The sequence below is a fragment of the Homo sapiens genome, chromosome 19, assembly GCF_000001405.40.
Source record: "Homo sapiens chromosome 19, GRCh38.p14 Primary Assembly".
NCBI lineage: Eukaryota > Metazoa > Chordata > Mammalia > Primates > Hominidae > Homo > Homo sapiens.
The window spans coordinates 29,901,367-31,054,799 of NC_000019.10; the positions used below are offsets into that span (position 1 = coordinate 29,901,367).

Genomic DNA, 1,153,433 nt, shown 5'->3' on the forward strand with positions numbered 1-1,153,433 from the left:
TCTCGGCCGGGCAGAGGCGCTCCTCACATCCCAGATGGGGCGGCGGGGCAGAGGCGCTCCCCACATCTCAGACGATGGGCGGCCGGGCAGAGACGCTCCTCACTTCCTAGATGTGATGGCGGCTGGGAAGAGGCGCTCCTCACTTCCTAGATGGGATGGCGGCCGGGCGGAGACGCTCCTCACTTTCCAGACTGGGCAGCCAGGCAGAGGGGCTCCTCACATCCCAGACGATGGGCGGCCAGGCAGAGACACTCCTCACTTCCCAGACGGGGTGGCAGCCGGGCAGAGGCTGCAATCTCGGCACTTTGGGAGGCCAAGGCAGGCGGCTGCTCCTTGCCCTCGGGCCCCGCGGGGCCCGTCCGCTCCTCCAGCCGCTGCCTCCCGGGCGGCGCTCGCCGGCGCGGCGGCAAAGACTGAGACAGCTCCGCTGCCCGCTGAACTGCATCCTCCCGGCGGTCGGGCGGCGGCGGCTGCGGTCGGTCGCGGCAGCGGCTCCGCTTCATATCTGCAGCTGGGGCCCGCGGGCGTCAGCGCCGCGACTGTCCTGGCTCCGCACTGCCCCGGGCCGCAGCGCAGCCGCGCCAACCACCAGCCGCGGCCACCATGGCCGGACGGGCTCCCTAAGCCACCGACCCCAGCCCGCGGCGCCTTCGACCCTTCTGGGGCCTCCGGCGCCGCGACCTCCTCTGCCTGAAATTTCTTTTTTCTTTTCCTTTTATTTTATTTTATTTTTTGAGACGGAGTCTTGCTCTGTTGTCTGGGTGGAGTGCAGTGGTGCAATCTCGGCTCACTGCAACCTCTGCCTCCCAGGTTGAAGCGATTTTTTCTAATTTTTATTTTTTATTGTTTTTTTGAGAGAGTCTCACTCTCTCGCCCAACCTGGAGTGCGGTGGTCCAATCTCGGCTCACTGTAACCTCCGCCTCTCAGGTTCAAGCAATTATCCTGCCTCAGCCCCCCGAGTAGCTGGGATTACAGGCATGCACCACCTTGCCCAGCTAATTTTTATACTTTTAGTAGAGACGGGTTTCGCCATGTTGGCCGGGCTCATCTCAACCACTGACATCAGGTGATCCACCCACCTTGGCCTCTCAAAATGCTAGGATTACAGGCATGAGCCACTGTGCCCGGCTGAACATATTTGGTTAGTTTGTTCAAAGCAGAAGAAACCTCAGACACTGCATGGTTTTAGGCTTTGGCCCTACCATCCTCGTGAGCTTCCTGTCCAGGAGGATCATGAATGCCCCGGTTCTACTAAGTGCGGACCCCAAGGTCCTTCCCACCCCCGAGCCAACTGCTAAATTCCCTTACTAGTCCTAGCAATTGTTTTGTAGAGTCCTTAGAGTTCTTTATGTAAACAATCATATAATTTCCAGGGGATTCTTCCTTTCCAATATTTATGTATTATATTTCATTTCATATTATTATTGTATTTTATTTCATTTTACTTTATTTTTATTTACTTAATGTCTAACTGCAATGGCTAAAACTTCCAAGACAATATTGAATAAAAGTGTTAGGAGTAAGCATTCGTACCTTGTCTCCAGCCTTGGGGGAAAGCATTCACTATTTCGCCTTTAAGGATGATTTTATTTTTTATTTTAATTTTATTATGATTTTTTTGAGATGGTGTCTTGCTCTATCGCCCAGGCTGGAGTGCAGTGTCGCGATCTCAGCTCACTGCAACCTCTGCCTCCGGGGTTCAAGTGATTCTCCTGTCTCACCCTCCCTAGTAGCTGGGATTACAGGCTTGTGCCACCATGCCTGGCTAATTTCTGTATTTTTAGTAGAGATTGGGTTTCACCATGTTGGCCAGGCTGGTCTCGAACTCCTGACCTCAAGTGATCTGCCTGCCTCGGGCTCCCAAATTGCTGGGATTACAGGCGTGAGTCACTGTGCTCGGCCAAGGATGATTTTAACTGTAGGCTCTTCAAAGGTGTCCTTGATCAGATTGAGGAAATTCCCCTCTATTTCTATTCTCTTCTATTTCAGTTTGCTAAAAAAGTTCTTTAAATCATGAATAGATGTTAAAATATGTCAAGTATTTTTCTACATTTATTGAAATGATCATTGGTTTTTCTGTTATATTCTGTTAACATGGTAAATGGTATTGACTTTTTTTTTTTTTGAGACAGGGTTTTGCTCTGTTGCCTAGGCTGGAGTGCAGTGGCGTGATCTCTGCTCACTGCAGCCTCTGCCTCTCAGGTTCAAGCAATTCTCCTGACTCAGCCTCCTAAGTAGCTGGGATTACAGGGGTGCACCACCACATGGGCTAATTTTTGGTAGAGATGGGGTTTCACCATGTTAGCCAGGCTGGTCTCGAACTCCTGGCCTCAAGTGATCCACCCGCCTCGGCCTCCCGAAGTGCTGGAATTACAGGAGTGAACACTGTGCCTGGCCTTACATTTATTTTTAAATCTTAAATTAAATGTCTTTGTCAGATTTTGGTGTTAGGTGTTGCTGGTTTCAAAGCAGGGGATGAGAAGTGTCCCCTCTTATTGTGTCTGTTTTGCAAAAGGGTGTGTGAGATTGGTGCTATTTCCTCCTTGAAATTATAATAGGCTTCACCAGAGAAGCCATTTGGACCCTGGAGTTTTCTCTCTTGGAGGATGTTTAACTACCAATTCAAATTCATTAGTAGATCCATAGGACTTTTCAGATTTTGTTGCATTTTGTCTTAATTTTGGCAAGTTGTAGTTTTCAAGGAATTTGTCCATTTTTCTGTTTGTCTTGATCAGTCTGGCTGGATGTTTATCTGTTTTGCTGCTCTTTCCAAAGAATGAAAATGAACACCTGTGGAGCAGCCATAAGCCAGTGCACATCCAGGAGCCCAGCCCACTGGACCTGCAGCTTGCAGCACAGCCACCCTGCAGAGCACAGCCTCAATTAGCCAGTTCCCAGCCAACCCACGGAGACAGGAGCCAGGAGAGATAGCTGAGTTTTGGGGGTGGCTTGTTAAGCAGTAATAGCTGACTGATACAGTTAATGGGTATACACTTTATTTAACCAGTTCCCTACAGATGGACATTTAGCAAAGTGAATTATTTCGAGAGAAGCTTGGCTCCATTTAAAAAACATTTCTGGGCTTGGCGCAGTGGCTCATGCCTGTAATCCCAGCACTTTCGGAGGCCGAGGGGTGGATCACTTGAGGTCAGGAGTTCAAGATCAGCCTGGCCAACATGGTGAAACTCCATCTCTACTAAAAATACAAAAATTAGCTGGGAGTGGTGGTGAGTGACTGTAATCCCAGCTACTTGGGGGATTGAGGCAAGAGAATCGCTTGAAACCAGGAGGTGGAAGTTGCAATGAGCTGAAATTGTACCACTGCACTCCAGCCTGGGCAATGGAGCAAGACTCCTTCTTAATAACTAACTAAATAAATAAATATTAAAAAAAAATTTCTGACCAGGTGCAGTCACTCACACCTGTAATCCTAGCACTTTGGGAGGCTGAGGCAAGAGGATTGCTTGAGCTCAGGATTTCAAAACCAGCCTGGGCAACATAGCAAGACCGTGTTTCTCTCTTTCTCTCTCTCTCTCTCAATATATATCTCTCTCTCTTTCTATCTCTCTCATTTTCTCTCTCTCTCTTTCTCTCTCTCTCTCTCTCTCTCTCTATATATATATATAAATTCCTTAAGATCTATTTCTAGAAGAATTGCAGTCATGGTTTACATATTTATAATTTTAAAACATATTCCTAAATTATGCTCACCAAAGCTATGCTGTTTCACATTTCAGCAATTTATAAGCATCAATTTTCCTCATATTTTCCAACATTGAGTGTTGAAATATTTAATTTTCTGCAATCTAATAATGAAATGTAATATCAATTTAAATTTGCATTCCCCTGAGCATTAGAGGAGTTGAATAAACTTTTCATATACGCATTAGCCATTTATTTTTCTTCTTCCCTGAATTGCCCTTCGTCTTGTTTGTTCTCTTTTGTAGTGTTTTGTCTTTTCCTATTTGTAGGAGATGTTTATATAACTGGATATTAATCTTTTGTCTGCTAAAAGTATTGTAAATATTTTCTTGAATTATAAGAGTTTCTAAAAAAACTTTGTAGCATCTTTTATTGGAGAAAAGTTTATTATATTTACACAGTTAAATCTGATAATTTTTTTTAATGCTATTATATTTGCCTAAGAATATTTTTCCTATTCTGGCTGGGCACTGTGGCTCACTCCTGTAATCCCAGCTCTTTGGGAGGCCAAGGCAGGCAGATCACCTTAGGCTAGGAGCTTGAGACCAGCCTGGCCAACATGGTGAAATTCTGCCTCTACTAAAAATAATATGAAAAATTAGCCAGGCATGGTGGTGTGCACCTGTAGTTCCAGCTACTCAGGAGGCTGAGGCAGGAGAGAATTGCTTGAAATTGGGAGGCATGGAGGCTGCAGTGAGCCATGGTTGTACCACTGAACTCCAGCCAGGCAACAGAGCAAGACTCTGTCTCAATATATATATATGTTTTTCCTATTCAAAAACTATAAACATTAATCATATTTTCTTCTGTTATAATACTTTTTATTGCTTTGGGTCTATAAATTATCTGACACTTATTTTGGGGTTATTATTTTTAGTATAAGATTCTTTTCCAAAACAACAGGCAGTTCTTCCAACAGTGTTTATAATTTCATTACTTCCTCTTTAATTCGAAATGCCAAATTTAAACTAGTTTTTAAATAAAGGTTGTTTCTGGAATTTCTCTTCTACTGATCCCTCATGGCATTATATCAATATTATGCTGTTTTACTGCTGATTTTTTTTTCTTTTTGAGATGGTGTCTCACTCTGTTGCCCAGGCTGTAGTGCAATGGTGCAATCTCAGCTCACTGCAACCTCTGCTTCCCAGGTTCAAGCGATTCTCCTGCCTCAGCCTCCCTAGTAGCTGGGACTACAGGTGCGCACCACCATGCCCAGTTAATTTTTGTATTTTTAGTAGTGACAGGGTTTCACCATGTTGGCCAGTCTGATCTTGAATTCCTGACCTCAAGTGATCCACCTGCCTCAGCCTCCCAAAATGCTGGGATTACAGGCATGAGCCACCATGCTTGGCCTGTATGGATGTTTTATTCTGATATTTACTCTTCCAAATGAGCTTGCGAATATTAACAAATTCATAATAAAATGTGCGTGGATTTTGTGTGGGATTGTATCAAATATGTAGACTATTTGTAGAGAATCATAGTTTGATAGCATTGAGTCGTTGCATTTGATTTATATCCTTTTTTTTTTTTTTTTTGAGACGGAGTCGCCCAGGCTGGAGTGCAGTGGAGCTATCTCGGCTCACTACAAGCTCCGCCTCCCGGGGTCACACCATTCTCCTGCCTCAGCCTCCCAAGTAGCTGGGACTACAGGCGCCCGCCACCACACCCGGCTAATTTTTTTTTTTGTATTTTTAGTAGAGACGGGGTTTCACCATGTTAGCCAGGATGGTCTTGATTTCCTGACCTCGTGATCCACCCGTCTCAGCCTCCCAAAGTGCTGGGATTACAGGCGTGAGCCACTCGTCCAGCCTGATTTATATCTTGATCTTTAGAATTTCTTATTTTAATGATCTTCAGTAAAAATTATTTGGTTTTCTTACCAAACACAGCATGTTCTCACTCATAAGTGGGAGTTGAACAATGAGAACACATGGACATAGGGAGGGGAACATCACACACCGGGGCCTGTCGGGCAGTGGGGGGCTAGGGGAGGGATAGCATTAGGAGAAATACCTAATGTAGATGATGGGTTGATGGGTGCAGCAAACCATCATGGCACATGTATACCTATGTAACAAACCTGCACGTTCTGCACATGTATCCCAGAACTTAATGTATAATTTAAAAAAATTATTTGGTTTTCTTCAGGTAGGTTTTGCACAATTCTTTTTTTTTTTTTTTCTCTTTTTCAAGAGATAGGATTTTGCTCTGTCACCCAGGATGGAGTGCAGTGGCATGATCATAGCTCACTGTAACCTCCAACTCCTGGGCTCACTTGATCCTCCTACCTCAACCTCTTGATCAGCTGGGACTAAGGGTGCATGCCACCATGCTTGGCTAATTTTTTATTTGAATTTTTTTAGAGATGAGATCTCTTGCTATGTTGGTCTGGCTAGTCTGGAACTCCTGATCTCAAGTGATCCTCCTGCCTCGGCCTCCCAAAGTGCCGGGATTACAGGCATGAGCTACCACACCCGGCCACAGTTCTTGCTAGGTTTAATTCTAGAGTTTGTTTTTGTTGTTCTGTAATGAATCTACTGACATGAAAATCTTTTTCTGACATATTAAGGCCAAAACTTAGGTTAATAGCATTCATGATATATTCTAATTTTTGCAAAGACTGTATCTACATATATGGATAGCTGTATATGTAGGAATCTTTAGTTGTAATTTTTTTTTTTTTTGAGATGGAGTCTCACTCTTGTTGCCCAGGCTGGAGTGCAATGGTGCGATCTCAGCTCACCACAACCTCTGCCTCCCGGGTTCAAGTGATCTCCTGTCTCAGCCTCCCGAGTAGCTGGGATTACAGGCCTGCGCCACCACGCCTGGCTAATGTTGTATTTTTAGTAGAAACGGGGTTTCACAGTGTTGGTCAGGCTGGTCTCGAACTCCCGACCTCAGGTGATCCTCCTGCCTCGGCCTTCCAAAGTGCTGGGATTACAGGATAATTGTTTATTTACTTCTCTGTCTCCACTTGGTTGATGTGTTTTAGGAAAGGAACTATATTTTGACGACTTCATGTCTAACACCTGCATAGCACCTGGCACATTGGTAGCTCAAAAATCCTTTTTACATGAATGAATGAATGGAATAAAGGGATAGTGAAGGACCTACATTGAGCGATGACAGTGTCTTTTCCTTCAGTGCATGGCATTTGTTGATTCCTTTATTTCTGCTTCCTTGTATTTTCTGATTTTTCTTTTGTGATCATGTATTCTGTTGTGATTTAAAGAACAGAAAGAAAAAGATATTCACTTGGAAAAAGTAGAACCATAATGAAAGAGCACCACAAGGTGTACCTCATATACTACTAGTAAATTTTTTTCTTTCCACTTGAGACAGTGTCTCACTCTGTCACCCAAGCTGGAGTACAGTGGCAAGATCTCAGCTCACCGCAAACTCTGCCTCCAGGGCTCAAGTGATCCTCCCCGCTCAGCCTCCTGAGTAGCTGGGACCACAGACACACACCACCAAACCCGGCTAATTTTTTGTAGTTTTGGTAGAGACGGGGTTTCGCCACGTTGCCCAGACTGGTCTTGAACTCCTGAGCTCAAGTGTAAATTTTTAAAATGAGAAAAACAGGCTGGGTGCGGTGGCTTATGTTTGTAATCCCAGCACTTTGGGAGGCCAAGGCAGGTAGATCACCTAAGGTCAGGAGTTCGGGACCAGCCTGGTCAACATGGTGAAGCCCAGTTTTTACTAAAAATACCAAAAAATTAGCCAGGTGTGGTGGTGCATGCCTGTGATCCCAGCTACTCAGGAGGCTGAGGCAGGAGAGTTGCTTGAACCCAGAATGTGGAGGTTGTAGTGAGCCAAGATTGTGCCACTGCATTCCAGCCTGGGCGACAGAGCGAGACTCCATCTCAAAAAAATAAAAATAAAAATAAAATGAGAAAAACATATGCAGTTCCTAAAATGGCTTAGGGTGCAGGCCGTCACCTCCTGGGTGATTCCCATTTCAGTGGCGTGGCTTTGTGGTCTGTAAATGGGCTTCGTCCTGCCTTGCTGGTGCCCCTTACCACCCCTGCTGTGCAGGGCAAGGGTTGGCTTGCCTGCTGCTCCTGGCTCCAGGCCCTCAGCAAAGGCCCAGCACAGTTCAAAGGGACTAGAGGGAAGCCAGGGAAAGTAATTCTTTAGTCTCCGAGGTTGTTTTAACATTATGATGATATATGGCATATGTTGCTACAATGGCTGGGCACATTTACACGGAGGGCAGACCGGGAGGCCCTTAGGGCTGGGAGGGCCACCAGGTCAATAATATATGCAACCGGCAAAAGAAAACATCGACCTCATTTCCTCCAGAGAGCAGACAACTGTAACCCTGGAGTCCTGGTTTGCATGTAAATAATGAGCAAGATACTGCGTGGCCACTTGTATCATTGAGGGGAGAGTGAGACAAGAACAAGAAAGATAAATTAGAAAAATATGAGGGCACCACTTATGGATCTGTACAAGGAAGTGTCATTCTTCAGGTTAATTTTGCTTCCTCTAGAAAGCAGCTCAGTGTTGGTAGGCTTCTATGTCTGAGATTTTAAAATGGCTTTGGTATGATTATTATCAATGAAATAATCACTGTCAGTAACAAAAAATCAGTTTCTCGAGAGGATGACTGACGTGCGGTTGCAGCATTTGGCCCCGGGGCCCATTAAATCCTGACCAAAGTGCTGAAGAGTTGCCCCACAAATGATTTGGCTACACTGGGAATCACCCGGAAGGAGGCCAAGGGTGTGTAATTCTGGGGAAGTTTGGCGGCAGCCTAGGGCCTCCTCAATCTGAAAGCTCTTGTTTCGCTTTGTAAAGCGTTTGCTTGTTTCTTTTTCTTTCTCTCTTTTTTTCTTTCTTTCTTTTTCTTTCGCCTGCCTCCCTCCCTCCTTCCCTCCCTCCCTTCCCTCCTCTCTCCGTCCCTCCTTCTCTCCCTCTCCTGCCTCTCTCCCTCTCTCCCCCCTTTCTCTTTCCTTCCTCCCTCCCTCCCTTACTTCCTCCCTCCCTCCTCTCCCTCTCCTGCCTCTCTCCCTCTCTCCCCCCTTTCTCTTTCCTTCCTCCCTCCCTCCCTTACTTCCTCCCTCCCTCCTCTCCCTCTCCTGCCTCTCTCCCTCTCTCCCCCCTTTCTCTTTCCTTCCTTCCTTCCTTCCTTCCTTCCTTCCTTCCTCCCTCCCTCCCTTCCTCCCTCCCTCCCTTCCTCCCTCCCTCCCTTACTTCCTCCCTCCCTCCTCTCCCTCTCCTGCCTCTCTCCCTCTCTCCCCCTTTCTCTCTCCTTCCTTCCTTTCTTCCCTTCCTCCCTCCCTCCCTCCTTCTCTCCCTCTCCTGCCTCTCTCCCTCTCTTCCCCTTTTCTCTCCTTCCTTCCTTTCTTTTCCTTCCTTCCTTCCTTTCTTTCCTTTCTTTCTTTCTTTCGCCTTCCTCCCTCCCTCCTTCCCTCCCTCCCTTCCTCCCTCCCTCCCTCTCCTGCATCTCTCCCTCTCTCTCCCCTTTCTCTTTCCTCCCTTCCTCCCTCCCTTCCTCCCTCCCTTCCTTCCTCCCTCCCTCCTTCTCTCCCTCTCCTGCCTCTCTCCCTCTCTCCCCCCTTTTCTCCCCTTCCTTCCTTCCTTTCTTTTCCTTCCTTCCTTCCTTCTTCCTTTTCTTTCTCTCTTTCTCTTTCTTTCCTTTGCCTTCCTCCCTCCCTCCCTCCTTCCCTCCCTCCGTCCTTCCCACCCTCCCTCCTTCCCTCCCTCCCTTCCTTCCTCCCTCTCTCCTTCTCTCCCTCTCCTGCATCTCTCCCTCTCTCTCCCCTTTCTCTTTCCTTCCTTCCTTCCTCTCTCCCTTCTTTCCTCCCTCCCTCCTTCTCTCCCTCTCCTGCCTCTCTCCCTCTCTCCCCGCTTTTCTCTCCTTCCTTCCTTCCTTTCTTTTCCTTCCTTCCTTCTTCCTTTTCTTTCTTTTCTTTTTCTCTTTCTCTTTCTTTCTTTCTTTCTTTCTTTCTTTCTTTCTTTCTTTCTTTCTTTCTCTCTTTCTTTTTCTTTCTTTCTTTCTCTTTTCTGTCTCTCTCTCTCTCTCTCCCCCACCTTTTTTTTTCAGACAGGGTCTTGCTAAGTTGCCCAGGCTGGTCTCAAACTCCTGGCCTCAAGTGATCCTCCTGCCTTGGCCTCCCAAAGGAGGAATTATTATCACTATTTTGCCTTAGATGTGATAATGGTTGTATTTTTACATACTTATGTTTTGGAGATACCTGCTGAATATTGATGGGTGGAATGATAGAATTTAGGGGATTTGCTTCAAAATAGCTAGGGGAGGCAGTAGGGGGAGGTACAGAAGAAATGAAATTGGCCATGAAGTGACCATTGCTGAGTCCAGATGATGGATACATGGGGGCTCACTATGCTGTTCTACCCTTTTACTTGCTTGAAATTTTTTATAAGAAATAAAGCTTCCCAGGTGGTTCTGATGATCAGCCAGAGCTGGGAACCCCTGGCTTGGCTGATCCGCAGAGGCTGATTCCTAGCTATTATTCTCTGACCTTCCATGTCGCAGAAATTATGATGGTAATCAGAACTGGATCATGTTTCCTCTCTAGTTTGGAGGAGGTCATGAGATACCTTAACAAGAAAAGGGTCTGGGGGACCGGCATGGTGTCTCACACCTGTAATTCCATAGGCCAATGTGGGTGGATCATGAAGTCAGGAGTTTGCGACCAGCCTGACCAACATGGTGAAACCCTGTCTCTACTAAAAATACAAAAATTAGCTGGGCATGGTGGCACTCACCTGTAATCCCAGCTACTCAGGAGGCTGAGGCAGGAGAATCCCTTGAACCCGAGAGGCAGAGGTTGCAGTGAGCTGAGATCGCGCCACTGCACTCCAGCCTGGCAACAGAGCAAGACTCTGTCTCAAAAAAAAACATAAAAAAAAGAAAAAAAAGGGTCTGAAGGGTCTGGGGAAAGGTCCCCTGACAAATCAGTTCATCCAGGACATGAACTGACCTGCAATCCGCTCGGAATAGGATGTCGGATCAAAATTGTCTTGTTCCTTAGAGAAATAGCCTCCTTTCCCATAAAAAGACAGGAGGAGATCTATCTTTATTTATTTATTTGTTTTTAAAAACAGAGTCTCACTCTTTGTCCGGGCTGGAGTGCAGTGACAAGATCATAGCTCACCGTAACCTCCAAGTACTGGGCTTAAGTGATCCTCCTGCCTCAGCCTTCCAAGTATTCTTGACTACAGGCATGCATCACCACTCCAGGCTAATTTTTAATTTTTTTTGTAGAGAGATGGGGTCTTGCAACTTTGCCCAGGCTGATCTTGAACTCCTGGCCTGAAGTGATCCTCCCACCTCAGCCTCCCAAAGCACTGGGATTACAGGTGTGAACCTTCACGCCCAGCTTTCTATCTTTATTTTGAAAAGTAAAATAAATACAAATTATTAGTTCATTGATTTATTGAACTAATTATTTATTGGATTGCTACTGTATGCCAGGCACTCTGCCAAGCTCTATCGAAGTTCTCAAAGTTTAATTTGGGGCCTGGCATGGTGGCTTACACCTGTAATCCCAGCACTTTGGGAGGCAGAAGTGGGTGGATCACTTGCAGTCAGGAGTTCGAGACCAGCCTGGCCAACAAGGTGAAACCTGATCTCTACTAAAAATACAAAAATTAGCTAGGCGTGGTGGCACATGCCTGTAGCCCCAGCTACTTGGGACACTGAGGCACGAGAATCACTTGAACGTGGGAGGTGGAGGTTGCAGTGAGCCGAGATCGCACTTCAGCCTGGGTGACAGAGTGAGACTCTGTCTCAAAAAAAGAAAAAAAAAAGTTGAATCTGTAGACCTCTGGGATCCCAGAGATTCTTTCAAGGGGTCTACAAGGTAAAAACCATTTTACAATTTATATTTATTTACGATAATACTAAGATGTCATTTACCTTTTATTTTGGTATTTGCACAGATGGTATAAAACCAACAGCGAGTAATACTGCTTGTACTTGACGTTAATTTGTCAGTGGCACTGACTGTACTAGAACTCATTGTATTCTTCACCACTCACAGTTTATTTATTTATTTTTACTTTTTATTGATTTTTATGTTTTGAGATAGAATCTCCCTCTGTCACCCAGGCTGGAGTGCAGCAGCACAATCATGGCTCACCACAGCCCCAATTGCTCAGGCTCAAGCAATCCTCCCACCTCAGCCTCCCGAGTAGCTGGGAATACAAGTGTGCGCCACCACAACCGGCTAACTTATTTTATTTTATTTATTTATTTATGACAGAGTCTTGCTCTGTGGCCCAGGCTGGAGTACAGTGGTGCAATCTCGGCTCACTGCAACCCCCACCTCCCGGGTTCAAGCGATTCTCCTGCCTCAGCTTCCCTAGTAGCTGGGACTACAGGCATGGGCCACCATGCCTGGCTAATATTTGTATTTTTATTAGAGACAGGGTTTCGACATGTTACCCAGGCTGGTCTCGAACTCCCGACCTCAGGTGATCTGCTCACCTCAGCCTCCCTAAGTGCTGGGATTACAAGTGTGAGTCTACTCACAGTTTAAAACAATCCACTTTCACTTAAGAATGTTCCTAATGAAGCAGTAAGAATTAGTGTTATTAAATTTGAATTCTCGAGTCCACTTCTGAAGATTGTGACGGAGTGAACACAGAACAGGATTCCGCCACACACTGGGTACAATGGCTTTTCAAGGTGAGACACTGGTGCAGTTGCTTGAGTTGCGAGCTGAACTAGCTGCTTTTTATCATGGCACACTGTTTTACTTGGAAGAAAGTTCTGACACATCAAAGTACAGATATTCAGACTCTGGTATTTGGCAGACATTTTCTCAAAAATGAACAAAATGAGCCTGTCACTTCAAGGGAAACAACTGGCAGTATGTTTTGCCAATGATAAAATTCAAGCTTTCAAGTTGAGCATTAGGATTTTGGGAAAACTTGTTATCTGCCACCAAGAGCTTGACAGCTTCTCAATTTCTTTCTTTCTTTCGTTCTTTCTTTTTTGAGATGGAGTTTCACTCTTGTCGCCCAAGCTGGAGTGCAATAGCAAGGTCTCGGCTCACTGCAACCTCTGCTTCCCGGGTTCAAGCGATTCTTTTGGCTCAGACACCCAGGTGGCTGGGATTATAGGCGCCTGCCACCATGCCCAGCTAATTTTTGTATTTTTAGTAGAGATGGGGTTTCACCATGTTGGCCAGGCTGGTCTCAAACTCCTGACCTCAAGTGACCCACCTGCCTCGGCCTCTCAAAGTGCAGTGCTGGGATTACAGGCATGAGCCACTGTGCTTGGACAGCTTCTCAATATTTAGATACCTTTTAGATGAGATCACTAGTGATATTTTTAAAATGTGATTTTTGATATTGTATAATAAAACTGACATTTGGAAGTTTTGCATAGCTTAGCGAACCAACATTTTCCAAATGACCAATGCGTGATGTTACAAAATCATTCAAAGTGCAAGATGGATATTACCAAGTAATCCTTCTCCCACCTAGGACACAGTAAGGGAGAAACAGCAGTTGTCCCACCCTAGCAAAAGCAGGAAAATTGCAAAAGCAAAGAGCCAGGAAACCTCAAAAGCAAACTTTTTCTTGAACCTACTGGAAAGCTGAAGGGGCAGGGCAACTGTGTAGCCTGAAATCTAAGGAAAGACAGTTGCCTCCCCAGTGATAGATGGGACATGAGCACCAGCTTACCTGTGTGCAGTACAAGAGGAAGAGGTTCCTGGTGCCATGCACGAGAGAAAACATTATTTAGCTAACATTTTTAGCAAATTTGCTGGAGCCTGAGTGCAAACTAGAGTAGGCATATAAAGTCCTGGGCACTGCAGACTCAAGGAGAGTTTTCATAGACCTCCAGTTTATGAGAAAGACCAGGAGCAGAGCAGGACACCAGAGACCACCTCCCTCGTTGGTACAGGGCTAGAGGATAGTGACAACTGAAGACAACGAGGCTCATTTGGAAAGGAGAGCTTTATTTCTCATAAAGGGTTGCAGCCTGCAGAGTGGCCATTCTGACAGGCTGGGAAGCATAGCCTCTGGTCACAAGCCAGAAACAGTCACTTCAAGGGAGGAGCAAAGGGAATAGGAATTTATGCTGAGCGGGATGGCTGAACATACATATTTAATAAGATATAGGAGTCATGAATATTTATGAAAGGAGAAACACATGTGCAAGTGTGCTTCATGTCCCTTCATGGGTCCCATGTACAAAAACATGGCAGTATCAGCCTGATTCAAGGGTGGAGTTTTCAGCCTTCTGATATCAAAAGGTGACATGAAGATGTAGAAACCTTTATTGAGCATTCTCCATGGACTGACCAGACCATGGAGGTCTCTTATCAGGTAAAAAAGAAGGAGCAGCCTCAGGTGGTTATAGGTGATATCAGTGTGGAGTCTTTTGAAAGGGCTGGTTTCTGTTTAGCCCTTAGGGAAGAAAATCTAATTGTAGTTAGTGATGAAGGGAGCGTTAACAATGAGGTGCATCAGACCCCCTATCCCATCATGGCCAAGCATTCTGTTTTCAAGGTGACTCTGCATTCCCTTGGCCAGGAGGTGGTCCATTCAGCCAGTTGGGTGGGGGTGGGGGGGCACTTAGAATTTTATTCATATTTCTAGATAGGATTGGCCACATTTGTGGGAAAGGCATAAACACCATCCAGACTCTTCATTTCTTTCTTTTTTAAAAACAATTATTATTATACTTTAAGTTCTAGGGTACATGTGCCAACGTGCAGGTTTGTTACATATGTATACATGTGCCATGTTGGTGTGCTGCACCCATTAACTCATCATTTACATTAGGTATATCTCCTAATGCTATCCCTCCCCCCATCCCCGACCCCATGACAGGCCCCAGTGTGTGATGTTCCCCACCCTGTGTCCAAGTGTTCCCATTGTTCAATACCCACCTATGAGTGAGAACATGTGGTGTCTGGTTTTCTGTCCTTGCAACAGTTTGCTCAGAATGATGGTTTCCAGCTTAATCTATGTCCCTATAAAGGACATGAACTCATCCTTTTTTATGGCTGCATAGTATTCCATGGTGTATATGTGCCACATTTTCTTAATCTAGTCTATCATTGATGGACATTTGGGTTGATTCCAAGTCTCTGCTATTGTGAATAGTGCCACAATAAACATACGTGTGCATGTGTCTTTACAGCAGCATGATTTATAATCCTTTGGGTATATACCCAGTAATGGGATGGCTGGGTCAAATGGTATTTCTAGTTCTAGATCCTTGAGGAATCACCACACTGTCTTCCACAATGGTTGAACTAGTTTACAGTCCCACCAACAGTGTAAAAGTGTTCCTATTTCTCTACATCCTCTCCAGCAACTGTCGTTTCCTGACTTTTTAATGATTGCCATTCTAACTGGTGTGAGATGGTATCTCATTGTGGTTTTGATTTGCATTTCTCTGATGGCCAGTGATGATGAGCCTACCTCCCTTTATTTTTTGAGTTGGAGTCTTGCTTTGGCACCCAGGGTGGAATGCAGTGGTGCAATCCTGGCTCACTGCAATGTCCGCCTCCCAGGTTCGAGTGATTCTCCTGCTTCAGCCTCCTGAGTGGCTGGGATTACAGGCACACGCCACCACACCTGGCTAATTTTTGTATTTTTAGTAGAGACAGGGTTTCACCGTGTTGCCCAGCTGGTCTCAAACTCCTGGCCTCAGGTGATCTGCCTGCCTTGGCCTCCCAAATGGCTGGGATTACAGGCGTGAGCCACTGCACCTGGCCCAGACCCTTCATCTCTACTCCCCTAGAAAACAAAAACTATAAGCTGCCATAGGGAAGTGGGGAGGGATTACTGAGAAAGTTCTACCTCTGAGACCCAAGGACACAGGAAGCATGAAGTAACAAGTAACTGCAGTTTTCCCATTAGGAGGGGCAAGAGTGTGGGGAGAGCCCCTCGAGGTGTGAGTGCACAGAGAAGACCAGAAACTGAGGGTGAGGAAGAAATATTAAGAACGACCCTTGGGAGGTAATTCCAGGGTTTTAGGAGGCTGAGGCAGGGAGATTGCTTGAGGCCAGGAGTTCAAGATCAGCCTGGGCAACATGGCAAGGCCCAGTCCTGACAAAAAAAATTTAAAAATTAGCCAGGTGTGGTGATGCACAGCTGTAGTCTCAGCTACTTGAGAGGCTAAAGTGGGAGGATCAATTGCTTGAACCCAGGAGTTGAAGGCTGCAGTGAGTTATGATTGCAACCACTGCACTCCAGCCTGGGTGACAGAGCAAGACGTTGTCTCAAAGAAAGAAGGAAGAAAGAAAAAAAGAAGGAAGGAAGGAAGGAAGTGTTAGATATGAGTTCTAAATTTATTTTCAAAGAATCAATATGTCAGTATGTTCAATTCTTTACCTTCTACTTTTAAACTTAACTTCCTTATAAAGCAACCTTTTTTGATTACCTGCTCCACCCTGACTCATTTCAATCACCTGCTCCACCCTGACTCATTCTGATTACCTGCTCTGTCATAACCATTTTTCCTGCCAAAGCACTCACCCCGTTATTAGCCAATCAGAATTAGTTTAGCCTGTGCGGTCTAACTCTACCAATAGGGGAACAACACAGCAGCAGGGGCCATGTGGGTCACGGATAAGAACCCCTTCCCCTCCCTTGTCCAAGTGTGCGCTCACCATTGCTCTATCTGTAAGGGCGCACCCTTCTATGGAAGTACCTTGCCTTGCTGAGAATTAAAAGAAAATTTTATATTTGAGTGCAATTGGTTTTGCGGCACTGAAACTTTACATATAACAGGAGGAAGGAAAGAAGGGATGGAGGGAGGGAGGGAGAAAGAAAGACACTGAAGCAACTCAACCCCCATCTGAAGCACAAGGTAATTCTAGAGGAATTTGAACCTAGTGTTACACTGACGGAAACCATGGCAATAACAAAAGCCAAACCCAGATTGACTCCTGACTGGATTGCCTCAACTTCCCATTGGTTGCTTTCCACAACCAATCAGACAGATTTCGGGCCACCACTTGGTTTACACGAGTTGACCACCAAGTGGCCAATGGGAAACCTGTAGGGAGTATTTGGACCCAAGAAGATTCTGTATCCGGGCCCTTGAGCCCCTATGCTCGAGCCCGCTCCTGCACTGTGGAGTGTACTTTCATTTTCAATAAATCCCTTCATTCCTTCCTTGCTTTGTGTGTTTTGTCCAATTCCTTGTTCAAGGCACCAAGAACCTGGACACCCTCCACCGATGACACTGAGAGGTGTTGCAGGAACTCCCAAATTTGTGTTGATTAATTTTTGTATTTTTAGTAGAGATGGGATTTCGCGATGTTGTCCAGGTTGGTCTCCAACTTCTGACCTCAAGTGATCCACCTGCCTCAGCCTCCCAAAGTAAGACCGATGCCTCAATGCTGTGCCTGCAATTGCCTGTTCCTGCTGTTTCAGGGTAGTTTTGTTTGTGTCCGGTTCCTGCTGTCCTCCCTGCCCCACACAGGAGGCCTCTGTGCAGGACACACAGCCGTTCCTCGAGAGCCACTCTGCACCTGCTGTCTGCACTAGCTACAGAAGGGTCCAGATGAGTGTCTGCACAGGTAGGTCTTGCCGCTGAAGACTAAGCCTTGCAAAGCAAACCAGGAGAAATGGATTTTGGTATGTTAGACAGGCAGGCAGTCTTCGTCCTAGTTTTGTTTTGTTTTTTGCTTAGTAACTGCTATTGCAACCATAATATTTTCATCCTTCTTTCCTTCTGAAATTGTGCCTCAAAGAGTTAAAGAAATCAGTAACTCTGGGCACAGTGGCTCATGTCTGTAATCCCAGCACTTTGGGAGGCTGAGGCAGGAGGACTGCTTGAGCCCAGGAGTTTAAGACCAGCCTGGACAACACAGTGAGAACCCGTCTCTACATAAAATAAAAATTAGCTGGGCATGGTAGCGCATGCCTGTCATCCCAGTTACTCAGGAGGTTGGGGCAAAAGGATTGCTTGAGCCCAGGAGTTCAAGGCTGCAGTTAGTCACGATTGCGCACCACTGCACTCCAACCAGGGTGACAGAGGGAGACCCTGTCTCACAACAACAACAACAACAACAACAACAACAACAACAACAAAACCAGTAAGTAACAGAAATTCTTGAGTTTGCAGGATAGCAGATAAGGAAAGAAACAACTTGCTGAAATGCTGAAACTCCTTTCATTCGTAAGATAATAAAACTGGCTGAAATCAGTTGGAACGAATGTGGCCAACTAGAGTCTGTGCAGAACCAGCTTGCTGACATCACAGCCTGAATTTCCATCACGTTTCAGATAACTCCCTCTGAATTTGCACACGCGAACCATAAGTTAGCATGAGAAGATAATCATGAATCCTCAAGGATTCTGCCCATCTCCCTCTTCCTTCCACCAATCACCTGCTAATCCAACCCCAAAACTTGACTAATAAAATGACTGCCTTAAAGCCAGGAGGGAGACAGATTTGAGCTGGATGCATGTCTCCCTGGGAGTCAACTTTTCTTTTTTCCTTTTTGTTGAGAGAGAGTCTCACTCTGTGCCCAGGCTGGAGTGCAGTGAAGCGATCTCTGCTCACTGCAACCTAGGTTCAGGCGGTTCTCCTGCCTCAGCCTCCTGAGTAGCTGGAATTGCAGGTATCCACCACCACACCCAGCTAATTTTTGTATTTTTAGTGCAGACAGGGTTTCATCATGTTGGCCAGGTTGGTCTCAAACTCCAGATCTCACCTGGCTGACCCTTTTAAACTTTACCTCAAATATATAGTGGTGGATCTTTTCGATTTCTGTATAAATGGATTCACACTCTAAATATCCTACTATGACTTGTTTTCTTTCTTTAACAATATGAATAATTGGCCGGGCGCGATGGCTCATACGTGTAATCCTAGATGGTTGGGAGGCCAAGGCGGGCAGATCACCTGAGGTCAGGAGTTCCAGACCAGCCTGGGCAACATGGTGAAACCCTGTCTCTACTAAAAATGCAAAAATTAGCCAGGCGTGGTGGTGGGCGCCTGTAATCCCAGCTGCTCGGGAGATTGAGGCAGGAGAATCACTTGAACCTGGGGTGTGGAGGTTGCAGTGAGCCAAGATCGCACCATTGCACTCTAGCCTGGGCGACAGAGTGAGACTCCATCTTAAAAAAAAAAAAAAAATATATATATATATATATATATATATATATATATATATATATACGTGTATATATATATATATATATACACGTATATATATATACACACATATATATATACGTATATATATACACACACATATATATATATATATATATATATATATATATACATAAAATTATTTTGTCCTGGAGGTTATATTTTGTTTTACTGTGACATTAGTAAAGATACAGCTAGTACAGAAGTCAATGATTTCATGAATATTATTAAATCAAATCTTTACATTAAAAATATGAGTTGGGGCCAGGCGCGGTGGCTCACACCTGTAATCCCATCACTTTGGGAGGCTGAGGCAGATGGATCACCTGAGGTCAGGAGTTCAAGACCAGCCTGGCCAACATGGTGATACCCTGTCTCTACAAAAATACAAAAATTAGCCAAGCATGATGGCAGGTGCCTGTAATCCCAGCTACTCAGGAGGCTGAGGCAGGAGAATCACTTGAACCTGGGAGGCAGAGGTTGCAGTGAGCCAAGATTGTGCCATTTTATATATATATATATATATATGAGTTGGAGCTGGGTGCAGTGGCTCACACTTGTAATCCCAGCACTTTGGGAGGCCAAGGCAGGTGGGTCACTTGAGGTCAGGAGTTGGAGACCAGCCTGGTCAACATGGTGAAATCCTGACTCTACTAAAAATACAAAAATTAGCCAGGTGTGGTGGCGCATGCCTGTAACCCCAGCTACTCAGGATGCTGAGGCATAAGAATTGCTTGAACCCGGGAGGTGGAGGTTGCAGTGAGCCAAGATTGTGCCACTGCACCCCAGCCTGGGTGACAGAGTGAGACTCTGCCTCAGAAAAATAATCTACATATATATGTATGTGTGTATGTGTGTGTGTGTGTATATATATATATATATATAAAACAAGCACAGAAGTCAATGATTTCATGAATATTATTAAGTTAAATCTTTACATTAAAAATATAAGTTGAGTTTTGCACACATCGCCACTGCCTCCAGGGGCCCCATACTATCAGCTATGGTCAACCCCACCAAGTTCTTCAATGAGCCCTGGGGCCGCATCTCCATCCAGCTGTTTGCAGACAAGTTTCCAAAGACAGCAGAAAATGTTTGTGCTCTGAGCATTGGAGAGAAAGGATTTGGTTATAAGGGTTCCTGCTTTCACAGAATTATTCCGGGGTTTATGTGTCACGGTGGTGACTTCACACACCATAATGGCAGTGGTGGCAAGTACATCTATGGGGAGAAATTTGATGATGAGAACTTCATCCTGAAGCAGACAGGTTCTGGCATCTTGTCCAAGGAAAATGCTGGACCCAACACAAACGGTTCCCAGTTTTTCATCTGCAGTGCCAAGAGTGAGTGGTTGGATGGTGAGCATGTGTTCTTTGGCAAGGTGAAAGAAGGCATGAATATTGTGGAGGCCATGGAGGGTTTTGGGTCCAGGAATGGCAAGACCAGCAAGAAGATCACCATTGCTGACTGTTGACAACTCTAATAAGCTTGACTTGTGTTCGTTTTGTTTTGTTTTTGAGACAGTTTCACTCTTGCCATCCAGGGTGGAGTGCAATGTCACAATCTCAGCTCACTGCAACCTCTGCCTCCCAGGTTCAAGTGATTCTCCTGCCTCAGCCTCCTGAGTAGCTGGGATTACAGGTGAGCACCACCATGCCTGGCTAATTTTTGTATTTTTAGTAGAGACGGGGTTTCACCGTGTTGGCCAGGCTGGTCTTGAACTCCTGACCTCAGGTTATCCGCCCACCTTGGCTTCCCAAAGTGCTGGGATTACAGGCATGTGCCACTGTGCCCAGTCGACTTGTGTTTTATCTTAACCTCAAGACCATTCCTTCTCTAGCTCCGGAGAGCACTCCTCCACCCCATTTGCTCACAGTATCCTATAATCTTTGTGCTCTCACTGCAGTTCCCTTTGAGCTCCAAGTTTTCCTTATTCCCTTCCATGCCTAGCTGGATTGTAAAGTTTATGATTATGAAATAAAAACTAAATAACGACAACAAAAAATATGAGTTGATTTAAATAAAAATATTAAGTAAATATTAGTATAGGTGGCAAGCGGATATGGCAAAAAAAATCAATAAAATTTGAATGTGAATGGCTACAATTCAGGAAATATGGTTTTAATAAAAACAGATACAAGCTGTGGCACGTGCTTGTAGTCCCAGCTGACGCGCAGGAGGGAGGAGTGCTTGAGCCCGGAAGTTCAGGGCCAGCCTGGGCAACATAGTGAGACCTCGTCTCAACAACAAAAATGAAAAAAATCAACAACAACAGAAACACAGATACATCTAAAATTGCTCTGGATCTTTGGAACAGGTCTGCCCTGAAGTGGTGTTTTATGGGCCTGGGCACTCTGGCACAAGCCCTTTCTGGGCACAAGGCGAAGTTGATGAGACTCATGCTTACTGCCAGCTTGCTCCAGGCCACTTTCAGCCACCAGCACCATGGCCTTCTGCCTCCTTAGTCTCTGTACCTTCCCTGGGATTTCCCCCAGGCTTGACTCTTCTCCCAACTCCTCTGTGCATGGCCTGAACTTGCCCTTGCAACCTGGCATGGATCAAGCTGGCTTCCTAGTTTCTGCCCCCCAGCTCCATTCACCCTTGGGTACTGGCCTCGCTTCATCACCTCTTTCTGTTATCTACACCCTTTGCCACATCACTTTGCAGTGCCCTGTCAATGTGACTCTGGGCTGGCCATGAGACCTGTGTTGACCAACAGAACCAGGCTGAAGTGACAGTGCACCAGTTCCAGAGGCCCTGAGTGTCTCTATACCATCTTGTGCATTTCTGCCATCTCTAAGATAAGGACGAAATCAGCAGGTCCTAGGATGAGGGTAAAATATGTGGAGCAGAGTTGCCTCAGCCAAGCCTCCAACCTCCAGCAGCACTCCAGCCCTCCCACAAACTCATGAAAAATAAGACATTATTGTTTTTTTTCAGCCATTGAGCTTTGGAGTGTCCATGTATCGGTTAGCTATTGCTGCGTATTTGTTGCACAGCAATAGCTAACTGATACATGGACACAAAGCAGCAGCCCCTGGCCCCCACCCCTGTTCAGTGACTGCTGTACTCACACACAGAGTAGAAAATGCTTGCACAAGTGGGATCAAGCATTTTCCCACTTTCATAACCATGCCCCATGGCGTTGCCACTGATATTGCCCTGCCTAGCACTGGAAAGAGGAGGTAGTGAGGGCAAATGGAACCTCTTTTGCTCAGTCCAGGGAGCAATAGGCAGCTGTCACCCACAAACGACATGGCTCCCACAATCTACTTCCCAGATCATAGTCCTGCCTAGCTGGGACTGGAGGTAGGATACAAGTTAGAGGTGTATTCCAGCCCCAGGGTGCTGGGTGAGGCCTGGGGATGTGTCCCTGCCCACAAGATAGAACTGGAATCTTCACGTCCACCAGATTCTGGGCCTCTCTCCTATGTCACAGATGGGAATTCTTTCCACATTATTCCCAGTGGGTCTTCTCACTCTTTTCCAGGCTCCTTGGAGGTCACTGCCCTGATGACAACATGGTCTTCCCTTCAAGGAAGCCACGTTTCTAAGAGGGCTCTGGCATATGCATTGGTGAGTTGAAGCTTGACAGTGTTATAGCTTCTCTGCTGTTAGTGTGAGGTTTGAGGATTTTACTTTAACCACATGGATTAGTCAGAGAAACAGAATGAACAAGATACAGATGGCGCTGTAGACATAGCTATAGACCTGGAAGAGGGGCTTTATAATGGAGATTGGCCTGAGTGATTAGGAGCCTAAGAAGTCCCACAGTATGTCATCTGCAGGTTGAAGAGCCACGGAAGCTGATGGTATCATTCAGTTTGAGCCTGAAGTTCTGAGAACCAGGAGCTTCAACGTCCCAGGGCAGGAGAAGGTGGATGTCCCAGGTCCAGAAGAGAGTGAATTTGCTTTTCCTCTGTCTTTTTGTTCTATTTGGGCCCTCAGTGGATTGAATGTTGCCCACCTACATTGGTGAGGGCAGATGTTTTTTACTCGGTCTACTGATTCGAGTACCAATCTCTTTGAAAACACCCTCCCAGATGCACCCAGAAATAATGTTGCACCTGCTATCTGGGTATCCCTTAACCCAGTCAAGCTGACAGCTAAAAGTAACCATCACACCACACTTTCACAAACACCTGGGTGCTTGCGGACTCACCTTTTACAATGGTTTTACCAGCCTCCTCCACAAGCACAGGCAAAGTCAGTTTCAAGGACAGGAGCCCCCCATTGTTGCTCGGTGTACTGGCGATCTAAACAAACACGTGCATTATAGGGGGTTTCTGTCATTTTTTAGCCACCTCGCTTTCATCCCTGGTCCTCATGACCCCTTGATTTCTTTCTGAGGAATTCCCTCCCTCCCACTGTGAGAACAGAGGGGCCAGGCCCTCCGTCTGTCTCCCAGCTCTAGGAGAGCCAGGGGTTGAGCCCCAGGCCAGAGCTCAGCCAATCAGAGGCTGTCCTGTGAGCAAGTGATACCGGGACTGATGGGATGGCTGGAGTGTGTGTTGCACAGATGCAACAGCAGCACACTGACCAGACCATGCCCCTGTGAGAGCCGGGGTGGGGCTCCACTGCTCCCTAGGGCTCCCAGGAGCTCTGCCTGCCCTCAGCTTCCTGTCCAGGCTCTCTGAACCCCCTCTTATTATTTTGTTTAATTTTTAATTTTTTTTAGATGAAGTCTCCCTTTGTTGCCCAAGCTGGAGTGCAACAGTGTGATCTCGGTTCACTGCAACCTCCGCCTCCTGGATTCAAGTGGTTCTCCTGCCTCAGCCTCCCAGGTAGCTGGGATCACAGGCATGCACCACCACGCCCGGCTAATTTTTGTATTTTTGGTAGAGACGGGGTTTCACCATGTTGGCCAGGCTGGTCTCGAACTACTGACCTTAGGTGATCCCCCTGCCTTGGCCTCCCAAAGTGCTGGGATTACAGGCGTGAGCCACCACACCTTGCTGCACCCTCTCTTGTTGATCCTTCTTGCTTGGTTAGGCAGAGACAGCCTCCAATTCTTGCAGCTACAAGGCCCGCACATGAAGGACAAAATGTTTTGGTTAATAATGTCTTCATGTGTGTAAGTCCTGTTTTTGTTTTCCAGTTGAATTGAGAGTTCCTTTTGGGCAGGAACTCTTTTTTCCCTTTGTCCTGGGTCCGGTACTTGGCATGCAGTAGATTCTAGGGCAGAGCTGGAGGCAGGGGGAGGCTGCCTAGAGCCAGAGGGCTTGTGTGTGAGGTCCGCCCCTGCACTCACTCACTGGGGGACCTTGGCTGAGTCCCGCGGCATTTTCAGTCTAGACATTGCATCAATTAAACAGGTGTGATGCTTATAATGATCACCCTCCTTCTTGGCCTCAGGGCCTCTGTGAGGTTTTAATGAATGAAGGCTGAAGAAACTCCACAGAGATGGTGACTTTCCCCCAGCACAGCTCTTGCCCTCAAGGAAGAGACACTCGACCAAACAGGCAACTGGAAACAGGATGGCTTCGTGGGCGTGTGTGACTTACACAGGGCTGTGCACTCAGAAGAATCCCGTGACTGACTTAGGCTCTGCAGCTGCCATCTTGAAATTCTTAATAACTTTTGAATGGTGTTGGGGGTGGGGTTGGAGGGGATGGTCCACACTTTCATTTTGCACTGGGCACTACAAATTATGTGACCGGCTCTGATTAAAATGCTACAAGAACTAACATGAAACTGGACACAGAAACCAGACCCCAGAGCACATACCGTATGAGTCCATTGGTATGAAGTTTAAAAACAGATGGCACTAGTCCAAAGGATTGGAAGTTGGAATAGTGGTTACCAGGACTGGGGGGAGGAAGGGATGGTGGATGGTGAACAAAAGGACCTTGGAGGGCTCCTGGGGTTCTAGGAATCAATCTTCCTTCTTTCCTTCCTTCCTTCCTTCCTCTTTCTCTCTTTCTTTCTGTTTTTATTTCAATAGGTTTTTAAGGAACAGGTGGTGTTGGTTACATGAATAAGTTCTTTAGCAGTGATTTCTGATATTTTGGTGCACCCATTACCCGAATAAAAATCTTCTCTCTTTCTTCCTCTCTCCTTCCTTCCTTCCTTCCTTCCTTCCTTCCTTCCTTCCTTCCTTCCTTCCTACCTTCTTTCCTTCAACAGAATCTTATTCTGTTGCCCAGGCTGGAGTGCAGTGGTACAATTATAGCTTTTTGCAGCCTCAACCTCCTGGGCTCAAGTGATCTTCCTGCCCCAGCCTCCTGAGTAGCCAGGACTACAGGAATGTGCCAACATGCCTGGCTAATTTTAAAAAATTTTTTATAGAGAAGAGGTCTCACTATGTTGCCCAGACTAGACTTGAACTCCTTCCCTCAAGTGATCTTTCTGCATCAGTCTTCCAAAGTGCTGGGATTGCAGGCATGAGCCACCTCACCCAGCCTTAGAAATGTTCTGTTTCTTGACCTGAGAGCTGGATATACAGGATTGCTCACTTTGTGAAAATTCGCTAAGGATTTGTGCACTTTTCTGCATATGTGTTAAACTGCAGTACAAGGTTAAAAGAAAATGTGTGAAACGACCTATACATTGCAAAGGAAAGGCCAGGGTGTTGAGCTTGACCCACCTTGGGGATGCTCAGAGAAGGCTTCCCTGGAGAGGGGTCTGGGTCAGGTCCTGAAGGAGGAGCAAGGGATGGGGGTTGGGAAGTTTTGTGGCTCCCTACCAAGGGATGACGTGCCTGTCTGGCAGGAGCTAGGCTCATGCATGGCTCGGGAGAGCACCTGCTTGTACTGAGTCTGGCTCTGCCTGGGAGCTTGAGGATGCGAATGAATTGGAGACACAAAGACCAGCTTGTGGGGGCCGTGGACTCCACTCTCTGGGCTCGAGACTCCAGCTGCAGTGTGGAGGACAGCCTGGGGTGGGAGATGGGAGGCAGGGAGACCCTGCAGAGGCTACTGGACTTCCCAGGTGAGCAGTGATGGTGTCTTGGGCTGGGGGAGTGTAGACAGGAGAATGGATTCTGGAGACTTTATTCCAGTGGTAGCTGTGGTGGTCTTCACATAGGATCACAAATTCCTTGGCATTTGTCCCATCAAGAGATGAAGTCTAATTTCATCCCTCTTTTTTTTTTTTTTTTTTCTGAAATGGAGTCTTGCTGTCTTGCTCAGGCTGGAGTGCAGTGGTGCAATCTCGGCTCACTGCAACCTCTGCCTCCCAGGTTCAAGTGATTCTTCTCCCTCAGCCTCCTGAGTAGCTGGGATTACAGGCACATGCCACCACACCCGGCTAATCTTTTATTTTAGTAGACACGGGGTTTCACCATATTGGCCAGGCTGGTTTTGAACTCCTGACCTCAGGTGATCCACCTGTCTCGGCCTCCCAAAGTACTGGGATTACAAGCATGAGCCACTGCACCCGGCTTTTTTTTTTTTTTTTTTTTTTTTTTGAGACAGAGTCTCACTCTGTCGCCCAGGCTAGAGTGCTGGAGTGCAATGGCGTGATCTCAGCTCACTGCAACCTCCACCTCCTGGGTTCAACCAATTCTCATGCCTCAGCCTCCCCAGTAGCTGGGATTACAGACGCCTGCCATCATGCCCAGCTAATTTTTGTATTTTTAGTAGAGATGGGGTTTTGTTATGTTGGTCAGGCTGGTCTCAAACTCCTGACCTCAAGTGATCTGCCCACCTCGGCCTCCCAAAATGCTGGGATTAGGCGTGACCTACGGTGCCCGGCCTAATTCCATCCCTCTTGAATGTGAGCTGGCCTTAGTGACTTGCTTCTGATGAGTAGAATGTGGCTGAAGGGATACTACACGACACTCCAGGCTAGATTAGAAAAGGCCATGCCACTTCTGTCTGGCTCCCTTGGAACTCAACAGGCGTGCTGCAAAGAAGCCCAGGCTATAAGGCAAGGCCACATACAGGTGATCTGGTTGACTGCCCTACTGAGATCCCAGGTGACAGTTAATCTCAAGTCCAGATATGTGCAAGCAGAAGTTTTCAAGATGACCGCAGCTGCATGAGCCTCTGAATGAGAGCTGCCCGGCTGCCTGGCTGGGAGCGGTGATTTTTGCCACTGAGTTTGGCTGGTTTGCTAGCAGCAAGAAAACAGCAGCCTAGGCTGTTTCGAGGAATCACTAGAGAAGCTTAAAAACTTCCCACCGCCCAGGTCACGCCCAAGCATTATTTTTCGGAGCTCCCAACATGCATCCAAGGCTGAGAAGGAGTGCAGGAGGCCAACCCTGAGGCCCCTGAGCCTCAGTGGAGACAGCAGTCTGGGCCGATGTCACGAAACGCCCCTTTCCTTTCCACCACCTCCCTTCACTCAGCTCTCTTTTGTCTCCGCCCACTTGTTTCCATCTTCAGTTCCTGGTAGATGAAAGGGATCCATTTAAGTGGCAGGGACTTTGAAATCAGTGTGTCAGTCCCTGATGCTTGTTTATTTTCAAAGCAACATAGGAGAATGGATGTGGAGGGGAAGCGGGGAGGCTCTCAAGGGCAGTAGTGGGAATAGGATTGCCAGATAAAATACAAGAGGCTGTATTAAATTTGAATTTCAGATAAACCATGAATTTTCTTTTCGGTAGAAGGGTGCTCCAAATATTACATGGACATACTTATACTAAAAGATTACTTGTTGTTTATCTGAAATTCAAATTTAATCGAATGACCTATATTTGTATTTGCTAAACCTGGCAACTCTAAGTGTGAAGCCAGGTCAAGGTGACACCCAGAACTCATTTAGGGACATTTGCAGACTCCCAAGTTCCTTCACCAGCAAAGTAGGAAACCTCTCAGGAATCCTCAGGCTCTTCCTCTTATTTAGAGAAAGTGAGGCTCCAAGACAGGAAGTAACACATTCAAAACAGGCAATTCTTGGTTTGCACATTATCATGGTCACTAAACACATGTATACTGAAACCGTGTTCTTGCTTTGCTGCTATGAATATTTGCATAGAGGTTTTTGTATTGACACAAATTTTCAACTCAGTTGGGTAATGCCTGGGATTGTGATTGCTGGGTTGTATAAGTCTATGTTTGACTTTGTAAGAAACTGCCAAACTGTCTTCCAGAATGGCTGTACCATTTTATCTTCCCACCAGGAATGAAAGAGAGTTTCAATTTCTCTACATCCTTGCCAACATTTATTTTCCATTAATTAAAAAAAAATTTAAGGCTGGGTGCGGTGACTCATGCCTGTAATCCCAGCACTTTGGGAGATTGAGGTGGGCAGATTACTTGAGGTCAGGAGTTGGAGACCAGCCTGGCCAACATGGTGAAACCCCATCTCTACTAAAAATACAAAAATTAGCGGGGTGTGGTGGCAGGTGCCTGTAATCCCAGCTACTTGGGAGGCTGAGGCAGGAGAATGGCTTGAACCCAGGAGGTGGAGGTTGCAGTGAGCTGAGATAGTGCCACTGCACTCCATCCTGGGCCACAGAGTGAGACTCCATCTCAAAAAATTAAAGAAATAAAATAAAAAAATAAAAAATAATAGCTATCCTAGCAGCTGTGAGATGGTCTGTCATTGTGATTCAGATTTGCATTTCCCTAATAATTAGTGATATTGAGCATCTTTTCATGTGCCTATTGGCCATTTGTATATCTTCTTTGGAGAAATAGCTATGCAAGTTCTTTGCTCATTTTGGGGTTTTCCATGAAACTCCTACAACTCAATGACAACAAAAAAACAGTGCAATATATATATGCTTGATATTAAACCCTTATATATAAGATACAAGATTTGCAAGTGTTTCTTCTCGTTCTGTGTGTTATCTTTTCACTCTCTTGACAGTGTCTCTTTTTTTTTTTTTTTTTGAGACTGAGTTTTGCTCTGTCTCCCAGGGTGGAGTGCAGTGGTGTGATCTCAGCTCACTGCAACCTCTGCCTCCAGGGTTCAAGTGACTATCCTGCCTCAGCCTCCCAAGTAGCTGGTACTACAGGTGCCACCCAACACCAGGCTAATTTTTTGTATTTTTAGTAGAGATGGGGTTTCACCATGTTGGCCAGGCTGGTCTTGAACTCCTGACCTCAAGTGATCTGCCCACCTCATCCTCCCAAAGTGCTGGGATTACACGCATGAACCAATGAGCCCGGTTGATAGTGTCCTTTGATGCATAAAAGTTTTTAATTTTGATGACATCCAATTTACAGTTTTTTTCTTTTGCTACCTGTGCTTTTGGTGGCCTATTTGAGAAACCATTGCCAAATCTAAGATCATGATTGCCCCTATGGTTTCTTCTGTGTTTGACTTTAGGTCTTACGTTCAGGTCTTTGATCAATCTTGAGTTAATTTTTATTCATAGTGTAAGGCAAGGGTTCAACTTCATTCTTTTGCATGTGGATATCCAGCTTCCTTGGCACCATTTGTGTTTTTTTTTTCCTTTTCCATATATATTCTTCTTATGTAAGGCACCATTTATTAAAGAGACTGTCCTTTTCTTATTGAATGGTCTTGAAATTCTCGTCAAAAATCAGTACGCGAGAGGGTTTATTTTCTGGGCTCTTTATTCTAGCCTATTGGACTATATGACTATCTGAGACCACAATGTTTTTTGTTTTTTTTGTTTTTTGAGACAAAGTCTTGCTCTGTCATCCAGGCTGGAGTGCAGTGGTGCGATCTCGGCTCACTGCAACCTCTGCCTCCTGCATTCAAGTGATTCTCGTGCCTCAGCCTCCCAAGTAGTAGACAGGAATACTACTAACTGCCACCATGCCTGTCTTTTTTTTTTTTTTTTCTGTAGTTTTAGTACAGACAGGGTTTCACCATGTTGGCCAGGCTGGCCTCGAATTCCTGACCTCAAGTGATCTACCTGCCTTGGCTTCCCAATGTGTTGGGATTACAGGCATGAGCCATCTGCCTGGCTTCATAGTATTTTGATTACTGTAGCTTTGTAGTAAGTTTTGAAATCAGGAAGTATGAGACCTCCAACTTTGTTCTTCTTTTTCGGTTATTTTGGTTATTTGGGGTCTCTTGAAATTCCATACAAATTTTAGGACCAGTTTGCCTACTTCTGCAAAAAAAATGCCATTGGGATTGGATAGGAATTGCACTGAATCTGTGGATGGCTTTGGAGAACATTGTTGTATTAGTCTGCTTGAACTGCTATAACAAAATACCATGACAGGTGGCTTAAACAATAGAAATTTATATTCCTCACAGCTCTGGAAACTAAGGATCCATGATGAAGGTGTTGGAAAAGCCAGTTTCTCATGAAGTTTCTCTTCCTGGCTTGTCCATGACCACCTTCTTACTATGTCCTTGGATGGTCTTTCCTTGCATGCAGAGCAAGAGAAAGCTCTCTGGTATCTCTGCCAGGATAGGGACACTAATCCTATTGAACCAAGGCCCCACCTTCATTTAACATTAATTACTTCCATAAAGGCCCTATCTTCAGAAACAGTCCCATTGGTGGTTAGGGCACTGACATATGCATTTTGGAAGAACACTAACATTCAGCCCATAACAATTGTCATCTTAACAATATTGTCTTCCAATCCATGAAGGCAAGATGTTCTTCTGTATATTTCTGTTTAATTTCTTTCAGCAGTGTTTTGTAGTTTTCGATGTACAAACTTGCTCCTCCTTGGTTAATTTTTTTACTAAATATTTTATTCTTGATGTTACTGTACATGGAATTGTTTTCTCAATTTTCTTTTCAGATTGTTGTTTCCTACTACTTAGAAATATATATCCTACTATATAGAAACTGATTCTTGTGTGTTGATTTTGTATCCTGCAGCTTTGCTGAATTTATTAGCTCTAACAGTTGTGTGTGTGTGTGTGTGTGTGTGTGTGTGTGTGTGTTGGGTGGGTATTCATTAGGATTTTCTACATATAAGATTATATCATCTACCAAGAGAGATAATATTACTTCTTCTTTTCTAACTTGGCTGCCTTTCATTTCTTTATCTTGCCTAGTTGCTGTGACTAGAACTCTTAGTACTACGCTAAATAGTAGTGGTAAAAGTGGGCATCCTTGTCTTGTTCCCAATTTAGAGGAAAAAAATCTTCAGTCTCTCATTATTATGTTAGTTATGGGCTTTTCTTATATGGTCCTAATAACGTTGAAGAGGTTCGTTTCTATTCCTACTTTACTAAGTGTTTTATCTTGATGTTGGATATTGTCAAATGCTTTTTCGGCATCATTTGAGATGATGATTATGATGATGATGATGATTATTATTATTATTTGAGACACAGTCTTGGTCTGTCACCCAGGCTGGAGTGCAGTGGTGTGATCTCAGCTTACTGCAACCTCCGCCTCCCGGGCTCAAGTGACTCTCCTGCCTCAGCCTCCCAAGTAACTGGGATTACAGGTGTCTGCCACCGCACCCGGCTAATTTTTGTATTTTTAGTAGAGATGGGGTTTCACCATAATGGCCAGGCTTGTCTTGAACTCCTGACCTCAGGTGATTCACCTGCCTCGGCCTCCCAAAGTGCTGGGATTACAGGCGTGAGCCACCGTGCCAGGCCCATTTGAGATTATTATGTGGTTTTCCCCCCTTCATTCCTTTTTTTTTTTTTTTAGACTGAGTTTCCCTCTTGTTGCCCGGGCTGGAGTGCAGTGGCACGATCTTGGTTCACTGCAACCTCTGCCTCCCGGGTTCAAGCAATTCTCCTGCCTCAGCCTCCTGAGTAGCTGGGATTGCAGGTGCCCATCACCACATCCAGCTAATTTTTTGTATTTTTAGTAGAGACAGAATTTCACCATGTTGGCCAGGCTGGTCTCGAACTCCTGACCTCAGGTGATCCACCCGCCTCAGCCTCCCAAAGTGCTGGGATTACAGGTGTGAGCCACCACACCCGGACTACATCGATTTATTTTTATATGGTGAATCACCATTGTGTCTCTGGAATAAATTCCACTTGTTCATGGTATATAATCTTACAAATACGCTGCCAAATTCGTTAGTATTTTGTTGAGAATTTTTGTGTTTATGTTCATAAGGAGCAGTGGTCTGCAGTTTTCTTTTCTCTCAGTGTCTTTGTCTTGCTGGCCTCATAGAATGTGTTCTTTCCTCTTCAATCTTTAGAAGAGTTTGAGAAGGATTTGTGTTACTTCTTTAAATGTTTAGTAGAATTCATCTTGAAACAATCTGTTCCTGCGCTTTTTTGTTGGAAACTTTTTGATTACTGATTCAATATCCTTACTTGTTATAGATCCAATCAGATTTTCTATTTCTTCTTGAGTTAGTTTTGGTAGTTTGTGTTTTTCTAAAAATTTGTACATTTCATCTAAGGTTTTCTGATTTTTTGGAGTACAATTGTTTATAGTATTATCCAATTTATTTCTGCAAAACAGTACTGTCTCACTTTCATTTCTGATTTTAGTAATTTGACTCTTTTCTCTTTTTTTCTTAGTCAATTTTGTTGATCTTTAAAAACATCAACTTTTCACTGGGTGTGGTGGCTCACTCCTGTAATCCTAGCACTTTTGGAGGCTGAGGTGGGTGGATTGCCTGAGCCCAGGAGTTCAAGATCAGCTTGGGCAACACGGTGAAACCCTATCTCTACTAAAATACAAAAAAATTAGCCAGGCATGATGGCGTGTACCTGTAATCCCAGCTACTCAGGAGGCCGAGGCAGGAGCATTGCTAGAACCCGGGAGGCGGAGGTTGCAGTGAGCCGAGACTGTGCTACTGCACTCCAGCCTGGGCAACAGAGTGAGACTCGATCTCTTTAAAAAAAAAAAATCAACTTTTATTTTCATTGATTTCCTCTATCATTTTTCTGTTTTCTGTTTTGTTTTTCTCCACTCTAATCTTTGTTATTCCTTCTTTCTTTTTCTTTTCTTCCCTTTTTTTTTTTTTGAGATGAAGTCTTGCTCTGTCACCCAGGCTGGAGTGCAGTGGTGCCATCTCGGCTCAGTGCAACCTCTGCCTCCCAGGTTCCAGTGATTCTCCTGCCTCAGCCTCCCAAGTAGCTGGGATTACAGGTGCCTGCCACCACGCCCGGCTAATTTTTGTATTATTAGAAGAGACGGGGTTTCACCATGTTGGCCAGGCTGGTCTTGAACTTCTGACCTTAGGTGATCCACCTGCCTTGGCCTCACAAATTGCTAGGATTACAGGCATCAGCCACCATGCCTGGCCTTATTCCATCTTTCTGCTAGCTTTGGTTTTAGTTTACTCTTCTTTTTCTAGTTACCTAAGCCACATAGTTAGGTTATTGATATGTTAGTTTGCTAGGGCCATGATAACACTTTATCACGAAGTGAGTAGCTTAAACAATAGAAATTTATTTTCTCACAATTCTGGAGGCTGGAAGTCCAAGATCAAGGTGTCAGCAGGGTTGATATTTTCTCAGGCCTCACCCCTTGGCTTGCAGATGCTGCCTTCTCACTACAATCCCACGTGGTTTTTCTTATGTGTACACACATGCTACTGTTCAGATCTCTTCTTCTCTGTTATGACATGAGGTCTTGCTCTGTAGCCCAGGCTGTAGTGCAGTGGTGAGCTCATAGCTCACTGCAGCTTCGACCTCTTGGGCTCAAGCAATCCTCCTGCCTTAGCCTCCCAAGTCGCTGTGACTACAGGCATGTGCCACCAAACCTGGCTTATTTTTTTTTAATTTTATTTATTTATTTATTTATTTTTAGAGACCAGGTCTCACTATGTTGCTCAGGATAGTCTTGAATCCTGGGCTCAAGTGATCCACCTGCTTTGGCTTCCCAGGGATTGGTAGCATAAGTGCTGGGATTACAGGCATAAGCCAACATGCCCATATTATTTTCTTACTTTCCATCCTTTCGAATCTTTTGATCCAAAGTAAGTCTCTTGCAGACAGCATATAAATTAATAATTTTTAGAAATCCATTCTATCAATCTCTGCCCTTTAATTAGACAGTTTAGTCCATTTACATTTAAAGTAATTACCAATAAAGGATTTAATTCTGCCATTTATTTAATAGCTATTTGCTTTTCTGTACATTTTTTAAATTTTGTTCCTCAATTCCTCCACTACTACATTTTTTTGGTATTTAATAGATTTTAGTGTATCATTTTGATTCCTTTTTTCTTTCCCTGTCTGTATATTTTTTAGTTATTTTCTTAGCGGTTGCCTTGGGGATCACAATTAGCATCTTAAATTTATAACACCCTAATTTGAATAATACTAACTTAGTTTTAAGAGTATACAAATACTTTGCTCCTATACATCTCTTTCCCTCCCTCTTTATATTATTATTGTCCCAGATCATATCTTTATACATTCTGTGCCCATTAACATAGATTTATAATTATTGTTTCATGCATTTGCCCTTTAAATGATAGGTGAAAAACAAAGTATTATGAACAAAACCTACAATAATACTGGCTTTTATATTTACTGATGTATGTAGTTACTATTTTTATCAGTGTTCTTTTTTTTTCTCATCATGGCTTTGAATTACTATCAAGTTTCCTTTCATTTCAGCCTGATGGATTCATTTTAGCAGCTCTTGTAGAGCAGGGCTACTAGCAATGAGCTTTCTCTGCGTTTATTTATCTGAAAATGTCTTAATTTCTCCTTTATTCCTGAAGGATAGTTTGTCTGGTAGGAAATTCTTGGTTGACAGTCTTTTTTTTTTTTTTCCCCAGGACTTTAACTGTGTTATTCCACTGCCTCTGGGCCTCTGGTTCCTTTTCTTTTCTTTTCTTTTCTTTTCTCTTTTCTTTTTTTTTGAGATGGAGTCTCACACTGTCATCCAGGCTGGAGTGAAATGGTGCCGTCTTGGCTCACTGCAACCTCTGCCTTCCAGGTTCAAGCAATTCTCCTGCCTCAGTCTCCCAAGTAGCTGGGACTACAGGCACCCGCCACCACGCCTGGCTAGTTTTTTGTATTTTTAGTAGAGACAGGGTTTCACTATGTTGACCAGGCTGGTCTAGAATGCCTGACCTCATGATCCACCTGCCTTGGCCTCCCAAAGTGCTGGGATTATAGGCGTGAGCCACTGTGCCCGGCACTTAAAAAAAATTTTTTTTTGAGATGGAGTTTTGCTTTTTTAGAGTTTTGCTCTTGTGCCCAGGCTGGAGTGCAGTGGTGCAATCTTGGCTCACTGAAACCTCCACTTCCCAGGTTCAAGCAATTCTCCAGCCTCAGCCTCCCAAGTAGATAGGATTACAGGTGCCCACCACCGCATCTGGCTAATTTTTGTATTTTTAGTAGAATGGGGTTTCGCCATATTGGTCAGGCTGGTCTCGAACTCCTGACCTCAGGCGATCTGCCCACCTCGGCCTCCCAAAGTGCTGGAATTACAGGCCTGAGCCACTGCACCCAGCCCCTCTATGGTTTCTGATGAAAGCTTAGCTATTAATGTTACTGAGGACTCCTTGTACCTTACAAGTTGTTCCTCTCTTGCTGCTTTCAAGATTCTCTTTTTGTTTCTGATTTTTGACAATCTGGCTGTGAGTTTCAGTATGAATCTCTGAGTTTCTCGCGCTTGTAATTTGTTAAGCTTCTTGGACGTGTATGTTCATATCCTTCATCAAATTTGGGAAGTTTTCAGCCATTATTTCTTCAAATTTCTTTTTCTGTCCCTTCCTGTTCCTCTTCTCCTTCAGGAACTTCTACTATGCATATGTTGATATATGCTTGATGGCATCACATGGATCTATCAGGCTCTGTTCATTTTTCCTTTTCTTTTTTTTGAGATAGAGTCTCACTCTATTGCCCAGGCTGGAGTGCAGTGGCATGATCTTGGCTCACTGCAACCTCCTCCTTCTTGATTCAAGTGATTCTCTGGCCTCAGCCTCCCCAGCAGCTAGGGTTACAGGTGCGCGTCACAATGCCTGGCTAATTTTTGTATTTTAGTAGAGATGGGGTTTCACCATGTTGGCCAGGCTGATCTCAAACTCCTGAATTCAAGTGATCCACCCTCCTCGGCCTCCCAAAGTGCTGGGATTACAGGCATGAGCCACCATGGCCAGCCTATTTTTCGTTATTTATTTTTCTCTCTTTACAACTGGACAATTTCAATTGCCTTATCTTCAAGTTCACTGGTTCTTTCTTCTTCCTGATTCTTCAGATCAGCTTTTTGATCTCTCTAGTGAATTTCTAAGTTCAAGCTATTGTACTTTTCGGCTCCAGGATTTCTATTTTGTTCCTTTTTATAAGATTAAACTATCTCTTCATTGGCCTTCCCTATTTGTTCATATATTATTTTGGTTTCCTTTAGCTCATTGGGTGTAAGACAGTTGATTTAATGTCTTTGACTAATGTTTCCAATGTAAAGGCTTCCTTGGGGATGGCTTCTATTGAATTCTTTTTTTCCCCCTGTGAATAGGCTATACTTTCCTTTTTCTTTGTATGCTTTGTAATATTTTGTTGAGCACTTGGCATTTTGGGTATTATTGTAGTAACTCTGAAAATCAGATTCTCCTCCTCTTCAGGGATTGCTGATTTTTGCTTGTTGAGGGTTGCAGCCATCTGTTTGTTTAGAGACTTTTCCAAACTATGTTTGCAAAGTGTGTAGTCCTTATTGCATGTGGTTACTGATGTTTTTGTTTCATAATCTTTACAGGCAACCAGTGACCTGGAAATGATATCTGTAAATTTCTGGCTACAAAAAGGTGTTCTTTACTTTCAAATCTCCTGATGGATGCTGCCATAGGAAGCACAAGAGGGCTGAAACCAATACAGGAGTCTGTGCTAATCCCTCAGGACTCAAAAATGCCCCAATTTTTGGAGGACAAGGGTCATCTTGCCCACCTTGCAACCAGCCAGCCATTCCAGGAAAGCTATTCCTGCAGCCTCATGGTAGGGTGAGGGCTGAGAAATGGGGCATGGCAGCTGTTTTGCATCCACCCTGTTGCTGTTCTCTTACCAACAACCAGCAGCCTCTTTTTTCATCAAGAACTCCCCTGGCTGTTTATTCATGTCTCATGAGGTTTGCCTGTCTAATTTTTTGTATCTTTAGTAGAGATGGGGTTTCACCATATTGGCCAGGCTGGTCTCGAAATCCTGACCTCAGGAGATCCATCTGCTTTGGGCTCCCAAAGTTTTGGGATTACAGATGTGAATTATTGTGCCCAGCCAAGGCTGGGTAATTTGTAAAGAAAGGAGGTTTATTTGGCTCGCAGTTCTGTGGGCCATACAAGCATGTGGCACCAACACCTGCTCGGTTTCTGGTGAGGCCTCAGGAAGCTTCCAATCATGGTGGAAGGCAAATGGGGAGCTGCACGTCACATGGCAAGTGGAAGTAAGAGCTAGGGAGCAAGAGAGGAAGGAGGAGGTGCCAGGCTCTTTTAAACAACCAGCTTTCATGTGAACTCATTACTGCAGAAGAGCAGCAAACCATTCATGAGGGATCCGCCCCCAAGACCCAAACACCTCCCACTAGGCCCCACTTCCAACATTAGGGATCACGTTTCAACATGAGATTTTGAGGGAACAATATCCAAACCATGTTAGTGGCCCTCTATTGACTCCAACATCTATGAACAGGGCTGGTGCTTGCCTTGGTCAACTCTTGTCTCCCATTCCCAGTGGGGGGCCTGGCACATGAAGAAGGGATTAACCAATAATAAGTAATAAAGTAATAAGGTAATAAAATAATATTTACTTTTTTTTTTTGAGACAGAGTCTCACTCTGTCACCCAGGCTGGAGTGCAGTGGCACCATCTCGGCTCACTGCAAGCTCTGCCTCCCGGGTTCATGCCATTCTCCTGCCTCAGCCTCCTGAGTAGCTGGGACTACAGGTGACTGCCACCACACCTGGCTAATTTTTTGTGTTTTTAGTAGAGATGGGGTTTCACCATGTTAGCCAGGATGATCTCGATCTCCTGACCTCAGGATCTGCCCACCTCAGCCTCCCAAAGTGCTGGGATTACAGACATGAGCCACTGTGCCTGGCCTACCATTTTTTTTTTTTTCTGAGAGGAGTTTCACTCTTGTTGCCCAGGCTGGGGTGCAATGGCATGATCTCGGCTCACTGCAACCTCCACTTCCAGGGTTCAAGTGATTCTCCTGCCTCAGCCTCCCCAGTAGCTGGGATTACAGGCATGCACCACCACACCTGGCTAATTTTGTATTTTTAGTAGAGGTGGGGTTTATCCATGTTGGTCAGGCTGGTCTTGAACTCCCGACCTGAGGTGATTTGCCTGCCTTGGCCTCCCAAAGTGCTGGGATTACAGGCGTGAGCCACTGCGCCTTGCCAATTTTTTTTTTTTTTTAGACGAAGTGTCATTCTGTTGCCCAGGCAGGAGTGCAGTGGCATGATCTCTGCTCACTGCAACCTCTGCCTCCCAGGTTCAAGCGATTCTCCTACCTCAGCCTCCCGAGTAGCTGGGATTACAGGTGTGTGCCACCACGGCGGCTAATTTTTGTATTTTTAGTAGAGATGGGGTTTCATCATGTTGGCCAGGCTGGTCTCAAACTCCTGACCTCAAATGATCCGCCTGCCTCCACCTCCCAAAGTGCTGGGATTACAGGCATGAGCCACTGCGCCCGGCCAAAGCTGATCATTTGAAAGTGTGATAAGTGCTACAAAGAAAATTTAAAAAGTGAGGTGAGGGCAGATGCCTAGAGGAGAGGGGAGGGGCTTTTGTGGACAGGAGATCAAGAAAGCCCTGTTATTATTTGAACTGAGGCCTGAGTAATGGCAAGGAGGCAACCATGGAAAGATATGGGAGAAATATTGCAGGCAGAGAGATCAGCAGGTGCAAAGGCCCTGAGGCAGGAACTAGTCTGGAGTATCTGAAGAAGAGAGAAATTGTTGTGGTTGGCTTGAGTGGTAGGGGGCTTGGTTGGAGGTGGGGAAGGTGGGTCCGACAATGCTGAATTCTAGTAGGATGTCTGGATTTGATTCTGGTTGCTGTGGGAAGCCATGGAGGGCCCTAGAAGGGAGACTGACATGACCTGATCCCCTTTGAAAAGCTCACCCAGACTGCTGAGTGGATAATAGTTTAGAGGTGTGCGAATTGGATGTCTTTGGCTGCTCATGATAGAAAATTGTCCTGGTCATTTAGAAAATTTACTGGCCTTTTAAACGGGAAGTTCAGAAGTGATGCAGACTCCAGAGCTGGTTGATTCAGCCCTGGATCAAGTTCTGTGATGCTGTCAAGGATTGGGTTCTGTTCTCAGCTCTGCTGACCACAGATCGCACTTCATTCTGAGTACTGGAGTGTCTAGGTGGTCTGGGGGGCTGTCTGATACACATGGGGCTACCTGCTTTGCACTTCCTGGCCAAGGGGATAGACTGATTCCTTATGGGAGCACTTTTGAAGAATGAGGAAGAACCTTCTCAGGAGAGGCGTGGTGGCTCTTGCCTGTAATCCCAGCACTTTAGGAGGCCAAGGCGGGTGGATCACTTGAGGCCAGGAGTTTGAGACCAGCCTGGCCAACATGGTGAAACCCTGTTTCTACTAAAAATACAAAAATTAGCCAGGTGTGGTGGCACGCGCCTGTAGTCCCAGCTACTCAGGAGGCTGAGGCAGGAGAATCGCTTGAACCCAAGAGGCAGAGGGTGCAGTGAGCCAAGATGGCACCATTGCACTCCAGCCTGGGCAACAGAGGAAAAAAAAAAGAACCTTCCCAGAAGCCTCCAGGAAGTCTCTGTTTGGACGACATCGCACACCCATTCTTGAACCAACTATTTAGAAGGGAGATGCATCACCCCCTTTGCCTGGAGCTAGGGGGTGGGTCAGCTTCCTACAGGCACAGGACTATGTGGTCGCGGGTTAAGCCCCTAAACGAGGGGAAGTGGGGTGGGCAGCAGCCGATCTCCATTACAAGGGACAAGAGTAGGGGCAGCAAGGCCAGATCAATGGTTGCTGAGGTGGCTGGGGATGGAGAGAGGATGGTGGTGGTAGAAGAGATGGTAACAATGGTCAGGTCCTGGCTGTTCCAGAGGTGATGATGGTTGGATATGCAGTGAGGAAAAGACAGGAATGAACATTTATCTTTTCCCAAGTTGTCCTTGCTTTCTTCCTTTGAAGCCATAAAAAGGAAAAAAAGGGTGGATCTGGACTTGGGAGCTGGGCAGGAGTGAGGGAAGAGAAGCAGAGCAAGCAGGCACACCAGGCTGTGACTCTGCAGGCATCTCTCTGCCTAGACTTGTCTGTATGATGTGGAACGAACACGACCCATCTTTACTGCTAGCGACTGCAGCAGATAAGGCAAGGCCACTTTCACGCAGTTAGGTTAATAGGAGGCTGTACAAAGGGCTGTAGGAGGAAGTGGGCACAGGAGTTCTAAAATAATTGGAACGGCCAGGTGTGGTAGCTCACACCTGTAATCCTAGCACTTCAGGGAATCCAAGACAGGAGGTTAGCTAAGACAGGAGGCTCGCTTAATGTCAAGACCAGCCTGGGCAACATAGGGAGACCCCGCCTCTACAAAAAATAGAAAAATTAACAGGATGTGTTGGTGCGGGCCAGTGGTCCCAGCTACTCCTGAGGCTGAGGTGGGAAGATCGCTTGAGTCTAGGAGTTTGAGGCTGCAGTGAGAAATGATGGCACTACTGCACTCCAGCCCGGGCGACAGACCAAGACTCAGTCTCTTAAAAAAAAAAAAAAAAAAAAGAAAAGTGGGGGCAAAGTTATCCTTGGAAAATTTCTTAGTCCATTCATAGCAGCATATTAAAATTAGTACAGTAGCTTAATTTATATAAGAGAAAATACAATGTGTACAGTAATTAATGAACATGCAAAATATAATTGTATATTTCAACTCACTAAAAAGGCACAGAAAGAGTTGAATTTGCTAAAATTAAATGTGCTTATGAAACAGCTCTAGTACATGAATTAAGCTCCTAGATACAGATGCAGCGCCAAACGACGGGGAGGGAGATGGGGCACTCAAGGCGACACGCGGCTCTTGTTGCCGAGCGTTTCCTGGGCGTGGAGCTTCTATAGAATGTAAGCTTTTTTTTTTTAAGGTTCCAAAGCCTATATTTAGTGCTTTCATATACGTAATCTCAAAAAAAAAAAAAGAAAGAAATATCGGCATAAAATGTAAGCTTCCAGAGGGATACAAACGCAGCCCAGCGCGGACACCGCCAGCCCCAGCCACGCGGTTCGCATCAAGCGCACTCCCCTGGGGGCGGGGCCTGCGCGAGCTGGGCGTGTCGGGGGCGGGGCCTGCGCGCTTGCTTCCGGCGTGCCGCGAGAGGCGGGGCGTGTGGGGAGGCGCGGCCGCCACGCGACGCCTGGCTGGGCCCGCACCGGAGAGGCGTCTCGGTACCTGGCAGGCGGCCTGCTACTCGGAGCCCGCTGCGGGGCGGCGGCGGCGGGGACATGCACGTGTGAGATGCGGCAGCGGGCGGCGCGGACGCGAACAGCAGCGGCGGCGGCGGGCGCGGCCTCCTGGGCGCGGGGCGCGCGGTGCCTGAGGGCGGGCGCGCGGGCGCTGGGCAACTGCCGGCCGCGCCGCCTGCGCAGGCGCTGGTTCAGGACTCACACGCCGCGCTGAGGCCCGCGGGCCCGTCATGGAGGCGCCCACCGTGGAGACGCCCCCCGACCCCTCGCCCCCTTCGGCCCCGGCCCCTGCCCTGGTTCCGTTGCGCGCCCCGGATGTGGCGCGGCTGCGCGAGGAGCAGGAAAAGGTAACTAGCAGCCCCGCGCCGCTTCCGCCTCCGCCCGCCGGGCTGCCCCTGCCTGTGCTCTGGGCCGCCGCCCCGCGTGGCCTAGGCCCAGCTGCCCGGGCCCCCGGAGGGAACGGGGATAAACTTTTGTCACGTGCTTCTGTTGTCTTTGTCTGCAGCCCTTTGACTTCGCAGCGGAGTGAGGGGTGTGCAGCCCGTTCGCCTGCCCAGGAAAGGGGGCTTCTGAGCTGAAGGCGTGCGGCAGCGCGTGGGAATTTGGGGGCGGGGGCAGCACGCTGTCAACGGAAGCGTTCGCCTTAATATTTGTAGCTTGTAATGACCTAAACATTGCTTAAAATGTGTACTGTTTGTTGCTCTTTGATTGCACGGAAAAGTTTTACCGCGTTTGTCATGATAATGCTTCCTGTGCAATATTTGGTTATTTAATATTTGTCACAATATAATGCCATTTAAACATTAAAAAAAAAAGAGAGTCTCACTATGTTGCCCAGGCTAATCTCGAACTTCTGGCCTCAAGCGATCCTCCCCCTCCTACCCTTCCCCACCTCGCCTCCCAAAGTGTTGGGATTATAGGCCTGAGTCACCGCACCCGGCTCATTTTTACAAATTTTAATTTCATCGTATAATAAATGAGTTTTAAACTACTGGTGAAAAGGGTACAAAGTTTTGTGTTTCCTAGTGGGACTTTATATAAAGAAGTATTCCCAATTTAAGAAATAGTTTTATTGTTAAATCTGATTTTTCTGTGGATTCTGTGGTCTTTCAGATTGATTCTGTCCCCTCAAGTGTCTTGAAATTGTTACTTTGAAAAGCAGTATTTAATTTGCTTAAAATATTTTATGTCATGTTTGGAAGAGCATGGATTATAAAGGGTTAGGAAGTTGCTTCAACACTATAAGCAGTTTAAAAGTTCTTAACTTTTTAATTGAACATTCCTGTATAAGAACGACTGTTTACATAGATACAAAAATATACTCAGTTCTACTAGATGGGGGTTTTGATAGAACTTAAAAAACCCTCGTTTGCTTGGAAACCACCTGTTGGGATGAACTGCGGGAATCTTTCTTTGTTCTGGTTGGTTTAAATTATTTTGTGGGTTGGATTTTCATTTCTCAGCCATTTTTCTCTAATAACGCAACTGTTAGGTTTGGAAGCCATGTTTTCAAGATGAAGGTTTAAAAATCCAGTGGCTAGGGTGGTGACTCAAACCTGTAATCCCAGCTGCTTGGGATGTCAAGGTCGTGGAATTGCTTGAAGCCAAGGAGTTCGAGATCAGCCTGGGCAACACAGGGAGACCTCCGTCTATACAAAAAAATACAAAAAATTAGCCGGGCCATGGTGGTGCACGCTTGTAGTCCCACGTACTTGGGAGGCTGAGGTGAGAGGATCACTTGAGCTCAGGCGTTTGAGGCTGCAGTGGGCCATGGTCATGCAACTGCACTTCACCCTGGGCGACAGAGTGAGACCCTGTCATTCATATATATATATATATATATATATATATATATATATATATATATATATATATAAAACTTAACTAGTTTGGCGTCTTTAAATTAGAAGACATTAATGTATTTTTTTAAAAGAGAAAGATAGAAAAAGAAGAAAGAAAAAACAGCCCCTCATGAAATCTTACTCCTTTTGCCAAAACTTGGCATTTTTTATTCTTTCAGAGAATGTGACACAGACCCTCAGAGGATGGTGTTTCTATTGCCTTTCCTCTGCTGCAGTGGGTTAATTTCACCTCCTTCAGTGTATAATACGTGCATAATGCTGACTTGATATGTTTTCTGCCATTTGGCATATTAAAAAGATATCCTTAGTTTTATTCTGATGTTAGTGTGACTGAAATGCAAAGGATACTTTTTGGGGTGCTCTGAACAGCTTTCTGGTATCGTGTTGAGTTACATTGGAAGAGAGAGTAACTGCTTTTTCAGTTACAGTCTTGTGGCAAACTGAATGACTGTTTTCTGTAGACATTGACTGTGCTACCAAATTATTTTTCTGTGTTGTGTTAATGTTAATTCGGCACACAAAATAACCACGTATATCTGTCATGGGTGTGTAAAATTATCCCCAGTTCAGGAAAAAGCGCGTCAGTATTTAATCTATCTTTATTTAATAGAAGCATTTGCTTCAGTGGACAGGAGACCCACAAGGCCACAAAATAAACTGATTAGATAGCTGCACTGTAATTATAGTGTAGTACAGGAAAACTACCCAGTAAATCGGCAGTGAAAATTTTTTGTGAAGCAATTTATTTAGGCTTTAAAGCTGGCCCAGTTGTGGGAGTACAGTGAGTTCTAGTAAAGTAGAAGCGTAGTGACATCCTGAGTGTAGAAGGGGAAAATGTCATAGTAGCTTCATATGTGGCACTTAGTATTCCTTTATGAAAGATGAATCAAACATGCTTTTAAGCTCTTGGCCTTTCCCTACATGGGTTTTGTGAGACAGAGTTAAACTCTGCAGAAAATGATTTGAATGACTGTTCTCAGTTTTCCCTGAGAGGGTACCTACCTAGTTGGCTGTAGATGCAGAGAGAGAAATGAGTTCCTTACACACAGTGGGTGCCTTAGGCTTAGGGCATAATCTTCTCTGGGAGCCTTGATTGAGAGGGGCTGGTAGGTAATGTGGCTTAAATGTTGCTCATTAGTTTTGCTCTTTCTTTTTTTCCAAATTCAGCTAAGGAGTATAACAAGTTTTACGCTCTCTCTCTCTTTTTTTCTTGTATGTTCTCTGGAACATGGAATAAAAAGGACAAAAAATTGGCAACCTGAGGAAGAGGACAGACAAGGGGCATGAACAAGCCACAACCTCTAAGTGACAATATCTGTAGTCAGCGGTTAGGATCAAATATTTTAACATTGCTTTCACTTACAGTCAATGGTGAAACATTTCCAAAACAATTTATTTTAGTTAGAACTTCGGTTTGTTTCTATTTTGATCTAGCAATAAAACATGTAAGAAACATTCCCTGCAGCTTTGTTTATAAAGAGAAAAACTAAAAGTCTGACATTGGGGGATTGGTTAAATAAATCAGGAGCTGTTACGTAGGCATTGAAAACTAGGACAGTATGTATAGGGTGGTTCCAGTTACGTTTATATAAATATTTACACATTTTACATAGGAAAACACCATTGTTTTAAAAGTACACAATTTTATTATTTTACCTAAAAGTTTGTAAAATTGGATGGGATTTTTTTTTTTCCAAAAAAAGCTATTGATAAAACTTATTTTAATTTTAACGAAAATTGGAATGTTACTTTAATTGCAAAACACTTTCTGAGCCTGAAAAATGGCTCTTGGCTGGTTTGAATGCCGGTTAGGCAGGTTTATTTCTTGGTTACTTCAGAGCTGATATATATAATTTATTCAAACAACCATCTTCCAGTTGATTTCCTTCCCCCCCCCAAAGGTTTTATTTAATCTTCATTTGTTATAAGATACAGGGAGAGGAGAGAAATTCAGATCATCCTTTTTTTGTCTTTAACTAAATCTGTTTTTACTAACAGCAGTAAAATATTTGTTGGAAAAATGGAAGCTTAACCTGTCTAGACTGTGACCTATACCATAAAATGTGTGGTCTAGGACTGTTGTGGAGTGTCTTGGGCTGTTCAGGGAGGTTTCCTTGTACTAAGATCTTGTTAAATCTGATTCTAAGAATTGCATTATGTTGAAATTTTTGTTTCTTGGCTAAGGTGATGTTTCTGAGATACCTGTATTTTATCTCTAGATACTATTAGCTTTTATTAGCAGAACTACTGAGATTTTATTGTAATATTTTAAAAAGTGGTGGATCCAGTATCGTTTTTATAGGCTTATTTGCAGGATAATAGTAAGATTAGAAAATTCATTAGGATAATATATTTATAATTGAGTGCCTCATGTAGTTCTCACTTGGAATTTTGGAATAGCTTATACTTCCTGATATAGATCCTTGGGGAATTAAATGCATTAAGAGTAAATATTTTAAATTTTTTATAAAGCAGAACAGCTAATTTAACTTAATGGAGGGTTTTCATATTTCTTGTGATAAACTAAACTGCACATAGTTTAAAGAACTGTCAGCCACGTAGGCCATATAACAGCTATTCTTTCCAAGCCTAGAATCCATGCCATAGAATTTATGTAACAAATATTTAATGAGTATCTACTACATGCCAGGCATGTTCTGCTGAGTGTGCAGTAATGAACAAAATACAGCAAGTTCTTTCTTTCATGGTTACACTCTAGGGGTGAAGGCATGCAGTTACATAGCCTTACCTTGGGTGTTTGGTAGGTAAGGCTAAGTAGAAAAACAGGAAGGTAAGAGGCGTGTAGAGAATGAGGGATGTGAGTGGAGGGATGGTGTCTTCTGTAAGCCATCAGAGAGGGCTTCTCTGTTAGGTTCCATTTGAGCAGAAACTTGAAATAAGTGGGGAGTGAGCTGTGTGGATATATGGAGGATATTTTAGAGAAGAGCTTTCTAGCCAGTATGAGAGCAGTACCAGATCATTGTAAGAGTTTTGGTTTTCATATTTGTGAGATGGGAAACGATTGGAATGTGTTTTGAGGCTGATCTTAAATTATATCCATTTGTCATGCATATGTGAAGAAATGGACGGATGGAATTACATTATAGGGAGCAACTCTGTGTGCCACGCATTGTGATAGATGTTTACAGATCCGATCTTAGAATTTTCATTAATACTGTTTATTTTTCAGATGAACAGTTTGTTTCTAGTTTTTGCCTGGAACTTTCTCATGGCGTGTTTGTGTCTTCAGTTCCACTTAGAATGCTTTTTCTAAGGTGGTTATACCAGTTTACCGCTTGCTAGCAGTGGACAGAAGTTCTCCCTGCTTCAGTCTTTACCACCATGTGTCTTTTCATATTTGCTAGCCAATCTAGTGATGAGTAATGAGGTTGATGACCTTTTCAGATGTTTATTGGCTACTTGGATTTTTGTGTTTTGTTTTTGTGAAATACCTGCTCATCTGTTAACTACTTTCTATTGGGATGTTAGTTATATTCTAATTGATTCATAGTAATGACTGCCTTTCCAATTATATATTGTAAGTTTCTTCCCTGGTCTGTGGCTTGACTTGGAGCACTTACAGTGGTGTCTGTCCTTTGATCAACAGACATTTTTAATTTTAACAATTGTTTCCTTCATGGTTAGTGTTTTTTGTCTTATTTTTAAGAGGTCTTTCTTACTACTTTTCTGAAGATATCCTCTTATATTGTCTAATAGAAGCTTTACTGCTTTGCTTTTCACATTGAGAATCTACATTCTACCTGGAATTGGCTTTGTATATGGGGGAGATTGAGGTCAGGTTTCATTTTTACTGTATGGATACCTAGTTGTCCCATCAGCATTTATTGGAAAGAGTGTCATGTCTCCACCGCATTGTCATCTTTGTCATAAATCAGGTGACTGTGTAAGTAGATCAGTTTCTTGACTGTTCTGTTGGCTTGTCTGTTCTTGCAGCAAACCTACACTGTCTAAATCATTATGACTTTGTGTTATCTTGGTACCTGGTACATGGTGGTGTAGTTTTAGTTGTGGTTCCTCAAGATTGCCTTTATTTTCTCCTTTCCAGTCCGTATGCTGTTTCTTTCTTTTTCTTGCTTTTGATACTGGCCAGTTCAAGTGCTGGTAGTGGGCATCAGGGGTCAACTTTTAAACATTTACCATTAAGTGTGGTATTTACTGTGAGTAATTTTTGTATTTGCTTTTATCAGATTAAGGAAATTTCCTTATATTCCAAGTTTGCTATGAGTTTTTATGAGTGGGTGTTGAATTTTAGAAATGCTTTTTCTAAATTGATTTAATTATGGTAATTTATTGAAAAGAGTATATTTGTTCTGTAAGTTCTGTAACTTCAATAAGTAATGTTGAAGTTACTTTTTTTTGCCTTCAAGCATCTGTTTAACAAAGCACATCTTGCACCACCCTTAATCCATTTAACCCTGAGTGGACACAGCACATGTTTCAGAGAGCACGGGGCTGGGGGTAAGGTTATAGATTAACAGCATCCCAAGGCAGAAGAATTTTTCTTAGTACAGAACAAAATGTAGTCTCCTATGTCTACTTCTTTCCACACAGACAGCAACAATCCGATTCCTTTATCTTTTCCCCACATTTCCCCCTTTTCTATTCGACAAAACCGCCATCGTCATCATGGCCTGTTCTCAGTGAGCTGTTGGGTACACCTGCCACACGGGGTGGCGGCCAGGCAGAGGGAGTCCTCACTTCCCAGAAGGGGCGGCCGGGCAGAGGCACCCCCCACCTCCCAGACGGGACCGCGGCCGGGCGGAGGCGCCCCCCACCTCCCGGACGGGGCGGCTGGCCAGGCGGGGGCTGCCCCCCGCCTCCCTCCCGGACGGGGCAGCTGGCCGGGCGGGGGCTGCCCCCCGCCTCCCGGACGGGGCTTCTGCCGGGCGGAGACGCTCCTCACTTCCCAGACGGGGCAGCTGCCGGGCGGAGGGGCTCCTCACCTCCCAGATGGGGCGGCTGTGGGGCAGAGGGGGCTCCTGACTTCCCAGATGGGGCGGCTGCCGGGCGGAGGGGCTCCTCACTTTTCAGACGGGGCGGCCGGGCAGAGACGCTCCTCATCTCCCAGACGGGGTCGTGGCCGGGCAGAGGCGCTCCCCACATCCCAGACGGGGCGGCGGGGCGGAGGTGCTCCCCACATCTCAGACGATGGGCGGCTGGGCAGAGACGCTCCTCACTTCCTAGACGGGATGGCGGCCGGGAAGAGGCGCTCCCCACTTCCCAGACTGGGCAGCCGGGCAGAGGGGCTCCTCACATCCCAGACGATGGGCGGCCAGGCAGAGACACTCCTCACTTCCCAGACGGGGTGGTGGCTGGGCAGAGGCTGCAATCTCGGCACTTTGGGAGGTCAAGGCAGGCGGCTGGGAGGTGGAGGTTGTAGCCAGCCGAGATCACGCCACTGCACTCCAGCCTGGGCAACATTGAGCACTGAGTGAACGAGACTCCGTCTGCAATCCCGGCACGTCGGGGGGCCAAGGCTGGCAGATCACTCGCGGTTAGGAGCTGGAGACCAGCCCGGCCAACACAGCGAAACCCTGTCTCCACCAAAAAAATACGAAAACCACTCAGGCGTGGCGGCGCGCGCCTGCAATCCCAGGCACTCTGCAGGCTGAGGCAGGAGAATCAGGCAGGGAGGTTGCAGTGAGCCGAGATGGCGGCAGTACAGTCCAGCTTCGGCTTGGCATCAGAGGGAGACCATGGAGACAGAGGGAGAGGGAGACTGTGGGGAGACGGGAGGGGGAGGGGGAGGGAGAGGTTACTTATTTTTTAAGAAAGGCACAGTTGTAAGAATATGTTTGCTTGTATAGCCGAAGGCACATTCCGTTTTGTAGGTAGGTGAGTTTTCAGAACTCATTACTTGTAAGTTTTATTTTAGATAAACTTCTTGTTGTTGGCACTTAGTATTGTGCCAGTAATGTGCCATAAGAAGAGACAACTTTGGTTTTAGTTCTTTGGAAGTTGTCAATAAACATAAAACAGTATTTCAAGGAGGAAAAAACCCATTTCATTGTTTTAGGCTTCTCTAGATTGGAAGAAAAGATGGTAATGGTCCCAAAACACTGGGGGGAAAGGGGGAAGAAGGTGCGTGGAATCTGTGATTTGGCCATAACTGCTTTATTTTGTTTTACCTGTTGTTATCATTTTTAGTTTAAGAACCTTTTAGCTTGTATCACTTGCCCTTATCTCCAGAGTGATGTCTCAATCTTTTTAGTCTGTCATATGCAATTTTCCCCCCTTAAACTACAACTGTTTATTTGAAAAATTATAAAAGTACAGGAAAGGTGAAAGAACAATATGATGACCACTGTTTAGAGTAATCAGTTAGCATTTTGTCCTATTTGCTTTTCTCTTTATATATTCCTTTTTTTTCCCTTTTCCCCCTGCAGAACCATTCAAAAGTGAATTGCAGACATCATCACATCAATAATACTGAAGCACTTATCATTTTACATCAAGGTCATTCTTCTACATAACCATATCTTTTTTTACACTCAAGAAATTAACATTGACATGTACCATATTCACATTTTCTCAGTTTTTCTAAAAATGTCCTTTATAACTCTCTTTCAATGCAAGAGCCAATCAGAGATTACTATGGCATTTGACTCTCTTAGCTCCTTAATCTTCTTTCATCTAAAATTATTCCCCGCCACCTTCTGTCTTTATGAAATTGGCATTTTTGAAGCGTTAGATCAGTTTTCTTGTAGAACGTCCCACAATTTGGAGATGTCTAATGAACATAATCATGAAGAAACAAACATTTTTGGCAAGAATACTACGTAGATAGCTGGTTGGTGGCACAAGCCTATAGTCCCAGTTACTCCAAAAGCTCCGAAGGCTGAGGCAGGAGGTGGAGTCCAGCCTGGGCAACAAAGTGGTAAGGTCCTGTCTCTAAAAACACACACACACATACACGCGTGATTACATAGATGATGATGACTTTCCATTGCATCACATCAGGAGACACATAATGTCATTTTTGTCCCATTATTAGTGTTGCTAACCACTTGTTTAAGATGTCAAGTCTCTCCATCATAAAGTTACCTTTAAATGGTATAGTACTTGAAGACAGTGTAAATATCCTATTCCTCAAAAGCCTTTTGCCATGGATGATCCTTGCCTAAATCAGTTATATTGGTGTTTGCTAATTAGTGATTTTCTAACAATGTATTTATTAGTTTATGTTTTTCGAGCAACAAGAACTCTAGCACCCCCCCCTTTAGTTTCACAATAAACTCATTTTTTTGTTGTTTCAAGTTGAGAGTGATGTGATTTCTTCATTCCTTTTGATGTTCAAATTGTTCTAAATTTGGCCAATGGGAGCCCCTTCAAGCTGGCTCAAGCATGCATTCTTTTTTTTTTTTTTTGAGACAGAGTTTCTTGTTGCCTAGGCTGGAGTGCGGTGGCACGATCTTGGCTCACTGCAACCTCCGCCTCCTGGGTTCGAGTGACTCTCCTGCCTCAGCCTCCCAAGTAGCTGGGATTACAGGCCTCTGCCACCACGCCCAGCTACTTTTTTGTATTTTTAGTAGAGACGAGGTTTCACCATGTTGGCCAGGCTGGTCTCGATCTCCTGACCTCAGGTGATCCACCTGCCTTGGCCTCCCAAAGTGCTGGGATTACAGGCGTGAGCCACCGTGCCTGGCTTGTGCATTCTTTTTTCATTATTTGATCGTTACCTTGCTTTCTGGCACAGGATGTTCCAGGCTTGCCCTGTAGTTTGCCTTAGTCCTGAAATTGACTGTTTCTTCCAAGAGCCTTATAAAATAAGAAATGCTTAGAAACCAAGATATGGACACAAGTAGTGCTGATTGCTGCTGGGGTGTTAATTGCATCAAGCAGACAGTACTAAGGAAATATATTAACCTTCAATATACCAGAAAAAGCAGTCATCACCATTTACCATCTAGGTCCAGTGGATCCTGTTTACTGTTTATATTTTTAAGTAATTTTTGCAAATAATTTACAGGTCTAAGAATAAGGGTTAGTGAAAAACAATTTTATTGGAAAGTTTAATCAGAATTTAAACACAGCAGTTCTCTTTATATTAAGCAAATCTTGATGCACAAAGATTATAAGAGATTTAAGAATACTGCCACATGTCCTCTTAGAACAATGAGATTATCCAGGTTCTTGCATCATGAAGTCTTTCCTGTTGAATGACTGACTGGATGGGAATATCCTATTTCCTTTTTGTTCTTACAAGTATAGTGTTCACTCACGGATTCTTAATTTTTCCTTATTCTAATCAGTCAACTCTTTTTTAACATTCACTAAGTTCAGATGCATGTAGTTTTCTTCCTCCATTGGCATGGTTTCTTCTAGGACTTAAAACAATACAAAGATAAACCATTACAGAATGCCTGCTTTAAGAACCTATTTCTGGTGTCTTCAGGGTTTTTTTCTCCTAGCCTCTGACCTCAAGAATTTAAAAAACTTACAGGAGTAGAAGAGGAAATAGAGTTTAGAGATCTTTTATTCTAGCAATCTTGTTTTATTATGGTAAACTAAATATATTTAATAAAATCTGCCATTTAACATTTCTTGTGTGTATACTTTTCAGTGACATTGATTACATTCACTGTTAGGTAACCATCACTATTCTTTCTAAAACTTTTTCGTCACCCCAAACAGAAACTCTCTACCCATTAAGCAATAACGCTGTCATTCTCCCCTCCCCCAAACCCCAAGTCATTTATGACTATACATTTTGTTGCTTGTGTTTTTTGGTGTCATATCTAAGAATCCATTGCCAGATCCAAGGTCTTGAAGATTTATACCTATGTTTCCTTCTAGGGATTTCATGATTTTAGCGCTTATATTTAGGTCATTGATCCGTTTTGAGTTAATTTCTGTATATTCATTGATTGTTGATTTTGAGAAAATTCATCTAGGATATTTTCATCTGAAGGCTCATAATCTGAGATTTAATTTATGCTCTCATTTCACCATCACGAGTGTCTTTCTGCGCTAACCAATGTGGTAGCCATTAACCACATGTGGCTATTATACTTAAATTCAAAATTCAAATTAATTAAAATTAAGTAAAATAAAAATTCAGTTTTTTGGTTACAATGGCCACATCTCAAGTGCTCATTAGTCACATTTGGCTATTGACTGTTGTATTGGTCTGTGCTGATGAAGATTCCCTTCATCAAAAAAAAAATTTATTGGACTTCATTGGTCAAGAGTGCTACTAGCTCTTTATATTCATAATCTGATTCATTTAATAATTGTGAAGTATCTTTCCATCACTTTTTTCCTCTTTCCATTATAGGCAGAAAGTAAAAACAATCTGAATTCTCAACTGTGTTTATTGAAAGCGAAAAGCAGAGTACAAAGATGGTGTCTGTTATCATTTATACTGTCTTGAAAGATGATGCAATATCCTAGGCAATGCAGTAGACAATGGAAGGATGATATTTTGCTGTTGATTGCATTATCCTTCTGAGTGATTCCATAATTCTTCCATTTTCTCATTTTCTTATTAGTTTTTTTTTTTTAGAGCGTAGTTAGGAATAGTTGATCATAAAATAATTACTAAGGTGATGATGAAATGGCAAGATGCAGGAAAAACATAATCACTAGGATCCTGTAGTGTATCTTAGACTTACAAAGCCACTGTATTCATATGGTAATTGCAGAATAAAATGAGTTTTTTTTTTCTTAATAGGAAAATTTTCTTTTGATTCCTTGGAAGGCCTCTAAGAGAAGATAAAAGGCATGAAATATTAATCCTTGCAAATAGTTAGAACTACTCAAGAAAGAAACTAAAAAAATAAAACTGGGTTCAATGGACCCTGACTGTATACCCTGATACTTTGAATTCAAATCCATTACCACAAGGTTCTTCTTAAATTTTCCCCAGTCTATATTTGAAACTCCCCTTCTTTCATAGTGAAAACCTTGGTTCTCAACATCTGCATTTATTCATTTGCTCTATCCTACAATATATACAAAATAGCTTCAGAATTACTGCATTAATACCACTGCCAATGGCAAACCTGAAGTAAAGTTCAAAATGTCTTTGCAGTTTCATTGGCTTTTGTGTAATTAATGCTTTTGGGGTGTACAGTTAGGGTACTGATCCCAAAAGTCACTTGAATTACTTTTTTTCTGTGCAGTTATACCTTGGATTTTTATTTATATTGAATCTTAGTATTTGTTTTTTATCTTTTTCACTTAATTGCATTTTATGAATACATGAAAACATTTGCATGGTTCAAAATCACAACTAAATCAAAAGTTATCCCTACTGAGGTAATTCTGATTCATTCCCATTCCTGCTCTTACTTACCCCTACAGATAAACTTTTTTTTTTTTTTTTTTTTGAGACAGAGTTTCACTCTTGTTGCCCAGGCTGGAGTGCAGTGGCGCAATCTCGGCTCACTGCAACCTCCACATCCCAGGTTCAAGCAATTCTCCTGCCTCAGCCTCCCAAGTAACTGGAATTACAGGCGCCCACCACCATGCCCGGCTAATTTAAAAAATATTTTTAGTAGAAATGGAGTTTGACCATGTTCGCCAGGGTGGTTTCAAACTCCTGACCTCAGGTGATCTGCCCGCCTCAGCCTCCCAAAGTGCTAGGATTACAGGTGTGAACCACCACAGCCGGCCTAGATAACCATTTACATTCACTTTTGACCTGTCCTTCCTCTGTTTCTTCTTCAAAAATACATGTGTTCACTTTATCTCCCCTCCATACTGCTTTCTTATACAAAAGGCAGCTTATTTTGCCTTTTGTTCATCTCATTAAATGATAAACCTGGGAATTACTCTGGTTCATAGAGATATTCCTCATCATTTTTTTTTTATTTTTTTGGAGATGGAGTCTCGCTCTGTTGCTCAGGCTGGAGTGCAGCGGTGCATTCTCGGCTCCGCCTCCCGGGTTCATGCTATTCTCCTGCCTCAGCCAAGCTAATTTTTTTTTTTTTTTTAATTTTTTAGTAGAGACGGGGTTTCACTGTGTTAGCCAGGATGGTCTCGATCTCCTGACCTCGTGATCCGCCTGCCTCGGCCTCCCAAAGTGCTGAGATTACAGGCGTGAGCCACCGTGCCCGGCCTCCTTATCATATTTTGTGGTTGCATAGTGCTTTATGTCTGTGTCATCAGATATTCAGCTGATATCTTATTGATGGGCATTTGGTGTTTTTTAGTCTCTTGATAGTATAGATAATGCCTCAGTAAATCACTTTATGCATATGTTGTTTCTCATTTGTGAAGTAACTTTGGGTAAAGTCCTAGAGTTGGATTACTGAGTCAAAGGGTAAATTTGTTTAGCTTTATCCATATTTATAACCACCCTCTCAATGAACTATTATGTTTAATTTAATTTATAATGTGAAATAAAAATACATAAGAGAAATAGAAGAATATTATATCTGAAAACTAGGAATTCCTTGAATTGGCTGTTTCCTGTGATCTTCATTGCCATTTTCCCAGTTACCATTTTTTTCTTTTCTTTTTTTTTTTCTTTCTTCCTGGGTTCAAGTGATTCTCCTGCCTCAGCCTCCCAAGTAGCTGGGATTAACAGGCACCCACCACCGTGCCCAGCTAATTTTTATATTTTTAGTTGAGACAGGATTTCACCATGTTGACCAGGCAGGTCTCAAACTCCTGACCTCAGGTGATGTGCCCTCCTTGGCCCCCCAAAGTGCTGGGATTACAGGCGTGAGCCACCGTGCCTGGCCCAGTTATCATTTCTTACAAAAGAGGCAGTAATTCCTGGCTGGCCTTGGTAGTTCCACTTTGTTCCTCTTCTGTCTATTTCCCAGAGTAGTCTTTTTTTTTTTTTATTTTTTGAGATGGAGTTTCGCTCTTGTTGCCCAGGCTGGAGTGCAATGGAGTGGTCTTGGCTCATTGCAACCTCCACATCCTGGGTTCAAGCGATTCTCCTGCCTCAGCCTCCCATGTTGCTGGGATTACAGGTGCCCGCCACCACACCCAGCTAATTTTTGTATTTTTAGTAGAGATGAGCGCCATGTTGGTCAGTCTGGTCTCAAACTCCTGACCTCAGGTGATCCACCTGTCTTCGGCCTCCCAAAATTTTACAGGCATGAGCCACGGCGCCTGGCCCAGAGTAGTCTTTTTTTTTTTTTTTTTTTTAAGAAGGTCCAAATCAATAGGTCTTTTATTGCATCATTGAAATATCACAAGTATGTCTTAGGAGTCATCTGGCATCTTCTTTCTGTAGCTGGATAACTCTTAGATCTGATTCATCAACCTGCTGAACAGTTCCTTTTTCAGAGACATAGATACCATCCAAAAATTTCCTGATATCCTTGTTTTTAACTGTTGTGGGTTGCTGAATCAAAGCTGCTGAATTTGAAACAAGCTCAGTGTCATTTCCTTCAAGGATTAATTCATCTTTCTGGGCTTGAGGTACTGAACAGGCAACACCTGGTCTCATCTGAACCCTGCGGATGTATTTTTCACCCAAGAAATTTCGGATTTCAACAAGAGACCCATTCTGGATAACGACGTTGATGGGGGAAGTGAGCATACACAGACCTCATCTTGTAATGGAAGCCCAGTGTAACACCCTTGATCATGTTCTGTACATGACTACAAATAGTCCGAACGGTAGCCAGTTCCTTTCTGTTACCCGACCATTTGTCAACCCGGAGCCTCTTTTTTTTCTTTCCAAGGAGTCTGAGTTCTACGTTGATGTGATTGAAGTCCTTCCGCAGGGTTCCTCTGGGGCCCTTTATGATAACTGTGCGTCCCTTCAGAGTAACGTTGACATTTTCTGGAATGTCAACAGTCTGATTGCTGAGAATGGTCTTCATTCTCACAGTAAACGCAGCAAAAAAAAGTGGCCCAGAGTAGTCTTTTTAAGAATGCAAATTGGATGATGTCATTTTGTCATTTTCCTGCTTATAATTCTTTTGGATTTATCAGCAGGAAAACCGTAAAAGAAATACAATTTATGTTTTGAAATTTTAAAATGGATTCCAAGTTTCTGTTGACATCTGCAACTTTTCTTCTGTTTTCATGAATGTATTAATCATAAAGTCTATTATATTTTATAAATGCAATATGTCAATCAAATGAAGGTCTGCTTTTATTCCTTCCCCTTGGTTTCTTTATAGCCGCTTTTGTTTTTATAGATTGCCTTGTACCTTGTAATTTTGAACTGGATGCCAGATATTGTAACAAAAAATTCTAGGGATTCTGGAGGGGGTTAAGCTTTCTTTTAGCAGCCAGAGTAATCCTTATGGAGTATGTTGTCTGTTTCATAAATTATGTGATTATTTGTGTGTAGCTCTGTTTCTCTATTCTGTTCCATTGGATTATTTGCCTGTAATTGCACCAGTATCACACTCTTACTATTTTAGCTTTATAATAGGTCTTGATATCTAGTAGTAAAATTCCTCTAGCACTTTGTTCTTCAAGATTGTCTTTACTATTCTGACCCTTTGCTTTTTTGTATATATTTTAGGATCACCTTTCCAATACTCAAAAAATAACATTACTGGGGTTTTGCTTGGAGTGCACTGGATCTAAAGATCGGTTTGAGGAGAATTAAGATGTTTACAATATTAAGTTTTAAAATCTATGAACATGGTATATCAATTTATTTACTTCTATAACTTTTTAGTATTAGCTTTTAAAAGTATATAAATCTTCATGTGTTAGATTTATTTCTAGATACTATTTTTTGTTGCCTTTTGTAATTTACTTGCTATTCATTTTTTTTTTTTTTTTTGCTGGTAACATACTTGATTTTTACATATTGACTTTGTTCTAAAATTTTTTGTTGTTGTTAAAAAATAGAGATGAGTTTGCTGTGTTGGCCAGACTAGTCTCCAACTCCAGGCCTCAAGTGATCCACCCGCCTCTGCTTCCCAAAGTGCTGGGACCACAACAAGTGTGAGCCACCATGCCTGGCCTAAATTTATTTGAATTCTAATTACTTGCCTGTACATTCTGATAGTATCTGTGTAGTTACATACAGGCATGTTGTTTGTAAATACTGACAGTTTTATTCATTCCAGTTCTTAAGTTTTTTTTTATGGTTGTTTGTTTTGTTTTGTTTTTTGCCCTATTGTATGGGCTAGAACCTTTAATATAATGTAAAATAAAAGTTAGGACATTGGGCTTTACATACCAGGAGGGCAGTTTTAAGTATTTCACCATACAGATGTTCGTAGTTGGCTTTTTGTAGCTACTCGTTATGAAAATAAGGACATTTTCTCCTGTTGCTAATTTTATCATTAATGGATGCTGAATTTTATCAAATGTATTTTCTATGTTTCTTGAGATAACAATATGGTAAATTACTTTGATTCTTTAAAAATATTCAAATGCCATTGCATTCCTGCAGCAAACCCATTTGTAGAGGATGTGTTTACCTTGTTGTATATTGCTAGATTAAATTTGATAATATTTTATTAAGGTATTTTGTTCTGTTACATGAGGCAAAATTCTGTAATTCTTTCTTTTCTTTTCTTTTTTCTTTTTTTTTGATTAACTCTACCAGGGTGCTGCGGCTCACACCTGTAATCCCAGCACTTTGGGAAGCTGAGGTGGGCGGATCACGTGAGGTCAGGGGTTTGAGATCAGCCTGGCCAACATGGTGAAACCCCATCTCTACAAAAAATACAAAAATAAGCTGGGTGTGGTGGCGGGGGCCTGTAATCCCAGCTACTCGGAAGGTTGAGGCATGAGAATTGCTTGAACCCGGGAGGTGGAGGTTGCAGTGAGTTGAGATCACGCCACTGCACTCCAGCCTGGGCAAGTGAGACTCCGTCTCAAAAAAAAAACAACAAAAAACATTAACACTACCTTAAACCTATGATTTTCTTTTCTTGTAATGTCGACGTAAGGATTTGGCTTCAGAATTAGGCTGGTCTCATGAAACAACTCCCATTTTTGTATATCCTATAAAAGTTTATACACTGTTGTTATTGGTTTTTGTGTGTGTGTTTTGTTTTTGTTTTTTTGAAACAGAATCTCGCTCTCATCCAGGCTGGAGTGCAGTGGCCAATCCTGGCTCATTGCATCCTGGAACTCCCAGGCTCAGGTGATCCTCTCGCCTCAGTCTCCCCGAGTAGCTGGGGCTATAGGAATGCGCCACCATGCCTGGCTAATTTTTCTGTATTTTTTGTAGAGACAGAGTCTCACTATGTTGCCCAGGCTGGTCTTGAACTTCTGGGATCAAGCTATCCATCTGCCTTGGCTTCCCAAAATGATGGACTACAGGCTAGTCAGCCACTGTGCCTGGCTCGTACTGTTTCTAACTTAAATGTTTGGAAGAGTTCATCAACAAAGCCGTCTGGGCCCAATATTTTTCTTGGACATTTTGTATGGAGATTTTAAGATACGACCTCAATTTCTTTGAAAGTTCAAAGACTATCCAGATTTTCTGTTTCTAGTTATATCATTTTAGAAAATGTGATTTTCAAGGAATTGTCCTTTCTAAGTTTTCAAGCTTGTTGTCCCTCCGAGTTATCATAATATCCTGTTATCTTTTTATTATCAGTAGATTTGGTGGTGATGTCCTCTTTTTAATTACTGTAATTTTTAATTTGTGGGTTTTTTCCTCCCTTGATTTCTCTTCTTAAGGGTTTATCAATTTTATATTTTATATTTTTGCCTTTGATTTTTTTCCTCTTTTCTAAGTCTGCTTTCTACTTTACTGATTTCTTCTCTCTTTTTTCCTGTTTAAGATTTTCCTTTGCCTGTAATTTTTCTAGCCCTTAGAGATGATGGTTGAGGTTACTAATATTAACCTTTCCTTATTATAAGATATGCATTTTGAGCTTTAAATTTTTCTCTTAATCATTGCCTTAGGTACTGCACACATTTTGTATGTCATTTTCCTTATCAGTCATTTAAAAATAGTTTCTAATTTCTATTGTGATTTGCTCATTGACCCATAAATTGGAAATACATTCCTTTTCAAACATTATTTTCTACTTATTTTTCTGTTTCTCTAGTGTGGTCAGAGTACACATTCTGCATAATTGAAATTTAAGTCTTGCCTTTTGACCTAATGTTTTCTTTTTCTTGGTAAATTTTTCATAATTTACTTGGAAAAAAATGTTAATCCTGCAGTTTTTGGGTTCAGTATGTGTCTGTTAGTTCAGGCTGCTTGAATATGTTGTTCCAGTATTTTATGTCCTTGTTAATTTTTTTGTCTGCTAATTCTATCATTTATTGAGATATGTATTAAAATAGTCACTAGGATTATAGATTTATTTTTCTCTCTTTTTTTAACCTTTGCTTTATATATTTTACAGCTATGTTATTCATTGTATACAAATTTAAAATTGTAAAAACTTCCTGGTCAGTTGACCTTTTCACCATTCTGAGATATTTTTATCTCTAGTAATGCTACTTGCCTTCAAGTCTCCTTTGTTGGATATTAGTATTAGTATGGTCACACCAGCTAAATTTGTTTGTTTTGTCTATCTTTAAAAAAAATCTTCTTAACTTCAGTCTTTTGGGTTCGAAGTGTGTCTTATAAACAGCATATTGTTGTGGTTTTAATATTCAGTCTAGATATCTTTTCCTTTTATTTAGAGTATTTTAAGCCATTATATGTAGTAGGATTCCTGATATATTTAATTTTATCACCTTTCTATTAGACGTACATTGTATTTATTTTTTATTCAAAAAATTGTAGTAAATATAACAAAATTTACCATTTTAATAATTTTATTTTAAGAGACTGTGTCTTGCTTTGTCACCCAGGCTGGAGTGCAGTGGTATGGTCATAGCTCACTGCAACCTTGAACTCCTGAGCTCAAGTGATCCTGCCTGAGTCTCCTGAGTAGCTGGGACTACAGGTGCATGCCATTGGGCCTAGCTAATTAAAAAAAAAAATTTTTTTTTTTGTATAGACAGGGACTCACTATGTTGCCCAGGGTGGTCTCGAACTCCTGGCCTCAAGCGGTCGTCCTGCCTTGGCCTCTCAAAGTGCTGGGAAATAGGCATGAGCTACCATGACCAGCCCATTTTAATCATTTTTAAGTATACAGTTCAGTGGCATTGGGTATATTCACGTTGTTGATCAACCGTAATTACCATCCATCTCCAGGCCTTTTTTTTTTTTTTTTTTTAAATCTTGCAAAACTGAAACTCTGTTCATTAAACAATAACTCTCTATTCTTCCCCTTCCTGATCTGGCTGCCAGCATTCTATTATACTTTTTGTCTCTATGAATTTGATTACTCTAAGTACCTTTAAGTGGAATCATAGAGTATTTGTCCTTTTGTGATTGGGTTATTTCACTTACCATAATGTCTCAAGGTTCGTCCACGTTGTGGCACATATCAGAATTTCTTCCTTTTTAAGGCTGAATAATATTCCATTGTATTATAGAATGTATTATGCAGTGTATTATACGTTTTTGTTTATTTTAGCATCCATGGATACTTGGGTTGCCTCTACCTTATGGTGATTTTGAGTAATGCTGCTGTGAACATGGGTGTTTGGTTTAAGTATCTGCTTTTGATTCTTTTTTTTTTGTTTTTTTTTTTTTTTGTTGTTTGTTTTGAGATGGAGTTTCACTCTTGTTGCCCAGGCTGGAGTGCAATGGCACAATCTCGGCTCACTGCAACCTCTATCTCCTGGGTTCAAGTGATTCTCCTGCCTCAGCCTCCCAAGTAGCTGAGATTACAGGCATGCACCACCACCCCTGGCTAATTTTTTGTGTTTAGTAGAGTTGGGGTTTCACCATGTTGGTCAGGCTGGTCTCGAACTCCTGACCTCGGGTGATCCACCCACCTCGGCCTCCCAAAGTGCTGGGATTACAGGCGTGTGCCACTGCGCCCGGCTGCTTTCGATTCTTCTGGGTATGCTCAGAGGTGGAATTTCTGGATCATATGGTAATTCTGTGTTTAATTTTTAAGGAACTGCCACACTGCTTTCTCCGGTGACTGTACCATTTTACATTCCCGGACAAATTCACAAGGGTTCCAGTCCACATACTGGGCAACTTTTGGCATTTGCATTGGCTGTTTTTGTTTTCTGTAAGGACCATCCTCATTACTGGAGTGTCAAATGGTTCCCCATTATAGTTCTAATTGATGTACTTTTATGTTCTTTTTTCTCTGCTTTTTTTTTTTCCTTCCTTTGGATCAAACATTTTGTATTGTTATTTCCTCCTATTAACTTGTTTGTGATACATTATTTTTTACTACTTTTATACTGTACTTATGGTTTAGTACTAAATATAATATGTATTTATAGTATCTTTTTTTTTTTTTTTTTTTACAATTCCTTTTCACTAAGTAAGTCTCTGGTGTCTCTAGAGATCATAGCATTCATTCATTTATCCAGCCCACCTCTTGCATGATTGCTCCCATGCATTTTAATTCTACGTATTTTAAACACCACAACACTGTATTTAATTGTTCTGTGTGGTCAATATTGATTTATCTTTACCCATCTTTTTTTTTTTTTATCCTGTACCTTTACTCTTCAATTCTTTCTGCATTTATATTACTCTGAAGAGTCCTTTTTGTTGTTGTTGCTGTCTTTTTTTTAACCGATCACACTTATTTAATAACAATATCTAGTTTAATAATTTTTTTGATAAGACATTTTATTAACAACATGTCTAGTTTAATAAACCGTATTTCTTTTAATGAAAGTCTGCTGGTGCAGAATTCTGTTTCTGTTGAAAATGTTATTTTTTCCTTCATGTTGGAGGATCTATTTGCTGTGTATGTCACTATAGATTTTCAGTTATTTTTTCCAGCATTTCAAGATACTCTGTTATCTTTCACTTTCTGTCATTGATGTTGAAGTTAGCTCTAGCTCTAAGTCTTGTCACTCCTTTGAAGGCTGTGAATCTCCCCTGTGCCTCCTCCGCCTACCCCCAGCTGCACATAAAGTTTTCCCTTTTTCTTTGGTTTTCATCACTGTTAACTATGTTGTGCCTTGAAATTTTCTTTGTGCTTCTCTTGCTTGGGATTCTTGGAGTTTCTTCAGTCTATCGGCTGATACTTTGATATCAGTTTTAGAAAATCCAGAATTCAAGATCTTTTCAATATTGCTTCTGCTGCATTCTCTCTTCCCTTTCTGGATCTTGCACTTACACTGTGTTTCACATGTCTCTTATTGGTCTTTTCTGTATTTTCCATGTTTTATTTTTGAATCTCTGGGCTTTAATTTGGTGTTTTCTTTTGACCTGTCAAGTTCAAAAATCCTGATTTCTGCTGTTTAATCTTCTTTTAATGCCATTTATTTTAATTTTTGGTTCTTCAGTTGTACAATTTTCATTGGTTTCTTCCTGTAGATTTCAGTTCTCTAGTGAAAATTGCTATTTTTAAAATATATTCCTTTTATCTTTTCCTCTATTTCCTTGAACATATTAATCATTATGTTTGTTAACACCAGTATCTAGATTGCATGTGTGTTTGGTTCTGTTTTATATATTTTTTCTTTTGACTTTTGGTCATATGATCCTGTTTCTTGGCATCCTAGTTATTTTTGACTAAATCCTGGGATTGTGTCTTTAAAGATTGTAGATATTCCTGAAGGTGATAACTTCCTCTGGAAAAGGCGCGTCCTTTCTTCTACTGAAGCAGATGCAGTGGGAGCTGGTCACCTTACTCCGGGCAGGTGCTGGGTGGAGTGAAGGCCAGGTTGTTGTTTTAGTAAGCCATCTGCTGCTTCTGGTTTCTTCAGGCTTTCATCTGGAAGCTTGATTTTGCTCACTACACCATATTTCCTTGGAGGCTTCTGAACTAATTTTTGTTTGATCCTGAGCTCTGCTTTTCAGAGTTTTAGTTTATCTTTTTGGCCTTCGCAGCTCAGAATTTGACAGATACCATGGGAGGGAAAGCAGTTGTATGCTTAAGACCTCTCTTGTGCTCTCATTTTACTACCATATAGCCTTGTCAGACTGCGCAAGTTCTGCTTGTTTCTTTCTGCTAGCCATGGCTGTCTCCTCAGGGCCCAACATAATTCTCAGCCTCTTGCCTGTGCCTCCTGTTGTCTGAGAAAAAAGTGGCTTCAGATGATCAGCTCACTTCTCCACAGTTCTCCCCTCTCTGAATCCTTGGTCCCTCTTGTCCTCACTGCTTTGGCAGCTCTTGGGTGCCTTTAAAGAGATAATTTTTGTATTTATCTGTCTGTCTCTTCTACTTTCTGAGAGTTACAAGCTTTTTTTGTCCTACTTGGAGGTATTACGCAAGTCTAGACTGAGTTTTGAATTTACATAGCTACTTGCAGTGATTTAGTGTGATTTGAGATTTTTACTACAGTCTCACTGACAGTGGTGGTTTCTTTTGTTTTTGTTTTTTGTTTTGTTTTTTTTTTTTTTTTTGAGACGGAGTTTTGCTCTCGTTGCCCAGGCTGGAGTGCAATGGCGTGACCTTGGCTCACTGCAACCTCTGCTTTCCGGGTTTGATTTTCCTGCCTCAGCCTCCTGAGTAGCTGGGATTACAGGCGCCTGCCACAACGCCTGGCCAATTTTTTGTATTTTTCGTAGAGATAGGGCTTCACCATCTTGGCCAGGCTGATCTCAAACTCCTGATCTTAGGTGATCCACCTGTCTCGGCCTCCCAAAGTGCTGGGATTACAGGTGTGAGCCACCACACCCGGCCAGTGGTGTTTAAAATAAAAATGTACTTCTTTAATTAATGCTAAATAAGATTGCTTTAATTTGACTTTTTTGTTACCTGGGAGTATATTTTCCTGTTTTTTTTTTTTTTTCTTCTACTTGTATTTACTCTTCAGTGGACTGTTTGTTTCCTTTGAGCCTTTCACAGGCACATTCTCCTCCTAACCTGTGTGGCAAGTTTGCTACTCTAAAGTTTTCTTAGTTGCAAATCATACAGATGCTTAGGAAATTATGAAATAATTTACTGTAAGAAGTCAGGAGGGAGTCAAGGGTAGGAGTTTTTTGGGTCTCTGTGTTTTGTTTTCTTGTACATTTATGTTGTTTCCTGTACCAGCTGCTTTAGATGGTTGGTTAGCTTGTGCAGATCCTATAGTGGTCTTTCTTTTAGGACCAGAATCTGTAATCACCTCAGGCTCTGATGTCCAAAGTAAATGAGGTTGGTCCAGTTAGCAGCAGGTATCTATCCTCTCCCTTTATTGTGGCTACAGACGGAGAAATGGGATTCTTTACCCATTCTTTATGGGAGAAGGGCAGGGTTTCTACGAGGAAGGCATGTGAATGGAGAAGAAATGATTGATAATCTCTGATAAAACAGTGGGCATGCAAGGTGGAATTCAGGCAGTATTTCAGATTCAGAAATGTAGGTCACAATTTCTTATCTGCAGTTCGGAAGCCTGAAAAGCACTGAAAACACAGTTATTCTTAAGTTTATGGCATATTCATTGTTGACAAAACTGGAACTTATATGGGTGAGGCATTTATTACATTTTGAATATTCATATGTTTCATTGCAAATGTTATGTTTACTACATGGCCCTACCTCATGGAGCTTTCAGCCAGAACAGTTAGAGTTCCTGGATCTCTAGTTCAAGTCACCCCCAAAACCCTCCAAACATGTAAACGTCTTCATTCTTAGAAGTATTACTGAATGTATGTGTCACCACTCTTAAAATATTTCCAATAGGAGAAAACTGTAATAGAATACTTAAGATAGTGAGTAATGATTACTGAAAGAAAAAAAGAGCCCAGTTTGTAGGTAAAGCCAACAAGGGAGGGAGATGTATAGTGCCAGAGCACGTTAGACATAGTCCGATATTTGTGTAAAACGAGACTAGATTGGCATACAGGAAAAAATGCTTAGAAGCCTGTGTAGGAGGAATCTGGCTAAAACATAAAGGTAAAGATTAAGGAGACTTTTGATTCCATCTTAGCTAACATTTTAAATAAGAACATGTAAGTGTTTTCAGAAGTGGCTCCATATAATTGGACTTAGCTTTCATTAGCAGTTTTGCTTTGCAGCATATTTGGAACATAATTTGTTTAAAATTGAAATGGTTTTCTTTACTTTTATGGTGGTTGATTTATTTATTTATTTATTTATTTTTGGGGACAGGGTCTCTGTCTGTCTCCCAGGCTGGAGTGCAGTGGTGTGATCTCGGCTCACTGCAACCTCCACCTCCTTGGTTCAAGCAATTCAAGCTACCTGAGTAGCTGGAATTACAGGCATGCACCACCACACCTGGCTAATTTTTGTATTTTTGGTAGAGACGGGGTTTCACCATGTTGGCTAGGCTGGTCTGAACTCCTGGCATCATGTGATCTACTGGCCTGGGCCTCAAAGTGCTAAGATTACAGGCGTGAGCCACTCTGCTCAGGCTATGGTGGTTTTTATACAGCAACACTCAGTTTATTACAGTTTATCCCAGTGCTTATTGCATTTTTTTCTGTTAGGAACCTGTAGTCAATTCCTCCCTTATTTGCAAAGGGGTTTACTTAAAAGATTTGTAATTTTTGTAAATTTTGTTGAAAGTACACTATTTGTATACTTTGGTAATGATATTTATACATCTACTTGACAAATCTATCTTTTAAGAAATTATTTTCAGCTTTTAAGTAACTGTCACATAACATGTATGTCCAGTATCCATTGGCTTCAGCTCCCACTGATACTATTTTCTTTTTGACTCAGCAGCTTTAAAACCAAAATAGTAAGATCTGTCTTGAAGCCACAGTCTAGCAGGAGAAGCAAACTATATAAATTTAGACAGCTCTGATTAGCACAGTTCCCAAACTGTTATATTATGCATTAACCCATACAGGAAGAATTTAAAATTGCAGTATGGTGAGACAAGTTTTAGAAGTGAAGCATTTTTGAGAAAAGTATCAAAGATGAAGAAGTACTCTTGACCTTTTAGGCTTTCTGTTCCAGTCTAGTTTTAGTGTGGCATTGTATTTAACTTGCCTTAGAAACTCATAGGTTTATGCCCTCTTGTGGTCTGTCACCAATATAAATAGCACAAATGAAAATTTTAAGTACTGGAGATCTTACTGCATGTTACTGCTCTCCTTTATAAAATAATTTTTAAAAAGCAGCTTCTGAGGAACAACAGCTAAGAAATTATTATTCCTGTCTTCCATATAATGTGTGGAGCTTAAAAGTTACCAAATGTTATTTTAACCCTTGGTAACAAAATGTATGTGTATGTTAGGTGGACACTAATGAACAGAAAAATATTTTTGGATGGGCTGTCCATCATTGTCCTTCTAGGTGTCTAACCCTATTAATTTATAAGTGTCTTAAAAATATGATGAGGTGTGATAGTAATTGTAGGGCTAGCACATTACCCTTCTACCTTCACCTAAACATACACAGATATACTAGTAAATGATGCTTGGGAAATGTGTTTATACTTGTTTCATCTGAAAGGGTCAGGAGCTGTAGGAGGCATTGGAAGAAATAAGGATTATAATGTTAGTGAATTGGTGAACTTAAGCTTACAGAATTTGCTTTTACTGACATGATTGGCAAGGTCTTATTTGTGAGTGTGGGACTGAGGAACTAACTAGTGGAGGAGAAACAGCAATAGCAGTCAGTGTTTTAAGACTGCAGCTGTAACCAGTGTTTTTCTGCTGTTATCCAGTAAGCCGCATGATGGTTGGAAGCAGGCCAGTATAGGGACTGTGCACTTTAGGATTAGATAGAATCCCTGATAGAAAGACTTGGTTTTAAAACTGGTCTCATCTCTTACCAGTTCCTGGACAGTTGTGTAATATTAAGTAAGTTACTTCATCTCTGAATACAGGTTTCCTCTCCAAATAAAGATTTAAACCGCCTCCATTGAACTCTTTGCAGTTCGTTTTGTCACATGCAGTGTTGGCATATACTCCTGTTGTTATTGCTCATAGGTTAAAGACAGTTTTGTGTTGCAAAGAATGGATACCATATGACTTTGTAGCCACTGGGTTGTTGGTAAAGACTCCTAAATAGTGGTAAATCAGCTCATAGTTCTTTTTCTTTACTGTGGACTTACTGCTGTACTTCTATGTAGGTACATACTTTATTATAAATTCTTGAGTGTAAACGAGGTCATTATGTTAAAGAATTTACTAGTTCAGGTATTTTAAAGTTGAAGCCTAGTAACTATTTTTAAGAAAAATGAAAATAATACAATAAGTTTTTTTTCTTTAGGGGCACTATTTGCATGTTTTGGCAGGTTTAAAAAATAAACAAAAACTAGTTTTGTTCTTCCATTGTGGTCTTACTTTTGTGGAGGACAACAAAGTAATGAAATGTTTTTGTTTCTTTTGCTGTGTTTTTCAAGTGTTGCTTGTAGAACAAGGCTCGCTGCCTTATGGTTACTTTTAAAATTTAATACTTAAAGTAATTAATCTGAGTCCCCTTTCAGGAGAAATAAGATTATTTAGAATAATTTAACTTAAGGGAAAAATATTTGTTTTTATAACACCTTCTAAAATTTCTAAGTTGTAGAAATTTACTAATTTTTTCTTTTTTTTTTTTTTTTTTTTTTTTGAGATGGAGTCTCCTTCTGTTGTCCAGGCTGGAGTGCAGTGGCGCGATCTCGGCTCACTGCAAGCTCTGCCTCCCAGGTTCATGCCATTCTCCTACCTCAGCCTCCCGAGTAGCCAGGACTACAGGCACCTGCCACCATGCCCGGCCATTTTTTTGTATTTTTAGTAGAGATGGGGTTTCACTGTGTTAGCCAGGATGGTCTCGATCTCCTGACCTCGTGATCCACCCACCTCAGCCTCCCAAAGTGCTGGGATTACAGGCGTGAGCCACCGCGTCTGACCAAAATTTACTAATTTTTTCTTTTGAATAACTTGCTGTGAAATAGAAGACAACTAAAAAAAAAACCCTCTAAATATAATAGAACTGCTTGGGCTTAAATCTTTTCTGCAAGTAGGTGGACCATAAATCATATAAACAAAGATAACCTAGACATGCCATCAGAAGGCTAGTCTATATATTTTTATATCTACCTCTTTCATCTTTCCCCTTATTTCTGATTTCCCAAATGTCACTTCTTTAGTTTACATTTGGATAGTGCTTATTTGAAGTCTCTGATATTCTACACACTATATGTAACTAATAAAGACTTTAAAATGTAAGGCAGCATTTTGGTAGTGAAAATTTCTCTTGTACATTGTGAAATGGATTTTGTTGTTCGTCTATCTTCCTAGGGAGACTGTTTAAGGGAAGTAAAAGGAACAGGGCAAGAATGGCCGGAACGAAGTGGAGGGTAGACTATGGGGAGTGATGGCAAGAACACATGCCATTCTACCAGTGACTTGTTTCTTAAACATAAAAAGCATATGTGCCAAATTTGCATATTTACTAATTAAAAAGGCTTCCTGGAAACATTAGGTAGACTATCTTCTATAACCTTTAACACCGTCACTAATGGATATAGCTTAGAAGATTTCCTCGAAGGTCCTTTAAATAATGTAAATGATTATGAATGTGTAACTAGTTAATATGCAGCTACGAAAGGATTATCATGTAGAGGTTAATGAACATTCTGCTCTTATGGTTTGCAGGGCTTTGCTTTCTGTGCTTTTGGCTCTCTTCATGCTTGGAAACACATGCATTGGGATTGGAAAACATCCTGACTGTTCTTGGGTCTCATCTTTTAATGGGGTTGTTAAATAGGAACTTTATGAAAAGGATTTCATGAGCATTTTTTTCCTTTTTCAATTTACATTTAATTCTATTTGTCTATTTTGTAATTACTGCCAAATCAGAAACAGTGAAATGGATTGATGTAGTTTTAGCTTGGCTCTTCCAGATGTAAAGTCAGTACTCTATTATATATTGCCACTGTTATTAAGTGTTGCTATGTGATTGATACTTACTGAGAGATCTTCATTCTAAAATGGACTTTTTATGCTGAGTTAATGTGTAGTATGGTTGGGTTTCTGATTATAGCATGTATTTTGGTACAGAATTTCTGTCTTAGTATTTAAAATGTCCCAAAAGAGGACATTTATTTCAGGAATTAAATGTTACAATAGAGGAATTTAGTGACAGGTCTAAAAAAAATCGTGTGTATTTTTTTTTTTTTTTTTTTTTTTTTTTTGCTGGGACGGGATGGTGAAACATTGAGCATATACAAGAGACAATATTGGTATTTAGAGCAGTGAACTAGAGCAGCGTTTTGCAAACCAGATAATGCTGCTCTCTTTTTCTCATGGCCTAGTCTTAAGCATTTTGGCTTTCATCCCCTAGTTTCTCTGTCTCTAAAATGGTATATGGTATTCTAGACTGCTGTTTAAAATTTTTATTAATAGGTAATTTAAAAGTAGATAATTAGCAATCCTTGAAAACAGTGTTAATTCTTAAATTGTCATTCAAAAATAGTGTTATTTTTTTAAATTGCATTTTTCTTTATTGTCTAGTCTTCTTATTTTCTGAGCATTTTGAGAATCTACTGACATATCTCCAAGGAAAACAAATAACTTTTGTACTTAAATTCATTGTTTTAGTATTATAAACATAGTTTAAACTGGCTGTGAAGTGCTTACAGTCTTGATCATAATTCACTGGGGAACAAATGAGCTGTTCAGAGCATCTCCTTATCCCAAGTATTTCTTCTTGAAAATGTAGTAGAAAAATATCACTGAATTCATTTTTTAATGCGTCAGAATAAAAATTACAGGTGAAAATGTTTGGAGATATACTGACAAAATAAAATATTGTCACTACAGTCATTTTTTTTAACTGACGAAACGTGGATGTTACATTGGTTTCTTGTTATTTATAACATTTATGTATTCTACAAAATATGTAATATTGAAAACAGGTCTGTAGATTGTACAAAATACTAGTTATCTTATATCATATGTCACCTAATAGTTATGAAGCGGGTTTTGTACCAAAGTATGAATCAGAAAGCTGTAATTTGTTCTGCAGTTATCAGCCTGCATTAGAGGGTTATGATAAAGTGTGCTGCTTAAAAACTAACGTTCACATCTCTGTGCATTTGACAAATAAAAATGTATACTGAGATGCTATTAAATCTGTAAAGCCAATGTTCTAGTTTTCAGATACACTGATTTTTGTAGCTCTGTGCATAGCTCTGTTTTTTCATGAGTAGTTATCTGTTTTCATGACAGGTGGTCACTAACTGCCAAGAGAGAATCCAGCATTGGTGAGTGAAAGATGGTTTTATTACACTTCTGAAATACTGATGGGGTAACCTACTTGTGTTCAAATAATGTGTTTACTGTTTGCGTGTGTGTGTATGTATGACTAGTAATTGAATTCTTCTAGTAGTCTCCATTTTGAATGCCTTTAATACTAATTTATATTGTCTTTGACCCTTTTCTGAATTACACATTTCTGATTTCCTGACGTTGTGTTACCACTTGTATTTATTCTAAGTGCCTTTTCTTTTCTAAGAATAATATTAATATCATTATGAATTGGAGACTGAGACATTTTTGAATGTGACTTAGCTCTATTTTGGGGATATTTCTTACATTTTAGTAGAAAAATAATGGGAATCAGTTACTTTAAAATAATGATGGAAATAGGGCACAGAAATGTTTTCCCAAAGTTTGAAAAAAAAATCTAATTTTCTACTTTTCAGAGCTTGTTTTATTGACTGTACTTTTTTTTTTTTTAAGAGAGAGCATATCTATTTTAATGTGCTAATCTATAGTTAATAGGACCATGTTTGGTAAATAACACACTTTCCTTTGGCTTCTGAGGAAAATGCTCGATTTAATGGTGAATAAAATCTTATATTATGAGTTGTCATGAAGTATAGCTGTTGATCTTACAGATATCAAATTACAATATATCCATGCTGTGCTTACGAAGGTTTTACTGAGAGAACAACAGGAGCTGTCTTGATTATTGTCTGCAGGGTTATTGCAAAAATCATGGTAACTGCCCCTTTAGTGGTGAGATTAAACCTTCGGTTATACACCATCAAGCATATAATATTTTAAATTTATTTTAAGAGGCTTTTTCTTCATGCCTGAGAGATCTCCAAGGAAATAATTTATAGTTAGTGTATATCAAATGTTTTTTGGTTTAAATGCACATAGGCTGCAGGCAGTGGATAAGAGTGAAAATTGGTGCAATCTGTACACATCATCTTATTAAATTTTGACTATTGGCTTGCAGAAAATAATCTAAAACTAATAATATCCACTTTATAAGTAAAAATTCAGGACTTCATTAATTTTCAATAAATGCATCGTTGTAGTTGCTTCCACTGGTGGTGTAAGTGTGTTAGCATTTCCATAATGGACCATTCGCCTTTCATTATACATTCAGTTCAGGTTAAAACTTGAAATACAAGTCGTTGGCCAAAGAATTTTTTCCCCTGCACATTTAGTCAGAGTGGCCCATTTTACAAATAATTTCCAGAGGAAGTTTATTAACGTGGACTTCTGTCTATTGGTTTTGGTAAGAAGTTCAGGAAATTAGAAAGGTATTCACTGGAAATAGATGCTAGTTTACATAAATGGGTGAATGGTAACTTGCTTCTGGTTTGTTTTATAAGATTCTTATTAGAGTTCTTTAAGGATAAGGGCACGTTTTCATCCTTTTATTCACAGCCCCTACTGCTATGTTTGGCACAAAATAGGCACTTGATAAATGTTTGAGTAAATGACCAAATATGTGGTTATTTTCTATATAACATTTTAGTTTACAAATACTCTAGTAGTGCACAAGTCTAGTGAGCAGTGACAGAAATGTGACATTTACTTCATGGCAGGTTCATGTGACCCTCAATTTCACTTTTCAGTTTTGTAAAACCCTCTAAACTGTAGAAGCTTAGCATATTTGCCTACACATATCTTGAAGTAATATAGTACTTTATACATTTAAAAAATTATTTTTTTCCAGTTAAAATTTGCATTTTCCTCTGAATCATTTCTGGTTTGGTTCAGGAAACAGACTTTTCTCTTTGCTTTTAATGAAGATCTATACATGGTATATTGCTCAAATCTGAATGGCCAGTAAATTAATCAATTCATTATATCAAAAAATTGAAACCAAAGTGTCACCATTTCCCTGAAAGCAAGGAAATTGCTGTTTGGGAGAGTCGTGGAATTCTTGTGATATTTTTGCATTCTCTTAATTCCTCAAACAATAGTTGAGTTTCTACCATATGCCAGTATTGTGCTGCTGTTTGGAATTGAAAGACCCTGCCATAGAAGAATTCATAGCCAGACATATAACAGGGAAATCACGATAATTTTGTGCTATTTGCGGAGATATGAAGCAACTACAGGAGTTCAGAGGCTGGAGCCGTTCTTAGGGTGTCTCACACACTACTTTTAAAAGCATGTTGCTTTAATTCCTACTTAACCCTTGGTATTAGCCTAGTCTAAAATATAATTTCTGTTAAGCCCCTATTCTTTATGAGTACGCACCAGTATAGTAAAGAAGAACAAAATATATGGTTTGAAAAATGCATTCTTATGCTGGTGATGTTTATGCTTGTTTGTATAATTTTTAAGGGATTCTTTAAGGAACAAGTATATGTATTCTAGGCTCAGAAATAATCTAAATTGGTTTTTGTTTAAAAAAAAATGTAGGACAGGGAGTAAAAATATTTATAGAAAAATAGGAGTGAAAATGGTCTGGGACCACAGGATCTACCCAAAAAAATCTTTGAGAAAATTAATTTAAATCCTAGAACTTTGGTGAACGAAGAAATTTATAATATTTGTTTAGTTAATAACAGATAAAAAGGAAAGATTCAAGCCTATTGGATGAGAATTTGTACATTATTTTAGAGCTAATAATAATGGTTTTCAGTTTAGTGAGGATTTAAAAAATGTTTTTGAATCAAACTTTTTTTCTTTATAATCCTTTTTAACTAACTCAGGAAATAAGGTATTATGAAATCCACACACTGTTACCTCCTTAAAGTATGAGGATACTTCCCACTGTTTGGTCCACTAGTGGCTGATTATTTTGTTTGTGGATTATTTGTAATTTTCTTTTTAATTCTTCCTTAAAGAGCATGGCATTTGGAGTCACAGACCTATATTTGAATCCTGTCATTTACTAGCGTTTTGACCTTGAACAATTATGCTCAGAGTCTCAGTTTTTTCTTGTAAAGTGATGATGATACTACTTAACTCACAGGGTTGTAGTGAAGATCAAATGAGATCATGTCTGTAGAACACCCTGCCCGGCACTCAATAAGTATTAATAGGAACCCATATACCTCTTTTGAAAATTTTAATTGTCAGACAAATAAAAAAAAAAGCCAGTGCTTTGTAAATATTCGTGAATATTTAGTGTTCATTCTGTTTTTTTGTCATGATGGAGAGAGAGTTGGGTTTCTGTGAATTACTGTTACAGCTTTACATTAATATTTTTAAATCACTTTTTGGTATGAAGAATTTCAAATGAAAGGTGATAGAGTAGTATAGTGAATCCTCATGTACTCATCAGTCGGCTTTGATAATCATCAACTCATGATTTTCTCTAAACTGTTCATTTCAACATCTTATCTTGCCATCTACTCCTACCTCCAATTTTTTTTTAACTTTTATTTTAGATTTGGGAGGTACATGTAGAGGTTTGTTGCAAAGGTGCATTGCATGATGCTGAGATTTGAGGTACAATTGAACCCATCACCCAGATAGCATAGTACCCAGTAGGCAGTTATTCAGCCCTTGCCCCTGCCCTTTCTCACCGCTCTTGTATTCCCCAGTGTTTATTTGTTCCCATCTTTATGTCCATGTGTCCCCAGTGGTTAGCTCCCACTTATAAGTGAGAATATACAGTATTTGGTTTTCTGTTTCTGCATTAGTTCGCTTAGGATAGTGGCCTCCTGCTGCATCCATGTTACTGCAAATATTTCTTCTTTTTTATGGGTGTGTAGTAGTCCATAGTATATATGTATCACATTTTTGTTATCCAGTTCACTGTTGATGGGCACTTGGATTGATTCCATGGCTTTGCTATTGTGATCATTGTGGTAGTGAACATACAGGTGCATGTATCTTTTTGGCAGAATGCTTTTTTTTTTTGGGTGGTCTGTATTCAGTAATGGATTGCTGGGTTGAATGGTTGTTCAGTTTAGTTCTTTCAGAAATCTCCAAACTGCTGTCCACAGTGGCTGGACATTCCCACTAACAGTGTAAAAGCATTCCTTTTCTTTGCAGTCCTGCCAACATCTGTTCTTTTTTGACTTTTTAATAAAAACTATTTTGCCTATCCCATCTCCAGTTTTGAAATGAATCTAAGCCGTATCATTCCATCTGGAAATATTTCAGTATATATCTTTAAGAGACAAGAAAGACTATATATTAACTTTTTAAGATTTAAATAAAAAATATTTAATGAGACAATACATTTACATGTTTCAAAATTTAGGAGGTATGAAAGGATGTAAATGATGTATAGGTTCCTCCTAACTTTGTCCCCTAATTCTCAGTTCTGTTTACTTTTTTTTTTTTTTTTTTTTTGAGATGGAGTCTCACTCTGTCATCCAGGCTAGAGTGCAATGGCATGGTTTCGGCTCACTGCAACTTCTGCCTCGCGGGTTCAAGCTATTCTCCTGACTCAGCCTCCGAAGTAGCTGAGATTACAGGCGCGTGCCGCCATGCCCAGCTAATTTTTTTAGTATTTTAGTAAAGACGGGGTTTCACCGTGTTGCCCAGGCTGGTCTCGAACTCCTGAGCTCAGGCAATGCACCCTCCTCCGCCTCCTAAAGTGCTAGGATTACAGGTGTGAGCCACCGCACCCGGCCCCTCAGTTCTGTTTTCTGGAAACAGCAGTTTTTTACCAATTTCTCATAAATCTTTTCAGAAATGGTTTGCATAATGTAAGTGTTTGTGTATGTATGTGTGTGTGTTGTGTGTGTGTATTCATCTACATGTTTATATACGGCTCCCATCCTTTTGGACAAAAATGAAATCAGATTGTACCTGTTCATTTAATACTATACCTACCCTGTATCATTAACTAACAGTTCCTCTTTACCTCATTCCATACATTTTGCTGTATGTCAGACATTTAACTTTTAGGATTACTAAATGAGACCTGGAACTATTTTTTTTTAAATAAATAATTGCTACATGACTGAGAGTATAGCTCTGAACTCAAAATATATCCTTGCTAAGATGATATATCTGTTATTTTACTGCTCCTTAGTAAAATTACTGCAAAACTTAGTGGCTTGAAACAACCACCATTTACTTGCACATGATTCAGTGGGTGTGCATATTAAGCTGGGCTCACCTGTGTGGTTCTTCTGCTAGTCTTGTGTGGGCTCACTGCTTTGGTTGCAGCCAGTTGGTGGCTGGGTCAGCTTTGTTGTCCAGAATGACCTCACCCTCAAGTCTGGTGGTTAGTGCTGTTGGTTGAGCCTCTGCCTCCATGTGCTCTTTTGTCCAGCTTACTTTCTATGGGCATCTCAGCAGCAAGAATGGAAGCTGCAAGGCCACGTTATGTTGGTCAAAGGAAGGGCCAGCGCAGATTCACAAGGTGGGAAGATAACACCCACCTGTTGAGAGGAGGCGTGAAAAAGAATTAATGGTCATTTTTAATGCACTGCAATGACTTTATTGAATAGGTCCTACACACACAAAAAGGAAGTCTCCGTCCTTTATGTTGACTGGTGAGAATGAAATGAAATAGTACATGTGATGCCTGGCAGTTCATCTTTATGTTAGGCATTACTTACAATCGTAAATCGTATGCATGTGAGTTGTAAAAAATTTATTGCCTTGCTTCCTTTATTTTAAAAGGATTTTTGGTAAAGGTATCTTTGAAATTACATGAAACAGACTTAAATATAGAAGAAGATACTTTGTTCAGGTGTTTAATTTTGGAAAGAATACTTTAAATTTAGACATAAAAGTTCTAAAACACTTTGGCATGTGAGTTTTGAGAGAGTCTAAAGCAAATACTCAACATTTTTTTATTTTTCAAAGGAAACTGGACAAAAATAATTGTTCAGAGGAAAAGAGTAACTAGCTTCCATTAGAATTTATAGTTAAAGTATATAGTAGGAAATAACCAAGAAAGCATACCTGTATAGCTAAAAATCTCAGGTGAAGATTTGATTTTCTCTCTCTCTTTTTTTTTTTTCCTGTTGGAGCTACTCTTTCCTATCAGTCGGGATGGAGATACCTGCTTTATGCACACATTGTATATCTGTCTATATGTCTCATGTTTTTGAGGCATTCCTTGTGCACAGAAGCACTGAACTATATCATTGTAACAATGCCATGGTTTACAGTATATTTCATATGAATACCTGAAACTGTTTTCTTGAGTTGCCTTCACATGCTATATAAAATTTATTTTATTATGTATAATATGTGAAATATTGATCTGCATACCTTTAAAACTTGTAAAAGCCAATGACTTTTTTCTACAGTGTTAGGTAGATTTGTAAACTGTGTTTTTCAGAGTCTGTATTTTACTGACTACAAAGTTTTCAGTCACTGTTTTGTAGAGGGCCTTCTGTTTGGGCTTTTTCTTTATGTTATTTTTTCTTTTTTTTTTTTTTTTTCCCTCCTCTTGAGCAGAGAGCAACTGCCAAACTTTCTGGAAATTTTGCATGTTTTTGTTGTTGGAGTTTCTGTAGTTGTTTATGAAAGTCTTAGGGATAAGGGGGAAGAATCATATATGTCAAATCTTGTCATTAAGTTTCTGCACAGTTTTAAAAAATGGTGTGAGTTAGTACATGCGCTAGTGATTAAGTGAGTTTGGAACTCGTGTGTAATGTTTCAAAGCAAATTAAGAGGCAAAAAAAAAGATTCAAGTTGAATGTTTAAAGAATTTTTTTTAAATCTGAGTTAGGTTTTTAAATGTTTATTCTGAATATAAAATGAATGCATGCTTAGTTATGGAAAAGTTGAAATAAGAAAGGAATAAAGATAAATTTACTCATAATTGTAAAGAGAAGCTAATTCTCTCCCTGTTTTTAAAACATTCCCTTTTATTCCCTCTAGCTTCTTAATTCTGTATGTGTATTTATGTGACTAAGGTCAAACTGTAAATGCATTTTTCTTTTCCTTCTCTTTTTAAAGAGTTAAATGATTTTTAACTTGTAATTAGAATTTATTACTTGTAGGAGTCCTCAAGCTTTTATATCATGTTTTTGGAAGCAACCAGCTAGTTTAACGCACTTCTGAAAATGAAAGGAAAACTTACATGTTATAGGAGAGTTTTTTTCCCCTGAAGAGTTTTAAACTATTATTAAAAAAAATCCCTAATCACATTTCATCACCTAGAATAGTCCTTGATGACGACGTGTTTCCAGTGTCAATATGGTTTGGTTCAGTTTCCCATGACCAGCTCAAGTCCAGTATCTGACTGAGGCAAAGGGCTTAGGGCTTACTGCTTTGGGCACACCTCATGATTTTTTATCTTTGTCTCAACTGTATTAGGTTTGAAAACTGTACTTCTTTGTACTTTTTTTTCATTTTCCATTTTTTTTTATGAAGAGTAACATCCAATAAAACTCTTAAGCACAGAGTCCTGTTTGAGGATGAAGATGTGAATATTGCAACAACCACAGTGCTTGTCTGAGAAGTGCATCACTTGGTGATAATCCTGAGTGCTTGTTCTTATTTTGAGAAATATAAGTCCAGATTCCACTATACCAAAGACAGATTGGGGTGGGTATCAGTGTAAGACCTGAGAGAAATGTAGGCTGTGAAAAATGGAGGCATGCCTATAATTTACTTTTTACTAATTCATATTGAACTCATGATCAAATTGGTGAGGGTTTTCACATTTTTCTTTTATTTTTAAGTCAGTTGATAATTTTGAGGTTTTTAAATATTTGGTAGGTTCAAAACCAGGATTGCCATTTTTCACTGTTGTAAAACCTCTTGAGAAACTTTAACCCGGAGGTATCTATGATTGGGCCTCTGCTGAAACTATATGTAAAATATGAGTTCTTTTCTCAGGGAAGAGCCTAGAGTTTTTCTAGTTTCTCATAGGGATCAGTGACCTAAAAGGGTTTTTTAATTGCTACTGTAATTAAGAAAACCCACAAAATTACTTTTTTCTAAAATATGCTTTAGAAAGAAAATATAGAAAGTGTAAAGTAGCAAAACCTATGAATTACGGTAAGATTTAAGTAGAAATTTGCACAAACTTTCAAAGCTTAAGTCAGCTATAAACTCATCACACCTTTTCTAAAAGGTCCTTTCCTTTGATTTGTAATAGGAATTTATATTAGTTATAGAAAATTTGGAAAATAAAAAGAACAAAAATTACATATAAACTCATCAGTAAAAATTAACTAGGCACTTTAGGATATTTCTTTCAAACGTAGATGAATGTGTTTTTACATAATTTTAAAGGTTTTTTGCTTTGAATTCACATCTCATTTTCTTAGAGCAAAAGATTAGTAATGAGTGAAGAAACAGGCACCTGTGATAACTGACAAGTCTTCAAACACATGTGTATGGTTGTTGTAGAGAGAACAGTAGAACAGATTTTTCTGTCCAGGCTTACTATATATATATATCCATTGCACTGTTTTCTCATTGTTGAAAAGTTAAATTGAAGAAATCTAGTAGAATGTTAGCTGCATCTCTCTTTAGATAATTTTGTTTCATTGACTTGAAAAATTATGTTTTTATATGCGGGTTAATCTTGGTATCTATGTCTAATAGTAAAGTTTTCTGATGGACTCATAAAATATAAAGAACATAGATTATTTCATCAGCATCTTCTGATGACATAAATTCCTTGGTATAATAGAGTTATAAAAAAGGAATATACCACCATTCTGCCTGAATTTTGTGGTACATTTCAGTTACTTATATCAATTGAAATTACTGAATATTTTGCCATGACCATTTAGAAAAAAAGTGTAATGCTATTGATTTAATTCAAGTACATTTAAATTTTCCATGAGGAGTGTTCCTTTTCCCACCAAATTGCATAAAGCATAACAGTATAGATCCCTTTTTCAAGAATTTTTAAATAAAATGTAACTTTTATCAATTTGTTTAGATTGTTTAAAAGGATACTTTGAAAAAAATCATTATTTCTTGCTTTAGTAACTGGAGGACATCTCTTTATCTATATAGAATCCATGCCCAAACTTAATATTCCTCTATTTTCTTGATTTTAGAGGTGAAAAGCCAGGCATCCTTCAAGCTAGTGGATCTTTGACAAAGATGCATTGCAAAACAATCAACAAACAATCAGAAAGGCATGCTATGTGTGAGTGATGATCCCTGCAGCATATGCCATAGGCTTGTTGTAGAGGAGCTGCTCAGTAAATGGTGGATTCAATTGAAACAAGTCTTTTTTGGATGCTTAATGGGAAGTTGTAGGGTGGGTATGATGGACTAAAAATTATTTCTAAAGAAGGTTATATATTGTATATATTCCAGAATCTTCCGTTTTTATCGTTTCTTAAATTAAAAAATAAAAATTTAACTCTGTCCCAGGTTAACTCAGATGTTAACACTTATATAGAAATTTTTTTCCTCTTTCCCCGTTAGGCATCTCACAGTATTTTCTGCTTGTCTGTTTAGGATGTTAGGTAGAGGAAAAGAGAGTGATAGAAGATTTTTTTTCTTAAAAAAAAAAAAAAAAAAAAAAAAAAACTGGGCCAGGCATGGTGGCTCACACCTGTAATCCCAGCACTCTGGGAGGCCGAAGCGGGTAGATCACAAGGTCAGGGTTCGAGACCAGCCTGACCAACATGGTGAAACCCCGTCTCTACTAAAAATACAAAAATTAGCCGGGTGCGGTGGCGCGTGCCTATAATCTCAGCTACTCAGGAGGCTGAGGCAGGAGAATCGCTTGAACCTGGGAGGTGGAGGTTGCAGTGAGCCGAGATCACGCCACGGCACTCCAGGCTGGGTGAAAGAGTGAGACTCCATCTCCAAAAAAAAAAAAAAAAAAAAAAGTTCAATGTTAGTATTTGCTGTCTATTTTAACTTCTTACTTTAAAGTAAAATTAGCAAAGTCTTATTGTTTCAACCTGATTTAAATTTTATCTCCCTTTTTTATTATTTAAAGGTTGGAGTCTTTATCACTGGCCTCAAAGGATGTAGACTTTTTTTTTTTAATAGAGATTTTTATTTTTGTCAGTCACTTTTAAGAGGATTAAAAATGTTGATCCCTTTCATATTTCCTCGTCCCTTTAAAAATATTCTATTATGACAAATTTCAAACATATGGAAGAGTGAATCTTGATCACCTATCTGTCTGTACCCTAATCCGTTAATCCATTTTTTTCTGATGAATTTCAAATTAAGTTGTGGACATCTGTGTATTTCACCCCTAAATACTTGAGCATATCCCTCATTTAACTTGATTTCTCTCTTACTTTCTACAATTTTATGCAAATGAGCTGTTTCCCATAGGTTCTGTCTTGATCTTAATCCTTTAAGGGTAAGGGCTAACTTGTGGTTGTGTTAATGGTCTTCATCGCTGCTGCCTATTTTTTTTTTTTAATTTCCTTAAAACAAAAGGTACTCTCAAAAGGCATATTGCACATGATTAGCAAGATTCAGAAGGAAGTGGTTAAAGTTTCTTACATGCCTTATACCTATGCTTTTAGTTCTTGTTTTGTATAAGGAATGTTGCATGAGGATATTGGAAAAAAATTTAAAATTAAGAGTTGAAGGCGGAACCTGATCTATAAGGATCCATTATGTTGAAGCCAAAGAAGCAGGTCTAGCTATTCTAAGTAAGTAGGCTGGAGAGGTGTTTCTTAACTCTATCTGGGTTTTGTTTTCCATTTGAAGAAAAATTATTTTAAGCAATTACCATTTTTGATTACTGTAATGACTCCTGTGTCCAAAAATTAATTACGTTTCTAATTATTAAAATAGAAAAAAAAATCTGTTCAAATTTTGTTATAAATAAAGACCCCAGACTTAACCTCAGTAATGCATTAGTTCTTAGCATAACTTTTGCATTTTCTGTTGCATAGGCTTTGTGATCTTTAACAGGATTATTTAAGCCTGAAATAATAGAGATACTATTTGGAGATCACTGTTTGACTAAGCCCTGAACATTTCCACGAATGTAGCCTTTAGAGAGAGAGGGTTCCTCAAGCTGTAGTTTCTTCCAGAGACATTGCTTGACTCCTCCTGGCCTCCCTTCATAAAGGATTTCTACATGGGCTGCATTTTAAGTGATCTTCTACTTTTGTATTTTTAGAAAATAATTCAAAATTTATAAATAGCAACTCTAATCTTAAACTGCTCTCCAGTATGTCCGCATTTTTATTCCAGAGAGAATTATTAATAAGTTGAAAACTGATTATATTTGACTTGAAATATTGACATTGATCTCTGGTATTGCCTGTTTTTGAACGTACTGTTCTTTTAATGTACAAAATAGATGTTTTTTGTGAGGAAGTTGTTTTTTTTTCTCCTAAGCATTGTTACCAAAATAAGACTTATTGAATGGTGACTTTAATACTAGCTTCTTAATATTCATAGAAATATTTAGATATCTAGGCTGGTGTATTTAGTCCTTGAGCATTTGCAGAATTACTTATCTGAAACATAAATAAGCTGTTAGTGTTATGTTATTAATAGTGAGTGTTGACTGTCTAGGCACTGTACCAGTCAGTCCTATGGAGACATTCTCCCATTGATTGCTCACACCAGTCCTGTTTCCAAAGCCCCTGAATGGTTACATTCAGCTGTACTGTCTTTCAGCAAGTTATACTATTTGTATCAAATTGGTTAGTGAAATCTTGTAGGTAATAGTCTTTCTTGAAAGTTTTGGAATTGATGTTTTTTGATGCTTCATGAAAAAAATGAGTTTTGAGTTTTGGAACCAAAATAGTAGTTGCTCCATGCTGGGCAGTGTGTTAGACCTTTTATATTTAATTCTGTTGAACCTGTGAGATAAGTATTAGTCCAATTTTGCCATTGAAGTTACTAAGACTAAGGTGAATTTGTGTAAATTGCATGTAGAGCTTGGGATTCACTCTCTGGTCTGACTTCAAAGCCATGTTCTTTCTGGTACATAGCCTTGTGCATGAAGTTTTTTTGCCATTTTATCCATATAAAAATTTTCCAGGAGGAGGATTTTTGCCTTAAACAAAAGAATAAAACATGTTTCGTATTTATTTATAGAAAAGGATTTTTTTTGGGGAAAGTTATAAAGCAGTTGCACACTAGAAAATGAGAAAGCTTTCATGAAGGAATGCAGGTCAGAAGACCTAGCTAGGTTAAACTCATTGCTTACCTCATCTTGATAGAGGAGATCTGGCTTCTTGCTATGTGGTTTTTCCATCTTCCTTCTACTTTGTCTTCTGTAAGAGAAAAATACTGATAAGTGACATTTATTATAGGTTATGTAAAATAATATATATGTGAAATTCCTTAAGATCTTAAGACTGAGCTAATTTTTTTTTATTAATTATGCTACTGTTGCTTCAGGGAACTAAGCAGTAAGCTGAAACCAATTCTGTGATGTTTGTCATTTATATTATCTGGAGAGTTGTTACCTACATTGCAGTTTATCCTGATTTCAATTTGACAATGTCTACATGTTCTTTTAAATTACTTGCTGAGTTGGTGAATTTTTGTTTCTGTTATTTTTAAAAACTGACAACATCCTTCTGCTTAAAAAAAATTCAGTGCTGTAGTTTTGCTTGCAGCCTGTATCTTAGCAGGGAACCCTTTGGAAACCCAGTCTCCAGAGAAAGTTTGACGGGCATCTTGGCATAGGCTGCTGCCTGGTATTACTCAAAAAGAAGGGCTGTTCATTTCCAGCAGGTGTTAAGAGCTGAGTAAGGCCCATAGCATGGAAATACGATCATCTCTGCCCCTACAGAGTTACATATACCTTTTGGTTGTTTGAAATTACTTATTTGGTAGCTCTGTTTGATGTAACAAGAAACAGACTCCTAGGCCAAATTGAAACGCCTTTTGTATTATCTCTACTTAATTTCTTCTACCCCCAGTTGATTCTCTCTTACCTTAATCACATTATTATGAATAATTGAAGAGCTGATGATGCATTTTTCAGCCTAAGGTTTTCTGATGAGGACTAAAGCATCTGATCAAATTTCATGTTCATGATTTCAACTTCACAGCCAGTATCTATTCACTCAAAAGCTTTATTAAATCTCTTCTTTCGGCCGGGTGTGGTGGCTCATGCCTGTAATCCCAGCACTTTGGGAGGCTGCGGTGGGGGGATCGCTTGAAGCCAGGAGTTCGAGACCAGCCTGGCCAACGTGGCGAAGAAACCTAATCTCTATGGAAGATACAAAAATTAGCTGGGCGTGGTGTCATGCGTCTGTAGTCTCAGCTACTCAGGAGGCTAAGGCAGGGGAATCACTTGAACCCAGGAGGTGGAGGTTGCAGTGAGCTGAGATTGTGCCACTGCACTCCAGCCTGGGCAACAGAGAGAGACTCTGTCTTAAAATAAATAAATCTCTTCTTTTTTCATCTTGAGTCCCTTCTTCTCTCCAAATATCAGGCCCTCTTTTACTGTCTCCCTTAATTTTCACATTTTATTTGGTCCAGATAGTCTTGTATCTTAAAAAACAGTAATTCTCAAAATTTGAGTATTCTGCTTCTAAATGCCAGAGTCCCTGAAGAGTCTTAATTCTTCAATAAATGTATGGTAGAATAATGCCATTGCTAAACTGTATAAAAACAGGATTTTAAAACTAAAAATAAAACCACATTAATCTTGAATTTGCTAAAATTATGTTTTTGATTAGCTTGTTTTATGATACCTGGCCTACTGGGCCTCCCAAATTGCTGGGATTACAGGCGTGAGCCACCACACACGACTGAAAGAAGAGATTTAATAAAGCTTTTGAGTGAGGCCAGGTGCAGTGGCTCACGCCTGTAACTCTAGCACTTCAGGAGGCTGAAGTGGGAGGATCATGAGGTCAGGAGTTCAAGACCAGCCTGACCAACATGGTGAAACCTCCTCTCTACTGAAAATACAAAAACTAGCCTTGCATGGTGGCGCACACTTGTAATCCCAGCTACTCAGGAGGCTGAGGCAGGAGAATTGCTTGAACCCGGGAGGTGGAGGGTGCAGTGAGCCGAGATCACGCCACTGCACTTTAGCCTGGGCGACGGAGCGACACTCTGTCTCAAAAAAAAAAAAAAAAAAAAAAAAAAAAAAAAAAAAAAAAAAAAAAAAAAAAAAAAAAGAAAAATCGTTAATAATGTGTGTATTTGGTGTTTTCTGTCAACAGGAAGAAGGTAGATAATGACTATAATGCCCTTCGAGAAAGACTCAGCACCTTGCCTGATAAATTGTCTTATAATATAATGGTATGTTTGGTGTGTTTCTTTTAAAGTAATAGTTGTTTCTTGTAAACATATTAACTATGTGTCGGTTCACAGAATGTCAGGCTGATGGACTGTGTCCAAGGTAACTATGTAGCAAGGAAGATTTGTTTTGTTTTACTTTATAAGAACACAGTAATTGTAGTAATTGTTGGTATTTACCTTTTTTTTTCAGAATATATATGGTGACACAAATGACATAAATATTAGCACAAAATTGGACATATTTCAAATGGAAACTTACTATATAAAAAATGTAATTATGACAGAAATATGGTACTAAGTCGTTTCTTGTTAGCCAGAGCAGGAATAGGCCATAATGTTTTGTAATTCACAGAATTAAACCTTAGGACATTGATTTTTATATAAAAACGTGCTGCTAATTTTTGTTTTAATGATCTTCACATCGACATAGTGATCTGTTCATGAGCCCTGGATTAGAGCCTTTCATTGCATGAATGTTCTTTCTTATGAAGACTTTGTTCTTTTATACTAGTCCAAGTATTTTGTATATATAGCTAGATAGATCCATTAAAGCTATTTGTTTACTAATTCCTGCTTTGCAAAAGTGTCTACTTTATTGAAAATAATTTTTAGTTTTCTTTATCAAAAGTATTTTGCATTGACAATGTTTCACTACTAGTTGCTTTCACTTAGATTTGCAAGTGAATGAAAAGTATAAACATGCCGAGACAGTACTACTTTCTTTAAGAGCTATATGTAAATATGGTGTGGATTTATTTTCCTGTTTTAACATTGATTTATGAACATAAAGCAATTTTCTTTAGATTTTCCTAGTAAAATTTTAATATAGTGTTGAATTTCTGTGAAGCTGGCATTTTATTTTTCCCAATGTATAAATAAAAAAATTCAGTTATGTAAGGCTTTTAATGCGAAGTGTTTTATAAAATGTACTTTTCAGTGTTTTATGTTTTTTCCCTTTTTTCTTTTTTTTTAAACAATAGGTACCATTTGGCCCTTTTGCCTTCATGCCAGGAAAACTTGTCCATACTAATGAAGTCACTGTTTTACTGGGGGACAACTGGTTTGCAAAGTGCTCAGCAAAGCAGGCTGTAGGTTTAGTTGAGCACCGGAAAGAACGTAGGTACCCATTTTAAATGATGTTTCTTTGTTGTATATGTATCCATTCACAGATTGCCAAGCTGAAGGGCTGTTTCTTACCAAAAGTACCTTCCGTGATCTATGAATCCAGGCTGTTTGTGATTCTGTTGAATTGTAGGTAGTTTGAGTAGAACCAACATTTGAGAATGAGCTGGAGAATGGAGCATCCGGGTTGGAAATGTCACCTACATTGGCATGTTTTCAGAAGTTACAAAGTTTCAAAGTCATTATGTGATTTTGTAGTTAGAAGTTGGGAAGACATAAAAATTGGAGTCATTTTATACCTTATAATTTTTTTTTAGTTGCTATTATAGACTTATTTTTGCACTTAATACTTTAGTACACAGAAATAATGTGTTTTCTCCTTAGTGAACTAAGAGAAATACCTGTTTACATAAGTAGACAATTCTTAAAAATGCTTTTTGGTTTGGAAAAAAAACCATATTTTCATTTGATAGAGGAGACCAGGTGTGAAAAGGTGCTACCTAAAACAGCACCCTTATCCTTTTTCAGTTGTTTGAGTTCTCTGCATCCCTTTATTAGGGCAGCTCTTGAGTTTTGTTTATCCGTGCTATTATCTGTAGGTGTATAGAAGCCTACATACACACACACAACACACACTACACATTTTGCAGTTGGATGAGCTAGCTTGGGTTCTAGCTTAGTTATATTTTAAAATTAGGTTCAGTTTATAATCTGTTGTTATTTCTGTAATACGTATTTAGATTGAGAGTATAATATCCGCCCTACCTGCTTTTTAACCTTTTAGTTAAATGTGTATTTGAAAATAAATGATGGGAAGATCCTTTTTTATAAATAAGGTCATACTAAACAGAAAACAGCTGAGTTTTCTAAAGCTGAACTTGATTTCACTTATACATGAATGAGTACTAGAGAACTCATTTACTCAGTGAAATTCTGGGAACTATATTTGGAGACTCTAATTGCAAATCAACTCCTATAAGTTTATAATTGATATATATTTTGATCTTTTGTGACACTAATCAGAATCTTATTGTTAGGCCTGTATGTAATTTCTGGCAATGATAAATCTTTTGGCTTTGCTGCATTATTTTTGTCATGTATATTAGCGAAAGAGAATGGGCATACTTTTTTCTTAAAGACCTTACTGAAGACGAAGCCTCTCTTTATATACTGAAGTAGCTCTGATGTTATGAAATGAATCCATAGCCTGTTGAAGTTTGTTCACATTGATTTTCATATTTCAGTGAAAAAAATCTTTATAATTAGTTATAACTTAAAATATTAATGGGAATACTTATACTACAATAGAATAGAGCTCTAGAGTAGAGAAACATGTTTTTGTAAATCACTTTCTAGTAGTTAAATATGGTTTTGGAAAGTGACCAAACATAGATGACTTTTGGGATCAATATTTATCTAAAATAATTTTCAAAGTACATATTTCCTGTTACAATAAATTCTGGGCCGGGCGCAGGGGCTCATGCCTGTAATCCCAGCACTTTGGGAGGACAAGGCAGGTGGATCACCTGAGGTCAGGAGTCCGAGACCAGCCCGACCAACGTGGTAAAACCTCGTCTCTACTAAAAATACAAAAATTAGCCGGGCGTGGTGGTGTGTGCCTGTAGTCCCAGCTACTTGGGAGGCTGAGACAGGAGAATCACTTGAACCCAGGAGGTGGAGGTTGCAGTGAGCTGAGATTGTGCCACTGCACTCCAGCCTGGGCAACAAAGCGAAATTTTGTCTCAAAAAAAAAAAAAAAATTACGTAAAGCTCTTTTATTCACATGGTTTTATAATTTATACCTGAAGAAAATACTTAGGTATATTGTTGTACTTCACATTTATTAAGAAAAGGTACTTTATTTTTCTTAAGGCAGAGGAAATATAACCAGTTAAACACATAGTCATCTATGTCATGGTTGATTGGGGTAATTGGGGAAGGTCTGAGTTACAACACGGGTCATGATTTGTTTAGCCAGCACCACAGTCAGGACACGGAATAGGATACAAGATACTGCTCTCAGGACTCAGCTCCTATCAAAACCTCCCTCACACTGCCCCTTGGTGGTCACACCCTACGGCTGCCTACTGCTGAAGGATTGACGACTTCACGTCTGTGTCTTTTGAGATTAGCTTCTTCACTTGCTGTAACGCCTCATCCAGGTGGTTCTGTGTATTCAAAGTTCATTTCTTTTATTGCTGAGGAGTGTTCCGTTACATGCATATCTATTAAATGCACGTACAGCAGTTTTTCCATTCACCTTTTGAGGGACATTTGGGTGCTTCCATTTTTTGGCGGTTAGGAACAGAGCTGCTGTAAGCCTTTGTGTACAGGTTTTTGTGCGAACATACATTTTTATTGCTGTTGGTAAATACCTACAAGTGAGATTGTTAGATCATATGATAAATGTATGTTCAATTTTTAAGAGACTACCAAGCTGTTTTCCAAAGTGGCTGTATGATTTACATCTCTTTCAGCAGTGTGTGATAGTGGTATCTTTGCGTCTCTACCAGCCCTCAATATTGTCAGTTTAAGAAGTGTAGCCATTTGAATAGGTGTATAGTGATTTTAGTTTGCATCATTGCCTAATGATGTTGAGCATTGATTCATGCACTTATTTTATCTTTGTGTCCTCTTTTACCTGTTGAACTCTTTTGCCCATTTTAAAATATTGGGTTATATATGCTTTTTTTTTTTTATTTTTTGAGATGGAGTCTCACTCTGTCGCCTAGGCTGGAGTGCAGTGGGGCGATCTTGGCTCACTGCAACCTTAGCCTCCGAGGTTCGAGCAATTCTCCTGCCTCAGCCTCCTGAGTAGCTGGGATTACAGACATGCGCCACCATGCCCGGCTAATTTTTTTGTACTTTTAGTAGAGATGGGGTTTCACCATGTTGGTCAGGCTGGTCTTGAACTCCTGACCTCAGGTGATCCACCCGCCTCAGCCTCTGAAAGTGCTGCGATTACAGGCGTGTGCCATTGCACCTGGCCTGGGTTATATATTTTCTTTCTTTTTTTTTGAGATGGAGTCTCACTCTGTCGCCCAGGCTGGAGTGCAGTGGCGCGATGTCAGTTCATCGCAACCTCCGCCTCCCGGGTTCAAGTGATTCTCCTGCTCAGCCTCCTGAGTAGCTGAGATTACAGGTGCGTACCACCACGCCCGGCTAATTTTTGTATTTTTAGTAGAGACAGGGTTTCACCATGTTGGTCAGGCTGGTCTTGAACTCCTGACCTCATGATCTGTCCGCCTTGTGGTCCACCCACCTTGGCCTCCCAAAGTGCTGAGATTACAGGTATGAGCCACCGCACCCCGCTGCATTGTATATTTTCTTACTGTCGTTTTGAGAGTTTTTTTTTTTTTAATATATTCTGGATTTATGTTAAATAGGTGATGTGCAAATATTTTCTCCCACTTTGCATCTTGTCTTTTCATTCTCTTAACAGTGTCTTTCCAGAGCAAGTTTTTAATTATGAAGTTCAGCTTTTAGCTTTTTTTAATGGATCATATGTGTGGTGTCATATCTAAGAACGCTTTACCTAACCTTAGTTGTTGAAGATTTTCTTCTGTGTTTTCTTCTGAAAGTTTTATACTTTGATATTTTACAATTAGATCTGTGATTGATTTTAAGTTAATTTTTGTTTGAGGTGTGGGGTTTAGGTCACGGTTCATTTTTCTTGCATATGGATGTCCAGTTGCTCCAATACTATGTTGAAAATACTGTTCTGTCTCCATTGAAATGACTTTGCACCTTTGTCAAAATGAATTGGCAACAAGACCATCTTAGATACCACACTAGGATGGTTATAATAAAAAAGACAGTAACACTTGTTGGTGAGGATGTGAAAAAATTGGAACCCTCATTCATTGCTGGTGGGACTGTAAACTGGGGAAGCCACTTTGGAGAACAGTTTGGAATTTTTCAGCAAGTTAAACATTGTGTTTTACTGTGATCTAGCAGTTCCACACCTAGATAGTATTCTACCCAAGGGAAATAAAAATGTATGTCCACAAATACTTGTACATGAATATTAAGAGCAGCACTGCTTATAGTAGCCGAAACATGGAAACAACCTAAATGTCTATCAACTAATAACAGGTGAATAAGTGTCGTACATCCATGCAGTGGAATGTTGTTTGGCAATAAAAAGATGTGTACCTTGAAAACATTAGAATAAATTAAAGAAACCAGTCACAAAAGACCATATATTGTATGATTCCATTTACATGAAATATTCAGAAAAGGTAAATTTATAAAAGAAAGGAGAGTAGTGGCTGCTTAGGGCCAGGAAGGTGTGAGAGAGAATGGAGAGTGACTGCTAAAGAGTATGGAGATTTTTAGGGGCAATGAAAATACAAAAATACAGATTTTGGTAATGGTTGCACAACCCTTTGAATATACGAAAACCATCAAATTGTACATTTTAAATGGGTGAATTGTATGTTATGTGAATTATAACTTAAATTGTTAAAAAACAAATGAATGAGCCATTTTGTGTAATTGTGTTTTTGGACCATCTGTTCTGTTTCTTTATCTATGTGTCTGTCTCTTTGCTGATGCCACTCTGTTTTGATTACTGTAGCATTATAGTGTTCCTTACAGTGTTCCTTAAAGTTGGTAGTACGGGTGCTCTAAGTTTATTCTTTCCAAATTGTTTTGGCTGTTCTACCTCCTTTGCCTTTCCATATACATTTTAGAAACCACTCGCTTATGTTTACAAAAACTCCTAGTGGGATTTTGATTGGAATCGCACTAAATCAACACATTAATTTGGGGAGAATTGACCTCTTAACTATTAAATCTTCCAGTGTGTAAATACTTACAGCCTGTAAATACAGTGTATCTCTGTATTTAGGACTTCTTTAATCAGTTTTGTAGTTTTTGAGCATACAGGTCATATGCGTTTTGTTAGGTTTATATCTAAGTGTTTCACCTTTTGTGGAGCTGTTGTAAATGATGGCATTTTAAAATCTTGTTTTTCAAGTGTTCTAGTATATAGAAATAACTCTTTTTAAAAAAGAATTAACATTGTATCCTCCATTCATGCTGACCACATTTGTTCTCTGAACTTTTTTGGGGTAGATTCCATGGGATTTTCTATGTAGACAATCATGCCTTTTGTAAATAGCTCCTATTTTTTTTTATTCCTTTCCAAGGTGTATACACTTCATTTCTTTTTCTTGCCTTACTTCCTTGGCTAGGACTTGCAGTATAATATTGAATAGGAGTGGTAAGAGTAGGTAGGTGTCTTTGTCTTGAAACTGATCTTCTGGGGAAAAATTTGGCATTTTATTGTTAAGTGTGTGTTAGCTGTAGGTTTTTTAAAAAAATTAATACTCCCTATAAGTTTAGGGAACTTTCTACCTGGTTCTAATTTGCGGATTTTTTAAATGAAAATATGTTGAATTTTGTCCAGTGTATTTTCTGCATCTATTGATATGATCTTGTAGTTTTTCTTCTGTATCTGTTAATGTGGTGGATTATATTGATTGATTTTTCTTCCCTGGATGAACCGCATTTGATCATGGTGTATTCTTTCATGTATTACTGGATTTGATACATTGAGCTTTTTTTGTTTAATATTTGCATGGCGTATATTTTTCCATTTCTTTTACTTTTATGCTAACTATATCATATTTAAAGTGGGTTTCTTTTTTTTGTTCTTTTGAGACAGAGTCTTGCTCTATTGCCCAGGCTGGAGTGCAGTGGCCTGATCTTGACTCACTGCAACCTCCACCTCCCAAGTTCAAGTGGTTCTCCCGCCTCAGCCTCCCGAGTAGTGGGGATTACAGGCGAGTGCCACCATGCCCAGCTAATCTTTGTATTTTTTATAGAGATGGGGTTTCACCATGTTGGCTAGGCTGATCTCGAACCCTTGACCTCAAGTGATCTGCCTACCTTGGCCTCCCAAAGTGCTAGGTTTACAGGCGTGAGCCACTGTGCCTGGCCTAAAGTGAGTTTCTTATAGGCAGCATGGATCTTTCCTTTTTAATTGATTCTGATAATTTCAGTCTTTTAATTGATGTACTTAGACCATTTACATTTAATGTAATATGTTTGGATTCAGGTTTGGCATTCCCCCGTTTTTGTTCCTCTTGTTACCCTTTCTTGTCCTCTTTTAGATTATTTAATATTTTTAGTATCTTATTACTCTGTTGTTGCTGAAATAGGAACTTCTTAAAGTATTTTTAATGTTACAAATTAGGGATTAATGTATTTCACGTGAACTTAAAAGTTTTACTCTAAATACTTGCTTTGAGATTTGCTGAATTCTTTTTTACGTTAGAGAGCAATTTTTGGCTTAGAAAGGAGTACATCTTCAATGAGACTAAGTGAAAAGACCAGGATTTAATCAGAGGTTTCTACAGTATAGACAAGTTTTTGGTAATTTTGTTTCTGCATGTCTCTGTAATCTACTTTTGAACACCGGTATATAGAATGACTTGAAATTCTAGTATCTAGGCACCATGTCTTAGAATTTTTGGCTGTGACAACAGGCATTTGGCCACATTTCTAGTCATTAGTCCAGTGATTAATGTTAAACAGTTTTACTTATAGGATGATCTTAATAGATTTTCCTTTCAAAGATAATATGGGGAGAATTATTTTACCGTGTGTCTTTTGTTCAGAATTGTATCTGACACATTTATTTTATCTTATTTTTACTTTTGTCTTAAAAATGCATACTTAGTCTTCATTTTTACAATAAAGTTATTTTTATTAAATGGAAGAGTGGACATGAAGGGATAAGAGCATGAACTAGGGGTAATGGCTATAGGCTTAGAGAAGAGATCAGAAGCAGGAAGAATTTCTGAGCCTGATAGGACTTGGCAACTGATTGAATGTGAAGGTTGAGGGGAAGCATTGGATGAGTGGTGACCTAGAGGCAATGTTGTTGACATAATCAAGTAAGTTTGTAGATCACTGCACACTACTTTCCCTCTACCAGAGAGTAAAATGCACATAGGCACGTTACTTAGAAGCCCTGTAATGAAAAATATCCCTTTAGTCTTGTTTAATGTTGTGGTTCCCAAACTTACTTGATTTTGAGAAACTTTTAAAATGTAATGTCTGTTATCTTACAGAGCATTCTAAAGAAAATCTTGATTTAGGAATACATTTTTAGGCAGATTTCAGAAGAAAGTGGGTGATAAGACGTTAGCACCGAATACAGCTTTTTTTTTTAAGTGATAGGAGAAGAAAGATTGTATGAGGTGCATCAGGTCATTCACAAGATGGGCTTTTTTAAAAATTATTTTTTTAGTAGGTTATATATGGACATGATACAAAATCTAAAGGATATTTATTAAAAAACAACTATGCTTCCTTTTCTTGTTCTTTAACATCCAGTTTACCTCCCTGGAGGCATCGCTGTTATCAGTATCTTACTCATTATTCCAGGGATATTCTGTGCATTTACAGCCATAGACTTATGCATTCCTACCCCACCCTATACACCTCCACTCAAATTGTAGGCACACTTTTATTTTTTTGTTTTGGCAGCTTGCTGTCTTATTCTTTTCATGGCTATATAGTATTATATTGTACTCTATTTAGCCAGTCCTTTACTGATAGGCCTTTAGATCGTCTTCCTTTTTTTTTGCTGTTAAAATCAATGCTGCAGTGAATAACCTCTGTGTGTATGTGTGTGTGTGTGTGTGTGTATCATTTGTACTTGTGTGTATCTGTAGTATAAATGACTTAAGATACAATTGCTGGCATGAAGTGAAGTAGATTTTTAACTTTGACAGTGCTGGCTTTAACAGACTGACTACACCTTTGCCAACCCAATGTGTTTGCAAACTTGTTTTGAAACTGATACCTTATTGTAGGCCCCCTGGCACTGCTAACTAGCTAACTTACTGTCTTTTCCTCCTTTTCCTCCCCTCCCCTCCCTTCCCTTCCCCTCATTCACATGGTTGGTCAGCTATAACCACCATCCATCTCCAGATATTTTTCATCTTCTCAAATTAAAACTGTACCAGTTAGGTGATAACTCCCCATTTTTTCCTTCCTCCCCCCATCCCCTGGTAACCACTATTCTACTTTCCATATGAATTTGGCTATTCTAGATACCTTACATAAGTGGAATCCTACAGCATTTGTCCTTTTGTGTCTGGATTATTTCACATAGCATAATGTTTTCTAGGTTCATCTGTGTTGTAGCACGTGTCAGAATTTCCTTTTTTTTAAGGATGAACAATATTTTATTTTGTGAATAATGTGAATTATTCTGTTCGCTATTGTGAATAGTGCTGCTATGAATATAGGTATACAAATATTTATTTAGTTCCCTGCTTTAAATTATTTGGGGTGTATATCTGAAAGTGGAATTGCTGGATCATATGGAAATTCTGTGGATTTTTTTTTTTTTTTTTGAGGCAGGGTCTCACTCTGTTGCCCAGGCTGGGAGTGCAGTGGTGCAATCTTGGCTCACTGCAGCCTCCGCCTCCCAGGTTCAAGAGCCTTCCTGCCTCAGCCTCCTGAGTAGCTGGGACTACAGGTGTGCACCACCATGCCCGACTAATTTTTTGTATTTTTAGTAGAGACAGGGTTTCACCATGTTGGCCAGGCTGATCTTGAACTCCTGACCTCAGGTGATGCATCTGCCTCAGTCTCCCAAAGTGCTGGGATTACAGGTGTGAGCCACCACGCCCGGCCCTATGTTGTATTTTTTAAGGAACCTCCATTCTGTCTTTCACAGCAGCTGTACCATTTTATATTCTCAACACCAAAATACAAGGAATCCAGTTTTCCCACATTCTTGTCAACACTTGTTACTATATTTTTTATATATAAAATAAATATATTTTGAAGTGGCATATCATCAAGGAATATAGTTTGAAGTGGATTTGAAGTGAAGTATCAGCAGGGTTTTGATTTGTATTTCTTCAGTGATTAATTATGTTGAGCATCTTTTCATGTGTTTATTGGCCACATGTATATCATCTTTGGAGAAATGTCTATTCAAGTCTTTTGCCCATTTTTTATTTGGGTTGTTTGTTTTTCTTGTTCAGTTGTAGTTCTTTATATATTCTGGATATTAGTCCCTTATCAGAAGTGTAATTTGCAAATATTTTCTCCTGGTCTGTTGGTTGCCCTTTTACTTTCTTCTTTTATTTTGTCTTACTTAAAAAAAAAAATAGCTGCCAGGTAGAGTGCCCTTTTACTTTCTTGATAATGTTGTTTGATGCACAAAAATTTTTAATTTTCACTGTCCAGTTAGTGTTTTTTTGTTTTTGCCTATGCTTTTCATGTCATATCTAAGAAATTGTTGCCAAATGTCATGAAGCAGCTTCCCTGTGTTTTTTTTTTTGAGTTTCCTAGATTTAGCTTTCATTTAGGTTGCTGTATCCATTTTATATATGCTTGTAAGGTAAGGGTCCAACTTTATTCTTTTGCATGTGGTTCCAGTTTTCTCAACACGATTTGCTGAAAACACTGTCCTTACCTTTTTGAATGGTTTTTACACTCTTGTCAAAAATCATTTGGTCATACATTTATGAGGTCTTATGTCTGAGCTTTGTATTCTATTTTTTGGTCCGTAAGTCTGTATTTATGTTGGTACCACATTATTTTGATGAGGGTAGCTTTATAGTAAGTTTTGAAAACAGAAAGATGAGACTTACAACTTAGTTTTTCTTTTTAAATATTGTTTTGGTTATTGGGGAACCCTTGAGACTCCATGTGAATTTTAGAATGGGCTTTTCTGTTTTTGCAAAAAAAAAATTACTGGATTTTACTGGGAGTTGCACTGAGTCTGTTGGTTGCCATGGGTAGTATTGACATCCTAATTATTAAATATATTCACTCCGTGAACATAGGATATCTATTTATTTGTGTCTTATTTGTTTTAGCAACACTTTATAGTTTTTAGTGTGCAAGTCTTGCACCTTCTTAAGAGTTTAGTCCTTTTGGTTCTAGTTTAAATGAATTGCTTACAAATTTCCTTTTTAGATTGCTCATTGTTAGTGCATAGAAATGCAGTTGATTTTTGTGTGTTGATTTTGCATCCTGCAACTTTGCTGAATTTTTTTTATTAGCTTTACAAGGGTGTTTTGTGTGTGTGTGTGTGTGTGTATTCTTTAGGGTTTTCTGCATATTACATATAAGATTGTATCATATGTTGGTAGTAGAGAGAACTTGACTTCTTTCCAATTTGGAGGCTTTTTATTTGTTTTTCTTGCTTAATTGCTCTAGCTAGAACTTCTAGTATGTTGTTGAATAGACATGTTCATAGTGAGCATCCTTGTCTTATTCCCAATCTTAGGGGAGAGACTCGCAGTCTTTCATCATAGAGTGTGATGTCAGTGTGGGGTTTTCATATATGGCCTTTATTATGTTATGGAAGTTCCCTTCTGTTTCTAATTTATTGAGTTTTTTTTTTTAATCATGAAAGGTTGTTGGATTTTGTCAAAGGCTTTTTTGGATTCAATCGAGATTACCATGTTTTTTCCTCTTCATTCTGCTAATGTAGTATATTACATTGATTTTTATATGTTGAACCCATCCTTGCATTCCAGGGTGTGGCAGAGATCATTCTTGGTCATGATGTATCATTCTTTTAATGTGCTACCGTATTTAGTTTGCCAGCATTTTGTTGAGGATTTTTATATGTATATTCATAAGAGAAATTAGCCTGTAGTTTTCATATTTTTATCTGGCTGGCTCACAGAATGTGTTCCCTCCCTTTTCATTGTTTAGAAGAGTTTGAGAGGATTGGTGTTAATTCTTTGAATGTTTGGTAGAATTCATCTGTGAAAGCATCTCTTCTTGGTCCTTTCTTTGTTGGGAGGTTTTTGATTACTGATTCAATATGCTACTTGTTACAAGTCTATTCAGATTTCAGTTTTGGTAGTTTGTGTTTTTCTAGGAATTTGTCTATTTTATCTAAATTATCAAACTTGTTGGCAGTCAGTTGTTTGTACTATTTCTGTATAATCCCATTAATTTCTGTAATAGTTTTTATTGTTCCACTTTTGTTTGTGATTTTAGTGATTTGAATCTTCTCTTTTTTTCTTAGACAGTCTAATAAAGATTTGTCAATTTTGTTGATCTTGTAAAAAACCAACTTTTGGTTGCATTAATTTTTCAGCATTTTATAAAAATTCTGTTTTGTTTATCATTCTCTAATCTTTGTTATTCCTTTCTTCTGTTAGCTTTGGGTTCAGTTTACTCTTTCTTTTTTTTCCAGTTTCTTAAAGTGTACAGTGAAGTTACTGATTTGAAGTATTTCTTTTTTTTTGATGTAGGTATTTACAGCTATAAATATCTTTCTTAGCATTGCTTTGCTGCATCCCATAAATTTTCGTTGAGTTTTCATTTTTGTTGGTCTCAGGGTATTTTCTCTTTTCTTTTGAGACAGAGTCTCACTCACTCTGTTGCCCTGGCTGGAGTGCAGTGGTGCAATATCGGCTCACTGTAACTTCCATCTCCCGCGTTGAAGGGATTCTTCTGCCTCAGCCTCCCTAGTAGTTGGGACTACAGGTGAGGGCTACCATGCCTGGCTAATTTTTGTATTTTTAGTAGAGTCGGGGTTTCACCATGTTGTCCAGGCTAGTCTTGAATTCCTGGCCTCAAGCAATCTGCCTGCCTCGGCCTCCTAAAGTGCTGGGAGCCACTGTGCCCAGCCATATTTTTTAATTATGCCTATGATTTCTTCTTTGACCCATTGACAGATTATTTTGTAAAATTTTCATATATTTATGACTTTTTCCAATTTTCCTTCTATTAATGATTTTTAATGTTATTGAGCATTCCAGTTAGAAAAGATACTTTATATGATTTCAATCTTGTTAAATTTTTCGAGACTTATTTTGTGGCCTCTCATATGACCTATCCTGGTGACTGTTCCATGTTTCCCTTAGAAGGTGTGTATTTTTCCTGTTGTTGGGTGGAGGTTTCTATATATGTCTATTAGGTCTAATTGGTCTTTAGTGGTGTTCATGTTCTTTATTTCCTTCTGGCTGTTCTGTCCTTTATTGAAAAGGGGATATTCATGTCTCCTCCAGCTATTATGGTGAAATAATTTCTCCCTTCTGTTCTGTACATTTTTGCTTTGTACATTTGAGCTCTGTTAGGTATGTATGTATTTATAATTGTTGTATCTTGATAGATTGAACCTTTTATCAGTGTGAAATATCCTTTGTCTCTTGTGACTTTTTTAATTTAAAGTCTATTTTGTCTGATACTACTATAGCTACTTCATTTCTTTTTTGGTTACTATTGGTATGGAATATCTTTTTCATTCCTTCACTTTCAACCTATTTGTGCCCTTAGATCTACAAGTGAGTCTCTTATAGACAGTATATAGTTGGATCCTTTTTTTAAAACAATTGATTCTGCCAATTTATGCTTTTTGATTGGGAAGTTTAATCTGTTTACATGTATAGTAATTACTGATGGGGGAAAGACTTTCGCTGTTTTGTTATTTTCTGCATGTTTTATAGCTTTTTTTTGACTCATTTCTATATTACTGCCTTCCTTTGTGTTTGATTTTTTTTTATGGTGAATGGTTTTGATCTCCTTTTCACTTCTTTTTAAAATATAGGTATTTTCTTTGTGGTTACCATGGCGATTACATAGAACATCCTAAGGTTATAAAATGTATTTTGAATTTATACCAACTTAACTTCAATCACATACAGAGGCTTTATTCCTGTTCAGCTCCTTCACCTCTTTATATTATTTGTGTCACAAATTATATCTTTATATATTGTGTCTCCATTAATATAGATGTCCAGTGATGTGTATTCATTTTTCTTTATCACATAGAAAAGAAAAAAGTGGAGTTACAAACCAAAATGACAGTAATACTTATTTTTGCCTATGTGTTTACCTTTATCAGAGATCTGTGTTTTCATATAGCTTTGAGTTACTGTCTTTTCATTTCTACCCGAAGAACTTCCTTTAGCATTTCTTGGATTGCAGGTCTAGTGGTGAGGAATGCCCTCAACTCTTGTTTATCTGGGAATATCTTAAATTTCCCCTCATTTTTAAAAGACTGTTGTTTTGCTAAACATAGAATTCTTGGATGAAGTATTTTGTTTCTCTCTCAGCACTTTTTAAATATATGTCATCCCATAACCTTCTGTGCTTCAGGGTTTCTGCTGAGAAATCTGATAATCTTGTTGAAGATTTCTTGTTTGTGATGAGTGGTTTTTCTCTTGATGCTTTCAAGATTCTCTCTTTGTTGTTGTTCAACAGTTTGATTATAGTGTGTCTTGGTGTGGGTCTGGGTTTATCCTACTTGGATTTCGTTGAGCTTCTTGGATTTGTAGATTCGTACCTTATCAAGCAATGTGTATGCTCTTGAGTATCTCCAATAAGGCATTTCAAAATACAAATTTATGATTTTAGTTTATGATAGATGTATATAGCTTTAAATAACCACAAACCATCTTAAGACGTTATTTAAAAAAAAGAGCAGCATTCACTTATCCCTTTTGGCTCACAGTTCCCATTCCTCAGATGTAATTACTTTCTGTTTTTGGCTATTTTTACTCTGCTCTTTTTATTCATATTTTCCAGTGGTTGGCATATCCTGTTTTTGTTTACTTCTTTTTTTTTTAATTTTATGTATTATTAACTACCTGTCTATAATTTAAGAGGACCATGTAGCATTTTTACATGTCCTCCCTGTCTCTGCTTCTCTAATCTTTTTGCTATTGTTGTATCACAATTTTTGTTGAATCAGTATTCATGCTTAGATATTATGTAATTCCATTTTGTTCTTGTACAGGCTTTTAGTTGAATTTAACTGCTTTTTTTGTTGCATAGTTTTCTATGTGTCTGTCATTAATTCAGTCAGATACTTTTTTTGTTGTTAAAAATTTTACTGCTGGAGTCTTTCATTGTCTTGCTTCAATTTGGACTGGCTTCTCTCCTGATCAAAGGAGAGCCGTCTTCCTGGTGTCTTCTTACCCTGTTTTTGCCTTTTATTTATTTCCTGTTTTCTGTTTCCCAAAGCACCCTTTTTTCAGGTTCTATTTAGTTTGTTGGAATATTGCTTTAAGTAACTTTTGGGAACCTGCTCGGAGGTACTTCTTTGAATTTTTATGTATCTGAATAACTCTTATATTCCTTATACTCCTGCTTCTTATTGTTAAGTAGACTGTTTAGAATTCTAGGTCTTAAGTAACTGTTGCCCTCAGAATTTTGGATACATTATTCTGTTACCTCCTGTCTTTAAGTGTTGCTATTGAAAATCTTGATGCTATTTTCGTTTTCTTTGTATATAACTTGTTTTTTTGTTTTTAAAGCTTTGAGATTCCTTTTTGGTCCTTATTCCCCATGATCTGGAATACAACAGTGGTACACCTTGAAGCCGTGCTATGGATCCTTTAAAATTTGTTTGCTAGTGCTTAGTAGGCCTTTTTTGAGTGGAGGCTTAAGTCCTCCAGCCGTGGGAAATTTATATTAGTAATTTGAAAATTTCCTTTTCTTGTTGCCTATTTGTTTGTCCTTGTTGTAATTTTTGAAGTGATTTCTTCTGCATACTCTTTTAAATCATGTATTGACTTTAAAATTTTCCTGTACATAGTTTCATTTCTGGAAGCACTTTTTTTTTGTTCTTTGGCTGTTTCTTTGTTACAGCATCCTGTTCTTGTTTCATGGATGGAGGGTCTTTTTTTAAGGAGTATTTGTTTTTTCTTTTAAAGTTTTCATCTTTAAACATTTCCTCCATGTTTCTTTTTTCTTCTCCCTCTTTTCTCTCTTGCTCTCTTTTTTTGGTCTCTAGCATTAATGTTCAAGAATTTCTTCAAATGTCTGGTGATCCTTGGCTAACCATTTATACTTGCGTTGAGTACTGTCAGGAAGCTCTGTGTGCATAGGCAAGGTTTGTTGACTGATAGGTATTTTTTGTAGGGATTTAAGGTAGCAAGCTGATTTATTTATTTTTTTTAAATTGAGCAATCTTTAAGTATCAGCAGATTCTACAAAAGAGTCTTCTGATCTTCTTCATCTAGTGTTCTGAGAACCAGGCTGGGCGTTTCAAGGTTCAGTATGTTCACTTGGAATTAATCCTCCTGGTTTCACTAAGACATTTTCTATTCTCTTTCCACTTCCCTATTCCCTACCATCTCTACAAACCACTCTAAGCTGTGAATCTTTTGTTTAAGCAAGAAAGGAGAAACCTTTCTTGTGAGATTAGGGTTTGGGGACCTGTTCTTTTCAAACTTTTATCTAGATCTTTGGTTAAAGTTCACTCTTCTTTTGGAAATACTCTCAAGTGAATTGCCTTTTCCAGGTCCGATATCCCAGATCGACTTGTAGTAGCTTTTCCCAGCCACAGTTAGGTTCCATTTTTTTCTGTTGTGCAAAGTCCATTATCAGTTGTGCAGTTTCCAAAATTTGGTTGACATTTCTTGTCTATTTTCTCTTCAAATGTATTTGTCTTTATGGGTTTATGCCTTTAAAAATTTCTTAGTTGTTACTTTACCTAAGGTATAGGGGAAAGGCAAATACTAAGTACATGTATTCAATGTGCTATTTTAAAGCAGAAGTCCAAACCTTTGTACTGGTTTAAGAAGGAGTACATCCTGTCCAGAGGTTTGTGAGTATTTCCACCAGGGGGCACGTCCTGTTGAAGCTGTCGAAAGAATATTTAAAAATTCCAGCACACAAAAGAAACGAGGTTGAGAATAGAGTGGTCACAAAGGATTCAGTAGAGAATTGCATATTTACAGGCTTCATACTATTCAGTACATATGAATATATGGCTAAGTAAAAAAGACTCCTTTCACGAATGATGTTCATAACTTTTATTAGTGTTTTGCAAATAATTTTTATTACATCTGCATTTCTGTTCCTTTCAAATATATACAATTCTACAAACTGTTAACTAAATGTTTCTAAATATTTGGTCTTACTTAGTGAGTAGGCATATCGTTTATCTTTAGGTGAAAATGACTGCTTAAGTTCTTATGAGGTTTTAAATTTTCTTTTTTGGTTTAAACATGTCTTTGGAATTTGCACTGTTAATTTGCTTTAAGTCTCCTTTTTCATAGCTAACTCAAAGGATTTCAGCCAGTTCTGGACAAAGATTCTGAATTAGTGAAGACTTTAAAATATTAGCTTATGCTTGCTGCACATTTAACCTGCAGCCTGGTTTTGTCAGCTAAATAAATAAAAACTATACCTCATTCTATACTTCTGAAATCCTAGAAAATTTAACTTCTGATTTTTAGTTAAAATAACCTGTGTTTGAAAACAATCTTCTGTCCTTCAAATTACTAATTTTTTTCTTCAATTTTAGTTTTTATTTTTTGGGGTGGGGGGAAGTATCTGTGGAGAACTGTCTTTTGTACATTTTCACAGCTATTTCTTTGATCCCATTGAATTTGTTTTCTTTTTTCTATAATAATTGGTAACTAAAATGTTTGAGATTAAAATGAATACAGATATTGTCTATATCACAAAGTATATTTCTTTTTCTCTCAGTAGTGTTATTTGCTATAATTTCAGTGTGGTTTGAAATTTTGCTTAATTAGATTTCAACTTAGCCATGTTTGGAGCGTTAAAATTGATTGAGTCTGTTTAAATGATCCATTTTTAGTGACATGTATATTTCACCTCTTAAAATAAATTTTTGGAGAATAGAGTACAAAAGCTTTAGTGAAAAATGTAATAGCATGGTTTCTAATGTTAAATCTCAGAGTTATAGAAAGAAATGGAATTAAATTCTCATTCTGCTTTTTTAACTGTTGTTCTTTTGAAACAACCTGTAGATACGAATTTAGACTTGTTATTTACTTTGTACAAAATCGAAATAGGTGCTTACCATTCTGCTGTATTTTATGTTATTGTGAGCACCAGGTTCGTTTGCCTTGCGGTTGCCCAGCTTTCTTTTGTCTTGTCTTAAATTTTCTGTATAGCTATCTAATTTTTTGTTGCTCTAGGACATAGGACTTATGATAATTTAATAGAGATATATATCTGCATATATAATGTGTATGTGACGGTGTTGGTGCTTATCAGTTTGTGGTATTTCTGAGATTCTGATATAAAGTATATGCTTTTGAGATCTGATTTCTTAACCTTGTGATAGTGGTTTATATTAATGTATGATTCAGAAAGCTTTCTTGAATTTAAAAATGGAACTGTGCAATCGTATTTCAGTTTTTCATAATTACCCTATTTCCAAAACACTTTGTTTCTTAAATGGAATATTCACACAACTTTTTCTTACATGCGTGAGTTATGATGAATTTTTTTTAAAGTCAACAATAGTTGATTGAAAGTAACTCCTATAACATCAGTGAACAATCAATTCTTTACACATTGACAACCCAAGGCTTTCACTGATACCTTTAGCTTAGTTGCACAGTATTTATATGTGGATAGACTTTTAAAAATGTACTTAGCTTACCTACCTGCCATTTTTAATATTTTCCAGTCTTCTTGAAAAAAGTTATTGATTTGACCTCCTACCTAAAATAATGTTCTTTAGATCTAAAGCTGGTTAGACACATTATCTGACTGAGTTTACTGAAGCAAAAACATTCCATAACCTTAACCTTTTCCCTGACCCCCTGCTTTTAACAACTGCCGACATAGTTTTATGCTGTTATGTGACCATGCTCGGATGAAATCTGTCAAACAGCTCCTTGAGTTATTAGGCTGTCTGAGTCTGACCTTTCTGCAATCAAAGATATATGACTTAAGGGCTCAGATTTGCCATGGCAACCGGTCCAATTTGCTGCCGTGAGAAAAGGTCTAATTGTTGCAGAAATTTAATGATCTAGAGCGACATCAGGGCTGTGAGATTTTATGAACTGTTTACACCGTAATTTTCATTTTGTTAATGCAGTCTTTTTTTTGTAACCCATTCATGGCTAGAGCATAAGTGATTGTGTTTTATTTAAAATAGCATTGCATAGCATGAGAGCCGTATCGGAGAACATGTGCCACTCTCGAGAAGCCCTTCATATGTGGTGATATTTCACTTTTAACTCCCTTCCTTATTTTCATTCTTTTAAAAGATATTTTAACTGCTTAGACCTTTGCCAGACCTGCATTCATCATTGGTAGAGAAAGAACTATGTACTTTTCTCCTCCATCCTCTTCTGATCTGCTTACTGATTGAGTGCCTGTTGTAAAACAGTAGGAAATCACAGAGCATCTGGGGGAGGAGGTATCATATCACTGTCTATTATTCTTTATCAGCGCTTGGCCATAAAAATTCTGTATTTGGAGAAAAGTAGGATATTGTTCAGCATATAATTATAGTTAGAAACCCCATGTATTTTTTAGATGGTGCCATTTACTGCTTAGCAGAGATTTCTACTCTGATTACAGAAACATGAATTACTTGTTGCATTTGTCCAGTATTGGGTAGAGAAATGTTTGTGTCTATTCTCAAATTAAAATTTTTCCTCAAATAGGTTAATAGAGGGTGGTATTTAGGAGATGTTGAAAGGCTGTGTGTTGTGTTGTTATGCAGTTTAACTTGGAAATGGTTGATTATATACCGTAAAAAATGTGTTGTATTTTCAGTCATCTAATTTAGGAATATTTTCTGTTCAGGAACAGAATAACTTGTCTTAATCTATGTTATCTATGCATTATCCAGCTGGACAAAAATTACCTGTGCAACAAAACTGTTATGAAATACTGCATTTTATGTGATGATCCAACTAGATATTTATCCTATAGAAACCTGGTAGCACCAGGCAGCATCTACAATCTAGTTCTGTACTCTGTAATAGAGAGAAAATATGTTAGACATTTTATTACGAACAAAGTAATGTGCTATATATATAGCACAAAAATACACAGTATAACTTATTAAAAGTCCATTTAAAAGGAAAATAGTGTAAGATTTTTGAAAAGCATTACTGTTAAATCATACTTGTAGTGTGATAGGACTACAGTTAAAATATTCCTACAGGTCGTATATATGCCATGCTTTACATAATGGTTGTGTTCATTGTTTCAGATGTAAGAAAAACAATAGATGACTTAAAAAAAGTGATGAAAAATTTTGAATCCAGAGTTGAATTCACAGAAGATTTGCAGAAAATGAGCGATGTGAGTATTTGTTTTTAGTCTTCTATATTTTTAGAAAATATTTTCAAAGAAATATGAAGCTATCTTACAGCCAAGGAACAAATTAATTGAAGTTTAAAATGCTTTCAGACATCTTAGGTTGAATAGTTGCTCTTTGGATAATTTTAGTATGCTGGAGATTTGTGTTGTTAATACGCTTTTTTTTTGTTTAAAAACCAGGCTGCAGGTGATATTGTTGACATACGAGAAGAAATTAAATGTGACTTCGAATTTAAAGGTAAGCAGTAAGATTGTTTTATGTGTAGCTGTTTAGATATTTTGATTTTTGTTGATTTTCAGTGGGCTTTCTGTGAGATATTTGGGATTTAGAATACACTTTTAAATTCATAGGATGCCAACATTTTTCTACTCATTGATTTTTTTTTATGTGAAACATTAATGGATAAATAACTTTTGGTTAAAAATGTGATTCCTGACTGGTCTGTTTTAGTGGTGGGATTACATGGCTTTTTTCTCCCAAAGTTCTCCAGTGCTCCAAACCTCTAAAACTCAGAAGATGTATATTCTAGACATGGATCTGCTCCTAATTTGTTCTCTGACCATGGTGAAGTCCTAAGATATCTTTTGCTAGTTTTTCTTCTTTTAAAACTGCAGCTTTGTAAGCTGTTTTTGGAAGAATGAATGAATGTGGGTGTATTTCAGCCATTCCTCTTATGGTGCCTGCAGTGGCTTTCCCTGCGCAGGTTGTTCCCATCTCCACCCAGTAGATTTCTTTTGCCAAGGCTGGCTTATGTGTTTGGGTTTACTTCTGTAAAGCCAATGGTTCCTTCGTCAGTTGTAAAGTGTTAACGGTAGTGAAATTGTAAAAAGTATTACAGATGGCTTATTATTTGCTACTGTAGAAGACTGTACAGTGTCTTAAACAAATGTACTGAGCATTCGTTTTGACTTTCAGCACTCATATTTTGGTGATGAACTCTTAAGATAACTTACTGGTTGAAAGAAGCCACATCACAAGTAACAGGAAGTGGCTTTAGAAGGTGAAATAAAGGATATGTATATTAAAGTTGAACAGAAAGACAAGATTTTTGTTTGTGGTGACCAGTGACAAATTATGAGCGCTACAGGTCTGAAATAAAAATTGTTAACTACTGTCTTATCAATAATAGTTACAGAGAATAAGGCTGTGAAACATAATTTGATATTTTCAGATGTATGCAACAATGCAGCAAATTTGAATATATGATGGACTCGAGGTCATCTGGTAGTGCCATATCTCATAACAGGACGCATCTTAGACTTCTTCCCATTACTTTCCCATTACTTTGCTTTAATAAAGCAAATAAAGCCTTAATTTGCTTTATTAAAAAATAATCTATTTTTTAAAATGAAAAGCAGATACCTCTGAGTTCAGATTTGACCCATCTTTTTTCCTCACATGAAGATTACAAATGAAGCAGTTTAAAAAGTAGAGATGTTCATATGTAAAATGATAATAGAACTTTACAGAGATGAGCCGCCGTTGTTTCCTTGTAGGGTACTCATTCCTTGGCAGTGCCCTGGAGTTTAAAGTATCCTGTCACAAGGCTTTTGCACGTTACTGTAGTAACTAGATTTCCTTGAGTAAGGATGGTAAATGGAAATTTATCATTTATGTGTTGCATTTCGCCTTATAACCAGGGTGCATTGTGGCCATTTCTTATGCATTTTTGAAGCTCTTCTCACAACCTTGAATGTGTATGCAGGTTCTCTGGGGCTCTTGTTGAAATACAGATTCTGATTCAGTGGGTCTAGGGTGTCCTTAGAGCTTACACTTCTGAAGTGTTCCCCAAGGACGCCAGTGCTGTTGATCCATGGACCACACTTTGAGTAGCAAGGCTGTAAGAGACATTCATCCTTGGAGTTCTGTTTGGCTTAAAAATTGTGACCCCTCTGTTTCAATATTTCCCTTGCCCCAAAAGAAAGTCTCATTAAGTCTGGGTTTGTGCCTTTTTTATGTTGGCTATTAACAGCCACGTCTTTTCCTTTTTCTAAATAGCAAAACACCGAATTGCTCATAAACCGCATTCCAAACCAAAAACTTCAGATATTTTTGAAGCAGATATTGCAAATGATGTGAAATCCAAGGATTTGCTAGCTGATAAAGAACTGTGGGCTCGACTTGAAGAACTAGAGAGACAGGAAGAATTGCTGGGTGAACTTGATAGGTACTTGATGACAAATTATCTTTCCAAGATAATTTGTTTCTATACACATTTCCTCATTAATCTTTTTCTTCATTAATAAAATAATATGTGTTCATTGAAGAAAATGCAGGGAAGCATAATATATTATCAATAATCCTTTCACCTCAAGATGAACATTAATTCTCTGGAATATTTTCTTATAGGATTGTGTGTTTGTGCATATTCCCATGCATGTACATGTACTTAAATACTTAAGATCAACATCTTCATTTTTTATTATGGCCTATTTTATATAATTAATTATACCAGATAGTTGACTTTTAATAATCATGGATTTAATATATATAATGTTAAATTTTAAATGAAGTATTTTTATGCCACACCCAGGATAGTGCTCTATCTTTGAATGTGTTGTGAAAAACAAAAATACACTTTGAATTTAAATTTGATACAGTAAAATGTTTATTCTTGCTTTCCTTTTATAAACTTTGGAGCAGGTAATTTGTAATCTGGTCAGATAGCTATATGTATGAGAAACTTTACGAAATTGCTGTTTGAAATACACATTAGCACACACTTAGAATTGTTAAAATGCTAAATGAAATCTGCTACTCGAGAAGTTCTATATTATTTTGCTTAAATGATGTACCATATGCAATAATTAGTTTCTGTGAAAAATAGGGCAGGAAGCATAAAAGTTTCTTTTTCCTAGTGTTTCACCTATAAATTCTTAGGTCTTTTTGATTAACTAATACTATTCATTTTTTAAAACCAGTTTTGGATCTTGTGATTTTTCTTGGTCATGATTCTCTTTCTATTTTTTGTATGATGTTATTTCAGTTCTGTTGCATTTTCAATTTTGTTATTTTTGTAAGGTCCTCACATCTTTTATAGAATCAAGTATGATAAATGTTCACTCATGCATATAGATATATTCGTGTGCATATGTATAAATCCTTTATTTTTAAAAATTACAATAATACATGCTCATTGTAAAATATTCTGAGTATAGGAGTAGAAAATAAGTGTGTATTATGTGGTTTCAATTTCTGGTCTTTAGAGATAAATGTTCTCTGAATTTCTTACAACTTTATTATTATTGATACTATATTTATATTGCATATGGCCAATATCTTTCTTGCAAAGATAAAAAAATTATCTTCTATATTCTACTTATGTCTGAATAACCTCAATATATAGAAGCAGCATAGGAACTGTTTTTTGTTAATTTATTTCAAAACATTTTTTTGTTTTTGAACTTAGAATTCTAGTTTTAAAAATACTTTATTCAAGATCTTAGTATTTACCCATGGAAACTAACTGGAAATTTAAATAATGTAAAATTCTAGTATGTTTGTTTGATCTTGTTAATTTTCTTCCTTGCTAGTAAGCCTGATACTGTGATTGCAAATGGAGAAGATACGACATCTTCTGAAGAGGAAAAGGAAGATCGTAACACAAATGTGAATGCGATGCATCAAGTAACAGACTCTCATACTCCTTGTCATAAGGATGTTGCAAGTTCAGAACCATTCAGTGGTCAAGTGAATAGTCAGTTGAACTGTTCAGTGAATGGTTCCAGTTCTTACCACAGTGATGATGATGATGATGATGATGATGACGACGACGACGACAACATTGACGACGATGATGGTGATAACGACCATGAGGCTTTAGGGGTTGGAGATAATTCTATACCAACAATATATTTTTCACATACTGTTGAGCCTAAGAGGGTTTGTATACTTTTAACTTTACTAATTTTGCATATAATTTGAACATTAAGCATTATGATATTTTTTAGAAGAGCAATATTAACAATCATTATCATTGTGGATAGTGCCAGACAGGAAAATCATCTTTTGCCTCTTGTTCTGACCAATTTAAGAAGAAAAAGGGAAAAAAAATTTAGTTAGCTGGTATTGGTCCATTGTTCTCTGAAACAATGCATTGTTTGGGGTCTGGAAGGGGATCAGATTTGAGTGGCAACTACTGTAACTTCACCTGTCCTTCATTCAGAGAGTTTTCTTAAGAATCCTGGAGTTAATTATATTGTGGACATTTTGGTGTGCTTAGGATGTTGAAAGTGACTGCATTAGTTAAATTTTTAATTATGCCAGGTTGTTTTCTATGGACATAAAATGAATACTTCATAGGCACAAAGGGAAAATGTAGGAGGAAGTAAAAATTAGTTTCTTTTCTGACAAAGTAAATATAAACATCTGTGGATAATCATGACTTAGAATTTTGGCATTTTAGAGCTGGGGGTGACTGGAGATTTTCTAATACAGAGTTTTAAAGCTTTTCTCTAGTATGAAAAGCCTTTTGTTCCCTCCATACTTACTGTAGAATCCCAGTATTTAAAATAGATCAAAGCAGCTTGGCTCTGATTGAAGGAAGGATAGGCTGCCTTAAGTCCATCTTTGCCCTCTCTCTGCTCCATGTACTGCTCTAAGGGGACACTGGGAATTCGTCTAATTCGTCTTTCTCAGGGAAATTTAAGGCCTAGAAGACATAGATCTGGTTGGTAACAAAACAGGAACTCTTTCGCCTCTGAGTGCCCTTTCTACACAATATCCCGATTGCCTGTATCAGTTAAGGGTCTGTGGTATCATTCTTAAGTGTGTGTGATTATTATTTAGTGAAATATGTTTAAAACATATTTGATATTTCTTAGCTTCCTAAAGTTATTCCTGCTCCTATATGAAGTGAAATAATTGTTTGTGTTTTTATATTCTAATATGTCAGACTGAAGGGGTCTTCCCCTGATTCTTCGGGAAAAGTTGACTGAGATGATTAGCCAGAAAAAAAGGTCGCTTTTTAATCTTTTGCCAGGCTTTTACTTTTTTCCTGTTTTCATTTAGATAAAACAGAAAGAACAAATATTATTTGCAGGAACGTTACAGGTAATAGTGGTCATTATTGTGGAAAGTATGCTCTAAGTGCTGACTAGGGATAGAAAAATAACATGTTAACCCCATGTGAACCCTGAACAGGCTTGGTTTTTATTTTTTTACTCCTTCAATTTCTAAAAATTAGAGATGTTTTAAAAATTCTAAATAGGCATTATTTAATAGTACTTTTATGACTTAAAGGTTGTATTCTTACTGAATTTTTGTTTATACTCTTTCTTTTGAAATACATAATTCAAGCCAAACACTTATATCAAAGGAATGGGGTGATGGGAAGTTTATAAGAAATCTAGCATTTAGTTCAAATGTATTTTGCTTTCTCTACAATAATAAAGACACTGAAGACTAGGATTTGTTAATAAAGAAGATTTTCTTTAGATGTCATAGATCTATGAGATAAGGACTTTTTAAAAAATTCCATCTGATAATGCACATCATTTCAGCATCAGAAAATTTCAGCTGCCTCTCTTACTATTATTTTTTTAGTTATAGAGTTTATTTGTTTTGGTTTCACTTTGATTTAATTTGTCAAAAGATTCTTAATTTCTTGCTCTGAAATTTTAGGTCCGAATAAATACTGGAAAGAATACCACTTTAAAATTCAGTGAAAAGAAAGAAGAAGCCAAACGTAAACGAAAGAACAGCACTGGCAGTGGCCACTCTGCCCAGGAGCTGCCGACCATCAGGACGCCTGCAGACATTTACAGGTGGGAGGCGCTCACAGCTGCAGGGCAGTCTGCTGGGCTTGCCTCTCTTTCTGCCACTGAACCTTTACTGGAGAAAGTTGACTGTAACACAGAAGACCCTCACTGAAAAGTGAAGTGTTCTGAGGAGTTAACTTAGGATCTGATAGGCTGACCGGCTGTAGCTTCCCAGTCCAGAGCAGTGGGAATGGAGGATTTTTTTTTTTTTTCACTTTCTCCTCTTCACCAGTGCTTTTGAAACATTTCCAAATGGTCTAGTCAGAAAATCTTGTATCTTCAGAAAGCATTTTTGTTTCCAGTGGGCTAGGTCCCTACGTTTCTACCACAGCCGTAACATGCTTGGCATGCAGTTTACCTTTTCAGAGTAGAAATTATACTGTTGCAGGTTTTTTTTTTTTTTCCTTTTTTTTGGAATTGTTTGTTGAGAAAACTATCACTTGAAAATACCTACTGTTTTTATGACCCTTATTTATAAATCAGTGAAAATTGCTAAATGTATACGTGGGTCTAAAACTTTATGTAGAATTTTGGCAAACCATGCTATTGCCACCTAGGACATGCTTAAAAATAACATGCTGTGTTTTTGTTCTCACTCATAGGTGGGAATTGAACAATGAGAACACTTGGACACAGGGTGGGGAACACCACACACCGGGGTCTGTCATGGGGTGGGGGGAGGGGGGAAGGATAGCATTAGGAGATACACCTAATGTAAATGATGAGTTAATGGGTGCAGCACACCAACATGGCACATGTATACATATGTAACAAACCTGCACGTTGTGCACATGTACCCTAGAACTTAAAGTATAATAAAATAAATAAATAACATGCTGTGTTTTATTATTAGGCCAGAGAAATAGCTTTCAAAATAGTATGAAGATACCATTTGAGGCTATAAAATTATTGTGATTGTGACTATTTTAGATATAAGATTGTAATAAAAATTTTCAGATTAATTTCTAGAATAGATTCAAGGAAATTTTCAAAAAGTTGTTCTCAGTTTTATGAGTTACGTATAGTGAATGCATATGTGTTTTGAATATCACAGAGCCTTTGTTGATGTTGTGAATGGAGAATATGTCCCTCGCAAATCCATCCTGAAGTCTCGAAGTAGAGAGAATAGTGTGTGTAGCGACACTAGTGAAAGCAGTGCTGCTGAATTTGATGATAGGCGGGGAGTTTTGAGGAGTATCAGCTGCGAAGAAGCCACTTGCAGTGACACCAGTGAGAGCATTTTGGAAGAGGAACCACAAGAAAATCAAAAGAAACTTTTGCCCTTATCAGTAACACCTGAGGTGTGTGTGTGTATCTTTTAATTCTTTATTTCATATAGTATCTTTGACCAGTTTTAGCTATTTAATCTGAAAAGTCATAAGATTAAATTAATTCTAGGTTTTATACTTTCTTGGTACTAATTAATAAAAAATTAATAGTCACAAACAGTACAAATATTGTGATAATCAAATAGTTTATTTTTTGATAAACACATTACTTGTCTTAACGTTCTATTTCAGCAAAATGGGAAATTTAAAATGTCTTACTTGGCATTATGTATTACATTTGTAGCTAGGAAATTATTTCGCAGTTTATTTTAAATAAATTACCAGTAGGTCATTTTCTGATAGTGTAAGGAGCAGATTACATTATTCTCTTTTAAATACCTTGGCTAAGTTAAAGAAAAATAATGCATGCATAGCAGATAATTACCTAAAGTCTAATATTTTACCTTGTACCAGTGAAACTTAACTCTTGGGGGATTATGGAATTGTTTTATAATCTGATGAAAGCTGTAGACCCTGTCCATAGAAAAAATAGTGCACACTCAATACACTTTCACCCACCACACTTCTTACAGTTTTTGGTGGTGGTGCAGGGGAGGTTAGGAAATCCCCAAATAAGGATGTCTGTGAAATATAAGGCTATTGATTTCTTCATTCTTGTGTTTTGGTGCGTATTTGAAGTTTTCAATTTAAAAAGTATTTAGGAAGATTGGGGAACCCATGCCTGGATCAAACCAGTGTACACATTTGTATATACAATAAGATACATGCATATATATAACCTTATCTAAAAATTCCATTGCTTTTACTAAATGGTATTATACTCAGTGTATTAAATGGTAATTGGGGATGGAGATTGGTAGCATTTAGGGACAGTACATATGACTAGAATGTTTTCTTCCCCTCTTCTTAGTATAATGATCTTAGGTGACCTGGAAAGTATCTTACCTTATTTGATAGTCTTCCATACTGTTAGAAAACAGGTAATGGATGTTATCAGGTAATTGCTGATAAATGTTTGAAAATTAGTTTTTTGTAAGGACTTAGTGTATCATGGTACAGCTAGAGTGTGGAACCTATTTTTTATTTCACCCTTAGTAGCTTTGCATTTTGTATGGAAATGTTTAATAGTAGTTGCTATACATTTTTTAACATCAAAGAAATAGTTCATGATTATGGTAAGTACTTTGGAAGATATCCTTTTCAGTATCTTTTTAAATGCTAAAATACCTCTTTTTCAAAGGCATTTTAAATAGAAGAAGGAGAAGAAGGCTCTATGCTCATCGTGATAAAGTGGAGTTTTTAGGAAAGTAAGCTTTAAGCTGCTTTTACCAGTTGAACTCCAAAAATAATGTAGGAGAGAGATGGCTTTCTTTGTTTTTGTTTCAGTGGTGGGGCAAGGTAGAAGAAGGTGGCTTTTTAAATTATTTAGGTGTTACGTTGTTTTAACTAATTTTGAGCACTTGGTAGACAGAGGAGAACAAAATGTACATTAAAGTTCACCTGTCAAATTTTCATTTGTAGAGGGAAGGATGGAGGTTCTAAATACCAGCAATCTTAAAAAAAAAAAAAAAATTAACTCCTTGTGTCTTACCTATTTTTGTATAAAACGACATGTACAGATATTTCCAGCAATTTATGCACATTCTTTAATTCTGTTCCAGTTGAACATATAGTTGACCAGATTAAATGCAGCAAACATCCAGGTGAAATTGAGTCATTTCTTTTTTTGTGGAACTTCTGATTTCTGTCATTGAGTTAATTATATTAAAATTTTGAAACCTGTACTTATTCCTACTAGTATCAGCACTTTTATTTTTCAACTTCCACTGATCTTTTAAAATTGAGGCAATATGCAGTAAAATATTTAAATAATTGCATAAACACCACCAAAGAGATATCAGTTAGAAATGTCAGTACTGGTGAAACTAAGCTATTGGCTAGCAGGCAGCAAGGCCATCATAGGATAGCTCATTCATCAACTGATGTACAAAAGTCAGAGTTTGACACCCTAATAGCATTTTTATTTTAATACATTATTTTTCACAGCATGGGCTGGACATGAATGGAATGTATGAAAGTTTGAAGACCTTTTATTTATCCATTTCTTTTTTTTCCCAGATAAAATTTACATTTTACATTTTGTTTTCTTGCATGTATACTGTAAAAATTACTTCTGTTTGGTGGTGAAATTAAAACTTAATGGTGTTGGTTTCTCTGAACAATTAGTATTTTGGTGTAGTAGTGTTGTCTAGCCAAAAATCTCGTGAATTTACTTTTAATGAAAAGAATTGCCAAATGAGTGAATGGGAAGATTTTGTGGGTGTCTTATTTGCATTTTATTACCATAACCTGACTTTTGTTTTCTAGGCTTTTTCTGGAACTGTTATAGAAAAAGAATTTGTATCACCTTCCTTAACACCACCCCCAGCCATTGCTCATCCCGCACTACCCACTATTCCAGAACGAAAGGAAGTTCTGTTGGAAGCATCTGAAGAAACTGGAAAGAGGGTTTCAAAGTTTAAAGCTGCCAGATTGCAACAGAAAGACTAGGCCCTGTCTAGGAAATGGGAATTTACATCCTAAAACCTAGTTGTTCATTTGTTTAGAGTATCTATAGCAAAATAGGTTACATGTAGTTTGAAATAAGGTATCCTGAGTTACTTTGGCAACAAGTTCTTTTACCCTTACCCGTGGTATTTGAAAAAAATCAAGGTAACTGTCTGAATACTTTAATATCAGCTTGTTTTGTGAATTCTCTGAATACTGTCAACACTCTTATCTAAGTTTGCCTTTATGATGCAGTGGCAGCATTTTGAATTACTTTTCAAAGAATACTGTTCATATGCATTGTTTTTGTGTTTCAAACTAAATACAGGCAGTTTTGTGCCAGCTGTGATATTGTGCATACCATATGGACCATTTTAAAGAAAATTTTAAAATTTCAAATAGATTCAACAATTACATTACTTGCTTTCACATTTTAAAGGCACTTTAAAAAAATCTACTTCTCTTGTAGGTTTTGCGGCTAGTTGGCTATTCAAGAAACCTCGCCCCTCTGAATGTCATACTGTAATCTTTAAGGAAGAAAGCTACATGAATTAATTGTACTCTATGGGAAAATTTCTTTGGAAAGATATTTTGTAAAACTTTTTTTTCCAAGTAAAAACTTTATGAAACTTGGTCTCAAAAATGTTGTGAACTTTATGATTCAAAATTGAGTACAGATATGTCCTTGATTCATATGTATGCTACATGTATCACACAACAGATCTGGAATTCTTTCAGTTCCTCAGATACTTCTCCCTTAGTTTTTGCAGTTTCACTGGGATTATGTTTTGGGAAACAAGGAAAGGTCTAGATGCTTAAACATTTTAAATAAAAATTCCTTACAGTTTCATCTTCCCAACATTTTCATTCTTTAAGGCTACTTTCCTACTAACTGAAATAACACATTTACTTTTACCACAATTCCTCAAAATAAATTTATTCTAACATTGAAAATAACATTACAAGTTAATCATTAGCTTGATGCATGCTAAAATGTAGCTTTTAAAAAGCATTCTGCATTAGTACTAAAATAAGCCATCAATGCCAGTCCACCCTCTCTATTCATGGCTAAATATTTAAAGGTTATTTATAGCTTCTTTAATGAATTCTTCTTAAACAAAGTGAAATTATGTCCTAGAAAAGTAGAAGCTATTCGTAACTAGAGCAGTGCAACTTTAAAGTTTTATGAATATGTATTTTAATGACAAGGGGGCGAGCTTGCATCCCCACTAGTTAATGGATAATTCAAACCGAGGACTGATTTTGAAAGATCACCTAAAAATGTAGATTTGTTCTTTAGTAAATTTAGATCAACTATGCATATATTTTGTAGGTAAATCTTTCAGTCCATGCCCCAACCCTCACCAAAACCAAAGCAGAAATTACACACACAAAGATGCTCCCGTTAGGAATTGCTATTCACATGAGGCTTTCTGTGCTAGATTTTTTTCTCAGAAACAAACTTTACTGTAGGACTATTGTGGTGTTCTTAACAGATTTGTAATTTCAAGATGCGTGTCATTAAATAATTTTTCATGTTCACAGACTTGATTTTGAGCCTGTCTATGTTACATCTTTCAGATAGGTTTTCCCTCATAGAACAAGATGGTAGTAGAAGCAGATAAAGTGTTTGATAACACATTTTTGCGTGTTCTGCTCTGGAGACCATGAAATAGTGTTGCCCCATTTCATAGCTTCAGTCTTATAACAGAGTATTAAATTGTAATTTAAAATTATAGCTTTTTTATATTAAAGTTTGGGACAAAATGAAGCTGTCTTACCTGTTCTGTTTTAAACCATTATAAAACAGAACAGCAGACCAAGAGATTCTCTTTTAAACTTTCTATTTTGAAATATAATAACTTTAGTCTTTCAGAAAATTGCACTAAATAGTACCAAGAGTTCCCATATACCCTCATTTCATTCAGCCTCCCTCAATATTGTAATATAGAACCGTAATATAATTATCCAAATCAGGAAATTTATGTTGGTGCAATAGCGTTAGACCTAAATTACAGATCTTACTTGAATTTCACCAACTTTTCCACCAAATTTTCCATTAGAAAAAGAACTAGTGTTCTTCTGTTCCTCACATCTTGTCTATGACCCTATCTTGCATTTATTTGTTACTTACTGCTCCTTAGTCTTTCCTCCAATCTCAGACAGTTCCTCAGTTTGTCTTTCATAACTGATACTTTTGAAGAGTACTGGTGGGATATTTTGAGGATGTTCCTCAGTTTGGATTTATTTGATGTACTCAGATGCCTTGAGGTTTTGCAATTTTGAAGAGAATACCACAGAAAATGCATCATATCAAGAGGTGCATTCTAGTGTGTCATTTCAAGTTCCTTATTTTGGTGTATCAGTCTTAATCACTTGGTTAAGGTGGTGTCTGCCAGGTATCTCCACTGCAAAATTACTGTTTCCCTTTGTAGTTAATATCTTGGGAGAGATACATGAGACATGAAAATTCTTTTCTCCTCCAACTTATGCTAAGTTTTGCATTCATTAGTGGATCTTGTCTGTAACAGTTACCGCTGTGGTGTTTGCCTAAAGGTGATTTTCTGTTTTGCTCTTTTGCACATTTATTTCTTGAAATTCTTTTATAATAACAAGCTTTGCCTCCATACCTCTCTCTCCAAGTTTATTTGATTATTTATATCTGTGGACACCTGGATATTTTATTATATGGGTTAAAATTCATTACTTACTATCATTGTTTTGTTGCTCAAATTCTTCTGCATTTGCCCATTAGGAACTCCTTTGAGTTAACTCCTAGGTTCTTTAACAAGTTCCCATATTTTTTTGAACACTTTCTTACTGGCACCACAAAATACTACAGGACCATCTATTTTTCCTCTCCCAGCCCTGGAAACAACCACTTCAAGGAACCCTGGTTCCTTTAATTGGAAAATGGTATTTAGAAACCAACATTTGTTCATTTAAGTATACTAATTGCCAATAGGGTGTCATTGCCTCTTGGGCCTTTCAGGAGATACAGCTGGGAAATATATGTATGTGTATTAATGAATATACATTTATGTGTCTGCTTATTAAAAACTCATGAGTTTTGTACTGATACTTCTGATTCTAATTTAACACCACAGGATTAATTTCTGGTTTTCCTTATTTGTTATTTTTTCCAATATGGGTAACCTGCCTCTTGTCTGCAGTGTATTTACTTACTGTTTTTTTGTTGTTGTGTCAGTGTAATATACATGTAGTTTCAGAAGAGCTAATTCATACCCTAGGAGAAACACATTAACTACATTGCACTGTTCTGCAATTCTTTTTGGGTTTTGCCTCATATATCAGTCAAGAAACAGTTTTTCAAAGTTACTGACGTTCTTTTCTTTCCCACCCTCTCTGATCTGTGGACTGATTTGTACTCTTGGTCCTTTTTTTACTGTTTGAGCGTTCTCTCCACAGCCTGGTTGATTTTAATGGTTTATTTTTTCAGTATGTGAAACGTGGTTTTCAGAGTGTGAGCTTTGTAAAAGGATATACATGGAGAAGTGTTGTTCGTACCTCATTCCTACCACCCCATTCCCGTTCCCAGCTGCTTTCTCTCACTTTCCCACCTGCCCATAGTAAGTAAGCTCTAGTTTCTTGTTTAGCCTTTCTATGTCTCTTTTGCACAAATCCCCACCTACCTACTATAAAGAACCAATATTTTTAGCTTCTGGTTTAACTTTTCTATATTCTATACTCATAGCAAATACATGTATATTTTCTTTTTCCTTTTTTTCTTTTCTTTTTTCTTTTTTTTTTTGAGACAGGGTTACTTTTGCCCAGGCTCAAGTGCAGTGGTGCAATCTCGGCTCACTGCAACCTCTGCCTCCTGCGTTCAGGTGATTCTCATGCCTCAACCTCCTGAGCAGCTGGGACTACAGGTACGTGCCACCATGCGCAGGTAATTTTTTTTTTTTTGTATGTTTTGGTAGAGACAGGGTTTTGCATCTTGGTCAGGTTGGTCTAGAACGCCTGACCTCAAGTGATCTACCTCCCTCAGCCTCCCAAAGTGCTGGAATTACAGGCGTGAGCCACTGTGCCCGGCCAATTTTCTTACATGCATTTATTTCTTACATGAAGAAAGACATTGTCCATTGCACTTTAATTTTTTCAGTTAATATTATGCCCTTGCGATCCCTCTGTATCAGTTTTTCTGCCTTCTTTTTTTTTTTTTTTAAACAGCTATAGTACTCCGTTGTATAGATGGTACATAATTTGTTCAGCCGCTTTCCTAGGTATGGGCGTTTAGGTTGTTTGTGATGTTTGGCAATTACATATAATGATGCAATGAATAACTTTATATATGTATTTTTGTATCATTAGAGGTATATCTTCAGGGTAGATTTCTAGGAGTAGGACTGTTGGGCCATATGAACACTTACTTTGATTTCTTTAAAACATAGTAAAATCTGTTTTGAAGTATATTTGTTTTGTTCCCTTATTGAGGACATAGTGGTTTTTTTTGTTTGTTTGTTTGAGACGGAGTCTCGCTCTGTCGCCCAGGCTGGAGCGCAGTGGCCCGATCTCGACTCACTGCAAGCTCTGCCTCCTGGTTCACGCCATTCTCCTGCCTCAGCCTCCCGAGTAGCTGGCACTATAGGCACCTGCTACCACGCCCGGCTAATTTTTTGTATTTTTAGTAGAGACGGGGTTTCACTGTGTTAGCCAGGATGGTCTTGATCTCCTGACCTCATGATCCACCCGCCTCGGCCTCCCAAAGTGCTGGGTTTACAGGTGTGTGCCACCACGCCTGGCCCGAGGACATAGTTTTAACATATACGTATGTCTGCATATCATTGATGATTTTTTAGAATGATTCTGGGGCAGTATGGTATCTTAAAGGGGTTTCAGAATCATTAAAAACATTGTGTTACATAATGATTATGTTCATTTTACTAAAATGTGATTTTTTTAAAATTGGTCATGCATATTTAAGAGCTTTCCATTCATTGAAATAATTCCTAATTTGTGAAATGCAGGTGTCTATTTTACAGATTTGTCTCCTCCATAAGAAACAGGTTTTCAAGGGTAAAACTGATCTTTATCTATCTGTTCTTTAGGTGGTGGCATGTAGGCTGTCAAGCAAAGGCCTATTAAGTGAATTCCTCAGTTAAAATAAATATGATTTATATATTTAATTGGTCAGTATTAAATTTTTACATTTTAAAATAATTTAAATTTCATTTTAGAAGAATATCATTTAGGATTAAAGAATGTTTTTGCAGTTCCCTTAACCAATAAGTCACAAAGAGTTAAATATTTTTTTTAGCACTTACTATGTGTCATGCATTTTTAGCACACTTGGTGTGGATTATCTCATTTAATTGCTCACAGCATCCCAGTGAGGTAGGCACTATTGTTTTATCCTTCACCCTCATCCTAAGACAGAGACTAACATTTTAAGCCACACAACTGTTAAGTAGGTTACACTCAGGCAGCTTTGCTCCAGAACCAGCACTCGTAACACATTTTTTTGACTTTTTTTTTTTTTTAACATTGCCATCTAAACAAGACACTCAGCTAGTGAGGAAATATGTGATCTATATGATGTCTCCATAATTTCACCTACTTACAATGAGGCCACCTTTTAAAAAATCTGAATTTTTGAAGCCTGTTTTGTTTGTTAAACTTTCTACATAAGAAAATTAATGTTGACTTGGTGGAATAGGGTGGAGTTTTTCAATGATGTTATTTGGCCATATACACAAAAGGAATATGATAGGTGGAGAATAGTAAAATTAAGAAGTAATCAGTGTAACAGTATTTCTCTGAAAAGCTGCTCATTTTTTTATGTGAATTTAGGCATTGTGTGCATGTGAGTTTAAAATTAGTGTGTTCCTCATCAAGTGACCTCATAGTGACCGTTTTTATCCCTAATCATGTTTTTTCCTTTAGAGAGTAATAGAGCTAGATATTTTCCTAATATAACAGGTTCCATCTTTTGTGTGTGAGACAGCTTTCTGTTTTGTTTTTGTTTATATGCATACATGCACCTAATACAATTATGCTATTATTAGCGTAAACAGTTGTTTCAGTACCTTTAGTGATGTTTGGTTACATGGATGAATTGTGCAGTGATGAAGTTGGAGATTTTACTGCATCTGTTACCCGAGTAGTGTACGTTGTACCCAATATGTAGTTTTTTATCCCTCACCCCACACCCGGCCTCCCCCTTCTGGGTCTCCAGTGTCCATTATATTACTCTACTCTGTATGCCTTTTCGTACCCATAGCTTAGCTCCCACTTATAAGTGAGAACAGGTGGTATTTGGTTTTCCACCCCTGAGTTACTTCACTGGAGGATAGTGGCCTGCAGTTCCATCCAAGTTGCTGCAAAAGACATCATTTCATTCACTTTTATGGCTGAGTAGTATGCCATGGTGTATATGTACCACATTTTCGTTATCCACTTATTGACTGACAGACACTTAGGTTGGTTCCATATCTTTGCAGCTGTGAATTGTGCTGCAATAAATGTGCAGTTGTCTTTTCGATACAGTGACTTCTTTTCCTTTGGGTAGATAGTAGTGGGATTGCTGGATCAAACGGTAGATCTACTTGTAGTTCTTTGAGAAATCTCCATAGTGTTTTCCACAGAGGTTGTACTAATTTACATTCCCACCAGCAGTGTATAAGTGTTCCCTTTTCATCACATCCATGCATTATCTATTGCTTTTTGACTTTTTAGTAATAACCATTGTAGCTGGGGTAAGGTGGTATCTCATTGTGGCTTTAATTTGCATTTCCCTAATGAATATTTTTTCATGTTTGGCCATTTGTTTATCTTCTTTAGAGAAATGTCTGTCATTTGCCCACTTTTTAATGGGATTTTTTTTCTTGTTGATTTGTTTGAGTTCCTTGTAGATTCTGGATATTAGTCCTTTGTCAGATACATGGTTTGCAAATATTTTCTCCCGTTTTGTGGGTTGTCTGTTTACTCTGATGATGATTTCTTTGACTGTGCGGATGCTTCTTAATCTAATTAGGTTATTTTTTAAAATTTATTTTATTTTATTTTTTATTTTTTTTTGTGACGGAGTCTTGCTCTGTCACCTAGACTGGAGGGAGTAATCTCGGCTCACTGCAACCTCCACCTCCCAGGTTCACGTAATTCTCCTGCCTCAGCCTCCCAAGTAGCTGGGATTACAGGCGTGTGCAACCACACCTGGCTAATTTTTGTATTCTTAATAATAGAGATGGGGTTTCACCATGTTGGCCAGCCTGGTCTCAAACTCCTGATCTCACGTGATTTACAAAGTTGTAAAAAACCCTAGCTGAAATAAAATAAACTACAAGGGTGGCTTTAATACTTCTGAAGACACAATAGCACTCGCCTTGGCCTCCCAAAGTGCAGGGATTACAGGCATGAGCCACTGTGCCCAGCCCTAATTAGGTTCTATTTATTCATTTTTGTTTTTGTTGCATTTACTTTTGGGGTCTTAGTCATAAATTGTTTGCCTAGGCCAATGTCTGGGAAAGTTTTTCTAGGTTTTCTTCTAGAATTTTTATGGTTTCAGGATTTATATTTGTTTTTAATCCATCTTCAATTGATTTGTGTATATCGTGAGAGATGAGGATCCAGTTTCATTCTTCTACATGTGGCTATCCAGTTTTCCCAGCACCATTTATTGCATTTATTGACTAGGGTGTCCTTTTCCCCAGTTGATGTTTTTGTATGCTTTGTTGAAGATCAGCTGGTTCTAAGTATTTGACTTTATTCCTGGGTTCTCTATTCTGTTCCATTGTTCTATGTATCTATTTTTATACCAGTGCCATGCTGTTTTGGTTACTATAGCCTTGTATTATAATTTGAAGGCAGGTAATGTGATGCCTCCAGATTTATTATTTTTGCTTAGGATTACTTTGGTTATTTGGGCTCTTTTTTGGTTCCATATGAACTTCAGAATTTTTTTCTAATTTTGTGAAAAATATTGTTAGTATTTTGATAGGAATTGTATTACGTCTGTGAATTGCTTTGAGCAGTATGATATCGATTCTTCCAATCTGTGAGTATGGGATATATTTCCATTTGTGTCATCTGTGACGATTTCTTTCAGCAGTGTTTAGTAGCCCACCTTGTTGTGATCTTTCACCTCCTTGGTTAAGTATATTCCTAAGTATTTTATTTTATTCTTGTTTTTAGCAGTTGTAAAAGGGATTGGATTTTTTATTTGATTCACAGCTTGGATGTTGGTGTACAGCATTGCTACTGATTTGTGTAGATTTATTATGTAACCTGAGACTTTACTGAATTTATTTATCAAATTTAGAAGTGTTTTGGAGGAGTCTTTAGGGTCTTCCAGGTGTAAGATTGTATCAATGGTGAACAGAGATAATTTGACTTCCTCTTTTCCAATTTGGATACCCTTTATTTCTTTCTCTTGCCTGATTGCTCTGGCTAGGACTTCCTGAAAACAGTTTTTAACCTACTCTGACAGTGTCTTAAAACTGTCAAGTATAGTCTGTATTTTATTGTAATTACTCTTACTGGGAGGACTTTACTAATTTGCTTTGGGCATTTTATTTACCCTGCTTGTTGATTGCCTTTCCTTTTCTTTTTTTTTTTTTTTTAACTGTTGCTCAGACTTAAGTACTTCCCTCTTCCTCTACTGATGGGGAAGTTACATATTTGCTATATTTTAATGTTTTGGCACTTGAAAAGTATGTACTATTATCACTTTATTGTAGCGTTTATAGTACTTGGTTTCATTTGTGTCTAACAGCTTTATTGAGGTATAATTTACATTCTGTAACATCCACTTTACAGTATGCACTTTGGGGTTTTTTAGTAGATTTTGAGTTGTGCCATGTTGACCACAACTCAGTTGTAGAACATTTCCATTGTTTTAAAAACATCCCTTTTGCCTATTTACAGTAAATTCCTGTTCCTATCCCCAACCCCGGGACACCTTAACTAATATGCTTTCTCTATAGAGTTCTCTTTTCTGGACAATTAATAGAATCATACAGTATGTAGTGTTTTGCATTTACCTTTCGATATAAGGTTTTTGAGGTTCATCCATTTTTTAAAAATCATGCATCAGTAACTTGTTTTTTCTTATTGCTGCATGGTATTACATTGTATGGATATACCACATTTTGCTTATTCATTCACAAGTTGATAGACCCTGAATTGTTCAGGCTATAATCAATAATGTTGCTATGAACATTCATATATCAGCCCTTGTGTGAATATGTGTTTTTATTTATTTAGGGTAAATACCTAGGAGTGGAATTGTTGGGTTGGATGGTGAATTCAGGTTTAACTTTTTAAGAAATTGCACAGTTTTTCAAAGAGGCTGTATAATTTTATATTCCCATCAGCAATGTTTGAGATTTCCAGTTTCTCCACATCTTTGGCAGCACTGTTACTATTTTGTCTTTTTTATTATAGCCTTTATAGTGGCTGTGGAATATAATAATTGTATTAATTTACATTTCTGTAGCGACTAATGATGTTGAAGGTCTTTTCATGTGCTTTTAGTTCTATTTACATCTTCTTGGAAGTATCTATTCAAATCTTTGGCTCAGTCTTTAATTGGTTGTCTTACTGAGTTATAAGAAGTTCTTTTTAAAAATTTATTTATTTTAATTAGAGACAGGGTCTTGCTCTGTCACCCAGTAGGGTGCAGCGTCATGATCATGGCTCACTGCAGCCTTGACCTCCTGGGCTCAAGTGATCCTCCCACCTCAGCCTCCTGAGAAGCTGGGATTACAGGCACGTGCCACCATGCCCAGCTAATTTTTAAATTTTTTGCAGAGGCAGGGTCTCGCTGTGTTGCCCAGGCTGATCTAGAACTCCTAGCTTCAAGCAGTGCTCCTGCATAGACCTCCCAAAGTGCTGGGATTACAGGTGTGTTTAAGAGTTCTTTATATAGTCTAAATACAAGCCCTTTGTCAAATATATGAATTGCAAATATTTTCTCTAAGTCTGTGGCTTGTCTTTGATTTTTTAAATGTCTTTTGAAGCACAAAATCTTTAGTTTTAATGAAGTCCAATTGATATACCTCAATATATATTATACCTCCATAAAGCTGTTAGATACAAATGAAACCAAAGTACTATAGACACAAATGAAACCAAAGTACTATAAACACTACAATAAAGTGATCATAATAGTACATACTTTTTAAGTGCCAAAACATTTATATATATATATATATATATATATATATATATATATATATATATATATATATTTGTGGTTAGTGTTTTTGGTATCTTATCTAAGAATTCTTTAATCCAGAATAATAAAACTTTTCTCCCATGTTTTCTTCTAGAAGTTTTATACTTCAGCTCTTAAGAGTTAGGGCTATGATCTGTTTTGTGTGTGGGGTGAGTCCAGGGTCTAAATCTGACTTTTTGCACGGATAATTTTAATACCATTTAATAGTTCTAGAGCTGTTGAAAAGACTGTCCTTTTTGCAGTGAATGCTTTAGCATCTTTTTTTGAAAATAGTTGACTATAAGCATAAGGTTGTTTGTGTACTGAGTGCTTGTCTGTCCTTATATCACTTCCAGTGGTCTTAATTACTGTGGCTTTACTTACAACAAACTTTCAAATATGGAACTGTTAAACCCTTCAATTTTGTTCTTTTTCAAAATTTTTTTGGGGTATTCTGAGCCCTTTCCATATCCACATAAATTTTAAGGTCAGCTTACCCACTTCTGCAAAAATGCCTTTTGGGATTTTTACAGGGATTGTGTTAAATCTGTAGATGAATTTGGGGAGAATTGCCATGCTTATATTGAGTCTGCGAATCTGTGAACATGGAATGTTTATTTGTTTATATCTTGATTAGTTTCTCTCAGTGTGTATAAAAGATTACTTTCAAAACATTGTTTTCAGTTTACAAATCTTTCGTTAAATTTATTCCTAAATTTTTAATTCTTTCAGGTGCAGTTGTAAATGGAGTTTTTTCCTTAATGTCATTTTTGAATTGTTCGTTGATAATATATGTATAATTAATTTTTGTATATTGGCTTTGTATCCTGCAACCTTCCTGAGCTCATTTATTAGTTCTTGTCAAGGGGGTGTGTGTGAGAGGGAGAGTGAGTGAGTGTATGTGTGTGATTGTATATTCTTTAATATTTGCTACGTATAGGATTGTGTCATTTGTGAATAGAGAATCTTACTTCTTTCCAATCTTGATTCCTTGTCTTTTTCTTGCCTGATTATATTGGCTAGAGTCTCTAGTAAACCTTGAATAGAAGTGGGTGAGAACACCTATCCTTCCTTGTTCCCAATCTTAGGGAGAAGATATTCAACCTTTCATCAGTAGGTATGATGTTGGCTATAGGTTTTCTGTAGCTGCCTTTTATTAGATTGAGAAAAATTCCTTTTATTCGTAGGTTTGTTGGAGTTTTCTTTCATGAATGGAGTTGAATTTTTCAGACGCTTTTTATGCAGCCCTTGTTCCTTCTTTAGTATAATACATTAATTTTCTGATTAAATTTTCTGATTAAATTAATTTTCTGATTAAACCAATCCTGCATTCCTGGGATAAAGCCCATTTTTAATGTGCGTGATCCTTTTTATATGTTACTGAATTTGGTTTGCTGATGTTTTGTTGAGAATATTTGTGTATATATTCATGAGGGATATTGATCTGTCATGTTCTATTTTTGTGATGTCTTTGTTTGGTTTTTATATAAGGATAATATTGACCTCACAAAATCAGATGGGAAGTATACTCTTCTGGATGAATTTGTGAAGGACTAGTACTATTTCTTCTTTAAATGTTTGATAGAATTCATCAGTGAAACCATTGGGCCTGCAGTTTTCTTTGTGTGAAGATTTGTAATTGCTATTAAAGTTCTTATTTTAAGTCTATTTAAGTTTTATATTTCTTCTTGAGTCCATTTGATAATTTGACTCTTTGTAGGAATTTGTCCATTTCATGTAAATTATTGCATTTGTCATCATAAAGTTGTCCAAAGTATTCCTTTATAATCCATTTAATTTCTTAAGTTGGCAGCAATTTCCTTTTTATTTTACTTTTTTTGTAGAGACAGGGTCTCACTATGTTGTCCAGGCTGGTTTCAAACTCCTAGGCTCAAGTGATCCTCCTGCCTTGGCCTCCCAAAGTGCTGGTATTGCATGTGTGAGGCACCGTGCCTGGCCTGTGATTTCCTTCTGATTTTGCTAATTTTTGTCCTATATTTTTTGTAATTCTAACTATAGGTCTGTCAGTTTTATTGACCTTTTCAGAGAAACTTTTTGATTTTGTTGATTTTCCTCTAGTTTTCTATTCCAGTGACTTTTACTTTAATCTTTATTATTTCCTTTCTTCTTCCTTGCCTTTTATAGTTTTTAAAGGTGTTAATCTATTGATTTGAGACTACTGTCTTCTAATGTAGGTGTTTAAAGATATAAATTGACCTCTAGGCACTAACCCTTAGCTGCATCCAGTGACATTTGATTTGTTTTAATTTTTCTGTAGTTAAAAATATTTTCTAATTTCTCTTGAGATGTCTTTTTTGACTCATGGGTTACTGTAATATGTATTGTTTAATTTCCAAATATTAGTGGGTTTCTCAAGTTTCTTTCTGTTGGTTCCTGCTTTAATTGTGTTGTGTCTGGAGAAAACATTTATTATGTCTTTAGTTTTTAAAAATTCATTAGGACTTTTTAAAAATGGGTAGCATATGTTCTCCTGTGTGTGCTTCAAAAGAATACGTATTCTGTTGTTTTATGGAGTGTTCTGTTGATGTCATGTCAAGGTCATTGTTATTGTTGTCTTCTGTATTCTTGCTGATTTTTTGTCTACTTGTGCTATCCGTTATTGAGAGTGGGATACTGAGGCCTTACACTATTATTGTTAAATAGTCCTACCTTTCAAGTTCTGTTAGTTTTTGTTTCATGCATTTTTTTCTCTGTTGTTAGGTACATATATGTTTGTCATTGTCATATCTTCTGATTAATTGAAGCTTTTATTATTACAAAATGTCCCTTTTTTCTCTAGTAACATTTTAATTTTAAAGCCTATGTCAGTTTTGTCTGATATGATTATGACCACTCCACCTTGGTTATGGTTATGCTTATGTGGTATCTCTTTTTTCATCCTTTTTAGCATTTGTATCTTGTGGGCAGCATGTGGTTGAATTTTGTTTTTAAAAAGTCTATTTTGCCAGCCTGTCTTTTTATTGAAATGTGTGTTAATTCATGTAATTGTTGATATGGCTCATTTACATATCAATAGCTCATGCCATTTTGTTAGTCATTTTTTATATGTCATGTCTTTTTTGTTCCTCTGTTCCTCCTTGGTTACCTTTTTTTGTGTATGTTAAATAAATCTTTTAGTATAAACTTTGAATTCCTTTACAAAAAGAAACTGTACTTTTTTTTTTTTTAAACCCACAAATTTATTTCTTACATTTGTGGAAACTGGGAAGTCAAGGTTAGCAGCTGATTTGGTTCCTGCCGAGGGCTCTCTTCCTGGGCTGCAGATGGCCTCCTGTGTCCTCACATAGTAGAAGAGAGCTTTACTCTTTTTTATGAGTTATTTTATAGTGGTTGCTCTAGAGTTTATAGGATGCATTGTAACATTATAACCTGCGTCAGAATAATACTAACTTAATTCTGGCAGACTTTGCTTCAGCATAGCTCTAGTCTCTTTTTCCTTTGTCCTATTATTGTAATATATTTTATAACAGTACAGGTTTATTATTTATAACTATATGGGTTCATTATTTTTCCATGCAATTATCTTTTAAGTAAGAGAAGAAAACTTAAAAAGAGTATTTTTTCTATTTTTTACATTTGCCTACATAATTACTTTTACTGGTACTTTAATTTTTTATGTGGATTCAAGTTACCATCTGGTGGTGTTTCCTTTCAGCCTGAAGTACTTGCTTTAGCATATCTTGTAAAAAAAATTTTGGTGGCAACAAATTCTCTTTGTCTATCTGGGAAGATCTTTATTTTTGTCCTCTTTTTTGAAGGATAGTTTTACTGGATTTAGAATTCTTGTTTGACAGTAGAGTATGTTATACCACTTAATTCTGGCCTTCATTGTTTCTTTTGAGAAGTCAGCTGCTAATTTTACTGGGGTTCCCCTGTGCATGATAAGTCCATTTTTCTCTTGCTGCTTTCAAGATTTTGATGTGTATCGGTGTGGATATTTTAATGTTTATTCTACTTGGATTTTATTGAGATACTTGGATATACAGATTTATACTTCTTACTAAATTTGGAATGTTTTCAGACATTAAAAACTTCTATGACTCTTCAAAAGATGTCAAAACTTGTATGGCCCTCACTATTCTTTTCTTCTGGGATTCCCATTATGCATATGTTGGTATTGATTGTAACCCACAGATTTCCTACTTGGTTCATTTTTCATTCTCACTTCTGTTCTTCAGATTGTGTAATTTGTATTGATTTATCTTTGAGTTCACTGATTCTTCCTTCTGCATTCAAGTTTGCTGTTGTCCCTCTAATGAAGCTTTCACTTTAGTTACTTTTCAACTCCAGAATTTCCATTTTTTAAAAAATGTTGATCTCTTTATTAAGTGTTCTCTGATTAGTCATTGTTTTCATGCTTTGATTAAACACGGTTTTCTTTTGTTCTTTGAAGATGTATTTTTATTGGCTGCTTTGAAGTCTGTCTGTTAAGTCCAACATTTGGGAACCCTTGGAAATAGCTTCTGTTTATACTGAGTATTTTTTTTTTTATACTAGATAAGCCATACTTTCCTGTTTAAAACTGGACATTTTAAATAATACATTGTAACAGCATTTATTTCTGATACTCTCCTGCCAGGGGTTATTGTCCCTTTTTTTGTTTGTTTTATGACTTGGCCAAGATTAATAATGAGTTTTTCTCTACAGCGTGTGGCCTCTGATGTCTCTCCTCAGTTATGTTTGACTACTTATGGGTCACCTTGGATCAATATATCTTAGTGATCAGCTGGTGACTGGTCAGAGATTGTACTTAGGCATCTTGTTTTGGTAAGACTTTCATCCTTTGTCAAAGTCTCTGTTTTGTTTGAGGAACACACTGAAAATTTATGCAGTTTACGAGTCTTCCCTGGGGGTATGTATATAGTTAGAGCCTTCTCTGGTCTCTCAGCATGTTCATACCCTAATATGCCCATTACCTTTCAAAATGTAAGCTTATCAAGGACTATGATTGTCTCACTTCCTGATTGTTTCTGTTAAATCTCCAGGCAGAAAATTTTTTTCTTCTGATCTCTTTTTTGGCCCAGCTATAGTATTTCAGCTTCAGGTCATCTATGATGTATGTGGACCTCTCCTATGTTTGGCACTGAAATTGCTATATTTAACAAAGCCCCTGGGCGTTGGGTTTTTCCACGTTGTTTCAGATTGAGTCAGCTCCCTACAGTATAAATGCTTCTGGTTTTACAAGCTGTCCCACCCTGTTAGAACTATTGTCTGAAGGAGCTGGGGTGAGGGAGAGTGGTCACAATGCCACATACTGTCATCATTTTTACCCAACTTTCAGTAGTTTTCTTGAATAAACACTTCTCCATTTGTCCTATGTTTTGGTCAATACTCAGAGGTGAAAAGTAGTTGTTTTTGATAATTTTGTCTAATTTTTTTAAAAGTCTGTTTTTTAAGAGCAATTTTAGATTCACAGCAGTACTGAGCAGAAGGTACAGAGATTTTCCATATATCCCATGCTCCCACACCTGCATAGCCTCCCCTATCATCAACATCCCCACCAGAGTGATACATTTGTTACAATAGTTGAATATCCATTGCCACAGTAGTTGAATATCCATTGCCACATCATCACCCGAAGTTGATAGTTTGTATTAGAATTCACTCTTGGTGGACATTCAGTTGCTTTGGATAAATATATAAGAACACATATCCACCATTATAGTTGCTGAGTAGTCTCACTGCCCTAAAAATCCTCTGTGCTGTGCCTATTCATCCGTCCCTATGCCCCAATACCTGGTAATCACTGATTTTTAAAATTGTCTCCATAGTTTTGCTTTCTCTGGGATGTCATGTAGTCGGAATCACATAATGTTTAGCTTTTTAAGATTGGCTTCGTTCTCCTTTGAGTTTCCATAATGTCTTTTCATGGTTTGATAGATCTGAAAATAATATTCCATTGTCGGGATGTACCGCAGTTCATCCATTCACCTACTGAAGGACATCTTGGTTGCTTTCAAGTTTTGGCAAGTACAAGTAAAACTGCTATAAACATCAGTGTGTGGCTTTTTGTGTGGACATACGTTTTCAGCTTCTTTGGGTAAATACCAAGTGGTATGATTGACAGATCATATGGTAAGACTATGTTTTGTAAGAAACTGCCAAACCGTCTTCCAATCTAGCTGTACTATTTTGCATTCCCACCAGCAATGAATGAAAGTTCCTGTTGCTCCACATTCTAGCCAATATTTGGTGGTGTCACTGTTCTGGATTTTGGCTATTCTAATAGGTGTGTAGTGGTAACTCATTGTCATTTTAATTAGCATTTACCTGATAAAACATGATATGGATCATCTTTTCAGATGCTTATTTGCCATCTGTGTGTCTTCTGGTGAGGTGTCTGTTAAGGACTTTGGCCCCTTTTTTAGTCAGGTTGTTTTCTTATTGTGTTCAATTTAATACTTATTTGTGTATTTCAGATAACAATCCTTTGTCAGAAATGCCTTTTGCAAATATTTTCTCCCAGTCTGTGGTTTGTCTTTATATTCTCTTGACAGTGTCTTTCACACAGCAGAAATTTTAATGAAGTCCAGCTTATCAGTTTATTCTTTCATGAATCATGCCTTTGCTGTCATATCTAAAAGGCCATTGCTAAATCCAAAGTCATCTAGATTTTTCTCCTATATTCTAGAGTTTTGTAGTTTTGCATTTTATATTTAGGTCTGTGACCAGTTTTGAGTTAGTTTTTGTGAAGGGTGTATGGTCTGTGTCTAGATTTGTTTTGCATATGATGTCAGGTTGCTCCAGCACTATTTGTTGCAGACTTTCTGCTCCATTCCATTGCCGTTCCTCCTTTGCCAAAGATCAGTTGACTGTATTTATGTAGCTCTGTTTCTGAGCTGTCTGTTTCATTTCATTGACCTGTTTCTCTCTTATCAATACCATACTGTCTCGATTGCTGTAGCTTTGTAGTAAGTCTTGAAGTCTGAAAATGTCAGTTAACTTTGTTCTCCTCCCATATTGTGTTGGGTATTCTGGGTCTTTTACCTCTCCATGTAAACTTTAGAATCAGTTTATTGGTATCTACAAAATAATTTGCTGGGATTATGAATGGGATTGCATTGAATCTATAGATCAAGTTGGAAAGAACTGATATCTTGACAGTTGAATCTTCCTGTCCATGAACATGGAGTACCTCTCCATTGATTTAGTTCTTTGATTTCATTTGTCAGAGTTTTGTATATAAGTCTTGTACATAACTTATTAGATTTAAACCTAAGTATTTCATTTTGAGGGTGCTACTGTAGATGGTATTGTGTTTATAATTTCAAATTCCACTTGTTCACTGCTGGTGTATAGGGAAGTGATTGACCATTGTAACCTTGCTATAATCACTTATAAGTTTCAGGAGGTTTTCTTTTTTGGTTGATTCTTTCCAGTTTTCTACAAAGATGACTGTCATCTATGTACAAAGACAGTTTGGCTTCCTCCTTCCAAATGTGTATACCTTTTATCTCTTTTTCTGTATTATCAAGGACTTGCAATATGAAGTTGAAAAGGAGTGGTGAGAGGGGATATCCTTGCCTTGTTCCTGATTAGTGGGAAGGCTTCAAGTTTCTCACCATTAAGTATGATGTTAGCGTGGGTTTTTGTAGATTTTTAAAAATTAAATTGAGGAACTTCACCCTATTCCTAGTTTACTGTGAGTTTTTATTATTAGCAGGTGTTGGATTTTGCCAAATGCTTTTTCTTCATCTATTGATGTGATCATGTGATTTTTTTCTTCTTTACCTTGTTGATGTGATAGATTACATTGATTTTCAAATGTTGAACCACCCTTGCATACCTAGAATAAATCTCACTTGGTCATGGTGTATAATATAATCCTTTGCATACATTTTTGGATTCAGTTTAATAATATTTTCTTGAGTTTTGCATCTGTGTTTATTAGCAATATTTGTCTGTAGTTTCTTGTAATGTCTTTGCCTGATTTTCATATGGTAATGCTGAACTCATAGAAGTAGGGAGTACTCCCTGTGCTTCTATCATCTGAAAGAGATAGGAGAGAATTGGTGTATTTTTTTTTTTTCCTTAAATGTTTCATAGAATTCATAAGTGTATCTGTCTGGGCCTGCGCTTTGTGTTTTGGAAAGTTATTAATTATTTAATAGAGATAGTCTTATTCCGATTGTCTGTTTCTTCTCGTGTGAGTTTTGGTAGATTGTGCTCTTCAAGGAATTGGTCCATTTTTTCTAGGAGTACCATATTTGTGTGCATAGACGTGTTCATAGTATTTCTTGGTTATCCTTTTAATCTCCCTGGGATCTGTAATGACATTCTCTTTTTTTATTTCTGAAATCAGCAATTTGTGTCCTCTCTCTTTTTTCTTAGTTAGCTTGTCTTACTGATTTTATTTATCTAAGAACCAGCTTTTGGTTTGGTTGATTTTCTCTACTGATTTTATGTTTTCAATTTCATTGATTTCTGCTTTAAATTTTTATTCTTCTCCTTACTTTGGAATTAATTTCCTCTCCTTTTTCTATTCTTATAAGGTGAAGGCTTAGATGATTAATTTTAGATCTCTCTTTTCTGATATATGCATTCAGTGTTAAAAATTTTCCTTTAAGCACTGTTTTCACTGCATCCCACAAATTTTGATAAGTTGTATTTTTTATTTTTGTTCAAAATATTTTAAAATTTCTTTTGAGACTTTCTTTGATCCATGTGTTACTTAGAAGTGTGTTGTTTAATCTCCAAGTATTTGGGAGATTTTCCAGCTATATTTGTTATTGATTTCTAGTTTAATTCAATTGTGATGTGAGAGCAGACACTGTATAATTGCTATTTTAAATTTGTTAAGGTGTGTTTTATGACCCCAAGTGTGATTTGTCTTGGTTAATGTTCCATATTAGCTTGGAAAAAATTATGTATTCTGCTGTTATTGAATGAAGTAGTCTGTAGATAACCATTATATCAAGTTAGTAAATGGTGTTAATGAGTTCAGCTGTGTCCTTAACTGATCTTTTGACTGCTGGATCTGCCCATTTCTGATAGATGGGTACTGAAGTTTCTAGGTATAATAGTGAATTCATCTGTTTCTCCTTCCAGTTCTGTCAGTTTTTTCTTATGTAGTTTGATGCTCTGTTTTTAGATGCATACACATTAAGGATTGCTATGTCTTCTTGGAAAATTGACCCCTATGTAACTGTAGAATGCTCCTTTTTTTTCCTGATAACTTTCCTTAATCTGAAGTCTGCTCTATCTGAAGTGAATATAATGACTCTCACTTTCTTTTGATTAATGTTAGCATGGTATATCTTTCTCCATCCATTTACTTTCAATTTATATGTGTCTTTAAGGTTTTTGTAGACAGTGTATAGTTGGGTCTTATTTTTTGGTTCATTCTGACAATTTATTTGTCTTTTAATTGGTACTTTTAAACCATTGGCATTTAAAATGATTATTGATATCGTTGGATTGACATCTACCATATTTTTACTGTTTTTATATTTGTTGCCCTTGTTCTTTTTCCTGTTTTTGTCTTCCACTCTTTTTCTGCTGTTTGGGTTTTTTTGTTTGTTTCTTTTCTCTTATCGATCCCTTGCCTGTTAAATACCCCTTTTGATTTTAATTGAGCATTTTTTATGATTCCGTTTTCTCTACTTAGCATATCAGTTATACTTTTTAAAAGCATCTTTTTAGTAGTTGCCCTGGAGTTCGGAACATCTACAGCTAATCCAAGTCCACTTTGAAATGATGATACTATACCATTTCATGGGTAATGCAAATGCCTTACAACAATCCTTATTCCTCCTCTCTGCTGTTCCTTGTATTGTTGCTGTTATTTATTTGACTAACACATCAGTATACATAAACATGTATATGTACATAGGTATACAAAATCAAATGCATTGTTGGTACTATTATTTGGAACAAATTGTTATCTGTTAAATAGGTAAGAATAAGAAACTAAGTTTCTGTTTTACGTTTACCTCTTCCTTATGCTCTTTATGAAGATCCGAATTTCTGAACTATATGATTTTCCTTCTATCTAAAGAACTCCTTTAACACTTCTGGAGTGCAGTGCCATGATCATGGCTCATGGCAGTCTGAATTCCTGGACTTCAGCGATCCTCCCACCTTGGCCTCCCAAAGTGCTGGGATTTCGGGTGTAAGCCACTGCACCTGGCCTCTCTCCTTTATTTTCGAAGGCTATTTCTCAGGATATAGAATTCTAGGTTGATAGTTCTTTTCTCTTGGTGCTTTAAATATTTCACTCCACTCTTCTTACTTGCATGCTTTCTAAGAAGTTGGGTATAATTCTTTCTTTTGCTTCTCTATAGGTAATGTGTTTTTTTCCCTCTGGTTTCTTTCAGGATTTTTCTTTATGAATTCTTATAGTTTGAAAATGATGATGCCTAGGTGGAATGTTTATCCTGCTTAGTGTTCTCTGAGCTTCCTGGATCTGTATTTGGTGTCTTATAATAATTTTGGGGAAATTCTTAGTTGTTACTGTTTCTGATATTTCTTCGGTTCCTTTTTTTTTTTCTTCTACTGATTTTCCCATTTTGCATATGCTACCCCCTTTGTAGGTGTCTTGCAGTTCCTGGATATTCTGTTCTGGAGTTTGCAGCCTTTTTTTTTTTTCTCTCTCTCTGTTTCCTTTTCAGTTTGGAGGTTTCTGTTGAGATATCCTCAAGCTCAGAGATTCCTAGCTTTATTCAGTCTGCTAATGAGCCCATCAAAGCATTCTTCATTTCTCCTGCAGTGTTTTTGATCTCTAGCCTTTCTTTTTGGTACTTTTTAGAATTTCCATCTCTCTGCTTACATTGCCCACTTGTGTTTGCATCCATCTAGTTTATTCATTAGAGCCTTTAGTATATTAATCATAGCTGTTTTAAATTCCTGGTCTGATCATGTCAACATCCTTGCTATATCTGTCTTGTTCTGATGCTTGCTCTATCTCTCAAATGACCTTTTTTGCCTTTCAGTATGCCTGGTGATTTTTCCTTAACAGCTGGGCACGTTCCTGAGTAAGAGGAAAGGCTGTAAATAGGCCCTTAGTAATGTGGATTTCTTTAGAGTTCTATAGTCCTGTGATCAGGTCTTAGTCTTTGAGTGAGCCTGTGCCTCTAGACTGTGTACATCACATGTGCTTCTCATTTCCCCCATCAGCCTTACTGAAGACACGATGACTAGAGGGAGCTGGTGTTTGGTATTTCTCTTCTCCCACATGGAAGGCAGGAGCTGCCTGAGGTTATTTCCCTTCCCCTAGGTCAGTTTGGCCCTGATAAAACCCCAGCAGTTTATCTTCCGGTTAAATAGTTTCTCCTGCGGGCAAACCTTGTTAAGAAGAACAGAGTGTTTTGGCATGTTTTTAAATGGTTCCTTTTCCTTTTCCCCTGCTGCAAACACAGGGGGATAGTTCTCAGATACTTGCTTTGAGAACCTGGTAGAGCTCCTGGAGGTAAAACTCACAAAAGTATGTGTGCCGGGGAATGACTGAGTCCCCCTGGAATTTTCAACTCAAGACTTGTCCACACTGTGCAGTTAAGTTAATTACAGTTCAGGTTTCCCTAGCCTGTCAGTTTTCCCTGGAGGCCTCTGTCTGAGGGTCTCGGCTCCAGTTACTTGTGCTTCTCTGCCTTTGCCTGCCGGTCACTCCAATTTCAGGGGCCATGATAGTTTGCCCTGTGGCTTCACTGTTCTTAACTAAGAATTGATTTTTCAGTTTGTTTAGCTGTTTACTTATTAGGATGTAGTGACAACGTCCAAGCTTGTATGCCAGGCCAGAAACTAATAGTCCAACTTTATCTTTGCTTTTTAGGGAAAGTATTTACAAAGGTCCTCACTTTGTCATTCCTCTCAATTACCTTTGAAACTTTTTCTTTAAATGTTAAATTGTCTACCTGTGAATTTACCATGTTGAGTGCTCTTCATTATTTTCTGTACATTGAAGTTGCCACCTGGTTTTCTTTTCCTCCAGCCTGTAGAACTTGCTTTAATCACGTTTTAAATGGTCCTTCCCGTAATGTGAAGGGCGGGTGAGCAAGGCGCTCAGAGCCGTCGTGGGGAGGACCATGTTGCTTCCAAGCATCCTGCTCACCAGTACACCAGGGGTTGGAAAAACCACACTAGGCAAAGGACTTGTGTCAAAATCAGGACTGAAATACATTAATGTGGGTGATTTAGCTCAAGAAGTCTGATCATCGTATATCATGGAGTCTGGCAAGATGGCTTCTCCCAAGAGCATGCCGAAAGATGCACAGATGATGGCACAAATCCTGAAGGATCTGGGAATTACAGAATATGAGCCAAGACTTATAAATCAGATGTTAGAGTTTGCCTTCCGTTATGTGACCACAATTCTAGATGATGCAAAAATTTACTCCAGCCATGCTAAGAAAGCTACCGTTGATGCAGATGATGTGCAGTTGGCAATCCAGTTCCACGCTGACCAGTCTTTTACCTCTCTTCCCCCAAGAGATTTTTTTATTAGATATCGCAAGGCAAAGAAATCAAACCCCTTTTCCATTAATCAAGCCATATTCAGGTCCTAGATTGCCACCTGATAGATATTGCTTAACAGCTCCAAATTATAGGCTGAAATCTTTACAGAAAAAGGCATCAACTTCCACGGGAAGAGTAACAGTCCCGCAGTTAAGTGTTGGTTCAGTTGCTAGCAGACCAAGTACTCCCACACTAGGCACACCAACCCCACAGACCATGTCTGTTTCAACTAAAGTAGGGACTCCCGTGTCCCTCACAGGGCAAAGGTTTACAGTACAGATGCCTACTTCACAGTCTCCAGCTGTAAAATCTTCAATTCCTGCAACATCAGCAGTTCAGAATGTTCTGATTAATCCATCATTAATTGGGTCCAAAAGCTTCTTATTACCACTAATACGGTGTTATCACAAAATACTGCCAATGAATCATCAAATGCATTGAAAAAGCGTGAAGAAGATGATTATGATAATTTGTAATTTAGCCTTGCTGCATGTAACATGTATACTTGGTCTTGAATTCATTGTACTGATACTAAACATGCGTGCTGGATGTTTTCAAGTTGTATTTTAGAAAACTTTCATATTTAATGAGTAAATACAATTACCATACTTTTCAATTGAAATGAAGGTTTTTCATCAGCCTTAAAAGTGTAAGAAAAATCAAGTTGTCATTAATTTGAAAAAAATAATGTTTTAAATGTTGGTGTGCTAGATCAAGTTCTTTCAACTTTTCTCTGAAATAATATTATTTTGCCTTTATATTTGAAAGATATTTTTGCTAGGTATAGAATCCCAAGTTGACAGGTTATTTTCCTCCCTCCCTCCCTCCCTCCCTCCCTTCTCCCCTCCCCTCCGCTCACTCGCTCGCTTTCTTGCTTGCTTGCTTGCTTGCTTGCTTGCTTGCTTTTCTTTCTTTCTTTCTTTCTTTCTTTCTTTCTGTCTCTCTCTCTCTTTCTTTCTTTTGAGACGAGGTCTCGCTCTGTCACTCAAGCTGGAATGCAACAGCATGGATCATAGCTCACTGCAACCCTTGGGCTCAAGCAGTCTTCCTGCCTCAGTCTCCTGAGTACCTGGGACTACAGACACATGTCACCAGGTCCAGCTAATTTTTAAATTTCATGTAGAGACGGGGTCTCACAATGTTGTCTAGGCTGGTCTTGAACACCTGGGCTCAAGTGTTCCATCCTCCTGCCTTGGCCTCCCAAAATGCTGGGATTATAGGCATGAGCCCCACCATGCATGACCTGGTTTTCTTCTCTAGCACTTTGAAGATGTTTTCCCTTGTCTTTTGCACTTCGTGGTGCTGTGTTATCTTTTATTAGTCTTATTTCAGTTCCACTGTAGGTAGTATGCATTTTCCTCTGGCAATCTAATTATGATATGCATAGGTATATTCTTTGTGTTTGGTCTTGTCAGGGCCTGTTGAGTATCTTGGATCTGCAGATTTAGAGTTTTCATCAAATGTGGAAATATTTTGGCCATATTTTTTCCAATTTTGCTTGGGCCCCAATCTCTTTTTCTCCTGTTTCTGGAACACCAATTACATTTATATTGTATAGTTTTTTTTCTTTTTTTTTTTTTGAGAGCGAGTCTCGTTCTGTCACCCAGGCTGGAGTACAGTGGTGAGATCTTGGCTTACTGCAACCTCTGCCCCCAGGATTCTAGCGATTCTCCTGCCTCAGCCTCCCGAGTAGCTGGGATTACAGATGCCTGCCACCATGCCTGGCTAATTTTTTTGTACTTTTAGTAGAGATGGGGTTTTGCCATGTTCGCCAGGCTGGTCTCAAACTCTTGACCTCAGGTGATCTGCCTGCCTTGGCCTCCCAAAGTGCTGGGATTACAGGTGTGAGCCACCATCCCCAGCCTATTATATAGCTTTTATTGTTCCATAAGGTCACCGAGGCTTGGTTCATTTTTGTGTAGTCCTTTTTCTTTCTGTGTTTAATTATGGTTAATTTTTATTGATATATCTTCATGTTCACTAAATTTTTATTTTTATTTTTTTGTAATGTCTGATTTACTCTTGCACACATCCAGTAAATTTTTTGTTTCAGATATTATATTTGAACATGCCTACAGGAATATACCTGTATACCTCTAGGATTTCCATTTTTTAAATAAGATTTTTAATTTCTCTTTATTATGTTAATGATTTTCTTTAAATTTTGAAGCATATTTATAATAGCTGTTTTAAAGTCCTCATCTGCTCATTCTATCATTTCTGTCATTTTTGTGTCTATTCCTACCTGGCTGTGGGTCATAATTTGGATCCTATTTTCATGTTTAGTAATTTTTAATTTGATGCCAGAATTTTTGTTAATCTTTTTATTTTGGAATAAACCTAGATTTACGGAAAAGTTTAAAGATAATGCAGAGAGTTCTCATACGTTCCTCACCCAGTTTTAGTGTCCTCTAATGTGAACACACTACATTACCAAGGTACATGTGTCAGAACTAAGAAATTAGCACAAGGCAATACTATTTACTAAAGTATAGACTTTATTGAAATGTTACTAGTTTTTCTACCAATGTTCTTTTTCTTTTCCAGGATTCATTCCAAGATACCTGTTGTATTTTGTGGTCATGTCTTCTTAGTCTCATCCTATCTGACAATTTCTCAATTTTTTCTTTTTCATGACCTTGTACTTTTGAAGAGTATTGGCCTGTGGGTGTTTTACAGAATATTCCTCAATTTGAGTTTGCCCAGTGTTTTCTTACAATTAGCCTGAGGTTGTGAGTTTTCAAGAGAATACCATAGATGTGAGGTGTCTTTCTCTGCACATAATATCACTGCGTTAATCTTGATTACTTTGTTGAGTTGGTACCTGTTTGGTTTCTCCACTATAAGACCAGTCTTATTTTGCTTGGATTCCTTCTCTCTGTGCTGTGGTCCAACAAACCTCTCAAGACAAAGAGTGATTATAGGACTTACCTCATTTACTTAGGAATCTTAGTCTTATATTTCTTGGTCCTAGTGTCTGAAAACACTTGTTTTCAGTTTTCTAGCTGTTTATGGCAGAAGAGCAAATTCTGTAGCCCTGAATCCTTCAACACTAGAGTCAGAAGTCCTTGGCAGGACCTCTTCTTGAGTTCCTTGCTTGCAGTTTCTCAGTTAATTTCATAGCTTGCAGTTCCTCTGATCTTGACCTACATGAAGGCCAACTCACAGCTAGCATTCCCAAGGGAGACTTGATATGGTTTGGCTCTGTGTCCCCACCTAAATCTCATCTTGAATTGTACTCCCATAATTCCCACGTGTTGAGGGAGGGACCTGGTGGGAGATAATTTGAATCATGGGGACTGTTTCCCCCATACTGTTTTGTGGTAGTGTGTCTCATGAGATCTGATGGTTTTATCAGGGGTTTCCACTTTTGCTTCTTCCTCATTTTCTCTTGCCGCCACCATGTAAGAAGTGCCTTTTGGCCGGGTGCATTGGCTCACACCTGTAATCCCAGCACTTTGGGAGGCTGAGGTGGGCAGATCACAAGGTCAGGAGTTCAAGACCAGCCTGGCCAACATGGTGAAACCCTGTCTCTACGAAAAATATAAAAACTAGCTGGGCAGGGTGGTGCATTCCTGCAATCCCAGCTACTCAGGAGGCTGAGGCAGGAGAATTGCTTGAACCAGGACCCAGGAGGTGGAGGTTGCAGTGAGCTGAGATCACACCACTGCATTCCAGCCTGTGCTACAGAGCAAGACTCTGTCTCAAAAAAAAAAAGCCTTTCACCTCCTGCCATGATTCTGAGGTCTCCCCAGCCATGTGGAACTGTAAGTCAAATTAAACCTCTTTTTTCTTCCCAGTCTTGGGTATGTCATTATTAGCAGTGTAAAAATGGACTGATACAGTAAATTGGTACCAGTAGAGTGGAGTGTTGCTGAAAAGATACCCAAAAATGTGGAGGCAACTTTGGAACTGGGTAACAGGCAGAGTTTGGAGGGCTCAGAAGAAGACAGGAAAATGTGGGAAGGTTTGGAACTTCCTAGAGAATTGTTGAATGGCTTTGACAAAAATACTGATAAAGGTGTGGACAATGAAATCCAGGCTGACGTGGTCTCAGATGGAGATGAAGAACTTGGGAACTGGAGCAAAGGCGACTCTTGTTATGTTTTAGTGTAAGAGTCTGGTGGCATTTTGCCCCTGCCCTAGAGATTTGTGGAACTTTGACTTCAGAGAGATGATTTAGCGTATCTGGCAGAAGAAATTTCTAGGCAGAAAAGCATTCAAGAGGTGACTTGGCTGCCATTAAAGGCATTCAGTTTTAAAAGGGAAGCAGAGCATAAAAGTTTGGAAAATTTGCAGCCTGACAATGCGATAGAAAAGAAAATCCCATTTTCTGAGGAGAAATTCGAGCCGACTGCAGATATTTGCATAAGTAACAAGGAGTTGAATGTTAATCCCCAAGACAATGGGGAAAATGTCTCCAGGTCATGTTAGAGAACTTTGTGGCAGCCTCTTCCATCACAGATCCGGAGGTCTAGGAGGAAAAATGGTTTTGTGGAGAGGACCTAGAGTCCCCGTGCTATGTGCAGTCTAGGGACTTGGTGTCCTGTGTCCTAGCTGCTCCAGCTGTGGCTGAAAGGGGCCAACATAGTGCTTAGGCCGTGGCTTCAGAGAGTGCAAGCCCCAAGACTTGGAAGCTTCCATGTGGTGGTGAGCTTGCAGGTGCACAGAAGTCAAGAACTGGGGTTTTGGAACCTCTGCCTAGATTTCAGAAGATGTATGGAAATGCCTGGATGCCCAGGCAGAAGTTTGCTGCAGGGGTGGGGCTCTTATGCAATGCAGAAGGGAACTGTGGGATGGGAGCCCCCACAAAGAGTCCCTACTGGGGCACTGCCTAGTGGAGCTGGGAGAAGAGGGCCACCATCCTCCAGACCCCGGAATGGTAGATCCACCTATAGCCTGCACTGTGAGCCTGGAAAAGCTGCAGACACTCAATGCCAGCCTGTGAAAGCAGCCAGAAGGGAGGCTGTACCCTGCAAAGTCACAGGGGTGGAGCTGCTCAAGACCATGGGAACCCACCTCTTGGCATCAGTGTGGCCTGGATGTGACACATGAAGTCAAAGGAGATCATTTTGAAACTTTAAAATTTGATTGCCCCACTAGATTTTGGACTTGCATGGGTCCCGTAACCCCTTTGTTTTGGCCAATTTCTTTCATTTGGAACAGCTGTATTTACCCAATACTTGTACCCCCGTTGTATCTAGGAAGTACCTAGCTTGCTTTTGATTTTATAGGCTCATAGGCAGAAGGGGACTTGCCTTGTCTCAGATGAGACTTTGGACTGTGGATTTTGGGTTAATGCTGAAATGAGTTAAGACTTTGGTGGACTGTTGGGAAGGCATGGTTGGTTTTGAAATGTGAGGACTTGACATTTGGAGGGGCCAGGGGCAGAATGATATGGTTTGGCTCTGTGTCCCCACCTTAATCTCATCTTGAATTGTATTTCCATAACTCCCACATGTTGTGGGAGGGACCTGGTGGGATTGAATCATGGGGACTGTTTCCCCCAGACTGTTCTTGTGGTAGTGAGTGTAAGTCTCATGAGATCTGATGGTTTTATCAGGGGTTTCCACTTTTGCTTCTTCCTCATTTTCTCTTGCTGCTGCCATGTAAGAAGTGCCTTTTGCCTCCTACCATGATTCTGAGGCCATCCCAGCCATGTGGAACTGTAAGTCCAATTAAATCCCTTTCTTCCTAGTCTCAGGTATGTCTTTATCAGCAGCGTGAAAACAGACTAATACAAGACTCCACCCTTATCTAGAGCTCAGGCAGATAGGAACAAGTTTCCTTGCTGTGGTTCGTGTTTTTGACAGTGGGAACATTTGTTCTAGTCCAGCCGTTCACTCTGGCATTCTGGCAGCCTTTCCGGGGTCTGGTCTTCATGTATGATCTTAGTTCTACCATCTTGTTCGAGCTCAAGGACTTGCCGCTTATTTCCTGGTGCTTTTAAAACATAAATTTCTTGGCTAGGTCCCAGGACAGCTCTAACTTGATGCCAGTGGTTTTAGCTTTTTCTTTTCCTTCATTTTTAGCCACTGGTGATTTCTGTTACTTTCATGCAAGTAAGGCTCTGTATTTGAGAAGATATTTATTACATTTTATCCAGCATTTATAGCAGGAGAGTTGGTGGAGTACACTGTCTGTAGTGTTCCTAAGCAATTCCTTGGTCTGCTGTTCTGCTTTATAATGGCTTGAAACAGAACACTTAAGGCCAGCTTCAGTTTGTCCCATTGAAACTTTCATATAAAAAAGAAAGCTGTAATTTTAAGTTACAATTTATTTTTATTTTTATTTTTTTGGAGACGAAGTCTCACTCTGTTGCCCATGCTGGAGTGTAATGGCGCGATCTTGGCTCACTGCCGACCTCTGCCTCCCGGGTTCAAGTGATTCTTCTGCCTCAGCCTCCCGAGTAGTAGCTGGGATTACAGGCGTGCGCCATCATGCTTGGCTAAGTTTTGTATTTTTAGTAGAGACGGGGTTTCACCATGTTGGTCAGGCTGGTCTTGAACTCCTGACCTTAGGTGATCCACCCGCCTTGGCCTCCCAGAGTGCTGGGATTACAGGCATGAGCCACTGTGCCTGGCCTTAAGTTACAATTGAAAACTGTAAGGTACTGTGCTAAGAAGGCCTTCAAGTAACTGATCTTCATTGGGAAGGCAGGTTAAGTGTATAGGTCGAAGGAGAATACCAGAAGTGTTCCAGGAGCTGTACACTGAGAGTTATAACTTGGGAGTCATAGTATCTTCTTTGAGGTAAGAAAACTGGCAACTGCTTCACGTCAGAGGAGGTACTCTAGGTAGGGTTAAGGATCAAGTGGATTTCTAGGATGGAAAAAATTTGAGTGTTGGGGACAGAGATGATGAAATTGAAACCTACACGGGTTTTATTTATGCCGTGTTCGAGTAATAAGAACTCAGAGCCTATTATCAGTAAAATGTATTTTTGGAGATTACAGATATTTTCTTGGGCTCCAAGATTTTCTTGGTAATGTCTATTTGGGATCTTGGAAGCTAAACTGAGGGTAAGAATGGACTGTCAGTGATGATTTGTTGGTGAATCGTATTTGCAAAGAGGGAATGGTTCAGTCTGATAAGAATTGCAATAAAGACAAAAATGTTGTGGCTTAGGGCAGACTTGGCTATTCTAAGATACAGAGCGGTGTCTAGGCTAGATCCACCTGTAGTCACAAAGACGTAAGTTTAATTTTTTTACAGTTACTGGAAATCTTTCAAGGAGCACTTGTTAGGAGCTAATTGAGGTGCAACCAAAGAGCAGCACTCAGAACCTCTTCAGAAAAGTGAAGTTTGCAAATACTTGCTTGAAACTTGAATGTGCTTAAGAGCACGGAGCCGAATGTGACCTGTGCAGGTTTTCCACACGGCCAGGACTCAGACCTGTGTGTGTCTTCTGTGCGGTTGTTGCACACTCCAAATCTGGTCTGTGTGGGTTCCTTAATAAGAAAGTCGCTGTAGGAAAAGCTGTCCATGTTGGAACTATGCAAAAATCTCTGAGAATTGGAAAGTTTTCTGGAAATCTATTGATTTTTTTGAAAAGTAAGGAGGTCAGTTTCCAATAACGATGAAAGGGAAGAAAACCCAACCAATGAATCTATGATTACTACCACAGTGGGTGTTTAAAACAGAAATATTTTTGGAACATGACATTTTATGTTGCAATGGAATCAACTGATGAGGGCTTGGGATGGGGGATTCCCTGATGGTTAATATCAGATTGACTAGGGACATTCTTCCACGCCAGCCAATCTCAGGAACACGGGAAGACGTGAGGGCTCCACAGGGTTAAGTGTGGACTGCCCATGGAAGAGCTGAGGGTTTCCCTATAATTATTCTTCATACTCTTCATCTTGGTGATCATTAACTTGGCATCAGCACCCTTTGGGGGCTATTTGTCCATTTTCAGCTGTTTCCTCTTGAACTATAAAGGCTCTCTCAACTTTGAAATGTACTGACCAGGCCACACTAGTAAGTTGTGGAGCCTGAATATATGGCAGCTGATGAATACAATGATGATGGTAGACATAGCCTTCCTTACGACGGGAGCCGCGGAAACCATCAGTCAGTCGACACCTTTCTGGTAACCTGGGCGTGGTTCATTACCCAGGTGGCATTCTCTTGCTTTGGAAATTTAAAAAATGGCAGATTTCTGTGTCCTAATAGTGGCAAATGCAGCTGTTTTTGTTGTTCATTTTAGCAAACTAATGACTTCTGCAAAAAGACGAACCAAGATTAAAAGAAATCAGATGTGTGTATTTGGTATGCAATATTTTTGTATTACAAATAGCTACATTCTAACCCACATTAACCCCATGATATGTGAATTTTGCCAACTCCTGCTATGTCTTTTAAATCAAATCCGGTAAATCACTATGAATGTTCTAATTTCTAAACAAACTAGTCTTCCAGTAGAAGTGCTTTAACACTGTACTGCAAATTAGACAACCTAAGATAAATGGACCATCTTTGTTAATTGTGTAGTTTAATTGATCAAAACTACCAGATAGGATTTTTATAGTGATTTTGCTTAGTATCAAATTCTATACTATTAAATAGCTTGTGAGTCATATATTTGGGGTCATTAAGATATATGCTGTTATTTAGCGTCTGTTAACCTTATTAAGCACCTTCTTTTTGGTCTAGTTCATGTCACAATATGAAATTGCTTTTAATTGAGATGACCAACTTCCATTACATTGTTCAACCCCTGTACAAAGCACTTTTCATTTTTGCTCTATTGATCGAGCAGCAATTGACTTGAACTATATTCAGAACCTGGTGGGGGAAGATGGGAGAAGATTTCTTGAAATGTTCTTTTTGCTGGTGGTTTTTTTCTCTGCATACCCCGCTGTTTGCTTGTAACTAATTTTGCATGCCAGTAGGTAGCAGTGGTGAGCAGAGGCACAGACAGAAAGCTGCCAGTCAGCGATTATAAATTATTATTCATTTCTGTTATAGGTGGGGTGTGCAGTCAGTTACAGTAATAATTACCAGGACTAGAGGGTTTCCTAGGCAACCAATTTCCCCCCTCATTCATGCTGTTGCTGAGAGAGTTCCTGTAAAGCATGACATTGCTGTATTCTGAGGTTTGTTGCCCCCCTGCTGCTCCAGGTTTGAGGTTAGTTACAGCATCATAAGACGCTCTCAAGCATAGAGAACTCAGGCTGGGCTTAAAAAGCATGCCGGCAGCAGGGCCTCTCCGCTGCTGCTTCACTTTTAAGGGACAGGGTTCCAAAAATGCAAATCCTGCATCTTGCTTGGTAACAGGAAGATCTCTTTAAGTTGCAGAACCTTTTATTTTTTATTATTTTGAAGATAGTGGATCATTTCATTTTTATAGTTTTATTATTTGATAAAAACGTGCAGAGACAGACCTAAAACTAGACTTCTCCTTAGGATTTGAGTCTAATAAATCAGTGGGGAACTGTCACAGCTAATCATGGTTGTGTTTGTTGTTTATTCAGTTTTATGAAAATGGCTCATGAAGAGAAAGGCAGCACTCTTCCTGCAGCAGCAGAATTAGTCCTTTATGTAGTAGGAAAATAATGGAAACCACATCTATTATCCGGGATCTATACATGAATCATATTATCCTATATTTGGGGGCTCTCCAATCTTTCATTTTAATGAACTTAACATCAAGTGCTTTGCAGTGATAAAAAAGTAGTATTTGTTTGTGTCTGCTGTGAAAAAAGATAGGGGTTCATGTTTCAGTCTTACGTGGAGATGTGAAATGTTTATCCATTTACAAGGCAGAAGTCACAAACCCAGACACAAGGCATCCGATCTCGTCCTCTGCTAGATGATTACAGACATGTTCAGTGCCTCACATTGGACCTGTGTATTTATCACCGCAAGTTCTCAGCAGGATGTAAGTTGTCTTCGTCAGTGTTCTTGGTGGGGACACCACCAGCGCTAGGCATGACCGATGAGTTCCTTGTCTGTGAACCATGACTGGGCTCTTGGACTTCTGGAGCTGCTTATACTTCCTGCAGGTGCCTGCTGTGTATTCAAGGGTGTGGTGGGGAACCTGCAGTCAAGTTCCAGGAGCAGCGAGGCTGCATGCAGGCTGGCTTGGTCCTGCAAGAGGCCACTGCTAACAACTCTATGCCTTTAGCCTTCCCTGGGTTTCTGGAGGAAAGCTGCCTTCTGCCCTGGACCCAGCTCCATCCTGCTCCGGAAGTGGCCCTAGGGTCCAGCTGTGCTGGGCAGTGAGACCTGCCAGTCACCATTTGTCCAAAACGTCTCACTGAGAATTGGCTTCCCACTTGAGAAAATCTTGAGGTCTAGGCCAGGCGCGGTGGCTCATGCCTGTAATCCCAGCACTTTGGGAGGCCGAGGTGTTTGGGTTACTTGAGGTCAGGAGTTCAAGACCAGCCTGGCCAATATGGTGAAACCCCGTCTCTACTAAAAATACAAAAATTTAGCCGGGTGTGGTGGCGGGTGCCTGTAATCCCAGCTACTAGGGAGGCTGAGGCAGGAGAATTGCTTGAGCCTGGGAGGCAGAGTTTGTAGTGAGCTGAGATCGGGCCACTGCACTCCAGCCTGGGTGACAGAGTGAGACTCTGTCTCAAAAAACAAAACAAAACAAAAAAAGGAAATCTTGAGGTCCAGTTTCTTGAAAACATCTCAAAGGTACTAAACATAAGTGCTCAGTCACCCTGTTAGATGTGGGCTTATGGAGTGATTCATAAAAATGAAATATGGACTATGTTTTTGATATAGATACTGTAAAATGTAATTGGCTACATGAATCCATCAGGCTGGGTTCATCTGTAGTTTAGGTTTACTTTAAATTGCTTAATAATCTTTTTAAAAGTATTTATAAGCCAGAACTATGAGACTAGCACCTGCCAGCCCAAACAGTATTATCAGGGAATCCCAGTTTTTTTTTTTTTCCCCCTGAATCGTTTAACAGCCTAAGTAGTAGAGTGTCTCTTGAAACGTAGCAGTCTGCTATACTTCAGGTGGGGACTTCCACACAATTTAGCAAAGAAAATAATTTTTAAAAATGTTCCTATTGCATACTACTCTGTGGCATAAATTATTTAAATGCAGTGCTTAGCCAAACTAATGTTACAGATTAGATGATGAACTGATAACGTCATATACAGTAAGTTAAAGACATGCAATGAAGTCGTTATTTACTTATGGACAACTACCCTTGCAAAACAAAGTCAGGAAAAGTGGGTGATGTTCAAATGAGGCCATTTGAACTGTAGCTTCAAAATAATCCCCTTTAATTTCATTCTCTGCATCTCTAAATTCTGGAGAAAGAAGGAATGTCTTCATCATCAGAAGGACCAGTCTCCTGTTTATAAAATGATAAAGAAAGTTGGGCAGCTCCTCCATCATAAGCTTGCTCTTCTGGTTTTTTTTTTTTTCCTTTAAATAATTGAACTGTTACAGGAAACATTGTTAAAATCTTAAGGTTAGGGCATGCTTTCATTTTTTTTTGTCTAAAGATTACTCTGCACCCTAGACAAAGGAAATATTTAAACTGTTAAATTTGAACAAAGATACAGTCTGCATATGACTTCTCTGAAGCCCTATAAAAATTCTTTAAAATTGCCTATTCACTCAAATTTACTGAGTGTAGCAAAAATGTCAAAGGCATAAAGTCAGAGAAGATTGAATAAAATAATGCAGAAAGACAGATTAGTCATGCACAGACCCACACAGCCTTTCAGAGCACACAATACCGCTCTTTATTACCGTTCTATCTTTACAAAGACTACGTTCAATACATAGAAGATGATACATGGCCAGCCATGTCATCTGCCTGTGATTCCAGAACTCATCTATCTGGGCCCTTTTCACAATGACATTGATGAGAGATCGCAGTGTTTTCAGAGCATTGTTTTATTTATCATATATAATGGCTGGTGAAAGAAATAGGAATTATGTCACCGATAGCACATAAAAGAGTTGCATAGAAGATTCTGTGACAAAGTTTGGTAAAACCCAGAACAAGGAAGCTCATGGAAATGTTCTTTTCTCTGTCTTCCCCCACTGCTGTGTCTTCTCCCCCTCCGTTCAAGTCCTCCAAAGATTTGCACGCTGATAACTGTTGAAAAATATCAAGAAAATGTTTCATCAAGCCAAACGTCGGGGACCCTGATCCTTTGTTAAAAAAAAAAAACTCTTTGGCGATTACATTTTTGTTTAAATGTGGAGCACATTTCAATGACGGTAGAGTTGCCGGCCGTTATTTACGCATCTGCTAAGGGAAAGGAGACTATTTGTCAGTCACAGTTTTGTATCTTGCAAATTTAATAAAGAGCCGCCCTTAAGATAGAATTTCTTAGGCTGCCACAATTGACAAAAGCCAGCTAATGTTGAAATGTCAACAGCAAACCTCATCAGCAGGCCTCACTGCCGTGCAATCAAGACAGCGCCATAGCTCCATATAAACAAATGTATATAATGTGCCTGTGTTGGGGGTGGGGGTAGGGAAACTGGGGATTTCAGTGCTGTGGGGACACACAGCACAGGCTTAAAACAGTCCCTTCGACAGCCTTTAAATGTTAAGGAATCAGTGCTGTGTATATTACCCAGAGAGTCTCAGGGAGCGTGGACTCAAATGTGACTGGCAGCTGCCTTACAAAAGGTTATCTTGCCTGTGCTCCTTGGGAGGACTGTCAATCCCATGCCCATGGGGGAATTTCTCTTCCTTCCTTCCTTCCTTTCTTTTCTTTCCTCCTTTCTTTTTCCTTCCTTCCTCCCTCCTTTCCTTCCTTCTTTCCTTCTTTCTTCCCTTCCTTCCCTTCCTTCCTTCCTTCCTCCTTTCTTCTTTCCTTCCCTTCCTCCCTCCCTCCTTCCCTCCCTCGATCCCTCCCTCCCTTTCTTTCTTTTTTGGAGACAGAGTCTCCTTATGTTGTTCAGGCTGGAGCACAGTGGCACGATCACGGCTTACTGCAGCCTCAAACTCCTGGGCTCAGGTGATCCTCTGGCCTCAGACTCCTGAGTAGCTGGGACCACAGGTGCACGCCACCACATCAGGCTAACTTTTTTTTTTTAATCTTTTGGTAGAAATGGGATCACACTGTGTTGCTGGCCTCAGACTCCTGGGCTTAACCAATTCTCCTGCCTCAGCCTCCCAAAGTGCTGGGATCATGGGGGAAATTTCTTTAACTTCCTGTGCTTTTGGTGGTGTCCAAGAGAAAGCTAAAGAACAATTTTGGGGAGTTTCATGTTTTGGAGCCATGAACCAGCCATTGCACTGAACTTGAAAGTTTTTCCTCAGAACCCTGATCTGGGTGTTCATCCACAGCCATCTCCTGCTTTGCTGAGCTGTTTCCTTGTTTGCAGAAATCAGCACAGAACCACGCAGAAGGCAGTGTGGCTGCGGTGCAATGCTGCATTTGGAAGTGAGTAAATGGAAGATGAGACGTGCCTGCCTTCACTGTGGGGGGAGGATGAGTTTCCCTTGTCCCTGAGGAAGATTGGCTTTGGTCCTGTGTTCTCCATGGAGAGATCTTGCCTTTTCCTATCCCATCACTATTTCCTTTATAGATGGTGGGCTGAAGACCCAGAAGACCTGCAAGTGAATGGAGGCTCGGATCCAAAAGCTACCCCGAGACCCCAGGGTCTTCACTCCTTTATGGCAGTGTGAGTGGGGCAGACAGGGAAGCTAAGGACTCCCTGCTTAGGTGGATGGATTCGAGGGATGGAGAGGCTCAGAACTGAGGCCCCTGTGTTTGTGCTGGCCACAGCTCTCCTTTCCTCCCAGCTCATTGCAACCTCAGAAGGCCTGTCGAGTGCCTGTCAGCCTCCTCCTCCTCCTTTCCTTCCCCCTCCTCCTTTTCTGTTTCCTCTTCCTCCTCTTTTTCTACTTCTCCTCTTTCTTCTTCTCCTGCTTCTTTTTCATTGTCTTCTTTCAGCTGCTGCTTGACCACCCAAGTCAACTAGGGCAGGACAGCCTCCGCCCAAGCTCCCAGGGACTCCAAAGCTGGCTGGTGCAACTCTCCCACCCTCCCTGTCCTGCATGGTGAGGAAGGCCCAGCACACTCGCTGTGCACAGCTCATTGGGTCCTGGAAGACAGAGGCAAGGGGGCAGACCCAGGGGAAACAAGGCGTTTTTGGAGAGAGCTGTGTGCCATTTATCGTCTGCAGCCAGGACACACGTTTTGCCTTGGCCATCTTTGAGTCGCTAGGCAGTGCTCAGATGCCCCTAGATGGTCTTCCCTGCCTCAGAGAAGGCTCCTGCAGGCAGATGTCCAAATGTTTAGCAGAGAGGTGGGGTTGGTGAGAGGCAGCATCCTCATTTGTGGCTTTCCTGCCCCAAGAGGAACCACTGCTTCTTCAGCCTTGGATTCCTAACAATTCATTTAAGGGAGGAACACTTATTTATTCTAAAGGTTTACTGAGCCCCGATTATGCAGTAGACGCTGGGGACAGAATAATAAACAAGACAGGTTTGGTCACTATCTGCATGGAACCTAAGAGTCTACTGAGAAAAATAGCATAATGCAAAATGGGCCCAGAGGGTAATGGGGTGCGGCGGGGGAGTTGGGAAGTCCTCTGGAGGAGGCAACAGTTACCCTGACCTGAAGGAGGATAGGAGCAAGCTGTGAGGGGGAGACAGCGGGGACCAAGGCTCAAGGCAGGAACCCCTGGGGAGTGCTTGGTGAGGCTAGGGTTTAGAGCACAAGGCAGAGAGATAGCGAGACCATGGGAGAACCTCTGGGGCCTTGCTGGCCAAGGGTGGGATTTATTCTCATGCAGTGGGAAGCCCATGGCGGGTCCTGGGCAGGAAGAACTGGCTCGCATTAAAAGAAAATCACTAGGTCTGCCTTCTTCAGAATTGATTGCAGGAGGCCTGGCATAGAAGCAGGGAGACCAGTTATTACAATCACTCGGTGAGAGGATGGTGGGGACAGTGGAGACAGAGGGAAAGCACACATGTCAAATACCATACGGATTCAGGACTGATGGGCACGGGGGAGCAGGGCGGGCGAGGACCATTGCTAAGCCCTGAGATGGAGGATCCTGTGGAGAGGCTGCAGGGACTCGGTGACACCTGGATACTCAGAAAAGAAAGGGCCCCACGAGACATTCCGCAGCCTCATCCCAACCTGAGGAGAGATCCACAGGGGACTCACACTCCTGTTTCTACCTCACAACTCACACCCAGGCCTGGCACGGTGGCATGCACCTGTCATCCCAGCGCTTCGGGAGGCTGAGGTGGGAGGGTCGCTTGAGCCCAGGAGTTTGAGACCAGCCTGGACAACACAGCAATATCCCATTTCTACAAAAAATTTAAAAATTTATATCTATGAGTGTGTGTGTGAGTGTGTGTGTAAAACAAAAGATCCAAGCTCAACCCTGTTTTGTTACTTTTAAATTTTTTTTTTTTTTTTTGAGATGGAGTCTCACTCTTTCGCCCAAGCTGGAGTGCAATGGTATGATATCGACTCACTGCAACCTCTGCCTCCTGGGTTCAAGTGATTCTCTTGCCTCAGCCTCCCGAGTAGCTGGGATTACAGGGGCCAGCCACGACGCCCAGCTAACTTTTGTATTATTAGTAGAGACAGGGTTTCACCATGTTGGCCAGGCTGGTCCTGAACTCCTGTCCTCAGATGATCCACCTGCCTTGGCCTCCCAAAGTGCTGGGATTACAGGCGTGAACCACCGTGCTTGGCCTACTTTTTAAAAATTTTACAGCCCTGTTTTTGGCCCTGCCCCTTCGGAGCTCCCTGGCCTGCTTGGATCTGCTTCCTGGATGAAGTGGAGCCCAAGTGAGACGTTTCAGCCCGTGGAGTGGGTGTGCTGCGTGGTGATACTCAACACATAGAGGACATTGATGAAACACGGCACCGTGGCCCCTCTACTGTGTTTGGGAGGCGGTGTGTGTCCGCAGAGTAGGTGGTCACTGGAGTCATGGAGGCCAGGGGTGGGCAGAGGATGGGGAGAGGGAAGCAGGTCCCTTTGGACTGAAGTGGTCAAAGGACTTCGCTGAGAGGGAGGAGGTGGTGGGCAGGCTGCGGAGGGCAGAGTGGCGGGCTACGAAGCGCGCAGCAGGGTCACACGAGTGACGCCCGGGGACAGGTGCAGAGGGGCCGGGCTGGCTGCTTCCGAGGAACAGGGAATGCAGTGGCAGGAAACGCTCGTGGAAGTCACATAGGTCAGCCCACTGAGGCCACGGGAGGCGAAGCCCCACAGACGGCAGACAGCCCTACTCTAGAATCCAGGCTTCTGATCACTATATTTTTCAAAAATAAGTTGTATCAGAGATGGAGAGATGATGTTCCCGGTCTGTTAGTTGCGATGTGACTTACAACAGTGAAAAATTAGGGACAATCCAAGTGTCTGACAGTAAGGAACTCGTTAAGAATAAATGATTATAAAAATATGTGACCATTAAGGTTTTTTAAGGACTTTAAAAATAACACTGGCTACTGCTCATGATTTATTTAATATTTTGTGAAAACAGGATATGACTACCCTATTTTGTGAAAAAGACCCAAATGCAAAAATATGTAACTGTACCAGTATGTTTTAGAGTGGATCCTCCAGAGAAGCTGAACCAATAGGATGGAGATCTCTTTCTCTATTTATCTATCTAATTAAGTATGTATGTATTATGTATGTATGTATCTATCTATCAAATCTACTATCTATGTAATCTCTATCTATCATCTATCTAATCTACTATCTATGTTTATCTATCTATCTATCTATCTATCTATCTATCTATCTATCTAATCTATTCATCCATCTCGAGGTTGATTTTAAAGAATTAGCTCATGCAATTGGAACAGCTGGCAAGTTGAAATTTACAGGGCAAGCCGGCAGCCTGGAGACTCAGGGAGGAGTTGATGTTGCATTTCCAGTCCAAAGGTTGGCTGGAGGTGGAATTCCCTCTTCCTTAATTCTGTTAAGATCTCCAACAACTGGATGAGGCCCATCATATTATGGAGAGCAATCTGCTTTATTCAAAGTCTAGTGACTTCAGTGTTTATCACTTCTAACAAATACCTTCAAGACAACATGTAGACTGATGTTTGACCAATAACTGCTACCATGGCCTACCCTAGTTGACACATGCGATTATCCATTACTGATCAACCCCAGCTTCTACTTTTGCTTTTACTTTGGAGGAGAGGACTAGAAAGAAGACTGTCAGAATTCATTGGTGGGATTCTCAGGTCACTTATTTACATTTCTGTCTACCTTCCCAACTATCTGATAAACATACTTTAAATAATTTTAGTATATAAAATATAAAACATTACAATAATAAAAGTGTTCTCCTTGCCCATCTGAGGAAACTGTCCTTTCAATATCTGCAAAAGGGCCATCCTTGTTTGTATCAATTGCTCCTCTCCATACCCTAGCCATGGTATCGTTTCTTTTATTATCTCTCAAATTTACCTTTTAAAATTACAGAATCATATCATATGACAGGAAAGATGAAAAAAGCAAAAATCACCTGCACTCCCACCAAATGATCGGCATTGTAGTTTTATTGCCATTTCGTTTTAGATTCTTTTTCACAGTGTGTATATGTACAAAACACCATCCTACTTTTGGAAACTTTTTAAATATTCCATCGCATGACGGTACCATATGTTTACTCAGCCAATCTCCTATTGTTGGACACTAATGTTCTTTCCAGTTTTCTGTTATTAGAAACAATTTGGTCCTAAACAGCTTTGTATACAGCTCTTTGCACACATCTCTGGTTATTTTCCTCAGGATTCATTCCTAGAAGAATAATTGCTGGGCCAATTGTACTTTTGAAAAATTGGACCTGAGTACATAGAATGGCTTTATCACAATACTTGGTTCACATACAGTCTTCCTTGCTCTATGCATGGCCCATACACAGTATAATTATTTAAATGATACTTTCTTTTTGTTTTTGAGACAGAGTCTTGTTCTGTCCCCCAAGCTGGAGTGCATTGGCACAATCATGTCTCACTGCAGCCTCGAACCCCTGGGTTCAATCGATCTTCCCCCTTCAGCCTCGCAAGTAGCTGGGATTACAGGTGTGTGCCACTACACCTGGCTAATTTTTGTTTTTTGGGATTTTTTGTTTTTGTTTTTTGTTTTGGTAGAAATGGTCTCAAACTCCTGTACTCTATCAGTCTGCCTGCTTCAGCCTCTCAAAGTGCTGGGATTACAGCCACCATGCCCGGCCTAAATGATACTTTTTTTTTTTTTTTTGAGAAAGAGTCTTGGTCTGTTGCCCAGGCTGGAGTGCAATGGCGTGATCTCGGCTCACTGCAGCCTCCACCTCCTGGATTCACCCGATTCTCTTGCCACAGCCTCCACACAGCACCACCACACCGTCTAATTTTTGTATTTTTAGTAGAGATGGGGTTCCACCATGTTGGCCAGGCTGATCTCAAACTCCTGACCTCAGGTGATCTGCCTGCCTCGGCCTCGCAACGTGCTGGGATTACAGGCATGAACTACCGTGCCTGGCCCTAAACAATACTTTTAATAACATAAGCCCATCACCCAAAACACAAACTAAGAACTTGACGATAATCTATGGCTCCCCCCTTCTCTATGTCCCCACCTCTCTTACCCAAGGTAACCATCTTCTCAATTCTCTGTTCATTCTTTTGCTTTTCTTTTTACATATTTCTCTTGTTTCTACATGGTATTTCCCAAAGCATGTGTTTTCATTTAGTTGTTTTTAACTTTAAAAGGTACCATCTTGTATATAAATTTTGTGACTTACTTTTGGAATTAATATGATAATGCTGAGACTCTTTCATATTGTTACATCTCAACATTGTTCACTCAATGTAGTGTTCCACTGGGCGAAAATACAAGCTAGCTATCTTGTATCTTGTAGCTCCTGTTCAAGGGTGTTTGAGTGTTTCTAGGATCTTGATATCATGAACGGTGCTGGCACAGCATTCCTGCATGTCTCTCCTTTTGCACATGTGCAAGATTTCATCTTGGGTATATACACATAGGAGTGGAGTTGCTGTGAATATTCAACTTTAGGAGATAATTTCAAGCTGTTTTTCTAATGTGGTGAGCCTCTCCAACAACGCATAAGAAATTCTGTGGATCCATATCCTCTCCAACACTTAGTGTTATTAGACTATTAGTATTTATTAATCAAATAGGTACAAAGTAGTCTCTCATTATGGTCTTGATTGTATTTCCTTGATCACCATTGATGTTACTCTTCTTTTAATATGGCCATATTTATTTACTCTTCTGTGAAATGCCTATTTATGTCCCTTGCCTATTTTTTCATTGTATTGCTTATGTTCTTATTGATATGCAGTCCAACTTTTTTTTAGTTGGAGTCTTGCTCTGTCACCCAGGCTGGTGTGCAATGGCACAATCTCGGCTCACGCAACCTCTGCCTCAAGCGATTCTCCTGCCTCGGCCTCCCAAGTAGCTGGGACTACAGGCGTGTGCCACCACACCTGGCTAATTTTTGTATTTTTTAGTAGAAACGGGGTTTAACCATGTTGGCCAGGCTGGTCTCGAACTTCTGACCTCAGGTGATCCACCTGCCTTGGCCTCCCAAAGTGCTGGGATTACAGACTGGGATTATAGGCATGAGCCACCACAGCCAGTCCCAGTGTATTTTTGATATTAATCCTTGTCAGTTGCATGTGTTGCAAATATCTTGTGACTTGTCTCTACTTTCTGAGTTGTCTTTTGATAAATATAAAGTTCTTAATTTTAATATAGTCAAATGTGTTAATCTTTTTCTTTATAGTCACTGATGTTTGTTTAAGGAAATCTATTCTTACCCCGAGGTCTAAATGATATTTAGCTATATTTTCTACTAAGAAGTTTAAAGTTGTGTTTTTAACATTTAAGTCTTTAATCCATCTGGACTAGATTTGTCAACATCGTGTGAAGAGAAGATACAATTTCTTCTTTTCCCAGATGGCTAATCATTTTTCAACTTCACTTCTTCAATAGTAAATTTTGTTTGTTTTTCCCCTACTGATCTGACATATAACTTTTGTCACATACCAAATGCCATAAACCTTAATGTGAGGTTCCCTTTCTAGACTATCTCTCTGATTGATTTCTTTTTCCCTGCACTAATATGACACTGTCTTAGTTACTATAGGTTCATGCTAAGTCCTAAACAAGGTGAGGAAAGGCTTTCCTCCCTCCTTTTCATCTTCAGAAGCATCCTGCTTATTCTTGCCTGCTTGCTCCATATCATTTAACAAGTTTCTTTAAAAATCTCTGTTGGGACTTTGAAATAATATTGAATCAATAGATCCGTCTGGGGAGAATTGATATCTATATAATGTTCAACTTTCCTATCCATGAATATGGTAAATTTTTCCATTTAGGATTTCTCCGAGAACTCTCAGATAAAATTATATAATTTTCTCTGTAGAGATTATGAACACAGTTTGTTAGATTCCTTTTTTTTTTTTTTTTTTTTTTTTTTTTTTTTTTTTTGAGACAGAGTCTTGCTCTGTTGCCCAGGCTGGAGTCATCTCGGCTCACTGCAAGCTCCACCTCCCAGGTTCAAGCGATTCTCCTGCATCAGCCTCCCAAGTAGCTGGGATTACAGGCACGCACCACCACACCTGGCTAATTTTTGTATTTTTACGGGGTTTCACCATATTGGCCAGGCTGGCCTCAAACTCCCGACCTCGTGATCTGCCCACCTCAGCCTCCCAAAGTGCTGGGATTACAGGCATGAGGTTTGTTAGATTCTTTTGTAAGTACTTGATATTATCTGTTGATGTGGATCTCATTGCCAGGTAGCTCTTCTAGCTGCTTCTGTTTATTCTCCTTTTCTCTTAGCAGAGTATTGGAATGAGGCTGTTGAGAGCTGGGCTGAAGGAATGTTTTGGGAATGGATGGTCTGGCCCATTTGCTGTTGCCTGAGCAAGCTGGTGAGGATCTCTGCTCTGGGCTCATTTGGGAGGAGAGCCTCTCCTTTTCTCTGGGGAAGTGTCGTGGGTGCCCTGGGTGAAGCAGGGAGGAACTGGTGAAGGGAGAAACACCCAGCTAGGAGACACTTTGTAGGGAGGAGGTAGGGGCTCCCAAGATTCATGCTTGAGTACTGGCCCTGCAGTCTACCAGCTGAAGACTTCAAAAAAAGACTTAACCTCTTTGTCCTCTATTAGCAAAGGCGCTCAAAGGTGAGGTTCACAGGAGGAGATTTCTGCACAGAGTTTAGAACAATATGAGGGATTTTCTTTTTATTTCCTTACCAGCTGAGATTGGTGAGCCATTCACATTGACAGAATGCTCATGACAAATGAACAACCACAGAGGCAAAGCCAGGCTAAAAATCGTCACAAAACAGAACAGATGTTCCCACCCTCTGAAGACAGAGTTGTAGTTTCATAGGCCTCAAGATGGAAAGATTCATCCGGGGAGCATAAACTAAGGGGACACTGAGCAGTGCCGCTTCTGGGGCTTTGAGAAACTGAGTACTACTTGTTCCCTTCTATGGCAGAATGCTAAGGAGAGGAGCCGTCATTGCAATGTGAATAGAGGCAACTGGGAATTGCATTAAAGGGACTTCAAGGATCTCCCAGCTTCATTCTGCGGACAGCCAATGTAGAACCCTGCCTCAGTCCCAATCTATGTAACATTCATCTCTAACCCTTTCTTGGCCTCGTGGTAGCTTTCCTCCAATACTCCAATTGGGGCCTTTGCCATGATGACATCAGGATATTTTTTAAGTTCCCCTTGGATTGCATCGAGGCTTCTCTATGTTGCTTGAGAGGGGCTGCCCATCTTGCAAACTTTAAAGCACAGTGAAAACAACCTTCCACAAGCTCCCGGAAACTCCCTGATGCCTTTCTCTGAGGTAAAGGTCTTTAGATGGTACCTAGTTTTGTGTTAGAAGCTTTCACACCAAGCAGCCAAAAAGGCTCCATCCTCACCTGATTTGTGGTCCCCAGAAAGGAGCCTGCATTAGGCCGATAAGTCATCATCCAGAGAGGTGATGACAGTCGTCTCCATGACCATTGATTAATGAAAACAGGGCTAGTTGGACCCAGAGTAGATGGTTATAAATGGTGCTGTCAGAGAAAAATAATTATTGTATTAATAAGGAAACAGTCCAAAACCAGGCTCTAAAAAAAGAGAACTGGCAACTTAGCATCTCCATGGATTTCTGAGGCAGACTTGACGGAATAGTGGGGAGGTTGGGGGAAGGTATTCTAGCTCCCCCACCACCCGCCTCTCCAGAAGGCAGCCCCTCCTTGCCTGTGCACGTGCCCACGTCCACGCGTGGATGCGCGGTGGGTGCGCTCGACCTGACCCAGCTCTCCCGGGATGCGGCAGATGAGCCGGGGTTGCGTGGAGGCTTTCGGTACCACTTCCAGCAGGAACGGAGAAAAACGAGCATATCTTATTGTACCTGAAACACTCTATGATATGTACTAAATATTATGACTACTCGGGGCCTTGCAATAATTGATTCACCCACACAGCCATTTAGTCTGCGAGCTGTTCGTTTTACAAATTCTACAATCTTTTAGAAATTCTTTCAGTGCGGAAGATTGCTGCCTGGCCTCAGATTCATTATGGTGATTGAATCCTCTTCAATAGAGAACGGTTTAAAGAGAGCACAGGCCCCGTGCGTCTCACTCAGAGTTAAGGCGCATAGGTTAAAAGCTTGTCTGGTGGCATAATTCACTGCCGCTATGCCAAACAATCACGTCTTATTGTGACCTTCATAAGATACAAAAAGGCAACAGGATAGAGCTTGGCTTTTTTTTAAACCCACTCACAGATTTAGCTTCCCAACATCTGAAGCTTGGAGAATTCCTAATTAAATAACCAATTAATAATGTAGAATAGAAAAAGCTATTTTTTTTCTGAAATGCAAAATCATAATTAATCAGAGTACAAAAAGCTGCCTGTCTTTATATCAGAAAAATATAGACTAGGTATTTAAATATTCCACCACACCTGAACCCTGGCCATCCGTCATTGCTATGACTTAAAACATCTCAGACTAAATTAGGTTTTGTTTGTATAGAGCAGTGAAAGTCAGATGGCTTGAATGACAAAATTAGAACATGCTCAAATCACTGAGACAAAACCGCATAAAGAGAAAGATGTGCAGGAAAAGGGCTGCCAGTATGAAGCAGAAATCTTCCACTGATTTTTTTTTTTGAAAAAAAAAAAAAAAAAGCGTTCTTTCCTATTTACCCAACCACTTGGTGTAAGTATAAATTTTTGACCCCCAGGCAGACATTCCAGGAAAAGAAAAATTATCCCCACCCCCTTGTCAATTGCCCAAAATAGCATGCACAGCTCTAAACAAGTACCCTCCCCATCACGTCCCCCACCCCAGTTTCTCCACCCCGGGTTGGCCCTGGCCCTGGTGTCTACACCCTCAGCAGACCCGCCCACCGCTCCAGCCCACGCCCAGCCCCCGCCCACTGATACTGTCAGTAACACCAGACACCAGCCGCTAAGGTTCTCCCCCCACCCACCCGGGCACTCCGCACCACCTCCAAGCGCATTTATAGTTGGAAAGAAAAGCTCATTTTTATAGGTGGTGCCACCTCCACAATTTATACTTTGCCCATGAAATACCAAAACCAGGGAGTCAATTTTCCAAGGAAGAAATTTTATAAAAACACTTTTATTGATGGAAGAGATCTGCAGAGACGGTCGCCATCTGCAAGGAAGCGAAGGCTCTTGCAGGTGCGGGTTGATCCAGGGCTGCCCAAGCGTCCCTCACTCAGGACCACGCGCCCAGGCACTAAGCATGTTATTTCTGTGTCTTCCGAACATGCTAAGCATTTCCTTACCCTCCGGCTTTTGCTCCTGCCGTTTCTTCCTCGTGGAAGTGAATATTTGAAACCTACCTGGTCTTCCCAAGGTGGCCCAGTTATTACTGTGTGACGACTTCTTCCTGGCTTCCCTGGTGAAAAGCTGTTCCGTCCTGCCTGCAGGTCCCTGTGTTACTTTGCTGATCACATTCTCCCTCGTGTCTGTGGGTGTGGACTCTACCCATGACTTCCCTGTCACCTGGGGGCCGGTGCCCTGAGCCCAAGCCAGCCCTGCATCGGGGCTGGGCACAGGGTGTACTCAGGCGATGGTGGGGCCACAGTGCAGGTTTAGAGGGGCCCTCTCTCCACCCACGATGCCACCAGCCTCTGTCCCACCCTACGCCACAAATCTCCTTCAATATATAATTTGCTGTTATCATAGCAATAAATAATTTTTGGTGACGTTTTTACTGTTGAGACTTTGTGCGGTGTTTTTTTATTGACAAAACCGCTATGAATCAACATGAACACAATAAAAACGTGAGAGCTATCTGCATTACGGCTGAGGTTTTGTCAATAGGGCAGTGCATTGATCTCCGTTCCTCTTTGGGGTTATTTGTGGAGCTTCAGCGGGTGGGTTTAGGAGCTACAGTGCTCAGGAGGTGCAGCCCCGGGCCTGGCGTTTCCTGCCACACTCCCCTGGGCACTGCCTCCCTGAAGATGGCACAGCCACAGAGAAATCTCAGCCTTGCGGGGCAAAGGGAAGAAGACAGGGAGCTGGGAGAGAGTGTGCTCACCTATCTTCCTTCCTTCCCTCCCTTCCTTCCTTCCTTCCCTCCCTCTTTCCTCACCTCTCCCTTCCTCCTCCTTTCCTTCCCTCCCTCATCAACCAAAGCAACCAGTCCATTGCCTGGCGCATCAGGAGCTGTGTCCTGGGGGCCTGGGGATCAGCCCTCGCCAGCTCTCAGGGTGCTCCCATCTGGAGGAGGCACAGACCTGCAGACAATGGGTCCTCCTGATGGGCACCGTGTCCCAGGGGGTATGGGGGTCAGCCCTGGCCAGCTCACAGGGTGCTCCCATCTGGAGGAGGCACAGACCTGCTGACAGTGGCCCCTTCTGATGGGTGCTGTGTCCTGGGGGAATGGGGATCAGCCCTGGCCAGCTTGCAGGGTGCTCCCATCTGGAGGAGGCACAGACCTGCGGACAGCGGCCCCTCCTGAAGGGGGGTGCTCAGGCACTCACCGCCACCATTGACCGAGTGCCTCCTGCACACCAGACTTGGGCTGGGGTCTGGCTGTGACTGCGGTCCCTGCTGTCAGAGCAGGGCATGGAGGGCAGGCGACGTTAAAAACATAATCACCCATAAAAGCCTGTTGCTCCCCAGAGTGGTGAGGTATCTAAGGGATGCCCCGGGGTGCTCTTAGTAGAAAGCGGGGGGTCTGCCCTGGTCGGGAGTGGGAAGGCTCCTAGATGTGGTGTCTGTACCAGGCTCACAGGAGCCTGGAGTGCTCCTGGCAGGCACAGCACCTGGAACAAGCCCAGTGCCTTCGGGGAGCTGCGAGGGGGGCCTCTGGCTGGAGCAGGTCAGGGCAGGCGAGGAACAGGGAGCCAATTGTGGTCAAGAGGGTGGGGGGTGAGGCTGGGACGGTTTCTAAAGGGGCTGGGGCCCTGAGTTTTTCCGGGCAGCAGGAGCCAATGTGACAGGGCTCCATCCCTCTGCTATCCCCACCTAGCCACCCCCTTGCTGCCACCATGGGCCTATCCTCTCCGGGATCCCTTCAGACCATCCCTGCCCAGACCCAGCCCTGGGTTACCCTCCCCGCCACCCTCCAGGTGGGAGACCAGGCCTGTACACCCTCCAGGGCACACGTCTGCTCCCCACTCTCCCCCCAGGGCCTCGCAGGGGAGCCTGCCCAGCCTCACCTGCCCACAGGCGGGAAGCACAGGGGACTGTCCCCCCATCACACCATCCCTGCACTGGGGTTGCCTCTTGCTTACAGCCCCCATCCAAATCCTACCCTCTATGGAGGCCCAACAGAACCACCCTCCTCCAGGCAGCCTTCCTGGATTGTGCTGCCTTCAGGGCAGGGCCAGGAAAGCCAAGACTCTAGGGAGGGAGAAGGGGCCTGTCGCCAGTGGTGTGGTCCCCAACCTGCCCAAGGCCATCAGATCCACCTCCCTCCCTCCCTCCCTCTCTGTCATTTTTAGGGACTGGGCTTGCCACACTAATGATGTCTGGGGGCTGCTGGTTCATGTCCCCAGTTTAGTGAGGAAAACAGACCCTGACCCAGGCCTGGGGGTCCAAGCGAGGGGCCAGCAAGGGCAGGGTAGAGCGTGGTGTCCCCACAGACCCGGGGTCCCTCCGGAGTTCAGCAGGCTGTGGAGTCGCTGGCCAGCCAGCCATGAATCCCTGCACAGTGCCTGTGCAAGTCACCCACTTGCCTGCCCTGTCACGATGCTCCATGAGGCCGGGTCCGCTTTTTCTGGGAGTTATCACTGTCCAGCTTGGTGGTTTACTCGTCCTAGGTCTGTCTCCTCCAACCAGACCTTAAGCTGCTGGGAGCAGCAGGAGCAGGGATGTCCTCCTGGAAGGACATGGGCACAACGGACAATCTCATCAGGAGAGAGGGGACTTGCAGTGGCACCTGCATGGAAATCAAAAGAGCACCAGCTGTGTGCTGCAGAGGAGGGGGTCCCTCCAACCTGCTCCACTTCCCACCCCCCATCCTGTCTGTCCAGCTTGGCACTGTCTTGCAGCACCTAGAGACGCACCGGCCCAGGATCAGCCACCAAGCACAGAGTAGCACTCACTGAAGATCCAGGCACTTTTTGGGGCACACATCAAGCCACCCCAGGTGGGGGTCTTCCTACTTCACCCGCAAGGGTAAGGCCTGCCCTGCTGAGGGTAGTCACCCTTCCCCAGTCCCCCGGGAGCTGGCTAGGAAAGCAGGGTTTCCCTTTAAGGGTGATGCCTGCAGCAGCCACTGTGGCCTGCCTGGCCCAGCCCCCACCCCGTGGCACCTGCCCACGCGGCACCTGCCCAGGGCGGCCCACTGTGCTCCCGGCAGCCCTCCTGACGTCAACGGCAGCCGCGGGGACGCTGCCTCCTCTGCCACACGTTGCTCACAAAGTGTAGGCAAAAGGCAGGCGTCCAATTGCTGCGGATGAGGAAGAGAAATAATTTCGTTTCTAAATCAGGACTCAGTACCGGTGGCCAGGCCCCGGAAGGGGCATCTGTCGGCTGCACGGCAGCCACTCCTGCAATGGAGGAGATGGTCCAGTTCTCCATGGGGACTTGGGGGGCTCCCCAGCTCTGGCCCTGGGTGCCGAAAGCCCTGAGAACAAGCCATCTGAAAATTAGGATTCTGCGTCGCCTGTCAATCCCCAGAAGCCCACAGCCTTTCATTAAGATCCGCCTGACATTTCTGTTATGCTCAGAAATCCCGAAGACATGCCAAGTGCCTGCTATTTGCCATCACATCCGCCTGGGAAGCCACGGGGCCGCCAAGCCCATTGTGCTGAAGTGCCCCCCAGGAGGGGGGATGGCAGGACACGCAGGCCCTGGCAGGGGCAGAGGGCGGCCTGCCCCAGGGGCAGCTGACAGAGAGCCCAACCTGGGGGGCCCTGGGCCTTGGGTTCATGCCCTCCAGGGGGCCGTGGGCAGCTTCTCCTCACTCACATTCCACGAGGGCGTCTGTGTCCACAGAAGCTCCTGCAAAACCAATCAGGAGCTGTGACATCCCTCAAGCTTGCATGGAACCCTTCTGTGTGCCAGTGCTGTGTGTGCCCCGGGGCACCAAGGCCTGGTTTTTGGACTCTGGGGCCTCACGTCTAGGAAGGGAGGTGGATGTGGAACAGGAAATGGGTGAGAGAAAAGTCCAGGTGTGGGGGGAGGAGGCAGGCAGGCTCTGTTGGATCAGGGGCTTTGTGGATATTGACCATTGACCCGGGCGTCTCAGAGGGAGGACCTGTCATTTGGCCAGCATGCCAGGAGTAAATGTGCCTGAAAGGTCACAGAGATCATAGAATGTGTGCTATGGAAATGCAGCCTCTCCAGGAAGGTTGGGGCAAGCCTCGGGAAGGGAGGGAAGGACCACATTGTAGAGTTAGGTGATGTGGTCACATCTTAGCTCTGCAACCAGGTACCACGGGGCAGTGTAGGACAAACCACGCCTCTGTAGCGAAGTGCATGGCCGTCCCCAGAAAAGCATGGGGTAGCAGGAGGTATGTGGAGGGAGGAGGGCCATGCAGAGGCTGAGGAGGCCAGTCCAGCATTGCTATGGGACTGGCTGTAACACTTTGGATTGAAAAAACCTGTGGTCATTCAGGAATGCCCATAGGACATGAGTGAGACTGGCCCTGAGGCCTGTATGGTTCCAGGAGTCTGACTGCAAGTGACATAAACCCAGGTTTCTGCCTCCACCAAAAAGCAGAATGTATTGGTTCATGTACCATGTTGCCTTCAGGCATGGCTGGATCCAGGCTCCTAAAGAGTGCAATTAAGGTTCTGCTTTTCTTGAACAGTCTTAGCTCTGCCTTCCTCTGTGTTGGCTTTATTCTCACCAGCAACTACCAGCAGCAGCTCCTATCATCTTAGCAACCCAAGGACAATTGCTCCTATAAAAGTCACAGGTAAGGCTTTGTTGGCTGGGCTCCGGGCATGTGCCTTTCTCTGAGCCAATCACTGGCCAGGGCGATGTGGTGCTCTGATTGGTTAATCCTGGGTCATGTAACCATCCCACAGAGAGTGAGCTGTTGCCTGAAGAAGAGGCATGATGTGGGACTGGGGGATGGGGAGGGAGGCAGAGACAATAGAAGTCACTGTGGCTTCCCCAAAGCAGGTCACACATTCATCGTGCCCTTGAGCTTCCACACTTGTCCTAGAAACCTTGCTCCTTCTAGGGTCTTCTAGCCTCATGCAGCCAATCCCAGTGAAGCCATAAGCATCACATACCCTGTCCCCAAGCCAGGCTGAGCCTGGGGAATCTGGATGAAAGGGCAGGTGGAGCCCGAGCATCAGCTCCTCACCCCGGTGCAGGAGCTGGTGAGCCCAGGACAAGGAAGAAACTGAGGTGAGGCTATGCAGCCATGCTGGCTAATGCCTGCAGTGATCAGGATAGGCTTCCTGGTGGAGGTGGAAGCTGGAGACAGAACATGAGAGGTGGACAGAATATGGCAGACAGTCCCATTTTCAACCTTCCCCAGGAGAGTCTCTTGCACAACCTGGAAAGTGATTGGGCTCAGACCTTCACCTGGAACCCAGGTGCAGCCATGGGGCTGAGGTGAGACAGTGAGAAGCAAGTGCAGAGGCCCTGGAGCTTGGAGTGGGGTCCCGGCCAGCTGTCCCTCCAAGGGCGATTGTGGGTGCTGCTCACAGGGCTCTGTGTACCCATGGGGTGGTGGGCCCTGCATGGCGCCCTCAGAGCTCACTCCACAGGACCAGCCATGAGGCCATACTTTGCCTTGCCCACCTGCTGTTTGGAGAAGCTCGTGGTACTGCCTTGGGGCGACCAAACCCCCACTTCCTGTGACACAGCAGCTGAGGGACCTCAGGTGGCTTAAACAGTCAGGCTTGATGAGACTGAGTAACTACCTCCTGCCAGGCCCTGGGAGAAGAGAGACCTTCTAGGAAACCTCCCCCAACCCTGGCCACCTTCCATCTCCCTTACCACCCCGGCCACCTGGGAGCTTCCAGTCATGTGCATGAGATCAGGAGCTGTGTGAAGCAAAGGGGGATGGGAATCACACCTGGTCTAGCCTTGCAGGGTGTGGGGCCTGGAGCTGGGGAAGGGAGAAAGGTCTCTGGAGACTATGCCTTGTCACCACAACCCCTGCACTCTGCCAGAGAGTCTATTCCTGGAAATGAAATTTCAAATCTGCACTCTTAGGCTTCCCATTTCTCGAGCACCCCTGGCTCAAGGCACAGGGATCCCATGGAGCAGTGGTTCCTGCCCCTGGCCTCACCTTTGGCAAGGAGAGAAGATGGCAACAAGCCCACCACCATCTGAGAGCATGCAGAGCTCCGGGTAGGGAGAGGCCCAGGAAGCTTTCTGAGAAGGGACACACATACAGTATTAGTGATCCCAGTGTGTGGGAGGGTGGGGAACAGGTTACGAAAGTGTGTTGTGGGCAGTGGCAACAGACTCAGTCAGGCTGGGCAGAGGGATCCTGGAGGGCAGTCAGGGGAAGGCAAGACACAGAGGCAGGGCTTGACTGGGAAGGCCTGGCATGCCAGACGAAGCTACCAACTTCATTCCGTAGCTCGCACAGCAGGAGAATGAAAAGATAAAGCAAGTCTCCAGAAAAGGAATCTGGCCAAGCTCACTGACCCCTGCCATCCATTCACTTATCTATCTCTCCATTAACCCATTGATCTACGTATCTATCCATCCATCCATCCATCCATCCATCCATCCATCCATCCATCTATCCATCCATCCCTCCATTCACCCATCCACTTACCTGTCCATCCTTCCACCCATCTATGCACCCACCCTATGCATCCATGCACCCATCTATCTATCCATTCATCCATCCATCCCTCCATCCATCCCTCCATTCACCCACCCATCTACCTATTCATCCATCCACCCACCCATCCATCTACCTATCCATCCATCCATCCACCCATCTATCCCTCCATTCACCCATCCATCTACCCATCCATCCATCCATCCATCCATCCATCTATCCATCCCTCCATTCACCCATCCATCTACGTATCCGTCTATCCACCCACCCATCCATCTACCTGTCCATCCTTCCACCCACTCATCTATCCCTCCATTCACCTATCCATCTACCTATTCATCCATCCATCCACCCATCTATATATCCATTCATCTATCCATCCACCCATCTATCCATCCATTCATCCATCTATCCACCCATCTGTCCATCCATCCATCCATCCATCCCTCCATTCACCCACCCATCTACCTATTCATCCATCCACCCACCCATCCATCTACCTATCCATCCATCCATCCATCCATCCACCCATCTATCCCTCCATTCACCCATCCATCTACCTATCCATCTATTCACCCATTTAACTATTTATTCATTCACCCATCTATCCACCCATCCTTTCATCTCTGCATCTCTTCCTCCATCCATCATCCATCTATCCATCTCATCCTTTCTCTATTCTCTCCCTCACCTCTCTCCCTTTATTCACCTATCTATTAATCCATCTACCCATCCCTCCCTCTCTCCATCCATCCATCCACTCATCTATTACTCCATCCATTTATCTATCCACCCATTTTTCCATCTATCCATTCATCCATCTACCCATCTATCTATCCATTAATCCCCCATCCATTTATCACCCATCCACACATTCATCCATCCACTCACACACCCATTCATCCATCTACCTACCCATCTATCCTTTCATCTCTGCTTCCATCTGTCCATCCATCCATCCATCCATCCATCCATCCATCCATCCATCCATTTGTCCATTCATCCATCCACCCATCCATTAATCTATTTATCCATCCCTTCATTCCTGCTTCCCTTCCTCCATTTATCCATCCACCCTTCCACCACTGATCTACCCATTCATTCCTCAATCCATCCACCCATCCCAAGAGTTCACTCACTGGCATGTGACCTTTTGAAGGTCTTAGTCAATGGGGTCTGGGGCCTGAGGACAGCAGACTTTGGCCTCTGAGCATGGTTTTCACTTTTGTTACCACCCTCCAGCCAGGAGACTGGGCACGTGGAAAGCCAAGGACTGTGCTGTGTGGCAGACAAACCTCTCCCCTCACCAGCTGCCAGGCAAGGGTGGCACTCATACCTCAGCTGGATGATGCAAGAGGAAAAGCTGGAAACAGGACCCTAATCCTGACCAGGCTGGGTGGGCAGGGTAGGGGGCCTGTGTTCCCTGTCAGTTCACCCTGACCACAGAAGACGACATATTCTCATGGCTGTGCCCAAATGGAGTGAGTGTCCTGAGACAGGACAGTTGGAGGACAGAGGATCACTTCTCCCCTCCCTCCCTTTGAGAGTTATTAGACAACTCCCCTGTGCCAGACCCTGGTAATACAGTGGTAGGCAAATAAGACTGGCCCTGTCCCTGGGAGCTTGTAGCTCAGAGAGGGAGATAAACAGCAGTCAATAATCACCCACCTTTAGTTCTGCCCTGCACCAGGCCTGCTCATGGGCAGACACTCAGGGAAGGAATGAAGGAAGGAATGATGCCTGCCCAGCAGGATCAGTGGCATGTGGCAGCCTCTCCATGTGTTATCCACTCTGTGTATTATGGGTTGAATTACGTCCTCTTCAAACTCATAAGCTGAAGTCCCAAAGCCCGGTACCTCAGATGTGACCTCACTTGGAAATAGGATCATGCAGATGTAATTAGTTAAGGTGAAGTCATTCTAGCGACAGGTGGCATCCGAGACACATGCACTTCATCTTTGAGGGCAGGGGCAGGCCTAGCACCCCACCTTTAAGGACAGGGAACAGGCTCAGCACCCCACCTTTGAGGACAGGGAATGGACCCAGCATCCCAACTTTGAGGGCAGGGATGGGCCCAGCACCCCAACTTTCAGGGTAGGAGGTGGACCACCTTATCTTTGAGGGCAGGGGATGTGCCCCACCTTTGAGGGCAGGGATGGGCCCAGCACCCTATCTTTGAGGGCAGGGCTAGGCCCAGCACCCCAATTTTGAGGCCAGCACAGGGCGCCTCCTCAGCTAAGGGGCCCTCGCCGGCCCCCTCCTCCCAGCTTGGCCTCAGAGCTGCAGGAAAAGCCTGCCCGGGCCTTGTTTATTTTTGGAGAGTTTTAACTGGTTGGGCGAGGAAGTGAGCCTTGTTAAAAGGGATTTAACTGTGGGTCACCGCGAGTTTGAGGGGCTTAGGAGGAAAGAAAGAAAGGGCTTTTCCCTTCATCTTCTCCGGAGCAGGGGCCCCTTCCTCACAAAGGCCCGGCCGGAGCGGGGACCTCAGTGCCAGCCCAGCTGGAGGGAGCGTTAATGGGGAGAGCTTAAGTCACTTTGGGAACAGGAAAGGTTTCTCAGCGGCAGGAAAGAAAGGCCTCCCAGAGCCAGAGGACCGAGGGGCTGGACGGGAGGATCTCCTGGGGGCTTCTTTCACTGGCCCCTCGAGGGAGGGCTTGCCCTCTGCTCTCTGAAACCTGGAGACAGCTCGGGGCTCTACAGCACACTCAAGATCCACCCACCACCCCAAATGAACCCCAGGAACGCGGCCTCAAGGCCCAGGGGGCTGCAGACACACCACTGGGTCTTTGCTCCCAGGGAGCCCTGTCCAGGGGACGGGAAAATGACCCACAGCCCGGCCTGGGACCTGCTGTTCAGGGTCCTGGAGATGCCGCACCACACCCCTGCCCCTGCCACTCCCTCTGTGACTGAGGATGGGTCCGTTTCTCTGGCTGAACCTCCTCTGTGTGGGGTCCTGGGGTGCTGCCACTCCTCACCGAGGGAGGAGAGGCGTCTTCCGCGTGCCCCGAGGTCCACCTTCTTGGTCATTGTCGGCGGCCCTGTTGGTAGCTTCTCCATCACGCCGCACAAGCGGCTGAGTCCCAAGATGACCTTTTACCAGAGCGGGTAGAGTTCACAGAATCGGATCCCATCCTGGCCTAGCAGAGCGTTTTATTATTATGGGAAACAGCAGAAGTGGGTTGGAGGGGGGTCCATCATCTCCTGCAACCAGATAAAATAGAAACAACTAAATAAAGCACCCTTGCCGCTCAAGGGAAAAATTATGCTTGTCAATTATGATTTATGAGCGATTGCCAAGCGGGGAATGGGGCCTGCCCGCCTTGGAGGCCACTCTCTGCCTCCCCCCAGCTTGGTGGGTGAGGCTGGGGGTGGCGAGGCTGTGCTGGGAGAAGGTGGGTCCTCCTGCAGCTCTGACTGTTAACCCCTTGTTGCCTGCAAGGTCAGTGCCCGGCTGCTAGAGGGGAGGGAGGGGATCTCGTGCCCCCGATCTGGCACCGGGGTGGGCAGGGCATATGGACGGCAGCCATTGGCGAGGTGCCCACACCAGGCCCTGGCTTCGGGCCCAGCATGAGCCTGGGCCGGCGGTGGGTAAGCTCTCTATCCCTCTCTGCCCTATAAAAATCCCTGGCAGAGCCTCCAGTCCATGCCCGCACCGCCTCCGCGTCCTCCCGGGCTCCCCGTGGAGGGGCACCAATTTGTCCTCGCCTGCGCCTGCTCGGGCCAGATGGTGGGTATTTCCAGGCCACAAAGTCCTCTGACCTTTGAACAGTTGCCGCCGAATTTCAATAATGAAAGGGCCTTTTTTGAATATGTACAAATGAGACGTTATATTTCCATACATTTTATTTCCAGCCTCATCTGCGAATCTAATATTGACCCGGAGTTATCTGTGATGGGGAAGTTATTAATTCTGACAGATATAAGGGAGAAGCTAATATTCGCCTTTTACAAACACCTAATATTAATCTCAGGCGCTGTAAACGAGTCCCGCACGCCGGCATGGGGGAGATGACACCAGCTCGGAATTTGATAATGAAAAACGGGGAAGTTTAATTTCAGGGAATGGATAAAAATGTTTGCCCGCTGAGAGGTGAGCAGCGCCAAAAGCTCTGGGAGGGCGGGATTCCCGGAGGACAGGGTGGAGGTCTGGGAGGTGACCTCCATCCGAAGGTCTGCGATTTGGGGCATGGGCCCAGGTGCCGGAGAGGGAACTGAGGTTGGAGCCCTCCATCCCTGCGGCCCTCACTGTTCGCACCTTTAGGAGCTGCCTCTGGACAGGTCTCTGCCCATTGTTTTGTTCAGAGCTCAGCCAAGGACTTCTTACACTTTTTGTTTGTTTGTTTGTTTAACATTCCATGGTCCTGTCTGCTCTTTTTTGCCTCCTCCGCCTCATTCGGCTTCTGGGTCAGGCATCTGTTGTAGGCTGCCGTACTGCCACAGGTTGAATCATGTCCCCCAAGCTTAGATATTGAAATCTTAATGCCCAGTGCCTCCGGTCGTGACCTCATTTGGAAATAGGATCATTGCAGAGGGAATTTGTTAAGATGAGGTCACCCTGGAGTAGGGTGGGCTCCTAACCGGGTAAGATGGTGTTCTTATAGAAAGGGGAAAGTTGAGGCCGGGCGTGGTGGCTCACGCCTGTAATCCCAGCACTTTGGGAGGCCGAGGCGGGCGGATCACGAGGTCAGGAGATCGAGACCATCCCGGCTAAAACGGTGAAACCCCGTCTCTACTAAAAATACAAAAAATTAGCCGGGCGTAGTGGCGGGCGCCTGTAGTCCCAGCTACTTGGGAGGCTGAGGCAGGAGAATGGCGTGAACCCGGGAGGCGGAGCTTGCAGTGAGCCGAGATCCCGCCACTGCACTGCAGCCTGGGCGACAGAGCGAGACTCCGTCTCAAAAAAAAAAAAAAAAAAGAAAGGGGAAAGTTGAGCTGAGCATGGTGACTCACACCTGTAATCCCAGCATTTTGGAGGCTGAGGCAGGAAGATCACTTAAGCCCAGGTGTTTAAGACCAGCCTGGGCAACACAGGGAGACCCCATCTCTACAAAAAATAAAAAAAATTAACTGGGCATGGTGGCACAAACCTGCAGTCCCAGCTATTCGGGAGGCTGAGATGGGAGGATTGCTTGAGCCCAGGAGTTGGAGGCTTGAAGTGAGCTATGAATATGCCCCTGCATTCCAGGACTGGAGACAGCACAGTTTTGTTGTTTAAACCTCCCAGTCTGTGGTACTTTGGTACACAAGCACCCAAGCAGGCCGATACACCCACGTCTCCTTCATAGCGCTTGACACCACAGCAATTATGCACTGAGCTGAATGAGTTTTGTAAACTCCACGAGGGAAGGGACAATGTCTGCAGTTGCCTGTGCACTCTGCCATATCCCAGCACCAGGCACGGTGCCTGGTGTATCCTAGATGCCCAAAGAGTGGCTGCTGGATCCATGGCTGAGTACCTTGCTATCTCCAGCCAGAAATACATCCGTAAGCACTCACTGGTGGATCCCTCTTGTATGCCCAGGACTGTGCCAAGGGCTGGCTGTGTATGTGGGGCACACCCAAACAACCTGCCTCAGCACGTCTTGATGGAATATTATTTTTATTTCCTGCAGACCGTGGGTGCTAGGAGTTGGGTGAGATGGGGGCTTTGCCAGGGGTTGGGAAATTCAGAATGGAACCCTGAAGGTAGCCCTCACCTTGGCAAGAGGGGTGGTCGTGGAAGACCTGGGACAATGGAAAGCTGGGGTTGCTGCTGGGGGCAGGCAGGGCCTTGTGGCCCCTAGCAGCACTGACTGGCTGTCATCATCACAAAGGATCCTTACACTGTCTGGCTGAGCAGGGCATGGAGCCGCAGCTCCGGGGACACCGCAGGGTATCACAAAGGATGGTTCCTGTCTCTCCCGAAACACAGGTGCACTTGGCGCTCCCTGCTGGAGGGGGCTTCATGGTGGAATAGACTTGGTGCCCTTAGATCACCAGCTGCCAGAACTGGGGAGGACTTCAGTGATCATGGAGTTCATCCCGCGGCCAAGTTGTCAAGTGAGGAAACAGAGGCCCAGAGAGGGGTAGCAACTTTTCCAAGGCCACACTGCAGCTCAGGTTCAGAGCATGGGGAGGACCCTGCCCCGGCCCTGGACTTAGGGGTCAGATGCTTTTCCAGGAAGCAGGGATTGAGGAAGCACTGGCATTGATAGGCAACTCAAGATTTTTCCTTTCTTTTCCCCTCATTTCCCCTCCATGAAAACCTGAGTCTTCAGCATTTGATGGGACCCCAGGAGCTGGTGGCTCTTCTGCTTCCCCACGCTGCTCCTTCTCGCTTGCTCCTCTGTCTGGCCACCCTGGTCCTCACACTAACCCATATTCAAGCCCTCGCAGCCACACGCAGTGATCCTTGGGGTGCCCACACTCAACCAGGCCATATACAAAGTGCATCTTTGTGCTATGCTTGTGTGTCCACAGGGCCACACACAGGACACACCCCACACACAGGCACCTCAGGCATAGCGTGAACACGCACAACCCCGCACACACACACACACACACACAGCCCCCCCCCTTCACCCCTCACCATTCCCACCCCAGGCAGTTCCCTGCCTCTCCTCAGCACAGTGGGAACAAGGGATGCTGACTCTAGATGAGCTCTAGGGAAGGGGTTCCCTAGGAATAGACCACTGCAGACCAGCTTCTCAAAATCATGACATGAGCCAGACCCACAAACCCACATTTCAAGCAGAGCCTGAGGACTAAGGCTTGGAGGCTGGGAAAACCAAGTGCTGTGGTCTCCTTCCTCCTCCAGTCTCTCCTGGTCACGTGGATGCCTGGCCTGTGGACACGCCATCCACTCCCATCCTTTCCCATCCCCTGCATGGCTCATGATCAAGGTGACGGGGGGAAGACAGCTGTCCCTCTGCAACTTCTGCAAACTGCAAGCCAGGCCTCCTCCACTCCTAGCCTCTGGCATTCCTGGAAAACTGGGCTCTCAGCAGGAACTTCCAACAGGTTCTACCCCAGAGAGCTGGCCCCGACTCCACCTGGATCCAAGCCCACCGGCTGGCTAATGGGCTGGGAGCAGGTCCTGCCCTGCCCCGGGAACGGTCACTGTGGTTCCATCTATCCCAGGGCGGTTTCCCCCCTGGAGCCCTTCTCCAGCAGGAGAGCACTGAATGGCGAGCCACTGGCCCCTCGCCCGACCTTCGTGAGCCAAGGCTGAGTTTATTGTCAGAAAGATGACTAAGAAATCCCCGACACAGTGTATCATCAGCATTATGATTGGAGAAACAACACCTACAAAATCTATGATTCATTAAGTGTAACCAATATATAATTTAAAACAGTGGGTTTTGTCAAATAATGTGAGGTCAGCATAATTTTCTGCCTATTACTAATATCTATAACATCTTTGCCTTAGTCAGCTCTATTTAAATATGCAATCATTTACAGCTTTTGAGAATATTTCTGTGTACTCCCAATTTCCAATATTCAACTACGACAAATTTTATGCTGACATCAATAGCAAACTATTAAAGACAGTATTTCATTATTGGTTTTTCATCCCAAAAGTTATTTACAATTATATACTAAGCACTAATATTAAAGGAAACCATTTAAATGAGGTGCTATCTACTTTAACAATATGTCTGTCACAGAATGAGATTGTGTTTAAAGATTTTATCAAGAAATGGTTGTTTGCTGAGGTTATGTTTTGTCCATGAAATATGCATTTCATATCTCTTTCATTTCATTAACATAATTTAATTTGTGCTTTGCATTTTGTGCATAATACATATTTGATTTACAAAACAAATATTTCCATTAGAAAATGAATTTCATGCAGGCAAAAAAGCAGAACCAAATGATGTATTGAAGGAAAATAAGAAGAAATGAAATGCATTTTCTCAGTCTATTAAAAAATCTATGGCATTGACAGAAAGTGCACTTAGTGTTACGTTTAAAAAATAGCACATATGTCAATGTATTAACAAATAGAATTGGAAATACAAATATTTCCCTATATCAAGCCAAGAATCTCTTTATTTTAATTGAGTTGATTTAAAAGCCCAACTACAATTTAATTTTTATTTCATGATGTGGTGCTGGGGCTGGTGCTGTTGGAACTGCGTGGGGTTGGCGGTTGATGGAAGAAGATAGTTGACCTTAAAAATGGCTTTTATTGACAATGGAGAGACATGGTTGAATAGGAAGGAAACGGGAAGCGGGGCCTTTGTGATCTGGGGGGCTGGGAGTGGTGAGCGGGGCTGGCGGGCTCCTGAGCCGCTCCTGGCTTGGCTGTTCCTCTGCCAACCCCTCCCCAGCCCCTCTCATCCCCACCTGGGGCTGCTGGGCTGTTTGGGGACCCAGGAAGTGAGGAACGTGAGTCTCCCTTAGCCCACGCCCGTGATGGGGGCTCTGGAGTTAGAGGAATGTAGGAGCTCAGGGCTCAGGATCCACTAGGACCTTGCTCCCCCTCCCAGCCCACAGGGGAGCCCCCTCCAGGCCAGGAGCGGGCTGTGTATGCTGGGGGCAAGTGCATCTCAACCTTATTTAAAGGGGATGTGTGGGGCTGACAGTGGTTATGTCAACAATGGAAGAAGTGGCTGAGATGCCCAGGTCGGTCACTGACACAGGGCACCGGGCAGGACCCCCAACCCACTGGCCCAGGCCTGCCTCTCCCACCCCTCACTGTCCCCACCCTAGGCAGTCCCCTGCCTCTCTTCAGCCCAGTGGGAACAAGGGATGCTGACTCTAGGTGAGCTCTAGGGAAGGGGGCCCTAGGAATAAACCACTGCAGACCAGCTTCTCAAAATCAGATGAGGAAACTGAGCCCCAGGGCATGATGTTGCACAGTGGGTCTGTGGCCAATCCGTCTACACTGGCTACCGTGACTCTGCTCCTATTCCCTAATCTGAAAGCTCTTTCCTGTACCCCGCTAATCCACACCCAGCCTACCCTGGGCCCCCACAGAATAAGGAAGTAGCCCTTGGCCTGCCAGCCCCTGGGACCCACGAAACCGGGTGGGAGGCTCTCACCTGCCGGCTCAGCCTGTCGGGAAGATCCCAGTGGCCTCTTTGTTGGGGAGGGCTCCTCAGGGCGCCTGAGAGCCTCTACTTTATGTATGCAGAGGGCAGTGGTGAGCATGCGGATCTCAGTGTGGCTGAGGTGTACAGTTGCACAGGCTGTGCACTGAACCACAGTAGGAGTGTCTTTCACATGGATGAACACGAGAAGGGCTCCCCCAGGAATTGTGCAGTGCAGTAGCTCTGGCTCTGCACCAGGGCTCTCAACCAGAAGGTAACATCACACCATCCTCAGTCATGGGACATCACAGGCAGGGATGGGGCTGCTGCCACACTCTCATACACATTTACACATGCTCAGACACACTCTGACATACTCACAACTCACACTCTCACACATGCACACTCCTACCCACCCACATGCACACACACTCATCCATGCTCACCACCCTTTCACAACCTCTGGAGGCCCTGAGGGCCAGCCTGCCCACCTGTGCCCAACCTGGCTTGTGCTCTCCCCATCGGAACGGGGCTCCCCTGAGGCTGGGCCATCCCTCCCTGACAGTCTCCCTAGAACCTCCAGGCCAGAGGAGCCTGGGCCACCGTGCATGTGGGCGATGTTCACAGGCCTTTTGGCCACAGGTGCCAGGCCAGGGGCTGAGGGGGACAAGGAGGGCTTCCCCCAGTATCTGGATGGGATCTGTGGACTGGGGGTGTGTGCTGGCCAGCCCTGGGATGCCCTGGTTCCTGCTTAAAACCTTGCCCCACTTCTCCAGCCTCTGCCCCTCCCATGGCCTCTCTGCCACCCAGGGCCAGAGGAGAACGTGGTTTGTAATTAGAAAAATCTCTTTTCTTTCAATCCCAAGGACTGCAAAAAATAGAGAGGGAGGAAAGCAGCAGAGAAACCAAGAAGCTGAATTTCCACTCAGGAGAGGCATGAAGGGGAGTAAAGAGGGTTGGGGCAAGGCCTCCCATCTGGGGCCGGGATGCCTGGCTCTCCTGGTGCCTGTCTTGAGACACTGTGTGTCAGGAGCTCCTGGACAGCAGCAGATAGCTCTCTGATTGCCCACCATAGTGGGCACCCAGCCCCAGCCTGGGCTCCTAGCTGCACTGCCTGGGGCTGATGGGGAACCAGAGAGCCCTCTCGGCCTCGCACATCTCTGTTACACCACGGGGCTGCTGAGGCCACTGATCCTGGAGGGGCATCACAGAGGGTGAGCCCCGCCCATTCAGATCCTGTCCCAATGCCCACCTGTGGTAACACCTTCCTTTCTCTCAACCTGGCCTTTCTCACCCACAAGGTGGGAATGGTGATTTCCACCTCTCGGGAGAAGAGAGAATGGGTAAGAACTGGCTCACTGGGGACTGGCCATGGGCTGTGCGTGAAGGGAGCTGCCGGGACAGAGCGGGAGGTCCTGGCTCCCCGGAGTACCTGGCCAGCATTCCCTTGGCCAGGAGGAGGCTGGGAATGTGCTGATACAGGAAAGCAGCCTGCTTTCTGCCTGGTATATTGGAAAGAAATCCATCTCTCGGGGAGGACAACCTCATCATATTAGAGGTATAGATTTCTGGCTTCAGCTGGGACAGAAGTCCTCCTTCCCGAGAGGGAAGGGCAGTCTTCCCTACCTTTTACAGCTCCTTCAGAGACCCTGGGGCTGCAGGGGCCAGCGTCTCTGGGAAGGGCTCACCAAGGTAAGGTGGTCAGGACCCAGTGAGCCTTTCCCAGAGAGGGTTCAAAAGAATGTCTGGGGCCAAGTTCAGGTCTGGGGCCATGTCCATCCCTGAGGAATCTGGGAGCTGTCTCCTCCCCAGCCAGGTGCCATCTCCTATGGCCCCGACCCAGCCACACATGAGACAAGGCATCCCATGCTGATGTGGACAGTTAGTGTGTGTCACATGACAACACGTGTCTGCCTCACCTGATGCCAGGCACTGCAGAGACTAAAGCCTGGGACCCCCTCCCCACCAACAGTGAAGCACATTCCCCAAAGGGAATTTATCCTGGAGCTATTTTAACGACAGTTCGATTGCAATACTTTCTTTTATTATATATATTTAATTTGTATACAACTAATATAGGTGCAGAATTTTAAACAGCATGTCACACATGGAGTGAAAAAAAAAAGCAGTCTCTGTTTTATCCCTTCTCACCCTGATTCTGGCTCCCCTGGGGGCCACTTTCCACTCTTTGAGCTGTTCTAATTGCCCTGGGTTTTTTTTTGTTATTGTTTTTGCTTTTTATTTTTGTAATGTACCATTGGTAATTTATGCCAGATTTCTCACCAGAACGGTGAACTCTTATCATGATTGTTGACATATTCGGCTGTGTTCTGTTTCTATTTTTTTCTCGAGGATGTCCTTCTGACAGTGTTTGGATCTGCTAATTGCTCCCAAGAATTGGGGTTCAGCTGCTCTCCCGGTGTCTTCCTTCAGTCTCAGCCTGCAAATCGCCTTTGCCATCTCTGTTCCATAAGCTACCTCTTGCTCTTTCTTGGTTTACACCTTTGTTTTGGTGGTGCACATCCTCCAGTGGCTTTGGAAAAAAGGAGCTTGGAAAATGGCCTTTTAAAGACTTTGCATATTTGAAATGCCATTTGTCCACCATCCCTCTTGATCAACCCATTCAATTGGATCTAGAATTCTAGGTTGAGATTATATTTTGTCAATGTTGAAGGCATTACTTCATGGCTGTCTTAATTCCTGGGTAGCTTTTGAGAAGCCCAATGTCTTCTCTCTTTTCTAGTCCCAGTCTTTTGACTGTGGCTTGTTTTGTCCTCTGAAGCTTTAAGACCCTTTCCTTATTCCTGTCATTCTGAAATCCTGCAAGGATGGGCTCTTTCTATCTGGAGACTCATGTCCTGTAATCCTCCGATGCCTCCTTGAGTGATTTCCTTCGAAGTGCTCTACCCAGACTTTTCTCAGTCACATCTTTCTGGGACTCTTATGAGTCCTCTATTTGAACTTCTAACTCTGCTATCCACTCTCTCCTTGGATCTTATCTTTCCTCTCCTATTTTTTATATTTTTTCTTTCTGTTCTACTTTGCAGGGGATTTCCTTAAGTTTAATTTCCAACCACTCTATTGATTTATTTTTAAATTCTGTCCTCCTATTTCTACTTTTTAAAACACTTTTTTCATTCTTTCTTTTTCTTTTTCTTTCTTTCTTTGTTTTTTTTTTTTTTTTTTTTTTTGAAATGGAGTCTTCTTCTGTTGCCCAGGCTGGAGTGCAGTGGCGCCATCTCGGCTCACCGCAATCTCCACCTCCCAGGTTCAAGCGTTTCTCCTGCCTCAGCCTCCTGAGTAGCGGGGACTACAGGTGTATGCCGCCATACCAAGCTAATTTTTATATTTTTAATGGAGATGGGGTTTTACCATGTTGGCCAGGCTGGTCTTGAACTCTTGACCTCAGGTCATCTGCCCACCTTGGCCTCCCAAAGTTCTGGGATTATAGGCGTGAGCCACTGTCACCCAGTCTTTTTCTTTCTTTCTTGTTTATTTTAGCAAATGTTCTTTTTGTCAATCTCCCATTCCTGTGTCATGGAATCATGTCCTTTCTTCCCTCTCTGGGGGGTTCATGATGACTTTGTGGGTGTTTCCTCTTGCCCCTGCATTGCCTGCAACTCTCACAAGTTGCTCTTTTGGCCTCTGCCTCTTGCATTGGAGGCTTTCCTCAGACATAGTGGCCGTCTTGGAATGAAGGGCCAGAGGAATTAACCAGAAGGTTTGCAGACAGGGCTGGCTGGCTGGGGCCTTGTGGTGGGTGACGGGGAATGAATGCCTCCTTCCCTGGGAACTGTCACATGTGGCATCCACTAGTCTTTCTTTTGGGCCAGTCATTTTTTGTCAGTGAGAAGTCCGCTGATGTCCTGTGGGCACGGAGGTCAGTTCTGGGGTCCTGGGGGAAGCTGGGGCTCACCATTCCCTAAGAAGCATTTCTACATATCTTGTTTTTGTCAGGGGGTACTGCCTCTGCTCAGCTTCAGAGAAGGAACTCCACTTTCTGCTAGGCTGATGGCCCCCTCTTTTGGCCACAGAGGGCTGGGAGATTACTGGGGTGACTCTGGCTCTCAGCCAGCCCTCTGGTTTTAGCTCTGTCTACACCCCATGCTCAAACGTACCTGTTGCCTCCAGTCCCTGAGTGTCCCCTGCTGCAGCTGCATGGCTGCTCTCACTCACTCGGTTGCTGCTGCTCATCTGCTTTCTATCTGCCTCAGCCTGTTTTTTCTGCTTTAACAAAATCCCCAAGACTGGGTAATTTATAAACAACAGAGATCTATTTTCTCACAGTTCTAGAGGCTGGGAAGTCCAACACCGAAGCACTGGCTGTGGAGGGCCAAGTCTCTGCTTCCAGGATGGTGCCTTGTTGCTGCATCCCCCTGGAGGGAGGAACGCTCTGTCCTCACATGGCAGAGGAGCAAAACAGCAAAAAGGCCTGAGCTAGTGCCCTCCAGCCCTTCTAAAAGGCATGGACTCACCCCAAGGGCAGAGCCCTAATGCCCTGATCACTTCACAAAAGGCCCCACCCCCCAGCACCACCACAATGAAATTAAGCTTCAACATAGGAATTCTGGAGGAGACACATTCAAACCATTGCATCATCTCTCCAACTTTTTGTCAAAATCCCTTTTTGTGTTGTCTCCCTTCCCATTCTCTCTGCTTTGTGGACTTGAGCCTTTTTTATTCTCTTACTGTCAGCTGTGGGATTTGACATGAAAACAGAGAGGTACTTGCATGGCGACTCTTCCCCTTGTACCCAGAAGAACACGACTGCTGGATAGCTCTGTGCCAGTCCCTTCCTGTCCTTTGGACCCAGGTTGCTCATGTGAGGAAGAGGAAAGTGTTGGGGAGATGGCTTCTCAAGTATGGCTGGCTCTGGTGGTGTTTCTGGGCTCTTCTAAGGTCTCCGGAAACCTTCATAGACTCTGCAGAATGAAGCACCACAGCTTGGTCCAGGGCATCTGCAGATTGAGACGGCCCTCTCTTCCTCCCAGTCCCAGCTGACTCCACCAGGATCCAGCACCCAGCAATGACCACGCAAGGAGCCCACTGGCCCCCTCCCCAGATGCTGGGGCATTCCTTCTCTCACACTCCGGCCACCAGGGTAGGAGTCTCCCAGCTAGGACCCTAGACTCCTAAAGCTTCATGCCCAGCAGAGATGTGGGTGTGACAAAACAGGGAGTGGTAGAGACCGTGGCTCCAGGCAGCTCATGTTCCCTCAAAAGACATGCATTTCGAAGCTTTCGTAACACTAAGCTGTCTTGTAATTACCTACGTAACACTAAGCTGTCTTGTAATTACCTACGTCTGCCAGCTGTATGCTTTGTTTTAAAATATAGTATATTAGCAGGAAATTTAAGGTGCAATACGGCCAATGGATCAGGAGACAACTGCCCCGGACAAGGTGGTTAGTTACTCACAGTCCCCACCAGGAGGGGGCATGCCACACCCCCAGGGCCACGTGGGGCAGCACCAGGATGGGTCAGAGGCAGAAGGAGAGAGGGGAACGCCAGGCCAGGACCTCCATTGTGGTTTCCATGGGCAGGAATGGGAAAGGGAGGGTAAGCAAGTCTAGGAGGGCTAGTCTGTGTCATTTCAGCAGCTCTGGGGCACAGGGACTGTCCCTGGTTCTCTGGTACTTGGCCCTGGGGTGATGAGAGCAGGTGGAGAGTGGCCTGGAGGACGAGAGCCAGCAGAGGAGGTGGTAGGATTGTGGGCTCTGGATCAGTTGGGTTGCATTTGAAAGTGCCTTGCTGGTGGTGAGCTGTTTACCTTCTCTAAGCACTGGCTGGCTCTGGCAGGGGCAGCCCCTTCTGGGCCAGCAAGGCTCCACATGTCCAAACAACAGAAATACAGAAAATAAGAGACGTAACTCATGCGTTCCTCCCTCCCGGCTGCTGGTGAGGCACCGCTGCTGGGCATCAGGGGGCTGGAGAAGGTGCAGACCTGGCCATGCCAGAGGCCGTATGCTGGGGGCTTCCTCTTGGGCTGAGGGGGTTCTGGGCTGTGTGGGGGAAGAGCAAGTTCTGTTTAGGAAATCCTAAGTAAGGACTCAAGAGGGAACAGGCTGCATTGGGTGGTAAGGGGTTTCTGGGTGAGGGCTGTGAGCTGGCTTGCAGAAGAAGCAGGACTTTGAGATGAGTGTGGCTATATGAAGGAGACACCCCTAAAGAGAGGGGGGATGGTCACCAAAAGCTATGCCATAGGACAGCCCTGGCCACTGAGGGGTGGGGCCTGTGGCTGTGGGAAGTTCTTCCTCTTCCACTTCTCTGCCCACCACCCGTCCCTGCCCTCTCCTCCTCCTTATCTGGGGCTGTCAACCTGTGGCCCAGTTCTGTGTGTCAATTGGCCTCTCGGAAGTACCCAGCAGCCCCTGCTCAAATCCCCTCTCCCCTTGTCCGGTGTGACCTGGCAGGTGAGTCCCTGCCAAGGCCTTAGGGTGATGGGGTACTGTAGAAAGATGGGTTTGTGCTCCCCTGTTAATGCTCCTGCTGGCTGGGAGAGGCTGGGTTACCACCCCATGGTTCCCAGACGTTGGTGGGTGAGGGAGCCGGCGTGGGGCGTTGCCCAGGGGAGGGATCTCCTCAAGTGGTTCCTGATGGCGGGAAAATAAAAATGGTGATTTAGAGGCCGCCCCCACTCGACGGGCTTTCTTAGCCGAAGACGTTCAGCTAATGAACCTCAAGCAGATTCATGGCCGGGTGTGAAGTCAACGGAGTCCTCACTCCGTGGAGACGAGCAGCATAAATCTTTGTTTTTAATGTCTAATGATATGTAAAATATTTAAATTTGCAACGCAGAATTATTAAGCTGCCAAGGTTTTTTTTGCCTATTAAAGTGTATTCTTGCCTGAGAATTTATGGGGCACCCTGTGGCCGCCGCCAGCCCCCGTTAGGGGACAGGAGGTATAGATTTGTGGTCTCCTACTGTAAAAAACTTCAGGATCGCCTGACCCTGTAAACTGAAAATTCATGTCTCTCGCCCGGGGACAAATGCATTCTTTGTAAAGGCGGCCCGTGGCCAGCCTTGGGCTCATGTTAGTTTATTGTCACTGGTTGATAACGTTTAATGGAAAAGATACAAGAGTGCCAAAGAATTTTAATTATTTTTGTGATAAAGTTATATGTTCGGCCTTGAAAAAGTAGAGATAATGCAGGGATTCATTATTATTCCCAGTGTGTTTAAACAGACAACGCAGAATGCAAACAAAAGCAGATGAAATTTGAAAAGTATTATCAATATTGCAGATAGCAGATGCCCTTTCGAATCAGAACAAGCATATCTTCTATAGCAACTTTATGGTTGAGTAGTTTATTCATTTCCATTAGAAGGTTGTACGTTTCTAAAATATGTAGATGGTATCTAGAAAAACCAACCAACCAGACGGGTCATTCTGCTTGTTTTCCTAAATTTATTATTTCACTTTTGCAGGCCCGGATCTGAGGGGCATTAACAGGGGAGCAGAGTCTTACTGTGTCAAATTCTATCTTGTCCGTGACCTTTGGCGGGCTATGTGCTGGCACGGAGAGGAAGTTGGAGCGAGGTGTCTGGACCATGGCGAGGTTTGCGTTTGCCGTTATCTGGGTTGCATTGGCGAAGCTGCCAGTCAGGGTCTGCCTGCCTGTCGTTAAACTTTCCACATTCCCTGGGCTCCCTCTGGCACCCGACGGAGGGAAACAGAGTCCAGGAGAAAACTGCACACACCCCTCACCATCCATTTCTTTTCCCCGTGCCCTCTGCCCTGGATTCAGATGTGCAGAGGTGATTTGGGTCCTGCCTCAATGTGTAGAAATGGACCTGACTTCTTCCCAGGGCTGTGGGCTTCCTTGGCATTGTGCCAGGGGATAGAGTTCTGGCTTTCTTGAGCAGTCAGGGCTTTCCAAGTTGTGCCAGTTTTTTTTTTTCTTTTTTTTTTTTGAGACGGAGTTTCACTCTTGCTGCCCAGGCTGGAGTGCAGTGGCATGATCTCAGCTCACTGCAACCTCCGCCTCCTGGGTTCAAGTGATCCTCCTACCTCAGCCTCCCGAGTAGCTGGGATTACAGGCATGCACCACCACGCCCAGGTAATTTTTGTATTTTTAGTAGAGACGGGGTTTCATCATGTTGACAAGGCTGGTCTTGAACTCCTGACCTCAGGTGATCCACCTGCCTCGGCCTCCCAAAGTGCTGGGATTACAGGCGTGAGCCACCATGCCCAGCCGTGCCAGTTGTTTTTTGAGGTTAGGAGCAGTCCCTAGAGAACCAACTGATCCCAAAGCCCCACCAACTCCTCTTGGAACCTGATCGCCTTCCTATCTTGATTTTTGTTTCTAGGAAATGGATCAATTCTTGCCCTCGTGTTCACTGAATGAAGTAACTTACAGCCCCAGCTTTGCAGCCAGACAGAGCCCTGGGCAAGTTACCCTGGCCTCGGAGCCCCCACACCTGACACCCCACGTGTTCTCAGCTGTAACGTGGGTTGCAGACACCCGTGTTGCCAATGTTATTACCATGATTGTTGTTTTCTTCCACTGGCAGATGCACAGGAAATGGCTCTCTCTGCTGAACTGAGCACCTCTGGGGCTCCTTCCTGGCCTGGGGTTTCTTTGAGACAGGCCCAGGAGAGTGACAGCCGGGCCTGAGAGGGAAGGACAGGCTGTGACTCACAAAGGTGCAGGAGTCCTCTCCCCGGGTTCACCGGGAGCTGACGGGCTAGGCCGTGGGAGGCCTTGAGACCAAGCTCCGACTTTGGAGATGGGCCAGGCTTGGCTGGGCGCCTCCAGTGGTTTTGAACAGGGGGCGCCATGAGTTAACTGGTGCTTTCAGAAAGCTAAACCTGGCAGCAAGTGGCTTCTTCAGAGAAGGGACTCACCCAACATCAGAATGTTTACCAAAATCAATCACGCGGTGGGCCATAGAGAAAGTCTCCTTACACTGCAAAGAATCTGTGTGGTTATACCGTGTCTGCGATCACAGTGAAATACAACTAGATATTAAAAGCAAAAGAATAGCTCAGAAATTCTGTTTGGAAGCTAAATAGCATGTTTAAAATAGAAACAATAAAAGAAATCAGAAAAATCAAGGATGGCATGATTTTGAGGATGCTACATGCCCAAATGTGTGGCACACAGAGAGAGGGAAATCTATGCCTTTAAATCTATTTATCAGGAAACAAGAAGGGTTGAAAACAAACCAGCTAGGTGTTTGCTCCTAGAAACTGGAAAAAGAGCTACAGAGCAAACCTAAAGGAACAAGAAAGATGACAGGAATAAGGACAAGGGCAGGCACAAATAAATAGAGATTAGCAAAGGTGCAGACAGGTTTTTTGGAAAGATTAACAACGACAGAGGGAGGGCCACGAGATGATGCTGTCAGGAGGGCGTGCAGGACACAGGATGCTTTGGGCTGTAGGTGTGGGGAAAAGGCAACCAGGTTTTTCCATGCATCTCACAGGACTGGTTTGCCTGGGACAGCCCTGGTTTCTGCCTGTTGTCCTGGCTATCACTCATGGCATCTCCCATCCCCTCAAAGGGTCCTGCTTTGGAAGGTAACTGACACCAGTGCTGTCCAATAGGAACTGAGACCCTTATGTAACTACTGAGATGTGTGGTTGGTGCAAATTCACATCAGATTTTGAAGACTTAGTATGAGAACAAGAAAGTAAAACATCTCATACATACGTGTGTGTGTGTGTGTGTGCGTGTATGTTTTATTTTTATTTTTATTTTTTTGAGATGGAGTCTCGCTCTGTCACGCAGGCTGGAGTGCAATGGCACGATCTCAGCTCACTGCAACCTCCTACTCCCGGGTTCAAATGATTCTCCTGCCTCACCCTCCCGAGTAGCTGGGATTACAGGTGCCACCACCACGCCCAGCTAATTTTTGTATTTTTAGTAGAGATGGGGTTTTGCCATGTTGGCCAGGCTGGTCTGGAACTCCTGACCTCAAGTGATCCAACTGCCTCGGCCTCCCAAAATGCTGGGATTACAGGTGTGAGCCACCACACCTGGCCTCATTAATATTTTTTATATTGATTACAAGTTCAATAATATTTTAGATCTATTGAATTAAGAATTAATACATCACTAAAATTATTTCCACCTGGTTCTTTGATGTGATTACTAGAAAATAAAACATTACTTCTGTGGCTTGCATTCTACTTTTGTGTTCAGTGCTGATTGACACGGTCACCCCAGCCATGGGCGGGACGCTGGGATGGGCCTGGTTAAAGGCAAAGGCTTCGGTTCAGATGCAGACCCCAGCACTAACTTGTCTTAGTCAAATAATACCAACTCCTTACGTTTCAATTCCCCCTTCTCTAAAGTGGCAGTAGGATGGGTCTCGGTCTCCTAAGATTTGGGGAAGTTCCACTTAGGTAACTCGCGTAAAGCACTCAGCGCTGTGCGGTTGGCATTCATTAAGTATTAGTTGCCAGTCATAAAACAGCATAACGATGAGATGCTTTTCCCCCCACAGCCCTGTGATGCCACTTTATTGCTTAGGAAGTGATGGTACATGAAATGTTCAGTGGCTTGCCCATGGCCTCAAGAGAGCAAAGCTGGCCTTCCCACCTCACCACATGACACTGGGGTAAGATGGACAGCGGGATCTGTTGCCTGTGCTCCTGTGAGCCGGCTGGCCTGGCAGAGGGGGCCTCTTTGCTTCTAACCACCCTTCCTTCCGCCAGCTCATCCTACTCTTCCCTAGAAGCCATCTCTGCCCACCAGCCCCCACTAATCTCAGCCCATCCTGGCCTCGAGTGAGGAGAGGATGTTCTCTTGGCCTTCTCTGCACACTCCGGGTTCCCCAAGTTTGGACCTTCGACTTTCCCCCTCTTTCTCCCCACTTGGTGCCCCCAGCACGTAGCATGAAGTTTGGTCCTCCACAAAGCTTGGCTGGGAGCTTGACAAATGTTCCTTGGTTTGTCAAACAAACTCTCCGGCTTGAACTAAGTGCCTTTCTTTCAGATTTCAGAATGGATGGGCCTCAGCCATGGCAAATCTGAGAGTCTTTGTGTGCAGAAATGCCCTTGGATGCCCTTGTCTGTGCATGGTTGCCAGAGCTGGTCACCCCAGCCAGACATGCTGGTCTGGGCACCTCCCGGGAGGAGCCCCGGGTGATGGCACCTGTTTTCATGAATGACACAGCAATCTCCACTTCAGTAAGGGCCGACCATACTGTTGATTCCTGCCCTGAGACCCTTCTCCCCTGCCCTGGTTCTAAGTGTAGATCCCTGGAGATCTGGGACTGACCAGATGAGACTAAGAGGGAGCGTAGACAAGGAGCCACAGGAGGCGACACTCCCGGTGGTGGATTCCTGCCTAAGTTCCAGGGAACTCAGAATCTGGGGGCCACGCTGGCAACATCTGTCTCTTGGCTTCCCAAAGAAAGACTAACATGCCAGCAAAGCCAGGAAATGTCAAGACCGAGAGCTCATGTGGATGTAGAACTTCACAGTTGACAAAATACTTTATGCTCTTTTATTTAATTTTCACAAAATCTCTGCTAAAGAGTGGTGTTATTCCCATTGTATAGCAGAGGAAGCCCAGACAAGCGAACTTGGCCAAGAACTCACAGGGCTTGAAAGGGACCCGCCTGGTCCCAGGGATGGGGTGTCACCAGCTCGGGCTGGGCAGCCTGCTGCCTCGAAGTCTACCCTGTGTACCCTGTTGGGTGAAGAGCATCAGGGATGAGAGGAGATTCTTGGGAGGCAGTAGAAAGGGTGGCAAGAGCTTGTGCTCAGGAGTTGGATAGGAGTTTAAACCCTGGTGCTCCCCGTTGCGTGGAAACTAATGAGGCTGTGGACAATCTCTTCGTCTTTGGGGGTTTCCATTTTCTCCTTGGGGGTGTTGCTAACACACCTCACCTGGCTGGTGTGAGGGTTTGGATGACGTAATGCATACCAGTGCCCAGGACAGAGGAAGCACCCTGTGAATGGTGGCCACTGTTGTTACCATTGGGCCAGAGATGTTGGAGAAGTCCCTGAGTCCAATCAATTACCTGGGAGGTTGAAGCCACATGCCCTGGGAGAGGGCAGGTGAAGTGCTGTTGACGGAGGCCCGGTTCCCTCGAGGCTGGGGGGCACCTCCAGCTTCCGACTCCTCCTGTTCTCCAGGTTCCTCCAGGACCAGACCCTGCAGCCCAGTCTGTCCCACTCTTGCAGGGTCTCTGAACCTGAAAGCAGCTTGGGAGGGGCGTTCTGTTGCGAGGCGTAGAGTGTTTATAAGAGGAGCCTGGAGAACTGGAGGAGTCCGAGGTTGGAAGTGCCAACCAGCCCCCAGGGAACCGTACTGCCTTGGCAGCATGTCACTCACTCTCTCCCAGGGCTGCATCGCTTCACACTTCCAGTCCTCTGTATGTCTTCTGTCTCCTGTCTGTCTGCACCAATACGGTGGCTCGCCCAAGCCCCATGACCGTGCAGGGCCGGATCCCACCACTGTTGCACTGCTTGGCCAGCTCAGTTCCAACAGGCTGTCGTCTGGCTTCCTGGGCCCTGCATCCAGCCCTGAATTAGCCACGTGTCATGCTACACTCAGGCCTAGCCATAATTTGGAAGGGGACAATGGCTAGCTTGACGGGGCGGACACACTGAACTGGGTCCTAGGATCAGCTTGCGCACCCCGTGGCGTGATCAGAGGAGACTTACGCCTACACATTTTAGGGACCAAGAAGGGAGGTGGCCACTTTCATCATGCAGCTGTCTCCACAGCCTGCATCCTCGGAAAGGAGCCACGATTTCCCTGCCTGGCTGCTCCCAGCCACCGTGGGTGAAGACCCCAGCGGCTTTCCGTGGGGACCAGCTGAAGGGACTTTCTCTGAGTGCCAGCAGAGGGAGGTGCCTCTGTTTTCTAAGCTCTGCCCTTCTTTGAAAATTGAGCTGCTTAAAATCAACCCATTTGGGACAAGCGGCCTTGACTCTTCTCCCATGATGTGCAGGGCTAATGTTAAAAGGTAAAATTGTGTGCGGGTTCCCAGGCAATCATAATTAGAGTAATTGTCCTGTGTTGCAGGCACCCCTCTTTCTTGGAAGCTTAAAGCACTCTGTGAGCATTATCCAATTAAATCTGGAAATAGCCGGGTGAGAGAGGTGGGGACAGACCATGCACTGTTTCTGGCCAGAAAACAGCAGCCGTGAGAGGTTAAGTGACTTGCCCAAGGTCCCAGAGTCAGAAACTGAGACCTGTTCAGCGCTCAGTGGATTAGCATCCAAAAAGCATTTACTCCACAGCTGCAGCTCACACGGCAGGTAGGAAGACCCAGTTTCATATGAGCGGCAGAAATTCCCCATCCAGCTCCCAGGTTGCAGTTTGCTCTGAAACCCAGCGGTGTAGCCCCCACCCTGCCCACCTTAGCTGACTACTGGGCCTCCTGCCCTCCTCCCAGCTCCTGCAGACCTTTGAAGGTACTGACGAGCCTAAATAAACCTTCCTGTAGATAACAGGTGGTGGTGGCCAAGAGAACTAACCAAACCAGATACATTTTATGGGTTGCAGAACAAATTAACTATGAGGAATAACTGTTTTTGAGAAATAACAGAGTTATAATTGTTTAAGTAGCTCTCTTGCTGGTGTGGTTTTATGGCTAGCCTCTGCTGAACTATAGACACCCCAACCCACGGGGCAGATGGGCAGTGGGACCCCCACAAGTGGCTTTGACCCCAAGTTCCATGACAGAAATGGACTGTGGACACCCCAGGTCATGCTGGGGAAACCGGTGGGAGAGGGTGAGGCCCTGCTGGCGACCCGTGAGAGCCCCAGGGTGTGCTGGGACACGGGTGGGAGAGGGTGAGGCCCTGCTGGTGTCCTGTGAGAGCCCCAGGGGGTGCTGCCATGGACAGCAGCTTTGCTGGAAAGTCTTCTCCATGTCTGGGATGATGACTGGAAAGACGGAGATGTGGGAATCTGTGAATGCTTCTGGGGATGGCCTCCATGCCAGAGTCCCAGAGCAGGAGTGTCCTTAGCAAATGTTGTACCCAACCAGGAGAAGGGACGGGCCAAGCCCTGTAAGGTGCATCAACATTTACACACTCATCACAACACAGGAGTGCCAGGCTCTGGAGAGGTTCCAGGGAGCCAAAATGAAATAACAAAAACCAAACAAAGCCCCAGGTCCTTGCCCTCCTGGGGCTTGTTGTCTCACGGGGGAAGCAGACATCTATTTTTAAGAGCCACACGGATACATGTATTATTTATGTGGTGAATTCCAGGAGGAGTGGGGCCCGGGAGATGTGTGGATAATGGAGCTGGGGGCGGGGACCGGCAGGAGCTGGGGATGCAGGAGACTCCCTAGGAAAGGGCGGTTGAGGAGGACCTGGTGGGTGTCACCAGGTGACACCTGTGAAGTGGCATATGTGTGTGTGCATGGGTGTGCATGTGTGTGCATAGAAAGGACCGGAAGGAAGCTGTCCCAGATACAGGGAATAGTAAGTAATAGTAAGGCTCCCCAGTGGGAAGGAACCAGAGAATGCATAAAGGGTAAGGGGTCTTGGTGCTGCATGAAAAGGAACCCTATGTTCAATATACCTTTTTTGGGGTGATGTAAATCATGGAAATTCAAGTCCATCTAAACTTTCCTTATGGGACTGTACAAGGGAGAGCATGGAGAGGCTTAATGGGGGCAAGTGTAGGAGAGGGTTAAACCCAAATGGCACGGCCCTTCCGGCTGGTCCCTGGTTACTAAGCTGTGCCTGGATTACAGCACCTGGGGCCATGGGGCCCCCACCCGGAGGGCTGCAGAGTGAGGGTCCCTGGAGCCTGAGTCCTGGCTGGAGGCCCAGAGGCCAAGGGATTACATGATGACATAGGGGATTGGCACAGAAGAGGTGCGGCCAGCATGATTACATCGTCCGTCCCTCGCAGCCTCCCAAAGACCACGGTCCACCTTGACTGCGTCTGCTGCCAAGGATGAGGCCTTTTGAGCATCTGCCCCAGGCCTGTCCCAGACACAGCGAGTGAGAGGGAAATCTTCAGAGGGCTGTCAGGGCCTTGCTGCTGGAGTGTGGCCCCAGGAAGTCATTGGGTGGGCTGTGGGGGCCCCAAGTGTCCTGTGACAATGTCGTCTAGGGCCTCTGCAGGTCCTTCCAACAGTGGGTCTGCACTGCCAAGCTCACTCATTTCGGCTCCCCCCACTGGCCCCCGGTGACACAGGGAGATGGGCAGGTTTGCCTTTCACAGGGTTCATTACTTTGTTATCAATGCCTCCTGCCCCTGCCCCCCACTTCCTGCTTGCTGCAAGGTCCCCCATCTTCAACAGTGGGTAGTGGGCCTGCTGGCCTCTGAGGCTCAGCCCCAGCTCTGATTGGGACCAGGGCTCAGTGGGCTCCTTCCTCAGGGGGAGGTCTCAGGCTCCTGGTGAAGCCCCCTGAGCTTCAGGAAGGTAAGTGCAGCCATTTGAACAGCCCTCATTGGCCGCCTTCCCATTGTGGAGAATTAGGTGGCCGGGCTCCTCCCTCCCACCCTACGATTATACAATAGATTTAAAGTCTCTGATATCCACAAATCTACATCAAAATATATTCTCTAGCTGTAGGGAACGTCTCAGAATTGTTAACCTTCTCCCCAGGTATTAGAGGTAACACACTGTGAGATTAGATGTATATTTTCTTCAAGATACACCACCCATTGAGGGGTTCATATTTACATCTTTTGTTGATATTTTTTATAGATTAAAAGCGCCTCTTTGCTAGGTGATAATTCTGCTAAGTACTGTAATTTGCTGCCATTAATATTTGTCTGAGTCCTAGTTTGCAAAATATATTTGAAACCACGTTAGAAAGTCGCATAATTGCTTCTTTAAGCTGGGGAAATAAGCAGTTTCTTTACCCAGCCTTTATCCTGTTAACCTCAGAGGGGAGGGGTGTTCATGGAGTCCTGGAATCGGCTGAGCACATCGGCCATTGAATTCCAGTGCCTACTGGGGGAGACGGTGCGGCCCGGCTGGGCCCAGCTGCGCCCAGCTGCTGGTGGCTTCTGGGCTGCTCCTCCCTGGGCCACCGAGGGACAGGAGACCCATGGAGAATGCACCACCCCTGCCTGGGTCTTAGGCCCTGGGGTGTAGGGAGAGCTGCCTAACCCCTGGGAGCCAAGACACCGCTCTTCCTGGGCCTCTCTTGGGTCCTCATCTGGAAAATGGAGGCACTGGCCTCCCAGCCTGACTCTCCCAAGGGAGGGTGTGGAAAGCCCCGCCCAGCAATCAGATGGCTCTGTGCCTGTCCCATTGTGGGCGTTCCACAAATGTTCAGGGCATGTGTAAATGACACAGCTGGTGGCCTGGCCAAGCCTGATCCCTGGGAGAGTGGGGCTTACAGGGGCTGAGCATGCCAGGACTCACAGGGCTGGGTGGTGGGGCAGGGGGCTCTCTGTGATCAAGACTAGGGGCAGGAGGCCCAGGGTGACCAGCACCTGAGCCTCTGGTTTCCAAGGCAGCTGGAGACCCCGGCTGTCTCCTGTGCTCCCCACACCACACACACCCACCCTCCAGGCCTCCCACCATGGGAACAGGCAGCTCCAGGCCCTTGCGAGCAGGTGGATTCTATAGTCATGGGACTGCTTACAAGAGGCTGCACCACACAGATAGAACATCCATCTGTTTCCAGTTTCTGTGCGCATTCTTCGGGGTCTTCTCTTGCACCCCAAGGTGGCAATCAACTGGGATATCTCTAATCAGAAGAGCATTTTGCCTTCTATTGATCTGAAATCTTTCCTCTCCAACTACCCAGCAGCTGTTCCCAGGTGTGAGCTAGGGCACCATGGAGCAGGACTGAGCTCTCACCTCCAACTCCACCTCAGCCATCAGGAGCCTCCTAGCCAGCCTCAGTTTATCCAGTAGTGAGATGGGGGTAATGATAGCCCTGACCTAACAGTGGTGTTTGTTGTGAGGATTAAAAGAGTGAAGGTGTGGCGAGCATTTGGAATAGCACCTAGTGATAGTATAATAGCATTTGGTAAATGTTATTGGATATTATTATATGGTACATCCATCAGCGTGTAGAGCGTGTATCTTTGTGTGCAGAGCCTGTGTGAGTGCGTGTGTGTTCTCACTATGTGCACCCCTGTGGATGTGTGTGACACACAGTGCACATATCTGTGTCTAGAGGGGTTGCCCATGTCTCTATGTGTGATCAACCCAGGCCCACACGCTTCCTGGGGTGCCCACAAGCATGGTTTCCTAATGGCTTCATCTCCTGCCCCTCAAGTTCTGTTCTTTCCATCTCCCCATGTCACCCTCCTGCCTTGGCTCCCAGCCCAGCCTGCACATGGCCTGTCCCTCCCAACCCCTCCAGCCTGCCCCCACCTCCTGCCATTGCTCGAAATACCTTCAGGGATGTTCAGGCTTTTGCCCTGCCATTCTCCCGGTCTGGAGCATCCTCACTTCCTCTTATCTGGGCCAACTTCCACTCCTGCATGGATTCTGACTGAAATGTTGCCTCCTCTGGACCGTCCTCAATCTCTCAGGTCCCCTGCATTGCCCTCATCCTGCAGCCCTCTTCCGCATGGTGCCAGCAGCTACCTGCTCCCCTGCGTAGGTGCAGATGCACCTAAGTTGGGAGCCCTGTGGCTGGGGCTCACTCCCATGGCCTCCCTAACTCCCGTCCTGGCTGAGCCCATTGTGGTCCACACAATCCTGTCCTCTGTGGCTCCTGAGAGTCTTGGACCCTCAATTCCCTTGCTGAAGGTGGAAAGGCTGTCTCAGGGGTGGGGCCAGCCCTCAGACACCTGGTCATCACACACCTGGTTATCAGGCACCCGTCCATGCCCCAGCATGATGTAGTGGAGGGTGGGGTAGTAAAGGGATAGTTTGGGTGAAGTCAGTGAGTCAGCTGGCTCTGCTGGGCTGCTGGGCTCAAGACAGTCGGGAGCAGGTGCCCAGCTCGAGAGAGGCCCCTCTAGCCTAGGCTGGTGCCTGGGCACAGCATAGCAAGGCAGATTGTTGTAGGGTCCAGCCCCTCTGAGCTGGGAGTACAGAGACTGCCCTCAGCTTGCCTGGGCCTCTCTGCCTGCTAAGAAGCTTCCACCAGTGGCCAGTGCCCCTCTCCCACCCTGCAGTTTCTGGTATTTGGAGGGCAAGTGCTTGTGTCTTCAGGCGTGACCCCCATCTCCTCCTCAGATTCCTACAAGATAGGGAGGGTACCTGGTGGATCCCTACTTGGCTGAACAAGAATTTAAGGCTCAGAGAGAAGTGAGTGACCCCAAGTCACAAGGCTCACTGGGCCTTGGGCTTCTGATGCCAAATCGGGTTGTTCCTGAGACCCACAAAAGGTGGTACAGCCACCCAGGTCCAAAGAAAAAAGCTCAAGGCAGGAAAAATTGGGGTGATTGAGCTGGGTGGGGGAGGGGCTTTGCTCAGCAGATCCTGATGCAGGCCCAGCCCCAGCGAGGCCCTTCTCTGTGCATACCCACTGGCCTTGCCCTGGCCACACAGGCCACAGAATGGGCTCTGCACACTGGGCTGAGGGAGGGCTGGCCCTGGCCCTGGAGGTGCAGTGCCGATGACCCTACAGAAGCCTGTCCTGAATCTTGAGGGGTTGGGAGACTGGGTCATCCACTCTGATGGGGTGAGGCCTTGGGGCAAATCCCCCAGCATCAGTGAAGTGAGCTGGAGCCTGCAGTGGGGCTCCGGCCACCAGCTACATGCACTGCACCTTCCCTCACTTGCCAGCCCTGGGGTGAAGGGGACTTACTTCTCTGAGCCTGATTCCTGTCTGCAGAGTGGTGACCGTCCTGGCACCTGCTTCCCAGGAGCGTGGCGCGCATTAGAGGAGATGTGTTCATTCGGGTTTCCACAGAAGTAAACTCTGAGAGGAATCTGAATGTATTTGGGAGGAAGTGCAGGGAGGGAGTAGGAGAAGAGAAGACGGCCAGGCGCTGTGCTCAGAAGCAGCTTAGGGCCACTGGTAACGGGGGCTTGGGTCTGCTGGGGACCTCCAGGGAACAGCAGAGCACAAGAGCCCTGGGAGTTATCTTCCCAGAGGGCAAGGACTCCAGGTGATTATCCAGCAGTTTCCCTCACTGGCAAGGGCTGCTTCCACGGTGTGAAACCCCAGGATGCGTGGCCAGTCCCATGCGCCTGCTGAGCACAGTCCAGGGCCAGTGACTGTCCTCAGCACAGTGGCAGATGCTAGTGGTAGGAGGCCGGGGGCACTGGGAATATGGAGGGAAGGGGTGGGGGTGGTGCATCGACATTCTAGAAATATAGGCCGGGTGCGGTGGCTCACGCCTGTAATCCCAGCACTTTGGGAAACCGAGGCAGGAGGATCACATGAGGTCAGAAATTCAAGACCAGTCTGGCCAACATGGTGATATCCCATCTCTACTAACAATACAAAAATTAGCTGAGTGGCGCGCACCTGTAATTCAGGCGACTTGAGAGCCTGAGGCAGGAGAATCGCTTCAATCTGGGAGGCAGAGGTTGTAGCGAGCCGAGGTGGCGCCACTGCACTCCAGCCTGGGTGACAGCGTGAGACTCCATCTCCAAAACAAAAACAAAAACAAAAGAAAAAAGAAAAAAAATACGCCTGGCGGAAGTTAGTGCTTCATAAAGGCTGGCTTCTGCTATTATTATTTCACATTGGAAGGGCCTCCAGAAATGGTCACACCTGATTTGTGTATTTTCATCAACAGAGGGAAACTGAGGTCCAGGGAGGAGGTCTTACCCAAGGCCACGTGACATGCATTGGTGGCAGCGCTGGTCCTGCACTCTGGGAGATTCCTCCGGGGCATCCTTGGGTGTTTGCCTGTTTAGCATGAGTTTATGGGACAGTCCCTCTGTCCTAGGCACCCCACGCACTGTGTCTCATCAAATCCTCACCAGGCGGTGTGCAATAGAAATCACAATCCCCATTTCACAGATGAGAAAACCGAGGCCCAGGAAGGGCAGAAGAATGGCCACGGCCACACATGTTAGGGAGTGGCAAAGCTGCAGTTTGAGCCCTCCACACAGGTGTTTAACTCTAGCACACATGGCCTTTCACGAGCATTGAAACTGATAAAGGGGAGTTGCGGGAAGCTCGGTAGTTTCAGAGACAAATACATTTTGTTGAGTGGAACAAATGTTCTGGCTATAACCAAGCTGCAAAGCTGTTGGAAAAGCACAGGTCAGGAATGGACACGGCTTCCAGGGAAGCCAGGGCTCAGAGCAGGTTCAACAGATGGAGGGGTCGCGGCCCCCAGAGCTGGGGAGCCCACTTGAGAAAGGGTTGAGGGAGCAGTGGGGACTGCAGAGAGAGGCTCCTGGATTGAGGGTGAGATGACCAGGGAGCTGGGCACACCCGCCACCAGTCCGCCCGCTGCCCATCTGCCTGCTGACTGCCATCTGCCCACTGGCCTGCTGGGTGACAGAGGTCAGGAGTTCGAGACCAGCTTGGAGCTGAACCCTGGAAGACACGCCACCCCCGTGCAGTGGGACAAAGATTTGGGCATGGATTCGCTCAGTGACTTCTGGAGGGAAGAGGCAGTCGCCTTCCTTTACTTCCTCCAGATCAGTCTTCGAGCTCCGGCACATGGGGAGATCACGTTGGCTGTTAATGGGGTGTCTCTTTTGTGTTTTCACAGCTGCAGACACTGGGAAACCAGGGCGAGGCTTGCATCCACTGCACTAATGTTGCTTTTGTGGTCACTTGGCTTGATAGTGTTTCTCAGGCTCTGTCTCCTGGGTCAGGCTGGGTCCTTGGCAATCTCTGCCTGTCCCCTTCAGTAGGTTTGAAAAACCAAGCCTGGAGGGATGCGGTGGTGATAGACTCACCTTTTTGGTCTGGGAACAGGAACGAGAGATGCTTTCGTCTGTTTTGAGCAGACCCAACACAACTCCCCATTTCCCCAAAACCGACACAACAATGCAGCATACCAACACTGTTTTTGTTCTTTTCAACACCTCATTTTGACGCAAGAGCTTCTCACACACCTTGGAAGGGGCTTCAGCCCAGATGAGGGGTTTTCATTAGCGTTGGAGAGGTTGGGGGCCTCAGACAAATCCATCCTCCAAGGCAGTGTATTCTGACGCCGCAGCTGGGCTCTGAAATGGCTTAGAATTTTAGGTTTTCAGCTAAATGGTGACCAGGGCGGTCAGTGTGTGGCCAAACTCATTGGAGGAGAAGCGGTCAGTTCTGCCCTCTTGGGGCCTGTGGCTAGGTGGGAGGTGAGATGGTCTCAGGGAAAGGCATGAGAGACCTGCAGTAGCAAAACCTCCCCCCACAAGGGGCAGCCTGCCCTCTGCAGCTGGGTGTGCCAGAGGAGGGGCCAGCACCCTCAGGGAGGGCGGGACTGAACAAGGGACCTCCTTGGGCTGCCCAGATGTTACTCTCCAGGGCCTCAACCTAGTGTCAGGCCTGCAGCGTGGCCTTGCGTCCTTGATCCTTCAGATTACCCATCTGTAGCAAGGAGATGATCATGTCTCCCCTGTCCACTGACTGATGGACCACCTGATATGGGCGTCTTTGTGTTTCCAATTTCTTGTCCATCCTCTGCTCTTGGGTGTCTAAGGTCCTGGGATCTATTGTCTTGTCACCAGTGGCTCATTGACTCCTGTAGCCCAGGATTCCACTTTTGTCCCTGTATTTCACCCCCCCTCATGCTCTGGTCACTGGTGACCTTCACGTCCATGGACCTAATAGGCTTTTCTGCCTTCATCTTAGTTGACCTCTTAGCCACATGCAGCATGAATGTTTCCTATTTGAAATACATGACTTTCTTGGCCTCCACACTCCACGTCCTTTCTTCTGTCTTTCTGCGAAGTCATTCTTGGGTAGCTCTTCCTCCTTATTCTAAATGCTAGAGTTTATCATGTTTATTCCTTGGGCTTCTTTCCTGCCCCTCCTTCTCCCTGCATGATGCTACCTAATCCTACAGCTTTAAAACTCACCTTATCAGTTAGCAATTGCTGCAATATTACTGTGAGATAAACTTCCCTGCCTCTCATTGTCAGACAGCAGTGAGCATGCATCTCTGGTCTGTGCCTCTGTGGGTTGGCTGCAGTAGCTCTGCTCCATGCACCTCCTTCTGGGGCCAGTTACATGGGCTTGATCTTCTCATAGCATGTATTAGTCAGGGTTCTCCAGGGAAACAGAAGCAATAGTACATACACAGTCATGTGCCACATAATGACATTTCGGTTAATGATGCTCTGCTTATACGATAGTGATTCCATAAGATTATAATGGAGCTGGAGAATTCCAATTGCCTAGTGTTGTAGGCATTGTAACATTATGGAGCAACGCGTCACTCCACTGTTACAGTGATGCTGGTATAAACAAGCCCGTCATATTGTACAAAAGTCTAGCACATACAATTACATACAGTACATAGTACTTGATACTGATAATAAATGACTATGTTACTGGTTTACGTGTTAACGTACTTCTAATTGTTATTTTAGAGCCTCATCTCCAGAGTTGAGTCTGACCTCCTACCTCACAACTATCACAGAGTAAACTTGGGACTCAACTCTAGAGGTGGGGCTACTTATATAAAAAAAGTAAGTGTCCTATACAGGTATACCATTATTTACACCTGAGCTGTAAAACAGCCTCAGACAGGTTCTTTAGGAGGGATTCCAGAAGACAGCATTGCTATCAAGGGAGGCAACAGCTCCATGCGTATTACTGCCCCTGAAGATCTTCCAGTGGGATGAGATGTGGAGGTGGAGGACATTGATGATCCTGCCCCTGTGCAGGCCTAGCCTCATGTATGTGTTTGTGTCTCCATTTTTAAAAAAAAGTTTAAAAAGTTAAAAGAAAAAAGCTTATAAAAAAGATATAAAGGAAATATTTTTGTGCAGCTCTATAAGTGTTTGCGTTTTAAGCAGTGTTATTACAAAAGAGTCAAAAAGTTAAAAAAATAAAAAAGTTCATAAAGTAAAAAAGTTCCAGCATGCTAAGGTTAATTTATTACTGAAGAAAGAAAAATATTTTAAAGTAATTTAGTGAAGCCAAAATGTGCAGTGTTTATAAAGTCTACAGTCATGCCCTAGGCCTTCACATTCACTCACCACTCACTCACTGACTCACTTAGAGCAGCTTCCAGTCCTGCAAGCTCCATTCATGATGCGTGCCATTTTTTATCCTGTGTACCATATTTTTACTGTATCATGTGTATGCTTAGATACGGTTTTGATATACAAGTACTTCCCTTTGTGTTACAATTGCCTACAGTATTCAGTACAGTAACATGTTGTGCAGGTTTGTAGCCTTGGAGTAATAGTCTACACCATACAGCCTAGGTGTGTAGTAGGCTGTACCATCTAGGTTTGTGTAAGTTCACTCTGACAGTTGTGAGATAGTAGGTGGGACTCAACTCTGGAGGTGGGGCTTAGACATTGGACCTAATTGAGAACTAGTTAAAACAGGGACGGAGTGGAAGCACCTTTCCATAAGACATGCCCATTCGTGTGCCATATTGGTTTACCATTGCCATGGCAACACCTGGAAGTTACCACCCCTTTTCTAGGGATTTCTGCATACGCTGTCTCTAAATTTGCACGTGATTGAAAGTGGATATAAATCTGACTGCAGACCTGCCCTGGATCTGACTGCAGACCTTAGCAAATGAAGTGGGATAACCCTGCTCTGCAGAAGCAGTCACAGAGCTGCAACACTGCCTCTTCAATAAAGCTGTTTTCTTCTACTGTATCACTGACTTGGCCTTGAATTCTTTCCTGGGCAAAGCCAAGAATCCTCCTGAGGCCCAAATTTGGAGCTCGCCTGCCCTGTGTCAGTTGCACAGTGGCAAAATTGCCTGATGATGCATTTCTTAGGCTGTATCCCCATTGTTAAGTGCACATGACTGTATAGAGACACAGAAAGAAATTCATTATGAGGGATCAGCTCACATGATTTTGGAGGCTGAGAGGTCCTATGATCTGCTCTCTGTGCTGGAGGCCCAAAAGCCAGTGGTGTGGTCCCAGTCCAAGCCTGTAGGACTGAGAACCAGAGAAGCCCCCAGTCTGAGTCTGAAAACCTTGAGAACCAGGAATGTTCGTGTCCAAGCACAGGAAAATATGGTGTCCCAGCTCAAAGAGAGGGAGAGCAAATTTGCATCAGATGAGGACCATCCACATTGGAGATGGTGGTCATCTTCACTCGGTCTGCTGATTCAAACGCTCAACTCTCCAAGAAGCATCCACAGACACACCCAGAAAGAAGGTTCCACCAGCTACGTGGACATCCCTTAGCTCAGGCAAGGTGACACATAAAATTAACCATCACAAAGAAAATGCTGGAGCTCAAGAGAACAAGATGATCCAAGCTTCTGCTTCTGCTGTGTCTGCTACTGCCTCACTGGTCTGCTTTGGGTTGACCCCAGAGTCAGGGGAGAGGAAGTTTGCTTGGCCCACTGAGAGCTGGGACAAGGATGTGGATGGATGGTTCCATTACAGGAGAGTGAGGGGCTGAGATAAATAATTTGGTCTCCCCAGCACATCTGTGCCAGCAACTCCCAAATATGTTTCTAGGCCAGGCTGTGACCTTCAGACTCACTCCACACCTCCCTTGACTTCTACACTTGACTCTCCTGAAGGCTACAGGGGATGATTACTCAGTGCATCTGGTCTTCCCTTGAAGACTCAGTTTCCCTGTTTGTCATGTGAGCAGGTTGATTAGATGAGCTACTAGTTCTGAGAGCAAGTGTGGGACTTAGGGTCCTGCATCGCCTGCGTCACTCTAGACTTTCTTTTGGCTTTATGCCCCCTTGGGATTTACCTGATGGTTGAGAACATGAACATTTAGCCAATGACCCATATGGGGAGATGGAAGAAGCTTCTGTTGACCCCTCCCAGGTCTGTGAGCCTGGCTCTCCACAAGTTCTCTGGTTCCTTGTGCAGAAGGTTAGCTGGGCCATGCTGAGTGAGTGGATGAGGTTGGTGTCCTAGTTCACTTGTGTTGCTATAAAGGAATACCTGAGACTGGGTAATTTATAAAGAAAAGAGGTTGATTTGGCTCATGGTTCTGCAGGCCATACAAGCATGGTGCCAGCATCTGCTTGGCTTCTGGTGAGACCTCAGGGAGCTTTTACTCATAGCAGAAGGCAAAGGGGGAGCTGGCATGTCACATGACGAGAGATGGAGCAAGAGAGAGAAGGCGGAGAGGGGCCATACTCTTTTAAACAATCAGATTGCGGATGAACACAGAGTGAGAACTCACTCATTACCCCAGGGTGGACAGCACCAAGCTATTCATGAAGGATCTCCCCGCATGACCCAAAAGCCTCCCACCAGGCCCCACCTCCAACATTGGGATCAAATTTCAACATGAGATTTGGAGGGGACAAACACCCAAACAGTATCAGATGACTTTGCCATTCAGGCTGTTCATGGAATGAGGGACCCTCACGATGGCCACGAATCTGTCTCCTAGCTCAGGCTCTGAGTTCAGAGAGACAGGACTGAACTTGGAGGCTCTAAGCTCAGAAAGTAGGATCTGTGGGGCCACACTTTGGGCAATGTCTGGCCCTGCAGTTCCACCGCTACCAAGGTGATCAATTCTTCTGCAGTCATTCTTGTAGAGGCAGGTGTGGCCTGGGGACATCGCGTCCCAGGCAGGCCGCCCTCTGTCCTGAAACAGGCTTCCCGGAGCCCTGCGCACCCCAAACAAAAGCTGCCTCTGACTCCTCAGCCTTTGTGCACATCTGCATTATTAGCAATGCTAATACCATTCTGCAATGATAAATAATTAAACAATTATGGTCATGAATCAATAAGTTTAGCACATTTTTTCATCAGCAAATTGCACTGTATAAACAAGAAATATAAATTACCAAGTCTAATTTCCCCCTAAAATTATAAGCATTTTATATCTAATAATTAAAAAAGTGTTAGAATTCAATTTTGGATAGTTAGAACTTTAAAGAATTTTCAGTTTCCACCAAACACCATTAAATTGTCATGTTTTATGTCTCTGAATCTGATTAACATTTTGAGATCTGGCCTCAGAAATCTTTCTTTGTTAGCTCCCAGAGACGCTCCACCCAGGCTCCAGCTTCTCACCATCCTCACAGACGGCGAATCCACTGGGCTCCGGCTTCCAAGGGTCTGGATCTGCGGGTTCCACTGGAGAGCGAGGATTTATAGGAATTTTTGATTGAAAGCACAGGTGACAAACCCAAGGCTTGTGGGCTCTGCACACCCTCCACAGTCTTTTGTGTGGCCTGTTGGCAGTTTGATTTTTACGTTTTTGGGGGATGTTGTTTGCTTTGTCTTTAAGTTTAGATGTCCGGGTTTTGTTGAGGAAAAAGAAACCCACACCAGATTTACAGTCCCCTAGATCCCCCATCTCATTCTGTGCAGCAGCTGCCCCGTCTCAATGGAGCATGTATGGTCCAGGTGGCTGCAGTCTCCACCACTCCCCACAGTGTCTTGCTGTGGCTGAGGCCACCAACAATTGTCTCAGAAGGCCACATGCTCTTTTTCTGACCTTGGCCCCGGTCTCTTTTGCAATCCCCGATTTAGTGGTTAGAATTTGATGACCCCCCGACCCCCCACTCAGTGGCTCACACCTGTAATCCCGGCACTTTGGGAAGCCAAGGCTGGTGGATCACCTGAGGTCAGGAGTTTGAGACCAGCCAGGCCAACATGGTGAAACCTCGTCTCTACTAAAAATACAAAAATTAGCCGGGCGTGGTGGCACACGTCTGTAATTCTAGCTACTCAGGAGTCTGAGGTGGGAGAATCACTTAAACCCAGGAGGCAGAGGTTGCAGTGAGCCCAGATTGCACCACTGCAGTCCAGCCTGGGAGAAAGAGCAAGACTTCGTCTCAAAAAAAGAAAAAAAAAAAAAAAGAAATTGATGCTCTAAGCATGTAAGATAAAGTTCACAAAGGCCCAGAATCCCAGCATGTTTTACAGGGGGGAACACTGAGTATAAGATGGGTAGTGGTTAGAGAGTCAAGGTCACCCCCAGGCCAGCTCCCTTCCAAATGCTGCCAACTGCTTGTTGCTGCCGTCCCACCCACCTCCAGCCCGAGTAGCCTCTCACCTTCCCTGGTGTTCCTGCTGCCTCTGGAGAACCAGACCTCTCCGCTCCAGCCCCTCTCCTTCCCTCCCTTCTCCCAGGCTCCCAGAGCAGTGTCCCAGCCTCCAAAATGCTCTCTTTCTTGGCTTGACCTGTCCGCTACCAAAAGATGAAACTCAACCAAGAGAACATCAAGGAACGCCAGCTTCCTACCTCCACTCTTCATGGCTAGCTGCATCGGTCCCAATCACGTGGTGGGGGCAAGTAATAGGATATTCCATCCATTAGTGGCTCATCCACGGCTCCTGCAATGCCTTCCACCCTCGTGAAGGGCGCCACCAGGTACCCAGGGGGCCAGCCGGGTGCTAGGGGTCATTCTGGCAGTTCCCTCCCTTTCCCTCACCTGACAACCCCCCACTCACCTGGCCCCCCTGCCTCCCCTTCCTCAGTCCTGTAGATTCCAGCTCTCTCCCACCCTGTATCCCCTCCACACACCCTCTCCACAGCCCCAGCTGCACTGCTTTTTCCAGCCTCTTAACTTCTTTGAAAAAACATTTTCAGCACAGCTGAAGAAGGGAGGTTCTAAATTGAGAATCTGATGAGGTACCCCTGGCCCCAGTTTAAAATAGTCAATGATCCCGCTTCCTCAGGACCAAGTCCATTCTCCTTACTGCTTTACAGTGTAGGTGTGCTGGAGGCAGTGCTGAGAAGTCCACACAAGGTAGTTCATGAATAGGGAGAATGAGCCTCAGGATAAGGCATCCGTGTGTCGGAAGTGAAGGCTGGAGGCCATGCAGGGTGGTGGCCTTTTTGCTGGGCTCTCTCGGCCTTTGTTCTGGTGAATCCCTCTCACCTTCTGTTTCTCCCAGGTCCACCTCATCCTTCCTGACCAAGTTCTTCACCTCTCCTGAGGAGCCTTCCCTCCCTACCCCAGGGCCTGTAAGTGATTCCCTCCATCCCCTCTGTGTCCATGCAGCTCTGTGTGGTGGGGATGGACCCTGGTGACATCCTGGTCCCCACAGAGCTCTGTGTGGTGGGGACATATCCTGGTGACACCAGGACCCGTCCCCACAGAGCTCTACATGGTGGGGACGGGTCCTCATGACACCCCTGTGTCCATGGAGCTCTGTGTGGTGGGGATGGGCCCTGGTGACATCGTGGTCCCCACAGAAGCTCTGTGTGGTGGGGATGGGCCCTGCGGACACCCCTGTATCCATGGAGCTCTGTGTGGTGGGGACGGGTCCTGGTGACACTCCTGTGTCCATGGAGCTCTGTGTGGTGGGGACGGGTCCTGGTGACACTCCTGTGTCCATGGAGCTCTGTGTGTTGGGGACGGGACCTAGTGACACTCCTGTGTCCATGGAACTCTGTGTGGTGGGGACAGGTCCTGGTGACACCGCTGTGTTCATTGAGCTCTGTATGGTGGGGACGGGTCCTGGTGACACCCCTGTGTTCATGGAGCTCTGTATGGTGGGGATGGGTCCTCGTGACACTCCTGCGTCCATGGAGCTCTGTGTTGTGGCCATGGCCATGGGTTCTGGTCACTCTGTGGTACTGGGAGACTCAGCAGCCACTGTGCCTTTTGGACTCTGGATCTCCAGTCCTGTGGGACAGCAAGCCCAATGCCCAGGTGAACAGACCCCAGGCCCCGGAAGCAGTACACTCACCCACGGAAGCATGTGGAGTGCAGACGGGGGCAGAACTCTCACTCCCACCATGCCCGGTGGACTGGGATGCACAGACATGGTCCCTGGTAGGCCCCAGCCCTCCCTCCCCTCAGGGCTGACCTGTCCGCCATGTGCCTGGCCACACCTTTCTTGAACCTGGGGATATTTTCAGCTCTGCCACTGCCCTGGGTGATGCACAGTTCCTCGTTTTTCCAGGTCCTCCTCGAAACTCTGACTCTGGAGTAAGGTTTGGTGGACAGAGCTCTGTTGCCTCCTCAGGCCCATTGTGAGTTAGGATCTGTTTTCTTGCCTGCCATCTTCCAGAGTTGGGCTGGGCACACAATGCGGGCTCAGAAGGGATCCTGTGCTTGAAACATGAAGGGCATCACGCAGGATGACTGAGACTGAAACTAACGAGGTGACTGACAAGTACACAGATGTGTTAATATTTCACCATGGCCAGAGTCCAGCCAGAGGGCCGGTGCTGAGATGCACTGTTCCTGGGGCCCTTCCAGGGCCGGTCTGGGTCTCTGTGGAATGTGCGGGCTCAGGAATCATTGTTCCTGGGGCTGTTGTCACAGTGTGTCAATGATATTCATTGAAGAACATCTCTTTGAATGAGCTAAGAATGCTTAAAGAGAACAGTAGCCGGCCGGGCGTGGTGGCTCACGTCTGTAATCCCAACACTTTGGGAGGCTGAGGTGGGCAGATCACATGAGGTTGAGAGTTTGAGACCAGCCTGACCAACGTGAAGAAACCCCGCCTCTACTAAAAATACAACATTAGCTGGGTGTGGTGTGGTGCTTGCCTGTAATCCCAGCTACTCGGGAGGCTGAGGCAGGAGAATCACTTGAACCCAGGACACGGAGGTTGTAGTGAGCCAAGGTTGCGCCACTACACTCCAGTCTGGGCAACAAGAGCGAAACTCTGTCTCAAAAAAAAAAAAAAAAAAAAAAAAGAGGACAGTAGCCATCGGTTAAAGACATGCACCTCTTGGTTGAAACAGACTGATCAGTCCCAGAAAATCCCTGCTAAGCAGTCAGCTGCCGAAAGCACCTGCCTGGGGCCTGGACCCTCGCCAAATGTCAACATGATGTTGGGGACCAACAGGAACACTGGAAGCACAGTGTTGAGGAGACTGGACATGGAGATTGCCTCAAGCTGGGTTTCTCTTGGAATGCAGAGCCTGAGGTCAGGCCTGAGGGCGTATAGCTTACTGGGGACATCATCCCAGTTGATGGGGGCCGAGGGAGGTGGGCAGAATTGTCTAAGGAGTCATATAAAATGCAGCTCTCAAGTGTCCATCTGGAGAAACAAAGTGGGGACTCATTTACCCATTGGTGCCGTCCCCCTAGGTCGAGGTGACCCCCGAGGGCATGGATTCCTCTCCATACTCAGGTTGCCCACATGTGCTCTGCAAGAGATCTGGGCATGGGCTGGGTGAGTGGGTGAGAGGGTCTCTCACTGCCCCTGGCCCACGAGGGGTATCCACTGCAGGGGGATGCGGGGTGATAGTCCATGGAGGGTGAGAAGCAGTGCTGCTTCTGCCTGCTCAGGGGCTCAGGTGATTTTGGAGGAGACGAGACATTCCAGGCAGAGAGGTCATGCCCACACGTCGTGGCTGTGTCAGCGTCTCTGAGATCAGCCCCATTCCAAGGTCCCAGGTGGACGCGGACACCTGGGAGCTGGGGCAGCCTTTGAAGATGTGCAGCGTGGAGGGCGCAGCCAGGGGCTGAGTGGCCTCCGCTCAGTGTCGCCCCTGCAGCAGGGCTGGCCTTTTCACCTTGCTGCCGTCCCTGCCTCCATTTGCCTCCATTCGTGGGTGGAAGTTATCAGGGCCATGGGTGCCAACGCCAGGATGCTGGGGCTTCCAGATTTTGTTTCACTCGGTGGCTCTTAGCAACATGTTTCTTGCATTCTGCTCATTCTGTTTCACATTTCACACTTCCCCAGGCTGAGCGAGCCATCCATCTAGTGCAAACGCTTCTGACAGGGCTGGGGTGGAGGACGCCCTGCTGGCCCCAGCAAGGGGAAGGAAGGGGGCTTGCTGGGTGGGTGTGGGTGGCGCATGCTGGTCAGGACAGCCTGGGGTCGATGTCCCTGCACCCCCGCCCCCCGCCTCCTTCCCTGTCTTGCAGAGCCCTCTTGGAGCTGGCGATTGCTCTGAACAGACCTTCCTCCTCTTTTCATTCCAGTCTCTCTGATCACCTGGGGAGATACAGACCTTGCACCTTCTCCCTCACAGCCCAGACACCACCGGAATCACCTCACACACCACCTGAATCACCAAACATCTCCAAACAGCCCTCAGACTTTTACTCTGCAGGGGCAATTTTTTTAAAAAAAATTTCTCTTCAACCTTCTCAAAGCCTCTAGTCAGCCACTTAGAGAAGAACTCTCCAAATTTCCTATCTCTCCCTCTATATTTATATTGATTTACATTTAAAATTATTTTTGCACAGGGTTTTCCTTGATTTTCTTTCTTTGGCAATTACAGATTAATCTGAACCCCTAGATTTTTGAGTATGTATCTATGTCTCTATTTATCTATCTATATTTTATTTTAAATCTGTAATAATATTCAGAATTAGCTCACAAAACTGGATTACACAAAGCCAGCAGGTTTAAAAATATTTCAAAGATGTTGCTTTTATGCTTCAAATCCTTGAAAAGCCAAATACATTCACTTCTGAAACTAAGTCTTGGGTTTTGCTGAAAAAAAAAATAAGAAAAGTGTTTAATAGCACATATGGCATAATTTTATTTGACATCTGTTTTGTAACAAACAATATTTAGCTCACTTATTTGCTGAATGATACAGTACACAGTGCAAACAAAAAGTCCAATGAACAGTTTTTCCAGAGTTTGTAATATATCAATATTTATTGCAAAAGAATGCAAAACTTAAACATTTAAGTGTGTTATTGATTGTAATATGCAAAACATTGATTACTGTATGTTGCCACTGCAAAAAAAAAAGTGTACTAAATGCCTTCTGGGGTATGAAAATGAGGTGCATTTCAGCAAGAGGAGCTCACTTGCTCCCTTTGGTGACATTTAGTCTTAGGCCTGCCCCCCTTCCCCCGTTTGTGTCATCCTATTGAAGACAGCTGTCAATATATTTAGGATGCTTTAGCTCATAGCAGCAAAAATGGTGAGACTATTGGCTTAATTGTGAGGAGTGATTGATTTTAATGGAAACAACATTTAAAAACTCAGAATGCACTTTCTGTTGGCAGTGCTAATAGAATCCTCTAATGAATTGAAGCTTCACACATAAATGCATGGTACTTACTGCAACAATTAGCAAAGGACAACAATGGTTGATGCATTAAATTTTTTTAACTCAAAAGTTGAAATAAATTATTTGTTTACATAATGGGACCACGGGAACCAAGGCAGAAGCAGAACTGGCTATCACCTGATACACAAAGCACACACCAACAAAACTGTGGTCAAGTGAAGCCACGAGCAGGACCCTGGTGTTGTTTTCTGTCCTTGCCATTATTATCGGAAAAATAATATCAGAAACAATATTTAAACAGATCCTCCTTCAGGTTGTTGGGCAGAGGGAAATGGCGAGGACTCCCTGTCCTGTTGAGGTTCTGTGTGGTGGGCGCATTTTTCCTTGGGTTGACATCAGTACAATGACAAATGCAGCCAGGAGGGGTGAGCTCAACTGGAGGGTCCTGAGGGATTGCCTGGAGCACACTCAGAAGCCCCCAAAACAAGGCTTGGAAACTGCCCCCCAACCCCAGAACAGGAAAGTTACAGATTTAATTAGATTTTTCAAAAGAATCATAATCATGAAAGTAAAATAAACAGCAGACATTTACTAAGCATCTCATGTTCCAAACCCCACGTAAGAGATTTCATGCCTCTCCTCAGGCATCCCTGACCTTGACCCCTGAAAAGCAACCTGCAGGTTCAGAGGGCACTTATTTGGACCTGCACTGGGGCTCTAAGCGCTTGGAGGAAGCCATGACTTGTGTCTTCCATTTTGCAATAGTTCTCATTAGCGCTTGGTGCCCACTGTGTGCCTGGATCCCCACCGGGTCGGGGGTGGAGTGAGGGCAGAGATGGAGAGACCAAGCTCCTGCCCTCTAGTGTGCTGAAGACGAGGGCTTCCAGGAACCCAAATTTGTGTATGGGGCAGTATAGGCTCAGAAAACAGCTTTGAGAGGTTCAGAAGGGAAGAGGAGGATGACCTTGAGCGTGTGATGGTTCTCAGGGCCCAACAACTTCCCCTTTATAGGGGCATCCTCTCAGAGCTGAGAGACCAGAACTGCAGACAGCCTGGGCATCCCCTGGTTCTTAAGCTCCCCCTATAATTTCCCCACCAGTCCCCTCGGCCTCTGGCTGAACTGATGGATTCTCAGTCTAACTGGCTGCCTCTACCCGGGGTGGCCTTCATCACCCTTACTCTTAACTTCTCCAAACCTCAGTCCTCACGTTTTTCAAAGGAAGGTTAAAGGAGGGCCCGGTGTGGAGGTTCACGCCTGTAATCCCAGAGCTTTGGGAGGTCAAGGTGGGAGGGTCATTTGAGCCCAGAAGTTCAAGACCAGCCTGAGTAACATAACTAGACCCCATCTCTACAGAACATAAAACAATTAGCCGGGCCTGATGGTGCATGCCTGTAGTCTCAGCTACTTGGGAGGTTGAGGTCGAAGCATCACTTGAGCCCAGGAGTTTGAGGCTGCAGTGAGCTGTGATTGTGCCACTACACTCCAGCTTGGGGGACAGAGCCAGATCCCGTCTTTAAAAATTAAAAAAGGAAGGTTAGAGGATAAAGGAGATAATATGTGGAAAGGACTAGACAGTACCTAGCACAGAGTAAGCGCTCAGAAAATACCAGTTTTTGTTTGTATGCTTCTTATTCATTGTTAGTGCTCTAGGCTTCTGTGAGAACTTGACTACTGCATAATCTCTCTGAGACTCAACTTCCTTACTGTAAAATCGAGAAAGCACTGCATTTTATTCTTCAGAGGGCTACTGGGGTTATTAGACCGAGATGATTCGTGGAGAGTGGCCTGCCCTGTGCCCGATACAGAACAAACACTCAGATGTTAGGTGACAGTAACAAGAATAATGTCAATATCTTCAGAAACAAAGAACTAACCCTGGCTGTGAAAGGGTTTGTGCTTTGGGGTCTGTCCTTGCAGAGACGGTAGATGGGAGACCCAAGGAGACACTAGCATCCTCTTTTGCAGAAGGTTCTAGCAGATGTTGTGGTTGCAACAATTGGCATCAGTGACTTGGAGCTGAAACCTGGCTTGTGGGGTGCTAGGGGAGATCTAGGGGCAGCCTAACTCACCTACCCGCTTCCTCCTCCGTCCTCCGCAGCAGTGAGAAACGATCCGGGAAACAGAAAGCAGAGGCGAACAATATATGTCACGAGGAAATAAGAACACTGCACCACTAGAATAAATAATAATATTTTTTCCCTGGCTTTAATGAAACTCTATAGATATAAAAAGCTGGAGAAAGGGATTTTTTTTTTACAGACCTTAATTATAGCAGGGTTGTTAGTAAATTTACTGAATTGCAAATGTAAAATATTCTGATGGCCTGAGTAAAACCACATATTTAAGCCTTCTAAATGAACATTTCTGTTTTTTGAGTAATTTGTACCATCTGTGTCAAAATTCTGAGTCTAAAAAAAAAGCAGTGGAACAAATGTTGGTTCCATAAAACAGTCCTAGTTCATTGTTGAAATTGTCACACATTAACATTGCAGGCCATCTGGGAAGACAAAAGCCTCTAACCAGATTGCGGAGATGATTTTATTGGTCTGGTATTAATCAGGATATGGCATAATATTTAAGCAGAAAGGAGAGATGAGGTGAAGTGGGGCCCTTCATCCACCCCAACTGCGCGCGAGTTGTACCAGAGCCCCCTCCACTAGGGCGTGGGGCATTTTAAAGCCGGTTTCATCATCAGAAAATGTAAATAAAAGCCAAGGTAATATTTCCGGTTTGAACAGAGGCACACAAAACACAGAAACTTCATGGGTTAGGCGGCTGGCTCGGGGGAGGGAGAGCTCTTGTTCAGCGGGGTCTACCCAGAACCACGCCGAAATGAGGTGGAGTGGAGCTTCCCTTTATCACCGCGCATCTGACCCTGAGCGTGAGAGTCCTCATGCCCAGGACGGTCCCCTGCTGCTCACCGTCCCCGCGGGTGCACAGTGTCGAGGCCAGCCTGGCCTGCGGCAAGACTCACCACAGCCAGGGTTCAGCCCTGACAGCTCCAACCCCTGCACCTTGGGTCCCCTTCCTCTTTTGCACTGAGGCTGAGGGCCCTGGGCCACAGCAGATCCCAGCCTTGGTCCCGCTGGATCCTGGCAAGTGCCCAGGTGCAGCTCCCATCAGCTCAGGGGTTGGTGGCTTGGTGGAGGCAACTCTTGAGGCAGGTCACTTTAGGATTCACCTCTGAGTGACAGGGGGGTTAGAGGTCACAGTTTAGATTATGTGCGTCTTCCTCCGGCCACTCCACTTGGGCACACGCCCCTGGGTGAGTGGGCTGGTAGTCAAGGATCTGACATTCGCCCGATGGGTCCCACTTTCTATGTACCTCTCAGATCTCCGCGCGGATCATCTCACAGCGCAGAGAGATGCCTGGGCTTAAGGACGTATTTTTCATACAACTTGCCCCTAAATGCAAGCCATCAATTTCATCAAGTGCTTAATGGAAGGAACATGGTCTGCCCCAAATGCTGGCTTGTGTTGAACCCACTGAGGGGAGGGAGGTCGGCGTCCTGGGTGATGGCTTCCTGAGAGACTTTCAAGGGAACTTCTGACTTTGTGCTAACTTGTACACACTGTACCCTCCTGTGCTGTGTGGCCCTGTGTGATTGGGGACTCAGGCGGAGGTGTCCAGGGTGCTGCTGGGAGTGCGTCTCCTGGGTCCGCTGCGGGGTGGAGAGCTGCAGCGGCCAGGTCTGCCCTGCCAGCCTTAGGCCTTCCTGCCAGGAGAAGATGCCACCCCTTCTGGGCAGCTTTCAAGGCTGGGGGAACGCGGTGCTCCCTGTGGAACTGCCTTCATACTTGGTTCTTTATCTTTGTCCATCTGGAGGTTATGCACAAATAAATGCCTTATGCAGACTGATGGCCTTCACCTTTGCTCCAAATGCTGGCATATGTAGAGTCTCTTCTCAGCATCTCCTGCATGCTGAGCCCTGTTGCAGAGGGAAGGGAGAGCCCTGGCCACAGGGCGTTGAGTCCAGTTTTCAGGAAAAACTTACCGGAAACAGTGAAGGACGTCACAATGGGAAATGCAAGTTGCTGGGTCCCCAGAGCTCAGATAATGAGCATGAGAACTGTGGGATGCATTAAGAGGGACCTCCTAAAAATAAGAACCTGAAGGCCGGGCACGGCAGCTCACGCCTGTCATTCCAGCACTTTGGGAGGCCGAAGGCAGGCAGATTGCTTGAGCTCAGGAGTTTGAGACGAGCCTAGGCAACATAGTGAAACCCCAACTCTACAAAAAATAGAAAAAAATTATCCAGGCATGGTGGCATGCACCTGTGGTCCCATCTACTTGGGAGGCTGAGGCAGGAGGATTGTTTGAGCCCAGGAGGTTGAGGCTGCAGTGAGCCAAGATGGCACCTCTGCACTCCAGTCTGGGTGACAAAGTGAGATCCTGTCAAAAAAAAAAAAAAAAAAAGAAAAGAAAAGAAAAGGAAACATGAGACCTTGTCTCTAATAAATAAATAAATAAGGCTCTATCTCTGAAAAAAAAAGAAAGAAATCAACAGCCCATCTCTTAAAACAGCAGCAACAAAATGGACACAGATCACACTTCTCTGCTATATAAAACCCTTTAGTGGCTCCCACTTGCCCCGGAAAGAGAGGCCAGAGTCCCTGAGAGGCCCTTGCCCCCTGGGCTTCCATGGGAGGGGCCTTCCCTGCTCCTCCACACCGCAGGGCCATTGCCCCTGCTGTGCTGTCTGCCTGGAAGCCCCTTGATCACCAGCCGGGTCAGCCCGGCCAATCTCTTTTCTTCTTTCAATACCAACACAGGCAGAGCTTCTTTAAGGATTTGTTCCTCTGGTCTCATAGCACCTTCCACTCCTCCCTTGCTGCTCGTAACACTGTTTTAATTAAGTGGTTTATGATGTAATTATTGTTTGTGCCTTCATGTCTGAACACAAGGAGATCAACTATTTTCCCAATGAAAAGATGAGAACTTTTTTGGTGGGGGTCTTGTTTGTATATAGAAACTCATAAGGACGAAGTCAAAATAGTCCAATGCTTCTTTATAATAGTTATTAACTATGTTGCAATGCATACTTGAAATCACTTTTTTTGAGCTAGGGCTTTATTCTGTCACCCAGGCTGGAGTGCAGTGGTGCAATGGTAGCTGACTGCAGCCTCGACCTCCTGGGCTCAAGTGAACCTCCTGCCTTGGCCTCCCAAAGTCCTGGGATTACAGGCATGAGCCACTGTGCCCTGCCCCGAAATCAATTTTTTTTTAAAAAAATTTTCTTTCCATAGGTTATTGGGGAACAGGTGGTGTTTGGTTACATGAGTAAGTTGTTTAGTGGTGATTTGTGAGATTTTGGTGCACCCATGTCCGGAGCAGTGTACACTGCACACAATTTGTAGTCTTTTATCCCTCACCCCCTTCCCATCCTTTTCCCCTGAGTCCCTGAAGTCCATTGTGTCATTCTTATGCCTTTGCATCCTCATAGCTTAGTTTCCACTTACGAGTGAGAACATAGGATGTTTGGTTTTCTGTTCCTGAGGTACTTCACTTAGAGTAATAGTCTCCAATCTCATCCAGGTCGCTGTGAATGCCATTAATTCATTCCTTTTTATGGCTGTGTAGTATTCCATCATATATGTATACTACAGTTTCTTTATCTACTCATTGATTGATGGGCATTTGGGCTGGTTCCACATTTTTGCAATTGCGAATTGCGCTGCTATAAACATGTGCGTGCAAGTATCTTTTTTGTATAATGACTTCTTTTCCTCTGAGTAGATACCCAGTGGTAAGATTGCTGGATCAAATATCCAGTATCTACAACGAACTCAAACAAATTAGCAAGAAAAAACAAATGATTCAATCAAAAAGTGGGCTAAGGACATGAACAGAGAATTCTCAAAAGAAGATATACAAATGGCCAGCAAAACATATGAAAAAATGCTCAACATTACTAATGATCAGGGAAATGCAGATCAAGACCACAATGCAATACCACCTTACTCCTGCAAGAATGGCCATAGTCTAAAAATAAAAAAAAAAATAGATCTCAGCATCGATGTGGTGATCAGGGAACGCTTCTGCAGTGCTGGTGGGAATGTCAACTAGTACAATCACTATGGAAAACAGTGTGGAGATTCCTTAAAGAACTAAAAGTAGAACTACCATTTGAAATCACTTTTTATGCAAGGAAGTACACTCACTGGGAATGCTTTTTTATTCTCCCATGCCAGGAATAAATTGCACTAAAATTTTCACACAGTGCCCCCTCCACTTTCACTGCCTTGGCTCTCGGGGGAGCTGTTTTCTCAGGCTCCTGCCTTCAGTGGTATGGATTCATTTGAATCCCTAAAGATGCTTTGGCTCATGCCTGTAATTCCAGCACTTTGGGAGGCTGAGGCGGGCAAATCGCCTGAGGCCGGGAGTTCAAGATCAGCCTGGCCAACATGCTGAAACCCTGTCTCTACTAAAAATACAAAAATTAGCTGGGCGTGGTGGTGTGCAACTGTAATCCCGGCTACTTGGGAGGCTGAGGCAGGAGAATCACTTGAACCCAGGAGGCAGTGGTTGCAGTGAGCTGAGATCGCGCCACTGCACTCCAGCCTCCAGAAATGCATCCAAAGCTGTGAGCTCCATTTGGGATCCATATTCTCCATAAAATAACCACTTGACTTATTTTCCTATGTGACCCTTAAAAGACTGCTTTCCTGTGACACCTCGCAGCTGCAGTTTTGAGACCACACCCCCTCCCCAGGAATAGGTATTTTTGTTCTGTTTATTTTCTTTCCCCGTTTTTTTTTTTTTAACCTATTCCATCAGGTGACCTCTATAAGCATCCAACATTAGCACTGACGGCGGGGCTTGTAGGATGAATAGGTCTCTTCCTTTAAGTTCAGGCTGAACGGAATTGGGAGCAGAGCCCTGCGGTAGGACAGAGACTTCGCAAAGCCCGGAGCACACAGCAGCACCCCGTCTTCTAAAGGACAATTTTGGGAAAACTCTTGCCTAATATTCTGGCACTAAGGATCATTCTGTCACATCCCCGCTCTGGACTACAAGCCTGCAAGCCCCATCCGGGGCAGGGCTCCTCATTCCTGTGCACCGTGGAAGCCCTGTGCCTGCCCAGGGCCTGGCACTTGTACGTACTTGAAAACCTCGTGTGGAGTAAAGAGAGGGGTGATGTGCAAAGGCCTTGAAGTGGGGAAGGGTAGTTGAGGTGGCTCTGGACTCAGCATGGTGACAAACGGAGTGGGGAGGGGATGGTCCTTCATGAAGCAGAGTGAGGAGGCACTGTCACACATGCATACACACACACACAGAGACATCCACACAGATACACACAGACACAGACAGACACACAGACACAGACACAGACACACAGACATATAGACACATAGACACACAGACACACACGGACACATATATAGACACACAGACATGTACAGACACACATACAGACACACAGACACACACATATAGACAGACACACACAGACACAGACACATACACAGACACACCGACACACACAGACATATAGACACAGAGACACACACAGACACACACACACAGACATGCACAGACACACATATAGACACACAGACACACACATATAGACACACAGACACACACACAGACACATACAGACATTCACAGACACACAGACACACACACAGACACACAGACACACGCAGACACACACAGACACAGGCACACACAGGCACAGACACACAGGCACACAGACACACAGACACACAGACACACACACAGACACACACAGACACACAGGCACACACACGCACAGACACACAGACACACACACAGACACACATATAGACACACACACAGACACACAGACACACACACAGAGACACAGACACACAGATACAAACAGACACACACCCCCACACACACAGACACAGACACACACACAAACACACATATAGACACACAGACACACAGGCACACACACAAACACAGACACATAGACACACACACAGACACACACAGACACAGACACACAGATACAAACAGACACACACACACAGACACAGACACACACACACAGACACAGACTCACAGATACAAACAGACACACACCCACACATACAGACACAGACACACACACAGACACACACATGGATACACATAGACACACAAAGATACAGACATGCACAGAGACAGACACACATACACACACACACACAGACACACACACACACACACACAGACACACACACACACAGACAGACAGACAGACACACACACATGAGAGCTCCAGAGGAAAAGTGATCCCAGGCCAAACAGAAGCCTCTGGAAGCTGGAGCAGGGGTTCTGGGATTGTACCCCTGCCTGTGGCCACAGCCCTTGCTGGGCTTGCCCAGTGATAAGCGCGGACCAGGAGCTCTTCTGAGAAGCCCCTCCTGGCGAGACGTTGTTGTGAGCCTGCTAATGTCTTCCACTTAAGCAGCAGCCACCGAGGTGTGCCGCTTCCTGGTGCCTAATGGCCCGGGGTGTCGCCGAGCACTATTAATCCCGCTGGCCATTAATTCCGGGAAATGCTCAGGGTCATTACAGGCTGTGTGGCTTCCAATGAGAAGTAACTCTGCAAGGTGAGCGCCCAGGCCACCGGCCCCAGGAATGGCCTCCTGCAGGGAGGCCTGGTAACCAGGGCAGGAGGGGGTGCCTGGCCTTTGCACGTGTGTGTGTGTATGTGTGTGTGTGGCGGGGGGAAGGGGGTAGCAGGCATGCACCCAACATCAGGGGACCACATCAAAATGGGGAGACAGAGATGTGCAGCAAGGGCTGTTCTCTGCAAGGACCCAGAGAGTCATCCCCTAAGTGCTGCCTTGAAGCAGCACGTGGCTTGGATGTGGGGGTGCTGGGGCAAAACCGGAAGGAAGGATTTTTGCTGCTGCGAGTGGAGGGCCGGGGACAGGGAGAAATATTGGAGAAGGGTTCTAGGTAGCCTTGGTGTGATCTTCAAAGTGTTAGGTAGAGAGTGCTCAGTTTCCCACTCTGGTGAAAGACAAGGAGGCACAGAAGGGCTGCAGCAGTGCCAGGCAGAGCCGCAGGCTCGGGCTATGGGTCAGGACAGGCAGCAGTTCCGCCAACAGCGGAGGGTCTTGTGCTTTTGCAGGGCAGCCACTGCGTCTCACTCTGTTCCTGCTGTCCCGCTGGCCCAGCCACTGGCTCTCAACCTGGATGGCCTCTGCTGTCCCGTGACCTCTGCTGCCCCATGGCCTCTGCTGTTCCATGGCTTCTGCTCTTTCATGGCCTCTGCTGCCCCATGGCCTCTGCTGTCCCGTGGCCTCTGCCATCCCGTGGCCACCACTGTCCTGTGGCCTCTGCTGCCCCGTGGCCTCTGCTGTCCCGTGGCCTCTGCTGTTCCGTGGCCTCTGCTGTTCTGTGGCCTCTGCTGCCCTGGGGCCTCCACTGTTTGGTGGCCTCTGCTGGCCTGAGGATTCTGCTACCTGGTGGCCTCTCCTTATTGTGTTTTCTCTTTATAATATGAGATCTGGAATCAGGCCTCCCGGTTTCAAGCCTTGGCGCTCCTGTTTCCTAGCTGGGTGGCCCCGGGCAACCGACTGACCTCCTCTGAGCTTCAGTTACATTACCCATAAAATGAGAAAAACAACAGAGCGTTATGAGGATTAAAGATGACAACAAGTAGATCATTTGGGACCAGCCTCGAACACAGCAAAAGCTCTGTAAATGCTTCCTCCTCCTCCTCCTCCTCCTCCTCCACTTTTCCTCTCTTCTGATTTTATTGTTTCTGTTATTCTCTCTGTGTGTCTTCTGGCCTCGATCCCTGACTGTGAGGCTCATGGGTGTCCTGTCACTGCCTCCGCAGAGGGGCTGGGCTGGGCCATTATGCACTTTCCAGAAATGAACGTCCCTGTTGACCAGAGTGGCCTGTCCTCGGGCCATCGCTGGCCACTTGCGGCAAGTTCTCTTTGGAAGAAAAGCCAACCTCCAGTTTGGTGAAAGTGTCAGCGTTTTGGGGTGCAGAGCATGTGACCCTAATGTAAGCCAGCACCCCTGGTCCCTGCCTTGGGAGCACTGTGGTCCTGGCGCAAACCAGAGCACAAGTCCAGTTCTGTCCCCTCCAGGGTCCCTCCCTATTCACTGCCTCAGTGACCACCACATGGGCAGAGCTTGCAGTTTAGCCAGCACTGTCCCAGTTCACCTCAAGTCTGAGAGGTCGGCCTGGCCAAAATTCAAATCCCCACTTTCCTGATGCAGAACGGACTGCCAGAGCTGGATTTTCAACACAGGGCCGCCAAGACTGGGGCCAGCTCCCGTCCCACTGTGCCACACCGTGTTTGTGCGTTTGTGACCCCGTGAAAGGCAGAACCGGCTGCTGTCGTGTGGGTGGATGGAGATTTGGGACAAGGACACAGACACAGTCGGCAGAGAGTTTGACCCCAGATGGAGGAATCGGGTTTGGCTAAATTTCTCTGGAATCCTTCAATGAGTCTGGCTTGCTGCTATCTTTAATTTCGAAGACCCTGCTGAGGGCTGGCCCCACCAGGACGTGGTGCTCGGGGACAGCAGCCCCCAGGGTCCTGAGGCAGCTTTTCCTCTACCTGGACCCCGTTTCTTTCTGGGCTCAGTGGTGCATCTCAGCCAGGACTCTGCTCAGGCTGACTTTCCCGAAGCCCAGAGAGCAGGGAGCGGTGGCCCCCACCATGAGTGGGCTGGCAGTGGGTGTCACATGGGGGCGGAAGAGAGGGAAGTCTGGGAAATAATGCCCAGCCCCACCCACTGAAGGACCGGGATGCAGAGAAATGTCACTGCTGCTACACAAAAGTGCGGCATTATCAGCCCCTTGCAAAGGCAAGTGGATTAAAATGCCATTAACACAGCAAATTAAGCTTACAGTGAAGTAAACAGGAATTAAATCAATAACCAGCACAGGGGACAGCTGAATTTTTCCAAATGGTCCCCCGGGGATTGGGGCTAGTGGGTGCATAGGGTAGGGGGCAGGGTCTGGCTGGAGAGGGGAGGGGGTAAGTGACATGCTTAGAGATTGAAGGTCCGGGCACTGGCAATGGGTACTTGGAGGGTTCAGGCTGAGACCTGTCCCTCCAGTGGGGAGCAGCTTCGCTTCCTGTTTCCACCCAGGTGGCTCCCCCTGTTTCACCAGCTGTCCATACTTCTGAAAGTGATGCCAGATAGATGTCACCTGCTTGGCATCCCCCCACTCTTCCTTTGTCAATCGCACCTAGATTCTTCTTCGGGGACACTCCATGCCCCCAAAATCTCTTAGTCTGTCCTGTTCAGTTAGACCCACTCTTTGGCCGCAGGCTGTCCCTTGCCCAGGCTTATAGCACAAGAGAATTGTGTCCCTATGGTCACAGCATTTGATTTGGGGATGTTCAGCCAATCCACATCTGTGCCAAGAGGCAACCCAAGGACTTTGACTGGAGCCTTCTAAAATGTCCTGAGGGGCTGCTAAGCTGATGGGATCTGGCATTCTATTGCACCAGGAGAGCTTGGGCTGGGAGTGGGCTGAGAGGTAAGGAGGTAGAGGCTGGATTTGAGTGCCTGGATCCAGCTGTGCCTGAAGCTATGCTGGATTTTCCCCTGCATTCTATTTTTTTTTTTTTTTTTTGAGATAAGGTCTTGCTCTTTTACCCAGGCTAGAGTGCAGTGGTGCAATCACAGCTCACTGTAGCCTCAAACTCCCTGGCCCAAGCAATTCTCCCACCTCAGCTTCCCAAAGTGCTGGGATTACAGGAGTGAGCCACCGTGCCCGATCTCTCCCTGCATTCTTCAGGAATCTGAACCTCTCTGTCTCCCATACTTTTATTCTTAAGCTAGTTTAAATCAGAATGTGGTCATTTGCAACTGAAAGAGTCTAGCTTGAAAAATAATTTTATTTCTTTTTTTTTAAAAAGAAAATTAATTTATCAAACATCTCTTAGGGACCATTGAGCATGGTGGTGTCCCTTGGTCTCCCTTGCCTGTCTTTTGCAGTCTGGATGCTGTTTCCTCATCTACCCTATGGGGTTATTGTGTTATGCCCTACCAGCCTGTGTGGCTGTCCCTCCTCAGGCCACCCATACATGCATCCATCTATCCATTGACCCATCCACCAATTCATCCATCCATCCACCCATCCATCCATCTACCCACCCACCTATCCATCATCCACTCATCCATCCATCCATTTATCTATCATCCATCCATCTATCCATCAGTTCATCCATCCAGCCACCCATTCATCCATCTACCCATCCATCTACCTGCACTCCCGCCCTCCTCAGGTGTACATACCCATCCATCCATCCATCCATCATCCATCCACCTACCCATCCATCCATCATCTACCCATCCATCTATTAATCCATCCATCCATCATTCATCCATCCTTTAATCCATCCATTCATTTATCCATCTACCTATTCCTCCACCCACCCATCCACCCATCCATTCATCCATCCACCCATTCATCTATACATCCATCCATCCACTCATCCATCCATCCACTCATCCATCCATCCATCCACTCATCCATCCATCCCCCATCAATCCATTCATCCATCCATCTATCCATCCCCCATCCATTTCTCCATCCATTCATTCATCCGTCCACCTAATGGAGCCCTCCTCTGGGGCAGGTGGGCTCTATGCTGGGCTATCTCAGCCCACTACCTTTCAAGCCTCTGATTTAATACATCTTAGGCAAAAGAAGAATCTTTAATGGGGGACACACGGATGGGTTCTTATTCCTTTTCCTTTCAGGTCTCTTATTCACCTGCCTTACCGCAGAGCTCCTGGAGAAGGGGTAAGACCCAGGACTGAGAACGGGATGACTTTTTCTCCTGGCAGCTCCTACCGAGATCCAAGCCACCTCCATCTGGAAGCCTTTCATGACTGTCCTCACATCTGGGAAGGCACCTGCCCTCTCTGTGCGTCTGGGGCCCCAGGGTCTTCCTTTGTCAGGCTGCTCTGTGACTGACACTTCCCGATTCTGCCCCCTCTCTGTTTTGTGAGCTCCTTGGAGGTAGGGATCGAAGCTTTTCCCTCCCTCTGGGCTCCAGCACGGAGCTCAGGGTGTTGTGCAGAGCAGGCCTCAATATGGGCCTGCTGAGTAAATGAATGAATGACACCCAGTCGCAGATGCTTTTCTTGAGGCTCTGATTATAGGTTCTGACCTGCGCTTGGGGCACTTTTTAGGGGCCATGGCTTCCCTGTGGGGATCTCTGCCCCACCATCCCCACTCTCTCCACCTACCCCCCCTTGTTTCCTCTTTTCTAAAGAGACTCCTTGGCCCTGCCTTGTCCAGGGCAAGTTCCCACGGTTTCAGGCAGTGGAGTGGGCTGCCTTGAGGAACTGTGTTTTGGGGATTGGGTGGCGGTCAGGGTGGAGGGTGCAGGGGACTCCCCAGACCAAGGTGGCATGATCAGGACACGCTTTTCACTTTGCTTGGTTATTGGTTTTCCAGAGATGCTTCTAGGAACACTTCACACAGATGGAGGGAGGCCATTACAAGGGTGATTGTTACTGTTCTTACTTTTTGGGGGAATGGTGGGGGTGAAGCATGCAACTGCCTTGCACCTCATAGGCAAGGGGTTCGCTTGCTAAAATACCCTTCTATTTCCCTAGCTTGGCTCCAACTGTCTGGTCTGTGGCCACCAGGGTCTCTGGAGGCCTGACACCCCCAGTCTGGACACCTCGAAGTGAAGGGGAGACCAGGGGCCGCCCCCACCCCAACTGCCCCACGGACGCGATCCCTGGCCAGGTCAGGGAGGGAAAAAGAAAACGGGTCCAACTCTGAAGAGTTCTGCATTCCTCTGTTGATTTTTCCCCTCTCCCTCCCTCAGGTTCCAAATCCAATTCTAGCTCCTGGCCAACTGGTAGAATTAAGGGATTAAGAGCTACCCAGGTCTTATCCCGATATGAAAAGATTTCACCGAGAGGCTCATAGTTCAGCATCCAAAGCCGAGGAAATCGCTCTCCGCCTGCCCTGGTATTGTTTTGCAAGCCTCGCTGGAACCACCTTTTGAGCTCCTGGCTGAGGCATCGCTGTTTCACTTATCTCTTAAGACCTCACTCATAATTGCTCAATGTCCGACAAGCAGAGAGAACCCTGGGCATTATCTGTTAAGGGCCCTCTAATCCAGTTCATAAGGACAGAGTGTAATCAGGACACCTCAAAATCTTTCTAAAGTCAACGCAGAATGTCACATGAGCCCTGAGCTGCTTCCTGGCGAACCCCGGGGACCAACACAGATGCCAGCCCTCCCCACCTCACCGCGGGAGGGCACATGGGGCTTGAAGGCTTGTGTGGGCCCAGAGCGAGTGCCGGTTGGCCAGAGAGACCAGACCAACTTATGGGGGAAAAAGACTTTGTATTAAAAAGCAGAAGGGAATTTTTAGCATGTGCCAGAGTTGGTATGTAACTTCATATGTGTGTGTGTGCATGTGTGTGTACATAGGTGTGCGTGCATGGACTTTCTGGACAAAATTAAAATGAGTGAGCCCTCTCCAGGCTCTCATGAGTCCACTGGGTCAGCTTAGGCAGCAAAGGGCCCCCACAGCCCTGGGCACAGGGCTGTATAGCTGGTGGCCCCCGACAGGCAAGGTGGCAGAGGTGTGGATGAGTCAGAGGCTGAGTTTCTGCAGGCCCACGGGAAGCTCGCTGACAAATGCTGTTAATCTTCGGCAGGGCAGGGGCACCTCCAGCACGGAGCTCCATATGGGCGCACCTAGATCTATCAGTCGACTGTCGACTGCCGCCCTTCATGGGACACGGGCGCGTCCCTCTGACTGATGGAGCCTTTCTGGGGGCTCACGGAGACTCTGGGCAGGTGCAAGCTCAGATGCCAGAATCCCCTGGCACCTCTCATCGGTTCATCCACCTACAACTGACAAATGGAGCTCCCTTCCCCACTGCACAACAGGGAAGGATGGCTTTAAAACAGCCCGCAGGACTAAGCTGGGTGTCTTCTTCCTGTCTAGGGCCTCACCTGGCCAGATCACACTCTTTCCACTTCTCTGATGTGAGCCAGCCAGTGTGGTGGCTGCAACCCTCTTCTGCCCTCCGGACATGTGGCTCCACCCCACCCATCTCTCTGGATGCCTGAGCTCCTGAGTCTGGGCTCTGACAGCCACTTTCCACCCGCTGATGGCTCCCCTCTGTGGCTGCGTGCTCAGAGTGTGCCGACGCATCCTGGGATTCCTGCATAGAAAATAAGAAAGGGCTGGTGTGTGTGTTGACGTCTTGGTTTGGGTCCCCCAGAAGCTGACCTCAAGACGAGGATCCCGTGAAAGTCATTGATTTGGGAGGCAACCACAGTAAGTGTGGTGGGGAGGGGAAGTGAGAAGAGAGGAGAAAGCCACCAAGCATGGCACAGGATCCACAGGCACCAGCATGCACCGAGCTCCCCTCCAGCGGGGGTGTGGGGAGGCGCCATTGCACCTGCCACAGGGTGTTCCCCAGGAAGGGAAGAAAGCTGGCAGGAATGCTGCCAGTTCCTGGGTGAGGGTTACCCCCAAGATATTAGTTACCTGGCCCTTCTGGCTTTGAAGGCCAGGAATTTCCAAGATCCTGGAGAAGTTCTCAGGGACAGAGGCATAGAACCTCTGCCTCTGGCCTTGGGAAAGTGCAGGTACATGCCAGCTGCTGAGGTCTGAGAGATGTGGGCAGGGAAGAGCCAGCGTTGGCTCTGATGGCTTTCCTAGGTCACATTTCCTGGGCAGGTTGGTTAGGGAGATGGGACAATGTGTATATGAGTGGCACCAAGGCTGGATTCTGCTGGCCAGCTTTCAGCTCTTCCTGTGCAAATTTCTGGAGGCCTGGCCCTCTTGCTGCCTGGTTAGGACCCTCTTTCCAAGGCAAACACAGTCCCCACCCTCTGATCTAGATGACTGACCATCAGCCAAGGGCAGTTGCAGTTTTGGTGCAGGCCAAGACAGGCACTGAGGTGTGACCTTGAGCCAGTGACATCCATCTCAGAGCCTTGCTCTCTCCACCTGAAAAACGGGCACCTTGCAGATAAGCAAGGGGTAGCCCAGAATAATCCACAGTATTGGAGATGAATTCGGGACATTGGTGTGCACTTCTGCTTAGCCTAATATAAATACAGATGGATGCACGTAAAGGTATTTTAGATATGTCTATATACAGGGGTTAGTGTACACACATCTGCTTCCTGGCTCTGTCCACCGAGAGGGCCTAGAAACAACGACATCCCAGTAATAACACCTACCACCCGGGCCTTGGTTTCTAATACCATCCTCAAAACCAGGAGCCAGAATTCGTTGAAGAAACAGCCCATTCTAGGATTGGGACAGGAAATGTCAGATAAGCCTGAAGCATATTACAGTGCCAAAAAGTAGAGTGTGCACACACACACACATATACACAAATACACATATACACATACATAAGCATACACATACACACACACATAGACACACACACATACACATATACACAAACACACACACATACACATAGACACACATAGACACAAACATACACACACATACCCATACACACACATACAAACACACATGCAATGGTGGGGCTTGTCAAAGAGATGTAGGGATCAATGTAAGAGCCCCCAGTGGCCAAAATCAGAATAATTCGAGCAAGAAAAATGTAGTATTGCATTACAACCCAAAGTACAGGCCGGGTGTGGTGGCTCATGCCTGTAATCCCAGCACTTTGGGAGGCTGAGGCAGGCAGATCACCTGAGGTCAGGAGTCTGAGACCAGCCTGGCCAACATGGTAAAACCCCGTCTCTACTAAAAATACAAAAAATTAGCCAGGTGTGGTGGTGGGCACCTGTAATCCCAGCTACTTAGGAGGTTGAGGCAGGAGAATCACTTGAATCCGGGAGGCGGAGGTTGCAGTGAGCAGAGATCGCACCATTGCACTCCAGCCTGGGCAACAAGAGCAAAACTCTGTCTCAAAAAAAAGTACAAAATATATATCCATGAATCCATACTGATATAGGTAAGTAGTTGAATAAATAAATAGGTGGGTGAGAATAGACACATCCCGTGCAGAAGAATTCCACGTAATTGACGTAGATGCCCCTCCCTCGAGGAGGCGGATGATCATCCCAGCTCTTAAGTGTGGGCTGCACCCAGTGACCACCTTCCCAGTGGTACGCTATGGAAACAGGGTTGAGAAAGAGGAGCTTGACCCTGGAGAAACCTGAGCCCAACCAGGCGAGGAAAGTCAGGGGCAAGTCCTCCTGAGAGTGGGATGTGGGGAGAACGGTCCTTATCCCCTGTGGCCTTTCTCCCAAGAACCCATCAGCTCAGTCTAACTGTGAGAAAAGTAGCAGACAGCCCCAACTTGAGGGACATTTTACAAAATATCTGGCCTATGTTCGTCAGATCTGTCAAGGGCATTAAAAACAAGGCAAGTAGGAGAAATAGTTGCAGTCTAGAAGATCCTAAGGAGACGTGAGTTCTAAAAGCCACGGGGTGTCCTGGATAGGGTCATGGAACAGAAACAGTACATTAGGTACAAACCAGGGAAATCCGAATAAAGTGTGGACTTCCGTTAATAATGATGTAAGGAACATTGGCGCCTGATTTGTGGCAGATGTACCAGAGCAATGTAAAATCCTAACAATGTGGGAACTCTACTATCTTCACAACTTTTCTGTAAATCTAAAACTATTCTAAAATTAAAACTTTGTTATGGCTGGGTGCTGTGTCTTATGCCTGTAATCCCAGCACTTTGGGAGGCTGAGGCAGACAGATCACTTGAGGTCAGGAGTTAGACACCAGCTTGAGCAACATAGTGAGATGCCATCTCTACAAAAAATTTAAATATTAGCCAAGCATAGTGGCACACACCTGTAGTTCCAGCTACTCAAGAGGCTGAGGTGGGAGGATCGCTTGAGCCCAGAAAGTTGAGGCTGCAGTGAGCCATGATTGCACCACTGCACTCCATCTTGAGCAACAGAATGAGACCCTGTCTCTAAAAAAAAGTTTATCTTAAAAATGGGGCACCTCTCCTGGAAGGCAGCTCAGCCATTATGAAAGGACCCTGACCTGGCATCAGGGGATTTGTATTCTTGTCACTAAGTGACTCTTCCCCGCTGGGCCTCAATGTCTTCATCTGCCAAATGGCAGGGTTGAATTTCCACGTCTGATCTTGGCTGTCTGTGATTTCCTTCACACCTGGCTTGAGTTGCTGGGGAAAACTTTTAAAGAAGAGGGGCACAGCTGAGGGCATCTTTTGCAGAGCGGGTGGCTGAGGCGCATCGTGGCTGGACCTGAGTCCATCTGCCCTGGTGCCTGCATGACTGGCCCTTCTCCTTCACAGACCATGGCCCCAGGCTCCCTTGCTTTCATTTCCCAGCCCGTTATTGGGGCAGGAGAGTAGCAAGCGGGGGAGTTTTGATGAGGCGAGGAAGCAGTGATGTGTTTTAATGCACTGTTTCCTGGGGACCTAGAATGAAAATTTTAACAACTCAGAAGCTGTGCACTGAAGGCGCCCCTGCTGCAGGTTCTCAGAAGGGTATTCCAACTAAATTGCAGAAATATAAATATGCATCTTCCTCGCTTTTGATGAGCTATCACTGCGCAGAGCCCGAATCCCCAAGTGGCAAGGTGTTTTTCCACTCAATGGGAGAACAGCCATCTTCGGTTGGCCTGGCTGTAGTGCTCCTCAGCTGTGTTTGCACTTTGTGGCCATAAGGCCATGCGCTTCCCAGGACCTGCCGAGAGCTGACCTTCTGTACCAAGCTGGGAGACAGCCCAGGAAAGAGAAAAGGCAAAAAATTATTTTAAAAACAATACACAGAGGCTGGGGGCAGAGGCTCCTGCCTGTAATCCCGGTGCTTTGGGAGTCCCAGGCAGGAGGCTCACTTGAGGCCAAGAGTTCAAGACCAGCCTGGGCAACCATAGTGAAATTGTATCTCTACAAAAAATTTAAAAACTTAGCCAGGCGTGGTGGTGCATGCCTGTGGTCCCAGCTACTCAGGAGGCTGAGGTGGGAGGATCGCTTGAGCCCAGTAGTTCAAGGCTGCAGTGAGCTATATACAGTGAGCTGCAGTGCCACTGTATTCCAGCCTGGGGGACAGAGAGAGACCCTATCTCAAATTTTTTTGTTTTTTATGTTTTTTGTTTTTAGACTGAGTCTCACTCTGTCTCCCAGGCTGGAGTGCAGTGGCACGATCTCAGCTCACTGCAGCCTACGCTTTCCAGGTTCAAGTGATTCTCCTGCCTCAGCCTCCAAGTAGCTGGGACTACAGGCAAGTTTTACCACGCCCAGCTAATTTTTGTATTTTTTTTTTTTAGTGGAGACAGGGTTTCACTATGTTGGCCAGGCTGGTCTTGAACTCCTGACCTCAGGTGACCCACCCACCTCAGCCTCCCAAAGTGCTGGGATTACAGGCTTGAGCCATCACACCTGGCCTCAAAAATTTTTTTTATAAGTAAAAAATAAAGATAAAAAATGAAAAACAATGCATGAAGATGCCCGGCAGAAAAAATAGGGTTTTACAGGATAAGTCATTACAGTGCTATCCATCCACAGGGCCTACACACACCAGCTAACTCTTAAGCTTGGGCAAATCCTTCCAGAGAATGCAGGGGGGAAAACTGTTTCCGTAAAACCTTCAGCATCAGAGCCAGGCACAATGTGGAGGAGACCCAATCCAGGGCTCTATGGGATGTATACCTTTCCCTCTCCACCAAGGCTGTGAAGTCCAGGCCCTGTGCCCCTAAGTGGGTCGGGCCCAGGATCTCTGGAGTCTGGACATTCCACCCACCGTCCCCTCATGGAGCTGCATTTCTCCGGCCTTGGGCCTGAGCCTGGTTTCACAGCCTTCTTCAGATACCTGCGGAGACACTTCCAAGACAGCACCGTGGTGGTGTTTAATGAATGGCAAACACTCTCTCACAAACAGAAAGAAAAAAAAAAAACCTCCACAAATCCCCAAACCTGTTAGCTGGAAAATATTCCAAGATCAACACATTTTAATTCACTAATTAATACAGCTAAAAGGCATTTTTCATATTAGACTTATTAAAATCACTTGTATTTAAGTGTTTTTGAACTCATATTTTCCGATGCTGTGCGTTTTCCTAAAGTGTTCTAGTCATGTTATGCAAATGCCTATTTAAATTACCAGGGGTATTTGTTGTCTATTTCTACTCTGTAAAACATAATTTTAATACAAGTTATTTGTGAAATGCACATTGGAAAAAAGAAAATAAGATTTGAGATGGCATTTCTATGATAATTTTATTGCAAATGTTGACCATGTTTTTGTATTTGTCTGCAAGAGGTAATGCAAAATATACATAAGACATATTTCCGGGATTTATTGTTATATGTGACTAAATTAGTAAAGCAAAATTTGCTTCATTGTTTGAACCCGAGGCAGGGCAGTCCGTCACCTTGTGAAGCATGTTTTAGACGAACAGTCACGGCCACGCAGCAGGCGGAACCCCTGCCATCCCAGAAAGAAAATTTGCTCTTGCTCTCCACTGAAACACGATTTTCTGATACCTGTGTGCTGCCAGGCATGATGTTTGAGGCATAAACCCAGACCTTTGCCGAGGACAGGGAGACTCGGCTTGAGCAAGACAGGAGTGCTGAACGGAAGACATAACGGGGGTTCTCTGGAGTGATAAGGTGGCAATGTGGTGGCCAGACTTCAGGGCACAGGGAGTCCTGGGAGGGGCTTCTTGAAGGGTCTTTCTTTGTCTACTTATCAGAAATATGTAGCCTTCCTACTACCAGCGTTTTTGATACACATGTGATACAGGCATAATAAGATGGCTAGAAGCAAAAGATGAAATTGAGAGAGGGAACCCTGGCAGAAATGCTATTTCTGAGCTTCCTGGCAGCCAAGGTGAAAAAGGAAACATAATGAGTTTAATGACACTAAGTCTCCCAGCACTTTGGGAGGCCGAGGCGGGCGGATCACGAGGTCAGGAGATCGAGACCATCCCGGCTAAAACGGTGAAACCCCGTCTCTACTAAAAATACAAAAAAATTAGCCGGGCGTAGTGGCGGGCGCCTGTAGTCCCAGCTACTTGGGAGGCTGAGGCAGGAGAATGGCGTGAACCCAGGAGGCGGAGCTTGCAGTGAGCCGAGATCCCGCCACTGCACTCCAGCCTGGGCGACAGAGCGAGACTCCGTCTCAAAAAAAAAAAAAAAAAAAAAAAAAAAAAAAATTACACTAAGTCATTGTCCAGGTAAAAAATGTCTACCTTTTGGGAAGAGGGATAGTTTCCCCCTAGTCTTCTAGTCTGAGTGAAATCCAAGAAGGCCCTTCATAAGGGAAAACAAGGACACAGCAAGCTCTGTTCCCAGCGGTGGTGAGCTTACACAGGCTGCAGAAATGTCCTGAAGGGCTGGGCACGGTGGCTCACGCCTGTAATCCCAGCACTTTGGGAGGCCAAGGCAGGTGGATCACTTGAGGTCAGGATTTCAAGACCAGTGGAGGCTGCAGTGAGCTGAGATCATGCCACTGCACTCCAACCTTGGTGACAGAGACTCTGTATCAAACAAACAAACAAACAAAATCCTGAAGGAAGATGGTTGAATTGAAACCAAAGGTATGGTCAGTCACAGGTTTTAAAGATTTTCCTGCGGTGTTGTTGGGGGGACCTGTGACGGAATGAGACTCTGTCTCCAACACCCCAACCCCAGTCCTACAAGGACAGTCACTCTCACCTGTGTCGACAGGACAGACACTGAGATTTTCCCAAGGGGGAGAGGCCACCATCCCCAGTGCGGGCTGGCGGTAGGAGCACTGTAGAGCCTGTGTCCTAGTGGGGACAGCATTCTCTTGAGTGCTTATTCCTTTTAGGTGCCAGTGGTTAGGGGTTATAAAAAGTGTGGAAACACAAACTCTGCTACCTGTTACCTACCTGTTAGCTGGGACAGCCCTTCCATCGATATCTGTGGAATGAGAACTTGGTTTGCTCTAGAGAAAGGGGCTTCCCAACATCGCCTGAACATACACAGCAAGCTCTTGTTCACAATAGACTCAATTCAATTCCCTTCCTTTCCCTTTCCTTCCTCCCTCTCCTCCTCCCTCCCTCCTCCTATCCCTCCCCCTTCCTTCTCCCTTTCCTCCCCCTTCCCTTCTCTTTCTTTCCCTTCCCTTCCTCCCTCTCCTTCTCCCTCCCTCCCTGCTCCTATCCCTCCTCCTTCCTTCTCCCTTTCTTCCCCCTTCCCTTCCATTCCCTTCCTTCCTCTCCTCCTCCCTCCCTCTCTCCTCCTCCCTCCCTCTCTCCTCCTCCCTCCCTCTCTCCTCCTCCCTCCCTCTCTCCTCCTTTTCCTCCCCCTTCCCTCCCCCTTTCTTTTCATCCGCCTTCCCTTCCCTTCCTCCCTCTCCTCCTCCCTGTCTCCTCCTTTCCTTTTCCCTTCCCCTCCCCCCTCACTCCCTTCCCTTCCCTTCCTCCCTCTCCTCCTCCCTGTCTCCTCCTTTCCTTTTCCCTTCCCCTCCCCCCTCACTCCCTTCCCTTCCCTTCCTCCCTCTCCTCCTCCCTCTTTCCCCTTCCCCCTCCCCTTCTCCCTTCCCCTTCCCCTTCCCCTTCCCCTTCCCTTCCCTTGACAAGGTCTTACTCTGTCACCCAGGCTGGAGTGCAGTGGTGTAATCATAGCTCACTAAAGCCTCAACCTCCTGAGCTCAAGTGATTCTCCCATGTCAGCCTCCTGAGTAGCTGGGACTATACGAATGTGCCACCATGCTGGCTAATTTTTAAAATTTTTTTGTGAGAGACAGGTTCTCCCTATGTTGCCCAGGCTGGTCTCGAGCTCCAGGCCTCAAGCAATCCTCCTGCCTTGGCCTCTTAAAGTGCTGGTATTACAGGCATGAGTCACCACGCCCAGCCTCCATATAGGTTTCTGGAAGGGAACTGACAATGGAGACTGCTGGTGCGGGTGGGCCAAGCCGTGGGCCAGTCTGGATTTACAGAAGCTGTGTGGTTGTGGGCCAGGCCTTCACTGCTCTCAGTCTGTCCCTCATAAGGTGAGGACGAACCCTACCATGCAGAGACATAAAGATGACAAAACACTTGCAAAGTACCTAGCCCGGTGCCTGCCCGGGCAGCTGGTGCTGATGGGGCACCCATGAAGACCATGATGCCCAGATGACAGTAAGGGTGGCCTGTGGGTGCCACTTAACTTCCAAAGCACTTCATGAGCCAGATCTCATTAAAGCCATGTTGCAATTCTGTAAGGTTAGGTATAGCTATCACCACCCCCATTTCACAGGAGGAATTGGCTCAGAGAGGTTCAGTGACTTACCAAGGAACGCACAGCATGTCAAGAGTGAGCCTGGGATGCAGAGCAGGTCTTCCAGGTCTCACCGGGCAGCACTTTAATCCTCTCCCTTCACTCTAGAAAGCTGGGTGGACCTTTGGGCTGGGTTCACCATCTTCAAGAAGGAGGCAGCTTCGGAGGCTGGCATGGGTCCAGGACTGCATGTCCAGCCCTTTGGAAGTGTCAAATCTGGACAAGAGGTGGGACAAGGCCTCGGAGCCAGGGACTGACCACGGGCTTGGAGGTCATGTTCTATCTTCCCTGTTGCTTCCCCTCCTCCTTGTACCAACAGGGCCGGCTAATTAGGCAAGGCCTGTGGCTCCATATTTAACAAGGAAGGTGGAGGGACCCTGGCTGTGTGTCCCCCCCTGACTTTGTGTGCCCCACACCACCCAAACCTGGTCAATGAGCAACGCCTGCCCCAGGCCCTGGAGCCCGCAGGCTTAGTTTCCTAGAGTCTCCGCTGTTGCACTGGGTTCTATCACTCAAAAGGGCACTCTGGATGGGCCTATTCAGAGGCCATTGTCTGGCCAGCAAAGCTGAGCATGTGGCTGGAGGGCATTAGCCCCCCTGGTGGCCACATAGGGAGACCCAAACAAAAGGCCTGGACTGGGAAGTGCAGAGGCCGTGACAGCAATTCTAATTTTTGAGGCCTTTTGAAGCATCGGTGCGCTCGGAGAGCCTCTTCCCTGTATCATTCTTACGTGGATCAACAGATGTTTTAAAACAGAGCTCCTGATGCAGGGGAATCCTGGCAGGCTGCCTCGCTGCCCTGAGAGGGGGCTCTGCAGATGACCTCAGGTAGGCGTTTGCTGAGCGCCACCATCCTGGCAAGGTGCACAGCTCTCATGATCTGCTGGGGAGGGTCTCCCTCCTGGGCCAGGCCTCACTGAGGACCAGCCCACAGGTCTCCGTTCCTTTCCTCCCCTTCTGAGCTGCTGTCCTGGCCTCTGAGCTGGTCTCTCAGTAGCAGGAGGAGCCGACAGAGGCAAGGGCCTGTTTCCCTGCAGGTGCTGTGTGCCTTCAACACGCAGAGGCTCTGAGGGCCGGGTCTGCAGACACCCACAAGGGAGTCAGCCAAGGCCACTGAAGTCCACTCAGAAAAAACCGCTGCTCTCCACAGGGTGACTTGGCTTTCAGTCTCCAGATGTTTACTGAGCACCTTCTCTGGACCAGGCTCTGGACTGGGCTCAAGGTCCTGGAGGGACCGAGACAGATGTGGACCTGATCTTGGGTTTCAGCGGCTGGAGGTGAAGACAAACACTCAATGTTACAAATGCTAAGTTAATCATCACAGCTTGCAAAGTGTGTCAAAGGGGAGACAGTTGGCCATGGCTCATGCCTGTAATCCTAGCACTTTGGGAAGCCAACATGGGTGGATTGCTTGCGGTCAGAAGTTCGAGACCAGCCTGGCCAACATGGTGAAACCCCATCTCTACTAAAAATACAAAAATTAGCTGAGTGTGGTGGCGCATGCCTGTAATCCAAGCTACTTGGGAGGCTGAGGCAAGAGAGTCCCTTCAACCCAGGAGGCAGAGTTTGCAGTGATTGTGCCACTGCACTCCAGCCTGGGCGACAGGGTGAAACTCCGTCTTAGAAAAAAAAAAAAAACAGTCTAGTGGAGCCCTCCCCTAGAAATCAAGCCTGAAAGAAGACTGTGGGGCACCCATCTGCCTACCTGACAGCTGTTTAGTAAGCTCCTACTGTATGCCAGGCACTGAGTGAGGGGCTCGGTGTGCACAGCGAACCAAGCCTGACAAGATCATCGTTCCGCTGGAGTGTATGGTAGCGTCCAGGGTGCAGAGAGGTATGCTGGGAACAGCAAAGAGATACCTTCATTTAGGGGAGTGGTGAACAGTGGGATGAAAGAAATAAAATAGGCAATGTAGTGGGGTGCTGTGGGTGTGGGGAGGGCCTCCTACAGCTGAGGGAGGCAGGAAGGTCTCTTTGCAGAGGTCATATGGGAGCAGCAGCTTGAATGAAGTGAGCAGGGAGCTGGGGAGAGGGAGAGTGCCCCCATGGAGGAAATGGCAAATGCAAAGGCCCTGTGGCAGGCAGGAACCAGGCAGGTTGAAGGAGAACAAGGAGCCCAGAGCGCCTGGAGCATGTGGCAGGGACAGGCCGTGAGGGGAGGTGGAAGAGATGCACATGGACCATGAGGCTCTGCAAGGCCAGAGGGGGCCATCTGAATTCTGCTTCTCATGCAATGCAGAGCCACTGAAGGGGTTAAGAGAAGAGTGACATGATTTGCGTTGTGTTAAAAGTAAATCCCAGCTGTCTCAGAGGCTCACACCTATAATCCCAGCACTTTAGGGGGCAGAGGCAGGAGGATCGCTTGAGCTCAGGAGTTCAAGACCAGCTGGGCAACATAGTGAGAACCCATCTCTACAAAAAATGTAAAAATTAGTCAAGCATGGTGACACACTCCTGTAGTCCCACCTACTCAGGAGACTGAGGTGGGAGGATCACTTGAGCCCAGGAGTTAGAGGCTGCAGTGAGCTATGATTGCACCAGTGCACTACAGCCTGGGTGATGGAGCAAGACCCCAGCTCTAACAGAAAAGAATAATAAATAAATAAACAAATCCCTCTGGCTGCTGTGTGCGGAAGGATTTACAGAGGCAGCCCAGCTCAGGGATAATGGTGGCTAAGGCTCGAGTGGACACAGGGCAGGCGGGATTTGAGGTGCACCTGGGAGCCAGCACTGCCTGGACTTGCTGGCAGGTTGTGAGGGAGGAGTAGTAGGAAGGGGAGAGCAGCGGGATCTCTGGGTTTGTGGCTTGAGTAACTCACCCAGAGAGCCCACAGTCGGAGCCGTCTGCCATCACCAGTCAATGTGGAGGGAGCAAGATCTGAGTGGAGGCCACCTGTGCACACGGTGTGGGGAGGCCCCGTAGTCCTGGGAGCCGGTAGGAGGCTGTTTGCTTGTAGCAGAGCCGGGGAAGGTCTCACGGAGTGGGGAGATCTGAGCTGTCCTTGAAGAATGAGTAGATGTTGGGCTGTGAGGAAAGATGAAGGGATGGTGGGAAGGCAGCTGAGGGGAAGATGGAAGTGGTGTGGGTTTGGGTGGGTTGTCTGTCTGGCAGGGAGTTTATGGAGCAACATGGGGCTGATAGAAATGGCCCAGGTTTTGTGTCACGGCCTCAAATGCCTGGATAAGGAGGCCAGATTTCGAGTGCAGGTGTGAGTAATTCCGGCAGACCAGAAGGGAGAGCAAAGTGACAAGTCCAGGTCAAGCTGAGAATTCCCAGGACATGGCTCTGTCTAAGCATTGGGCCTTCCCCTTTCTGGACCCAGTCATGAGAGGCCTACGAAGTGGGCCACTCCCCTTCCATCTGGAGATGGTGGATTCTAGAGCAGGGGAAGGCTGTGGAGCTGTCTATGTCCTTCTTACCCTGTCCTGCACGTCCTGCACAATCTGGTCCTGTGAGTGCTTCTCCCTCATCTCCAGTCCTCTCCCATCCCTCTGCGAGCTCCAGGCACACTGACTTTTTGCTGTTTCGCAAACTCAACATGCTCCTTTGCGCCCCAGGGACTTTCCACATGTTCCTCCCTCTGCCAGAAAGCTTCCCCTCCACTCCTTCCCTTGGCTGATTGCTTCGCGTCATTCAGGTCTCTGCTCAAATGGCTCCTCCTCCAAGAAGCCTCCCTGACTTACAGCTCCAAGCCCTTACCCATTCCGTCCTCATTTCGTCTTCTTTCTGGCACATATCACAGACTGAGACCGTGTTGTTTGTTTACTTGCATCATTGTATATCTACTGCCTCTGCCCCAATCAGAATGGAAGTCTCATAGCCTTGAGAATTTGATCATCTTGGTTACTGCTGTGTCCCCAAGACTGGAAGATTTCCCTGCACAAAGTGAGTACCCGTCAGTATTTGCTGAATGAATAAATGTTTTGGGGCCCCACCTTGACAATTGGGTGAACAGACCAAGCCCCCACCCGCAACCCCCAGGAGATCTGGCAGGCCCAGGGCAGTCCCCCAGGACCCCAGACCTCCTGACCCCAGTCCTGCGCTCTGCCGGGAGGTTTGCTGCTCTGCCCTCCCTGGGGGTTTCAGCAGCAGGAAGGCCAGGGGTGTTCTGGGTTTGGTTTTTGTAATTGGTTGGATATGATCATGAAAAGCATCTAACAATTGGACAGCTGGAAATGTTTTTCCTCCCATTTATTACTTAAAACAGCCTTGGAGTTTCTGGTTGTTTTTAAAATCAGATTCTCCTCACTTAAAAAAAGAAATAAAAAAATTAAAAAAAATACCATGAACCCACTCTTACATATTTTTGAAGAGACCCTGCAAGGTCATGACAAGGCCTCTGTTTGGGGGAGTTGGAAGGGGGGCTTCTCCATGCTCCAGAGAAGGCCTGGGAGCGTCCAGAGCTGGGTCTCGGCCATCCCGCAGTTGTAGTATCAGGAGGGGAAGATAAATTAAGATGAGTGCATTGCACAGTTAGACATTAGCCATGACAGTGAAAAAGTATTGTGAATGTTAAAACGGCCCAGACTAAAATATACCGAGGTTAAAATACAGGGTAACTTTACAAATCACTAATAATTTCTTTGGCTTTCACTGCAATAACATTGATTTAATTCATTAGATTCCTTTCTAAATCTATATTTCAGTTTTAGAGTTGTCAGTTTCTGTTAATGACAATTTTGCCCCATCTGTTCCAACATGAAAATGAGGCTCCTTGCAGCAGACAAGATAGATCTCTAAGAGTTTAAGAAGGAGAAATCTTAAAGGTATTTCACTCAGATGAGGCCCTATTTGATGATTCACACTCCAAATGAAGCTGCCCACAGAAAACTTTTCCTGGACGCCAGTAGAGAGATGACCCCCTCCCCCAGTGACTCCCAAGCATTCCTGTGCCTGTGGCTACCCCAGTATCAAATGGGCCCCTGTGTCATCTTCGTCTCATATGTGGAGGGGAAATATTCAAAACATTCTCACTCGTTCTTTTTTTTTTTTTTAATGACAGAGTAATAATTCAGGGTGTCAGCATATCAGAATTCCAGTGGCTGTGATTAGAATGACAATGAGTTGCTGTGATCTGGCCATTTGAATCGTCATATTACAGTAAGTCATTTCCGTAAGGCCTGGTGAGCTTCTGTCTGCTGAGGGGCCAAAACTCAGTCTGGGTTTTCAGCTCTGGAAGAAATGTCTCTGATATTCCCCTCCAGTCTGCCAGCCTCTATATCTGTAAGCTACCTGCAGGAGATAGTTTTGTTTCATGTGGCTTCTTTTTTGAGACTGAGTCTCACTCTGTCACCCAGGCTGGAGTGCAGTGGTGTGATCTCGACTCACTGCAACCTCTGCCTCCCAGGTTCAAGTGATTCTTCTGCCTCAGCCTCCTGAGTAGCTGGGATTACAGGCACCCATCACCATGCCCGGCTAATTTTTGTGTTTTTAGTAGAGACAGGGTTTCACCATGTTGGCCAGGCTGGTCTTGAACTCCTGACCTCAATTGATCCACCCACCTCTGCCTCCCAAAGTGCTGGGATGACAAGCATGAGCCACCGCTCCAGGCCAACAGGAGATTGTTTTGAAAACATGGGTGAAGACTGTGTGCCCAAATCCACCGGCATTGGAGGGGTCAGTGTGGGCTTGGCACAAGCCCCCATCAGGAACGAATGGGAATTTAAGAGCACCTGGATTTTCTGAAGAGCAGGAGAAGCCCTGCCCGTCCAGCTGTTCGGGAGGTGCTCTGGAGTCTGCAGCAGGGTCTTGTGTTATTGGGGGAGGACATTCCACTCCTTGTCAGCTGTGAAAAAAATGAACCCACCCACGAAAGAAGACACAGCGCATAGTTCATGACCCAAGGAAGAGGGGATTTCTTTAAACATTCGAAAACCTTCTAGAAAAATATGCAGGCATTAAAACATACATGGAATTAGGCCGGATCCTCAAAGTTAATATTCACCACATGTATTTACATTCAACTCAACGCCAGCAAATTGAGTACTGCATTACAGCTTGGAGAAAGAGGAGATTGCCTCTCACACAGGCTGACATTAAGTTGAGTTACTGTTCTGCCGTAGACTTCTCCAGGAAGTCAAAAAGACAGTTGAGAGAATCAGGCTGAAAATCCTCCTGGTACATCTACCTCCTAATTTCAAATACAAATTAGTGAAATTTTAACATTTCAGATGTCATACCTTGAGCAAATTAAAAATCAACAAAAATATTAAGGTTCTATGTTACCTGCTCAAATGTACAGAATGTATAAAAACTTTAATCAAACACTCGGGTTTGCTCAGTTTTAAATTGTGTTAGTTTAATAGTTTCTTTTCTGCTGTTTATATTAATGACATATTCCCATCTAAATATATTGCCATGCTGAAAAACCATCACAACATTTCCAAGGTTGAATGAATGCAGTTGCCTTCATGGTTTTTTAATAAAAAGATCTCTTTCTATTAAGTTCCCCCTCTTTTTTTTTTCTTGTTCTCCAAAGACTGAGGAGCTCTGCAGTGTGTACAGTAGCATTGGGACTGAGATAAATACACATTGCCACCACCTCATTTAGTGTGCAAATGCCTCCTCTGCAGCTGTGCAGAGCTGAGGAACCACCATTTCCTCCAATAGCCCAGCTGAGGACGAAGCCGCGGAGGGGCTAGTGGCAACACAAATTGCTTTTTCTAAGCATCGACTGAAGGTCTCATCACTTGGGAAAATGTCTTAATTTGCTCTTCTTAGCAAAGTGGTTGTATGCACTCTCGACTCTGTTGGAGGAACCTCGCCCTGTCTAGATACATCTAGAAGGATGTGCACATAGGCATACATGCAGGGTAGATGCCAGGCCAGGAGAACCCACCAGCAGTCGACTGGAGGATCTCCAAGTCCCATCACAGGCATGGGGTTTAACACCTTCTCCCCAGCACCCACCTGGCTATACTTCCCATGCTGCCCCTCTGATTGGAGTCTGGTCCTCAGCTCTGAAAGGCACAGGTAATACAGCCTACTGTGCTCCAATCGGTCTCCAATTTGGCAAAACCAAAGTTAAACTTTCCAGTTTTACAAAATTGAGCAATTCTTAGAGTTCAGAGCAGGGGAGGAAAAGTAAATCACAGGTAACCCAAAGGTTATTTGAAGATAAATTCCCTAGGAGCCAGGATACTTTGAATTTGCCTGCTTCTGGGCTTGGGGCAGAGGACTCCAGCTGTCTGGCTGGGCTACTCACAACTAATAAATAGGTGAGCTGTGCAAGATGGCATCTGAGGAGTTCCCATGATGCAGGACTGTCCTCCATGGGAAATAGCCGACTCTTTTAATACAAGGCAAGCTCAATTCAATCACAAGTGCATTATAACTCTAAGCACAAATAAATGTATTATTCCTACATTTCGTTATGATGTAAAGCGAGTCCTATGAATCTAATCACTTACAAGTTCTGATCAAAATAACAACCGTTCATCTGTCTACCTTTTCTTCAAAGTTATTTTTGAGCTTATCGACCATTATAGACTATCTCAATCACACAGACCAAAATAGATAATGTAATAAACACATACATGTTTAAAACACCCAGTTTTATCAAACCTTAGCACAATGTCGTATCTGCCCCAGATTTTTTTCAGGAACTGAGACGTTACCGCAGCAGTGTGCCCTGGTGTCCCTCTTGCCCAGGGACCAGCATCTTCATCATAGGGAGTTTTTAAGTGCTGGTGGCAGCTTGCGGGGAGAGGCTGATTGACCTAGAAAAGGGGGTGCTACTTGGCAGTATCATCTTCAACTTCTTTCGTCCTCATCCCCAGGAAGGGAAAGAAGGAAGGTTCCAAATGAAGGACACACATTTGACCCGAAGGCCCAGCAAGAATTGCATGTTGCAATGTGCACTGTGATCTGCAGGCGAGAGAAATGAGGTGATTAAAGCTAAAAATGAATATGCCCGACCTGGGAAACTAGCCTTCTGAAATAATTAGGCCATGAGACGCAGGATGAGGGAGCGAGATTCAGGTGTCTGTTGAAAAAGAGAGAGACTCTTTCCCCCCCTCGTGTGCCTTTTCCAAATGGCTGAAAAGTACCTCAGTTGTCTCCTGGAATTCGTTTTAGCAGCAATTCATTTCTGACCACGCAGGACTTGGGATTCAAGATGTGTTTTTCTAAGCCAGTTGTGATGAGATCCGGGGCTTTGCTAATCAACTAGAAATATGACTGGATATGAAATCTTTACCTGTTTAAGAAAATTATATATTTTGAGCAAATTAATTCCATCTGGACAGTTACAGCCCATAATCAGCTATGTTATGCAAATAGTATCTTTGTGGTTGAAATCAATAACTTATTTTCTTCTGTAATAAAGAAAAAAGGGGGAATAAGTTAGTATTAATTATGTACAAAATGAAATATTTTCTTGCAAGGTTGCGGGTTTCATTTCATTATGAAGGCTTTCCTTGTGCCAGTTTCTAGGATGCTGATGAGACCCGTGCTTCAGGATGACATCCCTAAGGCCACCTCTTGTTGGGGAGAAGGTTCAGGGAGCCGGGCCTGGGCATGCTTCTCTGGGGAAGCCCGTCCAGCAATGCCAGGCGATGTCTGCCAGCACCCCCTGGCTTGGGCTTTTTCCTCGGGCTGTGGTTCTGAGGATCACCTTATTTATAAAGCTTGCTGGGCCACAGTTAGTATCAGCTTCAGTTATAGATGAAGTTAATGACAGTATTGATTATGCCATAACCTATGTTAATAGTGAGTGTATTACCTCTTAGCCATCGGGCCGTATTTATGGGCTGTTTCTTCCCTTCCAATCATGGCTGACTCCTGCAGGAATATCATACTTTTTTTTTTTTTTTTTTTGAGACAGAGTTTCTCTCTTTTTTTTTGAGACGGAGTTTTCTCTCTTTTTTTTTGAGATGGGTGACTCCAGTCACCCAGACTGGAGTGCAATGGTGCAATCTCGGCTCACTGCAATCTCTGCCTCCCAAGTTCAAGCGATTCTCCTGCCTCAGCCTCCTGAGTAGCAGAGATTACAGGTGCCCATCACCATGTCCAGCTAATTTTTTTGTATTTTTAGTAGAGATGGGGTTTCACTGTGTTGACCAGCCTGGTCTCAAACTCTTGACCTCAAGTGATCCATCCACCTTTGCCTCCCAAAGTGCTGGGATTACAGGCGTGAGCCATCACGCCTGGCAGAAAATCACTCTACTCTTTCTTCTGGTCAAAAGGAGTGTATCTTTTGTTTTTTTTTTTTTTTTTTTTTTTTTTTTAATGTTTTTTTTTTTATTATACTCTAAGTTTTAGGGTACATGTGCACATTGTGCAGGTTAGTTACATATGTATACATGTGCCATGCTGGTGCGCTGCACCCACTAACGTGTCATCTAGCATTAGGTATATCTCCCAATGCTATCCCTCCCCCCTCCCCCGACCCCACCACAGTCCCCAGAGTGTGATATTCCCCTTCCTGTGTCCATGTGATCTCATTGTTCAATTCCCACCTATGAGTGAGAATATGCGGTGTTTGGTTTTTTGTTCTTGCGATAGTTTACTGAGAATGATGGTTTCCAATTTCATCCATGTCCCTACAAAGGACATGAACTCATCATTTTTTATGGCTGCATAGTATTCCATGGTGTATATGTGCCACATTTTCTTAATCCAGTCTATCATTGTTGGACATTTGGGTTGGTTCCAAGTCTTTGCTATTGTGAATAGTGCCGCAATAAACATACGTGTGCATGTGTCTTTATAGCAGCATGATTTATAGTCCTTTGGGTATATACCCAGTAATGGGATGGCTGGGTCAAATGGTATTTCTAGTTCTAGATCCCTGAGGAATCGCCACACTGACTTCCACAATGGTTGAACTAGTTTACAGTCCCACCAACAGTGTAAAAGTGTTCCTATTTCTCCACATCCTCTCCAGCACCTGTTGTTTCCTGACTTTTTAATGATTGCCATTCTAACTGGTGTGAGATGATATCTCATAGTGGTTTTGATTTGCATTTCTCTGATGGCCAGTGATGATGAGCATTTCTTCATGTGTTTTTTGGCTGCATAAATGTCTTCTTTTGAGAAGTGTCTGTTCATGTCCTTCGCCCACTTTTTGATGGGGTTGTTTGTTTTTTTCTTGTAAATTTGTTTGAGTTCATTGTAGATTCTGGATATTAGCCCTTTGTCAGATGAGTAGGTTGCGAAAATTTTCTCCCATGTTGTAGGTTGCCTGTTCACTCTGATGGTAGTTTCTTTTGCTGTGCAGAAGCTCTTTAGTTTAATTAGATCCCATTTGTCAATTTTGGCTTTTGTTGCCATTGCTTTTGGTGTTTTGGACATGAAGTCCTTGCCCACGCCTATGTCCTGAATGGTAATGCCTAGGTTTTCTTCTAGGGTTTTTATGGTTTTAGGTCTAACGTTTAAATCTTTAATCCATCTTGAATTGATTTTTGTATAAGGTGTAAGGAAGGGATCCAGTTTCAGCTTTCTACATATGGCTAGCCAGTTTTCCCAGCACCATTTATTAAATAGGGAATCCTTTCCCCATTGCTTGTTTTTCTCAGGTTTGTCAAAGATCAGATAGTTGTAGATATGCGGCATTATTTCTGAGGGCTCTGTTCTGTTCCATTGATCTATATCTCTGTTTTGGTACCAGTACCATGCTGTTTTGGTTACTGTAGCCTTGTAGTATAGTTTGAAGTCAGGTAGTGTGATGCCTCCAGCTTTGTTCTTTTGGCTTAGGATTGACTTGGCGATGCGGGCTCTTTGTTTTATGCAAATAAACTAGAAAATCTAGAAGAAATGGATACATTCCTCGACACATACACTCTCCCAAGACTAAACCAGGAAGAAGTTGAATCTCTGAATAGACCAATAACAGGCTCTGAAATTGTGGCAATAATCAATAGTTTACCAACCAAAAAGAGTCCAGGACCAGATGGATTCACAGCCGAATTCTACCAGAGGTACAAGGAGCAACTGGTACCATTCCTTCTGAAACTATTCCAATCAATAGAAAAAGAGGGAATCCTCCCTAACTCATTTTATGAGGCCAGCGTCATTCTGATACCAAAGCCTGGCAGAGACACAACCAAAAAAGAGAATTTTAGACCAATATCCTTGATGAACATTGATGCAAAAATCCTCAATAAAATACTGGCAAACCGAATCCAGCAGCACATCAAAAAGCTTATCCACCATGATCAAGTGGGCTTCATCCCTGGGATGCAAGGCTGGTTCAATATACGCAAATCAATAAATGTAATCCAGCATATAAACAGAGCCAAAGACAAAAACCACATGATTATCTCAATAGATGCAGAAAAAGCCTTTGACAAAATTCAACAACCCTTCATGCTAAAAACTCTCAATAAATTAGGTATTGATGGGACGTATTTCAGAATAATAAGAGCTATCTATGACAAACCCACAGCCAATATCATACTGAATGGGCAAAAACTGGAAGCATTCCCTTTGAAAACTGGCACAAGACAGGGATGCCCTCTCTCACCGCTCCTATTCAACATAGTGTTGGAAGTTCTGGCCAGGGCAATCAGGCAGGAGAAGGAAATAAAGGGTATTCAATTAGGAAAAGAGGAAGTCAAATTGTCCCTGTTTGCAGACGACATGATTGTTTATCTAGAAAACCCCATTGTCTCAGCCCAAAATCTCCTTAAGCTGATAAGCAACTTCAGCAAAGTCTCAGGATACAAAATCAATGTACAAAAATCACAAGCATTCTTATACACCAACAACAGACAAACAGAGAGCCAAATCATGAGTGAACTCCCATTCACAATTGCTTCAAAGAGAATAAAATACCTAGGAATCCAACTTACAAGGGATGTGAAGGACCTCTTCAAGGATAACTACAAACCACTGCTCAAGGAAATAAAAGAGGACACAAACAAATGGAAGAACATTCCATGCTCATGGGTAGGAAGAATCAATATCGTGAAAATGGCCATACTGCCCAAGGTAATTTACAGATTCAATGCCATCCCCATCAAGCTACCAATGACTTTCTTCACAGAATTGGAAAAAACTACTTTAAAGGAGTGTATCTTTTGTGACCATCAGAGTCTAATGCAGAAACAGCAGTCGTGTAACACTCCATTTCAGCTGGGAATGCTTGCATTGGTTTGACACTCACAGCAGTCATTATCACCTTTACTTTTCCCTTCAGATGGGACCCTATATTTGGAGGCCCCATGGAGAGAGAACCCCAGGAACCCTTGCTCGACCTTCCCAGATGGCCAGGTTGGGGACCTCCTCCAGCCAGGTCACACTCCAGGTGTTTTTCTAAATGTTGGGATGAAATCTCTTAGGGTGTGTTATCCCAGGATCTGCTCTTGTCAAAGCTGGTGGATTTTCAACCTGGAGCGAGCAGTCACAGTAACTTAAATGTGGAAATCTGTCAGAGCGTCCATGGGGCTGTGGCGCGATTGGTTTTGGCCTCCTGCCATTTCATTTACGAGGTACTTGTATTTGACAAACAGACCTCGTTTATGCACAGATATCAGCCTTCTTCCTGCCTGAGCATCAGGCACAAGACTGCGCCCTGACCCGGGTCCCGCATCTGTCACCCCCGTGGAGAGGGGCCGTTTCTCCCAAACACAAGCCTGTTCTTGTTCGCCTGGTAAAGGGGTTCTGAAGCGAGGGTGTTGTGGAGTCTTTGAGTGTCACACAGAAAAATGTCCCCACTCCTGCAGGGCTTCAGTGCAAGGTCACTGTGGGCAGACTCAGGTTCTCAGAGGACCCAGGAGAAGTAGGTAGCGGGCAGTCCCAAGTTCAACTGTGCTGCTTGAGGGTATGGCCTGCAGGAGGAGGGTTGGGGCTAGCTTATGGGGTGACAGAGGCAGCCATCTAGGAGAGGGGGGCATGGCTGACATGCTCAGGGCTTCCCAGGGTCCCTGAATTTAGAGGTCTCTTCCTCCCTTGCCTTCTGGTGCTTGGCTCAGGGACACCCCCGTCCTCCACCTGGGAAGCACGCGGGGCTCTCCACTAGCCTGGGCATGGGACGGGAGGGCTCATTAACCATCCTCCCTTCCTCCATCCCGGCCTGTTTATGGATTCCTGACTGAGTCCGCCAGGCGGCTTGAAGCGGTTGTGGACAGCTGGGCCGCTTGGCATTTTATGGTGAGTGGCGGCTTCCCAAGGCCGTAACTGTGTATGCCTGTGCGTGAGCGCCCAGGGACGTGCCTTCCCCCGCCAGGCCCTTCTGAGGGGTGCCCTCGCCGGGGGTGCCACCACCCTGGCTGGCAAGAGCAGGGACAGAAGGGTGGGCAAAGCAGGCAGGGACTGGGCGGCCGGCAGAGGCTCCATCCAGAGGAGAAGCCCCCTCATCCCATCCCACCCTAGACTGATGCTTTCATCATAATGACGCCTCCTGGGGAGACACCTTATTGCTCTTCACAGAAACAATCTCTACTGAGAGAAATTAATTGTTTTGTTGTTGATGGGAAAAGAAATAGAAGCAGCTATTTTTAAGTGTTCTCTCTAGCTGGGGGTGTTGGAATCGCAAGTCACAGGTGGCTGTCTCAAGAACCCATACCCTGATAGGGTAGTGGACCCCATGGGGTACAGCTGCCCTGGAGTGGGTACCTTCTGCCTGGGATTAGTTGGGGGGCTCCTGATGGCTTGAGGCGAGGCTGCCTCATTCTGGGCACACAGCTGGGATTAAGTCCCAGCTCCGTCACTAACTGTGTGATCCCTGTACCTCTGTTTCCTGATGGGGACAGTGATATGTTTTCTTACCGGATGTTCTGAAAATTAAATGAGATAATATGTGCTCAGTGTTTAGCTGGGAACAAAGTAGGTGCCCAGCAACTGGCTAACAGTAGGAGCTGGATGCACGAGAGGTTTTAGCAGTGGGTTGGCGCCGGACTTTTCTGTGGGTAAGGTCTAATTGGCCCCTGCCCTTCCGTGACCCTTGCTGTGCTGGTGCTGTGCCTATTAACCCAACCAGGGTGTGAGCCTTGAGTCGGTCAGTCTTGAGGCTCTGAGCAGCCTCCATACATCGGTTGTGGAGTGAGGATCCATCTTCACCCTTTGATATGCTCTGGCCCCACCTTGAGCTCAATCAGTGCGGGTGACCCTGAGCTCCCCGTCACACCAAGCACGGCACCAAACCCACTTCTGGAGCTGCTCCATAAACAGCGACCCCCCACACACAGGCGCATCCTAATGGGGGCCCCGGCAGCATATTTACTATTTACGGAGCATCTGGGAGATAACAACTTTTATGGGAGGGATTTTAATTAGTGCTGTGGCTAAATGCGGTGGAGTTAACATGGGTGGAATTGGCTGGTGCGCTGACTTCTGTGAGAGGCATCTGGCGGAGGGACGTGGCCGTATTTATCACCTGGTCCCTGCCACTAAAGGGGGTGGGAGTGGAGATAGTGCTGAGAATCCCAGGGAAGTCAAGGCCACCACCAGGGCAGCCAGGGCAGCCAGGGCGGGGCAGGGGCTGGGCAGGGCCCGCTCTGTGGCCGGGAGCTCTGTGTCGTCACACAGGGCCATGTACTTGGCTTCATGCTGTGCTCTTGTCATTTTGAAATGTTTAATAATTTAATCTTTGAGCTTCTGCTTGGTGAGTGAGGTCCGATGGGGCACCGGGGCATTGCACCAGCAGGGGAGGTGTGCCACACCGTGCCATCCCCTTTGCACCATGGTGACCCATGAGCACCACATTCTGGCGGACTCACCGTGCACGGGCATTCAGCGAGACTCGATGCGAAGGCAAGGCAAGCACGTGACATCCAGTACTACGTGAGGTGCTGACAGCCCCCAGGGGGCCATGACTTGCCTTTGTTTATATTTTATTTTTAATTTGTTTAATTTTTAACTTTTGTGGGTACATAGTAGGTGTATATATGTATGGGGTAATGAGATGTTCTGATATAGACATGCAATGTGAAATAGCACACCATGAAGAATGGGGTATCCATCCCTCAAACATTTATCCGTTGAGTTGCAAGCAACAGGATTTCCCTTTGAAACACAGCTTGCTTCGAATGCAGAGGGAAGGCACTGGTACCCTAAGAAACACAAGCAACCATAGTAGGTGTATATGTTTATGAGGTACACGAGATGTTTGGGTACAGACGTGCAATGTGAAATAGCAAAGCATGAAGAGTGTGGTATCCATCCCTCAAGCATTTATCCGTTGAGTTGCAAATAACATGATTTCACTTTGAACCAGAGCTTACTTCAAACACAGAGAGAAGACACTGGTACCCTAAGAAACACAAGCGACCAGGAAACCCAACCATATCCTTCTTGCCAGTGTTATGTCCCTAGAGTAGCCGATCCCTTACACTGGAAATGATGCTATGAGAGGAAGAGAAAGATGGGGCTCCCCACAGTCCTTCTTCCTCTCAGCCCTTCCTTGCCCATCCACAAACTGAAGGTAGAGGGTATGGGCAGAGTGTGTGTGCCTCAGGAAGTGAAATAAAAGCAGTTGTGTTCATTCTGTGCAGCCCTCCCACTGTTCTGAATGAAATACATATGAATGAATGAGCTAGAAAAAAGTTGTGTAATTTTGGTGATTCTGCTATGAGTTAAACACTTGTATATTTGTATTTAAAACTGGCATGGCACAATATAATGATGAACGTAAAACTCATGCTAATAATGTAGAGTTTTTATTTTTCTTTATTCAGAATGGCTTCAAATAGTAAGTTAAAAACACCATGACAAGTCTAGAGAAAGACTGGAAGAAAAAATAATGCTTTATATTTTAGCGCCTTTCCCAGCATTTCTCCCTTGCTTTTTGAACAAGGGGTTCTTACTTTTTTTTTTCTTGAGACAGGGTCTCACTCTATTACCCAGGCTGGAGTGCAACGGCGTGCTCTCAGCTCACTGCAACCTCCATCTCCTGGGGTTGAGAGATTCTCCTCCCTCAGCCACCTGAGTAGCTGGGACTACAGGTATGTGCCACCATGCCCAGATAATTTTTTATATTTTTAGTAGACACAGGGTTTTGCCATATTGCCCAGACTGGTCTTGAACTCTTGAGCTCATGCAGTCCACCTGCCTTGGCCTCCCAAAGTGCTAGGATTACAGGTGTGAGCCACTGCGGCCCGGCTGGGGTTCCTGCATTTTTGTTCATGGTGGGGTCTCATCTGTGATGCAGCTGTCCCTGGGTGTGGGACTCCAAGGGGCTTTGGCTTGAGGAGCTGTGAAAGTGTGAATCTTGCAGTGGCCAGGTGGGATAGGAGGTTGGTAGTAGAATAATAATCGCAGTCATAATAGCTGTCTCTGTTTGCATTTCCCGTGAGTCAATAATCGCAGTCATAATAGCTGCCTCTGTTTGCATTTCCCGTGAGTCAGGCACTGTCCTAAGCAAGTCACATGGGTTATCTCATTCCCTCCTGCAAACCCCACCAGGTACTTTGTTTATGCGCCCATTGGACAGATGAATACATTCAAGTCCAGAGAGGTTAAGTAGCACAGCCAAGGAGGTTCTCAGAGCCCAGCTGGAGTCCATAGCCAGCCAGCCTTCTTGGCCACCTTGTTTCTCTGCCACCCTCATTTTGCTCATTTTAGGGGATGGAAAACTGAGGCTCAGAAGAGCAGCCCAAAATCATGACTCGACAGGGTAGGGGCAGGCCTGGAACTCAGTCTCCAGCCCTGTGGCCACCAGGGCTGCTCCTCCCTAGGCCACCCTGCCTCACCCATGCTGGAAGCATTTTCCTTCTTCCTCTGAAAAGGCAGGCGTGTCACCATTCGTCACAGTGGGCTCCAGTATTCATGTTAGTAACCCACTGAGTGACTGTCTGCTCCACATTCCTTCTTGAGTGATGGCTCAGGACCTCAGCATAGCTCTCTAGACTCCCAACGCCCACCACACAAGGGCGCCAGCATTCAGAAACACGTATACGCCTGGACAGACGCACCCATAGCTGCTCCTGCACACAGACACACAGAAAGGCGCAGGCACATATGCATACACACACTTGTGCACAGACAAGCAAAAACAGGCATGCACAATGACAGTGCTCGGATGCGCAGACATGCACAGACTCGTGTACACACACACTCCTCAGACACACATGTGCAGGCCTGCACACAGACCTGTGCACATGGATATTTATGGGCACATGCCAAGGGTACACAGGCTCACACACGAGCTTTCACACACACATGTGCACACAGGCGGTCGGACATGCCCACGTGGACACACCACAGAATTGACTCAAGGCCACTTCAACATTGCCAGAAGTCCCAGCAACTCAGTCTCACAGAACTGGAACCATGGGTGTTGGCTTGTGGGGTCAAGGGGCTAAGGGGGTCATCACCTAAGGTTTGTTGGCACCTCTTCCACATGTCCTTGCAGGGATCCCTGTGCTGGAGGGATTGAGGTAGGAGAGAGGGAAGCATGGCAGAAAATGATCTTGGGGTCATGTGGAACCCCAAGTAAGGGTGGCCAATTTGTGGGCAAATGTTTGTTCTGTATTTAAGATACATGTGGGCTTAGAAATCACAAAGTGATAAGTGCCTGTGCTGCGTGCCAGCTTTGTCATCCACAGTCCCCTAAGAAGCTCCCCACTGGGTGGAAGGGGACACACAGTTGCAAAATGCTGGCAGGCATGACGTCACCAGAAATGCGGGTCAGAATGGAGAGAATGTGGGGCCAGAAGGGGTCAGGGAAGGCTTCCTGGAGGGGGAGGGCTTGGTCAGAGCACAACAAGGCTCACCGATGCTGTTCTGGGCTTTTCCTTTCTCTACCTCCCTTCATAATAACCAGCTCACTTGGAGCCAATACACACAGGGAACTCGTTATGACAACCTCTGAGGCCGTCCAGGGCCTTTACTCCTCCCACTACCCTCCTCTCCCTGCCCACCACCTGTAGGTAGGTCTCATTTCACCTCTGTCATCCAGATTTAGAAACTGAGGCTAAGAACGTCTCCAGTCTGAGGTCTCAGGTGGGAGAAGGAGTGGCAGGACCCCAATCCAGGACCATCTGCTTTCCAGGCCTGCCTCTCAGCCACCTCAGTTTTCCCACCGTGTGGTTGGAGGCGTTGCTTGGGCCCCCACCTAGAGAAATGGGCGCAGAGCTGGCTCTGCATTTGAAAGGAGTCCCAAGGCCCTGCCCCACACGCGCTAGCTGTGCCACCTTGACGTGTGGGTCCTGTGTCTGGTCTCAGAGCCCTCGTCTGTAAAATGGGTGTGAGAAATGGATAAAATGAAGCAGGCAACGTGCCTTGCACAGGGACTGGCCCAGGATGCGTGTCTAGTAAGTGTCAGTGCCACCATCACTATTGCTGTGATCGATCGCCTGTCACTGCTGGCTCGTCCGGGGTTAGGACATAATCGGAAAATGAGAATTCCAAGTCGGATCAGGAGGAGTGGAAGGAGGAGGCTGTGACTGTGAGCCCAGTGAGCACCTGATTGCAGGGGTCAGATTAGGGCAGAGGCTCACTGTGATCCTGTTGGCCTCCCAAGGTCAGCCTCGCCCCTATGGTGCCAGGCCCATTCTTTCCTGCTCCCCGTTTCCACAGCTCTCTAGGTGTAACCCAGCCCTGGCTCGGAGCGACATGGGCTGTCACTGTGTGACCTTCTGCATGTCTCCCATCCTCTCTGAATACCAGGTTTGTCCTCTGTGCAATGAGAATAACGTCCACCTTGAGGTGGTTTCTGGAGTTCAGATGAAAGAAAGCGTGGCAGGGCTTTGAAAAGGGCTACACTGTATACCCCTGCTATGCAGGAGGACACGGGGTGCTGAGGAGGGAAGTGGTTATGGCGCCCCTCCCTGTCCCTGCTCCTCCCCGGGGTCCCTGCCCCTCCACATCTCAGGAGAGCTCAGATGCTTTGCCAGCCCCGGGAGGGTGGCATTCTGCACCCAGTAGTTTCCATGGTGAAAATCCCAGTTCCTGCCATTTTGCAACCCATCTGACCTAATTTATACTTTATCATTTTTGGCAATTTTGTGACTTGGGTTGGGGAGTGGGCGGTGTTGAGAGCACTGGCTCTGAGTCATCCTCATTCTCCTCCGGCTGAAATTCAAGTCATGATCTACCACATGCACACACGTGTGCACATGGGCAGGCAGGGAGGCCGGGAGGGGAAAGTGGAGAAGCCCCACCATGGCAGGCATTTGTTTTTCTTTCAATCTTTATATTCTTGCTGAATATACGTGTGGAGAGAGTTGTGAATTTTTATCTCTGACCTTTGTAGGCACAAAATCATCCCATTATCATATACCTGTCAGAAGACAGGAGAGAATCAGACCGTATTCTTTGCCTTTTATGTATCAAAAAAAGAAAGAGAAAGTTATTAGCGTTTTTCCAATCCAGGGATTCAAAAAAACCAGCTACTTCTCGGCCAAGCTCCCTGAAGCAGAGGTTGCTCTCTGCTGGCCTCGTCACCTGCTCCTGGCCCAGCCCAGCCAAGCAGCAGGACTCACAGCTCTGGCCCATCCCCTATCTCTGGGCTTCCTCAGAGAGGGTGTCCTACAGTGGTCAGCATGCCCGCGTGGGGACAGGAGCAGCTTCTCTGAACACATGTCCCCAGTTTCTCAATGCCCCTGCAGAGATGGAACCTTCCAGGTGAAAGCTCTCTTTCCCCTCAGAGTGATACTAAGTAGCAATTTAAAAACACCATGACAAGCCCAGAGAAAGAGCAGAAGGCAGGAGAATTCTTTAGTTTTTATTTTTTAGAGACAGGGTCTCGCCCTGTCACCCAGGCTAGGGTGCAGTAGCGTGATCACAGCTCACTGCAGCCTCAAATTCCTGGGCTCAAGTGATCCTCCCACTTCAGCCTCCCATGTAGCTGGGACCACAGGAAATGTGCAGCCATGCCCAGCTAATTTTTGTATTTTTTGTAGAGATGCGGTCTTGCTATGTTGCCCAGGCTAGTCTCGAACTCCTGGGCTCAAGCGATCCTCCAGCCTTGGCCTCCCAAAGTGGTGGGATTACCAGTGTGAGCCACTGGACCCAGCTAGGAAAATACTTATTTCAGTGGCTTTAATGGCATTTCTCCCTTGCTTTTTGAACAAGGGGTCCCACGTTTTCATTCTTCATTGAGTCTCATCTGTGATGCAGCTGTCCCTGAGTGTGGGATCCCAGTGGGCTTTGGCTCAGGGATTTGTGAAAGTGTGGCTCTTGCAATGGGCACGTGGGATAGGAGGGTGGTAATAGAATAATGATCACAGTCATAATAGCTGCCTCTGTTCTTGTTTCCCATGAGCCAGGCACTGTCCTAAGCAAGTCATGTGGGTTATCTCATTTACAAACCTCACCAGGCAGGTTCCTTTATATGCCCATTTGACAGACGAATACATTTACTTCCAGAGTGGTTAAATAGCATGGCTGAGAAGCAGCTGAGCCAGTATTCAGGGCCTGGAATCTCAAATTTCTCATCCGTCAAGTGGACATAAAAATGATATTTGCTTGGGAGGCCGACGTGGGTGGATCACTTGAGGTCAGGAGTTTGAGACCAGCCTGGCCAACACAGTGAAACCTCGTCTCTACTAAAAATACAAAAAAATTAGCTGGGCGTGGTGGCAGCCACCTGTAGTCCCAGCTTCTCAGGTGGCTGAGGCAGGAGAATCGCTTGAACCTGGGAGGCGGAGGTTGCAGTGAGCCAAGATTGTGCCACTGCACTCCAGCCTGGGTGACAGAGCAAGACTCCTTCTCAAAAACAAAAAACAAACAAACAAAAAAACAAAAAATGATATTCATTTTACAGAAGTGCTATGAAAAAGGGCTGAAATATGTTTGCACAGTGTCAGGTACATGGTTAGTGCTCAGGGCGTGTCATCATCGCCAACACCCTCATTATTATCACTGGAATCATTACTGCGGCTGCTACTCTGGCAGCCCATTCATTCCTTCAGGCCACACGAAAGGAGAGTGTGCTAGGTGCCAGGCCCTGTCACGGCACTGAGGACAGAGCAGGAACACAGCACAAGCCCTCCTTGTACAGGTCTGTTTGTACAGGTCTGTCTGTGCTCGCCAGGGATTTACTTCAGCCCTGGTACATGCCCCCAGCTAACGCTTCCACCTTACAGAGGGAAGAGAAATGTTCCTGCAAGCATCCTTCCAGTGCCTGCCAGGCATTCTCCCAGCAACTCTGCCTTGATCCCCAAATCCCAGTCCATTGCTGATCGGCCTCAGACTCTGTCCTGCTTGGTGGGGCCTCTGGCTGTGGTCTGCCCTAGGTGGCCTGGGCTATCCCCGGGTGGGCTGGGGAAGGCCAGAGGGGACTGCTGAGATGATGGACATGTTCTTTGCAGAGCACGCAGCATCAGGGTCTGAATCTGGAGAACCTGGGAGCTGGGACTGGCCTTTAGCACACTCAGACTTGGCAGGTGGATAGAGCAAGAGGAGAAGGTTCTGGGAACCCAGTAAAGGCTGGGGGTGAGGTAGAACTCTCACCTCCAGAGGCACCTCCTCAGAAGGTCTGGGGTGGCCACAGTAAGTCCTGCCCCCTCTCATGCTGCCTGCATCTCCCCTCAATGGGATCCTGTCTTTCCTGCCTCCCCCATAAGCATCCCCAGCCCTGAAGTCCCTGAGGCCTGCAGGCTGGCACATCTCTGCTCACCCACCCCAGCCCAAGCCCTGAGACAGGACTCTGCAGAGCCTTCATGTGGGGCAGCAATCAGCCTCATCTCTGACGGATGTACTTTAGCCTGGAAGCCTCTATGCATCCTGTTTCACAGACAAGCATCTAACCTCAAAAAAGGCAGGGATTTGGGTGATGCTGACGATAAAGTCTAATTTTACCTCAATAATGCAAGTGGCTCTGTAATTCCATATAATTATATTAACTGGAAAAGCGAGGCCCGCCTTCGATAGACAGGACTCGATTATCTTTGCAGGCATGGAGTATGCTCTTTAATTCCCTTTGCCCGGGAAGGTCTGCCTTGCAGCTTTAAATCCAAATAACGACAGCATGCTGTTGGCATTCCTACGACCACTTATTTGTTGAAGCTTTTACATAAATAAAAAGGGGTGCTAAATTGGGAGGGCATGCCCTTAAAGGTGAAGTCTACAGGTCTCAGAGCTGCTGCAGACGACGGGGGCTGAAGGAGCTGCGGGATGTCCGGGGAGTTTCCCTAAGCTGGGCTTTTTCATCATCTGCCTGACATTTTAACTCTCCTTCCTTCTCCTCTCAGTTCCTCTGAACCGTAGAGCCCACATGCAAATACAACAGATAATGGGCGGCTTGGGTAATTTAGGGTGAACAGTAAGTAAATAATGAGAAACTTGCATTTTGTAACATCTGTCATCTTTCTTAAGTTTCATTTATTTTACGCCTCCCCCCCAATTAAAAAAAAAAGACCCCCATAAATACCGCAGCGCCTTTGGTTTAGAGATGGTTTGAATGGGGAGAACAGCTCGAATGCACTGTTTTTTCCTCCAAGTAAGGTACTATAAAACTGTTTATAAAATGAAACTAATGAGATTTGGAGCACACTGTTACCTGATATTAAGCTGTTTTGATGAGTGAGGCAAATTGCTGTGGTTAACAAATGTAAAACCATCACTTTTATTGATACAGGTTTGTGTATGTGTGAAATTAATCAAAGCGTGGGCGATGATGAACAGTTTCTGTAGAATTCTGTCAAAGGTTAAGAGCTAGTTATTTTTAAGAATGACATGAATCTAGCAGAGACAGTGATTGCCTAAATGACCATTGTAATTACCAATTACTTCTTGAAGCAGAGAATATATTCACGGCGTGCAGTCCTCTAAATACAGAAAGGCATTAGCCCATTTACGTACTAATGCACATAATTTAGCTCCTGAAAAGGGCAGATGGGAGCACAATGAAAGATATAATAGATACCGCCTAATATCATTCCCTAAGAATATTGGATTCATCAAAGATGAATATTACTTTATGTCAGATTGTTTTTTATAAACCAGTCAAAATATATTTCATCTCATTTTTGCACGCGGTATCAGGGTGACAATAGCAACATCACCTTTGTCATCAAAATCTGGCCAGCTGTGGGACTAGGCAGACAGGGTGCCTGATGGGGGGCGTTTCAGCCACCCTTTGTAAGCCGGTGTGTAACTCACAGGCAGGATAACTTCCAGGCAGGGGTGATTAATTTTATTTCCTTTGGAGTCGATGTCAGTGGAAGCAAGAGAGACACAGGTTCTCAGACAGGAGGATGGGAGCAGGGAGGTCTGAGTCGACCTCCTTTCGGAAAATGCATCATCTGAAATGTCTTCCGGAAGGCGACCTCCTCCCCAGCCCTGGGTTCCTCTCCTCAGGTGTTGAAAATCCAATATCCAGGTATATGGAGAAGGAGGAGGGAGCCCTTTCTGTCTGCACACTGATCTTAATGCCATATTTGGATTGATATAATGATAGCAGAGATCTTGTTTCCCAATGTTGCAGAATCAATGTAATAACAGTAACAGAAATATTATTTAGTTAGTGCAGTTCTGCTGGCATAATGTAGTCACGCTTTCAGCAAAATGATGGAAAATATAAACATTTAATCAGCCCTTATTCACAAAAAAGCCTAAAAATTAATCATGTTTAAATTCTGTGTCTTCGGGAAGCAATTCAGATGCTAAGCAATTCAGATTTTTTTTAATTTTTATTTTTCTTGCCTTTTTTTTTTTTTTGGATGCGCAGTCACAGATAACCTAGTGCTGCTCTCAATTACAGTCTCCTTGGGAGAGGCTGAACTGCCTGGCGCCTGCCAAGAGATGGTGACTCCAAGCTGTGGATTTGGTCTGCGCCCCTCCGAGTGGGTTTCCAGCATGCGTCTGATTCTCTCCTTCATGTCACCAATCAAGGGCAGGAGGTTACACAATACCCTGTTAAAACAGCCAGCCACCTGCTCCCCGTCCTGCTGAGCCAGGCAGTGGGGCACGCGGGTGTCACAGAGAACGTCAGCGCCGCCTGAATACCTACTACGCGCCGGGCCCTGTGCCAAGCGAGGACTCGGCCCTCCTCTCAATGTTTCCCCAAGGTCATGACCAGGATTGCTTCGTCTTGAGTCCTGAGTCCCTCAGAACATATGGGGGTTAGAAGGAGAAAGGAGAGAAAAGGAGGAGCATCAGAGAGGGAGGATGAAAGCGGGGAGAAAAGAGAAAGAGGGGAGAAGAGTGGAGTACCAGATCCAAGGTCAAGCTTCAGGGCCAGGTGACCTTGAGAATCACTTCCCCTTTCCTGGCTAGGATTCCTGTAACATGTTAACTGGGGATGGTGATTCCTGCCAAATGGCCCACGCTGGGGCTGGGAGAGGCCCCAGGGAGCCAGTGCAGGCAACTGGGCTTCACATGAAACCCCTGCATGGCAGGCCCCTCCTTCTGCTCTGGGCCCAGCTCATAACGTTCTCCTTTGAGGGGATTGTGTGCCTGCCCAGCAAAAACGGGAGCTTCCGTTTCATTCTCTGCTTGTACTGTGTGGCCTTCCCTGTGGGGTGTTTTCTTTTGGTCTTCTCCTTAGACCAGTGGTTCCCAGGCAACTGGGGCCAACTTTACACTTCCATCCTCTGGGACATTTGGCAATGTCTGGAGACACGTTTAGTTGTCATAAGTGGCAGGTGCTCCTGGCATGCAGTGGGTAGAGGCCAGGAATGCTGAACATCTGGCTTAAAATGTCGGCGGTACTGGAGCTGAGAAATGCTCATCTGGTTATGATGGCATGGCCAGCAGGTGCCAGGACTGTGCCCTGACTTTGCTCATCATTCGTCCCCCAGCACCCAGCACACCTCCACCTGGTACACAGCAGTCAGGGAATAAATAACAGTTGAATGAATGAGGGAATGGGGTTCAGAGGGTGCTGGCAGGGCTCCTATTGGGTGAGAAGTCGGTCTCCTGCCTGCCTTGAGACTCCCTGGAAGGGACCTGGACCTGCTGGTCTCTCTTGAGCCAAGCCCATCTCTCTGTTCCCAGCCACATAATGGGCTCCTAACATTCAGTGGGCTCCCAGCACCCCAGCAGCCTCAACTTGCTGGAGGATGGCCGCAGTGCTCTAGACCTGGACTTGGCCTGGCCCGGAGGACACCTGCAGCCTGGGCAGGAACACCTACCCATCCAGGTGCCCTGGGATGCTTGTTCTGCAGGTAATGTCCGGATTAGGCTCGGACCTTTGGACAGACCACTTTCAGTTGGTGGTGGACACCTTCCCCTGGTGGACGCTGGCCGCTTGGCAATGGAAGGAGAAATGCGAATACTTTCCCTGTGGCCCAACCTGGGCAGCCTGTCCCAGGAAGGATGCTAGAGAGGCTCTCTATACCTGTCCAAGACTTTCCCAGCGACCCTACTCCCTTGTGTAGAGCAATGGAAGCCTACTTGGGGGACAGGAGTACCCTTGTTTTCAGACCCTGCAGGTCCCCGAGAAGGGTCTGTGTCATCCTTAAGCTGAAGCTGGACCCATTTCTGGCCCATCACTCTGTCTAGTGAGACCTGAGACCGATGGACACAGCAGGGCCAGGGTCTCCTGAGGTAGAGTGTATGTTGGGGGAGAGCCAGGGGGAGGAAGGGTGAGTGGGAGATCACTGCTGTGGTTTGAATATGTCCCCTCCAAAATTCACATGTTGGAAACTCAATCTCCAATGCAACAGTGTGGGGAGGTGGGGCCTTTTGGTAGGTGTTTATGTCAGGAGGGCTCTGCCCTTCTGAATGGATTAATGCCATTATAAAAGGGTTTAGGCCAGGTGCAGTGGCTCATGCCTGTAATCCCAGCACTTTGGGAGGCCAAGGTGGGTGGATCACGTGAGGTCAGGAGTTTGAGATCAGCCTGACCAACATGGCAAAACCCCGTCTCTACCAAAAATACAAAATTAACCAGCCATGGTGGTGAGCACCTATAATCCCAGCTACTTGGGGGGCTGAGGCAGGAGAATTGCTTGAACCCAGGAGGTAGAGGTTGCAGTGAGCCGAGATTGCGCCACTGCACTCCAGCCTGGGCAACAAGATGGAACTCCATGTCAAAAAAAAAAAGTGTTTGGTGGAGAGAATCTGGGAATCTGGCCTCTTTTTGCCCTTCTGCCTTCACCACGTGAGGACATAGTGGTCCTCTCCACTGGAGGAGACAGTGTTCAATGTCCCATCGTGGCAGCAGAAAGCAGCCCTCAGCAGATACCAAACCTGTGGATGCCTTGGACTTCCCAGCCTCAAGAACAGTGAGAAGTAAATCTCTGTTCTTTATAAATCACCCAGTCTCAGAGACTTGATGACAGCAGCATGAACAGACTAACACAGTCATGTTACTGGTGCTTCAGGCTCTTGGGGAGGGGAGTCTGGGTAGGCCTGACAGAGGAGTGGGGGGACATGGGGAATGGGGGGCAGCAGGGGTAAGGCCCATAGACTCCATTGGGTGTTTCTCTTTATGGCCTTGTCCCCACTCCTCTCATCACCGAGGATCCCTGGACACCCACCAGGAGCTTCCCTCTTCCCTGGGGTCCAGGCAGCAGCTCCCAGCATGGGCAGTGTTTCCTGGACAGATGCCACTTTTTTTTTTTTTTTTTTGAGAGGGAGTCTCTGTCTAGGCTGGAGTGCAGTAGCACAATATTGGCACACTGCAACCTCTGCCTCCTGGGTTCAAGCGATTCTCCCGCCGGCCAGTTTTGCATGTCTAGGGGCCCCTTGCAGAGAAGGGCAGGGGCAGCACAGGGAACCCTAGACTGGGGCCTGAAGATGAGGCCTTGAGTCTGTCATCTCCCTTCATGCACTGAACAGTGCAGCCACCCAGGGCACGGCTCTTGGCCGTGATTTGGGGAGCGTGACAAGACAAGGGCGTCAGGACTTGGCCACCTGGAAGGGCTTTGCTTTTGGATATGCAGGGAATTCCCTGGGGCAGGGCAGAATGCTACCCCTCAGCTCTCCCTCATGGGAGACCCTGGCAATCCCGAGGGAGAAGGCGCTCAGCACCTAATTTACTTCCTCTAACTGCCCTGAAGGCCTAGAGCAACAGTTAAGAATCACATTACCGCCTTTTATTGTCTCTAATTTTTACCCAAATGATTTCTGCTGCACCAGCTTAAACAGGCTCTCATTTCCCTTCCTGCTGCTGTCATGCTCTGGGTGTGTGCATTTCTGAAGGGGTCAGCCTCTGAATGCTCTTCTCCCTCAATGCAAGATGGGCCTTCTGTCCTCCTCTCCCCTCCCTGGGTGGGAGTAGGGGCACCAGGGCACCAGGGCTTACTCCTGGGAGGGAGCCCTGTGTCTATCCAGCAACTGTTTGTGCATGTGTGTGGGGGGACCCTGGAAAGTCTGCAGGGTGTGTCTGCCCATGCGCCCCCTCCCTCCTCTGAACCTCAGCCCTCTGCCCTGGATCTGAGTCTAGGGAAGCCAGACCTATCAAGCTGTGTGACAGTGCCCTTTAACCAGACTCCTTTGGTGGTAAGTGACAGAAACCCAGCTGAAACTGAATGCAGAAAAAAGGCCGGGTGCGGTGGCATATGCCTGTAATCCCAGCACTTTGGGAGGCTGAGGCAGGCAGATCACCTGAGGTCAGGAGATGGAGACCAGCCTGGCCAACATGGTGAAACCCCATCTCTGCTAAAAAAAATACAAAAGTTAGCCAGGCTTGGTGGCGGATGCCTGTAATCCCAGCTACATGGGAGGCTGAGGCAGGAGAATCGCTTGAACCCGAGAGGCAGAGGTTGCAGTGAGCCAAGATGGCACCTGGGCAACAAGAGTGAAGCTCCATCTCAGAAAAAAAGGCGGGGGGTTGCAGGTACTCTTTTAGTACTCATGGAGCTGAGCCTGGGAATAGACTTTGCACCATGCACGGGTGGATCAGAGATATCTCGGGAATCCCTCTCCCCCACTTTTCAGCTCTGCTGTGCTGGGCACAGACTTGCCTCCTAGGCAGCAAAGACAGTGCAGCCAGGGATGCCCCTTAGTTGAGCAGGAAACCTGCTTCCCACAGGGCCCAAGAATGATCCTGACATCTCATTGGTCAGGCTCTGGTCACAGGCCCACCACTGAGTCAATTGCTGTGCTGGGGACGATGCCTGGGGTAAATAGTCAGGGCTGGGCCATGTTCCTCTCCTGGTAGCCCATGGAGTGTAGATGGGTTTGGGCTTAACCAACCCACATGGAAAGGAGCAACTTCCTAATGGGACACCTAGGAGCTGTGACCACAGTTAGGAACAGATCTCTGCTGCTAACCTTGGAGGTCCCTTCCCTCTTTCCTGCCTCAGCCTCCATCTCTATGTCCAGGGCTGGGTGAGAGAATTGGCTCTGCAAGTGAAACCATCCCCACATGGTTGACAAGAATTACAAGCCAGGTTCTGGGCAGAAATATAATTAAGCATCAGTCAGGCTGCCCTCTGGCACACTTCATTGTTGCTAAAATTCATGTAGCACTAGATACTGACCATTTATTTGCACGCCTATTGTTCCCATAGATGGGATTTCAGACATTAGAATCATACAGCTTTTGTCTAAGGATTCTGTAAGATGTGTTTCCCACCTCGAACTCCAGCACCAGTTTGAAGACCCCACGGAGGATGGGGATCAGCCTGAGAACCCAGCTCCTTCCTCTCCCTGCCCCAGGACTTCACCCTGCATGCTTCCACTCATCAACAATCTCCATACTACACCCATTCCAAAACCCTTACAATCTCCAGCCCCAAACTCCTTGGGGAAACGGATTGGAGGTTTCCTCTCACCTCCTTATTCTGTAACCCGATGATTAGTTCTCTCTTTCTGCTGCAACCTGGTGTCTCGGCGTGCTCACTTGCTGTGAGCAGCGGGCTGTGGCCATCATGGTTACACGGGAGCACCTGGAAGATGCTGTTGCTACTCTTGTTGTCTTATTTTGTCCCTGGGCAGATGTGGACAGGAGAACGCTGGTGGGAGTGTCAGGCATGTCCTCCGGCTTTCTCCCCGCCTGCAGCATCTCCCTCCCCAGGAGCACTGGCCAAAGCCTGCCACTTCCATCACCACACTGTCTAGAGAGTTCCCAGCCCATGTCCTTGTAGGACTTTCTCAGAGCCCCACTGAATGGCAGGAAAGTTTTTATTTCCCCAAGACCCTGGAGGTGTCGGGGCCTCAGAGGTTCTGTGTGGGAAGAGAGAGGACTTTTCTGCTGTAAAAGCCAGACCAGGCAGCTGCATGGTGCTCCTGCCTCATGGACATTCAAATACCTTCTTGGACCCTCGTGCTTTTCAGAAAAAATGAAAGAGCTTGAGGACTGGAAAGCTGGGAAGCTGGAAAGACAGAGAGCCCATGCCCATCATTTCTAAGTGAGGAAGCAGAGGCCCAGAGAGGTTGAGGACTTTACCAGAGCCGCTCAGCAGTGACAGAGTCTGCATCTGCCCAGTGGCCAGTGCAGAGCTGGGACTGGAGCCCAGGTTTCTCTCCTTGGGGGTCTCTGAAAGACTCCCAAGGCAGGCTCGGCTTTTCCACCCTCTTTCCTCCTCCATTGCTCAAGTCTCCTGGTGTAAACTTGGTCTGCTTCCTTCCAATGCTCACCCATGTTCTTATTCCTAATGCCTGCACTGTCACTGCCTTGGCGGGGACATGGAGACTCAGTGACACACCCTTAGGCTGGGGCTGGAGAGAGCAGCCCCCCTGAAGGCTCCTGCCCCACACCAGCCTCTGTGTCCTTGCAGGCCAGTATGGTCAGAAAAACCCAGTCCTGGAATCACTGTCTTCAGAACCACAGGGACCAGGGAGGCAGCCGTCCCCCGGGACCACTAGCTGCAGGCCTGGAGGCATCCTGCTCATGTGAGTTGGAGAGAGCTCACCCCAGCCCTGCCAAGCCCCTCTTCTTTTGAAAGAAGCCAAAGTGAGCGGTGATAACCATCAGTTAATTATCGAAGGAATTCTATGCTTCATAAATTGTTTTCTTTCTGAGAGGAAAAGGAAAGTCTACTGAAAATGGGATTTTAGGGTGTGTTTCAGGCGAATAGGATGATGTGGGCCTTCTTCTCTAATTCTTATCCAGTGCAGTGTTCACCAGGCTCCCACTTTCACAGGTCACCATGGCAATGGGAGGACATGGAGCAGGGCATCCCTGGAAAGTGGGTTTCTGAGCCCATGTGCTCATTGCCAGGCCCCTGCAGGGCGAGCCCCATCAGCTGTCTTCCTGCTTCTCCTTCTGGTTCATCATTCTTACTACTCATGAGCACCGACTCTGAGCCTGGCACTGGACTGGTGCTTTCCAGACCGTGCTGCCCTGAGAATTGAGTGTGACATCATGAACGCCTGTTCACAGGTTAGGAAGCTGAAACTCCAAGATTCTACAGCATTTGTCCAAGCTTCCCCAGGGAGTCAATGGCCCTGGTCGCCTGGCTCCCTGGCTCTTGCCCTTAAGTTCTGTGCCTTGCTAGGCAAGAACATCCACCTTTTATAGACCAGGACTCCGGCCTTCCAGTGCTATCAGCACACCCAGGACAAACATGGGGCTCCTTCCCTCTTTCCCTTGCGTGTCTTGTTGGATTAAGATTTATTTTTAACCCAGAGCAAATCTGGGGAGCTGGCCACCCTGTCAGATGCCATTGGCTGGATGCTTCTCTTTTTGCAAGAGAAATGGCTGACTGAGGACCTGCAGCCAGACCTGGGACATGTTGTCCAGGACCTGGACTTCATGTTAATGGCATCTTCTGAAATGACAGAGCAGCATCATTACTCCCAGTCCTATTCTAAAAATGGACCCATCTCTAGGTCAACATCCTCAGCACAGTTCCCACCCACTTGCTGATATTGTCAAGTGCATTGGCTAGGGTTGTATAAGGCAAGGGAGTCAGAAGGAGTTCTTTCTCCTTCTCTCCCTCCTTCCCTTCCTTTCTTCCTTCATTTCTTTAATATTATGCTTGTGACAACAAAATTAAAATTTTTTTGTGTCACATTTTTCAATTGCTATCCATTCATCCATCCATCCTTCCCTCTGTCAATTCATCCATCCATCCATTCATCCACACATCTATTCATCCATTCATCCATCCATCCATCCATCCATCCATCCATCCATCCATCCGTCAATTTGTTCATCCATCAATCCATCCATCCATCCATCCATCCGTCAATTTATCCATCCATCCATCCATCCGTCAATTTGTCATCCATCCATCCAGCCAGCCATCTGTCAATTTGTCCATCCGTCCATCCATCCATCCATCCAGACATCCATTCATTTACCCATCCATTTATCCACCCACCTATCCATCCATCCGTCAATTTGTCTATCCATCTACCCATCTGTCAATTTGTCCATTCACCCATTCATTTATCCACCCACCCACCCATCCATTCATCTGTCAGTTCACTCCCATACATTGTCTGTCAGTCCATCCATCCATCCATCCATCCATCCATCCATCCATCCACCCATCAATTCACCCATCCATCTGTCAATTTGTCCATCCACCCATACACCCATCCATTCATCCACCCACCCACCCACCCACCCATCCATTCATCTGTCAATTCATCCCTCATATATTGTCTGTCAGTCCATCCATCCATCCATCCATCCATCCTTCCTTCCTTACTTACATTTTTTTTTTCTTTACTGGATGTTTATTTACATCACTGCTCCCTGTGGGCAAAAATTACTCAATCCGTTGAGTCTGTGTTTAGTTGCCTTGACCCCAGCCCTAATTTCCTGTTCACTTTTATATGTCACTTCTTTGGCTGGATGGACAGACCCAGTGGGTCATGAATTGCCCCTCTGCAAGGCATCCTTCTCATATGCAGTGATGACATAGCTCTTCCTCTCCTGAGTCACGGTAGGTGAATGCCTCCAGGCTATCATTCTCTGGATACATGTGGCTCTTTGATCTTGAGCAAATTTACAGGCCCCTAAAAGAACTGGTTTGTCTGAGGAGAACAACCAAGGACAGAAAATTGAGTCTCATCCTTGAGTCAAAATGCAGACTTCCTATTGAAATACAAATCCATCGTTTCAAAAGGTCAGCTGGGATGGTACTTAAAAAAAGAATTGCAGCTGGTTGCGAATAGGGCACTGGAAACAAAAACGTCCCATCCAAGAATACTCTTTGGCCCTGTGCCCACAGCTTCTTGTGATTGTGGCTTGGCCGCATTATCATTCTCTTTCAGTTCCTGTCACTCAGACTTGCAAGCCTGGAGAGAGAAGGCCAGCCAGATAGATGGACAGGCGATGTGCAGGCAGGTGGCCTCTCTACCTAAGTATACGTTCTCAGGGTGTGGGCATCTCAGCATAGAGCCAGCTGCCCTTCACCAGCCCCATTCACATTCCCATGTCCCCGGGCCCACTCAGCCTTACCTTGGAACATATTCTATTTCTTAGAGGCCAAGCTTTGGCCAGAAATGAGTGTCCCTTACCTCCTCCACACCATGTTTCACTTCCAACGAACCTACAGGCCTGAACAAAGGTCCTATCTACTTCCCCAAGGGCACACTTGACATTATCCCACATTCCCATCCCTTCCAACACTCAACTGAGCCTTCAGCTTTTGGCTCTGTCCCTGAAATAGTTTGGATATTTATCATCTCCAAGTCTCATGTTGAAATATGATCCCCAGTATTGGAGACGGGGCCTAAGGGGAGGTGTTTGGGTCATGGGGGCAGATCCCTCATTGATGGTTTGATGCTATCCTCATGGTAACAAGCAAGCTGTTACTCTGTTAGTTCACACGAGATTTGGTCGCTAATGAGCCAGGCACCTCCTCCTCTCTCTTGCTTCTTTTCTCACCATATGATGTGCCTACCCATCATTTGCCTTCACCCATGACTGGAAGCTCCCTGAGGCCTCACCAGAGGCTGATGCCAGCTCTATGCTTCTGGTACAGTCTGCAGAACTGTAAGCCAAATAAACCTCTTTTCTTTACAAATTACCCCAGCTTAGGGATTCCTTTATAGCAACGCAAAATGGTCTCACACAATCTGCATGGCCTTCTGAGACTCACCCAGTGCCTGGGCCTGCCCAGCTAAGGTTGGAGGAGGGGGGAGACAGAGAAGTTACCAAGTGAGCTCATTTGCTTATTTACTGCTCCACACCCACCTTGTTCCCAAAGCATTTAATGCAGATGACAAAAATACATACAGCACAATAGTATGAAAATAGAAAAGAGATCAAGGCAAAGGGATAAAGGCAAAGGAGTGAACGGTGAACCAAGGCCAGGGATAAAGTCAAACTATAGAAACTTACGCTTTAGAAGTGGGGGTGGGGGGTGAAGGGGGTTCCTTCAATAAATTCCATATATAAATTTCTGAATTTTCTTTACAATAGGAAGAGCTGACTCCCTGCAAACATACACTGTTTTGCTTTAGGGAAGGATTTTGTCAAAGGTGTGTTTAAAGGGAGTCTCCTTAAGTGCATTTGAAGGAAGATATGGTTTATAACAACTCCATTTACACAGAACTTTGTCAACAGCGGTCAGTGGATAGCCCTGTCTGTGGATCCCTCGTGGCTGTCCCTGGGCAGACTGTACCACCTGGACAGCAGCTGTTCCCCTCACCGGCATTGCTAAGCAAGTCAGTGAGTTGACATGATGGAGCACTTTCCAGGTGTCCTCGCCCAAGGGAGGTGGCAGGAGGACAGGGACACAGAAGATTGGAGCACGTGCCCAGGAGCTGAGTGAGTGGTGCTGACTTTGAGCTCAGGCATCCTCAGTACCGGAAGAACAAGGTGAACCACTGCACTATTTAAGAGGGGAAATTGTATAGTGCCTGGCCATCACGACACGGATCAATGGGACATGACCACTCCCTGGTGGCCTGCATTTGGGACCCACCTCCTTTGGGGCCTGGCTGGCCTCATGGGTTGGTCAGCCTGTGGCCAGGAGGCGCTCACTGCCACTTATTGAATCACATGGGTTGAATCTGCTCTCGCGGAGCTCTGGGTCCCCACGGGCAGTCCCTGACCCCAGGCAGGGGACAGAGGGTACCCAGCAGGATGCTGCCCCTGCCTTACATGGAAGCCATGCATCTGGCCTGTTCCCCACATTCTGTGTAACAGGAATTCTACTTGGATCCAGGAAGGAAAATAAAAGTGTTTTTTGTTTTTTGTTTTTTTTTTTTTTTGAGACGGAGTTTTGCTCTTGTTGCCCAGGCTGGAGTGCAGTGGCATGGATCTTGACTCATTGCAACCTCCATCTCATGGGCTCAAGCAATTCTACTTCCTCAGCCTCCCGAATAGCTGGGATTACAGGCGCCTGCCACCACCCCTGGCTAATTTTTGTATTTTTAGTAGAGATGAGGTTTCACCATGTTGGTCAGGCTGGTCTTGAACTCCTGACCTCAAGTTATCCGCCTCCCTCGGCCTCCCAAAATGCTAGGATTACAGGCGTGAGCCACCACGTCTGGCCCAAAAGATGTGCATTTCTGTTTTCTCACGGAAATACTGTTTAATGGATCTCTTCCTATGCCCTCCTGTCTCCTTGCCTCTCTGTTCCTCCCCATCACCTCTCTCTCTTCCTCTTTCTTTCTATCTCAGGGTGATTTCAAAAATCCCAGAATATGTCAAGAAGCCTTTAACAAGGGGAGAGAGAATTAAGCCAAATTAATTACAGCAAAATAAGTGGAATTAGGCTTAATTTAAGTAGGTAACAGAAAAGAACGGAGCTGGTCTTTTCCCCTTCTTGGAAGGAGTCCTTTAAGGGTTTTTTTTTTTCTTTTTTTTCCCAAATGGAAGGGTAACATGGCTGCTTGGCTCAGAGCAGCGTGCTCTCCTCCTCCGGTTTGCCCTGTTCTCCTGGACTGGGATTACCGGCTTGCAAGTCGCTGACCGTGGTTGAATTTTATCATTATTAAGGTTCAGTGCTAACCTCCTCCCCTTATTTCCTTCCCATTTAAAGTTTGGGGGATAATAAATTCTTTTGATTTAGCAATTATGGGAGCACAGAATTAGTCAAACGCGGGCTTTGAGAACAAAGTAGAATGGGGACCCGGTGGGCTTTTGCCGAGAAGCCACAAATACTCACAGGCTTGCCATGGAAAGATCTGGGGGAAATGGTGCTTTGTTAAGTCTGAAATTGGATGGGTTTTAATTTAAGAGCATAGCTCCAACCCTCACCTCTCTCTCTAAGCAGAAAAATAGTTATGTTTGTGGGTGACATATTCCTGAAGTCAATTGCGCTAAACCACTGTGCTGAAATACATTATATTGACTTGTCTGGGGCTGTGCTTTTTCGAGTACAACATTGAGTTGGCTAGTAATAAAAATAAATAAGAATTATATATCATTTCATTCATTGTTTTGGTATTACAGATGCAAAATGCGCAAAGATATAACACAACATGTTGCAATACACTTTTAGAAAATACAATGATAAAATTAATCCTTGATACGGAATGATGTGTGTGCATGGGTTAAGGCGGAAGGCAGAGAGAAGCAGTGGGTGCTTGGAAGGTGCAGCCAGGTCAGGTACTGGACTGACATCCGTGTTCTGGGTGGGTGGGTGGAGGCCAGAAGGGGCTTGTAGTGCCCCCCACTGACAAGGAGAAGGGACCCTGCCTGCAGCTGATGTGTGGGGCGACCGCTGCCCTCTCTGGGCAGGCTGGAGCCTGCCTGGACCCCTTCCATCGATGATACTTGGTCAGCTTGAGGCCTGGTCCCCCGGGCTGGGCCCTGTTAGGAAGAGAGATAGCTAGAGTGTCCCTGCCCACTGCAGGGTGGGGTTGGAGCCAAGTAGAACAAGCATTTGTTTGCTGTTGGTTTCCTTTGTCTATGAAGCAGCCCTGAGCTGGAACGGTTACAGTGGGGTGTAGACAAATGGGGACCCTAGTCCCGGGATCCTCAGGTTCACTGAAAGTCCCTCAGTAAACACACTGGACCGTTCACCCGCCAGTCTCTGGGCTCAGACCTGCTGGGGGTGGGAAGCACCCACTGGCCTGGAGAACTTCAGGGTGGAGGTCCAAGGGGGAGGCCCTAACCCCAACCCCGACCTTTAGGTAATCCAGTCTCTTAGTCTGACAGCGTGGGGCAGGGAGAGCCCCCAGACCAATCCCATCACTGGGCTCTGGATTCTCCCCGTCACCCTCCCCAGCATCTGCCATCCCAGACGCATGTGCGCACACGTGTGGATGCAGGCACAGATGAAGGCATACACACACATGAGCACCCAGGAGAATGCACACATATGAACATATACACGTGGACATACACACACATGAGCACCCAGGAGAATGCACACATATGAACATATACACGTGGACATACACACACATGAGCACCCAGGAGAATGCACACATATGAACATATACACGTGGACATACACACTCATGCATGTAGAGACATGAAGCTGAATTCTCATGTGTGCACACACGCACACATACACACATGCGGAGACACCTACACACAGAAGACCTGTCCATCCCATTCTTAAGGCTTCTCTGAGGTGGGACAACCTTCCCCTTCCCCACCACCGCAATAAGGGTCCCAGTGCTGTCTCCTCCCCTGCCCTGCACCCTCCTCCCTGGACCCAGCCCCAACCCCAGCTTCTCGGCAGCCCCAGCTACCCCTGGCATCTCTGGTGCCCTCTCTCCCTCACAGGCAGCATGACCTCTGACTTAGCACCCCAGTGGCTCCCCACTGCTCTGGGCATGAAACCTCATCTTCACCTCCCCACCACAGCCCAGTGTGGCCCTGGCCTTCCAACCCTCTTCCCTACACGCCCCCTGCTCCCGGCTCATCACCACACCAGCGTGGGGCTCTGTCCCATCCTCATGAAGGCCCATGATCCCTGCAGAGCTCAGCTGAGCGCTGCCCCCACCAAGCCCCCTGCTGTACCTCACTGGTCCCCTCCGCCGTAAAGCTCTCCCACAGCGGCAGCTACCAACCCTCCTTACAGTAGCCTGCGTGATTATTCCATTACATCTGACTCTCCCTCCAGACTCTCAGCTCCATGAAGGCAGGGGCCTGTCTGTTTGCTGTCTGCCGTGTCTCCAGCCACACCAGGGTTCAATACCTTTGCTGGGTAGAGGCGTCAGTAATCTCACTGCAGAGGGATGCAGTCTCCCAGAGTCTCTCCCCCTACCCCAGCCCCCTCCTATGAGGACCTGGGAGAGTCTTGCTTTTCATAGCAGAGGCTGCTGAGCCCCTGGGCAGTCACCTGGGATGAGAACTGTGACCTGGGATGAGAACCCTGGTGTCCTGACTCCTGGCTGGCCTCGGAGACTCTCCCACTCCACCCCTAGCTGGGCTTGCCGGCAGCCTCTGAGGGTCTTCCTGAATGACTAGAAGGATGTCCCCTGCACCCTCCCGCAGCAGACACCAGACCCTGCTGTCAGCGAAGGGAAGGAAGGCAGGCCTAGAAGCCAGCATGTGAGTGTCATCGTTGTAGGGAAGGGATGTGCTGCCACATGGAGACCCTGCCACTCACTGCCCTTCCTGCTCAGAGGGAGGAGGGAGCTGAGATAGATGTGAAGCAATGGAGTCTGGAACCTGGGGACCTAGGGGCCATGGGGACAGGGACAGTGGGGAACAGAGCCATCAGCTGCCCTTAACAAAGTCTGTGGTGGGCAGGGGTAGAGGCCCTTTCTGCCACTCTCCCACCCCAGGGCCCAGCAGACAGAGAGCCTGACTGGTTCCTCTCTGTGCATATTCGGCGGCAGAGGTGGGGAAAAGGTGGGAGGGGAACCCTAACCTGGAGGAAGCAGAGTGTCTCGGGCTGGCGGTGGGCCCGGGAGAGGCACGGGAGGCTGAGCAATGAGGAGGCCCTTTCCTTTCACATGGCCCATCAGCTGATTGTCCCCTGGCTCCCTCTGCCATGGCCCAGGGTGGCTACCTCTGCTGCAGGCAGCCATGGAAGCTTCTCAGAGGCTGCCTGCTGGGTGCTGGCCTGGACCCCTTCCATTGAGGCTCCTCAGCTGGCTGGAACCCTGGCCTCCTGCAGGCTGGACCCTGTTGGGAAGAGAGATGGCCAGAGTGTCCCTGGCCACTGGGCACCAGCAGGGGCAAAGGATCCCAGTTTGAGCCAGGCAGGACAAACGTTTGTGTGTGGTTGGCTCAGGCGGGCTCCACCCCCAAACCCTGCTGCATGGCAGGGCATGCATCTTCTCGGTGACCTTGGTGACCTCAGGATGGGGACAGTGCCTGGAGGTCTCTCACCCAAACCAGGCTGCAGGCACTATGGCTTCTCCACCCTGTCTAGCCTGGAGGTGTTTGCACGGGCAGAGCCTTGAGCTTCCCAGGCTCATCCTTCAGAAACCTCCCCAGACCTGGTCCCGATCTGCCCACACCTTCCTAGCTCACAGTACAGCCCAGCATGGAGCATCCCGCTTGACAATAATGTGTTTATTGGGTGATTACTTGACAAGACTGTGGGCTTTTCAAGAACAGTCTTCTCTGATTTGGTCAGCTTAGCACCCAGCTTGGCTTGCCACATGTGCTCATTAAAAACCACTGATTCCATTAATGATTATGAGAAGAATGTGCACACGTGCTTAAGTGTAGTGTGTGCATGACTGTGAGAGCGTGTGATCGAGTGCACACATACATGAATGTGTGAGCACGTGTGCACATTTGTGTGCAGTTGTGCATATGGGTATATGTGTGTGCACATGTGAGTGTGCGGACTCAGCACGTGTGTGTCTGTGTGAGTGTGTGGGTATAGCATGTGTGTGCACTGTGATTGTGCATGCGTGTGCATGGATGTTATGGACTGAATTGTGTGTCCCTGCCCTAGTTCCCAGTGTTCTGGTATTAGGAGGTGGGGCCTTTTGGGGGTGATTAGGCTGAGATGAGCTCATGAGGGTAGAGCCCCAGGATGGGATTAGTGCCCTTATACAAAGAGGAAGAGACACCAGAGCTCTCTGTCTGACCCCCACCCCCCATATGAGGACTCACTAGGAAGGCAGCCGTCCACAAGCCGGGACCTCACCAGACACTGCATCTGCAGCACCACGGGCTTGGCCTTCCAGCCTTCAGAACCTCGAGAAATAAATGTCTGTTAAGACCCCCCAGTCTGTGGTTCTTCACTCTAGCAGCCCTGGCTGACTATGAAAGTGGGTACAGTGTGTATGTGTGTGTGTGCATGTAGGTGTGAGTGTGAGTGAATGTGTGTACATGAGTGAATGTGTGTAGGTGTGAGTGTGAGTAAATTCATGTGTTTGTGTGTAGGTGTGTGAGTGATGTGCGTGTGTGTAGGTGTGTGAGTGAATGAGTGTGTGTAGGTATGTGTGAATGTGTGTGTATGTACGTGTGAATGTGAGTGAATGTATGCATGTGAGTGTAGGTGAGTGAATGTGCAAGTGTGTGTAGGTGTGAGTAGGTGCGTGAGTGAATGCATGTATGTGTAGGTGTGAATGAGTGAATGTGTGTGTAGGTGTGTGAGTGTGTGTGGTGTGTGAGTGAACATGTGTATAGGTAGGTGTGTGAGTGAACGCATGTGTGTAGGTGTGAGTGAATATGTGTAGGTGTATGAGTGGATGTGTGTCTGAGTAAATGTGTGTGTATGTCTAGGTGTGAGTGTGTGTAGGTGTGAGTATGAATGTGTGTAGATGTGTGAATGAATGCGTGTGTGTAGGTGAGTGTGAGTGAATATGTGTGTGGGTGTGAGTGAATGCGTGTGTATGTGTAAGTGTGAATGTGTGTAGGTGTGAGTGAGTGTGTGTGTAGTGAATGTGTGTGTACATGTGAGTTTGAGTGGATGTGTGTAGGTATGTGAGTGAATGCATGTGTAGGTGTCTGTGAGTGAATGTGTAGGTCTGAGTGTATGTGTGTGTGTGTAAGTGTGAATGTGTGTAGGTGTCAGTGAGTGAATGTGTATGTGTGTGGTGAATGTGTGTGTACATGCGAGTGAGTGGATGTGTGTAGGTGTGTGAATGCATGTGTGTATTTGTAGGTGTGAGTGAATGTGTAGGTGTGAGTGTGCATGAATGTATGTATATGTAGGTGTGAGTTAATATGTGCATAGGTGTATGTAGGTGTGTGTGTGTAGGTGTGAGTGTAAGTGAATGCGTGTGAGTGTGTGTTCAGAGTGTTCCCAGATACCAGATGTTGAGGAGGGACCTCCCTAGGGCAGTGGCTCTGAGTTCTCCGAATCCAGGTCTCCCTCCAGAGTCCCCTGGGGTCTCTGAGCACCGCCCTGAGCAGGTTTTCAGGCCAGTGAGGCTCACTGATTTTCCATTCTCAGAACTGTCTGAAATCCACGACCAGCAACTCTTTGCCCTGGGCTGCCACTGGTTCCACATCACCATGTTCCCCCAGTCCCCTACTGTGACACCCAGTGGCTGCTCCTGCGGGTGGAGCCTGTGGTGTCCAGGAGAGTCTGGGAGCTGTGGGGCCACTGCAGTCTTTTACACAGAGTCCCTGGGGAGACAGCTGTGCTTCTACTTAACAGCCTCTGCTGAAGGCCCACGGGTGCCAGGCACTGGGCTAGTTTCTGAGAGGGAGCCATCCCAGCCTGCCTTTGGGGTATCCCTGACAGAGATTTGAAGGGGCCTCTGGGAGGTAGGAGGGGATATTCCCAGCCATGGCTAGAAGCTGGGAGGGCCTGAGTGCGTTGGGGAGCAAAAAATCAGGTGCCCTGTTCACACCCCTGCAGTCTCTAAGTACAGGGCGTGGGGTGCCTCTGCCAGAGTGGACCCAAGGGAGCACCTCTGCCACTTTGCCACAGAGCCCTGGCCCTCAGGCTGCTGGAAGGGGCCAATGCATTGGCGACAGGATGTGGGTGGCAGTGCCTGGGAGAGGTGAAGCTGCCCTGTGGAGGGGCTGGAGCAGGAGAAGGGAGCTGGTGACATTAAGCAGTAGCCACGACAGGTGGGAGTGAGCTGGAGGGCTTCTGAGACAGGCTGGTGGCTCCCAGAGACACACTGTGCGCAGGTGGGGGGCATGCGGTAGGTGGGAGCCCTGCATTCCCAGGAGTGTATATGTGGCCACTGGACATGACCTTACCAAAACAGGGAGATGGGGGAAACTGGGCTTCAAGGGGACAAGCTAGGCCAGTCTTTAAGGAGCTCATGGGGCTGTGTAGGAGGGGTGCTGACAAGATCTGACAGCAGCTGTTCCCAGTCAAGGTAGACACTGCTATGTGCCACACAGGGCATGCAGACAGGGCACTGCAAGGGTTGAAGGGAGTAGGGAGGGTGAAATGTGCTCTCTTGGTCTGTGGCAGGTGCCGTGCAAACTTCCTGCTGTGTGTTCCCTTGTCCTGTGTCACCTACATCCTTGATGTCTGCGGTGAATGGCCAGTGACAGTGTTAATGGATTTCCTAACATGATCCCCTGACCAACGCGGCTGTAGGGCAGACACACCTCTCAGGCACAGAGCGAAGCCCCCATTGCAGGGTGGTCTGGGGCACTCTGTAGGGGCAAGCGGGATCCTGGTCGTTTATTGCTTTGGCTGTTACAAGGCTCTTTCTGGAAGGCCACATCTGTTCTCGGATGTTCACCCAGCAGCCCAAACAGACAGGTCAGATCCCAGCCCTGCAATGTGACTTATTCAGGAACCTTTAAAGTGGCTTTGAAAGTCATTTGGTGCCAGATGTACCAAATGTCTTGGATGGGCTAGAGGGCTGGGGCTGTGAGGTGAGAACTTACCTGGCATTGGGACTGCCAGGTACATCCCCAAAGCCACGCCCCTCCAGAAGGCATCTGTTGAGTTTCATATGCCCCAGGAGGACTCTATATTTAAGGCCAGGCAGGAGGACACCCTGAGAAACCACGCTGTCACGACTCAGTCTCTCAGAATGCCATGGCAGTTTAAAAAAAGTACACATACACTTTTTGCCACATCTTAGATGTCCCTCCGCCTACAGAAGCCATCAAATAAAAATTAATTTTGCTTCAAAAAAAAAACATGCTGAATATTTTTGACACTCAATGTCTGTTCATTTGCATGGGACACGTTCTTCCATAATGAATCATCGTAACGCTTAAATTAAACACAGTAAAAGAATGGTTAATGCCATAACACGCTGACAATTTAACCTGGCCAATATTTTTATTGCCTTGTACAAGAAACCTAACAGAGCACCACTTGCTTTTGACTGGTGGAAAATCGGTTATGAACCGCCAGGGAGCGGCCAATTTTTCAAATGCAGTCATTCAGTCATACGATAGCCACTATGACTTTTTTTTTCCCATACACTATTGCTATTATAATCTTTTGAGGGTATTTTTATCACGGCAATAACCTCCTCAAAATCAGTCTTTACAGCAGTTAATGATTGGACAGCTGGAGCTATAACTGGCCTTGGCATTGCCCCCAGCTATTAGCTAACAAACCAGTTGTTATCTGCAGGTAACAGCCAATTTCTTGTGGAATTTTTTTGATAAAGTGCCTCCTGGATCGAAGGTATTTTTTCCCTCTTTGTCCCAGCTTCAAGCATCTTGGGGAGCTTGGTGAAGAGATGGAAAGCTGGTGGCTCTGTAACCCCCAGGCATGGAGCGGGATCTCTGAGGGTTGCTGTATTGCCACAGGAGAGTGGGGACTGGCTTTTGTCGCTGCCTGGCTTTGTGAAGTGCAGGGTGAGAGTCTGGAGAAAGAGGCTGCTCTGCTGAACTGGCTGGACAGAGAAGGGAGCTGACTGCCTTGGAGGCGCAGAGAATGGACCAGGCAGGGCCAGGCCTTGAGCGACCCTGGGAGTTGGGGTGAAAGCCAAACAATGGGGTCAATTCCATTGTTGAGACTCATTTGGTGCCAGATGTACCAAAGATCTTGGGCAGGCTAGATGGCTGGGGCTGTGAGGTGAGAACTTACCTGGCACTGAGACAGCCAGGTGCATCCCCAAAGCCACGCCCCTCCAGAAGGCATCTGTTGAGTTTCACATGCCCCAGGAGGACTCTATATTTAAGGCTCGGCAGGAGGACACTCTGAGAAACCACAAGAGAAATCTACTGAGTGGACAGGCACCTTGCGTTTGATAAATCTCTGTGTTTAGATTTCGATATCCTGGTTTCATGTGTGTTTCATTTTTGATCACCCTTCTAAAATGTGAGCTTTTAAATTCGTGACTTAAAGTTAGGAAATGTTCATCTATTTTAAAGTGAACACCTTTTTTTATAAGGACCAGATTAGTAAATTTGGACCTTGGCACTGATGGCTAAGCTACGTTCAAGCACAGGATCCTTGTTGGGATGAAATTCTCCAGGTTAACCCAAGTAAAATTCAGAGCGGGAATGTTGAGATAGAATGCTGGACCAAGAGAAGCTAACTGGTAAAGGGACAGCCTGCCTTCTGCGCCCGCAAGGCCTTCTGCTTTTCATGCTGCCTGGAGAGAGGAGCCGCTTCCCTTTTCAGCCGTGACTGTGTTTTAATATCCCTGGTACTAAGTGTCAGAAGTGGATTGGGTGCTGCAGCACTAGAGCGAAGAGTTAACATGACAGCGATCACCTGTTTGTGGCAGCAGTTTGAGATTCTGCAGATTGATCAGTGTTTACTGTGTGAGACCCAGAGATTCGATTCCTGAAATCACAGGGCTGATTGCAGTAACTTTACATATGCGTCCTTAACAAGCAGGGCAAAATAAAAAAATTAATATTCTTAAAAGTGAAATAAGATATTTCCAGCCTGGAGAGAAGACCAATTAAAATCACTTCACATTTTTAAATGAGTTTTCATTTGAGAGAGTGGAATTCTTTGAAGAATATGAGTTTTGCTAAATATTTGAAATCATCATATATCGTGCTTATTTGAAGCCCAGGTTGCTTATAAATTCAATGACAAATTGAGAAGTAAGCACAGAATTTATGTTTGAATTATCTGTTGGGTGACTCCCCTGCTGGGGCAGGCCCCGGTTTCTTAAATTTGGAGGGTCACTCTGGGTAAGCTGGAAGGTAAACTAGGCTTCCTGCGAATTCCCAAATTCAAATACTGCCATGGGACTAAAGCAATTCCATGATTTTAAATCATTTTGAATTTCATAAACCCAACTCTTTAACCTTTTGTAAATGACAAGAAGTGCAACCCATTCTTAACATTTCTGATCATTCCACACGATGCTGGCCCCATAAAGCTCATCTTTTCCAAATTTAAGCACTTAAAAATGTGAAGTGCTCCAATAAATTTAAATTGGCATATGCTACGCATATCAATGGGAAATGATTCAAGCATTAGAGGCTGGAAGTGGTGAGTGAGGGCAAGCACGCCAGAGCATCCATTGTCACAGGATTGATTTTTAATGACTTTCTATTGATTTGATGCCTTTTAAACCTGAAGGCCGAAGGTTGGTCCTGCATATCTATCACGCTGTATCTTTGGCCGATGCACTCTCCCGAGGTGAATGTAGGTTGCTTTCACCCTCTTGCCAAGACAGTGTCCTATGAGGATGCAGGTCCTTCGGGGATAGGTCCTGGCTTGCATAGAGCCTTCCAGGGACAAGAAGTGAACAGCCACCTGGCAGAAGTGCAGCCCAGTCTTCAAGGCTCTAGTGGTTGTAAGCAACAACATCCATTTCAAGCCAAAAAGGGATGCACCAGCTTTCATAACTGCAAAGGCCTAGGGTGAGTCAGGGATGGCTGGGTGCAGACACTTTCTCCTTCCCCTTTTTTTGTCTCTCTCTCACTTCATTTTCTCTCTAGTTCTCTTGCTTCCTTTTTTGCTGCACCTCTCCTCCATTTCTGCTTCTCAGTTGGGAAACCTTCAGGCAAGGCTCTGTGCGCTTTGTAGCCTCGGGCAGTTCCAGGCTCCTATTCTCATGCTCCCAAGTTTATCAGAAAGAAATCCTATCTCAACAATGTAAACCAAAAATACAATTCTAAGGCCTCCCAACCATCTGAATGGACCCCTCCTCTCAGCCAAGGGCACTCCAAAGTTAACCTAAAAACTAGTTCAAACCATGATGGGAAGGGGGAGCCAGACATGCCTCATGATACCCTCCTCCCTTTGGGAATTACTGACAGACAGACTCTTTAAAGTCTGATAAGAAACATTCACAATCTATTCTCTCTGGAGCCTGATACCTGGAGACATCATCTGCATGATAAAACCTCAGGCTCTACACCTTATCATAACCCACACATTTCTTTCTATTGATAATAACTTTTTCAACGAATTGCCAATCAGAAAATCTTTGAATCCACGTATGACTTGGAAGCTCTCTGCTTCCAGTTATCTCTACATTCTGGACCCAACCAATGTACATTTTACATACATTGACTGATGCTTTATGTCTCCTTAAAATGCATAAAACCAAGTTGTGGCTTGACCACCTTGGGTGCATGTTCTCAGGATCTCCTGAGGGATGTGTCACAGGCCATTGGTCACTCATATTTGGCTCACAATACATCTCTTCAAATATTTTACAAAGTTTGACTGTTTGTTGACAACAATATCAAAAGAGGGTGTGAATCGTGGGTCACTGGACCATCTTGGGTCATGTGCCCAGTTCTAAGCCAGTTGCCATGGTCAGGGGGATCCAATGTTCTGATTGGCCCCATTCTCACTCCTAGAGCTAGGAGTGGAATAAAATCCCAAACACTGGAACTTGGAGTGAGAGAGAGATAAGTATGAGTCCTATATGGGGCATGGAGGTCCCTTCTGACTCCAGATGTTTCTGATTCTCTGTTGTGAGTAAAATTGCTTCTGCTTGTTTCCTTGCAATTGTTACAGGAAAGGGGTCCTGATCTAGACCCCAGGAGAGCATTCTTGGATTTCACTCAAGAAATAATTCAGGACAAATCTGTAGAGTAAAGTGAAAGCAAGTTTATTAAGAAAGCAAAGGAATAAAGAATGGCTACTCCATAGACAGAGCAGCCCTGAGGGTAGCTGGTTGCCCACTGTTATGGTTATTTCTTGATGATATGCTGAACAAGGGTGGATTATTCATGCCTCCCCTTTTTAGACCATAGAGGGTAACTTCCTGAGCTGGTGGGACTGTAGCAGTGAGGACAACCAGAGGCCATCTTGGATTTGAGGGGATTTGGCCTGCTTCTTTACTGCAACCTGTTTTATCAGCAAAGCCTTTATGACCTGTATCTTGTGCTGAGCTCCTATCTCATCCCGTGACATAGAATGCCATAATTATCTGGGAATGCAGCCCAGTAGGTTTCAGCCTCATTTTATCCAGCCCCTATTCAAGATGGAGTTACTCTGGTTCACAACCTCTGATACAATTAGCTGTGCTGTGTGATTTGCCATGGCCAGTGACCAGGGAAACCAAGTGTGTCACTTCTTGGTGGAAACCTTAAGAATTCCAGGCAGTGGATGTTCTTGCAGCCTGGGACCTGAGTAGAGAGGCCCAGGAGTGGAGCCCTTGGCTAGCCAACCCATGATTAACATGAACAATGGAAGCAAACATTGGTTATTAGAAACCACAGATATTTGAGGATTGTTCATAGACACAACATAACCTAGCCTATTCTGTGTGATGTGGACATCAGTATCAGAAATGAGGTCTTACCAAAACCCAAACCTAAAATGTATGGCATTGACTTTGTGTTGGGTTAGTGAACAGTGAAGAAATTTACCAGAGGCTGGAAAGATGGCAAACTATGTGATGATGTAGTAAAACATTTGGCAAAACTGTCATGTGCAGTAATTCAGGAGACAAAATGGAAACTTGCAGTTCTTGGGGAGAGTTTCGGGGATGGAATGTTCATGGCGTGTGGTGGTGGTTGTTGGCTGCCTTTGGCAAAGTATCAGAAGAAAAAGATGAATTTAAAAATAATTTTCTGATTTGTAAGCAGGAATAAAAGAGAATACTCAGGGAGTACTACGGTTGGAAGCTGCAACTCCTTCTCATCTCCTAACAGCAAAAGCTAGAATTGAGAAACACTTTCAATGACAAAGTCCTTAAAGAAATATGAAATCATGAACATTGCTTTCATACCCATTGTTAAAGTCTCTGAATGGATGAAAGTGTTTCAGGCAAATACTCATTACAGGATGTGGAGCCCCTTGAATACTTTCAGTTGGACAAAATCCTGAGGGAAAAGGAGGTTAAGATGAGATCCTCTTCCCAAAGCTTGATAGGTTCAAGGCATATATTATAAAGCTTAAGGAGAGATGTGGAGAATTGGAAAAAATATCCCTCCCCCCTGCATATTAGGAAAAGAAATGGACAATGCACAAGTGCACACCCTCTGTTGAACCTATCAGAAAGCTGAGGCCTCAGGACAACACTAACCCCAAATCTGGAGAGTGACAGGGGTCTTTGGGGGAAGCAGGGGGCGTGGCACTTGCTTAGCTGAGGGCAGAAGTCATCAGACACTGGTAGGAAGGATTCAGCTAGAGTAGTGGATGCATGAGTGAAGGCTGAGAACAGGCTGGTGAAACGATGTGAAGCCCATGGAGCTGCAGAAATGAAGGCAGGTGGGTAGCCTCTTGCAAGCTTCTTCTCAAACCCCACCAGGCACTCACAGGGAAGACAGGGAAGGATCTTGAGAAAGTTTCCTTTGTGCAGGCCTTGGGAAGGGAAAAAATAACCACCACAGGAGAGGCAGAAAACTCTACTCAGACTATTCTCTTCTATCTCTCCTAGGGAGCAAAAGCCTTAATTTGCAGGACAAAGGCCATCAAAGACTGTTGTTGCACTTAGCGCATTAAGAAAGCCCATTGCAGCTGGGATAAGAGAGCAGAAAAAAATACGCTAGCCCTGGGGAAGTGGTAGGAAAAAGTACTGGATTCAGAACCTATAACTACAGCCCATAAAACCAACAATTGCTCTAGTTACAACTAGAGGGATTTGAAGCCTCTGGTGCCTAGAGGGTAAATATAGTAACAACAAACCTCAGAGGCAGTCTAACTCCTAACAAGATTAGTATAAAACTCCACATTAAAGACCCAGAAAAAAAAAAGTTATGCCCATTTCTGAGCTTATAAGGCTTTAATGGAAAAGATGCACAGCATACAAAATCAGATGGGTAATTTCAGAAGAAAGATGGAAACTATAAGAAGAATCAAATGGAAAGGGTTGAAATAAAAACAGAAACAAATATTGATAATTGAATTAGAGCTCCCCAGAGCGACAAAACCACTAGGAGATTATAGACGTAGATATAGATATAGATATATGAGGGAGATTTATTACAGTGTGTTATCATTCTTGCATTGCTATAAAGAAATACCTGAGACTGTGTAATTGATGAAGAAAAGAGGTTTAATTGGCTCATGGTTCTGCAGGATTTACAGGAAGCATGGTGCTGGCATCAGCTCAGCTTCTGAGGAAGCCTCAGGAAGCTTACAATCATGGCAGAAGGTGAAGGGAGAGCAGGCATGTCACATGGCCAGAGCAGGAGCAAGAGAGAGTAGGGGATGGAAGCGCCACACACTTTTAAATAACCAGATCTCATGTGAACTCAGAGCAAGAGCTCACTTGTCACCAAAAGGATGGCTGAAGCCATTCATGTGAGATCCACCCCAATGATCCCAAATACCTCTCACCATGCCCCACCTCCAACATTGGGAATTACAATTCAACATGAGATGTGGGTGGGGACAAATATCAAAACTATGTTATAAGGGAATTGGCTCACACAATTATGGAGGCTGAGAAGTTCCATGACAGGCTGTCTGTGAGTTGTAGAGCCTAGGATGCCAGTAGCATGGCTTCAGAACCAGGATAGCTGATGGTGTAACTCTCAGCCTGAGGTAAACGGCACGAGAGCAACGAGCCTGGAATTGTCCAAAGACAGGAGAGGAAGAGTATATGTCAGCTCCAGCAGACAGATCAACATATTTGCCTCTTCCCTATTTTTGTTCTCTCCAGGCCCCCAGCAAATTGGATGATGCGCACCTACATTGAGGGTGGCTCTACCCCACCTAGCTCACTCAGACTCAAATGCTAATTTCCTTGGGAAACGCCTTCACAGACATACCCAAAAATAATGCTTTACTAGGTTTCTAGGTATTTTTTATACTTCAGACTAAGAAACCTAATCAAGTTGACACCTAAAATTAACTATCAAAATGCCTTTGACAGGCTCATCAATAAAATTAACAGCTGAGTGAGCAGCAGGCTTGACAGCTAAGTGAATTTGAAGATAGGTCAAAAGAAATTGCCTAACTGAAGCACAAAGAAAATAAAATTTACATAACAAATACACAAAAAAGACAATAGTGCATCCAAGAGTTGTGGGGCAATATCAAATAATATATCACATGCATTATTGGAATTCTAGAAGGAAAAGAGAAAAAATAGGGCAGAAAAATGATTTGAAGAAATAATGGCCAAGAATTTTCTAAAATTAATGACAGACACAAAACTCCAGATCCAAAATGCTTAGACAATACCAAGGAGGATAAATAGACCTACCCTCAAAAAACAAAATTAAAAAACATGTAGGCATGTCAAATTCCATCTGTTAAAAACAGAAAACAAATAAATCCTGAAGGCAGCCAGAGAGGGAAAAAAAGACCATATTCAATACGAAATAACAAAGGCACTTGTTTTCAGAATCCATGCAAGGCAGAAGACAATGGAGTGATATCTTTAAAGTACTGAAAGAAAAAAGAATTGCCTACCTTAAATGCTATACCCAATGAAAACAGGTTTCAAAATGTAGGAGGCATAAGAAGTTCTCCATGAAAAAAAAATTAAAGAATTTATCACTTGAAGATGTGCTCTATAAGAAAAGTAAAAGGAAGTTCTTCAGGCAAAATGAAGACAGTCTCAGACAAAAACTTGGAAGAGTAACGTAAATAAAATAAATGAAAGTAAAATAACTTTTATTTTATTTTTTAATTACTCTAAAAGACAACTGCCTGAAGCAAAAAATAAGTAGTAATTATTTGTATATTTATACCTATGTAAAATATATGGTAATAACACATAGAATGGGAGGGAATAATTGGAGGTGTACTGTTGGAAGGTCTTTACACTACATGTAAAACATGTATAATATTACATGTAAAATACTACCTGTAAAATATACTACATGTATAATATTACATGTAAAATACTACAAGTAAAACAGTATAATATTACTTGGAGACAGGCTCTGATTAATTAAAAATATATTTTATAAACCTTATGACAACTACTAATGAAATAATAAGAGGCATAAATAATCAGTCCATGGTGGAGATAAAATGGAATCAAAACAATATTTAAGTAATTCAAATGATGGGAGACAAAAGAAATAAAAACAGAAGAAATTAATTGAAAAAAGCTGCTAAGATAGATTTTAATCAAAATACAATTTGGATCAATAACCACACTAAATAGGTATGTCTAAATACATTAATCAAAAGGCAGAGACTTCCAGGTTGGATAAAAAAGCAGTATGCTATCTACAATATACTATGTACAAGAAACTCACAATATGCTATCTATAATATACCTGTACAAGAAACTATACAGAGCTACATTAAAAGTAAAAGGATAAAAAAAGATATACCATGTGCACACTGGTTTCATTTCTCTTGAGTATATATCTAGGAGTAGAATTTCTGGGTCATATTGTAACTCTATCTATAACTGTTGGGAGAACTGCCAGACTGTTTTTCCAAAGTGGTTGTACCATTGTACATTCCCATCAGCAGTGTTTGAGGGTTCTGATTTATCCACATCCTCATCAACACTTGTTTATATTTGACTTTGATTACAACCATTTTATTAGTCCATTCTCATAGTACAGAATAGGAAAGCAATAGGAAAAAAATCAATGAAACCAAAATCTAGTGCTTCAAAAAGATAAACAAAATTGATAAACCTTTAACTATATTGATAAAAAGAAGATTAAAATTATTAGAATCAGAAATGAAAAAGGGAACATTACTACTGACTTTACAGAAATCAAAAGATTTATAAAAAACTCCTATGAACAATTGTATACCAATAAATTAGATAACTTACATAAAATGAACAATTTCTAGAAAGACACAAAGTGATTGTGGTCTACAAAGACCAAAATGGACTCAAGAATAAATAGGCAATCTGAACAAATAGAGATGGAATGAATAATTAAAATATTATATAAAAAGAAAATCCCAGGCCAGATAGCTTCACTGCTGAATTCTACCAAATCTTTAAATAGAAGAATTAATACTTTTTGTTTACTTTGGAGAGATCATCACAAACTTCAAAAAAATAGAAGAGAAGGGGACACTGCCAAACTCATTCTGTGAGGCCAGTATTACCCTGATACAAAAACCAGACAAAGACACCACAAGAAAAGCACTGATCCCTTATGAATACAAATGCAAAAGTCCTCAACAAAATATTAGCAAATCAAATCCAGCAACATGTAAAAAGACTTTACCATGAGCAAGTAAGATTCATCCCAGGAATGCAAGGTTGGTTTAATATCCCAAAATCAATTAATGTAATGTACCATATTAATAGAATAAAAAGGGAAAACCACATTATTTTCTTAATAGATACCAAAAAAAATTTCTACCAAATCCAACACCTTACATTAAAAAATACTCAACAAACTTTAAATGGAAGGAGCTTCCTCAACCTCAAACCCATAGCTATCATACTCAATGGTGAAACACTGATACTTTTTGTCTAAAATAAGGAGTGCAAAACAAGGATATCCACTCACACCACTTCTATTCAACCTGGCATTAGAAGTTCTACACAAGACAATTAGTCAATGAAACCAAATAAAAGGCATCCAGATGGAAAAGAAAAAAGTAAAACTACCTGTAGTCATAGAAGACATGATCTTGTGCATAGAAAATTCTAAGGAATCCACTAAAAACTACTAGAACTAACAAGTCTAGCAAGAGTGTAGGGTACAAGATCAATATACAGAAATTAATTGCATTCCTATACTCTAGTGATGAAGAATTAGAAAGAGAAATTAAGTAAACAATTCCATTTACAGTAGCATCAAAAGGAATAAAGTTAGAATAGACAATAAAATAAATGAAAAACTTTTACTCTGAAAACTACAAAGTATTGTTGAAAGGAATTTTAAAAGATCTAAATAAATGGAAAACATCCCATTTCGGTGGATTGCAAGACCAAATATTAAGATGACAGTACTCCCCCAAATAAATCTCATTGTTGAATAGAGTGTTCTATAGATGTGTATTATTCTATAGGCCAAGTGATAAATTATGTAAATAATGTTTTACACAGTTGCTTTTTAAACCTCTTAAGAGAAGAAAAGAGAAGAGTATACATTTATACTGCATTCTGTAATTATATGATCACTTTTACTAGTATTGTTTTTTCTTGTGGATGCTTTTAACCTGAACAACTTCCCGCCTTAGGACTTGTTGTAAGGTAGGCCTGTTAGCAGCAAATTCTCTCTGCTTTTGTTTATCTGGGAATACATTTATGTCACCTTTAGTTTTGGAAGATAGCTTTGCTGGATACAGAATTCTTGGTTGACAGGTTTCTTTTTTTTTTTCTTCATGCAGTTTTAGCACTGTGTTCTGGCCTTTTTTGTTTCTGTTAAAAAGTCAGCTCTTAAACTTACTGGGGTTTCCTTGTAAGTGATGAGTCATTTTTCTCTTGGTGCTTTCAATATTTCCTCCTTCTCTTTCACTTTTAGCAGTTTTTTTTTACGTGATGTGTCTGGATTTCTTTGTGTTAATTCCACCTACTTGGAGTTCATTAAATTTTCTAGATGGGTAGATTAATTTTCAATGAATTTGGGACATCTTCAACCATTATTTCCTTGAATATTGTTTTCTGCTTCTTTGTCTCTCCTCTATGTCCAGTACTCCAATTACATGTATGTTGGTGTGCATAATGGTCTCTCACCAACTTCTCAGAAGCTCTGTTCATCTTTAAAATTCTTTTTTCTCTATGTTCTTCAGATTGTATAATCTCCATTGATCTGTCTTCAAGTTCGTTAATTATTTTTTCTGCCAGTTCAAATCTATTGTGGAGCTCCTCTAGTGTATTTTTCATTGCAGTTATTGTGCTTTTTAATTTCAGAATTTTCACTTGGTTATTTTCAAATAATTTCTATTTCTTTATGAATAGCCCATATTTAATATGACATTATAATATATTTCTCTTTACTTCTTTAGTCATGGTTTCTTTCAGTTCTTTGAACATATTTATAATGGCTATTTTGAAGTTTTTTTTTTATTATACTTTAAGTTCTAGGGTACATGTGCATAATGTGCAGCTTTGTTAGATATGTATACATGCGCCATGTTGGTGTGCTGCACCCATTAACTCGCCATTTACATTAGGTTTATCTCCTAATGCTATCCCTTCCCCCTCCCCCCACCCCATGACAGGCCCTGGTGTGTGATGTTCCCCACCCTGTGTCCAAATGTTCTCATTGTTCAGTTCCCACCTATGAGTGAGAACATGTGGTGTTTGGTTTTCTGTCCTTGCGATAGTTTGCTCAGAATGATGGTTTCCAGCTTCATCCATGTCCCTACAAAGGACCTGAACTCATCCTTCTTTATGGCTGCATAGTATTCCATGGTGTATATGTGCCACATTTTCTTAATCCAGTCTATCATTGATGGAAATTTGGGTTGGTTCCAAGTCTTTGCTATTATGAATAGTGCCGCAGTAAACATACGTGTTCATGTGTCTTTATAGCAGCATGATTTATAGTCCTTTGGGTATATGTCCAGTAATGGGATGGCTGGGTCAAATGGTATTTCTAGTTCTAGATCCTTGAGGAATCGCCACACTGTCTTCCACAATAGTTGAACTAGTTTACGGTCCCTCCAACAGTGTAAAAGCATTTCTATTTCTCCACATCCTCTCCAGCACCTGTTGTTTCCTGACTTTTGAATGATCGCCATTCTAACTGGTGTGAGATGGTATCTCATTGTGGTTTTGATTTGCATTTCTCTGATGGCCAGTGATGATGAATATTTTTTCATGTGTCTTTTGGCTGCATAAATGTCTTCTTTTGAGAAATGTCTGTTCGTATCCTTCACCCACTTTCTGATGGGGTTGTTTGTTTTCTTGTAAATTCGTTTGAGTTCATTGTAGATTCTGGATATTAGCCCTTTGTCAGATGAGTAGATTGCAAAAATTTTCTCCCATTCTGTAGTGTGCCTGTTGACTCTGATGGTAGTTTCTTTTGCTGTGCAGAAGTTCTTTAGTTTAATTAGATCCCATTTGTCAATTTTGGCTTTTGTTGCCATTGCTTTTGGTGTTTTAGTCATGAAGTCCTTGCCCATGCCTGTGGCCTGATTGGTATTGCCTAGGTTTTCTTCTAGGGTTTTTATGGTTTTAGGTCTAACATTTACTTTTTTAATCCATCTTGAATTAATTTTTGTATAAGGTGTAAGGAAGGGATCCAGTTTCAGCTTTCTACATATGGCTAGCCAGTTTTCCCAGAACCATTTATTAAATAGGGAATCCTTTCCCCATTGCTTGTTTTTATCAGATTTGTCAAAGATCAGATGGTTGTAGATGTGTGGTATAATTTTTGAGGGCTCTATTCTGTTCCATTGGTCTATATCTCTGTTTTGGTACCAGTACCATGCTGTTTTGGTTACTGTAGCCTTGTAGTATAGTTTGAAGTCACGTAGTGTGATGCCTCCAGCTTTGTTCTTTTTGCTTAGGATAGTCTTGGCAATGCAGGCTCTTTTTTGGTCCCATATGAACTTTAAAGTAGTTTTTTTCCAATTCTGTGAAGAAAGTCATTGGTAGCTGGATGGGGATGGCATTGAATCTATAAGTTACCTTGGGCAATATGGCCATTTTCACAATATTGATTCTTCCTATCCATGAGCATGGAATGTTCTTCCATTTGTTTGTGTCCTCTTTTATTTCGTTGAGCTGTGGTTTGTAGTTCTCCTTGAAGAGGTCCTTCACATCCCTTGTAAGTTGGATTCCTAGGTATTTTATTCTCTTTGAAGCAATTGCGAATGGGAGTTCACTCGTGATTTGGCTCTCTGTTTGTCTGTTATTGGTGTATAAGAATGCTTGTGATTTTTGCACATGGGTTTTGTATCCTGAGACTTTGCTGAAGTTGCTTATCAGCTTAAGGAGATTTGGGGCTAAGATGATGGGGTTTTCTAAATATACAATCATGTCATCTGCAAACAGGGACAATTTGACTTCCTCTTTTTCTAATTGAATATTCTTCATTTCTTTCTCCTGCCTGATTGCCCTGGCCAGAACTTCCAACACTACATTGAATAGGAGTGGTGGGAGAGGGCATCCCTGTCTTGTGCCAGTTTTCAAAGGGAATGCTCCCAGTTTTTGCCCATTCAGTATGATATTGGCTGTGGGTTTGCCATAAATATCTCTTATTATTTTGAGATATGTCACATCAATACCTAGTTTATTGAGAGTTTTTAGCATGAATGGCTGTTGAATTTTGTTGAAGGCCTTTTCTGCATCTATTGAGATAGTCATGTGGTTTTTGTCATTGGTTCTGTTTATATGATGGATTACATTTATTGATTTGCATATGTTGAACCAGTCTTTCATCCCAGGGATGAAGCTAACTTGATCATGGTGGATAAGCTTTTTGATGTGCTGCTGGATTCAGTTTGCCAGTATTTTATTGAGGATTTTTGCATTGATGTTCATCAGGGATATTGGTCTAAAATTCTCTTTTTTTTGTTGTGTCTCTGCCAGGCTTTGGTATCAGGATGATGTTGGCCTCATAAAATGAATTAGGGAGGATTCCCTCTTTTTCTATTGATTGGAATGCTTTCAGAAGGAATGGTACCAGCTCCTCTTTGTACCTGTGGTAGAATTCAGCTGTGAATCTGTCTGGTCCTGGACTTTTTTTGGTTGGTAGGCTATTAATTATTGCCTCAATTTCAGAACCTGTTATCAGCCTATTCAGGGATTCAACTTCTTCCTAGTTTAGTCTTAGAAGGGTGTATATGTCCAGGAATTTATGCATTTCTTCCAGATTTTCTAGTTTATTTGCGTAGAGGTGTTTATAGTATTCTCTGATGGTAGTTTGTATTTCTGTGGGATTGGTGGTGATATTCCCTTTATCATTCTTTATTGCATCTATTTGATTCTTCTTTCTTTTATTCTTTATTAGTCTTGCTAGCAGACTATCAACGTGATGATCTTTTCAAAAAACCAGCTCCTGGATTCACTGATTTTTTGAAGGGTTTTTGTGTCTCTGTCTCCTTCAGTTCTGCTCTGATCTTAGTTATTTCTTGTCTTCTGCTAGCTTTTGAATGTGTTTACTCTTGCTTCTCTAGTTCTTTTAATTGTGATGTTAGGGTGTCAGTTTTAGATCATTCCTGCTTTCTCTTGTGGGCATTTAGTGCTATAAATTTCCCTCTACACACTGCTTTAAATGTGTCCCAGAGATTCTGGTATGTTGTGTCTTTGTTCTCATTGGTTTCAAAGAACATCTTTATTTCTGCCTTCATTTCTTTATGTACCCAGTAGTCGTTCAGGAGCAGGTTGTTCAGTTCCATGTAGTTAAGCGGTTTTGGGTGAGTTTCTTAATCCTGAATTCTAGTTTGATTGCACTGTGGTCTGAGGGACAGTTTGTTATAATTTCTTGTCTTTTACATTTGCTGAGGAGTGCTTTACTTCCAACTATGTGGTCAATTTTGGAATAAGTGTGATGTAGTGCTGAGAAGAATGTACATTCTGTTGATTTGGGGTGGAGAGTTCTGTAGATGTCTATTCGGTCCACTTGGTGTAGAGCTGAGTTCAATTCCTGGATATCCTTGTTAACTTTCTGTCTTATTGATCTGTCTAATGTTGACAGTGGGGTGTTAAAGTCTCCCATTATTATTGTGTGGGAGTCTAAGTCTCTTTGTAGGTCTCTAAGGACTTGCTTTATGAATCTGGATGCTCCTTTATTGGGTGCATATATATTTAGGATAGTTAGCTCTTCTTGCTGAATTGGTCCATTTACCATTATGTAATGGCCTTCTTTGTCTCTTTTGATCTTTGCTGGTTTAAAGTCTGTTTTATCAGAGACTAGGATTGCAACCCCTGCTTTTTTTTGTTTTCCATTTACTTGGTAGATCTTCCTCCATCCCTTTATTTTGAGCCTGTGTGTGTCTCTGCACATGAGATGGGTCTCCTGAATACAGCACACTGATGGGTCTTGACTCTTTATCCAATTTTCCAGTCTGTGTCTTTTAATTGGAGCATTTAGCCCATTTACATTTAAGGTTAATATTGTTATGTGTGAATTTGATCCTGTCATTATGATGTTAGCTGGTTATTTTGCTCGTTAGTTGATGCAGTTTCTTCCTAGCATCGATGGTCTTTACAATTTGGCATGTTTTTGCAGTAACTGGTACCAGTTATTCCTTTCCATGTTTAGTGCTTCCTTCAGGAGCTCTTGTAAGGCAGGCCTGGTGGTGACAAAATCTCTCAGCATTTGTTTGTCTGTAAAGGATTTTATTTCTCCTTCACTTATGAAGCTTAATTTGGCTGGATGTGAAATTCTGGGTTGAAAATTATTTTCTTTAAGAATGTTGAATATTGGCCCCCACTCTCTTCTGGCTTGTAGAGTTTCTGCCAAGAGATCCACTTTTAGCCTGGTGGGCTTCCCTTTGTGGGTGACCTGACCTTTCTCTCTGGCTGCCCTTAACATTTTTTCCTTCATTTCAACTTTGGTGAATCTGACAATTATGTGTCTTGGAGTTGCTCTTCTCGAGGAGTATCTTTGTGGTGTTCTCTGTATTTCCTGAACTTGAATGTTGGCCTGCCTTGCTAGGTTGTGGAAGTTCTCCTGGATAATATCCTGAAGAGTGTTTTCCAACTTGGTTCCATTCTCCCTGTCACTTTCAGGTACACCAATCAGACGTAGATTTGGTCTTTTCACATAGTCCTGTATTTCTTAGAGGCTTTGTTCATTTCTCTTTACTCTTTTTTCTCTAACCTTCTCTTCTCACTTCATTTCATTCATTTGATCTTCAATCTCTGATACCCTTTCTTCCACTTGATCAAATTGGCTACTGAAGCTTGTGCTTGTGTCACGTAGTTCTTGTACCATGGTTTTCAGCTCCATCAGGTCCTTTAAGGACTTCTCTACACTGTTTATTCTAGTCAGCCATTCATCTAATCTTTTCTCAAGGTTTTTAGCTTCTTTGCAATGGGTTTGAACATCCTTCTTTAGCTCAGAGAAGTTTGTTATTACCAATCATCTGAAGCCTTCTACTCTCAACTTGTTAAAGTCATTCTCCATCCAGCTTTGTTCCATTGCTGGCGAGGAGCTGTGATCCCTTGAAGGAGACGAGGTGCTCTGATTTTTAGAATTTTCAGCTTTTCTGCTCTTGTTTCTCCACATCTTTGTGGTTTTATCTACCTTTGGTCTTTGATGATGGTGACGTACAGATGGGGTTTTGGTGTGGATGTCCTTCCTGTTTGTTAGTTTTCCTTCTAACAGTCAGGACCCTCAGCTGCAGGTCTGTTGGAGTTTGCTGGAGATCCACTCCAGACCTGTTTGCCTGGTTATCACCAGCGGAGGCTGCAGAACAGCAAATATTGCAGAACGGCAGATGTTGCTGCCTGATCCTTCCTCTGGAAGCTTCGTTTCTGAGGGGCACCCAGCTGTATGAGGTGTCAGTTAGTCCATACTGGGAAGTATCTCCCAGTTAGGCTACTCAGGGGTCAGGGACCCACTTGAGGAGGCAGTCTGTCCATTCTTAGATCTCAAACTCTGTGCTGGGAGAACCACTACTCTCTTCAAAGCTGTCAGAAAGGGATGTTTAAGTCTGCAGAAGTTTCTGCTGCCTTCTGTTCAGCTATGCCCTGCCCCCAGAGATGAAGTCTACAGAGGCAGGCAGGCCTCCTTGAGCTGTGGTGGGTTCCACCCAGTTCGAGCTTCCTGGACACTTTGTTTACCTACTCAAGCCTCAGCAATAGTGGACGTCCCTCCCCTAGCCTCGCTGCTGCCTTGCAGTTTGATCTCAGACTGCTGTGCTAGCAGTGAGTGAGGCTCCCAGGAATGGGATATAATCTCCTGGTGTGCTGTTTGCTAAGGCCATTGGAAAAGTGCAGTATTAGGGTGGGAGTGCCCAATTTTCCAGATACTGTCTGTCATGGCTTCCCTTTGCTAGGAAAGGGAATTACCTGACTCCTTGCACTTCCCAGGTGAGGCAATGCCCTGCCCTGCTCCGTGGGCTGCACCCACTGTCTGACGAGCCCCAGTGAGATGAACCCAGTACCTCAGTTGGAAATGCAGAAATCACCCATCTTCTGTGTCACTCATGCTGGGAGCTGCAGACTGGAGCTCTTCCTGTTCAGCCACCTTGGAACCAAAGCCTTGAAGTCTTTTTGTGATAAATTTGACATCTGGTCATTTGTTTTTATTATACTTTAAGTTTTAGGGTACATGTGCACAACGTGCAGGTTAGTTACATATGTATACATGTGCCATGTTTGTGTGCTGCACCCATTAGCTCATCATTTAACATTAGGTATATTTCCTAATGCTATCCCTCCCCCCTCCCCCCACCCCACAACAGGCCCCAGTGTGTGATGTTCCCCTTCCTGTGTCCATGTGTTCCCATTGTTCAATTCCCACCTATGAGTGAGAACATGTGGTGTTTGGTTTTCTGTCCTTGCCATAGTTTGCTCAGAATGATGGTTTCCAGCTTCATCCATGTCCCTACAAAGGACCTGAACTCATCATTTTTTATGGCTGCATAGTATTCCATGGTGTATATGAGCCACATTTTCTTAATTCAGTCTATCATTGTTGGACATTTGGGTTGGTTCCAAGTCTTTGCTATTGTGAATAGTGCCTCAATAAACATACATGTGCATGTGTCTTTATAGCAGTGTGTTTTATAATCCTTTGGGTATATACCCAGTAATGGGATGGCTGGGTCAAATGGTATTTCTAGTTCTAGATCTCTGAGGAATTGCCACACTGACTTCCACAATGGTTGAACTAGTTTATGGTCCCACCAACAGTGTAAAAGCATTCCTATTTCTCCACATCCTCTCCAGCACCTGTTGTTTCCTGACTTTTGAATGATCACCATTCTAACTGGTGTGAGATGGTATCTCATTGTGGTTTTGATTTGCATTTCTCTTATGGTCAGTTATGATGAGCATTTTTTCATGTGTCTTTTGGCTGCATAAATGTCTTCTTTTGAGAAGTGTCTGTTTGTATCCTTTGCCCACTTTTTGATGGGGTTGTTGGTTTTTTTCTTGTAAATTCGTTTGAGTTCATTGTAGATTCTGGATATTAGCCCTTTGTCAGATGAGTAGATTGCAAAAATTTTCTCCCATTCTGTAGTTTGCCTGTTCATTCTGATGGTAGTTTCTTTTGCTGTGCAGAAGTTCTTTAGTTTAATTAGATCCCATTTGTCAATTTTGGCTTTTGTTGCCATTGCTTTTGGTGTTTTAGACATGAAGTCCTTGCCCATGCCTATGTCCTGAATGGTATTGTCTAGGTTTTCTTCTAGGGTTTTTATGCTTTTAGGTCTAACATGTAAGTCTTTAATCCATCTTGAATTAATTTTTGTATAAGGCGTAAGGAAGGGATCCAGTTTCAGCTTTCTACATATGGCTAGCCAGTTTTCCCAGCACCATTTATTAGATAGGGAATCCTTTCCCCATTTCTTGTTTTTGTCAGGTTCGTCAAAGATCAGATAGTTGTAGATATGTGGCATTATTTCTGAGGGCTCTGTTCTGTTCCATTGGTCTATATCTCTGTTTTGGTACCAGTACCATGCTGTTTTGGTTACTGTAGCCTTGTAGTATAGTTTGAAGTCAGGTAGCGTGATGCCTCCAGCTTTGTTCTTTTGGCTTAGGATTGACTTGGCAATGCAGGCTCTTTTTTGGTCCCATATGAACTTTAAGGTAGTTCTTTCCAATTCTGTGAAGAAAGTCATTGGTAGCTTGATGGGGATGGCATTGAATCTATAAATTACCTTGGGCAGCATGGCCATTTTCATGATATTGATTCTTCCTACCCATGAGCATAAAATGTTCTTCCATTTGTTTGTATCCTCTTTTATTTCATTGAGCAGTGGTTTGTAGTTCTCCTTGAAGAGGTCCTTCACATCCCTTGTAAGTTGGATTCTTAGGTATTTTATTCTCTTTGAAGCAATTGCGAATGGGAGTTCACTCATGATCTGGCTCTCTGTTTGTCTGTTATTGGTGTATAAGAATGCTTGTGATTTTTGCACATTGATTTTGTATCCTGAGACTTTGCTGAAATTGCCTATCAGCTTAAGGAGATTTTGGGCTGAGATGATGGGGTTTTCTAGATATACAGTCATGTCATCTGCAAACAGAGACAATTTGACTTCCTCTTTTCCTAATTGAATATCCTTTATTTCTTTCTCCTGCCTGATTGCCCTGGCCAGAACTTCCAACACTATGTTGAATAGGAGTGGTGAGAGACGGCATTCCAGTCTTGTGCCAGTTTTCAAAGGGAATGCTTCCACTTTTTGCCCATTCAGTATGATATTGGTTGTGGGTTTGTCATAGATAGCTCTTATTATTTTGAGATACTTTCCATCTGAAGAAAATAGAGACACAAAAAACCCTTCAAAAAATCAATGAATCCAGGAGGTGGTTTTTGGAAAAGATCAACAAAATTGATAGACCACTAGCAAGACTAATAAAGAAGAAAAGAGAGAAGAATCAAATAGATACAATAAAAAATGATAAAGCGGATATCACCACCGATCCCACAGAAGTACATACTACCATCAGAGAATACTATAAACACCTCTACGCAAATAAACTAGAAAATCTAGAAGAAATGGATAAATTCCTGGACACATACACCCTCCCAAGACTAAACCAGGAAGAAGCTGAATCTCTGAATAGATCAATAACAAGCTCTGAAATTGATGCAATAATTAATAGCTTACCAACCAAAAAAAGTCCAGGACCAGATGGATTCACAGCCGAATTCTACCAGAGGTACAAGGAGGAGCTGTTACCATCCTTTCTGAAACTATTCCAATCAATAGAAAAAGAGGGAATCTTCCCTAACTCATTTTATGAGGCCAGCATCATCCTGATACCAAAGCCTGGCAGAAACACAACAAAAAAAGAGAATTTTAGACCAATATCTCTGATGAACATCGATGCAAAAATCCTCAATAAAATACTGGCAAACCGAACCCAGCAGCACATCAAAAAGCTTATCCACCATGATCAAGTTGGCTTCATCCTTGTGATGCAAGGCTGGTTCAACATATGCAAATCAATAAACATAATCCATCATATAAACAGAACCAATGACAAAAACCATGATTATCTCACTAGATGCAGAAAAGGCCTTTGACAAAATTCAACAACCCTTCATGCTAAAGACATCTGGTCATTCTCACAAGCAGTTTCTGTTACTCGTTTTTTGTTCTGGTGTATGTGTTATACTTTTATGTTTGCTTTGCAAGTTTTAATTTTTTGTAAACTGGACATTTTAAGTAATATATTGTAGCAACTCTGCAGATTGATCTTTCCCCCTTTGGGGATTTTAAATTATTTTCTTGTTTATTTTTTTGATGACTGGCTGGATTGTTTTAATGAAGTCTATTGTCTCCCACCTCCCCCAGTATGAAGCTTCTGATGTCACTCCTTGGGGGCTAGGGGGAAGCCTTGGATATGACTATAGTCACCCTGGGTTGATAGTGGCTTTGGAAGGACTCACTTTGACTGTGTCTTCCCCAGCCACCCCAGCAGACAATCACCACTAATTTCCAGCTCATTACTTCTTCATTGTTTTTTTAAAATTTCTTTGAACATAGGTGGGAGTAAACTGATCCAATAAATTTGGAGTCCCTTTGAAGGGATAGTTATTGAGGTCAATGTGTGAGATTTGTTCTGACCCTAGGAGGTCCTCTCACTTGTCTTTCTCCCTGACTCTTTCTAGCAAACTAACTGGCCTGTAGTTTAGCATATATCTCCAGTGATTCTGCCAATCTCCTTTCAATTGCCTTTTACCACAACTTGCATTGTTTTTGAGCGGTGTCCTTAGGCTTGAAGTCCATACCATGTTACAAATGATGTGTTTCTTTGAAAAAAGATTCAGAGCTCTTTTTTATGTCTTGCTGCTTCCCCTAGGCAAAAATCTGTCATCCATGGCTCTGAAGCTGAGAGTTGAAACAATGGTACACTTCTCTCTGCAGGAGAGAAGTTTGGTTTGCCTCTCCTGGCTTGGATTTGTGAACTACAAATGAGCCAGGGTGAGGGTAATCTAAACCGCAGTATTCCCAGCACATCACACTTGCGGTAGAGCTTCCAACCCATGAGTGGGGAGTGGGAAGAGGCAGGGACAACATCCAACTTCTCAGCTGCACTCACCTGGAAGGGAGCCTTACAACAGCTAGCTGAAGGCAAAATGAGAGATGCTGATGTCCTGTCCATCCCAAGAAGACAGTTTTCTGACTGGGGGCTGGGGAAGATGCACACATCTACAGTGGAGTTTCCATTTTGCTGAGCTGAGAGGAAGAAGGGTGAGAGCAGTTGGTTCAAATTCCAGAGACTCTTGCTGTTGTTACTGAATTTTAGTAGATTTTCTTGAGTAACTGATTTTTCATCTGTTGTATGCTCTTAATATCATTTCCAGAAGTGTTAAATGATTGGATAGTTTTTACGATTTTCATCAGTTTCAAAGGGGAATGAGAATACAGTTTCTTATGCTATCATGACAAAGTGTAACTCAAAGAAGGATACTTTCTTAAAAGAGCAGCTACAAAATTTCTACAGTTGACATCATACTTAATGGTGAAAAACTGAATGCTTTCTCTCTAACATGAGGCATAAGGAGGATGTAATCTCTCACAGTTCTTATTCAATCTCATAATGGAAGCCAGTGCAATAAGGCAAGAAAAATAAATAAAAGGCATATAGACTGAAAAGGAAGAAACAGAACACCTGTATTTGTATACAATACAATTACGTATATAGAAAATCCCAGATAATTTACAAAAAAAGCTTCTAGCACAAATAATTGAATTTAGCAAGGCTGTAGAATACAAGCTCAATATATAAAAACCAAATATATTTCTTTATACCAGCAATGTAGAATTGAAATTCAAAATTTAAAACAGATTAATCACAGTACAAAACATAAAATACTTAGGTGTAAATCTAACAAAATATGTATAGGATCTGTATGCTGAAAAATATAAAACACTGGGGAAGAAATAAAAGAAGACCTAAATAAGTGGAGAGATATCCATTATCACAAATTAGAAGATTCAGTATTGTTAAGATGTTAATCCTCCATAAATTGATCTAGAGATTAACTCCAACCCTATTTAAAATCCCAGCTTTTAAAAATAGATATTAACAAGTTGTTCCTAAAATTTATATGGAAAGGCAAGGAAACTAGAAGAGCCAAAACAATTGTGAAAAGGACAAATCTGGAGGACTCACACTACCTGATTTCAAGACTTACTATAGAGCTACAGTAATCAAGACAACTATGGATAAAATAATAGTCAATGGAACAATGGAATTGAATAGAGTCCAGAAATAGACCTACAAAATGTCTTTGACAAAGATACAAAAGAAATTCAATGGAGAAGGAATAATCTTTTCAAGAAATTGTGTTTGATTGGACTTTCCTATGCAAAGAAGTGAACCTTGATCCAAACATTACATTTCATAGAAAACAAACAAACAAACAAAAAACAAACAAACCTGAAAATGAATTACAGATATAAATGTAAAATGTGAAACTATAAAACTTCTATAAGAAAACATGGGACAATATCTTCAAGACTGTGAATTAGGCGAAGTTTTAGATATGACACTAAAATCAGGATCCGTAAAAAAAAAAATCGGACTTTATTAACATTAAAAACTGTTGCTCTGGAATAGTCACGTTAAGAGAATAAAAACAAGACAAACATTGGGATAAAATATCTGCAAATCACATTTATGACAAAGAATTTATGTCCTATATACATAAGTAACTTTTAAAGTTCAACAAGACACTAAATAACCCAGTTTTTACAATGAGAAAAAGATCTAAATAGATACCTTGCCAAAGAAGATATACAGATAGCAAATAGGCAGATGAAAAGATTCCCAATGTCCATTAGTCATTAGGAAAGTACAAATTAAAATTATAACAAGATATCACTATAATCCTATTAGAATGGCTAAAATTAAAAAAATCTGACAATACTAAGTGTTGACAAGGATGTAGAGTGACTTTAACTCTAATGTACTGTTCTTGGGACTGGTAAATATTACAATCATTGTGGAAGACAGTTTGGAAGTTTCTTATACAGTTTACTATAACCAGCAATCCCACTCTTACTAAATAAAATCTTATGTTCACATGAAAACCTGTATGCAAATTTTAATAGCAACTTTATTCATAACAGCCCCAAACTGAAAACAACACAGATGTCCTTCAACCAAGGAAGAAATAAACAAACTGGGGTGCTTCCTTGCAATGGCATACCACTCAGTAATGTAAAGGAGCAAACTATCTGTATTAGTCAGGGCTCTCTAGAGGGACAGAACTAATAGGATAGATAGGTAAAGGGAAGTTTATTAAGGAGTATTGACTCACACAATCACAAAGTGAGGTCCCACAATAGGCTGACTGCAAGCTGAGGCACTAGGAAGCCAGTCCGAGTACCAAAGCTGAAGAAATTGGAGTCTGATGTTTGAAGGCAGGAAGCATGCAGCATGGGAGAAAGATGTAGGCTGGGAGACTCAGCCAGTCTAGTCTTTTCATGTTCTTCTGCCTGCTTTTATTCTAGCTGTGCTGGCAGCTGATTATGTTGTGCCCACCCAGATTAAGGGTGGATCTGCCTTTCCCAGTCCACTGACTCAAATGTTAATCTCCTTTGGCAACACTCTCACAGACACACCCAGGGCCAATACTTACAGCCTTCAATCCAATCAAGTTAACACTCAATATTAACTACTGATACACTACTGATACACACAGAAACATAGATGACTATTACATACATTGTGCTAAGTGAAAGAAGACAGAATCAAAAGATTTCATATTTGATGACACCATTTATATGACATTTTGAAAAGGGCAGAACAATAGGGATGGAGTCAGGAGTAGGAGTTGGAGGAAAAGATGGATTACAAAGGGTCTGCATGAGGAAATTTTGGGGTAGTGGGATGTATCATGACTGTGGTGGTGAATACCCGATGAGTTATTTTGTCAAAACTCGTAGAGCTCATCATGGAGTTTAAGTTAAAAAGCAAAAACAGGATGTGGGGGAGACAAAAAATGAAATGCAAACTGCGGTAAATGAACCTAACTGTACTACAGATGAATGACATAAGCACACTAAAAAAGTGGGAAAGAAAAAAAACTGAACCTAAGTTACCTTGTAAAATATTCAATGTTTCACTAGATAATGTAAAGATAAAGAGAAAAAGAATTGCACATGAATGCGGTATTCTGGTTAGTAAATTTGTTTCTCATGGGAGTGCAAGTTTGCAATTCCGTAACTACATTATGTGTATAGAAAAGTTGAACAGATAAGTAAGTGTATTTTAGATAATACAGGCCAGATTTCTCACTGTTGGAAAAAGAAATTATAATTAAGGAAAGGAGAAGGCTAGAATGAACCCTGCATTGATGAATTGGAATGAGAGGTATCAGTATGAATTTACTTAAAAACAACAAACACATGGGTGGATGGATGGATGGATGGGTAGATGGATAGATAGACAGACAGATACAGACATAAATACAAGTATGTGTATATGCATGGAGAAGAATACATTATATATTTATAAGTTCTGTTTGCTGAGGTGGCCTAGAAGCAATGACACCCTAGTGACAATGGGTACACCTAATGCTCTAAATTTGGTTTCTAAGTATCATTCTTCAATAAAAGGAACCAGAGTGTCTTTTAGAAGTGTTTGATTCTAGTATGGGGTAGGGATAATACAAGATGAACCTGGAGCATCTTGTAGTGCCAGAAAGTCAGAAATTGCTTAAAAAAGAAGAGAGCATTTTGAAAAGGCCCAAGAGCCAACCTCAAAGAGGCCCCAATGGCCAATACTCAAACAACTTGAGCAACAAAATAAATAGTGACACTATTCAGATATAACCCAATAAAATACATATCTATGTGTCCATACTGGTATAAGTAAACAATTGAATATACAAATAAATAGAGAGAAGGTATAACTGTTCCTTACAGAAGAATCCTGGTTACTGTAAGTAAAAGAAAAGAAGGAAATAGAAATCATATTAAACACAGTAATAATTGTTGCAGATAAGATGCACTGATGCATGTTAAAATTAGGTTAGAAGTTTGAGTAGATACAGAATATTTGCACAGTTTCAAAGTAACTCCCCCAAGATATGTATTAATAACAAAAGGAAAAATCATGACTTTCAAGTAGAGAAACTTGGAGGACATCATTCAAAGTAAAAAAGATGGCCAGGTGCAGTGGCTCACACCTGTAACCGCAGCACTTTGGGAGGCCGAGGCAGATGGATCACCTGAGGTCAGGAGTTTGAGTCCAGTCTGGCTAAAATGGTGAAACCCCATCTCTACTAAAAATACAGAAATTAGTTGGGTGTGGTGGCAGGCGCCTATAATCCCAGCTACTTGAGAGGCTGAGACAGGTGAATTTCTTGAACCCAGGAGGCACAGGTTGCAGTGAGCTGAGATTGTGCCATTGCACTCCAGTCTGGGCGACAAGAGTAAAACTCTGTCTAAAAAAAACAAACAAAACAAAACAAACAAATAAACAAACAAAAAACCACCAAAGTAATAAAGATTAACATTGCTGGGTGTGGTGGCTCATATCTATAAAACGAGCACTTTGGCAGGCCAAGGTGGGAGGATTACTTGAGCCCAGTAGTTTGAGACCTGCCTGGGCTACAGAGTGAGACTCTGACTCTACAACTAAACAACAACAACAACAAAAATATCTGGGCGTGGTGGCATGCACCTGGAACCCCAGCTACTTGGGAGGCTAAGGCGGGAGGATTGCTTGAGCTTAGGAGTTTGAGGCTGTAGTGAGCTGTGATTACACTGGAGCCTGGGAAACAGAACAAGATCCTGTCTCAAAGAATAAAACAAAACAAAAGATTAACATCACTGAGAGAAAGACATATCAATATCATGAAAACCCTAATCCAATGTGCTGAGAAGGACACATCATTTCTTTAGGTGGCAACGAGGCTGTAGTCTCCACTGCCAAAAACTCACTGAGTGGTTGTGGACTAACTGCCACTCTCTGGGCCTCAGTCTCCTCATATGCATTGAAGAATTGGGGTAGATAAAGGAGAGGTTTTCAAATAAGTTCGTTTGATCCTCTGTTTTTGCCAAGGAGTCTTTTCCTCTCAAATAAAAACACAGGACGGAGTGGTTCTGAATCTACATAAAAATGTGTAGCCTGGCTGGATGAGGTGGCTCACATCTGTAATCTCAGCACTTTGGGAGGCTGAGGCAGGGGGACTGCTTAAGGCCAGAAGTTTGAGACCAGCCTGGGCAACATAGTGAGACTCTGTCTCTGTTAAAAAAAAACAACAACAAAAACACAAAAATTGGCTGGGCACAGTGACTCAGACCTGTAATCCCAGAACTGTGGGAGGCTGAGGCAGGCAGATCAACTGAGCATAGCAGTTCGAGATCACCCTGGGCAACATGGTGAAACCCAATCTCTATTAAAATACAAAAAAATTAGCCAGTCGTGGTGGCGAGCACCTGTAGTCCCAGCTACTTGAGAGGCCGAGGCATGAGAATTGCTTGAGCCTGGGAGGCGGAGGTTGCAGTGATCTGATATCATGTCACTGCACTCCAGTTTGGGCTACAGGGTGAGACTCCATGTCAAAAAAAATTTTTTTTTTAATTAGCTGAGCATGGTGGCATGCACCTGTAGTCCCAGCTACTTGGGAGGCTGTGGTGGGAGGATCCCTTGAGCCCAGGAGGTCAAAGTTACAGTGAGCTATGATTGTGCCACTGGACTCCAGCCAGGACAGCAGAGAGATTTTGTCTCAAAATAAATAAATAAAAAAGCATAACCTAAAGATAACAAGAAGGAATATCAAACAAACCCAACTGAGGCACAGTTTAAAATATACTTGATCAGTACTTTCTAAAATGTCAGGGTCATGAAGGACCTCGGAAAGACTGAGGAACTGTCACCCATTGAGGGAGACAAAGGAGGCGTGATGACCTAATGATCTTGGTTGGCCCAGCTCAGATAATTGTAATTGGTCATACAAGATACTAAGCTCAGGGGAATTTTTGCATCTCTTCTGTAAGGCTATGATTATTTCAAAATAAAAAATTAAAAATACAACAAAAAGTAATGAGAGAGGGAGAGATAGAGGTGTGAGTACAAAGAGAACCAAAAAGAAAAGTGGTTTTGGGGGCTCTATCTCAAAAAGAACTGTGGGCCTCGTTGTCGGCAAGTGGAGTTGATGAGAGGCAAGTAGATAAGATGCTGATCTGTGTAATCCCAACACTTTGGGAGGCCGAGACGGGCAGATCACGAGGTCAGGAGATTGAGACCATCCTGGCTAACACGGTGAAACCTCGTCTCCACTAAAAATACAAAAAATTAGCCGGGGTGGTGGCGGGTGCCTGTAGTCCCAGCTACCCCGGAGGTTGAGGCAGGAGAATGGCGTGAACCTGGGAGGCCGAGCTTGCAGTGAGCCGAGATTGCACCACTGCACTCCAGCCTGGGCGACAGAGCAAGACACTGTCTCAAAAAAAAAAAAAGAAGCTGATCTGTTCTGAGTGAATTATAGTGCCAAAAGTATTGTCAGCCTGTGCTGTTAAGAGAGACTGACTGAGTCTTAAAGTCACCCTTGGGCTCCCAGTGCTGTATGGGTAGGAAGCAGCTGGACAACACTGGCCAGTCCTCCGGGAGGCCATAGTCCCAGTGCATGCCTCAGATAAGCCAGAGAAGAATCTTCCAGATGACAGAGCCAGGGTCAGGGAGCTACTGCCTTGGAGCAGAATCAGAGCCCAATCAGAGGAAAAGGTTGTAGGGTACTGAGCCGCTAAAATGCTTTGCTGGCAGGATTTTGGGATAGCTGTGCACAGTTGTTGCAGGTAAGATGCATTTCTGGGCTGGGTGCAGTGGCTCATGCCTGTAATCCCAGCACTTTGGGAGGCCGAGGCGGGCGGATCACGAGGTCAAGAGATCGAGACCAGCCTGGCCAACATGGTGAAACCCCGTCTCTACTAAAAATACAAAAATTAGCTGGGCGTGGTTGTCTGCACCTGTAATCCCAGTTACTCAGGAGGCTGAGGCAGGAGAATGGCTTGAGCCCGGGAGGCGGAGGTTGCAGTGAGCTGAGATCAGACCTCTGCACTCTAGCCCAGGCAACAGAGCAAAACTCCGTCTAAAAAAAAAAAAAAAGGAAAAAGATGTACTTCTGTGACTTCTCTTTGCCCTGCCTCTGAATGGGAGTGCTTACTGAAGGTGTCTAGTCTCTGTTCCACCATTCTAGAGCAGGTGCACATTGGGGTGGGCAGTCCAATCCCTTGGCTTATAGCTTCAAGTCTCTGGAGCAAGAGGAACTCCATTAAACTGGGGCGGAAGTGTCTGATATGTGTGAGAAGCAAAACATTTAATGACGATAAGTGCAGTCTTTGCTAGTGCTTAGCACTGCACGTTTCTACATCTGCTTGTCCTCCTTCCAGACACACAGTACGATTGCACTTCCTACCCCCTGGAAGTGAAGCACGGCCACCCGACTTGCTTTGGCCAAAGAAGGTAAACATTATGGCTTCTGAGTGGAAGTATTTAGTTACTGGCACAAGACTTCCCAATGCTCTCCCTGCCACTGTCACCGTGATGGTCCAGAAGGTGACAGCTCCTCATCTCGGAAGCCAGAGTAAGGACAACAAAAAGCAGAGCCCTCACTGATCTGAGATCAACATGTCATCTAAATGTTTGGTTTTGGTTGTTTAGGTTGGGGGCTGGTTGTCACCATGGCCCATCCTGATGGAACTCAGTAGTCAAGGGGAGAATGTACGCCAGGCGGGGAAACCAGAGATGCCCAGCACCCCCCAGAAAGTCAGATTTCCTTAAGCCCAGTCTGGGATGTGTCACCTGGCTGCTCTGGCAAGGTAATGTGGTTTGATAGCTGTTGAGCTATTGTTGTAATGTCGTAACGTATTTCAATGGCCATTTTTCTTTTTCTTTTTCTTTTAAGATGGAGACTAGCTTTGTCACCCAGGCTGGAGTGCAGTGGCAGAATCTCAGCAATAGCTGTTTTTCTGTTCTTGAGTTGGGAGAGACTTAGCTCTGTGAGGCTCAGGAGAAGAGGCCTGGTTCTAAGAAAGGTTGGCCAGGCCTTTTCTTCCACAGCCATTTTGCTTTTAAATTCAGCCTTCCGGGCATGTAAGAACAACCATAAGAGCTTCCTAATCTGTCAGGGAAGGAAAGGACCGCTGCAGTGGCTGGAAAGTGGTGCACACCGCCATGCGGGTCATCGGCCTTCGCATATTGTTTCTGCTGAGTAGTCCTGAGTACAGAGCCCAGAAACCTGGTTTGAGTCCTCACTGTCCACAAACTCATTGAGTGGTCTGGGACTGACTCCATGTACATATCCTGTACTTTGGGAAAAAATGAGTGAGAGTTTTGAAGTCAAACTGCTTTGGGTTCAAATTCCTCAATCTGCTGTGACCTTAAATGAAGAACCTTAAGTCCTGTCTGCTTCCATTTTCTCATCTGTAATGTGGACTTCCTAGAATAACAGGAACTGGCCAGTAGAACTGGGAGAAGTGAGTGACTAAATGGATGAAAGGCCTGAACCCGGCTCCTGGCAAGGAGAATGCATTGATGGTCAGTAGCATCTTCATCATCTTCATCATCATCATCACTACCCTGACCAGATGGGGGTATTTCACAGTCTTTTTTTTTGTTTGTTTGTTTTTGAGATGGGGTCTTGCTCTGTCATCCAGACTGGAGTGCAGTGGCACGATCTCGGCTCACTGAAACCTCTGCCTCCTGAGTTCAAGCGATTCTCCTGCCTCAGCTCTCAAGTAGCTGGGGTTACAGATGCCTGCCACCATGCCCAGCTAATTTTTGTATTTTTAATAAAGATGGAATTTCACCATGTTGGCCAGGCTGGTCTCAAACTCCTGACCTCAGGCGATCCGCCCGCCTCGGCCTCCCAAAGTGCTGGGATTACAGGCATGCACCACCGTGCCCAGCCTGTTTCACAGTCTGGTGTGAATATAAGATGCAGATGGCTCTGAGTAACTTGTTCCCAATCACCACCCCACCTACCCTGTGTGCCTCAGAGTTCCCTGTGCCTCAGAGTTCCTCGTGTGCCTCAGAGTTCCCTGTGCCTCAGAGTTCCTCGCTCAGGACCAGCGCCAAAAAGGAAATTGACAAATATGTGGTGGATTCAATTGGTTAAATGGCTGATCTCCAAGGTGTGTCCCAAACAAAACCAACAACTTCCCAAGCTGGTCTCATTCAACAATGTTGCTGAATGTGGTAGTGTTCATAAAATTCCAACACAAGTAGTTCCAAAAATGAAAAATACACCACCAAATGCCAACACCACACCAAAACCAATGGCAAATACCACCCCCCTTTTTTTTTTGAGATGGAGTTTTGCTCTTGTTGCCCAGGCTGGAGTGCAATGGCACTATGTCAGTTCACTGCAACCTCCACCTCCCAGGTTCAAGCAACTCTCCATCCTCACCCTCCCAAGTAGCTAGGAATACAAGCACCTGCCACCACACCCAGATAATTTTTGTATTTTTAGGAGAGATGGGGTTTCACCACATTGGCCGGGCTGGTCTCCAACTCCTGACCTCAGGTGATCTGGCTGCCTAGGCCTCCCAAAGTGCTGAGATTACAGGTGTGAGCCACCACGCCCCACCAGCAAATACCCTTTACCCTCATCTGATCTACATATGAGTGAACAATCAATTGATCTGCTGTATTTCCCACAGCAGATCATTATTCTCATCAGAGTATAGACATAATCCAGGAGTGCTGTGTTTCAGTGTGGCCCCGAAGGAGTTAAGTGAAATAAAGAATATTATCAATATTGTATCAGTCACAGATGAGAAACTGCATACCAGGATCAGTGTAATTCATTCATTGGTTTATGGACACCGGGTCCTCCAGGGACTGTCACAAATCCACTTGATGTTCCTGAGTGAGAGATTTAGCATTTGGATCTTTGATTTAGCTGAAAGATGTGTAAAAACTCATGCAGTCAGACAACTCCCTACAGGCGATTCATCTCTGTTGGCTTTTACGTAACAGTTATTCCAATCAAGTGTCAGCAGTAACTTAAGCTCTGTAACTTGCCTCTGAATTCACATTTGTGAGATGCTGGGACATGAAGAAACAGTGGCAGGGACAAGAAGGCCCTTCTGGGAGAAGGAAGCCTTCTTGCTCTTTTTGTTTCTTTGGAAGTGGCAGACACACCTGGGGAGTTAGTGTTCTGAGGGAGGAGGCAGCCTCTGGCTTCTGAGGCTTTGGTCTTGCATGAGGTCTTGTGTTTCTTGTGCAGAGTGCCAGGTTGGGGTGGTGGGGGGAGAGCATGATTCCTGGGAGACAGGGGCACTGAGGGTCCTCAGAGCAGCTGTTGGGGTCTTACAGGAACCTCAGGTCCACAGCTGCTCCCTGGCTAGCTCAGCAGGGACGGAAGATCTGAAGACCTGCATCTGATCGGTTAACCCAGGTGAGAGGCATAACTCTGAAGTTATGACCGTATGGATAGTGCTTAGCGGTTTCTTCTGCCAGAATTTCTCCTGTGTCCCTCACCACAGAGGCCTCTGTCCTGCACTAAGTCTCTTTGATATCTCATCACCTGTGTCAAAAGTGAAGGGAGGAGAGAAGGCCAAGGATTGCTTGTCTCAGTGCCTCCAGAGAGAGTGAAAGTGCAAGTGGAGGCTGGCTGTGGTGGCTCACGCCTGTAATCCCAGCACTTTAGGAGGCTGAGGCAGGAGGATCACTTGAGGTCAGGAGTTCGAGACCAGCCTGGCCAAGAAGGCCAAACCACATCTCTACTAAAAATACAAAAATTAGTCGGGTGTAGTGGTGCACACCTATAACCCCAGCTACTCGGGAGGCGGAGGCAGGAGAATCACTGGAATGTGGGAGGTGGAGGTTGCAGTGAGCCGAGATCATGCCATTGCACTCCAGCCTGGGTGACAAGGTGAGACTCTATCTCAAAAAAAAAAAAAAAAAAGGCCGGGCGCACGGTGGCTCATGTCTGTAATCCCAGCACTTTGGGAGGCCGAGGTGGGCAGATCATGAGGCCAGGAGATCAAGACCATCCTTGCCAGCATGTTGAAACACCATCTCTACTAAAAATACAAAAATTAGCTGGGCATGTTGGTGCATGCCTGTTATCCCAGCTACTCAGGAGGCTGAGGCAGGAGAATTGCTTGAACCAGGGAGTCAGAGGTTGCAGTGAGCAGAGATTGCCCCACTGCACTCAAGCTTGGCGACAGAGCAAGACTCCGTCTCAAGAAAAAAAAAAGTGCAAGTGGACTGTTCTGTGGATAATTTAAGATAGATAAATAAAGCAATGCAATGGCCTATCCACATGAAGTGGCCTCCAGTATCACTGTTATTAACAGATGATGTTTAAGATGTGTTTGGTGAGTGCTGGCCCATGTTGGAGAAAGCCCTTCCGAGAATAAAGCATTCATTCCTCAAGCAAACTTGAAAAGAAAGCTCATGAACCATCCCCATTTTATAGAGAAGGAAACTAAGGTGTAGAGTGGTTCATAAATTGAGTAAGGTCATACGGCTGGTAAAATGGCAAAGCTGGACTTCGGGACCGACTCTGTTGACCTCCGATGCGATGCTCACAACCACTGTGTTAGCTCAGTTTTGTAGCATGGTGGAGAGCTATGCCATCTCACCCATCAATTGTTGAGGGTGTTTGCAGGCTGGTGAAGGGGCAGTCAGGCATTTCCCTGGGTGGAGAGTGGGGGCGGCTTTCCAGCTTCCTGAGGAAGCAATTCACAGGCAGTTCAGCTGTGATTATATTACAGGTACCAGAGGAGGAACCTGTGGAGACATCTCCAAGCAAGGAAACTGGCACAAGGACCCCATCATGCTGGGCTCTGAGCTGGAGGGTCCAGAGTAAGGTGTTGCCAAATCCCACATTCAAGTTCCCTCTCACAGTCAATGCTTGCCTTCTAGCCAGAGAAGAACTGGCGGTGAGAAGCAGACCCACTGAGGCAGTACAAGAAATTAGCCAGGCAGATGACAGCTCTGAAGGAAATTACACAGAAGGCAGCGCAGAAAGAGCTGGAAAACACAAGGCACTGAGATGCCTACAGGATGAAGCGAAGGTCTTTTTGCTGTTGTTTGTTTGGTTTTTTGATTTTTTTTTTTTGAGACAGAGTTTTGCTCTTATCAACAGGCTGGAGTGCAATGTCACAATCTTTGCTCACTGCAACATCTGCCTCCTGGATTCAAGCAATTCTCCTGCCTCAGCCTCCCAAGTAGCTGGGATTACAGGCACCCAACACCGCACCCGACTAATTTTTGTATTTTTAGTAGAAACGGGGTTTCACCATGTTGACCAGTCTGGTCTCGAACTCCTGACCTCAGGTGATCTGCCTTGGCCTCCCAAAGTGTTGGGATTACAGGTGTGAGCCAGCGTGCCCGGCCCAAAGGTCCCTTCTTAATAGAGGTTCTAGAAGGATGGAATGGAGAGGAGATGAAAGTGGCAATTTCTGGAGAGATTATGGATAAGAATTTTCCAGACCTGATGAAAGACATGAATCTTCAGAATCAAGAATCACAGAGTTCCAAGCAGGAGATGAAAAATAATAAATCCACAACAGGATACATCACAGTAAAACAACAACAATGACGACAAAAAAAAAAGAGAAAAACATTAGCCTAGGTCAAAAGGGTATTTATTAAAGAGACACGAGGGAGTCTTTGGGGCTCTGGGGCATCGTCAGGCAGCTGCTGGGACCTCAGTAGACTCTGTGACCAGTGGCACAGTGCTTCCTCTTCAGTGTCGTGTTTTCTGTTTCCTACTCTACCCTGGGACTTGAGAGTGTGCAAGACTGAGCAGCCAACACCTACAGGGGAAGGCGGGAATGAAACCCAGCAAGAAAAGGTCCCTCCATCCTTGGTGGTGGTTCTGCCAGCCTCACCCACACCTTTGATCCAGAGGAGGTGGAGCGGAAAGGGACAGGGCCTCAGCCACAGCAGACTTGCATGCATTTACCACTTACCCTTTGAGGAAGAGAGCCGGGAGTGGTCCAGGAAAGAAGTCTCCTTTTTCTTGTCAAATACCCATTAGGTGAGACGGTTGTGTAAAGCCCCTGGCACATAGTACATGCTCAGTAAAGCCAAGAGAGGCGTTTGCTTGAGAGCAGGTACTGTGCACCAGCAGTCTCTATGTGCGACAGTCAGTTCTCACCAGGAGCTGCTTGAGAGGGAGGTTCTATCATCCCTATCTTACAGAGATTGTCTCCTTGCTAGTGAAGCCCACAGAGGTACCAGAACATGAACTCAGGCAGTCCAGTTTCAGAGTGGTCATGAAATTTAACTTTTTTTTTAAATAAATGGAATCTCTTCTGTCACCCAGCTGGAGTGAGGTAGCATGGTCATAGCTCACTGCAGCCTCAAACTCTTGAGATCAAGCAGTCCTCCTGCCTTACCCTCCCAAGTAGATATGATTACAGGTGCATACCACTTGGTTACTTTATTTGTAGAGATGGGGTCTTGCTACATTGGCCAGGCTGGTCTCAAACTCCAGGCTTCAAGTGATCCTCCACACCTTGGCCTTCCAAAGTGCTGAGGTTACAGGCATGAGCCACTGCACCCACATGAAATTTTAAATATTTTCTAAAGGAACCACAGAGCTGTCAAACTGTGGAATAGGGTAAGTGCATAAAATGACATTTTGGAAAAATGAATGGGGACGTTTTAATTTTACATCCCCAGAATTCAACCCAGCCATGTGTAGGGAACACCTACCGTGTGCATAATCTGCTTTCAATCCGAGGGAGTGACTTCGGGCACAGCTTGTCCACAAGGTCAGCAAGTGGCAGGGGTGAGGGGGTAGTGAAAGTGAGCGCTCTCGTGCGATGGGGAAGCCCGGAGTCCTGGGTCCTGCGTGCATTTATCTCCTCTGCTGGCCCCGGGGAGCTGGGGACAGCTCATATGCAGTGGCTTCCTCAGGCTCCAGTGTTTTAAGAGCCCTGGCTTGAAGCAGTTCCATTTGGGAGAGTTTCTCCCTAGCATTTGGTATGGAATTATTACCAAATGCTAGAGAGGAACCCTGCCAAATGCTGTATATCAGCTAAAACCCACACTCCTAAACAATGAAATATTTATAATAAAAACAGACCCCGGAGAGGGGCACGGGCTGGGGCGCTCAGCTGCTGAGGGGCTCATGGCTCAGGTGTTCTGAGTGGGTCTTGCCTGCTGGTACAGGTATTGCCGTCAGGGCAGCACGCGCCAGGCAGTGCGGGGTGTAGCTGGACCAGGTCTAGCTCATGAAGAGAGGAGAAACTGTGGGTCTTGCCATCGCCTCAAGCCCCAGAAGACACAGCTGAGCTTCTTCCTCCCTAGAAGCCCTCCTCCCCTCCTCGTACAGTGCTCGGCATTCAGCAGGCACTCAATAAATGCTGCCTGCCCGCAAGCGTGGATACTTCCAGTAACAGCAAAACCTTGCTCATCAGGAACCCACAGGGAATGGGATCCAGACAGCTGAGTTTTCGAGAGGGAGCCGTAAATTATTTTCATGTAACATTTTCAGATGGAAATATCTCTAAGATGCGGTGAACATTTCCCTTCCTTCTTGCTTGGAGAATGTGGAACACCATTAACCTTTCTGTAATGGCCCAGGGTTGCCGCTGTGAACCTCCGCTGCTGAGCGGGAGGTAATGCAGCCCTCCGGGCTTGCGAGGTGTGCTGGGGTGTTTGCCCTCTGCTAATGGCCTCTGTTCTCGGAGCTTCCTTCAGTCTCACGGCCGATTTCCTAGAGATTTTTGAGTTCTTCCCTCGCCATCAGGCCTCTAGTTGTCACTGTCATCGGTGTGGTCATCTCTCCCTTCCTAAATTGCCATTTCTAATTGGCTGTGGACTAGAAACCAGAACTCTAGGCTTATGAGAGTGACTGTGAAGTCAGCATTCATCTGCTTTGATGAAGCATCTGATAGGCCTGAGTTAAGGGCAGAACCTTCAGGCTTTGCAGCCCCTGTGCCGGCCATGGAGAGTCATTCTTGTGTTTCTCCTTGATTTACAGCCACAGTTCGGAAAAGGGAGGCTACAGCCTGAGAGGTAGCTGCTCTTCATCTGAGTTGCACAGAAAACCCTGAACACACTTATCACCCATCTCTAAATTCCCTACGGACACCAGAGCTTGCAAACTGTTTCAAGAGAACCACACTGCTTATGATCTTCACCTTTTAACAATAAACAAAGCACGTTGACTATTGCTTCCCTGTTTGGAAGATCAGGAAATTGAGGCTGAGGAAGAGATCACAGGAGACTGATTCTATAGCTTGGAGCCACCCTTAGGTGGGGATTTGGTTAGAGCCTGAACAAGTCCAGATTCCAGGAGGAACAAGATGCATGGGTAAGTGGTGCCTGAGGGTGTCTGAAACAGGGCATTTACAGCGGTATGGGCGGGGCTGAGGGAACCGCAGTGGATGGAGAGTCTCAGGGGCCAGCAACTCGGGAGGTCATTCTATCCCTCTTTGTGTCCCCAGTTATGAGCACAGGGACTCCATATATGGCAAGGGGAAGGGACAGAGTCCTAGGACATGGAGTTCCACGAGGGGGCAGCCCACAGGAGTGAGGTGGTAGCCAGAGGAGCCCAGACATTCCCATACCATGGCCTGCTGGGGGTTAGGTGGGGGACCCCACACTCTCTTTCCTCCGGCCCTCCAGCCTCTTGCTGGTACCTCCCATTGCTGCACTGATCTTCATGATCATGCCTGAGGACAAAGGAGTTTGGGGTTGGAGTCTGCAGACATCCAAGCGGCTCGGCCTCCCGGGGCCCAGCGTGGGGCACAGGAGGAGGGAAAGTAGATCAGGATGTACGCGGAAGAATCAGCACAGAGCCTGACATCAGTGAGGTTGTCCCACATCAGCACAGGCTCTGCAGATGTTTCCCTACGGCTTGCCAGCTCTGCCCACGAGCACTCGTCCTGCCAGGTGGGATGGCTCGGCTGTTGGTGAACCTGCAGGCTTGGCAGGGCCTCTGAGACACGTGCCTTATCTCCACGGCAGAGAGGCAAATTGTGCGTAAGTCCTGCTGTAAGCCTTCTAGACCAAGCTGGCTGCTCCTCACCCCTTCTTCCTTTCCAACTTAGCCCTGCTTAGCTGGAAAGATCAGGCAGGAGGAGGGCAGGGTGGAGCAGTGGGAAGTGCACACACGAGCCTGGAAAACAGGCTCCTGGACCTAGCCAGGCCCACCTCTTCCTCGCATATCTTCCCTGAGCTCTCAGTTTCTGCATCAGTAAAGTGGAATAATCCATCCCCAGGCTTAGTTGTTGTGAGGGGGAAGGAGAAGGAAGGTGAGGGAGCCCTTGATCAATTCTAAGGGACTGTGCAAGGGAGAGATGCTGAGTTTGAGGTTCTCATTGCCTGAGGAAGGATTTTTTTTTTTTTTTAGATGGAGTCTTGCTCTGTCGCCCAGGCTGGAGTGCAGTGGCACAATCTTGGCTCACTGCAACCTCCGCCTCCCAATTCAAGTGATTCTCCTGCCTCAGCCTCCTGAGTAGCTGGAATTACAGGTGTGTGCCACCATGCCCAGCTAATTTTTGTATTTTTAGTAGAGATGAGGTTTCACCATGTTGGCCAGGCTGGTCTCAAACTCCTGACCTCAAATGATCCACCCGCCTCAACCTCCCAAAGTGCTGGGGTTACAGGCGTGAGCCACCATGCCTGGCCCCCTTCTTTCCTTCTGCAGAGGGAATGTATTGGTCCATTCTCACACTGCTATAAAGAACTACCTGAGACTGGGTAATTTATGAAGAAAAGAGGTTTAATTGACTCACAGTTCCACAGGCTTAACAGGGAGCATTATTGGGAGGCCTCAGGAAACTTACAATCATGGTGGAAGGTGAAGGGGAAGCAGGCACCTTCTTCTCATGGTGGCAGAATAGAGAGAGAGTGAAGGGGGAAATGCCACATACTTTTATACCATCAGATCTCGTGAGAACTCACTCACTACCATGAGAACAGCAAGGGGGAAATCCGCCCCCATGAGCCAATCACCTCCCACCAGACCCCTCCTCTAATTCCACATGAGATTTGGGCGGGGACACAAATCCAAACCATATCAGGGAGGAAGTCCTATGGGCCTGTAGGGACTTATCAGGTGATCAGGCGCTGGGCTATGGTTGGGATTGGAGGGTGGGCAGAACCCGGAGAGTGGCCTGAGCCAGCCCACCCACCTCCAGTGCTCAGCAGGTGGTGGGGGGTTCCCTCACAACTCTGTCCAAAGCACACCTGGGTCAGGTGTTTCCCTCTCTCCCATGAACCGCTCTCTGTCCTACCTTCCCCAAACTGGAAATATAGGTGTTTCGTTGATTTAAAATATTTGTTCCAAGGCATGGTGGCTCATAACTGTAATCTCAGTTACTTGGAAGGCTGAGGTGGGAGGATCACTTGAGCCCAGGGATTTGAGGCTTCAGTGAGCTATGATGTTGCCACCACACTCCAGCCTAAGTAACAGAGCAAGACTCTGTCTCTGAAAACAACAACAACAAAGTTTGTTAATATGCCCATTGTATAAAATTTAGAAGACTCTGAAATCTATCAAGAACAAAAGTTAAATCACGATTAATCCCACCATCCAGAAACACCATTAATATGGGGGTGAATTTCTTCCCATACCTTTGTTTTTGTATTTTTTTGCATGTAAAATTTACATGCATAAATAAGTATGCATGATGCAGTTAGAGAAAAGAGGCTGCAAGGGAACTCACCCACGTGTTAATAGTGATTGTCCTTTGGTTAATTCACAGGGAATGTCGTGGGTCACATGCACGTCTTCAGAACGAGCATATTTATAGATGCATGCATAAAACAGGCATTGTGTTGTCAATAAAGTTTTGTACCCTGCTTTTTTTTGCTTTCCCCATCTGCTAGGTCTAATTAACCAAATAATTTTGATGACTGTAGGTTTTCCCAAATTCTAAAAATCGTCGTCTTTCACTGGACACTGGTGTTTTGTGGAATGTGGTATGCATTCGTTCACTCACTCACTCAAGAGCCACACGCTGAGTCCCTGTGAGGTGGCAGCTCTGTGCTCACTGCTGAGGACACCGAGAGGAAAAGTCCCGTCCCTGCCCGTGGAGAGCTCCTGCTTTAACGCTAATGGCCAGGCTGAGGCCGTGCATAGCAGACTTTAGCACGAGGACTCATGGAGTGTTTCTTGTCCCCACGGGGTGCAGCCCAGAGCTGGATGTGCACCACACTGGCGTGCAGCCTTCACTCTCCCTGACCAATGCAAATCCACCCTTCTCTCTTTCACAACATCCATGTCTTAGATGATACTTCGCACCCAAACCCTCCACGTGCAGGCAGCCTGCCCTCCCCCTTTCTCCCCCAGGAAAGCCCTCTCTTGGCTGGTGACTACATTCACAAGGTCAAGGACTCGAGTTGTTCATTTCGTCTTTAAACTCCTGGATTGTGACTTATTTCCGGTCTCCCAGGTGTGAGATTGATTCTTTTTTTTTTTTTTTTTTGAGACGGAGTCTCGCTCTGTGGCCCAGGCTGGAGTGCAGTGGCGCGATCTCCGCTCACTGCAAGCTCCGCCTCCCGGGTTCACACCATTCTCCTGCCTCAGCCTCCCGAGTAGCTGGGACTACAGGCGCCCGCCACCACGCCCGGCTAATTTTTTGTATTTTTAGTAGAGACGGGGTTTCACCATGTTAGCCAGGATGGTCTCGATCTCCTGACCTCGTGATCCGCCCACCTCAGCCTCCCAAAGTGCTGGGATTACAGGCGTGAGCCACCGCGCCCGGCCGAGATTGATTCTTAAAGGTAATCTTTTAAATGTTTTCCTCTGGGACTCGGCTTCCAGAATCTCAGTTCTGATGTGTTGCTTTTCGTAATGTAACAGGACACATTCTTAGACGGGGTGGGAGAGCCAGCGACAGAATTCGTCTGGCAAACGTTGTCTTATCCTGGGTTTATCCAGGTGTGCAGCTCTGTAGCCACTGTGTGCTGCTGAGGCGACACTTCCTCCCGGGGCACAGTGGGAAATGTGTTCCTCCTGTCCTCTATGGTAGATGCTTCTCACTAAGCCTGGGACTTCCAAGTGGCAGAGACATATCTTCTATCGTTAGAAAACCCTCACTTGCTTATGTACTCAGCCTAAAGCCCAGGTAGGTTAGAACAGAAACATCTGAGGGTATCGTGCAAGCCCTCAGCTCAGAACATTGTATCTGGGCCGGGCGTGGTGGCTCATGCCTGTAATCCCAGCACTTTGGGAGGCCAAGGCAGGAGGATCACTTGAGGTCGGGAGTTCGAGACCAGCCTGGCAAACATGGTGAAACCCTGTCTGTACTAAAAATACAAAAATTAGCTAGGCGTGGTGGTGGGTGCCTATAATCCCAGCTACTTGGGAGGCTGAGGCAGGAGAATCGCTTGAACCCGGGAGGCGGAGGTTGCAGTGAGCCGAGATTGTGCCACTGCACTCCAGCCTGGGCGATAGAGTGAGACTCAGTCTCAAAAAACAAACCAACAAACAAAAAACAAACCAACAAACAAAAAACAAACCAAAAAACCCAAAATCAAAACAACAACAAGAAAACATTGCATCTAGCTTCCTGGGGTGACTGGGTGGGTTTCATTCACAGTCCGGGCATCACAGCCATGGCAGCAGATGGTTGCTTGTAAAGGCAGTGTTGTGGGGGTACATTCAGGGGGGATGTAGCCATAACCTAATTTTGGGGGTTAACTTCTTTTGTTTTTTGAGACAGAGTCTTGCTCTGTTGCCCAGGCTGAAGTGCAGTGGCATGATCTCGGCTCACTGCAATCTCTGACTCCTGCTTCAAGCTATTCTCGTGCCTCAGCCTCCCAAGTAGCTAGGATTACAGTTATGTGCCACCATGCCTTGCTAATTTTTGTATTTTTAGTAGACATGGATTTTCACCATGTTGGCCAGACTGGTCCCTAACTCCTGACCTCAAGTGATCTGCCTGCCTCGGCCTCCTAATGTTGGGTTAACTTCTAACTACTCTAGTGATTCAGCTGATTGCTGCTGCTAGAAAGCTGGACTTTTTCTTACATTAGCAACTGTGTTTCCACCAGTCAGGATCAGGAAGGCCAACTTCCCTGCTGTACTTGTGAAAAGATGAATAAGTAATTCATAAAATATCTGTCCATAGCCCAATAGGCATTCCACAGAGATGACAGAAGACAGGCAAAGGGGCAAGAGGGAGCCCAGATGCAATGCAGTCCCCAAATCAAGTTCCCTTTTGTAAAGTGCGTCACCTGCAAATGCCTATTGTGAAAGAGAAAGCGCATCACCCATGCTGTGGGTTCCTGACTCAGGCTGATGGGGAAAGCCAAAGCCATTTGTGACAAAAGCTAGGTGACAGGGGTAAGCCACTGGTTTGGGAGTTTGCAGTGAGGCCATTCTGAACCTGCAAAACCAGATCTGACAGTCTAAACGATTTACTAACAGGAAGTGCTCCGGATGCTGTGATGGACTTCTGTATTTACGTTGAATGAGTTGAATGAATGTCATAGGCAGAAAGAACTGCTCACTAGGGGGCCGGGACAGAGGCTGATGGAGATTCCCGTTAGCCAGGTGTGGAGCGGAGCCTCCAGGGCTTGCCAGGTATGCTGGAAACAGAACACCACACAAACATCTCTACAGCCCTGAAGTGCAAAGCTAAATAACATGGGACATTATGAAAACGACTGTCATTCTTATTTAATTTAGAAAATCCACATAAAACATGTACACATCATGAATAAGAATAGTAAAGGCCTATTATGTACCAGGTGCCATGCTAAGGGCTAATCCACTGAGTTCTCTAAACACGCTCTTTTTTCTTATGTGGAGGTTAAGGCACAGAGAGGTTATGTAACTTGCCTAAGGTCACACAGCTCTAAAATTTTGGAGCTGGGATTTGAACCCAGGTGGTCTGGCCTCAGAACCTGTGCTCTGCTGCTTTATGGTATTCTCCTCCCCTTCTCTTTTAGAGCAATAGAAAAATCACCACCATTGGCAAAAGTAACTCGAGGAGTTAGCAAGGGGTGAGGGGTCTGGGGAGATCTAGAAGCAGAGCTTCTGAGTGGGCAGCAGGCAGGGGAGTTGGAGCCCTAGAATGACTATATCAGGAATATTGGCTGGACACATACCTCCCTTGGATACACAGCCCATCTGGAGCTAAAGCAAAGAGATACATTGTTTTATTTGAAGCCAGCAAGGTTCAGTGGGCACTGAGAGACATCCCTGGGGTTCCCTAGAGCTGAAGGGTGAGCCGGGGACAACAAGAACCTGTTGAAAATGGCACCACCATCAGAATTAAAAGTCCAACTAATTTGGAGCAATAGTGACTGCCTAAGGTTTATCATCCTCTTATGAGTCTGTAAGGTAAGCCATAAAGCCTCCTGTGCATAAATGGGCAAAAGGCTGGAGGAGACACAGGAAGAGAAACAAATTGGGAAGAACAAGTTGGGGCAGCCTTTTTGGAAAGAAAGTTGGCAGCATCTAGGAGGGGCCCCAAAACCTTCATATGCACCGATCCAACTTCACCTCTGTCAGTGGATTCTAAGAAAACAAGCAGAGACGCAAACAAAGCTTTAACCATGAAAATGCTCTCTCCAATACTTCTAAGAGAACAACAACAACAACAACAACAAAATAGAAACAATTTAGATGCTCCAAAATAAGAGGTTGTTTAAATAAATTATGTTGCATCCATTTGATGGAACATTATGTAGCTATAAAATCATGTTTTCAAAGAATATTTAATGACATGGGGAGATACCTTGTGCTACAAGGTTAGAGAACAAAAGCAGGACACAAAATTGTTTATAAAAATGATTCAAAGTTTGCAAAAAATTGATATGCACAGAAAAATGCTCGGAAGGAAAGATACAAAAGGCTATCAGGGTGAGATTAAGAAAGATATAATCATCTTTGTACATTCCTGTGTTTTCTAATTATTCTTCAATGTGCATCAAGGACTACTTTATATCAGAGAAAAGAACCATTAATTTTAAAGTGTTGCAACTAATTTCTAGTGGTGGCAACACATTTTAAGCAATGCTGTTCATATGTGCATTCATTCATTCATTCATTCATTCATTCATTCATTCATTCAGTGGTCAGTGTAGGTAAAGTGCTTAAAACAGTGCCTAGCCGGTTGCAGTGAACCGAGACTGCACATTGCACTCCAGCCTGGGAGACAGAGTGACGCTCCGTCTCAAAAAATAAAAAAACAGAACAAACAAACAAAAAAATCCCACAAAAAAACAACAAACAAAAATAAGTGCCTGGCACATAGTATGAATTATTTAAGTGTTAGATATGATTCATTAATTTCTTTTTTTTCTTTTTTTAGAGGCAGATATCTTACTGCGTCATCCAGGCTGTAGAGCAGTGGTGAGATCACAGCTCACTGCAGCCTTGAACTCGTGGGCTCAAGCAATCCTCCTACCTCAGCCTCCTGAGAAGCTGGGACTACAGGCGAGTGCCACCAGACCCAGATAATTATTATTATTTTTATTTTTTTTAGAGACAGGGTCAAGCTATGATGCCCAGACTGGTCTCAAATTCCTGGCCTCAAGAGATCCTCCTGCCTCAGTATTAGTTTCTTGATTAGTTCCATCAACATTTCCTAATGATCTGCATGGTGCCAGGGATTGGGCTAGGCCTAGGGTCTGGTGATGAACCATGTTTGGGGTCTGCCCTCTGAGAAGTTTCGAGTCTTGGTTAGAAAGGAAGCTCCCACAAGCAAAGTCTTAGATGGCATCCCCGAAACAGCAACTGTAGCCAAGGTAGTTCCACAGATCTGGACCCTCAGAGCTAGAAGAGGACCAGAAAAGCTGGCATGGATACAACCATATCTCAAACACTCACCCAGATGAAAAAATTTGTCTTCGGTCACCAATGCAGTTTCATACTTACCCTCCTATACCTTTAGGGGCCAGACCCCAAGTCTCCATCTGCTAGCTGATCATCCCAAGTACAGGTTGCAAGGACCCCCTGGGGGATTTTGTAGGGCCCATGGGATCTACAGCACTCAGGAACCTTGGGTGCAAGTGCAGATTCAGCCTGCCAGAGACTCTCCAGGGATACAAGCTCAGCCCTTGGGGCCGCCCCTCCCATTTCCCCTACACCGCACCATCCAATTGCATTTTACTCCTCTCTTGGAGCCTGGCACCATCAACATGCATTTGACCTTCAGCACATATCTCTTTGCTCCGAGGCTTCCCTTTCTCTTTCCCCCAAATCCACCAGACTCGACTAAGCCCTTTGGTGGAATCAGGATTTAAAACAAAGCCTCTATAGTGATGGTCCTTCCCTGGCTCCTGGCCCACCACCCACCCTGAGCTCCAGTCTGTTCCCTGTACAGGCCCATGGCCAGCTCTCCATGGAAGCGGGCTGTGACACAGGGCTCTCAGGCACTGGCCAGGGTCAGGGACTTGCTTTTTGCCTGACTTTTTCATTTTCATTTGTTTTCAAGTTGCTACCTGGTAGAGAAATGCTTCCTACAAGGCGATAAAGCTCCGTATTTACCCGTGTAAGTCCCGGGGATTGTTACTGGTGATTCTGTTCAATCCATACAGACCAGGTCACATCTATGAGCCAAAGGGTAACTGTAACCTTTTCCAAAAAACTATATTTTATAAATATTTGCTCCCTTTCATTTGTAGTGGCAAGCAAAATTTGCACTTCTTCCCCAGGTAAAACCAGGGCTGAAAATTGGGACTTTGGAAAAGCAAGGGGCCAGGTCACAGCCATGTGCTGCATGATGCGCACATTTACAGCATGGGAAAGGGAGTACCAGAGAAATCAACATCTTAAGAAAATAAGTTCTGGGATCCCCACCATCAGTTTCGTCTCATAACCTGATATTTTGTTTCAGTTACAATTCAGTACAACTGAATTGTAGTCTCAACAGCCCCCCAAATTTAGAACTTACTATGGGCTATTTCATTGATTTCTCCTCTTCAGGAAAACAAAGCACAGGCCACATTCTGGTCAGAAAGTCCGCTAGCTTCATAACATTTCCCCCAAACCTAATTCAAAACCGATGATAGCTGTTGAAGACAACTGCAGGGCCCAGAGTTGATGGTCCAGGATCTATTCAGGACATTTCTGTTCCACAGCCTTGCAAAGGAGTGGGTGTGTGAGGTTGTAATTATACTCAATAGACCTCAGCACATTTTTTGTTGTTGTTGTTGAGACAGAGTCTCACTTTGTCACTCAGGCTGAAGTGCAGTGGTACAATCTTGGCTCACTGCAACATCCACCTCTGGGGTTCAAGCGATTCTCCTGCCTCGGCCTCCTGAGTAGTTGGAATTACAGGCACACACCACTATGCCTGGCTAATTTTTGTATTTTTCGTAGAGATGGGGTTTCACCATGTTGGTCAGGCTGGTCTCAAACTCCTGATCTCATGATCTGCCCGCCTCGGCCTTCCAAAGTGCTAGGATTACAGGCGTGAGACACCGCGCCCAGCCGCTCAGCACATTTTTTTTTGCATTTGACTAACTCATACAAAGACACCAAGAAGACATCCACATTGGTCCTGCTTTACAATAAAGCCTGATGTAGGAAAATTAGGATTATAAATAAATTACTGTTAATTTGTTATTTTAGGACACGCCCATTCATTTTACAAATGACATTGTCTGTTGAGATGCCTTAAATAACCAGCTCTTCCAGTGCAATCAGGTTCAATTTACAAAAATTTACTTTATAAGCATCTCTTCTGGCACAGAGCTATTAATGCAAAGCAAGGTGCACCTGTAGCTTTAAGAGAATTCTGGTAAGTTCTTTGCCCATTCACTGGAAAGAACACCAGGGACCATGCTTTGCTTTTCTGCCCCTTGTTCCAGCCTTGTTTTTGAGCGCTCTGGTCCCTGGCCCAGGTGTTCTTTGTTCTTGTCAGGTGCTAACTATTATCAGATCTCATTCTGTGGCAAATAGCAGAAAACCCAAAGTAAACTGAATTAAGTTAAAGGAAGTTTATCCACTTACAAAACAGAAAGGTGCTGGGGTGGAGCTGGCTTCAAATGTGGCTGGATTCAGGGCTCATACAAGGCAAGCAGCACCATTTCTCTATCTCCATCCTGCCACGGACTGTGTTGGCACCCTTCTCTGGCTCCTCTTGGTGGCCCCTGAAAACTCTGGACTCTGTTCTTTTGGTGCTGGGATGGAAACTACAGTTCTCCAGCAGTTTAACCTCTCCACTAGCACCTAGCAAAAAAAAAAAAAAAAAAAAAAAGTCCAAGATTCACTCTGATTGGACCAACTTAGGCCATATGCCTATTACTGAATGACAGAATCCAGAGAGATGTGATGCACTGATTGCCTGGGATCCGGGGCAGGACCCCCACCCAGATGCCCGCAAGGCAGGAAGGGAAGGTGAAGCTGTTGCTGGAGGAAGGGACATGTTCCGCCAGGACAACACGAATCACTATGCTGACTTCTTCCCTCTGTTGGAAAAACCGGAAGAGGTGTACAACCTTTTCTTGAGCTTGTGGGGCAGCAGCACCCTGGGTCTGGGACCAACAGGTCATGGCAGAATAGCCAAACAGATCAGATGCTTCCCCAATTTCTTCTTATTCAGGAATCACCTCCACCTCTAAGGGCACCCTTCTGAATCATGCTCTCAGGGAGTCTTTGAAGGGTCATTCATACTGCATTGCTCATGACAGAAAAGGCTGCACCTTGGCCTTGGTGGAGAGACAAATGACCCCTGCAGCATAGAAAACCCTTTTTCCTAGTGCAGGACAACTCCTTGCTGAAGCCAGGTAGCCTTCCTCCCAGTAAAGGATGGTCGCCTACTCCCCTGAGATGGAAAAGCAGGGTTCTCCATGGGAGGCCACCTGGGACCCTGTGGCCATGCAGACCAACTCCCCACCTAACACATGGGCCCTTTGCAGACCTAGCGTCTTTCTTCTGCTTGAAGAAGGGAGTCATAACCTGGGGATTAGGGGTATCATTGTGCTAAAACCACTGACTGTGAGTGATCAAAGGGGTATTACAGATGTTGGAGGTCATCTTTATATAGATGGAAAAACTGAGGTTCCAGAGGAGAGGGAACTTGGCCTCTTGATTCAGAAGTGTCCTGGTCCACCCTTCCATCCTGGAGCCAATGTAGCCCTCTTGGGTACCCTCCCTGCTGCTTTTAAATCTGTCTATACAGCAAGTCCTCACTTAATATTGTTGATGGATTCTTGGAAACTGACTTTAAGCAAGTGATGTATAATGAAACTAGTTTTACCATAGATTGATTGATACAAACAAGAGTTAAGTTCCTACAGCATGTCTCTGGTCACAAAGCTTCACCGCGCTTCTACATGTCTAAACATTGAAATAAATATGAGCTATACATACATTTAAGAGCCATTAATAAAACAAGTAAGATCATTACTTACCCCAGTTTTTGATCAATTAGTGAGGGTGGTCATAGTAGTAATGGGTTAAGTCAAAGAATACATGTTTGCAAAGTGAAAATTGTAAGGAGTACCTCTCACCACCACCAAGTTGAAAAACAAAAAATCACAAATATGGTGGACTCAAAATATGTGCAGTCGAAAGTGCACAACTATGAGCACTTTTGTACTGTACTGTTTCTTGGCATACATTAGTATGATTATCATATATTTTATGTATTTTATTTGACAATAATTTATATTCATTCATTGTTTCATGTTCCAGCCTGATGATTCCAGTTCACCATCTCAAGGGGCTGGAGCCTGTCTTAGCAACTCAGGGTGCAGGGCAGGAACCAGCCCTGGACAGGATGCCATCTCATTGCAGGGAACACTCATACATATACCTACACTCCCTCGGGTTGGCACCATGCAGACATGGCTATTCACCTACCGTGCATGTCTTTGGGGCATGGGAGGAAACGTGAGTACCCAGAGACAACCCACGCAGACCTGGGAAGAACGTACACAGTCCGCACAGATAGTGGCCCTGGCTGGAATCCATGTTTTTTTCTCATTACATTATAAGGAAACAATGTTGAAGGAAACAATATTATAAGAAGACCTGGTGTACTATGAAGGAGGCAGGATTATAAGGAGCAGAAGAGAGTGAAGGGAAAAGAATAGCAATATACAAACAAACAAACAAAATGAGTAGTGTTGTGACCAGGAGTGCAACTCCAAAGTAATGGTTTGATAACATTTTATGAATCACTGCCATGTTTGAGGCGCGAATGACAGAGGTCAGAACAAACCTATTGGTGTGATCAGTATCACTTTCAAAGTAGGCACTTTGAGTGATTGAACGCTTCTTATAAGGAGCTGATGGGCTCCAGCCTGGTGCAGCGCTTCCCAGCCTTGCTTTTGAGCTGGTCCAGGAGTCACCAAAGAACTCATTTCACCACCTTGATTTTTACCCACAGCCACCACCCACCTAACTCATCATCCCAAGTTCCCAGTAACTTTCATCAGTTTCAAGAAATTAAATGGCGGGAGTGGCCTTGAGGATTCCGCAGGAGTGGAAGGCCCGGGTCAACGTCCCCTGGGTAGGGAGGGGCTGCCCTTAGAGACAGCTTCGAGTACTGAAGAGTGCAGGACTCTTGGGCAGGGGAGGGGTGGGCCCATGGGAGCCTCTGCCGAAAATCCAAGGGGTTCCAGCCCTGGCCAGGCGAGGCAGGGGCAGCGAGAAATACTCGAGAGTTTGAAAAGGAAGAGCAGAGAGAGGCCAGACCCAAGGGAGGAAGATGGGGACCCCGAGAAATCCTGGATACGGGGAAAAGCATAGGAGAGCCACAAATTATGAAAGCGGCCACAAAACACCCCTGGTGGGGTGGGGCTGGTGGGTGGGGAGCCAGTGGGGAACTTTTATACTTTAATGAGACGCAGGTAGGCGTCAAGTTTCGGCATCTGGAGGATAAGGGGCCTCTGTCCATTTTCTGGAACCCTCCACCTCCCACTCCCAACAAGGGCCGCGCCGGGAGGTCTCCCCGGGGACCCCCACTCAGCTTGCTCAGGTCCTGGAGGCATGCAGAGGGCGTCGGCGCCGACAGGGGGAGCCGGAGAGCCCCCTGCCCGGCCGTCTGCGGGGCTCAGGCGGGGCTTGGCCTCCGATGAGCGCGCTGTCTCTGCCCGGTGGGTCCCACCCCGCCCGGCCACGCAAAGCCGTGGCAGCCCCCTCGCGGCAGCGCGCCCCAGGCGAAGCACCCCGGGCCACCGGGAGCGCGGCCCTCCCGAGACGCACGGGCTCCGAGGCCGCAGAAGCCTTGGGCCTCCAGGCCTGGAAGGGGCTCCCCTGGCCTGGAGGCCATGGGCCCGGCCCAGACCGGCCAGACACCGCCAGGGACCCCCAGAACGACGCCAGGACGCGCGCCGGGCTCCGTGCCTCCCACGGCCCAGGCGAGGCCGGCGGCTCGAGGGTTAAAAGGCGACCCCCATTCTGTAGGGGAGAAAGTGCCTTTTCTCCAAGTCCATATGGTCACTTCCTTTCGACCTGCTCGGCCCTGCTCGCCTCTTTGTCCGCTCTGTCACTTATAAAGAATCACTTGACTTACAATAACAGGTTCAAAAGACGACGGAGTATAATCAGTTGATCCACGAAGAATTGGAATAAAGAACACCCCACCGCTCAGGCTATCATTCCCATAGAGATAGTGATATCATTCATGTGATTGCGATGCTAATTTCTATACAAGAAAAAAAAAACCCTTGTATTTTGGTATTTGTTCAAAGAGAATTTCAGACACATCAGATTGGAAAATGTGGGCTGAATTCCTAAACTTTTTTGGGTAGGCAGAGAATTTTTTAAAAACACCACTGCAGAGATTTGAGCGGATTTTAAGAATCTCCTGGAACTAGCTTGTTGGAGGAAAGTGATTATTTCCTCACTCCTCCAGTGCACTCCTGGCGAGAGAGAGAGAGAGAGAGAGAGAGAGAGAGAGAAGAGAGAGAGAGAGAGAGGGAGAGAGAGCAGCAGCAAGGAGCGCTGGGTTCTCAGGGCAGGGTCCGAGGATGCTGGCAGCGGCAAGGCCCGGTGCCCGCCGACGGCGCGCCTGGGGAGAGGACCACCGGCGGTGAGGGCCCAGGCCCAGCGCCCAGGGCAGCTGCGACGCGTCCGTCTCCAACGCCGGCACGCTAACCCAGCGCTCCTCCCAGCGCAAAGTTTTCTGTGTCTCTCCCCTCACTCTTGGACTGGTTGCTTGCCACCGAATGACTCCTTCAGCTGGAGAGGGGTGGTGATGGGGAGGCTGTGGCATGCCTTTTCTGTATCTTTGCTTTTGATGTCTTGTGATGCCCGGGTTTAAAACCCGTCAGTCATCTTGGGGGAGCTCAGTTCGGGCAGGCTGGAGCAAGTCTTACCTGAATCAATGTTTTAAGTGCCCCTGTGGCTTGGCGTTTTGAATAATCAATCTGTCTCCATCACTTCTTAATCATGCGCAACACAGGCCTCTCTCTCTCTTTCTCTCCCCCCACCTCGCTCTCCCTCCCTGTATCCTTTTTTTTTTTTTTTTTGTCAACTCTTTTGGATCCTGTCTCTTTGCTATTAACATGCCCAGTGTCACATGCGAGGCTTTTCTTTAAAACAAGCCCCTCATTGGTGTATCTGGATACTTCTTTTATTATTATTATTACTGAATCTTTTTTCCCATAATGACACCAGGATCATTATATAATCCCATAACAAAGAGGCTTTTTGAGGCACCAGCTTTTGTCAACTCTAGGACAGAGAATCCATAATTGCATTATCCAGCTTTTTCCTCCTTCTTCCCCCCTCCTAGCTTCCCAGAAAACCAACCTCATGCCCCACTCACACCCCCACCTTGTTACTTCTGCTTATATTATTTACCGAAACGTTTGCCCAGAGGACCCGCCTTGCAAAGTTGCCTTAAAAAAGTTATTTTGTTTGATAATTAAGTCCTGGAGCCCATCGCATGATGATTATTCTACACCCATAAGGCAGAGAACCTGCGTGACGTTTTTCTCGAAGTTTAATTACCGTATGCTAATTTCCTTGCCTACTACGTGATTAATTAAAATCATATTTTCATAATCATTTGGCACTAGTATTGTTTTAGAATTATCATGATCTCCTAAATAGTGTCTGTAAATAAAGTCGCCTCTAATGGCAGGCGCGGGAGGCGAGGCTGAGGACCTCTCCGCGTTTGTATCGCGGCGATTGGCAACATAACTGCCTTATTTACATTAAATACGCCACAAGGTTACAGCGCGGATCAACGTCATTTGATCGCTGATGACTCCCTTAAACGCCCGGGCTGTGACTGATTCTTCGCGTCCCGCTGTCCACCGAGATTCACCCGGGAGTTTTTTTTTTTTTTTTTTTTTTTCCTCCCAGAAAAGAAACAGACTTTAAATAGTTTCAGGAGCAGGTAAGAATTACGCTTTTTCCTCGCCCCTTCTCCGTCTCTCTCTCCTCTCTCTCCGTGGCAGTCTCTCTCTCCCTCTCGGCTGGATAAAAAATTCTTTAGTCAAAGGCAGGAATGCAAAGTAGTGACAAGGAAGGGGCTGATATATGTCTCAGTAACGAGTCTGACAATCAGAATGTAGCTCTTGGAGAATAGATAGATTTTAATAAGTGTGTTTACATGAGCTCAAGGTCAGAACCAAGCTGCGCTGTGTTAAATGGTTTCTTAGTTGCTAGACAGAGAGAAAAAATGGACGATCACACACCATTCTTTGTAGATTATTATATCAAGGGTTCAGTCTCTGGCTCATCAAAGCTAAATGCCGCAAGACCTATCTAGTTGCTGTGAATTATGCCAGGGCGACAATGGAGAGCGTTTTTAATGGTACAATGCATTTCACCTACCAGATAGGGGGAGGCCGAGCCGGGGATGGGGATGTCTGCTGGGGCTGGGTGATGAGTATCAATGAACGGGGCGATTCTGAAAAGAGGCTGATGAAAATCGAGCCCGCCCTGCCCCGGCTGGGCTGGGAACAGTTCGCAGGGCTCTGCCGAGTGGGCGAGTGAGGCGCGCGAGCAGGGCGCCCGTCCCCCCTCAGCCCCGGAAAATGATCAAGTCAATCGTGTGGGCATGTTTCATTATTCATTGAACACAATCTTTTACAACGCTCCGTTTACGTGCCCGAGTTTGCTCCTGACGCCCGCGTTTCAATGTTTAAGGTAAGGAAAACAAAGGTGGGGGGGGGATCGCGGGGCGCGGCGCGGTGCGGGGGGCGCGGCGCGGGGGGGCGGCGGCGGGTGGGGGGGCAGCTTCGGCGTCCGGGAGGTGGCAAAGTGAGTTTGGACTCTTGGCGCGGCCCCCCCGTCCCCTCCCCCTCCCCATCTCGGCGAGGCCTGCCGCCCGGTTCCTTCTCGCCCCATCGCGATTAAAAAATACGGTCTAATTAAATATCCGTGGCTGTGACGTTGGCGAGAGAAGCTGTCAGCGGGTGGGGGGTGGGGGGAAAGAAGAGGAAAACCGAGCCGGCGGCTGCGGCCGGGCATCGTATGGCGCTAGAGAACTTCGGCGGCGAGCGGGACCTGCGCCTGGGCCGCCGCCTCCCCGCCCGCGGTCCCGGGACCGTTACTTTGAAAAGGAGTCCCGAGGCCTGGCGCCCGGCGCGCGATCGGGACCCCGCGTCCAGCTCCGGGGACCCGGCCGGCGCCCCCCACCCGCGAGCGGCCCGCGAGCCACTCTCAGGCCCCGGGAAACTTTCAAGAGGGTCTGGGGGGTGGGGGGAGTAAAAAGGGGAGGGGGTAGGCTGGGGCCGCGGAAACTTCTGCTCAAGTGACTTTCCCCATTTTCTCCTCTGCCTGGGACGGGGGTTCGCCTTGCGCTCTTTCTCTGGTCCGCGCTCACTGCGGGGTTCCGGCCCCTCCGCCCGTGGAGAGAGGGTAATTTGCAACCTTTTTTTTTTTTCAATTAAAGTTAGCTGATGCTTACAATGTGTCAAACTTGCGGGCGCCGAGAGCCGCTGAGATCTGCCATTTTGTGATTGCATCGGCCTCCTGTGCCCCGGGAGCCTGGCCAGGCTGAGGCCGGAGAGTTGGTTTCAGGGCTGAGGTGCCAGGGTCCGAACCCGCGACCCCAGGAAAGGCCGTGGCGCCTGCAAGCGCAGGCGGCGCCCGCAGCACCTGCCCCAGCCGGGCCTCGGCCTGGGGGCCCAGCCGGGGGCCAAAGAGGAAATAAATAAATAAATAAGTAACAGGTTATGGAGGGAAAAGAGCCGGCCAGTCCCAGGCTGGAGAAATGAGGCCAATCAGAGCGAGGAAGTGCGGGCGTGGGGGCTCTGGAAGGCAGAGGAGAGGCAGGGCTTGCGCGGCGTCTGGGAAGAGTGCAATCTGGGGGGACGCCTCCCGTCCCCCCAGCGCAGATGCATGACTGGGGTAGGAATGATCTTTGCTGATAAGCCTTTTTCTGTTTGCTTCAAGACATTATTTTTCGAAGATGAATTGAGGAAAACAGTCGTAGGCGAGACTCGGGGTGTATTTTAGGCAAAAAAAAAAAAGTTAGGGTTGGGGGAGAGCTTTCCTTTGATGAGTAGGAAAGTGTCCAGATCTCGACGCGCCCATCTGTTGCAGTTTTGCAAATAATTTAAAATATAGATATCTCCATATAGACGGATGTATGTGAAGTGGAGGAAGGTCGAAACGCGGGGAAGTTAGGGAAAAAGAAAGAAAAAGGGCTGGGCAGAGAGAGACCTGTGTTGCTCACTCTTCACTCTGCGGAGTGAACTCCGGCAGGGCTTTCTTTGGGGACAGGTGGAAAGTTAAGTCCCCCCCTTTTCACTTCTGTATTGTGAGTGGTTCCTACTGTGTGCCTGTTGGAGAACATGTCCACCGTTCCCGAGTTAGGTGGAGGATTGGAATGTTGGGGGGCGGGGAGCGTTGGAGTTGAGGACGCAGTGGCCAGGGGCTGGGGGCCGAGAAAGAGCAGGGCGGGGTCTCAGCCCCGCGTGCGGGTGGCAGCGGCGGCCGGGTTTTGTTTGCCAGATATTGTTATGTCTAACGGGTGCCTCGCCGGAGACGTGATTTGTCAGCCGCCTTCGTTTTCACTTTAGCAGAAAATACGGCAGCTGCGAGGTGTCCCGGCCTGCGGGGCTCGGGCACCCGGTGCGTCCTGGGGGCTGGGTCGTGTGCGCGGGTGGGAGCCGGCGGCCGGCGGGGCCGGGGCGAGGGGCGAGCGGGAGGGGCGGAGTGAGCGAGCGCGCGGTACGGCCCTCCGGTTCCTCCTGCGCCTTCTCCCGGCAGCCGCCGCCGCCGCCGCCGCCGCTGTGCAATTTAGCAGAAATCCGACAGGGGCCGCGTTTGCTGAGCGCATCCGGCGGCCGGGCAGCCCGAGCGGGCCGCCGGGCCTGGTCGGCCGGTGTAGAGGCGCGGAGGGGGCCGGCGGAGGGGACCGGCGGGGATGGGCGCGGGAAGCACGCCTGACCAGAGCACGCGCCGTTCCCCAACCCTGGTGTCCCCGGCGAGTTGGGCAGCCCCGCGCGCCCTGACCTTGACGCCCCAGTCTCCAGCCAGGGCTTAGGTGAACTTGGGGTGGGGTGTGCGTGCGTGCGTGTGTATGTGCGTGCGTGTGTGTGTGTGGAAGGGGTGGTGAGACTGGGAACGCGCTGTTTTCTTTCCCAGTTTGATACTAGCAACTGGATTTTTACTTTAAGACCGGCTTTGCTCTCTGCTGGGGTTGGGAGGGGGGGCGATCTTTTCCCATCACTCACATCTTTGTTCATTGTTCACTGAGTGGAAGGCAGGCGACTTAAAGAGACGAAAGAGAGGAAAAAGGGGTGAGAGACGGAGAGAGGAAAAAGAGGGGGGCGGCCAGAAGAGGGAAGGAGAGGCGTGGGGACAGGGCCCCCGCCCCCGCCGGGGTCGGGTTTGATGGTGAAATAGTAAACCCACGCACGGAGGGTCGCCAGGAAAGTGGACATTACCGCTTTAATTAACTTCGAGATGCTCCGGCGGCGGGACCTGGCGTAGCCGTGACGCGCCCCCATAAATCTGCCCGGCCCGGGGCTGCTCCGAGAACTCGTACAGTAGCGGCGTCAGATCCATCCCGCGCCTCCCAGTCCGGAGTCCATTTGCATAATTGGATTTTTTTTTTTTGCCTCCTTCTTTCTCCCTGAAACTTGTTTGAAAACCCAAGTGAAAACCGCGACGATCTGCACACTCAAAAGCAAGTGCCAAGTAAGTGCCCTGCGGTGGCCTCGGCGCGCCCCGGGGTGAGCGCGCAAAGCCGGGAGCGAGGTGCCGCGAGCTGCGCGCCGCCCCGGGCCGGCCTCGCGTGTGGGCGGCTGGGCGGCTGGGCGGCGGGAGGACGGCCTCCGCGGGCTCCGGGACTGCCCGGCTGGCTGCTCGCACAACTTTTTTTTTTTCCCCCGTCTGCTGACTTTTCGGGCCAGGTGAAGTGTTTGGGCCACGCGTGTACCTGTGGCGAGACTCGGGAGGCGATCTTGGGGGGCGCGCGGTCGCAGTTGGGCATCTTGCCTGGGTCGGGGGCGGGCAGTCGGTCCCAGTGGCCGCCGCTGAGGGCAGAGCTGCGAGCGAGCGGGGCCGGCTGCTGGTCGCGCCGCGCCGTAAATGCAAGCCTGTAGCCAAATGCTTCCCCCATTATTCTAAGGTTTGTGTCTGCGTGTGCGTGTATGTATGTGTGTGTTTGCGCTGTGCTTTTAAACAGAAAGAAAAGCAACCAAAACAAGAGCAGGAAGGGCTTTTTCCTTAGCTCGTCCCCCTTCCCCCAGCATCATTTATTTCTTTTGCTTGAAGGAGAGTGCAGACCTTCTTTGCTAAAGACAGGGTCACCGAGAGATTGACAATTCTGTTGGAAATGCCATCAATCCTATAGCGAAAATGTAGCTGCATTTATAAAATACCAACCCTTGCCTGATAAGGAAAGTGGTTTCACAGTGTCTCAAATTTTATTGAAAATATGTAATATTATTATAATGATTATTTACAGCGTTCAGAACCCAGGGGAAAAGTCGATTTGCTTGGGGGAAGACTAGAACCCTAGTTCTTGTTTGCCGGCCAGCCTGGGAACTTGCCTGGGGCTGCGCCCACCACCCTGAAAGCTGCTGCGGGTGGTGGGGGGGGCTCAGCTTTCAGTCCAGGGAGTCGCAGGGGGTCGCCCCTGCAGCCCTCTGGCCTCTGCTCGGGGAGAGCCCAGGGCTTCTGGCTGAAGGCTGCTTTAGTTATGATGTCATTCTGATAGCGGAGTGCAAATGTCTCCTGATTCCACCATTAACCGCCTGGCTGATTTGCTTGGTAATGATAGCACTGACGTCCTGCTCCCTGACAAATGCAGAACCGCCGAGCCCTAGGAATTAACTTTTCCCCCCACTGAGGAGAAACCCGGCTGCCAGAAGTCTCAGCACTGGGCCTCTGCCTGTGGACTTTGTCTGCCTCAGTCCCAGACACTGACATACATGACAGGCCCCTGGGCTGAGGGACCCGTTTTCCCAAAGTTTAGAAAACTTTTAAGACTTTCATTTCCAGAAGACCCTTAATCTGGTCAAACTTAAGTGCGATTGTGACCAGGCAGAGATATTTGCATGTGACCAATGGCAGGGACTCTGAGACCATTGCATGGAAGACTTGCCTCCTACCTTCAGCCCCTTAACTGTGTCTTCATGTTAATATCACTGCAAGTCAGCCGGATTTAGTGTTGATTTTTAACTAGTGTACAATGATTTAAGATTTCTTTTGATTTACTGTTCAAATGAAATTTACATAAATGTGATGAAAATGAACTTAACATCTGGGCATATGAAAAAAGGTTAGTACCTCATATGTCATCTGCAGGGAAAGTCTCTAAAATGCTTTCACCCTAAACTGGGTTTGGGGAAACAGTTCCTGGAGACATAAATGGTAATTATGGAGAACCTGGAGAAAACACTTTCAATAAATTTGCATTCTTTTGGACTAGAGCTCTGAAAGCCCATCTTGTTCTGTGCCTGGAGTGGTTAACTTCTGAGCAGGCTGGAGATCTTCGCAACTCAGCAACTTAACTGCTGGCCGGGCTGTCTTCACGGAAGACTTAGGGCAGGCAGGGAGCGACAGTCACGCTGTTCTGGTCCAAGTCAGAGGCCAATAACCCCCATTATGGGAGAGGACAGAGAGGCAGCTAGAAGGTGCCGCCCGACTTCCCACAGTTGCCCATAGGGTACTGAAGGCAGTGCTGAGATGTGGAATCATTGCCCACTGAACCCCAAAGAGCTGAATGATTAGGTTTGTTTGCTTTGCCTTAGGTAACCAAAGAAATTTCCATCAGCTCCACGAGCCCATTCAAGTGAACTCTGAACTCCATCTTACTTTTGAGCAAGAGAAGCTTATCTCTGGCATCAGGAAATCAGAATTAAACAGCCTTCCCCAAATGTGGTTGCCTTTTGCTCAAAAGTTGGCTGTGAATGGCACAGGTGTTTTTAAAGTGCCTTGAATGGAGGGGGAAGAAAGACAGCAATGATACTCATGAGAATATAGATGAACTTTTTTTTTTTTTTTATAAGAAGAGTATCATAAAAGAAGAAAGCAAATAGATTTATTTTTCCAGGCTGAATGAGGACAATTATAGCTTTTTAACATCTTTGGATTTAGTGTTTTTAATAAGCCTTTTAAGTAAGCTGAAATATCAGCTTGCATTTTGTTCTCAACATTATTTAAAGTGAGACTTGATGCAAATTTAAAAACAAGTGAGTTTTCTGCAGGTCAACATTTGTCCATATGAAGGAGAGAAGCCTCTTCCATGGCCTGTCTGCCAGGACCTAGGGCAGGCCAGTGCTCAGCCCTGCCTCAGCCTATCTCCAAGTGAGGCCTTAGATTTCGGCTGGAAGGACAGGGGTGGTCAGGTGGCATCTCTCAGGCTGTGAAGGCTGGATTTTGGAATCTAAAAGCAGGGCACAAACTCGCTTGCATTGCTACTAGTGGGGCCTTGTGAGTGGAGGGGCTTCCTCTGAACTCACACCTGCTGTGCACACTGGCACCTTCTCCAGAATGTGCCAGGGCAGGGTCTGGGCTGAGGCTGTGGAGGAGTTGGAGGGAAGGGAGCAGGGCCAATGGGGAGGAGTGGGAGGGAGGTCTCTGTCTGCCTGGTTGGGCTCACCTGTGTGCTTCATGTGGTACCTGCTCGGGAGTTGGAAGGGAGGCCTTTTGCCAAGGAGAGGGATTGGTTGTTCAGGTCTAGACTCTTCAGGCTGCCGTGATGGTCCCCTTGGTGGCATTGAACGTCCTTAGAGGAGTGAGCAGATAATGTGTGTGGTCAGAATGCGCTAAGCCAGGGAGTGGCCCCCTAGGTTGTGCTGGTGATGGTGGTGGTGGTGATGTGTGTGTGTGTGTGTGTCTGTCTGTCTGTGTGTGCTGGGGAAGGGTGCTGCCTGTTAGAAATACTTGTTCTGAGATGATTTCCTTTTCATCCACAATTGTACTATCCAGGATAGACTGGTGAGTTTGTAATGTACATGTGTGTTGGAGGGGTTGGGGTGGAAATAAATGAAGAAATCAGGAAATACAAAAGAAAATGCATCTTCAGAATAGAGATGCTAGGAAACACAGTCCAGTTTTCTGAAATCCCCCTCACTTTTTTTTTTTCCCAAAAGAAGGCAAACATGGATGGAAGCCCCCTCAGGAAGGTGGGCTGTGCGGGAAGCCATCTGGCCCACCTGGGGTGGGCGTGGGGGCCTCCCCCGGCCAGTTGATGCCATCAACGGGCTCCTGTTGACTGTGCCTGGTGATAAGGGCTGCTGTGGCTGCTTCTGCTGGCTCCCTGAGAGTCTCCTCTCAGCTTCTGATTTTTAAAAAATAATTTTTCAACTTTTATTTTAGCTTCAGGGGGTACATGTGCAGGGTTGCTATATGGGTACATTGTGTGATGCTGAGGTCTGGGGTACAATGCATCCCGTCACCCAGGTAGTGAGCATGGCACCCAGTAGTTTCTCAGCCCTTCTGCCCCGCCTTTCTCCCCCCTCTAGTGTCCCCCAGTATCCATTGTTGCCATCTTTATATTAATGTGTACCCAATCTTTAGCTTCCACTTATACATGAGAACATGCTGTATTTGGTTTTCTGTTCCTGCGTTAATTCGCTTAGGATAATGAGCTTTCACTTTTAAAAATCACTGTAGATCTCTGGTCTTTCTCTTACAGTGGAGTTTTTGCTACTATAAGCAGCATCAAGCACTTGGCTTTTCACATGCTCTGAGCTTGCTCGAGGTGGGGTTTATTTTCCCTAAGAGACAAGATTCAGATGAGAGTGAGGTTTGGGTGGAACTTAACAGATGAACCTGGGCATCATTTCTCCAGCTCAGGGCACTCGTGGGAGTCCGTGCTGTGCGTTGTAGGATGTTTGGGAGCGTCCCCAGCTTCTACCCCACTAGATGCCAGTAGCACCCCCCAGCTATGATAATCAAAAATGTCTCCAGACATTTCTATATCTCCCTTGGGGAGAATCAAGCTTATTTCCCACACTTTATGCGCTGGGCCTTGTCTTGGGCCTCTTCAGGGGGGTGGAAGGTCAGCTGTGGTCCTACCTTTGGGGACTGCACAAGCTGGTGGGGAGACAGACAAATCCCAGTGCCCTGTAAGTCCAGGGGGTTGGACTGTGCACTAAACAGGGGAAGACCCATGGGGTCTGAGAGGGCAGAGAACTTCCACATGGATGAATTGTATCTGAGCAAAGGCATGGGGCCCAGCTCTGACTGCTTAGAGGTCAATTGCACATGGAGGTGGTGTCGGGGGTTGGGGCGGGGGGAGAACCCCATCCCTGGCCCCTGACTGTGACATGCAAACTAAGCAGTGGAAAGCATAGTTCTTAGGCTCTGAGTGAGTTGAGGCTGGGCACTTTGCTGGCAGGATAATGATACCTTTTTTTTTTTTTTTAACTTTAAGAGATGGAGCCTTGCTCTGTCATCCAGGCTGAAGTGCAGTGGTGCAATCACGGCTCACTGTAGCCTCGTCCTGGGTTCAAGAGATCCTCCCACTTTAGCCTCCTGAGTAGCTGGGACTACAGGTACATACCACCACACCTAGGTAGTTTTTAACATTTTTTTTTTTTTAGAGATGGGGTCTTGCTATGTTGCCCAGGCTGGTTGCAAACCCCTGGCCTCAGGCAGTCCTCCCACCTCAGCCTACCAAAGTGTTGGGATTACAGGCATGAGGCAGTGCACCTGGCTGTCCATTTTTGAGTATTTGCTATGTGTAAGGCACAGCTCCTAGTGCTTTACACCTTCCTTATGATGCAGGTACTATATATGTCCAGAATTCAGGAAGGAAAACTGAGGCAATGGGAGGGGTAGGTGGTGGGTCTAGGATTAGACCCATCCTTTATGCCTCTGGAGTTGGCATGCTTAGCTCATCTACTGCTGCAAAGCATCTCCCGTGACCCACGTTCAGCTGCCCTTTCTGGGGCCAGATTTACAGCAGGACCTCTGTGATTTGCTCCTGATTCTCAAAGCTCATCCACCACACCCTGACACCAGGCTTGGGGGCTGGTAGGGCCAAAGCAAGCACTCTTTGGGGTGGACCAAAGCCTCCAGGTAGGTGGTGGCAGGAAGGCAATGTTGATGCTTCAAATGCATGAAGAGATGCAGGAAGGAAAGTCAGTCTATAAGGTTCCCCCTTTCCTCTACCTACTATTCTTAGTCTATGGCTTTCCAATGAGAAAATTAAGTGCTGTTATGACACAGGAGAAATGATCACCGTAGGCTTGAGCTGACATTAACCTGAAAGTTTTCTATCTAGGCATTACAGCTTTGATTACCTGAGCTGTGTTCAGTTGGGTCTTTGATTACCTAGGTGGGCCTGGCTCCTGGGGAGTATATTTCTGGCCCCCTACCTCCTTGCTGGCTCTTCAGCTGGATGCTGGGAGGCCACCTCTCCACTGCTGACTCTATTTGTCTATTTGGGACCACTAGGCTCCTTCCTTTTTTTTTTTTTTTTTTTTTTTGAGACAGAGTCTTACTCTGTCCCCAGGCTGGAGTGCAGTGGTGCAATCTTGGCTCACTGCAACCTCTGCCTCCCAGGTTCAAGGGGTCCTCCCGCCTCAGCCTCTCAAGTTGCTGGGATTACAAGCATGTGCCACCACACCTGGCTAATTTTTGTGTTTTTAGTAGAGACAGGGTTTCACCATGTTAGCCAGGCTGGTCTCAAACTCCTGACCTCAGGTGATCCACCTGCCTCAGCCTCCCAAAGTGCTAGGATTAAAGGCATGAGCCAATGTGCCTGGCCTCCTTTACATTTTTTAGGCTTTTTGTTGCTTTATTACTAAATTACACACACACACACACACACACACACACACGCGCACACGCACCCCACACCACGAAGTAGCTTTACTTAGGTTGTGAAAGCCCACCTAAAATCGAGATTAATCACAGAAATGCCCATTCAGCCTTAATTATAATGATGGTCTGGCTTGCATTTCTGAGATTCCCTCATAATTCCCATAAATTTGAAGGAGAGTTTGGTTCATGCAAGTACCAGATCGTAGGACCCTCGGGAGGTGGTATTAATTCAGCAGACATTCCTGCTTGTGGTTTCCAGGTACAGGAGGAAGGGAAGGTTTGGGGCTCTTCGGTGTAGGTATGGAGAGGTGGCCACAACATTGACACCTGCAGTGGCCACTATTGGGTGGTGACCCCATGCCAGGCACTACATTACACACCCCGGGTGCATTATCTTGCTTAGTTCTTTTAATGCCCCAGGGAAGGGCCTCCCTTGGGGCAGCTTCCGCAGTGGGCAAACTGAGGGGTGTAGGAACTTGTTGCTGCCCATGCCTGTGGCATGGCCGAGCGGGCATTGGAAGCCAGCTGCATTGGCCCAGGAGGCGCGTGTCTCAGCCTTGTTTGCACTCCTGCCTCCCTAAACTGTCCTTAGCACTGAGAACAAAATCATCCTTCTGAATAATGTTAACCCGCCTTGAAAAGGAAAGTTAAAAATGTCAACCGGAACTTGCTACTTTGAGAACATATACATTGTTGTGAATTTGTTATTAAGAGGGAGAAAATATTTGGAAATGCTATGTCAGCTAACAAGTAACTATAGAGACAGCAAACAGATCACAGCCCACATAGATATTACATATAAAATTTAATCTCTTTGAATAGCTTGATATTTAATTTTATCTTCTGAAATATCTAGAAACACTTATCCCTTATTGACTAGAGAAAAAAAGTAGCTTACACAATTTTTGTGTGTGGTTATTTTCCCAAAATTTTAATTCCCGATTAAAATCTATTTAAATCAAATCAGGCAATGTCTTCCAAATTATTATGGAAAGGCCGTCATTTATATGAAGCCTATTGAAGGGGCTGGGAAGTCTTACTGCAATTAGAGCTAAAGTGCTTTAATTATTTTGCTTCCCCGGCCAGGGCCCCCAGTTTTGGGGTTGTAATCTGTTGATGCCAAGTGGCTATTTCAGCAGCCTTAAATCTGCACCGAGCAGAGAGCGTCTCACGGATAGAACATGGCTGGATCTGTTCATTAAACTCAGTGCATGGATTCCACAGCATCAGAGAAACTTTATTCCCCAACGTTTCCACCCGAAAGAGGGTCAATGCTGGTGGGTGGGCAGTCCCCCTCCAACAGCCCAAGAAGAGTTCAAAAGGTGGAAAAGTGGTAGTGTGGGAATGCGAGGAGGAAGAAAAGCGGCCACATGCCGGCATGAAAGGATTTAATCTGCGCAGCCGAAACCTCCTCTGATAGTGGAGGGCTTGCTTCTGTGCTGGTCTTGGCAAAGCCACTCTCTCACTGAGTCCTGCCGCCGCCGGGTACTGAGGACTTGCATGTAGCTGGGAACAGTCTGAAGCCACAGCCTGCCTGGAGCTCTCATGGACATTGCATGCACCATTTCTTAAGCAAAAAGCCAGACACTCCATCTGCAATTCTTTTTAGAGATCATTGGTTTGACAACTTCATATTTATTTTCCGTGTGATTTTTGTTTTGTTTTGTTTCAGCCCCCCCACCCCACCCATTTCCTTCTTTTTGGCTTTTTCACCCTGTGTGTACACATTCATCCTGAAAGTATTTTGAAAAAGCTTTTGTTAAAGTTGGGGCGGGGGGGGGGTACAATTGGAATTTTAGTTCCATTTAAAATTTCCATCTATTTTGAAGGCAGAAGAAGTACAGACAAGATAACATGAACATTTCCATCATCTAAAAATGGATTAAGGCTGCAAGGTAGCAATTTTCCCCTTTAATAACTACTGCCACCCCAAGAAGACACAGTGGCTTTCTTAGTAGGTGACAAACGATTAGCTCAGCCAGGGTCTGGTCATCTGGTTGGCATTCCCCATGACAGTGCCCTGGGATGTAACGGATGGTGATATGGCTTGTCCTTTGGAGGGGGGTGGTAGGGATGTGTATGCCCGGCATGTTGGCATGTTTGTTCTTTGGCGATGGCTGTCTGGTGAGGTCAAGTAATATATTCCAGATATTAGAGTATGTGCCATCTTCCAAATGCTTCCTGAAGAACTGGTTGCATTTTGACATTCTGCTCCTTTGTCTCACTGACACCAGCAACTTGATCCTCACGTCTCAAAATGTTGACAGGAGCTAGATTCTTGTGAGATTTTTTTTTTTTTCTTCTAGGCACTGCCTGGCTAAGGAGCCTGGCCACTCAGGTGAAAAATACCAGGCCCCTGTGTGGATCTGGGGGACAGCAGGAGTCTGTTGTTAAGAAAACTTTTTCTCCCTTTGCATGATAATATTGCTCAGATGAAAATCACACAATTTTTGTGTGATCTCCAAATACCACCTTCAATAAAATAATTTGTTCATTGATCTGAAGAATGAGTGGTTTCCAGCTGCTTCCTTCCCCGGGACAGACTTTCGCATTGGAATCTGTCTCTTTGACTCACTTCTGGTAGAGGTTGGCCTCCCGTGGAGGCCATTGTGAAAGGGCCAGGCAGCCTGGGGAGGCTGGGGATGGAGCCCTTGTTTCTCTAGGAATCAGAGGGCTTAGCAGAATCAAACACAAAATCATAATATGATAATTTGAGCTTAAACGTGAAGGTATTTATGATCACTGATCTTCATCTCAAAGGTAGGCGAGTGGAATTCTTGCTGGACTGTGGGGGCCAAGGCGACCCTCCTTTTACTAATCTCTATCATCAACGGACTCTTAACCTTCAGAGTAACATGAGGAAACTTTGTGTATCTTTTCACTGACTGTATCATTGATCCTGAAGGAGGAGAGTCTAAAGGAGGATTCTTTGTGTGCATTTTGTTTGCTAATTAAATTGTTTTTGCAAGAGTTACACAGTCCATGTGTGTTGCTTGATACATCCATATCTATAAGTTCTTTTTTTTTTTGCATAATTTAACTTTTAGGGTTGCTTCCTCTCTCAATAAGATGCTTATTTCATTGAGCTGGAAACATCAAGTTTGTAAATGAGGAAGAGCTGGAGGCATCTTTTTGTTTTGTTTTAAAGCAGTGTAACACCATGATAAAGAGCTCAGGACCAGTCAGATGGCACCAAGTTTGCCATCCAGCCTCACCACTTGCAAGCTGTTTGTAAGCAGCGCATTTTGATCTTTGAGCCTCAGTTTTCTCATCAGTAGAACTGGACTAATTCTTTCTCCCTCATAAGGTCATCAGGATTAAAAGAGAAAATGATTAAGGAGCCCAGAGACCAGCTATTCAATGAATGGCCAGCTACTCTTATTACTTGTGTAATACATGTTGTTGAATATTTTAGAAATAGAAGCCCCACCAAAGGCTGTGGGCTTCAGTCATCTGCAGAGCCGGGTGAAGAAGTGCCATTCCTCCTTCCTTCCTGGCTGGTCTTTGGGGTGATGTACCTGGGAATCCAATAACTATTGGCTGATTGATTTCCTATGTATCTGAAGATGCATTTTAAAGGGTCAGCTGAGTTATGGAGGGGTCTGGGGTCTAAGTCTTCACTAAACAAATATTCTCACTCCAATCCATCAAATGTTAGTACCATGTATCTAGGCCACACACACACACACACACACACACACAATCACACATGAAAACACATACATGCACACAAGTGTACTGGTTGGTTGCTGGATTCCTGGTAGGGACATTATAAACTGTGCTTTCCATCTTTTCCCTACAGCCAAAGCTAAAGATCACAAGGAGGTCCCTTCATTCCTTTCTTTCTTCCGTCTTTTCCTCCCTCCCTCCCTTTCTCCCTTCTTCCTCCTTCCTTCCTATCTGTCTCTCTATCTATCTGTCTGTCTGTCTGTCTGTCTAGATATATAAAGTGTATCCTAGGTAGGATCGGCACTGTGAATGAGAACAGAAATGCTTTGAAACCATTGCATCAACACAATAGCAAAATGAAAGCAGTGATGTTCTCCTAGTTTCCATGTTCCAAATTAAAAAAAAAATATATATATACACACACATACACATATACATACCAGAGACTCCCCTAATTTGCATACTGGTGTATATTCAAGTGTTGATTTCAAAGCAGCCTAACACTTAAGCATGAAGTATAAAATTAATGAGTTGAACCTGTGACCACTGCATTCAAGAAGAGTCACCCAAGAGAGAGGTGGGGAGTCGAACAGAGCTCCTTTACTTTCTCCCACAGAGGAAAAGGTGGAATTCTGGGCTGGCTTTCCCTCACCAGAGGGTATCCCAAATCTATGACAAAAGAAAAATGCCAGTCTCTTTTGGAAAGTAGGGAATGCCCTAGTGATGCTGTATGAAGAAGCAAGCCTCCATCTTCCCCGGGGAAATTTGAAACCAAGATGGGGTCCTGTCAATGACCCTCTAGCATTTATTGAGTGCCTATTAGACAGGTGGCCTTGGGCTTTGAAATGCAATATCTTATTTAACTTAATTCTGAGAACACTCTCTGTCTTTTGATGGAGAAAGCGAGGCTTATCCATGGTGGTGTGACTTGCCCAAGGCCAAGCTGCTGGTAGGTAGCAGTGCTGGGCTCCGTCTGAACGGAACCTATGTCAGTGACATGTAGGTTGCATGCCCTTCAGACTGGGACTCTTGGCACGTGGCCTGGACCTTCTCTGCAAACGGGGTTTCCTAGAACAGACATGGCGGTTGGAGAATCGACAGTCATGAGACAGACACACTTGTTGTAGTTGCAAAGATTCTACCATACTCACTCCTTGGACCCTAAAGGGGGAGACTTGTCCTGTGCATTTCTGAGCATGGGAATTATTTTGCTTCTTAAAATGCAATTAAGTCAAAGGCCTGGGAATTAGAGCAGAAGCCAACATCCCATCCTCTGCTGGTGGGTGAGGAATGCTTCTTCCCATGCTCAATAGGCATCTCCTATATTCCCAGGGCACCCTTGCCTTTCCTGTCCCTACCCCGCATCTCATTCTTCTTTCAGGCATCAGTCCAAATCCGTCTTGCTCCATGAAGCTGTATTTGAACACCTATCCATGCCAAAAAGAGCGCACACCACGATGCCATGTGAGGCAAGGTTGCCTTTCATCTGCTCTCACCCTTGGGGTTTTGGGATCCAATCCTCTCCAGACTTGTCAGCTAGCCTTCTATGGAGACATCAGGGAGGTGTACCTGGACTTTATCCCTACTTATCATTTGTGAGTTATTAACCCAAACCAGATGCAAAGGTGTCGACATTGGTTGTGTTGTAAGAATTCTGAGGGGCCGGGCATGGTGGCTCACACCTGTAATCCTAACACTTTGAGAGGCCGAGGCGAGCAGATCTGTTGAGGTCAGGAGATCGACACCAGCCTGGCCAACATGATGAAACCCCATCTGTACTAAAAATACAAAAAAAAATTAGCCAGGCATGGTGGCGGGTGCCTGTAATCCCAGCTACTTGGGAGGCTGGGGCAGGAGAATTGCTCAAACCCGGGAGGCAGAGGTTGCAGTGAGCCAAGATCGTGTCACTACACTCCAGCCTGGGTGACAGAGCAAGACTCTATCTCAGAAAAAAAAAAAATCCAAGGAACTGGCTTTGCTGGGCCAGTTTCTGGTCTCCAGAACCCCAAGGGGACTGTATCTCTTCAAGGGAATAGGTTGAGGGGTATCTGGGCCCCTCCCAGGACCTTGTCCCAGGGCAGCTCCCAGCTGCAGGTTGCTCTGCCTGGGAGGAGGCCCAGGAGTGCCATCGCATTGCTGCACTGGCCTGACCTCCCACTGGCCCGCACATGAACTGTTCCAGAGACAATACCTAGCTTTCTAGGGGCAGCCTGGAAGAACCCCCGAGCAGCTGGGCTAAACAGGCTCTGAGAGGGAAGCATTGCTAGCAGGCCATATAGCAAGGAGGGCTTCGTGGACCGTCTCCTGAAGGGTATGAGGTACTTAGGCCTCAGTCCTTAAATATTAGTTGAATAGATGAACAAGAAGTGAAGGGCACAGTGTTTGGTGGACGGAACAGCAAGAATACAGGTGTGACAGTAGGAACTGCTGCGGCAATCTGGGAACAGCACTTGGGAAGGACATTGCTGTGGGGAACCTGCTAGAGAGGCTTTGAGATTTGGAACTGTTTGGGGTCCTGGGGACATAACAGTGAACAAACCGATTCATATCTGGGCTCTCATGGAGCTTCCATTCTGGTGGGAGGGAACTGGAAATAAACAAATAATTCAGGCCTGGGGCAGTGGCTCACACCTTTAATCCCAGCACTTTGGGAGGTTGAGGTGGGAGGATCACTGGAGCCCAGGAGTTCAAGATCAGCCTGGGCAGCATAGTGAGACCCCATCTCTACAAATAATAAAAAAATTAGCTGGGTGTGGTGGTGCATGCTTGTAGTCCAAGCTCTTCAGGAGGCTGAGGTGGGAGGATCACTTGAACCCAGTTCGAGCCTACAGTGAACAGTGATTGTGCCACTGCACTCCAGCCTAGGTGACACGGCGAGACCCTGTCTCAAAAACAGAAACAAAAACGAAACCCAAATAATTCAAATACATTGTATATCAGATGGTGACATGTGTTATGGAGAGAAATGAAACAGGGTATGAGGATACAGCAGAATGGGAGTGGGGGTGGCTGTAATGTCACACCAGTCGGGCAGGAAGCCTCACTGAGAAGCTGGCATCTGCGCCTGGACTTGGCGGTGGATACCAGGATGAGAGCACTCCAGGCTAAGGGAAGGGCAAGTGCAGAGCCTCTGAGACAGGACTGTGCTAGGTCTGTCTAAGGAGCAGCAGTGTGGCTGGAGTAAAAAAGGGATGGAGAGAGTTAAACTAGCAGAGCCCATGGGGAGCGGGCTTCCTATCTCCTCTCTCACTGCACTCTGGGCAGCACCACCAGGCTCTGCAGATCTTTGCTGAGTGTCTGCTATGTGCCAGGCACCTGGACCTGACCCCTGTGATTCGTGCTGCTCTAGAGAGACACGGAAGTATATGCGCCATTTCAACCGTGCCCACGAAGACTAGGAAGGGAGAGAACTGAGGGCTGTGGGGACACCTCCTCACCTGGGTAGTCAGTGGTGTCCTCTGGGAGGACTCAGGGTGAGAAGAAGTCAGCAGAGAACAAGGTAGGGAAGAGTTCCAGGCAGAGGGAATGGCCTATGCAAAGGCCCTAAGGTTGGAAAGATCTTGGTGGCGCGATCTTTCTTTGCATGGGGAAGGGGACATCTAGTTGGGGCTGCCCTCTCTGCTGTGAGCGCCTGTTGAGGGGTAATTCCTGTGGGAGGGCATCCATGGGCCACTGTGGTCTTCTCTGCCTGATGCCCTCTCCTGCCGTCCAAAGTCAATATCTTCCTTCCAAGTGGCCCTTCCCTCTTGCCCTCCTTCTATTCTTCTTCCTAGGCAAATATCTACTAGACATTTACTCTGTACCAGGCCCTCAGAGAAGTGAGAAGATAAAGTTAGCTACAAAGACAAAAATGATCAAGCTGTCTCACAGGGTAGTTCCTGTTGGGGTTCACAAGGGAGTCTGTGATGCCTGGCTCCCCTCTGCTTCCCGGTCGGCTACCCCCAGCTTTAGGGGGTATCCGTTCACAGTTATTTTTGTATGGCAGCATTGGGTTAGACTTGGTTGTGCTTCACGCAGTCTAAAGGGTGGGAGGGTCCATCATGAGTGTCACAACAGTATTTTGGGTTCCTCTTTCCTACGCATGGCTGCAGTGGTGTTCCGTATTCCCTCCATCCTTTTCCATCCATGACCAGGAAATCTCCACAAAGCAGGGTCCCTGCCCCCAAGGGGATTTGTACTTTACTTAGGACCTGACCCTTTGAGGAGGTTCTTACTCCCCATCCCCAACTCTTCATCACAAAGACCTATCCCTTTCGAGAGAGGGACAGGTTGGCAGGAAAACCAGATCCTTGTTGGTATCGCCTGTAGGATCACATGGGATGTTTTGATTTGATGTTGAACTTGAAAGTACATCTCATGCCTGGCCTTCCGATTCGTTACTTAAATTATTACAATGTTAACTTTTTAATTTTATTCTTATTATGTTTTTTGGTGGAAAATGAAATATGTCCTGGCTGTTTGGATACTGAACTTTTTTTTTCTCATTATTAGGTTTTAAATGGTTAAGTAAATTTCATTAAATAACTGTAAACATTCCAAAGAGTCCTGCATACATATCGTATTTCACATCATCGTAACTTAGATGCAAAATATTAAAATGTAAATGACTCAATAGAAAAATTATGGAAACAAATGTATGACTTTTATTACACTTTTGGAAAAGTTGCTTAAATATTTCTCCTTCCTTCGCAAAAATCTATGATGAGTTAAAGGAAAAAAATATTTTAAGACACTATAAAAAACAATTCTTAAGAATAAAGCAACAGACCTTGTGGAACAGCTTTTTTTTTCTAATTTTATCTGTTCAACTCTGTGAATATATGTTGGCAATTGTCCACTCATTAATTTGATTATTTTAAAGTAAGCTATATAAACATGAATATAATTATTGTAAATTTAAAACATTAGTTAGAACAATATTGTTCCCAAGTACATAATAGATAGAGGTCTAAATTTTGGTATCATGCATTATGAAATTTGAACCAACAGTTCTTTTTCCTCCGAGGAAATATTGCAGTCTGTAGTAAGAATTGTCTGGGAAACATTTGGTATTTTATTTTAGTCTCTATCACAAATTTCCATGTGATTGTTCTATATTAATCATGAAAACTGACACGAGATTCCTTTTCCATAATAAATAGCAAGTAATGTAATAAAAACAAATGATAACGCTAATGAAAAAATTATATTTTTCCCCAACTTAGAGAAGAGTTCCAACAATAGGTAGGATAAAATAAAATCAATATTTTGACAGTGCTAGTGCTGTATTACGTCTGGCTCATTAATTTGGAGACAACTTCTCTGTTCAATCCCAAATCACAAAGTGTCAACAAATAGTAGTTTTAACATCTACTCTCATTCCAATGCATTTAATGCTTTGCAAGTTATTTTTAGCAGAAAATGATTTTTTTGATTCTGCAGATGTATAGAGATTGCATTGTGTAGGTTTTTGTCTTGGGGAACAATGAAAAACTTTTGCCATTGCAATTTGTATTCAAGAGATAGTTCATTATAAATTCCAGTTCAGCACAATCCTATATACTTTTTCCTATATATATTTACATATATGAATATGTGTGTGTATACACTCTTAAAGGCCATGTTCATTCCTGTTCATTAATTTTATGCAAAGTTTTCCTTAGCTTCGTCTTCTTTTAGAAGAATCTACAGTTTCTGATTTCCAAGTACCGATTGTCAGTTGATTAAGGTCAATGCTAGCACTTATTCAGGCTCTTATTGACTGGGGCCACGTGATAGATGTGATTGATCGGCTTTAGACACAGGATTGCTCATTTCCCATTGTAACACTCCTTTCCACCTGACCCATCCCTCATTACCCCGAGTTCTTCATAGAGTCTTTAAGAACGATCCACCCCCCCACCCCTCAGGTGCTGTGCTGTTACATTAAGGCCAAATTCCATCTCTCACTTGTGCAAAAATATATGGGTATCACTGCTGCCTGTCTTCCTTTGTTTTCCAGGGATCACAAAAGCCTGGGATTTAGAATAGCAGATAATAACATACAGTGCATATTATTGATGCTGCTTTAATTGTCTTATTGACAACTCACTTGAACTTGGAGAAGCATGCTAATATTTATCATCCTGTGAACTCATGTGCATTTTCTCTACTCAAGCCATAATTACAGAAGAATTTCGAAACTCAGATGTCTGCCTGCTGCACTGCCTCACCTTCCCTGTGTTTGGACAAAGGCTTCCAGACCACTGCATTGCCAGCTGTCTTTGCTCCTTGCCCCTGAAGCTTTTAGCACCCTCTGGATGCTTCTCCCTCTAGGGGAGATCTGGCTAATTAACACTTTGACCAGCGTCTGGCCAGGATCGGGGTGGCGATGTGACCCACCTGAGGAGTTGCAAGGAGGGCAGCATTTGGGTTGCCTAGTGGTTTTTTGTTTTTTCCAAGAGACAGCTGTTTCTTACCTTTAGGAAATGCCAATGGAACACATTAGAAAGATTTAGAACAGGCTGAAGCTAGAATTGAGGCCACTGTCCTGGCTAGGAGACAAAAGTCCACTTAAGGAGGGTTTGACAGGCTTAAGTCAATGGATGGAGCCATCACCATCTAACTCATGTCTACCTAGCTGTCCCCATCTGCCACCCATGCCACCCCATCCACCAGGCTTCAGCCTCACTGGTCTCCTTTCAGGTCCTCGGACACACAGGCTCCATCCCACTTGAGGGCCATAGCACACCTGTTTCCTCTGCATGGGACCCCCTCATCCTCACCTTTTACCTGGCTGCCCCAGCACAATGCTCAGGTCCCACTCAAGTGGCACATCTTCAGGGAGGCCATTCCTGTCCTCTTCTATCCTATCCCAGTCACCTGCTGTCTTGTCCTTTTCTGTTGTCTGCACAGTGCTTATCTTCATTGACTTTATTGATTGTTTGCACACTTACCCATCTCCTTCCCTCCACAGGACTAGACTCCCCAAAGCCAGGGCCCCTAACAGTCTCCTGAGGTCTCTACTCCCAGCACCCAGAGCAGCGACTTGCAAATGGCAGTCCATTAATAAATATGTTTTGTAAGAATGTTACTTTCCTAAAAGAAAATATAAATTTAGGAGTGTGTCCTTGACCCTTTGAGAACAATGACATGTCATGAAACAGACTGTCCCATGACGCATCCTTTGTTCCATTGTTAGAGATGGAAGTCACAGCTGTGACTCTCTCCCAGCCCACCACGAGGTCGCCGTGATGGAAGTGCAGAAAGAAGGTTGTCTCTCTATTGAAAATATATTAGCGTTATTGCCAAGTTGTTCTCCCTTTGTAGGGGCACTGGCTTAATCAAGGGCGCATGTTATGATAGGGACAGGCTTAATCAAGGGTGTTTATTCTGGCTTGGGTTTTGGCCTCGGGGGCCTTTTCTCTGAAGGTATTTCCCCGCCTATACCACTTGGTCTGAGGTTGGCCACGCAGTCCCTGCTGCAGGCCTCTTGCTTGACATCAGTACGTTGGGCACGGAGCGTTGGAGTCAGGTTCTTTGTCGCTGCTGAGAGCCAGCTGTGTGGAGCCCTGATTAACACAGATAAAGTTGTTAGTCGCTCTGTGTTCTTGTCTTTGGCAGTGCTTGATGTGGGTCCCTGGGCAGAGGCGTCGTGGAGACGAGAGAAGATGCTGCCCCGGCCCCCTGATTGGTGAGCCGCTCATCTGACTGATGAGTGAGGTGGAGTAACCCCACTGGCTTCAACGAGACACTCGAATCACAGAGGATGATTGCAGAAGGGGGAAAGGACTTTAAACCTATGTCACACCCTGTTGCCCCAGTGACTCCTGTCTTGGGGAGCTTACGATGCTTGTGCAACTGAAGAATCTGTTTTCTGAGAGTGTTGGGATTGTATTGCTCGCGTATTTCTCCCCACAAGTCAACAACAAACGAGAATTCTTGCAGAAAAATAAAAGACGGTAGGAATCAGAGAGGGAAAGAAGTCTCGATTTTCTCCCGTCTGTCTCATAGAATCCTTCTGCGGCATCAAATGTTTTCCTTTTATCCATATTATTTCTTTACTAGTTAAATAGAAATATCCTTTCCCTGTGCACATATTTCCTCTCAAGTAGACTGCAAGCTTCCTGGGAGCAGAATTGTTCTTTTTCTTCCCATAGTGTGCCACTGCCTTGCCAGCTACACACTGCCCCCGTCCCCACCCCACAAGAGGTCTGGCACTCGAGGGTGGGCGGTTTGGGATGCGTGAGGAAAGTAATAAAACCTTAATGAGTAACAGAAGTGAATGAAGAGTGTGGGTCTTTGGAAAATATTTAGAATGATCTCCTGTTGAATTGTTCATCATTTATAGACCTCTTGGGCTAAAAACTATTTGCTGTCTAGCGGTAGCCAAGGCTAGCTTTTTTCTTTTTCAATTCAATGAGTAAAAAAGTCGACTCATTATTATTATATTTTTTAAATAAGGACCCTAAGAGTCTACCAGGGATATTTGAAGACACTATTATTCAAAGCCAGACATTTTGGGAGTGAAATTCTCATCATGAATGGGTTCCTTGATGTAGAAACTAAGAAATCCCTTGGCGTTGTGATTCTTGGTGATGACCTATTGTTACTTGCTTCCAATTAAGGAAGGGAGTCCCACGTCCCCTGGGTTCTTCCAGCTTTCCGCTGGGGTTTGGGCATTGCCTCACTGGTGTCTGCCTCCCAACCTCTCTTCCCCAGTGTGTTCAAGTCTCCAGCTTCCTGTTCCACTATGACTTCAGCTGTTTGATGGTGTGAATGAAAATAAGATATGTATTCAAGGGCACCCCCGGTGTGCCCCCATTGTAGGCCAGGTGACAGTTCATAGTCAAACACAGGGTGGAGGCAGAAATCCCAGGTCCTGGCCTTTGCTTGGTGATTCACTTGGGTACTTTATTACCTACATGGGATCTGTTTCCCCGTCTGTAACACAGGGGAGGTGTGCAAGAGACCAAGAGCAGGTTGAAGAATCATTAGGGATGCTTGTCAGGCATGCCGGTTCCTGAGCTCCACCTGGAGAGGCAGCTTTGCAGGGGGTGCTGTTGTCCATGGACTCCACACTGGTCCAGGTAACCCTTCCCAGTTCTTCTCTGATGGGTTACACCTCGAACCTGGAGACATGGTTAAACATCCACAGCTGGGCGTGGTGGATCAAGCCTGTAATCCCAGCACTTTGGGAAGTGGGAAGATGGATTGAGCCTAGGAGTGGAGCCAGGAGTTCAAGGCCAGCCTGGGCAACATCGCAAGAGCCCGTCTCTACAGAAAATTAAAAAAAATTAGCTGGTGTGGTGGTATACACCTTTAGTCCCAGCTACTTGGGAGACTGAGGTGAGAGGATGGCTTGAACTCAGGAGGTTGAGGCTGTAGTGAGCTGTGATCAAGACACTGCACTCCAGTCTGCGTGACAGAGTGAGATGCTGTCTCACTGTCACTTACAGAAAATTATAAGTAAATAAACATTAGCAAACCTTATTTATTGCCTCCTTGGTTTTCTCCAGATTGTCTCAATTAGTGACATTTAACCAAATCAGAGAGTATTTCACGCCACAATCACAGAGGCAATTCTAGACCCTTATCTCCTGAGACCCTGTCACCTTACGGTGCAGACAGCGGCATCAGGAAGTGAACCGACCTGGCCCTGTTCACAAAAGAGCCACATGTACAGCGTCCACTGAATCTCTGCATTCGAATTCAAACCAATAGAAAATAGCAGAAGACAACAAGGAAATGACTGATTGGTCAAAAGCCTTGTCTGTGATTTTAAGAACTTGTAGCTTTGAAGATTTCTTTTTCTTTCTTTCTTTCTTTTTCTTTTCTTTCTTTTTTTTTTTTTTTGCGACAGAGTCTTTCTCTGTCAACCAGGCTGGAGTGCTGTGGCATAATCTTGGCTCACCGCAACCTCTGCCTCCTGGGCTCCTGGGTCCAAGTGATTCTCATGCCTCAGCCTCCCAAGGTGCTGGGATTACAGACACCTGCCACCATGCCCTGCTAATTTTTTTTTTTTTTTTTTTGTAGTTTTAGTAGAGATGGAGTTTCACTGTGTTGGCCAGGCTCGTCTCGCACTTCTGGCCTCAAGTAATCTACCCACCCGCACCTCCCAAATTGCTGAGATTGCAGGGGTGAGCCACTGTGCCCAACCAGAATCTTCAGATTTCTATCTGGTGAAGTTGGGGAGATGTTCTTGAAAGGTATAGCTGCAGTGAGCATGTGTGATTGGAAAGAGACTTCTAACCTTTTATCTTATGAACTGCCCATCCCATATGAGTTAGAAATTCTCTCATAACTCCCTAATGGAACCAGTGGGACAACATGTTATTAGTACTGTTCCAGGTATGTCTGGCTTTTGACCTTGGCCAGCAGTGGTTCTGAGGAATGATTATTTCTGATGCCTACTAGATTTCATCTTTTAACAAGGAAGACCCTTGAGTATGTCTACTCCTTCCTTTTGTCTTTTTAGCACCCCTCCCCCAGAAGTTGGGTGACATTTTAAGGAGGAAGGACAAGTCACTACTGTGTGCAGATTTCATATCAGATACAAGAACTCCACTTGCTGCCAAACGGGGGTTTAACCTCTCCCAGATCCTTGGTTGTGCATAATTAATGCGTCGTTCAGCATTTGACTTTTGTGCCTTTCATACAGATTTGATCTTAAAGGATGCCTGTGGAGAAGTTCTGTGCTCACAAAAGCACCTTCCATGTATTTCATGGCTTTTGCTTTTGAGTTTTGGGGAGACCCTTTCTTGAGTTTTCCTAAAGAAGGTGATCTGTATGGATACAATACACAATCTCTCTTAAATTATTCAGCAACTATTTATCCAGTGCCTAGCACTGTGTTTCCAAATGGTTGGAAATGAATGGCTGCAATATAGTTACTATTACTAACACTAATGTTAGTATTAGTCTTAGTATTATAATATAAACAGGAAAAGAAGGAGAAGGAGGAGAAGGAGGAGGGGGAGGGGGACAAGGAGGAGGGGGAGGAGGAGGAGGATATTTTAACACGCCCTTGTGGCATGAGTTCTATAGGTAACTTCCCTTGCATTGTTTTTTTACTGAATCTTCAGCAGTCCTGTGAGATGGGGTCATCAGTTTGATTTTCCAAACAAAATATCTGGGGCTCAGAGCACCAAATGACTTACCAAAAAACACATGCAAAAAGGATCACTTGAGCCTGGGAGTTCGAGGCTTCAGTGAGCCCTGACTGCACCCCACCTTGGGTGATGGAGCGAGACCCTGTCCCAAAACAAAAACAAAACAAAGCAAAACCAAAAACCCACATTCAGAGCAAGTGGCTGAGTTCAGGTGGAAACCCCCCACCCTGCCTCATCGAACCTCTCTTTGCCACTGTGCTGTGTTGCTGTGGCCAAGCTATTGCCTTTTTGGGGAATGGAGGTGGAAGGCTGAAGGGACCATTCATGAAGTCACCAGGCTCTAGTGGGAAAGTGTCTAGCCAAGAGATAGCTGCAAACCTAGTTCCCATTTATGCCCACTGTTGAGAATGCTTGGGGACATCCTTTAAATGGTTTCTCTCTGGGCAAAGGCAGCACTCCCTGAATCTGCCCTCTTGCCAAGTAGAGGAGATGTAAGAACATGTTTTCTATTGATTTTTAAAAGCAATTCAGGACCCAACTGGTAATAATCGGTGTGACCTGTGCTGTTCTCCAGGCAGTCACAAGCAGCTCGGAGCCTTGTTGTGTGACTCTGATGTTTGGGATGTGCATTCTTTGAAGATTACTTCTAAAGCAAGGAGTCCAAATCCTTAATTCACGATTCTGTCTATTCCTGTGGTGTTTACATTCCACCATGGCAGAAGATCACTGTGAAAAAGAAAGATGAAAATGCACTTTTAAGAAGGGCTTTTCTTGTGCGGGCCTCCTCCAAAGACCCTAACCCTTTCCCCTCTTGTTGACGCCGAGGTCTGTGTTTCATCTACAGGGAACATATACATTAATAGGTGATTTAAAGCTTTGTCACACTGTGGTGACACATGCAGGCTGAGCTCTTGGGGCAATGAGCTGCGTGGAGCAAGTGCTGGTGTGATTTCGGGTGTTGGGGCAGGTCTCTCTGGCATCGTGTGTCTGTCAAAGGGCTGTCTGCCCTTTTGCTGAAGTCGGGTCTGCAAGGGTCTTGGGGAAAGTGGCTGGTGAGGCTGATTGATTTGACCAGTGAGCAGAGCAGGACCTTGCTAGGGCTGGGCACTAAGAGAGAGATGAGTCTTCTACTTAGAGAAGTCGCTGAGCTTTGGAATCTGAGAGCTGAGTAATGTGCAGACACAGGGTCTGGGAAGACCCCTTGATTCCCTAAACACTAAGACAACTACGATTCCTCTTCTGTCTATACCACTCCCCCCATATGATTCAAAAGGCACCATAAAGGCATAACATATACAAGGACCAAGTTAGTTCTGATTTTTCCAATGATGACTGTTTTGATGCCTGTTGGGTTTTTTTTTTTTTTGAGGGGGACAGATATCAAGTGTCAAATACTTTAAAAATAGAATTCCTTTTTTTAAAAAGTGGTATTATTGCTTCCTCATTTTTGAGGAGTTTCCAAAGCACATATGGTCTGTCCATGATGTTACACGGGGTTTAGGTTTAAGATCTCGGTGAACTTGATACCCATGACCCGGTCTACAAAGAACATGTGGGGTCTGTCTGCTTCCCTCTATCCCTGCAGTCAGCAACACCAAGGATACTCAAGACTCCCTATCATCGGTGGGGAATAAGCCACCAGGCCACCTGATCACAGAGCACTCCCTGGATGCACTTGAGTGTCTGGGTTCCAGATAGGCGTGGTTCTACATAAGACTGTGTGTCTACATTTTCTGGGGCCAACGAGAAACCATTTCTGATGCTATTTGGGCCACCCATCTAGTAGATTAATGTGGACAATGATGAAATGATGGTTCACAGGTGGAACCTGAGATGCACTCTCAATTCCCATATGGATGGTTGGTGTGGGTGCAAATGGCCTTAGGAAAAGAGCCAGGCTTTTGCATTGGTCAGAGCACTGACTTTTTCTATAATGTGTTGAAGGGGGAGCAGGAACTCACTAGTGTTCCTGCTGATGGTTCCCAGGGCCCTTTAAAAACAGCCTCCTTAATATGTTGCTGCCTGTTCAAGGCATCGTGTGGCCTTGAAATTTAAAAACATCATATAGTAAATTCGTCTACTTCTTTAAAAAATTTTACTTCCATAAGTTTTTGGGAACAGGTGGTGTTTGGTTACATGAGTAAGTTGTTTAGTGGTGATTTGTGAGATTTTGGTGCGCCCATCTCCTGAGCAGTACACACTGCACACAATTTGTAGTCTTTTATTCCTCACTCACTTCCTACCCTTTCCCCCTGAGTCCCCAAGGTCCATTGTGCCATTCTTATGCCTTTGCATCCTCATAGCTTAGCTCCCACTTATGAGTGAGAACATACAATGTTTGGTTTTCCATTCCTGAGTTACTTCACTTAGACTAATAGTCTTCAATCCCATCCAGGTTGCTGTGAATGCCATTTATTCATTCCTTTTTGTGGCTGAGTAGTATTCCATTGCACATATATATATATAGAAAAGAGCTTTTGCACAGCAAAAAGGTCAGCAAAGTAAACAGACAACCCACAGAGTGGGAGAAAATCCTCACAATCTATACATCTGACAAAGGACTAATATCCAGAATCTACAATGAACTCAAACAAATTAGCAAGAGAAAAACAAACAATCCCAACAAAAAGTGGCCTAAGGACATGAATAGATGATTCTCAAAAGAAGATATACAAATAGCTAACAAACTTATGAAAAAATGCTCAACATCACTAATGATTAGGGAAATGCAAATCAAAACCGCAATGCAATACCACCCTACTCCTGCAAGAATGACCATAATAAAAAAACTTCCACTTTAAAAAATATCTTCTATTCTCCATAGGGAATACTCCCTGGAATTCTTGTTGGCCCTGGCTGGCTGTGGCTGGGGACCGCACTCCTAGTCTCCCCAGGGGGATCTGGTGCCTCCGGGGGAGCTGGAGAAGCCTCTGGAGGTTGGAAGGCCAGGGTGCATACCCTGGGATGAGGCAGGAGGATTTACCCTCCATCTACCTCAGGTCAACAGCATTCCTGTGATGCGAATGGACCCTGGGTCTTTTACTGTGTTTTCTGCCCACCTGTATGCCATAGCCCGAGAGACACCTGCCTACCATTTTTTTGAGTGAGTGGATATGACCACTAGACATCTGTGCCTGCGGCCATCAGCAATCCAGCATAAAGTTACCCCCTAAAATGGGAATCTTTGCCTGCCTAATGGAGTGGCGAAGGTGCTGAGCTGGGTTGGAGACCAAGATTAGATCCACTGTCTAATTCTCAGTAGATTGATTCTCCATTAGATCCCAGATAGATGAGCTTGGTAGTTCTAAAGCATTTTTTGTACCTATGTAGGAATGGCAGAAGGGACGGATTCCCCACTGTAGGAATATTTAGGACATATCTTGTTATTTTAAAAAGTGGCTGTGATTCTCATAAAACAAATTCCATTTTAACTCCATTTATTTTGTAGGGCTTTAAAGAAGGTAGAGAATGTTTCGAAATGCTGATGATGATGGTGATGGTGATGGTGATGAGCAGTAGCGAGGTGAAAAGATTTGGAATCAGTTTCTGAAGTGGGCACCCACAATGCTCATTCCAGTTGGAACCATCACCCTTTAGGCAAATCTTTACCCCTTGGAAGCTCTCAGATTATCAGCCTCCTAACCGCAGGGAGACCCTCCTAGTCAAATGTGGAGAGGGATCCTAGCTGGTGTTTCCAGAGGGCAGTGTGAATGATAAATACTGTTCATATTCAGAAGGAAAAATTGATTTTAAAAATGTGCCTTTGATTCACTAATCTCTGACATTGAGACATTTTTTGAAGTCTGTTGCTATAATTAGAATTCTATAAGCCATTTCATGTCTCTATCAAAATTTTAAGAGACATAGAAAATTTAAGGTTTTTTTTGGCTTACAATTCATCATATCAATGCGAATCTTATTGCAGTTTGGGCTTCAGTGTGGAGCAGTATTTCGGGGCCAGAGACACGCGTTCTGTCATCAGGGCTGTGTTGAGAGCAGCCCCTGTGCTGCCCAACAACGCACAGCTTGAATTTTAAGAATTGCTTGTGAATTGTGTTTCTGCCTTGTTTTGATTTGTTTTTCCCAGCCAAAATGTGGGGCTGGAGGCAGGAGACTGTGTCATTCAGAATCTGTGCCTGCTTCCCCACCCATGGGCTGTATCTGTGTGTGCCCCGGCTGGGCGGGTGGACGGGAGGAGTCGCGGGGGAGGCTTGGTTCCTGGGGACATGTGGGGTGGCGCCGACAGCTCCAGCCGGGCTCAGGTGAGTCACGGCTGCGCTTTGAGATGGGTAATTGGTGGCATGTGGTCCGTGAGCCATGTGTGAGAGCCCTTCCTTAGTCATAGGAAAGGGAACAAGCGTCGCAAATAAAAGCCTCATCAGATTAGTGAGTCAGAAAAGACGCTAATCCCAACCCGATGCTTCATTTCTACTTTTTTTTTCCCCTTCCAAAAGCAGAAGCTGTTCCTGTTCTTTAAGAAAAAAAAATTAAAATCAGTTTTCTAAAAGACTGATTTAACCACAATCAAAAGTGGAGGGGGGTGTGGGCCGTGTCACTATTGCTGTATGACGATTAGCATGAAGATGAGTTGCACTTTAGCCGGGCTGAAACTTGTTCCTAACAGAATGTTAAATACTTAGTGAAAAGAAAGATTATGTCTATCTAGTTACACCATTCCTTGATATATGCTCCATGTCAGAATGCCATTGTCTCCTGGGTAAAGACGGAGAGTTCAAATACCCACTATCTCTCCCCTGGTGCTCCGAATGCTCTTCTTTGAAGTTTTTATAATCCATCTGTCATCTTCTAGCAAGGAGGGCACATGTTCTGTACCACTCAATTACAGAATTCTCCTTTGCCAGCTCCAATGAGACAGGAAAGAATGTTATGGGTGGTTGAGAGAAACTGTCAGATATACTAAATTCCTAGGATTCATACGCACGGTGTTTTTCCAGGGTAGGAACACAGCCCGCCTTATTGTTCAAGTGCATTAGAGATACAGTTGGCATTGGGGTAGAGAACCTTTGATTTTTTTTTTTTTTTTAAAGTCTCTTCCAGAGAGTTGTCTTAAATTTGATTGTTCTCTTTTTGAAAAAAAAAAAAAAAATCATCCAAACCTCCTCTGGAATGTGGACCCGCCAATGTGAACTGAAAATGTGACATTTGTTTTAGCTAACTAGGAGTCGGTAGTCCAACTGTGCAGAGATTGGGAAGTAGCAAAGTGCTTTTGTTTGTGTGGTTTCACTTTAGTGAAATAGGATTTTTACTTGGTCTTGATAGAAGATGGTGACTAGATAAAGCCTGATCCCCACAGAAATAATTTTCATCATCAGCTGAGCCGAAAGCCTGAACCTTAAATGTTCTGCCATCTGGTGAGATCTGAGAAAGTTAGCACTGGACTTAAAAGTCTTTAAAATGGGTTATTTTATTTAAGGACAATCTACCTTGGAGTGGTTAGTGTTTCTAGATATCATGTTAACTTCTCACTCATTGAGTCACGGGTGGTTAAATTCGTTGTCTTATGTGAAATGAGTTTGATGATCTCGGCTTAGCCTCTAGTGGGTATTAATTCACATTATGAAATATCCCAGAATAATTTAGCACCGTGTGGCATAATTTGCATTTTTACTCAAGATAGGGGCAATGATAGTGTCTCTGGATCTATTCCCCCCCTTTTTTTCATTCAAAAGAGGATGGCTCTCGTTTGTGGCTTTCAGGGTGATTGTCGGTGGGGTTTACTCTTACTAATTCGGTGGGAACATATGGCTTTAGAGCTTGGGGTGGTGAGAAGAGGAAATTTTAGCTTGGGCGCTAAAACCTGACAAGGAATATTTGCGGGGAGATAGTTGCAGCTGATGAGCTAGGATTTCATGACCCTGCGAGAGTGGACATCTCCTACATGCATGTACATTTTACACAGAAGCACATACATGAGACTAAAGAACACGGGTTCGGGTGGATGCATTAGGTTTGGGGGTCCACAAGTGTCCCTCAATTTGTAAAAGGCGTCTTTTCTCTTTACAAAACAGGAAGGTTTTCCAGAAATGCAGGATACGATTACAGTAATTAATTTAGTGAAACTTCTTAAATCTGATCTTCTGTTCAAACTAATAATGCCAGGATGGGGTGGCTCAATGTTGTTAATTGAAATCTGGAGACAATAAAAAAAATGTCTTTCTGCAACTTCAATACAGCAGTCTGGAACTGTCGGGTCAGGCTGTGAACCAATTTTCTTCTCATTACTTTTGATTTTGGAGTCAATACAAATTTCATCAGTGATTGTAGGGTGCAGGTCTTCGTCTGCATAGACCCCGTCATGGGAGAATATGTGCGCTTGGTTTAAAGATTTATGGAAAAGTGGTGCTAGTGACTCAGGAAAGAGAGGAAGGAAATGCTGAAGCCAACAGCCTCCTTGGAAACTGCTGCAGTGCTCAGGGGTGATTAGCATGGAGAGGCATTGGGCTGGGGGGAGAGTGCTGGACCCCAGGAGGCCTCTGCATCTGCAGACCACTGGGGGCAGCTGGCGGCAGCCTCTGTGGCTCCCTTGCTGTTCCTTCCAGACCTGTGTCTTTAGCCCAAGTTTCTCTCTCCTTTTTTCTTTCTCTCTCCCACGTCCCCTATATTTACAGCTGTGGAGAGAGTCCTTCTGCAGCTCACAGAATTTAAGGCCCCACAGAAACTTAAGGGTAGAAAAAAGGAAAAAAGAGGAGACTCAACTTTGTAGGAGTTTGTGAAATTCTGAAAGCATCCTGGGCAAAGAGGTCTTTTGTGTTGAAACATAGATCCAAGACGTCGTATGCGATTCCTCATTTTTCCTGCGTGCAGTTTGCATCTGTGTAAGTCATGGGATCAGCCCATCTATCATTAGGTATTGGCCTAATTGGACATTTTTTACGAGCCCGGTTTGCTATTTATGTTAAAAGCAATTCGCAGAAATGCCCTTTCTTCATGATTCGGTATTGGCAATAGCGACGTATGTTTAATCACATTTTCCATGAGTAATTATCTAATTTACATGATTACCAATATAAAACAGGAAAATAGAATAGGGGCTTAACTCAGTCCTGCTTGGGCGGTGACACAGGCGTCCAGAAAGACCCGAGTGAGGGCGAATGGTTGCTGGTTCTGTTTCCTTCTGTCATATCATGGAGATTTTTATTAGCAACAGGAGCTCTCTGAAGCCGGGCCTCTGGAGGAGAGAGGCTATTTGGGATTCTGTTGTAATGCAGTTTGAGGTTCACTCTGTCTGCTTGGGTTCTTAACGTTTGGGGCTGTCCTTTTTGAAGACTTCCGGGAGATGGAGGTCACATTTTTTATTCATGTTGAAAAATATTCATTTATCAGTATTGGTGCAACTGTAAACAAGTGATAAAGTGACAACATTTACAACAGTAAAACTGACAGCATTTACTTTAATTTTCTGTCATTTTGGTAATTATATCAATCAAGATCCAAAACTAAAATGATATTTTAGCATGCAGTAAGAAATGAGGAATTCAGATCTTAAAAGACCATTACAATTAGCTTTGAAATGTTCGCCATTTTACCATAATTGTTTCATATAGCTTATATGTCTTCATTTACAGCCGAATATTCTGTTGATCTTTTATAAACAAAGTAGCACCCATCTGCTCCTTGAGACACTCCTGGCGCCTATTCATTGCAAAAATAATACATGTCCTAATGACTTCCACATATTTTGAAATCTCCCTTTTGAAATTGGTCTTGGCAGATTATTTGCAGGTACTTGAGTTGCATCTGTTTGCAATTTTGCAAATGCGGAAGACTTTAATGTTGAGCACTGCAAGAGGGCTATTTTAATCCTCAGATAACATTGGCTGTCATCAAAAGCCACATTTATCTTTTCGAAGGTGGGGCAAATGTTTAATGTTAAAAGACAGTAAAAGGTCAAGGCCAAGTCTGGGGTCTGAATATTTTCCTTTCACGTGCTGTGCCTTTTGCAAACTCTTCCTTGCATTTCTTTTTATTTAAGTTTTAGCTTAATAACCATTGCCAAGAGGATGTTTTGCTGATAAAATGAAAGATCAGGAAGAGAGTAAATCAGAAATAATAGTGAACTCCAGGATCCTGAGCTCATTACTACCATGTGGCTAGCAGCTGACCAGCTTTAGGTTGACTCTGTTTACAGGGAAGAACTAAACAGCACAGTGTTGGAGAATACTGGGGCCTTGAATGCTGTTGCTGGCCTGCCTCCCAGGAGGGGCTGAAGATCTGGGAGGGAAGGTGGTCACTGTAAGGCCAGCGTACCTTCAGCAAGCTGATGCTGCTCCTGGGCGGACCCATTGCAACTGGAGGAGCTGCTCACTCTAAGAGTCTGCATGGGGACTTGTTTCCTCTTTGTTCAAACTCTGAAGCCCAGAACACTGAAGTTAAGTGAAGGTACTTTCTGGATTGCTGTCTTTGACCTGGTCAACATTGAGTACACAAGCAAGCCATCCTGTCACTAGGGTTTTTGGACTCTGCAGAACTAGGGCAGCAGGACAGGTTGTTACCAGCCTCCTTCCTAGTGTCTCCTCTTTGGTCCTCATGGGGGTCTGTGTGTGCCATGTGGAGCTACAGTTTGTTCTCCACTGGCTGCCATTTTGGCCATCACCCTTACATCTGAGAATAAGATGTTAGCCCATTTTGTGTTTAAATGGAAGTAGTTGGCCATGGAGACGTCATTGGTGGCTGCAAATATGCTAACCATGAAGGTGTCGCCTACACAACCTACAAAACCAATTCACCTCCAAGCCACTTCCAATGACTCTGGTGACAGAAGGGACACTAAAGCTGAAACTAGCCCCATCCTCTTGTTAAACGTGAGAAAAGTAGGAGCTTCACAGATAACCAGGTACAGCCCAGCATCTTGAGGTTTAACTTAAGAAAGGCATGCTCTAATCCTGGGGTGTTTCTGGATATTTTTCTGGCAAAAATTGTTCAATATGTAGTTGTATAATGCGTAGTTGTTTCCTGTTTCATAGATAGTTGAACATGCCTCTGGCATAGAAACGGAAAGTACATTAACTGTGTTATGGAAGAGTGCTTTATCACCACCACTCCTCATCAGCGAGCACCTTGGTCATCTCAACCCATTGGTACCATTTGATAGATGAATGCTTTACAAATGTGTATGTTTGTGTGATTAGTTCTTTAGTACATAAGTCATATGTAGTCATCAAAAATTTTTATTTTTTAAATATTTATTTATTTATTTATTTATTTATTTATTTAATTTTTGAGACAGAGTCTTGCTTTGTCACCCAGGCTGGAGTGCAGTGGCATGATCTCCGTTCACTGCAACCTCTGCCTCCTAGGTTCAAGCGATTCTCCTGCCTCAGCCTCCCGAGTAGCTGGGATTACAGGTGTGCACCACCACGCCTGGCTAATTTTTATATTTTTAATAGAGATGGGGTTTCTCCATGTTGGCCAGGCTGGTCTGGAACTCCTTACCTCAAGTGATCTGCCTGCCTTGGCCTCCCAAAGTGCTGAGATTACAGGCATGAGCCACTGTGACCGGCCAAAATTTTTTATTTTTTTATTATTGCATTCAAATAAGTATAGCATTAAAAATATAACAAATTTCTGAGGTTAAACCTAAGAGAAGCCTGTAGCAACTCAACCCCCGCTTTTTCATTTTGTTTGCAGTTGCGGGTGGGGAGAAGGTAGCGATTTTGCACAGAATGGGAACTGGCATCCAAGGTTTTTGCTTTTTCTGCGTCATTTATATTCTGATGCTTTCATATATGGGTGATTACACTTTAAAGAGAAAAGACCTCACACTCTTCTGATGATCAAAAATTTCACACTACCAAAGGGATACATCAGGGAGCAGGGATGGTTACCATCTTTCCCTTACAGAAAAAGAATGCAGCAGCGGGTCCTGAGATGAACTAGGACTGTGGTCCTGGCGCAACAGCATGGGCGTCACCAGGGAGCTTGTTAGAAATGCAAATCCCGGGCCTCACCCCAGACCCATCTAATCGGAAACGCTGTGGGTTAGGCCCAGCAGTCCATGTTTTAACAAGTCCTCTAGGTGACTCTGATGCGTACTGAGGTGTAAGAGCCACTGCTTCAGGGGTTATAAAATGGCAGTGGCTTTTCCAAGGCTAGAAGCCCAATCCCCATGTTCCAGAACTTTCCATCATCTCCTAGTGTCATCTTCGTGTCCCAGAGGCTGTGCTACAAGCCTGTAGACCCAGTCAGTAAGCACGGTTGTTTGTTTAAAATGCGAAAAAACAGATAGGTGGTTATCGGGTGCTTCTTTTTTTTTCTGAGACAGAGTCTTGCTCTGTCACCCAGGCTGGAGTGCAGTGGTGCGATCTTGGCTCACTGCAACCTCCACCTCCTGGGTTCAGCAATTCTCTTGCCTCAGGCTCCTCTATATCTGGGATTACAGGCACCACCACCATGCCCAGCTAATTTTTTTTTTTTTTTTTTTGCATTTTTAGTAGAGACGATGTTTCACCATCTTTGCCAGGCTGGTCTTGAACTCCTGACCTCAAGTGATCCACCTGCCTTGGCCTCCCAAAGTGCTGGGATTACAGGCGTGAGCCACCATGCCCAGCTATTGGATGCTTCTTTCTTCTGCCTTTCTAAGAGATCATTTATTGGGGTTTTTCACAAGTTTACCAGTTGATCATTAGAATCTTGAAAAATGTAGAGGTGACTCCGATGTCTAAAATGTGTTTATTTTAGACTTGAATTCTGGAGAATGCCATCTCTCCGTACTGCAACAGGTCAGTGTAAAGTGTCTGTTCTTTGACTTTTGAGTCCTGCATCCTGCAGGGCATTAGGTGTTTCCATGTTCAGGTTGGGGAACATCACAGCAGTTGTTCCTGTCCAGGAAATATCTGCATTTTATGGAGTCATTAGAGTTGTCTGTTTAGAGTTTGCTGGGCAGGATAAGAGGATTCTCCTACTCATTGCAGAGCTTCTGCTGGAGTGTTTTTGGGCAGAAGCCACAGCTGTGTGACTATAGTGAGATGCTGCGAGGAAGGTTGGTGGTCCAAGCCCAAGGCCAACCTCCGTTGCATGTCGGCCATTGGCAATTCTCAGGTAGAGCTTTCTTGGCAGTGAGAGAGACTCTTGGTGAGTTCAGGATGGAGTCAGAAGGAAATTCATTGGCCACTTGCTGTGCTGCCACTGAGAGTCCTTCTCTAGGTTGGGAAGTGACAGGCTGATGGCCTTCTGTTAAGAAGTTATGACCCAGGCACCAGCCATGGCCACCATACTTGGTAGAGTCTAGCGAACCTGCAAAGGCTTCAGCCCCCGGAGCAGGAGAAGCAGGTACAAGCAAATGTGTGGGCATGGCCTTCATACCCCCAAGCCCAGTCCTGCTCCTAGAAATAAGGAGACAAAGACCTTCATGCTTCAGACCCCCTGGCCCATCCCATTGACTCCACAGCCTCAGCTTCAGCTACTGAGCTCTCCACAAATGTGGCTCCCACTATGTGAGACTATTTTGCATGATACATAGATTATTGGATATCTAAAGACCTATTAGAAAAATATAACTAGCGGCCGGGCGCGGTGGCTCACGCCTGTAATCCCAGCACTTTGGGAGGCCGAGGCGGGCGGATCACGAGGTCAGGAGATCGAGACCATCCTGGCTAAAATGGTGAAACCCCGTCTCTACTAAAAATACAAAAAATTAGCCGGGCGTAGTGGCGGGCGCCTGTAGTCCCAGCTACTTGGGAGGCTGAGGCAGGAGAATGGCGTGAACCCGGGAGGCGGAGCTTGCAGTGAGCCGAGATCCCGCCACTGCACTCCAGCCTGGGCGACAGAGCGAGACTCCGTCTCAAAAAAAAAAAAAAAAAAAAAAAAAGAAAAATATAACTAGCACATTATAGCTGTGAGTTTTGCAGATGCTATTGCTTAAGGTGAGGCTAACTTATAAAAAGAAGAAAGAAAAGAGTAGGTGCGGTGGCTCATGCCTGTAGGTGCTATGGCTCAGCTCTTTGGGAGGCTGAGGTCAGAGGATAGCTTGAGCCCTGGAGTTTGAGACCAATCTGGGCAATGTAACAAGACTCTGTCTCTCAAAACATTTAAAAATTAACCAGGTGTGGTGGTGCATGCCTGTAGTCCCAGCTACTCAGGAGGCTAAGGTGGGAGGGTCATTTGAGCCCAAGAGTTCAAAGCTCCAGTGAGCTATGATCGCACCACTGCACTCCAGCCTGGGCAACGGAGTGGGACCTTGTCCAAAAAAAAAAAAAAAAAAAAGAAAAAGAAAAGTGAGTTGATTTAAAGTTAATTAAAAAAAAGTATTAAGTAAATAAAGGTCTGGATGGCACAAAGTTATGGTGGGAACTGTGAAAGGGGGCTGTGGATGACTGAGGTGTGGAATGGGCTGAGGGTGGCCAGTGTTTCCTGAACCTCCTTGGCCATCCCCTGGGGAGGGCTCCTGCACCCAGCAGAAGTGTGGCTGGTCCATCCTGGTGAGTGTTTTATTGAGAGGAGTCCCACCCCCTCTTCACATCTCAGGCTGCTGGTGGGTGCACTTCTGCGTCTCATTGGCAATGCAATTACTGGCACCATGGGAGGTCTGCAGGTTCAAAGCTAGTGATGAGAAATCTAGTTCACCGCTTTCAGAAATACGGGTTTGGTTTAGGTGGCGATGGTGGTGCTTCATCAAAGAAAAACTCCACCAACCCATAAAAGACAAATAAGAACACAGAGTCTGGTGCTCCTCTGTTAGCAGGAGACTCCAGGTGAGAGGCTGAGCCTGCCTGGCTGGTCTCCTCATTGTCCTCTCTTCCTCCTTTTCCATGGCGGCTGCCCAGGACATAGGTCCTCCAGGTGCAGGTGGGAAGGGACAGTCATGGAGCTGTACCACTGAGTTTCCCTGAGGCATCCACATGACAAGTGCTTGTACCTTGTAACTCTGGGCTGATGCACGGGTCAAAGCATGGGGCTTGTGCTGACTCAGAGGCCATCTTCCTTGGTGCCTGATGGCAGTCTTTGCTCCTGTATTTCAAGGCTGCGGGTTTTGGGGACTGACAGATGGGCAGCAAGGCAGTCCTGTGCTTCCTGAAGTCAGTTATGCCACTGCCTCTGCGTGTGCTGCCCCAGGAAGGGAGGGCTCATCCGTGGTTGGAGGCTTGGAGATGCAATGTGGACTTGTCTTGCTGGTGTTCGTGGAATGCTATGGCATCCTTGGGTGGCCAGGTGGTCAGAGGGACCTGGGTGGCTGGTGGAAAGTGAGGGGCAACAGTGTCGCCTCCCTGCAATGGTGGGGACATAGGGGGACCTCACCCTCAGGGAGGTACTGCCTGACTCTGCGATGCCCACACTGCCTCCTTGTTTGTGTCCCAGTGGCAGATGGGGGCTGGTTTCCTCAATATTTGGGACTTTCTGAGGACGCCTCCAAGGAGGATGAGATATAATTTCTGCCCTCGTGGAATTTGCAACATGAATGGAGAGCCAAGGCCAACCCTCTTGGGAATGACCTGTGTAAGGCAGGGGTGCTAGAGCACCAAGCCCGTCAGGTGTGGGTGCTCAGGGACAGGAAGTTCAGGGTGATAGAGAACTCCGCAGCGTGGACAGGCATGAGGGAGGATGTCCTGGTGTCCCCTAGGTGAGCAAAGGCAGTGAGCCCCGAGAAGGAGGTGGGAGGAGGGCTGCTTGGTGGGAGCAGCATGGTGCAGCTCCTCTGTGAGACCCCAGAATGCAGCACAGCGCATAGCAAACAGTACATGCTCAATAAATATTTGTTAAACTGAACTGAATGGGACTAGAGCTTCGGTTGCTTATGTGGATGCCAGGGCTGGTCTCTAGCATAATGATTTTGGAAAGCATTTACTGGGTCCCTGCCCTGTCTTGGATTCTGGAACCCGGAGCCCCTACAGAAGCCACACTGCAGTGCCATCACCCGTGGAGCTGGCAGCAGAACCCACTGGGACCAGATTCCCTGGCATCTCCCAGGGACCATCCCCCCGACCAGCTCCTTTTATTAACTCAGTGTTGAAGGAGCTGCCCATTGCTGAGGAAGGATGGAAATGAAAGATAACGGAGTGTGTGCGTGTCTGTGAAGGTGACGATATAAAGGTAATGCCACTATGAAAGGTGATCTCATTCGCAACTCGGCGACTCCAATCTTCTGTGCGTTTTGGCCTTTTCTGAATCGCTGCCCCACTCAGCCCCAAGTCAAAAATTTGTTTACACTAATCAGATTTTCAGCTACTCATTCTGTTGCAAGAAGAAGTTAAGTTGTGTGTGTGCACGCGTGTGTGTATTTCATACATTTATGGGTTAAAATCAGACCCCGCGTTTCCATTGTTTTCTATCTCTAGGTTAAAAGCTTTTCCCTGAATCTCTCCTGATGCATCTCTCTAGAAAGAAACTCCCAGACTGGGCTAGGCTGAAATTTAAACACACACACACACATACACACACACACACACACACACCCTACACACACGCATTTCAGACTACACTGAAAAACTGCAAGAGAAAATAAGAAATCCAGCAACAGGAAAGGAACTTTCAGTTTTCACTTCCAAGTTTGGCAGCCTGGTGAACTTGAAAGGTTAGCTATGAATAAGCATAATCAGATCTTTCTTTTTGTCCATATTTAATTCAAATGAGACAGCTCTGTGTTGACTTCTAATACAGAAAGGCCACCCACCATGGTGGCGCTCCCAGCCAATGAAGCCGGCTGGTGAAAGCTTTCTTAAATGGTGCTAATCAGCCCGGAGAGGCCTGCCCTCTATCCCCATCAGTATTCTATAATTCAGATGTGCTGATAACCTGAAATTGAATGTGTCAGGATGCAGACATGTGAAGGGAAGAGGGAACTCCAGGCTAGAGGAGCCGGGTAGCTGGGAGACAATGCTGTGGGGGAGGGGGTTTCACACCCTCCCCTGATCCCCCCAGGCCCCCGCCCCCCGCAGTTGTGCCTCTGTGTGTGTGTGTGTGTGTGTGTGTATGTGTGTGTATTCGTGTGCACGCATGTGTGTGTGTTATTGTTCAGGGCCAGAGACAAAATGGAAGGTTTCAAGTTCTGAAATATTTATAGGAAAGCTTTGGATTTTGTATATGTTAAATGAATCAACAGACATTTTGGCTGCTAAGGGGTGAATGGTAATTTGCGATTAATTTTTTTTTGAAGCCAAGGCTATTTTAAAACCTTTCTCCCACTTTCTCATATAAGAGACAGACAGACACACACACACCCACCCCAGTCTGGTGAGCACGTCTCACAGGGAAGTTTAACAAAAGAGTCGCTATTGTCACTGTCCCAGCCGGCAGCAGTGCAGCTGAGGGTCAGTTGCTATTTCTATTTTAAACCTTGATTTTTGCAAAGTTTGTCTTTTGACTGTTCTCATTCTAATCAGGCTTAGTTAGGGGATCCGCTCCAAGCTCCACACCAGGCTGTGAGGACAGAGAAAGATAAACCGGGGGGATTAAACAAAAAGTTCTGCTCTGTCAATAGTCGTGTGTGTGTGTGTGTGTGTGTGTGTGTGTGTGTGTGAGAGAGAGAGAGAGAAAGAGAGATTCATTGACCAACACTCATCTCGCAGCCATTTCTTTAATTTCAAAGAAAGTGCAGTTTGTCACAGAGCTCTGCCTTCTGTGAGCTGGTGCCTTTGACTTTGCATGTGATTTGTTGGGTGTGCCTTCAGGGTGCTGGCTCTTCAGTCTCCCCCTTGTGCCCCATGACTTTATGTCCCTAGAAGACAGGGGAACAGCAGCTCCAGCCCCAGTCGTGTCTTCAGTACCTCAGTCTAGCCCAAACATTTCCCAAATGCTCGGGTGCAATCCTCTGCCAGCCTCTGCTGCTGCCAGGAGCCCAGCCCTCTTCAACTTTGCTGGTTGATGTCTTGATCAGCTTAGAAGCCGCCTGATTTCTGCATCTTCCCCCATGTGCTCTTCCAACCTCCCGCTCCTGCAGGTCAGGAGGGACCTTTCCTTCTGCAGGTCTCCCTTCATCAGAGCATGTGTCATTCCATCCTGGTTTAGAGACATCTGCATGCCTCTTGTGTGTCCTACTGTGTGATGTGCTCCTTAAGCGCTGAGTGTGTCTGAGGCGCCTTGTCCACCCCGCATCTCCCTCTGCACAGAAATGGGCAGGAACTGGGGAGACGCACTCAGAAAGGGGCTGAATTGCCTGTGGTCCCTGCTCAGGGCTCGCCATATTCAGAGGAAAGGATAGCGAGGGGAGACAGGCTAGGACTAGGCAGGATAGTGGAGATATAGAAGCTGCCTTTTTTCGTCATGGTTCCAGCTGGTATCACCTTGTCATCTCCCACTCAGTCCAGGCTGGCCTTAGGGACACGGGTCTGCCCTCCCAATCAAGTGGGCACTCTTTTCTTCAGAGCTCCTAGATTTTCTTCCTAAGAGACTGCTCTGTCAAAGGGTAAGAAGAAGGTCCCAGGTTTTTGTTTCTCTTTTCTTTTTTTTTTCTTTTTTTGAGAGACAGGGCCTTGATCTGTCATCCAGGCTGGAGTGCAATGGTGTGATCACGGCTCACTGCAGCCACAACCTCCTGGGCTCATGAGATCCTCCTGCTTCAGCCTCCCAAGGAGCTAGAACTACAGGCACATACCAACATGGCTGGCTAAATATTTTTAGAGACAGGGTCTTGCTCTGTTGCCCAGGCTGGAGTGCAGAGGCACAATCACAGCTCACTGCAGCCTTGAATTCCTGGGCTCAAGCAATCCTCCCATCTCAGCCTCCTGAGTAGCTGAGACTACAGCCACGAGCCACCATGCCTGGCTAATTTTTAATTTTTTTTGTAGAGAGGGGGTCTCACTTTGTTGCCCAGGTTGGTCTCAAACTCCTGGGCTCCAGTGATTCTCCTGCATCAGCCTCCCAAGGTGCTGGGATTATAGGCATGAGTCACCACCTGGCCAAGGTAACTTCTCATCTCCATCCCCATCACGGTCAGACTGATTGGCACCATGTGGCCTGTCATCCAGAAAGACCAAGAATTCTTCCCTGTGGTTTGGACCCAGTGGTGGCTTCCCCAAGGGAACGGTTGGCATATGTTTAATTATTCATTGGTGTTCTCGTCTGTATCTCTCTCCTCCTTGATTGTTTTGTCTTTCCCTAAAAATATTTATTTGAAATTCTGTGATCAAAGACTGAAAAACAAAATAGAGCAGGATATTAAAAAGAAAATTTTTTTAAGGAGGTTGGAATGTCAAGATCATTTTTATTAGAAAAGTTTACAAGATGAAGCCACGAATTATTTACGTAAACTTCATATATCAAGCATAATACTCCCAACTGTGCCTTTGGTGAGTGATATTGGCTGGCAGAACTTGGATTTAAAATACCTTCTACTTAAGGCAGGAAGAATGCATTTTAATTAAAATTAACGGATTTTTTTTCTTGATCATATTTTAACACACACACACGCACTCACACACATCTGTGTTCAGAATTGATAAAGAAGGAACTCTGGTTAAATAATCCACTTTTGTCTGACAACGGAATCCGTTATAGAGGTGCAAATATGCAGAAAGCTATTTGGAAATGCATCCTAGTAGTTGTCAGGTTTTATTATGCAGGAAGGTGTCATGTTTGTTACGAAGCTGAGTGCAGATGGCAGAGTGGAAGAAATGGATCACTAATTTTAACAATGATTAATGAACAGAGATAGAAAATGAATTACATTGGACTATCGGAGGCAAGAAATATTTTTGTGAAAATTTTGACTCATCTGCTGTGCTGTTCTCTGCAAATTATTTTCAGAAATTCTATATGTTGTCAACAGTTGACTGCATTTTCCATTACTGTCTATTTCTGTTCTTAAGTACTTTTGTGTTATTAGAGATACATAATTTCAAAATACCAATACATTCCTGATTACTTAGAGAAAATATATGTAACAGTGTGACTGTTCCATAGACACTAGCCATAAAAGTCCTGTTTTATAATAATCTTTCATTCTTCCTCATTTTATCACTACATTAGGAATGTTTGATAAAAAGAAAAGGAGGGGGACTCTTCTAGCACACGCAGAATAAAGGAAAAATAGAGTGAAGGTAGGAATAAAAATGTGGTCTTGGTGGCTTATTGTGGTGCTGAGCTGCTACCAACCCTGTCCATCTTTGCATCCCCTGCCTGGCATCATGGGAAGGAGGGGCCAACTCCTTCTCTGGTGTTACCCTCTGCCATTTGTGGCACACCCCGTCCTGTCCTCTGTGGGTGCGGCTTCAGGCATCTCCTGACTCCCTGTCTGCCTTCAGACACAGGGAGTATCACCAGTTCATGAAGTTGTCCCAGAGATTATTTTTTCCTCTGTTTGACCCTTCCTTACTTTAGTTCTTTCTCTCTGCTCCAGTGACCCTGGTATTGATAGTGAGTTTTCACAGTGCTTTGCGAGTCTCGCTTTCTTTTTCAGCCTATCAGCAATTGAGTGTGTATGTGTGTGTGTGTGACAGAGACACACACACACACACAGAAAGAGAGAGAGAGAGATCTGCAACGGAATACAGCTTATTTGTTTATGATATCTGTTCTTGGCAGGAGGCACACCTATATAATTTCTCATATGGAGAAAATGGATAGTGATTTTCTTTTCTTCCATCTTCCTCCCCCCGCCTCCCTCCCTTTCTCTCCCCCTCTCATCCTTCCCTCCCCCCCAGATATATTAGCCACATTAAATATATTGACTTCAGGGCTTCTCATTTTCCTGAGATCCTTTGCAATAGAGAAATGATCTACTAGTGTTTAGATCCCGCGTTGTAATTGGTAGGCACTTAATTTCACTCATCAGGACCCACTTTAGTGGTGACCTGAGTACATTTCATAGTTAGTAAATTTAGGATTCTTACTATTGCAGGACCACCCAATCAGAGTTCAGCTGTGCATCTGTGGTCAGTGCTATTAGTCCACCTCTCAACCCATCACTATTTAATACTTGGCTTGGATGTTAATTTGAATTAAAACTTTACCTATATAAGGGTATAGTCCTGGTGTGGTTTTGACAACTCCCCATTCTTTCCTCAAGAAGGATTCCCTCAAGACAAGATGACAGGGTGCTTCTCGACCCTCCCAGGGAGTGCTGGCTCTCTAGAGCCCTGACATTTGTGTAGGGTGAAGCTGCCTCCTGAGAACTGCCTGGTGTCTGAACAAATGGACGATCTATAACGACTTCCTTCTCCTACAAACGAGCTTTCCAAGTTTTCAACTTGACTGTTTTATTTATGCTCTTGACCTGTAAAAACAAGCAGGCTGTTTAAAAAGCAAAAAGTACTTCCCATGATTAGAGTACTTAGAGTTGAAATAAATTGGAGAATGAAGCGAACATTCCTCGCCGCTTCAGTGGAAAATGTCGTGGGGGTTTTCCTTCTTGAGCATGTTCTGTGCTTCTGCAAGCCGGAACTCCCCAATCTCGCTGGCCTTAGGGTCTCCAAGAACGGATTCATGTGTCTTCCCCTTTTCTTGCTTTTAGGTAGTGGAATTATCTTAGTGAACATTTAAAACCTGTTTGCGAATGGTTCTAAGTCAAGTAGTTTGCATATAATTATGGTCCTGATGGGAAAACACTTTGGAAAAACAACTAGTGATACAATGCAAGTCCCGCTCAGGTTACATAGCATATGCTAAACACTGAGGAAACACTCACGGTCTTTAGTGAACAAGGTAGGGGAAGGCTCCAGGGAGCCAATTTAGAATGTGACTTAAGGCAAGCATGGCTTTTTGTGTCTCTTTCTTTTGGCGAGTGTGTTGAGTAGCAGTGGTCCCTGGAACTCCGCAGGAACCCTGCCACCTGCCTGGGGAGGCCGCCCTGCACAGATCTGTACAAGGTGGGTGTCCGGAGAGGAGCAGGTTGAACATGAGGACTCAGTGGGAGGCTCTGGGTGAGCAAGGTTTGGTGGAGACAGTGGTCACTGGGCTGGTGCTCAACTGGAAGTTGCACCAGGGATAATTTAATGGTGTGGGATGTAGAGGGAGAGTTACGTACAGGCAGGGAGGGGGAGAGAATCCTACAATTTGTGGATGGAGAGATCAGGAGGAATGAAAAAGAAACTGTAGATGATCCACTTAAGAGACAAGTGATTCCTAAATATAGAACTGTCTTTATGATTCATGGTTGGGGTTGCTTTTGAGGCAGTAAGTCAGGTGGATTATCTATAGGAATAATTTGAGGGTACTTGAGATTTCGACATTTGGGTCTAAACACCAGGAAACACATTGGTGTTCAGGTTACATTCCTCCTCCTACTATGAATATCTTCTGGCTATTTAACCTGAGTGTGTTCATGCCTGTGTAAATTTGGCTCCTGGCCTGTGTTTGTACTAGGTTGGTCCCCCGCCTCGGCTTGTACGAACGAAGATGCCACAGCCCAGTGTCTGTGTGTGCGGCCTTCCCACTGCCATTCCCGGAGGCAGCTGGCACCCATGTTTCACCCAAACAGGAGCCAAAGGCAGTCCCGCTTCTAGCTGGTTCCAGTTTTCAGGGACGGCACTGTTTATTTTTCCACAGTCGTTACTGGGTTTTTGTTTTGGTTGTGATCACCTTTATATATCCCTCTGAACTAACTCATCCAATCAGAACTGGAGAGAAAAATGATTTGAAAAGTCATTTAAAAATACCTACTTCTAAGGCGAATTCATCCAAGTCATCAGATAGGTGCACACACCCCCACACTCATTTGGCCACAACTGCTGGTCTGTCGCAGGGCCTATGTGTTTGATATGGTGACAACTATGTGTGAAAACATAAGACCCACCAGCCGACAATTCTTCGTGGATACAAATCTCTAGGCATGTCCCGGGAGTGCATCTTTTTAGCCTGCCAACCCCTGGAATATACATTGAAGTTAAGCTGAGTTGAGTAATTATAATGCTATGGCCTATAGCATGAACTGAAGAAAATTCAAGATGTCTGTCATCCTTCTATTACCTCAGGTAAATAACTGATTGACCTTTTTGGGGCTCTGATACTTTACTAATCAGAACCTGAAATCTGGATAACAACACTTCATTTACTTGATAGACAAAAGAACAATTGCACTTGAAGTAATGTGATTTCTAAATAGACACTGCCTGTCAAAAATAAATGCATTAGAAGTAAAATGTAGCTCAAGGAGACAATTAGCAAACAGAGGTGACACCGTAAACAGGTGCACCCATTATTCCCAAAGCTTGTGGCAATATATTCGCGTCTTTTAGAGTGATGGAAGATCATGTGACGGTTTGGTGAATTATCCATCGGTATCATCTGACTGATGAAGCCCGCTGCTGTTGCAGAACATTTAAAAATGCATCTCACAAATTACATGGTAGCTGGGAAAAATGCAGGTTTTTTTTTTTTTTTTTTAAAGAACAATGCTTTTCTAAAGCTATGTGCTAGCATACGTAATTTTTTCTTTGAAAGGATGGAGACCATTTCATTATGCTGGGTATACAGTCGGTTAAGGTTGTGCAAATTCATTACAATGTTTGTTAATGTATAAAACATTTTCCATTCTGGTTTTAGTGACATTGGATTTTTTTTTTTTATAATGTGCCATTTCTGAAACATCTGCCATCCCCTTGTTACCTGTGGGCAGAAGAGAGAGAATGCACTCTTTCTAAGAATGTTTAGAAAATCTTTTCCAAAATGGAAAGGCTTGGGAGATAAGAGGGAAAGGACAGCTTTTTCTGTGAATGGTTAGGTTGGAATTTTCTGGGATAGGAACTTTACCATGCAATAGGCAAAGAGGGGCTGTCAGCAGCTGCTCAATATGCCAGGAGAGGAAAGGCCTGGCTTCCTGGTGGTCTTTCTGTGCCCTGTGTTTGCACACCCTGTACTGAGCACTGCTTGCAGAGTACATGCTTCTGGAAGCTTTCCCTGTGTTTTTTTCTTTTCTTTTTTTTTTTTTTTTTTTTGCTAAAGCATGAGAGATGCTTGAGGGACTTATCATTTTGGCAGTTACTATTTCTTCTTGTTGCTATATAATCACAGGAAAACAGTGTGAAATATTTTATGTGACCTCCACATTCATCTGCCCTTGACTTTTCTCATCCCTTCTCCAGAATAACCAGTAGCTGGAGCTAAGGCTGATATGGATTTAGGGGTCAAGTTCACCAGGATAGCTGTATTTTGATCACACCCTCTGCCCAGATAGCGAAATGAGCAAAACCCCACCATTCTCTCGCCATGTTCCTAGCAGCCTCCACGTTCCTGCTAGTTTCTAGCTGGGGAGGTGGCTCATGTCCATTTTCACACTTCTCTCTGGTCTCTCATACATCACAGCACTTTTTGAAGCATCCAGGTTTCTGTCTTGGAGACTGAAGAAGTGAGAGTCTCCACTTGTGAGAGTAACCACCTTGTGAGGTGGAAACGGTTGGAAGAGCTCCTTGCCCTATGTGTCCTAGGAGACAGACCCCAGGAAGTGGCTGTAGGCCTGACTGACCAAGGCTCTCCTCCAGAGACACAAGTCCGTGCGTTTTGTGAATTAAAACAACAAGAATAACAAAAACCCCTGCACAGAAGTAAGAAACTGGTAGAATGAGGTCTTCAGCCTTTGGGATCTGTGTCGTTGAAAGCCAAGAGCACTTCTTGAAGAGCTGCCCAAGTAGCCTCTCTGGGAATTTTTTGGACATCAGCTCATCGGAGAAGTGGCGGCCAGAAGGCTTCTGAAGGATCCCAAGTCTCTAAGCACTGGAGAGATTTCCTGATTTGCAGAAGTGGAAATACTTCAGCTAGGGAAGAGGGGTTCACTGGGTTTCCTCAAAGCTGTTCTTTCCTCTTTTCTCTTTTTTTTCTTTGTAAATTAATAGATAGGTAAAGTTCCTATCCCAGAACTTTGTAAATTATTTTTTGAGCAGTTTTAAATATCCAATAAAATTGAGCAGAAAGTACAGCGTTACCATGTATCTTCTGACCCCTCTCCATTAAAAGACATTTTAGTTGTTTCCACCTTTCCTCTGCTATTAAATTTGTGTTAGTGTGGTACTTTTGTTATGATTGTTGAACCAATATTGATACATTATTATGAATGAAAATTCATAATTTATATTCAGATTCACTCTTTGTGTTGGACATTTTATGGGTTTTGACAACTGTATTATGACTTGTATCCATCATTACAGTATCATACAGAGTGGTTTCACTGCCCTAAAAATCCCCTGAGCTCCACTCCCTCTTCCCCTGAACCTCTGGCAACCCTGGTCTTTTTCCTGTCTCCCTTGTTTAGCCTTTCCCAGAATGTCCTGTATTTGGATTCGTATGACATGTAGTCTTTTAACATTGGCTTCTTTCACTTAGAAATATGCATTTAAATTTTCTCCATGTCTTTTCATGGTTAGATAGCTCATTTCTTTTTATTGCTGAATAATATTCCATTATATGGATGTACCACAATCGAGCTATTCACCTCTTAAAAGACATCTTGGTTGCTTCCAAGTTTGGGCAATTATGTGATTCATAATAACATTCAATAAACATTCTGCTATAAACATTCATGCGCATTTTTTTTTAAATTTTTTACTTTTTAAGAGACAGGGTCTTGCTTTATTGCCCAGGCTGGAGTGCAGCAGCACAATCATAGCTCACTTCAGCCTCGACCTCCCAGGCTAAAGCAATCATCCTGCCTCAGCATCTTGACTGCAGGTATGCACCACCACACCTGGCTAATTTTAAAATTTTTGTAGAGACAGGGTCTCACTATGCTGCTGAGAATGGTCTTAAACTCCTAGGATCAAACGATCCTCCTGCCTCGACCTTTTGAAGTGCTGGGATTACAGGCATGAACCACTGCACCTGGCCATGCAGATTGTGTGTGTGTGTGTGTGTGTGTATACCTAAGTTTCCACTCATTTGTATAAATATCAAGGAGCATGATTGCTGGATTGCTTGATAAGACAATATTTAGCCTTGTAAGAGACTGCCAAACTGTCTTGCCACGTGGCTTTCCCCTAGCAGTGAATGAGAGTTCCTGTTGCTCCATGTCCTCCTCAGCATTTGATGTTGTCAGTGTTTTGAATTTTAGCTGTTGTGATAGGGGTGTAGTGGTATTTCATTTTTGTTTGCATTTGCAAGTCCCTGGTGACATAGGATGTTGAGTATCTTTTCATATGCTTATTTTCTGTCTGTATATCTTCTTTGGGGACGTACCTGTTCAGATCTTTTGCCCATTTTTAAATTGGGCTGTTTATTTCTTACTGTTGAGTTTTAAGAGTTCTTCGCATATTTCAGATACCAGTCCTTTATCAGATATGTGTTTTGCAAAAACTTTCTCCAATGTGTAGCTTGTCTTTTCATTCTCTTAACCCTTTCTCTTCTTAACACTTGTGGAAACTAAGCTACTTTAGCCAGTGGCTTTTATTTTTATGTGGCCGAGCAGCATCGATTTGCATTTGAAACCTGAGATTTTGAGAAATTTGGAGTCAAAGATACACATGATGTATGTTCTTAACTATGTTCATGAATACATATACATGTACACATGTGTTCATTAACACATATGCATGCATATATGTGCAAGAATGGAAAGAAATGCACCAAAATATCAACAGCCATTATATCAGTTAATAGAATTATGGATTATTATTTTCCTCTTTCTAATATCTTGTATATTCCAAATTTTCTACAAATGAGCATATATAACTTGAATAACCAATTTTAAAAAGTAAAAAGTAAATGAGATTAAACAAAAAGTGACCCCTGTAAAGGAGATACCAAGATAGTTCCGTTAGAAGTGGCATAACTTTCATTTCGACTTCAGAGATCAGGGGGACCAACGTTTCAAGTGATATCCGTGATAATATGTGTTCTCTAAAAACCTGCTTTGGAAAACAAGCAAATTTTTAGTATGACCAAATTTGACTGTCGAAATGCCAGATTATTTTGCTAAGCTCAGAATCTGCACTGCACAATAGAAATATAGTGCAAACCACAAGTACAAGTCATGCATGCATTTTTGAATTTTCTAATAGCCACATTATATTTTGTTTAATTCAGTGTATCCATAATATTATCATTTCAACACATAAAAAGTATAAAGAATATTAATGAGACATTTTTCATTCTTCCAAATGCAATTTGTAGTTTACACTCACAGCGCATCTCAATTTGGACTGGCCAGATTTCAAGTGCTCAGTTGCCACGTGTGGCCAGTGGCTACCAGCTTGGACAGTGCAGTTCTATGTGATGGCAGAATGTATCTTTTTTCTTTCCAACTTTTATTTTAGGTTCAAGGGGGTACATGGGCTGGCTTGTTACATGGGTAAGTTGTGTGTCACGGAGGTTTGGTGTATAGACCATTTCGTCACCCAGGTAATCAGCATGACACCTGCTAGATGTCTGAACATTCGAGTGATATTTATCAAGCAGAATATCAGCACAGCAAGCAGCATTACCTCTGGTAGCACAGGTGGAACAGAAAACAACTCTCCAGTTTCCAGTTATTTTACATCTCTTCTTCAAGATGCATTACTTCATAGATATCTTGGGGTTTGATGATGCTATGAAGTACTTTCTGTAAAGCGATACGTATGTTGAGTTCATGTGGTGATACACTCTATTAGAAAGCCTTTATAATTTTCTGGATTTTTCCCCCGTTTGCATCATTCCATCTCTGGCGGCCAGAATTGTCTTAGTTTTGTTGTCCTGCCAAGTCTTGAGCTGAGTGGGGTCTTCATCCTTGTGGATGGGGTGAGAGATCCAGGGCAAAGACATTGGGTGGAGCGAGGTTCAGGGAGAGCCTGCCAGGCACTGACTGCTGGAGACCATGGCCTCTGGGGGAGCTGGAGGACTCCATCCTGAGTGTGGTTAGGCTCTGGAAATCCACCAGCTTGGCAGCTTGTTAGCCAGTGCTCCCTGCCCTTGTAGAAAATGCCTGCATCTAGTTTGCACTTCTTACCCTAAGAACACTGACCTACAGGGTAAGTTCTCCTTCCTCACCTTGTCCTGGGTCAGAACCACCCACCTTTTGCTGGGGAGTAGGAACCCAGGTGCAGAATGGTGCCAAGCTCTGTGCGTGCTCCTGAGGATACGGCCATGGGGGCCACTGGCTGTGTCTGACCGGCGGACATCAGGCAGACTTGACTGCCCTGAAGATGAGGCTCTCCGAGGCTGTAGGGAAGAGATGCTGTTGCCTTGCGTTGGGGCACAGTGTGTTTGAGTGGCTCACAGCATGGGTCATGGAATCAGTCTGCTGAGATTCACACCCTGGGTCCCCATCTCCTGAGCTCTTAACCTCAGACACAGAACTTTGGGGCTAGTGCCTCAGTTCTTCATCAATAAATGATAATACCCACCTCATAAGATGGATGCAAGGATGAAGTGAGATTGCGTGTCAATGCTTGGAACTCTGGGTGGCACTTGGTAAATGCTAGTTTTCATTCTTATTGAATTCAAGAATGGTCAGTCAATGAACAAAGCCCTCAGAAGGTGTGTGTGTGTGAGTGTGTGTGTGTGTGTGTGTAAATACATACTGGCTGCTTCCTGGACTACATTTCTTTAGTGGCCCAAGTGTTCCTATCTCTTGCACTATCAACCTGCACTGAATCACCGGCAAGAGTATCTCCCCTCTCCCTTCACTTTCCCTCTCTCCTTTCTTCCTTCTCAGGGCTGTTTTGACTATGAATTAATTGTAGGTTTGGGGACTTGCAAGCAATAATCAAAGCCAATAAACTTCAAAAGGATGGGGAGGACCAGGGCCACCGGGGGAGTGCAGGGAGCCGACTGGAGCTCTTGGTGGCTGTGGGTTGGGGTGGTGGGGGCTTTCTATGTTTCTTCAAAGGGGACACCAAGTGTTTCAGATTGTCACTTAAAAGCTAGATGCAAAACTTTGGAAATCTGGTGAGAGGTGACGGTTTCCAAAACAGCTATTTTTATCTTTTGCCAGCAAGCATGAGCCCAGTGGAACGGAGAGTTAAACTTGGAATTTCTTGGCAAGGGTTAATAATCAATGTAGATCTCCTAACAAAGGAGATGCTGCCTTATTATACTGGGAAAGTTTTTTTTCTTAACTGTCAGTGAAGCAGTACTAATTATTACTCCAGTGTAAATGAGGTCATTTCCTATTAAGAGAACAAAATGCTCAGCCCTGCCTTGCCAATTCATACCAACTATTTTTCACACATACTCAGCTTTTTAGTTTTTTTTAAATTTTGATAAAATCCATTCATTTGTATTAGAAAAGTGTAAACCATCGCCATAATAGTTGCCCGTGATTACCCAGATGAGCTTTTGTAATGTGTGGGTTGTTTGAATACCATGTGTTAGCTATGGAACAATTAGGCAGCTGAATGGATCTTTAAAACAATCAGATACTTTTATCTCACTGAAAAAATACATTCCTTGGATGTGTACTGTTAAACCGTAAATTCCGGCGAACATTAAGCTCACGTCACCAGGAGAACTTTCGGATATATGTTGATCAAGGACACAAAGACATCCAAATATCTTGTCTTCATGTTTTTTTTTTTTATGCAAGCAAAAAGATTTAAGGAATATTGTAGCAAACAAAGGGTAATTGTTTTAGCCCAGATGTTGCTTTTGCACAACAAGCAGGTTACAATGTTCCCACAGAGCTGATGAGCCCAATCAGGGAAATGATTAAAAATTGATTTTGTCCCTGTAATTACAGTATGTAAACTACTTAGCTTGGATTGCAAAGGAAGTGATTTTCTAATTACGTATATACTCTGGTGTCTAATGATTGGTTTTTTGAAGTAATGAAGAGAGAGCACTAACGACTCCTTGGTGTTCTGTTGTTTAAGAAAGACCATCTTTAGAGTAAGCGGCAACAGACAAAGAGTTTAAATTGAATTTTCAACACTGTTGATGTGCACATGGATTTGTTTATTAAAGAGACAGGGGTGTAATTTGATTGGCTCTGAGCATCTTGGCTTTTTTTCATGCTAAAGCATGTAAAAATACATGCACAGGGCAGGCGAGCTGATGAGAGGAAGCCTCTCCACTCCTCTTTTATCATCCCCGAGCCTGGTCCGATATTGTAGGGTATCAGGTTTCTGTGAGCTTCTGATGTCTGTGTATCCTGAAAGCATTTAGATCGAACAGGTATCAAATAGCTTCTCCATCAAAGTTACCTTTGTTTTAAAATGAAAGAAGAGGCTTCCTTTGGAAGCGTGTCTGGGCAGCCCTACGCGCTCTGTGTTATAATATTTCAGCCGTGTCGTATGATGCTGGGCTCTGTGTCAGGGTGGCAACTGCTGTCTACCTCCAACATGCATGTGAATGCTCACACGTGCACACATACATGCACATACCCACACACACACTCATACAGGTGCTACCGCCTGTGTGCGGAGGCCTGATGGCAGCGTGTCCGTTGTGGGACCCTGTGGAGTGGGCTAATGGGTTTTGGGAAAGATCTTGCCAAGTTTCTAGTGCTTGTCCTCCTCTTTGAGACACATTGTGGCTGTCGAATAACAGCTCAGGCACCTGCTCTGGCAGAAGTTAGCAGAGGGTGACCATTTCTCCGTTGGTATGTCATGCCCTCTGGGAGGAGGGTGGTGGCTTCAGCATGACCCTGACAGCAAGAACCTTGTGGGCGGTGCTGTCTTCAGCAGAATCCAACTCACACTCTCTCTGGGCCCTGTCCTCTCCTACGCGGGCTTCGTGCTGGTGACTTGGGACCCGATGTTTTGAAATGTAGGTTTTATTATTATTCAGATATGGCGTGGCCAACAGGGCAGGAGACAACTGAGATTGAAGGGACAGTTTGTTACTCACAGTTCCCAAGAGGAAGACATGCCATGCCACGTGGGGATCACATGGAGAAGCACCAGGATTCCTGGGAGGCAGAAGGCGAGAGGGGAGAAGAGGGACAAGAGCCTTTATCATAGCTTCCCAGGGAAAGGCAAGGCAAGGCAGGGCTGGGAGGGTTTGAATTGGCTCGTTTGAGTGGTTTCCACAGGCATGGACCATAGGGGTTGCTTCTAGTTGTCTGGTTTCTGGCCATGGGCGATTAGGGCAGGAGGATAGTGGCCCCAAGTGGGGAGGCCCTGTGAGAGCCCAGTAAAGGTGGTGTGGGCGGTGTGGTTTGGACTGGCTGTTTTATATATGAAAGGAGCTCCCGGGGAGTCATTTACCAACTCTAGCAGGGCAGTCTTTCTGGGGCCAGCAAGGCCCCAAGATGTCAGGGCATCAGAACCTTTTGGTGAACACACCTGGGTCCTGGGCTGAGGCTGGTTTGGGAGCTGGTTCCCTGTGCCCCCTGGGTCCTGGGCCAGGGTGAGCGTGGCTGACTCTGGGCTCTCCTTACTCTTGGTGTTCTACTTGGCAGGTCTCACTGCTTTGTCATGGAACACATCCCGAATATGCCTGCCTTTCCCCTGCCACTGCTCTCTCTCCAGCTCACACCAGATCCTCGCTTACTTACACACCTGCAGCAGCCTCCCCCATGGGTCCCCCTGCCTCCTCTCTGACCCCCTCTTGTCTGCTCCTTTCGTAGCAGGCATACAGTGCAAATAGATCATGTTTTTCCTGTGCCCAAAATCTACCAGTGGCTCAGGATAAAACCCTTTCCGACTAGGTACGTGGATCCTAAAAAGCCTATCTTCATCCATTCTCCCACTCACTATCCATACCCAGGCCGCAGGGAATGTCTCAGCGCTCCTTGAATGCACCATCTCCATCCAACCTCAGGGCCTTTGCACTTGCTGTTCACTCTTCCTGTACCGCCGTTGCCCGCATTCTCGCAGGGCTCACTCCCTTACTTTATTCCGGTCCCTTGCCAGATGTTGCTTCCTTAGAGAGGTCTTCTCTGATTGTCACTGTCACTTCCTCCAGCTTTATTATCTTCTTAGAGATTGTTATTTGCTGGCATATTTTACTTTTGTCTTTCATTTGAATCTGGTCTCGGAAACATGAGCTCCATGCAGGTGGACACGATGTTTATCACTGGATCCCCAGAAATAGAATAGAGCCTGACTGCAGGGGTGCTGGGTGGATAATGGTTGAGTGAGTGGCTGATTCTCCGAGAGAAAGCTCCCTGGGAGCTTTCCACACCAGGACCCCCTTCCTGTTGGAAATCTGTAGCAACAATGGGTGTGTCATTTGGGGCCATGTTCATCCCCCAGCGTTGTCTGAGAAAGAGAGAATCACTCAGTGCTTGGAGAAAACTTCCAGATCCGGTTGGAGGAGCTGCGGTTTTTTGGTAGGGTCCTTGTTGCTAGTGGAACTTGAGAATATCAAGCTCTGGGCTGGGAGGAGGTCTCAGAACCATGGGAGGGAAGTTGCCAGCACCCAGGGGGTGCACACTGGAGAAGACGCTCTGTGTATCTTGGGACGCAGAGAGCCTGCTCTTGGTAGAGGGGGTTCCGAGGCATTGCTTGGGAGCCACTGCACTCAAGTGTCATCTGTGGGGAGACTTAGTTGGGCACCCAGCTGTTTCCCCTCTGGAGCTCTAAACCATGTCCTTCCCCGGGCAGAGGGCCGAAGGAGCCGGACTGGCTTTCTCTCCAAATCCTCCTTGCCCAACTCTTTTCTGGAAGGAAAGTAGTTTCCCTGGCTCCCAATTGCCACTCACTCAGATGCCTCCGCAGACAGCCCCTGCTCCTGCTGCCAGACCTCCCAGTGACCCATCCGGGGAAGGGCCATCCTGTGTCTCCCCAGGAATACACTCCACCTCCCGCAGGAGAGAATGGAACATGGGCCAGGAGGGGAAATTGAAGCAGCCCTCGCACCTTTCCTCCCAACCATCCGCCTCGCCTCCATCTGTCCATCTGCACTTTCATCCTTCCATCCGCCTCACCTCCATCCTTCCATCTGCACTTTCACCCTTCCATCTGCCCCTTTTCTTTCATCCTCCCTTCCACCTTCAGACCCTCTCTTTCCTCCTGCCCCCCTTACTTTTGTTTTCCCTCCCACTTCCATTTTTGCATCCATCTTCATCCTTCTCTCCTTCTCTCCTCCCTCTCTACTCTATCTTTCCTCCATCCTTCCATTCCCATCCTCCCGTCTGTTCTCCTTCCATCCTTCTGTCTTAACTTCCCTCCCCTACTCCCTCCCATCCACCTAGGTCCTCTGACAGAGGTGAGGGGCTGGAAGGAGAGTCTGACACCACCCTTTCCCCAAGTGCTGGACTGTCCTCTGCATGTGCCCGGGGTTTGCTGTGGCCTCAGTGATGGTGACATTCATTGCTGCTCTCATATCCTCCAAATTGTCATGGTGTGGGGTGGAGACAGGTGTGCACTGCCCACAGGCAGGAAACTCGCTGGCCTGGAGGACCGCTCTGTGCTAAACTCAGGGCCCATCTCAGAGCCATGGTGATGCTGGGGGTACCCCGTCTCTGCTCATCTCTTGACTGGCCAATCACTCTCTCCCTCAGAGCCCATGGGTCTGAGTCGGGCAGGCTGGGCTTTTGCTCAGGGAGGGTTTCTCTGGCTCCTTCAGGGCTCCTGTGTAGGCAGCTCTGGGACGATATGGGAGGGAGGAGGGTGCCTCATCCCCTGTGGGGAGCCCTTGTGGCCTCCTGCTTTGGTGGACAGAGGGGCCCGTGCAGGGCTAGCTTGTATGTCTGCGTTCAGCGGGGCTCATTCAGTGAACATGGCTGGGCTGCTGGGTGGGTCCTGCCTTGCCTGTGGAATTCACAGGGATGGGGGTGTGTGGACTTGGGGTAGGCCCACTGTGTGTCAGGATGGGTCAGAGCTGCCGAGGCACCTTCCACTTCCTCGCTTGGTTGGTGCCCCCCATATCTTCCTGTGCTCCCACTTCCCCTTTGAAGTCCCTCTCTCAGAACTTTCCACTCCTGCTCTTGTCTCCCCTTCCTCAGAGAGGCCTTGGAAGTACCTCTGGCTCTAGGAAGTCTCCCTTTCTCCCTCCTCGCTCCCCAGCAGCCTGCATCCCTGCTGTACTCCAGCCAGGGTCCACCCAGGAAATGGCCATTCAGCCTTCCCTTCTTTAGCCCCTGCAAACCTTCTCACTCCCCTTTCTGGAAGTTGCGGCCACTCTGTTGCACTTCTGTGCCCCTTCCTGGCCTCCAGCCCTGTCTCCACCAGGGCCCTGCCTGCACTTGCTTAAGGGCTTGACTCAACTCTGCCCCTCTCCTGGTGCCCTGCCTTTGATGTGCTCCTTGTCCTGGCAACCGGGACCTTCACACGATGGGTGGTATCTGATGGGCAGACCTGCTTGGCCCCTGACCTACCCCAGAGGCCCCAGTGCACCACAGGTGCTGGGAAGGGAGTCTCCAAGCCACTGAGTGAACAGGCCTCCTAAGCTCATCCATGTTGCTGGGGAGGGCTGCGTGGGAGCCTTATCTGTGCTTTAAGAGGGAAGCAGGAGCCATCAGTGTACAGCGAGTGGAATTTCAAGCACTGAAAACGCACCTGTGGAGGTTCCCTTATTTTGATGAGGTGGGGGCTACCCAACCCCCACTTAGTTCATACCATGCTTTTTGTCGCCTTTGCAATCTTCCCCTTCCCACCCCTACTCTGAGCTGCACCAAACTGGGCTCATGGACAGAGTCTCCTGGGTGGCCCCTCAGGTTGGGGTCCCTGTGGGGGACAGGGCAAGGGGAGGCCTCACGTCCAGGCTGCTTCTGGTTATGCCACTGACTGTGTTATGTCTAAATACAAGTCACTTACTTGCACCAAAAGAGCTGTTTCTTTCATTGAGGAAGACAGAATGACTCTGCTGGTGCTTCCCTTCCTCCCCACCCTGCATCACGAGAGCATCTGTGGTCAGATGGAGTCACCTTTCCCCGACCCGCAGTGACTGTAACAACATCAGACACCAGGAGCCTCCTCCTGTTTAGACTGGATCAGAAAGGCACAGATGGAACTAACTTGATTTCTTTTCCTAAGGGCCCAGTGAGGCTGTACTCGTCAGCTGCCCTACTGGCGTGTTGGGCTAACCTTGCCCACGCAGGTCAGACACCCTTGCATAAGCCCACTAATCTGTTGGAAGAGCACAGCCTCCAATGTAGCCACGAGGCTTGTGCTGGGCCCTTTCATGATTTAGAGCATAGAACCTGAGGGGTTTGTGCCCATCACTGCCCCGGTGCCAACTGCAGGAGACGGTGTTCTGATCAATGGCGTGAAGCTGGACAAACCGGTGTGGGACTTCCCCCGATGAAGACTCTCTGTGTTCTCCTGTCATTGGAATTTACAGGGCCTCTAAGTGAATGGCCCCTGGAGAATAGTCCTAGAATTTTGCAAGTCATGAGCTTAGATATAAAATCTGAGTGTGTCTCCCATCTCCTGCAACCCCCTCCCTAAACATAAGGAGGTCGTAGAGCAAAGCAAATAAGTGTTTTCAGAGCCGGCTGGGTGCTGGGGACCTGTTTAGCTCAGCGATAGGACAGAACTTTGGAAAGTGTAGCATTGGGCATTTGTTCCTCACTCCTTAGATTTTGAGTGACACGGGGAAAAAAACAAAAAAAAATGCAAAAGATCATCTGGTTCAGGGAAGAGAGAGAGACAGACAGACAGACACTGAGATGTAATTTCTTTCCGTGTTGGAGATGGTTGAGACATCAGGTTTTGCTTTATGTCTCAAGATAGGCAGGTAGAAATGTGTTTACAGACAGCAGCTTCCCTGTGGCACCCTGAGAAAACACTTTTCGAGCATGCAGTCAGCAAACACATTTTTGGTTGCCAGAAATCAGCCTTGGAGTTGAATGAAGTGTTGCAAGCCAGTGGTTCAATCAGTACAAACTTCTTCGGCTGGGGCTGCCACCAGTCCTACAAATGTATCTTCTGGTTTTCCATGGGCAGAATCAGATTTTCTGAATCCATAGCGAAATTCTACCTCTGTGATCAGAATTTACAACTTCACTTTCAGTAAAATATAATTTATTAAGGGAACTTATGTTTGCCCCATAACATCCCTTCCGTGACATGGCAAAACAAATGAGAATCCAAATTGCACTGGGTGAGGAGTGGGCTGGAGATCACAGGCTGGGGGCTGGCCTTCCTTGATTACCCCCTAGCCAGCAGCTCTGCATCCATCATAGATGAACATCCCAGCTTTCCTTCTTGTCCTTTATCACCTCTGAGCATGCCGTAGGAGGTGAGATCACCCATGTGGGACTTACATCAGTGATAAAACAGAATGAAGAAGTAGAAAATCTCACTGGCTGCTGCTTTCCTGGTCTGGGTTCGGGAGAGAGGACGTTGATGCCAAACACAACATCTCTAAGCCTCAGTCAGTTGCAGATTCCCATTCTGTATCCACTGGCTACCAAACAGGTTTGGCCAGTTGAAATTTGGGTGGAATTTTGGTCTACTGTAGAGGGCTCCATAAATCAATCAGGGAAAAAGCAAGGACCCTTGGGTACTTCTTCACTTTGAGAATTCTAAAGAAGAGAGACAGCGAGAGAGAAAGAGAGAGAGAGGGAGAGAGAGAGAGAGAGAGAGCCCTTATAATATTAGCTCCTATTTCTTCTGTCCCATATAGAGAAGATAAGAGATGGTTAGAAGTTCTTTTTGTGCAGGTGGCGATTTCCCACTGAAAACAAGCTGAGGAAATTTGGTTCATTGCAGCAAAGGTCACATAGTTCCCATTTTTTAAATTGCTCAAAGAATTGGGGGCAGTGGGGCTATTCAAGTTTTTTAGGCTCTCAACTAACCCAGCAAATTGTTACTTTGGATGAATGCTGTTTATGTGACTTACTGAAGTCGACTTATGTGACATTTACAGTTTCTAACAGGTCTTATTTTTGCAGTTCCTGACCACCACGGCTTTAAGAATATCCTTCAACCGGGAGGGAGATCCATTGCTTTAAGACTTGCCTGGTAAGGACCATCGATTTGTAGTTTGTTGAACTGGTGTCTGTCTGAGTTTGTGGGGAAGTCCAGGCTGCCTTCTCTGGGCTGCTGATCCCTATGCAGAGCTATGGAGAAACTTCCAGAGTCACAGGTGTCTGGGAGGTAGCATGGGTTCCATATCTTGTGGGCGGGGTGAACTACAATGTGGAGACATGTTCTTGAGTCTCTGAACAGGTTCCCCCATGAGGCAAAGCCCAACAAGGGTGACTTCTTTCTCTCTTGCGTGACACCCTGAGTCCCTATCTGCCAGCCAGCAGCCTGGAACCAGGGCTGAGAGCTGGTGGGGCTTTTGCTAAAGGCCGAGTGACCTCGTCCAAGTGCCACCTGTGGTCGGGCTCCCCATCACTCACCAGGTGACTCAGTGGCTTGGCCCAGTCTTGGACAAATCCTGTCCCAAAGCTGCTCCGTGTTTGTCACCTCAATCAGACTCCAGATTGCAAACTCCTGACGGGGTGTATTTCCGGCATGGGAGCTGATACAAACTTAAAATACAAAACAAAGGGTGACATATGTATTTGATATCTTTGGTGGCCTCATCTGAGGCTGCCCCTGATATCTCTGTTAACTCACCCTCGGTTGTAATTAGCCCAGCCCACCTTCTCCTGACCACACGTCTCAGAGGTCACTACATAAACCAGGGAAATTGATAGCAGAATTATGCACTCAGAAATTAATTTTATGTTGTACTGAATATATATTTTTTTTTATTGTGACTTTATCTTGCTGGAAAAGTGCTTACTTCTGATTTTGTGGATATTCCTGACCGTGGATTACTTTTATTTTGATTTTTACACAACAGTTATATTAGAAATTTGCTGTTTTATTCTTACCTTCTTAGTAAAAATCCTTTTATCACACAATGGGTAATTTATATCCATTACCAAGCCTTTCAATCCTTTTCAGTGGGGCTGTCAGTGCCGTTGGCACAGTAATGATTAATGTGATCTAATAATAGTGTACCATTATATTACCTTAGTAAAACATGTACCAACACCCTATTCCGATCTACCAAATTCATAGCTTCCTATAATATTTTTGTTGAAAGACAGGATTACTATTTTTCAAAGCTGATTTTTTCCCCTTTAACATATTTAATGAAATTCACAATTCTTTGCCTTAGTAATCCTGGGCATGTGACTGGGCTTGATGGGTGAACTCCACATCTGTAGGCCCTGTTGTGATTTGTCAGGAGAAAGGTCCAACCATCCCAGTGATCTGTCAGAGAGATTATTTTGTTTTTGTTGGGCCTGGATTGTTTTGCCTTAAAAAAGAAGAAAAAAAATTGTTGGGTTTCCAGTCCTTTCTGATGCATAATAAGGAAGGTGTGTTTTAGATTGAAAGGCAAAGTAGGAAGCAATTTGGTTTTTTCCTCCCCTCTGTCACCTGCTTCTGTCTGCCAGTGAATCGGAGGTATAGCCGAGCCAGTGGAAGTGGCTTTAAACCGCTTCCCCAGAAATGCCCCTCTCTGACCCATCCACTCCTCTAGCTGTGGCCAAGCCTCTCTGGGTCTGACATAGGGTCTTTCACATTTGGCATTATTGAAATTTTGGACTGGATAGCGATTGGTTGCGGGGCCCTCCCGTGCACTGCAGAATGTTTGCAACATCCCTGGTCTCTGCCCACTAGATGCTGATAGCATGCCTCCACCAACACTTCCTCCATTGTGACAATCAAAATAACTCCAGAAATCACCATATGTCCCCTGGGGGGCCCAATCATCTCTTGTTGGTCTAACCTATAGGAAAACGAGCAGATATTTTTGGCATGTCGGGGAATTCCTGTCAGAGTTCCAGAGTTCCATGGTGCTTTTTCGGAAGTCTTTGGCTTTGGGAGAGAAGATGTGTGGGTGAAGACGACGCAGGGCATCCTTTCCTTGGCTGAAATACAGCCCTCTTCCTCCTCTCTCCCTCCTCCTCTGCCATGAGCCTGGCCCGAGCGAGGGCCTGAATCTTAGCGTCTTCCACTTAAATCCCATTATAATCACGCTCATGATTGATAACATTCCACCTTTTCAAAGGGCTTTAAAATCTGTGTCAACCAAGGATGACATTATTGTAGTGCGGGCGAGATGTATTCAAACAATTACACGCTCAAATCAAAGTGGGAAGTTTTGTCCTTCTATCTCGGCGCCTTTGTGTGATGTGGCTTCAGCCAGCACCACAGTCCTCACAGCCCCAGAGACCTTCAACAGAAAAATAAATGGGAAGAAACAGGTTTTGCCCTTGGTACCATTCAGCTTGGAAGGCAGCTTGAGTATTTGGGCTCCTTAGGGCTAGAGGGTGGGGGAGCAAGGAGAGATTGTTGAGCATAGGAGAGAGAGAGAGACAGACAGAGAAAGAGAGACAGAGACAGAGACAGAGAGAGAGAGAGAGAAAGAGAGAGACCGAGAGAGACAGAAAGACAGACAGAGAGAGAAAGAGAGAGAGAAGGAGAGAGACAGAGAGAGAGAGAAATCCTTGTTTTTGATTTGGAACAAAAACTACTGCTGCAACTTTGGCTCGAAATATGCAATCAACTGAAATCAGGAAAAGTATTTTGAATACAAAATTTATATTGAAATACTTGAATCTTGATACGTGTGCACCCACATACATGTATATATTTAAATCAAGGATATAGATAATGAGGAATAAAGCTTCTGTCATAAAAATATTGCCTGCAGTATTTGCCCTTAGATAATTCTGCCACATTGGAATACAGTTTTGTACTGTTAACATTTCCATATGAGACACTCTTGCTTGTTTTTACAACTGATCCTTGATGATAACAGCAAATGAGGAAATGGCTCTGATTTACCTTTGTGTTAGGAAGATTTGGAATCCATCGTGTTATTTGGTGCAGGAAGCATTTTAGTGACCTACTCCTTTACTGGTTTCTGGTCTGTCTCTCCTACTGCGACGTAAGAGTGGTGAGGGTAGGGGCTTATGTGTTTTGTTCCTTGTGATTTCCTCAGTTCCTGAAATGGTGCCTGATGCACAATAGCTTCTCAATAAAGCTTTGGTGACTAGATGGATGGATGGGAGGATGGATACATAGATGGGTGGATGGATGGATAGATGGGTGGAGGGGTGGGTGGGTAGGGTGATGGATGGATGGATTGATGAATGGATGGCTGGATGGATGAGTGGACGGATGAATAGATGAGTGGATGGGTGGGTGGGTAGGTGGGTAGATGGATGGGTGGATGGGTGGGTGAATGGATGGATGCATAAATAAATGGATAAATGAATGGATGGATGGATAGATGAATAGACGGATGGATGGGTGGATAAATGGGTGGATTGATGGAGGATGGATAGATGGATAGATGGGTGGATGGATGAATAGATGGGTGGGTGGATGGATAGATGGGTGGTTGGATGGGTGGGTGGATGGGTAGATAGATGAATGGGTATATGGATGGATGGATGGATGGATAGATGGATGGATGGGTGGATGGATGGGTGGGTGGATGGATGGGTGGGTGGATGGATGGGTGGGTGGATGGATGGGTGGGTGGATGGATGGATGGATGGATGGATGGATGGATGGATGAGTGGATGGATGGGTGGGTGGGTGGCTGGATGGGTGGGTGGATGGATGGATGGATTGATGGATGGGTGGATGGGTTGATGGGTGGATGGGAGGATGGATGGATGGTGGATGGATGGATGGATGAATGGATGAGTGGGTGGATGGATGGGTCTCTATCTCAAGCCCTAACATGTACCTTAGAATATTGGGCTCATTGATCCAAATGAAATCTCACTTTTACCATCTATTCATTCATTGGCCTCCCAAACATTTTTTGAAACCTTTATTTTCAAAATCTAATGATCAGTTATAACAAGGCATTTTCTTTTAGTCTAGTGTTTTAAAATGGAAAAACTATGTCTAGAACTGTGCTAGGCAACCTCTGTGAACTGAAAACCACCCTGTTATAAAAATGTCTTTAAAAATCCACAAGGGCACATACACAGATGACTGGGACTGAAGGCGTGGAGGTCACGTAGGCGAAGATGATCTCTTTCAAAGTAGGATGTGGATGAGGGATTTATGAGGCTGAAAGGACTTCCTGCCCACGTGACTGGATGTCCGTCTCCTGGGCAAACCTCTGCAATCTGCACTATATTCCATGTTCTTCTGGAGATTTTTGTGTGTCCTCTTCAGCCCTGCCATGACTTGGTCTCTGTGGGACTTGCCACTGCTCAGTCCTATTAGGTCAGCTGTCTTGAGGGGATAGGCTGAGGCTCTGGGGAGTGGGGTTCCCAAGTTCTGGCATGGTGTATGCAATGTACCCATCTATTGGAAAACTTATTCTCAGTGATAAGAGTGGTCCAAGTTACCTCACCTTGACTTTTAAACTATAGTACCATGGACATCATAGCAGTACCAGTGAGAATGTACTGAAGAAAAAAGATAAATGACCTCTCTGTCTGACAATGCATAGCAAAGGTATAGGCTTTGGAAGCAGATTTCCTGGGTTGGAACCCTGGCTCCACCATTCAGTAGCTGTCTGACCCAGTGTCAAGGAACTTGCACCTCAGTTTTCTCATCTGTAAATTGGGAACAACATGACAGTCTGGTAGATTACACTGTGTGATGCACTTAAAACACTGCCTGGTTCAAAGTAGGCATTTAGTACAAGCATGGCACCGTTGTTATTTTCATTTCCTCTATTCCATCATCCTTCCCCCTTTCTCCATCTTTATTCAAGATTAATGAAAATGTAGGCCATTTTCAGATAATTAGGCTTTTCCTCTCAGTCTCATACCAGTGCTAGGAACCCCAAGATGTTGCTAGGCATGTGGTCTTTCCAGCATCCCTTGGGACCTTGGTTAGCAAGTTCAGAGAATGTCAGAAAGGGTGGTGAGTTTCCTAAGCCAACTTCTCCATCCCATTCCTTTGTGAAGGAGCATTGTTGACACATCACTGGGGGCTTGGGATTTGCTTGGTGTTTGGAGAACGCATTCTGAGATGGATGCCACGTGGTCATGGTGGGTGGGTGGGGACAGCCAGCCCTTAAAAGGGAGGGGAGGCCTGTGGTTTTTCTCCTCCACCCCCTCACAAATGAGACTGTTTTCCACCATGGCCCGGTTTTATATTTTTAGCTTCCACTGAAATTTAATGTTTTGTTTTTGGTTTATTATGTATGCAAGTATCTTGCTGATAAATTACATGTGTAATTGTACCATCGTAACCACTGCTAGTCAGCGACAACATATAATTAAACTCACCCTTGTAGTCATTGAACTTTTCTGTCCCTGACAAGATCACTGACCACTCCAAGGAGGGCATACCTCCACGTATGAGCCATGCGAGTGCCTGAGAGGCCGGACCACCCCGGGGGCCCCCGTGCTTTCCTGCACATGTGCACAGGCCGACTTCCCCTGGATGGCCACACATGGGATGCAAGGGTTAGCTCATGAGGCCCAGGGGTGCTTCTCTCTTTATTTCTGTGTCTATGCCTGGATGATTATTGGCTCCAGAGTGGGTGCCTGGTAAATACTTTTGTGAGTGAATTGGAATTTTCTTCAGTCGCCTCTGAGCCCTCTTTTCTCATATGACCCCCAATGCCTATCCCGCTCATTTTTTAGGGGTGTTTGTTACGTTGCTCTTATGCCTCTATGCCAAGGCTACAGCCTGTGAGTCACATCCAGCACACTGCCTGTGTGTGTTGGGTTTTTTGTTTTACATTTAAAAATTTAAAATAATTGCGATAAAATACACATAATATAAAACTTACTATCTTGACCATTTTAAAGTTTAGAGTTCAGTGGCATTAAATAGTTACATCACTGTGCAACTGTCACCACCTCCCATCTCTAGAACGTTTTGAAACGGAAACTCTATACCCATTAAATAACTCCCCATTCTCCCTACCCATTCCAGGTCGTGGCATCCACTATGCACCTGTCTGTCTCTGTGAATTTGACTACTCTAGGTACTTTATATAATGGAACCATATAGTATTTAACATTTTATGACTGGCTTATTTTGTTTAGTCGAATGTCCTCAAGGTTCATCCATATTGTGGCCTGTGACAGAATTACCTTCCCTTTTAAAGCTGAAAAAGATTCTGCTATACAGTATGTATATACCACATTTTATTTTACTTTTTGTTCGCTTTTCTTTTATTTTGGGACAGGATCTTACTTTTGTTCTCCAGGCTGGAGTGCAGTGGCATGATCATAGCTCACTGCAGCCTTGAACTCCTGGGCTGAAGTGATTTTCCTGCCTCAGCCTTCTGAGTAACTGGGACTACACGTGCACACCACTACTAATTTAAAAATTTTTTTGTAGATATGGGATCTTTCTATGTTGCCCAGGCTGCACTTGAACTTCTGGGCTCGAATCATCTGCCAGCCTCAGCCTCCCAAAGTGCTGGGATTACAGGCATGAGTCACTGCACCCGGCCCCCTATGTTGTTTATCCACTCACCCATCAATAGACACTTGGGCTGCTTCCACCTCATCACTCTTATGAATAATACTGCTGTAAATGTGGGTTTATATGTTTCTTTTTTAAAAAATTTTACTTTAAGTTCTGGGATACATGTGTAGAATGTGCAGGTTTGTTACATAGGTACACATGTGCCATAGTAGTTTGCTGCACCCATCAACACATCATCTAGGTTTTAAGCCCTGCATGTATTAGGTATTTGTCCTAATGGTCTCCCTCCCTTTGCCCCCCACCCACCAACAGGCCCTGGTGTGTGATGTCCTGCTCCCTGTGTCCATGTGTTCTCATTGTTCAACTCCCACTTATGAGTGAGAACATGTGGTGTTTGGTTTTCTGTTCCTGTGTTGTTTGCTGAGAATGATGGTTTCCAGCTTCATCCATGTCCCTGCAAAGGACATGAACTCATCCTTTTTTATGGCTGCATAGTATTCCATGGTGTATATGCACCACATTTTCTTTATCCAGTCTATCATTGATGGGCATTTTGGTTGGTTCCAAGTCTTTACTTTGTAGATAGTGCTGCAAAAAATATATGTGTGCATGTGTCTTCATAGTAGAATGATTTATAATCCTTTGGGTATATATCCAGTAATGGGATTGCTGGGTTAAATGGTATTTCTGGTTTTAGATCCTTGAGGAATTACCACACTGTCTTCCACAATGGTTGAACTAATTTACACTCCTACCAACCATGTAAAAGCATTCCTATTTCTCCACAGCCTCGCCAGCATCTGTTGTTTCCTGACTTTTTAATGATCGCCATTCTAACTGGTATGAGATGGTATCTCTTCGTGGTTTCAATTTGCATTTCTCTAATGACCAGTGATGTTGAGCTTTTTTTCATATGTTTGTTGTCTGTATAAATGTCTTCTTTTGAGAAGTGTCTGTTCATATCCTTCACCCACTTTTTGATGGGTTTGTTTGTTTTTTTCTTGTAAATTTGTTTGGGCCTATATGTTTCTTCAAGACCCCACTCTTAATTCTTTTGGGTGGAATTGCGGGATCTATGGTAATTCCATGTTTAATTTTTTGTGGAACTGCCATACTGTTTTCCATAGTGGCTGCACCATTTGGCATTTCTGCCAGCAGCGTGCCAGGCCTCCACTTCTTCCACACCCTTGCCAGCACTTGTTTTTTCCATTTTTATGCTAGCAGCCATCTTCATGGGTGTGCAGTGGCTCTTAGTATGGTTCTGCCTGTTCTCATATGGCCTATGATCTAAGAGTGGCTTTTCCATTTTTATATGATTGAAAAAAATCAAAAGAAAAATAATATTTCGTGATACCGGGACATTGTATGAAATTTAAATCTCAGGGCCCATAATAAAGTTTTATTGGCATGCAGGCACTCCTATTTGTTTATATGTTGTCTGTGGCTGCATTGACACTACAAAGGCAGAGTTGGGTAGTTGAGACAGAGACTGTGTGGCCCGCAAAGCCTAAAATAGTTACCACCTGGCACTTTATGGGAAACCCTTGCCAATCCTGCCCTATGGTAAGTGTTATATGCTTTATCTGTTTAACCTCCTCTCTAATCCATTTTGCAGACACAGAAACTGAGGCTCAGCAAAGATAAGTAACTTGTACAAGTCACATGTTACCTAACCAGGACACATGTACCTGTCTGTGTGACTCCAAATCTTGCACTCCTCACTACCATATTAAATGAACAAAATCATTTGAAGATTGCTGTTTCTAGGGAACTGTTTTTTTTTTTTCTCTTTTTCTTCTTTTTTTTTTTGAGACAGGGTTTCACTGTTGCCCAGGCTTGAGTGCAGTGGTGTGATCACTGCAGCCTTGACTTGACTTCCTGGGCCCAAGCCATCCTCTTGTCTCAGCCTCCCAAGTAGCTGGGACTACAGGCATGCACCATCACACTACTTTGTTTGTATTTTTTCGTAGAGACACGTTTCCCAGGCTGATCTTGAACCACTGACCTCAAGCGATCCTCTCACCTTGGCCTCCCAAAGTGCTAGGGTTATAGGCATGAGCCACTGCTAGGCCTCTAGGGGACTTCTTTGGGTGTTTTTAGTAAGCCTGAGGTCAGGTCCTAGTTGAGAAAAAAAAAATTGTAATTATACAAAGATGTGATGTTGTCTTTGGGAGAGGAAGCCAATTGAGGGAGAGAATGAAGATGGAAGGAGATGTTAGGTGAGCTAAGCTTTCCTTTATTTCTTATGTTGAAATTCTAAGACCCACGCCTTATGTTGCATGGCAAGATGAGCTTTCAACTCTAAGAAGGAGATAGTTTTAGGATGCAGGCATGTCAACACGCACAGGATTTCCTCAGGATTAGAAGAAAAGCCAAACCAATCAATAACTTCTTCTTGCATTAAAACAGTGAATTATTTCCATAACCGAGAGGAAAGTAAGCCAGGGTCTACAAGGGAAGCTGTTGATTGATTCCTTCTCCTTCATTCTTTGGATCGCATGTTGTTTGGGGTGAATCGTAGTGTAGATACCTTTGGCCCACCCCAACACATTTTTCCCCAAATGTAAAGATCTGCTCTCCCATCTCCCAGAGGCTGTCTTGGGCACTCCTTTTGCCTCTCGGGCTCTGATGGTCAGTGGGTTCGTTGTTACTGATGAGGGAGTGGTTAGTTCTCTCTCTCTGCCTCCTCCCCTTCTCGCCACCCTCTCTGTCCACCAGGATGTGTGGACTTGGTACCAGGAACCTTCTGATATTTCTTGATACAGAGGACAAAGCGTGGATAGTTATTTGTTCTTTCTTCCACGGGAGAAAAGTCTTAATTGATTTTACATATTTCTGTGCATTATGGAAATCACCCATCAGTCCCAAGTACTTAGGGGATGTTGGGGGCTGCAGGAAATGGCTGGTCTTGCGTCTATCTCAGGCAAAGAGATTGTGGTTCTCCTTTTATGTTTGGGAATGCACGACATTCCCCCCGCCTGCCAGCCCCCAGTAACTACTGTATTTCAACAATAGGCTTCACGCGGCTGCAGTGTGAGGCACAACAGTGGTTTTCATGAACTTTTGGCTGTGGTTTAGGCCTGGCAGAGCTGGACTCTTACCCTTAGAGTTTTCTGGCTCGATTCATTTTGCACAAAGGAAAGTACGATAATCGGAGTTGCAGGATGATAATGTGATCGGCATGTTAGCACATTGCAAGAAAGACAGAAATGACTTTGGAGTTTGCATTTCATCCTTGAAAATGTGCAGCGCTGCCTGAGCCAAGGGGCTTGTACTTAGTAGGTGCTTGCTAAATACTGGAAGAAGGGGTGAGGGTGGCAGTTGCTTTGTGCCTGAGAAGAGGCAGGAGAAGTATGTGATAACCTATGCCCATACATTTTGGAAATAGGGATAGCTATTAGATTTTTTTTTTCCTGTTTAAAGATGAAGTTTGGGTCTTGACCTGGTGTTGGTCTCTGCCTGCCTGGTTGCCCAGCAGGTGGTGGTAACATGGCCACAAATTCATTTGACCTTGAGTTCCCTGACTCTTCTACTCCGACGGTCCCTGTCTTTCACTATCTCTTGCCAATGAGCAGCTAAGCATTTATTGAGGGTCCCTGTGCTCAGCTCTAGAGGGTGGGGTGTGGCCCCCAACACAGAGGAGCTTGCTGCCCAGAGGAGAGGGAGTTTTAGCTGGGGAGGTAGAGGCACGTGTATTTGCTGAGGTGGCCGTGAAGGGGTGCATGTGTTGAATTTTCCCTACCCCCAAGTCATTTTTATTTTCTTCCTGCAATACTGCAAGAAAATAATAAAGTTTTTCTAATGTGGATGTGTGTGTATTATTTCATGTCTGAAAACAGTTAATAGTACAAAATGATGCTCTTGAGTGAGCTGAACTCAACAGAATAATTTTTATTCCTCAACAGAATATAACTTGAGACAATATTGACAGTTAAAAAATGTAAGTATGGCATATGTGGGAATCATTCACCAAATTTCTGTTTCTCCTCTCTAGGCCCCAATATGTGTGTGTGTGTGTGTGTGTGTGTGTGTGTGTGTGTGTGTATTTAAACATGACTTCAATGTTTTTAGAAATGTGACATCCTAAATATGATCAGGTCTCCAGTAACAAGACAGTGGGTGGCCAATGCCCCCATGAGTGGCAGACTCCCTAGAGAAGGTTTTGGAAGTTTGCGGAATTCTTACAAGATACACCTGCCCTGACCCTCCAAACTCAACTCCTGCTTCCTTAGGTGGGGCGCACTCCTCCCTCTACTCCTACAGGGACTGAAGGCTGAGAGAAGCTTGTGAGGGAGGTTGAGGCAGGCATGCATAGATGGAGGCTGCATAGGTGTGGGAAGGAGTGCTGCTCTTGGAGTGAGGAGGCTGGTTCTGATGTCTATCTGCAGTCCTCAGCCTGGGTGACATTGGAGAGCCTCAGGCCATTGCAGCTGCAGGCTGCTACCTGAAGGGTGGGTGTCTAAGCTTCTTTGTAGGTCTTAAACAGAATGACCTAGACCAGGGTGTCAGGAATGTACACACAGAGCCCTGGGGGTCTTGGTAGCATGCAGATTCTGATTCAGCACATCTAGGGGAATGAGATTCTGCATACTTAACAGGCTCCCAAGAGATGCTGATGCTGCTGGTCCTTGGACCACACTTTGAGTAGCAAGAGACTAGAGGGATAATTCTCAAACTTGGCTATCAATTATAACAACACAGGGAGCTTTTAAGACCCGCCAATGTCTAGGTCTGCTCCCAGGCCAATCAAATCAGGACTTGCCCTACAGGAAACAGTGTGATTGGAGGCGGGGGTGGGGAGGTTGTCTGCTGGCTTGTAGCCAAGGTATGAACGGCTGGGGTAGTGTCGTGGATCTCCAACTTGGGCAGGTGTCAGAATTGCGTGGAGGGCTTTGAAAAAACAACATTGGGCCCCAACCCACATTTTCAGATTCAGAAGGTCTTGGGTATCGTCCAAGAATTTGAATTTCTAACAAATTTCCAGGCAATGCTGTTTCTGCGGCCCCAGGGACTCTGCTTTGAGAACCACTGGTCTAATGTAATCCCCTCCCAGTGGATATTCATGAAGCAGAAACCTCCAGGGAGTGGGAGCTGGGGGCTCCAGGACACGCAGAGCCCTGCCTCTGGGGTCATTCCGTGCACATCTGTTTTACACAGTGAGCAGCCTTGGAAAACTTTCACTTGAAAAAAATGTGGGTAGAAAAAAATGTTTGAAAACCTCTGAAGCAAAGGCAAGACTTTTAATCATGGGAATGGTGAATGTTCATTCTTTAATTGAGGGGCAAAGCAGGCAGGATCCTTGGTCCCTCTTGTTGCCAGATGTGGCCGTGTTTGCTCCTAGTACTGCCCTGTCCTGCAGGAGGTGTTTTCCATGCTGAACTCCTGGCTCCCTCTTGCATATAAGAGTTCACACCTGTCCAGAGGCCTCCATGGGGCCCAGACCAGTGTCGGGCAGGGCAGGTTAGCTTGCGGGGAAATCCAATGTGTGCAGCTGCTAGCACCTAATGACTGTGTACTGGGCTTCAAGCACCGTGCTCATTTATATGCATGATCTTATTTAATTCTGTAGTGACCTCATATAATAAGTACTGTCATTATCCCATTTCAGAGATGAGTATTTGATGCTACCTTCCAGACTGACAGTGTCCAGGAAAGCAGCTGCAGTGGAGGTGGAAGGGCAGTAGGATTCCCTGATTGGTAAGGGCAGTGGAATGTCATGGGGAAGACTTTGTCCTTGTTGGTGTCTTGGGAAGAGAGCAGAACAGTGCCCTGTCAGCCCTGCAGGTCCCAGAACCCACTACCTGGGCCAGGTGACAGAACTCAGAGCCTTTGGCTGCTTCAGGAGATGTCACCATGGCTGTCTCTTCTTGGTCAAAGTTCCAGTTGGCCAAGACATCCTGGGGAAAATGGGCAGGGAGGTTCCTCCTGGGTGAAACCCTTTTGTATGGCTCTTGACAGTGCAGAGGGGTCTGGGAGGAGATTCTGTGAACTAGCCGGGGTGAAGGGTGGGTGGATCTCTCCAGGGCTCAGGTCCTGTTTCTGTGGCTGCCATCTCTAACCATGGAAGGCTGGCTTGGACAGCTCTCAGCTTGCTCTCTACCCCCAGGGAGCCTAAAATGTGTCCAAAGCTGCAGGTTTTTGCTGAGACATCATGCAAAAGCTGGTTCTTCTCCCTGGTCACCTAATGTGCTTGGGGCAGAGGCTGCGAGCCTTCTGGTTGGAGGAAGGGAGGCACAGATGGGTGTGTGGTCTTCCAAGCAGCATCTAGGTCCTTCTGGTGGCCAGGGGATGGCAGCATCCTTTCGCCCTCATGGGAGCCACCCTCTGTCACCTGTGTATTTCCCTGGGTTCCCTTCATGGGACTTGGGCCTCGCCTCCGTATTTACAGCTGATGTTGGCAGTGGAGAGGGGAAGGTGAGAGTAAAACTTCCAGAAGAAAAGCTTCCTATGAGGTGTTTGAGATGCTCCACGATCAGGCACGAGGCCCCAGCCAGGGAAGACCCTTCCAGTGGCCAGAACGGTGCTGCTTCCCCTGTACCTAAAACATCTCCCTCCTCCTCCAAGAGATTTTCAAAAGAGTCTTGAAGCTCAGTCCGACTGCAGCCCAAGCATCTGCCCTTCACTTCCATCTTCAACTTAAATGAGATGCATTTAAGGAAAGGCTGGCCTGGAAACTACTGTGATCAGTACCAGGCACCTTTTTCCTGAAGTCCTTTTACATCTAAAAAAGGTTCATATGGTTCATCACCATATAATCCCTTCGTATGCCTGGAAATGGTACGTGGGGGAAAGTTTACATCCAGTTTAACAGAATTTCTACTTAAGTGCTTTTTTTAATGGCCCACGTTTGATCTTAAGCCACTTCTTTTTGAACCCTTGAAGGTTTTATTACTGAACTTTAAAAAGAACATTCAATTCAGAGGGCTGGCATGTTCTTGAATGGAGCTGCATTTTGAAAGAAGGGAGATGAATTTCTTTCCCCAGCAGAGACACAGGTGTCACCTATCAAGGGTGGTCAGAACTCTATTTTTTCCTCAGTGTAGCACCAGGATGTAGTGACTTTCTCTCTTTGAAGGACTAGGCATGCAGATATTATTGTTAGGATTTGTAGAAATGATGGCCGCTCGAGTAAACGAGTGGCCAGGAGCTGGGGGTGGAAATTCTCCCACAGGTAGCCCTTTCTCAAGACTAAATGAACATCCCAGGCAGTGAACCTGCCTGTATTGTTATGCATGTGTATAGCATGGGAGCTTGGGCGCCAGGCAGCAGGAGCCCCCTGGATTTGCACCGTGCCCTTTATGAGTTAAATTTTCCCCACAAACTTCATGCCTTTTTTTTTTTTTTCTCAAGACGGAGTCCCCCCCCCCTCTGTCGCCCAGGCTGGAGTGCAGTGGTGCGATCTTGGCTCACTGCAGTCTCTGCCTCCCAGGTTCAAAGGATTCTCCTGCCTCAGCCTCCCGAGTAGCTGAAATTATAGGCGCGTGCCACCATGCCCGGTAATTTTTGCATTTTTGGTAGAGATGGGGTTTCATCATATTGGTCAGGCTGGTCTCGAACTCCTGGCCTTGTGATCAGCCCGTCTTGGCCTCCCAAAGTTCTGGGGTTACAGGTGTGAGCCACCTCGCCTGGCCTCATGCCCTTCTTTAAGGAATCCCACCGGGTCCTCTACAGTACCCTCTTCCCTTTAGAATAGCGGGCTAATTCCAGGTGCCCATTAGAAATTCAAGATGTATCACCACATACTCTGACTCAAGACCCTTGGTTGCAACTGGACCATAGGAGGTATGCCCAGGATGTCCCCCTGTGGCTCACACCCCATCACCAGCTGTGCAGAGGCACCATACCCTGTCTTTGCTTTGCCATACAGTGCAGAGGATGTGCAACCAAGAACAGGTCTCTTGATGACCATTTGCGTGGGAGTTTCCTAATGCTGGTAGCGTTGGGGTCAGAATCTTTACAGCATCCTGGGCTGTTGAAAGATCTTTGTCAACTGCAGAAGAACGGTGTGCTGACTCCTTCATCCTGTCTCACACCAAAGAAACTTTTTTGGTATCTAGGAGACTTGAGACCAAGGAATACATTATAGCGATGGTTTCAGGATTGCTGGGAGAATCTGTTTCAGGTGTAGGTTCCCATTCCCCATATCTGCAGGTATGCCAGTCTGGGAAGGAACCTGGGAATCTTCGTTTCTCCCAGTCTCCTTTGGCAATGCCAGTGGGCCTGGAATTATAGTAACACTAAACCTAAATTTTAGTGGGTGGACCTCAGAAGGCTGGATTCTGGAAGCTTCTTACTTACTTCTCAGCTGCAAGACTTTGGGTCAAACATTTTTGAGCTCTGTTTTCTTACCCGTAAGAGAAATTGGCCCTATATGACTTCTAAGAGTCCCTCCAATTCTGAAGTTGTAGCACATTAAAAATAATCTGCATTTTAGGCCTGGCAGGTCACATTCCCTGCCAAAGGGGGGGCCTGGGAAAGAAAAAGACTCTACAATGTGAAAGTGTGGGCTTCGTGGTATGAGGCCAAGTTTATAAAGGTAGCCTCTGTGAAAGAATCATTTGTATTTATTGAAATCACTGATTTTAATCACCTTGGATGCTCCCTTGATAAAAATTATAATCCTCTGTAAATTATGAATACCTTGAAATTCACAAATTCTATCACTTTTGTGATTGGCAACATTAAATGGCAACAGCTCATTTAAATAAGCAACATCTGGACATTATTATTTTTAGGGATTTTTCATCTGTTGATTTAGAAATCTGGGGCCTTTATGAATCTTGCATGAATATTCTTTTATATTCACATCTACCATCAAGACACAAAGGGATAGCCAAAAATATTGTCCAGTGACTCTTTGATGCAATGAATGTGTTTTTTAAACAACAAATCCATTGTGAATGAGAGAAGATATAAAATAGGCTGCCTGTGAGGGTAGGTGGTGGGGGTAGCTTGATCCTTCAAAAGCCAGAAGAGTCCAGCAATTCAAAGCCACAGTGGGGAGAAGGTTTAGATTTTATATATAATAATATAAAATTTTAAGATCACAATATGATTTTGGACTGATGATATTGGAATATGGCATTCACTAGTTCTCAGAATAATCCAATTTAGAACAATGCATTCTGAGCAGGTTTGGTAAAAATAGAAGATCTATCATCCCATGGTATAAGATAATGCATTAATTTTTATGAGTGAGTTATGAAGATGTACAACTCGGTTAAGAGTTAGGATAAACATAATATTCCTTAATTAATCCATTATGCCATGGTACACATGTGCCATTTTTATTACCTTAAAAATGAAATATGTCAAAAAAGGAAATTGCTGCTTTTTTATATCAAAAAAGCCTTTTTTGAAAAATCATAAAATGCCTAATCTAATTCACCATATAATACTAATGAGCTTAACAAGCCATCTCGATGCACAGTTTAGGATAAAAGGTCATCAGTTTCTGGCAGTCAAATTCCACTACTTTTCAGACGAGGCAAAACCTTTCGGCACCAAATATTGGAAATGGCATTTGTGATTAAGCGTTATTAATAGCTATTTGTTATGAGCGTGGGAGAGTTTTAGAAATTCATATTATACCCTCCTCAAGTTTTCTAAATCTTACCATTGCAGATGCCAAGAGCAGGCATTTCCCCCCGTCCCACCCCGGTGAATCTGATTAACCTGTTGTCCATCCCAATTCTGGGTGGTGTTGAACAGGAATCTTACATTCACACAGCGCTTTCCGTTTCATGCCACATTTAATTTCCCCAAATCTCTCTGAATCCCCTACATTTATTTCCTGGGGTCTCTTTGCTCTCCAGGAGCCTTCCTGTCCTCTGTATTTGCCACTGTCATCTGCCTGGTGTTTCTTTTGTCTTGTCACAGAACCGGCCCTGTGGAGGTACAGACTGGGCACCTTCGGCCGCAGTGCATGCAGTGGCTGCAGCCAGCCTCGTTATGGAAAAGAATTGCCCAGTGGGTTGAGGGAATGGGCAACAGCACACTAGAATCATGAGGCTGAAAGGAATATTGCCGACTGGAGGTCATTTTTCCCAACTGAGGGGCAATAGTTTGCCACTATAAACTGCACATTGCAGTCAGTATATGTTTTATTAAACCATTTAAGGAACTTGGGAGCCATTTCATTTAAACTTCCTGCGTGAAGGAACTCAGGGCAGAGCCCAGAGCAGCTCACAAAAGAGGCCTGGAGTAATTTGCCGAAGAAATACCCCAGGTACCCGGCAGGATGATCGCAACGGGGGGAGCCTGGCGAGGGCTGGACCCAGCGCTTATAGTACTCTTCGACGCCTGAGTGCACAAGTGTGTGTGTGTCTGGAGGTTCGAGTCCTAGCTCTGCCGCTAACTAGCTCCATGACCTTGGTCAAATCTCTTAGCTTCCCCTGGACTATTTCTGCTGCTGCAATAGGAGGGGATGGGGTTTGATAGGAGAGGCTGGGTCCTTTCCAGCTCAGTGATTCCATAAAATGCTGGATCATCAGGGGGTTGCCCCTGGAACTGTGGTTCTGGGACGCCCCATCAGGCCCCTGATCATCACAACGGAAAGTCAGCTTTTGTGTCTGCCCTGCCTGGGAAGTGATTCTGGCTGTGGACGTTTTCATAGGCTCTGGGGACTGAGGCTCCCCTGATCCAGTGGTGACGTGCGGGTTCTCAGCATAGAGCAGGGAAACCGGCGACAACTTACTTCTCATATTAAACAGAAATAACCTCTTCACATGATAATTTTATGTCTGAGGAAATAGGAAGCTGAGGTGCGTGCACTGTGCCTCTGAGCCTCAGTTATTCTGTCTGCAAAATGGGGTAGCGGCGATGCGGACGCTGTTGCTTTAGCTGTAAAGGGCGACAGAAGGGATGCCCTGGGTCCCTTCTGTTATCACTCTGGGTAACTTTGTGATTACAATTTAGCTTTAACAACTCTTGCGAATTGCATGACTGCACATTCCGTGTTCACAGTTTGTGCCTAGGAAGAAAGGAAGGATGAGGTGAGATGTGCTTTATCTTTAAGAGTAATGGACAGAGTGCAATCTGCATTGTAGCTTTCTCAGCCCTAACTGGTGGTCCTTAGTAGGTGGCTTTAATTCTACAAAGTTATATAACCGAATCTTTTGTCTAATTGGTAACTATATTTAGGAGGTAGAGAAATATGTGAGCTATTCGTTTCGATTAAATTTTTTATTATGCACTCTGCATTTGGATTGACAACTATTAATATTAAAGAGCTTGGCCAAATTGAAATTTGTATTGCTGGAGAGACTTAAATATAATGTATGATGCTGAAAAAAAAAAAGCCCAGGGAAAAGGGGAATTACCAGGCTGGGTGCAGAGAGGTCCCTGCCAGGTGCCGATGTGGGCTAGGTAGAATCTGCCCCACCTCTGCACACTGAGGAGGGAGGTGTGTAGAGGCCTCTGCAAAGCCAGTGTCAAGGTCTCAAGGATTGAGATACTTTCATAGAGATGATGCTAAATAAAGATGTAGAGCACGTTTTAGCAACGTATACAAATAATTTTTTATAATCACTGTTTGTATATAATATTTTTTCCCAGCACTATTAAGAAGGTTTGGGGGTAAGGCAGAGAAAGTCGTTCTAAAATAGGATGCATGGAGCACTGGTGCAATGATGTGGAAAAGGGAGGACAGCTTCCTCGGAAATCCTAACGCAGATTGTGTTGCTCTGCTGCAAGTCCTCGGGAGATGGGAGGCTCTGTCCGTCCTGCGGCAGGGAGGGCTCAAGGCCACAGCCAGGTGGGGAACGTGCTGGGAGCAGATTCCTGGGCATCCTGGGCCTGCTGTGGGCAGGCCCTGGGACTCACAGCCATGGTTCTGCGTCTTTGGGGCTGACTCCTTTCTAACTCCTAGCAATGCCTGTGGCTTTGCACAGTGACCTGGGTTGTCACATGCAGAATCCTATAGGATTTGCACGAAGACCCGGGTGGTCCTCAGACAGGGGAAGTCAGGTGTCTGGGTCCATGCGGCCACTGAACAGCAGACACAGGACAAGAACTCAGTTCTAGAATGCAGTCTGTGGGGCACTCTCAAGAGAAAGTGTCCTCTTTGGGAGTCTACAATGCTACAGGGCCAAGGGTGAGCCCACGAGCCTCTGGCGTCTGTGCCCTGTTAGCTGGTCTCACGGACTCCAGACACCTCCACCTTCCACGCATTTTCTCTTGTTGGGCCCTCTATATAGAATGTCAGCCCCATCCCAATCCTCCAGATAAACCCCTCAACTGCCCCCAGGGCCTGCAAGCAGAGAGCAATCAGTATGTCCTGAATGGGTGCAGCAGACGCAGTGCACCAGATTTGACTGGCAAGGGAGGGGAAGACGACCCTTTCAGACTGGTGGTGGCCTTACGTCCTTCATCCCTTTTTACCCCCTGCTGAACTATAAACTCTCTGGTGGCAGGGACATTTTTCTTGTTTTTACATAATTTTTCCTGACATTGGGAGCTAGAATATCAATGTAAGAAAACCTTCATAGACAGGGGTGCTCAAAGCATTGGTGGTTCTGGCTCAATGGATTTTAGGCACACACGTTTTCATCTCCATTTGGCATTTTGAAGCTCCCAGGAGCTCCTAGATGGGTGATGGGTTTCTGAGGCTCGGCTGGTGTCCAGGGTCTCCTGGGATGGGGACAGAGCACACCACCTTGTGTCTCCACTGCTATACACCTGCTCCATCTCCCAGAGATGACCCCAGCTTCTGGAGGGCAGGCGCCTTCCTTGTCACCCCACCAGTTAGCTCGGTGGCTGGTGCATCTGTGGCCATGGCAGGCTCTATGTGATGGCGAGAGAGGCAGGGCAAGAGAGGCAGTGCGGGAGGTGCAGGGCAGGGGCCTTGGCGCTGCCTCCAGGTTTCTGTGATCAGCTAGGTTCCTAGCTTCTCTGGAGAGCAGACAGCCTGGGGGGTTGTTTCCTGAAAGGGAATCAGGTTCCCTGTTTGCTTTTTGACACTTTTTTTTTTTTTTGAGATGGAGTCTTGCTCTGTTGCCCAGGCTGGAGTGCAGTGGTGCAATCTCTGCTCACTGCAACCTCCGCCTCCCAGGTTCAAGGGATTCTCGTGCCTCAGCCTCCCGAGCAGCTGGGATTACAGGTGCCGGCCACCACGCCCGGCTAATTTTTATATTTTTAGTAGAGACAAAGTTTCACCATGTCGGCCGGGCTGGTCTCTAAGTCCTGATCCACTTGCCTCGGCCTCCCAAAGTGCTGGGATTACAGGCATGAGCCACCATGCCCAGCCGACACTTTTTTATTAGGCAGGGATAGCAGATACTATCGGTGCCCCTTGGCAGCCACTCACCACTCAGGGTGAGGCTTCCTCACACCAGCATCCACGACTCTGCCTGGGTGTGTCCTTCGTCACTGGTGTGTGTCTAGTCTGTCATGGGGGCAAGCACACGTGCCAGGGAGTTAACACCTCTGGAGCACCCCTCAGTCGATGGGGATGGGGACTGGTGGGTAGGCAGCGGTCTCCTCTCTCCCTGGATGGAGCAGCGTGGGGGAGTCCCGCTCAGGGTCTTAAGAGTTCCCGGTTGGACTCAGGCCTGGTGCCCTCAGTGCAGTGCACTTTTTAGCCTGCTGTGCACAGGCCTCCTTTCTTTCCCCACCTCCCCACTATCCCCTGGCATTTTCTGGGACTACCTCCTGCACAAACTTTCGCACAAACTTCCTGCACAAACCGCCCGCATTTGCATCTTCATCTCAGGCCTTCCTCTGAGAAAACGGCGCAGACGAAGGCCAGTTCAATGGAGCTCGAACCATTGGAGCCGGGCTCACACACAATCTGATGGATCCTTCTTAAGGCCAGGTCCCTTAGGCTTTCTCATTTGAGCCTTCCAGAAGCCTTTGATGGGAGGGAGCTGAAGTTGTTATCCCATTCTCCTGCAAGGAAAGCTGAGGTCCAGAGACTTTGCAGAGCTAGAATCCAACTTCCTGCCCAGCTCCTGCCCTCCTAACTTCACTGATTCAACAAGGGGGAGCCTGGGCCTGGACCTCTGCGGGGGCCAACCACTGCCTGTCCCCAGCTAAATGGGAGGGAGTTAGTGAGTTATGTGACCCAGAGCCGGCTGCTCTGGGGGCAGTTGGGGCCAGCAGGTGAGGTGACCTGGTAGGGTCCCTGAGCAGTGCTTTGCTCCTATTAAGTCCAGGAGGAAAGCGGTGAGGGGAGAGGGCTGTGGCTATGTGCTAGAAAGGATGAAAGCCTGGGGCTCACAGAACTGCCCCACGTGGACCACTCAGCCTGCAGGCTCTTAGCCGCTGCAGGCACCATCTGGGGGAAATGATGGACGGTGGACCAGCCCAAGTTCTCATGATTGGGCTGGAGAGAAGTTCTAGGGGCAAAGCATATTTGCATCTTCCTGACAGTTTGCAAAGATGCCTCTGTCAGAGGAGTGCCTGTTCTTAGGAGGAGACTGCTTGGGGCAGACATCTCTTTTCCCAGCTCATTTGCTCCTCTGAAGTTCTGCAGAATTAAGAGCCCAAGGGAGTAGCCCAGAGAGGAGTAGGAGGGCTGAAGCTTGGAAGGCAGGAGGCTGAGGGTTTTGCTTTCCATTAGTTCCAGGGCCTGAGGCTGCATTTTCTCTTGTCTGGGCCTTGGTTTTCCCAAATGGACTGGACAGTGTGAGTTCCCCACTGTAGTTGAGTAGTTGAGGAAGCTCATATAGAGTTTGGGCTAGGGGATCACCTGCCAGGAGTGAGCTTGTGCAGGGGCAAGAGTGGGTGCAAGAGAGACCGTGGGAAGGGAGGGGAGCTAGTGTCCTCGCTTGACCCTCAACCCATTCCTGACTGGCTCAGTTTCCCCAATTGTACAAAACAAGGAAGGAAAATGCACACTTCACTGTGTATGGGGAGGGGTGGAAAGTATTCTGTTAATTGAGTCAAGTGCTTGGCAAATGGAGGTGTGATCTGAGCGGTGAGCAGCTGGGTATTTAATGTTCTTAGGAGAATCAGCTCAGGCTGCTCTGCAGTCCTGGCTTTAAGCCCCTGAGATAGCCCTGAGCCTCAGCCCCCTTCATCACTGAGAAGCTGCAGGGGTGGTTGTTTCAGCTTTGCCCTGGCACCAACATTGGAGGCTGAGAGTGTTTCTTGGGCCACAGTCTCTTGCCAAGGTTGGGTTCAGAGGGTGACCCCAGATCTGGGTTTGGGGTTTGGGGTTTGGGAGCCCACTGTTCAACACCTGAAGGACTCTTCTAGGCAGAATTGGGTGGGGGACCAAGGCAGGGATTGGGAGCCATCTGCCCTGGCCCCTGGTAGGCACTGGCTGGGCTTCGGCAGGAGGGGCCAGCGTGGGTGAGGAAAGGACTGTGCCATCAGGCGCCCTGTCCTCCCTCGGTCCACCCGCAGTGTAGAGCCTGGGCCAGGCATGGAGTGGATCCTCCCGACGTATTTAGTGATTTGATCTGACAGAGGGTCACATCGGTTTTTTTCCCCCCTCCAAATTTTAATATCAGATTCATTTATTATGCTGACTGCAACTGACAAATGTTCACATTATTCACCCATTTATTCATTTGCTCATGAAATCTGTGTTGAGTAATTGTTTTGCCTTATTGGCAGTTTTAATTCTACACTCCTTTTTTTTTCAAAAGGTCAGTGGCTTGCTAGCTGACCAGGCCAGTGTGTGCATTCCCTGGAGAGAATTTTTTTTTTTTTTTTTTTGTAAAGAGATGCTTGTTTACACTGGTCAGACTTCAGCTTTGAGTTTCTCTCTTCTTTTGTTGCCTTGGATCAATACCTTGGAATTCCCAGGACTCAGTAAGGCTCTTGTCTTATCTCTCTGTCACCCTATTTCCTGGCTGAATATCTGAGCCATCTCACCCCACAGTCAGATTATTCTCTTTTCTCTGCTTATTCATGTCAAGCTAAGATCTACAGACACACCAATATCAAAATGTATGTGTATGTCTTGGGTTTGTAACACACTTACCTCTAACACGTTGATAGAGCTAATGAAAGCTGTCAAGTTTGAAATGTCTCTGGATTTGCTTTTGGCTTTTGCCTGAAAGTACATGAGATTCAAGGGGAATATTTCACCTGCGACTTTGATTTGGAAAATTGAAAAGTTGGTTATAAGTTTGTTTGAGAAAGAAGGCGAAAATGTTCTGGAAAATATAGTTCCAGTAAAGTTACTTCTGAGCTGAAACATTCAAAATGCAGAGATCTATAGTCTGGTATGTTATTTTATGGTAACTTTCTGTATGCAGCTGTGTTTGCTGTGAAAACTCACATTTCTGTATGGAACACTGAATGAAATATGAATGTGCTTTTTACAATTTAGTACTTTTAATAAAAGATTTGTGAGCAAAAAGCTTAAGTGTAAGAGCCACAAAACATATAGATAAAAATATAGCCATAATCACACATCAAACCCTAGAAAATTCAGTATGTAAAGAACATCAGTAATTGAGAGAAGTTGAGGGAACCGACAGAAAAAATTATATTTTTATATATATATATCTCTCCAGAATTCTAAAGGCATGAATCCTTTTAGCTGGGATCAGGGCTTCTGAGTTCTCTGGAGTGGGTGTTTTATTACAGTGGATGCTTTACTTAGAAGGATGTAATTTATTATCTCGAATTCGCATGGCAACATGAATTTGGATTTGGGTTTCTGGGAGAAGTTTACAATTAGTCCCCTCACATATATTTATAACTTTGAAAAAACACTTGATGTTAAAATAACTTAAATACCTCCCCCCCCTTTTTTGATTGATATGTGAAATATTGCCTTTTTTAAAAAGAAATGAAAAACTAGTCACTGCTAAATGAGGCGTGGCCACTGTGTTCAGGGGGAACGGTGATTAGGTGGGCACTGTTCCCAGGGCCAGAGGACGTGCAAAAAAAAAAAAAAATCTGTTCTGCACCTGCTTTGGCTTTACATGAGGGATGCTTTTAATTTTTCTAGCTTTTCATTGTTTCCTCATTGGAAACTCCTCTCTTCTAAGGAGAGCTCTAACAGAGGGTATGAGGAAGATGTGCCTTTTTTTTCCTCTGTTCCTGGTCTGCCACATTCACCCAAGAGTCACCCTAACCGTTCATTCTGCTGAGAGCCCCTTCTCCTGATACGTCCCTCCTGCTTCATAACATTCTCAGTGGGCTGTGATTGCTACCGTTTTTCTTTTTCTATTAAAATACAGTCCGAACTTGATTATGTGTTTCAGTATTTCTCAGCCTGACCCACAAGTAAAACCGGCGACAATGATTTAGTTATTGGCTCGTGTTTATTGCCAATGCAATAAGGTTGTGGTGCCTGACATTTTCTTCTCACTGTGTTGAAGCTTTTAGCGAGTTGCTCTTCTTACCCAGAAAGCAGCGTAACTTGGCCTCTCTTTGCAGATGGGTTACACATTCCTTTAACACTGGCATGCTCCTCTAACCTTCCTGGGTGGCTTTCGATGACTTAAACACAGTAATTGGCATGGAGGTCTGAAGCTTTATTTTATGATATTAAATCATTCTTTTCTGGAACAGAAATCTGCAAAGTATACCATTCATTATGCTAAGGCCTGTATTAACAAGGGCTCTGGCTGATGGCTGGTGACATCTTGGAGAACTTATGTAGCACATCTCAAGGGAGGTGTCAGCCCTCACCTGTGGAGGTGAGCATTAGAACCAAGAGCAGAATCCAGGATTCCATCTGCTGTGTTTCAGGGACAGAAGTGTATGGTTTGTCATTGTGAGCTTGGTGCATAAAGGGTAACATTACCCTAAAAATACTCACAATGTGGACTGAGATGAACTTGATTGCTGTGGCATTATTTTAGGGGGACTTGGCGCTTTCTCCATGTAATCTTGTGAACATTTTTTTTTTCATGTGAACCATGATTTTCTTGAAACAAAGAGGATTATCAGTCATAAGTTCTGAAGACTGAAATGGGGTGGGAGAAAGGTTTAGAAGGAGAAGATTTTTTAAAGGACTTGCAAAGCTGGCACTCAACTCTAGCTGGAGAGAAATTCTTGAGTTGGGCGCCATCTTGGTTTTGTTGCTCCAGGGCAGTGAGGGAGGGGATGGGAGATTTTCAGGTCCTCAGAGTCCTCATGTGTTCCATAAAAATGGGTTCCTGTAGCCCATAGACAGCTACTAGAGGGAGTTAAGGCCTGCTAGGAAAGCCAGTGAGAGTTCTCTAAGGCTCCAAGTTCTAAGGGTTGCTCCTCTCCAGACAGCTTGGGAACTGCAAGCCACTGGAAGTCACTCTGTGGTCGCACAGAGCTCTGCTTCGAGTCCAGCAGTCTGTGTTTTGTGCGGTCTCACTCTAGGCTATGTTCCCAAGTGGAGCACCATGATTTCCTGTGAAGGGTCCATGAGATAGATCTTTGGTGATGAGGCCAGCTTGGAGAAAATGGCGCTTGAGAATTTCTTATGATGCTATTCAATGACAGTGTGATTCGTGGCGTCCCCCCAGCCCTGTCCCCTGCCCAACTTAACCACACTTGGCAAGATCTCTGAGGAGTCCTGAGAAGAAGAGTCCTCAGGCAACAGCAAGACTTTCCCACCCTGGTCTAGGAAAAAAGTTCTGGAAAAGACAAGAAGTCCATCAGACACAAAAGAAGACATGTAAGGGGAATCAAAACAAACAAAAAAGCTATGAAAATGCAGAGACTCAAGAGGTCGCCAAGCGAATGAAATGACTTAAGGAGTGATATGTTTGCTTCATCTTTCTGGTTGCTCTCTGAATGGTCTCTGATAACACATTTTAGCTGTAGAAATGGGGAAAGGGGGCAAAGACAAAGTTCCGGGAAGGTTGCAAGAGATAACTGGTTATCTAACTGGTATCCCGGGGGCCAGTGTGGACTCGCTTCTATGTCTAAAAATGATTTTGTTAGTATGTAGGTCACATTACTGTGCTGTCTGGTTATTGGACGTTGCCTCAGATAACTGTTTGTGGAGTATTAAATGGTTCTGCTGCCTCAGCACACTTTTTCACTGGTATTTTTCACACAGTTGTGCGGCTGAAAAGGCGCACTGCTGCAGCAAAAATCAATTTATCTTTCCCTCTGCTACTTGTGTGCTGTGAGTTCTTGTAGTGTTTTACCATTTGATTAATTGATATTCTTTGTGTCGGACATCATTTGTAACACTGCTGTCCAACTTTGGGTGTCTTAAAAACTTTCGTAAGAACACATTATTTATGTGAGACCTCCTCATGACAAAGTACAATAGTGAGATGCAGAAAGAAAAATTAGATCGAAATGCTCTTGGCTTATAAGTTTATTAAGGGTGGAACAATGTTTCCATTCACGTCTCCCTCCTCCCTTCTGCATCCCTGTCGCAGGGTGACTTCGACGGCTTTGCTCGAAAAGTTTGGTGATGAAAGTTTTTCCTTCCTTGGCTTTTTCTGGGTGGTGGTCTTTTGGGATTAGAGGGGCTTCTGATTGCCTTTCAGATGAGAAAAGTGGGTGGGGAGGGGCAGGGACAAGTGGGAAGGGTAGGCGTGGCGTGGAATGAATGCAGAGGCTGCCCCATCAGAGTCCTGGGGTTCGAGAGCTGGGAGCAGGAGAGAGCTCCTTCTCCATAGGTCTCTCCCAGGGCCTTGCTAGATGGTTTTAGTATAACGTGTTTGCATGCATTTCACATGGTGCTGGTCTTTCCGTGGGTATTATTAATATCTATTTTTGGAGCAAAGACTGTGTCAAATGAAGGTACGCCAGCCCCGCGTTATAAAAACAGAACAATACTGTTGCTTCCCCGTTTCATTATAAAGTTTCTTTGACCCTGTGGTTTATTTTCAAACATTCAAGTTATTTGTTCTGGTGTATTCTTAAACAGGGGTTGTTTTTCTCCCTTTCAGAAAATGAGCACAGATGGTGATGGATTCTTCAAGTGCTGACATCCCTGCTTGAGAAAATGTTCCCACCTTCTTTGTGCCGAACAAGTCAGGCAAACTAACATGATGATGCGATCATCGGTTTCATGCAGACATGCAGAATTGATTGACAGGGGAAAATTTAACATAAACCACACATTCTTTCAGTGCCTTCAATTTCTTAATGATGTTTATTTGTTGGATATTAGCAGCGGCAGGAATTTCATTTAAGGCGAAAAGTGGGGAGAAAGGAGAAGACGGAGCAAGGGGAGAGAACTTGTTCCAGGCAAGCAGGTTTAAGAGGAAATTTACTGCTCTGGTAGAATCTCCATCAAAACAATTTGTAACCGCTCCTCGGAGCCAGCTTGGAGCTGAGGCTGTCAGCGGCTAACCAGCCATTCTCAGACCATTGCTTCTGTTTGCGTGACTAAATACAGACAATTAACGCCGAGCACTTTCTTCTCTATGAACTCATTGTTATCCAGGGTTCAAGTGCTCGGATAATGGGCCACAGGGACCATGGGCTGTGGCGGAGGGCTACTTTGTAAAACCCATTCCTCATTATCTGATGTGAGCCCTCCTGGGCGACTCAGGGCCCCGGCTCCCTTGCCCGTGGGTTTTTGTAAGGTTGGTTCAGGAGATCCATCGTTCCCTGATGAGCCTGGCCTGACGCTTGGATCCTGAGGGAGCCCTTGGTCCCTAGGGCCTGGAGGTGACAGGCGTGGGGACCTTGTACAGGGCATGGAGAGTGACCACTGGCGCTGCTCATGCCTCCAGTGACTGCCTGCCTCTAGAGGGGCCTCTCTGTGCTTCCTGGGGCTGTGTCTGTCTTTCCTAATGCTCTGGGCAGAGGTGGAGGGAGATCAGGAGCCCATCTGTCCCTGAGCTCCTGACCATGGTGGCCCTTCCTACTGAGGACTGGTTATAAGGGCCCTGCACCCCAAAAAGGCAGGTGCCCTTTTGCCACCCCTGTGTGCAGTTCAGATAAAAAACAATATGAAGCTGTAGCATTAAGTGTGGCGAAGTAGAAGAAAGTTCTGAGATTTAATATTTTCTCCCAAAGCATCACATTGTTTCAAATATTTTTTCTCAACTTTGTGGGGCCTGCACTGCTCTGGTGCCCTAGGCAGGTGCTTAGCCTGCTCACTGGATAATCTGCACCTCATTTACTCCCCATATGGTCTTCGTGTATTTCCTTTTGCCATATCCATACCCTCCTATTATTTGTTTAATATTTTCATTGAAGCAGCTTTACATCAACTTCTCTCTCTCTCTCTCTTCCCCCACCCCCACTCTCTCATTCCCCAGCCTGATACCTGCCCAACTTAGTTAGCCTAGTCCTAATGTTGCTGTGAGATCATGGGTTGAAGGTGCTAGTTATGTTTCCCTGAGTCACATTAAAGTAAATGCAAGTGGACTATTAAAATTTTAAGGCTAAGCGTGGTGGCTCACACCTGTATTCCCAGTGCTTTGGGAGGCCAAGGCAGGAGGATCACTTGAGGCCAGGAGTTCGAGACCAGCCTGGGAAACATAGTGAGACCTCATCTCTACGAAAAGTTAAAAAAAAATTAGTTGAGGTGGTGTGCACCTGTCAGCCCAGCTACTTAGGAGGCTGAGATGGAAGGATCACTTGAGCCCGGGAGTTGGAGGCTGCAGTGAGCTCTGATCGCACCACTGCACTTTGGCCAGGGTGACAGAGCAAGACCCTGTTGCAAGAAAAACATTAAATTAAATTAAATTTGAATGAGTGAGTCTCACTTCCCATCACTGGTGCCCGTGCCACGGTTTTGGACACCTGGGTACAGTTTGCACTTGCCATTTTGCAGGTGGAGAGAGGCGGTGCATGAGAGAAGATGAGCCTTTCCAGGATGGCGAGGTGCATGTGACCTTAACTGTGGGGAGAAGAGAAGGTCTGTGGGCACCCCAGGATGAACAGAGGGGGCGGGGATGGAAGGGAAGAGGGGGACGCGCCACAACTTTCCCGGAGAAAGCCTGTCTCAGAGAGTGGAATGGTGGTCCTGCCTCCTCCACTTCCTTCTCTCCAACCCTTGCTGGCCCGAGCGCACAGAGCTTCCCATGCTCACATTTGGCTTCCAAAGCAACTTCCAAAAACAAGCTTCTGGGATTCCTTGCGATCTTTTTTCTAGTTAAGTCAGATCAATGGAGTTTTTGCTAAAGTGATTATTTTTCTTTTTGTATTAAACTAGTTTAAAATACAAATAAAAATCATAAAATTTACAAAGTATTTTCTGTCTTTGAAAGATTCCCACAGTCACCTGCATGGGGGGACCAGGTGTCCAGAACCCATCTGAAGGAGGGTGTGGACCACCCCCACTGCTCATGGTCAGAGTGGCTCCCTCTTGCTTAGGGTGAAGGATGTGTGCTATGCAGTTGTATAATAGGGTATGGTCTTCGGACTGTGCCTCGGGCGGCCTAGTGGGCTGGGATGTGCATTGCACAGAGAGCCAGGAGCCTGGGTTTTCCCACGAACGCCTCTGTGACCTCAGGCAGCCTCCCTCCTTTGCTGGGACCGTTTCCTCTTTTGCAAAATGGGTACAGTAGCATTTGCTCTGGCCCTTTGCAGGGCAGGGCCTGCTTCAGTCCCCAGACATCATGATGGCCACACTTCCCATACTTCTCTCCTTCCTATCAAAGTGAAAGGCCAGGGACTTCCAGATCCCGCTGGGGTGAGCCTCAGAGCAGACATGCCAGGCATCATCCCTGGGTCTCTGTGATGGCTTAGCGAGGTGACAAGGCCGTGGCAGACACAGAGCCCGGGGCACTCACAAGGATCTTGCCTTAGCAGGTGACACAGTCTCTGCAGCCCGAGGCTTGGACAGAGCCTGGGCTGCCCAGATAGCGGGGTGGAGGTTTGCTTGCAGGTAGCTCCCTGTCCAGGCGCCTTGTACAGTGAGCTTTCGGGTCAAACCTTTCCTGACACAGCTGGCCCTGCCTGGGCCTTCTGCTGGTGCCAAATAACCTTAAGTGGTAAGAACCCCTAGAAAATCTACTAGTGGTGGCTGACTTCTGCTTAGGTCCCCTGCCTTGTCTCCTCCCCACTGTGTCAGTCAGAGCAGGTTGATCTCAGCCTGGCCACACACAGCCCTGTTTCCCAGGGGTCCTGGGGAAGCCCACCCACTCCGCACTCTCCACAGGGAGCCCATTCTCTGAGCAAAACCCCAAGCTCTGCTACCTGCCACCCCCTGCAACTCTCACCCTCACCCCATGACCTCCAAAGCCTCCCAGGGCCAGAGATCCCTGTCCAAGGTGGGGCTTGAAAGGACTGGGCAGGAGGGAGAGCCTCACAGCCTGCTGTCCCCACACTGCCCACCCCGACTGTGGTTTCCAGCATCCCTGAGAAGCCCAGGCCAAGAGTGGCCTCTGGGGGTCCTCAGTTCAGTGTGGCATCCTGAGTACAGGTGGGTTCCCCGTTAAGGAAAAGTGGTGTATGAAATTTGAGTCTCCCAACCTGAAGGCCTTCTCATGGGACCAGAGGAAGACCCTGGAAGCCTGGGCTCCGAGAATAGATGGCCCTGTCCCTCGCTCCGCACTATGCGGACTTCAGAGTAAAGAATAGAGGTTAGGCCATAACACAGATGTAAGGAAGTTCATCAAAGTCCTGCTGCCTCCCATGGCAACTACTCCAACGCTCCTTTGGGACTGTCAACTCCAGCTCTTATTCCCAATGTACTCAGCTTTGAGGTGGCCCTGCATGGCTGGTGTGCTAAGCAAATGCTTGCTTTGCTTATTGGAGGCCCCTGCTGTCTCCTGGGGCTGCAAATTGGCAGAGGGCTCTGCTCACCTGCTGTGCAGAGAACATTAGAGTGAAGGGCCTGGGGGCCCCGGGGACCCCTCTGGGGCAGGGCAGCAGTCCTGAGCTGCAGGTGCACCATGGTGTCCCTGGGAATGGAGTCTCGAGCGGGGCGGTGCGGGCTGGACTATCATTCGTGCAGGCTGTGGTGTAGACAGGGCTCCTGCAGGTTATGCCTTCTGGGGCCCTGGTTCCGAGACTCTGCCCCTCGTCGAGACAGCTCCTTTGTGAGTTAGCTGCAGCTCTCAGGTGCCCTTGGTACCTGCTGCCAGGTGCCACACATCTCGAGGGTCCACTTATCAGGTCTCAGCTCTGCTGTCCTCCACCCTTGTGGCTGCCCTCATAGAGAAAAGAGCCACACCGTGTTCCCAGAGCCTTGTAGGCGCAGCACCAGCTCCCAGGATCTGGGAGGCAGAGCTCAGCTGTTGGACTCATGTTGTCAGGGTTATCTTTGCACTTTGACCTAAGTAGCTTTCCCTGTGGGCCTGTGCTCTGATCCCGGCTCGCTGGGGAGGTCCCTTCTCTCCCTCACTCCAGGGGCCTGGGCAAGGTGTTGGGTAGGTGGTCCAGGGCTCTTATTGGTCTGATAGGAGGAATGTGCCTGTGGCAATGAGCAAGAGGCAGGCTAAGGTGGGTGATCGCACCCAACCCCTCCCCTTTCTCTGGGTGGAGCTATTTGTTTGCTTGTCTACACAGGTGGTTCCTGAGCTCCTGCAGGGTACCCAGCCCCGATCCCCCACCCACTGGCCCCACTCTCCCTGCTGGCTCTCTACCTGCAGGCCTTGGCCTAAATGGCATGTCTCAGCGAGGCCTTTGTGGCCCACCGGGTCCTCCTCCCCACCACGCCTACTAGTTTCTCTTCCATGCTTCTCTCCCCTTGGCACTTCTGCTTATTCTTCTTATTTCACTGTTTTCTTCTGTCCCAGATTATCAGCTCCTTGAGGGCAGGAATCTCATGCCTTTTGTTCTCTGCTGTATTTTCAGCACCTAGAAGCTTGCTCAGCACATAATAGGTGCTCAACAAATATGCATTGATGGGGAGAATGAAGAGGCATGGTCCTTCTCTTGTGAAGTGTACTGTCCAATGTGAGTCACACTTAAGGAGTAAGGGATGGGTCATAACAGTTTATAGGGCATAGTGAAAGGAGTTATTGAGAGTAGGGAGGCGAAGGCTTCCTGGAGGAGGCAGTCAGGGAAGACTTCCTGGAGGAGGTGGCCTGGAAAATTGAGTCAGAGTTTTATATGCAGAGGTAAGAAAAGGAAGGAAGGATGATGGTGGGGCATGAGCCACCCCCCTCTGGGCCCTCTGTAGCAGGGTCTGGTTTGAGAAGGTCAACAGGGGCCCGATAGGAAGGTCCTGAGTCCAGTGAAGGATCCTTGTCTTGGTACTGGAGGAGGAGGGGCAGCCTGAAGGGTTTCGTGTTTCAGTGTAGTTGATTTCACTGAATTACGAAAGTTCTGTGGGTTCACTATTAAGATTCAAACAACACAGATTTCTGTAACGTGAAATCTAAAAGACCCCTTTCAACTCTACTTCCAAATCCTTCTCCCATCGATGGAGAAAATTCCTATAATGCATTTTGGTTTGGTAAACAGCACCTGCTGGACTGGTGTATATATACATCATGTGTAGGGTGAATATTCACAAAAAGAAAATCATGCATATGTATTTTACATAAAATTGACATTGAAGCCTACATAATGAGATCTTACTATACATATTGTCCTGAGACTTACTTTTTTTAAAAAAAACAGTATTGTTTTTAGATCAAAACATCAGATACATAGGAGGTGCACACATTTTTTAACTTCTGTGTAATTCTGTGTGGTATGGCATATTCATATTCATGTACCCATATGTTGGATATGAGGGAGGTTTCCATTTTCTTTTCGACATTACGCTTAAAATGCTGCAGTAAACACTGTATCACGGTAAACAAGTTTGGGTATTTCTGTAGGATAGATTCCTAGAAGTAGCATTGCAGAATCAGTAGGTATATATTCTAATTCTTTAATAGACGCCACCAAATTTCCTTCCAAGTAATGTTGTTTGTGTACATTGTATACATGTCTACCAATATTGTATGCATAGTACTTACCTGCCAAAACCTCACCAATACTGAATGTTATTGCTCCTTTAAATGTTTGCCAGTATGAAGGAGGAAGGCTGGTATCATCTACTTGTATGTCCCTCATTCAGAGTACAACTAGCTATCTTTTCATATCTGTATTGCCCACTCTAATGACTTCTATAAATTGCTTGTTAATATGTTTTCCTATTTTTCTATTTTTTAAATTGATTTTCAAGAGCTCTTTACATATGTTGGACATTACCCCTTTGTTATACATATTTTAAACATTTTTGGGGGGCTGCTGTAGAGCAAGGGAAGGACATAATCAGGGAAGGCTTAGAAAGACTGCTCAGGATGGATAGGGTAGGGGAGGGTTGGCTACAAAGACGAGGTACCAGGCAGTAGTCTGGGCATGAGAGGGTGAGGCCTCATCCTGTTACATTACAGAGCATTTGCTTTGCTCTTCATTCCATGGGTGCCATTCCAGGTGTGTGCTGAAGACTTTTGGGAAGGTCTTCAACAGGTGGTTTCTGGGGCCACCTGAGGGCTGGTACATAAAGCCTACATGATTTGCCTTTCCTGGCCTGTGCAGGCCGTGGAATCCCGTGCTGAGCCTGGTCCAGGTGGGATGCTAAGATACCCGCCCTGCCGTGGCATGTAGCATAAAGCCCTGTGAAGCCTGGCTGTGGACCCTGAGGAGCCTAGGGACATGGGGAGGGGGACACAGCTTGCAGGACAGCAGAGTATGGGCACTCAGGTCAAAGCGTGGGCTTGGCAAGGCCTCCCTTTGCTCCTGATAGAGAGGGGGTTAGCCCTCATTATTCTTAAGGTGCCCAAAGCTCTGATAGCCTGTAGTTCAATAACTTAAAATTGAAAATGTAGGTTAAAATACTGTTATAAACACCTACAGCCACCCCACAGTGAAGACAGCCACTACACCTTGAACCCAGCCCTGTCTGGGGTCCTAGCTCCCCTCTCCCAGAAGACAGGTGTAATTATGCTGTTTTTCCACAAGAAACTGAGGGGCAGGGGGCTTACTGTCTTGTCTGAGGTTACCCAGCTGGGTCCTGTCAGAGCAGGGACATATTCTTAGCCACCCATGATCTCAAGCCACCCCCCAGGCATTAGGAGAGCCCCTTGCAGGTGCCTCTGAGTTCAGGGCAGACACATGGTAGGTGACATGTCTCTTTAGGTCTTGCACCTACACCCTGGTTTTACACCTGTTCCCAGATGTGGAGATGGCCTGGCTGGAAGTCCAGCGGCCCGAGGAGTGGGTGCCTCTGTTTTCTCACCCCATCCTTCCAGGGGTCTGTGCTCCAGAAGGCGTAGGCCATGTGCGTTTGAACCCAGCCCTCACGGAGGTTGCTGGCAATGTGTCTTGGGCAGACCATTTGCGCCTGGCTGCTGGAGCGGGGCTGGGCATTCCTTCTGGAGGGGGAGATGAGTTTCAATGACCTCTGACCATTGTCTTTGGAGGGTTTACCTTGTAATGGAGTGTTGAGTCAACATTCAGAATTAAGAGCAGAAAGGTAACATTTTAAGGCATTTCATCAATTCTTCTGAGACGCCCACACATCTTGTTTTCCCTCTTCACCACTTAGGCAGCAATTTCTTTTCTTGTTTCTAACAGCTACCTATAGAAAACACTTGAATGCAGATCATATCTTGATGGTATTTACTAATATAAATATTTGCTTTCTAGAAGCAATGTTACGCAAAATGCCTACGCTGCAGGCTAAGCGACCGAGTGCTTGAGGTAAGAAATGCCACCTCTGTGGACTGGAGTTGGTGTCTAGCCGTCTCCACAGTGGCACGCAGGATACTGGCAGAACGGCCAAGTGTCGGCACATCCGGCCTGCCCTTTCCAAGGTCCTTGTGATCACATTTTTTAAAATGATAAAACCATCTTGGCCAGTTTCCCCCAGGACCCCTTGAGCTGATGGAGCCCTCTCCCAACACTGCATGAGGTTCAGTTGCATATTTGCCCAGAACTGTGCTGTGCCCAGAACTGTGTATGACAGCCTTCAAGGAGCTTACAATGCATGAAGATGGGGTGATATCAAACCTCATATCAGTTACATTTATATTTAACTGGTGTAATATCCAAGAACAAGGAAGGAACCGGGCAAACCACACGTAGGTCTGAAAAGAGCCAATGAAATGATGCAGACCAAGGCTAGGGCGGGCAGATGCCTTTGCAATGGAATTAGAGTAGTTTTAAATATGGGCTAATTTCAAGCAATTTTAAATATCACAAGATTCCACTAGAGCGAAAGACTGCAGAGAGGCCTTGGAGTTTGAGAAAACAGGGTTTGCTGAGCTTCAGTCTTTGTATCCACCTCTGACTCTGTGTGCAGGCTACAGCATGGGGCATTGGGCTAACAAGAGGCACATTAGGTGTGTGTGTGTGCGCATGAGTCTGTGCATACACGTGTGTTTGCATGTGTGTGCATGGCGCACATGTGTGCGCTTGCATGTATATGTCTCTCTTCTCTTAGGGTGAGGATCTGTAGAAAATTCACTGCAATGTACCCGCAGCCCTGGGTCGTCGTGTCCTGTTCTCTGTGGGCCAGTAAGCTTCTCTTCTAAGGTCAGCTTTCTTCACCCAGGGCCACTCCATTTTCAGATAGACTGGATTTGGAGAGTGCCTTTGGGGCAGTTTGCTCCCTTCTTTTATATTTGATATTATTACAGTTTTTGTAACCCAAATGGCATTGGTTTTAACAAATAAACAAATGCTAACTGCCAACTTCTTTGGCTGGATGGACATGAATCGGCTTTAGCAAGTGAATAGATGACATATCAAAGAATATGTTGACTAATCCCTTCCCTGTCTGAGAGCGTTTTCCAGATCGTAGACAAATACACTGCAGGCATTTAAAATAGAAGTCCGGGCATGGCCACAAGTGTATTCTGGGAGTTACAGGGTCCGCACGCTCTACGCAGGTGAGTATTTCTAGGAGATGCCGGGAAGTTGGGGACACCCGGAGGCACCCTCCGATGTTCAGATGATCGTGGCAGGAACATGCTGGAATGATATTCTGCCTTTATTTATTATTTGCTACCAATGTGACTATCTTTTAATTTTTTTAAAACAAATAATTTAGTCGTAAAGGCTCAGACTGATGTTTTTTTTTTGCGAAATAGTTCTAGTGAGCTAATTTATTTTTCAACTTTAAAACATCAGCATTTTATAGATCTGAATTTCACAATGTGAGGATGATTGCTACGTACAATTTGCAAAATTGTGATTAGCCAGCCCTTGCTTTGAGTTAGTTCTCCCTAATTCACAAAGGCTTCCAAGAATAGTCTGCACAAAATTCAGTTTGCAAATTGCAGGGCAGATTTTTAGAGGGCAGTTTAAAGAATGAAGTCCTAAGGGTTTTATCTATATTTATATCTCTTGTTAAACCAAACTCTTATGTAAATGTTACAATCTGTAAATAACTAGCAGGGCTGCCTTCTTAAAGGCAAGATTGCATCTCCATTTTTGAGATTTAGCAAAATTATTAAATGGCAGAATTGACTAAGATGCAAGTATATTTGGAACGAGCTAATAAACATTAATCAATATCATCAGCTGTATTTGTGTAGCTATTTCAGGGTTTAAAAGTAAAGGTTTTTGTTGAATTTCTCATAAATTAAAACAATTAAAATATAAAAGTCATTACCCTTAGTGATGTTTTGGGGAAAAAAATGGAGATAGCTTTGTGTGCTCTTACTTTTTATAGCCATTAATGTTTCAGTAAACCTTGCATGACTGTATGCAATTTAGATTATTTTTTCATCCTTTTGCCATTGGACAGGAAGGAAATTACTGGCTCCCATCAGTGTTACTGGCAATCCCCATGTTCTGACATCTGTTCCTCTCTAAACATTTTACCAACCTTGATGAAATGTAGTTTGGTGTCAGAAGCTGACTTGAAGAAAAAAATCACATGATTAAAAAAAACATTGATTAAACACCAGAAGTCACTTCCCAATAACTGTCAATATTTTGATGGTCACTGTCATTTATTTTTTTCTTAAATCCTGATAAATCGTATAGAAATGTTAATCATGTTTAATATTTGAATTAAACTGAATTAATGGCATGTCATTTTTAAATAGAAGTGTAGTGGATTCATTCTAGTCCATTTTAATCAGGGTCTTTGGGCTACGATTCATCAGGAATGTTTTCAGTCTTTCTCAGAGAAACCATGTAACGCACTTTCTTTGAGCAAATTAGACTTCCTCAATTCTTTGTCCTCTTTATCTCCTGGTTTTCAGGGAAAAACACACAGCATCTTGGGGGTCAGGACCTGCCAGAATGAGGAACTGGGGTGGAGCAGAGGGGCAAGGGGTTCTCTGGGCTGGATGTCCACGCAGCCCACGGAGCCCCCGTCAGAGAGCCCTCTGGGAGGCCTTGCAGATGGAACGGTGTGGAGCGTACGTGGTATTTGGGAAGTTTGGGCCCAGGGAAGGGTAAAACGCTCCCCTCCCCGACCTGGATTATCCAAACGATTTCCAGATTTATTTTCTCCGTGAAACGCCATTTGGAGCTCTCCTCTTCTTGGCTCCCGGGAGAATCAGGGCCTTAAATTCAGTGTGTAAGCAGGAGAAGGCCCACTGTGCGCCGGACGTGTCACAAAAACAGAGGCACATTCCACAGAGGCATATTTCAATCCATTAACCCACAGAATACGTATTGAATGGTTAGTGTGTGTCATGCTTTGGGAGTGCAGCGACAAACACACAGAAATAACCTTGTCCTCCTGCGCCTCTATTCCAGTGACACAGAAAAATGCATCTCACCATCTCCGTCCCTTGGGCGTGGGGCCCCCTCGCAGGCTCTGGCTCCAGGGTCAGGTGTGGTTTCAGGAAATCAGCTCCAGCTGTGTGACGCTGCAACCCCGACCTCCCAGCCCTCTCTTCTGCAAATCCACCTGCCCCAGGCTCATCTCCTTTTCTCTGCAAACTCTTCTCTGAACTCTGAGAAAACTTGGCTCTGGCCCTACAACTGCCCTCACCATGCTCATAGTTTAAAATGGTAGAAAGGGGCCGGTGCGATGGCTCACGCCTGTAATCCCAGCACTTTAGGCGGCCGAGGTGGGAGGATCACTTGAAGTCAGGAGTTTGAGACCAGCCTGGCCATCACGTTGAAACCCCGTCTCTACTGAAAATATGAAAAATTAGCCAGGCATGGTGACATGTGCCTGTAGTCCCAGCTACTCAGGGGACTGAGGCAGGAGAGTCACTTGAGCCTGGGAGGTGGAGGTTGCAGTGGGCCGAGACCACGCCACTGCACGCCAGCCTGGATGACAGAGCGAGACTCTGTCTTAAAAAAATAAATAAATAAAATGATAAAAGAAATCTTCATTCGGTACCACAAATTTAGAAAACAGATGCATGGGAATCAAAGTGCCCTTAATTACCCCTGTTCCAACACAAACCAGATGCTAACCTCTAGGTAAACTTCCTTTTCATCTTCCTCTTTTTTTTTTTTAATTAGTCTACCTGGCTAATTTAATTTTTGTTTTCTTTTTTCTTTTTTTTCTTTCTTTCTTTTTTTTTTTTCTGAGACAGAGTCTCATTCTGCTGGCCAGGCCAGAATGCAGTGGTGCAATCTCAGCTCACAGCAACCTCCGCCTCCAAGGTTCAATCAATTCTCCGCCTCAGCTTCTTGAGTAACTGGAATTATAGGCGTGCACCACCATGCCCGGCTAATTTTTGTATTTTCATTAGAGACAAGGTTTCACCAGTTGGCCAGGCAGGTCTCGAACTCCTGATCTCGTGATCCGCCTGCCTTGGCCTCCCAAAGTGCTGGGATTACAGGCGTGAGCCACCATGTCTGGCCTCATCTTCCCTTGTTCATCCACATTTTTCCATATATATAATCAGAAAAATTGTACCACTAGCTTTCAGTCTTTTCCTCAGGCATCACGTGATTTGTATTTTGCCAAATTCCCATTGAGTTTGGGACCATCATTTGTAATAGCTGCCGTTTTTCATTGAATAGATGTGCCATAATTTATATCATAATTCTTTTATTATTGGCTTTGAGTTATTTCCAGTAGTTTTTCTATATAAAAAAATACTATGATGATCATCTTTGTATGAAGAAGACAATTTTTCCCCCTCATTTTGGGTGATTTCCTTAAGCCAGATGCCCACAGGGGAAATTCCTGGCTCAGAGGACTCCACTGTGCTTGTCCATCCTGCTTCACAAACCCATCTCTGTTTCTGCGGGACTTGGTCCTGTCGCCCTAAGGACTCTGCAGGCGCCTTCTTGGGAGGGCTGCGTGTGTTACATGCTTGCTTCTGGGGTCCCTTTAAATCCTGCCCCCCTGGCCAGGCCCACAGGAAGCCAGCCCAGTCTTCCTAAGGAACCATCCTTTTCCCGAATTTCCCTTCCTATTCCATCTCATCAATGCTTTGTAGCTGAAACAATGCATGTTTTGGAGCTCACAGTAAGTTTCTGGAACTTCCCATTGCCCATCACCTGGGCTGGCCATGAACTCTTCATGAGCCCTCCATTCACAGCCCTCCTGCCCACCGAGCCCCTTACTCTCACTCCTAGTGGGGGCCTCAGATGGCCTGCGGTCCTGCCTCATGGAGACCACTCTGGCCTGGCGCTTCCCACCTCATGTGACTTCCTGGATTCCTCCTGGAAAGGCTGGGCACCTAATGGGAGAGATTTGCTGAGGCTCAAAGCATGATAGTTCCTTAGGGGAAGCACACCATGTTGGCAGAGGTACTGGGTCAGATGTCTTGCCATCCCATTGACTGGAAGACCCAGTCCTGAGAAGCAAAGCCAAGACCCTGGGGCCCTGGAGGCTCCCACACCTTCCTGAGCCCAGGACTAAGACTCCATGATTTTCCTAATAAACCAGATCACTCCCCAGGGCCAGGGAGCTTCTAAAGGGGCCTCCTGGCCTTCCCACCTGGGCTGGGCTTTGCTGGTAGAATCCAAACCTCCAATGCCTGCTGAACGTGAAGGCAAACTCTCGGCTCCACTCAGCTCAGTGTGGCAGAAACGAAATGCCTCCTTTTCCCCTAGCCCTTTATCCCTTCCTTTCTTACTTTCCTGTATCCCCCACATTGACTACCCTTTCTCCTCGGGCACTTAACACCAGTCCAGCGACATCTCCTACCTCCCGTTTGCTCCTGGGTCTTTCTTGAATTTTTAATTCACCCACAATCAATAATTTTATTCTTTTAAAGAAATTACAGAATATTTCTAAGTGTATGCAGGGAGAGGGGAAAAGCACAGTGTGTGTCAGTTTAGACTTGATGTATTCTGGATTTAGAAGTGCTGAATAATTCATTCCTGTTTAAAAAATAAACATACTATCTCTATCAGAACTTGACTGGGGTTGCTTCATGATGAATCAGATCCAGGGCTGCAGGGTTCTTGGGTTGGGCAGCATGGGAAAGAAGGCAGGTGCTGTCTAGAGGAAGCCATCCTCCTTCTCATGGTTGGGATGTCCAGATGGTCTGGGCCATGATTAGAGGTGGCATTGCTGGTTCTTGGAGATTTCACCTTCCCTTTGAGAGTTTCTATCCCTCTGCTAGTGCTCAGTTTTGCAACCTATCCATCCTACCATTATTCTACTCACTTCTTTCTCTATTTGTCCTGCTCCTCTGCTCAACCACTCCTGTCTTCCCCTCAGTCAACCTGACCATCCCTCTTTCCCATTTTCTCTCCCTCCATCCATCTGTCCATCCCTTTTCACCTTTATTTACTCATCCACTCAATCAACTACCCCCTTATTCACCTGTACTCACCCATCATCCCATCCATCCATCCACCCACCCATCCTCCATCCATCTATCCATGTATCTACTTATTCATCATCATCCATCATCTATTCATCCATCTATCATCCATCATCATCCATCTGTCCATCCATCTACCCATGCATCATCCATCCATCCATCCACCCATCCATTCATCATCATCCATTATCTATTCATCCAATCTATCATATATCCATCATCATCTGTCTAGCCATCCATCCACCCATCCATCCATCCCATCCATCATCCATCAATCATCCATCATCAATTTTTTTATCCTTCCACACATCCATCTATCTATCCATCCATTGTGTTTTGGGAATCTGCATGGTGCAAAGTTCCACACTCCAGAGTGTCTTCCCTGGTATTCTTTCTTTTTTATTTCAGGTAGGATCTCGCTCTGTTGCCCAGGCTGGAGTGCACTGGCACTATCATGGCTCTCTGCAGTCTTGACCTCCCAGGCTCAGACAGTCCTCCCACTTCAGCTTCCCCAGTAGCTGAGACCACAGGCACATGCCGCCATGCCTGGTTAGTTTTAATTTTTTAAAATTTTTTTGTAGAGACGGGGTCTCACTACATTAATCAGGCTGGTCTTGAACTCCTGGGCTCAAGTAATCCTCTTACCTTGGTCTCCCAAAGTGTTGGGATTACAGGCATGAGCCACTCCGTCTGACTTTCCTTGTGTTCTAATGAGAGATTCAGACAAGGAGATCACCAACAATGATACAAGGTGGCCATTTTTAATTTACTTCACTATGCCCTCATCCCTACCCCATGAAGTCAGAGCCGATCTCCCCTGATATTTATATACATCATGTCTCCTTAAAAGCCCCTCTCTTCTTCCAGTCCTTCCTGAAGACTGCTGAGCTGGCTCTCCCTAGGGCACTAGTGGCGAACAACAGTCCTGTGTGACACCTTCTAAACCGTTTGTTGTACCTAGGGAAAGGAGGCCCAGGGAAGAAAGCACCCTCACCCAAAGTCATACAATGGGTGTGAGTGCTCTTGTTCTAGAACCATCCACGTTTGCTCCTTGGCCTGGGGAGCCTTGCAGAGACACCTGTTCTGGAGTCAGGTTCATGTCTTCCTCATGCCCAGGGAGGAATGATAGCCAGGCTGGAAAGGGCTTTGTGGAGGGGTTGGTGTCAAGTGCACAGACGCCCGTCTAGGTCCTCCGCACTTTGCCTTCTGGGGGCTCCAGCACCAGGCTGCAACTGAGGGACAGAAGATGGCTCTAGTTAGAGGCGATTTGCCTGTGACTCTCACCCCCACCCTTGGGGCCAGTTCTCCCCCTCAGCCTGGAAGCCTCAGTGGCATGTCGGATCTGGGAGGCAAGGCAGCCGGTGTGGTGGCTGCAACCCAGGGCTGCAAGTCAGCAGGCCATCATCAAGCTGCTCCCTTTTGGTGGTGGGCTTCTCTGAGCCCAGTTTCTTCACATGTAAATGGAAAATGGGGTGCTCACATGTGTTTTGTCAGTGTCTGGGGGCTGTTTTGGGGCTCCAGTGACAGCCTGTGCATGGAGAGCTGTGAAAGGCTGAGGGCAGCGGAGAGGGCCCTTCCCTGAGGCTCAAGTCTGGTTCCTCAGACTCTGAAGTTTCTTGCATCTGTCCTTTTGCCACAGAGCACTTAGGGGTGGCTGAGGGGAGCACAGAACCTTAGATATGCCAAGTCTGGCATTGCGCATGGTGTCCAATCTGTGGACCATGACCCCAGTGAAAGTGTGGCCCTGACACCAAATCCTGGCACAAAATCAACCCAGATGTCACTGCTGAGTACCTCCAGATGTGCCCACTGTTGGAGCAAGCTGCACCTTGGTCACAGGCACTGGGCTGCCCGGCTGTGCCACCTATCCTCCATGTGGCTGTGGGGGTGTCGCCTCTCCTCTAACTGTGACGGGAGGGGCTGCCTCTCTACTGTGGAGCCCCTCCCACACCCGCAGATGTGCATCACATACCTTGTCTCCTCTCTGCTAAATCACAAACAGAAATTGAACTTGGGGTCATGCATGAAGTCATGAGTGTAAGTTTATTTTCTACATGTGGAGTGTTCTTTATTTACAGTCAAAATCCCCTGAAGATTAAACTTTAAAAAGATTTAATAGTGCTGGGGTCAGATGGTAACCCTTGCTGTGCTCCAGGCAAGCAGGCAGAACTCAGAAATAGCAACCACTTTGAAGAGGCTTGGCAAAGAGGGCCGTCCCCATTGCCAGGGACATGTCCCAGTGGTCAGCCCGGGCTTGGCGTCGCTCTGCCAATGCTGTTGGGGGAGGCCTGGGATCCTTGGGAGTCTGCCCCACGGGGCGAAGAGGGGAACAGTGGGCTCAGAAAGTCTGGCATCCAGAGCAGTGCAGGGAGAAAAGGGTGCGGGAGACAGGGTGCTAATTTGGGGCTGAGTGTCCTGTCGAAGCCAGAGCTCTTTAAACAGCAATGTCCTCTTTTTGTTCGTGGTAGGGAACAAGTGTCCTCCAGGCAGCCGGACAAGTCACTTTGGCTTTTTCTAGAGAATCCTCTTAAAGTTGGTCACTGACAACTTTCTGAGGAGAGGGCCAGGGGATGGTGACTGCCCCCGACGCATAGGTGGGTGTGGAGGAAATGAAAACGTATGTGAAGCGCCCAGCACAGTGTGAAGCTTTCAGTGTGTGAGACGGCTTTCGATGCGGGAGGCACGAATGTGCCTCCCCATCTCTGGCACAAAGAAGAGAAGGATTTGCTGTACAAATGGCCCTGGAAAGACACGCGATGATTTTTTTTTAACTGGGAGATTTTTTTTATAAAAAGCTTTTTTTTTTTTTTTTTTTTTTTTTTTGTTTTCTAGTTGGGCGCAGTAGCCCATGCCTGTAATCCCAGTGTTTTGGGAGGCTGAGGCGGGAGGATCACTTGAGCCCAGGAGTTTGAGACCAGTCTGGGCAACATAGGGAGACACCATCTCTACAAAAAATTAAAAAGTAACCAGGTATAATGGCACACACCTATAGTCCCAGCTACTCAGGCGCGGTCTTATTGATTTGGGTGTTGTTGCTTCAGCCCAGCAATAACTGGAGGCTGCAGTGAGCCTTGATTGCACCACTGCACTCCAGTCTGGGCAACAGAGAAAAACCCTGCCTCTAAAAATAAATAAGTTAATTCATTAATAAAAATAAAAAGCCTTTTTTCCCCCTTATGCAATTTAATCTCCTGTTTGCTTACAGCCTTTTGTTAAAGGACACAGCATTGTTGAAATTAATCCAGGAGGAGTGCATATTTCCTCGGGCTTGGGGTTCAGACCTCGGGCTCAGGGCCCCAGAATTTACACCAGCTTTGAATGACTGAGGTCTGACTGAACCCTGCCCCATCCAGAGAGGTCCATCCCATCCCGGACTTCCTCTGAGAATCCAGGCTCTTCTCTGTGAACAGTTATTTTATGAGGAAAGTGGGGTGTTTTCTAGGCCTGTGTTTGATTTTCACTTATAATTATCTCCACATAAGACTTCAATTTTGGATTTTGAATTGGAGACACATGAACCCAGCTTTGCATGTTGAAAGATCAGTGACAAAAGTCACATGACATTTGCATGCCGTAATTGTTCCTGCGAACCCTTCAGCAGGCTTTGTTTGGAAGTTCTGGAAACCTGCATGAAGCAGCCATGCACCCTTCATTTGGGAGGTGTCTTTCATGCATTTAGCTTGGGTTTGGGTTTCTGTGTTCACATCTCAGTCCTTCCAAGTGAAGGAAGCTCTTTTTCAGTTCTTCTCAGATCACACTCTTGGATCTCCTAAGACCCTGGTGTTCATCCCTCTCACCTCTGCGGCCTGAGCTGTGGAATTGTTATCCTTTGGGCAATGTCTTTGTCCTCTGATGAGTGGAGTTAGGAACGATGATGACTTTTAAGGTTGGAGAACGGGGTTATATTACCCAGTCAGTAGAATGAGCAGGCGGGATCAGCCTGGGCTCCTGGAGCCACCATTACTAGTGGGGACAGGTCAGACTCTGTGCCCGTTTCCTCTTCTCTCAGATAGGGTGGAACCTGCTTTGTAAGGTGGGTGTGGATGAAATGAAATAATTCACATCAAATGCTTGGCAGAGGGCAGAAACCCTCGATTCACAACTCTGATGATGATCATGACTCTCATATTGGTTTATCAATGAACATGTGAACATGAAGGTGCCTTGTGTGTGTTCAGCTCTGCAGAACTCCCCAGGGGAGGTGGGGAGGCATTGCCCAGCTCCAGTGACCATGATGGCTGAAGAAGTGAGCAGAGAAAGACTTGGGCCTCCAGGAGCTCCTTGAGAAATAAACCGAGACTTCGGTGGAGGCCACACTTGGCCACAGCTACCCAAGGGCAACTTTGATTCTCATTCGAGCTCATGTCCCTATCACAGCAAAAGCTCTGCAGCCCCTGACAAGGCAGAAGAGGAACTCATGGGCCTCTGTGTAACCTGCTCTTGGGGCTCTCTGCTGCCCTTGATCTTCACTCAGAACTCCATGGTTCTCCATCATGGCCAGAGGGGAAGACTTGGCTCTTAATAATTGCGTATTCAATAAATGGTGATGCATTGTTCTGGCTGTCCACGTAGCCCTAACTAATCACTCAAGTTCCATTGGAATCATTTTGTAATGCAAATAGTTATTTGTACCACTTGTGTGTTTCAGAAATGAAGGTCTGATGTGATGATTCCACCCTATAGGAGGGAGAGATTTGCTGGACCCAATATCCACATGGCTCTCTCTGGAAAGATCGTGGCATGTTCATAGATGTGAATTGGGGTTCCTTTTGGATTTTCCTGCTGATCTTGAAGCTGGCGTTGCCAGGGGCTTGGTGTACTTGGACCTAGTTTGGTGGCTTTTAGACATTAGAGACCATCAAGAGGTACTTAGAAATATTGGCTGCTTTCATTTTGTTCTCGATTTCTCTCTCTCACTTTTCTACTCCTCCCTTTCCCCCTGCAACAATAGAATTTTGCGGCATCATCAGAGTGAGAGATGGGAATTAGCACTGTAGAGAGGGATACCCTCATGCAAGGGAGCTCTGTTGGGTTTTGTTCAAACGGATCTTCTTTGAGGGGTTGCTTTGCAAATGTCGGTGTGTCAAGAAGGCCAACAGCTATCTAAGAGAGGCCTCTTAGCCCTCAAGAGTCCCTCTCGGGCTCTCAGTAGACAAACACCTGTCCTAAGCCACCTCTGAGAACATGGGCCACACAACAGCAAGTGAACAGAACAGAGCCTTTATTGAGACAGGTCCGAAAGGACTGGAGCAATCAGCTTACAGGGAACATTTTTGCTTCGTAGGAATGCGGTCCTGCTTGCTGAAAACATATCCTTTGTACAGAGAACACACATAATCCTAGGTCAACTTTGCCCTTTGAAGAAAAATATGCTCAGCTGGAATTTTGGAGGTGGGGGGCTGGGGAATGGGAGGTGGGGAGGAATCTATTCTACAGAATATCTGTTCTACAGAATATCTGCTTAGAGCTAGAACCTTCAAAGGAGTTAAGTTTTTGGAGTTCTGTTCTATAAAGTGTGTGGGATCAACCAATACAATGCAACAGCCATGAAAGTGATGATGAAATTTTATTTAAGAGAACATCTAAATTATGTTTAAAGTTCTTGTTGGAACTATCTTTTGCAAAGATAGTTCCAGACCTTGGAAAGCCCAGGCGTGATACAGACAAAAGTTTATCAGGCCCCTCTCCCTCTCTGCACCCAGCTGTACTATTTGGTGGTGCTATGTGTTCTTAAGGTCATGTCAATATTTCCATTAAAACACACATTTTTAAAATGGAGATTTATTACTCTGACAGGATAGTTTGCTCTGGGGCATAAGTTAACTTACTGGGTCTACACTTGGTGGGGGGATACTTTCTCTACCAAATTTCTGAGGAAAAATCAGAATTGATTTGGGAATTATTGTACTGTGCTACTTGATTTTCAAAAAATATCCATTGAGCAGAATGGACTAAAATATTGCAAAGTAATATGGTTTAGGTGATAATTTATAATCTTATGATTTAAATGAGATGCTGTATTTGAAAGCACTTATTTTCATGCCTGGTATACAGTAGGCATTCAATAAATACTACTTTGGTCCTATGATTACTACTATGATTACTCCCGTCACCACCACCACCACTACTAATTTCTTTGAGTTGGGTTAATATGGAGTAATAGATCACATACTTTATTCATCAGAAAGCTGGGAGGCGCCAGGTGCCCACATGTTAAATATTAACTGTGCTAAATTCGATCATGTAGAAGTTTGTGGCCAATAGTATTATATTAAAATAAATTTGGTACTGTAAGCAACTTGGACAAAAGTTGTGGAACCGAGGCAGAAACTCACTCTTGAGTGGTCAGTTTCTTGCACACTGGGTTATGTGTCACTGGCATTTTAGGGCATTTTCACTTTACATCTGCCTTTGTTTGGTGAGAAACTTTGCAGTTTTCTGGGCTGCAGGGGGCATTGGAGGGACTGAGAGGACACTCGACTTTGGAGCTGGGGATGGGGAGGCCTCGTTACAAGCCTTGCTTTGCTACCAGTGGATTTAGAAAAGGTTACATTGCCACTCTGGGCCTCAGGCTCCCATTTCTAGGAGGTAAAGTAGTCTATGGCTGTCTTACTCTGACGTTTGGGCTCTCCCAGGCCATATCTGTGAAGCAACAGCTGGTGGTCTGGCTTCACTGACCCTCCTGCTCTCAAGACATGGCCATTGTAGACATGTACTCATTCGGGATCAGAAAGGAATGGAAGCAGGTGGCCAGGGAACTTCGAGGCATTGAAGTGGAGTCCATTTTTCGGTCCTGAGGGCTCCTAGCCTGAGAAAGCTTGACCTGTGGGTCAGTGAAGCCCTTGCTTGAGCCAGCAGAGAGTTAGGACCTCTGATTCTCAAAACATAACTTCACTGCTCCGCTCACACAATTGCAGTCAAGGAATTGAGGACTAGAGGTTTCAGTCCCTACTGCACTTCCAGCAATGGACTGGGAAAATCAGGCTCAAGTCATTGATACTGGTAAATAAAAGGGCCTTATTTCACCTGTAATCCCAGCAATTTGGGAGGTCAAGGCAGGAGGATCGCTTGAGGCCAGGAGTTCAAGGTCAGTCTGGGCAACATAGCAAAACCTCATCTCTACAAAAAATTTAAAAAATTTAGCCAGGCATGGTGGCATACACCTGGGGTCTCAGCTGCTTGGGAGGCTGAGGCAGGAGGATTGCTTGAGCCCAGGAGTTTGAGACTGCAGTGAGCTATGATCACACCACTGCACTCCACACTCCAGCCTGGGGAACAGAGTAAGACCCTGTATCTTAAAAAAAAAAAAAAAAAAAAAAAAAAAAAGAATATTATTTGTCTTTATGACAGATGACCATTTCTTACTAGATAATTACTGAATACTATAAATCTTAGATCTCTTCTGTCTCTGCAGTGGTCATGCTGATTCCCCATCAGATTTGTTTGCCAAGTGACTTGAGGAGATCTCTTGTAAGGAGGTCACCAATGTCCTTGATTCTGGTGTCACCGTCTCCTGAGGTGTGTGTTCACTCCGAGTTTCTGCAGGTCTGTTGGCCAGTGACATTGACCAAGAATGTCAAGGTCATGCATCCAACAGGCTGGACTTTGCTTCCTTGACCTTCTCAGCTCAGTAACTTTTCTTCCACTTGACCTTAGCCATCCATTTCAGATCCACACCCAGGCTTGACAGTGACCAACACCTGAGCTCCTCTGAAATCTGGTCTTCACCCATCCTATGATGAGTCCATCACTGCCTTTCCCTCCAAATCACTGTTTGTGATGCCTCCACTGTCAATCATTGGTGTGCTCACCCAGGGACCCTTCAGCTTCCTCCCTGTCCCCTGCAGGGGACCTTGTCTTCCCGCTGCCCTTCACCCAGTGGGGAGATCATGGTCCATCATTTTCATCACTTCCTTGCACCCATTATCAGCTCTTAGCTCTGTGGCATGTTTTCTTTTTGTCTCATGCACCTGATGAATCTTCAGTCCCGGGTGAACTCAGATATCTCCCTTTTCCATGCCAGTTCCTTGCACCCCAGCTCTCCAGGAGAAAACCATGCAGCTGAGCTGATAGGTGTCACTCAGAATCCATGGCCACGGGCATCAAATGGGCCCTCAGCATGCCATGTGCCAACTGCATCTCTCCTGGGCTTGCTTTTCAAATTGGCCACACTGGCTTTTCTCCTCTTTGCCCCCCGGCCTCAGCTACTGATCTCATCTCCATTAAAATGCAGAAGTCTTGTAGGATCTTCCTCACTCTCCCTCCACCAATCTGCCACTTTTCTGGCCCTTGTCTTCTCTTCTCTGACCTGCTCTTCCCAGAGATCCTCACCTCTGGGGCCCCAGTGGCCCCAGCCTTTGTCTCCTTCTTGGAGAGGTGGTTCCCTGGGAGCATGCACCTGGCACCCTTATGTATGCACCCAGGCACCCTCAGTGGGCGTCCAGGCATCCTCTCTGCCCATGCGTGTCCTCCTGCTCCTCCGTCAGAACTGCCCTTCCCTCCATCCTTTGCAGCTGGCTTGTTCTCCTCTGCCAGGCCCTGTCTCAAATATCCCCTCCTCAGAAAGCCGTTGTTCCACCTCCCTATATAAAATCAGACTTCCCCAGTTGCTGGCTGGATCTCACCCTGCTTACTCACTTCATCATAACCTGTAATTATCCAAATTATTTAACTACTTCTTGTCTTTCCCTTCCCTTGAACTTAAAGCCTATGTGGGAAAGGGCCAAACCTACCTTGCTCCTTGCTGTGACCTAGCACCCAGTACGATGCCTGATTCATAAAAAGCACTTTATAAATTTCTGCTGCCCTGGTGTGGTGCCTCATGCCTGTAATCCCAGCACTTTGGAAGGCCAAGATGGGAGGATTACTTGAGCCCAGGAGCTCTAGACCAGCTTGGGCAATATGGTGAAACCCATGTCTCTACAAAAAATACAAAAATTAGTCAGGCATGGTGGCATGCACCTGTGGTCCCAGCTACTCGGGAGGCTGAGGCGGGAGGATAGCTTGAGCCCAGGGGGTCGAGGCTGTAGTGAGCTTCCTGCATGCCTTCCTGGTAGAAATCCTAGGGCAGCGTCCCATTTTCGACCTTCTGCCATTGCCCATGGCAGATCACGTCACTGCACTCCAGCCTGCATGATGGAGTGAGACCCTGTCTTCAACAAATAAATTAATAAGTAAGTAAGTAAATAAATAAATAAATAAGGAAATAATATTTGCTGAAAGAGAGCACAGTTCCATGACCATGAGGCCCTGGTAGAGGGACCTCTTCTGTGGCCACAGTCCCAGCTTCATCTCTGAAGGACTGTGGATCCCAGACACAGAGACGTCCGGGAGTTGCAAGGGAGCACCACCTGATTCTGTCCTCTCTGTCCCTCTTGAGAAGTGTCGCCCATGCTTCTGCCATGAGGCGAGCTGGGTGGAGAATGAATGCCCACACTGAACATTCAGGTGGGTTGTGGTTTCTGAGAGCTACGTGGCCATGAGGCCGCTGGTCAAGAGATTCCTCCTCTTCATCTTCACCTTCCTGCCTGCGGCTGTCTTTGTCTGGGGCTTCCTGCAGGCCTTCCTGGTAGAAATCTGCTTGCTGCTGCTGGCCTGCCTGAGGCCCAGGGCAGTGTCCCAGTGTCTACCTTCTGCCATTGCCCATCAGTAGCTTCCACCTGGCCTGACCTCACTCACACCTTGAGCCCTACCTGCAAAAAGTGACCTTGGACTGTGACCTAGGAACACCCGTGCACCAGCCGGACCCCACGGAGACTAACCAAAGACAAACCACCCCACAAATTAGTGGGCTGTGCCTGTGTTGACACATCTATTCTCGCCCTAATGATATGTTTATTTAACTGATGACTGCTGTCCTCATTAGGGGCTCATTGTTGAGCCCGGAATAGTGATTATTTTTGCTGATATTCCTTTTCTGCAAAGATGATTTTTTTAAAAAATCACTCTTTTGGTGTGCTATGAATCCTTAATGAGGATAGTTAAATTTAAAAGAAACCCCCAAACCACCCTTCAGGTTGAAAATAGAAGTGTCTGCAAAAGCAAGCTGCTAATTTGCTGATTATTGATTGACATGATTGGTGACAGACCCAAAACTTTCAATAAAATGAAAGCTCCCATCACTGGAGCATGGTAGCAAAAAGAAACAGAAGCAGTTTCGCCAATGGGAAATGAGTGCTTGGGGTTCTAGAACATTCTCTTTCCTGCATGTAGAAAGAGTCATGATTCTGGAAGTTTGAATGTTGGTAATGGCCTCCAAATTGGACCCAAAGCTATGCGATTCTTGGGGATGGATGGAGAAAGATGTTTGTAAAAGCTTATTAGCTGAATACTCAGAGTCAATTAATGAACTTACCAACCCCTGAAACTCATCTTTCTCCTTTAGAATTCTAATCGAATTCCTGTGTGGCAGGTGAGTATTAACCTCCTGCTTCTCAGACAAGGAGAGTAAGACCCCAAGAAACAGAATCTTGGCTAAGATTGGGGCTAGGGTTGGTATTAGGACGTCTGGTTAAGACAAACGTTTTCTCCACCCATCGCTGGGAGCCCACATTTTCCCTCCATGACACAATTTGAAGACTGGTTCTACAAATACTGGCCCGTTCCCCTTTACTTGAATATATCCAAATACATAAGGACTGTGATCATGCTGTGAGGAGTATGACACGGTGGGTTGATCATGGAGATGTTATTCATGATGAAAATTCTATGGCCTCAGCTCAATGCCCAGCCTTTACAGCAGTTTCCAACCATTTTGGCACCGGGGATCTGTTTCATGGAAAACAATTTTTTCATGGATGGAGTGGATGGATGGTTTCAGGATGAAACTGTTCCACCTCAGATCGTCAAGCATTAGATTCTCATAAGGAGCACACAACCTAGATCCCTTGCATGCGCAGTTCACAAGGGGGTCTGGGCTCCTGTGAGAATCTAATGGCCCTGCTGATCTGGCAGGAGATGGGGCTCAGGCGGGAATGCTCGCTCACTCTCTGCTCACCTCCTGCTCTGCGGCCCAGTTCCTAACAAGACACGGACTGTCAGTGGACTGAGGGTTGGGGGCCCCTGCTTTAAAGATCTCCGTACAGCATCTGGGGCTGGCGGAACAGGGATGGGGACACAGAGGAGTCACGCAGGAGGCAGACGTGGCCAGAGCATGGAGGATTTGGCACCAGCCAGGAAGGAACAAGCCTGAGAGCCTGGCTGTGTATCGCTCCCACCCTGCCACCTATGAACAGTGTGACCTTGGGAGAGCCATTTAACCTCTCGGAACCTTAGTTTCCTCACCTCTGTAATAGGGCTGTTGGGGCATCAAATAAAATAACCGTGCATATGAGAGGCTCGGTTACATCTTTAATCTCGATGATGGAAGCTGCTGCCACTGCCACCACAGCCACCCCCAGCCTGGTACACATCCCATCCTGTCTCACGAGCATGTCATCTCCTTTTCCCACGTGGTCTGTGTGTTTTGGGAGGCCTGGCACGCCCACCCCTCTTCCCAGCAGAGCCCAGCATTGCACCAGACACGTGTTCAGCAGGTGCTGAGCTACGCGGTGGGTGTCTGGTCTCCTGAACTGACCCAGTCCCGGCCCCTTTCCCAGTGCCTGGCACATCTCCTCCCTGGCACATCTTAGCTCCTGCTCTCTAGGGCTGTCCCTTCTCTTCTCAGCCAACCCGGGTGGAGAAGCTGCGAGTGCCACTTCCTCCATAGCTCCCTGATCTGCCCTTGTGCACGGATAGAATCTTCCTCGCCAGGGCTGCCCTCAGATCCTAGCCTTGAAACTATTTCTACTTGTTCATGAGCCACCTGGACTGGGTCCCCTTCAGCTGCTGCAACTCACAGCTCAATACTGGGCTGTCCAGGAGCCACCAAGAACCAGCAGGTGGATGGGAGGTGGTCAAGGAGTGGCCCTGGCTCAGATGACCATCCCCACTGAATGGATTCCTCCTAAATGAATAGTAACCTCCCATTCCTCAGATGTGAGACCCCAAGAAGCAGCATCTTGGCAAAGACTGGGGTGAGGGTGTGATATCAGGACCTCAGGTTAAATTCGGTTCAGTTCTAGAGGGAGAGCTACAGGTAAACAAGGGAGGAGGTGACCCCGCCCAGGCTGGTCAGTGCCTACTGAGCGCAGACTGTATGTCCTATGCTGGTTTAGGTTCCAGCATGAGAGTAAGGCAGAACCTGCTTGATCACGGGGGACTTGAGTCCAGCTGGAAAGATCTATTACATATTTACTGGTGTCTTCATCATTGGTTCCTTCTAGAAGTTGCCCTCCAGGAAGGCAGAAACCATGTCTGATGGCTCACTTTTGTTTCTCCAGCGCCTGGCACATAGTAGGTGCTCAGTGAACATGTGCCGAATGAGCGGATGAATGAACAGGACACCTCCACGTGGAATGCAAATGCTGTTGGACAGGACAAGGGGAAGGACAGCGCAGGGCAGCACACCATGCCTTGCCAGAGGGATTGCATAAACAATTGCTATAGAAGCTTACAGGCTGGCGGAGGTCCCTTCAGGCTTGGGCTGTTGAAGGCTTATTAGGAGAGAGTGTGCTCAAACTGATCTTTGAATCCTGGCTGGCACTTGGAGGCAGAGAGGACAGAGAAAAGCATGCCTGGAAGGTAGGTGAGATGGGCCAAGGTGTGCAGGTAGGACCAGAGAGGGAAGGTGTGTCTGGGGGCAGGAGGGAGGGTACATGCCTGGAAAGCATTGGAGAACATCTCGGAGAGGTCAGTACAGGCCAGAATGCATAGGCCCAGGCTGCAGAGTTCAGCTGTGACCCCTGATGTTATTTTAAGGTGGTGGTTTTTTCATATTCAATTATGAATGAAATTGCATTTGAGGATGGCAGCTGATGATGGCGTGTGGTTATGCTGTGTGGGCTGCTTTCAAAATAGCTCACCCCAAACTTCATTAGTGATTAGTTCGAGGAAAGTGCAGCCTGACCCACTGGCAATTTTTGTATCATCTGGGTTGGGTCTCAGCCGTGAGAACTCAGGAAAAGGCAGCTGGTGGCTTTGCAGGTCTCCTGCAACATGGGCTATCTCTTGCAGGTCTTGTTCTTGGGAGGCCTGTTCCTTCTTGGTGGTGGTCAGATTGTTACTCCTTTCTGATTCTCCTTTACCCCGGAGTTAGTCACTTTCCTACTACTCAAACTTGGATCACCCTCAAGGGAGACTGATGGAAACCCCTGCTGAGGCTCTCAGGGCTAGGAAAGCCAAGGCTGGCACTGGACGCTCCCAGCCCGGCTGCCTGGCCCACAGAGTGGGGTTGCTGAGCAGATGGCTGGCGTCCGCAATCTCCCAACTTCTGCTAAATATGGTCAGTGTTTGTAGTAGCTCCCACCACCGTCTGTGTCCGCATGAACTGTAGATTTTAGCTTGGCCACCCCTTTAGTCAGGCCTTTCCTGGCCACCTTCCCTTTGCCGAACTTAGGATAAACCCTCATTATAATCGAGATTAGCCTTAGTGAGAAGAACACATGGGTTGGCAACAATGACAAAGCCCAAGCAGCCTCCCTGTACTTTCCTGGGCACCACAAACCAGTGCCAGTCCCGTTTCCTCTATGGAAAGCCCACTCCTGATACTAGCTGATGAGACAGCTCACAGCCCATGGTGGGTCCCTAGATGAGGCCTTCCTTATCTCCCTCACAGGGGCCAGAGACATGGCTATTAAATGGGGATGCTTGGGGTTGCTTAAGGCTCTGCTGGTACTAACTGACCTTCAGTAAATTGCATAACCTTTCTGAGCCTCAGTTTCCTAGTGTCTGTATAGTGAGGATAAAGCGAATAGCAGAAATGAAATGTAATAACGCATGGAAGTTGAAGAACTTAACACGGCTCTGGGCTCCTAGCAAGAGCTCAGTAAGTGTTAACTGTACTCCTCAATAAGTGATGATGGTGGTGATGATGATGATGATGACAATGGTGATGATAATGTTGATATGATGATAATGGTGATCGTGATGGTGATGATTGTGATTATGATGATGATGATGATGGTGATTGTGATGATGATGATGGTGGTGGATTATGATGACAGTGGTGATGATGGTGGTGATGATGGTGATGATAATGATGATATGATGATAATGGTGATCGTGATGGTGATTGTGATTATGATGATGATGATGGTGATGATGGTGATGATTGTGATGATTGTGATGATGATGATAGTGGTGATGATGGTGATGGTGGTGATGATGTTGATGGTGGTGGTGATTATAACAATGTTAATGGTGATTATGACAATGATGATGATAAAGATGATTGATGATGATGGTGATGACAATGATAATATGATGATGACAATGATAATATGATGATGATGATGACAATGTTGATAGTAATGATGGTGGTGATGGCGATGATGGTGATAATAATGGTGGTGATGATGGTGGTGATGATGACAGTAATGATGATGAAGATGATTTGATGATGATGGCGATGACAATGATGATATGGTGATGATGATGACAATGATGATAGTGATGATGATGATGATGATGATGATGATGATGGTGCTGCTACTGCTGATGATGGTGATAGACCTTGTGGTATAGTGGCTAAAAGAATGGAGCCAGGTAGTCTGGGACTGGATCCTAGTGCTATCACTTCCTGGTTACTTAACCTGGGAGAAACTACTTGACCTCCTTTTGCCCCAGTTCCCTCATATCTGCAGGGGGGCAATGCTAATAGCATTTCACAGGGTTGTTGTAAGGATTTGAACTTGGACCCCACCAAGGAGGGGCTGGCATATGGTAAGCATGATTAACATGCTAACTAGTGAGTATTAGTTCTTATTGGTTATTATATGATTGTTGTCTTATTATTTTAGTAGCTGTGCAATCTTGGGCATGCTAGTTAACCTCTTTGAGCATCAGTTTCCCTATGGATGAAGTGGGGACACAGTGCCTGCTGCAGAAGGCCATTCTGTTGCTGGTGGCATGTGTGAGAGTGCAGCACCTGCCAGCCCAGGTTGCCTGCTCTTCCCTCCATGTCAGCTTGGTCCCTCCTCTTCCTTCCCTCCCCCGGGCTGTAAAGTTCCGTAGCTAAGTAACCCTGGCTGATGTGTGGCTTTTGGCGGTGGTGCTTACGGGAGAGCTGCATGTGCCGCCGCCTCCTTTGGGTGACAGCTGTTCCTAGGCAGATGCCTCCCCCATGTTCTGGAGCAGTGAAAAAAGGGGAGAGCGTCCCAGATTTAAATTTGGAATCCGCACGGAATTGTGCCAGCCTGCCTCGGAGTCCACAGGGCCCATGGGCCAGGTGCTCTTTGGGGTGACTGCTCTCTGGACACTGGCATATTGGTCACATGGCTGGGTCTAAGTTGGGTCCTTGAAGCCCTGAGCACAGTGGGAGTCCCAGAACAGCTTCTAGGGCTGTGGAGCAGCCACTGACCCCACCCGAGGAGCCTCTCACTCATCTGCTGGGTGAGGTGCAGGTGGGAATACTGCTGGGAAAGGTGTGCAGGCAGCAGGAGTGAGCAAGTGAGCAAGAGTGGGACCATTGATGCCCTTGGTCTCAGGGTGTGGCACACACAGGGCTTGCCTACCCTCGGGCAGAGCTCTGCCCACTGCTGTGCCAGCCTTCCAGGGATCTAGGATGGTCCCTGGGCTGGGATGGGTTTCCCAGATGGACACCTCCACCTCGAGGGTGAGGGTTGCCCTCTGGGGGCTGGAGGTTGGTGACATTGCCAAATCTCTGCACCATAGGGAGACAAGAGGGGCTGCTACAGCCCTGGAGTGTGGAGGAAAGGTTGGAGAGGGAGGTGGGGAGGCCAGCAGCCACGTTCTGAGCAGGCAGGTGCTGTGGCTGCGTGGTTGCTGTCGACTTGGAGGCTGCCTTCTTCTGGAAGCAGGGTGGGCTCCTCTGGAATCTCCAGCCCTAAATGTTCTCCTTCTGCCCCAGATATCTGTGTTTGCCTCTGGCCTGGGGGTATCCTGCAAGGGTGAGCTGGGTGGACCCTCCTCAAGGAGGACCAGTGGGCACTCTTCATCCTAGGGAAGGCAGGTGGACTCCCCATGAATCCTGTCCTGGGCCCGGGCAGGCCGCCATCCCCTGCACCCCCTCTTCCCGCCCGTCCCAGCTCCAGGAGTGTCTGCTGTCTAAGGGACAGTGGTGGGGACAGGGTAACAGGTCAAACCTGGTCTCGTGGGCTGACTTGCAGAGTCTCCCTAGCTCTGAGGTGTCAGAGATGGCCTTAACCCCAATGGCCATGTCTCTGGGGGAACACCGGCCAGGTAGCCTGCACAAGAAGCCCAAATCCAATGGTCACACTGGCTGTCATTCCTCAGAGGTGGTTTCAGGGGACAAGATGATGGGTGTCAGCAGGACCCTTAGGAAATGTCAGTCAGTCGGGTCCCGGAGGGGAGACCGCACTGGGCCCAGCCCAGCCCCTGGACTCCCCCTACAGTGCTCCCTGCTTTGGGTGTCAATATCCCCTAAGAACAGGGCTTGGACTCGATGCATAATCCATTTTAATCTCTCCCCTTCTTACTTGACTTTTTATATATATCTCAGAGGCAAACATTCCTAGTGAAGGGTTGTTTTCTTCTTGCACCTTGGAGGGGTCTTTTCATCTGCTCAGGCACCTTCGCATCCCCGTGGATCAGGGCTCAGAGCAGAGGAGAGTCAGCAGTCTCTAAATTATCATCATCTCCTACCTGCACATGTACACAAAAATAAGCCTGAATGCTTTTTCTTAGTATGCAATTTGCTGTCTATTTTTAACTTGTACACAGAGGGCCAAAAAGAAAATTCCATGAGGACATGAGAGTGCATTGAGGTTGCAGGTATACAGTCACCAAAGAACCTGAAATAATTGCCGGAATGATATCCTCTAAAAGATGTGAGCCTCTCAGAGAGAGAGAGAGAGGGTTCCTCTTGCAACAGGCATCGTGTGTGTGTTTTATGTCCCTTCTCTTCTGCTGCTGTGCACTTAATTCGGTTCCAGCCGTGTCAGGGAGACTCGAGAAAAAAATCCCACCATTAAAGACATGCTCTTTGTTTTTTCAATCTGTGACCCCAGCAATCTCTTTAGCAAGCCATGGTTCAGTGAACTGGCACACAGCAGCCGTTCGGCAGTGGAAAAAATCATAAAACAGATGGAAGCTTTACATTTTTGTTTAGTTTTTAAGAGCAGTTTTTATAACATCGCTTAAGACCATTCTGATGCATCATACTGTTTACACTCAAAGCTTTGTAGCTAAGATGTTTACAGTATGGAGAATGTTTTAAGATATTTTATAGTTTTGATATTTAGATAATTGGCAAGGAAAAAAATAGTTTGTTGAGATTGCAGTGATGTTGGGAACCGTGAAGTAACTTATGAGTCTCAATAAATATGTCCAGTTCGGTGGAAAGTACAAACTCAGTTAAAACAAAACAACACAAGAGGGAATATCTTTTTAGTGAAATCATTTCCTTTTCTTAATCAAAAGATGACAGGCAGGGCCTTAGAACTTCCATCTGTGCCACACCACACCACACTCTGTGCCTGCTGCTTCTCCTCTCGTGATTGATAGCTGCACCCCATTGGTCCCTTGCTATTCTGCATGAGTTCATGCAGACACCAAAGTTAATAAAGTTCAGTTTTAGGAGACCACCTTGAAATAAACCCAGGGCAGCCCCCCTCATCTCTTTGTGCAGTAGAACTTGCAGAGATTTTTTTTTCAATGTCAAAGAATTTATGCAGAGCTGGGATTTGGAACTCTTTTTTTTTTTAACTGCCCCAAAATGGCATTAATCAAAAACAATAACTCCTTTTAACTTTTCTAAGTGCTCTAAAGGAAAGTATGAAATAATCTGTGTGTGGGCCACAAATGTGGAGAATGCAAACATTTCACAATAAACATGTTGAAATGAAAGTCCCTGGCAAGATAGTCTGAAAGATAGTACATGCTGGGTTAATTAATGCATACTCATAAAAATAAACCTCACTTTTAAGATTTGACCAATAAAAATCATTAGCATATTTGGATCAGATGACTTTATGTATACATTGAACTTCTCCATGCAAATTGTCCTTGGAAAAGCCTGGAAACAGATTTCAGTTTAAAGTCAAAACTCCTCTTCTGTCTTCTCTTTGTGTTTCCAGTACAGTGATATGATGATTTATTCTGGTTTCATCTGTTATACCTGCAATTGATCTACTGGTGATGGGATTAAATTTATCATTTTAGATGTATAAGTCATAGTTAGATAGCCAGAAAAATGTTTAGTTGCATAAAAATTCCCATTGTTTGCTTTCGACACACAGTGTTTGATTTTTGCCGTAGTCAAATTGCTGTAGTGCATTATTTTTACTCCAAGATGTTTATTTATTTATATATTTATTTATTTTGCTATCTTAAATGGAATCATTTTGGCCCATTCACAACTGCTATCTTTAAAAAGATATTTTCTTGAGATCATGTATTCAAACAAATGTGGACTTGGGGTTGTGGACTCTGCTATGTGCTGAGGTTCTGCTGAATTAGACATCACATAATTTTCTAAGTCTAATTACAGTATGGAAGATTCCAGTTTTATGTTACGCTTTTTGTACAGGAAAAGACAAACTGCTACAAAGACCTCTTCAGTATGAAGCTAACAGTAAAACCAAACTCATTTTAAAAGAACTGAAATTGAAATTCATAAACTCAGTGGAAGTTAAGTTGTAACTACCCAGCCTGGGAAATTCTGAACCTAAGATAATGCTGCATTTTGAATCCTTATGAAAATAAAAACAACCCAACAACAATTATTGAGGAAAAAAACTCTAGCATGAGTTTAATTTTATCCAACTTTATTGGCAGCTTATTTTGAACTAATGTGCAATAAAGTTGCCAAGCACAGCAATTGAAAGAAGTAAGAAAAAAACATTTTTGGTTGTTTTCTTACACTGGTTTGTTCTAATAAAGGCGGTAGAGAGGTCAACACCTGAACAGATAATTTGGGTGTCTGTCTCAATCATGCCTGGCTTAGTGCTTTAGGTCTTATCAGTGCTGTCATTAGCCACTTCCACTAAAGGCCAGGTGATGGTCTGGCTGCTGCAGGGTGTTCCAGGGTCTGCAGTCTCTGGGTCTCTTGTCTCCCCCACCCTCGGCCCGGTGGGGACAGCCTTGGGCCCCTGGATAAGCCCTTCTATGGTAGCATCCTCCAAGCTTGCCTGGGAACAGGACAAGTACCCCTTCCTAAGAAAGAGGCTTTCACATGAATGTTTCTGGAAAAAGGGCTTGCAAGTTTGAGGGTTCCAGCAGATTATAAACAGTGTCGGCTTCATACCCTCATTTTGTGCCAGAGACTCAACATTGCCTATTTTAGAGACTGTGTGTTTACGCCTCCAAAACAAACCTCTGCATGTGTGTATATTTGTCCAAAAGCCACACCTAGTGATTCCTGGGGTGGGGGAGCATCTCTTCATAATATGTATCACAAGTGCTACTTACTGATGTTAGCAAGCTTCTCAGCTCCCTGCTCCATCTCCAGTTGAGGGGCCTTGACCTGGGTGAGGCTCCGACTTAAGGGAAACCTAGAAAAATCCTGTGCCCAGGTGGAGATGAAGGGGAGGAAGAGGTGTTCCAGGGCTACTAACTGGTAGTCCCTGGAGAACCCTATGACATCCACGCAGTGAAATTAAAAGCTGAAGATGTATATAGCATGTGCGTGATTTTCATCATACAGAAGTCCCATAGTTTCCACCTGATTTTTGAGGGCGTTCCTTTCTTGTCTGTAGCTGAGAAACAGATAAACTTTTGCAAGTGGACCTTTCGATGCGAAACACTAGGAGATGGTAACCTATGCCTGGATAAACTGGGTGCTGCTTCAGGACAAAGATACACATTTCTGCCCCTGAAGAAGTCTCACCCACAGAATGCTGGGTTGGATGGAGGGAAAACAGCAAGAGGTTGGCCAACTCTGAGTGCATCCTGAAAGCGTCCCTGTTTCAGTCCTTAAAAAAAAACTTATTTCAGTCCTTTTTAAGGTAATAGCTTGGTGTAACAGTCAAGATGGCCATGCGAAAGTGTCAGAGGGAGCAAGCCATGGCCTGTGGTGAGACCCAGGGAAGGTAGTTGAAGGGGCCCCTGTCAGAACCCCACCATGGGGTGCTGGGTTTCAGGGGCACCCCTGTTTTGGCCCTGTGGTTTCCCACCCCTAGGGCCTGCCCCCAGTTGGCAGACAAGGACAGCCAGTGGCCCACACCTATAATCCCAGCAACTTTGGGAGGGTGAGGCAGGTGGATCACCTGAGGTCAGGAGTTCGCGACCAGCCTGGCCAACATGGTGAAACCCTGTCTCTACTAAAAATACACACACACACACAAATATATTGGCGGCCTCCTATAATCCCAGCTACTCGGGAGGCTGAGACAGGAAAATCACTTGAACCCGGGAGGCGGAGGTTGTAGAGAGCAGAGATCACACCATTGCATTCCAGCCTGGGCAACAAGAGTGAAACTCCATCTCAAAAAAAAAAAAAAAAAAAAAGACAAGGATGCTGTCACCCATATCTCAGACTCCATACTTGGGACATGATGCATCCGTCACCTTCATTCCCTTCTCCGAGTCAGCACTGGATCTTGTGCCTTGGGAATTATCAGCTCTTGGGTCTCCCCTGTCCAACGCTGGGCCTGGCCTGCCACACCTTAAAAGCCCTCACTGAGCGAGTCCCTCGCTTGGGCTGGAGCAGAGCAGGCAGGCCATTTTTTTTTAAAGGCTGGGCCCATGGTGGCCTCGGGGATTCAGGTTCCCCATGGGCAGAAGGCTCTTTGGAGACCCCTGCATTCATCCCCTCATTTCACAGTTGGGAAAGTCAAGGCTAGGGAAGAGAAGGGACTCCCAAGGTCAGACAGCGAGACAGTGACTTAGTGACCAGACCCAGGCTCCTAGTTCTTGGCCCTGTGATCTTGTCACTACGTGATACTGCTTGTCTAGTGAATGGCACATGAGTCAGCCTTCTGTGGGAGACACAGATTGGATGCTACTTTCTGTAAGATTTCTGCCTCCTGCTGGCTTATCTTTTAATATAGCATCAACAACAGCAACAGCAACACAATAGCAGCTACTAACTCGGTACCAGGCATATTATTTTTCTAAATTAATTAATACTAATTCATGATCTCCTTTAGTTTAATTCGTTCTTGCAACAACCTTACGTGGTAGGTACTACCATCATCCCTATTTTGCAGATGAGGAAACTGGGGCCGGAGAGGTTGTCAGATGCCCCAGGTCCACAGTCAGTAGTGGGGGAGGACCACGCCCCGGGGGCTCCCCCCAGCATGAGTGCACTCAGCTCCTTTCTCTGTTCCTGTCCCCAGCCCTGTGAGAAGACTCCAGGTTTGACAGAGCTGAGCATTTTCCTCTTTGAACCAGCTATGTCTCTGTTTTATGTACATAGATGGGCAAGAAGTACTGGCTTTTATTTATGGCACTGGGATATAAAATTTCCACTGGACACACATTGATTTAAGGAAATCTGTGGTCAGTTTCAAGAAGTGTCTTCACCAGTTTATGGTAAAGGTATAAGCAGATGTGGTAATAGCATGAAGGTGGCAGGCAACGTGGTTGGAATTTGGTCAGCACTGTCCCATGTCTACTTAAGGTAGAAGAAAAGAAAAAAATGTAGTGACTCCACTTTTAGAAATTTCAAATGAGTCCTTATCTGCCTTCTGGGAGAGAGAAGCCCCAGTGACATCTTATGACCAGGTCATTGAAGGCAGAGAGTCTCGGATGCTTAGTTTTCCTACATGCATCTAAGGGAGCCATGCTCGACCCACCAGCGGGAGCCACAGATCCATGAAGTCTGCAGTCTTCATCCAGTGTCATCCCGGGGACTAGGTCGGCCTACCTGAAAGGGGACTGGCCTCTGGCTTGGAATCAGTGGCAGAGCTGGAGGCAGAAGGAAGGAGGAGGTGGCAAATTGGGACCGGGAGGCATCAGTCGGGAGGGCTGGAGAGTGTCTCATTCAAACTCCCGTGTACAGCACTTGTGCTTTGTTGCCTAGTGTGACCAGGTTGATGACTGTAGCTGGCATGCACCCCAGATGACTACCAGACATTCAGGATAAGTCTTCCATGCCACTATGATGCTGCCACAGTGTTACAGATTCACTGCCATCGGAAAGGCTGTAGGACAGTGGTTCTCAAACTGGCTTCCAAGGGACCCCAAGGGTTTCCAAGGAGACACCTTGGGAGCCAGGAGAAGGGAAGGGCTCAGGGTTCTTCTCCGCAGCTATGGGCAAAGCAACTGTGCTATTATCAGCTCATATGGGAGAAGATTTCCTCGGGAAAAGGATTCTGCTACTAGGAAACGCTGACAAATCATATATTTAGACCAAATTTTATTCTTTTTCTAAAATTTTATTTATTTATAACTTTTGTTTTAAGTTCAGGGGTACCTGTGCAGGTTTGTTACATAGGTAAACTTGTGTTCTGGAAGTTTGTTGTATAGATTAGTTGTCACCCAGGTATTTAGGTTACTACCCATTAGATGTTTTTCCTGATCCTCTCCCTCCTCCCACCCTCCACCCTCTGAGAGGCCCCAGTGTGTTTTGTTCCCCTCTCTGTGTCCATGTGTTCTCATCATTTAGTTCCCACTTATAAGTGAGTGAGAACATGCAGTATTTGGTTTTCTATTCCTGTGTGAGTTTGCTAAGGATAATGGCTTCCAGCTCCATCCTTATTCCTTCAAAGGACATGATCTTGTTCTTTTTTATGGCTGCATAGTATTCCATGGTGTGTATGTACCACATTTTCTTTATCCAGTGTACCATTGATGAGCATTTAGGTTGATTCCATGAGTTTGCTATTGTAAATAATGCTGCAATGAACATACGCATACATGTCTCTCTTTATAACAGAACAATTTATGTTCCTTTGGGTATATACCCAGTAATGGGATTGCTAGGTCAAATGGTATTTCTGTTTTTAGGTCTTTGAGGAATCAACACAGTCTTCCACAATGGTGGAAGTAGTTTACACTTCCACCAGCAGTGTGTAAGCATTCCTTTTTCTCCACAACCTAGCCAGCATCTGTTATTTTTTGACGTTTTAATAGCCATTCTGATTGGTGTGAGATGGTATTTCACTGTGGTTTTGATTTGCATTTCTCTAATGATCAGCGATGTTGAAGGGCTTTTTTTTTTTTTATATGATTCTTGGCCGCATGTATGCCTTCTTTTGAAAAGTTAGACCAAATTCTTGATTCTGCAGATGGGAAACCAAATTCCTCAGAAGATCAAAGGATTACAAAGATCAACTCTGTACAGTCATTTAAAATAGAGAATGTCTTTATTCAAGCATATCGGTGGAGCTTTGGTAGAAGAAATAAAACATACTCTGAAAGGTGACACGAGGGTTCCTCTGGTCTAGCCGCCTGCTTTTTGGGCAGCCTGGCAGCTAGAACATTTGATAGAGGTGGATATCTGCCTGGGACCAAGCTTTCCGCCACAGGGGGCCCAGAGCCTGCAAGACAGAACTGCTCATCGTATCCACCCATGATGGCTGGAAGTTGAGTATTTATGGGGTGCCAGGGCCATGAGCCAAGCTCTTTCATTTATGATCTCCATTCTACAGATGAAGAAATGGAGGCTCGGGGTCAGGATGTGACTTATCAGCAGGAGCCTACTGGGCTCTGGTCCAGGGTCTGTGCTCTCAGCCACTGCGGCCCCTGCTCCCGGGAAGAATGTCTTGGTGTCTAGTAGGATTGCACTGAGGTATACAGGGCCAGGGGTCTCATTGTCAGAAACACCCAGAACGAATCCTCCCCTCTTGAAGATTCAGACAGAAGAAATAGGAATATTCCTATCTCCCCTTTCCTGACACTGCAAGGGTTTTTGCAAAATGCTCCTAGCTGCCCCACAGGGTTTCTAGAAGTCTGTGTGCTTTGAAACATTGGAGGGGAGACAAAGATGGGTGACCAAACCCCTAAACAGCAAACAGGCAGGGGCCCTACTTAGGATGTCTTCTCCTATGTCTTACTTCAACCCGCCACGTGGGCATGCTGGAGACGCCCATGTGTGTACTTGTTGATGACAAGATTCCAATGATGTTCTTTCATCCATTCATGAAGTATTTTTGATTTACATGTGTTTATGCATTTACCCATTAATTCATGCATTTATTACTTTTTACATTCCTTCAATCATCTTTCTATTTCTCCATCCATCCATTTATACATGCCCTTATGCATTCATTCACCTCTTCATACATTTGTTCATGTATGCATTTGTTAGTTCCTTCCTTCATTCAACAAATAAAACACGAAGAAATGAATTAAAGCTTCTGGAGGAATCTGTAATGGTTTAACTGCACCCAGGGTAGATTCTGGGCATCTTTCATATGATTGGATGCAGAGGCTCACTAAGTTGAATAAACAGTGTCAGGGTACCTAAGAGGCATTTTTTTGTGGCCTGGGAGAGGTGCAGGCTAAACTCATCCACCGTGACTGTAGAATTCAAATGTCCCTTACGTGCTGAGGTCCTTGAGCCTCCCTCTCTACTTTTTCTCCATGGACTGATAATTTGTGGGCACCCCTGTGGGTCCCCTCAACAAGTCTTCCTGTGACCCTGGGACATCCTTGGGTTGCTCCTGAGTCCTGAGGACTGGCAGAATCCTCCATGGGGATGCAATGGATGGTTGAGTCCAAGATCCAGGGCTGGGACATGAAAGGGCAAGGAGAGGTTATCTGTCTTGAGTCTCATGAGGGATGCACACAGAGCAGGGCAGGAGCTGCAGTGGAGGGCATGGAGGCAATACAAAAGTACCAAGTGCCATGCAGACCAAGGTTTCCTTCTCTTCTTTCACCAAAGAGTTTCCATCCATTTTCTTTTTTTTTCTTTTCTTTTTTTTTTTTTATTTTCACGTGATCCCTGAGAGGCCAGCAGAATGAATGCCAGTGCACCTGTTTCACAGGTTGAGAACCCATATTTGAAAGCACAAATGATTGTGTATGAATCAAACACAATCCAAAGATAAGGTAGAATTCCTGGCAATCGTAATAATCTTGAGTGCAAGCCAGGCTAAGAATGACACAAAGGGAAGGGCCTTCTGCCTCCACCAAATGAGTGAGGATGAAACATACTGTGTCTTCTGCCTCAAGTGCTGAGTTGGTGCCCTGGAGCTAGGTTGATTGTTAAGATGGCTTCAGTCCAGACTTCTTTTGGTTTAGTGAGATGATATTTTGTTTTCACACTCAACTTTACTTACTGCATAGGGCTCCAAATGCATCTATGTGCCCTTTCTGCTTTGCAGACAGTGTTCCAAGTATCTGGCTGCAAAGATTGGGTAAGTAGAGCATTCATAATGGCTTTCACACATGCAGGCTGGCCTGGGGCACCTGTTGGTTCCAGATGTTTATGGCCTTGACCCCGGTGTGAATGTCATCCCTCCCTGCAGTGAAGGCCGAATGAGTGGTCAGGTGGAAAATGTTCCTGCCTTCCTTATACTGGAGTTAACTTCCAAGGTACAGTCCTTCCCCATGCATTCAGAAAGCCCCACTCCAAGAAGCCAAGCTCAGGTGTCCTGTTTCACCTATGCCTCGGAGTCCCACCCACATTGAACCTCAACTCATGGCCAATGAGAAGCGTTCTTGCTACACACTGGTTCCCTAGGTAACCGAGTGTACACTCGAGAAGAACTATAGAGAAAGGAAGAAGTGGTACCCCACACCCTCCTCTCCTTGGGGTCTGTGCTTTATCCACCTCAGCCCTCGACCCTGCCCTCACCAACTAGCCATCTTTTTGCCTGTTACTCTGCTTGATTTAAGATACACAGCCATAAACACTCAGGGCAGCCAGCAGCATGGCCGGATATAATATTAATTTCTTTTCTGGTTTATTTGTGAAGGAGTCAACCATGTAAATCACTTTAAGTCACTAAGACAGAAAGTGATATCGCATCTTCAAATGGAGAAGTATAGTATGTTACCATTAAAATCTAAGTAGAATATGTGATTCAACTGAGGTTGTTAATGTGGGTATACTTTTGTTAACCTTACTTTCGATTGTGTGAGATGCTCCGAAAGTTGTTTTTTTTTTCTATTCATTTTAGTGCAAACCAATGGATACCTATCTGAGGTATATCATTAGAAAGTCTGGTGTCTGCCGGACAATCTCCTTGCAATGCCATTTTTCATGACTTGTTTAATTAACAACCATTTTTGACCTAGACTTGTTATAAAAGTGTTGCTATTCTCTCCTGCTAAATTATGTCTAATGAACATATTTGCATGTTATCAGATACAGCAATATATCATTTCAAATTTCGGCGTTTAAGCCTGCATCACTCAAAACAGCTTTTGTGGATTAGTAAGCAGGTGAAATCAAAAATCTCATTTCATATCTGACATTAATAACTTTCAGGGGGAATGAGCATTGGCATTTATGTCTGGACCAGAATCGAGTCCAATGTCCTAGAAACACAAGGGCAGCAGACAAACCTACTCACCAGATAGGAAAATAAATCATGCATAATGCAGAATTTCTACCTTACATGTTAATTAATGTGTGCAATCAATTACTGATGTTACAATATGAGAAAGAAACTGGTGGGGAATGGGGTAATAAAAAATACCTATAGATTTATCTGCTTCTTTTTTCTATTTAAACAAATAGTCTTCAAGCCTGTGAATGCTGTGTTGAGACATGCTCTGAATAATAAGCATCATAAAATCTAATCAGATTTATAAGAGGAATTGATTGTTGTGGCAGGAGGAGAGGGTGGAAAATAAGCTGAAATTTAAGTGTTAATTTTTATGCTAATCCACAGTGGCTTCATATGAAGCAATTTTGTTCTGTGCCACAAATATAAAATTGTCCCTTGCAGAGAAATGTCAGCTTGCTAGACCTGAAAGCAGTAATTTATTAGGTATGTTTCTATTAGTATGTGTCACAGTTGTTAGCAGGCTATACACACAATGGTGCTTCATACTTATCCTCCAAGTCTCAGAATGTTTCAGCTCAGTGGCTGGAACGTGGGGCATTAATACATTATCATATGCGGGGTGGTCTGTGCCCTGTGGACAAAAGGCTATTTAATACAATTTAATGTCATTCTGAGAAGAAGTGGAAAAATAAAGACGGGGAATAAAATGGCATCTGTGTGTTTCACTGTGCACTCATGCACAAACCCTCAGTTTAAGAGGTATGACATTTCTGCCAAGAAAAAGAATAAAACTGGGGCATTTTTTTTATAACCTGTTCCCCACTGCAGTATTTTCTAAATGCTATTAAGTGATCGATTTACACGGCCACATGATGATGTCATCTATAAGAAGGGGAATGCAGATGACAGCAAAATACTAGTGACAGTGACCTTGTTTCAGAATCCTTGGAACCCTGTCAGCTTTGCTTCCAGTATATGGTTTCAAAGAATGCACTTTTTGGACAATATCTAGTTACTGGGTAGTGAATTAATAGAGTTAAGGGTTCTGATGCAATTCACATATAGGTCAATTACATGCGCCAACATCTGCTCTGTCACTATCATTTGCATATAGCATTCATATGTTAATGATGCCTCTTTTTACTCAAGTAATATATTTAAAAAACAAGATTTGCATATCAGTTTGGATCAGTATATTACAAGCAATTTATCATTTTCTCCTTCTTGTTATGATTTTAAGAACAATATCTTGAGTGATGGCTGCTATATTTGAGCACGGCTCTGATTTATACAAGAAACCCCTCAGTGGGAAAGCTTCCATTCTAAAGCTGCTTAAAGCCTTATAAATCAATAATGACACAGATGGACTGGTGATAATCTATTTAGAATGCCTGATAGCAAATATTGTTGTACAGATGATTAGAGTGGTAACTGTTTTAGCAGAAAGCCTGTCCTCTCTTGGTAAATGGTAAGTTTGAACAAAAAAGTGCTCGCACATGGACTTCATGTTAGGAAATCTTCTTGCTGGGTCTGGATTGCAAAGGGGAAAACATGGGGGAGAAGAACAAAGGGACTTCCCGCTCCTGCCAATATAATCATATCAATCCCTGTTTCTTTAACAAAACAGGACCTCTTAATGGAATTGTGTCTTCAGGTGTAAATAGCATTAAAAGCTGCTTCTCCTCTCCTCTTTGCCCTGATAGAGCACAAGGAGTGAGAAAATAAAGTGGAGGTTGTCAGAAGTGGCAGCTGCTTGGAATCCTGATAAATATAAGCTTTTATTGATCTGATGAAAATGAAAGATCCCAGTGCTAGGCAGTATTTAGCTTCTTGTCTACAGCACGTCACCGGTGGCCTTGCATGGGGATAGATTTCCATTCTCATACACCGGATTTGATTTCATCTTTAACCTTTTCCGTTGAATTTCCTTGACCTCTGCATATTGCTGTGATTTGGTGAATTTGTTACATTTCACTTTACATCATTTCTTTCTATATTTCCTTTTGTGATAGGGAACGGGGACGCCCCCTCTTGCAATCTGTCAGTGCCTGCACCAACTTTATCCTTTCTGGGGCATTTTCTCACCAGACTGACAGTCCTTAAGACAAGTATGCAGTTAAGCTGCTAAGGTAAGTCTTACGATATTAGAACTCCTTCTTCTTCCCAGACATACCTCATTTCCTTCTGCCTTGTTGCGTTGACCAAACACAAATCTAAACCAAATAGCTCCTCTGTCTCCTGCCCCCGGCCAGGGGCTTCCTTGTACCCTCTCCCCAACCCAGATAGGAGTCCCGTACCTGCCCAGTAAGCTCTCGGTGAGTGGTGGCTGGCAGGGCCTTTCCCCATGGGGGAGGTATTCCTTTGTGGTTTGGGTGTGTTTGGGGATGGGTGGGGAAGAGGCACAAAGAGATCGTGAAAAAATGTTATTTTCTCCTCTGTGGCTTAAGGCCTTTCTGAAGTTTTCTTCTGAGATAAAGATGGGGCTTCATTGCAAAATCCTGAGGTGCTGCTAACATATTCTGGTTCCAAGAAAGTGCTGCTGTTATTTTGAGTAGTTTTGATACAACCAAATCAAAGTGAAGATTTGAAATAGCTTTTCTGAAAGCCCAAGCTGAAGTCATAAATTATTCTGCACCATGATTCATTCTGATAGTAAAACCATACTTCTTTGCCTGACATCGCTGAAATGTGGAAAAGTGAAAGTTAAAAATAAAATGAAACATTTAAATCTTGGCTGTTGAGAACCTCAGGTAGACATCAAGGCCAGTCGATAAAAGCCTCTATCAATTAGGCTTCCACGGTTATCATCAGATATTGGTTTATTAGCAATTGCACAGGTGCCGGGTTCCGGTATTAAGAATCGGAAGGGATAAGAAAAATTCAGGGAAGTACCATAAATTGAGAAGCAAGGGTCTGGGGCTCCGAGGTGCACTTGAAGGCAGAGCACGAGACAGTGGTGGTGCTACGGCCTCGTGTAATATCGTAGGAGAAAAATATCTGCAGCGTAAGAGTGGGAAGTTTTCCTTTTTTTACCCCCTTTATTTGAGTTAGAAAGTGTTGATTTCACACTGTGGTGAGTGTTTTCCGTCAGTTTCTTGGTGGGTGTATTTCGTGTTAAGAAAAAGGAACAGCGAACACCAGCAGTGGTCGCTTCCATCAGTGGATGAGCAGCCCCCCCCTGGCACCGGTGACTTCTCAGAGCACTGGGTCTCCCCTAGGCATGGTGACAACCCACAGGCTTCCGGGCCCCGGGCTTCCAGACTGAGCTGTTTGGCTAGTTCCTTCCACAGCATATCGCCGGCAGGAGCAATTTTTGGTTCCATAGCTGTTTGGTTGGGAAAACAAGCCTGCAGTTGCCAGTAAGGTTTAGAATCTGCCTGCCAGATAAGGGAATGTCTGCGAAGACTATTTTCCCTCTTGGGAGGCAAAACACAGATGGAGGAGTTAGGAGCCTTACAATATTTAGCTGCTACATTGATGGTGAGGATTCTGCCACGCGGATGCTCACAGTTTTGGAAGGCCCAGTTTAGCATCCATGCCTCAGGCCTCAGGTAGGGGAGAAGGGTAAGACTGGCTTCCTCCGGGGGCAGTGAGTACATCAGTTTGTTCTGGAACATTCCACTCTGCTTGCCTCCCGAGATGGAGAAGGTGCTGAAAGCTGCCATTTCCCCTGATCCCAATCGGGATGGGTAGGGAAGAGAAGGATGAACTACCTGCCCAGGTGCCTGACAGGGTGGAGACCGAGGGGGAGGAGGAGAAGGGACATGTGTGTCCTCTGGGAATGAGACACAGATATCCTTTGGATGGGCTTCTTGGACTCTGTAGAATAAACAGTAGCTCCAGCCTCATCAGATTCTCTGACACAGAGAGCGGGAGGAGGAGAAGGGACATGTGTGTCCTCTGGGAATGAGACACAGATATCCTTTGGATGGGCTTCTTGGACTCTGTAGAATAGACAGTAGCTCCAGCCTCATCAGATTCCCTGACACAGAGGGATGCATTTTATTTTATTGATGTATTTATTTTCGTAGAGATGGGGTCTTGCTCTGTCACCCAGGCTGGAGGGCAGTGGTGCAGTCATGGCTCACTGCAGCCTTGACCTCCTGGGCTCAAGCAATCCTCCCTCCTTGGCGTCCCAACGTATTGGAATTACAGGCGTGATCTACTACACCTGATCATGGCATGCATTTTAAAAAATTAACTGCCCTGGCATGCTGTGGGCCTCCTAGAAGATAAAGAACAATTACGTGTTCTGTGGGATTGGCCACATAAAGGTAGGGAGATTTTCCCAGACTGGAAATATACATCCTGGAATAATTTCTGGGTCACATGAACTGGAAGGAGGATTGAGACTTTGTATCCAAAAATAAATTTTGTCCCCTGGAGACCAAGAAAGGGGGCAGGTATTAGAAACAGGCAGAGAACATGTGAGCACCATCCTCCCTGCCCCTCGCTGACTTTCAGGCTCTAGACCACAGGCTTCTTGGGCCCTGAAGTTGAATCCTGCCCCAGGTAGTCTGGACCTTGGATGAGCTGGTTAAGAATGGGTTGGAAGTAGGCTAATTCAGCCCCAGAGCCTTTTCTGGACTTTCAGAGTTTCCTGCTGGGACTCTTGGTGCTTCTCTTCATCAATGCCCTCCCGATTCTTTGCACTAGACACTTGTCCTTTTGGAGTCTTATGTATTAGGCCCTGTTTTTGATGCTGTAAAGAAATACCCAAGGCTGGGTGATTTATAAAGAAAGCAGGTGTATTTGGCTCATGGTTCTTCCGGCTGTACAAGCATGGCGCCAGCATCTGCTCAGCTTCTGCAACTGCATGATGGTGATGCATCATGGAGCTTTTACTCACGGTGGAAGGTGAAGGAGAAGCAGGAGCATCACAGGGTGAGAGAGGCGGCGAGGGAAGGGGTGGGGGAGGTCCCAGACTCTTTTAAACAACCAGATCTTGTGTGAACCAACTGAGTGAGAACTCACTCATCACCAATGGGATGGTGTTAAACCACTCACGAGGCAGGGTCTCGTTGTTTTATTTTATTTTACTTTTTCATTTGGAGACAGGGTCTCACTGTGTCACTCAGTTGGAGTGCAGTGGCGTGATTTTGGCTCACTGCAACCTCGACCTCCTGGGCTCATGCGATCCCCGTGCCTTAGCCTCCCAAGTAACTAGGACTACAAGTGCCTCCCACCGTGCCTCGCTAATTTTTGTATTTTTTTTGTATAGATGTGGTTTTGCCATTTTTCCCAGGCTGGTCTTGAACTCCTGGGCTTAAACCAGGGGTCCCCAGCCTCTGGGCCATGGGCTGGTACTGTCTGTGGCCTGTTGGTAATTGGGCTGTCAAGCAGGAGCTGAGCTGCAGGTGATTGAGTGTTACTGCCTGAGCTCCACCTCCTGTCAGTGGCTGCATTAGATTTTCATAGGATCCCAGGCCCTATTGTGAACTGCGAATGTGAGGGATCTAGGTTGCGTGCTCCTTATGAGAATCTAATGCCTGATGATCTAAAGTGGCACAGTTTCACCCGAAACTCTCACCGCCTCCCAATCCATGGAAAAGTTGTCTTCCACAAAACTGGTCCCTGATGCCAAAAAGCCTGCGGACAGCTGGCTTAAGCATCTACCTGCCTCTGCCTCCCAAAGTGCAGAGATTACACATGTAAGCCACTGTGCCTGGCCCAGAGTGCCACTCTTAAGCACTGATTACATAAACATTGAGGCAACCGTTGGTAACTAAATAAATCACACACATCAGACAATGATTTCATGTCCCACCACAATGTAGATTTCCAGAGAGCTCTTTGCAAAGATTGGAGGCAGAATTTCAGGGCATGGTTGTCCAGCCTTCTATAGCTTTATCCTTTAGAAAGACCTCATGTTCAGGTTGGGAGGCCCAGTGACTTCCAGAAGGAAAGGCACTCAGAGCCTATAGAACCCTCCTTTTATGTAACAGACAAACTGTGTCCCAGGCACTTGCAGGACTCTGGGGACCCTGGGCAGTCTGCACTTCAGGTGCTGATCCTGCGGTGGGCTGGGCTGTCCCGAGTCAGCCCCTCCGTCCTGGTACAGATGAGTGAGTCAACATCCTTCCTGCAGCAGTAATTACCTTAGTTAAATGCTGCAGGAGTGGTACTTTGGGAGCACAGAGGAGGGAGTGAATAATTGTAATTTCTATGTGATAATGATGATAAGCCATGCACATGTCTATGGGGCTTTGCATCATATTCGATCTTCACCATGAGATCTCTGGGCTTTTGGAAGAAAAGATCCCAGCAAACTCCTTTGTAGCTGCTGAATGAGATCGGTGTGTAAGGTCCCACGGTGGACACTTTCCCAGGGAGAAAACCAAAATCAGAGATAATTTTAACTCTAGAGAGAAGATAGAGTGGAGCTCATTCTCGCATGTGCATTTCTTGATATCATCTCAATTAATCCTCCCAAATCCCCTAGCAGGTAGTAGATAGTATGATTCATTCCATTTTCCAGATGTGGGATCTGAGGCCAGAGAAGTGGCCTGCCCCAAACCTGGGAGGGCCAGGTCTGAGCATAGCTCTTCCTGACCTCAGAGCCTGATCCCTTCTTCCTGCCTCAAACCTGGTGGTTCGAGCATGGTTCTTCCCAATTTTAGAGCCTGAACTCTTAGCTCTTGCACTGGGCACAATGTTGGACAAGACAGACAAGGGCCCTGTCCTCAGAGGACTGATAATATGGGCGTTGAGGGTGGGGAGCAGTAAACAAGGAAACCAGTGGATATGATGACATCACAGAGCAATAAATGCATAAGAAAATGAAGCAGGAGAATGGGTGGGGAAGGACAGGGGTAGTATCTGTACTTGAGAGAGGGTAGGTGGTCAGGGGAGGCCCCCCTAAGGAAGGGACGCTGGTAGCTAGAGGTCTGGAGGACATGGAGGGGCCAGAGCAGGGTGAAGTTCTGGGAAGAGCATTGGAGCAGAAAGAACAGCATGTGCAAAGGCCTCATGGCGGGGAAGAGCGTGGCATGTCTAAGGGACAGCGTGTAGGCCAGCGTGGCCAGACAGTGATCCCTGGGGAGAGGATGGGTGGGGTGGAGGGCCTTTATCAGGCGTGGCTTTGTAGGCCATGCTGATGAGTGTGAACTTTCATGTTTAACCAGAGGGAGTGTCTTGAGAAACCCTTTTCGGGTGCGGAGATGCTCCTAGGTGCCAGGAATGAGTGGCTTGGATTGGCTCTTGGTGGCCTTCGTTTTCCTCTGGAGGGATGAGCTGGTGATTTGTCCAAAGCTGGGAATTAGGGATTTCAGGCTCTTCGGTGCAAGAAAGATGGACAGCAGCACTGGGGATCCTGCTCTTGAAGCAGCAGGGCCCGGTAGCTCCTCAGGCCCTGGCATGAGCTTTCTGTGCAGCCCCGGGAGGCCTGAGCCTCCCAGCTGTGGGCGCCTGGGGAGAGTGACAGGCAGAGGGCTTCTGGAAGGTATCACAGGCCGCTTAACTTCTCTCACCTCAGGTCCCACATCAGCCCACAGAGTCCAGCTGTGCTGCCCTGCCCAACTATTGCTCACCTCTTCCTTGTACAGACTCTGCTTCTTCCTTTGATCAGGGAGGCTTGGTTTGGCTAAGTCTGTGCCCAGAAGAGAAGAGTGACCCTCAGGGAGTTGCAGACATCTCCTGTTCACTGCAGGGAAACTGGGTCATTATGGGTCATCATGGGTCATCATGCACGCAGGGTGAGTTTAAGGGTAAAGAGTCTTGGTGCTTATAGTTTAGGCCTCTTTCCCTTGGGCAGTGCAGGTATTATTGCCAAGTGGTACTGTCCTCCTGAATTCTAGATCATTCCTAGGCTTATGGAACCCTTGGGTTAGCAGAAACCTTTATGATCAAAGCCACCTTCCTTTTATGGGTGAGAAGGCCGGGGCTCAGAGAGGGTAAGGGACTGGCCCAGGATCATACAGCAAATCATTAGCAGAGCCAGAACCAGAACCCACGCATTTATGTTTATGTCCAGCTCAGTTCTCACCTGAACACAGTAGGCCCTCCTCACCTCCCCCGGGATGCCCAGGCAGATCCAGACAGTTTGGGGGCCACTTGTGGTAAACTGAGGCTCCAGCTTGTGTCTGGGTGGTGGGGTTTGTGTCTTCTCCATCTCAGTAGCTCTCACAGCCCCTAGGGCCGTTCCTGGCCCACTGAGTGGTTAGCAATCACTGTTGTGTTGATTGACTAGCCCCCTTGCTTCTGAAACTTGTAATCATTAGAACTTGTTGCATTGTGGTTTAAGCAAACCAAATATATGACAAATCCACATTTCTTTCTGAATTTTCTGATATGCAGGAATGGCAAGACCCAAGGTCTGTCCAAGTCTAACTTGTGCCAATACTCGGGATGCAATCAGGCCAGGACGCTGGCCCTGAGTTTCTGGTATCTGGACAGGTGATTTCGGATGCCCTTCAGGGATTCCAGCAGGCCCATTTTAGGGTCAGACCATGAAAGTTTTGGACAAAGACAATCAAGGCTGAAGCAGCTCAGGCTGGGGCACGTTTTGGACTCTGCTCCTGAATGTGTTCCTATGGCCCACCCTGTCACTGTGTGACCTGGGCAGGTCTCTTCACTCTTGGGGAGCTGTCATAGCCCCAAATTCAGAGTGCAATTGGCAAATGCATGGAGCTGAGTGTGCACACAGCAGCCTGGGGAAAGCCGGCCCATCAAAAGGGACCGCCACTACCACCTAGCTTCCATCCATTGCAGCCGCCTAGGAGTGTGGGCCGAGTTTGTCCAGGTTTTCGGAGTTTTAAAAGTCAGAAAAAAAGGAATCCAGTTCTTTTTAAAAATTTGTCTCTGTTGTTGGTAACAAATTCAAGTTTTCAAAACACTTTGTGTAAACACAAGTGTGTGTGTGGACTGGCTGGAGCTGGGGCCTGTATTTGGTGATTCCTGAGCACAGGGGCAGACACAGTGTGCATGGTGTGGGGAGGGCTCTCTGCAAGGAGTGGCCAGTGCGGCCCTGAGCTGCCCCCGGGACAGCCTGGTCTGGAGTGTATGAGGTGCAAATGGCTTGGAGCATTGCAGGTCCCTGGCCCCACGCTTCTCCTGGCCCTGAGTTCTCCTGCTGCTGAATATGGCTGCGCCACAGGGAGGCCAGCGACCGTTCCTGACTGCATGGGGTAAGGCCGTTGCTCAGATGTGGGCAGCAATGCAGAAGTCCCTATCTTCTGGGGGAGGCAGTCAGGATGCCCCTCTGCAGGCATCTGGTTCCACCTTCCTTCCTGTCTCCCCGGCACCTGAGTTACAGGGTGCCCACCCATCCTATCAATGTCGGCAGTGGGGATGAGGGAGGGGATGGCCAAGTTCCATCCTTGTGGGCAGTTGGACGACCCCTCCCCACACCACTTGGGTAAGGGCTGCTTGGGAAAACACTTCTGCCTCCTCTGAGTCTGATTCTGCCCTCACGTGTAGCTGATCCACTGACTTTTCTCCCCTTCATTTGGTGGAGGTCCTGATCCTTCACCATGCTGACTGAAGCTTTCTCTGGGCTGCAACTGGACAGGGGCAGTTGACCCAGGGCCTACACTGACCCTGGGACAGGCAGAAGGACAAGATGCTTTCTGTGGTATGAGGCCACCTGCTGAGTGAGAGAAAGTGTCAGGGCTGCCCTGCCCACCTATTGCTCACCTCTTCCTGGTCCAGACTCTTCTCCTTCCTCAAAGGGAGCCAAAGACCTCAGCTTCCCCCATATGAAGAGTCTGCGGGTCAGAGAGGCAAGCAGGTGGCCCAGCATCTTCAGAGCTGGGGGAGGAGATCGGGGCAGGCCCCCAGATAGCTGCTGAGCATTTCCTTCTACCGAAAGTACCACGCAGCGAGCTTGGGCGTAGTGAAAGTGCTTGGGAAGGGGTCGGCTCGGCTCTGGGCCTCACCTCCTGTTGGCCCCTGCCCGGCTCCCTTGATTTCTGTACTCTCCCTTCATCCTGTTCACATGCAACATGGAGTTTCTGTGTGTGTAATATTATTTGTTTTTATTTCTGTAATCCCTTTATTGTTTGCACAACTGCTGTCAGACTGTTGCCTGAAAGTATCACAGGATAATTGCAGAACGCCTGCATAAGTAATTTCTTATGAAATCGGGCCTTGTCTGCATATAAAATTGTTTTTTGTTGCTGCATGCATGGACTTTATTATATCGAGGCTGTTTACAGGGCTTGCACCTTTCCCACAGGCCACAGAGATGGGAGTGTCTGACGCCAGGAAATAATGAAACACGATCAGTATTCTTTTTTGGTCAGATGACATTTCTGGAAGGTGATAGTCGGTCTGACGCGGTCAGAAAGAGCCTGGCCTTGGAAGGAGGGAAGGCGTTTGCTGAAATGGGGACTCGGGGTCCGACTTCCCAGGATTCTGCTGGGGAAGACCACTGGCTAAGCCCGCCTTGCACTGGGCATTTCTTCTGACCACATTTCTGCGATATTAATGGTGTGTGGTAGTGAAAGAAATGTGTTTTATTCTCGAGTCTAACCCTGCTGTTATCAAAGTAACTTCCAGCTTATTAGCGACAAAGGACTTTTCTCCTCTCTGCTGCCCTGTTCGCCAGGGCTTCCTGAATTAAACTGCTGTTTCCTGTCCTTTATATGCATGACCACATCTGGGTAGCCTGCTCACAGCCCTGCTGCTTAATAACAATCACCTTCCCTTTCAGTCTCTGTTGATTGTTTCTAATTCACTCTGACAGATAGTGCCTGACAACTTGCCGGCTTTTCCCTCCCTCCGTGACCTGAAGTTACTCACAGCACTTATATAGTCTGTCATTTTTAATATTTGATTTCATTTTAAGTTATGTGTTTTACTGAGAAGATGAAACCAAAAAAAAAGGGGACTTGTAATGGAACATAAATTTAACCCTTCTTGCCATTCGGCACCCGACGGGAGAACTCTCCCTGTGTGCCTGGGCGACAGCTTCTCCTTTTCTGGAATCCTTGATGCTGCTACTGCTGCTGGATTTTCTTCTCTTTCCTTCCTTCTTTTTTTCTCTTCTTTTTCTTTTTTCTTTTCTTTTCTTTTTTTTTAAGCCTTCTTTTTTTCACTTCTGGAAACAAAAGCTTTATGTCATATTTTTTTCCCTTTAATGGGGCTTGATTACTTTATGGAGCTAATTATGGTGCTTTTTGCTTTGTAATGAGGGTCCAATTGTTAGAGATTTGGGGGGCTTTGCTATGGAGGGAGGGCATCCGGGGAGAGGCCTGGTGAAGTGGAAATGACTGGCTTCCATGAAGGCGTCAAACACGCGCCATGGACCCTTCTTTTTGGAGGTCTTTCTCTTTGTGCCAGCTGTTGGTGCAGAGAAATGCCACTTCTCTCTGGGCTTGGGATGTGCCACTCAGAGTAGGACCTTCCAAAGAGTGGGGACCAGGTGGGTGGTGGGGTTGAGCCTGGACGTAAATTTCTTCTGCCACGTTCACTCTGAATCTGCCCCTGCGGGCGGCCTGGCAAGGCAGGCGTCCTCCAGGGTGGGGTGGGTGGGGCGGGCATCCCACATCACTTCAGGGTCCACTCCGCTGTGACTTTGCCTTTTGTTTGACATAAGACAAAGGCTCCTGTGTCCCTCTTGGCCCTTCAGAGGTCGAGAGCTGTGAGGCCGTGCATTAGGTCAGCTTTGCAAATAGACACCACCAACTAAAAAAGGAGGCACATTAACCCATGACGCCTCACTGCTGCTGCTGGTCCTACTGTACTGCGGGTGTCTGTCTGTTTCGCACAGTGGGGCACGGGCAGTTGAGAAAGTGCAGGAAGAGAGATCTGGGTTGGATCTCAGTTTGAAACATTTCAACTTCACCATCGTCCATGGCCCAGCCTCCCTGGAACCAAAGCTCCTCTGAGTCTGGGAGCTGCCACTCTCAAGGCCCTGTCCAAGGGTTTTCAGATACTTGCAGTGGCAATTGTGCCAGGGGCAGAGGTGTGCTAGTCCTCCAGGCAGAGGCGGGCGGCTTTCCTAGTGAGCTCCGGAAGATGAGAGCCGCATCTCAACACTTTGTTGTAAAGGTAGTCAGCTGGGAACAGCATGATGCAGTCTGGTCCTCTAGGAGGCCACTTTGCAGAAAGTACTAGGCCTGGACTCCAAAGAAGCAAAGGGCCTCCAGGTAGGGCTGGCTCCACTGTCCATGGTGCAGACATTCTGGCCACTTCCCTGCTGTTCTACGACTCTTGGCTCCAGGCCTGTGGAAGGAAGTCGTGCAGGGGCAGCTACTCCTGTCTTGACCCAGCTACTCCCACCATGACTCATTTGCCTGGAGAGTTTCCTTTGCCAAGCCTACTCCTTCAAGAACCTTGGTCCTTGAAGGACTTCCTTCCACAGGCCTGGAATGTTTGAGGTTTAGCCTCCAGCAAGGCCAAATCAAGATTTTTTCTTTCTCCTCCCCACAAAGGACTGTTGGGCTTACCATTGGTTCTTGGTTCTTGTTTATGAGTGTGAGAGGCCAGGGGCAGTGGCTCACTCCTATAATCCCAGCACTTTGGGAGGCCGATGTGGGCAGATCACAAAGCTGGGAGTTTGAGACCAGCCTGGCCAATAAGGTAAAACCCCGTCTCTACTAAAAATACAAAAATTAGCCAGGCGTGATGGTGCGTGCCTGTAGTCTCAGCTACTTGGGAGGCTGAGGCCAGAGAATCGCTTGAACCCGGGAGGCAGAGGTTCCAGTGAGCCAAGATTGTGCCACTGCACTCCAGCCTGGGCAACGCAGCGAGACTCCATCTCAAAAAAAAAAAAGTGTGAGAGAAATTGGGGTTTGAAATTAAGGAAAAACTTTGACGTGGCTCTCGTGCAGCAGGTCTTTATGACGTGGTGGGCTGGGACAAGCTCCCTGGAACTCTAGGCTGACAAAAGGAGGGGGACACAGTATTTCCCGACCTATTCCCCACCTGCCCAGAGCGCTGCAATCCAGATCTTCTGTGCACCTAGCATCGGCAGCATGTATGTTCAGTTAGCACTGAAGTCTGGATGACCCTCGGTGGCACTGCTGTTGTGACCCCTTGAGTTTTCTCAGGAGGCAGCCTATCACCAGGGCTGTGGATTCGCGGGGACCTGAGAATTCATTGAAAACTGACAACTGAGCCTAAAAGGACGTTGCCTGTAGGGAAGTAAGGTGCGCACTTTTTCAGTACACTCTGAGCTGGCAGAAGCATACACAGAGCCTGGCTACTCTACCCGGAACCACCATCCTAGGCAATGATGGGCTACAGCTACAGACGGGAAGAACCTACACATCACAAACCACATCGCAAAGTAGAACACAACCAGTGCCACCTCCGAGATTCAATGGAGAGCCATGAATTCTCAGGCGAGATGGAGAGATCAGTTAATAAAAGCAATAAGAATAAATTGTTGACTGATAATAAAGGAGCTAATAATTGTTGTGCACTTCCTCTGTGCTCAGCACTGTGCAATCATTTAAAGAGAGGAAAAACTGGGCTAGTTTTGAGGCCAGGAAGAGCTTCATGGAAGGGCTGGCCTTGGAGCTGGACCTTGAGAGACCAGGAAAATATTCACCAATCGAGATGGGAGAAGGCAAGAGAGAAGCTTCTTGCAGAAGGCAGGGGTTTGTCAGATGCATTTGCAGATTTAGGAGGGGGAATTGAAGTGGTCATTCCCAGCAGATGCAAGAGAGGGGGAATCTGGAAAAACTGAGGGCAGATAGGTGTGTTGGAGAATGTTAAGCATCTCTGTTTCATTGGAACTTAGGATACAGGTGTGAGATGTATAGGATATAGCATAAGAGCAGGCAAGCGTGGAGGTGTAGGCTGGAGCCCCACGGTGAACAAAGCTGTGTGCCCAATTAAGGTATTTGTGACTCACTGGGATATAGCCAAGAATGGAGCCGCTAGAAAACCATTTGCTGAACTGACACAGGGAAAGTGGGAATGGGAGAAAGAGAGTCACCCTAGCCAGGCACAGAGGCTCATGTCTGTAATCCCAGCATTTTGGGAGGCTGAGGTGGGCAGATCACTTGAGCCTAGGAGTTCAAGACCAGCTTAGACAACATAGGGAGACCCCATCTCTACAAAAATATACAAAAATTAGCTGGGCATGGTGGCGTGCACCTGCAATCCTAGCTACTCGGGAGGCTGAGGTGGGAGGATGGCTTGAGCCCAGGGGTCAGTGAGCCAAGATCCCACCATTGCATGCCAACTTGGATGACAGAGAAAGATCCTGTCTTAAAAAATAAAAATAAAAGAGAATCACTTCACCAGCCTCTTGCAGAACTTGCTGTTGCCTTTCTCTCGATTGAGGCTTATAGTGACTGCAGGAAGAAAGATGGAAATTGGGACAAGCTAAGTTTGGGGTGTCCAGAAAGTGTCCAGCCTGCACAGGGTGCATTGCAGGCAGTCCCAGCACGCTCTCAGGCCAGGGCATGAACTGTATACAAGCAACTTGGCCTTAAGGTAACAGCAAAAAGTGATGACTCTTTAGAAAAGAAAAACACCCTTTATATTCATCAGGGTCATATGCGTTTTTCTTTTCATATGTATACAAAAGAGGTACTTTGGGTGATACAAGGGGTATATGCCAATGTCAAGAGCAGGCAAGAACAATGGAAAAATTAGCAGATTCATCAGTTCTCCTGCTTATACTTCAGTTCCAAGAGTAAAATGTTAGTTTGTTCAACTCTGCGCTTTACGCCTTGATCACAGTGTGAAAAGTGTTGACTAAGCTTAGCTTCCTGGTCAGAGGGTCAAGACCCGTGGCTTTTAAACATGCTTATATGAAATCCAAACATTCATGGTCACTAGTGATCTGAAATCAAGGCACAACTTATGAAATGAACACGTAATTATCTTGTTTACTCAGGGTATAAATAGAGTTCATGCATTTTAAAATTTTTCTTCCTGAAAAGGACTTGCGCCAGCATTTGGTCTTTAGATAGGCATGTGCTCTCTCTCTCTCTCTGTCTCTCTGATGCTCTTGTTCTTTCTCTTCTTCATCTTTTTCCTCCTGTCCCTGTTCCTCCCCAAACTTTCCTTCTCCCCTCCCCTCTCTGTTGTCTTTCTCTCTTCCCTCTCTCTTCCTCCCCCTCTCTCTCCTTTAGAAGGGAAGGGACTTGCTAGTGCTTGTTGCCCCTGCAAGAGGCAGGAACAGCCATTGCAGTTCTTTCTAGGAGTATTTCCTGCTTCCCACACAGCTTTGGTGGGGGGAAGATGCTGCCCAGGGAATCCCTGGTGTGCTTGAACATAGCATTGCCACTTCTATGAATGCAGGCAAGGGCCACGAAGCCCACGTCTGCTTCAGACAACCCAGCTGACCACCAGGTCCCGTGTAGCAAGGACTCCCGTGGAGGTAACCTTCCCAGGCACTCCCTGTGAGGCTCTGCTTCTGCGGGGAATGAGAGGACTGACTCCTTAGCTCTAAGCTGGCCACTTCCAGCATTCCCACACCTAATTTTGGAGTTTTTCCAGAGTGAGAACCACCTGCTTGTGGACTTTAATAGTTTTTAAGTAGGCACACTTTTTCCCATAACATATTATATTTAGCTTTGTCCTGGATAATAATAGCTACGAAATCTCTGGTTGAATTTGCCAGTTATATATTTTTCATATGAAACATCAGAATAATTATATAAGCCTTCATTTTTTAAAAAAAATAGGAGTTTCTCTATGTATCATCTGAAATCTTGCTATGTGTCTGGTGATCTCTGTGCAACTTTGGGGCACTGTTTGGGATTTTCATATCTAGCTGGGTTCTTGGAATCTAGTGCAAGGAAGTCACCCCCGCCGAACCCCTGAGGAAGCCCCACGTGAACTCCTCCAGCCCACAGTAAGTTCTCCTCTGTCTTCATGGTCCTTCCCTTTGAATCCCTAATTGCCATTTAATCATATGCCGCTCTGGTCATATCTGACAACACTGTGAGCGGCTGCTGGGCAATGCTTTCTGGCTCTGTCACTTTCCCTTCTAAATTGCAAGACTCTTGAGAGTGGGCACCATGTTCTTCCGTGTCAGGCAAAGTGCCTGATCAATTGAGCTAGCTGTCAGTCTGTCTATCTGTCTATTATCTACCTATCATATCTCTATCTATCTATCTATCTATCTATCTATCTATCTATATCTATCTCCTTCCTTCCTTCTTTCCTTCCTTCCTTTATTCATTTCTTCCTTTCTCCTTCTCTCCTTCCCTTCCTTTTCTCTCTAGATCTATCATCTTATCTGTCAATCTATCTATGTATTTAGCATCTCTCTATATACAGATAGATCTATTTACCTTTCTTCCTCTCTAGATCTATCATTTGTCTATCTATCTATCTATCTATCTATCTATCTATCTATCTATCTATCATCTATCCATCTATCCCCTATTTTCCCTTTCCACTCCCTCTCTTCTCTTTCATCCTACTTGATGAGCCAGGTACTGTTTTTGGCCCTGAGAATGTAGCAGAGAACAAAATAGCCACAGTCCCTGCCCTCTTGTAGCTGACATTCCAGTTGGAGGAGTCAGGCAATAAATACATAAATACTATTCTATAGGAAGAAGCTAGAACACCATTTGTTAGGGCAAATGCCACACCAAGTGTTCAAACAGGGGGATCTGAAGCTGAGGGACTGAGGGCTGGCTGAGACTGTGTGATAAGGGAAGGCCCTCTGGGGAGGAGACACTGAGTCCCATGGAGATGGCAGCACCTGGACAGAGGACACAGCAGGTGTAAAGGCCCCAGGGCAGTGACAGCCTGGATGAGTTTGAGGAGCAGAAAGAAAATGCAATAAAAGGATGACACTTATTTGGTTTCAACTTCGACAAGGGTCAGTTTTTCCATTTCTCACTTGCTAGGGGCAGTGGCCCCTTTTCCATGGAAGAAAGTCTGACCTCTCACCTCTGAAAGACCCTCCGCCACATCCCTTCTGCTGGGGTGCTTGGGACGTTCCGTGCTGTTCCCTTGCAGGGTTGGAGGGTGGGAGGGGAGCGTGCCGTGGTGAGGCCACCGCTGACATGCTAATATTTCATTTTAATCTTGAGTGCCAGGTTACTTCCTGAATGAAGTGTCTCAGACAAGGCTCTAACTTACATGAAATAAAAGAGTTTAATGCTAATTACACATCATCTGACTACCAAAGCCATATTTATTGATGGCCTAAAAACACCATTGAGGTGGATGGACTGGGTATCTGTCTTGGCTAGAAATGCACCTGGAGTCCCTTTAGACTCCTTTGCAATTCACACCTGCACGCCCCATGCATGGCAAAGCCCAGGGCATGTGGATGTGGAGTGCGGGGAGCTGGAGCGATCCCTTTGGCTTTCTCTACCAGCTGGATAGATCAGAGCCTTCAATGCCCATTTGATTCAGGAAGTCTGGGGTGGAGCCTGAGCTGCTCACCTTTAGCCCCTGGGAAGTGCTGGTGATGCTGGTCGCGTGACAGCAGCGCAGTGAGACATGAGAGTCTGGAGTAGCTGAGGGGCGAGCGCTCTCTGATCTTGGCTCCTGGCCTCACAGATCACAGGGAATGACACCGATGAGTAGAGCCTTGCACTTCACCGTCTTGCCTACCACCTCGATCTCTCTCTTCTCCTTTTCCTTCTTCCTGTGTCCCAGTCCTTCCTCCTGCACCTTCCCATGTCGGTTTTGCTGTGGGCTCTCCAAGGCTAAGCACAGCATTTTCTCATACTTGTTAAAGTATCCATTGCACAGCTGGACCACCATCTCCCACCCTGTGCCTTGGTTCTGGTCGTCTGAACTTCATGCCTGGTCTCCCCACCTAGACTTTGAGCCACTGAAGGGCAGAGCCTCTGTCCCTCCCTCCTACTCCTGTCCCTCCTGGGTTCCCAGATTCTTCTTGTGATGACAAGGAAGAAGCATATACTCCCCCACTCTCTGCAAGGAGAGACTCATGGAGGGCAGAGCTGGCTGCAGCAGCTACATGTTGATTGAAACGTGGTGGGGTGGGGCCCGAAACACAAGTCGTGTTCTTCCAGTCCATCCTCCAGCTTCTCCTTAGCGTATCTTCTTTTGACCATATCTTTCCTCTCATCAGCATTCTCTGAATGGTGCACACTACGGCTGCAAAACTCTAGTTGCCAAATGTGAAGTGTCACCAAATCCTCTCCCTCCATCTGTCTACACAGAAACCTCACTACCTCGCTTGCCTTTGCCCTTTGCAACTGAAGTCACACGGACGTCCTGCTGATGTGCCTGCGAGGGCAACAGCATTTCCATCAGTGTCTGAGGTTGTGACCACCTGGAGAAGGCACCCTGGTGGCTGTCCATGGGGAATGTGGGTTTAATGTTGCTAGAGCTTTGGATTTTTCAAGCAAAAGCAGGAATCTCTATTTTTACATGAAACTCAACACGTTGATGACCCTTACATATCTTTGCTTAAATTGCCATGTGAGCCACACAAGTTATGAGTTGGTGGAATTCAGCGAGCAGACCTCAAGGTGTGGCCTCTGGTACAAACCAACTGTAGGGAGGATTCCATGGATTCGACAGCGGAGAATCTCACCGGGTCCAAGGGAGGGGACTGGTGGAGGCTGAGTCTTCAGCTGCTCCGCTTGCTTGGTGAAGGATTATCACATGGAAAGGGCTTTGAGGACTCAGGAGCCATTTTGCAAACGTAGACCCTGATGTGGCTCTCAGGCCTCAGGAAAACTCATTCTTTATACCAGCTTGTCTGTAGCCCACCTATAATTAGCATCTGAAATTTCTAAATGAACTGACTGATCCAGTAAATTTAGCAAACTTGTTGTGAAGTGTTACCAACTCGTCTCCCTCCAACTGTCCACGCAGACGCCACACTACCTTGCTTGCCTTTGCTCTTTGGAACTGAGGTGCTTATGTGCACTGTCTGGCAGCCACGCAGACATCCCATTTATGTGATCTATAATGAGTTTATTAGTGTTTCACTGCCTTGTTGCTATTAAGTTTTATCAGTTTCAGCTTCAAGAGCACAAGGTTAAATTTTCAATAGAGTTTTCGCAAAGTTTAAGTGGGATTAAGATTGTTAAAAATATGTCCAAATGGTGGAAACATGTATTTGGTTTGATGATACTATTTCTGCCCACTCAAGGATTTTGATCTCTTATTTATAAATGTAACACTTTTCTGAAAACCAGAATGGTAGCACAGGGCTCGGATTTTCTTTTTGCAAATGAAACATGAATGCATTAAATGTGGAGGATCACACTGAAGCTGTGTCAATTGAGTCCGACCCGTCTGCGATTGTGCAGTCTAGATGTTGCTGTCACTGTCCCGGGGTGTGGTTTTTGACTGGCTGTTGCTTTGACCTGGCAAATAAAAATTGTAAAGGAAAAGACAAAATTCTTCCACAAATTGCAAAGGGATGAATTATGACATTATTTTCTCCCTGTACCATAAGATAAGCAGGTTCTCCTCTGAAAATACATGTGTGCATAATTGAATATTGTTAACCTGGGTCTGTTCTGTAATTCTTGAGCAATTTTTTTTTAGAAGGAAACCAACTCAGGAGTTTCTTCAGTGGCTGCAATCAGAATAAAGTGTTTCCACTTTTAGATTAAGAGAAAAAAAAACAGTAATAGGCTGGGCTGTTATTATGGAAAGTTTATTATTATTGGTACATAAGCTAGCTGGGGGTTTAAGCACAGAGCAGTTGGATAATTTAGCTAGCTCCTGGATCCAATTAAAAAAAATATATGTTGTGTCCACAGTGGGGGGATGGCCATCGCTGAGAAAGCACTCTAACGTGGATGGTGACACACCTGTGGCATTCTCTTGGTTATACGCAGTTTGGGATGCAGAATGCTGTAAATCCTCTCATTACTGCCTTAGAGAAGGCAGACACTTCAAACAGTTCTCCATTTATCTGAGATTACCAGTTAAACTCGTTAAAAAGCAACTATGGCTTGTTCACTCAATTGGCTGTTGGGAAGATTTCTGTGTTCTGTAGCAATGGCGACAGCGTGGCTTTGATTAGTGGAGTGCTATACTTTTTAGGGGAGACCTTTTCTAACTTAATTTATGACTCTGGTTGAATGGCGTCTGTGCTGGGGTATTACGTATTTCCCCAACTATTGTACCTGATGTCAATAAAGGTGCATTTAGGGAAATTTGAACTAAAACCCCAGGGTGTTTTTGTTCTTTGGGGAACCAATGCGCCATAAACATTTTGAACTTGAGCCAACAACCTCCCCTGACCATGATTGCAAATTACTGTAGAATGTATGGATTGCTGGCGGAACACTATTTGAGGAAACCTGTATTTTATAGAATGTCACTTTTATGCACAATCCAGGCAAAACAGAGGGGAAAAAAACTAATTTAAACAGCAGACAGTGTTCTCTTGAATGAAGATTATGACAAAGAATGTTATAAAAATCAAGCTCTAAATATGGCTTTTTATTTAATCATTATTACATCAATCATCAATATCAATACTTAACAGCAAGCTGATAATGTAGCCAGTAGGTGAAACAGCTATTAAAAAGTGTAAAAAAATGATTAATCAGGTACGGGGGATATTAATGCCCTCCAATTATTAAATGATAAGTACGTATTTTTGGAAGTGTTTGTTTTTAATAATCAACTGTAATATTAGTTTGCAAAAACGTAATTGCTTCTTAATTTTGCATTTTAGCTTCTTTGTGCTGGGTACAAAGGTAGTATGTTTCTGTAGTTATTGTTTGCAGCACTCCGTGTAAAAAATCACGTTCATTTCAAGAAGCTGTTATGGTATTGATTGTGGTAAAGACTTCCATTAACTGACCAATCTAAATCTCATAAGTGATGTCAGGATAGTTATGCATTTGCTTGGTTCAAGTATTCAGCCATTATGTTAGAATGCAGGCAGTGTCTGAATATGGCTGTTAAATTATTTCTAAATACCGAACCAGAACAGCTTAACAGTTCTGCAGTTTGAGACTGACACAAAAATGACAATCTGCCACCTCTTTGTTTTTTAAATATTAACGCTGTATTGGGATAGTATTTTTGGAGTAAAAACCTGTGGCACGAGAGGATAAGTGACATAAACAAAGGCAGCTGGGCTTCATGAAATAATGGAACAATAAGGCCTTTGCAGCCGCTCTCATCACTCCAGTATGTTAATTAGCATTCTGTTGTGGCCGCAACACTGAAAACATGTAATCTGTATTGGTGTACAGTACAGCTGTGAACACACATTCTTTTTTGTGAGTCCCTGGAGTTAGCCTTGCCATTGGCATATGCGTTTGGGCCAAAAGTCAAGCCATCACCACTAAAATAGCACACCATAGCAGCAAAATGTCATTTGTCTTTTCTTGTTTTTTTTTTTTTGTTTTTTTTTTCTCTCCCCTCAATGCCACATGCTATCCAGTGATGTAATCTAGTATCACTGCATCTGCCTCCCTGCTGTATTTTTGCAGGAGGGTATCTGGATATCTGTAGGGGAAAGGAGGGGGCATTGCCAGCCAGCAGGAGATGGAAAAGGCAGCGGCCCCAAAAGAGTCAAATTAGAAAATAAATTATTTCTTTTTGCATTATATGTTTAAATGCATATATAGAGAATATATATATATATATGCATATATATGTGTGTGTGTATATATATAAAGAGAGAATATATATACATTGAAGAATCTATGCATTTAATATCTGCCACCTTTTTGCATAGATTCTTCCTTAAGTGTCATGAAACTAGAATCCGCTGCTTGTTTTCGTAAGGTAAAAGAAGGGCAGTTAATTTCAGCACCAAGGCTTGGAGGAAATGAGACCTAAGAAAAAAGAATCAGAGTAAAATTTACCCTTATTTATCATTTCTATTTAGAACTGGGTTGACAGTCTTTCATGCATGTACTTAGGATGGGATTGGCTCTTCCCATTTCAGAGCTGACAAAACTGAGGCTGAGGCATGGTCCAAAGATGGGCCCTAATTGCAGGGCCTTTCTGGCCTCTGTACAGAGAGAGTGAAAACAATTGGTCATTTTGAGGGAAAGGGGTTAGCACCAGTGAGCAGAGGCAGTTAGTAGCTGGGAGCAGTGACTCCAGCCTTCAGAGGCAGGACTCAGAAAGGCCTCTCTTGTGTGATTTTGCTGCTCACACGTGGCCTGCTGGGAGCCGCCCCTGGTACTGCCGGGACACGGCCCTGGGATTTTGCTGAGGCCAGCTTTGGAACAGGGGAGGTGAGTCTGGAGAAGAGAGTTTCCACGTTGTCATCATAGGATCTGGACTCAAGTGACCAAAACCTTGCTTGGATTTTTACCTGATGAAGTTTGTCTTGAAAAGTGAAAATGGTTCCATTTCCATTTTCCCTGTTCTCAAGGTAATTCAGCTTTCTTTGTGTGTGAGTGTGTGAGTGTGTGCAAGTGTGTGTGCGTGCAGTCTCCCCAGCATAGAACACCCACACATGCACCCACCCACATGCAGACACGCACATACTCATGCATGGATTCTTGTTCACGAAGTACACACCCTTTTGCAAAATAATTTTTGAATAAAAAATTATAGCCCTTTAAATTTATTATAATTTAGAAAGGGACCATCCGATGGTTAAAACTTTTCCTATAATTCCTACATTAATTCTCTCCATCACCCGCCCCCCCCATCTAATCTGACTGTACCAAAAGATTTGAAAACAAAGCAAAAACACCAACCAACCAAACAAAACAACCCACCTGCTTCTAAAGTAACTTTCAGACTCCCTGGGCAAAGATTCTTGTCTCTTTCTGAAAGATGAGCATGAATTCTGAGCTCCAAATTTTGCTTTTAATCTGTCTCCAACCTAATTGAAAAATTACCATACCACACAAAGAAAACTCCGCATCGGGATCACCATGCTGATCCAATTGGGTTCTGCTTTTTGACGTTAGAGAAATCAAATTGTCTGGCGATTTGGTGACATGCTTGAATGTCCACCTGGGAGAAGACTAGGTTAAAAGTTAATAGCACTTGTGCTTTTCTTCCCCCCGACCTTTTTTTAAACTCCAGTAGAACGGAACTCTTCCCCACTGGCCAGGCCCTCATCCTGAATCCCTTGTCCAGCCTGGAGGTCTTCTGAGAGTTCTCAGTTGGCACCTTTCCCCTGACTTGTCCCTGTGAGGTAAGGCAGGGCTGACACTGAGATTTTAGTTCTGTTGTTCTTTTTTTTTTCCTAGAAATTCACACCCCCCACCCCTTGGTTAATGGCTCTTTAAATATTGAAATGCCTGGAAAAACAAAACAAAATAAAATAAAATGCAGCCTGTCAAAGAAATAAGAACAACAACAACAAAAATGTTGGTATCTTTTAGAATGTGTCTTCCTAGTGGTAAAAGTATATAATTAATAGGAGAATTTTCCTCCAGATGTGGCTATACTATAATAGAGCCTTATAAATGCTACAGAAAGAAAAATTGCTTGGAACGAAGGCGTCCTCAATGAGAGCACACCTGGGTCTGACAAAGATTGCATTTAGGGACTGCTGTGCTATCACAACGCAGAGAAAGACCAAGTCTCTGGGAGCAGCTGGAGAGAAAGCCCCGGCAAATCTGCATGCAAATAGCAGCACATTGTTAACTTAATCAGATGCCGAGGAAAGATGTGCCAGAATTCCAGGATGATCTACACACACGGAGGAGGAGCGGCCTGAGCTGCAGTGGGAGCCGGGGCCAAGGTGGGCCTCAGCAAGGTGCACGCGGCCCGGCCCCAGCCCCAGGGCCGCAGCCCACCCGCCGCCCGCCTGTTTTCCGGGCCTGCAGTCAATTCACCACATAATGCCCGATTCGCTCTTTGCAAAGATAGAAACGATAGAGCGTATTTCAATGGGATGGAAGCTTTATTATTATTATTTTTTAATGGTGATATAGGTATGGGCATTATTTCGCCTGAGTCCGTAACTCCAATTAAATAATATTTCTGCTTAAATATCCGGGTGCATGAAGATAAGAAATATTGCCCTGGAGTGTATAAAGAAAGAGTTTTTTTTTCAATAAGAAAAGTAGTTCTCTATAGGTTGAAGTGCTGGGTATAAATTGCACCTTAAGAAGAAGTGGAAGACACCTGTTATTTATATTTTATATTAATATTAATGGAAATATATATATCTTAAATCTCCATCTTTTAGTCTAGCACCGTAAAAAATATAAAGTAATACTATTTAATCACCCACAGCTTAATAGTGCCTTAGTTGTTTACTGCCATTGCACTAATTGCTCTGTACTAATGTGTTTTTCTGTGATATCCAGTAGTGCTAAGAGAACAGAGATCCATAACCAATTAAATATAGTGTTTTTTTTTAATGTTAAAAATATATCTGGTGAGGCTAGAAAAGGAATAGAAACCGCCCTGAAGAAAGGCGCCTTGGCACCGCCTCGGTGCCCACCAGAAGGTGCCCGGATTGCCTCTTTTGCGCAAAGACAAAGGGGGTAATTTTTTGGCAAGAAAACAAACCCAAGGAAAACACAACAAACTGAGTGTTGTTTTTTTTTCTTTCCCTCCTGCAACTTCTCGGACCGTCTCTGCCCTCTCTCCTCCAGAGAGGGCGAGTTTCATCCTGGAGGGAGGCCGGGGGAGCTGCGAGGCCACCCCCAGCCGGCGCCCGGGCGGATTGCGAGCCCCCGCGGGTCCGGCCGGGGGAGCGGAGACTGGCCCCCCGCCCGGGCTGGGGCGCCTGCCGCCCGCGAGCCGGAAGAGCGCCCCATTCACGAGCAGGCAGCCCTGGCAGAGGGTTAATTGAGGATCATTGTTGTTGGTTCCAGGAGGAGCGAAGCGCCTGGAGATCGGGCGCGCGGGCGCGGCTCTGGGAGCGGGGGAAGGTGAGGGGAAATGGGACATGATGGCATTAATAATCGTTACCAAAGACGGTGGGAGTAACAAAGGAATGCGTCTCCGAGACGCCGCCCAGCCCCGGGGTGTTTTCTGGCGCGGTCGCGGTGCAGGAACGCGAGCCCCGCCGCCGAGCCTCCCGCCGCCTGCGTTCGTTGGCGCGGCGCCCGGCGGTAGTGCCACCCCGAGGCCGAGCGCTGCCCCCGCCGGCCCGCGGCTGCCAGCCGGCCCTGCCCGCGCCCGGGCCCCGCGAGCGGCCGCACTTCACCTTACGGAGGGGAGATAATGAGATCAATTAGAGGCGCCGTCACCGCGCCGGAGACAGCTGCCGCCGCATAGTAATCACCCGCGGGCTGGGTGCGCGGGGGCTCCCCGCTACCTGCGCGCCTGCTGCTCCCACCACGCGGCACCGACCCGGGCGCGCCCCCGGCCCCTGTCCGCAGCCCACAGCCACACCGCGCACCCTACACCCTCCTTGCGCCTCTGCTGGGGAGCTCACCCCCTCCACTCGCACAGTGCGCTGCGGCCCGGGGTGTGGGAGGTCCCGGGACTTGGGGTGTGAGTGCCTGTGTGGGGGTAGGGGCAGGTGTCCGCTTGTGCGCATATGGGCATGAGTGTACATGGCGTGTGCCTGGAGATGGGCGAGTGCAGGCTGGAATGTGCCGGCGTGGCACGTGTGTGGGCCCAAATAGATGCGTGTGTGATCACATGTTGTGTTCGTGTTTGCACCTCGTGTGCCTGTGTGTCCGTATTTGAGTGCTTACAGGAATGTGGGTGGTGAGTACCCGTATGTGGGTGCTATCTGCACTTGTATGCGTGTGTGTGTGTAGGCGCGTGTGTGTGCGTGTGTGTGTTAGGGATACGTGTAGATGTGCATTAGTGTGACTGTGTGTGCTCATGTGCCTGTGCACGTGTGTTTGAGGTTTGTGTGCATGGGTAGCGTCTGTGAGAGCCATGTGTATATCTGCATGGGTGATGAGTGTGTGAATGAGTGTGCGCGGGTGCCCACTCCATGTGAGTGTATGCCCATGTGTGTGCTTGATGTCTTGAGGGTGGGGACAGCTGCTGTAGCGCCCTCTCCCTCAACCCCTTGTCCTCTAGTGGCTCCATGGGTACCAAGGTTTCTTTGCCAGGCAGTTGTCCCTGAGGAAATTTCCAGTGCCCAGTCTCCCTGGTCCATACCTTGGCATCCCCTCTCCCCCAATCCCTATACACGCCTTTGTTGAGGGTGATGGTGATGGTGGCTCTTGACCTCCATCTGTGTCTTTGCCCTGGTGTATTTGCCTTTGTCGGCTGGCCCTGTTCCACCCCGCAGAGGGCGATGGTGTCTCTGACCTGAGCATAGAGGTGCCTTGCCATTTGCTCCACCCCAGCCCCCTGCCTCCCACTACTTATACCAGATAATGAGGCTGGGAACAGCCACCAGAGCCCTCACAGACCCAGGGTGGTGCAGCACCTGTCAATTTCACACAGATAGCACCCACTGGATACTCCGTGGGTCTGGGCAGGGCATCTGCTCACTTTCAGAAACAGAATGGGCCAGGGTCTGAAGAAGAGTGGGAAGCAGCTGTGGTGGGAGTGAGCTGTGGTGGGAGTGTCAGTGAGCTCAGGGCCTTTGCATGGGTTGTTTCCTGCCTGGAGGCACTTTTTTCCTGTGACTCTCAGCTCCATGGTGTGGGTTCCCTCTTCAGCACATCCTCCCTGACACTACCCAGCCAGTATTCCCATTCAGTCACTCACATTGTCCAGTTGACTCCCTTGACTGCCGCCTGGCTCCCCCATTAAAGCACATGTGCCTCCCCCTGCCCCGACCCCACCCCCAGGCTAGGACCTTACCTTCGGGTTCATTGCTGCGCCCAGCATCTGGCTGGTTCTGTGTGCACAGTGGGTACGGGGCAGATGGCCAACAGGTGTTTGCAGGCCTCTGCTACTTGGCTGCCCTGTGGGCTCATAGTCCATCAGGGGAGGCTGGCAGGCATGCTGGGCTAGGGACAGGGCCATCCTGACATGGGGACCCTGGAAGGGGATGGAGCTTCTCTGTCATCGAGAGAGCCAACGTGGCCTGACACTGGGGCAAAGATGTGAAGGAGAAAGAAAGGGGACAACTGTCTCCAGACTTGCCCACTAGACTGAAGGCCTCATGAGGGCAGGAGCCTGGCTCAGGTTCTCGGGAAAGCTGGCAGCCCCTCTGGTCTCAGAGCCTCGGGATGTGGTGGGAGTCCTGGATGTTACCCGTGTGGGCCGCGCTCACAGAACTCATTGTGTTACAGGACCCCACCACTCACCCAAAGTTAGCCTTTGGGCCAGGGGTTTCCACACTATAGTCGCTTCTGTGGTCGCCAGAATGATGTTACGGGAAAGAGGTACCGATCCAGACCCCAAGAGAGGCTTCCTGGATCTTGTGTAAGAAAGAATTCAGGGCGAGTCCGCAGTTCAAAGCAAAAGCAAGTTTATTAAGAAAGTAAAGTGGTGAAAGTACGGCTACTCGTAGACAGAGTAGGGCGTTCAGGAAAGTAAGAAAAGGAATGAGTCCACCCTAGGTCCAATGCTCGTATATATAGGATAAAAAAGATCATGGGGAGATGTGCTCTGCTACAAGGGTTTGTGAAAAGGGAGTAATTTTCTTAATTACTATATTTTGCAAGAATTGATTTTATTATCTTTAAAGCAAAATTAGGAATGCCTTTGTTCTCAAGATATTGGGATATTAGGATACTCCCAAATCTGGGTCTGTTGAGTAACCATTATCAATCTGCTCCCTTAACCATAAACATCTAGCAGCTAGGAATACCTCACTTTCTGGGAATGCAGTCCAGCAGGTCTCAGCCTCATTTTACCCAGCTCCTATTCAAGATGGAGTTGCTCTGGTTCACCTGCCTCTGACAGTTGGGTGGATTCTTTGTTGCCCAATAGGCTCCCAAGGCCACCCTCTCCAGCTGCTGGGAGTCTAATTTCAACCCTGTCTCCTCAAATCTTGTGCCCCTGAACAAGTGATTTGGCCTTGCTGATGGTCTCAACATGGTCTGAGAGTCCCTGTGCTGTCTTCCCTAATGCCAAAATGGACTTGGCAATGAGTGGAGGCTTCTTAGTCGCCCCAGCCTGGATGCCCTAACCAAGTTTGGGTCTACTTTTTATGTTTTTTTAAAGACAAATTTTCACTCAGTCACCCAGGCTGGAGTGAAGTGGCACAATCTTGGCTCACTGCAAACTGCCTCCGTGGTTCAAGCCATTCTTGTGCCTCAGCCTCTCAAGTAGCTGGGACTACAGGCATGAGCCACCATGCCTGGCTAATTTTTGTATTTTTAGTAGAAATAGGGTTTTGCCATGTTGGCTAGTCTGGTCTTCAACTCCTGACCTCAGGTGATCTGCCTGCCTTGGCCTCCCAAAGTAATGGGATTACGGATGTGAGCCACCATGTCTGGCTAATTTTTATATTTTTAGCAGAGATGGGGTTTTGCCAGGTTGGCCAGGTTGGTCTCGAACTCCTGCCACATTTGGGTCTTCCCACACATGCTAGTGGTGCTGAATCGGGGTGGTTTGGCTCCATCTGAGATAATGGGAACATCCTGGCTGCTCTTGAAAGTTCTGCCTTAGACCCAACTGCATCTCCCTTGAGGTCTCTGCCCTTCATTGTCTTCTTTCCATCTCCTGCATTGCTCCAGCCGAGGTCCCTTTTGCTCTAAAGGAGTGGGACAGGAACAAAAACTGGTGAACTTTCTTACAGGAAAGAAAAGCATGAAACCTTGAGTGCCCCTTAACAAGGTGGGAGATGGCTTGTCTCTGTTCTGGACCTCCCGAAGTTGTTCACTTCAAGTTTTGACCCCCTGAGGGCCTCCTGTGTGCAAAACGCTGTGCCAGTGCTGGAGGGACAAAGGTGTGGGCCTGTGTCTTGTCTCTCCCAAAGGATGTTGACAGGGGTCTGGATTTCCCAGAGTCCCAGGCATAAGGAGTGTGGGGAGGGGGTGATAGCTCCAGCCCTGTCCAATGCTTTGGTCCTGAAGATGGGCAGTTGGAAATAACACATGTGCCGTCACCTTGAAAACCTCGGTCAAATATTGTTTGAAATATGGAGGTGATGGTTATTATTTTTATGTCCCAAATGTGATTTGTTTTGAAGTTTGTGTATTCTCCTGACTAGAGCTTTCCTGACAATACCGTGGGAAGGTTTGAGTAAGGCATCCCTCTCCCACTTTTGTTTGTGAGGGTCCAGTTGGTCCTGGCCACTTCCTGAATGGCCTCTGTGTTGGGAGCTCCCGGTGAGGATAAGAAAGAGAAGCCAGCCTGAGCTCTGTGCTGCCCGGCATGATGACAGTGATGTGGTCTTGATTCTTTGAGCGTCAGTCATGGCTCCCAAGTCTGGCAAAATGGACTCCTGGCTGATGTCTTCTCCACTGAGCCTCTGCAACCCCAGTGCGTCATGGGGGTGTGTTGAATGCTTTCTGTGGGGTTGATTCCTGTCGCCATAAGGAGGATGGGGTGGGGCAGGGATGTATCATCGTTGCCAGGAGATCTGACAGGTGGAAGGGGTGAAGGGTGGAGAGGATCATGGGTGAGGACCAGAAAAGGAGGGGTGGGGCTTGAGGGTAGACAAGCAGAAGGGCTGGGGGGTGTAGTGGGTATGCGGTGGGAGGTGGGACGATGCCCAAGTAGGCTGCTCAGGGGTGGTGCAGGGTGGATGAAGGGAAGAGATGCCATAGGTGGGAGTACTCATTCCACTGGCTGCAGGGGATGCTGTAAGGGGTGCTGATGCAGCTTTGCAAAGCCACCAAGGCATGCCTGGGACCTCCTGTGACTGCCCGTCACTCAGGAGCTTTCTCTGTGCCAGGCACTGTGCTAAGTGCCCTACTTACCTTGCCTAATTTCATCTTCACTGGGGAAGTCCTGGCGAAGGAGCTGAGGCTTTTGATCTGTGAATGAGAGAGCTCAGATCCAGAGGGGTAAAAATTTGCCAGATGTCACAGAGCTGGCCAGTGATGGAGCAGGGACTTCTGAGCCCAGGCCACCACCGCCGAGGACATGGCCACTCTTCGTGTTTCCTGCACAGAGCAGCTCCAGCAGGGAGCTGAGCTGAAGACCCCAACAGAAGAAGTCAAGGCAAAATATAGCCCAAGTCCTAGTGCATTCTTCAGGGAGGGCCTTTCTGTGAAAACAGATTTTTTTTTTTGCCAGCCGTCAGCCTTTTGTCCCATTTTCACATGGCCCAATTAGACAATTGCACCCCCTAATTAGCCAGCCTTAGGCACTACTTGTTGCCTGCATAGAAATTCACACATGGGGTTAAACGTTGGCAGGAAACTTCGTCCTTGCAAATGGGAGCCGTGGTGTCAGTGTTGGAGACGGGCCACCCTGCAGTGCATGGCCCAGACCATGCTAAACCCAGCCAGGCCCACGAGCACCCCCGGAGAACCCACGGCTCGGCCCTGAGACACTGTGAGGCCACGTGAATCTGAGTTATCAGTGGCCAAAAAAGAGGGGAGACACAGAAGAGTCATAAATGTTAACTTTTTTAGCACTCTGTAATTCCAAAGTGATTCAACTGATTTGTTTCAAACTCTGCAGGAAAACCCAGCTGTGGCATCAGATGTGAGCCCTCTCAGACCAGAAGGAAATCTCTTGCCCTTCGATGCTTAGCCTTAAGGCAGTGAGAGGGAGGAAGCTGTGTTCTGATTTCCCTTAGAAGTGCAGCTTCCTGAAGGAGGAGTGTGTGGCATTTTCCAGAAGACTCAGGTCTGGCTGCTTCTCAGCAAGGAATGGTCCTGAGTCCACCCAGGTGCCCGATGCGTGTTTCTTATTTATTTTAAAATAAATTTATTTATCTAAATTTATATATTGTTACATATTTTTAATTTTTAATTTTAGAGACAGGGGCTCACTCTGTCACCCAGGCTGGAGTGCAGCCATGCAATCACCGCTCACTGCAGCCTCCAACTCCTGGGCTCAGGTGATCCTCTGGCCTCAGCCTCCTGAGTAGCTGGGACTGCAGGCATGCACCACCATACTCAGCTAATTTTAAAATTTTTTTGTAGAGACAGGGTCTTGCTATGTTGCCCAAGTTGGTCTTGAACTCCTGGCCTCAAGCTATCCTCCTACTTCAGCCTACCAAAGCACTGGGATTACAGGTGTGAGCCACCACCATGCCTGGTCTATATATATCTAATAATCAGCACAAACCATGCCCCCAGAGGGAGCTAATATCTCTTGATTAGATCAATGCTCCTTTGCATCTCCTATGTGCCAGGCACTGTGCTGGGGACTGGGTGACAGGCAAGTTCCTTGTTTAAGTTATGGGGAGGGAGAAGGCAGGGGTGGATAGAGGCTACACAGTCACCTCATACATGAACAGGATTATTCCCACTGGAAAAAAGTGGAATGTGGCAGGGACAGGGTGCCTCATTCAGATGGGGTGGTCTTGGGAGGCCTCTCTAAGGAAGTGACGCTTGATCTGGGACTGGCATGGGAAGATGGAGCCAGGCTTCCAGACAGTGGGATCTTGCAGGGCACAGGTCCCAAGGAAGGAACAGGCCTGGCACGCTGGAGGATTTGGGGCTGGAGCATGAGGGACCAGGGAGGTGAGATGGGAAATTAGGCCATAATGGCCCCAGGTCCCAGAGCCTTTGCACCATTGCAGGCTGGGGCAAGGGGCTAATTCCAAGGGCCATAGGAAGCCTCAAAGGGTATGGATGCGGGGTGGTTGATGGGGAACGTTGTAAACAGGCTTTCTTTCCATGGCAGGGGACAGTGCAAGGGACAGAAGCGTTCAGAGTCTGCAGGGAGGTGGAGCTGACCGGAGCGATCTATGTGGTTCTGTGTATTTCATCTCTTGGCCTGTGTGTCCCCATCCTAATATCCTTGAAGTATCAAAGCATTGCTAAATAAATACCCATGAAGTTTGCTACAGGGGAAGCCAGCAAAAAGTTCTTAATTTAAATTCTTGTTTTGGAAGAGAACAAGCAGAGAGAAGAGAATGCTTTCCATTCCCTGGTTTAAGTCTCAATGAAAATGGCCATGTGAGACATTTTGGGTAAAAATGACCTTCTTTGGCTCCCATTTTGGCTGATGTGTTCACTTCTTTTCCACGGATTGCTACCTCCCCTCCCTGCTGCCCCCGCCTGCAAAGAGACAGCTCTGCATCCATGTCCCATTTCCGTGTTATGGCTAGCGACAGACACAGTTATTAGAAGAAAGTTGTCCGATTTGAATTAAGCATAAACATGTCAGCTTAGTGGTCTGGACACCTTGTAAGTCCTTGTGCATCATCTGTGCAAAGCTCTTATTTGATGGTTTGATGAAGTTTCGGCAACTGCATGGTCTATCCAGTGCCTCCCGTGCTTTTTCTCCAAGACATTTGGGTGGAAAATCCACAAAACAATAATAGATCAATACATTTAAATTAGAACTTTCAAAAATTCAATAATGGTATTTACAAATTAATAAAGCACTGTAAAGAAAATATCTGCACTTCTTTATTTAGGGATACAGTTAATTTTTTCATTGATTAAGCATTCTTTTGGTGGATGGGATGTGGGCAGGGAATTTTTTTTTTTTCTAAGAAGGAAGTTCTGTGTGAAAACTAGAAGTATTTGCGTGTTTTTGGTCCCACTTGTAAGTTACTAATGCATCACCCAGACAAAGGCCGATAGTGAGGGAAGGAAGTATGGCTTGGCTTGGCAGAAGCTACCGCAGAGGTGGAATCCACTGGATCCCATGTGATCTACATGGTTGTGATGAGGATGGAGGGAAGGGCAGGTGTACAAATTCCTGCGGTGGGCGGCTCTGACTTCTGAAGCACACAGGTGTTAACTGTGTGAAGGAAATTTGGTATAGGAAATTATCATTTAGCAAACATAAACCAGGGAGCTACTCTTCTTTGTGCAAAAGAATTTCCCATAGAAATCCTTAAAATTAGCCCAGATAGTCTTGCACAATTAAAATCAAATATATTTCTTTTTCTCCTCCTAAAAACAACAAACGTGGCAGGTGTGGTGGTCCACGCCTGCAAGCCCAGCACTTTGGAAGGTCAAGGTGGGCGGATCACCTGAGGTCGGGAGTTCGAGACCAGTCTGGTTAACATGGTGAAACCCAGTCTCTACGAAATGTATAAAACTTAGCTGGGCATGGTGCTGGGCACCTGTAATCCCAGCTACTCGGGAGGCTGAGGCAGGAGAATTGCTTGAACCCAGGAGGCGGAGGTTGCAGTGAGCTGAGACCATGCCACTGCACTCCAGCCTGGGCAGCAGAATGAGACTCTGTCTCAAAAACAAAGAAACAAACAAACAAAAAAAACAAATGCAACTCAGGTTTTCAAGACTATGCCTCCTGTATCCAGGAAGGTAGATCTGTACCTTGCTAAGGTCTGGGGTCTGCCCAGTTCAGATGGTGAACAACTGAGAAAGAGTTGCTGACAAGTTCCAGGAGGCCCTGTGGAGGTGGCTGCACCCCACCAACCACTCTGCTAGCTGGATGTGGACACAGCCTAAACCACGTACACACCTGCATGCCTGTGGCCCAGGGCCTGCTACTCACTTACTCCTCCCCTTTATCCTCTCTTCTTCTGCCCACCTTCCTTCCTTTCTTTCTCTCTTTCTCTTTCTTTCTTCCTTTCTTCCTTCCTTTCTTTCTCTCTTTCTCTTTCTTTCTTCCTTTCTTCCTTCCTTTCTTTTCTTTCTCTTTCTTTCTTTCTTTCTTTCTTTCTTTCTTTCTTTCTTTCTCTTTCTTTCTTTCTCTTTCTTTCTTTCTTTTCTTTCTTTCTTTCTTTTCTTTCTTTTCTCTTTCTTTCTCTCTTTCTTTCTTTCTCCTTCTTTCCTTCCTTCCTTCCTTCCTTCCTTCCTTCCTTCCTCCCCCCTCCCTCCCTTCCTTCTTTCTTTCTTTCCTTTCTTCCTTTCCCTTCCCTTCCCTTCCCTTCCCTCCCCTCCCCTCCCCTCCCCTTCCCTTCCTTCTTCCACTCTGCCAGCTGGATGTGGACACAGCCTAAACCACATACACCACCTGCATGCCTGTGGCCCCACGGTCTGCTACTCACTTACTCCTCCCCTTTATCCTCTCTTCTTCTGCCCACCTCTTTCTCTTTCTTTCTTTCTTTCTTTCTTTCTTTCTTTCTTTCTTTCTTTCTTTCTTTCTTTCTTTCTTTCGTTTCCTTCTTTCTTTCTTTCTCCTTCCTTCCTTCCTTCCATCCTCCCTCCCTCCCTCCCTCCCTCCCTTCCTTCTTTCCTCCCTCCCTCCCTTTCTTCTTTCTTTCTTTCCTTTCCTCCCTTCCCTTTCCTTCCCCTCCCCTCCCCTCCCTTCCCCTCCCCTCCCCTCCCCTCCCCTCCCCTTCCCTTCCCTTCCTTCCTTTCTTTCTTTCCCAAAATATTGATTAAGGACCCATGGCAGACCACAGGCTGTGTTAATGCTGGGGGCCTGGTGGCGAAGAAGGTGTCATGGCCAAGACCCTCTTGTGGATGCACGATCCCAGTGGGCTGGCACAAAGTGGACACCCAGTGCTTTTCCTATTGAATCATGTCCTGGGTGGGACCCTGCTTTGGTTGCATGGGACCTTCAGGCATCGATGTGGGTCTGGACACAGGATTCTTCTTCCTGCATTGGATGGAAACCAGAAACCCCTGTGGAGCATGAGGGTCAAAGGTCATCCACTTCTTGCACCCTGAGGGTTGAGAGAGGAGGAATGGCTTGGAATAGGGGTACCAAATGGTGTTTAGAAAATATGTGTTCAGCCAGGCATGGTGGCTTACATCTTTAATCTCAGTGCTTTGGGAGGCCAAGGTGGGAGGATTGCTTAAGGCCAGGAGTTTGAGACTAGCCTGGGCAACAGAGCAAGACACTATCTCCACAAAAATAAAATAATTAGCCAGGCGTGGTGGCATAGCCTGTAATCCCAGCTACTCAGGAGGCTGAGGTGGGAGGATCCCTTGAGCCCAGGCAGTCGAGGCTGCAGTTTGATCACGTCACTGCCCTCCAGCCTGGGCGACAGAGTGAGATATTGTCTCTAAAACAAAAAAAAAAGCAAACAAAAAACCCAGCTCCACCTCCCATTGGTTGCCAGTCCTTGTCACCTGCAGGATAAAGGTCTAACACCCGGACTTGATGTTTGAGGCCTTCCCTGCAGCAGCTGCCCCAGGCATCCTTCTCTTTCATTCAGGGTAGGAAGGGCCTTTCCAGGAGCAGGAGCAGCCCTGAAATCGGGTGGAAATGGACATGAGGAAGGAAGAGCCGGTGGTGGAGTTTGTCTAGCAACCGCCCAGAGACTGAGGGAGGTGATGACCCGATGGGGGTCAGTGTGGGTTGTGGTGGCTGAAGCGGGACCAGGGGCCACCTGCCTGGGGCCTGGGTGCCCTGGGAAGCAGTGCTGGTTGCACTGGGGGGACAGCTGCCTGACGGGTGTCTCCCTGTGGGCTGGGTAACGACCGTTACCCTGGTTGCAGTGCTTCCTCTCTTCTCCTGGAGTTCCTGACTGTCCTCTGTGGCCTTGTCCTCATTGCTCTTCCCTGCTTCACCCACTGGTTCCAGTCCTTGTCACCTGCAGGATAAAGGTTAACATCCGGACTTGACATTCAAGGCATCTCCCCAGGCATCCTTCTCCTTCTTCCAGACCCTGCATGACAAGCTGCCATCTCCCAGGGAATGGGCAGGACACACCTGTCCACCCCTGCGTCTTGGCTTTTATTATTCCTTCTACCCATATTCCACCTACTTCTCCCCAACTTTTCAGACTTGATGGTTTACCCCAGGTGCAACTCCGCCTCCATCATGAATCTCCTGTCTTCTGAAATCTGCATGTGCGCACTGCCTGGAGGTCCCTTCAGTGATGCTGCTTTGGGTCCCCAGCTGGGTGGAGCCACAGCCACATAGAGCATCTGGTGCTTAGTGGGACCCCATGGAGTTATCTGAAGGAGTGGCAGTGCCTGGATCACTGAGCTGGCAGATGGACATCAGGGATCATGTGGCAATGTCCGTCTGTCTCACTCCTAACTTAAACTTCGATTTTAAAAAATGTGGCCCAGAACATTCTGATGTCAGCTGGTGTTGCATCCAAGGCCCCTCAATACTGGTCCCATCCCACCTTCCCAGCTTCATCTCAGGCAACATCCTCCCATCCCTCAGCCCTTTGCCTACGCTGTCTTAGAAAGCCAGCCACTTTTTCTCCTTCATCTCCACTCCAGAAAACTCCCTTTCATCCTGCAAGAGCCAGCTGAAAACTCACCTCACTACAGAAGCCAATTCTCACGCTGCTCTGAGTGGAGTTAGCCCCTCACTCAGCTGAGCTTTCATCTCTGTTACCTGTGACTCTTCTGACCATGTTATTGTCTCTCTACAGTCTCTCTTTATGAATGTCTGCCCCTCCTGTCTCTTACCTCCTTTTTTGAGATAGGGTCTCACTCTGTCACCCAGGCTGGAGTGCAGTGGAGTGATCATGGGTCACTGAAGAGTCGACCTCTCTGGGCTCAGGTGATCCTCCTACCTCAGCCTCTCAAGTAGCTGGTACTACAGATGCATGCCACAATGCCTGGCTATATTTTAAATGTTTGGTAGAGAGGGGGTCTCAGTATGTTCCCCAGGCTGTTCTTGAACTCCAGAGCTCGAGCAATCCTCCTGCCTTGGCCTCCCAAAATGTTGGGATTATAGGCGTGAGCCATGATGCCTGGCCTCTTGTCTCTTCTGACATGTAGTGGGTCTTTGGTCTACATTTGCCAACCTCAATATCTGTAGGTCCCTAGGGCAGGGCCTGGCGCACAGCCAGGGCTATAGGTATTAGGTATTTATTTGTGGCTTTCAGGAACCGATTTTTGGTGAAAGACACTTGGAAATTAGCCCTGCGTTTCACAGAACACTTCTATTACAGCGGAAACAGTGGCAGTGCTTGTCTGCGGGTCGCCGGCATGGACAGCAGGGGACTGCTTCCGAGGGCTTATCCAAAGTCACAGCCTATCAGCAATTTTTAAGATAACACATTGACATCTGTGTGTTTAAGATTCTGGTAAAAAGATGCTAGAGGAAGCAATGTGCAGACGAGAGTCGGTCTGTTTGATGTGTGATTGAAGTGTCAGTGGAGACACACAGAGAAAAGGTGTTTGGTCAAAGATGAAGCACCGTTTTCATGCTGAAGATCTGCCCTCACTCATGGGCTCCAATGTCCCTTGGCTAGAACCTGTCCAGGCCTCAGTATGGTACCAGAGGGAGGCCTGGATGTGGGGAGAAAGGCAGGTGCTTAGCTGATACTTGCAAAGGAAAATTTGCAAAAGGGGCTGTAACAGAGCTGTCGCTGGTTGCAGCCTGACTTTGAATCTTGCTCTGAGCAGGACCGTGGGGACCCGAGACTTCTGCAGCCCCTGGTTGCTGTGGGCTGGGCCCCAAAGACCCCATTCAGGGAGGCTGATGCAGGGGCCATGCTTGAGAGATGCCCAGAACCTGCCCTCCCATGGTTGACGGCGGTGAGGGACCCACTGCCTCTTTCCAAGCCATTTATTGCCACTTACCACGAGCTTGGCTTACATCTGCTGCTGAGAGCAGAGCGATCCCAATTTGGAAGCCGTGGAGGCCGTTTTTCACCCACACTGACATAAGCCATGACTCTCGAAGCTGATGACACACTTGAGATAAGGTCAAATGCTCAACAGAAAGGGACATTTGTTGCTTAATCCCTGTTTGCAGAGAGGCTGCAGACACTAATGGCTGGAGGAATATGTGGTCCTTGTCCCCAGGGGACCTGGCTGGAAGGCAGGGCCCTCTCCACTCCATCGCTTGGAAACTACTTACCCTACTGCACAGGATATCAGGGAAGAGGCTTGGAAAGCCCAGCCTAGAGAGGGGACTTAGACCCTGCTTGAGGGATGGGGTTGGGGAATGTTCTCGAGACGCAGGTGTCCAGGCTGGTTGGTCAGTGGGCTTTGGGCCCTGGAGGGGGCTGTGTGATGAGCCAGGCACCAGCTGGGTGTCTGTGTAGATAGGATGGTCCATAGGTGGAGCCCCTTAGAGGTCTTCTTCCTGCTTCCCATGTAATCTCCTGTGGCTCTCAGATTTTGAGGTCAGGTTTTGAGGCTGTAAGAGGTGCTGATTTGGCCAGGATATAAGTACTGGGAGAAACACGAGGGGAAAAGAAAAGACAAGGGTGTGTCTATAAGATTTCCCGGGGGAGTGAGTCAGAATGAACGGTGGCCTACTTCAGTCAACCTGAGTTAAGATAAAGAAGACCATGGATCGCCTTGGCCTGGGACCTCGGTCAAAGTATCCGTATGGATTTCCTTTCTGGGTCTTGGTGCTGTTGAGGGAGGTCATGTGACTTTGCCTAAATCAAGTTAGATCTTTCTACAATTATGGATACTCGGTGGGGTTAGGCAGGGGGCTTGGAGGCACCCTCCAGAAGCCTTAATGGGGGCGACCCCGCTCCTCCAGCCATTGTGACCACTTTGTAGGGTTTATTGCCCCAGCCCTCATGGTCCACTGGAAGGTGGGAGTTCCACCCCACAGAGACCACCCAGCGGTGGCCATGCCCGGGGCTTGCCATCCAGGTGCAGAGCCCTCCACGATCGCCTCGTCCCTCCTGTGCTTGGCAGGGCTTCTTCAACTTCTTCACTTGGGGGAATTTTCCAGGGCAAGCCAGTGTTGTAGGTCTAAACCCTCACGGTGTTTTCTTGCATGCCAAGGCTGTTGGGAGAAGCTGAATGTGCTGTTATCAAGAGACCAGTTCTTTAGAAACAAATGCTATGATTTTCAGAATTAGGATGGAGTGTAAGATTCCTTCTTTCTTGGTTAATTTATAGTAGCCAATGGGAAGACAGAGAGAGATTCCTTTATGGGCTTCCTCCACTTTCCAGGCTTAAAATCATGTGCTGGGCCCTTCTACATCTCATTCAGACAGCTGGCAATGGCCATTTATGTAGGGTGAGCTGACCAACTGCAGAGGGCTCTATTTCCTGGAATTCTCCCCTACAAAGCAAGTGTAGCCCCTTCAGGAGGTGTAAAGGCTTGACGACCTGTGAGGAAGGAGGGAGTCCCATGCCCCATCTCTCTTGATTTACCAGGCTCCTCTTACCATGAGCCAGAGAACACAAGACTGAGTGTCAGGCCTGCCTGTTTCCTTTCCTTGGGTGTGGGACCCCCCTAGTGTGAGTTCACCCAGTCCGCACACGTTCCACGTGCCTCCACGAAGCCAGGCCTGGTTCTCCAATTTCCAAGTAGAGTTCTGGTTTGCGCAGCTTTTCTACTCAAAGGGGGTATGCGGAAGGCCAACCATGTGGTTGGTGATACTCGTGTATAGGGTACATTTGGGGAGAGGTTTCCTGGGAGGGCGAGCACTTGCATAGAGGGTTATCTTAGTGCCCTTGAAAAATCTAGCGACCATAGATGGGACCTTGCCTCTCCTCTACTCTGGACACGAGACCCTTGTAAAAAAAAATTCCCTTTTTGCTCAAGATACATGCTCCTCACCCATGGATTTTTAAAAAATCTTGTCCATGCTTCACAGCTCAGAAATCTCTTAACCTGTTCAGTACAGATACGACTAGTAATGATTTGTCCCCAGGGGCTGTATTATGGTGACACTCATCATGGGCCATTCTCTGCCTTTCTCATTCATGAGAAAGTTCCAGACTGGGCTAAGCGAAGGCCAAGACCAGAACCCTTGAAGGTACTGGCCCAGAAAATGTCCTTTGGGTGAAGAAGTGGTGGTGCCCTTGGCTCCTGAATCCTAGCAGATTCTTTTTCTAGGGACTCCATTTCTGTCCCGCCTAATAGCATCCTGCTGGCCCAAGCAGATAGCAGAGAGCTGCTGTGGGCCCCTCCAGCTCCCTATCTTCCAGAAGGGCCACTTGGCTGCTGAGTGTGGCGCAGTGACATTTTCCAACTTGAGCTGCTAAGGTCTCTAGAAAAAGATTTTTCCAGCAGAATTAGAGAGGAAAGAAGGCTTGCTGTTTCTGATATGTTTTACCTAAGATTTCTCAAATGGCTGCTGGGATCCCAACTCCTCCCAGGGATTTCCCTCCTCAAAGATATCTTGGTAGATATTCAATGGGGGACCTCAGAGGTGTTCAAGGAAGGACTCCATCTCCATTGAGGCAGGTGCTGTGCAGGGGAAGGTTTTACTCCTTCCTAAGCACTTACTGTTGCCTGAATCTACTTCCTAGGGGTTAGCTGCAGGGGGGTTAAGGTTGTGTTGAGTAGAGAGAAGAGAAGAGAAGCCTGCTAATTTGCTTTTTTTCCTTTACTTTAATCTTTAGTTCAGCTGCCCTTAGTATAAACTGGAACTTATAAAATAAAAAAATGCTAGGGACTTCTCCTCTTTCTCTGTTAATAAGCTCGCATGCTGAAAAAGGTCTAGATGAGAAGAAAAGGAAGCCCAAGTGAGAGTAGCATTAAATAAAACTCTTTAGGGTGAGGTGGGACCAGGGTGGCAGGCAGCTGCAGGGGAGTTTCAGTGCTAGAAAGTGGAGTTGAACTCTCCAAAGGGAAAGGCTGGAGGGGCTGAAGTGAGTACAGGCTCCCCAGCCCCTATGCTGGTCCCCACTTGGCCATGCCAATCTTCCTAGCCAGGCTCTTTGAGAGCAAATCCCACATTCTGCCGGAGAGCTGGAAATCCAGTCTTCTTGAGGTCTGAAGGTGCTTTTATGTTTCCAAATCTATCGGAGCCTGGAGTGTCCTCTGTAGCCCTTAGAAACAGTCCATGGCAAAGTCAGGGATCCCCACTGGCAGAGCAGGAGGCAGGCAGCCCCGTGAGCTTACTGGAGGATTCTAATCAAGTGACTGGGAGGCCGGAGCTCTTGGCATCACCGCCAGCCCCCGCCCCCATGTTTACACTCAGCCCCCGTTGGCACCAATGGGGATCTCAAACCCAGCCTGGGACCTTGGGAGCATCTATTCCAATGTCAGAATAAACAGAAATCCCCACTTGAGAGTGTTATGAATCTTCTCAACACAGCACTTTATAAACCTCGGGGGCTACGTGCCCTTGAGTGCTGGCAGCATTAATATTTATTCACTAGGGACCAAGTTTTGCCTGCAGAAGCCCATGCTGGTGCCTGGAAATTCTCCTGTGATCAGAGCCAGAGGCAGAGTCCCAGCTCTTGCACTGCACATACCTGGGAAGGTGGTTAGGAGCAGGCCTGGAATCCCTCCCAACACGGCCAAATCACTCACTGCCACTTTGTCCCTGAGGAATTCCAAAACACAATACCACAGGATGTCTTGCCCATTTCTGATCCCAGGTCCAAAGGGCCCACCTTCTGCCCCACATCTGTCCCAGTAGACTTGACTTTAAACTGCTTTTGCTGGCTGGCTGCAGTGGTGCACACCTGTAATCCCAGCACTTTGGGAGGCCGAGGTGGGTCGATCATCTGAGGTCAGGAGTTTGAGACTGGTCTGACCAACATCGTGAAACCCCATCTCTACTAAATACAAAAAAATAGCCGGGCATGGTGGTGCATGCCTGTAATCTCAGCTACTTGGGAGGCTGAGGCAAGAGAATCTCTTGAAGCCGGGAGGCGGAGGTTGCAGTGAGCTGAGATCGCACCATTGCACTCCAGCCTGGGCAACAAGAGTGAAAGTCTGTCTCAAAAAACAAACAAACAAACAATCAAAAAAACTGCTTTTGTTCAGGGTGAACTTTATTCCTGGCGCTTAATTGTAAAGAATGATAAAGTCCAGGATAGACCACAGAGCGATCTGAGAAAGACCAAGAGAAAGAGAGAAAAAGGTAAAGGCACACACAGAAAAAGAAAAACATGCTTTCAAATTCACTGACAAACAGCATCTTCCACTAAACTTTCCCTTGTTCTGATTGTAACTCCCAGCCACCCCTTAGCTAGCTGTCTTTGAATTATAATTGCCTCTCAAACTCCTGGTACTGTAACCTTAAACCTTGTAATTGTGCCCCAGGACAAATCAGTACTAATTTAGCTAATGCAGTACGTCTTAGACATCTCTCTAGCCTCCACTTTGAATAAGGATATCCTCCCCCCTTCACCCCCGCCAAAAAAAGTGTATTTTAGGACCGATGAAGCAAGTGTGCATGGATTCTAGGTTGCGGTTCTCGGATGTCCGGAGCTGGGGGCCAGAGGAGAGGGGAGGTGCTCAGCTTCCAGGACTCTGAGGGGAGAAGGGAGTGAGTGTCTCCTCTTTCACAGCCCTGGGAGGACTCTCAGCCACACCCTTTCCCTTGGGAATTCCAGTCCTTCCTAGGGGAGGCCCAGCGCTCTCATGGGTCTCCTCTAGAATTTGCAGGAAACCAGTAGGAAACCACAGATCCCCTGGGGCGAGGGAGGTAGGGACAGAAAGATTGTGCGGTTGAATCTAAAATATGAAGGGAGGTTAGGAGCAGCCGCCAAAGGGATTCCATTAAGGAGACCACAGAATTTAGCCTTATGAAGTTCATGCCCATGTGGAGACAACGCCAGGGTAGCCAGAGAAGGGTTGGAAGGGCTGGGATGTAGAATCCGTGCCCTGCACCACCGCCCGGCAGCAATTATCTGCGGTTAGCTGGTTACTCCGAGCTGCCAACTCCTGAATGCCACGGCCTCCCAACTGAGCCTGAGACATGGCATTTTCTGAGCCAGTCCTCCTTCTTTCTGTGTGATTTCCATTTTTTCTAGGGTGTCTCTGTTCTTAGAAGTACATCAGATAACTGCTCTTAAGTGAGCTAAAATTAAGCTCCCAAACAAAGAGTTATGAGTGCTGTTTTATTTCTAGAGATGAAAATTGCACGAGTAACTTATTTATTTGACTACATTACATTACAGTAGAAGGAAGGAGAGGACTGTGGTGCAAAACAGTAATTAACTGTTTTTTCTCTGTCCTGAAAATTAGTGCATAGTTAGATCAAAATATGACAGGGTGCACGCTCATTTAATTTTTTAAATTGCTTGGTAACTTCAAATAAAACCACTGCTGTGGATCTGTAGGACTGTGTGAATGCTGAATACTCAATGGCATTTTGGAAACCACTTCTGTATGATCTGTATGGCACAAGATGATAGCATTCATTCATTTATCTGGTCAGCAAATATTAACGACACCTACTGTGTGAAGCTGTCTCTGGGGAGCAGTCATGCGCGCTGGGGAATTATGTGAGTCCAAGATGCTGAGGAACAAGAACAATCCCCTGTATCATTTATTCGTCCATCCACTCATTCATTCACTCAACAACCACTTAGGCAACTTCATTTCTGTGTTGAGGTTCCTGCTCACAGTTTAATGCGGTAGGATGGGGTTGGGGGCGGGGGAGAGGAAATGAGAACTACCAGGATACATATGAGTCACTGAGGCTTGTTTGCTGATCTGATCAAAAGAAGCACATGCAAAGCCATCCAAGAAGAGGGTCTGATTCATTCATTTCTTCCTATGCTCACTGATTAATTCACTCATTCCAAAGAGTTTATTGAAGACCTACTGTGCCCTGCAGATAGGATGATGAGTGAAATAGACTTGATCCCTCTCTTTATGGAGCTTACAGTCTGGAGAGAGGGGCAGATGTTCGTCAGAGAATCACATGAACCAATGTGAAATCATTAGTCTGGCAGGTGCCTTAAGGAGAGGTGTCTGGAGCTCACGGAGCCTCTGGTCCTAGGCTAGGGGCAGCGTCACATTCTCAGGCAGGGGTTACATGGAAACATCTCAGGGAAGAGCGTTCCAGGCAGAGGGAACAGCAAGTGCACAGACCCTGTGGCAGATGGAACTTGGTGAAGATGAAGGCTGAAAGGTGGGCAGAGTGAGGCTAGAGGCACAGAGGAAGGGGAAGCTGTGAGCTGAGCTGGAGAGAAAGATTGAGGCGACGCCACAGAGGCCTTGATGAAGGATTTTAGGCTTTATCTGAAAAGCAGTGGGTAAAGCCATCATGTAATGTGAATGTTGTTTAAGGGGCAATGTGGGCAGAATGGAAGCCTGGGTGTTTGGTGGTGTTGGACAGGGCAGTGGTGGAGGAGATAGAGAGAAAGCAGATGTGAAACATGTGTGGGAAGAGCTGCCTTTGGTCCAGAGATGGAAGCTGAAGGAGTCAGAGTCTGCAGGGCTAGATGGGCAGGCAGAGACAGTAGGGAAGGGCACGTGCAGATGGAAAAAGGGCAGCTCTCTATCAGATCAGTGAGCAAGCCTCAGTGACTCACACTGGAGGCCACAAGACCTGTAACAATGAACACACGGGACCCCCTTGGATGGTTCCTTAATTGGTGGTCCAAGACTTTTCCTTAAACGACTTTCCTTTTCTCCTTCTTGTGTTATAGAATTGCTGAAATTTTCTGAAGCCAGTCCAACAGGTGTGCCCACCTATTGCCTACTTATCCGTGATGAACCCTTACACATTGGGTAATTGTGTGTGCAAATGGGTAGTTAGGTATCTAACTATGATAGTGCATGTGTGGGTATGTAATTACTAGATTTGCATTTGCAAATGCTCATTTCCCTAAACAGCCCTCTCCCCACTCCCACTTCTCAGCTACCCTCCTACCCCACAACACACACATACCCAGGTGTAGGACTGGGCCAGGTGCATCTCTTACGTCTGCTCGGCTGCACCAGAGGAAGCTCCTTCTTCAGCGTCCCTTCCCCATTCTATGCACCACCATGCCCTCCACACTGAGAGGAAGAAACCAGTGACATGGCCCTGTCTTCTTCCATCTCTGGTGGTAATTGTTTGCCCCACCTGTAAATAGTACAGTCTGGAAATTACACATGAGCAGTTGCTTTTCTACTCCCAGTTCAGCCTCACCTTTCCAAGGGAGAATCACCATTTATGAACTGGACTTACACAATCTAGTGTGCAAGTAAGCTGCACACTGAGCTGAGCTCAAGAGAAAAGTTGAGGTGACACCATGGAGGCCTTGATGAAGGATTTTAGGCTTTACCTGAAAAGCAGTGGGTAAGCCATCATGCCATGTGAAGGGTTGTTTAAGGGGTCAACCCCTTAACACTGGTTTTGGAGCACTGGTTTCGGAGTCTTGCACATCTGCTTCCCCTTTCAGCTTGTGAGCTCGGTTACTCCTGAAAATAAATGTAATGTGTATTCAGGGTTTAGTGTAATCCTTATTTGCATTAATGCATTTGTGCTTCATGTCATTGTACTGAATGAAGTTCTAGTCTTCTTAGGGCTTTCGTTGTGTACAAAGGGACAATGCTTAGATTAATCTTAATTGCTACCAATTTTCATCTTATCTATGGTACAAGATTAATGAAAAGTGATAAAAGAAGGAACTGACAGGACAGGTAGTTTATGACTCTAAAATCAGATAGTCTACAAACAGACAAGGTGTCATTTTGGGTACCATAAAGGGGATGTCCAATAACTAGAACATAGAAGTGGCATTTTGTTGTTTTGTTTGCAGTATCTACAGTCAAACACCTAAGACACACATCTGGTTTGGGGTGGACCAGTTGCAGTTTAACGTTAAAACCCAGCCCTGCTGGTGGATGTAGAATGCTGGTCTGAATGTGTCAGAGTGATTGGTTAAGAACTGTGCCTCCTGCAGGAAGATGACTCAGGGTCACCCAGACCTTGGTTTATCTGCCAAAGAAGGGCCACCAGGATGCCTTTTCTGGGGAGGTTCCATATGTTGCGCCTAAATGTCTCAGTGATTGGATTTTAGTGGCATGTTCTCTTCTGACAACAAGCTTTGCTTCTGCCATGTTGAAATGCAACCTTAATAGCTGTGTACCTCTTCATGTGGCTGAGTCTGAGAGGCAGCAAAAGATCTACCTTTCTCCATAATTTTTGTTTAGTAAGGACTTTTTATCACTTTAATGCAAGTTAAGCTTTGTTTTGAATATAAGACTTATGATAACTAGGTCAGTTACATTTTTGTTTTCATTATGTTTTTTAAGTTAATAAACTTGATTTTTTAAGAGCAGTTTTAGGTTTGCAGCAAAATTGAGTGGGAAGTACAAAGGCTCATCCCCACAATTCCTCGCTATTAACATCCCCCACTACATCAGTACAATTGTTACCACTGATGAACTACATTGACACGTCAATATCACCCGAAGTCCATGTTTACATTAGGGTGCACTTGGCGTACATTCTGTGGGTTCTGACAAATGTATCATGACATGTATCCACCATTGCAGTATCATACAGAATCTTCTCCCTGCCCTAAAACTCCTCTCTGCTCTGCCTACTTCATTATGTTGTAAAAAAAATGACTTCTCACCAAATAACAAATGCCAGTCACCAAAAATCCCAGCCTTTTATTTAAGCAGAGGGTTGATTGGTACCTCTCTCCATCTCCTGATGGGATAATTTTGCCTGTAGATGGGAATTTGGAATGGAGAATCTCTTTCAAATAAGAGATCACATGATCTGTGTTCTAGAGTCTATAAAATAACCAATTGAAAAGGAAGTGTCCAACTTGACTTATATTTTCTGGATCAATTTGACTTTCTGGGAATTTGGGGTTTACTTTTGCTTTTGGCAATTTCTTTAGATTTGTCTCTTCCATCCATCTTTCTTTGAGAAGCTTGATGCAGACCTGCCAATTGTTACAGTGTAGCAGTTTCAGGGAAGAGAGTAAGGAAGTGATTCTAAGGACAGGAGGAGCTTTCTACAGATGTGTCCTGCCTCCATTTGCTATGAGAGGGCTCTCTCTTTTTTTTTTTTTTTTTTTTGAGACAAAGTCTCTCTCTGTCGCCCAGGCTGGAGTGCCACTGTAGTGGCATGATCTCGGCTCACTGCAACCTCTGCCCCGCCGCCAGGTTCAAGTGATTCTCCTGCCTCAGTCTCCCGAGTAGCTGAGATTACAGGCATGCACCACCATGCCTGGCTAATTTTTGTATTTTTAGTAGAGACGGGGTTTCACCATGCTGGCCAGGCTCGTCTCGAACTCCTGACCTCAGGTGATCTGCCCGCCTTGGCCTCCCAAAGTGCTGGGATTACAGGCGTGAACCACCGTGCCCAGCCAAGCAGGCTCTCTTTTAAAGGGCTTCCTGACCTCAGGCCAGCTAGGCACCTCCACCTTCCTGCAAACCTCTTCTTACACTCCAGCTTTTTGCTAGAGCCCAGAGCTCCCAGTTGGCCCTTCCACATCCTATAACTCTATGGCTGCAAACCTGGGCACTTAATACTTGTTAGAACTTGTTACTTCAGGTCTTGGATAATAGAGGCTGGGGTGACAATGGTTGTGGCTTGAGACTCAGGTGATAGGAAAAGCTGTACCTGTCCCTGAGTTTGTGTTCTTAATCTCATGATTCGTTAACAGATGGTGTTCAATGTCTAAAGCCACCTTTGCATTATAAATGGGAGAATTTTGCTGGAAAGACTCTCTCTGGCATGAGGACTCTCCACCTAGCCCTCATCTTTTGTTCATTTTGTCAAACAAATCTACATGTGTTAAAATTGCAAAGAACTAAATACACACACCACACTCACAGATGAGTGCATGTGAAACTGGTGAAGTCTGGGTAAAGCTGGAGGGATGTATCAACGTTAGTTTCCTGGCTGTGATGCCAAACTATCTATCATTATTCAGGATATTACTATTGGGAGAAACTGGGTGATGAGTAGACAAGATTCCTCAGTTATTTCTTACAACTGAGTGTGAATCTACAATTATCTCAAGACAAAAAGCTTAAAAAAACTCAGCTTTTACTTCTTTGTTTTATATTGCCATTTCCACCATACTCCTTACAGTTTGGTGTTCTGTGGATTCTTTACTAATCTGCCTCGTTTATTTAAATGTTAATTGGCGTCTGTTAATTTGATTTCAGTACTAGAAGCCAAACTCAACAATAAGACCCCTTAATGATTACAAGGTATTAGAGCTTGGACAAGGGGGTCTGAAAAGACCCTCATCCCTACAAGAAAGTAACCAGTGTTCAGAAATAAATAGGCATGAGAGAGATAGAAGGAGAGAGAGAAAGAGAGAATACCCTAACAGAAAGAATGACTGATTGGCAAATTTAAGAGCTCACAAAACAGACCAGGTCTAGGATGTTAGAAAGTACAAACAGAAAATAGCCCATGATTTTAAACATTAATTCTTTAGTTTCTTTTTCCCTTTTAAATTTTGAAATAATTATAGATTGATAAGAAGTTGCAAAGATAGTATGGAGAGGTCTTTGGTTTTCCCCATTGCTTGCATCTTCGATAACTGTAGTGCTGCATAATAGCAAAAGCAGGAAACCAACATCACTACAATGTACCTGGCCACTTCTGTGTCATTTGATCACGTCTGTAGATTCCGTAACCACTGCCTTTATTATGACACAGAAGTGCTCTTCACCACAAGATCTCCCTCATCTACCCATTTCCAGTTATATCCCCTCCGTGCCCCAACCATCCCTAGCCCTTGGTGCCTACCCATCTGTTTAATTTTCTCAATTTGGGAATGTTGTATAAATGGAACCATATGGTATATGACCTTTGGCATTGGCTTTTTCTTTTTCTTTTTTTTTTTTAAATTATAGTTTAAGTTATAGGGTACATGTGCAGAATGTGCAGTTTTGTTACATAGGTATACACACGCCATGGTGGTTTGCTGCACCCATCAACTCGTCACCTGCATGAGATATTTCTCCTAATGCTATCCCTCCCCTAGCCTCGCAATCCCGGACAGGCCCCAGTGTGTGATGTTCCCCTCCCTGTGTCCATGTGTTCTCATTGTTCAGCTCCCACTTATGAGTGAGAACATGCGGTGTTTGGTTTTCTGTTCTTCTGTTAGTTTGCTGAGAATGATGGTTTTCAGCTTCATCCATGTCCCTGCAAAGGACATGATCATCCATGTCCCTGCAAAGGACATGAAATTATCCTTTTTTATGGCTGCATAGTATTCCATGGTGTATATGTGCCACATTTTCTTTATCCAGTCTATCATTGATGGGCATTTGGGTTGGTTCCAAGTCTTTGCTATTGTGAATAGTGCTGCAATAAACATATGTGTGCATGTCTCTTTATAGTAGAATGATTTATAATCCTTTGGGTGTATATCCAGTAGTGGGATTGCTGGGTCAAATGGGATTTCTAGTTCTAGATCCTTGAGGAATCGCCACACTGTCTTCCACAATGATTGAACTAATTTACACTCCCACCAACAGTGTAAAAGCATTCCTATTTCTCCACATGCTCTCTAACGTGTGTTGTTTCCTGACTTTTTAATGATTGCCATTCTAACTGGCGTGAGATGGTATCTCATTGTGGTTTTGATTTGCATTTCTCTGATGACCAGTGATGATGAGCTTTTTTTCATATGTTTGTCAGCTGCATAAATGTCTTCTTTCGAGAAGTGTCTGTTCATATCCTTCACCCACTTTTTCATGGGGTTGTTTTTTTTTCTTGTAATTTTGTTTAAGTTCTTTGTAGATTCTGCCTATTAGCCCTTTGTCAGATGGATAGATTGCAAAAATTTTCTCCCATTCTGTAGGTTGCCTGTTCACTCTGATGATAGTTTCTTTTGCTGTGCAGAAGCTCTTTAGTTTAATTAGATCCCATTTGTCAATTTTGGCTTTTGTTGCCATTGCTTTTGGTATTTTAGACATGAAGTCTTTGCCCATGCTTATGTCCTGAATGGTATTGCCTAGGTTTTCTTCTAGGATTTTTATGGTTTTAGGTCTTAAGTTTAAATTTTTAATCCATCTTGAGTTAATTTTTGTATAAGGTATAAGGAAGGAGTCCAGTTTCAGTTTTCTGCATATGTCTAGCTAGCCAGTTTTCCCAACACCATTTATTAAATAAGAAATGTTTTTTTTTTTTTTTTTTGAGATGGAGTTTTGCTCTGTCACCTAGTCACCCAGGCTGGAGTGCAGTGGTGTGATCTTGGCACACTGCAATCTCCGCCTCCCGGGTTCAAGCGATTCTCCTGCCTCAGCCTCCCAAGTAGCTGGGATTACAGGCGCCCACCACCATGCCCAGCTCAATTTTGTATTTGTGGTAGAGACGGGATTTCACCATGTTGGTTAGGCTGGTCTTGAACTCCTGACCTCAAGCAGTCCACCTTCCTAGGCCTCCCAAACTGCTGGGATTACAGGCGTGAGCCACCGCACCCAGCCTTGGCATTGGCTTTTTAAAATTCAGCATAATGCCCTTGAGCGCCATCTATGTTTTGCATGTATTAAGAATTCATTCCTTTATATTTCTGAGTAGCACCTCATGGCATAGATGTACCACAATTCATTTCACTATTCTCCTATTGTAGGACTTTTTTTTTTTTCCAGAATTTGGCTGTTATAGCCAAAATTTCTGTGAACAATGGCATACAGGTTTTTGGGTGAACGTAAGTTTATTTTTCTAATATAAGGGCTCAGAAGTGCAATTGTTAGATCGTATGGTAAGGGTATGTTTTATTTTTTATTTTTTAAGAAAATGTCAAAGTTTTCCAGAGTGGCTGTACCATCCTACATTTGTACCAGCAATGCATGAGAGATCAGGTTGTTTGCATCCTCAGCAGCATTTAGTATCGTCATTTTGAACAGAATTTTAACTGTTTTAATCAGTATGTAGTGTTATGTTCCTGAACATATTTTCATGTGTTTATTTGCTATTCATATCTCTTTTTTGGTGAAATATCTGGCCATGTCTTTTGCCTGTTTTCTAATTATATTATTTATTGAGTTGAGTTTTGAGGGGTTTTGTTTTGTTGTTGAGACAAGGTCTCACTTTGTCGCCCAGGCTGCAGTGCAGTGGTGCTGTCATAGCTCATTGCAGCCTTCAACTCCTGGCCTCAAGTGATCCTCCCACTTCAGCCTCCTAAGTGAGCAGATGAGACTACAGGTGTGAGCTACCATGCCTGGCCTGAGAGTTCTTTCTACATATTAGATATGAGTCTTTGGTCAGATACATGGTTTGCAAACATTTTCCCCTAGTCTGTAGCTTGTCTTTTTATCTTCTTAGCAGGGTTTTCTGCAGAGCAAAAAATTTAATTTTGACAAAATCCAATTTATTAATTTTTCCTTTTGTGAATTTTACTTCCGGTATCATATTTAAGAACCATTTGCCCAGGACCTAGGTTCCTATGATTTTTTTCCTATATTATCTTCTAAAAGTTTCATAGTTTTATGCTTTATATTTACATTTGTAATCCATGTTTTGTGTAAGATATGAGATTTAGGTCAAGGTTCTCTTTTTGTTGTTGTTGTTGTTTGTTTATAGATATCCAGTTGTTCTAGCTCCATTTGCTGCAAAAAACTCTCCTTCCTTCATGGAATTGCTTTTGCATCCTTGTCAAAAATCAATTGGCCTTACCTGTGTGGGGGGCTACTTCTGAGTTGTCCATTCTGTTCCATTGATCTATCTATTTTTTTTCTTTTACGAGATGGAGTCTCACTCTGTCACCTAGGTTGGAGCTCACTGTAGCCTGGAATTCCTGGGCTCCAGCTATCCTCCTGCTTCAGTCTGGTCTACATATCTTGATATTTGAGAATAAGAAAGAAGGACTTCAAGATCCGGGTTAGACTCCCCATGTCCCAGTACCTCTGGCCTCCACCAAGAATGGATGTGAGCACTGGAACTGGGCTCACCACCCCAGTGGGGTTTGCTCTGCACAGGAGCACGTGTGAAGGACTTTACCCACTGCTTTCTCTACCACATTCCCCAGACACTACTGTTTTGGGTCTCTTTTCATTTCTTTTCCTTGCTTACACATGTTCTCAGATTAAAGTGGGATTTTCTGAAACAGATTTTTTCTATAATGGGGTAAAAACCGTAAGTAAACAGAATTATCATAACCATTTAAATAGTAATAAAATATGTTTTTCTATTTCTATTCAAAGAGGGGGAAAGGTAACTGGAGAAGATGAAAGGAAAAGCTAGATTTGTGGGTGGTAGGTGTGTTTTCTTCTTCTTCAACAACAGGTACAGAGTTTTAGTAAAGGACTTCAAGGGAAAAGGAAAAAAATAGCATATACTGTTATGGGGTTATTTTTATCTTTCATTTTTGTGACAACTTATTTGTACTTAAGAGAATCTTTCCAAAGAGTTAGAAGCATCATTAAATAAAGACTGTGAAATGTGCAATATGGCTTATTTATTTAAATGTTAATTGGTCCAACGAACACTTCTAATTAGCTCTATATTTGCTTAGCAAAAAGTTTTACAAATTCCAATTGTGAAAAGCAGCTATTTTGAGCTGGTAAGCATGTTGCAGCCTCAGCTATGATTTTTCTATAGTTCTCAGCCCTTGAAGGCACAATTTAATTTTTCATGTATGCATACTAGCAACGGTAAACACTTGCGAGTGTAAAGAACCTTCTTTAATTAGCTGCACAACAATTAAAGGATTCACAAACTAAATTGAACCCTGTCTCGGTGCTTACTAGCTGAATTCTACCACCTGTCACAACAGCACTTTGTTCAATCTGTTATGCAAAATCATTATAGCAATATAGTGGAGGGGAAAAAAAAAGAGAAAACAGCAATTATTTCTTACTTTTCTCTTGAATGGGTTATTTTGGGTTATACTGATGTCAGGTTCATTGAAGCTAACCTTTTGAAATCTGTAACAGCATAATACTTCTAAGGCAGTCTCAGAATGGCTGGAAGAATATTCCATTTTACGCTTTTAGGAGGAAGCAGCATTCATTTCTTTCCTCCTAAAAGTGCTGGAGACTCTGATCATTTGAAACAACCTGTTCTACCTCTCCCAGCCACCTTCCATTTGCCTTTTTTCACCGGGAACCCTGTACGGCTCGACAGGCTTCTGTGTTTTAAAAGCTTGCAAACCGCGGCCGACGTGGGTTTAAAGATGCAATTCTCAAACTGCCGCCTCCAGAGCATCTCGAGTCATATTACTTCATAAGCCCAGTGACTTACTGTAAAAACATGTGTGTTGCTTGCTTTTTAAACATTTTTTAAAATTAAAAAATATATATATATATATATATATATATAATTTTCAAAAATTTGATTTAAACTAAACTGCTCTCCTGTTTAGACTGGGTCGGAGGGGAATGTTACCCCCACCCCACCCTGGCCATTTGCAGAGACAAAGGCTTTATTGTGAGGCCCAAACCCAAAGCCTGACATGACAGACTTCTCCCTGGAGTCAAGGAATAAATGTTTACATTTGGTGTTGCCGTGCCCTGGCCCCCTGGTAGGAATGCCTGCAACTCTGGGCTTTCACATACAGAAGGGATGGGGAGGGATGCTTTGCGGAGGAGAACACCGCTGCTGACGAGCTGCACTTTGAGATGCTGCCTGGCATTGCTTAAAATGGCATCAATAACATATTGTTAGTCCCAGCCTCCAAAGCATATGTGATCTGGCCATTTCAGACGTCGGAGTGACTGTAGACAAACCGCTGAGCTCAGTCAGAGGGTCTGCATTCTCCCACATTACAATATTTTTTATAAGTTGTTCTTTACATCATTTCAGGAAAATGCACAACGCAGACAAGGCAGGCCTTTGAAAATCTAAACTCTTTCCCTGAAAAAATGCTGAAAGGAGGAAAGTGAGAGCCAAAGGTCAAAGGCTGCGCAAGAATGTGTTTCTCTATTTTTCCTATTTCTTAAGCAGAGGAAACTGTCATCGTTGTGGCATTTGGGTAAGAAGGACTATCTCCAATCAGGTCCAGGAGGGAGAATTTGAAGTCTACAGGGGCTTCTCTCTTCTTTCTGCTGAAATCCAACTCTTTGGCTGGTCCAGGGCTAGTGCATGGAAACTAAAGTGAGCTGCTATCCGCTTTATTGAAGTTGGTGAAATGCATACCTCCTGCAAACTTGCAGCTCTAGAAAGAAGACCCACTTGCTGTCTTCCACAGCCTCCCTGTCTGCTGCTGCACTCGGCTGCAGTTTTATTGCCAGAGTCTCCAAGTGCAAGGTCCAGCTGCTCTTTGTCCCTGGGCATGCTGTCCCCCTCGTTCTTCCTGTGCTCTTGACAACGGTGTCTGCACCAGGCTTTTGATGGGAGGCTGCTGTTGCCTTCAGGGATGGGATGGTCACATAGTAGGCTCTCAGTGAACATCTGGTGATGACCGTAAATGTAATCTCCACTTGGCCGAAGAACTCATGGGAATTGAAGGGTGGATTCAGGCAATTTAAGCCCTTCAGCATTCCCCTCTACATTTTTTTCTTTCCTTTCCTTTCCTCTTTTTTTTTTTTTTTTTTTTCTGCTGTTCATTTAGAATCTCCTCATCACGGTGCACTATTTGTTCCATCCCACGTTTCTTATTGCTAGTCTTGCAAGGGAAGATGGTAGGTAGAAGAACTGTAGCGTAAGGCCAGCGTTGCCCACGCAGGGCCTGCCTACCTTGTGCTCAGACCTGGGTTGGGCACAAAGGGGGCCATCCTGCCTTCAAGAGGCTTCTAGTCTGGGCGCAGAGCCCAGACTCCCCAAGGAAATGTGGAGACAGCCTTGGTGTAGATTCTGTATTTGGGGCAGGCCAGAGGGGGACACTGTTTTCTGGCACCCCAGCATCCCTGGAACTCCAGCATCCTCAACTGCAGGCCACTTGAGGTAGTGATGGCTTAGCAGTGAGGCGCATGGCATGTGGAGACAGGCAGTCTGGGGTTCAGTCCCAGCAATCTAGTGATCAGATGTGAAACTTTAGGCAAGTTATTTAACCTCTCTGTGCCTCAGTTTCCTCAACCATAAAACGAATATGATAGTAGTAAAACTCACTGATAGAGTTTGAGAATTATGTGAAGGCACTTAGAACAGGACTGAGTGCCCAGGAAGTACCACGTTAGTTACCATTGCTGTTTGTTTCTAGAAAACTCTCCAACCATGATTTTCCTCTTCTCTTATACTACAACCACAGTCATCAACACAGAAGAAGACTTCTGTGACCAAATGTCCGGAGGCGGGGGGGCTCCTCAACACACCCAGCAGTGGACACCAGCTGGGTGTCCCCAATTCAATTCTGCCACCATCTACCCAGAGATCCCACAGGTTGCGAGCTCAGTCCCCAAGACGGTCCTGCCCCAGGCACCAGTTGCAAGTCCAGGCCTCACGAACTTCTGACCAACAGGCTTCACGTTGGGGTTCCCATGACCCCCTCTTTGGGTCCTATTAATTTGCCGGAGCAGCTCATGGAAACATTTACTTATGTTTACCAGTTTATTATCAACAATATTACAAAGGATGTGGGTGAAGAGAGGCGTAGGGGAATGTATGGGGCATGGTGGGGAGCTTCCACGCCTTCCCTGGGCACCACTGTCCGGGAACCTCAAGGCATTCAGCTATCCCGAAGCTCCCAGAACCCAGTCCTCTTGGGTTTTTAGGGAAGCTTCATGATGTCATACATATCCTTCAGAATATAGGGTGAGACCCTCTTTGGGGAGGGTCTTAAGACCCCAAGTCAGAAAGATGGGGGAAGATTAGAGTCCTGCCTTGGGGCAGGTGAAAGGAGGTCAGAAAAAGATCAGAAATATTCTGTTTCCTGAGGCCTAATACTGCCAACATTACAACAAAAGACTCTGACAGGGACCATGGGAGTTATGAGCCAGGAACTGCAGACAAAACCTATGTATATATAATAACACCGCACTGCTACTTCCTGAACTTGGGGTCTCCCTGTGCCTGAACTCCATAGGTTCTGAGATTCAACAGAACCTTAGGAAACCATCTCCTAGCTCCTGGCTTCAGGCTTGATGGGTCTGATGAGCCATCAGACCAGAGTCTTCCAGGGAAAGCTTCTCCATGGGTACCAAACCATTTAAGACTGCACTTCTCCCTTGCCTCTTGATACTGTTTATGGGCGCAGTGTTGTAGTCTAGAAGGTGGATTTTCAGAACCGGTGTGATCAGTCGCCACACCCGAATCGTTTTCCACCTTTGCATCCTGCCTACTGGAAATTGGATTACTTACTGAAGAATGTGGAGGCCCTTGATGCAGAGGCACTGTTAACATTTTTTTTTTTTTTTGAGATAGAGTCTCACTCTGTATCCCAGGTTGGAGTGCACTGGCACAATCTCCACTCACTGCAACCTCCACCTCCTGGGTTCAAGCGATTCTCCTGCCTCAGCCTCCCGAGTAGCTGGGATTACAGGCACCCGCCAACACACCCAGATAATTTTTGTATTTTTCGTAGAGACGGGATTTACCATGTTGTCCAAGCTGGTCTTAAACTCCTGACCTCAGGAGATCCACCCACCTTGGCCTCCCAAAGTGGTGGGATTACAGGCGTGAGCCACCACGCCCAGCCACTGTTTCTATCTTATCAGACCTGAAGGATCTCTAAAGTCAGGAGTTCCTGAGTATCTTCCATGCTAGAAGTATGTGCATTGTTCCATGTGCAGGGCACATGGGAGAGACACAATCATTGTTAACATATGAATTTATAGCCTAGCAGGGGCACCAAGAAAAGGGAACAACTAGTCAACCGCGATGCATGCCCAGGGAGAAACAACCCAAGGAAGAGGAGTGGGAGACGAGAGAGCGGAGTGTGGTTAAGGACTAGGAAAGGATCAGGAGCAGGTGCCACCGAGCAAGAATCTTAATTTGCCATGGTCATGGGTTGGGGAAGGTTCTGAAGGTGTTTTCTTTGAAATCCACACCGCTTTACTCCAGGCCAACAGGGATTTTGGCCAGGAGACTGCAGGCTGATGTAGGAGAGCTCTGCTGTTGGGGAAGGATACATTGTAGGGCTATAAATACCTGAGATAGGAAATGCGTATTTTTAGCTCCAAGCATTGAGGAAACTTGGATTATCTAGCAGTGATTGGGGTCATCTCCCAGCTCTGTTTCTACACTGGGAAACTGTACGGCCAGTTTTCCTTTTAAGGGTTGAGCAACGTGCCGGGGCTGGCACAGCTTGGTGCCTGACACAGAGTGACCCCTGGAGACTGTCTGTGGAATGACTGTGTGACAGCCTCCAGTGAACAAGTTTTCTGTAGCGGGTGTGCTCCTTTAAAGCAGGGGCCACCACAACTTGTTGGCATTTCCCTGGGTGTTGCTATCATGTCAGTTTCTCATGGTGATAACCTTTTAAAAGATGTTTGATCCCTAAACAGTGTAGAAAGAGATGCGAGCAGAGGAGATCCACAGAGTAGACAGAGGGCATCCCCAACCTCTGTTGTCTCTGCTTTGGACCCTGGACTGACTGCAATCATGTCGGGTCCCACCAGTTACTTTAATGAGGGGGGATTTTGCTTTTGCAGAAGTTGCTGCCTTTCTTGTGCCTGTTACTTTGCTCACTTATTACTGGGGTCACAGCAGGTGGCTGGATAAAGGATCACCGGAACCAGGGAGCCAGCCCTACAACTCCACTTTGCTCCTCCCTGACCTACCCTGTCCTGTGTGGCCAACAGACTGACCTTATGATCCCCAGAAGGCTGAAAAATCTACAAAGGATGTTTCTTCCTTTTTGTTTATATTGACGTTTTGCTAGTTTTTCTAAACATTACATAATGAGCTGATTTCAAAATCAGCTTGCTGTTTCGAGAAAACTCTCCAACCATGATTTTCCTCTTCTCTCACACTACAACTATAGTCATCAACATAGAAGAAGACTTCTGTGACCAAATGTCAGGGTGGGGGGCTCCCCACACACCCAGCAGTGGACACCAGCTGGGTGTCCCCCAATTCAATTCTGCCACCATCTACCCGGAGATCCCACAGGGTGAGAGCTCAGTCCCCAAGATGGTCCCGCCCCAGACGACAGTCACAAGCCGGGGCCTCACGAACTTCTGACCAACAGGCTTCACTTTGGGGTTTCCAAAATCCCCTGTTTGTGTTCTGAGCAGCAGGAAGGGAATGGACATCCCTGGGTGATCACCAAGATGAGTTCTTTGCTGTCTCTCCTTTCAGGCCCTTATGCATATATATTCTCTCTTTTTGTTGTTGTACATAAAGTGGATTATGCTTGCATACCATTTTGTGAACAGCCACTGAATTTAATGTATTCTTCTGCACCCTTCTTGATGAGTGCAAAAACAATTGCATGACTCTACCATGATTGATTTATTTAATCCAGTCCCGTGGGTGGAAATACAGATGGTTTCCAATTTTCTTTTTCTCTCATTAGATCTGGGGACTGGGCTCCTTGTCTTTGGCTCACAGAGGATGACTGGGGTTTCCTTTGTTGAGAGGAAAGTGGCCGTCATGAAATCAGTTGGGTTTTCTCTGATGTGATGGGCACTATGAGTACCTGCCTTGGCCCACTCATCACCAACCCTGAAGGGGTCTCAGGCATATACTTTTGGATTGGAGGTGGGTTATGAGAAAGATGGGCTGTGTTTCTTTTTGTGTGAGTGGATGCATGTACCTGTGCACGAGTACATGTGTGCACAGAGGTGTAGAGGAAGTTCAACCTGTTTTTTGCTTTGGGTTTGTGGTGATTGAATCCAGGCCATTATAGACCATGGGGAGAAGGGTGGAAATCTGGGTGTTGCATTCTAGTAAAATTGGCCACTAGTATAATTGCCCTAACCTTCTGAGTGTCTGCTCACGGGTGTTAAGCATTTGTCTGTACCATTTTTGATTAGTGCATGGTATCCAGGGGATGCCCTTGTGAGCCAGCCTCCCCTCCCCATCACCACCTTTGTTCCTTGAGCTTCTTTCCTTCAGTACTCCATCTGCATTATTTGTCCAGGCCACAGCCTTTTCTCCAGGAATTAGAAAGTCATCACTGTTTTCTACTGCCATTCAATCTTCTTGACCTCTGGTGAGAGTTGTGAGCTGCTCTCTCTGCCAATTTCAGCAGCTGGGAGGGATATTGGTGAGGGCACAGGAAGTAAGTGGAAGAAGGGTATCAAGGTGGTCACATCGCAGTTGCAATCTGCTTTTGTTTTATTCCTTTGGTTGTTAGTAATTAGTTATTCATCCATCCATATGTCCATCCATCCATCAGCCATCATTGATCCATCGGTCCATCTGTCCATCATCCATCCATCTATCCTTCCATCTATTCATACATCTATCCTTCCATCTATTCATCCATCCATTATTCTCTATCATCCATCCATCTATATATTCATCCATCCTCCATCCATCGATCTTCTATCCATCCTTCATCTATCATCATCCATCTATTCATCTGTCTATTCATCCATTCATCCATCCACTCATCCATTCATCCATCTATCCACCCACAAATCCATCATTCATTCATTCATTCATTATCATCCATTGGTCCATCCATCCATCCATCCATCCATCCATCCACTCATTCATCCATCCATCCACTCATCCATCCATCCATCCATCCACCCACAAATCCATCATTAATCCATTATCATCCATTCGTCTATTCATCCATCCATTGATCCATTCATCCATCTATCCATATCTTTCTATCTAAACATTCATCTCTGGTATGTAGAATGGTGTCTGGCATAGAGTAGTTGCTCAATAAATATTTGTTGAATAAATGAATGAATAAATAAATAAAAGTCAGAGGTTTTGAACTTGGAGAGTGTATTTCCTGCCAATAGTCTGCAGCAGGCCTATGAGATTCAGACCACCTTGTTCTGCTAAAGGACATCTCAAGCCTCGCTAATCTTACAGAGCTCTCTTTTCTTATGTTGTTATCCTTGGGAGGCGCCCTGTCTAATTTTCTCCTTCCGAATCCCTGGCCCCCCTGCTCCCAGCTTCCTTGGCAGCAGACAAGGAAGAAGGGCAATCTAGGTGTACTTTTATAAATGACACTTTGATGAACATCATTTCAGCTAAATCTTTGTACACGTTCTTAATTATTTCCTTAGGTTTAATTGCTAGAAGTGGAATTGCCAGGTTAAAGAGAATGCACATTTAAAGATTTGAATACCTGTTGCCAAATTGCCCTTCAGGCATGTTATGTCAAATTACGTCCCCCGACCACCACAACTGCCATACAAATTATGACCCTGTCCCTTTCCTTATATTCCTTCAAGTCTGAATGTTATTTAACAAAGTGGTACACCGTACTAATTTTATATGCAAACTGTCTCATTTTGCTTTTTATTTCTCAAGCTTAATATGTATGTATATCTATATTTTATGTAGATATCTCTCTATATAGATGTAAAGATACATATCTTTAATGGAATGCCTCTAAGTCCCTTTGGTGAATTACCTGTTTATGCCTTCTGTCTGGTTTCCTTTTGGGTATTTGAATTTTTTTTTTTAACTGTAGCATCTCTTCATACATCAGAGATATTAACCCTTTGTCTTATACACATCTTCTAATTGTTTCTTCGAAGTATTTCACTTGGAAAAATAGTTCGTACATGGTGTTTTCTAATGAGATAAAGGGATTTAAGTGATTAAATCTTTTAATGTATTCCTTTACTTTTTAGTGCCATGCTTTGAAAATGATTTCCTACCCCATTAATAATACTCCTAAATTCACCTTAAGTATTTATGATTTTATTTTAAATATAAATTTCTAATCCATTAAGTGCTTATTTTGATGTATATCCTTAGGGTAAAATTTTGTATTCACACATTGCACACATATTCATAATTTTCTATTAAAGAGATTTTAAAATTACATTTTCCAACTGATATATAAGATATATAGGAAAACTCCATTTACTTTTTGTTCTTTGAAATTTATAAATAAAATAACTTTAAAAAATTATTTGAAATAAATAAACAATGAAAAGTGAAGGTCTTTTTTTTTTTTTTTTTTTTTTTTTTTGAGACGGAGTCTCGCTCTGTCGCCCAGGCTGGAGTGCAGTGGCGCGATCTCGGCTCACTGCAAGCTCCGCCTCCCGGGTTCACGCCATTCTCCTGCCTCAGCCTCCCGCGTAGCTGGGACTACAGGCGCCCGCCACCACGCCCGGCTAATTTTTTTTTGTGTTTTTTAGTAGAGACGGGGTTTCACCGTGTTAGCCAGGATGGTCTCGATCTCCTGACCTCGTGATCCGCCCGCCTCGGCCTCCCAAAGTGCTGGGATTACAGGCGTGAGCCACCGCGCCCGGCCAAGTGAAGGTCTTTTTAAAATCTCTCACCTTCACCTCAATTTCACCCTCTTCTCAAGAGGTAATAATTTTTCATGGATTGGCATTATCTCTGCACATGCACAAATGCATATAAATACAAAGGAGTTCTTGTTTTTCACAAACATGGCAAAACCGTATACACATTGCTTTGACACTAGCATTTATATACTTAAGAATATAGAGATCTATTTAATTCTCTTAAACTTGGACAAAATTCCATGATATGGATGTACCATAACTACTTAGGTATTTTCCAATGGGTCAATGATTGAATCATTTCCATTCTTTCTCCAATTAAAAAAATGCTGCAAAAAAATTTCTGGCACATACACATGTGAATATTTCTATAATATGGATACCTCCAAGTGGCATTGTTAGGTTGAACGGTATGCACATTTAAAATTTTCGTGGATATTGAAGAATTGCTTTCTAAACAGGGTGCACCAGTTTACTTTTCTGCAGATAGTGTGTGAGAATGGTCAGTTTCCCAAACCTGTACCAACAATATATACAAATAAAGCTTTTTAGTTTTTTTTTGCAATCTGATGCACCAAAATTTTAAAATTTTTATATGAATTTCCTTTGGAATATAGTTAAAGATACATTTTTATTTATACAACTTTATATGGCTTCATTTTAAAAAGTCTTTACCAAGGATTATAAAAAAATTCTCCTATGATTTCAGTGATGACTTCTTAGTTTTAAAACTTTTTGTGTGAAGTAATGTTGTGTAATGTATTTTTTAAATGCATAGACTATTATCTCAATATGTTTACTGATCAGTCTATTTTTATATCTGAATCATCACCTTTATCAAAACCACGTGTCACTTTCGGGCTTCTCTCTACCTGGTTCATTGACATATTTGTCTACTTCTGTATACTACCACATTATTTCAATTATTATAGTTTTACTGTATTTTGATTTGATAGTACACATGCTGTCTTTTTATTCTTTCTTAAAACTTGCTTGGCAATTATCACATTTTTTAATGATGAATTTTAGATTTCACTTGATAAGTTTGATAGATGATCTTATTGATAATTTGACTTGGATTTATAGATTAATTTTAAAAAAATTTATGTATTTATGATATCACCATTTCATCCATGAACATGGTATAGTTCTATTCAGGTCTTATTTTATGCCCTTTTGTAAAGTTTTCTGTTTTACTTTTATAGATTTTGCCCATGTCTTATTATATTTATTCTGGGTGTTTGAAATTTCCTCTGACAACTTACAATTGTTTTTTTTTATACAGGAAAGTGATCATTTTCAGTATATTGATTTTATCTTTGACATTTTACTACGATTTATTAGTACTAACAGTTTCATACTTTATTCTTTGGATCTTTTAGGTACAGTCATTTTCAACTGTGAATAATGACAGTTTTGCCTAGTCCTTGTAAATAATTACAACTCATAACTTCTTTTTTTTTCCAAAAATTTCACATTGTTTGTATTGACTAAGACTTCCAGGACAGAGTGTCTTGTTGCTAGCTTTAACAGAAATAATTCCAATGTTTTGCCATTAAACATAATGTGTGATTTGGCCATTTATCTTTTTATAAATCAGGAAGGAATGTTGAATTTTATCAAGTGATCTTGGGATGTTGTTGATATAATATGATTATTCTCTTGTAAGATATTAATATAGTGAATTAGTAGACTTTCTATTGTTGAATGAATCTTGAATTATTGGGGGTAAACTCTAGTTGTTCTTTAATAAATTATGTGAATATACCATATGGTTCATTTCACTAATATTTTATTTGATATTTATATTGCTGTTTATAAATGAGATTGCCTTATAGCTTCTAATAGAAAGTAGTAGTAATAGTAGTAACAGTAATTCTTGTCCTTCCTTTTCCCCTTCTCCTTCTTCTCCTCTTTCTCCTCCCTCCCTTCTTTCTTTTTGTCTTATATGCTATATCTAGTAGCACTATCCTAGTCTCAGAGAATGAAATGAGAAACTTTCTATCTTTTCTGTGTTCCGAGATGGTTTATATACAGAGACGATCTGTTTCTTTGAACTTCTGGTAAACTATGAACATAAAAGTGATGAGGCTTTTTTTTAAAATGTAAATGTTCGTTATCCTTAAATTTCTTCTATAGTTATTCTTTTATTCAAGTATGTTACTTCTCATTGTCATATCTGATAATTTTTTTAGACAATTCATTTATTTTAGTGTAGATTTTCAAATTTAATGGTATAAAGTTGTTCTGTATTTTATCATTATTTTAAAATGTGTTTTGTATCTGAATTTTTATTCCCTTCCTCAATCCCATGTTGTTTGTGTTTTCTCTTTTTATTCTCATCCATATTGCCACATTTATTTTCTTGGTCTTTTCAAAGAAACTGTTTTTAGTTGTATTGAATGAGCCTTTTGGGGGAAAGGGTGTGGAGCGGTTCTATTTAATTAGTGTCTGCTCTTATTTTTATGAATCCCTTCTTACTTTCATCAGGTGTATTTTTATTACCCCCCTCCCTAGTTTATGGAATTGAAGGCTTTGTTCATTTGTTTTCAATTCTTTTCACTTTCTATTCATTACATTAAAGGTTATAAAGTCTCATTTGACTACCCTCTTAACCACATCCTAGAATTTTTATTCGTTTGTTTTGCTATTGCTTTGTTTTTACTTTTAATTTGAACAGGTATTTAATAAGATTTATAGGTTTTGGAACTTTATTCAGGTATTTTTGAATGCTGTAATACATGTAACATTTTTGAGATGTTGCATGGATGTTTGTAAAGAATTCATATTTTCTGTTGGGTATGGGGTTCTGTCATTCTTATTTTTAAACATTTATTTTTAAAGTCTAATTTCCTATCTGAGGAAGGCATGATAACCTTTTCCATGATGAATTTGTTAGTTTTGCATTACATTACCCGCTTTTGCATTATGTATTTTATAGCTTTGTTGCTAGGTGCATAGAAGTTCATCACTATGATTGCTCCTTGAAGTTCTTTGATAGACTGTATTCTTTCTTGACATAAAAATTCCCTGTACTGGCTGGGCACGGTGGTTCACGCCTGTAATCTCAGCATTTTGGGAGGCCGAGGTGGGCAAATCATGAGGTCAGGAGTTCGAGACCAGCCTGGCTAACATGGTGAAACCCCCTGTCTCTACTAAAAATACAAAAAATTAGCTAGGCGTGGCGGCGGGTGCCTATAATCCCAGCTACTCAGGAGGCTGAGGCAGGAGAATCACTTGAATCTGGGAGGTGGAGGTTGCAGTGAGCCGAGATCATGCCACTGCACTCCAACCCCGGGCAACAGTGAGAGACTCTGTCTCAAAAAAAAAAAAAAAAAAAAAGTTTCCCTGTACCTATTTAATGTTTTGGCCTCAAATTATATTTTATATGATACTACTATTTCACTACTTACTTTTGTTTTATTGATGTTGCTTTGTATATATCTTTTCCATTCTTAAATTTTCAACCTTTATGTGAAACTGGTTCTCACATAAAGAATATAAAACTGGGGAATGGTGGGCATATATTTAACCTAATCCAATATTTGAAATTCTTTCTTTTTTATACATGATTTTAACCCATTAACATTTATTAAGTTTACTAATATGTTTAGTTTTTATTTTTGCTATCGTTTTTATGTTGTCTGTTAATCATGGCATATGAAGTTTTCTCTCTTTTATTGCATGGATGAAATTTTGTTTCATTTTTTTTCTTTTCTGATTTAAAAGTGTACACCTGGGGTTTGGTCACATAATGAGAATGCTTAATTTCTGACACATTTTAAATGTGTGTGTGTGTGCACATATGCATTCAGCATCCATATCCTCCCTTGAACAAGACAAAGCCTTATCTGTCATCCATCCCAGCCCCATGTCCTTTGCCTTTCCTTCATGTGAAAATGATCTGTGATTTTAATTCCAGACATTGTAAAAACCATTATGTACTACCCATTATTTGAACTTAAATATAAATATAAACTGACCTTTGGTTTACTTATTTTATTTCCTCTGTTGTATAAAACCTTTAATGATTTCAGAGTGAGTCTGAGTCCTTTTTTATCTGAAAATGTGTTATTTTATCTTGCACTTGATGCTACATATAGAATTCTAGGTTTAAAATAACTTCCCCCAGCCCTTTGAAAATATTACCTGACTATTTTGAAATATCCAGTGTTGTCATTGAGAAGTCTGATGACAGTCCAATTCTCATTCCTATGTGGGTAAGCTGTTGTCTTCTTCCTCTTCTTTTTCTTCTTCTTTTCCTCCTCCTCCTCCTTCTTCTTCCTGCTTCTGCTTCCCCTCCTCCTCCTGCTCTCTTCCTCCTTCTCCTTCTTCCTCCTTCTCCTTCTTCTCCTCCTCCTCCTTTTCCTTCTTCTCCTCCCCCTCCCCCTGCCCCCTGTCTCCCTCTCCCTCCCCCTCCTCCTCTTCTCCCTCCCCCTCCCCCTCCTCCTCTTCTCCCTCCCCCTCCTCCTCTTCTCCCTCCCCCTTCTCCTCCTCCTGCTCCTCCTCCTCCTTCTTCTTCTTCTTCTTCTTCTCCTTCTCCTTCTTCTTCTTCTTCCTCTTCTTCTTCTTCGTCCTCTTCCTCTTCCTTTTCCTTCTTCCTTCTTCTCCTTCTTCTTCTCCTCCTTCTCTTTTTTTTCCTTCTAGCATTGTTTTTTCCACTTTCTTTCTGGAGGTTGGAGGTCTCTTCTTGATGTGACAGTGTGTGAATTCTTTTTTCCAGAAATTTTCCCATCAGCTGGGGGATTCTTTCAAACGTAATTCTTTTTATTTTTCTCAGTCTACAGACTGAAAAATCATCATGATCATCATCATCGTCATCGTCATCATCATCATCATCATCTTTTTATTTGTGGGGGACAGAGTCTTGCTCTGTAGCCCGGGCTGGAGTGCAGTGGCATGATCTCGGCTCACTGCAAGCTCAGCCTCCTGGGTTCACACCATTCTCCTGCCTCAGCCTCCCAAGTAGCTGGGACTACAGGTGCCCACCACCGTGCCCGGCTAATTTTTTGTATTTTTAGTAGAGACAGGGTTTCACCGTGTTAGCCAGGTTGGTCTCGATCTCCTGACCTCGTGATCTGCCTACCTTGGCCTCCCAAAGTGCTGGGATTATAGGCATGAGCCATCATGCCCGGCCCATCATCATCATTTTTCAATCCTTAGCTCGCTTGTTCTTTCTGGAACTTCTACTTGATGGGTATTAGACACTTTGGATTGTATCTGCATGTCTTTTCATTTATCTCCTATACTTTCCATTTCATTATTTTTGTACTACTTTCACATGATCTTTCATGTCAGGAATTTGGCTGGGACCATGTCTATTCAGCTTTTAGATCTTCAACAGGGATTTAAAGAAAATATATGCAATCAAATTGTGAATTTCCAACACTTTTTTGTCTTTTCCTTCTCTGATGGCTCTATTTCCAATCAGTCCTTTCTCTCTTTATGGTTGCAATATTATCCTTTTTGTGAAGATACTAGTTAGAATTTTTTATTAAATTATCTTTGTCCTCTGAATTTTTTTTTTTTTTTTTTTTTGGTACATCTTGGTTCTTCTTTGTTGTGTTTTTAGCTTCCTTCACATTTGTAGTGAGCTATTTTGTCATTTGTTTTTGTGAAAAGAGGAGTAGTGGCTTAGTATTGGTGCCTGGCAGATATTCTTCTGTGGTTCTCTAGGTCTGTTACCCCATCAGGCTCTCCATGGCATGGGAGGGATGCTCATTGGCTCTTACTGTGGAGGGTTCTGGGACTGTCAGACTCACGTTAGGATGTGCAGTGTGGGGTGTGTGGGCAGGAAAATAGGCAGGCTGGGACTCACCCACCTCCTCCCTGCCCTCCCCATCCTCCCTGGGAAGAGGGCAGGCTTTCTCTCTGGCACTGGGAGACTCAGGTGCTCACCTTCCTAGTGGGTGGCCCTTTCATCTTTTTCCCCACCACGTTGATGAGGCAACTTTAAACTCTCTCCTGTGTCTTTCCAGGTCCCTGTCCTCACTCTAGAACATTTTTTTGGTTAGGTGATTCATATTCTTAGAGTGTTGGATAATACTTGGCACTTGGCTTTGAGGATGATGCTTCCCTCTACCACTGCACTTTCCATTTTGAGTTTTTGTGGATCAGCTCATTATTTTCAAGTTCTTTCCCCACAGTGTATTTGAGGCTGTTCTTTGGCCTATGTCTATTGATCTGATCCCATCTATATTATTTCTTTCTTTCTTTCTTGAGATGGAGTCTTGCTCTGTCATCCAGACTGGAGTGCAGTGACACAATCTTGGCTCACTGCAGCTTCTACCTCCTGGGTTCAAACAATTCTCCTGCCCCAGCCTCCTGAATAGCTGGGATTACAGGTGCATGCCACCACGCCAGGCTAATTTTTGTATTTTTTTTTTTTTTTTTTTTTTTTTTTTAGTAGAAACAGGGTTTCACTATGTTGGCCAGGCTGGTCTTGAACTCCTGACTTCAGGTGATCCGCCTGCCTTGGCCTCCCAAAGTGCTGGGATTATAAGCATGAGCCACTGTGCCCGGCCCTGATTTCATTTACTTTCCATCCTCAGGAATATCTCAACATTCCTGGCATGCCGATGACCTGCTTCTTGTTTATTTAGTGCCATTAGGGAATTATTCTATGTGAAAAAAACATCTTTTATGCCATTTCCAGGGATTTGAGGTGGCAGAGAAGGAGGGTGAATGTGTCCAGTTTTCCATCTTGATACAATCCACTGCAAATGTTATTTAAATTTCGACTTTCTGGGTTTTAAGATTTAATGGAATTCTCTAAATACAAACATACCATTAGAAAAAAAAGGATAAAGTTTTCTTATTTCCAATATTTATAGTTCTTATTTAATTTTCTTTGCTAATTGCATTAGTTAGAACTTCCATAACAATATTTAAGAATTGGGGTGATGGGGCATCTTTGCATCTTTAGTTTGCTTTTAATTTGATGAAAACGTCTCTAGTGTTTTATCACAAGGACATGTTTTGGGGGTCGGAATTTTTGTTTGTTTTTAGACAGGGTCTTGCTCTATTGCCCAGGTTGGATTGTAGTGGCACAATCATTGCTCACTGCAGCCTTGAACTCCTGGAATTAAGTGATCCTCCCACCTCAGCCTCCCAAATAGGTGACATGTCACTATGCCCAGCAATTTTTTTTTCTATTAGTAGAGACAAGCTCTTGCTATGTTGCCTAGGCTCGTCTTGAACTCCTGGGCTCAAGCAATCCTCCCCGCTTGGCCTTCCTTAGTGTTGGGAGTACAAGTGTGAGCCACCATGCCTGGCTTGGGTTGTTTTGATATAAGTATATTTTCATGATCTTATTTTTGTATTGCCAAGCATTTTTTTTTTTTAATCAGAAACGAATACCCAATTTTGCTGGAGGATTTTTGATGTCTATCAAAATGATCATGTAGATTTGTTCCCTGGCCTATTATGCTTGATTTTTAAATCTTGCATCATCATTTTTGACATTGATGGAGCATTCCTGGTGTCCTGTTCTAAAATGAAGGAGACATCTGTGACCTACTCACTGTATAGTTTCTTCTCTTCTCTGGAGAAGGCAGCCTTTCACAGGTGAAGTGCGTTCAGTCATTCCCACCGTGGGTGCAGCATGGATGACAGGAAATTAACTTAATGCTCTTTGTTTTGTTAAATCTAAATGATAGATGCTTAGTAATTGTTGGTTGAATTTAACAGAAATATTTAGACTTCTAGGGTTTTTTGTAAAATTTCAAATATCTGAGGAGAAAAAAATAAACTTGTGCATCCTTCCTCATAAGATGTTAAATAGCATCTTTACTCACTTCAATTACATTTTTGGAACACCTACATGTGTACTGGGCATTCTGCCTAGGGATCTGCAAAGATGGGACAGAGGTGGCTCCTCTGAAGGTGGGGTTGGCCGGGGTTGGAAGGGTGTCTATGATGATGTGCCCGTCTCAAGAGGTACCCATTTCCTTCATGCCACCATCACTAAACCTTCACCTCTGGGAGTCATTTTCTTCCAAATTATGCAATTAAGATACTTGAATTGTTATAATGGTTATTATTATTTTAAACTCTTATTTACATAATTCTGGTGCAGACTAGATATATGGCCAGTTACCAAAAATTTTCTTTTAAAAATTAAGTATTAAAGATTGGTCTCTGCTAAATGAGGATGGATTTTCTTTTATTTTAATTTTCCCTTCAGAAATAACTTTATATTTTCTGATTAGAGAAACGATGCGTGTCCATGAACTAATTTGGAAAATACACAATAGCATTCAGAAGAGTGTTGGTCCTGCCACCCAGAAATAACATTTTGTTATTTTTTCTTTCTTTATTTTCTATGCCTATATATTCTTTTCTTTTTCAGAATTGGTACCAAACTGTAGCCATAGCTGTATCTTTCACTTGAAATGTTATCATGGGCATGTTCCCATCCACTGAAACGTCTTTTGAAAGCCTGAGTTTTAAGGCAGAACGCTCCTTCATGGCTTTGATGTAACCATTCCCTTACTCTTGAACATTTGGGGTGTCTGAGTGTTTTTCTCACTATAAATAGCATTTCCGTACAGTTTTGTCTTTATTGCTGATAGCATTCTAGGTTTGTTCTAGGAGTGGAAAACTGAGTCATAGTTTATAAATGTTTTTGAGCCTTTTGATCTATAATGCCAAACTGCTTTCAGAAAAAATATACCAGTTTTCACTCCTTCCAGTACTTCCTAAGAATGCCCTTTCTCTGTAACCAGAAGCATATGTCATCATTACAAACACACACACATATGCGTGTGTATATTCACGTGTGTGTATGTGTGCATGGCTAATTTTACAAACGATAAATGTTGCTTCGCTATTTTAAATCAGATTCTACCCAAGACAGATAAAATAAAGGAAACGTGAGTTTTGTATAAGATGAGAGCTGAATGTGCAAATGGGCCAGCAGTGTGAGGAGCAGGAGGATTGGATGGGGTCTGAGAAGAGGCAGCACGCTCCGTCTCCTGATGTGCTCACATCTGGGGAGGCTTTGGCGTGAGGCTTCTCTCACCATGGCTCTCCCCATCCAGGCAGGACTCCCAACACGTCCTCTGCTCCACGGCATCCTTTCCAGGCACGGAGAAGCCATCAGCAACCCGGGAAGCTCAGTGAAGAGGAAAGGCAGCAAAGCAGGAGGGGACAGAGTTCCCATCCGGGTGCTGCTTCTGGAGGCTGGAGGAGAGGCCAGATTGTGGTGGCCGGTCCTGGGATGAGTCATGACCCAGTGCTTGCAGGAGTCACAGGCAGGCTGGGCGCTGGGCAGAAAGGGTGCAGGGCATCTGCAGGGACCCAGCCTGCATGTGACACTCCCAGGGATGTCACGGGGAACTGCTTGTGCGTGGCTGAGAACAGAATCTGGCTTAACTCTTTTAACAAGTTAATGTTTGTGCTCATGGGCCCTGTGCACATTTAAGAATTAATTAAATCCTTTAAGGAAGCCATTTATGTTTGAGACCAAAGAAGATACTTAGGGGCCAAAATACCCCCAAAGAAGAAGGCCTGATCACATCTCTTATGTCTTGGAAGACCCCACAAGACCAACTTCCTTATACCCCGATCCGCAGTGCGGTGTGTACAAATACCTTTAACCCATTCTTTCCGGAAAGCTCCTGGGGAGGCATATTAAACCTGAGTTATTTTCAATTTCATCTAAGGTGTCTCTATCCAATGCAGTTTCTTCAAAGTCTGCAATGTGGGATTCAAAATCTCTTAGCATCATCAAAGTCTTAGAAAAATATATTACTAGGAAGTAGAGCTGCTTCTTGTGTGTTAATTACAACAAGCCCGGCTGCCGCGCAGATAATCTCTAGCGTCAGAAGCATCAGCTCAGGCAATATCAGGAAAAACAAAATCTTTTTACAAAAGAAAATCCTAAATTCTCTTTTTTTTTGCCCTCTGAGGAAAAAAAAAGTGTGGTTCATTGTGAAGTTAAATCCCATCTATTTAGTTGTTCTTATAAAGATTTCACTGATATTTGAAATATTCCTCTCTTGAAAGGGAAAAACAAGGTAGGTTTTCAGGATCCAGCCTCAGAATTATGGTGCTATTTTCGGAGTCTTTATCTTCAGAGGAAAAGCTGTGAATCGTCCATTTGGGCCAGGTTCTGAGTACAACTAGAACTTTAGCCTGCCTGAGACGAATGCTTGGTTTGCATGTGTGTGTTTTTTGGTGGGTTTCACCGTTCACCTTCACTTACACGCTGAGGTTGAAGTTGTGCGGCAGACGGGGCTCTTCTTTCCCGTGGCTTTGAGGGAAGTAGGGATCTGTTACCAGCTGTCCCTCTGGGACATCTGTGCTCCCTGAAAGTAGAGCAGGCTCCTAACCAAGACAGGGTCCTTGGGCTTCGGAGGCAGTGAAGGTCAGGGATAGGTATGTAGAGGATCCAGCGTGCAGAGAAGGGAGAAGTCGGTAGATTTTAAAATTACTTTTTTTTCTTTAATGAGGAGGAAAACTCCATCGGTTCCCATTTATTCAGAACTTCTTAAGAAGATCCTAATCTACTGTGGCCTTAAGATCCAAGTTGGTTAAAGGAAGAGCTGAGTGACAGCCTGTCCTGACCAGGGAGAAGCAAGCCATTGGTGGTGCCCAGGGCGACTTCATTTTTTTTAAATTTTCTTTTTTAGAGACAGGGTCTCACTCTGTCACTCAGGCTGGAGTGCAGTGGCACAATCAGAGCTCACTGTAGCCTCCCAGTTCCTGGCCTCCTGGGTAGCTGGGATTACAGGCATGCCACCACGCCTGGTAATTTTTAAATTTTTTGTAGAGATGAGAGTCTCACCATGTTACCCAAGCTGTTCTCAAATGCCTGGACTCAAGTGATCCTCCCACCTCAGCCTCCCAAAGTACTGGGATTTCGGGCGTGAGCCACTGTCTCTGGCCCGGCAAGTTCAGAAGATACGGAGACCCCCGTGTAAAACAACCTAAGTCACAGGGTGAGAGATCTACCCTTGTCACGCTCCCTGGGATCTCCAGGAGAGAAGCCCCTTCCAGCCCCCAGTGTGTCTTTAACACCTTCTACCTCTGCCAGCCTCCCTCTGTACACGAGAGCAGGCCCCAGGCCAGGGCCGGCTGCAGGCAGCAGTATTCAGCCAGAATTTAATAACATTGTTCTCTTTTTATTTATTTTTATAATTACCTTTAATTTAGAGCAAGTGATACAAATTTCCATTTAGGGTAATGATATAGTTTCCTTTTAAATGCATTAAAGTAAAAAATAGTGAATTAATTAAAAAAATATTAGCAGGGGTACAAAAACATGGGAAAAAATGTGAAGGTAGTTTATTGCAGTACAACTCTATAGCAAAAAGCATCAGGAAGGTGATATGCGGGTGCCTGAAACTGGGAGCACAGATCTGTAAGGCCCTTTTAGACTATTTTTATTTTATTTATTTTCTGAAACACGTGAGGTGACCCTTAGCTACTGGAGAGTTTAGGATTTTAGGAAACAGGGCTCTACAGAAAACCTCCTGAAGACAAGACATATTGACCTAAGAGGTTTAGGATGGATTCCAGGCCCAAGGAAGTTGCATCAGAAAGATCCCAAGATAGAGTAGCCCCTCTCCTCTTTAGCATTAATTTTTCTAGAAAGGACTAAAGATATCTCCCTAAGTAAGCTAAGAACCCTACTGCCCAAGAAAAAGGTTACTAGATGTCAAGTAATATTATAATGGATGCTGAATTTTACCTTTTCCTTTCTCTGAATTCTCCTGCCACCTCCCTGCAAGAGTATAGCCCATGGGGGTGGCCTACTGTGTTCTTCCTGCTCTCAGTTTGGGTATCAGGTCTTGACCCTCTTCCTTTCTAGAGGAGACTTGTCCAGGCTTATCTCCACAGTTCTCATAACACCTAGCACATAGAAGGCATCATTTGCCCATTCCATCTATCCATCCATCCACACATCTACCCATCCTTCTATCCTTCTATTTAGCCCTTCTCTTTCTCTCTCTTCCTTTCTTCTTTTCTCTCTCTCTCCACCTACCCAACCATATAGCCATCGATCCATGTATCCATCCACCACCCACCCATCCCTCCCTTCATCTGCCTATCTACACATTCATCCATCCATCCATCCAACCATCCATCCATCCATCCATCCATCCATCCATGCGTCTACCCACCCACCCATCCCTCCCTTCATCTGCCTATCTACACATCCATCCATCCAACTCTCCATCCGTTCAACCATCCATCCATCCAACCAAACATCCATCCATCCATCCATCCATCCTCCCACCCACCCATCCCTCCCTTCATCTGCTCATCTACACATCCATCCATCCATCCTCCCACCCACCCATCCCTCCCTTCATCTGCTCATCTACACATCCATCCATCCATGCATCCATCCATCCATCCATCCATCCATCCAACCATCCATCCATCCATCTAACCATCTTCTATTTAGCCCTTCTCTTTCTCTCCCTTACTTTCTTCCTTTCTCCCTTCCTCCACCCGCCCATTCACATATCCATCCATCCATTCATCCATCTACCACCCATCTATTCATCTATGTATTTACTTCTTCATCCACTAAATAAATATTTTATTAAGAATATTCAGTATTAAACAATAGCACCAAAAATCTGTTGGGTGCCTCCAGCACTCAGGTATCCAATAGGGATACAGTAATAATAGAAGGAGACATTGTCACTGCTGTCACAGAGTTTATGGCTAATGAGAGACAGAAATGGAACAAGTGGCTATTCTATGCCCTTAATGAATGAAGAAGTGAATGAGTGGATTGGTAAATCCCTTTTCTCTGTCACTGCTGGGCACTGGGACCTGTGGAGTCCAAGAATGCTGGGGTGAACAAGCAGTTCCATAGATCAGAGGTTGCACTTGCCAGGCCTTCGCCAGCTGGGCTTCTGGAGTGAGATAACAGGCTCTGCACAGTCTGCTCAATGTGTCCCCAGCCGCTGAGGGCCTGCCCAGACTGTGCGAAGAGCATGCAAGGGCAGGGCTCCCTCCCGGGGGCTTCGGCAGGAGCAAGGCTGGCAGTGACAGCAGCTGTGGCGGGGAACGGGGGCCTGGGAGCGGTCGCTGCGAAGGACGTCAGGGAGGTGGGGGCAGGTGGGAGGGTGGATAAGTAGTAATATGATGGGGATTTCAGGGGGTCAGACACAGGCAGTCCCAGGCTCCCTGCCAGGGTCAAGCATGGTGTCTTGAAAAAAAGACAGGGGGCAAGTTTCCCAGGGTCTGGGCAGTGCCCTCTGCACCTACAGTCCCGGGTGCTTTGCTGGGGGCCTGGGCTGGCCCTGCTTGCTGTGAGTATGCAAGGGCGGCCACTCTGAAGCTCAGCTGATGCTGGCCAGGGGACACTTTGTTTCTGGGCCACAGGACCTGGATGTAGCTCATTTTCTTTCTCTCTGTAACTCTCCACCTGCTCTGGGTGCCCTGTTTCTGGTTCCAGATACCCTTACACTTCCTGCACTTTCCAAGGCACACACACAGTGGGCTGCAGGGGGGTCTGGACTTGGAGCAGGAGCACTAGGTGGGTGCCTGGTCACTCTGGGCTTCTGGGCTTTATAATGCTCACTGTGCAATAAAGAGGAGGCCAGGAATCCCTCTCTCCAGGGCAGGGCTGACCGAGGGAGCACAGGGAATGAACCTCAAACCTGTGCAACATCAAACACCCTGGGGCTCCCCTGTCATGGACAGCAGACTGGCTTCTTTACTGAGCACAGGTAACACAGTCTGCTGAGCACACAGGGATCTGAGTGTGGGTAACAGGGGAATCTCTGGGTTCTGGGGAGGCTGAGAGACATTCCTGGGACAGGGACGTTTGGCTGTAGATCAGAGAAGTTACCCAAGGAGGGGATGAGGAGGGGAGGATGGATGCAAAAAAAAATAATAGGGTGTGCAAGGCTCTCTGCTGAGAGGGAACTTATTAAATCCACACGGCCTTCTTTCCGGAAGACTCTGGAACATCATGCCTAACATAGCTAAAATCACTTCTCCTTGACACAGACAAGGAAAGCACTGGGGAAAGACCCATTAGTGGGATTTCAGACCCCTGGGCAAATGGCTAGGAGGCAGCTGGGCAGGGTGAGAAATGCATGCTTGGTGACCATGGTGGAGTGCCCATTCTGTCCAGGGCACACAGGAGAAGGTGCTGCCTGCCACCTTCTGCTTCCCACCCAACGCTTCTGGAAGAGCCCAAGCCAACGTATGGCTCAGGATCCCAGGGGTGTGCGTGGAGCCTTCTGGGCTTAGGATGGTCAAGATTTAAATGAGTTTGGTAGAAGAAAACAAAGATGGTGAGGACACAAAGGCATAAGAATGACACAATGGACTTTGGGGACTCAAGGGAAAGAGTAGGAAAGGGGTGAGGGATAAAAGAGTACACATTGGGTACAGTGTACACTGTTCTGGTGATGGGTGCACCAAAATCTCACAGTTCACCTCTAAATAACTTATTTATGTTACCAAACGCCACGTGTTCCCCAAAAACATGTTGGAAAAAAAAAAACAAAGATGGGAGTGCCTTAGTGTGATCATGGGCAGGGAGAAGGCTGGAAGGGCAGAGGAGTAACCGAGGGCCCCAGGGGGTGTCTGGAAGGGAGGGCATATTTGTTTATCAGCCAGGACTCCTTTCGTTTCCAGTGATTGAAAATTTAACCCAAACCAACTTAAACCACCAGGAGACCTGTATTGACTCATATCAGTGCAAATATGTAAATGGTTCAGCCTCAGGTGCTGTTTGATCCAGGGGCTCAAATGTCACCAAGCATCTGACGTCTCTCCTCCTTCACCTCCTCAGCACTGGCCTTGTCCCCAGTGCTGCATAACCCCACTGCCACCCGCTTAGACTCTTCTTGGTAGCAAAACAGCTGCCACAGCTCCAGATCTTACTGAGAGTGTCTGAACCATCCTTGTAGCTCCCTGGCAAGCCCTAGTTATCACTCTCGTTGGCCTGGAATAGGTCATATGATGATCCTTGAACCAATTACTGAGGCTGGGGCATGGAACATTCTGAATGGCTCAAACTGATTTTATAGTCAGAAGCAGGGAGCTGGCTACATCTCACCCAAGCTGCAGGACTGAGTAGGAAGAGGGGTTCTCCCATGTAGGGACTGTGGTGGGCATGGATGCAAGGATGTGAGTGTCCATGCAGGCATCTGTAGTTGGCTGTGGAGTCTGGACCTGATTAATAGGTGTGAGCGAGAGTGCAGGAAGTCCCAGACCCTACTAGGAACCCTGAGCATGGAGTGACATTTTCAGGGTTCCCCTCCCAGCAGAGCAGTGGTGGGTCGGGGCTGGTAGCACACCCCAACTGGGCATGACTGTGGGAGCCTCCCCAGAGGTGGTCTACTTTGGCAGGATCTCTGCAACCCCTGAGGAGCTACAAACAGGTAATGCTTGGCTTCCCCAGGCCTGCATTATGAAAAGCTTGAGTTACAAAATGCTCTGGCTATTAAAAACCTGCTACTGACTTTAACGGCAATAAAATATCTGCTGTTTATGAGTAATTAGCCACTTCTGGAAAAGAACTCTATTCCTTTAAATTTATGAGGTGCCTTGATTTATGCATTTCATGGTGGGGGGATGTCATGTTACATCACATCAACCTGATGTAATTTGATGCAAATCAAACACATGAAGGAGTGCATGGAAACGCTCTCTCCTGCCTCCTGAAGTGTGTTTTTATATGGGGGAAGGTTTTGGTCCTTATTCCATCTTTGTTCTTCTTGCTTGCTTTATCAGGAAAGTCTTAGGTGAATCTTTACCCTGAAGGTCCTTGGTCCTGAGTGCACTGGCTGCAGCCTCTGACCACCCTTCAGGTGCTTCCAAGGGGGACTTCACATCCCCGAGGGTGGCAGAGATGCAAATATCTGAAGCTATTTAATGAGCACCCACGCCTTGCCCTGGGTTGCAGGAGCCTGGGGAGGCCAACAGGGAGACGTGCTTCCTGATTTTAAGGACCCCAGGGTTGGTTCCTATACACAGGACATGATGTAATCAATGAGTCTGATTTCATATTGTCTGAGAGGTGAGCGTGGGGCCCGGCAGGGGGAAGGTATATTTTGGAAGTCTTTCATAGCTTCTGAACCTCTGTCTGACAGCTTAGAGGGTAGAGGTGAGGGCATTCAATAATTTGTTGGTGGGACTATGTATCTATTTGTCTGTGTGCATTATTTCTTCTTTAGTCCACCCACTCATCTATCTATCTGCTCATTGATCCATGCATCCATCCATCCATGTATCCATCCATCCATCCATCCAACATCCATCTGACACCTACTAAATTTCTTGAGTGAGGTAACAAAGAAAAGTAAGACACAGATGCATATCCACTAACTTGCTGTGGAACCATAGGTGAGTTATCCCCTACCATCTGGCCTCTGTTTACCTATCTGTAAAATGGGCACATCAGACCAAGTGTCAAGGAGCTAGATGATCTCAGATATTTCTCTTGCTCTGCCATCCTCTGTACCATTGTCCCTTTCCTCAAGGAACATCTCTGTGCAAGGACAGAAGGTGTGGACAACTCTCATTCATGGGATGCAGAGATGCTTGCCAAGTAGTTGAGGAGAATGTGGGGAAGAGTGATAGGAAGAGAGATAAGGTAGGATGCAGCAGTGGCCCTTTGGTGGAAGCTTTTGGCATGAATCTGGGTAGTTTGCCCTCAGGAAAAACAATGATTTTTGATCTTTGATCTCTGCACTTAAATGGAGTTATCCCAAGGGTGCAGGGGACAGCAAGTGGAAAAAGCCTGGCATTGGGCATGGAGCACCACCCCTAGTCAATGTGAACTTGTTGGTTGGCTGTAGATGTATCTCAGCCGGTTGGCTTTCTTGGCAGGATGGCTGGATGGGTTTTACTAGATTTCTCGGGGTCATGTAGAAAGCACACACCTTGGTCTTCTAGCATGAGGCCCTTTTCTGTTCCTTTTGGTCTCAGGCATACTAGCTTTCCAGAATGCCCAGCATCCTAGCCTGGCTTCCTCAAAGTGACAGTCAGTGGTGTTCAAGCATCATGTGTAATGTCTCTGGGCTCCTGACTTTAGAAGGGAAGTTACAGTTGAAACAAGGCCACTTGACCTCCTTCCCGGTTCCACCTTGGGTGTGACATGAGACGATGGAGGAAGTTTAGGGTTCTCACAAAGTCCAGGTTCAATCTGTAATATAATTATTTAAAAATGGAACCTTGCTATTGTTTTGATTTGAGTCTTCTTGCTTTCTGGTTAGGAGTGACATTTTTGTGGTCACGAGCCAAATTTTGTTGCTTTTGTGAATTCCCTGCTCACATGCCTTTTGTCCAGGTTTCTAATGGGGGTGTTTGACTTTTCCTTGTTAACTGCAAGTGCTCTTAAAAATACAAAAGGTAAAGTTATTAACTCCTTGCCTACCACGTATGCCTCTGAATGCTGGTCTTCCATGAGGCTTTGGAACAGGTGACTGTGAGCAGGACTGAGGGTGATTGCAGGCCTGATAGAGGCCGCATCAACATGCAGATGGTGACAGGGGAAGGAGGAGGAGAGGCAGGAGCAGACGCAGGCTTTGCAGAGCACCTGCCCTGTGCAGACGCTGCTTCAAGTACTTCCTAGCAGTGACCTCACTCATCTTCCCAGGTACATTAGCATTGCCACCGTAGCACACTCATAGAGCTGACAAGTTGCCCCTTGGGACTCAGTTCTTTTGGAGTAAGATACTGTACACCTTCTTGAAGCAGCAGCGAGTTTTCCTCTGTTACCCAGAGTCCCAGTAAAGAGATTCCTCATAGGAGCCCAGAGAGTAGCAGTGGCCACCCTGTGGGGACCACAGTGGCTGCTGAAGGCTGCTTGCAGCTTGGGTAGGTGATACTTCCACACCAAGCTACTGAAGTTACAGAACACCTTGGGGTTCTCTGAAGGCCTCTCCATAGGACATAACTTCTGGCACCTGGAGGTGGGGGTGGGGGAAGATGTTGATATCAAGACCCTGGTGAGATAGTACAGAGTGTCCAACATCAGATGGATGGTGCACTGAGGGTCCTGGACCAGCCCATGAATGGCATTTTCTCCCTTGTGCAGAGAGAAACATTAATTGCTTCATTTTAGAATATTTCTCTGTGTTCAGCATCAGCAAAGTTCAACTGCAGATGGGTGATGGTTCAAGATCAGGGTTTGGCTATGCGGTCCCTCCCTGTCAGGTGGGCCTCAGAGGCACCCACAGGGGGATAGAGAGAGGGGCTGAGTTCAGGGTCCAGCCTGACCCGCTTCCTTGTCTAACACATGGGAAGCCATGATTCAGAGAGGGGCCAGGGCACCTGAGGCCACATGGCTACCTGGATGACCATGCAGGTGTGGTTTAAGGGGGTGGAGGAGGCTATAGAGGGAGGATCCAGGCCCACTGATGTAGTGGTGGGGAGGCCGTTTGTCTTGGATCCTGGCCCTGGGGCTAGCTGGGAGAGGAGGTCAGTGCACCTGGGCTGGGGAGAGGAGTCATTAATTCAGTCAGCACTTCCTGAGCACACCTGCTAGTGTGAGGCTCTGCTCTTGGCACTTGGGAATGTTGCCCTGGTGGATGTGTCATCATCACAGAGAGGATGCCTTAGCTGCCCCTGAGGGCATCCTATTTGGTTCCAGTTGGCTGTCTTCTTCCTGACACTATGCAAGGATCTAGATCTTGGGGTGCAGTGAACTGAGATCAGGGAGAGAGGCAGCAGTAGAGGTTCAGAATGGAGGCTGTTGTCTCCAAGAACAACTCTAGGGAAGGGAGTGGCAGTGTCACCCCGCATCGTCAGCTCACCCCAAAGGCCTCCTCTGCACCAGGCACTAAGGAGACAAATGAACAAGATTGTTGTTCTCAAAAAAACTCCCAGTCACCTGATCCTTTTTCGAGTGAACAGTGCTCAAATATTTGCATCGTCTCTTTGGGTGGATGTTTCAGATCCATCTGTCCTTTAGATGATGAGTTTCAGGAGGGCAGGGTGTTTGAGATTCTCTCTGCAGAGCCAGGCACCGTGCCTGGTGTGCAGTGGAGAGTCAGAAGGGCTTACTGAATAAATGAATGAATGAGTATTTGCATGAGCAAGTACGAGAATGCTGAAAGTAGCTAGGGAGTCAACAGGAGAGTGGAGTTTGAAAAAGGCACGTTGAAGGACTTGGAATCCAAATTAGTTCAACCAGAATTTGTAGGTACTTGTCACCTGCAAAGCATTGGGTTTCAGTCACATGTGGGCCCCAGGAGGTCCTGGATAAGGGTACAGGGTGGTGAGGCACGGGCTGTGAAATCCACCATGAGACAGAGTGGGGTTAGCTCTTTATGGAGGGTGTGAAGGGTGGGGGAGGGGATTGGGAGTGGCTGTGTGGAAGAACTGTTCTCTTCTAAGTTTTCTGGGGTGACATTAAAGTAAAGTTCTAGTGACCAAACTTCTCACCTGGCTGTGCCTCCATGAGTAGAGGGCAGGGCTGGTCATGTTGTCTGAGTCTTCCTCCCGGCATCCCCGCTTTCTCCCCAAGGATAGATGTTATGCTGGAGGCCTGCAACTTGTTCATTCATTCATCCATTCATTCATTTGTTCCCTCATTTGATTATTTATTTATTTGCTTGTTCCTCTATTCAGTCACTCAGCAAATGTTCATCAAGTGCCTCCCCTGTGCCTGGCTCTGTGTTGGGTGCTGGGGGGGACCCTGGTGAAGCCGATGGTCACAGTGTGGCCCTCATGGGGTTTTGGACAGGCATACAAACAAACCCAACCTAATGTAGAAGACACTGTTCGGGGTGAGGCCAAGATACCGTGGAGATAGACGGAAGGGCTCTGGACCGGGACCTGACATATCAGGGAGGGCTTCCTGGAAGAAGTGGTATTTAATTTCTCCCAAGATTACTAGGCACAGGGGCAAGGAGGGATTGCAGAGAGGAGTTCCCAACAGGGGAAATGATATGCATAAAAGGATACCAAGTTGCCCCTCTCTGCTCCCTGAGAAAAGGGAGTCCTTTCTCTTTCACCCAGGCTAGAGTGCAGTGGTGCAATCTCAGCTCACTGCAATCTCCACCTCCCCAGTTCAAGCGATTCTCCTGCCTCAGCCTCCTGAGTAGCTGGGACTACAGGCATGCGCCACCATGCCTGGATAATTTTTTGTATTTTCAGTAGAAATGGGGTTTCACCATGCTGGCCAGGCTGGTCTCAAACTCCTAATCTCAAGTGATCCACCTGCCTTGGCCTCCCAAAGAGCTGGGATTATTGGCATGAGCCACCTCGCCTGCCCATTGGGAGTCCTTTTTCAAAACACTAATAGGTTGAAGCAAGATGAACTGGAGGGTTATCCATTCTCAAGTCACACTTTACTCCCCCTTCTTTCCTGATCACGGTTCGAAATTGGTCTTTGTCCCTGGAATCCATCTATGGCAGGAACACTCCCATATCTGAGACAGCAGCCCCCAGCAGCCCTGGTTCCATGAGATGGGCCACCTGCAGCCAGCTCCCCCAGAACCTGCGTTGAGGGGGTCAGAGTCAGTCTTCCCTCCTCTCCCAGGAGGCCAGCCCGGCAGAGGCTGGGCCAGTCTGGTGACCTGTGCAGGAGCTAGGGATGCTAAATTGGGGACCTCAAGACCAAAAAGGACCAAGGGCCCAGCCCAGCCCTGGCCAGCCTCCATCTGTTAGCCTCAGCGCAGAAATTGCAGGCAGCAGGGGACCCGATGGAGTGCCTGGATTTTCTCCTTAGTAATGATCGTGCTTACTTACCGGATGATGTGTATCTGAGCTTATGTCTTCGACAGGTGCCCCTGTGGACGAATCTCCCTGGGCCGACTTCTATAAATATTTCAAAATCAAGCCCCCTTTGATCACTCTTGCGTATGTGCATTTTACATTATATTTAGTTTTGCACCGAATCAAATCTGAGGCCTCTGTGAAATGAAAATAAACTGTTCGACACGATATCATAGTCCACAAGTGCTCAAATGTAAACGGCTTTAATCAGGGGTAAAGGAGCAGGGAGGTGTAGCCTGATGTCTATTCCCTGGCTGCTGCTGCCCCAGGGAGGGGTCCTGCGGAGGCCAGGGCCTCTGGTTCCCAGGGCAGGGGCTGTGCGCTGAGGCTGGTGCCAGGAGCCAAGGCGGGTTAATAGGGGATTAAATGTCTAACTTCCTGCCATGACCAAGTCTGCTTTAAAAAGGGAGCAAGAAAGCCAGCGAGAGGAGAGTAATCAATACACTCCTGACAACTGCTGGTATCTTTTTCAGTTTTGCATTATTATGTTAAAGATATACCATTCATTAAAAGCATATATATATATATACACACACACATACACACACACACACACAGGCACGCACAGAGAGAGAGAGTCAGAGAGAGAGAGAGTTCTTGTTGCTTTCCTTGGTGGGGTGGACACAATTCAGATAAAAATCCATTACAGAGAATTAGGGGGCTATCTCCTTCTCAAATCATCCCATCTGGGTGAAATGGGAGCCCTGCTTCATGGCCTAGATGCTGGGGTGTCAGGGCTGAGTTGCCATTCCCAAACTGCAGTCCGTGGATGTGACACCGTGGGCAACGTCCCCTCTCCGGCATGGTGACTGATCATAAGCTTAGAGGACCAGGGGGCTTGGAGGACTTTCCATAGGGTGGGATTCTCTATGAGCTGCAGACAGGAGGCTGGTAACCCACCTACTCTCACCAAGCTTCCATTCTGAGGAAGCAGGATCACTTCCAGCCCGGGTCAAATCCAGGAAGGTTTCCTGGAGCACGTGAAGCCAGGATGTAGCATGGAGGATGGAGTTGGGCTCACAGCTGTGGTGAGGTGGGGCTGGGCTGCTGGGAGATGTGGGGAAAGTTTCTGCTTCTACTTTTTCACCATTAAAAAGAAGGCAAGGGGAGACGAATGCCTTTTTCCAAACCCTACACTCTTCTTTCTCATGCACGCGGAGCCCTCATCACCACAAGAGCTTTGACCTTCCGATGTTTGGTTTGTGGTCCAGGAGTTTATTTTCATCCTTTACTGGTTTACCATCTTCTCTGACTCACATTGGATAGAACACTGCCTTTTCTAGCTGCGCATAGACAGAAGGTGTGTACAGTTTTGAAGCTGTTCTCTTGTAAGTTTTCTGGAGACAAGACTGTCACCCCTATAGTTGGTGGCTGCCCTAGTGGAAGCTCTGTGGGGCTGACTGGATAGTCTTAGGACCTCAGCCGTTGGCGTCTTTTTTATAGGAACCTGGTAGAAGGATGGATGAGGCTCTCCCTGGCAGTGTGAGGCGTGCATGTTATGTTCTTCCTCTGTTAAGAGCTTCTTGAGCCGCTGTTTTGCCCAAATATGAACTCCATTCTGCTCAGATTGACTTTCAAGTCTGCACCAGCCCATGCCTCTGCCCTATCTCCTCTCTGTCCCCTGAGCATTACAAGCTCCATATACATTTTGTACATGCTGATCCCTTGGGCACATGTGGCCTACTTCTCCTCTCTACCTGGTGACCTCCTCAAGGCTCGGCCAAGGCCTGTCTCCACCACTGCCTTCCTTCCCTTCTCTCTCCTGCACTCCCATCCCACTGTGACCAGCATGCTGAAGCTCTCTGCAATTCAGCAGGTGACCCAAGCTTCATGAGTCCATCCATCTTCCCCCCACTTCCCCAATTCAGCTTTTAAAGGCAAGGGTCTGGTCTTGCTTATAGATCTCTAGATGTACCCATGTCTTGCCACATGTAGGCATTACAAAATGTTATCAAAAGATGCCAGTCCCACTATATAGATCCTCTGATAAGACTGACAACAGGAGCATTTGTTTGTTTGTTTGTTTGTTTGATTTTGAGACAGAGTTCCGCTCTTGTTGCCCAGGCTGGAGTGCAATGGCGCGATCTCGGTTCACCACAACCTCCGCCTCCTAGGTTCAAGCGATTCTCCTGCTTCAGCCTCCCGAGTAGCTGGGATTACAGGCATGTGCCACCACACCTGGCTAATTTTGTGTTTTTAGTAGAGATGGGGTAACTCCATGTTGGTCAGGCTGGTCTCAGACTCCTGACCTCAGGTGATCTGCCTGCCTTGGCCTCCCAAAGTGCTGGGATTACAGGCGTGAGCCACCATGCCTGGCCAACAGGAGCATTTTTATTAACCACCTTTACATGCCTTGGTCATATCCTTCCCCTCTCAGCATGTCCTCTGCTACCAAATTAAGGGGGCTTCTGGATCTAAAAACTATGCTAACTGCTGCGGTCAGCATCTAAGAAGCATTACTGCACAGGTAGAAAATGCCTCATATTCTCTCCCACAACCCCCTGTGCCCTCTCAAAATCCCTTGAAGTGAATAGGACAGCCTATCAGTCTGTTAGAGCGATAAAGAAACTGAGGCTCTGGCAGGGGACCAAGGTCACACCGATTCTAGTGGGAGAGCAGGCAATTGGATTCATGTCAATGGAACTTCAGGTGTCATTCTCTTTCCATTACTCCAGTCTAGTTGGGGGAATAAGCCACCTGACTCTACAGGAGAATGTGGAATAATGTATCAGCCCTTCTATATATTAAGAAAATAGAAGAGTCTAAAGATAATTTTTAGGGGGTGACCCTCTGCTCTACCAGCCAGTGAGTAACAGACCTGCTACATTTCTCCGTCTGCAGTGCCTGCCATGTCTGCCCCACTTGATTTCACTGCCTGGCCTGTGTCTTTGTGCGTCTTCTGTTCCTTGGCCTCCTCAGAGCTTGCCCATGGCTGTGGCTTCCTTCTTTCCAGGCATTTCCCAAATGACTGAGCTGGGTTCCGACTGTCGTTATCCAGCCCAACAAGAATAAATGTGTTGCAAAAAGCCAGCCTGGCCACTGGCATGTCTTCATGACTTAACTTTCTGAGCCCCTATTTCCTCATCTTTTGTATTGGAATAACATAGCACCAATCATCTAAGATTGTATAAGGCTAACATGAGACAATGACTGTGATGTACCTAGCAGTGTTGGCAGGTGGTATTTTGATGGAGAGGAGGAAGATGATGAAGATGAGGATCCTGTTAATGTACATAGTGATGGTGGTGGCCATGATAGTGATGATGGTGGTGATATTGATGATAATGATGATGATGGTGGTGGTGATGACGACGATGATGATGGTGATGGTGATGATGGTGGTGATGGTGGTGATGGTAATGATAATGATGATGATGGTGATAATGATGATGATGGTGATGGTAGTGATGATGCTGCTGATGATGGTGATGATGCTGATGCTGATGCTGATGATGGTGATGATGGTGATAATGATGATGGTGATGATACTGGTGATGATGATCGTGGTGATGATGGTGATGGTGGTGATGCGGATGCTGGTGATGGTGATGATGATGGTGCTGGTGGTGATGATGATGCTGATGATGGTGATAATGCTGGTGATGATGATGATCATGATGGTGTGATGATGATGGTGATGGTGATGATGATGCTGATGATGATGGTGATTATGATGGTGATGGTGGTGATGCTGATGATGCTGCTGCTGATGATGATGCTGATGATGGTGATGATGATGGTGATGATGGTGATAGTGATGATGATGGTGATAATGGTGGTAATGATGGTGATGATGACGGTGATGATAATGGTGATGGTGGTGATGCTGATGCTGGTGATGGTGGTGATGATGATGGTGATGGTGGTGATGCTGATGCTGGTGATGGTGGTGATGATGATGATGATGGTGTGATGATGATGCTGTTGATGGTGATGATGCTGGTGATGCTGGTGATGATGTTGGTGAAGATGATGGTGATGGTAGTGATACTGCTGCTGCTGCTGATGATGACGATGGTGATGACAGTGATCATTATGGTGATGATGATGGTGATAGTGATGATGATGGTGATAATGGTGGTAATGATGGTGATGGTGATGATGGTGATGATGATGGTGATGATGGTGATGCTCTTGCTGCTGCTGCTGAGGGTTGTTGCTTTTTAATGAGAGGACAGTCCATAGTCTTAACAACTACCCCATGTGAACTTGTCTTCTTTCCATCCCCAGCAGCTACTTGCCTGGCTTTGTGTGGTATAGGCAGAAGGTGACCCAGGGATCCAGACCAGAAGTCTTCTCTACTCAGAGAAGATGACAGGAGAACCCCTTTGTTGCCATTTTTCTTTTCCATCTGATGTTGTTGTGCTCATTATCTGTCTTCATTTCTGGGCTGCAGTTTTAGCAGAGACTCCAAAAGCCACAGTGATGGAAGCTCTTTGCCTTTGAGAATTTTTTTTTCACCAAACCCAAACCAAAAATGGTCACGTCTTTGAGAATTTTGAAGTCATCCAAAGTTTCCAGGGAGAAGACATTCAAATTCTTTTCCCAAATTCTCCAACTCTTGTCCTACCAGCATGGAAGCTGCCTGGGGCTCCATGGGACCACATATTAAGCCAGCCCAGCCAAATCCTGCTCACTACTCAAGTCAGTGAGGGCCTTGACTTTGGCCAATGTTCCATCCCCAAGGGGACACTTGGGAATTTGACTACAGTCTGCAACTTGACTCTGTTGGTTACACAGTTGTCATTCTCCACAGCCTGATTTGAATGTGGTATTTTTGTTCATAAATTCAGCAAGGATTTAACTATTTCTGGCCCCATCTCATGGCACTGTCTACACATCAGTCAAAATGGAACAGGTCACCCGCGCTGCCCTCCTGTTCATCTATTAATCATCTGGCAAATAAACCACTCAGTATCCTGCCCACCCCAGTAATGTTTGTGATGTAATTTGTTTGGATGCCCAAATGTCACCAGTGTTGATTGTAAGAGATCAAAAAAAAAAAATGCACTTGCTCAGCATAGCAAGCTCTAGGCCAAAATGTAAGCATGAAATCTCTGGTTTATTTTTGTAATAATGTTTACAGCTGTTTAATGACCCTGAAAAGGTTCAGTAGTCTGATGTTCTGTATTTCAGAACAGGAGTGTATTATGCTTATAACAACCTTAGTTAAACAGTTTGAGCTACAACAATTGGAAAAATAGTATTTAATACGAAGCCATTGTATTCTAGGTGAAATTGTCTTAATTACTGTTTACTGTCAGCATAAGAAAGCAAGGTGGGCTTCAGGGACAGACTGAGGGTCACGTGAGCCTCCAGGAATGGGGTCTGCCTGTTACTAGAAGTGCATGTTATGAGAAGATTTTGAGTAAAATCCACAATGGTGTTTGGAAACCCCCTTGCTGTGAACCCGAGTCCTAGACCCTGCAGAGTAACTTGGAGGTCAGGGACTCCTACAAGGCTTCCGAGGTAGCAGTTTCACCCACGTCGATGAAAAAGGGAATATATTTAGTTGTGCTTGGCTAGACAACAATACTTGATTTTTTAAAATCCAGTGCAAATGGTTATTTTGAAAGCATTTTATTTTCCAATGATTCTTTTTCGTGGTATAAGGAAAAAGCTCTTTCATACAACTTACTGGCAAGATCTATATTTTTTTGGACTATTCATAAGATTACTTTTTTTTTTCTGTGCTAGCAAAATGAAACTGTGTTTTTGTGTAAAATTTATTTAGACTCGTAGCAGCTGGCATCTCTGGTGTCCTGATAGTTTTAAATTTCATTTTGAGTGAAAGATACAATTAGGTTCTCTATTGGAAGAGTTAAGTGAAAACTTTTGTCATTGATATCACAGGAAATAGTCTTGAAGGCAGAAATGCAAAATCAAAATAACCATTAGCACCATCAAAGGCAGCTGAATGGCTCACGGTACCTGCAATGATGGCAGTGATGAGACAGAATGTATTTTGATAATCTGTGCACCCAATGGTGGGTTTCATTTGCTGAGTGTGAAATTGCATTGTTCAAGAAGAAAACCTGTAATGTTTGGAAGCCTTCACCCGGGGCCCCTGCCTGTGTTTAGAGGTGCAGCACAGGGGTTTCCACACTGTCGTGAAGAATCCTGTGGCCACCGAGAGCCTAGCTTAGTTCTTCATCAATACTGACTGTGGAGTTGAGTCCCCAAGGTGCCCCACCATGACCCTGTGCTCAGAAAAGGTCAGGACTGGGGGGGAATGTTGCCATGTTTCTACATTGGGGGGATGATGCTGCAAACTCAAGAGTTTACAGTGGCCTTTAACTGTCCAGCCTCGGTAAGGACATCTGGCTGCCTTTGCAGAGTTAGGTAAATTATGCATTCATTTGTTCCTTCCATCAATCAGCCAGGGTTTATTGATCCTCTTCCTTATAGGTTTCAGGCTGGGGCAATGAACTGAAGGCCAGGGGCAAGCTGTTCTCACTGTTTAGTAGTTTGTTTGCTTGCTTTTAATTGTGCTAAGGGTTTTTCTGCCCAGGTGAGCTGGTTCGATGAGTTCTTGCAGAGGTTATTCAAAGTCCTGACTGCCCAGTTGCCTTAAGCCCAGGATCATGGCCTGCCCTCTGCTGGCCCCTGGCTTCCTTTTTTAAAATTTTAGACTCGGGGGTACATGTGTATGTTTGTTAAGTTACATGGGTATATTGCATAATGCTGGGGATTGGGCTTATAGTGCACCCATCAACCAAATAGCAAACATTGTACCCTATAGGTAATTTTATCAACCCTCCCTCCCCTCTCTCCCTCCCCACTTTTGGAGTCCCCAGGGTCTATTATCTCCATCTTTATGTCCGTGTATACCCATTATTGAGATTAGCTCAACATGGATTAAAGACTTAAACATAAGATGTGAAATTATAAAAAAAAATCCTAGAAACACCTAGAAAAACCTCTTCTGGACATCAGTCCAGGTGAATAATTTGTGACTCCAGCTCCTGGGTCACGCAGTGCTGAGTGAAGGGTCAGTGGGGCGTGTAGGCTAAAGTGCTCTGGCAGCAGGGTTGGGGGTGGGCTGTGGCAGGAGGCCCCTCCAGGGATATTCCCTATGGGGCCTGTAAGGGAGCAGCATGGTCTGAAAGGGAAGGCTCACTCCCTGGTGGGCTGGGAAAAGGGATAATAAGACCTTCCAGCAGGTCTTTTATTTGAAATTTTAAAAAATTATCTTTTAAATTATTTTTGTTTTTTGAGACAAGGTCTCATTCCCATCGCCCAGGCTGAAGTGCAGTGGTACGGATCATAGCTCACTGCAGCCTCGACTTCCCAAGGCTCAAGTGATCCTCCCACCTCAGCCTCCCATGTAGTTGGGACTACAGGCACGCATCACCATGCCTGGCTAATTATTTTATATTTTTAGTAGAGATGGGGCTTTGCCATGTTGCTTAGGGTGATCTCAAACTCCTGGGGCTCAGCCTCCCAAAGTGCTGGGATTACAGGTGTGAGCCGCTGCGTCTGGTCCCTTCCAACAGGTCTTATCGTTTGCAGGCAGCTCCACTTCCTCCAGCCCCATGAGCTCTTATGTCTGCAGCTGGATTCAATCCTTTAACAGTAGGATAAATGATGCCTTAGTTTCCCAGTGTAGGCATTTGTATACATTTCTAGAGGGCTATCAGGTAGGGACTCCCCACCCTTCCCTCAACACAGACATAATTATTGCACACACACGCACACACACACACACCCTTAGACACCAAAGCTGCGATGGTTTATCTTTTCCCCAGCTTTGCATTCAGCCTCGAAGGGACCTTTCATTGCTCCCTGTTACTTGTGGACACTCACTCACGCTGGCCCCTTAGATGAACAGGCCCTCGAGGGCAGGTACATGGAAGGTCCCTGGCAAATATTGACTGAATGGCTAAGGTAAGGAATAAACGCATTCTGGATGGGTGAAGTGTCAAGGCTGGAGAAATTGGGGCCGACCCAGGTTTTGTGAGTCCCAGGCCGGGCCTGGGGCCAGCTTGTCCTGCCTCGGCTGTTTTGGCGCAGAGACAGCACACCAATTACCCCATACTCTTTCCAGGAACTCGTGCTTCCCTTTCTTGCTCTAAGTCGAGCAGCAGGCATCAGTTATGACTGCCCCATTGCAGCGGCCTCGGCTGCACCTGCTCGAGGAATCACAGAGGATTCTAAGCTGACTGTCGTGGTCCTTTCTCCCAGTAAGGCTCTGTGCAGGCTTCTCCCAGGCTTATTCAAGGGCTGGGGACCAGTATCCTGGAAGCATCTCCTAGGGAGCTGGTCAGCTCCTCTGAAACCCTGGGGTCTCCCATGGGCAGTGACGGTCAGTTAAGTTCTAAAGGGAACCATTGCTGTGTCTCCTAGTATTCAGCAACTGGGCCATCAGGGGTGGTCCAAGCCTGGGGTGATAACCATGGACACCTAGACTGTGAGAGTTAGGGGTGTGGACAGCTTTTCCTTTCCTTTTGTTTCTTTCTTTCTTTTCTTTTTCTTTCTTTCTTTTTTTTTTTTTTTTTTTTTGACAGAGTCTCGCTCTGTTGCCCAGGCTGGAGTGCAATGGCATGATCTCAGCTCACTGGAACCTCCACTTCCCGGGTTCCAGTGATTCTCCTGCCTCAGCCTCCCGAGTAGCTGGGATTACAGGCACCCATCGCCACACCCAGCTAATTTTTGTATTTTTAGTAGAGACGAAGTTTCAACATGTTGTTCAGGCTGATCGCGAACTCCTGACTTCAAGTGATCCGCCCACCTCAGTCTCCCAAAGTGCTGGGATTACAGGCATAAGCCACCATGGCCGGCCAGAGGTGGCTTTCTCTTGGTGGTTTCTGAACCTTCAGCTTCTCAGTGGTAGCCAGGGACCCTTCCAACTCTGTCCGATTCGGATCGTAGGTGCTCATGGACTTGTGCGAAGGCTGAGGTTAGGTCACATGACTGATTTTAAGGGCTCTGGACTTGTGCAAAGGCCGAGGTTAGGCCACATCAAGTTGAGGTTAGAGTGAGTCTCTATTCACTCATTCATCCATTCACTTAGGACACACTGAACCTAAGATAAGCCAGCTCTGCCTTAGGACCCAAGGCTTCATCCTTGACCAAGACAGACATATCCTCTGCCTTCACGGGAATGAAGTATGTCTGTAAAAGGACCAATGACAAAATGTTGCCCCCATGGCAAATGCTATGTAGAAGAAAGTAACATGTTGGGACAGAGAGGGGCTGGGGTGTCAGCCTCAGACAGGGTGGGCACAGAGGGCTTTTGTGAGAAAGGATGTGTGAGCTCAGACCCACAAGAATAAGAACAGAGCCAACTATGAAAGAGCCGGGGCAGCATGCATGTTCTAGAACATTCTATCCTCAGCTGAGGATCTAGCAAAGGCATTTAAAGACCTTAAAGAGATTACAAATCTTTGTTAACTCTGGCCAGGATAGATAGATAGATAGATAGATAGATAGATAGATAGATAGATAGATAGATAGATAGATTTGAAAAAAATAAAAGAATTCCATACTCAAACCAAATCTGAAAACTCTCACATTCCTTATTTGACGAGTTGAGCTGTCACTTGCATAGCATGAATGGTGGTGGTGTTGGGGGACATGGTCTTCAACTCCATGCCCCTCATCCAAGCTGATTTGCAGTCTCGCCGCATTGCACATTCAGCCTTCTTTCCCTCCTGCTGAATTGGCGTCAGCTCATCAGCAGCAACCTGAAAATAGCCCGTCTTCCTGGATTCATGTCTTCTGAGCTGGCCAACTGGGCAGCCTTTGGAAGTGGGCCAGCCCTGTTGGCCTTGGACTTTCCAAACTTCCATGGAGCTGTTGGGTGGAATTCTGAGCAATCCTGTGTGGCTTCAGGGTCATGATCCCTGTTGGCTCAGAAGAGGAGCCAGTGCAGCTGTATGGGGCTTGAAGGTGGAGAGAGGGTGCCAGACAGGGCCCTGGGGCCACCAGTCTCTGCCTGGAGCCTCCAGCAACCTCTGTACACTGTGCCTGCTCCTCCCTGCTGGATAGTGGGTGTCATGAGTCCTGGGGCTGGTGGGTCTTGTCCACCATCATGTCTCCAGTGGCAAGGCTAGGGACTGGCACATGGAAGGATCTCGGTAAGTCTGTTGAATGAATGCAGCAACCTCCATGGGATATTAGCTTTTTTCTGACCAACCTCCAAAATGGGCCCGCGTATTTTAAAAAAATTTGAGTGTAGACTGCCCCCAGAAGCAAAAAGGAAAGATGACAAGCTGGAAGCCTTCTCCTATGGCAAGTGCCCATGCACCTTTACGCTTTGCACAGTTGTGCATATCTTTCATTCGTGGACAAAGTTGGCCCAGCACCACCACTGTAATCCCTCTGCCTCCTGGAAGTAAACATTCATGGCTCTTTCTTCCCTTCCCTTGCAAGATAGACTCCTCCTGCCAAGGAAGTCAGGTCTCCCATTGGAGACCCTCCATGCCACGCAGTCTCCTGGCGGGAGGCCCAGCAAGCAGCAGACCCTGCCGAGGCTGCCTGTGCTTCCTCCACAGTTGAGCTCTGTCCCCATAGGTCTCCCTGGTTAATCACTTAGCCCAGAAATCAGTCCCGGCTGGGGTTAAGCGCAGCTCCTGGACCACCTGGCTGCCCAACACATCTAAACAATGGGATGCAAGAGGAGAGGTGTGTGCAAAGATGATTCCAATGGCAGGAAACAAATTTGGACTCCTTCAGGTGGGAGACATAGCTGGAAATAGAAGGATCCCAGGCAGGGGTTCATTGCCTTGCAAAGCTGAGCTCCCCACGTGCTCCAATGTGGAAGGGGCTGTTTCCTCTGCCCTCCCTGGAGCCATCTGGCTTTAGCCATTCTGCACAGGCTGAAGAGGGGGCAGAGAGGACTATTAAAGACAATTATGCAGACCAGCTTTGAACGATAGTGTTTAACAAACAACTTTGAGTTCTAATTTTCTGCAAAACACATACTGCAGGTACAATTTGTACTCATTATTGTATATTGGGAAAGTTATTAAAAACACTCAAACTTGGTTGAGACTTCCTATGGCATCATTCCTGGATTTTAATGGGTTTTTATCTAGTTCTATAAAAGACCTCTTTAAACCCAATCAAAGTCCCTGCTTTGGATATCTTGCCATTGAAGGATGGGAAGAGCCCCATTATAAGGTATCGGTGTTTCCTTTGACCCAAATTTGAACAACTTCAACAATCTGCTAAGATTCCGTCAGGAGATAATTTATACTTCTTTTGATGGGCACAGTTACCAAATGATAAAATAACAGTGTTTCGTAACATAAGGGTTAAATCTTAATCTCTGAGGTTTGCAAAGCCGCTACTCGCAGTCTCCTTAAAATTTAATATACCTCGTTAATGCTTCCTTGCAAACACTGAAGGATTTTTATGATTATAATCATGTGTTACAGCACCTAGTACTGTTTCTAAGCAGCATACTAATCAGCTTAATGAGATATTACTGCACTTTTTGTTGACTAAAGCAAAATCCCTTTTATTATTCTAAAGCCTGTCCTTTACTTTATTTTTTCCCAAAACATTATCTTGTTTTATTATGTACCAGTAAATATCATGCCATTGAGTGTTTTTTGTTTGTTTTTTTTTTTTTTTTGGCCAAATCATAAAATGATCTCTTTCATCTCAGACTGGTGAATGTACTGAATATAGTAAACGGAAACAGAAGTTCCAAGTGGGTTTATTTGGTCTTACAGGGAAAGTCATTCTGCTCTCAGGCAAACTTTGGACGGAACCAACAGGTACAGGTGCGACAATGGGGCAACGGAGAAAAAGTTTCACACGTAGACCCTTGATTTGTTATTAGGTGTTGAAAGTGGTAAAACATTAATAATTTAAAGGTGAATGAATAATTGCAGTCTGTAAATAGAAAATACAAGGAAGACGATCTGTCGCCAAAACAAATTGGAGGAGCAATGCCATATTGCATAATTGGCATTTAATAATTCATTTTTTTATTATTGTTTTTGACAAGAATTCCTTAGCATGATTATGTGTAGGTAAGGCATGAAATGGAAATTCCCTGCCCGCCAATGCTGTTGATTCATGGCGCCACAGCCGCACCTGGCACGGATCTGAACTCTGCCTCTCTTTTCAGGGATGGAAGAAGCGAGCCTGTGCCTTGGAGTGTCTTCGGCGGAGCCGGAAGCTGAGCCCCACCTGAGTGGCCCCGTCCTCAACGGCCAGTATGCCATGAGTCAGAAGCTGCACCAGATCACCTCCCAGCTCAGCCATGCCTTCCCCGAGCTCCATCCCCGGCCCAACCCCGAGGAGAAGCCCCCCGCATCCCTGGAGGAGAAGGCCCACGTGCCCATGAGCGGCCAGCCCATGGGCAGTCAGATGGCGCTCCTGGCCAACCAGCTGGGCCGGGAGGTGGACACCAGCCTCAACGGGAGGGTGGACTTGCAGCAGTTCCTCAACGGGCAGAACCTGGGCATCATGTCCCAGATGAGCGACATCGAGGACGACGCCCGCAAGAACCGCAAGTACCCGTGCCCACTCTGCGGCAAGCGCTTCCGCTTCAACAGCATCCTCTCCCTGCACATGCGCACGCACACGGGCGAGAAGCCCTTCAAGTGCCCGTACTGCGACCACAGGGCGGCGCAGAAGGGGAACCTCAAGATTCACCTGCGGACCCACAAGCTGGGCAACCTGGGCAAGGGGCGTGGGCGTGTGCGCGAGGAGAACCGCCTGCTGCACGAGCTGGAGGAGCGCGCCATCCTGCGGGACAAGCAGCTGAAAGGCAGCCTGCTGCAGCCCCGGCCGGACCTGAAGCCCCCGCCGCACGCCCAGCAGGCCCCGCTGGCCGCCTGCACCCTGGCCCTGCAGGCTAACCACAGCGTTCCCGACGTGGCCCACCCGGTGCCCTCGCCCAAGCCTGCCAGCGTGCAGGAGGACGCGGTGGCCCCGGCGGCGGGCTTCCGCTGTACCTTCTGCAAGGGCAAGTTCAAGAAGCGCGAGGAGCTGGACCGCCACATCCGCATCTTGCACAAGCCCTACAAGTGCACGTTGTGCGACTTCGCGGCTTCGCAGGAGGAGGAGCTCATCAGCCACGTGGAGAAGGCACACATCACGGCCGAGTCGGCCCAGGGCCAGGGCCCCAACGGCGGTGGCGAGCAGTCGGCCAACGAGTTCCGCTGCGAGGTGTGCGGTCAGGTGTTCAGCCAGGCGTGGTTCCTCAAGGGTCACATGCGCAAGCACAAAGACTCCTTTGAGCACTGCTGCCAGATCTGCGGCCGGCGCTTCAAGGAGCCCTGGTTCCTCAAGAACCACATGAAGGTCCACCTCAACAAGCTGTCGGTGAAGAACAAGTCCCCCAGCGACCCCGAGGTGCCTGTGCCCATGGGCGGCATGTCCCAGGAGGCCCACGCCAACCTGTACTCCAGGTACCTCTCCTGCCTGCAGAGTGGCTTCATGACCCCGGACAAAGCCGGCCTGAGCGAGCCCAGCCAGCTCTATGGCAAGGGCGAGCTGCCCATGAAGGAGAAGGAAGCGCTGGGGAAGCTGCTGTCTCCCATCTCCAGCATGGCCCACGGCGTCCCGGAGGGGGACAAGCACTCCCTCCTGGGATGCCTCAATCTCGTGCCGCCGCTGAAATCCAGCTGCATCGAGCGGCTGCAGGCGGCTGCCAAGGCTGCGGAGATGGACCCCGTGAACAGCTACCAGGCTTGGCAGCTCATGGCCAGGGGCATGGCCATGGAACATGGCTTCTTGTCTAAAGAGCATCCGCTGCAGCGCAACCACGAAGACACTTTGGCAAACGCCGGGGTTCTGTTTGATAAGGAGAAGCGGGAGTACGTGTTAGTGGGAGCAGATGGCTCCAAGCAGAAAATGCCTGCTGATTTGGTTCACAGCACTAAAGTGGGCAGCCAGAGAGACCTGCCAAGTAAGCTCGACCCTTTAGAAAGCAGTCGGGATTTTTTGTCACACGGGCTGAACCAGACTCTCGAGTATAACCTGCAGGGTCCTGGGAACATGAAGGAGAAGCCCACCGAGTGCCCCGACTGCGGCCGGGTGTTCCGCACTTACCACCAGGTGGTCGTGCACTCCCGTGTCCACAAGCGGGACCGCAAGGGCGAGGAGGATGGGCTGCACGTGGGCCTGGATGAGCGGCGTGGCTCGGGCAGTGACCAGGAGTCCCAGTCGGTGAGCCGCTCCACCACGCCGGGCTCCTCTAACGTCACCGAGGAGAGCGGGGTCGGAGGCGGCCTCTCCCAGACCGGGAGTGCCCAGGAGGACAGCCCGCACCCCTCCTCGCCATCCTCCTCAGGTAGGTTAGCTGAGAAGCGGGGAGAAGCAGCTTGTACAGCAGCCCTGCTCAGGGCTGCCTGGTTCTGCTCCCAGGCCTCCAGTCAGTTCCAAGGCCAGTGGGTCTTGATTGAGGACAGGGGTGGGTTGGACACTGGGCCATGCCTTTCTTTCCCCCCCTGACTGGAGGGAAAGGGCCGTCCTTTCACCTCTTAGGCCTTCCCTTGAACACTGGCTACCAAGAAAGTAAGTTGAGGCCGGGTGTGGTGGCTCACGCCTGTAATCCCAGCACTTTGGGCGCCCGAGGCCGGTGGATCACTTGAGGCCAGGGATTCGAGGCCAGCCTGGCCAACATGGAGAAACCCCATCTCTACTAAAAATCCAAAAATTTAGGCAAATGTGGTGATGCATGCCTGTAATCCTAGCTATTCGGGAGGCTAAGGCAGGAGAATCGCTTGAGCCCGGGAGGGGGAGGCTGCAGTGAGCCAAGATCACACCACTGCACTCCAGCCTGAGCGACAGAGTGAGACACTGTCTCAAAAAAAAAAAAAAAAAAAAAAAAAAGAAAGAAAGAAAGAAAGAAAAAAGAAAGTTGTGCGGGAGATGGCCAGGTGGTACATTTTTCAGTGGGCATAATCTACCTTTTTCTTGCAATTGTCCAACCCCATTTCACCGCCTGACGCTGTCGGCCATCATCTGGTCTCTGGAACTCAGGAGCTGGCATTCTGCTCTATCCCTGGGTATGAATGTGTAAGTTCCAAACTTCACCATCTTTCTCTCCCCCTTAGCGTATTCCCATAATTCTCTCATGCAGGCACCGCAGTCTCCCTCCCCAAGCCAAACCTATCTTCTGGCCCCTTCCAAAATTACAACGTGGCTCACCTGCCAGATCCGTGTGACCTAAAGAGCCCCACCACTTTCCTCTGATGGTTTGGAAAAGTACAGGCATTTGAAACACAGACGCATGACTGTTCTGTCTTAAATTGTACTGTGTTACACGGCTGATACAGCTTTGGGGTCTAAAATAGCAAAGCAGAAAATCTGTCATCAAAATGTCTGTGAAATTATGAAGCTTCCTGGCCCAGTTTAAAAAAAAAACCAAAACAACAACAACAACAACAACAACAACAAAACACGCTAGCCTCAGACGGCTAAATTAAAATCACCACCTAACAGCAGGTAAGGCGTTGCCTTCATCCATATTTCCAAAGCCCCTTACTAATGGATAGTAAATTGAAAGTTATCTCTAGCCCTTTATAAAGAAAGCACCTCGCTAATACTGTAATCATTCTGCAGCCTAACAACAGAGGAAATCATGCCATAACAAATACCCTGTTACTAATGGCAACATTGATTTCTGCAATCAGCCATTAAGTCTAGAAAATGAAAGACAGTTTGAGGCACCTCGAGGCACTGCCTTGCCCACTGTTAAAGACGTAGCAGCACCCTGTTGAGGGTCATTTTTTAAAAGTTTTTTCTTCTTTCTTGATCCCCCCCACCCTCACTCTTTGGTTTAGATACCTATTTCGATCTTGGAGGCAATTCACTGCTGCACTTATTAAGTAGATGCCAGTTTTAGCTTTGCTGTTATAGTCTTGCTTAAGCATACTCTTCTTCTAGGACAAAATTAGTATTAAAATAAAGTGGGACTCTGCCGGCTTATTACAAACCAGTAAAGAATTGTTAAGACACATAAATCTGGTCTGCACATTCCAGAGATTCCGATAGCACTTAATGCCGCTGCTTAAATACCCATGAAACACACTGTCTACTCCTGGAGTCCTAGACTTGTTTGGGATTTATTACGGATGAGACACTTAGGAAGTGTCTAACCAGCAGCATGAGTGCCAAGGAGGCGTGAGGTCACACTACCTGGAGCGACTGTCACATGGAACATACTAAGATTCGAGGGAAGGGTTTTCACCATGTAAAGATAGATCCCTACTTGAGAGGCAGCCAAGTGCCAGGTGTCCCAATGTCAGGAGGAGCTCTTTCTGGCCTCCTAGGATGAGGTCTGCTCTTCTGGCATGTGTCGTTTCTGATTCTGGATTAGGACCTTTACAGGACAGGGTGCAGACAGCAAACTGGTTCCCCTAAGTTTTTAGAGTGACATGGAGTTAACATTGACAGATTTCCATCCCTCTCTCAGACCTCCTGAAATGTAAGGGTCTCGGCAGAATATTCTGACACCAAATGTTCAGCTTCATTAATGACGTGTTTACCGTGTTTTTCTCACCTTCTGGCCAAGTGATAGCCTCATGCTATTCCTATCTCTGTTGCTTGCCTATCTCTCAGTGCTTGGTTGAAAAAACCCATTTTGCTTAAAAAGAACCAACCGTGCTCATGACTCAAAAGAGAATTATACTTGAGTTGTGGTTATCTTCTCACTTTTATTTCCCCTCATTGAAGTATTTTACAATTGTGAATACTGATTCTTTCATTTCTGGTTGACTTCTTTGTTTTCTTCATATTCAAATTAGACCCTTTCATAATTTTCTGACTAAGTAGGAGAATTGAGGGCATACCAATATACAACCCGAATCAGCTGTGCGTCTGGGGCATTCAGGTTTCCCTGGGATTTAGGACTCTTAACCAAATCTGGTTAGTCCTCCCTCTTATTTCCAACAAGTTTGACTTGTATAGAAGTGCGATTAAAATAAGCATTTAAATAAAAATCTGGATACAATGGGTATTTTATTATTACCTGTTAAAGAGAAACCTGCAAGGTGAAGGAGAGAGAGAGAAAAAATCTTTAAGCCCTTAAGTAAAGAAAGAAGTACTTATTAAGGCTTCTATTAAGAAATAACTGCAAAACACGGTTTTACAAATTTCTCAGACTGCATAACAATGTCGCAAAACTTAATTTGCATCACTTGATTCTTTTTTTTGTTGAAAACTGGGTCAGTAGGGCCTGAGAAACTATTTTTTCAGATCTTAACCAATGAATTCTTCTTTATAAATCGCTGCTCTTAACATGATAGTAGTTCTGAATTCATCATAAAAAACCTTTTTACAGAGCCTCTTAGAACAGATCTCTAGAAGAAGGCTTACAATGAGTGGCAGAGACGTCCTTTGTTATCTGATGTAATTCTTTGCAAAGAAGGATTGGGAACGGAGTGGCTGTTTAAAAATGTCTTGCTCAGACCGAGATGAAGAAGGGGTCAAGTTTGCAATCAAACAGTTATTGCCGAGATGGGCGACTGTCACTGGCTAGGCTAATGTGGGATGCAGCTGTTTGTTATGTGAGCAAAAGAATGTTTGAATCAGTGAACATGTGAAAATGATTCCAGTGAACCAGAAAATGTGTTTGTTCTTTGGCTCTCCAAACTGCTGAGAACCAAGCTTAAGATCAACTGCGAAAACTAGGACCTCTGACAAATTGAGAGGTCATATTTTCTAACAGAAAATGGACAAAACTAGTCACACAGATCACTTCCCCATCTTCCCCCTTTGTTTTATTTTTGTTTTGTTGTTGTTTATTTGACTTACCAGTAATTTCACACCGTGGTCAATGTCATTCAATGTAGCCTCCGTGTACAATGCAAAGAGAAACTGTTTGGAAAGCAGCAGCTTATTAATTTTACTTTTATGGCATTTAGAAAGCGGGGTGGCTGTTTCGATGCCTCCTCATTTCTGGCTTGCATGCAAACACTCTTATGGCATTAATCTTTGCATCTTTCTCTAAAACCTCCTCTAGGGCTGAGCTCGAATCCTCGCTTTGCTCTGAGTCAGAACACAACCAAAGTTCTGTTTCTTCAGATTTTGCTTTGGAAATCACACTCAGAATAATTAAAACTTAATGTACTAAGAAATGATACTGTTCATTATATCCAACAGGGCAGTTACCTTCTGAATTCCACATAATTTTGGAGTGGGGATAATTGAAGTGTTGATGGTGGGAAGGGGGTAATTGAATGCATTGACCCTCTGTTCATTAAATAAAGTCGGCTAAGTTACAGGATCAATGGAAAGCCAGGGAGAGATGCGAAGATGAAAATATCGTTAACCCCTACTACTTCTGGTATAATATTTTGAGATGGACAAGGATTATTTGGTCAGCTGGGCTAAAAGCCTTGCGAGGTCTTCTTTTGTTGTTAGAGCTGCATTCCTGAAATGCTGGGTCTCCATCCCATTGACCACAGCATCAAAGGCCTTTATCTGGGGCGCTTTCGCATTTACATGGGGTGTATAGTGATATGATAGATTTTCTTTCTTTTCCACCTCTTTTTCTCATGTGGCTCCCCCTCCCTGCCCCCGTTCACGATAACCGGTGCCTGCTCCACACACAAACAAATCCAGGCACCCAAAAGAAGAAAAAGAAAAAGAAAAAGAAAAAAAATTTGAGTTTGAGGATTAAGATCTTCATTTTTTTTTTTTTTTTTGCTTGTGCATTCCAATTGTTCTTAAAATATTTGGCAATGTCAATTAGTAACTGAGCAGAGTTAGCTGATGAACACAATTTTCCAGTAGACTGAGCACCCTATTGTTGCCGAGCGAACAGCAGATTTCTGAGGTCATTATCATTCGCTGGTTGCTTGGCCCAGCTGCTTCCTGCTGCAAAAGCCAAACTTTATACCGGAGCTCGGGGAGGCTGCAGCAACAGGGGGCTGGAGGGGGGGAGAGGGGAGCTGGCTGCAGAGCCGAAGACAGTCATTATCAGCAGAGGAAACAGAAAGTAAAAGTTTCCAGGCAATTCCAGGAAAACTGCCGGAGCAGGCTTCTTCCTCCTGTTCCAGTCCAACCACCTTCCACCTCTAGGCAGGGAATTAAAAAGGACTTGGGGAGACCCCCCTGGGCATGGTGGCAGCTAATCTCTTTGTGGAGGAGAACTTTGGAAAACAATAATCCCATTTATAAATAATGCTTAAAAATTTTTTTAGCCCAGGCTCAAGCATGTGAGTGATGCCCTCTTAGATAGCCTCCTTCATTGTTATATATTTAAAAAATCATTTTAAAAATGATATTAGGAACTTGAAATTAGTCAATTTGGGGATGACAAATAGGCAACATTATTTAATTTTCCAGAGGGACCTTATGAACAGATCATAGTCTGAGATTCCTTTTAAAATCACATTTAGCCTTAAAGGTTCCCCCTACGCCTCCCCCTGTCCCCTGCTTCCTTATTTTTCTGCCCCCAGCCCACCCCAACTCCAGCCTTCCTTCCCCACCTCCTAATTTGGGAACTGGTTCAGTGAGATGAAAAGCTGCACTTTTTTTAAAGCTCAGCTGTGAAAGCCGAGCGCCATATGCAGCCCTTCGGTCTCTGCCGTGGAAGCGTGTGCAGGCGGCCGCCGTGTTTGCGGAGATTTACGGAGGATCGGCTCGTGTGTGCCGAAGCTGTGCCCAGGCGGACGCCGGCCAAGGCCCGTCCCCTGAGCTGAGAGCCGAGAGCTGAGGTGGCCGCCCGCCTAGGCGAATAAGCCGGCTGGTCAGGTGGCTCCTGGGGAATGTCAGATGGGGCACAGGGTCAGAGGCCCCCGTGTCTTCCCCTGGCGGCCACCTTTCCGCTGGGGCCCAAGGGTGGTCTGTCCACTTGGGACGCCCTGCTCGTGCCGGGATCGCCGTTGCTCTCAGATGCTGGTTCATGTGCGGCTGTCACATCATCCTCCTCCTTCCCCGGAGCCGGATGCCTACCAGCAGTTTCTTTTTATAAACTTCCCATTCACTTGGTAGACTTGTATCATCTCGTGCTTAGGAGCGATGATTTGGGAACAATCAGTAACACTTCGGGGCTTTTACCATCTTTCTGACCCCTTTACATGGAGCCATAAATCCCGCTTCTCCGGGGCTGCTTGATGCCAGTCCACCGTCACTTGGCATTTCAGAAAGAGGGTACTTGCACAGGCTCTGAAAGTCTTCAGACTAGGAGTGTAACATCAGAGATGTGTGGCATAAAATTGCAGAGGCAGAGCACCCTCTCTGCTCCAGCACTTAACAGGCAGGACATGGTTTTGCTTGTGAGGGATTAGATTCGAGGCCGCGGAGTCACTCAAATGTGTTTCTCTGGCGGCCTCACTTGGCCCATCTGTGGGATGGACACCGCTGTTGCCTGGGCTGCCCTTCTGTTTCCAACACTCCTGCCCACGGAGCTTCTGAGGAGCTCCATGAAGCTCTCCTCCCTATGCATGTTAGCGCAAGGGACGGAACAGTTCATTTAAACCTAAATTTAATGGAAATAAGGAAAACATAGATTAGCTAAGGACAGGTTACAATGAGGCAAGGAATTAAGCGGTCAATTTTCAAAACAGAGCTTGAAGCATTAGCTGCGTGATTTCCATTGACTCGAATGGGAGGTTCCAGGCTCAGGTCTTGACCACCACCTTGGGTGTGTTGGGGTGGGAGTTAGTAATTTGCTTTGCAGACAGCCACAAGGTGTCCCTTGATTGATGGTTTGGCCAGAAGCAGGTATCACGAGCTTCCAGGATCTGACTCTTACCCACTCCCATGCTTACCATGCACTCAGGTAGCTGGGAAATGATGCCCACTGTGTTATGTGAGCCCTGCCAGGGGCCACTTCTGCAGAGCTGGGGCAGCCTCTGCATAGAGGGCAGATTGGGGTCCTTCTGGCCGCCCAGATCCCTTCACTGCCAGGTTGCTTATCTTTCTAATTCTTTCTCTGGTTTGAAGCTTTGTGTCCTGTTCATAGGAAGTGCGTTCCCAGGAAGGGTAAGGTAAGACTTTCTTCCTCTACATCTCAGTGCATTTCCCACGTCTGCCCCTTCTCCCTGAGAAGTTTCTGGCAGGTAGCCCTGATGTCTCAAAGGGGTGGGGACAGGGCTGGCTTCAACAAGGCCTGTTATACTGGCCTCGATATTCCACTGGTTCTAGAGAGAGACCGTGGGTATACTTGGAGACCTAGAGATGGAGACAGTGAATTTCATGGGAAAGAACTGTGCAGGGAGCATTTGGAAGCCTTTTGAGCCTGGGAAGTCAGGGGAGTGAGTAGTTAACTCCTTTACCCGTAGAGCTGTTTTGGAGCATTGATGGCAGGGGTGGAGAAACACCTGCAGAGATCAGGAGATTGGATTTGTGCACACTTCCCAAATCCGTGATGATTGGACTGGAACCTTTGCCATCTGTGACCCTTGGGCCTGTTTGCTGCCCTTCTGGGTGTCTCACCTCCCTTCGTCTTCCTCTCCTCTGTCGGCATCTGATGGGTGCATCTCTCCACCCTTGTTGATGGTGCTGGCATGTGGAGGAAGGAGGCGGGGGCTGAGCGAGGCTTGCAAATGCAGAGGAAAGGGGCTCTCCAAGAGGGGTGCATGGTGTCGGGGGGGTGGGCAGGTGGTGGGGGGACTCTGATCTCCCCAGGAAGTGAGCTTTGCTGCAGCTGAGAGCGGCCATGGGTCCCCCTTGTCTTTTGCTGGCAGGATGGGGCGATGGCAACATTTACTTAAGCTGTGGAGTCTGGCACTGCCGCAGCCAGGCGCCATCTGGAAAGCCCTTTTCAGAAAGCTGTGTCCCCCCCACCCCCAAAAGGAACTTAGGGGAACAGGACTTGGGCAGAGCTGTGGGACTTGTTTCTTGGGCAGAACCTGCTCACTGAGGCACCTGAGCCGGGCTGGGTTTCCCTGGGAGCCAGGTAGATAAGACAGGTCTACCTCGGGGTGCATGTGGGCTCTTTGCTGTCTGTGGGGCCCTCGGTTCATCCTCGAGCCAGGTCTGGTTTAGGTTTACTAGGGCTGTATTTTCCATCTATTTGTTTTGTGTTGCATTTTGCTTACTCTCTTCACCTAAGTCCTTGTATATTGTGAGTATGATGGGGTGGCGCCAGCCGGGATTGGTCAGTGACTGTTCCTTCCCTGTAATAGCAGGGCTGATTAGCAGAATATAAGAAATGAATGCTGTGCCTCTGAAATGTGCCTGTGAGACAGGATCTAGAACTCAGCGGCTCAGCTTGCAACAAACAGGGCAAACTAAGCACAGAGATTTGCTACCATCCTTTCCCTGAGCCACATCTTCAAAAAAGACTGCAGAGTCCCAAAACAATGCGTGTCTGAACAAACACCATCTTCAGCTACCTGATGGGTGGGCCTGGGCAAAACGGGGGCCATGCCGAAAGCAAGGGCAGCAGTCCAGGCAGAATTCATTTGCCTCCTGTTTCCACCACCCCCAAGAGAAAGTTGTCCAGGGCTTAGCTTCTTGTGGGACCCATCTCTTTGTTGCTGTGAGCCTTGGGGTTTTTGTGTGACATGTGGCATGTGTCTGGGAGAAGCGAGAGGCACAGCACAAGCTGACTCCTTGGCTTGGCTGCCCACCACACCACATGGGAGGCCGGCCCTCCCCTTAACGGTGCCCAGCCAGGAGGCTGCCTCCAATGTGGGCATGAGGACGGGCTTGGCTTTAACACCTCCTCACTTGCTTCCAAAGGACAGGGTCATTTTCCAGCTTTTCTTGCAAGCAGTGTCTACCTTTAGGAACCTTTCAGTTTTACTCTGTGCCATGGGGCCCAGGGCATTTCACGGAGAAATCAGTCCTTTCCTTTACAGAGGCAACTTGTAGGACTAGACTTTTGGCCAACGCTAGTTTCTTTTCTTTTGTCTGACCTCAGTTCCAAAACCATTTGATGCACGATGAAACAGGATCGCGCCACAGTGCTCTCTTCTCTTCATTAAAGTAATGTCCAGAAACTCTTAGCACAGTGGTGGTCATCGTGGCTTTTGGACACTCTCAGTTGTCCTCAATCATCTTGAGAGGCATTCTGGAACATGTTCAACATGTTAACGTTGAGTTCAACATGAAGTGTATGCAGTGGTGGTTTTCTTGAAGATCAAGACAGATACATGCTTCTCTTTATTGCTAAATATGTATATTTTTAAATTTGTTGCTAAAATATGTGTTTTTATTTTCGTTTCATTTCATTTTTTAAAAACTCAGTAGTTTGCCCTGAAAAATTGGAGTGATCCTGCAGCAAAGCTGCTATGTGGCATCATAATCCCTGTTGAGAGAGAAGGCTTGGCAGTGTTCATGTCCGTCTCTGGCTGGGGCCAGACCCCTCGGAAATGTCCTTTTTAGTGACCTTCAAAACCTTTCCACTTGGGACCGGGTGTGGTGGCTCACTCCTGTAATCCCAGCACTTTGGGAGGCCGAGGCAGGTGGATCACATGAGGTCAGGAGTTCGAGACCAGCCTGGCCAACATGGCAAAACCTTGTCTCTACTAAAAATGCAAAAATTAACCGGGCTTGGTTGTGGGCGCCTGTAATCCCAGCTACTCGGGAGGCTGAGGCAGGAGAATCGCTTGAATCCGGGAGGAGGAGGTTGCGGTGAGCCGAGATCAAGCCATTGCACTCCAGCCTGGGCAACAAGAGCAAAACTCCATCTCAAAAACAAACAAACAAACAAACAAACAAACAAACAAAGTTTCTACTTGGTCTCGTCCACGAGTCCCGTTCACTGACTTTATGATGCTGTTGTTGTTCAATGACTTCACTATTCTTTTTTTCTTACTATAAAGTAATTCTTGTTCATCTTGGACATTTAAGAGATACAGATAAATAAAAAATAAAAAAAATTAAATGTGTATGCCTACCACCACTCAGGAATAATCACTGTGAACACTTTTTTTTTCACTAAACTAGTAAATATTTTGTTATCGATGCATAGTTTATGTATAGATTTTAGGGTACCTGTGCTAATTTGATACATTCATATAATGTGTAAAGATCGAATCAGGGTAATTGGGACCTTCATCACCTTAAATATTTATCTTGGCTGGATCCAGTGGCTCATGCCTGTATTCCAACACTTTGGGAGGCCGAGGTGGGCAGATCACTTGAACCCAGCAGTTTGAGACCAGCCTGGGCAATATAGCGAAACCCTGTCTCTACAAAAAATACAAAAATTAGCCAGAGCGGTGGCATATGCCTGTAGTCCCAGCTACTTGGGAGGGTGAGGTGAGAAGATCGCTTACGCCCAAGAGGCAGAGGTTGCAGTGAGATGAGATTGTGTCACTGCACTCCAGCCTGGGCAACAGAGCAAGACCCTGTCTCAAAAAGTATTATCTTTTCTCTATTCTAGAAACATTTGAATTATTCTCTTTTGGCTATTTTGAAATGTACAATAGATTATTGTTAACTCTCGTCACCCTACTGATCTATCAAACTCGAGGTGAACATTTTTAATTCATACTTTTCCAGTCCTTTTTATGCAACTAAAAATGTAGTTAGCCAAAAAGTACATACTTCTGTGTAAGTTCTTACTGAAATGTATGTCATATTTTTTCTTGTCATTGAACATTTCCCACCAGGATCAGCAAAGTTTTCCTGTAAAGAACCAGCTAATGAGTATTTTCGGCTTTGGGGGCCATGTGGTTTCTGTAGTAAACACTCAATTCTTTCATAAATAAGAGTGTGATGGTATTTCAATAAAACTTTATTGAAATTGCAAAAATTGGCAATGGTTCAGATTTGGACCCTGGGCTGTTGCTTGCAGATTCCTGTCCTAATAGTAATAGTTATACTTTTTTTTCCCCAAGCTTTACACAAGTAATATGCACATGGAGGAAATGCTAGAAAGATGGAGAATCCAAGAAAAACTCTATATCTATAAAATGGTTTAGCCAATCTCTGATTCGTGAACACGGGACTTGTTTCTTTTCTTTTTTTTTTTTTTTTTTTTGCCTGAGATGCAACCTCTGAGGTGTACGTTTCTGCAGCATTTGTGACCTCATCGATCATTCTGATCTTCTGCACCATTATTTCCTTAGGTGTGTTGCCTCGCAGTAGACTCTCTGGTCACAGGCTGGTGAGTCCGAGGTGGCAGAGCTAAACCACCCACTGTGTGCTGCGGCTCTAGACTGTTTGTTTTACGCTGGTGTTTGCACCATGAGAAAATCCCCTCGTAAGATTGTACTGAAGCCTGTCTCCCTGAAGCTAGGTAGTTCCCTATCACCACGCCACTCTGTGACTTATTTGTTCATTCATAAATACACTCATTTGTTTGTTCAATCATTAATTCACTTATTTATTCACTGAATGATGAAATGCTTATTAAGTGGCTTCTGAACACTGAGCAAGGCATCAGGTGCTGGAGATGCAAAGATGAGTAGAGGCCGGGCACGGTGGCTCATGCCTGTAATCCCAGCACTTTGGGAAGCCAAGGTGGGCAGATCACTTGAGGTCAGGAGTTCGAGACCAGCCTGGCCAACGTGGCAAAACCCCATCTCTACTAAAAATACAAAAATTAGCTGGGCGTGGTGGTGGGCGCCTGTAATCCCAGCTACTAGGGAGACTGAGGCAGGAGAATTGCTTGAATCCAGGAGGCAGAGGTTGTGGTAAGCTGTGATCACACCACTGCGCTCCAGCCTAGGCAACAGAGCAAGACTTCATCTCAAAAAAAAAAAAAAACAAAAAAAAAGATGAATAGAGATGCATCTCAGTGTCTGGAAGCCCACAGCCTCTAGGTGCTGGACAGGTAATTCACAGAGTGAGACAGACACATGGGAGGGTTTACCCTGGGGCCTGTGGGAGCACCTTGGTGCCCAGTTTGTTCTCAAAGGATCTGAAAGGGCAAGGAACCACTTCAATTAGCTCAGCGACTTCTTTGGCAAGGAGGAGTAACTCTTTCCCTCTGTAGAATTAGGCCAATCCTGGTGACTTCCTGGAGGAAGCAGACAAGTCTCTTTTAGCCACTGTGGCTGGCTGCTGTTCTTTCCCTGGCTGGGAGCCACAGTCTAAGTAAATGCCTTGTCACATACAGAAGAGGCCCTGGGAGAAGAGTCCAGTGGGTGCTTCCCAGGAAGGCATCCCAGGCTGGGAAGGGAGGGAGAGGGCCGGAGCAGGATGGGAGCTGCTGAGGCCCAGTGAAAGCTTTGTTGCACCCTACACACCACATAGGGGGCCTCCCCGAGGGAGAGCACTCTGGGGGACGCAGGACAGTTCTCCACACCAGAAAGTGAGAGGCAGGCTCCTGGCTCCAGCTCATGGCCCCCTGACCATGCTGTCCTTGGAGGCAGTGGCTCATGAATGGAGGAAGACACATCAGGTGGTCAGGGGTGTGAGGCTCCTACTGGGACCCTGCAGCTGGAGCGTGCAGAGAACCTGTGAGGCCCCACACTGGGAAGGAGGGCTCACATTTTATCCATTTCCCTGTCTGCCTTAGGAACTGTCCATACCTGCCCCACAGGGGCTCTGGGTGTCTCATGGGAGGGCTGCACCCCCAGTATGTCAGAACGTCCATCTGCAGCCTGCAGCAGAGGATTGCAGGCACTCGTGGATACGGCCCCTCTTCTTTTTGGGTGGTGGGTGGGACATGAACTGAACGAGGGCTTGCTATGAGAATGGGTGGAAGTGACTTCTAGTCAATTGCCCTTTATCTTCTGATGAAGCAAAACGTCATATACTTAGATATTAAGCCAGAGACAAACACATTTTCTCACGTTAAAGGAAAGGCTGAGGGCGGAACGTCCCCACTTCACTTTGGAGCCGGGCCCCACACACATTTTCGGGGCCATGCGTTTAGTCATCCTGCTGGACTATTTGGGCAGCTCGCTTTCCTTCTCTGGGCTTTGGCTTTTTCCTCCACATCATGGGAATTTGGGTGGGGAAGTGTAGAAGATTCGGAGACGCCTCTCAGCTTCCATTTTTCCTTCATCTTTCAATGTTTCCCCCACCTTTCTCTCCTCTCCCTTCCTAAATGTTTCCATGGCTTGGGGGTGATTTTAAAGGGTCTTACCTGCTGTTCCTTGAGTAGAGAATTAACGTTCCTAGGGTCCAAGTATTTCCTCAATTTCCTGCTGTTTTTTTTTTTTTTTTTTTTTTTGACCGAGTTTCACTCTTGTTGCCCGGGCTGGAGTGCAGTGGCGTGATCTCCGGTTCACTGCAACCTCCACCTCCCAGGTTCAAGAGATTTTCCTGCCTCAGCCTCCCGAGTAGCTGGGATTACAGGCATATGCCACCACACCAGGCTAATTTTGTATTTTTAGTAAAGATAGGGTTTCTCCATGTTGGTCACGATGGTCTCGAACTTCCAACCTCAGGTGATCCGGCCACCTCAGCCTCCCAAAGTGCTGGGATTACAGGCGTGAGCCACCACGCCTGGCTGATTTCCTGCTGATTTTTGCATCTGAGCTTCATCGTGTCGTCTCTGAGGGACCCATGTGCCTGGTGAGGGGCTGGGGAGACTCTCTTCTATCTCATTTCCCGTGGGCCCCCCTTCCACCTCCCATCTCTCCTGGATGCCATAGAGGCAGAGCCTTGCAGCTGGAGGGGCACTGCCAGGGCCCCTGCTTTACCCAGCACGTCTGTGAGTGTGTTAACTGTGGCCGAGGACTCTGGTGCTGGCCCTTAGGAGCTGTGTGGCCCAGCAAGGGCTCCTCAGCCTCTCTGTGCCTTGGTTTCCTCCATGTAAAAATGAGGACGATGGTAGTGTTTGCCTCTCTTTATAAAGCCCTTAGTGAAGACTCCAGTGCTCAATAGACGTCATCTGTTATGAGGTTTATTTCTACGCTATACAATACAAACACAAACAGGTGAAAATGGGCAACTTGGCCAGGGGAGTGGTTGGTTTTTCATTTTTATCATTTTCATTTTTTTTTTTTTTACCCCATTGAATGTTTATTTCATTTGGGTACATCTTTCTTTTTCTTTCTTTCTTTCTTTTCCTTTCCTTTTCTTTCTTTCTTTCTTTCCTTCTTTCTTTCTCTCTTTTTTTTTTTTTTTTGATGGAGTCTCTCCCTGTCACCCAGGCTGGAATGCCATGGCTCCGTCTTGGCTCACTGCAACCTCTGCTTTCCCGGTTCAAGTGATTCTCCCACTTCAGCCTCCCAAGTAGCTGGGACTCCAGGTGCATCCCATCAAGCCTGGCTAATTTTTGTATTTTTAGTAGAGACAGGGTTTCACCATATTGGCCAGGCTGGTCTCGAACTCCTGACCTCAAGTGACCCACCTGCCTTGGCCTCCCAAAGTGCTGGGATTACAGGCCTGTGCCACTGTACCTGGCCTGCAGAGTGACTGTTGGGAGGTGTGCAGCTCACGGGGTCGGCCTCACTGGTTTGTGTCATTGAATCTGGTAGCCATTTGTCTATATCCCTAGTGCGATGTTGGGACCAGTTGTTTGCATCAGGCTCTCTTCGCTGGAGGTTGATTAGGGTGCCCTTGTCGAGCAGTCACTGATGCTGTCCTAGGCAGGCAGCTTTCCTTCTCTGTGTGGAGCAAATTCAAGATGGTTTAGTTCCTGCCCAACATGCCACAGTGAGTCTCAATTCAAACTGACTTTAACTACAATTATAACCACAGAGGAGCAGTGAGATTCACGGAACTGGAAGGTCTGGACTCTAACTGAGGTGGAGTTAGCAGCTCAAACGGCAACCCCATGGACTTACCTCATAGTAGCAAAATGGCTGCCATAGCTCACACCTCACATCCCCATGCCACCAAACAGAGCAGCACTTTTTTCTAGAGGTCTAGCAATGATCTTCTTGCATCCTACTAGGTGTTTTTGTACTATTATGCCCATTCCTGAACCAGTCACTGCTGCCAGGGGAATGGGGTGTACCACTTGGTTCATGGCAAGGAAGTTAGTCCTTGGAGGAGTGGGAAAGAGAGAATGCCAGCTCATCCATCCCGTGGCCGAATGTGACAGAGAGAAGCTTTCTCACAGAGATTCAGACGGAGGAGGAGGCATGGAGCTTGGGCAACTAAATGGTGTCCAAAATGTCACCGCTCCGAGGTTCTTCTAGTAGCAGAGGCACTGGCCCTCCTGCTCAGGATACCTGAAGAGGTGTCCTGGCCTCCCTGAGCAAGGTGGTTTGGAGTCTGCACATGGTGACGAGGTTCTGTCCTCTCATTCTCCCATCACAGAGATATGACTGTGTTACATGGGTCAGCGAGTTCTTTGGCCACTTTCTCCAGGAGTCCATTCCTGCCTGTTCTCTTCTTTTTGGTAATACTGAGTCTCATCTCAGCTAGGAAGTGACAATGGACACCAGCAAAGCCAAATGACATATCCTTCCATGTGGCCACTGTGTGTGCAGGACTGTGTCCCTCATCATGTTAGTGGAGAAAGGGGTGGCACCCAAGAGGAAGGGAAGGTGGGATTCCCTGCTCTTGAGGAGAAGCTGGCCTGTCTTTGGGAATGGCCCACACATAAAAGAGAGTTGGGAAGCCACAGAAAAACAGTGGTTAGCTCAGGGATTGCGACTCAGGGTGCAGGGCCTGGGATGTCCTCTCAAGCACAAGGGAACAGCCTGGTCATCTTCCTTGCACCTCCTTCTCCTTCACTGCCTCTTCCCCAGGTAGAAACAAGATGCCTGCCCCCCAAACCTACATTTGTCCTCACTCTGAAAGGACACAGAAGGAGATAAGACTGCAGGGTCAGGCCGTGTGGGCGCGTCGGAGGGGTTGGGCATAGGGTGAGCCCAGGCCTCTGGCATGGGCTCCCATTTCCCTGTTTCCCAGGAGTGTTCCACAGAAGGTATCACTGGGAATCTGCCCTCCCAGAGATTCCCAGAGGTCTGGAGGGGACAGCGTATCAGCGGTTGTGTAAACTGAGGCATGGAGAGGTTGGATTGAGTTGTAAGGCTAGAAGTGGCAGAGCTGGCATTTGAACCCACCTCTGTGTGACCTCACGCCTTTTAACTCCACCTTTGGGCCATGCTGGGAGTTGTGTAAATGCAGCAGAAGGCAGAATGCAGCTCACCAGCAAACTCGGCTGCTGGTAGGACAGGCTGCAGGGAGGTCAGAGGTCACCACTTCCCTCTCTTTGCTTCTCAGTAGGAGTCATCCCGACATCCCTTCAGAGAAAGGAGCAGGGAAGGAGGATAGCCCAGCACTTACTCCCTTGGTGATGTCTGATGGGACCCCCCTGAGCCCCACACTTAGGCTTGAGGTGACCCCCCAGAGCTGTGGTTGTGAATATCCCCGAGCCCCTGCTCAAGGTCACACTTGTTCCCCTAGTGTCTAAGACAGGGAGGAGGAAAGGGGAAGAGGCCCTCTGAGGCCCCAGGAGCATGGGCTGGCAGACAGGCCAGCACAGCCTGACTTGGGCTGCCCGGCTCTCCGCCTGTGTGAGCTTGCCCCCGTCTCAGTTCCCCAGTCCCTTCTGACACTATGATGCTTCATGAGTGTCCTTTACATGCTCTAGCCCGCAGCTCCGTGTGGGGAGATGGCCTGCATGTGTGGCTGGTGGGAGAAGGGGCCTGCAGGTAGAAGAACGTTGCTGGCACCGCCGGTGCTGCCTTGTGCATGAGCTTGCAGACACCATCCGGAAGTCAGCTCTCCACCCCCACCCCTTCTCCAGAAGAGGAGAGACTCCCCCATCAGTAGACAAAGAGAAAGAGAAGAAGGAGATCTCTAATCCTCCGGCCTGGTCAGGGCAGTCCATGGGGTTGTAAATTAGGAGGGCTAGATGATTGTCTGGGAGGGCCTCCAGAGGAGGGGTGGCTGAGAGTTTTGTTGTTGTGGGCACAGAGGGCTGGAGCAAGCAGCCACTTTGCACTGGACACATGCAGCAGGAAGCTTGGGGCTGGCACGAGGCCCTGGCCCCACCTAAGATGCTCTTGGAGAAAGGGCCCAGGACTCAGTAGAGGGGCTGAGTCTGCTGTGATGGATGGGAGGAGGCCAGCAGGTTCTTTTCTTGTGATTTTGTGTGTGTGAGTGTGTGTGTGTGTGTGTGTGTGTTGAATGTGTGTTGTGCATGTGGGGATATGGATATATTGGTGGGTGTGCTTGTGCTGTCTTGGGGTGGTGATGCTGTATGTATATCTGCAAGTTACCTTAATTTTTCAGGTGTAGGTAGCTGCGGGTGCATGTATCCCTCTGTGCCTGTGTGTATGTGTTGGCGTGTGTGTCTTGGGCTATGGCTGTCTTGGTATGAGAGAGGATGTGCCTGTGTTGAGTATGTGTATTGATGTGTGCACAGGTGACAGTGACTTGGGATGTGAATGTCAGTATCTTTGTGGTTATTGGGAAGTGTTAGGATGTGGCATTTGGGTGTGCAATTATGTTGCTGTGTTGGCATGGGATGGGGTGTGTGTTGTGTGGATAAGGATGTGTGTGTTGTGATGGGTGTATCCATATGCATTTGCCTGTGTTGGAATGGGATAGGGTGTGTGTTGTGTGGATAAGGATGTGTGTGTTGGGATGCATGTATCCATATGCATTTGCCTGTGTTGGAATGGAATGGTGTGAGTGTTGTGTGGATAAGGATGTGTGTGTTGGGATGGGTGTATCCATATGTATTTGTCTGTGTTGGCATGGGATGGGTGTGTGTTGTGTGGATAAGGATGTGTTTGCTGGGATGGGCGTATCCGTATGCATTTGCCTGTGTTGGAATGGGATGGGGTGTGTGTTGTGTGGATAAGGATGTGTGTGTTGAGATGCCTGTATCCGTACGCATTTGCCTGTGTTGGAATGGGATGGGGTGTGTGTTGTGTGGATAAGGATGTGTGTGTTGGGATGCGTGTATCTGTATGCATTTGCCTGTGTTGGCATGGATTGGGGGTGCATGTGTGTTGCATATCATGATGGCTTATTATTACATAGGGTGGATTTGACCTCCCCCAAGGACTATGACCTTCAACTTTCCTTAGAGGAGAGGTATCTGGGTTCTGAGACTGTCCTTGCCCCTTTTTCCAAAACCTTCGCTCATCACTAGAGGGGTCTTCCCTCCCTAATGCTGGCTCAGCCTCAGGTGGAAGATCTGGCTTTTGGGGTGCAAGTTGGGAAATGCAGAAAGCCCTGCCTTCCAGTATGCAGCTGTGGCCTCTCCAGCCTCAAGCACCTCCTGGAAGAAGCTGGGGCTTGAGGCTCTGGGGTCCCCATTCAGGGAGCCTCTGTTCTGGAGCTCAGCCAGCCTTGTGCCCGGAGGAGGTCCGTGAGCTCCATGAGGCAGGGGTTGTGTTTTCTTCAGCCGTCTTTCCATCATGCTTCCCTGCACGGGGCATAGAGCACAGCAGATGTCAGGGAATGTGGTCAACTTATACAGAATGAAATGAAATGCCTTCTCTCAGCACAAAAGGCACTTTGCCCAGCAGCCAACTGGGATTTAGTCCTTCCCACCGCTCTTCCTGTAAGAACCTAAATTTACAGCACAGGGCCTGCCACCGTAGACTTTTGGTGGGGGTTATTGTGAGCTGGGCAGGTTACCAGGTGCATGAGGGAGCGTGGGGGTTTGAGATGGGGTGCAGGCATGGTGGTGTGGCTCGGGGATGAAACCTCATGGTGATGTGTTCTGTTTGCTGTCAGCATCCTCGGGACCCCCTCTCAGGGACAGTGGTGACCTTGGCTCCATGTCCAACTTCTCCCTGGATGATTATTCTCCTTCACGAGCCTAAGAGGCGGCTCTAGGAGTAGCTGTTTTCTCTCTTGCCTCCCTCCTGTTGAAGTTCACCAACAGAGTAGCTGCCTCATTCACTTGTGCCTGTTGGAAGCCAGGGGTACAACCTTCAACTGCGGTCACTGCCTCTTAGGTCTGCGGAGTGTTTAAGGCCTAAGCCCTGTGGCCAGCACCTGCAAAGTGATCACATCGCTGCTTACGGGTTTAGCTGACCAAGTTCTATGGACACGATGAAGGATTAGGGGTGCAGGCCTGGGGCGATGGGGGTGGAAGTGAGTCTGACTGAGTTTACCACAAGGCAGGGATTTCAGAAAGGCACCCACACATTCTGCAGCCAGCTGGGGGTGTCGACCAGAGCCTGGGGACCAGACGGCGCTGGGCCCTCGAGGGGTAAAGGTCAATCAGCTTTTCCTGACCTCTGCATGCACATAACATAGGAATCTCCCTTTCCTGAAATTCCAACACATCTTCTCCCAGCCATTTCATAAGGTCAGAAAGAACAAATTTCAAGAATAAGAAGGTAGTGGGTTAGGGGAGTCATGAATTGGATGAAAATCATGGGATCATGATTTTCCTGGAAATCACCAAGACCCCAAGTGGCAGCTCCGCCAGCTTCTGCTTGGAAATGTGTGCAGCCAGGTGCATTGGGGTCAATGGTCCTTTTTTGGTTAGTGGTTGATGACACGCTGTCATCTCCAGGAAGTAGGTCCCATGGGAAGAATGGCACATGGGTCCAGGAGACTATTCAGGGGAGAGAGAGCCTGAGCACAGGAGAAAGGGCAGAACATGAGTGCCCAGGAGGGAGAGGGCAAAGCGGGGTCCATCAGGGTGGGGCTCCTCCTCCTGCCCGAGTTCCTTACCAGGAAGCACAAGGTTCTGTGGAGGCCTAGAGGGCCCCTTTGATGGCTGTGGCTCTTCGGGGAATTTGGATGGAAAGTGGCTGGAACCCCCAAGGGATGCAGCACTCTGGAGAACAGGGACTGCCTGATGAGAACTGGGGCCGTCGGGGTTGATGAGAGAGCAGTGATGTCAGCCCAGGCAACAGAGTGGTCATTGGAACCATATTGTTTCCACGCTTAGAATCCCCCAGTGACTTCCCATTCATGAAGTACGGAGTTAAATCTGTGGCGGACAAGGCCCCATCACCTCCCACTCTCCCTGGTCTCACTCTGCTGAGGCCCTGCCACCTTGCCTCTATTCTCATTCCCTGAAGCCAGCCCTGTAGTGGCCTCAGCATTGCCTGCTGCTCTCTCAGGCCTGCTCTCCCCGCAGACCATCCTGTTACTGGCTTCATCTCACCTTCACCTCAACGCCACTTCCTCTGGGAGGCCTTTCCAGGGACCTTAGTAGGAACTATCCCTCCCCAGTCACCCCCTGAAGATGTTTCTCTGTAGGATTTGCATCTCTGAGGTGTTTGGAGGGCACCTTGTTCACTCTTCCTGGTTTTCTTCTTCACTCATTCATTCATTTTCTTTCTTGTGTATTTGTTGACTTGCCCCTGGTGTGAGCGCCAGGAGAGCAGGGTTGGTCCCTTATCACATCGCCAGCACCCACGGCAGTGCCTGGCACATAATACAGACTCAGTAAACACTTTTTTAAAATGTGTGGTAAAATACACGTAACAGGTTGGGTGTGGTGGCTTAGGCCTGGAATCCTGGTGCTTTGGGAGGCCAAGGCAGGAGGATCACTTGAGCCCAGGACTTTAAGACCAGCCTGGCCAACATGGCAAAATATCATGTCTATAAAAATTATTTTATTTTATTTTATTATTTTATTTTATTTTTGAGATGGAGTCTTGCTCTGTTGCCCAGGCTGGAGTGCAGTGGTGCGATCTCGGCTCACTGCAAGCTCCACCTCCCAGGTTCATGCCATTCTCCTGTCTCAGCCTCCCGAGTAGCTGGGACTACAGGCACCCGCCACCACACCCAGCTAATTTTTTATATTTTTATTAGAGATGGGGTTTCACCGCATTAGCCAGGATGGTCTCGATCTCCTGACCTTGTGATCCGACCACCTCGGCCTCCCAAAATGCTGGGATTACAGGCATGAGCCACCGTGCCTGGCAAAGAATTTTTTAAAAAATTAGCTGGGTCTGGTGGTGGGCACCTATGGTCTCAGCTACTCAGAAGGGAGGAGGCTGAGGTGGGAGGATCATTGGAGCCCAGGAGGTAGAGACTGCAGTGAGCAATGATCGTTCCACTGCATTCCAGCCTGGGCGACACAATGAGACCCTGTCTAAAAAAAAAATACATATAACATAGAATTTACCATTTTAGGCTGGACACCATGGCTCACGTCTGTAATCCCAGCACTCTGGGAGACTGAAGCAGGAGGATCACTTGATCCCAGGAGTTCAAGACCAGCTGGGGCAACAAAGCGAAACTCCATTGCTGCAAAAAAAAAAAAACCCAAACCAAACCAAAACAAAAATCAGCTGGGTGTGATGGTGCATGCCTGTAGTTGTAGCTACTCAGGAGGCTGAGGTAGGAGGATTGCTTGAGCCCAGGAGGTTGAGGCTGCAGTGAGCTGAGATATACCATTGCACTCCAGCTTTGGTGACAGAGTGAAACCCTGTTAGAAAGAAAGAAAGAAAGAAAGAAAGAGAGAGAGAGAGAGAGAAAGAAAAGAGAACTTACCATTTTAACTGTTTTTTTTTTGTTTTTTGTTTTGAGATGGAGTTTTGCTCTGTTGTCCAGTCTAAGAAAGAAAAAGAAGGAAAGGAAGGTAGGAAGGAAGGAAGGAAGGAGGGAGGGAGGGAAGGAAGAAAGGAGGGAAGGAAGGAAGGAAGGAAGGAAGGAAGGAAGGAAGGAAGGAAGGAAGGAAGGAAGGGAAGGAAACTTACCATTTTAACCATTTTTTTTGTTTTTTGTTTTGAGGTGGAGTTTTGCTCTTGTTGCCTAGGCTAGAGTGCAGTGGCACGATCTCGGCTCACTGCAAACTCTGCCTTCTGGTTTTAAGCGATTCTCTTGCCTCAGCCTCCCAAGTAGCTGGGATTACAGGTGCCCACCGCCACACCTGGCTAATTTTTGTATTTTTAGTAGAAATGGAGTTTCACCATGTTGGCCAGGCTGGTCTCGAACTCCTGACCTCGTGATCCTCCGCCTCTGCCTCCCAAAGTGCTGGGATTACAGGCATGAGCCACTGCACCCAGCCTTAACCATTTTTAAGAGCACGATTTGTGGTATGAGCTACATGCACATGGTTATGTTATCATCAATACCACCCATCCATAGAACCCTTCTCCTCTGGCAAAACTGACACTCTGTACCCATTCACCACAACTCCCCATTTCTCTCGCCCCCCAGCACTTGGCAACCACCCTTCTACTTTCCATGTATGGATTTGAGTACTCTAAGTACCACATATAAGTAGAATCACACAGTAATTGTCCTTCCATGTCTGGCTTATTTTGCTTAGCATGGCCTCCTCAAGATTCATTCATGTTGCAGCCTGTGACAGATTTCCTTCCTTTTTACGGCTGTATAGTATTCTATTGTATGCATATCCCGAATTTTCTTTATCCAATTCATCTGCTGATGGTGTGTCCTTTTGGCTGTTTCAGTACACACTTGAATAAATGAATGACGACAAGGAGGGTGGATCTCTGCCTCCCTTCCCCTGCACAAGACAGGAGTGGCAGCTTTGAACCCATGAAGGCCATTCATTCATGGATTGTATCCTATGCTACTGGCTCTCCAGAGGCCAGCGGGACCTCTTTCTGCAGTAATGTGCTGTGCTATGGGGTCTGGACCTTGGCCAAGATACTGAGCATTTCTGAGGGAGGGTTTTGGCGTCAGGAATGGGCCTCTGCTCAGACCTTAAGCCACTGGGTAGCTACTGTGTACCCTGAGGGGGTCACAGCCCTTTCCACAGCACCTGGAGCAGAGGCACCCTGGTATAGCTCCCTCTCCTAACCCTGCAAGGCAAGCTGTGCCACAGCCCTGGCCGCACAGCGGCCTGTGTGAGCCCAGTGCTCTGCCATCCGGGAAGGAGGTGAGGGAAGGGGAGGGTGTGACCCCACAGTGCCTGGAGCTCATGCTGGGAGTGAGTGAGCACAAACAGGCACCAGCGCCCCGTGAAAAATGTGTCACCGCCCACGACAAGATACGCTGCGTGGTTTCTGTAGGAAACTGAAATTCCAGAAAACAACCCCTGTGGTCCAGTGTGTTTTACTGGAAGTTCAGACCTCCCCTTCAAGCTTGCCTTGTGCCTTTTAGAAACAGAATCTCTGTCTCACTCCCCAACCCAGCCTAGGTTAATGCTGAGACCAGGGCAAAGAGGAGGACTTGGCGATAAGGCTTGGGGCTGGGAAGATGCTGTGATTCACTTTGATGTCTTGGAGGGGCAGGTTGTGAGGATGGAATGAGGAAGGGGAAGACCCCAGCTCGAACGCCAAGCTTCGGTGGGCCTGGTGGGCTGGCCAAGTGTCATAGCTGCTGCCTGCATGGGGTCCTGTGTGCCACGCCAGGCACAGGGCAGGTGCTGGCCAAGTGGATCTCCCCCGCCACTCTGGCAGTTCATAAACTGGGACCTGGGGCGAGGGGTCTGCATTGAGCTGGGAACACAAACCTCAAGGCCCGACTTGTCCAGATGTCACTTGGTGGTATGGACTCTGCAGGGGTTCGTGAGGGCTGTGGGGTTCTTGATGGTGGTTGGGAGAGCTGGGAAGGCACGGAGCAGCATGGAGGGATGGAGATATGGTCTTGGGGGAAGCTGGTATGCTGGACAGAAGCAGCAAATGTCGTGAGTGCAGAGTAGAGCAGCGCTTGGGAGGGCCTGGGCACCGATGCCCATCGACACCTAGGCAGAGATGGTGTGGACCCTGAGATCAACAGGGAGAAGAGGCATGGGGAGCTTTGGCTTTGGGGGTGCAGGTGCAGAGAGGGATTCCAGGCAGGAGTGTGCTCATCCCATTCCCACCTGAGAATGTCCAGAGGCGATGAGGATTGTCACACCCACCCCATAAAGGGGGGCCCCTCCAGGCCTCCTGGGGCTTTCTCCCTTCCCTGGCACCTGGAAGACCCAGATACCCATGACCCAGGGCCCTGGGGGACTGCTGCAGACCCACTCCCTGCAGCAGGATGTCCCCTGCAACATGGTGCTGTTGACCAAGCCAAGTCTCCAAACATAGACATAAAAGAAAGGAATGACCGGGCACGGTAGCTCACGCCTGTAATCCCAGCACTTTGGGAGGCCGAGGCAGGTGGATCACGAGGTCAGGAGGTCGAGACCATCCTGGCTAACATGGTGAAACCCCATCTCTACTAAAAGCACAAAAAATTAGCCGGGCGTGGTGGTGGGCCTGTAGTCCCAGTTACTCAGGAGGCTGAGGCAGGAGGATGGCATGAACCCAGAAGGCGGAGCTTGCAGTGAGCCGAGATCGTGCCACTGCACTCCAGCCTGGGCAACAGAGTGAGACTCCATCTCAAAAAAAAAGAGAGGAAGAGGAACATGGCAGGAGTCCCCAGCCTGCTGCAGGCTTTATCACACCTCTGCTTGCCCATTAGTTACCAGGAAAAATCTTCCTCCTCAAAGGGAGAGCATTACAAGCCAATACACCTGGATCCCTATTCTATTTCTGGGGTGCCCAACAACCCTTGGCTGATAGAGGCACATTCCCCAAAGGGTATTTGGTAGTTCTCAATTAATGGAATGAAGCCATGCACAGGTGTACCCATTCCACACCTGGGTATTCCACACCTGGGCACCCTGCTCCTCTGGGGACGCTCAGCCTGGCTTACAGCTCCCACCGCCCACCTGCCTATGTCCATCATGGGTGTGATAGGAGAGGGCACCTCAGAGCCAGCCAGGGATGCCAGAGGTGGATGGTGCCTGTCCTGGAATCTCGGTGCAGGTTGTAGAGGGGATAGAGTGAAGTCAGCTTCACCCAGACTGTCCCCAGCCCACCCCCACATCTTCCCCACATGCTATTCACTGCTAGAAACATAATATTTAGCTGACGGCAAGGAAGCCAGAGAAATCAGCAGCAACAGTGGTCTCCAGGGGGAGAGATGTAACCAAAAAACAAAGTGTACGAGTTAGAGTCAATTCCAGAGCCTGTGGCTGCTTCAAGCTGCCGTGGACAGCCTCCTCCCAGGTGAGTCCTGAGGGAGGGGTTTGGGGAGGAGGCTGTGCGATTCCAGGGGGAGCAGGAGGCTTTCTGTCTGCCATCTTCCCTATGATTTTTGGCTTGTTGGTACTAGTTTCTTTAGCTACACCCTTTTTTGAGGAAGGGAGGCTTAGAATAAATTTCTAATTTTTGAATAGTGTTAGATTTGCAGAAAAGTTGCAAGAAGAGTCCAAATCTTCTTATACTCCATGCCCAGCTTCCCCTGTTGTTAATATCACTGTGGTACTAATATCACAACACATGAAGCAATGTTGATGTTATCATTAACCAAAGCTTATACTTTACTCAGATTTCCTTAGTTTTTACCTAATGTCCTTTGGTCTAGGATCTCATCCATAATACCACATTACATTTAGTTTTTTTTTTTTTTTAATTAATAAACTTTGTTTTTTAAGAGAAGTTTCAGATTTACAGAAACATTGAGTGGAAAGTACAAGGGGTGGCCATATGCCTCCGACCCCACACCTCCCCCACTAATGGACAACCTGTGATAGTTTCTTAGACTTTCCTTGTTTTTGATGACCTCAAGACAGTCTTTGAGGAGTCCTGGACGGGTATTTTGTAGACTGTCTTTTTTTTTTTTTTTTTTGAGATGGAGTCTCGCTCTATCGCCCAGGCTGGAGTGCAGTGGTGTGGTCTCGGCTCACTGCAGCCTCCACCTCCCTGGTTCAAGCAATTCTCCTGCCTCAGTCTCCTGAGTAGCTGGGATTATAGGTGCATGCCACCACGTCCAGCTACTCTTTTTGTATTTTTAGTAGAGATGGGGTTTCACCATGTTGTCCAAACTGGTCTCAAACTCCTGACCTCAGACAATCTGCCTGCCTCAGCTTACCAAAGTGCTGGGAGTACAGGCATGAGCCACTGCGCCCGGCCTTTTTTTTTTTTTTTTAGAGATTGGGTCTCGCTATGTTGCCCAGGCTTATCTCAAACACCTGGGCTCAAGCAATCCTCCCACCTCGTCCTCCCAAAGTGCTGGGATTACAGGTGTACGCCACCAGGCCTGGCTTAGACCGTTTATCAGATGTTCTTCTCATGGTTAGACTGGAGTTATGGGAGGAAGTTTGTGAGGAAGGCCAGGGAGATAAAGGACCATTCTCATCACATCGTGTCCTATTAATCTGGCTTATCACTGATAATGTTGATCTTGGTCACCTGGCTGAGGTAGTGTCTGTCAGGTTTCTACGCAGGAAAGCCACAGCTGTTTTAAAGATAATTAACAGGCAGGACAAGCTAAATAATTTATAGAGCTCAGTGCAAAATGCAAATGTGGGGCCCACTGTTCAGTCACAAAGAATTTCAAGGCAGAAATAGAACATTAAACCAAATTCAGGGTGCTTTTAGGCAGGGGCTCCTGGGTGACGTGCACAGGTCGCAGTCCCATGAGACTGGTCTTGTTTGCAGGGCAATTGTCAGATCACCCAGATGCCCCTAGAGCTCTTTCTGCATGGAGAGAGAAGGCCTGTGCCAGCTGTCCTTGATCCCTGGACAGTTGGAAGGGGCAGATGGCTGAGGAGGATCCTAGGTACCCATAGCCATGTGGGCAAAACAGTATCACGGGCAGAGGATGTCATGAACATCACAGGTGTCTGCAGAGGCCCTGCTGAGGCACCTGCCTGGTAACATGAAAAACTTGACCGGAGGTCTGCCTGGATAGAGAGAGAATGGTTGGGTGTGTGCAGGAGCCAGTGGTTAGTAACAAACAGCAGCAACTCTGTAATTTTTTTTTAAATGCTACTTTTATTTTTAAGTTTTTTTAAAATTATTTTCTTCTTTTTCTCAGTGCTCAAAGCAGCATTTTTTTTTTCTGGAACACCTTAGAATAGCTTATTTACCAAATGCTACATGAGCCTTTATGCTGGGCAAACCGAGGAGCTCCATTAGAGGGGGACACCTGGCCTTGACCGCCCCCATCCCTACAGCTTTCTTGTTAGGAGAGGAGGGCATCGCGCTACCTGGTCTCAGGTGCATACCTGCGGAAGCAGAGTCCTCACGATAGCAGGGAGAAGAGTGTAGGGAGAAGAGTGTACAGCTGCCAACCGGCTTCTCCTTGCTATTATTCACCCAGCTGTTTAGAGAAGGAGAGAGTATTTCTAATCAGCCATATGGCATGGAGTTTTATTTGCCTTGGTAAGTTAAAATGTACATTATTGGTCAGCATCTTGCATGCAAATTTTGACATTGCATTCCAGGAGTACCTGCGGAAGAGAGTGGCGGCAGGTCGGATCTGTGTAATTACATTGCTTTGTAGGCTTGTAACATTGCCATCACTAACGATGCCCGGTATCTCACTGCGACGGCTGCCTGGGGATATTGCCGTGAGACTCCCGTAGCCAGAGAAAGATTATGTAAACATGTGTGATCTCAAAAGTGAGTAATGAAGTTGAGTACTTGTTGCAAAAATTAATAAATGGCTGGTTTACACGTGATGGAGGAGTCCCTTGTGTGAAAACTGAGTCACCCAGTGTAGTGATGGATAAACGCACTTCGAGGCACAGGTGACTTAAAGAAATTCATCCTTTTCTCTACTGATGTGATCAAATGGACAATTGCAGTCCACACCTTTCACTCCCTACTTGACTAATATGAAATCATCACGAATATATCTTTCTCCTGCTCTTGGCCTGTCAGAATCTTAACTCTTGCTTCAAAGGATGGCATGTCAGCTCTATGGGGTTACCTGCAGTTTCTGGAATGGTCTATGTTGTCCAATGCTGCAAGGAAGTGCTCCAAGGTGGCCTTGGACCGATCTGATTCTGCCCCCTTTCTCACTTGTAGTTCTCAAGAATAAGGGTAGAGGCCGGGTGAGGTGGCTCACACCTGTAATCCCAGCACCTTGGGAAGCTGAGGTGGGCAGATCACCTGAGGTCAGGAGTTCGAGACCAGCCTGGCCAACATGGTGTAAACCGATCTCTACTAAGAATACAAAAAAAAAAAAAAAAAAATTAGCCGGGCGTGGTGGCACACACCTATAGTTCCTGCTACTTGGGAGGCTAAGCCAGGAGAACTGCTTGAACCCAGGAGGTGGAGGTTGCAGTGAGCCAAGATCATGTCACTGCACTCCAGCCTGGGTGACAGAGTGAGACTCCATCTCATAATAATAATAGTAATAATAATAATAATAATGGTAGAATGTTCTGGGGATATAACATCTTGAGATTAGGGGGAGCTGGCCAAAACACCCTGGCCTCTGATACAGTTCCCCCTAGAAATTAGATATCCTTTGGTGTTTTAGCCCAGCGTGTCCCATGGCCCCAGAGTATGCAACCCTGGGGGCTGCTTTTCCAAGACCCTCAGTTGTAGTGCAAGTGGCTTATACAGACAAGACTACATCCACCCCAGGAAGCTTTCTTGAGCCTTAGGGGACCCACTTGCAATAAATCTTAGGCTTCTGTCCACCTTGCTGCCTATCTGTAAGTAACAAATCTGCTTCACATAACCTGTTGCATGTATTCTGTGTCATTGAACTTGGACAGGCTGGCACCCATCCTCACACATGCCTCCAGGCCTTTACACATGCAATTTGTTCACTCATATCCTTGGAGCCGCTACAATGTATCCTGAAGTTATTACTCACCTACTAAATGTCCTTTGAGTCACAGCTCAAGTGCCACCTGCTCAGAGGAGACGTCCCGCCCATCCTGTCTGGAAAATTAACCCCCTGCCCTTCTGGCCCATCCTTCCTTGATGATGCTTACCTTTCTGTTTTAGCTGTCTCTCCTCCAGGGATGAATGTTCGTGAAATCAAACTGACCAGGGTCCAGATCTCAGTTCCACCAGGCACCAGCTTGTGTGGCCTTCAGCAAGATACTTTCTGAACCTCAAATGTGCTGTCTGTACAATGGGAAAACACTAGTTTCTAGTTTGTAAAGCTGTTAGGATGAGATGATGTGCCTGGCCCATAGTAGCTGCTCAGTGAATATTTGTTCCGACATGGATGAAGGAAGTGAGACTTTTGTGATGTCTGACTATTTTTAGACTGGAGAGGAAGAGGGAGGCATATGGGAAAGAAGGCATGGCAGAGACAAAGGTGAAGCACATTGGTGAGCTAGGTGTGTTTAGTGGATGTTGACGCCATGTGGTTGGGAATGTGCTGGGAACCCTGGAAAAGGAGACTAGGGCCAGACTGTGGAAGGCCTTGGACGCCAGGCAAGGATGACATCCTGCAAGCTGGGACCAGCTAGAGGCTCATAAACCCTCTTTCTCTCTCTCTCTCTCTCTGTGTGTGTGTGTGTGAAATGATTAGGGGGTTTATAGCATGGCTACCCTGTGAGCACTGTGTAGGGCTCCATATTGTTATCTGGGTCTTGTTCCTCACGTTTTCCACTCCCTCAGACACCCGCCCTTTTCCCCACCTCCTCCAGCAGACATTTGTGGACCTCCTGGGTCCCAGACAGCAGTGTGGCCGGGTCCTGTGTGAACTCCCCCAACCCCTCCCCATCACTCTGTCGGGGTGAAAGCACTGATGTGTTGTCAAGGGAGGATATTACACGAAGCCCCTGAAGTGGTACATTAAAGCAGTTTGGATTTTCTCTTACTGCTAACATTGATTACTATTAATTAAGGTTGATATTTACAATCAGAGGGAGTACAGGAGCAGATCATTTTTTATTAATCACTATTCTGGATTCATCATCAGTCATCATTATCAAAATATTCAGACAGTGGACAGTGGCTGAGTTTTAAAACTCAAGTAAATGATAAAATTAAACTACATTAGAGAGTATATGTTCTCTGTGACCTCTGTCTTTCCTAGTTTTCCCTCTTGTCCCCCAATGGTCTCAGCCTCCTGCTGTGCATTCTCCCCCCACATCCCCCCTTTCCTCTCTCCTACCTGTCCCTTCCCTTCCTCTCTCTCTCCTTTCTTCCTTTTCTTCACTATAAACAGCACTACCCTATAATTCTGCAGTTTGCTTTTTTCTTTCAACCATGTGGCTTCAAGATAACCTTATTTTTGCGTTATTGTTGTTGTTTGGTTTTTTATTTTGAGATCAAGTCTTGCTCTGTCACCCAGGCTGGAGTGCAGTGGCACAATCTCAGCTCACTGCAACCTTCGTCTCCCAGGTTCAAGCGATTCTCCTGCCTCAGCCTCCCGAGTAGCTGGGATTACAGGCATGCACCATCATGCCCGGATAATTTTTTGTAGTTTTAGTAGAGACAGGGTTTGACTCAGATTTCTCTTAGCCCTGTTCCTGTCCGTGTAACATAGCCACTGGTCATGGTGGCTCACGTCTATAATCCCAGCACTTTGAAAAGCTGAGAGGGAGGATTCTTTGAGACCAGGAGTTCAAGAACAAGCCTGGACAACATAGTAAGACCCTATCTCTAGCAAAAAAATTAAAAAATATAAGAAGAAGTATAACAGGCCATAAAATAGATATGGCCTGGTATTTTGTATGTATTTTTAGCCATTCCCCAATTGGCGGGCATTTAAGTTATTCCCTCCCCTTTCTTCCCACTGCTGCCATAGTCAGTGCCACAGTAGGCATCTTGTCTGTGTCTTGGAGCAGGCAGGAAAGCAGTCTCTGGGGTAGGCATGAAGAAACGGGGGTACAGCCACAGCCCACTGGGCTCCCCAGCCCCTTCTCCATGTCCTTCCTGGACTCTAGCCAAACCCAACCCCACACGAGCCCCAGACATGGCCCCGTGTACTGGCTCTGCTGTGCTTTAGGACCAGCCGCTCCTGGAATGCTTGATGAGGGGTCCCCCTTTCTCCCCTGTCTCCCCATGTTCAGTTCCTGCCCACATCTAAAGGTATGGGGAGGTGCCTGCTCCTCCAGGGACTTAAGGTTACCTGCTTTCTCCTATGAAGCTCACCCAGGAACTTGTCACTGTAGAGTGAAATGCATTGGTAGCTTTGTTCTGATGATTTTTGAGCCCCATGAAGACGGCAACGGAGTCGAACTCATTTGTCTCTCCCCGGGTCATTACACATGACTACCAAGGGCTCGTCTTCTGAAGAACAAATGCGGCTGTTGGTTTTCCCACGTGTTAGTAAGAGAGTGAGTGGTTCTTGACATTCTTCAGCCTTTTCCTCCCTGGGGTTAGGGCTGGGGACTGGGGCTTCTCCCACCTTCTTCCCTCTGTGGCCCCAGTCATCATCCACTCCCCAGCGCACCTGGGACCCCTGAATTCGCTCTTACTGAGCTACATGAAGACTTTTGGCCAGCCGTGGTGTTAATCCGTGGACTCTGGCCATTAGCATCCTGGCATTTGGAATGAGAAAAGTGAAATTTAGGGGATCCTGGTCTTCCTTTTAGGAGTCTTTTTTTAAGTAGGTAAACAATTGTAGGTAATTTAATTTGTCTGTTAATGGCGCACATGGATTTACTAAGAGGGAAATGTCACTGGGTTGTGGACACACACTGCATATAATTCGATGAGAATCGGCCTCTGATGGGCAGCAATAAATGTCAAACTGTTCAACATTGATTGTTCGTGAAGGAATATTGCTTAACAATGAATAAAATACCTTTCTGAGTTTCCTCTATTGGCCTGACTTTAAAAGGAAATAGGGAGATGGACTCCCTCTGTGGCTCACGGCCGCTTAGGCTTGGAGGCAGGGAAGCTGCTGGGAAATAGACTGCTGGGCTTCTGTTCTCAAACAGGTCCATTTTAGTGGCTCCTCAAGCCCGCCTCCCAGAGCAGAGGGATGAATGCTTAGAGGCCCTAGTGGCTCCCCATGTGATTTGCGAACTTCTCCGGTCTCACTGGGCCTGCCTGCCTCTTGGACTCCAGGGCCTGTGGCTCTGTGGCACCCACTACTCTCCTGCTCTTTCTGTCACTCCTCAGAATGCTCCAGTGTGGTCCTGCCTTGGGGCCTTTGCACTTCCTATACTTGCTGGGTTTTTTTTTTTAATAGAGATGGGGTCTTGCTATGTTGTCCAGGCTGTACTGAAACTCCTGGCCTCAAATGATCCTTCTGCCTTGGCCTCCCAAACTACTGGGATTACAGGCATGAGCCATGGTAACTAGCCTATATTTTCTTTGTTAAGGTCCACTTGTCTTTACTTTTCCCTGACCACCCATCCAATGTCAAAGCTCATCTTGGTTGTGCCCTTATTCTGTCTGTCCCGAATCATGACATCACCCTTATGTATTTAACTATTTGGTATTCTTTTATTTCCATTGTACTGACACGTTCTCCATCTCCCCACTAGAATGCAGGTTCTATGAGGGCAGGAATGGTGTCTGTTTTGTCCAGTTAGGTAGCCCAGGGCCTAGAGTAGCTCATGATACAGGAATGATATACATTCTTCATGATATTCATACACAGCAGTAAGTACTGATGGACCCAGTGTGTTGAATGAATTTCTGCGGAGTCGTATGACATGCATGCATTTTATGAAACAGCAACCTCCCAAGACATGAAAAAAATATGCTTGAGGTTTCTTTCAAATGAATCTCCCTTTAAGCAGAAATTTCTGCTTTGTGGCGTGAAGAAAGCAGAGTATTCCAGCAGTGGTTGGTTCCTTCTACTTTTTAGACAACCCAGTAATTTGTTTGGAGTGTTGTTGGGTCAGGGGGTTCTCACTGACAGGGGCTGTGTCTGTCCCCTCTGGAAACTGAAATCTCCTCCACTGTGCTTTGCTGAAGACAGCAGTGGCTGGGCACAATGATGGCAAACTCTTGAGCTTATCAGAAGAATAAAAGGACTTAAGTGAAGTGGAGATTTCTTGGTAGTTATCACCTTCTAGAATAAAAAGAAAACCTGATTCTTTCCTTCATCTCAGGGGATCCTCTATTGTTATAAGTGACCTCGGTGAGGGAAGAGAGTTTTCTTACTCTACAGAAATAAAAATCTGTCTGCTTTCTCTAGCACTGAAGAAAAATAGTCCTTTTTTCCTTTTTCTTTTTAGAAAAGCACCTTGCAGCTTCTGATGATTGAGGACGGGGTGGGATCCTCCATTGCCCAACCCCTTAGCTCCACCACTCTGCAGACCTCGGCGTCCTTGAAGGAGCTCGGGAACAGAGATCAGCATGTGTGGGTCAGGCTGCTGATGGCTCACATTTAAGAAAGATGGTTCATGGATAATCCTTGGTGTTTTTTTTTTTTTTTTTCCAGGATAAAGTTTTATGTTTGACCCTGAGAACCAGATATTAAGAAATATATGCTATGAAGTCATTTTGGCTGATTTAATCTAAACTTCCTGTATGCTCTTAGGCAGAGGTTTCAAGGTTGGGAGGGTCTTACGATCTAACTCTGCCCCACGCGGGGTTGAGGAATGCTGTGGGGCTCCGCCAGCTTCTATTTGTATAAGTCCGGGGTAGGGGGCTTCCTGCTGTCTCTTGAGGGGGCCCATTCAGAGCCTGAGGAGCTCTGATCTTAGAAAGCCTTTCAGATGGGGGGATCCTAGTGAAGCTCATGGGTTTTGGGCTCAGTCAGGCATGGTCTGAGTCTCAGCTCTGTACACATAAACTGCTGGATCCCCAGCCAAGTCTGATCCCTTATGTGTATACCGGGGAATAATAGTACTTACCTTAGATGACTATTGTGAGAATTAAATGATGATTATCTTCCTTCTAAACAACAGCAGAGCACATAGCAGGCACTCAGTAAATGCTCTCTCTCTTTTTAATATTGCCCTGAAATGTGCATGGTCCCAGGATTCCTTGGGGTCCTGTAAGTCGAACTGGATTCTCCCAAGGCCAAGGGACAAAATGTGGTATAGCTTCGAGTCTTGAGCCTTGTCTGCTTTTCTTATTCTGTGCCCATCTGAACCAATGCACTTAGTGCACAGGACCTGCTGGGTTGACCAACGATGCATCATCTGTGTAGGCTCAGAGGGGCTCCCTCTCCTTTTGGAAACTCATCCTTCCGAGGCCATTTTTGCCTGTCTGGGGACCACGGATTCTCTGGTTCCCACTGAGTTACTCATCACTGTCCAATCCCTCAAGTCCTTTCTCAGAGGCCTGGTGAAGCCCTGCCCTCTCCCCAGTCCTGCATTGCCACTCTGGGATTGTGTATCCCATATCAGTTAGGACAACACTGACCGCTCTTATAAATACACCCTAACATCTCAGTATCAAGACACCACAGTTTACTTTTCTCTCTCTCATCCGGAGCTCAATCGGTGTTGGGCACAAGCAGCTTTTATTTAGGGACCAGGCCAGTGGAAGCCTCATCATTTTCAGTATACAGTTTCCTGGGTCACCCAGGACATTGAGATCCAGCTGTCAGGAAAAGAGAGCACCATGAGAATGGAGCAAGAGACTCTTCTAAGAAGTAGCAGCCTTCATTTTGTCCAAATTCCACCGGCTGAAAGTCAGTCACGTGGCCCCAGCTAAATCAGATAAGCCTGGAAAATATCTGCGGTTGGGAAACTGCTTCCAGCAACGACCCTAGGTCGTGGAAGGAGACAGGAATTGCTAGTTGGCTGCTGTTTCGACTACAGACCAGATGTGGAAAAGGTCAACAACTGTTTGTTTAATTGCATCACTCATTTTCCCCTTGGCCTGGTGGGTCAGGGTGCTGTGAGGGATTCCTTCATTCAGGGGCCCTCACGCACACCCCACTTCCCCAGCACTGGCCACCTGCGCTTGTTCCATTCATGCCTGTTGGGTTTTTGTCCCTGTCACTGATAAAAAGCAGTCCACGAGGCAGCCTCGGGACATGTGCCCTGCCACATCCCAGGGTGAGAGTCCCTCCCTTCCTTGTGACCTCAGCACTTGTTTCTGTACCCTTTGGGTATGGCTGGTTAACCAGCCACTGATCCACTTCTTTGCCTTGCTTCAGTTTCACATTTCTCTTTTTTATCTCCGTGGAAATCAAAATGCCCTGCTGAGATGCAGACACCTGATGTCTAATGCAGGTCTCGGTCCCCAGCCTTCAGGGCTGGTTCCAAGGGAGCCCGCGCTGGGCTCTGGGGATTGCTGTTCCCCCTTCTAGGCTTGCCTCAACTTTTGTGAAAAAGTAAGACCCATGCTGAAGTCAGTCTCAGGATCGATTGTCCATGACAATTAGCTTTCCCTTTCTCCACAGTTCCTCAGATATCACAGCAGCAGGTTTCAGCACTGCTTTCCCAAGCTCTCCCGGTTCCATGGTGCCAATTTCACGGGAGTGTGGAGATGAGGATTCTGCTGGAGCAGACATGTTCTTCCTGACAGTCTTTGTCATCCATCTCAGGCTCCCGTGGGTCAACAGGTCTCTCTTCCTTCCCCGGGACCTCTCCTTGCAGGGCAGACAGAACAATCCCTTCTCCTCTTCTCCTTCCCCAACGTGATGTCATTGCTTCCTGCACCAAACTATAGTTCCTTTCTCAGTCTGTTTGTTTTGCTCTGAATTGAACTTTTAAAAAGGGTTTTTTACCATCATTCTCAGCAAACTAATACAGGAACAGAAAACCAAACACCGGATGTTCTCACTCATAAGTGGGAGTTGAACAATGAGAACACATGGACACAGGGAGGGGAACATCACACACCGGGGCCTGTCGTGGGGTAGGGGGCAAGGGGAGGGAGAGCGTTAGGACAAATACCTAATGCATGCAGGGCTTAAAACCTAGATGACGGATTGATAGGTGCAGCAAACCACCATGGCACATGTATACCTATGTAACAAACCTGCACGTTCTGCACATGTATCCCAGAACTTAAAGTAAAATAAAAATAAATAAATAAATAAATAATAAATGGCTTTTTAGCCTGGGCACAGTGGCTCATGCCTGTAATCCCACCACTTTGGGAGGCCGAGGCAGGCAGATCACCTAAGGTCAGAAGTTCAAGACCAGCCTGGCCAACATGGCGAAACACCATCTCTACCAAAACTACAAAAATTAGCTGGGCATGGTGGATGCGGCTGTAATTCCAGATACTTGGGAGGCTGAGGCAGGAGAGTCGCCCGGGAGGCGGAGGCTGCAGTGAGCCGAGTTCATGTCACTGGACTCCAGCCTGGGCAACAGAGTTAGACCCTGTCTCAAAAAAAAAAAAAAAAGGGTGGGTTGGGGGGCTTTTTAGCTGCCCTTAATACTATATTTTTTCTTTCCTTGGCTTTCATTAAAGATAAGATCATTTCAAGTCCCAGTCACTTATGTCTGAGGTTCCCTAAGAACATGTTCCTTCTTGTTTCCATGTTTTATTCAAATCATCAATCAATTAATCTATTCACTTAACACATCTATGCATATGTGCATGTGTGTGTATACATGTACTTGTATGTACATACATGCGCATGAGTATGCTAGATGCCCACTATCGTCTTTTCAAATCTCATCTCTCTGGGGGAGTCACACTGGTTTTTCTGGACCCAGGCTTCTTCCCTGTCACTGGGATCTCTCTGGTTGCACAGTCGGCATTATGACACGTTTGAGAGCATCCTCATCTTTTTCTGGGTCATTTGCTTGACCAGCCTCTCGTGTCCTGGAATCCTACCTCTCTTTTCTGCAAGTATTTTGAACCCTGGTATGTTAAAATTTAGGATACACATTGGTTCGTGATGAATTACAAACATTTATTGAGTTTTTAAAAAATGCCAGGCAGTGTGCTAACTTATTAAATGGATTTAATCCTTGTAACAACTTTTTAGAATTGAGTTCTTTTTAAAAATTTTGTTGATTGATTTATTTTCATTTTTTATTTCTATAGTTTTTGGGGAACGGGTGGCTTTTGGTAACATGGGTAAGTTGTTTAGTGGTGATTTCTGAAATTGTGGTGCACCCATCACCCCAGCAGTGTACACTGTATCCAATATGTAGTCTTTTATCCCTCACCCCTCCCGCCCTCACCACCTCCCCAAAGTCCATCGTATCATTCTTACACCTTTGCCTCCTCATAACTTAGCTCCCACTGATAAGTGACAATATACGATATTTGGTTTTCCATTCCTGAGTTACTTCCCATAGAATAATGGCCTCCAACTTCATCCAAGTTGTTGCAAAAGACATTTGTTCCTTTTGATGACTGAGTAGTATTCCATGGTGTATATGTACCACATTACCTTTATACTTTCGTTGATCAGTGGGTACTTAGGTTGATTCCATATCTTTGCAATTGCAAATTGTGCTGCTATAAATGTGTGTGAATGTGTGTGTGTGTGTGTATTGTGTGTCTTTTTCATGTAATGACGTCTTTTCCTTTGGGTAGATATCCAGTATTGGGACTGCTAGGTCGAATGGTAGATCCACTTTCAGTTCTTTAAGGAATCTTCTGTTTTCCACAGTGGTTGTACTAGTTCTCGTAACAGGTAACAGCTTTCTGAGGTAGATACTGATTTTATCCTGCAGTAGAAAATGGGGATCTGAGGTTCTGAAATGTTAAGTAACTTCCCCAATGTCACACAGGAAGTGCTGGAGTCTGGATTTGAGCCGGTCTGTTTTATTCCTTCTCTGTGCTCCTAACCATTGTCCCATCACTGTGACCCCAACCTACCTAGCCTCACACACCTAGGATTTTGAGAACTCTAAGACAAACATAATTGTAGTTGTCCAAGATTCTTGCTTTTTTTTTTCTGCCTTAACTAATTCCTCCCTATTAGTTAGAACTAAATCTAGAGTTTTAAAAATATTCCTTCATTATATTCTCTACGGTCTGGAAAATGAAGTTATCATCAAGATAGGTCAAGGTCTTGTCAGATGAATGAAAACAACAGTAATGATGTATTTTCCTCCCCATTAGGTCTGATGCCTCGCTTTCCAGCCAGCTCAAAGTTCTAATGGACGGTCAGAGTGAAATGTTCTATCAGTCCCTTGTCCAGCCCCCCAGCTGGTTGAATTGGGAGTTTTGTGTTTGCAGGGGACCCTCTATTTCCCCATCTGTCTGGGTGGGCTTCAGCAAGCTTCTAGTATCAGCATCTCCATAGCGCCCTCCTCTGGGTCCACCCCTTGCTTGGTGCTGTATGCTTCTTGCTTTGGGCAGACAGGAGCCTGGGGACACCACTCCTTCACCATTTCTGTTAGGTCTGGCCTTTGGGGTCCAGAAGTCCTGGGGACAGGGGTGCCCCATGTTCTGACTCCCATCCTCCAGGCTCCAGCCCCACCCTCACTGTGAGGTTTATTTAGTGTTCTGTGTTGGCCCAGTGCCCACCTCATTGGAACTGGTGACCTCCTTGACAATTTGTTTTCTCCTGTGCATCTCCAGGCTCCTCCCACACTCTCTTCTCCTCTCTGGGTTGTACCTGTTGTACACTGTGTTCCTAGGGTGCCAGGTCAGTGAGCAAGGTGGCTCCCCTTGGCAGGTCAGCTGGCCTCCCGGAAAACATGGTCCTCTCCCCTTCTGGGAAATGCATCAGAGTCCCAGCTGGGACCTTTTCCAAGGCCTCAAGTTTCCTTCAGGTGTCCCATTGGCACCTCAAACTCAGCAGGTCCCAAATGCCGAGTCTTCCGAATGGGTGTCTCCTGCCATGCTGCCTGGCGGGGTGAACAGACCCCACCCCACCCCACCCCACCCCACCCATCCAACAACCAGAACACCCAGGGCATGGTCCAGGCGGTTCCTTCTCACACCCCTTGGAGACCCCTCTTTCTGCTTCTTAAACAATTCTTGCGTTTGTCCCCTTGTCTGTCACAGATCTGAATCTCCACATTTGAGGTCTTCATGGGTTTCCCTCTTAAACACAGTTTCCGTCTAGTTCGTTCCCGGTAGCTTGCTCCAAACCCTTTCCCCCAGATCTCTGGAAGGATCTACCTAAAAGCCAACCTGATCATGTCACTTCTCAGTTTAAAGCAACCCATGGGCCTTCAGAAAAAGGCCACAGTCTCATGAGAACCTTCAGGGTCCAGCCCTTGCCCACCTCTGCAGCTGTGCCTCTTGGTCCCCACAGTCTTTGTTCTGGGGTGGGGGTCTGACTCCTGCAAGTTTCCCCACCCTGTATTCCATCATTCCTCTGGGTCTCTGTGTGTTCAGCTCTCTCTACTGGAAATCCCCCTCTACCTCACCATCCCAATTCTTTGCCAGGCTGACTTCTGCCTTCCTTTGGAAGTCATCCCCCTGACCCCAAGTCTCTGTTAAACCCAGCCCATCCCCGCTGGTGCACCCTGCCCCATCGAATCACAGGTGTTCTCTCTCTCACTCCCTCCTACGCCTGACCACCTGGACACACTCCATATACTCTGTTGAATGGATGAATGTATGTCCCAGAAATTCAAATTCATCAGTGTGGGGTGTTTTCTCTCATTTTGATTTTTTTTTTTTTTTTTTTGAGATGGAGTCTAGCTCTGTCACCAGACTGGAGTTCAGTGGTGTGATCTCAGCTCACTGCAACCTCTGCCTCCTAGGTTCAAGTGATTCTTCTGCCTCAGCCTCCCGAGTAGCTGGGATTACAGGCACCCACCGTCATGCCCAGCTTTTTTTTTTTTTTTTTTTGTATTTTTAGTAGAGACAGGGTTTCACCATGTTGGCCAGGATGGTCTCAAACTCCTGACCTCGTGATCTGCCCACCTTGGCCTCCCAAAGTGTTGGGATTACAGGCGTGAGCCACCGCATGCAGCCTGATTCTTTAATATATCAAGTAAGTGTTTCGCCCCATCCTTGTTCTTTCTCTGTGCTCTTAGCCCATCTCTGTGCAGGACCCATGAGCTTCTTGTTTCGTTTCTTTGAGCAAGTAGCGCACTTTCTTTTTTCTTCTTCTTCTTCTTCTTCTTTTTTTTTTTTTGTCTTCTCTTGATCTTTTTTGGAAAGACTGTGGAACTCCGTGTGAGAGCTCTTAAATTTTCTGGGACTCAGGAAAGTGGGGGGACAACATCTCTTCTTTGTTATAAGGATTAATTACTTTGTAAAGTGCTATAAGCTTTGTAGAGTAGAAAATCAAACCTTGTTGCCGGGCGCGGTGGCTCACGCCTGTAATCCCAGCACTTTGGGAGGCCGAGGAGGGTGGATCACCAGGTCAGGAAATCAAGACCATCCTGGCTAACATGGTGAAACCCCGTCTCTACTAAAAAATACAAAAAATTAGTCGGGCGTGGTGGCAGGCACCTGTAGTCCCAGCTACTCGGGAGGCTGAGGCAGGAGAATGGTGTGAACCCGGAAGGCAGAGCTTTCAGTGAGCAGAGATCGCGCCACTGCACTCCAGCCTGGGCGACAGTGTGAGACTCTGTCTCAAAAACATAAATAAATAAATAAATAAATACATAAATACATAAATAAAATAAAATAAAAAAAGGAAATCAGACCTTGTTAAGGTTCCACCCCTGCACGTTTCCTTCTTCCCATGGTTTCCTTCAAGCCTCTAGCTATTTTTTTGGTAACAGCTTTATTGAGATATAATTCACATATCATACAGTTAATGCAAAGTGTAGAATTCAATGGTTTTTAGTCTATTCATAGAATTGTGCAACCATCACCACAATCAATTTTAGAACATTTCTATCATCCCAGAAAAGATACTCTGCAACCTTTAGCTAGCAACTCCCAGCCCAAGACAACCGCACATCTCTTTCCTGTCACTATAGATTTACTGATTCTGGACGTCTACTTGCTGTTCTTAAAGCTCATCTCTGTGCAGGACCCATGAGCTTCTTGTTTCATTTCCTTGAGCAAGCAGTGGATCTTTTTTTCTTCTTTTTTTTTTTGTCTTTTCTTGGCCTTTTAGCAAAGACTGTGGAATTCCGTGTAAAGGCTCTTAACTTTTCTTGAACTCAGGAAGCAGGCGGTGGGGTGGGGGGAAACATCTTTTCTTTGTTATAAGGATTAATTACTGTGTTTGTAAAGTGCTATAAGCTTTGTAAAGTAGAAAATCAAACTTTTGTTGATTTTCTAATTGTTCCAAATTAATGTCATTTTCTCAGGTTTTTTTCTTAATTTGGGATACCTCATTAGCAAAAAATATCAAATTTCAGAGAAAGATGTTCTAAGCCTGCTTTTATCATATCTCCAACCTGGAGAACCCATAGCAAGGGAAGATGAGCTCAGAGAGGCTGTGGAAGTTGCTCCGAGACCAGTAAAGGTGTGTTTCATTAGGTGGGGGTTGGCGTCACTATTATCCATCAGGAAAGGGAGAGGGTGCTCAGTCTGCCAGTGACACATGTATTTTCTTTCTTTTTTTTTCTTTTTAAAATTTATTTTGTTTAAGTTCCGGGATACATGTGCAGGATGTGCAGGTTTGTTACATAGGTAAACATGTGCCATGGTGCTTTGCTGCACCTATCAACCTATCACCTAGGTATTAAGCCCAGCATGCATTAGCTATTTATTCTGATGCTCTCCCTCCCAACCTCCCCGCTGACAAGCCCCAGTGTGTGTTGTTCCCCTCCCTGTGTCCATGTGTTCTTATCGTTCAGCTCCCACTTAAAAGTGAGAACATGCAGTGTTTGGCTTTCTGTTCCTGCATTAGTTTGCTAAGGGTAATGGCATCCAGCTCCATCCATGTCCATGCAAAGAACATGACCTCATTCCTTTTTATGGCTGCATAGTATTCCATGGTATACATGTACCACATTTTCTTTATCCAGTCTATCATTGATGGGCATTTAGGTTGATTCCATGTCTTTGCTATTGTGAATAGTGCTGCAGTGAACATACATGTGCATGTATCTTTATAATAGAATGATTTATATTCCTTTGGGTATATACCTAGTAATGAGATTGCTGGGTCAAATGGTACTTCTGGTTCTAGGTCTTTGAGGATTCTCCACACTGACTTCCTCAATGGGTGGACTAATTGACATTCCCACCAATGGTGTAAAAACGTTCCTATTTCTCCACAGCCTTGACAGCATCTGTTGTTTCTTAACTTCTTACATGTATTTTCTATAATAACTCATCTCATCTGTTTTTGGCCTACTTGGACTTGGTCCTAGTACTCCACAAACATTTCCTTGGCTCAGATAAAGGGCAAATGCTGATAATTCACCTAAGGAGGGAATAAAACTACTAAGTAGAAGGAACACAGTTCATCTGCTCTAGTATTTAAAAATTACAAACTTAAATAAAGAACCAGTGGCCATTTTGGTCTATTGAATGATAACAAATATTAAAAACTGAAACTCCTGCCTGCCAGGGATACAGGGAGCCAGGACTTCCAACAATGCTGGTAGCCTTCTAAGTGGTTGAAAGATCTGTAGAAGACAATTTGTCAATACCCATCAGGAGTAATGACACGTTAAACTCGTTGACCCAGTAATTCTGCTTCTGAGAATCTATTTTAAGAAATTTATCCAAAGTATGAAAAAAGTTACCTGCGTGGAAATGTTCATTATAACATCGTTTAAAATGCCAAAAATTAAAACAGGAATTGTGTTAAAATGTATGGCACTGGGGCATTCCATGGAGACAGAGCTCCTTGATGGACATGATGCAGCCATTTACAATGATGGTTTTCAGGAGTGTGCACAAGAACAAAAGAAGGAAACACAACTGAATGTGGACCAGGGGCCGGGCCATGTGAAAAGCTGTGCACAGTAAAGCAATGGGAGGGAGAAATGCCAAAATAATTACTGCAGGGGCTTTAAGGCATAGAACTGATGCCTTCTCAGTCTCTCTCTCTTTCTCTCTCTCTCCCTCCATTCCTCCCTCTTTCTTTTTCTTTTGTCCATATGTTTTATGATGTATGACATTACTTCCATAAAATTTTTTAAGAAAATTAGAAAACTCAACCCCCTGGTGCATGTTAAGAAGGTCAAACTTACTGTTTTGTTCTTCAAAAACCTGAAGTCCTGAAGTGAGGACCAAAGAGATAGTAGTAAACTAGCATAATGATCACATTCCCTGGCATTCTATAGAAAATGACAATTTCCCCCATTCCCTGAAACAAATCTTGACTAACTTTGATAGTTCAGCAATTAGAACTTTGGCATACAATCTTTCTTCTTCAACTCCTATAATTAGTGGTCTCCAATTATATGAATCAATTTCAATTTCTATAAATCAGATGATTTAGAGAGAAGGCTGTTCAATTTCCTTTTCAACTGTATGGTTTCAGCAGCAATAAAACTCTCAGCTTAAAATATCAGGATGCAACTTGCTCCAGAAATATTACCCAGCTCATTTAGGGCTTCTGCCGGCCGCCACAGCAGTTCCCAGGTTTCTAGGTGGTACCACTTATCTGTCTGCTCCTGAGCCCTGTTCAATTCTTCTTCATGGGATCTGACATCTACTTACAGATTTCCCTCCCAGTGTGGGATGACTATCCCTAGACCTTCCTGGTGTTCTAACAGAAAGACCCAGTTTGGACCCAGATGTATCTCTCTAATGCTAGTTAGCAGGCACTTTTAGTGTCTCCCTTTTTTTCAGTCCTGGGTTTTTCAATGTCAGTGGCCCTCTAAGGTGTTCTGCAGGATGTGAAACCTCCAGCCTGAATCTCCTCTAAGCCTGGCTTCGGGAAGTGCCCGTTGCACCCTGCTACTTTGTGAGGACTCTTCATGAATCAATTCCTGACTCATTCCCGGAATCTGGAGTTGTGGTTTCTTTTTCTCCTTTAGTCCTTTAATGTCTGAAATGTGATTTCTTTCATCTCACAAGGAGCAAGTCTTATTATTAATTTTAAAAATTCAAAAAGGAAAATTATTTAGCTATTTTTTTAATTAAAAAAAAAAAACAACCCTGAGAGTCTCAACAGACTCTTCTGAGCATCGAATCACATAGACACTTTCATGTGGCATTAACTCTTCCCCATTCGCTAAAAGGAAAGCAAGCCAGGGGCAGAGGGCGGGTTGAGGGGTCAGCTGGAGGAATCTGTGCCGAAGAGAGTTCTGGGTTGCAAATGCACAGCCTCCCTCCCCTTTCTTCTCCCCTTGGAGGAGATAAGTGGCCAAGGCTTCAGTTTGATGCTAATGTGGTTTTTAGCAAGATGTCTGCTTTTGGTTGAAGATTGGCCTATGGCTTTTATAGTATTCTTAAATTCAGCTTATGTTGAATTATTATTGTTCCTCATTTTGTGCATGACTTCCAGTTCCCGAAGCATTAGAGTCTCTTTAAGTGCTAGGGCTGCTGACTGAGGTTTCTTGACAAATAGATCATGGAAAATCAGGACGTTATATACTGGCCTGCCCAAGGTATCTGCAAGACCAGCCCCCTTGTGGAATCACTGGGGCAGAGAACCCACAGCTCAAGCTCTCTTTTGATACCTGGGGCTCTAAAGAAATGTGTCAGCAAGTCTTCCAAACCCAAAGGGGACAAGGCTTATCTTTCCTGGGGAGCTCAATTCAACAGGGAACAGAAAACAAAAGACAGAAACCAGCCATTTGTGACTTGTTTATTTGATTGTAGCCATTAACAATCATGCATTGAAGAATAACAGTTTCAAAACATACTCACAAGCTGAGGTGTGGTGCTCAGGCTTGCAGTCCCAACACTTTGGGAGGCCGAGGAGGGAGGATTCCTTGAGACCAGGAGTTCAATACCAGCCTGGGTAACATAGCAAGACCCCATCTCTACAAAAAATTTTTAAAAATTAGCGAGGTGTGGTGGTGCATGTATGTAGTACCAGCTGCTAGGGAAGGTGAGGTGGGAGGATCGCTTGAGCCCGGGAGGTCCAGAATGCAGTGAGCTATGATTGTGCCACTGCACTCCAGCCTGGGCAACAGAGTGAGACTCGGTCTCTAAAAATGAAAGTAAAAATAAGGAAAATAAAATAATAAAAACGTACAATATAATGTTGAGAAAAAATAAAATATAAAACTGTATGTAACTTGTTTTGTTTATATTCGAATAATACTTTAATCAGATTTAAATAAATATGATTAGAAAGAAGTCTATAAAAGTGATACTGACAGTCGTCGTCAGGTAGTAGAATCTGAAGTTATTTTCATTTCTTTTCATACCTTTCCATATGTTCCAGATTTCTGCAAATACAAACATGGAATACTTTGCTGAATAGAATGTGAAAGTTTGCTGAAAAGGCTGAAGAAGTAAAACAAATTCTGAATTTCCAATATGGTACTTGGTCATAGATTGCTCTGACCTGATTTGCAAGTTCTCAAAGGGTGCACACTCTGTTCTTGTCTGAGTCCTACCAGGGCCAAGCATGTGCTTCAAACCTACATGCTTCCATTGAGATCCTCCTATGTACCTAATGCATATTTCAATTGAGTTTGGTTTTGGAGGATCTGACTTAGTCCAAGTTCATGTGAACCTGCAGAGAAAAGTGCACATGATTGGAGGATAAAAGCCATTGCTAACTTTTTTTTTTAACCAAGTTGACCAGTTGTTAGACCAGAAAACAGTTTTGTTGTTGAATAAACATAATCTCTTCGTTCATCTCTTCTTGATAAGCCCTAGAATGGTGAGATGACTCCCTGTGGCTAGCAATAGAAGATCCTATTAGGCAAGTTTTCTTCAATCAGGATGAAAGAGTCATACATATTCAAAATGAACATTTTAGAATATATAGACCCTTTCATCTCCAGGAGGGGGTTGTGTATCCTTGTTTAGATCTTCATTTTACAGATGAGAACACAGGGGTCTGAGGAGGAAAGGGGCCAGCTCACATCCCTTGCTGAACTGGCAGTGGATACAGAATGTGAACCACTGAGTTTTTAGGGTCACTGTAGGCTCCCCCTTGCCACAGAGATAACAGCGTTCACCACTTAGATAAAGAAACTTCCATGCTGGCCAGCAGTGGGCATTTTCTTCCTTCTCCCACTCACTCTTCCTGTAAGCAGAAATAAGGCCCTATTGTTATCCAAAGGGCACTCTCTCCTAAGTATGTCCTAGGGCACCCCAAGATGATGATGTTGTTTGCTAGGGTCCACTACCAGGAAATGTCAAGTATTCGGGATTGCCCACGAAAGAGTTTATTTTGGTATAAGAAAAGATGGGCTTTTAAAACTTAAAGTGAAAACTTTGGGTTTGGAAGGGAAAATGTAAAAGTTGGTTATAATGAGGACTTTGTTTGCCAGGCGCCCCAGCCCGGTGACTAATGGCTGGCTGCTTGTTGGAGAAAGCTGTCTTTAGGGGCGTTGAGGGTGTTAGCAATGAACAGGAGTGGGCAGGCACTGAGGACCCGGGACCCAGGTTAGGAGGCGGGGGAAGGTGGGGTGAATGTGCAACTCCAATGAGAAAGTATTTAACTATGGCTCCAGTGTCTACCAAGGCCTGTCCAAGGACCTTGGTTGATGTCGCTAGAGACAATGTTGCCTATCTTCATGAAAACAAACGGCAAGTCCTATCCTGACTCAAGGAGCAGGGTGTTTTGGATAATTACAATTTTACTCCCCATAAACTCCTTTAAAATGGCATCTAAGAGAAGCGACTTTCAGAAAGAAAAGAATTCTGGGGACATTGTTCCTTTCACAGCACAAGGTGAACAAAATAAGACAGAAGGCCTTCTGTCTCCTGTTCAGTAAATTTTTCTGGGTTAAGATTGTTCTTCCAAGTTTGTCTTCCTGGAGTGCGTGAGCCTCTGCAGCCAATGACACCACAGTGTGTGTTGTGGGGAGTTCCAGAGTCCCTCTCCAGTTATCAGGTCGATACATGTACCTGGTAATACAATGCCAATCCATGGCTAAAAATAGCTTCCTTTTGTTGCGATCTCCCAGAACAAAGGGATCAGACCCACTTCATCTGTGTCCCCTGCCCTCCCCTCCCGGCAGTCCTAAGGCAAACAGTTTGTCTTTTCCCTCAAATGGATTTTTCATTTAAAAATGGGGGAGAATGAAACCTGAATAGCATGGAGACCTGTGCACTAACAAAAAATTCTTTTGAAATAATAGGTGCTAGAAATCACAATTTCAGCCTCCTGTGTCCCCCAAGCCAGTTTGGGTTGAACCAGATGCCAGGACTTAAGTCAAATGTGTGGGGACTCCTCTGTGGGTCCCTTGGGGGAAACTCAATGATTTCTTTTCCTTTCCTTTTCTTTTTTTTTTTTAAGTGTTCCTCAAAGATATACAAGACGTTACTCCTGATAAAATCCCGTTAGCCATAGTTCAACTTTATATTCCTTGATCAGTCTTGTGTTTTCTCACTGACTTTTGCTACAGTTTATGGCTCTAGATTAAGTACCAGAACACAGAGTTTTATTTTCCTTTGTCTAAGTCTATCTTCCTTTGCCTGGCTCACTAACTGGATATATGTACATAGGCGATGGGCACAGAATGTGGGTTGTATTTTGGGTGAGGGTGGGGGTGGGCAGGTCGGATCATGAAGGGACACAGAATATTAATTAGACAGAAAGTGCTCTCTGTGCCTTATCTGCATAAAGAAAGATAAAGCCCATGTAAATAATATGTGTGTTTCCCATAATGAATGTCCCCTTTCTCTCCATTTCTGCATAGTATTAGAAATTGCGTTTTTATTATATGAGACATTGGATGCATGCCAACAAGTTTTTCTTTTAACTTGATATTTTGGGCTCTGATCTTTGTTAGCACTACAATGGCATGTATCTCGTACAGTCAGAGGTCATTTCTATAGCTCCTTCCCCCTTCCCATCATTTCTGGGGAATGTTTGTTTTCAAAACAAAGAATTGGGTTAAAGCTGAGGTATCATATATCAGAACATATTTCAAGACAAAATTAAGAACACTCAAACCTTCCTTTGAAAGGTCAGATAGTATTTATTATTATTATAAAAATGATCTGTGATTTATGAATTTAACTTCTCATAAACCTTCTTTGTAACAGAATATGCAGTCAGAGGCTTAACATTACATTGTTTTCTTTTGACAACGTATCCACGAGACCACTGCAGCTGTTCCTGTACTCACAATAGCAGATTAATTAACACAATCATATGCTGTTGGCTCTTACTCAATGAGTGGGTCTGCAGCGGGATAGATAGGTAAATCCTTTAAATGCGGTGGAGATAAAGCATATACTATGGTAGTTTCATAACTAGCCAGTTTTGCTTCTGACTAGCCAGCCCTATCAGGACCAGGTTCACAGACCACAGACGCCCTGAGCTTGAATTTCAAAGTCAGCCACACCTATCGCCAACGCCATAATGCCCAACATTTGCAAGACACAAATATGTAAAAGCCGAAGACCTCTCGGAAATCAGCAGCTTTGGTTAAAATAGCAGTCAGTCTGCCGCCAGCATTTTGAGTCTGCAGTATTTTTTTAAAGTTCAATCATTGCTTTCCTTAAATATCTCTCTTGCAATATTACTCACTTTTTTTTTTTTTTTTTTTTTTTTTTTGCCCATCCCTCAGTGCACATAGTTCTGGGCAGCTGTCATGACTTTAGTTTTTTTAAGTACTAAAATATTTTTTTTTCTTCTGTAACTGTGCTAATGAAAACGTGTGTAATGAAACCTTCCTCCCCTGCCCAGTCACCAGCCATATTTATTGGCAACTTTAGCTGACATTTTAGGGAACGTCAAACCTTTGTTAGAGAAAATGTAAGGCTTTGCTTTAGAAACAGGCATGCCCATGCAGAGAACGAGGTAACAAGGCAGTAGGCTTAATAGAATTTCCTTCAGACTTTTTTTCTAATGTCCATTACATATGCAACACTAATTTACTTTTTGTTGTTTTACTTAGCACAGAAATTGAAAATGTGACAAGCTTTGCTGGATTAAAAGGCTCATTTCATAGACACATAGACCAAGAGAAAGAAGAAAAACAAATCCATAATTTGGAACCGTTTAGGGCATCCAGGTAGTAGAAATTCAGTCTTCCCCATCACTCGGGGCATTTGTCGTGGGCCTGAGATTTCTCTGGAACTGTCTCTGTCCTTTAGAAGTAGATAAAAGTTTGGCCATGTTTGGTCACAGAAGTCTTGAGTGCTTTGGGGAAAAAAATCGTATCATGATGTTGAGGTCTCTCACGTTCCACTTAGGGGCTGTTCCTCAGCACCAGGTCCTGGATAAGAGGTTCCTGCGGGGGCCAGAAAATTCTAGCTAGTGAGCATCAGGGAGATACGGTGTGTAAAGCATCTCTGTTATGGGTTGAGCTCAAGTTTTCTAGGGTGCTCCTCATACGTGGAGTGTTTGCAACTCTTCCGAGAAGCACAGAGAGCAATGGCTGCACAGATACAAGGCAGCAGGGTGGCTACTAAAATAACAACAATAGTTAAAATATTAATAGCAACCTGACCTTTCTTCTCAACCCTGCCCCTGTTTGCCCATCCCTCTCATTCAGCTATTTTACTAAAATAATAATAAAACTTCCTTAAAAAAAGGTTCAGAACATGTGAATAATTAGTTATATGTAGAAACATTGCTTAGAAAAACCTGAATACTTGATTCTGAGATCAGAACAGAATTGACTTGGAAATCTGCACAGACAGACAAGGCAGACAGAGACAAGGTAGGGGGACCGTAGGCCCCTGGGATGAGAAGTTATGACTGGTTCGTTACAGCTAAGGTCAGTGTCCCGACAAGTGGACACTTTGCACTACGGGAACAGCTATTGCCAGAAGCACTGGGCTCCTTGCAAAGTTGCAGGCGTCTTGCTTCGACTTCACTCCGCCATTCCTTTTACAACTTGCATTTTGAAGGCACCTGGTAAGGCTGGGATGAATCTGCTGTCTGAAGGGTGCGACAATGGACTTAACCAGACTTCCAATGTGCAGGCAGTGGCGATGCTTCTGACCCAGCTCACGTGGACTTTGGGCTCAGTTTCTAGTACTGGGTCAGCTCTATGGGTGCCCCATCCTGTCATCCCTCCTTCCTTCCATCTAACCTATGGCTCAAGAACAGGACCCAAGGACATTGCTCCAAATTAATGTCCGGGGCCTTTTTGAGGGTATTTCAGAACTTAAGACCCTGTAATCTCAGCACTTTGGGAGGCTAAGGTGGGCAGATCACTTAAGGTCAGGAGTTCAAGAACAGCCTGGCCAACATGGTGAAAACCCATCTCTACTAAAAATACAAAAATCAGCCGGGGGTGGTGGCGTGCACCTATAATCCCAGCTGCTTGGGAGGCTGAGGCAGGAGAATTGCCTGAACCTGGGAGGTGGAGGTTGCATTGAGCCAAGATCATACCACTACACTCCAGCCTGGGCAACAGAGTGAGACTCCGTCTCAAAAAAGAAAAAAAAAAAAAAAAAAGCCCCCTCAGCTGTTCTCTATGAAGCACATCAGATTGGTCTTTGTGAATATTTCCAAGATTACACATTATGGCCAAAAGCCTAACTGTGAGTTAGGCTAAGAGTCAGCAGACCCAGGTCTTGGCTTCACTATTGCTGTGGTATTGGGACACCAAGTAAACCTTGTAAACACTACCTTTCACATAGTACATTACTTAACTGGCCTTACCCATTTGTGATGCCTCCTCATAGAAAGATGTGAGAATGCAGTGAGATGTTGGCTATAAGGTATAGGCTGAGCTGCGTGAGACCCTGCAAGTGAAGACTCCAGTGCCAGAGCAAAGGACAGGCTAAGGTCCAGGAAGAAAAGGAAGTCTTGTGTGCTTGTGGTGTCTCTGAGCTTGCAGCAGTATCTGGTACTAAGTCAGCAGTTAATAAATATTTGTTGAATAAATGAATGAACAGACAAGTGTAGGATCCTTATGCTGTTCTAGGAAAGGAAAATGGGGAAGGAGACCTGGAAGGAGGCTAAGTCAGCCTCTGAACAAGCAGAGGCATGCTGGTGTTTCGAACAGAGAGAAAGTTGTCTACAGAATCATAGAATCATCTGATGGAGAGATAGCAGGCAAATACAACCTCTTATACACATGGAGCGTAGGCCCACAGGGCAGAAGGGATTTGTCCAAGGTTGCACATCCAAGACAGAACTTGGGACCAGTTTACCAACTCAGTCTCAGCCCAGCTGTTCTTTATGGGGGTATCTGAAGAAAATCCTTTTAGCCCCAAGTGTGCAGTCAGGCTGGGATTCAGTGTCAGGCAGTGGTTGGGGTCATGGCAAAGCAGGAAGGGTGTGACTCAGAGAAGAAAGACACAACGCAGGGAAAGTCACAGCAAGAGACTCCAGTAGAGGCCGGGGAGGGAGTCCAGACTTTGTAGCGGATGGTTTCAGTAATGGGCAGTGGATCTTATCTTTGTCAGGGTAGTCAAAAGCATCAGGATTCAGTTGCAATGATAATTTTGTTTCTTGCTTGTACTGCAACAGCCTCCATAATGATGCCAGGGTGTATTCAGTGCCTGGCACATAGTAGGTACTTTACAGATATTTGTTGGATGAATGTCTTGAAGGAATGTCCACTCTCCGGGCGTTCCTGGGGAATCTGGTCTCCAGGTGTAAGGAGGGCTTGAGACTTGGGTTGCCTTTTCCACTGCTCCTGGCTCTCTGTCCCCATACCCTGTACCATGCAATGATCCTGGGCCATCCTGGAAGTAGCTCAGTCCCTACAAACTTTCTGTTCTGTCTCTGGAATACCCTCTGAGTTCTCGACTTGTCAAACTTCCACCCATCTCTTAACACTCAGCCGGATTGCCAGCTCTTCCAGGAAGCTTTCCTTATTGAATCAGTCTCCACAAGCAGACATTGTCACTTCTGGGGATGCCATGGTCCTTTGAAATGTTGTTTTAAGGCTCTTAGTGTCTCCTGCCTGGGGACAAAGGAGGGCATATCTAATGATCCTTCTACTTGTTTGTCCTGTCCCATGCCAGAGCACTGAGCAGTGAGCTGAGATTTAATGAGTATCAGCAGAGGGAACTGCACAAAGTAGGTCTGCAGTGAAAGTCTGTTAACTGAAGGAACAAATGTCTTATTGCATTGCTGTCGGAATTACATATGGGGAAAGGCAGCAGAGGCAGTTGGGGGAAGGAAATGACATTCCGGAGGTAAAGCAGTAGTAGAGATGGGGGGGTTTGGGCAGCACCTGGGCCTTCTCAATGCACTGGATGCTCAAGGTCTCCAGGGATACAGGTGAGAGTGATGGTCCGGGGTTGGCCTCGAGTAGATGCTTTTTATGGTGAGCTAGTCGAGTAGGTGCTTTTTTTAATGATAAGCTAGGTCCACACAGCTACGAGGGGCGAGGGGCACTGTGCCACTATTCTGTGTAACGTGGTGCTGGCATGGCATCCTTCTGTAATAGGGCACAGGTGACAGTGTCCTGCCCCCATGCACAGCCTCAGCTCCAGAGAAAGGGGCTGGGAGCCCTCTGGGGGAGCTTGGCTCAGCAGTGTGATGCTCTTTACAAGAGAGATGATTATGGGCCAAACAGCAAGGTGCTCCTCCCCCTCTACTTTGCTCTCCTTAAATGCCAGAGGAGCGTCTGCAGGTGCTGACACACATACCGAGAGACACTGGCGGCCACAATGCCCATCGGCTGTGGGTGTGCCCCTGGGTGTGTGTATTTAAGGGCCCCGTGAGCGGCTTGAGTCATCAATGATGCTCTTGAATGGCAAATTGGTCAGAGTTCCACAATGGTAATGATCACTCTGCCGGTGACCTTTCTAGTGCATTTACATTTTATCACAACATGCACAAGCCACCTATAGGCTTCCCATTGGCTGGGTCATTCCTCATGCACAATAACCCAGCATGCAGGGACGCATCCAGTGTAGATGAGAAAGGGGTAGCTTCTGACACATCTCACTCTATTGTTGCATGGTAATCTTTAGCACCAAAGGAGACCTTTGAGTTAAGCCCATGTTTTCTTCCCTTTTATTTTTATTTTAAAAAGTGAAGGCACTCCAATGTGACATGCATCCCTCATGTTAACAGAGCCATAAAGATGAAGCATTGGACTCATTGCTGCTCCCACACATGTATGGAACTAAACCCACCTGAGTGGCCCAAAAGGAGAAAGCAAGGGGGTGCCCCAGGGAAGTCCCCGGATCCTGAATTCTTCGGAACTGTTGTACTTTAAGATATTACTTTCCAAAAAGAGATCACCTTCATGTGTGTGTGAAAGACTGTGTGAGTGTGTTTGGGTGTGGGAACATGAGTGTGTGAACGTGGGGTGTGTGTGTGTGTACATTCTCACGCTTGTCATGCAGAAATTCAGCCTGTAAGACCCAAGCAGGACCAGATTCCAGAGACACCCTCAGAAGCCTCACTTCCTGAAGTTTCAGCCCTGTCCCCATCAGCCATATGTAATCAATTAGCCATGTACCTCCATTTGCTCATTTACTCATGAATTTTGCATCACTGGAGAAATCGCAGTCCTCTTCAGCTTATAGAAAATTATTAAGACAGTGTGGTGATTCCTCAAAGATCTAGAACCAGAAATACCATTTGACCCAGCAATCCCTTTACTGGGTATATACCCAAAGGAATATAAATCATTCTATCATAAAGATACATGTATGTGTATGTTCATTGCATTACTATTCACAATAGCAAAGACATGGAATCAACACAAATGACCGTTAATGATAGACTGTATAAAGAAAATGTGGCACATATACAGCATGGAATACTATGCAGCCATAAAAAGGAAGGAGATTATGTTCTTTGCAGGGACATGGATGGAGCTGGAAGCCATTATCCTCAGCAAACTAATGCAGGAACAGAAAACCAAACACCGCATGTTCTCACTTATAAGTGGGAGCTGAACAGTGAGAACACATGGACACAGGGAGGGGAACAACACACACTGGGGCCTGTCAGGGAGTGGGGTGGGGGGACGGAGAGCATTAGGAAAAATAGCTAATGAATACTGGGCTTAATACCTAGGTGATGGGTTAACAGGTGCAGCAAACCACCATGGCACATGTTTGCCTATGTAACAAACCTGCACATCCTGCACATGTACCCCCAGAATTAAAAATTAAAAATAAAAAAAAGTTTCAAATAAAAGTCATAGAAACGTCAAAAAATAGAAAAAATATAACTGCTGAAGACAGAGAGGAATGCATTAAATAAGAGGCGGAGTGGCTGTCACATCCAGGGCTCTGGGACTCTCACTTGGTCCTTGTTGTCTGGGTGAGGTGACTGCGTGGGGACCCATTTCACAGTGGGGGACAGGAGCTCAGGGCTTTTGGGTCAGTCACTCCTAGGTCTGAGGCTGCAGTCCTCCGGGCACTCTACCGGGGGCGCAAGTAGGCAGCGAGCATGCAGCGAGGAGCCGAGGAGCCGTTCCAGCCCGTGCGATCCTGTTCAGCTGAATCGTCACTGCTGTTTCCATTTGAGCCTTTAGGTGACAGTGCCAAGAATAAAAATAAGCCCGGCTATTTTCACTCTTATTTGGTACTTCTTTTTCTTCTTTTTTTTTTTTTCAAATGCCATTGAAATAGAATTCTAATTTTTACTTAAAATATGTCATCTTAATAAATTGCTACATTATTGCAAGTTGCTTGATATATTTAAAGACCACCTCTTTTTCCAGAAGAGCTCATTTCCAATAATATAATCACAATCAATAGAAAAACATTATGTTTCTATATACAGTATCTGCTCTTTTTTGAGGGCCTATCTGTTCAGATAAAAGAAGTATTTATCTATTTATGTATGTATCTATCTTTGCATCTATGTATCTATGTGTGTAAGTATGAATGTACATATGTATCTATGTATGTATCTATGTATCTGTGTTTGTATGAATGTATGTATATGTCTATGTATGTATGTATGTATCTATCTGTGTTTGTGTGAACGTATGTCGGTATGTATCTTCTGTGTTTGTATCTATGTATCTGTGTATGTAGGTATCTATATGTATATCTACCTATGTATCTGTCTATGTATCCATATAGCTATCTATATTTATATGTATATGTGTGTGGACTCCTAGGATGTCATAATTTTAAAATAATATGACTTTATATTTTATCTTCAAACATCCAAATTGTAGACTTTGCATCAAACGTATTTACACATGAAGTGTCTTAATACGTTTCAAAATAAGTTTCGTGTGATTACCTTCTTTTCCTACAGCAGTTGTCTGGACTTCTCCAGACATCTGTCCTCTGTTGTTAGCACTCCTTAACCTCAAGGCCAGGAGGAGAAAGGTCTTGGTGACTCATATTCCTCTTAGCCTTGGTTAACTCTTATCCAGCAAGGGCTTGGTGGAAGTCCATGTTCTGGTGGCTGCATGGGTCAGGGGCAAGGGAGGGATGGTGGCAGATGAGGACGAAATGAAGTGTTCCTCCCCTTGGAGATGTGTGCAAGTCTAAGTGTGTGGCCCCACCCCACTCCCCCACCTACCAGGGACTTTTAGGATCCAAAGCCAAGATAGCATTCCCTCCAGAAGTACTCCCAAGCTCACCTTTATGCCAGCTCTTTTTACCAAAGAGGGTAATTTTTTCTAAATAATTTCTTAGATTATTTTAAATCGTTCTTCTGGGAACAGGTGTTTTCTTGGGATGGGCTTGAGTTCCAACTGACATAGAAGGTTCAGGAGAAGCTGCTTCTAATCCCAGGGTACCCCAGATTCTAGAATTTCACCAAGATGCAGTGGATGGACTTGGGTCTCACAATCCCAGTCTCACTCCTGGTTCTAGAATCTCAGCAGGATGCCATGGGATGAATGTGGGTCTCACAACCCTGGGCTCACTCCTGTGTCTAGAATCTCAGCAAGATGCAATGGATGGATTTGAGTTGCATAACTTCAGGCTCACTCCTGGTTCTAGAATCTCAGCAGGATGCAGTGGGATGGGTGTGGGTCTCACAACCCCGGGCTCATTCCTGGGTCTAGAATCTCAGCAAGATGCAGTGGATGGACTTGAGTTGCATAACCCCAGGCTCACTCCTGGTTCTAGACTCTCAGCAGCATGCTGTGGGATGAATGTGGGTCTCACACAACCCCAGGCTTGCTCCTGGTTCTAGACTCTCAGCAGCATGCTGTGGGATGAATGTGGGTCTCACACAACCCCAGGCTTGCTCCTGGTTCTAGAATCTCAGCAGGAGGCTGTGGGATGAATGTGGGTCTCACAACCCCAGGCTTGCTCCTGGTTCTAGAATCTCAGCAGGATGATGTGGGATGGACATGAGTCTTGCAAGCCAAGGCTTCTCTTGGTCTTTAAATCTCAGTGAAATACAGTGGGATTGGTGTCAGAGGCAAGGGCCACGAGTTCTTATCCCAGCAGTGCTACCTCCTGGCTTTCTCATTCAGACCCATGCTTTCTTCGTCAGTACAATAGGAGTGTACCAAGCTCTCTTCCAGGCTCCCTGTCAGCTCAGAGCTTTGTTGAGGCTCCTTCTGGTGCTGTTTGGGCATTGTTCAGGATTGGAGCGAGAAGGTTTGACCTGTCATGTAGAGTTTCAGCTTTCTTACCCTGGGTACAGAGTCTCAAACCTACAAAGTGGGTATCAGGGGCTGATTACTTTATGAAAAGGCTCCCATCTACCCCCACACCCTACTAATGGGATTAACCATTGAATACTAAATAAGAAGGACCACCACTGCCCATATTTACTAAAAGCTCAATATCATCATGCTAAGTTCTGTTCTTGTCTTGTCTCATGCCCTCCATGAGAACATCCCTCAGTTTCAAGCATGACTTCTCATTCCTGGTTCATGGAAAAGGAAGCCAAGGTTTGGAGAAGTTAAAACTTCAGGTCACTTGCTTGCAGTGGTGGATACTGGATTCAACCCAGCATTGTCTGACATCATAGCTCATGCTCTGAACCACTACACAAGCTGTACAGAATGGAAAATGTTGGCTGTTAAGTCCCTATGTGTTGGGAACCTGGTTTCCTAGCTTTTCTGGCATGGTGGGTTGCATTTCACTTGTTTTTATGCTGGTCTCCCAGCATAAATTTGACCTCCTTTCATGGGCCTAGACCCTGTTTCCTTCATTGGCTGAGCAGTCAGGAGCTCATCTGGTGAAAGTAAAGTGTTCGCAGATCTTGCTTCATAAAGACCAGTCCATACTGAGACTCACACACCTCTGAAATGTTCACGTAGGTCAGTGGGGAAATAGAATTTGGATTGCAATAATTATTTATCTTGCACAGAGCTCATGAGGACCACACAATGGCAGGGCATGAGGCACATCCTATTTGATCTCAGGTCCTTAACCCATTCATGCCTGAGGTTGCAATTTTTTGAATTTTTGCAATCAGACCTTGGCGATGACCTTGAGCAGTAGGATACAAATAACTCCCACATGCTTAGCATTCCAATAATGGAACACTAGGCATAAATGGGCTAAGGGAGGTAGCTCAAGTGCTGGGATCCCCAGGGATATAGCTCCAGGGGAGACACTTTGGGATACTGAGTATTCTGGCAGGGAAACAAGGTGAGGGAAAGCAAATTCTAAAAGGGTTGAATTTACTCAGTAAGTAATGTAGACTATGATATTTCAGCCCATGGACGAAGTTGACATACCCATATCTTTGCCTGAACGACCCATCTGGTCAAATGCCAGGGAAGGAACATCAGTCCTAGGTGTTATGTCTACTCCAGGGAGAACAGAGCCTCTTTACATGGGCACTTACAGATTAAATGGGAATGGAACTGCATGTTGAATTGCCTGTCTTGAGTCTATTAGACCTAGCTTTTCTGGACTACATTGTAACATGCATCTGCAAACTCTGGAACAAGGGTAGGGCTGGCTGGCAGTGTGGGTGGGAATGGTTTTTTTTAGCTAGCTAGCACCAGGGGCAGTGGAGTAGATATTTTTAAACTTGGGGTGGGATTGAGGTGACCAGGGGAAGAGGCCCTGGAAATGGTGAGTGATCGGAAAGATCGAACTGTGTATGTCCAGGACAAGTCCACTGAGGGGAGAGAGAGGGCAGCTGTGGCTGGAGACTCTGGGGAGCAGCCAGGGGGCTAATGGGAGGGCGTTACCCTAAGTAGGGGACTTATCATCGTCTCATCAACCTGGACATTTAAGCAAAGTAGCCATCAGGGACCCACATCTTCTCAAGATATTTTATTTTCTTAAGAAAAAGGACAAAAGTCCTGAGATGCCTCTATTGCCCCTCCAGCAAACTAAAAGAGCATAAGCTGTCCGCAGAGTTCTGTGTTGAAGGGTGTCACACAGCAAGGGAGTAGGGGACACCAGTGAGATGTCCCTGAGCCACGGGAAAGAGCTTGGGGACACTGCTGCCCCCTGTCCCATTTAAAGTTGGATTTCTACCTCACTCTTGAGGCCAAAATAAACCCCAGATGTGGCAAGGAGTTAAATGCAAAACACAAAATAAACAGAAACACAGGGAGACCTAAAAGAAAATAGAAGTATTTTTATAATTATGGGGAAGGGATACCCTCTCCAACCATAACATCTGAGCCAGAAATTCTAAGAGTAAAGGTTGACAGGTTTTACCTTTATTCATTTTACTTCTTCATTTAACACAGTACTGGCAAATTATGCTACTCAATAAATATTTGTTGAATGAATTTGACTGCATAAAAATTAAATATTTCTAAGCAGCATGTGTGTATGCACACACACACACACACACACACACTCCCAAACCTAACCATAACATGCAAAATACAGTATGACAACAAATGTTTGCTAAATACATGATAGATGAAGGGTTAATATTCCTGGTGCAAAGAAAAACAAAGCCTTTACAAATCAATAAGAAAAAGACAAATCCTCCAATAGAAAAATGGTCAAAGGACATGAGCAGGCGATTCAGAGAAGAAGAAATACAAATGGTCAATAATCAAAGAACAGTAATGGAAATCTTTGCAGCCATTAAATGTGTGAGACTGACCTGTATTTACTGACTTGGAAAAATGCCCATGACATATTGTTGAATGAAAGAAGTGGGCTACAAAACAGCAGGTAGAGTATGATTTCATTTACGGAAAATTATGTGAGAGTATCTTAGTCTACATCTTTTGTGCAAAAATAGAAACATTCTCAAAGTTGCTTAAGCAAAAAAGAGAATTTGAGGAAGATAAGAGTGCCTCATCATCCCCTTGCAAAGTCAGCAGACATGTGGCATCACCCTTGGGTGGGCTGGGGTCAAGCCCTCGTGGGAGTCCCTGGGCAGCCAGGCAGCCATTTCTCCATCCCCTATCTCCCTGGCGCCAGAGCATCTCAAAACTCTTTGCCTCCCTCTATTTTTCTGATTCCTTTTTCCCCTCTTTGCAGGCCACCTGGGTAGTGGGATTTTGGGTAATTTTTATTCATTTAGAAATATATTTCTGTATGGTTTGGGGTTTGTCTTTCTTTCTTTCTTTCTTCTCTCTCTTTTTTTTTAATGAACGCGTTATTTTTAAATTTGGAAAAAGTCTATATTTTTATTTTTAAAGATAAAAGAAACTCCAGTTGGGAAGTGTAACTGATAAGGAGTTAATATCCTTAGCATAGAGAATTTTAACAAATCAATAAAGAAAATAATACCACAAGCAAAAGGAAAAATATGGCCACTTAGGAGCTCTTATTTAGTGAGTGTTTACTAAGTGTGGAGAACTACAAAACTTTGTACACACATTCTCTCTTCAACAGCTTTAAGAGGTAGATACTATTCTTCCCTCCCTTCCTTCCCTTCTTCTTTCCCTTCCTTCCTTCCTTCTTGCCTGCCTGCCTTTCCTCCCTCCCTCCCTCTATCCCTCCCTCCCTCCTTCCTTCCTTCCTCCCTCCCACCAGCCTCCTTCCCTATTTTCCTTCCTTCCTTCCTACTTCCTTCTCCCATTCCCTCTCTCCTTTCCTCTCCTCCTTCCTCTCTCCCTCCTTCTCTCCTCCCTCTTTCCTTCCTTCCTTCCTTCCTTCCTCCCTTCCTTTCTCCCTTCCTCCCTCCCATCCTCTCTCCCTTCCTCCCTCCCACCTTCCCTCCCTTCCTCCCTCCTCCTGCCCCCCTCTGACCCACTCATCCTCCCACCCTTCCTCCTTCCCTCTCTCCCACCCTTCCTCCTTCCCTCTCTCCAACTCTTCCTCTCTCCCACCCTTCCTCCCTCCCACCCTCTCTCTGGCCCTCTCACTCTCCTGCCCTGTCTCCCTTCTTTCCATTCTTCCTCCCATGAGTACCCACCCACTGAGCATCTGCTTCTTGTCAGGTATGTTCTGGGCTCCTCGGATTCAGGCTGCTGCCCTCATGGGGTTTGCATGCCTACTCTCCCCATTTTACAGCAAGGAAGCCTGAGACCTAAAGAAGCTGTGACCTGGGGCGCCATTTCCGATGAGGATGTTATATGATCCGCAAAATAAGAACACACAGTTTCCAGAGAAAGAAAAACAAATGGCCCATATGCAGATGAAAATATTTTAACCTGACTAGTAATCAAAGAAAAAATTCAAAAGTTGTTTTGGTTTACTGATAGATTGATTTGCTCCTCCAACCCAACAACTTATGAGATTGATAACAATGAGTATTGTATATAAGGTTGGGAGAAACCAGACACTCTTAGTCCGCCCAGTAGCTGTTTATATTTATACAAAGTTGAAGAGTAATTTGGGAAACATGTCAAAAGCCCCCCAAATAAGTGTCTGCCCATTGTTTCAGCAATTCCCTTTTTATGAAATTATTCTCTCTATATATTATATTATTATGAGATATGTTAATATTTAATATATTTATTAATATATAATACATTACATATTATATACTAATAAATATTCTATAAATATATGTTATAAATTTTAATGAATATTATTATAATATATATTTTATGATAATAAATATATATTATAATGATATATGAATGTATACTATATATATGGTATAAGATATATTAAGATATGAAATATCTTATATAGTTATATTATCTCATACCTTATATAATAAGATGTATCATCAATAATCTATATTATTAATCTATATATAATATATCTAATGTATATTAGATAGCCAAAGATGTTTGACCAAGGATATTCACTGAGACTCAGTTTATAAAGAAAACATTTGGAAACAATTTAAATGTACTTCAGAAAAGAATCTGTTGAGGAAACTATGACTCCTTTACTGTGGAAGTCTGTAGTTTTTGAAAACGATAGCATAAGTCTGTATGTTTTTGACATAGAGTCTTACTTTGTCACTCATGCTGGAGTGCAGTGGCATGATCTCGGCTCACTGCAACCTCTGCCTCCCTGGTTCAAGTGATTCTCCTGCCTCAGCCTCCCGACTAGCTGGGATTACAGACATGCGCCAACGCACCCGGCTAATTTTTGTATTTTTAGTAGAGATGGGGTTTTGCCACGTTGGTCAGGCTGGTCTCAAACCCTTGACCTGAGGTGATCTGCCCTCCTCAACCTCCCAAAGTGCTGGGAGTACAGGTGTGAGCCACCATGCTCAGCCAAGATTCCCAATTTTTAATCTCTTCATCTGTTGATTTTTTTTAGAAAATTTTCTTTAATTTTGTTACTTTATCTTTATAAATAATATAAATATTATTTATATAATGAAATACAAATATTCCTATTTACAGCAGCAGGTAGAGTATGATTTCATTTATGGAAAATGAATATGGAATTATGGAATATAAATATTCCTATTTATATTTCATGATGTATTTTCCTTGTTTGTTTCATAAGCAGACAGGAAACCTGGCATAAAAGCTCTGGAGGGCATTGCCCTTCCCCTCCTGATGAGATTGGGTGGTTGATGACTTTTCTCTATGTCCCTAAAGTTGCCCCTCTAGTTTCTTTCAGAGGATGTTCATCTCCTTTGACAATGATTCTTGAAGAAACAAACAAACAACAAAATCTAAGCTAGTTGACTAGGAGAAGCCACAGGCAAGAAGTCCTTCTTGGTGTGGTAGTAACAAGCCCATCTCCACTCAGCTGCGCTGTTTGAATGATGCTGTTCCCCAGTTTCATATTTCTTTTAGGTCCCTTAACAGAGACTTCTAGGGCCCCCTTTGTGCTGAGGCGAGGGGAGGTTCTGCCCTGGGGAAAGACCTGCCTGGGAATGCCCCCACACTGTGGACATTGGCAGATCTTGCACAAAGCGGGCAGGTTGTGGGGGTGTGGGGTGCATGTGCGCTGGACCCATAAACCATCCTGCAGAGGAGAAACCTTTCTTTCCAAGGACGGTCTGCCGAGCTGATTGGGCCTCGAGTAATCCACAACTAGGTTTTATTTTGATCCCTTTCCCCACAACAAAAATAGCTTCCTTGTTTGGGCTTGGTTTAACCTGATTATAAAACTAATGTGTGATCATTGCAGAAGGGTATAAGCCAAAGATCCATGTAAGGAAGGAAAATATCAGTCTTAACTCTTTTGCCCTGAGATAATCATTCTTAACATTTTGCTTTATATCCCTTCAGGCTTTTCTATGAAAAAACTACTTATCTAAATATCTTTTCATTTTCACAAAAAGGGGGATCGTAGTATACAAATTGGTCTTGTGATCTGCTTTTGCCACTTAATACCCTGTTAGTGAATATTTTGCATGTCAAAAATACAGACCTGGCTGGGCGTGGTGGCTCACGCCTATAATCCCAGCACTTCAGGAGGTGGAGGCGGGTGGATCACCTGATGTCAGGAGTTTGAGACCAGCCTGGCCAATATGGCAAAACCCCGTCTCTACTAAAAATACAAAAATTCTCTGGTTGTGGTGATGCATGCCTGTAATCCCAGTTACTTGGGAGGCTGAGGCCTGAACCCGGATGGCAGAGGTTGCAGTGAGCCGAGATCCCACCACTGCACTCCAGCCTGGGTGACAGAGCGAGACTCCATCTCAAAAAAAAACCAAAAAACAAAAAACAAAAAACTGGGAAACTTGAGCTAGAAGTTTATGTAGAGAAAGTTGAGAAAAATAAGATTAAAAAGAATGCACTTTAAAATAAACTGTTAGGGATAGTAAGACAATGAAATACAATAAACCTTTTTAAAAGCAAACAAAAAAGCAACTTAAAATAGGGAGAGACAGAAACTTAGAGTTTGAAAAAGATTAAAACTTGACAGTGTTCTAGTTTTAAGGTGTAAAGAATAGAGAAAAAGGGTTCCAAAAACATATCTAAAAGGTATTTAAAAAGGGAAATGAAACATTATAAAAGAAGGTTAAGAGATTACTAGAAGATAAGGCAAGTCAAAGGAGAAACAATCAAGACACCTTAAGTTGGAGGAAGCTAAAATTATACCAAATATAAGTATCTAAAGCCAAAATATTATGACTATTTTAACCCAGTAGGCACAAATAAGAGACAATCAGGCAGGTTGTTCAAGTGTTTCATGCGCATACGTGATGAACCCAGAATTGCCCATGCTTTTTTCTTTCTCAGGTATTATCACATTTAGTTATCTGAGTAATTATTTGATTAATGGCTTTCTTCCCCACGAGACTTCAAGATCTGTGAGGGCAGGATCCTTGCCTGTTTAACTTAGGAGTGATGAATGGTAAATATATGTTCATTAAATGGAAGAATGAGTGAGGCCTCTCCCAGAACTCGTTTTCCATGGAACAGGGCCTGTGGCACTGTGCCCCAGCAGTCTGGAAAGGGAATTGCTCAGCAAAGGGGATGGGGCTGTCGGCTCCCCCTGCCTCACCAACCACTAGAGCCTTTTACCATTCACCGATTGCCCATGGAAGCTGAATTATGACCCCAGGCTTGCAGGGGCTTATGGGAAAAAGGGCTATGAGAGGTAGAAAGCCACCATCTAGGCATGGGGACACCCTTGGGCTGCCATTGCAGACCCCTGCCTGAGTGGCTTTGGAAGACATTCTGGAAGGGAAACAAGGGCTATGGCTGTAGAGGATGGGGAGGACCTTTCTTCTGGTCACTCTCCTTCATTCTTCAGTCCCACTGCCTGGGGTATGACTGGGACCAGGTCAGAAAAGGACCCCATTCTGCTGAAAAGGAAACTGAGCTGCCACATGGTGAATGACAGATGTGAGGCAGGTTTGATTTAATGATCCGGGCCATGAGACTGTGAGTCTTTGCGGCCCACAGAGAAGGCTGGAAGGCAGCAGAGGGGGGCCAGGTGGAGCAGGGAGCCCTGGTTTAATTTCTAAGAGGCCTACAACAGAGCACCTAGGTGCCCTAGAAAATGCGTTCACTGACAGCAGTGAGGGTACCTTCAAAATTCAAGTCCTATCTGCCCTACCTCACCACACCAACCAGGAAATTAAACAACCATGGTGCCCTTCCTTAGTGACTACATTTGTGGGTGTGGGCACCGTGGTTCTTTTCTCTTTTCTTTCTTTCTTTCTTTTTTTTTTTTTTTTTTTTTTTTTGCGTCAGGGTCTTGCTCTGTCACCCAGGCTGGAGTACAGTGGCATGATCATGGCTCACTGCAGCCTTGACCTCCTGGGCTCAAGCAATCCTCCCACCTTAACCTCCCAAGTATCTGGGAGCACAGTTGTGTGCCAGGCAACACAGGTGACTAATTTTTAAAAAATTTCTTGTTGAGATGGGGTCTCATTGTGTTGCCCATGCTGGTCTGGGGCTCCCGGGCTTGAGTGATCATCCTGCCTTGACTTCCCAAAATGCTGGGATTACAGGCATGAGCCACCATGCCTGGCCTCAACTGTGATTTTAAATGGTGGGATTGAGATTTTTTCCAAAAGTAACTGAACCAAGAAGGCCAGAGGGACAAAACTTGCAAATCGAGTTATATAATGTATACAATATGTATAATATATATAATATGTAATGTATATATTATGTATAATATACAATATGTAACATATATTATACATACATATATAACTACGTATGTATAAGATATGATTATAATTACATATGTATTACACATACATATATGATATATATTATATCTTATACATACATAATTATATGTATAACATATTATAATATATAATGTATGCATAGTATATAATTTATATATAATATCTGTATAATTTATGTATAATATATAGCTATATAATATATATTATTTGTGCATAATTTATATATAGTAACATATATTTATATATAATTTTACTGTGTATATTTAAGGCACACAACATGACATTATGGGACATATATAGATAGTAAAAAGGTTACTGTAGTGAAGCAAATTATTATATCCATCATCTCAAATAGTTATCCTTTTTTTGTGGCAAGAGCAGCTAAAATCTAAAATCTAAAATTCATTTAGCATGAATCCCACAATCAGTACACTTTTCTTACCTACAGTTCTCATGTTGCACATTTGACTTCTAGACTTGTTCACCCTACATATCTGATCCGAAGTACAATGGCTATTAACTACTTCATCAGGGGAAGAAGCAGAAGTTGGTGGAAACTGTTGAATCGTGAATTTCTTTCTTCGTTTTATAGCTGGTGAAATTCCATGTTCCTGTGGTGGGTAGTGCATGGCAGGAGCCGAGATCTTGTTTTATCAAGATGAGTGGGCCTCACAAACAAATGATTTCATTCTGTTGAAAGGCATTATCACTGCATCTGACATGAAAATATTGTGGGGGGAAATTAGAAGTGGAAGTTTATAAAATGGAAGTGTCCGGGGGCAGCCTGCATTCATATCACCGAAACTTCAGCATAGCTTTTTTTTTAAAGATAGAAATTTTGCCCACATATACACTAATAAAAATAAATCTGTTTCCGATTACTAACTATGCAGCCAGGTGCTTGTTTGTTATGAGAAAGGCATGTTCATTAATTTTCAGCTATGAAAAGTGCACTGTGCCATAAATATACAATTCAAAATGTACTGCTGATAAATGAATACGCAGATTGTTAATGTGCCAGAGAGGGGTATTAGGCATCCAGCACAAGGCAGACAGGTACCCAGGTGATGGGGCTGGCACTTTCAGACCTGGCGTTCCAGCAACCACCTAGCCAGCCTCTGACAGTCTGTGCTCCTGTCTTTGGGAGGAGTTTGCACAGCCCCTCTTTGGGAGGCTTCAACTTGCCCTGTTTTCTCTTTATTGTGGCAGATTGGGCAGTGATAGCTTTAGGGAGGAAGGCAGGTGGCAATGAGTTGCCCGCAGAGGCATTCTACAGAGACGCGGGGATCGCTGCTTCCCTCCTTCATGATGGGTCAGTGCTCCTCGATGTAGAGTGTTGGCCATTGACCTCTCCTCTATGGTTGCAAGGAAGCAGACATCAGAGCTTCCTGGAAAGCTAGAAGTAGGTGGCTCTCAGCCCAGATGCATCCTCACCTCTCTCCAAGGAGAAGGATATGTTCCCACTGTAGTTATCCTCATCGCCTTGGACTGGGAGACATGTCCTGCCTTCCCTCTTTGAATGCCGTCACATCAGAAGAGTGACATCTTCTTGTCCCCGACCTGAGATGCTGATCAGCATTGTAGCTTTGCATCCTTGGCAGGACCTGTGTCTGCTGCCATGAGTCTGTTGCCCGGGTCAGGCGTAGAGTGGGGATGGATATCATATCTCCCATTTGGCCTCCTCAGAGGCTGAGCCCTGGCTGGAGAACAAAGGAAATAACACTCTGAAGTGTGGGTGGAGTACAAGGATGACCATCACCACTTGAGATCGTTTCAAGCATCTTCAGTTTTCAGAGCCTGAATGGAGGGGAGCCGTGGGTAAGATGGGCTGCTCCTGGCAGAGCATCCGGAAGGTGATGTGGCTTGGCGAGGCTTTTTCCTTCCTTCCCCCACCAGACACCTTGCCCAGCTCTCAGCTCCTGCTCAAGAACTCTTTTCTCTGGTTCATCTCTCGCAGCTTGGGGCTCCTGACTCCTTCCCTTGTCTGATAGAATGTCACAGACCCCCAATATATTTTGTTTACATTAAAAGCTAATGCAGCTATGACGTGAAATTTTAATTTATACACAAACCATAAAAAAGCCTTCAGGTTCATGAATTCCTGATGAGGCAGAGACTAACAGTATATTTTGATATGTTTACAGTTTATGTTTTCCACTAAGAATATCTAGTTTGTGGGTCTGTCTGGGGTGCTAGTAAAAGAGGGGAAGGAATGGAACGAATTCAAGCAGTTGTCTCAGCCTTCATTGTGTCTGCGGCCATGGCAGGGTTTGAAAGCATTTTCGGGTATGAGCTGAAATTTGTTGTACTGCTTGGTGGTAAACAGACACGTAACTCACCCCCACAGCAGACATTAAAGTGTTACAAATTAACATACACATGTAAAATTTTAAATATAATTAATTTAGCAGATAGGACCTTGCAGTTGTCACATTATTATTTAAGTCGGATGCTTGGGGTGGCTCAGAGCTTACATGGGTGGGGTAAAATGCAAGGAGACCGTATGCACGTTAATGACAAGTTAACTTGTGTCTAGTTGAGACAATCACGAAGAATTAAACAAAGCTTTTAGAGGGTTTCTGGTGCTATTTATCCTTCCCCTCCCTAATTTTCATAACATAGATTTATAAAGGAAATTAGAAATGAGGCAGAGTCCATAAAGGGTCCTTGGAGGATAATCCATACATTTACATTAAGTATAATTCGATGTATCATCTACGTGCAAACTTTTGTCTGCAAAGCATATGGCAAAGCTTTTATGGATATACAGACTTTTATTTTAAACTTAAAATGATGAAAAGTTTCTGAGCTTCAGGATCCTCTTACTGGTGACTGGAGAAATTGTTGATCACATTTTTAAAATTCAGAGAATTAGAACCATAAAATATACTGCAAAACACAGAATTTAAAATGGTTGTTTTTCCAATGCCTGCAAAATTGTTTTATTAGGGGACTGCGGAACACCTGCCTTAAAATGTCGTTCAGAACATCTCCCGAATGTCGTTTTCCTTAATTGACTTGGAAATGGCCCAAATGTATTGCTGAATGCAGTCTAATTAATATTAATAATAAATGCCATTATTAACATCAAAGAACATCTGGTGCTCCTGTTTACTCTGAAGCCTTATATGTAACACATTTTGTGGCTGTTTCATCTTGCAAACATTGTGCAGTAAACAGTTTTTGCCATGCAGGTCAAAACAGACCCCTGTCCAAGCATAATGCATTATATTTAAAAAAAATCAAATATTTTCTTTGGGTCACATTCGTTGCTGTGATACGAGTGTGGGTTAGAGGTCCCTTGAGTAAACCATTTTGAAAAAAAAAAAAAGTGCTGCTCCCAGCATCTGTACATTGGCTACATTAGAGTTTTGTACAATAAATCAACCACTGAATAACTTTAATCTAAAATTTCATTAAGTAGTTCTTGTCAGGTAGTAAAGCTGGATAATGCAGTGCTGTTTAATGATAATTGGTGTTTGGTTAATAAATTCTGCAAGTTCGAATTACTTTCTAGCAATCTATAGAATGCAAGCCTCAGCAGTGTAACTAAACCTCAAATTGATTAACTTGCATGAACCAGGCGTTCACAAAGATGGCACTATTCCAAATAAAAAAGAGAACAGCGCATCAGCCGGATGGTGTTATGTTGCTCTGGAGTAAGGAAATAAATCCCCTCTGGGTGCATTTTTAAAAGCTTATGCCTTTGAAATGATGTCATCATATTTTATTTTTTTTTCTTTTCTTTCATATTTTCTTTATATGTACACACACTTAGGTCACCAGTTCACAAGACACGTGACACATTAGAATAATGGAAAGCATTTTTTTTATATCATAGAATCAAAACCACAAAACAATTTAGCTGGAAAGTATTATTGAAAGGGCGCCATTACCAGCAAGCTGCTGCTCTCTAGCAATTAATGGAAGCAGGGTGTGGCTAGATGAGGGTTTGCTGTTTCCTTCCTACATCTTGTGTGCGCAAGAAAATAAAATATAAGAGCCATTTGCAAGTGAAATCAGCGCCTAGGTTCTTGGAGTTGCGCTTAGGAGTCCTACATCCCAGGTGCAACGACCCTGCAGGACAGCAGGCACCTTTTTCTGGTGGGATTTGTATTTGGGATGGACATATTGGATTAAGTGCATGAATTATGTTGATCTTCTCTGTGCCCCCAACCCCGGTGACTCCTGTGACATTGGTGTCATTCAATCAGCAGTCTGTAATAGTTCCAAGTTAAAAATAACATTTATTAAATGTCTTGTAACACAAGAATCTGGTCTATGATGAAGAGAGGAAAACAAGGCATCTAATATCAGAAGAAATGAACCAGGCTACAACAGGGACAGACAGGGAGGTGTGTCTACCAGGTCCTCCACTCTAGACTAGAGTTGAAGGGTGGATGGAGGATTTACCCCAAATGTGGGACTCCAGAAACACAGCTCCCGGTGGTCACAACCAACTTGTTTTGGAGGTGGAGCAAGGTCCTGGTGGGAAGATTGGTGGAAGACCAGGTGCTTGGGATGTGTGAATGCTAGAACATTCTCCACCAAGCTGTTTCTTTCTCCCCTGCAGATGGGGGGATTTTGAAGGATTCTGAGACCCTCAAACTCAGGGCTGAGCAGTTTATCAGCATCTGTGTGCACTGACTGGTGAGGGGCACGTTGGGTGCTGTGTGGGACACACGAGAGCCCATTGGCTTTCTGTGTGGGGGAGCAATGCACCAGCTCAGTGAGACCTGGCGAGCCAGGTCCTGTTTCTACCTGCCTCAGAGTGGTCCTTGACCCGTGGCAGGCTTTGCTTTGCTTTTGAAGCTGAGCAGATTGTGCCAAATGGCGTATGTTTTCAAAGTGATTCCCCTAAGGAGAGGAGCACAGACCTCAGACACACCCCTTCTACTAGCCTCCATAGATTATTCAATTGAAGCAGTTTGTCCACATCCAACTGGGTGGTTAGGGAGAGGTTATTCAATTTACTCCCACCCTCAAAAAAATCAAAAAGTCTGTTTTCACCCTGAGCCTCCCCTTAATCTCGTTGATGTGGCAGGGGTGGCATGCTGGGTTTCGCATGCTCTCTTTCTGATTGGTTTTCTGGTAATTATTTTACAATGGTGGTGTCTGGAAGCCAGAACCCCTGGGTCCTGCAGGGGGGTCAAAGAGACTCACAGGGAGATGAGAAATGGTGTGACTGTGTTGGAGCAAAGAAAGATGACCAAGTAGAAGAGTGACCAGTAGACGGGAAGACCCAGTGTCCCAACCTGCAGGAGGACCTTACCTCTCTTTTCCAGGACTTTATGCAGCTCTTCTGGTGGCTTTTCTTGGGGCATCAAGACCAGCTTCTTCTGCTTGATTCCAGAGGGCACCACCCCTACCCCACCATACCTGCCCCTCCAGGCTGTGCTTCCATGCTGCATGCACAAAGCACCTGTCTTGGCCTCCACATCCAGAAACTCTTCTCATCCCTTCATCTCCATATTGTACTTGCAACGTGAGGACCCCTCATTGTTGACTCCGGCTCTGGGTAGCTTGCAGAGCTCAGTATCAGGAATCCAGTGACCTTGACTCCAGTCTGCTCTGTCCTTACTAGCTGTGTGAGCCTGGATTTGTAATTCAACCTCTGTAAGCCTCAGTTTTCTCATCTGTACATTGGAGATAATAAAACTCTGTGGCCCAGCGTGGTGGCTCACACCTGTAATCCCAGCACTTTGGGAGGCCGAGATGGGAGGATCATTTGATGAGCCCAGGCGTTTGAGACCAGCACGGGCAACATGGCAAGACCCCATCTCTACAAAAAACACCAGAAAAAACTAAAAATTAGTTGGGTGTGGTGACTCACACCTGTAGTCCCTGCTACTTGGGAGCCTGAGATGGGAGGATCACTTGAGCCCAGGAGTTCAAGGTTAGAGTGAGTTATGATCGTACCACTGCACTCCAGCCTGGGCACCAGAGTGAGACCCTGTCTCAAAAAATAACCCAAAATATAACAACAACTTCTGCCCCAAAGGGCTGTTGTGAGGATGGATTTAGACAATGCTTTGAAAGCACATAGAATGTGCTCGATTAATGTTAACTGCTATTGAAGTAGTTATCGTTTATGATAAGAGTTCAGATTTTATTATTATTATCACCATTACTTTTAGTATATTTATTTTGCTCTCCCTGGTGCATGTGAAGCGCCTTCAGGATAAAAACCTGAATCATCCTCATGGGAAGTGTCCCGTGCTGTTAGGACAGAGTAGGATCTCAGACAGCGCTCTATGATCACAGCAGCAGGAAGGCACCTCAGGAAGCCATTGGTAAAACACAGGGGCTTTCTCGGTCTTATACCTTAGCCAGAAATCCACAGTGGACAATATAGAAGCAGATACAAAATTGTTCCTGGCCTTCCTCTTCTTAATGGAATCTCCCAGAAGTAAAATAAGAATGCCCATTGCTCTAGGCCAGGCGTGGTGGCTCACCCCTATAATCTATAATCCCAGAACTTTGGGAGGCCAAGGTGCACAGATCACCCGAGGTCAGGAGTTCGAGACCAGCCTGGCCAACATGGTGAAACCCTATCTCTACTAAAAAATGCAAAAATTAGCAGGGCGTGGTGGGAGGTGCCTGTATTCCCAGCTACTCGTGGGGCTGAGGCAGGAGAATCGTTTGAACCCAGGAGGCGGAGGTTGTAGTGAGCCGAGTTCATGCCACTGCACTCCAGCCTGGGTGACAGAGTGAGACTCCATCTCAAAAAAAAAAAAAAAAGAAAAAAAAGCAATAAAGAAAGAAAAGAAAAAAGAATGCCCAGTGCTCAGTTGAGAATCCTACATAGGCCCAGAGATTTATCCACAGAGAGACAAGGGCAGAAGGGAAAATTGGGTGGACATGTTTGCTGTGGTCTAATTGCTCTAAGATGAATGAGGACCATAGAGAGAACTAGGTACCTCACCACAAGATGCAAACATCAGCCAGGAAGGACCCAGGTGCCTCCTTTGCCGTCCTCCGTCCTCCTGGGCAGCTTCTCCCTGCACGGACCAGCCGGCCTGGTGTGTGTCTCCACGGCACTGAACCTGTGCAGGGCAGGCTCTCCATGAATATTTGCTGGCTGAATGAATGAACTCAGGGGCAACAGGAAAAGGACAACGTTCAAGCCAACACTAGGGACATAAACTTAAGTGAGACAATGAGGCCAGAAAGTCTAAAGTGTTTTCTGTCACTTGGTCAGATCTTTCTTTCTCCTTGAAGAAGCCCTATGAAGAAAGCCCTGGAGGAGATGATAATGGCGCCTTTCACCACGGAAAGGTCAACCCACATGTGTTCATTGAGTGACTCTGTGGGCCAGCCCTTCGCTCGGCTCTGTTGATGATTACGAGACAGGCAAACCCACGGGGTACTCTTGGTAAGTAGGCTGGAATCAAAACACATGAGAAAAATTAGTGAGCATTCCAAAGCAGCATGTCATTGTATAGAAATGTTCAGAAAAGGTTTAGAGACGGAGTGTGCCGGGAGGCCAGGCGAGGCTTCGTGGCGGCAGTGGAAGTGCGAGGCTTCGTGGCGAGGCTTCGTGAAGTGGTGATGAGAAACGCTTGAAAGGCAGGGAGGAGAAGGTCGGGCCTTCTAAACTTGGAGAAGATAGGGGAAGGCCAGGTGTGGTGACAGATCCCAAGGCCAGTGCAGCAGTGAAGAAATGTGTCACTGTCCCCTTGGCTCAGGCCCAGCCACCGAGTCCTGGGACGTGATCTTTACATCGCCTGGTTCTCTGGTTGATCCATCTTTCCCTCTGATCACTGCCCTTCCTCCTGGGGCCTTTTTGAAATCTGACTCAGGTTCTGAGCACACGTTTCAGCATTTCTGGATGCAATTTGGTATCATAGCGAAGAATCAAAGGGTATTTGCTATCACTTGAAAGTCTGTTTCTCTCCCTCTTCCTCTGAGTACCTGACCCCACAATCATCACTGGCTTTGAAATAACAGACCCATCATAATTACGAGAATTAGTCTGGAGGCTTCTGCCTTATTTGCCTAACTGAGATTATTAAGGCCGTTTTTAGAGGTGGAAAGGGCTCCCAGGATCATCTCGGCTGAGATGGCAAATTCAGAGAGATGCCTGCAGGGTGGGGGCCAGCCAGGTAGTGAGGGTGGGGAAGGGGCCCGGTGGGGAGGACGCATCCACTGCCCAGCCCATCAACCCTTGCTCTTTGGGCCCATGGGCTCAGCATTGGGAGATAACACAGTTTCTCAGGAGAAGCTGGAAATGCTGACCATGTGTGAGTGAAATGTCCCAAATTTGTATATGTTAAAAACAAACTTATAGCCTGCGTGACATAGTGAAATCCTGTCTCTACAAAAAATTTACAAAATTAGCTGGGTGTGGCGGTGCATACGCCCCAGCTACTTGGGAGGCTGACACGGGAGGATTGTTGGAGCCCAGGAGGTCGAGGCTGCAGTGAGCCATGATCACACCACTGCATTCCAGCCTGGGCAACAGAGCAAGATCCTGTCTCAAAAAAATAATAAATACATACATACATACAAACAAAAAAACAAATTTAACACATGAAAACCCTGTGTGATTAAACCTTTGCATCTCAATTAGAGTCCTCTGCCCCCATTCCATGATTTGGGGGTGCAAACAGAAGCCCCGAAATAGGAAAGGACTTGGGCGAGGTCATTAACGTGGTGGGCACAGCGTGTACCTACCCCCTCCTTTGCCAGGTCCGCAGAGTTATCTACAGAGGTCAGTCTAGCACCCTCCCATTAGCCTGCTGCTTGAACTGTCTCCTTCTTTCCAGAAACTTCTGCATGCCAGTGACCAGATCAGCCTCTCTGTGGCTTTGAACCCAGGGTGCAGAAGCCTGATCCAGTCAATGCTCCAAGCACGGTCCAGCCATCACCTCGCAGCTGGCCCTGTCACCTCCTGTTGCAGGCGAAGGGGCAGCAGCAACCTGGCAGCCCTGGGCAGCTGGCAGGAAGGGCCAAGCACTTACGAAGGGTAGCTTCAGTGTTCTTACAGGGTATTAAAGGAATACAGCGAGAGTTAATGCAAAACTCCTTCTTTGACTTAATTTATTATAATATATGTGGCTAAAATGTAGATCACACTGCTGTGTTGGATCTCCGTTTTGATTCCCAAAATTGCAATCATGATAGTGGATTATAACCGTGCTCTAACACATAGATGAGGAAATGTATTCCTGTGCAATTTTCCCCGAAGGAGAAGTCAGAGGATAAGGGGCAGGAGTTTTGAATAACCTTGCAACATTTAGTTGTCTCTCTCAATTATAGGATAGAAATTAGCATCCCAGGATGATGTGCGTGTGTACGCAGCACCGCTTTGAATATTAGTGCAGAAGGACATCTGAGGGAATGGAGAAAATGATTTTCCATATGAAAGAAAAAGTCACTGGTATCGAATCGAGCAATGTGATGTTGCCTTTTATTCAGTAAGTGCCTACTATGTGCTGGGCACCTAGCTAAAGGTTGGGGGTGCCACCGTAAACCAGACAGACCACAGGTTTGCCATGGAAGTGAGCCTTAGCAGTCAGTGTTGGGTGATGCCCAAAAAGGAGTGAACCAGGGCAGAGGGATGGGGGTGCAGGGATGGGGGAGCTATGGGAGAGCCTGGATTGCAGGCTGAGGGAAAGAAACATCCCGGGAGCAGCACGCAGATGGGAAAGCCAAGTTTGCTTCCTTGTTCTGGTGGTGCGTGCAGAGCATCCGTGTGGCGGGATGCCCCCAAGAACATACATCTGGGCGGACTTTCTCCTCAGGCCCAGAGACTCAGCAGAAGTACCCAGGCAGAACGAACGGCCTGAGGTGCTGCCCCAGGGCCTGGACTCTGCAGTCTCCACCAGCAACGGTTCAAGGCCAACACCTGCGCAGCCTATCGCGTCCCAAGGTTCTGTTGGCCCAAATCAAGCCACCTGCCTCCCCCAGCCCAGCTCTGGGGTGGGGCTCCCAAGAGCCACCAGCCTTGCTGCAAAATAGGATTGAATTTCTGTGTGGATGTCGAGCCCTGGCTGGGGCAGGTGTGGACAGGGAAGGGCCCTGTGGCAGGAGGGACTGGAAGCTTTGCACAGCACCTTGGGGCAGGTGAGGCTGGGAAGACCAAGCTGACTTCTCCTTGCCCTCCACGGGGTTGTGCTCTGGCAGTGGGAGCCCTGCACTCTCTCAAGGAGAGCCTGGAGGAGCTGCAGTCTGCAGCTGCAAGAGGAGGGGGCTGGACTGATGGACCACAAGGGAATGGAGCCCTGGGATACCAGACACCAGATTCCCCACGTCCAGCTTTCCTTCCTGGAGAGAGCCTGTGGCAGCCTGTCCACTCACAGACACAGGCCACCTGGACCCACTGCCAGGCCCCACACCCTGGAAGGGCAGGTCAGAGGTGGCTAGTTATGTACTTAAAAGGAAAAGGCAGACTTCTTAGATTGCATGATCATGGAAGGGTGGCCAGCCCTCCCCAACACCATTCATTCATTCATTCATTCATTCGGCTGGTCACCAGTATTTATTGAACACACTGTGCCAGGAGGCTCTAAGGGACACAAGAGTGAGAAAAACAGACCCCATCCCAGCCTTCAAAGAGGTGGCAGTTTGGTGGCAGAGACAGATATTAATCACACATATACGCTCAGTGCAAACTCTGAGAAATGTCCTGAAGGTTAAATTCTGGGATGATTGGGCAGACCTGACTTAGTCTGGAAGATGAGAGCAAATGACATTGGAGCTGAACCCTCAAACATGAGTGGGATTAACCAGGCAAGATGCAGGTGGTGGGCCTGGGGCTGGTGTTTGGGGTTTGCATTTCAGGAAGAGGGAACAGTATGTGTTGAGATTCTGAGGTCCAACAGAGAGAGAAATTTCTGGCCCGGTGGGCCAGTAGGGCCAGCTCTGGGATTTTTAAGGCATTTCAGGATGAGAGGAAACATTTCTTAGATCTCATTGCAGTCCCAAGTTCCTGAAGCTCTTAAATTCTTTTTCAATATCAGGGCATGTGTTCTCGGGGTAGGGGATGAGCCAGCCAGGGGGCTTCCCGGGTGCAAGCCCCCAGCGTGTAGGACTGAAGGGCCCTGGGACCTGTGTAGTTGTGGATGAATGGGGAGCTCTTTGGAGATGTTGAGAGACCAATGGGATGCTGAGGCCTGAGCTTCTACCTGCTGTCTGCTTCTTTCTCCCTGTCATCCCAGTGCCCACATCCCCCCAGGTCCTCATACCCCCAACTCCTTCACCTACTCCCCTCAAAGGGGTGTTTGGAGGATAATACCAAGTAAGCTCTAATTTCTGGGTTAGACAATGTGGGAGAGAGTGAAGATGTGTTATGTCTACATGGAGTTCCTACTCAGGGCTCGGTGGTGCTTGGCATTAGGAAACCTTGTTGATCATGCAGGGGGAGGGGCTGACCATTTTGGAGGATCCTATGGTGACTCCATGACATGGATCACCACCTGCTGGTTTGCTGTTTTATGCTGGTTTACCTTTTTCATACTTTAGACCTTGTAGATGGTGGGGTTGGGAGGCTACCAATTGGGACTCTGCTGGATGACCTTTTGTCCACAGTAGGAGGCCTTATTCCCATGTCATAGGCAGTGTTTGGAGGCTGGGCGAAGGTAGGAGGCATTTACAAACACACAGCTCGGAAGTGGCCTCACCAGACGGAGCCCAGAGCCGGCCATTGCCTGGTCAGTGGCTTCCCCACTCTGCCACGCAGGGTTTAAAGTGCATGCAGCTTTGCAAGCCCATTGCCTCATGAAGCACTCAGACCCTCTGTGACTGGCACCATTCTCCAGTGATCCAACTTTACCAACAAGGAAATGAAGGCTCATGAAGCTTTGGCGCTTTGCTCAGGACCACAGAGCCAGTGCTAGCAGAGTTTAGATTCAGACTTGGCTCCCGGAGTCCCTTGGTGTTTTGAGGTGCTCGAATGCCCAGGCAAGCCTGTTCAGGCAGCATTAAAAGTGGCCCGTGTGTCTCCCTGTGTTGAGGAGGATTGGGCCATCTCTGTGCATGTCTGGGGGCTGTGGGGACACTTTGCTCAGCTACCTGCTGCTCCCCTTCCCTGAAAAGCAAGGGCTGCTATTCTTGCCTGCTTCTTCTGGGGGGCTTGTTGGAGGACACACTCATCTTGGGATCCTTGTCTCTGGTCTGAATTTCTTTGGACCAGTCTATGGGATTCCCAGACTTTGGGAAGTTCCCATTGAGAATTTGCCAGACTTGTTATTTTCATCTGTGATCACAAGAAAAACAAGCAAACTTGACCTTCCTCCTGGAAGCTGCTACCCAGGAGGCTAGTCCTGGAGCTAGGTCAGTTCATTTATTAAAGCATTCATTTATTCACCCCATTTGGGGTGAATATTGGCTGGACACCGGCCACGTGCAAAGTATGGAGGAGGAGGAACCTCAGCCCTTGTCCTTTGCACTTTACAGGCTAGAAGGAAAGCTGGTGTCAAAGAAGAACAAAATTCAAGCCCTGTATCTAGCCAGAGAAGCCAGCTGGGGGCCACTTGGGATGGGACCAGGTGCTAACCGCGGTGATAACTGGGAGTGACGTGGCCTGACTTATAATCAAGAAAGGTCACCCATGTGGATATATCAGAAGAAAACAAAGTTGCCTCTCAGGAACTACCAGGAATAAATTTACACTCCTCTCAGTCTCTACAAGGGGAAACACAGTGAAAACTTAGCTAAAAGTGTCACAGTTGTATTGTGTAAACTACACTGCCCTTCAAGCAGCATGGGACATCACACTGCCAGGGACACGAACACTGGACCGGGAGGGCCATTCGCAGGGCACCACCCAGGGCTTCTGTTGGTCTGCAGGTACCAAGACAATGGACAGTGGAGTGGCCTCAGCTGTCTCCTTGGCTCCTCTGCTCTGTGGCCTGAGCCAGACCTGAAGGTTTTGTCCTTTGGAAGTCCACCAGCTGGGAACAGGTCTCCAGAAAGATCCATGTGCCTGTGCCTGATTGGCAGAGCTGGATATATATACATATATATATACATATATATAATATATATATAATTTTTTGCTAATTTTAATGTCAACTGAAGTATTTATTACTACAAGATATTGAAGGGTTCAGCATTTATTCAAAAAAATTTTTTAAGCTGATCCAAGGATTGCGTTCATCTGATATGTTCTCAAATGAAAAGGGCTAGATAAGTCAGTGCAGCTCAAAAATGGCAGTAACTTCAGAGCTGGCAATTGACACTTGTTTTCTGCCACTGTTTACTCTTCAATAAAAAATGCATATTTACCATAGCAACCTCCTGATCACGTGGAGCCCTATCCTACATGCGACCCTCTAAAACAGAATAGCTTCTTAAAGGAACACACACATCCTAATAGGCATGCTTTTCAGATGCAAAAACGTGTTCTTTATAAGGAAGCCCTCTTTCCTGGGATTTAGTGCTAATAAACATGTCATCCTTGTAGAAATCATTTTGGTCCCCTGTCTTAAATTTTAAGATGTTCATTCTGGAAATCCAAATAAAATTACTCTTGGAGGGGCTTTCAATTATCTTAAGGATTTGTTGATTATTTATTTTAATATGGTTCTAAATATATATATTTGTGTTTATACATGCACATAGGTATATATATTTTAAACAGCAACCGTTAGTATCATCTGGAAGGGAGTTTGGTGCAGATTCTAACGACCTGCCGCTTCATCTGTGATTAAAGATTGTCATCTATGCGAAGCTCAGTGGCAGCCTGAATTGTTTTTTACTGTTAACTTGGGAGGATTGCCTGGGGTTTTAGAGCTTTGGAGGAGCTGCCCCAACTGGACTTTTCAGGGAAGGATCATGTCCCCTCATGCTGGCACTTTGTATGTGTCTGATTCCATAGCTTGGAGCTGGCTTGGGGTTGGCGCGGGGGCACTGCCAGGGACACGAACACTGAAAGCTGCTACTCAGGAGGCTAGTCCTGGAGCTAAAACCACAGATCTGCCCCCTCCCCATGCCATCTTTACATATGACGCGTTGCTTTGGCAATATTCATGTTGAAAGCCACTATTAATTGGAGCATAACCTCCATCAGGCACCATGCTAAGTGATTTATATACCTTAGACTCTACAATCCTTTGAGACATGAATTCTTGTGACTATTCCCGTTTTGCAGATAAGGAAACCAAGCCTCAGAGAGGTTATGTAATTTGCCCAGGATTACACGCCTAAGACCTGGGGAACTTGGTTTTGACCTGGGGCTTTTGGACTGCAAACCTCTCCGCTTATTCTGTCTTCTGAACCTGTCTGTCAGATTTAGCTCTGGAAGGACAAGTGGCGACAAGATGGAGAAGCCTTTGGAGATAGGGACAGTGACAGTGGCTTCCCTCTCAGAATGCTTCCTCCAGAGATTCCTGGGTACTCTCAGTTTCAGCAGAGATTTGTGGAACTCTTTTCATACTCTGATTTTTTTTTTTAATGCCTGCACCTGGCAGTCAGGCACCCTTCCCCTGTGCTGGGCTGAAGTCAGGGCTGGAGTGCCAAGGGTCTCTGGATGCCACAGCCCCAGGGAGAGGTGGTATGGCTGTGTGACCACAAGTGTGGTCAATGCCTCTCTGAGGCACCACTGTAGGCTAAGGAGGCATCCCAGCCGGGCCTGGTGGATTTTTAGTTTCTTTCAATGTGAGAAACAAGAACGTATTTGTGAGTCTGTTATGCTTAGTGGCTTTGGGGCAAAATCCGATTGTGAAGTGAAGCTGGGTTCTCCATGGCACAGAGGCATTGTGACCTGCACTCCACGGAGGGGCATTGCCCCCACCCCGTGCCCAGGCCAGCCAATCCGACGGCGGCAGGCTCACAAGCCATTTCATAATTATCCATCACGAATGCCTCCATGCCGCCCTAATAGATTATTTAAAATGGTGTGTGTGTCTCTCATGCAACCTCAAGTCAGCCCCAAACTGTACATGCGTACAGCCTGGGAGAGGTAATTGTTTATCATGTATCTCTTTGTTGCAGACACTTTTATAAAAGAGTATGTATTATGTATGGTGTGACCTTCAAATGTCAGGAATGTGTTTTGCAATAAACTGTCAATATTTGTGGTTATAAGGTACTAGATGACTTTTACAATAATTGGAACGGCTATATTAAAAGCTGGGATCACTCGGCTGGTTAAAGAGAAAGACACAGGCCAGCGTTCATCAGGGACTTGCCTTCTGCCAACTATTAAATGAAAGATAGTGCAAGGTGCTCAAGATGTCTTCTTTGTTTAAAAAAGAATATGGCAAGACACATCTCTAGGGGAGGCGTTATCTCCAAATCATCCCTTCTCCTTTCAGTGTGCTCAATTCCCAGGAGAAAACTCAACTCCGCAAGTTATAGTGACTGACCAAATACATTTTAAAAAAGATTGGTCCAGTTTGTTCCTGGTGTCATTTAGGTAAGAATTCCTGGAGTCAGATCTTCCATCTTCTCCCCTCCTCCACCCCCACCCAAACAGGAGGGGCTGTAAATTATCTTAAGAGGATCTTAAAAGCTATAGTGTTCTTTTTTTCTTTCTTAGTAAAATAAATTACGTAGACATCTTTTGGGAATTTATGCTTTAGTGAAAGTAGAGGCTTATACTATAATTTTCATTTTTTGTTTAAAGAAAGGAGTACTTAATTTAAATTATGAAGAAGCAAAGGCATAACAAATATTTTATTATAATTATTATAGTAATTGGATCATAGATTACATTAAAAATATCTGTTTCACTATGCTCTTCTATGGGTGAGTATCTCTTTATGCTTATGTGAAGTCGTTTCTCCTTATGATAGTCAGATCTTCGTTTTTAACCAGGAAGGAATTGAGTAAATGAAATGGGGAAAGGGGCCTCACACTTTAGTCTTCTAAGGAGCTCTCTTGTGGCCTTGCTGATTATAATTGTGTGTTTGTGGTTCCTTCCACCTGGATGGAGGGAGAACTGGGTGACACCCTGAGGCCCCTTCCTCCAGGAAGCCTCCCTGGACATCCCCAGGCCTCCTCACCCTGCAATCATCCAACTCCAGCACCTGCATGCGCTGAACACTCTGGAGCACTTCCGATGTTTTGACGGTGCCCTGGACTATTTCTCCCCACCAGCTGCTCAAAGTAGCTTCCCTCTCATAGTCAGGAACTGGTCTTAATATCTGAATTCCAACTTGCTTGCCTTCCCTGATGCTTTTATTTGTTGAAAAAGTATTTATAAAGCACCTGCTATGAGCTGAGGACGTCTCGCATGCTAGAAATGTCACGGCAGGCCATAGTGCCTGGCCCCTGTTCTCCTGGAGCTGACATTCTAGGAAGGGGACAGGCAGTGAGCAGTTTAATACACAGATCAGCTGACCATCTGTGAAGGGCGATGTGGAAGGTGACATGGGCTGAGAGCTGGGGGTTGGGAGATTTCCTTCCAACAGTGCGATCAGAGACAATCTCTCTCAGAGAGGTGACTTTTACACGAAAGTTAGAAGAGCATTCTAGGGGAAAGAGAATTCCAGGAGGAGGGGAAGCAGGACCAAAGCCTTACTGGAGAAGGGACGTAGCCTCAGAGGAGAACAGAAAGTTGGGAACCAGCCTCAGAGGAGAACAGAAAGGTGAGGGTTGGAGTGCAGGTGGGGAGTTGGGATGAAGTCAGAGCAGTAGGGAGGCCACCTGGACATATTGAGACACAGCTGGAGGTTATTCTAAAAAGCAATGAAATGAGTAGCTGGTCCCTGCCCTGCCCCCAACCAGAGGCTGTTCCCAGGAGATGGCAGCGGCCTGGGCTGAATCTCTCAGACTCATTCTCCTGCCTGGGTCTTCTCACCAAGGCCAGGTTCTTAGGTGACCCTGCTCAGCGACACGAATGGTCTCTGGGGTGGGCTCCAGCCCACAGTCCCTGTCCCACAGAGAAGAGACAGGTGTGCAGAGCCCAAAGAGACATGTCACACCTGATGTCTTGTCCCAGGTCAATTCTGTGAATCCCAAACCTTGCCCGCTGCATCCAGGGTTGCAGTCTCTAGCCTGGGGACTGAGAGTACCTGCCCACAGCCAGCCCATAGCCACCCCTTGGGGCCTTGGCAAGATGTGGCGGTCTGCGGATGACAGGGGATGTTGTCACAGCAGCATCACATGGTGCCAGAGGGCAGAGACCCCATGGGTGGCCTAATCCCCAGCAGGGAGTTTCACAGACTCCACCAACAATTAAGAACAGGTTCAGGGGCCGGGCGCGGTGGCTCACGCCTGTAATCCCAGCACTTTGGGAGGCCGAGGCGGGCGGATCACGAGGTCAGGAGATCGAGACCATCCCGGCTAAAACGGTGAAACCCCGTCTCTACTAAAAATACAAAAAATTAGCCGGGCGTAGTGGCGGGCGCCTGTAGTCCCAGCTACTTGGGAGGCTGAGGCAGGAGAATGGCGTGAACCCGGGAGGCGGAGCTTGCAGTGAGCCGAGATTGCGCCACTGCACTCCAGCCTGGGCGACAGAGCGAGACTCCGTCTCAAAAAAAAAAAAAAAAAAAAAAGAACGGGTTCAGGGCTTGGGAAAACCAGAAACACATTTGGCCCACAGTTCTTGATCTTGAAGCCCTGGTATATTTTAAGGAAAATGTAATCCATGTGTTTCTGATTCATTTTCACTTAACTCATCAAAATGTTGCTTTAGAGAAGGTATTTGAAATCCTAGTGTCTTATATTTCTCCCTTTTTCTTTTTTTGAGACGGATTTTCACTCTGTCACCCAGGCTGGAGTGCAGTGGTGTGAACTCGGCTCGCTGCAGCCTCCGCCTCCTGGGTTCAAGCGATTCTCTTATCTCAGCCTCCCGAATAGCCGGGACTACAGGTGCCTGCCACCACACCTGGCTAATTTTTGTATTCTTAGTAGAGATGGGGTTTCACCATATTGGCCAGGTTGGTCTCGAACTCCTGACCTTGTGGTCTGCCCACCTCAGCCTCCCAAAGTGCTGGGATTACAGGTGTGATCCACCACACCCAGCCTCCTTTTTTTTTTTTTTTTTTTTTTTTTTTTTTTAAGAAATTAGCCTTTTGATGACCTACTTCCCCAATTCCAGAAATCGTCTCTTGCCACCAGCAAATGGAACTCTGCCCAGTTTTGAGTTTGGGTAGAGGGTGAGACATGGCAACATGGAAAACATGCCACCTCTCTATCTCACGTGTCCCAGGGCTCACCAGTGAGGTCCAATCCCGACCCCGTTGGTAATAACCCACGAGCAAGCTGCCTGTTGCCTCCTCACAAGTGGACATCGTTTTCTAAAATAGCTCTTTATTTAAACAAATACTTTCACCAATCCATAAGAATACTTAACTGTTTAACATGACTATATATGGCCACCATAAAATTGAGCACTCTGATGCAACCACAGAGACACCAAGTTGATACTGACCCGAGGCATGAGTTATGTCTTCTAAGAGTTAGGTAGAATTGTTTACAGTAATGTTATAATTTTCATGCATACCATTAATTTTAAATAATTAAAAAAAATAAAAGGGCCAGTTGTGATTGCTTTATTTGAGTCTATTAAAGCTTTCAAAATAAGGGAAGTGTTAAGCTTTTAACAGTAGCTATACATTCCTTTGGACTTTCCCCAAGGTGTCGGTATTATCTTGCTCCTGAAAAGATCTTCAAGCCCTGGCATACGTGGGCAAGGACATTAAGAAAGATGTGATTTTTTTGTTGTTGTTGTGCCACTGAACTGCTTCTTCACCCCTTAGACTCCACAAATAGTTTTTTTTCTTCATTAATGAAGTGAGAGCTGTGATTTTGAGACGTTCTTTGCACAAAGCATACTTGCAGAATTAACTGACAACTCATCTGGGAAAATGTATTTACTGTTATACTAGAAGCTCCATAGAAATTAAAATATCATGGCATTTGATGCCATAAACGTAGTAAGCGCCAGGGTGTTCACAGAGTTAGTCACCTTACCCATGCGTGCTTGCTGGGGTAACTCTCCAGTCACCATCATCATTGCCAACAGCATCATCATTATAATTTTTTTTAATGGAAGTCTTTCCAAAATGTACTTCTGGGCATCTGAAGGGTAAGGCTGCCAGCGAGTTGGGATGAAGCGAGAACCAAGAATCCACATGCAATATAAGAAGAAGTCATTCTTTCCTTTCTCTTTGTCCTCTCACTCTGCCTCTTTTGGTTTCTATCTCTGGCTTCTCCCTTTCATTCTGTGAGTTAATTGGACTCCCTGGAAGATTGGATATAAACCCAGAAGACTTCACCAGTAGAGGATTGACTCTTCTTAGTCAATTTCTGACCTTTTCCCACAATGGCTACCCCCAACATCTCTATGGCTTAATATAACCAGGATTTGTTTCTCATTCATGCAAAGTGTGATGTGGGTCAGCTGTCATCCATCTGGTGACTCAGTGACCCAGGTGCCCTCTATTTTGTGATTCTGTTGTCTCAACCTTTGCGTTGCAAGGTCACTGTGGCCCAGGAGGAGAGGGCGGAGGAGGTGCAGGCACACTCTGTCTTCATTTCCTTCATCTGTTGGCCAAAACTGACCACCTGTCCTCAGCTTAGTGCAAGAGAAGTTGGGATACGTAGGGGTCCAGGGACTAGTTAGCAACCATTTGCCGTCCTTTTTACAGTCATTTCTTCTCGCCTCTTTAAGACCCAACATCAGTATCTTCTTTGGCTGTAGGGTGGGGTCAGCGGGGAGAATGAGAGGCCAAAAAAAAAAAAAAGCAGCGGGCAGAGACAGCCTGGGATAGGCTTGGAGCTCTTTCAGCATGGCGGGACCCGGAGGTCTAGTCCTCGTGGGTCAGATGGGAACCAAGGGCGAGGGGAGGGGTGAAGGGACTTGCTTGGGATAGTTGGATATTAGGGACCCGGGAGGAAAAGATTCTGCCTCCTAACGCCTGAGTCAGCATTTTTGGAAAACAACGCTATTTTATTATACAAAGAAGTTCAGTGTTTAGAGAGAATCTAGGGGGAAATCTACCCTTCAAGTACAAAATCATTTTATAAACAAAGTTTTAATATCCCAAACATATTATATATAAATAAGGTTAAGTGTGTGTTGAGGCACCCATCCATTCAAATCATGTTTGTATACAGCAAGATAGCCAACCTCAGGGGTGGTTTCAGACAGCTGGTGACAGTGTTTTCTAAGTATCGGGGCTTTAACTTTTGAGAAGTTGTTTGTCTTTCTGAGCATCCGTTTCTTTGTCTAACTGGTACTGCCGCTTTGTGGTCCAGTGGATGATGAGGATTCTAAAATGATCCGTAGCCATTTTAATCCCCCCAACTCCTTCAGCCCACATCCCCTCCTCTGAATACTTGGGGAAAGCATGCACCTTCATGTCACCTTGATCGAGGCCAACCTTGCTATAGACTCGGAGGATAAGAACAAGCGAATGGGCATGTAGACAACATTGCTGACCTTGAGAAGACAAAATTAGGAAGGTCTGTTGCCTGATGTCTCCTTGTTCCTGGTAACAGACCTTTAAAAAACTTGGATCCACCTCCTTTTTCTTTAGCAAGTCACTTTCAGCTTGTAGGCACGGGCAGAGGAGAAAGCTGGCAGAGCTTTTGATGCCTACTTCAACACATTTGCTCTTGGCTACAGTCTAGGAGGGTTGCAAATATGGCCTGTGTCTGCCTGGAATATTATTCGTTGTACCCATGCAAGGCACCCACATCTGAAGAAATAATCCCATATTATTCAGTGGAGTCAAGAAAAGAAACAAGGGCCACAGGAGCTGTTTCTCAGCTGTTTCTCCATCAAGTGGGAGCCCAGAGCACACCCAGGCTGAGGGTGCATTAGGCAAGAGAGGGCCTCCCCGCCTGCAGCCAAAGGTCCCCTCCAGGGACATCTCAGTCTCTAGGAGCTGGCAGGGGTCTGTCATTTCACAGATGAGCAGGGAGGAACAGATGGCAGCGTTGAGGCTGACCTCTGTCCACATGTCTGCCTTCAGTCTACCCAGCACATTAGAGAAAGTGTCACATAGGAGGGAAGGAATACCACTGGTTAGAGGAAAAGAAAATTAAAAAATTAAATAAATCTCAAACCAATGCACGAAAGGTTTAACAAAGGATCACAGATGCAATTTTTGTAATACCTCTCTCTCTGTCTTTTTGTTGTTGTTGTTGTTGTTGTTGTTGTTTTTGAGATGGAGTTTCGCTCTTGTTGCCCAGGCTGGAGTGCAGCAGTATGATCTCAGCTCACTTCAACCTCTGCCTCCCAGGTTCAAGCAATTCTCCTGCCTCAGTCTCCCAAGTAGCTGGGATTACAGGCACGCACCATCATGCCTGGCTAATTTTTGTATTTTTAGTAGAAATGGCGTTTTACCATGTTGGCCAGGCTCGTCTCAAACTCCTGACCTCAGATGATCTGCTGGCCTCGGCCTCCCAAAGTTCTGGGATTACAGGTGTGAGCCACCATGCCCAGCCAATACCTCTGTCTTTCTACTGCCTGCTTCCTGGAGTGGCTAGGAAAGGGCTGGTCTGTCTGCAACATAAACCAGTGACTGCTTTCTCCACCTGATGTTATGGGGTGCCAGGAGAAGTGATGGGACTCCCTCCTGCAGTTTGCAGAGGGGCAGACGCCAGTGCTTTTATACTCGGGGTAGAGAAGGAATCCAAGAGCAGATGCACGTTCCCCTCTGAATGACACTCTCAGGTTCTTGCTGGGGTTGGGCCAAGTTCAGCACACACATCCTCACCAGCACCCATCCTGGCACAGGCTGGGGCTCACGCACAGTGCCCTGCGGGTGTCCTGCCAGCACTTGCTCCCCCAGCCTTCACTGTGCTTGGCTTTCAGCCTCTCTGGACACTTCCTGGGACCACCCACGATAGCCCTTCATCTTCTCTCAGCATGATTTTCCAGTAGGATTAGTCTAACCATAAATGCCATAGGCCTTCTGGCCCTCCAAAAAAAATCCCTTTTCTTTGTGAAGTAATAATTAGACTCTTAAATCTGCAAAGAAAACTGTTTATCTTACAAATTTATTCTTTTTATTGGGCCACACATATCCAAGATAGAAAGATAAAAGGAAAACAGATACAGGCCATCACTTAGAGTGATGTATAGTGAGGCAGGGCTCATCCTCAAGTTCTGCAAAATGTTCCACAGTGCAGGGCGGCCGTATCGCTATTTTTATCTGTAATGTGGCCTGGGCAAGTCCTTCCCAAAAGCTCCAGGAGAAATATGCCCTCTCTCATTTCTCCTGCAGTGTCTTCTTTTTTGTGATTTTTTTTTTTTTGAAGATTCAGGGGGTACATGTGCAGGTGTGTGGCATGAGTATATTGCGTGATGCTGAGGTTTGAACTTCTAATGATCTTGCTGTCTAAGTAGTGAGCATAGCGGTCGATAGGTAATTTTTCAACCTTGCTCCCCTCCCTACCTCCCCTGCCCTTGGAATCCCCAGTGTCCATATATATTTTTTTGAGACAGGGTCTTGCTGTGTTACCCAGGCTGGAGTGCAGTGGCGTGATCCCGGCTCATTGCAGCCTCGACCTCTCGAGTTCAAGCAATTCTTGTGCCTCAGCCTCCCCGGTAGCTGGGACTACAGGCATGCCCCACCACACCCAGCTAATTTTTGTATTTTTAGTTTTGCCATGGTTTTGCCATGTTGCCCAGGCTGGTCTGGAACTCCTGACCTCAAGTGATCTACCCACCTCGGTGTCCCAAAGTGCCAGGATTACAGGTGTGCACCACCACACCTGGCCTCCAGTGTCTATTGTCCCCACCTCTGTGTCCATGGTACCCAATGCTTAGTTCCCCCTTATAAGAGAACATGAGGACATTCTCCTGCAGCTTTATTCCACAGTGGCTCCTTGCTACTGCTCTCTGGCGGGCTCCTCTGGAAGAAGCTTTATGGGAAGGTCCAGAGCATGCCACAGGAGGCCCCGCAGGAATTACCCTTCTTTTTTTTTTTATTTTTCATATTTTGAGACAGAGTCTCACTCTGTTGCCCAGGCTGGAGTATGGTGGTGCGATCTCAGCTCACCGCAACCTCCACCTCCCAGGCTCAAGCGATTCTCCTGCTTCAGCCTCCCGAGTAGCTGGGATTACAAGCACACATCACTACCACCTGGCTAGTTTTTGTATTTTTAGTAGGGATGGGGTTTCACCCTGTTGGCCAGGCTAGTCTTGAGCTCCTGACCTCAAATGATCCACCCGCCTCAGCCTCCCAAAGTGTTGGGATTACAGACATAAGCCACCATGCCCGGCCCAATAATTACACTTCTGAAACCTGCCCCTGCCTACCTTCATCCTGAAGCCAACATCCAGGACACCTTAGTCCTGCTTATAATTCAAATCAACAGTGATTGGCCTCCTAACTTAAATTAGGTATCTCGACTATGTTGCCAGGAGCACTTGGGCAGAATTTTAATCAGGCTCATCATTATTTGAAGCTGACCTTCATGATTCCAGCAAAAGGGAAGCTGAGGGAGGCCGGGAGGGCAAATGCAGCATGCTCAGGGTTGGGGTGGGTGGGAGTGGGAGAAGGGTAGAAGGAGATGGCCTTGCCACTGTCTAAAGCTAGGGTATGTGGTTGGCTGGAAATGACATCTAGCCATCACTCCTTCTGGCAGCAGCTCCTTGTAGATTCAACCTGCAGGACATAGAGCCACTGTGACCATATGTAGAGCATTTGTCTGATGGTGACTTTGCAACACTCTCTTGTGTCCATTTGCCCTGATCAATAAGCCATCTTTGGGGGCCTTTCCACATTCATTTGGGCAACCACAATCTAGGGCTTGGTGGAGTGACTTTGAGTTCTAGATGTGGATGAGCCTAACTTCCTACTTGTGCAAAATTATAGGAAAAAAAAGCTAGGTAATTATACCCTTTGAATAGCTCTCCAATGATGGTTAGAAGAGTTGGGGAGAATAGGATTAAAGTGAGATTTCAAATATAAATAACTGTGCCAGGGTGATGATATGGTCGTACACAGTCCAACTGCAGAGAGAATGCTCCAAGCCAAGAGTTTCCACAGTTGCTTAGAGCGAATACTCAAATAAGAATTAAATGTCTCGGACCCAGTGTAGTGGCTTATGCCTATAATCCTAGCTCTTTGGGAGGCTGAGGCGGAAAGATTGCTTGAGGCCAGGAGTTCAAGACCAGCCTGGGCAAGATAGCAAGACCCTGTCTGTGCAAAAAATAGAAACTTAGCAAGGCATGGTGGCCTGCACCTGTAATCCCAGCTACTTGGGAAGCTAAGGCAGGAGGATCCCTTGTGCCCAGGAGTTTGAAGTTGCAACAAGCTGTGATTGTGCCACTGCACTCTAGCTTGGGTGACAAAATGAGACGCTGTCTCAAAAAAAAAAAAAAAGAATTAAATGTGTTGTCCTTCATCTTTCTCATGGTCTACAAGTCTGCCGCTTTTGGCTGTTAGCAGAGAACACCAGGAACAGACGTTGAGGAATAAAAGCAGTTTGCATTTTCCATTGCTTGGAAGGCACAGATCTTATTTATTGTGATCTCTGCAGAACCCGCAGATCTCATTATCCCAGAAGGTTCCCTTGTTCTCCTAGTGGGATTTACCATGAGGCCTAGAGGGTGGGCTGGAAGCTACGGTGAGGATCACCCCGCTATCCTCAGGAGCTTAGATTCTGTGCCAGGCCTTCAGGCTCCTGCTCTGTGGGGATGTCCATGATTCTGGAAGAAAAGTGAGCCCAGAGAAGGTTCTCTTGCTTCTCCTCCTCGATTCCCCAATTGTGACCTCTTTGGCAGTGTGATGTCAGGCCTCGGGGGCTGCAATAACATATCCTCCAACCACTAGACATTTTTCCAGTTTTATTTACTATTATGTCCCACAATTTCTTTGCAGAAGGCAGCCATATGTAAATTTTATTCCGTTTTCTAATGGTTTGGGTTACATAACAAATAACAGCAGGAAGGAAAATTTGTATCGATACTTGACAGAGGAAGTTCTCAAGTCACTGCAAAAAGATGTGTCTGCAGTGCTGTAAGTTTATGGGAGTTTTGCAGCTGAGTCTCTGCATATGACTTTGAATATGTCACTATATGTTTATCATGGGCTAATTGTGGAATCACATTTCCATACTTTTTCTTCTCCCTTTCATGAGATTACACCAGCCAGTGATGGATACAAGACTCTACAAGGAAGAAATGATCAGTTTTGGATAATTTTCTTTCCTGTCCCAAAATAGCCATATGTCTGCATGTCTTAGGGACTCAGCTGACACACATTTTTTTTAATTTGTTGCTTGCTATAATGCAAATATGATTTCAGTCCCATAGTGAACTCTACAGTGAGTCCATATTATAAATTAATCAGATTCAACAAACACCAACATTTTTAAACTTTTGAAAAAAATATTTAATAGGAACTAAGCAAAAGAAGAAATCAAACCAGCTGCTGACACAGCTGTTTCTTTTCTTGTTTAATTCAGTTCAATATAAAGGTACCATATGCTGCTTAAAATGGTGATAGGAAAGATGAAATAATTTAAGAGAATAACAAGAAAATACATGAATTGTCAGCATTCTGTCAGATTTAAAGAATGAAATAGACAGGTGTAGTATTGACATGTTTAACTTTGTGTGGTGTTAGCAGTTTTGGTGCGAACAACTCCTGACATGTGCTGAAGTGATGTGAGAACGTTTCTCCTTCGCTGCAGACATTGGCGAGGAGGCTGGGAGATCTGCCGGCGTCCAGCAACCAGCGCTGCTTCGCGACAGAAGCCTGGGCTCGGCCATGAAGGACTGCCCGTACTGTGGGAAAACTTTCCGGACATCCCATCACCTTAAGGTGCACCTGAGGATACACACAGGTGAGAAGTCTGAGTGCATCCAGGGGCACAGCCCAGAGAAGGAGGAGGTCCCCGTCCTGCCTGCTTTCTGGCCCAGGTCCACAGCTGTGTGGGTCACTAACTCTGGAAGGTTCTCCCTGGGCCTGTCTAGCCACCATTGTATGGCTCAGAAGCGGCCCTCATTTCCTGATTCGTCACTTAACTAACATTCACCTCGCAAATGACTCAGGGACTCGTAAATGTAGACTTGGATGGTCCTGGCCTGGGATAACTGGGTCGCGTCTGAGCCTCTAGGGCGTTTTGCTAATGGTTTCCTTCTGCTGTATTGAAGGAGTCCCTCCCCAGGCGCCTGTATGAACCAGGAGTCTCCCAGGTGTCAGTGATGGGGTCTCAGCTCAAACCTTCCTAAGTGCAGAAGGGAATGAAGCCACTTCCCCAAGCATCCAGGTAGAATAGGCTTTAGCCCAGCCTGTGTTACATGCCCAGACCTGGGACAGGGCAGCTGGAGTCCATCCTCGTCACTCCATGTGGCGTGGTGGAAAAGTGACTCTTCCCTGTATCTCCTCAAAGAAGAAATTGAGATGCTCTTAGGCAAAGGGGGGCAAGTGGCTGCTGCACCCCTCTGGCCATTTCTCATGTTTTGGCGTCATACTGGACGAGGACTGGCTGGCAACAGGGAGTTCTGTGTGTCCCTCAGTCACCGTCCTTTTTAGCTTTCTGCTTGTTGCTTGCACATTGCCAATATAAAAAAAAAAATCTATCGGAGATATGGACACTTCCATTTTCTTTGATTTTCCTCCTGACACTTTATCTATTGGAGTATGAGCTGCTTCAGAGGCTAGACAAATATGCCATCTATTTTCAAAAATAATTGTGGTTTATTTCCCAAGGAATCAATAAGGCTCTGGGTTGCACAGGAATATTGAGTGCACGCGGGCTGCATGGGCATCGCGTGGGGGGAGACAAGAAACCCCTCACCTGGTGCCTCACCTGGTCCCCACAAATCTCCCTGACACCGAGGGAAGCCTGAGGACAGATGGGCACAGGAGGCCATGGGCCGAGTCACCAGCCCTGTTCATCCTGCATGCCTCTCTTGGAGTCATCTCAGGCCAAAGAGGTGTCTTTTAAAATGGTCCTCCAGGTCCCACCACTCTCCCAAAAGGCCTCATGCGACCTGCCCATGCCTTGCCCCGGCCCCATCCTGCCCCCTTCTTCATCCTTGGCACCTTTCTGAAACACCACCTGCATTCTCCCTGTTCTTCCAATGCAGAATGCCTGTTCCAGCTGCAGGACCTGTGTTCCTGCCCCTCCCTCCACCTGGAATCTTCCTCCAGGTGGTCCCTGGGGACTTAGCTTTACTGGGATCTATTCGGAGAGGCTGCCCCTGACTATCCCACCTAAAACAGCCCTCACATCCCCTGCAATTATCTTCTTTATAAACTTAACAATTTCAGAAATGACCCTGTTGGGCTCCATCGCTTATTTGTCTCCCACCAAACAGAGTCTAAGATTTGCACAGGTGGCAATATTGTCTATCTTTTGAATTGCTGTCATTTCTATAACCCCAGGGTCTGCAAGGGCACTTTACACCCAGTAGGGGCAGATGAATTTATCTGAAAGGTTGAATGACAGAAGAAATGCTCAAATAAGTGAGTGACTCCTCCTGTCTTCCCTGCATTGTTCAAGGTGGCGCAGAGGAGTCAAGGGCTGTAGGGAAAGTGGCCCCTTCCCCAGGGAACACAGGAACCTATCAGAAACCACAGCCTGACAGTCAGGCTGCAAGTGCTGGTTGCTTGGGCATAGACAAAGTGGAAGATCCTCTTCCCCGGGAGTTCAGGGAGGGGGCCTTGCATTCTGAACTCAGGGTCTTTGCCCTTTGAACTTCTCTGCCAGATAGTTGCATGGCTTGCTGCTTCCCCTTCAGAGTCTGGCTCTGATGCCCCCTTCTCTGTGAGGCCCACCCACATGGCAGTGGACCCCCCGCCCCACCAGGACTTTCTAGACCGCTTTCCTTCCCTGTGTCACTTCTCTCCATAGTGCTCACAGCATCTGACACACCATGCATTTGTATTTCGTTGTTGTTTCTCTCCATGCACTAGACTGTGAACTCCTTGAGAGCAAAGGCTGTGTCTGTTTGTCCAGCTGTGTCCCCAGCCTAGAACAGAGCCTGGCCCAGGTAGGCACTCAGAAAGTATTTGCTGACCCAGGCATTCCTGCGTCAATTCGTGAAAGTGACCAGGCTCGAAGGCAGTCAGCCCAGACATCTGGTTTTCTCAGATGATGCCAATGTCCATTTTCCTCCCCAGATTGGAGCCAGGGTTGTGGTGGTGGTTGGGCAGGGTGGGGACCCGCAGACTGCCAGGATACGGGAGGTGGTCCACAGGGCACCCATGCTTGAGCTGCCTGCAGGAGTGTGGAAACCAGGCTAGGCATGTCTTGTCTTGTGTATTTCATGTCGACACAGAACCCTGGACCACATTTCCCAGCCAGGTGGTAACTCTCCATGGGTAACGTCAGCCTTGCAGGGTGTAAGAGTCAGTGAGGAAAGGCGGTGCCTCTCAACGAGGGGCTCCACTAACCCTGTCGGCCCAAGACCAGTCAGCTTCCCGGGGGGTAAGAGAAGACACTCCACAGAATATTTCCAGGCAACTTAGGACCAAAGCTGACAGAAGTTCTGGATAACCTGGGAGAGAGCAAATGGTTATTGCTCTTCGCAGTTTTCAAGCTTGAGAAAGACTAATGTTTCTGAACTTCTGCTTCACAAACCTTGGAATACTCTTCGGAGACATTGAGAGAGACAACATAGGGCCATGGACAGAGGCATTCTGGAAACTTCCTAGAATCAGAGAGAAAATGAAAGAAGCCATGGAAACATCACACCACCTCCACCACCCCTCGGAAGCAGCATTCGCCGTATGTAAAAGGCAGAATGGTAACCAGATAAAGATCAATTACCTTTTTATCTAAGAACAAAGAAGCTGGAAAATGCTTACACTTGTGCATTTGAATAGAACAGAAAGTGTTACATGTTATAAATCACCCAAATAAACATCTATTATGACAATGTAAAAGTGTAGATTACACAAGTAATTAAAAATCACAATCAACGTATTTGTTAATAAGTGATTTCATGTGGGACTCAAGTTGGTGAGAGGCCCTGACTGCCTCTCTTTTGGCCCTGGTGTCTCTCCTTGCTCCAAATACCATACAGTTTTTGTATTTCTAAATGACATGGCCAGAGGACAGCAGTCTTATTACAAAACAAAAATACATGTACTCCAAAATGCCATCTTTTTGAAGTTTTTAAACCATGGACCCATATGAGCACATTTAAAAACCCAACGTGTAATATAAATATATTTTTAATTGGGATATCAGATGGCACCTTCTCTGTATTTTTTCTGTCCGACTGCATCTTTATTGGAAGTCTCGATCATGTAACATCAATGGATAAAACCTCTCTCCTTTTTCTCCCCACTGCATTAACTCAATTACTGTTTCTCTTCTCCTAACACCTGTTTGTTGGAGAGGTGCTGACTAGATGCACCAGTCAGGTTGTTCTGAACATCTGGGAGCCCGAGAGAGCCTATGGGTCACTAGGATGTTTCTGATGCACCCTAAGCTTCAGCCAGGTCCTCAGGGGACCAAGGGGAGGCTGCTGCAGGATCTCGGGAGTCCCTAAGGCCATCAGATCCTGGAGGCTGCCTCACTCTGGCTCCAGGCAGGGCAGACGTTGATGGCTGCTTGACCCAGAGGTGGCTGAACTTCTCTCCTCATGGAGACATTACCCTGGGCAGACTAGGGTCCAATAACTGGATATGGACAATTTTTATTCTACAGCACAGTGTCTGTGATTCAAATTCAGAGCCCATTATTGCAGGCTCAGAAAGGAGATTGCATCAGTCAGGGTTCTCCAGAGAAACAGCACCGATAGGAAATGTATATATGGCCAGGCACAGTGGCTCATACCTGTAATCCCAGCACTTTGGGAGGCCGAGGCGGGAGGATTGTTTGAGCCCAGGAGTTCAAGACCAGCCTGGGCCACATAGTGAGACCCCATCTCTATAAAAGGAAAGAAAGGAAAGAAAAGAAAAGGAAAGAAAGAAAAGAAAAGAAAAAGAAAAGAAAAGGAGATATGCACCCCCCCCACACACACACACGCACACAGGAGATTTATAAGAAATTGGCTCAAGTGATTATGGAGGCTGAGAAGTCCTAAGATCCAAGATCTGTAATTGGTGAGCTGGAGACTCAGGAGAGCTGATGGTGTAAATTCCAGTTCAAGTCTGAGCCAGAATGCAGATCAATGTCCCAGCTGAAAGACAGCCAGGCAAAGCGAGTGCACTCCCCCTTGCTCAGCCTTTTGTTCTATTCATGCCTTCAACGGATTGGACAAGGTGCACCCACATTGGAGAGGGCCACCTTCTTTACTCAGCCCACCCATTCAAACGTTCATCTCATCCAGAAACACCCCCATGGACACACCCAGAAGAATCCTTAACCAAATATCTGGGCACCCTGTGGCCCAGTCAAATTGACACACAAAAATTAACCATCACAGAAATACATCAGCAAACATCTAGTTGTAACATGCAATGGGGAGGGCGCATGTCCCCAGAGTCTCCTGAGAGGTTGGCAAATCATTTCAGGATTGGTCTCCATGCACCCATGCCATTCTTTTCCTCCATGTCCCCTCCCTGTGCACTACCTTGGGAAGCCAGGTGCCTGGGGGTACTCTGGAAGGTCTGATGTATCTGTTTTGTGTGTACAGGAAGCAGGCAGATGCTGACAGGTCCCTGAAAGCCTGGGGGAGGCGTGACCCCCTGGTGGGTGAGCACCTCATGCGTGGCTGCGGGACTCCTGGCTGGGTTCCCTACCGAGGCTCTCCCATGTGTGGGTTTTTCGGGATGGGGTTGTTGTCTCAAGGAATGACCATTGTAGAGAAATGTAATAAGCAACTTCACTCGTGAAAACTTGGAGGCATGAAAGTTCAGGGACTAATTAAAAATAAATCTCATTAGTTTCTTCTCCCTCTCGAGTTCTGTGAGTGGTTTATTAATCTGGTTTTGATGTGCCGCATGTTCCAGCCCCGAGTCGGGAACCTCTTTGTGGGAATGGATCCGCACAGGGAAGTCAGTGGTGGTTTCCCAGGGATTTCAGCTGTGGTCACGAGGGGTTCAGCATTGGGCTGAAGGGTACGCCCGGCACCCCCCAACTCCTGGCTGCTGTCTTCACGGCACAGCTCCTGGATGCTGGCTGGGCTCTCACCTGTATTCTTGTCCCTTTCCTATAGGACCAAGGAGGATTGTGGAAGGGAGGGCGTTCTCCCTTGCAGCCCCCAAAGGGCTGCACACCCAGTCGGGTGTAGGGAGGGAGACCTGGACATTATCTTGCCTTGTGACTACAAAGCCTGACAGCAACTGGCTGAACACAGAACTCAGCCCGCAGGGATGGAGTAACGGCACAATAACAGTGATGGTAGTTCCCACGTTCTATCCACGCCCATATGCAGGCTCTGTGCTAGACACTTTGCATTAACTCGCTCCTTCATCCCTACAGCACCTCAGTCACCAAGGCTCCATCCCCTGCCCCGCTTCAGGGGAGGGCGCTGAGCCTCAGAGACAGAGAGGTGAAGTTATCCCATCCCGGAGTTGTCCAGGCTTGGATTAAAGGTTATAATCAGATCTGCCTAATTCAGAATCTCATTCTCTTCACCGCTGCATTGTATTGCTACTTTTTACTTTTCTGAGTGAATTTCTGGCTTGTTTTAGGGAATTAATGCAACATTTCTTTGACAGTGTGTGTCCACACCATACCCAACAGGAAGGAAAGAAGTGACTTGTACTCACAAGTGGTGTTGGCGCAGCCTCCAGGGAATTTAAAAGGGAAGTACTGTGCACCCCAGCTCCTCCTTGACCCCTCCCTCAGACTGGCCCCAGGCCAGGCTTCCTTGGCCCCACGTGCTTGGGTTTCCCCACTAGCACAGCGAGGTTAGGGGTGAGGCATGGCCACTGTGGCATGTGGAGGCGCTCTGACCTCCTGGGATGGAAACGGGGTGGGGGTGAGTGGGAGTGGAATCACTTCCAGCATCACAGAGCTGATAAACTCATGCTATGGTGGAAACCACCTTTCATCTTCAAAGTGCTTCCCGAGCAGTGGCTGGTACATAAACATGGGTGGAAATGAAACTTCCAGCCGGCCCCATCCAGGTGCCTTATGGCTGGTGTCTACGTCTCTTACATTTGATGCTTCTATGTAAGGTATCTAGGCTGTTTTCACACACTGAGTAAATATAAAAGCACTTTGCATACATTTTCAAAAAGGAATCAGTTAAAATGGGTGTTCTTCTCATTTCCTTTTCCAAAAAGAGAGCATGCATTTTTGCCGTTAGTGGGGGACCAACCACCTGAGTAATGATGAAAAAAAAAAAAAAATCTCCAAAAGGAGATAAGTCTTTTTTTCTTTTTGTTTTGAATTAAAATTCCATCATTTTTCTATATCTGAGAGGAACTAAAAGCCCGGTTTATTCCTCCTCTGTTCCCTATCCTTGCTTTTCCTGCCTTAATGACATCCTAAACTTTTGTTGAAAATAATTGATTGAATTTAAATTTCCTTAAAAGTTGAAGAGGTAATGTTACAGTATAAATTTCCTACCAAACACTAAGTAGGGAAATATCCATTAGTGAAATTAACTACAGTTTCTAGGTAGCTAACAATGTGCTGTATACAGTAGGGCATGGCTAATGAACACTGCAGTGGGTGATATTTCATTATACAAATTAATGCTCACATTTTAATGGGAAAGTCACATAATGAATCTGGGCTTCAGTGACAGCAATTAGAGACACAGATTGTCCCCTTCTGGACAAGGCACTGTTTAGCAATAAGCAGCTGTGTGAAAAGTCTTCAGGTTTACAACATATATATGCTTTGGGGGAATTAGTGTACAATTTATATTAATGTACTGAAGCTTTGCTGCAAAGACACCACCATATTTATCTCTCCTGGTGTTAACTAAGTGAAGAGATGGAGAAGGACTAAATAAATATCAAATTGAGGATGCAAATACAGGAAAATATTCAGTTGCTCAACTTAAAAGTGAAACACTTTTGGAGATTTAGCAAAAAAAACAAAAACAAAATAAAAAAACGAGAAGCATGAATCACATCTTAAACCTTAAAATGGTTTCCAAAGAGAATATGAATCCACCTGTTATTTTTGGAGAGGTGCTGGTGGGAACTTGCTCTAAATAGCTCTAGAATAACTCCCTGGAACAGTGAGGGTTCCTTTGACATATCAACAGCAAAGTAGAGGCTCAGAATTATAAAAGATATGAGCATGTAAAAATAGGTACCGTGAACTAATTAAACCACCTGGTCGTATATTTCTAGAAATTGATGATACAGTGACTTGGGAGAGGTTATCAATGATATTCTAAAGCTAAATCTATATCTTATGCCATGTGTCAGTGGGAAGCTGGCTTACTGTACGACAGTGCCAATAATTTCATTAATCAATTGGAATGATGAACTGCGGCCTTTTAATTTCATTATGCCTTTTCTAGCAAAACTCTTCTTTCTAGAAATTCATTGTTTGGGCCCACATCTTACTCCTTAAAATATAGTGAGAGGTTTCCCCGCAGAAGGCTACCAGTGTTCGTAGCTGCTTCCTTTAGTGGGCAAAGAGCCCCATTCTGCACATTTCACAATGACTGCCTGCTCCAGACCCCATCTGTAAAATAGAGCACTGTGACCCTTCAGTGTTTGAAAAGTTTTGAGATAGGTACTAATATTTAAAAATTAAGATACTGCACACAGAAACCTCATAGATATGACACTTTTCTTTTTTCTAGAGACAGGGTCTCACTCTATCCCCCAGGTTGGTGTGCAGTGGTGCAATCATAGCTCATTGCAGCCTCCAACTCCTGGACTCAAGCGATCCTCCTGCCTCAGCCTCCCAAGTAGCTTAGACCACAGGTGTGTGACACCACACCTGCTTAATTTTTAAATTTTTTGTAGAAACGAGGTCTCCCTGTGTTGCCCATGCTGGTCTTAAACTCCTGGGCCCAAGTGATCTTCCTGCCTGGCCTCCCAAAGTGCTAGGGTTACAGGCCTGAGCCACCATGCCTGGCCGAGACTTTTCTTGGAAAATCAAAGGTTCTAGTGCCCACAGTTGGTTAGAGTTGAGTGACACTGTGCTCCAGGAGAGAACGGCTGTTTTGCATACTCATCTGATCTGTGTGGTTCTGCCTGCATGCAAGTGTGTGGCACATATAACAGATAAACACAAAGCAATGAACCACAAACATCATGGAGGTCACCATAGGACTCTTGACCCCCTGGAAACCTTGGGAGGCAGCCTGAGTGGTCCCCTCAGTAGATGGGACTCATTTATGGCCTAAGTGGCCAATCACTCAACTAGACAGAGCTGCTGGCAGGGTCTGGGGCTGCCTGTACCATGGGGCTGCCCAGGCAATGCAGACCTGAGTCTCAGGCAGAGTCCAGCCTTGGTTGGGCAGGGCTAGGCAGGCCCAATGCCTGGCTCTTTTGGCATGGATCTGGCCATGTCCGGAGGCCTGGGATTTGCTAGAGTTAGCCCAGAGCGCTTGGGTAGAAGAGCACATCCAGATGCAGAGGCCTTGGCTGGGAAGCGGTTCTCAGCTCAGGTAGACTCAGCATCTGCCTGTGCCGGCCAAATGAAAGAGCAGATGTAGACCGCACCCCGGAGCCTGTGAAATGTGCTGTTAGGCCTCTCCTTGTGGTTGCTGCCCCACCCCGTCTAGGCCAACGTTGTAAGTAGTTTGCCTCCTGAGCACTCTGAAATGGGCCCTCTGAGGAAAGAATGCCTGGGAAACAGCTGGGATGTTTCCAGTGGAGCACAAGACCCTGGGGCTGCTGGGGCTCTAAGGAGGTTCACAGCTCAACCTCTGGGTGTGCCTGGCTAGAAACATGCCCTGGCCGGGGCTCACTTTCATCTCCAAAGCCTTCCCCTGTGCCCCTTGTTGGATAGGAAGCCCGGAAAGGGAAGCGAGGGCTTTGAGATAGAGGGCAGGGGTGGTTCTTCCAATCATTTAGCGATTACGAGGAAATTAAAATTGAGCTTGTTTCTTTGTGAACATAAGTCCAAAGGGGAAGGGTTTATCCCCTGGAACAGCGTGCCCACCTGGAGCACTTAACTGAGGAACTGGGATGATCGGAAGAAACCACCCAAACCAAGCCCTTTAGCGACCCGGCAGGAGGTGGAACTGTATAGAGAAATGGACAGAAAGAGCAATGCAGCCCTTTCATCCCAGTGCAGAAGGCAGAGGAAGCATGGGTGGAGAACTTTCTAGAACCTTGCATAGCACGTGCATTCAGAAAACCCTTGAAAGCTCATGAAGCAGCCCCTAATTCACCAGGCCTGGGCCCGTGGAGACTCCAATGCTAGGAATTAGCCTTTCTTGTTTCTCAGCTCTGGCTTTTATTCTCTGGAGCAGTGAGGGCCAAGGCCTATTTTGAACTCTAAAGACAGTGGGTGGAGTGAAGGGATGCTATCTTCCTGTGCACTCGCATGCTGTGTGTGAGTGTGAGAGTGCGTGTGCGTGAACTCTGCTAGCCTGCTATATGATATGTCTCCTCCAAAAGCCATGAGAGCAGAGAACCTACCTCTTTGGTCTTTACTCAGTTTCCAGGGTCAAGAAGGGAGGTTTCAGGTGTTTATTCATTCATCCATTGGTTCACTCCATCAAAAAAATGTGTGTGAATCAAACTGAAGGTTTCTGAGTCAGTGGGTGACAAGTATGTGCACAAGTAGCACTGGCTCTATTCAGGAGACTTAGTTTACTCCTAAACGAGCTTAGGATTGGCGTGAGACCCCACAGAACATGTGCTTCAACATGTCTTATTACAGGTTGAGGAAGAAAAAGTCCCAAGACCAGGATTCTGTGTCCAGTGGAATTCAGAGTAGCGTGGGTGTCCAGTCCCTAGTCCAGATTCTCAAATACCTCCTGAGGTCTAGACTGTCTTCCCTGCTAAACCATTCATGGTTCCCACTTCAAAGGCACTTCCAAGGAAGGCTGCCTACAATGGTTCCCCACTCAGGATCCACAGAGGGCCACCTGGGAAAGTCCCGAAAGATCCCGAAACCAAGTTTGCATCTTTGGCCAATTAACTCAGAATGTGGGGAGGTGGGACCAGGTATCAGCACTTCATCAAGCCCCCAAGGCAATTCCAGGATGGTTTTTCAAGGGATTGTCTTTACATGTCTGCACCAGAATCATAGGGACGCTTACAAGGCCAACTTCTGCGCCGACCCCAGACCCAGGGAATCAGAACTGCTGTGCCTTAGGGCCAGAACTGGTGTCTTACCACACTCCCCTGGTGGTTCTAATGCACAATACAGTTTAAGTACTACCCGCTCCCATATGTCTTTTTTTTTTTTTTTTTTTTTTTTTTTTTTGAGATGGAGTCTTGCTCTGTCGCCCAGGCTGGAGTGCAGTGGCGCCATCTCGGCTCACTGCAAGCTCCGCCTCCCGGGTTTACGCCATTCTCCTGCCTCAGCCTCCCAAGTAGCTGGGACTACAGGCACCCACCACCACGCCCGGCTAATTGTTTGTATTTTTAGTAGAGACGGGGTTTCATCATGTTAGCCAGGATGGTCTCGATCTCCTGACCTTGTGATCCTCTTGCCTCGGCCTCCCAAAGTACTGGGATTACAGGTGTGAGCCACTGCGCTTGGCCTCCTGTGTGCCTTTCAAACATGTATCCATTGGAAATAGACACACACATCCTCTGTGCATCCCCACAGTCCCCACCCAGAAAGGCAGCCCTCCACATTCCCAGGCTTGAGAGGAAAGTCCACCTTCCCCCTCTTTAGCTCCGCTAATGAATGCCCGTGCTTTCTCTATGGCCCCTTTGCCTGCCAGATGCACATAATCATTTCCAGGTGCATTTCTAAAACACAGCCTGAGTCCCACCAGGCACCTGCGGGCCTCACCTCTGCAGGCTTTCATCGCCTGGCCCTCCCGCAGGGCTTGCTCTCACTCGTAGGGCAGGATCTTGAGTTTCTAGGTAGGCTTGCCTGCTGTGGGCCCCATCACAACCCCTCTAAGTTTCGGGGACTGCCTCTGTTACACCTGATCACTGGGCTTCCAGATAAGCTGAATCAGCCATGACATCCTGCTGCCCAGAAGTGCCCCATCCCAGCCTGGCCTGCGATGGGATGTCTACATAGCAGTAGCTCAATGAGTCTGAGTCTAACCTGGGACTGACTCCAAGAAGGGGGAAATTACTGCCTGAAATTCTCTGTGCCTTTACCCCAAAGGGGATAGAGACTTCCTCCTAGATTCCTGTCATTGGTCTAGCTAGAGATGACTGTGACCTTTACGTTTAGAGAAACAGATTCCCTGCTGGGTTCCCTTCCTAGACCTAAGGGCCACCTCTGAAAAAGTGTCCAGGAGAGATCTCAGCTGCTCATAGCAACTGGCACCCTTGTTCTGATAAGGCAGGCAGGGTAACCACGGTTCTGGCACGTGATCTGGAGATGACATGGCATCTCCTGCTCAGAACCAGGCTGGTGGCCCTCTTGCTCACAAAGTCCACGCCCCCAAATGCCCTGTGCCTGGAGAACTGGGACTCATGCCTTCCGCTGAGACTAGACACAGTGAAATGTCTTCAGAAGACACCATTCACTGACGATTTGTTGTTACTTTTTAGATCAGTCTATTTTACAATAGAACAGAGGAAGGGGAGGGGGAATAGTTGAGGTTCCTGGAAGAAATAATTGTGGATATTGACAGGGCACCATTGTGAATAAGAGAGCGGGGACTGTCACAGTCCCCATTCCTTCCAGAGAGCCTTTTGATTGCAAAGTCTGGAAAAGACCTGGGATTGCTAACAAATTCTTGGAATATATTTAAATCTGCAGTCGTTTACCTTCTTCCCCTTCTCTATCCCACAATGCCAGCAAATGTAAGTTGTCTCTTCTGGTATCTTTTTCCACCGTGGAAAGAACAATAGAAGTTGGGGGTGTTGAATTTAAATAAATATTTAATTCATGAAAATTATCTTATATGTTTTAAAACACTCTTTAAAGCTATTTTTATTCTCTAGAAAGCGCTTATTATAGGTAAATTACACATTTTACTACCGGAGCATTAGGTTTGCCATTAGTACAAATTTAAGGCACTACAAAGACCAGTAGATAATGTTAATTTCAAATACAGAAACTAAATATATTTTGTGCCTTTTTATTACTCATTTTCTTTTAAGTTTTATTGACTGCTTTTTATCTTAACTATATGTCTTTACATGCTGCAATCATAATGCACTGTAATGGTATTAATATTTTATAGAATATGTATTTATAGTTCTTTATTTAGAAACAGTGCAGTAGGTCTGCAGATATCTGAGCCCGTCTGGAATGGTGCCCTCCAAATAATGATAAATTACTTGTGCAGTATGCCATTTGCTAATTATATCCATGATTTACTGCAGAGCAAGACTTAAATCATTCATTTCAGTCTTGCGTAACAGTGCCATAAAATTTTTAGGTTTAAAAATGGTTTCCATGTGTATAATTTAAACAAATTTTAGATCTATTGTATACACAAAATATTGCAACCACCCATTTGTTACATACTTTCTCTTTTTAAACTTCTACTTTTAATGATCACTGTGGCTGAAATTATTATGCTTAATTTTCATAATCATAGCTTTTAAATCTACAGCCGTTTTCACATGTTAGATAAAGAAAAAGATAGCTAATTGTGTGTAGATAGTATGTCATTCCTGAATAGTCCCAAATGGTACAAAATCATTAAAAAAGCTTAAGAGTACGAATTATTCTTCTATTAAAAAACAGTTGTTCTCTAATTATTAGTTTGAGCTGCTTTGTTTCAAAGAACAAATGTTGATCCTTCCAGCCTCGTTCAGCACACCAAAATGAGATAAACGCCTCTTTTTTTTCTTATATCAAAATCTTGCAGGTGAGAAACCCTACAAGTGTCCGCACTGTGACTATGCCGGCACGCAGTCAGCATCCTTAAAATACCACTTAGAGCGACACCATCGGGAGCGGCAGAACGGGGCTGGGCCGCTGTCTGGGCAACCCCCAAATCAAGACCACAAGGATGAGATGTCAAGCAAAGCTTCTCTGTTCATCAGGCCAGACATCCTGAGGGGGGCCTTCAAGGGTCTCCCTGGAATCGACTTCAGAGGAGGCCCTGCATCTCAGCAGTGGACATCAGGGGTTCTCTCCTCTGGAGATCACTCGGGGCAGGCCACGGGCATGTCTTCGGAGGTCCCCTCAGATGCTCTGAAAGGCACTGACCTTCCTTCCAAAAGCACCCACTTCTCTGAGATCGGAAGAGCTTATCAAAGCATTGTGAGCAACGGTGTGAATTTCCAAGGGTCCTTGCAAGCTTTCATGGACAGTTTTGTCCTCAGTTCCTTGAAGAAGGAGAAGGACATGAAGGACAAAGCCCTGGCTGACCCCCCTTCCATGAAAGTCCACGGAGTGGATGGTGGTGAGGAGAAACCCAGTGGCAAGTCCTCCCAGAGGAAGTCCGAGAAATCTCAGTATGAACCCCTGGACTTGTCTGTGCGGCCAGATGCCGCCTCCCTCCCGGGCTCCTCGGTAACTGTGCAGGACAGCATTGCATGGCACGGCTGCTTGTTTTGTGCTTTCACAACGTCCTCCATGGAGCTCATGGCCCTTCATCTCCAGGCCAACCACCTGGGCAAAGCGAAACGCAAAGATAACACCATCGGGGTCACAGTCAACTGCAAAGACCAAGCCCGGGAGGCGAGTAAGATGGCCCTGCTGCCCTCGTTACAATCAAACAAAGACCTGGGCCTCTCCAATATGATCAGCTCTCTAGACTCTGCTTCTGAGAAGATGGCCCAAGGTCAGCTCAAGGAGACTCTGGGAGAGCAGAAGAGCGGTGCATGGACCGGCCACGTGGACCCTGCATTTTGTAACTTCCCATCAGACTTCTACAAGCAGTTTGGTGTTTACCCAGGCATGGTTGGCTCAGGGGCCTCCAGTTCCTGCCCCAACAAGGAGCCTGATGGAAAGGCCCACTCTGAAGAGGATGTCCCCATCCTGATCCCCGAAACCACGAGTAAGAACACTACTGATGACCTCTCTGACATTGCCTCCTCAGAGGACATGGACTCCTCCAAGGGGGAGAACAACGATGAAGAGGATGTTGAAACCGAACCGGAAATGATGACCAAGCCACTGTCTGCCCTCAGCAAAGACAGCAGCAGCGATGGCGGGGACAGCCTGCAGCCCACAGGCACCTCCCAGCCCGTCCAGGGACTGGTCTCACCTTTATCCCAAGCACCGGAGAAGCAGTGGCACAGCCAGGGTCTTCTCCAAGCCCAGGACCCCTTGGCGGGCCTGCCAAAGCCGGAGCGGGGGCCCCAGAGCCTGGACAAGCCGATGAACATGCTGTCGGTCCTCAGGGCCTACAGTTCTGATGGCTTAGCAGCCTTTAACGGACTTGCAAGTAGCACAGCAAATTCTGGATGTATCAAGAGGCCAGACTTGTGTGGTAAGTTTTAGAATCCTCTTCCTATAGTTCATTTCCCAAAACATCAGTGCTGAATTGTGCATTTAAAAAAATGAGGTAGACTTATCCATGAGCAACTTTTGAATGAAATATTTGAAAAAACCCTCAATGCTGTATCTGCAATGTAGACAATCATAAAAGTCCATTTTGTTTAGAAGTTTTAGAACTCATACTTTTGTGTTCTAATTTGCATTATAATGTACTAAAATGCCTGTACAGAAGGCATGGAAAAGGGGGTGGTCGCTCACCATGTGAACTACTCCTGTTTGCCATCTAGAACTTGAAGGGGGGAAAATCGACTTACAAAACAAAAATGAAAAGAGACATGGTAACTTGCAAATTCTTCAGTATTTTCAATTTATGCAAAAGATGCCTAAAGACAATTCCTTACTGCTTTGCTAAGCCAAATCTGCTTTCTTAAACTTTTCTTTTATTGACTTAGAGGATACTAAAATCATATCACACTAACAACAGTATGGAAATAAAGCGACCTTCTCTCCAAAGAGGGAGATGGTTTCTGGGTGTTTGTGACTCATTTTTAGACAAACCAAATGGCAGTTACTGTGACTTTGGCCTTCTGCGCTTGCCTTCTGTTTGTCTGTCTGTTCACCTGTCTGTCTGTTGCTCTAACAAGACATGTACATTGTGAAGTCCCTGAACAGTAGTGGTGTGACCCTGTGCATCTTGGATTCATGCTTGTCTGATCCTGTAGCAAACTGACACTTCTTTATCTCCTTAAAGCATATGGGTACCCCAAAGGAATTCCAGATTTCCGAACATCATTGTAAGTTTAAGGACTAGGTTTGGATCAAATGAATGTTTGGGTGGGCAGGGGGAATCAAAGTCATTGTCTTGGCACCCTGATATCTGTATTTGGAAGCCTTTCTCCGAAAAGAAGCTCCATGCATTCTTCCCTTTGAAACCAGCTCCAAATATCCTCACCAGAGACAAATGACCATGATACATTTCCAACTGTAATTTATGAATGGATTTCTGTAATTTTACTTCACCTGTGGAAGGAAGGCAGGAAGGCAGGAAGGCAGGAAGGGAGGAGGGCAGGATGGAAAGAAGGAAGGAAGGAAGGGAAGGGAAGGAAAGAAAAGGGAAGGAAGGGGGGGAAATAGAAGAGAGTATTTTTGAACCTCAACATCCTGTTGTTCGTTTAAGCACAGAGAAGAATTCAGGAAGCTAGACTCTGGGTTCATAATTTAGATTGATATATTTCTTTTATTCCTCTTCTTCCCTAATTCACTAGGAACTGAATCAAGCGGTCAGAAATATTTTTTTGAATTGTCGAAAATCACTAAATGGATTTCTGACAGCTCAAAAAAATATTGACAGTTCCTTATGCTGAATGATTCACAAGGCCCCATTAACCACTACCCCCAGATCTATTTTTAGCCACATACAATTCATTACTTTTGAAGCTGTTAAAAACAATATTTAAAAGAAGGGAAAAAAGCGTTTTATGTTAGTCCAAATTTTTTCCCCTTTTTTTTTTAAACTGGGGGAGCAATGTTGAAGGCTTTTTTTTCTTTTTTTCATTGTTGTTTTAGGTTTGTGATCGGGGTGGTTTCTTTTTTATTGTTGTTTAGAGTCTTTTTTTTTTTTAAGTCTATTTTCAGTTCTTTCAACTACCTACGTAGGACCATAGTCCCTGCCAGGAATCCATGCATCAGAAAAGATCAAAACCTGGCATGTTCATGAGCTCATTATTATTGAAATGAGCTCATATTACCCCTATTAATTTTCCCATCTTCCTATCAGTAATGAAGGAAGGCTGCCTGGCTCGAGGAAGTTTGCCCAGTGGTATCCTTTCGCACCAGGCGAGGTTGAATGGGAAGCCAACGTCAGGGAGCCTGCCGGGTCTTGAGAGCCTTTTATCTCTGGGCTGCAAGCTCCTAGGAACTTCTCACCTTTTCCCAAAACAGCAGCACACGACACGTCCCTGACATTTCCCCGCTATGTGCAAACCGTGTTGCCCAGTCCACCCTTCAGCCTTTGGGCAGCAGATCCTGGGATGTAAGTTGTGCCCCCCACCCCTCGCCTCTTTCATGGGGCTTGGGGACCCTCATGTCAGCCAAGCTTGAAGGCTTCCTGGTTGCTTCTGCAGCAGAGGGTTCAGGCCCCTTGTTCCGCCTTCCACTCCTGGGAAGATGCTGAAATTGACTCTGGCCACGAGCTGCCTATTTTTAGAGAGTGTGAGTTCTGCATTCCATTTGGCCCCATTTCTTCTGTGTCCTCTTGCTTTAGTTTGGAAGTAGGCAGGAAAAGACCCTCCCTGGCTCTTGCATTTGCTTGGGGGTGGGGCCACTGCCCTCTTGCCTCTAGGATGGGCCTGACTCTGCCAGTTCTCATCCCACTCCCCCCATATCTGGCCCACCATAATTGCAGTCCTCTTCTTATTTTCTTGCGGGCTACTGTGATATCCCAGAAGGTCCAGACATATTCATCCTTTCTAAAAGTTACAACCTAGGAGGAACACAAATCCAAATGGGCTGTTTTTTTTTTCTTAAATAGTGTAATTCACTCTCTTTTTAGCATGGCAAGAAGCACAAGTGACATTTGTAAGCTTCAAACCCCCACTAGCTTCCCTTTGCAAGGGTAGAAGTGATATTAGCACAATGAATAAAATATTTCTAATGTTTATTCCTCCTTCTCTTCTTCACTCAAAGTAGGTATGGGTTTCTAAATCCGCCTACCAGGCTGATCACTATTTCTCCTTAAGAATCTGGGCTTTGTCAGACCAAAGCATCATTCCTAGATTTCTCATCTCAGATGGATAAAGTTGAGGGCTGGTTTTGTCTGGTTAGTAGACCTAAATCCCCACTTTCATGATTATAGAAACAGGCTTATAGGAGGAGCTAATGTTCCCATGTTTCTTAAGGAAGGGCTCTGTTCTCAAGGGGTGTAAAAGTGTTTGAACAAGCATCAGAAATACCTAGTTCAAATCATATAAACTCCCCACAGATCTCAGCAGCTCCTCCAACCCTTGCTGTTGATTTGGAGAAGGTGGCATCTCACCCTATTCTGTGGGTGATACTCATATTGCAGGCTGTACTTTCAGGATCTTCCATCATTTCTGCATGCCTTCTTCCTAACTTTTAAAACTCTGGTCCTAAATTCCTTGGTGCCATAGAGCCAGGGTCCTGGCCAGTGTGCCCTGCCCATCCTAACAGCCAATGGATTCCTAACTCTGGTGCAGAAGGAGAGCCACCGAGGGGAGAAGCCGACCCAGCCAGTTGGGTGGGGAGACGCCTGTTGCATATGACAGTGTCGAGAGCTTCAGTGGGAATTTTCTAAAGCTCTTTCCACAGAGGACAGCACACGGCCTGTCAGAGACATATTACAATAATCCCAAGGAAGAGGTTAAGCCATCTTGGATTAAGCCAGAGGACAGGCATCTTTGCTTCCACAGTGGGTCAGATCCCACTAGGGGTCTGATCTCATTATAGGAAATCCCACTCCAATCAAATCCTTAGTTTCTTGAGGTGACTTCCAGTCTCCAGGCATGGGTCACATGTCTTTATTCTGTCAAAGAGCATAATGTACAAGGGTACTCCAGTGCCATCGGAGAATTTGGATATGCCCTTGGTTTTATTGGAATGTTTGACCTTGGTTTTGTAATGGGATAGACTCCACATGAGTATTTAAAGGTGGAGAGGGGAAGACCAGAGCAGTGTTTGCATCCATGGACAAAGCAAGGCAGATAAGCCCAGTCTAGTCTGAGAAATGCTAATGCACTGTTGGGTCGGCACTTGGCTGGGAAGGGGCAGGCTTCCCTGTGCACACAGCACCAAGGCTGGTCTGCACAGCACCCATGGGGCCCACTGCATGGAACGGTTAAAAAGTGTGTTTCATCTGGGAGTTTGTGGATTTGGACAGCAACCAGATCACCCTTACTCCTTGCCTTTCAAACCTAAGAGAGATGGCCAGGGTGTGGAGTTGTTGTGTGCCAGGTCTCCCAGTCAGGCTTTGCACTGTGTCCTTTGGTGGACCCAGGGGTAGGCAGGACAGAGAAGAATGAATGACAGATGAACGGGAAAGCAGGGAAAAGAGCACACTCCCCTTTGCCCCAAGGAGCTCTGCTCTGTAGTGACTGCCACTCAGGGAAGGCTGGCTGAACTGGTAGCATCTGTAAGCAGGCTGAGGGCAGGCACTGCGGCTCACACCTGTAATCCCAGCACTCTGGGAGGCTGAGGCAGGGGCGTTGCATAAGCCCAGGAGTTCAAGGCCACTGTGAGCTAGGATCATGACATTGCACTCGAGCCTGGGTGACAGAGTGAAACCCCTTCTGTAAAATAAACATGAAATAAATATCAGCAAGTTGATTGTGGGCACGAGGCCCTATGTGCAGTGGCTACCAGACCTAGTGACCCAGTGGGCCTGGGAGGAAGTGAGGGAGAATGCAAGCCCATTAACAGCAGTCATCCTAACATCCCCAGCTTATCATCCTCAGGTTATTGGGCAACTGGCTTCCCCAACCCAAATTATACCTGAGACTATGGAATAAAGGTCTTCTGGGCTTCCACATTAGTGAAATAATTGGGACCCCCCCCCCTCCCAAGAATTCGGGTCCATTGAAACCTATTCAAATTACATATTTTTATGTGTGATGAGATGAACCAGGACAACCAAAGCTGAACTCTCTTAAAATGTGACTTATCTTTTCCCTAAGCCTTATAGATTTCTTGGCATAGGCAGTCGGAGAATACCTACTTTTTTTTTTTTTTTTTTTTTTTTGGAGATGGAGTTTTGCTCTGTTGCCTGGGCTGGAGTGCAGTGTGCGATCTCGGCTCACGGCAACTTCCGTCTCCTGGGTTCAAGCGATTCTCCTGCCTGTCTCCCAAGTAGCTGGGATTACAGGTGCACGCCACCACACCTGGCTAATTTTGTATTTTTAGTAGAGACAGGGTTTCATCATGTTGGTCAGGCTGGTCTTGAACTTCTGACCTCAGGTGATCCGCCCACCTCAGCCTCCCAAAGTGCTGGGATTATAGGCATGAGCCACCGCGCCTGGCCAATACCTACCCTTTTACGAGCTACTCAGTCTAAAGCAACAGGCAGCAAATATTTTCTTAAAGGGCCAGAGAATAAAAGTGTTGGCTCACAGGCCATGGGGTGTCTGTGGCGACCACCCAACTCCGCTTTGGAAGTAGCACCACAGCTACCATAGACAATAGGAAAATGATGGCTGTGGTTGCGTTCTATTACAACTTTAGGTACTGACAGGCGATGCACTGGAATTGGCCCACAGGGTCTTATTTGGTCAACCCCTGCTCTGGTGTAAAGAGGGATGTGTTCCCGTGGTCATCCCTAGGGAATGAGTGGTGCAAACACTGGTCCTCTGTTATTCTGCTGGACAGTGAGATGGTGATGGGAGACCCCTCATCATCAGTGGCAGGGCCCCATCCATTGTCTGGTAATGCCAAAGCCAGAGATGTGAGAGAGACTTTACAGTGGTAGAGGACTTGTTGACCCAGATGGGCCGATGCCTTGTTTCTGGGAAGCCACACCTCTGTCTATGCATTAAAGACTTCCAGGAGAACACCCCAGCACAGTGCAACCCAGAGCTGCCCCCTCATAGCCAGCACACACAGAAGAGGAAGCGGGCAGTGGCTGTGTGTTGTCTCTGATGCAAGCTTGCTCTGTGAAAGCCTGTTTCCTCACTGATGGAAGGAAGCGTAGGGATGAAATAGATGATAGAGATAAAAGAGCTTGGATCAGTGCTTCTCAGTTGAGTTTGCATGACGTCGTGGAGCTCAGCATCCACGTGAAACTGTTGCAAGGAAATGATGTCAGTGTGCAAACATCTTCGGGTCACAATCGTCCCTTAAGCACGGCAGGCATCAACCTTACCTCCATCAGTGTTAGAGAGGCACGTTTCATTTCCTCACTTCTGCCGTGATGCATGGTTGATAGCTCTTTCTTGGTATGTGGAGAAGTTTGCTTTGAAGATGATTCTGGCAATTTTGTGATGACCTCCCATCCCAATGGTTACACTATTTCTGTGTCCACTCCATTCTCTTCCTGATACCAGGCAAGTGCTTGGGGGTAGGAAATGAGTCCTGCCCTGCCTCAGTCTTTGACCAAGAAACGGCAAAGGTCTGCAGTCAATTAGAGACTTGGAAGGAAGCCATGGCTGGGGTATGAAATACACAGTGAGGGCCGCATATGTGCAGACACCCTGAGTATAGGCTGTGATACACAGGCTATGGCCATTGGTACATTTTTCATCTTGTGCAAGAGTCTACAGTGTGGCCCAGAAGCCAGCAGGTTCTAATGAAGAAGGGAGGTGAAGGTAGGAAAATGGCATAGGAAGACAACCACAAAATCCCAATCTGCCGAGTGTGTGGGAGTGCAGGCTGTACCCAGCCAGCACAAGAAGGCAATTGGCTTGAGGGTGTGGGAGACCTGGGGCATCTCCACTGCAAGATCTTTTTGTCTCTGTTGCTGCCTTACTTTATTCAAAGACAAATGTGCTCTCATACCTCTTCCTTCTCTTTTTTGTGAGCTGATTCTCACATGGATTGGCCTCAGAGACTATGGATAAAGCACACCTTTGCATTCACCTCCTTTGCCCAATTGGATAATTTACAGATTAGCTATTGACCTCTATGGTCTGGCCTGCTCTCATTTGTACTGTGTGTCCGGGGCCTGACATTAGACCCCAGGAGGGAGGACCATTTGGCCTGCCTTGAAGTCCAAGGGCAGAACCTTGTGAGTTAATGCAAATCACCGCCCTGTTCTGCCCCTGCTGGCTGCCTCACAACCTGCTGCAGAGCTTTTCTGTTTGACTCTGGAGGGACAAACACAGGCGATGTCCCCTAGGATCTCTTGCAGAAATCAGCACCTGGAGTGGGCTCTCCCCAGCCCTCATCCTGAGCCCTGCTGTGTGCACTGTGTCTGATGGAGAGGCAGCCTCTCTGGATGGCAGCTCTCTCCATATTCCAAAGGCATTCTTCTCCTGTTCTCCTTCCCTCTTTTTAAATTAAATGGGAATGCCACTGACGTGATGTCGTTTGCACTGCAGGATGACAGAACTGTTGTGTGAATACCATTGTATTTGCCAAATGGTCCACTCGTCATTTCAGAACAAACAAATGGATGGTGTCTGTAAGTCGGCAAACACTGGTGACATTTAGCCTTGTTTATGTTCCTTTCCTTTTGCTGCATATTTTTGGCTCCAAAAGCTACTGGCTGAATCAACAGGGCCTCTGAATCAGGAGAGAAGTCTGGTAGCATTAATTTTAGTTGCTATGTCCATATTCTCTTCAGACTGCATGAATCCTACTGCTCAGGACCAAGTCTAGGTGAGAGGAGAGGGCAATCAACCTCTTTGGTTTCGGATGTTGTGTGCAAAGCCCAGGGTTCAAATAAGCAGTAATTATCTCCTATTACTTAGTGCTGATCAACAGCACCTCTACGTCTAATTGCCAACCTGCCCTAATCATGTTGACTATTCTTGCTTTAGCCAGAGACAGAAGGACCAAATTTTATAAATAACACTTTATTGTCATTATTCCATTAAACGATTAGGGGATGTGGCCCTGCCCTTGCTTTCAAATGCCTCTAGCCCTGATGGTTTCTGGATTATTTAATAAATCTGCACATTTTCTTGCAGGTAAGTGACACTCCCTGTCCTAGTCGGTCTATCTGGACTTGCCCTTGTCTGTTCGTGGTCCTCGGTGGTTATCTGCAGCTTGTTAATCGTGTAAAGTCAAGAGAAGAATGTATACACATATGTGTGTTGAATAATTACTATTGGCATAGGTATGTGTATACACACGGTGCACCAATCTACAGTATATATAGCAGAGAATCAGAGGCTAAAAATATTACCCCATATGTTCCAGTATTAGTCATGGATTGCAAAGGCTTAGTAACTTGAGCAGGAGAGAAAACTCCCTCAAAGTCATAAATCCTGAGTGACAACTGCTGCTGGATGACAGATCCCTTCACCTGTGGACAACCTGGCTGGGGGTGGGGGGCTGTTCCACCAGCTCACCTGAGCATGTAGAGGTGGGTCCTGCAGTGGTCTCGTGGGTATTACTGCTTGTGTCTGATTGTCCTGTATTTTGTAACACTTTAGAAGAATACAGAAAAGTGCAGTAATTCTCTTTCTCCATAGTATTTAAGCAGAAATATTGCTAGTTTAATATTGTGTCAGGTCGTCCTATTAACCAGGAGCAGATGACAGTAAAATTTCAGTGAATAGCACCTTGACATCTACAACTTAAAAATGGTGATTGAAGCAAAATATGTAAACTTGTACGGGGTGATCGTGTGCTTTGGAACAGAGTATTGTTGAAGTAATTAGAAGATATATTAAGGTGTTCCTGGTAATGAAGGCATGTAAGTTATAATAATTGTAGCTTTCTGAATAAGTGTCAAACTATATCTTTAAGTGTGCTGTATGCTGAGTTACAAGTTAGGTCATTTATGAATGGAATGTAAAATAATACTAAAAATGCTTCAATAACTTATCTTGGTATTGCTAATAAAAAAAAAAAGCTGTGAAACATTAGTGCAGTTTGGAGTCATTATGTTAATTCATTCCGCAACATCCCCCTCACCCCGACATTCTTCTCACTGTTGGAAGCCTCAACAGGACATTCAGGGAATGCCATTGACCCTGCTTCTTGGGCTGTTTGCCGGGGCAGATCATTGCATTTTTCTATCCACTCTTAGGTGGGCCCTGTGAGTAACAATTCATAAACATGCAAGTGGAAAAGGACCTTCCAATTTGGGTGGATGACTGTGGGGGGTGGGGGAGAGCCAGGCGACACGGGCCCGTTTCTCTGTACAAGTGACTTTTAGGTGTCTAGACCCCACAACCGCCCAGAGGAACTGTGGCTGGGGTGGTGGGGGTGGAGGGTACTTGGGCACGGAGTATGCCGGCCATCATGCCCCATCCCAGATGTGGAAACGCTGACACCCAGCCTCCCTTCAGCAAATCTGAACATGTTCTTTTCATCCTGCGAAGGGGTAGTTTGTAATGAAGAGACTCAGGATTCGCGGAGGTGGGAATCTTTATGTTCTGCTGACCTTTTCGGACTGTACTTGTGTTTGCTGTAACAGGCTTTTGCCTGTTGTTCCACTTTGCCTCCTGGTGGGGAGAGAGGTGTGGGAAGAACCGATTTTGCTTTTTGCTTGTGTTGCTTGGTTTTGTGGTCCGTGAGCTGGACTTGAGGGTCCTGCCATTTCAACGGTGTTTCCAAGCTTCTTTGCTTGGATGTGTTTTGTAAATTTCTAAATTCAATGACCATCCCTGAGCCCTTGTCTAACTGGTCCTTTTGGGGGACTGGGGGTAGGACACAATCTCATAGGACACAATCTCAAGCTCCAAGTCCGTTCTTCACAACCCCAAATAAATAAAGTGTCCTCTGTGTAACAAGGGAATGGAAACCCAGAAATGCTCATTGAACAACCCTGGCCTCCGCAACAGGACAATTGCATCACCCTAGCTGGTTGAAACATTTCTTCCGGTATTTCTCATAAAACCTTTTCAAGTGACTCTGACTCCAAAGACCACAGTATGGCATTAGGTTGTCTTTTATTTTGGGAAAGAGGTAAAAAGTGAGAGATTCGGAGTCTGAGAAGACACGATAAAAGCTTCAAAGAGAAAATGTCGATTGTGAAGAAGGTTGTCAGATTTCCTGGTGGTCAGTGCCCACGACTGTTGCCTGATTCCCTTCATATGAAGCTGGGAGCACATACCATGGGTTCCTTTGGAAACTGTGATGGATCCCTAAATGCCTAGCAAAGGTAAAGTGAATGACCCTAACCTCCAGGCCCCAGGTCTGTGTGGCCACATTTAGGCAGGGCCAGTTTCCACTGCCAGTGTATATAGGCCAAGCCTGTACAAGAAGTAGGGCCCCAGGAGAGGTTTTTCTTTATTTGCAATGTCCCCTGAGTCTAAGGACCTGCCCCAAGGGGAATGGGGTGCACATCGAGGGAAAAATTCCTCCAAGCCTTTTTCTCGGGGCCTCTGTCCAGGGCTGAGCACACTGTTCCTGGCGTTGCCGGTCATGTACACCCCGCTGCCCACTTCCTGCAAACCTGGGGCACCATAGCACCTGTGGGTTTTGCCAGTCCTCCTGGGATGGGGCCCAGAGGGGTATAGATGGCATGTGGGGGGCTGGGCTTTGGAGGCAGAGGGAGTGCAAAGCCAGTGAGGGAGAGGCTGCTGAAGGGAACGGATCTTCCCAGCCCTTTGCATTGACAGCCTGGAAGGCTCCCTGGAGCCGTGTATTCAGGCGTCTGCTGTTCTCTCTTCCTTTCCATGGGGGCCCAATCCCCCTAACGGGATCTCCAAGCTGGAAGACTCGGAAGCATTTCCGTTTCTAAAGCAGGGGGTATTTCCTGAGTTGCTCCCCGGTGGAAACTTCTCAAGCTTAGAGGGGGCCTTTGTGGATTCTCATTCTCCTGCTTTTATGAAGCCAGCTCCGTCCTGCTCCCCATCTTCTCATTTCAGGGCACTCACGCCGTACACTCCCCCTGCTTCCCATCCACCTCCTCCTCATCATCCCCATCCCTGGTTAACAACTTCCTTCTCAACAGTTGCGTGTTCTTGGGAATATCCCGTCTTCTGCCTGCCGGGGAGCTGGGTGGATTCAGTTCTGTGGAATGAGCCAACTTCATTTTACAGCTCTGCAAGGGGGTCAGGAATTCTGTTTCCTGTGTGTTCCTTCCCCCTAAGCCACCTTCCATCCCCAAGTGGGATTATAACAAGCCCACCATCCCCATATACCACCATCCATCCCCACATGGGAATATAACAAGCCCACCTCCCCCATAAACCATCATCCATCCCTACGTGGATATATAACAAGCCCACCTCCCCTGTAAACCACCATCCATCCCCATGTGGAAATATAACAAGCCCACCTTCCCCCAAGCCACCACCCATCCACATGTGGGATTATAACAAACCCCACCTGTTTGAATTCAGACCTGAAGCAAATGTAAACATCATCCATTGGATCTACCCTCAGCCTGAGACCTGGACCCTTCCTAACACGAACACCCTGGTCTGGATAAGAGACCACCCCCCCGCCCCATTGTATATGGAGCAGAGTTCCAAGGAGACATCTGTGACTTAAGATGAGAGAGGCCAAGGAAGGGCAGAGTGCCTTGCAGTAAGAGAGTCTTCAGATCCACTTTTCTATTTACACATGTTCGGAAGTGTGTTTGCTTTGATGAGATTGTAGATATTCTGGTTGGAGAAAAAGAATCTAAATGTTGGGAGATGATTATTCCATAAGTATAGTCACTTTTTCTCAAAGAAACTTCGCGATGATTAAATTACATCCCCAAATCGGCAGCAGTGCATTGGCAATATTGTCTCTGCGTAAGCAGATTCTGCCTCTGGAGCAAGGGATGCGCATTTTCAAGGTTAAAGTTGGGGAACTCTGCACAGCTATTTCATTAGCAAAAATAGCCATTTGTGCATCCAGACATTGGCTGGCTTCACGAGGGGTTTGTCTTTCATGTTCTTTGTGGAGTTGTCCAGACACACCCATCTAATGGTAACTCACTGCTCACAAGGTTAAGTTTTCTTTTTGAACTTCTGTTGTTGTCAAATTAACATAATATGCTCTCAATTATCCACATAAAAGGAGAAAGGCAACCAAGCGGGGAAAGCAAATTTGCAATTAATTTACCAAATTATTGCTCTTTTTATATGATGGACAAGTTGCTTTTTTCTTGAGTTGGGATTTGTCTCTACTGGGAAGAGAGCTGGGGTTGACCACGAGGACAGGCCACTCCAAGGTGTGCCCTGCACCTGGGGAAGGGCTGAAGGTGGTTTTGCTGAGGTGCACAGTGGCCCCAGTGGATAATTAGGGACTCACACTAGGATTAGCTCTTTCTTGTCAAGTAGAGGGGTCGTTAGTCCTCTCAATCCCCTAAGACTTCCTTGGTGACCTAGTTGGGTCTCCCTAGAGCAGATCCTGAGGTAAGGACCTGGATGCAGGCAGTAGATATGGGAGGTGACCCAGGAAGCATGAGTGAGGGAGCAGGGAAGGGAGACAGAGAAGGCAGGTAAATCAACAAGCACAGGTGCACTCATGAGAGGGTCAGTACTGCAGGACCATGGGGGCTCAGCCCCTTTGGGGGTCCTCTAAGGTACTACGTGGAGCTCCTCTTGGAACAGTCTCTTCAAGGATTGAAGGAGCCGGGGTATTTACACACCAGCTTTTCCTCTCCCAGCAGCTGAGGGTCCCTCCAGCCCACCTGATGGCCAACCATTCTTCCCATAGTGAGAGAAAGCCCTCAGGCAGAATGAAGCAAGAGGCCATTGGTATTGCCAGATAATCAGATAATCAGAAGGGAAGGAATGAGGAACCAACAGTATCTGCTTCAAGTGAGAACACCCTCTTGGGTACCCAGTAGAAAGTCGCAGACCTACCAGAGCCACAGATGAGAACAGATGTGCAGGTCATGGCTCCTGTGGAGAGGGAAGTGCATGGCCTCTCAGCTTAGGGGCCAGGTTACTGGAGGAAAGACTGGCGGGCTGGTCTGGGGGAGACCTTGAAGCAATCATGTTCCAAGGAGCTTAGATAACTCACGTGTCCTCTTTGGGCACCATTTTCCTCTCAGCCAAAGGAGGGAGCATTCCAGATGTCTGCTCCGGACCCTCTTAGGTCTTAAACTCTATAGTCTCCACCACCCTTTTCCAGTCCTCACTTTTCAGATGACTCCTCCGGACCCTGTCAGTCCTGGAGTCCCCATACCAGTAGGGCCCCTGGGATATGTTCTGGTTTCCCACAAGCATAAGAGCATGCAGGCTTTCTATTTGGGCAAGGCCATCTGCCATTCCAGTGCACGGGCATATGAAACTTGCCTTATCCTGAAGATATTTCTGTTAAATTAGAAGAAGACCATTGAGGATTTTCTTTTAATTGTGGAAGTCTGTTAAAATAGCAAAAGAAAAGAAAAGAAAGGAGATCAATGAAACTGGATTTTCAGCTCATGGAAATGCAAGAAAAACCTGATTATCTGACTTTTTTCTCTTTTATTTTTCAACCTGTCGAGCTCACAGTTGAGCTTGAGAAGACTGTATTTTTTATGATGATCAGGTTATCTTTGAGTGCTTTACAGATACCAGTGTGTGAATCCAGGAGTTCCCTTTTGGATAAAAGTGCCTCCTGCTTTCTTTCAATACATGTATCCATCACACTTAGAGGGTGGGAACCCAGGCACCGAGAGATACGGGCTCAGGCTCTCATCTTGCACTCACGGGGCACGGAAGCAGTTCACATTCACTTCCTTCTGTGCCTGTGACCATCCCACTTTTCCATCCTGAGAATTCCCTTGGTCACTCAAAATCACTCTGAGCTTGCAAGCCCGGGGTAGTTTGGAACAGTATGCTCTGTCTCTACATGGGAAAGCTTTTTGCTTTCAATTGGATATCTTGTCATAGGCATTTCTTAATCCAATTGCCTCAGTGTTATCACCCATCAAATGAGGCACTCGTGTATCCCTTAAGAGAATAAAGTGAATATGAAGAACTTGGAGGTTGTCGAGTCACCCTCATTTCAATTATTTTAGGCTTTCTGCAGCCATGTAGGCTCCAGGCAGAGCTTCGATGAAGACCGAGAACCCGCTAAAACCCCGCTGAGTGGCTGGAGAATCTGGGCAGGTTATTATAAATCATGGTGCCCCACCCTCATCCTTGCCAATTTGTACTCACCGCTGGAAGGTCTCTTTCTGGATGGCCCATCTGGGATTCTTCCCATCCCTGGGGTGAACACATCTGGAGGTCTGTTGGGGAACCTATATGATAATTCAACAAGCCCATTCTTGCGATGGACAGACACACCCCCATTGGCTCCAACTGAGCTGTTTTCACTGTTTTCTAGTGGTAAAAAGTATTTACCATTAGGAAATTTTTAAAAATCATCTCTCGTGGCCAATCGGTGGCCCAGATTCTTGTATCAGTGGTTTTTGGGTTTCATTAAGACTTTGGGCTCTACAACTGTCCTTTCTAAATGATACCCAGTAATTTAATTTTAAATCACAAAGGGAATGTTCTTGAAGCCTTTGAGGTAAATGCCGCTGCAAAGTGAATGATCACCTCTAATTTGCACAGGTTAAACACCTGGATGTCATGTTGGGGTGGTTTTGTGAAGTTCCCAGTTTTCTTTCGTGACAGTGGGTTTTGCAACAGGAGCTGTTGTGTGAGGTGGGTGATGGGACTGGGGTTTGCCAGGCAGGCTGACCTCACATCCCAGAAGACACAGGAGGGAGAGGTGCTGGGCGTGACGGATGCTCTAGTGGTGGGAAGAGGGATTCCTAAGGGCCCCTTGCCCAGCCTGACAACCCCTGCGGATGAGCCCAAGGACAGGCTGGGGCACACAGGCCTGGAACCTCCAGATGGACACACACAATTCCCACTATGTCAAGGTGTCTCTGGGATGGGACAGCAGGGAGGCCTAGCCCCAGGGGCCTGGGATGGGGGGACCAAGGGAGAGGGAGAGTGCCACAGAGGACCCAAGGGCTAAGGGGACCAGAAAACAAGAGGGGGTGAATGGCTGAAAGGAAGAGAAATGCATGAAGATAGAGGGAGAGAAGTGCAAATGCAGTTCAAAGAGAAGAAGGAGGAGGATTAAAGAGAACCTGGAGACCTGGGAAGATAAAATTAAATGAAAGAGTCGGGTGTGTTGGCACATGCCTGTGCTCCCAGCTACTCAGGAGGCTGAGGCAGGAGGATCACTTGAGCCCAGGAGGTGGAGGCCAGACTGGGCAACAGAGCAAGATCTAAAAAAAAGAAAAAAGGAAAGGAGAAGGTAAGAGAGAAAACAAGTAAGAAGAGAGTAGAAGAGAAATGGTGGAGGTTGCATCTGGAGGAGAGGAAAGAGTGGAAGAAATGGGTAAAGAGGAGAGAGAGAGAGAAGGCCAGCAGAAATGAAAGGATCCTGGCAGGGAACCTTTTCCGAAGCCTCCTGGGGCTGTAGGTGCCCAGGCTGATGGGATGGGCCATCCCACTGCTGGTGGTCCTGGTGGTCAGGCTGGGGAGAAGGGTGCTCAGTGGCTGTGGGTAGGGATGTTGGGGAGGCTTCGAGGGTCAGGGAGACCCCCAAGCGCAGCCCCTGGCGCTCGGGCTGGAGCTCCAGCAGTGCCTCCTCCCGCTTGCTCCACTCCCACCGCCAGTTTCAGGAGGAAATGCTGCAGCTTAATCAGAATTATTTACAAGATAATGGTCCATTGTTTGCACTGAGACAGATGTTGTCTGTGGGAACTTTGTGTTTTATGCTCTTTTCCCTGCTCTGCCTTCACTGGGTGCAGATGGGATGGAAGTAATGTGAGTTATGACTCCAAGGATTGGAAACGGGGAGATGCTCCACTCCTGCCTGGGCTCGGCGGGGCCACAGAGCTGGGCTGGCACCTGGTAGGCAGGGGTGGAGAACAGCCACTGTGGCTGCAGGGCTGTGATTAAGAAGGTCTTATTTCCTAGAGGGGCGGGTCCGTGCCATCGCCTTGTCCGGGAAGAACTCTGATTAAGATGCACTTCTGTTTGTTGCGTTGAGAGGTCACCGTTGACATCTCAAACGAGGGTGACCATCTGCTCCTCTTTTTGCCAAAAGGAAAGCTCAACCCCTCTGGGGTGGGGAATGTGTAGACCCCTTTCCTTTTTTTTTTTTTTTTAACTTATCAGAGAGCTTCTTCTTGGTCTTCTGGAGTCAGTTAGGAAGCCAAATCTGGGCTTGTGACTGCCTGCCCTGCTTCTTCAAGGGTAAGGTCAGCTGAGTGAATGACGGCTCCATCTACTTACCCGGGGAGAGAGCATGTTGCAGAGGAGGAAAGATGGGGTGATCTGGGGAGACTTGGCCTGCTACCGGACTTGTTCCGAGCCTTGCCCCGGTGGGGGCCCACCCTCCTGTGAAGCCCGCAGGTCTGCCAGGCCTTCAGCACTTCTGGACCCCAGCCACTTCTGCGTAACCAGAAACCCTCTGTCATTATCAGAACCCATTTTATGAATGAGGAAACTGAGGCCAAGAGATGCTAGATGGCTTGCCCACAGTCTTTTTTCTTTTTCTTTTTAAATTTTTGTTTTTATATCATTGCATGTGGTGAAGTTTGGACTTTTAGTGTACCCGTCACCTGAATAGTGAACGCTGTACACAACAGGTGATTTTTAAACCCTCACCCCCTCCCACATCCCCACCTTCTGTCATCTCCAATGCCTGCTGTCTGCTCTTGCTGTCATTTTCTACTCTTCCAGCGCCTCAGGTTATGACCTTCCCACTCCAGGGGGCCCCTCTGAGCCTCAGCTTGGCCAGCTGAACACCAGGAGTGAGGATAGCTGTTGCAGAGTCAGGGAGGGGAATTCCCTGAGACACACACCTCCAATGCCAAGCACCGAACCTGATAGCCCATCTCACAGATGACAGCAATCAGTGTCATCAACCGCATCACACCAGTCCTCCAAGACACAGCATTTATAACGTCAGGCTGTGACCACCAACAAACAGAAAAAAACAAAGTAATAAAATATCCCAGGTCACGCTTGGATGCTAAAATCAAGCAGTCGTGGAATAAAGAAAGTCACTTTCAGGGCAACTATGTAAAATCAGTCGTGGCCTTTGGGCAGCCTAGAGGAGAACTCAGTCAGCCACGGCTCCTAACCCTGCCCCACACCCTGAGTGTCTATGAGGGGTCACCCAGAAATCAGTTACCACCGGGACGTTTTGTTCCGTTCAAAAACCAGCCGTGTGGGGGCATCCTGGGTCTGGGGCAGATGACTGTTTCCCCAAAATATCTCCATGCCCAAGGAACAGCTCCCTTTATCCCAGCAGCAGGATCTGGTCCTCCGAACTCACCCACTAACCTTCCAAGCAAAGTTGTAAATAATAAAGACTTCCTCTGTGGCAAGTCCTGTTCTAAGCTCTGTACAGATGAGAGTACAAATTAGCTTCTTACATTTCATCCTCATGAAAACCCAAGGATGTGGATGGAGTATTTATTATTCTCATTTTAAGTATGGGGAAACTGAGGCACCGAGCAGCATCTTGTCACACCTAAGATCACTCGCATGTAAACAACGGGGCTGAGATTCAGAGCTGGACAGTGGAGGTCCCTGGGAGTGGCCTCTCCGGGCAGTGGGGGGATCCCTGCCTGTGGCCTCTCCGGACAGTGGAAGTCCCTGTATGTGGCCCCTCTGGACAGTGGAGGTCCCTGTGTGTGGCCTTTCCGGACAGTGGAGGTTCCTGGGAGTGGCCTCTCCGGGCAGTGGAGGGATCCCTGCCTGTGGCCTCTCCGGACAGTGGAGGTCCCCACATGTGGCCTCTCCGGGTAGTGGGGGTCCCTGCATGTGGCCTCTTTGGGTAGTGGAAGTCCCCGGGAGTGGCTTGTCCAGGTAGTGAGGGTCCCCGCATGTGGCCTCTCTGGGCAGTGGAGGGATCCCTGCCTGTGGCCTTTCCATGCAGTGGAGGTCCCTGTGTGTGGCCTCTCTGGGTAGTGGCGGTCCCCGCGTGTGGCCTCTCCGGGTAGTGGCGGTTCCTGGGAGTGGCTTCTCTGGGCAGTGGAGGTCCCTGGGAGTGGCCACTCAGCTGCCTCACCTTGCGGGTGCTTTTCTGTGCCTTTAATACACATTTGAGATGCGTCAAAAATAAAGAAACCAACCAAAAGTACATAACAACAGCCAGTTCCTGCCAGCCCGCCAGGCTCATGTCAGGAGAGAATGGGGCATTTCTGAGCCACGATTCTGCGATTTGGCGATCCTAACCTGAGACAGGGCCTGGGGAGCACCGTCTTGGAGCGCGTGGGCGGGGCACTGGGTAGGGACCAGGTGTTTGGGTTGTGACCAGAGTGGCTTTGAACCTGCCACGTGACCCTGAGGAGCTCTCCTCCTATCCCCTCAGTGTCCTCACCTCTCCATAAATGACAAAGTCGCAGTGATAACCCTGAGTCCTTCCATGTCACAGTCTGTGAATCAGTTCTTTTTAGGGCTATATTTATTCAGTCATTTTCCAGCCTCAGGGAAAAAAAGCAAAAATCTGTCATCTCCCTCCTTCCCCCGCAGCGAGAGGGCCCCGAGGAAACCTGACCCCCACCTTGCAATTGTTCCCTGAGGTCCAGGTCTGAGGGAGCATAGAGAGTGGGTGGCCCAGGGCTCCAGCTGCCCCTCCCTGCCCCCAACCGCGACAGCAGCGGAGGTCAGACCAGGATAATATTTATCAACCTTATTCTCATTGTGCCGGACTCTGACCAAAACCCGGCGTCACTGGAGATCCCAGATTATGTCTTTTAAGGTCCCACAGAGCCGCTTCACATGTGCCCAATTACCTCTGTCAGGCAGGGGGAAGGAGGTCTCCCTCGGTGGGTGGGATCTGAACTTGAGCTTCCAGAGGTCGATGGCTGGGATCTTAGGCCTTTGAGGCTGTCACTCCCCGATAGCCAGACCTTTTCTGTTAAAACTGTTTAAATTACAAACCAGTAATAAAAGGATCATATGTGTTTCCCACAGAACAGGTTCTTTAGGGCTATTATGATAATTAAAAACATATGGTGCCTGTACCAGTCTGAAGGAAACCGCAGATGTACAAATTAGGTATTATATAAGGGTTTTCTGCTTTTGCCCTTTTAGAAACGTCAAGCTGGAGAAGTTTAAAGAGATAAAAATGGCAATTGTGCAGACAGTAGGTAGCATTTTGGTTTTAGAATCATTAAATACATAAACCCAATTTGGTTTTTAGACTTTTTAGGAATAAACAGCTCCTGATATGTGAAGAAGGTGAGGAAAGTACCCAGAGGTTGGGAGTTTCCGGGGGAAGAGGCATCATTTTCCACCTCACGAGACCTTGGATACCATGAAATCTTTTGCATTTTCTATGACATTGTTCTGCACAAAGAGGAGTATATTTATTAAATATTGAATTATGTTAAAATTGAATTGATGGGAGCAAAGATGAGGATTTCTTTACATTAAACTTTTTACTTTTTAAAAGGCAAAGGTGCAAGTATTGATTAGTCTAGAAATAGTCATTTGTTTTAATTTAAAATATGCAATTGATTTTGAGAAGGTGATAAATACTGCTAATAAAAAAAAAACTCAGGAGGATTTCTATGACTCCCTGTCAATGGTTTTCCAAGGCAGACATACAGGGCAGGTCCAATCTGCTGAGCTTTTCATTGGAAAGGGACGTCAGCCTGGCTGGGGACACTGGCAATGCCCAGCCATGCTCTGGGGCAGCCGAGATGACAGGCCCTTAGTTCTGGCACAGTGGGACCCCGGTGATGGGGGCAAAGATTTAGGGCTTTGTCAGTGCATGTCTGGTGCAGAAAAGCAACTGGGCTGCTCTGAAGGGGAAGGGATGGGCAGCAGGTCACAGGACCATGGTCTTCACCAGCCCTGCCTCTCAGGGCCCCTGCTTTTACTGCTCCTCCTGAAAATAAGTTGGGCCCTCTCTGAGACAATCCACCTAGAACCAGGATGGTCTTGCCTCATCCTGCATCTTTTCCTTAATGCGATGAGCTGGTAGCTGCATAAGGAAGTTAAATGGAGAACTAAATGATGAATCCATAGGAATCAATGAGCAGAGAGGACACACCACATATCCAGAAGCAAAGCCCCTGGAGTGCTCAGATAACCAGAATTTTTCTAAGCCTAGTGTGCAATTGTTGAAATCCCTAATAATGAGTAGAGATGAATTTTGTTCAACTTTTTTTTTGTGTTGAGGTATATATCACGTAATAAATTTTATGATACCCTGGTGAGGTTAGAAGACCCCATAGCCATTTTTTGATCATCCTAGCTAGAGGAAAGTCTGGGCTACCCTGGAGATGCATCCATTCTTTGAAATGGGCTCTGCAGCCGTGTTCTTGGGGGAGGTGTTTGGTTTCTCTCTTCCTCCATTCTCCTTTGCCACACCTTCTTGATGGTACAAGAGGTCTGTCATCCTCCTGTGCCCTTTCCTGTGGGGGCTATGATGGGACCTACCTTGCCACTCAGTCTCTGGGTTAGGTGAGGAAGCCAACCTCCTCAGGGAGCTTGAGATGGAATCGAAGCCAGATAAACGTTCTTTTTTTTTTTTTTTTTTTTTTTTTTTTTTGAGACAGAGTTTGCTCTGTCACCCAGTCTGGAGTGCAGTGGCATGATCTCCACTCACTGCAACTTCTGCCTCCTGGGTTCAAGTGATTCTCTTGCCTCCGCCTCTGCAGTAGCTGGGATTGCAGGCATGCACCACCACGCCTGGCTAATTTTTGTATTTTCTAGTAGAGACGGGGTTTCACCATGTTGGCCAGGCTGGTCTCCAATGCCTGGCCTCAAGTGATCTACCCACCTCGGCCTCCTAAAGAGCTGGGATTACAGAGCCACTGTACCCGGCCCAGAGAAGCATTCTTGAACCCTCTGTCCACAACACAGCAAATAGCCCCGGGGGCTGTGGATAGCAGTGGTTCTCAGCTAGGGGCAATGTTCTCCCCTGGGGGACACTTAGCAATGTCTGGAGATATTGGGGAGGGGAGTGCTTCTGGCATCCAGGGGCCAGAGATGCTGCTAAATGCCTACAATGCACAGGACAGCCCCTACCACAATTATCTATCCCCAGATATCAGTAGCAATAGTGCCAAGGTTGAGATACCTTGGTGCACAGAGGGGAGAACCAGGCCTCTCAGTGAAACTCCGAGTTGGACTCATGGTGACAAGGCAAGTGGCGTGCCCTGCCATGCAGCTCACACCACGGCATTTGGCGTGCCCCCTGGACACCCTCCCTCCACATCCTGTCACCTTCAGACCTCAGGCGTTGATGAAAAACTTTGTAAGAAGCCGGGTGGGCTGGAAGGCAGGAACTTCAAGTGGAGTAACCCGGCACGTTCCTCCCAACTCAAACTGGCACGTGGGGTACGGAGAGGGTGGCAGGTGCAGAGGCAGCCGGGAGCCAGCCTTTTCTTCTCCCTGTGAGTGATAGCAAGCCCACGTTGTTATTGTGCACGTAGATATTACCACTTTAACTTTTACGGAGGTAAAATAACACCTTGTCACTCAGCATAAGTACCAATCACAAAATGAATTAATTGTAATAACCGTTGTCAACAGAACAAAGGACTTGTTGCTTTCCTAAGCAGATTTCAGCGCCACTGAGAACTATATACAAACGTTCCCATTGGACAGGCTGGCGGAAAACAGTCAGAACATAATTGTATCTGTCTATCTCTTTACTTTGTTTTTAAGGGTGAAGGAATTGAGTTAAAAACCTATATTTTAAGCATATCAATAAATATACCCCTTTTTGTGTTGGTGAAGTCTCCTCAAAAAACATGGAGTCTCTAATAAATTGGCCATGAAAATAGCGTTCGCTGCTGATAGCACCTAGAAGGGCCAGCTGTAGGGGCTGCCTGTTGACTTCAAGTCATGGAGGGAATATGCCCAATTACTCCCCAATAAAACACCCTCTTATTTCTGGGAGTTATCAAAACACATCCTCTGGACAGGTGGTCAGCTGCCCCCCAGCTCCTCAAAGGAAGATAAGTGGGCCTCACGCAGGGCCTGTGGAGTGTCTAACTGGCCCCACATCGACACAGGCAGGCTTGTTTGCAGTCAGTCTCTTTACAGTTACATTTTATCCCCTTTTTTTTTGATTCTAGTTTTTCATATCTTAGCACATTTTCCTCTTTAAGAAGCACTGTGGGTACTCTTCTGACAAAAGGGTCATTCCTGGGAGAGGTGGTCGGCTTCAGTGGGCTGGTTCGCTCAAAAGTCTAGTTCAAGCTGTGTCCCCAGTAGAGGTGAGGCCATTCTACTGGGGGTCTTTGAGGCTTGAGAGGGGCCAAAAGGCAGAGGATGGCTTTTGCAGGTCTGCTCGGGACTTCAGTGAAATATAAAGTTGGGAATCTCCCAAAGAACTCCAAGGCAAGTGTGTCTGACACACAGGCTAAGTAGGGGTCAAGATGCCCAAAGCCCTCTTCAGTGAGGATCATGAGCAATCATGCCCCCTTCATTGAACAAAGATGTAAAAGGCAACCTGGGAAGCTTTATCTGCTTTCATGCCATGGCAGCAAAGCAGAGAAAGTAACTTGGAAGACTCAGAGGGATAGAACGACTCTTTGCAGTCCATGCCCCCTTCTTGGTGCTGGCCCTACATGTTTCTCATTTCTTCCAGGCCCACTTCCTGCTCCTGCTTCTCTGTGACCTTTGGCCAGTGTGATCCCAACATCCGGCTTCCTCCCACGGTCTCAGGCCCCTCTCACCACAGGCATGAGTCTCCCCCACAGCATCTCTGGTGCCTTGTTAGACAGCCTGCTTTATTTTTAGGGCTCATTGAGGCCTACATTGGGCCCTCCATGATGAAATGAAAGAATCTTAGGCTATCAGAGATAGAAGTCATCTTAGAGGTCACATTTGATAGGGAGGTTGGAGAGAGGACTTGCCCTTGGTTGTAGAAGCAGAGACAAGGGGTGGTCTTGTTTTCACGCATCCAAATTGATCCCTCTGAGTGCTGTCACTGTACATCCAAGCAAGGAAGGTGTTTGTGTGGCTTGTCCCTGCAGCTTTGGGGCATCTTTTCCTGCAGAAGGACTGGCCACTTGGAAACATGGGTAAGAGGTGGGCATCTTGGTTTAATGCGGCCCTAACTGTCATGGTAGCCCATGCCTTTGGATTTGTGTAGTTATCTCTAGCTAGGACCAGGTACTACTTGCAGAAAAAGTACTGAAAGAGCCCTTCTCTGGAAAAGGAACTCTCCCTACTGCTTCCTGAGGCTGGTGTCTGTGTGCTGCGTCTCACGGGAAGGCAGGCTTATCCCTCGCACATTCATGGGAGAGGGGTGTTCATCACACTAAGGTCCCAGGCCCCCGTCCTAAGAGCAGAATGTGAAGTGGGGGCACCCAAGGGGGGCAGCTGTGGGATATGGAGAGAGGAGAGGTGGGGGCAGATCTTGTGCTGTGTGGACGGCCATTCTGGAAACACTGTGACCCCTCTACCCTCCACTCCCTAACCTCACCTGCCATCCAGCAGCCTTGTCCTGGGGAACGAGGAAACAGCATTCTCTCCAAATTTGTCAGAAAGGAGATGATTCCATCATGGGGAAGGTGCATGGTTACTTGTCCATGTACTTTAGCACATGTGGCATTCTTGCACAGCGTTGGCAGATGGTCGCCAACAGAGTAATCAAGATGACATCTCTCGTGGGGCTTACCTTCTATGGGGACACTGACAAACAAACAAACAAATAAGTTCGGCATAGGATGAGTGATATGAAGATGCTGAGGCAGGAGGAAGAGCTGGACCTTCACATGAGAAGGTCAGGATTCTATACCCCAGAGGGCAGGGAAGGCCTCTTTGTTGAAGGGGGACATTGGAGAGAGACTAGAGACAGTATCACATGTATCACATGGATAGAGAGCTAGAGCTCATCAGGACTTTTAATGGCCATATACAACAAATTCACCTGGAAAACGTGGCCCAACCCTTAGACATGTGAGTTAAGCCACCTTGGAGAGAGGCAGATGGTTGCTCAGACCCACCTGCACCAGACGCACCAGTGTGCAGAAATCTGAGGGGGGCACATATTCTAAGGAGAGGGTACAGGAAAGACAAAGACCCTCAGATGAGAGAGGAACAGAGTTTTGGAGGGCTTTTAGACCTCAGGACCCAGAGATCCCTGTGTAAGTGAACAGGATTTCCAAGGTTTTTCCAGATGTTGATATTTCATCCAAGCTTCTCGAGGGCCCTGTGTGGTCAACAGAGCTGGGACTTGGGGCTGTTTTTCCCATTTTTATAGATGGGGAAGCTGATGTTCAAAGAGAAAATAATGACTTGCATTAGTAATAGTTTGTGGTAGTGAAAGGCAGGGCTAGGGCCCCAGGTCTCCTGACTCCCAATACCAGGCTCATTCTGCTACCCTGGAATACTTCTGCCTGTTCCTGGGACTCTGATGTGTCTTTTGAGGCTGACCAGTTGTACGGTAGGACTACTGGGCCTAGGGGAGGCATCATAACTCATTCTTTGCACATTCCCCCCATTCCTGGTGAAAAGAAAGGTTGAAACTTAGAAGATTGGTCATAGACTTTGGAAACATGATACTATGAGAAACACAGCCATCCTCCAACTCCCCCAAGATGAAGGTCTTTTGTCCTCACGGACCAAGACTGTCCATGACAGAGTCCATGGATTGAACTACACCCACCCGGTTTCCTTTTAGGTATCACATGGATAGAGAGCAGGAGCTCGTCAGGACTTTTGATGGCCATACACAACAAATTCACCTGGAAAACGTGGGCCAATCCTTGGACATCTGAGTTAAGCCACCTTGGAGAGAGGCAGATGGTTGCTCAGACCTGCCTGCACCATGAAGTTTCACTCCATGCTGACCGTGACCAGCAGGGGTTCAGCCCCTCCTGGACACCTTCCAACATGATGGCCATGACAGTGGTGGTGCCACCCAAGGTGCAGAGGAGCTATTGCCAGGACGGGCAGCTGTCTTTCCAAAATCCCAGTTTTTGTCAGGGAAAACTGCTTTCAAATAAATAGCTGTTTCTGGATGATTCTTTTTAGTATTTCTTCTCCCAGCTGGCTGTTATATTGTTTGCATTGCATACCATTCTGGGAGGCAAAAGGTAGCCCACCTTTCATACTAGCTGCAATAGTATCTATTTCCCAAAATTAAAAGGTCAAATTAGGAACTATAGCAGCCTTAAAATACTTTATCTGCTCTCAACTTGAGAAGACATGTAGAAAGGCTTCTTTTGTACCCTAAAACTATTTGTGATGTTCTCCATGCATGGGGGTGAATTTGCAATGGGATCAGAGAACCAGGGTAAGCATGAAAGACTGGGGGAAGAGACCCTTCAAGAAAAGAAGCCAGGATCCCAGGTGGGTTCCTCTGCAAAGAAAGGCCCAGAGGTGCAACTCCCAAGCCCACTGCCTCCTGCTGCTGAGCTATACCTTGCCTTGGGGAAGTTGGCTTGTGGGTGGCCCCCATTAGGTGCTCAACTGATGCTAACGGTTGGTCACAATAGCAATGACCTCTTTCCCTCACTGATGCCCAAGGTCCAGCCAAAGACATTGGGCTTGAATAGCAAGGGCAGGATTCAGCAGAGACAGGCGTTGCCTTAAGGCCTTTCTGGCTTCCGGTCAATCCAGCATTCTTCTTACAGGGGAGCTTGCATGCTCACTTAGCTTGAAGCCCATGTAATCCCATGCTGTGAAGAGCTCATGCCAGGCCAGGCCATGTCACAGCAACAAAACTGAAGGTATGCACTTCATCATGATCAAGTGTATAGATCTATCTGTTTGTATACTATAATATCTATGTATTTGTTATAAAATAAAACTAAAAATACATTTTTTAATCAATGAGTTTTTCCCTCCTGACTTCTGCTAAATCCTATTCGATTTTTTTTTAAAGGTGAGAGGCTAAGGTCTAGCGTGGCTTGAATTTAGTCTAGTGCAGCCATGCATCGGAAAGTGATGGCAGGAAGGCTGTGGGCTGTAGTTCGTCATCTGGGTTTGTCAGTCTACACTGGGACAGGTCTACACAGCCTGTCTCTGCTCATGTAGTCCTTACCTCCACTCCTTGTTGTCTGTGCAGGGGATTACTGAGTTGTCAGGAAACATGGTCAGGAGGTACTCTGCAGCAGAATTTATCCATTCATTCATTCATTCATTCATTCATTCAGCAAGCAAGCATTGATGGAACATCTCTCCTATGCCAGGCACTCTTCTCAACATTAGGGCATGGAAATGCACAAAAACAGCCAGAAGCCCTAGACCTGTGAACCTGTTTCTCCTTTGCTATGCCCCGCCGGGCACTTCCCTCCATGGACAGCCCCTCCATGGGATAGGACTTTGTTGGCATGGTATGGTCCCCTACTCCCAGGACCTCTCAGTCAGTGGTGGCTGGACACCACCCCTCCCATCCAGAGCCTTGCTCTGTTGGCCTCCTGAAGATGATCCTGCCCGCCCAGGTGGCCACCACCATCTATTGCAGCAAGAGGAGCGAGACTGAGGGAGTAGCGACATCTGTCTTGCTCAGTCATCCAGCAAATATTTCCTGATGGTTCCTGTGCACCAGATCCTTTCCTAGGTATCAGAGACCCAGCGGTCCAGAAAGGAGGCAAAAACTCCTCCCTGCCTTCAGGCAGCTCACAGTCTAGAGGGCAGTGGGCAAATGGAATAACGGGTAGGTTAGATGGTGAGAAGGCTATGGAGAGAAATAAGGCAAACCAGGAGTTAGGGAGTGCCGGGGGTGCTGCTACTTTCCAGAGGTGGACAGAGACAAGGCCTGTGCAGTGACACCCAGGGATTTGAAGGAAGCCAGTGCGTTCCTCGGAGGATGTGGGGCGCACACTTGGGTGAGGCCCTGAGGACAGCAGCATGTACAGTTCAGAGAACTTTGGAGAGAGAATATGTAGAAGAGGGGGAGGGACGGGTCACAGAAATGGCCTAGGCCTTGTGGCCACAAGAGCGACTCCGGCAGAGGCCAGCTTCATGGGGTGTGCGCCCCATGCAGTCCCTTAAGGCCTACACTGAGAAGGGCTCGGCTCATGGTATAAGGGTCAAGTGTGCCCACATTGGAATTCTTAATGATGTTTGAGCCAAGGGTCCTGCATTTCTCTTTTGCAGTGGGTCCCACAGATGCCATAGTGCCTCTGACCCTGGCTTTTCCACCAGGCAGGAAGGAAAGCCTCTGCAGAGCATGAGACGATTTGGAGAGAGCAGGCTGCTGGGCGTGGGGGACCCATGGGTGGGAAGGTAGGAGGCCGGGAAGGAGGCTGTTGTGGTGACTGAGCCCAGGATGGAGGTCCTTGTTCCGGTGTCAGTGACGATGCAGATAGGACACTCTGTTCCAAGCCTGCGTCTCCCGCTCTGTCTCCTTCCCCCATCGTTCCTCCATCTCCACTGCTATCTCAAGCCCCACCTGGGTCCTCCTTCTCCAGAGCCCCACCCCTGTCCTTGACATCTTGGGAGCCCCAGTTTCATGGTTGAACTTCAATCTTTTCCCTCTGTCTTCTTTATTGACTTCTTTCTGACCTCCTGGGGAATTGACAGCTGTCCAGAAGCTGCAGATAGGCTGTGCTCTTCTACGCTAGTGGCGCTCATGTCTGATACTGTGGGCTGGACAGCCAGGTTCTGTTCCTGGTCATGGGGACCCACTGCCATGCACCATCCATACCCCCTGCCTCACTTTCCTCTGCAGCCCACAGTGTCCAGTCCCAGGGGACTGGGTGCTCACAGTGAGGCTTGTGGAGTTTTCTTCCTGCAAATCCACCTGGTCCACGTGGGGACTGGAGGCTTTCTTGTCCTGGGCAATGCTTTCAGCAACTCAGCCGTCTTCCAAGGGGAACAGTCAGACAAGAGGATCCGGCCTTTCCTGGAGTTGCATGTCTCTTTAGGGAGGCACTCTGCAAGCCGGCACATCCCTGCCTCAGTTTCCCTGGTTCACATGCTCCTCACAGTTGTACTTTAAATACTCTTTTGCCTGGTTTTATTTGTTTGGGATTTGAAGTCTGTTTTTTGTTGTTGTTGTTGTTTTGTTTCTTAAACACCTTGATAGGTTTTGCAAACAGCATCTTGAAAAGTAGCTTTTTGATTTGAATAAGAAATGAAAGCAAAAGCCACCAACTCTTCAACGATTATTTATTGTGCATGTTTTTTTCTCCTTCATTTTAATACCCCGGCTCTTTAATACCAAAATATCACACATAGAAGAAAGCTTTAAAAAATTAGATGGGGGTGGAGTGGCAGTTGTGGTGTAAATTTGCTTCATGGTTAAGGCCTTGTATGCCAAGTTTTAGTCTGAATTACATATTTACAGCTGAGTTATAAACCCCCGAAAAACAGGATTTATCATGGAAATAGTGACACAACTTCAGCCAGCCTGGTGTTCTTGGGGGTTGGGGTAATATACTGTGCAGAGAAGTCAGTTCATTAGTTAGTTATAAACAAAGGACAGAGATAGTAAATTAGAGTAGGTATTTCAGCAGTTTTCTGTGTATTTACGACACCAAGATATGCAGCTGCATTTTATTCCTTGAGATAGTATTTAAGTATTGCAGATTTAAAGCGCGTTTTTAGATATGGCCATGGTACATTTTTAGCCTGGGTCATTCTAGTTCTTCTGTAGTTTTATTCGTGGTATTTTCTTCTTTCTCTGTTGCTCATTAGAAAAATGTTAAAAATCCATTTTCGTCTGATTAATAATAAAGCTGATCACATGTAACCTAATTTTCATTCAGTGCTGCCCCTGTCTGTGGAGTCATATACAAAGTGACCTTTGAATCGCCAGTGGACTCATAAAGTACAATAAGCACCATTGTCCTGTCAAAAATTGAAGATGTTTTACATCATTACAAAATTTAATGTTCCATCTTTTCAAATGCACTACTTTTCAAAGGCCACATTCCAATTGAAGCTCATTAAAATCAGACTCAAGTTTCCTGTGGTGGGGATGAAGAGAGTTTCGCAGGCAATGGGAGGAAAATGAATCACTCTTTTAAAACAGATATGGTTACATATTAGTTTTGAAAGGTACAGGGATGGGAGAGCCTCTGTTGCCGGCAACAGTGCGGCTTTTGTGCTGATAAATCCAATAACTGCCTCCTGGTTCTTTTTACTTCACCCACCCTGTATCCTATTTACTTGCAAATAAATCAGCTCTCTAAATAAAATTGTTGTTTTAAAGTTCAGAGGTGGAATCTGAAGGGGTTTCTGGAGAGATGCTGTAAAGTCAGCCCGGCAATTTCAGATTAAAGAAAAAAATGTTCCTCTGACTCAGAGACCTGATATTATAGAAACCTGGTCACTAGAGAGGGTTTCCTAGTTCCTGGGGAAGGTTGGCCCGCGAAGCGCAGTGTTTTAACTAAGAGCCAGCTCAGTCACCCACTGGGGATGGGCCACAGTAGGGACCCTGGAATTCTGAGCCCAGGCATAATGCCTGCCTTGGCAAAGCAAACATCCACAGGTCTTCCTGTTCCAGTTCTTTTTCGGTTGTCATGCTGGACATCTTGGCTTTTTCTTGGCTGCATCTGAGCACGGAATCTCTGGCCTGGTCTCTATGTAAGTTTTTCTGGCTGGTCCTTGGGTTATACGACATGAGGAATGAGCTCTTCCCATATTGGGCACTGCTCATGCAATGGAATTGTTTAGGTCTAGTTTTTTGCAGAATACTCACGTGCATCTTTTGAGCTCTTGAAATACTGGCCTCTTCAAGAAACATCTAGGTTGGAAAGTTGTTCACTTTGCAGAGCAGGAAGGACAACTTGAGGCCCGACACTGCTCACCGTAGGCTTGACACCCAGCTCCACTTACCAGGCCATAGGGCTCTCATGGGCCATTTATCAGGCATTGGGATTTAGTCAAAAGAGAGTTATCCAGGTTCTGGGCAGGCTCATTTGTACCTTAGGGGACCATTTCAGAGTACAAGCTTTGGCATCCGCTGGAATTGAGTTTGTGGCCCAGTTCTACTGCTGGAGGCTGTGACCTTGGTCAGGCTGCTTAGCTTTTCTGGGCTCCAGATTCCTCATAGAAATAATAATAGTATCTACCTGACATAACTATATAAGATTACACATGTAAAGTCTTTAACCCTGTTTCTAAGACTTAGTTATTGATCATTAACTGTGAGTTACAGGCTAGTTGTTCTTTTACTTATAGCTAGAAAATCACTATCTGTGTTCTATCTTTGGAGTGTAAGAGAGTTTAGAGAGGTAAAACAAGAAGAAGAAAATGGCTTGCACCTGATCGAATGACTAATGGGTTTTCCATGACAGCTATAGCAGTTAGCTACTGCCGTGTTACAAACTTAGTGGGTAAAACAACAGCAATTTATGTTTTCTCACAGGTCTTTGGGTCAGCTGGGTGATCCTGCTGATCCTGGCTAGGCTCAACTGATCTTCACTGGACTTCCTCATGATTCAGTAGGTGGCTAGGTCAGCTGGAGGATGGCTGGTCTAGGATGGCTTTGACTGGGGTTCCTTAGTTCTGTTCTGTGTGGTCTCTCATCTCCAGCAGGTTAGCCTGGGCTCGTTCTCATGATGGAGGCTCTTCCAAGAGAGCAAATGGAAACGCAGAGGCACTTCTGCCCAATTCTGCTTGCAAAGTTACCATCAATCATCCCACCGGCCACAGTCACATGGCCACACCCAGAGTCAGTGTGGGAGGAACCTAGCAGAGGGCATGGATGAAGGAGGCATGAGCCTTGTAGGTACTAATGCAATCAATCTCTTTCTGTCCCCACATCCCCAAGGGGCACATTGAGTTATATGGACAGTGGTGTGGCAGGGTGAATCTAATACTTTAGAAGATGTTTTAATTCCTTCAGTCTCAGGACAGCACTCTGGTGAGATGTTCCATTATGTTTTTCTGGTATGCTCTGAGGTCTTTCCTACAACCACCTGCTTTACCACCACTGAACCCATTCTTCCCACAAGGAAAACTTCCTTTCTTCTTTCTGCTGGTAGACTCTTTTTAAGAAAGCTGTCTTGAAAGATTGTATGGCTTCTTCACAATGTCCTAGTTCCAAAGGCCCATGGCTGGGATTGAGCAGACGCAGTTGCTGAGTCTGAAAGCCCCTGGCCTCCCTCTCCCTGTCACCCCTTGCTGGCTCCCTCCCTCATCTTCAAGGTCCTCTCCTGCTCTCTTGCCCTCAGGGGATCCATGTTCACCCAGTGGTTCTGGTATTGGCAATGCACCTGAGCTGCCCCAATGGCCAACATTGGGTCCAGGCCACAGAGAGCCCCGGGCTGGGGACCCCTTCCCTGCTGTACCCTACTCGGAGTTCTAGGTCCCCCTTATGCTTTCTGGTTTGTGCTACAGGGAAGGGCCCATGCTGAAGAGACCTATGGTCTTGCAGCGAGTTTCTCAAATGCTCCTCCTGCCCTTGATGGATGGGAAATGGTGTCTTTCAAGGCACTGGCATCCAGAGTCTGACCCTAGTAGGTGTGGGTGTACTCAGCACAACTGTGGTCAGGTGCCCGAGAAGCCAAGATTAGTGAGGCACACCTCCACATGCAAAAGCAGGGGCTCTGTCTGTGGAGTGGGGTACCTGTGTGTTTCTGCGGGCATGCCAGGGAGGGTATGCTGTAGTGGTGCTGGGAGCAAGACTCTCCCAGCCCCTCTTCCAAAGGAGGCTGAGGAGCTGCTGTGTCTCAGCCAATGGATGCTCTGGCCCAGACGTCATCTAAGCCCTCTGGGTTCAGGCTCCTATGATCCTGTGTGGAGCTGCAGAAACAATAGGGTCTCGAGGAAATTCCAGCTCATCCTACTCTTTTCTTCCTCCCCTTTGGGCCCGTTTCTCACCAGGGTCTCCACAGTGGTCAGAGCAACTCCAGCTCCTGGCTGCTTGGAACTCTCCCTGCTGGTGACCCCACTGACATCCTCCATGGATCAGATGGGGGCAGCAGAGACTGTGTCCACAGGAAGTGGACAGCTGTGACTGCAGGTGGCCCCAGCATTTTCCAAGACCTGTAGGAGCCCATCGGTCCTCATTCGATCTGGAAGTGATTTTCCTAGAAGAATTGGGTATTAGCTTCTGGAATTATGAGCAGGAAAAGCTTGCTTTAGAAACTCCAAAATCTGATATTCCATCTGAATTTAGAAAAGCAGACCTGATCAAATTCACTATGTAAGTAAAACTACTTATTTAGAAAAAGAAATAATAGTCAACTAATAAGTTCAACTACTTCTCCTGCCTCTAAATTTATGATGGAAAGTTAGAGTTGCTGGAGACAGTGGCTCCCGCCTGTAATCCCAGCACTTTGAGAGGCAAGGCGGGAGAATCACTTGAGGTCAGGAGTTTGAGACCAGTCTGGCCAACACAGTGAAACTCTTTCTCTACTAAAAATACAAAAATTAGCTGGGCATGGTGGTGGGCGCCTGTAGTCCCAGCTACTCAGGTGGCTGAGGCACAAGAATCACTTGAACCCGGGAGGTCGAGGTTGCAGTGAGCTGAGATTGTGCCACTGCATTCCAGCCTAGGCAACAGAGCCAGGGTCCATCTCAAAAAGAAAAGAAAAAAAAAGTTACAGTTGCTTGTGGTGGTTGAAGATTTGGCTTTGAGGACTGGAAACAGCTCTTGCAGGGGACAGAGAGAGGCCGAGATCAGCTGATGGCTGTGTCCTTTCTTGGGAGGACTTTCTGGATGTCTGTGGCTGGAAGCAGGACAGTAAAGAAAAGGAGTGGGCCAGCGCAATGGCTCACCCCTGTAATCTCAGCACTTTGGGAGGCCGAGGTGGGCGGATCACGAGGTCAGGAGTTCAAGACCAGCCTGGCCAACATGGTGAAACCCCATCTCTACTAAAAATACTAAAATTAGCCGGGCATGGTGGTGCACCTATTATCCCAGCTACTCGGGAAGCTGAGGCAGGAGAATTGCTTGAACCCAGGAGGCAGAGGTTGCAGTAAGCTGAGATCGTGCCACTGCACTCCAGCCTGGTGACAGAGCCAGAGCGAGACTCCTCTGTGTAAAACAAAACAAAAACAAAACAAAACAAAAAAGAAGGAGTTATGTCCAAGAGTCAGGAAGACACTGAATGTCGCAGGATTCCCAGTGGAATCCTCTGAGGGAAAAAAGAGAGGTGAGGGTCCGCGGTCCTGCTTCCCCAGAGGTGAGGCAGCTTTTGGCCATGTTGTTGGTAGCAAAGACTCACTTTCAGCTCTGGAAGCTTTGGCTGGCAGCTGGGAAAACAATGTAATCTGGAAGTTCAGGGAGACCGAGGCAGTGACACACAATGGGCAGACGTGCACCAAAGGGAGGAGGCCGAAGCTCTATAGGGTGCCTACTGCCAAGGGAGCCTGTGGGTGTGATTCTACTGCTCACACAGTTGAAAACAATTCTCTACATGCTGCAGCTTCCAATTCTCTACACAGCTGATGTCCTGGCTTCTCTTCCTAGTTTCTCTTTTTTTTTTTTTTTTTTTTTTTTCAGACAGGGTCTAATTCTCTCACCCAGGTGCAAATGACCAGTGGTGTGATCATAGCTCATAGCTCACTGCAGCCTCAAACTCCTGGGCTCAAGTGATCCTCCTGCCTCAGCCTCCTGAGTACCTGGGACTACAGGTGCATGCCATTATGCCAGGCTAATTTTTTTATTTTTTATAGAGACGATGTATTAGTCTGTTCTCACACTGCTGATAAAGACATACCCAAGACTAGGTTATTTATAAAGAAAAAGAGGTTTAATGGACTCACAGTTCTTTGTGACTGGGGAGGCCTCACAATCATGGCTGGTGGAAGGTGAAAGGCACGTCTTACATGGCAGCAGACAAGAGAGGGAATGACAGCCAAGTGGAAAGGGAAACCCCTCATAGAACCATCAGATGTCGTGGGACTTATTTGCTACCATGAAAACAGTGTGGGGGAAACCATCCCCATGATTCAATGATCTCCCACTGGGTCCCTCCCACAACACGTGGGAATTATGGGAGCTACAATTCAAGATGAGATTTGGATGGGGACACAGCCAAACCATATCAGATGTGGTCTCACTATGTTACTCAGACTGGTCCTGAACCCCTGGCCTTAGGGATCCTCCTAACTCAGCCTCCCAAAGTCCTGGGATTACAAGCATGAGACACCTGTCTGGCCTCTCACTAGCTCCTTGATTGACTTTAAGTAAGCCCCAGACCTCTGTAGGCCTAAGGTTCCTCATCTGTGCCATGAGGGGTAGCACTAGGTAGTCCCCATGGGCCTTATCAACACTGACAGTCATGAGACCTGTTGGAAGGAGTTCCTGGTCTCTGAGTGGTATTTCTAAGAAAAGTGTGGGAGTCACAGGAGGACAGTCCCTGAGCAGAACAGGGCCATGCTGTGTGATGCTGTTGAAAGGACCCTCAGCCCCTTTGGCCTTTCTCCAGGCTGGTGGGGAGATGCCCCGGGTGGCTCCAACAGAGATCTTTCTGTCTGGCTGCAGTGCAGGGAGCAACTGTTCTGAGAGGCAGAGAGGCCATTGGCAAGCCAGGGTGACTAGCAGGCACTACACTTTATTGGGAGAAGGGCTTCCTCGGCAGCTGGAATGGGTGTGCTTTTGGTGTGTGTGTATGTATGGGTCCTGGCCTGCAGCTCCACCCAGATGCTTAAGAAGTGCCCCACACTTGAACACTTCCTTCCAGAATCAAGGCTCCGGATGGGGCTGACCCCTAGCCCCTGAGTGTCAGTAGGAACAGAAAGCAGTGCTTTCTGTACATGGACCCTTGAAGGGGCTGTAGTCCTCATGAGGGCAGCAATCAATGCATTCCTAGCTACTGGCACAGTGACTAGCACAGAGTAGGTCCTCAAGATATTGTAGAATAGTGAATGAAGGGATGAAATAACAGACAGATGGATGAATGGATGAACAAATGAATGAAGTAAACAACTCTTCAAGCTTGACGAGCTCGGCTATTGATGGAGACCCGAGAGCCGTGATTCTGGCCCTGGTGGTCAGAAAGGGTTAATAGATCTTGGGAGTATTAGCTGGACACTGAGAAAGTGGTTCTCTCACTCAGGGAAACTGCCCATTGGCTCAGGGTGGGATGCTACTGCTTGGGGTTACCAAGCCTTTTATGCATCTAGAATCAACAGTCAGCCCTGGCCAACCACAATCCCTGTGTGTTCCAAGCAACCCAGTCTCATCCCTGCTACTTTTCTCATCTCCAACGCTGCATCTTCCTATCTCCCCTGATGTCCTTCCCTCCTGCCCTCCTATCCATCATTCCAGGCCCATGTTAAGCCTCACATCCCCCAGCAAGTCTGGGCTCCACCTCCTGTATCCTGCTGCAAGTGGTGAGCAGCAGCTGGAAGGACCTCCTCTCCCCTGCTCCTTGTGGGACTCAGGCAGATAACGCCTCTTAGCTGTCGTGTTATTTACACTTTCAAATCCCCCAGCAGCGGGAGGATAAGGGATCAGTGGTAAGAAAGCTGTTAGTGAAGGTGCTGTGTGTTTAGTCTGGGTGTAGTGGAAAGTGTGGCTCCCCCGATGGCCCTGCGGTTACGCTTTCTTTCCCTGCGGTGCTACAGCACTCCTGATTAAATAAAAGTGTGTGACTCTCTCTCCACATGGATATATATCTATGCAAAGTACAGTTCAGAGAATGTGTGAAGACCCTGGAGACACAGCCCAAAATGCCCTCCAGCTTCTCTCTGCCAATCCATGTCCAGCCTTCGGGATTAGCTCTCTTTTTCTGTTCTTTAATAAAGCCTTCCAGAGCAACACAGGTCTCCCTCCTCCCTGATTCATCATCATTTCTCAAGTCTGCACCTTGCAGAACTTTCCTCTTTGTTTGTATGTTCTAATTTAGCCTTCTGCAGCTTAGGAAATTGTCTTTTCTCTCAGATCAAAACTACTTTAGAGACAGTCTTGGTTGGGTGTGGTGGCTCACGCCTGCAATCCCTGCACTTTGGGAGGCCGAGGCAGGAGAATTGCTTGAGGCCAGGAGTTCAAGACCAGCCTAGGAAACATAGCCAGACCCCCTCTCTACAAAAATACTTAAAAATTAGCTGGGCATGTTGGTATGTGCCTCTAGTCCCAGCTACTTGGGAGGCTGAGGTGGGAGGATTGCTTGAGCCCAGCAGGCAAGTGTCTCACTCTGTTGCCCTGGCTGGAATTCAGTGGCCATGATTGTGCCACTGCACTCCAGCCTGGGCAACAGAACTTGCCACTCAAAAAAAAAAAGAAAAAGAAAAAGAAGAAAAGAAGATACAGTCTTAAGCATTTTGAGAAGGCCCAAGAAATAGGCTAAGTTGATTCATTTTCAGCTTTTCAGCAATCTTGACGTTGGTAGGAACAGAAAGTGCTTTCTGTACATGGACACTTAAAGGGACTGTAATCCTCATGAGGGCAGCAACCAATGTATTTCTAGGTCCTGGCACAGTGCCTGGCACAGAGTAGATTCTCAAAATATTGTAGAATACTGAATGAAGGGATGAATAGTAGATGGATGGATGAATGGATGGATGAACAGATGAACAAATGAATGAAGTAAACAACTCTTCAAGCTTGACAAGCTCGGCTATTGATGGAGACCCTAGAGCCATGACTGTGGCCCTGGTGGTCAGAAAGGGTTAATAGATCTTGGGAGTATTAGCTGGGCACTGAGAAAGTGGTTCTCTCATCCAGGGAAGCTGCCCATTGGCTCAGGGTGGGATGCCACTGCTTGGGGTTACCAAGCCTTTTATGCATCTAGAATCAACAGCCAGCCCCAGCCAACCATAAGCCTTCTGTCTCAAGCAGCCCAGTCTCATCCCTGCTATCTTTCTCATCTCCAACTCTGCATCTTCCCATCTCCCCTGATGACCTTCCCTCCTGCCCTCCTACCCGTCATTTCAGGGCTGTGTCAAGCCTCACGTCCCCCAACAAGCCTTTCCTGTTGACACTAGGTAATACAAGTCTTCTCCCACTTGATGTCCAAGGAACTTTCATTGTCTGTACCACATAACTTGATGTCTGAAATATCAGTATTTGTCACACTGCAGTGGAAAGGTGTTTGAGCTAATATTTTCTTTTATCCCAGAAACATACACTGAGCTCATACGTATCAGTCAATCAGACAAGATCCTCTATATACTTCCTCTAATCCCCCAATCACCCCTGCCCTCCTGGAGCTTACACTTAGTCTGTTTGGATCCCACCTCTGCCACTTAATAGCTATGTATATTTGGGCAAGTTACAAGCTATTTCTAAGACTGAGTTTTATCATCCGTAACATCTAGCTGACAACAACTTCTCTGAAACAGGTTGCCCAAGTCTCGTTAATGTGAATACCCTCTGCTTATCCTGGTTCCGTCGCTGGATGGAAGAAATTTTGATGGACAACTAGGTTGCTTCATTGTTCTATAGAGGCAAAAAGGGGAGTGGAAATCCCATAAATGGGTCCCAGCATGCGCTGGTTAGTGAGAATGTGCGGCCACCATGTTCTATTGCATGTTAGTCACGTAAGTCCTAAGGTCAACCTTCTGGAGAGGAAGACAAATGAATTCAGAATCAGGTGGACAAATGCATGTAACTGAAGGAGTAACTGACATAAGAGCACCTTTTGAAAATCAACTCAAAAAGCCATGGAGTTTCCTTCCTTCCTTCTTTTTCTGCCTTCCTTTCCCCTTCTGGTACTTGATATAATTTCCACTATTGACTATCATTTTTAAAAAGGCTCTCCTGGCCAGCCAACTTCTAGAGGATGGTCATAAGCTGGTAAGCAATGAAGCAACTGTACCTTCTGGAAATTAATTACAGGTTCAACACAGCCTGCTTTTTGCCCACCTGTAAAATAGTGTGTGGATGGAGAGTACCATGAGTATTGCATAGTATTTAATATGCAGTCTTGTAGTCCAAGAAACACTTGTCAACATTATGTAATAATCTATGATCAAAAACTAAAACTTGTCAACTTCAAGAATCAGTTGCATTCTAACTCTACAACTGAAACTCATTTAAAAGTATATGAAAATCATGAGGAAGAGATTCAATTAAAATTAATTGAAAGTATGGAAAAATGATTTGCAGTGATATAAATCAGTACTTATTGCTTACTTTAGCTTATTCTATAAGGGACTCTCTAAGAACAACTAAAAAGATTTCTAAATGTGTAAAGGACAAATAACATGACTCTGTCCACACATATCTTGAAGATTTAAGAGGAGCTATGATACCTTTTTCCTTCTAGATCCTCAACCAGCCTTTCCCATCATTGCTACTTTTCTGGACTGAGAGACATAGCAGAAATCCAATTGCAAAGATTTTTCTTTTTATTTTTTTAACTTTTGAGTGTGCATGCAATTTCACTGATAGCAGGATCTCAGCAGAGAAATTAACTTCAATAATCTATGGATTACAAGACATATCAAACCTTCAAAGCAGTCCAATGTTAGATCTATTCTCAGAAGGGTTTAAATGGCTTTAATAGTTAACAACAAATGATAGAATGCATTTTCCCAACTAAATCAAGATCAGTTGGTATTACTCTCCCATTCTCCGAGCCACTTAATTATGGCAAGCATGGTCTCCATCACCCATGGTGAAGCCCTTGAAGTGCTCATCCCCCGGGGGTGCCTGGTTTTGCTTCCTGGCCTAGCAGACATGGCAGGATCCAGGCAATACTGAAGGGCCTGGTTAGACTGTCCTGGGCAGCCTGCTCCAGCATGCCATCACTCATACCCTTCATTGTCAGTCGAACTATTGATCTTCAGCCTCCTAAACTGGAGACTTCATTCCCTGAAAGGATTAACAAGGACATGTTTTAGGTGGCAGACTTCTGGGGAAAAGCTCCATCCCTGGAAGACTGGCCATGGGAGTGGTGCTTGCAGAGCTAAACGAGTCGAGGCATGCTTTATGAGAGACGAGGGAGAAGCCCGGAGCCTGCATGCATGCAAACCCTTTCTGACCTGCTTATTCCCCATTAAATTTGCAGCCTGTAGCAGTGCTCAGTCTGAGGTCCAGAAGGTTAAGTTGAAGTTGCTTCTGTAATTGGTGCATTAAAAAGGCACTTCTGTTTACTAACGTCTTGCAATCAGTTGGTGCATGCATGGCCTTGCCACTTGTGGCACTCTTCTTCCTCTTGTGGGAGTCCCTCTAGATCTCATAGGCCCCAGCTGCAAAGTGCACTCAGTCTTCATCCCAGAGCAACACGTGGCTTCCCAGTGAGCTCCCTCAGGCGGCAGCTGTGCTTTGAATCACAGATGCACCTGCTGGGCTGGAGGTCACATTGTTAGGCGCTGATCTTTACTGGCTCATATGGTGGTCTGGGGTCATTTTGGCAGACAGCACCCTAGCAGAAAAAGCAGAGTGTTCTGTCACCTAACTGTTGAGCATCACCACGGCAGTGGCATGCCAGGTACAGCCCTGAGCCCAGAGTCTCTTTAGATACATATGTGGTCATGACTGCATTAGTAGGAATTGAGGGTCCTGATCACCATGGTCAGTGAGGGGGACAAGGTCCTACCTGTTTGGCCCCAGTTGACCCCTTTGAGGAGGAGATTGGCAGACTAAGGCCAGCCAATGGGGAGAAGCAAGAGGATGGGAGGTCCTGAAGCACATGAGGTGGCAGTTTCCCTGTGTGAGGGGACCACTCACACAGGGAGTTGCACACAAACATCATGGGAAATGCATTCCTGTTTCCATTTTTTTTCTAATTTTTCTGATCCAAACCAAGAAGAAAGTATCAGTTTGGTGCTGCTCTGCCTTTAACACCTCTCCAACATTTGCTCATCACAGTTTTTAACCCAGAGAGAGAAGGTCTTAGGCCCAGAACCTTTTCAGGCAATTGCTTCTAGCTGGTGTTTAATAACACTCTCATGTTTTCATTGTTTTATTTGTGTGAATATTTTCTAATTATGTTGAGTACTCCTGGGCTTCCGTTTATGGTTCAGTTATAGAGCTTCCTTTTGGAATAAATTTTCTTAAAAAATAAAAAAGAATTAGTTATTTTTTTAAGTAAGGAAATAATAGTACAGGTGACATGCGAATATGGCAAGCGTCATAGAAGCATTCTAAAGACAAGCATGTTTTGGAAACATTGGGATGTGAGGTGTGGCCAAAAGAATAGAGCTATTCAGACTTGGTGAAAGGGAGCTGGGGTGTTTCTGAATGTGCTGGAGAATCCCCAAGAGACCTGAGAAGAGGGATTTAGAGAAAGTTAGAGGACATTAGATTTTGGTTCTCAATAGGAAGGAACCTCCTATTAATTATCACCTTCCAACCCTAGGGCCATGCTTGGGAGGGCTCTTTGCATCGGTTACCACCATCTGTATTTGCATCTGCTCTTTGTGTTGGTTGCAACCATCTGCATGGTTTCCATGGAAGAAAGGCTCTGCATTGCCCGAGGTCCCTCTGATTCCAGGATTCTGTGCCCTAGACCCTCTGTTGGCTCTTACAGGCCATGAAAGGCAGCGATGTTGACTCTTCCTGCTGGAGATAGCAACAATAGAGCCACACTTTGGTTTAAGAGGTTGCTTGAACAATGAGAAGAGGGTTTTCTTTTCTTTTGATTATTTTCTTTTGAAGTTGAGGAGTCCACCCACAACCATGTTTTTCTTGAACTGTTGTTGCTGTTGAAACCGATTACCTCCTTCTACTGGCAGCCCTCAGGTTATGGATGTTTGAGAATGGAGTGCAAACTGTTTATTTGGGGGTGATCTCAGGAAGCACAGGTAGGGGATAAAGAAATGAAGCAAGGACAAAAAGCAAAGCAAAAAGAAGGGTGTGTTACCAAGCTGGTCACCATAGTGAGCAGCACTGGGGGACAAGGTAGAGCTGGGCTTAGAGTCCACCCAGTGGAGCAGCAAGGAAGCTGGGGTGTTCATTCTTCAACTCTGTATCCATCATTGATGGAGGGTTGCTTGTAGTGGAATTAACCCTCTGGCACTTCCAGCCTGCCCTGTGTGCAGCCTGAGTGTATTTTCATCACTAGAAAAATGTCTGCAGACAGAAATTCCCAGGGGTTCCCTCTATGCAGACTTTGGTGTCTAGGGGTGCCATGTGGAGGGGGATATGAGCATGACACTTCTAGCATCTATCCCCAGAGGATCATCTTTAAAGATAGTAAAATGTTGATTATATTTAGAACCAGCCCACTGGGCTCCATCCAGATGATCCTCTTTTGTTCTGGTGACTCACAAAGTGTGATGGCTGGAGAGAGCTGGGCCTGTGCCTCCTTCTCTCCAGCAGGCCTGGGCGGTGTTGATGTTGGCCATGTCAACCCATGGAGGTTCTTCATGGGCTCTGATCTGGTGAGTGTGAGCCTTGACCCCCTCAGTGGAGGGATACTTGGTGGGCGTCCTTCTGGCATCCATCAATGTTGGACATGGAATTGAAGAATAAACACCCAAGTGCTGTTGTCCTCACATTCTGGCTGACTTGTGGTGAGGGGTAGCTTGGCAGCTGCCTTATGGTCAAGCTTGTTCCTCCTGGGGCCTCTCTTCCTAGGGCACTTGGGCCCTGGTGTCTTGGGCAAAGGAGAGTGGGTGACATGCACATTTTCTGTGGCTTCCAATGCCTTTCAGCAAGGCTTTCTTGGCCTTCAAAGCCTTTGTCTTTCCTTTGTTTGGGGAAAGCAAGAGCTTCTTTCTTTGTGTTTCACCCTGTCTCTGTAAAAAGGTCCTATGGATTTTAACCTCTTTTTTCTCTGTGTGTGCTATGAGCTTGCATCACAGCCTGCAGCCCACTTGCAGAGCTGGAAGTAAGCACCCATTGTTTCAGTTCCAGGAGGAGTGGAGATGTGGGGCAGAAGACTGGAGTCCAGGTCTCACTGTACTGTGACCTCACAGAGCCCCTTTCAGTCTCTGGGGCCAGTTCCTCCAGCTGCAGAGTGAGAGGCTTGGACTTGATTGCTTCAGAGGATGCTTCCAGTTCTGGTGTTTGTTTTCTGTGGTTCCCATTTATAAAACAAAGCCTCTTAGATGTCCAGCTGTTGAAGGGAAGGCCAGTCCTTGGGAAGGATGGTTGCTAACCTTCCCAGGTGGCAAGAAACTGGCAAGGGGCAAAGGGCACCTGCAGAAAGGAGAAGACCAAGGACTTCTGGTGTGGCCTGAATCACACTGGCCTGTGCATGGCCCAGATGTGTATGGTTGGGAGAGCCCAGCACAGCTGGCCTGCTTCCCAGACTGTTGGATCAATGTCAACAGACAACTGATAATTCAAAGGGATGATGAAGACAAATGCCACCCACTCATTTGGTGGAAGAGAATTCAGACCAGAAGTAGATACTAGCAGAGGAAAAGTGGCCATTTTTCTTATATAGCAATGGTTATGTTTGAGATGTCAGGGCAGGGATCCGAGGGTGTCCTTACTGTTCACACTTGTGCAGGACTGCCACTGCCTTCTCTCCCAGGCTGTTTGTATTAGTCTGTTCTCATGCTGCTAATAAAGACATACCCAAGACTGGGTAATTTATAAAGGCAAGAGGTTTAATGGACTCACAGTTCTACATGGCTGGGGAGGCCTCACAATCATGGCAGAAGGCAAAGGAGAAGCAAAGGCATGTCTTCCATGGCGGCAGGTGAGAGAGCTTGTGCAGGGGAACTCCTGTTCATAAAATCATCAGATCTTGTGAGATTTATTCACTACCATGAGAACAGTATGGGGGAAATTGCCCCCACGATTCAATTATCTCCACCTGGCCCTGCTCTTGACATGAGGGGATTATTACAATTCAAGGTGAGATTTGGGTGGGGACACAGCCAAATCCTATCACTGTTCCTTGGCCACCCCATTCCACTGTTTCACAGTGTCCTTTCTCTCTGAGTCACAGCCAGCTTTGATGGGTTGCTGGAGCAGTTTGAGGAAAGAAAATAGTTTGTGTTGGACTTTCAATTGCCAACTATAATTTTATTGAAGGACAAGAGAAACACATCCCTTGGAGAGGGGCACCACCCTTCAGAATTCCTTTTCAACTCTACGAAGGTGGCCTTGGAAAACTTTCTCAGTGCAGTTTGGAAAGCTTAGTACTCACATACTGACTAGGTATGGATATGTTTCTCCTGCACTTTGGAAATCTTTTGAATATTTATAAATTTAAGTATTTATTTTCATATTAAAATTAAAGGTCTATTGTCTTGCAACTAACCTGCCTTGTTCTGCCACTCCAAAACAAAACCTTCTCTAGTGTGATAACCTTTATTTATAGATGGCAACAAGCATATTTAGCAATATTATTATTCATGACCCTTGCACTAAATATCATAATCAGAATACAGATGTGCAGAGTAATTTCCATGCACAAGTCACTATGCATCAAATTCTTGCAAAGCAAAAATAGCATCCATTTTGGGATAAATTATCCATTGGTGTTGTATAAAGGTATCGAGGCAGCACAAAGGGTTTCAAGTAGTAGGATATGGAGAGACTGTTTAAATTAAGGGGTACCCAACACCCCAGGAATGCAGTGGGATTTTTTTTCCATTTTTCCCCTTCCGGCAACTTATTTGATCACCTTCTTTTGTTAGACCCATTTTTAGGATGTGGAAAGAAAATGGGTCAGGCATGTGGGTGTCTGGATACAAAGTGTGGCTGGATGAACCAAGGCCTCCTTTGCTCTAAACCCCATCTCTGAATATTTTCTTTATTTTTGTCAAGCTAAAGATGCAGATTATCAGATAAGCAGCACACCCGGGCTCAGCTCACTAATTGACTGAACAAGACGTGGTCACAGTTTATACACCATTCCATAATGGATTTTCATGTTTGTGAATCCTAACTGGCTGTGGAAATGAAAAGCAAATGTCTCATAATCACAAATATCTTCTGGGTTTTTTTTTTTTTCTAAGCCCAAAGATTAAATCAACTTTACCCCCCATTTGCCAGCAAGTTCACGGTTATAGAAGGAAGATAAATGATCGGGTGATGGACATATCCGCTGTGCTACTGTTTAGCAAATTCTTGTAAGTGATTGCTAGATATAGCGCATTTCTCACTTAGGTGTTACATGAATAATTGGTATATTAAAGAAAGTGTGAAATAAACAGGTATAACGCTTGAAATGTGTTTATTATTTTCTGAGGTTTTTCACATTCATACCATTTAGAAGCCATCATCAAGTCCAGCATCTTCTCCCATATACCTGGAGCCGAACCCTTCATTAGACCTGTTGTAAAAAGATCCTTTCGTGCAAACGCTGTCAGGTATTTATAATGAAAGTGTGGCAGATCAGAGAGGAGAGGCTGTGTGAAAACCATCAAACTGGTCAGAAATACCCACAACTGGAGGCCTACCTCGCTCCGGCCTCTTTCTCGCTGCTCTCTTCCATCTCGCAGCTCCTCCTGGTTTTCTGCTTGTCAGTATCAGATGCAATTTCAGGCCAACCCCAGCTTCCTTGCGCTGTGACCAAAACCCTTTGTGGGCAGTGGGTCTCTGAGCAGTGAGGGAGGAACCTCATGAGGCTGACTTCAGGGTCTTCACTAAGAGGCCATCCACTGTGCTGGGGATAAATTGCCCGATTTTTCAGAGAGGAAGAGATTTGGGGCAGGTTCTCCAAACCTTCTGGCTAGCTCTTGTGAATTCAGCAGCAGACAGGCCACACCCAGCCAGCAGCCCTCAGGCCTGGCTCTTATGAATGACTTCTACTTTCTGAAATGGAGCATTTCCTAAAAAGGTAGGCAGGCCCAGCACACCCGGCTGTGACTCTTTGGCAAAGCAAAACTCTTCTAGTCTTTGGCGAGGCAGCCTTGGCTCTGACCCCACCTGGCAAGAGTCCGCGGGCAACAGAGTTTTGCTGTCTTTGTTTCTCCCTCTCCTCCCTGCCCCTCACCCACCCCCTTGGAAATTTAGGACTCTAAGAACAGAGAAAAGCTATCAGGACAAGGGCTGGTCATTCACCCAACTGACAGAGACCTCCAAGGTATCAAGGCTATCTCCTTGGCCTTGAGAGCTGGGGTCTGCCAGCCTGGCTGGTCTTCAGGCACTTTGGAGAGGATGAGATGGCTAGATTGCTAGATGGAGTGGACTTTTCAAAGTAGAGCCTTGTAGACACTGAGAAGAAGAGGAAAAAAGAGTCTAGACTTAAAGATCTCATTGATTGTCCTTGGAGACAAGCCAGCCTCAGAGTCTGTCCCATGTCCCCTTTTCTTAGTCTCATCCTCTCTATGCCACGTGGAATGTCTTCCATGGGGCTACCAAGAGCTGCACTGCATATATAATATCAAACACCAAAGTTCAATGAGTGATCCAGGGACCTTTCTCTGCATTCCCCAGAAGCACAATCAATAGGCGTTCAATCCTGGAGTGCGCAGAGTCACTTGCCCTGGACCTCATCTTACGTATAGCTGTCACCATGCCCAGGAACAGGAAATGCCTATTTGACCCAGCATCTGTCCATACACGGCCAGCAGCCAGGTTCTCCTTGTGCACCTCTGTGTACTTTCTGAGGGCATGTGCAGAAAGGCAGGGGCCAGGCCACAGGGCCTGTCCCAGGCTGGTTTCCAGGGCTGCTTTCTAGGCTGGGGACCCTGGGAGTCAGGCCACAGGTCCTCCCCTCTTCTTTCCCTCCTCAGTCTCCCCCTGCTCCCCGTGTGAAAGTGGTGACCTGCCTGCCGCCTTTCTCCCTACCTCCCTCCAGCACTAGCTGCTGCCTTTTTTGCATAACTGGTAACAAATTGCTTGACTCACCACATGACATTGACTATGATGGATTAAATAGCTGCCTTGACCAGATCATTAGGCGCTCGTCTGCAGGACACCCCCGTGGAGCCTGCTGGAGAGAGGCAGGGGGCACACCAGGGCACCCCCTGGGTGAGGGGTCCTGCTCCCCTCCCTGGCTGCAGCTAGCCGGCCTGTGCTGCCTCCTCCCTCCCCACTCTTCTCCTGTTTCCCCTGCGAGAAGCCGCTGCTTGGATCCTGCATTCCATTTAGTGACAGCCGAGGCCAACGTCTGAGCCACGCTGGCACAGAGGAGCAGTGCAGGAGGACCGGGTGTGGATGTAAGGTGTGGGATTCGAGGCACCCCCTCTCCTGGAAACCTCTGTCCCCCAGCTGCCCCGAAGGCCAACCCAGGGGAGCCATGCCTGTGTGCTCAGTGCTGCCCTGGCAGCACTGAGTTCTTCCAGGAGGAGGCTCTTCTGCATCCTGCTTGGGCAGGAGGGACCCAAGGTGCAGGTGGCTGCAGTGGGCACCGCACAGAGGTAGGTCTCAAAGTGTGGCCAAGGAAGCCAGAGCCAGGAGAGGCACAATGAAGTTGGGCCAGCCAGGCCAGAGTAGTTCAGCTAGTCTGAATTCCAGGCCTGGCCCTCTGCTTTCACTGTGATTGGAGACCTTCGTTTCCCCATGTGGAGCTCAGGGGTTGGCCATTGCCTTATTACCCTCCCTCCATCACTTGGGAGCTGGCAACAGTGGTGAAAATCACGGTTCTTTTTTTTAATTATTTTTTAAGAGATAGAGTCTCTCTCTCTTGCCCAGACTGGAGTACAGTGTTGACATCATAGTTCACTGCAGCCTTGATCTCCTCAGTTCAAGCTGTCTTCTGGCCTCAGCCTCCCGAGTAGCTGGCATTACAGGCTTATGACCCCATGCCTGGCTATTTTTTAATTTTTTTGTAGATATGGGGTCTCTCTATGTTGCCCAGGCTGGTCTCAAACTCCTGGCCTTAAGCAATCCTCCCACCTTGGCCTCCCAAAGCACTGGGATTACAGTGGTGAGCCACCATGCCTGGCCAGAACTCAATGTTCTTGAACTGTGGTTATTTGTACCTCGAACTGCTCTCCCACCCAAACCACCACCTGCTTTCTCCAAGCAGTTTTTGTGGATAGAATCTTCTCTCTGGCTCTTTCAAGACCCCAACTCTGTAGGGGACCATTGACTTGCATAGTTCTAGTTGGGTGGGCCCAGGGCCTTTCCCTGACTTCCTGGAGTGTGGAGACCTGTCTGCCTCAAGAGTTGAAGTCTCTGAAACAAGCCTTTCTAGTGTCAGGACATAAGAGGCAGGGAAAGGGGAAAGCAAGCATGAGAGTCCCAGGGGAGGAAGAGGGACAACTCCTGGGAAAGGAGAGGGGGTGCAGTGGGGAGCAGGGTGAAGACAGGGCAGCCCCACTTCTATAGGACCCAGAGAAGCCCCCATGGACCCCTCACTTTAAGGCTCCAAGAGCATCCAAAAGGGTTTGTTCTTTGCTTTCTGTGACCATGGGCTAATTCCCACCAGGGCCAAAGCAAAGATCGTCTGCGGGACATACTGTTCTTTCTTCTTATAGACCTAATGTGGCAGAGCTATTTTGGGCAACAATTAAATAAAAGCCAATTTGACTAAAAAGCAAAATATATTCCACTGAATGACAGCAAAAGGGCAGAGCTTGGAAAGGGAAAGGAGAAAAAAAAATACAGAGAGAGAGGGAGAGGGGAAAAAAAAAGAAAATGCAAGGCATTCATTTTTCCTTTGTATTTTTTAATAAAAGAACGTCTCTGGCTGCTTAAAGTGACACATTAAAAGATGTATGTATCGTGGCTTTTAAAAACACAATTAGATAACACCTTGTCAAATACTTATATTCTTTGTTGACAGCCTTGAGCACAGTGACAATCGCGGCACAGCCATTGGGGCAGGTGTCTCCCCTGACACGCCAGCAGCGGAGTCAGCCATTTTACAGAAATGTTACTGTTTACCACTTTAATCATCAATCCACATCTAGTCACAACAATAAGTCAGAAGGAGCAGTAAATTATACTTGTTCAGCCCTGATGAGTTTGAACTGTTTTGCTGAAATTAACTGAAGTAATTATCTATTTTTCTAAAGCTGCAAAAAGGGAAAAAAAAAAGTAGTAATGTTCCATGGGGATAAAGAATCTTTGCAAAGTAGTCGGCCGTGCAATATTTAAGGAAACTTTTTTTGCGAGTGTGTGTGTGTGTGGGAGGGGGGTTCTGATGACCACATAGGTTAGATGAGGCTGTGAGATGAGGCAGATTTCATCTGCTGCAATCTCTTTTTTTAGCTAAAAAAAAAAAAAGTCCTTCCTGCGAAAGGAGGCTCTCTTATTACTGGACTAGCTTCTCTCTCCACCTGATCTGACCTTTTCGGGGAGCCCATCGCTTTCTGGGGCTGTTTTCTTTTGCAATGCTAATAGCGAATTCCCAGGTTCTGAGGCTTTCTGGCTTCCTGTGATGTTAAGTAAAAGAGGAGGGAACCTTTCAATTGTTACTTAATCCCTTAAATGTGCTAGGCTGACCAGTCTAGGCATTTAGTCTTGAAAGATCTCTGTCCCTGGGAAAGATCCCTGCACCAGTGCGCAAGCATGCATGCCCAGTTCTCAGGTTCCCCCAACTTCTGTGGGATGGTCCCCCTAGGACCCTGACTGAGTCGCTGCTATTTAGGTCTAGTCTAAATATATATATATAGGTCTACTCTCCTCAAGTTTACAACAGGACACACAGGGCATTTGTCTACTTGTGCAATAGAATGCCACGTGCTTGGCAAACAGACAGATGGCCTGACCCGGGCCATCATGGGCATCCCCCTCTAGAAAACACGGCCAATAGCACCCACCTGGCAGGGTTAGCCCGAGAAGTGAATGGGCTTCTATGGGCTGATGGGAGTGCAGGACATCACAGAAGTCAGCCTATAGGTGATGCTCTGTAAATCTCAGTCTACTGTGCCTTTGGCTACACACGAAGGCATAGTAGGGTTATAATTAAGAGCACAATCTGAAACCTGGCTCTTCTGCTTTGTAGCTGTGTGATCTCCAGCAATTTGCTTGCTGTCTTGGTTTCTAAATTAGGGATAATAGTTACTCATGAGTGCAAAGCAACCTCTATGTAAAATACACAGTAAGCGCTCAGTAATATAGCTACTGTCAGTATTATTGTATGTATATGGTTGCTATTGTGGTATGCATAGTTTTGTTGTTGTTTTATGCATATTGTATGCATATTTTTGTTGTTGTATGCATATAGTTGTTACTATTGTTGCATGCATTTGTTATTATTGTCGTATGCATGTTGTTATTGATATGTGTATTGTTGTTGTGTATACATTATTTTGACATTGTTGTTGTATGCATATAGTTATTGTTGTATGCATATAGTTATTGTTGTATGCATGTTATTGTTGCATGCATGTTGTTATTATTGCTATGTGTGTTGTTGTTGTATATACATTGTTGTTGATGGTGTTGTTGTATGCACATGTACACAGTACTTAGAGCAACAGACACAGAGTAGGCATGCATCGTGAATCCAGCTGCTGAAATATCCCGCCAGCTTCTTGACTTGAAGAATAAAGGAGGGCCCTGAGCCGTGTCCTCCTGGTCTTGCTTCTGGTTGTCCTATCTTCCAGCAACTCAGCAATAGAGCAGGAGAAACTTCAAAGCACCTTCCAGCTCTATCATCTGTGAGAGTAGCCTCCCCAGGCAACCCAACTTAGCTACAGAAGCTGCAGTTTTGCTGTAACATGCCCTTGTCTTCCCTAACTTACCTTTACAGAAGGAAGGCTTGGTACCAAGTCTGCATCTAGGGAGAGTCTCTGCAGAGACCTGGGTGCCCACGAAATCCCCTCCACTCTGAGCCACATAAATAATTTTGAAAGCGCCTCTATAAAGCCACACCAAATATATATCATTGTCTAGATTATTCAAAAACCTAGGGACTCCACTTTCTTCTTAATTTTCTGTGTAATTAAGACAAAATTAAAGCAAAACAAATGGCGAGGTGTGGGGGAGGGAGAATGAAGCATAATTATCCACTCCATCTATCTAGACAACTCCTATCCACAGAAAAATTGTTCACTCTACCATGTTTTGATCTGGATAAACATGGTGATTTTACCCCATGGAACATTATTTTCTATGATTCATTGTGAAAAACCAACAGGCTCTAATCTGAAGTTCTAACTAAAAAAATACTATAGTTTATATTTAAATTTGGGGATAGCAGTGGTTTGTTTCCTTAGTTTACTAGTCAATTTCTTGGGAAAAATTTCTTCTCTCTTTTCTTTTCTTCCTTCCCTTCTTCCTCACTATTTTTTCCTCCTTCCCTTGTGTGCCTGCCTCTCTCACTCCTTCTTCCCTTTCTCCCTCCCTCCCTCCCTTTCTTCCTTCCTTCCTCCTTCCCTCCTTCCCTCCCTCCCTTCCTTCCTCCCTTCCTCCTTCCCTCTTCCTTCCTCCCTCCCTCCCTCCCTTCCTTCCCTCTTTCCCCATCTCTCCTCCCTCCCTCCCTGTTTCCTCTTTCCCTCCTCTCTCTCTCCTTTCCTCCCTCCCTCCCTCTCTCCCTTCCTCTTCTCTCTCTCCTCCCTCCCTCACCCTTCCCTCTTTCCCTCCTCTCTGTCTCGTTTCCTCTCTCCCTTCCTCCCTCCCTTCTTCCTCCCTCCCCCTCCCTCCACCCCTCCCCCATCTCCTTTCCTCCCTTTCCCCCATCCTTGTCTCTCTCCTTTCCTACCTCCCTTCATTTCTTTTTCCTTCCTCCTTTCCTTCTTTCCTTCCTCCCTCCCTGATCCCTCCTTCCCTCCCTTCCTCCTCCCATCTTTTGTCCCTCCTTTCCTCCCTTCCTTCTTCCTCTTTTCCTCCCCCGTCCCTCCCTTCCCCCTCCCTCCTTCCTTCCCTCCCTCCCTCCCTCCTTCCTTCCTTCCCTCCTTCCTTCCTTCCCTCCTTCCTTTCTACCTTCCTTCCCTCCCCCAGCCCTTGTCTATTCATTCGCATATCCACTCAGCAAACCTTCTCCATTGAGCCTGGCCTGTGTGACCTTGAAATGGGCTGACCCAGCTCAGACTTGTGTCACTGGCCTCCCTTTACAAGACAAGGCAGAGACTGCAGATACTTTTCTAACCGTATAAAAAGTGAGAGTTACAAGTGCAGCAATGAATGCGGAAAACAATGGCAGACAGTCGAGGACCTGATGAGGTTCTGTACATTTCACAAAGCACATTTGTCTAGGTTTTCCCTGGCAACCTTGAGGCATCTTGCCCTATTCATGGACCGTCTTGTGGCCTCACAGGATTTTCATCTTTTGATTTTCTGAAAAGCTGTAGAGTCCCCTCCAAAATTAAGTGACAAATCTCCAATCTGAGTTTGATTCTTGGCTGTAGATTGGGTGTGTCGTGTTTATGATACAACAATTTCCACGGAGTGTCACTGGGGGAAAAAGTGGTGATTCTGGGTCTATATTCTACTCTCAAATGCTCCTAGCTGTTTTTTTTTTTTTGTTGTTGTTGTTGTTTTTTGTTTTTGTTTTTGTTTTTACTTTTTTATTCTTGGAGACAGAGTTTCTCTCGTCTGTTGCCCAGGCTGGACTGCATTGGCTTGATTTCAGCTCATTGCAATCTCCACCTTCCAAGTGTAAGCGATCCTTCTGCCTTAGCCTCCCTAGTAGCTGAGATTACAGGCATGCCCCACCATGCTTGGCTATTTTTTGTATTTTTAGTAGAGACGGGGTTTCACCATGTTGGCCAGGCTGGTCTTGGAACTTCTGACCTCAAGCAATCCATGCACCTGGGGCTCCCAAAGTGCTGAGATTACAGGCGTGAGCCACCGCACCTGGCCGGCTGTTTATTAATCTTAATTTTTAAAAGCTACAACCAAAACATGATCTTAGGTGCTACTCAAGGCCAGAGCTAAGGAGACAGGGCCCCCACAGGCTGACCGTTTCATGAATGTATCTATATGGTTCCAGGGTTCCAGGCACTTCCTCACATCCACGTCCTAGTGTGTCCTCCCTCATGTATTGAACACACACCTGCCATGCATTTGAGGGAGGAAGAGCATGGGGCATATTGTAGGTCAGCAAACTGGCGCCCCGGAGGAGGACATAGCCTGGCCAGCACCCCTGGTGAGCTGAGGCAGTGGGTCCCTTCCAACAGTGGTGCAAACGTTCAGGCGTGTGTGCCCCATTCTGTGATGTGTATGCAAGTAGCTGGTAACAGACTGGAGCATAGCATCAGCCCTTTGCAGAGACCTCCTCAGAAAGCTCAGGCATCAGGGGCTTTGGCTTTAAGCATTTCTGCCAAGCATCGAGTGTGGGCCTCTTGAGAAGAGTTCTTTTGTTCCGTTGATTCCTGGAAAAGTGAACGCTTGTTTTATTCGTTGTTTTTGTTGTTAATTGAGCAACTACTTTCTGATTTTTACTGATGGAGTTGGTTAGAGAAAGACTTTGGGTAAAAGGTCTAAACTCTCACTTCCAGGCCAGATTGAGGTTAGTGCTAAGCCAGAAGTGGGCTCCTCCCCATATTCCCTGTGTTCCCACAGTGAGGACGCTGAAATCTAAATTGTGAACTCTGGGAGCCGGAAGATACCAGAGAGTTCACTTAAAAGGAAACTTTTATTTGACATATGGGGAAACTGAGGACTAGACAGCTAAAGTGATTTACCTATGACCATATTCTCCATTATCCCAGCAGATTTTTCCCCACATTTCTACAAGTCCCAGGCAGCAATCTGGGTGCTGGGACTCCAGCAGTGAACATACAAAACCACGGCTCTCTGGGAGCCTGCATCGGGGTCACATTCTAGAAAGTCCGTGTTCGTGAGTCACGTGGGCAGCAGATTCATGGCAGGATTAGGACCCTCATTCTTAGCCTGTGGGACACAGCCCCTGATGGGGGAGCCTGTCTGAGGTCTCTGGGCTACGCTAGGAGGGCCCACATATGGCTTCAGGGACTGCAGGAAACCCCTAAATTGCATGTAACACTTGAATATGGGCATCTCTGCCATCAGAAGGAACCTATAGATGCCATCAGCTCCTCAGATGGGCCCCTGACTCCCACAGGTGCTTAGAAACACTTCCTGGGGCCCATCTCTGAGAAACACAAAGCAAGGTGGGCAGCTCGTTCTCAGACCTAGCAGCAAGAGGCATAATTATGGGGAACCAGCCGAGAAGCCTGCTGTCAAGACAGTTTCCTGGGCAAGGGTCTGGGACGGGTATGTCCTGCTGAAGGCAACGTGGCTCTCCCAAGCCCTGCAGTTTGCTTGTGTGATGCTGAAGGGTGTGGTGGCACCGTGGCTAGGATGGGGTATTAGCAGGACCCTGAGACACTCAGAAACCCCATTCTAGAACTTGCTAGCCAGGGTGAGAACTGTGTTTCATGCCTTTGCCATGTGGCTCAAGGGCATTGAAAACGTCCTCTCCCCACAGTCATTGGGAAGCAAGGTCCACTCATTCCCAACTTGCCTCCAGGCAGGAGATTCAAGCTGTGCACACTGCAAACTTCTGCTGAAAAGCTTCAGTCCACCCATTAGCGTTATCTGCAGTGGTATCAAAAAACGAATTAGGGTGCACAATGAAGTATTGGGTTCTCACTTTGATGCAATGATGAGGAATAGGAAGGCAGGTGGATATTCACATCTGCTCATGTGATGGAACATCTGCTCATTGGCTGCCTGGATTCACATCCAGGTGAGTATCCACATCCTCATTGGATGTCTGGATTCCTTCTTTCTTCTTTCAACAAGGCTTTATGGAGTATCTGCTCTACGCCAGCCTCTGGTGAAGCTGGTGGAGATTATATGGGAAAAAAGGCAGATGAAGTTGCTACTTTTGTGCAGCTCCCATTCTTGTGGGCTCTGTGCTGCGTGGATACAACCCCAATACATTTATTTTTATTTTGAGCTACATTTGGAGGCCTTGACAAACAGCTTCCCAATGGATACCCAAAAGTCATAACTGGATGGGTAATATTGTTATTCTCTCCAAGAGGTTAGCCTGCTTGTGTAAAGAAGTCAGTGATGCCGAAAGCTCAGGTCCCATGGCCTGGTCCTGCTAAGACCACGTGTGCATATTTTCATCTTGCTGGAATTTTGGGGCCAGATCCAGGCTACCGATTCCGAGAAGTTCCAGGGTTCAAGGAGCAACAGATGCAGGGTTTGTGCTAGCTCAGTCTCAGATTGGGAGGATCCCAGGTGCCAGTATCCTGTCAATTCTGTGCAAAGGCGGAGAGGTGTTTTCTGCATGGAATCTGGCTGCTGTGACCTGGGATTCAGGGAGCAAGCGGCTGGCTGGGTACTCTTGAGAGACCTTAATCCTGCCTTTGAAAAGCTGCTTAAAAATAATACTACTAAATAAATCTTTACAGTGGATGGAACAAGCTAGACTTCGGTACCCATCCCCCAGACAAACAAGGAGAGATTAGACGCCAGAGTGAGAGAAGGTATTAGTTGCCCATCAGTGGCATCAGTCTGTGAGGTGTGTCCAGGTGGGTCCTCCTCCTCCAGCCCGTGTGACGTTCTACCTTGTGCTTTGCAGCACAGGAAGGCAGAATCATAATCACACAGGCATCTGGGGCTAATACATATATTCAACGTCTGCCAAGTACTCTAGACTGGAGGCCTCAGGAGTATAAGAACTGTATCTGCTTTGGTCATCCCCGAATCCCCCAGGTCTGGCACAGTGCCTGAAACAGAGTAGAGGCCTTAAGAGACACATGGTGAGGAAAACAAAGGAAAGAAAGAATGGATGGATGGATGGATGGATGGACAAATAGCAGTATTTTGTGATTATAAGGATTATCAAAACTTCTGGTACCTGGCTTATATTTTCCAAGCCATAGATCCGATGGAGATAGCACAGATGTCTCACAACTTTTCAAATCTCTTTAAACGAACAAATAGAAGCCACTTGTTTACCTGTAAAAAATAGTGTGGAGTCTGTTTCTGTTTCAAACTAGGTGAAGGGAATCTTGGTATTCATTTTATTGCTACTATTATCTTATTGAACACTATGGATATTATTGTGCATATGATTAAACATATAATTTAAAAATTAATTTTAGAAAGGAAAACAAGGAGGGGGCACCAATCTTGCATACTGTGATGGGAATAAAAATGAGTAAGTTATTTGCAAAGGGTGATTTCATAAAACAATGTGGTACACAGTAAAGTCTCTTTAAAAAAAGCACATGTGATTTGAAGCATCAACTTTGTTTCTAGAAATTAATACTAAGCAAATAATTAAATATGTGCACAGGCCAGGCACGGTGGCTCATGCCTGTAATCCCAGCACTTTGGGAGGCCTAGGGGGGTGGATCACCTGAGATCAGGAGTTCGAGACCAGCCTGGCCAACATGGTGAAACCCAGTCTCTACTAAAAATACAAAAATTAGCCAGGCGTGGTGGCACACATTTATAATCCCAGCTACTCTGAAGACTGAGGCAGGAGAATCGCTTGAACCTGGGAGGCCGAGGCTGCAGTGAGCCGAGATTGCACCATTGCACTCCAGCCTGGGAGGCAGAGCAAGACTCCATCTTAATTTAAAAAAAAAGTGTGCACAGGGTAAACCACAAGGATGCTCATCACAGTGTGGTATGCAATAGTAGAAGACTGGAAACAGCCTGGACAGGGATAGTGATGTACTGAATGACTGGTAAGATGCTAAAACAATAAAATACATTTCTGTGAATACACATGGATGGCTGCCAGTAATATGTTATTAAGCTTTTTTTTAAGTTACAGAAAATATAAATATAGTAAAATTTATTTTTGTAAAAATATTCACATTTATAAGATTTATTTATTCATGGAAACATTTTGAAGTCTATATTCCAAGTCTATCTATATATTTGCATATTATTTTATACTTTTATAATGAGTGTTTATTATGTTTATAATATGTTTTCATTTTGGAAAATATAAAATAAAATCACAGTGTAGCCTTAACAAGAAAGCTGTTGAGCTTTATGTCAGGAGTTTTTGTGGAGTGCTATTAGCTTCACAGGATAACTGGTTTTTTTCTTTATGATCAGAGGCACTAACTGGTCACCACAAAGGCCTTTGATGAGTTAGCATGAGAAAAGTAATCAGTTATTACCTAATAGATGCTTTTTCTTGGTCAATAAAACTTGTCAACAAATTGAGTTTGTGGGTCTTGGGAAATGATTTAAAAGCAGCCAGCCACTAAAGTAATTAAGCCAACACTCTTATTTTTCACATGAAGAACGGACATTCAGAGAGGGCGAGTGACTGGCCTGAGGTTGCACAGCAAGCTCGGGGCAGAGTCAGGAAGCCCTGGCCCTGAAATCTTCGTGCATGAATGACTCTGCATGATGGGGCTTCTGGAGAAGGGACAGCAGGAAGGCAGCCAGAGTCCTTCCAGCGACAGCAGGTTTTGCAGGCACAAGTCCACGTAGCTTGCACTACAAAGCAGATCACACTGCTGGAACCTTGTATTCATTACCTTATTTAATCCTCACAGTCTCTCTGTTGGGTAAGGGGTCTCATTATCCCCATTTTACAGATGGGAAAACTCAGTCTCCGCTGGAGGAACTCATTCTACATGTTCCTGCCATTGATGCTGTAGGAAGGTAATAGTGGATGGTGCGAAATGCTTTTTTTGTTTGTTTTCTTTTGTTTTAAATTTCCATAGTTTTGGGGGGTGCAGATGGTTTTTGGTTACAGGGATAAGTTCTTTAGTGGTGATTTCTGAGATTCTAGTGCACCCATCACCCAAGCAGAGTACCCCATACCCAATGTGTAGTCTTTTACCCCTGACCCCCTCCAAACCTCCCCCACCGCCAAGTCCCCAACATTCATTATATCACTCTTATGCCTTTGCATCCTCATTACTTAGCTCCCACTTCTAACTGAGAACATACAGTATTTGGTTTTCCATTCCTGAGTGACTTCACTTGAAATGATGGCCTCTAGCTCCATCCAAATTGCTGCAAAACACATTGTTTCATTCCTTTTCATAGCAGAGTAGTATTCCATGGCACATATATACTGTATTTTCGTTATCCACTCATTGGTTGATGGGCACTTAGGTTGGTTCCATATCTTTGCAACTTTGAATTGTGCTTCAATAAGCCCACATGTGTGTGGGTGTCTTTCATATAATGACTTTTTTTCCTCTGGGTAGATACCCAGGAGTGGGATTCCTGGATCGAATGGTGGATCTCCTTTTAGTTCTTTAAGGAAGCTGCAGGATGTTTTTTGACATCACTGTATCTTGCAGACAGGCAGGGACTATCACCAGCTCACAGTCCATGTACTTCCATCACACAGATTCCCATCTTCCTTCTATGACCCTGGCTTCAGATAGGAGCCGTGCTGCTTCAGGTTTTGAGGGAGTCAAATTGCTACTTAGGACAGAAAGACTTTGGCCATTTGAAAAGCCTGGAGTTAGAGGTGGGAGGCCAAGAATCCAGGTAGCCAGTCTTCTGTGAGATACTGAGCTGAGGCCATGTCCAGGTCACCAGCAAATTGAAAGAGCAGATGTTCCTGGAAAACTGCTTGAGCCTAGGAGTTCAAGGCTGCACTGAGCCATGATTGTGCCACTGCACTCCAGGCTGGGTGACAAAGTGAGACCTCATCTCTAAAAATAAAATAAAATAAATAAAATAAAATAAAATAAAATAATAAAATAAAATAAAATAAAATATAAAATAAAATAATAAAATAAAATAAAATAAAATAAATAAAATAAAATAAAATAAAATAAAATAAAATAAAATAAATAAAATAAAATAAAATAAAATAAAAATAAAAGTGCCTGCAAGGACACACACACCTCTTAAGGCTTTGAAAGGGACCTCCTCCTATTTTTAGATGCTACATGCTTTCAGCTGTCACGGGCAACCCATAACCTCTGGTCTTCATGGTGGGATGCAGTGAGTTGGGGGTTTCCCAGATGGAGTGCAGATTTAGTTCTGAGGGCGTGGGTTGGTGCTGAGCCACCTGAAGTAAGCAGGGCATGTTTATTCCACCGTTGGGAGGCCACTTCACCAGTCTTTAGTCAAGACCCTGAAGGTGTTTGGTTGTCCCCTTTCTTAGGTGACCACAGTTCCATCATGAATTGGTAGGTAACACTTTGTGAAGGAAACAGAGAAGAATGGTCCTGAGTGTGAATTGAGTTGACTCCCAGGCACAAACGGGAGGGTGGCTAGAGTCTGGGCTCTGCAGACCCATCCTGTGGATTTCAATCCAGCAGGGGCCCTGTCCAGCTGTGATCCTGAGAACGTTGCAGCTCAGCTTCCTCCTGTACGTAAAGAGGGCTACATCATGACCTCCATCAAAGAAGTGGCTGCATAGGAAGAGGGTTCTTGTCAATCCTCGAATCATGGAACACTGGGGGCAGCTATTGGTGGAGGCCCCAGCAGGAGAAAGGTGGAGTGGAGAAGGGAGGGGAAAGGGAGGATGTCAGAATGTGTGTGAAGGCTGGCTCTCACGACCCCAGGCCATGCCATTGTACCAACCTGGCTATCTCTGCACAATGCAGACAGCCCCTGGCTAAACTGTGTTCTTTATCTGCAAACTGAGCAGCTTGGATCAAATGATCCCCTCACCTCCCTAAACCTCTTCGACGTAGATTTTTGTCAAACTTATTTACAAAAGATCCTACACAATACCATCATACTTTCTACACCTTGTTTATGGCTGAGTGTGGCTGTAACTTGCTTTCAAATGTTTTTTTAAAAATTCATGTGAAACTTTTTTTTGTTTTAGAGTTTTTTACTGGTGTAAAATGAGGCTTTCTATTGACATTTTGTGATGGGGATATTTTTATTATTATTCTCATTGTTAATTTTAATTACGCTCTTCTTTGTTCATCAATAGCTTTCTTTCATGTCCCCTCCTTAATTCATTATATTTTAAAAAGTAGCCGGGCACAGTGTCTCATGCCTATAATTCCAGCACTTTGGGAGGCTCAGGTGGGCAGATCACCTGAGGTCAGGAGTTTGAAACCAACCTGGCCAACATGGTGAAACCCTGTCTCTACTAAAAATACAGAAAAATTAGCTGGACGTGGTGGTGCACACCTGTAATCACAGCTACTCGGGAGGCTGAGGCAGGAGAATCACTTGAACCTGGGAGGCAGAGGCTGCAGTGAGCTGAGATCATGCCACTGCACTCCAGCCTGGGTGACATGTCTCAAAAAAAAAAAAAAAAGTAACATACTTTCAGAAAAAAGTCCCTATGCATATGTGTGTAACATATTAGAAATATATATGTATATGCATTACTTTATAGTCCTATTATTTTTGAAAATGTGATCATATAATGATCATACAATAGGTATTTTCTGCACTTTGCTTTTTTTCACTTAAACAGAATGAGGCAGATGTAGAAGTATTGACTTTAGTCTCCAGTTATATTGTTACCAGGTGCATAGTATTCTATTAGACCATGTACAATAAATTATTTAACCTACCTGGTATTGATGCTTACCCATACAGGATATGATATTGTTGTGAGATTTTGTTATTTCATGCAAAACTTCACCAAATATCTTTTGCGTATTTGTGCAATTGTATTTATACAATAAATTCATTGAAGAGAAATTGCAATTGATTTTTTGAATGGATTTGTTTGGAACAAGATTTACAAAATTCTAAATGGTATGACAAGCACAGAAGTAAACTTTTTCAAGTATCAGACCAGAATGAATCTTGAAACCTTCAGGAGATCACTGTGGGCAGAAGAAATGGATTTCTACTCTGCATCGTGGTCCTTTGTCCCTATTCACCTCATCACAGGAAGTATTTACCTAGGGTCATTTTTTTTTGCAGGTAAACACTTCTTGGGATAATAAGCAGGTGAATGTTTTTCATGGGCATCTGCAGATGTGAGACCCGGGAGACTTGTGTAGGGTGATATGATGCATACCAAAATGAGAGCTTTCTGGACACGAATCCACCAGAACTTTAGCCTGGACTGGCCAGGGCTAATCCTACCTGAAGGTTTTATGAGGTGCCAGCTCTTTACCCAGCTGTAGGCTACCTGATTCCAGTCTGGGACCTAGAATGAGCCATATTGGTTGATGGCTATAGAAGACACTGGTGTAGTGCACAGTCAGGCTGGGTGAGGTTCCTGGCTCTAAGGAACTGGGCCCCAGCAGCTTGGAGATCTAGAGTCTCGATCACATAGTTCTTGTTGTGTGTTTCCAAGGGGCCCAGCACTGATCATCAGGGTGAACTTATGTTGTGGAAATCTCCTGTGATTCTTGCTAAGGAAGATATAGGACTTTCACTCTCCCTCTGAACATTGTGACCAGCTTCCTTGGTGCCTAAGGAGTGGGCATGGGAATCAGAATGTTGCCTTGGAGCTTGGACCAGATTAAAACTCTAGTGCAGTCCCTTGGGAGATGTGTTGACTCTCATCTCGAAGCCAGGAGTCAGCCACGGAAGTGGAGAAGTCCAGGTGACAAAAGGGCCCATACGTGTCTCTCTCATCTTGGCTTGTTCACTACAACATGGTAACTGCTTGCTGAATTCGATGGATAGGAACAGCTAGCAAAGTGATTGCTTCTAGACTATCATTGCATTTTCTACTTTTCTATTCAATTGCTCTCCATGTACATAGTGCAATCCCTTGCCCCATCTCAGCTTCTAGAGAGAATTAAGAATGCTCACAAATATTAAAAGAAGACTTGTTTGAACCCCAGGAGGAAGATTACATTTTGGAATCTGAGCCTTCTATCAGTCAATAGAAAAATGGAAACAGGGTCAAATATATGATTCAGGGAAACCCACAAAATAGCTCTTGTCTAGAATCACCTCTGGACACTTTCTATACAATTTCTAATTACTTTTTTGAGGTTAGTTATAAGGAACTTCAAATGTATTTTTGTAGAGCTAAATTCTACCCCTGACTCTGCTTCTCAAGCACTGAATGACTGGCCTTAACATCTTTGAAGTTCTGTTTTTGCAGCTGGCAAATGAAATAATTTTTGCCATGGCTCTGACATAGCTATTGTGAGGGCCCAAGAAGATGTGGTAAAGAAAAGTGTTTTCTTAGCTGTAAAGTTTTGAAATAATTAAGAGGTTAATGGCAGTGGCCTGTAATGAAGCTTGTATAGTTAGGTTGGCCATCAGTGTTGTTCAAATGTACACTATCAAACAACTCCGTGCTTCAAGACATTTGTTTATTCATTTATTCATCCATCCATCCATCCACCCATCCATCCACCCATCCACCTATCCATCCACCCATCTACCCATCCATCCATCCATCCATCCATCCATCCATCCATTTACCTACCCATCCACCCATGTATCCATCCATCCACCCATCCGTCCATCCATCCACCCATTTATCCATCCATCCATCCACCCATTTATCCATCCATCCATCCATCCATCCATCCATCCATCCATCCATCCATGCATCCATCCATCCATCCACTTATCCATCCATTCATTCAACCATCCACCCACCCATCTATCCATTCATCCATCCATCCATCCATGCATTCAGCCATCCATCCACTCATCCATCCATGTCACAGATATTTATTGAGAATCTACTACATGCTAGGCACTGTGGAAAGACAAAAGCACATCCCCAGCCCTCAGAAACTTCTTTCTAGTGGAAGTAACAAGCAAGGATAGTGGATGTTACAATGCCTTACAACACATTTTCTCATTTTTTAATGATAAAAATGTTTCTAGTTTCCTTAGATCTAAAACATGGACCTAAATGATAAATGCCTTTTGTGTGGTGTTGGGACAGGATAGGGTGTGACGGCAACCATATTTCCATCTGGCAGGGCAGTTCCAAGAGGCTGGGAGAGCTGATACTTCTTCACATGGCAGGCTGGGCTGGCACATTTGGGGATTACTTCAGATCCCCCTTGGTGGCCAGTCCTTGTGGGGGTCTCCCCCTCTGGGTGGGGGAGGCTAAGTCTGTGGATGGCTGCTCCATCAGCAGGTGCTATTTTAGGACTCCCCATTGGGCTGATCCTGGGGTGAGGTATTCCCATTCAATTTCTGTTTGAATCAGAAACAGAGTGGAAGCTTAGCCGTCAAAAGAGGAAGAAATGGATCTTCATGTCATCTCAAACTTTTAAGACAAACTCAGTTTCTAGGCTTACATTCCTAGAACATACCTTCTCCACTGGCCACCCATTTTGTTTTCTTTTAAATGTTTCCCTCTGAACCAAGGACAGCCCTGTCACCCGACTGTCATTGCTGCAGAGTGTGTGTGTGGAGGCGGGTGGGGGGGATGAGGACTCAGACATGCAAGGCCACACCCAGAGAGAGCTGCTTCTAGCCATGAGAAGGAATAGCATGCCCATGTTCATGCATTCTTCAGAAATTTATCAAAATGTAGCCTCTACCAAATGGAGCATTGTTTCTTGAAGAAGCTCTGTTATTTACCTTCACAGTACCTGCCAAACTCGAAGAGCTTGGAGGCAATCATTCGCTCAGTTGTGGCATTTTTGTTGAGGGCTTACCATGTGCTTCCAAGTCTGGGCTTCCCTGCCATTTTGTGTGTAGACAACTTGTGGAAAATAGGAAGGTCGTTGTTAGGATAGGGTTAGGAGAGGGGGAGACCAGAAGAACCCGGAGCCATTGGGAGTCCTTCCAAACCCTCTGGGGGTAGAATAAGTGACCTGTTCATTTGACATTGCAGGGCATCTATCCTCCAAGATGATGGGAAGCAGGAAGGAGTCTCCTCTCTTCCCATCCCTGTACACCCATGCCACTGTCATTAAGGCAGTGGCAACATATGTGGCCACAGCTGAAATCTCAAGTGAGGGGGAGCCCTGAAGTGGGGGACCTCAAAGCCACTCAGTTTGCAAACAGGCATCCCAGAAAAGCTGCCCTTGGACCCCTCTTATACTCCTTATTATATTGCATTAAAACCCCCTGCTCTGTTCCATTGATAAAGACAGAAATAAAAGGTGTTCTTCCTAATATGCAGTCATATGAACCATATTTGTTCACTTACCACATAATCCTTAATTACTTCCATACTTTTATGTATAAAGAGCTTTGACTGCATTTCTGAATATGTAGTAAACTGGGTAAACCAGAAGTCATTCCTCTCTCTAAATTTGGGCAATCTGGGTAGGGAAGGTTTAGCTTTAGGGTTGGTGACATGGCGCGTACTATTTCTGCATAAATTTCCTTGGAGTCATTGATCCACTGAGTGTCAAACAAAATGTGATACCCACAAAATTCATGTATGACCCTGACATTTTTCCAGTACTTAAAGTAATTGCCCTTCTGTTTAATAACAGTGTTTATAAAATTACTTTCTGATTGGCTAGGTCCATGGAACACTCGTGTCAATATCTGCTGCAAATATATGCCTGTGCCCTTTGGACTTGGTTTTCAAAATAATTTTCATCTCTTAAGCGTGGATCAGTGGCAGCCCTGGGAGTTAGGAGTCAAGGCTCCTGTGCACGGATCTTTTGCTGTTTGGTCGTGGGCATTTTGGAATTCTCATGGCAGCTTCCTGGGTTTGCACACTGAAGTGAGGATGGGTCTTGTGTCCTCTGTGATTTCTGTATCTTTCTAAAGGGATTTGAGATTATGAAATGAGCAGCCCAGCTTAAGGATTTGGTGCTCCCGAAAGAAACATCGTTTCACTCTTTTATTGAGTTTTATGCTCTACATTTTACAGATTTAGAAATGGGAAATTGTGAATGGGTGATTCGCTATCCAAGATCAATTAAGTGGAGAGGAGATGGTGGTAGGATCTCCCCTGTCCCCCCAAATCCAGTAGGGTGTTGAGACTCTTGGATATAAGTAATTAGATTTCAGGCAAGCTCTCAAGCACTCTTGGGACTCCATACCCAACATTTCTATCCCCAAGTGACTTGCCTGACTTTGCGGGACCATCACCTCTTTACCAACCAGAGGAAACGGGGTGCCCACTTGATTCTCACTGAGGTCTCTGGATATGGAGATACCATGGAGAGAGGAAAACACGGCTTCCCATCTTAAAATGAGGCTGAACCAGTCCCAGGGAAAAGATCCATGTCGTTGGGATTTTCCATTTTGATGTAATGACTTGTAGATCTGTTAACTACCTTGTATCTTTTATGATTTCTCCCAGTGGGACTTCCAGGAACATTTTTTAAAATGTACCTTTTCAACTTTTTATTTCAAAATATCAGATTTTCTAAAAGAGTTTAAAAAGATAGTATGAGGAGTTACCTCATCCCCTTTGCCTAGGTTCCCTAAATGCTAACGTCTTACCTTCCCTTAGTTCAATGATCAAAACTGGGAAATTAACTTTGATGCAGTATTACGAATTAATCTATAGACCTTGTTAAAATTTCACCAGTGGCCCACTAATGTCCTTTCTCTGGGCCAGGGTCCAATCCAGGACTTCATGTTGAATTTAATTGTCATAGCTCCTTAGCCTCCTCCAACGTGGGGCGGTTTCTTCGTCTCTGTCTTTCATGACCTTGACATTTTTGAAGAGTAACAGTCAGTTACTTTGGAGAAAAACGCTCAGTTTGGATATTTGCCTGCTATTTTCTTATGATTAGATTGAAGCTATCAATTGTACCAAAGATGCCATGGGACTGATGTCACGTCCTCAGTGCATCCGGTCAGGAGGAACTTGAGGTGATCTTTCCTTACTGGTGATGTTAACTTTGGGTCACTCGGTTAAGATAGTGTCCTCCAGGTTTCTCAGCTGTCAATTTTTTTATGTTTATTTTTCCCTTTATGATGAAAAAGCATCGTGTGGGCAGATACTCTGAGACAACACGGGTCCTTTTTCTTTTCATACTTCTGCTCACTAACGTTTATATCCGTTGGGCGATCTTGCCTGTAACAATTATTATGATGATAGTCCAACTGTGATTTTTCTATTTCCCTCAATCCTACATGTCTTAAATTCAAATTCTTCTGTAAAGAAAAGCTGTTCTTTCTCTCCTATTGGTTATTCATTTTGAAAAATCAGTGTAGATGCACTGATATTTATTTTATTTGATGGGTTATAAATCCATGACTGTCAATATTTTGTTGCTCAAATTGTCTCAGATTTGGCAATTGGGAGCATCTTCTTCAAATTTGGTATGCCTCCATCATTTTTAAGCACTCAGGAAGTGTTTTTTGTTTTGTTTTGTTTTTACACAAGCACATAACTAAAACTGTACCAAAAGGTACACTTGTATAAGAAGAATTGAGTCTTTCTCTTACTCCAAACTCAGCCTAACCAAATTGAGCGACCATAGATAATGAGTATATTTTAATACATTTTAATACAAATATATGCATTAATTTTTAAGCACAGATTGAAACACATCATATTTGCAGTTCTAGACTTTGTTTGGTTCTTTTATTTATTTATTTATTTTTCTGAGACAGTGTATCACTCTGTTGTCCGGGCTGGAGCGCAGTGGTACGATCTTGGCTCACTGCAACCTCCGCCTCCTGCGTTAAAGCGATTCTTCTGTCTCAGCCTCCCGAGTAGCTGGGACTACAGGTGCGTGCCACCATGCCCAGCTAATTTTTGTATTTTTAGTAGAGACGGGGTTTTGCCATATTGGCCAGGCTAGTCTCGAACTCCTGACCTCCAGTAATCTGCCCGCCTTGGCCTCCCAAAGTGCTGGGATTACAGACGTGAGCCACTGCACGTGGCCCTGTTGGTTTTTCATCTGTATATTGTGCATATTTTTCCACCTCTTCCATATTTTTGTTATTAGGTTGTTGCAAAAATAATTGCGGTTTTTGCCATTGCTTTTAATGGCAAAATTAATAATAATTGTGGAGATTTCCTAGTTCCTTTGTAGAGTTCTACTCTTTTTAGAGATCTACTATAATTTACTTAACCATTACCCTGTTGATGAACAATTTGATTATACATAACTATATATATATATATTCTCTCTTTCATAACTGGCCACCTTTAAAGGAAGGGCAGTGGGGACTGGGCGGGGGCGGGGGAGAGAGAGAGAGAGAGAAAGTAGGTTTCTGTAGAACAAATTCCAAGAAGCAGGACTTCCCAAAGATGGAAACCTTTGCCCATCTGATAGGTTTCTGATTGTTTTTATTTGCATATCTTTAATTATGAGTGACATTGAACATCTTTCCATATGTTTAAAAATCATTTCTATTTCTTTCTCTGTGAATTGACTTTTCATCTCATTTGCCCATTTTTTTCCTATTGAATGATTTGTATCTTTCTCACCAATTTGCAAGAGCTTATTATATATTAAGGAAATTAGCCCATTTCTGTCATTTATGTTGTAAATATTTTTCCCGGTTTGCCATATGCCTTTTGATTTTGTTTATTTTTTTATCATAGTGAGGTTTTAGGATTTTTATGCTTAGATTTATCAGTCACGTTATGGCATCTATGACGTGCTTGCTCCTTGATTTTATATTAACCCCATGTTTTCTTTTATTCTCCCCCTTTTCAATTTTTTTTTTTTTTTTTTTTTTGAGGCGGAGTTTCGCTCTGTCGCCCAGGCTGGAGTGCAGTGGCGCGATCTCGACTCACTGCAAGCTCCGCCTCCCGGGTTCACGCCATTCTCCTGCCTCAGCCTCCCGTGTAGCTGGGACTACAGGTGCGCGCCACCATGCCCGGCTAATTTTTGTATTTTTAGTAGAGACGGGGTTTCACCGTGTTAGCCAGGATGGTCTCGATCTCCTGACCTCGTGATCCGCCCGTCTCGGCCTCCCAAAGTGCTGGGATTACAGGCGTGAGCCACCGCGCCCGGCCTCAATTTTTGCTTTTAGATCCTTAACCATCTTCCTTTTATTTTGATGTAAAAAGTGAATTAGGGTTCCAGTTTTATTCTTTGTGTCCTTTCTCCAACCCAATGGCTAGCCAATTGAACCAAACACCATTTATTAAATAATTCTTCTTTATCCCACTCATTTAAAAGCCACCTTTATTATTTATTAAATTCTCATGTGAGTTTACCCTAGTTCAGTATGCTCTATTTTACTCAATTGACATGTCTGCTTTTTCTGCACCTGTTTCAAACCATATCAATGATTTTGCAATTCAGTGTAGTATCTGGTCAGGCTTATTCTTTTTTTTTTCAGAATTTTACTATCTAGTTTTGTATTTATTTTATGTGATATTTAATCTTATTTTAAAATTATATTCCCCAGAAAATGCTCCGTAGAATTTTTCGGGGGTGGCAGGGGGAGGAGAAGGTAAAAAGCTACATTAAGTTTATAGATTTATAGGAAGAATTAATATTGTTATGACTTGGAGTCTTACGTCTAAGAGCAAAATAGGGCTTCCTATTTATGTTGCCCAGTCATTCTAAATAATTGTTCCTTATTTAGCCCCTAAATTCATATTGAGGTTTATTTCTGGGTATATTCTCTTCTCTCTCTTTTCTCCTCTCTGTCCCTCTCTCTCTGCCTCTCTATCTCTCTGTCTGTCTCTCTCATTGTATCCCATTGTAAATCAAATCTTTTTCTCGATCATGTTTTTCTAATTGGTTATTGTCTGGGTTAACTTAAACCACTGATTCTTGTATATTCATTTTATAACCAGCCACCTTGTTAAATTTTCCTATTGTTTTTAACATCTTTTTTCAGCAGGTTCTCATAAGTATTCTGGTATGGAGTCATATCTTTTTGCAAATAATCATAACCTGCTCTTTTTTTAAACAATTTTAGAATTCATGCTTCTTGCTCCTTTTCCATTGCAATGACTAATATATTTGAGAGAAATGCGCAGTAAGAGTGGTGGAAGTGGACATCCTGTCCCTGACTTCAGCGTGCATGATTTCAGCATTTCAGCATCGAGCATCTGGTTGTATGCATGTTACAGAAATATCCTTCTATGACTATTTGGTTGATTGTTTATTTGTTTTAATCAGGGATTTGTGTTTAAATTTATAAATGCCTCTTATGGAATTTGTGGAGATGATCAAATATTTTTCTCTGACATAATATTAAAATAGTGAATCATATTAATAGATTGCCTTATATTAAAACCTCTTTTTATTTAAGGAAATAACCCTATTTGATCAAGGCCTGTTATTCTTTTTAATGTACTACTGCTGCAATCTCCTTAAAAATGTTATTTAGAATTTGTTATTTGCATTGCTGTTACAAAGCATGATTGATTGATTTTTAATATTTTCGTCAGGTTTGATAACCATATTATATCACCTTCAAAAAAAGAATTTGGAAATTTTTCTTCTCTCTTTTAGCTCTTAGAGAGTTAAAATAGCATGGGTGTCATCTGTCTTGAGAAAGACTGATAAAATTAACCTGTGAAAACACCAGGGCCTGGTGCATTTTTGAGGCAGCTCCCTGAGAACTCTTTCAATTATTTTTTTCATGGTCCTTGCCCTGTTTAAATTTTTTCTCTCTCCTCTGTGGTCAATTTCGGTAACTACCCTTTTCACAAAAAGGCATTAACTTAATCTATTTAAAGCTACTTGCACAAAATTAAATATTGTGTTATTTTATATATATTATTTAGTGTTTATAGTTGTATCCATGTTACTGTTTCTGATTTCGTGAATTTGGGCTTCACAAATTGAAGATACTTGGTTCCTCGTTTTCTATATTGTGAACTGAATGTTCATTTCACCTATTTTCTTGCTTTCTTATTGAATAGCCTCCTTTTTTATTTTTATTTTTTTTTTATTTCCATGGGTTTTTGGGGAACAGGTGGTATTTGGTTACATGGGTAAGTTCTTTAGTGGTGATTTGTGAGATTTTGGTGCACCCATGTCCCAAGCAGTGTACACTAAACCCAATGTGTTGTCTTTCATCCCTCACTCCCCTCCCACCCTTTCCCCACAGTCCCCAGAGTCCACCATATCTGAATAGCTTACTTTTTTTTTTTTTTTTTTTTTTTTTTTTTTTTTATGAGATGGAGTCTGACTCTGTCACCCAGGCTGGAGTGCAGTGGTGCAATCTCGGCTCACTGCAAGCTCCACCTGCCGGGTTCACACCATTCTCCTGCCTCAGCCTCCCAAGTAACTGGGACGACAGGCGCCTGCCACCACGCCTGGCTAATTTTTTGTATTTTTAGTAGAGACTGGGTTTCACTGTGTTAGTCAGGATGGTCTCGATCTCCTGACCTCGTGATCTGCCCACTGTGGCCTCCCAAAGTGCTGGGATTACAGGCATGAGCCACCACACCTGGCCTGAATAGCTTACATTTTAAGGATTATATTCTCCCTCCTGTTATATCTTTAACCCCTATGCCACACAATTTTTTTAACCAGAGATTCTGCAATTTCCCTTTCATTTCCACTTTATCCTGAGTAATTTCTATCTTTAAAAAGTTTTTAAATGTTTTTTGTTTTGTTTTGTCTTCTATTTTAAGAATTAATATCTAAATCCATATACATCCTACACAGAGACTGTTGGCCTATCTGTCTTAAGCATGGTTCTGTACTAGAATTCCATGTGAGCAAAATGTGGTCTATTGCGTTTTATTCCACGGACAACAAAAAGAGTGTTTGTTTTCTATTTTAAGCGAATGGAATTTTGTGCATCTCTATTGGCTTTACTGTATACATTGTGCTGTTTATTTCTTCATATGCTTCCTAGTTTTTAAGTACTTGATTAGCGATGAGTTAAAGTCTCACTATTTTGTTTTGGTGATTTCTGCTTTTTAATTTCTTACTTTTTGTATTTGTTTTTGTTTTGCTTCATATTGTTCTTTGTGAATTTCTTTAGTGTATAATGCCCCACTTAGGTAATTGGGTCTTGTTCAATTGATTGTTATGAAGTGTCTCTTAGTCTAGTTAAACACCTGCCTTAAATTTAAACTTAACTGATAAAATTATCAAAATCTTTCCTTTTTTCTTAGTATGTGTTTGTGTTCTGTCTTTGCCAATCATTACAATTCTAATCTTTCTGATTCACTTTACCTTAGATGAGTTAAATAGACAGCATAATATTTTGTTTTCCTTTCATCATCCAATGAAATGGATATATCCGTTTCACTATACATACATCCAAAGAAAAGCATATTTTTATTAATAGATAAGATTGGCTTACTTATACTTATTGATGCAAAAAATGTATTTGGTTCTAGTTCTGTGATTTTACATTAAATCTTTCTTTTGTCTTTCTTTTGTTTTTGTCTTATGTTATCTGAGCTTTCTTTGTTTTATTGTGTATGTACTTGTATTTCTCCATTAATAGTATAGAAAAGTTGTTGCATTTTAAATATTCTAATAGTTACCTTTGTATATTTTCATAATACTCTCAAATCTTTTTGTTGATTTATTACTTTTTGTTTATTTTATTTGTTCCTTGTTTTAATATGGAATCCATAGGATTCTTTTTTTTTCCTTGAAATCTAAAATGCTCCAGGATTTTCTAAGACTCTGTTTTTCAACCCAAAGTCTGCATTCCTTTATTTGAGGATAGTTTTCTTTTATTACATCTTTGGGGTTTTGTTACTTTTTTGGTACAAGTTTAAAAGTGCAGTTTTGTATAAATTCTTTTTGTATTTGTATAAGTTTAAGGATGTATACATTTACAAGTGCAGTTTTATTACATGAATATGCTATGTAGTGGTGAAGTTTGAGTTTTTAGTGTAATCATTGCTGAAATAATGTACATTGTACCCACCACGTAATTTCTCATCCCTAACCCCCCATTTTTTGTGTGACTTTTCAAATACTCTTTTTTTTCGGGTGCACTAGTTATGTGCATGTTGAATTCTGTTTGTCTTGCTTATCTTTTTTTTTCTGTCATCCATTTTAGTTTTGGATGTTTTTAAAACTTTATTTTGTTTGATTGGTTTGATGGGCAATGCCTTCTCCTATGAACTTCAGATACTAATTTTTTCTTGCCTCTTTTGTGATGCTTAGCATTTGCTACCTAATTTGAGAGTAACTTAGGTACATGTCTGGATCCAAAATGAGATTCAGCTCTGTGAGGTCAGGAATTCTGTCTCCTCCATGGTGCCAAGCAGCAGACCAAGGTCCTCAAAGCAGCTCAATATATGTTCTTCATTAGAACCACAGTGTGTGGCCTTCAGCCAGTGTTGTCCCCAGAGAAGGGAGAGAGCAATGAGGGATGAAGTAGAAAGAGGAGACTTTTTCAGGACAGGAGATCCTGCAGGGGCCACAAAGGCAGGAATAGCAAAGCCCAGAGCTCACCGACTCACATGCACACCCCCAGTATTCCACATTCCATTCTGCTTTTCCCTGTAGTATTTTTCACACACATGTGATCCACTTATTTCTCATGTCTGTCTATATTTATTAATTCCCTGCTCTTCCTTGCAGGAAAGCAAGCTCTGTGGGGGACAGAAATTTTTGTTTGCTTTGCTAATTAGTACCTAGATCAGTGCTTTGCCCATAGAAGGTGTTCAGTAAATATTTTTTGAATGAACGGAAGCCAATAGGTGCCAGGCAAGTGACATGAAAGAGTGATGTGGACTTGATATTTACATACATATCTGTTTATTGGGCTATTCTGCTTTCACGAGCAAGAGTATTTTGTTGTATCTTACTTAAAGCATGCTGCCCCACCATCTCCCTTTTCTTTTTTTCTTCCTCTATGCTTTTTTTTTTTTTTGTAGTGATAATTTAGGTACACAAAAGGGTTCCTTTACCATAATAACAAGAACACGTTTAGTGCAAGAATACATGCTGGCTGACACTCAGCCAGACTCTTAAGGTACAATAGGGAGTGGTGGGGACTGTGGAAAACTGGAGAGCAAATGCCTGGCCTCAAGGGGCAGCCTCTGCTCTCTTCCTGTGGTGCTGCCATAAGGGAAAGCTGGGCCGGTGTTGCCACAGCAACCTGTTTTTAAAATAAAGGTTCTGGGTCTTCATGTGAAACATCATTACTGCTAAACGTTCACTCAAACATTTTTAAAACACACACACACACACACACACACAAATACAAAACAATGACAAAAAAACTAACCTTCTTTGGGTCAAGATCAAATAAAGCAAGCTGGGTCCTGGAAGGGACAGTGGAACTGCCTGGTGGTGACATTCACCCAGATGGGGAATGGAAGTCCTGCAGGTTCCGGTGATTCCTGGCTTTTCCTCCTGCCATCCAGGGGTCTGTGGGCACCCTCCCTCCTCTGAGACGGCCTCTCTCCTGGGCCACTGTGCAGAGTCTAAATGTCATCCCCATGTGTTGCAGTGGTGGCTCTGGAGACATCGGGGTGAGCTGTCTAAAGGGGTGTCAACTCATTGGACAGGGTATAATTTCAGTCAACGTGTTCCTGTCTTATTTTAGTTCAACATCATTTCCCAGTTGCAAACCTTTTGAATGACACACGAAATGCAAAACAACATAAAAGGTCCTCCCTCCGGCAGATCTGTGTCCATGCAGAACTTTAATTATTCTTTTTGAATCCTCATAATAATGTGCTACCCCAATTCTGGCAAAAAAAAAAAAATTGAAAAGTCTGATGGAAAAGATTTGTGTCACCTGTACTAGGATTCCATTTTATTTTTTATAATAGTCTTTATATTTTTAGAAGTGCTGAACAAAAGGAAGGGGCTTCTAATCAAGAGTATTCTTTAGATACAGAGCATCAGACAATATTTGTGATAAATAGAAAATAACTGCTCTGATAGTCTTCTGCGGTGACATTTAGAATATCACGTTTGTCTTTAGGAAGTATTTTTAGTCAGATTTGAAGAACAGCATCTAACATACTTGCTTGGCAGGGAAGGGGCAGGTGGCTATGTTTAGTAGTTTTGAGATACTAGATTAAAAAACAAAATTTTCACCAGGAATGAAGCAGTTAGGTATTATTAGACTTTTTTTCCCCTTTTAAGAGCAGCAGAGGTGTCTCTCATAGATCATTACAGATGCTTCGAAGGTCTTTCTGGAAGTAACTGACCTTCCTTCTCACATATCGTGCCAGAATTTTCATTCCAGAGTTTTAGAAAGGGGGTGTGGCCTCTCCATGCTGCAAGCTGGGTGTACAAAGCCCAGCTCTTCTCAGTGGGGGGACTCAGAGGCTGAAATCAAGCATCCTTTTTTTCTCTCCAGACTCATCAAACAGTCCATATTAGATGAAATCTGAGCCCAAGAGAGCTCCATTTTCTTTGAAAGCTATGCAGGGTGGCCTCCAAGCGCCAGACCTAAAAACAATATCTTTAAAACTGCCAGCCATAATTCAGTGTGATAAAGTAACTATGTTTTTGTTTTAAACCTGAGAACATGTAAAGTTACAACAGACATAAGCTGGGTGAGGAGCAGCCGGGTGGGAGCCGGTGTCCCACAGGCTGGGTGGATGCCGTGGGGCCCTGGGGCCAGCATCAGGACATAGCCCACTGGGATTCAGCTCTGCAGCTGCTTAGAGGCCGGGAACCTCACAGCGTCATCTGAAACCACCTGTGCTTCTAGGTCTTTCTCTCTCTTTCAAACCCTCTCCTCTTCAGGCTTCTTTCCTTGATTAATTTGTATTTTAAACGAAAACAGTTTGAAATGGTCCCCCAGACAGCGTGCAGTGCCCTTCAATTCATATCCGCACTCCTCAAAACAGAAGATTAAAAATAAGTTTCTGGCTTCTGCACTTAAATGGAAACCTTTAGTAATCAAAACTAGCTCACCATCAACTTCCCGGCTTGAAACGTCCATTTCTCCTGCTGATGCAAGAGAGAGAGTTAGTTATTTCCATTGGCTTTCAACTGACCCTTAGGCAGATGGGAAGAATGGGTTCCCTGTTATTTATTTGGGTGTTTTGGGCAATTTGCTGTACATAAAAGCTCTAAATATGGCAGCAGCTGATATTGCCCCAAAGAAGGAGGTTAATAATGTAGATTTAAATGGTGTTTAGCAAAAGCAAAATCTCAGAGACATCAGCAAAGTTCAAGTGTCATTCAGAGTCTATGAACCAGCAGTGTTTAGGGGAGTTCAATTTTCCTTTGGTTTTTGGGGGACAGCCTAATGCACCAAGTGCCATCATGTCCCCCCAGGGGCATGTTTGGCTTGGGGCCATGGCAGGGCCTCATGCCCACCGGTGGGTCAGAAGTGGCCGTTCTGGATGTGTTGTTCGAAAACCTAAGATTTGGTGCCTTGCTGGAGTCGCATAATAGACAGCGTCACTTTCACACCTCTTAAAAGTCTTTTTAAAAATAGTCCCTCTAGCAGGAGGCTTATTTGGGATGCTGTGCTTTACACCTCTGTATTTTCAGACTATCTGGGGATGCTTTTTATATATGTTGTTTTACCCTCAGCTCCCTGGTTCCCCGCTACGCAGCTGTAGGTTGAAGGCCCAGCTTTGGGAGTCACCAGGGAGACGGGGAGGTCAGATGTTTGGGGTGGTGCTTTGGGGAGGAAAAGCAGGCTGCTGGCCCTGACAGACTCACCACCTGCAGGCCACCTCACCGGCTGCCTGCGATGTTGGAACCCCAAATACCTCACTTCCCTGACCTCCTGTATCCTCCAAGGCAGACAACCTAGGAAGCCCCTGCCCCATCTTGGACCCAGAACCCACTCCTCCTAGAGTTTTTTTTTTTCTTTTATCTCTGTTAACAGCAGCTCTCTGTCCTTCTGGTTTTTTCCAGCTAAAAATCTTGTGTTTTTTTTTTTGTTTTTTTGTTTTTTTGTTTTTTTGAGATGGGATCTTGCTGCATCACCCAGACTGGAACACCAGTGGAACAATTGGTGTCATTCTTGACCCTTCTTTTTGTCTCCTACCCCATATCCATTCCAACAGCAAATCTGCAGACTGCACCTTCAAAATACAGATAGAAAGAATAGCCTTTGCCATCTCCTTATCCACCCTGCCATGAGATGGGCCTAGACCAGGAACAGCCCTTATTTCGTTATCAAACAGAATCCTAGCTGGTCTCCTGGCTTCTTCCCTGGGTACTATTTTCAGCACAGTGGTCTGAGTGATTCTCTTAAATGTTGCATTAGACCTTGTCACTGCTATGCTCAGATTCTTGGGGGCTCCCAATGCCTCTAGAGCCAAGGCAGTGGCCAGCAATCCCCATGCAATCTGGCTTGCCACTATGCCCTGGCTTTGAGTCTTGCTATCTCTTGGCTCTCTGCCTTGCTCAGTCTGGTCTGGCCACACTGGCCTCCTTGTTGTGCTCAGGCCCAGCAGCCTCCCAGGGCCTTTGCATGGGCTACAGCCTCTGCTGCTACAATGACTTCTCCATGCATAATTGCAAGGTTGGTTTGATCCCTCACCTTTTCTGGGTCTTTGTTCCACTGTAGCCTCTCAGTGAGGCCTCCCTGAGTCCTCCTATTTAAGATTTGGACCAGCCCCATCCTAGAATTCCCTCTGCCTCTTTCTGCTTAGTTTGTCTCCAGGCCTTTTATTACTGTTTGCATGTTACAGAGCTGCAAATGTTGGGGTGTTATCTGTTTTGTTTGATAGTGGATCCCGTAGCACTCTGAATAGTGTCTGGTACTGGAGGGGCCTCAGTGCATTTTGTATAAATGAATGAGTGAATGACTAAATGAATGAACAGACTGACTCTACAGAGTCCCATGTTTCATGGGTTAGAGAAGTGGTGTCCTTTATTGGAAATGGGCTTCGGAGTGATTCTGGCTGTGTGGTCATGACTGCTTTGTGTGACTTCTCTGCCTCTCCTTCATAAATGACTCAAAGAGGTCCAGGACTTGTCTGGCGTATTGTGGGGTGTGTGGCACTCTGGGGTGTGGGTATGCCTTGGGAGCCCTATAATAGCATAGTAGTCAGGTGGATGGGTCCAGGCTCAGCCGTATGCCCATGTGACCCCTGGTTGCTTGGCCCTCCAAGTTGACCCCTCCTGTTCCCTCCTGTCTTTCCAGACCCACCAGGTTTCCCACACAGGGTCATCTATGAAAGCTTTTAGCATCTGTCTCCATTCCCACTGTGAGGACCTGTGCCTGTTTCTGGAATCTAGAGCCTGCCTTGAGCCTCAGGGTGCTGCCCTTACCTCATCAACTGCTAGCTCCCCTGGGAATCTGAGCCCGAGCCCAGAATGATCTAACAGTGTTGGGAAAGCCCTTAACACATGCAGTGATGGCTTCCTAGGTAGTAACACTTTTATGATCATGCCATGTATTCTTGATTCTGAGCTACCATCACCTATATAATGGGCCATCTTTGGAAGGAAAACAATAAAAAGCCTGATCTCTATTGTAAAGTGCATTATTATTTCAGGCTTGTTCAGTTTTAAATATGTCTGGAGTCTTGGTGTTGAGGATCTACAGAAGCTTGGGTTTGTTAGGGAGCAGGGCTGATTTGGGCTCAGCCATCAGGGTGTGTCCTTGGAATACCAGGTGATATGGTTTGGCTTTGTATCCCCCACCCAAATCTCATCTTGAGTTGTAATTCCTATAATCTCTACATGTCAAAGGAGGGACCCAGTGAGAGGTGATTGGATCATGGAGGCAGTTTCTCCCATGCTGTTCTAGTGATAGTGAGTGAGTTTTCATGAGATCTGAGGGTTTTATAAGTGTTTGGCAAGTTCCTCCTTTCCTCACTCTTCTCTCTCCTGCTGCCTTGTGAAAAAGGACATGTTTGCTTCCTCTTCTGCCATGATTGTAAGTTTCCTGAGGGCCTCCCCAGCCATGCAGAACTGTGAGTCAATTAAACCTCCTTTGTTTATAAATCACCAGGTCTTGGGCAGTATCTTTATAGCAGTATGAAAATGGACTAATATACCAGGAATGCAGCCAGGCTCAAGGAGCCAGCTTCTCTCACAATGAGGCCAGAGCTGAGGGTGGGCCCACAGGTGAGCATAGGTAACCAAGCACAGCTGAGCTCTGCCCCTCACACAATAAAGGGTATGACTCACTGGGCCCCACTCTGACCTCACCCCCCAATCAGGGAGTCATGATCACTTGACCAACAGAGGCCCAAGAAGCATTGGATCTCAAAAATCACCTATTTGGATTTTCCCAGTGAGAACACCATTCTAATCTAGGAGGAAAGCTAGTTAACTTGTGTTGGCCTCATTATATGTCCTAAAATGAGAAATGATAATTATTAATATAAACTAACAATATTAGGAACTACCATTTATGAAATTATTTCTCCGTGTTAGGAATTATACCAGAAGGTTGATATTATTTGAATTATTTTAGTCCTGTTAAGAAGCGGGCAAGGTTGGCATTACTGCATCCACCTTGCAGGTGAAGAAGCAGTGTCAGATAGGTTTAAAAATTCACTCAAGGTCATAATGTTGAGAGGTTATGAAAACAAGAGGCAAAATTATCTAATCTCCAGGATCCCTCATTCAGGGAGCTCCCCAGCCCAAGTCAGTTCAAACCGTTTCTGGACAGAAACAGTAACCTGGATACACCTGCTTCCATGTTCTGGCTCCTTTATGCCATGTAGGCATGCCATGGACTCTGTGTTGGTGAATGACATGCCCTTTGGGGGTTGGAGCTGAGGGCTGAATGCATGGGGGCTGAGAAAGGCCTCTTGACCTATTCATTCCCATGTCTCAGGACATCCTTGATTAAAAAAAAATGGTAGCTGCCCTATAGAATTGAAACGGTGGCAGTGGCTAAAATATTTTAAAATGATTTTTTTCCACACATGTGGGCAAGAGGTTATATTGTAAGTTCAATGCTAATCACAGTTATTTACCAAGAAAAAAACATCCATGTAAAAGGGCAGGGCATTTGGTTCCAAAAAATGCCTGCTTGATTCTGCTACCGGCTGAGTCTGTCTCTATGGCAAGGAGCCGGGCAGGAGACGGCTCCGGCCAGAGCACGGGGATGATAAATAACTCACAGGTGTCAGACACACACAAGAATTATGCGTGTCTGACCTATGAGGGGATAAATCCCACGTCTCTGCCGATGGCCAGGGGATGCGTCTTTAAGTGTCATAAAAATTTAGCAATTTTTTCCCCTTCCTAATTATCTTCTATATTTTTGCCAGATTTATTAAAATAAGATTTTCTGGGGGTTATTTTTTTTTTCTTTTCACTGGTAGAATGTGCTCTTTAGTATCATTTTACATAATTTAATACAATTTGTTCCATCCATTGATTTTCATGGGGATACAAGCTGTTCGTTTGTGAGAAAGCTGGCATCGGCCAGAGTGCTGGCAAGACGGCACCTCGAGGAGCTCATTCTGGTTGCAAAGTTCGGTGGGGGCTTCAGCCATTTTTAAGGCAGGTTTAGTGGTGCTGGAGCCTGGGAGGCCTTTTCCCCCGCTACCCCCACTTGGAGGCTCAGGAAGGAGGCCGTCCGCTGCCCCAATGGGCTCAGGAGCACCGTGGGCCCCTGCACGACGCAAGGAAGCTCTCCCCCAACGTGCAGTCTGATGGAGAAACACAGGTGTTTCTTAATTACTCGTGCAGAAGGGAAGGGGATGCTGGGCGGATGTGCGGTGATGGTGACCGCGCCAGATAGGGATCCCGGCCAGCGGCAGCCTGCTCCCCGCACGGCCCCCACCCCGGCCACCTCGGTGTTGCATTTGGGAAGCCCTAACCTCCAGGCTGCCCTCCCGTCCTTCCCGGGTTTTCTTAATTCAATTGGGGTTGTGGATATTTTAGGAATTAGCCAAACCCCTGAAATGTGGAGGAGAGACAGAATGATGGGACTGGCAGTAAGGTGGGGAGTACTGGGCTCTGGAGGGTGGGGGCTCAATGACCTCTTTCATCTTGACAGGGCTCCTTCCTGAGCCTGGAAGCTGAAGGGTGCCCCTTGCTCCTCTGCTATCTGCCTCCCTGTGGGTCTGTTTCTGGGGGTAGATAAATGGTTAGGTACCAACGGAGGACATGAAAGTTCTAGGCTGGCTGGGTGCTCACGCCTATCATCCCAACACTTTGGTAGGCCAAGGCGAGAGGGTCATCTGAGGTCAGGAGTTTGGAAATAGCTTGGGGAATGTAGGGAGACCCCATCTCTACAAAAAAAAATAAGAAAATAGTCAGGTGGTGTAGTGGTACACATCTGTAGTCCCAGCTAATCGGGAAGCTGAGGGAAGAGGATCACTTGAGCCCAAAAGTTTGAGGCTGCAGTGAGCCATGGTTGTGACACTGCACTCCAGCCTGGGTGACAGACCAAGGCCCTGTCAAAAAAAAAAAAAAAAAAAAAAAAAAAAAAAAAAAGGCTTTCTATGCTGGAGCTGGAAGACACAAGAATTGGGTTCCAGCCCTGCCTCCATTGTGCTGTGTGACCTTGGATAGGTTGCTTCACCTCTCTGGACTCTTAAATAATGACACTCTTAAATTCCCTCTTAAATAATGACACTCAAGTTCTCTGTACAGGAGAGAGGGGTTCCGCAGATTCTCTGAAGGCTCTCATATTCTATGATGCGCTGAGCTGTAGAAGACACAGACCAGGGAGGAATTTTCCTGCGTTGACCTTCCCCTGACATTGTCCTGCCTCTAGGGGTGGCCTGAGATGGGCGGAGGACCAGTGAGGAGAGGCGAAGATGGGTGCAATACCACTCAGCTCAGCTCTGACCCTGCGGGTGCAGCTTGCAGTAATGGCTCAGCACCAATATGACCCACGGCCTCCCAGGGCTGGGTGGCTCCGGCCATGACTGCTTCTTCTCTGAGTGTCCATCACGCCTCAACCCAGAACCCGTGTCCCCCGTACCACCCCTGCTTCCCGTGGGGAGGGCTTGGAAACTGTGGCTGTCATGTCACACAGACAGACGGGAATGCAGCCTCCTCCCGGGTGGAAGGCTTTCTGCACGAGGGTGCCCCAGACAGTGATGAATCATCTCCCCTCCAGCACCCCTGGGGGAACGCTAAGTAGGCCAAATGAAATGATCCGAGCTGGCTGTGGGCCAGGGCAACAGGGCTAATCCTTGCCTTTGTGGGAGAGCCTGGGACCAGAGGGTCTGCCACCAGTCACAGCCGCCTGCTACGATGCTGGCCCCGTGGCTCTGCCACCACCCCAGGACCCTGTAGGCCTCCTGACTGCTCCTTCAACTCCCTGTGCTTTCCAACAGACATACAGCTCTGCACCGAGGAGGACAGAAAACATAGCACAGCACGCTGCAGAGCTCCAGCTCATCCAGTAGTCACTTTTTTTTTTTTTTTTGAGACAGAGTCTCGCTCTGTCGCCCAGGCTGGAGTGCAGTGGTGTGATCTTGGCTCACTGCAAGCTCCGCCCCCCGGGTTCACGCCATTCTCCTGCCTCAGCATCACGAGTAGCTGGGACTACAGGTACCCGCCACCACGCCTGGCTAAGTTTTTGTATTTTTTAGTAGAGTCGGGGTTTCACCATGTTAGCCAGGATGGTCTCGATCTCCTGACCTCGTGATCCACCCACCTTGGCCTCCCTTTATTTTTTATTTATTTATTTTTTTGTTTGACGGAGTCTCGCTTTGGAGCCCAGGCTGGAGTGTAGTGGCATGATCTCGGCTCACTGCAACCTCCACCTCCTGGGTCCTGGTTCAAGCAATTCTCCTGCCTCAGCCTCCGCAGTAGCTGGGATTACAGGCATGTGCCACCATGCCTGGCTAATTGTTGTATTTTTAGTAGAGATGGTGTTTCACCACATAGGCCAGGCTGGTCTTGAACTCCTCACCTTGTGATCTACCTGCCTTGGCCTCCCAAAGTGCTGGAATTATAGGCATGGGCCACTGCGCCTGGCCCAGGAGTCACTTTTAAAGCACCTACCGAATGCCCACACCTGTGGGAGGGAGAGGAGACTGGACCCTCTGCAGCTGCTATGTATGGGGCTTAGACTTTGTGTGGCACAGCAGGGTACCAGGTATGGAGAGCAGTTATCACTGAAGGCTTGCTCAGTGCCAAGTGCTGGGCTAAGTGCTAGACAATTGCCTTTTATTTATTTAATTTTGTTTTTTTGAGACAGAGTCTTACTCTGTCTCCCAGGCTGGAGTGCAGTGGCATGATCACGGCTTACTGCAGGCTCGACCTCCTCGGGTTCAGGTAATCCTCTTACCTCAGACTCCTAAGTAGCTGGGACCACAGGCAGGTATCACCGTGCCTTTCCAATTTTGTATTTTTGTAGACAGGGTTTTGCCATGTTGCCCAAGCTGGTCTCAAACTCTTGGGCTCCAGCCATTCACCCACCTCGGCCTCCCAAATTGCTGGGGTTATAGGCATAAGCCACCATGCCCAGCCTGATAATTGCCTTTTAAATTCTTGCAACGGTGCAACGAAGTGGACGTCCTTATTATCTCTTTTGTAAAAGAAGGGGCAAGGCTCAGAGAGATCAAGTAATGCTCAAGGTTACAGAGCTGGTGAATGCAGAACCCGCCTTGTGCTGGCCTGCCTGCTGGCCGCAGTGAAAGGGTGCTATGACCTGTCCCTCAGTCCTCATAGGCTTTGGCACTGTTTGTAGGTCTGGAATCTGCCACGAGTTTCTCTGCTCCTCTGGCTCCCCTATGCCGTTTGTCAACCAGTGCATCCACATTCACTCCATTCCCTTCTGGGGCCGGGCAGGGGAAATGCCAAGGGCAGGGGCAGTGAGGGTCCCTCCTGCACAGCAGCTCACAGTGACACAGGCACAGTGGTCCCTGCTCAGCCAGAACCAGGTGATCTGAGCAACCCCGTGCCATCCAAAACCACCAGGAGAGAACACCCATTTGTGGGCAGCTCCACTCCCTTGTTTCTGCCAGGGAGGGCATTGGGCACAGCTCAGCCCTGACTTTGAGAAAGTGTGAACTTAAAAAACAGCTACTCTCTAGGGAAGAGAGGGTCATTCTTTTTACAAAAGTTTTATCTGCAGAATATAAGTGACAGAGTGGGCCGGAGAGCACCAGGGGCTACAGCTGGTAACTTGCTGGGTTGGGCAGGCAAGAGAGGTTGAATCGGGGCATTCTTCATCCATTCATTCTCTCATTCGTTCATTTATTCATTGAACAATATTGACTGAGCAACTCATATATCTCAGGCACTTTCTATTAGGTTGGTGCAAAAGTAATTGCGGGTGATTGCAAAAGTAATTGCACCAACATAATGGATTTGGAAGGCAGGATACATCAGTAAATAAAGCAACCCAATCCTCATTCTCCAGGAAGTATCCCGTGTGTGTGTGTGTGTGTGTGTGTGTGTGTTTGTGTACCTGCGTGTGTGCACACGTCCTGCATTTGCATGGCTGTGTGTGCCTGGGCATGCAAGAGCATGAATTTCCTGGAAGAGAAAGGAGACCCCGGGCAGGAACAAGAGCAGGGCTGGGCCTCCGTTTCAGCCCTGGCCCGCAGACCCTGCCAGCAGCTTCTGCTGAGAGAGGAGCTTTGAAAAATCCTCTGTTCTCCAGAAAGCCCTCCTTGGCACAGCCGACCTCCCTTCTGCCTGCTCTTCCTATCTTAGGGGCTGCGACTGCTACCCAGGCTCAGTCTGGGTCACTGTCAGGACTTGCTACTGGGCCAAGGTCAGCAGAAACACCCACCCAGGGCTTTAGGTGAGGCCAGGCTGGTGCCACGGGGAGGCTCCCTTTTATTGCTCTCCCAGCCACTTGCTGAAAAATTAATTTGCACGTGAATCACATTTATTGAGACCTTCTGGATCAGATAACAGATGCAGACCAGCCTGTTCTGCAAGGCCATCCAGAGAAGAAATCCTAAAAAATTCAGTGGACAAAGGGATGTCTGCTGGCCGAGGCTCGCTCCTAGATCAAGCCCCTCCCTCGAGGTGTGCTTGTGTGTATTTGGAAGGCTCCCCTGGCATCAGAGGCTCCAGGCTCCATCCTGCAAGGGCTCCTGGAGCGGAGGCTGGGCCGTGCAGCCGGGCACTCCCGACCGGCTCTCTGGATTGGTTCTCCTGTAGCCCCTCGGAAGCAACCAGGAGCCGGCCCTCCCCTCCCTGGCCATCTGCTTGAAGCATCTGGTGATCAGGTGCAAGCCCCACACCGGAGCATTCAAGCTGAAATGTGCAGTCACCTTGCCACCCACACTCGCTTTTGTTACGCAGCCAGGCTGCCCCTCTTTGTGTCGGGGAGAACAGTTTGGGGATGGAAATCCGACTGCTGGCACTGGGAATTCACCATGGCTGAGCCGAGATCCTGCAGGCCGAGAGGCTGGCCCAGTCTCCAGACCCGGCTGTCCCCTCCCACCAGGGTCCATGGACATGTCTCCAGCAAACGGGTTGGCTTTCCAGAGCAGGGAGAAGATTGCTCACGAATGTCTTCTTTACCCCTCTGGGTCCAGCAGGTCTCAGATATTTGGATCCTGCCGTAAAGGAGAAATGCTTGTCAGTTTTATGCCTCCACCATTACTTAGGAAGGAAAGGGTGGGTTACTCCCAGTGCTACTGCTGGCCTGGACTGCTGGCCTAGAGTGATCGATGGCTCTTCAAGGGGTGATTCCCTGGGTTACCAGTGACGGGGGATTGGGAGAAGGCTCAGGACCTACTCCTGAGGCCGACTGCTTCTGCGCTAACCCAAGCATCTTGGAGGGCAACGTGGGTGTCTGTATTGTTGAAAACATTCTGTTCTTCAGCTTTAATAAGCACCCATCAGAGAGCACTCGAGGATTAATATGGGGGAGTTTTCATCACCAGAGAGTCCATTTCATTTTCTGAGCCACTGACGACTCAGCTGAGAGCTGCGGACTCACTGCACCAAGAGGTGCTTTTGTTTGATTTTCAGTCTTATAAAACACGGCCCCTCTTGCCACCTCCCCAAACCACTATAGGCCTGTCCTCACAGCTGCCAGAGCCCATAGGCGTTACATTTAGCGTTCTTCTCCTGGTGGGGGTTCAAGGTAAAGATCTCACAGAGGACAGAATGGGACCGCATTTGAAACTATTAACTGTGAGTAATAGTTCACTGGAAGAAGTCTCTTTGGGTTTGGGTTTTAGTAGCTCTGTGTGACCTTAAAGATGAAAGTGATGTCCTACTATGTGCTGGGGACGCATTTTCTGTTCTTTCTACAATAGCCATGGTCATTACTCTAGAATGTTGTTACATGAAGAAACACCAAGAAATGTGTCTGTAAAAACCAGAAGTCCAGCCAGGTGAGGTGGCTCACACTTGTAATCCCAACACTTTGGGAGGCCAAGGCGGGAGGATCACCTGAGGTCTGGAGTTCGAGATCAGTCTGTCCAACATGGCGAAACCCCATCTCTACTAAAAATACAAAAATTAGCCAGGCATGGTGGCAGGCGCCTGTAATCCCAGCTACTCAGGAGGCTGAGGCAGGAGAATCGCTTGAACCTGGGAGGTGGAGGTTGCAGTGAGGTGAGATCACGACATTGCACTCCAGCCTAGGCAACAGAACGAGAATCCATCTCAAAACCAACCAATCAACCAACCAACCAACCAACCAATCAACCAACAAACCAACCAACCAACCAACCAACCAACCAACCAACCAACCAGAAGTCCTGACTAGGCCCCAATCTCTGTCTCTACCTCTCCCAGTGTTAATTGTGACAAGCAGTTTGATGTTGCTTAAGTCACTGCTGGCTGAAATTAGTGAGAGATTTTATTCTTGAGAGACACAGAGAAATTAGAAAGAAGTCAAAATCCCTGACTGACTCCATTAGTTCATCTCAATCCCAAGTTATCTTCTTTAAATGATCTGGAAGATTGAATTCATGGGTATGGACAATTAAAGGGTGGAGAGAGGAGGAAGAGGGCTGTGGATTACAGATTCTAGATGGTCCATGACATGCCTGCTTGTGAGAGTTCTACCAGCCAAGCCCTTTTCAATAAGATGATCAAAGAGGAAGAACTTATCTTTTAAATTTTTGGAAACTCTCAGCATTCTATAATTGATCCACTTCCTTAGTGGAAAAATAGAACAGCCAAAAGTCTTCAATCTTAGATACTGGAATGAAAGCTAAGGTTGTTCACAGGTATAGAAGAAGCTGATTGTGGTATCAGATGGAATCTAGCTGTCAAACGCTTCCACAGGAATAGATAGCTCAGGATGTCGATATTCAATTGTATTTATTCTTATTTTTATTGTGTATTGACAAATTCTAGTTTTATATAATTATGAGGTACAAAGAGGAGTTATGGTTTTAAATACGACGTGGGAAGATTGAATTAATCTGATTAACATATCCCATCACCTCAAATATTTAACTTTTTTTATAAGAATATTACAAATTTACTCTCTGGTAATATTGAAATGTAACAAACTCAACTGTTAGCTATATTTGCCATGTAATGCAATTGATCTAAACAAAAATTCAAATGTGTTCCTCCTATTGAACTGAGGCTTCAACTTCTGGTAACCACCATTCTGCTCTCTGCTTCTATGAGATCAATTGCTTCAGAGTCCACATTTAAGTGAGAACACCCAGTATTTGTCTTTCTGTGTTTGGCATATATCACTTCATATAATGTTCCCCAATTCCATCCAGATTGTCACAAATTATATTAGATTTTATTTTTATTTGATTTTTAAATTTTTTAAATTTTTTAATTTTTTTGTAGAGATGGGGTCTCACTATGTTGCCTAGGCTGGTCTTGAACTCCTAGGCTCATTCAATTCTCCTGCCTCGGCCTCCCAAAATGCAGGGGTTACAGGCATGAGCCATTACACCTGGCCAATATTAGATTTTAAACACCCCCTAAGGATCTTTAATTTTAAAGATGTCATCTTTTTCTTTTCTTCTTTTAATCAGCACATCAGTGTAACATGTGGTGCTATTTCCCTCATGAAACATTGCCTGTACTAAGCATGTGCCTGAAGTGACACTGCCCCTGCCCCCACCTCCGTCGTACCCCTTCCCAGGAGCTCAGGCTGCAGGAAGGTCGTTTCCATTGCATCCCTGTGCTAGCTGGGCAGACCATCCCTACTGGCATTAAAGACCCAAATGTCTTTCTCTCCCGCCTCTTGGTGGAGCATGAAGACAAGGTCCCATTGGCTTAAGGCGCGGTGCTGGCTTTCTCCGATTGTTGTGCCGTAAGTTAGCAGGATAAGTTTGACAGTAATTTAATTTTCATTGACAAATGCTGTCATAATATTGAGAACAAAGTGATATATTGTATCAACAATAGTGGTCGACGCTCAGCCAGTCATATGGACTGGGCGAGCACCATATGGTTCTTCTAAGCTCGACTTGGAAAGCTCTGGCTAAGAACTTGACAAGCTTAAGATACCAGTCAGGAAAAATGATTACCCTTGAGAAGTTCCTGCCATGCCTCCAGTCTCTGAATTTCCTAGAAAAAAGGAGGGAGTGCTTCCTGGGTACCAGCCAGGGTCCACCATACCCCTGGTCGGAGCAGTCCCTCAAGGGCACCTCTGCTGACAGCCGGCATAATCGAAAGTCCTGAGATGATAAAACACCATTGATTTCCTGTTGGTTTGTGTTTGTTCCTGGCTGTGGTCCTCTCCACTTAATGCCGGTGAATGTTGCATCCACGCGTGTGAATGAGGCCAGGACTGAAGTCTGGCCCACGTTACAAACTCACACAATCCAACCAGAAAGGGGACGGGATTTTCATTTCGGGAGTGCAGCTCGTTATGGCTGCATCTCCAGACCCCCTTCTGAGCCAAGCAGAGCCAGAGCCATGAGTAGATTACGTGTCAGTCTTTGTGTGCCTGGGTACGTGTGTGTCTGACTAAACTCTTAGCCAAAATCTCAGCTAGATGATTTGACCAAAAGTGTCACCACTGTCAAAAGCAGTCTCCATTTGTTCTGCTTTTCTAACACTCAGCTTATTTTAATTCTGGTTACTGTACATAGAAAAAACAACCGATGAGCAAAGTTACAAACAGGCTGGGAGAGAAGAAAGCTGGGTGTGTGTGTGTGTGTGTGTGTGTATGCGCGTGCCCCACACGCGCATGTTTAGGGACATACCATATCCCCATGCACATTCGGCTGGTGTCCTTGTCTGGTTTGCCAAACGTTCAGGCACTTTCCATTCTCTGAAGGATTCCCATCCCAAACAACGCTAAGTAAAGAAACAGGCATATGGCGTGGATTGGAGATGGTGCAGTGTTGGCACAGCCCTTCTGCTGTGGTGAACAGGTATCTGGAAAAGATGACAGTCCAATTCTGCTCTTTTTGGAGTTTATCATTTATTTGGATTTTGTGGTTGTTGCTTTGTGTTTATTATTAACTTAACAAAGAGAGGGAGAGTGTGCAATTCACAGAACTGGGCACTGGTACAACTGCTCTCCAAGATGGCTCCCTGCCTGAGCCAGGGCTGTCCTTCTTGCAAGGCACTCTCTTGTCCCACCCTGTGCGGATCCTCGGCTCCCAGGCACTCTGGCCAGGAGCAAGGGCTGCCTGCAAGGTGCAGGGGGAGCATCTAAGTGCAGAAGGTTCTCTGGAGGCCCCAAGAGCTCCTGGGTGTGGCTGGGGGTGTCCTTGGTCTTGAAAGAGAGTGTTGACTTCAAAAAGCAGGGCAGATTGGAGGAGCAGCTGCCCTCCTTGTGGATGGCATCCGTTGGTGGCTGTGTAAAGAGGAGTTCCGGACTGCCTCCCATTACCATTTCATTACGCGACAGCAGACCCATACACAGATCCATACGCTGCCTCTTGGATGGGGTTTCCAAACACAGCAGGACACTGCGGAGAGCGCTTACCTCCTCTCCTGCCTGCTGGAAACCCAGCTCCCTGCCATGTGGCGCTTTCTGAGCTGTGGCTGCAGGCTCTCCCCGGGTACTCCAGCTGATGGGTGCCCCCAGAGGATGAGTGGGCCGCCGGAGAGCTGTGCAAGGTGCCAGTGGCTGCAACGTTTTCCAGAAGGGTCTCTGGAGAGAATGTTCAGGAAAACACCCAGCCAAAGGATGTTTTCTCTCCCAGGTACCTCTGGGCTTTGGAATCTTGCTTGGTGGGGCCCGGGTGTGGCGTGTCATCCCTTCACAATGGTGGTCAGCCATGAGACATGGTGACCACCTAACAGGAGCTGGCTTTTCTTATCTAGGCTGGACTCACCAGCATTTTAATGATGAGGGAAATGAGATAACCAGGTCCTACGCAGACAGGAAAAGTGAGAGGGTCATTGGCCCTATCTGCTGATTCCAGGATGGGTGATCATCTCCCCCATGGCAATGTGGGGGAAGGGATTGGGGACCGGATGCGTGTCCTGGCTCCACTGTGGCTGAGCAAAGATTCCCATCCTCATGAGGCCCTTGTCTCTTCATGGATAAAAGAAAAATATTGCTTGTGAAAAAATGATGATTTCCCATGTTCTTCAAGTAAGAGGCTCCCTCCTTCCTTCCTGGGGATTTATCATCTTTATGTTTAAAGAGAAAAGTCCACAGGGTGGAAGCACAGAAAGTTATTCTTTCTGTCTGTTTAAACCCATTTTGCGATGTTGGATTTCCCCCACCCATTTCGGGTGAGATCTAGGCAAGGTCCCACAATATTTTTGGACACTCTGGAATAACGCAGGGTCTTTATGTGCCTTTGAGTCATAAAAGAACCTCATTTTGGTCATGGAAGCACATGTTTCAATGTCATACTCCTAACTCCAAGCTTCATGTAGAGTGGGATCATTTTCTGGACCTGGCTGCAGCCTGTTGCGGGCCTGGGGACGGGGGCAGGCCGTGTCTTCTCTGGTCCCTGGCCTCATGTTTTCCTTTCTCCTGTGCGTTCTGGCTACCCTGGTTTCGAACAGAGTCCGCAGAAGAAGTCAGGGCTGGAAACACAGCCATGACAGTCATTTTTCTCCTGGGCTGGATCCTTTCTGGAGTTCTTTGGGCTCTCCCACATCTCTAGGATTCTGTCACCTACAGTTTGGGCATGTTGCCTCTGGCTGGCTGCTGGCTGCTAGCCCTTCAGCAGTGAACATCCAGTGTCTTCCTGGTGAGTTGTTTCATCCTTTTAGGCAGCCTCTTGGGCAAAGTCCTTGACAGCATTTTTATGCAGAGGGTCCTTCCATACTGACCCACATCTGGACCTTGGGAAATATTCTTCATGTCTTCCAGCAAACTGAAACTGGAACCTTTCCCCATACAGGCCTCTTTTCAACCCACCCTAAGAACAGTCTCTAGCCTTTCCACTTTGGCATAGCTGGGTATCATGTCCTACTGACACCAAGGGACATGGAACAGGTTCTCTTTGAGAGTCCATCAACTGGGATTGAAGTGAAGGAAGCAACTTCTGTCCATCCCCTGTGGAAGGAGGGCTGGTAATAACATCACACCCACCAACTCTTTCCAAAGAACTCTTCTATTTTGCAACTCTCTGCCTTTTCAAATTATACCCTTCTATAGACTCAAATTGGGTCTTGGCATGAGGTTGAGGACACTTGTTGGCCAGTCTTCATTCTCAATTTGGATAAAGCAAGCATTCATCCTTTACGCTTTGTGGTCAGACTTTTGGAGTTTCCATCTAAAGAGTAACAAAAGCACATATTTTAACATCCTTCTACCCTTGATGATCACATAGCTCTTCTTCCAATCCAAACCCAAATCTTTTTCTAGAGCATCACCCCTTTTTTCTCTTTTGAGATACTTGGCGAGAGTAGAGTTTATTAGTTTTGCACTTACAATAGCCCTTCTGGTACATAAACATTGATTGAGCTAGTTGCTTCTCACCTTGCTTTTCTGAGAAAGACTGTGTCTTTTTTTTATAGCAAGGGTTAGACAAAGGCAGCAAGGTATTTCGAGGGTTTTTTTGCAAAGCTGGTGTTATGTAGACAAAATAGATTGCCTCTGTACTTTGTCTTTTGCTCTGCTGTTGGATGTTTGGGACATCACAGCACAACCCAAACATCCTTGTGGCTTACTCATGGACCACCCAGAAGTAGTCGATGCAAGCCCTGAAAACTCTTTCCTGAATGTTCCAGTCTGCATCAAACAACCTGGTATCAGCTCCAGATCTGTTGTGTTGACACTGCTTCTGGTCTCTGGGAAACACTAAGGTCAAACTTGATGAAAGGGCAGAAAGCCAGGCCAGGGTGGCTGGTCTTTCTCAACCCAGACCTCTGATCCATTTTAGCATGTCTCTTCCATCAGTCGTAAGGACTTTTAAGGTCTTAACATCTCACACTGCTGTGTTAGTCTGTTCTAGATTTGCTATAAGTACCTAAGACTGGGTAATTTATAATGAAAAGAGTTTGAATTGGCTCACAGTCCTGTAGGCTGTACAGGAAGCATGATGTTGCATCTGCTCAGCTTCTGGGGAGGCCTCAGGAAACTTACAGTCATGGTGGAAGGTGAAGTGGGAGCCAGCACTTCACATGGCCTGAGCAGGAGGAAGCGTGAGAGGGGGGAAGTGCTATACACTTTTAAACAACCAGATCTCAGGATAACTTACTCACTGTCACAAGAACATTACCAAGGCAGGTAGTGCTAAAAACCATTCAAGAGAAATCTTCCCCCATGATCCAGTGACTTCCCACCAGGCCCCACCTCCAACATTTTACAATTCTCTACATCAGATTTGGGTGGGGACAGAGACCCAAACCATATCAACTGTTTAGTCTTCTGACTCACTGGGGAGAATTTGTCTGGGCTTCTGAGGGGATTGTAAGGTAGTCATGGGCCAGATTAGGACAAGAGCAAAACTTTATATATCTTTGCAGTCAAGAACAGGACACATTGCTGTATTATGCAAATGGAATCTTCTTCCAGCTAACTCTTTCTTGAAGTATTTCAAAACTGTCTAGCTCTGAATTTCAGATATTGTACTCTTAGTCTCACAATTTCCAGTTGATTTCTTTTGGCGATTCCCATTTTCTACCTAAACTCCTTATCTTGTCATCTATTTTCTTAAATATATCAGGTATAGTTATTCTAAAGTCTGTAACTCTAGAACTCAATATTTGTATCTTTGGTAGGCCTGATTACATTAGCTGTTGCCTGATTTTCTGTCTTTGTTTTTACTCATTTGGTCGTATTTCCTGGTGTTCCTGGTAATTTTTATCAAATGTCAGACATGGCGTATACAAATTTTAGAGATGCCTTTTGACTGTATGAGAACTGCCAAATAGGAATGTAATGTGAACCACCCACGTCATTTAAATTTTGTAGTAGCAACATTAAATAAGCATGAATACATAGTTAACTATTTTTAAGAACGTATTTTGTTGTATTTAACCTGGTGTACCCGAAGTATTATCATTTGAGCAGGTAACCAATATAAAGAGTATTAATGGGACATTTTACGTGTCTTTTTTGTACTAAGTCTTGGAAATCCAGTGAGTGTTTTACCCTCATAGCACTTCTCAATTCTGACAAAGCCCCATCCCAAGTTCCCAGTAGCCACATGGCCGTCAGCTACCCTGGCAGGCAGCACAGCTCTGGATGGTGTTATCTTCCTCTAGGGAGGATTTACTTTTGTTTCCAGTAGGCCATTAGGCTTGCGGAAGATCACCATAAGTCAATCAGAAATTGAGCAGATTTTAAGGATTTATTTCTTATCTGTTCTTACTCCTTCTTCTGCCCCTTTAGGGGTAACAAATAAGTGTGCGGGGTGCTTATCAGGAAACTTCTGCCTTACAAAGCCCTAGATTCTGGTGTTTATCTTCTTGGTCCCTTGGACTACGGATGTCTCTGCTTTGCTTCTCAGCATCTCGTTGGCTGCCATTTGTAAGTTCACAACTGTCTCAAGGGGAAAAGCAAAGTCAAAAGCAAGCCCAGCATTCTGTGCTCCTTCCTTTTTAGAATCTTGACCTGTCAAGTCTTGGCTCCTTTGATAACTCTATTACACCTTGAAATTATTTATATACTCACATACTGGCCAGGTGCTGTGGCTCACGCCTGTAATTCCAGCACTTTGGGAGGCCGAGATGGGCAGATCACCTGAGGTCAGGAGTTTGAGACCAGCCTGGCTAACACGGTGAAACCTCCATCACTACCAAAAAATACAAAAATTAGCTGGGCGTGGTGGCACGTGCCTGTAGTCCCAGCTACTTGGGAGGCTGAGGTGGAAGGATCACTTGAATCCGGGAGGCAGAGGTTGCAGTGAGCCAAGATCACGCCACTGCATTCCAGCCTGGGCAACAGAGTGAGAGTGAGACCCTGTCTCAAGAAAAAAAAAATTGGTTATATACACACAAATACGCACCACTGTTTTTTTCATGCAGCTTTTCTAGTTGTGCTCAATAAGACAGTTGATTTGTTACAGGCTCTTTTACTATAGCCAGAAGTAGAAGTAAAATAACGTCTTAAATAACTAAAACCAGATTTTCCTCCCCTGTTTGGCAATCAGCACTGTTTCAGCCTTTGAGAGAAAACTTATTTCTTTACTTCTGACTCAGCACACCAAAATCTCTGGGGAAGAAGATTATCTCCCCAGTTCTAAGGACTGGCAAATTGAGGTATCGTAAGATTGTGCCTCGCAAGAGTCAGGCCCAAGATCCTCCAGGCTTCTCCCTGCACCGTCTTACCAGCCTGCAAGGCAGGGAGGTTTGCTGACCTGGTGTTTGTACTGGTAGCTCCTGAATATCCCTCTGTGCAGGCACAGGCACTCCATATCCTATATGAAGTGGTAGCAGTGGCCATCATTCCAGGCAAGCTTACAGTTTCACAGAGATCAGAGGCACATTCAAAGGACATTCATTTCTTATGCAGCATTTACTAAGATGTTGTCTTATACCAGACCTGGGCTAGGGCCTCGTGTCAGCAGCAGAATGCCGTCATTCACAGCCCTGCTGTTGGGGAGCACGTCTCCTGGGGCACATCCTGGTTTGGTATGAAGGCCCTGTCTGGGACATAGACACAGAATGCTGTGGACACATGAAAACCCTATGCAGCTGTACACATTCCCACCTGCGTAAGTCTCTAGTTCAGCTTCAGTACCGCTTAGTTATCTCTGGATCAGCAGCTAAGGCCTTATAATATTTCAAGTATAAAATATTTAAATAAAACATTTTACCATGTTCGTGAGATAAAATCTTTAGCATTAATAGAAATTTTACTTTTTCACAAAAAATGGAAGTTAACTGAAGCTTACTTTTAATATACTACATTTAACCCAATCTGTTTTACTTCTCAAAAAAGAAATCAACCTGTGTTTTCTTGAAAGAAAAGCAAATTCTATTTTTTTCTGTTCTGATTATTTAAAAAATAGAAAAAACTCCCAGACATTGCTTACTGCATGAAGAATGCCACAGTTTTAGTTTATCTCCTTTCAGCTTTCTTCCTGTGCCTAGCTTTTATGGAATTGTAATCTTGCTGTCATATGATTTCTGCATGTCATATACATGTAATATATATGTGTAGTATGAAATTTTTTCTCATGTTATTAAAACGTATATGTATAAACGTATGGCTACACTAAAATATCATTATATAGTTATTTACCCTATTGTTGAATATGTCGACTGTTTCCAATGTTTTTATTATTACAAATATAATACAGGGAATGTCTTTGAACATAAAGGCAGCTCCTCTTATTCCATCTTCACCCTCGTGCTTTAGAGTATTTCTCTAGGGAAGACCACCAGAAATGGAATTACTGCATCAAAGCAATGAAATATTTATATCCTTTTTCACTTAATTTTAAACCTCAGATTTACTCCTCAATGGGAGGTCACTTCCCGCCAAATCTCAAATCCAAGACAGGAATTAGGGGCTTCTCTTGGCCGGGATGTAATGCCTGTCCCAAGATGAGGAGACCTAGAGGATGGCAGTAGAGTGGGGCAAGTCCTTGAAGGTGTTTGAGGGGTTGGTTGTGGATGGAAAAGCGACTCTGATTGCAAAGCCAAGGATAATAGTACGAGCCAAAGGAAAGCCTATTTAATGAGATTGGCCATGCACTTGCAGGAAAACCTTTTGAGAAAAAAGCACAGCAAAGTTTGCGGGACCACCTCCCTCTGCAATGGCTGTGTTGATGGGGGCCATTGCTGATATGGCGTGGGTGTTGGATTTTGGGAACCGAATCCTATTTTAGATGCATTGTGAGCTGAATCCTATTTTAGATTGACTCATGTAAGGAACCCCGTGGTGACTCTATAAATCAGAAAGTTCGTTTGCATTGCAAATCGCCCTTTCCTAAGTAATCTTCAGCTCCTTAATTTTACAAATTGTATATTGGAAATCTTTTATTTCTGTATATTGGTTGTTGCAAAGTACACTTGGAGGACACTTGGGGCCCATTTCAACCAGGGGGTTTGAGGGTCTTGTTGCAGGAAAGTTCTTCTAGTCAATCCTTCCCTGGGGGTTGACAGTCTGTCCTCCATCTCTGGTGGACAGCTGATGGCATTTGCCTTCCAGGTTAAGCCCCAGTGAGAAAGTCACTGCCAGGACCCGCAAGTTGAAGGAGGAATGGACCTCAAAAGCTTCAGAGGGGACTGAAATGTGTTGGCTGATTAGAAGGTAGAAGGTCAGAGAGACTAGAGAAAACTCAAGGCGTGAGCTGAGCCTCGGGCTGTCATTACGGAGAGGAGGCTGAAGTTTCAGAAGGAAATTTTGATCATCAGAAGTGCCTGCAGGAGGTCCTCGACTCTAGCAACAGATTAGATCCCACTGAGAAAGGAGAGACTGTTGTGCTGCAGACCGGTTGTCCAGATGGGTTTCAGGAGATGATGCAAAGGCTCTGTCTGAGGGTGAGATGGATGAGTCAGTCAGTGCCTTCTTTGAGTGGATCAAATATCGGTAGACTTGGATCTCTTTGTCCTGAGCACCTGAGTGAAAGAGGCTGTGTGGGGGGTGAGAGCCCAGCTCCCTGAGGGACACAACTGAGGTGTCTGTCTAACAATGGCCTCAGCACTGAGGCTTTCTTTTAGCCTTTTATGTCAACACCAAAAGTCATGGAGCTGGGCCTTAGAAACATTGTTCAAAAGTCATATCTTAAGTTATGACCCGTCTTGAAGTATTTATAACTGATTGGATTTCATAAGTAAAGCCAGATTTGCATAAATTAATAAAATATTTCACCAGGTAGCATCCTTTCCCAAGTTATTGGGGATCCTGTGGTGGGGGAACGGGTGCTTCTTCTCCTGCTGGGTTCATGAATCTATCCATTCCACTGGGACTGTGTCCTCCATCCCAGCCTTGGCTGCTGAAAATTGTGCTAAAATGTCACTGAACTTTGCAAGTTACTTAATTTGCTGGGGTATTACTTAAATCTCCAAACCTAATTGGAGGTGGATGTGAGAGAAACACACTAAGACCCACACTCGACTTGGGAAGATTTGGAAAGAGTCCCATGATGTCACGTCCCTGCTGGGGCTTGGTGGAACATTTATACAAGTATCAGTAATTATTTAACAATCACCTTGTCCTAAACTTTTATACCATTTATACAGTGTTTAATGTACATTGATTTCTTCATTTTACATGTAGTAATTAATTTTGTCTTACTGACAGATGATTCTCAATGACTGATTTCAAGACACATTCCGGACAGGTACTTTTTAACGCTTCGTTTTGCTTCAAAAAGCCTTATTCTACTCTGGGGTTCTGCCAGCTATCGCAAAGCAATTTCTGCAGGGGGGGGTTTTGGGGCACCAACCTGTGTGGAAGCATGGAGGTGGGAGGTGAGTTTTCACGTACATTGTATGTTCACTTAGGGTAGCTTTGGGTGGAAGATTGGGAGTTGCGTTGGGGGGTGGTGCTTACATCTCCCCCAGTTAACCCTTTTCTCCTCTTAGTGAATATTGCTTTAGGCCATGCTTGAGTGAACTCCAGGGTATTAGAAAAAGATTTCTTTGCTTTAGAAAGCAAAGTAGAAATTCCCAAATTCAATTTGAATCAAAAATTGGGGGGAAGTGATAGAATGAACCAAATTGAAAGGCAAACATTTTTTGTTATTGATTTCACGTTTCGATCTCTGTTACATGTGTTGTAAATGTCATCTATCCCAAGGTGAAAGCTTCAGAGACAAGTGTTTAAAATGGCAGTGGAGCCACAGATAACAAGTGAGCTCTGTGGTTTAACTTTACTTGTTCAAGAAGTGCTTGTCCACTTCAGTTGTCCCTGGGAGATGTTGGAAGAGGGATCTGCAGTCAAAACACAGTGGGGTGCATTTTGATCTGCTATGCTTAGCTGTTTCTCTTTATATGTATATTTTTAAAAATTTCCTCCTTCCTTTCATTCTTAGTTTGTAATCTCTAAGCATGAATTCATAACGATTTGGTTTAAAGTATGTACGTCTCCAGAGTTAAAATGGAGAGAAAGCCTATAGTGGACATTTCTTTCTTTTTTTTTTAATTATACTTTAAGTTTTAGGGTACATGTGCACAACATGCAGGTTAGTTACATATGTATACATGTGCCATGCTGGTGTGCTGCACCCAGTAACTCGTCATTTAGCATTAGGTATATCTCCAAATGCTATCCCTCCCCCATCCTCCCACCCCACAACAGGCCTCGGTGTGTGATGTTCCCCTTCCTGTGTCCATGTGTTCTCATTGTTCAATTCCCACCTATGAGTGAGAACATGCGGTGTTTGGTTTTTTGTCCTTGCGATAGTTTGCTGAGAATGATGGTTTCCAGCTTCATCCATGTCCCTACAAAAGACATGAACTCATCCTTTTTTATGGCTGCACAGTATTCTATGGTGTATATGTGCCACATTTTCTTAATCCAGCCTTTTATTTGTTGGACATTTGGGTTGGTTCCAAGTCTTTCCTATTGTGAATAGTGCCTCAATAAACATACGTGTGCATGTGTTTTTATAGCAGTGTGATTTATAATCCTTTGGGTATATACCCAGTAATGGGATGGCTGGGTCAAATGGTATTTCTAGTTCTAGATCCCTGAGGAATCGCCACACTGACTTCCACAATGGTTGAACTAGCTTACAGTCCCACCAACAGTGTAAAAGTGTTCCTATTTCTCCATATCTTCTCCAGCACCTGTTGTTTCCTGACTTTTTAATGATGGTCGTTCTAACTGGTGTGAGATGGTATCTCATTGTGGTTTTGATTTGCATTTCTCTGATGGCCAGTGATGTTGAGCATTTTTTCATGTGTCTTTTGCCTGCATAAATGTCTTCTTTTGAGAAATGTCTGTTCATATCCTTTGCCCACTTTTTGATGGGGTTGTTTGTTTTTTTCTTGTAAATTTGTTGGAGTTCATTGTAGATTCTGGATATTAGCCCTTTGTCAGGTGAGTAGATTGCAAAAATTTTCTCCCATTCTGTAGGTTGCCTGTTCACTCTGATGGTAGTTTCTTTTGCTGTGCAGAAGCTCTTTAGTCTAATTAGATCCCATTTGTCAATTTTGGCTTTTGCTGCCATTGCTTTTGGTGGCATTTCTTTAAAAAAATTTTTTTGGGGGGAATCAATGCCTTGGTGCCTTAGCATCAGAGGATATGACTATTATAGGACACTCCTGTTATTATTAATGAGGAGGACATGTATCCTTCATTTTGCAACTTTTCATCCTCAGTGACCTTTTAAATATGGAAACTGTTGAAGTCACATTTTAATATTAATGAATGATGTAAAAGGTAAATGAAGTTCAAATTATTCTAATACTTGCATGTTAGGATCTGTGTCTATATCCATATCTTCTCCACAGGCTTGTCATAACTTTATAAGTGTCAAAGGGATTTGAGTGTGAAGCCCCACAGATGAGGGCCGTCTGCTAGTGGCTGCAGCCCACTTAGCGGATGGCGCCACCCTGCAGCAGGGAGCTTCCCATCTAGACACATATGTTCTGATGCTTTTGGTCATTATTCTGACCTAGACATTCACCAAGAATGAAGAAACTATTCGTTTGGCGAACAACACGTCTGCATTTTGGGAAAGTTCGCCATGCCGTTGCCCAGCCTGGCTTCTTGCTGGATAAGCTTTGGGTTGGAGCCCTGAGGACAGCAGGTCTCAGATCTAGTCACCGTCTTCTCCAGCCTCCTGCTACTGCATTCTGTAGCTCTGTCTCCAAGTGCAAGAGTTTGGCCCCTTTGGGGATTTCTGCCATTATTTTTTCAGAGAAGGTATTCAGCTCTGGTTTGGCTTGTAGCAACAAAGGTCTTTTTGTGTCTCACGATTCCTCTCCCCTCTGCCTCTTCTTTCATCCCTGTGGCATCTATTATTACCGTAATGTGACTAAGGGGGCCTTTCCCCCTGTCATGTGCCTCCCCAACTGTCCTGGTGGAAAATAGTATGTTCTTTTTTCCTTTACATCCATCATTTCCACCTAAGCACAGTATAGCAGCCTCTGGGGAAAGAAGCTTGAGCCTGCGCACACATGTTCACGACTGTGTGTACACGTGTCTAGGAGCACGAATGTGCACAATGTGTGTTTAGGCAGGAGTGCATCTTTGCAAGGTGTGAAGGTGTGCTCATGAATGTCCCTATGTAATGTGTGAATGTGTGCATGTGCGGGTGTGTGCGTGCTTCTGCATGAAGCCATCGGTGTGTACGTGTGGATGTGTGACTTTGCCGGTCAGTGGGCACAGCTGTTGATCACGCACTGTCCAGACCACAGTGCTTTAGCTCCTTCTAGACATTTTCTCCACCTTTATTTGTGTTAATTACTCAAGTGGCAATTAGTGGCTCTGCCCCCCTTTTGGTCGCAGTCTCGTAGTATTTGAGGGATGGTCATGTATTCATCATATTTCAATAAATCCTTTCCAATGTTATTGCCCTTGTTGTATCAACTGGCACCTGCCCTCCGACGTTACACCTGCAGGAGAATTCCACCACGTTTGGGCGCATTTCCGAAGCAAGGCTATTGATGTTGTATGTTTAAAAAAATTAATTAAAAAAACTCAGATCTCGGGAAATTCCAGCAGTCAGTCTCCTTTTTTTATCCTAATCTCTTCATAGTAATGCTCACAAGTACCCTTGGTCCAGACAATTCTTCATTCATTCTCCACCCCCCACCACACTCACACCCAAACTCCCCACCGCTGGAGATTAGTCCTTTGTGAGTCAGTGCACAAAAGCTTTCTTAAAGTCCCAGTAAATTATACCCCTGGTTTCCCTCTTGAATTCCTTTTTGTTACTTTTTCAAAATATTCTATTAGTTTTGTTACGTATGATCTCCCTTTTGTGAATCCATGCTGAATATCTTTAATTAAATCATAACTTTCCCTATTTTGTCCCTGATTAGTGTTTCCAATATCTTCCCCACTGCTCAAGTCAAGCTTACTGGTGTTTAATTTCTTTGATCTCCCTTTGAGTCGTTATTAAATATAGGTGTTGCATAAGGGCTCTTGGCCACTGGTGCTTCTCCCGTTTCCCTGGGTGTTTTTAAAAGGTATTTGCTAACCGTTCCCCTGTTTCCTTGCCTCTTCTTGCACAAATTCTAAGATGGTTCCCATCTGCTCCCGGAGTTATCAGTCCTTAGACACTCTAATTTCTTTCTCACCTGTTCTGCTACTAGGCTGATTTCCTTCAGAAATATTTTCCTCTCCCTGGGAAATGCTTGTCTGTTGCTGGCATCTGCTTTCGTCTTCCCTTTATGGACATGAAAGCAAATAATTTATTTTTCATTTTCTCTAGAAGTTGTCATCCCTCCTTCCAATCAACTATGTTCTATGTATGCCTCCTTGTGTTTTTTAAAAGAGCATTATAAACCCAGTTCCAGCACCTCCTTGCTAAGACCCCAATTTGGAAGTGGTATTTCCTTTCCAAAGGGTTGATAGCATCACCAACTTTTAATCTGGGGCAGGGAGTGCTGACCCTTTGCTAGCGAAACTGTTTTGGATGCCCCCAGCTGTCCTACAGCAAGCAGCATGAAGTCTTGAGGCTTCCCTGACAACCGGTACAAGAGGGACCTGGCCCCATCTCCGGGTTTTAGGGAGTTGTGAAGTTTCCCACGTGTCGCTTTGGAAATCTCTCATATGAAGTCAGCTTCAGCCAGGAAGCTTGCCTTCACTTTTCTTCTGCTCAGTGCCTCCAATTTTCCTCACACCTGAGGGATGCATCGGTTCTCCTATGGCTCGCTCCCCTTCAGGCTGTACTGTGGGCTCATCCTCAGATGGAATTTCCTTCCTTTTCTGCCTGTGTTCCCAGAACACAGACTAAAAAGGGCTGCTCCATGCAGAAGGTGCACACCCACGGGCTTTCAGATGCTCTTAGCTGCAGGTGCCCTGTCAAGGGGCTGGGCCCACAAGAAGCGGTTCCGAGTCCCCAACCTGCGGCCGCGTGGAAGCCTCCTCAGATAGCACTGTTCCTCTCAGCTTGACCTCATTTCCTTTTCCAGTACAACCCAGATCTGCGTGCTGAGACATCACTCTCAGGTTGTAAATTCTACACCAAATCAAAAGGCCAAATCCTTTCTGCAAACCCACAGGCGCTCGACCTACATCACACCAAGGAGCCTGGCCCCGATGGCTATCTCAGGACCCCTGGGCAGGGGCAGCAGAGGTGTGAGCCCCCACCCCTCCAGCACCAGCTACTGGCCTTCTGCAGGACAGCAACTTCCCCGGATCAAGTGGCAGAAACAGCATCAGCCAACGTTTCCACAGAGTATGAGTCATAAATAGTCCTTTTCACATTGTTTCACATCAAAAGGCAAGCAGCCTGTGCTGTTCCCCGTCCCTCATCCCTAACATAGAAGTGCGTGAAATTTGCCCACAAACAAGGATTTGAAATTTTAAAAGCTCAATAAAGGTAGTCAATAGACACACTCCAGTCAGTTTTTAAAAAGTGTTTTTAATTGGGTCAAATAGCATGTTACTTTGGGGAAAAATAAAGATCATTTAAACTGGTTCTTTTAGTTCACATGTTTTTGAAAACTGATTTTCTGGTGCAGACCTAGTTCGAAATATCATCCGGAAGTGCTGATGATAAACGGGTGGGCCCAGGGTTCCCTCTGAACTTTAGGGGGTTCTTCTTCACTGTTTCTCCGACCACTGTTTCTTCACTGAAAGAGTCTATAGTCTCTTCACTTCAGGGCGATGGGGTAGGACGGCTGGGGTCCTGATTCCATAGTTAACCAGGATCAACCCTGGGTCTTGAGCCACCTCACTGTATGCCCGACAGCTGCCCCAGACAGGGAGGACAGTCCTCTGTCAGCCTCTGAGCAATGTTCCAGAAGCAATTTATAGATGGACTTGGTGAGCAAAAAGTGAGAGTCACAGGTGCTTCATAATAATTGCTTGCACATTTCCAGAATCGGACATTCTGTCATTTAATAGACCTAAAACTAAAAAGCTTTTGTCTGTGAAAGGTGACCAGTAGAAACAGCGTTTGGATTATATGATATCCCATAACTTAATCATATGGCTCTTAACAGGGGGACATACACAGCTGTGTCTCACTAATATGCATGCAATATGTGTAAACTGATACGCTTTAATTCTAAACTTGTTTTTAGCAGGAAGAAAAAAGCATTTAGATGAGGAACATTAAGATTCAATATTAACCATTTTTTCCCCTTTGGGCAAAATTATTCATCACTTGATATTTATTAAAGCAGCATTTTCCTTTTTTTTTTTTTTTTTTGCTATTGTGAGATGCATCCTGCTACTGATTTTCCAAACATCCTCAAAGTTATGTGGCAAAGTGAAAAAGACACAGGAACAGCCAGTAGCCCCTTTGGGGTCACAGGAAAACAATAGACTTGAAAGATACACACTTGTTCTTTTGAAGCCCGAGAGTCATCCTAACCCCTAGGACCTAGTGACAGGGGCAAAGTTGGAGTAATTAATTTAGAAGGGGGCTGACTGGTTTTCCACCTCTCCAATTACACATATTTGATTTGCCTATCCTGTCTGACGTTTTAATTGTTAGTTTATACTGGTTTAATCTGAAATATTTAAGTATATTTGCTTTGATAATCTTAACTAAAAAAAAAAACTAAGACAAAGGAATTGTAGATTAGAGACTTTATTTTCAGGGCAAAATGATACGGGTAAGTGAACATCAACTGACCAGAAATTATTTGCTTCTGTCTGTTAGACACGTAATGGAGTCATTTAACTAGTCAAATTAGGAGCTGCAGAAATGCACCATGCTTCATTACTGAGTTCGAATGGGCACCATTTTACATTTACGTCAAAAATTATCTCATAGCAAATTAATGTTTTCATTGTGCAGAAAGGCTGAAGCTATGCAGTGTTAGCGGCACCTAGAGGCCATTGCGAAAATACTTCAAAGGGATGATCTGCAAACAAGGACAAAATGATCAATAGATGAGTGGTGGTGGTGAGAGCCCTGACCCCGTTTGAAAGTAAGAGTAGTCATTGAATCAGATTGGCTCTCTTGGTGACCATATGAAGCTCTGAGGGGCCATGACGGTTTTCCTAAACTTGGCCTAGAACTAAATGTGCTGAAAGAGCCCCAAAGATTTCTCTCCTTTTCTTGTTACTCTTTAAGTCCTGAAAATATCTGTTTTTGTTTTGTTTTGCTTTGTTTTCACAGTTTGAGTTTGCTTTTTCTTTTACCTATGGGCTTACATTATATCAGAATCTCATATGTTAGCCGATGAGCATTTCTGTAAATAAGCAAGGAGAGATTTTTTTTCCTCCCACATTGTAAATTGGCATCCTTAGAATCTTTCTTTTGTCATTGGTAAAAACTTGCTGTCCGTAGAAAGAGGCAACACATGACACTGTTTCATCTTAAAAAATACTGAACTGGGTAAATCCTCCATCCAAACAGATGACCAAGGTTGGTTGTTGTCCCAAGAATGTCAATCTCTGCTCAATTTAGCGAGAAATCATGTTAAATGAAATGGCAAAGCCCTCACCAATGAAAATATGTGTTAAAATGATCTGCAAGTCGTCAGTGACGCTGGGACGTTGGAGCATACTGTCAGAGCAGAAGCAAAGGAGAGAATGGAAGCATATAAATAGCATTGAGAACTCGAGAATATTTCAAGACAATATTGATGTCTAAAATATATGTGAATGACTGCATAATGATCGAGGCAGACATAATTCAAAGTACAGTCAGAATCTGGCCTCCAACTCAGAGCTTTAAATTCTCCAAAAGACATCTGTTTGCTGAGAAAGCCTCACCAACAGCTGCGCCACATAAAGGGGAGAACCCGGGATAAGGTTGGGAGTTGGCAGGTAGGGGAGCCTCAGAGGGGTTAGGTGGGGTCCTGGAGGGCGGGCGCCCACCTTCACTCCACAGGTACCGGAAGCGGGGCTGCTTTGGACAAAGGCGAGGGAGGTGCCTGTATTTCCTAGAACCAGGTAGCAAATGTTGCCTGTGTGTTTCATCAGAAAGCGCCCCAGTTGGGCACTGTGCCTCTTGGATGCTGACAAGAAGATTTGACGTTACTTCTCTGGTCCTTAACTTTGTTTACCCAGCTGCTATTCTTCCCATACTTAACTCTTTCACCGTGCAGAAAGCAAGGGGGAGGGAGGAAGGGAAGCTCCAGGTGTGATTTTTCAGAACAAAATATAATGCTGTGATTTATTTTTAAAAAAGAGAATAAGCACGAGGAAATTGAATAGCATCCATTTCATGCTTAACCGTGGTTCACAAATGATAGTTTGTAATTAAAATTCTGTCTGCAAACCTATTCTGCAGACCCCAAAAGAAAACTTCCTCAGAATGTTATCAACTCTCCAATTTCTGTAAAGATGCCATATTTTCAGATTTCAAAGAGAGGATCTCCTTTTGAAAATAAAGAATTGTTGGGTATCGTATGAGCCTGCTAAGTACAGCATTTTAAACCCACACTGTGTTGAAAAATTCAAGAATTTGGCAGTGACCTTAAGGCCACAGATAGGATAATGAAAAATGAGGCGATGAGGGCAGTGTCTAAAGGAACTACTCTTTTGTTCTAACAGAAGCTTTGTGTGTGTGTGGCTTAAGCAAGTGGTTCAATAGAATTTCTTTGAAACAGAAACAAAAATGCTAAGAGCTGGTTACAAGTACTCTGGTCTTCTTTTCTCCTTAAAATGCAGGAAGAATTTTTACCTCTTCTCATGAATCTTGTCTGCTGAAATGTCTCAGTCTTCATGTTATGTTTACCAAGGCCAGGCCAGAGGATCTGATAATTTATAACCATTCCTATTGGGTTTTATGTAATAACTTTGGAACTCATATAAAGTAATGATCCACAAACTCTTTTAATGTTCATTATAAAATATGAAATATTTCTCAGAACCATTGCAATTATGTGACCAGACATAACTGTTTCACACATGAGTAAATACAGGGAGGTTTAACATAACTTTATTATCTTGCTGTCTTTTCTTCTCATTGATGTGATAATACTGTTTTAATATTTTTCTAAAGAAAAGTTAAGTAATTTTAGAATCTCTACTGAGGCCCGCTTTATTGGCTTTTGTAATAGAACTCTCAAATCTAATTGTATTTATGCTCAGACTGACACCACTAAATGTCGTGAATGGAAGGGAAATGCCCCCCAAAGCTGTGTATTCTGTAATTATCGATAGATGTGTCTCTGCTGACGAGGCCTGGGGATCTGGGGAGAGTCACGCAAGTAAAGCTGAGATGGCAGCAGGCATTTCCACCGTCATCCTGAGGCCCCCATGGATGCAGAGAGGTGCTTTTCTAAGGAGTGAATGAGCCCCGTCATTCTGTAGGACTCACCAGGAAACTTTTCCCCCTTTACTGTGTGTGCTGTGTCTGCCTCTCCTGGGTCTGGAGTCAGTAGCATGCAACTTCTAGTTTCGTAGAAGGCTGATCTCCGAAGGGAATTTTCCTGGGCTTCCTGTCCTAGTGATCTGAGCTGAGTGGCATTGTTCCGGTTGCTTGACCTTCACCTGGGGCGTGGGCTTGGGGTCATCCCTGGTGGCTGTAAAGTCTCCTGCAGCGATGGAAGCCAGAGAGGGATTATTCTGGAAACCCACTTCTTACTCCCCGTGTGGGCAGTGGAAGCTGTAACACCAAGGCGGGGAACCCAGTGACAGTGCTGCATCCACTCTCGATGCCCCGTCAGAATCCAGGATCCTCCCAGGACCGAATGGCGGCTATTTCTAGCCTAGTAAGGTTGGGTGGAAAAGATTAAACATGAGGGAAGGTGCCGTTATCTGGGCATTTCCAAGTCCTGGAGAGGAGAGAGGGTTTCACCATGCTTGACTCTTTTATCTTACTTGTTTTTAGACAAGTGTTTCTCAAAGTCTCATGTGCAACCAGATCCCCATGGATCTTGCTATGATGCAGATTCTGACTCAGTAGTTCTGGGGAGGACCCTCTATCCTGCCCTTCAGCTCCAGGGTCATGGCTGTGCTGCTGATCCAGAGACCACACATTAGATCTGGGTGTAGCATCTGTCTTCTCACTGCACATCTGCTTTCGGGGAGACAAGCAGACACAGGGCATGGAAGGTTAGGTGGGGCCCTCTGAGAGGCCTATGAGTGCAATGAAACTTGAAGAGTGGCCTGATGGCTGGAGCCAGCTCACAGTTGGGTTTTGTTTGACTTGTCCGATATTACACTTTTGCTTTCAATTGGTTGCACACAGTTTAAAAATGAAAGATTTTTTAAATTTACAAATCCAGGCTTTCAGGTTCTCTTGAAAAACTAGAATGTCTGGGACAAGAGATAGAAGAGAGGTGGGATCCGCTCCCTTAGGAGCAGAGGATGGAAGAGAGGTGGGAGCCACTCCCTTAGGAGCAGGGGACGGAAGAGAGGTGGGAGCCGCTCCCTTAGGAGCAGGTGATGGAAGAGAGGTGGGAGTCACTTCCTTAGGGAGGTGTGGCTCTTCCCTTCTCCGCCAAGGGGTCCCGCCCAGCCTGCCTTGCTCATAACACAAGAGTTTGCAGACAGGGAAGTTAGACCCCAGGAAAAGAGGGTCACTTCCCTGGCACACACAGGGCATGTGCAATGGTGGAGGCTGCGTGCCCCCCTGCTGCTGGCTCTTGTCTGGAGTTTGCTGGAATGGAGAACTCTTGCCCCATCAGAACCCAGGACTCACCTGCGTGCTTTAGCTCTGCCTTCTGGCAAGTGCCATCTTCCTCTTTGAGGAGCTGTTCCTTAGCTCTCTAGTTCTCACAAGCAAGCCACTAGAGAGGGTGCAATTCCCAGCTAATTAAAGGTCTTGAGATCCTCCCCTCCCTGTCGCCGACGCTCCTTTGAAACAAGCGGGCTGCATAAGAAGTCTCCCTGGCTGCTACCTGGCAGCAGGTGTGAGCCAAGGGCTGGTGCCCAGGCTGCGTGGGGCCCAGTGGGGAGGGAGCCTGACCTTCACCTAGGTACATCCAACAGGTGTGACCGCCCGGCATAGTAATCACCCAGTTCCTAGGTGGGCAGTATTGGGGATCATCACAAAATCTGGAATGTTCATTAGTGCATGAAATCATCTGATCATCTTCCCACTTGGCCCTCTTCACTCCTCACCACCCCCCTTATTCACCCCTCACCACCCCCCTTATTCACCCCATCCCCAGTCTCTCCTGGAAACTGGTGGGTTGCATTGGAGTCAGATGTGGCAAAACACAGCCTAAGTCAACATTCGTGGTTCCTAAAGCGAAAGAACTGTGGAATGCTTGTATTCAAAGATTTCTCCATGACTGCACCTGGTTGAGTGATGAAATAAAGGTGAAACCAAAAAGACCTTTCTGCTTCCCTGGGCGGTGGCTATCTAGGTCTTTAGTTCTTTTAACCGGGCGATTGTTGCTGTAATGGGTCTCAGTGCTACTGGGGCACTGACTGAGGCTTGTTTTTTTTCTCCATGAAGACCAGGAACCCAGTGCCCTGGAAGGCTGGTGGCTTAGGTAAATTTGAGGGCTGGGCTTGAGCCAGGCTCTGCTGAGCTCTACACTTCAGCTGTGTCTGCCACCCACCCCCCACACACCCCCCCATGCTGGGCAAAGCCACCGTGCTTACAGCGTTGACTTTCTTTATCCCCAAGCAGCATTCAGGGCTAACTTTTCAGAAATTTTTATTTCTGAATGCTGGTTAAAGGCAGGATCTTCTGCTGCCAAATTTCTCAAGCTGTCACCTGCACAGTGAACAAGTGAGGAGTGGCCTGAGGCACCTGGCTGTGCTCCTACAACGAAGCACTCTGTTCTTAGGGACTTTAGTACTGGGTACATCTAGGGAGTTAGGAGGACTCACAGGACACTCAGATTGACAGCTCTCAGCATTTGGCTGCTGGTTAAATAAATCTCACATGAGTTAAAATTTCTACATGTTCTCCCATTTACAAGACAGAGTAAAATCAGCACTTAATGGGTCTTGTAGAGTATTGCAATGACAGACTGCATAGGGGTAGCCGGGTGACTGCAAGAGCTTCCTGCTCTCTTCATCATCTTCTCAGAGAGCTTTGCTCATTTCTGTTTTTGAATGTGAATAAAAGAATCTATTACATATTACATTCAGAGAAAATGGTACGTGGTACCCAATTGTGGCCACATGCAAGGGGAATGCCATACTGAGAACCCAGCATGCTGATTGGTATAGGGAGCTGGAAGTCATTGAATGGGGAAGGGCTGGAAGAAACTGAGGGTGAACTCAGCCCTCACTTCAAAGGAGTTTGCCGTCAACTCAGAGAAATGGAGCTAAACCATGCAAGCTGCATTGCTACCCAAGACATGGGTGGGAAGGGAATGAGGTTGGGGAATAGGGCAGAATTGAGCTGGGCCTGCAAAGATGGGGAGGGTTTGGCTAAAACCTAGGATTTTACAGATTTATCCAAGGGAGGAATCTAGCAATGATCTCCTTTTGCTCTTTAGTGTCTTTTCCTCTGGCCGGTTAAAATTCCCTGTTCATGTTGGCTTGGTGGCTTACACCTGTAATCCCAGTGCTTTGGGAGGCTGAGGTGGGAGGATCACTTGAGCCTAGGAGTTCGAGACTAGCCTGGGCAACATAATGGGACCCTGTCTCTACAGAAAATGTAAAAATTAGCTGTGCGTAATGGTGCACACCTGTAGTCCCAGCTACCTGGGAGGCTGCAGTTGGAGGATCACTTGAGCCCAGGAGTTTGAGGCTGCAGTGAGCTGGGATTGCACCATTGCACTCCAGCCTTGGCAACAGAGCAAGACCGTGTTTCATAAAAAAAAAAACCAACAAACCCACTTTCATTGACATCTGCATGTATTTGAGAGGGCTCAAAAATGAGGCAAGTTTTTGCTTCTGCAGCAAGATGGAGTTCTAGAGTCCTGGAGACCTTCTCCTTGGTTCCTCTCCAGTGCTGTCCTTGGTGTTACTCAAAGGAACAATTGCCTGGTCTTCTGAATTGGGAACTACTTAGAATATAACAGCTGTGCTTTATATGATGAATTTAATTCTTTTCTAATGAATTTTATCAGACTGCTTTTTGGAGCACATACTGGAATATGGCAGTGCCGGACCATTTTCCATCATAAGAAAATAAATTAACTTAGGATTGTGAAATCACATTAAAACAATATGAAAACTCTGCCATGCTTTTGGTTATCCCCTTGGCTGGAGCACGTTGCACCATCTCTACCCTGCTGGAAACGCGCTGTCACTCTGTCTCCCTGTGCCCTGTGCAACGATGCTCATGGAACTGTTGGCTGTCAATGTTGTTGTGTGTACAACCGGAGCAGTGAGGTTAGTTCCTCTGCAGCACACTCTCCAGAGAGTCAAAGGATGTCATTCCCTTCTCGGCAGGGACGCAATCATACATCTGCTCTCTGGTCTGTGACACCTCACTGTCTACTTTGGCTGTGTCCCTGGGCAGCAATGCCTGTCATCATTTTATGAGGCACAACAGAAAGCCTGGTTCACTCCTGACACTGCGGGACAGGCAAGGCCACCAAGCCAGTGTCATTAGGTGCCCCTGGACTTGGAGGGCCTCATTCTGATGTTTCTGCTCTGCACGGGGTCAGTCTGAACCATGGAAATCGCAGGGGAGATGCGAGGGCTGGGAGCATGGCCTGATTGGAAATTGAGAACCTGCTTTGAAGGCCTTTCTTTCCTTTAGTTATCTCCTTCACAAAGCCTCCTCCCGGAGTTAATTCACAGGCACTCATGGCCGGCCCTTTTGCAGGGACACTAGAAAGAATCAGCAGGGTAAATATTTCATCCGAAACCACAGAGATGCTGGCATTGCTGGTGTGAAAAGTGTAGAAAGAATACACTCAAACTATGTCCCTGCGTTTTCCCAGTGGTATGTCTTGACCACATGTAGCCAGCTGGACCCTCCAATCCAGGAGCACCTTAGAAAGTCAGATGCATCTAACAGACTGGGGGAGAGCTCTGGAGAGGGTGCTATGTGGGTTTAAGCTGGAACGTGATGTCCTGTAAGTCACCAAAACTGCCTCAGCTTTAGTATTCTCTGTGTAATGACTATGAAAATAGAATCTACCTCAAATAGTTAATCACTCTACAGACTTGGAGAGTCCACAGGCAACGAGGCTTCAGGGAGATCACTGAGAAAGCAGCAATGTCCAAGAGGCGGCCGCCAGCAGACCCTGTGCTAAAGCCACCTCTCCTGTGGCAGCTAGGAGACCAGACTCTCTCGGTATTCCTGCCACTGCTCCGACAACGTCTTGATCTTTCCTACTGACCCTCTCTCCCTTCTTTGCTCTTCTGGCCCTCCTTGGGGCTCAGCCCCGCTTCTCTTTCTCTTCCCCCTGCACTCTCTTCCTGGAAGGACTCATCCTTCCTTGCAGATTTCATGCCTCTCTTCTGCTGATGATTCAAACAGGCACTTGCAACTCTCTTATCTTCTCCAGAATTTCTTCTCTGATGTTCTCTTTGACTTCTCCACTTTGACATCTAACAACCTCAAACCTCAAAACTTGCAGTTATCCTTGATTTCTCCTCTCTCTCCAGTCCACCAGAAAGACCTGTTAATTCCATCTCAAAAAGAAATCAATCCAGAATCCTTCTTCCCTTCCATCTGCACCCTGAGGAATGGGTGTCATCTCTTACCTGGATTATGCCAAACTGATCTAACAGACCTTACCCAAACGTTTTTACACGCTTCAGCTAGAAGGAACTTCTGGAAATGTAAATCAGACCATATATCCTCTTGTTTAATACCCTTCAATGGCTTTCCATTCCCCCCCCCCTTTTTTTTCCTTCAGATCGTGTCTCGCTGTATCACCCAGGCTGGAGTGCAGTGGCGCAATCTCGGCTCACTGCAACCTCTGCCTCCCAGGTTCAAGCGATTCTCCTGCCTCACCTTCTGAGCAGCTGGGACTACAAGTGTGCATCACCATGCCTGGCTAATTTTTGTATTTTTAGTAGAGACAGGGATTCATCATATTGGCCAGACTAGTCTTGAAGTTCTGACTTCAAGTGATCTGCCCACTTTGGCCTCCCAAAGTGCTGGGATTACAGGTGTGAGCAACCGTGCCTGGCCTTTCTGTTCCCGCTTGATTAAAACCCAAGCTCCCCTCAGCCACAATGCCCAGAGTGATCAGGTCATTGCCCAACCTTCAAGCTCATCTCTCAAGCTCTGCTCCAACCCACAGATCTTCTCTCCGATCTTTAAATCGGTATCCCAGCTCTTTGCTGACACCTCAGGGTCTTTGAATATACTGTTCTCAATGCCTGGAATGAATGACAACCTCTCTCTGTCACACACACACACACACACACGCATACACCTGGCTTTGCCTGGCCAACTTTTTCTCATTCTTTGATGATTTCTTACCTTCCACTCAAAAATGGCTATTCCTCTGTTATTCCCTCTGTGGGTCCCATTTTAACTTCTTAGCAGTTATTAAAAATTATGTGTGTTTGACTTCTTCCTCTTTTTTTTTCTGGTCTGACTCTCCCACCGAATTGAAAACTCTAACCAGTCAGAAACCATATCTGTCTTGTTCACAGCTTAGTCCCCTTCACGGACTACAGTGACCAGCCCAGAGAAGAGAAGAGGTTCAGCACATATTTCTTGAATGCGTACATAAGAAAATATACAGAGACATAAACTTGCTAACATTTGGCCTAGTTGTTAGGTACATAAGTAAACATTCATTTTTACTCCTGTTTAAAATAGGTTTCTTGTATCTGGGCAGTTTGTCAGCTCTCAGGTGGGTCCATTAGGGATGTTGAAGTTTTGCTGTCAGGAAATCTGATTTTACCGTTTGGGTGGGGATTTCTCAGAGATTCTTGAACTCTTTGGCAAAGCTGGTGGTGATGCAGTGTATTAGTCCATTCTTGCACTGCTATAAAGGAATACCTGAGACTGGGTAATTTATAAAGAAAAGAGGTTTATTTGGCTCACAGTTCTGCAGACTGTACAGGAAGCATGGCTGGGGAGGCCTCAAGAAACTTAGTCATGGTGGAAGGTGAAGGGGAAGCAGGCACATGCTTCTTACATGGCCAGGGCAGGAGGAAAGGAGGGAGGTGGGAGGTGCCACACACATTTAAACAACCAGATCTCGTGAGCACTCACTCTTGTCATGACAAGACCAAGGAAGATGGTGTTAAACCACTAGAAACCACCCCCATGATCCAATCACTCCCACCAGGTCCCACCTCCATCACTGGGGATTACAATTTGTATTAGTCTGTTTTCAAGCTACAGATAAAGACATACCCAAGACTGGGTAATTTATAAAGAAAAAGAGGTTTAAAGGACTCACAGTTCCACATGGCTGGGGAGGCCTCACAAACATGGTGGAAGGTGGAAAGCACGTCTGCATGGCAGCAGGCAAGAGTAGAAGTGCCAGCAGGGGAAATGCCAGAAGCTTATAAAACCATCAGATCTTGTGAGAACTCACTCACTATAAAGAGAACAGTATGGGGGAAACAGCCCCCATGATACAATTATCTCCACCTGGCTCCACCAGATTATTACAATTTGAGGTGAAATTTGGGTGGGGACACAGCCAAACCATGTCACTATTTGACATGAGATTTGGGTGGGGACACAGATCCAACCATATCATGTGTGCAAAGTATGGCCTATAGAGTGAGCACTTGGACTCACCTTTCTGCAGAGTCTGATTATGTTCAGTCTTTGCTCCTACCCTGTTTGACACAAGGGTGTGTGTGTGTGTGTGTGTGTGTGTGTGTTTGTATGTGTTTATCCTCTTCAATAGATATCAATGATTTCATAAAGCCCCATCTATACCTCCTTTGAAAAAGCCACAGATAACTTGTCTAAGGGATTTGTTCACAAATGATAGTGACAGGCTGGTCACTTTGCCTATTCGTGGAGAAACAATTGTTGTTTTCTTGTCTCTGGAGACCTGCAGATCTGGTTATTTTTGAAGATAAACCAGGCAGAAGGAAGGAAAACCCACATGATGGTAATCCTTCAACAGCCATGGCAGTGTGCAGTTTCAGCACCCAGGCTCTCTTTACAAAAACGACTGAGTGTCAGAGCACACACCTTTCCGAGAGACGTTGTTTGACTATTTCACCTAAGAGCTGTCACAAAGAAGCCATCTCTGATGTTGGGAAATGCTGTTGACACCCCTGGTTCTACATGGATCCCTCTCCACCCTGTCATCTCTTTGGCAGCGTGGAAATAAAAATATATGTATCATTTCATTTCCGGGGACTCTGCTGTTAAAATATATAAATGAAAGAAATTGACTTCAGGCCCCAAAATAAATATATAACACAGTAAGAACTGATAAACTAATAAATATCTATCACCGTTATATTTCATGATTTCCCAAAGATATCTGAAGAGCACTTAATTGTTACTGAGTAATCAATTATTCAATTAACCTTCTTCTCATTGAATATATATTTGATACAACTTTTTGAAGCTTCAGCTTTAAAAGGTTCCTATCGATTGCAAGTTTCAAGGCCATATGGCCTGAGTATTGGATTTGTGCCGTCATGATTGACAGTAGCGGCTAGTAATCACATGCAACTATTTCAGATGGTGTGAGTTTCAGTGAGGAGGTCACAATGGTGATGTTCATTTTATAGATAAATATATTTATGTGCATGTGTGTACATATACATACACAAAATCTCTGCCTCATACATGCTCCGCAGCAGCCTTCTGCATTTACACATGGCGCCTGTTTCGTTTTGTGCAAACATTGACCAAATACAGGCCCCACTCCAGACGTGAGCCCAGTGTTCCGAAGAGTAACTGCATCATCTCAGAGGCCACCCGATGATTCCGTGATCGGAATTTTGGAAGTCTTCTATTTAAACAAGATAAGAGACCAGCAATGCTCTCAAATTCAAAAATTAAATTGCATGAGGCTTGGAGTTGCAAGTTGAAAAAAAATCATTTCAATTCAAAGGAAATCTTTTCTGCTCTGCTTTGCTCTGGTTTACTTCTCTAGACTCTTCTTAGGCAACCTTGGGTGTGTAAGAGACTACATTGACTGACTCTCTTAATTTAATCTTTCTTCTGATGACAGATTTTTGGGTGAGTGTGCAGAATTGAATAGTGGTCATGATATCCTTGTGTGATATAAGTCAGCAGATGCAATGCAATGTTCAAGAACTCTTTGTGGTGTCCTGCAAAGGAAAAGGCTGGTATAATGGATTTGTAACACATCCCTAGAAATATGTAGTCCTGTGAACACTGTGTTATTAATATAAATAGGTGCAAGCTTTTGGGGGGGCCAAATAAAAAATAAGTATCAAATAGGTATAAAATGTGTGTTCCCTCTCACCCAGCAATTCTACTTATTGGAAGTTTTTCCAAAGAAAATTATCTGACATGTCGGGGAAAGACTTTCGCATAAGGATATTAATCAACACATCCTTTATAATGAGGGGAAACTTAGAAAACAACTGACAAGCCCAAGAATAGGGGTGAAGCTAAATTAGGCACTTCCACATGAAGAAACACCATGTAGCTATAAAATTATATTGCAGAGGAATAATTAATGACAGGGAGAAATATTGACCTTACCTATAACATTTAGTGAAAGGCTGTATTTGAAGCATACATTGTATAAAAACATTAGATAGTTATGGCTGGAAAAAATATTTGGAGTGAATTTACATTCAGAATGGCCAGTGGTTTTTTTCTAGATATGGAGATGGTGGGAGATCATTCTTTGTTCTTTGTGCTTTTCGTTATTTTCCAAATATTCTATGTGTTTGAATAACCATCCCCTGACGACCTTGAAATTAACATAACTTAATAGCTCAAAGCTTAAATTATTTGATGCACCCAACTTTCCCAAAAATAGCACGTGATTGTGGAGTCCCTCCGATGCCATCTCCTGCCCTGTCCTCTCTTAATTCTGCCTCCCGGCTCCCGGATGGAGACAATGCTGAGCTGTGGGTGCTGGGATGGGCCCCCCAGAAGACGGTCATAATCAAGATATTAGCAAAGACTTTCTGTCCTGAAAAATGCCGTAAACAGACTCGGTTTGACCTCCTTAATGCAGGAGCACTTTAGTAATCTGTGCCTAATGATTTTTTACATTAAGTCCCAGCTTGTGTTGGGCCCTTGTGAGGCACAGTAATTTAAGAACAGTCATTTTGCACATTCCGATCTCATTATGTTACATTGTTACTGAATAAAGACTGGTATTATGTTGCTCCCATAAAGGGCAGAAGTGGCCTGAATTTTATCTGCTGAACGAATCAATCTGGATTATGTCAGTTGAAAAGAATTGTGGACTGCAGTCTCTCCCGCAGATGGGGGGGGATAGTTTTTTGTTTTTTGATTTTTTTTTTAATGTATCTGGTTGTTCTGAATACATGAACTACGATAATACCTGGTGGTGACTGAGTAGTAGTTTTTCTCTCTTATTTTTCAATGAAGAGTGTACCAATTATCATTTCAACATAACGTATTAGGAGATCAATTGGAAACTGAAAGCCATTTCCCCATGTTAATGCTGTGTTGTGTTTAAGCTGCCCTGACGGCCGGTCGGGGCTGTGGGAAAAGGCTGAGCAAATAATGAGGAAAGAGCTTAGAAAATAGACAAGGGTGGGGCTTGGCAGGGGATGTGAACTATTCATCAACAACTCAACGAGGATGATGGAAATAATAAGTCCTCCTTAAAGAAAAAAGGGAAAATTTTTTCTCTTTCTCTCTTTCTTTCTTTTTCTTTTTCGTTTCTTTTTTTTTTTTTTTTTTTTTTTTAAGAAATAGTTTCCCCTTTGGGGAGGAAGAAAAGCACATTTAACCCTAACTTTGTCCTGCTTCTCCATGAGCTGATTTCAAACTTCCTGAAATCAGCCAATACTTCCCTTTGAAATGGATAGTGCAGGTTTAAACAGTGGGCATTCTTTAGCAATCAGTTTAAGAAAACAGTGTCTAATTTCCTGTCCATTCCTGCACATTTCTTAGCACATGGTAGTGTCATTTAATATCTAAGTACAGTAATGCTGTGCTTTAACTTAAGAAAATGCAGACAAACCCCCTGAGTGAAATAATTTGTGTGATCTTTGAACTGACCATGAATAAAATCAAGCCCTTACTATTTGCCCTTTATTTATACAGTGGAGAAAACCTTTGAAACCCGAAACTCTGCAGGATATGGTATATGCATACAGTATGTTTCTTAAAATTATATAACTCTGTTGCATTTTATAAGTTTCCCCAACTTCTCCAGCCGCCATTATACGACGCCTTCCAAATATTTACCTTAGAAATGAATACGATTTTCTAATATTATTGCATTCAGGAGTTGCTAAATTTCCATTCAGCAGACCTAATTCCACCATCTGTAAAGTTCTAGATTTTATAATACTTATAAGCTGTTTCTAATCTATTTTTACTGCCTTGTTCTGTCCTGAAATGTCAAAGAGTGCAGAATAGGTCTTGGAATTAACATGACAGTTAAGAAACTTGGCAAGGTTTTACAGCAGACTGTGACATTAACAAAATACAAAGGAGAATGGTGAAATTAACATTAATGTATGCTTGCAGACACTATAAAAATCTATATGTCCATGATCGTGGAATTAAAAAATAGGCATGTTTTTAGGATGATGCTATTAAAGACAGATCTTTACTATGAAAGGAAATTTCCATATGAAAAGCAACTTACTAAAAGTAATGCCATAATCCCCTCTCTGGAATGAACAACAGGTTTACCGTCCTAGGTCAAGTAGGCATATGGCTGTCTCTGGCTGCCAATTTTTTTTCTAGGCTTCTTTAATCTGTGATAAAACTGCTTTGAAAGCACTAATAGCATTTTTTCACAGCTGTGAAGGAGATCATATGATACATGTACCTAGAAGGGGGATCATTTGTTTAGATTCACAGATTGAAAAAATAAATCATTTAAGACTCACTTTTAATTTCATCATGGGAAGATTTCAAATAGTGCTATCTAGAGGAATTCTTGCTGAGTTTTCTCTCTCTCTCTCTCTCTCTCTCTCTCTCTCTCTCTCTCTCTCTCTCTCTCTCTCTCCCTCTCCCTCTCTCCCTCTCTCAGCAGCTGCTAGAACCAGCCTGTCCTGTCCTAGTTACTCCTTGGTGACTGTAGTTGTGTAAACTGTAATAACCCTGACCTTGGGCTGATGGACGCTGATTTAGGAACCTGCAGTCCTGGCATTTGAATCAGGCCAGGCTGCTGGAGGGCGGGGTGGATGGAGCCTGGGACTGGCTCTGCAGGCTCAGAGCAACAGGCACTGGTCAGATCCCAGACTGAGGCTCCACTCCTGCTGTCTGGGTGATCACAGGCCAGTTGCTTAACTTCTCTGAATCTCACCGGAAAATAGAGGAATCAAAAATACCCACCTACATAGGTGGGATCTGTGAAAGGCATGTATGTCTACAAAGTCCCTGGCACGTAGTACCATTTATGCGATTGTTTTTGTTTTTAATTGGATAGTGGTGAGAATCGGGGAGGGTGGGGATGGGGGAATAAAATCCTGGCCTTTGAACACACTCTGCTCCCTGTGGAGTCAGTGTGGCTGGCATCAAAGAGCGCTTTCTGCTATGAAGATCTCTGATCCCGCATGTACTCTGGACCCTTCCCGGCTGGGAGGGCTGAGGGCTGATGTCTGGGCTGCCAGCCCAGTTCTTTAGCCCGGCAACTTTTCACTTCACCACCCCAGCCTCTGTTTATCTTCCTATAAATAGGTCACAATAGTGCCTCCTAGAGGCTCCATGAGAGTAAAGCGAGTTCTTCAACAGGAAACACTTCAGGCCTGGAAAATAATATCCAGTAAAAAAATTAAAAGAAAGTTTAAAAATGCATAAGCAGTGGCCAGGCGCCGTGGCTCATGCCTGTAATCCCAGCACTTTGGGAGGGCGAGGCAGATGGATGACCTGAGGTCAGGACTTCGAAACTGGCCTGAGCAACATGGTGAAACCCTGACTCTACTAAAACTATAAAATTAGCCAGGCATGGTAGCACATGCCTGTAATCCCAGCTACTAGGGAGGCTGAAGAAGGAGAATCGCTTGAACCAGGGAGGCAGAGGTTGCAGTAAGCCAGGATGGCACCATTGCACTCTAGCCTGGGCAACAAGAGTGAAACTCCATCAAAAAATAATTAATAATAATGATAATAATAATAATAATCCATAAGCAGTAATGCGTTGTTTGAAGAGCTGTCTTGGGGGATGTTTCTATGTTGCTCCCTGCACACAGCAGACTGGGGGGATCAGTGGAGGAAGCTTAGCTCAGCTCAGTTGAGAGATCCATGGCCCTGTGGGCTGAGGAGGGCCTGCCTGGGATTGAAGTTTCACAGGAAAATCACCTTTGCTGCATTTCCTGAAAGTGGCTCCTGAAGATCCTGGTCACTCAAAGGCCATGTGACTGGCCCAGGAGGGTCTGGTGCTGGGTAAATTCTGTTTCGAAACCATCTGGAGATCCTTGCTTCTGCCAAAAAGACACCCTTTCCATGTCCATTCCAGGCTCGAGGGAACAAGCCAGGTTTCCCTTTTGCTGGACAAAGTGCTCCTAGAAAACAGGTTAAGGGGATCAGCAGCAGCGTGGAGAGATTTGGGGTTTGGGTATTTGGGGGGCCCTAGGCAGCAGGCACAGTCACTAGGGGATCAGAGGACTGAGAGGAAAGGAGGGGTCACTGTCTGGAGACATTGCACATTCTGGTGCACTGCATGGACAGGTGATTCCTGGTGTGTCTGGGATTCCTGTGGTGGCCCCTTTTGGGAGACTTTATTTGGGATCCTGGGGTCCAGGCTGGGGCCCCTGCAGCCCCAAAGGGCTCTGAGGAGGGACCCTCGATACATCTCACCTAGGTACCCATGAAGATGGGACTACACCAAGTTTGTTGCTTTAGGGTTGATCTAGACAGAAGGTGCCTATCTGCAGACATGCCACAGACATGCGTGTGCATGCTCGCTTGCTGATCACGGCTCACCTGGTCTCCCAGGAGGTTCTGAGCTTAGGCCCAGCCCTCCCAGCAGCAGGTGCACTGCCTCCCAGTCTCCCATCACTCAGGATGCTTGAGCTGCTTCTCATCTTTGATGAGGTGGCTCAGGCCCTGCTGCTGGGTTCCTTCTCACATCAGAAGCTGGCCGGGTCCGACACGTTCCCTCCTGTCCGCTCTTCTTTTCTCCCTCCCTTTCCCTGCCTCCTCCCTCCCTTCCACTCCCTCCTCTCTTTTCTCCCCTCTCCTCCCATCCTCTGCTGGGGATCCCGGCAGGCACTGGCTGCACTCACGTCCTTCCACCAGTAGATGGCGGCCTCTGCACAGAAGTGGAACCCACATTTCTATTACTGTTTAGGCTTTGAGAGGGGGCTTTCTGAGCCTCAAGGTGGGGTGTTCTAGGAACAGCTCCGGGCTCTGGGGGTAGCAGAATCCTCAGAAGCCCACACATGGGGTAAGGCGGGAGCTGGAAACCTCGCGGATCTAGTTTCCCTTGCCTCAGAGCTGGGACCCAGAAATACCTTTTAATTGCTTTATTTGTTTTCTCTGTGTGTATATATATAATATAAATATACACACAAAATATATATATTCAAAAATATATATGTAAAATATATGTATGTGTATATATGTGTGTGTGTGTATATATATATATATATGTATGTATGTATGTATGCATATTTTAAAAGACTTATTCACATTGAAAATCCAGGATATTTTACAGAGCATATCAGGCAATTTCTGGAAAAGTCAGAAGTTGTGGTAACCCTGGGCTCATGTCTCCTGGGCCACAGGGGAAGGTGCTGAGTATCGCCTGACCCTTGGGGCAGCTGTTCTCAGGCCTACCTTGGTGTAAGCTCTTGCCCTACCCAATTTTCCCAGGAATGCAAACTGTGCTGTAAGCTGGGCCCTCTTGTCTAAACTAACCTCGTTAGCATCTCGCAGTAGCACAGCACCGAGGACTAATGACTGAACACATGCTGTGTGCTGTAGACCTCCCGAGCACCAGGTACTGTCTCCATCTGAATTCATTTACACGCCTGAACAGGTGTAATTATCCCCAGCTTACAGAAGGGGAAACTGAGGCTCAGAGGAGCAATCGCCTGTCCCAGTAGCAGAACAGGGGTGACTTGCACACAGGCTTGCCTGGTGGAAAAGCTGGGTTAGTGCCTGGTTGGCCCTTGGGTGCAGGGAGGGGGCACCTGCACCCTCCCACGCTATCAGCCTCTCCCTCTGTGTGCGTTAGCTGCTTTCTGTGTCCATCCGGGAGGCCTCCCCCATGCCGAAGCTGCCTGTGAGTGGGAAGGTGGGTGGTTAGGAGACCTGAAATGCCGAAGTGTCCCCAATGGCCTGGATCAAGGTTAATTGAAGGGACTGACCATGACTGTGTATAAAACAATGTCAGAAGACTCTCTCAGCTAGAGTTTTTTCTAGCTTTTTTTTTTTTTTTAATTAATGAGAAGTGAGGTAATCTCACCTTTTCAGATTCCCAGAGTAAATGAAGACCTACCTGCTCTGGAAGCCCAGAGCATGTCAGGTTGTCTTGGATATAGAGTACATGAACAGCTCCCAGCCTATTTACTACAGTACTAGATAACAATAGCAGAGCAGTAGTGTTAGTATACACTCAGCATGTCCTGAGTGCTTGCAATGTGCTAAGAACTATGCTGTGAAGGTCAAACCCTATAAGGTATACATTGTTATTAGCCTCATTTCATCGATGGGGAAACGCAGGCTCAGAGAGGTTAAGTAACTTGTCTAAGGTCACACAGCTGGTAATTGGCAGGGCTAGATTTGAAGCCAGGTCCTCAGGGCACTATCCTTTCAAGGAATTCTATCGAAATGGCATGTAATTGGCTCTAAAATAACTGGAGTGCCCTTCAGAAGTGCTAACTGCTCCAAGTTATCTGGATTCTTCTTGGATGTTAAATGTAATATTAGAAAAAAAATTTTTAGTTCATGATGATGGTCTTGGCCACATTTTCTCTCTCTCCAGGAAATAAATTTTTGCAAAATTAAGATATTTATTTGCCCTGGAGACTCTACACCATGTAGAGATTCCACAGTGGGGGCTCCTGACCTTGAGTTTGAGGGGAGGGGGTGTGATTGACTTTCTTTTGCTTGCTAGGACAGGTCCTGCATCCCTGGGCCAATCAGGGGCCCCTTCTAGAATTTTCTGCCTAATACACTGCTAACCCTGTCCCAGGCCAGGCTACAGTTGCTTCCTGGTGTGTCTGAGTTTTTGTGTGGGGGCGCCTTCTGGGAGCTTAAAAGCTCAGGATCTTGGCGGCCAATTTGAGGGTCCCTGCAGTCCCAAAGGACACTGAGGAGGGACCCTTGTTATGCCTCTCCCAGGTACCCGTGAAGATGGAGCCACCAAAGTTTGTTACCTTAGAGTTGACCCAGATCTGTGGTGAGGGGAAGTCGGCTCCAGCCTCTGCGCTGCCTCTCTCTGCTGATGGCTCCCTGGGGGCTCGGTGTAGGTCTCCTCTATAAGGCGGGTCATATTTGCCACACCCACTTCGAGGCCATGTGAAGGGGCCGCGTGGGAGGTGCCCAGTTCTTGGCTGGTGGAAAAGTCGTTTGTTGCTGTGATCACAGGAGCTCCCAACTCATTCCACCTTCTCTAAGCCAGCTCCGATTCCTGAGGACCACCTGTGTGCCCAAGCCTGGTTGGGGCGTTTCTGGTTAATTAGGAAAGGGATCCCATACCCCAAATGCCCAGAAGAAGGAGCCAGAGGTTTAGAAGGGCCAGGCCACGGAGGAGCAGCTCAGCGAGGGTGGTCTCTGAGTGGGCAGCGGGGGCAAGGGTTGTCGGGGGACCCCCTCACACGCCTGGGTGCATTGTGCTCATGGTGGCCCCTGCCCCTGGAACTATGAATGTGGCAGTCCTGGAGGCTTCCTAGAGCCCAGCTAGATCATTCCTGGAGGGAAGGGGACAGCAGGAGCAATTGTCCCAATGCCACAGTGGGGCGATGCACAGGCGGCTGGCGCTCCCTGTCTGTTTTTGGAGAGGAAATGACACGACCTGCAGCTGGGTAGACTGCCTCTTGTCTGGTCGGGTCTCCTCCATTTCTGTTCCTCACGCGCTTCCCTAAACTGGGCATCTGGCAGGCTCAGCCGGGCAGACGTGTTCCAAGGACCACTGGCATTTGTGATGGCTGAGTCCTGTGCCTGCGGGAGGGGCGGCCCCCATCCCTCACACACTCCCTTTAGGCGGTGCCTGGCCGTGGTCAGCTTCCCCGGGGACTCAGCCTCGGTGTCCAGCCTGATGAAGAAAGAAGGGACAGGCTCCTGGAGAGTAGGGGACTGCCAGGCCACTTCCGCAGGCAGGCGGAGGGGTCCCTTGGCCTCCCTGTCCTCAGCCCCGGAGAATCCCACTCTCCTGCTGCGGGGACCTGAACTTCGGGAATCCCGAGATGGCCGCAAGAGGGCGCCCGATCCTCGCAGAAGGACAAGGCTCCACTTTCCCTAAAACCTGAAAGAAGCTTGCAGGGGGGCTGCGTGGGGTAGAGGGCACCAACTGACAAACACCCAATTTTGCTGTCTCTCAGGGTGTTCGGAGCAAGTATGGAAATAAAAACTGTTCCTATTGTTGGAAAAAATTAAAGGAGAAAAGACCTCAGGTTAACCGCTTTGTTCAATGACGTATTCATTGTGGCAATGTGCACGAATAGAGCGTCTGCTGAGTGCTAGGCTGGAGGAGTTCTATGAACTAGGGCGGACTGGATTGTTCCTGCTTCTACAGGAGGGAAGAGAACGAAGTGGGCAAAAGAGCTGAGCCCAGAGTCACACAGACTCACGCCTGCATCTGCCTCTCTCCAAAGCAGCTTTTCCCTTTCCCCTCATCCTGCCCAGGTGGGAGAGGGCGGGCCCGGGACTCACGGGCTTCTTAGCCTCTGGCGCAGCATGGCGTCTTGTGGCTAGGTGCCAGAAGCTGGCGGAAGGAGGGGTACGTGGGAGGCTTAGTGCAATGGGGGAACGAATTCCTGAGGCTCCTCTCTCCTCCCCATCCCGCCCATCCCTAGGGCCCAGCCTCAGGCTTCCTCTGAGACTCCTCCCCTCCTGCGCCGCTTCTCATTCGCTTAGTGCACTGGGATCAGCATGCCTGAGTTCGAATCCCGTCTTTTGCCCTCATTCGCTGAGTGGCCTTGGAAAACTGTGGCATTCATTTGGGCTGGGTGTTCTGCCTGTGAAATCCGTGGTCACGATGACTGCACCTGTGTAGGACGATCCTATAGATCAGATGAGAAAATCCATGCCAGGAAGGCTGTCTGTGGGATGCCCGGCCCATGGCAAGCACCTACTCAACACGGGCTGTTAATATAGTCCTTGTCATCGTTGTCTTCTCGGCCTTGCCAGGTTGGACACTGAGCTCCCCCGCAGACGGGTCTCGGGGAATGAACTGTTCACTACGAAGTCCAAAGAGAGTTTCATTTGGTTTTGTTGGGGGAGGCATTTCCCAGGCTCTTCCTCGTGGAGTCTGAGAACAGAGACAGAGGCCTTCCTTCCCCAGAGACGCCTTTCCGGACTGGCCCCTTGGTGCCTCTGTTGCCCACGCCCTTCAGGCAGGTTCTGAAGGCAGGAGCCATTCCCGGGTCCATCCCTTCAGCCCGGGAGCCTGGCTCTCTGCTGTATCCCTGCCAGGCTGTAACAGCGAGAGCACAGAGAAGGTACTCTGTCCACTCTATCAAATGGATGAATGATTGCCCATTTCATGGCCAAGAACATTCTGCTGCTCTATCCAGGCTCCTCTCCCCACCCCATTCTGCCCATCCCTAGGGCCCAGCCTCAGGCTTCCCCTGAGACTCCTCCCCTCCCCTTCTCTTTCTCATTCAATCATTCTTTCATTTTCCCGTTCACTCAATGCACGCACGTGCTTCTGCATGTGAGGCTCACCACAAGCCCTAGAGGAACAAGGATGAATGCATCATTATCCTATCTGCCAGAGGATCGCCATGGTGCAGGCCCACAGGTACCTAGGGGGTATAACTCAGCATGGGTGTTGCCCTTAGGCAAATCATCAATGACCCATGTTCAGGCTTGACATTGGGGAAGGGGTCATGTGTCCAGTCTGAAATCTGGAGGAAATTGTTAGGTGCCCGTGACATAGTTGGGGGCTTCCCAGCCAAAGGAGTAGCATGTGATGATCACTGGAAAGGTTGGCCCAGCCGGGGAGCTGAAGGGTCTGTCCTAGAGCAAATGCAGAGGGTGTGGAAGCAGTGACCAGGGACAGGCCTGGAGAGAGACTGTGGCCAGGTCACGGAGGCCTTGTCAACTCAGCAGAGATGATGGCGGCTTCATCCAAGTGACTCTGGGGCTTCAGGGGTGCAGAGCAGGAAGAACTGAGGGAGAAGGAGAAGGGGAAGCGGGGCAGGGGTGGAGGCCCCAGGTGCTGAGAGGGCACAGCCTCACTGGAGGGAGGTGGCTCTTCCTCAGTGACCAGAGGTGAGGAGGAGGCGGGCAGTCTGCAGTGACATGGGGATATGTCTAACTAGTGTTTATAGCACCTGCGCTATCTCAGGAAGCACTAGGTATAAATAGATACTCAGCAGACATTTGTTCAGTGACGAACAAACAGCCTCAACTTGGGTGGTTGCAATTTCAAAATGCATTCTTCCGACCCTGGGAGGCTGCCAAGATCCTTGCTTGGCAAGATCCCTGAGAATGTCCTTCTAGTCCTGGTACAGCTGGAAGGATCTCTGGGAGGGTCTGTGGCCATTGGACTTGAGGCATCAAGACAGGCCCATCATCTACCCAGGAGTTCTTTTCTCAGTAGGACTTTACGGAGCGTGGTCACCGCCCTGGGACCCGGCCCACTCAGCCAAGGCTATGTCACTCACTGGGGCCGTCCAGGCCTTCACTTGGGTCACCCGATTCCCATCTCAACGTTTCTTTTTCCTTGCTATAATATTTTATTCAAAACAAGATAGATTACTTGGCCAGAGAAACTGAACCCAGACAGACAGAAAATAGCTTCCCCTTTTATTCTGCAATTCAGAACTTCTTACAAATGATCTGCCAGTTGGGGTGCCCCATCCCCTGGAGGAGTCTGTGTGTGCAGAGGGGCCATAATTGTGCTGATGTTATAGAGACTTAAGTGACCACCCCAGGGCTGCCGTTGCTCAGGTGTGTTTCTGGCATTCCCAAGTTGGTACCCTTACATGCAATATTTTACATTAGAATGCATGCGTTTGAAATAGCGAATTGGTGAACATGTAAACCAGATGCTAAGAGGGCTTTGAGAGCTAGCCTGGGCACCCAATTACAAAAGGGGCATTATTTCCACAGCAAAGCATATTTCAGGGTCCATACAGCAAACAAGGTCAAATCTGAAAGATGGGGTCTGCAAACCTCCATCTTCTTTGTAGTGATGTTTTAATCCCATTCCTCTCCAATCCTAGCTCAAGAATCTGTTAGTAAGAGCATGGGGGAGAATGATGAGAAGCCTGGTTTAAAAAACAAACACATCAAATTCTCTGCTACCACTTATGAGTTCTGTGACTTTAGTCCTTTGCTTGGAATCTTCCAGAATCATACCCTAAGATAAGGATTTAGGCACAGGCAGTTTTTTGGGAGGAGGGAGAGAAGATCCCAGGAAGTACAAGGAGGGAGTGGGGGGAGCAGATGTAGGCGTGTTTTGAAGCAGGTGATCCCTGTGGGAAATGGAGTCTTATTCCTGCTGGGACCCTCCGAGGAACTATGTGGACAACCTCAAGAAAGCTGCGGTGTTTATAAGCCAGCCCCTATCCTGTCTTGGTTGAGTGTATTCCTGGGGTGTTCACCCTTTGGCCCTTTAATCCAATAAGAGCCCATGACTGGAGAACCCCCTTGGCCAGAAAGCCCCATATGCTTTGGCATATGTGGAAACAGCCTGCAGGAGATGGCCCAGGGGAATGGGTGAGGACTCCAGTGCCCCTGTCACATGAGAATCGAGCCTCTCCGAGCCTCCGTTTCCTCATCTGCACTGTCAGCTGTTCCAGCCCGCCTAGGACCCTTCCAGGGTGATCTGTATGATCTGTGTGACCTATGAGACATGAAATAGTGACAGATCTGAGCAGAAGCCAAGCACAGCGCCTGGCCCTTCAGGGGCACACATGACATCACTGTTGTTTCATCACTTTTCTGCTTGGTCTTCCTCTGCCTAGATTCCAATATGAATTTTTTCAGTTCATCTTCAAATCTCTGCTCTCCTCTCCCTGGGGGAAATCTTCATTGCTCCACGCTGGGGTCCTGAACCCACTGAAAACATTCTCTCTGTGTCTGAGAAGCTGACTCAGATTTTCCTTTTGTAGACGGGTCTCCCGCCCTGTGCCTGCCACGGGACTGGCACATACATCGCCCGCACAGCACCATGGCCCTGGCCACCCAGGCACATCTTAAATAAAAGCAATAGTAAAAGAGTCAAGCCAACCAGCCACAGCCACCCTTTTCTCCTCCTGTGGCTGAAGCCTGCAGTGCCCCTAAGCCTGCTATCTCGTCACCTCTTCCTGCCTCTGGGGCACACATCCCAACCTAACTCTCACATGCGTGCCCACCACCCCAAACCGTGCACGGACGCACGTCCCGATGTCAGGTTCCCCATGTTTATAGGTAAAATATTACTGGTGACCGACACACAGCCTTTTTCTCCTACGTTGTCATTTTATGTTAATTGAATGCTAGTGTTAATCTAATAGAGTTTAGATTTATGTTGGGTTCTGTAGCGAGTCATATTTTAATCAATACACATTCCAACATTTAGATGGACAGATGAGAAAAGCAGCTTCATCTCCGCACTTGGGTTCCATCAGCTGTCAATAATTCCCCATTTGAATCCTTCAGATGGTCAGATTTATGGGTTTGAGTATATTGCATTCATCACAGAAATTAACTTTTGGTGGAACTGATGTGAAAGCTCACATCACATCTCCAAGAGGCAGATATTGTGTTTCAGAGCTGAGGCACTCGGAAATATTATCTGAGAGGAGCAGGTTGGCGGGGTGACAGCAGGAGATGGGATAGGGGCCTGGGTGGAGAAGGCTTTCAGGGCACAGTGCTCCTTAAGGCACGTAGGCATCACTCTGTGTCCCGTAAGCAGAGCTAGGGCTGGTTCTGGGCATCCTGTGCCATGCACCCTGTGCCCAGGCTGCCCGGGGATGGAGAGGGAGTGGTTGCATAGAGTCAGGTGAAAGAGGATGCTGTTCCTGCCAGGTAAAAGACTGAAAGACTCTTCTCTTGTGGACCTTGGCTGGTCCTACTCTCAGGTTAATTTCTCAGGAAGCAGAGCCAGAGTTAAGAAATCAGGGCATCCAGGTTTACTTGACATGTGACTGATGGAGTATTGGGAAGGGAAGGAAACCAATGGAGTGTATGCCCTCAATCCAGGTGGGCAGTTGGAGTTTTGGGGAGCTCTGGGACCTGAAGAGCACTCCTCAGAGTGACCCCACCTGAGAGGTGAGGAAGCTGCCTTTGTCTGGTAAATTGCTGCCCATCGTGGGTGGAGGCCAGCTTGAGCTCTAAATATGAACTCGGAGGCACTTTCAGCTTGTCCAGCTTGCCTCTGTAGCTGGGATGTCAATAAAAGCCTCCTGTATAGTGTGTTCTTGGTTGGTATTCGAGGTAGGCAGCTTTTTGCATTTAGAGATGGGAGTCAAGTAGACAGGGCAGGACATGCTCAGAGATGGTCCTTCCAGCCATCCCCCTGTGGTCAGGGAGAATGACACCCTGCTGCTTGAACAGGTCACGTGGGCATCGGGCTGGGCTCCACTGCTTACCTGCCCGCCTTGTCAAAATCCCTTCCCCCTGAGAAACTCCTGCAGCTGAAGGTGGCTGAGAGGCTCTGTTTCCACAACTCCCAAGAGACACAGATAACAGTGCAGTGCTCCACGAGGCTCAGTTTCTCTCTCTGGCCTCATGTTCTCTGGCTTTCATTCCTGTAGCTATCTATAGGACAGTGCTTATTGATCTTGGAATCCGTTTGCCGCACCTCTAAGGAACTGGATATGCCATTTAGGCTTTGGGGGCCATTAGACACTTCCACAGAGATTTGTATCAGAAGTAGCAACCACTCGTCTCTGTTTCTGCCATGTAAACAGGCAAATGGATTTGCCCTTGAGTTTGCTGATGCAAGCGTTCAAAGTGCAATGAGCCCAGAGCTTCTACCTGATGGACCCCTCAAAGGTGTCCGTTGCTCTATGGCCAGTGAGCAGAGACAGGTGAGAAAGGACGCTGTTCCTAACAGGTGAAAGACTGAAAGACTCTTCTCCTGTGGACCTCGGCTGGTCCTACTCTCAGGGCAACTTTTCAGGAAGCAGAACCAGAGTTTAGAAATCAGGTCATTCAGGTTTATTTGAGATGTAACCCATGGCTTATCACGAAAGGAAGGAAACCAAGAAAGTGTGGATTGGAGAAGGAGCTGGGAAGGCTCACAGCTGCATGCCTTGAAATCTCATCTTGAGATGTCTGTTTCTGCTTTATTTCCAGAGGCAAAGGTAATGAGTGCGCCCACTCTGATTTCTCTGTCTCCTGGCGCCCAGAAAAAAGAGGAGACATTCCTTGACTTTCCAGTCTAGCTATTCTTTCTTCAGAGGAGACAAAAAGATGGCTATAGAGATGACAGCCCTCTCAGTTTCTCTCCATGAAATGAGTGATCAAGAGTGAGGTCTCATGGAAATGCACTCTTGCTTTTTTATTTTTTATTTTTGACACAGGGTCTCACTCTGTTGCCTAGGCTGGAGTGCAGTTGTGTGATCATAGCTCACTGCAGCCTCGACCTCCTAGGCTCAAGTGATCCTCCCACTTCAGCCTCTTACATAGCAGGGACTATAGGCATGAGCCACTACATCAGGCTAATTTTTTAATTTTTTTTAATAGAGATGGGGTCTCTCTGTGTTGCCCAGGCTGGTCTTGAACTCCCGGGGTCAAGAGATCCTCCCTTCTCCCAAAGTATTGGGATTACAGGTGTGAGCCACATGTGCTGGGCCAGAAATGCACTTTTGTTTTTAAACTTCAAACACTTTGGGAAATTCATTGACTCTTCATGTCTTTGCATGCAGTTTATTCTGGGTGCTCATGGGAAATGATTTCCTTGCCTCTACTGTGAGCAAGATGAACATGAACCTTTGTGCATAAAACCTGAACTGTGCCCATTGAGAGTCTATGGCCATCTGTGAATGTGTAAAGAAGATGGCTTTCACTCTGTGAGCCCCTTGTCAACATTGTAGGACAGGAAGTCACATGCCTCCATCATAGGTCTGCCTCGTGATCACAGCATTATTTGAGAACATATCTGTATTTGCAAAAATCCATTATAACTCCCTTGTTGTTGGGGATGCAGTTAATAAGTGAAGGTAACACAAAATATGATTTCAAATCAGTTTAATAAAATTATTCATGTAGATTTTAAATCATTTTTACAGTTGATTTAACATTTGTGACTGGTTTATAGATTATGATATAGGATGGTGTTTGCATCTTTGCAATTTTATTCCAATTTAGAAACAGTACAAATATTAATTTTTGCTTCAATAATGGAGCCTTAGAGAATTAAACTTGTCTTTTCTCCACACACATTTTATGAAAATGATTTTAATATGATTTTAAATATATCTTTTGAGGAACTTCTTGCAGGGAAGCCCTTTGAACAGGGACTTAAATGGGAGTATCTTCTCAAAAGTTTCTTTTGAGACAAGGGTGGACATTTTATTTATTTTTTATGGAAATGGAGTCTTGCTATGTTGCCCAGCCTGGTCTCAAACTCCTGGCCTCATGTGATCCTCCCACCTCGGCCTCCCAAAGTGCTGGGATAATAGTTGTGAGCCGACACACCCAGTCAAATATTGAGTTTTTAAGATATTTTGCTTGTGAAAGAAATGGCGTGATGCCTTTTCTACAATTGAAGAAAGTTCTGAAGCTTCTAGATGTGGCTTCTTAACAATTATGAGCCCAAATTAATGTATACCTTGGCTCATACCTGCTGGGCTGCCGCAATCTCCCTGGGGCCAGGCCAGCTGGATCTGTGCTGAAACCAGACACCTGGCTGGTGCTCGGGAGAGGTTTTGGCTTCACAATCCCAGCCTCTGATGGTTTTCTTGGTTACCTCAGGATTACCTGCTTCTCGGTTTCTTATTGGTGTTATACTTAAGATCTCAACAGCCAGGTGACCATGTGCAGGCATTGGAGTTGGCCCTATCAATTTGGCCTCTGAAAGGTGCCCTCCTGGCTATTGATGCATCTGCAGAGGGCAGCACAGTGACAAGGACAGGGCCCTGGCCACCCTTGGCCATCCACCTGGGGCTGTGGCCAAGGCACTTTCCAGCTCAGCACAGTGTGCCTTGGCGAGGACATTCACTGCTCTCCATGCAGGATCCTGGCCCTCAGGCCCAGAGCAAAATGTCCCCCGGGGACACAGGAAAAGCTGGCGGCAGGCTGACCTCTTGGGTCCTGTCTAGCTCTGACCCCTGCATGCTGCAGATACAGATAACTGCACTGTTTTTGTGAATTATATGTAATTGTAGAGACTGGGATAACCAATGACTTTGATCTTTTGCGATTTTTGTCTTTCCTGGCATCAAGAAACCACTTAAAAGCCTCCTAAGACCCTGAGCTCATAAAGCCCAAGTGAGGGGTGCTGCACGTGGCCTGCCCCCTCTGATTTGGGGGGACTTGGTGATCCCTGAATGGGAGTCTCTGCCCAGGAAAGGAAGGGCTGTTAGAGAGGGGATGGGGTGAACGGGAGGCACCCTGATGGGCACAGGTAGCCCCCAGCTATCACCCTGAGCCACCGAACTTCCTTCCTTGGGAGGAGAAGAGGCAGGGTTTAGAGACTTCTTCTGGCCACGGTTGAGAATGTCAAAAGCTTGAGTGTTCGGTGACAGTTTATATTTAAAAGCAAACTATTTCAAGAGGATTTGGGATGAGAAATTAGACTGCAAAGGGTCCATGAAAAAGCAGCATCAAGAAACAATCAACAACTTGCAAGAGAAGCAAGGGGGTGCTGTCTTCAGGGACCGGAGAAGCCTCCATGGTACCACAGCTTTCCTCTTCAAAAGGCTGGGCCGGGTTATGGCCGCTGGCTGGGAGATGCTCAGGATGCGGGACAGGTTAGGGGCACTGTGTGCAGGGGGATTGCTCAGGGTCCTCAGCAGGGGTCGGAGAGGCTCACGGCCTTTCTGGTCTCCCTTCTGAGCCTGGATATCGGTGAGAGGCTCCAGGAGCCGAGTGCAGAGCCGATCCAGCCCAGCCTGTGACTCTGGCCACAGGCAGAGACCTGCACAAGCTCTGGCTTCCCTCCCTCCCCATCGCCCACTGTCCTTCTTCACCATCTTCTCTCAGGAAGCAGTTACCTGTCCCAGCTCAGTTTTCCCTTCTGCTCACAGCATCTTGACAGACATGGTGGGAACCCAAGACAAGAGAAGGCATGATATTGCTCTTGAAACTGCAGATCCCAGGCAGATCCTGGCACTGGACTCCTAGAGCCAAGCAGGGAGCCTTGGGAGAAATCAGACTATGTCTGGAGCTTCCTTTAGAATTCCTCGGAGCTCCTTGGTACCCACCCCCAAGCCCCCCCACACACACCTATACCCTTACTGTTTAGGCTTAACTTTTGCTTTTTGCCCTCTGGAAATAGGTCAGTTAAATCTTCATTCAAAATAAAGAGATTAAGGAGGCTGAGACAGAAGGGTCGCTTGAGGTCAGGAGGTTGAGACTGCCTTGAGCCAAGATAGTTCACTCCAGCCTGGGTGACAGAGTGAGACTCCATCCTAAAAAGAAATGAATAAAATAAAATAAAAGAGTAGCACGTTGTTACATAGATGACAAGTCCCCAGTGAATAGCTGCAGGATCCCTGCAGCCCCCTTCAACACCGAGCCAGCCGAGACATGAGTAGATTCTCTCAGTGGCAACAGGTGATTTTTCTTCTGTGCAGAAGACAGGGGTGAACGGGCTGCCCATCCTTAAATTCTGAGGCCACACAGCTGCATGGAGGTCGGTTCAATACAGGCTCAGGACTTCCCATATCCAGGCACCAGCCCGATTTTTTATTTTTGAAAGTTAATCCATCTGTGCGGTGGATTATCAATAGCTGCTTTCCCTTAACCACCGCTTCACAGCTATCTGGGATCAGAGAGCAATTTTGGAGCCCGCAGCTAGATGATGGAGGTGAGGCCCTGGGCCGGGAAGGAAGGGAAAGGAGACGCGGCAGCTGAGTCTTTCTTGGCTGCAGCAGAAACAAGGTGGCTGGGGGTGGCGCTCAGGAAACCCTAGGGTGTGAGGCTTTAGCTGCTGGTGCCAGGAGTAAAGCCCACCGGGCTGCCTGCCAGGGCCTGAGGGTGCAGGGCTCTGTGCAGCTGTCCCCTCCCCTCCACGAACTGCCCCCTCCCCACGACTTCTGGGAAACGTCACCTCTTTACATCCAGGAGGCAGAGCCCTTGGTGTGGGGCAGCAGGGAAGGGCCAGATCCTACTGTGGCTGCAGGACAACCCAGCAGGAAGGTCAAAGGCAGGTGCGTGTCGGCTCCCGGCAGTCTGCAGACTTGCTTGGCTGGGTCCCCCAGAGCCTCTGAGGGTCTGGAATTGGTAGTTAACATTTAAAACTCAAGGGATTTCACATAAAAACCTGTTTCTGGCTTCTCTGGAAAATTGAGAGAAATTGCAATTCTCAACCTGTTTTGCGGGGAGAGGGGGGTCAGCTCTGGGCATCCAGCCCACCTGGCCCACATCGGGAACTGGAGTTACTTGCCAGATGCACAGGTGAACGAGTTTCCTGCCACCTGGTCATCCATGCTGTCTTTACCCAGGGCCTCTGTCTCCACTGTACGCCCTGGGAAAAACCCAGGCCAGGGGAGGGAGGGAGGGGTAAGGGACACTGGACAAGGTTGGGGTGTGTGCTGTGCCCAAAGAGGGGTCAGGCTGAGTGGGAAAAAGACTCCTGGGTCTGGAGGCCGGAGATGACAATCCTGCCTCCTCTCTGTCACACCGGGGACAAGAAATGGGGAGGCAGGGGCCCCATGCACAGACCCTGCTGTTCCTTATCTGTTCTGCAACTGTCGTTTATGATTATTATTTTTATTTTATTTTATTTTATTTTATTATTATTATACTTTAAGTTTTAGGGTACATGTGCACAATGTGCAGGTTAGTTACATATGTATATATGTGCCATGTTGGTGTGCTGCACCCATTAACTCGTCATTTAGCATTAGGTATATCTCCTAAAGCTATCCCTCCCCCCTCCCCCCACCCCACAACAGTCCCCAGAATGTGATGTTCCCCTTCCTGTGTCCATGTGTTCTCATTGTTCAATTCCCACCTATGAGTGAGAATATGCGGTGTTTGGTTTTTTGTTCTTGCGATAGCTTACTGAGAATGATGATTTCCAATTTCATCCATGTCCCTACAAAGGACATGAACTCATCATTTTCTGTGGCTGCATAGTATTCCATGATGTATATGTGCCACATTTTCTTAATCCAGTCTATCATTGTTGGACATTTGGGTTGGTTCCAAGTCTTTGTTATTGTGAATAGTGCCGCAATAAACATACATGTGTATGTGTCTTTATAGCAGCATGATTTATAGTCCTTTGGGTATATACCCAGTAATGGGATGGCTGGGTCAAATGGTATTTCTAGTTCTAGATCCCTGAGGAATCGCCACACTGACTTCCACAATGGCTGAACTAGTTTACAGTCCCACCAACAGTGTAAAAGTGTTCCTATTTCTCCACATCCTCTCCAGCACCTGTTGTTTCCTGACTTTTTAATGATCACCATTCTAACTGGTGTGAGATGGTATCTCATTGTGGTTTTGATCTGCATTTCTCTGATGGCCAGTGATGGTGAGCATTTTTTCATGTCGTTATGGAACATCTGCCTGCCAGGTGTACCCTGCACCCCGCCCCTTTCTATTCCCCAACTTTCACTACAGCCCCTTTCCGACTTTCCGAACCCCAGGGGCAACCACACTTGATCTGGGATGAATGGCTCTGTATCCTCCATGGATATGGAAAGTCTGTTTTAAGGAATGAGACCCGTGGAGTGGGCAGGAGGGTCACTGCTTAGTTTGCCCTGCAGCACAGGAACCCACAAGGGTCCTGACTCCTGGGGCTTTCTGCAGACCTGAGCGCCAGGCCTGTGCAAGGTGCTGAGGAGGTGTGCTAAGTTTGAGTCAACAGGCAGCTGTGCACTCCTGCTGGAGCCAGTGTGGGAGATGTTGTGGACTGAGGGGCATCACAGGGGGCTTCCTGGAGGAGGAAGCCTGTGAGCTGGCGGGGAGTGGGGTAGGAAATAGGGGCGTGCCCAGCAGAAAGTGCAGCTTAAGAGCTCTCCGCATGAAGCGCAGGAAGTCTTTCCCTGGTGTCCCTGGCCTGCTTTAGCTGGGGCACCAGCCAAGAAGCTGGATGGAGTCCTAAGGGCCCCTCCTCCTAGCACTTAGGGCAGCTCTCTGCCCAGCAGATACTGGTGGCGTTGATCCTTTCTCTCCTATTGTCATAATTTGGATTCTAGGAAGCCACGCTGCAGACTGGTTTACCAGGCGGGAGGCTGGTGCCGAGCAGCCTCATTTGATGGGTCCTAATTACTTAGGAGCAGAAGTGGCTCCAGTCCTCCAGGTCCAGTTCCACCCTCTGGTCTCTGGGTAGCCCCCCTTCCCCAATGACATCTCCGCCACGCTGGAGAGAACAGCCCCTCTGGAATCCGCAATGGTGTCAGCCCAGCCAACGTGGGCTCCAACAGACGTTAATTGTGTCCCTGGAGGAGGCTTCCCTGAAGTTGGGGTCACTCCACTGTGTCTTCCGTAAGCGATTTGTGCATAATCGACAGTGCAAATGGGAAGGAAAAAAGGGAGGGCAGTCCCAGCTTAGCAGGGTAGGGGGACAAGAGAAAGAGGCCTGTATTGCCTTTATGGCCCAGGAAGGAGAACAACGAGGGAGGGGCTTGCGGACCACCAGGGGCCAAAAAGCTGCATCTTCAAATCTCCAAACCAAGGAGCTCACTGGGTTCTGACCCAGCCAGGCAAGGGGATGAAATCTTAATGGTATCTCTCGAACTCTGCAAGTTTTGGGTTTGCATACAGCCTGTCCTCAGTAACCCCCAAGATGAAGCTGCTGCGTGCTGAGGACTCGAGGCGAGGATGTGTTTCCCCAAGAAAGGAGGAATCTATAAGAGACATGATGAGATGTACCGTTCGAATTGGTTTCTCTCCCAGAATATACATTTGTGCTGGTCGCGCGTGCACACAGCATACAGTGTAATTCACACACACGCACACAAATGCACGACCAGCCGCATCGAGATTCTTGGTAGAGGACCAGCTCTCGGATCAAGCTGGCAGAAGGAGGCAATTCAGATACGACACCCCTTTCTTTGGAAGGGTGCCTTCCCCACCTCCATCCCCAGGGAAAATCTGCCAAATGGGCATAATATTAAGTAACGTTGGCAGGGGGCAGCTCACGGTCCCTCCTGACGCTGCTTCCTGGATCTGCAGAGATGGTGTCGTTGCTTTCCTGCCCTCCCTCTCTGCCTCCCCTCAGCCCGGAGGGGAAATGAGGGATGAAGAACGGGGTGGTGGCACCCTCTCTCCCCCAACACCCTCCATCCAGGCAGCACCTCTGGCCCCGGAGGTGCCCTCTCCCCGGGAGTGGAAAGAATCACCCGTCTCTTTTTGGCACCAGCACCCTCCTGAATGCCATGAGAAGCTGGTGACCTTCACTCTGGTCTCCATGACGACAAGATGGTATATGTTTAATTAGTTCAGGCTTATTTTAGGACCAATTTTCTTTTATTTTAGGGCAATGCGAGCTATGATAACTGTAAGCATGTTTACGAGGCGCGCGAGGCTTAGCTGAAATGTGCCAACAATTCTAGTCAAACAGATGGTGACCCCTGATTCAACTTGCCCTCTCATTCAATTATTCAGCTGTATTTAATTTTCCTCCGAGTGACTCACGCGCCGTGCCTCCGGCTGCCCTCTAGGTGGCGCGAAAGACCACCTTTATGGCTGCGAGGCAGGGTTGAAAGCCGGGTCTCGGGGAATTTTCTCAGCCTGGCCTTGGCTGGAGAAGAGGATAATGAATTTCTGCATTTGAACAATAGTTTCTGCCTAATATCAAATGATGTGAAAGGGTGGAAAAGAATTGGGTCAAATTGTATGTGATTTGACCATGAGCTCTAAGTAATCTCCTTTCTAATAAAGGAATTTGAAAGACCTTCCAGGCTTAATATCCTCCCAAATAATTTGTTTGGAGTTCAAGGAGTGTTATGGTGTTAGAGCTGTTTCTATGATTGCGGATATGTTCTGTTTGCATTTGGAAAACCTCTTCTGTTTAATTTTTAGTAGCTGCCAGCCCACCTCATCTGGGACTAGGAGGATAACCTGAGCGGATTTTTTTTTTTTCTCTTTTTCCCTCTGATGGTTTCTGCCTGCCTTCTACGCTGTCAAGGCTTAGCAGTATTTGAAAACTGGATGTCCCTGTAAAGGGGAATGAAATTGCTCACTAAATATCTTTTCAAAGACATGACCTTTCTAATGCAGGAACCAAAGAAGCGTGTGGCCACACCCATAATAACAACACATTGGATTTCTCAGAACCTTTGGGAAAGGAAACAGCCTACTCAACTATCACCCACTCCACTTCATCCCATTCTGTAACACCTTAGACAGGAGGGGCTGTACCTTAGACATGCTCAACTCACATTTCTTGTCCATCAACATAGCTAGGTTAATCAGAGCAACATGGAATCATACCTTTATTCATCAATCAGTTAAGAATTCATGCCTTTAGTATTGCTTTTTTTGATACATTAAGACAAGCTTGTAACCGATCACTCATATATTTTTCTCCAAGAATATCTCTCTTTAGAAATCTTCTTGGAAAATTATCTATCTTTCCTGTCCTGCATTTGGTCAAACCACAAGTAAAAGAACCAAGATCAACAATGACTCACATGTACACACACACACACATATATACATATATATATTTGAGATGGGGTCTCACTCTGTCACCCAGGCTCGAGTGCAATGGTACAATCTCGGCTTACTGCAACCCCTGCCTCCTGGGCTCAAGTGATCCTCCCACCTCAGCCTCCTGAGTAACTGGGACGACAGATGCATGCCACAATGCCTGGCTAATTTTTTTGTGTTTCTGGTGGAGATGGGGTTTCACTATGTTGCCCAGGCTGGCCTCCAACTCCTGAGCTCAAGTGATCCGCCCGCCTTGGCCTCCCAAAGTGCTGGGATTACAGGTTTGAGCCACCGCGTCTTGGCCTCACAAAAATCTTAATGCATAAACTGCTTCTAAAGACAACACGTCAACTTTCCATGGATTCACGGTCCAGGTTTTGGTAAGGAAGTTCACTTTACCTGAAAACTCTTAGTTCTCATTTTTGCTTAAGGGCAAAATCATGGCAATAGAAAGGTTAAAACCATGTGCACCGATTTGATTCCTGGAACTCCATTTTTACAGGCTTGGCTTTGGTTTGCTTTCCTGCTTTATCTTATCCACCGATGGCTTGGTTCGGTCATTCTGTGTTAGAGGTTCTGCATGTAAACCAGGGAATCTTTGGTTCAGGCAAGGGAGGGGGCTGTTGCTTCACAGCATGACTTTATAGGGGCTGATTGACGCAGGGGGCGGGACATGGGCAGCGGTCGGGACCTGATCCCGGGCTGAACAGCCAAGGGCCCTTACCAAGCCTCCGAGGGCAGATGCAGTTGCACCCTATTTATGTCTGGGACACTCAAACTTAGCCTACTGGGGCCACTTATGTTTTCAGTGCGTCTTCCAGGGGGTTATGTGGGAGGGGGTTGTCTCAATTACAGCTACTCAGGCCACGCAAGTGAATTGTACTTAATACCTCTGCCCTCTGATTAGCCTACCAGATTGGACTCAACAGCTTCCTCAGATGATCAGAGCCCCCTTATCCTTTTGGATAACTTTGTGTTGGTGGGGGGAGGGGTCTTTATCAAATCCTTTGGAAGAATTGGGTAAAACACCAAAGGGGTTTGGGTGTGTCCCATCTGAGCCCTTGGGGTCTCTGGATTTTCTGCTCTGAGGGTGCGACTGCACCCCTGTCTCCCATGCTTCATCTTCCACAGGGATGCAATGACAGTGAGTAGGGGGCTTTAGAACAAGTCCTCGAGGTAGCCCCATCTGAGCTGATGGAGAGACTCTTTCTGGATATCTGTGGGCTCTTACAGCGGGAGTGTTTTTATTTGTAGGTGTGGGGTGTGTGTGTGTGCACAGACACATTCATAGAAACAAGCCTTCTTGATGCTTTGCAGGGAAACCAAACTCTGGTATCCCCATCCAGCTTGGCTCCTTGCAAACAGGGCCCATGGAACCCAGGGAGGTAGAGACGGAAGGGATGGATTGGGAGGAAAAAGTCAGGGCAGCTTCACCAGGGAACACACTCTGTAGCCAAGTCACGATTTTAAAAAAATAAATGCCATAAAAATCATGGCTTCTCTGGACCTCTGGCTTCAATATGGGATTTGTACATATTACATAATCTGTCACTATAGTACTGTATATTAAAGAAATGGCCCCGTGCAGAGGCAACCAGGGGGATGGGGGCACCGTCCCAGCCGCTGCCGCCGTCCTCCCCTCCATCATGGGCTGGGACGCTGTCAGCTCCACCACCTGCCCCACGGTCCTGCCACGTTGCTGAGATCCCAAGTTACTCTGCCTCCTGGAACGTCATTTGTTTTTCTTTGTTCGGAAGACAGGCTACATGAGCATTTGCGTGAGGCCATCTGTATCTCTGCAAAGAAATAATGGAGCAAGGTAGAAAATGTCTGGGTGGGGAAGACCCCAGTCTGTGGCAATGGCTGAAGATGGGGCAGGGGCCAGAGAAACTTTCTCCAGGGTGTGATGTCTGAATCCCTGTGCCCAGGAAAGGGCCTGCACAACTTCTTTGCCCCTTCCCTCTCTCACGTTCTCAGCTTCTGCATTTACTCCCCACAGCTCCTTTCCCTCCTTGCAGTCCTCATTTGCAGAGTTCTGTGAAGATCATTTTGGGAGTGTGAGCTGTCTCTAGCCAGCTCATTCTGCAGTAGCAGCGAGCACCCCCCAACTCCCAGGAATCAACCCCCAACACACACACACACTTTTTTTTTTCTTTTGCAAAGGGCCAACTCTGTTTTTTTCCTGAAGGTGGCAGTGAAAGAAAAAAAATGACTCCCTTAGAAGAGTTAGGAATTTTATTACAAACCAGATGGAGCCGCGGGCATCCCCGTTGTGTGTCCCCCACCCTGTGAGTGTGTATGTGTGTGTGCACACCCAGGGGCACTGACAATGGAAGCTGCAGCCCCCCCAAGTGGGGCTCACACAGGGCGCGGTGGCCTCCCCTGGCACCGTGGCACCGTGGCCCAGTGGCCCAGTGCCAAGTGGCTGCCGTGCTCAGCCAGCCTGCTCTTCGTCCTCCCTCTTAGTCCCTTACCAAGATAATTGAGGATATAATGGCGGGGAAGGAGCCCGCCGGCTCCCGCGGGCTGTCAGGTATCTGCGCGCGTCTTCATGTCATCCGTCAGCATTGAGCTCCTCTGTCATCTCTCCTCAGCCTTCAGCGTCGCACACTCTCATCGCCTTCATTATCTCGGCTCAGGCCAGCCCTCCCCCCACTCCCCCCATCCAGTAAATGCATCTTTGTGCAACTCTCAGTCTCCGATTATGAATCGATGATCATGTGGTATAAGAGAGATAGATGGCTTTTAGTTCCATCCTGTCTCCCCTAATTGTAAAATATTAGTTACATTACACTGTGTCTTTTGATTAATGGAACTTATTTGGAGTAGCCTATCCGATCCCTCCCCCTTCTAAAGTCCTCCACTGACTTTTGAGAATTGAGTGATTTCACTTAAAGCAGACAAATAGGCCCTTCAGCGAGGAGATAGCAAGACTGTGATACTGTGGGCAAGACAGGCTGTACAGACAGAGTTGTGTATTCCAAAGAAAGGCTTCAGCCCGGCCGGGCAGACGCGGGGCTGCAAATGCATGCCTGGGCCGGGGAACTTCCTTCCCTTCTTTATTTCATCCTCTTTTTGGCAAATCTAGCCCATCTTGCTGACTTGCAAAACAGGATGTGAAACAAAATTTAATTAAAATTAAATAAATTGCAGATTTGCTACATTCCCACATGTGGCTCATGAGAAACCAGTCAAATCTGAACTTTGATGAATTCGAGCTCTCACTCTACTGGGCTCCCTTCTTAGTGTACAGGACGGGGCATCAAAGGGGCGTTCTGCTGCCCACGTCCGACACAGGGAGAGATATTTATCTTTAAAGCTGAATTTATTTTACTTGGCACTATTTACTTAAATATGGTCCGTTGATAAAGTAAGCCCTTCCCATACAAAAGGGAAGTCGGTGGCTAAATCTCTTATTATAAATAATCACTATCAGTGTAAACTCAAGGTCACGTTCACTTTCAACCTATGAGCTCAATTAAAAAAGGTCTATTTACTGTCGATGTGTATAATATCTATATGTCAGGGAAACAGGGAGACTTCATAAACAAATCAAATTTTCAGCAAAGAAAGGCATTGCAGCTTAGGAATTTCAGCATGCATTTTGAGGGAGCACTTTCAGGCCTCCTGCTGTATAAAATACACACAAATATTTATGTCTATTTTATAGAATATGCCTAGTATTTCATTCTGACCTTTGGATTTTTTTAAAAAAAACTTTTATTTGCATGATTCTTGAACACACTGACTATTACGTATTTTCTGGGGACATGCTATTTCACTTAATGCACTGGGCAAAAGATTGATTTTATTACGTGTAGAGAAGCTGCAAATGTTTTACTTTATTTTTTAAAAAAGAGCATAACAATGTGTTTATGACTGCTAAAAAAAAAAAAAAAAGGGCAGGCAGCAAAACAAACCAAGCCTGAGTTTCAAATTCATTCTGAGGATTAAACACCCAGAAAACACGGAGATTAGAGATTGGAGGGCTGAGCCCCACCGGTTCAGTCCACCTCCCATCTCCTGCCCAGGGCTGTGCAGGGGGCCTCACAAGTGTCTGGAGAATCAACATCCACATTTGTTCTGGATTAATAACTCAGGTGCCCGGATCTCTCCTTCCCAGCACCTGAGCCTCGATTTTGGAATTTCTGTATTTCGTTTTCATGTGTGTTTTGAGTCCTTGCTTTGAGGAGAGTGTGTGCGTGAGGACTCTTTGTTCTGAGTGTCAAGGGACTTTTGTAAATGTCAGCTGAGTTTCGGCTGCTGTGTCTAATAAACCTCCTTAGGGCTTAAGATGCACTTTCTCCAAATTTTCATCAGCAGCATCACTCACTTAGTTATCTACATCCATCATATTTTGAGAGTCTTTTATAGAATATTCTTAATACAGCGTGTGAATGCATATTGACAATTGTTGGCACTTTTATATATTCCGCGATACACATTTATCTGTTATGGATCCATAATATCAAATGTGTAGTAAAAAGCTATATCAAAAGGCAGTTATCCCACATGCATAAAACACTCTCACATGGTTGCTTTAATTTTCTTACTACAGCTTTTGAAACCCCCACTTAATACTGATGGACTCCCATATTTCATTTAAGTGTGTGCCTGAGAGGAGCTGAGTTGCTTCTAAGGCGAGTGGGTAGCTCTGGCTCTTACTGGGGGAAACTCTGTGTTGGGGCTAAGCTCAGAGCATGGGAGCCTACACATCACCCTGGCTGGCCCTCCTGGTAGCGCTCTGGGCTGGAGATGTTTCACCTCCTGGGGACTGGCTGCAGAGAGGGTGGTCTGAGCCTCCAGGGACCTGGCCTCCCCTGAATAACAGCAGCCAATATTTATGGCCATAGCCTTTGACAATATTGGCCCGCTCTGCTCCACATTCTGTGCTGAGCTCTCGATGTGTGTCATCCCCTTAGACCTGGCCATCCATTCGGAGAGAGGCACTAGCCTGAGCCCCTTTCACAGATGAGAAAACTGAGGCTTTGGAAGGAAAGAGGGACTTGTTCCAGGCTACGCAGCTGTTAAGAGCTGAAGGTAGAGAGCTGTCTGCCTCCAAAGCTGAGAACAAAATGTTCTCCTTCCTTCTTGAACCTGTCTGCCTGCATCTGGAATTATTTGGAGCTTTACGCTAACCTAACACTGGATATTATCCTGTTGTTTTGAAGATTCAATGAGACATTGATTTGTGTACAATACCTGATCACAGTAAGAGCTCAAATGCCAAAAACATGTCCGTCTGTGAGGGCAGAGGGGATGTATAGGCAGCATACCCTGTCCAAACAGGAACATTTTCTTTCAGGAAATGCTCATTGCTGCTTTCCTTTTTCAGTTTTCTAAATCATTTTGGGAGGGGAGAGAGTTTAGAAAACTCGTTTATTTGGGTAAGATTTCTGATGGGTTGTGGCTATTCCTGGGACAATGTGATTGTCAGGAAATGTTATCAAAATGAGGAGATTCCCTCTCAAAGGTACATGGCCCTGGCCTTGGGAAGAGACATGGATGCACTTGTCATGTTTGGAGTGACCAGCAGGGACCAGGACCATCTGGGGGCAAATGCCTTCCTGAGACAGCGTTCCCGTGTGTCCCGTGGAACAGGGAGGGCAAAAGCTCCTAGTGAATTATAAAGTCTGCTGCATGTGTGAGAGAAGACAATGGTGGCATTAATGGTGAAAATAAAGAGAAGAATAAAAAAACAGGTACACAGGCTTGTTCCTGAAGGCTGCAAGAAACAGAATTAGATTTTGTTGCTAGATACCAGAAAGTGAAAATTTCAGCGTGGCTTTTCATTTGGCATCATGGATTTTAACAAAATAAAATAAACATCTGGTTGTTTGAATGCCAGTGAGGCACCCTCTTTCCCACCACCCTGCCCCCTGATTCAGCCAAACTGTGTGTGTAAACACTGTCTTAATTGACTTCAGGTTAGGGAAGTCTGGAAAACAAGCTTAAATTCATAAAACTGGAATGGACATCCTTGAGGCCTCTCCAATCATCAAACAGTAGGTATTTATTTATCAACCACTTACTGGGCGCACGGCTTTGTTAGGTATCAATGGGGAACAAATGCCGGTAATATTGGTCCACCATCCTAGAGGAGGCCACATTTGGGGTGAAAAGACTCTTCTAGCAAAACAAAGGTCCAGTGAAGAACTAAGTCCTGTTGTAGAGAAAGGGGAGAAATGGGGCCTTCTGAGGATGGGAGGGGATGCCAGAGAGGAAGCGATTTGAAAGGGATTTGAATCCGGATAATTATGCTGGCGATGAGTTTGGTAAGGAAGCCTCATTTAGTTCACATTCAGGTCGAGTCTCTCTCTTTCTCTCTGTATAAAGATGTGTCTATTTTGAGACTCAGGAAAGAAATGATTCTATTTGCAAAGTAGATATTTGTTTGTTGTTTATTAATCATCACGAACAGCTTTCCACTGGATTCACTGGCACTAAATGGCTGCCCTTCAAATCTTATCCTTAAAGCAGGATCTTGGGGTTCTCTGGTGGTTCAGAGAGGAGGGGTTTGGAGCCAGACCACTTGGTTTCATACCCAGCTGCCCCATTTCCTGCGTCACCCAGGCACATGACTGTCTTTGCACCTCAGTTTTCCCGTCTGTAAAATGGAAGGATCGTAGTAATTGGGACTTACCTTACAATTTGTGTAAGGACTGAATGGCACATAATCAGCTGTCCCATTCTTAAAACCAAAGTGAGGAGGATCTGATAAAAACCACTCCTCCCCTGCAAACAACATGATTTTTGTTTTCCTTTTGGCAATGCTTGGTTTTTTTTCTCTTTCATTTTAGCAAATCATTGTAGAAGGAATTTTGCAGCTTGACTGAAGATACCGGCTAACTATTGTGAGTAGTTTATAGCCTGGTGGTCAGTGAGGCTGCTGCTTACGGTCTGAGCTAGGAAAGGCAGAAGAACATGTTTCTAGAGGAGTTAAGGGCTGGAGGTGGGGAGGGAGATTTGTTTGCACAGACCAGAGGCCTCCCAACAAAATCTCCAAGATCTTTCAAAAGCAAATCAGACCGCTGACCAGCTGGCTGAGCCGGCAGAGTTGAGCAGGATCTTTCTGTATTAACCGTGAGGTCTGCTCAGGAGACCACCTCCGCTGGCCCACCCCCCACATGCACATGAAAAAAGGAGGCAGACTTTGCATCAGGGCGGTCGTCTCCAGAGATCTGCGGCCAGGGGACAAGCCCGTCCCCGCTCGGATCCCAGGCCAGATGGAACAGGAAGATCCGGATACTAAAAATCAACTTGTCACCGAGACATTCCTCAACTGTTAATCAAATTGGGGCTGAGGGTGAGGGGGTGGGAATACCAAAAGGACATCAAAGGGGGTCTCACGCCCAGACTCCGCTCCGTTTCAAGGCTCTGTAATTTGGGAAGGTTGTATGCTAAATAATTTGCGAGGCTCCCAACATGCAGGTTATTGTTTGTGGACAGATGGTGCATTGCGTTTTATCGCTTTTCCTTCTGTGGGCCCTCATATGTGGGACTGATGTGTATTGTGAAGTCTTTGTCTCCTTGCTAAAATCTCTAATCTAAAACAGGCAATCAAGCACAGAGGCAGGGCTTCAGAAGGCATCATCAGAGTTTTAAAAGCAAAGAAAAAAAAATGGGGAGGGGGGAAACCAGACATCCAACTGCAGTTACGAGGCAGATGTGTTTGCAGAGAACGTGAGAGGTTATTAGGGTATTAAAAGTGGACAAATGAAAGGGATTCGGAAGCACAGAGGGAGAGAAAGGGCCACGCTGTGGCAGTGGTGGGCACCCGGGTGGTGATGCCTAGCATCACCCCTGCCTGCAGCCTCTGCCCGGGCCTCCACCTCCCCTCCAGAGACCGGGGGTCTTTGTCTCTGCAGGCGGTCATGGCCGGGCCTGGGAGGCCCCCTCTCGGATCCCAGGCTGCCCTTAAGAGTTAAATCATGTGGATATACAGGAAGGAAATGAAATAGACGAACTTGCTCCTCTTTTCTTCCTACGGATTTTTCTTTTTGATTCTGAAGATAGAATTACTGTTTGTAAGCATCTGAAAGTCATTAGAAACCCTGCAGTCTGTCAGGTGCCGACGCAAGAAACTGCTGAAACCAAACGGGTGCCTGCACCGAGGGCTGGGAATTCATCATGTGCTGATGAGCAGTTATAATAATATATGAGCAAATCACAAGCATTCTGCAAATTAATCAAATTTTTTTCCCCTTCTCCCTTGTCTCTGGGAGAGTGGCTTTGCAGGCAGACGTAGGTGAAGCAGTTTTACTCACAGATGGTCGCTCTGGCATCAGATGGAATTTATATAACAGTAATTCTGATTCTTTGCCAAAGAGGCAGCGAACACACCAGGGAGATTGTAGAAGGCAAGTCATGTGGTTTTGCTGAGGTTGTTGTGGGAAGTTTAAGGGGGGAAATCTCAAATTTTCCTCTTTGCCTTTACTGTTTTTGCCTGAAGGGCCAGAAACGGAACGCCGTTCTGCCATGGGCGAAATCCGTCACGTCTTTTCTCGCGACTTGTGCTGAAAGAGTGCTTCGCAGCTGTTGCAACTGCTGGCGGTGACAGAGCCCCAAGACTCCGGCTCCTGGCTGGCTCCTTACAAGATTTAAAGGGGAGAGGGTTCAGAAGGTGGCCACGCTGCACACTAGGAAGAGGCAGAGCTGCCTCCTCGCACGCCCACAGCGCTTACTTACCCTTCTGCTCCCTGTGGCATTGCTAAACCTATAAGGGCTTTTCTTTTGAAGTGTTTTATTAAATGAAGAGTCTAACAACCCTCACTTTAATTACACACGGGCTCCGTTTATAATTCCTCTGGATTTATTCAAGTAGTTGAAAACGATGGTGCCTGGTGATTAAGCTGATCATCTTAGTTTAGCAGCTCCAAAACCTGGGGGGGAGAGAGAGAGAGAGAGAGAGAGAGAGTGTGTGTATACGTGTGCAGCGTGGAGGTGCTACTAGTGTGTGCTTGCACATGGTCGCTTGTCCCTATGCCTCTCCGTGCTTCGGACACCCCCCACTCATTTTAAACTTCTCTCTCCCTTGAGAAACCTCATCTCGCATGGGACAAAGGGATACATGAGCTGACCCTCTTGGGTCCACACTGGATCACACCACAAGGTGCCCTTATCCCTGCTGAAGGAAGGATGATACCAAGATGGCGTGTAGACTGCATTATGCAATACAGTCCTGATGCTGTGAGGTTTTTTTCCCCCTCCCCCTGATGTAAAGCCCTGCCCATTTGTTTTGGTTTACGTGACTACAGAGAAATAAGTGGATTAGATGGAAACTTTCACATGCTTCATTGCAGCTGGGTGCGGACATCTGTCATTCCTCAGCCATATTCTGGATTATGCCAGCAAGAGGATATGCAAAGTCTGACACCTTTGATTTTAGAGAGAGCCTTTTATAGTGGGGGGAGAGAAGAGAAGAAAGGAGGCTCATTTCCTTTGTGACTTCATAAAAAAAAAAGAAAGACACCTCTCTTCTGTGTTTTATTTTATTTATTTATGTCTGCCACGTGACATTAGTGGCGCTCCAGGATGAGGGCTGAGCATTGAAAAGTTTATGCTTCCATCTTTCCTTTTTACTTTGTAATTTTCTATTGTTCACAGTACCAATTTGTTGAATTGGGCATGATAAAAAGTAGCTATTTTAAATATATCCAGTGTGCCCATCTATATGGATATATACTGTGGGTATGGATTGCGGGTGTCTGATTCCTTTATGGGAAGAGAGATGTGCGATTCTTTCTCACACATAAACTCACATTAATACAATACAACCTCACTGAATTTTGATGGAATGTGACTGCTCCCGCGACACTGTTTTTGGTGAGCTGCTCTGCAACCCATATGGCCCCCCCAACCCACTGTAGGAAATGCACTAATGTTTTTATGAAAGATGTGTGCAGGTAGTGAATTATCCACAGATAACCTTGGATGCCAGCTTTCAGTGGATTGGATATCGATACACTTAAGGTGCTTCATGCTGGTGGTTTCATAGGTTGGCCCCTCCCCTTGTGGCTTTCCTGGTGCCATACAGAGCACAGCACACCCTTGGCACAAGCCAAGTTCCAATATTGGCCCCCCTCCCACATTTAAGTTGTACAATAAAACAGAAACTACAATTAAGGGCTGATGTGTTCATTTTAAGCGACACAATGGAAAACAGGAAGTGATTGAACCAGCAGGGACCACCCACTTGTTTATTTCACTGGGTGTGTACAAGAATGCAGTTCATCTGCTGGGTGAAAAAACACACAAAGCCTCACCCAGTCTCCCTGCCCCAACCTCAAAGAAAGTGCAATACTGGCTGTTTAGTTGAGAGTGGTACAAAGTGGAGATTGGAAAGTCCAGGGCCCACAGGCGCCTGGCTGGTGATGCCTGGGAAGTAAATGGGTGCCAGGCAGCGGGAATAAGTGGGACCCAGCTCCCCAGCGGCTGCCTCCAGGAAGATCTTGCCAGACCTCCTGACTTTGCAAGAGAAACTGGAAATCCATGTTTTAATGTGAAATATTTTTTTAAATGTAACATTGGCAATGAATTACATTTTTTTTTAAAGAAATAGTGTTGGGGGAAAAAAATATGTGGGCCTGCAGCTTGTAACCACTAGGAGGGTGAATGCATTTATGTCTACAGCAGTGATGGAATCTATGGTGCAGCCACTTGGCCCCCATGGGGGAGGCCTGTGGGCTTTTGGAGCTCACAGTCAGGGTGGGCCGTGCCATCCCAGTCCCCCACAGAAAGTGGTAAGGTGGAGGGCAAGAGTGAGGAGGGCAGGGCGTGGTTCTTGGAGATGTGATTGGGATTCTGAGCTTCAATGCAGGAAAGAGGAAAATGCAGAGCTACCCAGTATGTCAAGGTGCACCTGAGAAGCCGTTCAACACTCTCCACCAACGTGGAGAATGGGAGGAAGAGCGTAGTATTAATAGCTGAGATTGGGGTTACTAAAGGGACCCCCTGGAACACAGAGCACTCAGATTTTCCTGCTGAGGAAAACAGCAAGGCATGGTGGGGCATTCCAGGTATGAGGCACAGACCAGGTAGGGACAGTGTGCAGGGGAGGGTGCTCCAGGGTCACCTGTTAGGAGGTGTGGCCTGCACGGAGGAAGGAAGCCAAGTGCCAGGCTCTGAGCAGGGTGTGCATAGCAAGGTGGGGACTCCTGTGGGCTGAACCCCCAGAAAGAGGTCCTTCAGTAAACAACGTCTGGTTCCTTATCCAGTCCCTACTGTGTGCAGAGCCCGCCAGAGGGCAGCAGTTTCCAGCCTCCTAGAGCCATTAGCGAACAGTGCCTGACAGAACATAATTAAGTGCCTAATTGTGTGGTGCCACAGATAAGTGGAGCTCTGCAGACTGGGTCCTGAGAACCGCTTCTAGGAGGAGTTGGGGCTTTGGCGGGTCTCAATGGAAGAAGATGTGGGGGCTGGAGATGGGTGAATTTCTGGTAGGAACGACAGTGTATAGTAGGTAAGAAGGGATTGCAATTTGGAAAGCCAGGTTAAGGAGGTGAGATACTGCAGTGAGAAATAGGGAGCCATGGATGGCTATAGAGGAGGGGTGGGCACATGTATAGCCAGGATTTGGGGACTTGACTTGGTATGGATGGTGTGGCTTTCTTCTGCCTGGAGAGGTCTCACTGTTGGTCTGAGGTGGACTATTGACCCAGTGGACTTGATGGTACCCAGAAGAGGGTTTACAGGGACAGGGCTGGCTGTCACCATCTCTGCTAAATTCCGTGCATCCTTACAGCCCATCTTATTGCCAACAGGGATTTCAGATAACTGTGTTTAGCCCAATGTTCCTAAGGAGGGAAGCGAGGGATATTAAATGTGTATCATAGGTGCTGCGTCTGCTAATTTTAGACTCCTTATTTTTGCCATCTCTGAGTGTCACCCTAATAATTTCACTTAATATTTAAAAATTAATTGGTTAAAAACTTAAAAATACACAACTCTAGCTTTGTTTTAGGAATAATATCCAACTCTGATTCACTAGTTTTTGGGATTTTTGCTAAAGCTGTTAACCTGAAAAGTGGTCAGCTTGGTTCCATTTAAAATTACCTTTGAAGCCGGTTTAATAAGCACCTCTCCCCCAGCCCCCGCAATGTTGGAGAGAGAAGGGAATTTCTGGAGGAGTGAGGTGGGCCACCAGCCCCTCCGCTCCCGGCTCCCCCACTCCAGCACTTCCAGGCCAGCGCCTTCTCTTTGGTTTCTCCCGGCATTTCTTTAAAGACTAAATGCACTCACCCAGAGACAAACTCTGGGTATCATTAGAGTATTATTATATTACACATCGAAAAATCTTCAAAAACGGAATGTAAGTTCATTGACCCTTTGAAGGTTATTTAATGATAAACATAAATGCTTTCATAAAATCCGGGCAATGATTTAAGGTCCCCGATCAATAGTTGCTGTTGAGTGCACACTGGCAGGGCAGGCCGGCTTGCCTGACCACCCAGGCGGGCTGATGGCTCCACTCATCAGAGGAGCCTGGGTAAGCAAATAAACAGGATATAAGGCAAAATCTGTAGGGCATGCGCAATGGCGGGGGATGAAGTTGCTGGGGAAGGGAGCCACCTAGAGGCCAGGCCCCAGGAAGAGTAGCCCTGAAGCCAACACCTGGTGGGGCTGAGCTGGGAGGCATGGGAGACTCTGCACCACCAGCCAGAGGCTCCTCTCTGCTGATGCCCTGCTGAAATCTGGCGACATCTAAGCTCTTATCCTAACTCAACTTGGGCCTCAAGCTGCAGGGAGACAGCAAGACACAGTGCAGGTTGAGCTCCAGCTGCAGGACCATGTTCTGCCTCTCTCTGGCTTTGTGGCTCTGGACAGATGCTGTGCTAGTCCATTCTCACACTGCTACAAAGATATGATCAGAGACAGGGTAATTTATAAACAAAAGAGGTCTAATTGACTCATAGTTCTGCATGGCTGAGGAGGCCTCAGGAAACTTACAGTCATGGCGTAAGGTAAAGGGGAAGCCAGGCATGGGGGCAGGTGAGAGAGAGAGCAAGTGGGAACTGCCAAACACTTTTAAAACCATCAGCACTCATGAGAACTCCCTCACTATCAAGAGAACAGCATGGGGGAAATGGTCCCCATGATCCAATCACCTCCCACCAGGTCCCTGCCTCAACACCTAGGGATCGCAATTCAAGTTGAGATTTGGATGGGGACACAGAGCCAAACCATATCATCCAACAAATGGGAGCCCAACCCCTGATTTCAGCATTGGCAGAGGAATCAAAATGCACATCTCCCATTTGAAGTTCAAGGTTACCATGCAATGGGCACGTAGTAGGTGGAGTATTTTAATACTTACAGCCTTTTCTAGCAGACATTCATTTAACTCTATGTGCTGCACTTTGTGCTTAAGCATCAGGCCTCATCTCATTGAATCCTCACAGCAATCCTATTAGGGAGCTATTATTATTATTGCACCCATTTTACCGATGAGAAAACTGAGACTTAGAAAGGTTAACTAGCTGGTTCAAGAGCACACACAACCGATAAGAGGCAGATACGTTAGAGCCTTGGTGTCTGGCTTGAAAATCTACAGTCTTCATCACTGTGCTTGAATAATGAAAAATGCTGCATGCTAGCAGGGCAGTGGCGATTTCTCAAAATCTGCTCTGCTGCCTTCCCTGATCCTTGGGTTGCAGGCCCAGCAGACTGTGTGTGTGCCATATGCCCTCCAGAAGTTTTCGTGTCAACAGAAGTTAAGTATTACCTGTTTGGTTCTGTGACTTTGGAAGCATCTCTTGATGTGGGGTGTTGGTTTCTTCCTGTTCACAGAAAATCAATCAAATCCACTTTTAAATAAACTTTCAAAATAAACTTTTAATTTTAGTATGGATTTAGATTTATAAAAATGTTTCATAGACGTGGGATGTGGTGCTTCACGCCTGTAATCCCAGCACTGTGGGAGGCCATGGCAGGCGGATCACCTGAGGTCAACTGTTCAAGACCAGCCTGGCCAACATGGTGAAACCCAGTCTCTACTAAAAATACAAAAATTAGCTGGACCCATTGGTGCACGCCTGTAGTCCCAGCTACGCAGGATGCTGAGTCTGGAGAATCACTTGAACCTGGGAGGTGGACGCTGCAGTGAACTGAGACTGCGCCACTGTACTCCAGCCTGGGTGACAGAGCAAGACTCAGTCTCAAAAAAAAAAAAAAAGTTTGCATAGATAATACAGAGAACTCTCATAGATTTCACCGCCATTTCCCACTATTATTAACATCTTACATTGGTAGGGTATGTTTGTCACAATTCACGAAGCAATATTGACACATTATTTTTAAATAAAGTCCATCTTGTATTCTTAGTGTTTTAGTTTTTATCCGATGTCCTGTTCTGCTCCAGGATACCATATTACCTTAGGTGTCCTGTCTCCTTCCACCTTCCTGGCTGCAACAGTTTCTCACTTTTCTTGTTTCTGATGACCTTGACAGTTTCCAGGAGTATTTTGCAGAACGTCCCTCAGTTGCAATTTCTCATGTGTAGACTGGGGTTATGGATTTAGGGAAGGAAGACCACAAAGGTAAATTACCATTCTCATCATATCAAGTCAAGGGCACCTGCTGTCAGCCTGACCTTGGTCTGCTGGCTGAGGTCATGTTTGTCTGGTTTCTCCACGGAAGTTACTCTCCCGTCCCTTTCCATACTGTACTCTTTGGAAGGAAGTCACTTGGCACAGTCCACTCTTAAGGAGTAGGGAGATATGCTCCGTCTCCTTGAGCAAGAAATAGCTACAAAATTATTTGGAATGCACAAGGCATTTGTCAATCCTTCCCCCTGTATTTATTGATGCAATCATTTATGCCAGTATGATTTGTGGATATTTATTTTAGACTCTGGGTCATAATCTGATATTATGTTGTTTACTTTGTTACTCAAATGGTTCTACCTTTGGGTATGGGGGCTTCTTCAGCAAGCTCTGTGCTAATCTGACACCCCCACTCCACCATCAATATGTGGGGGTTTTTTTTTAGTACTTTCTTACTTTCTAGCACTAAATACCCCGGGATTATTTTGGTGTATTTCCTATCCCAGTCCTAGAATCAGCCATTTCTCCAAGGAGCCCTGGTTCCCTTTTTTTGGGAGTGGTATTAGAAACCAATGTCACCACTTCTAGACCCTCTCAGCTGACAGAATAAGGAAATATATGCTTGTGTACTAACTCCTGTATATACACACATCTATATTATAAATATGAAGTTAAGCTTGAGTTCACACAGATGTCTTCAATCCATTACCACACAGATCAAAATGCACTTGTAAAATAAGTACATTTTTTTTTGGGTAGCCTTCTAAATTAAAACCCAAATCACAGGAAATTTGAAACCTAAATTTATTTGTACTAAGGATATTCCAAAGTGTTTTAGCATCTTTGATGAGATGGATGAATATTTTTTTAAAACTGAAAACATAAATTACGTACCTGATTGGAATCATTCTCGCCTATTTGGAATTAGGAAATTTTTTTAAACTATATGTGCAACTGAGAAAACGGCTCTCTCTGTGGGCCTAGTGATTCTTTATGTATATTTTTACCTCTCTCATTGCCCTGCTGAGCCACTGAGCCTCTTGAAGCTGAAGGCAGGATTGCCAGGGTCCTGGGCTGGCATCCTCCCATTTTGCAGCCTCAGGGTCAAAGTGGTAAATATTCAAAGGAAGCAGCAGGTGATGGTGAGGGGCTTCAAGGTCCCCAAGTGAAGACCAGCCAAGCACCCTGCAGGCCTGACCCACTCATGAACCTGTTGTACCACCATACCCAGTGGATTCCCCCCAGGCCGGCGGGGCCCACTCTGGGGAGCTGAATTTCTTTTTCCTCCTTTCCTTTCTCTCTTCTTTCTCTTTCTCTCTTTTTTCTCTTTCTTTCTTTCTTACTTTCTTTCTTTATTCCTTTCTTTCTTTCTCTCCCTCCCTCCGCCTCCCTCCTTCTCTCTCCCTCTTTCTTTCTCTTTCCTTCCTTTCTTCCTCCCTCCCTCCCTGTCTCTTTCTTTCCCTTCCTTCCCTTCTTTCCTTCTTTCTTTTCTTTCCTTCTTTCTTTTCTTTCCTTCTTTCTTTCCTTCTTTCTTTCCTTCTTTCTTTCTTTCTTTCTTTCTTTCTCTCTCTCTCTCTCTTTCTTTCTTTCTCTTTGTGTCTTTCTTTCTCTCCCTCCCTCCTTCCCTCTCCCTCTTTCTTTCTCTATCCCTCCTTCCTCCCTCCCTCCCCCCTCCTTCCTTCCTTCCTTCCTCCTTTCTTACTTTCCTTCCTTCCTTTCTTCCTTCTCTTTTTCAGAGTCTTGCTCTGTTGCCCAGGCTGCAGTGCACTGGCACTCCAACCACTCACTGCAATCTCCAACTCTTGGGCTCAAGTGACCCTCCTGCCTCAGGCTCCCAAGTAGCTGGGATCACAGATGTGTGCCACCATACCTGGCTCATTTTAAAATTTTTGTAGGGATGAGGGCTTATTATATTGTCCAGGCTGGTCTTGAATTCTTGGCCTCCAGCAATCCTCCTGCCTTGGCCTCCTAAAGCTGTGGAATTTCAGGCCTGAGCCTCCCGTGGCCCTGAATTTTTAATGTATCCTATTGACCTATAAGAGGTCAATGTATCAAATGTATCCAATGGTCAAATGTATCCAATTGACCTATAGGGGGATACCTTTTTAATGTATCCAACTGACCTATAGTGATGAAGACCTATAGTTTCTTACCTAGCTGCAGGCATTGCCTAAATGTTCCTAATTTCAAGGAGTTCAGGCGGCGCTGGTTGTGCAGCTCTGGGAGAAGTGTGTTATAGGGAGCCCCTCTGGGTGCTAGTGGGCAGTGGCTGTTCTCAAGCCTTACAGCCCTGTGTGTGGGAACTGATGCGGAGGCTGCTTCTCTCCACTTGATCACCTGCTCCCTTCTAGGCAATGGCACTGTCAAACGTGGATGCAGGACGCCCTTCTGCAGTAGAGATATTTTGTGATCCCATGCTCTGAAAATGATGTTCCTCGTGCTCAATGCCCAGCTTTGATGGGCTTCTGTTCCTGTAAGGGGAGTGACATCTGGTGCATGTGCTATATCTCACTCTCACACACACACACACACACACACACACGCAAACACACACAGACACACACAAACACAAACACACACACAAACACACAGACACAGACGCATACAAACACAAACACACATACACAAACACACACAGACACACACAAACACAAACACACCAACACACACACAGACACACACAAACACAAATACACAAACACAAACACACAGACACACCCAAACACACACAGACACAAAAACACACAAACACACACACAGACACAAACACACAGAAACACAAACACACAAACACACACAGACACACACAAACACACACACAGACACAAAAACTCACAAACACACAGACACACAAACACACAGACACACAAACACACACACAAACACACACACATACACATGGTACACACCCCTTCAGGGGGTTCATGGACCACCTCTTGGAGCATCTTTGACTCCTAACCAGAGGCCCCTCTTTGTAGAGACTCTTCCAGCAAGCAGGTTGCAGTCCATGGCAGGAGCAGGTGGAGAGACGAGCATTCTTTTAGAGAAGACATGAAGTTGAATTCCTGATCAGTAAGCAGTAAGTTCCATACGTGTGACTTTGGATGATCATTTAATCTCCCTGGATCGGGGATTTCATGTCTGTAAGGTGGGAAGACATCCCTCTGCCATATCTCCCTACTGACAGTCATGAGGACCAACTGAGGCCACTCATGCTGATGCACTTTGATGAGTGGGTGCCAGAACATGTTCACCAATGGGCACTGTCACCACTCCAGGACTAAACACCACAGGGTGGTCACCTCTTCTCTCCCCACTCTCTTACCCTCTGTCCCACACTTGAGGAGAAGCCATCAGTTTGGAAAGTCTGGAAGCCCCATAGACGCAGCCCCCTCTCTTCCACAAAGCCAGCTGCCCACAAGTGTGGTGCTGTAATGAATGGATGGCCCTCCCAAGGGCAGGCATTTTCTACTCCCCCTTAGGTGCGGCGAAAGAGCAGATATTTCCATCCTAGCAAGTAAGAAAAATATCTCGTTTCCCCACTTTCGTTATAAACAATGTACGACTTGCTTTCTCCTTACTCCTCTTGACCCTCCGCACTGTATACATATTTATATATTATTCATAGTGGATTAAAAATGAATGTGCTCTTTACCACGGCTCTACGGCGCAGCGACAATACAAATTAACGTATGATGTACTTACTTTTCGCATGGCAGTGATGGGAAATGTTGATGGCCTCAAAGTGAGAGGTAGAGAGAGGGGAATGAGGTGGGGCGGGCAGTTGGGGGGGCCCCCATCTGGCCACACCACCAGGGCTCTGAGCCCTGGATAAAGATAGATGGGGATTGGGAACATTCTGGGAACTGGTGTGGCGGCAGTGCTGGAAAAGTCTTCCCAATTCTCTTCTCCCACGGAACGAGGGCCAAGTTTCCCGGTGGATCCTGTGTGCCTGGCCCCTGTTCACCCTCCCCACTGAGCTTCCCCTGTACCTCGCTGACCTGCTCCTAGGATGCTGCACTGACCCAGGCTTCCTGCTTCTGTGCCTGGGCTCAGGTGTGCCCCTCAGACTGCAGTAGCACTGTCTCTCTTTCCTATCTCCTGGCAACCTGTTTCATTCATCTGTTCCTTTGCTGGAAAAAAATGCTTGGCGGAAATCTGTGATGTGCCAAGCACCGTGCTGGGTGGTGAGTAACAACAATCATCAAAAAACCCAAACAACCCCAAAATAAAAGCTCAGTCCTTGCCCCCGTGGAGCTGACAGTCTGCCTGGTGGGGAAGACAGCCGTGATTGTTTTATTTGTTCAGCTTCTGCTAGCAGCCAGACTGAGGAAGAGGCGTGTGCTGGGATGTGTGTCACAGCCATGGTGGCAGGCCTGGGGTCATCCGGGAGGCCTTCCCCAGGCAGAGGCAGCTGCATGGAGGCCTGGAGGATGAGTTTGCAGGAGTTGGATGAAGTAGGGGCAGGCAGAGTCCAGATCGAGGAGACGATCAGGGAGGATCGAGCAAAGGTCCCGGGGCAGAAAAGAGCATGATGCATTTGGAGAACAGAGAGAAGTCTCCTGTGGCCAGAGTGCAGCAAACTATGCAGGCTTTAAGGGAGATGAGGAGGGGGGATGCTCAGAGGCTCAGATTCCTCCTGGCAGGTGTTACGGGAGCTCCCCATCACTTGTACAATATCACAGCCCGCACTGCCTCCCAGTGCTGTTTGGGACCTGGCCCCCAGCCAACTTAGCCCTACCTTCTAAATGGGGAGTTCCTTCTGGCAAGAGGCCTCACCCACATCAAATTCTATCTCACATTTGCTGAACTTTCTCCCAGTGAAATGCACCTGTTAACAACTTGTTCCTTTGGGCTTTGAAGGTCCTCCGGTTTCCCAGATCCCCCATTCAAATGCCTATGCCCCAAAGAGAGACAGTCCCTTAAGCTTTCATGGTGCTACCTGCGGCAGGAAGCACAGGACAGTGGCACAGGAAGCACTTGCTAAGTCAGTACTTTCGATGAAGAACCAGGCAGAGCTTCCCCTGAGTCAGCTTAGATCAACAGCAGGATGACAGCAGCAGCCGTGCCAATCACCAGCAGCCGACATCTTGGAGTTCTTCGTCATTTACCAATGTGTCACATGCCATCATCTGATGCTCACAGCACTCCTGTGATATAGTGTCAGTATTATTGCATCATTATCAAGGTGTGGAAATGGAAGCCTTGAGTTCTAGTGGTTGCCCAAGGTCAGAGAGAGAGAAGATTGAAGTTCAGGGTGCTAGTAGCTTAGCAGCCTTACAAAAGAGGGAAGCAGTGGTAGGAACCCAAGCTCCTCAGTCCACTGGGGAGAAGGAGTGCCCTGAAAGTAAAGCAAAGGTGCCAGAACAAGAGAGCTCTGGGTCTTCCTATTTGACCAAAGGCCATCCTGGAGTGTGGTGCTTCTTAGCAAGTTCAACTTGGGAGAGGCTATCGCCTTGATGCTCTCTCCAATGGGGAGCTGGCAGGAGTGGGTGTTATTCTCTTCAGTTCCGCCACAATGGAAGCCTGCTTGACCCAAGTCTGTCTTAATACTTATTCTGCATCTTCAACATTGATGGACATTAGCATCTTCCTTACACCTCTAGGAATCCCCAAATCTAGGTCCAGTCAACTAAGATGGCACAGGCAACATGGCTGGTCTTTTGTTTCATTAAAAAGAGATAGATGGGCTGGGCACAGTGGTTCACGCCAGTAATCCCAGCACTTTGGGAGGCTGAGGTGGGCGGATCACCTGAGGTCAGGAGTTCGAGACTAACCTGACCAACCTGGTGAAACCCCACCTCTATTAAAAATACAAAAATTACCCGGGCATGGTAGCAGGCACCTGTAATCCCAGCTACTTGGGAGGCTGAGGCAGGAGAATGGCTTAAACCCGGGAGGCAGAGGTTGCAGTGAGCTGAGATCGTGCCATTGCACTCCAGCCTGGGCAACAAGAGTGAGAGTCCATCTCAAAAAAAAAAAAAAAAAAAAAAAGAGATAGATGGAAGTGAGCAGGCCACTGAGGGGCTGCCTTGTCACCTCTGGGACTGCAGCGGCTTCTCCTCTGGGGATGAGATGACCTACCTCCATCTAGAGAGATCTGACTTCTTCCAAACCCACAGCCCCCTCAGCAGGAATGTCTCGCGGTGTTGTTCCATGGGCCCCTCTTGCTGCTGCTGCCTTCAGGAGGGTCTCTGCTGTCAGAAATATGTGAAATCCACAGGGACGTATTCAGCAGAGCTCAGCACTTTTTTTTTTTTTTTCTGGAGCACTTGCTTATGTTCTCTGACCCAAAGCCAACAGATCCCAGTCTTATTATCATCAGGGGCTTTCACAGGGACAAATGGTAGAGAGACATTTGGAACTTTTTATCCAGATTTACTTGGACTCAGAAATGTGTCATGTCCAACAGTACTGTGCATAGCAACAGCTTTCTGTTTGGGAATAAATGTTCTCATCATCAAAAGATCAGGCTTTCAGTTATATTTGATTCTTGGGAAAATATAATGGCTTATTCCGGGCCTATCATAGCTTCTCCCAGTCAACTTCCCCAAGGGTGGGCCTTTCACTTCTTCATAGAACTTTCTTCCACATCAGTCTCATGGGAGCCTTTCAGCAAACAACTCAGAAAGATGTGTGTGTGTGTGTGTGTGTGTGTGTCTATAAACAATATTATGGATATAGAATAAAACGCATTGTAAATTGTGTATAAACTAACACATTATGTGTGTGTGTATGTGTGTTTGAGCCTATAAAAACACATTTTAATCACAGTCTTTGTAATAAGTTTAGAGAATGAGGGTGACTAAGTACTTTATATCCATTGGAAATTTGTTTTAAAGCCAAACCTTCTAGATTCACTGTATCTCAGCTCTCTCATCTGTACAATGGAGCTGATATCATCCCTTGGCAAAATTGTCCAAAGCTCAAATATGAGGATAAACATGCAAAAATGTATGTGAAAAACTGTGGAATGAAGGTCTTCAGGGTCTTTAGGTACTATCAGTATTATCTACAAAGCTTCTACTTACTAGATACACTGCAAGATCAGGATTTATTATGATTCTAGCATTGTATAGACTTCTTTCTACAAATGGATATGTGCATAGCTTTAGATGGATTTACATATAGATTTCCATCTCACCTAAGTGAAAATGAAACCAATTCAATACTAATGTTTTGACCAGTGAAGTATCCAAATCTGCCAGAATTATTATTATACATTTGGCTATTACCAAGAAACAGAGATTCAAAATATAACCATAGGATAAAATCATGATTAATATTTTAAAATCGATTGGTGGAAAAAAGGTACTAAGTGCTTTTATACCAAGTTGGCCAAATCAAAAAGGCTTTCATTGCAAATAAAGGTGATATCTGAGGTCCACATTTTAGTTTGCCAAGAGGCACGTTGCATCACTCCTGTGGCAGTATCATTTGTAGGGAGGGTGGCTTCCATGTAGCATAGGATTCATACGTGAAATTATTACTCAGTAATGTGACAATCGAAAGTACAATAGACAGTTGGCTGGGCGCGGTGGCTCACGCCTGTAATCCCAGCACTTTGGGATGCTGAGGCGGGTGGATCACGAGGTCAGGAGATTGAGACCATCCTGGCTAACACGGTGAAACCCCGTCTCTACTAAAAAAAATACAAAAAGTTAGCCGGTCGTGGTGGCGGGTGCGTGTAGTCCCAGCTACTCAGGAGGCTGAGGCAGGAGAAAGGTGTGAACCCGGGAGGCAGAGCTTGTAGTGAGCCGAGATCACACCACTGCACTGCAGCCTGTGCAATGAGTGAAACTCTGTCTCAAAAAAAAAAAAAAAGAAAGAAAATACAATAGACAGTTTTGCTGATGAACAAAAACAACTGAAGAATGGAAGAACTAGTGTCATCCTGGTAAACCGAGGCAGATTTATAAACAATAGTGAGGTTTGGTCGCTTTGTTTCATAGTGCTGCTGGCCTATTTGGATCATGGTACCAAGGGTTTTGGTTTTATTTTTTATTTTTACTTACTATTTGGAGTTCTTTACTCGAAAGACTTGTCATACGATAGTGACATTCTCCATCAATAAATTATTGCCATATAATGAATAAATGAATGACTTAGCCCTAGCTTTATCTGAGCCATGGTAATTAGGACAGTGGCCAGCCTTTGTCCATGAACTGCTACAGAGCTGCCCTTGGTAGAAACATAGAAAATACAGTCCATTTCAGAGAAGCTTTGGCCAAAGCCTCGAAACATTTCTCAGGTTTCCCGGTGTCTTGCTCCTTCTTTATGTTGTTTGGGATGACCTTCAATTGGCTTGTAGGCCTCCAGCTACAAATTGGGCCCGCCTTTTTCTTGCTTAATAGTGTCCATTTCAGAGTAGCTCGAACTCTCTCTCAGTGAGTCCTGGGCATAGCTTCGGGCCCACAGGGATGATAACTTAAAAAATTGGATGGCTGAATCTTGGGGGCTCTGTGTTGTCTCTAAGATGCTTGGCCAGGACGATCTACTTGGAACTCACTCATGCCCAGCTTAGTCCTGACTTAGATTCACCATTAAGGTACGGAGAATGGGTGTGGCTTTGCCCATCCCATTGCCTCTGATTGGCATCCTAATTCCATCCTTCAGTCTATGCCCTAACTCCCAGGTCATGAAGAACAGGGACCATTTGCATTTTTTTGTATAATCGAAAATTTGCATTGGAAATATGTCCCAGTTGTCCTTCGCCTCCCAACCCAGGGCCTTCCCTAGGTGACCAAGCCCTTAAGGTGAAAAGGGTGGCAAGACAGCAAATGGGCAGTCACCCTGGGGACTCCTTCTCTTACCTGGCAATCATGGCACTGGCCCCTCGTGCTAGCTGTGCTCTTCCTCCTGTGGTTGGCTGTCAGGAAGGGCCAACAGCAAGTGCACTGTTCTTGTACTTTATTTTGTTCTTAACTCCGAAGTCTGTAGATTTGCACATTGTCTTCTTGAAGTGGGAAGGTTGATGAAATTTAGCCTTGTCTTAGGGACAACAGTAGAAACAGAAGAAGCAGAAGCACTATCCAAAAATGTGTAATTCCTGGCAGGGCATGGTGGCTCACGTCTGTAATCCCAGCACTTTGGGAGGCCAAAGTGGGTGGATCACCTGAGGTCAGGAGTTTGAGACCAGCCTGGCCAACATGGAGAAACCCCATCTCTACTAAAAATACAAAAATTAGCTGGGCATGGTGGCTTATGCCTGTAATTCCAGCTACTCGGGGAGTCTAAGGCGGGAGAATCACTTGAACCCAGGAGGCAGAGGTTGCAGTAAGCTGAGATCATGCCACTGCATTGCAGCCTGGGTAACAGAGTGAGACTCCATCAAAAAAAAAAAAAAAAGAAAATCCAAAAATGTATAATTCCTTAGAAAAAGGCAAGGTGATACAAGAATATAATTAATAATTCCTGACTACCTGCTTTGTGCCAGGCACTGGGCTTGGCATTCATAACACTGAGATGGTCATGGTTCTTGCCCCAGGAATTCACGGCCTTTTTGGGAGGACCAGTACATACACTCAGGCCCACAAAGCAGGCATCCTGCTGATCAAAGCCTGAATAGAGAAGTGGGTTTGAGCCTGCAGAGAATGAAGTGGCATTTCAGAGAGAGGGTAGACAAGCAAGGGTATGGAGACACTGCACAGTGACGTCTATGTGCAGAGACCATCTGAGGTTTGGTTTGGTGTGGGCAAAAGGGGTTGTGCTGTAGCGTGGAATGGAAGGGTGTTTTAGGATTGAGCCATGAAAGTCCTGATTATTCCTTTGGAGGCCAGTGGCCATGAAAGATCTGGGGCAAATAAATCACAGGCTGAGCTTCTGCTTTAGGCACTCGCTCTGTTGTCCCTGGGGAGGACAGGCTGGCGGTGGGAAACTGGAAGCATGAAGGCCACCCGCGGGCTGCCATGTTCATAGTCTAGACAATAATTGGTACACACTGGACCTGGTTCTGAAGTCAGCATTGCAAAGGAAAAGATTCAACAGGTAGAATGGATTAGTCCTGGACACCAGTTGGTTATGAGGGAACAAAGAGGCAGTGAACTCCAGAAGCCCAACAAGAAGCAAGAATTTAGCACTGGGTGCAATTCAGTGGGAAAGTGAGCTTCTGCTTCCAACGTTGCATTGGATTCCTGTTTCTCAGGAACAAGACTGTTTTGCTAAATAGACGCAGGACTGCTATTACTGCTTTAGAAAAAGTGCTGAATATGTGTTTGCTTGTTCTCTGGAGCCAGTGATGGGGCTCTCCATTTATTTACTTGTTTATTTTTTTGAGCAAATGAAACCCAGCTCTGGGCCCTGACCTCTCTGAGTGCTGGGTGAAACAGCACATGAGAGCTTCCAGGAACGGCTCATCAACAGCTTCCCGGAAGCAGGGGAGATGCCATTGCTTCAGAATAACTTCCCCAGCCAGATGTTTTACCAGTTCCTCGAGATGGTAGAGTCTGTGCATGGCTGTGACGCATCAGGGTAGAGATGTTGCGCTTGGAGGATTAGGTGAACGTCCACAGGAATCCACCTCCTGTTCCAAATTACAGTCTTTCTAGGAAGGTTTCATTTCAAGAGTCACTATTCAAAATCTACCTTCTTTAAAACTCATGCTGGCCTTGATTACCTGTTCATCTTTCTCCTGGTCCCGACAACTTTCGCTGCTGCCCCTGAGACCCTCAGACTCTAGAAATCCCCCCAGCTCAGCCCTTCCAACTCTGCCTAAGAGCAAGACTCAGGTGACACCCCTCACTCACCCCACCCCCAAACACACGCTCCCTTGCCATTCTTGGTTTGCTCAACAATAAAGAGTCAACGGGAGGATCAGAACATGAGCTGGCTTTGCCCTGAGGCCTGAGTCAGACTCCCAGATGGAAGGATTTATGGTCTTTGTGCAGAATTGGGGTCAGCAAAGTGTAGCTCGTGGACAAAATCTAACTATTGCCTGGTTTTTTGTTTGTTTGTTTGTTCTTTGTGTTTGTGAAAGGGTCTTGCTTGTTGTCCAGGCTGTAGTGCACTGGTACCATCATAGCTCACTGCAGCCTCAAACACCTGGCTCAAGTGATCCTCCTGCCTAAGCCTCCTGAGTAGCTGGGACCACAGGCATGTCCCTGGCTAATTTTTAAATTTTTTTTGTACAGACAGTCTCACCATGTTGCCCAGGCTGATCTCAAACTCCTGGGCTCAAACGACTGACTTGCCTCAGCCTCCCAAAGTGTTGGGATTCCAGGCGTGAGCCACTGTGTCCAGCAATTGTTTGTTTTTATACAGCCTGTGAGCTAGGAATGGTTTTTCCATTTTTTTAATGTTTAGGAAAAAAACTCAAATGAGAATAATAGTAGTTCATCCCACATGAAATTTATATAAAATTTAAATTTCAGTGTCCATAAATAAAGTTTTGAATTTCATCAATAAAAAGTTGAGGAATATTTGTTTCCTGTCTTGTTCTCTAAATACCTACACAGTATCTTGGATTTTGCCTCTTTGCCTGCAAATCTGGGACTATTTATTATTTAACCCTTTATAGAAAAAAATTCAGATATGGGGAGACTTATCTTCAATTACCTAGAAAGTCTGGGTTCAAAACTCTAGCTAGAGCCTGGTGTGGTGGCTTGCACCTGTAATCTCAGCTACTTAAGAGGTTGAAAAGAGAGGGTCCCTTGAGGCAGGAGCTCGAGACCAGCCTAGGCAACATAGCGAGATCCTGTCTCTAAAACAAACAAACAAAATTGCTGGGCATTGTGGTGTACCTGTAGTCCCAGCTACTCTGGAGGCTAAGGCGGGAGGATGGCTTGAGCCCAGGAGTTTGAGGCTGCAGTGAGATATAATCGCACCACTGCACTCCCAGCCTGAGATGAGGAACGGGACTTGATCTCTAAAAACAACAACAAAAATATTCAGGGATGGGAAGATCTTCTAAATCTTAGCTTATGTGCCTGATGTATCGGCTGCTTTTCTCACTCTCACTATTTGATTTTTGCAAAGTAATAATAATATTGATCATACTGGTGATTGCAATTATGATCCTTTGAGCCCTGGGGGCCAGGAAGGTGTGAGCAACAGTGCTGACCGGCCACTCTTTCTGCCCACAGGTCACAGGCCTTTCCAGTGCCGCTACTGTCCCTACAGTGCCTCTCAGAAGGGGAACCTGAAGACCCATGTCCTCTGCGTCCATCGCATGCCTTTTGACAACAGCCAGTATCCCGACCGCAGGTTCAAGCGCTCCAGGGTCGACTCAGAGGCTTCTGGGAATTTCGAGGAGCCTACAGCTGTCAAGGCGGGGAGCTCTGCAGACCTCACGGAAGAGGGCGGCAAGGGCCAGGAGGAGACCAACTGAGCAGACCAACCTGTATATTGCAATAGTATTTTACACAGTTTTAACATTATGCATCTGGTAAAAGTTTGCTAACTGCATTCCAAGGGGAAAAAATCATGTACAACCCCCCAATAGTGTATAGAACATTTAAAAAATTTTAAAAGATATCTATATATATATTAAAAAAAAAAAATTCCCCAGCCCTTGAAAATGGCTGCTAAACTGTTACCCGGCAACAAGTACTTCCAAAACAATGCAGGTGGGAGAAAAGTGATTTCAAAAATTCTTGGTGCCCTCTGAGCTGGAGAGAGCTGGGGGCCCTTCCAACTCGAAAGTCGTCTTTGTCCAAAAATAATGCTCTTAACTGAAAAACGATACCATCTAAACGATTTAGTGTTGCGTTGAAGATGGAGGGGCTGTGTTTTCGTTGTTGAAAACACCTCTATAATCTGACACCAGCTGCTGTAATTCGCCTAGAACCCTAATGAGATGTGTCGGGAGGCAGCTGCGGTGCCAGTCAGACTGGAGCGGTCACTGCAGAGAAAATCAATTCACGTGGTGTTGTAACTGCACTCTTGGAGAAACCTTAGACGGCCCGCAGCCAGCGCCGGGGCTGACCGGCACTGCAGAGGATTGAGATCTTAAATGCGCATTTTTACAAAATACACAGCCAAATGAAATCAATGATCAGGAAGTGTCTGCAGACAAATGTCCATTGCAGGTTTGATGAGTAATTCCTTTTTTTAGATCAAATTGTTCTCGGTAGCCTTTTCTTCTTTTTTAAAAAAAAATTTTGGATGAAGAAGGAAGTTGCTATTAAAAAAAAGTAGGGTACATTATATAAAATGTTGTTAGAAAAACTAGCTAACCCCATCCATAGAAGATGCTGGTGAGCAATTAAAATTTAGGTAATAATAGAAAGATTTTTTTACTATGATTTTTAAAATTTTACTTGAATGAAGGCTGCTCCGGTCCTTATTATCGGATTTTTTTTCATGTGTTGGTTTTTATAAGTGTCACAGACATGAAGCAAGATTTTCTTCTCCAGCAAGCTCTTATGAAATAGCTTGTATTAAAATATGATCTAAACATCGTGCTCTCTATCTCTAATGACGAAAACTGTTTGAGTTAAAAATGTCTGTTTTTGTAAAACAAATGTGTTCTATATTTTTGTAGATTTTAGATTTTCTACTGATTGGATACTCCAAATTTATCAAGTTCTGCACCACACAGAAGGAGATTTTGAGTGTCAATAATGAAACACTTAACTCATTAAAAAAATGATTTAAGAAGACTAGTTAAAGGTTTATTCTTGAATCTGCTAGCATGGTGTAAAGTTGAGCCTTTTAACATACTTCCTTTGAGTGACATGAAATTGGTGCTGTTGCTTGTGGTGGTAGAGAAGTATGAAAGTATTAACTTCTTCTAAAACAAAATCATTCAGACTTAAAAAAAAAAAAAAGGTCAATATTTCCTTGCAGGCTGGGAGCACAGATTAAACCCCAGGGCCTTAAAAACTTCAGCTCTGCCTACAGCAGTTTACAAAAATACTAAACTGCAATCAATGTAAATAAAATTCTTAGTGCTATCCTGAGACCAGAAAGAATCTCAGGCTAATAAGGAATCCGGTTTGCATATGCTGTCAAAAGGGTGTCATCTAACCGAGGTTTCAGTGTAAATGAGGTCGCTGTGCAACTTGGACCCATCTGGCATAGAGCAAGCTGCTTTCTTGTTTTTCTAGTATAGTTCTCACTGCCTTACTTAAATCGAGTTGATAAACTTAATGCAACTGTTTCTATGATCCTAGAGAAAGGACTGAAATGTTATTGAAAACTTTCCGACTGTAGTAAGCTTTAGGATTTTGACTGCACTACTGTGTTTGGTGACTGTGCCAGTCCCTTGCTTTCTGTGTTTGCTCTGCCTTTGGTATCTTAGCAAAGAAAAATAAAAAAAGAAAAAAAAAACATAAAAAAAAAAGAAAAAAGAAAAAAAAGAGGAAAAAAAAGTGGGGGAAAAAATGAGAGCCACATTCCATTTCTAGCACTTTGGGAGCTCTTTCAGTATTTTTTTGTGTCTTTTCAGCATCCTCAGATGCGACAGGCAATAATTCTGTTTGTGACACTGGGAACATCCCCTCTTCTTTGTGGTGTGTGTTGATTCCATTTTGTCCAGTGCTGCTGTCCTTCCTCCCCCTCTGACACAGGCCTTCTTTCCAGAACATTTGTAACTTGTAATACAAACAAGTGACAGCCACAGTGATGCAGCGTCAGTTTCTGAATGTCATCAGGTTCTCATATCTAAACATGTCAAGTTTTTTCCCTGTAACTTCTGTAGTCTGTGATGCTGGTCATAATACTGTCTACATTCCTACGCAAAGAAAAAAAAATCTATCTTGGAGGAAATCTGAGATCAATAGGAGTAGAGGATTTTGTTGCTATGCTTGTAACAAGTAGAAAACTTTGTATTTAAAGTTTATTCTTGGTCATTATTTATTATTATAATACATCAGTTGACAGAACTTTATTCTGGTATAGAAAGTATTAAAAGTTGTTTTTTCAGCAATGACTGTTTTCTTTCTGCTGTTAGAATAAAATGTCTTTGAAGCAGCCCAGTTTTATCCAGTGTTTTACGCAATAAAACCTCTACCTCTGGGAAAAAAAATCACATCTTTTCCTACTCGCTTATGTTTACTAGGAGGAGTAAAACATATTTTTGCAGGTTTGTCAGACTTTGGCAAGACGTTGTCAAACTCCATGTATAAAAAGCCCTGTACTGGGCAGGGCGTGGTGGCTCACACCTGTAATTCCAGCCCTTTGGGAGGTGGATCATCTAAGGTCAGGAGTTCAAGACCAGCCTGGCCAATATGGCAAAACCCCATCTCTACTAAAAAGACACAAAATTGGCATGGGTCAAGCCTGTAATCCCAGCACTTTGGGAGGCTGAGGCGGGCGGATCACCTGAGGTCAGGAGCTCGAGACCAGCCTGGCCAACATGGTAAAACCCTGTCTCTACTAAAAATAACAAAAATTACCTGGGCATGGTGGTGCGTGCCTGCAGTCCTAGCTACTTGGGAGGCTGAGGCAGGAGGATCGCTCAAACCCGGGAGGAGGAGGTTGCAGTTAGCCGAGATGGTGCCATTGCACTCCAGCCTGGGCGACAGAGGGAGACTCTGCCTCGCACAAAACAAAACAGAACAAAAAGGCCGGTAGGGTCCTGCAGTACTAATGGTCCTCTCAGGCCTGTGCTTTTTCAAGCTGAGTCAACCTCTATGCCGCATACATAGTGTGTGAGTGGGGATGTGTGTGTGTGTGTGTGTGTGTGTGTGCACATGCATATGTGAACTATGCTTCTTTAAATGTTTGCAGACATGTGGTTCAGTAAGGTAAAGTCTATGGAAATACTAATGCTCTTCATATTACAGTAATTATATAAGGCACTTAGAGCATTGGGATCTATTATTTTCCTTTACTGGTAGAAAGTCTTTTTTTTTTAAGTCATTAAATGCAAGGGAGTCTTTTACGTCCATATTATTGGAGGATAATCGGAATTCTTCCTCTAGAAGAAAAGGAAAAGAGCAAAGGATGACAAAGTGTCTGGTAGCAGGGGCTACTGTGAACGCAGAGCTCCGACACGGAGTTGAGAGGGTTTGAAGTGCGTGCTCAACCCAGGATGTGAAGAGCTTCTTTTTGATTTGTTTTGTTGTTTTATTTTGGTCTCAAAACAAGCTAGGATAGTGCATATTCTATATCCAGATAGTTCTGGAATATGGAGGGCCCACTGAAATGTCACAAGCAAAGACAGCTGCCAAATTGTATAGAAATTTGTCTGTTTACCATGTTTCTTTCAGGGTGTGAGACTGTGTCCTTGGGTGGGAGCAGATGACTTAAACGGAATCATCGTCAGTTCTAACCGTCTGCTGTTATGAATATCAAAGGTGAGTTAAGGGGTTGTAGTGAGGAGGTCAGGAAGTAAACCCATGAGGGAGAGAAGACTGGAATGCAGAAGGTTGAGTTAGGGATTCTAACATCTACCCACACCACGTCCATGATGCAGCTCAAACCCACCAGAGCCACACAAGACACCAGAGTGGCGAGAGGAGAGTTGGAACAATCAGGGCTTAAGTGGGTTGCACAGCACGCCACTCTGATGGGAGGGGGTGCCGTGAGATCTCAGTAACTGCACATCATTGCCAAGAGGAAGGTGACATTAAATTTTCTGAGTTTTCAAGGTGTACTGGACACCTGGATTTTGTATTAAGTCTTCCAGTTTTTCCCTGTTGGCTCAAAATTTATTTTTAAAAACCACGTATGAATGAATGAACAGAATGTGTTACCACCAAAGAATGGAATATTATTCTGCCATAGAAAAGAACCTGAGATGTGGTACAACATGGATGAACCTAGAAAACAGTGAGAGAAGCCAATTACAAAAGGTTGCATATGATAGAATTCCATTTACATGAAATGTCTAGAATAGTCAAATCCACAGAGACAAAAGTGGATTAGTGCTTACCAGGGATGAGGGGGAGGAGAGAATGAACAGTGACAGCTAATGAGTATGAGGTTTCTTTTTGAGGTGGTAAAAGTGTCCTAAAATTAGATAGTTATGGTGGCTGTCCTTGGTGTCACTTGGTGTATATGCTAAAAAACACTAAATCGTGCACTTTAAAAGAGTGAATTTTATAGTATGTGAATTATATCTCAATTAAGCTCTTACAAAAAATAAAACTGTGAGTAGGAGGCATTTTTAAGAGGTAACAATATATATTTCCATCAATACATTGCTGAGTTCTCATACAGCCATAGATAATTGACAGATTAGTATAGTACAAATAATATAAAATTTGGGGTGTAATGGCTTAAATTTGAACCCTAGCTTTATTACTTACTGGATGCATGATGGTCTTGAACAATTTTTTTTTTGAGACAGTGTCTCACTCTGTCACCCAGGCTGGAGTGCTGTCGCACCATCACAGCCCTCTGAAGCCTTGAACTCTAAGGCTTAACCAATCCTTTCGCCTCAGCCTCCTGAGTAGCTGGGACCACGGGTGCATGCCACCATGCCCAGTTAGTTTTTAAATTTTTATCGAGATGAGGTCTTGCTATGTTGCCCACTCTGGTCTTGAAATCCTGTGCTCAAAGGATCCTCCTGCCTCTGCCTCCCAAAGTGCTGGGATTATAGGCGTAAGCCAATCTTGAGCAATTTAACTCTTCTCAGCTCATTGATAGTATCTGTAAAATTATGACAATTAAGTGCTGTACATAGGGAAATCATATGCACATTTCGTGAAGTACTCTACAAATGCTAGGTATTGTGATCATTGTGGCATAATGAATTATGGATGAATTTAAGATTAATGTCACATGCACAAAAAGCTAGACCTTGATAAAATCCCCATGCTTTGTAAAGGTCCCCTCATGGTCAGGTGGCTGGGATTCCCCACGTCCATCCCCTTCAGAAAAGATGACCCTAGACAAAGATCTTCAACTGCTGTTTTCTAATTTCCTCATTTGAAAAATCTGAGTATTAACAACTCTCTTGTCACTCACAGGGGTAGTAGCAAGGTGGCTGGTGAAAAGGGATGGATGCAATGGGAAAAAGATTAGTCTCAGTGGTAGATGTTATTCCACTCACTTGTTTAACACATATTTACAGAAGACCTACTGTGTTCTAGGCATTGGGTCACGGGCCAGAGAGAGATATATTGGTAAGTTAGGGATCATGTCCAGAGATCACTGTCTTAAGGGGAAAACAGATTTTGATTTCATAATCACACAAATAAATATAAACTGTCTGGAAGAGGAGATTCAAGGAGAACAGTAATTCCCCATGCGATGGAAGCTGATGATTTGCTGAGGGATGCAGGAGGGAGGGCCAGGCAGTGGAAGCAGTGCAAAGCCAATGTTCAGTGCAGACAGGACTCTCAAGTCCTGTCTTGGCCTCTCAGGAGCTGTGTGGCCCTGCTAGATCGTTCCATTTCCCTAAATCGGCTGCTCCTCTATAAAGTGGAACATCGCAGTGCCAACAGCAAAGACTCTTTCTGAGGTTAAATGAGATAGTACATGTAACAGCTATGGAGAGAACAAGCTAGACACTGCCATATTCAAAGGACAGTTCTCAAAAGTGACAGTGTCTGGAAACCCATGAGGACACGGAAATGGCGATGCCTGCTGCAGACCATGGCTTTCTCATCCTCATCGCCAAGGGCCAACATAGTGTGAGCCACATGACTTCTGCAGCACGTTACCTCTCACATCCCGATGCCTCATGCCCTTAGGAAGGAGTGGGTGAAAGTGTCCTGGGGCCAATTCAGGGTCTCTATGGCTCTGTCCATGGGCGTGGCCACCCTGAAGCAGCATAGTTTGCTGGAAGTGTTTCTAGAGGGTGATCAACCATCCTGGTTTCCCTGGGACTGAGGGGTTTCCCAGGACATAGTAATTTTAGTGCTAAAACCAGGGTAGTCCTGGACAAACACAAATATTCCCCCTAGGTCTAAGCTGGCTTCCTTTAAAAGCACGTGTCTTGTTTTGGCCAAGCCGAGGTTATGGCTGTCCCTGAGCTGGGAGGCCAGTGTGAGGCCCGGTGTGAAGGGGAAGCCATGGCTCCAGGGGGCCCATAGTATGGGCTTTGGCACTGGGAGACTTGGATTCAAAGCTTTCCTGCCACAGCATCTTTACCACAAAGATGAAAGTGACACAGTACCCAAAATACTTAGCGTGGCACCTGGCACGTGGGCATTATTTTATCCATTCTCATTGAGTGACTGAATGAATCTTTGTTCCTCCTTCTTACCCAGGTGGGAAATGGCTCAAATATGAATTTCTTTTCCTAGCAGCTAGAAGCTTCTGAGCTGCCGATATCTGGCATTAAGATGCTCTTTTGTGCTGAAACTTTTATAAAGACGATAACCCTGCTGTCTCCTGTAGTTTGGGATTTGCGCACTTCCCCCTCTCTGTTTAACATCTGTATTGTAACAGTATATTACGAAAACCTCACCTGGTGTATTGTAAGCACAATCCCAAGGAAATTAGTATTAAATATTGTGATCTTCATTTCAAGATAGAAGGGCTGGGCACGTTCCACCAAACTGGAGGTATGTTTCCATAGGGAAGGAGAAAAATTCATGGTGTAATACAATATTAAAAATGTCACCCAGCTGAGCATTCCATGTAGAAGCTTGTGTAGAGTTTTAATCTCTTCACCTGTTGGTGCTAAGAGAAAAGAGAGAGTTGGGGTGGGGGAGGGAGACCGGGAGGGAGAGGAAGGGCTTATGAGAACAGGGAAATCACAAGCAAAGAGGAGGGGGAAAATTTAAATGATCCCAGACCAAACTGTTTTGCTGTTAATACAGAAATACAGTGCAAGACACATTTAATGGGCTCTATTTTTTATTATACTATGCTGAATAATTAACTTTGAGGCTAAGTGTCACATGGATTTATCTTTTAATTAAAAAAGCATGGTTCACGCATATTTGAGTGGTAGTCCAAATAAATGCAATATAGAAATTTATGTTTGTTTATCTAGGTGTTAATTACCTAGAGATTGTCCTGGATTACTTCTTTTTATAAAGTGTCATAGGCTCGTGTCAGAACGAATAAAGCTTGGCCGTGGAACCTTATCAATTTGCTAACTATAGTGCCGGTCTGACCTGAGCAGGGAGGGCAGGGGAAAACTTTGGGGCTTGTTATGTATACACACGCCCGCATTCAACCCACAGCAAATAAAATAGTCGTTTTAGAAAATATTCCTAGGACATAAAGGCACAAATATATCTTCATTGTTTTACAGCCTCTTGTCCACAGCTATTTATAAAACATGTGATTATTTATGCGTTGGGTTATGAGAAGTTCGCTGGGAGAGGCTGTGAAGGAGGCTCTATCAATCCAGTTACCTGGTGCCCTGGAGAGGTGGAGGGAGGGCTTCCCAGTGGAAACTGGGCTGGGACAGGAAGTTGGCTACTGTGATTTGTCTAACATGTGTCAACCTCCCGGCTGCTCCCAGAAAAGCCAGACAGAGGGATGACAAAGTTGAGGGTTAGAGGTCACATTAAAAAAAAAAAATCATGAATGCACACTGAGAAAGTGAAACCAGAAGCCCCTAAAAATTGTTCATCATACCTTGAGGCAGCCCCTGCCTTTTTCTTTGTTTACAAAGTGATTTTGGGGTGGCAGTTTCAGTTAAATGGTTTGGAAGAAACCGAGGGTTTTGGCCAAAAGGTTCTACTTTAAAGAAATAGATTTTGTAAGGGCAAGAAGAATTCCAGACAGAGCTGGGAGTGTCTAAGTTGGGTGCCCGCTTTTGTTGGGGAAGTTTGTTTCCCTTGGGTTTTCTGCCTTGCTTGTCTTCTTTTTCCTACGCACCACACCTCCATTTTTGGCAATCAGATACCAGAAAATCAATACAAGTAACTGCGGGTCCCTGTGGGCTGCACCCGGCTGGATGGACTGTTCTCCTGGGGTTCAGGAAAGCCTAGGGGAGACAGGCACTGGTATTCAACTGTGCTCGCTTCTCTCCAGCTGGAGCCGAGGGGAGCCATCGAGACCCCTAAACAGCAAACTCTCCTACCGTGGAAGCTCTCTGCTGGGTAGGGTTTCATTTTCATTTTGTGTTTCCTTCCTCTTGGAGCCCGTGCGGGCTGGTGGGGCGGCTCACTGTCAGCTCCGTGATCCCGCGCTTGGCCGCGCGCCTGGAGAGGTGCGCCCGGGCCAGGAGCAGAGCAGGGCGCGGCGCCAGGCGGGGGCGCCCGGGGCCTGCGTGTCGTCGCGGGTGGGGGCGGGTGTCCTCGGGCGCGCACCCGCTGCGGCCTCCGGCTCTGGACCAGCCCGGTGGCTCCAAGGGATCAAAGCGAAAAACAGCTTTGGCCGCAAAGGGAGAACGCCCTGAGCCAGCTCGTCCCTAAGGACTCGTCTTTTGGCGAGGAAGGGGACGCCTAGGCCCGTATGGGGCGCGCTGTGGCCTGGGCCACCGCCGAGGGCGCGTGGGTCCTGCGCGGCGCCTGCTGTTCACTGCATTACTCGGACAAGGATCAGAGCCTCTTTATCTTTTAAATTATTAACACTTAACTGTTTTCCTCCCCAAATCGCTGCCCATTTCCTCCCCAGGATCACTGCCTTTATCAGAAATTGGGCCCGGCAGCACTGGGGCGTGAGGTGGAGGCACCGCTGGGAGGAGCTGGGCAATCTTTTGTGCTTGAGTCATGCCAGATACTGTGCTGGGTGCTGGGGACGCGGCGAGGACAGGAGAGGAGGGTCCCTGTGTCCTCTTGTGCCCCCTGCCCAGTCACAGCAGAATTCAACAAATGAGGCGATTCCAGAGCAGACAGAGCTTTAGAAAGTGGGGGTCAATTAATGCTCAAAGAAGGCCCTTAGTGCTGAGCTCTGAGAAGCACTTGCTGGCTGCCAGCAGATGCCCCGAAGCCTTGTTCCAAAAGAGAGACCTGAACCAAGAGGGGAGTGGGAGGTCTGGGCTTTAGAGGTGGTCAAGCAAGGGACCCCACAGGGCTTTGGAAAAGAGGCTATTGGGCTGGAAATGACACAGAAGAGTCCACATGGCCATGTGATATTGGAATATCAGGGTTTTTTTTTTTAATTAATTAAGCTGAAATTCACATAACATAAAATTAACTATTTTAAAGTATACAATTCAGTGGCATTTAGTACATTTTAAGTTCCTATTTTCATTACCCCAAAAGAAAACCCCAGGCCAGGTGCGGTGGCTGACGCCTGTAATTCCAGCACTTTGGGAGGCCGAGTCAGGTGGATCACTTGAGGTCAGGAGTTCAAAACCAGCCTGACCAACATGGTGAAACCCCGTCTTTTTTAAAAATATAAAAAACTTAGCTGGGCGTTGTGGTGGGCACCTCTAATCCCAGATACTCAAGAGTCTGAGGCAGGAGAATCGCTTGAACCCTGGAGGCAGAGGTTGCAGAGATCACATCACTGCACTCCAGCCTGGGTGACAGAGTGAGACTCCGTCTCAGAAAAATATTTGAAAAGAAAGGAAAACCCCAAACCTGTTCAGCAGTTATTCCCCATTCCCCACTTCTCCCCAGCCCCTGGCAGCCACCACCCAGCTTTCTGTCTGTACAGATTTACTGATTCTGGATATTTTATATATGTGGCATCCTACATTATGTGACCTTCTGTGTCTGGCTTCTTTCACTCAGCATCATGTTTTTGTGGTCCAGCCACTTGGTAGCATGTATCAGAATGGCATTCCTTTTCTGTTTTGTTTTGTTTTTTGAAACAGGGCCATGTTCTCTCACCCAGGCTGGAGGGCAGTGGTACATCTTGGCTCACTGCAACCTCCACCTCCTGGGCTCAAGTCATCCTTCCACTTCAGCATCCTGAGTAACTGGGACTACAGGTGCGTGCCACTACACTCGGCTAATTCTTTTTGTTTTTTTGTAGTTTTTTAGAGAAGGGGCTTCACCATGTTGCCCAGGCTGGTCTCGAACTCCTGGGCTCAAGCAATCCACCTGCTTCGGCCTCCCAAAGTGCTGGGATTACAGGCATGAGCCACTGTGCCTGGCCTGTCATTCTTTTTATGGCCTGCATCAGAGGCCCTACGTGCTCTGGCCTTGCCAATCTCTCCAACCACCTTTTTCTCTTCCCCTCTAGGTACCCAATTTCTTTCTTCTTTATGGTAGTAATCACTACCTGGAAATACCTTGCTTACCCCTTTCTTTAACTGCTCATGGTCTACCTTCCTTATGAGAATGTAAGCTCCCTGAGAGCAGGGCCCTCAGCTGGGGGTTGTTTGTAACAACCGTGTTACAAACAGTGTCTATTAACAGCACGTAGGACCTCAAATAAATAGATATTGAATAAATAAAAATTCCCAGCACAATTTTCTTTGATAATAATCACTAGATTTTTATGGGAATGTTGTTAGCTTAAAAAAAAAATGGGCCAGGCACGGTGGCTCTCCTGTAATCCCAGCACTTCAGGAGGCTGAGACGGGCAGATTGCCTGAGCTCAGGAGTTCACGACCAGCCTGGGCAATATGGTGAAACCCCATCTCTCCTAAAATACAAAAAGTTAGCCGGGCATGGCGGCGTTCACCTGTAGTCCCAGCTACTCAGGAGGCTGAGGCAGGAGAATAGCTTGAACCCGGGAGGCAGAGGTAGCAGTGAGCCGATATTGCGCCACTGCACTCCAACCTGGGCAACAGACAGAGACTCTGTTTAAAAAAAAAAAAAAAAAAAAAAGAGCTCCTTCTGCAGTCTTCAGAAAAGTGACCCCCAACAAAGAGTAATATTGACTAGACTCCACAGCAGACCGGCAGTGTTTTGGAGAACTTAGGCGTGGTCCCGTTTGCCTTTAGTATGGGCTGTGTCTGCATGTGGAGGGAAGGCCTGGCAAAGCAAGACTGACGGCCCCCTTCGCGCCAGGATTGTCTAAGACCAGCTCCCTACAGAGGGACTTGTGGCTGCAAATGGGAAACTTGGATCCAGTCCAAATCTACTCTACGAGGCACATCCCTCCTTCTCTCTGCACTTCAGTTTCCTCATCTATAAGAGAAGCTGTGAGCATCTGCAGCACAGGCTTACTGCGGGCAGCAAGTAAGACCATGGAAAAGTGCTTTCCAATTGGAAATGCCCCCACACAATCGTTAATGTTTAAAAAACCTTGTGCACCCTGCCCATGCCCAGTTGTGGGCAGGGATAACAGAGCCAGCGGCTTGGCCAGGGTCTGCTGCAGCCACCCCAGGTCCCTCTCCCAACCCATTGACCCTGGCCACCCTCCAGCCTGCGAGCCTGGGGTCAATGCCTCCTCTTAATGCCTTGCCATTTCTTAGTTTGCTGACTGGGGTGATTTTCGGTGAGGTCCACATAAATACTTCAAAAATAATTCATGATGAAGAGGAACGCTTCTGGAATGGATGATGGCACGACAAATTAAACGCTTTGTAGGGCCAAGCGTAAATTATTTTAATGCATGTAATAGATCCGCCCAGGGAGACTTGAGCCCCTCTCGGTCATGCCTCTGTGCCCCCAGGGCCTGGAGGGTGGTGGGAGCAGGTGGCTGGGAGCCTGTTCTGCTGGGGTGTGAATCATTTCCTTCTCCAAAGACCTATTCCCCCAGCACTTAGGTCCTCCTAACCTGAGGAGAGAATGGGAATGTGTCGATGTCTGGCCAGGCGGAGGCAGGAACCAGGAGACAGATGAGGCAGTGTAAGAGCATTTGTTAGCCATGACGACGGCCTGACCCACACCCTGCCTTCCATTCATTGTCTGCCCCTCTGGAGGGGGAGTGAGGAATGCTGCTGTGTGGCACCAGACATTTAAAATATTTTGTTTCCCTTGAAAATGTTTGGCAGCAAGACTAATGTCCCAGTTGAGGCCATCAACAAGCCATGTTTTACATTTGGACTTATTTTATGGGAGTGCGGGAAGGAAAGAGAGGCGATTATGTCCGACAAACCCATTCCACAGAAGAGAATGCTGAGAGCCCAGAAAAGCTCAAGATGTTGAGTTTCCAGACATAGAAAATAAACACACTTGTTATATCAAAAAGGCTATCTATGTAATATTCACCAAATGATATCTAAAGATTGTTGTGGTGGTTCCATAAATACTGAAGTAGGCTTGTAATCCCAGAGGAAAGAATTCATTGATTCCAGAATGTGCTCCCGTGACCCCCATGGTCAGGCAGAGCATGGGAATAGTGCTTGTGGTTGTTGATCAGTTATCGCATATCTGGAGAGAAGCTTTCGTTCACTCAACATTTAATGACCATGCGCTAGTTCCGGGGTCGTGTGCAGGGCATTGGAGGTACAACAGGAGCAATGCATGGGCCCTGCTCTCAGGAAACTCATGACTGCTTGATGACCTCAGGAAAGACTCAAGTCAGAAATGCTGCAGTAACTTTGGCCAGGCACCGTGGCTCATACCTGTAATCCCAGCATTTTGGGAGGCCGAGTTGGGCAGATCACCTGAGGTCAGGAGTTCGAGACCAGGCTGGCCAACAGGGCGAAACTCCATCTCTACAAAAATACAAAAATTAGCAGGGTGTGGTGGCACATGCCTGTAATGCTAGCTGCTCGGGAGGTGGGGGCATGAGAATGAGAATCACTTGAATCCAGAAGGCAGAGGTTGTAGTGAGCTGAGATGGCACCACTGCACTCCAGCCTGGGTGACAGAGTGAGACTCTGTCTCAAAAAGAAAGAAATAAAAAGAAAGAAAGAAAAAGAAAGAAAGAAAGAAAGAAAGAAAGAAAGAAAGAAAGAGAGAGAAAAGAAAGAAAGAAAGAAAGAAAGAAAGAAAGAAAGAGCTACAGTAACGCATGCAATGCGAAGCCCTGAATTCTGGGATGAGTCTCCTTCCACAGATTGCTCCTTAATGTCCTGTCCATCTGCATCTGAAATCCCACTCTCATGATCCCATCACATGCATCAATGTTGGTGAGATTGCGCATAAGAGTAGTGGGAATGGAACATTTAAAAAGAGCAACCCCTTGCAAGGAAAGTATTATGGGTGAGGTAATGGGCCCTGCATGAAGAATAGGATTTGGATGTGAGGGGGTGAGAGAGAGAGAGTACCTGAGAAGGTTCCAGAAGGAAGAGTAAATGTGCTCCGGACCAGAGATCCAAAGGTCCCTGGTGGCTTCTGCATCCAGCAAGCAGGCCAGGAAGCCTGGAACCTGAAGCCCAGAATGCGGGGATGTGTGGACAGAATGTCTGTGTTCCCTGACCTCAAGTTCATACACTGTCCTCACCCGCAATGTGATGGTAAGAGGCAGGGCCTCTGGGGGCGAGTGGGTCATGAAGGTGGACCCCTCATGCATGGGATTGGTGCCCTTATAAAACAGACCCCAGACAGCTATCTCACCCTTTTTTCCTACCAAGTGAAGACAAATTGAGAAGACAGCCACTTGTGAAGGAGGAGGTAGACCCTCACCAAGACTGACCGGGCTGGCACCCTGATCTGACTTCCAGCCTCCAGAAGGGTAAGAAATACATTTCTGTTATTTATAAGCCCCCAGGCTATGGTACTCTGTGACAGCCGTCCAAAAGGACGAAGCCAGAGGTTGAGGGATAAAGTTCCTATAGGCAGCTATGCACAGGGTGGTCCCACTGTGTTTCCTAAATATTTTTTATTGTCATGCAGGTCAGGGTGGGACTGACAGATTCTATCACTGAAAGAAGCTAGAGTGACTTGTGGTGAACTAAATCATGCTCTACCCAAAAGGACTTTCAAATGAAAATTAACATTGCAACCCACAGAAAGAAGGAAGCTTCTGAGACAGTTGATGATTACTGTCTGTTCCTGGTATAAAATTAGCATCATCTCCTCAGTAAGCCTTCTGTACCCATCCCTGGTCAATAATTATTTTCCTCTTTGTAAGCCCAAAGCACCTCTCTCTGGGTAAGAGTGTGGAACTCCCTGTAGCATGTCAGGGCTGGTTGTGTTTTTCTACTCCTCGACTGGAGTGGGTCATTTGAAGGCAGCAGCCTTGGCTCATTTCTGGATCCATGGTGACCCATGATGGGAGCTTCTTGTATGCTTTATGTTCCATGTTGACAAATAAATCAGTGCAAAGGTAGAGTGATGTCCACAGAACCAGTTTCAAACCCAGCCTTCCTGAATTTTAGTTTAACAGGACTACAATTTCCCCTATGAAGTTCCTGGAAAGAAACCACTCAATCCACTAAAAATATAGTTGGCTCCTGGAGGGCATGCTTATTCAAAGCCAACATGGGCATCCCCATGGCCTCAACACAGCGCCTGGCACCTGTGCATTCAATCAATGTCTGCAAAATGACCACGATCGGGCCATAGTGGATGCTCTCAATGCCCTGATCCACGTTCCTGAGCTCACTCTGAACCCATCTGTGGCTTCACCGGACAGTTCCTAGCCACTGACAGCTTTTCTCACATGAAGAACCATGGGAGCTTCCTCAGCTCCTTGCAAGGAAGCCTGGTCATGCTGGAGATTAATGCACCCAGGGCAACATTCGGGCAATGGGAGACAGCATCAGCGTGTACACACCCCGAGACTGGCATTTGCTCTGCTTTCTCAGAGGGCGTTTGCAGGACGGAGCTCCAGTTGTCCATGGTGGTGACCTGCCCATAAATGCACTCAGGATCAATGTCCCCCCTTCCCTATCTCATGTCCCCACTCTCTCATTTCTGTTTCCTGGGATTATCTCTTAAATGAACAATCTGCACCCATGTCCTTGTCTTACCAAGTGCCTGCTTTTTGTGGGAACCCAAACTAAGATAGGAGCTAAAGAAATATATGAATAAATGTTGGATGAATGAATGAATGAGTGAAATTATGAAGAGAGAAGAAGAGTCTGAAAGCAAACCATGCACATTCCACCATCTCCATTGGGCTGAGGCCGGTTCCAGGAACAGGGACTGACAGAGAAGGAGGCTGTGGCTCCTTCCCAAGGTGGAGTCCGAGTCAGGGAGGGCCAAGTCTCAATGGGATTGTTCCTGGCAGGGCCACAGGAGTCAGGGGGAAGCATGGAAGGCCTCTCTGTCCAGATGCGGCAGTCAGGGCTGGCTGCCTCCTCCCAGAACATCCTCCTTGTGGCCGGTATCCATGCACGATCCTACCTGGAGCCTAAGGGAACTTCAGCAATGAATGAAGGAGGCATCACCCAGAGGGCAGCAGTACCCTCTGGGATGGAGTAAGACCATGGCAGGCTGTGTTCTGAGCCGAGTTCTATAAAAATAACATAAAGGCCCAGATAACCGGGGTGGGAGTGGGGAACATGGAGGAGCTAGAGCTGAAAGAGGAAAGGACTGGGCACCCCTTCCAGATGGCTCCTTCCCCGCTCCCCACCCATCCTGCTATGAGGACAGGGATGAATCGAATACCTGAAGGCGGAAACAGAAGGCTTCACCAAAGATTGGATGGAGAAAGCCAGGCGCTGCTGAGCGCTTAACGACAACCAGCCTTCTCCCCAGAACCGGCTGTGAGCACAGCTAAGAATAGACCTGGGCCAGGACGGTGGAGTCTCTCTGTGCGAGAGTTCTCTGCGGGAATATTCTAAACTCCGCAGTGGAGCCGGCTCTGCCTCAGCCTTGCCGAGCAGGGGGCCAAGCGTGTCTGAGTCAGTTCAGCTGCTGTAACAAAGCACCGTGATCGGGGTAGCTTATAAACAACAGACATTCATTTCCCACAGCTCTGGAGGCTAGGGAAACCAAGGGCTCTCTTTTCTGATTCCTAGAGTGCCATCTTTGTGCTGTGTCTTCAAATGTCAGAAGGAGAAGAGATCTCTCAGGGGTCCCTTTTTATAAGGGCACTAATCCCATTCATGAGGGCTCTGTCCTTATGACCTCACCATCTCCTAAGAGCCCCTCGTCCAAATACCACCCTACTGGAGATTAGGTTTCAACATATGAATTTGGGGTGCAAGGCACAAGCCCTCAGTCCATACTAATGTACACGTCTCTACCTCCTCAGCTGTGTGCAGAGCAACCACCTTTGAAAGCAAATGGTTCAACATCTGTAGCAGGAAAAAAATAAACAAACAAAAAAACCCATCAACTCCTGCAGTGGGCTCATTCACTTTGCATCCACGGAATGGCTTAAATCACTGAGTATGCACCAAGTGTCTGTGGCGTGCTGTGTTTGCTTGGTGCTAAGGGGCACACAGCGGAGAGGACATATCCCTGATCTTGGGGAACTTGGATTGATACTCTTTGGAGGAACAAGAGGGATAGATGGGAAAGTGAAAAGAAGGCCAAGGAGAGATCACGAGGGAATTTAGTTTGGCAAGTGGGGAGGGAAGCTGCCTTGGCAGTTCGTGGGGTGGTTGGAGAAGTAAGGAAGAGATTGGGAGAAGCCGGGCCTCACAATGTGAGGAGGAGGAGAGAGTCGGGGGTGCCCATAGGGCCGAAAGTAGCAGAGATGCCCAGGACACCACTGGGCTTGTGCAGGTGAAGCCGTGGGTGAACGAACCTTCGAGAATAGGCTCAGTGGGGCGGAAGACCAGGCCACGCAGCTGCACAAGATCAGCAGGGCTGGGTTGAGTGGAAGCAGGAGGAAAAGGATGGGGAAGGAACAGGAGAAATAAACAGGTGGGCTCCTCCAGGAAACTGGGCATGACACGGAAGACGAGGTGACTGTTGGGCATCTGTGGAACATGAGGTCACATGGTGGCGAGTGTCCCACTGGTCGCTTGGATTGGGTCGATCTGCCCGGCTAGTGGTGTCAGTTACCAAGCACATATCACCCACCCGAGTGTTGCAGCTGTAAAAAGAGGCCCTGCTCTCACAGGATGATGCTGAGCACATGTGGGAGCTCCAGTCTCTTCTCTTGCAGGAAACCTATAACCCACCCATAACACTGAGGCATCTAACTTTTGCTAAAGAGTTGCTCCTCTAATAAAATCCTGTGGTTTGAATAGGACAGAACCTAGGGATTTGACTCTTCAGAGCATGATAACCAACACTGCAGGGTGAGGCTCGCTGGTCCGAGTGAGCCAGACCAGTGAGATGCTGAGACTTTTGAGATGCTGAAGCCTCCTGGTAGAGGGGTGCAGCCATAACTTTGACCCAGGGAGCACTGTAGGCAGGCCTGGGGGTTGCTCAGTAATGTCTCTGTAGCTGACCACGTTCACTGATTCAACAGATGTTTATGGAGCACTTAACCATATGGGAGGCCCAGTGCTGGGGCTATGGTGGGAGCATGTCATTCATGGGCTCTACCCTAATGCTCCCAAGCAACATCAGATCAGGCATGGAAATAAGGACTATGACCTTGTCTATTCTTGCCTTAGTATTTTTAATTAATTTATTTATTTTGAGATGGAGTTTCACTCTTGTTGCTCAGGCTAGAGTGCAATGGTGAGATCTCAGCTCACTGCACCCTCTGCCTCTCAGGTTCAAGTGATTCTCCTGCCTCAGCCCCCCTAGAAGCTGGGATTACAGGTGCCCACCACCATGCCTGGTTAATTTTTGTATTTTTAGTAGAGACGGGGTTTTACCATGTTGTCCAGGCTGGTCTCAAACTCCTGACCACAGGTGATCCACTTGCCTCGGCCTCCCAAAGTGCTGGGATTATAGGCGTGAGCCACTGCGTCTGGACCTTTGCCTTAGTATTTTAAGAGTCTTCTCTGTAATGGATATTTACCCAGAGTTCCTTCCTGCTCAGTCTCTTGGCGGAGATAGAGAAATAGTGTTTTTCAGCAGCCACATCTCAAAGATGGTACTTGTGCTGTGGATTTCCCTGGTTTGAGACCTCAGGCTTCCCACTATCCTCTGATATAGCCCCAAAGGACTAATGGAAAGAAGCACCTTTTTTTCTCTCTCTTGTCACTCAGCACCTTCCAGTTGGTGGGATTTAGAGACTGTCATCCCAAACAGAGTGACCACGTTAGGGCCAGACTGACCGACACCCACAAATGTCTCCTGGGCTGAAGTAGCTGAATTCTCCTTCCTAAATTCTCTGTTTGGCCACTTCTGACCAGTGCTGGCCTCGTTTCCCCTTCGTCTTTTAGAAATCCAATTTTACAAGCTGTTGGTCTTGAGTGTGGACGGTTGCATTTTATTAATTTGAAAAAAAATATTATTTCTAATGACTCCTCTAGCCAGTTCTTCCTCCTCGCAGAGCTACTGCCTGTGTAGAAGGGGGCTTTGTTTGCACTCCTTTTATTGTCAGAAGTGTGAGCAGTGGGCTGTGGGCAGTGTGAAACCGCAGTGCTGCTGTGATGAAGCATCACGCATTTTCCTTGGGCTGTCATAAGAGGGGAAGTGGTGTTTGTGCCTTTGCTGGGTAATTCATGGGGTAGTATGTAGTGCTTTTAATGATGCCCAAACAACTCCCGGTTTCCTGCACAGAACTGACCTATCCCACTTGCCACTACCGTGAATGTCCCATTACCAAGATGGAAACACACCCCTTTCCTTGGAATGCCTTTTCTTCCTTTTTATAACAAGGCCATTGTTGGCTGTGGGAGATGTGTGTGTTTGTGGCAGGTGGTTCCAGGCCTGCTCTAGAGATGGCTCCTCACTGCCCAAGATGTGACAACTGACCCCCTTAGCAGGTGCCCCTCCAACTACTTAGCCCTCATTGCCCACCTCCCTTGGCTGACCTGATTTATACCATTGCATGTGGTCAGTTCAGTATCCTCAAAGTCACTGCCCAAGCAGCTCTTTCTTGTCTATGCTGCTTCTTCCTAGCAGTCCCTCAAGATTGGGTTTAGGTCCCTCCCTTTTCCCAGAAGCCCCTAGTGTCTCCTGTAGGCCCCAGTGGGCTCTCCTCCTCTAAACTTTCATGTTCTGTGTGATCCTAGCAGCGTGGCTGGCTCAGCACGTGATGACAGATGGGCTCAGCTCTCACCTGGCCTCCTGCACTGAAAGGGCCTTGGGGACCAGGCTCTTGAATCATTTTCCTTGTGCATCCTAGGAGTGCCCGGTGAAGGAGGAGTCGATGAGTTCCTGCTGTGGGTTGACCCAATTGATTGAGAGATGGATAACTGGACCCCGTGGTCTGTGTAGTTTTGTGAATTCGGAGTTTCTTTGGGGTTTCCAAAATCAGAAAGGGCAGGAGAAGGATGAAGCTTTTAGCAAGACAGAGGCAGATCTTCCTAGACGTCCCCTGCCCTGCAGTTGTCTGGTCCCACATTTAAGATCCCAGAATTGCGGACCTGGAGACATGGGGCACTGAATCCTGCCCACTGGCTATTAGTCGGCGTGGTTTACTAAATCTCCTTGCCCATGAATATGGTCATTGTTTAACTGATGGCTGCTTTCTCTACCAGGAGCGCTCAGCATCTCAAAATGGCCTTGCGTGAGCCTAACACAACAAGAAGTGATGCTTATTTTTGTGTATTGGCTTTCAAGGCTGACTGGTTCAGAACTGCATTGTAATTCTAATGGCCCCTACTGAACACACTGTCATCAGAGAGATTATGTCATTGAAAACAGGAATAACAATGGTACAATCGGTTAAATTGTTTACCCTTATTGGACAATGGTCAGTGACAAGTTCATGTGGGTTGATCACCTTCTTCTTGCTTTCTTACATTGGCTTCCCCTCTCTATCAGGTGGGAGTTTGTGCTGATAGAGTGTGTGTATCTGCATGGAAGTGTGTGTATCTCCCTGTGTGTGTCTGCATGGAAGCATGATACTGTGGAAATAACTCGGATTCTTTTGTTTGTCTGACCCAGATTTGAATCCCAACTCTGTCTCTTAGTAAGTATGACCTCAGCCAGGTTACCTATGCCCATCTCTGATGTGAGGGTGACTGGGCACCTCTGTAGCTGTATTGTGAGGGGTGGTGCATTGGTGAGGTGTGCAGGGTGGTGGAGCAGGCTGGCACCCAGTGCCCAGGCACCCCGTGTTTTCCGTTTTTATGGCAGATGGCAATAATGCCCGGGTGTGCGGGAGCAGTGATAATGGATGTTCTCGGCCTTTCGGTTCACTGCAGTGTTCCCCTAAAGTAGATCATTATTCTGTATGGAATAAATAGTGTTATCGGGCTGATATGCTTAAGGCTAATGAGCCCATGTCTAGCATCTGAGAAGCCAGATAACAAGACATGTTTTTCTCCATTGGCTTCTATTGATGTATTAATTAATGAAATCCAAGATTCCCCTTTGAGCTGGAAGAGTGTTTAAATCACTCTTGAGCTGTACACAGCACTGTCTCCCTCTTGCTCCCAGATGCTGGAGAGGCCAGGGAAAGGCAACAGGGTCTTCTGCCTCTGGCCTGGCCCAAGCGGGGCAGGAGGAGGTATAGACATGAAGTCTGCACCAGACATCCCAGGCTTGTCTCAGTCCCAGTGCAGGCCACATCACAGCTGCAGGGGCTCTGCAAGCCCCTCCTCCATCATCAGCCCTGGGGGACCAGCTCCGGCAGCCTGGTGGCCCCGGGCCCAGGCTTGCTCTTGGTCTAAGCATCTGCTCCAGTTCACATTTTACCTCCTTTGGGATTTCTGTCTTCCAAAGGGCCCCAGGACACAACACTGAAATTCACTGTGTTTATACCAACTCAAAACCTGCCCACAAAGGAGGTTGTGTCATTTCAGTCCTGGGCAAGGCTTTTGTACCCATGTGGTAGGTTGGTGGGTTTTGAGTGACCATCTCCTTTTGCAAGTAGCAGCATGGAAAAGGTCACAGTGTTGATATTAGACACGCTTGTGTTCTAGGCCCCATGCCAGCACTGAGTAGCTGCTTGAGCTTAGTCAATTTGTGGAAATTCTCCGAGCCTCAGTTTCCTGGTCTGTGAAATGGGGATTATGAACATATGGAGCCCAAAGCGCTGTTGTGAGGACTACATGAACTAGCATGAGTAAAAGAATTCCAGGAATAAGGCCTGCAAGAATAGATTATCAAGGAGGCAGGGATGATTCTTATTGTAACAATGATCATACATCTATTAAATATGGAATGGGGGGCTAAGATTGCTCAAAAGGTCTTTCTCACAAAAGTGAAATTGCATTATTTTTCATACCTTCCAGTAACTAGCTTTTCTAATACTCTGGTGAGAAAATATCCTTAAAAATCTGCTTCAATATTTAAAATTGGTGTGATTAGCACCTTGTTTTCCATACTAAGGGAGAAGGGCATCTGAGAAAAAGTTGTCAGAAGTGGCGTATACATCTCTCCACCACCTTGCTGGAGCCATAACGTGTGCCTTGGCACCCGGAACTAACCACAGACTTCCTGCACTCCTTCCATAACCACATACCTCACATCCTATAGATAGCCATCTAGCCTGCAACCCATAAGTAACTTAAGCCCCAACATCCTAAAGGTAACCATGTACCTCTGCACCCCATCAGTAACCATGCACTTCACATCTTACAGGTGACCATCTACCCCACACTCCGTTAGTAACCTGAGCCCCAACATCCTAAAGGTAACCATGTATCCCTGTACCCCATGGGTAACCATGCACCTCACATCCTATGGATAACCATGTACTCTGCACCCCATAAGTAACCTGAGCCTCACATCCTAAAGGTAACCACGCACCCTTGCATCCCATAGATAACCATGCACCTCACATCCTATAGCTAATCATCTACCCTGCACCCTATAGGTGACCTGAACCCCCGCATCCTAAAGATAATCATGCACCTCACATCCTATGGATAGCCATCTACCCTGCACCCTATAAGTAACCTTAGCCCCCACATCCTAAAGGTAACCATGTACCCCTGCACCCCATAGATAACAGGTACCCTTGCACCCTAAAAGTAACCTATACTCTCAGACTATAGGTAACCATGTATTCCAGAATCCTTTAGGAAACCATATACTTCACATCCTATAGGCAACCATGTACCCCTGCACCCCATAAGTAACTTGTACCCCTGCATCTTCAAGGTAATCATGTACCCTGCACCCTGCACCCCACGTACCCACACACACAAGGCCAAGCCTGCAGAGTGGAGTAAAGTTGCCTCTTCAGTCTGTGTTGTCTCACATGCAACATTCCCACGTGCTGTTGCCCCCTCCAGCCTGAAGGAGGAAGGCAGCCTCAGAAGGCTTCTTATTCGGGCCCACCTTTGCTCCTCCCTGGGAGCATGGCAGGTGTCCTGCTCTGGTCTGGATCATACAGCCATGACCATCACACCTCACCCTGGGACGCATGTGCTGCACGTCTTTGCCTTCCATGGTGAACCTCTGAGTCTCTCTCCCTGATACTGCTATTGGCAGTAGGCAGCCTGCACACCCTGCCAGGACACCATGGTGATTAGCATCGGTCAGTATTCACCACCGTGGACCCCAAAACTTCTTTCTCTTCTGCATTTCGTATCGGTACACTTAATGTTTTACAACTCACATTCTACTCTATTTAGAATCAATAGCCACTCAGAATTAAAATTCGAGCCGAACTATAAACCATAAAAGCCCTTGATTATTTCATTAGTAATTTACTAATTGGCATTAGATATTTAATTACACATTCCAAATATTTGATGAATTATTTTAGCTCTGCATAGAAAGCCAGTGATAGGGACTATATTTTTCAGGAAACAAAAAACCCAGAGAGATGCCGCGCGGGAAGGGTTAGTGTCTATGCGTGTCTGAAGCCGGAACAACTGGTGGAAGGATTTGCCTTTTCTTTGAAGGAGGCCACCCAGACAGCCATTGAGTCCAGCTTGGTATCCAGTGACCCAAGCCTGTTTCTCTCCCGTCTTTGTTCAACAACACGGCTTTCTGTTCCCCCTTTTCTTTTGGAGACGTTATCTTTTCTGCTTTGATCTGCTTCCCACAACATAAGGTGATTTCTCTTCTTATCCTCCTGATGGGCTGTGTTTTGACATGGATAAAAAGGAGTCAGCCTCTCACCTCCCGTCACTCGCTCTCACCCAGTCCCTTGTCCTCCCAATTCATCTCGCAGCAGGCCCTGTCTGCATCGGACACCAGATGGCCCCCACAGCCTTCTTAGAATAGATTTGCATTAGATACCACTCGGTCTCTGGCTCCCTTTCTTAAGGTGTGGGAGCTGTTTCTCTAGAAGGAAAAAAAAAAAAAGATAATTTCAGTACAAGAAAAAAAAAACGCACAAATGTTCATTTCTGTTTCTTCAGGGATCTTTCTGATGATAAGTGGGCACTGAATTCACGCAGCCCCAGAAGTGCCTTCTACCTCTCTCTTCACTGTGCCCAGGACCCCATCTACTGGGCACCCACCTATGGACCAACATCTCCGTGGGACAATTCAACAAATATGCGGGAAGATGTACATTGAAAGATGGGTGTTTGTTCTTAATCTGCCTGGCTCTCCATAGACATCAGCTTGTCTATCTGTTGTGGGGGTGGCCTGAGAGCTGAACTGGACCCAAAAAAGCAAAACAGCACAGCTACTCACGCACTATGCTCACCCTGGGCCAGACCCGGGGGAGAGCAAAATATATTTCTCACTGATTCTCACACTGAATCCTCTGTTATTCTCATAACAGATTGTGGCAGGCCATATGTGGAACTTCCGTTGACCATTCCAGGGAAGCCCAGGGAGGGTGAATGGATGATACAGAAGAGAAGGCTGCATCCCGGTCACAAACCTGCAATACAAATCAGAAGGAAGAAGTTAGCCCTTAAAGGGCCAGCCGAGCCCCAGTGCTGTGCCATGAAAGGCATATTGTCAGGAATTACAACATGGACCCAACGGCCCTTATTTGGAAGATGCAAATGCAAGTCTCCTGCCAGACAGACTTGCTCCTAAGTAAGAGTAGCCATTTGGGATGCCTGTGCAGGAGGGTGCAATGGAAGCTTGAAGACCAAGGAATCCTTTTGTGTCTGTCCACGAACACTCTAGGAAGGAAGTGGGAGGCATGAAGAGAATTTGCTACCAGCACACCCTCTCCAGCTTAGCTCAGCTTTTAATTGGATCTTTTTATTTTTTTCTTTTGAGATGGAGTCTTCCTCTGTCGCCCAGGCTGGAGTGCAGTGGCACAATCTCTGCTCACTGCAACCTCTGCCTCCTGGGTTCAAGCGATTTTCCTGCCTCAGCCTCCCGAGTAGCTGGGACTACAGGTGCCCAACACCATGCCTGGCTAATTTTTGTATTTTTAGTAGAGATGAGGTTTCACTATGTTGTCCAGGCTAGTCTCAAATTCCTGACCCCAAGTGACTTGCCGGCCTTGGCTTCCCAAAGTGCTGGAATTATAGGCATGAGCCACTGCGCCCGGCCATAATTGGATCTTGAGCCATCACTTAACTTAGCTGTAAAATGGAGACAGTGTGCCCCACCCATCTCATGATAGAGGGAGGATCACTGAAGACAAGGTCTTGGGAAAGTCCCAGCACCAAACCTCAGGAAGGGCTGGCAGGTGGAGGAGGAGAATGATTGTGTTTCACCGAGCCATTAGCTTTACTCCTCCTTCTCTGGCTTCTGAGCTTTAGAATTTATCTGTATTTTAACCAGCCTGTATAAATAGATATACCAGGTTTTATGAGAGGCTGCCTCAAATCCCTTTGGAAATAGGGTGGGTATAAAATAAAAACCAATACAGTAATTTCTCAAGAGAAATCTAGCTGCGATGATCAACATCAAGGAGTGCCTTTGTTTCTCTCTGGACTTGGAGCCACTTTGAAATAATGAGGCTTCCAGAAGCAGGAAGTTTGTCCTGTCCTTGAACCCCCAGGGTGCATGTTCTGGGGAAAGGAGAAGGTTCAAGTCTCCACGCAAAGGATTTCAGGCATGTTCCCCATGGTGCTGAGGTGGACCTCTAAGCCCTGGCCTCCTCTGTCCCAGCCTCTATCACACTGCAGCCCCAGAGCACCCCCTCCACTCACCACCAGGGCGTCCTCCCCTTGACCTGCTCACCCCTCTTTCTGGTCAGCTTAATCATTTCCACCACTCCCAAGACCTCTGGACCAATCAGCTCTTCACCAGGTCAAGATCAATGTTTAACAACTGAATAAAAGAGGGAATCCCATCGTTTAATTGGAAACAAAGAATGGATTGTAGAAAGATCTTTATCATCTGGGTAAATTTCGAAGTCAAGGTGTGACAGTTCTGATTAACTGATTAAGCTGATTCACTTCGCCTGGCTTGCTTGTCTCCCCACCCTCTGCTTGCAATCCTACAAGACCTTTAGGGCCCACTGCAGGGCTGGTACAGGAAGCCTTTACAGGTCCCTTGCAGAATGCCCCCTAAGGTTATCTGTCTCTTATCCCTGGGGCACTCAGCACCTCTCTTGGGTTTAGCTGTGTCTGGTCTCCTTCCTTCCAGGGAGCTGACCATCCTGTTGCTGCTGTTACCTGCTCTGGGTGCCTCTGTGTTTATTTCACAGTGTAAGACCTGGCATAGATTAGGTGCTCAATGACTATTTTGTTTGTGAATTGGTGGATAGATGACATAAACTGCAGACGCGTTCTTGGACAGCTGGAAAGGGAGGAGACCCTTGGGATTTGGAATGCCACTGACTGCCCTGTACAGAGAGCACTGTGAGGCTGGTGTCATACAAGTGTCCAACATCAAGGATTTTGCCCCTAGACTCAGAAAGGGTGTGGAAAAAAGCAGCAGGAAGAGAGGCAGGGATGAATGAACTTCTCCTGGGCAGGACAAGGAGAGGAGTCCTCATTGACTGAGGGTCAGAGAAGCTGCGGCCCTCAGGGCTGGCTTTCAATTTGGACACAGGATCAGAGTGATGGGGGCTGGCATGGCCAGGGATGGGAGGGATGTCAGGGGCTGCCACCCCAGGCCAAACGCCACCCAAAGAGACTCTTTACATAGAGAGACTTGTGTATTTACCTTTAGGGTCTTTGAGCTTGTGAAATGCTTTTCTACTTGGAAGACACAAGGTAGAAAAGCAGCCGCTTAGAATTGGAGCAAAAGAGATCTTGGGAGCACAGGTGGGGGACGGGAGAGAACAGAGGAGGAGGTGAGTCTTCAGAGGGGACATTTCCATGGGCCCTGATTGTACGTGCCCAGCAGACTTCAACCAAAATGCCTGGTTCCAGCCAGGTGTGGTGGCTCATGCCTGTAATCCCAGCACTTTGGGAGGCTGAGGTGGGCAGATCACTTAAGGTGAGAAGTTCAAGACCAGCCTGGTCAACATGGTGAAACCTAGTCTCTACTAAAAATACAAAAATTAGCTGGGCATGGTGGTAGGCGCCTATAATCCCAGCTACTTGGGAGATTGAGGCACAAGAATCACTTGAACCTGGGAGGCCGAGGCTTCAGACACTCAATGAGCTGAGATTGTGCCACTGTACTCCAGCCTGGGGAACAGAGCAAGACTCTACCTCAAAAAAAAAAAAAAAAAAAAAAAAGAGAGAGAGAGAGAGAAACCTCGAAATGCCTGAATGCCTGGTTCCAGATCGCCTCAGTGGGTAGAGACCCAAATAAATAGGAACCACCCAGTTTTTTCCTAGGGCATAGGCGCAATTGCTGTGTTTGGATTTTTTTTATTTTATTTTAGACCTAGGGTCTTACCACTCAGTCTGGAGTGCAATGGCGTGATCTCAACTCACTGCAGCCTCAACTTCCCAGGCTCAGGTGATCCTCTTGCCTCGCCCTCCCAGGTAGCTGGGACTACAGGTGCACACCAACACACTGGTGTCCTTCTTTTGTTAGGATGGGATCTCACTATGTTGCGCAGGCTGGTTTTGAGCTCCTGGGCTCAGGCGACCCCGACCTCGGCCTCCCAAAGTGCTGGGGTTACAGGTATGAGCCACTGTCCCTGGTGATTTAGGGAATCTTAAGAGACAGGAGTGTATCATATTTCCTGGGTCTTGCTACCTAGTGTTTGAGCCAAACATGCATAGACCCAACCCACTGCCCACACATGTATATACCCATGCACATATGACCCGAGGTTGTGTAGGAGATGAGAGGCTGTGATGTAGCCTGGCCCTTACACAACCCTCCCTGTGTGCCTCCCTCCCACACATAGGTCCTCCTGAACCCTGGGAGAGTTGGCCGCTGTGCCAGGGGTCCCTGCCCCCATGGAGCTGAGAGCCTAGTGGGAGAGACACACACCCAATCAAATAATCAGATGCACACCAGTCACCAGGAAAGGTGACATTTTCTAGGAAGGAAAGCAAAGGCATTTGGCTGAGGGGGACAGATAATGGGATATCACTTGACTCAGTTTTGGAGAGGTCAGAGCATGCCTTACTTGCCTTATTTTGATAAAACAGGAAAAAAATATTTAAAAGCAAAAGGGACTGAGGCCATTTGTGCCTTCTAAGGATGCCTATTTGTAGGGGATGGGGAGGAGCAATTCACCTCCATCAGGAAATAGCTGTCCTTTGTCCTTGGGGGCTGAAATTTGGAGAACTGGCCTGGTGAGGGCTCAGGCTGCTGAATTTAAGAATAGGTTCTTGCACCTGCACATGGAGTCTGGGGTCTGAACAACAGGGGATAACTTGCTTTGCATAATAAAGTGCTAGAAGTTAGATGTGCATCTATTTATTTGAGTTGCTGGGGTATCAGATGGAGATAGAGAGAGGAGAGAGGTGTCCAGTAATAAGGGGAAGGGTGAAGTCCAAATTTGTGGAAAGGATGAGAGAATTTTAAAGAAGAGAGCTCTCTATCACTCAGTTTTATTTTACTTTACTTTATTTTATTTAATTAATTTATTTTTTGAGTCAGGGTCTAGCTGTGTCACCCAGGCTGGAGTGCAGTGGTACACTCTCAGCTCACTGAAACCTCCACCTCCCAGGTTCAAGTGATTCTCCTGCCTCAGACTCCCGAGTAGCTGGGATTACAGGCATGTGCCACCATGCCCAGCTAATTTTTAAATTTTTTTTAAGTAAAGGTGAGGTTTCTCCATGTCAGCCAGGCCGGTCTCGAACTCCTGACCTCAGGTGATCCACCCACCTCGGCCTCCCAAAGTGCTGGGATTACAGGTGTGAGTCATCGCGCCCAGCCAGAGGTATCACTCAGTTTTAAATTGTCTGCTGTGTGGAAGTGCCCCTGCTGCTGCCCCCTCCTCACCCACAAGCCTGTTACTCTTGAGTCATTAGCAAGGTCCTCTACCAAGCTGCCCCCAGTAAGTGCAACTTTAGATGAGAGGTGAAAGGAAGTTGAAGAGAAACAGGGTTAGGCTGACGGCAGCGGTGGGGTTGAATTAAAGACAGCAGATGCTCCTGAATTTGCCCAGAGCTGGAAGTCAGAGCCCTAGGCCCTGGGACTCTTGGGAAGGAGTTTGGATTCACCCCAGGTCACGAGGTGAGGATTGGAGCTGCTATTGACTTGACATCTGGATTACATTAAGGCCGAGAACTGGGATGGAGAACCTCTTTATCTGATTATTTGGTACTAACATTAGTCAGATTTTAAGGGGGAAAAAAATCAGAATTATAGGATTGTTACAAACAAAGCCTTTCATTAAATCTGAGTATGCTGGATAACTGACGCTAATGGCTACAGAGTGTGGACAAGTGGGTGTCCTGCTGAACCTGCACTCCTGAAGGACCGAGGGCCTTTTGGGACGAGGGGGGACCTGCCGACACCCAGGGTAGGTCTGAGACACTTGAAAACTGCTGATCTTAAAAGGTTCTAGAAATGGTGTCCCACAGTGTCTGTTCACAGAGCCCACACTCAGCACATCTTTTGCGCACAGGCGGAGCAAGGTACAGTCTGCCTGGTCCTTGTCTGAATTTCTACTTATTCACACTATTTAGGAGCAAATGAATAAAGCCTCCTGTATCAGGAATTTCATAGCCCCAAATCAACTTGGGGAATCCATCATGGGCAAAGGTTGCAGCTGCACCTCAACGTAGTACCTTTGCAAGAGGAACCCTTGCTCCTTCAGCCCCCTTTGGAGTGCATAGACAGAATCTGCCTTTGAAAGGGCGTGCCCTGGAGCACTGGAGGGATGATTTAGGGTGAGTGTTTCTATAGGTTTCTCAACAGCGGCACTGTTGACGCTAGGGGCCTGATGACATTTTGTCCTGGAGGTTGCCCTGCGAGCATTGTAGGAAGTTCAGCTGCCCCTCGGCTGACACCCATAGATGCTAGTGGCACTCCCACCCCTCCAAGGTGCGACAACCAAAAATGTCTCTGGACACTGCCCGCTATTCCCGGGACACAGATTTGCCCCTAGTTGAGAATCATTGATCTATCGGAGGCAATTTGCAGGCACCTGCCCTCAAAGAGCATAAAATCTGTGATTAAAGGCAAAACCCGTGCTGAGGGCAGAGGCCACTGCATCAAAGGAAGCCGGGGAGGGAAAAGCCCACCTTCATGGTCGCTAATAACTCTCCTCGTAATTTCAATTCCGGCGAGTCCTTTCTGCTTTCTTCTTTTCTAAGAACTATATTTCTGAGGTCCCAAGTGACACATTGGACTCATTAAGGCTTCTTAATTCCCACATGAATTATTGCTGGAAGGGTCTGAAGGCCCAGTATCTCGCCTTATTACACCTGTAGTTATGAGCAGTAACTATGGCCTTTATTACAACATTCAGCACCAGCTATTAAATGTGAGGCATGAAAATGATTATTTCACCCCCAAATCCACTTACCACTGGCACATTTCCACGCATGTTCTCATACCAAACCGAGGAGCATTCTGCCGACGACCCTGCCAAATGCCGAGACCTCTCTGTGGGGATGCCCGATTTGCTGAGGTTGCCTGTCAATCATTCTTCATTACTGTTTATAGAGTCCAATTTCAAGATTTCCTTAGGTGTTGGCATTAGCTAATATTTCAATAAATAAAGCAAAAGCTAGTGCTGTCACTCTTTCCCATTTCACCAAAGGATTTTTCTTTCCCTACAGAAAATCAGTAGGGCTAAAACATTCCTTGTTTAGCTTGGGGCTAAACACACCCTACATGAAGCAGAAAAAATCATCTAATTTTTTCAATGAAAGCCTATGCCAGTCAAAGACATTCTTACCTACTCACACTTAAGAGGCATCAAAAATGTACAAATATTAGAATCCTCGGCCTCCACAGGCAAGTTGCCATGTACACAATTATGAAAGGGAACCAAATTAAGAGGGAATGTGCAGAACGCCTTTGAAATATCGAAGAAACCGTGAACGCTGCTTCATTTTAATGTCTTAGATTTCACCGATAATGAGGAAATTGTCCTCGTTTTCATGGGTAGAGGTTCTTAAAGGTTTTAAAATCTGAATAGTAATGCTGCTCAATTGTGCAGATTATAAATAACTTTTGACAAATCCAGTGCCTTCCATTTTGAGTCCACTGTTGAAAATACAGAGAGCAAGTGGGAAACAGAGAGAGAGTCCAGGGGTTGCATAGGATACCATTCAAAGAAGGGAAGAAAGAGAGGCATCCTGGTAACAAACTCTTTCTCTCCCAAGAAAGAGTTAACAGAAAGAAATAAAATCAGATATGTGTAGCCTCCAGACGTCCATTAAAGTGCAGAATGCTGTTTTCTATCACAGATTATATGCCAGATGTTCAAACTATCTCTAATCATTGCAGATGTAATGGAGTAGAATGTTGCAGTTTGTGAGTTTACTGGCATTAATCCTATATACTGCACAAGGGAAAAGATTTTAAATATATAATTATATCTCATTAATACTCAGGTTTTATTTCCTTTCAATGGAACAGGACTTATTAAAGCAACCATTTACCGCATGTTTTCTTTCAGTATTTGGCTCCAGCATAATCCTGTGTGCATTTGACGTGTAAATATGTACTAACCTGGGTGCAGAAAAACACCCAGGAATGGCTGTGAGTCCACCGCTACCAAAATTTGCTTTTATAAGCATGAGATGTTTTTATATTGTAAATTGATAAGAGAGACTTAACCGCATACTTTCTGAGTCGCTACTCGGGTTTTCTTCATGTTGGAAATATTTGTGTTTCTTCATTTGAAAGGAAATTGCCTTCACTTCGGCTCTTTATTGCACGTGGGGAAAAGGTGCATTCTGGCTCCAGAGGGGGCCTGTGCAGGTACGGGTGAGGGCCGGAACCCCTGAGTGGCACCTACATTCTCTTGGGCACTTGTGGGACCCACTAAAGGACTAAGAAAGTTGTGTGGTTGTTGTTGTTGTGTTTTTACTGAGCATCACCATGGTTAGGGTGTATCTCAAGGGGAATGCAGGAGTGAGGAGTAAAGAAATTCCTTCTTGAGCCTCCCTGGCCACTCTTCCCTAAATAAAATAGCAACCTTTTCACCAACCATCTAAACTGGGTTGGAGTAATGAATACTAACACCAAGCCATCTCCCGGGCTGATGGCCAGCTTCCTCCGTGGCTGGAGCACATTCACAGAAGCCTCTCTGGATCCTTTCTGTGGAGCCGGAGCTGTCCCTGCATCCTTCCCCGTGAGCGGGGAATCCATGCTGTCCCAGGGGTTGAGTTCCTTTGCTGGCTGAGGCTGGCCCTGTGGACGGATGGATACACCCACCGCTAGATGGGAGACACGGGAGCTTGCTTCCTGATAAGGACAGAGGCTGAATTTTCGGCAATCTGCTCTTTCTCGCGACTCTGGGTTCAATGGCTGTGACTTATTTGGTGATTCTGGTAACAGACTCCTCAAGCGCAGGGGCTGCATCCACCTTGCTCCCTGATTTCCCCCACACCAGTACAGTGCCTGACACCTCATCAGCTCTCTCCTTACCTCTTTCTTAAGTGACAGAATAAAAGAATAAATTACTGGGTAGTGAAGGTCTTTTGGGAAAAGCTGGGTGGGGCTTACAATTTAGTACAATGTCCTTAGCTATCATTTTTGGCGTGGAAGAGAGTTTGATGGATTCTGCAATAATGAGATTGACGAGACAGATGGTCGCTGCCAGGAATTCAGCAGAGGCCAGGGTGATGGAGAAGCAACGGCTCTGTGTCAGAAGCAGGGGCGGGAGCGGGAGGTGTTGGAAGCTCAGTGGTGGTTTCATACCCCTGGGGAAGAAGCGATCTGCAGGCCGGGTGGTGAATGGGATGCATGCAAGCCTGAAACGGGAGTGCTGAGCTCACAAAGCAGAGTCATCTGGGATATTTGGGTGGAAGCTCTGGGGCGCCAGGGAAAGTCCCAAAGGAGGGTTCTGGGAAGAGGGTGCTGCAGACAGCAATAAGAGGAGGAGATTGGAAGGAGGGGCAAAGCAGTTCATGGGGATCCCTGGAACTGAGTCCAGCTCATCCAAAGCTTCTATCTTCTGCTTTTATTTTATAATATTTAAGTTATAAGTGGATGCTGCCAATTAGGTATACAGATATACAGCCTCTCTCTCTCTCTTCCTCCTCTCCTTCCTTCTTCCTCCTCTCCTTCCCTCTTCCTCCTCTCCTTCCCCTTTCCTTTTAGGACACTAAGATCAACAGGAATAAAATTCCTGAGTATTTATCTCCTGAGGGGCAGAGCTAGAAAGAGGAGATCTATGCAGAGTTTCCAATTTAGAATTATATTAAATGGGGTGGGGGAAGCTGAGTGTTAATGTCCTTTTCCTTTTTGGGATTTGAGTCCTCTGGGAGCCAGGACTCAGAGAGCAGTAGGCGTGGGGCCTGGGCTGCAGAGGCAGCTAGGGGCTGGAGCAAGTGCCCCAGGGAAGGAGGGCCAGGCTGAGCATGGGTGAGAGACCTGAGAGCCCAGGACAGGCCACTTCCAATGGGGAAGACCCCGGTGCTCCCGGCTGCCCCCAGGGCCAGTGGCCAGTCTCCGAGGGGCCTAAGAGCTGGAGGAAAAGGGCTGTCAAGTCCGGAGGGCAGGAGCTGGGCTGGGGTGAGGGGAGGTGGCAGATGAGGGGTCCATTTAGGAACAAGGCCCTGCTGATATGGAGGAAACAGAAAGAAGGTGAGAGTCAGCACGGTCGCTTCAAAATGGTGACAACTGAAATCTTCTACTCAACAGGAATGGAAAACCAGGTAGGAATAGAAACCTGGAAGAGCCAGATGACCAGAAAAGAGCACTTATGCATTTTGGAAAAGGACGATAACCTCGTACCACTAAAAAGTTAACTGAAAAAATGTTTTAATTTCAATGGTTTTTGGGGTACAGGTGGTTTTCAGTTACATGAACAAGTTCTGTAGTGGTGATTTCTGAGATTTTGGTGCACCCGTCGTCACCCAAGCAGTGTACACTGTACCCAACATGTATTCTTTTATCCCTCACCACCCCCAACCATCCCTTCCGAGCCCCCAAAGTCCATTATATCATTCAAAAAGTTAGCTTTCTAGGGAACCTTCTCTGTTCGCACATCTGTCTCCAATACAGGACTGTTTGCTCTGAATGGGAGATCTGTCTTTTAGTGAATGTTTGCCGAATGCAAGAAGAAAGCACAAAGTGAATGAAATAATAGATAATTGATCAAAATGGATATGTGGCAAGGGTCATCACAGAGGACTACACAAGTGAAACTCAACTATCCTTAAGAGTTTTAAAAGATGTGACATGTTAGGTTGCCTGTGGGGAACCCATGAATCGGCAATAAGGAATAGGAAGCTCAGTCCAAATAGTTGTTGAGGATCATTGGTGGGTGATGGGGCACATGGCTGCAATCACCTTCACGCAGGTGGTCCTGAGGAAGTTACCTTGCCCTGAGGCAAGCAGGGATTATCCCGAGGGGAGACTATCACCTGCAGCTAGATGCTGGGTTCCAATTCCTCGGAGGGGCAAAGAGATCCGACAAAAGCTCAGTGCTCAGGGCCCGGTGCAGGTCAGGCAACTCTTGCTGCTGACTGAGCAATGCAGTCCCCCTTCACAATTAGGGGTGGGCATGGTTTGTTGTTCTGGGCACAGTGAAAATTACCTATTAGCAGCACAGAATCTTCTGGAAGGCCTCATGGAAGCATATCCGGATTGAACTTTCTGTCCAGATCAGCCTAAGGACACTGTCTCCCGTGTCATGGGGACCACTCACTGTACGCTGCACTGAACTCACTGTTTTTTGGCTTCCTAGAGTTTGGGGTCTGATGCTCACAGCTTGGCTGTCAGGCCTCCACTGCATGTAAGTGTTCACAGATGCACCTCTTTGGCCAAGCTCTGGAATTCCCTCCTGCTCTGCACTGGAAACGGACAGTGTGTCTGCCTCTGTCTCTCTCTTCCTAGACTCTCAGCCCCTCCAGGCTGGGGTTCTGCAGCCTAGGAGCATGGGCTCTGGAGCCTGCCTGCCTATGTTTGCAAACAGAGCCCATGCTTTCCTCACTCCAGGACCATGGACACACCTTGGTTTCCTCATCTGTTAAGCAGGATGGAGTTGTTTTCAGGAGGAAATGAACGTGCAACCATAGAGTGCTCAGAAAGGTGTCTGGCTCTGTAAGTGTTGCAGGTATGGTTCCCCAGGAAACAGGCCCTGAGAAGGGGGCTCACATGCAGGAGGTGTATTAGGAGGTTCCCTGGGAATCAACACCTCCATGAAGGAAGGGGAAGGAAAGAGGACTGGACAGAGGGAGATGTCAAGCTGCTGCATCAGCCTAACAATATCCACGGCCTGTCCCTGCAGGGAGGTCTAGAGTGAGATTAGCTCTGCAGAATTGCCCAGAGCTGGGCTGAGATGGCAGGCTTTCATGCTTCTTTGTCAGTCAGGCACTGGATGTGGTGTGATGTTGGTTGAGGCAGCTCTCTGCAGTAAAGACCATCCTGGGAGGAACTGACAGCTGAGGCCATCCGCTGAACTCCCAGAAGCAGACGTAACAAGTCCTTCCTTGGAAGGGACCTGGATAGTGAGTCATGCTGTCCACCACCATCTTCTCTTTGGCTGTTCAGATCCACTTCTTCATATGCATGGAGGTAGCGCCATCCCCGGGATTCCCATGGGTCTCTCTTCCTGAGGGAAACTCTAGAAGAGGAAGATTCATGGAGTGAACTCCAGCCCCCACTGCTGCCGCTGGTCTTAGGGTCCTGACTGATCCTCACCATCTGCTTTCTCCATGATTAATTCTCTATTTTCATTAGCACCGGTGCCAGTCTCAATGGCTTACTTGAAGTCATCACCCATACCTTTGCCCATAAAGGGTTTGAGGGTTTGAGTTTCTGGTGACTATACTTTTCTCAGGTCAAGGTTGGTGCATTTGTCCATTTGATACCACAATGGAGCAAAGAAATGCCACCCAGGTAAGTGCCCTGTTAGAGGAGTGAAACAGCTTTGTTGTCAGGGGTAATACCCGAGGTTCCTTGCCTTGTACCAGACACATGTGGAGTGAGGCTAAGAGCAGCGGTTTAATAGGTGAAAGAAAGAGAAAAGAGAATAGCTGCCTCTCCTGCAGAGAGAGAGAGGGGAGCCCAAGTAGGTCTTCCGCTTTTGTGGTGAAGTGCACGGGGTTTTATAGACTGGCTTGAGGAGGTGGTTTCCGATTTACATAGGGCCCAAAGATTGGCTGGACCAGGTGTGACATTTACATAGCACATGAAGAAGCTAGATACCCCACCCTAACCTTCTCTTGTGCAAATTGATTCTTTACCTGGCCAGTGCCATGATGTCTGCCCTTGCTGTACATGTGGTTGACAAAGCAAAGGGAACATGGGGCCGCCATGTCGAACATGCCTAACCCCCAGGTAGCCTTTTCCTATTGTCACAGCTGCCGGCATTCACTCCTGCAAGCTTCCAGCTTGCTTATCTATGTTTGCAGCTCAATTTTACAGACTGCTTTTTGTTAAAAAAGAAATGATGTGAGGCCTGTTTTTTATTAAAAGGGAAACCTGACCAAGGACTTCCTTACCGTCACTATCTGCCTAAATAATTTCTTTTTAACTCCTATATCGGGGGACTGAAGGGAGACTGGTAATCATTAGAGTCCCAAGTAGCAGGAGAAGGAGGCATGGCAGGGGATTTTCTGCGGCTTTCACAGGGAGAAATGTGCAAGTGGCATAAGCAGGATCAACAAGCTTAGGATTGGCAACTTTGAATAATTTTGGCAGACTCCAAGGAACAGGGACTGTCCTGAGTTGTCTGGTTCCTTGTCCTGGGGAAATTAGGGGAGGGAAATATTGGCCGTGGAGCATAAGAGACCTGTGAGAGCCCAGTAAAAGAGATGGTTGGGGAGTATGAGCTTTGGATTGGTTGGTTCATAGCCCTAGGAGAGACAATCACTTCCTGGTCAGGTCTCAAGATGTCAAAGCATCACAAAATACAGAAACTTAAATATAGAATTCATTTCCTTGCAGGCCCCTGACCATCTGGTCTGGGCCATTGCCCATGAGTTCATACATACTCTAACCTCAGGCTACTTCTTTGTTCATACAAAGTGCATGACCAGGCACAACACCTAAAGCATACCCATTGAGAAGTTTTCTTTCCCCTCTGCCTTTCCAAGTCATTCCTGGGTACTGGGTAGTAATGCAGCTGCTATCTATTGTTATCTTTAATCCACACACTGAGCTCACCCATCTGTGAACCAAATCTGATCTTTTTCCTCTTGTCTGAAGACCATAAGGTATCCTGAAAGTCATAGGGTGTGCTCAGGGAGAGTAGTGGGTATCAGAGTGTGAATGTGAATGATATGGAGCTCAAAGCTGCCTGCTCATGCAACCTGCCTGTGCCCCCTGGCTCTGCTGTGCTTGGTCCCAGATTAGCCACTTTAATCCTCCATGGATTATTGCTGGGTTACCTGATATTGTTATGTGTGACAGAACACAACTCATGATGGGTCCTCTCTCTTGGGGCCCCATGGTCAGGCACTCCTTCTTTATCAGGTCTTGGTGGCTACACTGGGAGGTATTTTTCCAAAGGCACATTCTCTGCTGTGGAAGGTATGGCCTTGATCCAAAACCCTAGGGGTCTACATTGTGAGTCTTCCTTTGGGATTTGTTTTAAAACTCCACATGACATCATTTCCTTCACTGACAATTTTTATGCTTTGGGGTCTGCCAGATCATAGGTCCATCTGCATCACAGGCTGGACCTGCTACAGAGCTCTTTTCTCTTCTGGGCCTCATACAAAACCAGCAGCTTTTCATATTACCTGGCGTATAGGTGACAACAGTATTTCCACATGTGGAAAATGCTGCCTCTAGAATCCAGAGTCTAGAACCAGATGTCATGCTCCATCCTTTATGATGGGAGCTCATAATTTATCTTTTACTATGGAAGGGATGTACTGTCATGCCTTTGACCACTGAACTCCTAAGAATGTTAGTGATGTAGCCGACTCCTTTGAATCTTTGAAGGAGTTCTTTTCTCACCCTCTGCAATGCATGTGTCTTGTCAAAGCCTCTGTCTTAGTGAGTTCAGGCTGCTATAACAAAAGTACCACAGACGGGGTGACTAAAGCAACAGAAATTTATTACTCATAGTTATGGAGGCTTGGAAGTCCAAGATCCAGGTGCTGACTAATATGGTTTTTAGTGAGGTCCCTTTTCCTGGTTTGCAGGTGGATGCCTTTTTGCTATTTCTTCCCATGGTGGAGAGAGAGTGAGCAGTCTCTAATCTCTTTATTTCTTTATAAGGACACCAATCCCCCTCATGGGGACTCTACTTTCATGACCTCATCTAAACCTAATAGCCTTCCAAAAGTCTTTCAAGATGTCCTCATGGCTCAGGTCACTTTAACCATATTATGACAGAGGGAGGGAACGCTAACATAGTTCTTGGGAAATCCTGTGAATGTACACCTTTGCTCATCCCAGAACTGTTTCTGATCCTTTCTTATTGTGATAGAAACAAAAATGCACTCACTAGATCAAAGGCTGCCCACCATGTTCTTGAGAGCATGTGAATCAGCTCTAAGGAAGATATTATAACTGATATGGAAGTCTCAATTGGGGTAACTGCTTGGTTAGGTATGAAAAGTCCACTGCCATTTTCCAGGATCCATCTGGTTTTTGCAGGTCTAGACCAGTGAGCTAAATGGAGATGTGATGGGAGCCACCACACATGCATCCTTTAGATCTTTAAAAAGAGCACTAATTTCTGCCATCTCCCTGGGACACAACATTATTATTTTCTACCTTGATTTGGGGAATGGGCCCAGTCAAGGACTCAATTTTTCAGTATATCTATGCTAACATCCATTAGAGGACTGGAAACATTACCACCAAAGTGTCTATGAGTCCAGTGGAGCCTCCATGAAGCAGCCTGGCCAGGACTCCAATGATTATATATCTCCCTTCTAACTCCCTTTGACAGGGGACTGTGATAATTCTTTGGGTCTCTAGGTATTGGTGTCTATTCAAACTCTGTGTCCACCAGTCTTCACGATGTTTGGATGTTTCCCTTGCCCTAGTCCACAGTGCAATGCCCTCTGGGAAAGGACTCAGAATTATGACTGGGTCCATGTGCCATGGTATTACAAGAACTTCCCTTGGGGGCTATAACTTCAGCTGCATTCAACAGGCTCCAGGTCTGAAAAGTGCACGAGCAGTCCTGGCTTTTTCTTGCAGCAGCTGCTCTCAGTCTTCTAACCAGCAGTCTTTGATTTCTTTTGACGGTACAAATTGAGCAGTACTCTTGTTGACTACTCTTCTATTTTGCCCCACACTGTGTTCTATTAACCATCTCCATGTCTCTTTGCAGATCAGATCCCCTGGCTGCTTCTCTAACCTTGCTACTTATGACAGTAATTGCATCCTCTTGGCTTCTGAAAATCAAAGGCCGCATTGTATTCTTCCTCTGCTCTTTCAGTGTTCCATCATCTCCATTGCCATTGGTGAGTCCAGTTCTGTAACAGCCTCCTTTTCCACCAGCTTTGGTCCACAGAAGAGAGTTGCCATTGAACTTGGTAGTGATGTCAGTGCTTCTCTCGCCAGTGTATTCCCATTGGCCTTAGTGAATGGTATGCTCTCCAAGAGTTGCCATGGACTGTGATGTGTTTTCAGCCGTATGGAGCATATCCACACCAGCATACCTACTTTTGCCATCTTTCAAATTTTTTCTTAACATTTGCTATGGCAATTCTGACATTTCAACCCCATTTGCTTCTTCCACACTCCTAGAAGCCATCTTACTATCACATCTCTCCATTTTCTGGGATTCTTGCCAAGGTGTTAAATCCTGAATTCTCAAAGAGTGCACTCAAACTCTTTCTAATTCAGTCTGTTGTTTTGTTACAGCCTGGCAGGTTCTTCTTTCCTGCTGCCCAGAAAAAGCCAATATGTTGAGAACAGCAGGTGCTGCAGCAGAGAAAGAGTTTAATAATTGCAGGGCAGCCATGCAAGGAAGACAGGAGATATTTCTCAAATCCACCTCCCTGAGAATTCAGAAGTTGGGATTTTAAAGGGTTCTTTGGTGGACAGGGCTTTAGGGAATTGAAACAATTGATCTGCTGGAGATGAAATCACAGGGGTGTCGAAGCTACAACTGAGTCAGCTCCTGGCTGGGTTTTGCAGGACCAGTTGCATCAGTTTTTTGGTGTGGGTCATGGGTCCAAGTGACATCTCTTGGTCTACCAAAATGCTAAATCTAAAAAATATCTCAAAGACCAGTTCTTTAGGTCTCACAATGGTGATGTTATCTATAGGAACAGTTGGGGAAGTCACAAATTTTGTGACCTCCAGTTATGTGAGCCTGCTGCAGTAGGCAACTAAAGAAAAGCAAGTTAAGTCAGGAATGGATGGTTATTGGTTAACTGTGTCTATTCTTTAGCACAGTTCAGACCCCTACCAGAAATCTTAACCTTGTTGTCTTTTATTAGCCTTTACAAATACAGTTTCAGTCTTTGAACAAGGAGGAAGTCAGTTCAAGAAAAAAACAAGTACTGACAAAAGCAAGTTAGCTTGTAGTGGTAGAAGCAGAATAGAATCAGTTATGTTAGATTTCCCTTACTACTATAATTCCTGCAAAGATGGCTTCAGTTTCAGTCCCCTTGGTCAAGCACTTTCAGTATCTAATTCTGTATCTAATGTCCTGGCTGCAGGTGGTACCTGCTGGACAGGTCTTGCAGTACCTCTATGGCATGAGCACTCCATCCTTTTTCATTCCCAGCATGACCCCAGCTGTGTTTTGTTGTGATTTCATCTTAGTGTGGGAGCAGGCAAGTGGAGGAAAATGTTGAGTGGCATGTATCTCATGATCTGGGAAAAGCCTCTGCATTGCCTTCAAGCAAGGGAAGGAGTTACCTCTTAAGAGGGAAGGGTGACCCATTTCTGCAAGTCCAGAAGGCTCTGGGGAGCCTGGGGATTTAAGATTTCCCAAGGCATTAATTCAGATGTCTGCAGCCCAGTGTCAGGGTCCATTTGTTTCTCAACTAGGGCCTTGATGTTGGCATGGCAGACCTGCCTGGATTGGGGATTGAGAGTCTAACCTTTGGAGCTCAGCTGCTCTGATGACACCATTCTAGGCCTGATCCTCAGCTCTCTGTACCCTCCTACTGTAAGAGATGAGGACCTTTGATTTCCAAAGATGCCCACTGACTTTTAATTGGTGATTATTTGCTCTTATCTTTTTATTATCTTTTCCCAGATAACAATCCAGCTTAGCTGGATTCCATGTTTCATTTAGTTACATTTCCTCCATATTTCTAACTACCTGATAAATCTCACCAGCAAACACACCCCCTTGAATGAACACACCATCCTTATCAGCATCTGTGAGAGTTTTAACAAATGGACTAACACCTATCATATGATGGGAGCCTTATTGTCAGTGGAGTAGTGATTGAATCATCCAGCTTCAAAATCTCGCCTCAGGGCTTGCTTTTTCTTGGACTGCATCTGTTTCTAGTTGCCACAGTTTGGGTTTTCTAGAAAGAAGACACTGATACAAAGTTTAGCATGCATCTTGTTTCATTGGAGCTGCTATAAGAAAATTCCATGGACTGGGCAGCTTATAAACAACGAAAATTTAGTTCTCATAGTTCTGGAGGCTGGAAGTCCAAGATCAAGGTGCTGGCAGATTTGTTGTCTGGTGAGAGTTCACCTCCTTGTTCATAGACAGCTGTCTTCTTGCTGTAGAAGGGTTCCACTTGCATGACCACATCTAGTCTTAATCACCTCCCCCAAATTCCATCTCCTAATATCATCACATTGGGTGGTAGGGTTTCAACATATGAATTTTAGGGGCACACAGTTATTTAGTCCATAACAGCGCATTTCATGTTTATGAAGGTATGCACTTGGCCTCAATACCTGTGATTAAGCCACGGGATTCATCAAGATGCAATGCAGGCTCAGTGACAGCCTACGGGGAGCTCTAGAGCTGGAAGACCCCTTAAGAGCCGAGCCAAGGTGGCCAGGCCTTTTTACCCCTGGGGTCATCAGTCGTTGAATGGGAGATGCCCAGGAAGAAGCATGACCTTGGGTGAGGTGGCATTCCATAGATAACACGATTCCTAAGAGAGCTGACAGTTCATGGCCAGCTGATGCACTCTTAGCATCTGGGGCCACAGATACTACATTAAAGGGAAATCTGAGAAACACATCACAGTGTCCCCCACAATACAGGTTATGATTGCTTTGTATTCTCTCTCATAATACCCCTTCATAAACATGAAGCATGCTGCTATGGACTAAACAATTGTGTCTCCCTAAAATCCATATGTTGAAACCCTATTGCCTAATGTGATGGTATTAGGAGGTGGATTTTGGGGAGGTGATTAGGATTATGTGTATCAGTTTTTCTCTCCCAGCCCCTAAGACAGCAGACAACACATAAATAATAAATATTGTTGAATAAATAGAACTGCACAAAATATTTCTGGAACATCCTTTACAGAAACTGGTTCTCTGCAGAGTATCTGTTGGAGCCACTGATATGTGGGAGTGACTGATGAACAGAGAATTTGAGGGCCAACAGGTCAGGCAATTCTGATCCTGTTGCCTGGCTTGTTCCTTCTCAGCAAGGTGGTCATGGCAGGCTCACATGGGGATGCAAGCTGACAACTGGTGTGGGTGAGTGGCCAAGGTTGGAGCGTTGGAGTGGAGGTGATGTGGAACAAGATGTCTGGATGTATTGGAGCAGGCATTGCATTGCATGCACACTTGGCCCACACAATAAATGGGAAACATCCCTGTTTCTAGCAAACAAAAGTTGACCGTTCTGCAGTAGAAGCAAGTCAAGAAGCAGATCCCACCGAGATAGGACTCCAACATTTAAATAACCTGTTAAATGGCTTTCATTGCCAATAATCTGATTTGCACTCAGGCAAGACAAGTTGGATGCCTCAAATGTGTCAATATGCAACAAGAAGATAAGGAAGAGAATTAGGTTCACCACCCAGGCTTTCACTTTCCATCCTTCATTTTCTTGGCAAGATTGCTAAATAGTTTTATATGGAACCAGAAATTGCTGCCTAATGCTAATTCGTGAATGATACAATCAGTGCTGAGGTAAATGGTATAGAGAATTGATACTGGAATAAATTGGGATGCATCCCTTTAAATAACAATATCAACAAATTTTGGCACAAAGGGCAGGGGTCTTTGTTGAGCAACAATACTATCCCCGAGAGCTGAAGCTTGGTTGGAGAGAGACAGGCATCTGGAAGCGGAGGCGGGCTTGCACCCTGGCTCCTCTACCTGCCAGCCCTGTGACCTTGGCAAAGTCCTTTACTTCTCTCAGCCTTTATTTCTGTAAGATGAGTAATAAATGTCACAGTTGTTATGAGGATAACATGAGAAATTGCATTTAGAACACTTGACACAGTACTTGGCACAGAACAACCGAGAAATACTAGCTGTTATTATTTATTATGATTGCTTATCTCCCACCTGAAGTGCTGAACACTGACCCCCAGGGAAGGTGGAGTTGGGGGCAGTCTTAGAGGGGTAAGTTACATCTCCAAGTGTTTCCAGCTCATTGCATGGAAATCCATTATGCATTGGGCCCTCTGAGATTCTGAGGATGGGTAGGAAACCTGAGCATCAGGGCACTCTCCTTCTTGAGGGATGGTTGTGGTTACAATCCCAGGAAACCCCATCAAAACCTTTTTGCAGTTTTGGGAAAACCTTGTGTTCTTATTGAACTTTCGTAAGCCCACAGGCTGCTCCCTGCCTCCCAAAGGCACAACCCACCACAGGCCAGGAATTTCTCTAAGACAGGGAGCTTTCCTGATACAACTTTAGGCCCTGGGCCTTACACTGCAAAGCAGTGCTGAGCCATTTTCCATGTAGACGCTCTGAGGATGGGAAGCTCTATATCTGCCTTTGCAATAGGGGAAGCTTCTCTCTGCCAAATCCTGTCAAGCACTTCAGGAGTCATATTCTATTTTTGTGGCATCATCACCTGACTACTTTATTTTCTGATTAGTCTGTGAGTTCCTGGAGGGTGGAGGCAGTATCTTGTTCATGTTTTAGTGGCCAGCATGGTGCCTAGGATGGGGCAAGGACTCAGGAAAGATCTGCTGGATATTCTGTTTCTGGGAAGAAAATTCTGGCATGATACGTAGCATTGATGGGCTACCATATCAGGCCACGAGAGGAAATTAGGGTTAATAGGTTTCGCACTGCCCCATTACCTCCTCTTTCCATATAGTCATTTGGGTGCCTCAAGTCTTCCAGATGGCTCTGTTGGGTTGGTTCCTGTTAAATATTGGTGCTTTTTGAACTCTGAGATGACCAAGGTATTTTAAGAAAGAGGTTGTCTCGGGGAAGAGCTTTTTAGAAGGCATTGTGACACTCTGTAGAGAACAGTCCAGCCCTAAAATAACACTTAAAAATGGCTACGAGCATTACCCCTGTGTTTAGATAAATTCTCCTGAGGAGCTTTGTTCTCCAACAGACTGAGTTTTTGGTTGCTATTGGTTTTAAGATGCTTATTTCAGTAGCAAAAGTCACCCTTGGCTACTTGTGCAGAACATTGCATGTCTTTTTATCATTGTTACTGTTATTTTAAGCACATAGTGATATATATATATATATATCTCCAAAGTTTTGCTTTGGATGAGAAAAGGGTAAGATACCAACAAGGACTAGAGGTAATTAAATGGGTCTTCAGGAGGATCATGGCCAGAGACCAGGGCTTGCCCAGCCTGGCCTTCCTCAGCCCTCCGCCTCTGGTTTCAGTGTCTCCACCCTGGCTGATCTTGGGTCTTTGTCTGTGTGTGGCTTTGGATTTTCTTACTCTTCTCATTCCTGCTTGGAAACTCCTCTTTCTTAGTGCCCTCAGGTTACCTCCTCCATGGAGATTACTGAATACTGAATTATGTGAATAGCTGAAAACATGCTCTATTGGCATATCAGGTGGCCCCAGCTCACTGAAATGCAAGGATGGTCTTGGGGGTCCCAGCATTTAGAAATGGAGGGAGTCTTGGTGTTAGAAGTGATTCTTCATGGGTTGAAGGAGGGGGAGTAATTCTGCAATACTTTGTGGTTCAACCTTTTGACCATCTCGACGTCATGTTTAACATAAGAAATTGAGTAGCACCAGTTACTAGTGGCCACTGGAATCAGAGACCTTCTGATCCAGGAAATTGATTTTATCCATTCATCTTTAGTTGAACTGGATCCAAATGGTGGCTGGTAATAGTCATTTTAACATGTTGAAATATTATTTCTAAAATAGTCATTCAACACAACCTGTCTGGAAGTTTTCTGGAGAACAGATATTTTTGGAATCCTTTTGACAGCCGGGCCAACACAATTGTGGTAGAGAATGACTAATGAGTAGTCACTGTATCTCTTAGCCCCACTGTTTGCGAGCAAGCCTTATTGAGTGTGTACTGGCTACTGGGCATGATTTTGTAGTGGATCAGCCCTGCTGACTCCCGACGCGTGAGAAGGCTGTGGATGTTGAAGGCTATCCCAGGTAAACAGATACCAGTTGCTCCTTAACCAGAGCCCTCTCAACGGCTACGCCAACCAAAGGGAATGTAGAGTCAAGCATGAACCCAGGCAGAAATTGTTGTGCATGAGCTTGCCAAAAGTGCTTGATTAAAAAAAAAAAAAAAAACCTCTGTGAAAGAAAAATAGAATCTCAGGACCCCGAACTCACAATGCCAAAAGGAAAGTTAAGTTTGGGAACTGAGTCACGCAAAAACTGCTTCCTTTTTGTTCCCAGATAGCTGTCACTTTATATGTTTGCTTTATCTCATGTAAAATGTAGATTTGCTGAGCAGGAGACAATGCATGGTTGACTCCTCCCCATCCTTTTCTTTAAGCAAGTGAAATGTGGATTTTCTGAGCACTAATCAGAGCCTCACAGAATGTCATCATTGTCTGCCTATCCTCCTTTTCTTTCTGCCCCTCGTTTCTCCAAATATTAAAGTTCCCAAAACTCTTTTTGGAAAAAGCACAGGACACAAAACCTATTGGGGCTTGTGTTCCCCAGCCCCACCCTGGGCGTGTCCTCAACCTTGGCAAAATAAACCTCTAATCCACTGAGATCTGCCTCAGTCACTTTTTGACTTACATCTCCTTCACTCCACTTTCTCCCTGGGAGTAAACTGGTGTTTCCCAAAGTGTGTGTCCTCCTGGCTCTTGATTGACTTATGGGAAGAATTACATTGCCTTTAGTGGCTTCCATTGGAGTTGCAAGCCTGGAAGAGTGATGGGTTTCTCCTAACAGGGACAAAACCCTGGCCAGGGAGCTCTGAGGTTACGCCTCTGGAGCTGCATGGGTACAGTGACCTATCCCCTAGGTGTATGCACATTGCCTCCAGTGACACCAGACAATAGGCAGGCTACAGCCAGCACTGAATGTCACCCAACGCTAAGTCCACTCTTCTGCTTAGGGTACGGAACATGTGCGCTTCTTTTTTTTTTGAGACAATCTTGCTCTGTTGCCCAGGCTGGAGTGCAGTGATGCAATCTTGGCTCACTGCAACCTCTGCCTCCCAGGTTCAAGTGACTCTTGTCTCAGCCTCCCGAGTAGATGAGATTACAGGCATGCACCACCACATCAGGCTAATTTTTGTATTTTTAGTAGAGATGGGGTTTCATCATGTTGGCCAGGCTGGTTTCGAACTCCTGACCTCAGGTGATCTGCCACCCCTCACCCTCATCTCGGCCTTTCAAAGTGCTGGGATTATAGGCATGAGCCGCCACCACCAGCCACATGTGCACTTCTTTATCAGCTCTGAAAACTGTGAGCAACTGAACTTCCTACACCAAGGGGGAAGAGGACGGTGGAGACAGCACATGCTGACTGATGGCTCAATACTCCCCCTGTAAAACGGTGAGGATAACATCCAGTGACAGATGCACACGTGGCTTCCAATCTCAAGAAAACTGACCTCATAAGGAGGGGAGAAGGTCAGCAAGGTTTCCCAGGCCGAGACCCTGCGAGGTCTGATAAGAAAGGGAGCAATTTTAAAAATCAATGGAATATTTACTGGAGTCCTGAGCATAGTCCTGCATCTATTGTAAAGGATGCTTCCCAGGTATCTATAAATAAAAGATGCTTGCCCTTCTGTGTGGGTCTCCTGGAAGCTGTAGAAAGGTACGAGACAGAGAAAAAAAAAAAAAAAAGCCCTCTCCATATCAGAACATTCTGTGATAGACGGCATCTCCTACTGACATTTTCATTAGCAGGAAATTTATGTTCCTATTTCTGTCTGTTGTAATGACCATTCATAGCCATAGCATGGTGGCGGCTAATGGACAGGAATGGAAAAAAAATTCTTTAATTAATGCAGAAGTGAAGCTTTTTCTTTCTGCACTTTGAGAAGCCAAGTAATTCACAGCAGTTCTTGGCACTGAAGTGGAGGTAAAATAATTATACGCAATTTCTAGTGATTAAAAGATTGTAAAATAATTTTAGTTACATCTTAAAATTATTTATTTTGTAAATGAGAAAAAGTGAAGAAATGTGAATAATGAGTTCTGAGTGTCAGGGTAGATTCTGGAGAAAGTTCCTCCTGGATGCCTGACTGCAGATGGCACCTGGCCTCTGAGCTTCTGGCCTGAGGCCAGCCTTGACCTCTGTCCAGCCCTGTCCTGCTTGGTTGCATGGTTGTCCAGACTTGGTTGGAAGGGAAACCAGCCCATCTCTGGGTCTTTTCTTTGAATGCATGGTCTTAAGAAGAGGAGCTATCTGAATCAGCAGTTGCCTTACAAGGGAGTTTTTGTTTATTTGTTGTATTAGGATTCTCTAGAGGGACAGAAATAATAGGATATACATGAAAGGGAGTTTATTAGGAGAATTGACTCACACAATCACAAGGTGAAGTCCCACAATAGGTTATCTGCAAGCTGAGGAGTAAGGAAGCCAGTCCGAGTCCCAAAACCTCAAAAGTAGGGAGGCCAACAGTGCAGCCTTCAGTCTGTGGCCAAAGGCCAAAGAGCTCCTGGCAAACCACTGGTATAAGTCCAAGAGTCCAAGAGCCGAAGAACTGGCAGTCTGATGTTTGAGGGCAGGAAGCATAAAGCACAGGAGAAAGATGAAGGCTGGAAGACACAGCAAGTCAGCTTCTTCCACCTTCTTCTGCCTGCTTTTTCTACCTGCGTTGGCAGCCGACTGGATGGTGCCCACCCACATTTTGGATGAGTCTTCCTGAGGGTGGGTCTTCCTCTCCCACTCCACTGACTCAAATGTTAATCTCTTCTGGCAACACCCAGTTAGACCCAGAAACAATACTTTGCATGCTTCCATCCAATCAAGTTGACACTTAATATTAACCATCACATTTGTTTTGATTTTTGTTTTCTTTTTTGAAAATCTAAAGCCAGGCTTCAGGGAAGCCATGTAGGGTGCTTAAGGTAACACAGCGAAAGTGACTGAGTTGACTGGTGCAGGTCTGTAGGCCCAATGCTGCTTATGCCTCCCAAGGCCTTCTGCACGCAGGTGCACTCTGCAGACACTCCATCCCCTTCCTCTCTTGAGAGGATGCGGGAGGGCACATGAGAGAAAGCAATATGGAAAATTAGCAGATGAACTAGGAAGAAAAATCATAGGCAGGGTACTCTGGGCCTCCTGGGTTGTGGAAAGGAGCTGTACAGAGGGTGGTGTGTTGTTTGTGCAGTATGGCTCAATCGGCCCTTACCCGGCAGCATCCCTGTGGGATACTCCATGAAGAAGAGACAAGCTCCAAGGCGATGGTGCAGGGATGCCCAACACGTATTTAGCAACTCAGTCAGGGAAAACAAAGGTCTCCTCACAGAGAAATGCCCCTCACTACACTGTTTTTCTCGTTAGGTGTGGGTGCCTTAAGATTGCCTTCTTTACATTTCCACACATTTAAAGAAATCCTGCTCAAATCCTAGAGCAGAAAGTTCTGGGACTGGAGGACTGGAGGCTACATCAGCAGCCCAGCCTAGTGGAAAAAATGACCACATTTTATAAATTGTAAAATGTGTTTATTGTAGTATTTCTTTATCATATCCTGAATAATACTACATATGCTTACATACATTTATATATTAAAGTGTGTATAAAATAAAATTTATACAAAACCAGGTAGATAAGTTTACAGATGATTTCAAGTTTTTTTTTTTTTCTTTTTTAGAGACAGGGTCTCCCTCTGTGGCCCAGGCTGGAGTGCAATGGCACCTTAAAGGCTCATTGCAGCCTTGAACTTCTGGGCTCAAGGGATCCTCCCACCTCAGCCTCCTGAGTAGCTGGGACTGCAGGCATGCATCACCATGCCCAGCTAATTTTTAAAATTTTTGGTAGAGATAGGGTTTCACTGTGTCACCCAGATTGTTCTTGAACTCCTGGGACCAAGCAATCCTCCTGCCTTGAAGTCTCAAAGTGTTGGGATTATAGGTATAAGCTACTGCACCCAGCCTCAAGTATTCTTTAAAGGTAATTTTGACACTGTGATTTTCCATGTGCCTACTGAAGGGCCTATCTCTTTAATAAGAATAATTTCACCAGAGTAATAGCTATGGCTTTCACGGAGTGTGCCCCTGCCAGGCACTTTGCTAACTACCTAGGATGCATTATATTACAGAATCTCCACAACTGCCCTTCAAGGTAGGTATTATTCCCATCTCTTGAGATGTAGGAATTGATGATTAGGGAGTTAAATACTAAGTATGCATTTTGGAGCAGGAGTGATCTGGTTTGGATGGGAACTTGGTCATTTCCTGGCTGTAGGGTGCAGATAGCTTACTGAAGGCCTCTCAGCTCAGTTCCTGGTAACCATGACAGCTGTTACAAGTGCATCCCTGAAGGTCTGTGACGCGTCCAGACTCCTCTTCTGCCTGCTGTCCCATGGCAGGCTCTTCCTTTCTCCGCTGACTTGCTTTTGCACCTTGGCCATATCTGTGTGGGTCTATTTCTGGAAACTATTCTGTACCACCCATCAGTATCCCCTCGCTAATAACACCACAGTGTCCCGAATACCGAAGCAAATTCTGAAATCAGACAGTGTTGACAAATTTGCAGCAGCATTTATTGAAATAATTTTTGATTGTTTTTCAGTATATAGTCTCAAAAATATTTTATTACGTTTGTCCTAAGTATTTTACTTTTGGACCTATTGTAAATGATACTGTTTTTAAAATCCCTGTTTCTAGTTATTCATTGTTAGTATATAGAAATATGATAAATACTTTTCTTTTAAATCTTTTATCCTGCAAACCTTGATAATCTCACTTACTAGTTTTAAAAATATTTTTGTAGATACCTTGGGATTTTCTAAGTATACAATTATTAATATTTCTTCTGTGAATAGGGACAGTTTTATTTCTTCCTTTCTAATTTGTGTGCCGTTTCTTTTCTTGCCTTATGGCACCGGCTCAGGCATCTAGTAAGATGTAAAATAGAACTTCTGGGAGTAGACATCCTTGCTTTCTTCCCATCTTGGGGAAAAGCATCTAATCTCTCATCATTAGGTGCGATGTTACTTGTAGGTTTTTCACACATATCCTTTATTCGGTTCTTATTAGGTTGAGGAATTCTCTTCTATTTCTAATTTTGCTGAGAGGTTTTATAACCATAAATGGTTGTCTAATACTGTAAAATTCTTTCTCTGTACCAGTTTATTTGTTTTTTTCTTCTTTAGACTAATAACAAATTAATATGGTTGATAGTGTATTATATTAATTGATTTTTAAACACTGAATCAGCCCTATACTTCCAGGATAAATCCCACTTAGTCACAGTCTATTATTACTTCTATATATTGCTGAATATAATCTGCTAACATTATGTTGAGGACTTTTTCCTTTCTTGTACATTTTTGTCTAGCTTTGGTATCAGGGCAGATCTAATCTCCTAATTTGGGAAATAGTCCTTCTTTTATTTTCAGGAAGGGATTGTATAGAATTGGTGTTGTTTCTCCTTTGGATGTTTGTCAGAACTCAGTGAAACTATCTGATCGAGGAGGACAATTTTTTCTCCAGATTTTTTTTTTTTTAAACTTCTAGTTCAATGTTTTTAATAGTTATAAGATGATTCAGGTTACCTATTTCTTCTTCGAAAACTTTGGCTGTTTGTGCCATTTGGCTAAGTAGTTGAATTTATATGCACATAGCTTTTTAAAAATAATGTTTTCTTATTAACCTTCTAATATCTGTGAGGTCTGTGGGCATGTCCCTTTTTCAATTCTGCTGTTTATAATACATTTTGTCTTTCTCTGGTATTTTCCTTGTCAGCTAAAAGTTTATCTTCTACTTTTTTTTTGGAGAATCAATTCTTTTTTGAAGAATCAACTTTTGTTTTCTTTATTTTTTTCTATTTATTTTTTATTCGTATTTTCTTTTATTTCTCTTTATTATTTCCTGCTTCTGCTTGTTTTGGGTTTCTTTTGCTCTTTTTTTTCTAGTTTCTTAATGTGGAAGCCCAGACTGTTGAGTTGAGGTCTTTCTTCTTGTCTAATGTAAACTTTGAATCCTATAAATTTTCCTTTAAGCACTGATTTAAGTACATACTGGAATGTTTGATACAATGTCTTTTCATTTTCGTTCAGTTAAAATAGTTTCTAAATTTTCTTTAGATTGCTTTTTTGACACGTATAATTCTTAATGTAACTTTTAGAGCAGTTTTACATTTACAGAAAAATTGAACAGAAAGTAGGTTCCCACCCCTCATCCCCCATGAGTTTCCCCAACTGTTAACATCCTGCACTGGTGTGGTACATTTGTTATAATTGGCCAACGAACACTGATACATTATTATTAAAGCCCATGGTTCACACTATGGTTCTTCCTTTGTGTTGTACAGTTCTATGGATTTTTCCAAGTGCATAATGTCTTTTATCCATCATTGCAATATCATACAAAATAGATTCACTGCCCTAAAAATCTGCTGTTCTTCAACTGTTTATCCTTTCACCATCTCACCCCACAACCCCTGGCAACCACATATCTCCTTACTGTCGCTACAATTTTACTTTATCCAAAGTGTCATATAGTTGGAATCGTACATTATGTACTATTTTCAGATTGGGTTCTTTCTCTGAGAAATATGCATGTAAGGTTCCTCTATATTCCTTCATGGCCTGATAACTCATTTCTTTGTATTGCTGAAAAATATCCCCTTGTATGAATGTACCATTGTTTGTTTACCCCTTCACTTATGGAAGGTCATCTTGGTTCCTTCCTATTTTTGCCAATTCTGAATAAAACTACTATGAACATTGTGTGCAGGTTTGTGTGTGGGCATAAGTTTTCAAGCCTGTTGGCTAAATACCTAGAAGTGTGATTGCTGGATTATATGATACGACTGTTTAGCTTCACGAGAAACTGCCAAATTCTCTTCCAAAGTGGCTGGTGTCTTTGAAATCCCACCAGCAGTGAATGAGGGTTCTGGTTGCTCCATGTCCTCCTTAACAACTGCTGTCTTCAGTGTTTTGGATTTCAGCCATCCTAATAGATGTGGAGAGATATTGCATAATTGTTTTCACTTGCAATTCCCTAAAGATATTTGCTGTTGAGTATCTTTTCATATGCTGTTTTGCCATCTATATGTCTTCTTTGGTGAGGTGTCTATTCAGATATTTTGTCACTTTTTTAATTGGGTTGTTTTCTCATTATAGAGTTGTAAGAGTTCTTCATACATTTTAGATGTAAGTCCTTTATCACTTTGTTGTTTTACAAATATTTTTTCTCAGTCCATGGCTTGTCTTTTCATTCTCTGAATAGTCTTTCATAGATAAGTTATCAATTTTAATAAAGTCTAAGTTACCGATTTTTTTTTTTCATGGACATATTGCCAAATCCAAGGTTACTTAGTTGTTTTCTTTTTTCCCATGCTGTCTTCCAGGAGTTTTATAGTTTTGCATTTAATGTTTGGGACTCAGGTCAGTGTTTAGACAGACTTTTTTTTTTTTTTGTATGTGGATGTCCAGTTGTTCCAGCACAATTTGTTGAAAAAACTATCTTTTCTCCATGTGATCGTCTTTGCCCCTTTGCCAAATACCAGTTGACTGTATTTGTGTGGGTCCATTTCTGGGCTTTCTATTCTATTCCATTGATCTATTTATTCTTTTGCCAATATCACATTGTCTTGACTACTGTAACACTACAGTAAGACTTGAAGTTGGATAATTGATGTCTTTTGACTTTGTTCTTCTTTAACACTGTGTTGGCTGTTTTGGGTCTTTTGCCTTTTCATATAAACTCTAAAATCAGCTGTTTGATATCCACAAAGTAACTCTCTGAAATTTTGGTTGGAATTTCATTTAACCTATTGATCAAGTTTGGAAGAACCAATATTTTAACAATGTTGAATTTTTTCATCCATGAGCATGGAATTGTTTTTTATTTATTTACATTTTCTTATTTTTAAATCAGAATTTTGTAGTTTTTCTCATACACATCTAGTACATATTTTGTTAGATTTATACCTATGTATTTCTATTTTTAGTGCTAATGCAAATTCTGTTGTGTTTTTAATTTAAAATTCCAATTGTTCATTGCTGGTCTACAGGAAAACATTTCTTTGCCTTACTGTACTAGCTAGGAATTTTGGTATGGTGTTGAATAGGAGTGATGATCTGGTTTCTCACTGTTAAGTGTGTTAGGTGTTAGGGTTTTTGTAGATATTATTTATCAAGTTAAGTTGAGGAAGATTCTCTGTATTCCTGGTTTTTTAAGAGTTATTTAAAAATCATGAATAGGTGTTGGAGTTTGTCAGGTGCTTTTGCTGGATCCATTGACATGATTATAAATACATTTTAGCTGTTGATGTGGTAGATTATATTGAATATTCAATGTCAAACCAGACTTGCATACTAGAAAAATACCATTTGGTCATGTATAATTATTTTTTATACGTTTTGGATTCAATTAGATGATTTTGTGAGGAATTTTGCATCTCTATCCATGAGAGATATTGGTCTATAGTTTACCTTTCTTCTTATGTCTTATTATCCTATTAATGTCCATGGGATCTGCTATGGTTGGAAGGTGTCCCCCAGACTTTATGTTGGAAACTTAATTTTCAGTGCAAAGGTGTTGAGAGGTAGAACCTTTAAGAGGTAATTAGGTCATGAGGGTTCTGCCCTTGTGAGTGGATTATTATTGTGGGAATGGGTTACTTATCACGGGAGTGGGTTCCTGACTAGAGGATGAATTTGGTCCTGTCTTGCACATTCTCACCCTCACCCTCTCTTGCCTTTCTGCCTTTCCCCATGAGATGACACAGCACAAAGGCCCTCCATAAATGCCAATGCTATGCTTTTGGACTTCTCAGCCTCCAGAAACATAAGCTAAATCAATTTCTGTTCATTAAAATTACCCAGTTTGTGGTATTCTGTTATAGCAACGTAAAGTGGACTAAGATAGAATCAGCAACAATGCTCTCTTTTATTTATGATATTAGTAGCTTTTGTCTTCTCTCTTTTTTTCCTGGTTAGCCTGGCTGGAGATTGTGCAATTTTATTGATATTTTCAAAGAAACTGTTATTGGTTTTATTGCTTTTCTCTATTGTTGTTCTGATTTCAATTTTTTAAATTATCATTTCTTTCCTTTATGCTGTATTTAATTTACTCTTCTTTTTATTTTTATTTATTTATTTATTTATTTATTTATTTATTTATTTTTGAGACAGAGTATCGCTCTGTCACCCAGGCTGGAGTGCAGTGGTGTGATCTCTGCTCACTGCAAGCTCCACCTCCCGGGTTCACACCATTCTCCTGCCTCAGCCTCCCGAGTAGCTGGGACTACAGGCACCTGCCACCATGCCCGGCTATTTTTTTTTTTTAATATTTTTAGTAGAGACGGGGTTTCACCGTGTTAGCCAAGATGGTCTCAATCTCCTGACCTTGTGATCCGCCTGCCTTGGCCTCCCAAAGTGCTGGGATTACAGGCATGAGCCACTGCACCTGGCCTTACTCTTCTTTTTCTAGTTACCTATGGTGAAGGCTTAGATTATTGATTTTAAATATTTCTTCTACTCTAAAATATGCATTGAATGCTATACATTTTCCTCTAACCACTGTTTTCACTGCATCCCAGAAATTTTAATAGATTGTATGAATATTTTCTTAAGTTCAAATTATGTTTAAATTTCTTTTGAAACCTCTTTGACCTATGTACTGCTTGGACATTTGTTTAATTTCTAAATATTTTGGGATTTTCCAGCTATAATTTTGTTATTGATTTCTAGTTTAATTCCACTGTGGTCTGAGAGCATACTTTGTATAATGTTCATTCTTTTAAATTTGTTAAGATGCGTTTGTGTCCCAGAATGTTTTCTTTCTTGGTGAAATGCTCGGTGAGTTTGAAAAGAATGTGTGTTCTGCCATTGTTAGATGAAGAAGTCTATATAAGTTTATTATATCAAGTTGATTGATGGTGCTGTCAGTTCAACTATCTCTACTGATTTTCTGCCTGCTGACTCTGTCAGTTACTAAGAGAGGGGTGCTAGGTCTCCAAATATAATTGTGGCTTTGTCTGTTTCTTGTGGTTCTATTAGTTTTTGTCTGATATATTTTGATACTCTGTTGTTTTGCACATACACATTAAGAATGGTGTGTTGTTTTAGAAAATGTTATCATCATATAATGCCCTTCCTTATATGTGATAATTTTTCTTGGCCTAAATTCTGATTTGCCTAAAATTAACAGGTACTTCAGCTTTCTTTTGATTAGTGTTAGCATGGTATATCTTTCTGCATTTCCATAGTTTTAATCTAGCTTTCCCTTTATATTTAAAGTAGGTATTTCTTATAGACAACATAAGTTGAGTATTGGTCTTTGATCCACCCTAATAGTCTCTGTCTTTTAATTGTCATAGCTAGAACACTCTCATTTTAAGTAATTATAGATGTAGTTGGATTAATATCTAACTTACTGGTATTTTTAAAATTTGTTGCTCTTATTCTTTGTTTCTTTTTGTCTTCCACTCTTTTGTCTGCCTGCTCTGGTTTTCACTGAGTGTTTCCTATAGTTCCATTTTCTCTCCACTCTTAATATATCAAATATACTTCTTAAAAAATTTTTAAGTGGCTATCCCAGAGTTTGTTACATACTTTTACAACTAATCCAAGTTCACTTTCAAATAACACTATACTGTATTGTGGGTAGTAAAAGAACCTTACACAGAATATTCCCAATTCCTCCCTTCCATCTCTTATAACATTGCTGTAATTCATTTCCCTTATCTATTAGTTATACTCACTGAATATATTGTTGCTATTATTATTGTTATCTGTTAGAATAATTAAGATTGAGAAAAATAAAAATTTTATTTTACCTTTATTTATAATTTCTTCAAATTGCTACTTTTCTTCATGTAGAACTGAGTTTCTAATCTATATTATTTTTATTCTCCCCAAATAATTTTTTAAAACATTTCTTGCAAGGCAGGTTTACTAATGACAATTTTTTTTTCAATTTTTGTTTGAGAGTCTTTATTTCGCCTTCATTTTGAAGGATAATTTCATTGGATATCTAGGTTAGTGGTTGTTTTCTTTCAACGAATTACATATTTCCATTCACTCTCCTCCTGCTTGTATGACTTCTTTTTTTTTTTCTTTTTTTTGACAGAGTCTCACTCTCTCACTCAGGCTGGAGTGCAGTTGTGCAATCCTGGGCTCACTGCAACCTCCGCCTCCTAGATTCATGAGATTCTCCTGCCTCAGCCTGCCTAGTGGTTGGTATTACAGGCATGCCCCAATATGCCTAGTTTTTGTATTGTTAGTAAAGACGAGGTTTCACCATGTTGGCCAGGCTGGGCTTAAACTCCTGACTTCAAGTGATCTGCCCACCTTGGCCTCCCAAAGTGCTGGGATTACAGGCATGAGCCACTGCACCCAACCCTGCTTGCATGATTTCTAAAAAGAAGTCTATGTTATTCTTATTGTTTTTTTTTTTCTTCAGGTAAGCTGATTTTTTATTCTCTAAATTCTTTTTAGATTTTCTCTGTCATTGATATTCTGCAGTTTGAATATAATATACCTTGGTGCAGTTTTTGATACTTACCTGCTTAATGTTTTCTGAGCTTCCTGGATCTGAAGTTGGTGTTTGTAATTAATTTTGGAAATTTCTCAACCACTTTTACTTCAAATACTTTGTTTTTCTCTCTTTATTCTCCTTGTGGCATTCCCATGACGTGTATGCTACATTTTAGTAATTGCTCTACAGTACTTGGATATTCTGTTCTGTCTTTTTCATCCATTTATTTTTTTCTGTGAATTTCAATTTTGGAAGTTCCTATTAACATGTACAAAAGCTCACTGATTCTTTCCTTGGCGGTAATCAGTCTACTTATGAGTTCTTTAAAGGCATTCTTCATTTATTACCTTTAAAAAAATTCTAGCATTTCCTTTGATTATTTCTTAGAATTTTCATCTCTATATTTATATTACCCATCTGCTCTTGCATGTTTTCCAATTTTTTCTATTAGAACCCTTAGCATATTTATCATAGTTATTTAAAATTTCCAGTCTGATAATTTCAAAAATTCTGCCATATCTGTCTTGTTCTGATGCTTCCTTTGCCTCTTCAGACTGTTCTTCTTCTTCTTCTTTTTTTTTTTATAACATGCCTTGTAATTTTTTTTTTGGTTATTGCTGTTGTTGTTATTGAAAGATGTATCAGGTAAAAGGAACTGAAATAGTATGGTTAGGGAACATTGTGTAATTTTAATATTTTTAAATTGATTAAAATTAAAATTATGACCCAGGACATGGTTTGTCTTGATGAATATTCCATGTAAATTTGTAAAGAATATGCATTATGCTGGTGGTGTGATAAATGTTCTATAAATGTCCATTAGATTCAATTGGTTGATGGTGTTCAGTTCTTCTCTCTCTTTGCTGATTTTCACTTGTTCTATCCATAACTGAGAGGAATATGTTGAATTATCTAACTATAATTTTAAATTTGTCTATTTGTCCTATCACTTCTATCCAGTTTTGCTTAATGCATTTTAAAGCTATATTGTTATGTGCATACATATTTATGTTTGTACTGACTTCTTACTGAATAGACATTTTTGTCATTTGTCTCTTTTTCTATCTGGTAATTTTTCTTGCTCTGATTTTCTCCTTATCTAATATAAATATAATCATTTCAGGTTACTTTTAATTAGTGTCTCCATGATGCATTGTTTTCTGTTCTTTTACTTTTAATCAGCATTATATTTTATCTATCTATCTATCACCTATCTATCTATCTATCTATCTATCTATCTATCTATCTATCATCTATCTATCTATCTTATATATAAAATCAGCCATATTTATGTGAGTTTTTGTTGACAGCATACAGTTGGGTCTTTTAAAAAAGGTCAATTTAGTGTAGACAGTGTCTGTCTTCTAATTGATATGTTTTGACCATTCGTATTTAATGTAATTTATTAAAAGGTTTAGATGTAGGCCTACCTTTTATCATTTGTTTTTAGTTTGTTTCCTAAGTTTTTAAAAATGTGTGTGTGTGTGTGTGTGTGTGTGTGTGTAGATAGATAATACATTTTTACTGTGGTAAAACACACAACATAAAGCTTACAATTTTAATTATTTTAAGTGTACAATTCTTTGGCATTGAGTACATTCACAATGTTATACGACCTTCACCACTATTTCCAGAACTTTTTTATCATCTCAAACAGAAACTCTGCAATCATTGAACAATAACCCCCATTTCTTCCTGCTTCCAGTTCCCTTGTAATCATTATTCTACTTTCTGTCACTATAAATTTACCTATTCTAGGAGCTTCGTATACAAAAAATTAGGTAATATTTGTTATTTTGTGTCAGGTTTATTTAACTTACTATAATGTTTTGAAGGTTCCCCCTTGTTGTAGTATGTATCAAATTTTCATTTCCTTTTGAGATTGAATGATATTGCATATATACACCACATTTTGTTTATTTACTTATCTGCTGATGGCCATTTGGGTTGTTTCTACAAATTGGATATTATACAGAATGGTGCTATGGAAATTGATGTACATGCATTTGTCTGAGTCCTTGCTTTCAATTATTTTGAGCATATACCTAGAAGCAGAATTGGTGAATGATGTGGTAATTCTATGTTTAAAAATTTGAAGAACTGATAACTATTTTCCACAGAGGCTTCACCAATCTACATTCCCACCAACAATGAATGAGGGCTTCAATTTCTCCACATCCTTGTTATTTTGTTATTACTCTTATTTTTTATGAATTTGATCTTGTATCCCATTGTGGTTTTATTCTGCATTTCCCTAATGAATAGTGAACTTGAATATCTTTTCATGTGCTTACTGGTCATTTGTATGTCTTCTCTGGATAAATGTTTGTTTAAGTCCTTTGCCCATTTTTTAATTGGGTTGCTTGTTTTCTTTTTGCTATAGTTGTTGATTTTCAGTAATTTTAAAAATATATTCTGACTTTTTAATGATTGCCATTCTAACTGGTGTGAGATGGTATCTCATTGTGGTTTTGATTTGCATTTCTCTGTTGGCCAGTGATGGTGAGCATTTTCTCATGTGTTTTTTGGCTGCATAAATGTCTTCTTTTGAGAAGTGTCTGTTCATGTCCTTTGCCCACTTTTTGATGGGGTTGTTTGTTTTTTTCTTGTAAATTTGTTTGAGTTCATTGTAGATTCTGGATATTAGCCCTTTGTCAGATGAGTAGGTTGCGAAAATTTTCTCCCATTTTGTAGGTTGCCTGTTCACTCTGATGGTAGTCTCTTTTGCTGTGCAGAAGCTCTTTATTCTGGAGAGGATGTGGAGAAATAGGAACACTTTTACACTGTTGGTGGGACTGTAAATTAGTTCAACCATTGTGGAAGTCAGTGTGGCAATTCCTCAGGGATCTAGAACTAGAAATACCATTTGACCCAGCCATCCCATTACTGGGTATACACCCAAAGGGCTATAAATCATGCTGCTATAAAGACACATACACACGTATGTTTATTGCGGCACTATTCACAATAGCAAAGACTTGGAACCACCCCAAATGTCCAACAATGATAGACTGGATTAAGAAAATGTGGCACATATACACCATGGAATACTATGCAGCCATAAAAAATGATGAGTTCATGTCCTTTGTAGGGACATGGATGAAATTGGAAATCATCATTCTCAGTAAACTATCGCAAGAACAAAAAACCAAACACTGCATATTCTCACTCATAGGTGGGAATTGAACAATGAGAACACATGGACACAGGAAGGGGAACATCACATTCTGGGGACTGTTGTGGGGTGGCGGGAGGAGGGAGGGATAGCATTAGGAGATATACCTAATGCTAAATGACGAGTTAATGGGTGCAGCACACCAGCATGGCGCATGTATACATATGTAACTAACCTGCACATTGTGCACATGTACCCTAAAACTTAAAGTATAATAATAATAAAATAAAATAAAATATATATATATATTCTGGATATTACCATTATCCAATATGTAATTTGAAAATATTTTCTTCCCACTCCATGGATCATTCTTTTACTCTGTTCATAGAGTTCTTTGATGTACAATTGTAAAAATTTTGATAGAGACAAAATTATTTGGCTTTTAAATTTTTGCCTGAGTCCTTGGTGTTATACCCAATAAATCATTGCCAAATGCAAGGTCATGAAGATTTTCCCCTATGCTTTTTTCTTTCTTTTTTTAAAGAGTTTTATAGTTATAGCTCTTTTGTTTATTTTGAGTCAATTTTTATATGTGGCATAAGGTTGGCATACAGTTTTATTCTTTTGCATGTGGATAGCCAGTTTTCCCACCAACATTAGTTGAAATGTTTGTCTTTCCCCCATTGAATGGTCTTTGTATCCTTTTTGAAAATCACTTGTTCTTGTATGTAAGGGTTTATTTCTGGCAATTCGATTCATTAGTTTATATTATCTGTCTTTATGTCAGTACCACACTGCTTTGATTACTGTAGCTTTGTGGCAAATTTTTGAATGAGGAAATGTGAGTCTTCTACCTTGTTTATTTTTCAAGATTATTTTTGGCTTTTTGGGGTTCTTTGAGTTTCCAAATAAATTTAAGATAGATTTCCTATTTCTGAAAAGAAACTTCATTGGTGTTTTATAGGAATTATGTTGTATTGATATCTTAACAATACTAAGTCTTCAAATCTATAAACACAGGATATCTTTCCATTTATTTATGTCATAATCTCTCTCAGAAATGTTTTGCAATTTTGTGAGTACAAGTCTTTTGCTGCATTGGTTAAATTTAATCCTAAGTATTTTATTTTTGAATGTTAACGTAAATTTTAATTCCTTCTTAATTTCTTTTCAAAATTCATTGTTAATGTATAGAAACACAACTGACTTTGTAACTCACAAATATGTTGACTCTTATTAGTTCTAACATTGTTTTTAATGGAATATTTAGGGTTTTCTATATGTAAGATCATATCATCCAGAAGCACAGATGACAGGTCTTTCTTTTCCATTTGGATGTCTGTATTTCTTTTTCTTGACCATTTCCTCTGGTTAGGACTTTCAATCAATTGTTGAAATTAAGTCTTGAAGACCAACATCCTTATACAATTTTAGTCTTAGAAAAATAGTTTTCAGTCTTTCACCATTGAATCTGATGGTAGCTGTGGCTTTTAATATATGGCTTATATCATACTAAGGAAATATCCTTCTATTGCTAGGTTTTTTTAGTGTTTTAATAATGAAAGGATCATCAATATTGTCAATGCTTTTTCTACATCAATCGAGATGATCATGTCTTTTTTCTTTATTCTATTAATATTGTGTATCACTTTTGATTTATATATATTACATTATCACTGGATATCAGAAATAAATCTCACTTAGTCATGGCTTTGGCATCTATCTATCTATCTATCTATCTATCTATCTATCTATCTCTATCATCTATCAATCACCTCATCTTGTCTATGTTCTAATGCACCTCCTTATTTCTCTTCTTGTTGTGGGACTTTAATGACATGTGTATTAGACCTTTTGGTACCTTTCCACACATCTCTCAGGCTTTGTTTCTTTTTTCCCCAATTATTTTTTATTTTTGTTGTTCAGACTAGGTAAGTTTTCCCAGTCTTTCAGATTCAGTGACTTTCTTCTTTCATCTCCATCAATAGCAGTATTGATCTCATTCAATGAATTTTTTTAAAGTTTAATTGTATTTTTCAGTTGTACAGTTTTTATTTTATTCTTTTATATATCTTACATTTCTGTGCTAAGACCTTATAGTTTTTCATTTATTTTGAAAGTGTTTTCCCTTATTTCTTGGAACATAGTTATAATCACTGCTTAAAATCTTTGGTAGTTCCAACACTCTGTCATCTCCAGGTTGTTGTCTATTTGTCATTTTCTTTTTCTTTGAGTAATCTAGAGAATTTTCTGATTCTTTATATGTCAAGCAATTTTAGAAGGTATCTTAGACATTTTGAGTATTATACTAAGGGGCTCTGGGTCATTTTAATCTTTTGAATAATTATTTATTATTTATTTATTGTTACTTTGTTTTATTTCAGTAGGCAATCAACCAATTATGATGTTCAGGCTGCAAGCCCACAGTCTGTGTGTTGTGGTTCCAATTTAAATTCAGTTTTCAGAGTGCTTACAAGGGTATTCAGATGTGTTCTTCATGTGTGTCACCCAGTGCCCAGTCTGGGACCTGGGAGTTATTGTAGTTCTCAATGCCTTAGGTATGTTTCTTAAGGCCAGATTCATGTACACACTGCTTGGGTATAAGACCAGGAGTTCATACACAACTTTTTAGAATCACTTCCTTGAACATTGTCTTTTCCACTCTGTCCTAAATACTCATTTACTCCTAAAGATTTTTCTTCCTGGCCTGATTAGTGTCTCTGCTCCACTGTTCACTTCCTGAAACTGTGTTATCTCCAGGGTCAAGTGGCAAGATGATAGAGAGAAAAAGGCATGTGGCTTATTCTTATGCTTTTGGGACCACAGTTTCTCTTGTAAAAGAGAAGTGTTTCCCTCCTTCATGGCTTTAGGCATGGGACCAGCTCCTGTTGTTGCTCTGCCACTGTAGGATTGCCTAGTAGCTAGAGTAGGAGAGAATAAAACACAAACAAAAATGCAGAGAATTTTCCCCACTATCTGACTTGTAGAGTTCCCTTTTATAATTTTTTGATCAAAAATAAAGGGCCTATCTTAAGTATTTTTCTGACCATGCCTGGTGCACAGTTGCAGGTTCTGGGCTGCCTTCAAGTTCAGGCTGAACAAAACAGAGAAAGGAAACAAACAGAGACTCACTTCCATTTTGGCAGCATTTTGGTATCTGTTTTCCTTCTCTAATTTGCCTTCTACTTAAAAAAGATTATTCAATTTTATTTTATTTAAAAACCTATGATCACTGCTCCATCTAGTCTGTCCAGGATTTTAGTTGTAGTTGGTGAGGAGGACAGAGCTTTCTCCATATTAACTAAAACTAGAACCCTGGCAGCTATTCTTATCCCCATTTTACAGTCGAGAAAACTGATTTTCTAAAATTCCATTCTGTTTCCTTTTGTTTTGTTTCTTTCTAAAATCCAATAGTACTAAAAGACAGAACTAACGTTATTCTATCTCATCCCAATGCTCCTTATCTACCTACCAACTATCAGTTCAAGAAGTCAAAACCTGATTTGAAGATGTGGAACAGAGACCAAATTACAGATGCCACAAGCTGACTTAGCTCCTGCCTAAGTGAGTTATGAGAGCAAGATCTCTTGCCTGGAGGTCGGGAAGCCTATATTCTACTTTTTTTCTTTTTTGCCCAAATCTTTAGTCAATCCTGGTCCTATCTCAGGAAATGGGTTTTATTTGTAAAAAAAAAAAAATATATATATATATTTAGAAATATCTCTAACGATTCTCCCTCTGCTGGCATTCCATGATTAGCAGAAAATGTCATCCAGAGTCTCAGTAAAGGAAGAAACCACTGGAGACTGAGTTATATAGGTATGATCCCATGCAAGATAAATGGGGCTCAAGTAGTACTCTGCTTGATGTTTAAGCAAGATTTATTAACACAGGGAAAGAGTAGGGTAGTGGCAGACAACCCTAGCTTTGTGGCTTCCAGCAGTTCTTTTTCCTTCTGGTTACATCAGCCTCAACCATTCCTCCCTTACATTCTATATTTGCATTTTTATTAGGCTGTGCCATCCTCAAGCTTGGGAGTGGACCTGAGATTGGCAAGAAAATCAGCATATTTTATCCTCCTCTTCGCCATAGAGATGGGTGCAGGGATAGCCACATGACCCACACCTATTCAATCAGAGCCTTTTGTTCTGGAAAAAAAAAAAAAAAAAAGTGAAAGAGGAGCTCGATTTCCCTGCTCTATTTAGTAAGCTGGCAAGTGCACAGCAAATGCTCTTGATGGTCATCTTTTCCATATGAGGGAAGAGTTTCTGTAGGGTGAAGCCAATGTAGAAGGACTTGAAGCCAAGGAGATGGGGACCTACAGAGTCTTAAAGATGTTGTTTGAGACTCTAGATTCAGCCACACCAGAAGCCAGCTCCATTTAGATTTTTCCATTTAGGTACATAATAAATTATCTTTGTGCTTAGACCAGCATGAATCGAATTTCTTTCACTAACCCTGATGGATATCAGGGTGGGCTAAGGAGCTAAGTAGTATGGCACTGGGAAGAAGACAAGAATGAACCTAGAATTTTGGGGGACTGCAGCAGAGATACTGAGAACCTTATAGCAGGGGTGGTTTGGCAGGAGCAATGTGAAATGAAGTCTATGAATAGATTTTTTGCCAGATCTTGGACTGTTTGTTTCAGAAGGCCAAGATGTTTGAATTTTTTTCTTGAAGACAAAGACTGAAGAGGTACCTGAGCTGGGCTGGTGCAGCTTCAGCTTTTCAGAGAATGCAAGTTAATGTGGCAGCAAATCTTTTACAGAGAACTGATCAGAGATCCCCCAAAAGTAAGGGGTGAGTTAGTCATTGATATGGTTTGAATCTGTGTCTCCACCCAAATCTCATGTCAAATTGTAATTCCCAGTAGTGGAGGTGGGGCCTGGTGGAAGGTGATTGGATCAAGGAGGTGGATTTCTTGTGAATGGTTTAGTACCAATCCCTTGGTGCTGTTCTCATGATAGCGAGTGAGCTCTTGCAAGATCTGGTCGTTTGAAAGTGGAGCATCTTTCCCCTCACTCTCTCTCTCTCCTGCTTCTGCTTCTGCCATGTAAGACGTGCCTGTTTCCCTTTCACCTTCTGCCATGATTGTAAGTTTCCTGAGTCCTCCTTGGAAGTCAAGCAGTTTCCAGCATCATGCTTCCTGTACAGCCTGCTGAACTGTGAGCCAATTAAACTTCTTTTCTTTATAAATTACCCAGTCTCAAGTATTTCTTTATAGCAATGTGAGAATGGACTTATACCGTCATTGATTGCTCTAGCTCTGCTGTTAGCAGTGCCCTAATTGACAAAATCTTGCACCAGGTGTTGCAACAATGGCTTCATCTCAGGCAATCTGGAAAAAAATCAACATTTTCACTTGAAACCTGTGGAGCCCAAGGACCCAAATTCTAGTCCCACCCAAATCTCACCCTTACTAGTTCTGATCATCTTGAGATAAGTATTAATTTGGTGTTAGTTTCCTCAGCAATCTCTAGTTTGTGTTTGTTTTAATAATAATGACTGTCCCATTTAGTTGGTGTGGCCCTTTGAATGTGAAATGAAATGATCTCTGTGAAAAGGCTTTGGGAACTTGGAGAGTTAAGCCAGTCCAAGGGAAAGTCACTCGAGAGATGCTTGAAATTCTTGAGTCCTGCGCACTGTAGATTTTCTGCTTTCAAAGAGCTTTGCCCCTGCTCTACGTCATCCTGAAGTGGAAAGTGGTTTCAATTCCATTAAATCGAAGAAAAGGCAATTGGAGATCCTAAATTGGTCATGGCTGCCCTGGGAGGTAGTGAGCTCCCCACCACAGGGAGGATTTAAGCATCTAAATAAATACCTGTTAGAGGGGCTATGGAGATTTCTCTTTCCTTTGTAGAAAGCGATTCATAACAGGCTCTGTTTTGGGTGCTAAGGTCTGGTCTGTCCGGTTCGTTAATTCTCAGCAGGGTGACTTCCCATTTGTAACCTGTGCAATATCATTGTCCCTTTAAAGAAATTCAAAGTGTGCTGTTTCGCGACAGGTTTGCTGTTGTTATTTAGTACTTTTTTGAATTTTCAAAAGCCTGTCTCTCCCTCTGCTTTTCAATACTACCATCTCCAGCCTTCTGGTTCACAAAATCCAAACACATTGTCCTGCATAAGTAATAATGAAGAAATCTACAAGAAAAGATTTGTGGCATTTGCTAATCAGTTTAATAATGGAGGATATTTCCACCACATTATATGGAGACAAATTAAAAGGGCAAGGAGAGCTCCCAGAAATCATCTGTTCGTGTTAACAAAGTGAATATTAATGAAAAACAAAATTGAGTTCCTCTTGAGTCTGATTTTCATCAAATCATACAGGTATTAAAAAATAGCTATAGAAATCCTATCCATTAGTAGTTAATTCAAAATAACTTTGGCCTCTGCTCTATTTTTGACTATTACCCCTCTCATGGGCAGAGAAGCCAGTCACCTTGCTGGACCCACCGTGCCATGAGGATCAATAATGGAGCTAATTTAGTTCTTTATGGACCAAATATCTAGACAGTGGAAATGGGAATTAAGTTAATGATGCCCATGGATGGGAAGAGGGGCAAGAGGGGCACCAGGGAGCACTTTGCTTGTTTCCTCTGGTAACCAGGTTCGGGTTGCCCAGATGACCAATGTTCTAAATCCTACAGAACTCAGACACCTTGCAGAGACCAATATGGCCTTTCCAGGAGAGGGGTCATGCCCAATGGCTTGTGTCCACCTTCTGGGCCTCTCTCTGCCTTTGCCCTGCCCTAAGTGGCCCAGCAGGGGTGCAGCTCAGGATGAGGAAGGGTCTGAAATGCCATGGGCTCACCCAGCTATCAACAGTGAGGTGCTGGGGAGTGCCTCCAAGAGGGGCCCAACATAACTCACTGGAGACTGCCACTAGTACTCCCCTTTGCGGGTGGACGGAAGGTTAATGGTGATTCCCATATTATAATATTAGGACACATTTGAGATTTGTGGGGAAAGAAAAGGGCCGGGAGGGAATTAACAGCTTCTGGTGAGAAAGAGGCAAGGACCCTTGGTGTGTACAGGCTCTCAGGCCAGCTCCAGGACACTTGGAGTCTTTAGGGAGAAGGGAAGGTGCCAGGAAGAAGAAGGGAAAATATGGGTATAAGCAAAACACTTGGGAAGAACCTGAAGGCAAACATGGCCAGACTGCATGTGTGTGCTGAGGGCTGACCACTTTATCTACAGTGTGACTCTCCTACCTCGGCGATGTCGAGAAAAGCTGTGTTCACTCCAGCCAGCTTCTATTACTTATCACATCTGACATGGCCAGAACCTGGGAGGAGCTGGCTGTAGCCCCTGAGGTATGGTCAGGATACCAGGATACGGCTCTCTGAAGCTCCTTGCTGCATCCCATGTCCTCAGAAGATACCATCAGAGAATGGTCCTGTCCAGGAGGAAATGTCTCTGGAACTCTCTCTCCAACAAAATAGAAGGCCACAGAATGCCAGCATCATGCTGTGTTTGTGTGGAAGTGATACAGGCTCCTCTCCATAGGACTCAAGTGAGTCCCTTGGGCTGGACTGGGACCAGAACTAGTTCTTGGTCCCTCCTCCTTGCTTCAAGTACCTGGGCCAGATGGATGGACATAACTACTACTTCCTGACAGCCACCCTAGGCTCCGAGCTCTCTCTGTGGACCAGTTTCCTGGGCTGACTCATGGTTTTTCTGTTTGCCTGTAACATAGGACTTACATGCTTGCCTTGCACAGGACTTTTGACTTGAGTCCCAGCTTTTAATAGCTTCTGCCTCAGCTCCCTCCAGTGTTCGGATTCTGTTTCTCAATAGCCAGGAATAGTTAGGAATGCTTTCAGCTGCAAGGAAAAGAAAACCAACAAAGGGTTCAGAAACACAGGAGGCTTGTTTTACTCATACAGCAATTATTCTGGTTACAGATATTTCAGTGCATCAACAATGCCATCTGCACGGTCTGTTTTTCTCCTCCGTCCTCCTCAGCTCATTGGTTTTATTCTCATGTTTGCGGCCTTGTTGTTGCAAGATGGCTGCTCAACCATCAGGTGTCACATCTACATTTAACGCAGGAAAAAGAGAGAGAAGGGCAGTGGCAATTGCCTTTTCCATCCATCTGGGGATGTAGCTTTTCCATCCATCTGGGGAAACAAAGACTCCCTTGACAGACAGGCACCTCTCTACTGGCTAAGGTTGTTGGGGACCAACCATGCAGTGGCTGGATTTTCCTAGAGCCAGTCCAGTTCTGGTATGTACAGGACACTTATTGCAAGAATATACTGAGTGTCAGGCCCTATCTTAGGCTTTTGGGGGAAGGAGGGGACAGAGGTTAATGGATGGCAAGCTCATTTTCACGGTAGCCTGGGAGAAACTATGGATAAGAATGCTGCAGACAACATTGTCCTCCTCCTGTCAAATGCTGCCAATCCTTAACTAGTGAGGGTGAATGGTCTGACCTTAGGGCATGACTAGGTTCAATGCCCCTGATGACTACTGGTGGGGAAGAGGACAGAGATGCCCAATACTGGACCTGGCTGTGTCACTTCAAGTCTGCCTGGTGTGAATGCCCCCCGTCTTCTTCCAACTGTCTGCTATGCAGGGTGAGAGGTCGGCCCAGCCCCCTCTCTACCCAGACGGCCTTGCCAGCCCACATCTTGCATTCAGACCCGGCTCTGAGGGCAGCGGGCAGGCAGTCACCACCCTCCAGATGACCAATTCAAAACACATGGGGACCTTTGCAAGCCCTTGGAAGACATGCTATTTCTCTCTGCCTGCATAATTGTTGAGAAGGAAGCCAGAGACGGTGTTCTAATTAATTAGAGAAGGTATTTGAGGATGCCACTGTGTGCTGGACTCAGGACCAGAATCCAAATGTCCCACTTATCTGCCTCCACCACTGCGACCCTGAGCTGCCCCTCTCCTTCCCTGCATTCGTATTTGTGTGTAAACTGCAGCTTGTGACCGAAGCCTTATTAGTTGGTCAAAATTTTACTTTTAAATGGACCATTAACCTACTCAGAAACCAAAGCACACTGGTAATGTAATACCTCAGCCTCCTGTCGGGCCTCAGAGTGAACCAGGTCAGAAACGACGTCTATTTCTCTCCATTATCCCACAGATATCCGGAGCACGTTCTCACCCACAGGACTTCTCAGTCTGGAAAGACTTTTCCCATGCAGTTTGTTAATCCAAGCTGTGCCATTGACTTGGACAAGTCACTTTGCTACCCTAAGCCTCTGAGTCCCCATCAACAAAATGGAACTAGCTGTTTTATTAAAAAAAATAAGTAAATCTCGTTGACCATCAGGGAGGTGACAAGTCACAGAGCTGAAACGAAGGTAGCTTGGATTCCACTCCATTCTGGGTTGGGAAGTTGGGTGCTTCCCACTGGGCAGTTCTTGAAGCTCCCTTCTCTGAAAGTGGGGATGAAGACATGGATAAAGGTCCTTAAGACATAAGAGCTCCTTCCAGTCTCGTGGGTCTTCTCGGCAGAACCCTTGCTTGGCTGGAATTCCATCCACTCTCTGCAAGGCATAACTTCCTGTTTCCTAGGGAGAGGGGCTTATAAAAAGGCATAAAAATGAGGCTTCTAAAGACATCCTGGACGTCAACTAGATGTTGCAAAATTACATTTTGATGAGTTCAGTGTAAATGAACCAGAAACATATGGATTCAATTTCCCTTGGAATCCACATGGGTTTAAAAACCAAGGGGGCGGGGGAGAATGCATTTGGGGAAGAGCATTTTAGGTCTCACCAAAATCCCCGCATTTGTAAACAGCAGTTTGAGGTTTATGATGATTGCGTCCCGGGCTGGGTTCCTTTCCTAATAATAGAATGTACAGGATGTCTTGCAGCAGCCTCACAAAATGCTTTCAGGGAAAAATACCCAAACGCTGCCCTCTCCCTGTGCTCCTGGGTTCTATGGAACTCTGCGATGGCCTCCCAGATTTCCTGCCCTGGGTTTGACCCCATAAGTACCCTCTTTGCTCCTTCTGCTTCTGCAAAAATAGCATCCCAATCAGGTCCACACAATCAGTGACTGTCAAGTGCCAGGTTTATCCTAGGGATTTCAGCAAGTGCTACATTTAGTAAGGTGGGCAGCACCACCCCTGCTTTAAAATAAGAGAATCGAAGTCCAGGACATTCGGCCCAAGGCTGCTTAGCTGGTAGGTGCCAGGGTTGGCATGGGAGGCCAGGGCTTCTGAACTGAAGTCTGGAGATCTTTCCACCATAAAGGATGCATTTCTATTCCTCAGTTTCAGAGAAGGCTAAGAAAGGTATCTGTTTATCTGGAACTGCTGTAAGGTGGTCTACCAGGAGGCTGGAGGAGGGGCTAATGCAGCCATTTTCATGGTGGTCCCAGAGAAGTGCTTGGAATTCCCCATGGTTCCTTGGGGAGTTCCCTGGGAGAAGGAATAGAAAAGCTGAGAGAAAGAATAAACTTACTGAACCCCCAGGCCCCTGCTCCCATCTAGGGAAACTTGCTCTCCTCTGTTCTACCTATTGAGCTTTCAAATATGTATTTGATTATAGGAAGTTTCACAGTTTAAGTTTCAAAATCATGGATCCTGAGGATTTTTGGTGGCCCCCCTTTTCCCTCCTGCCAGTCAATGGGTTAGTGTTGGCTTCTTGTCTGCTTTTGTGCTGGGGGGTTCTGTACCCACTATCAGATGGGATTGCTGGAACTGTGGATGGACCCACAGAGCCCTTTGAGGGATGCTTTCGTGCTCAGTCCTCTGACCAGGCAGGAGGCAGAAATGCAGGATGGGACCCTGCCTCCAGCAGACTTGAAATCTGATTTTGTTGAAAAGACAAAACCCGCTTCCAGAAGTCACCTTGGAAAGATGACCATGTGAGATAATGGGCAGGCTGGTTCTGGGCATGGGAGACTCCAGCCCTGTACAGCCATACACTAATCAAACAATGGCCCAATAGAAGGCAGTTGGATGGGCCAGAGCTTTGGAGGTAGTGCTTCTGAATGACTTGGACCAGAGCACAGAAGGGACAGAGACTTCCTGGCTCTCAGCTGATGGAAGGAGCCACAAGACTCCACTGTATTGGGTCTCCCAGGGGAAGAGCTGCCTGGCCCCGCCTAGGTACATCCTGCAAAGCACAGCCAGGATGGAGATGGGCTGGAGGAGCCATCTGATTCTTATTAGGCTGTGCAACTTTCTTTATTGGCAAACAGTCTGTCAGCAGCTTCTTCCTGCAGAGCGGCCCAGATGTGCTTACAAAGCGTTCTGTGTCCTTCCCGTCCACACCCAGCCCCCGCGCGCATTGCCACTTTGCCAGACTTCGTCCTGGTCCCAGGAGTCCAGCTGTGGCCAAAGCAAGGCTTAGTCAGGAGCCTGAGGAAAGAGGCTCGCCCCTCTGGGTGGCCTCATGCCAGCCACCCCTCGCTCCATGTGCATGGGTCTCATTCCCCCTCAAGGTGCAGGAGGTGCCCTGGGTGGGGTTGGGGGGGGGGCCTGGCCTCACTCCTTGGGGTGGGGGTTGGGGTGGGGCAGACAGAACCCTGCCATGAACTTATGTTTGCACATGTTCATCTTCAACTTGCCATACTACTAGGGTGGCTTTCATCTGTTATTGGGTCTAAATCTCCTCTCTGAGAATTCTCATGGGAGAACCACAGAAAACAGGAGGGCTGCTGGCCTCTCATGGGTGTTCAATAGGAGGGCTGACCTCAGAATTCACTCCCATGATTGTCCAAGTGGCCTCCCCATGTCCCTCTTAAGAGAGTTCAGTCTCAAGCATGTTTCTCCCCTTGAGAAGCTGGAAAACTGGTGCAAAATTGTGCCTAAGCATACCACGGCCTGGGGGATATTAAATGTTTGGAACAATTAAAGTCCCATTACATGAATGTCCATGGACTGTTTTCCTCCCATCCCACACATATTGTCTTTCTTTAGGTCACAGAATCCTGAATTTCCCTTGGGGGAACCATGCTCCCTTGACTGTCATACCCTGTGGTCATATGAACCAACGCATTCCCTTTCTTTACCTATGTTAGTCTCGCCTGCCTCTCCCACCACTTATGGCCAAGGCTCTAGATGGATTCAGGGCCCCATACCCACCATTGACACTGGCCTGCCTTTTCCTGGTCATTCTTGTGTGTAAGTAACCCTAATGAAGAAAAATGAAGTGAGGCGTGGGTAATTTTCCTTCTTGCATCTCCTGTGTTCTTCCTTAAGTCCTTCAAGTCTACATGAAGTTTCTCTTCTTTTCTTTTTTTTTTTTTTCCGGACTGTTCTGATGATCATAAATGAGGATGCATACTTCAGCCACAAACTTACTTCATGTCTGATGTTATCAGCCTTAGAGATACCCTTGCCTATGCCTTCTTGCTTAGAGGGGAAACAGGTCTGGAAAGAAGACAGGAGTTCTCAGGGTCATCCAGAAAGCCCACAGCCAAAGAAGACTTTCAGAAGCTGCATTGGTTGCAAAGCATCACCTTACCAGCAAAGGCTATTACCTGCTCAGATGTCACCCCAGATCTCACCAAGCCACCCTTCTTGGTCCAAAAGTGCTCTACTGTGAATGTAGTCTTGTAGGAGTCTTGATGATGAACTCCTCACCATCCATCCTCTCTGATTTGATAAAAGTAAACCAATTGTGAAAATTAACCTCAGCTCCCAAGACATTCATTGGCATAGAAAGAGAAATAGGTCTTCCTTATGGCCAGTGAGACTTAAGTCAGCCAGGAGTGGGGCAGAAGATAAGGGGCTTCTACAAAAGGTTCCCTTGCTCCTAAAAGGAGATATAAGAGAGAGGCAAACCCTTTCTTCTTCTGGACCTTATTATTTCTACATGTGACTTTTGTACATTGAGAGCCAGCCATCTTGAGACTCGAGGAAAGTGATCTTGACACCAAAATCTGGGTGTGCTGGGAGGACAGAACGGTGCGATGAAAGGTCCCTGGGCAATGAGGACTCCCTGAGTGACAAAATCATCAAACTCCAGAGTCCTGGCTGTTTCTGGACTTCTTATTTTATGGGATATAAAAGTTCTTATTGTTTGAACCAGACAGAATGGGGGTATCTTCTTCTTTGGTACTGGAGTTGCTCTGGTCAGAGTAAGAGACCATGTGCCTTAGTCAGCATTACAGGGCATGGGCATTTACAGCATGAATTGCCATCTTTATTGACCTTTGTCTCTCTCTCTGCCTCTTTGCTCTTAATCTATGGCCTGCCTCTCCCCCGTGTGATAGCTGTTAGAGCTGTGAGGAGCCTTAAAATCTTCATCTGGTTGGGGTAGCTGAAGTTCAGAGGGAGGAAGGGACTTAGGGGCTTGCTCACGATGCATAGAAAGTGTGGATCCAGCAGGAGAACTCAGGTCTTTCTTGCCCAGCTCTAAGCTTTCTCATATTGCTCAGCTGTTTGCTGTCCTGCTCTGTCTGTCTCTCTGTGTCTCCTCCATACACCTCCTCAGGTCTCCTTCTCTTTCTGTCTCCTCTGCCCGAGATAAAGGGACCCCTTCACTTAGAGCTGGATGGGGCAGCTCTGCTGGGGACTAGGGGGGTCCGAAGGAGCCTGTGCTAAGGAAACAAGCTGGTGTTGCTGGAAACTATGTCTAGATGGTCACAGAGCAGCAGGATGGGGCACTGGGATTCTGCGTGAATGGCCATCAGGTGGCGGGACGCATGGACGGCTCACCAGCCTTGGGAACTGGCAGTGCTGCATGGCCCAGCTCACGGAGAAGGCTCAGCTGTGGCTCCTTCCTAAGCCATCCTGCTTCCCACTGACTTGGAGAGACAGCCGGTTGGTGCGGGGTTTGTGTGGGTTTATTTACTCTTAATAACAAGCTTATATTTTAGATATTCCCCCTGGGTATTTCTGCTCATTTGGGCTTCAGTACAAAACCATGAATCCACACACAAAATGTGTGGATCTGAAAATTAGGATTACACCCCAGCATCCCACTAATAGAGGCAGTCTTCCTTTGAAGGCGCCAGGGATCTCTGTCCTGCCCTGGCTGGCCAAAGGAAAGCCACGATGGGGCCATGCTTGTTACCAGCGGGTTCTGGACGCATCCACCACCATCAGCATCTGTTCTCCCCTTGGGTCTTCATTAATTCAGTTAAGGAAACATTTAATTAGCAACTGTTGTGGTCGGATGCAGCAGTCCATCCTGGGTAGAAGATACACAATTCCTTACTCCAGGAGCTTCCATCCATATGCGGAAGTGAGAAGGAAGAATGTATGCACACTGGGGCATGTAAAGCTCTGCCGTGGAGAGTAGAGCTGGTGGGTAAAGGAGGCCTCCAGGATCCATGTGACCCTGCCTGTGGTCAGAAGACTGGTTAAGAAGGCTTCCTCGAATGGGTTCTCAGCTCCAAACTCACGCATGCCTGCAGTCCAGTTTCTACCGGAAAAGTTGTTCCTACTCTCAACAATTCCACCTGAAGCCCTCTCACCTAACCTCCGGCCTGCTCCCAACCCTCCCTGCACAACCAATGAAAGCTGGCCTCAAGTACCACCAAGAAAAGCAGAGGCCTTGTAAGGAGTCTCATTTTCTTCCCCTACCACCAGATGGCGCCCCAGCTTGGCCTCCGCACTGATGGGACTCTGAGAGAGGAAGCGTCCCTCTTCATGTCTAAGGCCAATCCCTCCCCATGCATCCTCAATCCCATCTCTCTCTTGTTCTCAAGGCCATGGCCTCATTCGGGGTCCCCTCTGGCACCTTGCAGGGTGGATATTCTACCCCCTTGGACCATGCCCATCTACCTACGAACACCTTCACTCTCCACCCCACCCTAATCCAGTTTGCATCTCGCCACACTGTCAAATATTCATTTGGTGAATGTCCCCAGTAACCTCCATGACGTCCACCAATCCAATAGATGTTTTTTGTGTGTTTCCTTAGATGGAAATCCTACTCCCACCTTATGCACACGCACGTTCCCTCCCTGGCTCCATGTTGGTTCAATCCCCCTCTTCCACTCAACCTCCAAATGTTGAGTTCCTAAAAACTCAGTCCTACCCACACTCTCTCTCAGGTAAGCCCACCCATTATCCCAGTTTTAACATAATGACTGCTCCCAAATGTATAGTTTTAGTCCAGACCTGGCTTGTGTATCCAACCTTGACTTTTCTTATTTCACTCTGGCTGTGTGGCAATCCTATCAAGATTACCACATCCGAAACTGAACTCATAACTCATAATCCAGCCCCAACCACCCCCATGTGACTGGTAGAATTCTAAGACATCCCCAAAGTTTCTCACTCCTCTCGTGCACATGCCCTGTATGATCCCTGGGTCTCTGAGTGCCATGGATCTTCTTTTGATGATTAGGTTATGCTATACAGCACAGTTGAGTTTAATAAAGGGAGATTATTCAGGTGGGACTAACTTAATCCAGTGAGAACTGTAAAAGTAGAGAGATTTCTCCAGTTGGTGGCAGAAGAGTTCAGAAAAACTCAACTCAAAGGAGGTTTTTAGTGCTGTTGATGAGGCTCCAGGAGTGGCCTCTAGGAGCTGAGCATGATCTGTGGCCTGGAGCGGTAATCAGATTGAGACTTCTGTCCTACAACCACGAGAAGCCGAACTCTGACAACAATAGTGAGCTTCAAAGAGAACTCTCCAGATGACAACCACAGCTTGGCTGACACCCTGATGGAAGCTCCATGAGACCCTGTGCCCAGAGACTGACCGATAGAAACCGTGAGCTCATACATCTGTGTTGCTTTAAGTCATGAGATTTGTGATAAATTGCTTTGCAACAATACAAATTAACATATTTCCCTATAGCTTTTCATCTCAGTAGACATCACCATCATCCACCACATTGGTTAAGCCAGATATCCTTGAGTTTTTCCTTTCTCTTACTCCCACATCCAACTCCTCAGCAAGTCTTCCCTCTTCTGTTTTAAAAACTCGTCTTGAACCTCTCTATTTCTCCCCATCTTAGCTGCTCCCATCCTTCCTCAGACTCTATTACACTTTGCCCCATCACTATAGCAGGTGTTCACCTCCATACCAGGGTGATTCAATCCATTTTCCATTCAGCAGCCAGAATGCTTTTCTGAAACCATCAATTGAATCATGTTATCTCCTATTTAAAATCCATCAGCACCTTCCTGCTACATACACATCAGGTGACATCCAAGCTTCTCACTGCATTCTACAAAGTTCCCAAGGACCTGGCCCCTGCCTGTGTCTACAAACTCATTTCATACCCTCTCCCTCTTGGCCTGGCAACACCAGTTATTTCCTTCATAGCACACATCACAAGTGTAACTTAGCTTATTTAAGTGGTGTGTGTGTGTGTGTGGGCGTGAATGGGTAGGTGTTTATCTTTTTCTACTAGACTGTAGACTCCATGATGGCTGAGATCATTTCTGTTTGTGTTAACCATTATCATATACAGGGAAACCCCTTGCAACACGATTTTCCTTTGGGGCTGAGGTGGAACAAAGGCTCTTTCCCAGGCCGTTGATGTGCTTTGTAGAAAGCAGGAGCTCCCCGTGAAGCACCCAAGTACAAAGTGTACTGATGGGGGCCAAGGAGGGGGGTGGGAAGGGGAACAGGGGTCTCAAGGGTTCGCTGACCATGTGAGGTTAGCTAGACTGGCCTCTGGATCCACTGGGGTCCGCTAAAGCCCTCTCTTCCATGGGGGCAGTCTCAGATTTCCTACCATGGGCCTTGGGCTTCTGTCCCTTGGTCCTTTATTTCAGGTGCCCCACAGAATGGTGCTGAATGGTTTGCAGGGATGTGCTTCTCTTCTGTTCGCTTAAGACCTCAAACTGAAAAAATATGAGGGTGGGCGGTGACTCACTGTTATAATCCCAGCACTTTGGGAGGCCGAGGTGGGCGGATCATTTGACGTCAAGAGTTTGAGACCAGCCTGGCCAAAATGGTGAAACCCATTGTCTATTAGAAATACAAAAATTAGTTGGGTGTGTTGGGACATCCCTGTACTCCCAGCCTGGGAAGCTGAGGCATGATAATCACTTGAACCCAGGAGGCAGAGGTTGCAGTGAGCCGAGATTGTGCCACTGCACTCCAGCCTGGGTGACAGAGCAAGACTCTGTCTGAAAAGAAAAAAAAAAAGGAAGGAAGGAAGGAATGAAGGAAATGAAATGAAAAATATGAAAATATCCCTCTGCCCCAAAGCCGTCCTACTAGAACCAGTCATGACCTAATTCAATAAAACCAGCAGCTGGGAAATGCAGACCTCCACTTTATCCTCACACTGTCTACACTGGCATCCTTCTGCCACAAGGGAGATTCTGTGAGCTTTTGTGGACAAAGCTGGGTCTGGACACCCCTGGAGATGAGAAGCTATCCTGGGATAAATTTGACCCTTTGATAGTGGAGAGTTGCAAAGCCACTGATCCACTAGGCTTAGCTGCTACACTACTGGATGAAGAAAATCGCCTTCATGAGACACAAGTACAGGATGCTTTCCTTGCCTGGCTGAGGGAGGGTCTACCGGAAACCCCCTACAGACTCCTCCAACCCATTGAATCTCCAGTAGTTAAATGAAAGCACCAGACATTTGCAGCTAAGAGACTATGGGTCTCTGGAGAAGTGCTGGTCCTCTCTGAACCTCAGTTTCTCCACTGTAAATAGGTTTACCTTTCTTCCCCCTTGCCCCTGACCTTGGAGACCTATTGCAAAGATGAAATAATATGCGGAAGTAAAAGGCCTGGTACAGAGCTTCATCCCCAGCAGCTAAGCAGAGGCTTAAACGATGGAGTCTATCATCATTGGTGATATCATAAATGAACTCCTTGGCAGCACCTTGTTCTAGAGCCACAGCTTTGAAACCTGCTGAATTGACAGAAACAGCAATAAAAAATTAAAAGTCAAAAGGCTCTGGAGTACATTTCTTAAAGTATCAGGCTGTGTTTTTCCCCCTTGTAAGTTTGCTGAGTCTCTGGAGGTCACCCTGCAATGGGCCATCCCTTGGGAGTAGGAAAGCAAGTTTGAGGCCCTAGGGGAGAATAGCTTGGGCCCGGGAAGGGGAGGTCCTGGCCTGCCTTGCTCCCTGCAGAGCCTGGGGACCCATGTGCCCAGCTGAGGGCCCTCTAGGGGGAGAAAAGCAGGAGGGGAGGAAGAGATATCAGTGTTTTCCAGGCCTTGCAGAGAGCTGTGGCATTAAAGGTCTGAAGAAGCCTGTTGGGGAACTTGCCCAGCCCTGGTGAGGCTCACAGACCAACTCTCTGGATTTGAACATGGCATCCTGAGCTGTTTCTCCTCATCCTCAGGGCTTCTCCACCGGACAGGGCTGCATTCACGCAGCCCACAAACCAACTGTTCTAAGAGCTGGTCCAGGAAGTCTTGTCTCTGGCCTGAGGTTCATTCAGGGTCCCCATCGTCTCTCACATTCAGGCTCAAAAAAGGTGCAGTGGCCAAACACGTGAATAGTAACATACCTGCTTTTGTGACACGCTTGTCCCCTTCTTGGGTGGCAGGTCCCAAATGCAGATTGTTTATGTAGCCAGTTGCAGTGTAAAGGCTGTCATGAGAGACATGTAAGAAATGGAGTGAGAGGGTTCAGAAGCATTCTATCTGAAGGGGAGAGCTCTGTATTAATTAGAAGAAAAATATTGATTGGTTGTGTGGCCTCAAGGGCAAAACCCCAAAGACCTGCAGAGAATCAGAGATGGCTGTTAAGCTGCTCTAAGTGGTACAAGGAAAATATCTGTGCCCCCAAGAGCAAATGCAGTGAATGGAATGGGATGGATGTTCAAGACAAGGTGCTGCTTGTAATGATCCCTCATCATGACCCTGTGACTTCAGTAAATATGACTAAACTAATAAAATGCCTAGTAAGAGTGGAGTGGAGGTGGAAACCATACATAAAATCATGTTTCAACTCAGGTTTGACTCAAAGAGAAACAGGAAGCTAGCACAGGTCAGAGGAGAGGGTGAGTTCCCGGAAGCTCCCACAGTTCATGGAATGTGTTTTGGACTTTCAGAGACTGGGAAAATGGGGGTAGGGTGGAAATTTGGGTAAAGGGTAGTCAGATCTACGAGAAGCAGTGACATCCCAGGGAATCTCAGGGTTTGATATTATTGCATAATAAAGAATTTAACTGGCCTCTGTCCCTGGTTCTGGGGATACAGACTCAACATCCTTGGAATTTTCCAAGTATTAGGAGAGTGCCTTTGTTCTTCATGAGCTCTTGGATCTCACTGGAGTTCATGCCCATGAGATAACTCAGGATAGGGGCTAGTCAGTCACCAGAAAGGCCCATCATGGTCTTTGAGCCAGCTGGACCTCCAGGGAGGGGCTGGAGATTGAGTTCAATCACCTGGTCAATGATTTAATCCATGAGACCTGCATTATGAAATCCCAATAAAAACTTCGGACATTGAAGCTCAGTGGTGCTTCCTGGCTGGTGAACACATTGATATATTAGGAGGGTGATACATCCCGATTCCATGGGGAGTGGGTCTGGAAACTGTGTTTGGGACTATGTAAGGTATCACTCTATGTATCTCTTTATTTGGCTGGTCCTGGTAATTTATCCTTTGTAATAAAACGTAATCATAAGCATAGTGATTTCCTAAGTTCTGGAAGTAATTCTAGAGAGTTATTGAACCTGAAGGGAGTTGTAGGTCTCCTTCAGAGTTGGTACCAGTTGGTCAGAAGTGTGGGTGCTCTGGGACCTCTGAATTTGCAGCACGTATCTAAATAAAGTGAGGGCGGTCTTATTTAGCCTGTGGAGTCTATACTAACTCCAGGCAATTAGTGTCAGAATTGGACTGTAACACACCAGTTAGGTAATAGGAAGTGAGTCTTTCATTATGTGAGTCCTTCTGCTTCCTCAAACCTATTTGGTAAACACTCCAAGTATAATTCTGAATAAGAACAAGCCTTTTTGTTCCCCACTTGGGTCCTAGGACCTGGCAAAATGCAGCCTTGGGTGTAGCTACATTGTTTTGTAGCCTCATTATGTCCCTTCTCCAAAGACAGGGTGGCATGAGCTCAGGGAGGGGCTACTTGTTCTGGGGCGGGCTGGTTCTTTGGAAGGGCACAAGCAAACCATAAACAAAGCTCCACCTTTGCAAAGGCAGCACCAGGACTTCTGTTTGGGAGGTCCTTGGGATGACAAACTGGTTCTGAGATGTCTTCAAGATGCTTCTGTATAACAAGCATATGTTTTTGACTTTGATTGTATGTTTATTTAAGGAGGCTCAGGGAGGGCTGATGGAAGTTATAGGGTGGGGACGGCTCTGATCCAACCCAAGCAGCTCCTTGGCCCAGGCATTTTCCCTTTGGTGAGGCATGCAGTCCCTAAAGAGGTAAGTGTCAGAGAAGGCCCAGATTATAAATCTTTCCCCCAGAGCAATGCAGTTTCATTGTACTTAAAAATAATTAAACAAATCTGTAAAACATGTTTCCATTGCATTAGTTTACTTCACTTGGCCCCGCAATGTGAGGATCATAATTACTTAAATATTTCCCTTTACTATTTTTCAAAACATTTTTCTAAATTGTCGAAAAACATTCTGGAGACAGTTGGATAAAAACATAGTGAACATGTGTCTGATTAATTTTTTAAGACAATCGAGATCAAATGCAAAAAATGATTGGAAATGGTTTCAGAGTGACAATAAAAGACAGAAATCTCAGAGCGGGGAGTGCGGTGACTCATAAGGCAGAAAGGATTTATCATTTTTACTACAGTATTTATTTGAACGCACATGACAGGGAGCGAGCTGGCCTGGTGTGCAAATTGCCAAAGGTGGAGTGTGGCCCGAGGAGGCTGTGTCCAGTTAGGGCCATTCCCCCAAGTGGGCTCCAGGACCAGGCTCTCTCCTGATGCCGAGCTTGTAAAACAAGAGATCACTCTCAGCAGCCATTCTTTGTCTCCTGTCATTACAAACAACTCGAGGGCAATCCGCTGGCTTCTCGACAAGCAGATCTGTCCCTCATCTGTCAGCTGACAATCAGGCCACCATCCCGAGGCCACCGCTCGGGCTGCCGGGTGATGGAAAGCCACTTGTCAAAGGAGGGTTGATGATGTTTACTTACAAGCACTTCCTAAGCTTGAACTGAATTTCATTTGACTTTATTCAGTTTATTTTGTTGAGTCCTTTTTTTAAAACTTATTTTTTAAGTTCCAATAAACAATAGAGATCACGGAATGTGATTTCTTTTTCTAGCAAAACAGTCCTACCCTTCTGCCCTCCTTCTCTAGCATCCATTGTCTGAGAAATGTCACAAGGGGAAGAGAGGCCGGGCCTCCCTCTGAATTCTTTGCCCTTCCAGGGGTGATACGGTTTGGCTGTGTCCCCATCCAAATCTCATCTTGAATTATAGCTCTCATAATTCCCACGTGTTGTGGGAGGGACCCAGAGGGAGATAATTGAGTCATGGGGGAGTTTTCCTCCACACTGTTCTCATGGTAGTGAATAAGTCTCACGAGATCTGATGGTTTTATAAGGGGTTTCTGCTTACACTTGGCTTGCATTCTCTCTTACCTGGGTGCCTTGTTGGAAGTGTCTTTTGTCTTCCACCATGATTGTGAGGCCTCCCAGCCATGTGGAACTGTGAGTCCATTAAACCTCTTTTTCTTTATAAATTACCCAGTCTCGGGTATGTCTTTATCAGCAGCATGAAAACAGACTGACATAAGGAACTCCAAGAAGGTTCCAGGCGGGGACACTGCAGCCAGATCATCTATCAGTTTGAAGGATACAACCCCTATTTTGCTGAATGAATTTGGGTCTCCAAGCATGGAGGTGCGTACGCTAGGGCTCTACCCTAAATCCCAAACTGGAACTCTTTTGAAGGGACCTCAACATATTGAAGGTCATGGCCCTATCAATCATTCTCATATCCCCATGACATTTTCTTTATTTTGTCCTTAAGACAATTTGTATTATTTTTTATAGTGCAGAGACTAATATGCCTTTTTGTTTGAAATGGCCAGATATAGGAGGTTGTTGTCCCAGGTTTCACATCACAGATAAGTATCTTTGTTTCAACTGGAAGAAAAGGACAGGCAATGGGGGCCGGTCTTGCCCGTGATGTCCCAGGCCATTCTTGGCACCTGGAGTTGGTTTGAGTAGGACCCTAAGTCCTGGATTCTGGGAGCCTGGGCCCTGTATCATTTGCTGAGGGCAGTTAGGCATCGTCTGCTGGAAGTTGGGGTGCTCTTTGGTGGCCCATGCACAGAAGGGAATTGTCAGGCTGGAGTGAGATAAAGTGATTGTCCACCTGGTACTCACTGGCCCATAATCTATCCCTGGGAAGCTGTGTTCAGGGCTGGAAGGTCAGCTTTATTCCCTGGTCACCCATGCTCTTACTGCTTCTGAACATAAGGAACAAACAGCTCACCTTGGCCGGAGGTATAACATGTTCATGGAGGTGAACCAAATAGTTAGAATTATATACAATCATGGCTTGGCCCCTTGATGTTCATTCAAGTCAGGTAGAGGGTGCTCTAGGAGCTCACAGGTAGTGGGGGATGAAAAGTGGATGTGGGTGAGAGAGGGTTGAACACACACACGCCACACTCAGGTGGTGGGCTGGGCCAGTGAGCACCTTAGGCTGGTGCCTAAGGAAGATGTGGGAGGGGCTGAGGCAGGGAGTGGCCTGGGAGGATGATGGCTTCAGGGAGAGCTCCTGTCCACACTGCAGGGATATTTGCTGTGCTGCCCTGAGATTTCCAAAATCTAACGCTGAACTTTATCTTACTTCTCTCTTCTCCAAGACTTGAGTTTCTAAGCTTTGAACATTGTGGTGGTTTGGATGCATTTTGCAGCCATAATTTGGTGAGGATTTCTTGCCAATCTTTGTAATCATTGGAGGTCCTGGATCCCGAAGATTTAAGGGTAGGGGCCCAGACCTACCACCCAGAGTGCTGAGTGCCTGTGGAAGCAAGAAGCAGAGAAGGGGGTTGGGGCAGGGAGCTGCAGCCTCACGTGAGACACCTCTGCCCTGCTGGCTGCACCCCTCCCTTTTGTTGCCAATTCTTTACCTACTAAGGTGCAGCCAGATGGAAAGAAACCTTGAGTTTAACTCCTTTCTTGAGAGTGGCATCAATCATGTGCCACCTTTGCTAGGGAATCCGAGGGCCTCGTGAATAATTCAGAAATGCTACATAGAATACTTGTTACTCCCAAGTGTTAATGAAAATATCAAGGGAATTAATTAACAGTCAATTATATCAATTTTAGAGTTGGACATTGATTCTGATGCTGAGAGCTAAATCTGAATTTTTGCTACAGTTCCTTTTCCTAATTCTCAACTTGTCTTTGTCATTTCTAGTCAAACTTATAGGGGGGAACATGTTTGAATTATTTTCATTGCCTTGCTGTATTTCAGCTTACTTCTGATAAATAAAGATTAAAAAAAGAACTGGTCCAGTATTACATATTTTCTACAGCTGTATGTGTACATGTAGAGGTGTTATCTTGGTCTTTGTATTAAACTGCTTGGGGGAAAAGGGAGTTTCAAACTATGGATAATACATTACCAACAAAAGCGAAAAAGCAAAAATAACATGCATACTATTTGCATAGAAATGTACATATTTTACCCAGACCATCACATGGAAGAGCTCACAAGAGATGAGAAGATGGAAAAAGAAAATTGCAGGTAGTGTTTTCACCAGTTGTTGATGACAATGGGAGCATAGGAGTCTGTCCATCCTGAATGTGTGACAAGTTTTCTAGGCATTTGTTAAACTTCACATATGAAGAGATTTTTCAACCCCTCTCTGATCTTTGATATTAAGAAAAAGCATTTCATTGAAAACAGTCTTTGCAGGATTTGGCACGAGTCGTCTAGACTGCTTTATGAAAAATGACAGCTAGTAGAAAAGTAATTAAAGATGTATTTTGCTGAAAGCAAAAGTATTTTTGGAATCAATACCAACTATCTTTAATTTGCCAGTTCTTTCCACAATCATTGTGTGTTATCTGGAGGATCTCAATTCTAGAGAACGGAGGTGCCAGCCCCTTTCTGGTCTTGCTTTTACGTCCTCTGTCTGCTTCCTCACCATCCTCAAGTAAGGTTAGAGGAGGGCTGGGCAGGGAAGAAGAGGCATGGTCACTGTGGTGGAGCAGGAGCCAGTGGATCTCTCCCAGGAAAGCCAGCTGCTCAACGAGCTCCTCCCAGGGCAGCAGAGATGTTTGAAAAGTAGCAGCAATGAATCCAGGTGCAGCAAAAGAAGCGGTTGTTGGTGGTGGTAACTCTGGTTTTAAGTTGGAAACAAAAGGGGAAGGCAGCTTCATTTATGCTTTTGAGAAGTTTTGAGGCAGAAAGACAGCCCTCCTAACTCTTCTCCTCTCTTTGTTGTTGTTTTGTTTTTTTTGAGACAGTCACTCTGTCACACAGGCTGGGGTGCAGGGGTACAATCTCAGCTCACTGCAACCTCTGCCTCCCAGGTTCAGCCGATTCTCCTGCCTCAGCCTCCCAAGTAGCTTCGATTACAGGCATGAGCCACCATGCCTAGATAATTTTTGTATTTTTAGTAGAGACAGGGTTTCACCATGTTGTCCAGGCTGGTCTCATACTCCTGACCTCAGGTGATCCACTTGCCTCAGCCTCCCAAAGTGATGGGATTACAGGAGTGAGCCACTGCGCCCGGCCTCTTCACCTCTCTTTATGGGAAGCATTTGCCTTAGCTGGTTGGGAGCTCCCTGCAGGTGGTCAGGGCTACTCTTCCCATTTCTGTGCGAGATACCAGGTAAACCACATGTACTCCATATGTGCTTGGGTGTGGCTTGATTGATGATGACAAGATTAGGCTCCCAGCCTGCAGGGTCCCCTTTTTGGCCCTATTCTCCCCTTCTCTCCCTCACATATCCTTTCTTCACCTGCCTGACACTCACTCATCTTTCAGGAGTCAGCTTAGATGACACTTCCTCCAGGAAGCCTTCTTGGAATGCCTCACCACCCCAGTTGCATCTCAGAAGATCAGCTCTTTTTCCACCCAATTCCATCACGCTGTATTTGGTTAATGGTCTAACTTCCTTAGAATTTCTGGGGACAAGGGCCAGAATTTTCTCACCAATTTTCTCCCTTTCCTAGTATGGGGCCTTGTACTGTACTCCTTGTGTTTGAGGGAGTCAGAGGCAGGGGCTGAGGACAACAGACAGCATATTGTAACTGCAGTCATGTTTCTGCCATGTGTTTCTCTCACCCTCTTAGCCTACAGGTCTCTGGGTCCATGGGAGTGGTCCCAGGGTTTGAACAGACTGGCCTTTTCCAGGTCTCTCTGTGTTAGAACATGAAGGCCTCTTCCCTCTCAGCACCAGAGAAAAGCTGGGGTCAATGGGCAGTGAGCCCTCCACCACTAGGAGGACACTGGGAACCCGGCACTCGTTAGGACTGATGGGCAGGTGGATTGAGGAGGTGAGGTGACTGAGGGACTGAGGATGCCTGGGTAGCACCATGGCTTTGTGACACTTGAATCTGCCACAGCTGTGGGGCCTTCCCAGGCCACTCTTCAGGCCATAGAGCCCTGCACTGGCCACCTTCCCCTCCACAGGCCAGGGGGTGAACCCCACCGGCATGGTCGGGGGTCTGTGTGCTCTGATCCTGGAGTTGTGGGGTTCCTCTGGGGGAACTCAGAGAGCATCATACTAGAAGTGGAAGGAGGCTGAGCGCAGGGGCTCATGGCTGTCATCCCAACACTTAGGAAAGCTGAGGGGGGAGGGTCTCTGGAGGCCAGGAGTTTGAGACCAGCCTGTGCAACATAACGAGGCCCTGTCTCTATTAATTTTTTTTAATTAGCTGAGCATGGTGGCATATGCCTCTAGTCCCTGCACCTTGGGAGGCTGAGATAGGAGGATTGCTTGAGCCCAGGAGTTCAAGGCTGCAATGAGCTATGATTGTGCTATTGCACTCCAGTGGCTGGGCGTGGTGGCTCACGCCTGTCATCCCAGCACTTTGGGAGGCCGAGGCGGGCGGATCACCAGGAGTTTGAGACCAGCTTGGACAACATGGTGAAACCCCGTCTCTACTAGAAAAATACAAAAATTAGCTGGGTGTGGTGGTGCACGTCTGTAGTCCCAGCTACTCGGGAGGCTGAAGGGGAGGATCTTTTGAGCCCAGGAGGTAGAGATTGCAGTGAGCCAAGATCGCACCAATGCACTCCAGCCTTGGTGACAATGTGAGACCCTTATCTTTTCTTCTTAAAAAAATAAGAAAGAAAAAGAAGTGGAAGTCAAGAGCACCTCACCTGGCCCTCTGTTCCCTCCTAGCTAGAACAAGTCTGCTTCTACCTTCTTTGTTTCAACAAGAGTTCCTGTGACACACACACTATATATATAATTGTGAAATACATAACATATATATGTGTACACACATCATGTGGTGTATATGTGTGTATGTATAAGCACATGAACACATACAACAAACTCCCACTCATTGTTTTGCTTGCGACCACGTCTGTGCAGCAAACACATTGAGTCTTAGCACTAAAGTTGTGTCAACATACTCAAAGTCACATGTACAGCTGAGCTGAAGGGAGGGTGCTGTCATCTGGCCCAATTTTCAACGTCTGGGTGATGTGGATTTTCATTGCTTTGGATCTTAACGAGGCATTAATTTTTTTCCCTCATTGACATGCATAGTCAGACATAGTTAATCTTTGGGACACTTGCTGGTCAGATGCCTGGGATAAGTATGGATTAAGGGAATTCTGATTACCCAGAGTGCAAGGAAACTTGGGAATTCAGGCAACGAGGGGGTGTTTTTGTAGGTGGCAGAGCTGCCCGTGGCAGAGCAAGTTGTATCCAGAAAGGATTTTGATCAATGAAAGTTTCTGTGTTGGCAGCATGTGGGGTTTACTGGGAAGATGGGCCCCCTGTGTTCATGTTTGCTTTTCAAACCTGTCTCTATATAGGGGTGGAATCTGAACTCAGCCTTCCTGGGACTCTACCTTCGGCTCTGGTTTTATGGCCAGGTGCCACATCTATGGAGCAATGCTGCTGCCTCCCCATATGAAAATCCTTAATCTACTGAAAAACCCAGTCCTGGACTAGCCTGGATAGAGAGGCAGTTCTATAAATCACTATTTATCACAAACTTTATTGTTAGTGTTCCACAGTGGAATGTAAACTCCATGAAGGTATGTCTTAAAATTATTTGCAAATGAATGGCTCCTCATTGAGAAGGTTAGCTCTAGACCTCAGCCAGGATGTGTGCCTGTCACCAAGTCCTTCCTGCACTCACAGTGCCCTCCACGTTGTGCCAGGCCCTAGGTGGTCTGAGTGGAACTTGACCAAAAGGAATCTTTCCTCCAGTCTGGCCTCAGACAATTCACCCCCACTGTGTGGGGTAGGATGGATGCTCTTAGGTTTTCTGCCATGATCTGATGTCTTAGTAGAGCTGTATGCTCCTGGATTTCAGTCTTGCCTTTCCCAGAGACATTCTCTGCTGTCATAAAAGATCCTTCCTTTCTCTCACACACAGCATCAGTGATGCTACTTCTACTTGAGGGAGGTGTGGTGTCCTCTAACTTCAATTCTAAAGTCAGCCTGTTGGGCTTGGTTAAAAAGGTGCTTTAGCCCTTCTTGGGGAGAATGGAGACTCTCATTGGAGATCCTTGTGTTGGAGGAGGATGTGAAAGTGGATTTTAAAGTTAAATATATGTATTACTTTGTAATCTAGCAAATTGACTTCTTGGCATATCTTCCTTGTACTTTCTTGGATACGTGAAGGCAGATACAAGAATATTTATTGCAACATTTTTGTAATAGTGAAAAATTGAAAACAATTTACATGTCCATTAATATAGGAACAAATAAAACTGAATGCAGCCATACTAAAGAATCTTATGCAGCAATTAGAAAGCATGAGATAAATCTATATGTATTAATATGGATACGACTTCAATGGATATGGCAAGTGAAAAAAAAGCATGCTATGGATAGCTACACTGGTTTCATGAAGTTTATGTTAAGAGAAATAAAGAATAAATAAATGATTTTGTATTTTCTATAAGAATATATATTTTCATATATTTGTAAATGATTACAAAAGGCCTAAGAGTCTACACCCCAAGTGGATTCCAGTAGACACTTTTTAGGAAGGAGAAATAGATTTGCAGAGGTGGACAACAGGTATAGACTCTGTTGTTTCATACATACATATATATATATATATATATATATAGTAAGTGTCTGGGTGCAGTGGCTCACACCTGTAATCCCAGCACTTTGGGAGGCCGAGGTGGGCGGATCACCATGAGCTTGAGACCAGCTTGGACAACATGGTGAAACCCCATCTCTACTAGAAAAATACAAAAATTAGCTGAGTGTTGTGGCGCACACCTGTAGTCTCAGCTACTCGGGAGGCTGAAGGGGAGGATCCTTTGAGCCCACAAGGTAGAGATTGCAGTGAGCCAGGATTGCACCACTGCACTCCAGCCTGGGTGACAATGTGAGACCCTGTCTCAAAAAGAAAAAAAAAAAAAGAAGTGTATCTTCTTGAGAAATTCAACATTCTATAAGAGTTCAAAGAATTCAACCTGTCTTCAAGTTTACTCTACATACAAATCTTTGTCCTGTCCTCCAGAGGACTGAGGCTTTAAGTGACAATTTGTGCAGCATGAGCTGTGAGTGGATTTGCTGTGAAAGAGAGAGAAGATTAAGACAAGCCTTTGCCTTCCAAAGCAAAATGTTTAGAGAAGGAACTAAGACTTATGCCGAGGAAATAGGGGGCAGAGAATCCCAGAGAGGTGCAGGGCAGGAGGGTAAGGGATCCTTCTCCCCAGCCTGGCCCCTGGACTCCTCTCACTGCTGGTTCACCAGCTCCCCAGGATGGGACTCACCTTTGGGCTCTCTGTGCCTGGGAGCCACTCCCAGTGATCTCCTCAGACCACTTCTTCCGTTAAAGCATGGATTAGTCTGTGATCCCTGGGTCCAGAGGATGGAATGGTGGGTTATTGGGAAGGGCAGGAGTTTCTGGGAAGGTTTCCAAAGGGGAGGTTGCACGGAGCCTGTAGGGACATCTTTGTTGGAGCAGGTCTGCATTCTGGGGGAGAAGCCTGGAACAGTCAGGGATGTAGTGGCATGTGATTTATGGCTAAGACACACGCCTTGTCTACCAGCCAGTGGTTTTGCTTTCAACAGATCAAGGTGGCCTTGCCACCTAAGCATTTAGCGAAACCCTCTTTCTTGTACCAAAAGCCTGGCTATGGCCCCTCTGCTGCTGGAGCTGGATTGGGGTCAGGGCTTCCTGATATTTGACTTATAGAAGGTTCACCAACTCAAATGCACTAGGGGACAGATAACAGATGCTGGCAAGTGCCCCTTAGAGAGAGGTAGAGACTGGAATAAGCACACACCCTCTAAATACACACAGCCGAAAAATTGCCTACCATTCCATCCAAAAATGCATGCCATCGAGCCAAATTTCCCATGTTGTGAATCCTGGTTAAAGGGGAGCTAGTGAAGGGCACAGAATCAAGGTTTGTGGAGTGTTGGAGTTGATTGCTGGTCTCATTACTAAGTGACACTGACAAGCACCTAACCCTCCTCCTCCTGCTGCACGAGCCTTGGTTCCACCTGCAAAATGCAGCAGGAACACAGCTGAGCCACAGGGCCGTGGTGAATGATTGTGACCAGGTGATCCAGTGTGGAGCGTGCCTTGCCCTAAGAAAGGAATTACACTGTGCTTTGCTTGAAACCAATAAACACGCAGTCTTTCATGGCCTCACTCCTCTTACATCAGCTGAAGCCAACTGCTAACTCTCTGCCTCATTTTCACTTCCTAATGAAGGGAAATCTAATATCAGCTTTAGGCTGGACGTGGAAATAACCTAGCTCCTCCGATGTGAGGAGCGGGTGGAGGAGCCGCGGCTCGGCTCCTGCAATCCTGCTGCATTGTCTGCCATCACCGCTGGGGGCGTGGTAGGGGAAGAAATGGTGCTTAGCCTGTGTCCTGGTCCCCATGCAGTTGGGAGATGGCTGGAACCCCTTCCACCTCCTTCAGCCGAGACTTCTTTGCACCATCCAAAAGGGTTAGGACTCCCCTCCTCACCATGCGGAGAAAACTTTGGGCGGCTGACCCCAACTCTCCTCACGCACAGCCAATCTCCTTCCAATTCTTTCATCAGCGTTGGGACTGTCAGCTCAAACCTGACAAGTGACAAGTCTCGGGCTCATGCTGACTAGATAATCAAAGTCTTGTCAGGGCTGTCAATACCCTGCAGATAGGAGAGGACAAAGGGAGGAAAGGTTTCTACAGAAACCGCTGCCTTCACACAAACGCTGTCGAAGCCTCTTACCCAAATCACCTGTTTGTCCCTAAACGTCATTTACTGCTGAATCTATGGGCTCAAAAGCACAAACCCTGAAAATGAAATAATAGCCTGATATTATACATAGAAAATGCAAATTTTTCTATTTTGTGGACGATTATCTTGTAATATACCATCTAAGAAATGCATACGTGTATTTTTTGGTAACAATCGCAGTAACTTGGTGGAAGAGATTTTTTCCAGTAAAAAAAAAAATACATAAAAAATCTAAACTGAAATATGCCAATTATGTAGCATAGACTTACCTGTGTTGCATCTTTCTGGTAACACAAGTAAATGAAGTATGTATTGCAGCATCTAATAGATGCAGTCGCACAGGTGCATAAATGTCCTCCAAGACCCCACTTTGGTCTCGCTAGCAAGGATATGCAGGTTGGTGAGCTAACAGCCTTTACCTGAGAGTGGTGGCCCCTTGTCCATCTTCATCCAGACACCAGCAGAGACTGACATAGGCCAACCAGTCTGTGAAGAGGAAGAGGATGTCAGGGTCTTAAAGCCAAGGGCTCAGGGAGAACAGGGGTTCTGGCATGAGCCCCGTTTCCTCTCCTCTCCTCTTTCCACACCCAGGTCAGTGTCTAGCCTTCACCCTCAAATCAAAGCCTGTTGTCTTTGTAAAAGGGCTCCTGTTCAGTGATACTAAGCCAGCTTCCTTCCCTGGACTGGTGGAGCCTCCGGTAAATGCAGGTTTAAACGTGAGTGTGCAGATGACATTTCTTGGTAGAGAGATGGCCCCTGGAGAGGAGACTTAGAGCCCTTCTTGGGCCTGTGCCTTGGCCTGGGTCAGTTCGTCCTGGGAGCACTTGGTCTGGCTGCCCTGGCTTAACCAGGGGAGAATGGTGGGCCCCTGTCAAGGCAACTGCTGAGGGAGGCTGACCCCTTTTCACTGGAACAAACCAACCGCCTCTCCTGGCACCGGAGCTCCTGTGCACCAGCCTCCCACCCCCTACCTCACCTCCCCCTAGCTTTTCCTCTCCAACCACTGTGGTTATTCCTTTTGTTTCAGACGATGCCTATGTGGACCCACCCAGGATCCCTGCACTTGCTGGTGCCTCTCTTCCCTCCTCCTGGCGAGGTCTCAGCAGGGATGTCTCTTCTCTTCTCTGGTCAGCTCCTTAGCGGTCCCAGCGTCCCAGAGCCAAGGTACCCCTCCCTCCCTGCCACTCTCATTGATGGCCCTTTTTGAGCATCTTGGCAACACTGACAGCTCTCTGCAATGTTCTTGCTCCTGAGTTCGCTTCCTTGTTTATTACCTCCCCTTCGCAGAGGCACACAACGCAAGTCCAGCGGGGCAGGGGCCTTGTCCTTTTGCTCTTTGTCCCTTGCTGTTTCCCAGCATCATGGCAGTGCCTAGAAGGTGGCGGATGCGGAAAGATGACGCCTCTGCCTGTGGCTGGAGTTAGGGGCTGAAGACACTGGGAACTCCTGCCTGTCGGAGGATGCACAGGGAGCTTCTCACCCCAGGGAGGGCCACGGGCATCTTGTCTGTGAAGTTGGAACTGAGTTTGTCTCCAGGCCTCAGGGACTTCTCATGCAATCTTATCTACTGTGTGGGCCCCAATCCTCACCCCAAGGGAGCACTGTGCATCCTTAGTGCTCATTGCTGCATCTCCCTTCAGATGCTCCTGGGGGAGAGGTTCAGGAAAAGGTCCAGTACCCATCACAGCAGGTATCATCTGCTTCTTCACATTGCCCACCCTGCTCCAAGGCCTGCGCTAGGTCTGGGGCTTATGAATAGAAATAAGGCTCTATCCCTGCCTTCCAGCAGCTTATGGTTTAGCGAAAGAGACAGGCACATAAACGTGTGAGAGATTACAGCGTGGTCAGGTAGAAACAATGAGGAAGGGCTCACACTCAGCATGGAATATCAGGGAAGACTTCCTGGAGGAGGTGACACTTGACCTGGAATTAGATTTCAGAATGAAAGCTAAATAGAAAATGGGCCAAAACCTTCTTGGCACAACAATAATAATGGAGTGTGTCTTTGTGGGTGCCACACCTGGGTTGCATCTCTCAGAGGCTGGTGAAATCTGTAAGCACCTACACTGCGGTGGGAAAGGCTTGGTTCTTATGCAGGAAGTGTCACTTCTCAGACCACAGTGCTTTTGATTCCTGTGGTTCTGCATTCATCAGGAGCAGGTGAGGCAAAGCTCTCTGCTTCAGCCCTTCCTGCTCAAGGCCCTGCCTGAGTCGCTCTTTCTCTCTGGTACTTCTGCAAAGTTTTTTTTGAAAGCTCCTCTTTTCTTCATTGCTCTGTCCTTTCCCAGCCAGTACTTTAATTCCCCCAAAGCTAAAACTGACTGTGTCTCTCCCATCTGCACCAGCAATTACTCTGGCCTTGCTTTTATGGTGCTGGGGATGGCAGGATTTCTTCCTGAAATATCGCTCACCATCCCCAGGCCCATCAAATTGCAGGCGGCCATATTTAGAAGGGATTCGGAGTGGGAACAAGGGGTGTGCGTGAGTGTGGAAGCCAATATTCCCCTGTCTAATTTATATTTTACATTTCTGTAAAATCATGCTTAGAGTATTTTGGTAATCTCTGCAGAGATTAAGTATAATGCTGTACATTTAATTGATATAAGTGGTTTCAATTCTCCTTAATATGACAAATCTCCAGTGTGAAATATTCTTTGTTAATGATCAACATAAAATAGAGTTCATTTTTAATGTGAGCACAAGATTTGAATTAATTTGTAGCTAAAGCAGGGTTATTAAATTTTGTGTGCATTCTGTGCACAGGCACACGTTCGGTCATACATGTGGACCAGGGCATACATGCACGTTATGGGTAACGATGTGAGGTGTGTGCCCCTTCTGGTCTGAGCTGAGGCTGTCTATCCTTCCTCTCTCCCTTTGTCTTAGAAGCAGTACAAGAAGGGGCTGCCCCACTGGGGTCTCTATCTCTGCAACTCCTTGGTCTTTGGTACAAAGGGAGCTTCCTGGTGTCCTGGGTTGTCTGGCCTGAGCCTAGAAGCATGGCAGGTGTCCTATCAAAGCTGGACAGAGTCTGCACAAGCCATAGCAAGGTCATCTCCTCCTCCCAACTGTGTTTCTGACACAGCATTTACTGGTCTGAAAATTAGCATATTGCTTTACATTATAAAAACCATATGATGGTTAACATCATCCAGGAGAGTTCAATGAAAGTTTTGAGTTGAAAAAGTTTCTTGCAAAGTCATGTCCAGGGAGAAGGCCCCGGAGCAGAACCCCAGCAGTGCTGATCAAAGCCAAGAGGTTTGCATTCCCTAACCTCAGCTGAATTCAGGGCACATATGGGCAAGTGTGCCTTCCCAAGACGCCTGAGTTAGGGAGCATTTACAGAAAGCCAGGGCCATGATCTTTGGCTCTCAGATCCAAGGTAAGGGCACTCTCAAAAACCACAACTGCCTCCGTCAGAGGCGTTCGAACCAGTGCGGCTCCATCTTGAACAGGGGCTGGGTGAAATGAAGCTGAGACCTATTGGGCTGCATTCCCAGGAGGTTAGGCATTCTATGTCACAGGATGACATACGATAGGAGGTCGGCACAAGATACAGGTCATGAAGGCTTTGCTGATAAACTAGCATGCTGTAAAGAAACCAGCCAAATCTCACTAAAACTAAGATGGTGACGAGAGTGACCTCTGGTTGTCCTCACTGCTCATTATACACTAATTATAATGCATTAGCATGCTAAGAGACACTCCCACCAGTGCCATGACAGTTTACAAATGCCATGGCAACATCAGGACGTTACCCTATATCGTCTAAAAAGGGGAGGAACCCTCAGTTCCAGGAATCACCCACCCTTTTCCTGGAAAACTCATGAATAACCCATGCCTTGTTTAGCAAATAATCAAGAAATAACTATAAGAATCCTTAGTCCAGCAGCCTAAGCTGCTGCTCTGCCTATGGAGTAGCCATTCTTTTATTCCTTTGCTTTCTTAATAAGCTTACTTTCACTTTATGGATTCACCTTGTATTATTTCTTGCATGAGATCCAAGAGCCCTCCCTTGGGGTCTGAATTGGGACCCCTTTCCAGTAACACCTCCTCTGCTTTGAGATAACAGAGGGTAATTTTCCTACAACTGTTAACAGAGAAAGGGGGGAAATAAAAGCTTCAGGGACAAGTGCCAAAGTGAATTTGAATATCGTATAAACCGTGCCTGGGATGAGGCAGCAACTTGCAGGAAACATCTGTTCCGACTGGACCCTCCGCTCCTCCTTGCAGCTGGAACACAGAGCTAAGACTCCTTAAACTTTTCCTTTGTGATGCAACCCATGGTGGGGAGACAGCTTTCAATATGCAAGCTGACCATGCAGCTCTTCAATATTTCCAGTTTGTAGCCACCTTTTTAATGATGATGGGAACTGAATCCCAAAAACAATGAGACCTCCCCACGTGCTCCTAGAGACAAGGCAGGGGTGCAGGAGGCTGCACTTAGGCATGTTAAATTTCTATTGGCTTAAGCAGCTGCAGAAACAATCTTTAATCACGTATACAATATTATTGGTGACACCGTGCAATAAAAGGGCTGAATGCTTCATTTTTCTAGATTTCCTTTTATATTTCAAAATCGCTTTTCTTTCAAATTATTGTTATCTTATACATTTACTTAAAAGGAATTACTTATGGCTTCACTTTTTTTTTTCTTTTGTTGGCTGACCATTCCTTTTTTAAATTACCACCTCACAGGGACTGCAGACTTTCAAACACTTTGCATATGAAATGAAAGGCTTGAGTGTATTATGTTGCAATTTTTAAGAATGGCATAATTTTAATTAGAAATGTATAGATGAATAAAAATAATGCTGCTGCACGTTACTAATTAGGTATTTTATTACTCTTTGATTTAAAAAAGAAGTATACCTGGTTCTAAGGAGGCAGTGCCATCAGCTTGTTTGAAGCTCCTGGAGAGGAAAAGGGCATGAGGACCGGTGGGGTCATGGTGAAGGGAGGTTGGGGGACCTCTCCCGTGGGAAAGGTTGGGATTGAGAAGGAAACATGTGCCCAAAAAAAGACAAATGAAGAGATACTGCTGAGTGCTGTGAAAATGATCTCTCTTTGAAATCAGTCAGCAGCAAACACTCTACCATTCTGAGCATCTCACCCCTCTGCTAAGCTATTATCCAGGTAATACTATCCTCACTGAAGCTTTTTTCCCCTTGAAATTTATAGATAAATAAATAAGGGGCTAGCTCTATAGCACCTGCTGTCTGCTTCAAAAGGAGTCTGTCTTTTGTGTTTAAAGCAGAGACATGTATGATATGTGATTGTCACCTCAGGGCAATCATTTTTCCCCTGGTTTCCTGGTTGGCTCAGGTGAGGGTATTCTCCCCAAGCTCAGCTGTGAGCTCTCAGCAAGGCTGGAAACCTGTAGCTCTGCGTTAAGTCCCTGACCCTGCCTGCCATGCTACCACGCTCCACCTGAGCTGAAGATAGTATGATTCAGCTGTGGCTTTGTCAGACGCATTTGAACCAGAGCAACTCCATCTTGTATAGACACTGGGTAAAATAAGGCTGAGCTACTGGGCTGCATTCCCAGGAGGTTAGACATTCTAAGTCACAGAATGAGATAGGAGGTTGGCACAAGATACAGGTCACAAAAACCTTGCTGATAAAACAGGTTGTGTAAAGAAGCTGGTCAAAACCCACCAAAACCAAGATGGTGATGAGAGTGACCTCTGGTTGACCTCACTGCTCATTATATGGTAATTATAATGCATTAGCATGCTAAGAGGCACTCCCACCAGCGCCATGACAGTTTACAAATGCCATGGCAACGTCAGAAAGTTACCCTATACAGTCAAAAAGGGGAGGGACCCTCAGTTCTGGGAATTGCCCACCCTTTCCTGGAAAACTCATGAATAATCCACCCCTTGTTTAGCATATAATCAAGAAGGAACAATAAATATAAGCAGCTGAGCGGCCCATGCTGCTGCTCTGCCTATGGAGTAGCCATGTTTATTCCTTTACTTTCTTCATAAACTTGCTTTCACTTTACTCTATGATTTGCCTTGAATTCTTTCTTGCACGAGATCCAAGAGCCTTCTCTTGGGATTTGGATCAGGACCCCTTTCAGGTAACAGCTTGATGGTTCAGTTAGTGCTTTTGGTTGCTGACATGGTAAAGCTATGGACCTCCCACTGGTAGGAAGGCTCCTCTCTGGGATGGTGGGTGAACGTGAGCAGATCACGGCTGATTCTCTACTTCAACTGCCTTTGCAGCCAGGAGGACCCATGGTGAGAGGCCGTGGCTGTGGTCAAGGACCTCTGTGCCCAAGCAACAAGGCACATTTCCTAGACTGAGCAAGAGCAGTCTTTGCGTTGGCCCTGCCAGATGTGTGTGGTTTGCATATGGTCAGGGCAGACCCTCCATCCTGTAAGAAGCATAGATTTCTTCTAACTTGCCCAGTTCTGAGCTATCACAATCACTCTCATCTGTGTCGCTGAGCTCTGCTCGGCAAGTGTGGTTCCTCCCAAAGACATCTCACCAGGCTGCACCAACGAATGCTAAGTCCATATACTTAGCAGCTTCGGGCTACCAACCTTGGGTTGGTCTTCCCTGAGCCCCTGCATCTGGAGCCAGGTGCACTGGAGGAATTATGGGGTTAATAGAGGAACTTCCAGAGTGTGGAACTTCTGCAGAGGGGCATCTTCCAAGAAAAGCAGAGCGGCTTCCCCCATTAGGAATGGTTTGTGGCCAGGAATCTCTGGGCTGTCACATCCAATTATGCAGCCTACTAATCAGCAGAGAACTTGGGAACATCCTGACTGGGGAAGTCGGCATCTGTTCTAAATCTTGCCCTCGGAGCAGGAGCAGTGCCAAATACCACAAAGACTGCTTAGCTGGGTACAAAAGATGCTGTCAACAGGCCAGAAATGGAAAGAAGTCCTGATTTGATTTGAATGAACTATTTTTTTTAAATGGGATAGGGAAAAAAAAGTAATTGAATTACCTCCAATAAAAATAAGCTCCCACATTCTTTGAGAAAAAAAAATATACACAAGTTGTGTCTGGTTAGAAATAGAGATATTCACTGCTTTGGTTTCCAGTATAAGTAGCAAAATTCATGACCTCCTCACTCGGGTAATAGTTTTAAAAAGCTGTTTCTTTGAGACTGCTTGGCAGGTGATGTATATTTCCCCAAACCTAGGCTCTAACCTACTTTGTCAAACATGTCAATCATTTCTTCTTTCAGCAATAGCTAACCAGGGGACATGGCACACTAAGAGTGACAGTTGCCTGTGCATTTCTGTGGTGTGAGGTTGCTTTGTGCCTCAGTGTGGTCCCTAGCAGAGGAATGAACCCCTTCTCCATCATTGGCCTCACTTTTCCTAACTTTGGCTTATTATTTTGGTCAATAGACTTTTTTTTTTTTTTTTTTGAGACAGAGTCTCACTTTGTCGCCCAGGCTGGAGTGCAGTGGCATGATCTCAGCTCACTGCAGCCTCCACCTCCTGGGTTCAAGCAATTCTCCTGTTTCGGCCTCCCGAGTAGCTGGGACTACAGGCATGCACCCCCACGCCCAGCTAATTTTTGTGTTTTTAGTAGGGGCAGGGTTTCACCACATTGGTCAAGCTGGTCTTGACCTCCTGACCTCAGGTGATCCACCCGCTTCGGCACTGGGATTACAGGCATGAGTCACGACGCCCGGCCGGTCTGTGGACATCTAACAAGAAAAACAAAAATTTGTTGAAAGCCTTGACTTGGGTTAAGGCTCTGTGCAGTTGCTGGAAGACCACATTGGCAGAGGGTCATGATGGAGCTCATAGGCTACTTGATGAGATAAAACATTCCTGTTTGCAAACTCTCGTAACAATACAAAGGACAAAGGGTGGCTGCATGGGATGGTTCATCCCAGGAAAGGGATGGAAATTATGATCTGCAAACGTTCAGAGAAAGGCAGAGTTGGGATGGTCAGGAAGGTCTTCAGAAATGGGATTTGAAGGGTAGGTAGAATGTAGCAAGCTGAGAAGGAAGTGGGCATGGCTATGAAGGTTGTGTGCTGTGTTCACCCACAAGGCTCCTTGAGAAGGTATTAGTTAAAAAATACTCTAGTTACATGATTTCCAACTTTTCAGTAATAATCACAATAAGCCTGTAGTAAAGTTCTAATGGCATTGGTTCCTGGACCTGGTTATATGGCCAGCTTCTTGGTTCCTATTAGCATAAATAAGCTGCACATATGGAGATGAGGTTGCATGACTTGATGATTTCAGTCAATAAAAAGGCACTGGAATGGACTTTCTGGTTTCTTGATTTGTAAAGAAGGGCGTGGCATGGACCAGGGGCCATAGCAATGATCTCCACTCTTTATGCAGGGCACACACACGGGGTGAGAAGAGCTCCAGTGTCCTGTCCTAGGCATTGGCAAGCCAGAGGCACTGGGGAGGGCTGGCCTGTCTCTGGTCTTCCCTGGTTTGCATTGACATGTTGGTTGGCTGCTTTCATATGGGGACATGGAGTCTGATAGCTACATTGCTTCTTTACCCCACATAGGGCTTTGGGATCTTTTCAGAAGCTACTGCAAGAGACTGGGCCATGGGCTGACCCTCCCTAGACTTGAAGACATTGCCCTGCTTTTCAGTCTGTCTCTTTCTCCCTCCTTGCTTTGTTGTTCTAAGACCTCTTGTTCCAAGAAGTTCACATCTTTTCACATCTCTGTCCCAAGCACCCAACATACACTGGACAGGGGGATTTTTTTTTAAGAATTTCAACTCTTATTTTAGATTCAGGGGTACAAGTGTAAGCTTGTTGACACGGTTATACACATGATACCGAGGCTTGGGGTATGATTGAAACTGCGACCTAGGTAGTGAGCATGATGCCCAATAGGTAGTTGTCAACCCTTGTCGCCCTCCCTCCCCCTTCCAATCACTCCCAGTGTTTATTGTTTTCATCTTTATGTCCTTGTGTACCCAATGTTTAGCGCCCACTTATGAGTGAGAACATGCAGTTCTCATAACTGCATGCAGGTTTTCTGTTCCTGCATTAATTCACTTAGGATAATGGCCTCCAGCTGTGACCATGTTGCTGAAAACGATATGATTTCATTCCTTTTTATGACTGCATAGTATTCCATGGTGTGTATGCGCCACCAAAAGCCTCATCCAAACCATAATGATTTCAAAAAGAGAAAGCAATGCCGGCCCCTTCCGATAAGAAGGAATCAGCACAAGAACTCTGGCAATGAAAAAGATCAGAATGTTTTCCTACCTCTAAAGGATTGCACGAGCTCCCCAGCAGTGGATCCTACAACCAGATTTAAATGTCTGAAAAGTCAGGCATAGAATTCAGAATCTGGAAGGCAAGGAAGTTCAGTGAGATTCAAGAGAAAGTTGAAATTCAATCCAAGGAAGCCAGAAAAACCACAAAGGTCTTATGTTTCTGAGTGGCAGAAAGAGAGGCTGACCCCAGGTTGCTTCTACTTTCAGCCCTGCAACTGTCCCAATATAGAGACCACTCAGGAGCTGAAATACAAACTCACATCCAGTTAAACAATTCTCCCATCCATGTCTGAGTCACCTCCCTGGATTTTGTCCTGTAGTTTTATGTACCCTGCGCTTCTCTATGTTCTTTATCAAGCCTGTCCTCCAGGTAATCAATTGATGCAATGAGTGATTAGCAAGCTGCTCTTCACACTAGCATCCACAGACACCAGTGTCTCTTCCTGGGGCCTTCTCCCTGAGGACCAAAGCCAGGACCTTCTTGGAACACACCACTTCCCATGCAGCCTTTCTTGGTGCTGTCTCTGTGTTTCTCACAACCCACAGATCATGGTTTTGGGAAACAGTTATTGAGACATCATAGATTGCCGTCACTACTTCTGGAAAATTAGGACCCTACTCCTTTGTTTATAAAATGAAAATAAAATCCTGTTCCATCCATGGCCCTGCCACTGAGCTACAGCACTCTCATTCCCTGCTGGTCACCATCTCTACCTCTGGATCATGCCATCTCTGTCATTGTAGACTTCAGCTCTTTGTTCAGTTATCTCCATTACCCAGATTCTTCCCAGGACTCCATGTGAATTTGGGATTCTGTATGAATGCTCAGCGCAATGTATGATCCTTTTATCACCTCAATACCCTGCACTACAATGGCCATTTTTTCCACCCAGCCCTTGACTACCAGTCCTTACAGATGTACCGTCCTTATCTCTAACTCCAGCCTCTTGATTTCCTAATGAGCTTGCTTCATTCCTTGGGTCATCATTGTGGTTGGACCTTAGTGAGGTTTCCAGCCCGCTGAGTCCTGCCTTTCTTTCTGTCATTCTTCTCCAGAGCTCTCTCACTCCCTCCCCCAGCTTTGATTCTAGAGCTCGTCATTTAATAATCTTTTTTGTGGTTTGTCTTTAATGCCTTTGGCCCAGGAAAGGCCCTAATACCAGAAGAACCTCAGTGTTAATGTCTCTTGTTCTTATAAGCACAGCTGAGTCTTGCTAGAGAAAAATCACAAAACAGGACAGAGTGGTGGTCGAACAAATGTTGCACAGCAAAGGCAGCTTCATTTGGGCCCCAGCTCTTTTCCACAGCCTGTTATATTTGAACAGTAAAGTTTAGCTACTACCCTATCACACAAATTATTCTTGCTGAGGTGACTCACAGCCTGTTGGATAAATGACACTAACATGTCAGTCCAGCCCTTTGCCATCTCTCACAGAAGCCCAGTCTGCGGCAGAATTATCTCACCACCCTCCAGTCCACTATCGGAGTCCTAGAGAATGTTCACCAGTGTTTTCCTGTATTTTCAGGCAAAGTATTTCACCTTACAGCAAGTCCAGAGGATGGCAGAGATTCACAGTGGCTTCTCTTACTGACCTAACCTGTCGCTGAGCTCTGTCTATAGGAACTGTGCCAGACAGCTCGGTTCTCCTGCTCAGTGATCCCTCCTGCTCTCCTGCTGGGTCCTCGAGTGGACTTGTTCTCTTCTTCCCTCTTGAATTTAGGCATGGCTCTTTGATTATGTCTGACCCCTAGGCTGTGGCCAGAACACTATTACTCATGCTGGTCCTTGCAGATCCACCCCTCTTGTGCCATGACATGCACTGCAACAGACTTTGAGATGGAGCCCCCATCAGCCAGGGTCCCTGGAGAGTACGATGAAAGAGCCCCCTGCTAATGTGCATAAATGGGGAGTAAGAGCAAGAAATATATTTATCTTATTCTTCTATTTCGGTTTTTTGTTACTGCAGCATAACTTAGCCTAACTCGACAGATCCAGAAGCTGCAAAAGTTGACCCTTGAACGGTGTCACAGGTGTCAATCCTATGACCCATTCTGTTGCCAAAGACCCTTAGCGCTCCCTACTGCCCACTCCTCCCCTGGGGTCCCCCTTCTCTTATGTCTCTCTTATAGCCTGAGATGTCAATCATTCTCTCCTCTGTCTGCCACGCTGATGATGGTCTTTGAGGAGGGATAACAAGGATCAGTTGAGAGAAGAAACAGAGCAAAATTAGGGCTTAGAGCCCAGCTGTCAATCACAGGGATGTCTGGTGCAGGAGACAGAGAGCTGCTGTGGGCACCGTGGCCCCTCCAGTGGGGGCCCACAAGGTGAAGCAGGACTGGAGCAGGGAGTGACGCTGAGAATGAGTGGCATCGCCTCTGGGGGAGCTTGCACACCCCTCCCCTCCCAGTGTTCCCCCTCCCACCCCCCCCGAGTCCTTGAAAAGGGCTTCCGTGGCCTGTCTCCACCCCTGCTCTTATTTGCCATCCTCCAAAGAGAAGCTATTAGCCTAGGTAAACACTCCCTCTCCCGAGTGACTTGATCTCTGTACTCCCTGATTCAGTTCCTTTGCAAGGTAAATAACTATAAATACTAAAACATGTCAATAGCTTTATTAATAAATGACTTCTGGCTATCTTAGAGATTCTGTGCTGTGGGCTTTTTCACGTATTTTATGTGGCTTAACCATTGCTGGCTGAAGGATGGCTGGAATCTGTCTAGCACATCAGAAATCACAGTACTTAGACTCCCCAAAATGTTGGCCATTCACGGTGTTAATGCTTTTTTTTCTTGGTATAATTTTTTTTTTCATTTAATTTGGAGCTCACGTAGCTTATACCCCAATGTCAATACCATAAGGCACAGTGATTCAGTCATGCCCATGCCCATCTTAGCGTTAGAATTTTAAACTTTCGAACCCTAACTTCTCATCAGAATGAAGCCTAATAAATCCTCCTCCCAAGAGCATTTTCAAAAATCCTGTGATAAAATACACTTATTTCTCATTTGCAGTTAACTTGAAATAATTTTCATATTTTTTTCCCAAAACTTTATCCTAGTCATTTTTTTCGGGAATTATCAAGTTTTCTTCAAGAAAACTGAGAATTGCAATTCTTAAAACCAAGTCAATTTTCTAGATAATGCTTTCTGAAAATCTAACTCAATGTATCTTTTTGTCTTTTTGTCTGGTTTTGAGTCTCATTTTAGAAGAAGGCCTCCAAGGAACAAGAGTTTCAAAATTTTCCAGAATGAGATTCTCTATTTTTCTTGTGGATTTCCCAAGATCCATATGCAGCCTTGGAGCAAACACTGTGAGCCCCATGGTTTTGACCTGGGCAGGTGGGTCTGTCTTCAATGCTCTGGGCAAGTCTCTGGCTACGCAGAGCTCCGGTTGGAAGTGCAGAGCTCTGACCTGAACTGCACATTGTGGATGTTGTCTGATCTCAGTAGCAACACTGACAGCGTTCTCAGACACTCACATTTCTGTAGGCAAAGGGAAACTCTTTCTCCAGTGTTTCCTCTGAAGACACTAAGCTGCATCGATGTTTTCTCTTCTTCTTTCCCATTATCCAGCAGGTTACCCTCAACCTCCTCCCAAGAAAGGAGACTGAATGGAGCACAGAGTTGACCACGTCAGACTCACCTGCGGGTCCTTCAGTTACTAGCTCTGCTCTGTAGTGACTCTCCCTAGAAGGCTGGCAGGGGGCAGGTGCCATGAGCTGCCTCTGTCTGGGAGGTAACAGATCTGACTTATGCCATTAAAGGACACTCTGGTGGATGGACAGATAACTGGGAGGCAGTGGCAAGAGGGGAAGCAGAGAAGTCAATCAGGAGGCTATGGCCATAGCCCAGGTGGAAGATGGTGGTGCCAGACTTAGTGGGATGGTGAGGAATTTAGAGAGGAGGAGAAGGATGCATTGATTCAAGGGGAACTTTGATATAAATGGCATGAACTTCCTTGCATAGACTAAGTGTGGGTGTGACGGGGAGGTAGGAATTAGGTGTGTCCTGTAAACTTTTGGCTTGACCAGCAGGGTACGTGGTAATGTTGAGATGGGGAAAATTGGGCAAGAGATAGGTCTGGGTGGAAATAAGTGTTCTAGTTGGTCATGAAGGATTTGTGAAGCTGACAGTGATATTTGTAGCAGAGAATCCAAATAGGTAGTCACCTGCGACACCTGGGGCTCATAAGAGAGATCAGATCTAGAGATCTAGAGGCACTCTCAAATTGATGAGATTCAAGTCCTTGAACTGGCTGAGAGAATGACAAGAGGGAATAGAATGTGAGTACAGAGTTAGCTTGAAGATAATAGTTATTCATTTAAATATTACTGTAGTCTTTTATTTATTTATTTATTTTTTAGAAATGGGGTCTCACTGTATTGCCCAGGCTGGTTTCAAACTCCTGTCCTGGCTTCAAGTGATCCTCCTGCTTTGACCTCCCAAAGCGAATAGAATTACCAACATTTTAGTCTTTAATTATAGGAGACATGGCTCATTTTCAAAATATTGATCAATAAAATGGAGTTCCCTTTGGACCAACCCTAAATTCCTGTCCTATTTTCATATTTATTCACCATAACCAGCATTGCATATACCTCCTTTTGGACCTAAAATGGAGTACATACATTTATATGAACATCTAGATATATTTAAATAGCATATTTCCATAGAGTACTGTCTTTTATTTTCATTAAATATGTATCTTAGAGATCTTCCCATGTCAATACATATAGATTTAACTTGGTGTTTTAGGGTGTGCTACTTGATATTTTATAGAAATATATATTTAATAGAGATAGGGTCTTACTACTTTGACCAGGCTGGTCTCGAACTCCCGACCTCAAGCAATTCTCCCATCTTGGCCTCTCAAAGTGCTAGGATTGCAGGTGTGATCCACCACCACTGGCCTGTTACTCCATAGAATTAATGTGCTACAGTTTACCTAACATTTCCCCTACTGATGGACATTCATATTGTTTCTAATGTTGCGCTTTGCATTCCAACATCTAGAGTTTGTGCGGAGGTCGTGTGGAGCTCATGTGGAGATGGAGGGCCACCAAAGGACCCTGAGATAGACAGTGTGACTAGAGAGGAGGAGGAGGAAAAAGAGGAACATTTACAATTCTGGAAGCCAAGAGTTGAGAGTATTTTGGAAAGAGGAAGGGGTCGAATATTTTGAACACCCACGAAAGGTTAAAGAAGTTTAAGATCTAGAAGTATCCATTGAATTGGGGAACATGGAACTCAATGTTGACTTGTCAAGACTGGATTAGGAAAATGTGGCACATATACACCATGGAATACTATGCAGCCATAAAAAATGATGAGTTCATGTCCTGTGTAGGGACATGGATGAAGCTGGAAACCATCATTCTCAGCAAACTATCGCAAGAACAAAAAACCAAACACTGCATGTTCTCACTCATAGGTGGGAATTGAACAATGGGAACACATGGGAACACATTTCCTTTATCTTTACCAAACATGGACACAGGAAGGGGAACATCACACACAGGGGCCTGTTGTGGGGTGGGGGGAGGGGGGAGGGATAGCATTAGGAAATATACCTAATGTTAAATGACAAGCTAATGGGTGCAGCACACCAACATGGTACATGTATTCATATGTAACTAACTTGCATGTTGTGCACATGTACCCTAAAACTTAAAGTATAATAAAAGAAAAAAAAAACTAATTCAGTGGACAGTGAGCATGAGAGCCAGACAAGAAAGGGGTGCAGAGGGAACAAAGGGGGAGACTTGGCCAAGGCAGCCCTCTTGGGTGCTACTTAGAGAGGTCGCTGTGAACATGAGCTGGGAAATGGGAGCTAGAGCTGCGGAGGAAATGGGCTTAGGGAGATTCCCCCTTTTTTTCCTTCCTTCTTTCCCTTCCTCCCTCCTTCCTTCTCTCCCTCCCTCTCTTCCTTCCCTCCCTCCTTCTTTCCCTCCCACTCCCTGCCTCCTTCCTTTCCTCCCTCCTTTTCTCCTCTTTCCTCTCTACTTCCTTCCCTCTTTCTCTCCTTCCTTCTTTCCCTCCTTTCTTCCTTCCCTCTCTCACTTTCCCCTCCCTTTCCTCCCTCTTTCCTTCCCTCTCTCTTTTCCTTCCCTCTTTCCTTCTCTCCCTCCCTCTCTTCTTCCTTCCCTCTCTCCTTCCTTCCTTTCTTCCCTCCTTCCTTTCTTCCCTCCCTCCTTCCTTCCCTCTCTTCCTCTCTCCTTCCTTCCCTCCCTCTCTCCTTTCTTCCCTTTCTCTTTTTCTTCCCTCCCTTCTGCCCTTCCTCCTTCTTTTCCTCCCTCCCTCCTTCCTTCTTTCTTCCCTTCCTCCCTCCTTCCTTCCCTCCTTCCCTCCCTCTTTCCTTCCCCCTCCCTCTCTTCCCTCTTCTCTCTCTCCTTCCTCCCTCCCTTATTCCTTCCTTCCCTCTCTTTCTCTTCCTTTTCCTCCCTCCTTCCTTCCCTCCCTCACTCCTTTCTTCCCTCCCTCCCTAGTCCCTTGCTTTCCTCTCTCCCTCCTTCTTTCTCTCCCTCTTTTGTTCATTCCCTCTCTCCTTCCTTCCTTCTTTCCCTTCCTCTCTCCCTTTCTTCCCTCTTTCCTTCCTTCCCTCCCTCCATCCCTCCTTTTTATTCCTTTCTCCCTTCCTTTCCTCCCTCCCTTCCTTTTCTTCCTACCTCCCTCCATTTCTTCTTTCCTCCAGTTGGCACATGTGTGGCACTGCTGAAGTCACACATTCTCAGACTCTATTTCTGGGTTTCACATTGGAATGACAGTAATGATGTCTGTGAGCACATAGTAGGCATGGTATAAATAACGCTTGAGTAAAATCAGGAGCAAAGTGCACCTTTTTTGCAGAGTTGTTTCCTAGGAGGAAAATGTGTGAAGAGCCCTTAGAAGACCATGGGCACCCAGGCCCACTCAGTCCTTGTCACTTGTGGCCAGTGACTGTCACAGAAGAACAAAGCCTTCAGCAATGCTCCCCGTTCCCAGGCTTGCCTCCTTTTGGCTCATAAACCAAAGTGACCGAGGCTTTGGGCTGGATGTAGTGAAATGCACTTGGAGGTGCCTCTGGTCAACCGGTCGAGGAGTGGTGGCTCCTCCAGCTCCTGTCCCGTTGTGTGGTCACCGCCTCTCCCTCCACCTCATACAAGTGTTTCTTCAGCAGCTGCATTAGCTCCGTAGAGTCAGCAACACGAATTTTTTTTTAAAGTAAATTTACTTCTGTAGAAAAGAAAAAGAATGTGGCTATTTTGGACTTTGATGAGATGCACTTTGTATAGCTGGAAATATGAGTAGAAGTTTTCGTAATCAAAAGCGACCAAGCAGAGGCTCCTGGCCAGGGGATACGCTGCAGGAAGTCTGAGCCCACCTTCCAGGGAGGTAACGGTCTCTCCACATCCAGGGCAGCAGAGGTGCCGTGGAAATAGTGCTCCGTGCCACTTGCTAGATCTGACCACTGTGCTGGGCTCCAGCTGCTCAAAACATAAATCGTCTTTAAACACCTGGGGCCTGCCTGCCTCCCGCAGCCATCTTCGGGCCAATTTGTCAATCCTCGCTCGTTCCATGGTCCTTTTTTTGAGCCTTGATAATGCTTCTGAAAGAAGCTGGGGACACTTTTGCCATTCATCACCAAAGAACGCAACATTCTGTACATTTATTACAGTATACATTATGAGCACACTATTAACTAAAAAAAAAAGCAAACCCAAACCTTTCATTTCTCTGAAGTTTTCCTTTATCTTTACCAAACAGATACCGAATATGACTGAGAATTTAATACCCTAAAGTTTAAGACGGGTTTGTAAACATGGTCCCTGCTGGCTGCTATTGATCTTTTGCTATTTTAATGCATTTTTACTGACCGACATGTCCTGTGGTAAGGAATATTGCCTAAATTAGTTATCTGATTGGTTCTTTTGATTAATGACGGGCCTGTGCTCCATTACACATGACAACATGATCAGAATAATCACTATCGCTATCCAAGCCAGGCCTGGCATTTTTTATTCCTTCATTTTTAAAGTTCATTTATAAAATTATTTAATGTATACGTCCTAAGTTGTAATTTATTTACATGACACTTTTTTCGATGGGAACTGTTGTACTGTGTCACAAATGGCTAAGAAAACAAGGTAAACTAGATGTGCAGATCAATGTCTCTTGGCTCAAGGGGAAAAAAACATAATCAAGATTCAGGAGCTGACCTTGTACCAAAGTCCAACCTGTCACAGAACAAACACTGAGATACCCAACAAATCACCAGGCATGGCAGGACATGTTCTCCTGCAATCCCTTCTCTCCATCACCTTCTTTCTGCCTGGAACTTCTAGCCCTTGGACCTCTCAACTTCCTTCCTTCTGAGTGTAAAATAAGACAGTGCAAATTCTTCCTGGCCCTGGCTGCAGCCTGTGTTCACCAAGCGGGCTTCTTGTGCATATGATAATTTGGCAAGAGGCCCTATCAGGGATCCAGAATATTCAAAATCAGAATGTGGACCACATCTGAATGAGAAAATTGTGTGTGTATTTTAAGCAATGACATGATATTAGTTCTGGAGAAATGAAAAGATCTGAATTTAGTCTATCCAATGATTGGATAACACCACTCCTCAGAGGATCTGCTTTAATGTAATTATGGTTTGGCTTAATACAAACTTGGCTGGGTAATAAAATGTAAGTTGTGAGTAGGTCTGGAATCTTTGAGGCTTCTCAAGAAGATGGCTGTGTTCAAAATTTTTCTCTCACCCATGCCCTGCTCAACTTCGAAGGAAGATCAAGGAAGAAAAGCTTCAGCCCTGCTCCTTTTTGAGTTCTATCATTTTGTGAATTTCTAGAGTCCAGGGTAATAGGCTTTTTAGGGAGCCAACACTGGGCTTCCAAGAGCCAGCTGTGCTTTTCCTAAAAGGCCCCACCTCTCTGAGGCAATTTGGCAAAGCTTCTAGCCGCTTCTCCATTAAAAATTATTACTTGAGTAAAATCAGACAAGCCTAGGGTCATGCTAGATGTATTATTATTTCAAACAAAATTTGGTTGCCTCCCTATCCTTGTCTTGCTCTTCCTATCTCCCCACACCTGCTCTCACCTGCAGTTGCCTCCATTTCTTCTAGAAGAGTCCTTGCCATGTTTCTCAAGCTCCATTCTGCCCCTAAGACCCACCCCGCCCCCCAGCATTGGTCTGACTGCAGGTACCAGGGACCCTGGGCACTGCAATTTCATGTCAACAAATGGCTCCTAATTCAGTATCTAACACTGAACGAGATGTATGAACGGTATCAGAGCCCAGGAACATAGAACCTTTCCGTTGATCTCGGAGAATCCTTTGCCATCCTGTTAGCATGATGTTGTTAGAGACTCTAGCATTTCCCGGTGGACACGGTGGGCCCTGGCCAGGCTGCTGTTGAACTTCAACAGAAAGTTCAACTTCTTGGGTAGAAGGTCGGATGGGTTGCTGGTGACCAGTGAGGTGGTGTGCCGGAGACCCTACAGAGTGGACAGCACATTTTTTCCCACACACAATCCTCAGGGGTGACCTCTGTCTCTTCTCAGGTCCCAGGGAGATGGTCTCACCTCCTTCTCAATTCACATGAGGGAAGCTCCTTTCTTACCAGGTGGAGTTGCAGCTCTAAGCCCTCTGTTTTCTATGATCCTTGTCAATTCCTGGCACCTTTGGCATGTTACCATGTTACAAAAACCAAACAGACCTAAAGCACCCTACGTTTATGGGTTCAGTCTTTTACACTCTACCTGAACTTCAAAGTCAATAGAAGAACAACATGTGGGTTTCCAAGCGAAGGCACTTAAAATATAGTGAAGTGGATTTACATGGTCTTTTTTACCCCCTAGACTTAATTAATGTTGTAAATAATACCTCTTATCTTCTTCATAATGATTTGCTCTGTTATACTATTACAAAATTTCATTCTGTCAATTCTCACAGTCATTTGCACAGCTCAGACATGAAATAGAACTTTGGTGGGACACCTACCACAGGAAACGCCTGCAAGTGTGTGCAGAGGGTGCACGTGTATGTGTGCCCTTGGACTTGGGAGGCGTTCTGGGGTCTAAGATAAGCAAGCAAGTGAGATTATGTTGAATATGCAAGATATGTTAATATGATTAAATGACTACTGGATCGCCCAACATAATCAATTGAAATATTCACCAACTTTGTGTTGAAATTGGAAGAAATTATTACCTTGAGGCTGCCAAACACATTTTGCAGCTTTGAATTTGCAATAATGCGTGTCTCACTTAACATTTAAAAACATATTTTTGACTTTAATAAAGTAAGATGAGTCTATTAAAGAGATATTCACCAGAATGGAAGGAAGATTCAACCAGCAGAGGCGACAACGCAGAGAAAGACACCTGGGCAGTGGTGGGGACTGCTTGTCTCCTCCCTTCCTCCCTCCCTTTCTCTGTCCCTCTCTCTCTTCTTTCCTTCTTCAGGGACTTGAGGCTGAGTTTTCCAAGGGGAAGCATCCTATTCCAAGCCATTCTTGTTAATTTATCATTGCATTATTTGCCTTCACTCTCAAAATCCTGCAAAATGATTTAGTCTCTTGATGTGATTTACTTGTGTTTTAAAACTCCATGCAACACCATCAAGATCAGAGGGATGTAAATGTGTCTTCTCTCTCACTGAACAAGCACAGCTAAAACAAATGAAATCAAAGATGCATATTCCTTTGCCGTGGCTTTGCAAAATGTAAGTGATGGAGGAAGGCAGTAGTCATTCAGCTCTGTTCTATTATTGACAACAGCAGACGTAGAAATTAGAAAACAAATCCCCTTTTAAATGAAACGAAGTAAAAGGCCTCCCTCACTCAGAGGAAATACTAATTGGAGCTACCTTGCTAATGCTAGCGAGTCACAGGAAGGAAACATTAAGTTATTATTTTTAATAATGCTTACAAGTCTATCCAGCCATTTCCAGCCAGTGAAAGATGTCAGCCTTGGCCGAACGTGGCAGATCTACTTTTCACCAAAGATGCTGCTCGTCTTCCCCCTGATAGCAATCATTAATTTTATTTTTTAACCCAGTCTTCAAATGAAGACAGATGAGCTGGAGAGTTTTAAATGCAGGCTGCTTATGTTCAGAAAAATGGCTGTGAGATGCCAGATCACGGCATCTAAGCTGAGGCCAGTTACTGTTTGGGAAGAAAAGAAAAACAAATGTAAGAGGAGTGGCAGAGCCAGGCCTCGGAGGGGCTGAGAGTGAGAGCAGAAAAGAAAAGGGTGCGGGGAGCAGGCCTGTCTCCTGGTCTTTGGGTCTGACCATTTCATAATTGTGTTGGAGAGTTACAGATACAATTATGGTTGATTGATCTTGATAATTTTAACATTACATTTTAATATTTATTTTTTATTAACAACCTTCTCAGTGTCAGAGATCAACATGCCTATTAGATATCACATCATTGATAGCATTGTGCCATGTCTTTAAGAAAAACGTTTTCTTTATCCACGTAATTTCATCCAAGCCATATTTTTAGTCGAATGTCAATTAGCCTGATTTGATTGCTATCATTTTATTTTTAAGTCAAAGATTGTGACTTGATCTCACTTTAAGCTGCTCCAGACAGATTTCAAGTGACCCTTAGCTTAGAGGTTGTTAAGAGATCTGCTTACTTGCATTCAGTAGATCATCTGGTTCTCAAAGGAAATAGGATTAAAATGCATGTGGCTCCATTTGGCAACTGGTTTGGGGCAGGCACAAGGAAGAAGAGAAAAAAGGAGAATATTGTTATGAAAAGTGCTTCTAGAATGGTGAAGTCCGGATAACTGCAAAGCTGTCCCTTCATAAAAGCAGTGAGAAAAATGGCAGAAAGAAACTGTCAAAATCAACATTTTCAGAACTCTGGAAATTAATCAGTGGCCTCCAACCATCTGAGGAGCATTTATTCAAGATAAATAGCTGAGTCTTGGTGAGGAATAATGAGCATGAAGACATTTGAATTTGCCGTTTCCTTTGCCCTCTTCCCCGTTCTGTGGTGGTCTAGGGAAACATCAGCCTCACAACAATAGTAGGCATGAAAACCAGCAATGTCATGGCCACTCAAGGGGCAGGGAGTATTTGTAGCTCCCCTAAAAGGTCCCATTCCCAAGAGTTCTTAGTATGTTACCCATTGGGCAAATCCATAGAAAAGTCCCATTCACTGGGATGGTCTTTGGCTCAAAGATCCCCCAGTGGGAAAAGCTCTATCTCCAGGGCATTTGTTGAAGACAATTAGTGGTCTGACACAGTAAGACCAGTTGGAGCAAACAAGAAGCTGTTCCAAAAACTTCAAAGAAAAATCTAGAAATGAGATGACTAGAAAAGGCTTTGAAAAGATCCAGCACCTTCCTGGGGATCTAGAAGACCTGTCAGAGCTTTTGAATGCCTCTTGTATTTAGCATAGTACTGTGGGTTCTTACCAGGGAAATTAGGTAAGAAACAATACAGAAAAGACATCCAGATTGGAAAGAAGTAAAGCTGTTTCTATTTACAGATGACAAGATCTTGTATATAGAAAAATCCTTAAATTTTTATTCTACTAAAAAATTGTTAGAACTAATGAATAAGTTCAGTGAGGCTGTAGAATTCAAGGTCAATATACAAAATCTATTGTATTTTTATGCACCATTATTGAACAATCAAAAAATAAAATAAAAAATAAATTGTATTTACAGTAGAAACAAAAAGAATTAAAACATACTTAGGAATAAAATGTAACAAATAATTGAGACACTTGTATACTGCAAACTATAAAACCTTGCTGAAAGAAATTAAAGACGAGTTAATAAATGGAAAGACATCCCATGGTAGTGGATAGGAATGCATTGAATTAGGCAATGGTTTTAAAATTGATCTACAGATTTAATGCCACATCTACCAAAATCCCAGCTGCCTTTTTGCAGAAACTGACAAGCTGATCTTGAGACTTACATGAAAATGCTGGAGACCTAGAATAGCCAAAACATTCTTGAAAAAGAAGAACCAAGTTGAAGGCTTCATATTTCCCAGTTTCACAACATAATACAGAGCTACATTAATCAATGCAGTGTGGTGGTGACATAAGGACAGACACATAGGTAAGTGTAATAGAATTGAATGTCAAGATATAAATCTTTATATTTACTATTCTTGGTCAATACATTTTTGGCAATGGTCCCAAAACATTCAATGAGGAAAGAGTAGTCTTTTCAAGAAATGGCACTGGGGTAACTACCATTTGAGGCATTTGAACTTGTCCCATTTCTGTCCCCCTGCCCCAGTTCTGTAGTAGTCTAGGAAAACATCAACCTCCTAACCATAATAGGTGTGAAAACCAACAGTGTCACAGCCACTCAAGGAGCAATGAGGAACCACATGCAGAAAAACGAAGTTGGACTCCTACCTCAAACCATATACAACACATAGTCAGAAGTATTCAGAAATGTAAGAGTTAAAATTATAAAACTGTTAGAAGAAAATATAACAGTAAATCATCATGACTCTAGATTAGGCAATGATTTCTTGATTATGAAACCAAAAGCACAAGCAGCAGAGGAAAAAAATAGATAAATTGAACTTCATCTTACTTAAAAATTTTAAACAACACTATCAAGAAACTGAAAATACAGCCCACAGAATGGGAAAACAAAGCATTTGCAAATCATGTACCTTGTAAGGGTCTTGTATCCAGACTAGGTAAGTAGCCTTAAACTTAATGATAAAAAGATATCCAGTCTATTATTGATTTATAATCCTTTGGGTATATACCCAGAACTTAAGTATAATAAAAAAAGATAAATAACTCAATTAAAAATGACCAAAGTATTTAAATAGACATTCCTCCAAAAAAGATATACAAATGACTAATAAGCATATGAGAAGCTGCTCAATATCATCAGTCATTAGGAAAATGTAAGTCAAAACCACAGCAAGGTACCACTTCATGCTCACTAGGATGGCTAAATTTAGAGACAGAAAATAACAAGTACTTGCAAAGCTGCAGAGAAATTAAAATCATTATACATTGCTGATGGTATTATAAATCGTTTAACAGTTCTTCAAAATTGTAAATGGAAGTTACCATATGACTCAACATTTCTACTCCTTGGTATTTATCAAAGAGAAATGAAAACAGATTTCCACAGAAAAACTTATATGCTAATACTCATAGTGGTAGCCAAAATGTGAAAACAACCAAAATATTCATTAATTAATTAATGGATAAATAAAATATATCTACATAATAGAATGACAAGAAAAAGGAATGAAATACTGATATATACTATGATTGGGTGAAAATATTTTGCTAAATCAAAGCAGCCAGTAACAAAAGATCAGTTATAGTATAATTTTATTTATATACAATGTCCAGAATAGGAAAATCCATAGAGAAAGATTAGCATTTGCCAGAGGTTGAGGTAGGGGTGTAGGGACTACTAATGGCTATAGAATTTCTTTTAGGGATGATGAAAAGGTTCTAAAATGAGATAGTGGTGGTGGTTACATGACTGTGAGTATACTAAAATCCACTTAATTGTACACTTTAAAAAGGTGAATTTTATGATATGTGAACTATATCTGTACAATAAAGCTGTTATTAAATACCTATGATGATAAAAGAGAAAAGACCATTTCCCAATTTTTTTAATATAATTATCAACTTTGGACAGAGTAAAACACCTAGAAAGGATATGTTTAGTGTATCCATGAGGGTCAAGAAACCCAACATTTGATGCTGTTATCACTGTTCTTGTTATGGTGTGGGGCATAGTTCACTTTCACAGTGAGTGGGGCAGCTCACTAAAGCCGGGGCTCCCTTGCTCTTCTTTGTCTCCTCCCATGACACCCTACTCCAGGCACCTGCCATAAAGCCTTGAAAATATAAGGACCTTAATAAGTAATAGGTGAGTAAATTGGCTAACCGGTGAATGAATGCAAATCATTAAAGAGGAATGTGAAGTAGTGGTGTTGATGATGATGATGATGATGATAATGGCGATGATGATAATAATGATGATGGTGATGATGTTGCTGATCAAGGTGATGGTAAGATGATGATGATGATGGTTATGATGATGGTGATGGTGATAGTGATAATTACCATCTTTGTCCCTATTAACAAATGGTGGTGATGATAATAATGATGGTGATGATGATGGTGGTGATGATGGTGATGGTGATGATGGTAATGATGGTGGTGATGGTGATGATGATGATAGTGGTGATGAGGATGACAATACTGATGATGATGACAGTGATAAGTAGTAGTAGTATTTCTGTAGAGGCTATCAAGATTAGCTTTGAAAGAACTCTTCAGAGATAAATTCTAAAAGCCATTTATGCAATGGATAAATTGCCAAAATCAGTGTTAACCTTCCAAAGGGTTCTACTGTAAAGCTCAGCTCTCGTACAAAAGTCTATGGCTTTTAAAAATATTTATTAATACTTTTCCAGCTGATATGTAAGGCTTAGCAAAGAGGCTGGGCACGGTGGCTCACACCTGTAATCCCAGCACTTTGGGAGGCCGAAGACAGTGGATCTCTTGAGGTCAGAAGTTCGAGACCAGCCTGGTCAACGTGGTGAAACCTGTGTCTACTAAATATACAAAAATTAGCCAGGCATGGTGGTGGGTGCCTATAATCCTGGCTCCTCGGGAGGCTGAAGCAGGAGAATTGCTTAAACTCGGGAGGCAGAGGTTGCAGTGAGCCGAGATCATGCCACTGCACTCCAGCCTGGGTAACAAGAACAAAACTTCGTCTCAAAATAAATAAATAAATAAATAAATAAATAAATAAATAAATAAATAAAATTTAAAAAAGAGTTAGCAAATAAGGTGAACACAAAAAAGCGATTTTAAAACCATTTTTCAAATTTTACTACTCTTTGATATTTATTTGTGTCCTTTCCTTCCCTTAACATTAGTTTTTATATTTTAGAGGAAAGAACTCAGGTGAAGACCATAGCTGGTCCTCCTGTGTCACTGGGTTATGTCTGTCCTTGACTACCAGCAAGGCCTCCTGCTATTGGTTAGATTTCTGATGTACCATACTCTTTTGTCCTGTCCTCTAGTATTTTGGGTCAAGTGAAGGGAAAGTCACTGAGTCTGCTTGTTCCCAAATGTCTCACCTCAAATCTTCTCCTCATTTTCTCTCTCCACCTGCTTTCTCTTCCCCCATTGTCTTTTTCTGTAAGTGAGAAGGGTAGAGGGGACACGGAGCCAGCCCCCTTTTCAAACTCAGAAAACAAGGCTTACCAACACACATAGAGAATATTTTTTAAATAAAAGCCAGCATCAGGATGGGTGGCTGAGAAAGAGGGGTCTACATTAGGGAGAAGATAATCTTTGTCCCTATTAACATTGTCAGTGGCAGTAATTTAATAGGATTCTGTGCTATGTCTGTAGGAAATTCCTGATATTTTTCAGGTATAGAAATGATTGCAATGACACTAAATGTTCTTTAGTGTCACTAAAGTTTTGCCTACCTTCAGTACTACATCATTAGAAGATTCACCTCCTTTTCATCTCCGTTGAGTAGACAAGTGACCAAAATCCCAGCATAGCTATGACTGTTTCAATCATTGAAGAAAATTTGCTGGCCACGGGACAAAATTGCAGTAGAAGTGACTTTATGTGGTGATCCAAAAATGAGATAACTGTATTCTTCTCATTCCTAGCGGAAGTCAACTCTGCAGGAAGAGACACTGCTTTTGGGAGGCAAAGTTGGCAGTTGGTTTTCTGATCTTGGTTTGCCATTGAATCACCTATTCCTTGAGGACAAAAAAAGACTTGTGTCCAATGACTGGTCAAGATTCATCATTCCACTGGTCCATTTTAAAGGCTTATCTCTCATGCTATCTATATAACTGACTCCAGGACCATCTCCACCTTTTGGAATATCCTCTGATTACTTCATTTCTTTGTTTGATTTGCATTTAGTTTTTGTAAGAAGAGCACTTGATGGGGTTATTTTCCTCCTGAGCATCTCACAGTGGTGTTGCTTTCCCAGCTCTGTCCATCATTGGTTTGTGCTCATGGCTCTGTAATGTCCCTTTGTCTTTTGCACTTTGCAGAGAAGGGTATGGCTGGCTCTACCTATGAGTGCACCAGGGTAGTAAGGCAAGCAGAACAAGAAGCTATTTGCATCTGTTTTCTCATGAGGTAGCTCAGTCCCCATAGTTACTATTCCTCTTTCCTGGCCATTTGCTACCCTAAGGCCAGCAAATCTTTTAAACATGAAAATCTTATCATGTCATTCTCCTGATTTAATTCATTAATGGCTTTTCATTTCCTTTAGGACAAAACTAAAAATCCTTAGCCTGGACAATTAGGTTCTTCATGATCCTGGCCTAGGCTAGCTCTCCAGCTCCATCTCAAGTCATCACTCTCCATTGTCTAGGAATGCTGGCTTCCTTCTTCTCCAAAGGGAGGGAGCTCCCTTCCATCTCTGAGTGTCTGAGCCTTGGCAGTCGCCATTGCCTCTTCCGCTAGCACTCTGTCCTCCAACTCCTCGCTTGGCTCACTGTCCAGGTCTCAGTTAACTGCCACTGCCTCAGGAAAATTTTCTGTGGCCTCCCACACTGGGTGCCACAGTAACACATTGATCATAAACCTCTGCTTTTTCTTCAAAGTCCTTGTCAAAGGTCTAGTTAAATATTAAATAAATACTAATAAAAATATGTTTTCTTAACATAAATGTGAATTCCATGATGCCAGACTATGTCTCATTCCTAACAGCATCTCTAGCGCTGGGTACAGTGGTGTTCAACAAGCATTTTTTGAGTGAATGACTGAATAAATGTTTTTTTCTTTGTCCTTCTCCATAAGCTCTAAGAATCATTTGTGCTGGGATTGTGTCTTAATATTCTCATCTCTATGCATGGCATTTTTCCCAGAGCTGTTGGCTGACGACTGGTCAAATCCAAGACCTTGATCTCATTAGCACTATCCTCCCACCAGCTCCCAGTCGTCCTAGAAGTGCTTAGAGGTGGAGGCACAGCCAGTGCCAATTCCAAGATTTCTCAAAGAAGTCTTAGGAGGGTAATACTTTCCTCACTGTATATTTGCTATATAGAGCTAGCGCTACCCAGTGGGACAGTGGCAAACCCTTTTGGTTGCCTAACCAACAGCTCTTCCCCACTTCTTTCCTGTTGGCAGGGACTATGTTTATTTGGGTACCCAGGTCTCCAGCATGATTTTTAATTGGGTGAAATTATCCCAGCTGCAGAGGAAAACCCCAGGTGATATGAATAAATAGTTCTCAAAATGTAATCTGTAGAATACCAGGGATCTCAGGGCCCTTTCGGGGAGCCCTTGATGTCAAAACTATTTTCATGATAATACTAAGAAATCATTTGCTTTTTTTCATGTTGACATTTGCTCTGAAGGTAAAAAAGCAATGGCGAGTAAAATTTCTGGTGCCTTGGCACCGATCAAGGCAGGGGCACCAAACTATACTAACAGACATTTCATTCTTAACTGCCATACTCACAGTTAAAAAGTTTCAGTTTTATTTGAGAATATCTTTGATGAAATAGCAAAAACTATAATTATTATTAAATCTTGCCTCTTGAGTACACGTCATTTAATTATTCTAAGTGAAGAATGAGAAGTACAAAAAAAATCATTTCTGCTGCATACCAAAGTACAATGCATATTGACATCTCAAGGAAAAGCCCTTGGGCAATGGTTTATGTTGTAAACTGAACTAGCTGGCTTTTATCACGGAACACTATTTTACTTTATAGAATGTCTGACCAATTATGGCTATTCAGATTATGGTATTTGGCATTTTTTTTTTCAAAAATGAAGAAAGGAAAATGGTTAGTAGTATTTCTTGCCAGTGATAGAATTTAAGTTTTAAAGCAAAATTATAATTTTTAGAAAAAATTGTATTTGCCACTCTGAGCTCAATAGCTCTGCAACATCTTAAGAACTTCTGATGAGATGGGTGAATATATTAACAAATATGATTTTTCAATATTGTGTAACAAGAAATGTCAATAATGAAATATCTGCATAATTCATTGAACCACCGTATTGCCAAACAATCAATGCACGGTGTTACAAAAACATACCTGGGTAAAAATTATTTTAAAGAGCAAGGTCGATCAATAGATATCAATGTAACAGAATATAAAAGTTCTTTGATATGGCCTCAGATTCTACACTGTATCTAATCTTTGAAAAGCTACCCCTTGTAAAGTTTTAGTGTAGTATCAAAGAAGAATGTTCACAATTGTCCAAAAGTATTATTAAAATATTCCTCCTTTTTGCAACTACATAGCTGTGTGAGGCCATATTTTTTCATGTACTTTAACCATGCAACATATTATAGCATATTGGATGCAAAAGAAGTTATGAGAAATCAGCTGTCTCTATTCAACCAGACATTAAAGAGAGTTACACAAGTAAAAAAGAATACTAGTCATCTCATCATTTTTTTCATGTTGGAACACATAGTTATTTTTAATAACTGCATGCTCTTTGTATTAATATATGATAAGTTTATTTTTTACAAATAATTTTTTTTTAATTTTTTTGGTTTTAATTTCTAATGGGGTAAATTGGCTGGGTGTGGTTGTTCATACCTGTAATCCTAGCAATTTGGGAGGCCAAGGCAGGCAGATCACCTGAGGTCAGGAGTTTGTGACCAGTCTGGCCAACATGGTGAAACCCCATCTGTACTAAAAATACAAAAATTAGCTGGGCAAGGTGGCGTGTGCCTGTAATCCCAGCTACTAGGGAGGCTGAAGCAGGAGAATCACTTTAACCCTGGGAGGTGGAGGTTGCAGTGAGCCGAGATCATGCCACTGCACTCCAGCCTGGGTGACAGAAAGAGACTCCACCTCAAAAAAAAAAAATTCTAATGGGGTAAACATATGTATAAATAATATATAATACAAATATTTATTATATAATATATATAAATATATAACAAATATATGTACTTTTATTATAGGTTTATTATAGATTTAGGGAGTACAAGTGCAGTTTCGTTACATGTGAATATTGCGTAGTGGCGAAGTCTGGGCTTTTAGTGCAGCCATCACTAGTGTAGCCATCACCCAAATAGTATACATGGTACCCATTAAGTAATTTCTCATTCCTCACCCCTCTTCCACCCTCCTACCTTCTGAGTATCCAATGTCTACCATTTAATGGAGTAAATACTGATAGACATAATTTACATAAACAAAAGCTTGATAATATCTGGTCAGGGCCAATCATTGTGGTTCTATTTATTAACGGTGATTGCTTTGGGCATAGGCCTGAAATGAGACGTAGTAAGGAGTTCTGCTAGGCGGAAAGTTTACTTTTATAGTGACACACGAGAAAGAGATGGTCTCTTTTCGTCCACTAGCCATCACTGGGTTGGCATGTGACAGCTAGAATTGTGGCAGTCTTCTTATATGACCACAAGCTGACACAAAGAAGGTAGTGAAGTGAAAGAATGAAAGTAACGTGGGACTTGGTCAACATTGCTGCACTGCAGGATTAACCAGCCCTGGAGCCATCTTGTCCCTAGAAGTTTTGTTACTTGTGATAACAGGGTTCCCCTATTGCTTAAGCTGTTCGCGTACAGTTTCCCTTAATAGCCAAGAGCATTCTGATATAGGAATTTGTTCCTAAACTTTAAACTTATAAAGTAACTCACAACTAGAATAAAGAGTCTTTTTTTTTCCTTTGACTTTTTTCAGTATGGAGCTCACATTCATATCAGCCTCCAAGATCATTAGTGCTCTATGCCCAATCTCTTGGTTTTATATATTGCAGTTCATATGTGGGTATATGGGTTTTCCTCCTCCTAGCCCTTCCCACCATCCAAACCAGCAGAAAAATAAATAGCCATATAAAAGAGGTGAATGTTATAGACAACAAAAAACTGCCGGGATCTATGCTGCACTTCCCCCAAAGAGTCATTTCAGTCTATTAGGCACATAACGCATGTTTTAAAAAAGAACCAGTTGTAAATACATATTTGTTCAGATGGACTGCAGCACAACAGAGAGTCTCCCGGGGAGAGAGGATGTATTTTACAACCTGCCAAAAAAGATCCTGCGAAAAGTAAAATAAGGACAAACGGAAAGGTGGAGAACCCCTCTGCCCCCAGAAGGCTGATGGAAGCACAGTCCCTCCGCAGTGTTGTTATGGTTGGCCTGACATTCTGATGCCCGGATCTCAGAGGCAGATCTAAGAGCCACTTGTCTCCTTGATGCCTGAGAACCATTCAGCCCAAATGTGGGATTCCAGGAAGGATGATGGAGTGAGTATTCAAGTGAAAGCAGCTCCAGGCAATGTTCTTGAGCCCCAGGAGGGGGCTAATTCCTCTGGTGAAGCTGGAATGGGCTTTTTTTGGCTGTGGGGGCATGAACAGACGTGAAGAACCTCAACTCATCTGGGGTTGGTTCCAGTTGCCTCCATCAAACTTAAAGTAGCTCAGGACCTACTTTTTGTGTGTGAGTGAGGTGTCCTTATGCCAGACTACTGTCTATTACCACTGCTTTAAATAATAGCTATAGCCAGGACCCCTAGCGCCTTACACTGGAACATGCCTAGGAAGTGGCATTAGCTCAATAATTAGTCCCATTCAGGAGAGAACCTTGTGGCAGAAGCAGTGTCTAGTGCTGAATGTGAGCCCCTCGAAGTGGGGGGACCTTCTCCTATCTTTACTTTGTGGATATACTATGCCCCTTCCCTTCTGCATTTTGCCAGGATTCATGAGCTTTGGGGTATAATTGGAATCTCCCTAAGAGTAATAACTTAGTTAAAGATGTACATTTCCTATGGAGTCAGGAGGAATGTGACTGCAGTTGGTCCCATTAAGTGATGATGCTAAGGTTGTTCACCTGGTGAAAGTGGTGACTGCCAAGTCTCTCCCTTGAGGAGGTTCCTTCTGCTTTTTGTGATCAGTGAATAGTCTGTGGGTTGATACTTGGACACCATGTAAATATCCTGTTCCCCAACGATCTTTTGACTAATGGTTTTTGGACCTTCCGTAACTGAGTCAATTATTACATTTTTGGTTGCAATATGGTGATTTTTCTAATTCAGTCATTACTTCTACAGTTATTAGCTTATGTTGATAAGGAACTAAGAATCTATCTCCATAAATTTGTGGATTATTTTTCTGTCAGTATGCTATAATCCATTAGCATCACTATTCTTTCTGACATTAAGATTGCCTTCAGTTTGACCAGGGAGATCTCCTTCAGCTTTGAGCACCTCCTTATTTTCTGTTCCAAGATCAGCTTGTCTATTCCTGCCTCGGACTGGAAATGAGTCATTGCTCCAAGGATCCTTGTTTCCTTCCAGTGGGGAGTGGCATTTAGAAACCACAATCTGGGTACTGGAAGGGCTCATTGGTACTGGAGGGTCATTGTTCCTAGGACATTTCGGTCAAAAGAACTAGAAAATGTAATGTTTCTTTTTTAAATTAATTAATTAATTTATTTTTTTTTGAGATGAAATCTTGCTCTGTCACCCAGGCTGGAGTGCAGTGGTGCTATCTTGGCTCACTGCAACCTCTACCTCCCGGGTTCAAGTGATTCTCCTGCCTCAGCCTCCTGAGTAGCCAGCATTACAGGTGCATGCCACCACACCTGGCTAATTTTTGTATTTTTAGTAGAGATGGGGTTTCACCATGTTGGCCAGGCTGGTGTCAAACTCCTGACCTCAAGTGATCAGCCTGCCTCAGCCTCCCAAAGTGCTAGGATTACAGGTGCCAGCCACTGTGCCTGGCCCCATTTTATTTCTTTCTTTAGCAAAATCGGGAATTCATAATAAGCCCTCCAGATTACTTCTAATAACATAGGCGTTTTCCACACTTCCTCTAGTCTATATTTGTATCTCCTTTCTCTCTTAAGGAAAGTTCTAGTTTCCAATAACACTAATATATTTACTTATTTGCTCTGTGCTACAGTACATATACAATAATTTCAGATTTACTAATCGTTGATGCCACAATCAACACAATCTTGCAAACTAAAGTTTAAGACAGCTTTGCCTTGTGGTCAGTAGTTGTCTTACCAATATGTTGAACGTAACTCCATCCATGAGTAAATATCAAAAAAGTCTAGATTTGATAACGTTGCAGGGGACAACTGGCTTGGATTCTTCAACAGAATCAATATTATGGATGTAAGAAGAAGAAAAAAGGTAAGGGAAATGGTATAAGTAACAGAAGACAAAAGAGACATGGTGACCAATTGCAATGTCAAATCCTTGGTTGGATCATGGGGAAAAAAATTCCCCAAAGGACAAACAGCTCAATATAATCATGGATTGTATATTACATAATATTAATGTTTTGATACTAAATGTGTTGGGTGTGGTAATGGGACTGTGCTATAAGTTGCATTTATGGATGAGGGCTGCATTTGGTGACAATTCTGAGTCAACAATAATGCTTATTGTTTTCCTTATCTTCCTTTTAAAGACACAACTCATGAGAAATTAAAACAAATACATAACTTCAAGTTTATTGATAGCTGATAGGTACATACTTTTGATGTTTTATCTTAAACTACGTTTAATCTACTTCTTAACCCATTCACTAATTTTATTGACTACATTTTATTTCTAGAGCTTTATCAATTTGATTCTTTTTAAAACATCTTTATGTTCTATTTTCAAAGTATCTTGCCTTGCCTCCACCCCAGGAGTTTAATTCTTTTTAAAGAATGTCTTAAGTGTTGAAGATCACTTAAACAAATCTACTTTATCTATTACTCTTTAAATTGACATTCCATTATCTCAACTTTGAGGCTCTAGTCCACCTATTCATTGTTTCCAAGGATACTCCTTTCTAATCTGTGCTTTCTGGTCTGCTTGGTAATTTTTGATTGAGAGTTCATTGCCATTGTCAGTGTGTTTTTCTTTTTTTCTCATGAGAAGCCCAGGTGGACAGTGTTATGAAGTTATTCTCACAGAGGTTTTATGTCCTTGGCTTCTTCCATTGTCTAGGGCCATCACTAGCTCAAGGCAAATCTTATATTAATTTTGGAGGGCTTAGAGTTTTCTGGATCCTCCAGAGATTGAAAATTTAAACTCCAAACAGTCTTAGGCTAGGGTTTTGAATTCTCAAGCAAGCATTTAGACCCAAACCAATGAGTAAGCTCCTGTCTCCTTTCCCCATGATGGTCCATAGTTTTTGTTTTTTTTTTTTCACAGAGCCTTCCTTTTAACTGAGAGTGTAGCTTTTTAAGGATCCCGTCTTCAAGTAGGGATTATGGTCCATCTCCTCTCCATACCAGCCTAAGGCCTCATCTTTAGTCTCTACATAGCCTTTAAAACTCCAGCCCTGGGGATTGCCCCAAGGAATACTATTATGGGTTGAATTATGTCCCCTTAAAATTAAATATGTTTCAGTCCTAACCCCAGTACCTCAACAACATAAGATCAAAATGTGACCTTATATGGAAACAGGGTCTTGCCAAAGGAAATCAAGTTGAAATAAGATCATTAGGGTGGGCCTTAATCCAATATGACTGATGTCCTTATAGAAAGAAAAAATTTGGGCACAGAGATAGACATGCACAGAGGGAGGAGAACTTGAAAACACACAGGGAGAGTGTCATATGAAGACAGAGGATGGAGTGATGTGTTTACAAGCCGAAGAATGCCGAGGCTAGGAGAAGCTAGGAGACAGTTGAGGCACGGTTCTTTCCTTGCACCTTCAGAGGGAGCCTGGCCCTGCGGACTCCTTGTTTCCCACCTCCTGTCCTCTGGACCTGTGAGGTGATACATTTTTGTTGTTTTAAGCCCCCTGGCATGTAGTACTTTGCTACTGCAGCCCTAAGAGATGAATACAGAAAACACCCTCCCCAGTTCCTGCCCCTCACTCTGAAGGCAGCCCTGACATCAGCACCTCACAACTCTTACGTTTAGTTTCCTCTTCACTTCCAACCCACGAAGATTCCTTTTTTCCAACCACAGCTTTGCATTGTCAATATTTTTGGATAGTTGCATGCTATGCAGTGTTTCTCTGCACTTGTAGTGGGAGAGGTTTCATGTTATCTTAGCCCCCCCTCAGCTCACATTATGACCTTTTGGGCATTAAGAACCCAAGAAAAAATGAGCCAGGCATTTCTAGAATAAAAAGGCAATTTCTTCAAGCACGCCGCCCTCTAGGGCCATGCTGAGCCTCGCCAAGGGCAGGGCCTGGGGCATGTTGTGTTGTGTTGGAAGTGCCATGAACACGAGGCTGACAGAGGCCAGGCAAGTGACAGAAATATGCAAAGCTGGCCAGGTATATAACAGGCCAACTCTTTTGAACCCCTCAGGCTTCATGACATAGCTTTTATTTTTCTACTTTACCTTTCTATTTTTAAATAAATTTATTTTATTTATTGTTAAGAGGCAGCCTTACTCTGTCATACAGGCTGGAGTGCAGTGGCATGACCATGCCTCACTGCAGCCTCGAACTCTTGGGTTCAAGGGATCCTCCCATCTCAGCCTCCCGAGCAGCTGGGACTAAAGGCATGCACTACCATGCCTGGTTAATTTTTCACATTATTATTATTTTATTAGAGAGATAGGGTCTTGTTCTGTTGCCCAGGCTTGTCTGGAACTCCAAGACTGATCTATCTGCCTTCACCTCCTTATGTGCTGGGATGACAGGCATGAACCACCACACTCAGCCTGTTTTTCTACTTTGATATTCTACTGAATATCACTTTGTTTAAAATTCTCATCTAAGGAGAACCATCATGCAAACTTAATGCTAAATGGCAACTGCCTCCAAGATCTAGAGATACTGGTGAACTCATTGTGTCTACCTAAAGGGCAGCTGCCACTCAGTACCTGCAGCCATTTTGTGAAATATTGTCAGATCTCTATATCTTTCAAAATAAAACAGGAATTCAGATCTTTATGTGAAATCTCCTGATTTGAAAATGTTGGCACTAAGAAAGGATTCAAAAGTTTTAAAAAATGCTTTCAGGCCCAACAACATATATTCACCTACTACTGACTTCACCAGTTTGCTAAACACAATTTGATGATTGACTCTCCAAAATTACTAGCTTTATAATTTTACTGAAAAGAAAACTATTCTATGAAGCCATGGTAGAATTTTGCAGTTCTCTCTAAACCCCTTTGAAACAATTTACACATTTTTCTGTGGCAAAAAAAAAACAAAACAAATTTTCAATGGTTGCACTTTTCTTGGTTATTTATTTCTTATAATACAGAGAAGTCTTTGATTCTAAAGGCATGTGTTTCTTTAAGGAAAATGATAAAGAATAAAATTAATTGGAAACAGCCGTTGCTTGACCCTCAAGTTCTGAAAACAGACGGAACACTCAAGGTCAACATTGAAACTCTGAGTTTAATTTATTCTGTTGTTTTTCTTCCTTCTCCTTCCCCAGAACATTCCATATTTTGTTAGCTTCTGTCAGAGAAATATAGCTTCATTTTTATCCACCTCTTTGGGCACAGGTATTAGCCAATTGTGATGCTGAAGAGAGGTGTGATTGCCAAGTCCCTGCCGTTGGCACAGTGAAGGTGGTGCCTTCATAATACCCTCCTTTGCAGTGAAAGTCTTTTTCCTTCAGTATTGAGCAGTTGGGTCTCTCAGAACCCAACTGAGGTTGCCCACAGCCTCCATGGATGATATGTAAAATCTGCTACTTTGTGAAACACCTGTGTGGATGCTCAGTGTTGGTTACAGGTATGTCTTTAAATACATGCCTTCTTTTCTATGCCCACTGACCTTCTATGTAGATATCCTCAGGACCTGTGGGCCCCTCTCTGACTGTCAATCTGTCTACTGTCTCACACCATCATTCTCATGATGCAGCTGGAGTCATTGATCATGACCTTGTCAATCAATCAAGTCAATCACAACCTTGATTAAAACCTTTGATGGGCTGGGTGTGGTGGCTCACTCCTGTAATCCCAGCACTTTGGGAGGCCGAGGTTGAGAGTTAGAGACCAGCCTGACCAACATGGAGAAACCCCATCTCTACTAAAAATACAAAATTAGCCGGGTGTGGTGGCACATGCCTGTAACCCCAGCTACTCGGGAGGTTGAGGCAGGAGGATCTCTTGAACCCGGGAGGCTGAGGTTGCGGTGAGCTGAGATTGTGCCATTGCACTCCAGCCTGGGGAACAAGAGCGAAACTCCGTCTCAAAAACAAACAAATAAACAACCTTTGATGACTCCATTACATAAATAACAAAGACCAAAACCCACAGCAGAGCACTGAAAGGCCTTTATAATATGTCCCTTACCTAATTCACCAAGCTTTCCTCCTGGCATGATGCCTCCATTCGTACTGCATTGAGCTCTTTTCTGTCTCCCCTGTCAAAGTGGCGTGTTGAACTGCATGCCTGAGTTTTGAAGAAGTACCTTTATGCACCCAACAGCATAGCTCCACACATACAAAGCAAAAAGTAATAGAAATAGAGGGTGAAAGTAATAAATCCTCAATTATATTTGGAGATATTTCCCTGAACTTTCTCGGAACTCCATAAACTAAAAATACACAGATTAAAAGAAAAATGAGTAGTGTTATTTAAAAAATAAATAATACAAAATAAACTTGACTATATGTTGAGTGTATATGCACACACTTACTGAACAATAGAAAACACTATTTTCTTTTTTTTTAAGCTTTTATTTTAAGCTCGGGGGCACATGTGCAGATTTGTTACATAGGTAAACTTGTGTCATGGGAGTTTGTTGTACAGATTATTTAATCACCCAAGTGTTAAGCCTCGTACCCATTGGTTATTCTTCCTGATCCTCTCCCTCCTCCCACCCTCCACCCTCCAATAGGGCTAAGTGTGTGCTGTTCCTCTCTGTGGGTCCATATGTTCTTATCATTTAGCTCCCACTTGTAAGTGAGAACATGCAGTATTTGATTTTCTGTTCCTGCATTAGTTTGCCAAGGATAATGGCCTCTAGCTCCATCATGTTTCTGCAGAGGACATGATCTCATTCTTTTTTATGGCTACATAGTATTCCATGCTGTATAAGGACCACATTTTCTTTATCCAGTCTACCATTGATGGACATTAAGGTTGATCCGAAGTCTCTGCTATTTTGAACAGTGCTGCAGTGAACATATGTGTGCATGTGTCTTTATAATAGAATGATTTTTATTCTTTTGGATATATACCTAGTAATGGGATTGCTGGGTCAAATGATATTTCTGTCTTTAGGACTTTGAGGAATTGCCACACTCTCTTCCACAATGGTTACACTAATTTACACTCCCAGCAGCAGTGTATAAGCATTCCTTTTTCTTCACAAACTGGCCATCATCTGTTATTTTCAAACATGTGAAATACATACAGAAATGATCATGCATTTAGCCCCAAAGGAAATGTTTATAAATTCTTCAAATCAGAAATCATGAAGACAGATCATGTTAAAAATCCAGACTTCTAAAACAATCCTTGAGTTAAAAGAGATCAAAATAAAATAAATTCACAACAAAAATGAGAGTCACCCAAATATTTTAAAAAATAAAGCTAATGGTAACAATAAAAAACTTAAGTAAATATACTGGAAAAGAGAAATGGGTGCAATTAAATTAACATGCAACTCAAGAAGACAGAAAAGGAACAATATTATAAACCCAAAGAAAGTAGGACATGGTTAATGATAATAACAAATCTGAAATTAATGCAGTAAAACAATAGCTTTAATACCTGATTCTTTGAAAAGACAAAAATATCAGATCTATATGGTCAAGAAGAAATAGTATATACATAAGATAAATGATATTCAAAATGAGGAGGATAATATAACTTCAGATAATGAGGAGATTATAAAATTAAGTGGGCATTATTACATTCTAAAATATAGTCACAATCAAAGTATTTCTAATAAATACAAATTACCAAGATTGAATCAAATGGATGACCAGAAAAGCCCAAAATTTCTGAAAGAAATTTGTAAAAATAGTGAAAATAATTTCTTAAAAATTGCATCAGACCTAGAGTATTTGCAGATAAACTGTACCAAACCTTAAAAACAAACAAACAAACAAACAAACAAACAAACAAACAGAAAATCCTATATTCCAGGGCCTGGAAAACCATGGAAACCTTCCCAACTTATTTTACAATGGTGATATTTCCCTTCCCTATTTCTCTTCTACAAGAGTAGAATAAATTTTTAAATTATATGTATGAGCATAGATACAGAAACTCAAAATAAAACATATTCATTTTGCTTTTTACTTAGTTGAGTTTATTTTAAGAATAAAAGGATAGTTAACCTGATGAAATATACTAGTATCAGTAACAAAATTCACAATTTAAAATAGAAATCCTGGTCAGGAGAGGTGGCTCACACCTCTAATCCCAGCATTTTGGGAGACCAAGGTGGGTGGATCACCTGAGGTCAGGAGTTCACGACAAGACTGGCCAACATGGTGAAACCCCGTCTCTACTAAAAATACAAAAATTTGCCAGGTGAAGTGGTGCATGCCTGTAATCCCAGCTACTCGGGAGGCTGAGCAGGAGAATCTCTTGAATCCAGGAGGCAGAGGTTTCAGCAAGCCAAGATCGCACCACCACACTCCATCCTGGGAAGAGAGCAAGGCTTTGTTTCAAATAAAAAAGAAAAGAAAAGAAATCCTATGTAAAGATGCACTAAATAAAATTAATCTCTCATTTGTGAAAGTCACAGTAAGCTAAGAAAAGAAGAAAACTTAACCCAATAAAAAGTTTGAGAAATCCAAATTCATGCTGCAAAATTTAAAAAAAAAATGTTTTATTTGAAGTCTAGAAACTAAACAAGATGCTTATTGAAATCCCAGCCACTGAATATGGAAATAGAATTATATAAGTGGATAAATAAAACTACCACCATTTTTAGCTGATATGTTTTCATAACTATCAAATCTAAGTAAATTCCTTGGAAATATATTTGAAGGCAATTGGATACAAGATAAACATACAAAAATAGTTTTTCTAAACAACAACAAAAACAACAATTAGAAAATACATTATGAACATATCCCATTTAATAGCAACAAAAAACATACAGCATCTAGAAATATAGCTAACAGAAAACATGCAAGACTTGTAACAATAAAACTATAAAAGTTTATAAAGGACTTAAAGGAGACTAGTTAACTGAATAGTAGTTAGAGATGAGAAGGCTCAATAAGCAAAGATGTCAGACCTTTCAAAATTAATTTTTCATTCAGTTAGCTGATGCTCTTCTCTCTTGGGCTGGAGACTGCTTTCCCAGGAAGCAAAATCTGCAACCAAGACTTGCCTGCAGGTAGGTTATTTTTAGGAAATGTTCCAACAGTGCCTGGAGTAAAAGGGATGGAAGGCTAAGGAATAAGAGTGTCTGGTATAATTGCCAACCGCATCTCAGTAAGAGGTTTTTAAAAGAAACACAAGAAGCTGATTCTAGAATCATTTCAAAGAAAGATTGGAGAAGAATCATGAAGATTTTTCAAAAAGGAGACAAGTGTCCAGGCGCAGTGGCTCACTCCTGTAATCCCAGCACTTTGGAAGGCTGAGGCGGGCGGATCACGAGGTCAGGAGATTAAGACCATCCTGGCTAACACGGTGAAACCCTGTCTCTACCAAAAATACAAAAAAATAAAAAAAAATTAGCCGGGCGTGGTGGCGGGTGCCTGTAGTCCCAGCTACTCGGGAGGCTGAGGCAGGAGAATGGTGGGTGAACCCAGGAGGCGGAGCTTGCAGTGAGCCGAGATCGCACCACTGCACTCCAGCCTGGGTGACAGAGCGAGACTCCATCTCAAAAAAAAAAAAAAAAAAGGAGACAAGTAAGTTAGGAGGACTAATTTCCCCATCAAAATTCCACACTTAATCTAAGGGTATAAACATTAAAACCATGAGTATTAAGGAAGAAAAAAAAATCAATGGAACAGACTAAAGAGGGAAGAAATAGAATTATGTAATTGAAAGTTTAGTTTATAACAAAGGTGGCAAAGAATGAGCCAGTTAACTAATGATGAGGACGACTCATTGTTCATTTGGAAAATTAGACCTCCATTTCATAATATGCAAAGTTTCACCTTGCATTAAAAAGTTCATAAAAGTTATCAAAACAATCTTTTGATGTAAAACATATTCTGCAATAAGATATGAATCCCAGAGTATCTGAAGGAATAAACTGACATATTTGACTACATTAAAACAAACAAAAATCTGAACGAAAACCAAATGATGGATTGGGAGAAATATGTATAACATAAATAATAAAACATTAATTACTATTCATAATTTCTAAAACACTCCTAAAACTCAGTAAGAAAATTAAATAATTCCATGGAAAGATAGACAACGAAAATGATTAGGCCATTCAGGGAACAGAAAATACAAATAGCCAACACCTACATTTTAAACATTGAATCTTTCAGAATATCAGAGAAATCCAAATTTAAACAAGATTGCCCCTTTGTATACATTAGAACAGTAAAATTTTAAAAGTCTGGTAAGTCCTGAGCAGGCTGGAATACAAGAGAATATACCATGTTATCTACCACTCAGGAAATGTCAATTAGCCCTTTTAGCAGAAAGAGCCTGCATTTAAAATGTACACAGCTTTCAAGAAAGCAGTTTTAATTTTAGAAGTCTAATCTACAGAAACACTTTCAGGATTGTTCAAAGATTTATACACAAGACTGCACACCAAAGCCTTATTTGTAATAATGAAAAATATTACGAGCACCTTAAATATTTCATAAGTTATGGTATGTCCATGCTATGGAATACTAAGCAGCTGTTAAAGAGAATAACGGGTATTGTTTTGAAAGATCTTTGAAATACATTAAGTAAAAAAAATTCAGGGTATATGATAATATGTATAATAATGTATTCTCATTTATGTGGAAATCCAATTATATAGTTATATACACATATTTATAGAAATGAGTAGAAAAAATGACTGCAAAGGTGCGCATCTGATTGTTTTACAGTGCTTACATCTGAAAGAGGGGCATGGAGGTAGGGTTAAAAATATATTTGGGGGTTTTCACATTTATTCTGTGTATTTCAGTGATGTTTAAATTTTTTACCATTTTATGATGATGTATTACTGAGGTTAAATTTTTTAAAAAAGATATGCAATGTTATTACTAAATATTAGTTATTCCTATCTTTATTAAATCAATGCTGAACAAATATTTCAACACATCAGTTTGAAGCGGCCCATGATCAGTGACTTGTGGAGGGCACCTGCAGGTCTCCATCTGCTCACACTGGGGTGCCTCCAGGTGGGATAGGCTAAAGGTATGTGGCCAGGCCAATGGGCCGGAGCCCTGTGGAGACATATAAGACCCTGATAGGCACGTAGTAACACAAGCTCGCAGGACATACATAGCACCCCATGTAGGGGAATACAGGCAAGCACCATAGTGAAAAACAGCTTTTTGCTGGCTCAGGACAAGCGAAGCTTCCAGGGGTCTCATGTGAAGGAAGTGCCCCGGCTCACCACCAAGCCCCTTGGGGTGGCTGTGCCCGACCTCCCTGTAAACACAGTATGGGTGAGACCTTCAGTGCTCCTGACAGCATGACCCCAGGGGCTAGCTGGGAGCTGCATGGCAGGAGTAGAGGGACCAAAGACAGCACTCGGACCAGCATCCTGGACGAACCTCCTGCTTCATGTGGATCCAGAGCCTTGAACCCTGTACCATCCACAGGGCCTCCAGCATGCAGGCTGACAATGGCTGGGTGCCTGTGGGCATTTTGGGAATCCCTGTGTCATTAAAGGAGCTGGGAGACAACTGCTCTACAGAGCATTGAGAAGCATATTTCATTTTCCAAATGCTTTAAACATCACCCCTCCGTTTTGCAGGCACGCCGAACCACCGTGTCCCTGTGTGGGTCCTTGAGTGCTGGATAGTGTCAGGGACCTCGGATGTCTTGCCCTCTCATTTTCTTTGGCAACTTGGCAACCCAAACAGTCACATCTACTGATGAGCTCATCCAATAGAATGAATAAACCCTTATTTCTGACCTTAGCACATATCTGAATCGTCCTCCAATTTTACCCTCCCCATAATGGGCCTTTCTATTTGTTTTCTCAGTGTGAAAAGAGATATAACTTGCTACAAAGAAGCTTCCTGCAAAAGCTCACTAGTAAGGCATGTATGCATCTCTAGAGTCTCCAGATGGTCCTGGATGTGTGAATTCTGCCCATTGCTGGCCGTGAACATTCAAGGGTACGGCATGATGTCACAGCTGAGTCACAGGCCGAGGAGTTCTTGAGACCAGAGCTGCATTCCACCCTGCCACTTGCAGACTCTGTAGCTTATGCAAATTACTTAGCGTTTCTGAAAATGGGGATACTAATTTCGACTCTGCGTGGTTGGTGTTCAGATGACAGACAATGTGCAGGAGGTGCCAGCATTACCTGGCCCTTTAAGACGCTATAGATTACGTCTATTATACTATTATCCCCAGGACTGCCACTTGCACCACTGGGCCTCTTTCCATAGGGCAGGTCAAGGCCCTGGTGAGGAAGACCAGAGCAATCTAAGAAAGCATGAATTTTTCCTCTGAGAGACATAGAAATGAACTTCTAAAAGTGGAAAAAATGTTTCGGTCCACGGCACTATCCCAGGCTCTTTGGAACTCCAACAGACCAGCTCACAAACAAAAAAAAACCCTAATATGAACCAGGTACTGTAGCTCGTACCTACAATCCCAGCACTTTGAGAGGCCAAGGCGGGAGGATTGCTGGAGCTCAGGAGTTTGAGACCAGCCTGGGCAACACAGTGAGACCCTATCTCTACAAAAATTGCAAAAATTAGCCAAGCGTGGCGGTGCATGTCTGTGGTCCCAGCTACTCCGGAGGCTGAGGTGGGAGGATCGCTTGGGCCTGGGAGACAGAGGTTGCAGTGAGTCGTGATTGTGCCACTGTACTCCAGCCTGGGTGACAGAGTGAGACTCTGTTTCAAAACAACAGCAACAACAGCAAAACCCTCATTCATTAGAACTGTTTTCTCATATTAGTATTATTCATGTAATGTTCTTTTGAAAATAAACATTTTTTTAGGCCGGGCAAGGTGGCTCATGCCTGTAATCCCAACACTTTGGGAGGCTGAGGCAGGGGGATTACCTGAGGTCAGGTGTTGGAGACCAGTCTGGCCAACATGGTGAAACTCTGTCTCTACTAAAAATCCAAAAAATTGGCTGGGTGTGGTGGTGGGTGCCTGTAATCCCAGCTTCTCGGGAGGCTAAGGTAGGAGAATCACTTGAACCTGGGAGGCAGAGGTTGCAGTGAGGCAAGATCATGCCCCATTGCACTCCTAAAATGTGTTTTCTTTTGGGAGAGGAGGAGAGAGTATAATGTTGCCTTGAGGATAAGGCAATTCTCTCACTATTGCGTTTCTCTGACCCTATACGGAGAGGCAATGAGGACATGCAGTTCAGTGGTGAGGAGTGTATCTCAGGGCAAGCCTCTTGTGTGGGGGGTTGGGAAGTTATGAGGCTTTCCTAAGTCTTATGGAAGAAATTGTGATCGTTGTTTCATTTCTTTGATTTTACAGAATTGTTACCATTTTTTCCCCTACGGTATCTTTTGAGGGTGGGAGCAGATTCAATGAACTCGACTTACATCACGTTTCTGTTTAGTGATCCGAATATGAAGCAATCATTCTTCTCTGATTATCTGAGTCTTTCCAACCCTTAACAATTCTATGGCCCCTCTCTGATGTCTCCTCCCACAACTATTAAATATTCCTCCTTCCTCTGACTTAGAGAAGATTTCCTGTATTTAAGGTCCATTTGGTAGGTGTGGTCCTAGTAAGGAGCGTTTTGAGTACAGAAAATGCAACACTCCCCAAGCTTGCTTAAGCAAGACAGGGGTTACCTGGGGGTCTATAGAGTTATTTTCCAGGGGACATGGGTAGGAAATGCCCCCGGGAAGCAGGGGGCCTGGAAACAGGAATTGAGATGTTCCAGTCAGGAAATACAGCCACCTGTGCTGAGGCCAGCTGGTCTTGTTTTCTGACCTCTCGCTACACATCTGTATTCCTTGTCTCCGTCTGTTTCTGTCTCTGTCTCTTCCTCCTTCTCTCTCTCTCTCTCTTTTTTGGGTGGGGGGATGGGGGGATGGAATTTTGCTGTCTTCCAGGCTGGAATGCAATGGTGCAATCTCAGCTCGCTGCAACCTCTATCTCCCTGGTTCAAGTGATTCTCCTGCCTCAGCCTCCGGAGTAGCTGGGATTACGGGCATCTGCCACCACACCCAGCTACTTTTTATATTTTTAATAGAGACAAGTTTCACCATGTTGGCCAGGCTCCTCTCAAACTCCTGACCTCGGGTGATCTGGCTGCTTCGGCCTCCCAAAGTGCTGGGATTACAGGCATAAGCCACCATGCCTGGCCATCCCTCTTATCTTACCCTCTTCTGCCTTCCCAAGACCCAGTCCAGCCTAGACCCTACTTACCTTTACAACTAATAGGCACAGAGACTTGACTGGGCCATTCTGTGCTTTACTTCCAAATCCCCAAGAAAAGGAATCTAAATCATCTAACCTGTCCTTTGGGTTGATCCTTACTGAGCCAGGGAAGCTGCCTAATCTATCTGTCTAATCAACAGCCACAAGGAGGGAAGGTGCAGTTCTTTTTCTCTGACTAATAAAAGTTCCTTGAGGGCCGGAACCAGTATTCCCACGTGGCCTAACACCCAGTAGGTACTCTGTAAAATTGATTGATTGGTTGATTGATTATATACCATACAACAGGCTTGAAAACTCCTACAGTGTGAGCATAGCTTTCAAATTGTCACTTGTCCCTTCTAATAATGAATGTCAGATGATCCAAGCTGAACAGAGTGTTGGATTCGTTTATTTTACTTTCTGTAGACCTTCTGGGTGAAGGGCAGGCTCATAAAACATGTGTATAAGATGGAAAACTTGGGGTACTTGCAGCGATGAAATGTAAAGCATAATTTAACATTACATATAGCATTGAGGCTCTTGGTAGGATGTGATGGGTGCCCAGCTGCTGTATGTTTTGATGTCGTTGGAATTGCGGGTCCTGTAAGGCAGCAGTCCCCAGCATTTTTGGCACCAGGTACCGGTTTGGTGGAAGATAATTTCTCCACTGACTGGGTAGGGGGTGGATGGCTTCAGGATGATTCAAGTGCATTACATTTATTGTGCACTTTATTTCTATTATTATTACATTATAATATATAATGAAATAATTATATAACTCACCATTATGTAGAATCAGTGGGATCCCTGAGCTTCTCTGCCTGCAACTAGATGGTCCCATCTCGGGGTGATGGGAGACAGTGACAGATCATCAGGCATTAGATTCTCATAAGGAGCGCACAACCTAGATCCCTCACATGCGCAGTTCACAATAGGCTTCGTGCTCCTATGAGAATCCAATGCAGCGGCTGATCTGACAGGAGGCAGGGCTCAGGCGGTGATGCGGGCGATGGGGAAAGCCTGTAAATACAGAAACTTCACTCGCTTGCTTGCCTGCCGCTCATCTCCTGTGTGCGGCACTCGTCTGTACCCAGGGGGTTGTGGACCCCTGCTTCAACGCACTATTTTCTCTCCCAGACAAGATATTGAGAGAAGGGGAAGAATTGAATGGTCTTTCTTAATCATCAAAAGGGACCACACATTCCCAACCTGATTCTGTTCTCTTCATGGTCTCTCTGAGCTTTGTAGAGAAGGAAGGAAAAGGTACGAGAAGAGAAATAAGGAAAGGCAGGGGAGGAAGAGGGGGCCTCAGAAGCATCTTCAAAGGGCTGGATTTACACCCCACCGCCTGTCTTGGTGCCCGGGGGCTGGGTGCATTCAGGCTCCCAGATGAGCCACAGCCCTTGGCCTCTTGGGTCCACACCTTCATGTTAGCCAACCCTGATGTCTCCATCACCCCTAGATAAATGGAATCGGGCATGGAGGCATCTAATGGCTAGGCAGATTAATCATATGCTTGCTTGCTTTTTGGAAACCCCAGAGGAAATATCTGCAGATTTAATTCTCAGTTAAAGGTGGAAGTGTGGGTTTGAATCTTCTATCAGGCATTGCCCCTTCCTACTCAGCATATCTTTGGAAAGGTCAACTCTGGGAAAGATTGGAGTGTCGGCATCTTCTACCTGGTGCTGTATAAAGACTTCTGACCTTTCAATGGTCCTAATTCCCCCTCTTCCTTCTCTCTGAATATTCCCCTCCTCCACCTTTTTTAGCACGATTATTTATTAAAGTTGCAAAGGTCTTGCATTCCCACACACACACACATATACACACACACACACACACAAATATATATATATGCCACATTTTCAAATAATGAGTTACCGTAAATGGCACATATGAGTACTCCTCAAAATTGTCAAGGTTATCATAAACAAAGAAAGTCTGAGAAATGGTTGCAGCTGAGAGTCTAAGAAGACATGACAACTAAATGTAAGTGCTATCCTCGATGGGATCCTGGACTAGAAAAAGGACATGAGATAAAAATGAAGAAAATCTGGATAAAAGATGGACTTTAGTTAATGACAATGTGTTAATATTTGTTCATTCCTTGTAACAAATGTACTCTACTAATGTAAGATGTTAATGATAGGGGAAATGGGGCATGGGACTCTATACTGTCTTCTCGATTTTTCTATAAATCTAAAACTGTCCTGAAAATAAAGTCTATTTTAAAAATGGAAAACAAAACAAAACAAAGTGGTACATGCTACAACCTCATTTCAGCTGGACAATCACAAAGTATCACCTTGGACATGCAGCTGAAACGGCCAGGGTGGAGGTGGGGACCCAGTGAGCTAGTCCTCGGTAACAAGGAGGTAACCAAGCAATGAGCTCATTACGCACAAGCATTTCAGGGCTTGCTTTAAAAGCCAGAAATTAACCATTGAAGATGACTCCATATGGTCGGTTTCCTTAACCTGTTAACTTCCAGAGTGAAAACATGGCAAAAATGATTCCTGAAAGCAAGGAAGTCTAGGATGAGCTGGAAAAGAGGGGGCAGTTTCCACCAGAGGGCTACTTTCTTTTCTGAGACATGAGAGATGCTGCAGTAGATGCTAGAGATTTTCCAGCCAGTGTCAGGTAGGTAGCTCGGATGAGTTCAGGTGGCCCGAGGCATCTGACCTATCCAGTCTAATTTTATGCATTAAGGATATTGAAGTGGGTCACAAAAGAAGTTCCATTTATTTATTTATTTATTTATTTATTTATTTATTTAGATGGAGTCTCACTCTGTCACCCAAGCTGGAGTGCCATGGCATGATCTTGGCTCACTGCAACCTCCGCCTCCCAGGTTCAAACGTTTCTCATGCCTCAGCCTCTCGAGTAGCTGGGATTACAGGTGCCCGCCGCCACGCCCGGCTAATTTTTGTATTTCTAGTAGAGACGGGGGTTTCACCGTGTTGGCCATGCTGGTCTTGAACTTCTGACCTCAGGTGACCTGCCTGCCTCGACCTCCCAGAGTGCTGGGATTACAGGCGTGAGCCACCTCGCCGGGCCTATTTATTGTTTTTGAATGTTGCATTTCAATACCTCACTGACCACAAGAAATCTACAGCTTTTTCTCTCTGGATTCCTTCAACCTCTCCCAAATTGAGCGCCTGTCCTGGCCCAATCGGGCAGGACTGAGGTGCCTGGTGGTCACCTCCTTAGAAGTCTGCTTCTAACTCCCCTCTGTGTGTGTGTGTGCGCATGTTTTCCTTTCTCATTGACATTCCAGCCCTTGAAACAAGGTCTTGGCTCCTTTCTTATTGCAGGATTTCGTTTTGGGGGAGCTGGAACACCTGTCCACTGATCGCCTGCCACTCCGCATCTGGGCCTGGCTGACAGGCTTGTCTGCTTTGACTAATGATGTGATTGATGGACAAAATAAGGAAGAACATACAAAAAAACATTTCTGTCTGGTCTGGTGTGTCAGCAAGCCTTCATCAAGTGGCTGCTGAAGGTATATTTTGCTGCATGGCTCATTACACAGTAATGGCATTCCCAGGCAAAGCTGTTTCTTTTCATGACACAAGACAGCAGGCAGCTTTATGGGCGTTGGGCCCACCGAGCCCGGAGGAAGGAGAGGCGCACTAAAGAGCGGTCATTTCCAAAAGTGCCTCAAGTTGCTTTTTTGTTGTCATGAATTTAATATGAATCAACACAATATGAAATGGGCATGAGGGATCTTAGTGACTAGTGATTTTTTAAGACTGCTGTCTAAACAGCCATCAAGGAAGAAAGGGGAGGGTGAAACCACAACATTTTCTTTCTCCAAACCTGTTGCAAAAAGGAGTCATCTGTCAATTTTATTGCATTAAAAAAGTACACAGAAGCATATAGTCCAAACAAATGTCTTCTTTCAGGCTAAACATGTGGGAAATGCCACATAGCTGATGCCAGAATCATCTCACTCAGCAAACTGAGTATTCATAACCCCCATTCCAATGGCCTGCTGCGGATGGGGGTGACATTCGTAAGAATTACAAATGCTACTCTGTTGCCTCTTTGTGCATATAATAATGATCTGAACATCAGTTCTGGCTGGAACAGGAGAGAAGCAAAGAACTGCTTCATTCAGCTAACAAGATACCTGTGGGTTATAACCCAGTGCTGGAGGATGAAAAGGAATCACGATTAAAAACAAGAAATAGAGTAGGTAAATTCTTGGCCTGATTTTTTTTCTCCTCTTTCTTTATTAGGGTACAGTTGAGAGCAGGAACGTTCGGTTTGGTCCCAGAGTTCCTACTTCATTTTTGCAAAGTATTTTAGCTGTCCTCGATATTATTTCTTCTTTCTTTTTTTTTGTGGCAAATTTTCTTTGCCAAGGTATTTTATTACACATACTCCTCTCTTTTCTTTAACTTGCTGGACTGTCTCCAAAGAGAAATGCTTAAAATGAAGTTTCATTTTACAAACACTTTTTATTCTTTCTTGCTAGCCTGATGAGTCTTTAGTGGTGGGTTATTGTGAATAATATGTGATTTTAATGAGTTGTGATTAGACAAAACTCTCTTCCTATAATAAATACTAGATAATAAATTAGAAAATATATATGAGATCTTTATTCCTATTTTAAAAGGGTGAAAGACATAAATGCAAAAGCTTGTTATGATAAATATAAAAGATAATCTTTTAACGTGCATTTAATTGACTGTGCTTCTAAGAGGCGGTGGTTTGACTTCTGTGCTGATGTTAACATTGCACAGCTCCAACCAATGCAAACTGGCACTGGGATGACAGCCACCTTTCCACCAGGGCCATTAGTCGCCAGGCCTTCAGGGGGCAGGGATTTTCATGTAGGGCAGAGGCATACAAATTTAGAAATGAACATGTGATCAAATCCAAACAGTCAGATGACTTCCTATATATACAATAATGAGTATAAAAAGGAAAAGAAGGAGGGAGGTGTATTTTGTGTTTTTTTCATTGAACCAAGGCAGAAGTAGTTGTCCAACAGCTTTTGTTAATTTCCAAGATCCATCCATATTGTTCATTACATTTCCATATCAAAATAACAAACTGTAGAGCAAAAGGCTCATGGCATTCTGTTGACTTAAAAGTTAAAGCAGAGGGAAGTGCCCATCAATGCAGTAAGAGAGCAGGTTTAGCCAGAATGAGCACAGGCCAGCCAATGCCAGGAACTTAGCCATTTAGAATTGGGAGGCAGGTGGGTGGTGCCATGGCAGCGACCATTTAATTAGGTACACTTTTCTAGGCTAACCTTGGAGCGGAGGCCTGGTGTCGGGTGGGGGGTGCTGTGTACCCCCACTTCCTGCACTTCAGGTCTGAGAACCATTAGCAAGTCCTGTTTTTTCTCCAAACTCCCACCTTTTGCTGCCTTTGTGGCCTGGCAGAATGTTTTGCTGCCACTTTCTTGAGTGACAACTTCAAAGCTAAGCAGTGAGATGCTTTAACCTACACATCCCCTCCCACTGCTTGGACCCAAAGGCTTCCTCTGCAAGTGAGGGCCTCAAAGGAGACCTGGAACCTTTATTCTTGTCCTGACTTTCTGTTTTAGAATCAGGACCTTTTCAAAACCCCAGGAGCAGACAGAGGGGGTGTGGCATGGACTCTATGTGAGGGTCTCTCGCATGCCAAGGCTGCAATCTATCCATTCTCCAGCGAGGTTGTTTGTTTCGGAGCTAGTAGCTGCAGGAACTATTGGGGAGCAACATCATTTAGCAGCAAAGATATTCTTTCTCAGCAAATTGCTTGAAGCCAAGGGGAAGAAGCTTCCAGGTTGGTGATGCTAAGCGCAAGAGTGGAAGGGGAAGGAAGCCCTAACCTGGGGTTATTTTCTTTAATCTTATAGGAGCCAGCCACCCGTACACAGGCTGCTCTATATATTACAGCATACATTTTTTCTGTTCCTAATCAGGTTTGTGTATCTTCCTGGATTGATTTTCTTTCACAAAACTCTTAATATTTTTCCAGATGCCTCCTCTCCTACCTTTTGTCCTTCCCAACTGCCATTCACTAAAGAAAGACTCTTTGGAAAATGTTGGCCTGGAAGCATGTCTATTCCTATTCTAGTTTCTGGATCCTGTCAACAATTTTTACTTGTATGATTGTCTCATTATTTTTATTATTTTAATTGAAGTGGTGGCATTATGCAATTTGGTGAAGAACTCTCCAAATCCACTTGGTTCTGGTCTCCATAATTCAAAACAAGTTATTTGATGGGTGTGTGACTTTTAAGATTAACGTTAAGATTGTTTGTTTAATTTGTGGGATTGATTTGGTAGATGTTTTCGTGTTGAAAGAAGGCTGATTGGTTTTGGTTGGGAAATGGAATTCTATTGCGTTCCCAGAGAGTCTGCCATCCAGAGCTGGGCAGCTTCCTGGAAACTGTCTGCCCCAAGCAAAAGAAAGTGCTGTGTTGGCTGCCTGTTGTCTGAAGTGCAGAGTCCGGGGGACTCTGGGAGCTGCTACCAGATACTTGCCCCCACAGTGCCTTTGAAACACTCTGCAAGGCAAGATGACCCTGGGGGAGGAGCGGTCCCCACCTGAACCCACAGGTTGGAGGCTTCTTCAGGGAGAGGTTGACATGCACCTTTTTAATGCATACACATTAAAACACAGGTTGAGTGATGTGTGGATGCAGGGAAGGCCTTCCTAGGGAATGACTTCAGATGGCTTAATATGATTCTCTTAGCCTGGCTGCTACTTCAGTTGCTGGCTCCTAATGGGGTCCCCCTTCTTCACACAGGCGCAACTGACATTATCTCTAACCTCCGCCCCAACGATTCCCTGTTTATCCCAAATTGTGGAAAGCCTTAGAACTTAATCGGCACCCACATTTGCACATCCCAGAAGAGTGGGAGCCTTAATGTCCTATGGGGCAAGACTTTGAACACTTATTTCAAGTTATTTCTTCCACGTCTGTGGTCCTCCCCGCTCCCTGCTGATGGATGATCTTGAGAAACGCCGTTAAGTGGTTTCTCAGATGACAGTCTTGCGAGATTAAGCGATCGGTTGTGCTCCAAGTTGACCAGCTGGAAAATGCCCTCTCATGTGGACTTCACCTCCTTCCTCACCTCAATTCCCTTTGCTCTCGCTTCTGCTTCCTAGGTTCGTACCCTCTGGCACTTTGGCAGCACGTGAGCTATGTGGGTGCTCTGGGGATGACCAAAGACTGGATGCCAAATGGTATCAGAATGACTGGGCTTGGCAGTTCCTCATCAGTTATTCTGCTGGAGCTTTCAGGGACTATTAGAGGCTGAATGACTCCATGCCCAGCAGGTACTTTCAGAAGGACTTGAGGATATAAGGGAATGGGTCAGGGAAGTGTGGTACAAAAAAAAAAAAATACTTGTTTGTTTGTAGCTATGCCAAGATATTTCAAACCCAAAGCCTGCCTGGATCAAACACGTGACTTTGTCTCCATGGTATGTCAGATGGCAGGTGGGCCAAGCCTGAAGAGGCCAAGACCTCCTCCTGCTCCAGCTGAACACATCTGCTCTCCACCTTGGAAGCCCCATTCTCATGGCTGCAGTCTTTGAACTCTGATGAGGTGTGCGAAACACCCCATCGACACATCATATCAGATATCTTTTGAAATAAAAATCTCCTAGATCAGTTTCAACTCATTCCAAATGTCATATGTATCCTCCAGGGTGGAAATCAATCTTCCCTCCACCCTCAAATGTTTGAAATGCAATGTGGATTTTGGGTGAAAAGCTGGCAAATGTTGAGTTGGGGATTTGAGTCAGGGCTTGATTCTGCCAGTGCCATGCCTACCAGGGCACTGGTCTTTCTCCATCCCATTTGGGGTGTCCCTAACTTCCCCCCTATAAAGCCTGGGCTCCTCTGCCAGGCATTGTCCCCGTCTCTCAACCGCCTCTCTAAATTCCCTTTGTCTTTCAAGGGTCAGCTCAAGCCCTGTCTTCTGCATCACACTAAATCTGATCCTTGCATTCCATCCCAGTTACCCCCCAACACATATGATGTGAGCGGCACAACCTAGCCCTGCCTTGCCATATTCTTCAACTGGTTCATGTGTGTGAATCCATCTCTCTAGCATGCATCATTCTTCTGTGTGCCCACATGAGTGTCCCTTTTATTGCTAGGCCCTGGAAACTTGGTAAATCTTTATGGACTGATTTATAGACATTGGGAAAAGGAAAGAGATGTTCCCAATATTTGTTCTCCCTCCTCCATCTTATACAGAGTCCCTTGCCTCCCTCTTTATTCCTGCCACGTGTTTACTTGTGGAGATTTATGCAGACTCACCCCTGACCCAGGGGATGGCAGTATCAGACTCACCATCGGAAGGTTTGGTTAATCACCTGATATTTCTCCAAAGGCACTTGACATAAAACAAAACAAATCAAATGCACAAATCATGTCATATATAAAACAAAAATGAGCACCATAAAAATGGAGAAAAAAATGTAAGCTACAATGCATACTAACTTTAACCTATAAATAAGACCAGGGCTATTTTCTGATCCTCTTTTGCAATGAGAGCTATTGCAAAATGCAGAAAGAAACTTAAAATAATAGCAATTTAAGGCAAAGTGTGTGTTATTAAAAGTTTGTGATGTTGAAGAGCCAAACTCCTATTCCAGTATTGAGATTTAATATGTACTTCATACAAAAATAAATCATGTAATATTTTCATGGCAGGCATAGAATTTTATGGCTTTTATGACTATCATGGAATTGGGATTCATATTTTATAGACAGCTCTAATAACATCAAGAAAATGCTCTGGGAGAAATGGGGGCTTAGAGAAAGACGAGTGATCACTCAACAGAAGCTGGAATCAAGCGTAATTAAAGCCCAAAAGTAAGGATGCGTCTCCACTCCATGGGTTCGAGGCAGGGCCCAGGCAGGAAGAGTGGGGTGTGGGAAGATAGTGGCTCCATGGAGAGTGATCTTGGCAAAATAGGACTCCCCTGGTGCTGACTTACTTGATCCTGCAAATGTCCACTACGGAGGTAGGAGGGCAGGCAGAATAACTTACTCAAGACATGAATACATTAGGAAGGATACTCTCACATTTGATTTCCTGGATATCTAACCATCCTCAGCAGGGGAATAGGCTCCATTTTTTGCAGGGGGCAGATGCAATTGTGGAGGGGGACCCTAGGACCCCCTACCTCACTCACCCATCATCCCAGCAGGCTTCTGTTTCCTTGCAGCAGGACTGTCTGAGAAATTAAGGTAGCCAAAAATAATCTAACAGCAACCACCAGTTGTCAGGTGCTTTGCTGAGCTTTGCAGGGATGGTCTAGATGAAGTCTCATAGCCATTCCATGAGGTGGAGAACTGGACGTACCGCTCTGTCTTCCCCACCTGGGCACTAGCTCCCTGAATGCTGTGCTGATTGGTAAGCACAGTGGAGGACCTATGTCCTCGATGAGCTAAGCTTTGACACATGATTCTAGAACTCCTTTCCCCTCTGAGGCACAGATTGCAAAATAACTTCTAGTCCTGGGGTAGGCTGACCCCTTATTCCAGCTGCAGGTAGACTCTGACTCCTGTCCCGTCTCACCACTCGGCCCAGGCAGACCCCCCAGTGCAGTCCTGAGGCAAGTACAGCAGTGGTCCAAAGTGACACCAGAGACCTGTGCCATGGCCACCCCGCATCTGTCTACAAAGGATGCCACCTTTCCATGATTCCTGGAAACCTTCCTTTCCATATCCTTTAGATGCACATTTCTCTTTTAAGCTCATGATGTGCTGAGCTTGTCCCAAGTGGGTTCTAGACCCAACTCAATGGCTCTGTGACCTTGGGCAGGTCCCCTCATGCTTCCCGGTCCCAGTCACCTCCCCTGTGAGAAGGGGATGACCTTCAGGCTCTTTGTCTTTGGGACATTGTTGTGGACTTCAAGGGTTAGCCAAAGTGAAAGCTCTCTGTAAATTGCAATGTGCTTCAGGCATGAAGCGTCCACACATAATGACTTGAATTAAGTGTTCTTTTTATTTCTTTTTACAAATATAAACCCAGGCGAGCATAAGCCAGGCAGGGGGTGCAAAGCCGGAGTATGCATTTGGAAGCCTTCGCCTGGTGTTTCAGCCTCTCCATACCATTTCGGATGCAACTCCTCTGCCCACCGAATACTGCTGTGCATTGGCGAATGGTATTTTGCAGCAATATTTCTGCTCTGCTCTCAGAAATATGCGAGTCCTGCCTATTACAGCATCTGTAGAGACACACTAGGGAGGAAGCATTGGCTCCGAAGGGCTGAGAGCCAAGCAGTCCCCTTCCCTAAGCTGGGCCCTGGCCTGCCTTCCCATGTGGCACTCTTGTAAGGCCTGACCTCCTCATAACCCTGGCCGGCAAGCTGTGATGAATGGGAGGTCATGGTCTCAGCAGAGGCGCTGGACACAAAGGACAGCAGTGGCCCTCATTCCCTGGGAACACAAGGATCACATATCCCCATAAGTTGAATTCTAGGAGAGATGGAGTCCTGGCTGGGCCCGCGGCCAGGGGTGTGGACTCTTCTAGAGGCTGCAGCCCCAGACCTCTACCTCCCCCAGATCCTGGCTCCTTCTAAATGGAGGAAGAGCTTTCAATGGCTGCCTGGGTGGTGCAGCTCTTTAGGATACTGGAAAACCTCTCTTTAAAGGTTCATGGTCATTTGCATTCTTATTAAATTGCTTGGATAAAATATTCAGCCACAACCCCCTCCATTTGACTCTTAACTTGATAAGACATAATTTGCAATTGATTATTGCTCAAACATTCCTGGTACCACATTACGATCTGCTCATACATCTCACCCTCTCTCTGCCAATTTAGAATGAAGGAAAAATGGTTTCTCTGACCTTTGACCTGTCTGAGGTGGGACTGTTAGGTCATTAGGGCCATTAGGAATCAAAACACCCCAGTCCATAGCCAACAGAGACAGAAATGGATGTGTGCAGCAATCAGCTGAGCTTATTTTTTTTTTCTTTTCTTCCTCTTGGTAAGATACAGGTATTTTTCAGAGTTGGAAGACGTCTCGAATAAATGAGCTTCGTATATATATGCTTTTAATGTGATTTGCCTGTATTTATTTGGGTGATCACAATTTATGCCAAGTGAAAAGGTTAAGAGTCCTGGAAACTGAATTATTCCATTTATTTGCAGACATGATACAGTGCAGGGCAGCAGAAGGGCTCATCCTCATCTTGCCCTGCCCCTGACCTCACCCCTGACCTGGAGATGGGCATCGCGGCTCTGCACGGAGAGTCATCACCTTCAGGGGCTGGCTCAGGAGCCAGGCAAGTCCCCCAGGGCAGGCAGCAGTGTCCATCTGTCATGACTGACCTGAATAAGCTTTTATTGAGTAGCTTCTGTGCACCCTCTTCTTCCTATCCCAGGGACCATTCTCCAGGCCTATACCCCTGTGAATTCCCCTTGAAGGGTTGGCCAATGAGTGGCACCCATAATGGCTCATTTCTTCACTGCATTTCAGTTTGCAAACTTATCTTCCCCTGGATTATTTCTTTGCACCCACATAAGAGCCTTCGAAAAATGCATGCAGGATTTAGCCCTCACTGCACAAGGGAACAGGGGCACAGTAAAATGTCCCACCTTGTTGGGGGGTGAGGTCTTGGGCCACGATTGATGGGCAGGAATACAGGTCTCCCAGGCCCTGGCAGGGCACACTGTGCTTTCTCCCCAACCCTCAGCAGGGCCATCCCCCAGGGGCCCTCTAGCAGACAGTTTGCAGGCTTCTGACTCCAAGGAAAAGCTCTCATGGTGAAGGAATAGCTTAATGGGAGCATTGGTTGGAGACAGAGTTTGAGGCTGTGGACTCCTCATGCCCCCACCATCACACACTCCTCCTGTGTGCTTAGCCATGCTTCAGGGCCGGAGCCAAGCCTCCTGCTTCCTCTTTGTGCCTGACCGTCCCTGGGCTGTGTCCTCTTGGCTTGCCTTCTCATCACTTTCAGATTACCCTGGAGTAATTGGATATTGGTAACCAATTACTGAATTTTTCACATCAGCTTCATCAGTGACTCAGACAACTGCACCACAGTTTCTTTCAATGAAGAGAAGAATTATAATAATTTGCATTAATGTTCTATGAGACGTGGAAAGCCAAGGTGCTTGGCCTGCCGAGTAGGGGAGGGTGGAAGCTGGAGGCTGGAGGCCTGGCCCTTGACGCAGGGGTGTCACCCCCCAGCCTCCCTGACTACACCCTAACCCCAAAGCTGTGGCCCTCTCTGCCCCTACCAGAGCACTCACTTATTTGTCCTTCCCTCCTTCCTGATGAGAGAGGGTGCTGCTGCCTCTGGGTGGAGAACTTGGGGAAGGCTTCCTGAAGTCACTATGTAAAACTGGGCCTTGGAGACAAAGAATGTGGAACTGCAGCTCTGGGGGAAGATATTCTCATCTGTTGTAGAAGAGGATGCAATGGAAGGCGGGGCGTGGTGGCTCATGCCTGGAATCCCAGCACTTTGGGAGGCCGAGGTGGGCGGAGTTTTTGAGCTCAGGAGTTTGAGGCCAGCTTGGGTAACATGGTGAAACCCTGTCTCTACTAAAAAAACAAAAATTTGTCTCTACTTAAAATATAAAAATTAGCTGGGCATGGTGGCAGGTGCCTGTAATTCCAGCTACTCAGGAAGCTGAGGCAGGAGAATTGCTTGCACTTAGGAGGTAGAGGTTGCAGTGAGCCAAGATCACGCCACTATACTCCAGCCTGGGTGACAGTGTGAGACCCTGACCAAAAAAAAAAAAAAGGCAATGGAAGGAAAGAGTGGGAAAGCTGAGGATGTAGAGGGAGTTGACCTCGCAGACCTGGGCATATTATCCCCGGGCCCACCTTGGAGGGCACTAGCAGACAGTCCTGCAAGCTCATGGCTTCCTGTGTCTGTGTTGGAGGGTTCTCTGGCCGAGGAAGTATGGGTGACCCATGCCCAGGGCAGACCAGAAATAGCATGGGGGTTAAACAGCCACGAGCAAGGATGACAGTTAGTGAATAAATACCCTGGCTTCTTCCCTCTCCGTGAGGCAGCTCCAGGGGCTGCTCCTCCCAGCCACTCAGAGGTTGCCCAGCAGGATCGGGCCCCAGTGGCCCATCCTGGCCACCTGCTCCTAAACTCACCCTTTGTTGGATTTCTTCTCTTCCCTAACTTGTCTCCCTACTTTTTCAACAGTGCTTCCTGGGATCCTCTCCCAAATCAACGCATTGCCCCCATATCCTTCTCTTAGGATTTGTTTCTGGAGAAACTTGAAAGAAGGCTGCTTTGCATGTCAAGTGCAAGGTGTTCCGGGTTGGGGTGGTATTGATTGACTGGATTGCTGGGAATTTTTCAGCCTTGGGAACGGCCTTCCCTTGGATGGGGCAGAGGCCCTGCAAGCCCACCTTCCCCTGATCCCACAGACTCCGCCTATCTGCTCTCCCCAAGCCCCCACGCAGCCCACACGTGCTCTGGGTGGTGGGCAGCCTGATTTATCTGGAGTGTCTGGGCTAAGGAAGGGAGGTGAGCACTTCTCGCTGGGAGGGATTTTCAGCTCATTTCACAGATAAAATCAATCAGATCTAAACCACATTCATTGTGGCCATGAGAAGGGAGTCTACACAGCAGGGGCCAAATGGGAGATCCTTTCCTCCCTTCCCATCTGGCTCTGCCTTAGCCTGGGGGCAGCAGGAGCCCCAGGCCTCCAGGCTGTGGGAGGCACTGTTACCTTCCAGCAGTGCTGCTGCAGAGACACTGGTCTCTGCTCCAGAGTAATTGGCATGGCCCTGACTTGGGAAACATGGACAAAAGACAGGGCTGCAGCTAGGGCATGGGGAAGAAGCCAGGCAGGTGGAAACCTTCCATCAGTCCCTCCAACATGGATTTTTTTCATTTTCTGGATGGTAAGTTAGCCGGGAACAAGAAGAAAGTGAGGGTATAACCACACGAGCATAAATGTACTAATTCCTTTTGCTTTCCTCCATGATACTGAATGGAAGAAAGGAGTAGCAGAAGTTGGATGGCTGCATGGCAGTGCCTAGAAGCTGCCCTGCTGGGCTGTCTGAGGCCTTCGGCTGTTGAGTGGTGGGGATTTCTCTGTGTTTTCCAATTGTCCTCATTGAGGAAAAATGTTGGGCCATCCAGCTCCTTTCTAGATGGCTTGAGGTCAGTCCTGCAGCTCAGGAATGGCATGAACTTGGACCCCTGTTAAGACTTGCATCTCCCTGCCTGATCTCTCAGCATTGTCCACCCATGGAACTTAAACATCTGGAACATGTCTTTTCTCTCCTGTAGTTCAGTGTCCCCAAACAGTGCAGCAACTCCAACCAAGCAACTCAGGAGGCTGAGAGAGCAGGCACCCCATTTCCTCCTCCAGTTGGAGGATGACAGCCTTGGTCTCATTCCATTTTCCAAGCTGCTTGCATGTGGGAGGGAGACCACTGCTTCTGTATGAACGGTTTTCTCTATAGTTTCTTTATAGACCCAGATGGGCTAGGTTGGAAAGGCCAGTATCTCCTGCAAGTGTCTCCTGTTCTCATCTAGGGAAACAACTGTGCTTTGTAACTTGCACGTGAGGGGCCAGGATTAGTGACCTTGAAGGCAACAGGCCAGTGAGTATGCAGGGAGTGAGCTCCAGCTGCCTGTCCAGCGTCCATGACCTTTCTTCTAGTACCAGTACCCTGGTTTATTCTACAGAACCATCGCTTCCCCTTCCACTTCATGTATTTCATCTGGACCACCCCAATCATGGTCAGATGACTTAAGCTACACCAATCAGAACATATGGGTCTTTAAAGGCAACAATTGAAAGGGAGAAGTCATCTCTTTTCCAGTTGCTACAAAGATTAAAATGCAAGCCCAGTGCTCTGGCAGCCATCTTGGCACCATGAGGCAAAGGTCTGCCTGAGAATGGAGCTGAGGCAGAGGGAAACAGAGCGAACAATGGAGAGAGACGGACTTGAATAACATTGTTTGAGATCAGGGCTCCAGATCTAGTCTTGGACTCATATAATGTGAGCTTACAAATTCTTTTTTGCTTACACTAGTTTGATGTTAAGTATTCTTGTCATTTGTAACTGGTCTACGGGCAAATACCCAAGGCTCAAAGGTAGCCCATCATATCCCCATCCATCCGTTTCAATGAAATTTATTCCATTCAATTCAATTCAACTAACATTTATTCAGCTCCTTTTAAGCCCTGTTCTAGATGCTGAGAAAACAAATCAGATTTTTATCCTTAAGGAGCTTATAGTCAAGAGCAGGAAGCAGAGACATTAGAAATTGCCTCCAATCTAAGGAAGCAGATACTCCAAATGTGCTCTTAAAAGAGTGCATACAAATGTACATATTAATTAATACATGCTAATTAGAAGCTGAACACAGTATAGTGCAGGAACAGAGAGGGGTAGGAGATTAATTCTGACTAAAGAAACCTAAGAAGGCTCAAAGGAGGAGGCAGGCTTTAATCTTGGCTTTGAAGAATGAGTAGGACTTTGAGAAGAGAAGAATGCATGAGTAAGTGAATTAATAACTGAATGCAACCTAGGTTTAAATTATCTGTCACGTGCATGGGTGCCTTGTGAAGCATTAGTAATGAAGAGGCTTTGCGTATAGGTTATGCCTGCTCCGGGCTTCCAATCTAGCGAAGAAGGTAATTCCTGCTGATTATTTATTTATGTATTTATTTACTTTTTTTTTTTTTTTTTTGATATGAAGTTCTGCTCTTGTCGCCCAGACTGGAGTGCAATGGCGCTATCTCAGCTCACTGCCAACTCTGCTTCCCAGTTTCAAGCAATTCTCCTGCCTCAGCCTCCAGAGTAGCTGGGATTACAGGGGCCTGCCACCACACCTGGCTAATTTTTGTGTTATTAGTAGAGATGGGGTTTCACTATGTTAGCTAAGCTGGTTTTGAACTCCTGACCTCAGGTGATCCATCCACCTCGGCTTCCCAAAGTGCTGGGATTAGAGGCATAAGCCATCACACCTGGCCCCTGCTGATAATTTATAATGGAAAGTGGATCGTGTGGAAGAACGGCTTCCAGCTAGCAGCCTAGGAAAGGCATCCGGGGAAGGGAATGAAGAGGCGCCACTCATTCAGCGATGAAGTGGGTCATCCTAAGACTAGAGACCAGTCCTGGAAAATATTCAGAATTGGATAAATGAGAGAAATGGGAAATGGATGGCTACCTTGAGCTGGGACCTGACTGTGAGAAGGGAAGTAGTGTGTAAAGGGTCTCAGAGAGGCTTGAATGTTGGGCTAAGGATTGTGATGTTGTGTGATGGGTGAAGGGAAGCCACTGGAGACAGTGACCCTGAGCATGATGCCAGAGTCTTATCTGGGAAGATTTGTCTGTGCAGGGGAGAAGGAGAAATCGAGTGAAGGAAGGCTGAACTCTTGAATGCAAGTAGGAGAAACCCAAGCCGGACTGGACATTCAGTATCAGGGAAAGAAGTGACATTGCTAGATATTCCTTGCCTGGGGCCTGGCTCAACACTGCAGCCTTTCCTTCACCAATGGCAGCCCAGATTTCTCTGCACAGTGGGTGGGAAATGCACCTCTCGGTGCTTCTGCTCACATATCCTTGTTTCAGCTCAAGAGAGAAAGGGATTCTCCCTGCTGTCCCAGTTTTCTATCATTCCGGAGAAGAGCACTGACAGGTTTTTCTTAGGTCTTGTGTCTACTTGCTGAGCAAGGAGAGGCTAGGATGGAGCATTAGTGATTAGCCCAGCTTGGGTCAAGTGACCACCTTTAGCCAGGACACAGCAACCAGGGATGAGGGGGTAGTCCTTACTGGAGCAAAGACTCCTCTCTCCCTAAAGTGACAAATCTCCCAGGCCTGGCTGCTGGGGAGGTTCGTGTGAGTCATGAATCCCTGGTTATTTGTGTCTGTTTCCTAGAGCTGGGCTTATTCTAGGAGGGACTAAGCGGGTCCTGAATGAGATTTATGGGAGGAGAGAAGTAGAGGGTTAGGGAGGGGCAGGGAAGGTGGCAGTGTGGGTGAGTGATGAGCCCTTGGAACCTGGTGTCTCTCGCACCTTCCACATGAGCCATTCAAAGCCCGCGATGAAGCTGGGCATCTATGTCTGCTGCAGAGTCTCCAGGTACCTTGTTCACACCGGAGGGGGCTACAGCTTCTGCTATTTGCCTTTGGGCACCTAGCCCGGAACCTACAATTTTAGGAGGGGAATGGAATACTCTTGTTAGTCTGTTCAATATTTTGTAATATGACTTGGATGTTACGTATTCTATTAACAAAGGTCATAAAGGAAAAATCACATTTAACGGGCTACCTCCTTATCTCATATGAGGCCATTCTCCGTGGAGAAATGGTGCTGTTTTAAACAGTAGGAGCCCTGGAGGAAAAGCTCACCCATTTGGGTCCTAGGGCTAACATTCTTACAGCACACCAGCCGGAATTATCCCCTCCGTCTGAGGTACCAGCAATTAGGACAGCACCCCCAGCCAGGCCCCGAAACCTGGCTGAGAGACACATCAGATTAATACATCACCAGGTATGAAAGCGCAGTTAGAATTTGACTGAGGCACTTCCAGCCTGAGAAAGGGAACGATTTATCAATGCAAACTTAATAACATCTATTTGAATCTAACTAAAAATCAATATTTCATTACCAAATTGTTAGTGAGAATGAAGAAAAATTGCGGAAGTCGGGCAGTTTGGTGCTAGGGAAGCGTCAGGAGTTCAATGTGAAGACGGAATGATTCATGAGGCCGCACCGGAGTAAGGGTGAACGAGGACGAGTGCGGAAAACTTGGAGGGGCCCCCTCGCTCATGACCTTGGCCGTGACGGGGGGAGCACGAGAAAATGAGAGTGACTGTCAGTTCCCTTCAGGGATGGAGCCCTCCATAAATCACAGGGAGAGGAGAAGAGCAGGCTGGGGTGGAGGTACACGAATGGGGGTGGCAATTTAACTCTTTGGACCCTGACATCTAAGTGGCGCTTCCCACGATGGGAAGAACGAACCGAATGGGTAAAATCCAAGGGTTGGGGGAAGTGGTGCCTCGTGGTGAGTTTCTGCAAAACAGAGAAGAGAAGAAAGAGCTAGCCTGTGAAAAGTTGTCATCCACTAGATTCAGCTACACTCAAGACCAGCTCACCTTCCGTTCCCATCAGAAAAGTGGAAATGACAGCCTATGTCTTGTCTGACATGAACATAAATCAGCGATTTGGAAGGTCTGTTCTAGGTGAGGGTTTGGTGAAGATTTTCACCCTGAATATATTGATCCGAAAATGCTGTGTAGTGCCATGACTAGTGGCATTCATTCCCCATACGAATGAAGTCCTTGCATTCCTTCCCAAATCCGAGATGCGGATTAAACCTCAGGGCTTGCTGTTGCTTTGATTATTGATCTCGTTCCATCCTGTGTTTGGTTTCACTGCTCTGGCCATGTTTTGCTGGCAAGACATTCAAAGAATATGCATTTGTCCTTTAGCAAGGAATGGAGGAGAATCACATAAGATTTGACTCTTATATGTAATGCTCCATAAATTAAATTCGGGCCTCTGCTCACTTTATTCATTGAAGAGTTATGCATAGGGACCCAGCAGCATGTCAGATGAACACCTCAGTGCCTATCTGCGTTTGAGAAATCATGGGAAAGGAGGTGTAGTTGGCCCTATTGGCCTAAATCTCAGGCACTAATTTCAGTAGAATTCCTTTTAAAAAGTGAGGGTTAGCCTCTCAGTCCCAAAAGAAAATGGGGTGTATTTTGACAGAAGATGGTAATGCACTGTTTTACTCAAACTTTTTTTTTTTTAAATCAAAACTGGTCTGCATGGGATCCAAGGATTTAAAGATGTGTGGGGGGCATTAAGTAAGCTGGCATTGCCCTGGAAATATGATAGGAAAGGCAAGAAAAGTCTTCCACATCCGCTCTTTATGGGAATAAAACATGCTCTGGGTCACACTGTGAGAAAGGGTGGTGGGGTGTGTGGAGCTCCCAGAATTGAATTTCTCAGCAGCTCAGGTTTCCTCTACTCACTGCTAGGAGTGACCCATGCTAGGCTACATTTCCCCCTTGAGAGCGGTCCCCAAGATCGGGAACCTGTTTAATCTTGTGAGTGTGGAGTTCCTTGTGACCCATCTTACCCTACCACTGGGACACATATGGCCTTATGCCTCACAGGAGCAAAGCTCTTACATCCCACACGCAGTGGTCGTAAAACATTCGGCAAACACTGTTTCAATGCTAGGAACCCTACTGAACTCTTCCATGAACTTCCTCATTTACAACTCTGTGAGATAGGTTCTATTACTGTTATCTCCACTGTACAGAAAGGAACTAGGAGTTAAGGAAATCAGGTGACCTGACCCAGCACAGACAGGAAGTGGCAGAGCAGGATTTGAGGCCCAGTTCACCCTCTTGGCCCATTGCCCTCCCGCCCCCACTTGTGAAACTGCCATGAGGTCCAGGCCAGGTGGTTTTGGCTGTGACAATGTCCTGGTTGTCTTGAACCTCTTTAATGGGATGCACTGTTGTCCTGAGTCAGTGTCCCATTGTTGTGTGAGCCAGCAGCCCATGTGGTGCCACACAACTGAACTGCTGTTGAGTGTCCCTGCTCATCTAGTTCACTATCTGCCATGGAGCCAGCACAACGATTGTTGCTGAGAGCCTTCAGGCCACTGCTTGTACACTGGCCCCAAATACACACTTGAATGACAAGGAGAGGAGTCCAAAAAAGAGAGTCGAGTTGCCATAGGCTCTGCCAAGCCACTTCTGAGTACATCTCAACAACTGAACGGCTGCCCACCTCTGTGGCACGAGCAATCCCTCAGTTTATGGCATTTGCCCAAGCGCGTTCTGCAGAAATCAATGTCCGTGACGTGCTTCCCAGGATTTACATGCTGGGAGGATTTCCCCTGTGGGGTTTAAGGGCCAGTATCTCAGGGGTTGGCCCATCAGTGTTTGAAAATATGAGCTGGAGCGGACTCTGGAAATCAAGACAAGTGTACCTCTGAGAATATTATTTATAAAAGCCTTTTTCCAAACTTTAGAGTCTTGGTGCATTTTTTTTCAAGATGGCATCAATTGCCTGGCTAGGAATATGCAATAGAGTCCCTGTAGAAATGACTTCCATTCATCCTCAGGGACCTGGCTGTGGGGAGCCTTTAGGGAAAGCAATAGGGATCCCCTATTGCTAAGGTATGGCATCCAATGACTGGCACCAAGGGTGGTGACCATTGCTGAGAATTGGCTGTAGAATTCCCATTTACATTGATATCTTGACTTGCTAGCTGGACAGATAACTATTTCAAAGTAGAAAAAAGCAGACAACACAGTAAGCATCGAATGAAATAATTTCAGCTCAAATGTCCTGACGTGCACAGGAGGCCAACACTAACAGGCAGAAACTTTTAACCGGCATGGGAGGGCAACACCACACACTAGCACAGCTCAGAATCAGCAGCTGCAACCCATCAACTCGTGGCTGAGCATGCTGCGGGAAGGGTTTTTGGGAAACTTGACCTTGTCCAAGCTTATCAACACCTGTCTGTCAATGATACTCTCTTGCACTCATCACTCACCAAGGGCCATTTTGAGCTAAGTGCCTTCGGTTGCAATACACAGAAATGTTTGGGAAAGTTTGGATGTGTTGGGTATCACTGAAGAAAAGAATATTTGAACCCAGGTCTCCCAGATCAGTGTCCATAGGCTGCTATATCCACACGGAAGAAAGTATGTTTCTCATGTCTCATGTATGCATTGTGAAATGCTGCAGATAGCAAACAAAAATAAGTAATAGATGCAAAATGCTTACCCCAGGTCCTGGCACAAAATAAGTGATTGATATGCAACAGCAATAATAATTGCTTCATTATTCTCTAACTACTGCCTCTATTCCTACTAGTACTTCTCCTGTAATTACTACTTCAAGTTAAGTCCAGGTTTGCTTCAGGGATCCTTATCTAAATTCACTGTGGCCTTCCACAACCAAAAAGGCTGCGCTTAAATGCTACACTTCATGATTTGTAGCATTTCACTCTAGATGGCTCTCTTGGTTTTAAGAATGAGGGGCATTCCAAGAGGGAGGACTCTGCAGCTGTAAAAAAGAGTGGTGTCTATCTCCAAGAAATATACTTCTGTGAAACAAAGCAAGATAGAGAACAGGAGGTGCTGTATGCTCTTATTTATTTAAGACAAGGGGGATGCCAATATACATTGTATATTAAATAAATAAAGTTAAAAGTCATAGGTGTGGTTATAAGGGGAAGAAAGGGAAAGAGTACAAGGGACAGAGAGAGAAGCTAGACTTGTCTGAATAGACCTGGTTTGAGTAATTAATTTAGGAACCCAATAGATATTTTATATAATGATCAAACACAATTAATTCAAAATTTTAAAAAATCTATTCCTACAAACCAAGGGCAAAAAAAAAAAAAAAAAAAAAAAAAGAAAGAAAGAAACCAAAGGAAACTAACTACATGTTGATTTGATTATGTAACCTACAGAGATAATTTGCTTTAGGTGAATTCAAAATAGCTTCCCTAATGGGTTATATCCTAAGGGCAAAAAGGAGCTGCCAACATGGTTTTCAGTATCATATTATTAGTAATCATATTGGTATTGTCATTCTGAAATTCTCTTTCTTTCACACATGTATGTAGTAGGAAGAAGCAATGAAGTAATTATGCTAATGCCGCTAGAAAAGTATTTGCATAAGAAAAGAAATACAAATGGAAAATCAAAATTAAAACCTAAGTTTGAATGAAAAATGTCAGTTTGAATTTGTGATGTATTTTCTTTTGGGAAAGGAGAGTTATTTCCTGTCTGTTCACTGAAAAGACCTGAAAATGATGACCAACCCAGGAGTGCTGGGAATCTCTACAGCCAGATTGTGGTCTCTAAATACCACTTTCACCAAAACGAATTGGGGCTCCTTAGAGAAATGTCTGATCCCAGATTCAGGGCAAATCCTGCAGAACACGTTGTCAGATAAGAAAGCAAGAAGGCTCTCCAGGATGCCTGACATGGTGTCAAAAAAAAGTAAGAGCCAACATGAGGCTTCTGTTGGCCAGAGACATGGAAATTTACATGGTCAGAGAGTTTCACTGTGAATATTAACCACAATGGCTGAAATCACATTAAACGTGTTAAAATCCACTTGCTCGCAGTAATACTTAAAAAATCAAACAAACACCTTATTAGTCACCTTTGGAGGCCACATCATCCATTCATTATTGTGAAAACTGGCAAAGGCAAATAAAAAAGAATCCAGCATTTAACTTGTGTTTGCTGTGAGAACTATACCTCAGGCTAGCCAAATAGTTGAGAACAGAAATTACTCTTTATAGAAGTATGGCAGCTCAAAAAGGAAGAAATGATGATAGATTGTTTAATTCCCAAAAATAATGGATTTAGGTTATAGTTATTAATGGCTATTGACACGACAAGAAAAGAGTTAGTTGGGCATCATGTACTTCCAAGCCTGAATCATACCCAGCTTCTAGATCTAAGTATCAGTTTACAGGAAATAAATACAGGGGACAGAGAAACATGTTAAAGGACACAATAGAGATGAAATCAGCAAAATCCAGAATGAAGAAATTTCTGTAGGACAAATGACATGTTTTTTTCAAAAAATAAAAATATAGAGGAAAGACAGGGAGAAAAAATCTAAGATTAAAAATTGAATAAACCAACTGTAAGCCAACAAGTAATAAAATTTTTCCTGTTGTCTATTAAGTTGTTTTAAATTTGACTGTATATTTGATGATACTCTGCTCTCATTAGATAGGATGTAATGTTGTTTTTTTAGAAGTACAAACTGACATATTTATTGATGAAAGAGTGTAATAGTTGGGGTTTGTTTGTCACAATACTTTGCTTTGGTGGTGGAGAGTTGGTGCAATTGATGAAACAAGACAGGCCATGATGATAGATAATTGTTAGAGCTGGGCAGTATGTAAATGAGAGTTCATTATGTTATTCTCTTTATTGGGTGTGTGTTGGAATTTTCCATAATAAACGTTAAATAAACGAAAGAGTGTGATATGTGATATAAGCCTTTTTTTCCTCACACATCTATTGCATACACATATTTTGTCTGGCACCGTGCTAAGATAGCAGATAGAAAGTTTGCTATGATGCAGTCTTGTCCTCTAGGGACTCGTGGAAGTTGGAGAGACAAGGCTGTGGTCCAGAGAGCACAGGGTTTGCTGGAACCCTGCAGGAGGGCACTGCTGCTGTGCTGGAAACCTGCTTTCTGGTGTGATCTGACACCAGCAGCAGCCAATTCTCTAGAGCCCACTGCCTCCTGAGGACTCAGCAGAGCCACAGAATGAAGGAGGTGGAATTATCTCTATTGAGATGGGAACACGCACTAGTATTACTGGCCACCTCACCGAGGGTACTCCTGGCCAGGTAAAAATACACCTTGTAGAATCAGATATAATGCATTGGTGTAGAGACCATGTGCTCACTGGCACACATGACAACTTTAATAAAGTCCTTCAATTATCTCACAACTAACTGAGCATTGCTGCTCCCTGATACTACAGGGAGTCAGGTGGGTCGACCAACACCTGCTGATGTAATGCAATCCCTTCATGGGCGCTCATGATAATTCTAGTTTGGGGAAGTGTGCCTTGAAATGGAAGGGGGAAAAATCACTGCATCGGGTAACTAGGAGGGCTATTGTGTATCCCAGGGGATGCTGTAATCCATTTAAGGCATTTTTAGTTCTTAGCCCTAGTGTGTGCCTATAGCCTCATGCTCTGTGGTTTAGGATGAGCTGAATGGCTGCTCTTAGAGGTTGCTCTGCTCCTGCCTAAGTCTCCACACCCAGGAGAAACCCACAACTCACCTCAACCACGAAGACAAATCCATATACAGTGGCAGCAGCTCAAAGAAGCAAGTGACAACACAGCCTGTCTAGCACTACCCTGTGCAGTATCTGTTGTGTGCCAACCCATCAGCTTTGCCAAAGATGTCTCTTTGTGGCACAGGGAGTCTAAGGTGGCCATTTTCTCCATTTCTGCTTGCTATGAGATGCAGCTAAAGAGTTCATCAGTGATCAATAAAGAGCCACATGCTTATGTTTGCTCCTTGGATCTCAAGGACACTTTTTTTTTTCTTTAAACCTCACCTGCTTTTAGAGGAGTCCCTGCTGGGAGGGAAAGAACAAAATACTCTTAAAGTAGAAGAGCTTCTGTAGAGGTCCCTGGTGTCTCCTTGCTCCCTGAGGACAGCCACAGCTCTGGCATCTCTACATAGTTTTCTTTGATGGAGCCTGCACTCCTGCAACAAAAGGGCCTCAGGTGAGCTCTCCATCTGTGGGGCTTACCCCACGCTCTCTAAGGGCTTGGGGGCATAAATCAAGCAAGTGGCGATTACAATAGTGGGAGACCCAGCTCTGCCTCTGGGCAAAGTCCTGCCCTTGGGGATGCAGAACACTGAGCTGTTCTCCATAAAGTACAGCTTGGAATCATGGAGCAGGTCAAGAAAATGCACACATTTGAAGAAAAAGAACAGAGGACAGAAGGTAGAGGTGGGCTGTTTTCCAGGAACCAGCCAGAACTGTTGAGGGGAGAATGGGCTCATCCAAGGTATTCATGTGCATGTATGAGTCCTCCAAGAGCACAGACAAGTGCCTGATCTCTCACTGTGCCACAGCCATGACAGCACAGAGACTTTGACACACACTTCTGAGCCTGAAGTTACTCCTCCCTTCTGCACATCCTCTTCCAAATTCCCCTTCCCATCTTCCCCTCTTTAACATGAAAGCTACCCTTGACTGTGAGATAGCATGAAAGTTTGGGCAATTTCTTGAACACACATGAAGAGTCCTTGATGATTCAAGTTCCATTTGGTCCCCATACACAGGTCTTTCCACAGACAAACGAGATTTCTTGGGGATTTCATATGATACAGTTGTTCCTTCTCCATGCAAGTTGTAGTAAGTCTTCTGGCTTCTTCTTACTTTTTACCACCATGTTCATTGTCAAGGTGTCACAGGTCATCACTAACCGTTTTAATGTCTTCTATGGACACACAACTACTGGCATTAATAGGCCAAAAAAAGCGCTGCAGTGAACAGTCTCTCTAAGTATTGTGTAGACCACATTGGTTATTCTGTATATTGGCTATACAGAAAAATGTGTGTGTAAATGAGTATGTGCAAAGTAGACCTATTTCATGTTCATAGAAGAGTCTGAGAAGTAAGGTTTTTATGTGGGATTTCAACACTTTCATCTCCTGCCTTAAAAGCTATATGGTTTGATCATCTGTGTGGATGTGATACAGAATGCACCCAAAACCCTTTGACTAAAAGCTTCAGAGTGTAGCTGTCTTAATTTGGTTTTTAAAATACAGAGATATGGGAGCCTCTGCGATATCAAATTCCAGAATTATTTGCAAATTTCAGAATATGCTTGAATTTTGCCTTCTTAAGTATATGTAGTTAGGAAACAATATGAAAAATCCACTTAATCATGATGAGATTAAAGGATTTTTAAAAGCTGAGTTGCAGACACATTTACATTCCCCGATAATTTCTTAATTTTCTTTCAAATCACCTTTCATCTTCATAAAATGAACTGTAAAAATCCTTCTGAATTCCATAATGTGCCAAGAAAAATGGGGAAAAATTAAGGAGGCCCCTACCTTTTAATCATTCTGTTCATAAAGTGCTTTAACTGCACGCCAGGAAAAAAATGGAGGCTCTGGTGTCTGAGGTATTCTGTGCCATAAACTCCCATAATAGAAACAGATGGTGAAACTGCCTTGGAAGTGAAGAAACTAGTGTACACGCAGCTCACCCTAACATATGAAGAGATTCAGGGCTGACACATGAAGGAATGCATTTGGCGTGGTGCCAGCAGTACACTCTAATTCAGCCGTGAGTGTTCAAGCTTGAGATGGGAGACCCACAATTTCAGGATCTGGAATGCCGGCAGCTCCAGGATTTAGAATGCCGTGGAAGGTTCTTGGGCTCTTTCCATCCTGCCATGGAGGACGGTGTTCTCAGTGTTTCAGGTGACCGTGAGTTCCAACAGAGAGCTCTTCCTGGCTTTTATAAATGGTTCATAAAAACAATAGTGGAGAAATGCCAGGTTTGCTGGAGCTTCCTTTAACTAAGTTAGGATTTGCTTTTTACCTAGAGCTGCCGCCAGTGGATGCTGAAAGAAGAGAAAATGTGCAGGACAAAGAGACATCAGTGAAAATGATATTAGACGGAAAGGGAAGGACCCTGGTGCCAGCCCCACCTGTGACCCTAGTTGATTGGATGGCACGTGCAGGCAAAGGAGCCTCTCTTGGATATCGTGTTTTCCCAAGAAAATTGAACACATTTCCATGTTGTATCCCAATGGCATTAATACATGCATTTTTTTTTCTATGTGCTGTATTAGTTAGGGTGGGTTAAATTCTGTTACACAGACCCCAAAACGTAGCGATGCAAACACAATGGAAGTTTACGTGTCCTGTATACAGCAGTCTAGGGTGTGCAAAGTGGTGGGGAGGTCTCTGTCCACCTTGAGGCTCCCCATCCAGCGGGGTCTTTTCACCTCCAGCACCCAGCAGGTGGGAGGGAGAGAGCACAGTGGAGGCCCACTGCTGCCTTCAGAGCTGATTCCCAGAGTTCTACATTCCCCTTCGACTCATAATCCACTGGTCACAAGGACTTGAGTGCCACAGCCTTGCACGTAGACAGAGAAGTTTTGATGGACAGCTGCATTGTGGCACGTGGATGTATTAACTAGATGTTCTGTCGTCCCAGGAGGGTCTTGCATGTTCTCCCCACCTATTCAAGCCTGTCTGAAATTGATGCTCTCTTTTCCCTTCCAGGAAATGTGGTGTCCTCTGATCCTCCTTCCTTCCTGAGAACTGGGGTCCTTGCAGATCCGCCAAGTCCAGAGGTGCCCAGTGGCCCTGCATTTCCTTCCACCAGAGTCAGCTGAATTCAGATCAAAACTTAGAAGAACGTTCCTCCCTCCACGGGACTCAGCCCTGAGGCTGGGGTGGAGCTGGGGACCAGACCCAGTGGAACCCTCATTGTTTATCCTCTCTCATCTCTGATCTCAGGCACTCAGGTCCCAACCGTTCTCTTCCTAGCCTCTTTACTTCTATGGAAATCACTCAGACATTGAGAGACCCCTGTTGTGAGAGGTTGGGAGACTCAAGCTCTACAAGCACAAGCCAATCTCAGCTGAGGCTGAGCCTGAACTATTCCTTGTGTCCCTGCAACAATTCTCCTTCTCAGCACTGGCAAATGATGTTTGTTTCCCAAAAGCAAGGAACATGTGAGGAGCAGAGTGATATTTCCACTTAGGACCAAACCTTCCAATAGGTACAACTTCCCTCATGCCATTAGCCCTCCTTGATCCAGAGAGGAGACAGCCAGGCAACTTTAGTCTCTGCAGGGCCTAGTCCTAAGGTGATTGTGTAGGATTTGGGAGAGGAAGGGGAGAGCTGACCACTCTGATGTTACCCTGAGATGGCTCCTGTGCCGTGACTGACTGTGCTGTGACCAGGAGACTCAGCTTACCTGGAGTGGGGCTGTAGGGACACATGAGCCAATTTCCTACCTTAGGCTGGCCAGAGGCTGGTTTGGGAGCAGGACTAGGTTTTGAGGGGTGCTAAAGCTTAAACAGTTTGAGAGGCCCTCTAAGAATAAGAGTATACAATTATGAGTGCAAAACTGCTAGAGTTCCTCCAGGGCCTGTGCCTGGTGGGTGGGGCAAGGGGTTCCCCAGAGACTTGAGCTTCATAAGGACTCTGCTGTGTATGGAAGTAGGGGGTAGGGGGAGAACAGGCATCGTGTCTAGGTTGTGTGCACCAGCCAGTTAGTGCTGGTAGCATGAGGCAGTTGAGGACATCTGGGGCTGAGGGTCTTTCTGAGAGCAGCTGATGGAGGAAAGGGAGGCCCTTGCAGAAGAAAAGTCTTTGCTGCTCAGGGATGGGACTGAAAGGCTGATTGTACAGATTCCTGACCCCTTCAGAGCTGATTCAGCACTTCTGCATCACCTGAAGAAAGAGAAAGAGCGCTGGTGCCCCTTCTGCTTCTCCAGCCTGCTTTTTCTGACTGACCATTCCCTACCCTGGTCACCCCTTCACCTGTGGCCACAGACCTCTCTCCAGTAGGACTTATAGCTGGTTTCCCATTGGCCATGTGGCTTCCATGAGAGCATGCATTCTCAAGAGTAAGCCCAACACTGTCTTTCCAGGAGGCTCTCCTCACCCTCACTCCCCACCCCACTTCCTGTACCTGGAATGGTGTGGGGAACAGTACCTGGAATGGTGTATGGAAGAAGCCTGATTAGATGCATGGAAGGATGAAAAGATGGAAATCTTTAGCAGGTTCCTATTGAATGGAAGGATCAGACACTGCCTCACAGCTGCTTCTGTATTTATCTTTCTTCTTGGCAAGTCTTGCTTTGAATAGACTGCAAGCCCCCTGTAAGCTGGCTGTGTGTCCATTGCATTATTGTTAATCTCTCACAGCCTGGTAGAGGGCTGAGTGCTCAGAAGGATCTGAGCAGGGCTGGTGGTGCAGCTGACTCCATCAGTGGCTGCTGTTGACATTTCTCTAGCATGGGAAGACAGTGGACCCTCGGTGTGCAAGGGAAAGATGGGCTGCCTCAGGCATACAGGAAGCTGCTCTGGTTGCAGGTATACTCCTAGAAGACTGTGGGGGTGTGGCAGCCATCTCTGCAGGCACCAGGCAGGGGTAGCTAGGGGTCAGCCTCCCATCTGTTTCTGCTCTTCTTATCCTCCTGTTCATAGCCAGCTCCCTTGAGAGCCTTATTCAGGCTCCATGAGGCTCAGTTAGATTCTAGGGAAGCTTCTTTTTTCCCATTGCAGAAGGGTCAGCAGTGGAGGACAAGAGGCCAAGTAGCCTCAGAATATTGGGGCTCCAGGACCCCAAAGGGATGTTTCCCAACTGATTCTCTAGGCCCATAAACAGATGGGTTCCCTGAGGGCCCTGCTCTGTGTCTGGGGGAAGGAAACACCCAGGACTGGTTGAATTCCAGTGAGAACGATGCTGCCGTTGATTTGTGGTTTGACAGTCAAAAATAATCCAAGCATTGCTTTGCATGTGATTTATACAAGTGTCTTAATTGGCATCTTGATTATATGATTGCGTGAAGGGCTGTTTTCAAGAAGGTGTATCTCTAAATAGAAAAAAGAAGAAATATACAGCTGTGAAGTGTGCGTGAAGCCCCCCAGGATCTATGCCTTCCCTTTGCTTTTATGCACTGACACCACATTTTCCAGTTTCTGCCCCTAGACTGGACCTTTAGTGGGAAACATTTCCCCAAATTGCATAAATTTTTCCTGCAGACATGGAGCTTGGTTTGCAGTTTTTCTCTGGATCTGCTGCATTTTTCTCTGTTACACAAACTTAGTGATGTGGTCTCTCCTAGTCTGATTACAGCTAATTATTTTAGAAATATATTTTAAAGGCAAGTGATCTTAACTTTATGGCTAATCCAATGGAGAAGATCTAAGAAAGACCTGAAAATCATAAAATGTTCCAGAACATTATATTTTATGCAGTCCAGAATGTGACACATGGGGTCTTTAATAATTCACTGCTTGTTAACATTAAACAACTGTTAACATGCTCAAATAATTAGTTATGCTTGCTTGACATGTTTGCATCTTTAATAATTGATGCATTTATCTTAATTACTAACAGTATTATGGTCGTAATATGCATCTTTTTTCTATCTTAGAATTTTAACAAAAACTGACTTTTTGCCAAAAATGATTATGCTCTAAGTTTTAATTACTCATTGTAATTAAATTGCAAGCTGCAGTATTTTACTAAAATATCTTTCACAAAAATATTTAATGGAAAAGAGGTGATTTGTTGTTTATGTAGCCAAGTTAGTAAATATTTCATAAGTTTGATATTACCCTTTCAGAGTGGATATAAAATAGCATTACTTTCAAGATATGAGTCAATTTAAAAGTCTTCTGTAGCTTAAGATTTTTCTACCATTTCTACTCAAAATGTCATTCCCCCGCCAATCCACCACCACTATAGAAATCTGGTACCACTCTTTGTGTGGAAGAGAAAGGTTTCTTTAACCAGCCAGGCAAGTAGGAACTTGAACCTCTGTTTCAGGAGGTGGTGTTGATTGGAAACCAATAGAAAAGCGATGTCCACACTTTCCCTCCATTTCCTTTCTCCAGCCCTGTTTATGTAAGCTAGTCCAGAAGACCAGCATTGGGGTGACTGTTTGATTAAAATGCACCTTAATAAGGACGCAGACATATGTCCCATTGTTTAAGCTTTGTCCAGGTGCTCATGCATGACTGGAAGCTTACTATTGATTGAGAAAGACCTACTGCTTTTGAGAACATTAGCGCTGTAAAAGCCTGGGAGATTATGAGAAGCAACCACTTCATTTACTGACAGGGAAACTGAGGCTTGCAGGCCTTTGGCCCAAGCTCACACAGAGTGACCCAGGTAGATAAGAACTTAGATACTCAGATGACATGTCCAGATCTCTGTCTTATACACCTACAGGCCTTTCCTTTAGCCCGTTGGGCTATCTTTGAGGATTCATCAGGGTTCCTGCACTAGGCAAAATCTATCAGCACAACTGGTCAGTTCCACAGAAGGCAGGGTTATGGGCCAAGACCTTGCCATTTCTTAACTTTCTAGGCCCCTTACTGGGATTCCATTCATCTGGGCTCTATTTTCACTGTTCTGGGGCTCACCTAGGCTGGAAGCATCAAGAAGTACACGTGGTTGAGATCTGGGTGATGCCCCAATGTGTTTTGCTGGTTAATTAGTTACTGCTGTAAGTCATCAGAGGTTTTCAAGATGCAAATCAAGCAATTATGGGGCTATTTGGAAATGACAAGCAGACCAAGAGTAAATCTCAGCCCCAGCAGAATGAGGCCCGGCTTACTAAGGACCCGGAACTCAACCCACTCCAGTCTGCATCCTGAACACACAAAACTCTTTTCTTCGTCATCAAAACTGCCTGACTTCTTGGGGACCTAAGAGAGGGGCAGGGCCACTGGATCTGTAGCATGGGGAGGTGTCTCAGTTCTTCACCATCAATTTCAAAAGCACCCAGATCAATTAAGATGCCTTTAGTCATAGCAATGAGCACAAAATCTCAACTTATATTGTCTTGAAAAATGTGGAAATTTACTATTCCACAAAACTAGGTATCCAGAGCAGTGGGGAGGAGTGAGGTAGAACGCCTCCATTCACAGCACAGTAATCTCATCAAGGACACGGGTTCTTTCCATCTCCCCAGTCTACCACCCTCAAGATCTGCTTCATCACAAGCCTTGGCCCCCTTGGGTCACACAATGGCTGCAGCTGTTCAGCTACCATGTTCAGACACAATATCCAGAGGAAAAAGGTGGCACTGTCTGTCTCTGTGCTTTCCATGTAGGAATGAGAAAATCTTTCCCAGAGGCCACAGCAGATTTTCACCTATGTCTTTTTGGCTAGTTCTGGGTTGGACACTTCCTCCTGAACCAGTCATTAGCAAGTGGAATGAAATGACCAGGATTGGCTTAAATTTGTCATCCCCAGATAGCCTTGGCATAGTGGAGTCAACCACTGTATCCAATATGCTCCCTTATGTCAATCAATCACCCCTTACTCAGCAGTCATTCTCAGCTGGGTATGTTCTTCATGCTGGGTACAGTGTAAGGCACTCCAAAGTAGATAAAATAAATAGACACAGGCTCTGCCCTAAGAAAGTTTTTGATAATAGGGAAATGAGACATAGAAACAAACCACTAAATGGAAACCTACTGCAATTGTTTAGAAGAACAGCTAACAAACGCTGGGCTCAGTACAATTCATCAGGGATTTTCTAAACATCTTCTATGTGCATAGATATAGCTTAGGTGTTATTGAGGAGACAAAAGAACATAAAAATGCATTCTTCCTGTTAAAGAGCTTAGTTAAGGTGTCCAGATATGCATACCAGGGACTTTCTCTGTCTTTCCCTTACTCCAGACAGAAGTACAGATGGCTCTTGGCGAGCTTAAAGGAGTATTTATGGGGAGTAATTTCAGAGCTTCTGCTGGGCCTTTGCATAGGTAAGAGAGTGGCCATTAAGATGTGTCTGTCAGTTGAGAAAGCTTTTCACTCTAAGTAATAGAGAACCAGATTAACTGTGTCTAAAACACCGAAGACATTTATTGTCACAAAGTCTCCAGGTTGTTACTCAGCTCATCAGTGCAATCAAGGTTTCAGAATTTTTCTCTTTCCCTTCTCTCACCTTTGGATTGCTAGACTTTCATCTGTCTTTTTTATTTTTTTGTTTTGTTTTTTCCCTCATGGTGGCAAAATGACCATTGCAGCCCCAAGCATCAAATCTGTATTCAAAGCAGCCAGTGCTCTGCGGGCACACTTTCTCTTTGTTCCTGTTCTTTTTATCAGGAAGCAATATAACTTCCTTAAAAGTCCACCAATAAACCTCCCTTATATCTTGCTGGTCAGAACTTGGCCTCCTGGGCATTGCTGTGTGCAAGGGAGACTGGAAGACTACAATGAGACGTGGAAAAGGAGTGGGGTGTGAGGAAGGCAGTGGATTTGCCAATCCATCATGCCTATCACAGGAGGCGTGGCTCAGTCATATGTCTTTCTTTCATAACAGGCAGGAGGACCAAAGGGGCACAAAATGAGAACAGAAAGTTGGAGGAGGGGACCCACTGTGCCATTCAAGCTCTTGTGAGTCATTAGTTTCATCGTAAGAGTTTCTTTTCAAATTGTGGAGCAGTTGGGCAAATATTTCTTTCCCCTATTATATTTTAGATGGCACTGTCTAGGATAGTTGTTGGCTTTGGTTAGGAGTGTGTGTGTGTGTGTGTGTATGAGTCAACCCATTGGGCAATTTGAAGAATCAAAACAAAACAAACCGACAAACAGCCTCAACCCCTGGTACTAGAGACATCTGTGCATGGATGGCCTTGGTGTATCTAACCCTGTGGTTCCCTTTCCATCTCCATCCCTCTACTTGTTGCAAACGTAGGGAAAACCCTGGGACACTGAGAAACAGGTGGGGCATGGGTGATTTGCGGGGAGAGGGGCATTCTTTCACAAGATGTGGTAGAGATAGCTGAGCCTTGTGCAAGAGTAAGACTGATTTTCTGATCACATAAAATGCAAAGACTCAGCATTAGAAAGTCTGATGCAACCTTCCCTACCAGGATAAAGTCTAAACACCTTAACCTAGCACTAAAAACCCTCCAAGATTTGGACCCTGCAGCTTCCAGCCTCACCAGTCTGCCAACAGAGACAGTCTTCATCTCCACATCGCCCTCACCCTGGGTTCCTGTGTGTCTTCACATCTCCCTGTTTTTATTCATGCCCCTTCCCGTGTCCAGAGCTCCCTTCTGCTCCCCGTCCCTATGCTAAGACAGTTCATCTCTCCACACCCTGCTGGACCTTTCCTATCCCTAAGCACAGACCTCAGGGCCTGGGCCTCCTGGAGCCACCCACTCAGCAGAGTCACAGCAGCCTGGGGCCAGGACTTCCCTTCCAATGACTTTGCCACAGTTTGGCTGCACAGAAAGGTCTGTTTCCTGCATGCCATGTCTGTAAGAGTCTTGACTGTGGCCCAGGTGCAAGAGACAGACATCCTTTTGTTGTGATGAGAGGAGTGATTCCTAGCCTTGCCACTTCTTAGCTGTGTGAGCTTGGGTGAATTATTGAACCTCTCTGTGCCTATATTTTGTCATCTATAAAATGGGCATAACAATAGCATTTTACACGTGTAGGAAGCCCAATATGGCCCTCTTCAGGCTCTCCCATTCTGTAAATTACTCAAGGGTTGCTTCCACAGGACAGGGATGGCTTAGAAAGTCCCAGCGTCACTTCCACCTGTCTCTCCTTTCTGCTTCTGATGAGGGCACTTCACAGCTGGCCTAGGCTTGCTTCCACTGCAGGCAGGGAAGACAGAAGGCAAGGAGGCCTTCTTTGCCCAGCTCTCTGGGCAGAGCCTTGCTGATGCTCCATGCTAGGTATCCACTTTACTGCTCCCCTTGTTCTGAGAGCTGCCTGGTTCTGCTCAACACAACAGAAGGGCTGGTCTGGAAAGGCCTCCTGCCTTAGACTCCCACTGGCCCAGAGCCAGGTCTTTCTTCTGAGCCAGTGTCAGACCCCCAGGCCCTAATCACCCTTGCCCTGCCTGTTTCTCAGTGTCCCAGGCTCTTCCCTACATTTGTGATAAGTAGAGGGATGGAGATGGAAAGGAACCGTGGGATGAGATAAACCTATCCGCGCAAAGATCTCTCCAGCACTAGGAAATGAGGCTGTTGGTTGGTTTATTGTCTTTTAATTTGATTCTTCTAATTGCCCAATGGGTTGAATGCCCAAAGGGCATTCCTCTTTGGAGACTTCTGTGTCCTTTCTGTCCTGTAGGCTAACTTGGTCCACCCCGACAGGCTGCCTCGACATCAGTTCTTAGGATGAAGATGTTACAGGGGCAATCAATGGGCTCTCTGCCCAATGCACAGAGAGGCTTTTGAGAAAGGAAAAGTTTTATTGTGAGTCTACTGGCAAGGAGACAGGAGGAAACACTCACTATGTCTCTGGAGCTGAGGGCTGGGTTGGATTTTATAAACATAGAATAATGAGGTGTGATCTGATTAGATCTTGCAATGAGGTGATGACAGGCAGCATGATCTGATTGGATCCTACAATGCGGTGATGCCAGTGTTTGATCTGATTGGATACTGGATCCTACTATTCATGTCTGCTTCTCAATTCAGTTCGCACTCCTCAGTCCCAGTGCTTAGGTTACCCATGGTGGTTGCACAGTTGGCTCATCTGGGCATGCTCAAGTTATGTGACCTTCCACTTGGGGTCCATGGCCACTGAACAACAGCTCATAACTTTGTTACAAGAAAGTTGAGCCAGATTGGCCTCGTGTGGTTCCAAAGATAGTGGGATCTGTTTCTCCCGCTATAAAATGAGTAAATGGCATGTAGTCAGTGGTTTTGAAAAATTATGTTAATCACTGCAAACCTTTACAAAGCATTTCCAGGCAATTCCATGATGGAAGCTGGATTCTCTGGGTCAAGTAGGGCAGGCATGGGCAGGGGAGGAGACGTTTCCCTCCCCAGCCTCTCTGCCAACCGCCCACTGGAGATTTGCTTGGGAAGAAGGTTCTCGGAAGCAGGTTCTGCACCAGGATGTGTGTGCAGGGACATCCTGAGGAAGGGCATCCAGGGAACTGGTAAGGGAGGGGGAAAAACATGGAAGAGAAGGAAACCACTCAAGGGCGAGAGTTTCTGAAGTCCCTCAAAGGGTAGCCACAGCCTGATCCTGCTGGGGGACTTTGCAGTGTTAGTTACAACTCAGTGTCATACACTTCTAGGTAAGGGACCGCAGCTTTCAAGCCTAGATTAGGAATGACATCCAAACCCCATGGGGGAGGTGAGAATATTCCTCAGCATTTTATACTCAAAGAGGACAGAGCAAGGCTTGCAGCCTTCTGAGGGTGGTCTGCCCAAGATGAGCTGCTGGTGCTGGCTCCTGGAAGAGAAGACCCACTCAAGTCATGGGTCACACAGGAAATGATGAAATTGAGTCCCCAAGGAAATCCGGGCAGAGCAATGACATCATGTCTCTGTGGGGAAGGTGCCTGAAACCGAGCAGATGAGGGCCCTGGGGCAGGGGGCACAGGGAGAGGTGGGCTGCCTCTCCCTGGACGTCCACTTGTCTCCTTTGCCAAGCACCTAATCCCAAGGATCTGCAGAGCAATGGAGGGGGCAGCCGAGAGGAAGGGCGGACAGCAGAGTGAGAATAGAGGCTGTGCCCCTGCAGAGCACTTTTCCACGGATGTGTTTTTCTTTCAGACTTTATGGTTAATTTATTTATCTGACCACTCGGGAAGGGAAGAAAAGTACCATTTTATGAGCGCAGGACAAAATAAAAAACAATAGCACATTTAGGTGCCTTAATTTTTCTGTTCCTAGAGATTTATTTCATTGTATTATATTTGACAGCAGTCAACAAACAGCAAATAGGCAGCCAAGTGCAGTTCTCTTAGCCGTAATGGTTTGTATTCTCTGCACAAGGCAGAGTTTTTTTTTTTTTTTTACCGCATACATCATTTGGAACTTGATACATTGATCCCAAAAAGTAATATACATTACTTTTGTTCTCCTGACATAAACCAGCAAAACAAATCCAGTGGACGGAGTGGGGTGGGGCCAGACATAAGGGTGTGACTCCCTTTGGGAGGGGATTGCTGTGAGTTTAGCACGTGTGTGGGGACTACCCGAGAATGTCAGGGCTGGTGAGGCGCAAGCATGTGATTAGGTGAGGGCGTTGTGTGAGTGTTCAACTGTGCAGTGTGATGGGGTTCAGGATTGCTTGTCTGTGGGTCTAGTGGGAAGCAAAGTGATGTTAACTTTTCTAGTAGATATGAGAATATGCAGCCTGGGAAGTCTTTGTGTTCGGGTGCATCCAAGCACCCTGAATCTGTTAAAGCTTACATCAATGTCGAACAAGTGTTCTGGCTTTAAGGGAGTGGTCATAATTTGGGCAACCCTTATGCCCCAAGATTGTCAGCCTGGAAGTCACATGGGGGCCACATCTCCATTCATATTTTAATTCCTCCTGTTCCATGCTCTGGGATTCCAGTCCCTACCTTAGAACTCCTTTGGTTATCTCAGCAAGTTCCTAGGGTGCTAGTATTTCTCATGGGTTTCTGCACCCACAAGTCCTTACTGCTGTCGTTGCTTGGATCCATGTGGATGATGTCTTCTCTGCACATTGACTCCTCTGGCATCTCAGAGACTACTCACCTTCCACAGCTAATGCTGGGCTGGCCACCAGGAAGGGAATGGGTCCTTTCACTAATGACCTCCAATGCAGCTGAAACCAGGCTGCAACTTCTGGCAAGACTTGACTGAGGGGATGACAGCATCAGGAAATGAAGTCACAGCATGGCAAGTAGATGCGGCTGTCTCCATAGCCCACAGGCTCAGGCCCATTCTGCCCTAAGAGGCTGGTTGGTGCAGCCTGCCAACTTCCTGCCAGTGTGTCTCCCTGTGCCAGGAACTGGCTTCTTTTGTCCTGACAGTGGCAAATCCACATGCATGACTCCATTTTTTTGGAGTCCAGGTTCAGTTTGCAAAGAGGCCAGAGAAGAAAACTGTTCTTGGGCTAAGGCCAGTTGCTGCTTCTTGACGCCCTCTCTTATGACGGTTGACAGTGGGTGAGTCCAGTTCCTTCAAAGGAAAGTCTTCCTCCTCCCACCTCCAGCTTCCTTGAATTATGGCCACAGAGGATCAATGGCATGAGAGTGACAGAGACTACTTGGGAGACTGCATTGTTTGATCTGTCCCCCCGACAATAATAACACATAACACGCTAGTCTTCGTCCTGCCTGGTCAGGGAGGAAAGCTTTGACCATCTGCTCCCTGCAATTGGAGTGCCCCCAGCTATGATCCACCAGCAATCGCTTATCCCTGCCACTCAGCCATTTATCAGTACTGTCCTGTCTAAATCCCAAAATACAAAAGCTGTACTCCCCCTAGAGGAACAAAACCTTCTGAGATTCGGTGCTGGATTGATCCCAAATACCAATTTACTTCCCCTGAACGAACCTCGAGCTCTGCTTGCCCAACAATGGTGAGTTCTGCTTTCTCCAAAACACTGGGAGAGGATGTGCTTTCCATTCACACCCTGCAGGGCCATTCAGGTGGATTTACCCCAAAGGAAAGCAGATGGAGTCTTCTTCATAGGCATTTTCAAATGTCTTCCTATTCTGAGAGAGAAAACTTATGGAACTATTGAGGGAACAGTTATTCCAATGCTTTTTTTGTTCCCAGGGAAAACTGAAACAAACCTTGTAAGTCTTATCCTGGGAACCATGTGATGTGTCAATTGGCTTAGGCAGGAATTTAACTTTCAGATGGTATAGAGCAGCCACAGTTTGGCTGGTACTGTGCCTGGCCTTTGAGGCTACAGAGATAACCGGGAAGGGTCCCAGCCCACAGGGTACGAGTGCCAAGGAGAGCACGGGTGAGGTAGGAGGTGGGATTTGACTTTGGAGGCAGGGCTCAGGCACTGGACCAAATTGATGACTAAGGGCTGGGGCAGAAGCAGCTTTCCATAAGACACACCCACTAATGTGCCATGTCAGTTTACCATTGCCATGGCAACACCTGGAAGTTTCCACCCTTTTCCACAGCAATGACCCAATGACCTAGAAGTTACCTCCATTTTCCTAGAAATTTCTGCATAGGTCACCCCTTAATTTGCACGTAATTAAAAGTAGGTATAAATATGAGTGCAGAACTGCCTCTGAGCTGCTGCTCTGGGCACACTGCCTGTGGGGTAGCCCTGCTTCACATGGAGAAGTACCTCTGCTGCTGCTGTATACTGCAGCTTCAATAAAAGTTGCTAAGACCACCTGCTAGCCCTTGAATTCTTTTCTAGGTGAAGCCAAGAACCCTCCTGGGCTAAGCTCCAGTGTGGAGGCTTGCCTGCCTTCATTACAAGCTTATCCTCAGAGACCCCACAGTGAGTGGCCCCTGACAAATGCCAGAACCAGGATCCCAGAGAGTGACAAGGAAAGGGGGAGGCAGAGATAGACCCTGGCTGGGGAGGTAGCTGTTTGTCATGAATCTTATTTATTGCTCTCTACTTTAGGAAAAAGAGGTACAGAACAAGCTGTCTGTGTACGTCAAAGAACTTAAAGGGCCAACAAGTACCTCTGAGTCCAGTTGGGAGTGAAAAGAACCCAAACACTGATCCCACTTCTTTTTTTTTTTTTTTTTTTTGAGACAGAGTTTTGCTCTTGTCGCCCAGGCTGGAGTGCAGTGGTGTGATCTCGGCTCACTGCAACATCCGCCTCCCAAGTTCAAGCGATTCTCCTGCCTCAGCCTCCTGAGTAGCTGGGATTACAGGTGCCCGCCACCATGCCCAGTTAATTTTTTTGTATTTTTAGAAAAGACAGGGTTTCACCATGTTGGGCAGGCTGGTCTCGAATTCCTGACCTCAGGTGATCCACGTGCCTTGGGCTCCCAAAGTGCTGGGATTACAGGCATGAGCCACCACACCTGGCCCCCACTTCTTTTTAAACGAGCATGTGGAAATGACCAGAACTTCCTTTATTCTCTGCAGGTACCACTAGAGGTCAGCTGTGGAGGGTTACAGAGCAGCTCCACCACTTCATCCCACACAGACCCTGCCAACCACGGCAGAATGGAGAGGAGCCCCCTGAACCTCCACCTAGCCGTGTGATCTGCTCAGGGTTCCGTGTTTTGGGGGAGGGGAAAGAGGCCGCCTCTGGGGACACTCCACACTCTGTTCTTTCTGCCTCACAGGGTCTCAGAAGCTTCCGAATGATGCCCCACCACTTGCAAGAGGGGCAGGTGGTATGGAAAGGTCTCTTCACAGGCACCCCTCTGCATGTGCGGCCCTCAGCCCTGCGGCAGGACACCATGCTGTCCATGTCAGTGAAAAGAAAGGGGGGCCAGTCCACGCTGTGTTGGAACACAGGCCCCACACATGTGGGCATGTGTTTCTGGGAACCACATGGTGTCAGGCCCATGCTAGCCACTATCACCACCCAATCTCTGCCTGGTGCCCTGGGGCTTCATTTGGAAGGAGAAAGAACCTGGGCTGTCAGAGCCGAGACAAGCCAAGCTATAGGGTAAGGCTGTGGGCCCCAGATAAGCCAAGCTACAGGGCAAGGCTGTGGGCCCCTGGATTCCCACAGAGGAGCCAAACAGCCAAGAGACGAGACTTTATTTACAAGTCTCTCTGTCCCAAACAGCCCAGGCAAAATGTCACGGGTGAGTTGAGGAGCCGGGAAGTCACTGCTCTGCCCTGAGTTTCTTCAGGTACTTGCTGGGCCAGGGACAGACCTGGAATGGGGCTCATGGTGTGATCATTTTATGAGTTGTGGACACACAAAGAGATCTCCATCAAGTCACCTTGGGTCACCTGGGATATTCACAGAAGTCCCACACCAGGCTCCATAACTGTACTGGGACCCCAAGTCTCCCCCTGCATTCTTCTTTGAGAAGTAGACCCTCAGAGGGAAAGCCCAACAGGGTAGGAAGACCCAGGTTCTTCCACTGTCATGAGTGCCCACAGCCTTAGGTCTCTGGGCCATAAGAACATACGCTACCTGGGGCTTCTAGCCCATATCAGAGAGGGGACTCTGAGTCCCAAAGTCAGAGGTTTCCGGGAAGAAAACATTGTCTGTCTTTTCAATAGAGACCCAGAAGTCTCTGCCCTGGGAGACCCCAGGTGACAGTCTTTCAGAACCCCTGTGGGTCTGGCATTCATGAAACCTGAGACACTGAAGATGTAACTTTAATGGTCTCCACTAATTCATGGTCTGCCTTTATGCACTTAAGAAGAGAACTCTTCCTTCTTATGACACCTCCATTTATTCAGAATTAGCATGTAAAGTCCTAAATTAGGCATTCCGCACTCAGGTTCTGACAGAGCCATTACTTTTTATGCTGAGAGAGTTGAGTTAATTTTAAATTATTGAGGCCCAGCACCTGAGTGAAGTGAGCGTCTTCACAGAGATTGGGCATCTGTAGGCCCTGCTAACACAGAGACACAACTGGAATGAAACCCATTTCTCCTCTGCTGACCAGATGCATATACACAATGGACCCAGAGAGAGGTCTGGCATTGCCATTAATTTTGCCAGAATGGATTTTGGGCAGAACCAGGCTTGGGTCTGCCTCTCAGGAAGCAGAAGGCCGACTTACAGGTGCAATCTGCTTGCCCGACCCAGTTATGGAGTGGAAGGGCCTTGCCTTCCCCAGCACCAGTCTCTAACAGCCACAGTGCTAGGCGCTGAGACTGTGTTTCCAAGGAGTCCTTAGTGGCAGAGACACTTGGGGTGAATGAGAGTCACATTATAGTTGGACAGGAGAAAGGAACCAGAGCCTGTTGATCCTATTCTCAGTGCATAGCCTCCTCCCTGGCACCTGCCTCCCAGCAGGGCAGCAGAGAGCTGTCCATGGACTTCAGAAAGTTGCTTCTGGAATCTCCCGAGGCCTCCTCCTCATTGTATGCGGCCAGCATCCTTTATAGGGTGGTCACTGCAGGATACCTGCTGTTCTGTAAAATGTCTGTGACCTTCCCCACCACCCAGGGTGCCCCCAGTCCCCCTCGTTAGATTGAGTTAAGATGAGCCTTGCATCTATTGGACAGAAATCGGCAACAGAATTGGCCAGCTGGAACACGGGCAGCTGCCTCCCCAGCTGCCAAGGCTGCCGCCAGGATATGAGGAGCTTGAGCCTCCAGCCAGCAGATCCCAGAGATGCCTGTCTTCAGTGCAGTCCTCATTCCTGGAGGACCCTAACTCCACTGGGGCATCTGTATTCCAGGAGAACCCCTCTCCTCTCCCAGTAGCCCAAGTTTTTTCCAGAGAATTCCTACTCTCGTTGGCCCCTCCCACTTCCTCACACCACACTGCCAAAACAGCAGCACTCCCAATTGTCTGCCTGTGTTGTCTCCAGGGTCATAGAAGGTGGGATGTGGGACCATTCTAATCAGATGCTAAACAGTTTGAAATTTGCAAATAATCACACTGTTGACATTAATTGCTATTTTTACTATCTGCAAAAATTTGACCCATTGTCCAAGTAAACCTAACAGATATGTGGATTATATCAGTTGGGGCTGCCAAGGTGACACTGTCAAGTTGATTTCATGTCATTTTAATGTCTTCTGTAGGCCCTATACTCTCTCAACCAGAGGTCCTCTGGCTAGAGTGGAATGGTCAGAGCTTAGAAGCTTGTTCTGCCCATAGAGGCAGTTGTTAGCCTCAGACAACCGGGGACTTCCAGGTGAGAGGACTGGAATTGTTGTCTGTCCTGGAGGCTGGGAGAGTCCAAAGTGGGGACAGTGTGGACAGCAGAGCCATGCTCTAGGATCAGCATTCTGCAGACTGCCTGGAGCAGCGCGGAGCCTCCTAGGAGCTTAACTTGATCAACTTTCAGCCTGAGCTGGAACTAAATCCAATAGAGATTGGCTTGGAGCAAGAGACAGCTGGCTGCCTGGGCCCTCTGGACAGCGGCCCCCTGAGAGCGGCAAATCAGAAACAGGCGACAGGCCAAGCCCAGCCTCACCCTGGTGTGGAACACAAAGCAGACCCACTGCGCATTGTGGAAGACTCCTGTGGGTTTCTGCTCCTGACCTTGAGAACAGGAAGAACCCAAGGTTCCCACTGCACCTATCCCAAGAAGTCCATGGTCTGGCTCAGGCCAGAAGCCAAAGGCCTCCTGGCCACCCTATGCTGCAAAACACTCACATTCATCTACTGGGAAACGGGCAGCATGGCACCGAGGAGTGTCGTGTTCAGTTTTAAAATGCCACAAATAACAGATTTATAGATTTTTCTAAATACATTATTTTAGCTTGACAGCATTAATCATTCATGCTTCCTTCTTTCATTTTTCTACCTGCAATGGATTATTGAAACAGAAAATAACAACGAGAAAGGCTAGCAGCAGTATCAAAATGTCAAGTTTGTACTTACAGTTGTATGGGCCCAGACAGGGTCAAGAGCCCCAATTATTTGTGTATGTACACAGTGGTATGACACGAAAGGTTATGTCACCTGCAGCTATTTTCCTGCAGATTTAAATAGGACTGATATTCAGCTGTACAGTGAGCTGCTGACATGGAACAGAAAATTGTAAAATACTGCAAACTCTGGTGTCAGAACCTAAAATATGAATTGGGTGATTGTAAGGTATAGCTGTGGGCAGTGCCGCATGTCGTGGTGCAAATCCGCTCAATTACTTTGGGTTATTCTTGGCCTGCACTTTTTCATTTAAACATAAGGCAAGAGTGAAATCACAGGACTGGGCTGAGGGTAAAATGTCAGGTCTGTCTACTTTGCAAGATGCCTTCTAGAGACCAAGAGTGCACACACCAACCAGCCTGGACAGAGAGAACAATATGCATGTGAATCTACAAGGGTGACCTGGGGCACCCCTCGGCTGGTGAAGTTGGATAGATGATGGGACAATAAAGGCCTATTATGCATATTCTGTAATTTTTTGTTTTCTTTTAGAATGTAGCCATTATATGGAAAGACCTGCAGGAACGATTTGCCATTTGGTCAATAAATGAAACGTTGATTTTTTAAAAAATTAATTTTATTAAAAAAAAAAAGGCCCGGTGTGGTGGCTCACGCCTGTAATCCCAACAATTTGGGAGGCTGAGGTAGGTGGATCTCCTGAGGTCAGGAGTTCGAGACTAGCCTGGTTAACATGGTGAAACTTTGTCTCTACTAAAAATACAAAAATTAGTTTGGCATGGTGGCACGCACCTTTAATCCCAGCTACTCAGGAGGCTGAGGCAGGAGAATCACTTGAACCCAGGAGGTGGAGGTTGCAGTGAGCTGAAATCACACCAGTGCTCTCCAGCCTTGGCAACAGAGAGAGAGAGACTGTCTCAAAATCATAATAAATTTTTTTTAAAGATGGAATCTCACTATGATGCCCAGCTTGGTCTCGAACTCCTGGCCTCAAGCAGTCTTCCCGCCTTGGCCTCCCAAACTGCTGAGATTGCAGGCATGAGCCATTGTGCCTGGCCATTTTTTTTTCTGTCAGTGAATTCCAACCCTATGTCTTCCTCACAAGGATTCTGTGAGTATCTGTGGTCAATAGACTTATGGTATCATACATGGGAATAAAGCCCTAGAAGGTACTACAATATCCTTTCGCAGACAGCTCAATATCTCATTTGATCACCACCGCCACCCAGTGAGATATGTTTTAGACAAGACAAACAAAACAAAAATAGGATAAACACAGATATAGATAGGACATGGTTGAGAAAAGAATCAAATGTTAAATGCCACTCAGCTATCAATTAGCAGAGAGGGCTCCACCCCACATGCAGATTTCAGTGCCCCAGGTGCTGTGGATAACTTGTGAGAGCACCCCTTCTGTCCCTGCTTCAAAGGGCAGTGGGTCTGCATAGGCTAACTGGTCCTAGGAATGGCACAGACTCTTGTTCCTGGCTTTCCTACCACTGGGGCTTTGGGAAGCAACTAGCTTGTTTTAGGTCAAGATTTTACGGTTTAGCTTACCAGTAGGGAGGATAACTCAAAAGGCAGTGATTTCCAATTCTAACATATTTTGTAGTGCCACAAAAATGCCCCCTCTAGACCAACAGAGATAGAGAGAAGTTGACTTTTGGACCTCAGCCTGCCTAGTAGCTCTTTATCCCGATGCCATCCTATCTCTCCATGCATGGCACCCCTGTTCTCAACTTCCCATGTGTTGGGTGAGCCACTCTCCTCCAGTGCTTGAGAACACCGCTCACATCTTTGCTAGTTCTGTCTCAACAGTCTTAAATGGCTTTCCTCCCCGCCTCTACTTTTTCCTTTCCAACTATCAAATCCTTGCTCTCTTTTTCCTGGCTCTGCTCAAGACCTCACCTCCTTCAGGAATCTTATCAGGCAATTCCTCCTGAATTACTTAGGATGAATACAGAAATCAAAGTGAATTGCCGTGGACCTCAGCAGAAGAGAGCACTTATATCAGGATGTGAAGGATGCACAGGTTTCTCTAGGAAACAAAGAAAAAAAGATATTCCTGGGCTTCAAAGCTGGATGAAGTGAATAGATAAGAAGGTATGTTATATCCACACAAGAAATGAAGGACTGATACACGTTATAAAATGGATGGATCTTGAAAACAAGCATGTTAAGTGAAAAAAAAAAGCAAGTTGCAAAAGAACAAGCTAGGTCCATATATTGTATTACCCTATTTACACAAAATGTCCAGGCAAATTCATACAGACAAAAAGTAGATTAGTAGTTGCCAGGGGTTGAGGGGAGAGGAGAATGGGGATTGACTGCTAATGAGTCTGAATTTTCTTTTTGAGGTGATGGAAATATTCTGAAATTAGTTGTGATTGTTGCAAAACTCTGTGAATATACTAAAAATCACCGCATTGTAGAGTTTTAAAAGGCACATTTTATGGCATGTGAATTATAGCTAAAAAATGATGGGAACGGGAACCAGGGACAAGATGTTCCCAAGAGCATTTCCTCTTTTTTTCTCATCTGTTTCCTTCTCTCTTCTGAGCAGCTTGTTGGCTTGCTTTGCTCCCCAATCCAAAGTAAAGAAAATGGCCTCCCATAACTCCCAAACTTCCATTCCTTTGCACAAGAGACTAATCAGAATGAGTCAGGAATCTCTTAGTCCTGATTCCAGGTTTCCAGGAGAAAAGCTAATTGGTCCAAATTGGGTCAAGTTTCTACTCCTGGACCATTCTACTGCAGTTAGGCAATCTGGCTTCTTAATATAATTATAGGAAGTAAGGGGAAGAGGTGCATCCAGAAAAGGGGTAGAGGAAGGATAGGCTATCCACTATATTTAGACTATCCACCGCTGATATTGATCTTCCAATTACAATTAAGGTGTTAAAACCTGTTATATAGACATAGATAGACATGAACACATGGATAATTCTCTTAACTCTTCTGCTACCCTTTAGCACACTTTCCTACATGCTACTTCTTGACCCTATCTTTCTGTGACTTTTTTTTTTGCTATAGATAGTTTCAAATATATTAAATTTTACCCTACGCAAGGGCCACTGTCTTTCTTTTGTCTCTATCTCTGCAGCATTAGATGCATCCCTGGAGACTTACACTAGAGTTCAGCATGGGGAGTGAGGTTCCGGTCGGAGATGGTTCCAGATTGTATACAAGCTTATACAACTTTGGAGGATGTCTTTAAGAATACATTACATATACAAAATTAGAATTGGAAGTAAATATTTACTTAGGATGAGAAAAGAAATCGCCAAAAATATACATTTGAAACAGCTAACAAGTATCACAAATATCTCAGGAAAAAAAAACATATTTTATTAATCAATTTTTAAAATTAATTAACATTCTGACACATCTCGATGGTATATTTTTTTCCTACCGTTTTTTCGGCCTGCATTCTCTTTGATCAACAATTTTATAATGTCATTTTCTATAGTGGGACTGAAAAGATCCTTCCTCTAGCATGCATAAAACATGCAAATTCACACTCAGATGAATTTGCTGAGTGACGTACTGCTACAGATTTGTGCCTTACAAACATATGAATTCTCATACATTCTGTTTCTCTTATTCCTCATCAAAAAGGAAAAGGAAGTATGGTATGTTTATAATTGTATGTTTTATGTTAAATATATTCCTTATGGGAGATGATTTCCATTTTGACTATGCATCAATAATAACCTATTCTACATTAATAATTTTACATGTCTAATGACTGGAAGAATTTCCATAGACTAGCTTCTGGTTTCATACACTGCAAACCATTTTAATTCTCTACAACCCTTTCGAGGTGCCACTGGATACATGCATATGTCTATAGAGACTCTGGCCTTGCGGTTTCATGGCTTGCATGGGGGTAGATTGATATAGAAGGCAAATCATTTCTGCAAGCCATCAATATGGCAAGCATACAACTACACACAGAATTGACTACAAATACATTAATGCATCCCTCCAAACTCAAAATGAACATATCCACATTCAACCTGTCTTTACCCAGATCCCAAAAGTGTCCATAGCCTCTCTAACTCCAACTGACACTAGAAGACTTATGGTGGAGAGGAAGTTTGAGTGGGAAGAGACAGTGTTCTCAACAAATTGTAGCTAAAACCTTTGGGATCTTCCAAAGTACAGGACCACATTCCTAAGGTTTAGGGCTTAGGAAGGCACCCATGCAGGCAAAAGGCCATGAAGATCAAGCTGTATCAGTGTCAAGGTAAAATGACTTCTTTTTATCAGTGTAAATGTTATGGGATATTAGAGAAGGGAGAGATGGGTGCATTTGCTGGATGGATTACAATGGGGTACATCTTTTCATTTTCTTCTTAAATGATATTAAGAGCTGGGGTTCAAAATCTAATAGTCTTAGCCCAATCTCTTGAAGCACAGTGTTCCAAATAATGGAAGAGGGGATCCATGTCTCTTGGGTCTCCCCATAACTCCATGTCTACCACCTAGTAGGACCTAGCAGATAGATCTCTGCACAGAGATCTGATAGATGGGAAATGGATGAGGGCTGCAGCTCTTGCTGTGAGGATCAAACAAGGTAATGGATATGGAAGTGTTTTACAAATAGAAAATTTCTGTAGCAAAATATGTCTAACAAAAGAGTTCAGTTTGGTTGAGATGCTCCCTATACCATTGATTGAGGATAATCGTTAGTATTTTTGGAAGACATCTTCCCCACCCAACAAATCAATTTGAAAGAGGCACACCACTTTTAAGAAAGACTAAAGTCTCTTGCCATCTTCTGTTGTCTTCTGTCATCAGGAGATTGTGAAGAATGGGTGGGAAAAATTCTTAAACCATAGTCCAGGTTTTATATAACACCAGTATTTTTAGACATGTGCCTGCTATGAACTGAAGTGTATTTTGAAAACTTAATAAAAAGCAGATATTAACCCACAAATGTTTCATTTTAAAGTGAGATGAATCTTCTTCCCTGCCCCATCACCAACCCTCTGCTATTCTAAGTCTCTTATTCTAGCCAGGATTTTTATTTGTTTAAGGTGACTTAGCAAGGTATCTATATTGAAGTAATGCATCAGCCAAATGGGAGAACTGCTTTATCAGATACTGTGCAAGTGACCAAAGACTCTTCACAGAGAAGCTTAAATAAAAAAGAGAATATTCTTATTGGATTATATAAGTTATATAAATGGAAACTCCAGAGTTAGAGGCTCAGGCACAGCTGGGTTCAGAGACACATGTGATATCGCTGGGACCTGGTCTCTCTCCCACTCAGCTCTGCTCCGTCTGGTGCCAAGGTGGTTGCCAAGAGCTCCAGATCTCCATCTTCTTGGTTTTGAGTACATGGGAAAACAAGAGAACTTCGTCCTCAAAAGCCACAGCAAAGTTATCATTGTGACTCTGAGCTCTGATAAGGTCGTGGACCCATCCCTGAACCTATCGCTGGGGACTTCAAAGTGTGATGATGTCCCATTGGTCAGGACTGAGACATGAGTCTGCCATGGTGGGAAAAGGATTGCCAGTCCCAATCTGAAAACACAGATGGAGAATGGGAGAAAGGCGGTCCTCCAAAACACAGATGCTGGGCAGGATGTCCACCAGCCAACCACCAACCCAGGGCTGACCCCACTCCAAGCCAGCTTTGAAACAATTGTTCTATGACTTAGAACCAGGACTCGGTTCTAGCACACTCACTAAAAAAAAAAAAAGGTCTCTGAATCATCCCCTATGGTGGTCAACTGGCAAGAGAAAGGAATCACTTCAACAAAGGTTTATCTTAACCAATCTACCCAAGCAAAGGTGACAGCACCAAGTCCCCACATCCATTGTGTGTGTGTGTGTGTGTGTGTGTGTGTGTATGTGTGTAGATATACAGAATGTACTTTTTCATAGATGGCTGTTAATTACGATTCTTCACCAAGGTGGTATAAACAGATCTCTGCCAATAGAAACTTTTAATTAGATTTATTAATTCCAGAATGTAGTTGAAATGTGGTGAATATTGATTGTAATGGCCTCTGTTTTAAATATAATTAATTCACGATCTGCATAATTGCTCATTACCTGTATCTTAATTATGGGGCATAAAACATTGTTTATCACTAACATAGTCCTAATGGGGAGAGGAGCTCACTCTGATAACTTAGGATTCTTGGTATTTTTGTTGAAGAGAGCAATGAGACATTTCATTTTCTTTAGAGGGAGAGAGAAAAAAAATAGAAAGCTGTGTCTCCAATGACAACCAGTATGCACAGACAACCTGATAAACACAGGGCATTTATGATTCTTTTATGACTACATTTTCTGACAAGATAAAGTAAATACTCTTTTGTGGGACTTTACAACTGCACAAGGCTAAAGCTACTGTCCAAGAAAACTGAAAAATTTGAGTATAAATATACTAGTGTGTTTAAGGCTGGCTCATGGGCAATGAGGATATCCTAGCAGCTTGACAATTTTCATATAATACCATGAAGAATTTCATGGTTTTTCTTCATCTTACTGCTAGTACCAGCACAATACATCTTTTCTAGAAAAAAAAATTATACAAATCTATGGCACTTTCTGTTTTTTCCCATATACCATAAATCCTAAAGATAGTTCATGTGCCTATTACCGTTAGCATTTTTTTTTAAGTCCGAGCAACAAAACCTGAAATATGCCACATATACAAAAAAAATCAGGTTGCCAGGAAATCTGAGTTAGGTGAGATTTTAGTGGTTTTTGATTCTGTCAGGTTTTTTTGGGGGGGAATTTCTTTTACAAAGACTGTGGTCTGTGGACATCCATCTGTGCCTCTTTGTGAGCTCAGCACTTTTCCAGTGGGAAAGAGTTGTGTACCTGTTTATAGGAGCTTGCAAATGTCATCTATGGTAACTGACTTCATTTGGTTATAGAAACAAAGCAAGATTAGCGAGAAGAAGACACGGTACTTTTGGGCCACCTTTTCCTAATGCTGCTTAGCCCTGTAGGGGAAGCTGGGGAAGGTAACCAGTAATTTTAGATCATCTTCTCAAAGTAGGGAACTCTTTACAACAGAATTTCTCACAAGCCCTCATCATTGACAATGCATTTTTGTTCATATTTTTTAATGCCTGCATACATGTCACAGAATACTACTACATGTCCTTAATCCTAAAACCAGTTGGCTGCCAGTCACCTGAACTTGATGATGTAGTCACTGTAATAATCCACCAAATAATGCATGACAGTGAGCTATTTACTGAGGACAGTAAGTGGATTGGTTTTATCTAAATGTACAAATCTGTATTAGGTCCCAAGAAGCTCTGAAAATTGAAACAAAAACTGAAGAAAAAATGGACAGTCGGGAAAAGGGAGAAACATGTTTTGCTGCACTAAAAGCCAGAAAAAGAAGCCATTGCATATTTTTAGCAAAATGCTTAAATTTCATCCATGTACATTTCCTCTGTCTTCAGTTAAGTGTGAGCGACCGGTTAATAGTATCTAGGTTTCTGACAAAAAAAGCAACAAAATAGGAGCTAATTCTGGATAAAGGAAAACACTATGTTCAAAGCAGGTGCTACTTCCCTCATACTGATCATCAAGGAAGAAGCCTGTAATTTCTCTGAATAGAAAATCTCTCTTTGTCTAGCCCCCAGTAAATACATGCTGACAAATATTCACATGCTGTCTGAAAGGTGCCCAGAAGGTGCACGTTTTCTGTCTGGGTCCCCAGTGAGCGAGGAGCTCCATGCCTCTGGAAATAGGGCTGTTCCCTCCGAAATGGGAACTCAGTCTGGCCAGACCCCTAACATTGTGAATTACTCTGCTGAGCTACCATGATAGTGCACTATGGACGGGCTGGTTTAAACAACCAACATTTATTTTCTCACAGTTCTGGAGGCCTGAAGTCCAAGATCCAAGTGTCAGATGTGGGCAGAGTTGGTTTATTCTGAGGCCTCTCAGCTGGGCTTGCAGACGGCCACCTTCTTGCCCTGCCTTCACCCTCTGTACCTGTTGGTGTCCTAATCTTCTCTTCTTATAAGGACATTGACAAATCAGAATAGGACCCACCCTAACGACCTCATCTTAACTGAATTACCTCTTTAAAGATGCAAATACAGTGACATTCTGAGATACTGGGGGTTAAGACATCAACATATGAATTTTGGGGGGAGGGCACACATCAGCCCATCACAAATAGTAACATGAAAAACGTAAGCAGAGGTATGGAAAACTGCTCTGTCAATTATAAACTATTAGATAAATACAAAAGAACGTCCCCACATTCCCTCCCAGTGCCCACACTAAAGGGTGCATTTTGAGCAATGGTTCTCAATCGTGTGAGTTGTTGTGGTGGTGGGGGGGGAAGTTTTTTAGGGGACACTTGGCAACATTTGGGGACATTTTTGGCATTTCTGGTTGTCACAGGTGGAGGGGGTTGCTACTGGCACCTAGTGGGTTGAGGCCAGAAATGCTGGTGCTAAACAAGCCACCATGCACAGGACTGCTCTCTGCAACAAAAATTACCCCATCGCAGATGTCAATAGTGCCAATGCTGAAAAACCCCAATCTAGAAGGATCTGCCCCCTTTCCTTTCCTTTTAACCTTCTTCTTCTTCTTTTTAAATCAGTGCTCTCACTTTCATGGAATAACCTGCTTCTTGAAGGCAGAAGAGAATGGCGTCTGAAAAGGAAAAGGGAGCAAAGCCTCTTCCAGGAGGCTGCTCCCAGGAGCCGCAGAGCCTGCTAGCGGAGCTCCTGTGTGACCTGCAAGCCACCACCATGCCCAGGCTGCCTTAGTGCTTCTCCAAGATCATTTCTCTGAAGTTAGCGAATGCTCCACTTTTCCCTCCACCAGAGTTATGATTGCTTTACTCTTCAGTTTTCTGGAAAGCTCCTCTCAGTGTCCAAAAAGCTAATAATGAAATGGATGCCTGTGACCAGGGGTTACCTCCATGAAGGCCTTGGACAGCTGGGGAAATAATTCTGCTCCCTGCATCCAACCACACAAGCATTAGGCCTGCCTCATTTCCCCTCCCCCCTTCCATTTCATCCTCTGTTACATCTAAATTTAGCCCTCTCCCCAGTGACCCAGGGAAAGATCAAAGCTCTCTTTGCATTCCTGCAATCTGGAGAGGAGGGAGCAGAACAAGTCCTGAGAGTAAATGGGGCAGGAAATGGTAGAAGCAGAGAGGGGGGAGGCACACAGGGATCTCCAGGGGCTGGCCGACCCCAGGGATATCCCTGGAGACCAGAAGGCCCAGGGAATTGAAGGGGAGGTCTTGCTCCTCCATGTTCTAGGTCTCTGGAAGTGTCAGGGGGGTGAATACCTCCTTCCAGCAGACAGGGCTCTACTCAGCCCACATGGTGAGATCACTGGCTGGGCCCCTTGGCTCAAGCCTCCCACCTCAGGGTCCCTTCACCCCACTTCCCCACTCAGCAGATTCCCTGGGGCCTCCCTTCCAGTCCTGATGAGGGAGGAGAAACCATTTGTCTTCTGACTAGCAGAAACAGAGCCTCTGTCTCAGGCTGGGTTCCCTGGGACGGGCTCAGGTGTTGAGTAGCAGGCAGGTTTTTGGGGAGAACCCCCTGTGAGGAATGGAGGAAGGCAACAGGGGCAGAGGGAAAAGCTGACAGCAGCGCCTCTTGAGTGAGGCCTCGGTTGGTCCCTGGGGCACTCTGGGGTTGGGTGGGGCCTTCAGAGCTGTTCCAAATGGAGGCAAGGGGGCTGGGCCTTTGTACCCTATGAGTTCATCCCAGAGAGAGGTGAGCCATGTGCCCTGTTGCAAGCTGGGGCATCCACAGGGGGTCATCTGGGCAGAGCACCTCACTATTGATACTAGCCTCTTTGACCAATGCAATGGAGAGTTTTAAACTCAGACAGGTGCTATCCGTTGGCCCTCCTCTGGCCATCTCCCCAGATAACAAGTAAGCATCAGAGGGAAAATGCCCGTTTATGGTTTGACTTTCACTGAGAAATTCACTTTATAATCATATCTTTGAGAAGCAAAGGTTGCACTGGGAAGGGGCCAGGGAGGGCTGAGTTGGGGCAGGCCTTCCCCGGGCCTCACACGGATGGGAGACTGCAGGCCTGGAGTGCAGGCTTGGAGGGTGGGAGACCACTGTGGGGCAAGTTGGGCAGGAATGGAATGGCCACAAACCTCCCCAGACTTGAGTCAAATCGCTCTTTTGTGAATTTTGTGGTTCAAATAAGTGTTTTCTGTTTTCGTTGTTTTTTTTTTGAGACGGAGTCTCTCACTGTTGCCCAGGCTGGAGTGCAGCGGTGCGATCTCAGCTCACTACAAGCTCCACCTCCCGGTTCACGCCATTCTCCTGCCTCAGCCTCCTGAATAGCTGGGACTACAGGTGCCCGCCACCACGCCCAGCTAATTTTCTGTATTTTTAGTAGAGACGGGGTTTCACCATGTTAGCCAGAACGGTCTGGATCTCCTGACCTCATGATCTGCCCACCTCGGGCTCCCGAAGTGCTGGGATTACAGGCATGAGCCACAGCACCCAGCTCTGTTTTCCTTTTTGTATTTTGAGACAAGGTCTTGCTCTGTCACCCAGGCTGGAGTGCAGTGCGATCACGGCTCACTACAGCGGTGACCTCCCAGGCTCAAGCAATCCCCCCTTCTCAGACTCTCCAGTAGCTGGGACTACAGGCATAGGTGGGACTACAACACCACACTCAGCTAATTTTTAATTTCTATTTTTTGTAGGGATGGGGGTCTCACTCTGTTTCCCAGCCTGGTCTCAAACTTTTGGGTTCAAGTGCTCCTCCTGCCTTGGCCTCCTGAAGCGCTGGGATGACAGGTGTGAGCCACTGCACCTGGCCCAAATAGACATTTTAATGCAAGTCATCGTGAAGTGGAATAAAGATAGTTAACAACTATGGTTAAGAGGCAATGTGTGCTTATCAAATGCCGGGCCCTGCTGTGAGCAGTTTCTGTGTGTGACACTCATTTATTCTCTCTGTATCCTATAAGGTAGATATGACTGTTAATGTCTTGGTACCTTAACTTCCCACCTATAAAATTGGCCCAAGCAACTTGTTGGAGCGACTTAACCAAGTAAGCAGTGGAGCTGGGCTTTGGCAGAGGCTGCCTGTTGTTGGCTCCTGCAGATTGGGCCACTGGGCGGCCCTCCCTCCCATGCTGAGAACAGGCTGAAGGAGGTCTTTTGACTATGACCCTGGGATTCAAATTTTCAACATCCAAGAGTAGGGACAGGAACCAATGTCCTGTTTTGTAAACCAGGAAACAAGCTTAGGGAGTGTCTCACAATTACTACTGGTACAGAGGCCAGATGCCAGGGGCTTTTTACAGAAAATCATGCTGCCCCATGCTGGGCACTAACATTCATAGGTCCCTTGGACATCTTTGAATGAATGATAAAAATGCAAGTTTCTGTTGCTGTAAAATATTGTTCAGTAATAGTATATTATGTATTCATATCATAGAATTCCAAAGTGGGAGAGGGCCTTAGAAAATATTGGTTTCTTCTCTATCCTTGCAGAGTGAGAAACTGAGGCACAGAGAGGAGAAGTCACTTGCCTAAAGCCACACGGCAGCTAATTACAGAGCCAAGATTAGGTTTCTGGATTTCTGCCTCTTAGTCACAGTCCTATTCGGGAAGCAAACTGTTTTGGAGGATGGGGAAAGAGGAGGAGATTACTTGGCTATCAGTGAAATTGATCAACAGAGTCAACATTTAATTAAAAAATATATCAAAACCTTTCTTGATAATGATCGACCTGTTACACTGGCACAATTAAAGTGGTGATTTTATTCACTGAGTTACTGCCAACTCCTATGATTTTTTTTTTGTAATACCCTTGTGATAATTCAATTGGAAATATGTGGTAAGATGCAGAAATATAATGCCTTTTCTTAGGATAACTCATGCCACAGCCAACCAGGGAGTTGATCTGATGGGTCCATTGCAGAACTGAGGTCTCCTTGGTGCCATCCTATCTCCAATGGCTCTAGAGGGACACATCAGGGACCTTAGACAGGGCCCATATTTGAACTGGTGAAACGCATCCCCATGTGTTCAACAGCACTGAGGCTGCTGCACGTTAGAGGTAATTAGGAATAGGCGCTTTTTAAGATTTAAACGATAACTTTTAAAAATTAAATTTTCACTTAAAATTTCATGAGACAGAAGGACAGCTACTATGATATAAATGCTTGCATCTCCTCTAAATTCATATGTTAAAATTCTAATCCCCAGTGTGGTAGTTGTAGGAGGTGACGCTTTTGAGGGGGGTGATTAGGTCATGAAGGTACAGCCCCAATGAATGGGATGAGTGCCCTCACAAGAGGCCCCAGAGAGCTGCCTTGCCCCTTTCCCCATATGAGGACACAGCCAGGAGGTGCCATCTTTGAATCAGAAAGCAGGCCCCTGCAGACACCAAATCTGCCTGTGCGTTTATGTTGGACTTCCCAGCCTCCAGGACTGTGAACAATAAATTTCTGTTGTTTATAAGGCACCTGACTTACGGTGTTTTGTAATAGCAGCCTAAAAGGACTAAGATGACAACACCCCCACTCCGCCAACTTCCTCATCCCACTCTGAGAATCTTCCAAGGATGGACAGCCTACAGCTCTCCAGGCAGACAAGCTCACAGAACTACTGGTGGTGGCTGCTTCTATTCTGATGAGCAAAGGCCTAAAGCCATGTGGATCTTGCACTTTGAAAGTGAAATCATGAGCCCTTAATCACTGAAAAACATAATTGATTCCCATTTCTCTAGTTAGGTGTCCTGGTACACTAATGCCTCAACACAGTTTGTTGGGGGGTGGATGAGAAAGAATTCCATGATCAATTAAATTTGGAAAATGCTACATACAATATTGCCTTCTTGGACTCACATACTAAAAGCTCTGGGATGTTCTGAGTCAATGAATCAATTTAATTTTTGGTTCATCATTTTCCAATTTATCTGACCGCAGAACGCTGTCTTCATGCATACCTATGAAAAACGTGAAGAACCCATTTTCAAAAACTCCTAATTGGGCAGAACTAGACTGAAACTGATTATTAATCAAAGGAGGCTTAGGCAATAGAATGAACAATCTGCCAGGGGTCAAAAGACCCGGATTCTGGTCTAGACTCTTTCTTTAATTAGCTGTGTGACTTTGGGGAAATCACGTTCTTCTGGGCCTTGGTTTCCTTGCCTATAAAACAAGAGACTGAAATTAGATCATTCCAAAGGCCCCTTACAGGGGCGATATACAATGATTTTTCTGATTTGTGAAGACTCATCTGCTGGTAGGCTGTCTACTCTCTCCTTACCTATCACAGCTCCTGTTGGCACCTGCAGGGCCTGCAGGGTGGCCTGGAATCTGCTCCAGGCCGGGGGAAGTGCATTATAATCCTTGAGGACATTCGGATAGGATTGTTGTGTGTTCCTGGCCCACCATAGGCTGGTGGCTGTGCCAGTCAGTCTCTCTCTCTCTCTCAGAACTCTTCCCTCTGTGCAGAATTTCATGGTAAGTATTATGGGATGACGCAGGAGACCTGGACCCTCTACCCTCTGCCCCTAGGATTGTGAGTGTCGAAGGGGAAATAAGCCAGGTCCACACACAGATGCAAGTGATCACACGCAGCAGTGGGTGTCGACAGGCCAGGTGCTTAGCGAGATCTTAGAGGAAGCTTCCTCCTCAAGGTCTGGGTCATTGTAGAGACCTCATGGGGCATGGAGGACTTCACAAAGCCAGAAAGATTTGTTGAATTCAGGGGTTCAGGGGCCTGGATAGAAATGAGGATGGTCTCAGTAATGCTAGGACAAAACAATACCAAGTATGGTTAGCGGCTGGTGAGTCTCTCTGCATGAGCATAAGTAGGCAGAAGGAGTGGGAAATCAGGTGGGGCCGGGGGCTTTAGACAGAAGACAGCAGCCTGTGAATGCCAATGCAATCAGGCTCTAGGGTCACACAGGCAGTGGGTATCCATTCTTCAGGAAAAAAGAAAACTACAAAATACTAAACATAATACTAGAAATAGAATAATTCAAACAAATATGATAATAAAGTAAAAGTAAGCTCTTTCTGCCTCTTCCAGAAGATCAACCAATAAGACAAGTTCCCATAGAGGTGATTTAATACACTGTCATGTGCAATGTTTAACATCAGTAATAATAAATCGTAAAGGGGGCTAATGCTTTACATGGTGGAGCATAGAAAGAGGAGTGAGAGGCTTAGATGAGGAAGGGAGATGGAACCTCTGCCCTGTGAAAGACCGCAAGGGGTAGCTGGGCACTCCTGCGGGAGCTTTCCTTTCATTCTCATAAAATGAGAAACAGTGAGAGTAAACAACTGTTACGGTAAATACTTAAACAATGATTAAAAGACAAAGGCTGCTGACATCAGTCTTAGTAGAGATGCTACTACATATGAGTTCTACCGTCAGAGGGCCTAGAGCCACTCTTTGGAGGCACCTGCTTATTTCTCCTGCCTGTGTGCTTCCACTTAGGAGTCTAGACAACCATGCTCACAGGGTCTGTCTGCAGGTCACTGGATTGAGCAAGGACTCTCAAAATCAGGAAAGACTTCCTTAGACACCCTCTCTTGGGTTCTTTCTCCTTCTTCCCTGTGTTCCAGGTTTTGTGCTCAAATCTCCAGTGTTCATTCCCAGTGTCCTCCTTCCCCGCTATGCACTGTCTGCTAAAGGCCTTCAGGAGTGTCTCATAGTGGTCATGGTCACTGTTCCACTCACCTGGTGATAAGTAGAAACCTCCGGCCAAAGTCTCTGGGCACAAACCCCAAATACCATCCTGGGCTTTCTGTTAGAATGCCAGGTGGATAGAGTGTGTGTGTGTGTGTGTATCTGCAACAATGCCTTTGCTTCCAAGTGACAGGAGCTCTAACTGGTAAGAACAACAAAGGGGATGTATTGGCTCATGTAGTGGGAAACCCACTTGTAGAGAGGACTTTAGGGTCACTGCAATGCTTTTCTTTCTGCCTCTCTATTCTGGCTGCTAGGACGTCAGCTTCATTCAATGGCCGCTTCCTCTCTTTGAGAGAAAGATGGAAGCCAGCAAATCAGCTGGAGTATGTTTTCTTCCCCAGGAAGGTTGAGATTGTGAGAGAGAGAGAGAGAGAGTGTGCTTCTGTTTTAGAAGAGTGAGAAAGATCCTTTTACAGAAGCTCCAGGAAAAACCTCTTTTCATATCTCATTGGCCTGAAATGGAACCCAAAGTCATTCCTGAACCAATCACTGTGGCTAAGACTAGGGGGCTGGGCTTCTTTTCTTGTCTTGCCAATCAGCACCTACCACCAGGTGCTGGGGAATTGGTCAATTCCCAGTACACATTTAGTACAAAAGAAGGAGAGGAAACTCTGCAGGGGAAAAGAAAGGATTTTCAGTAAAAGTTTAAAATGGGTGCTGGAAAGTCAATCAGGAGCTGTCCCAGGACAGGAGTTTGACCCTATGAAGACTACTGCCCAATCATTCATCATTTCTGAAACTCTTCTTATACATACAAGCCCTTAACTGGGCCCTTGTGTATGTGCCTAGATCAGTTACGATGCTTCTGGCTGCAAGTAACACAAAATCCTGACTCCATCTGTCTTAAATAACCAGAGAACGTGGAATCTCACATTCGGAGTAAGGACGTCTACCGGAGACAGCCCAATGAGCTGCTCAGTAGTCAACAATGGCCCAGGTTGTTCCCGTCTCTCTTCTCTCTTGTCCTCACCATCTGTTTCATCCTAAGTCTTCTTTCTTTTGTATTTTCGAGGTGACTGTTGCATCTCTAGACATGACAATCCAGAATAACAAGGAGAAACCATCTCTTGTGATTTTTCCCTTGGAGAGAGGACATTTTCCCCAAAGCACCTGGGCTGAAATCCTATCTCCACCACTCAGTGGCAGGTGGCCTCAAGCAGCATCAAAGGGATAATAATAGTCCTTGAATCCTTATGAATATCAGTGGAGTGATCCCGCTGAAGTGCTCAACACCAGCCCTGGTACACTGTTGTTCTCAGAAACGAGGAGCTTGACTTGCCTGGTGTGTCCTGCTAGTTGAAGGTGTTTCCATGCTCTGGCATGGATTGTCTCCGAGTATCCCAGTGTTCAGTACGCCTCTTTCAGGTGTCTACAGCCAAAGTCAAGGTCAGAAAATGAAAGCTTTGGGGGCTTCTCTCCCTTTTGTTGAGCCCTTTGATCAATCTCACCCTCCACAGTTCCTCTACTTATTAACCCTAGGGTGGCCACTTTGCTCTAATCATCATGTTTGCTGAAAGGCCCCAATCTGCAGTTCCCTGTCTGAAAAAAAAAAAAGAAAAGAAAAAGGAAGGAAGGAAGAAAGAAAGAAAGAAAGAAAGAAAGAAAGAAGAAAGAAGGAAGGAAGGAAGGAAGGAAGGAAAGAAAGAGAGAGAGAAAGAAAGAAAGAAAGAAAGAAAGAAAGAAAGAAAGAAAGAAAGAAAGAAAGAAAGAAAAAAAAAAAAAAGACAGGCTAACAATATATGTGTCGGGACCTATTTTTAGTGCTTTACAAATCAGATCTTCCCTCCCGGCCTCCTCCTGTCCCTCAGGACTTTCAGATTTACTACTTAAATATTTATAAACTGTTACAATTATTTATTAAAGGTTTATGTTGTTATTATATTTAGTGTGGAATATGCATTTCGTCCTCCAAAAATAACAGGACTTTCCATTAAACGACATCTGTTAATGATGCAGTAAATTGACTCTTAAAGCAATAGAGAAAGTTCTCTTCTCCTTTGACAACCCTAAGTACCCTTATTTAAAAGTAGAGGCCCTACCTCACTGGAAAATACATTACTTCTGACTCCCCAAATGTTACTCTATGCAGATTTAGGAAATTTGTAGTGCTTACACAGAGAAATTTTACCCTCAGCTATCACCATCTAGTCAAAAGCAACAGATGCCTTCGTAGTTGGTAGCCCTTCCTTTCCTCCAAGGCTTCTGTTGGTGCATAAATGTGCACACACATGTGTGCATGTGTATGTCTTTGTGTGCATATGTGTGCACACACGTATGTGTAAGAGAAGCCCTTGTCTCAGCTCAGATTTATTTGTTCATTCATTCAGTTTAATCCACTCTGTGTTAGGTGTCAAACTTAAGGAAATGGATAAGAAACACTGCCCTGAGAGATTCACAGGACTAACAGAAGAGCAAAAAATAAGTAATAAAATATCAATGGTACATAAAGAATTATTAAGCAGTGTAGATGTACATGTGCAATGCCATGGAAACAAAGAAGCACTAATTTTGTAGAGGGATTTTTTTTTGATGTACATGTAGCTCTATGTGTAATAGCAAGGCTTAATTTGAGAAGAATTATCTGGCTTTTTTCTTGGAATGGGACTTGCCTTCCATCACTAGGTTGCTAACCCATCCATCTGCCAGTGTTACCCAGACCATGGTCTAGCCTGGTGGTTCTCACCCAGGGGAGGTTTTCCTTCTAGAGACATCTGGCAATCTCTGGAACCATTTTAGGTGATGAGAGGGTGCTACCGGCATTTAGTGGGTAGAGGCTAGAAATACAGCTAAGCACCCAGCAATGGCCAGGACAACCCACACACCAAAGAGTTCTCTGGCCCCAAATATCAGGAGTGTCCAAGTTGAGGTTGAGAACCACTGTCTTGCTCAAAAGGGTCCTGTGGGGGTGGGAGTCATTCTGAACAAGGCCAGTGAAATTGGCCTGAGTTTCTTGGAGGAGAGCTGAGATTTGACCTGGAGAGACAGTTAAGGGTCTTAAAATGACCACTGCCCCTTCCTCTTGACTTGGTGATTTACCATCCAGAAATCTGCCTACGAAAAATTGGTCAGAATGGCTGATACCGAATTATGCACAGAGATGCTCCAAGCTACAAGAGAAACAGGAACAAAAATAATAAAGTTAAAAACAACCTAAATGGCCAACACTATAGGTTGGCTCAATAAATTAGGATATATTTTTAAGATTTTAAAGATGTCTGCAAGTAACTTTAATGACATATACAATGCATGTAATTTTAAATTCAGTGAAAAGGAATGTCCCTTCCCCAATCTCTCTTTTTGTCTCACACACACAGAAAAAAGGATGGAGAGAAATAAACCTATGAGTTAATACCTGTTAGTAGATGTTGGGATTAGAGATACTATTTGTTTTTAATTTTACTTTAATTTTTCGGTATTCTCTAGATTCTCAAAAATCAACAGAAACAATTTTCTTAGTTGTTTTCATTTTTTAAAGATTATTTTAGACTGGGCACGGTGGCTCACGCCTGTAATCCCAGCACTTTGGGAGGCCGAGGTGGTTAGATCACTTGAGGTCAGGAGTTTGAGACTAGCCTGGCCATCATGGCAAAACCGCGTGTCTACTAAAAATATAAAAATTAGCTGGGCATGGTGGCAGGCACCTGTAATCCCAACTACTCGGGAGGCTGAGGCAGGAGAACCACTTGAACCCAGGAGGCAGAGGTTGCAGTGAGCCAAGATAGTGCCACTGCACTCTAGCCTAGGTGACAGAGTGAAACTGTGGGTCTCAAAAATAAATAAATAAATAAATAAAATAAAAAGATAAAATGTTGGTTATTTTCGAAAGATGGCACATCAGTTTAGAAGCCAAGAGACCAGGATACTGGGCTTGGCTCATCCCCCAGTAGATGCCATGATGTCAGCGACCCATAGCCCTTCCTCACCTTCCTCAGTAGATCTGCTTTTGCACTTGGTACCAGGGGATGCCAATAACCTCCACCTTCCTGTCTTTCAGAGTGGCTCTGAGAAGCCCAGGAAACACCACATGGGAAAATGCAAAGCTGAATAAATGAAATGGTTGAAGATCGTACTTCTGGTAGGAAGAAGTTGATAAATTCTTCCTATGGGGAGGGGAGGGTAAGGAAGGGGAGGGGAGGGCAGGGCAGGGGACGGGAGGGGAGGGGAGGGGAGGGATCTGGATCTAGCCTGGTTTTCCCTTTGCTCTTGGCAGGTCTTGGGGCACCCAGGAGCCACCATGGGGCATTGCACTTTACAGATGAATTTCCCTACCTTTGCAGGAGGAAAAGCAGTGGCCCTCTGGTTACTTGGTTGCCTAGGATTTAAAGCTGGGAGTGGACTCCACAGTGCGTTTTTGTTTGTGGTTGGAATTTTTGAGTTATACACTCCCTGGGCTGTTAGCTGAAATATTAGTGCATCCTCACAAATAAAATCACTCCAGGAAAAGCGTTGCTAGAATTTCCAACAAAGGCTGTCTTTGCCCTTCCGCGTACTTCCTAGATGGGGGTTCTTAAGCCACTCCTCGGAATCTGAATCCTACCAAGTGATGCCTGCCTTCTGCCTGCTACCCTGGGCCCCTGGATCTGCTGTCCTCTGGCACAGGCATCATTTGCTCCCTGGAAGCTGGGGAACCTTGCTTGGCAGTCACTAGGAAACTAGCTTAGAAAAACAGCCTCCCCGGCACCTGTGCCAGCAGGCAGGAATCCACCTGCTTTTTCCAAAAGTGTTTGCCTGTAGGGAGACTGCCTGAGGCCCACGTAAATTCAGAAATTTCTGGGGTTTGGCTTAGCAGGCCCAGAGGGCCCCGGAAGACACTGAGTGATTTCCCTCTGTGGCGTCCGTGAGAGTCAGTGTCACTGCTGGTGAGTCCATTTTTCCCACTCAGAGAGTTGGGGCACCCCCTAAATAATTGAAGTATTAGTATCAGTTTCTTTCCCCTTCTGCAGGCACTCCCAGAGGTCTGCCGTTTTCTTTGCAAGAACAGTTGGCATTAAATATGCTGGGTGTCAGTGCAGCAGTTAGGTGGTTAATTTTGACTGAATATTATGCTATATAACCACTTGGCATTTAACTTGAAAAATGGCTTTCTGCTTCACCTGTCAGCATACCCAGTTCTCATCAAATAAGTGAGTGAGAAAAATTTTTAAATTTCAATTTCCTGATGCTATTAGACACTACTTCTTCCATACTTAAACAGTTTAGCAGTGCATGTGCAGGTTTTTGTATTCAGACCATGCCTGAGACTACATGCTATTACAATAGCTTTTTTGTTTAAAGGGTAAAGAGATGCATGGATCTTTATCTTGAGGTTAGGAAAATGTATTGCAGGAACACGGCCAATCAGGTTCTGAATAACTTTGAAACATGGTGCCATCACCCCAGTGTAGTACAAGGAATTCCAGTGCCTACAGTAGAGGATTTGAGAGTGTCAGAAGAAAGCCTTAGAAATGAAGTAAATGTGCAGAGTAATCCCGCATGGTACTTCAGGGGGAAATTGATCACTCAGGTTAGCATTAATCTATTTTTACTGTTTCTTTTGTCAATTATAATTCAGTAAACCATGCCAAGGACTTACATTCATGAACTCTCTATGTTTAAGATTAAAACCCCAGGCTCATCCACTTATGTGAATTAGACATCTCCAGTTGTTCGTAGTTCAAACAGGTTGATTAGTGTCACCTCATTTTGTTTATACATCCCGAAAATGAAAAGCCGGCAGAGGGAAGATGACAGTATTTGATTTCTATGTCTCAGAACCACTTTGTCATAACTCATTTTTATGGTGGATGTGTTGTGAACAGGATGGGAAACGTGCCTTGTTTGTTTAAGAAAGGGTCAACAAGCTATGGCCTGTTGGCCAAATTCAGCCTGCCTCTTCTCTGGCCTGTTTCTGTAAATAAAGTATTATTCGGACAGAACCACACACACTTATTTATCGGTTTATCTGTGGCTGTTTTCAATCTGCAGAGTTGAGTTGTCCCAACAGACACAGTATGACTCATAAAGCGTTCTTATCGGCCCTTTACAGAAAAAGTTGTCTCCCTGTAATTTCAAGCTTCAAATGCTCATTTTCTTCCTTTTGTGATTCCAGGCCTAATTTTTCCATATCTTTAGAGGGCACATTTCTAGAAAGAGTGAATGGCTTGAGAAGTTTTGTACTTTTGAAGAGGTTTTTTTTTTTTCTTCACTTAGGCTGGATGAGGGGGATGTGAAATCATTCTGTTTTACAGATAAGAAGACTGAGGTACAGCAGGGTTCAGTGACCTGTTACAGGCCACATAGCTGGGAATAAAAAGACAAACTCCATTCTTCATGGGAACTGTGGGGATTAAATACATCAGTAAATGTAAATGGGTTGAAAAAATGTTCCCAGCATAGAGCAAATTTGCAATCCTTGCTAAATATGATTATTCCCTTTATTTTCATTGTTCCAGGGCCCTCACCCTGGTATACCAGGCAACCAGGAAGAAGGGATGCCTGCTGCTGTAAGCCTGTGCCAGCAACACAGAGACCCAGGCCTTCAGCCCAAGCGGGGCTCTGTGCCTCCATCGGAAACATGAACCAGATTTCCTTGTAATGGGCTCCATATTTAGGCCCAGCAGCCTTAGATGTCTGGCCAATAGGAAAGCTATGTCCTTCCTGCACAATTTCAGCCCTAAGAATCTGTGACTCTCCCTCCCTGGAGGCCTAGAGAACAAGAGGAGGGAGGGCTTGAAATCAATAAATGGATTGCACACCTGCAGGGCTCTGCCATTTGTCATCTGTGAGCTACGCAGCCATTCTGGGGCTTACGCTATCCTGAGCTGCGTGTGTTTCCATGGTCTCCCATTATGCTCCACTTTGACCCCTCAAAATATTGTTTCAACTTCCAGGAGGCTGGATGATGGGGAGAGAGAGGCAAAGAGAGAGGGAGGGAGCAAGGGAGTTGGCAGAATGAGAGAGGGAGCATGTCCAAAAATGCCGGCTCCAGCCAACTGTATCAGATGCCAGCTGCCAATACCACCCTGGTCCCTCTGAGGTCAGCCAGGTAGCTGGAGCCCTTCCTTGCCTTCCAGGCAAACAGGCTGCTACTCCAAGGGAAAACAGCCCTCAAATGCAGCCCTGCTCGGCTTCTCAGAAGGCTAGGGAGGAGAAAGGGGATTGAATTAACCAAGATATCCAACATATCGTCTCCAGGGTGAAGTAGAAAATCAACAGCATGACCTTTAAGGCCACTCACTCATTCACTCCAAGATAAATTCTATAGGTGCCCATGGTGTGCTGGGGAGGAGAGGGGAGGGGAACGGACAGCTCCTACCCCTAGGAGCTTTGTGTCACCCATGTCATCAGCCGAAGTGCTGGCTTAATAGACGGAACTTGTTCTAAAGGTATGAGAAGAGTAAATTGGAGATGGTAATTGCAGGAAGTGATGGCAGAGGGAAGAAAGAGGTGGTGTTTTAGGAGTAGGGTCTGGAGCTGTTCCCATAAACTAGGGCCATGGAGGAAGCGGCTGCCCATGAGGGTTGTGAAACCACAGAGGTGATGCCGCTACAGGCAGATATGCCACCCCTCCACAAGCCCAGACTCTCAGGGGTACTGCAGACAGTTATCTGGGCTCATTCCCTAAGGCCCCTTTTAACGAGAGAGTCTCAAGACAGCGGGGCTGGGAGCCTGTGAGGCAGGAAGAAAGTTCCAGCTAAAAAGACAATCCCCATTAGTTCAGCTGGGACTCTCAAGAAGATGAGCGCTTTCCTAAATGCAATGAAGGCAAGGAATAAGAAGGATGGGCTTTCCTCCCAAGGCTGCTGGGAGCTCACTTGGTGAATATGAATTGGTCTCCTTGCCAGGCGGGGCCTCAGCTCCCCGACCTGTAGCATGGGATGACTGGGTTGGCTCAAAGGTGTTACCCATCCATGTTATCAAAGAGAACAGTTTTAAAGCTCACCACTTAGAAGATGGAGCTTTAGAGAAAAGACAGTACCCAAGGACTCTCAGGAGCATCGTGCATGGGGCCTGATATGGCACCACAGCAGCTGGGGTCCAGAGACTCTGGAACTGAGGGCTGAGCCTGAGAGACGTGGTGTGAGTGTGAGTGAACAACGCATTGGCACGGTAGGTGCGTGTTTATGCATGACAGTCTTCAAACCCTGCTTCTGCAGAAAGCACAGTGACCATAGCAGATACTGAGTTCTGTCGTGGTAGGGACCTGCGCCACCAGGGCCTCCCTTCGTCCCCAGCAGCCTGGAGCAGGGCCTGCTGCGTCCCTCCCCAGCCCTCACCCCTCCCAGCCAGTTAAGAGAGTCTCCAGCCAGGAACTGATTTGTGGATGTGCCTCAAGGTCCGCCAGTGTCACAGTCCCGTGTGATTTATCGCCTGCTCCACACCTCACACTTTCTGTTGTGTGCTAATGCCCCGTCCTTCATATCTTTCTTTAATCATGAGAGAGTAATTGTAGATATTTAAACACTTGAGTTTCCTGCAGGAATTTCGAGACTGGGTTTTATAGGCCTTTTATAACAGAACAAATCACAGTTTGGATGAAATTCTGGGAATTCTCTTGCAGGATAATCATGTTCAGATTGCCTCCCTACTGCTAGCTTAATGTGGCTGTCCAAGTTTGGGATTTACTGGGGAGCCAATTTGTTTTAAGAAATTAACAAAACCGATACCTAAGTACCGCAGTGAACATAAAGTTTTTATTCATTTTGGTGAAAGGGAAAAAAAATACCCAACATTCTGCTACTCACAAAACAGCTCTTGAAAATCATCTTTATGAAATTGAATCTCTCTCCCCAAATGATTCCCCGATGCTAAGCGGGATGGCCTTGTAATAATCACTCCCTTGTATTCGTGCGTTAACCGGTTCAAACTTCACAGGCTTTGCCCAACCCAAGGGTCTCATGGCACCGGCTTTATACTTTTTAAAATTTTATTTATTTATATTTTTATAGAATGCAGGGAGCCACACAGATGAGAGAGAATTCTCAAGTGGGGAAAGTCATATGTGGACTGTGAGATTTAGACACAAAAAAGGAATGTATCTCTCACACCCCACACCCCACACATACACAAAGTAGATTTTTTTTTTTCCAAAAATGTGGTCTGGAAAAAGGAAGGAAGAAGGATGCCTGTCATGGAGCTGGATGTGTGAAAACCTCTTTGAAAAGCAATGACATTTCCTCCTTGGGGGACCTCATCTTCCCTTTGCTCCTACCTGGTGCTGAACACAGGAAGTTCGTGCTCTCCCTTCACCATCACAGCTGCTTGGGAAATAAACCACATTTAAATCAACCCCTTTGTATCTGCCAGCAGCTGCTAGGCCTCTGAAGGAATCTCTCCTCTCAATTCCCTTTTGGTGAAAGAAAGGGAATTTGCACCCAGACAGGGGAGGCTCCCTGCTGGGCACGAGCTGACTGAGTGCCCTGGCCCAGGGCAGGTGTGGGTGTACGGAGGGGTTTGGGGAAGGGCCCTGAGATTCCATTTACCCAAAGGGTATTATGACTCTAAGGTGCCTTCTTAGTCTGCCTGGAGAGTGGGGAGCCACCATGGGAGTCCGAGACCACGGACAGGACAACAGAAACTCACTGCTGGGGCTCATTCCCTTTGGGCAGCCCCAGGCAGTTACAACCAGGATGACTGCGACGCTGTGGAAGGAGCTTGCAGCCAGTGGCCCTTCTGCGTGGGCCTCTGTGCGGAGCATGGGCAGAAAGAAAGGAACCAACGTACTCAGCAAACAGTGCTCGGTGTATCTGCTGCCAGGCCCAGTGCTGAACCCTCCAGGTGAGACAACTCGATAAGACACTACTGCCCCGCCATTTGCACCTGGGGCATGCGTCACAGGTGTCCCAAGACCTGCATGGATTGATTTGCTCTCTCTAGGTAAGGACACTCCTTAGGATTGATGCCACTGTCCAACCTGGCCTCCTGAATATGCAAGACAGAGTGTGCCAGGGAACAAAGTTGCCACATTTCCCACATGGTCCAGCCCTGGGTAAGGCATTTCCTGGGCAGTGCAGGCCTCTATGGCCCTGTTCACCTCATTCCCTGGAGTCTTGTACCCTACACACACGCCCTACTGTTCCCTCTGCTGCCTGGGACTCCCAGCCGTCTCCACCAGCCAGGGCCTCACCGAGGGTCCATGCAGATCTTAGCTATTCACACCGGATGCTCCTGGAGCCAGGATGCGGCCCTTCAGACCTTGGCCATGGTCCTGTGTGGCCCATAGTTGTGGCAGGCTTCCACATCTATTCTTTCCTAGCTGGTGCCAGGTCCCAGCCCTGAGGTCTGGGGTAGAGGCTCCCTGGGCTGCCCTGGTTGTGACACAGATGGCTCTGAATGTGCTTGGCTTTCCAGAGCCTCTGCGGCACCTGTGCTCTGGTCCTGCCTGGCCCTGTAGGCTGCGACTTCCCCAGGAGGCCCAGCTCACTGTTGGAACCTACTTGCTACCTGATAGCCTTTACTGCAGTTCTAGCCTAGAACCTAGAACCTTGACGGTATCAAGACAGTCAGATAGTGGTGAAATATGAGGCAGGGCAGCTGTTTGCTCCACGTGGGTGTGGGGCTCCAGCCGGGGCCTCAGCATGGCTGTTTCTCCCTCAAGTCGCCTCCTCGGTGCCCCCTGCCGACCCGTTGAACTCTCCACGGCCTTGAGCTGCACCCACCTCCCTTAACAGGCTTGCAGGGTCCTCACCAAAGCACAGGGCTGCCCCTCTGGAGGGAAAAAGCCTCAGGTGGTGCTGCTCCTGCCTTCCTGTGAAGTCTTTCCAGTCTCCCCACAAGCATGGGTTGAGCACCTACTGTCTCCCTTCACAAGGCTAAGAGCTGGGGATACAGCAGAGACTAGACAAAGTCCGTGCTCTCCTAGAGAGTAGAGCTCAGTAGCGGTGACAGATCACCCAGAAAAAGGCAAATGAAGATCATTTTCCACAGTGAGAAGGGCCAGAAATGAAATAAAACAGGGTGATCAGGATGGGATCTGGGGGTGCAGGTGCCCACATTAGACATCATAGTCACGGTGAGTCTCTCTGACACTTGAGGAGGTGACCCTTACAAAGTGTCAACTAAGGCCAGTGCTCCTGCCTGTAATTCCAGTGCTTTGGGAGGCCGAGGTAGGAGGATCACTTGAGCCCAGGAGTTCGAGACCAGGCTGGGCAGCACAGCAAGACCTCATATCTACAAAAAATTTAAAAAATTAGCCAGGCGTGGTGGCACACACCTGTAGTGCCAGCTACTCAGCAGGCTGAGGCAGGAGGCTCACTTGAGACCAGGAGGTCGAGGCTGCAGTGAACCGTGATGGTGCCACTGCACTCCAGCCTGGACGACATAGCGAAATCCTATCTCTAAAAGAATAAATAAAATAAAAATTTAAAAAGTGGTGACTCAGTGAGCGGGGCAGCCAGCATGCAAGGATTGGTGGGAGGGAATTTTGGGCAGAGGAAACCGCAACAGCAAAGGCTGGGAAGTGGGACAGAGCTTGCCTAGGGTGGCCGGGGCTTTAGGGTACGAGGGGAAGAGTCTGCCCACTGAGGCCTCCGAGTCTGAGAGGGAGGCAGGGGCCAGATCACAGGGCACAGCCATCAAGGTGAGGAGAAGTCGAGGCTGGGCTCCATCGTCCTGCCCTGCTCCTGGCTGACGTGAACCCGTCACAGCCTGGAAAACACACACTTGACACAAGCCTGTGCCAGCAGGGATTAGGAGAACATTGTTGTCTTAGAAGAATACGTTTTTAATTAACAGGTTTTATTTACCACCGTGCGTTCTCTCTTGCTCACATGGCCCTGTTAAAGAGCATTTTAAATTATCAGCTTTTATTTATCACAAGAAAGTCTCCCCAGTACGGGCACTTTCCTGTTGTTCCCCATGCTGGCCTGAGCGAGCAGGGAGATGGGGAGACCAGGAGTTCAACCCTGTCCTCTGCAGGCCTGGCCCCAGCCTTGCAGTTGGACACACATGGCCTTCTCCTCTCCTCTTTCCTGGCCGCTGACACCGGGGCAGGTGACAGTCACCTTTTCTGATGTGGTTTGCCCAAGCAGTGTCTGAATTAAATCTCGCCAGTTGAAGCCTGCCAGGGTGCTGCTGGTCCAGAGAGCTCACTGGGGCTGGGCAGGAAACATTGTGGCTTTTGCACCCTGGCTAATTCCATTGCGCAGCTTTCAATGCCACTCTATTTAAATCCCTGTCAGAAAGCCCTTAAGGACAGCCAGTTTTATTTACTGTCAATGTAACCACTCCTTTGGTTGATACTGGCCTAAACACCTCCAGGAAAGAAAGCCCGGGCTCATCAACTGGACCTCCATCCTGCCGAAGGAACAAAGGAGGCTTCCTCCTCTCCTTGGCATATGTGCATATTAAAAAATTTATTGAACCTATTTTAATATCCTTCGACTAATGGGAGAGTTTTAAGACCTTTCTAAGTATAGTAGTAGTAAATCCTGCTGCGTATTTCACCCAAATATCCAAAATAAAAATACCTTTGATTGAGAGAGGCGAGTCGCCCACTGGGGCCCATACCTTCAGTTTCAGTAGCTCAGTTCAACATCAAAAACAACAACAACAACAACAAAAACCACATTGTAGCAATCAGCCCTCTAATAAGCCTCTAACTCGGTTTCTACCTTATCCCAAAGGTATAGGAAATAGCACTGCTTTTTTTAAAATATCAAGAAAACATCATTTGCTCTAAAATGTCCCTAAAAGCAGGTCTAAATTGCCAATAAAGGCTAGGTAATTGTATCAGCATGGATCAGAAAGCATTTCTCAGGCCCGATGAAAGAGTTTGCAGGGCTGAAGGACTCCAAAGCTGCTGCCCAATCCCCCCCACGCTTAGTCAACAGCCCGCACCAGCAGTTCGAAGGGAGATTTTCAGCACAATGCAATTTCCCTTTTAAAGCCAAACGCCTCTCTACTCCCCCCATTCTCATTTTGTTCTAATTTGTTAAACTTAATTTCTTCTGAGGAGTTGTCTGGAAGCTCAGGTCAAATCAGAGAAACTTTCTGGCTGTTTGTTTTTGAAAAGCAGAACGTTCTCCTTCCTAAGCCTCTGGGTCTGAATTACTTAATTATTCTCTCCTTTTCCTCCTCGTCCAGGTGAATGATATATGCACTGAAAAAGCAAACTGCATGGGTGGCTTGTCTTCTTAACCACATCACCAGCCTCGCTCTCCACCTTAGAGCACTATAATCACTTGACTAGCAAACACATATACAGTATAAATATTTAAGAAAAAGTAAATTCTATTAAGCCACTGTGTGATAGATGCAGTGGTAGGTACTTATCTTTGAAATATTAAACTCTAGACATTTATATCCATACAAAAAAGAGTTTCCTGCCATTTGATGAGAATTATGTGCCTGGCACTAATAAAATATTAAACTCCAATTTAAAAGATAAGTATCTTATCCACTTTTTTCATAATAAAACATTTTACAGTGCTCAAGAAAGCCAATATGCATCAGAATTTCCATACAATACTGTATTTACAAACTTTCATAAAAGTTTTGTGTCTGCATTTATCAGTGGCTGGTTTCACACTAGCATCCTGATCATTCTCCCTAATGATACGGTGCATTTCAATAATGCATGATGGAAGGTGTACAAACAGCGCTTTGTTTTTGTGTATGGTAATTCCATATTTTTGGTTAGTGGTTCTCCCTGGCAATTAATTAAATGGAGGTGGTCACTAAGATTGCATTATCCCTTTTGGTCCCCATTATATAAATTAATGTCAAACTGATGCAATGTTTCATGTTTAAAATAACAGATACAAGTGTTAAAAATTATAGCCTGCAGTTTTCCTATTTGACAATGCATTATTTTCAGCTGCAAATGTCAGTTTCTAACCCCTGCCAAGAATATTGTGGCGAGGCAATGAGTAATAAGTGTTAGTTATCAAATTTAGTGTCTTTTGAAATTTGCCCGTGTTGCCAGGGTGGGGGTGGGGAAGCAGTCGATGCACTTGTGTAAATTTATGGAAGCTCCACTTCCAGAGCCCTGTGGGAAAGGAAAAGGATTCTAGCAGGCAGCTAGACTTTCCACGACATCAGCTGCCTCCAGCCACAGCACGCAGGTCCTGACGGAGGCCTGCGAGGGCCAGCCTTGGGTGTGGTCCCAGTGTCTCTTGGCCTGGGGATAGTTAAGAGGTGAGAACAGCTGAAACGTATATGACGTTCCCAAAGGGTAAAACATTTTCAAAGGGCCTCACCTAATTGGACCTGGACTGCATAAGCCCCAGTCTTTTCATTAAAACCTGATGTCAAAAGCTGCCTATTTGAAACCTCCTTTGCCTCGGATGTTGCGGGAACTGGGCTTTGGCCATGGATGGGATGTTCCTGAGCCCTCAAGACCATTTTGGTCTCTGGGAGTGGGATTCTCCCCTGACCCCTGGAGATCGGCCTTGACAACAGGATTTCTGTTAGCAGCCTCCTTCTCTTACCTCTTTGTTTTGATAGATGTCAAAAGACAGTTCTGCCTTGAAAAATGTAATTACTCAAGAGGATGATAGGAGGTAAAAAACTATATGAGAGGTAAGTTGCATGATGTTTTAAAATAAACAAATATCACCTTGGGCACAAATCCCCTATGCACCCCCACTTAGGTTTGGGGTTGAGAAGTGGAAGGTGCAGCCCAAGTCTGCGCCAGCTGACTCCTGAGCAGATAAAATATTTAGATTGTGTGATACGTGTAGAGCAAGACAAACTAAATGGTTCTAACATCTAGAGACACTTTCATTTCTCAGGGCAATGCCGGGTACCCCAAAACAGTGTTCCACTGGAAGAGACCTTTGCTCTTTGTGAAACTTGGTCACCATCAGAGAAGGGGTGGGTGGGCATGCCTGTCCCCTCCTCAGACCAACTGAAGCTTGGCCAGAGGTGTCCTGTGAACATCGCCCATTCCATGCCACAGAGAAAAGTACTGTCAAATTTTAACAGAGAGCAGAGGCGTCTCTCCACAGAGATTTTTAAATTAATAAACACCTTGTAGCCAAAGAAATAGCTGATTTGCAGGTCTTCTTTCTGTTGGGCATACGTCCGGATGCAGTAGATGAAAATATGTTTTATATTATCCTGGGAATGTTATCGTAAGTGGTTGCTTTTGCAGGTGTGAGGGACCGCGGCTAACAGTGACTGGTGACTGTTGTATCGTTTGGCCACAGACATCAGCTAAATCCTGAATAAGAACTCTTTCCGTTTCTTCCAGAAGATGAGCAGTGGTAGTGTTCCTTATTTCTGTAAATTACTGTAGAAACAATAGGCTGCAATTATCATCACGTTTGAAAAGCATCCACTAATTACACTCAGGATAAACGGCACTTAATACCTATGATATCTATTGTGAGCATATCAGTGTGATGCCCTAGCCTGCACTGATACTTTTATCTTCTAATATTTGGAAGAAATAATTGCTCTGAAAAGAGTACCTTAAAAGCTTGGCCTGCTGGGCTTCTCTTCAGCAGCTGTTTCACGGGCTGGGGTCTGAGGGGCACGACTCAGCCTGGACTCCTTTATTCTGGGGCAGAGACCGCAGAGTTCTGCCTCGGACACTCAACACTCACTACCTGTGTGATCTCAGGTGAGTTTCCTAACCTCTCTGCTGTTTCCTTCAACATAAAATGCGGATGAGAATAAGGCTCGCTTTGTAGGGTTGTTAGGAGGATGAAATGCATCAATACATTGAAAGCATTTAAATTGTCCTTCCTGTGTATGATTTCAAGGTTCCAAAACTTAGTCCTGGAAAGTTTTCCTAAAGAGCTTCACACCTGTGATCCGTGAAGCTGAAATTAGAATGTTGTTCTCCTGGTCTTACCAAGAGACCTAAATGAAACAAATCACATAAAAAGGAGCATTGAAGAGTGAATGGCATGCAAAAAAAGATACTGATAACAATAACACCATATCATTGAAAGCACAGCCCTAATTTATTTATTATTTCATGCCCGCTGTTCCCTCATCTCCAGCCTTTGTCTAAGATGAGACCTTGGGACTCATCTAAAGGCTTTTATTTGACGCTTTCCTTGCCTCTCATCTCACACATGGAAAAACCCTCCTAACATAACTGACTATTGGCAGCTTAACTGAAACCCTCCCTTGGTTCTCCATTGCCACAGGCTCAAGTTCAAGCTCCTAGTCTTCATTCTTCCACCCCTGACTGTCTCTCCAGCCTCATCTCTACAAAAAACTCCTCTTTCTCCACATACTCCAGCCAGATGGAACCTTTTGTAGTTCTTTGAATATGCCGTGGTCTCCCTCCATTCTTCCACTCCACTTTTCGCAGAGCATTGAATAGTTACAGGCAAGGACTCAAGAAGTAGACTCCCCGGGTTCAAACCCTTGCCGAGGTCTTCCAGTGAGCACCATGGGAGCCCCAGAGCCAATCGATTTCCACTTGGAGCTCTAAGCTTGGAGAAGCTGTGTGAACTTGAATAAGTTGATTACCTCTCTGAGCCTTGGCTTTCCCATCGATAATATGGGATATTTATCTCATACAGTTGTAATGAAGATTAATTGGTTAAAATATAAAAAATGCTAGGGGCATTGGGTGACTTTGTTATTAAGAAAGGGTAAGTCATAGGCAAGTTTCAAAGATCTGTCTCCTGAGATGGGGGAGAGGCCTCTTTTTTTTTTTTTCTACATGTGGATTCTAAGAGGTTTAGGTTCAAGCCCCCTCTTTCCCAAGAAGACTCTTTAGTTCTCCATCCCACATCAATTTATGCTTTCCCCAAATCCTCTCTCCCACTGTGCCATGCTTTAGCTTTGCATGGGTCAGTATTTGGTCATGACCTAGAATTATTTCAGTCTTATCTCTGCCAGCCAGTCAGATGCTGGAAGAAGGGAGTCTCGTCCCAGCTCTGCCCCATGACCAGGGCTGAGCACACAATGAACTTGGCCGTGGACTGATTGACACACCAAAGTCCCGCCAAGCCAGCCCTTTGTCCCATGGGATGGCACACACAATGGCCAACTCCTCCAAGGATCCTCCTCACACTTCCTAGCCTAGTTCACATCATCTCTGTTCCCTGTGCCCAAGCCAGCCAGGTGCCTGGCCAAATAATTACATAATGGGGCTGGAGGGAGATGGAGACACAAGACAGCCAGGGGAAGGGCTAAACCCCAGCCCTGCTGCCAAATCCTCCCATTCCAGGAGTCCACCTTGACATCCCCAGATGATCATGTCTCATAGGATGTCATCCTATTAGCACTTTAAGGAGGCAGAGAAGCGTGAAGCCAAACTGGTACTTGAAATGTCCATAATTGACCTTTTAAATCACTAATGTGTCAGATAACCTGGTACGTGATTGTAGAGTTGTTTTGGATGCTGTTCTGGTCATGTTCCTTTTTCTAATAGAAAAAAAGGTGGAGGGAAGTATGGTTCTCTATAATATGACTCTTAGTTAAGAAAAGTTACAAGAAGAAGAAAAGGAGGAGAGAAGGAGGAGAAAGGAGAAGAAAGAAGGAGCAGGAGGACAAGGAGAAGGAGGAGGAGGAGGAGGAAGAGATTAAAGAAAAGGAAGGAAAGAAAAGAAGGAAGGAAGGAAGGAGGGAGGGAGGGAAGGAAGGAGGAAAGGAAGGGAAAGGAAAGGAAAGGAAAGGAAAGGGAAAGAAAGGAAAGTTAAGTTAAGTTGAGGTCTCCTGCCTGGCTCTCTGGGACCCCTGTGTGGACAAGGAAGAACTGCCAGCTCACTGTCCTCCTTCTAACTTGAAGCTAATCTCATGGAAAATACGATGCCTCAAATCTGAATTATTTGTTCTGTGTGTCAGGGACAGGGTGGGTGGCTTCTGTCTGCAATTTAAGGTAAAATTAACGCATATGCTTCTCCAGTATTTTCACAGTATAAGACTCCCAGCCAAATGTGAGTGTTTCCACACACTTCCTTCTTGAGAAGACAGATTTGCATATGCATTAAGGCCATTTTATCAGAATGCACACACAGAGGAATGACACATCTCACTGACAGCGCCCGGGTGACAGATAACTCCACACAAAACATACATTTGAAAGGAAAATAGGAGGAGGAATAGAATTAAAGGCCGGTGTGAGAGTGGCATCGTGTTTTGAGTGAGGCAGCACAGATTGGATTGTTTGATTCACTTCCCGGCTCTGCGTGAGTCAGGTGGCGACAGGTGCTCCTCCAACTACCTGAGCTCCCCGGGAAGGTGGGGGGTGGGGGGCGGATGCTGCTGGGCCCCGCAGCCTTAATACTGCATGACCTCATCACCGAGGTACACAGTGAGCCTCTTCCCTGTGGCAGCTGAGGTCTGGCCCCTGACCACCTCACTATCTCACCTCCCTCACCTGTAACTTTGCTCCGGTGCTCTGGCCACGTGGGCAGGGCCTCTGGACATGCAGATTCCACTGCCCCAAAAGCTCTTTCTGCAGACTGTCCTGTGGGGGCCCAGAGAAGCTCATGCCAGTTAAGCTACGAGGAAACGCACTTGCTGGGTCCTGTTAGTGCCAGGGCAGGTAGAGGGTTCAGGTGGGGAGTGGAGACTGGCTGGCAGTCAGGAAGCATTTCTATGCTGACATTTCAGATGAAGACATACAGAACTCTCAGGAGCTCCTGAATCTCCAAGACCCAGGAATTTCTTGTGCTCTCCTCTTATTCTCAGTAAATATTTACTTTCATATGAATATTTTTCTTTTTATTTTGTTAATTTTTTTTTTATAGACAAGATCTCATGCTGTCGCCCAGGCTGGAGTGCAGTGGTGTGATCACAGCTCACTGCATTCTTGAAGACCCAGGCTCAAGCAATCCTCCTGCCTCAGCCTCCCGAGTAGCTGGGACTACAGGCATGCTACCACGACTGGTGAATTTTTGTATTTTATTTTTTGTAGAGTCAGAGTTTCACTATGTTTCCCAGGCCGGTCTTGAACTCCTGGCCTCAAACGATCCTCCCACCCCAGCCTCTCAAAGTGCTGAAATTACAGATATAAGCCACCATGACTGGCCTATAAATATCTTTCTCAAAAGGATTCCACAAATCGTAAAAGCCTCAGGACCCACAAATCATTGATCTGTCTTCCACAAGCTTCTTTCTGTTAATTTCACACAAATATTACCTTCTCCTATGGGCCTTTTGCAATATCGCTCCCATCTCTGTATCACTCCACCCTTTACCCTGGCTTGTAGAAATTAACTCTTCTCAAAATTTTGTTAGTTCATTCATTCATCCATGCACTCATTTGAGTTTTTGTTCTTCATCTGTTCTACATCTAGACTCTCCATGACCACAGGCACCTGCTCTGTTCACTCACCTGCATATCTCTGCATCTAGAACAGCTCAGGGTAGGTGTGGAGTGAATGGTGATTGCATGAGCGAATGGCTGCCAAGTCTACCCATGGCTTGCCCATCCTCTGGATACATCATCTACTTCTCTGGAACTGCAAGCTTTCTCATGAAATACGAACGGCTACCCTAGATGTATTAAGTTGCTCAACCCATGTCTTCTATGCCTCACAAACTGGGCTGGGTCCAGGGGTCTAGCAAAGAACAAGACAGATGTAGCCTCTGTCTTAATGGATAGTGCAGTTTGTGAAAGACAGACATTGAACAGAAAATCACACAATCATTCAGTGAAAGTTGAGATGGGATCATTGGAAGGCTTATGTGAGAGAGCAGCAGCATCTCTCTGTCTGCTGAGACACAAGCAAATGCTTCCAAAGCTCTGTCCACATCTAGCATGCATTTCTGGTGCTGCTCATCAACCACCAATGAGAGGCTGGGTTGTGCCATGGTGTCTAGAAGCACCATGTCCTTTGGTGTTCCTGAGGCTTTCAGCCTCTCTCTTCCCTGAAAGCTGGCATGGGGAGGAAGGGATTTTCTGCCACCCCTTTACCACTCCCCAACATACATATCTCTAAGTCTAAGGGTCCCTGGAGCCCCCAAATCCTGACAGCCATGTTACCAAATGAGGCACTTCTTCTCTCACTTGCCAGCTGAGTGACTGCTTCTGGTGATTAAGAAGAGTAGGAGTGAACAGCAGAGGGTGTGGCCGATGTGGAGTAAACTTACTTGATAGAAACCAACTTGGATAGGGTCTTCGCATTCTAAGCATTTGGGAAATTCAAGTTGAAAACTTAAACATAGGCAACATCTAAACCAGGGTTGTCCAATCTTTTGGCTTCCCTCAGCCACATTGGAAGAAGAAGAATTGTGTTGGTCCACACATAAAATACACTAATGCTAACGGCTGCTGATGAGCTTTAAACAAATTTGCAAAAAAAAAATCTCATAATATTTTAGGAAAGTTTACGAATTTGTGTTGGGTGGCATTCAAAACCATCCTGGGCCACGGGTTCATCTAAACCTTCCCTTTTTATTAGATTTCTGTATGATACATGTAGATAACCAATTTGCATTTGTTTTTTTCCAAAGCACTGAATGAGCTGTTCTGGCTGTCTTCTGTTTTATAAGTCTGTGCACCTGAGTTCCTTGGGAACCCTCTTGCAGAGTTTCACCACCTTTATTCCTTCAAAGCCACCAATGCCCTGAAGAGCAGCAGCTCAGCCACCTGGGCCAGGTCCGTGTGCTGATGAAGGTGGTGGCTGGAGTGTGATACCCATAATAAACCCTCAGCCAACCTTTGCCGGATGCTGAGATGCTGCTGTTAGTTGTGCATGCACCTGCTAGGCCCACTCATGTACTGTCCCCAAGTCACTACTGTAGAGCAAACAATGCAACTTGTGTGTTGGGGATTGACCTCAGCAAATTATAAGCAATTAACCAAATTTGCCCTACCATTAATCATATTATTCTGCATTGCCGATTCATATGACCCCAAAATTGCCAACTCTTTTCAGCTGTTAGAGATGTATATCCAGGAACAAATGACTGCCTTCAATTCTGTCTCCATCCTGTTCTTCGAGTCAGCACCCAGCTGAGGCACGTGGCTAACAGTGGGAGAACAAGAATTACCATAGATCTGCCAAGGATCCTTTGAGAGAGGACAAAATAGCTGAATGCAATTAAGCCTATTGTCAGTGGCTAAGGTACTTGGAATGACAGGTGTCTTTGAAGTGCAAGGTATTAGCGCTGTTTGTTGCTAAATTCCCAACCTAGAACTCTATCATTTTGCTAAGAAATTGCAGCAAACTCAATTTTTTTCTATCAAGTGTTTCCCTGGGTGCTAAGTCTATCACTGTTATAATATATTAATTTTTTTTCCTTTGGTGACATTGATGATGGGGTACGTCTTCACTCTCTCTCACCTGGTACCTTCTCCGTGTCTTTAGGAGAGAATTTGGAATTGCTGGAATATTCTTGGCCATCCTTCATTTGGAATTTATGTGGTAATTTCAGTGAAACCGAGACCTTGTGCAGCAGTTTTCATCTTTTTCAAGGCTGCCTCTCTTTCTCGAGAAGCTGGAGAGTTTCCAATTATTCCTTCTGGTCTCTTTGGATGTGAATTGTAACAGATCAGCTGAGAGTCGCAGTTCAACATTGTTAAGCTTATCAATATAAATATAATGTTAAACCCCTTTTAGATAATTGGAGCTATGTGTGAAAATGTGACCAATTTGTGCATAAATTGGTCCTACACTTCTTCCTGGCAAAGACAGAGAGAGAGGGAAAGAGAGACCAACCATATGTGAAGTTGGTTTGCTTCTTCTCGGGGACTTTCCACACCTTGAATTCTTGATCTGGCTTTGTGGCTGCTGACAGTTGGAAACCTGCACAGGTTATGCCAAAACCATAAGGTCCTTTGCCCTTTTGAACCAAATTCTTCTGTCTTAGAGGCTGCACGGCGAGTATCAACAAGGCACTTGCATATCACACCAATGGGAGGGTTGCAGACAGTCTTGAGAATTAAACGTCTCTGCTTGGACAATTACCAAATTCAAAGAACCAAATGGAGAGACTGACGCCCATGGAGGGGGAAGGGAGGGGTGCCGAGGGAAATCCTGGAACTAACTCATCCCGCTTGGAAACCTTGCTGTCACTTCGGGATCCTGGAAAAGCTCATATTCTCCTCCTGGCTTCTCCTTACTGTGTGTGTTTGGGGTGGGGAGGAGGGTAGGATGGAGGGTGCGCTAGTTCATTTTTCCAGGCGTAAGTCCTCCAGAGAGAGTTAGGAGGCCTGAGATAATTATTCTAAAACTGCCCACAGCATTTTACAGCTTAAGGCGAGTGTTTAACAAAATCAGTTCCTCCCAACAATACTGAGCTAAATATTATTATACAATCTCTACCGATAAGGAAGTTGAGGTTCTCAGAAGATTAAAACTAAAAACAAAAAGAAACAAAGAAGGCTATTCAAGGATACTTGGAACCGCTTCTGAAGTTCACTCTGGAGTTTGTAAATTTTTACGCAGTGCGTTTCCTTACCTGTAACAAAGCTGAAATGAGACCATAATTAAGGAAGAAAGTCGCTGAGGCGCTGCAGCCTGTGACGTCATCAAGCAGGCTTCTGGCTGGCCTGAACGTGGAGGTGGCACCGTGTTTCCATGAATTGCCAGCCCAAGATGTCCCTGGGGCTGGAGGCATTCAGTCAGGAGCAAAGGCTCCACCCCTCATCTGTTTACTGCTAGACTGCCTTTCAGGATGCAGAATGCAAGACTCACCCAGATATTACAGAGGCCTGGGGGAAAGACAGACAGGACCTCTCCAGCAACTGCTGTCTCAGATACCGAAAGGCTCTACGAGGCCATGGTCTTCGCGCAGAACCAAGCTTTGCAAGAAAGCAGAATTCTCATTTCCTTTACTCCGGCTCACCCAGAAAACAGAGTCTACCTGCAAGCCCTCCAGGTTTGACCTCTGACTTTAGGGATGCTCAGGGTGGGAGGACATATGACAGCCTCCCCAAATCCAAAAGATGCCCTAGCTGGGTACCATGGCTGACACCTGTGATCCCAGCACTTTGGGAGGCAGAGGCAGGAGGACTGCTTGAACCTAGAAGTTTGAGACCAACCTGGGCAACATGGTGAGACTTCATTTCTACTAAAAATACAAAAAAAAGTAATCAGGCATTATGGCATGCACCTGTAGTCCCAGCTACTTCAGAGGCTGAGGTGGGAGTATAGCTTGAGCACAGGAGGTTGAGGCTGCAGTGGTCATGCCACTGCACTCCAGCTTGAGCATGGAAGTGACAGCTTGCCTCAAAAAAAAAAAAAAAAAAAAAAGGTGCCCCACGATCTCATCTTTTGCCCTGGAAAGAGAGATGCTTTCTGGGAAAAATCAAAGATATCTGTTTAAACTCATGGTTATATTTCCAAATGGACCCCAGGATGTAATGATCACATGTATTTTCTCGACTCTTCACCTTTTCCCTCTAACTTGGGGAAAAGTAAGTGCATAAAGGGGTTTCTTGGGCATCACTTGCTCTGTTAAAGCAGCATGATGAGTTAAGCAGACATGAATCAGAAAACATATGGACCCAATTTTGGTTTAAAAATTAATAGGAAAACACATTCTCATCAAACTCAAAACAATGAAAAATATTTTTTAAGGAGGCAAAAAATCCAAAATACAGCTGGGTTTGCCCACTCCACACAGATTCTTAACACCCATGGTCTCCTTCCTTGGTTTTCAAAAATAGCAAATTGTGCTGAAGGTTGTGTGGAACCAATTAGGACAGCATAAGTGAGGTGTGGGCTTCCAGCAGGATGGACCACCCAGTGCAGGGGCCTTACAAGGCATTGCTGGTGGTTGATGCTGTATCTCTAGACCTGGTGGAGCAGACAATCAGGGCAAGTCCCCAGGATAGAAGAGATATCCACACAGTGCCAGAGTGAAGAAGTCACAGATGTGTGTGTGACAGGTAAGCTAGATTCACCTACTGACCAACAAGCTCACAAGATGGAAAAGGTAAACCAAACCCAAGCGAGGTTCATCTTCTGTCAACCATTAGATGTGACCTTACCCTAGGGGAAGGACAGTTTATTCTTCAGGCATCATTCCCAGCCTGTCCTCCCTTTGATAAAATTCTCTTCTCTCTTTCCCACAGCCCTCCAGCCATGGATTCTCAACATCCCAGTTGCTTTGAGCTGCCCCCTGGGATGGCTCCTCTGAACCAAAGCTGTTCCCTGGTGCCCCAGCATGTCCTGCCAGAGCCTCTAGGATGAAGGAGTTTGTTGGCAGAAGTGACAGGTGATGGGAGGGAAAATCAGAAATGTCACCCTCCATGGGTATCCAGCCAGCCAGACTGGAGCCTCTAAATGGCTCCAGCTCTTTCTAGATTTTCCTGGTTGATGACTCTTGGAGTCCATCCTCCTGGAAGCCCTGAGCCACCTTCTCACCTTGCCCTTCCTTCTCAGGAGATGATCTTGGTTTTTACTTTAAGGACTAAACAAAAGCCATCCGTTGAACCCATTGTCACCATACCCACCACGCTTCCCATATCTAAATCCATCGTTTTGTCTCTCCTGCCATGCGCCTCCCCCTGTGCAAAGCGAATCCCTCCAGCTTTGCACTGGGTTCCACTCTTGTTTCCTCCTCTGGGACCCTGATAACTTTCATCATTTGCTCATAGACTGCTCATTTCCATGTAAGGCATTTTCAGCATGGTGCTTAAACGCACGCTCTGGAAGCCAGACTGTCTGTCATTGTATGGAAGGCTTGGGGGAAAACCCAGCTTCCCTGCGCCTGGTGTCCCCATCTGGGAAATGGAGATAATAATAATTCCCATCTAATGGGCTTGTTTTGAATATGAAAAGGTTAATACATATAAAACACTTATACAAGTGGCTAGCACATCATAAGCATGAAATAAGTATAGGTTATCTTATTATCCCTGCTTCCTTCATGCCAACATTTAAATGTGATCATCTCTCATATTTAAGAAGGAATTCTTTCTCAACTCACATCTACAGCCAACTGCTGTCCTCTCTAAAAATTCACCCTTGCTATTGATTTTCTTGGGTGAGACAACTGTGTGCGCCTGTTGCTTTTCCCTCCTAATTTCTCCCTCCTTAGTCTAGGGTGGTCCAGCTCCAGTCCGTCCATTCTTGAAACTGCTTGCACGATGAACTTCCTGCCACTAAATCCAAGGAACACGTTTCACTCCTGTCTCTTCACCTCTATGCACCCTTGGCTCTGGTGACCTTTTTGCTCTCTTCCAATACTACTCTGTGGGCTCTCACACCCTACCCTGGGCAGTTCCTCCTTGGCTTCTTTTGCTGTGCAGATTGATAATGTAAATGCAGATGTTTTTAAGAGTCTGACCTCACCTATTCCCTGGTTGTTGGCCTGTGGTAACTCTTTCCAGCCAGCCTTCTCTCCTGAGCCCCGTTGGAAGTGGACCCTCAGATGTCTCATAGGCTCCCATATGAAGCCCTCCCCTTTATCCCCAAGCTGTTCCTCTGGGAGTTTCTATGTCAGTGGAGAGTATCAACTCGCATCCCATAGTCCAAACCAATGGTGTAGGGGTCATTCTTCAACTTTTCCTTTACTCTACGTTGATTCTATTTCCTAAATACCTATCAGGCCCCTCAGCATCTCTCCAGCTCCACAGCCATTACACCAACCTGGACTACTACTCTCCCTCCCTAGGTCACTAGGATCACCCTTCACGTGTTCTCTGGCCTCGCACCAGTCTCCCCTCTGATGCATGCCCTGCACTGCCCCAGGGAGATCTCCATCGAAAGTTCACTAAAGGTTTCCCATTGCCCTGATGATAAGCACCAAATTCCTTAACTTGCTTTTCAAAGATCTCGAAACCACTTTTGCAAGAATTATGACAGGGAGAAAAGTTTAACCTAACTGACTCCATCTTGCTTCTGACCTCCCAAGTTAACTGTCTTTGCTCATTCCTGGACACAGGCCAAGCAAACTGTGGGAGGAATTAGCTTATAATTTCTCTTTGAAACAAGGATGATCATAGTCCCTCCCTAAATTGACCCCCTCCGGGGACTGAAACTGCCTTTGTAAGACTAATGAAAGGCCACAAGTTTAGGATTATGGGTGTGGGTGCCTGAATTCTGCTAAACTATAGGTCCAGTGAAAGAATAACCAGCCATTGTTCCAGAAGTCGCAAGATTTGGAACTTCCCCAGTCACTCCTGTGGATAATATCACTATTGTCAAAACATAAGATTGGTCTCTGAGATATTTTTCAGACTTTTGTGTTCTGGTGACTGACTGACTCCACCTGGACCCATGACTCACAGCAAAGAGCTTATTCCTACCCAGAAACTCCCACCTAGAAAGTAACACAGTGCATTGAAGTCTGTTTGAACACCCCTGTGATTTCATCCCCAACCAATCAGCAGCACCCGTTCCCTAGCCCCCTGGCCAACATAATTATCCTTAAAAACTCTAGCCTCCAAGCTCTCAAGGTGACAGTTTTGAGAAATGCCTCCTGTCCTTCTGTTCAGCTGGCCCTGGCATTAATAAGCTATTTCTCTACTGTAACACCACGGCCTCGGTGAATTGGTTTTATTTGTGCAGTGGGCAAGAAGAAACTTATCGGGCAATTACAGTCTTGACTTACTGGCATCTGGTCTCATTGCCAATGGAAGTTCTCCATTTCATCTTTTATAGTCTGTGTTTCAGCCACATGGGTTTTAGTGGACTTTTGTCATGTATTGGTTGCCTAGCATCTGAATACTTTATTTTGATTTGGGGAAATTCTCCTGTGTGAATTTACACCAAAAGGGCTTTAGATACACCCTCTCCCCCTCACTGGCAACTAGCATGTGATCATGTGACTCAGACATGGCCAGTTAGGTGGACAATGATGGCAGTGCCCCGCCAGTATCATAATGAACCTTGACTGGGTTCTTGGCAGCCCAACTTCCTTTGGCTACTGCTTGATTCCTCAGTCGTCCTGTCCTTTTATAAGCTACTTAATATTCTTCCAACAAATTCCTTTTCCTCTGAAGTTAACCAGAGTCAGGGTCTAGTACTTGTATTCAAGAACTCTGACACTGACATAAATTTTTTTGCAAGCCCTCTAACGTACAAGGCATGTGTGATGCTATCTGTACACACTTCACTTAGTTTATTCCTACCAATTCTTCAGACCTGGATTTAAGATTTCTTCTTCATCTGAAACCTCACCCATCCCTGCCTCATTTAGACCAGATTTGGTGTCCTTGTGAATGCTTTCTGTAGCACTGGGTTTCTCTCTGTCATAGCACTCATCATCCTAAAATGTAATTGCTTATTAAGTTGTCTCCACTACTAGAAGCAAGGTGCTCAAGGACCCCACTTGTTTTGCCTATTCTTATATTCCCAGAACCCAGCATAGCATCTGTCACATAGTAGCTCTCACTAAATATTTGCTAAATGACTGAATGCATTGCAGCCTCATCCCAGTGCCCAAAGTTGTGACTGGACCCTCCTTTAAATTCAAATATCTTTAGAGATCTTCAGCTCCCAACATCCTACTGTGAATTACTTTCCAATTCATCTCCAAGCCCCACCTCCTAGCTCTCTTTACCCACTCTCTTAGAAGTCCACTGCCATGGCCACACTCACAGACCTGGATTCTGTCCTTGGAGAAGCAGATCTGTGATGTGCCATTTTGTGGTAGTTATGCATGAGATGCTACAGAGGCACTTGACCGAGAAACAAGCTAGAGGGAAACATCCTGCCAGAGGCTTTGGAAGGAGAAGTGCTGTGTAGGGATGGTAGGAGTGAAAAAACAGAAAAAGAACAAGGATGAGAAGGTGTCAGTCTCCCCCACTAGAATGCCAGTTCCATGTGAACTGAGTCCCTTTTTATCATTGCTGTATCCCCAAGTCTAGAGCAGAGCTTAGTGCATGGCAGGTACTCAATATGTATTTGTTGATTGATTGATTGATTAACTGATTGAATGCATATTACCTACAGTGAAGCAACATAAAATACACATGCAAATATCTTGATATTTCCAGCATGAGGGATTCAGGAAACATTCCATAGAGCAAAACATGCATACAGCTCTGCTCATTATCACTGATTGAAGATGGACAAAGTGTAATGGTCATGCCTTTATTTAGATAACACCAGAAATACTTAGTATGAACACTTTCACAGTGTCATTTAAACACATGGTCTTCTAACTCTCCTTTCCTCACACTATCTTAATTCATTGCCCTTGCAGTTTCCCAATTTGGAGTTTCTGTTTCAGAAGCGTGTCCCCCTGGGGAAGCATACAATCCTGTCCTCCTCCACCTTCATCCCTGGCCCCTCTCCACATAACAGTGTCTGATATTCCTTCCAGCCCATTCTTTATACATTGCCTTCCCAGCTGCTCCACCCCACTCCTACTAGAAGGCCTCATTCAAGTCTGACCTGCTCTGAGAAGCCTCTCTTCATCAACTCGGTCCTCATCTCCTGCCCTTTTCTGAACACTTACAGGACCTGGTTCTATATTGACTACTTCTGCTCTGTAGTTGTGTCATTTATGAGTTAAATCTGTCAGAGATAAAATTAAGTCTGAGACAAAACTCACAGCCTGTTTATTCATAAATACATAGTAAGGAAACCCATCAGCTGTCACTTTTGTGGACAAGTGTTCAGGGGTGTTAAAGGAGAGTTCTTACACAGCGTAAAAAGAGGAAATACAGAGACAGTCTCTGATTCGCAAATATTATGCTTAGGTGGAATTTTGGAAGCTGGAGAGACTTTCTAATTGGTCTTCAGGTACATTTGGCCATCCTTGGTTGGCGGTAATTTGGGGAGATTTCAAGAAAAGAAGGGTTGTTCAACATTGGGGTGGGGGTTTCCTGTGGCTGGTCATTTCCTGGAACTGGTGGGTGGGGTACTCGCCGCCGCGGCCAGCAGTCTCTCAAGTCTGATACTGTAGCTCATGGGCTGCCATGAGGGAGAAATCACGTCTCACACGTTGCTTGTATGTGCTTCCCGTCTTGGCGTACAGCCAACGTTCAGTCCTATTTCCAGATTTAACATGAGGACTTGTTGAATCGGCTTTGGAGAAGGAAAGGTAACTGTACAGATACATGCACACCCACTGTGTGTGCGTGTGTGTATACTCCACTAGAAAATGAATAATTGATATAGGAAAGGGACATGAATTGATATGTACTTTACATACTGCTCTCAGCATCTCCATCAAATAAATCCATCATATCTGAGTCAAAACTCATAGTCTAATTCATAAACATGAACTCATCAGCCATCACTTCTGTGGAGGAGGGTTTGACAATATTACAGAGTAAAAAGAGGAAGTCATGACTATATGTGCCCAGTGTCTGGCTGGTTTTGAGGTGACTGGGAAAGCTACAATCAGGCTGATGATGTCTACAGAGGACCATGCTGCAAGCCCCATCCCATGAGAAGAAACTGAGCTGCACTAGCTGAGTTTCTAAATGAGCCAGTGAGTATCTATCAGGACTGGGATGCCCTGGGAGAGGTAGGAGTCACCTGAAAGTTTGGAATAACCAGGAACAATGCATAGGAAGGGAATATTGCTGCAGCGCTGCCTATGCGGATGAAAATGGAAATTTCACAATGGCGTCATAGAGCCCAATGTGCTATCACTCCATTGGAAACACTAATGTGAAACAGAAGTCAGGGGGTAGAACCCACAGAGAATAAAAAACCTTTTGGGAAAATAGATGCTCAAGAAACATTTATTGATGAACAAAAATTCTTATCAGTGAGCACCAGATCACTGCCTCCCAGCACTGATGATGCCATTTTGCATTTTGGCCACATTGTGGATGTGGGGGCTGGTGACAGCACAGTGGTGACCAGTGAGGAATGGCATCTGGTCACTCCAATGGCCCAGCCAAGTGAGATACTCGGGAGCTGGGGTGTTGGGAGTCAAGGCAACACTTAACATAGCCAAACTATTCTGCACTTTAGTGACCAAGTACTCGGGGGTGGGAGAAGAGCACCCCGAGGGTAGATGGCATTGAATGTGGCTGCGTCTGCAAATGAACCCATGTGCAGCACAAAATCTCTCCAGTAGCTGGCTGTGACTTTGCATCTCCCCGTGGCGTTTTTTTTTTTTGCCTTCTCAAAATTAAATGACAGAGTCATTTTGCACTTGGAGTTTCCACAGTATAAATGCAATGGTCAGCCTTTTGATAAATAGACTTTGAAATGCTCTACATATGCCTACCACAAGCTTTTATCCATTTGGCTAATTTTATTCTTTGTAAGCCACAGAAGACGGGGAAAATGGCCCTGTGATTAGATCTAGCTCAGAGACTGGGGAAGAGAAGTGGAATTTGAGTCGTCCTGAAAAGCCTGAGTAAAGCATCCTTTGTAAGAAAGGTGGAATCAGAGCATCAAAGAATCTTGGGGCTGCGAAGGACCTTCGGGTTCCGCAAGCCCTATGACTCCCAACGCTAACCCTCCAGCCTGGGTGTGTGCTTTTTTCAAAGAGCTCCCTGGGTTGGCTTTGGGTAGGTGGCTGTATAACAAAACAGCCTTGGCGTTACGACACTGGGTTCAAAACTATGTGTTTCTACCACTGTTCTGTGCTTCCGTTTGCTTTTCTTACAAAAGGAGGGAACGTAGTATCTATCTCATAGGGTTCTTGTAAATAGTACACATGATCACCCCTGTAGGGTTTTTAGAACAGGATTTAGCATAATATGTCAATCATGATGAAGATCAAGACGAGGAAGAAGGGCTAAGTTGGCAAACCACTGATTCAACCTAGCTGCTGACACAGCCCAGAAGTGGTGTTTTGGTGTCCTGAAGGTGTCATGCTCTGCATTCCTGCTGTGGACAGCCTGGCTGTTAGAGTGTATCCTGATCTGATCCTATCTATAGCTCTGCCTCTGGAGACGGTTGCCAGCAAGCCTGGGTCCTTGCTGTCCTGAAAGCTGTTGCAGAAGGCCTGGGCTATGCTGGGTTTGACTCAGGATCTTGCAGGCTCACTATTTCCCTAAGAGCAGGAGCTCAGACAGTAAGTCCCCATGGAGGGCAGGTTCTTACGGGTAAAACCTCAGAGCAGAACATTTGCAGGGTCCTCTGCTGTTAACATGCAGGGATTCCTCCCTATCCTGGTGTCTTAGGTCAGATTTCCTCACCACCTCCAGAGCCCTCAACTCAGCATGTCCCATGAGCTAATGAGAATGAACCCTGTATTAGTCCATTTTCACACTGCTGATAAAGGCATACCCGAGACTGGGTAATTGATAAAGAAAAAGAGCTTTAAGGGACTCACAGTTCCACATGGCTGGGGAGGCCTCACAATCATGGCAGAAGAGGAAAGGCACATCTTATATGGCAGCAGGCAAAGAGAGAATGAGAACCAAGTGAAAGGGCAAACCCCTTATAGAACCATCAGATCTCGTGAGACTTATTCACTACCATGAGAACAGTATGGGGGAAACCGCCCCCGTGATATAATTATCTCCCACTGGGTCCCTCCCACAACACATGGGAACTGTGGGAGCTACAATTCAAGATGAGATTTGGGTGGGGAGAGAGCCAAACTATATCAAACCTCTGCTGTGGGATGTTAGGAAATGCCTATCAGGCTGTGTGATTTTTGTCCCACAGTGTACACATTTTCTGGAGAATCACAGGACATGAAAACAAATATGATTTCATTACATGAACCTTTCCAGTGTTTGACCAAATATTAAGCTTATCAGGCCAATTTAACTGACAGTTATAGCATACTTCCTGAATCCAAGACACAGAGCCAGGCACCAAGCAGGAAGAAGGTGGTGATATGGCCAACAGAACAGAAAATCAGAAGCCCTGTAGTGGTGGTGCCACGGAAACAGTGGAAGGTGAAGTTTCTGCATGGGTCAGGCATACATTGGTGAGGCACATTCGAGGCCAGCCTCATGGATATGTCACCTGTGTAGTCCCGCAGGTCTGTCACTAGGACCCCCCGACCTGGCTTATTGTCCTATTGTTGCCATTTTGAAATTCTTTTTTTTTTTTGAGACGGAGTCTTGCTCTGTCACCCAGGCTGGAGTGCAGTGGCACGATCTTGATTCATTGCAACCTCTGCCTCCCGATGTTCAAGAGATTCTCCTGCCTCAGCCTCCCAAGTAGCCTGGAACTATAGGTGCCCACCACCACACCTGCCTAATTTTTGTATTTTTAGTAGAAACCAGGTTTCACCATGTTGCCCAGGCTGGTCTCGAACTCCCAACCTCAGGTGATCCGCCTGCCTCGGCCTCCCAGAGTGCTGGGATTACAGGCTTGAGTCACTGCACCTGTCTGAAATTCTTAATCATCTTTGAACAAAGGTTTCTGCAGTTTCATTTTGTAGTGGGCCCTGCAAATTTGTAGCTGTTCTGGATTTAATTGTAAATGTCCATGGCCTGCTGACACCCACTGTGTACTGTACCTCTTCTTCCTCCTCCCAACTGCCCAAAACATTGGATTGTCTCTGAGTTAAGGACACCAGACTAACCCACAATCTCTGCTCCCAGACCCTGGTTGTCAAAAGCTATGTCATTTTTCTGTACTTGCCCTAAAGTTGCACAGGAAAAGCCCCATGTCCCAATGTGTGCACACACCCCTCAAAGATGAGGTGTCCCTTGCTGCAGTTCATACCTTGGCTAGAAGAGTCAGCGTTTTGTGTCCTTGGCTACCCTGAGAGGCTTAAGAAGCTTTGCTCTATTATTTTGGAGAAAAAAATCAGGATGAGTGAGCTGCCTGCCCCGGGCCACAGCTCCCCAAAGTCTGGCTCAGGCTGGCTGCTGAGGTGCAGCATTGAGGAGCCCGTTTATGATTTTGATCACTGCTCATCACAAATGTCCACAACCAGACTTCTCTTTGCTCGTAGGCAGTAGACAAAGCAATCATGCACATTTTATGGAGGAGGACGCTGAGGCTCTGAAAACAAGTACTTGTTTGCACTTCCTGGTGCTTTGCTTGGCTGAAGTTTGAGATAAAGAACGGGAAATCCCACCCACAGACTGTCAGGGTTGTCATTTCAATGCCATTCTCAGGTAGAGAACTGAGCTAGCACATCCACCTTTGGAAGAAATCGCCCCCTGAGTTTAAGGAGAAGCCTGCACATTGCAGGGGCTGGCAGAGGGGAGCAGTGCTGGGAAAGACTGGAAAGGCTTAGCTTCTTGCCAGGAATTTCCATTGGAACATGCCTCGTGCAGACTCTGGAAAGACAAACTGGTTCTTAAAATATCTTCAGGTCTGGATGGCTGGGCTCGCCAATCCTTCCCTCCATGTGGCAGCTCCTTCTTGACTAGCATGCTCTCTGTGGTTCTTAGATCATTAACAGAGAAAACCAGCCACCACTGGGGACTGTAGAAGGTGGATAAAGAATATTCCATTGTCATAGAGCTTTACAGGGATTCTGGAAATGACAGCCCAGGATAACTCCCTCATTGTATAGATAGGCAGGCTGCAGCCTAGAGAGAAGGAAGGGGCTCTTACTCCCATCGACCTCTTCAAAACTCCGTTACTCCCAGATTGTTCATGCTCTGATGGCCGTGGCGGATTGAAGCCTGGTTTCCAACCAAGTGCCTTGTGGTTTGAACTAGGGGCATGCACTTACCTCAGTGGGACTACCACAGTCTTTCTCCTCACACTGTAAAATCTGGACTCAACTCTGATTGACTGGTGGAGGCCCTGGAGCTTTGAGATCATATAGAGTGTGGTCCAACCTTCTTCCATCCCATGGATGTTACAGGAGGTAAAACCCACTAATGAAGGGAATGGATGGAAGCCAAAAGGAAAACAACCCAGTCAGTTGCAGAAAGGCAGTGAGCGAGAGTCCTCTTGGTTCCTTCTGCTTCTAAGGACCTCATTCCACCTAATGATTTCACTTGTGGGTCATCCTCAGGCTGCTGTGGGCACAGGTTGCACGGCACAATCTGGGGATCCTTTGGGTTCTGGCAGCCTCAGCTGGCAGCCCCTCCAATTCTGTTTTGTATTGCCCTGACACAGATGCAGAATGTACATCCTTTCTTCAGTTTCCACAACTAGTCACTTAGAACATTCTGTGCACTGACTTCCCTAAAGTGTCTTTGGAGAGTTAATATGAATGTCCTCATGTCAACACAATGGACAAAGCGAATATGGACAAAGCATTCACTTTTAATACCCTCGTCCCTAAAAGAGATGTGGCCACTTCCATAAGTACACCACCCCCACCATCTCCTTGCCCAGCTGTGGCTCTCCTGCCACTTCCGAGGGTCTGATGATGGAGAGGGTGGCAGTTGAGGTACCTTCCATGGCTGTCCTCTCTCTCAACTCCTCTGCTCCTCAATCTTACCCTACACGCTGAGTTTTATGGAAGAACTTTGATCCAATGGCAGTGGTCTTTGGAGGGGGATTTATTAGGCAGGGGTTGCTGAAGCTGTTCTGAACCAAAGCTCAGGCATCCTGCCATAGCAGACTCGATACCTGGCAATATCAAGTAGGTTGGTATTTTACCCATTTAAATGTACAGTTTTGTGATTTTTTATATGTGTATACAGTCATGCAATTGCCACAACAATGAAGACATTTAAAACTTCCATCATTCCAAAAATTCCCTTGGGTAGTTCTGCAGTCAATACAACCCTCACCCCTAGCCCTGGAGAACCACTGATCTATTTTCTGTTGCTATAGAATTGTACATAAATGAAATCTGACAGCATGTAATATTTTCTGTTGGATTTCTTTCACTTAGCATAATGCTTTTGCAGGTTCATTCATGTTGTAACATGTATCGGTGCTTTTTCCTTTTTTATTTATTGCTATATATTATTCCATAAGATAGTTATACCACAATTTATTTATTCACTCACACGCTAATGGACAGCCAGGTTGTTTCCAGGGTCTGGCTATTATAAAGAAAGCTAGAAAAGACTTTTGTGTACAGGTCTTTGCACAAGCATATGTTATCATTTCTCTCAGGTAAATAAATATCTAGGAGTAGGATTGCTGATCACAAGGTACATGCATTTTCAATCTTATAAGAAATTGCCAAATTGTCTTCCGAGTGGCTGTGCCATTTTGCATTCTTATCCTCAACATGTGAGAGTGACAGTTTTCCCACATCTTCATCAACACTTAAGATTGTCAGTCTTTGTAATGTTAGCTGTTTTAGTGAGTGTATAGTGGTATCTCCTTATGTTTTATTTAGTGAGAACTACATATAGTTTATTGCACTTGGTGGTTTATAATATACCACAAAGATATATAACATATAAAAGGTTTTGACGATTGTCTAAGTTTTTTCTTACAAAAACTAATAATTTTTATGTTTTTTTATTTTGACACAAAATAGTTGTACATATTTATGGGATACAACATGATGTTTCAATTCATGTATACCTTGTGCAATGATCAAATCATGGAAATTAGCATATCTAGCACTTCAAACATTCATCATTTGTAGTCAGAACACTCAAAATCCTCTCTTCTATTTTGAAATATTCTATTTATTTATTTTTTTAATTTTTTTACTATTATAATTTAAGTTTTAGGGTACATGTGCACAACGTGCAGGTTTGTTACATATGTATACACGTGCCATGTTGGTGTGCTGCACCTATTAACTCGTCATTTAGCTTTAGGTATAGTCACAGTGCTGTGCAGTAAGACACCAGAACCTATTTTTTATATCTAATTGTGACTTTTACCTATTGACTAATCTCCCACCATTCTCCTTCCCCGACTCTCCTTAGACCCTGGTAACCACTGTCCTAGTCATTAAGAAGTATGAGGACGTCTTTTTAAGTTCCACATAGGGATGAGATCATGTACTATTTGTCTTTTGGTGCCTGGTTTACTTCACTTAACATGATGTCTTCCAGGTTCATCCATGTTGTCCTAAATGACAGGATTTCATTTTTTTTTAATGGCTGAATGGTATTTCATTGTGTGTATACACCACATTTTCTTTAATCATTTTTCCACTGATATTTAGTTTTTTTCTAAATTAATTAATTATTTTTTATTTCAATAGGTTTTTGGGGAGCATGTGGTGTTTGGTTACGTGAATAAGTTATTCAGTGGTGATTTCTGAGATTTTGGCGCACCGATCACATAAGCATTGTGCACCATATCCGATGTGTATTCTTTTATTCCTCATCTCCTTTCCACCCTTTCATTATATCACCCTTATGCCTTTGCATCCTCATAAGTGCTCCCACTTATGAGTGAGAATGTACAATGTTTGGTTTTCCATTTCTGAGTTACTTCACTTAGAATAATGGTCTTCAATTCCATCCAGATTGCTAGAAATGCCATTATTTTGTTCCTTTCTATGACTGAGTAGTATTCCATGGTGTATATATATACTACATTTTCTTTATCCGTTAGTTGATTGATGAGCATTTGGGCTGGTTCCATATTATTGCAATTGTGAATTGATTGATGGGCTCTTAGTTTGATCGCATATTTTGGCTACTGTGAATAGTGCTGCAATAAACATGGGAGTACGAATATCTCCTCAACATACTTATTTTATTTCCTTTGGATGTATACCCAGTAGTGGGATTTCTAGATCATATGGTAGTTGTATTTTTAATTTTTTAAGGAACCACCCATTGTGGTTTTGATTTGCGTTTCCCTAAATGTTAGTTACGTTGAGCATTTTTTCATATACCTGTTGGCTATCTGTATGTCTTCTTTTGAGAAATGTGTATTAAGGTCTTTGCCCATTTTAAATCAGATTTTTTTTGTTTGTTTTTCTATTGAGTTGTTTGAGTTCCTTACATATTCTGAATATTAACCTCTTGTCAGATGAACTGTTTGAAAATATTTTTTTCTCATTCTATAGGCTGTCTCGTTATTCTGTTGATTGTTTCTTTTGTGTAGAAAAATTTTGGTTTGATCTAATCCTATTTGTTTATTTTTCCTTTTGTTGTCTGTGCTTTTGGAGTCATATTCAAAATATTCTTACCCAGTCCAATGTCATGAAGTTTTTCCCGTATGTTTTCTTCTAGTAGCTTCATAGTTTGGGGGCTTACATTAACCCATTTTGAGTTGATTTTCTATTTGCTGAAAGATAAGGGTCCAATTTCCCTCTTCTGTATGTGAATATCCAATTTTCCCAGTACCTCTTATTTAAGAAATTGTCCTTTATCCACTGTATGTTCTAGACATCTTTGTGGAAAATCAGTTGACCATAAATGTATAGGTTTTGTTCCTGGGGTCTTTATTTTGTTCTATTGGTCTGTGTCTGTTTTTGTGCTGGTACTGTACTGTTTTGATTACTATGGGTTTGTAGTACATTTTAAAGTCAGATACTATAATGCCTCCAGATTTGTTCTTTTTGCTCACATTGCTTTGGGTATTTTTAATCTTTCATCTTTTATTTTTATTTTATTTTGTCTCTTTCAAATTTTTTATTTACTTATTTTTAAATTTTATATTTAAATTATTATTTTATTAAATTTTTATTTGTTATTTTATATTTATTTTTATCTTTTGTGATTCTATATAAATTTTAGGATTATTTTTTCTGTTTCTGTGAAAAATGTCATTGGAATTTTGATAGGAATTGCATTGAATTTATAGATCACTTTGGGAAGTATGGACATTTTAACAACACTGATTTATCCAACTCATAAATATGAGATATCTTTCCATTTATTTGTATCTCTTTCAATTTTTTCTCATCAACATTTTATGGATTTCAGTGTACAGGTCTTTCATCTCAGTTTCAGGATACAAAATCAACATACAAAAATCAGTAACATTTTTAAATGCTAATAGTGAACTATTTGAAAAAAAATCAAGAAAACAATATTTTTTACAATAGCTACTAAAAAAGTAAGATATGTAGGAATAAATGTAACCAAGAAAGTGAAAGATCTCTACACTGAAAGCTACAAAACATTTATTACAAAAAATTAACATTTATTTAAAAAATTGAAGAAGAGACAAAAAAATGGAAAGATATCATATATTTATAGATTGGAAGACTTAATATTGTTAAAATGTCCATACTATCAAAAAGTGATCTACAGATTCAGTGCAATCTCTATCGAAATATTAACACTATTCTTCACAGAAATAGAAAAGTCATCTTAAAATTTGTATGGAACCACAAAGACGCTGAATAGCCAAAGCAATCTTGAGTAAAAATAAACAAAGCTGAGGGCATCACACTATCTGACTTCAAAATATATTGCAAAGCTATAGTAACCAAAACAGCAAGACACTGGCATAACAACAGACATATAGATCAGGGAAACAGAATAAAGAGCTAAGGACAAAATCCACATAGTTATAGTCAATTGATTTTCCACAAAGGTGCCAAAAACACTCCATGAGGGAAAGAACAGTCTCTGCATTGTGATTTTAGCTTGCACTTCCTGAAGGGTTAACAATATTGAATCTCTTTCGATATGCTTATTTGCCTTACTTAAATTATTTTGGTTGAAGTATATGTTGAAATCTTGTCTATCTTTTAGAAGGTTTTTTTTTTATTAATAGGTTGTGCAAGTTCTTTATTCTTGCCTTTTGATTTTCTCAATGATCTTTTAATTAGAAAAAGCTTTAAATTTTGATGAAGCCTGTTTTATTATATTTTCTTTCTTTTATGGCTTATGCCTTTTGTGTGCTGTCTGAGAAATCTAGCTCGAGGTCACACAAATTTTCTCCTTTTTTTTTCTAGAAGCTTTATGGTTTTAGCTCTTATATTTAGGTTTATGATTCATTTTGAATTGCTTTTGTGTATGGTATCAGGAAAAGGTGAAGGTGATTTTTTTCCCAATAGTTATCTAGTTATTCCAGCATTATTAATTGAAAAGACTCTTATTTCCCCCATTGAATTACCCTGGCACCTTTGCCCTGGTATCTAACCTTTACTTGAAAGTTGGTTGAAGCAATCACAAAAGACCGCTTTACTCAAGGTAGAAGGACAGCTGAAGAGGAGAAACGGGACTTCCCTTCTGAAGTGGAGACAGTGTCTAAGACTCGGGCCTCCGTTCACAAACTGTCAGGAATGATTTTGCTAACAATGCAGCTTTCCATAGCTTGATATCATCCTTTAATATAGCACAAATGTTTTTGCCTTTCCCCCTCCTTCTGGGGAGCCCTCGATGCCATAGTTAGAAGTTGAAGTAACTCTCAGGAAACCAGGTAGGAGAATTTAGAATCTTTAGATATCAAAGCTAGAAGGAACCAATAACCTAATAAAGCACACACTCTTCATTTGCAAAAAAAGCAGGAAAGAGGCCCAGAAAGGTTAAGTGACTTTTCCAGCATCACACAGCAATGAAATGGCAGAGATAGGAGCAGATTCCAGGTCTCCCAACTGCTCCCTGCTGTCTGACACTCATCTTCCCCACAATAGCCTCCCTCCTAGTGATTTCTCTGAAGATGAGTGGTTCACCATGTATTGGAACTTCACAAAATCATCTGCAGGAGGCGTGGCCTCAAGTGGAGCTTGACGTAGCCCTGGCTGTGGAAAGCAAGGAGGCAGGAGGCTTTAGTTAGTTAGCAGCACCAACTCCTCGCCATAGTGGTCATCTGAAATGGCTCAGTTGCCTTCTAATTGCTCCCAAACTGTTGCACATGCCAGGCTTTGGGTGTTTCACATCATCCAGGTTTCCCCAGCCCAGGACCCTTGCTCATTCATGTGGCTGCTCCATGGCCACAATCTGTTGCAGACAGAATGCATAGCAGGCATGCATGCATCACAGCAGTGGTGGGTATGTGTTCTGTCCCTGTCATGTTTCTTCAGAGTCTGCAGAGCAAGTGCAAGGCCAGGCTGGAGGAGCCACCCAGGATGGCAGCCACCCGCTGAGGTGGTGCATTGGCTGAGATCTCAGCACGGGAAACATCAGCCCTGACAGTGACATCACAGATCCTTGTGTTCAATTCCCTTCTTTGCAGATGGGAAAACTGAGTCCTAGAGAAGATAGGCTATGTTCCCAATGTCATACAGCAGAGTTGCATAGCAAGCACTTTGACAGAGAGAAATTCAACTCTGTACACCATTGATTCTTTGCTTCTGTTTGATGAGACTTAAAATGAAAATTATATTTTGTATTTGCACTCCTTATTATATACTTCACAATTGCATTGGCATTTATGCATCCAAATTACTGGATGGTGTTATCTACATAAATCCATGTATACTGTGCTTTATGAATGTTTTATAGTACATGCAGCCAAAATAACCCTTGAAATGTGATTTTCATCTTACCCAGTGTCTTAGAACCTCGTTCCCTCTGAAAGATGTGGCTTTAATGTGGAGCTATTTAATTGGGCGGGGAAGAGGGGATCCTGACTCCTAGTTAAGCACTCTTTCCCCAGCACCAAGCTGCCTTGATCTTCCAGTGAAATGTCCAATTTTTGTCGGAGGTTCCCCCTCCCCAAGACAAAAAAGGGGAGTGCAGGATGGTGGTTTTGCCAGGAAGTTAGCGATGAGGGAAAATGCAAGTAGCAAATGTCCATGAAATGGAGTTTCTCACCATCTCAACAATAAGGGTTTAATTTGCAAAGTGCCCCCCGACCCCCACTACTTTCCAGTCAGCTACAGCAAGGCTTCCTGGGGCTGAGAGCAGCCTGAACCCTGTCCCTTTAATGTGGGGTCCTCCTCTGGGCTCTTCCTCTCTCTGGGAAGTGACTGTGCACAGGGAAAGTGTAATTGGCAGGCTGTGACACTGCTGTCTGCAAGTGTCTCTCTAAGTGGAACGCATTTCAGCTTTATCTGGTGATGTCTGCTACCTGAGAAGGGCCCTGGGCCATCTCAAAGGGCTTGTAGCAGCTAATTGTGCCTGTTAGGACCAGCAATTAGCTGGGGATCTCTGGACTTCGAAGCTCCAACACCCACCAGCTTTCCCTTCCTTTCTCTCCCTTTCACTTAACTAGCCCAGCCTAATAGAGGCAGTGAAGGACAGGCAGGTGAGGGGCAGACAGGACAAGGAAGGTGGAGGCTGGCAGGGCCTCATCCTATGCCCCTCTGAGTCCTGCACTCCACCCCTGCTCAAGAGAACCTGCGAAAAGAAACAGGCACCAGCTCTGCTCTCATGCTGTAAATACATCCTCTTTATTGCAGGACCAGGGCTAGAAGCTTATTAATCGGTATCGGGAGTCATGCTGCCCGTTTGTACAGTTTAAGCGGGAGTTGGAAGATGACAATAAAAAGCTAATTAGGCGCAGGTCATAAAGGAGATCACACATGCATGGTGTCTGCTGGTTACTATGGGCACACGATGGTTTCGGTGGAAACACGAGGCAGAACGTCTGAAAATTAAGACAATAAATCAGTTTCATTGAATAAAAGCCATGCATTTACCCATTAATTAAGGATAATGGTATCCTATAAGCTTTTTGTGTACCACAGGTAATTTGTTGTACTTTGCCGTAATAATATACGTTGAAGATTAAAAATTCAGTATACCTTACAAGTAATGGATGCACACAGCTCTTCCTCTGTTCTCAGAAGCAGCTAAAGGTTCATGCATTAGCACAATCCCATATTCAGGCTCACCTGATCTGCCTTTGTCCAGTGACTCAGACTAATTATTAGGCATGTTCTTTCTCTGGTGGCTTGCAGTGAGAGGGGAGTGACCCTCCGTCCCACTGTGTCTGCTAATGTGCCATTTGGGTTTTATTTTTTAGCAGCTATCACCCATCTCCTTTCTTCACAAAACTGTACCCTTATATTTTTGGGGGGGATTTCCCCCAAGTTTTGCAGTCTTGAAGGGCTGTCAATCAAGGTGCCCAAGGCAGGATGTAATCAGAGCTCAGCCAGTCAAGCTCTGTGTCCCAGGACTCAGACGCAAGCAGAGTAATGTAAGGGCAGAGGAAAACAAGGTCCTGGGAGCTCTATTTAGGATAGAGCTGATCAACCCAGTTGACAGGATGATCAACTAGGTTCTGCCTAGGAGATCTCTAAGATTCCCAACAGTCACTCTTCAGGGTAGGCAGAAGAATGCCCTGGGGATTAGGAAGACACCCACTTCCTAATCCCCAGAACCTGTGAAAATGGTACCCGACATGGAAAAAGCAACTTCACAGTTGTGATTAAATGTGCTGACTTTGAGATGGGTAGATAATACTGGGTTTTCCAGGAGGAACTCATGTAATCACGAGTCCTTAAAAATGGGGAACCTTGGCCAGACGTGGTGGCTTACGCCTGCAATCCCAGCACTTTGGGAGGCTGAGGTGAGAGGATCGCTTGAGGCCAGGAGATCAAGACCAGCCTGGGCAACCTAGTGAGACACCGTCTCTACAAAAATAAATAAATAAATAAATAAATAAATAAATAAATAAATAAATAGATAGATAAATAAATAATTAGTTGGGTGTGGTAGCACATGCCTGTAGTCCCAGCTACTTGGTAGGCTGAGGTGGGAGAATAGCTTGGGCCCAGGAGGTCAAGGCTGTAGTGAGCCATGATTGCACCACTGCGCTCCAGCCTGGGCAACAGAGTGAGACCCTAAGAAATAAAAAAGAAAGAAAAGATAAAAGGCAAAGAAAAGAAAAGAAGGAAGGAAGGAGAAGGAAAGAAGGAAAGAGAGAAAGAGAAAGAGAAAGGAAAGGAAAAGAAAGGACAGGAAAGGAGAAAGGAAAGGAAAGGAAAGGAAAGGAAAGGAAAGGAAAGGAAAGGAAAGGAAAGGAAAGGAAGGAAAGGGGGAGGGAGGGAAGGGAGGGAGGGAGGGAGAAAGGGAGGAAGGAAGGAAGGAAAGAAGGAAGGAATCCTTTTTCAGCTGAGTCAGAGAAAAAGATGACAATAGGAGAAGAGTCAGAGTCGGGATATGAGAAGGACTTGACCACCATGACTGACCATTTTTGAAGATGGAGGAAGATGACCACCAACCACAGGATGCGAGCAGCCACTAGGAGCTGAAAAAGGCAATGAGATGCATTATCCACTGGAACCCACAGGGAGGAGAGCAGCGCTGCTGACACTGCGATGGTAGCCCAACGACACCTGTGCCAGACTTCTGATCTATGAAACTGTAAGATGATAGATTTCTATTGTTTGAGCCATTCACTTTGAGGAATTTGTTACAGCAGCAAGAGAACGTTCACACTGTTGAGGCTCTGCCCTCAGACTTAGCCAGATTGTGTGTCTGCTGCTTGTAACCAGCTCTACCTATCAGAACTGGAGAAAGCAACTTTGCCTTCTGTTACCTCAAGTAAATTTGGATGGGCCATAGGTATAATTCACAGCTCAGGGTAGGCTGGCTGGCCTGGCAATGAAACAGAGCTGGAAATGAAAGGTGCTGCCTATTCTGTCTTCCCATGTTTCCAGTGCCAAACCACACCCCAAAACATCCACGGACACGTTGATGTGGGAAAGACCTCTTGGTCTCCCCTTCCCTCTCTCCTTCCTCTCTCTCTTCCTCTTCCCTCTTCCCTCTTCTTTTTTGCTCTCTTCATTTTTACTCTTTCATTTTCAGAACATGAATGCCTGGATCTCCCAACCATTGCCACACCAAAACTCCATTCACTGGTTCTGGGAAGGCACATGGATGTATGATTTTTATAAAATAAGCTCACCTAAGAATTCTGATGCACATGAGATTCAGGTGCCTGGGAAGGGCCAATGGCCTAATTTAAAGCCAATATTTCCAGATAACATAATGAAGACTTAGAGGATGTAAGTGTCCTGCCCAAGGTCACACAGCTGGCCAGATGCAGAGAACACCAGGTTCAGTGCTCTTTCCATGACCAGGGGCTGCTGCCAACTCGAGGACATTAGAGAATTCAGTGACCCTCTGACATCTCTCAGTTTAGAAACCTTTCTCTTTTAATTGGAGCATTTCATCCATTTACATTTTAATGTAATTATGTTATGTTGGGGCTTTAATCTACCATCCTCCCAGGTGCATTTGATTCGTCTTCTTACCCACTCAGTGCCCCTTTTAGTTTTGGGGGGTTGGTTATTTCTTTAGTTATTCCAGTGTTTCTTCTGTCCTTCAGAAGATATACACTCAGTTACTCTTTTCTGCTTACCTTAGTGCCATGGTTGTCCACTGGGGCAATTTCAGCAGATGTTTGACAATGTCTACAGACAGTTTTGGATGTCACCATGGCAGTGGGTGGAGGGGAGGGTGTTGCTAGTGGTGACTAGTAACTGGAGGCCAGAAATGCTGCTAGACTTCCTATAGTACACAGGAAAGTCCCTTCCAATAAGGAGTGTATGGCCCCAAATCTCAACAGCACTGAGGCTGAGAAACTCTGCCCTAGAGATGACAACTTTTATCTTTGACTCATGAAAATTTAATGTCAATTTGGTAACTTTACAAGTTTCCCAGAAAGTGTAATAGAATACTGCAACTCCTTTGCCCAATTTCAACTCATGTGCTATCAGTGTTGGGCATTCTCCATATATTTTAAACCCCACAAGATATTATTGTTATTTTTGATATAGTCAGTTCTTCATTTAGACTTTCCCAGAGCTCTGCATTTCTTCCTGGATCTCTGACCTTCCATATGGAATCCTTTTCCTTCTGCCTAAAGAACTCCCTTTATCTCCTGGAGTGTTGATCTATCTGCTGGTAAGAAGTTCTTTCAGTTTTCGTTTGTCTGAAAATGTCTTCATTGAACTTTTTTGTTGTCTTTATGATTACTAGTATGTTTATTGATGGCTACATGTAGAAAACACCACGGCCTTCACAATGAAATTGTTCTGCACAACCACAATACTATTATCACACTTAAGAAAATTAAAATTGATTAAATAATATCTAAAATAGAGTGAATATTCAAATTTCCACACTTGTCCCTGATACATTATGATAGCTGGATCCTCTTATAAGGATTCACCTGATTGTCAGGTCTTTTGTCTTTTTCGAAAGTCTAGAATACACTTTACTTATTTTTTAAATTATTGTTATTCCGTTTGCAGTTTTTGGAAGAACGAAGCTAGTTGTTCAGTAAAACATCTCACATGCTGTATTTTTCTGATTATTTCTCCAGATTTGATTTAGATTTAGTACTTCTGGCAGGAATACTACATAGGGAATGTGCATACTTCTTGTTGTCACATGTCAGGAGGCACATAATGTCAGGTTGTTCTACTAGTGAGGGTCACTTGGTTAAGGTGGTTACTGCCAGGTCTCTTCCATGCAAATATATTTCTTTGGTGGCTAGCATGCTAATAAGCAAGTATATTTTGTGATCAGTAAAATGCCTTACACTGTGAGACTGTGACATGTCACCATCTCCAACATTTCACCCAGGGTTTTTAGCACCTATTCATGATTCTTGCCTGAATCAATTATTGCACTGGGGATTACAAAGTGGTGATTTTCTCATTTTATACTCCCTTCTATATTGAGTAGTGGTTAATGTTTTTTGGAAAAGAAGAGTTTTGAGCACTGTCTTGCTTTTTGGAAAAACAATGTATCTCAAGCTTATTTTGTATTTCCCCTGTCCCAGGTGTGCAGTCACTTTTCAAAGGAGCCTTGGGGTTCTTTAATGGGAAATGGTATTTAGGAGCCAAGATCTGGGCTGCAGGTGTGCTCCTCATCCACCAGCTGTTATTGTCTTTAGCCCACTTTAATGGCAGGAATTAGGAAATACATTTTCCCCTTAAAATTCTGAATTCATATTGATAACCTCCAATTCAATAGGAAATTGATTCATATTTGCACTTTCCTTTTACCACACTGAGAACCCTACTTTGCAGCAACATGTTTACACTTTTTCTGTAAAATCCTGAATTTATACTGAAAATCTCCAGTTCAGTAGGAAAGTGATTCATATTTGCATTTTCCCAACCACTTTGCAGCAACATGCTTATACATTTTCCCTATTCTAGAATGCACACAATAGTTTCAGAATTGCACACGAAGACAACTGCCATTAACAAACCTCCCAAACAAAGGTCAAGATTCCTTTGCAGAATTAAAAGTATATGTATTTTTAACTTTAGAATATAGCCTTCCTGTAGGAATGTGTGATTAGAGTAATATGTTCAAAAGTTACTTGAATTAATTTTTTATTTCTATGGTTATCAGTTTGAAGTACAATTTTATTAATTCGCATCTTCACATTTCCTTTTTATCCCTTTGATATAATTTTACTTTTGCATACATAAAACATTTACAGTTTCAAAATTCAAAGCTATATAAAAAGATAAACTCAGAGGAGTCTCACACATAAATTTCACCCAATCTTACTCCTACCCATCACCAGAGGAAAATCTTTTTATTATTTTCCGGTATATTTTTTCTGTGTTCCTTTGTGCCAAATAAGTAAGGATGTATATATGTAAGTATACAGAATATATATGTATACATATGCACGAGTATGTATACATATATGTTATTTCCCAGTGGTTTTTAATAAAAGTATGATGTAATTTATATAGCTTCCTTTTTGCCATTGATAAAATATTCAGGAAATTACTCCATTATTCCATTATGCTTTATACAGGTATTCCTCATACTTTGTTTGAGTTGAATATTGTTTTATTATGTGGATACAACAAAGTTCATTCGAACACCTTTTCTATGAATAAACACTTGGGTTGTTACTGCTTTGTATTACTTCAGGGTAAATTCCTTAGTGGACTTGCATTGCCTTTTTTTTTTCTTTAAGGTTTTGTGGGTTTATTTTGTTTTCCTATTTTCATCTGAATATTAAAATCCTTGTCCAGATGTAGGAAAAAAATTTGTTGGTATATTCACTGTGATTACTACAAGTGTATGTAACTTAGCCAGATGATATCTTTATGATGTTATTTTTTCCCCAAGAACAAGGAATTTATTTCCACTTCTTTGGGTGTAATTTCAGGTTTCTCAATGTGTTTTTGGTTTTCTTCATCTAGGTTTTGCACATTTCCTATTACATTTATTCATATAAATTTATCTTTTTTTGTTATTTTAAGTGGATTTTTCTCTTTCATTACATCTTCTAAATAATTATTATTTGGATATTTAAAGGCTATTGTCTTTTATGATAATTTTACATCATTCTACCTTATTGAATTTTGTATATTTGTGTGTATCTTTGTTTGTGTATTGGTTTAACTTCTATTTATTAGAGTTTCCAGGTACACTGGCATATCATATACAGAGAAAAAGTTTTACTTCTTTTCCAAGCTTTATGCCTCTTCTTGTTCTTAAAGTATTAGCCAATCAAAGCAGACAAGAGAAAAATGTACATTAGCTATAGCAGAGATGTTTGGAATCACCGTCTTTTTCTGGAGCTTGATAGAAATACTTCTAGTGCTTATCCATTAAATAAAATACTACTTTAAAAACTAAAGCATAAATACTTTATCATTAGGAAAGTATTTATAAATTCTGATTCTATTGAGTATTTCCTGATGAAAACAGGAAACATTAAAGTATTCATTTAAATATTTCAATAAAGCATTTATAAAAATTTCAAACTTTCAGAATATTTTTAATACAATGGTGTTTCTTTACCCAGACTCACCAATTGTTGTTAACAGTTTGCTACATTTGCTAGTGTGTATTTTCTAAAGAAAAGAACATTTTGTGACATAACCACAGCACAACTAAAAAGTCAGAAAATTTAATATTGATATAATACATTGTTTAATTTATAGTCTAAATTCCAATTTTACCAAATGTTTCCATAATGTCCTCTGTAGGAGTTTTTACTCAGTTCAGTATTTAACTCTGGACAATTACCTAAAATTTAGTTGTGTTATCTCTTTCATTTTCTTTAATTTTGGACATTAACTTATTACTTAATTGTCTTTCATGACATTGACACTTTTGAAGAGTAAAAGGACAATTATTTTGTGAAATATCCCTCTCTTTGGTGAATGCTTCCCAGTGATTGGATCTAGGTGACTTTTTGGACTGAAAAACTACAGAAGTTACTTGAGCTTCTTTGCAGTGCATTGCTTAAGGAAGCATTTGGTGTCAGTTCGCTGCATTATTGGCTAACTTTGTTCACCAGCCTTCTCCACTGTAAAATTACTATTTTTCCTTTTGTAATTACTAAACACTTTCTGGGATGAATTTTGGCTGAATTATTTTGGACTATGTAAATATCTTATTCCCATAAAATCTTTCACCCATGGTTTCCAATATCCATTGATTTCATCAATTATCCTTATCTAATAAACTGTGCATTTTTTAAATTGTGCTTTTCTAATTCGATCTTTGTTCAGTGTTTAATAGCTGGCATTCTTCACTATAGAAGAATGTTACTCTGCATTTTAATTTTATTTTTAATGTATTGAATTATAATCCATCTCCTTAACTATTATTTATGCTATTTTTTTCCTATATCTGGACAATGGGAGTCCCTGCATGCTGCTTTTTCTTGTTGTAGTTTTGACAAATCCTCATCCTTCTTTGAGTACTTTCACCCTTTTAGTTATTTTCATGCTATGTAATTTTTCCATTCTTTTACTTTCAATTTATCTATGACTTTTTATATTTAAAGTGAATCTGTTATATCATTTGATCTTGCTTTTATTAGTCCTTTCTCTGCCTTTTAATTGAGTTGTTTAGTTCTTCATACTTAATGTAATTATTTAAGCTAATTTAGATGTTCCATTTTACTATTTGTTGTTGGTTTTTGTTCTTTTGGTCTTCTCTTTTGGATTTTTTTTATTTCGGTCTTTTCTACCTTTGGTTTTTATCTTCTTTTCCTGCCATCTTTTGGCTTAGTTGAATATATTTTATGGTTTTATTCCAATTTATTGGTTAGTTTTTAGCTATACTTTATTGATTTATTTTTACTAGGTGTTAAAGGCTTTAATATATACAGCCTTAATTTTTCAGTCTACTTAAAGTTAGGCCCATTTATCCCCCTCTGTCCCTGCTCTGTTTGTTGTGCTCTAGTTGTTTTATATACATATACATACATTACAGTTACATAATTTAAAAATCTCCAGATATAATGCCATATGTTTTGCTTCAAATAGCCTTAAAGGTTGTGTTTTTAAAAAAATAAAAAGTAAAAAGTCTTTAATATTTTCTATATTTTTACCAGTTATAGGATTCTATTTATTCCTAGGTATCTAGGTTTCCATCTAGTATTATTTACTTTTGACCTGGAGAATTTCCTTAAGCATTTTTATACTATTGTCTATTAGCAAAAATTCTCTTAGTTTTAATATATCTGGAAATGTCTTTATTTCAGCTTCATGCCTGAAGAATATTTTCACTGTATAAAGAATTCTGTATTGAAAGTTTTTCTTTCAACATAGTCATGTGTTGCTTAATAACAGGGCTATTTCTGAGAAATGTGTTGTTAGGTTAAATGTATCACTGTGTGAACATCATAGTGTGTATTTACACAAATCTAGATGGTATAGCCTACTACACACCTAGGCTGTATGATATAGCCTATTGCTCCTAGGCTATAAACCTGTACAGCATGCTACTTTGTTGAGTAATAAAAGCAATCATCTTTCATTGACCAAGACATCATTATGCATTGCATGACTGTATTTTAAAGATGGCATTCTACTGACTTCTGACTTCCAGCACTTCTGACCAGAAGTCAACAGTTCTTTACATTATTGTTTCCTTTAATATAATGGCTGTTTTTCTCTGATTTCAATATTTTCTCCTTTTAAAGCTTTTTAAAAATGATACATAACATTTGTATGTATTTGTAAGGTACATGTGGTTTTTTGATACATGTAGGATGTGTAATGATCAAGTCAGAGTATTTAGGATATCCAACACCGCAAACATTTATTCTTTCCATTGGGAACATTTCAAATCTTCTGTTTTAGATATTTTGAAGTACACATTATATAACTGTAGTTACCCTACTGTGCTATCAAACGTTAGAACTCATTCGTTCTATGTAACTGTATGGTTGTGCTCATTAACCTCTCTCTCTTCATCACTCCCCTCAAACACACACACAACCTTTCCAGCCTCTGATCATTCTACTCCCTACCACCATTGAAACAACTGATTTTTCCTTTATATTAGATCTTTATTAGTTTGAACAAGATATGCCTAGATGGAATAATTTTTCTCTCTCTCTCTCTCTCTCTCTTTCTCCTTCCGTCTGTCTATCCCTCCCTCTCTCCCTCCCTCCCTCCTTTCCTTCCTTCCTTCCTTCCTTTCTTCTTTCCTCCCTCCCTCCCTCTTTTGCTTCTTCCTTCCTTCTTTCCTCCCTCCCTCCCTCTTTTGCTCCTTCCTTCCTTCTTTCTTTCCTCCCTCTTTCCCTCTTTTGCTCCTTCCTTCCTTCTTTCTTTCCTCCCTCTTTCCCTCTTTTGCTCCTTCCTTCCTTCCTCCCTCCCTCCCTCCCTCCCTCCTTCCTTTCTTCCTTCTTTCCCTCCCTCTTTTGCCCAGGCTGGAGTGCAGTGGTGTGATCACAGCTCACTGCAGCCTCAACCTCCTGGTCTCAAGTGATCCCCTACCTCAGCCTCTTGAGTAGCTGATGCCACAGGCATGCACACCACCATATCAGCCTAATTTTTGTATTTCTCATAGAGATAGGGTTTCACCATGTTACCCAGACTGGTCTGGAACTCCTGAGCTCAATCAATCTGCCCCCACTTAACCTTCCAAAATGCTGCGATTACAGGAGTGAGGCCCCATGCCCAGATGAAATTTCCTTTGCATTGCTTTTCTTGGCATTTGTTGAACTTCTAGAATCTATAAATCTGTGTCTTTCACCAAATTTGGATAAATTTGAGGCATCATTCATTTCTTCAAGTATATTTTCTGTTCCACTTTCCCTGTCTTTTCATTCTGGGATTCCAATGACATTTATGGTAGAAATGTTGGTATTGTCTCACTGTCCTTGTCCTTTAAACAATTACTATTGTTCTGTCTTCAAGTTCAGGGACTGATTTATATGTCATCACTAACCTATTGCTAATCAAAGCCTGTAATTTTTTAAAAATTTTATCCAGACTATGGGTCTATTTATGAGAAAATTAGTGCAAAGGAGCTACTTTACCATTACTGAAAGCAGAACTCGCCTGAAAAAAAAATGATACTAATGCATTACTTTTAATTTTCACTTTCATTCCCTAAGGATATTTTAATGGGTATAGACATCTTGTTTGGCAGTTATTTTCTCATAGCACACATACACACAAAACAAAAATTTGTTTTCTGGCTTACTTTTTTTTTAATTCAGAAAGTATTTCTCAATTTTGTTGCTGCTCCTTTGAAGGTAACTTTGTTTTACTTGGCTCTTGAAGGATTTTGTGTTTTGGTTTATTGTTTGGTTTTATTTTTATATGCATAAATATGAGTCTATTTTTTAATTTATCTTCTTTGGCATTTCTTAGGCTTTTTGGATCTGTACTTGATGGCTTTTGTAAATTCTAGAGAATTCTCAGTCTTATCTACTGAAATACCTCTGCCACATTCTCTCCTCTCCTTTTGTAACTGTAATTAAATGTATATTAGACTTCTGACTGTATTATCTATATTTCTTACCGCCATTCATTCCTTTCTTTCTTATTATTTTTCTATCACTTCCTATTATTTTTTCTCCATCCTGTATATTTCTTTTGATATGTTCTCTTTTTGCTAATTTGCTTTTTAGCTACATGATATTTGCTATAAAACTCATCTACTGATTTCTTAATTTCAGCTACATTTATTGTTCCAGAATGTCCTCTTAAATCTGCCATATCGTTACTGGAAAGTTCTGTTCTCTGTAAAAAAATTCAATATTGTCTTTTATTTTTTTGGTTTGAACATAGAAAGAATAATTATTTAGCATAATTATTTTAAAGGCTGTGTCTTACGTTTTCCTTGTAAGCCCCTGTGAGTCTGTTTCTAATGTCTTTTTTCTGCTAGTTTCCTTTCATTTTGTTTGGCCAAGCAGCAAAACACAATCTCTTATCTCTTTTCTATGTATGGCATCTTATGGAGCAATATTTTTGATCCTATGTGATTCTCTCATCAACTGTATTATTATACCCATTCTGAAAATGAGAAACCTGAGGCTTAAAGATGTTGAGTAGCTTCTCAAAGCCACATGGATATAAGGAGATCCCCGGAATTCAGAACCGGAGCTATTTGCATTTAAAGCTAAAGGCTGAGCTTTTAACCCTTGGCTACCTGGAAAAAGTTGGGCTGATGAGATCCCATTTTTCCCAAGTGGCAGAGCCAAAATCAAACCAAACCATTGTTATGGATGGATATGGTGGTCAATGACAGTTCTACATTCTTTTTCAAGTTCTCTATGCAGACAGATTTTGCAGCAGTGCACTGACTGTGAGCTGCTTTTGATACGTGATCTGGGGCTGGACAGCTGGCTCCTTGAGTGATGAAGTTGAAATAAGGAAATGAATAATTTTATGCTCATTTTAGAGAGGCTTCTCTGAGGTTTGGGGTTAGGCAGTGGTAAGGCACCTATCACTTTCTGCCAAGGCCAAAATCAGCCGGTAACAGCCAGCATAACTGACCCCAGTGTTTGCTTTCTTGCCAGACACTCCAAACCTCTCTGTATAGGCTATTGTCAAAACAACAGCAGCAACAGTAGCAAAAAAGAGATAACATTTATTGAATACACTGTGTGCTTGTCATTGTTCTAGAACTTTGTATTTATTGATGCATAAACATCACTGTAACAATGCTATGAAGTACATTGTATTAATATTTGGATTTTGCAGATGAAGAAACTAATGCATAGAGAGGTTATTTAACTTGCCCAAAGTCATCTGAAATAGCACAACTATTTAGAGTAAGACACAGAGCTCACATTCAGGGCCCACGTCAGAGTCCACACTCTTAACTACCAGTTAATTACATTGTTAATTCATTCCCTTTTGTGTTGGTGGTCCTATGGTGGGGGAGAAATTGTGTAACTATCCTAGAAATAAAATGCAGGATGGGAATGGGAGTCTGAAAGAAGTCAAGTCCTGGATCAATGGAGAGCCAAGAGCCAGGAGCTGAGGAGGGGTCAGTGGTGAGTGAAAAGAGTCAGTGGTGAGTGAAAAGCTCCAGACTGCCCAACACTTGGTGCAGTGGCTCACGCCTGTAATCCCAGTACTTTGCTCACGCCTGTAATCCCAGTACTTTGAGACTAGCCCAGGCAACATAGTGAGACCCTCCTCTCCACAAAAATAATTAAAAATTAGCTGCACATAGTAACATGTGCCTGTGACCCCAGTTACTTGGGAGGCTGAGGTGACAAGATCCTTTGAGCTCAGGGGTTTGAGATCAGCTTGGGCAACACAGCAAGACTCTGTCTCTACAAAATATTAGAAATTAGCTGGGCATGATGGCGTGCACCTGGAGTCTTAGCTACTCGAGAGACTGAGCTGGGAGGATCACGTGAGCCTGTCAGGGTCGCTTGAGCCTGGGAGGTCGAGGCTGCTGTGAGCTGTGATTGCATTACCACACTCCAGCCTGGGTGACAGAGCAAGAACTTGTCTCAAAAAATAAAAAAAATGTTAAAACTACACAGTCCTAGGTGGTGGGGTATAGAGGTGAGTGTACTGCCATAGAAGATTGCAAGAAGAGGACATGGAAATAACTACCAGCAATGGTCGTGCCTGAAAAGCTGTGGATCCGGCTGCATCCTGGAGGCTAGCCAGAGTTTCTCTTATTTTTTGCTTTTTTGTTTTTTATTTTTTGATGACGAAGTTTCATTCTGATGTCCAGGCTAAAGTGCAGTGGTATGATCAAGGCTCACTGCAGCCTGGACCTCACCCCGCTGGAGTCTGAATTTCTACTTAGCTACTCCCAATAAAAATGTGTATGTCTTTGGAAAGCTGCCTTTTACAACAGATTCTTCACTGATTTTTTTAATAATAAATTAAGGCTTTCGCTCAGAATCTCTTATGCAACAATTCTTCCATATATGCATAGATGTGTCAGAACTGACTCAAGCGTTTTATTGGTGAAGAATCTCAGAAGCTGGGCAATTTTCACCTTTATGAAGTATGCTACTTTATTATTTATTTATGGCTTTTCTCCTGATTTCCCACTTGCTTTCCTTCTTTGTCTAGTTGGTGGTGGGCCTACCCACTGCTACGGGCTCCTTTCAGCTGATAATTGCCCATCAGTTTTTACTTACACTGAGTGGTGGCTCTGGAATTGAGGGGCCCAGCTGGGTTCCTAGGTAATAGACTGTGGAGGTTCATGCCCTGAGCTGGGCTTCCCCACCTAGGCATTCAGGCTGAGCCCAGCCAGGGCCAACAGTCTAGTGGGTACGGAGCCTGAACACAGTGCCTGTGCTCAGAGCCAGCAGATGGCTAGATCTCTCAGGAAATGCCACCCTACTTGGGGTCGCCTGGCCTCCTTGGCTGTGTGGGGCTGGCTCTCCTTTCTTGATGGCACCTAGGAAATTCCAGCTTCCCCAGGCTCTAAAGTCCCTGCCCCTGCTAGCTCTAGAATACAGAAATTCACATAAAAGCTAGATTCAGTCCCAGCCTAAGCTCTCAGGCTTCTCACTCTGCCAGACACTCCTGATGTCAGATGAGGCCATGTGGGGACATCTAGGCTTGTTCAAGGCCCCTTGCCAGGCTTCACATAAAGCCCACCCTTGTGTGGGTGAGGCATGGGCGTGGATGATCTGGGTAGTGAGTGGGGAGAAAAGCAGTGAGGTTTGGGGGAGGAGCACTGGGCTGGGAATCGGGAAGTTCAAGCTCGGCTTGCCTCTGCATTAACTCTCGAACTTCTCAGGTGCCGAACTGCTGGAACCAAGGAGGTCCTCAGATCTGGCCACATGAGAAAGCAGCAAGGTGCAGGAAAACAGCCACAGACATTACAGTCCACCAGACCAGGGTCCGCGACCATTTGTGCCTGTCACTCACTCATGGCTTCGGCCAAATCATTTCAGTGTCTTCATATATAAAATGGAACTGGTGATGCCTGACATGCTCCTCAGGTGCCCAACCAGGAGGCCCTAAGACAACATTTCTCTAAGCTTCAAGCAAGATCTTGACACAGACATGGACTGCCATGCATTACTGGGAATGATGACCACATCAAAGGTGCAAGGATGTGGATTAAGTGTCAGCTGTAGCTCTCATTCAGGCTTCACAGCCACCGTGTGGGGCAGGTGGGACCACACCTGGCAGGTTTCACATGGGAACTCCGAGAGCATATTAGGTTATGGGCACCATTAGAACTGAAAGGATTATTTTCAAGTCCCATTTCTAGCACACCTGTAGGGTCTCAATGCGTGTTTGTTGAGTGAAAGAAGGAACTTCCCCACCCCACTCATCCTATATTCTACTGTGTCAACTATTCACCCTTGGAGGGCAAAGAGTGGGGCAACTCCTGGGCCTTCATTCTGCAGTCACTTTTCATGGGGAGAGTGCCCCCTTTCTGACCTCCTGAGATTCCAGTCGCTGGCATGAAAACCCATCCTTGGCTGCCTTATTCCCTGACAGGTGGGGAGTGATGCCTTTTGCCATTCATGAAAAAAAAATGTAAATGGTGACAAAAGCTATTTTTATAATGTTTTTATCTATTCCATGACTGACATCAATAACACATAACAGTTTCATTGACATTGTATCGCATCCAATGGGCCCAGTGACCTGATTCAATGTCAGTAGAAAAGCCTCGTACATCATCCCCGTGGCTGAATTGCAACAGATCCATTACCAATGCTTCAACCTCAGAAGTGTCCCGGAACCGACGCCAAGTCCATTTCAAGTCCTCCTTCCCAATCTTCCTGTTTTGTAACTGCCTTAGCTATCTTACCATGGACTCAGTCACCCTTTGGCTCACCCCCTTAAGTTGTTCCATCCCTGAACTTACCGAGTTTCGAGGGTCAGGACAGGTCTGTGCATTTGGTACTATGTGTCACATAGTAGGAGCTCAATTTATGAATAAATGAGAGGGGGAATGGCGGGGAGGAGGAAAGAATGGAATGTGGGTCTACACCTCAGTTACAGCGTGAGTGCTTTTGCATGGCTCTGTGTTCCTTGCAGCACTAGGACTCAGCTAGAACATCCATAACAACTCAGGGTCCTTGGAGGAGTAAAACTTATTCTCATTGCACCAGCTGGCTCTGCTGGGACTGAATGTAATCAGAAAAGAGAGAAGGCTTTAGGACATTTTTGTAAAATGAAAACCTACTGTGGGAGAGAACTCCCTGCCCCAGACTTCAGCCCCAGGACCTGGAAGCCAGCCAGCACCTGAGGAAGAGGAGGCCGCCCAGCCAGGTGCCTGTGCTGGACTCACAGAGAGAAGCCTCCCAGCCAGACCCACCTTGGTTCTCCTCATCTTCTCAGCTACACAAAATGGGAACGGACATTGACTCTGCAATCTTATTACATGGGTTTAAGAGAGCCCTCACTAATATAGCAATATATGTGTCATTTGTCTCACTAGTAAGGCTGTTTAGTAGTCAAAACTGTAGAAAATTGAATATACACTTACTGTATAAAAATGATATGCTTGGTTAGTGATAGTTTAAAAGAAATAAGTACATCTATCATAGAAGAACTGGCTGTCAGCTCTTTATATGTAAGAAAAATATTGAACACAAATGTGATAAATGTTGGGCACTATTTTACAAAAGTTATCCAACGAAGTTGGTTTACAGTAAGTTCTTCCCAGCAAAGAGGAAGATAAAAGGAAAAGAGAGAGACAATGGATAGAAGAAAACAAGACAAAGGGGGTGGGGAACAAGGAGAGAGACCGAGGGAAAGAAGAGCTCCAAAGTGTTGAGAGAAAAGGCCCCAAGCACTGTCCTCACTCTGGCATCGCGTAGCCCTTGCCTGCTCCTGCATCCCTCTATTTGGGAAAAGTTTCCTCCCCAAAGGGAGCTCAGATGGGGAGGGGTAAATCCAGTGCAGAAGATTCCACGTCATGGAGAATGGCTGATGAACACTCGGTAGTTCCATCCCCAGGCCACCAGAAAAGGCAGTTGGAATGGATCTTGCTATGGTCCAGAGGCAAAAGTTGGGTAGACTAAGAGAAGAAAGTTGAACTACTGATCAACAGTAGTACTTGGGGAGTGGCTCCATAAATAAGGAAGTTCCAGGTGGGAAGGGAATTCTAAAATAATGTGAGGAGCTCCCAGTGGGGTGTTAGGGTGCTAAGGGGGCTGGTTGTGTGACCTCTAAGCTGGGCCCTGGGATGGAGGTGGGCCCCTGTCTGGCGATGGAGCAGTGAGGAGGTCAACAAGTCCACTGGGGTCAGCTCCGAGGAGCCCGGGGACAGGGAGTGTGGTAGAGGAGGACAAAGAGGACAGAGGAGGTGGGAGGCCCATTCCTGGAGGACATGGGACTTGACTGAGCTTTGAGCCTGAGTGGGTAGAGAGTTCTTCCAGTCAGAGGAGAGTCCAAAGCAGAGGGTGTCCATCTCCATTTGGTTGGAACAGAGAAAGGGTGCATTTGAGGGCAGGGGTAACAGAGATAAGACCAGCAAGAGCTAGCTGGGAGCGTCTATCTTGGCATGCAAGAAGGGCTTGAAATCAAATTCAAATGGACTCCTTTGAGATCCGGTAGATAGAGGGCAGCCACAGAGGGTGTCCAAGCCAGGCAGAGTGAGAGTGGGAGTGTGACAGAGCGGGGAAACTCATGATGAGCCGGAGTGCCCTTCCTCCCCAGGGCTTTGATCTCCAGAGATCAAAGTGCCTCCACCAGCATGCCCTCCTCTCCCATGTGCGCCCTGATACACCTCTGCACTGTCTGGGTTCCCCATGAGGGCAGAGCTTCAAAGTGGGACCCAGGGGCTGAGGGGAGATTCAGAAGTACTCAGGAGAGGAAGGTGCAGGGATGGGCCTGTGGAGGCTCAGGAAGGTGAATGTCTTCTCTGCCCAGCTCGAGCTTAGGAGAAAGTGGGAAGTGAGCTGAGAGTTCTGTGCCTCGCTTTACCTCTTCCCTATTTTCCCAGTCTTACCTTCATTCCATTCTTCCTTCCTTCTCGCTCTCTTCCTTCCTTTCACCTTTTTCAATTTGAGCCAACACTGGCCTAGTACTGACTACCTGCTAAGAGTTGTTAGAAACAACTTATGGATATCATCTCATTTAATCCTCATAACAACCCTGTATGTGGCAAGTGCTGTTACTGAGAAATCAATGGGCTCCCTGCTTAAGGCACATAGATTGGATCTTGCAATAGGGTGATGCCAGGAGGCATGATCCGATTGGATCCTGCCATGGGGTGATGCCAGGACTCAGTATGATTGAGTCCTGATCCTGCCATGCATGTCCACATCTTAATTCAGTCCCCACTCCTTGGGAGTGCTTACACTCCCTCCTGCTTGCACACTTAGCTCATGTGGGCATGCAGAGGTTATGTGACCTTCAACATGTGGGTCCATGGCAGCTGAACAACAACTCACGACTTTGTTACATAAAAGTTGAACCAGATGGGTGTGGTGGCTCAAGCCTGTAATCCCAGCACTTTGAGAGGCCGAGGTGAGAGGATCACTTGAGCCACGGTTGAGGCTGCAGTGAGCTGTGACTGTGCCACTGCACTCCAGCCTAGGCAACAGGAGTGAGATCCTATCTCAAAAAAATAAAAATAAAAAAGTTGAATCAGATTGGTCTAAAGCAGTTACAGTACTACAATTATCCCCTTTTTATAGATTAGAAAACTGAGGCTGGGGGGAAGTTAAGCATTGTTCCAAGTCACCCCGTGAGTAAGTGGCAGAGCTGGGATTTGAACCCAGTCTGTCTGGTTCCACTGTCTGAACTTTGCTGCCTCTGAATAATTCTCCTCCCCAAAGCTGCCCCCATCAAAAAACAAAACAAAACACACAAACAAAAAAAACACCAGTAATGTTCCGGAGAGACCCCAGGTGTTCAGCAAGAGTATTTTGACTCTGTCTTTTCCTTTCTGGAGCTTGTCTTTATTGGAGCTGGGAAGGTGGTTCCAGGGATGAGGGTGGTAGGGTGGGATACAGGAAGCTCCCCTCAGTGAAAGGCAGGAAGACTAAGCCTTCACCCAGCTCTGGCAGTCCCAAGCTTTATACCTCTGGGCTTATATTCACTGTTCCCCCTTCTGAGTATCCAATGTCCATCATACCACTCTGTATGCCCCTGCACACCTATAGCTTAGCTTCCACTTATAAGTGAGAAGATGCAATCTTTGCTTTTCTTTTCCTGAGTTACTTCACTTAGGATAATGGCCCCCAGCTCCTTTGAAGTTGCTGCAAAAGACATTATGTCGTTCTTTTTTATGGCTGAGTAGTATTCCATGGTGTATATATGTCACATTTACTTTGTTTGCTCATCAGTTGATGGACATTTAGGTTGATTCAGTATCTTTGAATTGTGAATTGTACTTCAATAAACATATGTGCAGAAGTCTTTTTGATGTAATGAATTATTTTCCTTTGGGTATCCAGTAGTAGGATTGCTGGATGGAATGGCAGATCTACTTAGAGTCTTTGAGAAATCTCCATGCTGTGTTCCATAGTGGTTGTACTAATTTACATCCCCACCAGCAGTGGATACGCTTGGGGATGTGTTTTTTAAGGAAGGGATGACACCATCATTACTGATGTATGGTGAGTCCCAGTGTGGGTAGAGCCCTGGGCCAGGCCTGGAGGAGGAAAAGGAGGAAAGGTGAGGGGAGTCTTGATTTCCTATGAGTTCATATTTAGGCAGCCCAGCCACTCTAAAAGTCTGAGGGTTCTTATAGTATCAGAGCTAGGAAATCTGGTAGTCACAAAGTTGACTTCCATCTTTTCAGCTGGGGAGACAGAGGCATGTGACAGGTTCGTCAGTGCCAGGGCCACTTTGGGTCAGCAGTGGCAGGGATTTCTACATGTCAATGCACACTCAACATTCAATTCACACTCAGCTCATTCCTCAACGAGGCTTCTCCTCCATGGGCAGGCTCCCTGCATCCTTCCTGGTCAAGCCCTCTCTTTCTTCATCTTCAGTGCTGAGGGGAGGAAAGAGGAGGAGAAGAGAAGGGGTGATTGCCAAAACCCTGGAGCGCACCCAAACCAAACGGAGGAGATTCTATCTTCACTTTGCACAAGGGATGGAAGAAGCTGAGAGAAGGGCCCAGTGTGGGGTAAGCAGTGGCCCAGGCAGAGTCTCCATGCAGGATATTCACATCACCCTTGGGACAGCCCGGACAGCAAACCTGACTTTAGTGCATCAGCGACATTCTCCTGGGCCCTGCAACCAGCGCATCCTTACTGGAGCTCTGGCTTTCTTGCACAAATACTGATGCCTCCTGAGATGTCCTCCCAGCTCACTGCCCCTTCCATCATTGCCCACCCCTCCTCCACACAGGGAAGTTGATGTGTGGAGTGGGACTCATTATTAAGTTGAACCCTTAGCCTTTTTCTTGGAGAAGGGTCCTGCCCACCACTGGCCCTGCTATATGTGTCCCTTCTCTGGTCCATCTTGAGCCACACAGACCCCAGACCACTGTCCTGAGGTCCTTCCTTGTCTGTGTGGCTGACTTCCCATCTGGGATCATTCTCACCTCCATCCTCCCACCCCACAGGTGTTCCAGAACTGTCCTCTTCCTCCTCCTCTCTTATCCTGTCTTATTTGTAGGAGTTCTTTATATATTCCAGTTAATAACCCTCTGTCAGTTTGATGTCTATTTTCTACACAGTCTACTATTTTAATTTTGCCTATAATTTTTTGTGGTTCAGAGTTTTACAATTGTGTTTCACTTATTTATTCAACACATATTTATTGAATGTCTAATGATGTCAAATTATCAGCCTTTTCTTTGTCTTTTTACTTCTTGTTTGAAAAGAACTTTCTTATCTTCTTCTCTGATTTTATAGTAGTTTTTTATGTTTAGATTCTGTAATGCCTACATTTATTTTTTTCAAATGGTATGAGATAGGAATTTCAATATATATTTTTAAATGTATACTATATTTCATAGGCCCTCCTGTCTCTAGTCTTTACTAAGTTCTCATATGGACACAGATCTATTTCTGAATTCACTTTTCTGTTCTACTACTCTGTCTATTCTAGTGCTGATACAACTTGCTTTTTATCAAAATGGGATTAAAACATATTTTGGACAAACACTCCTTCTCTTTTATCTTTAAATTTTTTACAGTTTCTTGGCTCTTCTTGCACAGAAAGTCTTCTATTTAAATATCAGAATCAGATTGTCAATTTCCATGAAGAATTTTGTTTGTCTTTTGATAAATTCTAGGTTGAATTCATGAATTTATTTTGGGAAAAGGGGTAGATTTTCCATGCTGAAGCCTCCCTTTCATGAATACAGTTTCTGTCTTTGTTACTCCAGTTTTTGGCCCACCTCCTCAGGGTCTTCCTGGGCAGGACCACTTTCCTCAGATGTCTGTATTTCTAAATCTTTGCCTTCCTACTAACTATACTGTCTCATTTCCCACTATTGTTATTCCCGGGCAATGGAAAGAATGCAAGCACCCAAAAAAATCTAATGGCCCATTTATAGTTACAAAACAAATGACAAAGCCAAGACCAGAACTCAGGTCCCTTGACATTCACCCACCTCATGGCCAGGCCCCAACCACTGAACTACCACACCCCTGTAGCTACTACCTCCTCCAGTGCTTCATCTCCATCCCTCACACCTCCCTGCTACCCAGCCTTACAAAATACAGTACTTTAAGCTACTGTATATGCAGATAGCTGCCCGTGAGGTCAGGACATTTATTTGAATGCTTACTTAGTGCTTACTGACAGCCAAGTCCAATGTTATATGCTGGATATACCAAAATGAATAAGACAAGACCCCTGGCCTAAGGGTGTTCACAGGGAATTAGATGTGTGCAAACAAGTTACAGGTGTCACAAGTGTGAGAGGATGTCATAGTCTGTTTGCACTGTTATAAAACCATCTCATTAATGTGTATCTTATAAACCACAGAAATTTATTTCTCACAGTTCTGGAGTCTGGGAAATATAAGATTTTATTTTTTTATTTTTATTTTTATTTCATTTTTTTTGAGATGGAGTCTCACTCTTTTGCCCAGGCTGGAGTGCAGTGGCATGATCTTGGCTTAATGCAAGCTCCACCTCCCAGGTTCGTGCCATTCTCCTGCCTCAGCTTCCCAAGTAGCTGGGACTACAGGAGCCCATCACCATGCCCAGCTAATTTTTTTGTATTTTTAGTAGAGATGGGGTTTCACTATGGTAGCCAGGATGGTCTCGATCTCCTGACCTTGTGATCAGCCCACCTCAGCCTCCCAAAGTGCTAGGATTACAGGCATGAGCCACCGTGTCTGACCAGGAAATATAAGATTAAGATACTGGCAGATCTGGTGTCCGGTGAGGGCCCACATTCTGGTTCATCTATAGTGCCTTCTTGCTGCATCCTATATGGTGGAAGGGGCGAGGCAGATCTCTGGGCACAAATCTTATTCATGAGAACTCTGCCCTCATAGTCTGATTACTTCACAAAGGCCCCACCTCCAAATATCATTACATTGTCAACTAGATTTCTGCTATTAATTTGGGGGTGACACAGATGTTCTGATTATAGCAGAGGATGTGTCTGGGTATGCCTGATGAACTGGTGAGTGAACAGCTAGACGTTGATTTGCAATGTGGGTTTTGTCGGGGGTGGAGCTGTTTACAAGGGAGCCAGGAAGGAATCAGGATATACTACCAGATACTGGCTGAGCTGTACCCACTGTTTCTTGTGGACTTATAGCTTAGCCCTGTAGAGAGAGGTGCTGTTGGCAGAGCCTAAGGGAAGGCTCTTTTGCAGCCTTGGAGACACACAGGACCCAAGGAACCCTGCTTGATCATCAGTGCCAAGCACAAACCAGAGTAGGTGAACTCAGAAGAACTTTGGGCAGTGAAGAGCCCAGGGAACATGGCCACTGTGTGACCCTATCAGCCATGCCCAGGCTGAGACTGGTATACCACCAGCACCTGTCTTCTCCGGAAGGCTCTGAGCAACCGCAGCAAAGGGAGACCCCACTCCGGGGGATATCAATGTCCTCAGAGGCAAACAGACTCAGGTTTGAATCCCAGATCCAACAATGAAAGCTTGTGGTCCTCATTACAGTACCAAATGGTAGAGTGGACAAGAAGAAGCAAATTCCTTGATTCCTATGGGAAGGGGATTCAAACAGTAGCTCAGTGGACATCTGACTCTGAAACCCGCATGTCTGCCTTGTGTGAGGTGTCCAGCGACCTTAGCGACAGATTATTTGCCACTTTCCACGTGACCTGGTTCCAACAGAGGGTACAACCCTGGGGTGGTTGTGTTGTTTTTCTCGGAATCACTGGTTTAAAGCAAACTTTAGGCAAACTTGACTGGCACAACTTATGTCATGTCTCTGTAGCACTGGTACTTTGAATTACTTAATGTTATTTAAATTGATATTTAATTTATGGTAAGAGGGAACTTGTGGATCAGATAAAATAAAGGCAAGGGTAAAGGGTAAAATAGACACATGACCTCAGCTACAAAGTTAGAGGACAGGAACCTACAGGACCTGGATGGCCAGAATGGGTCCCAGAGAAGAGACTGAGATAGTAGAGGGAGAAGTAGAGAGGTGGCCAGGACTGGAAAGCAGCAGGGAATGTGCAGTCAGCCTTGGAGGATAATGGGGTGCAACCTGAGAGTGAGGACTGGGGACTGAGGCTGGAGCAGAAGATCAGAGGGAGGTGTGAGGAGTAGTGGGAAGTCGATGGGGCACAGGATCGGACCCTGAGATAAAGGGGATGCAGGTTAGGGAATGGGAGCCCAGCCAGTGTTGAAACCCATGGGAAGGCTCTGGCAGGGTTTTAGGAAGGAAGACTAAGGGTGATTGTGGGTTAATGAGAAAGATCAAAGGAAATCAATACGTTGAAGCAAAGTGGGTCCAGGCCTGTGTCAGCAGACAGACCTTCCTAGAGAAAAACGAGACCGGCTGGAAGCTCCGGGTTATGGTCTGGAGACCTGTCTAGTCAAACCTTGATCAAGGCAGAGGCCTCACAGACTCAGACAGAGAGAATGAGAACTCCTGCATAGAGTCAAAGCCAGCCATGGCTTTTCATTCAATTTACATGTACCTGCACTGTAGGGCACTCATGAAAAGTGATTGGGAGCAAATTGAGAAAGATGAAAGAACAGAGTTCTTTCTGCAAAGTACAATCACTGTGCAGGATTCCTTTCCACATTCAGGCTCTGAGAGGGTGGAAGTCCAAGATCAAAGTATTTGCAGGGATGGTTTCTTCTTAGGCCTCTCACCTTGGTTTTCAGATGGCTACATTCTCACTGTGTCCTCACATGGTCATCTTTCCATCTGTGTTATCTATGTCCTGTTCTCCTCTTTTTTATAAGGACACTGATGCTATTAGATTGAGGTACACTCAAATGGCCTCATTTTTAACTTAATTACCCCTTTAAAATCCCTATCTCCAAATACAATCACATTTTTGAGGTACTAAGGATTAGGGCTTCAATATAGAAGTTTGGGGGTACACAATTCATCACATAACAAGGACCAGGTGGGATTTATTCCAGGTTTGCAACTTTGGCATGCTACATAAAAATCAGTTAACATAATCTACCATACTAACAGGCTAAAGAAGAAAAAGCATATGATAATATCAATTGTTGCACAAAAAGCATTTGACAAGCTTGCACAGCCATTAATGATAAAAAACTTTCAAAAAACTGGGAATAGAGAAAAACTTTCTTTTTTAAGACAGCGTCTCACTGTCGCCCAGGCTGGAGTGCAGGTGGAGTGGCGTAATCATGGCTCACTGCAGCCTCAACTTCCTGTATTCAAGTGATCCTCCCACTTGAATAGCTGAGACTAAAGGCATACACCACTGCAACTGGCTAATTTTTTGTATTTTTTGTAGAGACGGGTCTCAGTATGTCCCCCAAGCTGGTCTCCAACTCCTTGCCTCAAGCAATCCTCCCACCTAGGCTTTCCAAAGTGCTGGGATTACAGGAGTGAGCCACTGCACCTGGCTGAAAAACTTCCTTGACATAATAAAGAACACACACACACCCTACAGTTAATATCGAGGCAAGAGTATCCACTCACATGACACCTATTCAACATTGTAGTGGAAGTTCTAGCTAGTGAAATAGACAAGAAAAAAACTTACTGACTGGAAAAGAAGAAATAAAATTGTCTCTATTTACAAATAACATGATTTTCTATATAGAAAATCTCAAAACAGTCCTCCATCTAAAAAGAAACAAAAATCATACACCTAGAGCTAAAATGTCGGCCATGTTTACAAGATCAATACGCAAAAATAAAATATATTTCTATATACCAGCCATGAACAACTGGAAACCAAAATATTTTTAAAAATCATTTACAATTATTAAAAACATACCTAGGTTTAAATCTAACAAATTATGTATAGAATCTTTTATTGAAAATTATAAAATGTGGATTAAATAAAAAAGGCCTAACTAAATGGAGGGATATAGCATGTTTATGGGTTGGAAGGTTAAACATAGTAAAGATGGCAATTTTCTTTAAACTGATCTTTAGATTTAATACAATTTCGATCAAAATCTCAGCAAGGTTTATTGCAGACAAAGGCAATCTTATTCTAAAGTTTATATGGAAAGAAAAGGGATCTGAACAAATGATCTAAAACAACTTTGAAAAGAAGTATAAAATAAAAAGAACCAGTCTAACCAATGTTAAGGGTTACTATGTAGCTATAGTAATCAAAATAGTCTGGTTTTGGTATGGGGATAGACACATGGGTCAATAAAACAGAAATAGAACCCTGAAATAGTTTAAAATATGCCCAAATGATTTCAACAAGGTGTAAAAACAATTCAGTGGACAAAGGGATAGCATTTTCAACAAATAGTAACGGTGCAATTGGACATCCATAGGTAAGAAAGTAAGCCTTCATCTAAATCTCACACCTTATAGAAATTCAGACCAAAATGGATCACAGACTTAAGTGCAAAGCTTTATCTATTTTAGAATAGGAGGAAATCTTTAGGACCTAGGACTAGGCAAAAGTTTTTAGACTTGACACACACAAACACACACACACACACACACAAGCACATTTTATGAAAGGAAAAATTGATACATTAGACCTCATCTAAGTTAAAATAACTTTTGCTATTAAAAAATTGTAAAGATGAACAAACTGAGGGAAAGCATTAGCAAGTCACATATCCAACAAAGGCCTCGTATCAAGAATGTATAAGGAAGTCTTAAAAGTCAATAGTTAAGAAAATGAACAATCCAATTTGAACATGGGCAAAAAAACATGAACAGACATTTCACTGAAGAGGACATACAGATGGCAAAAAGAAAAGAACATGAAAAGACATTCAACATAATTAGCTATGGAAGTAATTCAAGTTAAAACCACAATGAGAAAAACTCACATAACATGCAGAAGAGAAGGCTGTGTAAAGGCAGAGGCAGAGACCGGAGTAAGATCCATCTCGAAGACAAGAAATGCCAAGGACGGCCATCTGGCAACCACCAGAGGCCAGGCGAGAGGCATGGAGGATTCCTTCACCCTGAGCCTTCAGAGAGAGCATGGCGCTGCTGACATCAATTTGGGACTTCTAGTCTTCTGAGCTACTGTGGGCAATAAATTTCTGCTGTGTTACAAAATTACAAAAACACAATGATATCTCACTACTCACCTATCAGAATGGGTAAATAAAGAATCTTGATTTTAACATATGCTGCTCAGGATCCAGACAACCCAGACCGCTCATCCTCTGTTGGTGGGAATGTAAAATGCTACAATCACTCTGAAAAACAGTGGGGTGTGTCCTATAAAACTAAGCACACACTTACTATACAGCCCAGCAATTATACTCTTGGACATTTATCCCAGAGAAATGAAAAATCTATGTTTACATAAACACGTTTATGTGAATGTTTATAGCAGCTTTATTTGTTATAGGCAAAAACTGGAAACAACCTAAATGTATATGTATGTGTATGTATATGCATATATAAACGTGTATATATAAGGTTTCTTTTTGAGATAATTTTTTTTACTCAATATAATTCTTTTATACACCCTCCATTTTGTTATTTATATCAATAGTTCATTCACTTTTATTGTGCACTATTCTGTGGTATGGATGTAAACCGGTTTGTATGGTTAAACTAGTTCGTTTAACCATTTGCCTCTGAAGGGCATTTAGGTTGTTTCCAGTTTTTGCCTATAACAAATAAAGCTGCTATAAACATTCACATAAAGGTTTTTATGTAAACATAGATTTTTCATTTCTCTGGGATAAATGTGCAAGAGTATAATTGCTGGGCTGTATAGTAAGTGCATGCTTAGTTTTATAGGACACGCCCAACTGTTTTCCAGAGTGATTATACCATTTTATATTCCCATCAGCAGTGGATGAGGGATCCGGATTGTCTGCATATTTATATATCAAATATATATATTTGAAATAACAAAAGTACAGAGCTCAAGGATAGAATAGTAGAGTTAGTGATAGGACAGGAGTGGATATAGCTGTAAAGTTCTAGCACAAGAAAACCTGTAGTAATGAAACAGTTCTTTATCTACATTATGGTGGTGGTTACAGGAATCCACATATCTGACAAAATTGCACAGAACTACACACACAGACACACACACACACACACACATAAGTAAATAAATAAGCACATGCAAAACTCATAAAACCCAAATAATCTCTGTGGATTATATCAATATCAATTTACTGATTTGTTACTGTATTGTACTTACGCAAGATGTTACTGTTGGGGAAAACTGGGCAAAGGGCATATGGAGCTTTTCTCATAAGTTTTTCTTCAACTTCCTGTGAATCTGTAATTAATTAAAAATAAAACATTTTTAAGAAATTCAAGAGGAGACTTAGAGAAGAACTTTGTGTGGATAGGAGGGGTTCCGGCAGAGTTATGGGTTGGTGAGTCACCAGTATTTGTTTAAACCAAGGATTTGGGTAAAATCACTCCAAGAGTTTGAAGAAAGTTTCCACCTCAGCATTTAAACATCTGGTGGGGTAGGCCCTATGGAGTGGAGAGAGATGTAAGGGAAACTCTACACAAGGGAAAGACCTGGCTATGAGAGAAGAAAGTATCTCAATTAGGAAGGAGTGTGGACTGAGTGGATGCAAGCGAGAAGTTCAGTAAGTTGGAGTGAAGTGTCTGTGGTGTTTAATGATCTTGACGAGCTGTGTCAGGGTTGTGAAATGATGGGATGATGGAGTGATTGAGGGAAAAATGGAGTGGTGAGCACAGGATGTGGAAAAAAAAAATCGAAGATCTCTAGAAACTGGTCCTTTGCCAAGCCTTGGTGTTGGGCGAGGGGGACAGCTGGACCATTTATTAGCTTGTTTACTCTATTACTAGAATAAACCTAGCAATATTCTAGGTTTGAGGACCTGAGTGATCCTGGGGAAAAGCTTCCTAAAGAAAACATTGAGGCATCTCAGGCTTTAATGACCTATTTACTCAACACTGGAATTAGAGCAGTGTGATATGTGTTTGATTCAATACCTAGTTCTGCCACTATCTTGCTCTGTGATCTTGAGCAAGTTACTTGCCTTGTCTGGACCTAAAAAGTATGCGTGTTTTTCCTTTTTTTTCCCATCTCTTCAGTACCCTTTTCCTCTAACAGTGCAGTTCCACCTCTAGACAAGAAAGAAGACTCCCATCCTTGCTTTGGTACTCCTATAGCTGTACGCCTCCTGACAGGACAAGAGAATGTGACTGGATAAAGCCAATGCCTTCTGCTCTAGACCACACCAGCTAGGTGGGCCCCCGCCCAGATGGTCCTAAGCCCACTTCTAGAATTTCATTGACCTCTTTTTTGGATCTTACCTCCCAACTGCAGACCACACACTGGGCTAGAGTTGTGGTGAAGGGTCTGCTGTTTGCAAGTGTAGACAGAGCTGGAACTTGTGAGCTTGGTGTCCATACATAAAAAATTGGAGGCTCTTTATGAGGCAAGAGAGAGAAGAGTGGGAGAGGGAGTAGTTAGTAAGCTGGAGTGAGAGGGTTGGGTGCATTCTCCATGTATAGCTAAAATTCCAAGGTGTTGGTAGAAATTCTAAATTCAAGCCTGACCTTCCAGTTGTTATGAAGCTTTATTTGTCAAGGTGGGAGTATATCGCATTTTAAAAAATAGTTTGTAACATGATTTGTAACATTTAGAAATGTTTATACTGTCATGCTGGGCTCTGTAAGTGTTCAGATGGGGCCTGTGACAGTCCCCTTGGAGGAATGTCCCCTCCCTGATTATGTGCAGTTTGGAGAGACAGGGACTTCATTGCACTGCCTTCCTTCTATGGAAGCAGCAGAAGACCCTTGAGCCTGCTTCTTCCAGAGTCTTCTTTTTTTGTCATTGATGATTGACATTTCTAATGTTGGTAGTCAGGTATGTGACTTCAGCTCAGACAATCGTATTCTTTCTTACTGGACTTGAGACTTGGGTGGAATGACTTTGAATAAAATAAATTTCAGATGATGTTCATTCTAGCAGGAGTGGATGCCTGGGTTGGGGCATACCTGTTCTGACTCAGGTCTTACAGCTGGGCCCCACCTCCTTCTCCAGACTCTCTTTCCCATAGGCTCTGGAAGCTCCTCAATATCCTTCTCATTTGTGCTTCATCCAGCTGGTGGGTTTCTGTAGGTTATCATCAATTAATCCTGTGGCTATTTTTTTTAGGCCTCAGATTTCTGTTTTGTCCATGACCTCACAGAGTCTTTTCAGCTCTGATGTCCAGTAGCTCATGTTGCAGAAGTTTCAGAAGCTACTCAGCTTTTCCAAAATAACAAGTTCATACTTGTAAATGGGAGGTTTCTCAGCTATTGATGCCCCCCAAATAGCATGAGCTGGGTAGAGCTCGGGGACAGGAGAATGAGTGGGGAAGGACATTGGACTTGGGGGGAAGCTGATAAGTCCATGGCCTTGAAGTGGACTACTGTTGAGGAATTTCTGGGCTTGGTCTTTGTACCAAAGGCAACTGTGTGACCAACATTGTTTAATGGGTTCAGGGTGACCCTAAGTTATTCCACCTGAAGGCCAGAAGAATACAACTCCAGCTATGTACTTTTCATTGAATGATCCAATTTAACCCAATCTAATTAGCTCACATTGGTGCCAGTTGAAGGCCCTGAACATCACTGGATTCTTCAAGGTGGCGTGAGTTAGTATCTGCCCCAGGGAGCTCATAGGCTGCACACTGGTTTGACAGGCTTTCCCAAAGCACCTCTCCCGTCTTCTCGCTCTTACTCCTCCTGAGCAAGAGAACATTTGCACCAACATCCGGAGCCTAAGAGATGCAACATATGCAACATATACATTTTAAGAATAAAAAAAAGTATCTGATTTTTCAGAATCTATATAACCAAAAGTGCTAGACCTTTCTACCCCTCTCTGCCCTCCTCCCTCACCCACTCCAAGCATAAATATGGAAAGAGGGTGATTCAGTATAATTCCATTTGGCCAGGGCTGGAGTGGTGTCTGGAACACTCCTTCGGAAAGATGGTAGACAAAACCTCTGTGCGATCCAGACTCTGGGCTATGTGACTGGATTGCAAAGTGGTGGTGGTGTTGTCCTCCTTCTTAGTGCAGGGAGGCTCTGGCAGTGAGTGCGGATGGGGAAGTTTGTAGGCTTGATGAGTTTGTTCTTTAGTACACAGCTCACTCTGTTCCTAGCCCCCTCTGCAGATGACAGGAGGTGCTAGACGGTGGAAAGTAAGATGTGTAGTGCTGTAGGCAGAAATTTGATATGGTGTAATTACTGTACATTAAAATAGATGGAATTTGGATTTGAAAGCAGAGCAGACCATATCTTACGTGATGATGAGAAGGGACACATCACCCCACACTGCGTCGCATGTGCCTGAAGGAGCGTTCCAGCCTCTGAAAATGGCACATGGACCAAAACGTCCAAATAAACACCTCATTGCCGAGAGCAGGAGGGGGAGGAAGTTCTCACCGAGGCAGTTGAGAGTAGACGTGAATCAGAAACTACAATCGTATGAACCATCTTTTGGTTCAAACTTGTACTTGAATATAAGGCATTGCAATTCTCTTTTCAGAACCAAACTGGAGCCATGCTAATTCTTTTCTGTGGGGAGGATAGAGAAAAGCAATAGAATCTCCCAAGGTTTTACTGAACCACTTGTGCCAGGTTAGGTCAAGAAGACATATGAGGAAGATACATGTTCTAAGGAGTTTGATAGTTTATTTGGCAATCTAAGGACCAGTGCAAATAATTTTTCAAATATAGTCTGTAATTGAATATTATTACACATAATGCAAGTAGGAATGTCCAAAACGAAAGCATATGTTGGGAAGGTTCAACTTGAGTGGAGTGGATTCAAGTAGACAGAGGGCAGGAACATGTGCTATCTGATTGAAAGTGGGGGAACAGTTTGAGAAATAGTACACAGGTGAATACGGAGATGCTAGATGCATGCAGACGTGGGAGGAAAAGAGGGAGACCACTTTGTTGGCATAAGACAAAGAGAATTCAAATGCCGGATGGGGACCTGACTAGAGAGTCTAGTGATTCTTTTCTGCCTATATCAACCCTCAGAGCTTCTGATCATGAAATACCAGGTTAAATCCTGGGTCAAGCTTCAGAGGGTGGGAAAGAACCATGGGAAGTGGTGTGCAATGACATTTTATTAGGAAGAGTGCCATCCTACTAGTACTGATTCTCAGGTTTTGATTGGGTTTTGGATTTTCTTTTTGTTCATCTATTGATCTTACTGCCTCAGCGAATGGAAAGACAGCATAAAGTTGCCTTAATTCCTCTGCAAAGCATTACTGAATTTTTAGAAAAGAAGATGCCACGCTGGGTGTCCTGGCCACCAGGCTGGCTTTCTCTGAGTCTAACACTGAATTTCCCGACCTCTCTCCCACATGGCAGAGCTCACAGCTGCCACCACTGAGATGCAGCACCTGTTAGGGTGATTTTCTGAAACTGCTCTTAAAAGACATTTTAAATATATAAACGTCACTCCTGGAGGTAAGGCCATTTTGAATGCAAAGTGATCATCACATCTTTTGCAATCTATTTTTAGACTTCTTTCCTGGAGCCAGAAGAATATGGGCCAACTAGTTAAGAGGGAACTGAAAATAAAGCTTGGACTGCAGATGCCATCACCAGCATTCACAAGCTGAGATAATATAATGGACCATGTGTTTGCACTTGCGCTTTACCTCCCTTTTCCTCACTCCCTCTCCTTGAGACCTCTGCCAAGGTTGACACCTGGAGCATGAAGGGTGGAGAGTCAGCAGGCCTGCAGAAGGCCTCTTGGCCAGCTTGCTGTTCAAAACAACATCTGGCTAGGAGACCATGATTTAGCTCCACCCTCCACCTCCATCTTACACACACACACATACACAAACACAAACACATAAACACACAATTCTGCCCAAGTACCAATGAAGACAAATGGGGAGAAGAGGAAAGTCGCACCGTCACCCAAAAAGGGGCTAACAGACATTAATGTCAGCCGATGAAAGGCATTGACCCTAGTACCAATGTCTTTAGAAATACAAAGCGGAGTGGGAAAACACAGTTATAATGACATCCTTTTACTTGCTTTTATTTGTCTTTGACAGATCTGCTAGAAAAAAAATGAGAAAACCTAAATAATATGACTTTTACCTTACGCAGAATATATCTTTGTTTCTAACACACATATAGGAACTTATATTAGTTAACAAAAACTCAATAAACTTAAAAAATTATAAACATGTTTCACACATAATGTATTTACTTATTAAGTATAACTAAAGTAATAATGACAAATATTTTTAAAACAATAACAATTGTTAGGAAATTAAGCAATACTCTATGAAATACCTTTTTGCCAAATAAAAATTCAAAATTTTAATTACATATTTCTATTATATTTATAGAAAAGAAACAATGCAAAAGCTACATATCGAATCTCAAAAACAGTCAAAATTCCTCTCCGAGAAAAATTTAAAATATTACATACATACATTATTTAATAACATTGTTAATGAATTAAGCATTAACTCAAGGACATAGAAATATAACAATAAAAACTTCACAGAAAATACAGAACCAAATCGATAGAATCAGGGTTTAAATACATTAGAAAAAGTAAATAAGTAAAATAAATTATATATATACTTATTCTGTGCATATATATACGTACACAAACACATGCAATATTTTAAAACTTTTTGTTTTTGGAAATGCTAAGGATTGCAAAAAAGAGGAAAAATACATGACCAGTATAAATATTGGAGAAGACGAAACAAAATTATCATGATTTGCAGTTAACCACATTGTCTTTGTCTAAATGTTAAGACAACTGAACAATGATTCAAAGTAACATGAAATGTAATTAAAATAAATGTCAAGATTCTCTCTGAAGTTCAACAAAGTGATTTTAAAGTATATGAAGAAATCAATTCACCAAGAAAAAAAAGTTATATCCAGTAATGCAGAAAGTCTTGCCTATATACATTATAAAGCTACAATAACAAAATCAGTATGGTTTGGCCTTTTTTTTTGACCAAGCCAATGGACCAGAAAAAAAAATTCAGAGGCATTCCTGGGTTTATGTCAAATGGAATTTAAAATCTGTAGTTAAAAATTATATGGCTCAATCAATGTGTTGAGACAATGACCAACCACATGCAAAAAGAAATTTGATGACTAATTTATGTGAATAAAATGTTTAAATGTAAATTATAAAATTAAAAAATTTAGAAGCAAATGTGGGTGTATATATCATTGACAGATAAAAGAATAAAGGGGGAAGCTGAGAAAACTTTAATTATAAAATGTGTAATACTTTGCCCAGTTTGCTCTTTCTACTTTAATTATAGTAAATTTTAATCCTAATACAATTAAAATGCTTTCTATTGTAGCAAATATATAAATTAACTCATTTATGGTAGGTTTGTTGTCTTGCTTGGAAAATCCTATGTGTGTGTGTGTGCCTGTGTGTGTCTCTGTGTGTGTATGCATGTACATATTAAAAACAAATACCCCCTGAAAATCAGACTAACATAACGTTTAAGAGTATGGATTCTGCCAGTGCGGCAGACTTAATTTCCAAGTATGTGTGACCTTAGGCAATTTAATTAATCTTTTTATGCTCAATTTACTTATCTGTAAAATAGAAATAACATTTCCTAACTTATTGGTGTGTCCTGATAATTAAATTACTTGGAATATGTAAGGCACTTACAACAGTAGTTGGCAAATTTAAGCATTATATTTGTGCTATTATAATTATTAAAATACTACTAATGAACATGAGAAGTTTCTTTAGAATTGAAAACGCACACTAACATTACTAAAATTATTTTACATTTATTTTGTTCAAATAAATGCAATTTAAACATTAATGAATTCTTATTTTTAACCATAAAATGACAAAACCAAAACATTTCAACTGTCAGCAGGTTTTCAGAGAAATAAACACTGTATTAATTGGTTTCAAACTGATTTTATTTTTGTCTTATTCTTAATTGAAACTTAATTTCAAACATAGCAGTGCAACTTGGCAATACCTAATAAAATATTAACAATACATATACTTTTAATCCAACAATTCTTCACCAGTAATATATCCTATGGAAATTATACATGGACAAATGTTTAGCTGCAAGAATGATCTTTCCAGTGTTTAGAAAATTGGCATGATTTCTTTTTTAAATGTCTGATAGAATTCACAGGTAAAACCATCTGAGCCTGGTGCTTTATTTTCTGAAAGGTTGTTAATTATTTATTCAATTACTTTAATAAATATGGGCCAATTCAGATTGTTGATTTCTCTTCTTGTGTGAGTTTTGGCAGACAGGCTTTTAAGAAATTGGTCCATTTCATCTAAGTTATCAAATTTGTGAGCATAGAGTTAATTCTAATGTTTATTTATTATCTTTCCAATATGTAAGGGATCAGTAGTGATGACTCCTCTTTCATTTCTGATATTAGTAATTTGTGTTTTCTCTTGCTCTTTCTCTGCCTCTCTCTGTCTGTCTTTTGGTTGCCCTAGCTACAGTTTTATTACTTCTAAAAATACGATCAAAGTGTAACTTTTGAGTCTGTTGATTCTCTCTATTGATTTTCTATTTTCAGTGTTATTTATTTCTACTATAATTTTTATTATTTGTTTTCTTCTGCTTAATTTGGCTTTGATTTTGTTTTCTTTTTCTAGCTTCCTATGGTGGAAGCTTAGATAATTAATTTTAAATCCTTCTTCTTTTCTAATATGCACATTTAATGCTATAAATTTCCCTGTAAGCACTGTTTCTGCTGCATCCCACAAATGTTGATAAGTTGTAGTTTCATTTTGTTCAAAATATGTCTTAATTTCTCTTAGTATTTCTTTTATTCATGCTATTTAGAAATGTGCTGTTTAGTCTCTAGATATTTTAAGATTTTTCAGCTTCTTTCTGTTGATTTCTATTTTAACTTCATTATGATCTGAGACCAGACATCATATTATTTCTATACTTTTAACTCTGTTAAGGTGAATTTTATGACCCAGAATGTGTTATATCTCAGTCACTGTCCCATAGGAACTTGAGAAGAATGTGTACTCTGCTGTTGTTGGATGAAGTATTTTATAAATATCAGTTAGAGCCAGCTGATTGATGGTTCTGTTCAGTTTGACTATATTCTAACTGATGTTTTTGCCTTAGGAAACTAAATTACTGATAGAGGGGTGTTGAAGTCTCCAGCTATAATAGTAAATTTATCTATCAACTTTTGCCTCATGTATTTTGGCCCTCTGTTATTACACACATACACATGAAGTTTGGAGAATTAACATTTTTATTATAAAGTGCCTCTCTTTATTCTTGATAATTTTCCTTGTGAAGTCTGTTTTATCTGAAATTAATTTAGTGTTTTATTTTTATTACTTCTAGTTTGGTATATTTTTCTCCATCTCTTCACTTTTGTGTCTTTATACTGAAAGTGAAGTTCTTGTAGACAATGTTTAGTTGGGTTTTGTTTTTATATCCACTCTGACATTCTCTGTCTTTTAATTGGTGTATTTAAACCATGCAAATTTAAAGTGATTATAGATACAGTTGGAGTAATAGCTACCATATTGTAACTATTTTCTATTTGTTGCCCTTGTTCTTTGTTTCTTTTCTTTCCTTATACTCTTTCTGGTTTGAATTGAGTATGTTATATGAGCCCATTTTCTCTTCTCTCTTAGAATATCAAGTATACTTCTTTTTACATTTTTAAGTGATTGCACTAGAATTTGCAACATACATTTACAACTAATCTAGGTCTACTTTCAAATAACATTATACCACTTCAAGTTTAGTACAGTACTGCATAACACAGTATTCCCATTCCTCACCAGCCCCTTACAACATTACTGTCATTCATTTTCCTTATATACAAGCTATAGACACTCAATATGTTGTTGGTATTATTATTTTGAACAAGTTGTTATCTCTTACATCAATTAAGAATAAGGGAAATAAAATACTTTATTTTACCATTACTTATGCCTTTTCTAAAGCTCTTCCATTTTGTATGTAGATCCATGTTCCTGACCAATGCTCTTTTCTCTAAATTGATGTTGTTTACAAGAGTAAAATTTGGGAAACAGAATAAATATTCATCAGTAGGATAAAACCATGGTAAATTCATATAATGGAAAACTATTAAGCTGTTGAAAATAATTGCAAGCTTCCACACTTCACCTGTTCTCCACCTTCCCACTGGTAAATGAATCAGAGCTGAGGAAAGTTCACCAGGAAAAAAATTCCAGGCATCCTGTGAGCGTATTTCAGAGAGAATTAACCATCTCTACTTCCTCTTGTGCTTCTGAGAGTGTTTTCCACTGCTGCTGAGGTGACAGAGGCTGTGAAGAAGGAGAACAGAGTGCCCAACAGCACGCAGCAGGACACAGAATGTAGACTGGCAGCCTTGAGTTGTGGGGGTGCTTAGAGTAGGAGCCCCCATTAAGGTTTGCAAAGTGCAGCTCTCACAACACGGGGTCAGGTGGCTGGAGAGGGGCTATTCCTTTGTCCTGTTAATTACTTGGGTTGTTTCTAGAGGCATTGGAATATGACTGATTTCCCCCACCAAGCGTTAACTTTGCCTACTCCTCATTCAGAAAACTAGGCTTTGTTGTTCTCCCAGCTTCAGGAAAGGGAGAAGTTTTTCCCAGAGGAAAAGAGGGGGAAAAAAAGTATCTTTCTTTCTCCATAATTTCAGCACAACCTAGACCCTTGGAAGAACTTCAGAATTCTAGGTATGGGCAACATTTTAAAGAAAACTTCAGGACTCAAAGTTTCCTCTGGAGTGCAGGGAGAGAAGCAGAGAGATCAGTGTTCTCTGCAGGGGTTCCTTCGGCCTGTACCCTAAGCTGAACCTTAATAGGAGGAAAGCAACCCAGAAAAGTTCCTAGGAAATCTAAAGCAGTAGTACGTGGCACAGATTCCTTAACAACAGCCAGGAAAGGCAAGAAAGTCAGTGAAGGCAGCAAGGATTTAAGTAAGCTGGTGGAATTTCTAGACAGTGGTAAAGCCCAGGAGAAGCATGCATCTCAATCCCCATGTGCTTGAGGGCAGTGTGGATCTTAGGGATGGACCCCCTGTAGCAGTGGAATGGCCCAGTGACTCAGACTAGACACGGGGATAGGCACATTGGTGAATGTCAGATGGTATTGAGTATCAGACACCCAGCCTTCACTCTATGAGCCCAGGCTATGCATAGCCCTAGAAGCAACCTGTGTGGAATAAGTGAAAGAAACCCCCAGTTTTTCTTAACTTAAATTTCTATAATTCTTATAAAATGGCTGCTCAAAATGGATGTTAATTGAGTCACAAAAAAAAAATTATATTTATTAAATTCTTGTGGTTTTAGACTAAGATTCCAATTTGATCATTTTAATGATAATTTTAGGCCCAAACTTTCCTGGGGTGATGATGTGAGGAGAAGGGAGAATAAAGACAACTATTACCAAGTTGTTGGGTCTGAAAGTCCCATCTCACTAAGGGTTAAGGCAGACCATTTCTTACCCAAACTGAGGAAGCTGGCAGCCCTGATTGTAAATAAGGAATTAATGAGTGCATCAAAGACAATGTTGAGATTGCATAAAAAATGAACAGTTCACACCTTATTTTTTCAAAGTTAACTTTTTTCAGCTTAAAAACCTGATAAATGATTTCAATTAACAGTTACAGAAAAAGAAAATTATATTGCAAATTCATGCAAAATCTTCCTTCAAAATCACTTGCTTAATTACACAAATCAATTCTTCAGACTGAAAATTTAGTTCTAAAATAGAAAGTAGGAATGTTTCAGAAGCAGTCACATGGGTAAGGTGAAAATCGCAGGGTGGTCGGCTCTGGCCTTTGTTTTATAGGGATGAAACATGATAAATATCACAGAAATCTAGTGTTTTATGACCCAAAGTTGCTCCATAAATAACTTAGAATAGTGTAGTACATTAGAGGTCTAAGGAAGTACTTCAGACCTGGTTCATTCTCCTCTTTGGGCGAAAGTAACAATAAACCCTTTAACTCTGAGACAGCCCCAGAATATGTTAGTTCTGGAGCAATTACGAGTTGCCAAGCAACTCAAACAGGCATGTGGATGCTCTGTTATGATCCAAAGAAATCTTTGTCATCATCATTATCTTCATCATCATTGCCATCATCACTGCCATTATTATCATTACCATCATCATTATCATCATCATTGCCATCGTCATCATCATCACCACCTAAGAACCTTGCAATCATTTGGATGAACCTTGATGTGATAGAAAAGGTATTGGGGTTAGAAGGCCCAGATACTAAACTGACTCAGCCTGTAGCTGGTGGTTTAATTTTGGCAGGTTTCCCTGCTCTGGGCCTCCCTTTATGCATGTGTGGCTGAGGGGATGGTCTCGATAAGCACAGAGGACCCTTCTCAGCATTCTCTGTTATCCCATGCTTGCCCCTGCTTTCTTAGTTCATGAATCTTTAAGGTCTTTGAGGGCAAAGACCTTGTCTTGTTGACCACGATATCCCTCAGGGAGCTTGTCTGTGCTTGTCTTAGAGTATGTGACTAATACTAATTGGCTAGTGTAAATTAGAGTTGAGTCTGTTTTGTTTTGTGGGGGATTGGTGGTGTGTGGAAGAGATGGAGAAAGACAGAAGAAGCAGTAAAATGTATTGACTGTTTAGAGATGTAAGTTTTTCTCACCCTCCCCTGATCACCAGGCAGGTAACATCCTGGGACCTTGGTCTCTAAACCCCGGAAAACACATTCATGTTATGCAGCATGTTTGCTTGTCTCATCCAATATGGTGTCATACTCCAAATTTAACATCTTTTGATCTATATCTACTTGAGTTCAAGGTGCTCTTGATTTTGAGAATTATGAATTATAAGGCCAAGCTATCAATCCCCACACACCCTACATACAATGTTGAAGTGGATAGTAAAATCACAATAAATGCTTCCTTTGAAAAGAGGGAATAATGGGAGGTATGTAGCAGCCAATGGTTTATGGGCATTCTGAAACCCTACTGTGCAAACAGGGAGAGCATTACTTGACTAGGTCATGGTTCTGTTTTCTGAGAGTGGTTTCCCATTCATTGTTTTTCAAAGATCTTGACACCACTGTTTGAGATCCCATTTGTTTTCTATCATTCTCTTTGACTACTTCTAGAAAAACTGGCCTGCCTTGGCAATGAGTTGCTTTTTCAGCCTGCTTCTTGACCTTAAGAAGTTTGGGGCCCAGGAGTGTCTTTATAATTCAAAATAAATATCAGTTTTTTTTATTATATACTGGTGGCATTTTGCCAATTCAATTTCATTAAAAACCTCATGGACCTTCTATGTATCTAACTAGTTTTTACTCCATGCTTCAGATTCCAAAACTAAAATAGCCTTTGAGAAAGACTTTTCTCTTTTAAGTTACTAGTTTGGGATTAGGCCTCCATGTTTTTCATCTTCTCTTTAGTCTATCTGAGAACATGTATATAACATTTACAAGGTAAGTGACACCTATGTTTAGTTTCTTGTACTCAGGGCTCATTTTATTTTATTTACTTTAAAAATTAATATACAGTAAAATTGACTTATGTTGCATCTACAGTTCTATGAATTAGAAAACATGTATAGATTTATATAACCACCATGAAGTCAGGAGGGAGAACATTCCATCACCTTAAGAAAGCCCTTTTATAATATTTCTTTATAGTTACATTTTTCCCAACTACTAACTTCTGATAACAACTGATCTATTTTTCAGCATTGTATTTTGCATTTTCATGAAAGTCACATAAATGGAGCCATACAACATGCAAGTTTTCAACACTAGATATACTCACTCAGCATAATGCCTTTGAGTTTTTGCTCTTATCAACAGTCCTTTTGTTTGTGCAGATAAGTAGGATTCCAGTATATAAATGTACTGCTGTGTGTCTAACCATGAAACCACTGAAGGACATATAGGTTGTATCTAGTTTGGGGCAATTATGAATAGAATTCCTCTAAACATTTGTGGACAAGTTTTAATGTGAACAAAAGTGCTTTAAAAACATTTATAAACATTTATAGGATAAATGTCTGTGAGTGAGATTTCTGGGTCAGTGGATAAGTGTATGTTTGCCATTATACAAACAGAACACTCTTTTTTTATAATGCTTATGTAATTTTATATTTCTACCAGAAATGTATGAGTGTTCCAGTTGCTCTTCATCCTCACTAACACTTGGTATTGTCAGTATATATTTTTAAAATTTTTAACCAGTCGTACATGTGCAGTGGTATTCATTTCAGCTTTAACTTGCATTTCTCTAATGGCTAGTGATGAAGGTAATTTTTTGTGGCTTATTTGTCACACATGTATAATCTTCAGTAAAATGTTTGTGTCTTTCATCATTTTCTCATTGGATTTTTTTTTCTGTTTCTTATTGGATTGTTTTCTATTTTATATGAACTCTGTATGAATTCCTTGTCAGCTATATTGTTTGCAAATATTTTTCCAAGCCTGTAGATATTTTCTCATCCTCTTAACAATGTCTTTCAGGAAGAAAATATTTTAAATTTTGACTAAGTGCAATTTATTGATTTATTTTTATTTGATGAATTGTTATAGGTGTCATGTCTAACAAGTGTTCACCAAAATCTTGGTCCTCAATATTTCCTTATATGTATCTTTTTTAAAAATTTATAATTTTACATTAAATCCATGATTGATTTTGAGTCAATTTTGGTAGATTTAGATCAAGGTGTGAGTTTTATATCAAGATTTACTTATTTATGCATAGTGATATCTAATCTCTAGCATTATTTATCGATTCAATTGCTTTTATATCCTTGGTTGAATTTGAAAGTGGCTATTTCTTATTTTGCTATTCTATTCACTAATCTATCTGTGAACCCCTCCAGCGACAGCACATTGTCTTGATTACTGTAGCTATATAATAACTCCTTTTTTTTTTTTGGGGGGGAGGATGGAGTCTCACTCTGTTGCCCAGGCTGGAGTGCAGTGGCGCGATCTCAGCTCACTGCAACTTCTGCCCTCCGGGTTCAAGCAATTCTCCTATCTCAGCCTCCAGAGTAGCTGGGATTACAGGCGCCTGCCACCACGCCCAGCTAATTTGTGTGTTTTTAGTGGAGGCAGGGTTTCACCATGTTGGCTGGGCTGGTCTTGAACTCTTGACTTCAAGTTATCCACCCACCTCAGCCTCCTAAAGTGTTGGGATTACAGGTGTTAGCCACCACGCCCGGCCATTTTATTCTTTTTCAGAATTATTTTCGCTATTCCAGTTCACATATATATATTTTTATATAGCATATATTTTATATAATAAATATAAAATTATTTTGGCTATTCTAGTTAATATATATTACATATTTACATGTAAATACAACATATTTCATAAACATAATATATACTTTGTATATAAATATAAATATATTATAAATAATTATATAAATCTGTAAGTATAAGATATAATTTATATTAAAATACAAATATATATAATTTATATATTATATATTATAAATTTATATATATTATATAGTATATTACATATTTATATGTTAAATAAATAAAATATATATTTATGTATGATATATATCCATAATGCTTATATATAATATATATATGCATATATTTAAATATATAAATATATTATATACATAATTATATATAATTTCTTACATATATAAGTTCATGTATATAAGATTCATATATATATGAATAATTTTGCCTGCATCTAGAAAACAATCTTGTTGGGATTTTGATAGGAATTAGGTTAAACCAGTATATAAATTTAAATTTGGGAAGAATTGACAGCTTTGTTGTATTGAATTTTCTAATCCCTAAACACGCACTGTATCTCTTTAACTTAGATTGTCTTTCATTTTTTTCATTTACAATATGCAGCTTTTGGCATACATACATAGTTAGATTTGCACAAAAATATTACACCAATTGAGCAATTAAAAATGATATTGTATTTTAAAATGTATTTCTACGTGTCAAAAATACAATCAATTTTTGTATGTTGATTCTATATTCTACATATTTTGTTGAAGTAACTTATACTTTCTAAAGTCATTTTTGTAGACTGTATTCTAGATCAAAGTAATTTAATGTCGACAACAATACCAACTCAGTTATTTCAGTTGTTAAATTAACTAAGTGTAATGTCACAAATGGCAAAAACAGTTTAGACAATCGGTCAGAAAATAACCAAAGACCTCATACCCTTAATGGTCTGGATTTAATAATAACTACAAAGTGCTTAATATGTAAGAGTAGGAAATAGCTAATTTCCCTCCAGATTCTTTATTATTTTCTATGTAGAAACTCATGTCATGTAGAAATAAGCACAGTTTTCTTTCTTTCCAATCTGTACGCTTATTATTTCCAATTCTTGCCTTATTGCTCTACCTAGATCTTCCAATATTATGTTGAATCAATTATTAAATATGGTTGTTGAATAGTAATGATAAGAGTGGATGGTATTAGTTTCCAATCTCAAGGGGAAAACATCAGTTTTTCACTATTAAATATTACATTAGCTGTAAGTAGCTTTTATAGATGCTCTTTATCAACATGAGCACATTTCCTTTTATTTCTAATTGACCAAGAGTGTATATAATGAGTGGGTGTTGAATTTTGTTAAATTAGTTTGTATCAGTTGATAAAATCACGTGATTTATTTATTCTTTGACATGATAATATGGTAGATTATATTGACTGAGTTTTCAAATCATGAACCAACCTGGTATTCCTGAAATAAACTTCACTGGGCAAGGTATGTAATTAACATGTGTTATGTATTTATTTTGGGGGGGCGCTATGTTTTTTGGTGTGTGTATGTATATAATTGTTTATAATTCTTGTTAAATTGATCCTTTTGTCATTATGAAATATATTTTATGTCTATATTAATATAGGCAATCCATCTGTCTTCTGTTTACTGTTCGCATTGTTTATTTTTTATCTTCTCTTCCAAAACTTGTTGTCTTTAAATGTAAACGGAGACTGTTGTAGACAGCATATGGCTTGATTGTTGTTTTCCTTTTAAAATTCATTCTGCCAATATCTGCCATTTAATTGGATAATTTTATTCATTTACATTTAATATAATTACTTGTACGATAATATTTACATCTGTCATTTTGATGTTTGCTTTCTTTATATCTTGTCTTCGTTACTCAATTTTTCCCTTACTGACTTTTTGTGTTAAAATATTTTTTCATCTGTACCATTTTAATGCGTTCATCGTTTTTTTCTTATGTATTTTTGAGTTATTTTCTTGGTGGGTTTCCTGAAGATGGTCAGTAACATTTAATTTTATAACAACCTACTTTGGATTAATACCAATTTAATTTCAGTAGTACACAAAAACTCTGTTCCTATATAGCTCCATTTGTCTCTTCCTTTGTGCTATAATTATCACAAATTACATCTGTATACATTGTGTGCACATCAGCATAAATTTACAATTATTGCTTTATGTAGCTCTCTTTTCAATTATATAGCAGAAAAAAGTTACAAAAATATTTGTACTATATTTTGTATTTAGCTATGTGATTACCTTTATCAGGGTTGTTTAATTCTTCAAATATATTCAACTTACTGCCTGGTGTTCTTTCATTTCATCTTAGACTCCTTGCCATATTTTTTATAGAGTAGGTCAGCTAATGATTAACTTTCTGCTTATCTGAGAATATCTTAATTTCTCCTTTATTTGTGAAGGATTTTAAAAAATATATATAGAAATCTGTTTTGATAGGGTTTTTTTTTTAGCATTTTGAATATGTCATTCTACTGCCTTTTGTCTCATGATTTCTGTTAAGAAATAAGATGTTAATCTTATTGAAGATCTCTTGCACATAAATTGCTTATCTCTTCCTGCTTTCAAGCTTCTTGTTGTCTTTGGCATTCAACAGTTATGATATTACTTGTGGATACCCTGAAGTTTATTTTTCTTGAAGTTTGTTAAGCTCTTTGAATGTGTAGACTAACGTTTTTCGTCATATTTAGGAAATCACCCCCCACAGTCTGAACTCTCATTATATGTATATTAGTATGCTTGGTGTTGTCCTACAGATCTCTGATGCTCTGTTCATTTTTCTTCATTCTTTTTATTCTTTCTCTTTCTCAAATTGGATACTGTCAATTGATCTATCTTCATGTTTGTTACATCTTTCTTTTGCCTTCTTAAATCTGCTGTTGAGTTTGTCTAGTAATTTTTTTCAGTTATTGTACTTTACAACTCCAGCAATCATATATACATATGGATATAATTTCTATATATTTTATTATATATTTATTTAATTTGTTTAATGTTTAATTTACCTACTTTATTGTATATATAATTTCTATCTCTTTATTGATATTCTATATTTGTTATGTAATGTCATGCTTTAGGTTTTTAAACTTAGTTTCCTTCAACTAACAAAACATATTTAAAATCACTGACAAAGTATTTGCTAGTAAGTACAATGTCCATACTTGCTCAGGTTCAGTTTCTATTTGTTGCTTTTTTTCTATGTATTAGGGACATTTTCTTGCTTCTCTACATGTCTTAAAATTTTTGTTGAAAATATTTTAAATATTATAATATGTCAACTCTGGAAATAAGCTTCTTCCTTTTTTCTCAGGGTTTACTTTATTTGCTGTTTGCTGTAATTGCTGTTTGTTTAGTGATTTTTCTAATCTACTGTTGTAAAGTCTGTATTATTTATTGTGTGTAGCCACTTAAGTCTTTCATTAGTTAGTTTAGTGGTCAGCTAATAATTGGACAGCTATTTCCTTAAACACTTGAAAGCAATAATTCTCTTGGTTTTTGTTTAAGGTCTCTGTATGAACATTGAGGCATGCCTTCAACACTCATCCAGACAGTTGACAATTATGCCTTTCTGCTTGTACAGAGCCTCAGGTCCAGCCAGAGGTGAGTGCTTAGGGCCTTCTCAAGTCTTCCTTTATTATACACATAGCCCTATGTATCTGCATGACTTTCTGGATTTCCAAGAATATGTCACAACTTTTCAAAGCTCCTACGGATGTATTATTACCCAGCTTTTCCTTTTAAGTTAGTCTATTGTTTTTCCAAACTGTCATCCATTTCCTTGGGCAGCCATAGTGTTAAAACATTTGCCTGTAAATGTTTTTGAGAAACTCCCTCTGGGATGAAATTTCTAGTATTGAGTATCAAGTTAGGTCAAATAAAGACAGGATGTTGTAGTAGGATCTTACAGGGAACTATCAGACAAGTCAAATTCTGACAATCCTTTGACCATTTGTTCCCTTTGGTACTAGAAATGGAAGCTATTGTTTTTCAAGGCTACTTCTTTGCTGAGGACTGGGGGATAGAACTAGAATAACTTAAAACATCATAAAATTTGCTGTTAAACTAAGAGTCAACCACTTTTCTTCTATAAACACTTTGTGATTATTGAAAGCCTTTAATTAATTTCCAAAGTTCCATAAAAGCTGATCCTGATCATATATTTTGCCAGTTCCTTTTCTTTGGTTTTATGTAGGGGCAAAAAATTTACAGAAGTCCTTACTGCACCACTTTTACTGACATCACCCATTTCTATCAATTTGTGCTTCACACATTTTGTAGCTCTGTTGTTTATTTATCTACAAGGTTAGTATTCCTATTAATTTTTGATAGAGGGACACTTTTGCCATTATTTAATATTGCTTTCTGCCACTGGAAATATTCTTTCCTCAAAATCTACTCTATATATTAATGTAACCACTCCTTTAATTTTCTCTTCATTTCTAAAGGATATTTTCTCTGGATATAGAATTCTTGGTTGCAAATTATTTTATTTTAGCACTTGAAAAATATTGTGCCACTTTCTCTGGCCTCCCTGATTTCTGATGAGAAATCTGATGTTATTTGAATTTTTTTTCCTCCATAGATAATACATTGTTTCCCTCTATCTGATTTTGAGATTTTAACTCTGCTTAGTTTTTAGATGGTTAATGTGTTTTGGCATGAATTTTTTTTTGTTTGTTTTGTTTGGGTTTGCTTCACTTCTGGAATCTGAAGCTTTATGCTTATTGTCAAATCTGAGAAATTTTCAGCTACTATTTCTCCTAGTACTTTTTAAGCACTTACTTCTTTTTCTAGTCCTTCTTGGACTCTAATATTAGACACAAATATTGAATCTGTTGTTACAGTTTTCATAATGCAAGTTGCCATTTTTCTACCTCCTATAATCAATTATAAACTATTTTTTCTGCTTTTGTTAAAGGGTTCCTCACTTTTTTTCTAGAGCTCACATTTCATCCAGCCCCAAAGCCAATGCTACATATTTCAGGGTTTTGTTATGACACTTGCTTTTACATACCAATTTCTATATGTGTTCCCTCTTAAGGCATAACCATTCTAAAATTAAAGACTTAAAATCACAACCATTTATAACTTTTCATAAGTCTAAAGGTAAGCTGGGTCATTTTGTTTACTGGCTCTGCTAATGTATCTATGGCTAGCTACTAGACAAACCAGAGAGTGCCTGGTATAGAGTAGCATCTACAAAAGAGGCTGGCTGACTTGGCTCTGTTCTATATGTTCTTTTATCCTCTATCAATATAGCTTTCTTTTGTTTCATTAGTGGTGGCAGAGTTCCAAAAATTGCTAAAATCACACAGTCTTTGTGAGGTTTCGTCTTGGCACTCACACACTCTCCCATCTTCTGCATTTCATTGGCTAAAGAGATTCACAAAACTAGTTCACATTCAAGGGGTAGGAAAATAGACTCCATCTCTTCGTGGGAGAACCTACAAAAATCACTTTTCAAAAAGAGCAGATATAGTGAGAAAAAAGTAAGTCCACTTTCACAATGAACCTACATTATCAATAACAGTTTGGCCAAAACAACAACAACAACAACAACAACAAACACTTAGAGGCCTTCTTCATGTGGCTGGGTCTCAGACAAGGCCAGGAGCTCAATATTGAAATCAGGTTCTGGGAAGAAAAGTCAGTGGACTTTAAAGGCGAGAGATGGGTGTTGCAGAGGTTCTTTGAAGAGCGTGGAATACACCCAAACTCCAACATTTGAAGATACCCCTGATTTGGGTTACCAACTTGCAGGTTTATTTAAATGCAAGATTTAAAGCATAGAGTATTGCTAATGTTGCTGTTTGCAGTCCTGGCTCTCTCTGGATGAAATAATCAAAGAAGCTCAGAGAGCAAGAGGAAAAAAAGCAACATAAATAGAGGCAAAAAATAAGAGAAAAGCAATAAGCAAGTAGGCTAAGGCAAAGAATTCAAGCCCAAGGGTGTAGAAACGGTAGTCGAAGACCTAATCTGTTAGTATCCTGATGCATTGTGTGGCTGTTGTGGCCTCATTAAGACCTTCAGTCTCCAGGACCATATAAAGCTGGACTGCATTTGGAATGGTCCTGGTAATGCTTTCTGAAAATACAGTGTGTTGGCTTCTACTGAGAGCCTGGAGCTGTCAGTTCCTCAGGAGCTTCCAGAGGAATTGGGAATTTCAGTAGGCTTCTGTGGCTAATAATAGAGCTAGAAAACATATGGACTCCCTGCAGGCTAGGAGCCCACAGGTGATGCAAAGAGGACATCATTGGCTTTTGAGAGCAGCAGAGAAACCTTTTATTGGAGGTCACACAGCAAGATCATGGATGTTGCTCAGTGGGTCTGCACTCATGGGAAGCATGTGATCATGGGCAATGCAATGTTTTCTGGCTGCAGAGAGTCTAGAATCTTAAAGGTCCTCTTACCCATCATGGGAATTCATTCCAGAACATTCTGGACCCCTCTCAGGGGCAGGTAAGAAATGTCTATTCATTGAAACCGTCTAATGCATTTTGGGGTGGTTTTTAGAACCCACTTATTTAGTCTGCTGTGACCTCTGATAGCTCACTGGGGACTATCCAGAGACACCATGAAGCTGCACCTGGCAGCAGATATGCTCTTGTTCTAATGAGTTCCTCAGTTTCTGCTCTAGTGGCTTGAGCTATGCAGCTTAACGTAATGGCCCCAGACATGGAGGGATTGACTGTTCCTTCTGTAGAGACTCCAAGATAATAAAAACCCATATAAATGGTCACAGATCCATTCACAGTGGGGTTGGATGTCAGAAAGCGCTCAGGGCCTTGGAGCAGGGAAGTCATCCCCAGGCAGTGGGCTTAGTGAACCATTGTCCTAGACGTGGAACACATTGTCCTTCTTCTTTTTACTTTAGTTTGCCATTTTTATAAGAAAAAAAAAAAAAACTGTGAGATTGGGTCATTGCCTCTGCACTTCTTTCTCAAGAACTGACATATCCAGTGCGAATGAAGCTAATGATGAGAGACAATATTTTAATGTTAATTAGACATTCCATGTGTCTTAGTTCATCAGAGAACTATTGCTCTTTTATGTATCAGATGAAAGCAGAGTTCTTGCTTGGAGAAAAACAGAGTACACAGTCAGAAAGGAGAGTATTTTCAGTGTTGTAATTATTCAAATGATTGTTGCTTTTTAGAAAAGCAAAAGATTTTGAGAGGGTGGGGGATACTTAGCAAGAACACAACTGCATGACAGGAAGCCACTGCAAAGCCTCTAAAACCCTCTTCTCTCTCTTTCAGCAAACATTGCTAAAAGCTGTAATCTCCAGTTAGAAAACAACCTTGAAGGGAGTTTCTCAGTGGCCTCATTAGACAAACAAGAGGTGGTAGGACCAAGCCTCCTTTGGAATGGACCTGCCCAGAAGGAAAGGGGACAAAAGGTACACAGAAAGCCCCCTGGTGTCTGACGGCCCCTGGAAATAATAATTGGAAAAAGAATGAAAACAATTGCAATACTTCTGTGAACTCAATTGTTCTATATATAAAATGAACATGTTGGACTAGCTCAGTGACTCTAAATGAAGGCTACAGAGTTCTTCTCTTCTGTGACCTCTAGGGAGAAAAGTAGAGTTACAATGTTAGGGTAGTGATGCTTTTAAATTACATGTCCAAATTAGCTCCTGGCATTGATGAGAATATGTTGTATCTTTCTAGTAGGTAGGGACAGGAAAAGGTAGAGAGTGTGCTATTTGATTGTCCTGCCAACTCTTTCATTCCTTAATTTGGGAATTAGTTGACCCCATTTGACAGGTGAATCAATGAATAGCTAAATTACTGACATATATAAATAAAATATTCATTTATTTTCTTTTTTTTGCATTTGTAGTTTTGGAACAATTTTACATTTACAGAAAAGTTGCAAAGAGAATTCCTATATAACCTTCACCTACTTACCCTTAATATTCATATCTTTCATAGATGTACATTTGTCAAAACATTTGTACACTACTATTAAATAATTCCAAACTTTTTTTGGGTTTCACATTTTCCCATTTATATCCCTTTTCTTTCCCAGGATACAATCTAGGATACTATGTTGCATTTAGGAAATATTTATTTTAGTGTGTAAATATTTATGCTATGCATTGGTTTGATGGAATTATGAGTCAAAGAATGATTTATGATCCCCACTTTACACAACCTCTTGTCTGGAAGGCATAACCACATGTGCAGAAACATCGATGCATCCTTGTCCTTAGATCTTCAAATCAACATGCTAAGTTTGAGGATGCACAGTCAGTGGGAAGGCCTTCCCTGGAAAACCATGCAGGCAGTCCATATTGGTGATGCCAGTTATATACCAGCTAAGCCCCACATCCTGACTGCATGGAAATGTGGCAGGAATTGGTTGGTGGGATGCTCTGAGCAGGACCATTCAGTGCATTGGATGAGTCAGTCAAACAAATTACTACTGATAAAAAGACTCAAACAAGTTCCTTCTCATCATGTATTCAATTTTGCTTTACTTTCTTCTGGTTCTTTTGGCATTATGCAGACTCAAACTGAAGTGTGTAGATATCATTTGTCATAAAAAAAAACTCAAATAAAACTGGTGTAACCTTTTTCAAATGGATCTGCTTTGATGGAGATATGGGAAACTGGGCACAGCATTGAACTGCTGGAGGGTGAACAAATTGATACATTCTTCAAGATTGTCATGGACTTTTTATAGTTCAGTACATCAAAACATGCATACTCGTTACCCAAGTTAGCCAAAAGATATTCACAACAGTGTTGTGTATAATAACAACAAATTAGAAGCAACATAAAAGTTTGGCCAAGATTCTTTAAACAAATTATAGAACATGATGCAAAATCAATATGCAGCTTTAAAAAAATAACATTGAAGAATATTTAATGACACATTCTATTACAAAAATAGAAGATTAATGTATAGTATAATTCCTTTTTTCTTTTTTTTGAGACGGGGTCTCACTCTTTTCCCTAGGCTGGAGTGCAGTGGCACGATTTTGGCTCACTGCAACCTCTGCCTCCCAAGCTCAAGCGATCCTCCTGCCTTGGACTCCCAAGTAGTTGGGACACAGGCATGTACTACTACACCTGGCTACTTTTTGTAATTTTGTAGAGACGGGGTTTCACTATGTTGTCCAGGCTGGTCTCAAACTCCTGAGCTCAAGCGATCCTCCCACTCTGGCCTCCTAGTGTGCTGAGATTACAGGTGTGAACCACTGCACCCTACTGTCCTTTTGTGTTATATATACATATATAAAAATATTTGTATCTTGAAAGTTATTTTTACTAAATATATTAACAGTGATTACCTCTGGGAGCAGGGAGCTTTTGAACAGTTTTATTGAGATATAATTTACATACCTTACAATTCCTCCTGTTTGCTTATTCTAGACATTTTCAATAAATGAAATTATACAGTGTGTGGTTTTTTTTGTGACTGGCTTCTTTCACTTAGCACAATGTTTCCAGGGTCCATCCATGTTATAGCATGTATTGGTAATTCATTCCTTTTTTGTTGCTGAATTATCAAGTTTTGTTGTATGGATATACCACATTTTATTTTTCCATTTATCATTTGATGGTCATTTGGGTTGTTTCCACTTTAAGGCTATTATAAATAATGCTGTTATAAACATTTATGTACAAGTTTTTGTGTAGACATATATTTCCAATTCTTTTGTATATATCTAGGAGGAAATTTCAGGGTCATACGGTAATTATATTGCTTAACTTTTTGAGAAACCACGAGATTGTTTTCCAAAATGGAAGCACCATATTACATTCTTAACAGAAATGTATGAGGGTGTCAATTTCTTCACATTCTCACCCACACTTGCCCTTACCTGTCTTTTAGAATATAGCTACCATAGGCTGTGAAGTGGTATGTCATTGTGGTTTTCATTTGTATTTCCTCAAATGTTGAACATCTTATGCTGATTGATAATTTAGATATCTTTTTTAGAGCACTGTCAGATCCCATTTCAATTTATAACTGAATTTTTATTTGTTGATTATTTAGTTTTATGAGTTGTTTATATGTATTCTGTATATCCTGTATACAAATCCTTTATGATGTGTATGTTATGATTTTCAAATATTTTCTCACATTCTGTGAGTTGTCGTTTCTCTTTCTGAATGGTATCATTTGCAGCATGGAAACTTTTGGTTTTAAAGAAGTATATCATAATGAAGTATAATTTATCTATTTTTCTTTTGTTCCTTATGCTTTTGGTGTCATATCTAATATACCACAGCCTCATGCAGATAGCAAAGATTGACTTCTATGTTTTCTTCCAGTAATTTTGTAGTTTTAGCTCTTTTTTTTTTTTTGAAACAGAGTTTTACTCTGTCACCCAGGATGGACTGCAGTGGCATAATCTAGGCTCACAGCAACCTCAGCCTCCCACATTCCAGTGATTCTCCAGTCTCAGCCTCCTGAGTAGCTGGGACCACATGCGTGCACCACCACGCCCAGCTAATTTTTTGTATTTGTAGTAGAGACAGGGTTTCTCCATGTTGGCCAGGCTGGTCTCGAATGCCTGACCTCAGGTGATCCACCCATGTAGGCCTCCCAAAGTGCTGGGGTTACAGACATAAGCCACCACGCCCAGCCTAGTTTTAGCTCTTACATTTAAATTTATTTTCCATGTTAAGTTAATGTTTGTGTGTAGTGTGAGGTAGACGTCCAATTTTATTCTTCTGTATGTGGAAATCCAGTTGTCCCAGCACCGTTTGTCATAAAGAGTGTTCATTCTCCATTGAATGATCTTGGCACCCTTGTGAAAAATCAAGTGACTTCAAATGCACGGCTTTGTTTTCTGGATTATCAGTTCTACTCCTGAAGTCAGTACCACACTGTCTTGATTACTCTATCTTTGTAGTAAGTTATGAATTTGGGAAGTTTGAGTCATCCTACTCTCTTTTTCTTTCCCAAGATTGTTTTTTCTATTCTGAGTCCCCTGAATATTCGTATAAATTTTGTGATCATTCCTGATCATAATTTTCTGCATTTTCTACAAAATGGCAGCTGAATTTTTACAGGGATTGCATTGAATCTGAAGACCAATTTAGGAAATATTGCCAATATTCAGTCTTCCTATTCATGACCATGGACATCTTTCTGTTTGTTTAGATCTTCTTTCATTGTTTTCAACAATGTTTTACAGTGTTTCATTGTACGAGTCTTGTACTTTTTTGTTAAATTTATGTTAAGTATTTTATTCTTTCTGATGCTATTATAAATATAATTGTTTACTTAATTTCATTGTTAGATTGTTTATTGCTAGTATATAAACACACAAATTTTTAAATACTGATCTTATACAATGCTATATTGCTGAACTCATTTATTACTTCTAATGGGGCGTGTGTGTGTGTGTGCTTAAGAGTTTCTATGTACAAGATATACAAGATAACTTAATCTGCACATAGTGGTGGTTGCACTTCTTCCTTTTCAATCTCACTAGAATCTCCAGTACAATGTTGTATAGAAGTGGCATGAGCAGACATCCTTGTCTCATTCTTTTCATTTTCTAATTTTTGGCCCGGAGTAAGAAAGCATTCTGCCTTTCACCATTAATATTGATTAATAATATTGTTGATTTTAAATTTTTTTCTTCTTTTCCTTATATGTATTTGTTATTTTTTAAATTTTAATTTTAGTATTTTTAATTTTTTTAAATTTTTTATTTTTAGACACAGGGCAGTGGTGTGATAATAGCTCACTGCAACCTGGTCTCAAACCATCTTCCCATTTCAGCTTCCCAAGTGGCTGAGACTATAGGCACTTCACCCCATGCCCATCAGCTAATTCTTTTTTTTTTTTTTTTTGTAGAAACAGGGTCTTACCATGTTGCCCAGGTTGGCCTTGAACTCCTGTCCTCAAGCGATCCTCCTGTTTCAGCCACCCAAATGCGGGATTACAGGCGTAAGCCACCTCACCCAGCCTTAAATTTTCAATAATTTGCAAATCATATTCGTAATATAAAAGTTAGTAAGAAAAAAGAATAAATGTCCCAGACCATAGCAGTTCATCTTAATGGAGGAGAAAGGCAGATATGAGAGAAGGGCCTGAAATACACACTGCTGCCATGGGGGGGGTCTTCTGATTACTCAGAGTCTCTGCATTTTAGCTTTCTCACTGATCCAAGGCTGCCAGCCAGCTAAGGAAGTAGATGGAGAGAGGACCAGGAGCACCTTGTGAATTTCATAACCAAGCCACACTTTCTAAGCCAGGAGAAAGGGGAGAGGTGACCCCAGTATAAGAAAATGTATGTTATAAAGCCAACGGTCACTCATAGAATGTACACAACCAAGAGTGATCCCTAACTAAACTAGAGACGTTAGGTGGTTATAACACGTCACTGTGGGTTTATCGGTTACAAGGAATGTACCACTCTGGTCAATTCTGTGGATAAAGGAGATGCCTTGGAGATCGAGGAATATATGTGAACTCTCTGCATCTTCCCTTCAATTTTGCAGTGAACTTGAAACTGCTTTAAAAAATAAAGCCAATACATAAATAAATAAGTAAACAAATTTAAGCAAAAGAGATGGTGATAAGCAAAGGAATTGGGTGGGTCTTACATCGCAAACCTTTCTAAGCACACCCTAAAATAAGGCTTTAAGTTTAAGTTGCTCATTTGGGAGTTGACCCCAGGAAGCACCAGTAGGGGAAAGAGGAAATGAGACCAGGAATGGGAACAAGCCAATGTGGAGAGTTTTGATGTACAAGATATGATGGGGGGTCTACCGGGGACCCCTGGGAGACTGTGTAAAACACACCTCAGTGTTGTCGTCCCATCTGAGGGGCAAGGAAGCTGGGGTGTTTGTCTTCAATGGCCACTGGCTTTTCACTGACACAGGCAGGGCATGCCTTGCCTGGCACAGTAGGCCTATCTCATGTGGGAGCTCGTCGTGCTCTTGCGGCCATGGAAAGCCCACCTGCAGAGTCACAGAGACCTGCAATAGAAGCTCTACTCATGTTCGGGAACCGTGAGCCCTGAAGGGAAATGCTCTCCACTAAAGGGGTAATCTATTTTTGTACAGGAGTTCTCTTTAACCAGATAACTTTTTAGTGAACTTAAAATATAATATGATTTTAACATTTCAGATTAGCACACTTTGTGACAAATTATGGCACTCCCAAAAGAGAAACTTCTCATCCAGTGCTAACTCCTTTCCCCATTCACTGTATTTTGCATGGGGCCAGGAATAAAATTCCATGGGGCTCTTCACAATTTTGTGGAATTGATCAAGGAAATACATCGTGGTGTCCAGATCACACCTGGGTAGTTGGCAAATGTGAATCTGAGGCCAGGTTTAGGAGTACTGGGAAAGGTTTTAATGGAACCAAGCTCAAGCACTGTGCACAGAAGCTGGGGTGAGGAGAGGGGGACAATTGGGGGGCAGGCCTTTGTAGCCTCTTTTGAAAGGAGACTGCCTGTGGCCTGCTCTGCAGGAGCCCCCTCCAGAATCACTCTTGATGATCATCAGGGCTCTTTATTGACAAAAACTCAGCCCAAACTCACATAAAAGAAAACAGAATCTACTGGTTTATTTGGTTGGAAAGTTCAAGGGATTCCTTTGGACAGATTCATAAACAAAGTGTCTCTTCCTTTCTCAGTTCTGCTGCTTCTGTGCTGGTTTCACTCTCAGGCAGGTTTTCCTCTGATGTGTTGGTGGTCAGATCGCAGAGGCCAAGGTTCTGCATCCACTGCTGGAGGAAAGAGATGCGGTCAGCCTCACCCAACCCACGTGGAGTGAAGATAGACAAAGAGCCCTCTGCAAAGGAAAATTGGAGTGCAGCTGCCAGACGCAGGAGTGATCCTGGGCAAGTGAAAATGATGAAGTCATTGTCACCATCAAAGTGAGTGTAGACATGCCTCTCTGCCTGTAGACATGCTCTTCTGCCTTTAAGACACACTTAAGTTATTCTTTATTTATTAACTATACACCCCCCTGACAACCACACACACATACACATGCTTAAACCAATTGTTATGATTTGTCTGTGTCCTCACCCAAATCTCACCTTGAATTGTAATAATCCTCGTATGTCAAGGGTGGAGCCAGGTAGAGATAATCAAATGATAGAGGTGGTTCCCCCCGTACTGTTCTCGTGGTAGTGAATAAGCCTCAGACATCTGATGGTTTTATAAAGGGGGATTCCACTGCACAAGCTCTCTTGCTTGCTGCCATGTAAGACGTGTCTTGCTTCCCTTCACCTTCTGCCATGATTGTGAGGTCTCCCCAGCCATGTGGAACTGTGAGTCCATTAAATCTCTTTCCTTTATAAATTACCCAGTCTTGGGTATGTCTTTATTAGCAGTGTGAGAGCAGACTAATACACCAGTGTTGGGGCTCAGAAAGCAATATCCGAAGTATAGCATTTTGACATGAGGAACTGAAAGTTCCAATGTATACATGTTCAGTAAATTTGCATGCCTTTTCTTCTACTAATCAATCTGCCTCATGCCAGTGAGGCAAAAGGAACAAAAATGAAAATACTACATATAAAGGCAGTTCTTAGAACAAAATATATATTTTTAAATATTTGTGTTAGAGAAAGAAGCCTAAAAACTTATGAGCTAAGTGCCATATTGAGAAAGATAAAAAATAAACAGTATTATCCAGGCATGGTGGTGTGCACCTGTAGTCCCAGGTTCTTAGGAGGATGAGGTGGAAGGGTCTCCTGAGCTCGTGAGTTCAAGGCTGCAGTAAGCCATGATCACACCACTGCATTCCAGCATGGGCAACAAAGAGAGGGCTCATCTTATAAAAAAGAAAAAAGAAAGAGCAACAGAGTACATTAAAGAATATGGAAAGAAGAAACTAACAAAGGTAAGAGAGAGGACTAATGAAACAGAAAACAAAGACACAATGAAGAAATCAAATCTTATCTTTTTCTTGAAAAGATGATAAAAATAAACAATCTTCTGGCAAGACTGAGCAAAGCAAAAACAGATCAGGCACAAATAATTTTAGGACTGAAAAAAGAGACATAACTGCAGATTTTGCAGAGATGTAAACAATAGAGAATACTTGGAAACTTTATGGCTTTAAATTGGAAAACTTAGACAAAAGGGAACATTTTCTAGCAAAAAAATGAAATCTGAAAACTGACTCAAGATTAGGGAAAATCTTCACTGTATATATGTATATGTGTGTGTGTGTGTGTGTGTGTGTTTATAGTGAAGTTTTGTGTGTATATATATGTATACACATATATACACACACACAAAGAACTTTTACAATCAATATTATTATTTATCATATTAATAATACCCTTGATTATAATTATAATGATATATAATTACATTATCATTAATCTTATTATTAAATAAGACTACTTAATTTTAAAAGATGAGCAAAAGATTTGAACACACACTTCACATAGGAAGACACACTTGCCAATAATTAATAAGAAGTACTCAAAATTAGTAATCCTCAATGAAATACAACTTAATATAACAATGAAATACAACTTAATATAACAATGAAATAACATTTCATTCCCAGTGGAGTGGCTAAAATTAAAATTCTATCACCAGATGTTGGTGACGATATGTCACAACTGAACTCTCACACATTGCTGGTGCAGTGTAAAATGATAAAACATGATAAAATTATTTGGCTGTTTCATATAAAGTTCATCATGTACATATCGTAAGACTAAGCAAATCCACTCTGAGATATTTACCCAAAGAGTTAACACCACTGTTCATGACAGAAGTACATATAATAGTCCAAAGCTGGGAACAACCTAAATATACGTCAAGGGGAAAGTGGCAAAACCAATTGTATATATTCATACAACGTGACACTACTTAGGAATAAAAAGAATAAACTACTAATACACCATTAATATGGATAAATTTCAAAAAGACTACTTTGAGTATAAACAGCGAGATACAAATTAATCCATATTATGTGATCCCATTTACATGACGTTCTAGAAAAAACAAAGCTAATCCATGATAAACTATTTCTTAGCAGTGGCAGTTTGCGGAGAGCATGAGGAGGCAATGACTGGAAGGGTGCATGGAGAATTTTCCTAGTGATGGAATTATTCAAAATTTTTGTGGAAATGTGGGTTATGTGGGTGTATGCACTTGTCAAAACTCATTAAATTATAAACTTAACAATAATGCATTTTACGATATATGAATTATATCATAGTGAAAATATCTTAAAAACTGGCCCAATAAAGATAAGCAAAATGAATCAGTGGCTAAATATCCACAAACGCCTACACACACATGTGCATACACTCAACTAGCAAACAAATAAGCCTAAATGGTTCTACAAAGTTCTACCAAACATTCCAGAGATGGATTGCCTCAGTCTTGTTGATTCCACAAGATGGGGGGTACTTTTCTCCACACTAAAATCAGGAGTTCATCTGCCTTCCAGCATGTGGGGTGGCTGTAGGGTAGGAAGACCTCAGAGAAAGAAGGAGAATAAAACAATATGAGGCTGGAGGACAGCCAGGGCCATACCTGCGGGTCCTAGAAACATGGGCAGCAGACATTGTTGGTTGATTACCGCAGAGTTCTTCTGATGTCCCTACTTTATTGCTAATAAAACCCTATTTTTGTTCAGGTAGAAGGAGACCTTGAGAATGAGTGCATGCTGGGCCCTGCCTCAATCCCAGAAGATGAATCTTCATGAGTCTAACTTACAGACGTGCCATTCTCTTTGCCATGACTTGTTTTAAAGAAAGGCAGCTGACAAAATACAGGCCAAGGGGATGTGAATGAAGTCCCATAGTGGAGGAGTGGTAGTGGCTGGTGGGACTTTCAGAAATGTTTCCTAGACTTTAAAAAGGGACCAAGAGAAGGGAATTCTGTCATCTGGCTTTGAGTTCTGCCATGTGCCAGTGTGGTACTTGGAGTTCTTGCAGAGATCTTCAAGCCAGGAGGACCAGTCTAGGGGACAAAACCCACATTGAGGATGCCAAGAAAGCTAGAAGAAAGCTACTGAACCACCAAATTAACCAAATATGCACACTTCTTCTGGATATTTACATAAGAGCATAAATGTTCCCAAGTCATTCTTAACATAAGTTGATCCTGTTCCCTTATCACTCGCTCCCCAAAGCACTCTAAATACTTCCCTATAATAGGGATTTGAGTATTTACGGTAAGAGCAAAGGGAAGGTACTGACAAATTTTAAAGAAGGGATGCTTGAATTACGGTTTAAAATGATCACTCTGCCTGCAGTGTGAGGAGTGGACTGGGTGAGAAGAAAATGGGGAGGGGGATAAGGAGCCAATGGAAATACTCTGCAGAAGAGATGAAACATATGACATCTAAGACCCTGGTGGTAGAGGTGATGATGGAGAGAAGTGAATCAATTCACATATATTTAGAAAGAAAAATCTTATATGTTGCCTCCTCCAGAAAGCCTTCCTTGATTTTTTTTTTCCAACTGGATCCCTGCTGCATTGAACTCTCCATGTGTTAAATCTTCCAATGAACGTTGTGTGGACTTCTCTTTAGATACTGGTTCTGACTCAGGGCATTCAAACATGTTCCTCCCAGAAGACTAGGAGCCCCCTGAGGACTGAGACCCCATTCTCGCTCATCTCTCTTTCCCTGAGTTACTGATCCCTGGCAGCCACTCAGCCATCTGTGGTCAGCTGAGCTGCCTGCCTTGCCTGGAGGAACGCAGGTCCCACAGCTGCCTCTGTCCGGCAGGCAGGCAAGTTGTACCTTCAGTTTTCATCCACCCGCCTGTCCATCTGTACCTAACTCATAGGGAGCTGACATGGTGCTGTGTGGAAACAAACCGTGGAGCGAAGGGCAGTGAGGGGCACCCTAGCCCTCCATGCATGGCTGCAAATGGGGAGACTCACCCTGCCTCTGCCACCTTGAGAAAATTACTGTTCCCCTCTGAGCCTCAGTTTATCCCTCTGTAATGCAGGTGGAGGTCGGAGAGTGGTTATTCCTCAGGATTGACCGTCTGGTTGAGGTGTGGCCTTCCTTCCACAACAGGCTCCCAATCACGTCCTTTCTTCCTTGGAATTGATTTCTACTGCAAGAAGCTGGAGAGAGTTACATGAGGAACCCACTGACAGATGACAAAAGCAAGCCTTTGCAGAGCACTTTTGTTTTTCTTTCTCTACAGATTCACATTGTGCGTGTTCAGTGAGAAACAGAACACAGGGCTGTTGGCTTTGGAGGGCTGTTTATTTTGAAAATGCAGGTAGATGGTGGGAAGGGTGATGGAGCCATTCGCAGACAATAGCCATTGTTTGTGCCCAGACTTCGAAGTGGCTGCAGGGCTGTCCTTGGCCTCCCCTTGGGTCCCATGACACCTGGGGAGCCCGGCTGGACAGACCCTTTGCAGGTTGCCTGACTCTAAGACATACCAGAAGGACATAAATAATCAGCCACCGACTCTTTCGCTCGACTATAAAAAGCGTGCATATGCTCTGCGCAGGTTTTCCTAAGGTAAGGGACAGAGCTGGGCAAAACCGGGCTTCTGGAGCTGCCCATATGGGGAGGCGGTCTTTCACCGACGATTCTGCAGACAGAAATTGCCCATCTGCACTGTTTGCAGGTGTTTTGAATGATTATATTATTAGCTCTGTCTGTTCAACTTTGCTTTTTTATGGTGGCTTTAGTATTGCAGTAAAAAAAAAAAAAAAGGGAAGACGAAGAAGAAAGAAAAAAGAAATATAAAGGCAGCCATCTGGTTCCCGATTTGTGATCGTGTTCTCTGTCAGTAAAGAGGGGAGAGGCAGCCACTGCTCTCTCGGGGGGTGGGGCAAGCACAGGGCAGCCCCCAGTTCTGCCCTTTTCCAGGAGAGTGGGATTTGGGGTAGGCAAGATTTTTCATTTTACCAGAGGAAGCTGGTTTATTTTCTAATTTCTCCTCCCCCGCCTACACCTTGATGCTTTGCAGCTGCTGCGGAGCTCACCTGGGTACTGGAATCAATGATTGATGTGTCCCCCAGAGCTGCAGCCTGGCCTGGAGAACTGGCTGTGTGTGTGTCCGTGTGGCCCCGGAGAGTCAGGCTGGGGCTGTCCATCCCACCCATGACTCTGGGCCTTAATTTGATCTGTGCTGTGACCTGTGAAACTTCTCAGGGCATCCCGACTGCAGGTAGCAAGACAAAGATTTATTTGATTATCTGTGCATAGGTAATTCATCAGGGAAATGCTCTCTGTGTCAGATGGCGCAGAAGCGGGGTTATTTAGGGTTGTGCAGCGCATCCAGGGCTGGGAGGGTGCCAGGAGCCACCAGCCCAGCAAGGTCATGACGCCTCCCCGCTGCAGGAGATACCAGGCAGATCCGGAGTCACACTTGAGCCAGAGGATGCTGTCTGCCTTTTCATTGGCTTGGGCAAAGAGAAGAGAATTGTGTAGGATTTCTTTCCCCCATAAAAGGGCAGAAACAATGCTCCGATGTAATCTGAGGAAGCCAACAGGGGGTGCTGACACCCAACCTTCTCTTCTCTTCAGGTACCCTACCCTAGGGACAGACAAACCATGACAGTAAAAAGTATTCTATAGATAAGATATATTCTACCCTATATACATATACAAAACTACACAATATATATACATTGCTCTTGTGACCTGTCTCCTGCAACAGGCAATCATGGTGACACGTGGATTCATTTGTCAGTTCAGTGAAAGAAGCAGCATCAGCCATGGGCCTCTTAGAGATCCAGAAGCCAGAAGGAGGAGGCTGGAGGAAGGCTCCAGAGAAAAGAATCCCTAAAAATACACTCCCCTGATTGTAGAACTGTTTCCATTTGGCATTTCTGATTGCAACGAGCAGAATCCCACCCAAGCATGCAGCAGGAAGGCAGGCTTCTTGGGTGTTCTATTAGGGTGGGAGCTGAATTTGGATCTTTGCATTCTCTCCCCACTGCATCTCACTTCAAGAAGTGAACCAGGCAGTTTGTATTTCTTTCTGTGGGGTACAGGTGCAGAGCTTACAGCAGAAGCTGGGAATGGGAAGAAACCCTTTTCCTTTACTTTATAAAAGCCGAAGCCACTGAAGATTGTGTCCACAGGGTTCCTGAAGGAATATGGATCTGTGGAAAGCAGCAAGGGAGAGAAAGATCGTCCTTTAACCTAGGAAGAGGACCGAAGCCAGAGCCTGGGGTGGTCAGCACTCTGCCCTAGGTCCTTGTCAGTGCCTGGAGTTGGTAGGACATTGGAGGTGATGGATCCATGGTGCACACGGCATGGATAAAACCAAGTCTTGTGGTACCCAGCCATGGCAATTGGTTATGTGAGCAGCAGAATTTATAGACATCAAAAACTATATAAATGCAGGTAACCACTGTAGGGAGAAGAAAGGTGGGGTGGAGGGCCTTCCTGGGACATTTTGCTTTGCATAACACCTCACAGTCTTTGCCTGACCCTGAAGGAGTGGGTAAAGTAAGGAGCTCCTCATATACCAGAAATGGTGCCTTCTTATTGAATGAAGCGATTGTAAATCAAGGGTCGAATGTCTTTGATTGAGTAATAGTAAGAAATGAGATACTTTGGCACCATTGAGCTTGGAGCTGCAAATTCACATCTGTAGAGGCGTTTGTGGGGTGTCAAAGGAAAGTTTAAAGAAAGACAAGATCAGGAGCCACAATAGCCTAGAGTGAGAAAGGAGGTCAAGGAAGCCCCAAAGGCCTCAGCAGTACAAGTCTGGGTTTTGACTCTGTGATCCATGGAAGTTATAGGTGTGGTGCCAGGTTTAACATATACGAGTGCTATTATTATGTAGGCCAAACAAGCCAAATGCTGGTCATTTCAGACTGTTCAAATTGATAGCTGAGAGTGCACCTTTGGGATTCAGACTGCCTGAGTTTGAAGTTTATCACCTTTATTTATTAGCTGTAAAATACTTTGCCTCCCTTCCTTCCTGCCTTCCTGCCTGCCTTCCTTCCTTCCTTCCTTCCTTCCTTCCTTTCTTCCTTCCTTCCTTCCTGCCTTCCTTCCTTCCTTCCTTCCTTTCTTCCTTCCTTCCTTCCTGCCTTCCTTCCTTCCTTCCTTCCTTTCTTCCTTCCTTCCTTCCTGCCTTCCTTCCTTCCTTCCTTTCTTCCTTCCTTCCTTCCTGCCTTCCTTCCTTCCTTCCTTCCTTTCTTCCTTCCTTCCTTCCTTCCTTCCTTCCTTCCATTCTGGTTAGCCTCCCTCTCTTATCTCTTATTCCCTTTCTCCCTCCCTCCCTCCTTCCTTCCTTTTTTTTGCCTCAGTTTCGTCACCTGAAAAATCAATTTTATAATATTTGCACCTGCTGCAATACACCTGTTAGAGGATTAATACAGATGCACAAGACTACCTGCCATGCAATTGGTGTTCAATAAACATTAGCCAGAGCTATTCTGATTGTTGTTACCCTCAGTATATCTGCTTCCTTCCTTTCTCTATACTGAGAGTTAGTATAGCTTAGAGTTAAGAGAACAACATTTGTAGCCATACAGCCAGGATTCAAAACAAAATGTGTGAATTATTTAACATTATTAATCTCATCTTCATCATATCTGGTTGCTGTCTTTACTTCTTCCTTCTGAGTAAGGCTTGTCTTGGGCTTGCTGTGGTCCCAGCTCATCATTGGTATAGAAAGAGGAAAGAAGCCAGGGCCTTGGGTGATCAGCACTCTGCCCTAGCTCCTCAGCAGTGCCTGGAGTTGGTAGGACATTGGACGGAGTGGAAGCATTGTGCACATGGCATGGATGCAGCCAGGTCTTGACCCTCAGCCCCACCATACCAGGCATCTTGTTTCTTCACTCCACAAGGATCCTCTTAGCAGGGCCCACACTCCACCAGGGACAAGAAAGGACTAGAAAATTTTCCTGTAGGTCAACTCACCCAGAGCCTGAGCAGAGAAAGCAGCAGCTTCTCCCAAGCATGGACTCTTCCAGGAGAGATATCCTTGCGGGATGCTTCACCTGCTCCCAGTTGACCAAGAGGCTAGAGAGCCTGTCTTTGGTGTGCAGGTTCCCTTAATACACCATGGAATACTATGCAGCCATAAAAATTGATGAGTTCATGTCCTTTGTAGGGACATGGATGAAGCTGGAAACCATCATTCTCAGCAAACTATCACAAGGACAGAAAACCAAACACCACATGTTCTCACTCATAGGTGGGAGCTGAACAATGAGAACACTTGGACACAGGAAGGGGAACATCACACACCGGGGCCTGTTGTGGGGTGGGGGGAGGGGGGAGGGATAGCATTAGGAGATATACCTAATGTTAAATGACGAGTTAATGGGTGCAGCACACCAACATGGCACATGTATATATATGTAACAAACCTGCACGTTGTGCACATGTACCCTAAAACTTAAAGTATAATAAAAATATATATATAGAAAGAATTTTTATATCAATAAAAAAAACTTTTCTTTATTTTCAACTTCTCAATGACCACACGCTCCTATATTTCCCAAACTCCCCTGCCCTCTGCAAGCTATCTCCAGACCTTCCCAAAAGGTGGACCTGGAGGTTTGAACAGGTCCTCATTAGCACATGGCTTTGCTCCTTGGTGTGGGCAGGATTCTTGTTAACTGCAGTCGGGACTGTGTGCAGCATGCTTAGGCCACCCCATCCATGGGTCACCCCTGGGCTGTCTGGTCAGTCATGAGTCTGCCCTCATCTCCTCTTCTCTTCTGTGGCCATCAGGGAACACACCTGGCTCAACCTCCCCTTCTTTATGTACTCCCCTTCTCTCTCCCCATAATCTCTGGGGGCCTGTCCATATTCCCTTGAAGTCACTAATTCCAATTAGAATCAACACTGAAAACTGCTTTATAATCTATTCCACTTCAGAATTCTCCCACTGAACAATCCTCTACACTCAGCAATTTTCATGTTTTTGACTTCTTATTCCTAGGGCAGAAAATCAGATTGATCCAAGTCATCTACTGAGATGCCCTCTCCTGGTTCTCGAATCCGCCTCCAGCTAAAGGGTGGAGTTCCGTGGAGCAAAAGAGGCTGCCTCACAGTGCCTAGCTAGCAGGGGAGCTGGGCAGGGAGATGTCTCCCACAAGTCTGCACAGGGCTATCTCTGGTCCTGGGGCCAGCGTGTGCCTCAGCATTTGTCTTTTACACATAAGTGGGGTGGGGGAAACCCACTTCTTTATAAAGGCTTGGAAAGAAGTAGAGCTCCACTGTGCAAACTCAGCCACATAAAAGCAAAACTAGTCCAGAATCCTCCCCTGCTTCAGTGTCCTGAAACTTCACACTCTCCTGAGTTTCTTGCACACCTTGAGGTCTTTGGGTTCTTTGAATGGTGGCCCAAGCTCAAATGACCTCAGTGAAGCATTCTATGATGCCAAGTCCAGGGCAGGTTTTATTTATTTATTTTTTATTATATGCTGTCTTACAGCCATGACACTTTCTTGAAGAGCCACTGTGTCTTTACATTTACACGTTCCTCACTCAATCTTTTTCTCACCCATCACATTTCTATTGAAGCCCTGTTAGTTGCTCTTCCAAAGATCAAGCCACTGCGTTCACGTGGTTTACAATCTAGAGGAGGGGATAGGGCAGAGGCCTGTGGAAGAGAGTGCTGTTTCATGCAGATTGGTCAGCGAGGCCTTTCTGACAAGTTGACCCCACAGCAGAAGTCTGAATGTAGTGAGGTTGTGAGCTACAAGGATACCTGGGGAATGAAACTTCTAGCCACAGGAAGGAGAATATGCAAAAGGTTTAAGACAGGGCTCTTTTGGCATATGTGAAAAACAGCAAAGAAGTTAGTATAGTGGAAGCTGATGCTGAGTGAGTGAGAAGTGACTAAGAGTCAGACAATCTAGGGCCACATAGGATTCTACTGTGAAAGACTTGGGGGCCATGAAAGAGTTCCCACAGAGGAGGAGTAAGGTCTCACCTCAGTCTTCATGGGATTGTGTTACTTCAGTGCTGACAGCACCAGTTAGAAGGTCATTGTGGTAATCCACTTAGAAAACAATGGTACCACTTCTGTAATCCCAGCACTTTGGGAAGCCGAGGTGAGTGGATCACTTGAGTTCAGGAGTTCGAGACCAGCCTGGTCAACATGGCAAAACCGTCTCTACTAAAAATACAAAAATTAGCTAGGCATGGTGGTAGGCACCTGTAATTCCAGCTACTTGGGAGGCTGGGAGGCTGAGGCAGGAGAACCCAGTGAACCTGAGAGGCGGAGGTTGCAGTGAGCTGAGATCATACCACTAAATTCCAGCCTGGGTGACAGAGTGAGACTCCGTCTCAAACAAACAAACAAACAACAACAACAACAACAACAAAACACACAAGAAAACAGTGGTATCTTGCAGTGGTAATGCTTGGGTTGGATTTTGTCTTTTTGAGGTGGGATCTTGCTCTGTTGCCCAGGCTGTGGAGTACAGTGGTATGGTCATAGCTCACTGCAGCTTCAAGCATCTGGGCTCAAGCGATCCTTCCGCCTTAGCCTCCCAAGTAGCTGGGACAACAAGCACATACCATATTTTTTGTAAAGGTCTCAGTATGTTGCCCAGGCTGGACTCAAACTCCTGGCCTCAAGCAGTCCTCTTGCCTCAGCTTCCGAAAGTGCTGGGATTACAGACATGAATCACCACACCTGGCCAGAATTGATCCTTTTATTGTTTTCAGCTACTGATTTGAAGAAATTTGTTACAGAAGCTAACATGAATTTCCCTGACTAATAAAAGCAGTCTACAGAACAGACAGGGTTCCTGCCTTCAGGGAACTTACTGCCTAGATGGGAAGACAGATATTAATCAAAAGTAATTTCTTGCTCAAAATCCAATGAGGATTAGACAGCTGTCTTAGGAGGTTTCTTCCAAGTGGTGACTCAGGGATTCAGGATCTTTCTACATTATGCCCTTAACATCTTGGATTCTTCCAGGTCCATCCAAGGGAAAGGGGGAAAGAGAGTAATTCAAGAAAAAGTATGAGCTAGAGAATATTGTAAGAGTGTTTTAGGGGCAAAATCTAGAAGAGGTGTGCATCACTTTTGGACATCACATTTCACTGGACAGAATCAGTCTCATGGACTCAACCTTTCTGCAAAGAAGCCTGGGATATGTACTCATCCTAGAAGGCAAAATAGTTCAAGGGATGAAGCCAGGCAAAAGTGCAGCTTCAGCTGAAGTCTAGCCCCAGCCTGATCTGAAACTCCAGAGAGTGAATAGCATCAGAATTGTCCTATTCTGAGGACAGGGTCTAGTCTTCTGTACTCCTCGTCAGTCAGTTATTGGCCTTTGAGCACCCTAGAAGAAGGGTATAACTTCCAATGTGTTTCAGAAAAGGCTTCCCGTCAGCTAAGGCAAGGGTTCTCAACCAATGCTTGGAGATATTTTTGCTTGTCAAAACTGGGTGTGGGGGCTACTGGCATCTAGTGGGTAGAGGCTAGGGATGCCACTGACCATACTACAATTCACAGACTAGACCCCACATCAAAAAAAAAATCTGGACCCAAAATGTCAATGGTTCCAAGGCTGAGAAATCCTGAGCTAAGGGCAGTGGTCAGGAGAAGAGGACAGCTATGAGCTTCTGGGAGTCATGCTCTATGAATTTGGGAGATGGGTGCACAGGCCAGGGATCTGGGTCGGGTGCCCACAGTGCCTAACCTATGGCCACAGAAGAGGAAATAGGAGTGTGGGGCCTCTAGTCAATCTTGGACACACTGTTCGACTCCAGTTCTAGAACAGCACCTTGCACGTGGTCAGCACCCCTGACAGATTTGGGTGAATATGCATTTTTACAACTCCTGGGCTCCAGGCTGGCACAAACCTTCAACCTAGATAACTGACATGATGGTTCCAAAGAAGGATGCCTGGGAAAACAACTCTGAATAGGGCAGCCTGATGGAAGTGGTTCTTCTGACACCAGGATCTCAGGTTGTGCTATGCGATTTCTTCTCTTATCCTGGCAATTTTAGTGGCAAATGCTATGTGATTGGGGCTGCTTTAGACTTCAGAGAGGAGTACTAGATTTAGCTGCTGAGACCTCAATTCTGCTACTGAATTATAATGACTGCATGAGCAGACCAAGTCTTCTCAATTTTAGGACGCTGGGTTCTTCCATTTCTACAAGAACACTGTGCACTTCCATTTTTCTTCAACTGCATTCTAAAGCATTCTGGGTTCTCTGTGATGTCAGTGCCAACAAGGTCACTTCTGGGGGAAAAGAGGCAGAGGTGAGGGGTGAACTATCCCAGCCCCTGTATAGGCACTAACCAGAGCAGCCCCACATTTAGCTGTTTTTTAAAATATACATTAGGGTTCCACATGAGATTTTTGTTCCATATAAAAATTCTGCTGCAAAAACTTGAATACCTGTGCATTGGATGACATGGAAGTTACCATGGGGAACAGAGACGTAGTGCCTGCCCTAGGGACTTACATGCATGTGTTCACCACAGGCCATAATTCAAGGCTGGAAGAGTGAGGGATCAATAAAAGAGTGCAAGGAAATTTGCTATTCCAATTAACAGGATTATTTGCATATATCCATTTAATTTAACAGTATAAACTCCGCTGTGACAGTTTAGAAAATTGGGAGTTATCCAGTGTGGTGCCATGCAACTCTGCCATAAAATCATTTCTCTTCTGATGATCCTTTTGTTTCTTACTATTAGGAGCTGCAAGTGGTGAGGGAGATATAATCTATTGTTCTATAACTATCCACTTGCCCTTGCAAGCCTTTCACTTATGACCAAATAAAGACAAGGCCTGATTTCTGTATATAAGCTTCTTAAACTTGGCCAGGCAGGGTGGTGGTTCAGGTCTGCAGTCCCAGCACTTTGGGAGGTTGAGTTAGGAGGATCAATTGAGGCTAGGAGTTTGAGGTTAGCCTGGGCAACATAGCAAAACCCCATCTCTCAAAACAAAATAATAATAAATTAGCCAGGCTTGGTGGCATACACCTGTAGTCTTAGCTTCTCAGGAAGCTGAGGCAGAAGGATCACTTGGACCCAGGAGTTCGAGGCTGCAGTGAGCTATAATTGTGCTGCTGTACTGCCTGGGCAATAGAGCAAGAATCTGTCTCAAAAAAAAAAAAGAAAGAAAGAAAGAAAAAAAGTTCTTCACACTCACTATAAGTTAAGCCTCAAAAATTCTATTGACTTGAAAATGGAAGCCCCATTCTCATGGGGGTCACTAAGATAGAAAGAGAAGGATATACCCAAAGAGCCGTTTTCTCACTGGATGCGAGACCAGAGCTAAAGCCCTCCTAGGCTGCCTACATTCTGACCCTCATTGCATTGTCTGGGCCTTTGGAAGTCATCTTTTTTGGGATTTCTGAGCAGGATCCTAAGAGGTGCTCATTTTAGCTGAAGCAGGATTTAAGAAGGCTGCCACTTAGAATGGAGATTAGGGTTGGGTTTGCCATCCCAGATCAAAACAACAGAAAAGAAGAAATAGATTAAAGAACTCCATGGTTTATGTTAAAATTGTTGAACTGAAGCCATGAGACAGACATTGTCTAGCAAGCAGACGCTGCGGGCCTGCCTTAAATTATACAACCTAATGTCCTAAAATAAGCCCAGATTCAGATTCCACCCTCCTTGGTCTGTCTCTCTCTTTTCTTCTCTCTCTACTCATTTCACCTCATTTTATTCTTACAAGCATCTTAGGAGACAGGTTTATTTTTCCTCCCACTTTCAGAGTGAAGAAACCGAGACTTAGAGAGACTGAGTAACACGTTCAAGGTCACACAGCTAATAGGTTCAGAGACTCCATCAAGATTCTTTCCAAATAGAGATTCCAAGAGCCATTTCTGTATTAAATAATCAGTTCGCTCCTCGTTTGTGGAGCATGAAAACCCTTTAGACTTGCCGTCTTTTGTGCCTTTGCTCAAGAAGGCCATGCACTTGGATAGCTCCATTTCATCCCCATGAAACCCATCTTTCTAGACCAGAGGTCCCCACCCCCAGGCCACGGACTGCTTACTGGTCCATGGCCTGTTAGGAACGGGCTGCACACAGGAGGTGAGCAGTGGGCAAGCAAGTGAAGCTTCATCTATATTTAGAGCCGCTCCCCATCACTAGCATCACCACCTGAGCCCCGCCTCCTATCACATCAGCTGCGGCATTAGATTCTCAAAGGAGCAGGAACCCTATTGTGGTTCCAAGATGGTGGAATTGAGCTATTTGGGTTGAACCATTTGAAGTTGCCAGTAATCTGCCATTTTGTAACCTACCTATTGTGCGAGGGATCTAGGTTGCATACACTCCTTATGAGAATCTAATGCCTGATGATTGGTCACTGTCTCCCATCACCCCCAGATGGGGCTGTCTGGTTGCAGGAAAACAAGCTCAGGGCTCCCACTCAGTCTACATGATGGCAAGTTGTGTAATTATTTCTTCATATATTACAATATAATAATAATAGAAATAAAATGCACAATAAATGTAATGCACTTGAATCATCCCAAAACCATCCCCTCCCCCATCTGTTGAAAAACTGTCCTCCACGAAACCGATCCCTGGTGCCAGAAAGGCTGGGGATGCTGCCCTAGACCATTTCCCAGGGCCCTTCCTCAGACAGGAAATGACTCCATTGTTACAACCTCATTTTGAACCGTTGTGACGTCAGCTGTATCCACCTACTGTGAGAACCTCTGTTTATTGCCTCACGACACACTGGTCTCTAAGTTTCCTGGAGGCCAGTGTTGTGTTTTTGTATTTAACACAGGGCCCCATGTGCATTCTGTAGGTCTGGGTAACGATGGTGGAATTGAGCTATTTGGGTTGAACCTTTTGAAGTTGCCAATAATCTGCCCTTTTGTAACCTATAAAAACTGTAATTTCATCTGATTCAAAATAAATAAATCACATTTTTCTGCATTGGGGTTTATGACATTAGGAAATGATTCTGAACTTTATACAGTGATATGTGCTCATTTGAATATGTTCAAGATACTCTAATTATAACATCCTGTTTTAGGGATGCTATGATTTAGGGAATCATAGGTTTTGCTCTTAGGGTTTTCTGTTTGTTTTAGTTATTTTTAAAAAATTAGGAAAAGAGTCTTGCTCTGTCACCCAGGCAGGAGTGCAGTGGCACCATGATAGCTCACTGTAGCCTCGACTTCCTGGGCTCAAGCAATCCTCCTGCCTTAGCCTCCTGGGTAGCTGGGACTACAGTCATGCTCCACCAAACCCAGCTAATTTTTAAAATTTTTTATAGAGATGGGGGTCTCGCTATGTTTCCCAGGCTGGTCTTCAATCTCGGGCTTAAGCAACCTTCCCACCTCGAACTCCCAAAGTGCTGGGATTACAGGCATGAACCACCATGCTCAGCCTACTTTTTGTGTTTTACGTTCAACACCTTAAAATGTTAAAGATACACAGAAAAGTAGAGAGACAGGTCTAATGAAGACCTAGACTCACTCCTTACCTGTTTCAATGATTATCAAATTCATGACCACATTTGCTTCATCTCTATCCCACCCACTTCCCCTCTCCTTCATCCCAATTATTGCAAAGCAATATACCAAGGTATCAAGCCACTGGAAAATAGTTCAGCATATGTTTCTAAAGGAAAAGGAATCTTTTAAAAAATAACCAAAACATTTTAAAATAAGTTAACAATGTCTTAGTATCATCTAAGATGTATACACACACACAAGCATAAAATCAAATAAAATACAATTAGACAAGCTATACTTTGTTTCAGGGAGGGAGTAAGGTCCACACATTGTGTTTGGTAGATATGCTTCTTATGTTTCTTGTAATCTTGTTTTCCTTCCTAGCTAGTGCTTTAATCAAATTAGTTCTCTGAAGTGTCCCATTGACTTTGGAGGAAACTGAGGCCCCAGGAGGTTAAATGGTTGTGCCCAATGTCCCCAAGCAAGTCCATGACTCTGACCAGGGATGGAGTCCAGATGTTTGAGAGTGTTCAACTTTCCTGCCCCAGCCCCAAGGCCCCCGCCCAGGCCCACTGAGGAGGGTCCAACCCCGGGTGCCCCGGACCCATCCTGGGGTCATTGGAATGCCCTCTGCAGATCACTACTTCCTGTTTGCCTTTCCATGAGGCAGTGAACACTGCTGTGAAAAAGGTTCAAAGTGTTTCCTGACACACAAAGCCTCTAAAAGGCAATATTTTGATGATTTAAGTATAAATGATCAGAAACATGTGGATTTCATTTCCTTTAGAATACACTTGGGTATGAAAATTAACAGGAAACGTGCTTGGCAAAATACAACCTGGGTTTCCTCAAAGCCCTGAAGTGGTTTAAGATGTTCAGTGGATTTGAAGGGAAGGTAGCCTTCTCTCTGTACCTTCCCACCAGGCTTGCACTCGCCCACACATTAAATCTGGGCAGGATTTGCTACTGGTGTGGCCTTGACCTTGTTGAGAAAGGCAGGGAGGAAGAGAAACAGGAGAAAGAGGAGGGAGAGTCTGGGTAAGAAGTAGGCAGCTTTTCCTAACTGGTGCTGCCTTCCCAAGAGGGGGACCTGACCTCTTTCCTTGGAAACAGCCCTCAACAAGTCCCTACTGGGTCCTACCTGTCCTCAGGTGTCCAGCCATGCTTTGGCCCCCTCTGTCCCTTTCCCTGAGAAAAACCACTTGGAGTTACAGAAAGACATGGCACACTCCACAGAGAGGCTTCTTTCCATCTTTACCCGTGTTAAGATAAGGTTCATTCCATGATAGAGGTAGGCAGCTTCAGAGCTCCCAGAAGTCCCAGAGCACAAGGCAGTGAAAGATCCTGGTAGAGCAAGAGGAGATGGAGAAGGAGAACCTGAGGGCAGGAGAATGCTCTGGAGGGAGAGAGGAGAGAGGAGGAAAGGGAAGAATAAACGGAGTCAGAAAGGAAGGTAAGAGAGGGATAGGGAGACTAGAGAGGGAGAAAAGAAGGGAGGAAGGGTCGGGGGAGGGAAGAAGGGAGGAAGAGAAGAAAGAAGAGAAAAAAGAGGTGAGAGGGAAGGAGGAAGGGAGGGAGAGAAGGAGGGGAGACGGGAGAAAGGAAGAGCAGAAGGGAGGAATGAGGGAAGGCAGGCGTGAGGGAGAAAGGAAAGGAAGGAGAGGGAAGGAGAAAAGAAGGAAGGAAGAAAAAAAGGAGGGAGGGAGAGAAGAAGGGAGGGAGGAAAGGAGGGAGAGAGAAATGGGGGGAAAAGAAGAAAAGATTGGAGGGAAGGAGGAAGAGAGGAAGACAAGAAGGGATGGGAAAAGGGAGGGAGGGAGGAAGATAAAAAGAAAGGGAAAAGGGGAAAAAGGGAGAGGGAGAAAAGAAGGGAAAAAGGAGATATAGAAAAGAGAGGGAGGAAGAGAAGAATGGAGAGAGGAAGGAAGAATGGAGAGAGGAAGGAAGAAAGGAGAGAGAGGAGGGAAGGAGTAGAGCAGAATAGAGGGAAGAAGGATAGCAGGAGGGAGGGAGGAAGGAAGAAAAGAAAAGATGTGGGGAGAGAGACAGAGAGGAAGGAAGGAAAAGTGTGTGATGGCCGGTGGGAAGGGTAGACAAAGGATAGACACAGAGATAGGCAGTGGATTCCTGGTTAGGATTTCTGGCTCTCAAGTAATGTGCTTGTCAGCAAGAATGTCCAGAAATGCCCCTTTAACTGGGCGTACTGCAAAAAGTGTGAGAAGCATTCTGGGAGTGGGTGGGTTTCACGAACTGGGGTAGTCTTCCTCACTCTGCTTTTTTGTTTTAATCATCAGTCAGCAGAAATGTCTCCAGAGGCCTTGCTGCTTGCCCTGATTAATGAACTTCAGATCTTTCTGTGCCCTGGGGTTCTGCCCATCATGAGCACTGGGCGGGATCCTAACACCATCACTCCTGGGACCAGTTTTCATAAGTGGGCCTGCTAGGCATCTGCAGGCAGGGCTTGGCCACCTCCCAGGAGCCAGGCCCTGCTATGAGGTAGCCTGAGGACAGGACAGAGGACTGGACCACAAAGGCAGGGCTTTCCCTCCTGGGGACACACCCAGGACAGGAACACTTTTCCTGGTGGAACTGTGTGGGCAGAAGGGGCAACATGACCAGGGGGCAACTGGACCAGAAAGACAGGGCCAACAGGACCAGAAAGGCAGGGCTTACCCTCCTAAGGACACAGCCAGGACAGAAACACTTTTCCTGGTGGAGCTGTGTGGGCAGAAGGGGCAACATGATACCCTCAGTAATATGCCTGCCTGGGTCAAGATACAAGTGACTTGGTTTGGGGTTCCCCTAAAACAGAGCGCAAGATAAGGCTTTGAGGGCAAGGAGTTTATGTAGGGGGTGACCACAGGAAGCACAGAGAGGGTGGGGAGAAGTGAGACAGAGAAGGAAGAAAAGCCAATAAGGTCTTGTTAGTGAGGAAGTTACTGCAGTGGGCAACTGGGGCCCAACAGCACGGGTGTTCCTCTGGCAGACGCTATGAAGAATGCGCCTCAGATGGTCCCACAGAAAGATAAGGAGCTGAATGTGCATCCACCACATCCTGTCCCCTGCTGGTCAGGTGGCTCCTGTGGCTGTCACCTCCCTCACTCTCTGGTCCTCTCCCCAGCATGCTCCCTAGGCCAATGTAGTAAGTTATGAGCTTAAATGGGAACTATCTTCAAGCTGCTTCTAGAGTATGCTCAGTAGATCTTGGATCCCTTGGATAGGAATCTTGGCAGGGTCCCTATACCAGTCCCACCCTTGAGGAAAACATCGATACTTTGCCCAGATGAACAGGCTGAAAGCTGGTGAGTGAAGGGTGCCAAGTAGCAGAGGCCCATAATTGCACCTGTCCTGGCAAGAGATGAGCAATGAACAGTTTATCAAGCATCGCCCAGCATGCACCAAGCACTTATGGGCCCAGCACCCATTCAAGGGACTTTTGCTCCCTGGACTCCAGCCTCTTCTGCCCAAGGCAAGAGAGAAAGAACTGGAAAAATACCTTTGCTCTGGGCTTTGCATGGCCTGGATCAGGTTCACAGCTAATTAGAAGTAAATGTGAAGCACAATTATGTATGAACCTTCGGTGGCCAAATTCATGAAAGGAATAACGGGTATATGTTTCCTTTCTGTAGAATTTTAACAAACAAGTGGCATTGTCATCCATTATTTATCTTTTTTCAATTGCAGTGAATTGTTGCAGTGACAAATATCCAATTTCTGTATTTACAGAAAACTCACACATGTGTAGATCATGGTACAGTTTCATATTTACTGTATAAAGTACTGACTTGTTTTTTTAAATAGAGAAATTTGGTAATTATTGCTCTATTTCTTAAGATGTGAAAGATGATGCATAATAAATTGATAGGCCATTTCTTTTGTGCTCCCGTAAAAAAAATAGCCAGCCAGCTTCTCCTTGGAAATCGTGGCTCTTTATATTTGGGGAAACTTAACCTCTAGCAGGATGAGACACCTGGAGAGAACACACTCTAGGCACACAGCAGATGAGCAACAAATATATGTTTATAAAATTTGTTGGTTGACAGAGTCACGGAGAACTGGTATTGTTTTTAAATACCCCAGGCAGGGTTGAAGACACACCTTGAAATATACACTGCAGTCTTGGGCCCTTAGCATTGGATGACCACACAGTCATCACTTGTTCACATCTTCAACTTGGTTACAGTTTTGTGTAGGATTGTGAGAAAAAGGAGCTTGCAGGACTGAAGGTAAAAACCTGCACAGCATCGTAAGACAATCCTCCAAGCTGACTGAGCAACCATGGCTCTCTTACCCAGGCTTCTTGGCCTGGGAGAAATGAAGTGTATTAGTCCATTCTCACACTGCTAATACAGACATACCTGGGACTGGTTAATTTATAAAGGAAAGAGATTTAACTGACACCCAGTTCCAAAGGGCTGGGGAGGCCTCAGGAAATTTGCAATCATGGCAGAAGTGGAAGCAAACACATCCTTCTTCACATGGTGGCAGCAAGGAGAAGTGCCGAGCAAAAGGTGGAAAATCCACTTATAAAACCATCAGATCTTGTGAGAACTCACTAACTATCAGGAGAACAGAAAGATAGGGGTAACCACCCCCATGATTCAATTACTTACCACTGGGTCCCTTGCACAATATATGGGGATTATGGGAACTACAATTCAAGATGAGATTTGGGTGGGGACACAGCCAAACCATATCTGTACCTCCAATGTCGCTTCATTCATTCATCTGTTCTAATGGAATCTACTACAAAAGTCAGACGTGTTGATTGCTGAGGAGGCACAGCATTACACATGGCCTTGTTCTCCAGAGACTCAGGGCTTGGAGATCAAACATAGCCATGGACGGAAGCTAACAGTGGAACGTGTTCAGGATGATGGCAGAGTCTGAACCAATTGTACGTAGCAGGTGAGCAAAGGAAGGAGGGGCCATAAGGACCTTCAAGCTCTTGCCCATGAGCTGGCCTCTCTTCTTCTCTTATGTGATGTGTACTGACTAAGTGTGGCTCAGTGTAAGAGAAACAAGTAGATGTCAAAGTAACTTGTGTTAAAATGATTCCATCTATTTCAGGAGTCCAGTTGTCATTTCTAAGCCCTTGTTTACAGATGCTTTCTCTTGAGTCCAGTAACATGTGAATACTATATTCTGTGAGTTCTTGCTTTTAACCCCACTTCTCCTGAGTTCCCTACATTTGTAAAAAAGAAAAAAAAAAAGAAAAAAAAATCAAACTAATTAGATAACTGAACCACATGTACCTTCCCTACCCTGAAAAGAAAATTGAGCCTTCTGAACTTGTCATCCCTACTACCTCATCCCATACTCTCATTTTCTTCTTTACATTCTAGCAACAAATTTTCATATACGTACACAAAAACAAAACAAAACACAATAACAAACAAAAAATAATAATAAGAGTAAGAGAGAGTGCTTGAAGGGGCACCAGCTAGACCAAGTGTGTGGGCCTCCAATTTCTCAGAGTCTGGCTTGAACTACTTACAGAACAGAGGTCCTTGGGGATCACACTTGGGTCTGCCTGTGACTATAGAGCTCCCCAGGATATGAGCCCCGGACCAAAAACAGCCTTTTATATGAACCCATGGGCTCCACCATGAACCTGGTCCTAAAAATTAGCCTCTTGATTTTTTCTTTATTATTATCATTTTTTTTTTTTTTTTTACTGAGCAGCTGCTATCAATGACTTCTCAAGTTTTGCTTTCTGGTAACTACCATTCCAAAGCACTCTAAAAACCAATTTTACACTTAATAAATTTTAACTATTCAATATTTTTCATTTTAAAACTAAATAACAGACATTTAAAAGAGTATTTCTTTTTTAATGACACTCATGCCACTATTTTAGAAAGTCAGGTGACATTCACCATGCATTCCTATCTCCTTAACTGCCAAATACTCTATTAGTCAAGTTTGTTCATATTTACAAGATTTTTTTTTTGGATGTTTTACTGCTATCAGAAGATCTAACATCTGTTTCTCCAGGGATTCTCCATGTGTTCTGTAGTTTACAACAATTGAAACCACTGTTTTCGAAATACATTTGGATTAAACTCAATGTACTAAGACTCAATTTCACAGGGAGCCCCATGCACGCGTCTGGGGTTTTCTCTCATGTAATTTTTCCGAATGGTGAGACATTTGCTCTGGATTTAGGTGGGTGAGATAGAATAACAGTGGAGTTCAATGGAGTGCATGTGTAAAATAACGCTGTTAAAGGCCCAAGTGTGGGGAGGGTTTCTGGGAGTCCCTGTTTCTGCCTGGAGCACAACAGAAGAAAGAAAGCTCCTTTGACTTTGCTCTTTTGGGAACCACAGTGGCAGGGGCAAGTCCAGCACATCGCCTTGTGTCCTTCCCTGGCCATCAACAACACCGTCCATAGACCTTTCTGTGGTGATGGGAATGTTCTACATCTACACTTCCCAATATAGTGTTGCCACTGGTCTCTGGCAGCAATTTAGTGTTGAAATATGGCCAGTGAGACTGAGCAGCTGAGATTTTTATTTTATTTAATATTTTAAATTTAAATTTGAATTCTAATATCCATGCACGACTAGTGGCTATCTGTATTAGTTCTTTCTTGTGCTGCTAATAAAGAAATACCTGAGCCTGGGTAATTTATAAAAGAAAGAAGTTTAACTGACTTACAGTTCAGCATGGCTGGGGAAGCCTCAGGAAACTTACAATCCTGGTGGAAGAGGAAGCAAACACATCCTTTTCACATGGCGGCAGCAAGGAGAAGAATGAGTGCCCAGTAAAGGGGAAAGCCCTTTATAAAACCATTAGATCTTGTGAGAACTAACTCACTATCACGAGAATAGGATGGGAGAAACCACCCCTATGATGCAATTATCTCTACCTGGTCCCTCCTATGACACTTGGGGATTATGAGAACTACAATTCAAGATGAGATTTGAGTGGGGACACAGCCAAACCATATTACTATCATTTCGGACGATGGAGGTCTACATGCCTCAGCTACTCTGAGATGTGTCTCCACTGAACCCTCTCTTATTTCTCCAGACCATCAATGTCTCTGATCTACACTCCTTCAATAGAACAAATTACACCACTGGTCCCAAACTGTTGACTACTGTGCCCAGTGTCAGTCCATATGCCATTGTTGTACAGACCAGAAAAGGGGCTCTTCCTAAAGCTTTCTTCTCTCAAGTATTAGAAAGTGACATACCGACATGCAAATTCACCAGGGCACAGATATAACAGGCACCCCATAAGCATGGGCAATGTGTGTGGCCTGCCCAACTCCAACTGCACGTACTTGTCCTGTTCTCCATGTGGTTTCCAATCCTTGGATGTGTACACAGCATACAGACTGCTGACAGCATGCAGACTGCTGGCACCATGAGAACACTCACCATCTTCCCCCAACACCTCACGGTAACAAGCAGAGGTCCAAACAAACCACGGAGTCCTGACAAGAAGCTGACTGCTCTGACAATCTTCTTCCTGACACAGAAGTCCATTTCGTAGTAGTGTCATTTCTGTGGGGTCTTCCTGAAGAATCATCATCCATCATTTCCTGTAGGATATCCCTGTGTGCCTTCAGATATAGGGAATCAGTTACAAAGCCCCACTTCAGCCTCTGCTTTGTGGAACGGAGATCCTGGAGTGCTGTGACCAGCTTAGGCATTGTGTTCATGATGGAGGCAGAGGTCAAAGGGTGCAAGCCAAAGTACACAGGACTCTGCAGGTCTAGGCATGGGGTAACTAACATGCCACCACTTCTGCTGTGGGTTTTGGCCAAAGCAAGTCACATGGGGTGAAGAAGAACACCCTAACTTTATGAGAGGAACTCCAAAGTCACAGAGCAGAGTGCATGGACACAGGAGATGGAAAGGAGCGAAGAACTGGACCATCGTTGCAATCCATGGCTCACAAATTCTAAAGCAATGTATACTGAGAGGTGAACACTGGATGTCTTGGCAGCAAGAACGTGAATATGGGTGATTGTTATTATCTTTGCTTTATCTATATTTTATCATTTCATTTTACAGTGTCAAATTATAGAATAGGTATAATTTAATCTTAATAAGGGAAATAGACTCATGAAAACAATCTGGAAAATATAGAAAAGTAGAGGGGGAAACCCACCTAAACTGTGTTTTTCACCAAGATGGTTACTAGCATTGTGAGTGAGACACTTCTTTCTTGCTGAAGACTGTCTCGTGCATTGCAAGATGTTTAAAATCTTTGGTTCCTGGACATCCAATGCCAGTAATGGCTTCTTGTCATTTTTGCAACCAACTTCACCACCACCGCCACCCACATTTCTAAATCACCTCCAGAGGCCTCCCTCATTGAGAACACAGAAAACCACATTTATCTTTTTGATGTGGTTACTCTTTGGCTTTTACGTGCATGACATTCATTCATTCACTCATTTTAAAAATAATCGTATGGTTTTACTTATTTATTGTTCATTGTTTTCCATTGATATGGTACACCACATGGATAATGTTGAATATAGATTTTTAAATTCCTATTTAAATTAATAATGTACAGATGATTCTGCATGTCACCTAAATGGCCGAAAGTCTTCTGATCTTCTCACGCCATCTGGCCTTTAACAAGAAAACATTTTTAAATAGGTACCTAATTGGCTGTAAAAAGTCCATTGCATTCCCCAAGACTTTTCGTAGCTTTCTAAGGTGAGGGAGGGGTGCCTCCCTTCTTGTTGCTATGGCTTTAGTCACTCCCTTCCATCTCTCCCCATCATCCCAGACACCTCTACTATCTGTTTCCTACAGCCCTGCCCTCTTTCCCCACCACTTTTCGTGGACACCTCTCTTCTCATTTATTTATCCAGGAATTTCTTACTCAAGTCATTAGTAGGTAATAGACTGTTACTACACATTTGGTGATAATGGAAGATCACTGCTGCATGGAGCTGGAAATAACCCCAAAGTGTGTATCAGGAATCACAGCTGCTCAAGTTCAATGGCCACTATGTGTTTTAGGGCACACTTCAGGTTTGCAGGGAGTACTTACTCGTAACTTTCTTGCCTGCAAGTTTTGAGTCAATTTAGACACGCTCCAGTGAGGGAGGAAGATATCGGCTAAACTGTTGGAGAACATAGCTTGAATCTGCAGCCAAAGTCAGCATTCTGATGCGTTCCCCTCAAGCTGACAACCTGCGAGTTCTTACCCAGCCTACTGCATGGAGGATTGTGACCTATTTTTCAGGAGAGGCTGGTTATAGAGATCACATAAGGGCAGTTTCTTTAACACATTAATCCCACCTGATAGAAAAATACTGACCAGCGAGAGTCCAACTCTTCCTATTCCCTATCAGATGGATCTCTCTCCTTTCTGAAGGAGAGAGGAGGACAAAGATCCCCTGAATTTCTGGTGAGTCCAGCGCTCTTTTTTGTCTCCATCCCACCGTTAAACTGCCTTCTCCTTTATTATTTTCATCTCTTCTCCAACATCCAGTGAACAATGCCTCCCTCTTCTTCCTCTTTCTGGCCACAGAAAAATAAAAATATTTATTGCTTTGAAAGTCACATCCAATCTGATCCTGAGTTACTGTTATACCTTAAAGGAATCCTTGTCAAAGATGTTGAGGAAATTCTTCCATATTTCATTAGTAAAAGAAATTTATAATTTATACACACAAACACACACACACAAACACAGACGTAATGTTAACCAAAAAACTCTATTGTGTTTCCTTACTCTTGTACATAAAGACACCTTTTTAAAAAAATGCATTGAAGATGAAAAACTTATAAAAATGACTAGTGAAAAATAAACCCAAAGATTCAGGGTATGAGAAAGGCCCAAGTGCACTACTGATACTATTCAATAAGTGAGCCTTTGTATAAGAGATGAATTAAACTAACAGACTAAGGACAAAAACCACTCTGTTCCAACTTCCCAAAAATAATAGAAAAATATTTTAAAACAAAATTAATAGAGAATAGGTACATATGGACAGTGCAAAACAAGAAAATGTGGATCAGCAGACCAGAACATGTGAGGAATTCCTAGAAGACAGAAACCAGATGGGATTAGAGTGACAAGAGTAGATGAATCTATAGCCAAAAATCATAAGCAGCGTGCAGGATGAATCCCCACATGGCCTTGGCTCACCCAGCTCTTCCCCCTTTCTCACTTGTAGTTCTCAAAAATAACTATAGAAAGTGCTGGGAATGTAACATCCTGAGATAACGAGGAACTGGCTAGAACAGAGCGCGGGCTGTTCCTGTTCGTCCTAGAACACGATGTCCTTCAGCGCGTTAGCCCAGAAACTCAATTGTGCCTGGGTATAAAACCCAGGGCAGAGTAGCCTTTTGGGGTCCGTCAGTTCCAGGGCAATGTAATGTGAGACATTGAGATAAGACTCCATCTGCCCCAGGAGCAGATTTCCTGAGCCCTAGGGGACTGGCTCGCCTTGAATTCCAGACACGGATTTTCCCTTGCTGGCTATCTGTAGGTAATAAAGTTGCTTTAATTAATTTGCTATGTTAGTCTTCTGTCTCCCTAGACTTGTGCAAGTGATAGAATAACCAGTGACTAGTGAATCTACTAGAGAAACTGGGGCTTACACGGTGAATCCTGCTTCACACACCCCACAGTTACTCTGAAGCTAAAAACAAATGCAAAGAAATCCTAAAGCCCAGGTTAGAAGACTGCAATTAGAGCAGCTTCCAGGAAATTCTCTCCTGTCCCCTGTCCCACCCTCTATGCAACTCACAACTGAACGTCTATCAGCTCAGTCCATGAAATGCCCTCCAAGGAAAGTAAACCTTCTGGTCGGGGCTTAGTAGAAGGGGATCACCAGAAGTAGTAGAGGGAGGCTGAGGAAATGCCAAGTGTTTATAATATTATACAGTTCCACAATTAGTAATGTAGTTATCAATTTTTATATGTTTGTTGTTCATTGGGATTTCTCTATAAAGTTTCTGTTCAAATACGTTGTTCCTTTTTTATTAGGTTATCTTTTTAAATTTCATTTTTGTTTTTATATTTTTTGAGATGGGGTCTCACTACAGTGCCAGGCTGGAGTGCAGTGATGAGAATATGGCTCACTGTAGCCATGACCTCCCAAACCAGGCACCTCAGCCTCCTGAGTAGCTGGGACTACAGGCACACACCACCAAGCTCAGCTAATTGTTGTATTTTTAGTGGAGATGGGGTTTCACCATGTTGCCTAGGCTGAACTTGAACTCCTGGGGAGAAGTGATCCACCTGCCTCAGCCACCCAAAGTGCTGGGATTACAGATGTGAGTGACAATGAGTATGCCTATGTGTCTTTTTTCTATATATATTTGAAATAATTCTGTGCATATTCTGGGTAAAGATCATTTGCTAATTTGTGTTGCAAATGTGGCTTCTCATTTCATAATGTCTCTTCTAAGTTCTGTATGGTATGTTTAATTTCCTAATTTTAATGTGGTAACATTTAATCAATTTCTCTTCTTTATCATTAGTATATTTTGTATCTGTTTAAGAAATATTTTTCTGCACCAAAACCTTAACATATGCTCCTATGTTATTTTTTGAAAGCTTCGTAGTTTTGCTTTTCATAGTTAGCTCTATAATCCAGATACAGTTTATTTTGTCAGTGGTGTGAGGTAGGGATTCAATTTTAATTCTGTTTCCATATAAATATCTTTGAGGTGGGAGGATCATTTGGGGCCAGGAGTTTGATTCCAGCCTGGGCAACTTTTTGAGACCCTCATCTCTACAAAAAATTTAAAAATGAGCTAGGTTTGGTGGCGCATGCCTGTGGTCTCAGCCACTCATGAGGCTGAGGTGGGAGAATCACTTGAGCCCAGGAGGTTGAGGCTGCAGTGAGCCATGATCATGCTACTCACTCCAGCCTGGGACACAGTGAGATCCTGTCTCAAATAAATCAATAAATAATATATAAGTTTATAAAAATATGAATATCTTTATTGTCTAGGGACATTTATTTAAAAATCTACTTTATCCCATTGCTCTTCAGTAATATGTTTATTTATGACTTTTCCATTCTATTGTGTTGATCTTCAAGATACCAAAGACTTATTATAGAACTAGTGTGATATTGGCTACAGATAGATAAATAAATAAGTCCTCTTACCACTTTCTTCTCCTTCGAGAGTGTCTTGGGGAAAAACACTTGGAAAATATTGAGTCTTTCCCACCCATATTTTTCAATCTTTATTATTTCGTTTAAAGTATGATTTAGCAAATAGCAAACAGGTGGCCTTTTTTTTTTTTTTTTTTTTTCTTTGAGATGGAGTCTTGCTCTGTCACCCAGGCTGGAGTGCAGTGGCACGATCTCAGCTCACTGCAAGCTCCGCCTCCTGGGTTCACGCCATTCTCCTGCCTCAGCCTCCTGAGTAGCTGGGACTACAGGCACCCACCACCATGCCCAGCTAATTTTTTGTATTCTTAGTAGAGACAGGATTTCACTGTGTTAGCCAGGATGGTCTTGATCTCCTGACCTTGTGATCTGCCTGCCTCAGTCTCCGAAAGTGCTTGGATTACAGGCATGAACCACCGTGCCTGGCCACAGATGGCTATTGTTTTTTAACCCTGAGAGTTGCTGGCCTTCATTTACTCCAGCAATTGCTGGAATATTCATTTAGGGCATTAGTCCATTTTCATTTAGGGCAGGCACTAATACACATGATTTCAGCTCCTCCATCTAACTCTGTGTTAATTGCTGCTTGCATGCTGTGGCATCCCCTTTCCTTATGTTGCTTGTTTGATCATGTTTCTGTTCATTTCACTTTTGCCTTTCCTATTAAGAAGTTCTACAGTACTTTCTTTTACATTCATAGCGAATTTCCTTCTTGTTCCTTTATTCATACACATATTACTTAACTATTATTTTATAGTAAATTAGCAATTTTTCCCCATCAAGATGCACTTCCATTACAATGTCTTAATTTCCTCCTACCTCACAATTCCTTAATGAGAGCTGTAGAACACTTTGATGTCCCCCAACCCTTCCCATGCTCTATGCCTTCTTATTGCTTCTTACATGATCTTTGATATTATTTTTTCCTTCCCTCCTCTCTACCTATTGCTGTATGGTAGAATTTATTGAACTAGTTTACCTATTAAAATTTCTGTTAATTTGTGTGCCTTTCCCTTTGTGTATTTCTAAATATAATTAAACTTCCATATATGTGCATGTGTGTGTTGAATATTTTATGTTTCATATATTAGTCAGGTTCACTGATCACTACTCTTTTTATTCATTTTTATTTTTTATTTTTGAGATGGACTCTTGCTCTTCTGCACTCGGCTGGAGTACAATTACATGATCATGGCTCACTGCAGCCTCTACCTCCCAGGCTAAAGTAATCCTTCCATCTCAGCCTCCGAGTAGCTAGGACTACTGGCATGTGCCACCACACACATATAATTTTTTTTTGTATTTTTGTAGAAACAGGATCTTGCCATGATGCCCATGCTGGCCTTGAATTCCTGGGCTATCCACTACTCTTTCTTCTTTCTTTCATCTTGTCCATCTTAATTTTTTCATTAAACTCTTTTTTATAGGTATTCTCCTCAGATGAGATACTTAGGTGATGTACTTTCTAAATTCTTGAGTACATTTCTTTCACACAATTATATTTATGATCTATTCAGTGGGCATAGAAGTTTCAGTTTGTAGATCTTTTCTCTTACATATCTGTAGACACAGTTCCACTGTCTTCTAGCATCCAGTATTGCAGATGAAAAGTCTAATGTCTCTAATTTGTGCTTTCTACTTCAAAGCATGAATACATATTTATTTTTCTGTAAAATCCAAGAATCTTATCACATAAGTCTAGATATATGTTTGTGGGTATATGTGTTTTCTCATCAATTTAGTCCAATCTGTTTAAGTACTTTAAATGTGCAGATATTTCTCAGTTCAGGGAATTTACATATTCATTCTATTTTGTGTTTAATGAATGCCTCTTGTATATCTGCTTTTTCTTTTCCCATAACTTATTTCATTCATGTTAGACCTCCTAGATTTATCCACTAACCTTATTTTTTTCCACCGAGTTTATAATCTCTTTTTACTTTTTTCTCTGTTCTTTCAAATACCTCTTGATCTTGATCTGTGTTACTATTAATTCAATCTTAATAGTAACAAATTGCTTATTTAATTTATTTACTATTTTTTAGTTCAAAACTCATGTTTAAAGCCCTGAAAGTATTTTATACTGAAAATTAATTTGCTTAAATTCCACATTTAAAAAAAAATCAAGATATTCATCAATCTCACCCAGCAGTCTCTTTTACTGGGTTTGCATATTAATTATTCTGCTCAATCTTCTTCATTAAGGTTTCTGGGCATTTTTAAATGGGACATTATTATTATTTATGAGTTTATAGAGTTGACTTAGCTTGGGCTGTTGCAGGAATCCTGTGGATGATAAAAGACATGGTGAATGCTGGCCCTGAAAGCCTGGGGAGTCCAGGCAGCTGTCACCTGCCATTAAGGCACCTAGAGAGATCGCTAGCTCTCTGATGTCCTTAAACATATCCAGCCGTAAGTTCAGGGAGGTCACAGTTCACCAGCAGCTTACTCTTTGTCCTTTAAGAATGTCCATAGGCAAGCCCTCCCAGGACATTCCTGTCCTCCTCCGGAGCTCTGTTGCTACTGTTTGGTTGCTTGTCTAGCATCTATGCTTCCTGCCAGGTCTATGATATTCCAAATACTCACACCACCAAGCTGAATCCTATAGAACCCAGCAGCCCTGTGCTTTAGGAGAGGCCAGCAGCTTGGATTAGGAAGTGGGGGAGGGAAAAGAGCACTGGATTCACTGTGTCTACAGATTCGCCTTGACATCATTTGCCAGGGTGTTCCAAATCATCCTTCACTGCAGGTACGAATTCAGTGGGACAATGTCCAGGGATTTTGCACAAAAAGAATTTCGAATCCAGACATTTATATCCAACCAAGCAATTATTCCATTGAAAGGGAATAGTAAAGATGTTCTGATTTGATCTTTTTTATCTGAAAAATTGTTCAGACAATGTAGGAGAAAGTTTTCATGACTTTGGGTTAGGCAACAAGTTCTTAGATATGGAATCTTAACTATACTCCATAAAAAAACCAGAAAAATTGGACATGATCAAAATTAAAACTTTTACTCCAAGAAAGACACTACTGAGAGAGTGAAAATATAAGCTACAAAATGGAAGAAAATATTTAAAATCACATATCCCATAAATAACTTGTATATAGAATATATAAATAACTCTTAAAATTTGACAGTAAGATAAGTACTCAATCTTTCAAGTGAACAAAAATCTTAAAAAGGCACTTCACTGAAGAGAATATATGGATAACAAATAAGCACATAAATAGATGTTTGACATCATCATTCATGAGGAAAATGGCCACAGCCATACAATACTTCATATTTATTTGAACAGCTAATATATATAATATATACAACTTATATATGATGTCTACACAATATGTATTATATATTCAATATATACAATGTGTTCAATATATACATTATATCATATAATGTGTATATAATATATAATATATCATATAATGTACATATAATATATACAATATAATATTGTATATATACAGCAATCTATATTGTATGTCTATTATATATACATTGAATTATATACATTGTATTATACAAAATATTATATATAATACAATATAAAGTATTGTATATATTATATATTGTATATATAATATATAACATGTTATATATTATATACATTTTGTACTATACATTATAATGTATAATACATATTATATATGTTATAACATGTAATATAACATATATTATGTAATATATTATATAAATTATGTATCAGACAATATCAGAGAAAGTTCACCAGTTACACTAGAATGTTTGTACATTGCTATTGAGTATCCAAAATGATACAGCCACTCTGGAGATACATGACCCACCAATTTAACATCTCAACATTTACTGTAGAGAAATCAAACTTACATTTATGTAAAAACTTGTAAGCAAGTTTATAGCAACTGTATTCACAATCACCAAAAACTGGAAGCAAATCAAATGTTATTCAATTTGTAAATGAAAACACAAACCATGATACAGCCACACAGTGGAATACTATTCAGCAATATAAAGGAATCAATGTAAAAAGATTAATGGCTTTCAAAGGCATTATGCTGAGTGAAAGAAGCCAGTTTCAAAAGGCTGCGTACTATACAATTTTATTTATACGACAGTCACAAAAATTCAAAACTACAGTGATAGAGTTCAGTGGTTCCCAGGAATGAGGACTGAGAGACTGATGTGACTAGAAAGAAAAGCAACAAGGGAGATTGTTTTGTGTGTGATACTGTTCTGTACATGTATGGTAGTGATAGTTACAGAAATATATATATGTGTTAATTTTTTAAGAAATGAGCACACACACACAAAAAGTCAATTTTACTAAAAATTTGTGGTGGCTACATGAATCTATATCTATATATATATATGTTAACTTTCTTAGAAGTGTGCACACACAAAAAAGTCAATTTTGCTAAAACTGATGATGGCTACATGAATCTATATATGTGTCATTAATAATGCTTTTTATAAATGTCCACACAAAAAAGTCGAGTTTACTCAAAACTCATTTCAAAAAGAAAAAAGTAAAATAAAGGCATGGTGGATCAAACCTAAAGCTATGCCTTCTGACTACTTCTAGAAATGGGGAATTGATAACACAGAAGGAATACAATTAAAAATATAATATGTTTTCCAGAGCTGAGTTTTTAAAGTACTTTGTACAATAAATAAAAATATATCTACATTTAGACATACCATATCAGTATACTTAGGATAATAAAATGTCAAAACATTCAGAAAGTGAAATAAAACGTCCTTTACAAAGGAGCAAGCATTAGCCTGGCATCATGTATCTAATACTTTATACTGGGTGCAAACAAAAACAAAAACAGGGCAAGACTTTTAAAGTTCTGGGAGTGTGGTTAGGGAATCTGAGCCAAGTGAGAGAGAATAATAAAGATATTTTCAGGCTGCATGGACTCCAGAAACACCTCAAAGACACTTTTACTTTGGAAGTCATTTGATGACTGTAGCAACGTGGAGTAAACCAAGAAAGAAAGAGATGTGGACTCCAGATAACAGTGGATCCAAACTAAGAAATGGTGGATGTTCTATTTCAGGATCACTGCAACTCCCAAGCCCAGAGAGCACCCGGTTCAGACGCAGATGGAAAGATGGTGGCTGCAGAGGAAACGAAAATTGGAGGGTTATGTGGAATGACTGAGACACTGGAAAAACTGGGGAATATGCTCAAGACGACTAGTGAAGCTGGTTGCCAGGGTTTGTTTTGTTTTGCTTTTCAGAATTAATTGAAACTTGACTGTGGGTACATTCTTCCCTGTGTGAGTGGCTTAGGGGTCATGATGTTGGACTCCTGGTGAAAGAATTGCATCTTAATATTCTACTTTGTTCTGCTGTCAGCAACTTTTATATAATCATAATAATGGAAAGACATTGATCAGCCTTTGACTTGTAAAATCACCCCATAGACAAATCACGGAACGTATAACTTATTACAGTGCAAAATGTAAATGTGATGAATCTTGACAAAATAAAAGAGGTACATTTGAAAGAGGTTGGGAGGTGAAAATTGAAGAGGTTCAGAGTACTAATACCTTCATTTTACAAAGTTGGAATTAAGAATCTACAGTTGAGCTAATAAGAAATGATGTAGCATCTAAGAGAGGGATTCTGAAACCAGACTGCCTGGGTTTGAATGTCAGCTCTGCCATTTATTAGCCATGTGACCTTGGGCACATTACGTAATCTTTCTATGCTCCCATTTCCCAATCTGTAAAATGGGGATATTAGCAGTATCTTCTTCAAGTTGCTTAATATATGTAAAGCACTTAGAATAGTGCTTAATATATGTAAAGCACTTAGAATAGTACTGTATATGTGTTTGCTATGAGCTCAGAGATGAACAATAGAAAAACTGGTAAGATGAGTGACAAAAGTAAACGGGAGGAAGGATATAGAAACATAATATATTGCAATTGAGCAAAAAATCCAATCCAACAAAGAAGTTAGTAGACAATGTCTACATCCAAGAATTCGAAAATGGTAATTTACAGGTATCACAATAGTGATCAGATTTATAAAATGGTTTATTTCTGGTAAATTAGGCTGTGATTTGGTGATAAGAGTGAAGTCTTCTGAACTGTTCAGTTATTCAGCCATGGAGATGTAGTCTTTTGATTTTTTGTTAAAAGTATGTGGCTGGATTAATAATATAAATAAGTCATCTCACTCCAGTTAGAATGGCAATCATTAAAAAGTCAGAAACAACAGGTGCTGGAGAGGATGTGGAGAAATAGGAACACTTTTACACTGTTGGTGGGACTGTAAATTAGTTCAACCACTGTGGAAGACAGTGTGGCGATTCCTCAAGGATCTAGAACTAGAAATACCATTTGACCCAGCGATCCCATTACTGGGTATATATCCAAAGTATTATAAATCATGCTACTATAAAGACACATGCACACGTATGTTTATTGCAGCACTATTCACAATTGTAAAGACTTGGAACCAACCCAAATGTCCATCAATTATAGACTGGATTAAGAAAACGTGGCACATATACACCATGGAATACTATGCAGCCATAAAAAAGGATGAGTTCATGTCCTTTGCAGGGACATGGATGAAGCTGGAAACCATCATTCTCAGCAAACTATCACAAGGACAGAAAGCCAAACACCGCATGTTCTTACTCATAGGTGGGAATTGAACAATGAGAATACTTGGACACAGGGCAGGGAACATCACACACTGGGGCCTGTTATGGGGTGGGGGTCTGGGGGAAGAATAGCATTAGGAGAAATACCTAATGTAAGTGACGCATTGATGGGTGCAGCAAACCAACATGGCACATGTATACCTATGTAACAAACCTGCATGTTCTGCACATGTACCCTAGAACCTAAAGTATAATAAAAAAAATAAGTTGTCTAACTGCTAAATCACTTTTGTGATGAAATTGAACAAGGAAAACTTAACCCAATAAAATGAAAGGAAGCAATACAAACAAACAAAAAATCATAGTAAACGGAAAAGATTAAATAAGGAGGCGAGAAATAATCGGATATTTAAATATTTGTGATCACTGAATGGACTAAGTGGTCCTATGTGTCAGCCATGAAAACTCGCTGCATGGGAGCACAGTGGGTGACAGCATCACCAGTGGCCTCTCTGGGTCCCCCACTGCGTTCCCTCCAAGGCCACCTGAGCCTCAGGCAGCTCTCAGGGATACACATGCAGTCCCGTTTTTACAGGACATGAGGTTTCTCTAACAGGAAATTTGGCTCCAAGTCTCACCTTGACCAGGCTGGAACTTTCTTGGATCTGAACTGCAGTCAGAGACTCTTCCTCTCCAGTCATTCCTTCCCCTTCTGCTTCCCTAGTGGTCAGACCTATTCACTTTCAAAAGGCCCTCCCTGACTTCTGCTTTCGACTTTATTCTTTACTTGCACTCTTCGAATAAACAACATGCATGTCTTATTCCTTCTTTGTGTTAACTTTTTGAAGGATCCAAATTGACATATCCTACCAGAAGATATGGTTCTCTGATTTACTGATTAAACAAGATCCAGCATGTAGCTGTCCTCAGGGATGCAACTGAACAAAACTGCACAGAAAGGCTGAAAATAAAGGGATGGAAAGAAAATGCACAAGATAGAGGCTTACACAACTAAAAAGGAAAATGCAGACAAGTGGAGCTAATAAAAAAAAAAAGAAAAAAAAGAAAAAATGCAGCAATATTGATATTTAAACACAGAAACTGAAAAATTCATGATCATAGAAGATGACTTTAACGCAACTATTTGAGAAAATACAGATCAAATCAACAGAAATCTGCAAGAATATGGAGAGTGTGAGCAAAACAAATAAATAAGCCTCAGTGATATACACACAAACACACTCTTTCATAACCCTAAACTTTTTAACACTCACAGAACATTTACAAAATTGTATTATGTATTAAACCCAAAAATTAAGATAAATTACAAACAAGCAGAAATCATTCAAACCATTGTTCTCTGACCATAATAAAACTGAATAAGAAATTAATATTAAAAGAAAGCAAGAGTGTGGGCTGTGGGGTGGGGAAAAGCAACAATCCACTTGGAAAAATTATTTAAGTAACTCTTGATTTAAAGAAAAAAACTCAAGTCATTAAAAAGTCATAAAAAGCAATAAATGCTATAAATGTCAAAACATGTGGGATATAACCAAAATCGGACTCAGAAAAATATATAGCTATAACTGCATTTTTTAGAACCTGAAACAAAACAAGTTAAACAAAAGCTAGGTATAAACAAAGAAGTATTAAAAAAAAAAAACAGTAAACTCTAAGAAAGTAATTTAAAAAAAAGAAACACAGAGGAAAGTAATTAAACAGAACAGCAATATGAAAAGCACAACTTACCAGTGAATCCAAAAGCCAAATCTTTCTATGTCAACACTGAGGACAACAGTAAGAAAGTGGACGGGGCCAGGACTGTTCCACCAAATGCCCCTAGAGTGATTTCCTTGATGTAACTCATGTCACCATTTTCACTATGAATGTGGGTGCCTCATAACGTGTGCCATTTATGCAAGACTAATTCTGTGTTCCTATAGTGTTGCTTTCCTCCATTGCATTACCTTAGCACCTTTGCCAAAAAAGTCGATTTAACATATATATATACGTGTGGCTGTATTTTTTGGCTCTCATTCCCTGTTTTGAAACTTTGCTTTCAAATGCATACACATTTAGAATTATTTCCTCTTGGTGAATTCACTCCTTTATTATTTTATAGTGTCTTTCTTTTGTCATTGATAGTACTCTTTGTTTTAAAGTCTACTATGTCTGATATTAATGTACTCACTCCAGTTTTCTTAAGATGAATGTGGGCATGGAAAATCCTTTTCCCATTCTTTTATTTTTAATCATCTATGCCTTTCTATTTGAAGTAGTTCTTTTGTAGACAGCCTATATTTGTTTTTAGTAGTAGTGCTCTTTATATAATCTGACAATTTCTTCTGACTTTTAATTGGGGTATTTAAGTCAATTATACTTATTGCAATTATAGATAAATTTAATAGTACCGTTTTGTTAGTTCTTTTTGTTTCATCTGTTTTTTTCCTCTTTATGCCTACTTTTGAATTCAGTAATTTTATGATTTCATTTTATCTTCACTATTTGCGTATTAGTTACGCATTTTTAAAAAATTTTTAGTGGTTACTCTATGGTTTCAATATACATCTTTAATTTCTCACCTTCAAATAATTTTATACTGCTTCAGGTATAATGTAAGACACATAATATTTTCATAATTGCTTCCTCCTTTCTTTGTGCTATTATTGCTGTGTATTTTCCTTTTTAAATAAATTTCATAATACATTGTTACTATTTTCACGTTAGATAGATAATTATATTTTAGAGTGGTGAAAATAAGAAAAAAATTCCATTTTTATATTTACTTCATGGTTGCTGTTTCTAGAGATCTTCATTTCTATATGTAGATCCAAGTTTCTATCTGATATTACATTTCTTTTGCCTGAAGAACATTAATATATTTTGTACTGGCTCCTATTGGTTAACTGTGAATTCTCTCAGGTTTGTCTTTTTCTTCCTATCTGGAAAGTGTTTATCTCACATTTATTTTTGAAAGGTATTTTAGCTGGATATAGAATTTGGAGTTAATAGCATTGTTTCCAATACTTTAAAAATGCCTTTCGATTGTTTTCTAGCTTCCTTAGTTACTGAAAAGAATGCTGCTGTAGTTTCCTTCTTTTTGAAAAGCGTCTTTTCTTTTCTTGCTGCCTTCAAGACTTTTTCTCTTTTTTCATTTTTTTTTTTTTTTTTGGCAGTTTCACAGTGATATATCTAGGAGGGGATTTTTGTCCTTATCTTTTAGAATTTTTTCTGATTTTTTGAAATTCTTGGGGCTTTGATTTGGTGTTCATTGCTAATAAAAAAAAAAAACTTGACCATTATCTCAATAAATACGTTTTTTACCTCACCTTTTGTCTTCTATGGCATTCCATTTGTATGCTTATTTAACAGTTTGATATTATCCCGCACCTTTTAAATGCTTTGTTCTGATTTATTTTTCACTCTTTTCTCTTCCTTTTGTGTTTCAATTTGCATAATTTTATTAAATTGTCTTCAAATTCACTGATTCTTCTTTCAGTTGTGTTGAGTGTACTGATGAGCTCATTAAAGGAATTCACTTCTGGTATGTATTTTAAAAAATATCTAGTATATCCGTTTGACTTTTTTCTTATGGTTTCCCTCTGACGGCAGAAATTCCCCCATCTAATTACAGATATGTTCATTTTTTTCCCACTGGATCTTTTATACATTAATCACTGTTATTGTTAAATTGTTATCTGATGGTTTCTACATCTGGTTATTTACGAGTCTGACCATGAGTTGCGTTTTGTTTTCTGCTGTGTTTTTGTTGAGACTGTGTGTGTATGTGTGTATGTGTGTGTGTGTCTGTGTGTGTGGTGTGTGTATGTGTATGTGTGTGTTGATCTTTTATATATCTTGTAATTTTTGCCTGAATGTTGGCATCGTGTGTAGACCAGAGATACTGAGATAAATAGCATTTATTCCTCAATATTTGCATTTTTCTTGTTTTGTTTGGCTGCTAGTACGGTTTGAGTCAATCTAGTCAGAAATTGGTTTTATTGTTGCCATGGTTACCCTCCATGCACAATCTTTAACTTCCATTAGTAATGGGTTGTTTTCATTTTGTGCTTGAGTGCAGGCTGATGAGCCTAAATACGTTTCTCAGAATTACTGCTACAGCCTCAGATTTTAAACAATCTTTGCTCACCTGCACCACAGGAGGGGTCTCTCACCATTCTTTTGCCTCTTCTACAGTGGTAGAGTGCTGTTGCTTCTTTTGGTGCTTGTCAGATAAGTAGTAATTGTCAACGAGGCTTCTCTCTTGTCCTTTTCCAGCCTTAATCTTATAAAAGTCTTCTGTGCCGTGGCACAAAATGGCAAATAAAGACATAAAACTACACCCAACTTTATTAGTCATTAGAGAAGTGCAATTTAAAACCATAATGAGATACCACTACATCCAGAACTAAAATTAAAAAGCCTGAGAATACCAAAAGTTGACCAGTATGTGGAGTTACTGGAACCTTCATACACTGCTGTTGACAATACAAAGAGGTACATTCACTTGGAGAAAACAGTTTGGGACTTTCTTATAAAGCTAAACACATACTGACCATATAATGGAAAAATCCCTTTTAGGTATTTTCCTAAGAGAAATGAAAATATACTTTCACACAAAGACTTGTTTCATATATGTTCATAGTAGCTTTATTCCTAATAGCCCCGAACGGGAAACAACTCAAATGTCTATCCACTGGTGAATGGGTAAACAAATTGTAGTATAGTCATACAAGAGAATATTACTCATCAATAAAAAAGAAATTACTACTCCCCATAATATAGAAGAATCTCAAAAGTATTATGCGGAATGAAATAAGCCAGACATATAAAACTTCTTTATATTATATAATTCTGTTGATATAAAATTCCCAAATACATAAAAACTAATGAAAGCAGTTGTTTTTGTCATCATGGTAGAGACCACAAAAACAACAGCTTTCATGGTAGAGAGAGAATTTACTGTAAAGGAGCCTGAAGAAACTTTCTGGAGTCATGGAAATATTCTACATCTTGATGTTGGTGGTAGTTACAAACCATGTGCATTTGTCAAAATTTATCAAACTGTATACTTGGAACTGGTGAATTGTGTTGTATATAAATTATACCCAGTGATTAAAAGTAAAAGGTGAATAATTATTCCAGTTGAATAAGGGGAGCAGGCATAGGCTGGGGGAAGATCTATGCTCTTGAACCCTTCTTTAGCTGAAGCACTTCTTAGGAACCACTAAACTTCCATACATCTCAGTCTGAAAATCAGTGGCTTAGTTTTCCCCACTTGCACGCACTTGAAAATGAGAGCCAGAGGGGATGTGAATTTCCCAGGTCGTATAGTTTAATAATCAGCTCTAGGATTTTAACCAGAATTACATAAGGAACCAACAGAATTTTAAGGAGAGAATCAATTGTCTTTTATTCATTGCTTTCATCTTCTAAGTAATTTATGATTACCAACTATATATATGACATAAAGCTGCTATTGGAGTGATATACAAAGAAAATTCACATATTTGGCACTCTGCATACCTTCTTTTGAGAATTGAATTTCACATGGGATTTATTTCTCTTTCTCAGGAGTGATTCAGACTGACTGCAAAAGTATGTCTTTTACAGCAACAACAACAAAAACACATAGAGATTCAGTTATGAATTTGACCATCTGCCCCTGGTCAAATCTCCACTGCGCACAACACACTCAGATTATCAGTGACAAAACTCTCTGGATGAGTGTGCTTTCCTTGGAGCTGCTATGAAAACAAAGGGTCCAGGGAGATGTTGGGATGCAGCCAATCCTTGGGGGCTGGTAGGTGGACAAGTGCAATGGAATTTGAGATTAGGGAATCCCACTCACCGCTTCTTGCAGGAGGGACCATCTCTTTTCTGGAGCTTCAAGTTTACCCAGGAAGATTATCACAGGTTCAGAAAACTGTTTTATTTTTTAAAAAATGACCATTTTGGGATTCGCTTGCCTTTTCCTCTTTCCAAAGAGGAATCATTCTTGGAGGCTCTGACATCAGCACCCCTCCTACTGCTCCAGCACAGCCATTAATCACCCATCAAATTCCTGCCTTATTTCCTTTTGGCCTTGGAAATTGTATGTCTTTTCTTTTGGCCTTGGAGATTATATGTCTCAAGCTTTCTTGGTTGCTTCTTTTTTTTCCCCTTTCTTTTTTTTTGGCTTTTTTTTTCTTTTATGCTTTTATTTTTTCTTTCTGAGAGATGAGGACTAGGGAGGAGAAAGCCATTGTCAATTAATAGAGAGACATTTTCACCAGGTGTTTCTCAATTATCACATTGGCAGCCAGCCCCTTCTGTGTAAATTGTACTGAGGAAAAAAAAAGAAAGAAAGAAAGAAAAACACCTCTCAGTACAGACATTCCCCTGGGATTGTAACCAGCTCTGTGTCTTCTTTCCTCGGAAGGACAGTCATCCTCTGGGAACAGCCCTGCTTAGAACTATAAGCAAAGCCAAGGCTGTCTCCTGCAACATCATGATTTGAATGTGTTAAAGTGTGTGATTATTATTAGGTCTTAAACATTCTAGATTTGCTCCCTCATTCCACACAAGTTTCAGAAATAAACCCGCAACTAGTCTCTAGGAGAGACTGATGCTTATTCTGTGTCAGAGGCCTGGTCCCCAGACGTCCCCATAAATTTGTCTGCTGGAAGACCATAAACATAATTCTGAGCATGGAAGTTATTTAGATTTGAATTAATTGCCTTTTCAGTTGTTTTCAAATATGCAAATTGAAATAGCCAAAAAAAAATGTACATTAAAAAAAAAAAAAGCAGTCCATTCTCCTGGAGAGATTCTAGAATGTCCTTTGCCAAGGTGATCTGCTTTTTGTCAAAGCAGACTAAAAGGCAAAGGTGCATTTTTTGAAAATGGCCCGTGTATGTGTGGGTATTTCCTCCTGCTCTGACATTTTCTTAGTGGGGTGATCAAGTATTTTGTGTTGGTCAGAGCCTCTTTGACTTCAACAAGCCACCACAAAATGAAGTAAGATTATTAAATCAACTGTGGATAGTAAAAGTGCCTTGATCAGCTCTTGGAGGCTGTAGGAAAATGATTTTGTAAAGAACGCTGAAGGAGAATGCAGGAAAAGACACACTCATCATCACTAAAAGTCACCTAATGACACAAGCTAGGCAATCGGCGTTCTTCTCATCAGTAAGGTCAGAAACGTCTCTGCTTACAGCTGTTATGACCCAGCACCCTGGCTTCGATGGAGACCTCGAGAGACCTCTTGGGGGGAACATGGTGGTTTATCTGGGGACACAACTTGTAAACATCCCTCATCTAGGAATTTCCATGAAACCTCCTGAGCTTGGAGAGATGCCCAGCTTGTGCCAACTCCTGTATAACAAGCTCCAGATGCTTTCTCTACTCCATGCCAGGTGGGATTCCCTGAGGTTTGCCCTTAACCCATCTCCTCAAAGCCCAAAGTCAGGGATGGGGCAGTTCTGGGGTTAGACACTTGCACGGGGCTGCATTGCATTTACCCCATGCCCTGCTCCAATAAGTGTTCAGCTTCTGGTTGTGTCCATTCATAGTCTGCCCAGACAGGGTCAAGTTTAGCGAGGAGAAGGGACTTCCCCTCTCTCTATGACGTCACTAATCAGTAATCACAGGTCAGCTGGTCACATGAAGATTCAGTTTTTGAGCAGATGTGAGTGCAAGTCCTGAGCTAGGAAATACAGAAGTCGGAGAAAAATGTAATCTTAAGCTCATCTCTTTGCCTTAGGCCAGTTCCCCAGAAGCACAGCCTGAGATGGAATTCTGGGGCTAATGACTTATTGGGGAAGTGCTCTCAGGAGAAGCCAGTGAGAGGTATAGTTTGGGGCAAGGGAAGAATCAGGCCAAGGTCTGGTTGTAGCTGAATCCTGGCCTCAACTTGAGTGCACTGGAAGTTCCGGGAGGGTGCACAGTCCCAGGTTAGTCTGGGTTGTGGGAAGAGGGTGAGCCTCTACACATTTATATCTGTCTGTCATGGGCTATGGATGGCCTGCAGGAAGGAGATCACAATCTCCCAGTGTCTCTAGGCAAGGCAGCTCCTGAGGGCAGGTCTCCTGGGGGTGGAGTGCATCTGGGAGCACCCATGCTTTTAGCAGTGGACTGTGGGTGCTCAGGCTCATTAATAGGCATCTGGGCAAAGCAATAGGACAGTGAAGATGCAGCTGTAGTGGAAAACAAGATGGATGCATGGTCATAATGGACTTCCTAATACACTCCCAGATGTCAGCCTTCAGCTGTGCAGGGAGGGGAGAGGTGGTGCCCATAGAGCAGATGCTTCCCCAGCCAGGGGACACAAGGCCAGGGCTAAGGCCAGGCTCACCCCAGTGACAAGGATGTCTGCCCTGCATCTCTGCCACATGAAGCAGTGAAATAGCAGCTCTTTTGGCACACAGGGGAAAAGCCAGGATCAAGGTCCGGCCTTTCAGCAGCACTTACCTGCTGGAGTCTTTGTGTATCATGCCAAGCCCTCCCTGGGAGCTGGAGCATCCTGAAGTCCTCAGGGACTCTTCTGGAGCAGAGGTTGCAAACTGCATGCCCAAGAGATGCCTCCTCCTGTGAAAATCGTGTGTGTATGTGGGCATTTAAAAAAAAAGAGCATGAGACAAAATTTAAAAATCTGGAGATTTCTCGTAACACCTGGGCTTTTAGGTTTTGCTGTTGCTGTTTTATGAATCTGATGTCCTCACCATAAGGCCTGACCTTCCTACCTGGACGCAGGTGTGTGGTGGCTGTGCCTTTCATGTAGGGTGTTTACTCTCCAGGTTGTCAGCTTTCTGGCCCCTGAAAGTGTCTACAAGTGTGACTTCAGAATATATGCATGAAGACTCAAGATTGACAGAGGGGCCAGGCATGGTGGCTCAGGCCTGTAATCCCAGCACTTTGGGAGGCCCAAGCGGGTGTATTACTTGAGGTCAGGCATTTGAGACCAGCCTGGTCAACTTGGTGAAATGCACGTTGCTCACCTGTAATCCCAGCTAATTGGGAGGCTGAGGCAGGAGAATCACTTGAACTCAGGAAGCAGAGGCTGCAGTAAGCCAAGATCGCATCATTGCACTCCAGCCTGGGTGACAGAGCAAGACTCTGTCAAAAAAAAAAAAAATCAAAGATTAAAAGAGGGACACACACTGACCTTTGCAAGCACAGATTGTCACAGAAATGAAGAGAAGCCCCAGGCATCAGGGCCTTAGGGTCACAGGCAGAGCGAGGCCTCCCCAAGAGGAGAAAGAAGCCAACATGGCCAAGAGGTAAGACTTGGTCCCAGAATGCATGATCAAAACCCAGAACACAGGCCCATGTCTTCCTGTCGTCCTCATTGCTCTGGCACTTGACACGTTGTTCTTGTGCTGGGCCAGGGTCAGTGGGTTTGGCCTCCACAGGGTCACTCACTGTATGACCTCATGTCCCTGCCCATTGCTTCTCTTCATCCAGACCTCAGGTTCTCTTACCTGAACCAACACTATTGTCCCATCTCCCCTCAGCCGCCCCCTTCTTCTCACCTCCAACCTCTACCCCTGTTCTATCCCAGCCTCCACAGTAATCTGCTTTCAGCTCAGCCCAGATCATATTCCTTCCTTACACATTTTTCAGGTGCCCCCAAAGCCTGGGGTGGGTCACTGGACATCACCAGAGGAATCTGACCCATGGGTCATCCATGTGAAAGGACAGTCCTGATGTATCAGGAGGCTGCTTCTTGGGAAACTTCGGGTTCTGAGTTAACACAGTAAAGTAAAAACTCTCAGTCCAGCCAATATTCTGCTCAGGATGTGTCTATGGACACCACAGGCTCTGGAAGGAATAAGTCTCGGGGGCCCCTAGTGGAGGATGTGCATCCTTGGCCCACGTCCTCTGCACCAGAGCTGTTAAGTGGGGAAGGCAAGCAGCTGGAGAAGCTGGGGAGGATGCTGGAGACCCATCCTGGAAAGGCCCTCCATCCCTCCACCCAAACTGCATGCACTAGAATTGACTTGTGCTCTACTGGGACACCCAAGCCCAGCCTGCACCTGCACATACTCAGAAACAGTGAAGCAAGAGGAACACATGTTTGAGTTCTGAAACACACCTGAGAAGATGCTTCCTCCAAGCACATATCCATTATGGTGAGTGCAATAGTGATATCATCCAAAGAATAGAATACTGAAAGGCACATTATGCAAATGTGCATTCCCAATTATGGATTCATCTGGAAGCTTCCAAAACTTCTAAGACCTCATTCCAGGCTTAGCCAACAACCAGTGCTACCTCAGTGATTGCGCGAACATTACTTCTAGGATAAATTTCTCTCTCATCAAATGAGGGACCTTAAGGTCCATGCCTTGCCCAAGGTCATGTTGCCAGTGGGGCTGAAGGGCAGAGAGAACCTCTCTGTGAGGTGTGGTTTCTTCCTGGCAGCTCTCTGGGGAGGCCTGAAACTCTCGTGGCCCAGGGACAATGCTGTTGGATGTGGGGTACTGGCAAGTACTGGCATTGGTGATTAATAGATAATGAAGCTCAAGATCAGGGGATTTCAGAAATCTTCCCAATTTCGGGCAACTAAACTTCAATGTATAAATTCAATCTAATCCAAGAATTTTTTTTGGAAAATGATCATTATAAAGTCCATTTGCAAGAATAAACATCAGAAACTGTAATGACAATTACAAAATTAACCAAACCTACAGTAATAATAGAACAAACAAAAAAGAAAAGAACGGCAAGCTTGCTGTTTCAGCTAGTAAATTGCAAAATAAAGCTTCAGTAATTAGGGTGAAATGCAGGTCACAGGTTAACATAGTGCTTTTGATTGTATTTGGAGTCACCCCAGAGTTTAAGAAAAATACGGATGCATGGGTCTCTCTCTCAAGATGCTGATTTCATTGGTCTAGATTAAGTGAGACCTGGGCTTCACAGTTTGTAAGTGCTCTTTAGATTATTGTAATCAGCAGCCAACGGTTAAGAACAACTGGATTAACAGAAGGGAATCAACTGGAGAGACTGTCAAAAATGCGTGTTCCTGTATCTGGGTCCACTGTTTCAGGCTCTGAGAAGGGATCTATGAAAAATAAGGCATGCAACACATATCAAAGTTTTGGAAGCACTGGAAAGTCCTTATACAAAAGAGAGTCCTTATACAGTTCTGCATACATGTAGGCATTCAGTAGATTCTAAAGTTGACAGCTCAAAACACCGAAGGAGAGATATAGCAAGGGTGTTAGGGTAATCCACTAGCCATTTGGAGATCAAGTTGGATCTCCAGTTCACTTCTTCCAACTAAAACCATAAGTAAATAGGTTTAACTAACTTATAATATTGTGCTGGAGAAAGGCGTTCTAGGCTTTCTAAGGAAGATGGAAACTTTATATAAAGAAGAAATGTAATAAATTTAACTACCTAAATATGAAACTAAGTCATGACCTACAAAAATATGTAAACTAGAAGTAGCAAAGTGCAAAAAAGAAAGTTGTCACACATATTACAGATAAAACGTTAGTAATCTTAATTTGCAAATAAAGAAAATTTAAAATGAACATAAGCCAAAAGGAAAACAACAAATGTTCAGTAAAAAATTAAGCAGTAAACACAGAGAGGTAAATTACAAAATAAAATGTACAGTCAATACATTCTAAAAAAGATGTTCTACCTCATAAGTAATCAAAAGTGCTAAATAAAAATCAAAATGAGTCATCTTTTTCACCCATCATATTGGAAAGGATTAAAAGTTTGACAAAACTTAAAAATAGCAGGGATGTGGGAAAATTGACATTCTCTTGCACTGTTGTTAGAAATGTAAATTGGTATTCCTTTCTGGAAGGCAGTTTGTCAACTGAAATTAACTTTTTTAAAAAATAAGAAGCATGCCTTAGCCTAGTAATCATATGCTTGGGAATTTATTCTAAGGAGATAATTGCTAAGTGGTGCAAAGATATAGATACAATAGCATTCATTAATGCTTTTAATAGTGAAATTTTAGTAGCAACATAAATATCTATAAATAAATGATTGGTTAAATAACCTATAATATATGTATACTAAAAAAGCCCCCACATTTGAAATAGTGTATTTCTATAGATTTCTATTTACTGAAATGATGGTTCTCTTTTACTCCTCCTCCTTTTGTACACATTATTTCTTCTCCTTGGGCGGCCCATTCTCCCACACTTTCATATTTGGTTCACTCCTGGGAGTGCCCAACCAACTGAAATTGCCCCTTCTTCTGTGAAGTCGTCCCTTCCCTTCTGAGCCACATAAGTAGTCACCACTCTTCATACCCAAGACATCCCTTTACCATTCCCATTGCAGCACTTGTTCACTCATTTATTCAATATATGTATCAGGCTCTCTACAGGGCTCTTACCACCCTCTAAAGTAGTTTACTCTGCCATGGCCATCTTTCCCACTGGATTGCAAACCTTTGCAGAGCAAGAAAGCGCATGATTCATTCTGTTACCCCAGATTTTAGCTTGGGACTTGATATATGCCCAGTACAAGCTTAATGAATGAATATAAGGAAGAATGAATGAAAGAAAGGGTGAATGGATAGGTGGATGAATTGGAGGAAGGATGGATAGATGAATAAATAAGTGGGTGGATTAATGAATAGAAAAAAGGATGGATGAATGAATGGGTGGGGGGTAGATAGATGAGTGAATAGAAGAACATGGATGGATGGATGGATGGATGGATGGATGGATGGATGGATGGATGAAGGAATAGAAGGAAGGATGGATATATTAACAGATGTGTGGGTGAAAGGATGGATGAATGAAACAATAAAATAAAGGACAGATAGATGAATGGATGGCTGAATGGATGGATGAAGGAATGGGTACGTGGGTGGGTAGATAGATGGATAAAATAATGGAAGAAAGGATGGATGGATAAATGGATGCAGGTGGATGGGTAGATGGATGAATGAATAGAAGGAAGGATGGTTAGATGAACAGATAAGTGGATAGATGTATGAATAGAAGGAAGAATGGGTGAATTGATGGGTGGGTGTGGGAATGAATAGAGGGAAAAATGAATGAAAATGGATGGGTGGGTGAAAGGAAGAATGGATGGATGGATCAATAGAATAAAGAATGGATGGGCCGGGCGTGGTGGCTCACACCTGTAACCCCAACACTTTGGGAGGCCGAGGTGGGTGGATCACTTGAGGTCAGGAGTTTGAGACCAGCCTGGCCAACATGGAGAAACCCTGTCTCTACTAAAAATACAAAAATTAGCTGGGCATGGTGGTGCATTCCTGTAATCCCAGCTACTCAGGAGGCTGAGGTGGGAGAATCACTTGAACCTGGGAGGCAGAGGTTGTGGTGAGCCGAGATCGCACCATTGCACTCCAGCCTGGGCAACAAGAGTGAAACTCTGGCTCAGAAAAAAAGAAAAGAATGGATGGATGAATTGATTGGTGGATGGATGGATGGATGGATGAGTGAATACAAGGAAGGATGGATCGGTGAATAGATGGGTGAGTAAATGAATGGATGGGTAAATAGATGGGTGGGTGAATGGATGTATGGATGAATGAATAGAAGGAAAGATGGATATATGAATTGATGGGTAGGTAGATGGATGAGTGAATGGATGGATGGATAGATGGAGACTGGGTAGATTAACGGATGGAATAAGTGAGTGAGTGATTGAGTGGTAGGGAAGACAGATGATAGATGAAAGTAAAAGGATTGGGTTGTTGAGGAGATGGAATAGATGCATAGGTTAGTAGATGGATTATCAGATGAGTAGGTGAGCAAATGGAAAGGATGCCATGTTCCTCAGTCCATCTTCTTGCCATTCTGCCTCAGGAAGGACATTCAGATAACTCTTATCATTAAACACGCTTTCCACAGCTATGTATTGGGTCTACAAAATGTTAAAAGTTATCAAAGCTATGTAACTGTTTGAAATAATTGGTTTTACCATAACAAAAAGGAACAGAATAAAAACCCCTCTAAAACAAAAAGCAACAAATTTGTTTCATGGACCTTGAACATGTTCAGAAGCCAACAGGGGAGAAAGAAGCAGCTCAGAGATTATCGACAGTAAGAACCCACTTCCATGCCCAGGCCTGAGTGAGAAAGGAAGAGCTCAGTTACCAGATCCAGGAGCAGCCCACAGGGTGGCATCTGGGGCCATCCTGGGCTACACCAGTGGGAGGCAGTTGCAGAGAAAGTACAATCAGTACCCAAGTGAGAGGACAACACCCTTGCTTCACTTTTCCTCCTCCCCTAACTCACCCACCTGTGCCTCTCACTGGCCAAACCCAATAGGGAATCATCTGACAGGGGAACCTGGAAACATGGGCTCCAGGTATCAGCAGAGCAGGGAGGAGTGATGAATGCATTTGAGGACAAACAGGCCAACAACTGCACACCCGACAAAATTGAAATCAATAAATATTTAAATGTGTCCACAATGTCACATTATTTGTCAGCCAAACAACTGCAAATGAACTCTTACATATGTTATGAATAAATTATGTTGGGTGTGTGTACATTTTAATACAGCTGATGTGGTAGAGGGGAGGAGCGCCTGGGGACAATGAGGCCTTCAAGTGACCCTCCCAACTCTCTTCTTGTGCAAGTCTCAAGATTCAGCTTCCTGTTCTCTAATAGAATAACTATGGGCAAATCACTCAGTTTCCCCCTCTTTAAAATCCATGTCAATTTTCCAGGATCCCAGTGAAATGAAAGTGAAATAATGTTTGTAGAAGTACCCAGGACCCCATCTGACCTGATGGAAGCCATCGTTTTAATTGCTTCTAAGGGGCACTCAGCCAGCCAAAGGAGGCAGGCACAGGTGCCCTTCATCAGACCACTTTGTCATGACATAACAAAAACCTGAAGAAGTACATCTTTCTGAAACTAAAAATCCCACATCCATCAACTCATGGCGAGGACATCATGGTGGACATGGGCAATGATTTAATGACAAGGACACTCACCCCAGCATATTTATATTAGTGCACATATTATATTCCTAATTATTGAGCAGGAACGGGTAAATTAAATGAGGGGGTATCAACACAATGGAACATGGAGCACATATGTGTTTTTGTATGGAAATGTCTACAAATTTGTTTTCAGCTGTAATCTCTGAAATGAAATTATGGGTATTGTTTTCTTTGCTTTCTTTGCTTTAAAAAAATTATCAGTGATAGCTGTGCCAGTTCAGCTGTGCCACTGACCCAGCGCCACAGTTCAGAAAAGAGCAATATTGACAGAGCAGCAACTAAGGACAAATTACCTGACTGAGGTCCTTCTCAGTGATGTCACTCTGCTTGCTGATGAACTGGACGCTCGTGGTGGCCCCCGGGCAACTGGCACTCACAGGCTGGAAGAGTGGGTCTTCTAATGAATGCCTCGAGGGTCCTCTGTGCGCTGCCACCTGCATGGCCACCATCTACAGTCAACAGGTACAAATCACAAAAATAACCTCCCCTCCTGGTCTACAAGGACATTAAGACCCTGGCTTCAAGACCATTCACAGGGAGTTATATGCAGCCATAGCTAACACACATGTTTGTAAAACCTTTGTATTTTCTATTTGCCTTTAGTTTTTTCCCCCAAAATTTGAGATAGCTTCAGTGCATTCCTGAGGATCAGTACCTGCTAAAAAGACTCTGAAGCAGAAGTTGGCGGTGAAACCCAGGGAGCCTCAATCAAGTGGCTTTCCGCAGGCACCATGTGTGGCTTTGGTGTAGCCCCGGGAGCCTCTTTACCTCTCTGGGTCTCAGCACCTTCTATCTGAAAGGTAGGATGGCCATGATGACCCTGGAAACCCTGCCATGGCTCTAAGGTAAGATAACTCCTCTGATTCAGTTTTTAGTTTTAGTCTGACATAGTGAAGCAATGATTTAAAGCTCTAAAGCCAGCATGAGCAAATTTTTTTCTGATAAGGGTCAGACTGCAAATCTCTTAGGCTCCATGGCCCCGATGATCTGTCTTGCAACTGCTCAGCTTTGCTATTGAGCACAAAGCCCAGCCATGGACAATAAGTACACAAATGAGAGTAGTCATGTTCTGAGAAAATGATGTTGACGAGACCACCTGGTAGGTTGGATTTTGCTTGTAGGTCCTAGTGTGCAGACCCTTGCTCTAAAGTAAACTGTTTCCAAAGACTTAACTAGTGACTGATGGAGATAATTAAAAATGTAGACGACGGTAATGATGATGAAGATAAAAATAATACAAGCCTCTTTACTTCCTTTTATGCAAAGTGCATGTGTGTGTACTAAAAATTAAAATAGCACCAGTGGCGATCAGCAAAAAAATGTCTCCTCCACCCCTAAAGATGTTCATTGCTTATCCCCAGAACCTACCTCACCTTACACGGCAAAAGAAATTTTGAAATTGTGATTAAGGTCATGAACATTATCACAGAGAGATGATGTTCCTGATGATCTTGGTGGACCCAGTGAAATCACAGGAGTCCTTAAAAGCAGAGAACCTTTCTGGCTGGGTCAGAGAGAGATCTGAGCATGGACAAAGGTTCAAAAAGAACTCACTCCTCTGTGGCTGGCTTTGGACATTGAGAAAGGATACGAAGAGAGCAAAGGAATTCGGGCAGCCATAAGGAGCAAGAAAAGGCAAGGAAACAGATTCTCCCCTAGAGCCTCCAGAGAGGAATGCAGCCCTGCTAAGACTTCATGCTCAGCCCCAGGAGATGGAGAGAAGTGTAAGATAATAAATATGCATCACTTAAACCATCAAATTTGTGATAATTTTTATAGCATCGGTAGAAAACTAATACTCTAACTCCCTGAGAAAAATTTGGATATTACAAAGTCTAATCTCACCCATAATGTCACTACCCAGAGATACCCACTATTAACATACATTAGAAATATTATTTTAGATTCCTCTGCATATATGTGTATGTATGTGTAAACAGAGAATATATACACATTATATATAATATATATTATGTACTACTATATCATATATACTACATATACACATATTACATATAATACATAATGTTTGTATATACTACACATGTATTTATATACTATGTAATATAAAATTGTCATATATATTGCATATAATGTGTATATATATAATATACATTCATGTATATCTTTATAGGGAGAGAGATATAAATATAAACCATTACACTAGTTTACATTGGCTGTAATTCAGATTCTTTTTATTTAATTAAACATTTTTAAATAATTTCCTTGTGCCAATAAGTTTTCTTCAAAAACATGCTATAGATGAGTTATAATTCCTTCACTTCTCCCCTTTTAATTGTTTCTGATTTTTTCACTAGTATAAAAATGCCCAAGGAGAAAATTCATGCACATATTAAACTGTTAGGGTGCTATAAGGTTACTATTCTCTTATTGCCATAAAAGTATTTTTCCCTGTTTTGTTTGCCTTTAATTTATTCGGGGTTCCTTTTGAGGTATGGAAATTTTGCATTTTGTTTTATTCCAAGAGATGAATGCTTCTCCATTACTTTTTTTCTTCCATGGCTGGAAAGGTGATTCTCAGTCTTAGATTTGTGTCTTCTTCTAGTGCTCATAAGGGTTCTTGTTTTCAGTTCTGTCTTTGGGCTAGGTGGTAGTTATTCAGTTTCCCAAGTTGCTAAGCTGTGTTTCCGTCCTCATTTATTGAATGATCCTTCATCTTTGACCACAACTATTTGATGCCACTACCATACTCCACAGCTTCTAGAATGAAATTTTTTTCCATGTTAGTATCTCTTAGATCTGGGTCACCTTTCAGACTCCAGCACCTAAAGGTCTTCATTGGCTTGGCGTGGAGGCCACTTCTTCCTGGAAACTTTGGGATTTGCTTATGCTATCATCTGGGGACACTATGGACCTGAGACCACTTCAGGTTTCCAGTCTGAAGTTCCTTTGGACTTCACACTGCAACACTGTAGGCATTGGCTCTGATTCCAGTTCTCAGGGGGAGACGTATTTTCTTCCCTCCACCCAGTGCAAAGGTTAAGATGCAAGCGCATTTCCTTGTGATCTCTTTCTGCGCGGTGCTTGTCTTTCTTAAGGACACTTAGACCAAGAATATAGCCCTTGTCATAGTAGTTCTATTAAATTCCACCTTGGGGGTTTTTCCTCTGTTATTGGTACATAGGATAATACTGGGTCATACCATCAATAATGTAACTTATATTCAACAAAATATAATATATTACATATAAAATAAAGTATATCCTAAGTTCAGTTTCTGGATCATCTAGTATATTTGTTTTTCCTATTTCTTGTTAATTCACTAGTATGACAGTGTTTTGAGATTTTTAACTTTAATGTTTCTTTTAATATCTGGTAGGACAATTTCTTCCTAATTACTGATTCTTTCTAAAATGTTCCAGGCTATTTCTTTCATTTGAGATTAATATTAGAATTAATGTTTCAAGTTCTCACACATCACTCACATCAGTAAATGAATAATTTTTTTAAAACTCTGCTGAAATTTTTATAGGATCTTCATTAAACCTACAAATAAGTATGGGACTAATTGATAAGTTTACAATATTAAAAGTCAATATATTTTCTAATCAAAACTATTTGATCATCTTAAAGACCTTTTATATCTTTTCTATCATTAAAATTTTATAATTCTAATTTTTTAATATTTCTGGTTAATGACATTCTTTCCCAGTTATTATATATTCTAATGTTACTGAGAATGGAATTCTGTTTTTCTTAAATTTCTGTTTGATTATTTTTCACATACGAGACAGTTAATGGTTTTTGTATTTGATTTTGTAACTACCTTTCTAAACTTGCTTAATCATTTTCAAATATATTTTCATAATTTTAAGATACCATCAACTTATATTGATCAACATTTTAAATACTTTAGGAAAATCAGAGAAACATTGCTACATTAAATACATGCACTGATTGTACAATGCATTCTGATGTTTTAAAAATTCAGCTCCTTAGAATGAAGATGTGATTTTATAAGCAGAACAACCATCTTATAGATATATAATGTTAATACCATTCTGTCCTCCTAGTTTCTCCTCTTATTCCTCTTATTTCTACATGCTATCATTGCTGATATTATTTTTGATTTTAATGAGAAGGCCTCTAGTGCAGTGGTTTTTAATTACCAAATTTTTCTTTAGTATGGGGGAGGTCAGAGGCCTTTTGAAAATCTGATGAAAGATGTTCATTCCATCCTCCAGATAAAGCAAATGTGCACTCACAATCTGACTTCCTGAGCCTTCAAAATTCTCTCAACCGTCTCTATATAGGCTTCCACCAATCGCCAAAGTCCATGAAACCTGGTTCAGGACTCCTCTATGGTATTACCTCTTAGACGAATGTTAAATGTTAACATCGATTACATTTGCTTGGTTAGGACATCCTCTTTATTCATCCTCTTTATTTCTTTTTTTTTCTACATAAAGTTAGTAATTAGTGTTGGATTCTTTTCAATACCATTCAGGTATCGCAGTAGGTTGTATCATTCCTCCCATTTCTTCAGCCTTCTCTGTACCCATGATTTACAGTGAAACCTTACAGTTTCTTCTGTGAGAGGAAGAGTGGATTTTTCTGCCCTGCTGTTATTGGGAACAGATATGTGACTTGCTTAAATGGTCCAAATTGCAGGTTGAAGCCAGGCTGAGATGAATCCAGCTTAGATCAGCTGACCTCCAGCTGACCCACAGACATGGACAGTATACATTTTTGTTGTTTAAAACATCTGTATTATTCAGGGTTCTCCAGAAAAGCAGAACTGATAGGAGATAGATAGATAGATAGATAGATAGATAGATAGATAGATAGATGATAGATAGATAATAGATAGATAGATAGATAGATGGATAGATGACAGATGATAGATGGATAGATTATAGATAGACAGATGATAGATGGATAGATAATAGATAGATACATAGAGAGATAGAGAGAGACAGACAGATGATAGACTAGATAGATAGACAGATGATGGATATATAATCTATACATAGATAATAGATAGATAGATAGATAGATAGATAGATAGATAGATAGATAGATAGACTGACCAATGAGAAGGGGGAATTGGTTCATGCAATTATGGAGGCCAAGAAGTTCTTTTACAGGTTATCTCCAAGTTGGAGAATCAGGGAAGCTGGTAGCATGGCTCAGTTCAAGTCCTAAAGCCTGAGAACCTGGGAGTTGATGGTGCACATCCTACAGTCTAAAAGCAGGAGAGCCTGGAGGTCTGATGCCCAAGAGCAGGAGAAGATAGGTGTCTAAACTCCAGAAGAGAGAGAGGGCAAATTTGCTGTTTCTTTTTGCTTGATCAGGTCTTCAGCTGATTGATGGAGTCTACCCTAACTGAGTGAGAGTGGATCTTCCTTACTCAGTCCACTGATTCAAATGCCAATCTATTCCAGAAACACCTTCACGGATATACCCAGAAGTAATGGTCTACCAGCTATTTGGGTATCCCTTAACCCAGTCAAATGGGCACCTAAAATTAGCCATCACAGCCACTGAGTCTGGGGACTGTTTTTTTTAAACCAACTTTTGCAGCTAACCAATACAGGTATCTATTTATTTAACAGTGTAGTATCATTCCCTCGCCACATAACAGACTGTCATCATCTCAGTGACTCAGAACAGCACATGTTTTCCATGGGTCAGGTGTCCAGCACGGCTTAGCTAGACCCTTTGCTCAGAGTCTCATAAGGCTGCAATCAAGGTAGGAGCTGGGCTGTGTTTCTATCTGGACTTTTGAGTTGGGAAATAATACACTGCTAAGCTGAATCAGGTTGTTGGCAGAACTCATTCCCTTATGGCTGTTTTGCCAAAGTCTTGTTGTTGTTGTTGTTGTTGTTTGTTTGTTTGTTTTGTAAGCCGTAGACCAAGAACCAGTCTCAGATCCTAGAAGTTGCCCTCAGGTCCTTGCCATATGGCCTCCTCTGTAAAGCCACATCTCACAACAAGGCAGCCTACTTTTTCAAAGCCAGAGAGAGAGAGAGCATGCTTACCTCTGTTGAAGACTCTCTGCCAGTTAGGACCTCCTGATTAGGTCAAGATAATCTCTTGATTTATTCAAACTCCACTGATTAGGAGCTGTAATTACATCTGCAAAACCCTTTCATCTTTGCCAAAGATTCTATTGATTAGAAGAAAGTTACACTTTCCAACCATAGTCAAAAAACAGGGATTATATAATTTCATTGGGGGTCATCTTAGAATTCTGCCTACCACAATCTTGTATTTAATATGCTTAATTATATTAATATGTTAATGTAATATTTGCATGTTAAATCACTTTGCATTCCTAGAACAAATTATGTTTGGTTATAATTTATAATTCCTTTAAAGTCCTGCTAGTTTTTTTCCATGGGTAATTTCATTTGTACTTTTGTTCTCCTATTCAAATAAGAGATTGATCTGGAGTTTCTTTGCCATTCTGGTGGGTTTGATAGCAAAAAGTGAAACTAACTTCATAAAACACATTTGGAAGTCTACTGTATCTGTCAGTGTTCAGTCAGGGAAACAGAACCACCTCAAATATCCTGACAATAAGAATGACTTGTAGCTGCCTTCTTGTCTTTGGTTTCACAGGGGGTGTGTTAGGGAGGTATTTTTGGTGTTGAAACTTTGGGATGTAATCTAGTGGGTAGTGCTCAGGTGTATTGGTCAGCTAATAGGCTCTTGCTCAGTCATGTGGCTCCACTATATTTCCTCATAGTTGAAGCCATGCTCCCTCTCAATGCTCTGAAAGTGTGGGCTCCTCTCCCACTTCAGTGCTGGCTGTAGATAGTGGCATGACACTCCTGGGCTGCCCACTTCAGCTCTGGGGTGATCTCAGGGTTTATGGTTCTTCTCCACCTTGGAGGCAGCAAAGGAAGGGATCTTAATAGTGGTTGTGACCAAGGGTCTTTGCGTGTCTCCTGAGGACTTCACCCCAGAGAGATGCAGGTAAGCGATTGCTCAGTGCAATCATCCCGGATAATCATTAGAGAAATGCAAATCAAAACCACAATGAGATACCATCTCACGCCAGTCAGAATGGATATTACTAAAAAGCCAAAAAAGTAACAGATGCTGGTGAGGATGAGGAGAAAAAGAAATGCTTATACACTGTCAGTGGAAGTGCAAATTAGTTCAACCATTGTGGAAAGCAGTATGGTGATTCCTCAAAGAGCTAAAAACAGAACTGCCATTCAACCCGGAAATCCCATTACTGGGTATGTAACCAAAGGAATAGAAATCATTCTACCACAAAGACACACGCATGTGAATGTTCTTTGCAGCACTATTCACAATAGCAAAGACAAGGAATCAACCTAAATGCCCATCAATGGTAGACTGGATAAAGAAAATGTGGTACATATGCATCATGTAATACTATGCAGCCATACAAAGAATGAGATCATGTCCTTTGCAGAAAAATGGATGGAGCTGGAGGCCATTATCCTTAGCAAACTAACACAGGAACTGGAAACCAAATACTGCATGTTCTCACTTATAAGTGGGAGCTAAATGATGAGAACACATGGACAAATAGAGGGAAACAACACCCACTGGGTCTTACTTGATGGTGGAGAGTGGGAGGAGGAAGAGGATCAGGAAAAATAGCTACTGGGTACTAGGCTTAATAGTGAGGGGAGGAAATAATCTGTACAACAAACCCCCATGACACAAGTTTACCTATATAACAAACCTGCACATGTACCCCAAACCTAAAATAAAAGTTAAAAAAAAAAAGAATGAGCGTTTACATGGACAGGAAAAGATCTAGTAATGTAAAGGGTGAGGAGGAGTGGGGAAAGTTGGAGGATCAGGGAAGCCTTTGTTGACCTCTTGAGCCCGGCTGCCTGGCTGGATGAGCCTGAGCTTGTGGGGAAATCTGAAAAGCACACACACCCAGTCACTGAAGTGGGACCCTGCAGGGGGAGCTCATTGCAGTGGACCCACAGTGGAAACTGTTCCCTCTGTAGGAACCACTGCCTCTGCAGACCTACAGCTAAGCACTTGGGGGCAGTCTTGGCGGTGCTATGGGAAGATGAGCTGGCCATAGAGCAAGAGCAAGGTGAGGCCATGCTGGGGCCCAACAGGCAGCTCAGCATCTATCTGTCAGCGTGTCTGCCCACACCAACCTCTGATAAT

The 1,153,433-nt window shown here is 44.7% G+C and overlaps 2 protein-coding genes, 5 long non-coding RNA genes and 3 pseudogenes across 60 annotated transcripts, besides 43 other annotated features; 7 read left to right on the forward strand and 3 right to left on the reverse strand.

The window, feature by feature from the left end:
- On the forward strand, positions 19,769–20,805 carry PPIAP58 (peptidylprolyl isomerase A pseudogene 58; annotated as a pseudogene).
- Positions 22,291–115,246, forward strand: URI1 (URI1 prefoldin like chaperone). 8 transcript variants are annotated; one of them, XM_005259362.3, is made up of 11 exons: positions 22,291–22,388; positions 69,827–69,861; positions 83,857–83,935; positions 84,916–85,051; positions 103,995–104,086; positions 104,285–104,342; positions 106,104–106,272; positions 107,639–107,987; positions 109,728–109,870; positions 110,919–111,165; positions 113,521–115,246. In XM_005259362.3, the coding sequence occupies exons 1-11, from the start codon at positions 22,326–22,328 to the stop codon at positions 113,701–113,703; spliced, it is 1,554 nt and encodes a 517-aa protein (XP_005259419.1). In that variant the 5' UTR covers positions 22,291–22,325; the 3' UTR covers positions 113,704–115,246. The 8 variants fall into 8 exon arrangements, 7 of the variants coding, with proteins under 7 accessions (XP_005259419.1, NP_001239570.1, XP_047295551.1 ...); NM_001252641.2 differs by having other exon boundaries at positions 114,170–115,246; XM_047439595.1 differs by lacking the exon at positions 69,827–69,861 and adding an exon at positions 78,793–78,884.
- Positions 26,450–26,951: an enhancer, noted in NCBI's record as "NANOG-H3K4me1 hESC enhancer chr19:30418723-30419224 (GRCh37/hg19 assembly coordinates)". NCBI's record gives its function as "activates a minimal SCP1, AML or CMV promoter by ChIP-STARR-seq in naive H9 embryonic stem cells {active_cell/tissue: H9 hESC(naive)}" and the evidence as "EXISTENCE:reporter gene assay evidence [ECO:0000049][PMID:30033119]".
- Positions 26,952–27,451: an enhancer, noted in NCBI's record as "NANOG-H3K4me1 hESC enhancer chr19:30419225-30419724 (GRCh37/hg19 assembly coordinates)". NCBI's record gives its function as "activates a minimal SCP1, AML or CMV promoter by ChIP-STARR-seq in naive H9 embryonic stem cells {active_cell/tissue: H9 hESC(naive)}" and the evidence as "EXISTENCE:reporter gene assay evidence [ECO:0000049][PMID:30033119]".
- Positions 40,619–40,708: an enhancer, noted in NCBI's record as "active region_14423". NCBI's record gives its function as "activates an Ori minimal core promoter by ATAC-STARR-seq in GM12878 lymphoblastoid cells {active_cell/tissue: GM12878}" and the evidence as "EXISTENCE:reporter gene assay evidence [ECO:0000049][PMID:35858748]".
- Positions 40,729–41,398: a silencer, noted in NCBI's record as "silent region_10473". NCBI's record gives its function as "represses an Ori minimal core promoter by ATAC-STARR-seq in GM12878 lymphoblastoid cells {active_cell/tissue: GM12878}" and the evidence as "EXISTENCE:reporter gene assay evidence [ECO:0000049][PMID:35858748]".
- Positions 54,940–55,647, reverse strand: RPL9P32 (ribosomal protein L9 pseudogene 32; annotated as a pseudogene).
- Positions 65,413–65,682: an enhancer, noted in NCBI's record as "active region_14424". NCBI's record gives its function as "activates an Ori minimal core promoter by ATAC-STARR-seq in GM12878 lymphoblastoid cells {active_cell/tissue: GM12878}" and the evidence as "EXISTENCE:reporter gene assay evidence [ECO:0000049][PMID:35858748]".
- Positions 102,341–103,230: an enhancer, noted in NCBI's record as "VISTA enhancer hs381". NCBI's record gives its function as "enhancer in: eye[5/6]" and the evidence as "EXISTENCE:transgenic organism evidence [ECO:0001131][PMID:17130149]".
- Positions 115,888–116,077: a silencer, noted in NCBI's record as "silent region_10474". NCBI's record gives its function as "represses an Ori minimal core promoter by ATAC-STARR-seq in GM12878 lymphoblastoid cells {active_cell/tissue: GM12878}" and the evidence as "EXISTENCE:reporter gene assay evidence [ECO:0000049][PMID:35858748]".
- Positions 128,937–128,986: an enhancer, noted in NCBI's record as "active region_14425". NCBI's record gives its function as "activates an Ori minimal core promoter by ATAC-STARR-seq in GM12878 lymphoblastoid cells {active_cell/tissue: GM12878}" and the evidence as "EXISTENCE:reporter gene assay evidence [ECO:0000049][PMID:35858748]".
- Positions 129,052–129,551: an enhancer, noted in NCBI's record as "H3K4me1 hESC enhancer chr19:30521325-30521824 (GRCh37/hg19 assembly coordinates)". NCBI's record gives its function as "activates a minimal SCP1, AML or CMV promoter by ChIP-STARR-seq in naive H9 embryonic stem cells {active_cell/tissue: H9 hESC(naive)}" and the evidence as "EXISTENCE:reporter gene assay evidence [ECO:0000049][PMID:30033119]".
- On the forward strand, positions 135,890–137,027 carry TAF9P3 (TATA-box binding protein associated factor 9 pseudogene 3; annotated as a pseudogene).
- Positions 145,159–145,238: an enhancer, noted in NCBI's record as "active region_14426". NCBI's record gives its function as "activates an Ori minimal core promoter by ATAC-STARR-seq in GM12878 lymphoblastoid cells {active_cell/tissue: GM12878}" and the evidence as "EXISTENCE:reporter gene assay evidence [ECO:0000049][PMID:35858748]".
- Positions 173,677–174,743: an enhancer, noted in NCBI's record as "VISTA enhancer hs382". NCBI's record gives its function as "enhancer in: neural tube[3/4] | dorsal root ganglion[3/4]" and the evidence as "EXISTENCE:transgenic organism evidence [ECO:0001131][PMID:17130149]".
- LOC107985271 (uncharacterized) lies at positions 176,767–185,678 on the forward strand. The gene is made up of 3 exons (XR_001754032.3): positions 176,767–176,886; positions 182,972–183,102; positions 183,854–185,678. It is a non-coding gene; the product is annotated as an uncharacterized LOC107985271 (long non-coding RNA).
- Positions 182,114–183,087: an enhancer, noted in NCBI's record as "VISTA enhancer hs721". NCBI's record gives its function as "enhancer in: eye[5/10]" and the evidence as "EXISTENCE:transgenic organism evidence [ECO:0001131][PMID:17130149]".
- Positions 183,966–184,015: an enhancer, noted in NCBI's record as "active region_14427". NCBI's record gives its function as "activates an Ori minimal core promoter by ATAC-STARR-seq in GM12878 lymphoblastoid cells {active_cell/tissue: GM12878}" and the evidence as "EXISTENCE:reporter gene assay evidence [ECO:0000049][PMID:35858748]".
- Positions 191,169–191,699: an enhancer, noted in NCBI's record as "H3K4me1 hESC enhancer chr19:30583442-30583972 (GRCh37/hg19 assembly coordinates)". NCBI's record gives its function as "activates a minimal SCP1, AML or CMV promoter by ChIP-STARR-seq in naive H9 embryonic stem cells {active_cell/tissue: H9 hESC(naive)}" and the evidence as "EXISTENCE:reporter gene assay evidence [ECO:0000049][PMID:30033119]".
- Positions 191,700–192,228: an enhancer, noted in NCBI's record as "H3K4me1 hESC enhancer chr19:30583973-30584501 (GRCh37/hg19 assembly coordinates)". NCBI's record gives its function as "activates a minimal SCP1, AML or CMV promoter by ChIP-STARR-seq in naive H9 embryonic stem cells {active_cell/tissue: H9 hESC(naive)}" and the evidence as "EXISTENCE:reporter gene assay evidence [ECO:0000049][PMID:30033119]".
- Positions 197,351–197,594: a silencer, noted in NCBI's record as "fragment chr19:30589624-30589867 (GRCh37/hg19 assembly coordinates)". NCBI's record gives its function as "represses an EF-1alpha promoter that drives an FKBP-Casp9 reporter gene in an ReSE screen in phorbol 12-myristate 13-acetate-treated (for megakaryocytic differentiation) K562 erythroleukemia cells {active_cell/tissue: K562(+PMA)}" and the evidence as "EXISTENCE:reporter gene assay evidence [ECO:0000049][PMID:32094911]".
- Positions 215,334–215,885: an enhancer, noted in NCBI's record as "H3K4me1 hESC enhancer chr19:30607607-30608158 (GRCh37/hg19 assembly coordinates)". NCBI's record gives its function as "activates a minimal SCP1, AML or CMV promoter by ChIP-STARR-seq in naive and primed H9 embryonic stem cells {active_cell/tissue: H9 hESC(naive and primed)}" and the evidence as "EXISTENCE:reporter gene assay evidence [ECO:0000049][PMID:30033119]".
- Positions 215,886–216,435: an enhancer, noted in NCBI's record as "H3K4me1 hESC enhancer chr19:30608159-30608708 (GRCh37/hg19 assembly coordinates)". NCBI's record gives its function as "activates a minimal SCP1, AML or CMV promoter by ChIP-STARR-seq in primed H9 embryonic stem cells {active_cell/tissue: H9 hESC(primed)}" and the evidence as "EXISTENCE:reporter gene assay evidence [ECO:0000049][PMID:30033119]".
- Positions 255,735–256,695: an enhancer, noted in NCBI's record as "H3K27ac-H3K4me1 hESC enhancer chr19:30648008-30648968 (GRCh37/hg19 assembly coordinates)". NCBI's record gives its function as "activates a minimal SCP1, AML or CMV promoter by ChIP-STARR-seq in primed H9 embryonic stem cells {active_cell/tissue: H9 hESC(primed)}" and the evidence as "EXISTENCE:reporter gene assay evidence [ECO:0000049][PMID:30033119]".
- Positions 321,149–321,308: a silencer, noted in NCBI's record as "silent region_10475". NCBI's record gives its function as "represses an Ori minimal core promoter by ATAC-STARR-seq in GM12878 lymphoblastoid cells {active_cell/tissue: GM12878}" and the evidence as "EXISTENCE:reporter gene assay evidence [ECO:0000049][PMID:35858748]".
- Positions 321,741–322,241: an enhancer, noted in NCBI's record as "H3K4me1 hESC enhancer chr19:30714014-30714514 (GRCh37/hg19 assembly coordinates)". NCBI's record gives its function as "activates a minimal SCP1, AML or CMV promoter by ChIP-STARR-seq in naive H9 embryonic stem cells {active_cell/tissue: H9 hESC(naive)}" and the evidence as "EXISTENCE:reporter gene assay evidence [ECO:0000049][PMID:30033119]".
- Positions 322,242–322,742: an enhancer, noted in NCBI's record as "H3K4me1 hESC enhancer chr19:30714515-30715015 (GRCh37/hg19 assembly coordinates)". NCBI's record gives its function as "activates a minimal SCP1, AML or CMV promoter by ChIP-STARR-seq in naive H9 embryonic stem cells {active_cell/tissue: H9 hESC(naive)}" and the evidence as "EXISTENCE:reporter gene assay evidence [ECO:0000049][PMID:30033119]".
- Positions 324,226–812,220, forward strand: ZNF536 (zinc finger protein 536). 47 transcript variants are annotated; one of them, XM_024451807.2, is made up of 10 exons: positions 327,144–327,307; positions 382,706–382,775; positions 393,086–393,120; positions 394,789–394,877; positions 451,002–451,118; positions 542,195–544,366; positions 633,481–633,633; positions 639,411–639,497; positions 646,577–648,148; positions 809,391–812,220. In XM_024451807.2, exons 6-10 carry the CDS (start codon positions 542,197–542,199, stop codon positions 809,633–809,635), a joined length of 4,227 nt encoding a protein of 1,408 aa, XP_024307575.1. In that variant the 5' UTR covers positions 327,144–327,307; positions 382,706–382,775; positions 393,086–393,120; positions 394,789–394,877; positions 451,002–451,118; positions 542,195–542,196; the 3' UTR covers positions 809,636–812,220. The 47 variants fall into 47 exon arrangements, with proteins under 47 accessions (XP_011525856.1, XP_047295735.1, XP_047295726.1 ...); XM_047439765.1 differs by lacking the exons at positions 327,144–327,307; positions 393,086–393,120 and adding an exon at positions 325,322–325,510; XM_047439766.1 differs by lacking the exons at positions 327,144–327,307; positions 393,086–393,120 and adding an exon at positions 326,535–326,651.
- Positions 326,301–326,690: a silencer, noted in NCBI's record as "silent region_10476". NCBI's record gives its function as "represses an Ori minimal core promoter by ATAC-STARR-seq in GM12878 lymphoblastoid cells {active_cell/tissue: GM12878}" and the evidence as "EXISTENCE:reporter gene assay evidence [ECO:0000049][PMID:35858748]".
- Positions 354,784–356,375: an enhancer, noted in NCBI's record as "VISTA enhancer hs858". NCBI's record gives its function as "enhancer in: limb[10/11] | branchial arch[10/11]" and the evidence as "EXISTENCE:transgenic organism evidence [ECO:0001131][PMID:17130149]".
- Positions 374,785–376,000: an enhancer, noted in NCBI's record as "VISTA enhancer hs383". NCBI's record gives its function as "enhancer in: heart[3/7]" and the evidence as "EXISTENCE:transgenic organism evidence [ECO:0001131][PMID:17130149]".
- Positions 419,500–419,999: an enhancer, noted in NCBI's record as "H3K27ac hESC enhancer chr19:30811773-30812272 (GRCh37/hg19 assembly coordinates)". NCBI's record gives its function as "activates a minimal SCP1, AML or CMV promoter by ChIP-STARR-seq in primed H9 embryonic stem cells {active_cell/tissue: H9 hESC(primed)}" and the evidence as "EXISTENCE:reporter gene assay evidence [ECO:0000049][PMID:30033119]".
- Positions 448,026–451,263: an enhancer, noted in NCBI's record as "VISTA enhancer hs430". NCBI's record gives its function as "enhancer in: midbrain (mesencephalon)[3/6]" and the evidence as "EXISTENCE:transgenic organism evidence [ECO:0001131][PMID:17130149]".
- Positions 472,062–472,563: an enhancer, noted in NCBI's record as "OCT4-NANOG-H3K4me1 hESC enhancer chr19:30864335-30864836 (GRCh37/hg19 assembly coordinates)". NCBI's record gives its function as "activates a minimal SCP1, AML or CMV promoter by ChIP-STARR-seq in primed H9 embryonic stem cells {active_cell/tissue: H9 hESC(primed)}" and the evidence as "EXISTENCE:reporter gene assay evidence [ECO:0000049][PMID:30033119]".
- Positions 473,731–474,231: an enhancer, noted in NCBI's record as "H3K4me1 hESC enhancer chr19:30866004-30866504 (GRCh37/hg19 assembly coordinates)". NCBI's record gives its function as "activates a minimal SCP1, AML or CMV promoter by ChIP-STARR-seq in primed H9 embryonic stem cells {active_cell/tissue: H9 hESC(primed)}" and the evidence as "EXISTENCE:reporter gene assay evidence [ECO:0000049][PMID:30033119]".
- Positions 483,587–484,087: an enhancer, noted in NCBI's record as "H3K4me1 hESC enhancer chr19:30875860-30876360 (GRCh37/hg19 assembly coordinates)". NCBI's record gives its function as "activates a minimal SCP1, AML or CMV promoter by ChIP-STARR-seq in primed H9 embryonic stem cells {active_cell/tissue: H9 hESC(primed)}" and the evidence as "EXISTENCE:reporter gene assay evidence [ECO:0000049][PMID:30033119]".
- Positions 556,288–556,798: an enhancer, noted in NCBI's record as "H3K27ac-H3K4me1 hESC enhancer chr19:30948561-30949071 (GRCh37/hg19 assembly coordinates)". NCBI's record gives its function as "activates a minimal SCP1, AML or CMV promoter by ChIP-STARR-seq in naive H9 embryonic stem cells {active_cell/tissue: H9 hESC(naive)}" and the evidence as "EXISTENCE:reporter gene assay evidence [ECO:0000049][PMID:30033119]".
- Positions 610,668–611,989: an enhancer, noted in NCBI's record as "VISTA enhancer hs384". NCBI's record gives its function as "enhancer in: trigeminal V (ganglion, cranial)[3/5]" and the evidence as "EXISTENCE:transgenic organism evidence [ECO:0001131][PMID:17130149]".
- Positions 650,168–650,668: an enhancer, noted in NCBI's record as "H3K4me1 hESC enhancer chr19:31042441-31042941 (GRCh37/hg19 assembly coordinates)". NCBI's record gives its function as "activates a minimal SCP1, AML or CMV promoter by ChIP-STARR-seq in primed H9 embryonic stem cells {active_cell/tissue: H9 hESC(primed)}" and the evidence as "EXISTENCE:reporter gene assay evidence [ECO:0000049][PMID:30033119]".
- Positions 651,838–652,339: an enhancer, noted in NCBI's record as "H3K27ac hESC enhancer chr19:31044111-31044612 (GRCh37/hg19 assembly coordinates)". NCBI's record gives its function as "activates a minimal SCP1, AML or CMV promoter by ChIP-STARR-seq in naive H9 embryonic stem cells {active_cell/tissue: H9 hESC(naive)}" and the evidence as "EXISTENCE:reporter gene assay evidence [ECO:0000049][PMID:30033119]".
- Positions 662,732–663,483: an enhancer, noted in NCBI's record as "H3K4me1 hESC enhancer chr19:31055005-31055756 (GRCh37/hg19 assembly coordinates)". NCBI's record gives its function as "activates a minimal SCP1, AML or CMV promoter by ChIP-STARR-seq in primed H9 embryonic stem cells {active_cell/tissue: H9 hESC(primed)}" and the evidence as "EXISTENCE:reporter gene assay evidence [ECO:0000049][PMID:30033119]".
- ZNF536-AS1 (ZNF536 antisense RNA 1) lies at positions 761,955–768,840 on the reverse strand. The gene is made up of 2 exons (XR_007067216.1): positions 767,215–768,840; positions 761,955–764,394 (listed from the first exon to the last, which is right to left on the reverse strand). It is a non-coding gene; the product is annotated as a ZNF536 antisense RNA 1 (long non-coding RNA).
- Positions 790,635–791,259: an enhancer, noted in NCBI's record as "H3K27ac-H3K4me1 hESC enhancer chr19:31182908-31183532 (GRCh37/hg19 assembly coordinates)". NCBI's record gives its function as "activates a minimal SCP1, AML or CMV promoter by ChIP-STARR-seq in naive H9 embryonic stem cells {active_cell/tissue: H9 hESC(naive)}" and the evidence as "EXISTENCE:reporter gene assay evidence [ECO:0000049][PMID:30033119]".
- Positions 791,260–791,882: an enhancer, noted in NCBI's record as "H3K27ac-H3K4me1 hESC enhancer chr19:31183533-31184155 (GRCh37/hg19 assembly coordinates)". NCBI's record gives its function as "activates a minimal SCP1, AML or CMV promoter by ChIP-STARR-seq in naive H9 embryonic stem cells {active_cell/tissue: H9 hESC(naive)}" and the evidence as "EXISTENCE:reporter gene assay evidence [ECO:0000049][PMID:30033119]".
- Positions 799,863–800,063: a silencer, noted in NCBI's record as "peak3430 fragment used in MPRA reporter construct". NCBI's record gives its function as "represses an SCP1 promoter by STARR-seq MPRAs in K562 erythroleukemia cells {active_cell/tissue: K562}" and the evidence as "EXISTENCE:reporter gene assay evidence [ECO:0000049][PMID:32103011]".
- Positions 812,221–814,738: 2,518 nt separating the features above from the next.
- LOC105372354 (uncharacterized) lies at positions 814,739–818,328 on the reverse strand. The gene is made up of 3 exons (XR_935897.2): positions 818,183–818,328; positions 816,611–816,825; positions 814,739–814,845 (listed from the first exon to the last, which is right to left on the reverse strand). It is a non-coding gene; the product is annotated as an uncharacterized LOC105372354 (long non-coding RNA).
- Positions 818,534–819,033: an enhancer, noted in NCBI's record as "H3K4me1 hESC enhancer chr19:31210807-31211306 (GRCh37/hg19 assembly coordinates)". NCBI's record gives its function as "activates a minimal SCP1, AML or CMV promoter by ChIP-STARR-seq in naive H9 embryonic stem cells {active_cell/tissue: H9 hESC(naive)}" and the evidence as "EXISTENCE:reporter gene assay evidence [ECO:0000049][PMID:30033119]".
- Positions 832,597–833,796: an enhancer, noted in NCBI's record as "BRD4-independent group 4 enhancer chr19:31224870-31226069 (GRCh37/hg19 assembly coordinates)". NCBI's record gives its function as "activates an origin of replication core promoter dependent on BRD2, P300/CBP, MED14 and CDK7 cofactors, and independent of BRD4, by STARR-seq in HCT116 cells {active_cell/tissue: HCT116}" and the evidence as "EXISTENCE:reporter gene assay evidence [ECO:0000049][PMID:35650434]".
- Positions 905,680–906,179: an enhancer, noted in NCBI's record as "H3K27ac hESC enhancer chr19:31297953-31298452 (GRCh37/hg19 assembly coordinates)". NCBI's record gives its function as "activates a minimal SCP1, AML or CMV promoter by ChIP-STARR-seq in naive H9 embryonic stem cells {active_cell/tissue: H9 hESC(naive)}" and the evidence as "EXISTENCE:reporter gene assay evidence [ECO:0000049][PMID:30033119]".
- Positions 1,005,873–1,007,789, forward strand: LINC01834 (long intergenic non-protein coding RNA 1834). The gene is made up of 2 exons (NR_184040.1): positions 1,005,873–1,005,912; positions 1,007,485–1,007,789. It is a non-coding gene; the product is annotated as a long intergenic non-protein coding RNA 1834 (long non-coding RNA).
- Positions 1,011,033–1,011,915: an enhancer, noted in NCBI's record as "H3K27ac-H3K4me1 hESC enhancer chr19:31403307-31404189 (GRCh37/hg19 assembly coordinates)". NCBI's record gives its function as "activates a minimal SCP1, AML or CMV promoter by ChIP-STARR-seq in naive H9 embryonic stem cells {active_cell/tissue: H9 hESC(naive)}" and the evidence as "EXISTENCE:reporter gene assay evidence [ECO:0000049][PMID:30033119]".
- Positions 1,021,815–1,022,109: a silencer, noted in NCBI's record as "tiled region #9188; HepG2 Repressive non-DNase unmatched - State 24:Quies". NCBI's record gives its function as "represses a minimal TATA promoter and a strong SV40 promoter by Sharpr-MPRA in HepG2 cells {active_cell/tissue: HepG2}" and the evidence as "EXISTENCE:reporter gene assay evidence [ECO:0000049][PMID:27701403]".
- LOC105372355 (uncharacterized) lies at positions 1,121,991–1,128,908 on the forward strand. The gene is made up of 2 exons (XR_935898.2): positions 1,121,991–1,122,110; positions 1,128,798–1,128,908. It is a non-coding gene; the product is annotated as an uncharacterized LOC105372355 (long non-coding RNA).
- Positions 1,128,909–1,153,433: the final 24,525 nt, after the last annotated feature.

Coding starts and splice junctions, on each gene's coding strand:
- ZNF536 (XM_011527554.3), top strand. CDS start 542,197: ATGGAAGAAGCGAGCCTGTGCCTTGGAGTGTCTTCGGCGGAGCCGGAA. Junction 639,498..646,576: donor GCCTCCAGGGAATTTAAAAG/GGAAGTACTGTG, acceptor AAAATCTTGCAG/GTGAGAAACCCTACAAGTGT. Junction 648,149..809,390: donor CAAGAGGCCAGACTTGTGTG/GTAAGTTTTAGA, acceptor TTCTGCCCACAG/GTCACAGGCCTTTCCAGTGC.
- URI1 (NM_003796.3), top strand. CDS start 41,182: ATGGAGGCGCCCACCGTGGAGACGCCCCCCGACCCCTCGCCCCCTTCG. Junction 41,299..69,826: donor TGCGCGAGGAGCAGGAAAAG/GTAACTAGCAGC, acceptor TTTTCATGACAG/GTGGTCACTAACTGCCAAGA. Junction 111,166..113,520: donor CCTTATCAGTAACACCTGAG/GTGTGTGTGTGT, acceptor TTTGTTTTCTAG/GCTTTTTCTGGAACTGTTAT.